At 44.0% G+C, this 1,153,433-nt stretch overlaps 2 protein-coding genes across 2 annotated transcripts in view; both read left to right on the forward strand.

The window, feature by feature from the left end:
• Positions 1 to 35,208: 35,208 nt before the first annotated feature.
• GABRA2 (gamma-aminobutyric acid type A receptor subunit alpha2) lies at positions 35,209 to 698,356 on the forward strand. The gene is made up of 10 exons (XM_086962689.1): positions 35,209 to 35,461; positions 35,832 to 35,926; positions 37,560 to 37,669; positions 293,239 to 293,306; positions 386,698 to 386,918; positions 440,884 to 440,966; positions 544,707 to 544,850; positions 561,649 to 561,801; positions 678,409 to 678,611; positions 696,446 to 698,356. Exons 2-10 carry the CDS (start codon positions 35,856 to 35,858, stop codon positions 696,743 to 696,745), a joined length of 1,353 nt encoding a protein of 450 aa, XP_086818815.1. The 5' UTR covers positions 35,209 to 35,461; positions 35,832 to 35,855; the 3' UTR covers positions 696,746 to 698,356.
• A 215,419-nt stretch (positions 698,357 to 913,775) lies between these two features.
• The window catches only part of GABRG1 (gamma-aminobutyric acid type A receptor subunit gamma1), a 666,028-nt gene continuing 426,370 nt past the window's right edge, over positions 913,776 to 1,153,433 (forward strand). Inside the window, exons 1-4 of the mRNA XM_086962691.1 lie at positions 913,776 to 913,967; positions 1,019,949 to 1,020,097; positions 1,025,816 to 1,025,883; positions 1,080,368 to 1,080,588. Of these exons, the coding sequence (XP_086818817.1) occupies positions 913,786 to 913,967; positions 1,019,949 to 1,020,097; positions 1,025,816 to 1,025,883; positions 1,080,368 to 1,080,588 (620 nt within the window). The 5' untranslated portion in view covers positions 913,776 to 913,785. The remainder of the gene's footprint in view (positions 913,968 to 1,019,948; positions 1,020,098 to 1,025,815; positions 1,025,884 to 1,080,367; positions 1,080,589 to 1,153,433) is intronic.

The raw sequence follows: 1,153,433 nt of genomic DNA on the forward strand, positions 1-1,153,433 counted from the left end.
AGATTAATATATATCTTTTAAGTAAACTTCGGTTTCAAAGAGTACATTACATTAAGCTTCAAAGTTTTAGTAGGGACAAAAAACATACAAATACATTTTAAACACCTAAGACAGTACCTACACAATGCCTCACACACAGGGCCACCTTAGCTCTGATAAGGAGAAATTAAGTTCCTCCTTTTCATTCACATAACCCCCAAAAATGTAGTGACTGCACAAGCAAATAGTGTACGGCAGTCAGATCTGTGAATGCGCAGGGCAGCACATTGACTGTGCATTCATAATTGATTGCATACTGGTGATAACCAGAACAAACAAGGATGTACATATGCCGGGCATGCAAAAACTAACACGAGGTACAGTTTCAAATGGATGATTACGACCCTGGGAAGTCAGAAGGTGCCAAAAGACAGACATTTGGATGTGAAATTTCTCAACGGCAGAGCTCCAATTCTAAATTTAAAATATCGCTTTCTATCCATTTGTGCAGTGATCAAATCCCAAAAATATTCTAGCCACAGAAAGACTTAAAATCAGGAAATTCTTTTGAAATAGAAGTATTAGTTGCTTTCCAAGTGTCTGTGGCCATTACTCTCAGCCAGTACTATTGCTTAAGGGAATCTTTTGGGGGGAACAATGACTAGCAGCAGGGGCCTCATACAGAGCTTTTATACCAAGGGAGAGGAGCAGCCCTTTAATCTGCACTAACCAAGGAATGTTATAGAAGTGGTTTGAATCCATGCCTTTTTGTAAAGCAACTGCATAATGAGCAAGTTCAGGAGTTGTCCAGATTATTCCTCCAATCCACAAGGGGAACTTGCCCTCAGTCCTTTGTAAACCCAGATCCTAAAAGAAAGGGTGCAGAGGGGTACTGCGTCAAAAACGGCAACTGCACAGATACATTTGTTTTCAAAGGCAATCAGATTGTTAATATTAGAGAAGCCCAATGGTTATGCCCCATACAAAGAAGAACCCCGGACTTTGGCAGTATAAATCTCGAGGGCTGGAGTAATGGGTTTAGTAAATGAAGTGCGATGCTCTTTTAGAATTGCTCTTGTGACCTGCCTGTGCTTTAGGTTGACCTTAATGTGGGGCTTCTAGGACAAGTCGGATGAATGACTTAAATCTAAGTAAACACATGAATCTACCTCTCAAGGGGAGCTCCGCCTAGAGACATACACTCTTTGAAAGATTCATGGGGATTAAAAAAATCTTAGTTTGCTTTTTGATGTATTGATTTCCAAGCCCGGAGCCTGGCAAAGCTCATCAAAGCCAGTCAGGAGTTTCTGTAGACCACTGGGTGTTTTGGAAATCAAAAGTGTGTCGTTTTTGGTGGATCAGTGCTATGACGTTTGCAAGTGATGTGGTATCGGTGTGGGAGGCACAGCACAATTTTGATGATGTACAAGACAAATTGGTTTGGAGCCAACACACAGCCCAGGCGCCGGGAAATGGAGATCAGGACGCTCTCTGTCAACTGATCTGGGACACCCCAACATATTTGGACAAAATTGTCTCTATCTAAATGTATTGCAAGAGACAAAACGCCAAAGGTCACGCCCATGTTTCTGTCTCAGCTGGTCAAATACTGGTCAATCAGGAGAGGCTGTTTGAAGGCTGGATTTTGGCACATCAGAAAATCAAGTTCTATAATTCATTTTCTGGGATAGTTATAGTAAATACAACTTTTCGAATTTATTCCAACTAGCATTGTAATACTTTGAAGTATATTTATTAGATCACTCCTGTCAATACAATGGGGACAAATGAAATTAGCAGTTTTACCCTCATCGGGGCACATAGAACATATTTAATAATGTCCTGCTTATTTTAACATTGCAACTCACCTTAGGGGGCACCTAGGGCAGACCTTGGAGGTTACATATGTGAAAATAAGGTAGTTTAAGACTTTGGAAGTACCTTTAATTTCAAAGTTGCCAGATCCAGACCAGCCCAGGACCACGACCAGGCTACGTGGCACCCTCATTTACAGACTGCCAGGACCTCGCACCCAGCCCACTGCTACCATCGCTGAGCTCTCCACACCCCATGCCATCACCTCCATGGACTACATTCTACTCAGGGACCTGAACTTCAACCTCAGCAACTGCAATGACCCCGACACCACCACTCTCCTTGACAACCTCGCCAACCTCGGACTGAAGCAGCTGGTCAACATGCCCACCCACAGAGCCGGACACACCCTCGACCCCATCTTCGCGGGAGGGGCAAACATCCGCTTTAGCCACACCACCAACACCCTCTGGATGGACCACAACTGCGCCCACTTCACCTTCATCACCACCACCGCACCCAAACCCGCCCGTGCCCTCCACGATGGAACTGAAGCAAGGTCACAAAGGAACACCTCAACACCACCCTCCTCCAAACCCCCCCAGCGCCACGACTGACACCAACTCCGCAGCCATAGAATTTCACCGCTGAATATTCTGCTGCACAGACAAACTCACGCCCCTCCGCAACCCCGCCAAACAACGCCCTCCGAAGGCCGCTTGGTTCACCACAGATCTACAAGAAGGCAGGCGCTCCTGCAGACACCTTGAGAAAACCTGGCAAAACCAGAAAACAACGGAAGCACGGAACAACCACAGGAGTGCCCTGAAGGAATACCATAAGCGCATAAGAGAAACCAAACAGACCTTCGAAAGAGACGAAGTCCAGACCAACACAACCAACATTAAGGTACTGTTCAACATCATACAGCAGTTCGCAAAACCCACCAGCGAAATCACACCTTCCCAGGAACTCTGCAACAAGCTCAGCTCATACTTCCATCCGAAGATCAAGGTCCTCTACCACATCTTCCCTGAACCAACACGAGACACCACCACCCCCTACCCACCACTGCCAGTAAGCCAGGCATCTCATTCTGGGACCCCGCCACCGTCGAACACATCAACGTGACCATGAAGAAAACCCACTCAGGAGCTCCAACGGGCCCCTGCCCACCACACATGTTCCACAGGGCCGTCGCAGCCATCGCACCCAACGTAGGACGGACCATCAATGCCTCCTTCAGATCCTGCATCTGCCCAGACTACTGGAAGCGGACGAAGGTTAAACCCCTCCTCAAGAAATCATTGGCTGACCCAACGGGCATGAAAAACTACCAGCCCATCTCGTTCCTCCCCTTCGCAGCCAACATCACTGAGAGACTCATAAACACCTAGCAAACCGCCTTCATTGAATAGAACTCCATCCAAGACACCTCCCAGTCTGGATTCAACAGCAACCACAGCACTGAGACTGCCATCCTTGCTGCCACTGACGACAACTGCCTGCTACTCGCCCAGGGACACACTGCGGCCCTCATACTGCTAGACCTCTCTGCAGCCTTCAACACCGTTTCACACCGCATGCTCGCAGCTAGACTTCACGACGTGTGGATATGGGAAGCCACCCTTGACCAGATCCAATCATTTCTATCCAGCAGAACCCAGAGGATCAGACTCCCTCCCTTCCTCGCTAAACACACCAACATCAACGGCGGAGTACCCCAAGGATTATTGCTCAGCCCCATGCTCTTCAACATCTACATGGCCCCCTTGCTGCCATTGTCAGACAGCATGGGCTCAGCATTGTATCCTACGCCAACAACACCCAGCTCATCCTCTCACTCATGAAGAATCCCGAAGACACTAGACTCTGTTTCTAGGAAGGAATGAAGAATGTGGCAGCCTGGATGAAAGATAGCTGTTTGAAGTTCAACTCAGAGAAGCCCGAGATCCTCATCCTCGGACCCTGCACCTCCGCCGCGGAAAACACCTGGTGGCCCTCTGCCCTCTGGTATCTACCCACCCCTACAGACCACACACAGAACCTCTGCATCATCCTTGACTCCTCCCCTCCATGTCCCGCCAGATCAACTCCGTCACTTCCACCAGTTTCAACTACCTGCGCATCCTCCACAAGACCTTCAAATGGATAAATGGATCCCCCCCGATTGCAGACTCATAACCAGCAGACTGGACTACAGAAACGCCCTATATGCTGGAATCAACAGAACTCTTCTACACAGACACCAGACTATCCAGAAAGCCACAGCAAGACTTGTCCCCTGGGCACAGCGTCACAAACACATGACCCAACACCTAAGAGACCTCCACTGGCTCCCGGTCAAGAAGAGGGTCACCTTCAAACTTCTCACCCACGCCTACAAATCCCTCAACAACGTCGGACCCAAATACCTCATCAAGAGGGTATCCTTCCACGTATCCAAGAGGAACCTCCGCTCCACCAACCTCGCTCTGGCAGAGGTCCACCACATCCGCAGAAACAGAACAGTCGTGAGATCCTTCTACATCGCAGCAACAACCTGGAACGAGCTCCCTGTGAACATCAGACGCTCCCTGCACTCTTTCAGGAAAGACCTCAAGACCTGGCTCTTCGACTAATCTGGAGCTGCTCCCACCACCCCACACCCCCAGAGCCATGAGACCCTCTCGGGTGAGTAGCGCGCCTTATAAACCACCGATTGATTGATTGACTGGGTCTGGTTAGCAGAGCCCAGGGCACAATCGGAGTCAGAAAACCATAATCTGGTCGTCACAATGGGGACAAAAAAGTAATGGACTCTGCATAAAGCCCTGTGTATAGTAGGGGCTTGGCTACTTAATAGGACTTAGGTCTCAGGACGATGTGTGCTCCATGCATAGTCTGTGCACTGAGTAGTGGCTTGCCTTTGTAAAACAACTTTATAGTGTATTAGAATTTAACTCTTTGGAAAGAGCTTTGCACAGCCGGAGGGCTGACAATTAATTTATTTTTGGGGGGACTCTCCCAGTCTTTAGGGACTCCCACAGTGATCCCACGAGACCGTTACAACATTTAAATTGTTCTAATTTTAGCCCAAGGAGAGCCCTTCCACACAAGGCTGGTAGGTCAGGGTATCCCTACCCTGCCCCCTTATGTATTTTTTCAGATCTCGGGCACCTACTCCCATGAGCCCTGTAATGCCGCTGCAACATTTTTATTAATGAGGCAGCTGCCACTCAGTTTCCTCGGTCTGACGGATCTCCTGTGGGACCACCCAATCAGATTTCTTTTTTTGTCATTTTTACCTGGGGATGCATTATATGCAATAGTTATATTTTTAATGATAGATCGCAGATAAATGCAAAATAATTCAGCTCCTCGTCCCATTATTTTCTTACTCCCTCTGCTTGTTTGAACCTAGTTCACCCCATGACCTTCCATACATGTGTGTCTGTGTGATGTTGGAATTCCTGAATGCCAAACGTTATTGATTCCCTAATAATGTCAGAGGTTGGGAAGATTAGGGTCAGGCATTTGTTATCTCCAGCTTTTTGAAAGCTGCAGCCTGTAAAATCAATGTGATCTAATGCATTCTTTTTCATAAAATATAAATCCTATTTACAAGATAAGATCTATCGCTGCAAAACCTATATGAGCTATTCATTTTAAGATGGAAATACTGTGCATTGAATACGATTAACTGGTGTGCTGAAAAATTCACGCTACACTTTACAAATTTGGCTTCAGGCGTTATAACATCTAACAATCCAGTTATATAATTTAATACTAAATACGGTATCTTATGTAGCGTTCCGTATGTGAAGTCTGACATGTCCCTGTAAATATCAATTGTTACTGTTACCCACTTTAATCATACTCAGTTTCGGACTTTGGAAGGATGGAAGGCGGGTGCCTTGTTGCCATTCAAATGTGTGAACTGCAGGCCGTCACTTACTAGGCAACCAGCTGGATAAAAAAAGACAACACCTGTTTCTTCTCAGAGACTATGTGGTATTATACAAAAAAATTGTGGGAAACAGCAAATAAAGTGCAATACTTTTTAAACGTAAATGGGAAATATTTGCCATATATTATATTATTTTTATTTTGTATATAGCGTCATAAACAAATGTATGCCAATTCTTTACATTATTAGGTTCAAAATATGGGTTGGGATGTTTCCAAGCACTATTTAAGACAAGATTCGAATACACAGAACTTTAATGCTTTTTTAATCTATTACTCAATAAAATTCAACTTCAAACTTTTGAAGTCGAAGAACTAAAACGACATAACAATGCCATTAAAGATTTGGAGAGCACACTGTGTCTGATAAGGACGTTCTCGCACTAGGATTGCTGTAAATAAAGTGGCAGAATCACAACGGCTAATTAGATTGTAAATAGAAGGATAACATTCACCTTTTCTACATGCACTAGGCATTCACAAAGGGATTCCTGGCAGGTATGTATTCTTTTACAAGTTAATATTTCTCCACCAGGAGCGCAGAGAGGTTCTCACTAATAAATCCCTCTAAATTTGTGAAAAAGGGACACTATTAATATAAAAGAGAGGGAGTCAAGAGGTTGAAAAAGTGGTGGACTCACCCTCCTCTGTGTATCATGACATACCAAAAAGAATCCACCCTAGAAAACAAATATCCTTCCTTGTTCAGTTCGACACTGTCAAGAACTGTGTTACCCATAAAGATGTATAGGGAAACACAATGTTTTGCTAAATTAACCCTCACCCGCCAAAAGGTCCCTTGGTGGCATGCTTCATCATCGGGTTCTTCCCGCTCCCCTGCAGGACGGGGCGTGCTACGACCGACGAAGAAGTGGAAGCACTTAGACGTGAGAAGATTCTATGGGTAATGTGAGAGTGGAGGGGTCAAAAGTGAAGGAAATGTGATAAAAAAATACCTGGCTATGTGGAAACTAGAATGTAATACTCCTTCTACCTGGTATTGTTAAAAGGGGGGAGTGGAGGATGGATGCTATGATGGGCTACTTCCGCCTTAATCTACATGTTGCGAAGCTGTCCCCTGGCTTCTCATCAGGACCAACTGGATGATCCCAACACCACTCTAAACAGAAAAACAACAACAAGGTGGTCTGCCTAATTAATCATGCAGAACTGCAGTGTGTATTAATAACATGCACTGTATACTATACCCAGTTGGTATAATTTCTTAAGGTTATCTGGAAGGATAGAGAAACAACTTAGTTAAATACAGCATTATAATAATTGCAGGACCGCATCACCAAACTTGAGGAAGGTCACAGTAGTGATATATTTTTCTTGATATATTTTTCACTAGGTGCACAACCACTTACAAATTAAGTGGGTGCTGTGGTGCCCTTGAAAGTCAGTAATCATCCCCAGTATCGTGAAGAACCTGGGGACTGTTGCATTAGACGTACAGTGGTTCTGCCACAACACACTTATCTAAATTAAAATTTCTTCAGATTCCTGTGAAGCACACACAATTGTCTAATCACATGTCTTGCTTAAGGAGCATAAACCAATTGTGTAAATTTGAATAAAACCAACATTTATATGAAGAAACCATTTGTATTTGGAGTACACGATATATACACAAGGCCAAAGTGATAACAAGGCAGTGGGCTGTGAGATACGTATATCACAACACATTACCAATACATACAAAACAATATTTACAACATTTTTATTCAGGGGTAAAGAGAAAGCATATACTACATCTCAAAGTGACCTAGAATTACATTCTTTTGTTTTGGTCATCTCAGATTATGATGCTTCTAGTTAATCGTCAATGTTTCGACCCTGTTTCGACAATGCAATACCCCACCCGACACTAATAGAGCAAGCATCGTGTGTAACAGCTATATGATCTGAGTTTTGTCATCCTTGGCAAAACACATGCATACACACATTTTGCTCCTTCTCCTGGCCTTGTAAACTTGGTGCCACTGCTCTTCAGCTCCAAGAAAATTACCATATTTTCACACTGCCCACAAATTATATTTTTGCCCTGCAAGGAGCAATGAAGTGCATGCTTTGTGAGAGTGTTTGCGTACTGAGGGAAGGCAGTAGGCACGCCTGCACATGCGCGCATGATGCAGGAAAAAATGGTCTTTAGGATGCACTCACATACTAAAGAAACCGAAACATCAGCTAATTTCCCACTATGCCTTTGTAAACTACTTACTACAGGAACACATTCTACACCGCAAGCATATGTTCTTTTGATTGTTACTTTTTTTTTTTTTTTGACGCAAGACTTTATTGACAATGTCGGTAAAATACAGTAGTGCGCCTGCAACCCTGGGGCCGGCTGATACCTTCACCCCCCCCTGATGAATAGAAAAATACACAGCTATTCAGCCGACAACCAGCGGTCCGGCAGCATATTCAATAATATTTACGAACAACTGACAATCCACATTATCTTCAAGATTGGTTGTTATCTTGCTTTTGTGTTTTGTATTAACATAACTTTAACTAGTGACTCAATGGTTCAAGAAACAGCATCTCCTTTCGTCTGCAATCTGTTTTCCACCGCTTCACGTACAAATTCCTATATTGTTAACCCCTCCACCCCCACCCCCATCCAGACCCGCACCATTAATCTGTTATGTGTCCCGGACTCACTCATCCTATCCTCCTCAGTAGTGGCCAGTGGTCCTAAGCAGTTAACTATCAACCAGCTCCAATGTCTTCTTCCTCTAAAGGTTCACATAGGTCACCCCTGTAGGTGTTCCAGGGTTGCCATACCGCATTCCATTTACGAGGGTTTACTCTCAGTTTATAAACCGCCCGTTCTGTTACCATAAGTGTGTCCATGTTCCTGCACCATTGTGACAGAGTTGGTACCTCTGCTGCCCACCACCTCTGTGCTATGTCTCGTTTTGCTATCACAATACCTACAGTTGCCCACAATCTGCCATAGAGCGTTAGATCATTCGAGCACCGCACATTCAGCAGGCACACACGGGGGTCAGGCGCCAGAGAGATTTCTAGTGTTTGCGAGATGGTATGCATCACCAGCTGCCAGTAGCTCACAAGGGACGGGCACTCCCAGATGGTGTGTATGAAGGTGCCTGCTGCCCTACAGCCCTTGAGACAGTGTGGGTGCGGTGCCCTATGTAGTCTGTATAATGTAGTCCTGGTATAGTATATCCTATGTAAAATTTTTAGCTGCACCAGACGGAATCTAGCCGAAATGCCCGCCTCGCGTGGGGACACCACGGCTGCATTCCATTCCGTTTCATCCATATCTCCTATCTCCGCAACCCATTTTTCTCTCAACTTTTCTAGTGGGTCTGGCAGGTTATTTAGCACTTTACGATACGTCAGGGAGGTGGCGCCCTCTTGCATAAAATCAGTGAGCAGGCGATCCTCCAGGGGCGAGGATTCCGGGACTGTTGTGTCTGTAGGGATTGCTGCCATCAGGGCGTGTCTGATCTGAACATATCTGTATGTTTCTGTGGGACCAAGGTCATAGTGCTGCTGAAGATATGAAAACGGGACTACCCCTTCTCTCGACCACATGTCCCCTACCGTGGAGATCCCTATATTATCCCACTGGGTGAATCCTTTAGTCTGTCGTAACTGTCGCAGAGCCTGCGTGTCCCATAGCGGTGTTAACTTAGTAATCACTCCCCTCCACTTCAGTTTCATCTGTACCCTATGCCACAACATTACTGTGTGTTTGGTGGGTCCTGTTAATTTTGCCATAGCTCCCTTGTGGTACAGCGGTGCCAGCAAACTATGAGTGCTCAACTGCGCCCTGTCTGCGAGGTAGGCCGGCTCAGTCTGTGGGGCCTGCAGCCACTGATTAATAATTTTGAGCTGCGTTGCCCAATAATATAACTGCATATTTGGCAGGGCGATCCCGCCATCGTACCAGCTGCTATTAAGTTTTAAATGCGCAATGCGAGCTGGGCCGCCTCCCCATAACAAGCCTGTCATTGCAGCTGTCACTTTTTGGAAATAGCTTGGAGGTATCAGGGTCGGTGTGTTTTCGAGCACATACAGGAAAGGCGGCAGCGCCATCATTTTAAATAATGCAGCTCTGCCCAGCATCGTCAGTGGAAGGGCCTTCCAGGGTCTAACATCGCTTGTCAGCCGAGTGAGAGGAGGTTGCAGATTCCTTTCAAAGAATTAATTAACGTCTTGGGTGACGTAGATCCCAAGGTATTTGAAGGAGGATGTCGCCACCGTCAAGGGGCAAGTTTCGGGGAGAGTCGGAGCGGGGTCTTTTAATTCGTAAATAATCGATTTCGCCCAATTTATAGTGTATCCGGAAGCTCGTCCGTGGGCGTCACATATCCCTAATAGGCTAGGGACACTCCTCTCTGGGTCCGTCAGGTAGATCAACATGTCGTCTGCATATAGGGAGAGTCTGTCTTCCCAATTGTCGTTCCAGTTGATCCCTTTCAGTAAGGGGGTCTTCCTAATGGTAACAGCCAACGGCTCCAGTACCAATGCGAACAACAGAGGTGAGAGTGGGCAACCCTGCCTAGTTCCCCTTGCCAGTGGTATTTCACGTGAGGTATGCCCGTTCGCCACCACACGAACCACGGGGCTGGTGTATAGCAGCAGCCCCCAGGAGATGAATTTAGGGCCGAACCCCATGTGGGCCAGGACCGCGAATAAGTACTGCCATTCCACCATGTCGAATGCCATTTTGGCATCTAGTGATTGTATAACCACCGGTTCTGTCAGCGAAGGCGCTCTTGCTAGCGCTCCCTGCACTCTACGGAGGTTAAATGCAGTACTCCTATGCAGCATAAAGCCGGACTGATCTGGATGGATCAACTGCTCCAGGTAGGGCATCAGTCTAGTCGCTAACACTTTTGCTAGTATTTTAGCCTCGGCGTTAAGAAGCGAGATCGGTCGATAAGACGTGCATTCACTAGGCGATTTGCCTGGCTTCGGGATTGCCACTATAGTCGCCGCCCGCTGATCGAGGGGTAGGATTCCCTCTTCCCGACTATCCTCATACATCGCCAACAAGGGCTCACTCAGTGATTCCGACATTATTTTATACCATTCGATTGGTATCCCATTCGGCCCGAGAGCCTTGCCCGACCGCATAGCTGCAATGGCCAACTGAATCTCTTCAGTGGTCAAGTCAGAGTCAAGTTCTTCTACTGTGTCTGTCGACAGGGTCGGTGTTAGAACACCGCGGAGTGCCTCTTTTGCCATTTCCTCTGTTACTTCAACAGCTGGGGAGTACACCCCTTGGAAATGATCTGCCAGTATATCTACAATTTCTTCCGGACGCGTGTGCATTGTTCCGGTCACGTCAGCTATTTGCAGTATAGTTTTGTTACCCCCCTTCTTCCTGTCCAGCCAGGCCAAAAGTTTACTTGCTTTATCGCCGATATTGTATACTCTATGCGCGGTCGCCGCGACGTCTGCTGCTGTTTGGCGTCTCAGGTGGTCATCATAGAGTCGTTGGCTCAATTGAAGGGAATGCAACGTATCATCCGACGGGGCTGCCATATGGGTCGTATTTGCTCTGCTAAGTTCCAGCTCGAGCTTCACTAAGTCCCTCTTTTGCACTTGTTTGTGGCTCGATATGGACGAGATGGCCTGTCCCCTCAACCGAGTTCGGGTTTTCCGTGAAGTAGTTTCAGGTCGCCTTTTTCAACTCTTTACTAACGGACGGAACCTTGAGATATCCTGGATATATTGGGTATATCCTTCTACGTGTCCTTTCCTGACTGGACAGGGATAACGTCAGTGGCGAGCGGTCTGAGATACCTCTAGGTCTAATCTGCACCTCGTCTATCGTGAGAAGGCCAGTGCCCAGGGTGAAAAAGTAATCAATTCTGGACAAACTATTATGTGTGGCGGAGTAGTAGGTATACTGCCGCTCATCTGAGTGCATGTGTCACCAAATATCAATCAAACCCTGTGCTTCCAGGAATTCACCGAATCGGGAAGGTCCAGGTGTTTGTGCTCGTATCGGGAATCTATCTTGTGCTTTGTGTATCACTGCATTAAAATCCCCTCCCATGATCAAATCGCCCTCTGGGAGCACCAGTAGGAACTTCCCCAGGTCGGGCAAGGCCACCGCATGCAGTGCCGGCGGAACATACACTGAAACCACATTCAGCGGCCTACCCTCCCACTGTCCATGCACTGCCGCGAAGCGTCCCTGTTCATCTACTTTAGTGGTCTGAGTTATGAACTGGGAGGATCTCCGCAGTAGTATGCCCGTCCCACGTGATCGGGAGGAAAACTCCGAGTGAGCTACCATCTGGTATCCCCGCCTATCCAATGCTTGTGTAGCTGTACCCGTTAGGTGTGTTTCTTGGAGAAGAACCAGTGTCGGACTCACCCTCTTGATACCCTGCATAACCAGTCCCCGCTTAATCTTGTCACCCAAACCCCTAACATTCCAGGACATGATTTGCAGTGGGGTTACTGGAGTTACTTGATGCCCCCCTCCTGAGGCATCAACCTGTTGTGTAGTTGCCATTTAGAACACTATGTAGCCTAACTTTCCGGGATGTGGATGGGTCTACCCGGGGCCGAAGCACCCCTTCACAGTATGGTGTGTTGCGTCCAGCCTGGAGTGCACAGAAGGGGTTTGTCCCAGGCAGAAGGCCACCTTCCGTCTTTTCATGTGTGTGATTCCTAGCAATGGTAACAGTATGTCGTGTCATGTTTTTTTGAGTCAGAAAAAGAAGCAATCCCAGAACTGCCTTCCCTTGAACTTCCCCCCTCCCTGCCCCTCTGCTATACGGACTTAGAACTGCCCGCCACCCCAACTTAGCAGAGTGCCTACCCCTCCCCACACATACACACAATATACTTGCTCGTTGGGGGCGAAGGACACCCCAGAGTCAGCGACCCCTCTTACCCTCTTCAGAGGCCTTCAGCCCGTGTCCATGGCTGCCCACGTGACAGGTTCCACCCTCAAGAGGTGTTCTGTGTCTACCAGACTATTATTCCTCTGTCAGTATGTCACCAGTAACACTGTCTCTCGCTGGGGAGCGCCTTTCTTCTTCATGTTCCGACCTCTGGGAGTTTGTGCGGTCACCTGCATGCCAATCCCCTGGTTTCCTACTCGAGCGGCGGGGTTGCGATGTTGACCTCCAACCCTCCAGCCAGTCCCGAGCCACATCCGGATTGTCAAAAAACCATGTCTTGTTGTCCGCCACTACTCGTAGTTTGGCCGGGAATAGCATAGAGTACTGGATCTCTCTCGCCCGCAGTTCCTTTTTTACCTCCAAAAACGTCCTTCGACGGCGGGCCACTTCCGCCGTATAGTCCGGGAAAAAGGCCACAGTGGAGTTCTGGATCATTACTGGAGGGAATACCCTTGCTGCTTGTAGGATGGCATCTCTGTCGCAAAAGTTAAAAAGTCTTGCCAATATGGGTCTCGGACTTGCTCCTGGCTTCGGACGTCCCCCCGGCACTCTATGTGCCCTCTCCACTGAGAAGAAGGTTGACAGCCCCTTAGGCTGAAGCTTCGATTTGATCAGATCTTCCACGAAGAGGTCAGTTGCTCTAACCCCCTCTGATTCCAGAACCCCAAGGATTCTTATGTTGTTCCTCCTTGAGCGCCCTTCCTGGTCGTCCAGTTTTTCTTTCAGCAATTTATTTTTGACTGCCATTTTCTCCATTGCCGTCTGCAATTCTGACACATCTTCCACTAGGGATTTCGTGACTAGTTCCAATGACCCCACCTTCTCGGACATCTTATGGAGATCCGCTCTGATAAGTGTTATCTCGGTAGAGATAGATCCAACCGTGGTTTGCACCTGCGCTAGCGCCCGCATCACATTGTCTAGTGTCGCTTTCTTCCCCCCACCTACATCTGTCGATTTCGCGGCTTGCCCTTTTCCATCCGCGGGGGGGCACTCTTGTCGCAGGTGTACCTTTCAATACGAGTCTGCGCCGTGCCGCCCTTGGGTCCCTTACCAGCCATTGTATCTGCAGGTCTATCTCCTCTCACACTGTGGTGGGTCAATTGATTCAAGGCCCAGTTCGGAGCCGGGCTTTGTAGCCTTGTGGATTGCCGCTTTCCAGAGTTGCTCCTCACTCCCCAGCACTCGGGTATATCGTGTCGTGGTAAGCGGTGACTCCACCCACGTCTCACTCACTTTCTCAACAGATCATCTGGTTCTACAGCCTCAGATAGGCGGCTGGCCCTGCTCGAGTAATGCCTGAGGCTCCACTTCCGATCCGTTTTGTACTGGACCTGGGTGCTCCCAGAGACGGCCCCCCTCGCCACCTTCTCTATTGAGGGTACGGTCCGTCGTGCTGATTAATGGCTCCCCAACTGATTTAATATACTTTCGTTTGCCGTTGTGTTGGTCCGTCGGGTATCGGCGAATCCTAGTGCCACTGCGTCCCCCTCTTTGTAAACTTTCACTGTTTCACAGCTGTACCACATGCGAAGTAGCCGGTCCTTTTGTAGGCTATGTGGACCCACCACTATCTCTGGCTGTATGGCGAGTTGCGGCAGTTACGTGATGGAACCCGTTGTGTCAGCCGTACTCATGGAGGGGGGAGGGGGAAGTCGCCCAAGTCTTTCTACCGCAAACGCGGTCACCGGCCCCACACCGCCGCTCCCTCCTGCGCCGCCGCTCCGTAGATATAATTAGGAGCCTCACTCCACCGCAGCCACTCCCCCGGGTAACGGCGTTAGCGCCTCTTCCTGCGGCCCCGCTGTCCCCGTTCCTCTGCCCGCAGCTCGGCTTTAGGTCCCCAGGTCTGTGCTGCCGCCTTATTGTCTTGCTTGGGGGGGGGGTTCCACCGCATGCACGCACCTCCGCTTTTAGTATCCCGGGTGTGTCAGGTGCCGCGACCGTCTCCTCTCGGTCAACGGGTGTTTCCGGCGATTCCTTTCCGGCCTGGTGTCACTTCCGGCCGGCTCCGTGGATCATCCAAGTCCCTGGACTCCGCTCCGCCCACAGGCCACTGGTGCACTCGGTTGTCGTTCCGTCGTCAGGTCTCGGATCTACACCGGAGTTTCTGCTGCGTGCATCGCCCGGTCCCGGGCCTCGGGTCCTCCTTCAGAGTCCTGAATTTACAACGGATAATTGTCCGGATTGCTCGAGAGGCCGTCTCACTCTCGGAGCTCGCCTTCTAGGCAGCCGCCATGCACGGCTGCTAGCCATGCCCCCAATTGTTACTTTTTTCAGAGTACAGTTGACATACATCTGTCTAATATGTGGTCAATGCAACAATATGGGTAAATTGCACAATGGACATGTGTGACTGGTTGCTTTTTTGTAACCCTGTCAATTTGTATAATACTGGAATAGACACAAAGTGAATGCAAAATCTTTATTTTTGTACACCTGTTTTTCATTGTTTTGTTTCTCCAATTTACTTTGTTTTTGCCTTGGCTTTAATGCTGTTAAACATTTGATTGTAATTAATTCTTATGTTTTGACTCCTTGCGCCCCATACTATAGATGCCTAAATATCTGGAGTAGGCTTAATCAGTTGTCTGAATGATCAATTTGCTGGCCATTCATTTAAGTTGATTCTGCTACCCAAGCACACAAGGGGTTATTGGGATGCTCTTCTTTTTGTAACTTGTACTAGTGGCCTGTAGCACTCATTGTCCAACTCACTAAAGTAGCTCCCTAAAAGATGTTTCGGGAATGCAATATGCAGCATGTAGGTCAGTTTTAAACAGCAATTTCCCCTAGCAAAATGAACCTTTTGCTACTCCTGAACCTTCATATTTAAAACGAATAAGTCACCCCCGCAGGCAGGCTCTAACTATTCAAAGGACAGAGTGCATGGTGTTTAAAAAGTAGGACGTGTATATTTATTGATTCACAAGTCCTGGCAGTGAAAAACCATCATAGTCGTTTTTCACTGTGCCAAGGCTGGCCTTCAGTAGACTAACACTGGTTTACCTTACTACAGTTCATAAGTGCTAAATTCAGTTTGTAAACAGCAGAAAAATACTTCTTCTGTTCATCTGTATTGTAACTTAAAATCCTCTTTAATGGTAAAGTAGGATTTTAAATTACTGTTTCAAAAATTCCACTTTTAGAAAGTTGCAACAAATGTCAACAGAACGTGTCTGAACCTAAGGGCACACTTTGCACAAGCCCAATAAAGGGGGTTTACATTTTTCAAAGTTTGTTTAAGAATATCAGCAAGGTTATATATGTGTTTTCACAATGTATTCCGTGGTTGATACAAACAATACTTTTCAACAACAGTTAGTAACCTAAAAGCTTGTGGGATAGAATGTGCAATAAATCAAAACACAAAATGACAAGACAAGTGAAAGTCATGAGATGCGCAAACACAATAGTAACAGTTCAAACCACTGTATTCTTGTTTATTTTCCTTTTCATGTTTTCATTTCTTGATGGAACAAAACAGCATCAAACAGTTCCCAATGCATTTCGGTGTGAACACCTGCAAAAGTATTTACAATGCACATGTTTCTGATAGTCCAAATTTATACACATAATTGTAAAAAATTAACGAATTACAAATGCAATTTACTGCAAAAATCCAAGGAGTTATCCGACTGGTCCTGTGAGTAAAAGATGGGAAAACCAGTGAAAGAAATGATCAATGGCCATGCAAATACTGTGTTCCAAATGGTTAAACTCATGCAAAATAGACAGTGTTTAGACACCCTGTGCACCAACGAGGCTATCTCAAAAGTACTAACGTGAATGATGAAACTAGAAAGGACATGTTAATTAGTCTCTCCTTATGAAATCCTAAAAGACTTACCAACAAGGATGCCATACAACAGATTCAACATCTGCTGCAGTATGAAAGCAGTGCGCATGCACGCTGCTGAAAAGTAATAACAAACTAAAGAATAACCGTTTTAAACCTGGTACACAACCAGTAACATAGGAACGACTGTTGGACTTGGCCCTCTTGGCAGGGTCATCCCTGAACTTTTTGCCTTCCTCCAATATTCTCTCTGACCTGTTTTTGTTAGTTTAATGGCTTTGGGCACTTTACCACTGCTGACCAGTGCTAACGTGCATATCCTCTCCCTATGAAAAATATATACATTGAATGATTTCCATGATTGGCTTATTTGGTTTATTATCAGCTCCCAGTAAAGTGCACCAGGAGTGCCAGGGCTTGTAAATACAAATGATGCTGGTGGGCCTTCAGCACTGATTGTGCCACCCACAGAAGCAGCCTAGTAAAATGTGTCTAAGGTCTGCCATTGCAGAACCTGCGTGCAGTCTGGTACTGCCATGCTGACTGTGCAAGTACACCTACTTGCCAGTCCCTAAAACCTTCCCTTAACTTCATATTAATCGCCCCTATGGTAGGCCCAAGGGCAGGGTGCATTGTAAGCATAAGGTATGACAAGCCCTGATGTGTGTGGCATGCCCTAAAAGTGAATTACAGCCATTTTCATTGTTCACTATTGTAAGGCTACCTGCTCTCCATAGGCCAGAATGGGCTGCTGGAATTATTACACTATATAATCCTAACAGACTCAGAGAGCATGGTAGAAAGCCAAGTTTAGTATGTCTTAACTCAAAATAATAAAATACTTCTTTTAGTGAAGTTTATTTTAATATCCTGTGTTTGCAAATGCTACTTTTAGAAAGTTAACCTTTGCTTGCCTAACTATTTCAGCCCGCCTCTGCTATGATGTGTATCTGCTATCTGGTTTCTGTGAGTGACAGGGCTGAAATTCCAGGAGACAGTCCGGGCTGCCAGGTGATGAATAGAGAGATTACACCAGGATGGGTGGGAGGAGTGCCCCTTGACTCTGAATAGGGCTGTGCTCTGCCACCACAATGCTGGCTCCACCTCCTGCAGAGCGTCTGATGTCTCTGCCCTGCACCCTGAAAGAAGCAGCAAGAGTCTCCAAAACAAAGTGCTCCAAAAACTGGGTTGAACCAGGCTCAGACCCCCTGGCCAGCAAGAAGAAAGGATTTTTGCGTATAAAAGTAGGAGCCCTGCTCCTAAACATGAGATCCTGTTTTGACCACGAAGAACCTCTGCCCGACTAGAAGGACCTGGAGAAGCTGGAGGAGGAGTACTGTCTCTGACCTGAGAGACTGGCCTGCAGTAGGTGCCTTGCTGAGGAAAGGAGAGGAAAAGACCAGAAAGGACTTTGCAGAACTTGTGCCTGAAACGATCTCCAAGGGCTTGAGAACGAGCTTGCCCCCTGAACTGAGCCCCGGGACCATTGGGCTCATCCTGCTTTCGCCCGGCTGCTGCTTGGCTGCTGTGTTTCTCCCCTCGCCAGAGCCATGATCTCTGGTGTGCCTCGCCCCCTTCTTGGGCCGTGACGTCTGGTGCCTGGCCGCCCCTGCCTTGTGAGAGCCCCGCTCGAGTCCGAGCCGCTCTCTCTACGCTTCATTGGGACGCCCGCACTCCCTTCACCTCGCCCGCTTGGAGCAGGCTGTGCGCATTGCACCCCTCCATCAGGAATTCCTTGAAGGGCTGCCTCGAGCCTCGGGCGGTGTGTATGTTCGTGACGTACCCAGCCGCCCTGCTCCGCTCCCTTGAGAACCGCTGGGCCGCGCCGCACACTGAAGGCCTCTTTGTACGCTGCGTACTGAGAACCCTGTGCCGCCCCTGCCCCGCCTTCACAATCACAGCCCCCCAGCCGACACGAAGGTACGCCTCAAACCACCAAGCGTACAGAAGGAGTACGCCTTGCACGCCTGACGGACGCCTCACCCCGTGAGCCACACACAGCCCCGGACCGCGCGCACCTCTCCCCACAGTCCTGCTCACCCACCTCGCACCTTGAGGCTGTCTACGAGCAGGACTGCCAAGTGGAGAACCGCCGGCGCCGTCCCGGGCCCACCCTCACCTGTGGCTGCATCTGTACGCCACAAACCTCCATACAAAGGGACTGTGCGACTCGAAGCACGTCAAGTGTTCACATCGGACCAGGGTCCGCAACGTTTGTTTAAACGCATTTCTAAATGCATGAACAGGTCGTGCAGCCAGCGCAAAATGCGCAGGACCCGCAGTTAAGCCTCTTTAACGAACTGTAAAGAACTCTTTTATTCCAAAGTATTGTGGCCTCATTTGAAACTCGTTATTGTGGTCTTGTAATATAAACCTGCATAGAAACCTATTTTTACATAAAGCATACGTATTTTTATACATAACTACGCCTGGTGTCCATTTGTGGTGGGTCATTTTTATTACTGTGTGTGATCATAAATGCTTTACTAACTAACACCCTGAAGGTTAGACTTGTCTGCTCGTGTCACGGAACCTAGAGGGTGAGCAGGGGTTATTCTGAGGAGTGAGTCCCTTGCCCTGACTGGAGGAGAGGGTCCCTGTTGTCACAAGTGCATATATGTGCCAACCAGAGACCCCCAAATCTAACATTGGTGGCAGCGGTGAGGATTTTGAATTTGCATTTATGATTCATGTACAGTAATTATTGATCACCAAGTAGTGAGTGCAGACCTATAACGCAGCCACAGACTTATTGATTTTATTTCTTGCTGAAAATCTCCATGTGTTTTTGAAAAGTCATGCCTGGGTCAGTGAGAATGGAAAAGGCAGCATCCAATTCATGTATTGACTGTGACTGGGAGAAACTAGAAAACTACACCAACAAACAGCTCAGGAGCTTCTGCAAATATTTTAAAATTTCCATGACCGGACTCTCCAGAAGGGAGCAGTTCCAAAAGGCGCTGAGGGACTGGGTCGAGGCAAGGAATGCCCCTGGAAATGTGATTGAATTTGGGGATGCAGAACAGCAGCTGGAGGAACCACTGGGTCCAGAAGGGACGGGTGCAACCTCCCCATTGGGTAGCAGTGTTTCTGCCCGAGGTCTGTCGCCAGAAGAGTTGGCAGACAGGGCGACAGCCAGGACACATGAAGTGGAGATGGCAAAACTCAATGGACAGATGGAAATGGAAAAACAAAGAATAGCAATGGAAAGCCAAAGGTTGGCAATGGAAGAAAAGAAAATTCAGCTTGAGCATGACTTGAGAATGAGGAAAATTGATTTGGAGCTCGAGGGGCTTGAGGCCATGAGTGTTTCAGCCCAGCAACAAGAAATGTGTATAGCTCAGAGATTGAGCTGTGCTGAGTTGGAGGATCAGTCCAGCTCAGATGGTGGCAGCAACATTAAGGTATCTAGTGCTGGGAGAGTAGTACACACACCCAGAGATGTGGCACCTGACTTGGAGGGGGTTAACATACACCAGGAGATTCAAGGACATGAGGTAGCTCCAGTAGTGTGCAGCGTCCCTGAAGGGAATAGGGTAACTGGCGTAGGGGTTCATGGTCCTTGTAGTGGGAGGTACACTCTACTGACTTTAGATGAGAGGTACAGGGAGAGGGGATCCCCCAAACTTGAAGTCCTGGAATGTGAGTATAAAGACCACCCAGAAGAGTGTGGGTTGTGGGACAGAGACAGTCAGATACTGTCTTGCCAATTTCAGGAGAGTGGTGTGGAGTATGTGTGTTAGGCACTGGATGGTGAGGTGAAGGATAGTTCTGTTGACCCTTGTAGGGGGCTGTGTGATCCAATTCTGGGAAAGCATATGTTAAGTCCCTGTTTTCCAGAGCTATGCCAACACCTGTTTGAGGGTGAGTTCTCTGACCCCACAGAGCTCACATTGGAGGCTGACCCTTTGGTGGATTCCAGAGGGTCTGAAGAAGCACTGGGGAGTGATTCCAACCAGAGTACCTCAGGTAACTTCCAGTCCTGTGGGTTGGAAGAGGTTCAGTGTAGCCCAGCTAGGTCCCAGTATAGCGGGAGGGGTGTAGGGGCTCACGTCCTGTCTCAGAGGAGTAGGAGTGAGTGTGAGTTCTGTCCCAAAGTACCCGAAACCCAGTCGCAGGGCCTGGATGGTTTCTTAAGGGAACATCAGGTCGGGGGCCTAAGCTGTACTTGTAGGCCATTTGAGGAGGATCTCCCAGTGGCTAGAGAACTTGGAGACTCTGTAAGCAGAGCTCCAGTAGTTCTGGTATCTGGCAGTACCGCTCCAGTTGGGAGGGTGCAGAGGTCCAGATGGAGGGGTGAGAGGGGGGAAGAGTCCCCAGTGGAAGAACCAGTGGGTCAGAGGCCAGCCAGAAGGACTGCGTCCCCAGGGAATGACCATGGTGACACCACTTCTGTCCTGGGGGATCTTCGCGCACTGTCAGATGGACGGGGGACGGGAGACGGGAGATCTGCACCAGGCAGACTGTCACACAACACATGTTTTATGTTACCCTCAGGGGGAGCATGCGTGCGTCCAAGGAAGTCCTGGTGCACCAGGCAAGTGTTCAACTGCAGGGTTGGGTCCCTGAGTTGGGAAGCCAGGTACACGGATTGCCTGACCTGGAGGGAGGGACATTTGTAATCAGTGTCCCTACCAGTCTGTCGTTTTGGTGTACCACTCCAGGTGGGAGGGTACAGCCATCTGGAAGGGGGTGCAGAGGGAGGGAGTCCTCACCTCTGACCCCGGTTCAACTAGAGGGTTTTGACCCTAGGTTTGAGGGCCAGGTGCAGGGTGTTCCCCCTGACCTGGTGCCCTAGTTGCAGGATAGCACCCCTGAACTAAAGAGCGAATTGTGCAGGTCACCTGCCAAAGGTGCTCTGACAATTCTGGAAGAGGGTACCACTCCAGGTGGGAGGGTACAGAGCCTCAAGGAGGTGGACTGGGAGTGGGGGTGCCCACCCAAGTCTCTGGTCCAGCCGCTAGGTACAGGCCTGGGGCTGGTGGGTCATTGCCAGGATGTCATACCTGACCTGACATGAGGGAGAGTGGACAAGGAGTGCCAAGCACCTGGGGCTACTGCCCCCCGCTCTCTAACGCCACAGAGGTTTGAGAGCCCTGAGAGGCATAAGGCCTGGGTCTCATCCCTGACTACTGTCAGTGGCCACAGTGACTTGATGTCTGTCTGTTGGGACACACCTGTGAGCAAGTTAAGGTTAGGTGCTGCACAGGTGGTGTCCACAGGTGAAGAGAAGGGTTCCCCGTGGATTGGCCTGGTGGACCCTGGGAGTATGGACAGAGGATTTGAAATGGGTTCAGATTGGCGTAGAACTGGAATATGCCCCTGCTGCTGCGGGCCAGGTCTATGTTCTATCGCCCTAAGCAGGGAAGCCCATCAGGGTAGTGATTGGTCTACCCTTTGTTTTGGCTGGAAGGGGGTTGTGTTGAACTTGGCCCACTTGGCAGGGTCATCCCTGAACTTTTTGCCTTCCTCCAATATTCTCTCTGACCTGTTTTGGTTGGTTTAATGACTCTGGGCACTTTACCACTGGTGACCAGTGCTAAAGTGCATATGCTCTCCCTATGAAAAATGTATACATTGATTGGTTTCCATGATTGGCGTATTTGGTTTACTATCAGTCCCCAGTAAAGTGCACCAGGAGTGCCAGGGCTTGTAAATACAAATGCTGCTGGTGGGCCTGCAGCACTGGTTGTGCCACCCACAGAACTGGCCTAGTAAAATGTGACTAAGGTCTGCCATTGCAGAACCTGCGTGCAGTCTGGTACTGTCATGCTATCTGCGCAAGTGCACCTACTTGCCAGTCCCTAAACCTTCCCTTAACTTCGTATTAGTCATCCCTATGGTAGGCCCAAGGGCAGGGTGCATTGTAAGCATAAGGTAGGACAAGCCCTGATGTGTGTGGCATGTCCTAATAGTGAGTTACAGCCATTTTAGTTTTTCGCTATTGTAAGGTTACCTGTTCTCCATAGGCCAGAATGGGCTGCTGGAATTATTACACTATATAATCCTAACAGACTCAGAGAGCATGGTAGAAAGTCAAGTTTAGTATGCCTGAACTCAGAATAATAAAATACTGCTTTTAGTAAAGTTTATTTTAATATCCTGTGCTTGCAAATGCTACTTTTAGAAAGTTAGCCTTTGCTTGCCTAACTATTTCAGCCCGCCTCTGCTAGGATGTGTATCTGCTGTCTGGTTTCTGTGAGTGACAGGGCTGAAGACTTCCAGGAGACAGTCTGGGCTGTCAGGTGGTGAATAGAGAGATTACACCAGGATGGGTGGGAGGAGTGCCCCTTGATTCTGAATAGGGCTGTGCTCTGCCACCACAATGCTGGCTCCACCTCCTGCGGAGCGTCCGATGTCTCTGCCCTGCACCCTGAAAGAAGCATCAAGAGTCTCCAAAACAAAGTGCTCCAAAAATGGATTGAACTAGGCTCAGGCCCCCTGGCCTGCAAGAACAAAGGATGTTTGCGTATAAAAGTAGGAGCCCTGCTCCTAAAGATTAGATCCTGTTTTGACCACGAAGAACCTCTGCATGACTAGAAGGACCTGGAGAAGTTGGAGGAGGAGTACTGTCTCTGACCTGGGAGACTGGCCTGCAGTAGGTGCCTTGCTGAGGAAAGGAGAGGAAAGGACTTTGCAGAACTTGTGCCTGAAATGATCTCCAAGGGCTTGGGAATGAGCTTTCCCCCTGAACTGAGCCACGGGATCATTGGGCTTATCCTGCCTTTGCCCGTCTGCTGCTGGGCTGTTGTGTTTCCCCCCTCGCCGGAGCCGTGATCTCTGGTGTGCCTCGCCCCCTCCTTGGGCCGTGACGTCTGGTGCCTGGCCGCCACTGCATTGTGAGTGCCCCGCTTGAGTCCGAGCCGCTCTCTCTACGCTTCATTGGGCCTCCCACACTCCGCTCACCTCACCCGCTTGGAGCGCACTGTGCGCATCGCACCCCTCCCACAGGAATTCACTTTAAGGGCTGCCTTGAGCCTCGGACGGTGTATAGGTTCGTGATGGGCCCCGCCGCACACTGAAGGCCTCTTTGTACGCTGCGTACTGAGAGCCCTGTGCTGCGCCTGGCCAGCCTTTACAATCACAGACCCCCAGCCGACCCGAAGGTACTCCTCAAACCACCAAGGTTATGGAAGGAGGCCCGGGGCCACCCTCACCTGTGGCCGCATCTGTACGCCACAAACCTCCATACAAAGGGACTGTGCGACTCAAAGTGAGTTAAGTGTTCGCATCGGACCAGGATCCGAAACATTTGTTTAAACGCATTTCTAAACGCATAAACAGGTAGCACAGCCAGCGCGAAACTCGCAGGACCCGCAGTTAAGCCTTTTTAATGAACTGTAAAGAACTCTTTTATTCCAAAGTACTGTGCCTCATTTTAAACTCGTTATTGTAGTCTTGTAATCTAAACCTGCATAAAAACGTATTTAAAGCCCACGTATTTTTATACATAACTACGAATTTGTGGTGGGTCATTTTTATTACTGTGTGTGATCATACATGCTTAACTAACTAACACCCTGAATATTAGCCCTGTCTGCTCGCGCCACGCAACCTAGAGGGTGAGCAGGGGTTATTCTGAGGAGTGAGTCCCTTGCCCTGACTAGAGGAGAGGGTCCCTGTTTGTCACAAGTGCATACCTGTGCCAACCATAGACCCTCAAATCTAACAACGACTATAGCTCAAACCCAGAAATGATAAATATAACATACTTCAAGATTCTCAATAACTCGTCTCCCTTCTCTTCCAAGAGTTCAATGCATCAATAGATATGCGTTATACTTCCAGATAAAAAAAAAAGTAGTAAACAAAGCTTCGAGGCTTCACAGTGAACCTGCGAGCGAATATACCCTCCTACTCTTACCTTAGTAATTTGATTTATTTCGATAACAAAATCCTCTCTCCTACATGCACCCTATGCCCCGAAGTGCCTCTTCTCCTGCATTTGAACTTCCGCAGGTGACGTTAAGATCACTAAACAGAAACTATGGACTACAAATATCGCCATTGCGTTCTGAGAGTAACGAAAAGAGGACAGACTCCAAAGTAGACTAAGTGAGAAACAAATGGTTATGACAATTGAGTGTCAGAGATTTGTGTACTTCATAAATAAACCCAAACCATGCAAGTGCCAGATATGATTTTCTCTAGTAATATAATGCACATCTGGCCACCCTGCTGTAAAACGCAACGATGTAAGTAACTTGTCTCATGTCCTGTGACAAATGCACCACCATATGTCAGCAGAAATCTGTGGTACTAAAACGATATGAAAAAGACAAAAAAGTGACAATTGCCTCAAGTGAGTCCATAAGGAATGGTATGTGCAAATGGAAAACCAAGATGCCCTCTGTAATCCCACATACATACATCTAAAACTTAAAAATCTGCGTGTTTTCAATCATTGGAACGTTCAGTACTGTACATTAATTGTAAAAAAATCAGCATAAAAGGGGAAAATGTAGTAATTGAAATCAATATTCTGAAAGCAGACAGTTACGTGTTAGAACAATAAAGTTATGTTCATAAAAAACAAGTGAATTCAATTTTATCATTCAACCCACAGGGACTCATTGTATTTAAAAAATGTTTCTCTTTGCGCCAGATATCTGGCTAAATCAACATGCGGTAAGGCTGACACCTGCTCTAGTATGGTAAAACGCAACTGGGGTATGGTGTGTTTTTTCTCCCCCTATGCATTGCTAAACATGACTTAACATTGGCTGTGTGAATCATGCTTTTGTGTTCAATTAATCTGATTTGAACTTTCCTTGTAGTGCGCCCAACATATACGAGCCTACATGAACACTTAATAGCATATATGACCATGCTCGTATTGCAACCAGATGTGTGCCTCAATTTGATCTGTTTCTCAGTGTGTGGGTGTACAAATTTGTCACGCACGATCACATTGCCATAGTGACCGCAGTTATGGCATTTCTGCATGCCCTGTTTTACAGTGTCGGTGGGTGCTACAACTTTCTTGCTTAACGGGCTCCTTAATGTTTTTTGATCTAGAAAAATCAAAGATTGGACAACCCTTGAAAACTTCCTTGAAGTCATTTTCCTGCTCAATGATTTACAGCGTTTTTGAATGCAACGCTTTATCACTATTACAGCTGTTGAGTATTTTTTAACACGCAAACCTCTCTTGTTGCAGCAGGTTTGACAGATTTACTTTCTTTCACGGTTTTCACATCTTTTACTCACAGGACCAGTGGCTTGGCCTGATAACTCCTTTGATTTTTGCTGTAAATTGCAATTGTAATTCGTTCATTTTTTACTATTATGTGTATACATTTTAAATATCAGAAACATGTGCATTGTATATACTTTTGCCGCATTCCCCTGACGAAGGTGTTTGCACCGAAATGCATTGGGAACTGTTTGATGCCGTTTTGTTCCATCAAGAAATGAAAACATGAAAAGGAATATAAACAAGAACACAGTGCTTTGAACTGTTACTATTGTGTTTGCACATTTCATGACTTTCACTTGTCTTGTCATTTTGTGTTTTAAATTAATTGCACATTCTATCCCAAGAACTTTTGGGTTACTAACTGTTGTTGAAAAGTATTGTTTGTATCAACTGCGGAATACATTGTGAGAACACATATATAACCTTGCTGATTTTCTTGAACAAACTTTGAAAAATTTAGAGCACCTATATTGGGCTTGTGCAAAGTGCGCCCTTAGGTTCAGACAGGTTCTGTTTGAGATTTGTTGCATATTAGTCACCTGGCAGGGGCCAGACAGGTTTTACTGAGGGCAGCACCGATAAACACTTTTGGTTTACTTTAAAAAAAATAGTTTACACTCTTTTTTAATTTTAAATAGGTTTGGTGTGCAAGTTATCTATACTCGTTTTGATACTTTTAGAAAGTTACCACCACTAGAGGGGCTAGGCCCAAAGGACAGGGGTCTGGTAGAGCAGTAATAATGATCAAAATACAAAAAAGGAACCTGACTCATCCAAGAATGGTTAAATCAATAACCTATTCAAACAGAAAAGGTAATTGTTTGATTCATTCTCTAAAGTAAAAGAGTGTAAGCTGTGGAGGAGTCAGGTTCCTTTTTTGTATTGTGATACCTTTTAGAAAGTGGGCATTTTCCTGCCTAGGCTTTCTGCGGCCTTTCTGAGAGTGGTCAACAGCCTTGGACTATTGATGGCTCCCCTACTGGGAACTGTGTATTGCTCCTGTTGGACACAAAGCTTAGGTGTGGCAGGTGCTGGCCTTCCTTAAACAGTATGGCCGAAGGGCTATGCACCAGGACTTGTACATTTTAAAGGAGGCCCATTCTGTCACAGGCCTATTCAGTTAACACCTAGGCCTGCCTACTCTCTTGTCCAGCCAGCCAGTTGGGCTCCAATCACAATGGACCTCTAATGAGATTACAGTAAAAGGTCTGCTGGAGGTTAATATATAGCATTTGGGGTGCACTGCATGGGGTGGGAACAGTATTCCATAACAGCTCTTGTATATTCACTGCCTTGTTGTTGAAGGGACAGGGTTATTTCCCACTAGACTACCTTCTCTAAGCTTCTGGGGATACAAGTTCTCCATCAGACTGAATTTTGATGTTAAATGTGAGAAGACTTGAGGATTTCCATAGTACACTCCCCACAAACACCCCCCCCCCAGCTCTCAGAGCTCAGGTTTAATGTGGCTGAAGACTTCTGCCATCTTGAAAATGCCCAAGTAGGTAGCATTAGCTCTATGAAACCTTTACCCATTGGTATGGGCATCCCCAGGGGTCATTCCGACCCACTAGCTCATGCCAGGCATAAATGTGGCAACAGCAGGCACCAATGTCAGATCACTTTTGGACCTGTGCAGGAACTGGAGAGAACTGGACCTGCTGTCCGTGACCTGAGAAGAGCCTTGAAGATGGAACCTGTTCTCCTCTTGTAGCCAGGACAAATAAGTGGACTCCAAGGGTCATAAGGCTAACCTGCTAAAGTTACAGGGATACAACAAGCTACAAGCTTCCTTTTCCTGCAGCTGACCGGGGGCAACTAGACGTAAACTGGACCCTGCTGTGGCCTATACGTGCCACACTGTGCATCTCTAATTGCCTCCATTGAGGCCTGGGATGGCTTTAAAAGTGCATTCCTGTGGTGGATGGGGACTGAGAAAACTAAAGTTAGAAAGTGAATTCTTTAACCAGGACAAACCACTTGGTTGGTGTAACTGATCTGCGCATACTTGCGGTCAGCGTCAAATTGCATATGGGTCCTGTTCTACCGCAACCATGGACTGTTTTTGGCACGTTTTGCTTCTTGGCACTATTTTAATTTGAAACCCCAAAAAATAATAGCTGGTTCTACTGATTGGAATTGTGTCATTTTGGTGCCATTTTGTTTTTAAACTATACTCTATTTCCTCGATTCGTTTTGAGAGTTTTATTCTTTTGCATTTACAACTTTATTGCTGTTTTAGGTCTGCATAAACATTTTATTCATTGTCTTTAAGTTAAGATTGACTGCTTTGTGCTCTGCTAAGAGAGGGTAGCACATGTTTACATAGTGACTCATGTGGTTCACCCTTACAATTATTGTGACTGTTATTTGAGATCAATAAATCAATCAGAGTACTTGTAAAGCGCACTACTTACCTGTGAGGGTCTCAAGGCGCTATGGAGAGGGGTGTGCTGCTACTAGTCGAAGAGCCAGTTCTTGAGGAGTCTTCTGAAGGAGAGTAGGTCTTGGGTCTGCTGTATTTGGGTAGGGAGGGTGTTCCAGGTCTTGGCGGTGAGGTAAGAGAAGGATCTGCCACCGGAGGTCATTCGCTGAATGCGGGGGACAGCAGTGAGGGCAAGGCTGGTGGAGCGGAGCTGGCGGGTGGGGGTGTAGAAGCTGAGTCTGCTGCTCAGGTAGGCTGGTCCGGCATTGTGGAGTGCTTTGTGTGCGTGGGTGAGGAGCTTGAAGGTGATCCTCTTGTCGACGGGGAGCCAGTGTAGGTCTCTCAGGTGGGGGGTGATGTGGCTGCGGCGGGGGACATTGACGATCAGTCGGGCGGAGGCGTTTTGGATGCATTGAGGCTGTCGTAGGTGTTTGGCTGGCATTTCTGCATAGAGTGTGTTGCCGTAGTCCAGACTTGTGCTGACGAGGGCCTGTGTCACCGTTCTTCTTGTTTCAGTCGGGATCCACTTGTAGATCCTGCGGAGCATGCGGAGGGTGTTGTAGCAGAAGGAGGAGACGGCGTTGACCTGCTTAGACATGGAGAGGGAGGAGTCGAGGATGCGGCCTTCATTCCCTCGTGGAGGTTGTTTTTGGCGGTGTGTGGGTCCTTGGTGAGAGAGCTGGGTGTAGTCAGCATAGGAGATGATGTTAAGGTTGTGATGGCAGGCCACTTGTGCGAGGGGGGCCATGTAGACGTTGAACAGCGTCGAGCTGAGAGATGAGCCCTGGTGATGCCGCAGATGATGTCTGTGGCTTCGGATCGGAAGGGTGGGGGCGGGCGCTCTGGGTTCTACCGGAGAGGAAGGATGTGGTCCAGTCAAGGGCCTTCTCTTGGATTCCGGCTTCTAGGAGGCGTGTCTTTAGAGTTTGCACCCCTCTCAAATAATACTCCATTGATCACTCCACTGAAAGTTTTTACATATTTGTAAGTATGTACTTAATATTTAGCTCTGTGTGCATTTCATTACTTTTGCTTTTTGCAGTAAAAGTACTGCATGGGCATTGTTTTATTGAAAGTTATTGTTGTGTGAGTTACCGCGTTCTGAGTTTTGATCCTGAAGCACCATCCTAGGTCAGATGTAGGCTGCTCTGCTTCTCTACCATGTGAATCAAGTACTAATAGGAGGGACTTAGTGCCCTGTCTGACTCAATATAATACAAAGGCCACTAGTAACCACAGCTAAAAGACCTTCATTGATGGAATTAGGATTGTAGCTCCTGATTGTCCTGGGAAACCCTAAAACTGGATTTCTTACACTGCCAAATGTCCGACTGCTTTGAAGTTATTGTATTGTTTTCCCTTGCAATGGTGCTTAGATGTCATATCTGTGAGCATGGTAAGACCATCTGAAAGCAGGAGACTGTCTCTGATCTGCACTCAACTAAGTTACAGGGATACTTAATTTTCCTTTGTGTTTTCTTAGCTCTTACTGTCACCACCACAGTCATACAAACTAGCTATCCACTGGGACCAAGTATGATGCAAAGATATCCCCTGTGGAAAAAGTGTTGAAGATAATGGCCACTGTCCAAACACATTGAAGATTGTCCTCAATAAATATTTTTTTCTCACAGCAGTGGGTCTTTCCTTGTTGGAGGCCTAAGTGGGGTTCTACGTGGCTGTCCCTGTAAGCATTAGGGTCAATGCTAACAGGGTTTCTGGCCCAGTAACAGTGTCTTGAACCTTAGACATGATAGAATTATTATTTTTGCCAGTGCCTATGGTCCTCACTTTCTTTTTTTTAACAATTCTTTTTTTAATATTTTGAATATAATATCTAGATCGTAGCATAGCACTGTCATATATCTTGCAATAGTCATAATCAACATGCCCATTCTCCATCAGCTCCCTCTATTCTCCCTCCCCAGCATTGAATAGTCTCATATTTGCCTTAGGAGGTGGCCCCACAGCACCATGCTGATCAAAGTCACTGCAGAGTTGGCCTCTGTAGGTATTCTAGTGCTTCCAAATCTTAACCCACTTCTGAGGACACCCCCTTCCTTTGTATGTTACCTTTACCACCAGCATGCACCAGTTCATGTCACGTTTCCAGACCTTCATCTCTGAAGCCTGCTCAGCTCGACATCCTTTGCTATGTTACGCTTAGCCACTGCCAGGCCAACGTTGTCCACGTTTGTTGTGGTTGGTCAGCATCTGTCTCTCCCCACATGTTCAGCACACACCATTTGACAGGGACACTCTTGTCACCCCTCACACCCCTCATACAGTTAACCACGTAGCCCCAAATAAAAAAATGCAGCCAAATCGCACCAAACCTTCTGCGGCTTGGTTTTCGGAGTCACTCAGGCTCGAAAGACAACGCTGCAGAAATCTGGAGCGGCGGTGGCGCAGGAACTATGATAACTACGACAGAGACACTTACAAGAATGCCTTGCTTAGCTACAGAAAGCTGATCACCGCTGAAAAACGCACCTTCTACAGCACACAAATAGAACGTGCTCTCAATTCAAACAAACAATTGTATCAGGTGGTAAAAAAATTTAGCCAATCCTCCAGCCCCCCCCCCCCCCAATCGAGCCATCCCAAATATTCTGCAACAAGGTAGCAGACTTTTTTCAGGCTAAGGTTTTGGATATTTTCGATAACTTTACCAAAATAACAATCACCGACTCTGCCATCCCGGAGTCTCCCCCTCTGTCTTCAAATCCTAATTTTGAGGTCTTTTCTCCACCCTTGTCCATGGTGGAGCTTATAAATAGTGTTAAATCAGGATCACCATTGGACCCATGTCCTCCACGTATCCTTAAATCAGTACCCAACCTAATAGCCCCAGTACTCAGCAACATCTGTTTCTCCATATTTCAGACAGGTGTCTTTCCCCCTGTCTGGAAAAAGGCGATTGTAACACCTCTTTTAAAAAAACCCGCTCTAAATCCTTTAGAGCCAAAAAACTACCGTCCTATCGCCTCTCTCCCTTACCCTTCCAAAATAATTGAAAAGGTAATGAACCAACAGTGGTCGACTTTTGTTGATCAGAATGATCTACTTGACAACACGCAGTTCGTTTTAGGAAGGGCCATGGGACGGAGACTGCCCTGATAAAAGCTGCCGAGGAGGTCAGTATAATCATGGATAAGGGTGGTGCAGCTATCTTGATACTCCTTGATTTATCTGCGGCCTTCGACACGGTCGATCACACCATCCTGATCGACCGTGTCGCTGCCCTCGGCATTCAGGGCAGGGCAAGAGCAACGTTGGCATCTTTCCTGGCCAACCGAGTACAGTCCGTCAAGATGGGATGCTTCTGCTCTCCTGATTTCACTCTCCCGTGTGGCGTTCCCCAGGGCTCCTCGCTAAGTCCGACGCTTTTTAACATCTACGTGGTCCTGGAGATACACAAAAACGGAGAAGCAGTGGCAGCGAACTTTCAGGAGGGCATGAAGGCCATCAGTTCATGGATGAATCGGAATTGCTTAAAGCTAAATTCCGACAAGACGGAGGTGATGGTTTTTGGCGAACTAACTCCGTCTTGGTCTCCGGTCTGGTGGCCTTCGGAACTGGGAGCTCCTCCACCACCTGTAGCCAAGGTGAAAAACTTGGGCGTGCTTTTCGATAATAAGCTTACGTTCCTTAGCCATGCCAACGCTGTGGTGTCAGCCTCCTTCTTTACCATGAGAATGGTGAAGAAACTGCTCCCTTTTCTTCCCCCAACTGCAGGCAAAACCTTAATGTCTTCCCTGGTGTTATCCAAGGTGGATTACTGCAATGGTCTATTGCTTAACGCACAAGAGCAAGTTTTGAGCAAATTACAGCTTGTCCAAAACGCTGCTGCAAGGATTCTTATGAGTATACCCAAGTACGTTTCCATCTCTCCCACAATTTGCGAGCTCCACTGGCTACCAATAAGAAGCCGGATAAAGTTTAAGGCCATGTGTATCATTCACAAGGCCTTGAACAACAATGGACCTGATTTTTTCAAAAGAGCATTCAAACTGTACAAACCCAGCCGAACACTACGTTCTTCCTCGGCCCAATAGCTCCAAATCCCATGCACAAAAAAAGTATCATGGGGAGATAGACGTTTTGTAGTGGCAGCATCAAAATTATGGAATCAGATCCCTTCCTCTGTCAAAGATCAATCTTCACTACTTTCATTTCGTAAACATCTCAAGACTTGGCTCTTTAATCAGTAAGATGTCAGTGGAACCCCCGCAATCTGCAAACTCCAGCGCCGAGACACCGTAAGGTATTTGCGCGCTTTAGAAATTTAAAAAATAAATAAATAAATAAATAAACCAAATCAGACTAAAATGATTGTATTGCAGGGCATTCTCATGGTACATGGAAAAAAGTACCTGTCTGTCAGTACCTAAGTAGACAGCAAGCATCCTAGCCCTCTCCATCTTTACTATTGCTGTGCGGGCATAGTATGAGAGATGTAGGAGTTTCAGTTGGACTAATCTGAACCTCGTGCATATGGCAACCTCTCTAGGGCTCTAGGGCTTTCTCTTGTTTACTGTCTTCCAGCCCCTCTAGCTCTCATTCCCATAGTTCTCTGGCTTGCTTTTTTTTGCTGCAGATTTATGTAGCACAAACTCGACCTGAAGGTATGGAGCGCTTTACATGAGCACCAGTTACGTTACATAAGGAGACATTCATCACAGGATGCTGAGCCTACGCCAAGGCTCGAACCCAGTTCCCCAGCTCCAAAGTCGGCAGCTCTAGCCTGAAGGCTACATTCTCTCAAGCTCTCATTCTCATGCTTCAAGACTTCTGGTCTGTGGTTAAGTAATTTTTTATAGATCAGTGATGTGGCCTTTCGGGCAGAGAGAGCTCCTCTGCTAAGGTGTCGCCCCACTGTTCTCAGAGCAGGAGAATGGAAAAATTAAATGATAATAAACCCATTATTATCATTTTATTTTTCACTATGAGGCTAGGTTACAGCGGGAAGGGGCTGGGGTCACATGGGGAGGAGTGGTTGCACACTCCAAGTGTGCATGACTGTTTGGGCTGTCGTCTTGGGCTGGTGAAACATTTATGCAAACCTTGCATTTTCCTCACCTTGCTGCATTACACAGCCTGATGAGGAACATCCTGGGTATCCCATTACCCTTCTGAGACCGATCACAATGCTCCATTGCAGTGCTGGGATTGGCTTAGGGAAGGGAGCCTGTGTGCTTCCTGTTTCCGCTGAAGCGGAGGAGAAGGTGGCGTGAGAAGAGCCCGAAGCTGAGCAGAGACGGCGACCTGCAAAGGGTAAGCATTTTTGTAATTTACTTTTTGTTTCCCCGCCCAACCCCACCACTCCTGTTCCCTGCCAGCCGCCCCTACTTTCGGGCATGAATTCATCTAGAAGCCTATCATCCAACAGGGAGGATACCGGCAGGTCAGTCCCTTTTGGTAACACAGACCTAAGCGCATGTCTGAGTTGAATGGATCTATTCTATACATGTCTGTGGCTTCATTTAATATTCCTGCTGCAGGTCAGGCGAAGGGATAATATCATTACTGACTAACTTCTCACACTCCAGAGATTCCAATGCGATCCCACTAATAAAACCTGGGCAGGTTTCATAGGATGCTGACAATGTCTGCGTCTCATATTGGGGTTGTCTGCATGATCACATTCACGTTTCTCAACCCCAAGGCGGACAGGACAGTCCACCACAGGTGCACCACTGTCCATGTAGAGCCCAGCTCATTGCCTTGTTTGCCCCTTCCATATAGGACAGATAGGTATCCCCAAGGACATAACACAAATCTGTCCATGAGGAATGCCCGCTCCATCTACCGGAGGAAAACCCAAATGTTAACAGTAGTCAGTTGCGCCGCCCAGTAGTATTTTGTTGCATCTGGCACCGCGATACCCCCATCATACCATCCCCTTGTGAGCCTATTCAATTAAATTATGGTCCTCACTTTCTAAGACTGGGTTTTATGTCTTTTATCATTGCGTGGGTAAAAAAAGTCTTAATGACATGACAGTAGAGTTCTTGTTTGCTTCCAAATTCTGCTTCTCTCACTTCCTTTTCCACTACCAGCTGGTTTTCTTATCTTGAGATTGATTGATTGATTGATTCATTCATTCATTATCTTGAGGTGAAAATGAGTTCCCTTCATTTGCTTCCTTGCTCTCTTCTCACCTGTGCAGTTTGAAGGCCTTACACTTATCAATTGGTGTCAAGAAACCCTCTAGTGCCTTGTCTTCTTAATGATAGTGAGAATCTAACCAGCTGCAGGTGGCGGGGTTCTTAGTTTGAATGAGTGACTGCAGGGGCGTGTCAGCCACATGCTCTCGGAGTTCGCCGGTCGGAGTACTAGGAATCATGAGTTATGGACTGGTTTCAATAGACTATATGTAAACCTGAAAACACTGCATACATAGAAGGATATTTTGCACCAATTTTAAGTACTCGGAACAGGTGCCATAGTCAACTGTCTAGAACCGAATACATAGTTTGATTACAGTTATTCAAGTTTTATGTAGCAAACAATTTGTCACTTTGCGTCTTGGAGAAGGGAGCAATTGGAAATAGTGCCTGAACGTCGGAGGAGATGTATGGTGGCATGGAGGCAGTCCCGTCCACAGTTTTGACCCAGACTCCACAAACACCTGTATTAGTCCTGACAGACAAGTGACAGTGCTGATGTTGGCAGAGTTGCCACATTGTGGAGGTTCCATATGGTGTATTGGGACGTAGGTGTGCAGGGCACATGGATGATGCAAGCAGCCACCATGTGTGTTAGAGAGTATATATAGGTTTGAAGGGGGTGGAGGGTAGCATTTTACACCTGCACTTCTTTGAAGAGTTGGTGTGTGAGGTAGGTTGACGCCCCTTTGAGTGGATCGCTGGCACTCACTCGTGAGGTATTTGCGCGCGTTTTCAAGGCTGCGCCGCACCTCTTTACGTTGTTAGCACTGAGTACCCGAGAAGGCAGAAACCTCACCTTGTTCTCCCACAGACAGGGTCTATCCGCCACTCACTTCCCAGACCTCCACTCACGACATAATCCCTAAGTAACGCGGGGTCAGGTGTCAGGGCCGCTGCATGTCGTACCCCTCCCTGAGCATCAGTCAGACCCGTCCGCCTCCGGGAGCGCGCTCCCGGCTGCGGAGCGCGTGCTCGCCTCTCGCAGGCAGAGCTGTGGATGTGCCGCTGCTGCGCGTCTGCTGCAGTCTGCAGCTCTCGTCGCCAAGGAAGGGTCCAGCGCATCGCCGCCCGCTCCTCACTGCAGACACCGGCTGCTTCGGTGCCGGGGCTTCCCTCTGTTTCCATTGAGCGGCGCCCACACCTGCGGGTTCACTCCCTCTGCCAGGGCGGCAACAGCAGCCTGGCACCGGCGCCGCTGTGCTCCCGGCCCCTCCACATTGGGTGAGTGCATTGAATGCTCATCTTTTGCTGCACTCCGCGTGACTTCCGATCCGCTTGCAGTTTTCAACTGCCCTCACGGACCGCTGCCCCGGCTGGAAGGTGGTGTCTTGGGTTACGTAATGTTACTGTTGGACATTGAAGGGGTTTCTTCTCATCTCCATACTTTCTGTTAATGCACGAATGGCTTCATTGGCAGTATTGTGCCCGCATGCCACCATATAGCCATAAAGTATCTGGCCAATGCCGTGGGTTTGTGCCTTGGTGGCTGGTGTGTGGAATCCCAATGCGTGCGTGTGCGTCACTCAGCTGTTTGGTATCTCCATCTCAGGCGTATTGTGTGTATTCAATGTGTTTGCATTTTCGTTTCCAGGTGTTTGCCTGAGTGCCAGCAGCTATGAAGGCGAAGTCGCCTCTGTACCGCGTCCAGGTCTGCGTGATCCTCTGCATTGCATGGGAGTCAGCAAGGTGAGGGGTCCTCGTTGCTTCTCTCTAACATTCTCGCCTCCCCCAGCCCTCTGACACCGGCATCATATTCCATATTAGATCACATAGTAGATAGATGCCTCCAGTAGCTGCTGCTGGGCGTCTTTGTGCTGCAGTTGTTTCCGCCAAGACATTCACCACATTTGAGTTGAGTGAGGACCGGGAGGGCAGCGCGAGCGCATCAGCGACATGAGAAAGAGCGCCTCCGAGGAGCACATAGAGTTTGTGTGCTGTAAACGATTGAAGCCCCATGTAATCACATGCCACCCACACACAATGCCACGTGAGTGTTGCTAGAGAGACATCCGTTTGCATCTTGAGCCCGCAGGCGGGGCGTAAAGGTGGTGTTGGCATTCTTGGAGTGTGGCTGCTGTCTATGGTGTCTGCGCGTGCCTCGGGAGACCTGTAGTCACGTATGAGCTGATAAACCTCTAGGTGGGGATCGCACATAGCTGCTCCGCCCAGAGCAGAGGCAACATGTTTGTTGCATTAGCCGCTGACTTGCACGTTACTCTGTCTAGCCCCTTAGCGTTCAGCACGAACACGGCGTAGCGAGAGATTAACGTGTTGCCTGGGGCCTATTGTTCAACACCACGGTAAATGAATCGTATACCCGGGGGGTTTGAGTGAGCGCTGGTTTGACTCAATGCACGTCAGACGCCATAAGTGCTGCATCGCGTTTCACGGTAAAGTGTAGGTAAAGAGCACAGGTCAATAGGGAGGTCAAGTGCAGGCGCTGTTACAGACCGGATGGGGCCAATGTGTGGGCCTGCGAAATTGTATTATGTGCAATTCTCTTCAATAAATTACATTTCCAAAAAGCCGGCTTTTGGAACATATGCACAATGTGTACTGTGTAAAGTGCCGGGCTGTCTGTAGATGGGTTTGTGCGTCCTGCTTCATTGTTTCTGGCTGCTTTTTTAATATGTATGTTATGTTTGAGTGGCATTCCCTTGCCAAAAGGTGTCTTGAAGATTCATGGGTGGTGAAAGATCTCCTTGCTACCTATTATTAACTTGGTGAATGACCATGCCACAAGAGAAGCAAAGAGAACCCCATTTGGGCGGGAATAGTAGGAAGAAAACATGAAATAGTGTCGGAAAGAGACCGTATGGGAAGTTTCCAACATGCCAGTTTTTAATCTTTGGATTTGCTCTGTTCGAACACCATTCTCTCCAGGAAATATTTATACTGTGTTCTAATATAATGGGGCAAAATCAGTGTTTATTGAGCGAATAGCAGAGCTTTTATCAGTGTAACTATATGGGTATGACAAAGTACACTTAGTGCCCTTAGTAGGCATGCACACGCCTTCGGGGCCCTCGACAAACGATGTATCAGTAGGAGCTCGTGTGCTCTTCGTGCAAGAGACCTATTCACGGCCGTTCACAGTTCAAGGGGCGGTGAGCTGATAGTGTATTGAACTCATCTATCGTTCACCGTTGGGAAACCATCACTGTCCGCTCTGAGGTAGATACTAGTCGAGCGACTGCCAATGGACTCTCATAATATCAGTCTGTGACACGGAAATGCACTGTTTTTATAGAGTTTGTAACTCTGCGGAAAACCACTCACACGCACTTACACTTACTCTGAGTTGTCCACTTCCCTTTAGGTCGGCGCTGGCAGAAACCGTGGACGACAATAAAAATATCACCATCTTCACGAGGATTCTCGACAGACTGCTGGACGGCTATGATAACCGGCTTAGGCCTGGATTAGGAGGTAACCGTGCCTTTTTACATACGCCGCCTAACTGCCTACCCTCAGCAAAGTGTGGCAATATCGAAAGGGGCTTTGGCTATTTATAGGTTGTTTTATGCGAAATGCTATGGAAAGTCGTGCTTTGATCGCATATACCTAAACAGACATGGGGTGTGGGGCTGGCCATGTGTGCTTTGAAAGGGAGTGCTCAGTGCCTTCTTCAAGGTGTGTGGATCTCAAAATATGTAACAAAAATAACTTTAGAAAGTCACTAGTAAGACCTGGGACCGATCACAAAACATTTTTGTATGAGGCTATTAAGGTAGTGTTTGGTTTAAATACCCAATTTCACCAAAGTACTACAGAAAAAAGGCTTCTGGACTAAAATGGGTGACAATAACATTTGTGCACATTTACTGTATGGCATTTTGTTATGCGGTGAGGTGTTCTGTTGTTTTTTTGTGTGCTGCTGTCTTTTTGTGCTGCAATATTGCAACGTGATTTTGTCCTATTGTACTGCCGTATTTTAGTGTTGCGTTCTGTATGGCCAGGGACTGCCGGAGGACCCCCACCCTTCCGTTAACCAACATTATTAACAGGACATGACAGGGATTTCTTTGGACGGCGGCGGGGTCTTTCAACCCCCGGCCGTATTTATTACAAACATACCAAATAAATAAAAAATTGAAATAAACAATATTTACACAATTACGCAGAAAACGTTACAATTGATATATACAGATATCAGATGGCTAACCTTAACATACTTCGAGTACAAGGTATTTCCTATCCGAGAATAACATATCAATCTCATTATACAATATTTATTTTCTGCGTACTTATTTGGTCCTACGGCAAGGTCAATAACTGGTTTCAGATCCTTATCACTTAAACCACGCCCTCCTGAAGGAGTGCGCATGCGCAGAGGGCCCATTTACTGTGGGGGTACACCCCCTCCCTGGTTACCCCGTACGCCCCATTAACCAAGCCCTCTTGTCGGAGTGCGCAAGCGCAGAGGGCCCGTTTACCGTGGGGGTACTCCCCCTCCCCGGTTACCCCTGTATGCCCTATTAACCCCGCCCTTCCGTCGAAGTGCACATGCGAAGAGGGCCCGCTTACCGTGAGGGTACTTTGGCCCCCCGGTTACCCCTGTACGCTCTATTAACTTCATTAAAGGGGGCCCTTGCATCTCTGCGCCGTTTACTTGCGTCATTGTGCATGTGCGGGGTGGCCAACCAGCCTAGAGAAAGCGTACCTCTCCCCTACTCCGCACCCATGTAGTAACTGCCCCAGGAGTTCTAGGAGAGACCACTTGTCCCTCCCTTTGGGTGACCCCATTCGAGAATGGTGCCGCCCCCTAAGGACCTTAAATTTACTGCTTACCAATCATGACCTTACCGCTTGACCAAGAAATAGCAATAAATACGATGATTGATGACCTGAAAACGGAAGAAAGTTCTAAGGAACAAAACGTATTAGTCAGACACTCTTGTCATCCATAAACATTTGTAACAAAATTGTGAAAACCTTCATAACACACAATAACAATCATCTTCTTCAGGGGATGACGGGTGAGGAAAATAATTACAGCCTCCTAGAGGCCGGAAGGGCAGGCCTTGGTGCGCAGGAGTCAAAGAGGCAGACTCTCGAGCTCCACAGCCTTTTAACCCCTCCTCGGCCAAAGCGGATCTAACCGGCCTGGCCTTCATTCCCTTCGTGGCCCAGAAGTGACTCAATCACTTCCGGGTCACCAGGGGACCTGGGGCAGGTGGGGGCCTGTGCGCCCCGCCATAACTGTGGTGGGTCCGATGTCGGCCCGCCTTTCCTTTCTGGGTGTTTTGTTTTATTACACCACATTACATTTGAATTGCGGTTTTATGTTGCTTTGTGTGTGTTATGCTTAGTTGTTTATTTAAGAACTGTCAGCACCCATTGCAATATTTCTAGCTCAAATCAGAACATACATTGAAAGATACTGTGACAGCAACCAATACTTTACATTAAACATGCTCGGCAAGGGTTCTGGTGCATTTACTGTCGCGTTACCACTACAACCTGCCAGGTCGGTTCCGTGCATGTACTTCAAGGAAACAACATGTGTACCCCCTGTCTCCTAAGCACGCATGCCTGTTTGTGGGAAGCTTCAGTACAGCGCACGCGCAAAGACTTTGGAAAATGGTCATTTGGGCCTAGGAGACCAGAGCATTAAGTAATTACGTGGAACCCCACCGTAACACTTAGCATGGATAATGAGAAGGAGGCTGAGCGCAGAAGATTGAGTGATAGACTGTGTTGCATTTCTCTTGAAAATGCGAGTGATGGAAAGACAAAAATAATCAATAATCTTGCAGAGCTCTTCTGTGCACGTGACTCAACACTGTTTACTATGAGAATTCGTGTGTGTGCAGGACGCAATATTTCCATCAGTACATTTTGGTGAGATTCCCCTCCCCTTCCCCTCGGCTCAGCTGCCAGACCGAGGCAACAACGGAAAGTGCGTGGCCTCTTTTTCCTGAGCGAGTGCCAGGTAAGGTGAGGCAATTCCTCCCTACAAATTTGGGAGAAGGTTGAAAAACAAAGACATGCGACTACTTCACATTGGGTATGTCTAAAAAATGAAAAATATCTATCACAGCACGTGGTAAGTGTTGCAGTAGTGAACATCATAGGTCCTGACGAAAGCCCCTAAGGGCTGAAACATGTTGACCAATTAACAATCATGGTGAATAGTAATTTTTTACATACTATTTCCACTCTGCTTTTAATCATGCCGTCTTGATGGGCGCACCTAATAAAGTTTCTTGAGACATCGAGACAGGCATTTTTACATCACCACTTTATTTGTTTACACCCTTTCACTTTTTCTAAGCACTGCAACTTGGCCCTACAGCCTTATAACTCTCATCATTCTTGTTTGGTTGATCGCTCATCCGGTGGGTCCAAGATTAGCTATCCTCAGGTGTCCTCCTGTGGAAGAGCTTATCGGATACCAACCGACAACAACAACCCAGATGACGAAGTTCCGCTACTATGTGGGCTGATGGGTACACTTTTCTCTTATTTTCAATTTCTCACTTTTTTCTCTTCTCCTTTACAACTTTTTATATAACCTCTTGGTATGTGTGATTTGGGATCCCACAAATAGGTTCCAATCACTGACAGAATCAGATTAGACCCTTGGTATCTTTCGTGTGGTATATTGTTCAGTTGGGGGACAAGATACAAGCAGGTCTATAAATACAGACTCCCTTAGGGCCCTCCCTCATCTTTTGTTTTTGGAGATTAGAAACTAGCCAGCTAACAGCACGCCTTTAAAAGAACCACAGTTTTCCTTTCAAGATTTCACATAAGGTTTTAGGGCACATGCATCAAAGCTTTTTGCAATCGCAAACGGTGCGATTCGCAAAACTCGGCCATTTGCGATCGCAAAATCAGCTTTTGGTATGCATGAAGGGTAAAGGCCCTCGCAATTTGAGAATTCTCAAATATTTGCGAATTCTCAAATTGCATTTTGCGATTTCTTAAATGCAATGCATGAAACTTTAAAAAACTAGCGACTTCGCACTTAGGGGGAGCAAATTACCATAAGGTTAAACCTCATGGTAATTTGCGAAAACTTTGAAAAATGCACTTTTGTGCATTTTTCAAAGTTTCATGTTGTGCACACACATGCCCTTAGGGCATTTGTGTGCACAACATATGTGCACAGATTGATTTCAGGGGTGCAACAGGGTGTCCTTTGGACACCCCTGCACCCTTGAAATCGCATTCTCAATTTGTGATTTGCTAATTGCTAATCGCAAATTGAGAATGTCTTCACATTCATTCCTATGGGCCTCTAGGCCCATAGGAATGAATGGGTGGTATTCCTTAATTGCGATTCGCAATTTGCGAGTCGCAATTAAGGAATTTTAAGAAATCGCAAATTTTTCAGTGATTTCTTCATGCATAGGCTTTTGCGATTTCTTAATTGCGATTCCTTAAAAATCGCAATTAAGAAATCGCAAAAGCCAACAATGATGCATGTGCCTGATTTGTTCTTAACTCCGCTCGAGAATGGTGCTTCTCTGCCGAAAATAAGATCTATGTTTTAGTTGCACAAGCTCTCTTTCCCCCTGTTTTTCTTTCAGAGTCCTTGTTTGCTAATCATGATGCTTGGAGTTAAGCCACCTAAGCTTTGCTTTACTACCAATTCCAGTAGACACGGATTAGATGCAAATTATTGTCTCAGTCTCACGAGCCTTGGAACAAAATGCGTAGGTTTGGTAAAGTAATGCATTTTCATGTAGTCAATACAGCGGCTCCGGCTTCCAATGTATTTTGGATGCTGTTATTTCATTGTGTGAGAATATATTCTCCGAAATTTCTGAGGCAAATTCAGCATTGGTGAACTAGCCATTTTTTTATGGCAATCCTCATAAGTAGAAACCTATTTAGTTTTACATGTTTTGGAATACATTTCATTGGAAAGTTCCAACAAAATTTCTAGGAATACGCCTTCCTGTAAACTTCTTATTTCTGAAAATCTTGTATTTTATCTGTTTTTCTTACTGTGGGTTTATGCTTGGTGCCCTGTTAGAAGAACAAGAGTTTTAGGGCCTGGTCCTGAGTTTGGTGATCCCTAGACCACCAAATCTGGTGTGGTGCAGTGGTGGTGGTGCGCTCAGGCGGTCCAACCTCCATATACCAACTTTGACAGTCGCACCTCAATGGCACCACCATGGCACTGCGGCAACCGCCAGGGTTCTGTGATCCCTGGCAAAGTGGTCTTGATGCCACAATATGCTTGGTTGTAGTGCTGCGGCACTGCCAAGCATATTACAAGTTTCCTCACTGCGACCCTAAATACGGCAGTGAGACCACATTGTAAAGAGAGGAGATGAGGACACAAAGGCCCCCCCATCTTTCACCAGGACCAGGTGATGCATGAGGTGGGCACATGGTGTGCCCTCATATCTGCATGTACCCATTTTCATGCAAGGTATGGAGTTAATAGTCCATGCCATGCAGGAACAGGCTTTGACGTTCCCATTGCAGTGCCTTTTTAGAAAGGCACCACCTTTTAAACACCAAAGGACCGCCTGCAATACTACAAGGAAACTCTTTATTTGGCAGGCTGCTAGTGGCCCTGCTTGGCGGTGTGGGAGCAGGGCAGTGGCGGCCCGTTCCTACACCCCACACTCATAATTGCGTCCTTAATCTTTTGTGAAATGAACAATGTTTTGGCTGAAGCTAATTATGACATGGAAGGTGTGTTCTTAAATTGGAGTCTCGAGGTCCCGTTGTCTCTTCGGGTTTTTTTAGTGATGCTGCTGAGCAATAGAGAATTAGTCATCTAGTTTGTTGTGGCATCACACCTTGACTTCCTTATAAAGGTCGTTTTGGCCTTTGCAAATTAAAGATTGGTACTTAGGTCTTCAAATAATAATCTTATTTTTATTACAACTTTTTCTCTTCAAAACACCCTTTGCTATCGAAAAACTGTGGTGACATTTTAGTGCTGCAAAATCACTCCACTCACAAAACTGGTGCATCGAATAGGGCAAAGAAAAACAGCCATTAAGCTTATTCTCACAAAAATACATTTTCACAGCATGTAAAAGGTGGGCCATGGATGTTTAAGATATACAACTTCACTGTTAAAAGTAGAACAAGTGGATTGATATATTTTAAAAAATGGTGGCAAATACAATTATGTGCATTAACGTAGGGGCAATTTCTTCAGGGCATGAGGTCTTAATCCACCTTTCTGGACACTTGTTTCTCACACGAGTGACAGGTAGTAGCTACAGCCCCTCATACCAGTTATCCACCTTGTCACACAGGAACTCAATGAGAAAACGCGAGTTGGAACAACACAAGTGTCTTACTGATGAAACAGGGCTCACAATAGAATTGAGTTCCTGTGTGACAAGGTGGATAACTGGTACGACCTGTCACTGTGCGTACAAAACAAGAGTCCAGAATGGTGGATTAAGACCTCATGCCCTGAAGAAATTGCCACTACGTTATACAGGCAATGAAACATGTCGGACCATTACTAAATGGTTTGCAAGCATGCAGTTTGTTTTTATTTTGAATAGACACACGATTTGAGAATAAAGTGGTTATTTGGTGGCTTATCTCAATTTTAACCTCACAGGGTTTATTTTTGTTGTTCTTCGACACATTTATTTTACACTGGTTTACTGGACACCAATGTAGATATATATATATATATATATTTTTTTTTTTAAGCGAGATAGCGACTGATGATAAAAATGTGGGCACAACTGGTGATAACTAACCAGTAAGCTCCTGTGGGGTTACGCACGTGAGGTGTTATCTCGTTTTTTCACAAATTTTGTTCACACATTTGTGTTCTATATATACCTGTTGAAGTGGATGGTATTTGTGTATAACACAGTGACTGTTAATTCGAAGGTCGGTTTTAGTAATAAATGAAAAGATAGAGCCAGTATGAGTTGGGTAAAAACCTAAGAAATATGAAGGGTTGTTGTTCCCACTCCAACTCAGGAAGTTGAAAGAATGTAGTGCCTGTGTTGATCAGGTTTGATTGGCCTTACATAAAAGGACATTCTCATTATTTTCCCCATTAAGCTGGAAGCAATTTTGCTTCATTCAATAGCCAATACTTATACAGGAACAGTGGCTCCCAACAGCATAAATAAAAAGACAACAATCAACACTGAGATACAATGACTGTGTAACAGGAGTTCCGATAGGGTAATATACATTTATTTACATCATGAATAAATAGGACATAGAAAGTGAGACAGTATTCGAGAAGAGCTTTCCAAGAAACTCCGGCATACCAGTGCGTGATCAAAATGCAATCAACAGTTTAGGCTGCATGCATAAAGGAGCACCATTGCACATATTTAAAATTAATAGTTGAATGAATCAGTGTCAATGTGCTAAAGTCGACGGTGTAATGATCCCTATCAAAATATTGGAATCATCATCAGGACATGGTAAATATGATCTGAAAAGAATGCCTGCTGGGAAATGCGAAAAGGAATGGAGAAAGAAAAAGAAAAATAATTAAGTTATTGGAACTGGCGAGTAATCAGGAGTGGAGTACATGATAAGTGAAAGGCCATGGTACACACATGCTTGTGAGTGCCCATTTGTGAAATTAATGTGGTAATGCACCAGGTCTGAAGGCTAAATCAAACTACTGCAAGGAGTGAGCACAGATCAAGAATGAAAATAACAATAACTAATCCAATTGGGAGGAGCGAACCACGCATCTAGGCAACCAGTCAACCAATGTGGAAGGCGGAGTGGGGCCAATATAGAATCTGGAACCAATGTGAACATGATGTTTAAATTGTTATTTAAAAACGTGACACATTATTGAGGCTGAAAAAGTCATGCATGTGATGAACGTGCTGGTCAATTACCTGGCCGGGAATGGGACACAACATGTGTCTAATTGCGTGTAAAAAATGTGTTGACCAAACCTGAAAATATAAGGGAATGCATAATTAATGTGGCGCTTTTGTTGGGAATCAAAACGATGTAGCAGCCGAATGGTACAAGACCTGGATATTTGGAGAGCACATCGAGTGTTCGCAGATCCAAGGGATTAGGCGATAACCAGACCCTTATGCGGACGGGCCATAGCGTGTGTCCAGATGGATCAAGTAACCTGAAAATACAAAGGCGAGGACGCTCAGTTCCCTGGACCAGGCGTAGTTACAGGTATAGAGCCAAGGAGTAGCGTACTATGTGCTGACTGTGAATTCAAGCAGAGGTCGCCCCGTGTGTCATGGACTTGAATCAGTTGGACACGGGTAGCGGTGTGGCATCAATGAGACGTGGGTACAGTACGCGGCAACATAGTAGTGAGTGAGCGATTCAAATGAACAAAGACATTCACAGGCAATAGGAATTTGAAATAAAGGAAAACAGTGGCAGCCATATTGGCGATGGCAGGAAGATGATACATCACAGTAGTGTTATGTTGTCAGTTCTAGACACCAAGGAAAATCTAATTAAATCACATTGAGGAAAGTGTAATTGCAACATTTAGTTAAAATAACATAAGCGCAATATTGGAACCAGCATACATGCAGATAGGGCAGAGAAATTATTAAGCAAAGATGGTGGAAAAAGTAGAAGAATAACATATCCTGGGACAATAAAGGATATTACTACAACCTGCCCGGTTGGTTCCGTGCATGTACTTCAAGGAAACAACGTGTCTACCCCCTGTCTCCTAAGCACCCGTGCCTGTTTGTGGGAAGCTCCAGTACAGCGCGCGCAAAGACTTTGGAAAATGGTCATTTGGGCCTAGGAGACCAGAGTATTAGGTAATTACGTGGAACCCCACCGTAACACTTAGCATGGAGAATGAGAAGGAGGCTGAGCGCAGAAGATTGAGCGATAGACTGTGTTGCATTTCTCTTGAAAATGCCAGTGATGGAAAGACAGAAATAATCAATAATCTTGCAGAGCTCTTCTGTGCACGTGACTCAACACTGTTTACTGTGAGAATCCGTGTGTGTGCAGGACGCAATATTTCCATCAGCACATTTTGGTAAGATTAGCAACTAGCCAGCTAACAGCACGCCTTTAAAAGAACCACAGTTTTCCTTTCAAGATTTCACACAAGGTTTTGTTCTTAACTCCGCTCGAGAAGTGTGCTTCTCTGTCGAAAATAAGATCTATGTTTTAGTTGCAAAAGCTCTCTTTCTCCCTGTTTTTCTTTCGGAGTCCTTGTATGCTAATCATGATGCTTGGAGTTAAGCCACCTAAGCTTTGCTTTACTACCAATTCCAGTAGACACAGATTAGATGCAAATTATGGGCTCAGTCTCACGAGCCTTGGAACAAAATGTGTAGGTTTGGTAAAGTAATGCATTTTCATGTAGTCAATACAGTGGCTCCGGCTTCCAATGCATTTTGCATTTGGGTTCTTTATTCGATGATTGAAAATCACCATAAAAGTACAAACAAACATTATACATTAAAAACATTTCTTAAAAAAAAAACAGTCAGGTTAACATGTGACTTGGTGTAAATACAACAGCAAGATCCCAGTGAAAAATAAAACATTATGATCCATTAAAAACACTCACAGAATTCTCATTATTCCCCCCCTCTAGTTGCTCTTAATCGAACAGCTACTTTGATAACATTAATTATACAGCACAATGTAAAGGGGTCCGACGCCTGTTGTAAAAAAATCAAGGCCTCTTTTGCACCTTTAATGTTTGATTTTTTAAAAATATCTACCAAGAATCTACGTCTGGGTTCAGAATAAAACGGGGCATATTAATACACAATGAAGGGAATCCTGCGGATACCTATTGTCGCAGCTGCAGGTTCCCTTCTGCTCAATAGTGGGTAAGTACCCTAGTGGTGATCCCAATAAATGAGGTAAAAAATTGAGCCTAAAATGGGTCATTTAAAACCTTTCCTGTGCGTTGTGTAACAGATATATATAGGGTTCCATTCCTTCAGTGGTTTTTACAAGGTTGTATGCACACACCGTAATTTTTGCCCTTTCTTGTTCTATTCTTTGTGCGGCTTTGTGTGCAAAAAAAAAGCTTTTTTAACAATTGTCTTGTGCTGGGGGGTGATCGCTGTCGGGTCAATAAAAAGATTCCCTAGACCCAGAGTTACCAGTACAGAGTTTACATAGCTGAGCCACGGGATTCGCGACCATTTTTCTCTGCCCAAGCAGTCCTTCAGCATTTCCCTGCTTATGCTCGTCTCATGATTTATCCAGAGCTTAAGCCAGGCTAAAATTGGCCTAACCTTAATCGAATCTTCGAGGTAGGGGATCCCTAACTCCCTATGTGCTATTGCGGCTGTTACACCGTGTGGGGCTTTCAGGACGGATCGTAGATGTTTATTCTCCACCCGCTGCAGTTGGCAAACATTAGCAAAGCCTCACACCTCTGCCCCATAAGTAACTTTAGAGCAACATACTGAGTTGTATAGGATCATCACCTGTTCGGGGCACCACCTCCCCAGCCTTCGGCCATAACCAGCTATTGCCCCATTGGCGGCAATCATTTTGCGACAACGATCCTCTATTAGGGCGTAACATTTTAATAACCCATCAAACAATACGCCTAGAAATGGGAATGACTTGACCTTCTCAATCTTATGACTCCCTATTGTAAAGATGCATTTGTTAGAGGGTTTTTTACCAACAGTTAAAACATAGGATTTGCCCAAGTTAACATAAAGGTCTAATGAACCCATAAACGAAACAAAACCATCAATTAAAATCTGTAAACTCTTTGGTGTGCGCCCAAGGAGGACCGCGTCATCTGCGTAAAGTAACACAGGAACATGACGCGACCCCACTCGTGGACCGTCGGATTGTGGTAAATAAAATTACCGTATCATTTTTCCATATAATTAAAAGTCAAAAGGATAGCTCAATCAAATGAGAGGCAGAGTCCGTGGAATCTGAGTCATACGGGCTTTAATGAAATACATCGAGGTATGGGACATCGAGTTCCATCACCACTAAGGTTCAGGAAGGGACATTCAACGTTTTATTAGCATCACACATTATATATAGTAAAACAGTATACATGGAATGGATACAGTAGGCGTAACAGGTGAAAAGAGAGAGATAAGAACACATGTGGTAACAGGAGGTGTGTAAGAAGGCGTACACATGGGCGTGCACTTGACATGTCAGAGAAACGTCACATGAAACGTCACAAGTGTGTGGATGCATAGAGAAAGTTTGCAGGATCAGCAGAAACCTATGACCTGGATGCGCGCGCAACTGAGCATGACGTGTAACTAGGGAGAGCTGGGGGCTTTGACTTTTGCACGAGTAGAGGAGACTAGTGTCTGGGGTGTCAGAACGACCTGCACCTATAGCATATCTGGTATCTCATGTTTGGAGGATGTAGTGTCTGAAGTAAAAGGTCTCTCGGGCAGAGGCCGTTCATCACTGAATGCTAGTGCGTGCGTAGGAATCTTCATGTAGAGTGCGGGGGCCATGGGCCTACCATGGTAACAGGAGCAGTAAATTACTTGCATGGAGACAGGAAGGCAGGGCCCTTTGCTCTGCAGCCGGGAATATGTTTACCTATTTCACTAGACTGGAATGTGTTTTCGCGGAGGCTGAGCAGATAACTGTAGGCAAAATAACGTGTTGGCAGGCAAGCAGGCCGAGCCGGGCACCGCTCGTCTGTGCAGGATGTAAGGCAGAGGTCAGGGATGCATACAGCTTTCAGAGACAGAAGAGACTTGGAGCCTCGTTTAAGGGCCTAGCCCGACTGGGCCAGGAAACATGGAGGAAAACGTGAAAGTGCACCATGTAAAGACGTTGGCACCATAGGCCTAAAAGCCTAATGAACGGAATTTTCATGCATGACTGGATAGCTGACATGTTAAGGTTGGACGCAAATGCATATGCGTTTATCTAGCATGTACAGAAATGAAGTTACACGACATACAAGGAACATGGGTGCATGGATAGGGTGCGAGTGGGGGACACATTGGCTACCTGAAAATTTCTATTACCTCATTCCCTCCTTGGCCCCTACTACACCCTTTAGGATATATCTATATTCATGAGACCATCTATCTGTTCATATAACATCATTTGTTCATCTTTCTTTATTCGGGAACGGGAACGTGTACTTGGACGGGGAATACAAGCTGTGGCGCACAAGCCGCAAATCGCTGGCCCACATTGCAAACAGAGACAACAACTGAATACTATGACCAATATTATTCCTAGGAATGATAACAATTTCCATCCCCAAGCGGATATCACACTCCAGAGCCAAACGGACCAAGTCCAGGAGCCTGGATTCTGGTGTATCAGGTGAGCAATTTCGTGGAGCCGGGTTATGGCCTTATACACGGATGGCGCGTTATTAGGAATAAAAACACAACAACTGGATCCGATGACTCTACAAGCCCCGCCCCTATCGGCCAGGATGACGTCAAGGACAAGGCGATTTTGAACAACTACAAGTCTCATAGCAGATTGTTCTTCGGTCAGGTTACCTAAAGCAGAAGTAGTTTCGTTCACTACCGCTTCCAAAGTTCTAGTTAATTTGCGTATCAATTTACTGTTTTGAATAGGACCTACAAAGAAAAAGAATCCTTTATTGAAATCTGTGTATTGTTCCCACGTTGTCTCAGTCTGATCGACAATTGGGGTCTTGATCTCCCTTCTATGTCTAACATTCACAAGGCGTGAATTCCGATGATAATCAGGCGGGGCTAGAAAAACAGGTGGTAATAGGAACGCAATATAACACGTCCCATCCCAATCTAACGGCAGACGTACATAGGCTGTCTGACCACATATAAAATAAGAATGGCGGGAGGCTTTGAAAGTAGACTTTCCTTTATCGCTGAATTCGACCACAGTATTACAATCACTGTGTCCTAGATGTACTGAACCATTCTTTCTGACGCATAATTCACCTTTTACTGGCAAAACTGTAATAAACGGCAAGTCCGAATTAGTCTCAGACTGCACATTCAGAATCATGAGATTGAGGGAAAAGTTACCTAATTCATACACTTCATTTTCAAGATCAGTCCCTCTCCTTTGAGGGAGACCGTCTGCGTCTGGGAAACCTGCTTAATCATAACTGTATTCAGGTTCCCCCATATCCAATTGCCTTGGGAAACTTGGGACTTCCTGTCTAAGGAGGACATTAAAGTAAACCATGCACCACACGAGCCATTATGTGTAAACGGGTAGGGAAAGAGGGGCAGAGCTCCCTTGTATTTCTGATAGGGAGGGAGTCGGCCACATACCCAGCAATTGGTGGTATTGCTAGTCTGGTGAGAATGATGTAAACATACGGATGAATGTATTGTTGCGCATTGCTAATCGATAGGACAGTTCGTGGGGGGGCAGGTCGCTGAAAGTGTGCTCTACAGTGTCATTAGAGGAAGCATGTACATGAGAATCAAGAGGAAAAAAAACATGTAGCATTAAACTTATGCATATGATCGTAAGACTCAGAAGAAACATGAATATTAATGCAATAATGCATCGACTGTGCAAACTTTTACAGTATTGTTCTCTTTTGTCAATTCGCCTATGTCTCTGACTACTTGGGTCTATCTTATACATGTCAGAAACCTGTCTAACCGCTTCACCCGAGGGGGACTTAAACAATTAAATGCTGTCTGACTTACTAGACCTCAACTTGGCACGATACTCCTGTTGGGGAGTTTTTTCTAACAGGGGAAGTTTAGAGTCAGTGTCCAAAAGGGGGCAGTCCCTAATCGAAGTCTCTGGACACAGTCCGTGAACTTTTTTAATATGACTGGAGTGTAGCCATCCCTTGCGACCTTCCAGCTTTACAGTGGTCCTCGTTGTCATCAACACCAGTTTTGGCTGCTTCCATCTGGGTTCCAGCGGACTTGATCTGTCGAAATTTCTGACGTAGACAAATTCTCCCGGAACGACTTCATGCGGTTTTACTTGGGTGTTGTCCGGGAAGGCAGCCGCAACCTGTGAACGACAAGATTGTAGTGCAGACATCAAGGAAGCTAGGTAATCTGTCAGCATGTTACTATCGACATCGGTGATCTTTCTAGGCATAGGCGTACCCCACATATTGGGAGGCCGCCCGAAAATTATCTCATACGGGGACAATCCGGTTCTAGAATGGGCTACCATTCGCATGTAAAAGAGAGCGACTGGCAAGGCTCCTATCAAATCTACACCTTTTTCTGCGCAGACCTTCGCTAAGCGTGTTTTCAGGGTTTGATTATGTCTCTCAACGAGACCAGCTGCTTCAGGGTGTCGTACGCAGTGGAATTTCCACTGGTAACCTAACAGGAGTGATACCTGTTTCATAAGCTCGGACGAGAATGGCTGACCATTATCAGAGTACACGACACGGGGCAAGCCGTATCGCGGGAAGAATTCACGAACCAGCTGCTTGGCAGTGGTCGCGGCAGTGTAATCTGGGACTGGATATGCTTCTGTCCATCTGGAAAGGGCACATACAACTACAAGGACATATTTGAATCCTCTACATCGGTCCATCTGGATATAATCCATCTGGAGGACTTCAAAAGGATGGTCAGGAGGATGGAAACCACCCTGTTCCACGGGAACACCTTGGCCTGGATTGAACTGACAACAGATCATGCAGGTACGCACTTTCTGTTTTGCTGCTGCTCGTAAATGCTTGTTGAACCATAAATTCTGAATGCTGTCTAACATGGCTTTTTCTCCTAAGTGTGCTGGACTATGTGCTGTGTTAATGATTACTTGAACCATAGAGTCGGGGAGGAACCATGTGGCTCTTCCCTTCGTCATCCATCCCTGATCTGTCTGGATCCCTCCTTGTTCAGTCCATTTCTTGATTTCATCTGGGGTTGCATGTGTCTGTATGTCGAGTACATCTAGTGTGGGATCCTTAACTGTCATGCAATGTGTCAGTGAAGTTACTTCAGTCTTTGTCGGATCTGTCGGTATGTCTGTCTGAGTCTGAGCTGTGAGTTTAGCTGTTCGATCTGCTAGGTCGTTACCCTGGGAAATAGTGTCAGTGACTTTAGTATGTGCTTTGCACTTCATGATGGCTATGGCTGTAGGCAAATGTATTGCTTCTAACAGGGCTTGAATGAGGGGACCGTGTTGTATCTTGGCACCGTGAGAAGTTAAAAAACCTCTTTCTTCCCAAAGAACACCGAAGTCGTGAACGACTTCGAATGCATACTGCGAATCTGTGTATATGTTTACTTTCTTGTTCTTGGCTAGTATACAGGCTTGGGTCAGAGCGATGAGCTCTGCTGCTTGGGCAGATAATGTGTCAATACGATGTGTTTCTATGACTCCAGTTTCAGTGGTCACTGCATAGGCGGTCACTAACTCTCCTGTGCACGTTCTCATACATGAACCATCCACGTAAAGTGTCAGGTCTGGGTCGGGCAATGCGATTTCCGTCAAGTCTTGTCTGGGCTTTGTCACGGTATTAATGACTTCTATGCAGTCATGTGGTGTCGGGTCAATTGTGCTCGAGGGTAACAATGTGGCAGGGTTAAGTATGTTGCAGCGTCTGATCTCTATGTGTGGCTGAAACAATGTCAATTCGTATCCTGTCAGTCTTGCTATGGTCAAGTGTTGAGTCTGGGTTCGGTTCAGAAGAACTTCCACAGAGTGTGGAACCTGTACTGTCAAGGGATGTCCTAACACTATTGAGTCGCTTTGTCTGATAGCTAGAGCTGTTGCTGCAACTGATTTGAGGCACTCAGGCAAGCCTGGGCTACTGGATCCAATGTACTAGAAAAATAAGCACAAGGCTTGTGGTGTCCTGCTTGATCTTGTGTGAGAACAGATAACGCTGTGCCATCGCGTTCTGTGACAAAAAGCGTAAAAGGCTTGCTATAACATGGTGTCGCTAAAACAGGTGCTTAACATAAAGCTTTCTTCAAGTCATTAAAAGCTTGTGTGTGTTCCTGAGTCCAAGGGAGGACAGTCGAAGTCGCTGCCTCCTGTGTTGTCAACTGTATGAGTGGTTTGGCTAGATATGCATACTGAGGAATCCATTGTCTGCAGTAAGAAGTGAGGCCAATGAAGGCCCATACCTCCTTTTGTGTCTTGGGCTGTGGCAGATGTGCAATTAACTGGATGCGGTCTGGTGTCAGTTGTCTCCCCCATTTGGACAGCAAGTGCCCAAGGTATACCACTTGCTGGGCACAGAATTGTAGCTTCGAAGGGGACACCTTATGTCCCTTTTCGGCCAAGAAATAAAAGACAGTCAGTGACGTGCGCTCGCAGTCACGTTCGGTCCGTGCAGTGATTAACAAATCATCAACATATTGGAGCAGAGCGGTGTCAGCAGGCATGTGAATACTGTCTAGTTGTCGTTTCAGGGCTTGACTGTAAATACTGGGACTTTCCGTGAACCCTTGAGGTGCACGTGCAAATTTGAAGCTTCGGCCATTTAAACAGAATCCGAAAAGGTACTGGCTTTCGGGGTGAATGGGGACACTAAAGAAAGCGTTCTTGAGGTCAATTACAGTAAAGAACGCTGCTTCGGAATCAATAGCCGTCAATAAGGAAGATATGTCTGGCACTACTGGATACTGGGGTATGATGCATTTATTTAGTTCGCGAAGATCAATCACCAACCTGTAGACTGGAGGTGCATTGGGGTCAGTTCGTTTAAGAATTGGAATGATTGGAGAATTACATACATTGGAGTCAGTTTCTATAACTACTCCTTGGGCAATCAGTTCGTCAATAATTTTCAGTAAGGCTGCTACAGCCTCGGGGGGCAATTTGTATTGTCGGATTCGGGGTAGTACAACTCCTTGCTTGAGAGTGACACGATAAGGTGTAATGTGCATACAACCTACATCAGTTGGACCTTGTGCCCATAAATGCGCTGGTACATTCTGCAATCTTGGGTCAAGATCTCGCAACACATAATGACCTTTGAAATCACGTAAAAATAATCTTACTCCTTCCAGAGAACAACATATTACAGCTCCTAATGCTTTCAACGTTTTAATACCAAGCAGATTTTCAGGACATGATTTCGTAAGCAACAAATCTGTAGTACGAGACAACGGACCAACTTCAAGGGGAACTGGTTTTGACACTTCGTTAACAATAGGCTTTCCTGAAAATCCAAGGGAAACATTCTGTGAGCCTGAGAGGGGTGCCCCTGGAACCTCGTCATGACTAATGGTAGTTCTGCTCGCCCCTGTGTCAATCAAAAATTTTCTGTCTTTCCCTAATACCTGACTATGTACATAGGGACCATCTTGATCGACAGGAACCTCAATAGGAGGCAAGCCAACCTCCCTCTCTAGGCTGTTTCATGAGTACTGCTGGTAATCGGGGTAATCTGACTGTGCATACTGGTACATTTGTTGCGTGACATGTTGCGTGGCAGCAATAGGCTGGGGTTGGGGTACAGCTACTGTCTGTTGTGCTTGCTGTGGTGGTTGCGTGTTCTGTGGAATATGCTGTGGAACGTGTTCTGGTCTAGGTGGTCGCGGTCTTTCTTTCGTTTTGCCTGTAGCAATATTGTGTTTTAAAACCAAACATTCATTTATATAGTGACCTGGCTGTTTACAGTAGTTGCAATTCCCTTTAACAGGAGCTGCAGAATGACTAGTCTGTGTGGTACCCCTCTTCTGACCATCTACTGGGACGGACTGGGCAACTAGTACTTTCATTTTCGTATCTTTCATACGTCTCTGTTCATGTTCGTGTTCCTCTCTAATTCGGTTCTGGTGGTACTGTAACATTTGTAACATTTGGGAAGGGGTATTAGCTTGCCATGTGCTTTCGACTTTCAATACTCTATTTTTAACTTGTGGTAAGGAATTCTCGACTAATTTGGTCACAAAAAGATGTGGATATGACTCGCTACTTGTTTTCAGGCCACTATTAATGATTAAACATTTCTCGAATCTAGAATAAAAATCACTAGTGTCTTCGTCTTGTTTCTGTTTACAGGCTGAGATTACATCCCAGTCTTCCTTTTTAACTGTCAATAACCTAGGCAAGACTTGTACTAATAATCCTGGTAACGCTTTGGTTTTGTCCCCAAGACCTGTACCTGGGACTCGCCTGTTGTCTTCGTCTTCTAATTCAGTCCAAATAATCTTTTTATCTCCCACCTCCCATTCTTTTCGTAGATGCCAGCCGGCAACAATACCTTTAACATCTTCAGAATGTCGGAATATGTATAATCTCCCATGAGTAACATGTCTTTTAATTCACGGTGAAAACCTGCTGGATCTTTATCATGACAGGGCACTAATTTCTTCATTTCCAAGAATTCCATTTTGGTCAGGGGAGTGTATACGAATACTCGCTGTAGCTCACCCCCTGTGGTCTGGACGGAATGAACTTCTCGTAAGGGATTCTGTCTGTCTATGTAAAATGGTTGTCTTACTGGGGGTGGAACAGGAACGAAATGTGGAGTCAGGAAAGTTCTGTATTTGTGGCGTTGTTCTAGAATGGTATTGATTAAATCGCTACCTAGGCCTCTCCATCTTTTTAGGAGTAATTCTTCCAGTATACTATATAGGGGACCTGGATCAGAATGCTGACTTTCATATAGCGTGATGAGATGCTGGATCATGTACATACCAGCTAATCGCTGTTCGTCTGGGGTAAGACTCAAAAACGTTTGCGCTACTGAATCATCTTTATATATGCTATCATTTCCAGCCCATTGGACTGCTGACCGTGCTAATTCCTGATCACGCATTGTACTAAGTTCATTGTAACCTATTCTTTCTTTCAGTATTTTATCGGTGTCTTGAAATACATGTTCAAGAGAACATTGTTCTGGTATGGGAGAAAGGAAACGTTTCTTGCTTTCTAGACGAATGGGTCTGTCAAAATGTCTGTCAAAAGAATACTGTTTAGCAAGTCTCGCTCTACCTACGTACGCTATCATCCCTTAGTTTTCTTCGGTATCATCTATCTCGTCCTCTTCTGTGATGTCATCCTCTTTCTCAGCTCCCCTAGCTTCGTTTTCCTTTTCGTGGATTATTATTATTTCTTTGCGGACCTTTCTGTGCATGGCTTCTATGCAATTCTGTTTATCATGTTTACCATCAGCTATATTGTTACTCCAATTTATCAGTATGTCCATCTCTTCTTTGCTTGTACCTGGCCGATCTCGTTCCCTTATCAAACAATTTATCAGAAACCGTAAGATCATTCTTTGTGTCTCAACCTTTTGATGTGCCATGGCCTCGCGAATGCATTCTGGTCTCTCCCCTGTTCTAATAAAATGATATATATTGTCTAGATGGCTAGTCATTTCTGGTAAAAGAATCAAATAGTTCGTAACACGTCGTAAACGTATCGAAAATAACATCATGTCTTCTTCGCCAGGTACTGAGTCATATCTACAATCGGTAATGTACTGTCTAAGGGATTGGAAAGTCGCTGCTTTGGGTGTACGCTGTAATGCTAACTCTCTAAGCGTTGTTCGTTTTACTTGTGGCGGGGTGCGAAAGGTGACCTCCTACGGCGCCTCCTGAAGCGGAAGCGTAACCATCAACTAGCTGTGATGTTGCTGCTGGTGTCATTATTTGAAAAGTAGGTGCAGGTAATGTAGGCGGACTCTGGGTTGTCGGTATAGCGAACGGATTGTAAGGACTGACAGTAGGAGGAACAGTAGTAGTAGTAGTGACAGGAATAGTTGTGACAGGGACAGTGGTGACAGGATGGGAAATGACAACGGATGAGGAAGTCGAGTCTTGAGGGGGTGGAGGTAACGCGTCTTGAACAGACTGAACGGGCTGAGTAGGCTGCTGTACATTATTAGCTGGTGGTACGCGTACGTTGGTATATGCTGGAGCTACGTCATCTAAATAGGAAGAAAGGAAAATGTCCGCTGCAGTTTGTTTGTGACGGAATTTAGTCGGGACCAATGGTGGTGGCAAGTTACGGGGTGCTTCCGGGGTCGCCTTGGGCAGGCCCTCGGCAAGAACTGGATACAGTCCTGTAATAAGTGCATTTCTTTGTCTGTCTTGTTGTTCTATTCTGACTCGTTCTCCCTCTTCTAGTAACTCTTTTTCTCTAGCTTTTTCGGATTCTTCTCTACTTCTCTCTGCTTTCCTGATTTCTTTTTCTGTTCTTCTATGGGCTTCTTTACGCCATAATTCTATGGCATCTTTCTGGGATTGTCTGGCTTTCTTTTTCCATAATGCTTCTTCTACTCTCATGATGCAATCAGCATCCCATGTCCCTGAGACAGGCCATCTATACTTCTCTTCCAGACCCTTGGTATAGTCCACCCACAAATCTAGGTACAGTATGGCATCTAAGCCATGCTTATTGTACATAAAATGTCCAGGAGTGTCCCTAGGTGGGACGGGAACTGCTTCTTCGAGTATCCCTTTCCTAGTTCCTATCTGATGTAATTTTGAGAACAGTGGCATTTTTGGACTAACTTGAACGTGAACACAGTAAACACGGTAATGAATAGCAAACAATCATTCATACCACGACATTAAAACACATTGAAACATGTCAGACTGATATTACCTGGTACATAGAAAACACAAATCCTGAAAGTCTCGAGAAACAATACTAGAATACTGGATTACTAGATGTACTGCTAAAACAGTACAGAAAATACCGGTCCCATAAAGAGACAAGTCATACCGCATTCACCTAAGTGAACACGTCTGGACCAGGTCTGTGTACCCAGACCTGTCTTGACCGGGCACAAATTAATGAACCCGTCTAGATGCGTTCCCAACAATGGTACTCACCGGGAAGCAAGAACTGAAGGCCTCGGAAACTGGACTGGACTGGACTGGTACGGCGTCTGGCAACTACGCTTGCGCTTCGGAACAGGTGGGCCTCCGGATACCTCGGACCTTGCACTCTCGACTTGGGGCTCTGGTCGGGATCCTCCGCATTCCTCACCGCCTCGTCTGGATGCCGGACCGCAGTCTCCGTCTCCTCCGTGGGCCCGAGGGAGATAGCAGGAAAACCCGCAGGTGTGCACGGATTCCGTCGCGGCTGTAGAAGGGTCAAGGCCTGCGTAACATCGCCGGCGAGTGGGGAAGGGGGGGTACCTATTCGGGCGCCAGTTTATGTGGTAAATAAAATTACCGTATCATTTTTCCATATAATTAAAAGTCAAAAGGATAGCTCAATCAAATGAGAGGCAGAGTCCGTGGAATCTGAGTCATACGGGCTTTAATGAAATACCTCGAGGTATGGGACATCGAGTCCCATCACCACTAAGGTTCAGGAAGGGACATTCAACATTTTATTAGCATCACACATTATATATAGTAAAACAGTATACATGGAATGGATACAGTAGGCGTAACAGGTGAAAAGAGAGAGATAAGAACACATGTGCGTAACAGGAGGTGTGTAAGAAGGCGTACACATGGGCGTGCACTTGACATGTCAGAGAAACGTCACATGAAACGTCACAAGTGGGTGGATGCATAGAGAAAGTTTGCAGGATCAGCAGAAACCTATGACCTGGATGCGCGCGCAACTGAGAATGACGTGTAACTAGGGAGAGCTGGGGGCTTTGACTTTTGCACGAGTAGAGGAGACTAATGTCTGGGGTGTCAGAACGACCTGCACCTATAGCATATCTGGTATCTCATGTTTGGAGGATGTAGTGTCTGAAGTAAAAGGTCTCTCGGGCAGAGGCCGTTCATCACTGAATGCTAGTGCGTGCGTATGAATCTTCATGTAGAGTGCGGGGGCCATGGGCCTACCATGGTAACGGGAGCAGTAAATTACTTGCATGGAGACAGGAAGGCAGGGCCCTTTGCTCTGCAGCCGGGAATATGTTTACCTATTTCACTAGACTGGAATGTGTTTTCGCGGAGGCTGAGCAGATAACTGTAGGCAAAATAACGTGTTGGCAGGCAAGCAGGCCGAGCCGGGCACCGCTCGTCTGTGCAGGATGTAAGGCAGAGGTCAGGGATGCATACAGCTTTCAGAGACAGAAGAGACTTGGAGCCTCGTTTAAGGGCCTAGCCCTACTGGGCCAGGAAACATGGAGAAAAACGTGAAAGTGCACCATGTAAAGACGTTGGCACCATAGGCCTAAAAGCCTAATGAACGGAATTTTCATGCATGACTGGATAGCTGACATGTTAAGGTTGGACGCAAATGCATATGCGTTTATCTAGCATGTATAGAAATGAAGTTACACGACATACAAGGAACATGGGTGCATGGATAGGGTGCGAGTGGGGGACACATTGGCTACCTGAAAATTTCTATTACCTCAGGATCCCAACTGTAAGTGGTGCAGTTCGAGATTATTAATATAAAGAGAAAATAAAAAAGGCGCCAGGATACAACCTTGGCGGACCCCACTGTTACATTGGAAGGAGTCTGTGCATCCACCCTGCATATTATACCTAACTTGTGCTGATGTATTACTGTGCACTCCCTTAATATGTTAATGATGCCAACCTCAATCCCCATACTAGTCATCATGTTCCAGAGGTTACCCCTCTGTTAACATGATCAAAGGCAGCTGCCAGATCCATAAACCCCAAATAAAGGGATTCATCACTGGCCATAGTGTATTTGGCTGCTATCATGTAAAGGTTCAAGCATTGGTCGCTCGTAGAACGACCCATCCTAAAACCGTACTGTGCATCTGAAATGATGTTATTTGCTTCAGTCCACCCAGTCAACCGGTTTAATATCCCCCTTACAAAATTTTAGCAGATACATCGATTAGGGAAATGGGGCGATAGCATTGTGGGTCGTCCCTGTTACCCCTTTTAAAAATGGGGACGATGGTGGCAGTAGACCATGAGGGCGGTAAGCCACAGTGGATTGCAGTATTAATGACTCTAGTCATTATAGGGGCCCATAATTCCACTGAACTAAGGAACAGGCCAGGCGGGATTCCATCCGGGCCTGGTGCTTTATTTTTTGATAGCCCCTCGATCCCGACCCTGATTTCCTTTAAAGAAAAAGCTACCAGCTGACCTAGGTCTGTGTTCCCTTTATCATACTGGGTATCTGTTTCATGGTTATATAGACCCCTATAGTGAGTGATCCACATATCGGGCGTGATGTTCGTTCCTAATTTAGGGACCGTATCATCCTGGAATGTGGGTCTATTAGTTATTTTCCAGAATTCGGTCATGTCCCTCTTTTCCCCAGCTTCTCTAATGTCCGCCCAACCTTCTGCTTGTAATGCCTTTTTCCTTCTGCTAAACTCACTTTTATATTTTTTCCTGCAGGACGCAACCCGAGTGACATCCCTAGGCTTTGCTTTGATACTGTCTTTGAGATCCCTCAGTGCTTTAGAGCAGTCTCGGTCAAACCATCGTGGATGGCTACCAGTCTCCTTTGCTGGGGCGCTAGACTTTAACAAACCCATCTACCAGGTGTGCTATTTGTTCAAATGCTGTGAGTAATTGCCGCCCTTCAATTCTTTCATCTAAACACGCCTCAATGGATGTTTTCCCCGTCTCCATTAGTGATTCATAAAACCTTTCCCCATTGATCTTAGACCACCTTAGGCGTCTACCCTGGTCAATAGCCCTCTCAGATACCGCTACAAACTTTTCCCTAATTGGGGCGGGCTGGTATAGTATATCCAACAACAGGGGGTTATGGTCGTTAAACGGGTTCCATTCTATGCCAACCCTAGAGACTCTATTTATAATGGCCCTTGAGGCGATGATATAGTCAATATACGAAGAGCATCCTCTCCCCTTGAAGGTGGGTGGCAGGGTCTCGTCCTTTAACACATGCACCATATCCAAGGTGTGGACCAAATCCTGGTTCGCTAAAAATTTTGTTAAAGCCTCGCCTTCTGCAGTGTGCTCAAAGTGGGCCCCGTTGTCCTTTGGGCATCGCGACCATGTCGAGTCTATTGGAAGAAGGGCTGGGCAAAGATAACAATTGAAGTCCCCCACAATTAGACTATTTGGGGAGTGAGTTTTGGCTTTGCAGGTAGGGACTTGGCACAGTCTATACTCCAGTTCCCATATCAGAGCATTACATCCCCCACCCGCCACATTATTATACACATTCAGTATTGTCAGGTTGAGTCCTTTACCCTTGAGCCGCACCTCTTGGATATCATGAGAATGACGATTAGTGGTTGACCATGTGCCAGGGAGGTTCAGGTCCACATATACCGATAGCCCACCCTTTGCCCTGCCTGATGTAGATTTCCTTGTAAGTGTAAAGAGTGGCTGTCAACTGCCCAAGTTTCCTGTAAGCAGATTATGGGGAATTGATGTATATACTGGCACCATTCTTTGTTGCTAATTTTAGTGGCCAAACCAGCGATATTCCAAGACACCATTCTAACTGCCTCATTGGCCACCTTCCCCCATATGTCTCCCCTGCCTGGAACTTGTGCGTGGGCTGGTTGTCCCTTATCTTTGCTCACATCAACGTGCGCTAATTTTTGGGGATAATTAAGCTTTAGGGGGGAAACATGCACCTTACAGATTACGGACGACTTTATAGTTGAGCAGAGGCCCTTTTCAGCGGCCTTTCTGAGTAGAGTGTCCACGACCCAGGTTCTGATGGCTGAATAAGAGGGTTACATGATTGTTCTGTTGGTAACTCAAAGGCCTATGGTTGGGTCTCGGGGCAACTATTCTTCTTGGGTAAAAGTAAGTTAAATCACGTATAGTGATGGCGTTGCCCACGTTTTGTGGAAACCCATTTACAATGTAACTGACTACTCTGTCATCTTGAAAATGTATGATGACAATGTCACCCACTAAGTCCTTAATTCTTTTCCCCAACCAAGCTAAACGTCTAACGTTAAGTATTGCCCCGTTTATATCTGGTGGAAGTGGGCAATTCTGCCTCAGCCAATGTATGACTTTATTTTTTAGCCCACGTTGGTCTTCTGCACATCCATCCACAAGTGCTGGTACCCCGGTCAGGACTGCAACAAATGGCGCCGCTTCCGGGGGCAGCTCTACTCTGGGTTTCTTCGCTGGGAGTGTCCTAACGATTTTTTCTTGCTCAATGGGTTTAGAGGTTTTTGTGGGAGGGTGTAATAATGGTCCATTTCCTGGTTTGTCTAATATTGCCCCCTCTTGTATCTTCTTGGCATTATTCCTACTATTTATCGCTTCAGTGTTAGTCGTTAATATTTTGCGGGGTTTCGGTTTGGGCAAGGACGTGATTTTGGTACCCTTCTGAGCAATGGTATTTAGCGATGGTACAGGGTGATTGTGCTCTAGTTCAGGTTTGGAGGGATCTATAATTGCCGCTTTGATATCCCCTAAATCTTTTTCTAACTTCTCCATTTGGCCAGTTAATCCCTTTAATCTCTCATCTAGTGGCAACATGAACAATCTTAATAAATGCTCTATGCTGCCCAATAAATTTGTACTAGATGGATCATTTAGCTGGGTGGGTATTGACTTAGCCATCGGGATTGGTGTAGATGCAGGTACATTGGGGGTAGGTTTAATAGAGTTCCCCCCATTTTTACCAATCGCCTTGTTTTTAAGTAGAGAGTCCCCCCTCTTTTTTCTTCTTTTGGGTGGTGGACCTTGGGCTCTGTGTTTTTTTGGTGCTCCCTTTGCTATAATAGGTAAGTCCACTTGCGTTGGCAAAGTGTCGGGCAAGGGTTCTGTGCCTGCAATCAGACTACAATTCAAATATGAGTCATTTATAGTTAAAACATTGACTACAGCTGGAGGGGGAGTGTTTTCTTGTAAAAGACAGTCCCCAATTACAGGGGAAATACTATGGATTGGGGAAATCGTGAGCTTTGGGGAAACTATGGATGTTCTCTTGATTTTAATAAATTCGATAGAACGAGGTCTCTCCGCCCGTCGCTCAGACAGAGCGATTTCCTTGTCAGTCTCAAGGTCCCTTTGTCTCCTCGGGATTTTTTAGTGATGCTGCTGAGCAATAGAGAATTAGTCATCTAGTTTGTTGTGGCATCATACCTTGACTTCCTTATAAAGGTCGTTTTAGCCTTTTGCAAATTAAAGATTGGTACTTAGGTCTTCAAATAAAAATCTTATTTTTATTAGAACTTTTTCTCTTCAAAACACCTTTTGCCATTGAAAAACTGTGGTGACATTTTAGTGCTGCAAAATCACTCAACTCAAAAAACTGGTGCATTGAATAAGGCAAAGAAAAACAGCCATTAAGCTTATTCTCACAAAAATACATTTTCACAGCATGTAAAATGTGGGTCATAGATGTTTAAGATATAGAACTTCACTGTTAAAAGTAGAACAAGTGGATTGATATATTTAAAAAAATGGTGGCAAGTACAATTATGTGCATTAACGTAGGGGCAATTTCTTCAGGGCATGAGGTCTTAATCCACCTTTCTGGACACTGTTTGGTACACACGAGTGAGAGGTAGTAGCCACGGCCCTTCATACCAGTTATCCACCTCGTCACACAGGAACTCAATGAGAAAACGCGAGTTGGAACAACACAAGTGTCTTACTAATGAAACAGGGATCACAATAGAATTGAGTTCCTGTGTGACGAGGTAGATAACTGGTACTACCTGTCACTGTGTGTACGAAACAAGGGTCCAGAATGGTGGATTAAGACCTCATGCCCTGAAGAAATTGCCACTACTTTATACAGGCAATGAAACATGTTGGATCATTACTAAATGGTATGCAAGCATGCAGTTTGTTTTTATTTTGAATAGACACACGATTTGAGAATTTGAGAATTAAGTGGTTATTTTGTGGCTTATCTCAATTTTAACCTCACAGGGTCTATTTTTGTTGTTCTTGGACACACATTTATTTTTCACTGGTTTTCTGGACACCAATGTAGCGCAATATTGGAACCAGCATACATGCAGATAGGGCAGAGAAATTATTAAGCAAAGATGGTGGAAACAGTAGAGGAATAACATATGTGGTTTGGGTCTGAAGTCTTTAATGAAAAAATCTACATATTGTCCCGGGGGCTCTAAAATGGACGACCTGGGGGAGTTTCAGTGTTTTTTGTGTATGTTAGGCAGAGTGTAAATCGCAAGTGTCCTAGGAGAGTTAATATTAAGAAAGAGAAATTCACTATCAATCAGAAATCTTTCTATTTTGCCCTTCTCTGTGATATCTTGGATAAGGCTTTGCATTTAGTTGGTTGGGTATGTACCTAATCTCAGATAGTTGTCAGTATTGGACAATTGTCTAAGAATCTGTTTAATATGGGTCAATGTCCTGAACCATGATGCCACCACCTTTGTCAACTGGTTGAACGACCTGGGTATGAATAATTTGGCGAGTACCTGATTTTCACAAAGGGAGAGATTGTAAGGAGTAAAGCCCAGTTTAAATTCTAATTAACAGATTTGTTTGAGAATTACTTTCTCAAAAGTGTTTACCTCCACCGGGAGATAACGCCAGGGAGGAGAGAAGATAGATGGAGGACAGAAGTTTGTATTGGCAGTACAGGGGGTACTGGGATTTTCTTGGAAGAAAGAATGTAGGTGTATTTTTATAAAGATCCGTAGCATTTCAATTTGTAGTTCCCAGAAATTGGGGCAGAAAGTTGGTACAAAGGAGAGCTCTCTGCTCAACAGTGATATTTTCATCTTCTGATAGGGTGTGCGAAGATAAGTTTAAGATGGGTACTGTCTGGAAGTCGTCCATGCTGGGTAAAGGACTATTAGATATGTTATCACTAGCTACCATGGATAGTACTTCTGTTGAGTTTGTCAATCCCCTGGGGCTGCAGAACCCATATTGGAGACAACCTCTACCTCGTCAGGTGTGGTGACCATGCCCTGTTTTTTTTTAATATCCTTTTATTAAACATACCACAGCTACGTACAGTAATTCAAAAACATTTGAGAATGCAGTAGTCAGAGCAAGATAAGTGATCTTTAAGAGGTTTTATAGCATTACCATCAACAAGAATTCAAGAAAATCTTCATATCCTGTGGCCTAGCCCAACACACAAGCCTACAAAATATATTGTGGAACTTAACTAAATCAGCACTGTGTTCCAAGTCTGTACATCTCGTTAAACCAATACCTGAGAGTCATAGTTCTATGCAATCAGACTAAACATGATTCGACTTGCTCATGTCTTTAATCGTTATATATTGTTTACACAGACCCCAAAAACTCTTTGGGTGGCTCTGTGGGGGCATTAGCTCACTATATATTTCATTGCGAATTGCAGAATATCATGTCCTTACCCCATTCAGATTTTGAAGGAGGAGGGCCATGTGACCACCGCATCGCTTCTCTGCGCTTTGCCAAGAGCAGTCCCGACCCTAAAAGTTTCCTTACGTCTTTGTTAAGTGGTTTCGTATATCCTAAAAGTGCAGTCAGGGATCAGGTGAGAGTGGTGTTCCTATTACTTCTCCAAATTCCTGAAATATTTGGGACCAGAAAGCGGCTATCTGGGGGCAAGAGCAAGCATCATGTAGAAAATATGCGCCGCTTATACCGCAGCATTCACAGCAGTCTGACTCACTCAGTCCGTACCTACAAAAACGCACCAGAGTATATTATACCCTTTTAAGGTATTTACAATGAATCAGTCTATGTCTGCCGTTCAATGACACCTTCTGCGTAACCTCACAGCAGTACTTCCATTTATTGTCATCTAGTGAAATACTTAAATCGGCTTGCCATTGCATCCTGGCCGAGGAATAGTGTGAACTCCGGTGACATATCGTATATGTTAGACACTAATTTAAACCGAGACTTTGCACGTAGTAGGTAAGTGAAGGAGGGCAGTGCAGGGGGTTCTTGAAATTCCTCACCCAGCAGCACCCGCTTGGCATGTCGTATCCTAAAATGGTGAAATAGATTGAGTGAGTACAGATGCACCCTGCGCACCATCAGCAACCTCCTTCCAACTGCAAACCCCGCCCTCCAGGAAAAGATCGCCCATATTGTGAATGCGAGCCTCATTTATTGACTGGACTACCGCCCCTCTCTCTGGTCATTGGGAGTAGATGACACCCTTCCAATTGTAGCAATGGTGAGTATAGTAGTGCTGCTGCTTGTCTTTTTAGTAAATCATGCCAAGCGTGGACGGTCGAATTTATGGAGTCCAAAACCCTGAAGAGTCTACTAGGAGGCTGAGTGAGTTGCAAAGGGAGTGGAGATGGGTCATCCACTATTTTCTCGATATGAAGATGTGGGAGAGTGGGTGAGTCATAACACCAGTAATAGGCATGGGAGCTTTGTGCTGCTCTGTAATATAGTTCATGATCTGGTGCACCCAACCCATCCATGGAGTACCGAAGTGTAAGCTTATCCATCTTAACACAAGGAGATTTTTCCACTCACGCCAAGCGTACCATTCGAGCACTTAACCTTTTGAAAAAGTGTTTCGGGATTACCAAATGGATATTATTGAAAAGAAATACAAATCTAGGCAATACTATCATTTTCATCAAGGAGATATGGCCTAAAAGGGAAAGTGGCAATATTATCCATTTGTCAATATGTTCCTTTAATTTGATAATCGCTTTTCCATAGTTGTCGGTTAGTACTATCTCTGAAGCGGTGTGCATCTATATACCCAAATATCTCGCTGAGTCATTGGTCCATTGCAGCGGAAAATCTAAGTACCGGAATTTATATAGCGCAAATCACCAAGCGGTTTCTAAGCGCTTGCTTAGAGAACCCGTCCTGGTATTCCCCTGTAAAGTAAAAGGGAACCATGGCTGTCGTTATGGGAAAATAATGGACTTATTCCAGTTGATATTTAACCCAGAGAGGCTGCCGAATCTGAACACCTCTCGAATCAAAGGGGCCAGGTTGGTAGCTGGATCTCTGGTGAACAGCAGCACATCATCTGCATAAGTTGACAGAATGAGATTGTACCCTGGATATCGAATCCCCCAGTGCTCACGGTATTCTCTAAGAGCGCACGCCAAGGGTTCAGCCACGATTGCATACAATAGCGGGGACAAAGGGCCGCCCTGTCTGGTGCCCCTAGATATCATGCAGGGGGGTGTAACATGAACCCCCAACCTCAATCTGGCTGTCGGTTGATTGTACAAAACTGAAACCAATCTGAGAAAAATCTCTCCAATGCCCAGTCTGTGTAACACTGCCATCATGAACGGCCATTCAATCGAATCGAACCCCTTTTCCGCATCCAGGAAGACTGCTGCAGCTTTGATATCTGGTCTGACATGTTGCATTGCTCCAAACACTGTCCTGAGATTTTGGGTAAACATGCGTCCCGAAACAAACTAACCGGAGAGGAGGGTCTAAGGGAACATTTAGAGACCTAGTGTGGACCAATACCCCATTCAAAGCTTAATAAACACTAGCAAAGGTACACCAGTCTATCAGGTCCAGGTAACCTTACGGAGTCCCAATGATCTCACAGACAAAGAGTTGGAAAAGGAGGAAAAAATACTTTTGTTCCACATAAACAAAAAACCGTAGGGAAATCCTAAAAGGAGGACGGATTCCCATCACTCAGCTAGGTGACATGCTTAATCATCTGGGATCTCCTCTTGGTTACAAACTAAGGTAAAAAAGGGCTACAACCATCTGTCTATCAGAAGGGAGCTCACAGATGTTTGTAAATGTGCTCTGATAGATGGAGCTCTCTAGTATCTATCCAGAATGATCAACTAAAATTTCAGAGTGACGGGCGCAGTGCAAGATCAAAAAGTGATGAAAAGTGCAATTTGAAATTGAATACCAAGAGAGAAAATATTTGTGTAGGTATCTCTTGCTATCCAAGCTAAAACACAGTGCAAGAGCAGTTTTAACAAAATAACTGTTAAAAAAACGGGTCTACATGTTTCATCCAAGGCCATCCTCAGGACCACTGCATATACAGGACCACTGCATATACTGTTGCTACTGTGTATGTGAAAAAAGAAAACTAATTGTGTCAGAAAACAAATTATAAACTTTGAAACAAGGTTGGAATGAATACAACCAGAAAACCTGAATTCCAGGCATACTAATCCTTCACAAATCACTGGATGCAGATGGCACCTGTAAAAAAATATGTCTATGAGAAACAGTACCACTCAAAACATAAAAAAACGGACAGAACGTGAAACATGCGTTTTCATCGTTCATAATGTGTTCAATTACTTCCTGGATGGATATCTATACCATGCAATGCTCACCCGTAATTCACGAGGACCGGAGCTCACCTCACCTGGCAACAGCTCAGAAAAAGAGGCCTAGTCTGGGGGTAAAGAGGGAGAAAAACATAGAATCGAGGGCTGTCTGTTTTGGTCCCACAAGAGTAGGGAGGAGGGGAGCGAGTCTGTTGGCTAAACGTTTGGCCAATATTTTCGTTTCGACATTAAGAAGTGATAAAGGTCTGTAGGATGAACAAGCCTGAGTGGATTTACCTGGTTTTAACAAAGTGATTATAAGAGCCTCCCTCATTGTCTGAGGCATTATGCCTGTGTCACCAATTTCCTCAAACAGCCTATTGAGGTGGGGAACCAACAGGTCCTTGTAGGCCTTGTAAAAGGAGATGGTGGGGCTGCCAAGTCCCGGAGCGCTAGAATTCAAGCCAACCTGAATCTCCGTGGGATCCAGTGGCCTCATCAAGTACTCCCTGTGACCATTCGAGAGCCAAGGTAACCGCATGTTCTAAATAATCCAACTAGGCTGTTTCATCCACTACAAGCTTGGAACTGTACAATGTTTGATAATACTTGTAGAATTTATGTGCTATATCCGACGGGTCCCTCAGTATACTGCCATCCTCCTCAATAAGTTCTGAAACCCCATCTAAGTCTCTTTGCCGTCGCGCTAGGGCGGCAAACACCGCACCCAGTCTGTCCCCCTTGCCATACTCCATATGCTTTGGCAATGGCATACTTTGCCATGTGTTTGACCTCATTTTCAGCCTCCTTGCTGTACTCTTCCATCATTTTTTCCAGAGCATTGGATACCTGTGGATCACTGCCCTTGAGAGCATTCACTTCCAGCCTACCCAGTTGACTTTCAAGAGTCGAGAGTCTGCCCCTAATGGAACAGAGAATGCCCACATGCTTACTAATAGTGACTCCAAATATGTAGACTTTAAATGCCTCCCAGACTGTGGAGAAAAGCTTGACCGAACCAATATTAATGTTAAAAAACTCAGAGAATGCCGTGGCCAGCTCGGTCTTGAATACCGAATCTAGTAGTGAATACGGAGGGAACCACCATGTGAACAGGGCCGCCACCCCGGCGTGGGGTCTCAACCTCCATGATGATTAGAGAGTGATCCGAGAATGTGCAAGGCATAACCACGCACTCACAAACACAGGGAAGGAGTGACCCAGACAAAAGCATGTAACCAATTCTAGTGTGTATGTCATGAGGGGCAGAATAGTGCGTGAACCCACCCGCTTCAGAGTGACTAGCCCTCTAGATATCATCCAAGCCCAACTGCGTTGCTATGTCGGAAATGTTTTTTGAGGCAGCCGAGGCGCGTCGGGCCAGCCCCACGGACCTGTGCAACAGTGGGTCCAAAACACAGTTGAGATAACCTCCCCATAGTTGTGTTGACATAGGATAGTCTGATGCTTGAGCTAGTAGAGACTTGAAGAATAGAGGGTCGTCATAGTTTGGCCCATAAATATATACAGCTTGCATGTCCAGCCCTATTCCATGACATGAAGAGAAATACCCGATCTAGGGTTGACCCAGGTTAACACACCTCTAGCATGGGAGGAGAATCCTGCCACCTGAAATGTACCTTTAAGCCTCCTCCTTCTGAGCATGCTATTATCAGGGGCAAGGTATGTCTCCTGCAGTAAGGCTGTCCATTCAATATGAAGAACAATCGCACTCCAGGCGTGGATGGTGTAAACAAGGCAATAAGGTTAGTAGGTGCAATTTGGTTATACCTCCTGGGTACGAGGGAATTAAATGTATTAGAAAGCGCTATCCCAACAGTGGAAAATGTCCCCAAATGCACTCTGAAATTTGTTTCAATAAAGTTAATTGAAAATCTCTTAATATTTTCATGCAAAATGTATTTCAAGTTTCTTTCTTTTCCAAATATTTATCATTCTTTCCAAACAAAAATCATCTTCAAAAATTTCAAACAAATCCCCAACGCATTTTGGTCCCCTGAAGAAGGGCTAGGCCCGAAATGCATTGGGCATTTGTTTAAAATTATTGAACATAATTTTTGTTTGGAAAGAATGATAAATATCTGGAAAAGAAAGAAACTTGTGTGAGGGGATGCACTGAGCCATGGTATCCCCCTGCAGTTCCATGCACCAAGTGGCAGCACCGCGTGGTGCCTGCTGTGCATGCTTTTTTGACATCGCGGACGGTGCTGCAGCCAGCAGCAGCGTCTGCAATGTTAAAAGGCCAGAATGCGCCCACCAGTATGGCGGGTGCATCCTAATCGCACTGGTGGGACCACCGCACGTCTGGCAGGCGGTCCCAAAAACGTTATGATGGCGGGCGGACTGATGTCCACCCGCTATCATAATAAGCCCCCAGGTTCTAATTGTATCATGATTATAGCCTATGGACATCACCAATTTGGTGTTGTCGATATATGATAGAATCTCCTGTGGAAGACCGTATTCTCTACCAATTTTATCTCATACAATCTTAGCCTGGGGGCCATGTAGATGTTAGAGAGGTGTTATTAACAAATTGAAATGTAAATGGTGGAAGAGCTCTATCTGTCAGGAAAACCATCAGCCAGGCTCAGGCCTGGGAATGAAGAACAATGTCATGCAGCCATTTTATCAGGATGGAATGAGATACTGTATCAAAGGCTGCAAATTGATCTAACAGTATTAGTACTAACAGATTTCCTATGTACAAGCTAGTTCTAATATTATCTGTGACTGGCAGTTAGGTGGTTTTCATGTTGTGTGCAGCCCTACAGCTAGATTGTAATGTTTCCAGTAAGTTGTTTTCCTCTAAGTACTGTGAACATGGATTAATAATTATGTTTTCAGTACTTTGATAAGATAGAGCAGCAGCAAAATTGGTGGAAAGTTCAACAAGTTTGACAAGGTCTGCTGAGCGTTTTTTCAGTATTGGTAAGACATTGACATGTTTCCACCTCATTTCCATAGCTGAGTTCCGATGTTAAAGAGCTTTGTAAGGTAGGGAACGAGTCATGAGAGGAAGGTAGAAAGATCACATTGGCTGGAAAAGGATCGCCTAGAGATCCAGTTTTTACTGTGGAAATCAAATTACAGGCCTCCTGCTTGGAAATCTTCACAAAACATCTGGTCCTGCATGGTTGCTGTATGAAACTAGATCGATGGAAACAAACTAGTTACCAAAGTCAATATATATTTTCTCTATCTTATTGTGAAAGAATGAAGGCAGAGAATGACATAGCTCTTGGAAGGCAAGGATCGTGGCATAAAACCCTCCAGTTGTGTAAATACCTTAAATATGTTAAAAATGCCTTTAGAAGAGGTGCCATGTTTCTGGACCCTCTCTATCAAGAAGCCTCTGTGAGCTACCTTCATATTTTTGTAATAGCATTTTAAGGCATTTGTTGGAAGGTGGGTTATTAGTATGGGTAGGTAGGCACCTACCACTAGCAATAAGGCCACCAACACAATGTTAGGTCCAGACAATGTCTTTATAAAGTATTCTACCCTTGGTAGTTGACAGCGAGCAGACAGGCTTAACCTAGGAGACAGGTGTGTAAAGCATTGAAAAACACGATACATTAAATAAGTAAGACACAACACACAATAAAAACCCACAACCAATTAATAAAAACAGGAAATATTGCTATGATTAAAATGATGTCAAAAGGACAAAAATCCAATATATGGAACCAGAGATATGAATTTTTAAAGAATAAACACTTTCTTGCACTTAAAAACACATAGCACAAACTTAGAAACTCTGGTCAGACTTGACCAAGAACAAGTCAGAGTTTGAGGCAGAGCTGATGGATCCCTGGTCAGATGCACTAAGCGGGAGGTGATGGTTCGCGGACCTTTCCAGCACGTCGGATTTATAGTGGCTTCATCGGCTAGGTTCAGCTGTAGCCCTTGGCCAACTCCTGGAAGCTTGGAGCTCTGGCGCTTTTAGTGGGATGAACCTGAAACACAGGCTGGCTTGTGGTTGAAGGTAGTCAGCTTCACTCTCGATGTTGGATCAGTCACCTTATGGAGCTTTTTCCAAAAGTTGCTCCAAACTTCTGGAACTACACCCTTAATTTTCTCTTGAAGTTTCAAAGTTTCCACAATACAAATCCAATATTCCAGAGTCTCTGAGTTGCTCCTTGGAAGTTTGGTATGACACTTCCCACAATGCACCTAGCCAAATCCATACAAGTCCTCTGGAAGCACTCCAGGCTGGGGACTTTTTGGGGGAGATGGTGCAGGTGAACTCTGTTAACCTTTTACTTCAGGGAGCCCATTCCTTAATCTTTTTTGAAACAAGGCAAAGTCCTCAGGGCTGTAGTTCGAAATGTGCAGCATGAGCAGTCCTTCAGAGTTGAAAACATTTGGGAGCAGACAAGGGTTCCAGCAGGGCAGTCCTTCTTCTCGTTGTAGTTTCAGGCAGCATATCTGAGTTGGTAGGCAGCTCTCATATATTTATCCAATATTCTGGGGTAACAAGCAGGGAAGTAGCCATGACCAATGGAGCACGTACAGGGTGCCACCCAAAAGCGTGACTGCTTCCTCCAAAGTGTGGTATATTCTTGTCCCACAAAGTATTGCACTTTACATTTCAAGATGTAGAATTCCTCTTCTTGAGAGTAAGAGCTGGCTATGCCAACCTACTGGTGTGGCTCATTTCCCTTAACACTCCCTTTCCAGTCCTCCTGCTAATTCCATTCCGGGGGCTGCTATCTGGCTGGGGGTACAGGAAGACAGGGTAGGTCTGGCAGGCATTCCTTGCTGTCCTTCTTTTTGAAGCCCAGCTTGATTTACCCATCCCCATCCTGGCCTGGTCTCTGCAGCTGCTGAGCTTCCACTATCAGATAACCTCTATCTCTGTGCTGGCCATATATCACCTCATCAAACAGTTTAGCTAAGCCTGTTAAGGGCTGGCCAATTAGGAGAGACTGCTAGAAAGCTGAATTTTGGCTGACAGAAAAAAAGTTCCATAACTTCTTTTCAGTATTAATTATGAGTGGCAAGTAGTTGGGTTTATCATTACCAACATTTATGTCCTTGAAATATTATTTTAGCTCACTCCTGTCAATAGATTCACCGTATTACAGCATTCCCATGTTAGCCTATGGAGCTAAAATGCTACAATGGTGGAAAAATAAAATTGGTAGTTTTTCCCTCACATTAAACATCTTTTAAAACATTCCTGCCTATTTTTTCATGGCACCCTACTGTGGGAGCACCCAGGGTAGACCTTAGGGGTGACCTATTAGTAAAAATTAGGTAAAAATGTAAAGGACCTGTAAATCTGAATTTGAATTTGCAAGTAATTTCAATTTAATTGCAGCTTGCCAAGCAGGGTTGACATTCAAAATGACAGCAGGCAGCAAAGCTGTGCACACATAAGTGCCTCAAAGCTGCTGGGCCTTTAAACCTACATGCCCTACCATATACTGGGGACTTACAGGTAGGTTGTCAGTGTCAATTGTAATTACACTTAATTACCATATACATTTTTATTCAGAGCACTGGTCCAGACCCTGGCCAGCAGAGCTCAGAGCGCAGTCAGCCGGTTACCACCAGTATCAGTAAGAAGATGGGTGTGATCTGGGCAAAAATGATGATTTTCTCACAACCTTTTTATTCAGTAGCCTATCATGTATGGTTTTGGATCTCAGTCATGCTTTAGCTAGCCTCCTGCATATGTGTTTTAATTCTCATAGGTTGTCATTGTACCATTTTGCCCCAAACTGATGATGACTGTTCCTTCTTAGTTTAAAGGGAGGTAGTTTATCAATTGCTTCAATTAAGTCCCCCTCATAGCTGGAAACTTCAGCTTCTATTTCAGTGAAGGGCTAGGAATTGCAAGCAATGCCCTAGACTATCATTAGTTATCCTTTTCCAGGGCTATGTCATCTATGGTTCACTGACAAAATATCGCCTCTGGAAATATCGTCATACCAAAATATCATTGTCCAAAATATCGTCATCCTATATTTATAGTGTAAATGAGAAAAATATTGATTTAAAATATTGTCATTAATAGCATTGTACAAAATATCTTTTTCAAAATATATATATATAAATACAAAAATGTAAATATATTAAAAAGTATCACTAATATAAAACTAATTCAATATATTTCATTAATTTTGAAATAAATATAACAATTTTACTTATTAAAAAAATTAAAACACACATATATTTATATATCTTTACATATGTATGTAGGTACATATGCATAATAGAAACTATTATTAAACTAATAATTTCAATTTATATTTTAACTTAAAAATTTATGTTAGATGTATACCTATACCGAATAACATAATACAATAAAAAAAGAAACCAATTTCATTAGAATTGAAAAAGAAACAAAATAAAAAATGATCAATTTACTAATTTTTTAAAATTATTATTATTAGATTTACATTTTATAAAAATTAGTTATAAATATTATATGTTTACAAACACAACAACATAATACTTACATTTGAAATAAAGTGAAGTAAACTATATAATTCTATAAATAATGCATATACTTTTCCCTCTACAATTTATACACTAGTAGGGAAAATGTTTGACTCGGGGGTAACATTTTCTATTCCCACACCAAGCAGTGCAACAGTATGGAAGATGTTTAATTGCAGAGGGGTAACATTTTCTATTCCCACTCCAGTCAGTGTAACAGTAGGGAAATTATTGGACTCATGGGTAATTGTAACTATTTGCCCTTCATGCAGTGCAACAGTATGGAAAGTGATGGATTGCAAAGGGGTAACATTTATTATTCCCACTCCAGTGTATGCAATTGTAGGGAAATTGTTGGATTGTGAACGGGTAAAATGTATTATTCCCACTCCAGTCCTTGGAACAGTAGGGAAAGTGTTGGATTGCGGAGGGATAGCATGTACTATTCCCACTCCAGTCGATTCAACCCCTACACCCCTACATACCTTACAACCCACATCTAAAACTTAAAATTTAAAGAAAATATTAACAAATTTAGCACAATAAATTATCAATTACTTAATTTATTTTTATTTAAAAATAAATAATCATTAATTAAAATTAATTTAGTTCCCACCCTATATCCCTACAACACCCACAACCCACACCTGAAAGTTAACTTTAAAAATACAATTAATTACACAATTAACATAAATATTGATAAACTAAGTAATGAATTTGAATTAAAAATCAATCACTAGTTAATTATAATGAATTTTCTTCCGACCCCATCCCCCAACAAAATTCACTACCTGCAGATTAAATGTACAGTAATTCTTTCAATATAATTAATATAATTATTAACTAATTATAATGAATTTACTTACCAACCTATCCCCTAGAAAACTCGCAACCCGCACCTAAAATGTAATTAAAAAACAAATAATTGCACAAGTTCAAGTTTTTTATTTATGTTTTGGAACTCGTGAGAGGTCCACATAAAATTTACAACAGCATAACAATTCATTATTACACAGTAAAGATAGCAGACATATTGATACAGATCCAAAAAGCAGTTAAAAATTCTTGAACAAAACATTTCATTGGGGGGCTTAAGGATAGCTTCAGAAAAGGCACTAGCAGATAAAATACCAAGTTTTAAGCAAATTGGTCTCACCCACTTACGACGGGATTTTGACAAAGCCGGGCATATAAACAAGACATGAGAAAGGTCTTGGATCGAGCTGTTACACAGAGTACACTTGTTAGAGGAACCATACCACTTGGATAAAAGGTTATTCAAAGGCAACATATCTTGCCTTATTAAAAACCAAAAACGACGAATGCCGTGGGGAAGATTCCAAGAAACATAGAGTTGCATGGTTTTAAAAGCATAAGAATTAATCACCGGCAGACCACCTTTCTTTGTCCTTATCTGGTCCCTATCCAACGAGAAGCTTAACTTCCACGTTGCTAATTTTAAGGAGGCTTTTAACTGATATATAGATAATGAAAAAAGAGCAGATTTTTCCAATTGCAATAACGAGACCGCCTTTCTAAAGTTTTTTACAATTGGAGAATACTCTTTTAGAGGACCCAATATTTCCCTTTGAATAAGGTGTCTTAATGTGGCTGGTTCACATTTAGCTAGGTAAAAAATCCATCTTACTATCCCAGCCAAGCCCTGAACCCAGCTACTTCTCATGCCATACTCAAGCCTAAGAGAGGCCACTGAGCAGGCAGAATTAACAGAAGTTAATTGCCGCAAGAGTCTGCCTTCAATGGTGTGGAGAAAACCCCAGTATCTCACATCAATAAGTTCAATGCCGTAAAGCAAAGAAGCAGGGATTTTTGCGCGGAAAGCTTCTAGCAGATGGGAAAAATGCAGTTTTCCTGTGGCTTTATAGAGTGCATTTAAGCCCTTTATATGGTTGTGAATAGCATTGAAACGTCTTTGACTCTAAAAGCACCATATACAATATGATTTTATAATATTGTAATGATCAATGGTGTGAAAATGGATATTTAAGTCTGTCATAGTGATTACAAACAAACAGACACATCTTATACCCTGCCTTTGGCCATTCTGTTTTTCGTTGGTTTGTCTTGTGTTCTGTGGGTCACGGCTGTGCCCACTTGTCATTTAATGTTTTGAATCACAATCAACTGAACTTATATAAAAATAAATTCTTGTCCGGCTGGACGAAAGACATACAAACTATTTAAGCGTATGATTATTGTGCTTGTCCATTTTCCTTCCAAAATAGGGACCACTGTTCTCTAAAACATGTTACTGCCCAAGGTCCCTATGGTATACCTTCTGGGTTTCCCTTGATTTGTATAATAGCAACTGAATTAAAAACATAAGCAATAATTATACAAAACATTTATTACATATTCATTTCAAATATAAACTAAAATACATACCAATAATTTTAAAAGCTATATTATAAACAATATTTTTGTAAACAGTATTAATGATTTTGATAAATTCAAAATTGATATTACTTACCTCAAAATCGATATTCTTGACAACGATATTCTTGAAGATGATCTTTCTACATCACAATAGTTTAGACACGATATTTTGGTTTCGATATTTTGTCTGAAGAATGTCATGTATTGATCCTTACTATAGTCATTGCTCAGACCTGTCCTCGTCCCCAAATTAATTTGGATGAGGAAATGATCCATCCATGAGACAGGGCTAGGTGTATCAAGCTTAAATTCGTTTTTATTCTCAGAATGAAGTCCAATGTATGACTAGCATCATGTGGGCGGCTGCAAACAAACTATAGTAATTCTGCCATCTTCAGCAGTTTCTTAACCTCATTTGTCTTCTAGGTTTTCTTCTTGATAGCTAAAATCCACCAGCATTATAACTTTCACTGCCACAGTAATATGGGAGATCAGCAGGTTAATCAAGTTAGAGATAAACCCATTTTTGGGCCCTAGAGGATAGTAAATCAAAGCTCTTTTCCAGCTCTAATGTTCAGATCATTATCTTGAGCTGATTCGATAAATAGGAATCAATTATTAAGACATTAAATAGGTCTTCAAATATTATTACCACTCCACTCCACTTCCTGCCAAGCCTTTCCTATCAAGTTTGATTGACTGATAGGCGATTGGGACTTAATTATATGTCTTTATTTAAAATATTTTTAGAGTGCAACTGGGACCAAAACTGATATGCTGGTGCTGTAGCTACAATTGAACGTACATGGAGAACAAGAGGTGAGGGATCTAGAGATTATATTGATACAGACATCTATTATTTGGGGGAACAGCCAGGTCTTTAAAGCTTTTCTAAATTTCAACAAATCCGTCAGACCTCTCTGATCAGATGGTGACCTATTCCAAAACTGGGCGGCCTTCACTGAGAAGGTGCAACCCCTTCCTGGTGCATATCTTTTCAGTCTGCTCTGCAAGAGCATAAGACACTTATTCTGAAAGGCCATGAACACAATATATATTGCTTTAAAGAGAATCCTCCACTCTAAAAGGAGTCAATTACGTTCCCTTAGAACCTTGGGTGCTGAGGATCGCCATGATCTGTTTAGTGACAGTTTTGCTGGGGACACCTAAACTCTGTGCAGTCTCGTTTCAGTAGTTAGGGGCTCCTAGTGGAAGAGAATTGCAGTAATATAATCAGCTAAGTATAACACTCCTCACAATCAATGATTTAGCATGAGAAAGTAGAAAAGAGAACAGTTTTCTAAGGCTTCGAAGCAAAGCCAAACAGACACTAGTCACATTGTTTGTGTGCTTTTCCAAAGAGAGACTGTCATCCAAGGTAACTCCCAGTTTCGGAGAAGCAGAGCTCGTTCTCTGTGGGGAGTGTGCAGAAGTTCATAGGAAGGGGCTTCGCAAGCTTGTTCCCAGAGCAGCACAGAAATTCTGTCTTGTCCCTGTTTAAATTCAGGAAATTCATACTTATCCAATGTGCAACGTCTGATATGCAAGTCTGGAAGACTTTTGCTGCATCTGGCTGATTATTGTTGCAAAACCGAATCAGCTGTGGGTTGTCTGCGTAGTTCACCACAGAAATATTCTGCATCTTAATTAGAGCAATTAGAGGCTGCATGTAAATGTTGAACATCACCGGGCTGAGCCCTGTGGCACACTTGTTTAGTGTGTCTACAGATTCATTGATAGGGGGGTAGCGCCACTGCCTGACAACGATCTTGCAGATAGGATTATACCCACTTCCATACGGTCCCCCCAACACCCAAGCCTGCCAGTCTTGTGAGGAGGGTATGGTGGTTGACAGTATTGAAACTCAACAAGTCAAGGGCTATGGACTGACCGCTGTCTATTTTCATACAGATCCTATCCACTGCAGTCAATAGAGCCATCTCTGTACCGTGTCCTGGTCTAAAGCCAAACTGTTCATTATTAAGCAGGGAATAAAACTCCAGATAAGATGATAAAATCTTACTGACATAATGTTCCAGGATCTTCACTGGAAACAGAAGAATAGAAATAGGCCTATAATTACTCAAAACTGCTGGGTCTGCTGATGGCTTGTTCTGCAGAGGTTTGATCATGGCCTTCTTCCAACTACAAGGTACCAGGCCTAATTTTGGTGATTGATTACAGAGTAGTGTTAGTGACGGCATCAGCTCGTCCATCCATTTTTTCCATTGTTTCAGCATACGTGAATCTTGTGGAAATCCCAATGTTGTGGACATTGCAATTGTTAACAGAGTTTCCTCTGAAATTGTTTCAAAGGATTCAAGCCCATACGTCATGTTCTCTGAGTAGTCAGATCTGTCGCCACTCATAGGCCTCAGTCTTTCCGAGGCATTTTCTTTCATCGGCAAAGGGGTAACACTCATAGTAGTGCAAAACTGGGAGGTGCTGGTTCCAACTCAGATAGATTACTGATATATGATTGCAACGGTTAAGTCAGTTAGGTTAGCAGAGTGGAGCCCTGTTTACATAATGAAACAGATGTCAGGACTTGAAGATGTTATGAGGTCCTATATCTGGCTATTTTCGGAAAGTAAAATATCTGAGGTAAATACTGTAAGGTCCAATGTATCATGTTCAAGAATTATGTTTAGAGGTCTTGCACATATTTGTTATGCCTCTGTTCTTTGCCCGCTTCACATGCCCTCTGATTTAAATATTGTTCCACCTCACGTGTTTCTCCAAGCCGTTCAGTTTCTCGTGGAGGATAATGATTTATTCAACCATAGTAGTCAGCTGCTTCAATGGATATTGGTGGGCCCACCACCAACAGCCTGTCGGTGGACGGTGACAAGCTCACTGACATCGGAATAAGGGCCATAGTTATGAAGGAGAGAAAATACCTTTACATATTAAAGTTATGAGGGGTATAAATTTTAGAGTTGGCTCCTGGCTCTGCCACAATCAATCTTCACCTACCATTATTTATCATGCATAGATTGGCTTGGGTTTGTGGAGGACTAAATTGCAGCTCTTGTTGTGGCTGGGAGTGTGGAGAAATTCAGAAACACACTTTACTAGGGCTGGATTATCTGATTGTCTTGTACTGGACCGCATAAATTTCCAAGGATCTGGCGGTCTCAGAATGATATACAAACCCAGAAAATACTTTGCAGTTTACATTGGACCTGATAAAAGGCCGCTTTTTTAATTGGAGTATTTACATGCGCAGAGAGGAAATTCAGGAAAAACAACCCGGGGAGACCCTATGGACAGAAAGTGAAAGGCCTGCTCCTGAGATCTAATTGTCATGTACCTCAAATATATGGCATAGATTTCTACTTATGCGATTACATTTTAAGCCTGGTCTTTTCTAACTGGCCTTTCCCACCCAAAGTTTGGCAAACCTTACCAAGTGCACTTGTGAGGGCCGTTCAATTCAAAGATCACTGAACTGTATGTTATGTGGCACTCTTTACACCACTCAACGGAAACGTTTCCTGATTCCAGTTTTATGAAGTGCAAATATTAGAGCGTATGAGTATGCTTTTTTTCTTACAACGACTGCGAAGTCCAGAAGTTTGTTACACAGTGATTAATGTGATAAAATATTCACTGACAGCAGGAAAGACATATTGAACATTGACTGGGCCTAATGTATTCTCACCATAGGTTTAATATTTGTAACATCCTTATTTTTTATTACTCAGGTTTATACTGTGATTATTTAAGGGTAATTGCATTTGTGTAACATATTTTAATCATGCTTCTGTGTTTTTTAGAATTTAAAATTGACTATTAATGTATGCATTTTTTAAATGTTTTTTTATTTTATTTTGAGAGTTTTCTATCATGCAAACATGGCACGAGGGTATCAGAGCACTGTGTGGGTACATGTTTCACTCATACAAAAGGTCTACAAATTAAACTATTTACAGGTATTTCTTTCATACTTTAAAGAGTCCTGGATGTCTGTGTGTTGTCTTGAGGATCTTTTGAATAATGTAAGTGTCAACCGTAGATGTCTTTTAAGGCTGTGTCCTTGATCGATCTTTGCTGGTCATCATTCCATAATTGCAGAGAGACTACTGCGGTACATTTATTCAATGAAGTAGTATTTCAACAAGTGTAGTTTGAATCAGGCATAAAGTGGCAGATTCTTTTAGAATATTGTCAGTGCTGCATCCCTCCATGTTGTGTTTGTATTGGGGTGAAGGTGGCTCAGCTGTGGTCATTTATTTTCAAGTGTATCTCTGGGTCACCACTGTGTAGGCTCTATGGTGGTGGGGAAATCCTTCCAGGATGGTCCTTCCATGTTCTTGGGGCTTCCCTGGTGAACTGCCAGTTGTGGTCTGTTCTTGTGGGAATTTTTTTTGTCATAATTATTGTTTTCACCTCCTTCTTGAAAATAGAATTCAATGGACTGGCCCGTGTTGCGGGTAAGAGGGCATTACAGATTCTGGGGACTCCTCCAGAGAAATTCAGAGTATAGGTCGACACCAATCAATTTTGTAACCATGAAGGGACATTTGCTGCTTCAGTAACTTTGCTACCCTAATCCCTTCCCAAGCTTTAAATTCAGACTTGGTCAATTTTTCGTTGCTCAAAATCCTCAGGTAGAAAAGTAACAAACCAGGGCATCATGAGGCTGGATATCTCCAAGACATGATCAAACTGAAGCCTTTCTATTCAGATAAAAAAAATCTGAGATTAAGACAAATATGGATGTCTTGCTTCCCCTGGTTGCATCTACCCTGTGGTAACCTCTGCATTATTTGCATATCTTTCTGAGGTCAAAGAAAAGGGGCATGACGGTCATTTAAAGTTTAGCAAAACAGGAACACTACAATAATTTGTTAGTGGACTTTCCCTGGGAAACTTATGGTTCCTCCATTCTGTTTAGAATTAAGGAAATTTCTGGAAATATCTTGGTGAAAACTGATTGTACTTGCATTTCAGTGCAGACCCTCTTTGGATACCATTATGGGGGGCATGTTTACCCTGGACAGGCAAAATGCACATGTTCCCCTCTCATATCAGGGCTGTTAACGTATAGGTTTCTTCTGCTATGGGAGTTGGTTTTCAGAAAATAAATGATTTTCCAAGTAGGTACATCAAACCTGCAAAAGATCCATACCTGACATAGAGCCACTGCAGTGGCTCTACTGAAGGCACAGAGCTCTGGCAGGGAGCTCTAAATATGGTCTCAGCCTTCCACCAGGAGAGCAGAGGCAGTAGTAGTCAATTTATTGTTTAGCTAATAAAAACCGTAACAATTTGTATCCATACCATAATAAAACATCTGTCTGTGTGCTAAAACTACTGAAGATTAACAACCTTATTTAGGTGTTACATTGAGAATAATTTTTTTATAAACGTTTTAGGTTAAAGTGCATAAACAGGAGAGGGGCAGAGGCAAAGTACATAATGTAGTGCAAGATATATAACATGCAAAATGTTGGCGAATTAGCAAAAACAGCGTGATTCCTACAGAATGTAACTACCGAAGCACCTGAAACAAAGTGCTTCAAACAGTGCAAAAAAAGTTTCCTTCAACAACTAGTACCTCAGCATGACATAAGAAACAATGGGACTTTGACGTTTTTTAAAAAGCCTTTTCTGAATCCCCTCATCAATAAAAGGGGATTCACTTATGAAAAGGGTGTGAGGGGGAGAGACTTTAAAAATCAACAGGAGCAATAAACTGTCCCAAGCCCATATGATTTAAGGGGAGTGGATGAAGATGGAGGGCACAGTGATTTCATGGACAAACACAACTATTGTTTTACAAACTTGGTGGCTCGAATAAATATCATGTTGCTAATTTCCCCTTTCCCACCCCCATTTCCCAGTTGGGCCAAGATCCCCTTGACCACACTGTGGCTACGATTTAGATTGTCCCCTTGTAATAGTCTGTTATCAGTTTTTGGGTAGAGGGAATGTGACAAGGCTTTGAGATTTGAGGTTCTAAGTTCCTTGACAAATTTCCCTCAGCTCGATAAGGCTCTTGTACCTGGTTGTGTGTAACACAACGCTGAGGCCTCCAGACAAGTACAAACCTCCTGATTCAGGTATCTAAGCTTCAGGTTGTCCCCTTATAACCTTCCGTCATCAGCTTTTGGGTAGAGGGAATGTGACAAGGCTCTAAGATTTGTGGTTGAAGTTGGGTTCTAAGTTCCTTGACAAATGTACCACACCTCAACAAGGCTCTTGGACCTGATTGGGTGAAGCACAACGCAGAGGTCTCCAGACAAGTACGACCTACCTGGTCAGGTAGATTGGCTTCAGAAAAGACCTCCTGGAAGCCTTCAGCTTGGAACAACAATGCAGGAGATGCAGCCATGATTCGCATCTGTACTTGCATAGCCTTTACTCCTCTCTCACCCTGTGAGGCCCATGTCGGATATATGTTGGTTATTGCTAAGCCTAGTAGGCACTAATACAGGAATTCTCTATGAGCTTTTCTGTGAAAGGCTTCTAGTAGATATGGTTGTGGTTTTCCAGCTTGGTACAAGTTACTCAGGGGAAGAGAATAGCAGAGGTCTTTAGTAGGGATAGGTCTTGTTTGTGCAAATTATTTTCAGTTGCCTATTATGTTCCCTTTTCAAAGCCATGTAGATAATGTCTTCTGATTTTGATGCTGGTTCTTCAATTTAAAAGGAGATGATGGCTTCTTATATTTGCTGGTGCCAGGGATTGCCTGGGGTCTCCAGTACAGTTTTTAGACAGGCTTTAAGTGAGTTGGTGGGTGCTTTCATGACCTGAATGTAGTATTTCAGCACATCTGACTCACAGACTAGAGTCTGTATCGAAAGCGCAAACTTCAATTGGAGTCTTGCCCTAGCAGAGCAATTGAAATATTTTCTTGTAACTTGTTCACTGAGTCTGAATTCGGGAGACTATATGGGTGATAGATTTAGGACACTCTGTGAGGAAGACACCCAGGTAACTTTACTTCCTGGCTGATTTAATGATGTTGCTGCACATGTGGCATATGCAGTATTTCTTCTTTCTTAAATTCAGTACCGAGCGAAAGACAAGACCTTGGTCATGTCATGGTTTATGATAAGGTGTTTTTTCCCATTGTAAATGTGGAGGCTGCTCAAGGCTTGCTGTAGACCGACTGGTACGGTCCATTACCACTATATCATCTGCATATTGCCAAATGTGTAGTTTGGTCTGACCTATCCTTGGAGAACCCAGGGAGCCACCCTCTAGAGCTTTGCCCAGATTTGCAGTGTATAAGTTGAAAAGAAGGGGGCGCAAGAACACAGCACTGTTTCAGACCACGGAAAGTGGTGATTTGAGAGGTGGTAGTATGATGATATGTTCTCATTTGCACCCATGTGTCGGTGTACAGGGCAAGAATGGCCCCTAGTGGTTCCTGAGGAGATGCACCACTCCTTTAGTTTTCTACATAGCGTGTGTTGTTCTACTCTGTTTAATGCGGCACTAAAATTGATAAAGCAGCAGAAGAGTGATAGTTGGCCTTTACTGCTAGGTGACTCGGGCTGCTAGTGCCATGATATTATCCAGTGTTTATGCTGCGGCTCGATACCAAGCCTGGAAAATCGGCAGGACATCATGGTCTGTGACCCAGGCCTCCAGCTGCTTTAGCCTCTAGGTTTAGAGTGTCATCAGGCAATAATTTTATGGATTTTTCAAATCCCTTTTCTTAAGTATGGGGCACAGGATAGACCCCCCCCCATGCATCTGTGACTAGGGCAGTAAAAAAGGTATGGTTCAAAAGGGGAGTTAGCACCTTTGAATATAACTCCGGTGTGCATTTAGAGAGTAGAGATCATAATTTCCAGTAAACTATTTGCCAACAGGCTGCCTGCCAGTTTCTAAATGATTCTTTAACTTAAAAAAGTTTATTGATTCTGGAAAAGTCACTTCTGATCTCTTCTACAGCACCCAGATTCCCAGAATAGCTACTAAGTATTGGTATTTGCTCCAGCCAGTGCTCCATCTCGGTATACTGTATTCTGCTTGCCTCTGGTCTGCTGTACCATCTTCAGAGTCGATCAGGTGGTCTTTAGATTCAGGAGCATCGGCTATGTTGGTGCTCCTGGATCTATCTGCCGCTTTTGATACTGTGGATCATGTGAGGCTACTGTCAAGGCTAAAAAACACAGGCCTGGAAGATAAGGCTCTGGGCTGGCTACAGTCCTATCTCACGGATCGTACCCACAAAGTAGCCTTGGGCCCCCTTTCCTCAAAACCTAAACCCCTCTGGTGTGGTGTCCCTCAGGGCTCGGCCCTCAGTCCACTACTTTTTAATATTTATCTGGCTCCTCTCTTTTCCCTTATTGCTAATTGGGGTGTCAAGGCGATTTCATACGCCGACGACACACAACTAATTTTCCCCTTCTCGGACGTCTCAGAGGCAGCCTTCAGCAATATGAAGGGATGCTTGCGAGATGTTGCCAAATGGATGAATGCAAACAAACTCAAATTGAATGCGAGCAAGACGGAAGTCATCTTCTTTGGCAAACATACTCGGCCCCCCCCAAGCCTGTGGTGGCCCTCCGAAATGGGTATCCCTCCTCTACCCAGCACCAACGCGAAAAATCTGGGAGTAAGATGGGATGAGAGTCTCTCCTTTTCTTCACATATACAGCAGGTCTCTGCGTGCTGTCTCCATAAACTTAGAAACCTTCGCAAATTTCTGTCCCTTCTGCCTGAAGACTGTCGCAAGACGGTGGTCCATGCTACAGTCACTTCCAGACTGGACTACGCAAACGGCCTCTACCTCGGCCTACCCAAATATCTGGTGCAACGACTGCAGATCGTGCAGAACGCGGCTGCGAGACTGCTAAAAAACATCCCTTTTAAACAGCATGTCTCTCCGTACTTGCGCGATCTGCATTGGCTCCCTGTAGCCTGCAGAATCAAGTTTAAAGCTCTAACTCTGGCGTTTAGAGCCCAAAAGGGGACCTGCCCCTCCTATTTAAAGCTTAGACTCCCCAGATACTATCAGGAGAGATGCTTGCGCTCTAATTCACGAAACCAGCTCTCCATCCCCCGCGCCAAGAGAGCCAGACTCGGAGGCAGATCTTTCTCTGCCTGCACGGCGACACTCTGGAACGCCCTACCGGTCAACATCCAACTGGCTCCAACGGAAGCCAGTTTTAAGAGGCAGCTAAAGACCTGGCTCTTTTCCCAGAATAACTAAACACTCTCTCCCCTTTCTCCGTCTATTCCTACCTGGAAAAAATGATCACTCAGCGCCGGGACACCTCCTTGTGAGGTAGCTGTTCGCGCTATATAAATATCGGTATTATTATTAGAGGAGGGTTCCCTTCTGCCTTTTGTGTCCCTTTGTCAGGGAACAAGATCAAACAGATGACACTTGGAGATCAGTTCCTGTCCCAGAGTGCCAACATAAGTTGTTTTTAAGTATTCTTTCCCAGCAGTCACGCAGAATGTTGATTCTTCCTTCATGTATCCTTTAAGGTCTAGAAAAGTTCTAAAGAAATGGAGGTGAGATGTATTCTTATCTTGTGATCTAACCGGTGTTATGAGAATTCCCTGCATCGAATTCTTGTAAGGTTCCCATGGAACCGGAACTTACTTTTTCAACATCCTTCTCTCAATTTACCACAAGATTAAACCATTGCCTCTCATTCATTATACTCACATCTTCTCTTTACAGGAGTGTGATATAGCTTTTCAGTCCATCCCATGAAAATGACAGGTTACCGAGTGCTGGAACTAGTTATCCCACCCCAGCTGTGGACAAAGATGGAAGTCTGAAAGGGTCTGAATTGAAAGGGTTCTTTCTCCTGAATCCCTAGGTTGGAGTTTCTACCTGAAATATGTAGCTGTTTCGACAACCTTTTTTGTTGATGTCTGTTCATGTGAACAATTTTTTTTAAACTCTTTTTATTGAAAATCACAATAGACAGTATGATTACATTTGCCAGTGCATACACATTTGGGTATACGTTCACATTGGTTATGAGAATAAATGACAGGGTGAGGAAGAAATCATAATACAAACCAGGAGAAGTCCACGTAAAAAAAGCAGCATTATTTAGTCAGCCAAAGCTTCTCCTGCTTCTAAAGGGCTCTCCAATGCCCCCCCTGTATGCCTGCCATGGCGCCCACACCTTTTCCCATTTCTTTATGAACCCTCTATTTTTATAGACTATTTCCTCTTCCCTCTGGTACCAATTCATGCCTTCTTCCCAATCGGTGACTGAGGGAGGGAGCGACAGCCCCCACCCCCTAGCAATATTGCGTTTCCCTACCCCTGCTGCAAAGGTGAGCCAGATGGTGACGTATTTGGGTCAAACCGTCTCTCCCTTGATGATTAGCCGGTGCCATTTTGCGTCTAGTGGCACATCTGTACCCACCACTCTGACCATAGTTGCCGTGACACTGCGCCAGAACTGGGCGATTTTAGGACGTTTCCATAGGATGTGGAGAAAAGTGCCCTCACTCTGGCAACAGCGGACGCGCAGTGCTGATGGAGATGTAAACAATTCTTCCACAAGCAGGCATCCCTACAAACTTAAAGCGACCTTGCTATTCACAGCAATCACTTATCCATCTACTACAAGCCTCACACTCAGCGGCAGTTGGCTCAGGTAAGCGCGGTGTGGGAGTGCAGGGGCACAGCAGGGGGAAGCCGGGAGACGATGGAATAGTTGTTATTTATTTATTATTTAATTATACCTATGCCATCATCTGCCGACTTCCCCCAGCTCCCACCCCCAGGGATCTTTCTGTCCTTGTATTTCATGTGAAAGGGGGTCCAACTTTCTCAATTCCTTCTCACAGCGCACATATCCCTAGCTCAGCAGGTTCAGTTCACCTGGCATCCTTTTTTCAGGTGCAGAAGTGTTCTAATGGGGAACCTTGTAGTGTACCATTGATGCCCGGCACTAGACATGGATGGGGGCACTCCATAACCAATGGGATAAAAGTTCCCAGTGGCAACGATACCCACTTTTAAGTAGTTCCTGTTTGCCTTACTGCAAACAGGCCCACAATTCCATGTGCCCGAGCATTTTAAAGATGGGAAAAGCCTTTGCCTAACTGAACTTTGGCTTGAATGTGTGTGGGAGTGCCATAAGCATATCACAGTGCCCTCCAACATCTAAACCCAGTTTGAAGCAGGCACTGCACGCACAACAAACTAAGAGACGGAAGACTGGTAAGGCAAAAGCAGGGTCCTTCACCTACCAGACAGGGAATGCACAAGATTTATTGTGGCACCCTGTTTTCTCCTTTACTAGTGTACCACAAGTATTAAATGTGACTTAACAGACCTGTCAAGCAGCATTTAACACTGTGATTTCAACTAGATGCCCCAATCCCCTGCCTCCTGCCCATTCAGGTCAACCTATGGTCCTGGGAGGCATTTGTCTCTTTCACACCTATTCCTGGGTTTGAGCACACCCTGGAAGCTGACAGAAGCTTATGGTAATTAGCTGTCTGACAGTTCAGGTAGGTAAAGGTTATCTCTCTAAAAGTTACCTTTCCTTAATATTTTTTATTATTTCACCTCACATTGAATTATATGTTTAATACCCCATGCACATTTTGGCCTAACTATTTTTCTAGTTTATACCAATCCTGGGATAGCAAAATATGTATTTTAATCTGTACTCTGGGTTTCTTCATAGGGCAGCCAGGCCTACCATGGTAAAAATATTGTGTATGGCCTTGTCAATGTACGCACAAGGTGCCATTCCTTTTCTACATGCCCCATGTTTAAATTCCATGCACCCTACCTTGTTGGCTACAAGGGTCACATAAGACTGACTTACTAATAATTAAAAGAAATGTTTTTGTACCTATTAAAGAGGGATGTTGTAAAAAGACTAACTGCAGGCTATATGCTTCACCAGTCAGGCTACAATAGTAGACCTAAAGCCATATTTTCTTACTTCTCTCTGGTGGATGGCAAAATAAGGGCTGCAGTTCACAGGAGAAATGTATCTTTCCACACCATATACTATGGCATTATAGAAAAGTTAAATGAGCCCAATGTGTCTTGTGGATACCTGGCAACCACAGAGTAATCATCGTCAATCCATGTGGAATTAAAATATACATTTTGGTGTTGTTAACCAAGGTAGTTATTGGGGCTGTAAAATGTATTGTGTGTTTGTATTGCATAGTTAGTATTAAAATGGTAATCGGACTTACTAGATAATGAAATACACCAATAAATTACCCTTTGAAGTAGAAATCTCTCATCAAATCACTAAAATATGTTGTATTAAGTATAAAGACGTGTTTTGCCTCGTCCCTGTGAACTGCAGCATTATATTATGCTTTGCATCTGTTTTATGTATTAACTATCAGGCTGTCCCGACGTTGTCCGGGAACAATTAGGCTTCAGGGCTCCCGCCCGCCCCGACGTTGTCCGTGGGTCCCCCGGAGCCTTCCTCCACATATTGCAGTATTATACCTCTATGTTTACTTTGTACGCTTTTGTAACCTGCACACGTAACTTTTTCCTCCTGTAATGCACTGTTTGGCTCACTTTTTTAATGCTCCGTTTGCTTCCTCTTGCTACCTGCACACGTCACTTTTTCCTCCTATACCTCTATGTTTACTTTCTACGCTTTTGTAACCTGCACACGTAACTTTTTCCTCTTGTAATGCACCGTTTGGCTCACTTTTGTAATGCTCCGTTTGCTTCCTCTTGCTCACGATGTACGCTTTTGTAACCTGCACACGTAACTTTTTCCTCCTGTAATGCACCGTTTGGCTCACTTTTGTAATGCTCCGTTTGCTTCCTCTTGCTCACGATTTTCATTTTTGCTTAATTTTTCCGCCGCTCACCGCTCCTAAATAAATAAATAAATAACCTACCTCATCCGCCGCTCACCGCTCCTCCCCGCTTGTCCGCCACTCCTCACCGCCTGTCCGCCGCTTCTCACCGCCTGTCCACCGCTCCTCACCGCTCCTCCCCGCGCCATGTCCGCCGGTCCTCCTCGCGCTCCTGGACGCCGCTCCTCACGTCGGGCGCGCACGTCGCGGCCGGCGCTTCTTCCAAGGGACTGCTTTTTTTTCAGTACATTTTTTATATAACGTATATTTATTAAGTTTATATAGCCTATGTCCATCTGCACACCCTGACGATTCCAATGATATATCGGGTGTGCGGATTGGCGCTGTGGTTCCCGAGTCCACCCGCCTCAAAGGTTCAAAGTTCTTCCTTTATAATAGTAGTATAGATTTCTCACAGAACATACCTTTGGTTTCGCTATGCCTGCTTTTTCACAGACGTTTCAATTTCGTTCAATCATTATCATCTTCTTACTTAAGATAAAATGCTACAGGGTATTCTGTCAGGTACATATCGATAAGTATTAACATTACCCATACAAAACATTCCATGTAGTCCTCTGTTAAATAGCTGTTTTTAGTTTCATGGGCCATATGCCATGACAAACCATAACAGTGATATTTTGTGAGGTGCTGAAAGGGATTTCAGGTATCTGTACGCAGCACATTCACTATATAGCGATTAATTAGCAACAGTTTTCATTTTCTATTCTTAATCTATTTTACTTAATTTGCTTCTTGACAAATTGTGAGGGCTATCTAATCAGCTGCTAATTTCCATTAACGTATTCCATTCTCCAGTAGAGATTTTACTGTACCAAACTGGGTTTTCTCTCTCACTGAGCTTCCTTTCAATCTGACCTGTATACATGCATATTTAATTCTTTTTATGCTCTCATTAAACTTGTTCCATTTGTAGCTGGTCAAATTCTACTTCACTTTTGTATGCAACAAAATTTGTGTTGTTGTGAGTTTCATAAATGAAGAGCTCCATAGTTTAATTTCGCTAAAACTAAATGTATTATACATAAATTAGGTCTCTTACGCTACTTGGATTTGGGAAATGTAAGCAGAGTGTATTATTATTTAAACATTAAGTGGCATATGTACAAGGCCCTATCGCCACAGGAATGTCATTTTTTGTGACGTTTCCCTGGCGATAGGGGCTTTGCTTTTTTTACAGGGCACTGGTAAGCCACTTAATGCGGCTTAATGCTGCCTTGTAACTAAGGCCGGTTTCACGTAATGCTTACCATGAAAGGGGTGGCCAGTGGGTGTTGCAGTGGACATTCCAGCGCAACACCCATTGATTTTGCTGCTGCCCCCTATTTGCAAGGGCAGCCTAATTAGGAGGCAGCACCAAAATTAAGACCAGGGAAAACCTTGTTTTAATTTGGTGAAACGAGGAGATATGCTTTTTTTCTCCTCGTTTTTTCTTTTTCCGTGTGTGCTGCCTTGTGCAGCACACATGGCAAAAGCAAAAAAGCCTTTAATTGTGTATGTACAGGAAGGTGACCATTCCTGCACATAAACAATCTTTAAACAGAAATGACATTCTGTGACTTCCATGTGTGCTGCATTAAACACCACACATAGAATTGACAAAATGGCAATTCAAGGTTGTTTATGTGCCGGAAGGGGGTCAGACCTTCCTGCACATAAACAATCTTCCCCTGCACGCAGACACCCTTGCACTATGGTGCAAGTGTGCCTGCATTGGTGCTGCACTGCTGGTGTTGTGCCAGCGCAGGGGGAAACGCAAGGCTGCACCATATCCTTGCAAATATGGTGCAAATTTGTGTTTCAGAAGTGGCGGAGTGAGGCGTTAAGCCATGATGTCTAAGGGCTCACTCCACTACTTCCTTGTACATATGCCTCTAAGTATGCTTTTAAATTATTGTCTTGTGATCAGACAACTCTCATGAGAGTCATATCATGAGTGTGTCTTTGTTTATTTCCTTACATTTGTGATTTTTATATCCTCCACAACAATATGCTGTATGTCATTTACAGCTGCCCCACAGCCAATATAAAAGTTTGTTAAATACACACACAACTACACTGTTAGCAATATTCATACACCCTTCACTGGAAAAACGAAATCAAAACTTTTGAATTTCTGGACTATAAAATGACACATTGCATTACTCGCAAAGTTGTGAATACAGTATGTAAAGACTACACAAACAAAGTAATGGAGTTTCGCCCAGAGGTGTTCCTGAAATAATTTCTTGGCCACCATGATGTCTCTTTTAAGGTCTTTTCTGGCTTTGGAGATTAGAAGCAATTGATCTTGGGTGGAAGATGAACCCTGAGTTCTTAGTTGTCATAAATGTTTATTCAGTTGTTGTTTTTGAAATCTAAGGCTTTTGATGAACCATGCTGCCCCCAACGATTTTCCTGCTTTTCTGCCAGCTGCATGTTTGGACCATTTTTGATTTAGCTCTGTGGTGAATGACTCCCAGGCGTGGATGCTAGAAGGTGCGATTTTGGATTTCTCCAAGATACTGATACATGTTTCCATAAAGTCGCATATATTGTCCTCTTTCCAAATGAGGCATTTGAGGTTATGGCAATGAGTTGTTGCGGCATTGCGTTAATGAGAATTGGATGTGTATTGTTTCTTAAGAGCGTAAAAGATTGCGGTTGATGGTTGCTCTCTGCTCTATTCAAGATTTAAAGTTTGTGATCTGAGAAGTGAGGTTGTGGTCCATGAAAGAGTAGTCGATAATTGAGGCTGACTCTTGTATAAGCTGCTGGGGTGTCTATCAGACTGTGACAATTGAGCATTCGCATTGAGAGATCGTACAGGTGAACTGCGCATTGCTTGCCAGAGGTTGCACTTCAAGTTTTTGCCTGAGTGTGCCCCATGATGCTGTTTGTTTCTTGTAGTAAGGTCATATTGAAGCCCCTGACCGAATGATGTTGGCATCGGGGTAGGCAAGTTTTAGAGTGGCAAGTGAGGCTAATAAATGGTCAACACTTGCCTTTTTTTGTTTGAGCGCAGGGTGAATGTAAATGTTCATTATCAGAAGACTGGTGAAGGCAGGATGTCAAGTTTGACGCATAGCAACCAGGGGAACTCAAGGTCTATGGCAATGGCAAGTCCGGAAGTATCAGTTGAAATAAAGGTGGAGAGGCCCCCTTTTGCTCTCCCTTGGTTAGTCCCCTTTATGGCTTCATTCTGGAATTCCTTGTAACCTACTAGGGGTGGATTGAGATAGCCAGGTTTCCTGGAAGAGGAGTATATTATACTGTATATTAAAATCCATGAAGTCTGGGTCTTCTAGTTTCATGCTAAGGCCAAACACGTTCCAGGAGCAGATTTTGTAGCCTTTGGGTGAGCTTGTGCCCCAGCTTGGAAGATTTCAGACATGATTAAGTGCTGGGGTCCAGTGGACTGACTGGCTTCAGGATGAGCAAAGTTGATTGTGATTGTCCTAGCCTTGGAATCTTTGTCTGGGAGAGGACTTTGGTTATCCGGGCCTTTGGCGCCTTGTAACAGACCCTGCTGGATGTATAGGCATGTATAATGGGCTGGGGTAACTTGGGGGGTCGATCTTTTTTAGCTCAATGCCCCATTTTTCAAAGAGGACCCTCTGCTGCAAGATTTGCTCTCTTAGAAGGGAGTCGGTGAATGGGGCAGTGATTGATTCTTGGAAATCCACAGAATGCCAATTCTGGTAGAACTCTATACTTTCAATGTCCCTGGAGTTAATGTGGCTTAAAGAAAGGAGCGCCTTAAATAGTTTTAACAGAACTCTTCTGTTAAGGAAGTCTTGGTTGCCCCTTGAGACATAGTGGGGTATAAAGTCCAGTTTTTTAATGTTTGGAAAAATCTCATGCTGCGGCGTATAACCAGCACCATATTTCATTGTAGTTGCTCCCCCTGTGGGTCCTGAGAACATCAAGGGTGAGTGCGGAGAGACGTTAGTATTGTTTTGTGCGGAGCTTTGTTGACCTTTATGTTTCTGGTGACGTTGCATCGCAGACTTGGCTTGTCGGTTTTGTCAAGGTTGTGGCAGTCTTTCCAGAGACCTAGTAAAATACGACTCCCCCTCCGATCCAGATTTCCTTCCACAGATGCTAAAGTACAAGTCTTAAAAACAATAAACAAATTAAGATCCGAGGGTGCCCCTGGGCCCAACAGCCTCCCAAACACCTTGTTTCAGCACAATCCACCATTGTGGGCAGACTACTTGTCTTCTTTTTTTTTTGTGGATATTCTAACCTCTAACACAATCCCTGACACTTGGAGGGGAAGCATTCCAAGCCTAATATACAAATCGGGTTCTCATTCCGATCCTTTAAATTATAGATTGATCCTGTTAATCGATGTGGAGGCTAAAATCTACGCATGAAACCTCCTGGCAGATTTAGAGGACTGGGTGGTGCGAACAAACCTTATTCCTCATACACAACCGGATTTAGGGCCGGTATTGGCCACTTGAACATTTCCGCTGTAACCCTTCTGGCCAATCAAGCCCTCACAAAATCAAGGCCACTTTACGCATGTTTCATCGACAAGGTTTCAAGAGCCAAGCTATGGGCAAAAAACGCACAAATGGAGGGCCCCAGCTGAGTTGCTGGAGGCCATAATCAACCTGTACTCTCAAACGTGGGTCCAGATGAGGAAAGGAGATGGGCTCAGCATTATTAAGAAGATCTGCACATTCAACTGGCTAAAACAAGGGTGCGTGCTGGCACCCTGCCTCCTCAACATCTACACCACTGATCTGGACGAGCACTTTTGGTCAATCCAATCCGACCCTCCGAAACTTGCCACAATGCCCACATTCAGCCTTCAATATGCGGATGACATCATTTTACTGGCGCAAACGCCAATTGGTTTGCAACGACTAAGTACTGAACTTGGGGCTTATACCACCTCGGTCCAACTAACCATCAATCACTAAAAAACGAAGGTGGTTCGCTTTAACAAACACCATAAAGCCGATCACAAATTCACTTGGACCTTGGGCAAGCGACCTTTGACCGAGGTGTATTCATACAAATTCAAATACCTAGGCTTCCAAACTTACTTTCAAGATTCACCTGTCCCAAGCTCGCACAAAATCCAAACGGCTGCAGTTTGCCTTCAAAATCTTAAAAAACAAGCCTGCAGGCAGCTCCATTGGTCACCTACTAAAGGTTATAGCAGCAAAACTCCTGCCTTCCATTTCATATGGCACAGAAATCTTGAATGGCAAGGATGGTACAGGCCTGAACCTGGAAAAATCAATTATTTTCAAGAAACTGTTTACAATTCCCTGCCATATTCCGCAAGCTCAAATTCGCCTTGAGTATGGTCTAAGAAACCAGATACCCTACAGACAAGTTGCACTATTGTCAAGTACTATTGGAGGATGGGGGATGCAGAGGAAAACACCCTCGCCCACCATTGTTGGGCAGAAATCGAAAATCAAGCCAGCCTAAAAAATGCAAATTTCGAAGCACTGAAGACCTCGCTCTCAGCACTAAAGTTAGAGGAGGCATGGCTTACAGCTCCTACCTACTCCAGCTTTAAATCTGTGGTCAACAAAGCCATAAAACGGCACTCTTTATTATTAGACAAAACTGCACTAGCAAAAAAAAAAAACACGCCTGGACCGTGATACAGACACACCAGAGGTTGGAATCCCAATCCTACTTGCTAGATCCTTTTCTGCATCAGAAAAAGCACTTTTTAACGCTACTAAGGCTTGGGTCATAGGAACTTTCCCCAAATGGAAATACTCATGGCAATCAAAGGAATGCCACCTGTGCGGAGCTTGGGATGAGGCCTTACTGCATCTACTATGCATCTGGCTGTTCTAATAGAAACGTGCAATACAGGCCTTCAGGAGGTCTTCATGAAGGAACGAATAAGAACTTGAGAGCTGCAGTGATTCACTGTCTCAGGGGCTCATCCGTCCCACTGTCCTGCAGAGCCAGAAAATGTTCTAAAAAACGCAGCAAGAGAACTGGCCAATGCAGAATCGGTTAACCAACACATGCAGTATTAGAACATCTGGCTCCGAAATCCTCTGACAGCCTTGCTTACATGGTAATATTTCTTAAAATAACGCCTTTTTATATCTATCACCAAAAGAATAACAATGTATATCTTTGCAAGTTTTACTCATGGTGGTTTTCCCACCCGTTTATGATTTTTTTTAATGAAATCAAAATAAAAGAATATTACTTACTTACTTACAGTTACCTCTGTATTTATCTTGGAGACCATATCCCCAAGCAGAAGCAGTGGATTCTCTTCAGAAACGTTAGAAGGGATTTTGGGGGTATGCGTTCTCACCTTTCATGATGATTCAGAGGGTGCTTCAGACGGGGATGTCCGATAGTTCTGATCCCTTCTTTTTGGACAGCTCAGCTTCGGTTCCCAGGGATGTTGGAGTTAGTAATAGAGGAGTCATGTTTGATTCCGGTTTCTGAAGACATGTTGTCAGGTTCAAGAGGAGAAGTTCATCCTTTCATTTTGGAAGGGTCTTTAAACCTTCTTGTTTGGAAGATTTCAAGGGACAAAAACAATGTAAATGACTCTCAAAACAGGCTCAGGAGTTGCTCAAAGGGTCTTGGGCACCTAGGCCAAGGAAACGTTATGTTGGAGCATGGAAAAAGTTGGTTAGTTGGTGCATGGAGAGAGCCTTGGATCCTGTGGAGGCATCTCCCATTAAACTTTCACATTTGTGATCATCTTTATTTGATAAAGATCAAAGTTTTAGAACTATAAATTAGTTATAGGTCAGTGGTGACAGCAGGTCATGCCCCAGGAGGGGGGTTTTTCCATAGGAAGAGATATTTTGATTTGCAGAGTTATGAAAGGAATTAATTTGTAGAGGCAACCTAGGTGTAGTTCTTTATGGGATGTGAATTTAATTTTTAATAAATTAGAGTGTTGACCAACTAATATGTTTTTGACTATATGGCAATTATCTTGAAAGATAGCAACGTTGCTATGTTTGATTTCATTTAGAAGAGTTTCAGACGTAAAAGCCTTGGAGGTGAGTAATCCTTAGCACAACCCAGAAGAGGTGATATTTCATATTCCAAAAAGAACTAAGACAAGGTCTTCATCATTGAATGTTCCAAGATTTGATGAACATCTAAAATTATGTGTTGTGCTGTGTTTGAAAGAGTATGATTACAGAATGATTGAATTCAGAAATTATAGCATAACTAAATTGTTAATTTCTTATATGAGAACTTTTAATCCTCTAAATTCAGTGACTATAGCGCTTTGAGTTAGTTTATGTAGGCTTGAAGCAGGAGTGGATATTCACAGGTTTGGTGCACATTCACTCAGAGGTGAAATGGCGAATAAGGTTTTTTCTTCTAGAGGTCTTCTTTAGGGGATTTTGGAGGTGGCTGATGTGGCTAATGCTAATATGTTTACAAAGTTGTATCTGATACCAATGGAACATGTTTCATCGGTTGTGTTTTCACACCTTTGAACATGCATAATGTTAGCCTCTAGTCTTGAAATGAAATGTAGATTCTCCTAGTTTTATGATGGGAGAATCTGGATTTCATTAAAGACATGTAGCTAGCATTATCCCACCTTCCCTTCCCAGGTAAGGATACTTTGGAGGGAGAGTGGATTTGGTAATATTTTCAGGATTAAGGAATATATGTTTTTGAAGTAATTATTATTAAAGTTACAGTTTACATTCAATTTTATGTTGATTTTTCCAGAGAATCTATAAGGTTGAAATCCTTCAAAATAGAAAAGAGTGGAGTTATCGATCATTTTGTTATTTTTTCTAATTCCAGTTCAAGAAAGTGTAGCTTTGGAGCAGTTGTAGAGAGGAAGATGGCTGCGGGACTTTGGTTTATATAGACTATAGAATTGGTTCTATTTCTAGAATTTTAAGTATGGTTAAAGTTTGCTTTAAGGTGCTGAATGGAGAAGCAATAAAAGGTTGATGCATTATGCTAGCCTCTATGTCTTTAATAAAATGCAGATTCTCTTATAATAAAACTAGGAGCCTCGAGGTTCCCAAAAGCACAAAGTTTGTAACTTCAAAACACTTTTTTACAATGTATCAAATTGCTTTTGTAAGGCAGAAATGTCTTCCTGACTTACAAAATGGTTGTTAAAAATCATTTCTGGACTGCAAATGGGAGGCAGAATGCAAGAGATATCCCCTCCTATTTGTGAAAGATCCAGCAGTGGCTTAAAACTACAACTGCGGTAGCCAACCATCGAACTGTTTCTGGCCCCCAAGCTGTGGTGGTAACTCATTTTGATCTGGACTGATTAGGAAGCATGACTGTCAACCTTTTGAGGGAGCCTAGGCAAACAGACTGTGTGTTCAATGGACGGATGCATGCTCATCCTTCCGTAGACGTCAATCATAGCAGGAAAAATGTTTTTATGCAGCGCTTGTTCTGATGAGGGACACACACAGCTATTTAAAACGTGTTCCTGCTAGGAATTTGAACGCAGGAATGCCATTCTGCTATCCATTTCAGGCCTCTAAACCTGCATATCCTGGTAATTGCAAGAGCTGCGGAAATGTCGAACACTTTGTGACCTTCTGCAAATCCACCTTTTGAGACGTGAGTGGTTAATACAATCACATCATAAAAAGATGGCCATATCACAATCACATCCATGTGCGCCAACACCAAATTAATTGTGACCTTATCGTTAGTAGATCAGGCCCTAAATATCTGACCATTCCCAAAAAAGGACTGGAGTTGGAGAGGAGTTTTATTATACTCACAAATTCCTGAGTTGGTGGTGGTTCTCGAACATATCATGGAATCTAGTTGTTTGAGTGAGTCAGACTTAGACATGCGATGGTCTGTGTGAATCGGGCCTAGAAAATGTATCATGTCATAACATGTCTTTCTTGTAGTTCACCTCTTTAGAAGCAGAATCAACATAGCTCATGTTAAAATATATATTAGCCCCATGCCCGTTTTTAAAGAAAGCTTTAACAGGGCTTTCAAGAAATCTAGAATGAGATAATTAACTAGAAATAGTCTTCATTATCATATGTGCTTTTGGATGAGTCAGATATGGCTTGCGTTTACAGTTTCAACCCAATTAGATCCTGTTTTTGTGCACTGTCCTTCGTAGGTCACTTTCGCGATTTTCAGTGTATTATGCACATACTATACTGATGATGTAAATTGCTCAATTTCATCCTCAGTTCACAGTCTATGCTCTGCGTCGTTCTTTCCTTTCTCTTCATATGCGTGGTGCTTTCTATCGCAGAAGTGAGTTACTGCGTTTGATTATTGTTATTGCTTCAACACAGGTAATTTAGAACCCACAATCCTTAGGAAAAATGTCGTACTATTGAATTATTTTCGGTGAATCCTGATAGTTACTGATTTCAACCCATGAGAAGCAAAAACCTTATTTACATGTCCATTCAAAATGAAAATATGCTTCAAAGTTCAAAAAAAGCTATTGTGGGGCTCTATTCACATTGTGACCGAATTCTTCTCGGTATTGTAGGACAAAAACCATAAGGCATGATCGCATGGGTTAGATAAGGTGAAGAGCTGCTGCATAGGCCGTCCAGGGGGATTTTACCGACTTTTGCAGGCAAGAATTGTTGGGATTGAAAAGCACATGCTCAAAAAAGTTGTCATTTTTCCAACTCGTTTCCTTTGATGTTTCCCTGTAAGTGAGAGTGTCTCGCCGCTAGACTTGTATTTTGGCGCATTCAAATGTCTTAACACTAAGCACTGAGTGAAGGTAGCCATCTACACTTAATCTTAAACATTAAACCACCCCTTTTGATAATTTACATTTTCCATAATTTGCTGCATATGAATTTCATTGCAATATATTTTCTATTCTTTAAATTAAGCACATTGAAAGATATCCCTGACTTCTACACGCAAGAAGTGACATTCCAGAACTCTGATGACATTCTCACTCAAGTCCATGTTCCTTATTGCAAAACGGATTCTTTCAAAATTTAAAATTAATACGAGCCAAACTTCCTAAATTTATGGACTGGAAGAATTACCCCTTGGAAGTCTTCTTGCTTGGCACTTGGAAACTTGCCTTGGCTTCGCCAGTGGTTACTGCTCAAATAAAGTCAGAACCCCAATATTATACCTGGACTTTAGATCCAGAAAATGTCCTAGAAGTCTGTTTTTGTTGTTTACCACCAGCCAACACTGTTAATGTTTAAGAAGTCTAACATGGAAGATGCCATCGCCAAAGCCATGCAAGAAACACACTTAATGGACAAGAAAGAGTACTGTCAAACAAATCCTACTTAAAGAACCCTACAAAGCTGCAAATAATGCTAACACACTTAATGGACAAGAAAGAGTACTGTCAAATAAATCCTACTTAAAGAACCCTACAAAGCTGCAAATAATGCTAACACACTTAATGGACAAGAAAGAGTACTGTCAAACAAATCCTACTTAAAGAACCCTCCAAAGCTGCAAATAATGCTAACACACTTAATGGACAAGAAAGAGTGTACCGTCAAACAAATCCTACTTGAAGAACCCTACAAAGCTGCAAATAATGCTAACACACTTAATGGACAAGAAAGAGTGTACCGTCAAACAAATCCTACTTAAAGAACCCTACAAAGCTGCAAATAATGCTAACACACTTAATGGACAAGAAAGAGTACTGTCAAACAAATCCTACTTAAAGAACCCTACAAAGCTGCAAATAATGCTAACACACTTAATGGACAAGAAAGAGTACTGTCAAACAAATCCTACTTAAAGAACCCTACAAAGCTGCAAATAATGCTAACACACTTAATGGACAAGAAAGAGTGTACCGTCAAACAAATCCTACTTGAAGAACCCTACAAAGCTGCAAATAATGCTAACAGATCTAGGAATGCAGTCTGTCGTTCCCAACTTGAGAAGTGTCACTCAGAGACATTTTAAGTCATGCGCAAAGTGGGCTCTGGCTCAGGGCCCCAGCCGTTCAGGAGGCCCCCCGGATAGAAACAGCTTTTTTTGCAAAGTCTTGTCCGGATGATATTGAATACATTCTTTAAGAGATTGTGTTAAATACCGTAAGAGTCTATTACAGACATTTTTCAGACAACTGTTATGTTTATGTTTCATGCAACATCTATAAAAATGTTTCTTTTAGTTCAAAACAGGACAGTACCTATGAGAAATGGGAGGGTGCCGCAGAGAATATTTGCAGTATTAGTGAGCTGCTGTTGTGTTACAATATTGTCACTATCCCTAAATATTAGATGTAAACACATTTAGAATTTGGAGTACCTGTGCACTGTCAGTGACTTGATCAAAGAGGGCATGAAAATATACAATTTAATAATAAATGCAAAGCTGTTCCAAACAGGGCCTCCAACATCCTTAAAAATGTGCCTGGTGCCACTACTCCCTTCCCCGGCCCGAATGCCCCGAATGCCGCTGCCTTGCATTACGAATAAGAGGCCGCGGATTTCAGAAGATCAGACAGGATGTTTGCTTTTCATCACCATACAATCGGAATGAATTTTAAATCAGTGAAGAACCAGTAAGGGGGCACGGGTGTTTTACAAGAACTTACTAAGACATGACACTTTCTTGCCTTCACATGCCACTGTTAGTATTTTTTTATTTTTAAATATAGGTTACATATTTTGTTGATACTGTCAATCTCTTTCGGTGTGTAAGAGTCTGGTGCGTGCACACCCTAACGTTTCTTGTTACATTACATTTGCGTGTGGAGGAGTGTGGCTCACTGATTAGAGCAGCAGACCCTAATGCAGAGGTCTGGCCCGGGACCAGGGTTCAAGTCCCGACGCGGCAGGGTCCTGAGCCCAAAAATGTCCACGGACTCGATAATTCTCGCCTCGGTGCCTACTCTAATCATGGGGTCCCACGCTGCAACTCTGGGCAATAGCTTGCTTAATCTCCACTACGGTGGCCCACCCGCTGCGGGATGCCTGGCTTTCACCTTGGGGATGCCCAGTAGGGGTTATCTCACAGGGAAAAGCCAGGACGGGTTCCCAAGGCAAGCGCCTTGATGCCTTTGGGTGATACGTGCGCTATATAAGTCGCAATACATACATACATACACCTGGTGCTTAGGGTGCATGAGACTGTACTGCTTATACTGTGGTGGTTAGTGCCCTTCAAGCTCGTGCATGAGTGTGTGGAGCAGGAGGTTTGTTATAAGCAGCGCTTCTTGGGAAGAATAAGATGTTGTGTTACAGTTGTATTGTCTACCATAGTATGCTGTACTGTGATGTTTTAGTGACAGGTGTGACCATTCTTCCTTCATGATGCTTGACATCTGACCTCATTGTAGAATTTGTTATGATATGCGAGATAATTGTCGATGACTTCGTTGTATGCACCAACATATCCCTTGTTCTCACATAGCCTGTTGTCTTGCTCCTCCACAGCATCATCATCACCTCATCATCATCACCATCACCTGAGAGCACTTCATTTGGTGGCAGTGGAGCCTGATTCTAAAAATGCTGCTTCCTTCATGTGTCCTCTGCAACCAGGAACATTTGTAGGTGGTGAAGCTGGCAGAAAACACCTCTCTAAACTTGGGATGCAGAAAATACTGCCCGAGCTCACCACTCGACCTAAACAATGCTTTCTTATATAGTTATTGAAATATTTGTTGTTATGCAGAAGGAAGTGGACACACTGGAAAAACGGCTACACCCAGCCTATTTTAGTTTCATTCTGTAGTGGCAGTAAAAACGTCCGGTTGATGACCTGCTGAGGTATTATTTATACCACACGTATTTAAAAAACCCTTTCTGTGATTAAATCATAAATGCTGTCTTCATATGGGCAGACACTGGAATTGTATTTTTAGGATTGGATTGGTAAAGGGCACTGTAGAGCTGGTCATACAAACCAATTTACAACTACTAGGGTAGGATATGTCTAATTGTTATCTTTGTAATCTGGCATTATGAACCATTCCTCAGCAAGTGTGCATGAGGAATTGACTTTAACCCTTGCACCATGCTACACTGACAGCTGCTGCTCTCACAGGACCCTCTGGTAAAGAATTACGCCCTGCCTTCACAGAGTAGCTTATTCACCAGGCAGTTGAGTCCCTACCAGTAGTGATTGCAAATGGAGTTGCAGCACGCGCAATGTATTTCGTTTTATTTATTTATTTCTCTACTTACCTCTGGTCGGCTGTATGCTGGAGTTTACTACCCCGCACCCTGCCCCTCCCCCGCCTACCACACTGCAACACTCACCTCCCACTACGAGCCGCTACTGGTCCCCACCACAATCAAAGCAAAGAGAGCACATGTACTGGCACCCACTGATGAGGGACACACACAGGGGCAGAAGGGTGGATAGATTGCAGATTTGTGAATCGATTGATGTGAGCATAACTGCTGCTGATAAGATAAACTAAGATGCACTTAGGGTGTGATGTAATGCCAGGCTGGAGTAGGAAATATGCAACAACAACAAAAAAATCAGTTGATGTATTGACACCTTAATCATACTTCTCTAACGTATTCAGAGGCAAAGAACTGCTTGGTTTCTGATAGTAGGGTGTCACCCGACTCTGTATTCCAAAACCTCTCCTGGCAGTCCATCCACCTCAGGAAGGCTATTCAATCTAGCATCTATTTAGCCAGATCCCTCCAACACAATTCGTTCATGTTTGTGATCATTATGAAAAGCATAGAGTTTGCAATCATCAAAAGGCAACAAAGGACCCCTTTCTGGGAGAACACCCCAAAGGTCCCCAGGGACATTGCTCTTTTGTTTTACAGAACCAACCCTTGCACCTCAATTAGATTAACATACTTGATAAGAATTACTGTTAAGAGGAAATCCCTAGGCTTGATATACAATAGTAGTTACACATACATCGATTTGGCAATAGTAAGTGCAAGGTATATTAATACTAGTCAAAGTTATGTACACCTGTATGCATGCAATCTATGTGCATGTATGCAAATAAATTTGCTATATCTCTATGTCCGGGCACCATTTATTTTGTACAAACCTCCATCTGATATCTGTCTGTTCATCTTTGTATTTCTTTGTGTGTGTTGTCTGTGACTGTATTTGTATATACTGTAAGACTGTATTTGTGTCTCTGTACAAGTTGTCTTGGTATATACACATGCCACTGCGTTGCCCAGCGCGAAGCTTTGACACAGGATTGACCCAGGACCATGCCCTCCTGATTTCTAAACACAAATAATAATATTTTCAAGACATGTTGAAAGTTGACCTGACACGATTCATTTGAGACTACGAATTCCTCCTCATGTTGCACAGCTACGTTATAACAAAAGCCTTGAAAAAGCCCTGGTGGACTTGACCCAACGGACGAAACACGTGTCGGCTGACATCCTTTGATCAATGTGACTCTGAATCAATTGGATTCTTTTGGAAGAGTTATTGAAAAGAAACACAACAAGGTGTTTCATAAAAAAATAAAAAAATAAAAAGTACTAACATTTTCCTCTTTTTGCTGCTTTTCTTAACTTAAATGGAGGAGTACTAACTCGAGAAACATTTTTGCACTGCCTAGCATTGTTAGTATATTTGTCGTAAATCTGCCTTTTCTGTATGGTAAGACCAGATTTTTCACCTTTTTCTTGACCATATTTTTGCTGGACTTAAAATTTCTGTGCACTGTGACCCCATCTCAACTGGAGCACGGCTCACACAGCTAAACGAAAAGGGCCTGGATCATCAGGTAGCCTTCATTAGCATGAGGTTACTCCCCAGGAAACACAGATGGAGTGCAATAGAAAGGGAAGTCTTTGCAGTGGTCTGGGCTCTTAAGAAGTTGAGACCATATCGGTTTGGTTCTCACTTCCAGGTTCAGACAGACCACAGACCTCTCAAACGGCTAATTCTGATGAGGGGTGGGAATCCCAAACTGTGGAGGTGGTCCATCCTAAAGGGAATGTACTTCATGGTAGAACAGCACCCTGGAGCTGACCATGCCAAGATTTGGCATGGTCTCTAGATTTGTCCTCCTTAGTGAGGAGAACTCCGTGAGGATGGATAGTTTTGCTGGCTTTCAGCTGGAAAGGAGCATGTTGGATCTGACAACGTTGGCATGGTTTCCCCCCAACATTTTGCCTTTCAACCTCCTGTTTTGCTGACTTTGTTTTTGTCTGCTTGTTTCTTGCTCTGTTTTACATTTTGAGGTTGTAGATCTGCTCTTTGTTTTGCTTATTTCATTTTCTGCTCGTTTTTGTGCCCTTTTTTTTACTTTTCTGCTCTCTATTTAGCCTTTTCTTCTAATTTTTCTGCCTTCCATTTTGCCTTTTCTGCTCATGTTTCTGCCCTCTGTTTTGCTCTCTTCTGCTCTCTTTTGCCCTTTTGCTCATTTTCTGCCCTCTGTTTTGACTTTTCTGTATGCTTTTCTGCCCTCTGTATTGCCTTTCTGCTAATTTCTATGCCCTCTGTTTTGCCTTTTTTGCTTGTTTTCTGTTCTCTGTTTTGCCTTTTCAGCTCACTCATTTCCTGCCCTCAGTTTTACCTTTCCTGCTAATTTCTTCTTTCATCCCACTCTTTCCTGTCGCACTTTTAGCCACAATTCTGAAAATGCCACTTTTGGAATATTGAAATGTTCTTGTCCTAACCATTTGGTGCCTGCAGCCTGTTCCTGGGTCGCATGACTAGGTGTTGCTGGCAGCTGGTCTTTGTGTATTTCTCGTAGACAGTGAGACAAAGGGACAATTGATGTTGGCAGAATGAGTCGAAGAATAGGCGGAGGTGTCACCTACCACACTGGCACATCACCAAGGTTCTGCCTGAACACTCTCACAAAGGGGTTGACACTGGTCATTTGTGATCATAGGCAGGCTAGTTTGACCTTAATGAGGTGTGAAAACTGCTCCCAGAGTGGAAAAAATAGCCTGGGTCTGGGTCGTTTTTTCCCCCTTGCAGTAAGTCAAGTTAGGGTGGACCCAAGAAATTCATTACCTTGTAAAAGGCCAGAAATTTCACAAGTAAATGTAACGTGAGACCTGGGAAAGGCATCCCTTTGTTCCCCAAGTCAGTCTGGCCTCAAACCAAGTGGAAGTGAAGCTACTCTCAGAACCAGTTTTGAGTGGCACAAAATAGGTGAGCCCCCTTACCATGGTCGAGGAAGCAAGCATCTCCTCATCTTGGATTTTAGTATTAAAGTGATCTGTGAAATTCTTATGGTAGACTAACCAAGAACTTCTGCAAAGATGGATAGAATTGCCCTGGGAATCTTTACCCAATTGTCAAGGCGGAGCAAGGAGTCACTCACCCCCATCCACAGATAGTGCCTACTATATATATGATACACAAATCGCCCACCTCAGAACAGTTTCTGGACCTGCAATACAACAGAAGAGGACTGGACCCTGCAGGTTGTAACTTGTGAGGAGCCCTAAATGACGAAAAATGCATCCTCTTTAACACAGAGAAGTGAACTTCAACAGCCAGTTGGCTGACCTCCTGTGTGGCTAAAGGACATCCTGTGTGCTTACGCGGATACAACAAGCTGCAAGAGGTTGTTTCCCTAAATTGACCAGTTGGCCAGTATGAACTGGACATGGAATGGCCCTTGCTGGCAGCTTCAGATGAAGTGAGTCCTGATCCCTAAGCACTGTTCCTAACATCCTGTGAGTCTTGGAAGAGACCCACAAGTTCTGTCCCAGAACCCTTGAAAAGTTTGAACTCTGAATAATTTAGATTTCCAAACTCCAGAGTCACAGGGGACTTCTCAGGAAAGATTTCAGATTTTGATCCAACTTTCTCAAATATGACATGTAGCTTTCCCTGGTGGATAGTTTTGAGTTCCATAAAAAAGACTGGGGGGGGGGGGCATAAGTATCAAAGGATACATTTGCGATTCTCAAATAGCGATTTTTAGAGAATCGCTATTTGAGAATCGCAAAACGCTACATATTCCTTAATTGCAAATCGCAAATTGCGATACACAATTAAGGAATACCTCCCCATTCATAATGAATGGGAAGACATTCTCAATTTGCGATTCTCAATTAGAGAATCGCAAATGGAGAATGCAATTTCAAGGGTGTAAAAAGGACACCCTGTTGCACCCCTGAAATGTACATATGTGCATATGTGGAATACATACATGCCCTAAGGGCATGTATGTGAGACACATGGCACTTTGAAAAATGCAAAAAAGTGAATTTTTCAAAGAAATCACAAATTTCCACCAACTTGAAGTTGGTGGTAATTTGCGATTTCTTAAGGAGAAATCGCACAACTTGGGTGCTTTTTACATCGCATTTAAGGAATTGTAAATTGTGATTCCTTAAATGCTTTTGCAAGATACGGAATCACAAATTTTGTGATTCCCTATTTTGCGAGAGCCTTTTGGGTTGATACATCCCAAAAGGCTTTTTCCTGTTCGCAAACAAGCCGATCCTGAGAATCGACTCATTTGCAAACGGGAAATGGGCTTCATACATATCCCCCTGAGTCAGAAGGTAAAAATACTTTACCTAGATGAGCTTACTTGGTGTCCCTATACCTGCTTTCCATCTCAGTTGGCCTAAAACCATGCCTAGTTCCTAGTCTACAGTGTCCATTGACTATCATTGGCACTTGCTGATTTTTGGCTCTATTATTACTTCAACTATTCAAAAATTCTTATTTCCCTGTTACCCTTATTAGATTTGTGATTTTCTGATGTAATTTTGTTTACTATCTTTACTATGCTTTTTTTAATCAGTTTGGGGTTTTTATTGTTTGGTGTTTTTACAACATTACTATTTTGGTACTGCATACATTCTGTACACATTGCCCTAAGTTAAGCCTGCCTGCTCTGTGCCAGAGACACCAGGGGGCTGAGCTCAGGTTAATTTATTGACTTTAAGGTTTAATCTAAAAGGTTAATATTATTATTTTTGGAGGAGGGTAGACACCAAGCCCCAAATAATAATATAATTTTTGCTGTGCTTGTGTATGTGCATTAAGGCTTGTATTTATGCTGATCTAGTTGCATGGCTTTGTTTTGGTGCTAAGGTATGGGCTGCTCTAGCTACTGGCATGTATGTTTTAATGCATGGACGCATGAGTCATTACTTAATGTGTGCATGTATGTTCAACAAAGCAACTGAGCACACTACTTCTGTGTCCAGGTTCAATGAGTTGAAATTGTAGGGGATACAGAATGAATGGCGCCATTGCAAATACATTATCCACATTTGTGGGGCTGCAGGAGGTACAAATTGTTTTTCCTTTGTTGACATTCGTCAGTCTAGGTAGGTGGACCATGGAGCTATGGTTTATTGCGGAGGATGTAGTACACTTCATGTGGACTGTTACTCATAATCTAGATGTTGTGGGCAAGTCAGTAATTCATTCTATGTATTTTAGTGTGCAATTATTACTTTAACTGAGCTGATGGTTATACCAGAGATGAATAAGTCTATCTTACAGATGCAGTAAGTATAATTATTTCTTTGGTCAATCATCTAAAGATGTGACCATCTAACATTAGCTAACCAAACTTGCAAGGCCAAATGTATTGTCTGATAGATTTCCTAATTAATTACATTTGTGGTTATTTAATCTCCATGCATAGTATACAAATCAATTGTTAGCTGTGGTATCACTAGGTATAGGGAGGGAAACAGATGGTGTTGAGTTAGCTATTGTAGATAACCTCTTCAGGAAATTACATTTGGCTCGGAAAAGTGAGGTCACCACGTGCTACTCATAGGTCTTGATTCGATATTTTCTCTGTGTTCTCTGTGTTCCATCAATGCACTGCATTCCCCTATTTTGTTATTGCAGTGCAGCAGTTTTGTTCAAATCATATTTCTAGCATATTTCTATATAATGGATAAAGTCCACAGCAAATCGCATTCCTAAATAACTCAAAATATTAAGTCATCATATGTTTACCTTATTGGGTCTAAGTTTATAAGTACCACGCCTATATTTGTGTTAGATAAGGTGTGCCAGCTTTGTATTGTACCCATTTAAATAGAATCCCTCTGCAATTCTACAAATCTAAGTAGAACTAGAAATTGCACCGTCACATACATCCCCATTGCTCAGTGCTTCTTGCTTGAATCAGGGAGAATGTTTGAATGTCTGTATAAAACTATCAATTCAGTTATACAATACTTAACCAAACAGTTCCAAAGCCCTATTCAAATAGCATGGGGTGGCTCTATAGAAAAAACATTAGAAATGCTGTACAATGTTGATTACGCTATAGTTCGATCCAGAGGATGTGTCCTAAATGGCAAACCCTATTGTACACTCCACATACTTTTCTAGGCACTCTCCACAGGAAACTCACTATCAGTGGTTTTTTGCAAGTAGATACATGTATGTAGAGTAATACAAGAATAAAAAGTAGAATTGGGCAATGTACCCAAGACTGGTCTGCATGGTCACCTCAAGGAATCAATACTTTGGAAGATATGAGATTACACGTGAATTGAGCCACTTTAATATCCTTTATCAATGGTACTATGTACCACAAAAAACTGAAGTCTATGAACCTGAGCCCTGTTGCAACCTGTTGATGTTGTGGAGCAGACGGTTGTGGCATTAAGCATATTCTTAGGTTCTGCCTACATTTAGACTTCTTTTGTTTACAGTATGGGAATGCAAGACACAAGAGGATAGAAATTGGATGGCTCACTGGCACTGCTCCATGATGTCTCCAACATCCCAGGGATGGTGAATCTATGGAGAAGGTGGTTGCTGACCTTCTGAGTAGAAACCATGGTATGCATCTTAAGATGATCAAAAACACTGATGGTACTCAATGATGACACTTAAGCACGCAACTGGTTTAAATACATAGGCCCTTATTTATGAGGCCTTGCGTCAGTTTTGCGCCGCCGGTGCGTTACTTTTTGTGACGCACCAGCGGCGTACAAAAGGCGCCTTGTTGCGCCATATTTAAAAAGTGACGCATCTAGGTAGATGCGTCACTTTTTAAACCCCTGCGCCACATTATACCTGCGTCAGGTATAATGTATGCAGAGGGGGCGTTCCCCCGCGAAGAGCCTCGTAATAGTGACGCAGTGAAATCTATGAGATTTCACTGCGTCACTTTTAGGATGCTGTTGCGTCAAAATCTTGCGCCTGCCTCACAGCAGGCGTAAGACTGACGCAAGCCCTTTCACATGGGGCTTTCCCCATGTGAAAGGACGCATTGCTGGAGTTGCGTGACTTTTGTGACACACTCCAGCAATGCGTCACTTTTGCGCTTACAGATGCGTCAGAAATACTGACGTATCTGTTAGTCCTTGCGATATGATGCGTCATACATTAAATATGACGCATCATTGGTGTCACAAGGAGTGACGCAGTTTAATGTGAGCATGTCACTTTGACCAGCTGTCATGCGACTTCAAGCTTGACATGCACACTTTAAATCTCTCCAACTCATGCTGTCTAAGTCAGTTGGGTGGAGAGCAGACTCAGGCCTGCAGTACCTGTAGGAGCTCGGAGCCAGCCCAATTCAACCAATCCGGTAGCTTCTCTCATGCTGGCTAAAAGCATGAAAGCAGCTTCTGGAATGGTTAAGGGAGTTGGCTCATAAACCCCTCACTGCTTTGTAGCCACGGACTGTTGGAGCAGAGAATACTGTGAAAGTACTTTGTTTTTTTAATTTAAATCATTTTTTGTTGCACATTGTCAGGCAGTGTGAGAAACACGCACTGCCTTGAGCCTGGACTCCAAAGCTCTCAATGTTAATGTTAAAAATGTTAAAATTTTGTTAAAGCGCAAAACAGCTGCCCCAGCAACGGGGCGTCCCGGCGCTGAACCTAAACAGTACCTGAGGGGAGGGGTGAAACCGCAGGAGAATTAGATTAAGGAGAACAGATGAGTTTTAATTTCCTTTCGGAAGGTGGTCAGGTTGGTCAGGGTACTGATATGCAGAGGCAAGGAGTTCCAAAGTTTTGCCCCTAAAACTTTGAAAGAACGGCCGCCCATTCTGCTGAGCTTGGTTCGAGGAACCGCCACCAGGTGCTGTCCTAGCGAGCGCAGGGTGCGCTGGGGAGTGTAGGGTGCCAGAAGTGGACGTAGGAGTTCAGGACAGTTTGATTTAAGAATTTTAAATGCAGTGGTGAGAGTTTTGAATTGAATTTGAGACTCAATCGGCAGCCAATGTAGTTTCCGGATGGTGGCTCTAGCAGAGCACCTGCGAGGAAGGCCCACCACGGGCCGAGTTTTGAACCCGTTGCAGCCGTGCTATTTCTGTTTTATTAGCCCCTAAGAATAGAACATTGGCATAGTCCAGCCGAGCAAGGATAATAGATTGGACGATTAGTTGGCGAGTTCTGGAGTCGAAGAAGCCGAGTATCGGACTGAGACTCCTCAACAGACCCACACACGTAGCTGCCACTTTCTTTGTGTGGGACTGAAAGTTAAGCGAGGAGTCCAGCCAGACACCCAGATTCTTCACCACAGTTTTTGGCACGGGAGTGGGGCCAAGCAAAGAGGGCCACCAATGATCGCTCCAATGGCCGGGGTTTTTTCCAAGGAGAAGCACCTCAGTTTTCCCAGCATTCAGTTGAAGGCAGTTGCAAGTCATCCATTGCGCAACTGCGGCTAGGCCATCCCTGAATTTAGCAGCCGAAGTTGAGGGGCCCTCAGAAAGAGTGATGACCAGCTGCGTGTCGTCGGCGTACGACACCAGCGTGAGGTCCCACTATTTTGCCACTACTGAAAGAGGCTGAACGTAGAGGTTAAAAAGGGATGGACTTAGCGCCGAACCCTGGGGAACTCCCTGTCCGATGGAATGGGGTTGGGAGACGAATGGAGGGGCTGAAACCCGGAAGGACCTGTCCTTCAGGAAAGACCGGAACCACTCGAGGGCAAGATCACAGATCCCTATGGCCTCGAGTCGTTTCAGCAGGATATTATGTGAGACCGTATCAAAGGCTGCGCTGAGGTCCAACAGGATCAGCGCAGCACTTTGACCGGCATCCAAAATGCCCCGGAGGTGTTCGGTGGTAGTCAACAGGGCAGACTCAGTGCTGTGTCCTGGCCTGAAGCCATTTTGGGATGGGTCCAGGACATGATTTTGGACCATGTGATGGGACAATACTTTATTCGCATGGGCTTCTGCCAGTTTGGACGCCCATGGGAGCAGCGAAATAGGTCTGAAGTTTTCTGGCTTTGTGGGGTCTAGTGTGGGCTTTTTAATGATAGGAGAGACCCATGCTAGCTTCCAGCATGTGGGGACCACAGCCGAGGAGAAAGAAAGATTAAGTAGGGTGGCAAGGGGGGGGAGAAAGAAATCTAGGGAGTCCAGAAATTTGGCTGGTCTCATGGGATCTGTGGGGGAGCCGGACTTAACCTGTCTGCACAGTGTAGCTAGGTCGTCGTGGGATATATCTGGTATTATTGACAGTCTAGACATACCAGCCATAGGGTTGAGAGGTTCCTCACCTTTTCTATGAAGAAGGCGGCAAGGTCCTCACATTGTTTCGAGGAGGTAATACAGGAGACTGGGTTGGAGCTATTTTGGAGGTTTTGTACGAGTTTGAAAATCGTTGTGGTGGGGTTGGACCTTAACTTGATTTCCTTTGCATAAAAGGAAGCGCGAGTGGTACGAATCGCTTTATGATACATTCGTAGTTTTGACAAGTAAAGGGCTTTGTCACTGTCCAAATAGTTCTTTCTCCAACCGCGTTCAGCTTTTTTACACTCCTTTCGCATGGTTTTAAGAGTCTCATTGTACCATGGGTTTGTAGGGGAACTGCGGGTTTTAGTCCATGTAGCCGGGATTATGGTGTCAAGCCCTGTGACGATCCAATCATGGAAGGCAGCATAGGCTGTATAATTAATATCAATAATGGCCCATTATGAATAATGTTTACAAAGGAAGGTCTCGTTAGTGGCATACATGAGATTCAGGTTGGATCTGATGAGGAAAACTCCGGGATGCAGACAGATGTGATGAATTTGCCTTGGACAGCAGTGAGAATAATGGTTGAGATCTAGACTATGATAAGGAAGAGTGGCATACATGAGATTCAGGTTGGATCTGATGAGGAAAACTCCGGGATGCAGACAGATGTGATGAATTTGCCTTGGACAGCAGTGAGAATAATGGTTGGGATCTAGACTATGATAAGGAAGAGAAACTACAAAAGGAGAAATTAATTGTGAAGGATACTCAAGTTGTAGATATGTTCAGCTCTGACATGATAAGGCACCATAGAAGTGCTGATTGGTGGACTTAGGCACATTTTTCCAGATTTTGTAAAATTATGGGTAATGAGCCCATTAGAGGAAGACCTTTCAGGTAGGTCTTGAACCATTTGAGTATCTTATCCCTGAAGCCCATTCTCTGTTTAATTGTCTTTTAAGTGGATTCTGGTCTATTGCATAAGCTGCTGCTGCCAGGTTTGGAATTACCGCTAGGCACATTTCTGCTTTGGTCAAGATTCATATAATGGTGTCCATTACTTTCAGTGCATTTGTTTCAGTACTATGTGCTTCTTGGAAACTTGACTGGGAAGAGCTTAGTAGGAGTTTTCCATTGTGAAAATGTTTAGCTGTACAGCTACACTTTTCTCCATTTTGTTGCTCAACCAGATGAGTTTTGTGATTCGTCTATAATTGACTATTCTCTCATCAATAGCATTTGGTTTCTTGGGGATTGGGGATACTTGCTCTACTATGAGAATGCAAGGGTATACACCTTGTGATAAAGATGCATTGATTAAATCAAGCCACATAGCTGCGAATAAATAAAGATTTACTTTAATTTTCTTGGCTGGGATATTTTTACTAAAGTAAGAAGAAGGATGCATGGTCTAATTAGTTTCAGGAGCCCTTCTTTTTTGAACGCCTAGAATTAATTCCAGGTGATTTGTGGTTTTTGTGTTTGTTACTTGCACCTTTGAATTTTGCTTTTAATTTGTGTGATTTTAATATGCAATAATAAAAAGAAACTATTGCTTTTCTCTTTGGATGCAGTTGTAGTTTCATCTGGAAGGGGCTTTGGGATTGGCTTTTAAGAAATTAAATTAAGACTTAGCTGGGTTGCCCACTGAAAAGATTTGTTCTTGGAGATAGCCGACTAGGATGGGAAGTGATTTAATTATAGTATATTAAATATGACTTTTTAGGAATTATTAATTATTTTTAATTTAATTTTGCGATTTAGTTCTGTAGCGGGTTGTAGGTTTATAGGGGAATAGGGTGAGAAGTAATTTAATTGCTATCAAGTAAATATTTATTTTTATTTATTGGTATTGATAATTAATTTATTGTTAATTAGTTATTAATTGGTAATTATTTTACCTACTGATCAGAGAATGATCTAGAATTGAAGCGGATGCAGTAAAAAGTGTGGAGATTTTTGAATGACTTCATGACGGTAATTGTGGTGATAGATTTGGTTGTATATTGGCAAAGTCTAAGAAACCTTGATGCAAATGGGGTAGTCTTCTACATGAAGCTCATGATTTTTTTATCTCTCTATCACAGGAAGGGCAGGAACAAGTCCGGTTTATTGAGAATCAGGTTGGGACCTTGCAAACAAATGAAATTATGAACGGGTCAATTTATAAAAGGGCAGCGTAGTGTCTGACTTTGCCTATGATATTGAGGTGAAATAATGTGGGAACATGAGAAGAAGGAAGTCTAAACCTATAAAGGATGGTGGAAAGAGAAATTGCTGCTTAATTCAGACACTCTGTTCATCACCACCCCCTTTTCTGAATTGGAAAGAGAAATCAGGCATGACAGAAGGGGATTGGAGGTTAAAAGAATAAAAAGAAAAAGAAAGAAACCTTCAAGAGCCCAATTACCTGTTCTATGTGTTCTTTTGTGTAACAAGTAATATTGTTAGGATAAGTGGTGTGCTGCAATCTTTGCTATAATAATTTTTTTATTAATTGGTAATTAATTTTTATTAATTGATACTTATAGTAATTGTATTAACTAATTATTCGGAGCGGGTTGTGGGTTTATAGGGGAATAGGGTGAGAAGTAATTTAATTATAATTTATTAATGATTGCAATTATTTTTGTGTATTAGTAATTAAGTTACTGGTAATTAATTATTAATTGAAACATTTTGTATTACTTAATAATTTTTGGTATTGAAAATAAGTTTGTTAATTAATTAATAATAGGTCATTAATTATTAGTAAATACTATTAATTGGTAACACCTACCTACCTCGCTTTGCACAGGTAAACTTGATGTGCCACCAATACACTAAAGAGTGTACCAGGCTCTCATAACGAGACACACACGAGACATCTCTGATAAAACCCGCTGCTCTGCAGAGAATGCATTATCACAACAATCTGTCACGAGGGAAGGAGGTACCGACCCAGCGTGAAGCCAGCAAAGTGGAATCTGATCAAACAGAAACATATCCCACATACCCCTCATCAAGCGCTAGCTACTGCCAGCTGGCAAGAGCAGCAACAAACACACACAAACTTTCTCCATTGCAAAGGCTGTGCTGAAATCTGTTAGAATGTTCAGAAAGCAAATTAATTAATTATGCAATATTTTGTAATTGGTAATTAATTTTAATTAATGTTTTGTTTGTATTGAAATTAATTTATTTTTATTTAAATATGAAATCATTACTTTCCCTACTGTTGCACTGGAGTGGGAATAGTAATATTTACCCCTACACTATCCAACACTTTCCCTACTGTTGCACTCTCTGGAGTGGGAATAGTAATTTTAACCCCTACGCTATCCAACACTTTCCTTACTGTTGCACTCTCTGGAGTGGGAATAGTAATTTTTACCCCTACGCTCTCCAAAACTTTCCCTACTGTTGCACTCACTTTAGTGGGAACAGTAATTTTTTCCCTCCCACTGTAGTGTAGTTCCTATATCCCTAATAGACTCTGTGCCTTGGAATAATATACACTATAGATTTGACATGGGACTGAGGTCAGTATGTCTCTATCGAGTACATTAAACTTAATTGTGTGTGCCAGCTAACTCAGAGGTCATTAGAAACTTTCTCGAATGAACAAGAAGGGATTAGTTTCTGACAACCGGATAAACATGACAACTTTGTTTCCCTTAGAGTCGGAATAATATCTTCAGAGTTGTGGAAACAATAGATAACCATTTTACTCAGTCAATCGTTCATGCTTCGTTTCTACAGAGTTGCACAGAAATAGAGAGACGGCGTTTCAATAAAAAGGGTTTATTGAACAGTCTTCTTTCTCATGCAACAGATATGAACTGCTACAATCATAAGGCAGAATGCGCAGTGTAATGCTTACAGCGTAAACAGTAATATAAAATAATACTGTAATAGCATGGTCTGTCGCTATGATTTATATAAAAATACATACACAAATAACACAGGCTAAAATACCCAACTGGTGCTTCTAAAATACACCTACCCCAGTGTACCTAACCTAGGTCTAGTACGAGGGAAGAAGTAGGTGCTGGTTTAGCATAGGTTTTAGTTTTGCCAAGATTTGCCAAAGGTTTCTCTAGGTTCTAATCAGCTCCATACCATAGAGCGAGAGAGGTTGGTATCTCTTTCCCGGGACTCGATTTCCCAACACCCCGCAAGTGGAGTCCGAAACACTGGAGCTGGATTCTCGACAGGAGGATGACAGCTTCTGGTCAGTGCGTCAGCTGGGGAGTTGGCTTCCTTCGGTAGTTGCTGTGGCAAGCTGCGTCGTGCAAGAAGGTAGTTGAAATGCACCGCACCACACCAAGCTTTGCCATAGCAAGTGAAGGTATATTTATACCTTGAAGGTGTTTAGAAATGCCAGTATTGACGTAAGAGTCGGGCATATGAACGTCATGAATAAACCTCTAGGGAAAAGATGTTCATGCATAATAATGAGTTTCTTGGAGAAGGGGATGTCCCTAACGGCTTAAGAGTCTGTTTTTCCAAGAAATCGTTGTGACGTAGATGAATAGATGTAAGTAGCCATGCCTGTATTTGTGTAGCATGGGCTATGCCTAAATAAGGACTGGATCTCAATGTCTACATAAGGGCAATGTGAATTGTACCTATATAAGGGCATGAATCTGGAAACGCATATGGAATCTAAATCGATACACAATACCCACTCCGCTTTCGTATTACTAAATTCTAAACATGATAACATATCTAAAAATATATCTACACAGGAAGTGCGTAAAGCATGTTACAAAGGCATTGTAAATAATGTATTCAACTATTGCATTGGTGCTGTACACAATAAAGCAATGTTTCATTCTGAGCATATGTTGACATTTAAAATGCAGATTGAATGAATCATGAAAATATACAAATGGCTCGTAAATACAGAAGAAAAAGGTCTGAAACCATTTTATGTCAGATTACATAAAACTGTTTGTGGACAAGGTCACATATTGTCTCTGTAAGTATTCAAAGAATTCTGTTCTTTATGAATAGTTCTACGATAAGCAGATTACTTGTGCCAAAAAATGAAAAATAAAAATTTTGAAAAATGAATTAATCATAGGAAAAGGTTCTTTGTTTTGTAAAAAAATGAAGGTCAAATTCAAAGTCTCTCTGAACACTCTGTGCCAAAATCAAAAGTCGGTGTTAGGGCTTGGAGAAAACATGTAATCTTCTATGTCTGTAGACAAAAAAGTCATCTACCATTGTAGGCGCAAGTTGGATTACCTCGTTTAGAAGATTAACCGCACATAGATGTGAAGCATCGCCTTCAGCATTGGTCGCATCAGCAATGTTCGAATTGGATGGTACCTGTGTCCCTTTATTTCCTTTTGTACCTCAGCATTTTGCGTCTATGAGATCTCAATGAATGCCGTCATCAGAATTGGTAGCCGCTGGGGACCACACAGAGCATGGGCCATTACCGGTTCAAGCATAGTATCAACATCCGTTAGCATGACTGATGGAAGTGTCAGACAGGTGTGTAGCACACATTCTTCTCCGCATAGCAGGCAGTGTAGAACAGGTAAGATGCAATCTTGACAGATTGGTCTGAATGACAGAAACCATGAGGTATTTAATTCTCGTAGACTAGGTAACCCCGAAATTTGGACGATGCGCTCACAACACCACATTGCCAGTAGAGTTGTCTCCAAGGAGAACTGGGTGTCGCTGGTGATTTGGCTTGCCATATCGTAGCAGAAATAGTATCTCTGCAATGAGTCCTAAAAGGAGGGGCAGTCCGCCAAACACAGAGTGCATGAAGTTGGGAAATATTCAGAGGACTGCTTGAAAAGGTGCTAACAGTCTGCAAAATACGTTCCTAAATAGATATACAATACTGCTCGTATCAGACATGTTTAAGATACGAGTTAACATATAGGGCAGTTTATATTCCAAAGGGCATATATCTTGGCAGAAGTAATTGTGACTTGTAGATCATAGGTTTCTTTGGCCAAGGTCAGTTTTTTGCAAAAGAATGGCTTTCATTCTGCTTAGAGTATCAATTTGTATAGAAGAGATGTTCAGTGAAGGCCATAGAGGCAACTCCCTGACTGCCTTGGTTTGTGGAAACAATACTTGCATACAGCAAGTGACCCTGGATGACACAGTTACTAGATATGGTATACCTGGCAACATGCCACAGCAGCTGTGATAGTTCAACATGAGGTAACGGCCATTTAAAAGTTGTTCAAAAGTGGATCAATCACTGTAGCTGGTGAACCTTCAGGTGACAGGATAAGTTGTTAGAGGAACCAACACAGGCCCAGTGTAAATTATTACCCTGACAAAGGAGAGTGCCGCTTAGTGCATTTTTACAGTTTGAACTGCTAAGAAACACCTCACGCCCCCCACTCCAACATCTGTGTGTGTATGGTAATTCCCAGGATGTCTTTACTCAACCTTTCATATTTGCCTGCTGGTATGTGTTTTAAGCAATACTGAAAATGGAATATTACAACAAGCAAGGTGATTGTTCCATGTATAATCCATTCAGTAGATGTTTTTTCTGCCACTGTAAATGGTAATGTTTCCAGTTTTTCAATGCTCAGCACCGTATAGTCTGCTCCCCTTTGTGCCAGTTTGATCTGTTTATCAGTGAGGTTGGATTCTGGAAACAGTGATGTAGTATTGATTAAACGCCAAGGCACATAGCCTAAACAAAGATTTTGTAATGTCCAGCCTAATAGCATAATAGAACGTAGTTGCATCTGACCATGTTGCAACATGACCAAGTCCTGTTCCATATAGCCGAGATACCCGCCACCCCCTCTCAACACAATCCCCAAAAGGAGTGAAACCGGAAACAGTTCTTGAAGTTTTTGGAAGTGGGATGGAGTGACCATCCCGGCCGTATTTATTAAAACAAAATTAAAACATTAAACGTTTCATGTTATGTACAATTTCATTACCATATTGCGATGTTTGGCTAACCTTAACAGATTCTCTAATACAGAGGTTCTCCTAGCCGAACTAGCAACCTACAAAACATTTCTTGACATATTGAAATTGTACAACCTAACGTTTAAGGGCCAACAGCAAGGTCATAACCGGTGTCAAGATCCCTAACCGGACTTACCCCTCCCACTTGGGATGGGCGACAGCACGGAGGCGTACCTCAAGTGCAACTACTACCAATTTCCCTTGACTTGACGGGGGCACCTAAAACTCGACGCCAGTTAAAGGTCGTTCGAATACTCGTGTGAGGTATCTAGAAGGTATCGTGGCCCTTATCCCAACCCCACACAACTTACCGCATCTGCCGTCGCAGATGTCACTGGCCCCGGGAAATTCCCCAGGAGGGGGCTGTAACCCCTCCTACAAAGGAAGGGGCCTTGACCGCCTTTCCTTTACTTCCGGCGACCCATCCTTAGAAGGGACCGCCTCCCCATTGAGGGGCCAATGGCCACCTCTCCCGAGCGCTCCCATCCGTGTTGGGTGACGCCCACTCATAGGGATCTACTAATTAGTGCTCACCGATCATGACCTTACCGCCTACCAAAATAAATACGACAGTGCAAATTAACCTAAGAATACATTGGCCACTATGACCGAAAGAGCATACATCAAAATTCGACACTAACTGAATATCTTTAATGGCAAACATACTCAAAACGAACATTCTTTATTAACTCAAAATCAACATGGCACTACAACCTGGAAACGAAAACAAAAACAAAATTAATCAACTTTATTATACACAACTGGCTGTCTTCAGGGGCTGGTGGGTGGGTCAAAATTGGCTCTTCGTTCTGTCCCGAGCTCACGTGCAGCGAGGAGGTGCAGCTTCAGAGCACAAGAACAAGAGGATGTCTTCTGGTCTTGCGTCCCTTTTTATCCGTCTTCAGGGCGGGCGTATACCCGCCCCTGCCTGCCCCTGAGGGCGTGGCTGGCTGCGTCGGTGTCTAGGCCAGCCCACTCTAGGGCGGGAACGAGCGCGCCCCAGCTACGCCGCTTCGGGCATACCAGCTGAGACGCGCCTCCCGCCCAAAATGGCTTCCCGGGGGGATCGAGGCACTCGGCCATAAGTTCGGGGGGACCGATTCGGTCGCCCCTTTCCATATAGCCGAGATACCCGCCACCCCCTCTCAACACAATCCCCAAAAGGAGTGAAACCGGAAACAGTTCTTGAAGTTTTTGGAAGTGGGATGGAGTGACCATCCCGGCCGTATTTATTAAAACAAAATTAAAACATTAAACGTTTCATGTTATGTACAATTTCATTACCATATTGCGATGTTTGGCTAACCTTAACAGATTCTCTAATACAGAGGTTCTCCTAGCCGAACTAGCAACCTACAAAACATTTCTTGACATATTGAAATTGTACAACCTAACGTTTAAGGGCCAACAGCAAGGTCATAACCGGTGTCAAGATCCCTAACCGGACTTACCCCTCCCACTTGGGATGGGCGACAGCACGGAGGCGTACCTCAAGTGCAACTACTACCAATTTCCCTTGACTTGACGGGGGCACCTAAAACTCGACGCCAGTTAAAGGTCGTTCGAATACTCGTGTGAGGTATCTAGAAGGTATCGTGGCCCTTATCCCAACCCCACACAACTTACCGCATCTGCCGTCGCAGATGTCACTGGCCCCGGGAAATTCCCCAGGAGGGGGCTGTAACCCCTCCTACAAAGGAAGGGGCCTTGACCGCCTTTCCTTTACTTCCGGCGACCCATCCTTAGAAGGGACCGCCTCCCCATTGAGGGGCCAATGGCCACCTCTCCCGAGCGCTCCCATCCGTGTTGGGTGACGCCCACTCATAGGGATCTACTAATTAGTGCTCACCGATCATGACCTTACCGCCTACCAAAATAAATACGACAGTGCAAATTAACCTAAGAATACATTGGCCACTATGACCGAAAGAGCATACATCAAAATTCGACACTAACTGAATATCTTTAATGGCAAACATACTCAAAACGAACATTCTTTATTAACTCAAAATCAACATGGCACTACAACCTGGAAACGAAAACAAAAACAAAATTAATCAACTTTATTATACACAACTGGCTGTCTTCAGGGGCTGGTGGGTGGGTCAAAATTGGCTCTTCGTTCTGTCCCGAGCTCACGTGCAGCGAGGAGGTGCAGCTTCAGAGCACAAGAACAAGAGGATGTCTTCTGGTCTTGCGTCCCTTTTTATCCGTCTTCAGGGCGGGCGTATACCCGCCCCTGCCTGCCCCTGAGGGCGTGGCTGGCTGCGTCGGTGTCTAGGCCAGCCCACTCTAGGGCGGGAACGAGCGCGCCCCAGCTACGCCGCTTCGGGCATACCAGCTGAGACGCGCCTCCCGCCCAAAATGGCTTCCCGGGGGGATCGAGGCACTCGGCCATAAGTTCGGGGGGACCGATTCGGTCGCCCCTTTCCATATAGCCGAGATACCCGCCACCCCCTCTCAACACAATCCCCAAAAGGAGTGAAACCGGAAACAGTTCTTGAAGTTTTTGGAAGTGGGATGGAGTGACCATCCCGGCCGTATTTATTAAAACAAAATTAAAACATTAAACGTTTCATGTTATGTACAATTTCATTACCATATTGCGATGTTTGGCTAACCTTAACAGATTCTCTAATACAGAGGTTCTCCTAGCCGAACTAGCAACCTACAAAACATTTCTTGACATATTGAAATTGTACAACCTAACGTTTAAGGGCCAACAGCAAGGTCATAACCGGTGTCAAGATCCCTAACCGGACTTACCCCTCCCACTTGGGATGGGCGACAGCACGGAGGCGTACCTCAAGTGCAACTACTACCAATTTCCCTTGACTTGACGGGGGCACCTAAAACTCGACGCCAGTTAAAGGTCGTTCGAATACTCGTGTGAGGTATCTAGAAGGTATCGTGGCCCTTATCCCAACCCCACACAACTTACCGCATCTGCCGTCGCAGATGTCACTGGCCCCGGGAAATTCCCCAGGAGGGGGCTGTAACCCCTCCTACAAAGGAAGGGGCCTTGACCGCCTTTCCTTTACTTCCGGCGACCCATCCTTAGAAGGGACCGCCTCCCCATTGAGGGGCCAATGGCCACCTCTCCCGAGCGCTCCCATCCGTGTTGGGTGACGCCCACTCATAGGGATCTACTAATTAGTGCTCACCGATCATGACCTTACCGCCACAGGCCCGGATAGTTGACCGGCTATCCGGGCCCCCCACCAAAACTCCTAGCTAAAGGTCATGTTCCAACGTTTTTAACCATGCTAAGAAGTCTCCTATGAGTAACTCATTTCCCACCCGAGACAAATGCACACCATCCCCCATATACATACTGTCATCATTAATACAACCGTGCGAGATAGAATGCAATGTCCTGGAACGGAACAACCTACTCATTTTGTTATTAAGTTTCCTAACAGAATGGTTCAAAGCAGGGATCGAAATAGCCCCCCGCCACACTTTTCGTGGGATCATATGAGACCACGCAATTATGCACCCCGGAACTCTCCTCGCCAACCAACTTACGGTGGAAAGCATTGCCTCCAGGAGAAGTCGTCTACCGGTGGTGACCAAATCATTGCCCCCTAAATGTACTATGACTATTGACGGCGGTGACCTCGTCCGCCCTAACAAACCCTCAAAGTAAGCTTGAAACTGGTCAATACAGAGACCGCCCCTTCCGTAGAAGGACATCCTGTACCCGTATTCCCCAGCTAAGTGAATCATGTCACCTGCTTTGAATACGTCTGCGGCACGCCTCACGTATGAGTGGCCCACGACCCACACCTCCTTTCTCACAGCCGGTGATGTCTGACCGCTGGCCCGGTGTTGGGTCGACTGCATAGTCCGCCCCGCCTCGAAGGCTTGCGTAACTGAAAACCAAACAAAAGACAAGAAGCGTGAGTACATTGTTACAGCTTCACAACATGTGCAACCGCACATACCTCTTATAACAATTGGAGGACCAACGCCCCACTCGTTTTACTTGTTCCACATTAAGACCCCTGGCTGCAGCTTCGGTGGCAGCCCCTATCCGAAAGGAGTGGGTCCCAAACTCACCCGGGTCCAAGCCTGCTGCGGCAATTGACATCGCGAGCACCCGCTGAAACTGAAACTTTGTCAGTGGGGTGGCGTCCGCGTGTCTCAACATTGTCCCCCCCCATGATGCCACCCTTTGTGCTAGGTAATCCTCTAAACACCTCACCGGACACATGGAGGATCCTGGAATCCTGCGAATGACTATGCAGTCTCCCACCCCATTTTGATCGGTTTTCGACTTGACAAAGGATACCGTCATAGTCTCACCCCTGATCTGAACGTGTTCCCGGCACAAACCCCCCGCCACATCCCGCTTGCTCCTTGCCACCAGCTCACTTATCCTCATAGCCCCGTGAAATGCAAGCGTAAAAGCGGCTCGGAACAAACAGGCCTCGAACTGAGACGAGCATATGTCGGGGAGTGTGGCCAGCAACTGGGACAACCTATCCAGACCTATCGGGCGCCTCTCATCTACTCTGCGACCCTCAAGGCGTTGCCACCCACGCAGCGCTTTCTGTACAGCAAAAGACGCTGTCGGGTCCTGGATATTATGAGCCCTGGCAACAAAGGAGATGGCAGCACGATGCCTCTGGGCTGTAGCCACCGACTTCCCAGCCTTACGCAAGGACATCAGAAAATGTACTACCCAATCCTCATGCCCCCAAAGTCCCCCTCTCTCAGTCCCCAAAAAGGCCAAATAAGCCCGAAACGCCCCTTCGTATGCCTTCCTCGTCCTTGGTGCTAGACTCTCTCCCACGAGGTAACGAAGTTCGGGGCACCGAGAGACCAGAGAGCTTCGGGAAAGGGTGCTGGCTCGGGGTCCGCTGAGGGAAGGAAACCCGAGAAAGCCTGCATTTGAAAACGAGACAGTGCATCAGCAGCCTGATTCATCACCCCCGGGACATGTTTTGCTCTGAATACCACGTTCAGTTGCATACACAGTAAGACAATTTCTTTAAGCAGCCTCAAAATCATTTTACAACGTGCTGCCTGACTATTAATGCATTCTACAACGGTCATATTGTCAGACCAAAATATGACAGAATGATTTTTGAAACCATCGGGCCAGGATCTGAGGGCCACCAAAATAGGAAACAGCTCAAGGAAAGCAATATTACTCGTCAGCCCCTCATCGTGCCACCATGTTGGCCACTTTTGTGCCGACCATTTTGTGCCGAAGATGGCGCCGAAACCCATGCTTCCCGCTGAATCCGTCCATAGACCCAGCTCTTCAGAGGACAAGGCCGGTTTGTTCCAGACGACTCGACCATTGAAATCCGCCAAGAATGCTAACCAAATACGCATGTCTTGGCGGACCTCGGCCGATAACCTCGTGCGATGGTGACCCTCTTTTAGGCCGACCATCGCCTGTGCAATCGAACGGGAGAAGGGGCGGGCCATCGGGATCACCCTTAAGGCAAAATTCAACTTCCCCACCAATTGCTGCAATTGATGCAGCGTAACTTTAGATGCAGTGATACACATTTGCAGGGCTGTCTTGAATTTCGATACTTTGGAAGCTGGTAAACGAAAACAACCCTCACTAGAGTCCAACTCGATCCCGAGGAACTCGAGGCAAGTCGTGGGACCCACAGTTTTACCTGGTGCCAACGGCACGCCAAATTGATTCATTAAAACACAAAATTCAGTCAAGGCCCGGGCACATTCATCATCCCCAGCGGCCCCAAGGAACAGAAAATCATCGAGGTAATGCATCACATTCCGAAAACCTGTTTTCTTCGTGTAAACCCATTGCAGAAAACTACTGAATTTCTCGAAATAAGCACAAGATATCGAGCACCCCATTGGCATACACCTGTCCATGTAATACAAACCTTGAAACATGAATCCCAACAAACGTTGATCATCCGGGTATACCGGGAGCAAACGGAACGCTGACTCGATATCTGATTTCGCCATCAGCGTCCCGGGCCCCAGGCGATTCAAAATGGCTACGGCCTCATCGAATGATGCGTACCGCACCGAACACATTTCTGGATTAATTGCATCGTTTACAGAAAGGCCATGAGGGGCTGATAAATTGTGAATCAATCGAAACTCACCCGGGTCCTTCTTGGGGACCACCCCTAAAGGAGAACAAACAAAGTTCGGTACCGGGGGGACAGGAAACGGGCCGGCAACCCGACCTCGGGTAACCTCTTTCCGGATCTTATCCTGTACTACAGTAGTATGCTGCAAGACGGAAAGTTGATTTTTGCACGACCCGACACCCTGAAAGCTACCCACCGGGATGCGGAAACCATATGAAAAACCGTTTCGTAGCACCCCAGCAGAAGTACGATCTGGGTATTCGCTGAGCCAGGGAATCATCGCCAGGGTATCAATCGGGGTTGGTAAAGGCGCCCCTCGGACTATATTAGACCTGTTTAGCGCCTCCTCTACCCCCATTTTCACCCGATTTGGCTCTGCACGAGGACTCAGGATGGGGTGCCCCACAACCACTACATTCGTGTTTGAACTTACAAGACCCCGGGGGCCTAGTACATTTGCTTCTGTTGAAGTTGAAACAGAACCCCCTCTTCCCTGTATTGCCGGCGGGTCTCGGGTAATCGTCTGTACCCGTACCCGACCGAAAGGGCGTCCCCCCATTTTGGCGGGAGGACTCACTAACAGCACTCCCCACCAATGGCACTTTCAACATTCCGGACTCTTTCATCTTATTCCATGTTAAAGAATCGTAACAGTCCCAGGTTAAACTTTTGTTATGCTCCATCGCTTTCCTGAAAAGGTTGTCATAACAGAACCATTGGTTACCTTGGTGTGATGTCGAGTACCCCATAATTCGTGACTGATATACTGGAAATTCAGGGAGCAAATCAGGCCTACGTTCCCCCAAAATTGCCGTGAAAATTCCCCAAGCATTACCCCAGTTACCAATATTTTCATTCACTTTAAAGGCGGCCATTTTTGCGCGCCAAACACTCGGATGCATCAGATCCTTTTGACCCTTAACAGTTTCGACCTCATAGTGATCAACGAGCAGGGAGAAAATGTTAACGTATTCCCCCGCCCAAATCTTTTCCTTTATTGGCAAAGGAACATGTTGCCCCAATCTTTCTCTACGAGAGGGTGTTGACTCATCCCTTGCAATCGGCAATGGCCGCTTACCTGCACCGGACGCTGCTTCCGTCCCTCGTGGCTTGTCTATCGCCGCATCCGGCGCGGGCACCTTGGCTGTATCACGTTTCTCGCGCAACTGCTTTATGAGAGCTTGCGCTTCGGTAGCCATGGCGCCCCCATTACTGTCCCCCAACCATGCTGCTAACTGTGCCGCCAACTCGGGAGGCATATCTCCGGCAGACGTCGGGGTAACTATCACGGGAATCGGATTCCCCTCATCCGGTACCGGGGCCGGTACCTGGGCTGGCGCCTCGAGCGGAGAACAGGGAACCGGGACGTCTCCCCCGACCGGCCCCCTTCTCGGCCTCTTTGGCTTCCCTCCGGCCGGTGGACGCCCCGATCCCTCCTCGCCGTCTCGCTCCGCCAACCGCTTCTTAATTTCGGACATATCCTTCATGAGTGCCCGAACCAACTGGTCAGTCGACATTCTCTTTGCTCCTTTCTTGGGCATCCTTTCGACGAAGTATCTAAAAGACAAAGAGAGAGATTAAAACGCTCAAAATTGGCTCTTCGTTCTGTCCCGAGCTCACGTGCAGCGAGGAGGTGCAGCTTCAGAGCACAAGAACAAGAGGATGTCTTCTGGTCTTGCGTCCCTTTTTATCCGTCTTCAGGGCGGGCGTATACCCGCCCCTGCCTGCCCCTGAGGGCGTGGCTGGCTGCGTCGGTGTCTAGGCCAGCCCACTCTAGGGCGGGAACGAGCGCGCCCCAGCTACGCCGCTTCGGGCATACCAGCTGAGACGCGCCTCCCGCCCAAAATGGCTTCCCGGGGGGATCGAGGCACTCGGCCATAAGTTCGGGGGGACCGATTCGGTCGCCCCTTTCCATGATGTCTATGGCAGAAGACACTATGCTTTTCAATGAATATATCCTGGAAGACAGAGTTGTTAACCCATTGTCAACTACAGGGAGAGATTTCTCTAAATTAATACGATCAATTTCTCGTATTCGTTCTGCAGTCTCTGCGTACGTAATCTTCCATATTTCGTTATATGCAGCATATATACCGGCATATATGAAACGTTTTTGACGCAGTTTTCTTGGTCCTAGAAAGAATTCCCTAAAGTCCGCTCCATCTTTAAGTAAAGATAAGTGTTGTTTGATGCGGGGGGACACCATGAGTGGATTGGTTGAGCAATTGTATGCTATGGTTTCTAATTCTGCAATAAAAACAAATTAAAAAAAAAAAAGTAAAGATAAGTGTTGCTTTACATCCTTAAGTGTAGATCTTTGTAACCAATCAAGGCAGAGCTTCCCTACACTGTATGTTGTTACTATCCCAGGATGCTGTCTTTGAACATATCTAGGGTCTGGCCTACTGATTTTACACCTTTGTGTTTTGTTCTGGATTCTATCTTGACAACTGTTTGAGTCTGTGGGCCAGATCAACCATTCATTCCAATCTGGATCTGTTCTGTTGTGATGCAAAATAGAATGTACTTCGACCTCCCCCTCTGAAGTGTTTTAGCTCTCAGGTGTAGGTGTAGGTATGGACGAATTGTTCATGTCTTTGATCTTGGCTAACCAAGGCAAGACGTCTGTTGGACAGTGTCATTCAAAAACATCATTTGCTCAGGGATTATACAGGCTCTAAACATAGCTTCTACACCCTGTACCTGCCAATCTTCCGTACCCCAGACAGTTTTTGTCTCAATGTTGTCTTTCCAAAAGTCGAAACCTAGTCCAGACAGTTGGACAAAAAACACTGCAGAATAAATCTGTTTAGTATTGGTCAACGTACTTTTCCTTCCTGTTTTGTTCACATTTCTAAAGTAAAATGTTTCTGGATTGGATACATTGAACCCTGAAAATTATTGATTTTCATAGCAAATGTTTTTGAGCTACCCTTTTGTGGCACAGGACAATGTCCCCATTGGTTATACATTCATACATTTCTAGAATTTGCAGATTTGTGCAAGAAATGATGACCAGAATGATTATAACAATACATTTGTTCATAGACTGAAGAACCTTCCAAATATTCATGATTTGTGAATACTGCAGACATTTCAAAGTCTGACATCATATTATTAACAGTCTCAAAGTCCCACTCATCAGAAAAGGTACTAGAAGAATCAAAGTCACTTATGTACATCTTGAATTAGTGTGGAATCTTCAACAGCTCTGACGGGCCAAAAATGTCATATTCTGTTTTGTCCCAAGCTATACCATCAGGTATAGGAACGGCTGTGATGTTCACTGCTGACAAGTCTCTTTGTTCACAATAGGATGATTTGTGTGGCTTGAGGAGTAAGATGACGTTCTTACTTGCTTCCTTCTTTTTGACATATCCTCAATTTATCAGCATACCCAGAGTTATTACTAGAGTAAACCAAAGTAGAAGAAAAAATATTCCCAACACAATCCAAAGTTCAATCCATGGTGAAACCAGATAAGTCTTTTCCAGGTGATGAAAAAGTTCAGTTGTTTGTTCTTTGAAAGTTCTGCGGGCGTCGTTTCAGGTTCACTGGGATCCTCAGAAAACTTCTCAAAGTTAATGAGGCAGTTCAGTCAATGGTTGGAATTGCATCAGGATTCGTTGAAATCGCTGAAACCACTTGATCACTTGTTACTTCGTTGTAAACAGGTGTTTCATGACGAACTGTTATTTGGGTCTCAAGAGGAACGAGTTCCATAGCTTTGTTGCATAGGCCTTCTTTTCTCACTGCAGATTCTTCAATGGTGATGAGTCTCTCAGTTTGAACCTCTTGGATTGTAGCTAGAGGAGTGCGTCTGCTACTTACTCAGAGCCCACATGGACTACTGCTTAGTATTGGCCACATAGTGTGGTTTGATCAGGTCGATAGACACAAATCTGTTCTCCTTTTTACCAGCAATGGACAGCAGTAAAGCTGTTCTTGATCTGTAGATTGCTAGGACAGGTCCTGGTTGTCTGTAAGAAGGCCCAAATTCCTTCTTGTCCGCGATCTTTTCTCTGACTAGATCACCAAGCTTTGGGATCCAGACAGGCTTTGCTGGAAAGTCAAAAGGAAAAGTCAAGCCCTAAACTCCAAGCAAGGTCCGGTACAGACAGGAACACAAGCATCTGCTGTAATTTTCCAGCCTACATAGAACTTGTCAGTGAGGTAAAGCTTGAATCCTGTGGCACAGTGCACATGGCATACTTGTGTGTGCACACTCATCACACTTAGTTTGTAAACAGCTGCAAACAGCAGCTAATGCAAGGACTATTTAAAGTAATCTCAGCCACTGCTGATCACTCAGAGCTGCATTACAATCCATCATTTTTCACCCACTAGGCCCACATTGATAGAGACCATCCATATATAAATCTGTATTTTTCCTGTTCCAATAGAAACAGTCCAGATTAGACTGCTTCCCCACTTCACCTTCCAGATGTGAACTAAAGCACTGCCAGCCCAGTCTGGCCCTACTTAGACCCCATCTGCGGCCTTTGCGATTGTCTATCATGAGCTTCTCCTGACAAGGTTTTAATTTATATATAACATGAATGCAGATGCTTTCATTGGTTTCAGAATTTCTTCAAATATAGGAAGCAATGTGTAGAGCAGGGTGAATTTCATTCTGAGTTCTCGGGTTGTTTCAATGATCAAGTACCCTATCTTGGCTGTGCTGAGCCACATCCTAAAGTGTGTATGAACAGGCAGTCACTGAGAATACACCTAATTACAGAAGAAAATGGTGGTTGAAGATGTGCAGATCTTTTTTCAATTTCTTCTTTGGAGGAGGATCCAGCTTGGACTCCACTTTTGTCCATTAAGCTGGCCCTCTTTGATCGTTACATAAAAGTCATACCAAACTTTTACTGTTCACCACTTTCCAATTTCACCAGCCACCACTGATAGCACTTAATACAGAACTTTTTCTGAGCTAGTCAGTATATACCACTGTGCAGGTGTAAACACCAACAGTCATACCGGAGCTGGAGAAGGCACATTAGTGAAAAAGAGAGAGGATATTTTAAACTACCCACCTCTCTCTCTTTCAGTGCAAGTTGGCCTAGCCTAATTGTACGAGAGGGTTCTGGGATCCCTCTATAACTGGATGCAGTATATGCCATCATTCACTGGTGGGTGGCTATCTGAGTGCCCACTTGATACCATATTCCTGCTTCACAAGGGGAGCTCTTAAAGTACGCAGTGACTGCACCACCTCAAATGTGGCACTCAATAAGTGCTGTTTCCAGCAGTTTTCTTGTCCTTATGCAGGGTACTGTGAAATGGCGCAGGCATAAGGGCAATGGCATGCCCTCATTTCCATGGATCCACAAACCGCTGGAAATGATGCAACACTCCTTACAATCTGGCGACACACAATTTGCCCAGCATGAAACATGTTTCAAAAGAAACAAACTTCTCTATCCATGTCTGTCATCTTGTCGGTGACAAAGGGTTACATTATTTTCCGACATCTATTTATTATTATTAGTTCCTTCTAATTCATTGAAGCTGATGCTGGGATCTCAGACTACATTCCAATGTTGGCTAAACAAAACTCAATGACTACAGAAATTGAGCAGTCATTTAAATCTTCAGCTTACCTGCTACAAAATAATTTGTGGATAAGGATAATCATGTTCTAGTTAATCCAGCCGACAAATGTCAAGAAAAATTCCCTTTTGGGTACACTTTAAGATCATAAAGCTAATAGCTGTCACATTACATTCATCCCAGAGCAATAAATAAAAGTTAATTAAAACAAAGAAGATTTCTTTGTCATTTGGTACCCTACCCTTTTGGTTGCTGGGGTCCCTCTCTTTTATTAGAGCTAGTTAATCCAGCCTACAAATCAGTCCATTATTGAATTAATCAGGTATTCAACTAAAGTGTATGCCTAGCATCATGAGCATTTTTCTAAAATACATTGGGCCATATGTATCAAAAAGTATACAGCAGTGCTCTCGCAACTACATAAAAATGTCACAAAAATCAGTACAATAACAGGTATGATCAAATGAACAGAAGCAGATTCTTCAGTGTGTTTCTTGTCCCAGCAAAGAGATGATTTATTGCATCCAGACTTGAGAAATGTCACAATATGCCGACACGTGTTTCGTCGTGTGCCGTTGAGTCAACACGACTCTTCAGGGCTTTAGACTCGACACCAGGAATGGGTCGAGGGTAGTCTGGAACTAATGGTACTGTTCTATGCGGGTAGATTAGAGAGATACACTGTTTATTTCTGGTTCAAAAATATAGGTGAGTAAAGGTAGAGTATCCAGTGGAATCAAATTCCGTTGTATCAGCTAAGTTCCGCCCTATCGGGTGTGTCAGAATCTTCACAATAAAAACGCTGGAAACGGGTAAGTTTCAGGCATGTAGGTCAGATCCTGTTTAATCAGCTCTGTTCCGCCCTATTAGGGTGACGGAATATCCAAAATACCAGCGCTGGAAACGTGTATGTTTCAGGCAGTGACCGGGAGGGGATCCATCGATCATAAGGCATCCAAAAACGTGTTCGTTTTCTTGGTAAGCGGCGTTTCTTAGTCTGGTATCCCTCCTCTTTAGGTTCCCGGTGGCCGTCTATCGCGAACATACACGTTTCCAGCGCTGGTATTTTGGATATTCCGTCACCCTAATAGGGCGGAACAGAGCTGATTAAACAGGATCTGACCTACATGCCTGAAACTTACCCGTTTCCAGCGTTTTTATTGTGAAGATTCTGACACACCCGATAGGGCGGAACTTAGCTGATACAACGGAATTTGATTCCACTGGATACTCTACCTTTACTCACCTATATTTTTGAACCAGAAATAAACAGTGTATCTCTCTAATCTACCCGCATAGAACAGTACCATTAGTTCCAGACTACCCTCGACCCATTCCTGGTGTCGAGTCTAAAGCCCTGAAGAGTCGTGTTGACTCAACGGCACACGACGAAACACGTGTCGGCATATTGTGACATTTCTCAAGTCTGGATGCAATAAATCATCTCTTTGCTGGGACAAGAAACACACTGAAGAATCTGCTTCTGTTCATTTGATCATACCTGTTATTGTACTGATTTTTGTGACATTTTTATGTAGTTGCGAGAGCACAGCTGTATAATTGTTGTTTAGTCTCTGACTTTTTAGACGGTTAAGGGTGTTTTTCCGTCTGCTCTTCATGCACTACACAGCTACCCTTTCAAACTAAACACAGTAACGTAGAAATTGAGGCAGTGCGCCCTTGATATCGTAGCTTTCAAAAACCCCCTAACAGTCTTACCTGTATCAAAAAGTAATTTTGTGATTCTCAAATAGGGATTTTTTTGCGAATCACTATTTGAGAACCGCAAAATGCTATGTAGGATTTGCAATAAATTTTCCTACATATTCCTTAATTGCGAATCACAAATTGCGATTCGCAATTAAGGAAAACCTCCCCATTTATTCCTATGGGCCTAGAGGCCCATAGGAATGAATGAGAAGACATTCTCAATTTGCGATTAGCAATTAGCGAATCGCAAATTGAGAATGCAATTTCTTGGGTGCAAAGGTGTTCAAAAATGACACCCTGTTGCACCCCTGAAATAAGCATGAGTGCACATGTGGCACACATACATGCCCTAAGGGCATGTATATGCGTCACGTCGCACTTTGAAAAATGCAAAAAAGTGCATTTTTTCAAAGAAATCGCAAATTACCACCAACTTGAAGTTGGTGGTAATTTGCGATTCCTTAAGGCCAATTTGCCCTTTTTTGTTTTTCTTACATTGCATTTAAGGAATCGCAAAATTTGCGATTCCTTAAATGCATAGCAACATAAGGAATCGCAAATTTTGTGATTCCTTATTTTGTCTTAATACATACCATTTGTCAAAATTGCTTTCGCAAACGCCAAAATTCTGCGAATTTCGGCGCTTGCGAATGCAATTTTGCTTGATACATATGGCCCAAAATTCTTAGATGAAAGTTAAAATCTTTAGATTTATACTAATGAGGAGCACCCGAATAAGGCTAGTTGTGAAAAATAGACACTTTACGATAAGGGAAGTAAGACAGATTTTCCAAAATATTATCTGTCACTTAACTGAAGTTGGAAAGGTCACCTCCTGTTTAGACTATACAAGTGTGATGAGCAGCAATCTTTTAAAAGACAAGACTGCTACATTTCAGAAAATTAAGAATGCGGTGCTGTTTGCAATTAAGCTAATGCCATTTGATTACTAGAATAGACCATGTTTTCCTTGATTTCCAGTTGAAAATAGGATTACTTTCACTAAACTAAAACTAGACTTTATATGTTGGTCTCTCTTATATTCTTCCTTGACTTTTGACCGGCATATTTCTCAGGGACAGATGCATAAAAAGGTCATTTTTGAGACTTCTATAGACAAAAAGGATGACTGAAAATTGGCAGCTGGGACAGGTAAAATTTCAGGCCCATTACGAAAAAGCCTTTGAATTGCATGTTATTACTACGGCCCAACACCTAGTATACACTACAGCATCAATATTCTCAGTGATGAGATATTAGCACCGAGAGATGATTCATTTTGTCATTTCTCTATATGAAGGTTGTTCTGCTTTTATGTTCTTAAGGCACTTTTTTATTCTAAGCAATCCTGCCTGCTTTTATTGTTATGCTGTAGTATAGTAGCTTTAATTTGTTTAAACTAAACTTTCATTGCATGTGAAAGGAAGTCTTATGTTATTTTAGCTTCTCAAGTACTGAGCCTAGATGCCCCAAAGAAGCTGTCAATCTCCTTTTGTGTGACACTGTTCAAAATTGACTTTGTCAGGAGTTATGCTTTAGGATCAAACTATGCCACTTCGCATCTCCCTCTCTGTGAATTTTTGTAAAATCATTACAGCCTGCGAAGGTAGCATTTTAAATCCAAAATTTGACACAACGCAAGTAATAGGAATAAGACTTTCAGATGACAACAGGCATTAATTGAACAGAACAGAATTTTAGATTGACCTGACTTAAAACTAAGTAATAATTCTGCCATAGAATGGATTTGAACCTGGAGCTACTGCAGCAAAGGGTACTGTTTATGTAACATAAATTGCAGAAACTCCTTTGTCAGCATTAACACAGTATAAGATGATGTGATGTCACCTTTGCAATGTGTGCCAAAGATTTACAGCTAATTTTAAAGGTTGAGCTCAGCTACTCTTTTGCTCTCATATTACAACAGGGTTTAAGGCGGTCAAACATTGAATGCGCAAAAGTAGCTAATATTCTGGAAAAAACTTAGATTTTGGCTTGTGTGGATGATCGCAGTTGGCGGGGGGGGGTGTAAAAGGACAGGCATGTGTTGAGGCAGTCGGGTCCTAGGTCGTAGAGGGCTTTGTGTGCGTGGGTAAGGAGGCGGAACGTTATTCTCTTGTTGACGGGAAGCCACTGGAGGTCTTTCAGGTGCCCGGAGATGTGAGCTCGGCAGGGGAGGTCCAGTATAAGTCTGGCTGAGGCGTTTTGGATGCGTTGGAGTTTTTTCTGGAGTTTGGTGGTGGTTCCGGCGTAAAGGGTGTTTCCGTAGTCCAGTCGGCTGGTAACCAGTGCGTGGGTGACCATTTTTCTTGTTTCGGTGGGGATCCAGCGGAAGATTTTTTTAAGCATGCGTAGGATGTTGAAGCAAGATGAGGTGACGGCGTTGACTTGTCTGGTCATTGAGAGGGAGGAGTCTAGGATGAAACCTAGGTTGCGTGCGTGGTCAGCAGGTGTGGGTGCAGTTCCCAGGGCCGGTGGCCACCAAGAATCGTCCCAGGCAGAGCGGGATGAGCCTAAGATGAGGACTTCAGTTTTGTCCGAGTTCAGTTTTAGACGGCTGTCTTTCATCCATTCGGCTACATCTTTCATTCCTTCGTGTAGGTTGGTTTTGGCGGTACTGGAATCGTTGGTGAGGGAGAGGATGTGCTGTGTGTCGTCTGCGTAGGAGATGATGTTGAGGTTGTGTTTGCGTGCGATGGATGCGAGGGGACTCATGTATATGTTGAAGAGGGTGGGGCTGAGTGAAGATCCTTGTGGTACACCACAGATGACTTCGGTGGCCTCTGATCTGAAGGGGGGGAGGCGGACTCTCTGAGTTCTTCCGGCGAGGAATGAGACTATCCAGTCTAGTGCTTTACCTTGTATCCCGGCGTTGCTAAGGCGTTTGATAAGGGAGGTATGGCAGACTGTGTCGAATGCTGCGGAGAGGTCTAGTAGGATGAGTGCGGTTGTTTCTCCATTGTCCAGTAGTGTCCGAATGTCGTCAGTTGCTGCGATGAGGGCGGTCTCCGTGCTGTGTTTGGCTCGGAAGCCGGATTGTGAAGGGTCGAGGGATTTGTTGGATTCGAGGAAGGCGGCGAGCTGATTGTTGATGGCTTTCTCGATGACTTTGGCAGGGAAAGGAAGGAGTGAGATGGGGCGGTAATTCTTGAGTTCGGTGGGGTCTGCTGTGGGTTTCTTCAGGAGGGCGCTGAGTTCGGCGTGTTTCCAGCTTTCTGGGAAGGTGGCAGCGTTTAGGGAGCAGTTGATGACATCTCGGAGATGGGGTGCGATAACGGAGTCTGCTTTGTTGAAAATGTAGTGGGGACATGGGTCGGTTGGTGATCCTGAGTGGATGGAGTTCATCAGACGGATGGTTTCTTCAGTGGAGATTGGGTTCCAGGTGCAGAGGTTGTTAGAGGGGTGTTTAAGTTCAGGTGAGAGTGGTGGGGCTTGGATTCCGGTCTCATTTGCGAAGCTGTTATGTATGTCTGCGATTTTGTTGTGGAAGAATGAGGCTAAGGAGTCGCAGAGGTCTTGGGAGGGGGTGATATTGTTCGTGCCGGCGGGGGGGTTGGTGAATTCTTTGACAATGTTGAATAGTTCCTTGCTGTTTTGGGCGTTGTTGTCGAGTCGGTCTTTGAGTGCTGATTTCTTGGTGGATCGGATCAGTTGGTGGTGTTTGCGGATGGCGTTCTTGAAGGCTGCCTGGTTGTCAGAGGTTCGGTCTTTTTTCCAGGCTTTCTCGAGGGTGCGGCAGGTCTTCTTGGAGTTTTTGAGGTCCTCATTAAACCAAGGGGCTTTATTGTTGATTTGTTTGGATTGCTGATTTTTCAAGGGTGCTAATTCATCAGCGCTGTGGGTGATCCATTGTGTGAGGTTGGTTGCTGCAAGGTTTGGGTCCGATGATTTTGCAGGGAGGTTTTGTTGCAGTGATGTGAAGAGTTGGTCGGTTGTAATTTTGTTCCAGTTTCTGCGCGGAATTGGTTGAGGGAGGTTGTGGGTTGTAGTCTTTTTGTAGCTGAAGTGAACGCAGCTGTGGTCTGTCCATTGGTGGGCTGTGGTGTGGTCGAAGGAGATATGCTTGCTGGAGGTGAAGATTGGGTCGAGCGTGTGCCCTGCGTTGTGAGTGGGGGTGTTGACAAGTTGTTTGAGTCCGAGATTGGCGAGGTTGTCCAGAAGGGTGGTGGTGTTGCTGTCATTGTTCTTTTCTAGGTGGAAGTTGATGTCTCCTAGCAGGATGTAGTCCTCGGAGGGGAGGGCGTGAGGGGTGACGAATTCAGTGATGTCTTCGCAGAATTGTGCGCGGGGTCCTGGAGGTCTATAGATGAGGGTGCCTCTGAGTGTGGACTTCGGGTCGGTGTGGATCTGGAAGTGGAGGTGTTCGGCGGTAGCGAGGTTATCGTCGGAGCTGGTAGAGATGCGGATGGTGTTCTTATGGACGATGGCGATGCCTCCTCCTGTTTGTTTGGTGGTGCGTTCTTTTCGGATGATCTTGTAGCCGTCCGGAATGGCTATGGCGATGTCGGGTGCTGAAGATGTGTTCATCCAGGTTTCTGTGAGAAAGGCGATGTCCGGCGCTGTGGTGTCAAGTAGGTTCCATAGTTCGATGGCGTTACTGTGGACCGAGCGAGTGTTGAGCAGGATGCACTTCAGATGGTTGGGGTCGGAGCGCGGTTTGGAATCTGAGGGTGTGGTGGGTTTCTTAGTGCAGTTGTACTTGCAGGAGTGGCAGGTGAATGGTCCATGGGTGCGTCCAGATTCGGCTTGGTAGCAGTTTGGTGATCGGCCGGGATTAAGGGCTGAGAGGGTAGCTGCATTGTATGTGATGCGGGAGGGGTGGGGTTTGTGGGGACCAGGGGGTCTGGTGCTGGGCGCGGTCTTGGCGCGGACGGGCGTAGACGGGCTTACCTTTGGCGTACCTTCAGCGCGGCCGCAGCGCGTGGACGCTGCGCGTAGGACCATCTGGCTTAAATGGATAGTGGAGGGGGCGGAGCGTGGGAGGGGCAGCTGGGAGGCTGGGAGGAGACACGGGCCACGAGCACAACAAATGGAGGGAGGGAAAGTGAAACTGGGGCACGGACACACAGAAGCGGACAGCTAAAACCCTGTAAATGCAGCGCAATATAAATAAAATATGCTTTAAAGTAAAACGAAATTACACAGGGCAGGCAATGCAGCGCTTTTAAAATAAAGTGAATTAAAATGTGATATTCCCTAAATAACGATACCACACAGGCAATGAGCGCTAGTCTGGCGTCGAGGCGCTAGAACTGCAGGCGATGTCTGGCAGTGATTAGCAGGAGTGTTTCCAGGTGGTCGGGGAAGTGAGGCAGGGAGTGAGAGGGAGCGACCGTCGAGGAGCGAGTCCAGCTGGGAACTTAGTTGTGACCTGATGGATTTTTCTGGGAGGACAGGAGTAGGGCAAAACCTCACACTTACATATGAATAGGCTGTATCTCATCCACACACAAAGGGCTGCATACCCCCTGTTGTGAGTCAGGAGCCAGTGCAGGAAGGGAAGAGCCCTGTGCACTTCAATGAAGAACCTTCTTTAAAGTATCATCCACTTCAAAAGCACAACTGGGTATAGGTACTAGACCCCTGACCAGTGGAGGCTCCTCTATTAAGGCAGCATAGCATCATCCCAATGCTTCTAACCCCTTCCACACTCATGACGAGCTGGGCTCGTCATGGTGTAGCCTCCTCATACACTGATGACGAGCCCAGCTCGTCATAAAACAATGAAAATAGCAATTTCCCAGCACAGGAGGGGAATTGCCTTAGCAGCCATGGAGTTAAGCAGTGTAAATAAAGGAAAAATAAAATGATAATTACTCAATGGTTTTATCATGTTATTGTTTCCTACTGCAAACATGCGGCAGCTTGGCAGGGCAGGGCAACTCTGCTCTCAGAATAGGGGCGGAGTTGTGGGCACTCTGTAAAGTGTGCATGAGGGTTTGTCCCACCGTTTCGGCCGGCCAAATATTCATGCGCACTTTACATGCTCTCCATCCAGGCTCCATTACAGCCTGGGTGGAGAATATGCCTAGGTCAACAGTTCCTGTTTGAGGACCGAACCATGGTACCCACATCAATCACAATGCTGCATTTCAGCAATGTGATTGGCTCAGGGGAGCCTGAATGCCTGGGTGCTTCCTGTTCTGGCAGAGGGAGGGATGAGGAAGAGAGGTGCGGCAAAGAGGTAAGTGGTATTTACTTTTTCTTTCCCCCCTCTGTGCCCCACTCACTCCCCTAGACCTGAACCCACTCTGCTGTGCTTCAGGACTGCCACTCTGCTGGAATGCTGCTCTGGAAGACTCTTGCCTTCCTTGTTGCTCTGCTAGCTGCTGCTCAGTCAGACGGGGTAAAGACAGGACCTCATCGCTAAAACCAGAGTAGCTGGCTAGTCTTCAGTTCTAGGACTCTTGGACATCAAAGTCTTCCACCCTGCTCCTGCGCCTTACCCCTTGAAAGTGGACCCAGGTACTTGCCCTAGTGGAACTGACAAATCCTCTGTTGCAAGAGCAGAATTGACGCATTGCAGCTTTTGTATAAACAAAACCAGCACATTGTATTCAGAACCAGCGCATCACCATTAGAACCACTGCTTTGGAACCACCGCATCACCAACACTGCAGAGAGACGATCGACACATGCCCTCGGTAGTGAGGAGAAACTAGGTGCATCAGCTTTGGAACCATTGCATCTCTAAACTAGCACTACATCTTTGGAAGTGGAACATTGCCATCATTGTGAGGAGAAAATGAACACATTACCTCAACTGCTGGATCGAAACCGACCCATCTCTCAGCTGCAGCTCGCTTCTTCGTGTTTTCGACAAGGATCAAGTACTTTTGTTCAGAAGACCTTGACTGGTCAATGTATGAGGCCCACGCTCCATCATTGATGGCCTGAATTATTGAGTTTGTCCCAGTCCAGAATGACCAAATATCTCACATAGGCGCGTATTGCTTCTAAGCGCTATTTTTGCATATTCTTAAAAAAAATATTTCTCGACTTCTTCCCATTGGATTTCAGCCATAGGGGTCTTGTTTTATTCATTAAAGCTATGATTCTAAATTGGTGTGGAGTATTTTTGTGGTGTTAGTGTTTGAAGTGTTGCACAAATACTTACACATTGCCTCTTAAGTTAAGCCTTACTTCTATGTGCCAAAGCGCAGCGTTTACCTAGAAGCATCATGACTCTAATAGAGGGTGAGAACAGAATAATTTAGGGTGAGTGGTGACTTACCCTGACTAGAACTGTGGTTCCTTCACAGACAGGCTGCATACCTCTGCCAACCAGAAACCCAATTTCTAAAAAATGTCTTTAGTCTAAAATACATTTGGAAATGATTCTAGACACAACATTTAATTTCTTACCATAAACATATTAATATACCTAAATCCCATCATTTCCGAGTCCCTCCAACACTCAGATAACATATATTCTATAAAAAATCCATGTGACAATGAACAGAGACATATTGTTGTATTTCAGGTTTTTTAGTATTTATTCCCTAGTTCCAGATATTATTCTTAGATCAGCCCCTATGAGTCTGGAAAACCAGATATTCTATTCTTCTTCCCTGTTAGCAATCGTTCTCAGCTGAATTCCTTATTTCATTACACTAGTGATTGAATGGATCTGATTGGGATTTCCCATGTTAATGACCTGTGGGGCCAAGATGGAGTTGTGTCCTTTGCTTTGCTCCAGCGCACATTCGATCTGGCACTCCCTTCAGTCTAACATTCCCTCGGGGACGCAGCCCCCAGAGTCTTCCCCCCTGGAGAATAGGCTGCTAGATGGCCACCTCCCAGAGCGCGCCATTTCCTTCAAATACAAGAAACTTATTAATCACTCTCCAGACCACACAGTGCATGCAGCGACGGTTCCCCCTGCAGGGCGGAGGAGCATCACCCCAACTGCTGTGAAGGGTCAGCAGCTACAGCAATTTGATTTATTAACCCTCACTCACTGTCTCCTCTCGGGGGGGGGGGGGGCATATCAACTGCTGATTGGCAGCAGGAATTACTGCATTCAAGCCTAAAGTGTGCATGCCCAATTTAACGGTCACCTTGCGAGGGCCGTCCCAACATGTGGTCTTCAACCGGCACCTATGTATTACCTGAGTGAAAGAAGGCGGACTGGAGGCAAAGGCTCCTATTCTGAAAAGGAGCGCTGTGTGAACCTGCTCTGACCAATCATGGAGCTAATCTCGCAGAGAGCAGCTCCAGGATTGGTTAATTTTGTTTGCTCTTCACATCGGGCTCCGTGCGTTTTTTCTGTGAACAAAGTAGACTGCAGATTCCCAAAACTCCAGCCGGATGAACCAACATCGTCAGTAAGTACTTTTGTCTGTTATTTATGTAAAGAAGTATATGATTTCCTGATTTGCAGGGAGGTGTGCACAACCTCGTGCTGCACGTTGTCATGGCTCTGTACTGCATGACGGGCCGCGCCTGCAAACGTGCTGGTGAGGCTGTGAAGGGGTTGTTGTAGGACTCTCCCACCACTGCACTTTCATTTTCCATCCATGAAGCCTATATGTGCTTCACTGTCACAGCTTTCGAATCCGGAGCAAAATTTTCCTCATATTGAGACAGCTAGACTGACCAATAAAAAAGAACAACTCGTTTCTCTAGATAGACACTGGATTATGCTGTGCGCTGCCACGTGCTCTAAGGACATTTCTGTCTACAAACAATTATGATAATAATTTCTCACTTCGATTCTCATTCTCACTGGAACTTACATGTTTTTGGTTCCAAAATAAACCGTGTTTGCAGATACTGCACACTAGCTTGATAAGCATTTTTGAGCCTACTGAATGTGGAAGAATGTGGGAGCTGGCAACATAATTTGTGTAGATTAGCAGATAATGTGTTGTTTGAATGGAAACGTTTTTTAAAACGATGACATATGTGAAGCTTTTATTTCTGTCTTCTGTTCAATCGTTGCTTTCCTGTTCTGGCTTATCATGATGTACTTCACTCCATCAACACTCAGCCTAATGCCACTTTGTATGCACCTGCAGTCAGCCGCAGCCCTTTTCTCTGATTTTAAAATACCAAGACACCCGAGTCCTTAGTCCCCACCCTTTCATGAGAAACCCCAGAGCTGCAATTTTAACACATTCATTGAACCAAACTGTCCCAAGACAAGCCTCTTACCCCTTCCATGCTCATGACGAGCTCAGCTCGTCATGCAGTACACTGGTCGTGTGCTTATGAGGAGCTGAGCTCGTCATGAACAATGGATTCCAAGGATTTTCAGCACAGAGGGGGAATTGCTGCAGCAGTATGTAATAGTCGTTTGCAGATGGTCGGCAAAGGGGCTATTTACCTTGAGCCATGATGTGATTACAGCCTTCGAATTAACATATGCAGAACTCCTCTCAGTACGCTCAATACCGCCAAACCCCCAGACTTATCATGTTTGCTAAAACAATGTTAATTCGAACCGTAACTGACAACCATGCTGTACATTTATATTACATTACACACAGATTGAAAGTGTTCTTATAGACCTGTGTCAAAAGTGCAGCACAATCTACAGCGCTTCAGCTAGAGAACCAGTTTACTTTCTTTTTATCCGAGGCGCAGGTGTGAGGCTTAATCATTTTCTTGTATAGACCGCAGCACGATCTGAATAGCCCCAGGCAACCCATGTACTTTAAAGTAAGGAGCGCACTGGAAATAAAAAATGATTTGCCCAGGATCACGCAGTTTAGTCCAGTGGGGAAAGAGGGATTAAAACACGGTCTCCTGGTGCAGCAGTCTGTAACTTGTCCACCTAACCACACCCCTCCTCTTCTCCTCAGGACACTTTTCACAGTGAAGACAAAAGGATGCATGCATTGCAATGTATATACGGAAGAGTGAAAGTGACTAGCTCTGTGCACATTGTCCTTCAGGGCACAACATTCTGTGGTGCACTATCTCTCTGATCACAATGTCTGTTTTACCCTAGCCCTGTTTCTTGTTTTCTGATTGAAATCCTGAAAAATGTCCCTCTTGAGACTTATGTGTTCTTCCCAGGATATCTCTTTTAGAAATACTGATATATTGAAAAGAAGTCCTACACTCCCCCTTAGATCTTTTAAAACACCTCTCTTTTTATTTACTGATATGGTTTTAAAATCCGTTTAGGGTTGGGACCACCATGCCCCCTTGATAGGGCGGCACCTGCTCAGTAACTAAGAAACTGGAGGTTGCGGTATCATATCGCTTGTGCTTAAGAGACCTGTGAGGGTGGTACTGCAGAGAGTGCTGTGTGCTGTGCTCCGGAGGTTGGTAGTGAGATTGCACAATTAGAACTGCTGGTGTATCAGACCTTTCCTGCTGGAGGGCCGGAAGTCCAGTTACGTTACCCTTGGTGTCTCGTTTAATTGTCTAGCGCTATATTGCTACTAGTGCGCCTCGCTGTGCGTTTAGAGTTCAGCTCCCTTCACTCGCTTGTCTTCAAGACTGCATCATAGATCAGAGTCTGGTGGTTGTTAGATTGGGGTCATCAGTGGAGTGCACATGGATATTATGCTTCATTGGCATGTATGTTTGCTTGTATGTGTGTGTGAGCTTTATTGTTCTTTCGTATATTCAGAGGTCGGTACCTGTAGGGGTGTGCCATGTTGTAGGGTTGGCAGACACGGATCCAGCACATTCAAAGCATTTGCAAATATGTGTTGGTGGCTGTTCAATGCACATCTGCTATCTTCCCCTTCCAGTCTCATCTCTGGGTTTATGTGCAGCGACTCACGATGTGCAGTTCTCCTTTACTTTAATTCCTGACGCTCTTCTTCTTTCTTATATTTTTGGCCTCTGAGCATTATCTGTCACCGGCCTACATTGCCACTTGATGACTGGTATAAGCATTGGCAGAGAGTGCTAAATTGGGTTGGCGGTAGCACAACAGCACTGTTGAGGGCCCTAATGAAAAAGAGTTTCTTACACTGTGTACTGAATGCTCAGCCGCGCTCCATCAAATGAAGATCACATTTACTGTATATGGTATGCCATGCTTTATGTCTTAAATGTGTGGAGCATGGAAGCGCAAGAGGTTGTGTCAATAACCAGGGAGGTGAACTGTGGTTATATTCAATAAGCAGCAGCCTACGTCATTATCGTATAGAATCTCTTCATGGAAGTCAAACCTATACTTTCACAATTGCCTTATTAACCTTCTTGCTTTCTCAAATTAGCTTGAAAGCGCACCATTTGCCCTCTCTTTTTTCAAAATTGTCTTTGCAGGGAGAACTCCCTAAAACGCCCCCTATAATGGTCAGGCTCGATCGCTACACTCGCGGGCCACAGGGACCTCCTCAGGAAATGTTTCGCCTCACCACTTTCAAATGTCACCAGCCACCACTAAGTACATGCACAACTGTGTACTTTTTGTGTACATACCCCCATAGACAGATTTGGCTGGGGGCCCTTTTCGGGCCCCTTTCCATGCCTTTCCACCAAGCATTTCATGGCGGGGTCCCCAGCCATGAAATGCTTGATGGAAAGGCCGGTTGGAATCTGCTCAGCAGTAAGCATGAGCGGGAAATCCGTTACGCTCGCGGATTTTGCGGATTTTTGGGAAATCCGCAATCCGCAAATTTTGCGGATTTCCCGCAAAATCCGCAAAAAAAAATCCGCGAACGTAACGGGTTCAAAAGTTGAAACCCCACTCATGCAACTATTTTACAATGGCGCCAGCAAGCTGCCAGCGCCGTTGTAAAATAGTTCCAAAGTTAGCTTGCACAGGAACCACTAGATAAAACGAAGCAGGTGCTGCTTTATTTTATCTAAGTGCTTCCTGTGCAAGCTAACTTTGTAACTATTTTACAACGGCGCTGGCAGCTTGCTGGCGCCATTGTAAAATAGTTACAGGCACAGCCTTACACAGGTCACTCAAGGGACCCCTGCGCCCTTCAGGGCGATTGCATAGTAACACACACATGGTCGCTCGAACTAGTTGATGCTCAAAATCAGTGACTCATTCATTAGCTCAAAAACAATCATGAGTGTCTTCGAGGCTGGACAGGTGTGCCTCTTCCCAAATCTACTGTGGAAAATCAGCTGTGATGCTGGGTAGAGGGCGGCCTTTGCATGGTCGCTCGAACTAGTTGATGCTCAAAATCAGTGACTCATTCATTAGCCCAAAAACAATCATGAGCGTCTTCAAGCCGGGACAGGTGTGCCTCTTCCCAAATCTACTGTGGAAAATCAGCTGTGATGCTGGGTAGAGGCCTTTGCATCCTTGACTTTCATGAGCGCAAACCCCGTGCTGTTCCTGTGACCAGGAGCTTCTTTCTCTTCATATAATTGTGTTCGCACGGGTTGCTGCAAGTTCGCACGTGTTTTGTACAATTTCCCAATTTGCGAAATTGTACAAAACCCTCGCGAACTTGCCGAAACCCGTGCGAACATAATAAAAAAAAAATCCGCAAATTCGCTGGAATTCGCGGATTTTGCGTATTGCGAGTTCGCAAATCCGCAAAATTTGCGAACGCCAGATTCGCAAAATTCGCCCATACCTACTCAGCAGTGGCGTCATCGGTGCTGCTGTGATTCCCCCTGCTTTCCCCACTGCCTTGGGATCCTGGAGGTTACGGCGGTCTTGTGGCAGTCCCTGCACCACAATCGTAATACAGCAGTCGGACTGCCGGGTTGGTGGCTTAATAATGCCCTAAACCAGTATCCTTAGATTCATTTATGGGAGCAGTCCAGGTGTATCAAACAGAGTATAGTATGGAAGGTATGTGGCCTCAATTGAATTTGCAAAAGCTTCAATCTTTCTATTAAAATATTTTTTTTATTATTTGTATGTGTCATCAATTGTCTATTTGTATGATGAATGCTTTATTATACATTTTTTGTGTATTGTTATGTGGTTCAAATCATCGACAATGCTTGGGACGGCTTCCCCAGATCCCAGTAAAGGCTCAGTGTGGGGTCCCACATTTCTAATAATGATTCAGTTGGGGTCCCTGGGTTCCAGTAATAATTAAGTGGGGGTCCCCAGAAGTCAAAAAGTTGAGAACCACTGGTGTAAATGTGTCTGGCACTGTGGATGCAAAATACCTTATATCAGAACTATTGTGATTTAGATTTACACAACCTCTCAGCATGTTCTCTAAAATTTACAGCAACCTTTGCCAACAGGGTTCCCTTAACAACTATTAACATAAATAGATTAATCAATCCTGGTATCCTAGAAAGTGAAAGGACATAGAGATTATGGCACAATTTAAATTGTACACTTTCTTCATTACAAATCTAAGATCTAAGATCTAAGCGCTGCATTTGACACGGTGGACCACAAGATCCTGATCCAGCGACTACTCAACTTGGGAGTGAGGGACAAGGCACTCAGCTGGCTTTCATCTTTCCTGAAGGACAGAACCTTCCAGGTCTGTGAAGGGAATATACGATCAGACCCATTCCACCTCCAGTGTGGGGTCCACCTAAGCTACCACCTACTCCACCTGAGAAGGTAATTGAAGGAACTCTTGCACCCAAAGCAGTTTGTGGAGTCAGTGAAATAGACACCTCTGCAGCGTGATGAGCAGGTCAGTGCCAGCACTCTTTATCACATTCATATTGGTCTGTATAGGCTTTACATCTTGTAGCTGGTGTTTTACAAATAATATATAAAATACAATGTTACAAAATTACTCTATCAAAAAGGGATTATAAAACACTACTAATGCCTCTGACCTGAAATACTAATATCAGAGTTGCACAGATAATGCACTCCAAGGGGCTGAAGCAGGGATGTGTCCTTGCCCCATCCCTGTTCAACCTCTTCCTGTCTGATCTTCCTGCAGAGCTCAACAACTGCATCCACCATGCCCCAAATTTAGGAATCCAAACAATATCAAATTTACCGTGTGCAGACGATTTAATATTGATCAGCCGAACTCCAGTCGGCCTTCAACACCTTATAAATACCACAAGCAACTTTTCAGTTAGAAACAGGCTAACAATAAACTTGGAGAAATCAAAAGTGATGATCTTGAATCGAAGGAAACTAGGGCAACCTCAATGGGAACTTCAGGGGAAATTGTTGGAAGTGGTCGATGAGTACAAATATCTTGGTATCATTTTCGACAGGAAGGGTTCATTTAGACAACACAAAGCAACTATTAGAACAAGAGGGACTGCACTGGCAGTAGCACTAAAAAGGATCAAGCAAACAATAAAAGGCCCTGATCAATCGCCTCTTCTAGAAGTCCTTCGTGCAAAATTGCTTCCTGCCATCACCTTTGGAAGCAAATGCATGAGCGGAAGAGACAAAACAGTTCTGGATAACGCAGTGTCGAAATCTATTTGATTAGTTTTTATCCTCCCCCGATATGTCTCTCCAGCCCAGCTAAGATTAGAATTTGGCCTCCAAAAACAACAAGTAGCAAGGAAGGGAGCTTACGCAAAGTGTTGGTACAAAATAAAGGGAGCAGAGAACAGTTCTATGAACTCATACTTTTGGAAAGAGATGAACGAAAACAAAGATAATCCAGCTGCAGTTTATCTACAAATGGCAGTAAACCACCTAGCCTTGCAAGAGCTTCGGGAGATCAATGGCCCACAGAAAACCTTTAACAGGGAGAAGAACGTGACATGTTGTGAAAATACAGTGCATCTGAGAGTGGACAAACACCCCCCACAAACCTTGTGTCTCACAAAAATGTAACACCCTGTACTGTAACACAAAACATTTGCAATGGTACATCACACATACTAAGTAGGCCTCAAAGAAGACACCAAGCACAGGCTGCTACAAATTAACTTCTAACCATGGAGGAGCTTAATGCGACGTAAGGGCACTTAGACACAGGTGCTCATGTTTAACAGGAAATAGGTGTAGGCATCCTTACAAGAAGGAAAAACCTCTCTTTGGTGAAATCCATTTTAATAGTGCAGCGAAAGCAACTCTTAGCCATGAAGGCACTAGGAGGTAAAGGTTATGCTCTGTTTTCTGATATCCATAACCATCTTAAGCAGCATGGAGTTCCTCACAGAAGGTGCTATAGCACTTGGTAGTGCTCTCATTGATGAAAGCATGACATAAAACTTCATCAGCACCACATGCTTTCAACTATAAAAGGCTTTGGGAGATCAGTTTAAAAACTAGCCATAAGTGTATTCTAATGCCACACTATTACTGTCCATTGTGAGATGGCAGACTACAATAGTGATATTGTGAAGGGCTGGGGGCACGTTGAAATTGCCTCAGAGTATTGTAGACACTACAAACAAATGTTAGCAGTGTATCACTTGCTGAGTTGCATACAGGAGGGCACAATAGAGTCCATAGTCTTGACACACCTCTTTTTGTTACGGGGTCAGGGACACCAAAGATTACTGGAAAATTAAGAAGAAGCTTATTTAGTTAAACATTGTTCTTGTGCATAATTTGTTATATTAAAAAAAATAGAGGTGGCCCGTCCTTCATACTTTTTTCTGTATTGTATCTGAGAGTAAGCATACTTTATGGATACAAAAGCAAATATTATGAATATGTACTTCTATGGTAATGTGTAATATTCTCATCTTGGAAGTGGTTCCTGTGATTTAGCTTCTGCCTAATCTTCCTTGTGCAGCCCTGGTTGCAGCTTGTGGTTGGGGGAGCGGTGGAACATCATATTCACCACAGCTGTTATCATCTGATTCAATGGGGTTCCATGGGGCAATTTTGTATAAGATGGCACAACTGGAAATAATATTGCATGCTGTTTCTAGAGAATTCTGCAATGGATCTTTACTTTCTAGTAGGCACCGGAATCTGCTCTTTAGGAGGCCAAAGGTGTGTTCCATTACTGAATCTGTGTACCTATGTGGAATATTGTAACACCTTTCTCGGTGTCTGTCTGCATTCAGGTATGGTGTGTCTATCCAGGGTCACATTCCATATGATTCACAAAACACTAAAAAAATCCACGGGTCATATGGGTCCAGACAGCCCTAGAAAAACTAGATCTAAGTCTCAATGATCTCATAGTCAGAGGACCAGCAGGGAAAAAAGGTAATCTTTTTAAAGAAAATCCTAAAAGGAGGACGGATTCCCATCACTCACCAAGGTGACATGCTTCATCATCTGGGATCTCCCCCTGGTTACATGTTGATTTAACCAAGGACTGCGACCTTCTATCTACCAGAAGGGACGTTGCGGATGTTTTCAAATATAATCTATGGAATGGAGCTCTACAGGATCCAGCAGAAGTGAAAAAAAGTTTTGGAGTGATGGGCGCAGTGCAAACAAATGGGCGAAAGTGCAATTAAAATTGGATGTCACAAGATTTTTTGTTAATGAGTATCTTCTGATATCCAAACTAAATAACAGAAATCCAAAAAGTATAAACGGAATTATGAATTTTTAAAGACTAAATTAAAATAAAGTGCATATAAGGACATCTGGTTGTGCTTCACCAGGGTAAATCCAAATGTTCAGGCCAACCGTGATGGGACACGTGTCGTCAACAGAGTTGAGATGCGAAAAGCAAAGAGACAATGCATCGAACTGCTGGATCACAGGGGATACGTCGTCATTGAGCCACGCAAATCAGAGATGCATCATCATTAAGCCGCAGGAGGTAGGTGATGCATCCAGAACTGTAGGTGAATCACCACATAGTAGGTGATGAGAGGTCAGCGATCCTTGCAGCAGCAGCCAGGCGTTGGCAACGAGAGGGATACACAGTTCAGATCGGCGCAACGTCGTTGATGCTTGGATTCTGGCAGTTGCAGCACTTTATATCCAGTTCTAAGGGCCCAAGAGTGGAGTGACACCACTTGGCTGGGCAAGACTATCATCTAACAAAGTTCTAGATGCTGTTGCAGATTGATGAGAAGTCTTTGAAGTCCCTGTGACTTAGGACAGGGGGCAAGCCAGCATGCCCATGAAGCTTCTCTGAGTTCAACTGAGATGAGACCCAGTCCGTCCTCAGCAGGGCAGAGGGTAGCAGGCAGCAGAGCAGAAAACAGTTCTTTCTGAGCAGCAGTCAAGCATAGGGCAGTCCTTATAGCAGCACAGCAGTCATTCCTACTGGCATAGTTATTCACAGGTCCAGAAGTATACTAAAGTGGTGGTATTAGATGTCCAGTAGATATACCCAACTGTGCCTTTGAAGTGGAGGGGACTTCAAAGAGATGCCTTTGAAGTGCACAGAGTCCCTGCCCTTTTTGGCCTGGCTCCAGACTCATTACAGAGGGTATGTAGCCATTTTTGAGGCGACAGGACACAATCTATTCAGGTGTTAATATCAGCTTCTCCCACCCATCCTGCCCAGAATGGCCCATCAGGATGTGGATGGTCCATCAGTCACACCTAATCTCCCTTTCTGTGTGGCTGTCTAGATGTAATGCACAAAGCCCAGTTATCAACTATCATAGATATGTATATAGAAACAGGCAGAAGGCATCCAACGTTTAAAGTAACTTTCTAAAGTCTAACTCTAACTTCACCATAACTTGGGAAATTTAAATTGTGATTCCAAAGCTCCCAGACTTGGGGGTCCCATCTCTTCCCAAATGGAAATTATACTTTTAAGATGTCATAAGGAAATCCCAATGTTAGCCTAAAGGAGAGATAGGCTTTGCAGTAGTTTTTCTCTACTAGGACATGTAAAGCATAAAAGTAGATGTCCTTCTTTGTTAGGACACTGCACCCTGCCCTTGGGATGTGCAGGGCCTACCTTAGGGCTGACTTATAAGTATTAAAAAGGAAGGTTTAGGTCTGGCAAGAGGATGCACTTGCCAAGACGACATGGCAGTTTAAACCTCCAAACACAGGTGGTGCAATGGCAGGCCTGACACATGTTTAAAGGGCTACTAAAGTGGATGGCATAATTAGTGCTGCAGGCCTTCTAGTTGCATTTATTTTACATGCCCTGGGCAAATGTAGTGCACTTTACTAGGGACTTATAGGTAAATAAACAGTGCCAATTATGGATGAGTCAATCAAGCCGTGTTTAGTGAGAGAGCACATACAGTTTAACACTGGTTAGCAGTGGTAAAGTGCCCAGAGTCCTTAAGGCAACAGCAACGAGGTAAGAAAAAGAAGAGGAAGAGGTCAAAATGTTTGGGGTGACCCTTCAAACAGGGCTATTTTCCAACATTACATGTCACCACTGTGCCAGCCATATACTGTTATCTTATTCCATGGGAGTTCACAATTGTAATTAAAGAGAGTTTGCTTTTTGGGAAGGATTTCAGAAATAAAGTTATGGGGGATAATGGGGGGAATGAGTATTGAGAAAATAGGTATTTGATTATAGTGGTAGAAGCAAAACCATTTATAATGAAAGAATATTGCTGTGTATGTATTGAAATAGTGGATTAGTGTGGCAAAGGAGTCTGAAAGTTAACAGTGTAGCATGGTACCCAGAAACCATGGGTCTTGATGGTTCCAAAATAAACAGTCCTTATACTGACCCTTACGAGTACCCAATAGGTTGTTTGAGCCCATCCAGATGATATTAACCTATCCAAATCGGGATAGAGATCAATGATGAAGCATGCCACCTGTAGGTGAGTGAAGTGTTTTCTACTATTATATCTATAATCCTGTAGATCATCAGATCGCATACGTAGTAGTGTGCAGCTGTTATTGGGCCTCCGTACTATGTTGTGTGAGAATAGCGTTTCAAGCTGGCCCATTTGGCATTGCCAGAATAGCAGATAAACCGAAAGGCCAGTCCAATACTGAATTAGGAAGAGATTCAGATAGAAAGTCAGTCTCTGAACTCCCAACTAGAACTGATTATAGCACAGACCGTTTGCTGTGCCTGTTTCTTCAGCCTAGACATAGTCTTTTCTGCATACCCCTCAAGTTCCAGTTATGTTTTCCCATTAAGTTCTGATGCCGATTTACCACTGTATCTCTTTCATATACTCTACAACTTAAGATCAGTTCTAATTTTGTAGGTCTGAATATTAGTTTGTTGATAAACAAAGCATACTGTTACTCAATTGTACAATAAATAAAGATCTAAAATTGCAAAATGTATTTTGGGCTGTGAACGATCCTCCTCCTCATCATTTCATCATACAAACCACCAAAGCGTATCATATGAACTGGTAACGTGCACTCAAAATAATAAAAAGAAATCCAACAGTTAAAAACAGCAGTGCATTTACCATAACAAAATATAAAACATAAATTAAAATTTAAATTAAAACTGAGCCCTCAACCACTCATCGCAAAGAAGTTTAAGTTTGTCGGACTGCTGGATAAAATTAGTAACAGCGAAGCAAATGAGAAAAGAAGGACAACGCTGTAGGTGCACTACCTGAAAAAATCTCAGAATAGCTCTCATTAGTCACCGAGGCTGGATGTGTAAACTAATGAGTTATAAAAACAGACATCTTGAAGTTTTGAATGTTCAAAAAAGAAAAACGTAATTGAATAACTTGCTGGTAGGAGTTATATATCTTAACTTATTTATGTAAGGAAAATATACTTTAAATCTATATAAATAGTAGTGCCCCCTGGCAATGATACACAAATTCCAATCAGGAGGGTTTATACAGAGAGATTCTATGATAAAAGGAGAATTCCAATTCTTCTTCTCTGCAGTGTAGCTAACCCCCGAATTCCTGTACAATACACACTGGCTAACACATAAACGTATGTCCATTGTCAACCAAACAAAGTGCAGTCCAAAATGCAAAAAACAAGAGTCTAACAGTATAAAAGAAAGAATGAAAAATGTGTTAAAGCAGAACAGCAGACCTTAAAATGTATACAAGAACACAGCCACCACTGAAATTCAACCAGGTATAGCAATAGCAGCCTTATATAGAGAATGGAAAATTCGTCAAACAGCTATCGTCTGTTTGATAAAAATAGAAATTGCAGATCTTTTTGGCCTCTGGTGATGTGGGCTATCTTCATCTAAGAATCATATTAGATGTTGGTGATCTTTCCTCATGCATATAATATTTGATATTGAGTCTGCAGAGCTACAAATTCGAATTAGATCATTAGGCGAAAATAAAATAGTTCAAGAGCAGAAGACCGTGAAGGTTTTTTTAATGTTTTATCTAGAGTGCTTGCCAGACGCCTTGTTCTCAAGTTTGTTAAAGCCGGCCTACGATTTCTTCCTTATAAGAAATTTATCACAGATGGATGTAATTATGGAGTTATTTTAAACATTTATTTATTTCAAATGAAAAATTAGGTTTCTATATTGACTATTACATTTCTGAGATACACCCATTCTCCGGCAAAGCAGTAAATTATGGACCACATCATGAATCTTGATATCGCGACTCACAAGGATACTTTCATTAAAGGTTACATTTAATTTCATCCCTTTATGGAATATTCTACAGCATTGCATGCATTTAACCTGTAGCATTTTTCATAACCCCTAATTTGTACTGTTAAATGGCCTGAAAGAAAGCATCATTTTAGTCAGAAAGCTAATATTTATTGGCACTTACCTTTTCTGTCAGCATCCCAATATCCTAGTATTGATTATTATATTACACCTATTCGTGTACACATGTTATGTTGTTTAGATGGCCTAAACGTTCTTGACATTGCATGACCTTTTAAACTGCCTATTTAAGATTAATTTGACAATCTTGGAAATTATTATTTCATGAAAAGTAAAGGGATATGATTATGCAATGTGGTGCAAGTTGCAGCCACAGAAAGACAGCAATAAATGTGACAGACAAGAGCTTCTACTATAAGCCCTGTTTGTCTTTACCAATGGATGATGTGATGGAGGTATCTGCATTGAGTGAGCCTTCGCCATACAAATCAGATCCTTTCCCCTTATAATATGGGCACTTTATACAGTTTTTTAATGACAGGATTGTGCTGTGACAATATAGCCTTGCCAGATTTACACCTGGGGTGGTACGATGAAGGTGTGTGCTGGAGAATAACAGAACTGAACCTGTTTTTAGGACATTGTGCTATCTAAACCACAAGCACATAACTTGGAAATTCTCTGAGCTAGTGCATGAGCTACAGACAGAATAGCTTGGAAACCGGGCAGAGAGACCGATGGCTCCGGAGTACTGCACCTCCGGATAGCCGTCATGACCCTTGGCCACGCCCACCCTCGGCAGTGAATCGCCACGATAATGGCGTTTTGGCGTTTGAGGTGCGGAGCTGCGGGAAAATGAACCGCGGCTCGCTGTCCTTTTGATTTGGAGTTTCCTGGAGCTTGGAGTGCCTAAGAATTTGTGGCAAAGAGAAGATTCCCGTGCAAGCGCTCCCCCCGCCTAATCCACCCCCTCGCCTGGCTGCCCCGTGAGGAGACTTTGTCAGGATTTGTGGCTGCTTGCTTCACAGGATAAAAGATTTATTCCTGCACCGCCGTCTGAAGGAAGGAAGGCTCTTGGCCCTGGATTGACAAGCAGTGAGGCAGGCTGTTCTTCATCTTTGTTCATCATGTCCGGCACACTTTCTGCAAGTTAAAGGTGAGGTGGGGGAGAGCTAAAAAAAAAAGAGACATTAGGGCTGTACATTAAGACTGTTTACTGTTTGCTATTGCCATTTTGCAGTATTTGTCCTGAAAACGTTTTTTGAACCCAGCGGGGTGCCATGGGGAGACAACTGAAAGACAACGAAGGCAGTGAGGAAGCAAGTAAAACTGCGAAAATTGAGTTAACTGCCCGTATCAAAAGTAAAACACGCTTAGCCCTTGCCAGGAAAGCTGCACGGTTAGCTGCTAAAGAAAGGGAGAAGGCTAAGAAAGGAGAGGAAAGCTCAGTCTCGCCCATTTTGGGGAATGATTCTGCGGTTGATAGCTCTGAAGATGAACTTCACATTACTCTAACTTCTCCCCCTAATGGAAGGGTAGGAGAATTAGGAGAAGTAGGAGAAAAAGATGGGGGAAAAAGCCACATGGAAGATGCAACTGAAAATACTCCAGCATCAATTAAAAATGGAGCTGGGTCGAGTCACCTCCAGGCGAGAAAAATATGAACAGAGTGCCTTACTGTATTCAAAAAGGAAGTAAAAAGTCTACTAATGAACAAAGTCATGTCCTAAATCTAAGTATGGGTCGTATTTGGCTGCATGTCTTTTATCACATCCCCTGTTGCTCCACAATTGTTTGCTGATTAATGTCTTTTGTGGGATATAGATCTGTGCGGCTGATAGCACATTGTCTAATGTAATTTGTTCTGCAGATGCTATTGCTCTATTATGACAATTTGACATTTTGTTTGTATTGACTACCTCTTCCACTGTTTATTCTTCTACTGTAAATCTCTCTGATACCCTCGTGGGTCACGTTCGCGCTATATAAGACTTTATAAATATAGAGAAAAAGACTTTCCCTTATTTGAAAAAAAGACCGTGCGCACTCCCCAAATTTCAGCTGTCCCGCTTGATAAAAATCCATAAATGGAAATTTAAACTGAAACTTCAGCTTTATCCTCAGTAATAGTGGTAGGAAATGACTCTCTCATACAACTGCCTGAGATTGTCCACAAATGATATGTGTAGCTCCCTCACCATCAAGGTCAAGTGGCTCTGTGGTGGCAGAAAAGCTTCAACCAAGCAGTATAGCATCTGAAATGGAAGCAAGTCCGATCCTGATTAGTGAAGATCCTAATCTCGAGACTCTTTCTGAGCAGAGTCCACCATCTGCTGCAGCTCTTCAATCTCCCTCCTGCTCACATGTCGGAGTGCATCAAGTAGGGAACTTAAAAGGTTTAACGACCTGCAATCTCAACTTCGGCGTCCCAATTGTTTCAAAAGGGGGAAAATGGCAGCCCCGAGAAGGAAGTGAGCTATCAAATGGACATCCGCGACATGTTAAACCTAATTCTGGATGAGATCCGGGAGATAAAGTCAAATCAGCAAGTTGAGATAGCCGCTCTACATTCAAGATTGGAAAAATTCGAAGAATCAATGCAGGGACTTCTCACAAGATTGAACAAGGCGGAGGAAAGAATATCGGCTCTTGAGGATCACATCAATCAAGCAAGAACAGAGGCCGAAAAGACTGCAACTAAAAAAAGCCTCCTGGAAAGCAAACTTGAAAGCAAGCTCAAGGAGCTTGAGAACCATTCCCGAAGATCCAATCTCAGGATAGTGGGGGTACCTGAAGGACTGGAAGGCTCAAATATGCTCCAGTGGGTCAACTCCTTTATTCATCAAAAAGTACTACCAGAGTTTGAAGGTGATCTGTCCATCATGAGAGCACATCGGGTCCCGGCTCAGAGGTTTGCCAATTCAACCTTTCCTAGAACTATCCTAATGAACTTCACTGACTTTAGGATCAAGGAAGAGATCCTATCAAAAGCATTTCAACAAAGGCAATTTTTCGTTACTGAGACAATTAAATGCAGAATTTTTTCAGACATGACTGCTGCAGCTGCACGCCGCAGAAAAGAATATGTTAAAATTCTCCACCTGTTTAAAATGAACGGCACCCAAGCCTCAATCGCTCAGCAGTCTATGTTAAATGTTCTCGTAAAGGGAAAGTTTTATGTGTTTTCCAATCTTGAAGAAGCTTAATCTCTCTTAAAAGAGATAACTCCAGAAACGAATGTTTGAGTAATTAAAAACAGCCCGCTGAGCAATAATGGTTGAGCTTGAGGGAAAAATTGCAATTAGTTCAAAAAGTTTGTTTTTCTCGGTAATAAAATAGAATAGGATAAAAAAAAATGTTGTACTGTCGAGGGGGGCACTGTGCTTAAAGGGTCACTAAGGGTGTAACAAGAAGACACCCATGCCATCTGAAGGGGGGGTGTGGTCAGCGTGGGGGAAATGGAAGGGGCCACTTCCCAGGGGAGGGTGGGGGTCCACTTGGGGAGGGAGGGGGGGGTCGGGGTGAAAGCAGTTAAAAAGAGCAGAAGTTGTAGGCAGGGTGTGTACCAAATTTTGAATGAAGGATTTAATGACGCGAAAGGTTTATTATGGAAATGAACAAAAGTAGTATCCTATCAGTGAATGCCAATGGTGTTTTAAATAAACAAAAATACGGTGCACTCATAAAATGGGCAGTCTCTCTAAGCCCCCATGTGATATTTCTCCAAGAGACTCATCTAAAAACCAACACCCCCAATTTATTTATCCCGAAATATTTCTCTCATGTGTTTTTCGCTTCAGCTGGGGTGGCCCAGAGAGGCGTTGCAATTTACTTTTCAAGGAGACTATCTGGAGAAATCTTAAAAATAAGAAGGGATCCCAAAGGGAGATGGTTATGGGTAGCAACTAAAATCCAAGGGAAAGTAATGAATTTCGTAAACTATTATGGGCAAATATCCGACGAGGTGTCTAGTATTTTAGAAATCAACAACCTTCTAAGGGGGGGTTCCTGGTCAGATCATCATGGGAGGAGATTTCAATTACATACAAGATTTAAAAAAAGACGCCTCTAATAAAAATAAAATACAACTAAAGCCTAATACTAAAAAAGTTGTGGGCGCCTTTATCTTAGAATATCAGCTTATAGATCCATGGCGTGCACTAAACCCAGAAGGTGCATTCTTCACCCGCTTCCAGACGGCATCAAGAATCGAATATTTCTTGATATCAAGATCGATTCAGATTTTAAATTCATCCATTGGTTGTAATCCCTTTTCCGATCATGGGAAAATAGAGCTGGAAGTTAATTTAGGTGGTGAGGGCAGGCACCAGTCCAGGTGGCAGCTGGATCGCACCCTGCTCCAGAATCACGACTGGGTGGCTGGTTTCGGAGAATGGATCTCAGAATACTTTAAAATTAACAATGATTCAGCAGAACCATTCTCGGTCCGGGAGGGATTCAAGGCGGCAGCACGTGGTCCGATATTATCTTTTACATCCGCCCAGGTCAAAAAGAGGAGACAAAAGATATCTACGCTCCAAAAGTCCGTAGATAAAGAATATTCTTTACAGTTCCTCCTTTGCCCGAATCACCTGGAGCAAGCGAAGGCAGAATTAAGGGATTTCTTTGTATTGGAAGAGATCAACAGTTCTAGAACCTTCCAACAAAGGATATATGAGGCTAGCCAATTGGCAGGAAAGCTCTTGGCGAACTTTGTGAGGAAAAAACAGGAATCTGCTATGATAGTTAAAATCCGAAATCCGTTAAATGACCAAGAGATAGTAGACAATAGTTCGATTCAAAATGCTTTTCTGGAGCATTTTAATCACATTTACTCCACTGAATATCAAGTAGAGGAAGGTCTGATTCAGGACTATTTTATGAACTTAGATATCCCAAAGATCACGCCCAATCGGGCTTTACAACTAGGGTTAGATATTAATACAGGGGAAATAGTCGATGCTATAAAGGCAACACCAGGGGCGAAAGCCTGTCGGCAAGACGGGTTCCAATTGAATTCTATAAAATCTTCACAAAAGAACTAGTAACTCCCCTAATGAATCTCTTTAATTACATCAAACTAGGAGGAGTGGTATCCGCGTCCTTTAAAGAAGCAATAATAATATCTTTTGTAAAAAAAGACAAAAGTCCAGAAGATATCAATTCTTATAGGTCAATAAGCCTACTGAATTCTGACTATAAAATCCTAATGAAAATCTGGGCCCATCGTTTTATGTATGCGGCACAAGAAGTCATACATAACGATCAGTCAGGATTCATAGCAGGCCATGTTATGGCTTCTAACACTGAATTTTTAATTCAGGCACTAGACTATTTTAATGTAAATTCAACCCCCGCCTGTATCCTAATGGTCGACCCGGAAAAAGAGTTCGACCTAGTTAACTGGGCAACCCTGTTCCATTTTCTCCCCATAATGGGTGAGCCGGTATTACTCCTTTATGAAGCCAAAATCACCGGCATAGGAAATTGGTACAAGAGGCTCCATTGTGCCGGTCAATTAGACACGGTGGATAGCCATCTTGAGAAAATACTTAGTCAAACTCAATGTAATTTAACAAACAAGGAATGGGAAACTATAAGTTTGTTAGGCTATAAATCACTACGTGCCGCTAACTTTAAGAGTATGGCCTTCTTGTCCCGTTGGCTAGCGTACTGGACTCGGGAAGCACTCGAGAAAAGGTTCCCAGAGGTTGAGAATAAATGCTTTAGATGCCAAGCCGCCGGTAAGGGGGGTTGGCTTCATACCTTTTTATTCTTGTCCTTAACTGAAATCTTTTTGGGAGGCCATACTCACAGACATTGAGGAGGCTATAGGGAAAACACTAATACCCTCAGCTGAATTGAACCTCTTTGGTATATCCAAAGATAGAGGTACTCTCAATGATAATAAGGAGATATTTGTGTTTATTTCTTTTACAGTTGCTCGCTCCCTAATACTCCAAAATTGGAAATCTAAAGAACCTCCATCCCATCTAAAATGGTTTAACAAAATGAGGAGGTCTCAGAATTTCGAAAAAAGATTATGCCTTTAGAGTGGGAGCAGTCAGAAGTTTTAAAAGAAAATGGAAGTATTTTGAGAATTTGGAGGCAATAAAAGGGGGGTTAAGTTAAAAATTTGATTGGATACTCAAACTAAATCTTTATGTTTTTAAAAGCAGTCATGAAATGTTGCTAGATTTAATTAAACAAGCAAATTTCTTAGCTCAGGCACTTTATTCCAGGTTGGATTTCACTGTATTGCACTTGCACTTTACATTCAAAGCTTGCAGATATTGCACATGGCCTGTATTAGGTTGGATTGTACTGTATTGCACTTGCACTTTATGATCAAAGTTTGCGGACTTTGCACATTGCTTGGACTAGAACATTTATTAATATTTTGTGTAATAAGGATTGCAATAATGACTGCTTTCGAGTTTTATGTATTTTAAATTTCTACCCCTTTTAATTTGTTCTTCAATCATGTTCTACTCATGCGTGACTCTATTAGAAGAAGGAGCTTTTTTTTTTAACCCTGTTTTTATTTCCATTGCTCAAATTCTTCATTCATGAATTGTATTTTTACCTCTTTCTGCTCAATAAAAAAAAAAAAAAAAAGAATAGCTTGGAAACCGGGAGCAGTGGTTATCTCTGACTGTTTCCAAGCTGTGCTTATTGCAACTCAGGTACTTACATGTTTTTTGTTGTCTAGATGCAGGCAAGGTTTCAGAGTACATGGTAAATTTCCATGAAATCCGCCAATGTGGTTTGGTACCTAAAGACCATTTCCGCCCACCCTAATGTGGCAAAGACACTCCTTCCCTGGAAAGGATACTATGTGTCAGAGTTCAGCCAGCATAAAGATTTCTTCCTGGCATGCCTGTGACTACTTGGTAGTAATAACTGCTCCCGCAAGAAAAAGGGTCTGTCTCACCCTGTTTTCATCCCAACCTCGCAAAAGGAATTACTTGGTCGAATTTAGAGATTTATTAATTAATTAGATAATTTACCATCTGTTGCAGTGGGTGAGGTTCATTTCATGATCTAGATCGTAGATCTCAGAGCTTAGGCTTCAATATTAAAGCAGTGAACAAGCTCAGATGTGTTAAGCACACACATGTTAGTGTTTACACATAAAGAACATTTCTCTGAGTGAACTTGAAACTTGTGAAAAATCACCATTAATCTTTGGAAATTGTTGCTAAAATCTGTAATTCTGTTGGAAACCCTGCATATTGTTCTGCTGTTGCTGAAAGGGAGCCAAAAAGATATTTCCATTGAACGGCCTTGGATTCTGCATGTTTTGAACACAAACTGGACAGGCTTTGGCAGCTGATGCTTCATTCCATTTTGTGTCATCTATTTCAGACATTCAAAATGTTTATTCAACCAAAATCTGGTCTTAAAAGCACATAAAAATGAATACAATCACGATTAAAAGCAGCTAAAATGATCAAATCAACAAATTACTAATACAGAATATGCTAAAAAGCTAAAAACAGAACAAAGTCATTCACATTCTGTAAAATCTCCTAAATTTCATAGCAGCAATAATAAAGTTAAATGTGGCTATGCAAATTTCTGGAGAGGCTAAGGATTGGATATATTCTAAACCCTCTTTGTATGAACTAAAATGTTTATGCGGAAGAATAGGATGTAAAATATGAACACTTAGTGAATGAGACGAAGTGCAAAATAGCATAAAGTGCGCAGTTGATTGAGATGAAACAGTATTACAGGGACATTTTGAAAAGGATGCAACCCATAAACCAGCCAAGGGAAAAGCGACTAAATGGTGGGTTAAATTAAGCCTCAAACTTGTCAAATAAAATCTATGCTGTGGTGTGGCAAACCATTTTAGGTATGGTTCAGTTCCGGAGACATTAAAAATTTGCATATAGTTAATAATACAGCTTGAGCCAAGGGACTTTTTGACCCGCACCTCTTCACATAGTGTAGCAAAGGTCTTTTTAACCCTCTCTTTAGTCTGGAATCCTATATTTTCAGGAAAATTATAGAGCATACTCAGATCTAAGGAATCAAATACTTTTTTAACATAGGCCAGCCAGATTTAAGCAGTCTTTCAGAACTTCCCTGGAGAAACCAGCCCTAGGGGTACCATAAGCTTAGGGGGCCATTTGCAGTTAACCCCAAAAGAACGGCATCATCTGCATATAGGAGAACGGGCACTGTGTGGCAGCCAATTCTAGATATGTATTTACTATATATCCCCAAAGCTCTATCAATGAATATGATATCAAATATAAACAAAAAAAGGGGACAGAATGCAACCTTGCCTCACTCCTCTACTCACCCGTAAAGGTTTAGTAAAATCCCCTGAATGTGTATAACGAACTTTCAGGGATGAATCCCAATGTAATCATTTTACAAGATCCAACAAAATAGAGTCCACTCCCACCTGGCCCATTAACACCCACATCTTCTTCCTATCTACATAGTCAAAGGCACAGGAGAGGTCCATAACAACCATATGGAGGGAACCTCTCCTGGCTTTGGCATACTTGCCCCATAAAAGATGTAAATTTAGGGCCTGCTCCACTGTTCCCAGGTTGGGGTAAAAACCATATTCGAAGAGTGAAAAAAAGGAAGTTGACTCTACCCTATCCTCTAGTTTTTCAAAAATAACCCTCCACAAAATCTTGACAGTACAGACAATTAATGATATTGATCTATAGCAGACAGGCTGATTCCGATCAGCCTTTTTAAAAATTCGAATTCTTATGGCCTCCCTCCATGACTCCATTAGATTGCCCTTAATTGCTGCCCTCAGAAAGTTAGTTAAAAGTGGGGCACAGAGATTGATGTTATATTTTAAAACATCATTAGGAACCCCATCGGGCCTGGGGCATTATGTTTGCTGTGGCCTTAATGGGCAAGGTAACTGAGGGGAGATTTATAAGCTCAACCAACCACTCCTCCTTTATTAATGAGGTATCTAACCTACTCTCCGTATTAAGGTCAATTGTCTGAAGGGCCGGATTAAAAATATTAGAAAATGGTTACTCCTTTCCTGTTCAGGGATATGACACTCTATACCTTCTGGAGAGTTTTGTGAAAAAAAGAGCGGGTTAATCACTTCCCAAAACAGCCTTTAATCTTTCCCATTTGATGCTTTCTCTAAATCCTTCCATGCTTTTGATCTGATTTCATGCCTTCTCCTTTAAAGAGTTTGTCTATTATTCATTCTAGCTGCTCTAATCTTCTCTAAGGGGCCCATTAGGATGTCAGGCGGATCGCCACTGCCATGCAGGCGGTGGCGATCCGCCCGACATCCTTGCCCACCCACAACCCGGCCGCCACCCATTTCCCCCCACCATATTACTATGGCAGGGGGACCGCGGCTGATGGAAAGACCATCCGCCGCTTCTCCGCCCCGGTCGCCTTGCGACCCAGGCGGAAAAGGGTTGTATATGGTGGCGGTGTCTATCAGACACTGCCAGCCATATTAGGATTGGCATTTGTGAATGCCTTTCCGTGGCGTCAAAATTAACAATGTTGGTGAAACCTTCCACAATCATCTTAGGAGCAACATCAAGGGAAAGACAGCGGGTCTTATCATCAGACACCTTACTGATCAGATTACTTAGGAGCCTATCTGATTCAATATTCCTTCAGCTTATACATGCTCCTTTATTTTTGGAAACATTTACATGTAGCTTATTGGTTAAACCCTCTTCACCTAGGAGGTTAAAATCCAAGTTTATAGAAATCTAATTGTAGTCGCTAAAAGGAAGTAGACATACCTCATAGTTCAAAAGGTGACAAACCAAATTACCTGTTATAAGAACAAAATCTATAATACTCCAACTGCCTCTTCCTGTAAATGTTGGGCAGCATATAGTCTCAATGGAACCATTTTCTGCATTCCCAGTTGATTTTTGTTGAGCGCGTCTAGGAACGGTCAGGCAGCACTAGTGGCTTCCTGCCACAGTGGCAGGTGGGGCTTGTGGGATGTCCCCTCTCTCTGGATGCAAGGCTCTCCCCACACAGCAGGAGCCCCTGTTGGTTTGTGTAGAGCGCCTCTGGGCGCGGAATGGTGGCATTAGCGGCTTCTTGCTGCAGTGGCTAGTGGGACTCAAGGCTCTCTGTTTCATATTCTGCTGCATTCATTTATGGCACAGACACATATGCTCCTCCATGCACTTCTCTCAATGGAAACACTGTCTTAACACTCAGAATCATTCACACTCACAACTGTCTTTGTTCGGCTCTTTTTAGATTTTCAGACTTATCCGTTCGTTCCGTCCATTCCTGTTGATAATTTGTTAAGTCTGTCCATATATATTAATCCATGAGCATATTCTGCAAAGTTCTAGTATTCTGGTTATTCATTTGATTTCAATCATTCCTATTTTATATGACTCAAAAATTCTCTTTTGTTTCAAATCTACTTTAGCTAATTCCTGAAGTTTCTCAAATGCTTGATGATAAAGTTTCCTTGCTTCTGCACCCAAGTATGCCAATTCATCTTTATTATTATTGTTATTATACTTAAGAATTGTGTTTTATTAACTAATGTTACTGTCAGAAATGTAAAATCTCCTTTTAGCCTATAAGTGTTCATTTCCACCCTTTGTGTCTCTCCATGTGAAGACGAACTATGCACTGCCTCATCTCTGCAATCACTCAGCTCTCATGTCCCTATACCTTGTGCCTGTGCTGTGCCACTAGACCCTCATTGTATGGAGGTGGTCTCCCATCAGTCAACAATCTATATATCAAACAACTTGACCTCTCCCACTGAGCCAATCTCATTCTTAGCTGTCTCTTTTTGTCATCTTTTGGTCTGATTTTTCTACAATTGCTATGAAAGCACCTACAATTTCAAACACTTACTACCTCCATGCTTTCTTCCAAAAACGCACTCTCACATTCATCCAGTGGTTGGCCGACTTTCCAATCTGCCCTTTCAGCATTTTTTTATGTGTCTTCTATTGGCCACATAAACCCACTCATTCAAAGCCAAAAAGCAAGAACTGTGCAGATCTAGCCTGTGACTGCATGCCTCAAATTTTCAATCTTTTTCAGTTCAAATGAACCATATATATGAAACTGTAACTTTATTTGTTAGCAGTAATTCTGCTCCATTTTTTGAGTCAAAGACATGTATGTAATCCAAAACCCATCTGCATCTCATGTGCAGGGGTATGAATTTGGGCATGGAGACCTCCTTCATTAGCATAAATCACTTGCCTATTCAAACATGCACCCATTGCCATCTCAACTTAGCTCACAGCACACAATATTAATTCAACTGATCTCAAAATGCAATACGTAAACAAATCAAATACTGCACCTTCCCACTGGGATACAGGACATTAAATAAAATTAGCAACAAGAATGGGACAGACCCCGCACTTAAAGTGTTTTCCATATCACTAAGATAGATTCTTGACCAGTGATAACCTATCCTCAAGTCAGTGCATCTATTTCCTGTGCGCAAAGAAATGAATGGCCCAACCCTGATTAGTTCAACAAAAATAGAAAGATTTCATAGCACTTTAACTGATAACCTGACTTGACGCCACATGCCTTCTGCAGAAATCTTCAATGTTTACCTTTGAATGTTAGATGTCCCTGAATCCTCTTACCTTATATACAAATCCAGAATCTAAAATATTTGCAGATCAATCACAATAAATCATAATATTTTCATCACAACCAAATTTTAAAAAACGTCAGTGATTCAATCAAAACTTAACAGTGCAATACAAATGTTGATGGTGTTGTTCATGCCATTAACATACCACAATGCGATTTATACAATACGTCAGAACACAATTAACTGACTCCAAACCATATGCTGCAAGACAATACGAATATCTTATCACAATCCAGATTTTTTTAGGATAATGATATAACCCCTGCAATGTCAGTTACGGTTTGCACTGGTTTTCATAAACCATCTTGAAATTGAAATATGTAATTGCTTTCTTCTAATACTAAGGAAGACTGGACACACTGGTGATGTGTAAGTTCCAAAAGACAAGGACTCTAGGCAAATAAAATAAATTCTACACAGGAAAACCCACAAAGGACAAGATTCAAAGCTCAAACCATAAAAGTTTATTTTAAAATAAAAGTCATACTGAAAGCAAGAGGGCAATTTGTCATTCAATTCAAATCAGCATAAATGTATCATAAATCGAGAGAGATGTGTAAGTATAAAGATAATAACAGGAATTACATGAAATCTTCTTCTTATGAGTGAAAGGAAAATTCTAAAAAATATTCTAAGTATAAAGTCAAAGAGCAGTCCGCCATAAGATGATGCTCAATTGAAGTCTCGGAAAAGTCTAGCATACATCCCCAAAACACCAAATGTTATACTTTCACATGAGTAGAAAATCATGCTCCTTGTATGGTTTGAAGTGGCACCAAGGGCTGAACTAGTAAAGTTAGTTTTACAGAACCCAATCATCATTTCAGAAATTACATTTCATAAAACAGCCTACACTAGGACCCCAGAAAATTATTAGTTTATAGTCACCTTATGTGTGCACGCAGTGGGAAATGATATTGCCCCACTGAACAATACCTGTTTGAGAAAACTAATGAAGCACAGTATCCTTGAGTATAGTATCATTATGTGTGTTTCTCCAGCAGGTAGGCTTCCTCTGAAGCACATTAATTGTCATAGCACAAATAAACAGTACCATGGATATAGCATATGTTTTTCTATTTCGTGAAGAAAAGAAGCACATAGAGTGAATGAAAAGATTGACACAGTGTAACTTTAAATGGCCATGTTTCTTCCGCAGTCAACGAGACCCAGTAAGTTAGTTTTGCGGCCTACTTATGCTAACTTACATACACAAAAATGAACATTCATTTTCATGAATAAATCTGCAATCACAGAACTACTTTAAATTTATAGAAATTCATGAGTAAGACATTAGTCACACTTACTCATACACCAATCTTTATAAAGCAGGTGCAGTGTTCTCTACTGGAACAATACAATTATAGTTTCCAATTTATTGGTGAAAGTAGCATTTCTTGATAGGTTACTAAATATCATGAGGCATAATGATGCCAATCAAAAAAGAATCACATTGTACAATTTCAAAATGGATCATGAAACAGTTGAATCACTAAGAGGGCACAGTGCTGTTTTCAATGGGTAGGTTTGAGTGGAATTTCAAGAGTAAGTGAGGAATAATTCTAGAGAAAGTCAAATTTACTTGCAGAAACATCTGTGTGACTCTGGAGGAAAACTGGTACAACGATACAAAACTTAGCATAGAGGAACAGTAGCAAGAATGTTCTTGTGTTGTAACAACCAAGTAGCATTTATATACCAGATTCTGAGCGCACACAATTGACTGAAACCTCTGGCTTCACCGATGTCTTCCTTGACACGGCTGTCACACCAGCAATTGAATTCTCATCCAGCACCGTCCAAACCTTTTATCCCGGCCCTGAAGATGATCCTAAGCTATTGGATCAAAACATCGTCGACCTGTCAGCACAACTGATGGCACATCCCTCTCATGGTTCAATAGAAACTGTTATCAATTGGCCAATAAGATTATGAATTATTGAATTGAACCACCATATTCACAGTACATATCTCTTCACATTTGTACCTTGCACTGTTCCTTGCTGATAACACATTGTCACTTGCATCGCCACCCTGTGTGTCATGTACACAATCGAGCACCAAGTCGAATTCGGGATGTTCAAGCAATTTTTTTGCATACAGTGCTGTTACAACTGTATTTCTCCTTATCGTAGTTTATACCCAAATATATGATGCCATGTGCACAATTTAAAAAATCTCACTGATAGTCTCGTTTTCTTTCATGTAATGTATTGTACATACATGTCTAACTGTCCTGCCTAATGATACCAGTTGAGATATTGTTGCTTTCTTCAAGTTTGAAGGGGAGCACTTTTTTATCGGAAGCCAATACAAATATTTAAGTGTGGTATCAGATGGGAAGTGGAATGGCAGACTGGAATTCAGGAAAATAGCTGTGTTTTGTACCACCTGAAGTTTAGCTGTTAGAGCTTCATGTGCGGCAACCATAAGGGCATTTCCATAATCTAGGAAATTTATAATATGTGCATGAGTGATAGATGTTTCAGGAATGAAGAGGCAGCCATTGGAAAGCTGTCCTGAGAAGGCACTTGGTTCTGAAACAAGACCCAAAGATTGAATTTACCTATCTTTCGTAGAAGGGTTATCATCTATCAGTATGCCAGGATTTCTCAATACCCTTTTGTAAAATGTAAAATTAACCTAGGGTTTTGAATGATGCATTTACCTGGTGGAGTATTCCAAAGAAAAAGGTCTAGAATTTAGGAATTACTTGAATAAACTGGCAAAGAAAAATCGGTTTACAAGACAATTCTCAATATTATTCTTGGAGTAGTATGGTAATTGTGCATTCCAGATTTATAAAAAACATTGTATTGCTAAAGGTGAGTGCGAATTTACCCCGTCCGGATTCCTGGTCACATTGGAATAAGCCACAGAATAAAATGTGGTTGTCCTTTTTAGTATATAAAAACCAAAGTCCAAGACTGGAGAACAAGTTTCTTTACAGGATTGCGAGAAATCTGAAAAGATAGTGGCTCTCGAGACAACATGTACTGATCTGTAATTATTGCTGCCTATTTGTAGCTTCTACTGGACTCCTTTGTTGGAGCTGCCTTCAGGTAAAACTTTAATTAAATATTAACAACAACTTGGTGTATAGAGAATTACTTTGCATGAGTCAGACTAATTTCCAACCACATTTGTTAGATTTGCTGGCATATTAACAATTCTTGGCAACAATTAAAATATACTAAACAGAACGTGCATTTGTTGTGCTGTTTATTGAAAGAATTGGATCTTTTGGCCAAAAAAATTTGCTCTGACTCTAGCCAGGAATGTGTATTAATCCTTTAGACATGAGATGAATGGCAAAACAGGTTCTAAACCTGTTTTGGCTCACACGGCACATTGTGCATTTTTACAAATCATGCTTGACCATGCAGAAACATTTTATTTCCTACAAAGTCCTTGGGAACGAATTTATCAATAGGACATTAGGGGGCTGATTAACAGAACTAATCTGAGGTCAAATCCTAAACTTGCTACTTTTGGTATTCACAGAATGCATTTAGTAGTAGTAAAGTTAGGATTCCTAACTTTATTGCTACTAAACTGAGACAAAATCCTAACTTTACGACTTTCAGTATTCATAAAAGGCATTTAGTAGTAGTAAAGTTAGGAGTCCTAACGTTACTACTACCAAATGCTTCCTGTGAATACCAAAAGTAGTACGTTTAGGATTTTATCTCAGATTAGTTCTGTGAATCGGGCCCATGCGTTGAAAACAGTAGGGCAACCAGCTTATTCATGGACCGGAGACCCATACCCCCTTCACATGTGGCACCATTCCTCCCATCCTCTCTGAACAATGAGAACCTTATAAAACATAAGGCTGTCATTTTTATCCCACTCTGGCCTGACAAGATCTGAGAAGTAGTTTAATAATTGGGAGGGAAACAAATCCTCGTTTGAGCATCCTTCCATGCATGTTTCTTCCAAGTTCCATTCCCTTTACCAGTGGTTGGCAAACAAAAGCATGCCTCACATTATCATCAGGATGTTTGACAGCAATCACTTCCTACAACCTCCACCACCTGCATAGATACTGGACAAAGGTGGATTGAGTAAACAGCTGTCACCTCTGAAAAACAGAACACCCGATAAAAGCAAATAAAAGAGGACTCTGCAGACCGATAATGCTGTTTGAGGACCGCCAGCATCCAGGAAAATAAAATACAATAGAATTATATGTGGTATCTGTCTATCTAGCATAGCAGAGCTAAATAAAGGTATGCTCTGCGAAGAAGCAAAGAATGAGCCAACAAAAGGCGCAGTCTCAAATAACATTTCTTGGGACCTCTACGAAGCTCCACGTGGATGCCTCGTATTTCTGTTTGGCATTGCACCCTTTCATTCCCTCTCCGAGGATATCTAGTAGGTTCTACTTTTCAGCTATCTTTTATGTAGTAAGGGTTCATAAGGAAATGATACTCAAGTAAATCCAAGTTTGAGTGAAGAGGTATTTAATGGAGCATCCACCTTCTTGAAGATCAGCAATGCAACTGCTTACAACCGATCTTTCAATATGTAACATAACAAACCCTATTTTAAAGGTATACAAACCAAGCACAGAACATTGTACAGAAAACATTCTACACAGAATGAACTATGAGAATTCCCGAGGGAATTCTCACATGATAAACATTCTATTATAAACACCATACTACATTTTGTCACAAGCTGAGGTGACAGGCTGCTACTAGATATCCCAATGGAGATTTTCGCCTTGCCCTAACTTCACAGGGATACATAGAAATGGCCTTTATAGCAGCGCCCATTCATATTTTACACGCTGCTCATTAAGTATGAAATAATGTATGCCCAGAAGCAGCCATTGCTGTTTGTGAGACATGAACATTTTAAGTATCTGAAATGGACAATCTAAGCTGGCAAGAATACAGTTATTAAGTATGAAGCTACATGCACGCCATCTAAACTTAAATTTAATGAGATTTGGAATAACAAACACAACATCCCTATTAAATGGTCCAAAAATTCAGCAATTAAAGAACTTTACACATCATTTTCAGAGTCCGCTAATCAAGGTCAAAGGTTTTGCCCGTAGGCTCTTCCTTAAAAGTAACTGGGTCAGGACATTTACATAGCCTGTGCCATGAACTAAAAGCCTGAATCGCTGGAGCTAGGCAGCTTTTTTGGCGCTAAATGTAACGCAGGGGTGTGCGTCATTCTTTTGAATACTGCGAATCCCTGTATTTTAAAACTGTCGGAGAGTGGTGCTACCAATTTTGACGTAACACCGCCCTGCCAGTTTCTTGTAAATATGCTCTCAGGTGTTGCCAAAGGTCAGTGTGCTACCAGTGGAAGTTTCTTAGCCACATCATAGTGTCAAATTCTGTCACATAGAGAACATTGTTGTTAAAATGGTTAGAATACAGTCATTTCGAGGGACCCCATTTTAACTCCCACAAAAGCACTGTTCATGACCATAACATGATATCACTACTGACATCAGAGCTGACATCATCCAATGCACTAAACACCTTTACATCCCATAATCATTGGGTTCAAAAGTTGGCAATGCCAAACAGGCCATGTGGCTACGCACTAAAACCACACAAACCATGAGTGAGATATGGTAAAGGCCCAAACCAGTGGTAATTATCCTCCTCTGGTGCAGTCCCAAAGGGTTTATGAATAGGTTTCTTGGATGCCAGGGAACCTAAGCTATTCTCTAGTAGCTCAGTATCACTATGGGTTGCTTGCCATTATTCTTTCCCCTTACACACACACATGAATCGCGATGGGGAAGAGGTTCTGTAAGGTTCCGGTATGGGGAAAGTAGGGTTGCACAAAGGTTTCTGAACAGAGAAGAAATATTATAAAGGGATAGATTCAAACTACTTTTAGAATAGTAGAGGCTTCTGAACAGAGAAGGAATATTATAAAGGGATAGATTTCAAACTGCTTTTAGAATAGTAGAGGCTTCTGAACAGAGAAGGAATATTATAAAGGGATAGATTTCAAACTACTTTTAAGAACAGTAGAGGCTGGTTAATAATTGCCGAGGGAGGCAATTCTAGTATAACGACAAACAGATTATCAAGCAATTCCATTGTATGAGCTACTAAACAAAAAGAGAGCACATTCACAGAAGTTAAAGGTTTGCACAGGTGTATTGGCGACTTCAGGTTTGGACAGTACAGTGTCCCTGAGATATCTACTAACACAAAAGAGATTTACATTAATTTAACAAAACGATTTTACAAACACAACTTTCTAAATGTAATAGTCAGATTCTGTGCATCACGTGCCATATTAAAAAGCTAACATTGGCATGACCACCTCAGAGCACTAAAAGGCAAGTACAAAAACATATAGATGAACTGATACCCCACTCTAAGCACATGCAAACAACAAATCCGAATCTCACCTGTAACCCACTGACTTGAAAGCATTTTCGAAAAGTGTTTCCTATTCATGTCATCCCTTAATGTCTTGCTTCGTAGTTAATCAAATGAAAGGAGATTCAGATAGTCGCGTGACTTGTCGTTCCTCCGTAGAATGCCTGAGCTGATTGCAGTTTGTGATTCCTATACATTTTTTAATTAAAGAGAGTGACAAAATTCTTTTCATTGATGCCTTATTGATAAAGTTCACAATAATAATATTGTACACATTTTAAAACAGTTTTTACTTCTATGTTTTTGTTTTCTTGTTACCACTTAGAGAGGAATGTTCAGTTTGTGCAAGAATGATTTCGCAAATTGAAAAATGGAAGTGATAAAAGAAAATTGTTTGTTAGCCGATGGGCAGGGAGCAAAGATAGTTTAGAAAAGGGAATCACCCCAGAGCCACAGCAGAATCATAGCACTCATTATTATTCATGATGTGTGTTTTGTTTGTTGCCGTTTTCCTTGTATGGAAAATACTAAGACAAGGATCGTCATAGCTCAAAGCCATGCGGTAAAATGCCACTGTTTCTGTCCAAGTAATTTGCACATATGCTGTCTGCTTTAAAAAAAAAAGTAGATGTTTTGACAAGAAAAGCAAACATAATTTGATCAAATAAAACTTAAACGTAACTAAAATTATATTGTATGCATTGAAAGGTGAAGGCTGCAATAAAAAACAATTTCCTATATTTTTGTTCATCAAAATTCTACCATTATTTATGTATCAGTAAACAGTTAGAAGAAACCAATTGGGCACTTTTTAAAATCCGATAGTACTGGGATCGTAATTTAAAAGGTGCAATAAACATCACCCATTTCATTTATTCATTTATTCAAATTTATATAGCGCCTTATCACCCAGAGGTCTCTAAGCGCTTGTCCAAAAATACATACTGAATACTCACGGGGCCAGAACACTTAGTACGAGCCCCAAGCCTCCCGGAAGGGCATGATTTTAAGCATCTTCCTGAAGGGTAAGAGGCTCGATTCCTTGCGCAGATGTATTGGCAGGTTGTTCCAGGGCCCTGGGATCGCATTGGAAAAAGCACGCCCTCCCATAGCAGATAGTCTGAAACGGGGGCTGGACCACAAGAGTGGCATCTGTCGAGCGGAGTGTCCTGCTGGGAACATATGGAACCAAGCGCTCCTTGATATATCTTGGCGCATTTCCATATAGGGCTTTGTGTTTATTCTTTGCCTAATTGGCAGCCAGTGGAGCTCACGCAACAAAGGTGTGACAAGTGTCCGCCTCGGATTTTTAAAAACCAGTCTAGCTGCATCATTCATGACTGTTTGTAGCCTAGTCAGCTGTTGTTTGGGGAGGCCAGCATACAGCATTGCACGTTGTGCCCCTTAAAATGACACATTACGTGGATTTTATCAGCAACACTTACTTTGGAGGAGGTGTGGCCAACCATCATGGCTGTGCGGACATGATCTGGTTCGGCTCCGCGTCGAGCCACGCACTCTCCGGCTTTGCAGCATGTCCCCCGTGAAGATTCTCGGGTGCGACACACACCTCGGAAATGCTGCCACGACGCACGCTACTAAAGGCAAGTTCATGATGAGAGAAGCGATTCTGAGGCGGAGGACCGGGCCACACTGGATGTTTCGGTGAACCTACAAAATGCCCCTGGTACCTTTGCTCGCTAAACGACATAGCTGGGCGGGCGCCCCTTAGCAACATGGGAGTGCGGCCCGTGACCTATGCCCCACTGTGCGTATCTACCTTTCTCTGCAGTGGGACCCCATCCTCTGTGAGCATTTGAGGTAACAGCAGGGATGGACTGGAGACCCACAGCTGACCCGGAGTCAGTTCGGCATTCCCAACGCTGCCGTGGAGACTGGGATTTGAATGGGACGAGGGACTCTCGACCGCATCGCTTTATATGCGGATAATGTTTTGTTTTTCATAACAGACATTAATAGGACAGGACAACGGCTTTTGTGCATCATGTAAATCTTCGGGGAAACATCCGGTTTATTTATGAACCCGCGTATATCCACATTCTGGACATTAGGAGGTGTTGCAGAACTGAGGCCGGAATCAGACATGGGGGTAGGAGAGGGATTCCCCCCACAGAAAAGACTGACACAAGTTATAGATATTGGACCGCCACCACCACTCATCATAAAACCGCTAGATCTGTGGAGGTTATAGAAGAAGGATTGCCCTGCTGCTTGATAGATTGCCTTCCTGACTGAGACGGAAGATTGGACCTGCTTACCTTCACCCTAGGCTAATTTTTTAGGCCTCCCTGCAATTTCTGAGCTGATCTTCTGCAACTGGACCTATCTGCGCTCTACTCACATCTGCTATATTGAGTCCCTGGGCCCCAAGTGGTGCCTCCCTGGTGTTGGACCTTATACTTGCATCAGAGTGTACTCCTCCTTATGAAAATGGGAACATTCTGAAGTTTGGGCTCCTTGTGAACAGGCCCGTTCGTATCAATACTCTGCTTCGTATGATAAATGCGAACACAAAGTTCCAGTGAGACCCACTGTTGGAAGGTGGGTTACAGGGAATGGTAGGTAGGCACCTAATACCCGCAACAAGGCCACAACATGGTACAGGGTCCTAAATCGGGTCTCTATAAATGAGTCCCTAGCTCAACCCTTGGTAGATGACACCGAGTATTAAGGCCTAACTTAGGAGAAAGGCATGTAAAACTTTTAAAAACACCAGTACAGTGAATAAGTAAGACCCAACACACAAAAAAAGTCCCACTCCAATTTATAAAATGAGGAAATATTTTAAATCTTTAATAGGACTCCAAAATCATTACAATCCAATGGTGGGAACCAGAGATATGATTTCTTTCAAGAATAAACACTTTATATTGCTTAGAAACTAATAGAGACACTTCTGGACATCTGGTCGCGCTTGACAAGGACAAAGACAAAGTTTGAGGATGAATGCGACGGAGCCCAGATTCGATTAACCACAAGGTAGGCCTCAGTCAAAATGTTATGTTCAGATGTAGAAACTTTTCCGGAGCTTTTTCTGCTGCTCTCCACCAGCCTGGATTTAGAGAGGGTTCACCGGCTTGACTTTCAGGGAACTCCCAGTCAAACTTAGGAAGTTGGCCCTCTGGAGCTCTTTAGTGGTACGCACCTAGAATACGGCCGTGTTGTGTTTAAAGGAAGCCGGCTTGGCTCACCTAGTCGGGTCTGTCACCTGCTGGAGCTTTTTCCCCAAAATTTCTCAAACTTCTGGAGGTCCTTCCAGAAGGTCTCCTGGTGGGTTTCAGGTGTCCACAACACAAATTCAAGGGTCTGGAATCTCCTAAATGGTCCTTGGCAGGCCTGGACTTCACTTTCCACAATGCATTTGGTCCACCCCTTAAATCTCTAAGGAAAGCTCTCCAATAAGGGGACTCTGGCTACAGAAGAGAGTTAAGCTCTGATAACCTGTAGCTGCAGGGTGTTCACTCCTTACTCCTTATTGATGCAAGGCAAAGTCCTCAGATATGTAGTCCCAGATAGTGCAGCAGGGGCAGTCTTCACCAGGCAGGCCTTTCTGTGCAGTTCAGGATTCCAGCAGGGCAATTCTCCTTCTTCTTGTAGTTTCAGGCAGCAGAACTGAGAGGCTCTGCACCTCTCACATATTTATCTAGTACTCTCTGGCCAAAGGCTGGGGAGCACCCCTGTCAAATGAGGTGCAGGGAAACACCCCAAAGCATGACAAATTCCTCCAAGGTATGGCATAGTCTTCTCCTAGAAAGCACTATTCTCTAAATATCCATCATGGCAGAAATTTCAGCAGAGCAGCAAGAACTAACTAAACTTAACCCAGAGTACAAACCTTTCCCCACTCACATATGTGAGTTCCTTCCTTAAACCTCCCATATGGCAGGGAGAGGGGATGGCCCTGGCTGACAGGTTAGCTTGAACTGTTCTTCCTTTGAAACGAATGCTTTATGGCGCAACCCCATGCTCTGGCACTCCTGTGCTCCATAGAGCTCTCCATCAGATAGCCTCCACCCAGCCAGGCCGCTTATCACCCAATCAAGGCAGCCTGGCTAATCCCATCAGGTCTGCCAAATCAGGGAAGAGTGCTAGAGGCTAGATTTTGGCTTACAGAAAAGAAAGTCTTATAACTTCTTTTCTGTACAAGTTATGATAAATTCATCAATGCCAAGTTTCTGGATTTATCAATAACATTCTGTTCAGTTTTTGACTGATATTTTGTACAATCTCCTTGCAATAATTATGCATCCATAATATATTGCCATGTTAGCCAATGAGGCCAACTATATGTGCAATGTTGTCCTCACCAGGGCTTATAAAACCTCTTTTATGAAGCCCCTGCTAATATTTACAGAACCCCCACCCCTGGAACACGTAGGAAAGCCCTGGGTGGGTGAGTTCCATCCCCGTGAACACCTAGGGGATACCTTGGGGGTACCCACAATGTACAAATAAGTTAGATAATCACTTTTAAAGCGCCTGTGTCACCAAAGTCGAATTTGCAGTGAATTTGACTTTTAAAAGCAGTGCTGCAACACAGGGCTGTTTATAGAATGAACTCAGGCTCTCAGCAGTGCACACATGCAATTGCAACAAAGGCTGCTGGCCTCTAAACTGCCACGGTCAATTATAAACTAGGGAATTCTAGGTCGTTTTTATCCCCTTGCCCTATTATCTAATATGTACTTGAAGGGTAGGACATTCCAATTATAAGTGTACCTCAATGTATGTGTTTAACATAGCACTGGCCCTGGGCCTCACCAGCAGATCCCAGGACACATTCAGAGTCAGCTACCACCAGTTCCATTGAGCACAAAAAATGTAGGTGAACAGGCAAAAAAAGGGATTTTCTTACACCCTCTCTTCGGACTGACAACAAGAGTCCATGGCGACCAACAATGCAAGACCTGATCTTCTCGTTAGAGCAACAAAGGGCCTCAATGACCACCTACATGAAGCTACAGAAACAACCATCCATGACGCTTGACCAGCTCTTCATGATGAGACTTTTAATTTAAAGTCCTTGATTGCAACACCTTGTTGTGGAATCTTTATTTGCACATACAAGGCTCCCTAGTGATATTGGCAGTTACACACACTCTCTTTAGTAAGCCAACAGCCAATACATTATTTGTTCATCATTTCTTACTAGTCCTCATATCAAAATGTCAACAGGTTTAGTCAAAGAAACAAGTCATCAGGCATCCTCAGGCTGTAATACAAAGACCTGTTAACAATGTTTGTCTGTCAGATGAAACAAAAAAATATTATTTCTCTGAACATCATTTGTCATTCCTGTGGAGTTCCTCATTACTTTGCCATCTATTGATAAGGCCATGTAATAAAGAAGGAGAATGGAAGCAGCTGTTTTATGAACAAATTCAAGGAAAACATTCCAGCATTTAGCAGTGTGATTTCAGTGCAATGCTTTAACCTATACACCAAATTTAACTCCTGCAGAATATCTTTTAACTGTAGGTTCTCTTGGGATAAAAGCCAGTGTTGAAGTATTGGAAGTAATTGTAGTCTTGGCAGCATTTTATTGTCCATTGTACACAGAAGATTGTGCATGATCATAAGGTTCAGTTTCTGGCATTCGTTAATTGCTTTTCTTTATAACAGGATGATAGGCAACCCATAAGTAACAACAGGTTTATGGATGAAATGCACATTCGAGTCCAATGTGTTCCCCCCTCCATGCTACCCTAAACAGACACCTGCCTTAGGCTGATTCATAGTTTTACATGCGGTGTTCCAGTCATCAGCTTGACTGAGTATGGTGGATATTACCTCCGCTATCCTGAAGGACTACAGTCAGACAAATTTAAAGATAACAGCCACCAAGTGGTCATCTCTTTACCATAAAGGCATGGTGTTTTTTTCAATTCACTAAGGGCCTAATTTATGAGGCTGTGCTTCACTTTTACGCCACCGGTGCGTCACTTTTTGTGACGCACCGGCGGAGTAAAAAATGCGCCTTGTTGCGCCATATTTACAAAGTGACACATCTAGGTAGATGCGTCACTTTGTTAACCCCTGCGCCACATTATACCTGCGCCAGGTATAATGTATGCAAGGGGGGCGTATTGACGCAAGAAAAGGTCATGGAAGTGACGCAGTGAAATCTATGAGATTTCACTGCGCCACTTCTAGGACTCAAATGCCCCAAAATCCTACGCCTGCCTCACAGCAGGCGTAAGACTGACGCAAGCCCTTTCACATGGGGATTGCCCCATGTGAAAGGACACATTGCTGGAGTTGCGTCACTTTCGTGACACACTCCAACAATGCGTCACTTTTGCGCCTACAAATACGTCAGAAATACTGACGTATCAGTAACTCCTTGCGACATGATGTGTCATACTGTAAATATGACGCATCATTGGTGTCGAAAGGAGGGTGCAATGAAAAGTGATGCATCGCTGTTTTCACGCAGCGATGCGTCACTTTTCATAAATGAGGCCCTAAAGGTTTAGTGGCTGGCCACTGTCATCTTTAATGTCCATTTACCAAACATGTTTTTTTTTTTTATCAGAATCTAATTCCTAAAGCAAGAGTTAGTTTACGAATAACATAAAAATAATGATCTCCCATATCCTATTAGTTTTCTCCCATGACTTTGGAGTCAATATTAATTTCTATCCTTCGCTACTAGTTTTTCATTGTGGAATGGACTGAGAAATAAACGACATTACACCTTCCATCTTAAAAAGGATAGGTGTTTTAAAGTCCTAGCTTCGGTTGCCCTTACTCTGCAGGCCATAGAAGGAGGTTTTCAGTCAGGGAAGCCAATGAGGGTTCCATCGACAGAAAACTTAAGGTCTGTGCTAGATCTGGGAGTCTCCAGTTGGCAGAGGTAGGTACCAATATTTAAATAGGGACCCTTGCTTCTAGTCAGGTTAAAGGGGATACACTCTTTGGATAACCCCTGCTCACCCCCTTGGTAGCTTGGCACGAGCAGACAGGCTTATCAAAGGCAATGTGTAAAGTATTTGTACCAACACTCACAGTAACACAGTGAAAACACCACAAATGGACTCCACACCAGTTTAGAAAAATAAAGTATCTTTATCTAAACTACACAAGACCAAACTGACAAAAATCCAACATACACAGTTCAAGAATATGATTTTAAAAGAGTTCTAGGGTTTTCATCAAAATAATCCACAGTTGCATCAGTTTTAGCCCAAAGTACCGGTAGATGCAACTACGGCAACTGCAGCGTCTAAAAACAAGCCCTGGGGAGGGGATGCGACAACCCCGCTGCACGTAGAAGCGTGTTGCATCGAATCCGGTCTGTATGGGGAGCGAGGCGATACCTTGTATGGATTCCGGGGTGCAGGTTCTCCATTAGAAAGCAACTTGCACAGGTACGATGTGATGATCTACGGGACGGCGACGTTCTTCAGTGCAGCGGCGATCCGCGGCCCAGCGTTGATCTTTTTTTGTCGCGGCCCCTCTTCAGTCTTCCAGCTTTTCTCCTTGGCAGAGGTTCCTTCTTGATTCCAGGATGATCTAATTTGCTGGGGTCTGGGTATCCCTTTTTATACCAATATTCTCTTTGTTCTCTGAAGGCAGGGAGGCCTTGGCCTAGTCCAAACCAGTTCTGGTCAGCCCTGGAGCACTCTGTTTACATGACTCATTCTCTCCTTTGAGAGAGAAGGGCAGGGTCATCAGCCGCTCAGCAGGAGGTGGAGCCAGCATTGTGGAAGGCAGGCACTGCCCTATTCAGGCCCAGGTGCTATCCCCTCCCACCACTCAAGATGCAGATGAGGCTATTCAGCCTAGTGCAGACTCATTCAGCCTCCTGGAGCCACCACAGCCCCTGTCACACACAAACCAGACAGTCAATTCACAAACAGGCCAAGGCACACAGAAAGGTCAGACAAGAAAACAGCCACTTTCTAAAAGTGCTGTTTTCAAACACAGAATTTAAAAACCATCCTTCCTAAAAGATGGATTATTAAATTCTGAGTTCAGGGATACCAGACTTTAATGTTCTATCTTGCTCCTATGGGAAAATATGCAGGTAAACCTTATACACAACATTCCCCATTCTAGTGGATGGGCAAGATAGCCTTTCAATAGTGAAAAACGAAATTGGCAGAATTTCACTATTAGAGCATGTCACCTACATTAGTACAGGCTCTACCTTTCACATACACAGCACCCTGCCCAGGGGGATACCTTGGGTCTTCCATAGGGGTGTCCAATGTGTACAGAAAGAGAAGGGTTAGTCAGCATGGCAGTTAGCAACGGTACACAGGCACTGCAGTGGCAGGCCTGAGACACCATTTTAGGGCTACTCATGTGGGTGGCACAATCAGTGCTGCAGGCCCTCTAGTAGCATTTGAATCACCAGCCCTGGCACTCTCAGTGCCCTTTACTAGGGATGTTCTGGTCAAACAAATATGCCAATCATGGATAATCAATCACAATAACAATTCACCCAGGGAGCAGTTGCACTTTGACACTGATTAGCATTTTCAAAGTTCCCAAAGCATCTAAACCAGCAAAAACGAAATCCAGCATAGCGTAATAAATACAGGAGGTAAAGGCAAAAAGTCAGGGGAAACCACGCCAAAGTGGCCAGGTCCAACAATCTGCCTGTTTACTAAATGAGGCAGATGGAACTGGGTGTTGGCTAACATGGTACCACGTTGCCCGTGTGAGGGAGTACTCTGTCCACCAAATTCTAAACCAGGCCCAAATTCAATTCAAAACAATAACTGTTTTTTCAAATGGTATTCCAAAACTATTAGTCCATTACTTTAGCTGTCTACTAACAACCAATATGTGTTTAACAAGTTAGCCTGCTTTATGTAAATGTAAATGTAAATGTGGGATACTTGTATAGCGCACAGTTACTCTTCCCGAGTGTCCCGGCGCTGTAGACCGCTGGGGAACCCGTCCTGGTTTTCCCTGTGAGATGGTCCCTTTTTCTGGGTATCTCCAGGGTGAAACCAGGCATCCCTGGCGTCTGTGGGGGGCCGTTGTAGAGATGAGGCAAGCTAATGCCCAGAGTTGCCGAGTGTGCTCCCCGGTCGGAGTAGGCACCGATGCGAGAATTATCAGTCCGCTGATCCTGGTCCAAGACCCTGCCGCGTCGGGAATCGAACCCTGGTCCCGGGCCGTTCTCTGCACTCGGGTCTGCCGCCTCTAACCAGTGAGCCACACCTCTCCACCCTAGCCTAAAATGCTTATGCAGGCTAGTCTATACACATAAAATTGGTTTATGGAAAAAAAAACATCTACCAATCAAAAATAAACATACTCCATTCCATAACAATCATGATAATTAGTCCATAAAACACCCTTTCCAAAACATTTGCACGGAAAATCAAAATAGACAAACAAAACTTACTTCAAAATAATTTTTTTATTTGAGTTTGCATGTCAGTTTTTGAGATTCTCATAGAGTAATCACACCATGGTCCGGAAGTACATTATAGTGCTTTAGTCAATACAACATTCTATCTAATTAACCAATGATGCTATACATCATAACACGTTTATATTCCCGTGGATATGTATATATTAGATTCAGTAAACAGTAGTACTTAATTATTTAGTCTAATTTCAACAAAGTTGAACGTTTCAAACCCAATTACGTTACTGGAGTTATTGGTGACTTGAGTTTGATTCGTTTGACAGTTTCATGATGGCTTCCGGACATTTTTTTTATAAGGAAAAAGCGATTTAACAACTGCAATGTATAGTCAATGATCCTACAAAGTTTAATTGAATACGCTCCTCTAAAATGATTCCTCACCGTTTTAGCTGAGAAAAGGGAACAACACATGTTGTTACATTTCTGATATTCTACATGTTGTACAGACCTAATATTAAATCTTCAGTTCATGAAGTTTGTTATGATATGATATTGTGTCTTGGCTGTGTATAGTTTTATCATTGAAAGTATCATAATAATTGCGTACTCCATCCTGAACTCTTTAAAATTAGGTAACTAATTAGATAGTACATAACATTAAGAATTTCTAAATATATAAAAATGTATCTTAAAATGTTAGAGTGAAGAGCTCTTCCTAGCTTTTGCCTCAGGCTTCCATGTCCATTGAAAGATACACATATTACATCCTTTCATATGCCCAAGTCGGCAGTCAAGCAGGTGTCTATGCACACGTTTTCATACTCATAGATTACCAGAGTCCATCCTCCTGTCGGTGGTACAGATGACAAGCACAAGTGCAACCTAACAAGTAAGGGTTAACCAAAAATGAGTGCGCAAGGGGCAACCCCCAGGGTCAGTTGGAGTAAATCGCCACTGCCTGCTTGCCCAGCATCTGTTTTCAATCTACACAAATACCATCTATAAAGATGGTCGGACTGTATCCCCAGATTTGGCTGCCATTGAGCTCTTCATAATGCAGAAGACTTCCTTCTTATAGCCCATGCACCAAAAGGGTTGCAAGTGGAGTTGACATCCATGGAAAAATAGTGTGCAGAAAAGGGCTTGAAAATAATCACAGAAAATAAAGACACTTATCTTCAGAAAAAAAACAATGATCCAACGGAGCTGTCATCGTTAAGGGCACAAAGTTCAAGAAGGTCAGCACATTCATTGCATTCACCCACCCACCTAGACCTAAATCCGACCAGAAATATGAAATTGGGAGTCCAGATAAAATTTGCAATTGAAAAATCTGAAGTTTCACTTATCTCAACTCTCCGGCTTGCCGGACACACGGAAGCCAAATTTTATGAACAAAGATGTATAGGCAAAGGTGGGAAGCCAAATAGCCCACAGAGCAGAACTCTGGTGCCTGTACAAAAGCATGGCCAAAATCAAGCTAAATTAAAGGGCGTTCTAGAAGACATTGCCTATGCTCCCGACAAGCTTCCCCAACACAATACTGGAAAGGCGGGAAATTCAATCTAGAATTTGGACCTCAACTCTAGAATCCCGTCACAGGTCGACTAGACCTTTGTACCTGTTCAGCAAATACACAGGTACTAATACAAACATAATCCTACGGAAAAATCTCAAACGACTGAGAAACAGCACTAATATGATTTCCAGGACCACTAAGCTTGCAATAATTGCTATGATCTGGGTCCTGGTAGGCATAGAAGAAAAGAAGAAATACATCAGGATAAGTCTGTCCCTACACTATACTAAGTGTCATCCCTACAACCGGATCTTCCCTAACAAAAGGTGTCAGCCGTGGTGACTTCCAAAGAAGTTCACTCACTCAGTTCGGACTTAGCCTCTTAAGTTCATCTCGCAAGCAGCTCTCTGCCTACCCAGCATCTTTCTTTGCCCTTGTGCTCTTCTACTCTGCTCTCCTCCCGGGGTGCTGTCCCTAATACGAAACCCACAATTCAGCTGGCACGCCCCAAGAGACGCCCCCCTTGGAGAGTTGGATTTCAAAGGGTCGTCATCTTGATGTCTTCATCCTTGTTCGTTGAAAAACGGCCTTGGTCTCACAGTCGTCTCCTCTTGAAGTTGCTTCCCTAAAATTCCACATCCACTCCTCCAGGTCTACAACTATTTTCCTACTTTCACATACGATGGGCCCTTCTTTACTATCTCTGGCTAACCTTGCACCTGCAAAGGAATCGCACATAAATTGCTTCACAACAACATGCTACTTGCAAATAATTCTTTAAGGCAACCTTCTAGGAAAGGGCAGTTCCATGATTTAAGCTAGCAGTCACATTCCTGACTCGACCTACACAACCCGTTATCCCCAGCTGCGCCTCTGCACGTTTTGAGATGACACCCCCTAACTTTGGCAAACAGTTTTACTCATTAGGTTTGCATCATTATAGAAAAAGAAAAGAATACATTTCACAACTAAACACTTCTATGTCGTTCACATGTATACAATAATGAATTACTAAGCATACATTGGAATACATGATGTTTCATTAAACACACTTTAACTGGACTAACATTAATTTCACAAATACATTTCTAGACTGCATGACATTAATACTTCAAGAAACACGTTATGTTGCAGCTATGGGAAATTCTGATACATGTATTCATAGCTTTGTGTCACACTTAAACATGATTATAAACCCCTATATATGCGGGTGCGGATTACTTGTGAATATGATGCACCCCTACAATTTCTAACACAGTTTTGCGCTCTCTCAGTCCCCCCTTTGATGACCTGTGTCATCACCACCATCCCACATTCCGATTTTTAAACAGCACTTGTTGCAACATTTCCTCGCCTGAGCATTTCCAAAGCTCTTAATCTTCGGTATTGATTATCCTGTAACTCTTCCATTCTTTGTGCCTGTCCCCTCACTGCTCTATCCAACCTATTGGACCTATAGCATTTGTTCAGTCTCAACAAACCCCATATTCCAATTACACAGGCTACTATGATGAGGAGGGGCTCCAGAATGTATTCAAGAAAACTCCTACCCAGGTTAGCAAACCAACTTCCAACACCTCCAAGACCCTTGCCAACCTTTTCCCATGTGTTCTCTTGTGTCAGATCATTAATCTCATAGTGGATAGCAGTAATGTTGCGTATATATTTCTCAAGAGGTTTTGAATTGTCTGGAATGTAAGTGCAACATTCCTGGACCTTCAAAAGTTTACAGACTCCCCCCTCTTTTGCTAATAGGACGTTTAAGGCAAGGCGGTTCTGGAGAACCATTGCCCTTATCGATTGCATTTCTCCCTCCACCAGCATTAGTGATCTAGCAGTACTGGCAGACAACCTATCTACAACTGTTGCCAATCTTCGTATCTTTACATCATTCAAAATCACTCCCAACATTGGTATCGCAGCTCCAAATATATCTCCCACTATTGCAGCAGCACTTTCTCCTCTCTTCACTCTTGTCAACTTGCCACCCTCTATGATTTCTAGATCCTTAGTATGGTATATTTTGGGGAAGACAATTGCTAAATAACATGATCCGTACCAATTATCCGGTAGTTTCACGTATGCATTTTCTCCACAGACAAAATATACATTCGGAATCACCTGCATTCCCTTCAAGAAATCCTTTGTATAGTATTCTATTTGGAAAGCATGTTCACAACTTACTTCTCCCACAAACACATTCTCATAGTAGGTTTTACTCCTGTATATACATAGTTTCCCTTTTTGCACTCGATCTAAAGCTATTGGACCATTACTACCCTTCCTTTTGTGTGACTTTTCCTCCTCTGTCCAATCTGTTATCCATTGGCCCGAAGCCTTTAGGATCTTCTGCCTCCTATATCGATCATCCACCTGCCCTATAAACTTTTTCTCAATTTCTGACATTTTACAAGTCAAATTATTTCTTCGGGCATATGAAGTATCCAGCGTTCTCCATGGAATGAAAAATTTCCTTAATCGATCTTCACTCTTATAATAATCCCACTTGTTCAAATGCTTATAATTTGGGACTTCTGGTAAAACAGCATCATAATTCGAAAAATAATACTCAAAGCTATTGCGTCCATAAAATATACTAAGCAACAAACTGCATGTGATTCCATAAGTTAATGGCAAGTGATGGTACCTAATACCCTCATCTACTGAAGCAGGCAATTGCATACACACATAACAATCTTTCTCATCCATCGCGTCAATGTACTCATACAGCAATTTAGCATAAGCATTCTTCCCAAAGTTTCCTTTGGACAGATCAGCATGTAATCTACGACTTTCTTCAGCTAGCAAAGCTTTCTTGGCTCCTATGTCTACCTCTTTTTGGCTAGGAGTGGTAGGTTTAGGAGTTACCTTGACCTCCACTTCCTGCTCCTGTGGTGCTAAATAAGAAACTAGAACTACAACAAATATAAAGAAAATCACTAACCCTAATAGGGTACCTATAATACATTATGCCCTACGAGTCGGGTTGCCAGCCTCCACGATCTTGGACAGTGTGATTCGATTTTAGCAGCAACACAAAGTCTCGGCAATATACAGTCTCTTGCTTGGCTTTATGAATTTTCTCGAACCACACCTAGAAGCAGAGGTCCCCTTTCACATTTTCATTGTCCATTTTGAGTTCAGGTGACCCTACCCTTCTCCGTCCTCTAAGGGATGTCCCTGAATTTCTTCTTCTTCCACTCGGCCCTAAGTATCTTCTATAGCTTATTTACAAAGTCTTTACTGCGCATCAATGATCAGGTTCTCTCCGAGTGCACAGAGTACGTAATCTAAAAGTCCATATGAAGTATTATTGAATCACAGGCAGGTATTTCAGGACCAAATGTAGGAAAAGTCAATCTATTTAGGATCAAATCACTTATCTTGCTTAGGAAAGGGGGATTAGGAACGGTGATTGTCAGTAGGCCTTCGATTTCCAGTCCAGGCACCAACAGTATCACTTCCAATTTATAGTTCGGGCCGTATCGGTCACCAGCACTGACCTCACCCTCCCGGATCTCAGTACACCTGGCATTTGTCAAAGGGTAGGTCCACTCCGGAGTGGCGTATCTTCTGCAAGGTACTCTCACCCTCCTTGATCTCCTTGGACCCTTCTCCTCTGACTCTTGGTCTCCTGTTTCCAGGTCTGATTCTTCGGATACAGGCGCAAGATCTTTTTCGGAGGTCAATCTCACGTTCAACCTTTTCCGCCTTTCGGGCCAACTTGCCTCCGTGCCCCTTACTCCTCTGACCCTTGTCGGCACAAATTGCTCATCTCGACCTTCAGCTTCTCCAGAGTTGGGATCACCCTCACAGCAGCTTTCCCATTCAGTGGCAGTTTCAGTATCACTGTCGCTGTGATCTCCCTCAGCTCGGCCGGAAGAGTTACCAGCTTCTTCAGACACCCCCACAGCTTGACTTGTCCCCTCTTGTGGATCTTCCTCCACAGCTGGATTTTCTTCTACAAGAGGAGCTGTTTCTTCCAGGGGTGCTGGGGCTCTTCGGGTGTGGGAAGCGTGTATCCAGTTTGGCAGTCCACCACACTTCACTGCCGTGTTCGTCACCAGAATGACTTGGAACGGCCCTTGCCAGTGGACATCCAAACAGCTCTTCCTCACGTGCTTCCGTACTAGCACCCAATCTCCGGGGCACAAGTCGTGACAGAGGTCTCTAGAAGTCGGGATTTCTGTCGTCTGCACCTGCTGGGACACAGAATGGATGACATCCGATAATCCTTTGCAGTAATCAAGAATCAGATCATCTGTGATATTCAGCAAGGCCGCTGAAGGGACTGAAGGCAATTTCATAGCTCTTCCCATCAGCACCTCATGGGGTGAAAGACCTGTTCTCCTGTCTGGTGTGCTACGCATGCTCATCAACACCAAAGGTAAGGCATCTGGCAATTTCAGAGATGTGGAAGAACACACTTTCGCCATTCGTGCCTTTAGCGTTCCATTAATTTGTTCCACTATGCCAGAAGCCTCTGGCCGATAGCTACAATGCAGTCTCTGATCAATATTCAGTGCAGAACAGAGCATCTTCACAACTTCACTGTTGAAATGTGTTCCTCTGTCCGATTCCAAAGAGGTCGGGACCCCGAATCTAGGTACTAGCTCCCTCAACAATAATTTATCTACTGTGAGTGTATCGCACCTACGAGTGGGATATGCCTCGACCCACCTGGAGAACACACATACAATGACCAAGACATATCTGAGGCTGTTACACTTCGGCATCTCAATGAAATCCAATTGCATTCTGTTGAAAGGCCCTCCAGATCTTCCCACGTGACTCAACGTAACTGGTGTCCTCTTTCCGACATTCATCTGTTGACACGTGACACACCTCTGACACACCGCTTCCGCAGCCGTTCGGAAATTAGGGTTGTACCAAGTCTGCCTAAACACTCGTATCATAGCATCTCTTCCCAAGTGTACAGAACCATGTATCTGGCGAGCCATCGGGCTCACTAGTTCATTCGGCAACACAGCTCTCCCATCTGCCGAAATCCACAAATCCAAATCCCCTTTCGTACAGCCAGAAGTCACCCACACTCTTTTCTCAAAATCTGACGCTTGTTCCTGCATCTTTCTCAATTCGTCCCAAGTGTCTGCCACTTCAAGTACCATGTTCAGCTCGGTCCCTCCGTGCATTCCCTCAACAACCTGGTCCGTGAAGGAGTAAGCTTGCTCGGCACAGTAACGTGCTACCTCATCCGCATATCTGTTACCCAGGGACACAAAATCAGCACCTTTACTGTGTGCAGTGCATTTTACCACTGCAATTTCTGCGGGTCCCTGCAGAGCTTCCAGCAGTAACCGGACAAATTCTCCATTCCTGATAGGAGAACCTGATGATGTCATATAACCCCTTTGAGACCATAACTGGCCGAAGTCATGAACCACGCCAAACCCATATCTGCTGTCGGTGTATATGGTGACTCGAATCTTGTTGGCTGCCAGACAGGCACGCGTCAACGCAACTATCTCAGCTACCTGAGCGGAGTGTACTCCTTCCAGACAGGCAGCTTCGACTATTCCATGAATTGTGCAAACGGCAAAAGCCGCTCTCAACTGTCCAGCATTGTCCCTTATACATGAGCCATCTACAAAGAGAATTTCATCTGGGTCTTCTAAAGGCTCATCAACAATGTCTGGTCGTGGCTTGGTGCATAGTTCAGTCACTTCAAGGCAGTCATGGTCTTCACAATCATCATCTAAAACATTTGGCAACGGCATCAATGTAGCAGGGTTCAAAACCGAACATCTTTTTAGGGTTACATTCTCTGCAGCAAGTATGACCTGCTCATAACGTGTGAGCCTGTTGTTAGTCAGGTGCTGCGTTTTGGTCCTTGTCATTAGTAATTCTACTGAATGTGGAACGTGTACCACCAATGGATGCCCCATCACAATACTCTCACAACGCACATTGCTGACACCTGTTGCAGCAATGGATTTGAGACATCCGGGCAAAGCTGCGGCCACTGGATCTAAAGTAGCCGAGAAGTATGCAACTGGCCTACGGGCACCTCCGTGATCTTGGGTCAAAACTGCTAACGCGCAGCCCTCTCGCTCGCAGCAAAACAGTGAAAACAATTTAGTGTAATCAGGCATTCCCAGGGCCGCAGCCTGGCATAAGTCTTCTCTCAACGTTAGGAAAGCCATCATACAGTCTGTGTCCCATGGTACCGGATCACTCACGTCCTTGAGCGTCAGTTTCTGTAAAGGCTTCGCTTTCAGTGAGAAGTTGGCAATCCACTGGCGACAGTAGCCAACCATTCCCAGGAACATTCTAAACTCTCTTTGTGTGGTAGGCACCATCATTTTCATTATTGCCTCTATTCTGTCTGGGGACACTTTTCTTATCCATTTCTCTATCCTGTGTCCCAAATACTGTACTTCTGGAAGACAGTATTGTAACTTGCTAGGAGATACCTTGTGACCATTCTCCGCCAGATGGTTCAACAACGCAATGATGTCTATTCTACAGGCATCTTCTGTCTCTGACGCAACAAGGAGGTCGTCTATGTACTGTACAAGAACCGAGTTCTGGGGCAGTACTAGACTTTCAAGATTCTTCTTCAATAATTGATTAAAGATCGATGGACTTTCTGTATAGCCCTGTGGGATACGACACCATGTTAATACACGGTTTTCCAGCTTAAAAGCGAAAAGAAATTGACTCTCTTCGTGTAACGGGATAGAGAAAAATGCCTGACAAAAATGGATCACAGTGAACCACTCAGCCTGTGCTGGAATCTGAAACAGTATCACTTATGGATTCGGTACCACTGGGCAGCATGGAACAACAATGTCGTTTACCTTTCGTAAATCCTGCACAATCTTGAACTTCCCGCTAGGCTTTTGCAAGCCCATAATCGGAGAGTTACACGGACTGCCCATTGTCTCTTTTAAGATTCCCTGTTTGATCATGGACTCAATCACAGGTTTTATTCCCGCAATTGTTTCTGGGGTCAGATTCCACTGAGGTGTTCATGGAAATTCTGCAACTCGTCTTACTTGTATCCTAACTGGCTCTACGCCTTTTATTAGTCCTATCTCTTCTCCTGTGAAATCCCAAACCTCTTGTCTGACTGTCTCTCTCAAGTCCCAGGGGAGTTCCTCCACTGTTAGTGCAGGATACAATTCTATGCACAGACGTGTGTTTGCGACCTTAAAGGTGGCGTCATCGTCGTTTGTCTCCAACTCTACTCCCTTTGGTGTACAATAGAAGGTGCAGTTAAGTTTGCACAACAAATCCCTTCCTAACAGACACACAGGACTAGAATCACATACCACGAATTGATGGTTGTCACGGAAGTTTCCTATTTTCACTGGAACTGGTTCGGTCAGTGGATTCGTCATCTTCCTATTCGCTACACCCACAACTTGAATGGTCTGACCTGACAGAGGCAGGTTAGGAACCACTGCGGACAGCACAGTAGAACGAGTCGCACCCGTGTCCACCAGAAAGGTAGTGGGGTGTCCAGCTACCTCCGCATCTACAAAGGGTCCTCTCTGGTCTATCTCTAAGGCCGCTCCTAAGGTGCATTCTTCCTCCCCTTCCAGACACCTTCCTGTTACTGGGCTGAAAGCATAGTATTCATCTCCATCTATCAGGAGGGGCATCTGCTGGTATATCCTATTTCCTGCTCCGATCCTCGGTGGCTGGGGAACGGGGGCTCTAGGAGCGGAGGTCCCCCCTTTTGCCACTTTGAGCTTGACTACTGTGGACCTCGGAGTTTGGGAAGTCTGGCTCTCCTCTTCCTCTCCCTGTACTTGATTCTCTGGGTTATGGGGACACTCACGCCTCCAATGCCCGATCTCGTGACACTGATGACACCTTGTTGTCTTTTTCAGAGTCGCCAGATCCACCCTTGGCCTTCAGCCAGCCTTTTCTGGCTGTTCGATCTTCTCCCCAGCGTTCCACTCCCTGACTGACCCTGTCCTCCCGATTGCATTTGGACTAGCACCAGTTTATCTTTAAGTTTCTTAGTCTTAGAGTCTATCTCATCACTGCAGTATCTCGCGTATCTCAGGATCTCATCTAGAGGCTTGTTTTGCCAACAAATCAGATGTTGCTGTATCATTAGACAGATCTCGGGTCTCAAGCCCAAAACAAACTTGGACACAAACTGTCCCATATCCTTCGGATCCATCACATCCAGACCACTGCACTGTTTGAATATCTGTAGCAGTCTCTCATAATACTCATGAACTGTCTCCTTTGGTTCTTGTCTAGTTCGATCTATTTTCACCCAATCTATGTCTTGTGCTGGCACCTTGGTTTTCAACCACGTAATCACTTGTTCATATTTTACAATCACTCTTGGTGAAGGTCCATTTGTGTGTTCATCCCGTTCTGGTTCCTCTGTGGGCCACTCGACACTGACCTTGCACGCTACCCACAGATCTCCCGGAACCACAATGTCAAACAGTGTGTTCAGATCGACCCACAGTACTTTTGAGATCTTGACAAACCTCTCTACCTGCTTGTACCATTCCACTGGGTTTTCCCTCAATTTTGGAAAAGTGTTCGTAAAGGCAGCCAAATCCCCCCTACTCCAGGGTACGTGCACATATCCTCCCTGGGCTACCTCCCTCAAGGGGTATGCCTCTGCATGCATTAGCCCCGTTCCTGTGGGAGTCTCTATGGTGCTTCGTCTAACACTTTTTTTCTTTGACCACTTTTCCTCCCATTTTTCCAATTTTACCCAAATTCGAATTCCCTCTACTAGTTCTCTGATGTGGGTTTTTAATCCGATTACTCTTTTCTCGTCAAGATCTTGGTCTGTATATTGCAACCTATGGCCGCCTTGGAACGCCTTTGTTCTGGTCAAGTCCACTGAATATTTGTTCGCTAATTCTGTCTGTTTCTCGTGAGCTGCCCTAGCTCGACGAGTAACATCCTTCGCGACAAACAACAGTTCATCTGGATCGTAAAGTTCTATTCTTTCAAGAGGGATTGTACCTTCCACTATCTCATCTACTTCCGACTTCAGTCTTAGTACATCTATTCTCCCGGCCTTTATCACTGCTCTCAATGTGCCTTGGCTAGAAGTTTCGCTTGGATCTTTCCCTTTACATTTCTGACTCACTCTTCTGTCTTCCTCAGGGGTGTTATGGGGAACACTCCCTCTCTCCCATCTTTCACAGTTTCATTCTTGTCGCCTTTCTGCAGTTCCAGGGGTAAACGTACATCTATTTTCCTCACTCCCACGGTCCCCATCTTGTCTACTTCCATTTGACCTGCACTGGGATATTTCCCTGTTCTCTGAACCCCACTGTCTGCAATCGTCCCTTGACCTGTCGCTCTGGTTATCCGCAACCGTCTCCCAGGTTCTCAAATCTGGTCTCAATTCTCTAATAAGCCGGGTCCGTGGTCCTCTCAGATCCATCGGTCCTCTTAAGCCCCCCTGTTCTCTTGAGGAGTCTGCCGATGTTGCCAAAGGAGTGCCCCTTTCTATCGGTCTGGACCATTGGTTCCACTCATTCACCACATTATCCCTGATTTCACTGGCGTTTCTTTCCCTGTCCATTTGTGGTAGACTCTCGCTTTGGGTCTGTTCTAGGTTGTACACTGACACTATAGGACCTATGGAACAGGTACTGTAAGGGCATCTGGTAACCTTTGAGCATTGGCCCCCTCTTCACAGTGTACCTTCTGTACCGTGAATCTTCCAACTACTCTTGCTTCCGGGGCCAGTTGAGGTACCTCGCTTTCCACCGTGACGGCCCTGTTCCCTACTGGACCTAAGTCGCTCTCTCTTAGGATACCACCGTCCACTGCCGATGTTCCCCTGTCTGTTGGTGGTGGTGAGGTCCCTTCTACTTCTGGATTATATGGAGGCGGTCTGTCTGATAATAGCCTCTCTATCAGACTATCTTCCGTTTCACTGTCATCATCTTCTGTATTCCTTTTCTGTGCTTCCTTCTCACTAACCAACAATGGGTACAACCTATCCCCTTCTATGGTTTGTACTCTCCATCTCTTGGCTAGTGCGTCCCCCCTCGCGTCCTGTACTGCTCTAACTGATCTATTCACTCTTTCTTGTCTTCTGTCCCTGTTTTTTTCGTGGGCTGCCCTGATCCATGCATTTAATGCTTCGAACTGCGTTGGCCTAGGCAAAGGTCGCAAAGAAGACATAATTGCTTTGAGCTGATACAACACCTCTAATCTGAATGTTCCGTACTTAGGAAACGTTAGTTCCTCATTCCCTTCAGTCATCTTACACCAGTTCTCAAGCCACAATATAGTATGTAACCCAACGTTTGTAGACATGTAATGAGCAGGCGTATCCTCGGGTGGAGCCTCTTCCCCACCCCGAGGTTCTAAACTCTTCTCTCCGGAAAAACAACTTCCCAATCCTTTAAAACATTTCATGATGAAATCCACAACAATTTCTTGTTTACTATGCTCGTTTACTTTACAATGACAATCCACCAATCCCAGCGCAGCTTTACTCTGGCCGTCCTATCCTAGCACGGCTCTTCACTGACATCACTCACTTCCCGCTAACCACCCTATCTCAGCGCGGCTTCACACTAACCGACCTATCCCAGCGCGGCGCTTCCTGACGTCACTCTCCTCTGTTTGCAGCAGTTCCCCTCCTTTCTCCGCTCGTCTCTCGGTCATGCATGCGTCCCAATCATACACTTTGAAATGATCACTTCCGACCAAGTAATCACTTCTCTGACTGTACGTCCACAGTCTAACTGTAATTGTCACCGACTGGCAAATGTCTGTCCAATTAAAGAGCAGACAATCGCCTCTCTGATAGGTTTCATACACACGGTAACTTCCGACCAGCGTCCGTTACCCACGCATTTACACATTCGTTCCCCCTATCTCGGTCCTGCGGGAAATCAATGGTACCTCATGATCCCCTTTCAATGGTCCACAATTACTGTGAGTGTTCGATACACCCGAACCACTTAAACTCTCCTTGAGCTTAAGATTTTCACCGGTTGCGCGCGCTCACAACCTGATCTCCTTTCACACTACAGGCATTCAATCTCCGCTAGACAATACAACACAACAACACAATGCACACCGCAATCTAACACGCATGACCCTTTTTCTACTCACACTCTTACGACCTGCTGCTTTCTGCCGCACCGTCACTCTCCGTCATCTTCCGTGGATCGCCATTCTCCGTCCGCTGCTCTATGGACGCACATCTTCGGATGTCTATGGGCCTTGGGAAAACCTTAACCTATGTGGATTACCTTCACTCCAGAAGATAAACCATCCTACTCTGCTACCAACTGGAAAGGCGGGAAATTCAATCTAGAATTTGGACCTCAACTCTAGAATCCCGTCACAGGTCGACTAGACCTTTGTACCTGTCATAGAGTGTAGAAGGCAATCTTTTTCAACAAAATCAATTTGGGTCACTTCCATTTCCTTCCCCAAAGAACCACTGACAAAAGGTCAAGTTTGAAGATTTATTATAAAGCCAAAAGCAGTTGTGTATATAAACACCTCAGTAAAAGGTTCAGCAAATACACAGGTACTAATACAAACATAATCCTACGGAAAAATCTCAAACGACTGAGAAACAGCACTAATATGATTTCCAGGACCACTAAGCTTGCAATAATTACTATGATCTGTGTCCTGGTAGGCATAGAAGAAAAGAAGAAATACATCAGGATAAGTCTGTCCCTACACTATACTAAGTGTCATCCCTACAACCGGATCTTCCCTAACAAAAGGTGTCAGCCGTGGTGACTTCCAAAGAAGTTCACTCACTCAGTTCGGACTTAGCCTCTTAAGTTCATCTCGCAAGCAGCTCTCTGCCTACCCAGCATCTTTCTTTGCCCTTGTGCTCTTCTACTCTGCTCTCCTCCCGGGGTGCTGTCCCTAATACGAAACCCACAATTCAGCTGGCACGCCCCAAGAGACGCCCCCCTTGGAGAGTTGGATTTCAAGGGTCGTCATCTTGATGTCTTCATCCTTGTTCGTTGAAAAACAGCCTTGGTCTCACAGTCGTCTCCTCTTGAAGTTGCTTCCCTAAAATTCCACATCCACTCCTCCAGGTCTACAACTATTTTCCTACTTTCACATACGATGGGCCCTTCTTTACTATCTCTGGCTAACCTTGCACCTGCAAAGGAATCGCACATAAATTGCTTCACGACAACATGCTACTTGCAATTAATTCTTTAAGGCAACCTTCTAGGAAAGGGCAGTTCCATGATTTAAGCTAGCTGTCACATTCCTGACTCGACCTACACAACCCGTTATCCCCAGCTGGGCCTCTGCACGTTTCGAGATGTCACCCCCTAACTTTGGCAAACAGTTTTACTCATTAGGCCTGCATCATTATAGAAAAAGAAAAGAATACATTTCACAACTAAACACTTCTATGTCGTTCACATGAATACAATCATGAATTACTAAGCATACATTGGAATACATGATGTTTCATTAAACACACTTTAACTGGACTAACATTAATTTCACAAATACATTTCTAGAGTGCATGACATTAATACTTCAAGAAACACGTTATGTTGCAGCTATGGGAAATTCTGATACATGTGTTCATAGCTTTGTGTCACACTTAAACATGATTATAAACCCCTATATATGCGGGTGCGGATTACTTGTGAATATGATGCACCCCTACAATTTCTAACACAGATTTGCGCTCTCTCAATACAGAAGGCAAATGTCTGCTACAGAGCCATGCTAGATAGATGCACACTACCACTGATATTAGATGGGCTAATACCTTGGAAGCCTAGCAGAAAGAAACTGGTGGACAAAGACTGGAAGAAGCATTGCATTATGAACCCTTAACACAATGACATGTTTGCCTTCAAAAAGGAAGTAATACTGCCTGGCCTCAAACTGGAAATTAAAGAGAAAAACTTGAGATCTTTACTATTCAAAGGTCAAATATGCTGATTAAAAAACAATTCGCCAATCTCCTACAAGAGATAAAAGTAAACACTTTGGGCAACATCTACACAGCAGGTCAAACTGATGAAAATAACAAACCCCAGAATGAGGCAGTTGGTAGTTCATTACAAGTAATACGGGTATAATATTGCTAGGCACAGTTAAAGGTTTCAGTAATTTGAGCCTGAAGCTCATATCCTGGTAGTTCTGACACAGAGCAAGCAGGCTCAACGTAGAAAAAAATGCATAATGAATTTAGGAGTATCAAAACATTTGAAAACTCAGGAGCACAACATAATAAAATCTCTATCCAATTTATAAACATAGACATTTGTTTAATGAGTAAAATAACACAAAAATGAAACAAAATCAGTGAGGGGAACCTGCAATTTAAAATCTCAAAGTTTTAAGTAAATTTAGTGCTAACAAATGCAAAATGCCACTGGTAGTCAATGACTGCAGTAGACCAGGACTTAAGTGTGATTTCATGGCGACTTGGATGGAGAATGGGTTGGATGTAACAACCAGGATTGACTCAGTTGAAAGTTTTACTTTGGGACTTATTCTTTGTCAAGTCAAAATTGTTCAGCGGGGCAAGGCAAGAGGCTGTATATGAGGAAGTAAACATGACATCCAATAGCCATTTGACATGGTTCTGGTAAAGCCGTTGGTGTTGGTGAGAAAAGCTCAGAGTAGGAGAAATTGAAATTTCACAACTAGCAAAGCCCACTAGCTAGCCTGATACATTTGGGGCCTTTGACTGGTCATGAATTTTACCTTGGGACTCCTTTACAGAGCTAGGTATCCATCAACGAGATAAGGCTGCAGGTTGTATGCGACAAGGGGCTCCACAAGGCCAGATAGCTTCTCTGCAAGGCCCCACAAATACGGATGTGCTACAGAGATGCTCCCGAAAAGGGGGTGGTGATGAACAGAGCGTCTGAATTAAGCAGACCACTCTTACCCGGTCCAAAGATCAGGGCTTGATCCATCACCATTTTTTAGCTCACTGCACCATCCCAGCTCAGAACCTGGCTACATGCAAATTAGTCTATTCCTGTCCCAGTGCATGATGGGAACAGGGCAAACCAAACTACCAAGCAAATTCTTATACTGGGAAGGAAACAAGCTTCCGGGGACCAGTTACTGGCATTTCAGCCGTCGTCGGCCCGGCTTGCTTGAATCCGGATGGTGCAATGAGCAAGGAACTCATATCTGAGTATACCCCTTCACGCTTATGGTGGACAAAATGGTTCAGAAAAGAGGGTGGTGATGAACAGAGTGTCTGAATTAAGCAGACCACTCTTACCCAGTCCAAAGATCAGGGCTTGATCCATCACCGTTTTTTAGCTCACTGCACCATCCCAGCTCAGAACCTGGCTACATGCAAATTAGTCTGTTCCTGTCCCAGTGCATGATGGGAACAGGGCAAACCAAACTACCAAGCAAATTCTTATACTGGGAAGGAAACAAGCTTCCGGGGACCGGTTTCTGGCATTTCAGCCGTCGTCGGCCCGGCTTGCTTGAATCCTGATAGTGCAATGAGCAAGGGACTCACATCTGAGTATACCCTTCCACGCTTATGGTGGACAAAATGATTCAGAAAAGGGAGTGGTGATGTACAGACTATCTGATGCACTGGGCCAGGGACAGACTAATTTGCATGTAGCCAGGTTCTGAGCTGGGATGGTGCAGTGAGCTAAAAAACGGTGATGGTTCAAGCCCTGATCTTTGGACTGGGTAAGAGTGGTCTGCTTAATTCAGACACTCTGTTCATCACCACCCCTTTTTCTGAATCGTTTTTGGCCACTATAGGTGTGGCAGGGTATACTCAGACATGAGTCCCTTGCTCACTGCACCATCAGGATTCAAGCAAGCCGGGCCGACGAAGGCTGAAATGCCAGAAACCGGTCCCAGGAAGCTTGTCTCCTTTCCAGTGAAGAATTGGCTTGGTAGTCTGGTCTGCCCTGTTCCCATGATGCACTGGGCCAGGGACAGACTAATTTGCATGTAGCCAGGTTCTGAGCTGGGATGGTGCAGTGAGCTAAAAAACGGTGATGGATCCAGCCCTGATCTTTGGACTGGGTAAGAGTGGTCTGCTTAATTCAGACATTCTGTTCATCACCACCCCCTTTTCTGAATCGTTTATGGCCACTATAGGTGTGGCAGGGTATACTCAGACATGAGTCCCTTGCTCACTGCACCATCAGGATTCAAGCAAGCCGGGCCGACGAAGGCTGAAATGCCAGAAACCGGTCCCCGGAAGCTTGTCTCCTTTCCAGTGAAGAATTGGCTTGGTAGTCTGGTCTGCCCTGTTCCCATGATGCATTGGGCCAGGGACAGACTAATTTGCATGTAGCCAGGTTCTGACCTGGGATGGTGCAGTGAGCTAAAAAACGGTGATGGATCAAGCCCTGATATTTGGACTGGGTAAGAGTGGTCTGCTTAATGCAGACACTCTGTTCATCACCACCCCCTTTTCTGAACAGAGATGCTCCCAGCAGGGAAATCCTGTTTCTTTAGTGCTGAGACAACATCCTTTGGGAAGATTGGCTTACACGGCATGTCCTAGTGCTACAGGGATCTGGAAGTTCAAAACTATTTTAAGTGTCAAAATTGTTAGTAAAAGTTCAGTTAGACACAGCCAAGGATCCAACAACCTCAGGAACATCACTTGGGCATCAAGACTCACTCCCGTAAAGCCTACCAGCAGGGTCCAGGTTAGGTTCACTAGGTAAAGGCTCCTTTTGAAAAAGCCTCTTGCAACCAGTGGATATGGATGTCTCCTGACCCTCCTTAGCCAATATGGGAATAGGTACTCCCAGAAATAACCCTACCTTCTTTTGGAGCAGCTGTGCTGTTCCCTACGGCAAACAATTCCACGGTGCCAATCACTCACTAAATCAAATATGGAAAAACCATGTCCCTCTTGTGCAGAGCTTGTGTGCCCACCCATAGTTGTGGCCAGAGGAACATTCCACTTATTGGGGTTGGTGCCTGCATGACTGGTAGGCCTGTGCAGGTGTCGTCTCACATCTGGTTGTAACAAGGGGGAGGCCACTTTGAAGTCATTGTTGTTCAAGGGCAACTGCCCAACTAGCTTTTCTGCCGGGGAACAACTGTCCTTCCACCATTGTCTCTGCTCTAGCAACGTTCTTCAGATCTCATCAGGGCCATTCACCAGCTGGATGAAGGTTGGAGGCTATTGCAAATTAACCCCTAGAGGCTTCAGGCAGGGGAAAGGTATTTGAGCAAGTCAGCCTTCCTACAGTCAAAATAGTTTGTGGGTGCTAGTCACTGTAAGAAGGGTTTTTTCACCTGTCAAGATGGTTTAGATTGACCGGCTGAGTTCCAGTTTTATACTGCAGCTGCCAAGTTGCAGTGGCAGGCCTTGAGTAATTAGTGGCTGCTCAACTATTGTATGGCACAATATGCTGTAGGAAGTAAATGAGTTAGATGACAGTCTGTTACAGCGAACTATATTAAACATGTCTGTTACAGTTTCATTGCCATTAACATTACTTCCTAGGGTTATGCCCAGGCTCCTAAGTGAGTATACCTCCCTCTCTCCCTACAAGGGTTCTTTAATATTATGCATTTGTTATGGCATGATCGCCAAAGAACATCAAGGCACTGCCAATAGAACATGTTTAGGTCAGCTTAAACATTTCAAATGTGAGGTGTACTATATAGACTAGCATTGTGTGCTTTTACAATCGTATTACAACAAAACCAGAATGGGATGAGTAGATGGGGTAGAAAGTGGTATTGCAACATTGCTAGAGAATGGGGAGATTTGGCCACAATCAAAACATTTTTGGTTGCATGCTGAATCCAGGAGAGGCATAAAGGTTCCAAGGCCAAAATGAGTACATATGAATAGGGTAATAAGGATTGCCTTCACATAAGTGAGACAGCTCACCCTATTGCCCTATTAACTGCTCTCACCCTGTTTTAACTTGTTCTTAATACTGGCGTACTTTTAACTTGTGCCTTCATGTAACGCAGCTGGTGCTAGTGTAAAGTGCTCTGATACCCGATACCTTCGGGTCAAGTTTGCACTATATAAAACTCTGTAAATAAACTTGTATTTTAAATTGATGAATTTTTTGCTAAACCTGCAAAACTGTTTAACTTGAATTTGAATAGGGGGGCGCTAGAGGGCGCACGAGCTAATGGCCGCACTTCTGTGAGGCTCTGGCTGCCTGGCCAGACTTATCCTGCATTTCTCTGCTTAACCTGGGAGTTGGAGCCTGAAACTCACACCGAGGGTGGACCTACAGGTGCTGCAGTGCCTGACCGAGTTTGGAGGGGATCCGAGGTCCGACGCCTGAGATACGGCTTTGAGAGTCTCCACCGGGAGAAGACGCCTCGGAGGTGCGCTGTGGAGCACGGGACGCTGACCTACGCGAGGCCGCGGCTTCCCACGAGGCGGCTAGGCCGCAAAGTCGCGGAGCGCTGCCTGGGAGACGGGCATACAGCGGGCAGAGCACCGGCGGCGAACGGAGGTGAGTCTTGCCACCGCTGGCAGCGCCGCAGCGAGAGACAAGCAGGGACCCGGTACCTGGGTCCGGCTGGCGCTCCCGGTACAAACAGTGCGTCCTGCCTAGGCCTGCCACGGAGATACCACTCCACCCGGCCTCACTGTGTGCCTCGCTGCCGGCCTCCCTGGAGCACCTGAGGGACACTGTTACCGCTGGCTCTAGCGGCTGTGATAGCGGAGCACCCCTTGTTGTAAATACGGAAGGCCGCCTGGCAGATCAGATAAGTGACCATCCTAGGTGCGGACTGGGCCCCGTACTGGCGCACTACCATCACCCTCCTAGGCGCTCCTGCCACCGAAGATTGCACATCATTGCACGGGCGAGCTGCGCCCTCCCAGCCGGCGCGTAAGCCTCCAAGACGCCCTGGACATTGCAGTTGAGGCTGGAGGGGGGACAGGGGGCCGCTGGGACTTGCTGACCTGTTCATCGGCTGGTGCTGCCTCGGTGGGGATCGCCACGTTGGTGGCCGCCAACTCGAGCTCCATAGTCTGGAGGAGGGGAACCCGATCACTGTACGCCATTTGCCGACCCTGATTGGCGCCAACAGACTTGGCACTATGGGCAAGAACGACGCTAAGCAGCCCAAGCTATCCTTCGAACCCACAGCCTCCAAAAAACCAACACGAGGCACCATGGGGTCCGGCTGCGCCTCGGGGCCATCGAATGCTGACACATCCTCTGCCCCTGTCGCTCCGGAATTGAGACTGCTTATCGACGAGATGCGGCAGGGATTCGCAACAATCGTGGATAAGGTCGACCGTTTGTCTTCTAGGATGGACGGAGTGGCGCAAAAGATAGAGGTCCACGAGGAGCGGCTGACGGAGGCGGAACGGCGCATCTCCACTACTGAAGACATGTCCAATACTCACGAAACACGCCTAAGCCGAATGGATAACGTCCTCAGAGTAATAGCGGCTAAGAATGAGGAGTTGGAGGCGAGGAGTAGGCGCAATAACATCCGCGTCACGGGAGTTCCGGAATCCACCAATACCGGACGGATGGAGGACTATGTGGAACGCATACTGATAGCCGCAGTAGGTAAAGAGGCCTTCTCTAGTCAGTTCATTGTTGAACGGGCGCACCGCTCTCTGGGCCCGGTCCCCAAACCAGGGGCGCAGCCACGTCCCATCATCGCACGGCTACTCAACTACCGGGATAGGGATGCGGCGCTGAGGGCGGCCCGTACTAGCCGTAACCTGAATTGCGATGGCGTGCAGTTCTCCCTGTATCCAGATTTCACACCCATGGTACAGGACCAGCGAAGAAAATTTCTGGATGTGAAAAAGAAACTAAGAGACATGCAGGTAGACTATGCTCTTCTTTACCCGGCACGCCTCAGGGTAACTCATCAGGGCAAACAACACTTCTTTACGAACCCGCAGCAAGCTGAGGACTACGTAAAAAGACTCCGCGCTACTAGGAGGGACAGGCACAATGAGGAGGAGGATGAGGCAGGAGGACATCCTGCCGAACAAGAGGACTCTTGATGGTGGCCTACTGCTCGGGTTCTCGAGGACTCCTTTCTGAACTGCTGATGCTTGCTTCGGAGAATGTTCCCTTGGGATGCTAGGACTTCCATACCCTACCTACGGAGCCAATGATGACTACTACCTTGCACTCTAGATGAGCGGTGGGGCGATAGGGGCTTTTGAACGTTTTTGCCCCGCCACTGGTATGGTGTTGGGAATGCGCGTACTTGTGGCGCAGAGGAGATAATTAGGTGCAGCGGACTACATGTTGGCGACAATCTTTGTTTGCATAGTACATTAAATGCCGAAATAGAGGCGTCGGAGGGGAGCAGCCCTCACAGTCGTCTGGGCGCCGAACTGCTCGTGAACTACTGGAGCCTACTTCGGAGCATGTACCCTGCTTCCGGCGGGGCGACCCTACCTACCAGTGGCGGCGTGAGCAGATGCTTGCTGGACACGACAACTCGCTACTGAGAACTGTATGGCTTGCCCAATATGCGCCACTGGAATGACTAATGGATTGCGTAAACTGTTGGTGTTACAGGTGGAAAGGGGGGGAGTGGAGGGACCTTTGGTTACTCCCCCAGTCCTCATGGTTGACTCAGCCTGGTGGGAGGCGAGCGGGAGATGTTATGGTGTGATGTGAAGGCTTCGGCCCACAGGGGTTCTATATGCCAGGCACCACCCCTTCTTCTCTGTCTTCCCCGTATGGCTTGTGCGGGATGGGAGGGGAGTGCAGGGGTGTATGGGTGCGTGCCTCTAATGCCCCCAAGAGGGGATACCCCATGTGGCTTAGTTATGGTTTTTGTGAGTGGGGATTGGGGTGGTGGGGGGGTTTCTGATACTGGCAAGTTTGGGTTGCTTCAGTGGGTGGGGGGAGGGACGGGGCTACGGGAGCTGAGATGTTGCGCGTGGAGGGAGGGGGGGAAGTTACCTGTTGGGGTGAATGTTGTTGAGAGAGGTAGAGCAATTGAGGTAGAAATACATGGAAAGTGTGCTGATGCTAGTGTAGCGGAATGTTACTGTGTGGATGATCGAGCACAACGATGGTTCATGACGTTGGAGAGACTGGTACTGGTTACGCTCCTGCGAAGGGCTGGAGGGCTGGAGATGTACATGCTTTTAGATTGTGATGATAAGCGCGGGTGATCAAGCCTTATCTACTGTATCCATATTGTCCTGGAATGTTCGAGGTCTTAATGACCCACGGAAATGTAGGAATGTAATTGCATATCTGGATAGGCACCAGGTGCAGATAGCGATGCTGCAGGAAACCCACCTAAGCCCACGATGTGATCCTCGGTTCGCCAGTCGATGGGCGCATGTGAGAGAATTTTCTTCCTATTCCACGTACTCCAGAGGAGTGGTAATTCTGATAAATAAACGGTTGATGTTTCAGAAGCTGGGGGTCCGGACAGATGGGGAGGGGAGGTATGTGATCCTGTGGGGGCGCCTGGGTACCGATGTGATAATGCTTGTGAACTGCTATGCACCTAATGTTGACACACCGGGGTTTTTCTTGACACTTTGGGGCCATGTGCTAGAGGTCGAGGCCACACACATAGTCTGGGGGGGGGATTTCAACCTCTCGCTGCATCCGGGGATGGACAGATCGGATGGTAGTGGACAATATAACACCAAAGCTAGGGACACACTACAGGGCATACTTACGGAGGCGGGTTTACTGGATAGTTGGCGACATTTACACCCGGGGACTAGGGAAGGAACCCACTTTACTACATACGCACGATCATGGGCAAGAATCGACTACTGTTTTGTCTCTCGGGGCCTGGCTGGCGGAATTGTCCGGGTAAAACATCTGCCTCGTACATACTCGGACCATTGTCCTGTTATGACGGTTATGGAACTGCCCGGATATGCAAGAATGCGACCCCCGTGGAGACTTTTCCCTTCGGCCCTACTTGACCCTGTCTTTAAACAGGAACTCGGTGAGGAAATTGAGGCCTTCTTCCCTAGGAACAAAGGGTCCGTCGACAAGGTCGAAACGATATGGGAGGCTTTTAAGGTTACCGTGAGGGGTATCACAATCTCCAAGAGCTGTGGCGTACTAAGGGAAATCGTCCGTACATTGACTGCTCTTGAGGCAGAACTTAAGACACTAGAGGCGGAGATGGTCAGGAATCCCAGCCCTGACCTGGAAAGGGCGTTTAGGGCTAAACTGTCGTCATATGAAGAAGAAGCTGCCAGAGAAGTGAAGTTCCGGGGCAAATACTGGACCGCCAGACGGTACTGCGAGGGAGATAGGCCGGGGAAAGTTCTGGCAGCACTCACGAGACACCAACGTTTCGCCACACACATCCTGGAAATCTCTGATGGTGAGGGCAGGTCCTACCGGGATACTAAAGGGATACAAGACACCTTCCTCCTACATTACCAACGCCTGTACTCCACTCAGCAGTCAAATGCGGTGGAGTATGGCGACTTCCTAGACGATATAGCACTCTGCTGGCTAAGTGACAGCGATAGGGCATTCCTGGGATGCCCCTTCGAGCTGGACGAAATCCGGGAAGCGATCATGTCGCTCAGCAATGGCAAGGCTGCAGGGCTTGATGGCCTTCCGGCGGAATTTTATAAATGCTATATCGATATAATGGCACCGGTACTGAAGGAGGTGTTCGAAGAGTCGCTGGAGGAGGGAATACTACCAGGCTCCATGAGGGAGGTGGCGATCACCTCGCTACTGAAACCAGGGAAGAACCCGGTGGATACCGATGCCTATCGACCCCTGTCATTGCTAAATTGCGATGCGAAGATACTGGCGAAAGTGCTTGCGACTAGGCTTTCCCTCCTCATGACTACTCTGGTCCTGCCAGACCAATCTGGCTTCATCCCGGGGAGAGCTACCTCCCATAACCTCCGCACACTGTTCTCCCTCGCACCCACCATATCGCCCGAGCTTCCGGTCGCTGCTGTGTTTTTAGACGCCACCAAGGCGTTCGACTCGGTGGAGTGGGGATATCTCTTGGCTGTCTTGAGCAGGATGGGGTTCCCCCGGATGTTTATCGCCTGGGTGACACTACTATATACCTCCCCAGTCGCCAGGGTTGTTGTTAACGGTGTGCTGTCGGCACAGATGCCGATCACGAGGGGAACTAGGCAGGGCTGCCCCTTGTCACCCCTGCTCTTTGCCCTGTCAATCGAACCGCTAGCCTGCAGGATCCGACAACTACATAAGGCCAGTGCCTTTAATTGCAACCAACGGCAGATTGGCATATCCCTCTATGCGGATGACGTCACTTTATATGTGCGACATCCACAGGACAACCTCAATCCGCTGCTACGGGAGTTTGTTGTATTTGGTGGTATTTCAGGGGTACACATCAATTGGAAAAAGTCGCAATTCTTCCCCCTCACGGCATCCGTAACCCGCTTTCCGCTAGACTACCCCTTGGAGTGGTGCGACTCTGACTTGAAATACTTAGGAATCGAGGTGTCGCTTAACAAAGAGGACCTGATCCGACTAAATTATGGCGTGGCCATTTCACAATTGTCTGACAACGTGACCCGCTGGATGGCCCTGCCGCTGTCGATGGCTGGTAGAGCATCCCTGATAAAAATGGTGGTTCTCCCACGGTTTCTATACTTATTTCAGAATATACCTTACTACCCTGGGGCCTATTTTTTTAAACGTCTCCGATCTGAATTGCTGCGACTCTTCTGGGGGGGCAAACAGCCGCGCCTCAGCTGGACTGTCCTCACACAGCCATATGACAGGGGGGGATTTGATGTGCCAGACCTGGAGGTGTACTACCTCAGTGCCCAGGCTCAGCATGCCTACCATTGGGTTAACCCCGCACCCTTCATGCCCCAAGTTGCCGCTGAAGACTGGATCGTACACCCACTGCCACTCAGGGGCATGCTGATGGGTTCGGTGGGGGATGTCGAAACGCCGCCTACCACTGTCACCTGCACCATAGACTCATGGCGGAGAGTGACGAAACTGCTCGGCGCTCCTATGCTCTACTCGCCGGCAATGCCCCTCGCATACCACCCGAAACTTTCGCTGCTGACGGAACGTGGATTCAGATCCATGTGCACCCGAGTACATCTTAACACCTGGGGCGACCTGTTTCAAGATGGACGATTTCGTTCCAAGGAACAGATTTTTCAGAGCGCCCCGCCGACGCCAATGGAGGTGTTCTACTATATTCGGCTTCGCCAGGGTATGAGGGATATACTCCCCAGCTTTCCGGAGGAACCGGGCATAGTGCTGCCTATGCACATATTGCTGATGTCGGACGGCAGGCATTTGGTGTCGAAATTGTATGCGGCCATTCGAGAACAGCGTCCCCCTGTCCTGGCCAAGGCGCGAGCTGCCTGGGACTCTGAACTCCCCACGGCTCTCACCGATGACCAATGGAACTATTGCTGCTCAGTCACGGCCAAGATCTCCTCCAGCTGTAGACTAAAAATTATCCACTACAAATACGTGCAGCGATACTACTACACTCCAGTTCGGAAATTGCGTTTTCACCTTTCGGAAGATGACAGATGTGCGAGATGCCGGGCCGAGGGCGCAGATTTTCTCCACTTGGCCTGGGAGTGTGGAGCTATTCAGGTGTACTGGGAACAGGTGCATGCTGCGCTCCAAATTATGATAGCTGGCCCTCTTCCCATGGACCCTGTGGTGATGCTGCTGGGCTACACCAGGAATGTACCCAAGGCTGACCGCCGATATGTTGATATAGCGCTGCTGCTTGCAAAGAGGAGAATCGCGTGCAGATGGGGGAGGGGGAGAGCGCCCAAATTTAAGGAGTGGTTAGACGATCTCAAGTACTGCCAGGATCAGCATGGCGTCTACGCAGAGCTGATGCCTGCCCGTTGTAAACCCAGCGACTTCTGGTCCCCCTTGCAGGTGTACTGGTTATCTCAGACGGCGCACAGCGACTTCTCTGGAGACGACGAGTCGGTGCCGGGCCCATGATCGTGTATGGACACCTCACGCCACACACACCACACTATATACCACACAGCAAAATTGGCCTGAACCGCCCTGCCCGGGGAGAGACGGGATGATAGCCGTTGGGGCGAAGCTAAGCAGCCCAGCAAATGTATGACACACACAGCATTGCTTGGACGACCGATCGCTCCTTGTCTTCCACTACTCTGACGTGATGGGCCAACGGGAGGGACCAAACACTATGACCCCAGCCGCCGCCAGTCGTTAAAGATGGCTGCTGTGCTGCGAAGTGATGTGCCCTGATTTGTAGTGCGCCACATTCTGCTCACTCTCTTGCTGACTACCGTTGGGTAACCTGACGGACAGCGTTCGCTCACTGCACATAGGACATGACATCATACGGGGGGGTGTAATTAGTTGAGCACTCACTGCCAAGATGGACGTGGGTTGACGTGACCTGCGATGTTTCCCACCCTACCTGCCGAACTACCTGTATATTTCAGAGTGGGTCTATATCTCCGCAGTCTGCACCCCTGGTTGAATTGGGGGGGGGCCTCAGGGGGCGATGCATCTCAACCCAGGACACCAATTGCAATGCATGTACTGGCCCAGCTCTTGCGAAGATGATCTCTATCCAGTGTATGTACCAAAACCAGTATTGTATCGTATTGTTAATGCTCTGATTTTCATGCCTCTGTGTTGAATGCCGCTGATAGACTAAAAATAAAAAGGTTTAAAAAAAAAAAAAAAAACTTGAATTTGAATAGGAAGCGTGTCTTGCTTACCTGCACTCAGTGTAATTGGGAGGGCAGGAGGGCTCAAGATCGCGACGAGGAGCTGCTGAACCAGAAGCCCCCGGAAGCAACATTGTTGGGGGTCAGTGGTTCAGTTGCAAAATGCCAATTACGGGTAGCCATAAAAACAGGGCAGTGGTACGGCTACGCGTAGTCAGTGCCACAGTTGTGCCAAAGGCCAGCCGTGTACGCCCAATGTCCATTCAAAAAAGCTAAAAACCCAGTGGTCAAACATTTGGAAAACAATATGCAGATCCTGCAGTTATAACATTTGGTTAAATGACCAACACACATCGTCATGCGCACTCTGGATCTTCTATTTTCTAATACAGAATCCACAAATTTTTCGGAGGACAGGCCCTTTTCCTGGACCGATCACTTTTTAATTTCCTTTACCCTCAGGGTGCCGGCAAAACTAACCGGCCCAATTTCATCTTCAGCCATGCTAAAGGCTGCTCCTTTCGCACGCTGGCGGCCAAAAATTGGAACTCTCTCCCAATGAACATCAGACTTGCAGAGACTGAGACAATATTTAGGAAACTCTTAAAAACCCACCTTTATACCCTATAGGTCTCTCACTTTCTCCTGCTGCTCTCTCCACAGTGCGGGGACACGCCGGGATGGCGTCACCAGGCGCTTTATAAACTCCTTTATTATTATTATTATTATTATTAAAGAGAGCCTTTAGGCTTATCACTCGTAATTCACTTTAGCACCACTTTTACTGAAGTGACCCAAGTGCCCTAAGGACACTTTCTGTGCAAACGGAATCAGAAAGCCTTCAATCTGAGTTCTCCGACACACTGGACCAATGTGCCCCAAGACTAGGAAACAAACCTGATAGGAAAACACCATCTGAAAAATGGTATTCGCCTGAACTTAGGATATGGAAAAGAAAGTGTAAAGCACTAGAATATAATTTGAGACTGTCTAAAAAGTACAAGGATAGACTGTCCATCAAAGTAGAGATGAGAATTGACTACAATGTCATTAAAAGTGCTAAGAAAATCTATTTTGCACAGCGAATAAACGATAACAGTAACTCACATAAAGAGCTCTACAAAATAGTAAAGGAACTATGCAAACCAGCAAGCATGTCCCAAACCCTGCCCCCCTCAGTAGACTGCTGCAATTTCTTTGCTGATAATATCTCAGAGATTTACTTTTCATTTAGAAACCAATCCCCCTCAGTTGAGACAGACTGTGAAACCCTGACTTCTCACCCTGAGGCACAATTACACTTCTGCAATTTTATCCCCTTCACAGAAGAGCATGTCGCAAAAACAATGGCTGAAGTAAAATCGGGGTCTCCATTTGAACCATGACCTCACTTTATCTTTTCCCAACTCTTATCAACCTAATGTCCTCACGTAACTCGCATTTTCAGAAACTTCCTGGACTCTGCTGTGTTCCCAGAGATCTGGAAAAAAACCATTGTATTTCCATTACTAAAAAAAGCAGGCATGGACGTCCACAACCCTCAAATTAATGGCTAATCTCCCAGCTCCCATATCTATCTGAAGTAGTGGAAAAGCTGGTTAGCAAACAACTGTCCGAATTTCTTGAAACCAATGAGTTCCTGGACCCATCACAAACTGGCTTCAGAGCTACCAACAGCACAAAAGCAATAATCCTGGCAGTCTCAGATAATATTAAAACCCTAATTGACCAGGGCAAAGCCGCCACCCTGATCCCTCTGGACTTGTCAGCGGCTTCCAATAAGGTCTTGCATGGCTTCCTACTGAGCTCCTTACATGAAAGGGTATACATTCTAAAGTCCTTCAATGGTTCAGCTCCTTTTTAAGAAACAGAACACAAACAGTGCAAATGGGCCTTTCGCATCCAACCCAAAAACCATCAAATATGGCATCCCACAGGGAGCCTCCTTGAGCCCCACCCTCTTCAATCCCTATGTATCTTCTTTAGCCAAAATCAGCAAGAAATGGGGATTCAGTATCTGCTCTTATGCGGACGACACACAGCTGCTGATAGCCCTTGAAAAAAGGCATGAGAACACCAGGATTAAACTGATTAACTATCTTTCATAAATGGCGACTTGGATGTCAGACCCCTGTCTGAAACTGAACACTGATAAGTCAGAGATCCTACTCTTTGGAGTAGCCCACCTCATCTGGGAAGCAACTTGGTGGCCCCAATCATCAGGATCTGCACCTGTGCTCAAACAGGTCCTAAAAAACCTCGACATTCTTATAAAAAATTCACTAACCATGCAGTACCAAGTCTGCACTGTGTGGGAAAAGCTTTGCTACATTAAAACTATTAAAAAGACTGTTTTATGGATCCCCTTGGATTGTAGGAAAACCATCACTCAGGCCATACTCATAAGCAAACAGGATTATGGAAATGCGCTCTATGTGGGCATGGCAGAATACCTTTTCTCTCGTTTGCAGGTAGTCCAGAAAGTGTATGCCAATTTAGTGTGCAACAAAAAGCAAATACAGCTCAGCTTCAGAATGTATGAGGGAGCTCCATTGGCTGGCTTTGCGCCAAAGGGCTAGATTCAAGCTTCCAGTCCATGGACACAAAGCCCTACACTAGCACGGCCCCACAATTCTACAACATAAAATTGAATTCTATGCCTCTACACGGAATCTGAGGTTATGCTATCAGGCATGGGTAAAAACCAAACGTATTAAGAAAGCTGACACAGAGGCCCCTAACATTATACCACCCTCACTCAGTTTCTCACTTTGGTAGCGCCATGATATCCACTTGGATGGATGTTGAGCTTATAAATTTATATATAAATAAATATATTTAAATGAAATAAATAGTAAAGCATTTTGCTAAATTGGGTGGGGCCAGTAGGTTACAAGAGTGTGTAACTAACATCCTAACTGTCCATCAATTCCATTGTTGAGTGGCAAAAATAGTACCTTCTAACATTTGGCAATATGGAGAGTTAAGAATTTAAATCAAGTCAAAAATATATAGATATATATTTGTATATATGCCCACTAAATACTCCACGTTATAGTTATGTGAAAACATCAGTTTAAATTTACAATTTTAAACAAAAAAAACTGACAGTCACCATTTATAGTTATATCAAGTAACTCTAACTCGTTCCCCTGCCATGTACAGTGTTGTCATCATAGATGTCATTTTAAATGTTGTATTGATGTTATCAATAACGTAATAATACAATATGTGATGTGTAATGTAATATGTGAGTTCAAAAGTAATGCATTGTGAGTGCGAGAGGTATAGTTACTTGAAATAACTATAACTCGTACATTTTCAGTGTTTTGGTTTAGTTTAAAATGTTACATTTAAACTGAGATTTTTGCCTAACTATAACATAACTTTAACTTTGGACCAGTTTTTTTCAATGAATTTCTTTTTTGTAATGCAAAGTAAGATATTATCATACCTAACTAAACATCACTTTAACCTTCAGTTACTTCAGTGAATTGCAAGGGTTATTTTCAATGTAAAGTAATATTTTATTATCATACATAACTATTCTGGTCCCCTGCAACACATTGCCGTGACCATGTGCAACGTGAGGTTGTCCTTTGGCTGTGCATGGCATCAGTTATCTGTACGAACAACACACATATGCTGCCAATCCATCACAGACACTTATGCATGTCTTTTTTTTAAATTATTTACTGTGGGACTCTCATACAAGCCAGCAGGGACCAGCTCTTCCGTGTCGAAAGAGCAGGGGAGTCCTGCTTGCTCCAATGGCAGCATTGTGGACAAAAAACGATGGGTTGAAATGCTACCCCGAGTAATTGTCAGTGGTTACACATATTGCAAGCATTCCTCACATCACCTTTTGTGTTGTTGAGGCATGAGGGAACTACCATGAAAACTGAAGCATTCCATCACTAAGTGTAAATGATGTGGAGTAAAAAACATGTAGTGGACAAAAAACATGTCCATACAGGCCCCTGTTTTTAATATCCTTGAGGATCTTGGAGCTGGGTATATCTCAGACCAGATTGCGGTTGCTCCCATAATGTGCTGGCTAAGAATCTGGGCACAACCGGCTCCCAACTTAAATCAGCTGATCGTACAAGACTGCATTATGCTGGACAGGGGTTTAAATATACCTTGGATTCACTGCATCAAGTCTCAAATGGCCCTTCTTAGTTGCCCTGAACTATTTTCAAACCCAACATTTATGTCCAAACCGTAAGTGATTAAAGACTTGAAGCGGAAGTTTTTGAATAGAACTATGCTGTGTAGGGAGCAAAGGGATTTACTGAAACATAAAGTGAGGAGTTTTGTCACATTGAGCATACATAGCCAGTTGCAACCATATCTAACATATATAAATAGACCTTATCATCTGTTTGTGTTAGTTCGATTTAAGCATAATATGGTCTTCTGGCTACTGGCCTTTCCGAAAGGGTTTTTTAAAGAGGGTCAGATAAGACCCTGCCCTTGTGATAACTTCTCAGACCAAAATCTTCTTCATATGGTATTTTTCTGTGGGTATTATAACTCGCTGCGCATGAAATTTATTATCCCCCTCCTGAAAGGTCAAAACTTCAAAAAAGTTAGGCCGGCGTTAGCCTATTTGCAAATTTTGTCATCGCCATTGGTGTGTTGTGGGGTTCCCAGCTATTTAACAGGCGCCATTAGGCGCAGGAACAGGCTGATGATTCATATATGGGACAATTTATTTATGAATTACTGTAAGGATTTTATCATTATTATTTGTATTTATTAACTTAATATTTTATATGCTGGATTAGACTATGTTGTATTGGTTGGGTTTAAAAAAAAATTGTGTATACCACGAAACAAGGATAATAATGAATGTATTTATGAATTGTTTGTTTGCTCTTTGATGGTTTTAATCTAACCGAATAAAGTTATACTTGACTTGACTTGACTTGATGTCCATACGTACACCCTTCTTTCTACCCATTTTCCCTCAGTTTCTCAATGCTGCCTGCTTGTGTCCTGTTTCATTGTTTCTGTGTCGAACTATATGGGAAACATCACTTACAACGCAACTTTTACCACGCAGTGCCTTTACGACGCAATTTTTACAATGCAAACCATTACAACGCATTGCGCTGGGGGGGGCGCTCTAGGATAGGGAATAGGTTTAATTTACTGTCCAACACCTTCCCTACTATCCACGGGGACTGGAGTTGGAATAGTAAATTAAACTATTCACTATCCAGCGCCCCAAAGCACTATGCGTTGTAATGGTATGCGTTGTAAAACCCGCGTTGTAAAAGCATGCGATGTAAAAGCATGCGTTGTAATGTCATACATCCAACTACATGTGTGACTATATTTTTGTTTTCATTATGTCAGCTCATGTGTCTTAGCATGTAGATACCAATATATGGCTCTCACTGTCTAATTGTGTACCATTTCTGATTATTCATCATGCCTTGATTCCTCACAATGTCATACTTCATACCTGCGCTCCATTCCTACTTTCTCATTTCTTGCCTGCAGTTTATTTTTCTCACCTGCCAACCAGATGCATTGGGTTGGCTACTAACAACTGCTCTGTTTAGGTAGGATCCTTACATTCAGGGAACAGAGACGGCCCTTCTTTCTGTAGTGGAAGAGTCAAGAGGGATAGTTGATGCTGGTGGCACCGCGCTGGTCTTCCTTCTCGGCCTTAGCGCGGCCTTTGATACCGTAAACCATCAGATTCTGATCCATAGGCTCTGTAAATCAGGTATCACTGGAATTGCCCTGGCTAGGCTAAAGTCTTTTCTGAATAACAGATCCTTCCAAGTTTTTGATAATGAAGTCACTTCCAAACGGACACCCCTCCGTTGTGGAGTGCCGCAGGGATCTTTTCAAGCCCCACCTTGTTTAATGTTTATACCTGCACTCTCGCGGAGAGAGTCTTACCCTTTGGAGTTCATATAGTTACCTATGTGGATGATGCGCATCTGGTGATTGGGCTCAATAAAGCAGAAAGTTCCCCTCCCTGCCTTCGCCTCTGCCTGGAAGTAATTGCAAGAAGGATGAGCGACTCTTTCCTAAAATTGAATGGGGGAAAGAGTGAAATTATGATCCTGGGTAACCACTCTCCCCATGATTTGACTGAAATATGGCCTATGTCCATGGGTCCATTCCCCACCCCTAAGACTCAGCTAAAGAGTCTAGGCTTATGGATTGACCAGGAACTCACATTTAAATCTCAGGCTCGGAAGACATCTGCCTCATATTACAGGATCCTTAAAATGATCCGGAAGGTTCTTCCTCTCCTCCCTTTTCAAGCTAGAAAATATGGTCCAGGCTCTGGTGCTATCCAGACTGAATTATGCTAATGCCCTTTACTTGGGTTCTTCTGTTGCTACTCTCTCCAAAATACAGACGACTCAAAACTGGGCAGCAAGACTTCTACTGGGCATTCCCAATTATCACTCTGCTAAATCTGCCCTTAAATCACTCCACTGGCTGCCAGTCCAGGAGAAAATTAAATTCAAAGCCTTGTGTATCGTTCATAAGTCTTTGTTTAAAACTGGGCCCTCCATTCTTCAGGGTATTATCCAGCCTTTTGAGCCCAATAGATCCCTTCGCTACAAAACTAAGAACTTGGCCACTATCCCTAGAATTAGGAAGGCTAGAAGCGGAGGTCAATCTTTTTCATTCAACGCTGCCAGACTATGGAATTCCCTTCCTCCCCACCTTCACACAGAATCCAATCACCTTTTCTTTCAAAGATCCCTGAAAACATTCCTCTTTCCGAACTGAGTAACACTGCCCGCTGCCACTGTAAGCGCTGGGATGCCTCAGGGTAGCCATGTGCTATATAAATGTTTTTACAATTATAATTACATTCACATGGTTCCTAACTCATTACTTCAAGCTTGCTGTATTAATCCACTCTCCCATAGCAATTAGTGCTTCGAGATAACATTAGAACATCATAAAGCATTAAACAACGAAACAGTATAAAAAAATTAATCTCTTTATGGTGTGTTTTTTGTTCCTTCTCATCAGGTTGTCTATCTGTGCTACAAGTTTATTTAGATACTTTCGGCACAAGTGCCTTTTACACAGCACATCAATCACATTAACACATCTTTGAAAAGGAAGATCATAAGTAGTTAGAAGAAGATTAAAATATTATATGTCTTAGAAGTGTCATGTTTTACATTTATGATATGGGTGGGAATTGGTTAGTGGAGTGTTTCAAAATGGTTGATTTTACTGTATTAGCTACTGCGTTATTTTCTTCATCAGTCTGTACATTGGCTCTGGCAAGTATTGCGTTGCTAGTGCTATTTGAGCGTGGGCAGCATTAAGTATGTGTGGTACTTCAAGACACTTACTTGTGCTAACGTAACATCTGTAGTTTCTCCATAATCTGTCTGCACTTTTTGCTCTAGGAGGTGCATTAACTCTTGCTTCCCAACTCTTTATACTGAGTTTATGATATGAGACAATTATTTTACTATGGTAACTTTCGTGGTTTCTCCTTAATCAGTCTCCATCTTTTGCTTCAGTAAATTCTTCATCTCTTTCTGTCCAACTCTTTCTTGTGAACTGGCCCATCAGTCGTGTTGTTGATTCTGTTAGTAACCGGTATCTTCAATGGCAGTGTGTTCAATAGCAATGGTCAGGTTCAATAGCTTTATTGCTTCTCTTAGGAATTTCACATATCTTACTGATTGCTGCACATCCACACCACTCAGGCTCTCAGTGATGGCCATATTTAGGCTTTCCTGTTTTCAGTTTCTATTTTTGGTAAATTCTGGTGTTTATTTCCCAGTTTTTTCAATACCTTAAAAAACAGTGGTTATCAGTGGTTACACATTTTCGTGCCATTAAAAAGAACAGAAACAGTGTTTATTGGTGTTTATGGAATTTTAATTCAATTTTAATTATTGCTTGCTTTCTGCACTGATAGTGCATGTGTATAGGTAGCATATGCACAGGGTTTATGGGGTCCAAATACATTTTTACTGTACTAGAATGGACTACAAAGTTAATAGCATTCTTCATTAACTCTGAAGCTCTGAAGATTGGAAATATGCTTTCAGCATACCATCTAGCAAGTGACAAGTATCTCTTACAGGAAAGCACTTCAGCTCAGGTATAGATTTTGACAGTCCATCATACACCTTGTTCATATACGTAGCTGAATTACTGCTCATACAAACAATATCACTCCAATCTTTATTGAACTTGGAAGGAGTTTATTTTAGCAGCATTCCAAGTGACACTGCATTCCATGTTTACTAAAAGCCTAGTGTCATGTTTTCACCACTATCTCAGATGCTTGGTGACAATATTTTTTCACGTATACCTATCACTACATATTGGAATGAATTTTTAAAGACTGGGGTGTTTGGCAATGTATTTACAATCAATACTGACTCACTAGAAAAGGGGGCTGATGTATCAAAGTATTTCACCCATTCTCTGTGGGTAAATGTGATGGTACATATTAGGAAAGATTCTCATGAAACCAACCATTTTACTTATTAGTGAAATTAAATGTAGTCAAAATTTCAAATCTGATATTAATATTTTCCGATTCTCTACAGTTTATAAAATAACTAAATAAGACCTAAAACATGCTTCGAAACACTGCATCTTTAGACCAAAGACTACAAAACTGAAAAAAGAAGAGAACATGTTTTAGTGACATCCCTGAACAACAAAACTCAAGCAGAATAATGTTACGCAGTCTTTTTTCATGCTACCTTGCATAACAAAGTTGTATTTGCCCATTCAGGAAGAAAAAAAAATACTCTTTCACTCCTCTTTTCCTTTCTATGAATGGTACCTAGTTTGTGGTTGCAAAGGTGTTTTTCAGTGTTTATATGTTTACACCAGTGATGGCTCTTTTCCTTTCGGTTGGGTTTTATCCGTTATTAGAGGTTTAAACCTTAAACCAGCTGGCCTAGCCTTATTGTATTGTCGTATGTCAAGTTTGATAAACAACAGTCTCAGCCAGAAGGATCTTAGATTCTTTAGGGCTGGGTAGACATGTCTCACGTGGGTGAAACGTTCCTACATGTAATTGCTTAGACAGAATTTGTGATTCATTGATCCATCACAATGACCAAAATTGTGGCCTTTTCAGTGGAATTAAACTACAACTCAAGAGATCTTTTTTAATGAGCATGTTCATGGGGCTGGCTATATATGATGCTTTCCCCAAATCTCGGTACTCTCATATATACCGGCATGGGCTTTTCAAGGAAGCAATTGTTTGTCCTCAATTCCAGATTGTATCTTCACTCTTTTCAGCCGGAATTTTGCAGTAAGCTTCATGGTTAAATTGAGTTTAAAGATATTTGGTGCCTCAAAAGCTTCATTTGCCTTTTTCAAGTAGGGTTCCACACATGTATTTTCATCTCGGATACCTCGCCTTATGACTTCTTTCAAGGACCCTGGGGTTGCAGCTATAGACGTCCATAACATCTTGTTTGTACTTTGTCCAGCCAGAAAGAGATGTGATCTTTAAAAATCAGTGAGCCACACATGAGTGCTGGCAAAAATGTGGCATTGATTATTTTACAGATACCTTTAAATCATGATCCACTCATATTGGAGGCCAGTTTTTTAAACCTCATTGACAGAGCAGAGCAGTGTAGATTGGACAAGAGGTGTATAACATGGGATCCACACTGATTAAAATTAATCCCCAGATATTCGAGCCTTGTCACTTTTCCAGAACCACCTTGTTCATTGAGATAGTATATTTGGCGGCACCTTTGTTGTGGACTCCACAAGAAATTATTTTTGTTTTGGCATGATTGGCTTCTAGTTTGTTTTCCACACAATATAGCAAGAAGGCAGCCATAGATTGCTGCATCTCTAAAATGGTGTGATTGAATAGTAAAGTATCATTAAGGAGAAAGGATAAAACCTTGTGTTACTCCTAAGGTGGTCCTGAATTTTTAGGTTGTGACTTTGGTAGATGCCATTTTTACCTTTAGCCAGGTTCCCATATCTAGACTTCTAATGGCTCTTAAAATATTTTTTCAAGATACCCCAGTGTACAGCTTCTGCCAGAGTCTCCCTCTGTCCACTCGTTCGAAGGCGCCCTTAAAATTGATGCAACATATAGTGGGGGCCTTTTTGATATTAGCAGCTTAGTTCAAAGAAAAGAAGATAATCTTCTGTGCCATGCTCATGCCTAAAACCCGATTGAGTGATAGGTATTTGGTCCTTAGTGCTGGACCATTCCTCTAACTCGTTGTTTAAGATGTTCATGAAACATTTATAATTCAACATCAAGTAGGGCGATGAGCTGGAAGTTAGAAGGATTATTGCATTGCACTCTCTTTGTGGATTGGAGTGAGTATGGCACATTTCCAGCTGTCTGTGACTGCATTCCCCCACAGGTAGTTTTTAAAGAGTACACTAAGCAAGGCACCCCGGCCCTCTATTGCAGATTTAAATATTCTCGTAGGCAAGCTATTCAGGCCTGGGGCTTCAGCAGCTTGAACAGTAGCCAGTACACGTTTGTTGGAATATTGGCCAACAGAGAATCACTCCAGTGCAGTGCAGCAGATTTTATTGAAACGATCGAATAATTCTTCTGATGGGTCATCCAGACTACAGTCTTTTTTGCCAGTGTTGTACAGGTTGAAGATATAGTCTGACCATTTGGCAGCTGACAAGGCCAGCGCTATTTTTTTGAGTATTTTGGCTTGATCTTGTCTTGATGAAATTCCAAAATGTTGCTGGATTTTTAGTTTTCAAAGCCTCATGCAGTTTAATTGAAGCCAGTTCTTTATTGCCCGAGAGATTTTCCAGACTGTGGCTCTATAGGCATTCTTAGCTTTCCAGATTTCTGCCACTTGTGTGGAAATGTTGTTGCTCTTATGTGCTGACCTCCACAGTTATTTAATTCTCATTTAAGAACTCTCAGTGGAGAAGTGTGGCTCACCCGTTAGCTGAGGCAGACCCGGACGCTGAGGTCAGACCTGGGACCAGGGTTCAATCCCCGACGCGGCAGGGTCTTGAGCTCAAAATGTCCACGGACTTGATAATTCTCGCTTCGGTGCATACTCAAATCATGTGTTCACACTCTGCAACTCTGGGCAATAGCTTGCTTAATCTCCACTACAGCCCCACCGCGATGGGATGCCTGGCTTTTACCTTGGGGATGCCCAGTAGGGGTTATCTCGCAGGGAAAAGCCAGGACGGGTTCCCAAAGCAAGCGCCTTGAGACCTTACGGTGAAAGGCGCTATATAAGAATGTATGATTTACGATTTACGATTACCGCAGGGTTGCATGATCCCATATGGGTCTGTGTGCTTCCTGCCTTTTAGGCCTTACTTATAAATCTGCCAGTTAGCTTTTAAGTGAATCCTGCCAATTTGCACTTGAGGGAAGAGTGTTTCTTGCCTCATATTGTAGAAGTTCTCTCAACTCCACCTAGGCAGGTGAGGGAGCTGTTGGCCATCTTATTTCTCGCAGCCCGAAATTTACCCTCTGCTGTACCGATTGTTTGCAGTTATACCAATATGGGTGTGTCACTGTGGAGAGTACAGGATTGCCTTGCATGATCACTTGTCAGTGTATGGAGGATTTGAAAGTTGCTTGCCCATGTGAAGTGCTGGGTAGATATCCAAATATAATCTATTAGAGATGCAAAGGAGCTTGTTGTGTACGTGTGATGCTGGTTGATACTTAGCCCCTCGTCCATTTAGAATTCTAAAGTCTAAGGCATTTAACGAGGAGACAAATTGCTGGCCAGCCTTATCCTGTTTTAAGCATCCCAGGATGATCTCCAGGATGATGCCCCATGCAATATTCTCTTCTTGTTGCCCAAGGGGCTGTTCTGGAATATGAAAAGGAACATATTGAAGTTGCCAGCCATGCCCCACATTTCTGCAAAGTGTTGCTGTCTTAGGAGTTTAATTTCTAAATGTCTTCAGAAGCTCTTTTCTTTTTGGCTGTTTAGGATTTATGTAGGTGTTGCCAATGATAAGTGCCGATGACTTTCTTCTTAGTCCAGAGGATGTTACTGTTATCATCATAAAAATGAAGGCAACAATGCCACTAGCAAGGGTTCTTACTTATTGTTCCAGTACATTATGGACCGGAATTGAAATTTCTCCTTATAGATGTCCCCCTTTGGTGGATCAACTGGCGAAATAAATTCATTGTTATCCTGGCATATATGATGGGCGTCAACTGCCAGGAGCTTCTTCAGCCAACAGAGTGTTTTGTTAGCTGCCTGTTCCATTGAAATTTAAATCGTCTCTCCTAAAGATCTAGGATATTGAGATCCCTTGGAATTGCAGAGTGCAGAGCCTTGCTGGTAATGCAACTGGCTTCTTGCCGGCAGCCAGGGATATAGTAGATTCAAAGGTTGTATTATACTTATTCTCCATTTTGTCTGAATCTTGGATAGGAGTCCACTTGCCAGACTATCTCCTTGTTTATGAATCGTATTTTTGTGTGTTCATTTAAGCTGTCCATGTTGCCATTGATAAACATAATATAGGTCAGATCTTTTGATTCTAGCAACCACAACTCAGGTAGGGCCAACAGCAGATTAAGTACATTGCTCGAGTTCAGAATGTCTTCCTGGCCATGCAAGATATATTCCAGATGGAATATGAGAATCTCTTCCAGACCCTCTGCTTACTGTTGGACCAACACTGGCTCAGCAAAGCCTTTAGAAGGTCTGCTGGAGAGGGACCTGTGGGGTTCAATCCCATAGAATTTGTCAGAGCGGCAGTGGGATTCCAGGGGAATATGTCTGACCTATCCGACCATCCTGGTCTGAGGGGATTCCCAACCCATTTGAAATGTCATCCAAATTTGTAGTTATTGAGCGCGATCGGATAGCCATTGACAGTGAGGTATTTGCCAAGAGGTCTCAAGTTTGGATATATTGAGTGCCCCACCGCCGGAGTAGGATAGAAGGCTCTGGGGGACGGCCTGAGGCATATTGTCCCTCCCCCAAGCACTTTGTTGACAACCGATCTCTGTGTCCTGTGTATGGGCAGCTAGGGATATAGTATTTATATTGCCTTTCACTTTAGTTCTAATATCAGTTGGATAAGATAAAGTAACATCCGTCTGCTCCATGTGTTTTTTTGGGACACTAGCATGATAGGAGCCAACCAACAGGGTGATGTTATCTCTCTCCTAAGGGCTTTGTCGCATATGGGTGATTGAAGGCACAGTCCTGATGTTACATTTAGCTTTTGTCTCTTGTTCAGTTAGTTGCATTAAGTTGTTCACAGTCTGAGCCCCAATAGTCACCCTTTCTTTTGACGCACTAGGGGCATATGAGCTGACTACAGTTGTCTTTCCAGTGATTCTGACGTACTTGATGGGCTAATGTGAGAAGGACGTTGACATGATTCCGAGGGGCCCCGCATGGGTGTTGCAGTTATTCTCTTTCAAAATATAGGATAAAGTTCTGTCTTTGCTTTATGTTTTTTTTCCTTATTTAATTTTTTCAAACATTTTCTGTTCTTCTTTGAGAGCTTAATTAAAGAGGAATCCACTTGTGCCAGGTTGCATGATTTTAGACTAGTTGTCTCTACTGAACTAACATTGCGTGGACTAATTGGAACATTTTAATGTAGAGCCGCGTTCACCATCTCTTAATAAGGAACCAATTCCTGCATTGAATCTCAATGTGTAGTGAGCAGTGCTGCATCAGTATGGGAAGAATTTCCTGAAGTACCTCTTGTTTTTTTGTTCCTGTTGCTTGCTTTGAACTCTGTAAGTAAATCCGAAATGAGCCCCGGGAGGGCTGAAATTCTTTCTAGGAGTAAAGAGCAATAGCAAAGATCAGGGGCCTTGTCCACCTGCTTCTGAGCTTTCATTGTGAGGGAATTTTGATTGTCTAATCAAGACATTCCAGTTTGTCGGCATGCATCATGGCCACCTGACTAATAGCTGTCAGAGTGCTGCCTATAATTGTACACCAGTTCAGTAGATGAAAATCTGTGGTAGTCACATCCTTGATTGATTTTTGAAAACCTGTGTCCTGCCAGCGTTTTCTTTTCTTTTTTTTTCTATAAGTGGATGAGCTGGAGACCATGTGCCCCTTTTTACCCCTTGGTTCAATGGGGCTTTCTGTCATGATCAGTTTGGGTTCATTAAATTCATTACTGGGGAAACCGTCAAATGGGTCCATGGCCTTGAGGAGCTCTTCGTCCCTTATGTAGAGTTCCTCTAACTTTTACGACTTTATGAGAAGAGCTCTATGTGAGCTAAGCATGGAGGAAGGATTGCTTATGACTGGCTTTAAAATGTTATCTTGGAACCCTTTGGGCATACTTGCTGGAATGGTGTCTGAGCAGCAATCACTGTAATTGTAGGCATGGTTTGTATTACCAGAAGTATTAGGCTTTGTTATAAGCGCAGTAGGTTCCAAAATACTGTTACCCCCTGTTGAGGCACAGCCTTGAGGTGGCTGTCCTCTGAATGTGTCAACTATTATGGCTTTTGGGGACAGGGGCCAGGGCGGAATTGGAGACAAGCCCACCGTCATCTGTCCTGGTGCCTGCGGGGTATGAATATTGACATTGCTTGGTGTACATTATTTTTGTTTCCTTCCTGGGGCGGAGATGGGTGGTACTTGACCCTCTCTGGAGGGAAATAATCCTCCAACACTGCCAGTCCCTTGAGGTCCAATGAATATTATTCAGCAAGGACAACCTGGGTGTTGTGATCTCAATCTAAAAGCTTTGGGCCAGGGGAATTATTAGCAAGATATGACAATGTATGTTTCTTGCTTTATAGTATTTCCTGATTCCCACTGGCGGTGTCACTGTGGTCTTCATAGATACATTTTTTAGGATTACTATCTCCAGACTCTTTTTTCTGGGTGGGAAGTTCCCCTGACTTTCTTTTGCCAGGGATTGCCCTTACACCTGCTGGTCATATTACGTTGATTGCACAGGATTTAAGTGATAGAGAACTCCTTGTGTGCATTGCATACACCCAATTATAATTATGATATTCACTTAGGGGAAGTCACTTCAAGATAGAATGTGCACAACGTGTTTGATGAAATTTGTTGAGAACTGTTCGCGATTGTCGCACATTGGTGAAAGTCTTTTAGCACCTGGTGTTATGGGCCGTGGAGCACTGTGCCTGGTGCAGCCACATCCCCTCCCCGGAGTGGTTAGCTGTTGTATTCCAGGAGAGGGTCATGATCAAGCCAGAATTTCATGAAATGGCAAGGAGTAGATCACTTCCCTCACTGCACCAGACCGAGCTCTCAGTGCGGCCAGGAAAAACACTGTTGCTTGCTTTTTTACTCTTTCCCTTATTGTCAATGAGCAGATAGAGAAAAGGTCAGCTAAATATGGCTAAATGGATTGCACAGCTAGTTGTACTGCAGCTGTGGATTAGCTGTAGGGTGGCTGTATGGTGTCTGTATAGCCATGAGCAGGCTGGAGTGAAAGCAGCATGGCAGGACAGAGAAAACGGGTACTACAGGGGAGAGCTTTTTACAACCAACTTGTACTTTTAGTTCGAGGATAAACTAATTTTGTTTTTTCACTTGTGCATTGTAAATGGAAAGTCCCAAGCAATAAAGGGAGCCGGGAGCAGAGAGCATGAAGCAGAGAGTGCGGATTGCGTTCCCATTGCTGAAGCAAACCACGCAGCCTAATACCACCTGCTTCTGCCTCAAAGTGGAGAATACCACAGACCTAGCCTAATCCACCTTGTCACTGCTGCTCCCTTCAACAGCATTGCCTGGAGGGCTCAACCTCCGGTCTAAATGGGTGCCCCCCACTCGCCGGCCTGCACCCAGAGAGGGGGGCGAGAGGTAGGTGAAGACCTAAGGCCAAGGCTTAGAGGCCAGGTGTTCATCCGCCTGAGCACTGAGAGGCTGCAGCATGACCATCCTAACTTGTCCCTGGTGTGATGACAGCACGTCAGGCACAATCATTCAAGGTCAGCATGCTTCACAGAGGTTAAATGTGTAAAGTATTTATACAGCACTTCAAACAGTAATTAAGTGAAAATACTACACAAGAAATAACCCACACCAAGATAGAAAAAGGAAGTAACATTTAATAAATAATTGACAACAAATTGACAAAAATCCAGAATCAGAGATAGGTAAATTTAAAGATTGAAATGAAAATAATTCCTAAAAGCACAAAGCGTCAACTGTAGTTTATCTGGTTGTGCTGAATCAAAACAAAGTCACAAGTTCAGGCCGACTGAAATGTAGAACGGACTGTATACAGGGACCAGGTTAAGCCCACTAAACAAACTACCTTAATTTTGGTTGCAGAGTGTTGCGAGGCCCCACGTCGAAGATGCGTCTCACAGAGGTCGTTCTGAGGTGCTTGGGGCCACGATGTGAAGTGACACATCAAGGATGCTCTGTGCAAAGGGTTTTCAGGTGCGGTACTGTGAGGCAAAGCATCATGCTGCATAGTTTCTGCCCACAGGACCAGAGATGGAATGTTTAGGTCCACTTACAAAGGTCAATAACTGGGGTAGAACCACTTTGGGGGGCAAGACTCACAGCAGAGTCCAGGTGCTTGGATCAAGGAGGTTGGAGTCTTTTCTGCCCTGAGGCTCTGATCTTGAGGCCAGACAACTAGCCTATTGGAGTGACTCTGGGTGTCCAGGGTTCATGATACAGGTACAGTCCTTTTCACTCAGGCAGCACAGCGTAAGAGGAACATGGCAGCAGGGCAACAGAGCAAATGTCATTCTTGCAGAGCAGCACAGCAGTCCTTCTGAGTCTTCCACAGGTCAAGAGGTGCACTGAGGAGTTGGGTCTGAGAGTCTAATATTTATTGTGGGTGCCCACTTTGAAGTAGGAGAAGGTTCCGAAGGCTCTCCACCCCCAAAGGAGCATTGGAATTTACTGCCTCCTTTCCCAGGTGCCAGCTTGTCTGGGGTCACAAAAGACTTTTGTCAAATCCTTTCTGAGTTTGCTAATGTGTAGTCTTTGGGATGTGTAAGTGTGGTAGGTGATAGCTCCTCACACTCATCAAGTCAGAGATGGCATGCCAACACCTATTCCCCCTTTGTCTCACTCTCCGGGAGCAATACACAAGTACCAACTGCCAGCTATTTTTTTTTAAACATAGTTTGATTGATTTTTCAGATAAACTAACATACAAAGGTCAATTGTCAGTATCGGTATTAACTGTGCATTCCAAATAAGAGAAAAATAAGAAAAATAAAGGGAAAGGGGCAGAATCAGATAACCTAGTATCATGTCCATATGAAATATACCGTAAAACTTCCAAAAAGTAATACCAACTGCCAGCTATAACATGTAATGTTACCTGGGATAAAGGATACAGGGACGAAATGGTTTCAACTGGAAAATGCCAACTTTCTAAAAGTCAAGTTTGGGGTGCCAACCCGCACACCTTTTCAACTGTATTTAATCTAAAGCTTTTTATTCTCGAATGATAGATTCAATGTTTGCTGTTGACTGCTTGTGGTCCAGCCTAAAGACCTGTTCTACAATAGTGGGAAGTAAGTGCGGAAAAAGTCCACGTCAGTCACTCAACGCTATGTTGTGCGGTCCCTAAAGATTCAACCACTGGTATATGAAGATAAACTTATGAACCAGAAAACTTTTTCATTTCATCATGATCAAAATGATTTATTATGTCAACAATTTGTATGACTAACTTCATGAGTATTCTATGTGTATTCCTACATTCAAACTGAATGCAAAGCATATTACATCATATACAATTCAAAATTGTTCACTATGCATTATCAAAAAGCATAACATAAATGAATTAAAGCCAAATGCATTTCGTGGTGTGACCCTTCCTCCGGGGCTTATGGGGCATATAATCAATACTGGGCAATAAAATTATCGCCGCTTTATTGGCAGGAAACTGCCGCTAAAGTGGCAATAATGGGCTTGATAATATGCCCTAGAGAATTCCCATAGAAGCCCACATTAGATGTCTAACCTGGGTTTCTACGGGAATTCACAAGGGCGTATTATCAAGCCCATTATCGCCACTTTAGCGGCAGTTTCCTGCCAATAAAGCGGCAACACTTTTATTGCCCAGTCTTGATAATGTGGCCCTAAAATGCAATGTATTACAAATGACAGAAGATGCCAAAGATAGAATGTCTCATGCATAAAAAATACAAACTATGCAGTGTTTGTGCTTGCTGCCGCTATCATCAGTAAGTGACAGCAGTGAAAAACATGGATGAAAGTGAAGTGAGAGTCAACCATCGCCCAAATTCAACGTCAAGTGTAAAAGAAAACAAGAGTGAAAGTCCCAATACAAATAAAGATCAAATGTGAGTTGCTCTAAGATGACAATCAGACCCCAAAGTGTGGGCAAGTGAAACAATTAGTGAAGAGTAAGCTCATATTGTCTCGCCATCTACTAGGAGTCAATATGTGATCTGCAGTATGTATGGCACGTGTGCTTCAGAATTAGAAGTCAGTGATGGTTAGGATTCATACCTCGACAATTCATCAAACCGAGGGAGCGAATAGAACCAGAGGTGTCTGAATCCAGAGATCAAGAATCTGTGGACAATATCGATGCTGATAAGAAAGTTTGCATTCACAAGTACTAAAAAAAAAGCCCAAATGACAAGTGTTAACTCCCAGTTACCTGCTGATAAATAAGTGTCCCAAGCTTTTTATGTCAGCCTGAACGTTGTGCAGAATGAGATCTATAAATCGAAGTTAAGATGCCAGACATGGAGAAAAACGAGACCAAAATGCTCCCAATATAACCAACTACTATCTGAAAGCTTACCTAATTGTCCTGACTGCCTGGAGTGTAGCAGTGTTAATTCCGTCGTGAAAAATTATCTGCAAATGAAAAAGAGTTCTCCTTAAGAAATCACGAAAACAAGGATTCCTAACTTGAAAGGTCCAGCCCTGTCAGCCTCAACCATCCTGCACTTAACGGGACGTTAAAGTTTTCAAAGGAACACCAATGGCCTCCGAGCCTCCGCAATCTCGAGCCTGAGAATGCCGAAACGCTAGTGAAGAGAGTGCGTATGTCGTCACCATGTGTCTCATGGCCGGGGACCGTCCAATGCACAGAACGGGTTCAACACACTAAACCCTGTCCTATGGGCTGTTTATGGACTATCCCTAGGGGTGACTTCTATGTAGTAAAAAAGAAAGTTTAGTCCTGGCAAAAGATTTATTTTGACAGGTCAAAATAGCTGTTTAAAACTGCACTCACAGGGTACAATGGCAGGCCTGGGACATGTTTAAAAGGTTACTTAACTGGGTGGCAAAATCAGTGCTGCAGGCCCACTAGTAACATTTAGGGGCCGATTCCGATTCGGTAAAATCCCTTTCAAATAGCCGTACAGGAACATATTTCCCGTACGAATCATACTCATAAAATGTCCCCGAACGTATGATGAAGTACGATTCTGACCCAAAGCAGATCTCCTTACGAATCGGACGAAAGACCATATGACTTAAAAATCTGTACGAATCGCATTTGGAACACGCAGTACGTGACGTCTGTACGAATTGAAGCAACATTTTCCGACCCAGCAAGTACGATTCGTCTTGTCAACACTCCGTACAACTCTCAAAATGTCCGGAAAAGCGGATTTCGACTCAAACCGCATACGAAACGGACCCCCCCTGGGTACGGTGCGTACACCCCATGATTTCAGGGGTACGGTGTGTAGGGGTTTGGTGCATACACCCCATGATTGCAGGGGTACAGTGCGTATGTGATTGTGTGGCTCTCCGTACGAATCGCTCATACGCGGCATTTTCCGTACGAATCGCGTTCACATTCCCCGGCCCGGATCGTACTTGTCGGGTCGTACAGCATGTTTACGATTCGTACGGTTCACTGTGAGAGTCCCGGTCTTACGGATTTTCCCTTGATTTACGTACGGTTCGCAACGATTCGGTCGTATATTTTTCAAACGAATCGTACTACGCGATTCGGACGGAATTGTACGAGTAGTACGGAAAGGGCTACGGATTCGATTAGGTCGTACGATTGCTTTACCGAATCGGAATCGGCCCCTTAATATACAGGCTCTGGGCAGATTTCGTACTACTTTACTAGGAGTTTAAAGGTAAATTAAATGTGCCAATTGAGTATAAGCCCATTTCACCATTCTTGGGGGAGAGTGCACCCATACTTTAGCACTGATTAGCAGTAGTAAAGTGCACAGAGTCCTAAAAGCCAATAAAAACAGGTTTAAAAATCAGGTCAAGTCTAAGATTTACCTTTTGGTGATAATTCATTGCTCTCTGCATGCACTTTTCATTTGTGACCTTTTATTTTAATCATAAATATGCAGCACTGCAATTAAAAACATTAATCTCTTTAGTACAAACATATGATAAATGTAGGTTTGCAAGATCACTGCATCTACATCAAACACTGTGATCCATTATTTCCCTTTCGGAATTATTATTAATATATACATTGGTTAATCAAAGCAGCTGATGTTTACAGCTCCCAGAATGCACTGATGTATTACATCAAGGCCTAAAACTAGAAACCTGTCGCTTATCATTTACATAACATGCTAGCCAAATATGTAGTTACTTTCATAGTCTTGCCTTCTAAATACAGATGTGCCTTGTTATTAATCAAGGTGAAAAAATTAAAGAAAATGCTACACATGTGTATTGTATTTCTGTTACTGTGATTGCCATATATTTGGAGCCAGATTCAAAGCCATTGCACTCCTTAATCAGATTGACAAGTGCAAATGGCTGACTTTACAAATGCAAGGATTTCATAAAAGATAGTTTAGTCATAAATCTGTTAGTTCCTGCATAACATTACACCCACCATTGTGTGATATTTAGTGAGTGTAAGTAATGGATTATAGTGATTTTTCTGTCTGCCTATTTTTCATTTTCCTACAGTCATTTCCTTCATGCTAGTCCTTATTGATATCTACATATAATCCTGGGGATCCGGACTAGTTTACCTAGTCCTCTCTCTATCCTTTGATTTGGCATTGTGAAATATTTTACCTTAAATGGCACAAGAACCTTAAACTTAATTATAAAGAAAGAGTGTTTGAATAACATCATTTACATTGGAAAATTTGAAACAACGGGACATAATTAGTTCAGTCTGTCTTTTAAAGTGGGTACTGGTCATCTCCTTATAGCCCTATAACTTAGGATGCCATCATCTTCTGGGTGCGTCCATTTATGTAACGTGATTTTCTTAAGGATTTACTAAATTGGCATCATATCCTCCGGGACTAAAACATCCAATTTGTTTCAGAGGTGAAATGATATGCTCATACTACCTTACTCCTAGAACACCTTCTCTGGTCTAATGGTTTTTTCCGCCCTGCACTAGACCATTATACATTGAAGGTTTCACAATGAGCTAATAAATGTAAATGTAGCTCTTGCTAAAGTCAATAGCATGCAAGCATTTGTAGGGAAGTAACCACGGTAAATCCCGTTGAATTTACAGTACTTTTATATCAATCACTGATAAGGACAAATGTGTCCTGTATAACGTTTTTAGGTAATAATTAATAATGAATTTGGGTGTACATTAAAATACTCATTTTTATGTGGCAAAACATCCAAATAATATAGGTAGTTTTTATTTCGTGGCACTTGTGCCATACTGTAACACAAGATGCAAAGCTATTCACTTAGTAGGAATACATGACAATCTCAATGTCGCAGTAACAGAAATTGTGCTGGTAAGTACTTCTTGTTAAGTGTATCCAGTGAATACAATTACTGGTACTAGCTTACTCGTCTTGTAAGAGTGTAAGTGTTCTCACAAGTTCAATAACGAAAGAGGACATTAGTGCTGATTCTTAGCACATTTATAGCCATTCTTGCAGCTACATTCAAGATTTGGAGTATACATCAGTGAGGACAAAGGCCCATTCATCAATAATCCTTCCGCTTCTACATCAGAATGTGCTAACCCTACAGCTGAAGAATCAATACAGCGAGAGCACGACACGCTCCTTTTGATCCATCAGCGTGCTGGGTGCCCTGTTCTGACACTGGCATGTGAGTGCTGGAATAACTTTCAATACTGTCCATGACTAAGAGAAATTCCATTAGAATAATTCACATATGAATTGCAAATTCGTTGTGCTAGTCGAGGCAATTTGAGTGAAGATTCAATAAGCTTTTATTGCAAGGCAGCACATTTTAAAGCTTTATTTCCAAAATCATCCTTTTTTCATCCAGTGTGAAAACCACTCCAGAATATGAATCTGGCGAAGGACAGATGTGCAGTTCTTGGTGAAGACTTGAAAAATGTCTTTATAGTGGGATCTGAAATACAGATTATATGTAACCAGAAACGCCTTGTCTATTAACAGGACATTCCTTTTCGGTGTTGGAAATACCATTCGTTAGCGAAACAGTGTATGTCTTTGCTTATTTTCAAAACAGTAACTATTCTTTCAAACTTAATCATGTACTACTCAGTATTTTCTGATCAACACCTCCAAATGTATTCGCAAATTATGTGCGATTTCACATGATTATGCAATAAGGGTCGTTCAGCATTTAGTGCTATTTTCGTAGCACAAGACATAGACCCGAGGATGTATTTTACACTGAGAAATAGCACTAAAGGCAAAAGAACATGAAGAGCAGCACATTTTTACCCCAATTTACTCCTGCCATTTAGTGCTATTTTCTTAGTGCAAAATACTCACTTACATCCTAGGATGCATTTTAGGGTAAGAAAAAAGAACTACATGCAAAAGCAGCATCACATAGTTGTTTTTGTAACTCTTCTTTAGTTTAGTTTATGAATTATGTCATCCACAGAAAATGTACCTAGTAATTTACCTTTTGAAATGTGTTTTAGCAGTTGAAAGTACTTTACCAAGAAAGACTAATCCCTACATGCCCACGCTTGAAAACTGGACTATTTGTTAAATTTTGGCACATTTTCACTATGACATCCACGTGGATATTTCAAGTGGAAAAATAACAGAGCTGTAAATTTGAAGAAATGCCTTTTAACTTGTTTACACTAGGGTTCTCCAAAATTCATGACATTTTCTTTTGCATAGTTCTGTGTATTTCGAGGAAAAAGACACAAAATTATAAGTAATTAAGTGAAACGTCTTTCATTTACTGCTATATTATACATAATGCGTCATTGTGTCCAGGTGTGGTGAGCAATAACCGCTCATCCCCTGCGCTGGTGCACAATTTGCAACCTCCAGAGAGTGCAACAGTAGGGAAAGTGTTGGATAGCGTAGGGGTCACAATTACAATTCCAACTCCAGAGAGTGCAACAGTAGGGAAAGTGTTGGATAGCGTAGCGAAAACAATTACTATTCCCACTCCAGAGAGTGCAACAGTAGGGAAAGTGTTGGATAGCGTAGGGTTAAAAATTACTATTCCAACTCCAGAGAGTGCAACAGTAGGGAAAGTGTTGGATAGCGTAGGGGTAACAATTACTATTCCAACTCCAGAGAGTGCAACAGTAGGGAAAGTGTTGGATAGCGTAGGGGTAAAAATTACTATTCCCACTCCAGAGAGTGCAACAGTAGGGAAAGTGTTGGATAGCGTAGGGGTAACAATTACTATTCCAACTCCAGAGAGTGCAACAGTAGGGAAAGTGTTGGATCGCGTAGGGGTAACAATTACTATTCCAACTCCAGAGAGTGCAACAGTAGGGAAAGTGTTGGATAGCGTAGGGGTAACAATTACTATTCCAACTCCAGAGAGTGCAACAGTAGGGAAAGTGTTGGATAGCGTAGGGGTAAAAATTACTATTCCCACTCCAGAGAGTGCAACAGTAGGGAAAGTGTTGGATAGCGTAGGGGTTAAAATACCATACTTATAAATATATATATTTTTTAATAATACAAATATGATCTCTTAAATAAATATAAAGCATTTACAATACATATACATAATTATTAAAAACATGATTAGCTAAATATATGTAACCTAAAATAATTATGAAAAAATACCATTTTATAAGATTTAATTACCAATTAATAAATAATTAACAATTATAAAATTAACTTAACAATGATTTTTAATTCATTATTACTTAATTACATTCAAATTAGTTCCCACCATATTCCCCTATAAACACACAACCCGCAACAGAACACATTTATCAATTAATGAATTATTTAAAATTATTTACCAATTAATTAAAATTATTTACCAATTAATAAAAATGAATGTATGCTTCCTACTAATTAATAATTAATTCTACCTAATGAAATTACTTCCCACCCTATTCCCCTATAAACCCTTAACCCGCTACAGAACATATTAATCAATTAATCAATTCATTAAAAATAATTACCAAAATAATTAAATATAATTACCAATTATTTTAAATTAATTTATGATTCCTACTAATTAATAATTATTTCAACATTATTAAATTACTTCCCACCCTATTCTCCTATAAACCCATAACCCACTACAGAACATATTTATCAATGTTTCAATTAAATAAAATTAATTAAAAATAATTCTCAATTAATTAATTAATAATTCCTACTAATTATTAATTAATTTAACATAATTAAATTACTTCCCACCCTATTCCCCCATAAACCCATAACCCGCTACAGAACATGTTTATCAATTATTCAATTAAATAAAATTATTAAAAAATTATTCTCAATTAATTAATTAATAATTCCTACTAATTAATAATTAATTTAACATAATTAAATTACTTCCCATCCTATTCCCCTATAAACCCACAACCCGCTACAGTACTAAAAGACAATATTTAATTAAATTACATTAAAAATAAATAATAAAACATAATACATACAATATAATATACACAAAATGTAGTTAAAAATCGATATTAGTAACATCGAAATTATTTACTTCGATATTACTGACATCGATATTTAAAACTTCGATATTACTAATATCGATATTAAGAGTGTCGATATTACTTACCTTCTATATTATGTCCCTTCGATATTTAAACTTCGATATAATTGTATATCGAAATTTAAAACTCGATATTTTGTCTGTGTACCCATGATAACATCTCTACATGGTAGAGTTAAAGGGGGGCTCTGCACCTATGTCTCTAACTTAGCTAATTTTAAAAAATTGACATGTTGTTCGAGGATCGTTTTTATCAGATTATTAGCCTAGTGGTAGATGAACGCTGCACAGTAATAATAGTGAATTATTATAACAATGTCCCCCACAATTTACTTGAAGGGATTGTAAGGGCTATACCTTGCCATTTGCAAAATTTGCAGGAAGTAGGGAGTAAAGATTTGATCATAGTCTTGGGGGGATTTTAATACTACTCTCTGCCAATATGCAGATACTGGGAATTGTGGAATCACATATGATATGGAGACTATATTGCCCCATTTTCCACATACAAGGTATGGCAATAGTTTAAATGAAATAATATTTCAATTTGACCTGGGTTTTGCCAATACTTTAAGTACTCCCTCTGTTCCCTTTTGTCCCACTTTTAATGGCTGTGGAACTTTTTCCACAATAGATGTTATCTTGGTTTCAAACCGGAAAAGCTCAAGTATGGTTGACTTCTGTAATCATCAAATTGCACTAAGTGACCACTTTGCACAGAGTGTGGGTATCTTGCTTTTTAGTCAAGAGAAGAGAAAGACTAATAGTCCCAACCCTATAATGGAGAATGTATCTCTATCTAGGCAAAATGGTTATACTTTAAGGTGGGATAAAGTGGAACCCAAAGATCTTATGGTTGATGTTGTAACGAATTACTATGTCAATATTATGGCCTGCTTGGATGATAATACCTCACCCAAAGAAATTGTTGATGGTTTTATCCATATCACAGACTACATTAAGAGGGCTCTTACTGTTAATGTAAATAGTGGGACAAAAAAGGAAAAAAGGTTGATTTAATTCAAACTGTACTAAGGCCTAAAGAAAGCTTAAGCATGCCTTATACATGGAAGAAAAAGATAGGGATAAGATTAGAGATGCACGGAGAGAGTATAAGTGCGCCCTAAAAGGGAGAAGAGACATGCTAAGAGCTGATACATGGAAAACCTTACGTGAAGCCTCTAGTGCTAGAGATTCCAGCGCCTTCTGGAAGGCAGTTAACACACCATTTCTTAGGGATAATTACATAGCAACAATTGAGGTGGCCATTCCAGAGCATCAGTGGATAGAGCACTTCTCCACTTTGTATGATGAGCTATTCTTAGGGTCACACGATAGCTCTGTTGTGGAGGCGGAGCAAGGTACTTTTTTCAGGGATCAAGGAAAATCGCTCCATTTTGAGTTAAGTGAGGTAAACCTGGCCATTGCTGCAAGTACGGGTGGGAAGGCAGCAGGGATAGACAGTGTCCCTTTTTACATCTTTAAAGCTAATATTACCTTATGGGGCCCATTGTTGACACAAATGTGTCATGCTTGTAGTTCTTCTGGCTTCGTCTCGACATGGTATGAGTCTATTCTGGTACCAATATTTAAAAAAGGGAATAGGTCTGAGCCGGCCTGTTATCGACCTTTATCGCTGTTGGACTCAACGGCAAAAATTATGTGTCTAGTCATATTGAATAGACTCCAAGATCGGGCGGAGGACCAGTCTGTGATAAGTGATCTGCAATTTGGTTTTTGTAAGAAGTTAGGCACAATTGAGCAGGGCCTTAATTTAAATATGTTATTGAATAAATACATTAAAGCAAAAAAAGGGAGCCCTGTACTTGGCCTTTCTACGATTTATCATCGACGTTTGATTGCGTAAGGCACAACAAATTATGACTGACGTTAGAGGAGTTGGGTGTGGAATCAGTTTTAATTTCTTTTTTAAGAGCTATATTTAGGGGCAAAGGCAAGGGTACGATTCGTGGCGGGTGGGGAATGCACTGGCCACCTTACAGTGAGATGTGGCGTGAGGCAAGGCTGCGTCCTCGCCCCGTTTCTTTTTACCTCATACATAAATGATCTTGAAAAAGTTTCCATTCAGGAATGTAAGGACCCACCAGAGGCTGGTAAACGCCCCATTCCTGCATTGTTATACGCTGACGATGCGGGCTTAATGGCCTGTACACCATTGGGACTTCAAAGAGTCGTAACCAGTTTTGCAAACTTTATGTCAGAACAGGGCCTTACTATCAATTCATCTAAAACTTTTACTATGAATGGTGGATCAGGATGCCTAAAGACTAGATCAATTTTTATTGATGGAAAACGGATCGAAAGCAGAAATATATTTTCCTACTTAGGAATCTTATCTGACCGTAGGGATCATGGGTGTAGGCTGTAAAAACAAGGATATTATTGTATATAAAAACTTTATCTGCACTCTCAAATTTCAGTAGGAAATTAGGCAGACATCTCACAGTGGAATTATTAAATATCTTTAAAGCAAAATGTGTTACTGTAGCATCATATGGAGTGGGTATATGGGGGTATGCGGATGTAAGCTCTATTCAGGTAGCTGAAAATATGTTTCTGATATGGACCCCAATGGTACCTCCTCCTTTATATGCCACCGAGAACTAGGGGACATATTATCAAGGACCGGTGTTAAAATGATCGCCGTTTTTCTGGCAGGAAACTGCAGATAAAACGGTGATAATGGGCTTGATAATACGCCCTTGTTAATTTCCATAGAAGCCCATGTTCTGGTGTTAACATGGGCTTCTATGGGAATTAACAAGGGCTTGATATCAAGACCATTATCGCTGTTTTATCAGCAGTTTCCTGCTGATAAAACGGCAATCATTTTAACACCGGTTCTTGATAATATGCCCCCAGGTTTGACATATCTGGAAGACATTATAAACATTCCACCTGTTCTGCTGTGGCATAGGATATGGACAACAGAGGAAACAAAGTTTAATTGCTGGATTCTAGAAGATTGCACGGGTCTAGATGGGGTGATATATATTAGATGGCTGTCTTATGTTAAATTGTTTTTATATAACTAAGGCCATCAAGAATTTTATGATGATCCACCCGCCATGGCTAAGTTGTCCAGTAAAAATATCAAGAATGAATGTCTGAGCTATCTGAGTGAGCAGAGACTTTGTGCTGAAATGAGTAAAACCATGGTGCAAGCACATAATCTTACATTAACAACTCTTAACATGCAGTCATACCTATGTCTGATAACGAATGACTATGATAGATTTTTACTGATGCGTTTCCGCCTGGGTACTCTGTATAGATAATTAAGTTTTCCAACTGTAAATGACTGGTCAAAATAGTTATGTAAGTGTCCGTGCGATGACATCTCTGACCAGTCCACTATACATGTGATATTTTTCTGTATATTTTACTCTGTACAGAGGAAAATGTGGATCAAACCAGTACCTCATTTGGTATGAGGTCCTGTAGACCAGCACTTGTGGCTCTCCAACAATTAGAGACAGAATTTGTCGTAGCCTCTGTCACTGCTTTTTAAACAAAATGTTTTTAAATGCAGGAAAACGATTGCGATGTGATAAATAAGTTAATGAAATTATGATTGTGTACGTGGTGCCATGTCTATCAGTGTAAATACTAATATTTGTTTTATATATTTTAACAATGTTTTTATTATGTGCTTTTATGGTTATATACATGTAACCGAATAAAGTATTATTGAATTGAATTGAATAGAATAAAGTTTACATCAATGACAAGGACAGTGATAGTCTCATAAAAGAATACTTAGGGGCAATCGTATGTCTTTGTGAGATCTGAAAATGCCAGAACTTCAAATTATGTTAGTAAGTGATGCAGAAAGGTAGTTTTGGAAATTATTTAACAAACATTACACAGGAGTAAAACAGATCAGCCTTAGTAAAATGGATTTTAGCCACACCACTCTTATAAGAAGGGACTGAACTGAAATATCAGCACGGTTCACATCAAAAAAAGCCCACCTGGTGTTAGAAATGGAGTTTCTGGTTGGCTAGGGTATGCACCTAAGCCAGGCAGAACCCACCACTATAGTCAAGGCACGGGAGTTACACAATGAACATAATCCCAGCTCACTCCTTGCTAGCTTGGCAGAGCAGTCAGGCCTATTCCAGGGGCACTGTGTAAAGCGTTTGCGCAACACACTCTCACACTAGTGACACAGTAGTCACACCACAAAAAGAAACCGCACATAAGGTTATATAAAAATATCTTTTGGATTATTCATAAAAACAGATAAGACCACAATCACAAATATTACTGTGCCACTAGGCACTTATCGTGATGTCACATAGATTACACAAATCATTTTCCCAATCAGGCAGTTGTCATAACCACCCCTGCAGTGCATTACAGTAAATACTTGTAAAGTGCAGACATCATAGAAATATCATCCTGCCTTTGTATCTCCCTCTACCTGTGGTGCAAACCCTGGCAATATAACCCCCAAACATATTCATATCAGGGCATAGTATACAGGAATAATCAGCATTACATGACCATGGGTTACAACAACAGTAGGAGTGACACCTCCGCTCCTAAGGGGGTACCTGGTGTCCTTGTGTCCTTCCCGTAGGCTTCTGGGCCACGTGCCCGCCTACAACAGGGAATGCGGCAATTCACTTGACCCCAAGTATGAGGCTTCCAAATCAGTCCCAAACACAGCCAAGGGTGTAGCAGGCTTGGGACCAGCCACACAAACACACAGCCTGTGTCGGTGAGGTGAACTAGCAGGGTCCGACCCTTGTAGCACCAGGGGAACTTCCCTGCACTCTGGGCAAGTCAGGAATCTCCTAGGCCGCCTCAGCCCCCTGCAGGGTCAAACAGCACAACCCTTGCCGCTTCGGGTGCTATTCCTCCCAGAGGCACCACTGCTCATCGTAATTCTTGGGTCGGGCCTCGGGAGCTATGGTGCGTCTCCAGACTCTGGTAAGGCGTCACACACTTATCGCGGGGAGGAGGATTGCCCAATCCAGTGCTCACTGTGTACTTTCAGGAAAAACCAAGCTGCTTCTCTTTTCTCCACTTAAGGATACATGCACTCACCATGCGCTTGTTGGTGTAAATAAAGCGTTTGCCCTAAACTAATTTTTCCCACCCACAAGGCCAGCCTCCAAGCCCTGGGATGTCTTTGGGGGTACCCGACCTGGGTGGATGCAGCAGGCCAGCACACAGAGTTCTCACAAAGAAGATGCCAGTCCTTCTTGCAGCCGCAACAGGCCACAGTTCAGTACAACAGACTAGGGAGTTCAATGGTGGTTCCTCCTGGCAGCATGGCAGTTACTTCTGGTCAGGTGCAGTCTGTAGAGCCAGTAGCAGCTGGTTACAAGTCCCATGCAGTGTATCCTGAACATCGTTGGGTCACAGCCCCTGTACTTATACTGCCAATGTATTTGTTCTGGGGGAACTTCAAACACTATATTGAAGTGCACAACACCTCCATTCATATTTCCAGCCGAATCAATCAATCAGTCATTTGTTAAGCGCACTACATACCCGCGAGGGTCTCAAGGCACTGAGTGGGGGCCACTACTGATCGAACAGCCAGGTCTTTAGTGTCCTCCTGAAGGTTAACAGGTTTTGGGCTGTCGTAGGCTCAGTGGGAGGGTGTTCCATGTCTTGGTGACGAAGTGGGAGAAGGATCTTCCGCTGGTGGTTGTTCTTCGGATGCGCGGGACAGTGGCGAGTGAGGGGTTGGTGGAGCATAGCTGGCGGTTGAGGGTGTAGAAGGAGAGCCGTCTGTTGAGGTAGGCTGTGCCGGTCTTGTGGAGTGCCTTGTGTGCGTGGATGAGGAGCTTGAAGGATATCCTCTTGTTGACGGGAAGCCAGTGTAGGTTTCTCAGGTGAAGGTGATGTGGCCTTGTCGAGGTACATCGAGGATCAGTCATGCTGAGGCGTTTTGGATGTGTTGTAGTCGATTGATGAACTTGGTCGGGGCTACTGCGTAGAGGGTGTTTCTGTAGTCGAGACTGCTGCTGACGAGGGCCTGGGTGACTGTCTTTCTTGTATCTGTCGAGATCCATTTGTAGATCTTGCGGAGCACGGACCCAGGCCCAAGACACTCCACAGGGGGCAGAGACAGCATTGTAGAAGGAAGGCACAGCCCTAGTCAGGTGCAGGTACGACTCCTCCCACCACTCCAAAGGCAGACCATGCCAATTGCGTGGCAAGGGAAACTCCTCCCACTACTCTAAATTCAGCCAAAGTATATACAGCCAAGCACTGAGTCACCCAGGAATGGCAGGACACACATCTACCCCCCTTGTGACTGTCTAGAGTGAATGCACATCTCCTCTCTCCTGTCAGTCAAAACCAGACGGTCAATACACATCTAAGCAGGGCACCATGACACATAGCACACAGAAATGGCCACTTCTAAAAGTGGAATTTCTAAAATAGTAATAATAAATCAGTTTTCCCCACTAAGCAGGATATATCACTACTATTCCAAACATACAAAACATGGTCCCGCTAACCCTCTCATGTCAGGCATTACCACTGAAGCACATATTAGGGAATCCCCCATGCAAACCGATGAGAGGGCAGCCTCATTGCAGTGAGAAACCAAATAGGCTATTTGTCTCTACCAGGACATGCCACACAGTTAAGGAACATGTCCTACCTTTTACCTACACTGCACCCTGCCCATAAGGGTAGCTAAAGGCTACCTTAGGGATGACTTATATGTAGTAAAAGGGGAGTTTCAGATGTGGCAACCATTTACATGCCACGTCACTATGGCAGTAAACTGTGCATGCAGGCCCAGCAGAGGCCTGAGACAGGTTTGAAAAGCTACTCCAGTGGGTGGCGCATGCCCACCAGTAGCATTTAATTTACAGGCCCAAGGTATAGGGGATACCACTGTTAAAGGGACTTATAGGTAAATTAAATATGCAAAACAGGTGTAGACCAATCCTACCAAGTTTACAAGAAAGAGCACATGCACTTTAGCACTGATCAGCAGTGATTAAGTGCCCAGAGTCATAAAACCAACAACAGGTCAGAAGAAAATACAGGAGGAAGGCAAAAGGTTCTGGGATGACCTTGCAAAAAGGGCCAAGCCCAACACCTGTAATTTTTTAAAACTGGTTAAATACTTGCTTGGACCCTTGTCCAGTCAAGCAAAGCACATAGGAAAGGTGTGCCACACCTAGAAATATCTTTGGTTACTAATGCCGGAGAGAAGTCAGAAATGATTGTTTAGGTCTCGCCTTAGTACAGCTGTAGCTGTCTGTCAGTAACCTCACGTTACCAATGGAATTAATGTATACATATGTGCAACACAGATCATAGAGAGAGTAGGCAGTTGGTCATTTCTCATTTAGCAATTGCTGTTTCACATTTTTTAGATATTCTACATTCCTTAACGGTCACTGTGTAGGACCATGTAAATGTGGCCCTCTTCTCCTTCTGCTGCCCCACCGCTATCCATGCTTTTGACCTCATTACATTGTATTACTCACCTTGGCAAATCCAACAGCATCACTATCACATCTTAAAGTGTTGCGTTTTTATGCTTCTGAGATGACAGTGACTTTGTGTCTTACAACATGATGGCTATCATGAAAGTATGAAATAAATGATACCCTAAGATGACTGTCACATTACATCTCTATAATGTCACAGCTATCTTGCAAGCATATGTACATATAAAGAATTAGAAGATATCCAGACTCCAGTAGTGGCTTTACCAATGCAGAGCGGCATGGAAAAAGCCAATATTTTGAGCAAGCATGGACTAGTTAAAGAGAGACCAGATGAATTCGAGAATGAATGGAGTCTCTGGGCTTTTCAGACCATTAATCCTTTCCTGAAGGTGTACCAAAATTAGGGCTTAACCGTATATTAAAGTGAATATTAAATGCCACACAGCGAAATTTTGCAGAATAAATCCCATTCCATCCCATTGGTATTAAAATAGTCTTTCTAGCCAAAGTCAACTATTGAATAATCCTGGTGTCTTACGGTCCTCATTGAAAGTCGTTTAATTTGAATTCTGCCTGTTTCCTCTTGTAATGCTCAGCAAATATCATATTACAATTACATTAAAAAAAATTTAATTGGTGCTCTAAGTCATTTCTGCTTTACTTTTGACCCAGGTGTAGCCAAATAGGTTTGGAGATCATTATGCCCTCAAGTACATTTTGCTTCCTCTCTCTTTTTTCTAGTTTTTTTCTGTTTCTGGCATTCGTTAATATATGTCCAACCATAATATTAGAAATGTAATTAGGTCTGACCTGCCGATATGGCAGACCGAAAGTTGTTGACTGTTCTGTAAGCCAAACCTCAGGGCGCAATAGAGGCCAGAAAATTACAACTAAAGAGACATGTGCTTTAGAGGGTTCCTAGTACCGTTGAGAGCACCAATCACACCATCTCTTCCAAGAGGAAGAATACCTTTTGTGGGTGTCGGCCGACCAGTCCTCAGTGATAAATCTGTCAGACTCACGTGAAAGGCCCGGGACTTTCCATCTGTCCCTGAAACCTGCCAGGCCAAAAGAACAAGTTGGCCCGATATCACCAATGGATGGGGTTTCTGAACAGGGTCGAGCAGTAGGTTCTCTATCCAAGGAAGAAGAACTGGGACTGCACAACTCATTTCCAGGATGACCGAGAATCATGTTTGAGCCCTCCACAACGGAGTGATCAAGATGAGTTCTGCTCGATAAACCCTTGTTCGCGCTAGAACCCTGGGGATCATCAGAAACGGGGGAAATGCATAACACAGGGACATCTGCCACTCCTGCAGGAATGCATCCGTGGCCAGGGCTTTCGAGTCCGGCCTCCAACTGAAAAACTGGGGAACCTGCCTGCTGAGAAGGGATGCAAACAAGTCTATCTGAGAAGGACCCCAAAGATGGGTCAGGTTCTGAAATTCTAGGGGCAAAAGCCTCCAAACGCTGTAGTCCTGCAGATGGGGGGAATGCCAATCAGACACCTTGTTGCTGTAGCCCGGAAGATATTCAGCTACTACTGAGATTCTGTTCTGAAAACAGTAATGCCTAAAGTCTTTGGCAATCTCTGCTAACATCCAGGACCTGGTACCACCCAGTTTGTTGACATATCGAACCGCCGATACGTTGTCCATCCGAAGAAGGATACAACAATCTGTCTTCTGGGGAGATAGACATTGGATTGCAAAGAAACCAGCTAACAGTGCCAGGCAGTTCATATGCAAATGCAGCTCTTCCGGTGACCAACGCCACTCGTGGACAATTGGCCGCAACGGGAACCCCATCCCCACCGGCTGGCATCGGATTCGATTATCACATCCGGGGCTGATCTGAAAAGTGCTCGGCCGTTCCAGGCCTCCATCTGGCTAAACCACCAGTTCACCTCCAGCCTTCCCTCCTCTGAGAGAGGAATCTGTTCTGAGTAATTGAGGCCTTTTCGGAGATGGCGGATCTTGAGCCGTTGAAGGACCGGGTAGTGAAGGGGGCCCGGGAAGGTTGCCTGAAAGGAAGAAGACAAAAGACCCACTATTCGGGCTAATGATCTCAGGGATGTCGTCTGTTTGTGAAGTGTGACCTCAGTTCCCGTTAGATGGCCCTGATTTTTTGCATCGGAAGCAGAAGCTGACAAGTCACAGAGTTGACTAGGAAACCCAGAAATTCGATAGATTGAGTTGGGGTTAGCACTTATTTTTTTGGGTTGACAATGAACCCCAAATTTTGCAACAGACTGATCGTCCAATTGAGGTGTGTTTGAACTACCTGGGGGATGTTGCCATAGGTATGATGTCGTTTAGATATATTATGTTGTGGACTCCCCGAGCTCTGAGCGACTCTACCACTGGTCTCAGAAGCTTCATGAAGCACCATGGTGCCGACGACAGGCCGAACGGGAAAACTTTGTACTCGTAGAAAACCCCTTTCCATGCAAACTGTAGAAACCGCTATGAGGGGGAAATCTGGGAATGGACAAATACGCATGCAGCCGACCATCCAGTCCCCATTCTTGGAGGAGATCGCGTAATAGATAGATACCCTCCATCTTGAAGTGTCTGTAAATAATCTACAAGTTGAAATCTCTGAGATTTAACACCAGTCTGGACTCACCCCCTTTCCTCTCTACTAGGAAGACATTGCTTAGAAAACCATGATGGTGACTTGTGGAAACCACTATTGCGCCTTTCCGTAGCAAGGACTCGATTTCTGTTGAGATAAAGATGAGATCTCATTGGGAAAAAGACAGCCGATGTGGGCGAACGTCCTATGAAGGGGACTCGTACAGTTCTAGCCTGTACCCCTGTACTGTTTCCGACACCCAGGCATCCTGAGAGATCTTGCGCCATCTGCTGAGAAAACTGCCTACTCTGTCCCCAACATCACTTCAGAACAAGGAATCAGAATCAGGCTTCCGGCATCCTGTTGATTATTGGAGTTGCCACCAAATCTGCCACCTTTGCGGAACCTGTTCTGTGATCGTCGAGTGGGGTAGAAGGAGGAGGTATTGGAATTGTTGTCATGATACCCTTCTCTCTGCTGGCCACGCTGTGCACCTTGATTGTATCCCCGGCCAAATGAGCACCCATGGAAGCATCGGGCGCTGCCAAAAACCGGGTGGAAAGCCTGTTTGAGCGATCCTTGGGCTTTTTCTAGCCCGCTGAAGGTAGCCACAAACTTGGTTAGCCAATTTGGGGTCAAATTTTAGGAGAATGGATTGGCAGTGCTCTGTTGAAAGTGCACAATTGGCATTGCCAAATTGGCACACTGTCCTCTGAGCCCAACTAATTAGCTCATCAGGATCAATGGCCAGAGACGATTCCTTGGCCCTGAAGCCAAGCTCAAGGATTTTGGTCAGGAAACCAGCTATATCTAATAGTTTGTCCTGACCGGACCTCCAAGATCTGTCCAGGCCCTTCTTGGGGTCCTTAGAATATTTATTTAGGTAGGTTAGCATCGAGGGGTCCACCTGCGGGGTTTCTGCTACTTTATCCGCCAGGTCAGGCCTAGGGCACTCAGACCAAAGCCTCGCCCGTACCTCTTTATTGAATGCCTGGGGCGGGTGGGACTGGACATAATCTGTCATCTCTTGGGGTGGGAGCCAAGCAGTAGAATTAGGGTGGATGATGTCAGCAGGTTCAAAGTTGAGGACTTTAGGGGACAGGGTCGGTTCTGAATGTTTCTCCTTCCTTGCTTTTTTGGAGGGATGAGGGGCCTCCTCTTTGTCAGTGGAAGGGACAGAGGAGGTGTCTTGATCATCATCCTCCTGAGATATCTCAGTGAATGTGGCCTCTCTACTGGAAGTAGTGCGCTCCTGATCTTCCATTGATTTAGCCAATCTAGAAAAGCCTGCAGCATGGGGATTCACCCTTCCTTTACCCCCAGATCTAGCCCGAGATCCTGAAGAGGGAAGCCAGCCTTGTTGCTTGGCTTAGGTGCAAAGATGACGTTTTAGGGGTGCAATTGCCCTTACCAGCACCGAATTCACGGAATGTTGGACACCCACATGTTCTGTAGTCCCAGAGGGTTCCGCTTCGAAATAATAATAGTCCTCCTTGTGGTACTCAAACATTTTAACACACCAAGTGTGGAATCACCGATCCTGGAGAACTGCCTGTGACTGTATGAAGTCAAAAAAGGTAGGTAAAAGGTATGCAGAAGAGTTCAGGGGGAGTGGTAACCCCAGGCAATCTCAGACTATTCACCAAGGGTGAGTAAAATATCAATTTAGGACGTGGAGGGAGGAAGAGCTTGCCGAATATCCACTCTAGGCAAAGCCTGTGTGCTATTGTGCAGCCCTACAGTGTGTGAAAATCACTAGGGCGCCAAAACAAGCCTTTCTGCACTTTAAATACAAAAGCACGAAGAGTCTGAAGCATAAAACGCTGCTTTGGCATTCACTCAATGCCCAATAGTGAATTAGACAGGTACAAATAGCCGCCGCGCATGCACGTTGGCTGAGGCTCGTAGCAATAGAAAGAGGACTGCGCTTTTCTCAGACGCACGTCCTCGCTCCTCGGCACCTCCCGCTCCACGGAAGGACTGCGAACACAAGCGTCTGGAGACAACCGCGCGCGCTGAAATCACTGAGTGTTGGACGGAGCTACCAAGGGCGCTGCACAAGCGACGGTGAGCGCACACCAGCGCTTCAAAGCCCTGCAATTTAAATCATTATTTAGGGGCACACTGCCACAAGTAATCAAAGCCATGCAAGTTAAATCAACATTTAGGGGCAAAACGGCACAAGTAATCAGCAGATACATTTAGGCATGAAAACATGCTCACAGCTATCGCAAACACAAGCATATAACAGTTAAAACTGCTATATCAGACATCTCTTCCACAGTATAAGTAAAGTAAAGGGCTTCAGAGCAGCAAAGAAAGAGGACTCTATGTTCATGCAGGGACCTTACATATCCTGGGACTCTATGGTTGATCACATCGTTTTTTCTGTCTGTGTTTTCATTGGCTGCTGTGAGCTTCTAGTAAAGAAATGAGAAGCATAATCGGAGCCTCCGGTCCTGACATTGAATTAAGATAGGTTAGATTGTCTGAACTTTCCCCCGTCCACAAGAGGGTGTGGCCACGTTCGTTCTGAACAAGACAGCTTGAGTCTTGGAAGTTTGCATATTCTTTCTGAGTGCAGTTTGCAACCTAACCCAAAAGTGGGTCTCCCTGCAGATTGCTGGTAAATATAAGCGTATGTCAAGAAACAAAATGGTTATCACCTAGGTTGAAGATGAAAAGGTGCTATTATTAATCATCAAAGACGAGCAACGTTGCATTCTGAACTAAATTTAGTATAACAAAAGAAACAAGAAAAAATCGAGCACAAAGAGATGAAAAGAAACTCCAGAAAATGCATAATAGGGTGTATATATACATCCCTATTTCGGTTTTAATTAGCCAAGTGCAATTTCAAATCACGGTGTACTCATACTAAGATAAAAAACCCTTCCATTATAAATGGCCCTTTGATATGTTTCAAAGAAGGTAATTGCACTGGTTAATGTTGTAAATGAACCTTATTTTGTGAACATTTTAGTCACCATTGCCTTTTGGTTGAAATAGCAATTTTTGTAATTGAGTCTGTAGAGGAAATCACGCAAAGGAAAAGTGCATATGCTTTTTTTGCCTAAGGCACGTAATTCAACAGAATCGGACCAAAGACGTTATCTCTGTAATTGTGGTCTTAGGGCCCGATTCACAGAACTAACAAGAAAAAATCCTAAACTTACTACCATTTTAATATTCACAGAAGGCACTTACTCATTTTGGTATTCACAGAAGGCACTTACTCATCAATGAGTAAGTGCCTTCCATGAATACCAAAATGAGTAAATGGTAGTAAGTTTAGGATTTTTTCTTAAGTTAGTTCTGTGAATCGGGCCCTAGGATTCTCAGTTACAGTAACAGGAATCATACAATTATTAATTACTAGCAGCCCGTCCCGACCTTGTCCGAAAGCAATCAGGCTTCAGGGCCCCCGCCCGCCCCGGCTCCCGCCTGCCCCGACATTGTCCGTGGGTCCCCCGGAGTAGCAGCCCATCCTGACCTTGGCTTCAGAGCTCCCGCCTGCCCCGACATTGTCCGTGGGTCCTCCGGAGCCTTACCTCATCCGCCGCACCTCCCCGCGCTCCTGAGTTCACCGGTCCGCCGCTCCTCGCCGCTCCTCGGCGCTCCTCCCCTCTCCTCCCCGCTTGTCTGCCGCTCTTCCCAGCCTGTCTGCCGCTCCTCGCCGTTTGTCCGCCGCTCCTCCCCGTGCTCATGTCCGCCGCTCCTCCCCGTGCTCATGTCCGCCGCTCCTCCTCGCGCTCCTGGACGTCGCTCCTCCCCGTGCTCCTGATGTCAGCACGCACGTTGTGGCCGCGCTACTTCCATGGGACGACTTTTTTTCTTGTAAATTTTTTAAATAACGTATAACGATGTATCGGGTGTGTGGATTGGTGCTGTGGTTCCCGAGTATACCCGCCTCAAAGGTTCAAAGTTCTTCCTTTATAATAGTAGTATAGATAAATATTCTTACTCCAGAATACTATATTAACTAACTGCATTTCATTTATGAAGGTGGGTTGCACCACGTGGAGAGGAGTGGATACTTCATGTGCATTAAGGACACTTCTGCAGTTTACAATACATATGAAGCAAACATAATATAGCTATCCTCTGTGCAGTCCGATGCATCGGTTTCACCTCATATGTGCTATTGAACATGTTATTCACCAGTATTCCTATCCTTAGAAGCATTGGTGACTTATCCTCTTTTAAAAAGGGACTAAAACTCATCTTTTCCCAAGGACATTGTAATTACAGCTGCCATTATAATATTGTGCTCAGGCCATTGAGGATCACAACGCCAGGATACCCGTGGGGTGACAGTTGCACTCTATAAATGTGCCATACAATACAATACAATACAATACAATACAATACAATACAATTAGTACAATTCAAGAGCTCCTCGTCCCACTCCTAATATGTGTTGCTCTACTCCCTTCAACACCTTCCCATGTCCAATATCCCCAAAAGAGTAATACTTTTCTTTATCTCACTACTCTTAAGGTTTCTCCCTGCCAACAGGCACTTCCTGTTGTCACATGCAAAATGTATCAGTGTCATGATGGGAGGGAGGGCCGGTAATCTGAGTGAAATGTGAAGCTCCTGATTTGAAAAAATTAAGATTAATAATGAGTAATAGTTTCATTAACCCCTCATCCTTGGTCCTCGTCCTAGTTAAAATATGGGAGGATATACACGAGGCTCGTGGGAAACCTATAATGTTTCACATAGACTTTATTCATCCAATATATCCACTCCAATGGATCACAGAAATTGTCAACAATTAGTTCATTACAGCTTTCAACAGCCGTGTGGCAAAGTTAAAAGAATCATCCCCATTTACTTCCAACCTATAATGTGCCATGAAAGTGTTAGGAGTGGACCAAGTAGCTGACCATCATATTTCCTGTGGAGTCAGGCCAGCTGACTCTGCCCTGGATTTAGAAACTACCCTGGTAGTACGCACTTTCAAATTTTCCTATATAACACACTCCGCTTAAACATAAGCCTGAGCGATGGTTTGTTTTACCCACCTACTCTTAAGTCGCAGTTGCAACTTTCTTTCTTTTATTTGACACCCCATAAGCTATAAATAAAATGTTCAAAGAACACAACTATTTTGTTCTGGGCAAATAAAGCACCAACGTTTTCATAGTGTCTAATGACTTAGAAAGCCTGAGTTCATAACATCATCTATCATTGGCAGAACACAACACTGTGAACACTGAACTTGCTTTTGAGCCTTAGGTATGAACTTAGGATCAGGTCTCAGCACTGTTCATTCTTGAAGTAATGTTAGATATGGGCACTTAATAACCAATGTTTTTGTCACCCCAATCTCTTGCTTGATGATATTGCCAACAAAAATACCACCTTTGCCAAGGCCCAAGTCATGTCTGTAGACTCCAGTGATTCCAACAGCTTTTCCTGCAAACCCTTGCGAACAACAGACAAATCCCAGGTAGCTGTAAGAAAATGGGTCACTGGTATTTACAACTTAAAAGTCTTTCATGTTTTAAAAATAAAGGAACACTCTTTGAAATATTTCTTTATCATTTTCTGAAACCACTACCCATCTACCTCCGAGCCTACATCATGAAAGGATATAGACATAACACAAAAGCATCTTCTAAAACAACAAAAATGGGAATTTGGTCCCAAGACCTTTCATCTAATTTCTTCTTTTCACACAACTTCCCACATTTCTCCATTGTCATGCATATAGTGCAAGAGTTGAAGGCACTGCATATGAATTCCTTCCTTCTTTGACCACCCTAAGCCCTGGAAGGTCTGTCTTCAATCTCCAAGCTGTGGGACACAAAGTCTTAAACTGTACCACTGACCGGGATAGAGACTTAAGGGTTGAAGAGGAAGCTTAAGATATCAGCCATCTGATAACAGGGTCAGCAACAGCAACCAAGGACTTCTGGGCCAAAACAGAGCACCAGGATTTCTTGTACCTGCTCCCTTCGAATCTTCTGCAATACCCTTGTAAAGAGAGGTATTGGAGGGAATGCAAACAGAATCCTTGACCATTGAGATGACATTGTGTCCACTGCCCATACATTCGGTTGCCAAGTCTCTGAACAGAATTAAGGCAGAAGGGCATTGATCAGGTCCAACTATGCACTCCCTAATGTCTCCAGTAACAACTGCAATGTCTCCTTGTTTAGATGATTTTTAGATTGAGATTGGTAAATTGGAGCTCAACCTGCCGGCCTAAATAATTTCCACCTAAGGAATATGCATTTGTTTACAATTATAACAGGTAAACCTCTGCCCATGTGAAAATCTCAATAGCTATCTTGAACAACTCCCTGTTCCACATGCACCCTCTTGCCCATTTACTTTTGCCACTCTGCTGTCTTTTTTTACCAGCATTGAGATGTATTCTATATGGGGTGCAAACCTCTGAAGGGCATACAATACTGCCATCAACCCCTTCCAGTTGGAGGCGTTCCCTCTCTCTGACAGTGACATACATCCTCTTTCTTCCAACCCCCTTGTGTCATTTATAACTATTGGACTCCGGCACTGAAAGTAAACACCCTGTGAGCGACAGCCTCAAAGGGGAGGTCATGCCAATCACAGGGGTACACTGAACCATAGTGTTCCAGAGTTTATATAGGTGTTTTCACTGTATTCTAAGTGTCCTACTGCATAGCACTGGTCCTGGGCCTGGTTAGGCATAGTCCAGGGTCAGTCAGAGTCAGATATCACCATTACCACTTAGCAAAAAGTTGGGGGGTACCAGGGCACACAAGGCCTTTGCAATAAACAGCTTTTGTCTGTATTCCTATTCTCCAGCCTGAGCTCTTTCCCCCTTCTGTGTGTCAATAGGTATCCCAGTAAATGTCCTTAACTGTTCTTGTGTAAGACTGGACTTCTGATGGTTCTCTATGAATCCAGAACCTCTACATGGCTGCACACGTCCTTCAAACTGGACTTCACTTTAAAAAACAAGAAGCATCAGAAATCAGCCAGTAATCAAGACAAGAAAACTAATGAATATTTAGCATTTGTAGAAAAGAAAATTAATTGCAAACCTCAGGAACTGCTGACTGTCCTCCCTTATTGGGACTACAGTTGACCGGTACTCGCAGTTTCACTCCATGGAATTCCTCAGTCAGTCAGTCAGTCAGTCAAGAATTCTTTATTCGATAAAATTAATATCATAAAAGACATGGTGCAATCATTTTAAATAATAAACAAAAAAAAAGTTAAAACAGTTCATTAGCATTATTAAGAAATACAGTATAGTTCATTCATTATCATTAATAAAAAATGCAATACATTTTAGGAAAATTTTATAGCACTGTAAAATTGGTACCTTTAAAATCCACAGAGTTACAGAAAATCTCCTCAAGATTCCACACAATTCTACCAGTGGGGGAAAAATCTGCAGCTCATGGTGCCATTTAGTGGCGGTAGAGCTAGCAGTGCTGAAATTTATAGCGAACTACATCATTCATTGTGCAACAGCCCATTGCCACTTGCATTGATTTTGCTGCCCCTCAAGTAGAAAATATACTCTAGCACCCGCAAATCTACTTGTATTGCAGCACTCTGACCATGACCACTCGCGAATGCGGCAACCGCCCACATTAGAAAATCAAGCTCGAGCTCACCAGCTCGTATAATCTGGAGGCTCACATTAGAAAAATTCCAGCACATGGCAATTGACAGAATTTGGCAAGATGTTTGCATTAAAGAATAATGCAAAGTGGCCAAAATCCTGCCAATTCCAGAGGTGGAAACCGAAAGTCTTAAAATTAGGATTTTTCTCAGTTTAGTAGTAGTAAAGTTGAGAAAAATCCTAATTTTAAGACTTTCGGTATTCACAAAAGGCATTTAGGATTCCTAAAGTTAGGACTCCTAACTTCTGTGAATACCGAAATGAGTAGGTGCCTTCTGTGAATAAACAACAAGAAGAAGGACACTAGGGTCTAAAAGTGGTGTCGCAGAGTGGAAACTAGAGCGAGACAGGTCATCCAGCTCTACCTTTTGAGTGATAACCAAGGCTTGAAAAATTCTCATCAGGCCACCCTTAATGGTGGAGTGTCGTCACATGAGATTAGTAAAAGGATCCAACCATCGCCCTGACCATCTGCTGATGGTACGGAGGTGGATACCAATGGTGTACTCCAGCCAAAGGTTTCTCAAAGGTGGTGCTGATGTGGTGCAGTGCAATAAAGAGGTGAAATAAAAATTGAGCAATGGAGCAAAAATATGTTTAATAGGGGTTGTCCCAGTGTCAATGATTAAAACAGGCACGCAAGTTAGTTATGAATTTATGGCTACCCCGTTGCGTGGTGCAGGAAGGTCAACATGTTTCTGTCATAAGGATCTACTATCCGGCTTTCATCAGGATCTAAAAGGATTGAATGCTACTGCAAAGAACCAAATAGTGGTTCGTGATAAATAATAAATGTGTAATAGTGTAATCAAAAATTCAAAAAGTCTTACTACCAGGACCTTGGAGCCCCAATGTGTCCTTGCGAAGTAGACCTTGAATTCTCACCTAGAAAGAAGGAGAAAATTACCAAACTACTCATCATTGAACTATAAACCTGTCCCATCACCCAGAACCCACTCAAGACACTACAGGAGTCTAATGATCTTGGTCCTGTATAAGGACCAAGCCCTATGTATTCTCACTGATATACATCCCTTAGCACCCCTACTACATTTACGCAGGGGCATAAGAACAACGATAAAAGATTTTTCTTATATCATATACTCACCCAGCTTTCTGTGGGTGAAGACCTCACCTCTACCGGCATCCGCTCGGGTATGTGAGGCCCCGCTCTATGTATGCACAAACAGAAAGGAAAATTGTAGCCACCCTGCATAATAATTCCATAGTGCTACTGCCACATCTGTTAAATCTATACGTGCACACAAATAAAGCCTGGTTTTCTCTTAAAAAGTGACCCCTCAATTCGGCTCAACCCATTAGTGGAAACCCTTGCTGGCTAAAGAGAGCATGTCTCCCTGAGATTGGAGACTCTCTGTTGTTGCTCACTACATGTAATACTCTATCTTTCCTCCTTAAAAAACAGGCTACCAACACAAGTGAACTTATGTTAAAGCCAAAGCAAAGATTTAAAGTTCAAGAGGGAAAAAAAGAAGTCTAAACAAAGTAACATGGGGACAGACACGGGACTCACCTATCCGTCGGTACCTCTCTCCGGCATCCGAGAGGAAGTGGAGGTGACGGTAGGTGGGTCCCGTGTCGCTTTTATATGTTTCCCAATTGGTTAATTGCTTAATAATTGGCAATCCGGATGAAGACGCATTCGCGCCACATCTGCGTAATAGGAAACAGCCTCCCACGTTGGTCCGCAGAACCCTGTCAAGTGCGCATGCGCCAAACTCAGCCGCTATACACCTTGCAGACAAGCACCGAGTGCGCATGCCCACGCCTCGCAACACCATAACGGCAGGTCAACCACGCCAGTGTTTCAACCGGCAGACATGCGTGCAGCTAGACACACTAAGCTCTATACAGCAGTGTAACCCGGGCTATCGCCGGTGTCGGAATCAAAGCATTAAGGCGAAGACTTAACACTAAATGAACACCACAAGTGCCCAAGGGTACCAACAGCTCGTTGCTTGTAGCGGGTCCTGATTATAAATATAGTGCAGTAATGAACGAGTTTACATGCACCCGCTTAGTTCTACAATTGCGTGAGCTCTAATTATAGTAGTGTGAAGAAACAAAATTACACCTATAGAGCCAATAAGCTAAGGTATATGCACTAATTGAGATACCAACTATACCCGTTGTGGGTGTTACTGTTATAGGCATACAGATGACAAAAGAGTACAACAATGGCCAATAGCCCACGTTATATATGTATTATATAATATACCGTTATAGGCATACGGATGACAAGAGAGTACAACACTGGCCAATAGCCCACATATATGGAGGTACAGGGGGCAAGAGGCACTAGATCCCACAAGATTACAATGTTATCAAGAGAGATCATGAGTTTATTAAGTCATATATTACTGATATGCGCCCTCTGTACTGTCTAATACCGCTGAGAGTAACCTCATGTCATAGTGATAGTCTTTTTTTTTAAGTTCAAGTTTATTGAAACCAAACAGAAAGTGCAAAAGTGAAAATGCATTTAAGAAATAACAATACACAAGAAATAATAGGATGAAACAATGCAAAAGAATAAGAAATCGGATTCAATAAACAACTCACTCTCGTTCATGAAAAAGAAGGAGAGAGAGAAAAAATATAAAAACAAAATAAGGGTAAAATGGAGTAAAGTAGCATATGCACAAATTACATTAAATGCGAAAAATCAAGTAACCATATATTTATAATTGGGAGAATAAACTGCAAAAATGATAGGCAAAAAGACAACGATAAAACTTTAAGAGGGTTTACGGACTTCATCAGGTGTATTGATGGAAACATTATTAACAGAGGGGGGAGAGGGAGAGGAAGAGGAGGAGAGGTAATTGGTGAGTGGAATCCAGAGTAGGGCACGTTTGATGGCAAGGGAGATAGGGTTAACATATTTGGTATCAAGTCTGTGATTAAAACAGATAGCGTTCCACCAGGCAGAATAAGTAAGTTTTGAGGAATCTTTCCAATTGGAGGTAATCAAGTGAAAGGCCACTGCAATAAAAAGACCCAATAACTTATAGTGAGAAGGGGATTGAGGCAACTCAGGGGAGAGGGAGCCTAGAAGAACGGTGGAAGGGAAAAACGGGAGTTGAAATCTGAAGATAATGGAGATACGGGACCAGATAGCACGCCAAAAGGAAGCAACCTTAGGGCAGTGGAATGAGGTAGTGTAGCTCACTGGTTAGAGGCGGCAGACCCGAGAGCAGAGGACGGCCCGGGACCAGGGTTCGATTCCCGGCGTGGCAGGTTTCTGGACCAGGGTCAGCGGACTCGATCATTCTCTCGCCTCGGTGCCCACTCTGATCAGCGATCACACTCGGCAACTCTGGGCATTAGCTTGCCTCATCCTCACTAACGGCCCCACCAGACCGCTGGGGATGCCTGGTCTCACCCTGGAGATACCCCTTAAGGGACCATCTCTCAGGGAAGCCAGGAAGGGTTTCGCAGCGGTCGAAGCGCCTTGGGACCCTCCGGGTAAGTAGTGCGCTATATAAATGCCTATACATTTACATTTACATTACAATAACATATGAGATAAGTCAGCAGAGGGAGAGGAACAAGACCAACAGGCCGGGGAGAGATCAGGGGAGAAAGAGGATAATCTGGACGGGGAAAACAATAACCTTTGGTAAACAAAATAAAGGGTTTGTGTGGTATTGGCGGCACGAGAAGTTTTGTGGAGTTTAAACCAGAGCTTGTTCCATAAAGAAATGGGCCAAGTGACTGATAAATCCTGTTCCCAGGCCAGTTCAGCGCGTGATTTAGTGCGTTCAGGAGGTGTTAGCAGACAGGAGTAGATGCGTGAAGCTGAAGGTGAGGAGTTTAAAAGAGGGGATAAAAGAGGGTAAAGAGGAGGAAAGTCAGACGAGAGTGGGAGGGTTTGAAGAAATGAAAGAAGTGCAGGGAGTAATAAGTCATGCTGTTTGTTAAAGGAGTTGGGGAGAGGAAATTGAGACTGAAGTTCAGAAAAGGAGAGGGGCACTCCATCATGAAGCAATTGCGAAATCCACTTTAAACCTTTGGAATTCCAGGATTTCCAGCAAAAGGAACGGTTTTTGATGCGAAGGAACTTGTTGTGCCAAATGGATTGAGAAGATAAAGAAGCGAAGGAAGGATACGAAGAGGGGATGTGGGGAGCGAAGATGTGGCACGAATGTGCGATAATAGGAGAGCGTAAAAAAGAAGTGTGAGCTGAAAAGGCCAGAACTTCCGAAAAGTCGAGGGGGGAGATAAGAGACTTCTCCAAAGATAGCCATACTGGTGGGTGGGTGAGAGGGTCTGTAGACAACCAACAAGCAGCTTGTTTCAGAGAAAAGGAGTAATGATAAGATTTGAAATCGGGGAATTTCAGTCCACCGTGAGATTTATCTTTTTTAAGGAAGGGTAGTGCAATCCGAGGAGGTTTCTTTTGCCAGAGGAATTTAGACAGAAGAGAGTCCAATCTTTTGAAATAATAGTGAGGAATGCGAACAGGGATCATGGAGAGGGAGTATAAGATAATAGGAGCCAACATCATCTTAATTGAGTCTAATCTGCCCCACCAAGAAAGGAACAACGTATTCCATTTAGCGATAGAGTCAGAAAGTTTCTTGGAGATGGAGTCAAAATTAATTTTGAGAGTATCCGAAATGGAAGGGGAGAACCAAAGGCCTAAATATTTAATTTTGGAAGGTTGCCAGGAGAAACCAGTGTGGTTAAAATAGTGACGAAGGCAGGAGATATTAAGGGGTAGAATCTCGCATTTATCACGATTAAGGCGATAACCAGAAACCAAAGAAAAAGCTTCGACTTGACGAAGAAAGGAGGGAATAGTGCAGTCAGGATTAGAACAATAAAAAAGAATGTCGTCTGCGTAGACTGAGAGTTTGACTTGATTGGGACCAGGGTTATAACCAGTAATAAGATTGTCTTGTCTGATCTTTGTTAAAAAGGGTTCTAGCGCAACAATAAATAATAAGGGGGACAAAGGACAGCCTTGGCGAACTCCTCTAGAGAGAGAGCAATAGTCTGAAACGTTACCATTTGCGAAAATAGAAGCTCTGGGGCCAGAGTATAGGAGGGAAATGAGGGAAATCAATTTTGGAGGAAAGTCAATCCAAGAAAGAGCGCGGAACATAAACTCCCAGCTGATACGATCGAATGCCTTTTCGGCATCTAGTGCAATGGCCGCTAAAGGATATTGAATGGTAGAAGCCTTGCTGAGGACATTAAAGAAAACCCTCGAATTATCTGATGATAAGCGTCCTTTAACAAAACCAGATTGCTCTGGGCCAATAATATCAGGTAAAATGGGATCTATGCGCAGGGCAAGTAATTTGGCAAAGATTTTGTAATCTGTATTTACAAGGGAAATGGGTCGATAATTTTTACAGAGTGTATGATCTTTATTGTCTTTGGGATCAATCAATCAATCAATCAGTGACACTTATATAGCGCGCTACATACCCGTAGGGTCTCAAGGCGCTGGGGGGGGGGGGGTGCCGCTACTGCTCGAACAGCCAGGTCTTCAGCTTCTTCCTGAAGGAGAGGTGGTCTTGGGTCAAGCGCAGGTCGGTCGGGAGGGAGTTCCAGGTCTTGGCGGCCAGGTAGGAGAAGGACCTTCCTCCTGTAGTCGCTCTTCGGATGCGGGGGACGGCGGCGAGGGCGTGGTTGGCTGATCGGAGGTGGCGTTTGGGAGCGTAGAAGTTGATCCGGCTGTTGAGGTAGCTCGGGCCTTGGTCGTGTAGGGCTTTGTGTGCGTGGGTGAGGAGGCGGAAGGTGATTCTTTTGTTGACGGGGAGCCAGTGAAGGTCTCTCAGATGTCCGGTGATGTGGCTGGTTCGTGGGATGTCGAGGATGAGTCTGGCTGAGGCGTTCTGGATCCGCTGGAGTCTCTTCTGGAGCTTGGCGGTGGTACCGGCGTAGAGGGCGTTGCCGTAGTCCAGTCGGCTGGTGACGAGGGCCTGGGTGACGGTCTTCCTGGTCTCGGTGGGGATCCACCGGAAGATCTTCCGTAGCATGCGTAGGATGTTGAAGCACGCCGAGGAGACGTTGTTGACTTGCCTGGTCATGGAGAGGGAGGAGTCCAGGATGAAGCCCAGGTTGCGTGCATGGTCTGTCGGTTTGGGTGCGGTGCCCAGGGCGGGAGGCCACCAGGAGTCGTCCCAGGCGGAGGGTGAAGAGCCCAGGATGAGGACCTCCGTCTTGTCAGAGTTCAGTTTCAGGCGGCTGGTCGTCATCCACTCGGCTACCTCTTTCATCCCTTCGTGCAGGTTGGCTCTGGCGGAGGCGGGGTCGTTGGTCAGGGAGAGGATCAGCTGGGTGTCGTCGGCGTAGGAGATTATGCTGAGGTTGTGTTTGCGTACGATGGCCGCGAGGGGGCTCATGTAGACGTTGAAGAGGGTGGGGCTCAGAGATGATCCTTGAGGGACGCCGCAGATGACTTCGGAGGCCTCTGACTTGTACGGTGGTAGGCGGACTCTCTGTGTTCTTCCGTCGAGGAAGGAGATGATCCATTCCAGCGCCTTGTCCTGGATTCCGATGTTGCTGAGGCACTGTACTAGGGTGCGGTGGCAGACCGTGTCGAATGCCGCGGAGAGGTCTAGGAGGATGAGGGCCGCTGTTTCTCCATTGTCCATCAGGGCTCGGATGTCATCGGTGGCGGCGATGAGGGCGGTCTCGGTGCTGTGATTGGCTCGGAAGCCGGACTGTGAGGGGTCGAGGGATCCGTTCGTCTCGAGGAAGGCGGCCATCTGCTTGTTGACGGTCTTCTCGATGACTTTGGCTGGAAACGGGAGGAGCGAGATGGGGCGGTAGTTCTTGAGTTCGGTGGGGTCCGCTGTTGGTTTCTTGAGTAGAGCGCTGAGTTTGGCGTGTTTCCAGCTCTCAGGGAAGGTGGCGGTGTCGAAGGATGTGTTGATGATGTCTCGCAGGTGGGGTGCCATGACAGCGTCGGCCTTGTTGAAGACGTGGTGAGGGCAGGGGTCGGTCGGTGATCCGGAGTGGATGGAGTTCATCGTGCGGATGGTGTCTTCGGTGCTGATCGGGGTCCAGGCGTGGAGGGTGGTGGTGGGGGGTGGTTGTTCGGTCATGGTGTGCGTTGGTTGGTTGTTGAAGCTGTTGTGTATGTCCGCGATCTTGTTGTGGAAGTATGAAGCGAGGGAGTTGCAGAGGTCTTGCAATGGGGTGATGTCGTTGTTTCCTGCGCTGGGGTTGGAAAGCTCTTTCACGATGTTGAAGAGTTCCTTGCAGTTGTGTGCGTTGCTTTCCAACCGGTCCTTGAATGCTGTTTTCTTGGCGGCGCGGATCAGCTGGTGGTGCTTCCGGGTGGCAAGCTTGAAGGAGGTCCTGTTGTCCGGTGTAGGTTCCCTTCTCCAGACTTTCTCGAGGGCTCGGCAGTTCTTCTTGGAGCTCTTGAGTTCGTCGGTGAACCACGGGGCTTTCTTGCTGCCGGGTCTGCTGGGTGGGGTCCTCAGCCGGGCGAGCTCGTCCGCGCAGATGCTGATCCACTTCGTGAGGTTGGCGGCGGCCTGGCTGGGGTTCGCTGAGCTGGCAGGAGGGTGCTGGCTCAGGGAGGTGGCGAGCTGGTCTGCTGTGATCTTGTTCCAGCTTCTGCGGGCGGCCTGTTGCTGGTGGTGGTGGGTCGTCGTTCTCTTGAAGGTGAAGTGGACGCAGCTGTGGTCCGTCCATTGAAGCTCTGTGGCGTGGCTGAAGTCGATGTCTGTGCTGGAAGAGAAGACTGCGTCGAGTGTGTGTCCGGCGAGGTGGGTGGGGGTGGACACCAGTTGCTTGAGTCCCAGGTTGGCGAGGTTGTCCAGCAGGGTGGTGGTGTTGCGGTCGTTGTTGTTCTCCAGGTGGAAGTTGAGGTCCCCCAGGAGGATGTAGTCAGCGGAGGGGAGGGAAAGCGGGCTGACGAAGTCGGCGATGTCCTCGCTGAATTGTGTGCGTGGTCCAGGGGGTCGGTAGATCAGGGTGCCTCTGAGGGTGGTGTTCGGGTTGGTGTGGATCTGGAAATGCAGGTGTTCGGCGGTGGTCAGGGTGTTGTCGGTGCTGGTCGTGAGACGGGATGAGGCAGATCATTGCTTCCTGAAAAGTACCTTGGGAGGAGCCATCATTGACAAAGAAATTGAAAAGAAGAAATAATTGAGGTAGAAGTTGCTTGGAAAATTGGCTGTAAAATTCAATAGTAAACCCGTCAGGACCAGGGGCCTTGCCACGTCTAAGCACCGAAACCGCATGGGAGATTTCGGCTAGAGTGATGTCAGATTCGAGCGGGGAAAAGTTAACATGGGAAGAAGAAGGGGGAGTGAGAGATTGAAAGTAGGAGGTCAAGTCATCAGGAAGAGGAGGGGATTCGGGAGTATAAAGTTGCTTATAAAAGGAGACAAAATTACGTAGAATCTCCTCATCTTTAAAATGCGAATCTCCATTCGAGTCAGTTATGGAGGCAATCCGAGTCCTATCCTGACGTGTTTTGAGGTAGTTAGCTAGAAGTTTACCCATTTTGTTTTGACCTCCATAGTAGCGGGCACTGCATTTCAGTAGATAAGAGGCTGCGGCATCAGTGGAGGACTTGTTAAAAGCAACTTTTTCTGAAATAAGATCTTTAGGAGAGGAATCAGAGGGGGAGCGATATTATGAGTATTCTAACTTTTAAATTTTTGCAAGAAGAAGGGAAGATTGACGCTCAAAACCTTTCCGTTTTCTAGAAACATAATTAATTATACATCCTCTGGCCGTTGCCTTGAATGAATCCCAGATCATGACAGGAGAGGAATCAGGGGTGGAGTTAGTATTGAAAAAGTCAGTAATGAAAGCATTGAACTGGTCGGTAAACTTGGAATCAGCCAAAGGGAAGTTGTTAAATCGCCATATGCCAGGTGAGGGAGAGAAGGGGAGTAGTTCAAAGTCTACTAGGACAGGGGCATGATCAGATATAAGGATGGAGCCAATTTCAGAAGTAAGGACACACTGGGAAAGGGATTTGCTAAGGAAGAGGTAATCGATGCGGGATTGGGTTTTGTGAGGAGGGGAAAAGTAACAGTATTCCTGGAGATCCGGGTGACAGAGTCTCCAAATGTCTGTTAGAGATTTACGTCGAATAGCAGAAGTAAATTGATTATGCATTTTGGATCGAATAAAGGTAACTGGGGAATGTCTGTCAAGGAAAGGATCATGTATTTGGTTACAGTCGCCACCAAAAATAATGTAATTGTCGTTTAGGGAAATCAATTTATCTGAAACGAGGGGCCAAAAGGAGTGATCTACAGTAACTGGGGCGTAAACATTGAAAATAACAATAGGCACGTTATCTACAGTCAATCGTAAAATTATAAAACAACCATCTGAATCAATGTCAAGATGAGTATCAGTAACAACAAACTTTTTATGGACTAATATGACTACGCCATTCTTTTTCCCCAAAGCGGGGGAGGAGAAAACATGACGGACCCAAAGTCTTTTCAATTTAGAAGGTTCAATGTCATTAAGGTGGGTCTCTTGTAACATGGCAATGTCAGTTTTTAATTTAGCCAAATGAGCTAGTACTCGTTGTCTTTTAATTGGACTATTTAACCCTTTAACATTCCATGAGGTAACTCTGAATGATATACAGTAACAGTAATAAATGCAAATATGATGCAAACAATGCAATAAAAAGTGCAAGAATGTAATATATGAAAAACAATCCTATTGGAGAAAAAAGCATACAATGCAACAAGCAAACATGAAATGGAAGTACGCATTAACTTGGAAAAGAAGTAAATTCGAGAGAAAAAAGAGGGAAGAAGGAAAAGGAAAAGGAGGTGAGAGAAAATGAGAGTAGAGAAGAGAAGAGATAAAGGAAGAGGAGGAATCAAAGAAGAGAAATAGAAGAAAAGAAAGAGGAGCAGAAAAGGGGAAAGATAAGAAGGAGAGAAAATGTGAGATGAGGACAAAAATATTGGAGAAAAAGTGCAGGGAAAAGGCAGGAAAAGATGTAAAGAGTACAACCTAAAGAGAAACAACGAGAGGAATACAAGGGAAAAGAACATACCTACAAGGAAAAAATCCAAGGAAACGAAGGGGGGGGGAAGAACCAGACGGGACGGCTGGGACAGCCGGGAGCGAACAAGACGGAGGACCGGGAGGCACCACATCAAAAAAGTGAAAGAGCTGTGGGAGAAAAACATGAGCACAATATGAAAACTCGGAATCAAACAAACGAAACAGAGAAAATCAAAACACAAAATGTTCGATAACAGTCAAATAAGAACGATATAGGAAGAAATTAGAATAAACAATAAACAGTCATCAAGAGACTGCGACAACGACCAAAAAGGGAAACATATAAGAGGAATCAGCCAACACTGGAAGAGGAAGCGTCCATAGATTCGGTATGATGAGCATTTATGAAACTCTGTAGGCGGATCGGGTCTTCGTACGTAGTGGTCCTGTTGTTAAAAGTAACCTTAAAAAGGCAGGGGTGGAAAAGACCATATTGAGCGCCCATTGCACGAAGAGCAGGTCTCAAGTTGAGGAAAGCCTTCCTCCGATTCGCAGTGGCCTTGGCGTAGTCCTGGGCGAAGAACAGAGTGGATCCAGACCAAGTAACACGTTGAGAGGATTTGGCAGCGGAAAGGACCTTCAATAGATCTGTGTATTCCAAGAAATATAGGATAACACCTCTAGGTTTTGGTGAGGGAGCTGTAGGTGAAGACGGTTGACCCAATCTATGTGCTCTCTGGATGTTGAGAACAGTGCCCTCTGGCATATGAAGAACTTTAGGAATGAAGGATTTAAAGAATGTAATTGGATCAGACCCCTCCTGTCCTTCCTCAAGGCCGTAAATGCGGAGGTTATTGCGCCTGTTACGGTTTTCCAACTCCTGCACGTGGCGTTGAAGCAGAGAGACTTGAGCCTGAAGAGGAGAGACTTTAGAGCAAGTGTCCGTGATGGAGGGAATGGACTGTTCAATTGCTGTGACTCTGGTATCAAGTTGAGTCCAAGTGTCAGTGAGAACTTGTAGTTTAGCGTTGGTATCTTCCAATTTGGAATTGGTTTCTTCCATAAAGGGATGTAAAGCCCTTATTTCCTCCAACAACCCCTCCATAGAAACAGGCGAGGTGGACTTCGGTGGAGAAGAGGAGTTCTGCCTAAGACGCTTGGTGAGAGATTTCCCCGAAGGCGCTGACGCAGTTTCAGAAGCTGCCATGTCATCAGACGGGGGAAGAGAGTCTTGTAGGCGTGAAAATTGGGAAAAAAATTTCGAGTTTTTAATAAAAATATGTTTAGTTGGAGTTACTGAGGAGAAAGCTCCTTTAGACATGCCCATGTAGAGAAAAAGCAACGAGGTGACCAAAAAGTATGATGAGGAGGAAGAGGAATCATAAAATGGCCGCCCCGAAAATGCATTCACTGTGAGCAAGGTCAATGACGCAATAAACGTATATAGTAACTCATAATGTGGCGTAATGTAGCAGGAAAGCTACAAAAAAGGCATTAAATATCCCAAGGAGTTGCTGCAGCTCATCAGAGGTAAGAAAAATCGGCACCTCAGCATTGCGAGTAAAAACAAAATGGCGGTCGCGATATAGCGACAGAAGAAAGGGACTCACATTACTGGAAACCCGGTGAATTTCAGTCCAGAAATGAGCCTGGGGGTTCCGAGGCTGTTCAGCATGAGGTCCGATGCTTTTGGAGGAAAATGCGGCGCCGAGGCAGCACGAAGAAGAAGCAGCCGCCCGGTCCCGTCGAGGAGCTCTACACGGGAGCCGCCATCTCCGTCAGGCGCCTAGCCATGCCCCCATAGTGATAGTCTTTTAATACTCCATATAAAGCTCTAACAGAGTGTATTGTTATATGGTGTCCGGTGTATTATATAGCATGCCCCATTTATATCATGGTCCAGGGAATGTCGTCATTCAACCCACAGCTGTCACTCCTCAATCTGTATATCCATTTTTGTTCTTTGACAAATAGGAATCTGGATATATCGCTGATGTGGGGTGGAATGAAGGGTTGTTCAATTATCACCGATCTCAGATCATCTGCCTTGTGATTTTTCGTGATGAAATGAGTGGTCATTCTCGTCGACTGTTTACGGCACCGAATGGTGCTCTTATGTTCACTGATCCTTAATTTTATTTTTCTGGTAGTATGTCCTACATATTGTAGTGCACAAGGACATGTGATCAAATAGATCAAGCGTTCAGAGTTACAGTTCGTATGTGTTTTAAGCAACCACGGTTTGTCAGTGCCTATGTCAATCCTGTCCGTTTTAAATGTCTGAGGGCAGACACTACAGGACCCACACGGAAAATGTCCCTGGACTGGAGGCAGATCCCACAGTCTACTGGTGTCAGAGAATGTCGTTATCCTGGGACGTGTGTGCACCAAACTGTCTCGAATGCTCGGCGCTCTTTTGAATGAGAAAAGTGGTAAAGGGATCTTTGTTTGGGCAATGTTCAATATCCCCCAGTGGTGTCTAATGGTCTTTTGGATCTGATTGGAGAGAGTGCTGAACGTACTCACAAAAGTGAGCCTCTCCAAAGGAGGTTTTTTTGGATGTCTCTCTAAAAGGGCCTCTCTGTTGTTGTTGGAGGCTCGTTTCCAAGCTCGCTTCACTAGGTGTTTAGGATAATGTCTTGCCTGTAGCTGTTTAGAAAGAACCCCTGCATGATGGTTGAAGAGTTCTGTGGAGGAACAATTCCTCCTAAGACGTAGGAACTGTCCTACTGGGAGATTATCCCGTAAAGCTCGAGGGTGATGGCTTTGATACGTGAGTAAAGAATTCCTTGCCATGGGTTTTTTGTAAAGTTCACTTTCCAAGTGTCCTTCATGTGGAAAGATGGCTATATCTAGGAACGCCAGGCGCTCCTTGCTAAATTCCACGGTGAACTTCAAAAATTCATTTTGAATGTTTAGCCATTCATGGAACTGGGTAATTTCCTCAGACGAGCCTCACCAAACCACCAAGATGCCATCTATGTATCTTTTCCATAGCAACACCTGAGAGTGGAATGGGTTGCTATGGTTGAGTACAATGTTTTGCTCAAAAAGATGTACATAGAGGTTGGCGAGGCTGGGAGCAAAAATGCTCCCCATTGATGTTCCGGAGACCTGGAGATAAAGTTGGTCTTCAAATTTGAAGAAATTCTGCATCATGGCCAGACGGGCACATTCCATGATAAATGACTCGGGAGTGATGCTATTGATTTCCCGTGAGGACAGAAGTTGTCCTACTGTCTCTAGAGTCTCTTCCTGGGGAATACAGGTATATAGAGACTCTACGTCAAAGCTGACGAGAAAGTCAGTTGTAGTGTCAAATGCAATGGTGGGAAGGAGTCTCAGAACATCTGCAGTATCTTGCAGATAAGTTGACATTTCATAGACAAGAGGTTTGAGGAAAAAATCCACACATGTCGACAATGGTTCGAGTAAGGAACCTATCCCTGCGATGATTGGGCGCCCTGGTGGCGATCTAACTGCCTTGTGTATTTTTGGTAAACAATAGAACCCGGGCATTACCGGGCTCGATGTTACCAAAAACCTAGCCTCATTTGCAGTAATCTAGGCCTCTGCAAGGCCCTCATCTACTAGAGTTTTGATCTCAATGATATGCCGTGAGGTAGGGTCACTTGGTAGTGGCTGGTAGGCACTCTTATTGCCCAGTTGTCTTAGGCACTCAGCACGATAGCTGGAAGTATCCAGAATTACCGTGGCACCGCCCTTGTCTGCGGGCTTGATTGTAATCGTTTGGTCCTTAGATAGATTAGCCAAAGCAGATCTCTCTCTGTTAGAGAGGTTCTGAAAACTCCGATCATTCCGGTCTTGTAAAGACAAGATGTCGTGAGTTACAGCTTTTTCAAAAGTTGCCACTTGTACTGGGACCTGATGAGTTAAGGGAGTAAAAGTGGACCTAGGGCGCAGTCCAGTATTAGTCTCCCTCTTGTCCTCTGCGGCAGTATCTATGTCTTGACCTTTAAAGAAAAAGTGCAAACGTACTTTCCTGAACATTTTTTCAAGTTCACACCTGATCTCAAAATGATCTCCCTTATTAGTTGGGACGAAGCCCAGTCCTTTCTCAAAGACGGCTTCCTCATCCAATGTTAGAATGCGTGAACTCAAATTCACAACCAAAGTTTGGTCGCTCACATGTTGGTCGATTGTTGTGCTGCTCTCCTGCTCCTGGTGTTGGGGAAGTTGGAATCTGGTTCCCAATTTACTGTTTGTGGGCCTCTTCTTCTGCTGTAGCTGCAGCCACGGCCCTGTCCTAAAAAAGGATCGGGATAGAATTGTGGATAGGCTGAAAATTGTTGCATGGGTGGTCCAAAGGGAGGGTAACCCCAAGGAGCTGGTGGCCACCATTGGCCTAAACCCTGCTGATAATTCTGCCTGCCCCTCTTTTTATTGGGTCTGCGTTGTTGTCCGCTGCCCCTGGCTTGTGATGTGGTGGAGCCATCTGAATCGGTGGATTCTGACCCAGATGTCGAATAATTCGACCCTGTACGTTTGCCCTTGCTGTCAAATGAGGGCGCTACCCAGTTGTCACTAGTATATGGATAGATCTTAGTCATTGAAAATCGAGCCAGGTCTTTCTTGAATTTATCAATTTTATTGATCAAGATGTTATCTCAATATTCTTTGTTTGTTTTGTTAGACTCATCCAGATTTTTCTTATAAATAGAATTAGAGGTTATGGTAGCTTTAATTTTCCCCTCAAGGGTCTGAATCTCTATCAGAATTGTATCAGCCATCCTCTTAGCAGTGTTAATAATTAGGATCCGCCAGTCTCTCGTGCACCCCCAAGCTATGAGAGACCAATCACAGAGGAAAGTTTTATCTGTCAGGAACAGTCTCGGTGTATTGGTTACAATCAGACGAGTTGGAGCACATTTATCTCTCAGATACTCTGCCATAGTGAGGCCATGGACAGATGTCCGTGAATGTGTTTTTTTTAAATTGAGTAATACAACCCAATCATCTTTCGGTGTACTTGAAATCTCAGGTAATGAATCTAATATACTCGGGTTACTCGCAGTTTCACTCCATGGAATTCCTCAGTCAGTCAGTCAAGAATTCTTTATTCGATAAAATTAATATCATATAAGACATGGTACAATCATTTTAAATAATAAACAAACAAAAAAAACACTTACAAAAATAACCAAAAAGTTAAAACAGTTCATTAGCATTATTAAGACATACAGTACAGTTCATTCATTATCATTAATAAAAAATGCAATACATTTTAAGAAAATTTTATAGCACTGTAAAATTCGTACCTTTAAAATCCTCAGAGTTACAGAAAATCTCCTCAAGATTCCACACAATTCTACCAGTGGGGGAAAAATCTGCAGCTCATGGTGCCATTTAGTGGCGGTAGAGCTAGCAGTGCTGAAAGTTATAGCGAACTACACCATTCATTGTGCAACAGCCCATTGCCACTTGAATTGATTTTGCTGCCCCTCAAGTAGAAAATATACTCTAGCACCCGCAAATCTACTTGTATTGCAGCACTCTGACCATGACCACTCGCGAATGCGGCAACCGCCCACATTAGAAAATCAAGCTCGAGCTCACCAGCTCGCATAATCTGGAGGCTCACATTAGAAAAATTCCAGCACATGGCAATTGACAGAATTTTGCAAGATGTTTGCATTAAAGAATAATGCAAAGTGGCCAAAATCCTGCCAATTCCAGAGGTGGAAACCGAAAGTCTTAAAATTAGGATTTTTCTCAGTTTAGTAGTAGTAAAGTTGAGAAAAATCCTAATTTTAAGACTTTTGGTATTCACAGAAGGCATTTAGGAGTCCTAAAGTTAGGACTCCTAACTTCTATGAATACCGAAATGAGTAAGCGTCTTCTGTGAATACCAAAACGGTAGTAAGTTTAGGATTTTATCTTAAGTTAGTTCTGTGAATCGGGCCCATAGTCATGATTTTCCAGGCTTCTGGTTGTCATAATGTGGTTGGGATTTAAAAGTGCAGCCCCTCTACCCTGGACCCTGTCTGGGAAAGGACATATATTCTCTTCTAAGCGTGTGCCAGCTTCTTCTGAAAAATATATTTTTTTGCAGGAGGGAATGGAAATGAAACATGTGTTTTCTTTCATTAGCTGACTTCCTAATCATTTCTTGTCGGGAGTCAAATAGTTTGTCTGTCAAGAATGGGGATGATTCAAGGACCTCTGTGATTGCTTAATCTTCAAAATTTTTAGCTACACAAACCTTCAACTTGCTATCGCTGCCAATGATGTAAATTCTGCCCCTAAAGAGTCAAAAGCGTCTGACAAGAACTGAGCAAGAAGTTCAATTTGCCCGAACAACATAATGAGATGTTTACTTCTTGTAAACAATCAAAGAGGATCTAAAATTTTTTTCAGCTACTTCTGTGTCGCATACACAGCTTAGGTATTATCCCTCAGAACAAAGTGTGATGCTGAATAACTCTTTTGACGGCACTTTTCACCTTCCTGTCCACAGCATGGGGGAGTAATGATTACTTCAAAGCCTGAAATGAAGTGGACACAATGCTGGGCAAAGATGCATTCATCATTGGAACCGGGGAAAAGTTCACCTCAGACTGGTCCAAAGTTAACCTTTTGATAAAATCCTTTCATTCTTTTAGAACTATGGCCTTACTAGATCGTGGAAAGGAAGCGCCTCCCTCTGAGCAGCTGGGTACTGCATATGATTCTTCTTACTCCTGCTAAAAGGAGACGTCACCTCCACCAACTGACGGCTTTGTATGTATTTTCCTTTCATCACCTTCATTTGTGACTTGCTATGAATCCAGCCTTTGCATTTTATACTGCGGTTTAACCAACTCTGGATTCACCACTTGCTTTTATCGGAGACTCTAACACCACCAGCTCCGATTCTGTCTCAGCAGGTGATCCTGGTGACTTAACATTTGAGCACTCTTTTTATGCTCCTTTGTGATTTGCAGAGACTCCCCCATCAGTATAGCATGCACTGATTTGGCTGCACTCTGTATGCCAACCAGCTGTGCCCGACTGGCTCCATGTAAGGGAGCAACAATTACATAATTTCCCCTCTAATTATTGAGGCTTTATAAACAGAAGCCCATCCTTTAACAACTTTTATTCTTACTTTTTTGGTCACGCTAGAACAAACACTAATCAATCATTACCTCCTTGTTAGTATTCCTCGCCACATGACTTACAAAGTGAGCTTCAGCTCCACGCCAGAACCCTCCAAAGCAAAAAGTCAGCCTCCCATGCCTCCCATCCCTTCCCAAGATGGCCGACCCATTACCACCTGACCTCTATAAGAGGCAAGCCGGCCCAACCCATCAGCCTGTTTTTTTCGTTCTGCGCACGTCTCTCCAAATGCGTTAGGTAAGTGGTGCCTGCTGTAGCAGGTATGTGGGTCTCGGGTTGGAGGTCCTGCTCTAGCGGACCTTCGGTTCCTGGGCTCTTTCCACCCTTTCCGCTGGGTTTTCTGTCCAATTAGGCTCTGCTCCAGCGGGCCATGGGTTCCAGGTGGGGGTGGCTGGGGTACAGTTTGGGATTGTGGCCGGCGCTCTGCCATGCCTCGCCCTGTACTGCCGGTCCTTTTGTGTGCTCCTATAATTTGCTTGGTGCCCGTTTTTTACGCCGCCCTCCTGCTTTTCATGGCGCTGCGGCGGGGGCTGTGTTTGGGGTTTCTCCAGCCCTAAGTTTCTGCCTGCGGTTTGCTCGCGCCGCCCGCCTGCCCCTCGTGGTTTTGCGGCGGGCGGCGGCAGTGCTGCGCTGCTGTTTTCCCTGGAGGTCCATCATGGATGGCACAGCAGGATTTGTTACTCTCTGTTTCCCTCTGCGCGGGTTTCCGGTATGCCTTTGGGTAGTCCTTCAACTGGCTGCCCGCCCTTAGTTGCATGCCCCCCGCCTGCCCCACAGCGCTGCTTTGCAGCAGTCAGCTGCTATTCTCTGCCGTGTTGGGGTTCCCGCGTCCCCGCTGGGAGGGTGCTTGGTTTCCCTTTTTTTCTCGCCGCCAGCCCCCGGGGACCTGCGGCAGGTGTGCTGTCCTGTGTACCCCGCACTTTGCTGCGGCGGTGCTGCACGGCTCTTACCGTGTTCTGCTATTGTTCCTGTGTTGGGCTCATTCTTCCGGGGCGGGGTCAGGTGCTGGTTCCCGCTCTGCTGCTCTGGTGTTGCCGGTCGGTTCGCCGGCTGACCCGCTTTTTCCTGGGGGCCGAGGTTGCTCGGCACTTTCGGTAGGTACATTACGCTGGTGTGCTTATCAATTGTTTTGGCCTGATTTTTCCCTGTTCACTGGACTTCTCGGTGTTGGCTGTGATGGTACTGTTTTTCTTCCCATTTGTCTCCCGGCTTCATTGGGTTGGGTCTGGGCTGCTGGCATTCAGATGTTCCTCGCTAGGAAGGCCTCTGTGGGGCGGGGCCTGTCTCCCCCCGGCTTCTCTCAGAGCTGTGCTCCTCTGGTGCTAGGGTTCTGGTTTTCTGCCGATATTTATTTCTTCTTTATGCGTTTTTATATAGCGTGGACTTTACCTGAAGGTGTCAAAGCACTTCACAGAGGGTTCAGTGATGGTACATGAGGTGAAGATTACATATGAACAGATTGCAACAGCATACGTTTAGTTTCTCCTTTCTCCTGCAGCGGCAGGTTCCGGTCTATGGGTCCTGTCTGTGGGCCGATGTTGTTCCCATTGGAGGGGTTTGGCGGTAGGCGTACAGGCTGCGGCCTCTCCCATGGTGGTTCTCACATCTTGCACACCCGTGGTTTGTTGGGGTGCTTTGTGCCCACACTCTTCTTTCTCCCCGCGCTGCAATTCCCGGTCTGCCTCGTTTGCGGCTGCTGTGGTGGTGTGTGGTCGCTCCACGTTTACGTTGTTTTGGGGTCGTGGTGATCCTCTACTGGCGGGTGCTCTTCCTCTATAGGGGTGCTATGAGTTCGTTTTCCGTGTTCTTTTCCATCTCCTGGCTTGGCCAGCTTGGGCTGTCGTCCTTGAGACTGGGGGACTGTGTTCCTGTCTCAGCATCAACTCTCCACTTCCTGTGTCTCTGGGCACTTCACTTATTCTCCCCGTGCTTGGGTGCTGGAATTCCCTTCTGGGGGTCCTTGGTCATCAGTTTCCCTGATAATGTACTCTAGTCTGTGCTCTTCTGGACGTGGTTTTGGGCCCTTCTGGGTGTTTTTCCTGGTCTGGTGCTCGCTTCGGAGGCTCTTCTCCTATTTTTGTGTCATACAGGGATGATTGGGTGTACGTTGTTGTGGCATGGGGCTGGTTGTAATAATGACTATAGTGTATAAAACAAGGACCCCCTGAGAAAAGAACTAGCTGTACTCCTAGGTCAGGGATAAATCATATAGGTAAACAACAACCTAGGCAGGCAGAATACTTGTCAAATAGATATTATATGCGCAAAGGATCATATTCAAAGTGAGGTTAAAAAACTGAATTTATTGGCAAATACATGTAAAATTCATAAAATATTACAAAAATAATTTCAATGAGACAAACATATAATAAAAATAGCTAAAAGAACTATAAGAAAATATACAACATGTAAGGCAATCACAATATAAAAAGCACAATTAAAAAACAGAAATCAAAATACAGAAGAAATGTTGGTGGCACAAAAGTAATAAATCTCGACGCGCGTTTCGGCGACCAGCGCCTTCTACAGGAAAAGGCACACAGTAACCTAAGTGATAATGAACATTAATGTATTAAAACCAAATAAATACATCACATAATACATTTAATAAAGAAGAAAAACACAGGTACTGAATTCTAAATAACAAATACTATTGTATTGTAGCTAACATTTGTTAAAAAACCTCAAAGAAATGGCATTGTAAATTTGGTCCGAGGCCTATCTATAGACAAGTTCATTATATTAATAGATACAACAAAAACATCATAGATTTCTGTGCTCGTTTCTCTCAGAACCCATAGTGACAATCGATGTAGACACTAAATTGGAAAATTCCATAGTACTGCAAAAAATGATAAATAAAATGACTGATGAAACCCATATTGTCAAAAATAGAACGCATGAGGGACATTAAACACAACGTGAAAGGGCTAATCATGATTGGAATTGAATGATTAATGATTAATAAAAAAGCTATACATCAGTTCGTCTATGTCAAAATAGCTTACTTACTTAAGTCTGTATACGTTAGAAGTTGCCAAATCACATTATTGTCGAGTAGAAAGAAGAGGATATGGATAAATTCAATTAAGGGTGAGGATAATCCTGAATTCTTTGTTACGCTGTAGTAAGAAAAGTAATACATTTTAAATGTTTAGATTTTTAGATAGGCAACACAATCTCATGCATAGCTCTTCGATATTTTCTGTTATTATATAGGTATGGGGAGTATCTTACCTATTTTCATGAAATCGATATTCCAACTAAATAGTAAGGTATCTAAAAAGGTTATAGCACCATAACCTAGGACGATCTTAAAAATAGGGGAAGAAGAAATAGTCGATATCAATCTTGGAAGATGGGAATATATTTACCAGTATTTTAGGTATGAATGGATACATCTACAACAGGATGTTGGTAATGTTCTGTCCGAAAGTACAATCTATAAATAATAATGTCCCAGGATTACAAATAGGAATCCTACAATGAAGACAGAGTTTTTATACGGCATACCTAAAGAAAATTGATGTTCCTTTTAGTACGAATACAGGCGATGACTGTATTAGATTAGTTTGCAGCAAGTAGTACTCTGATTAAGACGTAAATATATTGGTAATCTGAAAAAAGAAGAATTAGCAAAAACTAATTGCCCATTTATTGAGGTAGCAAAAGTTACGTAATCCATTAATTTTCAAGAACGTTTTAATCTGGAGTTCAGTACCCTAGTAATTCATATATTTTCGTAGATAACAATTACCTGATTGTGAGGATAAGTAGATAGTATCACCGCGCTGTTTCTTTAAGCGAAGCCTCACTGTGCTTTAGTGGAGATAGAAAATGAGCACACAGTTAACTACATTCCTCCGAAATGAAAGAGAAAGTAGGAACTAAGCGCTTCTCAATAATCAAGGCTATCTAGTTAACCGATATCCGGTTAATATTAGCGATGTCAAAATGCGATAAGATGGCACTAAGGTAGTATGTTAATTCAATTCCACGTTATTCATAAGTAGGTAAAGAAATCTTTTTTTGAAAAGGTGGCTTCGTGAAAGTCGCCTGTCTATTGGCTTAACAATAATATGTTGACAGATATACTTATGCGTAAACTGAGGGTAATAACAAATAAATGACTATAGGTTAAATATACCAAGATCAGGGTAAAAGGCTTCGTAAAAGAAACCCATACTACGGACTCAGTGGCAAATTAGTTATTTATTCGGGCCCCTTTGTGCAGTCAAAAGATAGCATGTCAGCGTTGTCAAAGTTCAAACTACCTGAAATAACGATGTGTAACACAACAGCGCGGCGACCTCACGTTTGGTAGAGCAAAATAGTGGATTCAATATCAATTTGCGTAAGGTTGCGTTGAAGTTTAAATATTTATCGGTGACGAATCGCGTCTTTCGATTATAGTCACGTGTGGCTCTATGTTTATGGTGACGTAGTGCCAGCGTCGAAATGGAAATAGGGCTTGCAAAAGAAGGGATTCTATAGTCACGAAGGGGCAAACAGGGCATAGAAATAGTGAATGGACTTGTACAGTCACTATGAAAGATCCTATTTATACATAGTTACCATGATCTTAAAAAAAAGAAAGTATTTATTCCAATAATAAACAAAAAATGATATCCTACAAAAATTATATTAAGGGATAAACATATATATATATATACCAAAACGGGCAAGCAATGCTTATGGTATATAAAAAGATCATTATAAAACTAAAATACAGAATAAAAGGGAGCACTAGTGTTAAGCAGGATCGTATGAGGTCATCATACGATAGCATTCTCCCAAGTAATTTCGCTGTTTAAACCATTTCTAAACGTGTCCAGAGTGAAAATCCAAAAGACTTCACTTTTTTTCTAATCCGTTCACCACCTTTGGTGTCGGGAATATTGATTTTTTCTAGAATGCGCCATTTGAAGTTTTCAGGACTGTGGTTACATTCAAGAAAATGCTTCACTAAAGGAGCAAGCAATTTATTTGTTTTTATTGCGGAGCGATGTTCCGTCAGGCACGTTTGGATAGGCCTTGACGTTTCGCCAACATATCCTAGAGAGCAAGGACACTGGATGAAATATACAACATTTGCAGTTTTGCAGTTCCACATATTGGTGGCAGAGACGGTATATCCATTATGTGGAAATGTCTCACCTTCCAGGATGTTAGTACAGGATTTGCACATAGAACATTTAAATGTGCCTTCAATAGTTTGACTAGTATGTATAGACTGCTGCATCAAGATTCCTTGATCAGAGTGGCCCATAAATCTTGAATGGACAATTTGATCTTTAATGTTTTTATTTCGCCTATGGGCGAAAAGCGGTTTTTCTAATTTCTGTTCCTTGGTACAATTACTATTTAAAATATGCCGTGAGGAGTTAATGACTTGTTTAACTTTAGCATCCAAAGTCGAATGTCTGGTGACACAAACCAATTGTGAAGTTTGTTTTTTCTGTTTCGTTCTTAAGAGATGATCTCTGTCGAAGAATCTTGCTCTCTTGTAAGAATCCCTCACCAGTCGGTTAGGATACCCTCTTTCTAAAAACTTTTTTCTCATGTCGATAGCCTGTCTATCGTAATCTCTTATATCTGTACAGTTATGCCTTACTCTCAAGAATTGAGAGAAGGGGATACTTTGCTTCTGATTACGGGGGTGGAAGCTTTGGAAGTGTAATAGTGTATTTCTTGCCGTCTTCTTGACAAAAAGATCTACTTTGAGTTTACCACTGTGGTGTATAATCATGATATCTGGAAATTCCACTCTATCCGAGCTCACATGGGCTGTGAATTTAAGAGTAGTATCCGCAGCATTTAGCCAATCCAGAAATTCTAAAAGAGTCTCTCTCCCATTGATCCAGACAAAAAATATGTCATCAATATATCTGGACCAATGGGAGACAGACTCAAAGAATGGGGCAATTTCGTTGTAAATACATCTCTCTTCAAAGAAGGACATATAAATGTTTGCCACCGATGGGGCTACCGAGGTGCCTATACTAACGCCTCTAATTTGGAGATATAGATTCTGGCCAAACTCAAAAATATTTTCAGTAAGCACTATCTTTAGGCAGTCAAGTACAAAGGTTTTAGGACATGGTACATTAAATGTATCAATAAACCATTCAGTTGTTTCCATTGCTTCAATCAAGGGGGATGTTACTGTATAAAGATTCAACATCTAAGGTGACTAAGAGATCACTATCAGGGTTAACATCAATATTTTCCATTTTTCCAATCATGGCTCCAGTGTCTCTAATATATGATGTTATCTTTGGGACAAAGGGGTGAAGGTGAAAATCAACATACTTGGATAACGGTTCTGTTGCAGTGCCTATCGTTGAGACTATAGGTCTGTAGGGAGGATTCACAAGATCTTTATGCATCATGGGGAGTCCATAGATGCAGGCAGTTTTCCCAAGATTAAAATTCTATTTGGGTCATGCCTCCTCTTTCTTTTGCATTAATTGTCATAGATCTAATATTTCTAGTTATATTGTTAGGAGGATTTGATCTAATCTTAGTATAAAAGGTAGTGTCATTTAACATTCTTAACATATTTCGTTCATAATCATCAGTGGCTAGAACAATGACTCTGCCACCTTTATCGCTATTTTTGATAGTGATCTGACTATTTTTAGCTAAAGATTTCAGTGCATCATACTCATTTTTATTTAGATTATAGAGTGGTTTAGGCACATATCTAACTGTTTGTTCTAACTTTTTTAAGACTACTAGTTCAAAAGTTGCTACTTCTGGTCCTAATTGGTCGAGGGATGGACTAAAGGTGCCTTACATGTTGTGTATGTTCTTATAGTTCTTTGGACTATTTTTATTATTTGTTTGTCTCTGTGAAATAATTTTTGTAATATTTTATGAATTTTTCATGTATTTGCCAATAAATTCTGTTTTTAACCTCACTTTGAATATGGTCCCTCGCGCATATAATATCTATTTGACAAGTATTCTGCCTGCATAGGTTGTTGTTTACCTATATGTAATAATGACTATTCCAGATTTATTCATATATAAGGTATTTATTCCAAGCAGGTAAAGGGGATAGATGCTCCATCAGAAAACTGACTCCCCACTGTTCTGGAATACATGACAGCAGGGATACCACACTGGTGCTGCCTTACTTCGGCCTCTGACGGCTGGTCGGGCCTCTCGCTGGCTCGCCTTCCAGTGATTTGAGACGTGTATATGTTCTTGTCTGATACTCGGCCTTTCATCCATTTGAGGTCGATAAAGTGAGTCCCATTGAGTTGAGTAACAATATACATCTGTTATTCAGCACCAGGACACCTTCGGGTGATCATGCGCTTTACTAATACACCTGTTATGTTATTCTTAAATGCTTGTGTATGTTGCTCAGGTGTTGCACTGTCACGCTGACGGGCGTGTTTCTTTTACGCGGGATAGAGTGTCTTTTGCATTGTTGCGTTTGGGGGCGTTCTTGTCTCCCGTCCTGTGTTCTCCTGCCCCCACCTGCTACCCACTTTGTACGGGGTCTGTCCTGGTTGATGTGGCCTTCGGGGCTCCTTGGATTGTGGACATATGCATGTCGGATTGGGGTCCTGTTCTTCCTTCAGGCTGCTTCTGTGGTCTCCGGGTGGCCTTTGGCTTCTGCCTTCTCCTGCTCCTTGGCTAGCGGCCGTCCCTTGCACCCTCCTCCTGGTCGTTTTTTTCTCTTCGCTTCCTAGGGGTTGGGGCTCTGTTGCTCCTAATGGTTCGCTCCTGTTGTCGGCTGTTTGGCTCCTCGGGTTGCCCTGTGGTTCTCCTCCCTTGGCTGGCTGTCCCCCTTCATCTGGTTTTGTGTGGCCCCCTGGCTATTCTTGTCTGGGTTGTCCACCCTGGTGGTGTCCTTCCGTAGGGTGGGTTTTAGGCTCCCTGTGCCTGGGTGTCTGGCCTCTCCGTATGGTTGGTCCCGGTGCTCTGTGGCTCCTCTTCCCGGGTGTTGGCGTCCTCTCCGCCTATGGGCCGTGCTTGTGTCTGTGCTGGGTTGGTTGGTGCATTTGTTGGCAGTTTCTCATCTGCCTTCTGTTGGCCGCCCCTGGCTTGTTTTTGCCCAGCCTCGCAGTGGCTTCTTGTTGCTCTCCTGAGTGGTTTGTGCTCTGCCTCGTTCCCTCTGGGGTTTGCGGGCTTGCCTCGGTCACTCTCTTCCAGTTTGGGTCCCCGGTGCTGTTTTTTTCTTGCTGTCTTGTCCGGGCTCCCTGCTACGCCTGGGCTTGTGGGCCTGACCGGGATGTTTCTCCTGTTGGTGGGACTCACTTGGGTTCTTCCCGTTTCTGCTCCTGCGGATCTTGGCTCTGGGTTTGCTCTGTGGTCTGTGTTGGGCCTCTATGGGATCTGGCTCCCTAGGTTTTGGGATTTTGTGTCCTGCTGCGTTTTTTTCTTGCCCCTTGGGGCTTTTGTTTCACGCTGTGCTTGTGTTTGCCCGGGGCTGCTGATTTTCCCAGCACTCTTCCCCGGTCGGGTCCAGGGCTCTTTGTGCATGTGGGTCCTGTTCGTCTTTTTCCCTGGTGGGGTTACTGGGTCCTTCCGGCCCGGGTTTTCTCCCTGGGGGTGAGGGTTTTCACAGGCTCGTTCCGCTCGGCTGTTCTGGATTTCTCACCTTTGGTGGGTTGCTGCCTGTGGCCTTGCCCCTGTGTTCCCTTCAGTTCCTGTCGGATCTCAATTTTTTGGCTGGGTCGGTCTTGGGTGTGGGTTTGCGTCACTGTGACCTGGTGTTTCTGTTGGCGGGCTCTTCTGCCTGCGGTCTTGATTGCGTGTCCCGAGGTTTGTTGGTTTTTGCCTCCTGGGTGCTCTCCTCGGCGGCTCCTTTGTTGCGTGTGGGAACTTGCAGGGGTGTTTTCCTTGTCCCCTGCGCTGAGCTGTCTCACTCGTCCATTCTGCATTCCTCTTCCTTCTGGGTTCGTCCTGCTTTCTTGTGCATGGGTCCCCTGGTGGGTGTTCGCCTTCCTGTTTGGAGCTTGGCCTTGGTCCTGGGCCTCTTCGGTACCCTTGCTGTCGGGTTTGTTGTGATTTCCTGTGGCCTCCGGGGTCTGTTTTTCCTTTACACCTGCCTGGGCTCTCTCTTTGCGGTCTGTCTCCCGTCCTGGGGTCCTTTGGGCGGCTGTGTTCTGTGTACCGCCTGCCTCTCCTTGCTGGTTGGGCTTGGGTGCCTTTTCTTTTTTTGTTCGGGTGGGGTGCTGGATTCTGCACCTTGGTCCGTTCTTGCGGCTCCTGCCGGTCTGAGTTTCCCATATTCCATTTGCTTCTGCCCCTGTTTACCACAGGTTCTGGTGGTTTGTTTTCTCCTCCCCTCCGGTTTTTGGTTTGGGGGTGGTTCGGCTCTCTAGCTGTGTGCGTGTGGATGTGGGCTCCGGTCGCCCTGTGTCTCTTGCTGCTGTGGCCTTTTTGTTGGGTCACTGGTCGGGTGCCCTTTGTTTCTTCGGTTCCTGTGGTGCCCCGGTGGCTCATGGTCTGTTGAGGTTTTTGCTCCCCTCTCGCTTTCGGCTGTCCTTTGGGTGGTCGTGGCATGTTTGGTCCTACTGGCTGCTCCGTTCCTTCTCTGTTCTCCTTGGCTCAATGATTAGAGCGGCAGACCCTGATGCAGAGGTCTAGCCCGGGACCATGGTTCAATTCCCCGCCTCGGCGGGTCTTGGCCTCAAAATTCCACGGACATGATAATTCTCGCCTCGGTGCCTATTCCAATCATGGAGTCCCACTCTGCAACTCTGGGCAATAGCTTGCTTAATCTCCACAACGGCTCCCACAACACTAAGGATGCCTGGCCTCCACCTTGGGAAAACCAGGATTGGTTCCACAGCGGTATTCGTACAAGCGCCTTGAGACCCTTGCGGGTGAGTAGTGCGCTATACAAGTATCAATTTACATTTACATTTGTTCTTTGGTTGGGGCACGTTTTCTGTGGACACTTCGTGTCTTTGGGGTCCGGTTTTTTGGCCCTCCTGGTGTTTTTCTGTCCCAGGCTGGTCTTCCTGCTCCTGGTTGCCTCTTTCTGGGGTGGTACTTCCTCTCGCTGGCCTGTTGGATTTTGCCCTCTTCTGTGGGGTCCCTCGTGGTCCATTGGTTTCTTGTGAGTTTCCATGAGACCACTTGGCTTTGGTATGTGCTCACTTTGTAAGTCATGTGGCGAGGAAGACTAACAAGGAGGTAATGCCCCGGTTAATTCCCGGTAATCTTCATTACTCCGAGTATAGTCTTCCTCGCCACATGAGTTCTCTACCCTCCCTCCCTGTCTGGCTATCGGCTTCATGTTTGCGCTTGGTATTTTCAGGCTGATGGGTCGGGCCGGCCCGCCTCTTATAGAGATCAGGTGGTAATCGGTCGGCCATCTTGGGAAGGGATGGGATGCATGGGAGGTTGACGTTTAGCTTTGGAGGGTTCTGAGGTGGAGCTAAAGCTCACTTTGTAAGTTATGTGGTGAGGAAGACTATACTCGGAGTAATGAAGATTACCGGTAAGTAACCGGGGCATTAACTTCTTTTCACTTGCTCCAAGGAGAATAGAAATGCTTGCAGTTAGCATGCATCAGGAAGTGCCTGGGGGCTAGCAGGAGCCATTATAGTAGGGATGGAAAGAAAAAAAGCCTAGTCTTCGTGAAATATTTGATTTGTGAAGAATCTGTAAGGGAAGCAGAAGACTGAGAAGAGCAGCAACGGAAAGGAGGTAATACTGATAGTAACAAAACCTATGTGAATCAATATTGACCCTGCTCCACACTACTAGGACAACCAACTCTCCGCTGAACGGATATGCAAGCAATCCTTCATGCATTTTAATTCTTTTGTTTCACACTCTATGGCACAGTGAGCTCACAATGCACAACTGAGCTTTTCGTTGCCTCTTATTATAACAGTGAGTAATAGGTACATTTTGGGGTTTATTTTGGCTCACCATTTTCTCAGGATTCACTGTTTGGCTCTTGCTAGTGGTATAACTGTCTAACTTCTTCAGTGGTTGATCGTCCCACGCATCCCTCGTGACATCTTTCATAAAGTATCTTTGATCTAGATTTTCTTTTTAATCTTTGATATATAATCTTGCATGTTTCCTCCTGTCCCTTAGTGCTATCAAGTTGGTTCTTGTTTTAAGGATATTCATTATGGGACTGATTCAAAGATGGCTTTAGATGCAGGTGAGAATATACTACTGATGTGTTCTCCTCCAGGTTTATTGCTGCCTCCATAAATCTGAAATGTTTCTACTGCCATTGAGCTCCAAGTCAAATGTTATCTCGCTAAAGTCTAGGCTTCCCCATTAGCACTTACAGTTCACTTGTTGTAAGAAAGTGAATTATTCATTGGGGTGAATGGGAGTCCACCACAAGGAATAAAACCGCAAACCTATCAGGGTAAAACACAGTTGTAGCAATTTAAACACAAGCTCAATTCCCTGGTAGCGATGGCACAGAGCAGACAGGCTTAATTAAAGAAACATGTAAAGTATTTAGCAGTAATAGAACAGTTGCAAAGTCAATACATAACAACATAAAAAAAAACACAAATCATATCACACCAGTTGACATCCAAACAACTGGTGCTCCTGGTACATCAGAGATTTGGTGACTGTTAACTGAACCCTAAATGCTTACCTGAGGTTTCCTACATTATATGTTTTGTTTTATTTGCATGGTAATCTCTTTTAACTGAATACCAGTTAAACACAAGGGCTTGATAAAGGCATAATTCAACGTTTATAGATTATTCTTGTCACCACAGTAATTATAATTACCTTGCTCCTGGCCTATATTGTGAGTTGAAATATATTCAAGTGTTCACGTTCCACCTTGCTGCACCCAGTAGTGGATTTAGGCTGCCACAATGCATGTATTTTATGTTCTTGTGAGATTATCATGCCCTAATAGAATGTTTGGTGTACGCCATTTTAGGTGTAGCACTTCAGCATTTCCGTAATTAATCTTGTAACCAGACGGACGAGATTTATGTTTTGTTTGTGATAATATGAGCATGTTGTCTTCTGCATATCTCATTGTGCTATCTCATCAACTGCCATCTGTACATTTAAAGCTCTCTTGTTTACCCTTTTGAATGTGGTTAGAATTTCTAGCATCAATATCAAGAGCAGCAATGCCAGAGGACATCTGTGCAAGATTATTGTGAATCAATTTTGTAGTAAGTCACCACTTACAAGATATTCTGTGATAATGTTTGTATATTTGTGGCTTATATGTAGACTTGCATTCATCCTGAGTGTAAACTTCCACTTATTCCTGTCAAGCGCCTTCTCAACAGCAACAAATAGATCAGTCTTTGTGTCCTGACCATTCTGGATCTTCCAGATTGTTTGTAGTCAAATATTGCTCTTGGTTATGCTGTGTTATGTCATCAGGGGTCTATAAATTAGATTCTGACGTCTTCCCTGATTTTAGTTAAATTTATCCCAGTCGTGCATTGATCTTGCTTTGATTATGGGTCTTCTTTGAATGTATCTAATTGTTCAGAGAATGTAGCAAAACAATCAGAATGCCTCAAAGCCATCTTTAAAGGATTGTTGATGTAGTCATAGTCCCTGCTTTATTTGAGATACAAGTAATCTGGTTGTGTTCTCCATTCTATAGTGCCACAATACTAAACATTCTTGTAGTGTTAGAGCATTTTAAAGTATTCTTGTTTTCTCATAATCCATCTATGCTTGTGATCCCTTTATATTCATATTTCTGTTTATATTATAACAGCAACTTCTCCGCTCCTTGTTCTGGTTCTGTTGCCAGTGTCCCCCCGCCAACTCCCCCCCTGTAGCTTAGCAGCCTACGGACTCTGCTCGCTGTCTTTAGTCTTGGTCCTGCTCCCCCCGCCCCCCTAACACCCACTGTCTGCTTCCACCACTGTTGGTGTCTGGGCCCAGCAGCGGCTGGTTTGTGACGGTCCCTTCCCCCACTATGCGAACCCTGTGGTAGAGGACCGGCACCGTGGGGGGAGTGGTGTCTAGCGCAGGCCTGCGGCGAGGGGGCAACAGGGACCAGGGATAGGTGCTCGCAGGTGGGGGTAAGGGTAGGGACCAAAAGGGTGCCCCACGCTCAAGGCCTGGCCACGTAACGTAACGAGGTTGGTCTGGTTCACAGGAATACTCCTCCAAGACAAGACACGTTAAGCTCAGCGGCCCAGTAGCTTAGCAGCCTGTCTCGGAGTGACTACACAGGGCACGTCGACCCAGCTATACGAAGCAATTATAACCACTACCAAGTGATCACAACCAAGCAAGTACATATAACCGAACACCGTCGGCAACATAGAGAGAGTTGGGAAGACCCCACCTCTCATTCAAATCTATACCTTCACTGGCCAGAACAGTCCGGCGAACAGCCCCTCCAACACTAAGAGAATGAGCTCAGGGAAAATGAGAAAACCCCCGCCTACAACAAAACGGAAGAAACTTAAACATGCGGGAGTCACGGAGGAGCACCCACCTGCTGACACAGTGAACACACTGATCGCCAAGGCCAAACCCCCACAAAATGGATGGGAATATTCCTATAACATGAGCATGGTTCCCTAATGTTGTCCGTCAACGAACGTCTCAAAATCCCACACTCTTCTGGATTATTTTTTTTTAAAAACCCGGGTAGGTCCAAGTTGACTCCCCCTCCCTCCCTCTTAGAGGCAAACAAGCCATGTGAGATTGAGAGAGACACAGATATAAATATGCAACAGTTCCAACTGCAACCATCTCTAGCCAGCAAGTCTGTCCCTGTCATGGGCACGTATACTTTTGACTCTAAGTTCGTCGACCAGATCATGGTCTAGGACGCCCCAGAGGCCCAGTCTCAGAAAGCCATTCAAAATCTATCATCAAATTCCCAACTGCACTCAAGCCGACCTCCCCTCCAAAATGACTTTTCAAATCAAGAGGCATGCCGAAGTCAACCACCACCGGCTTGCTTGGGAAGGGATTCCCAAAATTTACAGTCTAATTTCCACTCAGCTCCAACACAGCCTTCTTCCCATCTTGATCCATGCAAGCTAGAGGCTCGCCTTAAACAAGTACCTCTTTTGACTTTTATCCCTTTAATCCCTAACCAAAGCTCCCAACCACGGCAACCCCACCAATCAGATAATCTCTCACCCCCCCTTCCCCAAACCCACGGAGATCCCAGGGAAAGGCCCTCAGTGTCTCATTCTAATTTAACCTTTCCACAAATACACGCCCAAAAGAATTCGGACCCTAAAATTGATCTACTTAGCTAACCAATTTCCCATGCCCCAAGTCCCTTAGAGGGAAGTGTTCACACGATAAATCCTCAACAACTCTTTTGCGTATCACCAGTGGAAAAAATAGTTTCCCCAAAACCTTCCCAATAAACGGACCCCTATGACCAACTGTTAGCGGAACTGTCATTCTTTTTTAAAAATCCCCAGAATTCGCCCAATTTAACAACAAAAACTGAGTCACAGTCAGATATTCCTACAAATTCGAGTATTTGGCCCCAACTATTACTTACTTTTCAATCAACAGTCACCACTTTAAACTACCATTCGGACAAACAGGACACCCAGGTTGACCTGTTGAACACCTTAGCACTATTCATTGCAGGTATAGATAACAAACTGCACAAACTAAACAGTCTAATCATAGGAGCGCAATCAACTTCTAAACTAGTCTGCTGCTGCTCGACCATTATTGACTCGCTGTCCTCGCTCCCGGCTTTTCTATCCACCGTCATAAGCGAGGTTAAGCAATTAAAGGGAGGCAACCAACTTGAATGTTTGTTCCAGCCAAATCAAAAGTCTCCATCTGTGACCCCAGACACACTTAACTCCTCACAGGGCTCAGTGCTCATGCAACAGCTGAGCGGGGTGCCAGATTCTTTGGCAACAGAGACCGTCAACCGAGAAGTGCACCATTCCAAAGGTTCCTTTACTGCAGCAGTACTGTCTGCGCCGTCAGTCACAAACACTGACCCAGCAAAAGGACACCCCCACCTACCAACGTCAACAGGGCGATGGTGCCTGCTTGTGCTGTCACTGTGGCCATACCCCCTTTAGGCACCCCCTTGGCCCCTCCCCCCACATCAGTAAGAGGGAGCGTAAACGACAGCGCAAACAGAGAAACAAATTAAAATCAAATTCAATACCTGATCCTATCAAATTATTTCCGCTGTTTGTAAACGCCAGTAATAAAAAAGCTTTAAACGCTCTTCAATTAACATCCTGGGCAGTAAATCCAAGTCACAGCATAATTAAGGACGATTCCGTCCCGAGTGCCTCTCAACAGACCTTGGGCCGTAATCAGGACTGTAGTACCTCATCTACAGAACCTTTAGTAACCGAGCGTCAACCCCTAACTGTCCCACTAAGGGGCATCCCCATGGACCCAGCCCAGTCAATGACCACAGTCATGACAACACAACCTCAACCTGCTCCCCTCACAAGTACACTTATGCAGGCCAATCCAATCATTGGATCTAGTTCTGTAAAACCAACTCATAATAGTAAATTAATCCAAACAAAGCCAAGCACTTGACCCAGCCTTGTAAAGGAAACCCATAACACCAAACCAACTTTACCTGTGCATACTTAGACATTAAGTAGAGTCCTACAAATTCCTCCTCAATCTCGACCTGACTCAGATGTAGGCTGCCTGAATGACACATTTCCCCACCCTGATCTAAGCCCCAGCAGTAAGGATGTTAAATGTAACTCACAGGGTGCTAAAATACTCCTTGTTCCGGAATACACCTCAAAGGGTCGACACGACACCCTGAATAGGTCCAACATAATAACATTAGTGAATGCAGTACCGGGCTTTGAGGTCCTTACATCTGAAGACATCGAGTCCATTGAATTCCTTCCACCAAGAGGTGCACAACTGTCTGAGGTAACCCTGGCGTCATTCAAATCACCAACATGGGCACGAGTACTCATCAAACACAGGGCTATTTTTCGGGAATGGGGTATCAAAATTTATTCCTACAATTCCCCAGGTTACCCTTCACTGTTAGCAAATCACCAGGGCTCTATGCAAAAAGGCAGAGCCACTGAACCAGGAGTCAAAAGCAGGCCTTACTCGATTCTAAAAAAACGCTTTAGGCACCACAGAGGAGACCCCAATCCCCATGAACACCAACTCTTACATAGACAAATCGCAAGATTGGGGGTGTCTTCCGGCAGTACTGACTCTCAACAAAATGGCCTGATACCCAGGCCTACCTCCTTCAAATCCAAAGTGCAAAGCTTCGAGTCAATCGTTACTTCAAACGCTTCCTTTTGTAAAAATTTTAATTCCGGACCGAGACCCCACATTTAACTTGTGCTCTTGGAATATTAGTGGTCTCCAAAATAAAATCATCAGTCAGGAGACACACTCCTTCCTATTTGGGCACACCACAATAGCACTCCAAGAGACATGGGCTACTCAAAACATCCCAGTGACTGGTTTCATCAAATTCTGGAAACCAACAACGAGAGACTGTCACTACGGCAACCAAAAAGGGGGCCTGTCGATTTATGTCTCCAACAAACTGAAAGGCCCGATTGTCCCTCTAAAAATCGACGAAGACTGGGTCCTGGGAGTGAAAATCAACTCATCGAACAAACAACGCCCGCTTATATTGCTTAATATCTACATCAATCCCAGCACTCGTACAAAAAAGGTTAATTTAATCCGTTTAATGGAAATCTTGTGGGACCTGGCTGTGGACCAACAACACGCCGACTGCATAATCACAGAAGACTTTAACACCAACCTCTTCCAGGGCAATACGGATGACCATGAAGGGCTAAGCCCACTCTTAGTTGCAGAAGTAGAGGTGCAATCTAAACCACCAAACTAAGTCCACTGCAGCCTGGGAGAACTTTGCGTGTTGCAACTTTACAGTGCAGGATTTCTTGTAATGAATGGAAGATCCACGACCGACACACCGCCAAGCTGGTCCTGGACGAACGGTCGCAAGTACTCATATTTAGACTACACCATCTGCAATTCGGCTCTGATGAAACAGCTGGAGAACTTTAATATTTACCCGTGAACCGAAAGCGACCACCGTCCCCAGTCCGTGATTCTCAAAATAAAGCCAGAGCACCACACACCAGCTCCAAATACATTTACAGGAACGTACTCTGAGAACTTGAAACGTCTAAGATGGAGTGACGACATAATACCCCGGGTCACGGAGGCAAGTCTGGTCTTCTTTCCAGACCGCCCGATCCGGGGTTCTTTCCAGCTGCTGCATGGTCGACTCTCTGCATTACAGCTGATACCTCTTTTCCCAACAAAACAGCATTCTCAGACGGCCTTTGCTAGCCGCCAGTGCGAAATTTCACAAGAGACAAGGACATTGAAGACAACTAGAAACAGCGCCTTGCGGTCTCTGATGAAATCTCCAGGAGACAACAAACGCCTTAAGGCATACAAATCTGCTCAAAAATCTTTTAGGCAGGCAATACAAAAAGAAAAGCAACTTCAAGAAAATTAATTCTCGTAGTAGTGGTTTTGGGCAACATCAAGGCATCCCTCCAGTCTTCCTCCTCGAGTGGACCCACCCAGGTCTCCTATTGACTCCTGAGTCCATGGTGTTTGGGGTGTTATTGATTAAGGAGCGATAGATAAGCGAGACCCCTCCCTTCCCCGGGTTTCCCATCATGGTCTGCACTTCTGGAGGGCTGTGTTCTGGGAGTGTCGTGCCATTTGGTATGTATGTGTTGCAGGCATAACGTAGTTGTAGATTTTTATAGAATTACAATGGGTGGAGGGAAAACAAAGTCGGTAGCTCTTTGAATGAGCGTATATGGTCGACAACCCATATTTCTCCTAATTGTGAAATACCAATCAGGTCCCATGCCAAGAACCCCTTCAACTCACTCACCTCCCTAAGCCAGGTACCTCGCTAGAGGGAAAACAGCCTGGCCAACGATTTTTTAACAACGAGTGGCCTTAACAACGACTCATAAACAACGACCTAGAACTGAACCATGACCTCCTTGACAACTACTTCATTAGACAATGAGTGGCCTTAACAATGACTCAGGCCTTTAAACACGAAAAAAATGTAATTAATTTAAAGTACACTTAAATGTAAACGATTTTTAATAAACATCTAATGATCGATTTTTACAATTACAGACTAACTTACAGAGACAGTTTTAAGTTATCTTGTGAGGCCTGTAGATGGCACTGTAGAATTGTTTTCAAATGATGTCTCACAGGCGGGAGGATCCTTGGCACCGTCAATGGGCATAGGGATTTTACTGTCCCTTCCAAGCACGCAATCTTTGGTGCAGTTCATGTGGGATCCAGGTAGATCGACCTTACCAGTCGCAAACCAAAGGAGGGGGAGGGCGGTACCCAGCCTGTCCCTCAGAGGCGGGTAGTTCTAAAGATGCTAGTGATAAAGGTGCCCACTCTGAACCCAAGGATGCTATGGTGCAGATGTAAACAGCTGAGGCATCCTTTTAAACAGAGTCAAGTCAGGCAGTCTGTGCCATCCGCTGTATTCTAGATGCCGAAAGTTTAATGAACTATGAGGGTGCTTCACAAACTTCCAATTTTGTACGCTATGCCATCATTGCACTTAATAGAAATACATTCCAATGTTTAATTGGGTCCTGATTTGAATATATTTAAATGGAAATATCAGGAAAAATCAAAATATTTGAAAGTTGTAATTAATTATTTGGAAATATATTGTACGTTCATTTAATAAAAGTATTACTTTAATTTAAAAAACATATTTTAGAACTTGATGTTTAAATATTTGATAGAAAAATATATCTGATAAATATCCTAATAAAACATTTTTATGCATTTAAATGAAGCATTGTTTTGAACGTAGTGGTAGATTTGTTTTATATGTAAATAGATTTTTTATACGGTTCAGTGAGTCACGGTTCAATACTTAGTGGTTGAGATTTGGTCGTTGTTTAGCCTTCGTGGTTTAGCCACTTGTGATTTCTGCTGGGTCAACTTGTTCACCCAATGGCTGCGGCACAGGGAAGCGCACCACGCCAGCAGAACTGATTGTGTTACCACCAGCAGCGTCTTGGGGATAGGTCTCCTGTTCATCATTGTTTGAAATGTGAGAATTCTTAGGTCATTTAGTTCAATTCTGTAACGGGGGGTCAGAGTAGCCCCCGTTAAATCACTTGTGTAAGGTGAGCAGGCAGGTTGCGTTCTAGGGAGTATAAGTATTGGTTAGTCATGCCCATGCCCCGGTCAAAGGGTGGGATCTGGCAGCAGGCTAGAGCCACTCATGGTTTCCTCCCGCTCCAGCAGAACTTGGTGGCAAAACTGTCTAGCACCTTGAACAAGGACGGAGGAAGGTAGAACGGGGTGTTTTGGATAATGTATAGAAACTGGGGAAGAATCATCATCTTAAAAAGGATGATTCTCCCTAGGGGATTAAGCGGCAGGGTGTGCTACCTCTGGAAATTCTCCTTGGCCCTTCTCACTCACTCGGTATTGTTGAGCGGCCATGCTAATTCGGGGAGTAGTGCGACCCAAATATTTAAACGATTGCAACCTGATGGGTATTGTTGACTGCCAGTCGAAACAATCCCTTGATAGGTAAAGGGGGACCAAGGTTGACATGCCTGGGTTTAGATGTAGGCTGGAGATCTACTCAAAGGAGCCTAGTATTTGGAGGCATCTGGGACCAAATTGAGCAGGCTCCATGAGGAAAACTATGACATTGTCTGCCTAGAAAGCGATCTTGTCCTCGCGGGAGCCTTGGCACTTAACCTTGAATCTAGTCATCTGACCGAATAAGACAAGCCAGGGGCTCCATCGACAAGGCAAAGTGGGGCGAGAGGAGGCAGCCCTGTCTCATACCCCTTCCAATCTGGAAAATCTGCGAGAGATCTCCATTGATGAGTACCCTTGCTTTGGGTTTGGAGTATAGGACCTTAACTAAACTGAGGAAATGTTGGCCCAAGCCCATTTCGACCAGCACACCCTCCAGGTAGTACCAGTCGACAGAGTCAAACGTTTTTGGGAAATCAATGAAAAGTAGTGCTAGGTAGGGGGTAGTGACTGGTGATTCGCAAGTGCCCGGTGGAGGCGTCGGAGGCAGTGTCTCGTACCCTGTGTCGGCATGAAGCTGCATTGGTCCAGATGGATCAGTTTGGCGAGGTAGGGTCTGAAATGTTGCGCCAGAATATTTGCACATATTTTGATCTCTGTTTTGATGAGGGAGATTGGTCCATAGTCTGCGCAGTTTGGCGAGGGTGGCTGGGTCTTTGGGATGACAATTATAGTTGCCAAATCAGTTTCTGGGGTCAATGATCTAGTGTTAGTGGCTTCATTAAATCAATCAGAGAGATGGGGGACCATTTTGTTCCAAGACACAGCGTAATATTCTTGTGGAAAGTCATCTGGCATGGTGTTTTCCCCGATGCAATTCGCGATAAGGCCTAATTGATTTCTGCAGGCATAATGGGGTGATTGATTGCGGCTGACTCAGTCGCACTGAGGCGAGTAAGGTGGAGACCGTCCATGCTGATCAGTTCCGAGAGGGAGATCTTGGGTCGGTGAGTCCAGTAGAGTCTGTAGTAATAGTCAGTGAAGGTCTGGGCCACCGCCAGGGAAGTGCAGTGGGCAGGTCCCTCGGAGTCTCGAATTTCTGGGATTATGTGATTAGCTAAGGGGTATGGGGCCAGTCTATGCAAGATCTTCCAGTTCTTTTCTCCTCAACTGTAGACACAGGTAATGGAGGACCTCCATTGCAACTTAGCGGACTCCAGAGAGATTTATTTGCTCCTTCTCTCAGTAGCGCAAGCTGCAGTATTTGGGGACCGTCTCGCGGATCAGGCGTACACCTCTAAAGACGAGTCACCCGAGCCTCAAGGAGGGTGATCCGACTATCTTGGCCCAATCGCTGGAGCTTGAAGAGGCCTTTAGCGAAGCCATGAATGGTAGCCCTACCCACTTCCCAGAGAGTAACCGGGGTGGGGACAGAGCTGTGGTTGTTGAGGAAGTATTGTCGAAGCACCACTTCAATTGCCTTTTTTTTTCTATTTTTATTGCTTTGAAAATCAGGGCAAAATTACGTTAATCAGATATGCACAATTAGCTGTAATCACATCAAGATAATAAGGCAACGCTACCCATCTTCATACCCACATATCACAAAATCAGCAGTAATGGCCCCCTTCCCCGATCGCCATCAAAAGTACCATCCTATTATGGGGAAACATCCTCTATTTCAATTTCTGGCAGGTCCCAGATGTATTCTCTAAATTTGTTCCATGCCCCCAGACCTTCTCCCATTTTCGAGGGCACCGACAATGGATAAAAACCGCTTTCTCAGCTACCATTTTTGAAGCGTAGGCAGTACCTCCGACCCCCATAACATAGCAATGTTGCGTTTCATCATCATCATACCTAAAATAGCCCAGTCTTGCTCTTGGTGATTGAGGTCATTCGGTTCCCATACATTCAGCAGGCAGCGTCTTGGTTCTGGCAGGATCAAGATTCAATTGCCTTTTTGAAATCTTTATCTTGAAGGAACCAAGCGTTCATCCTCCACATAGGGCAGAGTGTATCAGAAGAATCGCCTATACTGAGGAGCAGAGGTCAATGATCCGAGATGCCCCTAGGGACTTTACTGATCTCTTTGATTCTCTGGCAGTTAGCGGCCAGCATGAAGATCATGTCTATTCGCTTATGTGTGTGATGCTCTGCAGAGGTGGGAGTGTAGTGCCTATTACGAGGATTCCAAGTCCTCCAAATATCACAGACGCCCAGAGTGCTGGCCCAAGTGATTAGATCTTTGGCTTATAGTGTCCTTGCGGCAGAGGGTATACCTGTGGTGTCAAAACTCGGTTGCATATCCACATTAGAGTCACCCTGTATTACTATCTCCCCCAGGGGCAAGGAAGCAATGATGTCACTAGTTCACCTCAGGGTCAGTGTAAGCATCATTGAAGGCATGTATATGGAGAGTAGGTTGAGGACGTTCCCATCCATTGTTCCGGTCAGGGTCACAAAGCATCCTTGAGGGTCATTAGAGTGAGCACAAACGAGAGGTTGCGTCTCAGGAGAATTGCCACTCAGCGTGAACCCCAGTCAAAGCCTGAGTGTCAAACCATGTCATACCCACATTGTGCAAAGAAGGGACAGTGGTTACCCAGAAGATGGGTCTCCTGGAGCAGGAGTATATCAGATGCATGTCTTTGGGTATATCGTAAGACTGCGGTCTGTTTGACTCTGTCGAGCAGAACAATGACATACCTTTATACATTATCTCCTTTATTTTGTGCATGTGTTATGGTTACCTTGGGTAAACCTGAGAGTCTTTAGAGCCGGTAGGACTTGTCAGGTTATTATCTGTTTGTGAAACAGCGCCTCGGTTGCTGTTAGGCAGACTATGTGTGTGTCTATCATGGTGTATGGATTGAGTGCTGCAATAACAAAGCAGTACAATCCAACAGAAACATAGGACAACAGTCCCAACCCCCTCCCCATCCATTCTCCTCCACCCTATACTTCGAGAGAACTGAAGCATCTGTCTCCCTATCAAACACAGGAAATAACAGGCTAAACTAGAACGCTTAGATTCAGAGTTGCATGGAGGACCCCCCTCTTAGTAGGATAAAATCATTGCATCGGCAGATTTATCTGGGTGTAGTAGCATGCTGAGATCGTCTATCTGTAGTTCCTGTGACTTCACGACCAAGTGCCCATAATTTACGGAGGGGCCTTTGAGGCCAGGAGTGCCGGGCTACGAGAGAGATCTGAGTCATTGTAGTCTATTCCCAGGGTCTCTGAGGGTCCTTCTCTCACAGGTGAGTGATCCAGGAATCCAGAACATTGCATGGACCGGGACTTGGATGGTGGTTCTTGGTTCACAGGGTCTTGGACGGTACTTGATGGTGAACCCAACAGGACCCTGCATGAACCGCGGCTCCTGCGGGAGTGCGTGCATCTTCGTCTTGGCTTGGGAGATCTTGCGAGGGAGGTGCGCACCCCTTTGTGGGGACACTTGGTTCCGGCTCTGAGGGTTGTTCTTCGGTCAGCCAGGTCCCAGCCAACTCTGGGGTTTCAAAGAAGTAGGTCTTGTCCTGGAAGACGGTATAGAGGCGGGCCGGGAAGAGCACTCGGAATTGAAGATTGAGAGTGCACAGTTTTTGCTTGACTAGAGTGTATGACCTTCTTTGGATTTGAACCTCCCTTGTGTAATCATGATAGATCATTATAGTCTGATTCTGATAGGTCACGGTGTTCTAGTTGTTGGCTTCTCGCAGAATTGAGTCACTGTCTTTGAAATTGAGCATCCTGGCAATGATGGGTTGGTGTGGAGCACCCAGAGGAGGCTTGGATGCCAGAGATCAGTGGGCATGTTCCACTGCGAACCTGGCGGATAGTGGGTCTTTGGGCATCCATGTTCTGACCCATTGTTCGACGAGAGCCACCACTTGCTCTTGTTCTGTTCCCTTACGAAATCACACCAGGCAAAGATTGTTGTGCCGGGACCTATTTTCAGCGTCTTCCGCCCTTTTATGCAGTTCTTTGGTGTGGGTTTGTAGGGTGCTACTTGCTCCTTCAGCCGGTTGACATTGTCCTCAACTGAGGAAATGCGGGATTCGGTTTCTGAAATGTGAGCCATTGTGTTCTGGAGGTCTTGCCGGAGCAGAGCCATGTCCACGCTAACAACCACAATATTGTTCTCCACTGAAATTTGAGACGAGCTAATGGCTTGCAGGATCATGGTAGGGTCGCAGTTGGTCGGGGTGGATTTCTTGGAGGCCCCTGCTGGGGACCCAGGCTCATTGGTGGTGTATTGATCCATCTTAGTCTGCAAAGCAGGAGGTTTAGGGCCACGGTCTTTACCCATGGTGTCTGAAGACACCATGACACTGGTTTGGGTTATTTCTAGGGTATAGTCTATCCCTCCCCTGATAGCTGTGCTCGCCTTTGACCAAAAACCCTGCAGGCCCAAATTGGGTTGTGTAGGTTTGTGGTGATGTTGGGGGGGTCAATGGTTTTGCTTGGGCCAGGTATCCCGTATGTGGAGTGGTTCCAGAGCCAAAGGTACCTTCAATCTGATGCAGGAAGGGAGGGAATCGCCCTTGTGATACAGCTGATATGCCCCTGGATCACTCTGGGCTCCACAGCGACAGGTATATGGGAGTAGCCTGTTATAATGAAGTGCTGGCGAGTGCTCAGCCAAAGCAGGGTCCAGTTGCACCGCTGCATCTGTGGTGGGGAGCCATGTCGGTGGCCTGTTCGATTGGGCCTCAAGGGGTGTTTAGAGATAGGAGAAGTTTATGAGCCAACATCCGTCAAGTACGGGCTGCCCGTCTGTCCTCTGGTCTCCCCGGACGTACTGCTTTGTATTTCAAAGGAGGCCAGGACGGGTCCGGCAGTCACTGCCATTTCAAGATGCATCTTATGCCCGGAAGACTGGGTGCCTTCCAGGCCAGCCACCAGTCCCGGGGGACTCCACCAAGGGTCGCTGTGGAGGTGCCCGCCACTGGCCGGCGAGTCGAGTCTATGGGATCAGACTTACTTCAGCAAGGAATTTAATGAAGAGCCTGCTTCCAGGGGCCGGCCGGCCTGCGGGCCTCATACACCAGGCCCGGCCAAGCACTGTGCGAGGGGGCTTTGTCAAGAAAGTAGGGCCGTCGCGTTCGATACACCCCCAGCCCTGGACACTGTCACTTACTTGTCCACCAGAGAGGGCTGTGCTGGGTTATTATCATGCTAAAGTTTGGAGGTGCCGGATGTCTTCAGAGGTGGGTGTGAACCTTCGGACCTTCTCTCTGCAGGTGGGAGAACTCGGAAGCATTTTGGGTGTGTTGCAAAAGGTGTCCGGGCACCTGCAAGGTCCAGGGGTCCTCGGCGAGGCACCGGGGATGCAGCAATCTCTGGTTGTGGTGTGCAGGAGGTGAGACTTGGTCCCTGGCTCTCCACAGTGTTAGGCTGAGAGCTCAGTCCGCCATTTTGATAAAGGCGCGATCAGCAGGCTCAGGGTGAATCTGTACGAATCTCAGCATTTTCAAGTCAGACTCACCTCCGGTGCCTGCTGCTGATGCTGGCAGGGTGGATTACCTTCTTGGAGGTAACATCTTGACGCTCCTAGCCACGCCGGTCTCCTCTCATTTTAAGTGTGTGTTTCTCCTGGCTGACATTTTTTTAATCTTTTTCCGCTGTAAAATTCCGGATTTCCTTGCAGTCTAAATTATGTTCTAATTCTGAAATGTCCCTATCTGTTACTGAAATTACCTAATTCCACATATCCTATGGGAGCCCTAATGTAATCTTTATGTCTGGAAACTATTAACTTTTGCCGATAGGTTCCTGTAAGGAGTGCACTACTAAATATAGTTTTGGTTCTATATATGGTGTTGGTTGACGTTTGATAACTATTTGTAGTTTTTGATTTCCATACTATGCATCACAAAATATGTCATTATAATGATGGCCATGTGATTTTTTCCCCATCAAAACATAATTTTTTCTATTTATCTGCACACATTTCAATATGGCTTTATTGTTGAGTTCAGCCCAATGTAGAAATTCTTTTGAAAAGTGTCATAGAAAAACCTTTTGAAACTTTGAAGGAAACCTATGATCCATAAGCAGAGTCCATAGGCAGTACCACCTCCCACATATTGGTTGTGATAGGGACAATCATTCTGTTATTAGTTCAAAATTCTCAGCTCTTCCATGTCCTCCTTGAGCAACAATAAATTATTTGTGCCCTGCGCAGACCTGGTCTACTTACCTTTCCTGATTGTGGCTATTATTGAGTCCCAATGGCAGCATCATCAACACTCTGAGAAGTGACTAACTAGGAACGGAGGCCAGTGCAGATTGGAAGACTGTGGGGAGTTTGCTGGGGGCGGGTGGTGGGATGCAACTAGGTGAGCAGGAGGAGCATTGTGTTGGTTGACGTTGACTGAGAGTTAACTTGGAGTGATTTCAGCCCGGGCCTTAGCGTTTGATACAGGCTGTACTGTCTGGTGCTCACTCACAGCTTGCGTTGCTGCTATGCGTGGAAGTGGGTATCTGTAGGCAGTCTGTGGGGCTTGTGAGGTCAAGGTATGGGGAAGAAGTGAGGAGGCTGGGGACAGAGCATTTGGAGATTTTTTCAGCTCCCTTCAAGTTCCGTGCAGGGTTTGGACATGGGCCACTCTGCCTTCACCCACAGTCACTCCCTTCACCAGTCTCCTTCTGTAGATTTTACAACACTTCATACCCCGTAACTGGGGATCACCCACTCAGGCACTGTGGCAGATTTCACCCCTATGCCTGACTCATAATGAGTGACCAAGTATTTTGAATTTGACATCAATGTAATTGCATCCACTGTGTTGATTGCTGTTTTTAATCAAACTAGATTCAAATGTCATATTTGCAATATCTATTCCTGACTTTGTAGATTCCAGCCTTGCTTTTTGTTCTCATTTGATGGTGTAGGTAAAGTGTTTTATCTTTGTGCTCTCCTCATCACAACTGATGGATGTTTGCTGGCTGCACTATGAGGATCTTTCTTAGAACCATGTTTTTTGCTATGGTTCTCTTTGAGTATTTTACTTTGGCTAGCTTCTGTATTGCTTACTATGTTGTATGAACCTTAGGACCATTTCCCATTTCTTAGCATGTACTAGGGTGGAACCTTACGGACTTTCTTGTCTTTGTTGCATATGTTGTTTTCTCTCCTTTTTTCATTAACCCTCCTAGCATTGCTTTTGCCTACTTTTATATCATTTTGTTTTAAGGTCTATTATGTGGATCTCTCTTCACTCTTTTTCATTTCTGCTTGCTACTTTTGCAAGTGAAAATGATTAATGTTTTCTCAGTTTTCGTCCATTCATCTTTTGAGCTGGTTTACAAATCATCTTTGTTTTTATAGACATTGGATTTTTCCTGCCTTCTCATTTTAAAGTCATTGCTCTAAGTTTTTATGTTCTCCCTGTGTTCCAGTGGGTTTGCTGCTGTAATTGCTGAATATTCGTCATGTACCAGTAATTTCATGGATCCCGCTGTTTATAAGGCATCTCTCTCTTCCTCACTGCCAGTGTCCATGTCCATTTAACACTCCTATATTCACAGCAGCCCAGTAGTTTCTTTCATCCTGTAAGAACTCCTTCCTTTTCCCTCTCCTTCCCAATGAATGTGCTTATCACATTAATTGGCTCTACAAAAATTAGATCTCTACAAATCGCAGGCATGTCTACCCTACTTCTCTACTTCACACTAGCTAGCCATAAAGGTACTTTTAAATATAGTTCAACTCCTTCCTATTCGGAAATAGACTATGGGGTTGTCTATGTTTTTGGTTATGCACTCAGTCTCCTAACAGCAAATAATGTCTAGAACATTATGACCAGTTTACTTTTTGACAAAAGAATGTTCTATGAAGGTTATGAAACAACAGAAAATGTACTTAGAAATAAGCTATATTTCATAACAAAATAATGTTTAGGTCTGAATTATAATACTGTTGCAAAACATAGTTATGTCCTATGGTATCCCGTGAAACTTATAATCCACTTTTGTATATTTTGATGCACTGCATGCAGGCTCAGTTATTCATAAAAACAAACTGTTTTCATATTGTTTTTTTAAAAAATGTGTCTTTTTAACACTGCTTTATTTTTGTATCAGACAGGGTAACGGAAGTCCATACTGATATCTATGTGACCAGCTTTGGCCCAGTTTCTGATACTGATATGGTGAGTTAAGCAACTCAATTCATGTATTTAAATACATTTTAGGAAGTGTAGGTTACATATAAATGGAAGTCCATGGAATACTCCATCTATGTCAAACAATATTTAAACATGTTTGCCAAGAAATTCTTTTAGTTGTAAGTGAACATCCTTGCTGCATTCCACATCTTGAGTCCACCTTACAGATTTGATATTTTCAGACAAATCTGATTGTAGACTTAATTATAGACATGGATTTCAATTGTAGTATTGAATGCACAGGGCCATCCGAGTTCTCCTCTACATCGTTTCACTGCTATCTTGCCAAGGGCCCTGAGTACGTCCTCACACATGAATCACTGAAAATGACATCATAAATGCCTACATCAACAATGGCTTTTTTTTGGACTCAATTCTCAATTACAGTTGGCCACATACAGAAACTTCTTAAGAAACACATACATGGACCATGAACAGCTGGTCATCTATTGATGCATCTTAGACCTTTCCTATATTGCTAAATTCATGGAGAGTTCTGTGGTCTCCCCAATTGTGCTGAGTTTCAATCTGGTTTTATTTACGGACACTGCACTGAATATTACATGCATGTGATTAGTAATGACACCGTACCTAACATTGATGAAGACAATTTTTACCTACTAATTAGACCTGGGTAAAATGCAAATGAAATCATTGAAGTTCATGAAATTCATGAATTTTCCATTATGAAATAACCTTGAAATTTCTCAAAATTTTTAATTGCACATGTTCTTGTACTTTGCAAGCAGGTGAGATTAGTTCACAAAGAAAATGTCTTCTGAGAGCTACGCTATTCTTATAACAGTTTCATGCTGGTCCCCTGAATGAAAGAGTAATGCATAATACCAGCAAGCATTTTTTTCTAAGGGTATCATTTTGCATAACTTAGTTTTCATGAAATTATGTAAACTTTCACAAGAACAAAGTACAATATTTTGCCCACCCCTCCTACTAATTATCTCATGTATGTGTCATGCTATGTTTCGCTGCACCACATCTATTATAATTAGGCTACCTGGTTTTAGGTTTAAACCTGTAATAACTGATAAAACCCCACCGAAAGGAAAATAGCCCTTGCCGGTGTAAACATATAAACACTGAAAAAACACCCTTGCAACCACAAACTAAGTGCCATTCAAAGAAAGGATAAGATGAGTGGGAGAGACATTTTTATTTCTTCCTGAAGGGGCCAATACAATGTAACTTTGTTATACAAGGTAGTATCAAGAAAGACTGGGCTAACATTATTCTGCTTGAGTTTTGTTGTTCAGGGATGTCACTAAAACATTGTCACTTCTTCCATCTGCTTTTTTTTAGTGCTGTGGTCTTTGGTCTAAAGATATGGTGTTATTACTTCAAATTCAATAAAGATTGGAGTGATATTGTTTGTATTTGCAGTAATTCAGCTATGTATGTGAAAACATTGTAGGATGGTCTGTCAAAATCGATACCTGAGCTGAAGTGCTTCCTTGTAAGAGATCCTTGTCACTTGCTAGACAGTATGCTGAAAGCATCTCTACAATCTTCAGTTAATGAGGAATGCTATTGACTTTGTAGTCCATTTTGGTGCAGTGAAAATGTATTTGGATCTCATATACCCTGTGCACATGCACGATCAGTGCAGAAAGCAAGCAATAATTGAAACTAAATTAAAATTCCATAAACACCGGAAAAACACGGCTTCTGTTGTTTTTAATGGCTCAAAAATGTGTAACCACTGATAACCACTGTTTTTAAGGTATTGGAAAAACTGAAAAAACCCCACCAGAATTTACCAAAAATAGAAACTGAAAACAGGAAAGCCTAATTATAATTCATCTTGCCATCCCTCAATAAGGCCTGTCTTTCACCTACAAAATTGATGACAATCAATCCTAAACCTATTGTAAATGCAAGCACATTATTTTATGTTGTTCTTTGTGCAGTCCACACAGCAGGGTGTATGGCATGTTAAAGTAGGACATGCACTTACACTAACTAGCACCCAAAAGCTTTTTGCACTGTAAGAAGGCTCTGGCTAGCTGATATAAAACAAATTCATGCAGGGTTAAATATTTATTCTACTATCTCTGGATTAAGGGAAAATAACTTTTAGAAGGTTACATTTCCCTGCCTGAAACACCTTGATGTTTTATCTTTCCAGCCGTACCCCCATGGGTAATTAGTCCTGATGAAGTCTGACACCTGATGCCAGAGCAGAGACAATGAGTGCGGAGAGATATTTTCTTTTCCACTGGCAGGAAGAATGGTTGAGGCGAACCTAGGAACTTAATGTACTTCAAAGTGGCCTCCGTTGTCACAAGCACAAATTAGGTAACACCAGGAAGTGCCACAGCTTTCCTCACAGCCAGGCAGGCATCAAATACAGTGGGGGTAATTTGCCACCAGAACTAGTTTTAAGTGACCACAGAGGAGGGGACAGCTCTATACCCTGTCCACACGTCTGTGTGGGCATTGCCCCTGAGAATTGTAAAAGTGAGGGGCACTGTGGGATTGTTCATATAAGGGCAAACAAGTGTTGCTCAGATATTAATTTACCTTAAGAATTGAAGAGACAGAAGGTATTTGGCAAAACAGGAACAATTTGGTTCATTTAAATGCAGTGACCCAGAGAGTCTCGGCAGAATGGTTCTGAGGAAAGTCTCTCATTGTACACAGTTTTGTCTGGTATAATATTCATCTTGTGGGGTACATTTAAGTGATTTATGTAAAGCATCTGAGGCTCTCAAACTCTGGGAGAGCTAGTGTGGGCCAGTGTGTATGTGTCCAGATATCCAGCGTGTGATCACTACGTGTGGTGTGCATGTCATGTCCTGATTGCCTAAGTGTTTCTATGTACATGTGGTATCTATCTTTGTGGTATTTTTGGAGAATGTGAGCCTTTGGCCATATGTGTTTTACTCAGGCATTTGCCACGGACCTGTTTGTAGTGCAACTCTCTATCTGTGGGATTGATCAGGGGTTTCCCTCGGTGCAGTTTATCTTTGGGCTAAGAGAGGACCCAAATGTGACCTTAGTGTTGGTCACAGGACCTGACTAAACACGTATCTCTGACTCTGGGTTGATGGGGAGGTCATCTTGGGTAAACCTGGCTTAATGGGACTGCAGAAGAACAGACGAGGACTGGGCCTGCTGTCTGCTAGCTGAGAGGACCACTGAAGGAGTGGACCTGCTTCCTCTTCTACCCAAAAGCGGTACAAAAGGGGGTGGTGATGGACCCAAGGCAGGGACGTAGCCTTCAAGCATCAGTTGGCTGACCTTCTGTTTGGCAACATTGCTAGAGAATGTGTAAAAGGTTTTTTTCTTAAAGTGCTCAACTGAGCAGTGCCAGCTCGACCTAACCTGGACCCTATTGATGGCCTCTGCTGGAGTCAGTCTTTACTCTCAAGTACTATTCCTGAGGTCCTGAGATCCTGGGCAGTGTTTAACTCGACTTCTCCTAACACCCCTGAAAACTGAACGCTAGAAAATGTTTGGACTTCCAGAACTCTAGAGGACCAGTACATTCCGCCCCAGCCAGTTCAACCAAGGTGTGATCTCAATGGGCTAAGAAAACAAGTTTCTCCCATTTGGAATTTCTCCGTTAGCAGCAAATCTGATTTAGCCGACTGACAATGAGAAAGTATTGAGTTTTGCGGAATTCAACATCACATACAGTTACAGCATTGCTTCAGTGGAGCGACTAAATTTGAAGGTACAAAGCTTGACTGAACAAGGTGCCAAAAGTATCTAACTGTTGAGAGGACTTCTCTGGGCACAACATTTTAATCTCTAGTGTTTGGAGCTTTTCTTGCCAATATCGAGACTTCAGTTAATCTCGTCCAATGCCTATCCGACCTTGTGAGATTTCCTTGGATACAGTCTGCTACCTTACAGAACTGAAGAATTTTTACTTCCAGAAAAAACACTAAGTCCTAAAGTAAAACATCGACTGGACCAAACCTGGTTGAAGTAGCCGGGCAGGGCCTAATTCCGGTCAGCCTCAAATCGTGCCTAGGTCCCGGTCTACCGAGTCCATTGACTACCACTGGTATTTTGTGCTTTCTTGACGCTATTTTGACTAACAGATTTTTAAAATGTATATTTCCGATTTTCGTTATTGAATTTTTCCCATTAGGGAAACAAACAGCCCTAAGGTAGGCCTGTTTGCTCAGTGCCATAGCTTCGAGGAGGTTGCACTCAGAATTATTTAGCGATTTTGAGAGTTCACCCTAACAACAGTTGTAATTATTCCTTAAAGCGTGCATTCATCCATCCCAAATAACTATCCTTTTCTTACAATTGGCATTGAACACTTTACAGAGGATACATGAGCCAAGCACCCGTCTATGGAAGTAGCCTTCATTTTTATACTCGAGGAGCTTAGATTAGGGATAGCAAAGAGAAACTCTCTCTAAATTATTGTTTTTAAACGTTTTTTACCACTTATTCACGAGATTTGCACAGATGAAAAGTAGTATGACATTTATGGCAGAGGCATTGGGCAGACTGACAAACTGTTATCTGCTTAACTGTACGTTTTCTACTGAAAAGAAATAAAGAAAACTGGGCCAATGTCTCAAGCATATATTGAACAGAAGGATGACTCCGTAAAGTGATTTAATATAAGTAAACCAACAAAATCAGTTATGATTGCATAGATGTATCCTGCAACTTCATAATAATTACACACATTTAAGGTGCTACAAAATATATATGTGAATCAGCATGGACCTCAATGTGTAAAAGCGCACAGTACAAATAACAATACAAATTAAAAATGAAAACGCAAAAAGCAATGGCGTCCACGTTTTTGGATATATTTCTAGATATGTGTTAAATATAAAGGCAGTGCGGAGTCAAAAATTCCTAGTAGTTAGTATAAATGCAATCTACTGATAAATATTGTGTTGACGTTTTGCCCAACTAATAAGCATGGATAACGAACGAGACTCCTCCATGCTAACTAGTTACGCGACCCCCAGCATACTATTGTTGGTGCAGCGGAGGAGACCCATTAACCACCTGGTCTCCTTACTTCTGTGTAAACACATACTTGTATGGATGGTCTTGACAAATCCCAAATGATGAAGGGCGGTTCCGAGTGGTGACTGATGGGTATCTCTGACCATCTATCGAGTTGTCAGTGTATACCACGCTTTTGTCTAGTCAGTTTAAGGGCTTTTCTTGTTGTTGGTCTGTTCCCTGCCCATTGTAAAATCACTTCTTTCTTAGACCCTCTGGTACTTCTTTGTTTTTGTTCTGTATTGGGGACAGTCTCCAGAGACTGGTCTTTAAATATTCCCCCGGGTCCTACCTCACCGTAGTGTTTTTGTACATTCCTGAAAAGGCCCCAAGGAGGAAAATGTCAAAAGACAAAAACCTCCAGGTAAGAGCGTGGTATGGAAATTAGCGGAAGCATAAGACCAGGATTGGCAATTAGGACGGAACTTTAAGCTAGAAGGCAACTCCAAGAGCAATACATTTGCTAAGAAAATATTCCAGGAAACAGGAGAAATAAAAACCATACATGCCAACATTTTAGAAGAGGAAAGAGAGAGATTCTAATGAAATAATCAAGAGAATGTATTTCCCCCATTGCCTTCTATTGAAGTAACGGCAATTTCAAGTCTCCAGCCTGAATCGCATCTATTGGCGTGTATGAGGATCAGATAATAGAAATTCAAATACGTTTCTTAAATACCTGTCAAGAGCACAGAGAAATTACCATGGCTGGTAGAGAAAATGTAACACAAATTTTGTGCACTTGCTTGCAGCGGCAGGTTACTTGCAGTGCATAATCCAAGTCACACTAGAACAGCCCCTACCATCTGAAGCCCGCCTGAGGAACTGGGCTTCTGCATGCCAGAATCGGCAAGCTGGAGACTAGCCTTGAAATCGGTAGTCTCCCGCCTGAATCAGGAGGGTTGGTATACATGATAAAATCTTGGCCAAAAATAGAACCAAGGGACAAAGAACACAATGAAAAATGTACTTCTAAATTCATTGCGGTGCAACAATGTATTCTGAAGCTCCTCCTTTTATAGTTGCAAACAGAAAGTACTCATGATCCTCCTCTCACCAGTTTGAGATGGGCTGCAAGACATAAATACACCACTGAGGCAAACATCCTGAATTGTGATCTATTTCCAAACAAATTAAGACCTTAGGCATTCTAGGAAATGGATGTCCAGAAGAGTCCTAAAAATTAGCTCACTGAGTTGTATCAAGCACCTAGGTACAGTAGCAGATCAAACGCCACAAGATAAGAGTTCCTTGCCACATGAAGCGCCACTACAAAAACTTTCTCCCACCTGAGATAGACCACTTGCAAAGAGATTGAGGACAATGTTGGTGTCTATTCAAGAAACCTGTCTAATGGAAGAGCTCAAAATATAATATATAATATAACAGAGATCCACTCTACAATGAAAATATAGTCTAGTTCTGGCTACATGGTGCTGCAGGCCTGTACTACTCTTGATTTCTTAGAAAAAAAGTGAGACAGATAACTAATGAAGGCTTGCTATCAGTTACATTTAATTGGCTATGGTTTGGTGTTTTCTGCCAAAAGCCTAAATTGCATGCATGTTAATACTGTGAGTAGAAGGATGTAGTTTCTTTTCCAAACCTGACTGTCTCAAAATAGAAGGTGGGTTCTTCTTTTCGAGCCCAAGGTGATTAGGCACCTGGTATTCATCATCTAGCAGCATTAAGAGAATAGCCACTCATCCTTGCAATCTTGATGCTGCCAGAGAACCCTTTAGAGTTGCCTATGCATGCATCTTATCTGCTTGGCAGAAACGCTATTGAGAGGCTATTCATCCCCAAAGGGTGGCCTCTAATGTTGCCCACATTGCAGAAATAGCTGCATTTTGCTTAGATGGTTCTTTTACGTGCACCCTTAGGGGCTGATGTCATCATTGGTTAGGAGAAGGCAATCGTTTTTTTAGCTAATGTTGCCCTATCTTTTCTAATTAGAGGTGACTCATAAAGATATTGAAGATTTTTCACTCCTTCCTGTCCAAATCCTTTCACCGGTGAACTAATGCAAAAACTGCTGCCTACTTGGGAATGGGTAATATGTCCTGGCAAGGGCCTGCTGATGGTCTACATTCATAGTACATACTCCTTAGCTGAGATAATGAGGGTACTCCCAGTTTATTGCTACATACTCTCTGCAGCATGACTAGTGCCTTCTCTGGTTTCCAAGGGCTCAAGAAATGGTCACTAAAAAGGCTGTCCATCTTTGTGTTCACACCTGTATATACACTGACAAGTATCCAAGTCAGATCTTGGGCGTTCTTCAAGATATGAATGGGAGTGCAACCTCTGCTAAACATGTGATAGTGGATCACTGCCAGAATATTGGAAACACAAATTTTGTGTGGATGGAAATTGAAATTTGAATTACTTTATTCGATATATTGCATATCATAAAAGTACATACATTCCGCACATAAAATCACTTTTAAAATAGTATATCCAATTCACAAATATAAAAGACAATAAAAGTTCTATGTACAATATTAAAAAACCTGATGACAGGAATTAAAGTGCAAAGCAATAGTATACATATGGACTTTCTATGCAGGCAAGTTCTCGGCTATGTTTGTAGTTATCGACATAGTACGTGTGAGCCAGGCACTTGATAGATACTTTGCAACCCCACATACAATGAACAGAGATGTTGTGTCTGATGAGAGGATGCGTAGGGCACCCTATAGTCACTAACTCCCAGCTGCCTGCATACTGGTTTTAACCATCTTGATCTAGCTCTTTGGTAAGCTTCACAGGCAAACAGGAAGTGAGGTAAGGATTCAGTCACACATGAGCAGCTTGGGCAGGTAGAATGTGGAACTCGCGTTCCTTTCCAGCCCTCCGTAAACTTGTTAAGAGGGAGTGTCCCATACCTCATTTTCAGAAAAAGTGATCTGTCTTTTGGAACTTGGATGAAGTCTAAGAATGGTTCAAGCTTCCTAGTGGGCTTATGCTCCAGAAATTGGGTGGTTAGTGCTCCCCACTTTGAGCTCTTCAGTTCTTCTGAATGAACCAACTCCCAATAGATTTTCTTAACAGCCTGCTTGGGAGGTGGGGACTGGGAGATCCAAAATTCAGCCAAACCCAGATTCATAACCATGTGCCTCAGTTTGTTGAGTCACTGTATCTTATTCGCACTATTCAGGATGATCAGTTCATCCAACACCAAGGCATAATTTGCCAGTTCTGGTGTCCTTCTCAGGCACACCCAGAACAGCAAAGGGCTGAGGCAAACTATATCTGAAATCGAGCGTTTGCCCGTGTCATGAAAGAGGGGCTTCAGTAGAGTCGAGGTAGGGAGGGAAACTAAGTCCCTCAGAAAGGTATTCTCGTCTCTAACCAAATCAACTGTGTTCTCGCAGCCCCATAATTCAGAGCTGTAAACTGCCTTCCCTTCGTAAACAGCAAGAGCCGGGGCTATAGGCCTGCTGACGGACATTCGCTGGTTCCTCAGAATTACTCCAGATACTCTTTTAAGGTATAGGAGCATTTTGGCGACATGGGAGTCCCATTTCATTCTGTTATTAATCCTGACTCCCAGGTAGTCAAATGCCTCCACCACCTCTAGCGGCGTTCCTTTGAGAGTGATGTAAATTCTCTTTGCTATTTTTAATGGGGGAAGTACCATCAGCTTTGTTTTAGTGGTATTGATGGTCAGTCTGCGTTCGTCACAAAATAGACTAAATCTGTCCAACAATTTCTGGAGTCCCGAGGGAGTTTTGGACATCAGGAGGGTGTCATCTGCGAAGAGGAGGGTGGGTGTTTTCTCCCCCGCCAGGACCGGGCATCGGCAGTGTCCTCCCTCAAATGGTCTACCACCCCATTAATAAAGAGGGAGAACAATGTCGGGCCATCACACAGCCCTGGCGCACCACCCTGTTCACAGGTACCCTCTCTGTTAGTTGCCCCTGACTCCCCCATCTGATTCTGGCGTAATTGTCCTGATGAAGTTTAACAATAAACTCCAGGAGGTATTGCGGGAACCCCATGTCCAACAGCACCTTCCACAGTTTATCATGGGGCACCAGATCAAAGGCGCTCTTCAGGTCTATGAAGGCCAGATATAAATTCCCCTTCATGATGGTCACAGATTTCCAGTATATAGCGCAGAACCTGAAGACCTGGTCCATCGTTCCCACATTTTGTCGGAAGCCCACCTGAAAGTGATTCAGTATATTCCCTTCTTCAAGCCAAGTTCCTATTCTGTTGACGATGGCCCTGCCAACTACTTTCTGGATAGCATCTATTAAACTAATCGGTCTGTAGTTGGCAGGGTCCTCCTTATCGCCTTTCTTGTAGATAGTTACTACTTCAGCGCCCTTCCATGAATCTTGGACGGAATGTCCATGGAGAATTAAGTTCATTAGTAGGGCAATGAAGTCAGTCCATAACTTGGGGTCATATATAAATAAATCACCCGGTAACCCGTCCGGGCCTGCTGCTTTGGACGGGGTTATACTCATAATAGCATCATGAACTTCCCAGATTGTAAAGCGTTCTACAGGTACATGCCTGTCTATAGTTAAATCATGTGTTGCCCCCAAAATTTGGCCTGTTTCATCCTCATCACAATACAATTTTGAGAAATGGGAGTGCCATTGCTGCTCGGTTATATTGCTAGGGAGGGGCTCTACTCCTCTTCTATCAAGTTTATTTATCAGATTCCAAAACAGTGTAGAGTCCTTCGAGCAGGCAGTGATCTTAAGTTGTTGCCAATGCTCTTCCTCCCAATCCTTCTTTGCCCTTTTGATGCAGGTATTGTATTCCTTTCTGGCTACCCTAACTTCTAACGCATCCTTACTCCTAATAGAATTCGATATAGCCTTTCTCCTTTTCCTGCATTCAGCCGTATACCATGGGGTACCCGTTTTAGTTGGATTATTCTTCATAGGCCCTCTAGTTCCCCAATAGTAAAAAATAAACCAATTTTCTCTGACACTCTTGTGTTGAAGGAGTCCCCTGATCTTTAGTTGTGTTTGTTTCATTTTCTTACGCCCCTTGCTAAAACAGTATGTGAGAGAACTTAGATCTCAGGCGCTATGAGAATTTCCTTTTAGGTTGATATCACTCAGAAGTGGGAGTGATTAGTAACCCTGGGTGGGCAACTTCGCTACGCCCACGAAGTGGGCGTAGTGTTGCCTACTTCACCCTTTGCAAAGTAGGCGAAGCAGGCAATACTACGCCCACTTCATGGGCGTAGCGAAGTTGCCCACCATCCGCCTCCCTCCCACCCTCACTAAATGCTTAAATTACCTTAAAAAGGAATTATAAAACCACTTACCTTGTCCTCTGCGTCCCCGGGGCTCTCTCTCGTCATTGCGCCGCCGTCTTAGATACTAATGCGCATGCACGGGCGGCCGCACATGCGCATTAGTATCTAAGACGGCGGTGCCGGTGGCGCGATGACGAGAGGGAGCCCCGGGGACGCAGAGGACAAGGTAAGTGGTTTTATAATTCCTTTTTAAGGTAATTTAAGCACTTAGGGAGGGCGGGAGGGAGGCGGGTGGCGCGTAGTGGTGTTACGCGAAGTGTGTGGGTGGGCGTCGTTTTTTGCCCACTTCACGTAGCTTCGCGAAGCCCCACTACGCCCACCCTTAGTGATTAGTTTAGAAAGGTTTTTATTATCTTTCTTTGGGTATAAGTGTATTGTAAATAATATTTGTATTGTACAGATTAGGTTTGTATAATTTTGTCTGTGCTAGTTTTAGTTTATTTGTGTGCCACTTTCTTGTGATACATTTATATGTCTGTATAAATTTGTGATTTAGCTCTTTTTACATTAATGTGTACTGAACAAGATAATTAATTATTTCTTGTGTCTTATCATTAAATGTTGAATTAATTCCTCAATACCTTTCTTTCTACTTTTTTCATCTTTGATGACCCTTGCTCCGGTATGGGAGGGTGATGTGGGCAGAACCCCTTTAGTATTTTCTACAATTTTCTCTATTAGAATCTTGTAGGAGTCCGTGAATTTAGAACTTTGTTCAGTGACCTGAACAGAATTAAAACGTAAAAGTTCTCTAGTCTCTGCTTCAACTAGTTCTTTGATACTGATCAGTTTATCTTTTTTACACATCACCCTATTCCATTTTAATCTACGATTACAGTTAGATGGAACTACCTCTTTTGCAGACAATAAAGGACCATTTGGTGCGTCCCTCTCGCTCCCCCATCTTATTTTCATACAGAGCGGATTGTGGTCACTGTCCTGCGGCTGTCTAACTTCCATATCCACTAATGTGCCCCAAGATCGGGTGTCAAGTAGAATGTAATCGATACGGGACGGGCAACTAAGTCTATTATAAGTCATCGCACCATTTAGGTCTGAAATGGTCCTGCCATTCAAGGAGCGTAGAATGATTATGTTCTAATGTTAGCGCATTTAGTTGGATCGCACTAGGTGTCCATTTCCTAATTGGGACGGGATAGAAAGTCTTGAATCCTCTTCGCTACTTCCCAGGTGATCTTCTTCGCTTAGGGGTTCGTATGTGCAATTAAAATCTCCCCCCACAATAACACTAGACGAGGGGGGGATTCCCGCTAGTGCCACCTCGAGTAGGTGAAGTTTGGCCTCCCGGGGTACCTCTAGCATACACATTAAACAGCTCCATAGAGCTTCCAGTATTGGGGCCCTTAACGGAAATATGTAATATATCATCAGTAGATAAATTATGCACAGTGAGTGTACAATTCAGGGCCACACTAATCCATATATAAAGTCCTCCCGATGGGCGGCCTCTCCCTGTGCTGGTTGCAGGGATAAAATGGGTGGAATACCCACTTTTATACAGGGGGATCATACTCCAGGTTTCCTGGAACATGCAGATCTCATACATACAATAAATTCATTCAATCCTGCATTTTCCATTTTTTTTTGGAGACCCGCTATGTTCCATGAAAGCAACTTGATCACATTAGTATTTGCGACCATCCGTCTAGTGGATGCTTCGGGAGCCGTTGTCTCTACTACTTTTCTTAGAGGGCGTCGCACTTTACTAGAGTCATTAGTCCTTTTTCCCCAGTGAGGGGCCACCTCGTCATTATGCGCTGTCGCCTCCACATCTATCTGACTTATGGTCGAATTAATCTGATGCTCTGGCATACGCATATTGTTTATTTGTGCCGCATTATTCAAAAGGTTCTCCTTTGTTAGTCAGTCTATTTTATTGAGATCTGAATCATCCCCAGGCCTAGCTTTGGACCATAACGAAGCGTGTCTAATTTGTATATTGGAGTTCCTGGGGGGGGCAGTTTCTGTACTCTAGGGCTATTAAGTTCTCCGCAATTGCTGCATTATCAAACTGTATTTCAATGCAGTCTGTTAGTGAACTAAACAGGGACAGTCTTTTTACACTAATCATGTCTTCCCTGATAACCGATCTGCACTCTCTCACATGGCGCAGCCAGTGAATGATTTTATTGCGGATTGATTCGCTGCCCTCATGGGCATTGGCAACACCAAGCTTAGTGACCCCAGTGAAATAGACATTGGCATTTGGGGAACTGAATGGTTTATTGATCCTTTTGTTACTCCAAATTTCCCCAGCTTTTACCTCCTACCGAGTCACTAAAATATTTTTAACCCCCATGTGAATCCTTACACTTTAATGATGGTCCCCGCGATTTTGCTACATCAGCATAGGAACTAGTGATATTCTGCCCGGCAGGCGTACTAACTAGAGAAGTTTGCACTGAAATCTTGGATAGTGGCCCTCCTACTGTTTTAGGAGCATTCGATGGTACTGCTCGTGTATTAGGGGCTTTTTCCAATTTGGACACTATTACTGTTTGAGGGCTCTTCATCACATGTAATTCCCCCTGCTTCATTGATGCCATCATTAGTTTTTTTTAATAAAAGCTATGTCCCCTTCCAAGCTTTCCATTTTCTTCATGATTGTCCTGTTAAAATTCAAACATCAAGGGCATTTGCCTGTACCATCCAATACCTCCACAACCCCCCAGGTCCTTGTGATAATACCTCGCTTAGGGCCAGATGTAGGTAGCCCTTTACCGGTCGGAAACGGCCAAAAATACCGATTTTCAGCAGTTTCCGACCGGTTAAGGGCTATGGAAATGTAGGGGCTAAAAAAAACTTACATTTTCGGTAATTTTACCGAATCGGTAATTTTACCGAATTGGTAAAATACAGAATCGGTAAATTTACAGATTCTGTACATTTTACCGATTTGGTAAATTTACCACTTGGTAAAAATACCGAAAATTTATTTTGTGATGTAGGTAGCACTTCTATCAGTGCTACAGGGCCTTTAGAATTCGGTATTTACCATGCAATACAATTGCATGGTAAATTACGAATTATTGTGTACATGCACATCTGTGCATGTACACCTGTGCCATGTGGCACACAGACATGCCTAAGGGCATGTCTGTGTGCCACATGGCTCAAAAGCCAGTTACAGGGGTGCAACAGGGTGTCAAAGTAACACCCTGTCCCCCTTAGCAATTCAGTATTTTTACAGATTTGGTAAATACCGAATCGGTATTTACCGAATCGGTGAATACCGAATCTTACCGATTTTGGTAAAAAATACCGAATTTTTACCTACATCTCATTTACAGATTCATAAATACCGAATCAGTAAAATTCGGTATTTATGAATCGGTAAATGAGATGTACCTACATCTGGCCCATGATTCCCCGGATTCCCCTTCCAACACAGAAAATCGATTAGAACAAGTAATACCCTTTTCAGATGGTTTCTCCTGCACGGACCGGATTACATTTTCTATTGATTTGGCCGGAAGATCAGTCTTACTACTCAAGTTGCCCCCCCCTGGAATCTCTGTAACATTTACCTCAATGGGATTAACAGGGGGAGAATGCATTTCATCGGCAAGATGTGTATTCTTTGACTTCTTAGAAAAAATTGCAGGGATCACTTTGCTCCTTTTCAGTGTCAGGCCATCGAACAGGGGATCGTGATTTCCCACCTCTTTCATAGATGGGGCCCCCAATAAAATATCTTCACAATCCTCAACAATAGATTCAATACTAGTTAAAACACAATTAGTTGCGGAATGTTGGGACTTTTTTGCCTTCTTCCCTTTTTTTGTAGTAACAGAAGCTCCACCCCCCTCCATTGCCTTTCTCTTGCCCATTATTTTCCACTGACCCTCCTAACTCGTTTAGAATATTGTCAGACTGGTCTGATGTGTCCCACAGTCAATATCAAGCGGCAACTGCCCCACCCCCGAGTTTGCACAGTACCTTGGTTGTGAAGGTGATCCTGTACTTCACACGTTAGAGGGGTGGCCCTGCCCTGCCTTGTCCTGCCTAGGACGGCCGCAGACGGCCCCGCCCTTGTCCCGGGCTTCTCCCGGCACTGCCCGCGTGCGTCCCGCGGTGCGGGAGGCGTTCCGAGTTCTTAAATCTCCTGCCAGCACGTTGTGGGCGTCAGGGATGTGCGCTGCCCCCGGGGCTGCTGGGGCATGTAGTTTGATTTTGAAGAACTACAGCCGTTCCCCTCACGGCGTGGCGAGTCCTGCCGTTTCCCTAACGGCACTGGAAGGAGAAGTGACGCCATTGCCGTTGCCCTCACGGCTCGTGGTATGCTGGTTTGTATGGCCCCCTGGAGCTCTCGGCGCCCCGAGTTCTTAAAGAGCCTCCTGGCGCGTTGTGGGCGTCAGGGATGTGCGCCGCCACCGGGGCTGCTGCGTCATGTAGTTTGATTTTGAAGAAGTACAGCCGTTCCCCTCACGGCCTGGCGAGTCCTGCCGTTTCCCTCACGGCACTGGAAGGAGAAGTGATGCCGTTGCCTTCACGGCTCGTGGTATGCTGGTTTGTATGGCTCCCTGGAGCTCTGGGTGCTCCGATTTCTTAAAGTGCCTCCAGGCGCGTTGTGGGCATCAGGAATGTGCGTCGCCCCCAGGGCTTCTGCGGCATGTAGTTTGATTTTGAAGAACTACAGCCGTTCCCCTCACAGCGTGGCGAGTCCTGCCATTTCCCTCACGGCACTGGAAGGAGAAGTGACGCTGTTGCCGTTGCCCTCATGGCTTGTGGTATGCTGGTTTGTATGGCCCCCTGGAGCTTTCGGCGCTCCGAGTTCTTAAAGTGCCTCCAGGCGCGTTGTGGGCATCAGGGATGTGCGCCGCCCCCGGGGCTGCTAGGGTATGTAGTTTGATTTGGAAGAACTACAGCCGTTCTCCTCACGGGCTTGGCGAGTCCTGCCGTTTCCCTCACGTCACTGGAAGGAGAAGTGACGCTGTTGCCGTTGCCCTCACGGCTCGTGGTATGCTGGTTTGTATGGCCCAAATGCATTTAGCCTACATAGAGAAAATGGCCTGGCTGGGGCGCTCTCTGCTGCACCTCACCAATCAGAGCGCTGCCATTGCAGCATTGCGATTGGCTTAGGAGAGCAGGAGGAGGGAGGATTCCCAAATCGCGCAAGAAATCGGAGCAGCAAGAGCTGAGGAGGCGGGAGGGATGCGGTTGTCAAGGCAGGTACATTTATATTTTATATATATTCCCCCTCCCCCAATGCGAACCTACTCGCCTATTTTGCCAGCCGCGACTGGTAGAAAGAAATTTGCAATATAGTGGAGCTCCTGGTTTCAGAGCTATTGTGCTTATTTATGACTAATTACTTTTTCCTGACACATCAGACGGACGCATGTTCCGAGTAGTGAATACTAAACATTAGAGGGAGCTCAGTGTTTCCATGACCGCATTATTTGCTGTTCCTAACATTGTTAAGTTTTGGCAGCATTAATTATGTTTCTGTTTCCCTTCCAGCACGACTTAAGGGCAGTGATATCTGAATTTTGGTCATTGCAGTCATATTGTGTCCAGATTTATTCATTAGTGCTCACTGCCTCGAAAGGCTTGTGCAATGTTTAGACTGCCTCTGTAATTGGGGCCATTTGCAGTTTTGGCAGATCCAGCCAAGTACATTTAAGCCATCCCCCAGCAGGAAACGGGGAAACATTTCGCATTTTTTTACCCTGTGGTTGGTAGTTTCGCTGTGAAGATCCTAAGGCCTCCACCTGGCCTCCACCTGGTCCAAGGGGAAGCTCGAGCTGAGTTACCCGTGGGGTTCCCACGGGCCAGAGAAAAATCCATTGGAAGCCAGGAACCAACCATAAAGGGACTCCCGTCCTGGCCTGCAGCCTCCGCTATGCCCCCGCTACCCCAGTACCCATGCATTTATATGACCAGAGGAGACTGATGCAGCTACCACAGTCAGGTCTGCTTCAGAGATGGCCACATCGCTCTCCGCAGGGGCCGCACTTATAATATCGGTCCACCAGCAACAATCAGGGCACCCGCAGCAGCCCAGCCGCTAGGCGTGAGGCCTACTTTCACTCTGCTGCCGGAGGAACAGGTTTAATGTAGGCATCAAGTCGCTGATGCACTCTGGTTCCAAACTGCACAGAAAAAACGTGGCTCGGCAAGCCTAAAAAACATTTGTGCCAGTGTAGAAACTGAAAAGGGCATCGACAGGGACCCGCTGGAGTATGTGCAATGCTCCCTCTGGGTGTCCCCTTGGCGCTCCCATTAGCGGTTTAATCACCCTCCTTCTGCACCAAGCTCTACATTAGGCATTTCTTTAGCGCATTATGCCATCCGAGTGCTGAAGGGTCATTGTCTATGTCCAGTGCACCTGAGGCTGACTGTTGCACACCCCGGGGCCCAGTGAATGGCGGGGTCTGTGCAAAGGGCAGCACTGAGATACTGCCATCTTGTAGCAAAAACCGAGGAGCTTGTTATTTCCCAAGGAAACCATTTGGCGCGAAGGGCGCCCATTATCGCAACGTCCTGTTTCACTATCTACTCCCACACATTTTTGACTTTTCTGTAGAGTATAACTTGGTTCATCGTAAAATAATTATTTCTGGCCACCTCTCCACGAGAAGGTCTTTTAAAGTGCAGTACAACTGGGTATGTAAACATTCTTTACACTCACACATGAAGCTACTGTAAGTGCTCCTCTGCTTTTCACAACCTTATAATAAATTCATTGCTTGGTGTGCAAAATTAACTGAGAATGTGTTTTGAGTTTAGTGCATACATTTGCCTGTTATGAGTGATTTATTAGCACAGCATACATTCAGTGGTTACATTTTTCTATTTGTAACCATTTTGATTTTTAGATATTTAATTTGTTTCTCCAGACCTTCCTAAACATAATTTTTTTAATTCTGTTTTCCTGACATTTATTTTGAATGTCGGTGATGTTGGAGACTATTCTATTTCAGAGTGACATTTTGTAGAGAAATGTTAGTTTACGTTTTTATGCAACATCCTTAAAAAAGTTACTTTTAGATCAAAACAGTACCTCACAGACATATGAGAAATGAGAAGGCGTCACCGAGATTATTTGCATTATTATTAGTGAGCTGCTGTTGTGTTGCAACATTGAAAACACATGTCATCAATATCCTTGAATATAATAGATATAAACACATTTAGAATTTTTGAGAAATTACTGTGCACTCTCAGTCACCTGGTCAAAGAGGGATTGAAAGAGCTAAAACTGGACCATACATGCAAAGTTGTTCCTAACAGGCCTGGGCCCCTCTAAATATGTTTGGGCCAGGGCCCAAAAAATTCTTAAGATGTCCAAGTTTGCCCACTCTTTTTTTTAAAAAATTCCTGGGGGGAGACCCCTCCCCCCCCCTCGATCCCTTCTTAGGTTGTTCAGGCTCGCACGCTACTCTCGCTCGCCGCAGTGCACTTCCACACTAATTTGTAAGGCTTACCACTTTCAAATGTCCCCAGCCGCCACTGCAAATTTTACTAGTTATTTATTTTGTGCCAGACATTTATCAACCAGACAGGCACATTTGTTTAGGCTCATCCGATATATTTATGTTTCGTGCAACATACGGGACACGGACATGGCCGCGTCATTGCACAGTAAAAACCCAAAAGATGTCATGTATTGAGTATGTTCAAGAAAGCTACCTCATAATATTTCAAAATGTTGCATATCTATTTAGATTCTTCTCTCACAGAACACTACTAAAGTCTGAGGTGAAAAGCATCAGTTTTCAGTTTTTGGGTACTTTAACATCTGTGGTGGGACAAAGTAGCAAAACGACAAAAAAAAGGAGGTACATTTTCAGGAATAAAGGAACATTGGTGGGAATGGTTTATCTGTACAAGTTGTCTAATAATTTCAGCCTTAAAACTGCTACAGGAAAAAAAGTCTACCTTCGATTTTGCTAATGGGTCTACAAAGCATTCTACATTTCCTGCACCTAACATTTCTAAACCAGTTGGGAAAAATCGCCATTTGAAACTTCACTACATGCAAGCGACTGCAACAGAGAGCAGCGGCAACCAACAGAGGATAGTACTGGCAGGTGCGCCCTTTTGGTCACTGGGGGTTCCGGCGCTTAGAACATATTAAAAGACCTTGCTGCGTTTAAAGGGAAATCAGTTCATTGATCATGAGTGAGAAGACAAGGGGGCATATTACCAACAACTAGCGATAATTATCGCTATGTTGGTTTAGCGGCAATATTTTTATCGCCGAGCTGCGGCGATTTTTATCGCTTAGGAACCCTGCTATTATCAAGGTTTATCTCCTAAGCGATAAAAATTGGTCGAAATGCATGAATATTGCTGAAAAGTCAGCGATATTCATGCATTACCGAGCTAATGCTCTTAGTCATGTTATGCACCTACCATTGGATAACATGGCTAAGAACTGCTCAGGGGCAGGTGTTAGCTTTTGGAGATATTCGCGCTTAGCGCGAATATCTCCAAAAGTTGGTAATAGGAGATACCGATGTTAGCGACTGTTTCCAGTCGCTAACATCTTGGCACGCCCACTTTGCATGTCATTAGTGATAAATATCACTGACATGCAAAGCGGGGCCCAAGATGGTCGCTATCTCCTACTAGCTGTCGCTAACTGGTGTTAGCGACAGCTAGGTAATAGGGAGATCCTTTTATCTCCGCTTTCTTGGCTTTTAAAGCCAAAAAAGCTGAGATAAACCCCCTTGATAATATGCCCCAAGATTTGCACTAAGCATTTATCTAAATAAATAAACAATATTCTAAATAAAGAGTTATTCTATCCAGATATCAATGGATCTATTTCCTGCAAGGCACAGAAAATCTCTTCATTTAATTGCCTTCTGCAAACCCTGGAGGTGTCAAGAAGTTACGACCCACCTACAGACTAGCTCTAGGTGGTGTGATGATATATTTTCTGCTCTAATCCCTGATATACATATTTTTGCTACTGTTTCTCAAAATAGCCCTTCAGTAAACTGGTCTAGGTAATCAGACAATATAAAACGCACCCCACTGATATAATACAATCCTACAGCACCCTATCCCCAAAACGATTAGTCGCCATAGTCCTAAAAATGTTCTTTGCTGTTTGTGTTGACCCCTAAAGCATCATAAAATGGATGAAAAGCAGTTTGTCGGTGCAGTATACATCGCACAAAAGGATTAAAAACAAACTATCCCCCTTTGTTTCAAGTAAATATTCACAAAAATTCAAGGCTGCATGGGACGAGTTCCCGTTCTCACGGTAAAGATTATATGTTAGCAATACTGACCTGCATTTCTGTCATTCTAGGACATTTTCATATAAATATATCTGTACATTTATGTGTTTCGTTCAAAGTTGATGCGATTCGAATCACATTCTTTCTGTGTTGCACCACTGTATCATTTAGTCGTCTAAGAGCATCAAATAAATACTTAAAATAGACAAATTAACGATGCCACCCACAACGATAGCAGAGCAAACAGATTGCACCTTGTGTAGTTCAGCTTCTACACTATTATTTGTAAAACAAAGACAAATTATGGGGCATTAAAAAGCACAGCCCTGCAGGAGCCTGGCTGTGCTATCTTTTCACATGTACCAAGGCATTCAATTGACAGCAACAAGCTGCCTTCAAAGTTCAACATGGAACTGTTAAGCAACCTGTTTTTAGAACATTATTTGCCCTTGAGTTCCCATATCCGTCGACTCTGTTCTTTGGAAAAGAACTGAATGATGACCAAGTTTGAACATTATTTAGTGAGCATCTCCAGAAGAATGCGCGTTGTCTGGTTTTACAGCCCACAGCCTTGCTTATTTAGTTCTGCAACAAATAGTCTCCTGCAGCTAATGGTTACTGGTCCTCTTAAGCCCCCATACCTCTTCACATTTAGCGGCGCCCACTGGTAAAATGAGATGAAATGTCATATTATACTTACTCCCTGATGGCCTGTGATCAATCTCCTCACTCCCAATGTGTAGCACATCTTCTCCAAGTGGAGCATCAAAGCAACTGGCTCTATCTCTGCTACTCACAAAAACGAATAACCCCGGTACACCCATCTCCACCAGCAAATACCTCTCACTCGCCGCTATTTTGCTCGTAAAAATGCAAGAATCGTTGTCATAAATATTAAGGTACTAATTTCTAAGATGTGGTACCCAGATGCACTTCAAACAGGAGACTCTTGTTGAAGTTACATACTTATATTCACAAAATGAGGAGCACTTAGATGTTTAGAAATCTCTCGAGTTCAGGGTTAGCCTTTTGAACAAGAACTGTCTTCAGGCCCTTAATATGCACTAAGAGAGTGTAACTCACGGAATTCAGTGTAGCATGTTGTAAGTAAGCTGCAAACACTTCTGTGGTGAGTACAAGTAGTTTATTCAGGAGAACAGCGGTAAGTAACCCAACGCCTGCTGACCAAACTCTAACTGACTCCAATAGAACATTATTAGCTGTAGAGTCAGAGTGATAAGCATTCTGGAATGTGTGGGGAAAAGGCATAGAGTGTAACAAAGATCATAGAGTATTGCAATACAAATGATTTACAACATAGCACAATCACATGGATTTACCTGAGAATTTAGTGAAGCTGAGCGTAATTATGCGAGAAGAGTAATTCTGGTTTAGCACTATTTCTTAGTGTAAAAACGCCAACCCATATCCAAAATGGGCACAAGAGTGCTAAATGCAACAGAACACAAATAGCGATCTTGTGCAACTGCTCACGCTTGCTAAATGTGCTCTTGGGGTAGAATTTTCCCGCAAGCACGATTTACTTAGAGCAAAAGGCACCCTCACATCTAAAACAAATGCGAGGATGCATTTTCCGCTAAGAAATAGCACTAAATGAAGTCGAACATGAATAGCGAGTGCGAGCAGCCTCTTGTGCTCACAAAATGTGATTTGGCAATAGGAGTTTCCCCCCAAAATTACTCGTAACTACTCGGGCAGAAGAAATTGTCAAACTATCGGAAATTCTGGGTCAATGAGGAATTACCATAATTACTCCGGCCAAATTGTAATACCGCAGGGGCCCAGTATGCACCTCTGTTGACCCCAGCTACAAAAAAATTCAGAAGCGATCAGTAAGAGGGTGGCAGGCTCTTGAGTTTACATAGTCCTTTTCATTAGAAACAGCTGAGTCAATTTCAATTTTCAATTCAAATTATCGTTATACGGTACTTAACAAGATACCATTAAAGAGCATGAAAAATACATACATACAGTTTTTTAAAAACAGTTAAAAAAATGTTAAGAAAATTTTCAGATAAAAAAGTTCATGTAAAATAAAAAAGGAGTACATCATTCATTCAGTGAGGGTCTCAGACTGGGTTCGGATCAGAATGTACAGTTATTTCCCTGGTGCTCCTCAGTCTTATGGCAATTTTGATAAAACTTATGACACATAACAGAGTGTATGGGTCTGATGCTTTTTGCAAGAAAAGGAGGGCTGCTTTGGCATGCTTCAGTTTTCGATTTTTCAGAATCCTAACTAAAAACTTCTTTCTTGGCTCTGAGTAAAAAGGGCATAATAAAACAAAGTGAAGGGTATCCTGCGGAGACCTAGTGTCGCAGCCGCAGGAACCCTTCGCCTCTACCGTAGGTGTGAAACCTGCAGGAACTGCCAATAGATGGTGAAGTAGATTCAAACGGAACCTAGTCATATAAAATCTTTCCTGCGCATTATGCATTACCGCTAGGTATGGTTCCATTTTGAAATTTGTAGATACCACTGAGCCATGTACCACCACCGAGAGTTTTTTGTTTCCAGTAAGGGCCCTCCTTGTTGATGCCCATGCACTGAATGAGTTTTTGGCCAGTGCTTTATTCTGTGTGGTCATCAGCTCTGGGTCAGAGAACAGGTCTTTACAGCCAATATATTCCAAGGTGTCCTTTACATATGTGAGCCATGGGATTTGTTCCCCTTTATCCCGGCTCAGGCAATCCATGATAATCTGTCTGCTGAGGCAAGCCTCGGGGTTTGTCCAAATCCTGATCCAGGCCATGATAGGTTGAATCTTGATTTTGTCCTCAATATAGGGCTCTCCCAGTTCCAGGTGAGTTATATGTGCGGGGGTGCTCTGGGGAACCTTAAGTAGTTTTTTGAAAAATGTATTTTCCTCAGCTTGTATCTGCTGTACATGGTTAGTTTTGCAGCCCCACACTTCTGCTCCATATGACACCTTGGCACAGGATACGGCTCTGTATAGATTTTATATCTGTTCCAGGGACCACCTGCCTAGCCTCCTTCCGAATGCCATTATAGCGCCCGTTGAGGCCACCAATTTGGATGCTTGTTTTTCCGCCAGATTCTTGAATTCCAATTTCTCGTCGAAGAGAACGCCTAGGTAGGAAAATGACTTGACTCTTCCCAACTTATGTCTACCTATGCTGTACGAGAAAGTATTTTTTGGGTTCCTGCCTGTGGTCATAACAAAAGACTTTTCCAGGTTTGCTGAAAGGTCCAACGAGTTCATGAAATTTACAAACCCATCAATTAGCTTTTGTAGTCCGAGTGGGGTGCGGGCTAGCAGCACCGCGTCGTCCGCATAAAGGAGGACGGGTACCGGACGCTGGCCAATCTTGGGACAATCCACACCCAATTTCATAAGTTCTTTGTCCAGGTTGTTTATATACAAAGAGAATAGGAAAGGCGCTAAAATGCAGCCCTGCCGCACACCACTTGTGCAGGGAAATGGTTCGGTCTTCATCCCTTCGTTGTTGTAGCGAACTGTAGCCGTGGTCTACCAGTGTAATGCCTTCAGAGTATCTACTAGTTCGTAATCCACCCCCAGAGAGTTCATCAGGGCCCATAATTTCTGTCTATTAACGAGATCAAAGGCCGCTGAGAGATCCATAAACCCCATTTGGATAGTCCCCTTAGCTGCAATAGTGTATTTGGCTGTAAGGAGATATAGGTTTAAACATTGATCTGTTGTGGATCTCCCTTCTCTGAATCCATACTGTACATCAGTTAAAATATGGTGGTCCTCTGCCCAGGCTTGTAGGCGGTTTAAAATTAAACGTCCTAGAACTTTGGCCGTAACGTTTATCAGGGAAATAGAACGATAACATTGGGGGTCGTCCCTGTTGCCCTTCTTATAGATTGGAACAATGGTTGCGGAGGACCAAGAGCGAGGCAGTCCTGCCACTACTGCCTCGTTCAAAACTCTGGTCAGAACGGGTGCCCATAATTCAATGTTACTCAAATAAAGGTCGGGAGGAATGCCGCCGGGGCCGGGTGCTTTATTTTTTGACAGCCCTTGAATAGCTGATTTTGTTTCTCCTAGCGAGAACTTTAAACCTACAGGTGTTGATGGTTTTGTCCCTTTTTCTTGTGGTATGGTCCCCGTATGGTTATAGAGACCACAATAGTGATTGCGCCATTGTTCAGGGAGAATGGTATTTACTATGTCCGGCCCTCTTGGGTCTTTAAAACATGGGTCATTTATGATTTTCCAGAAAGCCGACATGTCACCCCGCTCTGCTGCTTCCCTTAAGTCCTCCCATGCTCGATTTTGCAGGGATTTCTTGCGTGTTTTCAGGGCTTTTTTGTAATTGGATCTGCACCCTGCTATCTTGACTTTATCTTTCGGTTGGTCAGTGAGGCTTTTTTTAGATCTTTCAATGCCTTGGTACAGTCGTGGTCAAACCAACGTGGGGTCAGGGATGTTTGGATCCTGTTCGGGGTGAAGATTTCAGAAGAGTGTCTACAAGTTTGGCAATTTCCTCAAAAGCCCTAACCACGATTGGGCCGCCCATGTTTTCATCCAAGCATATTTGCAATTGTTTTTGACCCTTCGTCACTAGGTCAAGATAGAACTTGTCTCCATTTATCTTGGCCCATTTCAGCCTTCTCCCTTGTGATGTCGCCTGTTCTATGGCCTCAGGTACACCCACTGCCACTCTGAGATTCATGCATTTAAAATCCAACTTCAATGGGTTGTGATCACTGAAGGGGCTGAAAATGAAATCAAAGTGTGTGATCCATTTTTTGAGTGTTGGGGACACCATAATGAAGTCTATGTAAGAGTGACAACCTCTTCCTTTGTACGTTGGGTTGGGTTCTGTCTTGTTATCTATCTTTTATGAGGTCCATTACGGGCAATAAATTATGCCTCTTAGTGAAACTCTCCATCTCCTTTCCTTCGGTGGTGTGGGCAAAGTGGGGCCCATTTTCCTCCGTACACCGTGACCAATCCTTGTTTATAGGTCTTAGTTTTTCACAAAGATGGCAGTTGAAATCCCCTGCTAAAATGGTGTATGGTGAACCCTTGGCATGATTAGCTGAGGACAAATTTTTGAAATAATTATCCAGTTCTTTCATGGTTTTATTTCTGTCTCGTGTGCCCACTGAGTTATACCAGTTTATCAGTATGATTTTTAGACCTTTGTGCGAAAAGCCAATCGCTTGCATATTTATGGAGTCACAGTTTAGGTTTGACCAGTGCCCCTGGATGCGAAGGTCCACATATATAATTAGTCCGCCAATAGCTCTTCCGGATGGTGCTTTTGCTGCAGGGACCCCAAAGCTTTTAAACCCCTCCAATGGAAATTGACTAGGGTCGACAGTCCAGGTCTCCTGGAAACAGATAATATGGAAACTGGTTACAAACTCTCTCTACTCCTTCACGTTGTATTTAGCTGCTATCCCTGCAATGTTCCATGATAAAATTCTTATGCCTTGCTCAGACTCCGCTTTATGTTTACCAGCAGCCATGAGGCAGTTGACTGGTGCCTCTCCCGATGTCACTGAGGTGTCCATTTTATTTGGTAAAGAACCTCCCCTTGACACAGTTTTCTGCCCAGACTTTAGATTGTCATTGGTGTTCGCTACTGCAGATTCATGGGTAAGTACAATAGAAGCACTGCTTAGCTCTGCTAAGGTGGTAGGAGGCGAGCGACCTGGTTTTCGCCTTCTTTTCATAGGGCTGTCCTCCGTCAGGCTAGGATTACATTCCCTATTCTATTGGAATCAATCAACATTGTCCAAGGTACAGAACCTATTCCAGTGTGAGTGCATTGCGACTATTGGATCATAGAAGGGGAATGCCTGCCAGGGGGTCTGCCAATTTTCTACTCTATGGAACTGCATGGGTTGAGGAGCACTATTCACTCGTGCCCTATTTGTATATGGTAGTCCATGTTTTGGAGGCAAGGGGTAGAAGTATGATAAAGGTAGGGGGTGTATGTTTGTTTGTGGTCCCAGCGAGGGGGAATAACATATATGGGTAACTACCGAGGTGTCCCTGAAATTAATTGCGATAACATCCCCCGCCACAGTTTTTGCACCATTTCCTATCCATTGCCCCCTTCTTACAGACAATATTTCCCCGGACATGTGTAAGGGCAATGGTTTATTGGACCTTAGCCATTGAACGCATTTGTTTCTTAGCTCCCCTTCATGTTCTCTTTTCCCTTCCTTTAGGGGAGGTAATCCTGTTAGCACCACTACATACGGTAGTGCTTCTGGTGGTAGATTAATGGAGTTCAACCGCACTCCAGGTTTTGCTCTTGGAGCGCCTGTAGGGGTGGTAGTTTTAGGTTGGGTGGAATTTCCTATTTTAGCATTACTTTCACTGGCCTTAGCTAATGGTGTGGAGCTTTTTCCTTGGTTTTTACTTTCCTGTGGTACTACGCCCTTTATATTAGTCGTTGGGTGGGTATTGGTTTTCACCGGCGTGTTATTTTGTGGGACTGCATTATTTATTAAGTTGCCAGTATTTGTATAAGAGGTTGTCTTTCCCTTGTTTGTGTGCTCTTCAACCCCTGATCCAGTATTATTAGGGTTACCTAAGGCTATTGTTGATGCTTGGGGCGCCAGTCTAGTTGGTCCTATCACTCTGTTGTTTATGACAGATGTTAGTCTTAAGCATGGGCGAATTTTGCGGATCTCGCGTTCGCGAATTTTGCGGATTTGCGGATTCGCAATCCGCAAAATCCGCGAATTCCCGCGAATTTGCGGATTTTTTTTTTTTTGTGTTCGCCCGTGTTTCTGCCAGTTCGCGAGGGTTTTTACAATTTCGCAATTTGCGAACTTACCTGTCAGGTCGCAAGTTTTGCGAACTTGTTGTTTCTACGTGTCCAGCCTGTTTGGGACACTCTTCTTCATCACTGCCACTCTCTGTCACCACTGCCACTCTCTGACTACTCATGCCACCCTCTGGCCCACCCATGCCACCCTCTGTTTCATCACCACACCCTCTGGTTGTCCAGTGTACATTATTTTCGGCAAAGCAAAGCACACCTTCCCTGCCTCAAGTGACCTGAATTAATTTGGGGCTGATTAATGTGTCACAGAATATTTTTTTAGCTGGCACCTGCTTCCTTAGTGCGCCCTGATTAGTGATCTTTTGCACTTGCTAAGTGCTTTCATTGTTGCAAAATTAGTTACAACACCTCCCCTGCCCCAACTGACAATAATGAATTAGGGGCTGATTAATGGATTTTAACTTCCAGCCTGGCTCCTGCATGTCTCCCTTAGCTGTAATTCAGGACCTTTGTGGCATATGTGTAACTATTCTGAGGTTCAGAGCAGGGTCACATAATAGTTTCAACTGGCAACTGAACTCTGGAGGGGCCCCTCAGGAAGCACTACAGGAAATGGCTACTAATGATGAGCCTGAACTTTTGAACCTGGTAAGTAGTTACTTTCAGTTTTGCTAAGAGCGTATTTCTGCAATTTTGCACTTATTCGCGGGGCGCGAACTCACGCGAACAGTGCGAGCAGTGCGAGCAAAATCCGCTGCTCGCGGATTTGCGGATTTTGCGGGAGATTCGCGAATCTCGCGGATTGCGAATTTCCCGAAAATCCGCAAAATCCGCGAGCGGAACGGATTTTCCGCCCATGCTTAGTTAGTCTATCCAGTTTGGCCATTAAGGGCTTAAGCTGCACCCTGATGGTCTCTTCTAATTCTGCCTTTAGGTCTGACACCATATTGGCTACCCAGCAGGGTATGCCAGATACGGTGTTAGCCATCGGGGTTATCAGATTATGGTTGGCCTTTGAGTTCTTTGCCCCCCTTTTTACTATTCAGCTTGCAAGCACTTTTCTTCCTAGGCTTTTGGGCAGGCTTGCCTGGGTTACTAATTTGTGTAGCTGCCCAAAGTGACTGCATTAAGTTTATAGGATCTGTGACTCCAGCAGTGTTATTTGGAGTATTTGGGATTGGCTGTGCACAGGGGAGCTCTACATAAGAGGAGGTTAGTGAAAAACTTACGTCTGGACTATCTATTAAGGATATCACCTGGCCCTCCTCTGTGTCATGGATAGCTACTGTGGGTGCTAACGAGAGACGCCTTTCTGTGTTCTCAATAGCTGTTGCCACGACCCCAATAGTCTGTTGCAACATTTTATCTATCGCTGTTAGAGTTGGGAGAGGCTGCGACGGTGGGTTGTCGCCTTTCTGTCTGGTATTTGATCTTAACGTGGGCATTTTGCTTGTTTTGGATCCTCTCTTCATATTTTAGTGTGGCTTCCTCTTTGGGGTGTGCGCCTGGTGATGGCTTGTAGAGTTAGGATGAAAAAGGGTAGAGTATATAAGTCCAAGGCCGACCCGATGGGCACGACTGTACCTTAAATGCAGCAGGTCGATACAGGTCGGCAGATGTTAATGGTGTGGCCCAGCCCAGCCTTGTCTGGCCTTGGAGGGCCGTAGAGGGCCCGCCCTTTGCCCGGGCTTTGCCCAGCGTCCCGCGAGACGGTGATGTCTCCGTTTATATGCGCCTCCTGGCGCTCAGGGATGACGCTGCCGGCGACGCGGACCCCAGTAGGGCTGCTGGGATTTGTAGTCCCGCCCCTCGCCGGTCTCCTCTCGGCAGCTCCCGCTCCAGATGGGAAACAAGCAGGGGAGCAGCTGGAGACTGGCGGGCGGGTCCGCGAGGCGTGCTGTTGCTTCTGGCAGGTGTCGCTGTGGCTTTTCAGTAGTTCGTGGCCCTCAGCATTCACACGGGCATTTCAAAAGGAGTTCCCACTCCCAACAGTGATGTCTCCGTTTATATGCGCCTCCTGGCGCTCAGGGATGACGCTGCCGGCGACGCGGACCCCAGTAGGGCTGCTGGGATTTGTAGTCCCGCCCCTCGCCGGTCTCCTCTCGGCGGCTCCCGCTCCAGATGGGAAACGAGCAGGGGAGCAGCTGAAGACTGGCGGGCGGGTCCGTGAGGCGTGCTGTTGCTTCTGGCAGGTGTCGCTGTGGCTTTTCAGTAGTTCGTGGCCCTCAGCATTCACACGGGCATTTCAGTCCATAGCTCAAGGCCACAGAACAGAGCAAAGTTTGTGCCAGTGTTTCCCGGTGCTAACATAGTAACTTATTTCTTGACACTAACATAAGTTTATGTCAGTACATCACATAGTAGTGCTGTCTCCCTATTTTTATTTTTTATAACTATTTTTATTACAGTTAGAAAACATAGCACAGCGATTTGCAGTGACATTCCAAGGGAAAACAGCAAGATACATCATATCAATTGTCGGGTCTTTCACAGTTCCTATACATTCTCGTGCATCAATCCTATTAACAGGTGCACACAGCATTCCCCTATTTTCACTCTATTTCCCCAAAATGTTTGTCCATTTATTTGGGCACCCCCCACCTTTGTATACCACCCTTTCTGTCTGCATGCACCAGTCCAGGTTCACCTTCCAATCTGTCAATGTTGGGGCAAACTCAGCTCTCCAATTCCTGGTGATTATGCGTTTGGCCACCATGAGGCTGAGTGTAACCCAGAGTCTATCCCCCAAGGTCAAGTCTGTCACTTCCCAGATGTTCAATAAGCACCACTGAGGTGAGGACACTATGGATTCATTACACAATATCATCAGACAGTTTATTACTGCCTTCCAGTACACCTGGATTGTCCGGCAGTCCCACACCAGGGGGAATAAGGTGTCCTCCCAACTACAGCACTTAGGGCACCATCAGGACTCAAGCCTGCCCATCTTAACCAGTGTTGTGCATGTATAGTAAGTCCTATGGAAAATCTTATGTTGCACCAATAGAAACTGATAGCTACTTCTCCAGGGGACGCCATTGCTTCTTGCCACTCATAATCCTCCAGTTGCCCTAGTGCTTCCATCCACTTGTCGCGCAACCTTATCATGGAATCAGGGGCATTATGCAGAATTTTGCGATATGTTTGACAGATTGCTTTTGTCTGCATTTAGTCATCTAGGAGCCTATCCTCCAACAGAGAAGACTCAGGAAGTCTTCCCCGCTTGGTATTGCTGCTCTCAGTGCATGCTTTATCTGGAGGTAACAGAATATCTCTGAGGGTGCCAATTGGTATTCCTTTTGTAGGTAGCCAAAGGACTTTACCTCTCCACTTGGCCTGAAAAACTCCATGCAGGACAGGCCTATCAAGTACCATTTTTCAAATCCCTGATGGTTAGCTAGGAGGCACAACTGCACTGAGTCTATCAACAGTGTAGCCTGGGTAATATTTCCTTGCCATCTATGCCAGATTTTGACGATGGATGAGATCAAGGTCAGTTATACGTTGTTATGTTACCCCCCCATAGATGGCCCTGAGATAGACACTTGGGTGCATATTTCGCCTGTCCATTCTATATGCAGATTCACCCCATGGGAGATGGACCCAGTGAGTTCCTGCCTTGAGTTGGGCTGCCTTGTAGTAGTATTGAAGAGCCAGGAGTGCTACTCCTGCATCGTACCAGATCCTTGACAATTTTTAACAAGATATTCTGGGGACTCCTCCATCCTAGAGGAGCATCCGCACAATGGCGTCGACTGCCCGGATGTATGAAAGTGGAACCATCATTTTATGCAAAAACCACAGTTGATGGACAGAATGCAGAACAATGTTATACATTCACCCCAGCACAGAGATCTGGGCCTAAATCCATCGTTTTTTTGCACTTCACACCACCCCAGTTCAGACATTGCTACATGCAAATCCGTCTGACCCTGTGCCTTATGGGAACAGTCCAGCCCGAACTGCCAAGCCATGCCTTCCCTGGACCGGAAACAAGCTTCTAAGGACCAGTTTCTGGCATTCAAGCCGTCTTCAGCCCGGCTTGCTTGAATCCAGTGGTGTCGAGAGCATGGGACTCACGTCTGAGCACACCCACCCCACTCTGGGTGACAAATGCAAAAACCACAGTTGATGGACAGAATGCAGAACAATGTCATGCATTCACCCCAGGACAGAGATCTGGGCCTAAATCCATCGTTTTTTTGAACTCCACACCACCCCAGTTCAGACATGGCTATATGCAAATCAGTCTGACCCTGTGCCTGATGAGAACAGTCCAGCCCGAACTGCCAAGCCATGCCTTCCCTGGACCGAAAAACAAGCTTCCGAGGACCAGTTTCTGGCATTCCAGCCACCTACAGCCCGGCTTGCTTGAATCCAGTGGTGTGGAGAGCATGGGACTCACGTCTGAGCATACCCATCCCACTCAGGTTGACAAATGCAAAAACCACAGTTGATGGACAGAATGCAGAACAATGTCATACATTCACCCCAGTACAGAGATCTGGGCCTAAATCCATTGTTACAGGTACACTTTCCCTAAGAGGGACAGGGGCAAGCTCTCCAATGTTGCACGTCTTCCCAAAGGGGTCTCAGTGGGGGCTCTAAACTTCGCTCGTGGCAGACAGTCGGGTCTTTAGTAATATAAATACACAAATATTGAAACCAGTCCGTGACCACCCAAGCTCCGCAAGACCCAGGGCCTCGAGGATCCCTCCCATGAGTATGTATATCAATGACTTTCTCAGTTTATGGTGTACCCCGAGTAATTACGATAAAGGTCAAAGACTTGGAGTATTCTATGTAATGTAGGATATGGGCTTGCCTCATAGAGAGGGATGTCATCTGCAAAGTGGGAGATTCTATCCTCTCAGTCTTCAGACCATCTCAGCCCTCTGATTAATGGGTCTCCCTATATCCAAACCACCAATGGTTCTAGTAGTAAGGCAAAGATCAGCAGGGAAAGGGGTAACCCTTTCTCGTGCCCTGTAGTAACTGAAAGATCACTGACCCATCTCCGTTCACTGTCACCTGTGCCAAGGGGTCTGTATATAAAAGCTGAACCCATGATAAAAAACTTTGGTTCAAATCCTTGCTTCTCTAATACTGCATACATAAAAGGCCACTCTTGTGTCAAAGGCCATTCAGCATCTATTGACACCACCACGGCATCCTCCTGAATGTAGACTGCCCGTCCCAATACTCCTTATAGGCACCTCAAGTTGAGTGCAGTTTTCCTGTCAGGCATAAAGTGACACTGATTGGAGTGGACCAACGTGCCCATTACCTGAGCTAGTCGAGTTGTTAACAGTTTTGCTAAGATCTTGTTTCCACATTCAGCAGGGAGATCGACCTATAGGATGTACTGAGTTCTTGGGGAGTCCCAGCTTTATGTATTACCACAATTTTAGCAATTCTCTGGGCCACCAGCAATTTCCCAGTCATGGCTTTCCTGGAACATCTTCAGTCGGTAAGGGGCAACTTTCACTGCAGTGAGCTTGTATAGTTCAATGGAGAGGCCATTTGGGCCCATTGCTTTCCGTGTTCAATGAATAACTGGTCTGGGCGGCCTCACTGTCAGTTAGATCTTGTTCAATTTGTTCCCTATCAATGGGTGTAATGTGTGGCACATCAAAGGTAGCTAACAATTCTCGTGCCTCATCGATGGTGGTCTTCGCAGTCAGCGTATATAACTTTGTGTAGTAAGCCTCAAAGGTATCTGCAATACCTTGTCTATCGCTTACCTAAGCCACTCTGTAGTGTAGTTCCTATTTTCCCAATAGGCTCTGCGCATTGGAATAACATAAACAGCAGTGTAGACGAAGGACTGAGGTCATCTAGGTCTCTACTGACTATGTTAAACTTAATTTAGGTTTGCCAGCTAGCTCAGAGGTCACTAGAAACTTTCTTGAATGAACAGGGAGGAGTGAACTTCCCTGATTAGACAAGAAGGGATTTAGTTTCTGACAACCGCATAAACACGACAACTTTGCTCACTCAGAATATAGAGTGTATCTCTAGAGTCGTGTGAAAACAATAGGCAGCTATTTCACTCAGTCAATCGAGCATGCTTTAGTTTCACCAGAGTGCAGAGAAATATAGAGACAGGCGTTTTCAATAAAAAGGTAATATTTTATTGAGCAGTCTTCTTTCTCATGCAAGAAAAATGAATTACCATAATTGCAATACTCATCATAAAGTAAAGTGCGTACAGTAAAAGTAGTATTATGAAATAATACTGTAAAAGCATTGATATGGTTTCTTAGCCATATGATACTTTAAAACGGATAAAATATATACATACATAAAAGCATTGACTAACAAACTGAACTGGTGCTTTTAGGATTTGCCTTCCACCCGTGTACCTGATCTAAGCCTATGACGTGGGAAGGAGTAAGTAAGTTGCAGTTTTTAAGTTAAGTTGGGTTTTTTGCCAAGTATAGGAATCAAGAATTCTCTCTAAGGTTCTAATCAGTTCCGTACCTTGGTTGGCAACTCGGGAACCCTGGAGCTGGATTTTCTCGGTGTGAGAAAAGGCAGCTTCTCCAGCGCGTCAATAGGGGAGGGGCGGTTTCCTTCGGCTCTCGCATCAGCTGGGCTCCGGATAAGTAGATAACCGCTCGGCTCCACACCACCGTGTGTTTGCTTAAGGCAACGTTGGTATATTTATACCTGAAAGGTGCCGGGTTTGACGTAAGGTTGGACATAAGACGTCAATAAAGGATGTCACTAAGAACTGGCTGTTCCTTTAGTGCTCGCAGGAGTTCAATGACAAATCAAAACAAGGACATGGGGAATTCCCAGGTTACTGAAGGTTTGGTGTTTCGAAAGAACTCGTTGTGATCTCTAGGAATCTAAGGAAGTAGCTTTGCAGTGCTTTGGACTGCATGGGCTTTTTACTGAATATGGATCTGATTCTGATGCCTTTATGAGGATACTATTTATTATAACCACACAAGGGCATGAATCGGGAATATCGAATTAGGGTCCTACATAGAAATACAACACCCACTCCACGGATTAATGTCCATCGTTACTAAAAAAAAACATAAGATGCATGTGTGTTTTCCAACCCACCCCAAAATACATAATTGCATTTGAACTGGTGTATGGATTATACACGAAAAATGAGTATTGGTACTGTACGTCTTTTCAAGCAAGTTATCATTTAGTTAAATGTATGTATTTCAGTTAAATGATTTGCGAAACTTAAGAAATGAAATTACCCATGAAATGGCTCTTGCATACAGAAAAGAAGGTTGAGACCATTTCATCACATATTATTATACTATAATATACATTTGCTAGAGGCTGAGGTAAAATGTTGTCTCAAGTGTCTCTAAAAATAGAAGCTCTGTTCTTTAAGAATAGTTCTACTTTAAGCAAAGTACCATGTGCTAGAAAAAATGGTAAATATTTTGATTTGAAAGAAAAAATGATTTCGTTTTTCAGGGGAAAAATAGTTTCAAATGTTTTCAGTTGCTTTGTTTAACAGAACTTAAGGCCAATATCAGAGTTCAGGGAACGCTGTGTTCTTGTTAAAAATGTCATTCTCGTTGCTCAGGGGAGAACATCATTTCAGACAGACTCGCAAAAAAAGAGTCTACAACATCAGGTGAAAGTTCGACCAAGTTTGAAAATGCTGCAACTGTGCAGTTCTCTGCGTGATTGCTATCATCGATGTTAGGATCAGCAATGCTCACAGAAGGTTGTACCTGTTGGGTTCTGCTTTCCTCTCGTACTTCACCGCCACCTATTCGTAATGGTGAAGTCTCAACGAATGCCGTCATCAGAATTGGTAACCGCTGGGGACAACACGTTGCATGAGTCGTTACCGGACCTAGCAAAGTATCGACATCCATTGGAACTGCTGATGGTAGTGTAAGACAGATGTCCAACACGCATTCTTCTCCACATAGCAGACTTTGAAGCACAGGTAAGATGCAATCCTGCCAGATTGGTCTAAATGAAAGAAACCAAGTTGTATTCAGATCTCTTAGCCGGGCCAATCCGAGGACCTTAGTTATACGGTCTCGGTATCGTATTGCTAGGATCGTTTCTTCCATCGTTGCTGGAGTCTTGTCTGTGGCTTAGCTTGCCATATCGGAGCAGAAGGAACAAAAATAAAATTCCTGCTACGAGTCCCAAAATTAAAGGTAGGCCGCCAAAGACAGAATGGACAAAATTCGGGAAGATGCCCAGAACTGTTTCAAATGGTGTTAACCGTCCCGAAAAAAGTGTCTTAAATACATGTGCGATGCCACTGGTATCTGACATGTTTAAAATTTGGCTTAACATTTCTGCGAAATGCATGGGGCAATTTGTCGATAAAAGGGTATGCATCTCTGCAGCTGTCCTTGCAATTTGCAGGCCATATGTTTCTTTGGATGAGGTCAATGGCACAGTCGTCTGTAAAAGAATAGACTTCATTCTGCTTCGAGTATCAATTTGAATAGAAGAGATATTCACATGAGGCCATATTTCTGCCTCCATGTCTGGATTGCTGTTTGGATACAATACTTGCATACAGCAAATGACCCTGAAGTAACAGTTACCAGATAGCATTCTCCTGGCACCAATCCACAAAAGCTGTGGTCAGTTATTATAACGAAGCTACAGTTAGAGAAATGTATAAAGAATAGTTCTATCTGTTTTGCAGGAGTGCCTTGCAGGTGACATGAAAGGTTATTCGAAGACCCTTCGCAGGCTCCATGCAAGTTAATACCTTGACACAGAAGTGTACCGCTCAGTGATTTTTTACAATTATTACCACTAAGGAATACCTCCTTTTTCCTTTCACTATAACATCTGTGTGTGTAAGGTAAATCCCAGGTTGATTTGATGTAACCTTTACCCAACTTTTCATACTGGCCTGCTGGTATATATTTTTGGCAATATTTGAACTGGAAAGTCGTTATCGGAATTGTAATTGTTCAATGTATTATGCATTCAATGACAGGTCTTTCTGACATTGTCAATGGTAATCTCTCAAGTTTTTCAATGCTCAGAATTGTATAGTCTGCTCCTTTTTGTGCCAAACTGATTTGTTTATCAGTAAGGTTAAAGATAGAGAATTATGACGTTACATTAATTAGACGCCATGGCACGTAGCCTGAACGTAGGTTTTGCAACGTCCAGCCAAGCTGTACAATAGAACGTAATTGGGACTGATCATGTTGTAACATTAGTAAGTCTTGCTCTATTATATCAAAGGCAGAAGATACAATACCGTCCAATGAATAAATTCTGGAAGACAGAGTCGTTAACCCAGTGTCCACAACAGAATGTGATTTTCCCAAATTTATACGATCAATTTCTCATATTTTTTCTGCTGTTTCAATTTGCATTACTTTCCAAGCTTCGTTGTATGCAGCGTATATACCGGCCGCTGTGAAACGTTTTTGACGCTGTTTGCTAGGTCCCATTATGAAATCTCGCAAGTCAGCACCTTCATTAAGTAAAGTCAAGTGTTGCTTAATTTCAGCCAGTGTGGATTTCTGTAGCCACTCAAGGCATAATTTCCCTACACTGTATGTTGTAACTATCCATGGATGTTGTCTCTGGGAATATCTTGGGTCTGGCCTGGTTATTTTCAACCCCTGTTTTTGTTCAGGAATCTATCTTGACAGTTGTTTGTGTCAGTGGGCCAGATCAACCATTTTTTCCAATCAGGATTCGTGCTGTTTTGGTGAAAAATGTGGGATACGTCTATTTCCACATCTGTTGTGCTATTGTAATCAGGTATGGGTTTCGGAATAGACAGTTTGTTTAAGTCTTTTATCTTAGCTAAACCAAGACAAGTAGTCCGTTGAATGGTATCATTCAGGAATAATATTTGTTCCGGGATCATGCAGGCTCTAAATAATGATTCTAGACCTTGTACCTGCCAGTCTTTTGTTCCTCAGATGGTTTTTGTTTCAATATTATTTTTCCAAAATTCAAAACCAAATGTAGACATTTTGTCATAAAACTTTTCAGAATAAATCAGTTTAGTATTTGTCAGCATGTTTTTCATTCCTGTCTTATTTAACAATTTAAAATAAAACGTTTCTGCATCACTGATGTTAAACCCTGAGAAGTATGGAAATTTCTCGAAAAATGTTTTGGAACTTACTTTAGGTGGGGTTGGGCAGTGTTCCCATTGATTATAAGTAAAAACATTTCTAGGTTGTGCAGATTTATGCAAATAGTGATGACCATTGTGGTTGTAACAGAATAATTCTTCATAATGTGATGAACCCTGTAAGTAATCATGTTCTGTAAATTTAGCTGACATTCCTAATTCTGACATCATATTATTAATATTTTCAAAGTCCCAATCATCGGAAAATGAATTTGGTATCACAAAGTCACTTAAGGAAATCTTGAACTGGTGTGGATACTTCAGGAGCTCAATCGGGCCATAAATATCATAGTCAGTTCTGTCCCAAGCAATACCCCCGGTATTGAGTTGGCTGTGATGTTCACTGATGACAGTTCTCTTTTCTTGATGTGAGAGGATCTGTGAGACTTTAGGACCAAGTTGATGTTCTGACTTGCTGTGTCAATTGTGCTATATTTTCCATCAATGAATCTACCCAAACATAAAACCATGATGAGCCAAAGCAGGAGGAAAAGTACACATAACACAATCCAAAATTCAATCCAGATGAGATCAGATAAGTCTCTTTTAGTTGGTGAAACAGCTCGGTCATTTTCTCTGTGAAAGTTTTTGTTGCTGGCTTGTCTCCATGTTCACTTGGATCATCGGAAAAGTCATCAAAGTTGATAAAATAGCCAGATGCAGTTCTGTCAATTGGTGGGATCGCTTCCGGATTTCCATTGATCTTTGCATTTTCTTTTGTTACATTTGTACATTCTGAAGCGTTGCAGATTGGTGTACCTTCACGAATTGTTGTAATTTGGGTTTCAAGAGGCACAAGTTCCATGGCTTTGTTGCATAGTCCTTTTTTTATTTACTGTTGGTTTATCGAATGTGATTAGTCTTTCAGTTTGAACCTCTTGGATTGTGGCAAAGTTTGGTCTTTTGCTATTTCTTGGGAGTCCACTTGGCCTACTACTTATTATCAGCCACATGATTGTGGTTTCACCAGATCGATGGAAACAATTCTGTTTTCCTTTTTACCAGCAAGTGGCGGTAATACTACTGATCTTGTTCCGCTGACAGCTAAGACAGGTACTGCTTTTCTGTAAGAAGGCCCAAATTCTTTCTTGACCAGATCCCCAATCTTTGGAATCCAGACAGGTCTTGCTGGGACAGGTGGTTCTTCAGTGGTCGTTGAATTAAACTTTGTTACTTAGAATTTTTCTTTTTCATTCAAGTCCTGTAAAACAGCCAAACTGTCTTTGATGTCAAAGGTTTTTTCTTCTACCACTGAAGTATGACAATCCAAATCCTGAATTCTCATTCTAGTTCCAAACAAAGTTCATACGGACTGAAACCTTTTAGAGAATTTCTTGGCATGTTGTTAAGACTACGATGGACACTTATTAAATGTTTGATCCACCCATCACCCGAACCTAATACTCTCGCCGTTATAGATTGCTTTATGTCACGTTTTTTTCTTTCCACTACCGCATTTCCCTCAGGATGGAAGGGAGAAGAGTACCGCAATGCCCATGCTGGTCATGGCCTCTTTGTAAGCTCGAGAGCTAAAAGCAGGACCCTGGTCAGAATGTAGCATGCCAATTGCGTATGTGCCGATAAAGACTCGCAAATCTTTTATAACAGTTCTGGAGTCAGCCGAGCGCTAGGGCCTACATTTTTAAGTGAATTCAGTCTTAATAATTATGGGGACGCATTTCTCTGGCTGGATTTCTGCGCTATAGATCGCCTGATGCTCTCTAATAGTGGTATCTGGGCTGCTGTCTGGTCCGGTTCACAACTGCGATCTCTGTTGCAGTCCTCACAATTTTTTGCAAAATTGTAGATGTCTACGCTCATTCCCAGCCACCAGTAATTTGATTGTAATGTGTGCGTCTTCAATCAAGAAAACTCTTGGGTTCGTGTTTGGAATTACTCTATCCCCCACTCCAGGGATTTGAGCAAAAGGAACAGAGTTTGCATCAATTATGTATGTATTATTGAATGGATAGTTGAGAGGTAATGCTGCATAATCGTCTTTTAATGACGCTTTTACCGCCAGCATGGTTTCTCCATCTATTTGTTTTTCGGAACGCTTTTTAGTGGCTACGGAAGCCGGTTGAATCGCTACCGCTGTGGCTCTGTTAGCCAATGAATTCCCTGCAACGTGAACGCCATCACGTCGATGACTCAGTGCGTGTATCACGTGAGTCTTTTGTAGTTCTTTCTGCAAAAGAACTACTTGTTCCTAAAGATTTTTGTGCTTTATTGTGGCACCTGTGTCATCTTTGTAACCGTTTTTGTTTCATGTCTGCATGTCACTGTTATATGACTTGATGCAGTAATGCGAATCGCACACTATTAGTTTGTGGAATTCGTGATCGACATTTTCAAGCGCCATCTTTAAAGATCTTATTTCAGCTAGCTGAGCTGAACAGTTTCTGAGTGATTCAGTTTTGGTAATCATTGGTTTGAATTTACCAGAGCGCCAGCGACCTTTAACAATCGCGCACGCTGCATTGTAGGATTTTTCCTCTATATCGTTATGATGTGCAAATCTGTCCATATAGATCACACAGGTATATTGTTCGAGAGGCAGAATTCCGATTGGTAGAGGGTATTCTTGTACATATTCTAGATCATCTAGTTTTTTCAGTTGCGGGTCAAAATAGTATTTCACGTCTTCTGTAGCAAGATAATTCTCCCATTGTATCCCTTTTTGGATCTAATGTCACTGTTTTCATGTTCGGTGGACTTATTAATGCCTCAAGGGCTGATTCTGCTGTATAAACAGTTATTCTTTTGCCTTGGGCTAGGGCTCTTTCTTTTGCTACAGTAGTATGAACCTCTGTCAGAATTTTTTCTGTAGAACTGAATTTCATTTCAGCCTGTGTATACAAATGTGATTTGTAAGCTATTGGTACAGTTTCTCCCTCATTAGAGGTCAGGTACGTGAATCCGCATCTTCCTTAATTACTCTGATTACCAGATTGCGTATGTTTTCACGAGTTTGTAGTTTTTCTTTTAACTAACATGTCTGTCTGTAAGGATCTCAAAATTTCTGTGTGTTTTTGAGTCCAATGTATGGGTTTGAAATCAGGTTTTATTAATTCATAGAGAGGTTTAACCCTCTCTGCATAATTTAGAATGTATGTTCTTCCGAAATTCAGGAAGCCTAGTATTGATTGTGAATTTCTCAGCATTTTTGGTGCTTGGAGTACTGCACACTCTGCCAGGCTTTTGCCTTCACTTGATAATTCATAGCAAAAAAAAATAGGACTGCCAGATGGGCAATTCTGGACTTTTTAAAGTTGAATTTGTAACCCTCTGAGGCGAACCCAAGAATTATGGTGTTCACTCTTTATAAGTGAGTCTCCAGGTCATCATCTGTAAGATAGATGTCATCGACATATGATAATGCTTCATCATCATATATTTGTTATAATTCTGTTACTATGGCTGAGAATAATCCCGGCCAATTCTTGAATCCCTGTGGGAGTCTGCAAAATTGTTTTTGCGACCCCATTATTGAGAAAGCGGTCAAATACCTGCTTTCAGGTGCAATGTTTTGACAGAAGAATCCATTAGAGATATCTCATGTTGTTTTATATTTCTTGCGCACGATGTTGTTCATTAGTGCTGCACTGTGTGAATTTTGTACTGCAAAAGTTTTGCAACAGGAGTTTAAATGTCTGTAGTCCAAAACTAGACGATATGAATTGTCTGGCTTGGAAACAGGAAACAAAGGATTGTTCATTTGTGAGGTGCATGTTTCAATCACCCCCTGCTATTCAAGTTGATCTAAGATCTCCCTGACTGGCTTTTTAGCTTCTTGTTTAACTGGGTACTGTCTTTGTGCAGTAGGTTGATTTTTTAACTGGATTTTGTGGTGAGGAGAATCCTCATCCCATCCTACATGATTTTTATATAAGGCAGGGGCTTGGGCCACTGCCCATTTTCTTGCTAATGTATATTTTTTATGAATTGGGATATGATTTGAGAAGGCAGGCATAATCATTTCTTCGCCATGAGGGCACTCCCTGACAAACTCTGGTGGCCAGTCTTTTTCAGCTAACAGGATGTCATAGCCTTTAGAAAGATTCTCCCAAAAGAGACCTTTTATTTTCCTAGTTTTATCTCCCTCTATACGCAGTGTTATTTCATATAGTTTATGGGGCACACTGACTCGTGTGCCTGCAGTTTCCACCTAAATGTATTCATTTGTGTCCACTGTCTCCAGAAGATTCATCAGGATCTTGCGAGCTATGGTCACTTCTGCTGCGCTGTCTAGCATTGTCTGGGCCCACTCTACGTTTTTCAGTTGTGCCCTCAGAATTCTCGGCATGTTTAATTTTAATACTTGCTACCTTCTTTCTGGGAAATTGTGATTTTTTACTTGGATGAGCAGGTTCTTTGTCTTTGGACTTGACGTGCTCTTCCTTGTGTTCTGATCGTCCTCTTCTTTCCGATTTCTTTGAAGAAGATCAAGAAGGATCTCGATGGACGAGTATCAATGTCTTGATATCTGTCAGGTTCCTTATTTTATCCCTATCTCTAAGATTATATCTTTTTTCAGAGGGTTCCCTTTGGGGAGATTTGTCTCTTCCAACCGGTGATTTATTCCTCTGTTGGGGAGACCTTCCTCTGGACTGGAATTGTTTTTCCCTGGGAGTGGATTGCTTATTCCCATCCCAGCTATTTTTTGTAGTATTTAGATTATTTTTAATGTAGGTCTTTTCAGGATTTTCAATTAGTTGGGGTTTTACCGGTTTCCCACCCAAACTATCTCTTCCTAATTCTTCATAGGATTTTCTATGATTTTAGCAAGCTCAAATGGTTGCTCTGTTATATCTGTCTCCTTCAATTTCTGGCGGATTGCTACACATGCTGCTTCTCCTTTTATGTTGGCTAATAATATAGCTGAGACCTGCTTAAAGTCCTTCAGTAATTTAATACCCAGAGTTAAAGCAGGTTCTGGACCGTATTCATTTTGAATCTGTCTTAGGACATCTGGAATAACCGCCATAGACGGAACACCATGTGTTTTTGTGTAGATAGAAGCAAAGACTGTACCCCAAGTGTCACAGTCCTCCACATGTGGTGCGATCCCCATTGGGAGGCAGATAGTCAGAATTCTGTGTTTTTCGTGTGGGGTAGTATCAGGAAATACTGCCTCTATCTGGGTGATTTTTTGAGCCAACTAGAATGGAATTTGTTCCAGTTTTGCGGGTGCTTTACCAAGACACGATTGTATGTTCTGTGGTGTAATCTTGTTTGTGTTCCCCTGATGAGGGGTCAGTTGTGGGATGTTAGTTGCTGGTTGGACTGTTTCAGTCCGCATGACATATTGGACCAATTGTCTATGTATTTTAAATAAAAGTTTTAGCTGAGCTAAAAGTTCCCGGTCCGACATTTTATCAATGTCTGGGTGTGGTGTGTAGCTGGCTAGAACCGGCCACGTGGCTCCTGGTCTAACTAGTGGACCGTGCCTGGTGATGTGATTTTGATGTTTTAGGGAGCCTTTAAACCAGAGCAGGTGCTCTTGGTATGTTAGTGGGATTTCAACGTCCTCGAAAGAAGTGTATATATCCGGAGGTTCCTCTATTTTGTAATAGTGGAAGTCTTTTGTCACAGCGTGTGATGCTGGAAAATGTATCCATGAATAGAATACCTCTGTCTGCCGAAACTCGTGTGCCTCTATCACGAATATGACCGTACCACCTCTTGGTGATAGTCCATTCTCTATAAGTTTAGGAGTTATAGTTCTTCTTATATAGACCGGAATGATTATAGCATTCGGGTCATTTTCTTGAAGACTTGAGTCTTCCGCTAAAAGTCGAGCTGCTAATGCTTCTTTCTCTCTTTCGTCTTCACTTTCTCCCATTTTACTGCCAGAAAGTTTTGTTGCCGATCAAGTTTCAAGGAAACAAAGATTAGGTGCACAATATTTTGGATCACTGTATCCTTCAACGTTGATTAAACCAAAAACTAATACATAGGATTCTCATCCTACTAAGTTCCGGCGGATATTAACCTTTCACCCACTCAAGACATCTATTGGAGTTTTTACGGGAAAAAAGGGGTCAGTGTAAAAAGCACGACTGAGTTTCTCTAGTGTCTTGCGTTAGATTATCGCCTTACCAAACATTGGGCGCCATGTAGTGTAGTTCCTATTATCCCAATAGGCTCTGCGCATTGGAATAACATAAACAGCAGTGTAGACGAAGGACTGAGGTCATCTAGGTCTCTACTGACTTTGTTAAACTTCATTTAGGTTTGCCAGCTAGCTCAGAGGACTCTAGAAACTTTCTTGAATGAACAGGGAGGAGTGAACTTCCCTGATTAGACAAGAAGGGATTTAGTTTCTGACAACCGCATAAACATGACAACTTTGCTCCCTCAGAATAAAGAGTGTATCTCTAGAGTCGTGTGAAAATAATAGGCAGCTATTTCACTCAGTCAATCGTGCATGCTTTTGTTTCAACAGAGTGCAGAGAAATAGAGAGACGGGCATTTTCAATAAAAAGGTGTTATTTTATTGAGCAGTCTTCTTTCTCATGCAAGAGAAATGAATTGCCACAATTGCAATACTCATCATTAAGTAAAGTGCGTACAGTAAAAGTAGTTTTATGAAATAATACTGTAAAAGCATTGATATGGTTTCTTAGCCATATGATACTTTAAAACTGATAAAATATATACATACATAAAAGCATTGACTAACAAACTCAACTGGTGCTTCTACGATACGCCTACCCCAGTGTATTTGACCTAAGCCTAATACGTGGGAAGGAGTAAGTAAGTTGCATTTTTTTTTTTAAAAACCTTTATTAGTCTTGCAATCAATTACAGGTACGGGCCTACAACCTTCTCGGCCGGCCGCGAAGCAGAGTAAAAGTATAGCAATCAATGCAGAAAGTCAGAACAGGTCAAAAGCCAGGGCGATAGGTAGACCAGGAGACAACTCGTGGACAAACGATCAGGTCCGAAATCAGGATTACAGAGGTTCATTTTTAAATTGATAAGAACTGAAAAAGTGCCATATAATCACATGTGGTCCTGCAACACAGCACACAATCAGGATATCAACAATTAGCATAAATACAAAAGAAGTAGTGGGGTAAGGCACACAAATCAGAAGAAACGTAAGCACAAATCCAATGGATAGCAAACCCTAACCCCACCTCTCAAAACAATACACGTTACAGGAACCATAAATGAAGACGACACTATAGAAAAAGAAAAAAGACTAAAGGGCCATGGAAACAAAGAAAATACTAATCTAACACCCATCCCGCAACCCCCCACCCTGCACACCCGCAGAAGGTCATGGCCTACCCCCCAGCCGCGTGCCTGTCGCCCTAATAGAACCAGAAATACAGAAAGATAGGGAAAAGGAAAAAGAGGAAGAGAAAATAAGCGGAGGAGGGCCCTCATCTCGCCGCCCGGACCCGCCCTTTACCCCTACACTTCGGAATCCCAAAAAGGAAACAATACCATAAGGAAGAATAGCAAATCCCGAGCACAAAAACAATGAAATATCGATCGAAGATACCCACTGCACCGTCTGTCAGCAATAAAGCATATAGATTGTAAGCCACCTCATCCCTGACCCTGTCTGGCAGTAGTACCGCCCGAAGTCCTCTCGTTAATCAATGTAAAGCACAGCCCTGAGGGTCCAAACAGTATGGATGAGCCCGGACGGGGCAAAGCCGTAAAAGAGCATAGTAATCCAAATCTGTCCAAATGTAGATAGCAAAGATCAGGCAACAACAACGCCGGTCCCATGAACCTCACAAAGCTGGCAAATAATAACATCATCCAGGAGAGGAGAGTCAAAGAGTCTGGCCACCACCGCGACACAACCAGGCCAGTCCATGAAGGAAAACAGCACTCCACCCCCAGCCGCCAGCCGGACATGTGTCCCAAAGATACCTCCATACGAGCAACCAAGACAGTCCGCGCGGGCACGGGAGCCCGGTCTTCAAGTGACCCAAGGTGCCCCCGAGGATCCGAAACCTCCTCCATGGACACAGCAGCAAGTCCATCGGCCGACCCCTGGAAAAGGACTGTGGCCGCCATAGATGGAGAAACAGCAATGGCGTCCATCCTTGCACCCATGTCTCGGGCACGGCAATCAATAGTCTCGTGCAAAACTGTTAGGGCAGCCAACACGTCCCAGGGTGTGAACTCCGTCGTGCGTTGCGGGCATCCCGGCCCCATCCTTGCAACAGCCACCCAACCTGGACGCGAACCGCAGAGAGGGGCACCAGCCACCATCTTAATCCAGTCGGCCACGTCCCTCTTCACCATATTCAGGGATCAGGCCTTACTGTGAGGGCACCGCGGGATGGGTCCCCAGGGCAAACGAACTGTGGGGCAGGGTCCAGAAAGGAGAGCCACCAAAAGGCTAAAGTCCCGCAGGGCCCCGGGAGTCGCCCGCCTATGTCGGGGGCAATCTTTGGCTATGCCCGGGCAATAAAATTTGGGGAGGGGGCAGGAGTCAAGCGCCCCCCTCAATCCTGCACCACACACTGCCCCTCAAGGGTCCCCGACAAGCAGGTCAGGTCTTCACCGCTGGCAGCGGTCCTTCATATCATCGGCCCCCACCGGCAGGCGACCCCGCCGCCATCAACGGCCGTTGGTGCTGCAGCTGCGGCCGAAGGCTCCGCCTAATCAACGCCCCGTCTCACCATCGCATGGGCCGCAGAGCAGTCGGGGAGAATTCCCAGGATCGGCGGCACGCAGGAGCTGCGGAAGCAAACGGTAGGTGCTCTTTTTCTTCCCTTTATCAAAGTATGCCTCCGTGGGTCAGGATATTCGGCAGGATAGACGTGTGGGGCGAAAGGGCTAGCGGAGCCAAGCGACTATGCGGCCATTTCGAATGCCTGCTTGGCTCCCCCTAAGTTGCAGTTTTTAAGTTAAGTTGGGTTTTTTGCCAAGTATAGGAATCAAGAATTCTCTCTAAGGTTCTAATCAGTTCCGTACCTTGGTTCTAGAATGAAGGAGGTCTTGTATCTCGCATTTAAGGACTCGATCTCCCAGCAACCCTCAAGGGCAACTCGGGAACCCTGGAGCTAGATTTTCTCGGCGTGAGAAAAGGCAGCTTCTCCCACGCGTCAAAAGGGGAGGGGCGGTTTCCTTCGCCTCTCGCATCAGCTGGGCTCCGGATAAGTAGACAACCGCTCTGCTCCACACCACTTTCGGTTTGCTTAAGGCGATGTTGGTATATTTATGCCTGAAAGGTGCCGGGTTTGATGTAAGGTTGGACATAAGACGTCAATAAAGGATGTCACTAACAACTGGCTGTTCCTTTAGTGCTCGCAGGAGTTCAATGAAGGTTTGGTGTGTCGAAAGAAATCGTTGTGCTCTCTAGGAATCTAAGGAAGTAGCTTTTCCGTGCTTTGGACTGCATGGGCTATTTACTGAATATGGATCTGATTCTGATGCCTTTATGAGGATACTATTTATTATAACCACTCAAGGGCATGAATCGGGAATATCGAATTAGGGTCCTAGATAGACATACAACAACTCCTTCCACGAGAACTTCAAGCACCCACCTCAACGCCCCCTTTCTCTTATCCAGCTATGCCAGGAGCCTTTCTGCTCTATCACCGAACTCGTATAGGCAATGTTGGGACACCATGTAGCTAGCCCTGACTGCTTCCTCTACCGTATCTGTGCAGTCCTTACATTTAATGGCTTGCTGGTGTTTTCCCTCAACATGATCAGCAGACGTAATTTTAGTCTCTAGTGACTGAATCTTTTCCAGGGTCTCTGTTTCAATTTTATGTCCAGCAATTAATGAGATACCCTGGCCCCTTATCACCACCTTATAGTCCTCCCGTAACACCTCCGCCACATCCACCGTTCTTTCATTAAAAAAAAAGAGTGGTCAGTGGCTACATGAAGTCCCACCTGAATTTGCGGAACTTTAAAGCACCAGGGGTTAATCGGCATCACACATCTCTCAAGTCAGGTGTTTCGACCATATGTCACACAAATTGGGGAATGGTGAGAAATTCCTCTCGCTAACTGTTGTAAATTGTTAAAGGGTGGCAGTTGATTGACCAGACCGAATATGTAGTCTATGTGGAATAAGCTTCCATGTGCACCTGAGAGAAGTTATATTGATGGGCAGCAGGATTGAGGTTCTGCCATATATCTACTAGGCCCAATGCCAACAGAAAATCAGCCAGGGCTCTAGAGAGAGCCTTAGTCTCTGAGAGTCAAAGCATGAAGTCTTGCGGAAACATACCGTGAATTAATATTAAACAAGCACCCTCACAGTGTCCAGAGAGTGCTACGAATTGCCTGTGATGTCATGGATAACCTGATGAATAATGAATGGAAAGGCTTTACGGAGAAGGATATCAACTCCCCTTGATCCTCATGAATAGCCTGCATTGGCCACTAGTTTTCCACCTTCCCTATTCAATGCACAATATTTGGTCCCCTGTTAGTGTTTCCTGGAGGAGGACCACATTGGGCAAATGTTGTTTCAAATATTGTAATACCACTCTATGTTTCATTTTGTTCCCTAGGCAATTCACATTCCAGGAGAGAATTTTAAAATGAAATGACGATTGTTTAGTGTTCCCATGGGATCTTCACTGGGTGCTCATTGACCGTGCTGGGGGCCCTAATCTCATAAAGGAGCTATAGTCCTTTAACCACATATGTTGGCGAGGGAACTCCGCTTCTATTCCTTCAAGTCTAAGCGGGATCTGGAGTGATGTACGTTGTCCAACTGTACTTTGCGATTGCCATGCCTCACCATCACTGCCATCAACACACATAGGTAGAACAAACATGAGCAGGAAACCTATGTTAGAATCCCACCACCCAACCTTCCTGCCTCCCTGCACAATGGACTCAATCCCCCCCAATTTTGCAGAGCGCCTGTTTACCCCATCCCTTGTAACCCATTGTAGAGGAATGGCAGCCTACTGGGATGACCAACTTTTGTCCCCTCCACACTGAAAAGAGCTGGTTCTTTATTGCACTGTTGCCGGACAGTCCAGTACCAGATTGCCCACTGACCACATTGAAAACACATCGCACAGCTGGCAATCCAGCCAGGGGGGGAGGAAAAACAGTCTTCCACCCATCCCATCAGACCGCCAAATAATACATCAAAGAAATCCCTCTTGTTGCCTTACCATCATATCCCATCTGCACTGGGGGCCCCTAAGATATTGTAGTTCAAGACATCTTACCCACAGCATCGTCTGCAGTCTGGCTCCGCTGCCACCCCTGCCACTCCCGATCTCCGTCATTCTTTGGTAGTCCGGTGTGGGACCTTTGATCCTTAGCTGTTCGCCAACTATTGAGTCAATTCCAGGATTCCTCAGGGGTTCCAAAAGACCATGTCTTACCCTCCGCTGCCACTCAGAGTTTGTCTGGGAACAACATTGCATATTTCCGCTCCCGGTCAATGTGATTATGGCATTTTCTAGTTAAAGCGGCGGGGCATTTTGAGCCATCTGTAGAATGACACCTCTGTCTCTAGATTTAAAATTCTTGCCTCGATGGGGCTTGGGGGCACCCCAGGTCTCTGTGAGGCACTCGGGACCCAATGGGCCCACTCCACTGATAAGTAGTTAGAGAGGCCACAAGGTTGCAGGGGCTTTAGGATCAAGTCCTCTCCAAAGCTGTCTGTTGCTGGGCCTTTCACTCGCTCAGGCACTCCCAGGATTTGAATGTTATTTCAGGGCGAGGGCCCCTGAGACTCTTCCATCCAAGCCTCCAGGGTGGCAGCAGTAATCTGCAAATCATTGACCTGCTACGCAAGTGTTTTGATGGTGACTTGAAGCGTGGCTATCGAGTCCTCAGTGACATTAACACGAGTGACCAGGTTTCGAAGATCAGCATGCATTAGGCTAACTTCAAAAGCAACTGCATCTATTTTACTCTTTAGGGCTACAAAAACTCCCTGGATTGCCCCCATAATGTCTTGCAGCATGAGGTCCCCACTGTCATGTCTGGCAGCTGTTTTTGGCCTTTTTCCACCATGGCAGGGGGAATCCGGCTTAGGCTGTGTGAATTTGTACAGCTTAGTTTGGTGTGTTACACATGGCCACTTGCCCCCAGATATTGCCTCTTTGCCAGTCTCTTCCAGAGTGTTACTCCAGCAGATCAACTCGACAAATTTGCATGGACAAGTTCACAGAGGGAGGACTAGGTTGCAGCAAAGGGCTCACCCAAGGGCCAAGCGTGGTTGCACTGCAAACAATGTATTGAAGAGCTCTTGCATCCTTACCAGGCCTACTGGGCCTCTCCTGTCTCCTCAATTGAAGTCCCAACCTGAGATAGCAGTAAGAGTAGTAGTTCAACATGGGACTTCTCACCAGATGTGCCGCAGGCTGCACTGCAGGGGTCAGGCGGGGTTGCAGCAGTTCATATGGCGGGGGCCATCAGTATCCGTCTGTTAATCTGAAACCTCATCCAGCACCTCCATATAGGCTAGGACCGGGGCTAAATCAGGCACAGCAGTTAGTATTAAGGCAAAGGGCTGGGCCTGCTCACTCAGAGATGCCACTAAACATCCACCAAGGACCCAATTAGACAGGAGCTTCCCAGGACCAGCACGGACTTCTCAAGGGCCAGGCAGTTCCAGACCCCACTGTCAGGTCACAGGCTCATGCCTTCCCTGCCTACAGGGCGGCCTCACAAGCTCTGTACCACTGCTGCCAGGTTACTCGCAATCACTAATTTCTACTTCCTGTCTTTCCACTCCAGATGGGCTGAGTGTTTGTGTCGAGACTTTTGATATTTAATAGAAAAGTATAACAGCTGCGTCACTGGCTGCAATTAAAAATAGTGTATTTAATTTTAAATCTGCTGTCTTACTTTGCAGTGCGTTAGTGGTCAGGCCCCACTGTACCTAGCCAGGAAATGAAATAACTATCTTTCAATTTGCAACTTAAAATCAGCATCAGCTAAATTTCTGATGGCGTTTTGTCCCATAAACTCAAAGCGGTGGAATCCCCTTCACAGCTAAAGCTCCTGCTATGTCGAATGCCCTTCCATGACTATGATTTCAAATCATTTCAGTGAAATTTACAAACCTAGCTTTTTAAGTAATCTTATGCTGAGAAGTGAATCATGTATTCTTCTAGTGCTTCAAATTGTCTCTCTTTTATCAATGTAGATGTTAGAGAGTCATCCTTTTGCCTTGCTCACCCTGATTTTTTGGTGAATTTTTGTGGTGAGAACGGGCTCTGATTGTTTCCTGGGCTTCGCTGGCAGGCCTAGGCCAGTGCTAAGTGTGAAACACAACATATGTATAGGGTACACTACTTATTAAGGTACACTTACAATTGACCTAACAAACTCTATAACTCCCTAGTAGGTATTAGGGCAAGGGGGATTAATCTACCTTTAACCCCCTAGTAGATAACAGGGCATGGAGATTTAGACACACAGCAGGTTTTATGCACTTTGCATGAGTGCACTTCTGAATGGCTGGCTCTGATTTTAAATGCAGCCTTGCCTTGCAGACTGCCTTTACAATTACATTCTTACAATTGGCATGCCCCACCATATAGGCCCCTAGTAGATAATAGGGAAGGGATTGAAACTGCTTCTAAGAGCCTACTATATAATAAGGCATTGAAATTTAGAGGTCGGCAGACTTTTTGCACTTGCATGCGTGCACTGCTAAGTGCCTAGGCCCATTTCAAAAGCAGCCTTGCTCTGGAGCATGGCCTTTAAAAGTAAATTTACTGCAAACTCAACTCTGGTACTATGGGCACTTTAGAAATGCTAATCTACCTTATTTGTTACCCCCAAGATCTCCCCTAAGTGTACCTGGGTTGGGAGAGCATATAACTATAAGTAGGTTCCTTATAATAATTGTTTTATAAATCCTGGTGAGGGAAATCTGCCCACTTTATTTTTCCCAATTGTAGATACTTGGCCCATGACTAACAAAGCAATATTTTAAGTGTTCATAATTATTGCTCAGAAACGAATCAAATATCTTTCAAAGACTTAACCAAATGGTATTGATACATCCAACAGATTCGGATTACTATTGTTGAATCAATCATAACTTGTACAGAAAGGACTTTATAAGACTTTCTTTTCTGTGAGACAAAATCCAGCCTTCCATCAGTCTTCCCTGATTGGTCTAACAGGTTTAGCCAGGCCCCCTTGATTAGGCGATAAGTGCATTGGCGGAGCAGAGGTTATCTAATGGAGGGTATTCTGCAACTGCAAAGGAATGCCTGAGCAGAGGAGTTGTCCATAAAGCATGAGCTTCAAAGGAAGACAGGCTAGATTTCCAGCCAGGCCCACTCCTTCATCCTGCCATATTGTAGGGTTAGGGTTGGAATTTGCAGCTGTGAAGAGGGAAATCTTATTTAAATGGTTGGTTTAGCTAGGAGGAATTCTGCTTTCCTGGGACAAGACAATGCCGCACTTTAGAGGAAGTGGTCATGCACCTGGGTGGCACCTGCATTCCATTGGTCAGGGTGCCCCTCTCTTGATGCCCCGAAGGCTAGAACAAATATATGAGAGGTGCATATCCTCTCAGATCAACTGAACGAAAATACAAGGAAAAGGAGGACTGCCCTGCTGGAATCAGATTTTGCACCTACAGGCCTGCCCTCTGAATAACTGCTGAACAATGTGGTACTACGCCCTGGGGACTGTGCCTTGCTTCAAGACTAATTGAGGAGTATATTCCCTGCAGCTACAGGTTAACAGAGCCCACCTCCATCATGTGCACTGAGAGTCCCCATCCTGGAGTGTGTCCAGGGGAGATTTAAGGAATTTGCCAGGTGTATTGTGGGAATTGTGGATCAGACATTCCAGAGAATATCCATGCTATTCTAGACCTTTGGGTTTGTGCTTTGAACACTTTGAACACACAATGAGACCTTCAGGGAGCACCTCCTGAAGTTTGGAGAACTTTTGGGAAAAAAATCAATAAGGTGACTGACTTCTAGGATTTGACTGGGCCTCACAGAAAGTCAAGCAGACAAATCCATTAAGAATCTGGTATGCAATGGAGGGTTAAGTGTTTTCGGAAGAAAAATCTCCAGAAACGTTTCTAAGTGTGAAGGTAAAATTTTGACCGGGGCCTCCCGCTTATTGCATCTGACCAGGGCTCCACCATGGTCTGCTTGAAACTTTGACTTTGTGCCGGTCAAGTGTGACCTGATGTCCCAGAGTGGCACTTCAGGCTTTTAAGCACCATAAATGTGTTAATCTTAAAAATGTATATGCACAGTTCCTTACATTAGATTATTGTAATTTTGGTGTCTGTTTTATCATACAAATATTTTCTATTTTAATGAATTGGTGTGGGATTTTATTGTCTGCTGTGTCTCATTTATTTGATGTTTTGGTGTTTTTGCTGTACACTCCGGCCTGCTAAGTTAGGCCTGACTGCTTGTTGTCAGCTACCAAGTGTTGAACACTATGCTAATTTACTGAGACCTTTACTGGATCCAATACAGTGTTAGTGGGCTTAGTACTAGTGGTAGGTGCATACTTACATATACAACATAAGGGAGATAGTCAGTCTGTTTAGTCAGACAAAAACCTCTGAGTGCTCTGAAGGAATGCTCAGCAAACTCAGATAGCTTGCCCAACTCTCGGCATTAGTGTGATTTTCATCATCCCACCACTTTGGCGGAGCATCGTCATCTGGAAAAACAGAGGAGTGGAGTCTATTCAGCCAATGTTGCTCAAAGGCTAACAATGTCAGCTACCTGACCTTTTACTCCAGATCAACTCGGCCAAAGTGATTGTCAAAATATGTGAGTGCTGATGGCATGCAGTGCTGTTGTAACCGTGTAAATAAAAATGACTATGAGGGCGAAAAATATGTTTATTGAAGATCGTCCAAATGTCATGAATAAAAACAACCTGATAGTAAATTTTTTCCATACTATCTCATGGCAATAGGTAAGGTCGACATGTTTCAGCCGCTGTGGTAATGTTACCCGGCTTTCTTCAGGACCTAATGGGTGAAATATGCTACTGCTAGATTAAGACACTATGTGCGAAAAAATAAATATATAATCAATGTGTGTTTCAAAAGGAATGAGTACATCCGTGGTCAAAGACCACCCTACCAGAACTCGATGGCGTGTACATGTAGGTAAATACGTACTCTTCTTTCCTGAAACAAGCAACAAGAAGGAAAGTTAAGCTGAAAAAATGGGGAGCAAAACATTCTGAGCAAAGAGGTTAAGTCAAATATCAAGTCTAAACAGTAATTGACATTACCAGCCCTATAAGTGACTCCATTTGGAAATACTATATTTCTAGAAGAAAATTTTGAAATTACTCACCCAACTTGCTGTGGGAGTATGCCTCACCTCACCCGGCAACTGCTCTGTGGTTGAGGCCCCACTCAATTTGTAAGTAAAACAAGGGAACAAAGGTGATGGTATCATACAACACGGTCCCTCAGTTTCACTTGAAAATAAAATAAAATTAAACCTAAATCAGATCTAAGATCCGGACATTCAGACACCAGGCTGAAATGCAGGTAGGCCCCTTGAAGATAATATTTGTTACCTTATGAGGGGATGATTAAAAAAGAGGTTCATAACTAATGGGAAATGCTGGCCAATCAAAAGCTGGTATATATGGCCATATATTCATAAATGTGAACAGTTGGCCATAGTTGTTAGCAGGTTCAGCCCTCTAAACAAGCAAGGAATATCAAGTCCAAAGTTCTAAAAAAAGACCTAAGTTCTACCCAGACCCTTTGCAAAAGGGTATAACCTGAAAGATTGTATAGATCGTTTGAAACCTTAAGAACATGCACGGGAGAAAGCCAAGCAGCAGAAACCTCCCAGAATATCTCCTTACCTGTCCGTCGGTACCCCCTGTCAAGTTTTGAGCCGAAGGGGAGGTACCTGACGGCAGGATGGTAATGCTTTTTATAGTGCCCCTGATTGGAGCAACTAGTGCTCATCAAATTAATATGCCAATGAACGAGTGCGATGTTATAATGTGTGTTGCGCTAGCGCCAATCGCGTAATGCGAGATTGACTCTGGGTTTTCATCGTGCGATGAAGCACGCATCTAGTGGAGACACTACTTCTTTTGGAAAGCACGCATACGTGCCCGGTGGTATACTCCGTGTTGCGCATGCGCGCTCAGGTTCCATAATACTGTTTTAGAGGCAGAGAAAGCACAGGGCGACGTAAGTTAAAAAGAAATATGAGGGCAAATATTCTTGTTTATAGCGGCATTCCCCTGTCTTTGGATAGCAATTATCAATATTTGCTTATGCATGTTTGTGCATATTAATAACACCTCATATCAAGTTAGGATGACGTTAATTAGAGGCTAAAACAGCAGAGGGCTGCATAAATTAGAGAGTGAGAGACGGGACAGGCGCTATTAATATCATTCCCAATATGGCAGCATTAGGTGTCACCGTTCGGTATTATATCACATTCGTCTATAAGTATTGCACATATTAATCATGCTTAATGTCAGATTGAATAACGCTGTTTAGAGGCATAGGCAGCACAAGGCTTCACGATTGGAAGTAGGGGATGTGGGATACGTGATGTTTTTATTATCTTCAGATGGCAGCATTCTGTATCACCACACAGAATTATTGATTCTTTGCCTGTCGATATTATGTATATTAATAGTGACTCATGTTCAATACGGGCATGACGTTTTTCATGACGGGACAAAAATGGTTTGGAGAGAATGAAATTCCAATCAAGCTACCCACGCCCTGTTTTCCAAAAAAGCAAACAAAAAATGGGGGATATTTACTTTATTTATTCTGTTCATAAATGTTCTATCTCTTTGTTATTATTGCTATAGCCTGAGACTTTTATACAAGAACGATGGAATATGGCCATTTAGTTACCCAGGATGGTTTCAAAGGACAATGCACCAGGGTTGAGTTAATGCATATGGTATTTTAGTGTGAATATTATTTAAATTAAGACCCAGCCTGGCGTGTATCATAGAAAATTAGGGACGTCTGTCATTGTGGTTGAGCTGGCTCCTGGTCCTCGTCATGTATAGATGTTCTAGTGGATGTCGTGCAGAGTCGAACACACAGGTGCCACTACATTAAACATTGTAACAAAAAGCCTAGTATAAGGAGTTTATCAGCGAACAACCATTCGTATGACTTCACAGAGGTTTTCCTATTGAGGATAGTCTTCACATCGACACCCATGGAATGTTATCGTTGAGGCCGTTTGTATCACATTTAAGTTTGAAAATCCACTTTTGTTCTTTAATGAACAGATATCTAGAAATGTCAGTCTCATGTTGAGGAATAAATGGGTGTTCCAAAACCAGCCATCTCATGTGGTCCGCTTTGTGTTTAAGAGCCAGGAAGTGATTTGTCAGGCATGTAGATTGCTTGTTGCAACTTACTGTGCTCTTATGCTCACTGATGCGCAATTTTATTTTGTGAGTAGTATGACCTATATATTTAGTGAGCACGGACATGTAATCATATAGATAACACGATCCGAATTACAGTTCGTGTGGGTTTTCAGAATCCATGGCCTTCCTGTGCCTATATCTACGGATTCCGTCTGTGTAGTCTGTGGGCAAACACTGCACGAGCCACATGGATAATGGCCTTGTACTGGTGGAAGGTCTCAGAGGGTGTTAGTATCATTACTTGACTGTGACCTAGGTCGTGTGTGTATCAGATTGTCACAGAGACCTGGGCCTTTTTTAAAAGAGAACAGAGGCATCGGAATGCTCCTTTGCAACATTAAAGATCCTCCAGTGTCTACGCACAGTCTTTTGCACTTTATTGGAAAGTGTGCAAAATGTGTTCACGAAAGTCAGCCTGTTGTCGTAGGTTTGGTGATTCTATGGTCTAGCAAGGCATCCCGATTGCTATTGGACGCCCTCTTCCAGGCACGCCGCACGAGGCTTTTAGGGTAATCACGTGCCTGTATTTGCGATGAAAGTTCCTTTGCCTGCTTCTCAAAGAATTCCATTGTTGAACAGTTCCTACACATCCTGAGGAACTTGCCTACGGGTAGATTCTCTCGTAGGGCTTTAGGATGATAGCTATTGACGCCAGTAGAGAGTTCCTGGCCATTGGTTTTTTTAAAAAGTTCAGAGTGTAGTTTCCCATTCTCAGGAAAAATGGAGACATGAAGAAACGACAATTTGACCTTGCCAAATTCGATGGTAAATCTCAAGAAAGAGTTTTGTTGATTTAACCAGGCATGGAAGGCTTGAATCTCAATGGCAGAGCCCTGCCAAATCACTAGAACGTTGTCTATGTACCTCTTCCACAGCACCACTTGATGGAAGAAAGGGTTTCTGTGGTTGAGGACACAGTCCTGTTCGAACAGATGGACATAGAGATTGGCAAGGCCCAAAATTTGAAGGAAGATCTGATCTTCGAACCGAAAATAATTCTCCATCATGGCAAGCCTAGCATACTACATGATGAAGCTTGTCGGAGTGATGCTGTCCAGGTCTCGTGCCTCAAGTAAACCTCTGATGGAATCCAGAGTATCCTGCTGAGGAATACACGTGTATAGCGACTCCACATCGAAGCTCGCTATTAGGTCAGTGGTAGTGTTGAACTCTATCCCTGGTAGAAGCCTAAGTACATTGGCCGTGTCTTTAAGGTAGGTTGGCATCTCTGCAACCAGTGGCCGTAGGAAAAAATCCACAAACGTGGATAGTGGTTCCAGCAGAGAACCAAGGCCGGAAATGATGGGGCATCCTGGAGGTGGTCGCTGGGTTTTGTGAATATTCAGCAGACAATAAAAGTAGGGCATCACAGGATGGCTGGTAATCAAAAATCTCGCTTCCTGTGGTGTAATCCAGCCTTATATTATTGAACAAAGGTCCAACTATAATTGATAAAGAGCCAATAATGATAAAGTTTCTCGTTGAACTGCAACATTTATAGATAATTCATCTACTTTGAACGTTTGCAACCTAATTAGGGATAAATCTGGTAAACCTTTACAAAACAAAATTAAATAGTGCATATATTTAGGCTTCCGTTTCCCTTATTGGTTTTCAGATCCACCCAAAAAATAAACCAAATTATCACGAGGAAAGAAAATTGGAAGCATAACATCTTCCCTCTCAAGTGGCATTGATATACCAATTGAGTATAGTCTTCAATATCCTCAGAAGCAATTTTATGAGAAGAAAGACATTGATTGTGGGGACAACAAATAGTTCTGTGCTTCCTAATGTTGATGATGTATATGATATATTGTGGTCTAAATTCATCAACTCTCTTACTAGCCTGCTGATGAGATTTGACTGTTTGGGTGATAAAGGATCATTCACTTCAAATATATGTGTGGGCCTTGTGGAGGTAACAGGTTGTGTTGTTGGCCCTCAAGAGCCCTCTGAAGCCAAGGAGACTTCATCCCCCAGGCAACAGTGAACCAGGAGGCACATTTGCAGAGTGGTGGAGAAAGGGGGCGTAGCCTCCATAGACCTCTAAGCAATCAGGCTGTGTGGGACTTACTGGAGATAACAGGAGGAGTTGTTGGACTTCTAGGACGTCCTTGTGGGCCAATTACTCCTCCTGATGCCTACAGTAAGTCCCACACTGCATGATTGCTGAGAGGTCTTCGTGGGCAACTCACTTTTTCTACCACTCTGCAAAAATGCCTCCTGGTGCACTGCTAGTTGTGGAATTAAATCCCCTTGGCTGCTGATTGTCCTTATGGTGAACAGCCCCTCCTGTTATCTCCAGTAAGTCCCCGCCTGTGGGATTGCTAAAAGGTCTTTGAGGACCAGGCCCCCTTTTTCCATCACTCTGCAAATGCACCTCCTGACATGCTGCTGGATGGGGAATGAAGTCATCTTGGATGCTGAAGCACCTTGGGGGCCAAGAAGGCCACCTACTACTTTCTGCAAGTCCTACACAGCTGGATTCCTGAGAGCTGATCAGAGGTCGTGCCCCCTTTCTCAACCACTCTGCAAACACCAGGTTAAAAGGATGTTATAGTTAGGAAATGGAATAAAAAAAAACATAGACATTCATTGAAATAACCAAAGTGTACAGGGATGTTATAGTTAAGCTCAGGTTTCACTCATACAAAACCAGTGAAATTCAGCAGTTATAGTTAGCTGAACTAACTATAACTTGTGCTCCTGCAATGCACTGCTTATCACTGATAACATCACTTGAATTTTAAACAATGGCAGCCTGCTTTTTTACATTTGCAAATGTTGTTATCCCTCCCAATTTGTTACTCAGTGGCAAAAGTGCTGTGTAAAGTCTTACAGTATAGAAAATTGCTGACTTTTTAGAATGATTCCTATGACAATGAGAACTGCTTTCTATTCTGTGTCTTACTGAATGCATGTTTTAATATGTCCTCTTGATATAAGTTTAAAATACTGATTTGATAAATAGTTTACTGAAGTTTTTATATTTATAATGTACATATGTTTTATGGAAATAGGTATTGAAAACATTGTGTTTTCATTGCGCACACAAATGTGCTTTAGTTCAGCTACCCCCACAACATACTTTAATCTGTATTTTCTAGACTTCACAGTTTTCATTGTGGACCCATTTCAAGTTTTTTTCTGGGAAGTTTTTGTCTTTTAGTTTCAGTCTTAATAGGAAGATATTTTAGTACTAAGTAAGATGTTTAGATCTTTAAACTAATCCTATAGAAATTGCACTGCCTTTTAAATGTAAGATTTCACTGTGTTTTTCATGTGTTTTGAGTTGTACTGTGCCCTTTCATGGCTTATAGAGTAGGATAGGATAGGATGAGGATTTATGAAGCGCACTATTACCCATAGGTGCCAAGGTGCTAAGCGGTAGAGAAGAGAGAAAGGAGAGTGCAGAGCAGCTGACTAAAATGAAAAAAGCCAAGTCTGCAGTCTTAGATCTAAAACCCCCGCAGCTAACAATATTAGTTCTCTCTGTCAGGAAGGAGTGGAGGATCTACAAGGCCTTACCCAAAATTTCCACCTCTTGCAGACGTTGGACCATCCGAGTAGAGGAGACGGTGTCCAAAGCAGCCGACAGATCGAGCATAATCAGTACTACTTAGCCACCGTGGTCAACCTGCATGCGGATGTGATCAGTGGCAGCAATAAGGGCGGACTTGGTGCTATGGTCGGCACGATAACCATTCTGAAACTGATCTAAAATCTCATGGGAATCTAAATAGTTAATCAACTCAATGTTGATGAAGTTCTGTAGGATATTTACGGGACCAGGGAGAGTGAGATGGAACAAAGATTCTTCAATTCAGAGGGGTCATCACTGTGTTTCTTAAGTAGAGGTGTAACAATAGCCAAGTGTCTGGATAGCAGCCGGATCGGAGGATGTTGTTAAACACCTTGCATAGAAAGTCTGCAATCGGGTTGAGGACCAGCTTGAGACTGAGGGGCATGCAGGGGTCAGAGGGAGAGCCAGGCTTAAGGCCACTGAGAAGAACCAGAGTTTGTTGAACAGTGATCTTGGGAAAAGTTGCAAGAGTAGCAGGGGGACTCCCCATTGCTTGGTTCTGAGTGATCTCCTCAACCTACGGTTCTTCAGTTTCCATATGGTCAAGCTCCCAAAAGATTTTAAGGACCTTGTCCTCGAAATAGGCAGCTATTCAGTCAGAGAGATCTTGAGAAGGGGGCAACAATTGTTTCCCGGAAGGTTTGGAGATCTCCTTGATCACCTTGAAGAGCATGCCAGAAGAATTGTCTGCATCGAGGATCTTAATAGTAAGGCAGTAAGATTTATCTTAAAAGATGGGGAGTTTGTACTTCTGGAGCAGAATTTTCTACTTGGTTTTCTCCCTAGTACAAAGGACCAGCCACCTTCTACATTTTTGTCTATCACACTCCCTTCTAAATGATCTGAGTTCACAGAAAACCAAGGAAATGTTGGTTTGGATCTCTTAAAAATGTAGTCTTTGAAAGGGGCAGCAATATGTAGGGCTTGAGTAATCCAGTTGTGAAAGCCCTCTCCTGGTGGGTGAGTCTATACCGTTAAACTGAAATAATGTAGATTGACTGAAGAACTTAGTAAAGCTAGTTCTTTTTCTTTAATAATCACATCTAAATGATTCATAAAGGTACTCAGCTTACACAGAGTCAGCAACCTCTTTCTGGACCTAATGAAAGGTTTAATCCTACTATTCTTTCTGCTTTGTTCTTTCTTGCAATTATTGGCAGAATGGTTTGTTGCACTGGTAAACAGTAAATCATAACAATTGCAGTTCAACCTACAATGAATGCGTGCCATGAAAGATCAACATTAATTTCTAGGCCAGCAAAGAGTTTTATTAAAGAAATTGACTACCCAAGCTGCAACAGTGGTTTGATGGCAATGCTCAAAGGCACATACTGAACTTTGTTCTACCCTAAAGCAGATTCCACAAGATCTACATGCAATTGCACTTAGGAAAGCAGATATTAGGATAGAAGCCTGGGAAAAATTGCTTAAAGCTAGCAAAACAAACAATTTTTATCTTTTTTGGACGACTGTAAACGCCCCTTATTTTGGAGACACTCATAACCCTCCCTATTGATGTCAACATTTTATCATCTAATGGGTTGGGCACTTCTCTCATGTATATGGCAGTGACTCTGAGTCCAAGAACAATCTCGATTTTGTATCTTCCAAACCCTTTAGACGGGGGCCTGAGTTAGCACCTCCCACCCTGAAAAAAGATAAACATGCTATAGAATAGAGCATTAGAAATGAGGCTCCCAGCCCTGATGAACTGACAGTTGATCTACTTATTGACAACATTGACTTATGAGTACCATCATTAACTAATGTGCTGTTGCTACATCAAAATCATGGTCACATTCCACCATAGTTCCCATTTTTTAAAAGGGCGTCAGACATCCTATTTCATTAATTGATTCAACAAGCAAAATTATGGCCAGGATCTTGTTGAATTGGTAGGAACCCTGGGTTACTGAGAAGAGCGGTTTTTCCAAGGTCAAGTACAGATTTAGACATGGACTGGGTACAGTTGAGTAATGTCTGGTTACTAAGAAGGGCTGTCTCCACTTACCCTTTATAGATCTTACCTCAGCCTTTGACTGGGTAAACTGTGGGAAACTTTGTCTGAAAACATTAGAAATGGGCATGAACAGGGCCGGGTCCACTTTCTGGCCTTGCTACATGAAGATGTGACCGGTTGGATAAGATATGGGGTCAACTGGGAATGAACCTCCCTCATCAAAATGTTGTGCAGTGTGAGGCAGGGCATGTGTTAGCTCCATTTCTGCTCTGCTTATATATTAATGACCTAGACACCTGCCTTATTAACGGATAGGTAGATGTACCCAGGGTTGGCTCTAAGAAACTTCCTGCCTTTCTTAATGCAGGTGACTGTGTCCTAATTGGTTGAACTGGTGTAGGTCTTCAGAAGCTGTTGAATACATTCACTTTATTAAATGGATGAATTGGATCTAACGACTAACGCCGCTAAGTCACATGTGATGGTAGTTTTCAACACCTGTTCTAGCCTAAGATCACATTATAACAATGGTAAAATACTTTCTGATGTCCCAACCTTCACCTATCTAGGTATTGCATTTGACCGCAAAGGCACATGGTTGCACTTACTTAAGGTTAGAAAGTACCCGTTCAGGCAATGCATTGAGACCTTTTCAGATCTGTGTGGAAGGTGGGCTCCTGGGTGCGATGATTAACACCTATGAGGTGAGCTGTCACCCTACTGTGACATGCGGAGCTGGGATCTGGGTCTACTGTAATTCCTCAAACTTGCAGGTTAAAGAAAACGTGCTCTTGAGAAGGCTTTTGGCAATAACCAATAGCTTACCCATATTTCTCTGCCACACAGAGCTAGGCCTATGGAGTCTAGAAGATCGATTCAAACTAATATGTTTCTAAGATTCTTACGAATATGATATTTGATCATGACATAACTTAAATTCTCAGTACACTTCCAGTTGAATCTGAAATGAAATTTCCAATGATATAAACTATAAGCTGACCTTATTCCCACTTCAAAAAAGGTCAGATTATCAAAGGTCATCCATCCAAATAGTACCAAAATTGCGAGTTCAATAAATTCTTCCCTTACCTTTCAAAATAGTGACTGTGGCTTTACTTACTATAATTTGGTCAGATGATGAATTCTGTGGAAAATGGTATAGTGATTTGAAGATTTTAGTCACTGCATTATTATTGGTTATAGCATCTTTGTCGGACAGTGCTTCACTACCGTATGTCAGATTTGGAAATAAGTTTGCAGATACCACTTTTAGGAGCGGAAGATGACTAGGTCCCCCTAAAGACTTTTGCAAAGTTCAAAATATTGTCAATCAGGTGTTAGTTCTCCTTTGCATATCCACTATATGTGGGTAAAACTATCCTTTGTCGTCAAAACGTACTACCAAATATTCATATGTTCTTACTTGCTCTAATTGACAGTCTTGAAGATACCATTTGTGCTTATACTTTGCCAATGTGTTTTTGCTACGTTTCATTTATAACCATGCCATTTGCTAGGAAGTAATTTGATATTCTGTTAACCCCTCCCCTGCTGATGACGGAACCTCTCCGTCATCAGCTACGGTTGGGCTGTGCTGATGACGGAGCGGTTCCGTCATGGCCCGGCCGCCGCGCCTGCGCGGCGCTGATTTCGCGCCTGCGCGGCAGTTTTAATGAGCGGGGAGGGTCATGACGGAACCGCTCCGTCACCAGCACAGCTCAACCGCGGCTGGTGACGGAGCGGTTCTGTCACCAGCATGTGGCTGCCGAGCGGCCGCCCCGCCCACTTAGCGCTGCGGCGGAATAGCCGCCGCAGCGAAAGGGTTAATCAGACGTTGTAACCTTACCTTTGCTTGACTTAATAGGATAATATTGTATGCATAAAATAGGTTTGATATATGACTACCAGCTAATTTTTGTGGATAAGCGTTTACCTCATCCTTGGCTTTCAATAAATCTGATAGGAACAAATTAAAAAGGCAAGGTGCGAGTGCACATCCTTGCTTTTAATTATTTTTCTGAGACACATGAGCCATCACCTAGTCATACTCTAACCCAAGTATTTGAATAAAGTAATTGAACCGATTTTAAAAGGGAAGATGGTATTCTTTGCTTCCTCAACTTTTTCCAAAGTAGCTGCCTGTGCACACAATCAAAGGACGATCTAAAATCGACGAAACGTAAATATAATGGTTGCTTCTTTAGTAGATATTTGTCTATTAATACTGATAGGACTGATATATGTGTTGCAGTTCCCAGGCCTTTGAAAAAATCCTGTTTCAATAAGAAGAAGTTTCTGCTTTTCAATAGCCCATGTAGATAGTCTAGATAATAGGACTCCTGCAAAAAGTTTGCCATCAGTATCTTGCAAAGTAATTAATCGATAATGACTGTAGATGGCCCAGTCTCCTGTCTTGTATATAGCTGATATTATTGAGATCTTCCATGCTTCTGGTATTGATGATGACACAATTGCATTTTTAAATACTTCCATAAGATATTCGTCCTAAAGAGCAGGATTTTCTTTGTATAAGGCAAATTAAATCCCATTAGGGCCCGGGCACCATCTTTTTGTTTACAAATATGTTTACATATTTGATCTTCAGTTATATCTAGTCCGTTTCCCAAATTCAATCTTTCCATTCCTATACCATTAAATGAGTTACCATTTTATGACACTACCAGGTTACTATTAAGGTGTGTTATTAAGAATCCTATCCAGACAACTTCATTTAATGTAGGCAATACAGGCATTTTTCTTGCTCTTGGTAGCCCGTTTATCAGTTTCCAGAAATCTCTTGCGTTCTTTTTACTTGTGTACAAGTTTTAGGCCAGAGTGTTTGTTTTGCCTATGTTTTTTTTCCCAAACTAACCTTCTTAACTCATAATTGATACTTTTTGTTTTAGAATGTTTATCTGCATTATCTGGACATTTTTGTATCCGTCTTAACCTGTCGGGGGTTCTTTTTAGAATACGAGTTATGTATGTTAGATGGATTTTATCTCTCGCTCCAGCTTGATTTTTAGATTGATGTTTGTCAAAGTGTTTTGATGCGTAGGTGGGAATACTTTTTTTAATGAAAAGTACCCACCTTTCTATTACAGGTAAATAATCTTCTTCAACACTTTCCTTAACCAATTTGAATGCCAATATACTGGTAGATACTTTGGACTCTTCTTTCCAATACAGTCTCCTATAATTAACTGTTTTTGTTTCTCCAGGTAAAGTAATACATTTTCATGTCTTCTATATAGGAACTGCAAGACCAGTATTTGTTTACCATGAACACTGCCATTTGTTTGGTTAATATGAAAGAATATTATCTTCTGGAATAACTTCAAAGATAATAATGTGTAATCAATTATTGATTTATGACCATGTGACTGGTATGTTCATGTTGAAAGTGTATCTTGTGGGAACCTCCCATTTACAATTCTTAAACCCAATGATTCTATGTCTTTCAAAAGATGTATTCCAACTGTGCTTCCTATGGAACTTTTTACCGGGGGTAGTGATTGTTGAGTAATACCCCATAGATGGTCCTGTTGTAGTATTGCATCATCTCTAGTGTAACTGGAAGAAGATGCAGGATAAGGCGCCCTCTAGCCTTGCTTTGCCGTTCCAGGGAGGTGGGTCCCAGCCGTTGTTGTGACCACCGGAGGAACCAGCCGATTGACCATTCCCGGATTGAAGCCTGGAGAATCAAGTCAATCCTCACCCCTTGGGGCACCAGAGACATCTCAGATGACCCCCATTGCAATTGGAGCTACGAGGTCACCCTCAACGGGTTTCTGCCATCTAGGGAGTTGCATCCCAGGCGTTGTTTTGACCACTGGAGGAACCATCTATGCCATTCCCTGAGGGCAGCCTGAGGATTCCAGTCGTGGCCGCAGTCAGATCCGAGAGATCATGAGGGCTGAGTGCGGGAGGAGGGGGAATCTGCGCCGAGCACACCAGCAGCTCCGCTCCGAATCCTTTGACCCGGATTGCCTGCCGAGACGTTCTTGACTGCCCCAGGAGCCTGCAGCGACAGAGACTCGCAGAAAATGAAGACTCTGCTTTGCCTGTGGTCAGAGTCAGGTGGAATCTAGCACAAAGACGCCGGCAGTGTATGGTTTTCACTCCGGTTACACTCTGGTCCGATCATGGAGGCGTTTTACGGTCCAGCAGATGCCCCCGTTCGGACCTCCTGGGTCAATCTGCGAGCTCAACAGCTGTCCCACCCCCAGGGATTGCACACTTGAATTTTCTACTACCAGTGCGACGGATTTGCACAGAACTGCCTCAGCGCAAACAGAGCTTATTATGCGGACCACCTAATCTGGTCTGAGCAGGTCCGACCACCTGCCCTAGCTCTCCGTCACCTCCTGGCTCGACGTCTGACCCTTGTAATGAGGAGTGCCACCTGATTTGATGTGAGTAAAACAAACAAAAAAATAATAGGTATGAAAGTTGTGAATACAGCCTATTAGGTGGAGAATAACTTTGTTCTCACACGCCTCTCATGTAGTTTGAACCCCTTTTCTCATACTAAGTTCCACCTTCCTGGCCAGCAATCAAAATGGCTATCACCTAATCAGCAGATTTCTGGGAACAGCTCTCTTTCAAGTCACTGTCTTTGATCTGAAGATCCCTATACTTGGCAGACATAATGAAATCATTTTCTACCACAATAGCAGCCATCTTGGAAGGGTGCCCAGCCAAAAGTGGTAGCCATCCTGTAACCTGAGAATCCCAGATAATCATCTACACCAAAACAGTCTCAAACTGGTGACTAAAATGGTAGCCATCTTGTAATGGCAAATGCCTATACTATTAACACCAAATAAGCAAACATCCGTCTTTAGACCCTTACTAAACGCCAGTCATCTTTTACGACTATTAAGTTATCCCTATTTATCTTTTATCAGCATTTAAACCATCCAAGCCAGTTATAATTTACGAACCTTTTATTGGCCCTAACTAATCAGCAGCCATCTCAGTACAATCTATCTCTGTATTCCCTCTACTTCAATTAGTATTAAAACCCCTATGCCGAATGTCAGATACTTGACACCTACGTTAGCTCTCCCCGCACCGTAGCGTCTACCAAAACAACAGCCATCTTGTACCAACTTCACACAGAAGAAGAATTAAGACCCACTAACAACCTGTTGGGAACCTGCGCTCAAACATTGTTTTGTTTATCTTAAGATAGCTCCCCCACGGTACAAAGGAAATTTCTCAACATGGTGGGACCTAGCATGATACAGGATGGAAACAGCGCATCAAGAGATTTGAAAAATGCCTCTAAAACCTTCAAGCACAATTTGCTCAGAAAAAAAACCTGATACCCTGTTCCTAGATCCCTCATACAATGCCAAAGGAGGCACTTTACTCAATAACCTCATATTCTTAACAAGAAAAATTGCAAAATGGTGATTGACCTTTGCCAAGCTATTGAATGTCCAGGAAGATAAAAATATCCCCTACGGAACTAGGATTACGACGGCACCCACGCAAAACCTTAGAGCTACACTGAACATAACGTCCTAAAAAAATTGCACCGTGCTCATTCAAGCAGCTAACAAGGACCTAGAACTATTCAATAAATACTTCTTCACCCTTAAAACACACACCATCACCACAGGAAGGGTCATTCAGAACCTAACCACTACTACCACCCCTTCATCTCTTGATGATCAACGACCCCGTACCCAACCTAGGACTGATGAAATTAGCATTAACAACTATCTTCAGCTCTGTGCTTTAAAAAGCCACTCCATCAACCCACTCCTTGTACCCCAAGGCCTTTCTTCTCCCTCCACACCATCAGCTCATCCTGAAGATAAATGACCCCCTACCCCTACCAGAACTGTAGAAATTAACATTAACAATTCCCATCCGCTCGGTGCTTTAAAAAGCCAGTCAATCAACCCACCCAGGTTTACCTCAGAAACCAACTCCTCCCTCCACCCTATCAGCACCTCTGGAAGATCTACGACCCTTGCCTCAACCTAGATCTGTTGAAGGAAGCGTCAACAACTTGACTTCCTTTTCACACACTCTTACGACTTCGTCATCTAGATCTAGTAAATTCAACAACAACAACGCCCCCCTCTCAACACCTAACTTCAGCTCCCCCGCCCTATCAAGATTCTCCCAAAACACATCTAATTGTCACCGCCCGAAACTTACAAAGCGTTATCCTAGAAATCAGAAACATCCTTCAACTCACTGAAAACTCCCTCTCTACACTTAAAGATCTCGAAAAATCCCTAGCAACAACTGTGAAGGAGATAAAAACTATCCCTCTACCGCTAACTGAAAGATTCTTGCGCACATGCAGACTCCCCAACAATATAACCGACCGTGAAATCCAAACTCTTTTACAGCTATATGAAACTATGATTGGTCATACCACTAATATAGATGAATACGCTATACTCCCTATCCCTAGTGATCCAAGCAGAACTTCCCACCCAAGACTTAGAGGAATACACCGGAATAACCTTCATTCATTAACCGCATAGACTGAGAACCCTGAGCCTACTGTAAGGAGTTCCTCAAACGCGCTCTCCTGCCTGTTACTGAATTGCCGCTCAGCCCCAAAACACGCCTCCGATTTCGCCGACCTTGTCCTCAACAGGAAAATGGATATAATCATCCTCACAGAAACTTGGCTTAATGAATCATCCTCCCCTTGCCTAGACATTCTAGTCCCTCCTGACTATAACATCATTAGATTAGACAGACCGCACAAAACAGGCGGAGGCTTAGCCTGCATGCATCATTCCGACATCACCATCTCGAAATTTCACTCGGAACGCATAGACTCTTGTGAATACCTGGGGATTTCTGTTAAATCCTAGAGTATCCATTTTCACAATCTACAGCTTATGGAAATTATTACCTCAAACTGTTCCCCTCACTCCAAAGACATATAATTGGGTGATTTCAATCTCCACTGGGATAACCCCCTAGACAGCAGGTTAACACTCTCAAAACCTTCCTAGCAGACCATTCCGTGACCCAAGTTATCTCAATGCCGACTAACTCAAAGGGTGCCACTCTTGATTGGATCATATCTAAACAAAATACTATTGAATCACTCTCGGTTATGCCCTGTGACTGGTCAGATCATCACATTATCACCTTCCAAATTCCATCAGGTTACAAGAAAACGTTCTTGAAAAAAAGCAAGCAAAATCATTGGATAAGAGACACAAAAAACATAGACTGGAACAACCTGGCCTCCCAGTGTGAGAAGGCTCTCACTACCCCCAATAACGTCTCAGACGTCGGCGTCCTCACAGCTCACTACAACCCCTCTATGACCATAGTCTTCGATCAAGCTGCTGCTCCGAAACTCAAAAGAATTCCGGATAAAGACAAAAACCCATTGTTCAGCGGAGCCTTAAATGAAGAGAGACGCAATTTTAGATCTACGGAACGGAAATGGAGGCAACATCCCTCCCCCAATCATCTTAAACTTCTCTGGAAATCACGAAACTCCTACAATAAAAGTATCCTACAATCAAAAAAATACTTTTTCAGATCTGAAACAACAATCTAACAAATTAGCCAAATCCTCACTCCTAACATCGAAATCACAGTTGAGTACTGTAGAATTTTCTTCATTTTTCAGAGCCAAAACTAACTCCCTTCAACTCGAACTTAGTGCAGCGGCATGCAACTCAGCCACCCCAAAGAGCAGTCAAGCCGAAATTCCTGCACTGCATGAGCTACCGTTGACCAAAAATAGCTCTCACTGAGCCACTTTTAAGCTCTACGATCTCGATGAGACTACCAAGATTCTAACGACTACCAAACTTAACAACCACTTCAACAACCCTATTCCCTCAAACTGCTTACCCCATATCTTCCATATCATCTCACCTCTCTGGACCAAAATCATCAATGCCTTATAAGCACAAGTTCTTTTCAAGCACTATTTTCTCCAAAGTACAGACAACAGTTCAATACCTGGGGTGTCTATTGAATAGCTGTTTATTCAAAAGTATTCACAATGAGTGAACCAGTCCTGAAGAGAATCCTGTCATTCATAACGGATTCGAAACGCGTAGACCGAGTAGGGTCAACTGTGGATACTCTGGTGCCTAGTTATTTGGCACACAGTTTTGTTTGTATACACCCATATAGTGTTATAATTTTCTGTGAACTAGTGAACAAAAAGTGAAATAACAGTGGTGTAAATATAATTTTGGAATCTTTAAGAATCTTTGTTTAATTGTATAGTTGACCTGATTTCTTCAACTGGTTCACTCATTTCCAGTCTGTTTGTATTTTATGGATGTTTGAATGAAAGTGGTTTGAATGTGATATGCCTGAAGAGTGATGATTTGGTTCAAGTTTTTACTGTCGTTGTGTCCTAACTTTCACCAATAGTTATGAATATAACCTGAAATGGCGCACTAAAATATAAATTGTTTATTTGTGAATAATTTTGAATAAACAGCTATTCAATAGCCACCCCAGGTATTGAACTGTCGTCTGTACTTTGGAGAAAATAGTGCTTAAAAAGAACATATCAGTATTGGCAATTTTCTTTTGTTAATTGTACTTTGGAGGCTCAGCCTTACTGCTTAGAGCCAGCCCTGTTTGTTATTAGTTACTAGCACAAGAGCACTTCCCAGATTGCCTAAAAACAGGCCAAGTCACCCCTATCCTAAAAAAAACAACAGCAGAATACTCCGACCCCAACAACTTCAGACCAATAACCAACATTCCCATGCTAGCCAAGGTCCTGGAAAAATGTGTTCAGCAACAACTGAGCCATCACATATCGCACTTCAATCTACTGAATATTCACCAATCGGGTTTCAGACCACGGCATAGCACAGAAACAGCCATCCTGCACATAGTATATGATGCCCTTCAAGCCATTGACCGCAATAAAACATGCCTGCTAGTTTTACTTGACCTCTCATCAGCCTTTGATACCGTCAATCACGACAAATTAATAGGAAGACTAGAAAACAGGATGGGTGTATATGGTAAAGTCCTACAGTGGTTAAAATTCTTGCTGGAAAACAGAACGCAATCGTACATGATCAACGACAATCTCTCTGTTTCCTCTACTAACCTACTGGGAGTTCCTCAAGGCTCCACACTATCTCCCATGCTATACGTTGAACCACTCACTGTGTTACTACAGCAGGGGAACATCTTCTTCCACATGTACGCGGATGACACCCAACTGTACATCAAGTTCTTCTCCATCAAAGAGATAAGGACTATGAATCTAGCTCTCGAAATGTCAGTGCAATGGCTAGCTACCAACTTCCTCAAGCTAAACTCTCAAAAAACAGAGTTTCTCTTAATCTTCCCCACGAAGAACTCTACTGAGACAAAAGAGTGGATCAAAATGATCACCGCATTAAATTGCACTCCACCTGTAGTTGACTCCTCTATATCTCTAGGAATCACTTTGGGTAGGAACCTTAACATGCAAAATCACTTCAACGTATTGGCTAAAAATGTCCATTTCCACCTAAGCTCTCTCAGAAAAATGAAACCATTTCTCGAGAACTCGGACCTCAAAACCGCAGTCCAGTCCTTAGTTATTTCAAGACTTGAATACGGATATACCACCCTCGCTGGGCTTCCCAAAATCTCAAACGCCCTTCTAAAAGCCTGTCTCAATGCCGCTGCAAGATTCATAACAGGTTCAAGGAAATTTGACCACATATCGGCACACCTGAAAGCTCTCCACTGGCTACCCTACGAAGCGCAAATCCACCTAAAAATAGATTGCATCACACACAAGGCGCTACACCATTACACCCCCCAGTAAATACCCCAAAACCCTTTCTGGAGGGAATAGACATTCAAGGAGCGCAAATAATCTACGTCTGAACCCCTCAGGGTTCAAAAAGACTAAAACTTCTAACAGAGCATTATCTGGAGCAGCGCCAAGAATATGGAACTCATATCCTCCATTCACCAGAAAAATCTCTTCTACTCCTCTCTTCAAAAAGGCAACAAAATCATTCCTAATGAGCAAATTCCTACCTTAAATCCGCACAATAGCTACACCAGTTCTTCAACCCCTCAACTACCTCTACTCTCGGGTTCCCGGACGCAAAATGAAGACCTACACAAACTTGATTTGTCCTTTACTGCTCCGAACATTTCTTCTCATTACGGCCACGAGAAGTGAAGACCTACAAGAACTTGAATGCTCTTTTACTGCACAGAACAATTATGCTCAATGCTGCTACTCTTTGTTATGTTCAGATTTTGTTGCTGTGTATGTAATGTTCCCCCGTTGATTATGATCACGGTACACCTTATGTAAAGCGGTCTGATACCCTAGCTTGGGTCTGGTTTGCGCTCTATAAAACTTTAAAAATAAAATAAATTAAATAAAGGCCATAACAAATTGAGATTAAAGTCACCCGAAATAATATATTTAGTGTATAGGTCCACCATCATTTACTGTAATACAATACCAGTAAGATTAGTGGCCTAAATCTTACTTGTTTTTAAATCCGGATGTATATATACATTTATAAGTAGTAATGATTTTGATTTATGTTTTTTCCATATACTGAAAAGTTACTATTAAAATGTTGTTATCATTCAAGACGTTTTGTTCATGCTCCATTTTTGATTTATTGCTATGAATATTGCTGGACCCCCACTGGGGCGCCCATATTTGCTTTGTCTAATTGCTGGTTGAAAGTACACATTAAAACATTCTAACATCACTGTTTCTGTTGCCCAGGTTTCTTGGAGGAATATAATCTGAAAAATGCTTGGCATTGAAGATAATTAAGCATTTTGTATTTTAGTGTATACCCCATTTATGTTCCAAGAACATAGTCTTATTGTTTCTCTTTTCTTAAATACTTCCTCCTTAATGCATTTCGGCTTACTCTGTCAAGGTTGTTCTACCCCATGAAGGGCGGCTATGACCCATCCTTGATTTAATGTTATCGATATTTCTTCTTTAGTTTCTCTCATTGGTAATGTTAATAGGTTGTCCGTAATGCCTACAGGGTTTCTTAATGTTGAGAATACTTGATGTTGTTTTTTTTCTGTTGATATTCTGTTCTCTCTTGTAGATTGAATGGGCTGGGATATACAGTTTGAGGGGGAATACTGTTTTATTTTCCCCAATTTAAGAAGGTTTTCTGTTCATTGATGATTAGTTCTAGTAAACAGACAGAATTCAATGTTATTAATGTAATTTCCCGGTTATCTTCTTTATTCGTGACAAATGAAATAGCTTATATATTTTCACTAGATATTTTTTTCAAGAGATAGAATTGCTTTAAAAAGTCTTAGGATATTTCTTCTGATTCGGAGTGTCTTGCCTACCTGTTGACTAATAATCTGGTTTGAAATTAAGTTGAACTTTAACTTTATTATGTTTACAAACTATTTTCCTTCTTCTAACTATTGCAATAATTGTGTGTTTTTTCTTGGATGTACTTATTCATTTGTTGTTACTATCAAACCAGTGGGTTCTGGATACACACATGTTTTTATCTTATTATGGGAATGCCTTGGACTTTGTTGAGCATTAATTGTTCTTTGTATTGTATGAATAGAATTTTCCATGGAGTATCGGTCTCTGTCATCATTCTGATCCTCCTTGGTTTTTTCCTGGTCATGCAATCTTTTTTGCTTATCCAGCTTTGTCGGTGATTCATGGTTCATATAAACAACCATCTCCCATGATGGTCTATGGTCTTCACGCAGCGAGGCTGCTTCCTGCAATCCCATCATGTTCACTCCTACTATGTTTGGTTTAAGTCCAAAGGATTGTCTTCCATTTTGTGGTATTTTCAGGGGCTCATATATTTGCAATTCATGTAGCTTGCTATTATCATTGCATTCTTCAGTCTGAATTGTATTCCTATGATCTTTGTAGAATAGTGGAAATGTTTTTAATGTTTTTTTTTATTTCGCTGGTCTGATTTGCATTTTTATCGTTAATTTTGCTGGTCTGATTCCCAGTTATTTCTTTATTGTGCCGAGGGTTTAATATGTTATTCTCCATCAGTTCTATTGATTGTATTTGGGGTCCAGTGTTTATTCAGTTATTTTTGGTCTTATTTCTTGCTTTATGCTATTTTTTTCTCCGTTTTTTGTTAGAGTAAAATATGGAGAATTTGAATGTTTATCTCCTTCATCTACTATTTTTCTTCTTTAGGTGTAGCCACATATTTTTTATTAGTGCTAGATAACTCCTTTTCTTGCTGATCTTGGCATTTTTCAGTTATTAAGATTTGCATTTCCTGTTTTCCATCCTGTAAGTTCAATGATTTTATGTGCTCTGAATTAATATGTGATTTTAATATTTTGGTCGTTTCTATGTCCTCTATATTTCCTTTCCCCATTTTTTTTCCTTCCCTGAAATTTGGAAGTTTATTTTTAGGTCTTCCAGTATGGTGCCCATAACATCCGGTATTGTGGCCAGTTTATTCATTAATGGGGCACATGTGAAATCTGAATATGACACTGCAGCTTTTGTTTGTGCTAGCAGTATCCAATGGTTCGATGTTGCCAATTTCTGGTCTATACCGGCCGCAGAGCTTGCCATGACATTAAGAAGATCAATTTGTACCTCCATTTTATTAGATTGATAATTTAGGGCTTCAAATGTAAGATGTGAAGTTCTATAGAAAATATCCCATTTGAACCCAAAATCTTGTTTTCCAGACATTGGTACATTGAAAGTTTAAATGATCTTCATCTTTCATATATAAGTCAATGAAACCGTTCCTGTCAATGTCATTGATGTTATCGCATGGAGTATTCCAAAGTTGTAGTTTGTCAAGTTTTATTTTGGGTTCACCCTTTCGTGCTTGTGCTCTCTCACCTCCTTAAAGGTCTCATAGGACAGTAGGCTGTTCTCCAACTCTGGCCTTTTTTCGGATTCCTGTGGAGGGTTCATAGTTCTGCCTATTAACTTATACTCAGATTCATGATCACCTAATACTGAAGGCTCTTGACTTTTCAGATTTTATTTTACTTTTCAGATTTTTTTAATGATTTGAGGGGCGGAGGGCATTCAATCCATCACAGTTTTGTTCTTTTTTTTGTTTCTACTGTAACTTCCAGAGGGAGTAGTGCACCTGATATCAAAACTTTCTGAAATTTACTCATAGGTCTTTCCAGTAAGTAGAGGTGTTCTTGCTTCATTTGTGTTGTTGGAACCAATGTTAACATCTCATAATCAGTAATGTGTCCCCGTTAAAAGCCTTCATTTTGCTCTGCCTTCTCAGAGTCTGAGGTGGACAAGATTTGTAAATCTTGTCCCTAACACATAACTTGCATCTTACTTTCTGGTTTGGTTGGAGATTGAAGATTGTGTATTTCCTTCTCCGTTTGTATAGTTAACATAACTCTAGTTGGATCTTTCAGAAATTCAAATTTATGAAGAACTTTCATTGATTTTTCAAACATGTGAGTAATTGGCAATGTACAGGTTGGTTTCCACCTGTAATTTTAGCTTCAACCTTTTTCGATGTTCTTGAAGCTTGAAGTTTCTTTTTTCTTCTTATGTGGGCAAAAGGTGGTCTTTCATTGCCTGAACGCATACCTCTTCTATTTCCAAAGTAATTATCCTGCTTTCCTGTAATTGTTTCATTGATAGAAATAAGCAATAATATTAGCTTCCATAATTTAATCAGCAGCCGAAAGTTATGTGTCTTATACAGGCTCTTAACTCTTGGTTATGGAACTCATAGGGTTGATCTTCTATGGCCACCTTGCTGCACTGCCTTCCCGCTGCCTCATATACAGCGACAATAGTACTGGTAATACCAAAAAGGGCTTCCATTTACCTTGTGCATAAACCTGGGGAGGCAGCAGGTGGTCAATCTTCCAGACACTAAAGAGCTCTTAGTCCTAAAAGTACTGAGAGTTCTGTAACCCAATCTTTGATTACCCCATTTCCTCTGTGAACTCTGTTGGCCTGGTGCCTGGTGCTGGAGCTGGTAGCCGACATGGGCTGTGCACTATGCTTGCACTGATCTTAATTTTTATTTTATTTTTATTTTTGGAGTTTTATATAGTGCTTGGAAGACCCCGGGGTATCAGAGAGCTTTACAGCATACATAAAAAGAAAACATAAGCAATAAAGTACAGTTGGAATCAACAAGGATATTGGGTAACCAAGAGTAACAAAGTCATTGTCCGGAGGCATAGAGGTGGTGGTTGAGGAGAAATTCTTTTAGTTGCCTGTTGAAGTTCATGAAAGAGGGATTCGTCCTGATGTGAGTAGGGAGAGAGTTCCAGATTTTTGGGGCATTCCCAGAGAAAGAGCAGGAGAGGGCTTTTTGTCTGTCTTTTTGGGGGGATTAAGAGGAGTGAGGTGGAACTTCTGAGGTTTCTTGTTTGTCCAGCTTTTGTGAGTTTGGCGGCGAGGTAATCCGGTTTGCCTGTGTACAAGGCTTTATGTGTGAGGAAGGCTGTTTTGTAGGCGCAGCGTGCTTCGATGGGTAGCCATTTTAGGGTCTGTAGAGTAGGGGTGATGTGGTCAAGTTTCCTGGTCCCTGAGACCATTCTTGCTGCAGCGCTGAGGGTGGCTCTCAAGGGGGCGGTATGTGTTTTAGCTGACCCGGTTAGAGTGGCATTGCCATAGTCAAGTCTGTAAAGAACTAGAGATTGTGTTGCAGTTTTTAGGTCCTTGGGGGGGGTATGAAGGGTTTGATTTTGTTGAGGAGTTTTAGGTTGTAGAGGGCGCCTTTAGCCGTGGATTTGATGTGGGAACTCATGTTGAGGCTTGGGTCTAGAGAGATCCCAAGTGATTTGACTGAGTTTGCTGGAGTGAGTTTGCAGTTTAGAGCGGTAAGGTGGTTTAGCCATTCTTGGATCTGAGCAGGTTGCTCGTGATTTGAGAAGACAAGGATTTCTTTTTTTTCTTGGTTGAGTTTGAGGTGGTTGAGGGTTAGCCAATGTTCTATTTTAGAGAGAGTGGAGTTAGGCGGAGGATGTCATTGATGGAATGACAACTGGGTGTTGTCAGAATAGAGATGATAGTCGATGTTTGCTTGTTTTAGAATGGCGGTGAGTGGTTTCATGTAAATGTTGAAGAGTGTGGGGGAGAGGACTGAGCCTTGAGGAACACCTCGAGTTGAGGGAGAGGTGTCGGACATTGATTTTTGGATTTTTATGAGTTGTGAGCGGTTATGTAGAAATGAGGAGAACCATTTTAGGACATTGCCATCAGCTCCTATGTGTTTTCGAAGGGCGTCTAAGAGTAGGTTGTGGTCAACCGTGTCAAAGGCGGCAGATAGGTAGAGGAGGACAAGTAGGCAGCATTTGTTGGAGTCAAGGGAGTTATGAATGTTGTCTGTAATGCTCAGTATAGCTGTTTCTGCGCTGCATCCTTTTCTGAACCCAGATTGGTGTGAATCGAGTAGGTTATTAGCTTCCAAGTGGGGTTCAATTGGGAGAGAACAGATTTCTCTAGGATTTTGGCTAGAAAAGGGAGGTTGGTGATGGGCCTAAAAGTTTCTGAGGTCATTAGGGTCGGCCTCAGGTTTTTTTAGGAGGGGGTGACTTGACCTAATTTGAGGCAGTCGGGCATTAGTCCGTTGTTTAGAGAGCTGTTGATAATCTTTGTCCACAGAGGGGTTAGGGTGAGGTTAAGGTTCTTGACTAGGGAGGCTGGTAATGGGTCTGCGAAATGGTTGGAGGGTTTGGAGTTAGCAATCACATTGGAAATGTCCTCTTCGGAGAGAGGGATGAAGTCTTTCATTGCTTGGGGGGGATGGGGGCAAGGGAGGGGTCGATGGAGGAGTGGTCTCTGCTTCAGTGAGCGTGTTGTGGGTTGGGGATGGGAAAGGGTTCATAAGGGGTGTGGATTTTCTGTGTTGGGATTGGGGGTGTTGGTCTAGGGAGAGCTCAATTTTGGAGATTTTGTCATCGAAGAATTTAGCCAGATTGTTACACTGCACTTTGGAGGCAGGGAGGTTAGTCTTGGTGGGCGTGGGGGTCTGTCTCTGGATGATGTTGAAAAGTTCTTTGGGGCGGTTTTTGGCTTTGTCTAGTGCCTTCCGGAAGAAGGTGGCTTTCTCCTTAATTATGTGTTTTTTGTAGTTGTTGCGTTCATTTCTGAGTTGGAAGAGGTTGATTGTGGATGGGTTTCCTCTCCAGAGTCTCTCAGCAGCTCTTTTATTCGTTCGGAGTTGAGGTCGTTATTGAACCAGGCTCGGGAGGGGATGTCTCTAACCCTTTTGAGTTTTAGGGGGTTAGTTGGTCAAGGGCAGTTGTCATTGTTCTGTTGTACAGAGTGGGAAGCTCGACCGAGTTGAGGTTGTCTGAGCATGTTGGGAGCAGCGATGTTATTGTTTCTTGAAGGGCCGGGAGGGGGATGTCTTTGAGATTTCTGGACCATTGGTGGGTGATTTGAGACTCGATTGGAGGAGCTACTGTTTGGTTGATACTGAAAAGGATGATGTGGTGATCTGACCAGGCGATTGGGAGAATGTTATTTATGGTTATAGTTTCGCTTCTGGCTATGATAGCATCTAGGGTTGAGCCCTTGTTGTGGGTTTGACCCTTGCAGTGTTGGGTGAGCTCATTTGTGAGAAGGAGTTCATTTAGGGACTGTATAACAGTGTCATTGTCATTGTTCCAAGGGAGGTTGAAGTCACCTAGGAAGATGTTGTCAGAGTCCGCTAGGAAGCACTGAGTTAGTAGGTCTGAGATTTGGTCATTGAACGCCGGAGAGTTCCCTGGGGGGTGGTTGATGAGATGGCATGTTGTTGTTTTGTTGTTTGGGCGTGTAAGGATGGTGTTAAGGTATTTGAAGGTAGAGAAGGTGTGAGTTTTGAGTTCAGTTATGTTGATGTTGTTCTTGTAGATAATGGCAATGCCGCCACCGCGTTGGTCAATCCTATCTTTGTTGATGATGGAGAAGCCAGGGGGGACTAGGAGGTCAAGGACCAGGTAAGATGTTTTTTTGAGCCAGGTTTCGGTGAGGAACGCAATGTCAGTGTTGTTACACAGTATGGCATCAGCCAGCTCAATAGCGTGCTTGGCTGCGGATCTGCAGTTTATAAGCATGCAGTTTACCAGGTCTCTGTCAGGGCTTGAGGGGGGGGGCTTGGGGGATGGTTGTGCATTCGGGGGGACGTATTGTGGGCCTAGGTTGGGGGTTGTCTCTACCTATAACGGTGATTACTTGCATGTGAGAGGGGGGGTTAGTGTTTTCCTGGGGTCATAGGTTTTAGCGAGTATCAAGGCCTCACTCGGAGACATAACAGGGGTTGTTCTTTTTGTTCTGTTGGATTGGGGGTTGTCGGGGGAGGAGCGCCAGCTGGGCGTCATGAGATTGGGCTGTTGAGGTGGCTCATTGGTGTTTGAGAGGGAGGGGGTCGTTCTATTTGGTCTGGAGGATTGGGAGTTGTGAGGGGAGGAGGAGCGCCAGCTGGGCGTCATGAGATTAGGCTGTTGAGGTAGCTCACTGGCGTTTGAGAGGGAGGGTGGTCTTGGATGTTTGCAGGGAGAGGAGGGCGCAGTGGTGTTGAGAAGGATTTTGTTGATGGCATGGGTGATGGTGTTGAATTGGATGTGAAGTAGGGATAGGTTTTCAGTTATGGTTGAGAGGTGAGTCGGCCATTGGTCTTGTACACAAGACAAAAAGATTGTCTGTCTCATGTTCAAAAATCTGGTTTAACACTACTCACGTAAACATTGTCCCTTTCTATTGTAGTCCGCTAGCGACGGGAAGAACTACAGTTCATCCGTCGCTAGTTTCTACCCATACAGGAAGTAAAAGAGTTTCTCTGTCTTTTAAAATACGGAACCAGGAAATATATAAAAATACTGACGCTCTCTATCACTAAGGAAACCATATGCGTCCATTGGTCTTGTATACAAGACAAAAGGATCGTCTGTCTCATTTTCATTGTAGTCCGCTAGCGACGGGAAGAACTACGGTTCATCCGTCGTTAGTTTCTACCCATACAGGAAGTAAAAGAGTTTCTCTGTCTTTAAAAATACGGAACCAAGGACAAGCAGCTGACTCTAATTAAAGCCCTTAACTAACCTATAAATACCGGGCCACATTTCTGTCAGTTTCACGCCGGCACGTCTGGAAGGCACACCAGCAGACCCCCCTGACTACGTAGAAACGCGCACAGCTACGAAGTAAGTTCACTTAGACCAGGGTAGGCTCCAGCATAGAACCCCCTTACCTTACAACGCCCCAATACAAGAGATAGACTTGTTCTATACTCATGTATTCCGTTTTTTTGTCTTTCTGTTTTCAGATACTAAAATCTGGAAGAGGCCACCTAGTGAGACCAATCCTCTCTACAATTTACAATAAGGTATTATCTTTACCAAAAGGACATAATAGGGAGTAATTTAAAACCTAACAGAGCATATAAGGAAAGTAAAGATTAATACTTTGCGTTTTCAATAATATTTTCAGGAATGGTGTGTGTGAAAATATAAATAACGATGGCATAACCATTAGAAAAATATCCTTCCTTCTACGCAATTATTGTTAAGGTAAGAATCCCCTAATACAGTTCTTTTATACCTGTCAAAATGGCATCTTTTATCGAAGCTTTCAGGGGTTAGACACAAAGTAACTCTAGTAAACATGTCTCTGAAAACTAAAACAGGTTAATTATTATGCAGTATACAGTCTTATATATAAGCCCATTTTTATGGAGAGAACCTTTATTTAGATTAACATTGCAGGCTCTTACTATGTAATGGGATTAGCCTCTATATATATGAAGGGACAGAATAATATATATATATTCAGAATCTAAAAGTGGCTTTTTCTGTAGATCATAACTGTGGAACCAATTTGGAGTGAAATAAGTTGTGCCTGCGAATCTTTACTCAACCAAAATAATATATCCTATGAGTAACCCTGATTAAAAATAAGAAGTGGAATCAGCAAATATCAGGTGTCTCTAGATAACTCACTACTCCACATATAATAAAAACGATCGCCTATATATTTTCCGTGATATAAAACCGAGCATATCTATTTCCTTAGTGCTATATATTTCCTGCTGAAACCTCTTCATTATTAAAAACATCAGAACCTCCGTTCTAAGAAATAACTGGAATCTACTCTACAGGATAACTAAGTAAAGTGAGTAAATAAGTAGCTGGTAATTAGCCTCTCAGTACCAATCTCCTTTTTTTTCTCCTCTTTTCAACCCTTTTGTAAATAACACTCTCACTTAGAGCTCATGGTGATTAGCCTCTCAGTACCAATTCTTTTTCTCCTCTTTTCATCCCTCATGAAAATAACACTCTCACTTAGAGCTCATGTACTCTTCCCTTTTGTATTTATGACCTCACTAACACCTCACCTTGCACCCACCTATTTGTTATATATAATTCTAGTTTTTCTCTCTCCGTTCTCCCTCCCCATGCCTTTTTCATTACTATATCTATCAGAAATACTGAAAACCCTAGTTAGATCATATAGGCAAGATGGGTGATAAAATATATTGAGACTTTAACTGTCAGTGTTTTATAACAATCTGTTATATATTGCTTGTAAATTGTCGAGATAAAATAGGACATAGAACTGCTATCCTACTATGTACACATATTGGAAATGTATCATGTAATCAGATATAATATAAAATAAATGTCTATAAAATAACAATTGACCCTTAACGTATCATTAGGTTGCAATTATAAAACTCCCTTTCTGTTTTATTCAACCTCGCGATGTATGCTCAGACAGTAAATGTATACCAATCTATATTAAATATTGATGTATGTACTTTATGTGTTTTATCCTTGTCTATATAGGAACTTGTTGTACACCTGTCTGTGTGTAAAAAACGAAATGACGGGCACCTGATGAAGGCCTCAGGCCGAAATGCGTTGTGTTCTATTCTACCGCATTTGCCTTCATATAATTTTCCACCGACCGAACATATCGTACAGCACCTTTTTTGTATTTAACTGTATATTGTTGTATGTTTTTGTTTACAATAGGTATTGTATGTTATTTATTGTCACTGGTATGAACTATAATGGTTACTCTATGAACTAAGTGAATTTACGTTTTAAAGAAGAAACACAAAACTGTGTTATTCAAAATGGAAAAAAAGATATAAAAATGAAACAAACAATAAGAAAAATAAAATAACCATATATTTTCCATACGTTGCTGTCTAAGCAAATTATTAATGTCAATGTAATGAATATGTAAAATGAGGTTGTAACAAGGGCACTAATATTATCAATTGGTTTGCTATTTTTCTTCTCAACTCATGAGAGGTGAGTCGGGGACAGAGGTAGGAGGGACTTGAGTTGATTTTCTATGCGCGTGAGGTGCTCGTTTATTACTTCCATAGTCTCTGGGGATTGGGGAGAGTGGGTTTCGGGAGGCGTAACTGAGTGGGGCTGTTCATTGTGACAGGGTTTTTGAGTGTTGTTGCGGTGCGGCGGTGGGGAGGGGTAAGGTGGCGGGTTAGGTTGGGGGTGTGGGTTTGGGGGTTTGGGAGAAGTGGGAAAGCGTGTGTCTTCCGATAAGCAGTGCTGTGGGGGATTGAGTAGGGTATTGCTCGAGAGAGCAGGACTGGTTTCGTCCGATGGTCGGGGATAGGTTGGGCAGATGTTCGAGTTTATGTGAGGGGGATTGGGGAGGAGGTTTTGGGGGGGTTGTAGGGTGGGGCAGGGTTGGTTTTTGGGGTAGGAGGTGTGGTTGGGGAGGTGGGAGTGGGGGATAGATGGCAATATTGCTTGTGGGGGGAGGTGGGTCAACGGAATTAGGTAGGTCCAGTCTTTCAGGGGTCAGTATGGAGTTTCCCAGCTTAGGGAAGATGAGTTCGAATTGGTGTAGGTTGAGGTCGTTGGCTTGGACCATGATTTTGCCATTTCTCTATAGGGTTATGGTGGCTTTAATTGGGAGAGGGGGAGACTTGTAAATACATAATCTTTGGCTGTGGGGGATGTTGGTGCCTTTGGTAACTCGTAGGTGGGTGGCTAGGTTATTTTTCCATTTGGCTTGGTGGGTGGTGTAGAAGATAAGGTCAGTTTTAGTATTGCCTTCAGAGGAGTTGTGGTAGAGGTCGGCTATGAGGGTTTATGGTCTAATGCCTGATGGCTGTTATCTGGAACAAGTGTGGGTGTGGCCCTATTTGCACAAGATATGTCTTGTGGCATGGTAAGTGTAGGAGAGTAGGGTCTGCAATCCTATGATCACCCAGATTTTTTGCTTTTGTTTCACTGGTTTACGACTTTCTCTGGCTGTGGGCCCGCTAATCAGACCCACAGCCTGGCTGTTCTCTTTCTAAATTACGATATGTACCCTAGGTGCATTTACCAATTGGTACTGGGCCACCTTATCAGACCCCGTAACGCAGGGCATAGGTGTACCCAGGTCCGCCAGGGGCTGAAGCATGTATTATGCCACCCCTGGCTGGCCTCCTAAATTTGACACAACTGGCTGCACGACAGCTGGGGCGAAGACGTGTAACCACCCTTCGCTTTAGGTATAGTAGCTCTATATCTAACCATACAATGGACACCCGAGTTCCTATCAGTCACTCCTATGGCAGGCCTTAACAATCCTGAAGGCAGAGTGCGTGGGCTCGTGTGAGCTAGGTTCAGGCCCGAGCCGAGCCTGGTTGCAGCTTGCGGAATCAAGACCCAATAGCTGTTCCATGATAACGCGTACCATATCGGTAACTCCGGTGTCGCGTTATCAAGGCATGTCGAGTAAGGTGTCATACGAATCGGGGTGCTGCCCTCTCACCAATTCTGGCGATGAGGTTAGCATCCCACCCTTCTAGAGGGACACGACATGTACGTAACTGTGAACCCCGGTTAAAGTTAACTGAAGCCTCAGCTCCACAAAATGGATGCTGCACCCACAGACACGAGTCTGACCTCCTGCTGCTGGGAGTCCTTCCAGCGAGAAGCACTTGGACAAAGGGTTTCCTGTCGAGGGCGCTGTTCGCACCGTCCCAGACAGGGTTTGTGTATTCTGGGTAGGTAGGGCTTTGGCGAGAAGGTGACTGCGGAGTGGCACCCCTGTGCTCACTACGCATCTGCCGGTTAGAACCAGTTCCAGGGGCGACAGCCCTGGCCTGGGGAAAGTCCGGCAGGGGAGAGGGGCGTAACTACCCCCCTTCCTGGTCCCACCCTTAGGGCAGGACCTAGTCATGTACCCACCCCTTTCTTTAGGATAAAGACCGGAGACCCTTCAAAATTAGATCATCTTTGAATCAAGAATACTTTCTACGAAAGGACTTTGAGACTCTTCTCAAGATTTCTCCCTTGTGGCTAAGGAGTAGTCACCCTGCATCAGCGGGCACCATCTAAGAACTCTGCGGTTTTGCTGTAAGTCCTTCCTCAAGGAATCCGACGGCCCAGCTCGACGAGAACCGGCTTCCCTGGCACCTCTGACCTCTACCCACGTCATCAGCTCAGCTGTGCTCTGTGGGTGCGACGAGACCTCGAGGGACCGGCCATCATCAGAACCTGCACGCTCTTAAAAACCAGCACGACCATCGAGGTAACTCTCTGGTGAGTGCTCTGGGGTCCGAGAAGCCCCGACCCTGAGCCGCTCCAGCACCGAAGTTCAGTCTCCCAGCATCTCCACGATCTGCGTGGGGCCCTTCTGCTCGCTGCTCAGCACGTTGTCTGGTCACTAGCCGCTGGCTTGTGCCCTTCTGTGACGACATCCGAGAATCATCACTGCTGGTCTGGTTGCTCCAGACTGGCCCTTGCTTCCATCTTTGCGAGAAGCACCCCGGACCCTCCTGGTCCACTCAAGACGCCATCTTAGGCCCACCACGTGGCCCTGAGATCTGCCAAGGCTTGTTGCCCCATCCTGGGCCCAGCGACGCCGACAGCATCATCCTTCGTGGGACAGCTCGCACCTCCACCGTGGTCGCCGACAACGCCTCCTGGTCCGAGAGACTGCAGCGCCTAGCGTCGCCCACTCACCTGGTCGAGGTGACGGCCAACCGGTGCCTTCCTGGTACCCTCTGACTACTGGCTAGTAGTACGAACTTGGTCCCCTCTGCTTTCAGGTTTCATCAATCTCCGATCCAGGCTTGGATCTCTACGAACTATTCAGCACTGGTCGCCGGCCAGCAACTCCTTTTCCTTCCGGCTCCTGGCTCGTCAGCGAAGACCCCGACGCCTGTAAGACTTGTGCAGCCGCAGCCCCCGTGGCTAGGTAACTCGGCATTTCGGTGCCTGCATAGCCTCCTTACTCTAGGGTCCTGAGTCCCTCGCTTCCGACTTGCCTTATCGGGTCCGCCCGAGACCTTAACCTTTCCGTGTCCCCGGACACTTGTTTTAATTGTGCACTTGAAGTATTTGCTAAAGAGATTTGGTTTGTGCTTAGTACCCTGTCCTCATAAAGAGTACAGGGTTGTTGTGATTCTTAATAAATATACTGTTTATTTTCATAACACTTGTGTGGTGTCCTTTCACTGGGTGTTCAAGGGGTACATGTGTGGTAAACAGCTGGCTTAACGCGCCCTCTCGAGTCTTTAGCCTTAGACTGCTCGTATCCACGCTACTAGGATAGCTGGTCTATAGGTTGACTTACAACCAAACACCATAAGGGTCGTTGGAACGATACATAGCGGTCGCTAGAATAGCGAACGTTGCATATCGGGCCAACTTCTCACATTGGTGAGCAGCGGTTGGGATTTGAGCTTGCTGTTGTTTTACCACACGTATCCTAAGAATATCTTGTTGAAAGATCGCACAAGTACTGTTAGTACATATAACTAAAGCTTAGAATACTCTGAGTTCTACTGAACCAGCTGTTGTAGCTCCTCAAGGCTTAGCACACCTTGGCTACAACTCTTAGCAAGGGTACAGTAGGTAAACACGTAGTGTAGGTAGGTGCATCACTTACACCACACTAGAAACAGTATGTCGGACAAAGGAGGAAACTCTGGGTCTCCCCTTGTGTCAGTTGACCCTCCACAGGTCATCCCTTCAGGATATACTGTGCTGAGCTTCAAGGAGTTAAGACGACTGTGTCACTCCAGGAAGATTCAGCAGGGGTCTAACCCCACAACGTCCTTTCTGATTGGTCTCTTGGAGACTTATGATGCCAGAAGAGCTGAGAAACTTCGTAGCTCTTCTAATCCAGAAGGAGACATGCCTCCCCTCGAGGGAACCCGGGACGATCCTGACCTCATCCACCTCGCAACTGAGAACGAAGATGGGGAGGAGGATGAGGATGAGGATCTCTCTGGGGATGAGGCAGATAAGGGACAGGTAGAAGTCGTCAGACTAAGCAGGTCCAACTTAAGCAAACATGATAGCGGTACTGGGGGACCCCTGGGGCCACTATCAGGTCAGCTTAACATTGGGAATGGACGAGCCCGATCTCTGTCAAGAGACTCTGGCAGATCCCTTCAAACCAATGGCTCTCACAACTCGTCTCAGAGAGGGATGACGTCCCCTCAGAGGAGAGTGTACGAAGCTAAGGAAAGGGCAGCCAATCTAAGGATTGAAAGGGAAGAACTTGCCCTGGCCAAAGAAAGACTTGCCTTTGCTAGAGAGCAACAGTTAAGTGGGGCAGTCCCCACTGGTGGCAGCAATGTACCTAGTAATAGGGAAAAGAGTTTCGATACGAAACACCTTGGTAAGATAGTGCCCCCCTTTAAACAAGGGGACGACATCCACAAATGGATTACTGCTTTGGAGAGGGCCTGCACTGTGCAGGGTGTTCCCCAGAGTCAGTGGGCAGCTATCTTGTGGCTCTCCTTTGAAGGAAAAGGAAGAGACAAGCTCCTCACCACAAGGGTGGAGGATGCTAACAATTACCAAATCTTGAAAAATACACTCGTTGAAGGGTTCGGCCTAACCACTGAGCAGTACAGGGTGCTGTTCAGGGATACCCAGAAAACGCAGTCTCAAGATTGGTCTGATTTTGTCGATTGTGCCACTAAGGCTTTTGAGGGCTGGTTGCTGGGCAGTAAGGTTACTGATTATCAAGGATTGTATAATTTGATGATGAGAGAACAAATTTTAAACAATTGTCAGAACCAGTTGTTGCATCAGCATCTTGTCGACTCGGATCTGACCTCTCCCCAAGAATTGGGAAAGAAGGCAGACAGATGGGTTCGTACAAGAGTTAAACAGAACCAGGGCCAGAATCAAGGTGGTCAGAAGAAAGCAGACCAGAAGGGTAAAGATTCTAAAGGGGAACAAAGTGACCAGAAGTCTTCGACAGGTCCCCAACAACCCAAAGAGGGTGGGGGTCAGGCTCCCCAAAAGAAGAAAGAAGGCCAATCCAAAAGATGGTGCCAGTACTGTAAAAGTAAATCTCACTGGTTTAGTGAGTGCACCAAGAAAGGAGGAGGGCAGACTCCTGCCACTGCAGCCCCTAAGGCACCTGTGCCCCCTAGTACAGCCAGCAGTGGTAGTGCGCCTCCCAAGGGTTTAGTAGGGTTAACCCTGGGTTCTGAGGGGCGTGACAACTTAGTTGGCACACTCACTCAGGCTGTCCTTGTCAGTACAGGGGACGCGGACGTATCCCCTGACGTGAGCCCCAATACTTTGGGCAAATACCGACAGACGCCTTTCATAAATGGAAAGATGGCTCAGGCCTATAGGGACACTTGTGCCAGCGTCACCATGGTGACGCCTAACTTTGTGGACCCTGGACAGATCATGCCAGGTACAGAATTCCTGGTGACCAATGCAAGCAATGTCACTACCAATCACAGTATGGCAATTGTAGCTTTCTCCTGGGGAGGGGTAACTGGCCAAAAGAAGGTTGTAGTTAGTCCAGACCTCCCAGTGGATTGTTTGTTGGGCAATGATTTGGAGTCGTCACAATGGTCAGAAGTGGAGCACCGGACTCACATGGAAATGTTAGGATTGCCAGCACATGTGTTCGCTGTGACTAGGTCACAGGTCAGGAAATGCCCCACTGAGCAGGTGCTGGATCCTGGAACAACGGACCAGACACCTCCCAAGAAAAAGAGCAGTAGGGTTAAGGCTGCGCCTTCCCCCTTGCCCCAGGTCGAGGATCAAGTCTCAGAGGAGGCTGACCTACAGGAATTGCGGGAAACTGAGCCTAGGGAATTCGAACTTGATCAAGTTGAATTCTTGGGTTCGGGGGGACCCTCAAGGGAAGACCTGGGGAAGGACCAGTTAGACTGCCCTTCTCTTGAACCCCTCAGACAGCAGGCTGCTGCTGAGGCTGCTGGGAACGCCACAGGTACCCACAAGGTATACTGGGAAGATGGACTCCTGTACACTGAGTCAAGGGACCCCAAGCCTGGCATGACCAGGAGGCTGGTCGTACCCTTGTCTCAGCGTGGTTTCCTACTTACCTTGGCCCACGAGATTCCCTTAGCAGGTCACTTAGGCCAGACGAAAACGTGGGACAGGCTTGTCTCACACTTTCACTGGCCTCACATGAACGAAGATACCAAGGAGTTTTGCCGCTCCTGTGTCACTTGCCAAGCCAGTGGTAAGTCAGGTGGCACGACAAAGGCCCCCCTTATACCAATGCCTGTGGTGGGGGTACCCTTTGAACGGGTGGGGATCGACATCGTCGGTCCCATGGAACCACCTACAGCGTCAGGGCACAAGTTTATACTGGTGGTAGTGGATCATGCCACCAGGTATCCTGAAGCTATTCCCCTTAGGACCACTACAGCACCTGTTGTGGCAAGAGCCCTAGTTGGAGTGTTCTCCAGAGTGGGCTTCCCTAAGGAGGTCGTCTCCGACAGAGGTGCAAACTTTATGTCGAGCTACTTAACTGCTATGTGGAAGGAATGTGGTGTTAACTACAAGTTCACTACACCCTATCACCCACAATGCAATGGGCTTGTTGAGAGATTCAACAGGACCCTAAAAGGGATGATTCATGGACTACCGGAAAAGCTTCGGCGTAGATGGGACGTCCTGATCCCCTGCCTCTTGTTCGCCTACAGAGAAGTCCCACAGAAGGGGGTTGGCTACAGCCCTTTTGAACTTTTGTACGGGCATCCTGTAAGGGGACCCCTGTGTTTGATGAAGGAAGGATGGGAGAGACCTCTCAAAAAGCCTGCAGCCAACATAGTGGACTATGTGCTTGGCCTCCGCTCGCGGATGGCTGAATACATGGAAAAGGCATCGGAAAACCTTAAGGCCAGCCAAGAACTCCAAAAAGCTTGGCATGACCAAAAGGCTGTCTTGACTGTTTACCAGCCCGGACAGAAGGTGTGGGTGTTGGAGCCAGTGGCCCCAGCAGCACTCAAGGACAAATGGTCCGGGCCCTACACCATCCTGGAGAAAAAGGGAGAGGTCACCTACCTGGTCGACCTGGGAACTCCCCGGAGCCCCCACAGGGTGCTTCATGTCAACAGGCTAAAAGCATATGTCGACAGGAAGGACATGAGTTTGCTCATGGCCCTAGATGAGGGACAGGAAGAGGAGAGTGACCCTCTCCCCGACCTGCTCACTCAGAATCCTGACGATGGCTCTGTAGATGGTGTTGTCTTTTGTGGCAGCCTCTCCGGACATCAACAGAGCGACTGTCAACAGGTTCTTCAGTCGTTCAGACATATGTTTTCTCTAACACCCAGCCAGACCGATTGGTGCACCCATGAGGTTGACACTGGTGACAGCCTGCCCGTGAAGAGTAAAATCTACAGGCAGCCTGATCACGTTAGAGACTGCATCAAGAGTGAAGTGCAGAAAATGTTGGAGCTGGGAGTCATTGAACCCTCGGATAGCCCTTGGGCTAGTCCCGTAGTTCTAGTGCCGAAACCTCACACCCAGGGTGGTAAGAGAGAGATGAGGTTTTGCGTAGACTACAGGGGTCTCAATGCAGTCACTAAGACTGACGCCCACCCAATACCAAGGGCAGACGAGCTTATCGATAGATTGTCTTCGGCCAACTACCTAAGTACGTTTGACCTGACAGCTGGGTATTGGCAAATCAGGTTAGCTGAGGACGCCAAGCCTAAAACCGCATTTTCAACCCCTGGTGGGCATTATCAGTTCGTGGTGATGCCCTTCGGTCTGAAAAATGCACCTGCCACCTTCCAACGGTTGGTGAATCAAGTCCTTACTGGGCTGGATGACTTCTGTGCGGCGTATCTTGACGATATCGCTGTCTTTAGCTCCACCTGGGAGGATCACCTGGTCCACCTGCGGAAGACGTTAGAGGCACTGCAAGCAGCAGGTCTCACTATCAAGGCCACCAAGTGCCAGATAGGGCAGACACAGGTTGTATACCTGGGGCACCTTGTAGGTGGAGGTCAGGTTCAGCCACTGGAGAGCAAGATACAGTCAATCAGGGACTGGGCTCCTCCAACCACCCAGACTCAGGTTCGAGCTTTCTTGGGCCTGACTGGTTACTATAGGAAGTTTGTCAGGAACTATGGTTCCATTGTGACACCATTAAACGAACTGACAAGTAAGAAAATGCCAAAAAAGGTTCAGTGGACAGCGAGCTGTCAAAAAGCATTCGATGACCTAAAGCAGGCCATGTGCACGGCGCCTATCCTCAAGAGTCCGGACTACTCCAAACCATTCATTGTCCAAACAGATGCTTCTGAGTTGGGTGTGGGAGCTGTTCTTTCTCAACTGAATTTTGATGGTCAAGACCAGCCCATTGCTTTTATAAGCAGAAGGCTGACCCCTAGAGAGAAGAATTGGTCAGCTATTGAGAGGGAGGCCTTTGCTGTGGTTTGGGCCCTGAAGAAGCTGAGGCCATACTTGTTTGGCACTCACTTCAAGATTCAGACCGACCATAAGCCCCTCTTGTGGCTAAATCAGATGAAGGGTGAAAACCCCAAACTGCTTAGGTGGTCCATTTCCCTACAGGGGATGGACTTTACAGTGGAACATAGACCTGGTACTGATCATGGCAATGCCGATGGGCTCTCCAGATATTTCCACTTAGAACAAGAAGACTCACCTGGTCAAGGTTAGCTTATTGTTCCGACGTTTGGGGGGGGGGGTCATGTAGGAGAGTAGGGTCTGCAATCCTATGATCACCCAGATTTTTTGCTTTTGTTTCACTGGTTTACGACTTTCTCTGGCTGTGGGCCCGCTAATCAGACCCACAGCCTGGCTGTTCTCTTTCTAAATTACGATATGTACCCTAGGTGCATTTACCAATTGGTACTGGGCCACCTTATCAGACCCCGTAACGCAGGGCATAGGTGTACCCAGGGCCGCCAGGGGCTGAAGCATGTATTATGCCACCCCTGGCTGTCCTCCTAAATTTGACACAACTGGCTGCACGACAGCTGGGGCGAAGACGTGTAACCACCCTTCGCTTTAGGTATAGTAGCTCTATATCTAACCATACAATGGACACCCGAGTTCCTATCAGTCACTCCTATGGCAGGCCTTAACAATCCTGAAGGCAGAGTGCGTGGGCTCGTGTGAGCTAGGTTCAGGCCCGAGCCGAGCCCGGTTGCAGCTTGCGGAATCAAGACCCAATAGCTGTTCCATGATAACGCGTACCATATCGGTAACTCCGGTGTCGCGTTATCAAGGCATGTCGAGTAAGGTGTCATACGAATCGGGGTGCTGCCCTCTCACCAATTCTGGCGATGAGTTTAGCATCCCACCCTTCTAGAGGGACACGACATGTACGTAACTGTGAACCCCGGTTAAAGTTAACTGAAGCCTCAGCTCCACAAAATGGATGCTGCCACCACAGACACGAGTCTGACCTCCTGCTGCTGGGAGTCCTTCCAGCGAGGAGCACTTGGACAAAGGGTTTCCTGTCGAGGGCGCTGTTCGCACCGTCCCAGACAGGGTTTGTGTATTCTGGGTAGGTAGGGCTTTGGCGAGAAGGTGACTGCGGAGTGGCACCCCGGTGCTCACTACGCATCTGCCGGTTAGAACCAGTTCCAGGGGCGACAGCCCTGGCCTGGGGAAAGTCCGGCAGGGGAGAGGGGCGTAACTACCCCCCTTCCTGGTCCCACCCTTAGGGCAGGACCTAGTCATGTACCCACCCCTTTCTTTAGGATAAAGACCGGAGCGGGGACCCTTCAAAATTAGATCATCTTTGAATCAAGAATACTTTCTACGAAAGGACTTCGAGACTCTTCTCAAGATTTCTCCCTTGTGGCTAAGGAGTAGTCACCCTGCATCAGCGGGCACCATCTAAGAACTCTGCGGTTTTGCTGTAAGTCCTTCCTCAAGGAATCCGACGGCCCAGCTCGACGAGAACCGGCTTCCCTGGCACCTCTGACCTCTACCCACGCCATCAGCTCAGCTGTGCTCTGTGGGTGCGACGAGACCTCGAGGGACCGGCCATCATCAGAACCTGCACGCTCTTAAAAACCAGCACGAGCATCGAGGTAACTCTCTGGTGAGTGCTCTGGGGTCCGAGAAGCCCCGACCCTGAGCCGCTCCAGCACCGAAGTGCAGTCTCCCAGCATCTCCACGATCTGCGTGGGGCCCTTCTGCTCGCTGCTCAGCACGTTGTCTGGTCACTAGCCGCTGGCTTGTGCCCTTCTGTGACGACATCCGAGAATCATCACTGCTGGTCTGGTTGCTCCAGACTGGCCCTTGCTTCCATCTTTGCGAGAAGCACCCCGGACCCTCCTGGTCCACTCAAGACGCCATCTTAGGCCCACCACGTGGCCCTGAGATCTGCCAAGGCTTGTTGCCCCATCCTGGGCCCAGCGACGCCGACAGCATCATCCTTCGTGGGACAGCTCGCACCTCCACCGTGGTCGCATACAACGCCTCCTGGTCCGAGAGACTGCAGCGCCTAGCGTCGCCCACTCACCTGGTCGAGGTGACGGCCAACCGGTGCCTTCCTGGTACCCTCTGACTACTGGCTAGTAGTACGAACTTGGTCCCCTCTGCTTTCAGGTTTCATCAATCTCCGATCCAGGCTTGGATCTCTACGAACTATTCAGCACTGGTCGCCGGCCAGCAACTCCTTTTCCTTCCGGCTCCTGGCTCGTCAGCGAAGACCCCGACGCCTGTAAGACTTGTGCAGCCGCAGCCCCCGTGGCTAGGTAACTCGGCATTTCGGTGCCTGCATAGCCTCCTTAATCTAGGGTCCTGAGTCCCTCGCTTCCGACTTGCCTTATCGGGTCCGCCCGAGACCTTAACCTTTCCGTGTCCCCGGACACTTGTTTTAATTGTGCACTTGAAGTATTTGCTAAAGAGATTTGGTTTGTGCTTAGTACCCTGTCCTCATAAAGAGTACAGGGTTGTTGTGATTCTTAATAAATATACTGTTTATTTGCATAACACTTGTGTGGTGTCCTTTCACTGGGTGTTCAAGGGGTACATGTGTGGTAAACAGCTGGCTTAACGCGCCCTCTCGAGTCTTTAGCCTTAGACTGCTCGTATCCACGCTACTAGGATAGCTGGTCTATAGGTTGACTTACAACCAAACACCATAAGGGTCGTTGGAACGATACATAGCGGTTGCTAGAATAGCGAACGTTGCATATCGGGCCAACTTCTCACAGTAAGGATTAGGAAAAGATGAGTTTTCTTATTACTCCCTTAGTCATTTTCACACAATGCACTTTATAACATGACTATGGTTGGGTAAGTCTGGGTCCAAGGCCATTTCACAACCATTAAAGATGGTGTTTTATATGACTAAGCCCTTGTGCGGACATGTTATTTCAACCATATCTTTTTTTTTTTGTAGAGTTTTATATAGCGTGAACTTGACCCAAATCGGGTAACAGAGCGCTTTACATAGCACCAGTTACGTTACATGAGGACACACACTTATTTTTGTTAGGCACATGGAATTTAAGTGATTTGCCCAGAATCACAGGAGGTTTAGCGTCATTACCGAGACTTGAACCCAGGTCCCTAGGCTGAGGTCTAGCAGCTTAGCCGTTAGACATTATGATGTATAGTGATGACGACCCTATACTGTGTAATGTCTGATGCTCATTTTAATAGGATCAAATATTGTGATGTACAGTAATGATGGTAGTCTTTTATGGTTTTTTTACTGTTCTGATTCGGACTACTTCTCATTAAATGATTAGTGCAGTCACTGCTTTATTTGTAGTTCTAGGAGAATATTGCCCCAATATATACCTTTCTGTTTAATCACACCTGTTTCAGTCACAAAGCGCTGTAAAACAAGATAACCTTGCATCAACTGTTGAGCGTTCTACTATTTGCCAAGCTGTTCTTAGTAATTGGTGATAGATTTGTGAGAAAGAGGTTAGGATAGACAGTATGTTCAGTACAGGCTGAAACACCCCCCCTCCCCCCCCCGTTTAAATTAAGATACAGAGTTGACCATCTCCTCTTCAGGAAGAGGCTGAAATCATCTCGGATTTATGAATAAGCATATTATGATAATTAATTGCAAACTGTTCTTCTTTTTGTGATATGTCTCAGAACCATAACACAGCATATCAAAACATATAATATAATATAACACTACATAACACTACATAACACGTATTGAAGTTCCGAGGCTTTCACAGACCACTATGTGAGTAGGGTTTCGAAAGGATCCTGAAAGATCCCTTTTTTCCAAGCACAACTTATCCATGTGTGTTTATAGTCATATGAACACGTATAAGACGTAATTGTAGAACATACCTTTAGGTAAATTCATGTAAGAAATTCACTACTTCTGGATGCAGTTGCTGCTGGTTTAGATTTGGACATAAACTAAACTGTTTTGAAGAACACTAAAGCTGATGCTAACTGCATCTTGGAAATAGCTGTTTGTTCTATTAGTGTCTACTGGTTTCAGTTGATACTTTATTTAAAAAGAAGATATCCCCTAGGTATATTGTGCTAATTCAGTGTAGTCGAATATCCAAAGACCCCTATGGCAAAAATTGGAACCCCTAAGATACAATTTGAAATGAAATTTCCAGTCGGTAACTCATGCAATTAAATTCAATAATCCATTATATTTTTTTAATGAAATAATACACCATGAACAGATATTGATTATTCGGTATTTTCTCTCTACACCAGACCAGGAAATGTATAAGCAAACCTCAATTCCCTGTGTCACATTCTTCTTGAAGTTTACATTTGTATCCTTCGTTCCAAATACAGTGAAGTAACAATTTATATAATAATCGTGATTGTTGGCACCAACAGTTGGATGTCATTTTTTGTATTTACAGTTAAAGCATGATTTCATATAAATTGTAATTTGTAAAATGTTTGCATTTTCCCTTAGGAATACACAATAGATGTTTTCTTTCGTCAGAAATGGGAGGATGAGAGGTTAAGATACAAAGGTCCGATGAACATTCTACGACTAAACAATTTAATGGCAAGTAAAATCTGGACTCCAGACACATTCTTTCATAATGGGAAAAAGTCAGTGGCCCACAACATGACGATGCCAAACAAACTGTTGAGAATCCAGGATGATGGAACATTACTATACACAATGAGGTATATCTTTTGGCTTCCACATTTATTGAAATGAAAATTGTGTTTACTGTAACTCACTGTTGTCTGGTTCTGAAGTATCTTGTCATCAAATTTGCAATGCGAAAATTGCTCTACATTTGACGAGCATAGTAATGTAACAAACTGTAATTCAAAGAAAAAAATGAGTATCACGTTATAATAGTTGTCTTTGTCAATAACACCGGTCACTTTTTTCTCCAGGGAAATTAGGCTTTTGTGCAAATATATTTAAATCTGCCAGACACCAGGCTATCATTTTTAGTTGTCAGCCAAGCATGCTGATTATGCCTGGCGAAACTATTTAAAATGCCGTTAGCAGTATTTAGCATGGGTAATTTAGTTGAATTCTCGGGCATTGCAAATCTTCCTCCTGCTTGAATCTGACAGAATCGCATTCTGAATGAAGCATCCCAGGTTTAAGTGGAAGTAAATCAAGGACAATCACTGAGGGTCTGTGGTGGGTTTGAATTAAACCATCTTCCTAAATATAAATTCAAAAGGGGAAAAGCTGTAGGGAAAAAAAAGGAAAGAAGATGGAGGAAGTAGGACACAGAAAGTTATGGGGAAAGGATGAACAGGCAGTAAAAAGAAGGAAGGAAATGACAAACGTGCATCTGCGAATGATATCCAGAATAGAGGGTGAGCTGGGCCTCGATGTCAGTTGTCTCTGTAAGTCAGTGTCCCTGCTGTGGAGATTTGTATGCAACCTGTCCCTCAGAAGTTTGAATATTGACAGGATAAACATAATTGATGACATTTGGAAAAGGTAAATGCGCACTGGAATTTCAAGGGAAACACATTCAAATATGTGGCAGGGTCTTTGTTAGGTTGCTAAAGCTAGCATGACCGACTAACATACAAATCATACTGGGACCTTATTCCTGGTGGGCCTCACCAATCGAAAGGGACAAGCTGTCCAGTGAACCAATTTTATGTCTTTCACATTCAGGAGTAAATAGAAACCTAAATGTTCCATAATGCAAAGAGCTGTTGGCTTCAAAGCTAGACCATAAAGATGCAAAATACATGGGGCTGCCTCAGATAAACTAGCACAACAGTTGAAAGCAATAAACTCAAGTAAAAAGTTATTTCGAATGTGGAGACTGGTGATTACATAACTCTTCATTAGGCCGCAAAGGCCTCAAACTTCAGTGCCCGATTCATCAATCAATATGACGAAATGATAATACAACAAAACCATTTGGGGGGCTCAAATTTAAAATAATTAGGTAACCCAGACCCACTAAAGTTTGACAATATTGGAATGTCTGTCCTAGTTAGTCCTGCATCTGATTAAACCTTCATACTTGGCTAATCTTCTCAAAGAGGAGTATGAAGCGTGGGGGAATGGCTAATAGGACAATCTGATTAGTATGGCCTGTTTTTGTTTACTGTTTGTAGGCCTGTTTTATGGTCTGCTGGGCAAGCTCAAATCCATGCACTCTTCCATACCTTGAAATAAATTCTAAACAGCCTAGCTTTACAAGTTCAAAACAGCCCCAATCTGCAAACATGGGCAATTTTTTTAGCATATAATTTACAAATGGGGCCACTTTCATTTTGGTGCCTGGGAATATGTTCCGTTCCAGTCAGACACTGGTATGAAGCATGTACTCTCTTTCCTTGAAAGCATCTCCTAAATTCCGAATTGCCCCAGCACAAACCTCATCTTTCTGAGATGATGACACTGCTTCACTAAAATCACATATGTTCAGGGTATACTTGAAATAGGAATTTCCTCTGCTCTTCTTATTCAACCTTTGCGGTCTAAAGGCCTAGCAATCTGCAAATCCAAATGATATACCTGTTGTAAAGTAGAACACATTTCCGGTTTATGCCTACTGTATAAGATTTTTAAATATATAAGTGAATATATAAACAAATGATTGAACAAATAAATAAATAGTGAGAATAGAGAATTGCTGAAGCTAATGATCTGCAGCTGAAAGTGGAATTGATACATAAAGGTATTTAGGAGCATAATGTGAATTCATATGTTTTTTAATGCACTATTCTAGCGCCATCTTTTTTCTACACAGACAACATGTTGAAGACAGTGTAAACGTTTAGAACAGTACAAAGAAATAGGCAACATTGCAGTTTTAAAATATTCTGTCTATTTATCAACATCAATACATTCATACAAATGTACTGATGGCTGACACTTGATAAATAAGATAGGACCTTGTTTCCATGGGAAATACATTTTCGGGTTTGCCAATAACCTTGGTTCCTTTTGACAAAACTGCACAAACATTTCCTCCAAAAACGATTCATCCACCTGAGCTTTTTACTGGTTTCAGGCAGCTACATTAAGTGAAGTCGAGACAAATAGGAGGCCTCAAAACGTGTTTTCACCATGCAATTTTCCATTGAAAATGTAAACATTGTTACTGCCAAAACGGCTGAACAGAATTACCCCAAATATGGTAGACAGCGTGGTCTTGATCCAAAAAGTACTTTTTGTAATTTGGTGTAAATCAGTTTGGTAGTCTTTTTGAAATTTGGGTCGAAAATGTATCTATATTTCATGCTGTGGTTCAAGGGTGCATCCACTGTGGTGGATCCGCAAGGTCAAGCATACTTTGATATTGGCTGGCCACGACCTGAAATAAATATTATGACCACCATCTTAGACTTGGGAACTCATTTGGGCAGCTACAGGGTTTGAGGTAGGGCCTGGCCTGCCCTCAACACCACAACGCTCAAGGCCAGGACCTGGGCCCAAGCCTCATGCAGCCAAAGAACATACACGCTGTGGTGTTGTGCACCTTCAGGGGTTAACTGAATGGCACATAAGCTGTGTGCAGCGGGTGGTTTTGGCAGGTGCAGGGGTTTTATGAAGAGCCTGGCCATGCCTGGTACCCTCACATACTGGTATATTACATCATTCATGACATGTTTGATGACTGTATTGATAACATCTCTAATGACATTTGAAATGGCATAATTGGTAACAACTAAGGGGAGCTGTAAGTTCTGCTCCACGGGGAGAGTTTGTGGAGTTTTGCCACTCTGTGCTCCACTTGGAACGTGGAGTTTGGCAAAAACTCCATCCACCACTATGAGGCGAGCTTTACAGGCCACACCTCACAGTGCAGCATTGGAAGGGGATGATTCTTTCTCTGACTGAAACTTGAATTACTGAGATCATTTTCTGTCATGGGAGTGGGCCGAAAGTAAACGTAAGGCTGAATAGGTGGAACTTTTCCCCCGATTGAGCGCTGCACATCATCAGTGATGTAATTTCAGATGTTATCAGTGATGTCATCAGTGATGGTACTTGATGTGTAATCAGTGATTTCATAAGTGATGTCACTGACCATGCCATGAGTGATGTAAATGTGAGGTCATAAGAAGTGCATTGCAGAGGCGTAAGTTATAGTTAGCTCAGCTAACTATGACTGCTGAATTTCTCTGGTTTTGTACAAGTGAAATGTGAGCCTAACTATAACGTCCCTGTAAACTTTGTTTTTTCAGTGAATTTCCTTTTTTTTAAATGTAAGTAATTTACAGTTAATACAACCTTTGCCACTCATGGCCTTTGGCCATGCGCCGCAGGGGATAGCCGCAGGGCCTGACCTGCCGCCAGGCCCTTTGGCCAACACCGTATTACTACCTAACCCTTTACCATGCACCACCTTTGACCGTGCGTGGTGAATGTTGGCCACCCCAGGGCCCAGCCTTAAACAATGGAGGAGGGGTGCCATGCAGCCCGGCTTTCACATTAAATTATCAAAGGGGAGGAAGGCTATAAACAAAGCAAAACATTTCACACTCCAGGGAATAATTCTTAAAGGGTAATTTATTTTGCAACAAGCAACTAAGCTCCGACAGACGTGTTTTGGGCCCCTGGCCTTTGTCAATGTGAAAGCGCCAGGCATCTTTATCATTTTTTAAAAACATTCATTATAAAATGCGATTGGATGGCAGCCCCCTTGCTAACAAAATAGACAGTGGTACTTAAACATCACGTGTGAATACACTCTTATGGTGTTGGCCATCTTATACTGGTGCTCCATTGTGTCATGACCCAGGAATACCTCATAATTTCAATCACTTATATCAAAGTTCATCACCACTTATTGTTAAAACATATTGTTTTATCCTATCATTTCATCCAGGGTATGCATATTAATTTGTGCAAATATATTGTCACAGCCCCCCAATTTGCCATCACCAAAACATTACTACAGCCATCAGTTAGACACCCTGCATGAACGAGGTCTGATGGAATCCCATGTCTGGTTACTAGTGACCATTTCTAACTTCATATACCTCTGGTGAATATGTTTTGCCATACTTTCAGCTGTCTAATGGCTACAGTTGTTTGGTATGTAGCTACCAATCAGGGCATATATGAGCTTACCCTCCCTATAATAAACAGTCTTTAGAATTCCCACTGACCTTTACCACCACTCTGTAGAATTGAATAGTATGTAGCTACCATCTGCTCCCTGTATGGGCCAGCTGTCTCCGTGGTATCTATCTCGGTCATATTACAGACACCAGTCCCACCGAAACCCAATGTTGGTAAAAAACGAATGTACCTAAGTGTAAAGTGAACTAGTGCAATACATGTCTAACAATGTGCTTAATACATTCATACTTTGATGTGTTACTGTGTTAATGTGTTTCTGCAGTGTGCAGCAAACCTACGTGTGTCACAAATCCTCATCACTGTTGTGTCGGCATGGGACTCTGATTCACATTTCTATGATATATCTTGACTCCAGTTGTCTCAGAGCCCTGACTCTGTCCCTTCCTATTCCATCTCATGAGACCTGATCAATCCAAAAGAAACACAGTCATTTCCTGTCACTACTGTGGTCAGTTAAAAAGTGCCTGGCCACTGGGTATATGTCATGTACTGATTTGTTAACAAACACATGTACTGCAGCACCCTTTTCTTTGCTGGAGGCACAGTGCTGCCTATGTATCTCTTGCCGCATGAACAAATTAGGCAATAGATCACAATATTTGAATTATAGTTGAGTAGTTTAATGATCTGCATTTGGCTGTTCTACCTGGGTCCTTGTACTGCTTTAACTTGCTACTTTCCTTGCATGCTTTACACCTTGTACATGGGAAAAACCCTGCGATTTTGGGCTACTCTGGTGTCCACATAGTGACCATGCACTAATAAGTGTCTGAGAGGTGCTTTTCCTATGTGTGAGATGTGGGGTTGTAGATAATGTGAGCCTATGACGTGATCCATTTCCAAGATGTTCCAGTGTTTCCAAATTATCTGCCAAACTTCCTTGGACTCAGTTGATACATTTATAATTAGCCTTGTCACATGTTCACCTCTTTCTTCCTGCTTGATCTTTATCAACAATTGTGTTCTGTCTAGGTCCATAGTGCCTCTGCTTAGAACCCTATTGGGATATCCTGGGAGTCCATTTAAACCTTCATCTAAATTCGTTCCACAAATGCCCATGGACGCCATAGACGTGTTCACAGAAACAGTCACCAAGGAACATGTGAAACTACGAAGGAGAAGCGACAAAAGGAGAAATACGAGTAACATCACCGAAAAACAGAGGGAGGCAATAAAAAGCTTACAAGAAGATCAGATAATTGTATGTAAACCATCTCATTTAATCACTCACTTATACAGTCAGTCATGTACCTACTAAATCATCCATCCAGACACTTAGACACCCACTCCTTCTTCTATGCACCTTGGCATATATATAAAACATATTTAAAATCTACAGAAACACAGAGTCACTGGATGATTCCATCAGTGATGTCATTTGAGATGTCATCAGTGATGTCACTGACCATGCCATGAATGATGTAATATGTGACATCATCAGCAGTGCATTGCGGGGGCGCAAGTTATAGTTAGCTGAACTAACTATAATGGCGCAATGTCTATGGTTTTATACAATTGAAATGTCCAACTAACAATAACGTCCCTGAAACCTATAATTTTTTCAGTGAATTTCTAAGGTTTTTTAAATGCTAATTTCTAACTATAACGTGCCGTAAACATATGTTTTTTTCAGTGAATTTCATTGGTTTTTAAATGCCATTATCTATCTATAACATCACTGAAACCTATGTTTTTTTGAGTGAATTTCAATAGTTTTTTAAACGAAAATTTCTAATTATAATGTGACTCAATCCTATGTTTTTTTTAGTTAATTTCTAGGGTTTTATAAGTGCTTTTTTCTAACTATAATGTCCCTATTAAATCCCCTTGTGGCCAAGTAGCCCAAGTAGCCCACCAGGTACCTCCAGGAAGGGCCACAGAGCTGCATTGCAAAGAGGTGTTGCTAGGCCATGCCCTATTTACACCACGCTGCAAACGCGGCTTCTAGCGCACTGCTGCTCGGACGATGAAGTCTGCTTGTGTCCTAAGGTCCTCAGGACACAAGAGGACTTCATCACCCCACCAGCAGTGCACCAGACGTCGCGTTTGCAGAGTGGTGGAAAAAGGGGCGTGGCCTTGAACCACCTCTTGGCAATGCAGCTCTGGGGCAATTTTCGGAAGTACCTGGTGGGCTAGTTGACTCTCAGGATTCAAGGGGACTTAATCCCCCAATTTACAACACACCAGAGGGCACGTTTGCACACTTTTTGCGGCCCCACCCCTTCCATGCACCACTGTGCAAGCGTGCCCCCTGGTGCATTGTAAGTTGAGGGATTAAGTTAAATCCCCTTGAATCCTGATGGTCCCTGGGGGCTAACTAGTGCACCAGGTACCTTCAGAAAGCATCACAGAGTTGCATTGCAGAGAAGTGTAAAAAGGGGCGGGGCCTTGGATCATATCTCTGCAACACTGCTCTGTGGCGCTTACTGGAGGTACCTGGTGGGCTAGTTGGCCCCCAGGGACCCTCAGGATTAAAGGGGACTAAATACCCCAATTTACAACATGCCAGGGAGCGCGTTTGCACACTACTTATGTGTGGCCCACCCCCTGCAGGCACCACTATGCAAACGCACCCCCTGGCATGTTGTAAGTTGGGGGATTAAGTTCCCTTGAATCCTGTTTTTTTGAGTGAATTTCAATAGTTTTTTAAACGAAAATTTCTAATTATAATGTGACTCAATCCTATGTTTTTTGTAGTTAATTTCTAGAGTTTTATAAGTGCTTTTTTCTAACTATAATGTCCCTATTAAATCCCCTTGTGGCCAAGTAGCCCAAGTAGCCCACCAGGTACCTCCAGGAAGGGCCACAGAGCTGCATTGCAAAGAGGTGTTGCTAGGCCATGCCCTATTTACACCACGCTGCAAACGCGGCTTCTAGCGCACTGCTGCTCGGACGATGAAGTCTGCTTGTGTCCTAAGGTCCTCAGGACACAAGAGGACTTCATCACCCCACCAGCAGTGCACCAGATGTCGCGTTTGCAGAGTGGTGGAAAAAGGGGCGTGGCCTTGAACCACCTCTTGGCAATGCAGCTCTGGGGCAATTTTTGGAAGTACCTGGTGGGCTAGTTGACTCTCAGGATTCAAGGGGACTTAATCCCCCAATTTACAACACACCATAGGGCACGTTTGCACACTTTTTGCGGGCCCCACCCCTTCCATGCACCACTGTGCAAGCGTGCCCCCTGGTGCATTGTAAGTTGAGGGATTAAGTTAAATCCCCTTGAATCCTGATGGTCCCTGGGGGCCAACTAGTGCACCAGGTACCTCCAGAAAGCATCACAGAGCTGCATTGCAGAGAAGTGTAAAAAGGGGAGTGGCCTTGGATCATATCTCTGCAACACTGCTCTGTGGCGCTTACTGGAGGTACCTGGTGGGCTAGTTGGCCCCCAGGGACCCTCAGGATTAAAGGGGACTTAATACCCCAATTTACAACATGCCAGGGAGCGCGTTTGCACACTACTTATGTGTGGCCCACCCCCTGCAGGCACCACTATGCAAACGCACCCCCTGGCATGTTGTAAGTTGGGGGATTAAGTTCCCTTGAATCCTGCGGGTCCCTGGAGGACAACTAGCTTGCCAGGTACATCCAGTAAGCGCCACAGAGCTGTATTGCAGAGAGGTGTAAAAAGGGGCGTGACCTCAGACTACTTCTCTGCAACGTATCTCTGTGGCACAAACTGGCAGTACCTGGGGGGCTAGTTGTCCCCAAGCGACCATCAGTATTCAAGGGGAATTAATTCCCCAACTAACAACGCGACAGGGGGAACATTTGCAGTGTGGTGGAGAAAGGGTGTGTGGCCTCCGGCGAGATGTCAGCTTTTTATTTTGTTTGACAAAGGGGGGATGTGGCCCCCCTTTTAAAAATGTATTTTAGGGCCCTGGGGACCCCATCCCCCAGGGCTTCAACTCTTTGTCTTAAACAAATTAGTTTAAGTCGGGAAGGGGGCCGTGAGCCCCTCCCCCCCAGGCAATTTCGGCCCTGGGCACAACATCCCCTGGGGCATGGCCAGAATTGAACGTATTTTAAAATTTATATTTGGAAGGGGGCCTTGTGGCTCCCTCCCAGGCCACTTCTGGCCCGGGACCCCATACCCCAGTGTCTGGACGCTCTGTGGGAGACCATGGGGGCAGTTCCAATGCCCTCACGGTCCCGCTAGCTCCCCGCCTCCTGCGGGAGGCGGCATTTCTTTTTCACAAAGGGAGCTGCTAACATGCAGCTCCCCTTGTGGAAAAGCAATCCTGCTTTGCTTTATTGAAGCGAAAGCAGGTTTCCACCAGTATCATTCAAAAGGTGGAGGTAATCAGGGCAGAAAGGATGAATTTGTAAAACGCCACGCCCCCCCCCCAATGAAAGGTGATGGGCAAACCCTGGTAGTCCTCATCAGCCAAGTAAAAAACACCTGGAAAGTCATCAACATTGCCATGGGAAGTACTGAGTCTGTGTTCCACTGTAAAATCTATCCCCTGTAGGGAAATGAACCACATCAATAGTTTAGAGTCCCTCCCGCCTCGTTAGTGTGAGCCATCTGAGAGGTCTGTGGTCAGTTTGAACATGATCGTGAGTACAAGGGACAAGACTACAGGAAAGGTTTTCACTTCAATGACACTCCATCCTTAGTGTCATTGAAGTGACCTACGCTCCTTAGGACAACACCTGGTGGTTGTCCCTCATACAAAGCTCAGCAGAATGGGTGGCCGTTCTTTCAAAGTTTTGGGGGCGAAGCTTTGGAATTCCTTGCCACCCCATATTTGCTCCATGACCAACTTGTTGGCCTTTCGTAAGGCAATCAAAACACTTCTGTTTTCCCTGACATAATCTTCCTGCAGTTCCTCTCCCTCCCTTCCCTCCCCTCAGGTATCTGTTATGGTTCAGCGCCGGGACGCCTCGTTGCTGGGGCAGCTGTTTTGCGCTTAATAAAATATTAACATAACATAACATAACAGTAGTCGCCGTCTAATGAAGGCAACTGGCTGCTCTAGGGTCCTCTTTATTTACTTGGGTCAACACTGCCCCAATCTCATGTCCTGAAACATCTGTCTGAACCACAAATCCCTTTGTGTAGTCAGGGACCAGTAACACTGGTGCTGAACACATGTCCTCCTTCAGGGTGTCACAGGCCTTCTGACACTCTGGATTCCAAATGCTTTTTATTGGCCTGTTTCTTTGAAGTGGTTTCTGTCAGGGGACTCACAATGGCCCCAAAGTTCTGTACAAATCTTCTGTAATACCCATTCAGGTATTAAAGGCCTTGGACTGTGTCTGGGTTTTAGGTTTCACCAAATCCAGAATGGCCGGAATTTTGAGTTGGAGAGGTTGCACATGGCCTCTACCTACAAGGTGGCCCAGGTACACCATTGAGATCTGGCCTATTGGCACTTGTTGGTCTTAATAGGCAGGCCTGCCTGTTGCAGGGCCTGTAGCATTTCCTCCAGGTGGGCCAGGTGATCCTCCCAGGTGGAACTGTACATAACTATATTGTCCTGATAAGCTGCCCTGAACTATTCCAACCAAGACAGAACCCTGTTCACTAACCTTTGGAAAGTTGCAGGGGAATTCTTTAATCCAAAGGACATAACTCTGAATTGGTAGTGCCTGTCTGCTGTGGAGAATGCTGACCTCTCCTTTGCTCTTTGACTGTGGGCAATATGTTAGTAGATATACACCATAAGAAACACAGGGGGTCTATTACCTAACTATTAGAGCTATGCTATCACTACGGAGTCACCTAGAGCTCAACGTGTGTGCAAAAGAATAAGGACAAAGTAAGAAAACAAGTGGATACAAAGGTGAAAAAGAGATCGATACATTATAGACTATTCATCAGTGGCTGACCAGTCCAAAAGAGTGATGTAGGGTTTCCATCAAAAAAGACTTTTGTGATCAGTCATATCATCTGGCCAAACCCTGGAGTGTGAACGGCTAGTCCCCTGATCAATGGGACTGAACCACACAGTGTTGATATCTTAGGATTTGGTCCCCCAGTACTGATGAAACATCCGCAATGACTGATCTATTGATGGTTTTGAAAAAGGTGCAACAAAACAGAAAATGTGACTTAAAATAGGATGGAATGTCCTCCTTTACGCAATTTATTTCTATGGACAAGACATGCCTCCTAATTAAAAACAGAACAGTGCAAGATGACAGTAACAAATATCTGTCTGTAAAGGGGCCAACATGTTTCTGCCTATTGGGTGTCTAATCCCACGGCATTCATCAGGGCCTCTGTTCATTTACTCGTTGCACTCTTACAAGTGAAAAAAGTTCACCTCCACCATAAGAAGAAAAGGGAAAACTGAAAAGAGATGGTACACTACGGTACAACTTGTAATAACCATATGTTGTCACCCTCCGACTCACTCGTACTCTAGTGAATCCTGCGAAGGAAAACACATCAAACAATAACTTATATATCTGATTGTATCGGTTCTCAATACACCCTATCCACTCAACATTAATGTGTGAAAAAAGTAGTAAATTCAATGCTCACCCCGACTGATGGGTGAAGCTACCTCACCTCGCCTGGACACTGCTCAGGTATAGGAGGCACCGCACTGGTATAGGGAAGAAAGGAGGAAATGTCGCATAATAAAGCTAAAAACATATAAGCCTATCACTATGTGTCAAACTCCTTCCTGTATTGCCCTATTTCCCAGAGTTTAAAACTGAAGTAGGTCCATAGCAGCTCCAGTGGACCCAGAAAACTAGTGTCCTAACACTATTACATCTGACAACTACTGGTCTAAATCCCAGCAAGATTCTAATCACAAGATGTTATTTATTCATTTTGATACCAACTCTGTAGTATCTTGGCAGCAAATAGTCTCACTCACCTAACCGTCGGTACCTCAAGCTGTCATCTGGGGCTTGGGGGAGGCACCGACCTCAGTGTGGATTGAGTATAAATAGGCTATTGGGGGTAGTTTGTATGGTAACCTTCCGCCTAACTTGGATACTACATCTCAACCCAATAATCAATGTGACATGTCCTGTACTATATTGTTTGCCCCAAAACATAGAGGACAGTACCTTTTCCAGTGTTCAATACCCATTAATGATCAAATATTAAGTATATTCCACTGCGCACTACTTTGCGTTCGAAACCACGCTCCAAATCACGCGTGATCTCATGTAAAAACTACAAAACTGCATCATCGCGGCCATCTTAGTAGACTTCCCGCGATCACTAGGAAATAACGCGTGATCGCGCGCAAAGGACTACCAGATATCGTCACGGCAGCCATAATTGTAATCCCGGCATCGGCGTCTTTCAAGATAGACACAATTACGCCGATATTAGGACAACAACAAAAGGGAAACAGTCTCCCTAGGTGTAAAATAAGTGTTAACCCCTCAGCTCTGCCTTAGTGGCAATAAATAGGGAAATAGAAGGACTAATGGGTATGGCGTGATATCGCGAGATCTAGCGAGGTCTCCATGGTGGGAACTACTCAGTGACATCACTTCAGGGCAAACTGGTAGTCCAGCAATGTCGCGCATAGGCAAACTATATAGGATTACAAATGCAAAGTAGATGACTAATGGGCTAAACAGAATTGCACAGCCAATCTGTGTATTTTGACCTTACAGAGACCAATATTACTGTATATAGAGAATGATTTTCAAAAAACACTATGCTAGTTTAATTACAAGGTGGTAGTATTTTATGGCCAGTGGTCTTCGTGTTCATAGTGCAGTATCTATGTGATTTAATAGTATATCAGAGCTGTCTCGCTCACATGTTGCACTAGGACTTCTATATCAGTGTGTAACGAGTCTCAACAACTCGCATTGGCTTGTCATGTGTCCATGTACCTATTGGTAACATTTGCAATGCCGTAGTAAGGAGTTACAGTAGAGTCCATGGAATATCATCGTTTAATCCCCTTTTGTCTGACTCCAGCTTATAAATCCATTGTTGTTCTTTTCTGAATAGGTATTGAGACACATCACTTATATGACTAGGTATATGCGGTTTCTCTAACACTGTCCATTGAAAATCAGTTTCGTGATGTGCCTGTTCTACAAAATGTCTGGTGAGTCTAGTATGACTTTTTTTACACTGGAATGAACTCTTGTGTTCCAGTATTCTTGTGCGAACACGCCTAGTGGTCATTCCTACATATCGTGTAGAACACGAACAGGTCAGCATATAAATCAGGTTAGTGCTGTTGCAATTACTGAAGTTGTTCAGTTGCCAAGGTCTATTCGTACCTATGTCAATTTCCTTGGTGTGTCTCGTCTGGGGACATACCGAGCATGTGCCGCATGGATGATGCCCTACCACCGGAGGGAGATCCCAAAGGGTTTCGCCAAGTTTTTTCGGAGTCTCTCTTGGTCGTGTATGAACCAGGCGATCACGAATACTGGTGGCCCTTTTGAATGCAAACAGAGGTTGTGCTATTTTGTCTTTACCATGATTCAAAAGACGCCAGTGTCTTTTAACTATCTTTTGTATTGCATTGCTTCTGGTATTGAAGGTACTCACAAACGTGAGTCTTTCCAATGGTGGTTTGACACATGGGGCTTCGAGGAGTGCCTCTCTGTTGTTGTTCAAAGCTCTTTTTCTCGATTGCTTGATGAGCCGTTTGGGATAATGTCTATCTCTCAATTGTTGACCCAGGTTATCAGCATGTATCTCAAAGTCCTCTCTACTAGAACAATTCCTACGAACACGTAGGAATTGGCCATAAGGTAAATGTTGGCGCAGTGACTTAGGGTGATAACTCTCATACAGAAGAAGTGAGTTTTGCGCCATTGGTTTCCTATAGAGTTCACTCTGCAGGCCTGCAGGAGTGGCATAGATAGATAAGTCCAGGAAAGCTATTCTATCTCTGTTGGCTTCCATGGTGAATTTCAGGAACTGATTTTGGCTATTCAACCATTGGTGGAATTGGTTGGCAGAGTCCAGTGATCCCCTCCACACCACCAAAACGTCATCAATATAACGCTTCCACCACCCGATAGAGGTGTGGAAGGGGTTGGTGGGGGTTAACACATATTGTTGTTCAAACTGGTGTACATAAAGGTTCGCCAGATTCGGCGCGAAAACGCTGCCCATACTGGTTCCAGAAATCTGGAGAAACAGCTTGTCTTCGTGTCTGAAAAAGTTCCTTTTCATGGCCAAAGTGGCTAAGGCCATTATGAAGGGTACAGGTGTAATTGTGTCCCCTATGCTATCCCTCAGGATGGATGTTACAACTTCTAAAGTCTCATCCTGAGGGATAGAGGTGTACAGAGATTCTATGGGTATTGAACACTGGAAAAGGTACTGTCCTCTATGTTTTGGGGCAAACAATATAGTACAGGACATGTCACATTGATTATTGGGTTGAGATGTAGTATCCAAGTTAGGCGGAAGGTTACCATACAAACTACCCCCCATAGCCTATTTATACTCAATCCACACTGAGGTCGGTGCCTCCCCCAAGCCCCAGATGACAGCTTGAGGTACCGATGGTTAGGTAAGTGAGACTATTTGCTGCCAAGATACTACAGAGTTGGTATCAAAATGAATAAATAACATCTTGTGATTAGAATCTTGCTGGGATTTAGACCAGTAGTTGTCAGATGTAATAGTGTTAGGACACTAGTTTGCTGGGTCCACTGGAGCTGCTATGGACCTACTTCAGTTTTAAACTCTGGGAAATAGGGCAATACAGGAAGGAGTTTGACACATAGTGATAGGCTTATATGTTTTTAGCTTTATTATGCAACATTTCCTCCTTTCTTCCCTATACCAGTGCGGTGCCTCCTATACCTGAGCAGTGTCCAGGCGAGGTGAGGTAGCTTCACCCATCAGTCGGGGTGAGCATTGAATTTACTACTTTTTTCACACATTAATGTTGGGTGGATAGGGTGTATTGAGAACCGATACAATCGGATATATAAGTTATTGTTTGATGTGTTTTCCTTCGCAGGATTCACTAGAGTACGAGTGAGTCGGAGGGTGACAACATATGGTTATTACAGGTTGTACCGTAGTGTACCATCTCTTTCCAGTTTTCCCATCTCTTCTTATGGTGGAGGTGAACTTTTTTCACTTGTAAGAGTGCAACGAGTATAAGAACAGAGGCCCTGATGATTGCCGTGGGATCAGACACCCAATAGGCAGAAACATGTTGGCCCCTTTACAGACAGATATTTGTTACTGTCATCTTGCACTGTTCTGTTTTTAATTAGGAGGCATGTCTTGTCCATAGAATAAAGTTGCGTAAAGGAGGACATTCCATCCTATTTTAAGTCACATTTTCTGGTTTGTTGCACCTTTTTCAAAACCATCAATAGATCAGTCATTGCGGATGTTTCATCAGTACTGGTGGACCAAATCCTAAGATATCAACACTGTGTGGTTCAGTCCCATTGATCAGGGGACTAGCCGTTCACACTCCAGAGTTTGGCCAGATGATATGACTGATCACAAAAGTCTTTTTTGATGGAAACCCTACATCACTCTTTTGGACTGGTCAGCCACTGATGAATAGTCTATAATGTATCGATCTCTTTTTCACCTTTGTATCCACTTGTTTTCTTACTTTGTCCTTATTCTTTTGCACACACGTTGAGATCTAGGTGACTCCGTAGTGATAGCATAGCTCTAATAGTTAGCTAATAGACCCCCTGTGTTTCTTATGGTGTATATCTATTTGGAGCTGGGGATAAAACCAGGTGTGGGTCTTTAAACTCTATATCCCTTGGACCCCCCCCTTTTGAGAAGTTGGTGTATTTACCAATATGCTAGTAGCCTGAGGTCAGTAGCAGACTCTACTAAGCCTTGGATGTTACACTACACTATGCTGTAGGTGTTGTTTGTGGACGAAGTGCAGCAGAGCAGAAGGAGTGTGGAAGCTCTGTGACTTTCGAGGCTGTTACTGCTTTGTTCCAACAAGGCAGCAAGGATATAGGAATCACGGCTATCCCAGTGGTGAAACGGTGAAGCGGCAACGTATGGGGTTACGTGGGAGACAGGCATGGCTGTAATGTGGCCCTGCGCCCCTCCCTTTCTCTCGAGAGCTGCAGCAAGCTCACTGCTCCCCAGCCTCTTGCTGCTTTCTTCTATCCTTCTCCCTTTTCATCTCCGTCACTGCCCCTATTCCTTGCCTGCATGGCACCCAAGTTGCTCCTGCTACTGCCAATTCTCTTTTGAAAATTGTTTTTGGATGTTCATTTATTTACTTGCTCCATTCAACTGGTTGAGCTTGCACTTGTGGGGGAGGGGCAGTGTTGATAGTTTCTACTGCTGGTGGTTGAGCCCTGAGCCGCGGTTGTGGCCCGGCCAAGTACGGGTGCGGGTTGAAACCGGGTACACTCCCCTCCCTCCCCAGGCAGACCTTCTAACGTTAGCCACAGTAGGAAGGGAGCAGTAATGGAGCAAATAGGATGCACCTGTCAGCTAGTCAACAGTGCAACCATCACCGTGCTTGTGCCCCTCCTTCTGCCTTTGATACAAGCAATAGGGAGGCCTGCTGAAGGGGCAGGCAGCAATGGAAGCAGGAACAAAGCACTTGGCTACCTGCCTCATTTGCAAGAAGTCTGTAAGTAAAATAAAATATTACAAAAACAAGTCAAGCAAGCACATGTATGCAGAAAGTCTGTGGATATGCAAAATAGTGTGCAGCTACAGCAATTAGCAAGGTGAAGCAAAAGTGCATAAAGGCAGGAAAAGGCAAATAAAAAAGTAAGGGGCCAAAGATAAAGACAAAGATGAAGATAAGGATAAAGATAAAGATGAAAGTCAAAGTCGATATCACGACTAGTGGTTCCTGTGGCAGTGCAATACAGTGCAGCACAGAGGGTGCTGAGTGTACCAACAAATTATTTAAGCTAACAGGCTATGAAGATGTGGTAGCAGTTAAGTCACCGTGATCCAAAGAGTTGAGCCATGGGGTCGAAGAGATGATGTGGCTAGGTCCAAGTGTGGTTATCAGGCCCAGTGTGAGCTTGTCTGGCTTCAAGGCACTCCTGCATCAAGGCAATACATATAACCTGCTGTTACAAGAATATTTATCACCTGCAAAACACTTCAAATACCATCAGGGTCAACAATGAGGTATAGGCACTTTCTTGGGATACCACTACTGCTGAAGTAACAGAAGGATGAAAATTGTTCAACTCACACTAACAGCTGACACTGCAGACTCCTTAGCAGCTCAAAGTGCCCTTACTGTGGCATGTCAGGGGGTCCACACCGATAGATGCTCCAAAGGCTCCATTCAACTATAGGAGTAGTGCTGCTTCTCAGTCTTTCATTCCGAATTACTTTACATTTTCTGGAAAATCCCTGAAGTGAGAGTAATGCCATCAGCATCTACTAATACGTTTGGGTCAAATCCAGTAGAATCTCCAACAATAGCAAATAATGGTTTAAACATCCCTGTTGATGTAACATCAGTTAATCAGAAAGATGTTGGCTATCTGCAATCAGATAGTAGAAGATAAAACATCACCAGCTCCCATGCTACATCTATGTTCAACAATGACCATTAAAGCCCAAGTACATTGCAATACAGGAAGTTGCTCACCATCCCTTGCCAACCATTGGCTACATTATCATTAGGTAGGTGTCATATTAAATCTCAAAAAGAGTCATTAAAGGAATGCTGCCGGTCCCCTGAGCAATTGTTTGGTAACAATATGTTACCCGAGGCGGCCGTGAACAGAGCCAGCACAAGTCCAGACTGCGCAAACATTGGTGAGAGACGCGAGACACACTTGTCCTACACACCGCCTTTAAGTAAGAATATCTAACCCTTTCTCTCCCTTTGGAGCAGGTCCTCCGAGTCGTACGGCCCCTCGTGGAAGCCCGAATCAGGGATGACAGAGGTAATTAATGCATTAACCACGATGAGCGAGATAATGCTTATCACAATAACGATCAGCAGATTGCAGTAGGGCATTCTTGAGATATCTACAAATCATGTGTAAACATTTGAAAGCAATATAATAGTGTTTTACAATCACGCATTGCTGTTTCTAACCATGAACAATGTTTAAAACAAGAGTGACAACCTGTTTCATTAAGGTCGCGTAAAGCACTTCAAAAGAGCCCGCTTCTAGAAAGCAACTCTATCGCCATCTATGAATGTTGTGTACACCTCTTTTCATTAAGGTCGCGTAAAGCACTTCAAAAGAGCCCTCTTCTAGGAAGCGACTCTACCAACAGTTACGAACGTTATGTACACCTCCATTCTATGAAAGGTAATACAGACTGCTTACAAACCATAACTCAGCTCATAAAAAACTGCCAAAACCAACAGGCAATATGTCATACTGAAGGAGCACGAGGGCCATGATAACCCACACGCTCCTTTCACTTCAATTATGACAGCAAAAAACAGACGCAACATGATACACACAGGTCCAATACTGAAATAGACCGGTACAGCGACCATACATACTTAATGAAGCTCCTAAACAATACGTAAACACACATACTTATCATACATATGAGAACCCTACACATCTAAATCGAACTATGTCTCACTTTAAAGGTTTTTACCAACATGCTACATATAACAAACTAAAAACGCCACCATAACATCGAATGACGTGCCTTTTAACCTTAGTGCATACATCATGCACATAATGATAATAGGAGTCATAGTCCAGAAACGTATTTCCTCACATCTAATCACAGTATGAGCAATACACTGACAGGTCTGTCAATGTTAGAGGCCAATAGCCTACATAAGCATCACCAACAAGAGGTTTTATTGTTAAAAAAAGAAAGTATACAATTGCACCTTTCTTTCATTTATTTTCAGTCACAGGTACAACTGACCAGCCTTTACAAAAAATGGAGTGGCAAGTTAACCACCCATGGTAGTCGCCACAACGTGCCACTATGAATTCACCGGTCCTGAAGAAAGCCTCTAGATGAAACACAAGGCTGAAAGGCTGAAACATGTCGACCACCATCAATGCGGTAGATTGGTAACTTTATCTATGCACCCACGCACCTTTGTTTTTACTTTCTCACTCCACCTAATTCATTAAAGTATCTACCAACACGGTGGTGTAGAGAATTTTATACTCACTTCACAAGGACACCTTCCCTCTATTCACTCCTATTTCTGGACCCTACTGTAACACCAGTTGGTCTTCCTCCGGGTGGAGGTCAGCAAATTCTTAGATTAAACCCTATGATGATGCTGTCACGTTAAACATAGGCGGAGTACCAAGATATACCCCCTATCTTGTGTACGTGAATGACAGTTTTTTACAGAACGAAAAACATCCCCCTGGTACGCAGGACAAGTGGTCCATTCTCCCGCCTCTTTTGATTATTTGTATCTTTGTCTGGAAGCCAAATGGACCATTGCTTCTCCTTCCCTCCTTCTTGATTATACTACTTAAATATCAACATGTTCAAAGGTACATAGGCTAACAGAAAGGGCTAGAAAAGTATTACGAAAGGCTTAAAACAAAGCCAGGAGAGCAGCAAACTGTGCAATGTCGTCTGGTAAATTACGCAGTTGTTATCCAATTTTTGAACCCATCATTCATGATAATCAACAGTCTCCAGTTGAGGAGACAAGTGATTCTAATACAACTCAAAATCAAGGACAAGGTAATCAGCCTAGCAAATATCTTGGATCCAGTAAATGGGAAGTGGTGCCTTCCATAGAGAAAATTATGAGCTCATCTGCATCATCACAGAAGGACAAAAGGCATACCAGGGTAACAAAGGTATCTATAGCGCCTAACCAAAATGCAGCAAATGACAATCAAAACTTAGTCAACGATAATAAATACAGCTCCCTTTTTTCCATGTTTACGGATTTTTAAAGATAAATAAACAATGTTTTTTCTGCCTGCATTTATTTTTTAAAGTAAATAAATACAGAAATTGTGCTTCTATTGAGTGACTTTCCATGCTGTGTTTCATGAATTGCCGCCCAACAATTGAGCAAATGGACAGCGTGGGACATTAAAAACAGGATGAAATTTCTTTAATTAATGACGTATGTCAACATACGTTTGTGTTCTACTGCTAATATTTAGTGGATGTATTGCTACGTAATATTTGACAGCTTAAAAAACGAAGGGCCTCATTTAAGAAAAGTGACGCATCGCTGCAAGAAAACAGTGATGCGTCACTTTTCATTGCACCCTCCTTGCGACACCAATGATGCATCATATTTACAGTATGATGCATCGTGTCGCAAGGAGTTACAGATACATCAGTATTTCAGATGTATCTGTAGGCGCAAAAATGATGCATTGCTGGAGTGTGTCACAAAAGTGATGCCACTCCAGAAATGGGTCATTTCACATGGGCAAGTCCCATTTCAATGTGCCTGCGTCAGTCTTATGCCTGCTGTGAGGCAGGCGTAAGATATTGACGCATTTGCGTCCTAGAAGTGGGACAGTGAAATCTCATAGATTTCACGGCGTCACTTCTACGAGGCTTACTTGCATCAGAACGCCCCCCATGCATACATTATACCTGGTGCAGGTATAATGTGGCGCAGGGGTTTACAAAGTGACGCATCTACCTAGATGCATCACTTTGTAAATATGACGCAGCGTGGTGCATTTTTTACGCACCGGTGCATCACAAAAAGTGATGCACCAGCGGCACAAAAGTGACGCAAGGGCCCATAAATAAGCCCCTAAATCACCACAGACATCAAAGAATGAGTGTGTCTTTATCAGTTAAATAAATATGGAAATGTACAATTTTCCAACATAATTTATGAACAAACCATAAAATGAATATGGATAAATACAGATAAAATGGCCAAAAAGTACATATGGATAAATACAGACAGAAATGTTAAAAAATATATATCATAAAACGGGGAGCTCTAATAACAAGCATCAACAATTAGCACTTCTATATGATTGAACACCACAGAGCTCCCTCAAACAATTGCTATTGTAACAGGAAGAAATTTTGATAACAGCACCTCTGTACAATTATACACCACAGAGCTCACTCAAACAATTGCTATTGTAACAGGAAGAATTTTGATAACAGCACCTCTGTACAATTATACACCACAGAGCTCACTCAAACAATTGCTATTGTTAGCGGAAGAAATCTTGATAATAGACAACCATCTGTCCCGTGTAAGAGAGCTCCGATGTCCCGAGTAAGAGAGCTCCGATGCGACCAGCAGTGTCAAATTCTAAAACAGCCTTTGAGCATTCTGGCAGGTCAGACACAAGCATGAGTCAAATAGACGGCTGTTCATATCCCATAAACATTCCCTTTTACCCTCTGTATGAATTCCAAGGTCCCCATGACATTCTTAATCGTGGTAATATATCAAAACTGCATCAATACCAACACTTTCACACCTACATATGACGAGCTTTCAGCTGTATAATTTAAATATGATTCTTCGTATCCTTTACGCAAACATACTTTTAGTACATGGTTAAATAATGACGTAGCACTTAAGATATTTAATTGCCGAATGTATTTCGATGAATGTGGCATTGAAGTCAGGAGGTGTACAAAATCGAACTAGTCAAAATTATTAATGTCCACCTTGCCAACAAGAAATAAAGTAAAGTTACGCCAAAATATCACCAAGAGTTCCAAACAAAATAGATCATTGTTGAGAGGTTCAATTGGCCCTCTTTTCTGTCCCGCAATAACTTCTGAACTTAAAATCACAAATTATAATTCTGAATATGCACATGTGAGAAAGTTTGAAAGAGGCAACTCCAAATGGAAAATTGTCTTCCATCGATATTAAGAAAAACAAAATCTGAAGGTAATCATAGATGAATGCTTACCACCAGGCAACCACAAATGCCAATCAATACATGCTCCTGGAATGTGCAGGGTCTTGCAAGAGTGCTAGAAGACCAAGACGCAATACCTTGTATACAGAATTTTGAAATGTTGATGTTCCAAAAATCCTAGATGGAGGTGTCCACCCCAATCATTGGGTACTACGAATTATCAACTCACCTACATGTTCTCCTTTGCAAGGTCATTCAAAAGGTGTACTTTTAATATATATATATAGCTGTAGAATTGGATTTGAAAGTTATCGATTTTCAACTGCATTGTTTACAAAGTGTAAAATTACATTTTCATGCCACAGTCATTCTTTTGAATATATTTCTGGGCACTAGGAGACTTACTAAATTGATGCCGTTTTTTTTTAACCTCTGAAATTATCACAAGACTTTCTTATTAATACCCAGTTGCAAGCTGAGTCGTGTCAGGAGATTTTAATACTTGCTTAATCTCTACAAACTTGGTAATTCAAGTAGTGTTAGTGTTTTCTTTCGTCTGGATCAAATGCAAGAACTTGGCCTTATAATACTGAACAATAAATTAGCAAAAGACCAGTCGTCTATGCCGCTTTTAAATACTGCAATACTTGACCATACCATAGTTTCTAAGGACTTTAAATGCAGCGTCAGTGGGTATTATGTTAAACCCTGTGTTGAAAGTGACCATCATTCCCAAGTAGTAGTGTTAGAGATATTTGATCACTGTCAGCCGAAATACAATTTTCTCTATCAGGTTTCAACCTCTTATTATTTGAAAAGGTTGGTCTGACATACAATGAAACAGCAGGAAATAATGCATTTTGTGGGACAGCAAATTAAAGCCATTTATTCTACTGCACAATCTGAGGCAACTATGATGGAGATTTGGAACCAAGAAAGGAGATTATTGATTGACAAGATTCGAACAAAAAACAATCGTCAGGGTAATCCCATTGTTACTACCAACAACAGATGGTACTCATCAAAGCTATATCATCAAATAAAGATCCTTAGCAGTTTTTTGCAACCCTATCTCCAAATGCTTTTGTTCCATAAACAATAACTTAAATCTCTGATAAGGGCATATAAACAAGAAATATGGAAAACAAAAATAGCCTACAATCAGACTTTGTGGACTAAACTGCTCCATATTAGTAAATTAAACGACTTTAAGGCATTCCGGGGACTTGTCAATGATTTACAAAATGGTGGCAGTAGCTAACAGTGCCAATTTTCCTGAGTCTGCCAGGGACAACTTTATATCTGACCTGTACGTTGTCCGAGCCGAATCTGAAGGTGTGCAGCTGAATGAATTGACATACACTATATTAAGTGTCCAACACGAAAATGACACTCAGACAAAGGACCCACCTACTTTGCTGTACTCGAGCTCCCTTACAAGATCAACACAGTAATTTGAGCCAATAAATGAGGATCAGGAAAGTAATCTGCTTAGGGGGATCAGATTTAATGGAGCACCGGGTCCAAACAGCCTCCCAAATGCAATCTTTAAAGCTAATCCTGACCCCCATCTCCCCCAGTCAATGAGATTTTATTAATGAGGTCTATCCCAGAATCTTGGCATAGGGAGGATATTGCAGCCTATCTACAAGAGTGGACAAACAGACAACTCAGCGAGTTACCGGCTCATAGCTCTAATAAATGTAGAGGCAAAGGTATTCATGTTCTGCTTACTTGAAGATCATGAAGAATAGCTTGCATCTCATAATATCATCCCAATATATCTAACAGATTCTAGGAAAGGCCAGTAAACAATAACTAATTTACTGACTCTCACTTTAATGGATAGTATGGGGAGCTCAGAATTAGAGGCAGAGTCAACAAGAAATCTAAAAGCTTATGGGAGGGGGTGACAGGGGCTACTTGGAACATAACAGACTCCCGTCACAAGCTAATGAATCCAGACTAGCAAAAGTTGGTTGCGTCCTTTGACATCTTCTGTGCTCAAAAAACCAGGATGCGTGCCCCCTTTCACATAGATGGTTTTACTTCCTCATTCAAACCAGCACTTTCTCTCCAGCAGAAAGGCCACTTTTGTTTCATTTAAATTCCCTAATGTACATGTTGGCCCCAAAGTGTCTTCAGTATAGTTTTTGGTGTTACTGTCAGTCATAAATCTTTTATTCGGTTGCCATAATTTTGTAGGAACTGATCTCCATGACACGAGAATACGATATTTTGTTGATAAATGCTACAATAACTTTCTTAATCATGAAGCCTATAAGGAAATTAGTGATTCAGATGAATTCCTAGACTCTTTTTGCTCAATGACTAGAAATACAATCCTAATATGGGTGGGGGATTTTAATATTACGCTGTGTCCTATTGGAGATAATCGTGTATGCAGTCATTTAGGGGATGATTGACATACTAGGGGCTAGATTACGAAGCGGTTCAAAAATCATTCAGACCAAATTGGTTTGGGAATGGTTTCCAAAAGACTCGGATCGGGAGAGTCCAACCTACCGATTACGATGCATCTGGATGCTTCCAGATACGATTCAGTTGGGCTCCCATTGACTTCAATGGGAGCCTATGTTCCGACTGAATGCATAAACTCCCATTGAAGAAAGGGGTGGCTGGGGAAAATTGTGCACCCTGTGACGGGCACCCCCTTGTGCGTGCCACACTGTGCATGGCTGGTAAGGGGGGACTCATGGGTACTCCCACAGGTCCAATTGGGAAGGCTCAGAGTGCACAGGGGTCTGCTACAGGCCCCCCAAAGTCTGATTCAGATGGCCGATTCGAGTCAGATGGCATGATTCGGAAAGGCTGTCCAAATCCAGCATCGTAATCGGTTGTTCAGTTATGTGGAGTAGACATGCACAAGTCTGCTCCATATGGCACAGTCATTCCGAATGCCTTAGGGTTTGAATTAGGATATTCCTAATGCCTAAATCGCATCGTAATCGGTCTGACGTAAACCTTTCCGATTCTGTTGGAAAGTCACCTCCCCGATCCGATTCGAACAGAGCAAATGGCCTTAAGAGGCCTTCAAAACCACATTGTAATTGGCCCCTAGATGGGGGGACACTCTGAACACGCTTGTTCTGAAACAAGATTTAATAAATTTGAGTGAGGTCCAGTTAAATAACAAGAAGCAGATTCCAAAATGTACAGGAGGGGGACACAAGTCGTATTATAGATTTCATACTAATATCTTCAGTTGCTGTGCCCCTAGTCTCAAATCATAAACTGTTGGTTAATTGCCTTTGCAACCATAACTCTGTATGCTTTACCTTGGAGATAAAAATCCATAAACGTTCTGCAGCCAAGAAGTGTAATATGGGTCTCACTAAGAATAAAACACTTTGGATTAAATGAGCGAAGGTGCATGATGCATCCTCTTAGATTTACTTAGATGTACTCTGAAATTTGTCCATGATAATATGGAGTCTTTTATTGCATGCCTAGATCAAAACTCCACTCACACTTACATCCTACTGAAATTTAAAGGCTTATGTGAGGCAATTTCAGATGGTTTGGTTATTCATAGACCCCATTCTGGGGTTTTTCCACGTTGATGGATGGCTCACAGACATTTAAATATGGTACTTAAAATTTCACCACCTAATCCCTTGGTTGTCGAAAAGGCTAGGAGAGAGTCCCAATCTGCTGTGGAGGAAAGGAAGAGGGCAATAAGGGATGAGTTCTGGGAAGAGTTGGCCCTGTCCTCATCATTAAGGGATAGTGCTAGGTTCTGAGATGTTATAAATGATGCTTTCTACCCTAATCGCAACATTTCTAAGTTGGAAGTTACAATCCTGGAAGTTCGGTGGGTGACCCTTTTTATGGGCATATTTCAACCTACTGAAAGTGAACCACTTCAAAATGGGGTTTTAAATTGCTTCCTTTGGTCAGACCCAGCCCCAGCATCCCTTGCATTCCCTATTGAGATCACTGAGGTACTTTCCTCAATAGATACATCTTTCCACAGAAAATCGTCTGGCCTGGATGGGGTCCCAGTTGATATTTTTAAATCAAATACTGATTTATGGGGTCCATTTCTAATCAATGTCTTAATAGTTCCTTGGTGGTGGAAATCCCTGAGTCATGGAGATCGGCTACCCTTGTCCCCATTTTCAAACAGGGAGACAAACTATGAATAGCCTGTTATAGGTCAATTTCCTGAATTGACGGAAGTGCAAACATTTCTAGGACAGGTGATCCTTGCCCGACTTCAGACATGGGAAGCAGAAAACAAGGTTTCAACACCCGTTCAGTAATGGCTCAGGCCTGGTATAGTGACTATTAAACAAACATTAAATTTAAATCTGATTACCTGTAAATACGTGATGACAAAAAGGGAGCCATTCATATGGCGTTCACCTACCTGTCTTTTGATTAGGTCAACAGGGACAAATTACATGGCGTTCACAAACCTGTGCTTTTGATTTAGCCACAGAGACAAATTATGGGAGGTTATGCAGAAAATAGGGGTGGAACCGAATCTGCTCACCCTAATAAAACGTTCCCTCCATGACCTCAAAGTTTCAGTCCCATATAGCCCACAAGGGAAATTATTGTCTCAAATAAAGTTACTGAGAGCCGTCAGACAGGGATGTCTTTTAGAACCTTTTTTGTTTTTGGTCTATTTCAATGGCATTACAGAACATTTATCACGGGCCGGTGTGGACGTTCCAAAGATAATGGATCAATCTGTGTCCATACCTTTATACTCAGAAGTCCTGATTGCTTTACCTTAAAAGGACTCCAGAAGTTGTTAGACCATTTACTTAGTGTGTGAAAGGCCTGGACCTGAAAGTGAATTATCAAAAATAGCATACCATGACCGGCAGCCACTATGCACGAAATGTACTCACTTTAAAATAGGGGGACACATTCCTAAAACAAAGATATGATTTTAGCTACTTAGGTAGTGCTCATAGCTCATCCTTAGGTTGGAAATCACACCTCCATATGAAAGCACAACAAATGGAGCTGAATGTGGAGGCTATTTTTTGCTTTGCAAGGTCATTAAACATAAACTTTTGGCATAAATGATAGCCCTGTATAAATCTGAATGTATTGCCACTGCCATATATGGGACGGGGGTATGAGGGTATAAAAAAACAGATTAACTTCAATATATTGAAAATGGCAACACCGTCAGGATGTTTGCAGTTCCAAAAAATACAGCAACTTTTATAAGTCATGAGACGTTGGGCCTTCCCTACATATATGCCCAGAGAAACATTGCACCCCTCCTCTTGTGGATTAAGTGTTAGCAACACCCAGAGACAGATTTGGTTAGATCATGTGGGTTAGACTGTGTAGTCTCAGATTATGTGAGCAAGATACCTTGGTTGATGTATGTAACATCAGGTATTCATAAATGGGCCTAATAGAAATGTTTAATTCCACTAATAATATTCCTTCTAATGCTAAAATGATTGTTAACTCCATGTATGTCAACCATAGTTTGGAGGAAAGATTAAAAGGCGCTTTGGATATGAAAATAGTTGAATATTACATGCAAATCTCTTGTTAAATTAATTGGGATGAACTGAGAATGTAAATCATGGCTCCTTTTAACATTCTTTTGATTTTACTTAATTCCCTTCAAAGATGCTTTTCCATAAGAATGTGCTTGTCATAGGAAATTACACCATGTCATTGTGATAATGCCACCAAAAAAGCACATGTCACTTTATTTTATTTTATCTGTTTTATTCAGGTCAAAGAAGTACCTTTCTGATTCCTTTGTTGTGCCAGGTAGAGATTAGGCAATACCGGTCAGCAACAACATATTTGTAAAATCGAATCACATCAGACATGTGCCACGCAGTGCTAAATTTTATTAGGAGGGTGATCCGAATTAGAAACCACCATGAGTTTGTAAATTTTAACTGATGCCTTGTTTTTAAACTAAAATTATAAGTTTTTTCAGAATTTTAGGGATATCATTAAATGTAATATTTTATTTGTTTTAACGACTACTATTGTTTTTTATACTAAAATGTAGTCATGTTATGTGTTATATGTTATTTCAGGGCAATTTGCAGAAATAAAAATGCACTGCCTAACTGACTGAATAACATCAACCGCCTCCTGCATGACGGCAGTCTTCCTCAGGCTCTCAAGAGTGACACACTCTCTCTGCCCCTGACAAAACTCCTCTCTGGTGGGTCCACTTGGTTGTGTCAATTCTGCCAAGTCAGAGAGATCTTGAGTGGTGTAATCCCCACCTAGGAGGTCAGATCCTCCCCTTCAGGGTAGGTGTCCTCCTGCACCTCTGGAGTCACCTGGGCTGGCTTGCCAGACCCAGTTCCCTTTCTATTGTCATTGGATGGACAGCCCATTGTTCCAGGGTCCAAGTTTCCAGCTTGTCCCTTCTGGGGAGCCTGTGACCTGGTCACAGTACATACCCACTCATGGAGAACCAGCATCCTTGCATGTGCAATTCTCTCCCCGCTGACCAGTCAGACGCTTCACTTTCATTTCCCAGTTGACACTATAATTGGAGTGCAGGAAACACAACTACCTTCTCAGGACCTCACACCCCACTCATTCCAAACTCACAATTTCCATAAGATGGAAATTGCCACTGCTGTCTGCATAGGTTACCCTGTACAATCTGCCCTGGGGAACCCAGTTTCTCCAGTTTTCCATGATCATAGTCCCACTGGCTCCTGTATCTATCAGAGCTTCAACCTCAGTTCCATTGATTTGAGCCTCTGCTGTATTTTTCCATACTGGGAGGCGAGGTGGCCAGGGTTGCAATTTCCACCCCACCCAAGAACACTAAGGTTGCTCTTCCCCAATTCTGGGATAATTTCCACCCCCACACCGACACTGACAATCCCCTGAACTGCTCACGATTTGTGTAGACAACATCTACGCTTTTGTGTCCTGACACATGACAGTCATAACACTTCCATGCCTTCAGAAGGTCAAGGAACTTAGCTGCCTTTGCAGGGTCAAAGGACTTCCCCTGACACCCTTCCCCTTGAAAGTGGGTTGGTACTCGGTCCCTCCTCCCTGCCCAGGTTTTGTGGATATTGTGAGGACTGTTTTGATTCTTTATCATTTTTCCCTCTGCTTTCCCCTGGTAAGGGACCTGTCCTCCTTTCTTCTGATCACTCCCCTGATGTTGATTGGAAACTCGGGGTCTCACCCACTCATCAGCTGTCTCCCCCAGTTCCCTGAGATCAGATAGCTTCGAGTCTACTAGATATTGGCATAAGTTCTCTTGCAAACGATGAGTCTGAAGGTGCTCCTTAAGAATTAAGTTATAAAGCCCCTCATAACTCACATGGTTATCTTTAATCCAGCCCTCTAGTGCCTTCACTGAGATATCTACAAAGCCCACCTAGGATTGTGTGTTTACTTTCAGGGTGTCACTGAACTTCACCCTGTACTGTTCAGTAATTTACTAGCTAGACATTCCCTCATATGTTGGTAGGTTTCTGTCTCACCGCCCCTTTAAGGTCAGGAGCCTATCCCTCCCAGCTACTGGGATCAACTCATACAGGAGTGAACCCCAATGTTAAGAGTAGACTGTTCTCATTTTACGGGTCCTTTCAAATGCAGTCAGCTATTTATCAATGTCGTTCCCCTCCACACACATGCAAACTATTCCCATGGGAAGCCTGAGATCAAAACCTCCACCACTGGACATCTCAACATCTTCCTTATTTTCACTACCACCATGTTTTCTCTCTTCCTCTCTTGCCCACTTTATTGTGGCTAGTTCCGCTTCTCCTTTAATATAGCTACAGATGCTAAATGAGCCTGACGCTATCTCTCCTCAATGAACAGTTCTGGTTCCTGTGTGTGGGAGCCTCCCCTCCCTCCCCTAGTTGGAAGTATGAACCTGGTACTGGAAGTTATGAACATGTTGTCATCATCCTCCACTTAGAGGTTGTCTGAGTGATCTTTCTCTCCCTCCCCTTCACTCTCTGCCTAGGCTTTAAGGGTCCTAATCAGTTCTCCCTTCCTAATCTTATTAGCTATAGTTAGCCCCATGGACATGCACTGTACCCTAACCTCGCTCAGCTACTTTGTGTTTGGACAAGATAGCCAGCTCAAGATCCATAGTATCCATAGATTTGGGTCACAAAAGAAACAAATACAAATGAATTAATACAGTTTAGTCCAAAATTTTAAAATCACTTTTGCTGTAGATCAATATACTGAATATTTAAAGATCTTCACTTAAATACTGGTTGGAAAGTGGCTCATTAGCAGCGATAAGTAGGGACCCAACAATAGTGATGAAACCACAAAGAAAATCAAAGGTTCAGTCAAGGTATTATTAAATATTCCCTTGCTCAACCCTTGACAGCTGGCTTTGAGCAGGCAGGCGTAACTTAGGACACAGGTATGTAGAGCATTTAAAAACATCAATATATTAAATAAGACACAACACACAATAAAAATTCAAGACCAATTTATCAGAATAGGTTATACTTTCAGGAACAAATAGATACCAAAATGACAAAACCCCAATGTAGGGGACCAAAGATATGAACTTTAAAGAATAAACACTTTCTAGTGTCTAAAAGCCAAAAGTGGTAATTTGGGACATCTGGTCACGCTTGACCGGAACCAAGTCAGAGTTTGAGGTCACTGCGATGGAAAGCGGGTCGAATACACTTAGCGAGAGGCCTTGGTCAAAATGTTACCTTCCCACTAAGAAACTATTTTAGAGTTTTTTCTCTCATCATCGAGCAAGGCACTTCATCAGGCCATATTCAATTGATGTCATCAGCTTGGTACAGTGTGATTCTAGGTCAACACCTGGAAGCCTCGCCCATGGCTTGAGCTTCAGAGCTTTCGGAGGGACAAACCTGAAATCCAGGACGTGTCCCAGTTCAACATCCGCGACTTGACTCTCAACAACGGGTCTTTCCAATCATGGATCCTTTCCTAAAAGCTGAACCTTGGGGTGCAGATCAGGTTTCCAGCAGGGCAGTCCTTCTTCTCCTTGTTCTTTCAGGCAGAGATCTAAGTTGCTGGGCAATGCTCCCATATTTATTTATTTATTGCATTTTGCAACTTCACTCCTGAATTGGAAAAGTGCAGTCAGCGTTGGAGACATAGGAAGCAGAGTCCTTCAGGAAGATAGAGACAAGCCAGTGTCAACTAAGCAATTTCTTTAGCTATTCCATTTGATATGTGTCCATTACATCTGGTAATGGAGATGGTTCTTCATGTAGAGCGGCATAGGTAAGCCAGGAACGTGCTACACTTAGCCATTGGGCAGTAGATCTGAATGAGAGTTAAAAGAAGCCTTCTGACAAATTGAAACAGTGCCCTCATGTTTAGTATGACTTTCCTAGAAGTTTGGAAATATTTGGAGTTGCGTGTAAGTGTTTACTGAAAATGTCCTAAAGGTTATGACTTTTCATTGAGTACTGGGACAAGTAGTCAAGGCAGACCTAAAAAGACTTAACTTACAACTGATTTCATGGAAAAATGTTCAGATTCCCTGTTCATCTTTATCTACAAAGGATTTTCCAATGCAAAAATATTGAAAGTCAAAAGTAATCTTTTGTTCAGGAACTATCCTACCTTACTCTTTGCTGAGTGAGGTAGGAGAAGTGCTGAATCAAAAGTCAGTGTATGGGGATGGAGAAAACATGAAATCCTCTAGTCCTGTAGACAAAAAGTCATCTACCGTTGTAGGTGAAAGTTGAATTCCCTCGTTTAGAAGACTAACCGCACATAGGTGAGGAGCATCGCCTTCAGCATTGGTTGCATCAGCAATGTTCGTATCAGATGTTACCTGCGTGCCTGTTGTTTCCTCTCGTACCTCAGCAGTAGCGATTTGCGTCTGAGAGATCTCAATGAATGCCGTCATTAGGTTTGGTAGCCGCTGGGGACAACACACAGCATGGGCCATTACCGGGTAAAGCAGAGTATCGATATCCATAGGCATGACTGATGGGAGTGTTAGACAAATGTCTAGTACGCATTATTCACCGCAAAGTAGGCATCGTAGAACAGGTAAAATGCAATCTTGCCAGATTGGTCTGAATGACAGAAACCATGTGGTATTTAAATCTCGTAGACGAGGTAAACCTAAAATTTGGACGATGCGCTCAAGACACTTCATCTCCAATAGAGCTCTCTCAGTGACGCTGGTGATTTGGCTTGCCATATCAAAGCAGTAGGAGAAAAAATAGGTTCCCTGCAACGAGTGCTAAAAGTAGTGGCAGTCTGCCAAACACAGAGGGCATGAAGTTGGGAATCATTCCGAGGACTGCTTGAAAAGGTGCTAACAGTCCTGAACATACGTTCTTAAATACATGTAAAATACCACACGTATCAGACATCTTTAAGATACATTCCAACATTTCTGAGAAATGTATAGGGCATTTTGTATTCAAAGGGCTTGTATCTCAGCTAAAGTCCTTGCAACTTGTAGATCACAGGTTTCTTTGGCCGAGGTCAGAGGCACTGTTTAATGTAAATGAATAGCTTTCATTCTGCTTAGCGTATCAATTCGAATAGAAGAGATGTTAAATGAAGGCCATAGGGGCGACTCCCTAGCTGTCTCTATTTTAAGGAACAAGACTTGCATACAGCAAGTGACCCTGGATGTAACCGTTACTAGATATGGGAATACCTGGCAACATGCTACAGCCGCTGTGATCATTCAATATGAGGTAACTTCCATTTGAAAGTTGTCAAAAATTGAATTACTCACTGCCGGTGAACCTTGCAGGTGGCAGGATAAGTTTGTAGTGGAACCATCACAGGCCCCATGTAAATTAATACCCTTGGATAGGAGAGAACCGCTTAGCGCGTTTTTATAGTTTGTACAGCTAAGAAACACTTCACCCCCCCTACTTCAACATCTGTGTGGGTAAGGTAAATCCCAGGATGTCTTGATGTATCCTTTACCCAACCTTTCATATTTTCCTGCTGGTATATGTTTTAGGCAATATTGATAATGGAAAGTTGTAACAGACAGAGTAATTTTACCATGTATGATCCACTCAGTAGATGATTTTTCTGCCACTGTGAATGGTAATTTGTCCAGTTTTTCAATGCTCAGCACCGTATAGTCTGCTCCCCTTTGTTCCAGTTTGATCTGTTTATCAGTGAGATTGAATCTGAAAACAGTGATGTAGTGTTGATTAAACGACAAGGAACATAGCCTGTATGCAAGTTTTGTAGCGTCCAGTCTAATAGCATGATAGAACATAGTTGAGATTGACCATGTTGTAGCATGACCAAGTCTTGTTCCATGATGTCTATTGTGGAGGATACTATGCTGTCCAATGAATATATTCTAGTCGGTTAGCCATTGTCTACTACAGCGAGAGATTTCTCTAAATTAATACTATCAATTTCTCGTATTCTTTCTGCAGTTTCTGCTTGGGTAATCTTCCATATTTCATTAAAAGCAGCGTAGATACTGGCATATATGACACGTTTTTGATGCAGTTTTCTTGGATATAGCAAGAATTCCCTAAGGTCTGCGCCTCCCTAAAGTAAAGTTAAGTGTTGTTTCACATCCTCTAGTGTAGCTTTCTGTAGCCAATCAAGGCAACGTTTCCCTACACTGTACGTTGTTATTACCCCTGGATGCTGTCTTTGAACATAGCCTTGGTCTGGCCAATTGATAGGGAAACCCTGTGTTTTGTTCAGGAATCAATTATGACAGTTGTTTGTGTCTGTGTGCCAGAGCAACCATTTGTCCAAATCTGGATCTGATCTGTTGTGATGCAAAATAGTATATACATCGACCTCCCCCTGTGTAGTGCTATTACTTGCAGGTGCAGGTATGGACGGAGTGTTCATTTCTTTGATCTTGGCTATCCCAAGGCAAGACGTTTGTTGCACAGTGTCATTCAAAAACATAATTTGCTCAGGGATCTAAACAAAGTTTCTACCTCTGCACTTGCCAATCTTTTGTACCCCAGACAGATTTTGTCTCAATGCTGTATTTCCAAAAGTCCAAACCCTGTCTAGACATCTATACAGTTGGGCAATAAAAGCAGCTGAACAAATCTGTTTTGTATTGGTTAACATATTTTTAGTTCCTGTCTTGTTCACATATTAAAAGAAAAACGTTTCAGGAATTGACAAGTTAAACCCTGAAAAATATGGAAATGTCTTTGCAAAGGTTTTTTTGCTACCCTTTGGTTATGCATAAATACATTTCTAGGTGATGCAGTTCTACGCAAGAAATGATGTCCATAGTGGTTATAACAATACACTTGTTCATAGTCTGATGAACCCTCCAAATATTCATGATTTGTGAATACTGCAAACATTTCTAGATCAGACATCATGTTATTAACAGTCTCGAAGTCCCAATCATCAGAAAAAGTACTAGAGTTAATAATGTCACTTAATGAAATTTTAAACAAGTGTGGAATCTTCGAGAGTTCAGACGGGCCAAAAATGTCATGTTCTGTTTTGTCCCAAACTATACTATCTGGTATAGGAACAGCTTTGATGTTCACTGCTGACAAGTCTCTTGCTTCTCGATGGGATGATTTGTGTGACTGGAGAAGTAAGTTCACTCTTTTACTTGCTGTGTCCATTTGAATATATCTTCCATTTATCAGCATACCCAGAGTTATTACCAGAGCTATGCAAAGTAGAAAGAAGAATATTCCCAAAACAATCCATAGTTCAATCCATGGTGAAACCAGACAAGTCTTTCCAGGAGATGAAAAAAATCTGTTGCTTGTTCTTTGAAAGTCCTTGTGCTGGTGTTGTTTCATGTTTGCTGGGATCCTCAGAAAACGTATCAAAGCTAATGAAATCGCTGGAGGCAGTTCTGTCAATGGTTTGAATTGCATTAGGATTTGTTGAAATTGCTGGAACCAGTTGATCACTTGTTACTTCATTGTAGACGAGTGTATCAGGACAAACTGTTATTTGTCTTTCAAGAGGAATGAGTTCCATAGCTTTCTTGCTTAGTACTTCATTTCTCACTGTAAAATCTTCAAAGATGATGAGTCTTTCATTTTGAACCTCTTGGATTGTAGCTAGAGGAGTGTGTCTGCTACATTGTCAGAGTCCACTTGGCCTACTGCTTAGTATCAGCCACATAGTGTGGTTTGATCAGGTCGATGGACACAAATCTTTTCTCCTTTTTACCAGCAAGGGGCGGCAAAAGTACTGTTCTTGATCCGTGGATTGCTAAGACAGTTACTGGTTGTCTGTAAGAAGGCCCAAATTAATTCTTGTCTGCGATCTTTCTCTGACTAGATCACCAAGCTTTGGGATCCAGACAGGCCTTGCGGGGACGGTTGGTTTTCTCCAGTGGTGGTTGGCCTCAGGAACACGTTGCTTGTTTCGATCTTAGCTCAAACGATCTTGGATATCAAATTCTTTATTTTCCACCACTGTGCCATTCATGTCAAGGTCCGGTACCAACATTCTAGTCCCAAATAGGACCTCATATGGAGTGACACCCCCTAGAGAACTTCTTGGCAAATTTCTTAATGAGTGTTGGACCCCATAAAGATGTTTGACCCACCCATCACCCAAATCTAATACCCTAGCTGTTATAGACTGCTTTATTTCCCGTTTTTTTCTTTCCACAACAGAATTTCCCTCAGGATGGAATGGAGAAGAATACTGCAATTCCACTCCCAAACTGGCCATGTCTTCTTTGTAAGCTCGAGAGCTAAATGCAGGACCCTGGTCAGAGTGTAGTGTGCCAATTGCGTATGTGCCGATAAAGACTCGCAAATCCTTTATAACAGTTCGAGCGTCAGCCGAGCGCTTAGGCCTCATCCATAGGAACCTTGACTTAGTGTTTGTGGGACTGCAGTTGTACAAAGGGACTTCTGCACCTAGATAGTCTAATGCTGTCTAACCATGGTCTCTGTACTGGGCTGGCTATGTTGTAGTCAGGTGTCTGGTGGCGTTCTGTACTGCGATCTCTATCGCAGTCTATGCAGTTATTTATCAAGATATGAATCAATATAATAATTCCTGGCCACCAGTACATCTCTTTTAGTTTTAAAATTGTTTTAGAGATCCCCTGTTGTGTCAGACCCTCTCCCAGATGTGCTTTGTAAATCAAAGCAGCTGTTTGTTCCATGTTTGAGATTGCCCTATCCCCCACTCCAGGGATTCCAGCAAACGGAACGCTGTTCGCATCAATTATATATGAGTATTTGAGTGGAAACTTTTTAGGTAATGCTGCACCACTGCCTTTGCTTGAAGCATTGACAGCCAGTATTATTTCACTGTCTATTCTCGTTTTTGAATGAGTGATTGCAGCTATGGAAGCCAATTGCACAGCCCTCTTTGTGGCTTCATCAGTCAATGAATTCCCTTCAACGTGAACGCCATCACGTTGATGACTCAGCGTGTGTATCACTTGAGTGTTTTATAGTCCATTTTGCAACTGAACTACTTGTTCCCAAAGCAATTTGTGCTTGATTGTGCGACCTTTTGCATCTTTGAAACCATTTTAAAGCCAATTCTGTAAATATTCATTGTAAGATTGAACACAGTAAAACGAATCACACACTATGAGTGTGTGGAATTTGCGATCCATATTTTCAAGTGCCATTTTGAATGTTTGTAGTTCAGCTCCCTGAGCTGTACAATCTCCTAGAGATTGTGTTTTTCTGACCATCAGTCGGAATTTGCTATCGCGCATACAACCTTTAACGATCGCGTACACTGGACTGTAAGGTTGTTTACCCCCCCCGTAGCGGGTTGTGCAGATCCGTCAGTATAAATTATAAATTTGTACTGGGCAAGAGGGAGAATCTCATTAGGCAGAGGACATTTGTGTTCGTATTGCAGGAACGCTTGTGTTTTCAAATAAGGATACGAAAACATATTCAACATCAGTTGCAGCAAGTGAATTAACCCATTCTATTTATCTTGGATGTAAAGCGTTTGCATTCGGAATGCTATCTTTGTAACTGCCTCTAAGGCTGGTGCAGGAGTTACAACCATAATGTGTGTCCCCTGAGCTAGGGCTTTCTTTTGCTATAGCGGTTTGAACTGCTGTTAGAATTTTCTCTGTTGATGTAAATTTCATTTCTGCTTGTGTATACAAATGTGATTTGTATGCAATTGGTACTTCTTCAGCTGCGTTAAAAGTTAAGTAGGTGAATCTGCATTGACCTAGAATGATTCGGATCACTAAGTTGTGTAAGTTTACTCGTGTTTGTAAGTGTTTTGTTGCTAAAATGTCAGCTTGAAGTGAACCCAGGATATCTGTGTGTTCCTGTGTCCAATGTGTGTTTTTAAAATCTGGTTTGATTAATTCGTAGAGAGGTTTAATCCTTTCTGCATAGTTCAGAATGTAGGTTCTTTCAAATTCAGGAAACCTAGAATCAACTGTAAGTTTTTCAGCATTTTTGGAGGTTGGAGCAGCGCACACTTTTCTAAAAAGTTGGCTGCCAGGCTTTTGTCTTCACTTGATTGTTCATATCCTAGGAAAAGTTCATTTAGATGGTAAATTTTTGATTTTTTTAAATTGAATTTATAACCCTCAGAGGCGAAGCTCAACATAATGGTGTTCACCCTTTTCAAGCGCCTATCTAGGTCATTGTATGCCTGATAGATGTCATCGACTTATGATAATGCCTCATCATCATAAATTTGTAGTAACTCTGTTACCCTTGCTGAGAATAATCCTGGGCTGTTCTTGAACCCTTCAAGGAGTTCACAGAAGTGACGCTGGGTCCCCATTATTGATAAATTCGGGTGCTATATTTTGATAAAAGAAACTGTTAGAAATATCTAATGTGGTTTTATATTTTTTTACGCACAATGTTATTCATTAAAGCTGTACTGTTTGCATTTTGCACTGCAAATGTTTTACAAGAGTTTAGGTGTCTGTAATCCAAAACTAGACAATATGTATTGTCTGGTTTGAAAACAGGAAACAAAGGATTGTTCCTTGATGGTACATGTTTCAATCACCCCTTGGTATTCAAGTTGATCTAAGATCTCCCTGACCTGTTTTTTAGCTTCTTGCTTAATTGGGTACTGCCTTTGTGCCTTTGTGTTGATTTTTTAACTGGATCTTATGGTGAGGTGAGTCCTCATCCCATCCTACATGATTTTTGTATAATGCTGGGGCTTGGGCAGCTGCCCATTTCCTGGCATAAGTATATTTTAAATGTACTGGAACATGGTTGGAGAAGGCTGGCATAATGATGTCTTCGCCATGTGGGAACTCCCTGACAAATTCTGGTGGCCAGTCCTGTTCTGCTAGAAGTATATCGTAACCCTATGAAAATCTCTCCCAAAAGGCACTTTTCTTGGTATGTCTCCCTCCATCCGGAGTGTTATTTCGTATAACTTTTGTGGAGAACTAACCCTGGTGTCTACAGTCTCTACTTGTATGTACTTATTCAAGTCCACTATCTCCAGAACTTCCTTCACGTTCTGGCAAGCTATTGTTACTTCTGCTGCACTGTCCAACATTGTCTGAGCCCATTCTCCATTCTTGAGTTGTGTTCTCAGAATTTTCTGCCTGTCTGATCTTCAGACCTGCTACATTCTTTTTGGAGAACTGAGGTTGTTATTTGTTTTTCTGAACGTGTTGATCGTCTTCGTACTACATGCGTTCTTCTTTTTTATCTGACGGTCCTCTTCTTTCGGATGTCTGTGACGATATCTGAAAGGTACAGGAGGAAAGTGTATCAGTATCTTGATAGCTATCGGGTTTTCTCAAATTATCTCTATTCCTGAAGTTATACCTCCTTTCAGAGGGCTCCTTTTGAGGAGACCTACTTTGGGATTGAGAAAGTTTCTCTTTTGAATGTTGTTTGTTAATTTCCCACTTCTTTTTAGAAGGTGTAGGATTTTGTTTAATAGACCCCTTCTCAGGACCTCCAGACAGTTGTGATTTAACTGCGTAATTCTATTAATGTTTGTATTTAATTAAGTAATTCCTCATATGACATTACTTCAATGTCAGGATAAGGTGTGTTGCTGGCTAAAATCGGCCATGTTGCTCCTGGTCTACCTAGTTGACCGAGCCTGGTAATATGATTTAAATGTTGTAGGGCTCCTTTAAAGCAGTGCTGATGCTCCTGGTGTGTGAGTAGAATTTCAACATCCTCCAAAGGAATATATTCCTCAGGTGGTTCATCTTCTTTGTAGAAGTGAAACAATTATGTTACTGGATGTGATTCAGGAAATACTATCCATGAGTAGAATTCCTCTGTCTGGCAAGATTCATGTGCCTCTATCACAAAAACTGCTCTACCACCTCTTGGTGTTAGATCATGTTTTATAAGTTTTAGAGTGATGGCTTTCCTTAAATTTGGTTTAAAGGAATCGCATCCGCATTGGTTTCGTTCAAACCTGTTTGATTAAAAGCTACTACGACGGATCATCCTCATCCTCACCGGTCACGGTATTATTATCCCTGTTTTGGTACATTGTTTAATGAAAAATGCAGAGCAAGTTTCAAGGGAACAAAGATAAGTGGCACAATATTTTGGAGCACTGGACCCAGTCTCAAAATCGTGGAAACAATAGATAACAGTTTCAGTCAGTCAATCGTGCATGCTTCGTTTCAACAGAGTTTTCACAGAAATATGTAGAAGGGCGTTTCAATAATAAGGGTTTATTAAACAGTCTTATTTCTTGTGCAAGATATGAACAGCTACAATTGTAAGACAGAATGCAGACTATAATTCGTACAGCGTTAGCAGTAAGATTAGATAATACAAAAATAGCATGGTTTGTAGCTATGACATATATTCATAAAAATACATATATAAATAACAGAGACTAATATGTGAATACTCACCTGGTGCTTCTAGCTAGTTCTACACCAGCGTACCTAACCTAAGTGTAGTACGAGGTAAGAAGTAGATACTGTTTTCTAAAGTATAGCTAGCTATAGTTTAGTTTTGCCAGAGTTGCCAAGAGTCTCTCTAGGTTCTAATCTGCTCCATACCTTAGAAGGAGAAAGGTTGGAATCTCTTTCCGGGTCTCGATCTCTAGTCAGAGTCAGAAACACTGGAGCTGGATTTTCTGCAAAGAGGATGACAGCGTCTGGTCAGTGCGTCAGGCGGGGACTTGAATTCCTTCCGAACTTGCCGTGGCGAGCTGCAGACAAGCCGTGCAAATATGCATTCATGAAGCCGATAGGTAAGCTTGCCTTGCCATGGCAAGTGAAGCTATAATTATACCTTGAAGGTGTTTAGGAATGCCAATATTGACGTAAAAGTCGGGCAGAGGCATGTCATGAATGAACCCCTAAGGAATAGATGTTAAAGCATAATAAATGAGTTCGTGGACACTTGTTTAAAGCTATTGACGGAGGCATCAGGAAATTGACGGCGTGGGTGTAACATACCCCTGTATCCCAGCAAAACCGGCTCGACTTCTCGCCGCACCCGCTCCGCGGGTGCCGCTTCGAGTTGGTGTGAGTCAGCGGACTTCAAGGCGGCTCCTAAGGCGGTCCGGGTGAGAGGCTCAGCGGGGCTGCGAGCGTGCAGGGACTCCAGTGACCAGGAGTCCCTGCGAGACCGGGTAACAGCTGACGGTCCGCTCTCCCTGCTGGCCCGCCCCCCGCCCCCTGCACCTGGTAAAAGGAGCGTTCTACCGGCCACCATTGGGACACTTGTTTAAAGCTATTGACGGAGGCATCAGGAAATTGACGGCGTGGGTGTAATATACCCCTGTATCCCAGCAAAACCGGCTCGACTTCACGCCGCACCCGCTCCGCGGGTGCCGCTTCGAGTTGGTGTGAGTCAGCGGACTTCAAGGCGGCTCCTAAGGCGGTCCGGGTGAGAGGCTCAGCGGGGCTGCGAGCGTGCAGGGACTCCAGTGACCAGGAGTCCCTGCGAGACCGGGTAACAGCTGACGGTCCGCTCTCCCTGCTGGCCCGCCCCCCGCCCCCTGCACCTGGTAAAAGGAGCGTTCTACCGGCCACCATTGGGACACTTGTTTAAAGCTATTGACGGAGGCATCAGGAAATTGACGGCGTGGGTGTAACATACCCCTGTATCCCAGCAAAACCGGCTCAACTTCTCGCCGCACCCGCTCTGCGGGTGCCGCTTCGAGTTGGTGTGAGTCAGCGGACTTCAAGGCGGCTCCTAAGGCGGTCCGGGTGAGAGGCTCAGCGGGGCTGCGAGCGTGCAGGGACTCCAGTGACCAGGAGTCCCTGCGAGACCGGGTAACATCTGACGGTCCACTCTCCCTGCTGGCCCGCCCCCCGCCCCCTGCACCTGGTGAAAGGAGCGTTCTACCGGCCACCATTGGGACACTTATTTAAAGCTATTGACGGAGGCATCAGGAAATTGACGGCGTGGGTGTAACATACCCCTGTATCCCAGCAAAACCGGCTCGACTTCTCGCCGCACCCGCTCCGCGGGTGCCGCTTCGAGTTGGTGTGAGTCAGCGGACTTCAAGGCGGCTCCTAAGGCGGTCCGGGTGAGAGGCTCAGCGGGGCTGCGAGCGTGCAGGGACTCCAGTGACCAGGAGTCCCTGCGAGACCGGGTAACAGCTGACGGTTCGCTCTCCCTGCTGGCCCGCCCCCCGCCCCTCACGTCTCTTACATAATAGACGTAACCTCCCGCAGCGCGGGACGCAGCACGGGGCGAAGAGCGGGCAAAGAGTGGGCCGTTTGAGGCCGTTCGAGGACTGAGTGGACCGGGCTGGGCCACCCCTCTAAGCCATTATATACGGGCCCGTCCTATAATCACAAGGTAATATGTCATCCCGGGAGTATAAGGAGAGGGCTGCTAAAACTAAATTAAAAAACTGAACCTTAGATGATTTCATTACCAAAACCCATTCCGCTATAGACAATGAGATTGCCAAAATGCAGCGACGAGTGTCATCTGAACTGGACGCTGCAAGGAGGCTGTCACATGAGATAGCTGCGGCCAAAAAATCCTCCTTAGGTGCCTTTGCCTTTGCCAAAACCCTGACCGTTCCATTGCCCAGCCACTAAAATTGCTTGAAACAACTGCAGACATTCACCAGCCAACTGTTCCTACTATACCAACACTAGGTGAGACCCCACCATCAACTTCATTGTCCCCTAATCCTTCAATGACACCTATGTCTGGAGTAATAGAGGAATTGAATGAGTGTAAAAAAGATGAGCCGGTATCGGCATTAACAAAGCAGGCTGGGGGAACGCCTGAAAAGAGACAGCAAGGGCCGTACACCAAAAGGAAGCGTGGTAACCAAACATCTTACGCCAGGAAAAAAGTAAAGGTTGCAAAATCCCAATTGTCCACCAAGTTGCCATCCCCATCTCCAGCGACCATTACACAACCGCCCGATTTTATATCAGAGGTTGCGGTGGATTCGCTGGAGATAATCCAAGAGAAGGATAAACTGATGATAGCAAAGGAGAATAATGAAACACCATTTTGTGTCATAAACGGGGAAGACGTTGAATTTTTGACCGTAGTGTGGGAAACGCTTAAAAAGCTTTTAAAACCCTTTGAGGACAGATTATCACAGATAGGATCCCAACTTTCCAATATTGATAAGAGCATCTCACAATCAGGGAAAAAACACTCCGGTAAGGAAGATAAAGACCTAATGGTCGGTATCGAGAAACTTATAAAAAGTTTATGGAACCCCCTGATGGAGAAAACTCAAATAATAAATTCAAAATTAGACCAATTGGAGTTCCTAACATCTAAGAACACCGCTCTATTGGAAAACTTGGTAGGAAGTAAAAAGCCACCAGCTACCAATGTTGGCAAGACTAATAGTGATAACACTGGTTCAGGGAAAAAGGGCCCTAAGCCCAACCTGATACCCCAACCCCTACCTAGCGGCACCCTCTCTTTAGCACCGACTTCAACAATAAAAACCAAGCAGGGGAACGTGTTGGGCATTAAGTCAAGTAATACGCCGGCGGTAACCACACCGGTTTCTACATCTGCACCGGCCCAGATTAATAAGGAAGTAAAGGAAACTCCGAAGAGTAAACCTCAGGCTTCCAGCAAAACCCCATTGCAAGGCAGAGAGATTTATGTAAATATACCCCCGGAGTCTGCCCCTTACATGGCAATCCTGACAGGTGTACCATTAATCCCAGAGAACAAATACGAGAAAAATGAGGACCTCCTAAATAAAACAAAATTTTGGCTAAATACAAATAGGCCACTGACTGAGGATACAGTCACAAAAATCCTAAGTGTTCGGAGGGTTCCCTGGGTTGGTCCAAGTAAAAAAGACCTGGAAGGTGATTGCATTTTGATACATTTTAGAGATAACTGGGTCAAGGATATTATTTGTAGCAAGGCTAGGTTTGGGAGGATGGGGGACATTCAGTGTATAGGTCTTGAATATTTTTATCCCAATCTCTATCAGTCTATCCCTGATCAAAATTCCTTCCGCCAAGGATATGGCACAAATGGCAGATACCAAACGGGTTGGGCACATAATCCAAATACGAATCATGGCCCGCATCACCATTATACTCCTTGGCACGAGACAGCTAACTTCATGGGGCCGCCAAGTATGGGAAACTTTATACAAGTCCCTTATAACCCACGAAGACCAAGGTTCAGGGGCACAGAATATCCTGGCTGGTTCCCAAATAATAATAATAATTATAATAACAACATCCCATTGAGGAATCGCTTTGACCCTTTAATGAACCTGGATGAGGTAGATTGACTGCCATCCAGGACTAAGGCCATAGAACCATCAGTAAAAACTGGGGGAACAAAAGAAGACCAAGGGATATGCATTAATGATGGCAACCTAGTGCGGGGAACTCCCGAAGGTGAAAATGCAACTGTTGGACATCCACAGATAGGGCCTGTTGCTGTGCCAATGGTCAACACAGACAAGGGCCCTGAACAGAATAGGTTATCATTACTTAACCCAAATACCACTGTCGTAGGAGATGATTCGGGAAATAGCCATGGAACACAAGGGTCTTCATCTTCATCTTCATTAATATCTCTATTGTCCTGGAACATCTTCGGAATAACGAATAAGCTAGAGGATGAGATTTGGTTAGACTTTGTGGAATCTCATGAAATCCTGTGTTTACAAGAGACATGGTCTAGGACCACCTGTGACATTGAGGGCTTTCAATCACTTGCTGTCCCGGCTGTTCCATCTACATCAGGAAGGGCAAAAGGTGGAATATTCACAGCACTGTCAACAAAACTACAGGATCTCAAAATCTCGACACTGGTAGAAACAAACTGGTATCAAGTGTTGATATTGGAACACCTTTTCCCTGAAGCAGTGTTATTAATTAACTGGTACTATAACATCTTTAATGGACACGACACCTCAATAATTCAAGATTTGGAGTATGCTTTGGGTAAAGTACGCTGTAGGCACCCTTCTTCTCCGCTTATTTGGGTTGGTGATTTTAATTGGACACTTTGCATCTATGCAGGATCGAATGTATGTGGTTTAGAGGATTTGAATGCCCAGCCTCTAAACCATTTCAGGCACACACCGCAGGGGGATGCCCTGAATAATATCATCATAACTAATGATTTGTGTGTAGTAGACCCCTGGTCCCCCCCAGATACCCTGCATTTACCGACTTTTCAGGGTTTGAGGGGTGAAATGAGTACAATTGATTTTATTTTAGTATCAAGTACCTTTCTTAAGTACGTGGAAAAGTTGGAGGTGGTAGCAAATCCCACCAGTGATCATAATCCTTTAATTCTATCAATTTGGGTTCCGACACATGAATCACCGAGGTCTTGTGAACAACCTATTCAATATAACAAAAACCAGGGTGTTACTCTGAAATGGGGGAAGATAAATGCGTCCCAGCTGCAAGATGATATTGCTGCTAACTGTAAAGCTGAAATAGATATATGTCTAGCAGGATCTGATTCACATAAGGTCATAGGAAGTTTTGAGAAGTTGTGTTGCCATATAGGACAGTGCCTAAAAAAGCCTAAAGGGAAGGGTGGTCAAAGGGCTTTTAGATGGTTTGATCCTGTGTGCTCTGCCACACACAGATCACTAAAATTAGATTTGTCTCAAAAACCAAGAAATAAAGAGCTTGTAAAGATCAGTAGGAAAGCTTATAGAGACGCTATTACAAAAAGAAAGCAAGACCTGAAAGATATGGCCTGGGATGATCTTGAAAAGGCAGCAGAACTGAAAGATAGCAGGCTATTTTGGGAGGTCATAAATCGTCCCCTTTTTAAGAGTAATAATAGTGAAGCTATAGCTATGCAAGTCACCGCTGAACAATGGGTCCAACACTATAGTAAGATTTTTAATCCCAAATCCTATCTAATAATGCCAAGCGTTGAGGGGACAGGGGGCGTGGTGCTACCATCTCCCTCGGCTTTGACCCTCAGCTCTTCAATTACATTGACTGAGATTGAGGAAGCCTTAGGGAAAGGAGCATCATTAAAAGCCCCAGGCCCAGATGCTGTCCCTCTGGTTCTTTTTAAATCCAATATTAGTCTGTGGGCACCCATTTTATTAAATGTTTTTAAAGCTGTAGTGGTTGGCCGCATTCCTGGCACATGGAAAGAGGCAACTGTAGTGCCAATCTTTAAGAAGGGTAATAGATCTGATCCTCGTTGTTACCGTCCGATTTCTTTAATAGATGCTGCCTGCAAAATCTTCGGCAGAGTAATCTTGGTGAGATTGGAAAGTTGGGCAGATTCTGTTGGATTGATAGTAGATTCCCAATATGGTTTCAGGCATGGAAAGGGGACAAATGAGCAGTGCCTCAATTTGGCACTGATCTTGGGCAAGTATATGAAGGCTAAAAAATCCGCTATACACCTGGCCTTCATGGACTTGACAAGCGCTTTCGATACGGTTTGCAGGAGCAAGTTGTGGAAGATGATGAGTGATATGGGCTTTGAGGAACCTCTGGTGACCTTGCTCCGTAGGTTACACGAAGCTACAAATGTGTCCATCAGATTTGGCTCCGGAGGGGAATTAACAAAACCAATACCTTCTACTGAAGGAGTGCGTCAAGGATGTATCTTGGCGCCTTTCCTCTTCCTGGTTTATACAAATGGATTAGAACAGTACCTATTAAACCAGGGCTGTGATTTCCCAAAAATTAATGGTAAAAGCATTCCTATGCTTTCGTATGCGGACGATACTGTTCTAATGACGCTAACAGGCAACAGCATGCAAATGTGTTTAAATGCATTTAACAAATTCATGCTTGACTTAGATCTAAAGGTAAACTTCGAAAAATCCTTTGTAATGTCCTGCGGCCCAAAGGGGTCGTCCATTAGGAAGTTCGTGGTAAACAACCGCATAATTGGGAAAGTGGATAATTTTAATTATCTTGGTAATCTATTTCATAGTAAACTAAGCTGGACACCGGTAAGGAAGGTCCGAGCCCAGAACATGACAAGGGCGATAGAGGGTATCTTCCGCTTCTGTAGTAAATTGGGGCAAAAGCACATCATGCATCTCAGAACCCTTTACACCTCAAAGTGCTTATCTGTTGCCACCTATGGGGCAGGGGTGTGGGGGACTGAAATGCCTGCCGCAATACAGGTGGTGGAAAATAACTTCATAAAAAGGGTCTTGTCAGTTCCTAAAAGCACCTCAAACACCTTCTGTCATAACGAAATTGGTATGGTTAGCGTATCCGATACAATCCGTATGTCCCCTTTACTGTTATGGGGTAAAATCTGGCAATCTGAAGACCTGCAACTAACAAAAGAGATCATTACTGACTGCATGGCTTTAGGAAATTCTAAACAGATCCCCTGGTTATCCTATGTCTGCAATATGCTGAACAAAATCGAACTTGGTTCTTATTTCTACAGCCCCGGGGAAATCAAGGGAAACTATAAGATAGACATAAAGACAAAGTACTTGAAGTCAGCAAATCAGCCTTCTATGGATATAATTGACAATGGAACTACTTATGTTCGTAAACCACAGCCTCAGTTTTATTTAACATTCACTCTTAATGTGCAATGGCGATTCCTTTTAACACGGTTTAGGCTGGAGATTCTCCACTTTTTACTTGCTTTTCCTAAACAAGGGGGTTGGGGTGAGAGACTGTCCCCTTGTCCCTGTAACAACAAGGATAGGCAGAGTACCTTAAATCTGGTTCTTTTTTGCTCCCTGTACAGAGAGCCAAGACTCCGGTTTATTAAACCTATCTTGAAGGGTAGGCAACCTTGCACTTACAAGGAAGGTTATGAATTCTTGTTATCCTTATCTTCTGTGGAAATCTGTTGTGCAATGTTAAATTTTATCAGAATCTCCTTAAAGATTAGAAAGAATTATGGGTAGCACCACAGGTATAGAAATTTTGTAAAATCTTATACTGTAAAGCTTATTTTTGAATCTCTGTCACTGTTATCATTATGTCTCTTTTATAAAAATCCTTTTTTCTGTGTAATTGTGTTTTTAAATAAATGTTTAATACTATTAGTACAAATCAGTTCCTATTTGAAAGGTGATATGATTGTATGTTCAATACTTTTATGATTCATTTTATGTATCGAATAAAGTTTTTGAATACGAATACGAATACGAGTTCGTGGAGAAATCAATAATCCAAGCAAGGGGAAGTCCTAAAGGCTTAAGAATCTGGTTTTCCAAGAACTCGTTGTGACGTGGATGGACGGATGTAGGTGGCCATGCCTGTATTTGGTTAGCAGGGATAATGCCTAAATAATGGTTGAAATTCTATGCCTATATACGGGTAATGTGAATTGTGCCTATATAAGGACGTAAATCGGGAAACCTATATACAGTATCTAAAATGACACACAACATCCTCACACTTTCCAATATGAGTTTAAAAAATTTTTTATAGTCACTTGTGTTCCCTACATTACATGTTCCTCATTTTTGGTGTCATATTGATGGGAACATCTTTCTATCACCACTTTTACCTTCACCATTTTCTGCCGGAAGGCGCAACCTAGGCTGGTATCCAGTTGATTCCACATGAGTCAATTTATTCACAGATTTATAGAGGTCCCTCTCTATTTTCACCCTCTGATCCCTGAAATCATAAACATGCTCAGGCTCGCAGAGATCGAACACCACCTTTCATGGACCCACCGTCGGGACTCCAATACCAAAACTGGGTTAAGTCATGTTGTTTCCTTCTTCACTTTCACTAACTTCCAAGCAAGTTCAGATGGACGCCGCTTATGCCTACTACCACTAACATCATCAGATGTGTGTCCTGCCCTTTTAGCATCATTCTCTTCTAAGATTTTTTTAATGGGCAGGGTTGCTTTAACCTCGCCTGGCAGAAATCACATCCACATTAAATCCAAATTTAAAATCACTTTTGTGATTGAAGAAGCTACTATAGTTTTTGCTTTAATATCTGAGGCCTGGCCACAGGTAAAACATGGAGAAAGTGGACATGTGTGTGGAGTGCAGAGAATTCCTTATTGATGATCTTGAAAGAGTTTGACTGGAGAGCATGGAGCATGGGCGACAGGTGGATATGAATTTATCAGAATGTATAGAAATGTATGCAAGTGAGTATGAAAAAGAATATTGTGGCACAAAACTTCTCTAGGCTCAATAGTCTAGAAAGGAAAAGGAAGAATGCACTTTCAAATCCTCATTAAATGAAACCTGTCACCTTTTTTCCCCTGTTTCGTTAAAGTACACATTGGGAGACACTTTCATTGTGTAAAAGGCCAAATCTAATAGAGAGGTGGTTGACCTGATTTCTTACAACCTATGGCCATGCTTTACAATCCAATTGGAGCTACAACACCTTCTATCAATGAGCAAGGGCCCAATTAGGAGTTTGGCGGTCTCACCGCCGTACTGCAGTGGAGGGGATCCCAAGATCCCAAGAAGACCACTGGTTCAACAGTCTATCGCCTCCCGTATTATGATACATGCTGTCTGGACCACGTTGACAGAGTGGTTCCTGCCAGCAGCGCAGCACACTGCAATGTTGGTAATGTGTACTCCGTAACCCTTAGAGCCATGGCTTCCCGCCAAGCCTATTACGATATCAAAGTTTTACTGGCAGTCCCCTCGTGGGGGATCCCCAAAGGTGGCAGTCCATCGCGGTACACTCACAGCATACCACCAGATCAGTGACCTTGGATGGATACAAAAATAACACCACCTATATCCATTGGCCAAGGGGACACATCTGCAAATCACGCTAAATAACACACCCCATTCTAGACCATAATCCTTTGCCTCTTCACTGCACTTCACTGCAGCAGGGCTAAACAGAGACCAAACTTTTTTAGTGAGACACGGCAGCCCTATTTTGTCTCCATCCCTTTTAGCACTCTCCAATCACTTTTCTTGCACCTTGTTCTCACATCCCTTGGCTTTATTTGTTTTACATTGTCACTCACTTTAATTTATATTGATGTTACACCAAACAAATCCAAATTTTTCTGTCTGAGTTGTCAGTCAAGGTGGATGAAATCATAACAGTTAGAGGCACAATTGTTTGGAGCCCAAGTCCAACATACTCCTCTCATTAGGAAAAGGAATTGTGGTCCAGGGTAGTCGGCAGAGTGTATACTGTAGTTACCACTCTGTGCTCAAAGGAGGAAATTAGGAAGAGGTGGAAGGACCTGATGGGAAAGGTGCATTTCCTCGCCTCCAAGGAACACCTGGAGCCCCACAAGAGTGGTGGTGGTTCTCCCAGTGCCCCATTACAGCTGTTCCCCTGGAAGGAGAAGGTCTTGTCCATCCTGCATTCTGAGAGCAGAAATACCTGGTGGAGTGGAATCTGGTAAGTTACATCTCACTAACAGTTACAACACTTCAATGTCCTGCATGCTCTCATCTCAGCTTTTGCTATTGTGTCATCTCTCTACTGTCCTAACACGCGCTACTCAAAGTATCCAAGGTGTTTGAGTGTCATTGTTAATGTGTATTGTTGAATATAAGATTACATGCATCAATATCCATGACATGCCTGATGTTGCAATGGTGTCTGTAAGTGTACTCCTATGAAAATTCAAAGACTCCTGATATTTGTGAATATGTAAATGCGTGGTCCATGCCAGCTGCATTTTGACAATAGGTATGTTACACTAACCATTTTGAAAGTGTTGGCAATTACAGATTAAAATAACTCCTTCTATCATGTGGACCACTTTCTACAACCTTAAACGAGATGCAGTTGTGATTTTTCCCATTCACACTTGCCTAGCAGATTACAACTGATGCTCATTTCCCATTGTGTTAACAGTTATGCAAGTGTTAGAAAGTACAGTTTGAAATTATTAAAACTACCATGAGACCTGGTTTCTGTAATCATAAACAATATGCAATTGTGATTTTTCCCATTCACACTTGCCTAACACATTACAACTGATAATAAAATCTCATGGGCTGAGCAATCTACATACAATGATATACTCAGAGGCATGTCTTTCTACTTTGCTTTATGTTGTCCTGGTCTCCTCAACTAAAATTATTAGTGGCAGGTGACCCATTGACTCTGCATTGCACACATGATGGCTAATGTTAAAAATACAACCAAGTTGTGTGAAGGCCTATATTGTAGACAACTAGGCATTGGAATGGCACAATACACATGTTACCTCTCCACTCTCTTGACTTCAATGTTTGTGAGATCTCATGTTATTACTTGTTCCGATATGCAACATATCTGGAGATCTAATGGCCTCCTTAATTCTACAACATGTATTTAATGTCTCCAAATGTCTCATTAAAAAGTTCAATACCACTGAAATATATCAAAAAAGTAATCTTGACCTATTTTGTTTTTCCTAGGTACCTACACATTGTGTCACTAAACATTTGGATGTAGATACCACACTTCCACCAATAACAATATTCTCTATTTCACAACAGGTCTATCTGTCAAAGCACATGGGCAGAGCTTGGCTAACGAAGCGACTCCTACTCCACCCCTGAATGAAGCCCTTAGTGATGACAACACTCTTGGAGATGTGGATATAGATGACGATCCTGGTCCATCTGGTCAGCCAGGAAGACATCAACAGTGAATCTCACTGTGCACACACTCACACCTCTCACCCCAGCTGTAACACCTCAGCCAACCCTGTCCCACCAACCTGTGTACTTAGCACAGTTACTACCATCATGTGCCCCCCAGTGCTGGATGCTAAGCTTACAATCACCACACCTGCTAGAGAGGATCCAGGACCCAGTGGGACAGGGCACTCTAAGTCAAGGGAACAGGTTTGTGGGGCTAGGGGTCATGGAAGGGGTATTGTGGGCCTGCTGACTGGGGGCACTGGGGCCACTCACACCCAGGCCACCATCACCCAAGTCTTGGGAGTCACTCATGAGTCTCAAGGCGTGATTGGTCAGGTATTAACGGAAATCGGGGAGAGGAAGCAGTTGCAGAGGGACATACACTGGGAGCTGGCCACCCACAACACCAACATGGGCTTTATTATTGGGGTGCTGTAGGATATCAACACAACCATGTGCAAGGTTTTCCAACACCATCTTCCTCTTCCTGTGCTCTAGCTACATCCAGGCCATCTACATCTGCAGCACCCAAAAGAAGGGAGGCCCTGCCAGAGGAAGAAATACCTGCAGACACCCCTGTCCCTGCAGCTGAAGATCCCCTGTATTCGCAAATATCCAGGAGGTAGAGTTGGCAAGACACCCACCACTGCCAGCATGACACCTCAACCTTAATTTCCTCCAGTGTGTGTAACTCTGTGGACTATTTCTGGACACTTTTCCTATTCTGACGTGAGTAGTATTTTGGACTTTAGACTTCAGACAATTTGGCCTCTACAACTATGGTTTCACTCACCTTGACTGACTACTTCACTTTTTAATTTTTTTTGTTTAATAAGTACACAAGTTACAAACTCATTGTCTGTTGTAGTCATTCTCACATCTAGCAATGTATACATGTACTCCCATGTTAACGTTTCAATGCCAAAGAAAGCTACTCATGTAACATGGATGTGTTGCATGTATACAATGTTCGGGATCAAAACCATGTCACACCACCACATACATACAAGGGTCTTGTTTTATAACATCTCTATTCCAATGTTCAAATCATAGGCTTGCATGATGGATGGAGGGGATACATCAGACAAGTTCCCATAGAATAGGCAAAATAAAAATTGGTCTATGCAATCAGCTGGAGCCATATCACCTACCTCACAAAAGTAATCCCACATTGTTTAAACCAATAAACGGGCACATGGCAGTTAAACTGTTTCTGATCACAGGGTCATTCCAATCCTGTATTGTTGCATCTGGTTGAATGTCACAAACAAATGTCAGTGGTGTGCCACAAGCACTTCGCCTAGAATGAGGAGACACATCAACAGCTACATACAGTGTGTATGCAATGAGGATTTAGCTAATGTGAAGGGAACCTAGCATGATTTTGGGCCTGAATCAACATTTTATTGGAGCACATGATGGCACACACTTTGCATTAGGACAACCACACAACAAGGAACAAGTCCAATGGATTCCTCATAACTTCCATCCTATCGCTGTGCAAGCTGTCTTGGCTCAGGTGTTGTACTCCCAAAGTGTGTGACGAAATTCCCAGGAACAATCCATGTCCCTGGCAGTCAACACATTCGGGGAAATCCATGTTGTTCCTTAATTAGGATTAGTTTGACTACATAAAAGTGTAATCTGAATTTGGATATTATATGTATTTTAGGACTGTATCGATTGTGGCCATTGCTCTGCCGAACTTGCAGGATTATATTGTGGGCTTCCTGTATACAGTTCCTGTTTTCCTTCACTAACAGTGAGTTTTACCACAGGAAAACCAAGGGGGGAAGGGAGGGTGGGGGAAGAAAATCCTCGATGAAGTTTAATATATAGATAAACTGTTAAATCATCAATTTGATGAACTGCATCAATCAATGAAATGTGATAATTATCATGAGACAAGTTTGAATATCTCTATGTCACAATAAATCAGGCCTTTCTGATGAAGATCAAACTGATGGTTGACTATATCTTTTTAGTTGTTTTTCTCCCCAGTTTTTTGTATTAACAAGCATTTTTAGATTTGAAAAAATGTTTTTTAATGTAATTGTTGTATTCTATGTTTATTAGAACACAATGTTAAAATAATTTTCTTTCCTGTATATGTTTCAGATATCACTGTGTGTCTTCTGAAGAAGGCGTTGTCTACGCCGAAACGCGCATTGAGTTTTCACCCACCACAGTGTTTGTTCACCTTTCTGATAACAATGATATGAGTTTGTAGGAATGTTTTTTATATGATGATATAATAAATGTATGGATTGTATGTTTTTTAATTACCTTTTATTATCATACGGTGATGGTTATACCAGTTACTTGTATGATTTTTATCTTTGTTCATTAAAATCATGATTACTTGTAATTATTATTTCTATGTTTGATTTTTCGCTGTCATTTTATATTACTTGTTTACCGAATGTGTTGACTGCCTAGGGTTCTTTCACACGATGTTATCCCACTGTGGCCGCAGTCAGGATTTCCTGGCAGCGACTGCAGGACTGTGGCGGTCTTTTGTCTGTGAGACGGCTTGCATCTTAATAGGGCAGACTGACCACTATCTGGGTGGTGGTGAATCTCACATCATCAAAACAACAGTACCATGACCACTAAACTCGTAATCATGCCCTAAGTAGGCCTTCCTGCTCACACTCTAAACAATAATCAATGCTAACATACCTGGCCCTTCCTTTGTCAATTTACTACTTCAACCAAACTTCCTGCCTTGCAGCCCATTTATCCCCCCCCCCAGCTCTTAATGCTGATCATTGCTTACCTTGCCTACTTAATGCAGGACCAGACCTTACTGTAGGCTAGCTTTATCTTTTCTGTATCTGCTATTAGTCAAATTTTTCTTTCTATTAACCAAATGTCTTTTTCAGCCATTACACAGCCACCTAAAAACTCTCTCCTGAGTTGTTTTATCTGTCCTCCCACATTTATTGCCATTCCTTTATTCATTTCAGGGTTGCTGGTCCCTGTTGACCTACCAATAACCCCTCTTCCCCTCAGCTCCAGGGGTGATATCACCCATCTCCATATCATGTCCCTTATTATTCCAGGGTTAGATGGAGGGCTATCATGTCTCTATTTCCCTACCACAAGGGTACATGTTGTGCCCTACTGTTCTCGAAGGTCCCCCGGCTCCAGTCCAGTCAATTTCCTGATGCTCCTCTATCTATATGGGGGCCAAGTCCACCGCACGATTTTTGCCTCAACAACCATTGGCACTGTTTTTGGGCCTCCCCAGTGGATACTGGCTTCAAGGGGTGGGCGACCTCTACAAGAGACGACATTTGTCCAGACACTTGTGCAATTCCCACCTCAATCTACGGCAAAGGTGGAGCATGGCTTGTTGCCTTCTTATCCACAATCTTTGCACGGGTTGAATGAAGTCTTATGCATCAGAAGACATGATGATATGATGGTGGAAGTGCTACAGCCCTGCAGTAACTTTATCACTACACCCTCTTCCACTGTCCGGAGGGGAGGGTATGAGAGGGCGGGCCACTTACCTCTATCAGGTCCTATTTGTAATTGGACTCATGAAGATGCCATGAAATGATAATGAAAATGGTAAAAAAGTATACTGTTTCTGCACATTTTAAATATCTACTTTGAGGCTTTGAACGGAGTGCTATTGGTAAGTGTACAAAAATGGTAGTATATTCTATATTTCCTTGACTACAGCAGTATTTAAGAGTATTTATATTTTCAAATACCAATTACGGAATGTTGTTCGATTGCATGGGAATTTCCAATAACATATGTCATGAGCTGCTTTTTTGATAATTAAAACCAATGCGATTTCAATGAACAAATGAAAGGAAGCAGCACGGGTAACTATTTCTGCATTGCTATTTTATTAAATATAGAATTGCAAATGCGCCTTTTCAATCAATGTGGGTTCAGCTATTGTCGGAATGGTGTTTTCCTTTTCAATCAGCCTGAATAAAAACAAAAGTGCACTTTCACTTCCAGGCTTACTGTGCAAGCTGAATGCCCCATGCATTTGGAAGACTTTCCTATGGATGCTCATGCCTGTCCGTTGAAATTTGGCAGCTGTAAGTATTATTTGTTTCTACATTTCTTTAACACACTACGGAAATGATACTTGAGTGTGTGCACACTCCTTTTTATACTGTATTAGCTCACCTGTCTTGGTGAGCTGGACTCCTCAGTTGAAATCAAGTATATGGTCTTTCCAAAGTTCTCCACTGGAAATAATGTTTGTCCTCATTATGACATTCCAGATTTTGTTTAAATTCCACACCTACTGCAATTTTCCCCTGCCCCAGTGCCTCGAGACCCTTCCTAGAGAAAATTTGCTTGGGAAGATTGGTCCGGGTTTAAAGCTTTGCGGCTCACACTGTGTTTTACTGTGCTGTAAAATCGAGCTCCGAATGTTACCCCTTAAATGTGTGGAACTGAGAATGGCGCTGTAAATTTGCCCCTTTAAAAAATGAAAGATGACGTTATGAGATTGTCTCCAGAGAGATATTGTAATGGGTCTCATTATGTGTGCTCAAAAAGAGTATTGCACCACTGACAACAGACATTGCTTCATTTGCAGTCCAGCAGGAATTCTATGCCAAAAATCGTTGTGGTGAAAATCTGTGACAACACCTAGAAGTACGAAAGTTAGAAAAAGCGATTTCTTAATTGCAATTCTCGGCAAATAACTATTAGGAATTCACCATTCCTAATGAATGAAACTCTTTTAAGATTGTGACTCATAGTGGGTCAAAAATAGACCTACCTCATGATTATTAAAGAAGTAGGTTGCTGAAGTCAGCAGACCATCATGTCTGTGATTGCTTTTAAATACAGCAACCTTTTTCTTTTATCACAGCCCGTTTTCCTTAAAGTAAACCAGGATGCGTTAAATAAAAAATTAAACTTTTCAAAAATATCTAATAAACTATTCTGATAGGGGAAGGGGTCACTCGGGGACCTCTCCCCATTTGCAAATAGGTCACCACCAACATACAATCAGTAGTAAATTGCAAATGTTTTGCAAGTTGCCAAATCACAATTTGGGCTTTGTACATCCCAAAAATAATTTTTTCAATTGCAGATGGCCCAATTCTGTGAATCTGACCGTTTACAACCTCAAAAATTCTTCTTACATGTAGCCCATTGGGTTTTCTCTCCAGTGCAATTTAACCAGCCCGTTTTGAGTTCTTGAGGTTGGAAGAGGAATAATGTGTGAGTGTGATTTTACTGAACCGCACATTTTCCCTATTACATTTTCTCCCTACCTAGAAGAATTTCTGTGCCGGAGCAACCCAAGAGAGAGGTAATGTTTCATAGCTCGTTCTCATTTCCCGGAACTTGAAACAAGGTGCAGTCACAAATTTTTCCTAGAACTTTGGAGTCCGTGCATACTTGTAGGTAGGAGAAACACCAGTTCCTCCATCCACTAATAATTGTCAATCTATTTGGGCCTAAGTGAGACCACTCTGTATTCCTAACTAAATGATAGGCAGTTGGATTTAAAGTGGACTTGCTAGTTACAAGTCAGGCCAGTGTTAATAGAGGCAGTTCTTGGCAACCGTCTAAAGTGTCACTAGCAACAGCTCATCGTTTGGGCAAAAGTTTGGAAAAAGATACAAAGATATATATATAAAGATACCAAAACATATATAAAGATACCAAAATATTGTGTTAAGACTATTGGGACATCAAAAATATAATTTTCAGGAATATCAAAGGTAAACATATTATTTTACCTATTGTTTTTAATATTACTTAAAATATTGATTTAGAATATATAATTTTAATGCAATATCATTTGTAAATGTTATTTTGTAGGTAATATATTTTAGTGTGTTTTTATTCTATATTTTTATTTTTTTTAATGTGTGTTTCTAGTAAGATACATTATTGGTAATGAACTTTTTCAAATTAGTGTTTGTAGTTGCATTAATCTATACAAATAATAGATTTACTATTTTTAGCAGCAGGATATTGGGTTCTTAGTGGATAAGGGTGGGGAGAATTTTTAAATGTGGATATTTTAAATGAAATTGATTGTTAAGGTAGGTAATGATATGCAACTTGATAGTATAAAATATTTGCATTTATTTTGTTTCATTAATAATGTATGTAATTATTAATCTGTAATTAATTAAAATAGATATTACTATAAGAAATGTATAATATTAATTTTATTGTAAATACTGAAAAACATTTTTAACAAAAATATATATATATTTTTAAAGATTACAATTATAATCTAATTATAATTTATTGATATCTATATTTTATTTTTCAGTGTTAAATGTAGTTTTATGTTTTATGATTGTTACTTTTGAATTATGATTTTATTTTATGTTTCCAAGTTTAGGCATGGTAGTTAATATTTTAAGAAATACGTCAATTATTATTAGTGTTAAAAAGCGCATTTTATATTTTAATATTAAAATATAAATATATAGGTTTATAGCTTTGGTTAGTCTCTTTTAAGTTAATTATAGTTTATTTTAAATATCCTAAATGTTGTGTGTGATTGGAGTAGTGATTATGTTTAGGATTTTTTAGTTTGTAGCATTTTGCATAAAGTGGTATAGATCCGAGTGAAAATAGTTAACTTCACCTCTTTAGTGTTGAGCACATTCCCAAATTGTCTTAGATTAAAGTGGGAATAGTAAATATCACCCAGTTAGTGTCCAACACTGTCCTCAAATTAGTATAGATTGGAGTGGTAACATTACATGTCACCCATTTTGTGTCCAACAGTTTCCCAAAACTTTTTTAGATTGTGGTGGGAATAGTAAATGTCACCCCTTTAGAGACCAACATCTTTCCCAAATTGGTATAGATTTGAGTGGGAATAGTAAATGTCACCCATTTAGTGTCCAAACATTGTTAAAAAGGGTCTATATTAAAGTATGAATATTTTATTCAATAATTTGAGTATGTAATCCTTTATCTTAATTGTATTGTATGCCACAGAATATGTTTGTGTTATATAATTAGTATTGTTGGTGTTTAGCAAAATAAATAAAAATTAGTTGAGTGTAATACATAGTATTATGAATGACTTATTCTTGTATAATCATGAGATGTAACACATTTTTGTTGATGTATTTATGTTTTCAAAGTTTATTTAATTTATATTTTTTCATTTCAACCACATATTTGAAATGAAAAATAAACATGAATATAGGAATAAATAAACAAATAAAACATTTGTATTACAATTTTTATTATTACATACAAAAATTAAATCATATTTAAATAGTGTTACATGTCGTGCAATTTCCACTTTTTCTCCCATTGTTTTACATTGTTTTAACTTTTTCTAAACTGTTCTATATACAGATTTTCAACATCATTTTAGTTTTTTTTTGCATATATCAAATATTTTACATATGTTATACTATTATTTAATTCATAGTTTACAAACTTTTTTATTTTGTATATCATTTTCTGATATGTTTTACAATATTAATAACATTTTTTTAATACATTTACTCAACATTTATTCAACATTTTTACATGTTTCCCATACATATCTATAGGGACATAGTATTTTTTGTTTGTTTCATTTAGCATCCAATTTTCTTTACCACTACCATCTATTTTGTAGTCTATTTGTGTCATTTTTAGTTAATTTTCTGGAACTCAGGTCACAGCAAGGTGTTAGTGTTCATTGGAACAGGTAAGCCCTTTTTAAAAGTTATTTTTAGGGTACAAAGGTGCAAGGGGAATTCTAGTGGGTGCCTCCACTTCTGTGAATTATCTTTGTACATACACGATACGGTGGTCACTGGGACCACCAACCTCATAATAAGGCCCTAAGTTTAATGTACAGGTATTCTTAGGAATGTTATGTGTTTTGCTGGTAGGTTTTTTCTTTTTGCCCATGAATGTGTACTATGGTTATTGAAACTTTTTTTTCAAGGAAATCATTTTTGGTTCATAAGAACCCAATACTTTTAGTTTTGATTTCCTTTTATGGGGGGTTTCCTGGAGCATTTCTTTTTTTAAACAATTTTCAGTTTTTTTATGGTTCCTGCATACTTTGGATTGATTTTAGGGATGTCCATTGGATCAGTATCATTTTTGCACTTTTTTGAAAAATATTTTTCCCATTTTCTGTGGATCATTACTTTAGACTATCTAGATACAGAAGAAGATCTGTAGCTACTGAGCGGAAATTTAAATATATATATTTGGGGGGGTTGGAAATGATATATTTAATTTTTTGGGTGTAAATATTATGTGAATTATGTTTTGTATTTATTTTGATGTTATGGGTTGAGTTTGCTCTTTAAGCTTTCTCATTGCCAGGTTTACATTTTTTATGTAGATAATGTATATATTATTGTATTATGTCAGTCTTGTTTAATATTGAATCTTTAGTTAATGTTTAGACTGATGTAATGAGTAATTATGTTTATTTTTTACATTAAAAAAAAGTATTTTTCTTCGTTTTTGGATTTTGTGAAAGTTTTATGGAATTTTTTAAGGTTACTATATATTGTATGATATGCCTTTGGCTATTATTTCTTAGTAATCTCCTTTGTTGTTTATGAAGAATTTGACTTTACATTGTAGCATGTCATACATTCTTTTGGTTTGTTTGCTGAGTTAAGGTGTAATTTGACTAACACATTGCTTCATTCATAGTTGTTGGTAGCTTTGCCTTTTAGTAATTCTGTAAATTTATAAAATGTAGGTTGGGTTCTCCCTAGTGTGGATTGGAAGGCAGTGTGCTATCCTTCCACTGTGTTGTTTGTTTTGCCTTCCTGTGATAGACGTTCCACCATGTTTTTTGGAACTTGGATTGGCATCTATGTCCAGAGTGATTCCGTCTGCTAACCCAAGTGCCTTCGAAATAATCAATTAGGGGGCTTAGCTTGTCTTTGTTTTTGCTGGTAGAAACAGTTTTCTATTAGTACGTTGTAGTGGTTAGCTACATGGGCTAGTGCTATATATATTTCTTTATTTCAAAGGTGAATTGACTGTCTTTAGCATATTCAACACTTAGGGGCCAATTATGGTCTTGTTAGGAAAGCATCCCTACTTACTTGGATTAGGAATGCTTTCCATACGAATCGCACTCCGAGAGTCCCACCTACCAAGTACGATGTGTCTGTATGTGTACGCACTCAGTTAGGTCAGACTCCCGTTGAATTCAATGGGAGTCTGGGTACCCAACGTGAACATAGGCTTCAATTGAAAAAAGAAGTGGGTGGGAAAAAGCGTGCACCCTGTGGCATGCACCCCTTGGTGACCATCACACTGTGAAGGCTTGTGACCAATTTGGAGGGCCCTGGGTGAAGGGGGGCCTGCTACAGCCCCCCAAAGTCTGATTCCCACAGCTGTTTTGTCTCTGCAAAACCAAGTCTGTATGGGCTGTAAGGATTGGTCATCATAATTGCTTATTCAAATGCCGACCCCAGTGAGCTGCACGATTCGGCTCCAAACATGTCAGACTGGCTGATTCGGGTGCGGAACCGATTTAGTCATCGTGAACGGCTTCCTTGCGTCGTTCAGAAAGGAGGATGATTTGTTCGGAAATTTGGGCTAAGAACTAACATTAAAGGAGCCGGACCATGCACAAATATGACAATATTTCCCATTCCAATGGGCCGGAAATGGTATCCCGTATCTCGGCCTGCAGATCTAAAGACAACGCAGATTATAACTATGGCACTTTACTTACACTGACGCGGACTGACCTCAGCAAATGGAAATCGCTCAATTTTTCCTGGCTGGGAAGGCTGGCAGCAGTCAAAATGGCGTTACTCCTTAAACTGCTCTATGTGATGCAAACCCTGCCATGCAGCCTCCGACGCGGGTTCTAGACAAACTACTAAGCTCTAATCTGGGACTTTATTTGGGAAAACAAAAGAGCGAGAATGTCCAAACCAAGAGCCTACCTGACGTTGGCAGAGCGTGGGTTCCAAACCTCAGCAAGAATTACCAGGCGACCCAACTGAGCTACATGCTAAAATGGTCTCTCACACTTACTGAAAAACACTGATGCTTCATTAACCAGGCCATAGCCGGGATACATATATGGAAGGTGCCCTGGCTACCTAAGCAGTCTAGGCCCCCAAGTGTCTATGTATCACCTTTTACACGAGTGATGATGGGAGTTTTGGACAGGGTAAAACGGAAACATAACCTTTCTACCCCAATATCTCAACAGGCCCCCCTAATAGGAAACCCGGATTTTCCCCCGCCGTTAGATGGCACAAGCTATAAGGCATGTCAAAAAGCTAAATTCAAGAGTGGGAGATCTGTTTGACCTCGATAGTCTTATGGATTTTGCGACATTGCAGCCCTATTACCCTCTCCCACAAGCAGCAAAGTGGCAATGTAAATGTAAATGTAAATGTAAATGTATTGGCATTTATATAGCGCACTACTTACCCATAGGGTCCCAAGGCGCTTCGACCGCTGCGAAACCCTTCCTGGCTTCCCTGAGAGACGGTCCCTTAATGGGTATCTCCAGGGTGAGACCAGGCATCCCCGGCGGTCTGGTGGGGCCGTTAGTGAAGATGAGGCAAGCTAATGCCCAGAGTTGCCGAGTGTGATCGCTGATCAGAGTGGGCACCGAGGCGAGAGAATTATCGAGTCCGCTGACCCTGGTCCAGAAACCTGCCGCGCCGGGAATCGAACCCTGGTCCCGGGCCGTCCTCTGCTCTCGGGTCTGCCGCCTCTAACCAGGGAGCCACACTACTTCACTTCAATACCTGGCCGTACCACACTGGGTCACTGAGCCATGGATTCAGCTGCATGTAGGCAGACCACTCCTGCCTGTCGAGAAGTGGCTGATCCGATAAGAAGCTATTGTCAGACATCTATGTATTCCTGAGACAACTCATGCGCCCCATTGCACTCTCCCGTCAGGGCCAATTGGGAGATAGAATGCGACTACACATTCACTGACAAGGAATGGAGCGACATCCTTCACCATGGATGCACATCCGCCCTCAATACAACCAGCAAGGAGATGCTCCTCAAAATAGTCCTTTACTGGTACCTAACACCAGCGAGAGTAGCTACCTGGGACACCAGGGGAGATGGGATGTGCTGGCAGAAATGTGGGCAAAAGGTCACCCTTGCCCACCTCCTATGGCATTTCCCCAAGGATATCCTGTTTAACATGGAGATACTAAGACTTTCCACCTTCACACTGTTGGGTCTCCCTAATCCTCTCACCTACCCGCTGAGGTCCCTCAGAGGCAAAGCCATAACCATCCTATTGTGGGCCTCAAAACGACTCCTGTTGGCCCGATGGGGGATTGATAAGATCCCTTCTCATCAGGATTGGCTGGGATGTCCTGGGAATGGAGAAGCTCATGGCGGTAGCCATACAACAACTACCATAGTTTGATAAAATGTGGCAGCCCTACATGGAATACCTAGCTGACGATTTCCACAAATTGACATGCCCCCAATACCTATGGGTGCTACCCCTTACCCACATCAAATCTTACACACAGCAACGGGCCGTACCCACTTCTTAGCCATAACAACACTACGAGAGTGAGGAACTCATGCAACCCCTCTCATTCCTCCCCCTCTTGCCCCCCTCTTGTTTTTAACATCTTAGTTTGCAATCCAATCCAATCCAAAAATCTTTATTTCGGTCTTTTAGACCATAAAAGATGCATAGCATATACATTTAAACATAAATATTAAAAAAAACAAGCAATTGTAAAAACACATTATATAAAATTGATTAGCAGGTAATTCCAGACATGTTGAGGATAAAAGAAACAATTCATAGTTAGAGGAAATTTCAGAATTTGGAAAGATAATTCATAGCTAAAAAATGGTAGTTTCATGTTTTCGGCATTTGTGCGGTTAACAATTTTTTTTTCTGATCTGCCACATAGCCAAAATGAATTTCGCCACTGCAAAAACTATATGGGGCAGAGTACTGGTTTTTAATACTCTGTACGCATGCAGATGGCTCCTGAAACCCAGGTTACTACATAAGGGGACCAGCCAGTATTTCCTTGGCCTAAGGTATGCAGGACAAAAGAAAAGGAGATGGGTTTTGTCCTCATCATGATAGTTACAGCCTGGACAGGTTTTATCATCCCTCTGTAGCCATTTACAAGTGAAAGCTTTAATGGGCAGGGTGCCAAACCTCCACTGTATAAACAATTTCCTGGCTAGGATAGGGAAGATAAATCCATAAAACCTTCGAATTAGTATGAATTTTGGGATTGCAGAAACCGATCAGTTAGAGTGTTGTTATTAGCTGCGGACAGGAGAGTTTCTAAACTATTCTCCTTGTGGATTTGGACTAATCGTTTGCGGGAGAGCCTTTGGCAGCCTTGTTCTGGAGACTCCCATAACTCAGGCAATTTTAGACGATATAGTTCCTTCTTAACAAAAGCCAGCCAGGGAATTCTATCTCGCTGGTTCAGATCCATTACGTGGATAAGATCACACCTATAGTTTGCAAGCTCGCTAGTGGACCAGAGCCTATGCCAGAATCTTAATGGCTTAGACTCTAGCTCGGCAGCGATAGAGGGCAAACCCACATCCATTCTTAAGGGAAACAGGGGGGTGCCACGGGGGAGTGCCAGAAGACGTCTAAGAAAATTATTTTCCACTCTGGCAAGGTCAGGACCTGCTCTATACCCCCATAGTTCACTGCCATAAGTTGCGGCCGCTTTAGCTTGCGTTTTGTACATTTCTAGTGCCGGACCTATGGGTTTGAAGGTTGAAGTATTTACAACCCTCAGAATTGCACCAGATAGTTGGGACAGCTTTAGCCTGCATCTTGCTATCTGGGGGTCCAGGGATAGATTCTCATGTAATGTCACCCCCAGGTACTGAAAGGTAGCAACCCTTTCCAGGCTGACTGAGCCCAGAGTGGGATTAGGTCTTGTTTTTGGGGACGGATTGAAGATCATGAACTTGGTATTCTCCGAGTTGATCTCTAGACCATGTTGTCTGCAGAAAAGACCAAATCCATCTAAAATCCTTTGGATCCACATTGGGGTTTTGGAAAGCAGGAGGGTGTCATCAGCAAACATAATAGCTGGCACCCTCCTGCCTGCCAAAAAGGGGGCATCGCTGTCTACAACGTTGTCAAGGTGGGATATGACACTGTTGACAAAGAGGCAAAACAGGGTCCGCGCCAAGACGCAACCCTGCCTTACCCCTCTGAGAACAGAAACCTTGGAGACAGCGCTCCATCCCTCCCACACCTAACCTGCGCATAGTTGCCACAGTGGAGCCTAATTATGGCATGCAGCAATTGGGCTGGAACACCCAACTCCTTTAAAACCTCCCAAAGTTTTTTACGTGGGACCAAGTCAAAGGCTGACTTCAGATCCACGAACACCATGTATAGTCTCCCCCCCCAATCCTCACGATTTTCCAATATAGGAGGATGAGGCGGAAGATCTGGTCCATGGTGGACGTGTTTTTTCTGAAGCCAGCCTGGAGGGGACTCAAGATTTCATTGGCCTCCATCCAGTCAAGGAGATGGTCCAGGAGGAAACGAGAGAAAAGTTTTTGGGGAACATCTATGAGGCTGATCGGCCTGTAGTTGGTTGGGAGAAGAGGAGAGCCCTTTTTGTAAATTGGCACTATCTCCACTCCCAGCCAAGTACAGGGGATCTCCATACCTCCCAAGATGGCGTTAAAAAGGATAAGGAGGTACGGGCCCCAGATCTCGAGGTATTGTCTAAAGAGATTACCGGGCAATCTATCCAATCCCGGGGCCTTCCCCATTGCCAGTCTCTCTAGTGCACCAACCACCTCACCTAGAGTAAATTCAAAACCAACTGCAGGGATTGAAATATCTTCAGGGGCCACTTCATAGGCAAACTGTTTGGTGTCTTGATACAGATTGCCATAATGGGCTTCCGAGGCAGAGGGTGCAATATTAGGCTCCAGTGCAGCTTTAACCTCCCCTGTACCATTATTAACCAGGGGCCAGAATTTTTTCGAGTCCCTGATTTCTAATGCAGAGGAGAGGTCCTGCCATCGATTCCAATCCCACTCCATCTTTGCCAAAGCCATAGCTTCCTTGTACTCACGCCTAAGTTTAGCGACCGTGCCCTTGTCTGTGCCTGCTTTAATTGAGGCGACTAACTCTATCATGGCCTTTTTACATGAAGAGTTATACCATGTGGATGTTCGGGTCTGTTTGCGTCTAGGAGCTGCCACTGGGTAGAAAACTTCACCTAATGATCCCACTAGGTTTGCATGAATATGTGCCTGTTTATCATTGAAGTCTACGGATCTAGGCTGATTGATTATTTCATCTCTTTCTAAAAACTTCGGTAGTGCTAACTCAAAAATTGTACTTATATTTTCTTCTGCACTAAATATTTTCCCCCATTTTACCCTTTGCCTATTAGAACTAAGAACCAGATTTCCTGTTTCATCACTGGGGTTAGTAGATAATGACTAAGCAGCAGGAGCCGGATGTTTCAAGTCTAATAAAAGTGCGTTATGGTCGCTATCTGTTCTGGGAATTACTCTAAAATCCTGGATCTTGGACCAAAGTCCAACGTCAACAAAAATGTAATCCAGCCTTGATTCATGATCCTTCCTATTGAAGGTACACGATGAAGGGCTATCTGACAGGGTGCGGCCATTACAAGCCCTTAATGCATAGTTTAAAGTAAGGGACATAATTTGCACCGCAAGTGGGGACCAAGATTTGGGATGAGGAGATGAGCATGGTGGAATACCCCAAAAATCATCTTCAGCGGTAAGGGCTCCCTCCTTTAGGCCTTCCAGGGGTTCAAAATGGCAGTTAAAATATCCGCCCATCACTATCTTAAGATCACTTGGCAATGTGCCAAGGAAAGACGAAAGATCTTCCAAAGTATGTGATTCCTTGGCTACACTGGTTGGGCGAGAATATACCTTAACAATTGCCAATTTTGCAGCATTGGGCCATTTGAGGAGCACACACTGGATGTCCTGCGAAGACGTAGAAACGTCTTCCACAGTGCACCCAATGTGGCTAGCTACCCAAACCGCTAAACCCCCCGAAGTTCTCCCCCTACCACTCCACCTAGCCTGGATTTCAAAAACAGCATAGCCCGGTCCACTCAATGGTTCCCTGGCCCACATCTCCTGGAAGAGACAGATATCACTGGTACCTATTAGAAGTTCCCAATCTGGTGTTTGTATTTTTTTTGCAATACCTGCCACATTCCACGAGAAGACCTTCAGGGTATCAGTAGTGGATTGTCGTGGCGAACCCTCAGTTGTTCCAAGTACAGTGTCCACTGGTGGTAGTGCAGACCACTGTACTAGCGTTTCCTTGGTGGCTTGGGCGGTAGGTGTTATGTTTGGGACACACAGAGCTTGGGGTGTTAAGGACCTGCCCGAATGGCACAGGGGTAAAGTAGCTGCTTGACCCCTGGGGCTAGGGGATTTCAAACTACCACCTTGGGGTGAGTCCATATCTCTATTGGGGATATTAATCTCTCCAATGCCCGACCCCTGTCCCACAGATTCACTTACGATGTCACGGTGAGATTGTAGGACAGCATCCCTTCGCTGTCAATCTACTTCATCAAGGCAGGTGAATGTATTGGAATGTACATAATTTAAGTGGGCAGGATAAACGTTGTGCCTGGGCCTATATCTTGACCCATCCACAGCGAAACCCACCCTTGTCCAGCCATCGTCCCTCCTGGTAGATGAATTACATGAGTTAGGATAAAAATACGAAAGAGGGACCAATTCAATGGATGTGTTACCACTGTTACCAAGCCAGTTACAAATATAAGTAACAACTTGAGGACTCTTAAAAGTAACAATTATACAATCCCCCACCTTTTTCTTGGATGTGTACCCAACCCACGGGACCCTTCTAACCATAAGAACATCTCCTTTTAGGTTAGAAGGTAAAGGCCTTTGGATGTTTAACCAGCTAATGACCTTATTGCGTAAGGATTCATAAGACTCCTTTACGCCACTGGCCAGCTCTGGAACCCCCGTCATTACCACAGTGTAGCCTGCAGCCTCAGGGGGCAAGTTAACTGCCCTGCGCCTAGTTTTAGGGCTATCCAGTTGAATGGCGCTATGGGCTGAGGCATTTGAAGGTCTCTCCTTGGTGGATAGACTGGCCGGAGCTAATTGCTTCGACCTCCTAGGAGGAGGTATTGGGGGCACTAACCTAGGGAGTGGTATGGGTGCAGTTTGAGGCACAGGGACTGATTTATTGCTTCTATTTCCCCCAGTGGAACTGGTAGATGATAAGGGAACATGAACCATGGTGACTGACGGGGGATGGGAACCTCCAGAACCACCCCCATGAGTTCCATCTGAACTGACTCCAATCCCGGGCTGAACTCCATTTCCTACGCTTGATCTTTCAATCGCTGTCAATATTGAGACTATTGAATCCAGTTTAAGCAAAAGAGGATCCAAAAGGCTTTTAAAGACAGCAGTAAGTGAGGCAATAAGACGTTCTGTAGTGTTGGAAGTAGCCCCACCAAATATAAAAGGCTCAGTAAACACCGGTGTGGATTCAATTGATGGTGCACTTGTCGTTACCGTGTCCGTTCCCATACTTAAAACTTCAGGTGCACCCAGGTTTTCCACCGGGGTGGGCATTACGCAATCAGTTCTAGCCCTTTTAGCACCTTTGGGCTTCCTAGATCTTTTCCTTTTCATTACGGGGTCTTCTCTGCAACCTGTATACTGCAACAGGTTATCAGCCTCACCCTGGGCCCTGGACAGTACAAGTTCTGCAACAGGGGAGAGTTCAACGTCGCTAATAATGCGTGAAGCATCTCTATCCCTTAGCGAAGATGACGGTGTCCTTAACTGTTGTAGAACTGGCTCTATTGTTTGGTCGATGCTGTCCATTAAAGATAGGTGGGTGGCATCCAGCAAATGTGGTGTACTGGTATTTGTTATTAAGCCAGGGGACGGTAAACAGGAATTTTCTACACCCTCCTCAGTTGGTTTATCAAGCACATGAGGACCCAAATTAGTCACAGGGTTTGTTTTAAGAAGAAATTTGTCCAAGGTACCTGAGACCACAGAAGCAGCCTTACTCCTAGTTTCCCGACTGGCCATAATGTAGCGTCCTACCTTAGGGCAGCCAGAAATACAAGGTGCGTAACCTGGGAAACAAGATGTTAGGGGGGTTGCCCGGCCCGGTCTCTGCCGTTCTCGAACGGCCTCAAACGGCCCGCCCTTTGCCCGGGCTTAGCCCGGCGTCTGCCCGCACGCGTTCCGCGATGCGCGTAATGGTCGTGGTCTTATAGGCAATGGGCGGGGGAGTCGCTCAGGAGGTGGGCGGGGGCTCAGGGGAAGAGTCTACAGGTGCGGCACACGCCGGCAGGAATCCTGGGACTCGCAGTCCCGCTCTGAGTGCCACCGCCCGCAGAAATGGTGGGTCTGCTTCCCGGTTCCTTTTTGGTGGAAAGGCACTCCCCGAAGGCCTCCAGCAGCAAAGTCTATCCCTCGGCAACTTCGAGAGGCTCCCGCCGAGCGGGGGCCGCGAGTCGCGGTAATGAATGCCCAGGAGGGGGCGGGGGCTCAGGGGAAGAGTCTCCAGGTGCGGCACACACCGGCAGGAATCCTAGGACTCGCAGTCCCGCTCTGAGTGCCACCGCCCGCAGAAATGGTGGGTCTGCTTCCCGGTTCCTTTTTGGTGGAAAGGCACTCCCCGAAGGTCTCCAGCAGCAAAGTCTATTCCTTAATCATCAATGCAGGTTTAAAACTTTTGTGTAGTTCGATGTTGTTTTTGTTGTTTGTTTCATGTTACGCCAAACTACTGACTTTGCATCAAAACGCACGCCCGCCGGCGGATGTAGGCTGCTCTTGTTGTACTGTTGTTATAACATAAAGGGCCATATGTAGGTAAATCAAGAATACCGAATCCTTATTACCGAATTTTACCGTATCGGTATTAAGAATTCGGTAAACGCGATGTAGATGAAAAATCGCTAAACATTACCGATTCGTTAAAATTCGGTAATAAATACCGAATGCGGACGAATCGGTAAAAAAATTAAATACCGAAATACAAATACCGGATCGGAGTTACAGAATACATTACCGAATCGGTAAATACCGATTCGGTAATTTGAAAATTCGTAATTCGTTGACTCAGCCAATCCAGTATCACCCAATTACTTCCCAAACAGGAAGTGGCCACACCCAGGCAGCTGCACAGGACCTGGAGCTCACTATGAAGCAGGCAGGCAGGCAGGTGAGCTGCGGAGCCAGCAGCAACAGAGCCTCACAGCTACCAGCAAGAAAAAAAAATACTACAACAAGCATTGAAATAGCAAGTCAAGACAGGGAGAAGGAGGGAGGTGACAGGAAAAGAAAACTGAAGTTCAGTGACAAGGAGCTGGAGGTACTGATCCAGGATGTCAGCCAAGACCACCACAAGCTTTTTGGAGCCCACTCCCACCAAGTGCCCGAGTCACAGAAGAGGCAAATCTGGAGTGGCAATCGGGACAAAATCAATACCATAGGTGTGACCCAGCGCACCATAGAGGACATCAGGAAGAGGTGGTACGACCTCAGGATGACAGCAAAACAAAGGATGGCAGAGAGACAGAGGCAGACAGGAAAAACAGGTGGAGGAAAGAACCGAGCCCCCGCACCAACACCACTGGAGCTGATGGTGGAGTCCACCATCCAGCCGGAGAGTGTGAGTGGCGTGGGAGACGCAGACAGCTCCGCCAGAGCAGCAAGAAAACAAGGTAAGAAGCATGCCAAGCATGCTGTGCTACCCCCTCCCCAACCCCATGCCCCATGGTGGCATGGGGGGCTCCCACTCCACTCCATGTCTTACTGATTACCTGCAATGCATTATGGGCGATGTAGTCAGAGGGAACTGATGTATAGGACAGTCAGGCTAGCAAACAAATTAGCATGGTAAAGTAATTGGCTACGTCAGGAAATCACTGTGCTCTGTAGCATGATGTTTAATGTAATTCCATTGCAGACAGAGCAGTGAGTACTTCTACATTTGTGTTATTACAGGTGAGTCATCTCGCAGTGCAGCAGAGGGCAGCAGAGGCAAGTCAGCCAGGCCAGAGGGGAGGCAACATGAGGATGACAGCATGCCTGCAGGGACCACAAGCTCAGTGCCATCACAGCCACCCAATCCTCCACCACAGCCATCACCACAGCGCCAGGGAGGGCCGCAATCCCCTCTCCCCCAGTCCCCACTGCGACGATCACCAACACCACCACCACCACAGTCAGGCAGGAGGCATGCCGTGCCCAGCCTCCGGCAGATGGAGGAGTCGTCAGAGGAGGGCACAGTGGGCGGACATAGTCCTATACATCAGGGATCCAACAGGGAGAGGGCTGGTACTCCATGCAAGAGCGCCCACAGTTCACCCCGACCCCGCAGGGCAAGGCCGGACAGTCCTGAAGCCTCCGAGCAGGGAGAAAGTGTGTTCGCTGGACTGGAAGGCAACATGCTGAAGGTCCAGCGCCTGCAATGGAGGGAGATGAAATCAATGCACAGGGAGGTGGCACACATCAACAAGCACATGCACAGGATGGAAAAGGGCATCAGTGCCATGGGAGAGAACTTGTGCGCAGGGATGGAGAGAGTAGCAACCTCAGTGGACAGCCTCTGCATCCAGCTCTGGAGCAGGACCATCTTGGGAGGCGCAGGGAGAGGTAGATGCTCCAGGCCTATATCAAGACCGTGTACCGGCTGGCCACTGCAACATCACTGATGTGTCGCAGGTCCATCGCCATGCAGGAGGAGATGGCGCATTGCAGCAGGTATGTGGCCAGGGGGATGGTGTCCATGACATCAGCTTTAGAGCTCCTACAGAATGCTAAGGCGGCCACAATGGAAGGGGGGGACAGTGAGGAGGCTACCAGCCGTGGTAGCATTACGCCCTCACCCACCGAGTGCAGGAGGCGCAGTGAACGCCACGGGGCAGCAATGGAACAGTCCAACACACCAGACAGTGTTGCTAGTGAACGTGGACGTGCAGCGCGTGGACGCAGGAAGTAGGGACCTATGCCTGTTGCCATACATGAGATGGGTGATGTAACCCATGTCTGATTGTACATTGATCACAATACTGGAGGTGTGCCTAATAAACACCTTAACATGTAACTGTTACTGGCTCTGTCTCGTTACTCACTCAGAAATAGTTTGAGGTAATCTCTGCCCGTCTTTGTCTCCCATCATGTTCATTTGCAGCACCAGCTGCGCAAGGGCTCTGGCTGAGGATTGTCCTCATTCCCGACCTCTGAGTCAGTTAGTTCCACTGCTGTACCTTTTTTTGTGGCTAAATTGTGTACATGTAGCGATTATCTTGCAACATTTGATGGGGCTGTACAGACGTGCACCTCCTGTTTTGTGGAGGCAACGGAATCTGCTTTTCAGCAATCCAAAAGTGCGCTCCACCACGTTGCGTGTGCTCCTATGTGCCATATTGTATCTCCTCTCCCTTGGGGTGGTTGGGTTGAGATATGGTGTGAGTAGATATGGCCAGAGGGCATATGCGCTGTCACCTATGTACAGAAGAAAGGGCCATTGATATGTGTGACCAACAGCTTGGGCCAGGGTGTACATCAGGGTGTGTCACATTGACTTACCGAGTAGGTATCTGTCTCCAAATTCACCAACAAGCAGACGTGTATGGATGCCACTGTTCCGGAAGATGTACGAGTCGTGGCTACTCCCGGGAAATTTGGCCACAATGTCAGTTATAATGTACTTGGCATTACATATCACCTGCACATTGATGGAGTGGGTGGATTTGCGGTTTCTGTAGATATATTCACTTGCTGCAGATGGGCAGATGGATATATGTGCCCCATCGATGCAGCCAATTACGTGTGGGAACTGCACAAGTTGGTAGTACTCCAGCTTGGTCCTCTGCAGCTCCGCCTGTGTACTGGGGAAGGCTATGTAGTGTTCCATTCTGTCCATCATGGCATCCAGGAAGGTGTTAAAGAAACGTGATAGACAGCTCTATGACACACCACCCACTGCCGCTATCACACCCAGGAAACTTCCTGATGCCAGGAGGTGCAGGCAACAGCGTACCTGGACATGGGTGGGTATTGCGTGCGCCCATGGTGTCTGATGCTCCAGATAGGGTTTTAGGTCCCGTATGAGGTCAAGGATGGTATCTGGGTGCAGTCTGTACCTTTCATGGATTTCAGGTTCAGTCAATTGGAACAATGTAATGCGTAGTCTGTACACCCGCTCTTCCCGTCTCCAGATCCTCACTCCTGCTGCTCTCAAGCATAGCCGCCTTGCTATGAGATAGAGGGCCGCCATTGTGTTTACACTGTTGCATTTTGTGGCTGTTTTTATGCACTGCACCTGATTACCACCTGCTCTTGAAAAGTGGTAAATACCGAATTGTTATTACCGATTTTGGTCAAATTCGGTAATACTGAGGTTTGCTACATCGCATTTCTGGGGGTTTTACCGATTCGTTATTTCTGATTCGATATTCATGGTTTCGGTATTCTCCGATCGGTAAATAAGGAATCAGTAATTATTCACCGATTCGTTATTATCGATGCCAATCGGTATTACGTACATATCAAATGGCTAAATACCGGTCGGTAACGCCGAAAACGACCCGTTTTCGGTTTAACCGAACAGTATTTGGCCACCTACATATGGCCCAAAATCAATAAAAATTATTCAAACAGAAACTTGGGCTCAGAACTGGATTTGTTTTTTCCAAATTCCATTTGGAGGCCTTCCTAACAAGATCATAATCAGCCCCTTAGTGCAGAGTGTTGGCAGTCTCTCCATATGCTTTGATTGAAATGATAGTAACAGCCTTGTATGAGTGTGTGTGGGTACATTTTTTAAATGGTCTGAATCTTGGCTTGTTCATGGTCTATGACATTAAATTAGTGTGCCTTATATATTGTTTATTTAATTGTTTGTTTGATTTCACTTGTTAAGGTTGTTTTTTGTTTGATTTTATTGGTTAGTTTAATGTTAATTGGAATTTTTTTATCAATGATGTCCTTCTATGGTAAACACTAATTAAGATTTTATTTAGAAATGTTGATTTATAGTCTGATACTTTTTAATATAATTGTATAATATATATATATATATATATATATATATATATATATATATATATATATATATATATATATATATATATATATATATATATATATATATATAATCCCAATAGCTTTGGCGCCGATTGACAAATGTTCGCGAAATTTTCAAAACTAATTCTTTGTTGATATCAGCTCCTATGCTGAAAGTTTGGGGGTGATTCGGTAAGGGGGGCCGAGAAAAAAGGGCGGTCCCAAATGTGTTTGCTCCATGTTAATTTCCATAGGAAACTTTAGACAAGGCTGCAAGTCGAACGAGTGAACGGAATTACCCCAAATTTGGCAGGGAGAAGGGTCTTGGTCTAGAAAGCACACTTTTGTTTATTTGGTGTAAATTTGTTCAGTAGTTTTTGAGAAATATCGAAATGTACAGAATTCTGCCATCTGATTGGCTGAGGCGTTACGAGCCCACGCTTGCTGCTGCTGGTTGGTTGTGAGCGGTGCGAGCGGTTGCAACTAGGAAGTGTTGGCTGCCATTTTGTGATTCCATTGAAGCAAAAAAGTGGAAAAAGGGGGAAAAAGGGGGAAATAGGAGGGTAGGAGCACTGTAACCTGTGGGGTGTTTATGGTGTGCTATAGAGGGGGTGCGAAGCAAAGTATTCACCCCTACCAGTGTGTAAGTGGTGCGCTACGGAAATTAAGTGAGGTATTGCTTAGAGTATGTTGCGGGTAAGGTGAGCTGGTGCAGGACTCGGGGATTAAAGCGTGAGCCCAAATTGTGTGTCTTATGCTGTGAAGTCATGTGCCGTGGCCGCTGCACTACTGTTGTGGAAGTAGTGTCAGCATGTGTTTATAACTACTAGGACAAACTACTGACCTGTACTGGTATGAAAGTCCTGGGGTACGAATTATTTTTGAGGTATTGACTAGAGTCTCATTCTGCTAAGCTGAGCTGCTGCCGGAATCGGGGATTAAAGCTTGAGCCTAAACTGTGTGTAACATGCTGTGAAGTCATGTGCTCTGGCCGCTGTGCCACATCTGTGCAAGTAATGTCAGCATGTAGTTATAGCTACTTGGATGAACTTTTGTTTAGAACATTGTAGCTTGTGTATGGTGCTTAGGTGGTGTTGTATAAGGAGTGCGTAGATAAATCAATACGGTATTTGTAAAGCGCAAACTACTCACCCCTATAGGTGAGTAGAGCTGGGGATTAAAGCGAGAGGTCTGTGCTGCAAAGTGAGATGCTCAGGCCGCTGCGCCACCGCTGTGTGGAGAATAAATGTTGGCGAGGGTGAGGGAGTTGACGTTATATGGCCCTAAAATAGCGGGCCTACGTTGCAAGTTATAGGGTGGCTCTAAAAAGAGCCCTTGGGTTAATTAGTGGGAGCTACATATAAGTGTGGATGCACAGCTTCAAGTTATTCAGGAAAACTCTGTTTCCCTGATCTGTGAAGTGTACTCCATCACTTCTGTATATATCTGCCATATCAAAACGTATGTTGTTGTAGATGGAGCCCATTTTGTGGTTTCTGAGGTATGCAGATACAGCTTTGTTGACTTTTTTCAAAGATTTTTCAATCTGAGGACAAAATTGTTTGGACCATTTCCACTTCTGTCTTTGGCATATATTGGAATATACAAAGACAGTTTCAGGCAAAAGTAACATCAATTGTCCACAGTCGTCCTTCATACGTATTTCCAAACCTACCCAAGTCAATGTGTCTAGGTCGTTTTCACCACAGTGCACAATCATGAGATTAGGGTATTGGAGATGCAAACAGGTTTTAACCAAAGGCAACAATTTGTGCCACTTCAATCCTCTCTGTCCAAACCATTTAATGTCCACATTTTGTAAACCTAGGTCAAAGTCAATACGTCTCTGTTCTGCATACCTCTTGCACCAGAAAACATAGCTATGTCGTACGATCCACAATAGCATTTTGAAGGTATGGCTGGAAGGTATGGAAAGATGTCTGTAGCTCATTCAGTTCCTTCGTAGAATAAGAGATATGTTTAAAGATGGGGAACTAGTTTGTTTTCACATATTAAACAGTACCTGATTGGGAGATGAAAAGCATTGTTTTTTAAAATTAGGGTACACATTCGTTTTGTGGAAAAGTGTCTTTGTGATTGGTTAAGAAAATGCAGTTTGCACATGGAGTACATATTATAGGATAACATTTCCTCAACTCACCACACCTGCTACTTGCCTTTGGAAGGCACAAACTTAAAATAATCATGAACTTTTAACCTGCACGTGTCGTTAAATGTTTGAGAAAATGTTGCACAAAAATATTGTTAGGTTTAAAACAATTGAACTTTTAACCTCCACGTGTTGTTGAATGTTCTATAAAATGTGTTGATAGAATACGTTGCATTTCTGACTTTGATGTGTACTTGAATATTAAAAAAACTGTTTATATGGAAAAGTAGAAATACAGTTATAGAGAGAAGTTTTGAAAACTAAAAGAATCAAGGAACTTTTGCAATTGTTCTTGATTACTTCCTGGCGGTCGCCCGTAGGTAGTTATCACTGTTACCTCTCTGAAAGTGCGGTGTTGCTCGAAGTGGCATGGTGCTGATATGATATGATGCTACACTCTGGTATGAAACTGAGAGTCTAAACCGTGAGGTCATTGCTGTAAAGAGATGTGGTCTGGTGTTTGTAGCATACATGTGCAAGTAGTGTTAGTAGGCGTTTATACCATACAGGGAAGCGAACTACTGACCTCTACTGTGTGTTGATAGTATATCGGAAGCGGGAAGCGAAGTAATTATGCCTACTGGTGTGAAGACTTGTGGATGAAACCAAGCTGATTGATGTAAACTGATGGGCTCTTGGCGCTGTAAGGTACTAGCCACTGTAGTATTAGTGTGTAAGTAGTGTTAGTATGCGTTTATAATATATCGGGAGTGGGAAGTGGACTACTCACCCTTACTGGTGTAAAGACTTGGGGATTAAACCGTGAGCTTAAATTGTGAGCTTATTGCTGTAAGTGATGTGCTCTGGGCGCTGTAGCATACGTGTGGAAGAAGTGTTAGTTTACTTTTATGCAATATAGGGAGTGGGAAGCGAAATACTTACCCCTACCGGTCTCAAGATTCGTGGATGAAACCATGAGCTCATTGCTGTAAAGTCATGTGCTCTGTGTAGTATTCCAATGTAAGTCATAGTAAAATGTTAGTATGTAATTCTACTAGAATCTAAGTATGTAATGTTAGAATGTAGGGCTGTCATGAGGAGAACCTTGCGGAGTTTGTACACGGTGCTGGATTCGACGGTTGCTTTGCTGTCTACTCCTGTTGGTGGTAGTTTCAGGTGTCTTTTTTTCTTGTAATAAATCTACTTATTGGATCCACTGCGTTCTGCCTCTTCACTACATAAATTTGGAGACGAGCGGGAGAAGGCAAAAAGAAGGCACCACTCACCAATATTTTAAAATTGCTTGTGTTGTGCTGAAGACCCTTTTTCTACGTGTAGCTGTTTCTACTCATGCTAAGGTCGTTGGCTCATTGAACTATGTCATCAGACTTATGGTAGGATTTATATTTTTAGATTTTGCGCATCCTCTGCTTCCTCACTACATTCTGGTCACTGTACTACACATATTTAAGTAGTGTTAGTATGCGTTTATACTAATAAATGCATCATGGTCCTAGGGAGGGCAACCTCTCAGGCGCAGCTCATACAATGTCCCGGGGTGTGCATTCCCGGGACATTTGTGTTTGCTATAAGAGGGTGTTGCATGGCTTCCACCCTGTGATAGCAAATACTTGTTCGACTACTTGAGGTGAGAGGAGGAAAACCTTGTATCGCTGTAGAGGGGATGTGGATGGTAAAAATGGAGAGAAAAGAAGAAACAAAAATAACAAAAAAAAGTGGGGTCCCACCCATTCTTTTAAATGAGGCCCCTGGTGGGTAATGTTCTGAGGCCAATCAAATTATTATATTGCAGGGTCTCTGTAGGACTGGGGATCTTAATGGCACATGTAAATTAGGCGCAAAGGGCACAGAGACGGTTTGCAGCCTAGGGGAGCGCCACCTTCCCGGGTATTGTTTAGTAATGTTGGTGGGGCTCGAGGCCAACTGAAGTCCGGGGATCGCCACACTCCGGGTCTTTATTTAAATATGCAGGTTGGGCCTCGGCAGTCCCTGAAGCCTCAGTGGTCCTAGGTAGTGCCATATTTGTTCTGTAATCACACGGGCAGTACTTATGGTGTTATAGAATGATACACTCAAAGAACTCTTGCAGTTGTACAATTACCCAGGCTTCGTTTGTCTAATAGTCAATTAGATTATGTTTGGTAGGTGCACTCTAATATTAAACAATTTTGTCCTTAAAATCTCCTATAAACAGATGATTTTCGCAATAAATAATAGACAAGTGTTGTCAGAAAAAGAAGACCTATACACTCAGTTATTTATTTGAAATAAAAAGTAACCTTTAATAAAACACAAATAGAAATGTAACTTTAATAGAAGAAACAGTATAATAAATAAAACATGGGTTGGACTCCAGAGGAAGCAGCGTAGGAAACCTGCAAGACAAAAATGAAACATATAAGAATGTTTGCTATGTGGAAGAGGTAAAGAAAGGTAGTCCGAATAAAAGAACAATAGTGAGAATGGAAGGGAGGGGGAGTGGGTGGAAGGGAGAAGGGGAGGGAGGGTCAAAAGAAGAGAGGGAGCTAACAGATGTCACATACCAGCGATTCTAGTTGGGCTCGACGTCGAGAAGGCCTTCAACAGAGTCAACTGGCTTTTCCTCTTCAACACGTTGGAGGCCTTTGGCTTTTCTCAAAAATGTATTGACATGCTGAGAGCGAACTACCGTCTCTCCAACTCTAGAGTGGTGATAAGCCCCAGCTATTTCCCTTTGGCATGGTCGGCTTTGGAAGCTGTTGAGCTTCGAGCATATGGCCGCTATATTCCAAGACAACTACAAAAATGTTGAATTCAAATGGGGCCCTCTGGTTGCCTTCCCCGCCTGGGGCCTTCCATCCGCTGTATGTCCTGCCTCCATTTGAGCTCTACACCTATTTCAATTTTGATCCATGTATTCGAGCCTAGCACTCTTCTACCCTTTCTCTTATCGGGATGCTGCCGCCACCATGGGTTGGTGGGGGGTGGGTTAGGGTGGGTGGGGACGTTTAGTTTGTTTTTCTTTTCAATGATGCTTCACTGTACGCCCCATGTTGGGACGCAATATGTTGTACTCATGTTATTGTAGGTGACATCCTTCAGCGCCTCTGGTGTGACTTCCAGCTGTTGTATGTTTTTATCATCTCTTGAGCTCCATTGGACCTACTCGTTTCGCGGATAGAACGCCTGAACTGGCATATTCCTCAGCTGCACTTGGACGATGGGACTTGCTCCGTACATTTAACAGCTGTACCTCTCCTTTAGCTAATGGACTCTATTAAGGAGCTCCCACCTTTGCCCCTTTGACGGCGATATGTCAAATTTTTTGCTGTATCTTGTTGTTCCCCTGCTTGCAATTCAATGCTGTCACTTTTGGTCCCTTTGGACTGTTTACTTGCAACTTTCAATAAAAATATCTTTGACAAAAAGAAGAGAAGGAGGAGGGGACAGAGTGTCGGCCTATTGCACCCAGCCCTTAGTGTTTACCCTCTCGTCACCCGTTTGTCTAGGACGCTGGAGTCCGTGAGAAAGAATGTGGTTCAGCAAGTCCTTAAAATTAAATACAGGAGGCCAGAGATAATGGACCATATTATCAAGGAAGGGCAATAATAATATCGCTGCTTTAGCTGCAGGAAACTGCCGCTAAAGCGGCATTAAGGGGTTTATAATATGCCCTTGTGAATTCCCATAGAAGCCCAGTTTCTGGTGTGAACCTGGGCTTCTATGGGAATTCACAAGGGCATATTATCAACCCCTTATCACCGCTTTAGCGGCAGTTTCCTGCCGCTAAAATGGTAATAATGTTATTGCTGTTCGTTGATAATATAGTTCTACATTATTAGCTACAGAAACATCGCTTGCCTGCACCTGTGCACCGAGGGTGCTGCACCCCAAACTCTTCCCCGTACTGTGCTCAATTATAGGTGTTGCACACCGAGGCTTCACTGCTCACCTGCCACCACTGGTGTGTCCCACTACGTGTTGGTGCAAGCCCCTAGTCCGGGGTATGTTTGTACGGTAGACCAGGTCTCCGGTCGGGGATGGTGTCTTGATACCACGATGGAAGGTGTCAGAATGCCAGGGCATCATTGCGTAGTCAGCTTCCGCTCTGCCCTTCTTGAGGCAATCAATGGAATGTCTAAAAAAGGAGAAATACAGTAATGGTGGAAACGTCTGGATGTAAATGAAGGTTTATTTCAAGCATGATAGAAAATAGTAGTTGAGTGCATCCTTAGTTTTTGAAGTACGATCTACCAACTGCTAGTGGTAATCTTGTTAATAATAATATGTTATACAAACGTTCATATACAAAGGAATAGAGCGCATGCTAGCAGCATAATGTGCGTGTGTAATGCAGTGGTGGGAGCCTGTGTGCATGTACACTTAGTAAGGAGCTCACTACAGTGTCGTAAAAGCCAACACCACGTGTCTGTAGGGCAGCGCTGCCCGCTGGCTCAGCCCTACAGTATGGTCCAGCAGGTCTTTAAATGAGACCAATGTGTTTGAATGAGGTCAGAGATTACATCATTACGCAAGGCAACATAATTTTTTTGCACGAGCGCACTCAGGTGATGCACCCCACCCCTTCCATTGCATCGCACTCAACAGGTGTCTGCAATGCAGCGCTGCCCGCAGGCCTACCTTATGGTACCGCAGGTCTTCAAAATGAGACAGAGATGTGACTGAATGAGGTCAGGGATCACATCACAACACATGGCAATATCGCTTATTCGCACATGCGCATTCTGGCAGATGCATCCCACCCCTCCCGCAGCACCGCGCTCAAGAGGTGTCTGTAGGGCAGCGCTGCCTGCTGGCTCAGGCCTTCAGTACGGTCCAGCAGGTCTTTAAAATGAGATAGAGAGGAGACTGAATGAGGTCAGAGATCACAATAATACTCACGGCAATATCATTTGTTTGCACCTGCGCAGCCATGCTGAAGCACCCTACCCCTCCTGCCGTACCGCTCTCAATTGGGGACCGTGTGCACCCAGACCCCTCTGCTTACCTGCTGTCATTGTTGTGTGAGCAAACACTACGGGCAGCAGTGCCCACAATTCAGATGGAGTGTTGATTGCAGGAGAGTGTACACCTCATGGATCCCTTTCGTAGACGACGGGCAGTAGGGATCACAATTTAGAGCCCTTGTTGATTGCCAGGATGGTGTACACCTTATGGATCCATTTCTTTTTTTTTTTTTTGCGCATTGTGATATGCGAGGTGGATTCGGCATATCATTTGAGGTAGTGTGGAAGAAGAGAGATGTGTGGCGTCGTGGTTATCCTATTTATATGTACGCAAAGCGGATGGCCAGGCCAGCCTAGGATTATGAATAATTATTCCGGGGACCTGGGAGTTGTTCAGTTCCTGTCTGGCCAGGAAGTGTACTTATTTGTGTTCCTTTTGTAGTTTTGAACTCGCAGAGTTTGCAATTTAGATTAGTGTAGCATGTGTCGGAAGGGCAGAAACTATTGTTCATGAGATGGTATGTGATCTAGGATGTGCAGTCTGCCCATGGCTGATGAAACTCCTTAGAGCCACCAATGCCCAGGCCTAAAGGCAGCACAATAATGTGAACACGCACACACACCAGGGGCATCGTGTAACACATATTCGTTTTTTGATGGAACATTTGAGATGCATGGCAATCACACGCGGAAGACTGAGGTACAGAGCATGAATTGTGATCAAGATGATCGTTGCATGTTGTGTGTAGTATAAGATATGTGTATACAGGAAAACAATTTTCAAAAAAGCTTTCTAAGCAGAAGAGGTGTCTCTCATCAAACACTGTAGAGAGGATGAGTAAAATGGGGGGGTTGTCCAACTGTTACAATGGGAAATGTTATGAACCAATCAAATGCTTTCTTTAAGGTCACATGGCAATCGCGCACCGAGTGGGCAAGGAGGCCGCACTCGTGGCAATTTTGACAAAATATATTTACCATAATATAAGTTTATTACAGTTAGAAATATACAAATGTTTAAAATAATTTAGTTTTTTCCCATGCTCTCATATACTGATTAAAGGTATTTAGATATGCTTTTGAGACAAAAAAACGGGGAATGGCGTACCTGGTGCGATACTATACGTCTGTGATATAACACAGGGCCAGGCAGCATGAACTCGTCGAATACGCAAACCGCAGCGGGCATGAACCCATACGTACATGACGTAACGCTTGGCTTGGTACTGCGTACCCGCGGATACCAAAGTAGCACCTGGGGTGACTTCATACGTATATGATGTTATGCGGGACGCGGTGTCATGAACCCGTTGGATACGAAATGCGTATTATTTATGAGTTTAGCAATATGACGGATAGGATTTGTGTGGTGATGGAGCTTGGTACGCTACCAGTATGGGAGTGCAGTTTTCTCCACCCCCCCAAAAAATATATATATACATATTTTAGGAGAAGATATAAAACATTACATAATTTTTAAAGTAAAAAAAAGAAGTATAATAGAGTTCCAAAATATTTTAAAATATAATAAAAAAAATATAGCTTTTATAAACATTAAAATATGAAAAACCTTTCAAACTCACTGAAAAAAACATATTTTTTACAGACGTTATACTTAGGAATTAGCATTTAAAAAATCTTTAAAATTTACCGAAAAAAAACCTATGTTTCAGGGACCTTCGGGTCACTTCGGGTTTCTAGATCTGGGATTGATAGTGGCCAAGAGACTGATTAGTTTGAAGTGGAAGCACCAACCCCCGACCCACTCCATATATGGGCTTGGCGTAATTCTATGCTTGCATGGGCCAAAGCAGAAAGTTTTGCAATTAAACGCATGGAAACTCTGGAATTACATAAGATCCCTATCGCCACGTACTAGGACGCCATATACACTGAGCTGCAGCATAATGCAGACATGCTGCCTGCAGATCTAACTGACGCCCAGGCTACAGACCACTAGTGCATGTATTGATTGTTGCAGCGTATGCACCAAACCACACTCTTTAAGGCAGGCATATATTGGTTCACATAACACATGTGTGCGCATTTTGGAAATGGGGAAGCAGTTTATACCGGTACATCGTCTGGACCATATGAAACTCTGTCTATGCAACTATGTGTGGATTACGGGTTATATCAATGTCTTTTTTGTTTTGTTGCAAATGTTATTTGCCTGATTATCTGTGAATATCTTACTGCCACCTAACTGTACACGAGCGCCAATGCAACCAAGGACTCAGCATGGTCACACGTGCGCATACATGCTGAGGCCAACATGCTGAGGCCAACATCCTCCAATATCCATGCTCCAATTAACACTTAAGGCTGCGGGATGTGGATGGACTACCATACCCATATGGTACCCCCTCTCCCCTTCCCTTTCTCCATCCCTTACCTAAGAGTTGGAAATGCGCAGGAAATGCATTTGTTCTTCTGGGTTGCTTATGCTGCTTTATGACATGTACTTACATTATGTAAGCATCTACATGCAACGCAAACTGTAAAAACTGAAACGCCCAATGGTTCACATATTTGTAATCGTCATGATGTACTTATGTGTAAATTCAATAGAAACAGATTCACAATCACAAAAAAAAAAAGAATGAAGTTTGGGCTTTCTAGCTCTGTCTAGCGACATGTATTCTACACAAGGAATGCATCCTTGATGTTAAACAAGACTCGTTTAATTATGAAACCTCCTGTCTATTTTATGCTAAAATTGTCATGGTTTTAATTAACTAAACAATAAAATTGTATCTTAATTTGCCAGTTCCAGCAGGGAATAAGATGCAGTAAACAAAAAATTCAGGGGCATATTACCAACAAGTAGCGATATTTATCGCTAAATAGGCTTAGCGATGATTTTTTTTATCGCTGCCTATCGCTGGATTAATAGCAGAGAAAACATGCTATTACCAACGTTTTTCTCCATTGTGCTAAAATATCCAGCTATACCTGTGAAATGCGTGAATATTGCTGAGAATACAGCGATATTCACGCATTAGCGACAAAATTCTCTTAGCCATTTTATCCACCTCCCATAGGCTAACATGGCTAAGAACTAGTCTGGGCAGGTGTTAGTATTTGGAGATATTCGCGCTTAGCGCGAATATTTCCAATGCTCCGCCTGCCTTGCTAATAGGCGATAGCGACGTTAGTGATTGCTTTCAGTCGCTAACTGGTTGGGTACGCCCACTTTGCATGTCATTAGCGATAAACATTGCTGACATGCAAAGCGGGCCCAAAACGGCTCGCTATTGCCTAAAAGCTGTCGCTAACATCAGTTAGCGACAGCTTGCTAATAGGGCAATAGAAATATCGCTGCTTAGCGGCCGAAAAACGGCCGCTAAATCGGCGATAATTGCTTAACGCCCCCTTGGTAATATGCCCCACAACCCTTTTTATGCACACGCTCAAATGGTCCACTGCACCACACGCAGCACGCTTGTAAATACAGCTAGTCTTTCTGCTTCTCTGGTGCTGAAAGAGACCGTTTGCTCCAGCATTGGGCCGAAGTGTAGGCTGACCAAGGAAGAGGGTTGTCAACAATCCAACTCTAGTCATTGAAGGCATTAAAGAGCCTAAGATGGATATTAAATTTAGAGTCATTACGAGAAGGGGCCCCAAATTATGTCTGGCCTCCCAAACATCCTTAAGATTTCCTGCATCTAACTTTATTTTTTTGCACTATTGGCGAAGGTTGACAGAAACAGGCAATTTCTTTATTTGCTTCATTGGCTTCCACTTGAGGTGATGTTTTGCAATACAGGGGAAATGAGCAATGAAATCTTATAAAGGCCTCAAACAAGATTGGATTCCTGCCCCTCTCTTTGTTGCTTCTATTTCGCTGATCTGCCTTCTCCAAGATCTTGGACTATCTTTTCAGTTTGTTATTACCTACAGATGATTTTTATCCTTTTGAATCAAACTCCCACAGACCTAGAAAGTCAAATCAATGTGTCTAACGTTCTCGATATCCTTAGCATAAACAGTAAAAAACGAGTGGCTAAATTACGAGTCGGCACAGTGGTGGCGGCCTTCCAAATGCCTTATTACAATTAGGGCGGGCGGACTGTCATTGCCCTCTGCAGCCTCCATGGAACGCCTTCAGGAAGGACCTCAAGACCTAGCTCGCCGATTGATCCGTGCCCCCCCCCACCAGCGCCATGAGACCCTCACAGGTGACAGGTTACAAACCCCTGATTGATTGATTGATTGAGTTTTGCACCGTGTTAGGAGGGATCAATATGCTTGGGGGACTGCCAAGGTCTGTGGGGCTCCCTTCTGCCTTTGCCCCCTGGGGTGCATGCAGGGGGCAAACATGTGTTCCTCTGAGTACATGCACCCCAGTTCCTGCACGGCATGGACTTTTCAGTCTATGCCATGCAGGAACTGTTTTTGGTGCCCCCATTGTGGTGCCCATTCTTAGAGGCACCAGTGTGGAAAGGCCCACAAAATACCACCAGACATTCCAGGATTTTGCAGCAAGATGGAAGAAGGATCGGCCTCCAATGAGGCTGTGGCGGATGCACAGTGTGTGTACGGGGGCCAGGTGAGCGGAGGTGAGGTTTCTGGGTGGCTGGTTGAAGTTTAGTCAGTGGTTCATGTATGCTGGTCCTAGGTCATGGAGGGCTTTGTAGGTGTGGCTTAGAAGCTTTAAATGGCATCTCTTCTGGATGGGGAGCCAGTGGAGGTTTCTCAGGTGCTAGTAAATGCTGGTCCTTTAGGGCAAGTTTATGATCAGTCTGGCGGCTGTGTTCTGGATCATGTGGAGTCTTCTCATAAGTTTGCTGGTCGTGCCTGAATAGAGTGTGTTGCCGCAGTCTGGTGATTAGGGCATGAATCACTTTTTTTCTGGTGTAAGTGGGTATCCACTAAAAAATTCTGCAGAGCATGTTAAAGCAGGCTGAGGAGATGGTGTTGACCAGTTGTTTCATGGAGAAGTCACTCTCTAGGATGATGCAGAGGATGCAGGAATGATCTTTCGGAGTGGGGGTTTGTCCACATTCCGATGGGTACTTGGAGTCGTTCCAGAAGGAACGACTCCTACCGAAGATCAGTACTTTGGTTTTGACCATAATGAGTTTCAGGCAGTTGTCTTTTTAATTTCAAAAAAAGTTTATGCTGTTGTGATAGATGGTTAACAATTAGGCAAGCATTCATTTGACTCCTAGTTTGGACCCTAACGCATACTTACAATAAAAGACATTCAACTTACTCATTTAGTATTCAAAATTTCCCTAGTGTTTGCTTCTGTGCAATTCCCATGGGATTATTGTAGATAGCACCACAAGTTCTTTTGCACTGTCCCTTGTTCGATGAAATGTTGGCTGTAGAATGTCAAACGTCAATTAAAGTAAAGCACACTTGCCCTTTTGCTTCCCTTTCTCCAGGTGAAGAGGTAGTAGGGCAGGCTCACATGCACACACTCAATTCCACTCATCCACAAGCAAACAAATTCAGATTCATCCATTCACAAGCACATAGGAACACACATAGTCACACCCATACATATATAAACACACGTACATACTGACACTCATCCATTCACAAGAACGTCCTCACACATATACTCAACCCAACCTATTTACATGCACACACATACTCACACCCATCAATTCACAAGTACATTCTCCACAAACACACTCACCCCCTCCAATTCAAGAGCACACACACACATACATATATATTCATACATACACACATGCACCCAAACACTCAATAAGGCATTTATTTGTGTTGACAAGATATCAGGGTGGGAGGGAGAAGCACAACAGCCCACTAGGAGTTGGAGGCTTCAGTAGGATCCGCAGGAAACAGAAGATCCTTCCACCGCCTCTCACTTACTAAACTTTTAGTCATGGAGAGGAGGAGATTCTTTAAGTCATCACAGAATGGGGTGGAGTCACTGATAGTCAGCTGGCAAAACTTCAGGGATTAAACCTAAAATTCCCAGGGTTGTATTTATCAATATTGCTCTCCCTCATCATGAAGGGGACGATCCTTGAAGGGTTTTGACATATTTTCTCATGCAGGTAAGGCACAATATTCAAATGGACAAATATGTCAAAGGAGTTGTCTCCCCATATGACACAATATTGTGCTGATACTGACTTAGAAGATGACACATCATAGAGATATTCATTTTTCTCTATTTTGTATATCCCTAGATTGAAAAGAATCACTCACTGGAAGGTACTGCCATTTGACTTTCAGTGCTCAATTCTATTTTGTGGCTAGCTGGTAGTTGACTGCTGCTGAACTAGATTGACATTTGGGTAATGATCTTAAGTCAATAGTCACTTAGGGGCTGATTATGATAGCAGGCGGGCTGCTGATAGCTGCCGGCTCTGGCTGCCGCATTACAATATCGACGGTCGGACCCAGAGTAGTCGGAAGAAGATCTCTGACCCCTCCAGGATCAGTGATCCCAACGGGGCAGTGGTTGGATTTGTAGCCCCAAATGGCAGTTGTGCTGAGGCAGGCACTGCCTTCTAGATTAGATTTTAACAGCCTTTTCATGGCTGGAAGACCAACATGAAAAGAGTGTAGAAAACAGAATTTGGTGGCCCCACACAGGCCCCTGTCAATTGTGGGCCACTATAAAGTTGCCCTGGGGACACATGTGGTGCCCCCAAGCACCGCCATGCACCACATGGTGCATGGCACATGGTCTATGGATATACAGAAAGTGTTCGTTTTCACAACGGCTTGTGCTGCAGCCCTTTTCCTGGGCCAGTCCCAAGAATGCGTTCATCTGAGCAGATTTCGGGGCAGCAGCTGTCTCAAAGGCAAAAAAGTCACAATGCGGTAACACAGTATCCCTGAGAACCTGGGCGGAAATATAAAGTATACAAATGGTTCTGTCGGGTATGTACTATTTCTTTAAGTTGTTTTGAATACTAAACAATATATACATTTCGAAGCGATTTCATCAAAAGAGAAGGAATATATACATTTTGAAGTGAGTTCATCTAGGAAAAAAGAATGTGAACCAAACCATCAGGGGTAAATCAAAACACTTTTATAAATTATTTTCATTTATAATTACCCTGATTTCAATTATGAAAAGGTTGTACAAAGTGCAAAATGGTGCATCAAATGTGAAGAAAGGTGACATACAGTGCTCGGTGATATTTGTGAAGGGGTCAAATATACAGTGGTGTTTAAAAGGGGACAGGGAGGGGAAAGTGGGTGCGGAAAATTGCCAGTAGCACAAGGTTTTTAGGAACTTCTGTGGACCACATCTGTTGGTCTTCTCACAGAGTCCTCACAGCTGGTCCAAAGGAGTCGAGTGTCAACGTTTCAACCTTGGATAAGCCGTCTTAAAGGGTCAGTGCGGGTTTTCATCAGGACTGGGAAAATGGGGGGGCGGACAGCCTCAAAGGGTACCCAGATAGGCACCCCCAGATGAGGTTTAGGCAGAGCCACTGGTTGGCCTGTGGCTGGCACGGGGTACTGTCTCCCTTTTTGGGTGTGTCAAGTCATGGAAGTTGCTCGATTTGTCTCACATAGCATAACATATGTATTTGTAAAACACACGTATCTTGGCGTTGAATAACAGATGCTTATTGTTACTCATGGTATTCATTTGATCGGCCCCAGAAGGATGACAGGCTGATTGGACCTGCCGTAATTTGAATCTGAGACTATGAGGTTAAACAAAAGCCTCTACAGTTGACACATTAGTCCTATGAGCCACCAGACCCACTCATTCAATTATCCTCTCACCAGTGACATAACAATATCCCTCGCACACCCAGGGACGCCCAAGCTCCAGAGGGCCCCCTCCATCACTGTGCATGAGTGGCTGGCCCCTGGCCTGAGAGTTCCTTAATGGGTCTAGAGCATGGACTACAAAGTACATGGAGGGGCCCCCTCAAGTTTCGTTATGCCACTGTTTTACATATAGGACTCATGTGCACAGTGTACCATCATTTTATGTGTCAGGTATCACTTACTTTTGGGTTTTAGTGATGTGTAAAGAGTGGGCAGTTTTTGCGCTGCACCTACTGTCTTTTCTCCTGATCTGATGTGGTTTCCTTGTTGACAAATGTTCACTTAGGATGGCTTGCAGCATGTGCTGTGTTACTGTTACTACACGCTATTTCGCTAATAAATTAGTTTGTAACTTCATGTTGTTACGGTATTCTCGTGTAGAGTGTCTTGAGTCTTATTACAGCGTGTCTTGCATTTTGGAGTTAAATTTATTGATGACAAAAATCAAGCACGGTTAGATTAAAAAATGCTTCTCTAGAAGTTTTTGAAACTTACGGCTTGGTGATGTGCATGCAATGCTAGATGTTCAGAGATTCATAAAGATTCAATTAAATATGCAAGGAAATGAATCCAAACTGTCCTTTAACCCCTTCACTGCGGCGGCTATTCCGCCGCAGTACTAAGGGGGTGGGGCGGAAGAGCGGTGGGCGCATGCTGGTTACGAAACCGCTCCGTCACCAGCATTGGTTGCCGGCTCAATAGAACGCTCAGCACAGGCGCGGAATTCGCGCCGCGCATGAGCGGCGGGCAGGCCATGACGGAACCGCTCCATCATCAGCAACAGCGCCACCGCAGCTGATGACGGAGCGGTTCCGTCATCAGCATACAAGGGGTTAATATGCACAATACTGTTCTTCCTTGCGTTATCGAGAGACTGAGGCAATCCAAAAAGCACGGAAAGTGGAAACTTTTGCATATTTTTCGTGTATTGAAAATTTTTTCCTATGGAGACTGCCTTTTCTCATTCCTCCGAAAATATGATGTGGTCTCCTTTTTTATTCTTGAAAATCACTTTAGCCTGCAATTTACATGAGTATATTAACGTGCAATTCCAAGGTGGAATAGTACTAGAGAAATGTTGTGAATATTCACAAACTTGTTAGTTTGTGGATGTTCCCTAAATCTTGCATGGCCACCACAACTCCTTTGATCTTCTCTTACAGTCTAAACGTAAATTTGTGAGGGCTATGAATGCTCTGAAAATACCAGCAGCATTATAACTAAAGAGGTACTATTATGTATTGTGTACCTGCACTTCTCTAATCTGAATGTGAGAGTTATGTCATTCTATGCAAGGGGTGCTGCACCTAGGAAAGATCAAACACTTCTCACTAGAAAAGAAGTACTCTGGGTTAGTAAGTCCTTGCACTTAAACGTTTTCCATCTCAAGCACCAACTACCATTAAATCGGATTCTCAGAATTATGTGGCATTTCAAAAGCTTTTAAGAACTAAACCCTTTGTGAGTGATTACTCCTGACGTTTCCGTGATTGGTGTCCTAAATTGTGTGAGACCCATGGGCATTCTGTGCCCACACCTGACATTTGATTGGTAGTTTCTACATTTTCGTTTCTGTTTGTGACTAAATGAATTGTGGTATTTCATTTTAGACTGGTGCCTTGGTTCAAAGTGGATTTGCCCTTGATGGGTTTTGCTGTTTTCTTTCTTTGAAAGTAGCAGCCTGATTGCATCAACGCTCTACAAGACATGAGCTTTTTCGGCTGGACACTATATACTTGATTAGAAAAATACTAGGGGTTGCATTTTCAAACATTTTGCGCTGGGTTAGCGACATAAAAGTGACGTTAACCAGCACAAAATGTTTTTTTTACCAATTTACTGTCCCGGACAGGCATTGCTTTGTGTTGGAAAGTACCCTACAAATAATGCAAAGCAGCGCCAAGCATTGCCTTGCATTACTTAGCACCAAGGGGATCTTACATAATGCATGGGCATTCCCAGGCTACCACCCATGCCTTTGGATACAAAACCTTATTTGTAAACAATTGCAGACAGGGATTAGCGCCAAAAGTTAACACCATCTGAAAGGAGGCGTTAAGAGCGGAAATGTTTTCATTTTTCCTTTCTTGTCCTACTTTGCATGCGTACTGCACTGTGCAGCACACATGCAAAGTGGAAAAAAGGTTTGAACTTATCTGAGCATAGTATTTTGTAAAGGAAGGGCACTCTTCCTGGACAAAACCTGTGCTAGACTCAGGCATGCGCCTTAGCACTATGGTGCTAAGATGTGGGCCTGGCGCAACGGCAGCTGAATTCCGCGCCAGTGCAAGGGAAAGGGGAGGAGAGGGCCATACCTCTGTAGATATGGCGCTCACCTGCTCCCTCCCTGTCACGCAACACAGCGCGCTGCACTTTGTTGCAAGCCTTAAAAATATGGCCCTAGGAATTCAAGACTGACATAACTGATGAATTTGCCTTTGGCTTTGCATTGTATGACACTTATAAAAATAACTATTTTCTTACTCTTTGGGGTCAGTTATGGTACTTTCAGTCCTTATTGTAGCAATGTTAAGAATGATAACTTTCTGCTACAACGCTCAAAACCCACTCATAAAGCCAATGCGTAAGCAAGCAGGTTAGACATGGGAAATCCTGGGAGATGCCCTAGAAAATAAATACATATCTTGCTGTTATCACGGTGTTAGAGATTTCACAGGAGAGCCGTCACATCCACGAGACAACTACATCAAACAAAGCAAACAATGATTTCCTGGTGGACCACGTAGAAAACAAATGATCAGAAGTCTTAATGAACTGTCAGTAGCAGGTTTGAATACTAGGCGTTTGCTTTTTTATTGAGCGGTGCTGTTTGTAATCCCAAGGACTGCTTTGCAACTGCTGTAATTACCCATACAACTACAAATCTTTTGGGAGTAAATACCCCTATTCCTTATGCTAATTTTAGTAGTTGACCTTTTTATTCAAATGTAATACTTGGGATTCTGTAATCCCTGTATAAACACGGGCCTTCAATTTCCTCACAAAGGGCGACTTGCAACGAAAAGATATCAGAACTCGACTAGTATAAATTATTACATTCGAGTTCTGACATCACAATGCCTGCTGCTAGAGCCAGCAGCTGTCGTGAAAGGGAGTTCAGGTCACTGATCAGCTAGAAACATTGCTTTTCTCTCTTCTGCTCTATTTTTCTAGCTTACAGTGACTAGCAGACAGAGCATGTTTGTTGTTTGCATTTTGTAGGTAATTATTTAGAAAGTTAGAATCTTTCAGAATGTTCCTACACATTCCCAACTACTGCAGCTTTTTTTTAACTGTCTCATAGTGAAATATTTTTAATTTCGGTTTGCAATGAATAACTAACAGTTTTTTGATGTGTTTAATTGTTTCACTAGAGGTTTTATTTAAATTGTGTGTTTCTGTATACATTATCGCTCTTTTATATGAAAGAGCTACTCACCAAGGTTTTGAGTGGTTTGTTGAAAAGGTGATGGCATGACTCTGTATTATATGGGATAAAGTATCCCCTGTCATACATTATAAGGATTTTGCAGGTCACACCAGAGTTCTATAACCTTATAAGGAACTTAGCCTTCAGCCTTGTTCCTCTATATGGTTATGGAACTCCAAGTGACCTACGATATCCCTATAGTGCACTTCAGGGAGTACTTTATCCCTCATATCGGTCATGTCTAATTACATTTTGTAACTAGTAGAAATGGGGTTTCTGGAGGCTCGGGTATGCAGTTAAGCCAGGCAGAACCCACCACTATAGTGAGGGCAAGCTTGTTCATTACACACTAAAAATAACCTCTGCTCATCCTCTGGTAGCTTGGCGGTGAGTAGTCAGGCTTATCATCAGATGCAATTTGTAAAGTGTTGGCACAATCCACTCACACAGAAACACAATGAATATACCGTAAAAGAGACTCCGCACAGGATTACACAAAAAATTTAGTATATTGTACATAACATAGACCAAAATGACATAAACCATAAAAACTATTCATACACACACCATAATATAAGAGTATTGGTTTGTTTTTGTTGCTTTCATGCCCCTATATGATGTATTTGACATGTTGATTTAATCACTTTGTTAAAATGGCCAGACTGTTTACTCTGACCCAAGTGTAACAGGAGAGTACCTTTCAATGTTCAATGTGTAATAAATCACATGGGTGTACTTATACATTAGGAAAGTGAATGCAATTTGACTGGTGAACAAGGGCCTCAGGATTCAAGTGGACTTCTTTACACAACCAGTAGTGTGTCAGGAGGTGTGTTTGCACAGTGGTGGAAAATGGCGGCATGTCCTCTGAAGACCTCTGCAATCCTGCTGTGTGGGAATTACTAGAGGTATCAGGAGGGGCAATTGGCCCCAAAGGACCCTCTGAAGTGAAGGAGACTTCAACTCCCAGCCAGCAGTGTGGCAGGAGGCACATTTGCAGTGTGGTGGAGAAAGGGTGTGTGTCCTCTAAAGACCTCTCAGCAATCCATTATGTGGGCCTTACTGGATGTAACAGGAAGGCTTGTTGGCCCTCAAGAACCTTCTGGAGCCAAGGGAACTTCATCCCCCAAAAATCAGTGCACCAGGAGGTGAGTTTGCAGAGTGGTGGAGAAAGGGGGCGTGGCCTCTGAAGACCTCCAAGCAATTGCACAGTGCTGGACTTACTGGAGGTAACAGAGGGAGATCTTGGCCCCTAAGGACGTCCTTGTGGGCCAGCTACCCTTCCTGTTACCTTCAATAAGTCACAGGCTGTGGAATTGCTGAGAATTCTTTATGGCCCGCCTTCTTTCTCTGTCACTCCTCAAACACGCCTTCTGGTGTACTACTAGTTGGGGCATGACGTCCCCATGGCTGCTGAGGGTCTTTGGGGGTGTACAACCCCTCCTGTTACCTCCCGTAAGTCCCACACAATGAAATTGCTAAGAGGTCTTTGGAGGCCACGCTTCTTTTCTCAACCACGCTGCAAAGGCGGCACCTGGTGCACTACTGGTTGGGCAATGGAGTTCTTGTGGCTGCCAAGGGACCTTGGTGGCCAGGAAACCTTCCTAGGTACTTTTAATAAGTCATATAAAGTGGGATTCCTGAGAGCAGGTCAGAGGCCTCACCCCCTTTTTCCCACCCCTCTGCAAGCACCATTACTACTTAAAATAAAAATAGAAATTCACTGAAAAAACAAAGCTTACAGGGAAGTTATAGTTAGGAATTTGCAATTAAATAACCTTAATAAATTCACTGAAAAAAAACAAGGTTTAAAGGGATGATAAAGTTAGGAAATGAAAAAAAACCCCTTTGAAATACACTGAAAAAACTGAAAATGAAATTAAATGCATAATTACCCCTTTGAAATACACTGAAAAAAACAAAGGTTACAGGGACGTTATAGTTAGGAATTAGTGTTTAAATAACCTTAGAAATTAACTGAAAACAACCAGGGCTTATATAGACTGTATAGTTAGGAAATGGAATAAAAAACCTTAGAAATTCACTGAAAAAAAATAAAGGTTACAGGGATATAGTTAGGCACAGGTTTCACTCGTATAAAATCAGGGAAATTCAGTAGTTATAATTAGACCAGCTAACTATAACTTATGCCCCTGCAATGCATCTGTTTATGACCTCACACATTACATCCCTCATGACATAGTCAGTGACATCACTCATGAAACCAATCATGACATCTCAAATGACATCACTGATAACATCATCCAGTGAGTGTAAGTATCTCAGAAACATTTCTGAGACTTAAAGATATATGCTAAGCGACTGCATAAGTTGAATTACAATTCTTTCCGTATTTCTAATGAATGATACTATTTCTAACATATGTGACAGGAGTGGGTCTGCATGTGTGTTAGTGGGTGTGTGAGTGGCTGTATGGGTATATGAGTGGGTGTGTGAGTGGCTGTATGGGTGTATAAGTGGGTGTGCGAGTAGCAGTGTGGGTGGGTGAGTTAGTGGCTTAATCGGGGAGTGAGTGGGTATGTCAATGCCTGCATGGGCGAGTGATTGGCTGTGTGAGTTGCTGTGTGGATGGCTGAGTTATTTATTTATTTTATTTATAGTCTTGTATCGCGCCTGAATCAGCCCCGAAGGGGTATCTCCGCGCGTGGCTTCTGTATGAGTTAGACAAACTATGGTTGAGGAGTGACAGAGGGAAGGCTAAGTTAATCTTGTGTGAACAAGTAAGTTTTTAGTTTCTTCCTAAAGTTAAGAAGGTTGGGGGTTTGTCTTAGCTGGGGAGGGAGGGAATTCCACTGCAAAGGACCTTTAAGGGAGGGGGCTCGACCACCCTGTCTCGCTCTGGTGACTTTAGGTACATATAGCAGCATAGTGTTGCTGGAGCGTAGAGTGCGTCCGGGAGAGTAGGGGAAGAAAATGTCTTTCAGATATTTGGGACCAGACCCATAGATGCATTTATGCATGATGCAGCAGAGTTTAAAATGTACCCGCTGTTGCACTGGAAGCCAGTGAAGGTGGGAAAGAAGAGGACGGGAGGGGGTACGGGGAGGGGCATTCAGGATGAGTCTTGCCGCGGTGTTCTGCATCACCTGCAGTCTGCGCAGTTGCTCCTGGTTGGCGGAAATAAGTAGACTGTTACAATAGTCAACCCGCCCGAGGACTAGTGCCTGAACCAGCGTTTTCCTATAGATGTTTGGTAGGAAGGGGAAGATACGCCGTAAAAGACCAATTGTGCGGAAACACGTTCCCGTGACCTGGCTGACGTGATCTTTCATAATCAGAGTTTGGTCTAGGCGTACCCCCAGGTTTTTGATGGTTTGTTTGGGCGCTGGGACAGGTCCAAGCTCAGTTGGCCACCATTCCGGGGACCAGAGCAGGGTGGCCCCTCCAAACAACATGACCTCCGTTTTGGCCACGTTGCATTGGAGGAAGTTTTGGGCCATACAGCCTGCCACCGCTCTCATGCCGTCTTGGAAAGATTGCATGACTGCAGGTGTAATGGTTTGAAAAGGAAACAGCAGCTGAGTATCGTCAGCGTAAGAGATTGGTGAGAACCCGTAAGATCTTATAATCTTTGCCAAGGGGGCCACATATACATTAAATAACGTGGGGCTCAGACATGAGCCCTGTGGCACACCCTTGGTAAGCTTCCTGCAGACAGATTTATAGGAGCCTAGTTTAACACCTTGTTGTCTGTCTTCAAGAAAGCTTTCCAGCCACGCAAGAGCGGTTCCCTTTACTCCTACTCCCTTCAGACGGTCGAGAAGAATTTTGTGCGACACCGTGTCGAAGGCAGCGGACAAATCGAATAGCACCAGAATCACTGAATTCCCTCTGTCAAGTGACATTCTGATGTTATCTGTCACTGACAAGAGGGCTGATTCGGTGCTATGGTTGGGCCTAAAACCAGATTGCGAGTGGTCTAGGCCGCCCGCTGCCTCGATGTAATTGGACAGGTGTGCGTTAACATGTTTCTCGACCATCTTGCTGTAGTAAGGCAGAAGGGAGATAGGGCGGAGGTTGGAAAGCTCCGTCCATGGGAGAGCCGCATTCTTGCGGATAGGGTGCACCACTGCTCTTTTCCATTCAGTTGGTACTTTTCCCTCTTTAAGAGACTGGTTGATAATATCCTGAATGTAGGGGGCTAACAGGGTACGGAGAGGGGTTAAGGTTTTAACAGGAATAAGGTCATCCGGCGATCCAGATTTTACTTGGGTCATTATTAAATCAAGCTCTTCAATGTTAATAGGAGGGAATGTAGTTAGTGTAAGGTTGGTATTTTCATTGGGGGAAGAAACAATTAAGGAATCACCATTTGGTTGGGATACTAAGATTTTTCCATAGATGGATTCTATTTTGTTCTCAAAGTAGGATGAGACTTCTTAGTGTGTGGGTGACTGTATGAGTGAATCAGTGGGTGTTTCAATGGCTGTATGAGTGAGTGACTGAGTTTGTAAGTGTATGTATGGGTATTTAAGTGGGTATTTGGTTAAGTAAATTGGTGGATCAGTAGTTTTTGGAGAGTAAGCGTCTGTGTGAATGGCTGTATGGCTGAGTGAGCAGATGTGGGAATGCTTGTATGGATGTATGAATGGGTATGTATGTGTTGTGGGGGTATGTGAGTGCTTATATGGGTGAGTGAGTGGCTGTGATGAGGGGCTGTATGGGTAGGTAACTCACTCATTTTGAGTAACTTACTCATTTTGAGTAACTTACTCATTTTGAGTCACTTACTCATTGTGGTATTCACAGAAGGCACTTATTCATTGATGAGTAAGTGCCTTCTGTGAATACCAAAATGAGTAGGTGCCTTCTGTGAATACCAAAATGAGTAAGTGCCTTCTGTGAATACCAAAATGCTAGTAAGTTTAGGATTTTGTCTTAAGTTAGTTCTGTGAATCGGGCCCTGGGTCTCTGCTAACCAGGCACCCAGTGCCAGATCTCTTTCCTAAAACTGTACCAAGATTGGCACCGCTTGATAACCCCCTGTAAGAGCCTGGTAAAGGTTACCCCTGGTACTTAGGGCCTGGGTACTGAAGAAGGTCCTCTAGGACTGCAGCACAAATTGTGCCACCGTAAGGACCATTCAACAATTCCATGCACACCGCCATTGCATCCTGCATGTCTTTTTGCAGAGAAAACCAAAGAGTCAACATGGCACAAGCCCTGTGTTCCATGCCCACGCACATTGCATGAGTTAAAGGTAAGTCATTCTTACTGCAGGCTTTACAGCCCTATGGCAGGATGCACTATATCCAAATTGTGGACATATCTGCATGAGAAGATATGACCACACAATATCTAAATCCATTCTTGGATATTGGTAGTGCACAGGGAAGCCATAGAAAGAACATGAGCTGTATACTTGTCATTATGAGTTTCCTAGCTCCATGATGGCTTTGCTTTACACTAAGATGCTTGGCACCAAATGTCTTATCGTAATAAATACTAACTGATGCTGGTGTTGGATTATTAGTAAATGCACACAGGAGACCCTTTTAGAGGTTCTCTTGAAAACTTATGTTTGTGGTCTCCTGGGGTGAGAGCCAGTGCTCTCTGAAGGCAGGTACAAAGTCTGCTCTAGGCAGAGGTGCTTCACTCCTCCCCCAGGCTACGGGGGCCTGCCAGGACGAGAATCTTGAAAGGCGATGCCACCTTTGAAGTGCAGCACAGTCATCTCCTGATAGTGGAGGATGCCAAGCCCCTTTCTTGCTCCCCTTTTAGTGAGAGTACAGATGGGAAAATCAGTTAGAGTAGGAGGTGTGCCCACATTCCGTCAGCACCACTCCTAAGGTGGAGCAGGTGATGTGGACACTATTTTTCCAATTCCTTCCTCTTGTGTTGGTAGTAAATCAACCTATCAGGGCTAGGGTAGTGCCCCTTTCCACAGGAAGTGGGCACTTAAAGTGTGTTGACACATTAAAGGTAGGTAGCCTATTGGCTCCTACCTGTCACCCCTTTTAATGCCCCTAGAATTAGTATTTAGATGGTATCCCCGGATCCTAAACTTAGATTTGATGGACCTAAGAAGAGCAACAGACAAAGAAGAGCTGCTGACCCACAAACCGAAGACCTGCTGCAGAGAATGTATCCCAAACCCTGCTGGCTGCTTCCATGACTTAACAATTGTGGTGCGCTATCTCATCCTACAATTGCGAGGTCTTCAAGAACCCCAGAGCACTTTCAGCCTTCACCCATTTGCCAAGAATTTCTCTTGGGTTAGAGGACCTACACCCCAGCATCCTACAGGCACTGAACCACAAAGTCTGGTTCACCAATCTGCTATTCCAAGTGCCTCTGATGCATCATCCAAGCCAGAAGAGGTGCATCAGCTCTGGAGGGAGGGACAGATCTCTACCTCCACCAAGTGGGAGGACACCAAAACCTACTGTAGCCATGTAAATACCCAGGGTACCAGCCTCTCTACACTGAAGACCGAGAAGAAAGAGTCCAATCCAAACTCCAACTTCCCACAGTGCAAACACGCATTGAAGGACTTTGAAACCCCTGAGACCTGCTCAGTGAATGTCCAACACTTTTCTGCCCAATCTGCTCTGCACACAGCTTGCATGCCTGGATAATGATGAACCAGCTGTGCTCCCTTGGTTCTAAGGCCCTTGCAACCTGCTCCGTTGATTAGGACTCCTCAGACTTATCTTTAGTCCTTCTGTGCAGCATGTTTTCATGTGGCCCTCTTCTTCGTAGCCCGCTAGCTACCAACAACATCAGCACATTACCCCCGGCCAAATCCGGGAAAGTCCCAATCTTACGGTGCTGGAAAATTGGACCTGGCCGTGCTACTTTCCTAACTCCAGAAGCTGTATTTCGAGGAACCACTGTGTGATTTTATGTTTTTTTCCTATTTTCTCTTATTGATTTCTAATATGCGTAATTGTGCACAACGGTGATTTATTTTGCGAACTTTGAAAAATCATAACTCAAAAAGTACTAACCTTAGAACAAAGTTCTTGGTCTGAAAGATCATATAAAAATGTTATTTTATCAAATTGGTCTCTGATTTATTCTTGAGTGTGTTTCTCATTTATTGCCTCTGTGAGAACAACAAATGCTTAGCACTACCCTCTGGTAAGCCTAACTGCTCACCCCCGCTACCACAAAAAGAGCGTTAGTGTTATCTGCTTTTGCCCCTGTATACCAATAAGGGATCCACTGGATTCTCTGCACAGAGTACTTCATTTAAGTATGCTGTAAAGAGAACCTGACTCCTATACTGTGTGCATGAGTCCATAAGTGGATATGTGATTGGGTGCGTGAGCTTTTAAGTTGGTCTGTGAGTAGGTGCGTAAGTCTCTCAGTGGGTCTGTGAGTGAGTGAACGAGTCTCAGTGAGTTTGTGAGTGGGTACTTGAGTGTCTGGGGTGCATTTTTGAGTGAGGATTTGTCAGTGATACTGCTAACTTTTTGTTCTTTCCAGGCTACATCTATCTTGGTATCCCAATAGGTTTGCTTCAATTTTAAAGATTGCCTTTTGTCATTTGGTTAGTTTTTATTTTCCTTAGCCATGGGATGCGGTTCCTTTGTCAATATTAACTATTTCTGCCAATACTTTTCTATAGGTCTCCAATTCAGGTGTCATGACAGACGCAGCCAGAATATCAAGAGTTTTAGTTTAATCACCTGGTCAATACTCTTTAGTGATGAATAAAATGTTAAAGGTAAAATAGAGTGTTTTTTGAACAGATTAAAAAAGGACCTGACATATTTGTTCTCCGTGTAGGCAAGCGTTCCCACATCACTGCAGCCCCAAAGTTCAGCACCATATATAGCCCAAGAAACAGCTGTGACCTTGCATACCTCAAGGGCTGGCATTACAGCTCCACTTTAGGTAGCACTATATTTCCTGCCTATTGCCGATGCCCTTTGAGTCAAAATAGTTCTTCTTTTCCACAATTGGGAAGTCCATGACATGGTGTCAGCCATAATTACACCTAGGTAGTCAAAGTATTTTACTTGCTCCAAGGGCACCACCTTAACCTACCTCTAAAAGAGCGATGAGGATTAAATACCATTAGTTTCAAATTTGCCAGATTTATCTTTAGTCCCCTTTCTAAACAGAACAGTATAAAGCAGACCAATGATGACTGCAGGCCATGCGGGGTGCCAGATAACAGAAGTATGTAATCTGCAAACATGAGGATGGGAGCGATAGTGCCTGCTGATTTTGAGGCGTTGTGCTTGCACTGCATCATCCTGTCTGCCGCTCCATTGATCTACAGGTTGAATAGCATGGAGGCAAGCACGCAGCCCTGTCTAATGTCCCAGTTTATTGGTATGTTAGATGTTATGTAAGCACGCCCTCTGCTCTCCTGGGCAGTAAACTGCTCTCTCCTTACGCGACTACGTCCCTGAGTCTCTGCCTCCTGCTCTTTGCTGGTTCCAGGCAGGTGTTTGAGGCCCTCCTCCACCCGCAGCCTCCTGCCTGCGCCTCATCCCTGGTGGTTAAGTTGGAGAGCCCTGCTCTTCTGGTGGTCCGCTCTGGCTGCCTTTCTGTTATTTTTTGTCTATTTTTCCTTTTTGCCTAATTTAGCAGTTTTCTACCTTCTGTCTTCTGTTTTTACTGTTTGTTTTCACTGTTTGCCTTTTCCTTTTTTGCCTTCCCCACCGCTGCTGCTCCTGCGGCCCCTTCTTCCCTGCATGTTCCTGCTCTCGCCTCCCAGCTGCTTTCCCTCCCAGGCCCCTACTTAATGGCAGCCACTGCACGACATGGCGAGTAAGTCCTCTGACCTACTGGTCAAGAAAACTGCTCTCCCCCCATGCAGCTCCATCCCTGAGTCTCTGCCCCCAGTGACTTTCTGGTTCCAGGTAGGTGTTTGAGGGCCTCCTCCACCCACAGGCTCCTGCCTGCGCCTCATCCCTGGTGGTCCAGTGGGAAAGCCTTGCTCTTCTGCTGGTCTGTTCTGGCTGCCTTTTCTATATTTTACTGTCTATTTTTCCTTTTTGTCTGTCTGTGCCTTTTTGCCTAATTTTGCTGTTTTCTGCCTTCTGTCTTCTGTTTTCACTGTTTGTTTTCACTGTTTGAGTTTTTCCTTTTTTGCCTTCTCTGCTGCTGCTGCCCTTGCAGCCCCTTCGCCCCCTACGTGTTCCCGCACCCTCCTCCCAGCTGCTCTTCCTCCCCGACCCCTACTTAATGGCACCCACACTCAAGGTGTGCCGCTGGCACGCCAAAGGCAAGCCTGTCTCTGTCCGCCTGTGATATGACAGAGACCAGCGCCAGGGACCCTGGTGCTTTGACACCCTGCCACTACGAATCCAGCACTCTCCACATACTCAACCCTGGGGGCAATAACAACTGCCAGCTCTCAATGCAGAGCAACTCCCAAGGTGCATTCTCCTGCGGACAATGCCGCCACACCTTAAGCCACCTCTGGAGCCAGACAGTTACCATCAACCCACCAGTGGACCAAAACACCTCAGCTGCATCCCCCTCAAGGTACGCTCCCTATACAGTCAAGCAGTAGAAATCTGGGACCTCCTCAACACCCTTGCACCCAATGTTGGCTTCCTCACAGAGACCTGGACCAATACCAGCTACACTCCAGACGTCACGACCGCCAACCCCGACGGGTACAAGATCCTGAAAAAAAACTATTAATTCTGAAAGAGGCCTCGCCATTGTCATTAAAATCTCCCTCTGACTGACAACCTCCATCTCAAATGACTTCTCCCCCCCATGGAACACATCCATTTCCAGATCCAGCCCAACCCCAGAATGACTCTACTTGGAACCCTCACCTACAGACCTCCCGGACCCTACTCTCCATGCACAAACACCATTTCAGACTTCATCGCACCCCACACCCTCACCTCCATGGACTAAGCACTGCTCGGAGACCTGAATTTCCCCTCCACAACCTCAGTGGCCACAACTCCACCACCCTTCTAGAGAACCTCGCCAACATCGGACTGAATCAGCTCGTCACCACCCACATGGCAGGATATACCCTTGACTCCATCTTCACCCGAAGAAACAACAATCGCTTGAGCCACACCACGCAACATCTCTGGACGGACCACCGCTGCATCCACTTCTCCTTCTCAAAACCCATCGCACACAAGCCAATGCCACGCCCCCATGCAGAAACTGGAGCAAGATCACTGAAGAACACCTCACCTCCGCGCTCAGCAGCACTCCTCACCCACTACGACTGACTCCAACTCAGCAGCAAATTGCCTCCACCAATAGATTGCAGACTGTTCAAACATGCTCGCCCCCTCCAGAACTTTGGCAGACAACACAACAAGAAAGCCACCTGGTTCCTCGTGGACCTACGAGAATCTAAGTGCTTGTGCCGATGATTAGAGAAAACATGAAGGGATAGCAAAACCCCAGAAGCATGCACCATCTACAGGGCCACCACTCTGGCACACTACCAACTCATTGGATCTACGAAGAGAAGCTTCATTCAGGACAAAATCCTCTCCAACTCCTACAACTCCAAGGAACTCTTCAACATCATACAAGAATTCATCACAGCAAAACCTTGGATGTCCATCCCTCCAAGGACCTCTGCAACAAACCCAGCTCCTTCTTACACCACAAAATCCGGACACTCTATGACAACTTCCCTCCGCCAGCAACTCCTCCTAGCCGACCCTCCTCACCTGAACCCCTGTCACCACAGAAGACACCGCAAAGACTATGAAGAGTATTCACTCTGAAGCACCCACTGACCCCTGCCCGGAGCACATCTTCCACAGAGCCATCTCCGTAACTATGACGGACAATTTGATATTTGATATTTATTGATTTTTATAAAGCGCGACTATCGCTCCGGAAGGAGCATCTTGGCGCTGAGCAAACAGAAGAGACCAACTTGGTGGGAACAGGAATCAGATGGCTGCGAGGACCAAAGAGTCGGGCTGAGGGAAAATCCATGTCTTCAGGAGTTTCCTGAAAAGGCTTTCTGAGGGGGCGTGCCTGAGGTTAAAGGGGAGGCCGTTCCATGCCTTAGCCGCCAGAAATGAAAAAGTTTTCCCACCTTTCGTTTTGAGCTTAAACCTGGGTATAGTGACCAGATTGGCTCCTGATGACCTCAGGCAGCGCGATGGAATGTACTGAGGGAAGCGCTTAATAAGGTAGGAGGGGCCTGTGTTCTTGGTGGCTTTGAAGACGGTGACAAGGAGTTTAAAAAGGATTCTTTTGTGGAGGGGCGGCCAATGGAGGGTGTTGAGGGCTGCGGAGGCCAAGGACCTTCTTGGGAGTCCAAGTACGAGCCTGGCCGCCGCGTGCTGGACGCTCTGTAGCTTCTTGAGGGTGGACTTCTTTATACCTGCCAGGAGACCATTACAATAATCTAGCCTGGACAAGATCAGAGCCACGGCAACTGATTTCCTGGCAGAGATAGGGAGGAAGTCAAAGAATTTCTTTAGCGGTCTAATGAGGTTAAAACAGCACCCTGCAGTGATGCGTGCATGATCGTCAAAACTGAGGGACGAGTCAAATTGGACACCCAGATTGCGGGCCGAGGAGACTGCATTAGAGGGAGCCTCAGAGTGTTGAGGCCACCAATCTTTTGGAGAGAAAAGGGTGTCTTTGCCTAAGGGTATGATTTCAGTCTTGGCGCTATTGCACTTAAGATGGTTATTATTGAGCCACGCAAAGATTTGGGAGAGGCAATTCTGGAATCTGAAAGCGGCATCGGGTAGTTTTTTGTCTAGGGTGACGACAAGTTGGGTGTCGTCCGCGTAAGATGTTACGAGGATGCCATGGGATTCAATCAGGGTAAGCAGGGGGGCCATGTAGATATTAAAAAAAAAGAGGACTAAGAATGGACCCCTGGGGCACACCTGATGTAGTGGTTCTTTCGCCAGAGAGAAAGGGGCCAAGTGAGACTGTTTGTGATCTGTTGGAAAGGAATGATGTTATCCATTTTAGTGCAGTACCCGTCACTCCGATCTCGCGCATTCTGTGAATGAGGATGACATGAGAGATGGTATCAAATGCTGCGGTTAAGTCGAGCAGGATGAGTACAGCTTGTTTCCCCTCATCCTGCAAGAACTTAATGGTGTCGGATAGCTTGATCAAAGCAGTTTCAGTGGAGTGGCCAGGGCGGAAGCCAGATTGCTGTGGATGGAGAATATGGTTGATTTCCACGAAGGCTTTTAACTCTTCTTGTACTATTTGCTCAGTAATTTTGCCTAGCGCCGGGAGTAGGGAAATTGGGCGCATGTTGGAAAGGTCTGTCGGGGGTTTGTTTTGTTTTTTCATTAGAGGCTTTACAATGGCTTTCTTCCATTCAGTAGGGACAGTGCCAGAGCTGAGGGATTGATTAACAATGGAATTGATAAGAGGGTTGACGGCCTCAATGAGAAGGTGGAGGATAGGCAGGAGTCCGTGGGGGCTCCCGATCGGCAAGTCATGATGGCCTTCTGGGTTTGAGACAGGGACACTGTTGAAAAGTTACCAAAAGAGGGTGAATTAGTGTTGGCAGGTAGCGGAGGGATAGCGGGGGAAGGGAAATCCTTGTGGATGTTATTAATTTTCTCAACAAAGAAGTCAGCAATTTGGTCGCAAAGGATTTGGGATGGAGGGATTTCCAATGCCAGGGCCTTGGGGTGGGTGAAAGACTTGACAATATTGAAGATGGTTTGTTGTTTCTGATTGGCTACTTCTATGGCTGTGGTGAAGAACTCTTTTTTGGCTTTCTTTATATGAGACAGGTACTGTTTCCTCTGCCGGATGTATAGGGTTCTGGAGGTAGGATCGTATGTTTTCCTCCACTCTCTTTCAAGAACCCTGCACATCTGGTGGCTATCGGTAAGGGCCTGGGTATACCAAGGGGCATTGGGCTTTCTTTTGTGGGGGATTGGTTTTTGGTTGGTTGGATTGGAATTGTCCAGAACCAGTTTATTGATCCAGGTGTGGAAATTTTTGGAATCTTGTGATACATCTCCAACGATAGTGGGGGGGGGGGTGGGGGGGGTGGAGAGCTGAGGATGTAACTTAATGGACTCAGCTACTTTCTTCCAGTTTGTCGCGAAGGTTGAAGGGGAGTTCTTAGTGTACGGTTGAGATGAGGGTTTTGCCTTGATGGAGAAAGGTATAAAACAATGGTCAGTCCAAATTTGTGGGATTGGGGGAGATACAGTTAGAGTGACTGAATTTGTGCAAATACCATCTAGTGTGTGGCCGGCCCGGTGCGTGGGGGGAACGACCAATTGAGAAAGTCCAAAGATGTCAAGGGATTGTTGGAAGGTTAGAGTGTGGGGGTCTACGCGGGATTCCAAATGGAGATTGAAATCGCCGAGAAGAGTGAAGTTGGGATAGTGGGTCAAAAGAGATCCAAGAGTGTCATCCAGGGAATCCAGGAAAGGCGTAGCGTTTCCAGGGGGGCGATAAACAAGTCCTCCAGAAAAGGCGGTGGAGGAGTTAATGTGAATCACAAAGCCTATGCTCTCACAGTCCTTGAGTGAGGCCAGTTCGAATGTGTGGTACCTAACATATTTTCTAATGATGATGGCTAACCCGCCTCCCCTGCCGACTGGTCTGTCCCGTCTGTGGATGGTAAAATCAGGGGGAAGGGCGGTTGCCAGATCTGGGTTGGATGCGTCATTTAGCCAAGATTCGGTGATAAACAGGGCGTCTAAATCATGGGAAAGTACGAGGTCATGGATATCTTGTCCATGACACGCTAAAGATCTGGCGTTGATAAGTCCACAGTGGAAGGTAATTGGCTTGTGAGATGGTGGAGAGGAAGGGTGTGAAATAATGCCGGTGGGTCCCAGGGATGACCATCTGCAGGAGCGGCATGAGAATGGGCCCCAAAGATGCGCAATGGGAGGAAGATCCTTACAGCTATGGCTTGCTGTTGTCAGGCGCATTGAATGCAGCGCGTTACAGTCATACCTGAGAACAGGATGGGATTGGGCAGCATGGCCCGCGCCCGGCGCAATCCTGGCGCGGACGGGCGCAGAAGGGCTTGGCTTTGGCGTGGCTTCGGCGCGCGACCGGCGCGCCCGCTGCGCCAGCCCGCTGCGCCGTCTGGCCGGGTTGCACATTTATGCAGAGGAAGGAGGGTGGGAGGACGGCGCGACTAGAGCGATACTGCCTAAAATCGCAATTTTTCTATGTTTCAGTCGCTCGCAGCCCCAGTACCTCTCACCAGGGAGAGCTTCTGAAAGGCACAGAGCACTGGGCAGGGCTCGCCTAAATACAACAGGAGGGCGGGAGGACGGCGCGACTAGAGCGCTGACCTCACCTGCCTCGCTCAAGATGGCGCCCACCGCCGCCGGGTGCTGGAAGAAGACGGCTGGGCTGAAGGGAGAGGAAGAGTAGGTGTCAAGGGTGTCAGTGTGCCTAATACTCAATTCCCCTTAGCTGACAGCCCCCCAAAGGTAAAAATTACGGCGAATTTAAAAATGGTTTAAAAGCGCTCAGATTACAGTGCTCGTAATCATAACAACAAACTGCCTAAAATCGCAATTTTTCTATGTTTCAGTCGCTCGCAGCCCCAGTACCTCTCACCAGGGAGAGCTTCTGAAAGGCACAGAGCACTGGGCAGGGCTCGCCTAAATACAACAGGAGGGCGGGAGGACGGCGCGACTAGAGCGCTGACCTCACCTGCCTCGCTCAAGATGGCGCCCACCGCCGCCGGGTGCTGGAAGAAGACGGCTGGGCTGAAGGGAGAGGAAGAGTAAGTGTCAAGGGTGTCAGTGTGCCTAATACTCAATTCCCCTTAGCTGACAGCCCCCCAAAGGTAAAAATTACGGCGAATTTAAAAATGGTTTAAAAGCGCTCAGATTACAGTGCTCGTAATCATAACAACAAACTGCCTAAAATCGCAATTTTTCTATGTTTCAGTCGCTCGCAGCCCCAGTACCTCTCACCAGGGAGAGCTTCTGAAAGGCAATCAACTGCACCCTCAAAACAGTCATGTTCCCCGATGACTGGAAATGCTCTGAAGTCAACCCCATCCTCAAGAAGCCCTCTACAGACCCGATGGACATCAAGTACTTCAGGCCCATCTCTCTCTACTCCCCTTCACCACCAAAGTCACAGAGAAACTGGTCAACACCCAGCTAACACACTTCATTGAATCCAACAACACATTTGACTCATCCCAAACCGGATTCTGCAGCAACCAAAGCACCGAGACCACCCTCCTATCCACCACAGGCGACACTCCTCGATCAAGACCACACTGCAGCCCTCATACTACTAGTCCTCCCAGTAACTTTCAACACCGTCTCCCACCACACACTAGCTGTCAGACTCCACGACGCTGGCTTATAGGGTTCGCCTTAGACTGTGTTCACTATTCCTCTCCGGCAGAACACAAAGAATAAGATTACTGCCCTTCCTCTCCGAACCCACAGAGATCAGAGGCAGAGTACCCCAAGGATCCTCCCTCATCCCCACGCTCTTCAATATCCACATATCCCTCCTCACAACAATCTTCAGAAAACATGGACTCAGCATATATCCTTAGCCAACGACACCCAGCTCTCCCTCACCAAGGAACCGACATCACCAGGCAGAGTTTCCAGGAAGGAATGAGGGACATCGCTTTTTGGATTAGCAGCAGCTGCTTGAAGCTCAACTTAAAGAAAACAGAAGTCCTCCGATTAGCCACCACCGCATGGGACGATACATGGTGGCCCCTACCCTCTGAAACCCTCCTACCCCCAGATCCGCAACCTCAGCATTATACTCAACTCTTCTCTCACCATGAACCGACAGATCAAAGCTGTATCCTCCCCATGTATCAACACCCTCCGCATACTCCGCAAGACTTTCAAATGTATTCACCCAATCGATTACCATCAGGCTGGACTAAGGGAATGCCCTCTATGCCAGGGTTAACAAATCATTCCTTTACAAACTCCAGACTGTCCAGAACGCCGCAGCCAGACTCGTCCTAAGCATCCCATGACACAACCACATCACCTCAGCACCTCCGAGATCTCCACTGTCTCCCCTTTTGGAAAAAGAGCGACTTCCAAGCTGCACAGACATGCCTACAAAGCCCTCCACAACACCAGACCCCAATACCTCAATGAAAGAATCTCCTTCCATGCCCCCAAGAGAAACCTCAGCTCCGCTGACCTAGCCATTGCCGAAATCCCACACATCCACAGAGTCAGAACAGGAGGCAGATCCTTCTCCTACATCATGGACAAGACCTGGAACGAACTTCCCCTCACCATCCGTTGAAGCCCGACACTGCAAGCCTTCAGAAAGGACCTCAAGATCTGGCTGTTTATATGACCTCAGAGTGGCCTGAACCCCCTCCCCCCAGCACCTAGAGACCCTCACAGGTGATTAATGCGCTAAGTAAAGCCATGATTGTGTGATTGATTGACTGATTGATTAAGGTCCCCTCCTTTATTCCATCTCAATTTGGTATAGGTTTCAGAGCGCAGGATTTTCAAATTGTTAGGAGATTACATGGAATACCATACAACTTCAAGAGCCTCCAAAGGCCTTCCCTTGGTACAAGTTCAAAGGCCGCCCTTAGGTCTAGAAAGGCCACATAAAGATTGTTCCACCTCAGAGCAGCATACTTCCAGCAAATCGTTCTGAATCAGAACACCTGATCAAGTGTACTGACCTTGGCCCTGAACCCCACTTGGCTTTGCGTTAAAATGTGATGCTCTGCTATTCACGCTTGAAGTCTCAACAGTAGCTGTCTAACGAAAACTTTCTGACAGATTTCAGTCAGTCTAATTGGTCTGTAGTTGGAAGGAGCATCCCTTCGCCCCTTCTTATAAATAGGAACGATCATAGCTCCATGCCTAGAGGGAGGAGTGACCTCACCTCTCAAGATGGCATTTCTGAAGGTGTTCAGATAGGACACCCATATTTCTGGGTTGTGAGAGATATAAATCGCCTGGGATCCTATCAGGGCATGGCGCCTACTCCCACTTCAGTGGATGGAGAGCCTGTGCTGTCTCAGAGATGCCCAGTTCAATTAACAGAAGCAACCTTCAGTAATTCTCTTTTCTCTGGGGAGTCTATGCAGCAGGCCCTGGCTGTGTCTATGCCCCATGCCCTATAGAGCTCACTGAAATGAGCAACCCAGGCCACGGGTTGGACCACAGTGTCTAGGTGGATGTCTATCATCCGAGACTCCACCATTATGAGTTTCCAAAAGCACTTGATGTTCTTGTTATGGAGGGCTTTGGAGAGATCTTCTACCTGCTCCATCCCCCAACCCCTTTTAACCTTAGTCAGAATTGAGTTGTAAGATCTTCGGAGGGTGCTAATTTTTCTATGTTCGCCATTTATTTTGTGTTTTGATAGGGCTGTCTTAGAGTGTTTACAACCCATGAGAACCGCCAAGGATAGTTAGATAGCAAGTGCCCCCTTCCCCAGCAAATTGATATCATGGTGGAATTATTGAAAATGATAGTGACGCCTTTAATCAACTTACCATCCAGCATGCCTCCTATTCAACTGTCCCCTTCTTTCTTTTCCACAATTGATAACATTTGTTCTAAGTTCTTCTCAATCAATCAATCATCGCATTTATATAGCGCGCTACTCACCCAGAGGGTCTCAAGGCGCTGGGGGAGGGGGGAGCGCTACTGCTCGAACAGCCAGGTCTTGAGTTGCTTCCTGAAGGCGAGGTGGTCCTGGGTCAGGCGGAGGTGGGTGGGGAGGGAGTTCCATGTCTTGGTGGCGAGGTAGGAGAAGGACCTTCCCCCTGTGGTGGCTCTTCGGATGCGGGGGATGGCGGCGAGGGCGTGGCTGGTCGATCGAAGCTGGCGTTTGGGAGCGTAGAAGTTGAGGCGGCTGTTGAGGTATCCTGGGCCTTGGTTGTGTAGGGCTTTGTGTGCGTGGGTGAGGAGACGGAAGGTGATTCTCTTGTTGACCGGGAGCCAGTGTAGGTTTCTCAGGTGTCCGGAGATGTGGCTGCGACGGGGGATGTCCAGGATGAGTCGTTCTGAGGCGTTCTGGATCCGCTGGAGTCTCTTCTGAAGTTTGGCGGTAGTTCCGGCGTAGAGGGAGTTGCCGTAGTCCAGACGGCTGGTGACGAGGGCCTGGGTGACCGTCTTCCTGGTCTCGATGGGGATCCACCGGAAGATCTTACGTAGCATGCGCAGGATGTTGAAGCACGATGAGGAGACGGCGTTGACTTGTCTGGTCATGGAGAGGGAGGAGTCCAGGATGAAGCCCAGGTTGCGTGCGTGGTCTGTTGGTTTGGGTGCGCTGCCTAGGGCGGGGGGCCACCAGGAGTCGTCCCAGGCGGCGGGTGAGGATCCCAGGATGAGGACTTCCGTCTTGTCCGAGTTCAGTTTCAGGCGGCTGTTCTTTATCCATTCGGCTACCTCTTTCATCCCTTCGTGAAGGTTGGCTCTGGCGGTGGCGGGGTCGTTGGTAAGGGAGAGGATCAGCTGGGTGTCGTCGGCGTAGGAGATGATGTTGAGGTTGTGCTGGCGTGCGATGTCTGCGAGGGGGCTCATGTAGACGTTGAAGAGGGTTGGACTGAGCGAGGAGCCCTGAGGGACGCCGCAGATGACTTCGGTGGCTTCAGATCTGAACGGAGGGAGACGGACTCTCTGTGTCCTTCCGGCGAGGAAGGAGATGATCCACTCCAGTGCCTTCTCCTGGACTCCGACGTTGCTGAGGCGTTGTACTAGGGTACGGTGGCAGACAGTGTCGAAGGCCGCGGAGAGGTCGAGGAGGATGAGGGCCGCTGTTTCTCCGTTGTCGAGCAGCGCTCGGATGTCATCGGTGGCTGCGATCAGGGCGGTCTCGGTGCTGTGGTTGGCCCTGAAGCCAGACTGCGAAGGGTCGAGGGATCCGTTCGTCTCGAGGAAGGCGGCTAGCTGCTTGTTGACGGTCTTCTCGATGACTTTTGCAGGAAACGGGAGCAGCGAGATGGGGCGGTAGTTCTTGAGGTCGGTGGGGTCGGCCGATGGCTTCTTGAGTAGGGCGCTGAGTTCGGCGTGCTTCCAGCTCTCCGGGAAGGTAGCGGTGTCGAAGGAGGTGTTGATGATGTCCCGCAGGTGGGGTGCGATGACAGCGTCGGCCTTGTTGAAGACGTGGTGAGGGCAGGGGTCGGTCGGAGATCCGGAGTGGATGGAGTTCATCGTGCGGACGGTGTCTTCGGTGCTGATCTGAGTCCAGGCGCGGAGGGTGGTGGTGGGGGGCGGTGGTTCAGTCGTGGCGAGCGTCGGTTGAGAGCTGAAGCTGTTGTGTATGTCCGCGATCTTGTTGTGGAAGTAGGAGGCGAGGGAGTTGCAGAGGTCTTGCGAAGGGGTGATGTCGTTGTTTCCGGCGTTGGGGTTGGAGAGCTCTTTGACGATGTTGAAGAGTTCCTTGCTGTTGTGTGCGTTGTTGTCCAGTCGTTCCTTGAATGCAGTTTTCTTGGTGGCGTGGATGAGTTGGTGGTGTTTTCGGGTGGCGAGCTTGAGGGCAGTCATGTTGTCCAGTGTTGGGTCTCTGCGCCAGGTTCTCTTGAGGGCTCGGCAGTTCTTCTTGGAGCTCTTGAATTCGTCGGTGAACCATGGGGCTTTCTTGCTACCGCGTCTGCTGGGCGGGGTCCTCAGGGGGGTGAGCTCGTCTGCGCAGTCGCTGATCCACTTCGTGAGGTTGGTGGCCGCCTAGCTAGGGTTCGTTGTGCTGGTGGGAGGGTTCATGTTCAGGGAGGTCGCGAGCTGGTCGGCTGTGATCTTGTTCCAGCTCCTGCGTGCAACCTGTTGCTGGTGGTGGTGGATCGTGGTCCTTCCGAAGCTGAAGTGGACGCAGCTGTGGTCCGTCCAGTGGGGTCCGGTGGCGTGGCTGAAAGCGATGTCCTTGCTGGATGAGAAGACGGGGTCGAGTGTGTGTCCGGCGTAGTGGGTGGGGGTGGTCACCAGCTGCTTGAGTCCCAGGTTGGCGAGGTTGTCCAGCAGGGTGGTGGTGTTGCAGTCGATTAACAAAAGAGCACAAATGAGATTCAAGAAACTCAAGCTTCTTATACAGGTGGCTGTTATCTCCCTGATTGGTTCAGCTACAAGATAGTGTTCTCAGGGGTCCAGGGTATACATTGATTGGACCTGAACCCTGTGGATGAACTCCTTAGCTACGAATTAAAAAAAAAAGTTAGCTCTCCATTCCCAATATATGTAAATTTGACCATGTCCCGCCACAATTTTTCCCACTCTCTCATCATTCTAAAAGACACAATTAAAGCCCTCTTACTTTTCGACAAACTTTTAGCCTCCAACATGAACAAATCCCTCTCCAATTCCTAAAGGAATAATAAGTAACTTTTGATGTTCAATCCCTCGACTTCAGGATTGGAATGTGACAAAAAAGACAGTGTCCTCACTTCAAACTTGTAGATAGATAGGGACCCCCTGTCATTTGCGGCCCTTCAGGTGTAGTACACTGTACCCACTTTAATTTGCTAGCATTTCCTAAAGTTCAAGGCAAGAATATCTAAACTAGGCCCTTTCCAGCCCACTCCCTTTTTCTCTACCACAAACGTATTCAATCAGGTGTTAAAGTAGCCTCTAAGACTTTCAAGTTACTACATGAAGGTTACATCCTTCCCATATTTAACCTGTGTTCTTAATAGTCAAATCATGTTATTGATAATGGTTTAATGCCGCCATCTGAAGGCACTTAGGATATGTTTGGATCCTCCCTATGCCTGGGTAAACTTGTTCCATTGCTACTATGAACATCATTTTTTATTGTGCTCTTGCTCCATTGGACTCCTAGTAAACTTTTCAAACTGAAACTGAAGAATACTGATAGCTGCAGGTCCTATGAGTCAATGCATGGCAATGTGGAACACATATTTTCCAGCGCTCATCTTACCCTGTATTGGAGGATATTGCAGGCCAAATAAGTAAATTATTCACTCCCACTATTTATTGGATTTTTCACCTATTTCACTTAGGTCTGTATGTGAGTGGGAAGCTCTTACAGATTACAGATAATCTCACTCTCTTTGACGTGTTGACCACCATTGCTATCAAAGTTATTTTGCTTGATTGGAAACATTTAAGGCATGTCTCTTACCACACTTGGTGGGCATGGGTCACATATCTCGGGCAACACAATCTGCCCAATCACATCATATTAGCATCCCGTCCCATCCATACATATCTAGAGAACCTTAGATTATTTTATAAATAGTCTAGAGTAACAGTCCCCTGTCCTTCCTTTGCACCCAATTTCAGCGACCCTGGTCAGACGATGTTAAGATCGTGGCCCTAGCTGCCTATTCCTTGACTCTCTTTCTTCTGTCTAGAGAATGAGTTCACTCTTGTCTTTTCCATTAAGTGAATTCTTAATCATTCACCTATGCTTTCATTACGAAGTGAATTCTTAACAGTACTAGGGATGTAACACCTTGCGCCAAATGCTGTTAGGTTTTAGCTTTGCTCATAGATGGAATGTTGATGCCACGACAACTGGGTTACTTTTTAGAAGTAAAGATGATATTACAAAATCAGTTGGACACAACAAACATGATCTTGATTGTGCCCTTATTTCATCTTTACACAATAGAGCGGTGCCTCAGTTTCCCGAGCGGTTGCCGGGTGAGGTGAGGTTTTCTCCCACACAACGCTGGGTGAGTAAAGAATCTTATTAAATTAAATTTCAAACAGAATCTGTCAAATAGAAGGACTATAGCCTTCTGTTCAACGAAGGGACGTTTCTCTCCGATGTGTGTGTGATATCTGCACTGTCTCTTAAATATCATATTGGGATATATGTATATAACCGTACCAGATATATTATGTGCATTGTTCTCCTTTTTCTCATGTAGGAAAGGACAACTAATTCAATCCCACCAGTTTACATTGGGGATCCAAGTTCCTGGTAGGACTAATTGAATATGTATGACACATTAATGGCTTTTTATATATACTTTTTCCACTTGCACTTTATTGCAGTAGCTATCCATTCTAGGTCCCGAAGAAAGCTGGACAGTTGTTCCGCTCGGCTGAAACATGTTGACCTCACTGCACAGAGCCTTAACATAGTTATACTTTCAGACTATTGGGCGTCATTTTATTTTTTGACACTGGGACATTGCCTATTAAACTTATTTTTTGTCCTAGTAGTTAATTTTAATATCTTTCACACACTTATTCACAGCACTGCACACCATCAGCATCAATTGAACAACACTGTGGCTAGAGTTCCACCTCAGAAATCCATCTCTGCACCATCAACTGATGGGTTGGGTGAGGTTTGGATTTTCTATCTGTATCACACATGATGATGCTCCGCCATATGGGTGGGCTGATGGGAGTTTCTCAGCCTAGTGTTATTTCAATAGGTTATAACATGATCTCATTCTGTCTTTAGTTTTTAGTGCAGCATACGCTTTCTCTTGACCGGACATCTCTTCTCTTATTATTCTCTTTCTTCTTGACCTTATCTCTCAATATTTCCCGCCTCAACCCTATCTTCTATTTTTTTCTCTCTTCCGATACAACACACCGCTCGAAGTCGAATGAGTTTCTCTTCTCTTTTCCTTCTCTCCAAGTCCAGTTTAGTGTTTGGTTCTCATCTGATATTCCACCACTATATATGTTTGAAACTTCCTTACATACTTTCGTAAGACATGTGCAATAAGAGATCACTATTTCAGTTCCTCTTGATAATCATGTAGTCGCAATTGTATTCATGTACCTGAACACTGGTCAAGTTATGTCTTGTTATATATCGTTTGGTAAGTTCTCCTCTTTTTATATTGCATTAAAATGAATAAAATATTTGGAACAAAAATATGAATAAAAAACAATTGATTTTAAATACCATGGTATCTCAAACAATTTCTCACAAACAACATGAAATAACATAATAATAATATATATATATATATATATATATATATATATATATATATATATATATATATATATATATATATATATATATATATATATATAAACACACATACACAGTATACATGATTAATTTCCAATACATATATATTTATATATATATATTGAATGCTATGGATGTAAAATGTGCCAAATTGCAAAGCAGATGAAGGAAGTACAAATGCCAAACAACAAAAAATGGGAAATACACCAACTAATCACTTGTAAAACTGAATACACTGTATATGGGATAGAGTGTCCCTGCCCACTGTTGTGCGTGGGAAGTACAAAAGGCGAATTGAAAAAACGCATAATGGAGCATGCAAGGGCAACTACTCACAAGGATAGGGCAAATGCTGTTGCCAAACACATGGAACAAGCTCATGATGGAGATTGGCAAAAACTGAAATTCTTTGGCATTGAGACGATACTGAGGAACATCCGAGGAGGTGACCGAGAGAAAATTCTAAGACAGAAGGAGTCACGCCACATTTTAAATTTCAGAACTCTAAGTCCGCATGGCCTGAACCAATCGGAGGTGTTATATATTCACCTATAAAAAATAACATCATAAACTTTTGCTAAACGGAAAAAATGAAAATATACCTAAAGAAAAAGGAGAAAAAAGAAGAAAAAAGGAAAAGAAGAATAAGAAAATACTAAATGGAACTAAAAGAAAAAGTTCATACACGGAGGGAAAAAGGAAAGAAAGAAAACAACTTCCCACTTAAGGGATCAAAACAAAAGACTAAAAACTACATAAACCCACCAGAGGGTATAAAACTCTAAAACATAATAAGAATACCAAGTGGGACATTGTCACAATAAGAGACTCCGGCATTAGAAAAATAACGAGTAATCACCTAAGCTGTGTGGTATAAATTCATTTTGTTGATTTTATTTGAAAACTATAATATCCACAATGCAATGCAATCAGGAAACAGGAAGTGATGTAACACACATGTTTTGAATGCTTTTAAGTGATTTGAAAAAAAAGTGTAAAGTTGATCGTGAGCAAGATGCTTGGAGCATCAAAACGCTTAGATCACTCGCTTTCATGCAAATAAGATCGCAATAAATATCCTGTTGTGGAAATCCAGAAGGAGTGCGCCCCAATTCTTTTGTGAATCGAAGGAAGTGTTGAAATACATATATATATATTAAGATAAAAAAGTGATATAATTTTATTTTCCTACCAGCCTACTTACTTAAACAAATAAAACAGTATCAAAAATACATGTTTAATAAACATATAGAAAAAGACATCTATATTAAAATAAATGAAACATTAGAACAGTTGTGCAATATTTAAAAAAATAGGTAATATACATAAGTAATAATCAAGAATAATATTCAAAAATTAATATTGAATTAAAAAAAAACATTTAATTTAATTTACCTAGTCACCATAATCTCTTACAAACCCAGCAACCTGCAGCTAAACCATGAATAAAATGAATCCGTATTCAATTATTTACATAATTGACACTCAATTAAATAATTAATTAACAATGTATAACGAATTGATAATATTAAAAAAATGTCGAAACAAAATACTACAATTCCCACCCTGTACTCCTACGAACCCAACAACCCACTACTAATGTATAAGTGAAATAAATAGGCAAAAAAAACGATTCACATAATTAGCAATAAATCATATAATTATTTAAAAATTAAAAACGAATTACCAATACATTACATTTTTTATAATTTAAATATTTTCCCACCCTACACTCCTAAAACCAAATAACCCACCACTAAAATATAACATACTCTAAGCAGTAATAAAACTAAATTAAAATATTTAATTTATATTTAAAATGTAAGATATAATATAACTCTAAACAAAGTTACATAATAATAATCAATTAAAAAATGAATCAGCAATAAATGAAATATATTTAGAATTTAAATAACATCCTATCCTGCTCCCCTACAAACCCAACAATATGCTGCAACACTATAAATCAATATTAACATTAAAATAAAAAACACAATTTACAAACTACTTTTTTTAAAATAACAACAATTAGATCAACAGTACTAACAAACAAAAAATGTTCTGATAACTAAAACTAATTAAAATAACTAAAAAACAATATTATTTACTCCTATATCACTGAAAACGATATTAGAAACAATAATATCCTTAGAATCAATATAACCTACCAAATATCAATATTTTGATAAAGATATTCTATACTACAATATTTTTGCGTACCATTCTCATATTTCAAACTCGATAGTTTGTCCAAAAATTGAGTGGAAATGAGTAAGGACCTGATTATGCCATTGGCATCCTACAGAGGGGACTGCAACATGCCATCTGCTGTAGAACCACCAAAGCTGTGGTGCGACCGCCCACGAGATTACAAGTTAAATCCTGGACTCGTGGGCGGTCCTGCAGCGGTCTGATGGCAGTTGCTGTTAGGCTCACAGAAGAACCTAACATACAGACTGCCGCCATCAGAGCACCAAATGAACCTTCCTGCACAGTGCTGCATATATGCTACATCTTGCAGGAACTGCGGGTTCAAATCCAGCTCGGGGTCACTACATGTCCCCCCCATAGATTCCTTGGTGCCAGAAAAGAGGCAGCCCTGTTGCCTCTCAGCCACCCTTTTCATTGGGGGCTCACTGCCATGAAATGGGCGGTGGACAGACAACAGGATCCTTGACCCTGGCAGACCCAACAGTTTTGTGGTGGTTCAACTGCCACACTCAAAATTCTGCGGGTGGACCCATCGTCTGGCAGTGGTCGGACCCCCACAATGATTTCAGTAGTCTTGTTGAACTCCATACTTGTAATCAAACCCTAAGACTGAGTTAGTGTGAGTGAATCAGAATGAATTAAAATGAATTGGAATGAAACTAAGTGAGTATGAGTGAGTTTGAGTGAGTCAGAGCGAGACTGAGTGAGTCAAAATGTGAGGGACTAAGTGAGAATGAGTGAGACCAAGTGAGCATGCATGAATTAAAGTGAAATTGAATGTATTGCAATGAGTGGGTCTGAGTGAACTACTTGGACGGAGTGAGTCAGAGGGGGGAGTGAGTGAGAATGAGCGATATTGAGTCAGAGTAAGACTAAGGGGCCGATTATGATGGCGGACGGACCTGAGTCCGTCCGCCACCATAGAGTAGGAGGGAACCTCCGCATGCCCTGCGGAGTTCCCTCCTGTGCAATTAGGATGTGACCGCCACCCTGGCGGTCACATCCTCTATGTTTACCATTGCGGCAGGCGCAGCTTCAAGCTGCATCCGCCGCAATGGTAAAATTGCATACATTGCTCTTGTATGCAGAAAGCGGCAGGCACCGTGTGGTGCCTGCCGATTTCTGCATACAAATGCAGGGGGGTACCGTAGGTACCCCCCATGTGCACCCCCCACCCCCCCTTCACCTAGGGGGCCCGCAACGGGGCCCGCAGTGAAGTTACACATGCTTTTCCACGGCGGAAAAGCCGCCGCGGAAAAGCATGTTTCACAGCCCAACCTAATCTAGCTGACGGTGTCTGAGAGACACCGTCACCATATTAGAGCTTTTCCGCCACGGTTGTAAGCCAACCGCGGTGGAAAAACTGCGGACGGAAACCAGGACCCACCAGCCATCCTAATGTGGCGGTGGGTCCGCAGAGGATTTTCCGCATCCTCCGGGCCGGCGGTGGCTTCCGAAATTATTAGAGATGACTTCGGATACAGAGGCAATGAAAGCATTATTAGTTTCTAATACTAGGTTGATTTCAGGTAGGATATTGTGCACAATAATATCAAGTTCAACGGGGATCTGGTTGTCGGCTTCAAGAAGAGGGGGATGATCATCCACTATGCTGATAGCGGGATCAGGTGATCTTACAGGTGATTTAGCATGAGCAAATATCCCCAGGGAGGATCTCTTAATGGACGACAGTTCTTTGGACAAACGTTTTTCAAGGAGGTTAATTTCAGTGTCAATAATAGTATTTGCCCTGATAAGAAATTTGTCCATACCTCCGGTTATAGAACCTCCTGCAAGTGAGGACTTACTCCGTGTTTCCCGTGCTGCCATGTGGTCCAATAATGCGTGCTGGAGAATTACAACAAAAATAAGAGGGGTGGCCCGGTCCGGTCACTGCTGGTCACGAACGGGCACAAACAGGCCCGCCCTTGGCCCAGGCTTCGCCCGGCGCCATCCCGCGTGCGTTCCGCGTACGCGGTTATAAGGCTGGATTTATACGTGAGCAATGTGGGCGTGGCTACAGGGAGAGAGGGCCAGGTGACAACGATTGGCCTCGCAGGGACTCCTGGTAGTTGGAGTCCCTGCCGTCACGCTCGCAGCCCTGTATGCTGCCACGAACCCCCTCAAAGGTCCAGGTGAAGCGGGACCCGCGGAGCGGGTCCGGCAAACAGTAGCGTTGGTCTCAGGAGGCACAGGAGACAGTCCCAGCAATCACCGTCTGCAGGCGAGGGAGAAGGAGAACCCACTGATGCGGGATCAAAAGGCTGCTTTTACCACCGGTGCCGTGTGGGCGTGGCTACAGGAAGAGCGGGCCAGGTGACAACGATTGGCCTCTCAGGTACTCCTGGTAGTTGGAGTTCCTGCCGTCACGCTCGCAGCCCTGTATGCTGCCACGAACCCCCTCAAAGGTCCAGGTGAAGTGGGACCCGCGGAACGGGTCCGGCGAACAGTAGCGTTGGTCTCAGGAGGCACAGGAGACAGTCCCAGCAATCACCGTCTGCAGGCGAGGGAGAAGGAGAACCCACCGATGCGGGATCAAAAGACTGCTTTTACCACCGGTGCCGTGTGGGCGTGGCTACAGGGAGAGCGGGCCAGGTGACAACGATTGGCCTCGCAGGGACTCCTGGTAGTTGGAGTCCCTGCCGTCATGCTCGCAACCCTGTATGCTGCCACGAACCCCCTCAAAGGTCCAGTTGAAGCGGGACCCACGGAGCGGGTCCGGCGAACAGTAGCGTTGGTCTCAGGAGGCACAGGAGACAGTCCCAGCAATCACCGTCTTCCACCGTTCTGAGGGGACCGCAACGCCAGCACTGGTTTTCAGGAAAAAAAATTAAATACCAGCAGAAATGATAGTAGAGCTTGACCTCCCAGTCATGGCAATAAAGAGGACTACTTTCTAGGCTGATGTGCAAATGGCCCACGGCAAAATGCCAATACTCACAGCGATGAAGTGGCTGAGGTGGGCAGTGCCACCACCACATGCTGTAGGCTATGATGGACGAAAGCAAAATGACCACTTGGAATGATACTTGAAAAGACCAATGGATGAAGAGGGCTGAAGGAAAGGCCTTCATTAAGTAACTATATATGTTAAAAATGTTATGTTAAAAAACAGAAACTGGAGAAACAAACAGTCTCTGGGGTCAAAACTAAAAATATATTCCAGACAGTTTGAAATGGTGACGTTAGGCATAGCTGACATTGCCCAGGAATATGTCTGTCAAATGTTTAAATAGCGAACAAATTATTAATACCTTATAGTCAAAGAAATAAACCTATTGTTTAGTTGTTTTCCTAACATATTGTAAATCAGCCCCATAGTTTACCCTTGTAACTGGTGGTCGATTGCAGATCTCTTGCAAGATCCCTTTCTTTGACTTAACCAATGGCATAGACCACTCCAATGCTGAACTGGAACTGGAAAAGCGTGACTGACCTGTTCCATTTCAGCAAAGGTCTTGCATGCTCGGAACTCGCCGCAGGGCACGACTCTGCTGGAACGCTCTCCCTTTGAAACTCCGGACCTTTGGTGACCTGCTCTCCTTCCGCAAGGCCGCTAAAACTCATTTATTTGCTGAGCTTTGTTAATTCCTTCACTCCCCAATTTCTTAATAATTATTTCTGTTCCCCAGTTGTGTTGTGTTCGCCACCTTGTCGGTGCGCCGGGACGCTCCTTCGCTGGAGCAGCCGTGCGCAATACAAATAGCACTAACATAACATAACATAACATAACATAACATAACATAACAATAACAAAACTCGAAGAAGTTATTGCACTATCAACCTAATCGTCCAGGGAGGAGGTTTAGTAATTCCAGACATGTGCTTCAGCCGCGCTCTCTGGGATGCTCTATGGCGTGTACGGGCACATATGCCATCTGGAGTGACAGAACTAAAGGAGCAACGTCTTTAATTATCACTAAGGGCATGAGCCACGCTATCTCCCCATCGGGAGGATTACAAGGGTAGAATCGTGCCATCACACCATCTGGCTTCCTTAATTCTTCATTAGCTAATTAGTATTGTGTCAGACCAGCAAGCATCTCTTCTGTGGTAACTGGGGAGGGGGAAAGGGAGGTGGGGAGACCTCATTGTACCTGAAGTTAGTTGTGAGAAAGTGACACCTTGAAACCCATTTCCTGCCAGCACAACATTCTCTAAACTACAGGCATGCAAGTTCCAAGAACAACTTACCCAACTGAAACTCCGTAGCAATAAGGGTAAAAATCATGTGAGCTTCGGTTCCATTCTTTCCACTACTAGAAACACTCCTAAAATTACCCTGAACCTATGCTTGTAGGCATCACTCAAGCCTGACGGATCATGAGTTCATCACTGAAGAGACGTTTGGCAGAGGTTTCAAGGTTCTGGCCAATAGGCAGTGTTGGTATTTGGCCTAGTGGTGCTTTAAGTGCTCATCTTTCTCTGTACAGCCCGTGCACTGCTCCCTGGGATCCATCTGTCTGTATTCACCACAATCAGATCAACAATAGGCTAGAAATAGGACAAAGTCAAAAACCTGAGAGAATAGGACCAGCTGCTAGTTTGTAGCCTCTCTTAACGCTCTGTACCTGCTGCTGCATTACTGATCACAAAAGATACCGTGACAGCTCTGATTGCAATTGATTCCTTTCTGTTCCTTTGGCTCGGAATCCATGCCTTTGTAAATGGCTGTCTTTGCTGTAGATGTAATGCACGTCTTAGTCATCGCTGCCTTTCTTTGTGTCATTCGTCTATCATGCAGAATTATGAATAGCTCGCGAGCGCATGTCTCCTCGTGTCTAGTTCTACCTCTGAATGACACTGGAAAATTAAACTTGCTCCACTGCTTTTAGCCAGGATGTGTCATCTGGATTGCTTATTTGAGACAATGTCCTGCATTGCTTACTCCTCTGTATTCTGCACTGCTGATGGTTGTTTTAAAAACTCCGGGGCATATTACCAAGCAATAGCGATAATTATCGCTATTGCTTGGTTAGCGTGAAACATTTACCGCTGAGCTGCGGCGATCTTTACCGCAAATAAACCTTGGTATTACCAAGGTTTATCGCAAATGCGATAAAAATCGCCGCAATGTATTAATATCGCTGAAAAGTCAGCGATATTCATGCATTACCGAGCTAATGCTCTTAGCCATGTTATCCACCTCCCATTGGATAACATGGCTAAGAACTGCTCAGGGCAGGTGTTAGCTTTTGGAGATATTCGCGCTTAGCACGAATATCTCCAAAAGTTGGTAATAGGAGATAGCGATGTTAGAGACTGTTTTCAGTCGCTAACATCTTGGCACGCCCACTTTGCATGTCATTAGTGATAAATATCACTGACATGCAAAGTGGGGCCCAAGATGGTCGCTATCTCCTACCAGCTGTCGCTAACTGGTGTTAGCAACAGCTAGGTAATAGGGAGATAATTTTATCTCCGCTTTCTTGGCTTTTCGTTATTATGTTTTCAAGTTAGAAATTACCAGAGTCTATATTATTCCACTTAATAGCAAGTACCTAAATATTCGAAAACGCACTTCCTTTCAGGGCTCACTGGGCTGTGCCTGTTCCCATTGCAAATTTTAACCTGCAGTGGCCGCAGACTACTTACTGTATACTTGAAAAGGTATGGAGTGCACATCTTCATAAAAATATGGGAAACAATTGATCTGGCAAACTCTTGTTTATACATTTTCTTTCATCATTCACTGAATTAAATCAAATTTGACAATGTTATCTACCAAGCAGACAAGTCTGCTAACAGAGCCAACGCTTGTCACTAATTCAGTCTGAGTGGAGCAGACCGGTCAACCTGAATGATAAAGAGTGTTAATATGACAAGCAGTCGACGTTTTGATTGCAGTGCCTTGCAATGCAGAGTACACAATCCATCTATTATCCTTTAACTTTTAAAAACTGCCTATCAAATTTTAGATGCAAAATTGAGAAGTGGGATTTTATGTCCCTGAAAGGTATTCTACATTTAAGGGATTATCTCCAACATTCCAACACTTATTCAATAGACAACTCTCTGAACAATATCCTAGACTAATAAAGTACATCCTTAAAACAATGTGAGTAGTTTTATTTGTGTTTTCCCTACATTGCTGGCATTGGTTCTCCGATTTAAGGACACATACAGTCAGCAGCGGCTCCTCCGCAATGGAGGAGGAGAGTCGCCACACTAGCTCAGTGCCAACAGCTTAAAATAAAACAATATTTTATTATTGTTTTATTTGTCAGCTGCTGGCTGAACTAGTGTGAGTAGGGAGGTGTTAAGCCATGGGAGGGAGGAGGAATGGAGCGCCAGGTACACTTCTAAGTGTGCATGGCTGGTTGGATGGCCAAACAGACATGCACACTTAGGTTTCTCTAACCCAGCTGTATTCTACAGCTGGGTGGAGAAACGGCACAGACTCCCTGTGCCTGAGCAGAGCGTTAAACCAGTCCGCTCAGGCCAATTCCACTGCTGCTCTCATAGTGTGAGAGCAGTGCCTGGACTGGATGGGGTGTCTGTGCCAGGGACTGCGGGATCAGCAGGAGAACGGAGGAGCACCAAAGCGGGAGAAGTCCGCTGGCTCAGATACATTTTATGACAAATTTATTTTTTAATGCATATCCCCTGCGCTGTCGCTGCTCTGTCAGCCCACCACAACATATGATATGCATATTGACAGCAGCCACGACTGCATGCAGTAATTGATTCAAAGTCTCAGAATTGTTTTTCATAATGTAGTATTTTTGCAAATTTACATATTTCACAGAATTCCAAAAAACGTCAGCCTAGGCATGGACGTTTATGAAACAATAGATATTCATGTTTATTCCTGGCTCTAAACAGATAAGGTTGCTGGTTGACTGACCTATTGTGCTCTGGAGTTAACATAACAGATCAAGTGCACTTTCATTTTTTTCTTCGTCTGGAAAATATTTTCCATTTGATGAAACCCTGTCCCTTTAACCCGATGAGGTATGGGATTGTTTACATGCATTTTACACCCAAATTTTTCAGTAGGTGTGAAGCGCCTAAGAAAAGTTTTGTGAATACTCACAACAGTTTCTACTTGGCTGGTGTTCACAATAGTTCTAATACAGAGACTTGTTACCCCTCTGAGATCGGTCTCCCCACTTGTGGGAAAAGTCCTGATCTTGCCCCAATGACTAACTTAGATCCTCATTATGATGGTGAGTGGACTGCAACCAACAGGTCCTTGGTGGCGGTCCACCCACCAACTAGGGCATTGGTCCATCCGATTTACCGACATTGCAATGCAGGTGGTCGGACCACAGAGGTGGGGGGTACAACTGCCGCCTCTGACAATATCTAAGATTCCATCAGGATTGCGGTCAGATTCCTAATCACTACAATGGGGGCAGTGCCTGCACAGGCACTGCCATAGGGATTAGGATATCCCTTTCTGACTGCCTGTTTATGGGAGTCCCACCGCCATGAACAGCCAGCCGAAGAGGGACTTTTGGGCCGCTCGCAGGGCCCTTTTCCCCCTTGGCCTCCGATATGTGGCCAGGGTGGCACATGTGGTGCCCCCCCAAACATCCATGCACCGAATGCCAGGCACCAAAGGGAAACAACCTTTACAACACAACTTTTACATCGCACTACCATTACAACACAGTCATTACATCGCAACATCCTTTACATCGCATGCCATTGCAACGCAGCCATTACATCACATGTCACTACAACGCATACCCTTACAATGCATGTCATTACAACGAAGTCATTACAACGCATAACATTACAATGCTTACCATTACAACGCATAGCACCCTTACACTAGCTAACACTTACCCTTCTGTTGCACCCCATGGAGTTAGAATAGTACATTGTACCCCTACACTATCCAACACTTACCCTACTGTTACACCCCCTGGAGTTAGAATAGTAACTTTTACCCCTATACAATCCAACACTTACCCTACTGTTGCACCCCCTGGAGATAGAATAGTAATTTTTACCCCTATACTATCCAACACTTAACATAAATGCAATGTATTGGTATGAGTTGTAAAGGTAGTATGCAATGTAATGGAATGCGCTGTAAAGGTAGTTTCTTAAAATGCGATGCTGTGTCATGCGATGTAACGGAATGCGTTGTAAAGGATGTTGCAATGTGAAAAATGCGTCTTAAAGGCATGCTTTGTAAAAGTATGCGTTGTAACGTCATACAACCGGCACCACATAGTGCCTGGCACAAGCCACAATTGAAAAAGGGATGTTTCCAACCCAATTTCGCTATGATGTCGGTTGGGAGCTCGTCCGACCACCATTGTAATGACCCTCTTAGTATTGAAGAAATTTGGACAAGCTTGTAAAATTTCCACTGTACTAAGTGGAATTTTCTGGCATATCTGTCACAGATATGGGTCTCCTGACATAAATATGTAAAGAGGCTTGTAAATGTGCTCATGGTTTTGTCAGCCATCGAAGTTGTAAAAAAAAAAACATCTGGCATATTGTAGGAATATACCTCTTTTTGCATGAATAACCCAATTTTTTGTGAACTGAAGTTCCTGTTTTTTTCACTCTTGGCACTTGGAATCTGCTAACCAGTCACTGGAGCATGTGCTCAGACCCCTGAAACATGTCATAACTGGTTATAGTCCGAGCTGTCATATTTGTTACTTATAATTTCCTAGTGTATAATACATAGTGCACCCAGGGTGAGTCAGTTAAATGTCACCAGTAGAAAGCAGCATCCATTGTGCAAAACCAATACATTGTCAGAGCAAACATAAAGGCAAGCTTGCCATTGTAGCCTGGCTTTGGCAGTTTAAAATCGCAAATTTAACCTTTCAAAATAACCCTTTTTGAAGGCCTAAACCTTCTTTTTAAATATAACTATATCACTCCTAATTGGTATTTACAAGCAGGGCATGTAAAAGTTTAATGTTAAGCATGTCCTTACAGTGTAAAAGCCACAGAAGCCTTTTTGGCTTTAGAATGTCTGGCTGTTCCGTTGGAAAACACTGGGTTACATTATTACATTCAGTAATGCTAATTTCAGCTTGGAAACAGCTAGAAAATTAACTCAGAGACACTTTTTTATGGGATATTCAAAACTTAATTTAATGGCAAAATCGGGTTTGTATTTACTATTAAGGTACTTTCAGAACATTACTCTTTCTGGCCTAAAGCCTCTGCAAGCCTATTTGCATGAGCTCCAAGTGTCACATGGCAAATTAATAGCCCCTTTGATGAGATGTGAAAAGTGCTAAAAGTGCTTCCAGTCTAGGACAAAGACCTTGTATTTGGGGAGCTATTTCTGTTCCTCCGGCAGCCTGACCCTCTGGGCTGTACCTAGGAATTTAAATAACTCCTAAGAGACCTACCCTGTCACAGCCAAATATTAGTTGACACCTAAGCAGGGCCCTTGCTTGTTCTCCCCTTCAGGCAGGCACTAATACCAGTGGTACAGGATCTGTCCCCTGAATGTGTTTTACATTTCCACAGAGCAGGGTTGCTCATTTCCCTGGCCCTACCTCTGAGGTGTGTACACATGCTCTGCACAGAGGTGAAGGTTTCTGCCATGCTGCATTTAGGTAGAGAGGAGTATTGTGGGATTGGGACAGGAACTGCTAAAAAACGAGGGCATGGTTATCCATGGGAACTTTATCCCTATTGGTCAGGAAGAGGCCAGTAGTCTCCCACACTCACCACTAGCTTGTGCCAGGCATAAATGTGGCACCCCTGTTTACCTTCTACAGAACACTACTGAATCTGTGGAAGATATAAGCAAGACTGCCGCTGTTGCTGACACCTGTGAGCAGGCTGGACCTGGTCCCACCGTTACTCAGACACAGATGTAGGCTCTGTTGATGACCTCCTTGTAAGCAGGATACAGCTTTTCCTGAAGGGCCCAGTTAACTTGTTCCAACTGGACCTGCCCAACTCTCCTAGTGGCTTCTTCTGGAGTGAGTTATCATAGTCCTCTGGTAATTCTCTAAGCTTTATCATTCTTTTTTTAGGAGTAATTTTACCACTAAAAAATGTTTGGGCAGTTCTACCTAAATGCCATTTCATATATCTCTATGACTTGACTTAACTAGCACAGTCTATGTGGGTGCAGCTTCTTGGTAATTTTCAATGACAGCACAGACATTCCTGAGCTATTCCTAGGTCATTCAGTGGTGTATGCACAAAGTTATTGGCGGCAAGGTTTTTCCATGATTACAGATTTTTTATTTCTAAAATTACATATCTAGAAGGACTTCAGTTTACCCACGAACTGTAAGAACAGCCGAGTAGTTGACAAAGTTCACATGGTTGACTTGGAGCCAGGTAGGATAAAATGACCTGAGCTTATAAAAAATCAACATATAAAGAGGAACAGCCCAGTAGTCTTCTTTCACTGAAAAAACCAAGCTTAACCCCTTGTATGCTGATGACGGAACCGCTCCGTCAACAGCTGCGGTGGCGCTGTGCTGATGACGGAGCGGTTCCGTCATGGCCCGCCCGCCGCTCATGCGCGGCGCGAATTCTGCACCTGCACTGAGCGTTCTATTGAGCGGGCGGGGCCATGACGGAACCGCTCCGTCATAAGCACAACCGACGCTGGTTACGGAGCGGTTCCGTCACCAGCATGCGCCCGCCGCTCTTCCGCCCCGCCCCCTTAGCACTGCGGCGGAATAGCCGCCGCAGTGAAGGGGTTAAAGGGATGTTATGGCTAGGTGACAATGTCAGTCATAGTGTTACATATTAAACCCTAAAAAACAGTGAAAATTCTAATTCTAGTTATATTTCAGTGAACAAACTATACCCTGCACCCCTGCCGTGCATTGTTTATGACCTCCCTTTATACATCACTCATGACATGTTCGGTGATATCATTGATAGCATCATTCCTGGAATATCGAATGACATAATTGATGACATCTCTCATGGCATCACAGTTGGCATCATCCAGTAAGTATGACAGTCAGTCATACTCTCTGGGTATTCACAGGTGAGAGCCCAACCTTTCACACCCCTGCCTTACCCCTCTGCAAGGTCTGCTAGTCCTCTTTTCTACGTTGTTGAAAGGCTTGGATGTTTTGTTTTTCTCATTCTTCTTTGCTTCTTGTCCCGTTTTCTGATGAAACTCAGTAAATCAGTGACAGGACATTGTTTACTTACTTTAAACTGATCTCTCAGACAGCTGCCCGGGCCCTCTCAGAGGCGGCTCTGTTTCCTTGTCTGGTTTCCCGTCTCCATGGACGACTTGCTGCGCTAGGTCCCCACGTCTGGCTGGAACTTGGCCAGGGGCTGTTTTGGTTACATCACAGCCTTCTTGCTGCAGCCCTGCCATTTTTAAATGGTGACTTCACCAGCATCAGTGCTGGGCCTGAGAGGCTGCAGGCAGGGAGAGGAGGGGAGGGGATGGATGGGGAGGGGATAGGAGGGGAGAAGAGTGCAAGAATGAGAGGGCCGGGGCATTATCTCATCATGTGACTTGGACTGCAATCAAATGGAAAGAATGTTTGACTCATGGAGGCTAGTTAAGCATTGGCTCCAGTTCTATTCTACATGCACTCACTTCGTGGCTCTCACTTTGGGCAGCTCAGGTGGGAATTCAGGCTCAGTGAAGTTCATGAGGTTTGTTTTCAATGTTTTAAAAACTTTTCTGATATTCAATAAAGTTCTGGGGGTGTCCCCATAGGGCTCCTGCTGGACCTCCAGAGGGGAGCCTTTGCACTCTGACAAGGTGCTAGAGTTACTGGTCAGTACAGAATTCTCTGTGCACAGAGTAGAGTGAGAGATCTATGTCTTTATTGACCCCCGGCTTGAGGGGGTGAAGAAATGTGCACCATCCCTCTGCCGCCACAGGGAGATCAGTGCAGGACTTGCTGTCCACAGAGTTAAGCTGCAGGACAAATGGTCTCTGGTGATGTAATGCCGGACTTTCAGGACATGCAAGATTATGGGGTGTCACAGCTGCACAGTGCCCTCTTGTCCTCCACGGGCAACAGAGCCCATTATCAACAGTGCCTTGATGGTGGACTCCACTGTTTTACTTGTTGTTTAGTGCTAGTGGTGGTCGCAAATCCGCTATGCGACGTAGGCAGAGTTTTTGCAAAACTCTTCACTCCAAGCCGAGTGGGGAGTGAAAAAAAAATGTGAACTCTGCCAGCGGAGTGTAGTTTACCACCCACCCTTAGCACTGACCTCATTATTTTCAATTAATTTATCAAGAATTAATTAGTGAACATTCAAAAAAATCTAAACTTTCTAATTCCAAACAATGAATGTTGCTAATTACACTTGGAATAAAATAGCTTATTTTAAGCTAACCACTCCAAAACAAACATCTAATATAATAAAACATCATGTGTTATATGGCATGTATATTGTGTTACATGTTTATGTATGTGTAAGACATTCGGTAACTGGTTGACGGGGGAACCCTTCTCAAGTGGCAACCACAATTCTTCTCTGGTGAATTCAAAAGAAAATCCTAAATAAATCTGTGCTCAACCCTTGCGTAGCTTGGAACAGAGCAGTCAGGCTTAAGTCAGAGGCAATGTGCAAAGTATTTGTGCAACACTTCTAACAGAAACTGTTAGACCTAGTACCTTGGTGTGGGTCTCCCTTCCATTTTTCGCTGTTACCTCATGTGTTTTTGCTGGTTAAGGATGCTTTGGGCACTGTGCCACTGATGTCTAGTGCTACAGTGCAAGTGCTCCATATGGTAAATTGATGTATGTATTAATATCTCCATGATTGGCTGGATGGTTTACTTGTCAGACCCTAGTACAGTACAATGAGTGTGCCCAGGGCTTGTAAACCAAATGCTGCTGGTGGGCTTGCAGCACTGGTTGTGCCACCAACAGAAGCAGCCTGTATAAGTGTGTCTCAGGTCTGCCATTGCAGAGCCTGTGCACAGTCTGGTACTGCCATGTTGACTGTGCAAGTGCACCCACTTGCAAGTCCCTAAACCTTCCCTTTTCTGCATATTAGTCACCTCTATGGTAGGCCCAAGGGCAGGGTGCATTGTGGGTAAAAGGTGAGACATACCCTGATGTGTGTGGCGTGTCCTAATAGTGAATTACAGCCATTTTCGTTTTTCACTATTGCAAGGCTACCTGTTCCCCATAGGCCAGAATAGGCAGTTTGATTATTACATCTTATAATCTTAACTGGCTCAGGGAACCAGGTAGTAATTTGAGTTTAGTATGCCAGAACTCAGTCAGAATGATAAAATACATCTTTTAGGTGAAGTTGGTTTTAACATTCTGTGTTTGAAAATACCAATTTTAGAAAGTAGGTATGTTCTTGTCTAACCATCCAAGCCTGCCTCTGCTAGGTTGTGTATTCCTTGTCTGGAGTTTGAGTGACAGGGGCTGGGGATTCCAGTAGACAGGCTAAGTCTGCACAGGGCTGAATAGAGAGATCTGCATGTAGATGGGTGGCAGGAGTTTCACCTGGGACCTGAATAGGGCTGTGCCTTCCCTCCACAATGCTGGCCCCACCTCCTGTGAAGCGTCTGATGTCCCTGCCCTGCACTGTGAAACGAAAGAAGGAGTAATGTAAACAGAGGTCTCTCTGCCTTCAGAGAGCAAAGAGAAATTGTGTATAAAAAGGGGGACCCAGACCCCAGAATTTTAGATCACTTTTGGGAAACAAGAAGAAACCTTTGCTGAGGAGAGGAACCAGAGAGACTGAGGAGAGACTATCCTTAAGCTGAAGTGCTGCTTGGGGGATTGGCCTGCAGTGGTTCCCAGACTGCCAAAGAGAGGAGAAAGGACTTTTGTGCTACTTTCATTTAACTTGTGAAGGATCTCCAAGTGCTTAAGATAGAGCTTGCCCCCTGCTGAAGTCCCAGGGAAAACAGACTTCACCCACCAGCTCCCCAAGAGCTCTTTGGAAGTACCTGCTGTTGTGTTGGGCATTCTGAGGGACTATGTGTCACAAGTAGTAGCTGGAATCACAACTCACGAAGAAGAAGCGTGTCGCTGCCGCAGCCGCTGTCATCACATCACCGGAGAAGAGGATCAACGTTGCATCAGATGCCGCCGCATCAACAGAGAAGCGTGTTGCCGCCGCTGCCGCATCACATCGCTGAAGCGCCTCACATCGCCGGAGGAGAGGATCGACGTCGCATCAGACGCTGCCATATTGCTGGGAATTGTGTCGCAGGGCCTGTTGCTGCTCAGAAGAATCAATGAGTCGCTGCACAGCCCTGTGGCATGCACGCATCGTGTTGCATTCAGAAGAAGACAACATCTTTGTTTTATTGCAGTGGATCTTCATCACATCACAACGCTGCTAGTCGCATCGCTACCGAAGCGCAGTAAGAAACCCGTGCATCACCTCCCCACGCCAAGAAGAACCAATGCATCCACTATGCATCAATAGGGACCCGACACATCACCGTTCTAGCGTGTAAGGAACCGACGCATCACCTTCCCTGCAACACTTTCATTGTATAGCGTTAAGCATTCAAAGGTACATTGAACTTTAATTGTCGCATTTTACATCTTAAGAGAATTAAGCTATTTCTACCATTTTTAAGTACAGTATTGTGGATTTTTGTCATTTGTGGTCTTGTGTTAAGTCTATAAAAAAATGCTTTTTTTTATACTACAACTTGTGTGGTGTCCATCTGTGGTGTTGTCACTGGGTTACTGAATGTGTTCACAAATGCTTTACACACTGCCTCTGAGATCGGCCTGTCTGCTTGTGCCAAACTACCAAGGGGGTGAGCAGGGTTTTTTTGGGGAGTGTACCCCTTACCCTGACTAGATGCAAGGGTCCCTATTTGTCAAAGGTACCTACCTCTGCCAACTGGAGACCCCCAAATCTAACATTGGTGGGCAGCAGTGAGGATTTTGGACTTGCAGTTGTGATTCATAAAGTGATTGGTGAACACAGACAGACCAAAACGCAACCACATACTTTTGGTAGATTGTTTCATGGGATTTTCTATTTTTGCAAAGAACTGCCAAGTTTAACCACCATGAGTAATGCAGCATGCATAGCATCTGTTGATTTTGATTGGGAAGAGGAGAAACTTGAATGCTACAACATTAAACAGGTAAAGCACTTCTGCAGGAAATTTAAAGTTGCAATGACTGGTTTTTCCAAGAAGGGTGAGTTCCAAAAGGTGCTGAGGGCCTGGGTCGAAGCAAGGAATACCCCTGAGAATGAGGAAAGGGCTGAGAATGCAGATGAGCCGCTGGAGGAGCCTTTGGGTCCAGAGGGGAGGAGAGCAACCTCCCCAGCAGGTAGCAGTGTTTCTGTCAAAGGCCTGTCCCCAGAGGAATTGGCGGACAGGAAGGAAAAAAGGATGCACAAATTGGAGATTGCCTAGCTCAAGTTGGGTTGGCAACTGGAGTTAGAGAATAGGAGATTGGCCCTGGAGGAAAGAAGAATGCAGTTGGAGCATGAGAAAAGTTTGAGGGAGTTTGAGTTGAAAGCTAGGAGCTTAAAGATTACTCCCTCTGGTGGCAGCACACCGTCCATGCCTGTTGAAGCAAGGGTGTATATTCCTAAAGATGTGGTGAGAGAATTTTACAAAAATGATGATATTGGGCTGTGGTTCAAGGCCTATGAGTTAGCCATGTCTTCCCACTGGGTCCCTGAGAAGGATTGGGGAGCGGGGTTGTGGGGGAAGTTCCTTAGTGAGGGGTGGGGTACACTGTTAGACTTGCCTTCTGAAGTCCATAATTCTTATAGCCACATGAATGATGCATTCATGTCCAGGTATGGGTTGACTCCTGAATTGAATAGACAGAGGTTTAGAAATTGCAAGAAGTTGGAGTCAAGCACATGGGTAGAATATGCCACTTTCTTTTGCAGAGCATTGGAGGGTTGGGTGAAGGGTAGCAAAGTTAATGATTTTGAGGGACTCTTTGATTTAATTGCATGGGAGCACTTGTCAAGTAATTGTTTTTCAGTGCTATGCCAGCACCTGATTGATAGCAGACTGACTAACCGTAGGAAGCTTGCTGAGGAGGCAGACCGCTGGGTGAGCACCTGGATCCACAAGGGTCACGTGGGAGACTCAGCCAAGAGTGGGCAGGGTCCACATTAAAAGAGTGGGGGGGGACATGGGCAAACAGAGGGATTTCCAGAAAGGGCCCAAAAGTAATTCAAAAGGGAACCAAGGGAAGGGTTCCCAGCCTCCCCTTGAGAAGAAGCAAGGGGCCCGACAGGTAGACCTTTCTCCCAAGGGACCACTGAGGTGCTTCACATGTGGTAAAGTGGGCCATAAGTCTGTTGATCCCCGGTGCCCACAGTTTGGAAAGACAGCACCCACTGGTGCTCCACCCTGAAAGATTGTGAGTGTAGCCCTTGGCAGGGAGATGGGTGTCCCAGATGGGTGGGGCCCCGCAGAGATGTCCCTTGTCTCTTTAAGAGACTGTGAGGTGGTCCCAAGGACCCAACTGCCTGATAACACTTAGAAGTACAGGCAGTGGGTGACCATCAATAGCCATAGGGTGGAGGTTCTTTGCGACACAGGAACCAGTGTGACAGCTGTCAAGTGTCACCTGGTGTCTGAAGAGCAGGTTGTCCCTAATGCATTTTACCCAGTTGTTGCCGCTAACAACACAGAGAGCCACTGCAAGGTGGCTCAGGTTCCCTTTGAGTGGGGGGTGTCTCTGGTACTCTTCAAGTAGCTGTGAGACCAGCCATGCCTGTTGATGGTTTGTTAGGGAACAATTTGGAGAGCTCACCTTGGGCGAAGGTGGAGCAAAGTGCTCATTTGGAGATGTTGGGTCTGCCTGACTGGGCGTGTGTGACCACACGGTCCATGGCAGTCAGTACGGGTGTCCAAGAGGAACTGGAGCCTGAGAGGGGGGCAAAGGTGCCTGCCTTAAAGTGAAGAGGCAGGGGGCGTCAGAAACCGTCCCTGAAGTTCCCATGGTAAAGGAGGAGGCAGACCCTGAGGGGGATGCCCTGGTGCTACAGGGAACAGGTAGCTGAAATGGGGGACATGCCTGAGCTTACCCATTGGCAGCATGAAGTAGGACCCTCCATGGAAGAGTTCTGTGAGGAGCAGAACAAGTGCCCTTCTCTTGTAGGTGTGTGGCAGCAGGCTGCAAACCAGACAGCAGGTGATCAGTCTGGATCACATTGGATCTACTGGGAGAATGGATCCTGTATAGTGAGCCTAAGGTTGATGAGCATGGGTCAGCCCGTGTGCTGGTGGTACCCCAGTGCTTCAGAGCCTTCCTACTGGGGCTGTCTCATGAAGTTTCTGTTAGCAGGACATTAGGGACAGGACAAGACCTTTGAGCGGCTTGTTACCCACTTTTATTGGTCCCAAATGCGCAATAGTTCAGACACTCATTGCAGGATGTGTCAGACTTGCCAGGCAAGTGGAATGAGTGGGAGGAAGCAGAAGGCTCCTCGCCAGCCATTCCCTGTGATCAGCACCCCCTTTGAAAGGGTGGGTATTGACATTGTGGGGCCACTAGACCCCAAGACAGCCATGGACAACAGCTTCATCCTGGTCTTGGTGAACTATGCCATCTGGTACCTAGAAGCCATACCTCTGAGGACAGTGACAGCCCCGTGGTGGGACCGGCACTGATATGAATTTTCTCTTGTGTGGGGTTCCCTAGGGAGGTAGTATCTGACTGAGGTACAAACACCATTTCTAAGTATTTGAAGTCCCTGTGGCAGGAGTGTGGGGTAACCTAAAAGTTTACCACTCCTTACCACCCCCAAGGAAATTGGTTGGTTGAGAGATTCAACTGGATCCTGAAAGGCATGATTATAGGTCTTAAGGAACCTATGAGGCGTAAGTGGGACGTCCTCTTACCATGCCTGCTCTTTGCATACAGTGAGGTGCCACAGAAATCTCTAGGGTTCAGTCCCTTTGAGCTTCTCTATGGTCACCCAGTGAGAGGACCTCCTAATCTGGTCAAGGAAGGCTGGAAGCAATCTCCCAGGAAACCTCCCCAGGATGTATATAGCTACATGCTGACCTTTGGGAACCAGACTAGGCATTTCAGGCAACTCGCTGAGGTGAATCTGCAAGCCAGCCAGGAGGAGATGAAGCGGTGGTACAACCTGAATGCCACTCTGGTAGAGCTTCAGCCTGGTCAGAAAGTGTGGGTCACAAGCCCAGTAGAGTGTTGTGGGCTCCAGGATAAGTGGACTGGACCATTTGAGGTGGTGGAGAACAAGAGTCCTGTTACCTACTTGGTGGACTTCCGGTCTCCCAGGAACCCCTTGCGGGTCCTGCATGTCAACCGCCTGATGCCCAACTTGGAGAGGTCCGAAGTGGGCAGGCTCTTAGGGACAGATGCTGGAATGGAAAAGCAGACTGAGCCTATTCCTGACCTCCTGTCGACGTCAGAGCGGGATGGGTCAGTGGATGGTGTGAACCTCTCTTCCACCCTGACCCCTGAGCAACAGAATGACTGCCGCCAGTTGCTGGGACAGTTTTCTGATCTGTTCTTCCTGATTCCCAGTGTCACTGATTGGTGCATCCATGATGTGGACACTGGAGATAGTCTTCCTGTGAAGCACAAAAAGTACAGGGTGATTGACAGGGTGAGATCTTGCATCAAGGAGGAGGTCTCCAAGATCCTGGCGTTAGGGGTGATTGAGTCCTCTAACAGTCCTTGGGCCAGCCCAGTGGTTTTGGTCCCAAAGGCTGCCGCGCCGGGTGCCACGCCAGAACTCCTATTCTGTGTGGACTACCGACGGCTCAATTCAGTTACGAGGACTGATATGCACCCCATCCCCAAAGCTGAGCAGCTCATCGATTGGTTAGGGGCTGCCCGGTACCTCAGCACGCTTGATCTAATGTCTGGGTACTTGCAGATCACCTTGACTGATGGGGCAAAAGAGAGTTCAGCATTCTCTACACTAGATTGGCTCTACCAGTTCCTGGTAATGCCCTTTGGGATGAAGAATGCCCCTGCCACCTTTCAGAGGTTGGTCAACCATGTGTTGGCTGGACTGGAAAAGTTCAGTGCTGCCTACCATGATGGCATCGCAGTGGTCAGCACCAGTTGGGAAGAACATCTGCGCCACCTCTGGGAAGTGTTGATGGCGCTGTGAAGGACAAGCCTCATGATCACGGAGAGTAAATGCCAGATCGGGCAGGGTTCTGTGGTGTAATTGGGACACCAGGTTGGGAGCACCCAGGTGGCACCCCTACAGCCCAAGATTGAGACATCCTGGCTTGAGAGCCCCCCAAGACCCAGACTGAGGTGAGACCCTTTTAAGGACTCACTGGGTATTACAGGAGGTTTCTCGAAGGGGTATGGCGCATTGTTGCACCCTTGACAGAGCTGACTTCCAGGAAGCAGCCCAAGAAAGTGATTTGAACTGACACCTGTCAGAAAGCTTTTGAGGCCCTGAAATCTGTCATGTGCACGACGCCTGTGCTCCTGGCACCCAACTTCTCAAAAGAGTTTATTGTTCAGACAGACGCTTCAGAGCATGGTGTGGGGGCTGTTTTGTCACAGATAAATCAGGAGGGCCTAGATCAACCTGTAGCCTTCATCAGTAGGAGGTTACTTCCACTGGAACAGAGGTGGAGTGCGATTGAGCGTGAGGCATTTGCTGTGGTCTGAGCACTGAAGAAGTTGAGACCATACTTGTTTGGGGCCCTTTTCTGGGTTAGGACAGACCACAGGCCCCTAAATGGTTGATGCAGATGAGGGGTGAGAATCCAAAGCTATTGAGGTGGTCCATTTCCCTACAGGGGATGGATTTCACATTGGAACACCGCCCTGGTACAGAGCACGCCAATGTTGATGGTCTGTTCAGATTTTTTGGCCTTAGTGATGAGAATTACCAGGAGGTTGGTTAGTTCTCCTCACATTTCAGCTGGAGGGAACACATGTTAGACCTGCCACCTTGACGTGGGTCTCCCTTCCAGTTTTTGCTGTTGCCTCATGTGTTTTTGCTCGGTATAGATGCTTTGGGCACTGTGCCACTGCTGTCCAGTGCCACGTGCAGTCTGGTACTGCAAAGCTGACTGGGAAAGTGCACGCACTTGCCAGTCCCTAAAACTTCCCTTTTCTTCATATTAGTCACTCCTATGGTAGGTCCAAGGGCAGGGTGCATTGTAAGTATAAGGTAGGACAAGACCTGATGTGTGTGGCATGTCCTAATAGTGAATTACAGACATTTTCGTTTTTCACTATTGCAAGGCTACCTGTTCTCCATAGGCCAGAATGGGCTGGTAGAGTTGCTACAATTTATAATCCTAACAGGTTCAGAGAACATGGTAGAAATTCGAGTTTGTATGCGTGAACTCAGAATAATAAAATACATCTTTTAGTGAAGTTCATTTTAATATTCTGTGTTTGAAATACCACTTTTAGAAAGTAGGTATTTGCTTGTCTAACCATTCAAACCCACCTCTGCTAGTTTGTGTATTACTATGTCTGGTTTCTGTGAGTGACAGGGCTGGGGAATTCCAGGAGACAGGCTGAGTCACCCAGTGGTGACTAGAGATATCTGCATCTTGATGGGAGGAAGGAGTGCACCTGAACTCTGAATAGGGCTGTGCCTGCCTTCCACAATGCTGGCTCCACCCCATGGGGAGCGACTGATGTCCCTGCCCTGCACACTGAAAGAAGAGAAGGAGTCCTGTAAACAGAGTGCTCCAGGACTGTACTTGCCTTCCACAATGCTGGCTCCACCTCCTGTGGGGCATCTGATGTGCATGCCCTGCAGTGTGAAAGGAAAGTAGTCTGGTAAACAGAGTGCTTCAGAACTGGTTTGGACTGGGCAAAGGCCGCTCTCCCCTCAGAGAACAAAGGATTTCTGGGTATAAATATTGGGACCCTGCTCCAATAAAATTAGATCACTTTGGACTACAAGAAGAAACCTTTACTGAGGAGAGGAACCTGAAGCAACTGAGGAGAGACTATTCCTAAGCTGAAGTGTTGCCTGGGGGATTGGCCTGCAGTGGTTGCCTTACTGACAAAGAAAGGAGAAAGGAACTTTGTGTACTTTGCTTTCAACTTGTGAAGGATCTCCAAGGGCTTGGAAAAGAGCTTGCCTCCTGTTGAAGTCTCAGGAACAACAAACGTCACCCCACCAGCTCCCCAGAGTTTTTTCGGAAGTGCCTGCTACTGTTTTGGGCCTTCTGAGGAACTGCATGTTGCAAGGAGCTGGAAGCGCGACTCAACAAGAAGAAGCATGTCGCTGTCGCTGTGCCTGCTGTCGCAACTCCGGAGAAAGGAGGGTGTCGCCACTGGAACTGTCGCACTGCACCGCATCGAAGAGAAGCATGCTGCAACGAATTGGAAGCGTCTCGCCGTTGCTGCTGCTGCCGTCGCAACTCCGAAGAAGGAGGGTGTCGCCGCTGTCGTTGTCACACTGCACCGCATCAGGAGAAGAATCTCACAACGAGGTCGGAGCGTGTCGCCGTCGCTGTGCCTGCCGTCGCAACTCCGAAGCCGGAGGGTGTCGACGCTGGAACTGTCGCATTGCACCGCATCGACCGAAAGCACCTCGCATCCTCGAGAAGCGCGCCGCCGTCGGAGCTGCTGTAACATCTTGGATGTCGCCACTGTAGTTGTCGCATCGAGCGGAAGCTTAACGCATCGTGGGAGAAGAGCGTCGCCACTGGAGCTGTTGCCGTCGCATCGTAAGGGTGTCGCGGCTGCAGTCCACGCATTTGACCGAGAGCTTCTCGCATCCCGAGAAGAGTTCCGCATCTGGAATATCTCCACGTCTTTATTTCTTTGCACCTGAACTTTGTCGCATTTCCCATCACTGCGACATTGCTTGTTGTGGAAGCGCAACACAACTTATGGTACATTGATGCAGAGTGTTCCATCTAAGAACTGAACTGAACTAAGCTTAATCTACCATCTTAAAGTGATCATAATGTGTATTTTCGTTGTTTATGGTCTTTTGGTAACGATATATAAAGCCTACTTATTTTTTATAAGAAACCTGTGTGGTGTCCATTTGTAGTGTTGTCACTGGGTTACTATATGTGGTCACAAATGCTTAACTTACAACGCCTCTGAAGTAAAGCCTTGCTGCTCATGCCACGCAACCTAGAGGGAGAGCAGGGGTTATTTTAGGTGTGTAATCCCCCTTACACTGTCTAGAGGAGAGGGTCCCTACTTGTTACAAGTACCTACCTGTGCCAACTAGAGACCCCCAAATCTAACAGGGTGCCTACCCCGCATCGACAAATTTATGGTGGAGAGCGGGTGCCCACCATGCTCTGATGCTTATTTTTTGGCAGGTGCCCCCCCCCTTATGCGTTATTTTATTTGGGGTGCCCACCCCCCATTATTTGCCTACTTTTGTAAATCACCGCCACGGCCTGGAGCAACCAGGAAGCCAGGCGCGTCCACCAGACTATGGGCGGGGCCTCGTGGTGGGCCGGAAGTAGAAAGTCCGGCGGGAACCCAGCCTGCTTTCATGAAAGCTGCGTAATGTGGCCAGGGAAGGAGGGAAGGAAGCCTTGCGGGCTCCATTTCTGACCCCTCCTCGTCTTGGAGGAAGGGAGGCTGGTTCACCTGTCCGGAACCTCGCAAACTCCATGTGAAAGTCCCCGTCCCAGAAGGGGACAGGGTGAAGAAAACGCTGCTGAAGCATCCCCAGCAAGGGAGGAGGACTGAGTGCAGGCCCGACGCGGCACCTGGTGGCAGCAGTCCTGCAGCGAGAGGAGAGCCTCCAGGGATCCAGCCCAGCTCCGCTGGGTGGTGGCTATAGAGGGCACAAGAGGGGGACGGAGTGAATTGTCCTAGGAGGAGCCCGGTGAATGGGGCTTCTTATTTTTATTTATTTATTTTACAGATTTGTAAAGCGCATGGCTGCCCGTGAGCATCCCAGCGCTAGTGATAGATCAGAAGAGGTTGAGAGGGAGGTTGAGTTCAGGGAAACAGCCAAGTCTTGAGTGCTTTGTGAAAAAGAAGAAGGTTAGGCTGGGCTCGGATGTCTGGCGGAAGAGTATTCCACAGCTTGGAGGGGTAGTATGAAAATAGTCGGCTTCCAGAGCGGGCTTTCCTAATCCTGGGCACTGCTGCCAAGTTTGAGAGTGAAGAGCGGAGGGTTCTGTTGGTCTTGTGTGGGGCAATAAGGTCCTTTAGGATGGGTGGGGCCTTTCTATGCAGGATTTTATGCGTGGTGCAAAGAGCTTTAAAATGCACCCTCTCTTGGATAGGCAACCAATGTAGTGATTTGAGGGCTGGTTTGGCTGAGCAGCGGCTGTGTGTCCCTGTGAGAAGACGATTACAAAAAACAATTTGATGGACAGAATGTAGATCAATGTCTTACATTCACCCCAGTACAAGGATCTGGGCCTAAATCCATCGTTGTTTGCACTCCACACCACCCTGGGTTAGATAATGGCTTTATGCAAATCAGCTCTGACCCTGTGCCCCATGGGAACAGTCCAGTCCGAACTACACAGCCATATCTTTCCCAGACCGGAATCAAGCATCAAACTGTGAGAAGACGGGCAGCATTGTTTTGCACTGTCTGGAGTTTAGCCAGCACCTTGTTAGGGGCCCCTAGATACAGGGCATTACCATAGTCCAAACGGGACATCACAAGACCCTGGATCAGTAGTTTTTGGGATTTTGCAGGGAGCAGAGGAAGGATTTTTCTGGAGGTCTGTAGGAGACCATAGCAGGTTCCGGTAGTTTCCCTGGCTTGGGTGGAAAAGTTAAGACCCTCGTACAGCCAGATCCCTAAGCTCTTGGTTTCACGTTTAGGGGTGGGGGGTGTGCCTATACAGGGAGGTCAAAGGGACTCGAGGCTGAAGTGTGACTGGTTGCCCAGGACCATGATCTCAGTCTTTTCGCTATTGAGCTTAAGGGGTGACCTATCCATCCATTTTGTTATGTCACTAAGACAGGTGTAGAGATTAGTGGGAGGATGGTCATGCTGACTAAGGGATACCACCAGCTGGGTGTCGTCCGCATAGGTTAAAAGCTTAATCCCAAATGGAGCGACGATCTTTTCGAGGGGGGACATGTACACATTAAAAGGGTCGGGCTCAAGGATGAGCCCTGAGGGGACCCGCAGTGTATAGGTGTTGACTTGGAGGTGAAATTACAGTCCGTTACCTAGAAGGAATGGTCACTCAAGAAGGATTCCAGCCAGGATTAGGCAGGCCCTGAGATGTTCAGATCCTTGAGCCTGTGGATCAGTGTAGAATGGTTGACGGTGTCGAAGGCCGCACTAAGGTCCAGAAGGATCACTGCCACTGATCCTCCTGAGTCAATGATCTTTCTTGCCTCTTCGACCACCGCCAACATCTCGGTCTCCGTACTCTGGCCTGGTCTAAAGCCCGTCTGTGAGGGCTTAAGAAGGCCATTGACTTCTAGGTAGTCGGAAAGTTGAGGATTAACATATTTTCCGCAACCTTACTAGTGCCTGGTAGTAGGGAGATCGGCCGAAAATTGCTTAGGTCCAGGGAATCGCGATGTGGTTTCTTGATCAGGGCCTTAATGATTGCCTTTTTCCAGCTCGGTGGGACAATACCATGTGAAAGCGAGATGTTGATCAGATTTGCCATGCGCGGCAGGATGGTTGGGGCGACTGATTTTAGGATGTTAAAAGGTGCGGGGTCCAATGGGGATCCACTTTTGATTGATTGTAGTATTGGGGATAGCGTATCTACTGTCGTGGGGGCGAACCGAGTCAGCTGGGCTTCCAGAGCTTGGGGTACAGGTCTGGGCGGGTTATAAGGGGGTGATTTGTCCGGTGTTTGTAGGGGGAGGGAGTTAAGAAAATTTTTAACCTTGGAATCGAAAAACTCTGCTAATTCGTTGCACTGGCTGCCCGAGGGTTCCACAGGGGAGGGAGGATCGGGGGTTTTTAGAAGTTTTTTTGCAATTTGGAAGATCTCCCTAGAAGAGTTGGAAGATAGCCTAATTTTGTCTTCGAAGAAATTGGACTGTGCCGCTTTGAGGGCTTTTTTGTATTTAAGGATCATGAGTTTATATTCTAGCTTTTTGATGGGGTCGAAGTTTTTCCTCCATTCTCTTTCAGTTCTTTTACAGAGCTTTTTTACGAGGCGCACTTCCTTGGTGAAACAAGGCGAGGTGATTTTATCTCGTGGTTTGCAGGTGGATTTTTTCGGGAGAGTCTTATCCAATGTCTCTCCAATCCATTTTGAGAACTCGGCACCGGCTAATGCGGGATCCGGGACTAATGATGGAGAGGAGTTGTCCTTACTTTTTTCTGGGTCTAATTTAGCCCAGGGGCGTGTAGGTTTACTTGGTGGAGGGCTGGGGCGGGCGAAGAAGGAAAGTCGCCAGTTTAGCACTATTAGGAAGTGATCAGACCATGGCATCGGGGTAGGACCTAGGATTGTAAGGTCAGTGATGTTAGAGAAGATAGGGTCCAAGAGGTGCCCTAGCATATGGGTGGGACACCGACCTTCCAGCTTGAGCTGGTGGGTTTCAAGGTCTAGAAGCAGATCAGAGCTATAAGATCTCCTAAAATCATAAAGCTAGAGTGGGTGGCAGCCAATATGCCTGAGCGTTCCAGGAGTGAGCTACAGAATTGTCCTATTGGGCCCGGCGGGCGGTAAATAAGAAGTCCCGAGAGAGATTTACATGGGGAGACTTGAATCATAAATAGAACATTTTCGCAGTCAGAGAGGGGGCTGCCTTGAAGACGGCAGGAAAGATGGTCCCTATAGATTATGGCGATTCCCCCTCCTTTCCCTTTTGATCGGTCTTAATGCTGAATAAGAAAGCCTGGTGGGAGAGAGTTAATGATGTCTGGGTCTGAGTCGGGTCCTAACCATGTTTCTGTTAGGAAGAGGATTTCCAACTGGAGGTCTTCTAGGATATGGTAGATTTCTTCAGCATGTTTAGGGAGCGATCTACAATTGACTAGGGCCATGCGTAATGAGACAGAAATAGCTCGACAAGGCTCATCTAACTTAAACCTGTAAGGGCAGTGAAGGCAGTGGGTGGAAAGACTATCCCCTGACATAGAGTGTAAGCAGTGGGTTGCTACTTTCAGTTTCATATGCATCAGGGCGTCTCTGGAGTATTTGAGTGGGGCCTGATGAAATGCTCCTATGGTGCCGAGCTCTGAGCTCTGCCTAGCATGGACGAGCGCAGACGAGCTTACCTCTGGCGCACCTCCGGCGCGCCATTGTCGCACCCGCTGCACTCGTCCGCTGCGCGGCCGAGGTAGGATGGGCATTTTGTAGTGCTGGGCCTAATAGTCCTAAACACTAGCCCACTGAGCCTGCGGTACGCCCAATATGGTGCCTGAAGAGAGATTGGTCGTGCCTAGTCCCGCGTTCCAGAGGCCCTTAATCGGCTACTGAGAACAGCGTGGACTCTCTGGGCGTGGAAAGGAGGAGGTAGGGGCAGAGCGCTATTTTTAAAATCCCAATGCATCAGCACAGCGTTCAGTGAATGTTTTTAAAAATGCCACACAGTGATTGTTTAAATGCCATACAGATTTAGTATTACGATCGACTAATGGTGCAAAATAAATGAAGTGAAATGATTATTTAAATTGACACACAACTAGATTTACGATCTACTAAAATGGTGGAAGTAAAATAAAATGACACAAGTAAACAGAAATGCGTTCCCTGACTCCCGGCTTCCGCCTCAAGAGTCTACTCACTTTGTGCCAGTGCCTCTTTCTTCAGTGGCCCGCCTGCCAGAGGGCTGCTCCAATGTTGGTGCCACATTTGTTTCTAGGGCCCCAGTGAGGCCCGGAGGGTACAGTTGTGCCAGGACCTATTTGCTTATTCCCAGCTGCGCCACACCAGTGCGGGCAGCTGCAACGTTTTTGTACAGTTACTTGACAGAGTCCCAGTGAGGACCCATGCCTACTGGGATGTTAACAGCTGCATGGCAATTAGCGTCAGCCACTACGTTTAGGCCAACAGTTCTTTGGGGGCATTTCTGTAAGCGATAGGAGTGAGATGCACTCTTGTGCCCCAGCGTAATTGTGCGCTTTTGGATATTGCTGCATTGGCAGCCGCCCTGACATTTGGGACATAGGGCATTTGAGCGCTCTGAGAAGCCCAGTTGACTAGGGGGACTGTTAGGTTTTTAGGGCGCCAGGCCCTAATGTGATTTATGTGGTGCGCAGGAAATGTGATTCTTGTACTGTGATTTATGCACCCTGTTCTATGCCTCTAACTGTGGTTTATGTATGAGGTTATTTGCATACTGTGGTTTATGTTAGTGAGATTATTTTCTACTGTGAGTTCTGCCCCTAATGTGAGTTATGCTTAGGAGGTTATGGTCTAATATGTTTAGGCTTATGAGGTTGGCGCAGAATATATTTCACGCCTAATGTGATACTGTGCATATTATGGTTTGTGTTACAGGATGATGCTGAGTACAGTGTTTACCAGTAATTACTGGTTGCGTTCTAAGTTTATGATATGTTCTACATTTACTATGTTCACTTTGTGATGGTTCTGACAGTGGCCCAGTTGACCCAGTCAGGTGTATATAATCCCCTGTAAATATTGCCTGGTGCCAGGTTATCTTTGGCGTGTAACTCCATTGCCCTGACTAGAGTGTTGGTCTCTGCCTGGATTTGATGAAAGCCTTAGCCAACCAGAGATTCAATTTCTAACAGAAGCATTGATATGTCATTAAGGCTTCAGATCAGGATGCCAACCAACTAGTCCTTGGTGTCACTCTGATCTTCTGTGTTCAAGTGATGAAGGTACAGTCCTTCTTACCAGGGCAAGAGAGCAGCTGGCAGTGGGTCAAAATTCTAGCCAGGCAGTAGTTCAGCAGGGCAGCAGTCTAGCAGAGTGACAGTCCTTTGCAGCACAGCAGTCCTTCTTCCTGGCAGAGTATCCACAGGTCCTGAAGTGTACTGAAGACTTGGTGTCTGAGGTCCAGTATTTATACCCATTTGTGCCTTTGAAGTGGGGGAGAAGCACCTAGAGATTTCGCTTTGAGGTCCCCAGGCAACCTGACTTCCCTTCCCTGGCTCCCGACTAACTACATGGGGTATGCAGCCCCTTGTGTGGAGGCAGGACACAGCGTATTCAAATATAAGTAGGGCTGTGTCCAACTACATCCTCCCATCCTAACAGTGATCGCCCATTCAGGTGGAATACACAAAGCTGAACTGTCAACTACATCCAGTCACCTGACCCAGGTACAGGCTACAGGCATTAAATGCCTAAGGAAGGAAAGTGCCAACTTTTTAAAAGTGGCATTTTTAAAATTGGAATTAAAAATCCAACTTCACAATAAGTTAGGATTTTTTATTACAATTCCAAAAACATCAAACATGAATGAGTCACCTGCTAGTATTTGGAAATTAAAGCTTATTAAATGTAATAATGTAACTCTAATGTTAGTCTATGGGAGAGGTAGGCCTTGCAGTAGTGAAAAATGAATTTAAGCGTATTTCACTACAAGGACATGTAAAACTTACACTGCACCATGCTGTCTAGGCTGTTCAGGGCCTACCCTAGAGGTGACGTGTATGTAATAAAAAACATTTGGGCCTAGCAAAATCTTTTTTTGACAGGTCGAAATGGACATTTTTAAATTGCACATGCAGGCTGCAACAGCAGGTTGGAGAGATGTTTAAAGGGTTACTTAAGTGGGTGGCATAATTAGTGTTGAAGGCCTACTAGTAGAATGTAATTTACAGGCCCAGGGCACATGTAGTGGCAATTTACGAGGGACTTATATGTACATTAAATATACCAATTGGATATAAGAAAATGGTGCCATGTTTAAGGAGTGAGCACATGCACTATTACACTGGTTAGCAGCAAAAACGGAGGAGGTAGGCAAAAAGTTTGGGGGTAGACAACACTAAGGCTGACAAATCTAATAGTATGCTTTCGTGATAAATTGATTGACCCTGCTTGGGGCAATTTCAATATATCATATGACATTTTCTTGTTTCAGGAAACCTGGTCTATGGAACTGTTATTTTTTGGGTGGTTATTCTAAATTTAGCATTAATGCTAACTCATCTAGAGACTGTCGGCCATCAGCTGGCACTCTGATTTGAATTAGGAACTCACAACATTTGGTAATTAAGAAATAGCAATTGGCACCCCTGACATTATTAAGCTGATTTATTTAACATTTACAATCGTTCAGTTCCCAAATATAGGGAGTCTCTAACTCTAGCTCTGCTTGCAAAGCCCTTATCAAGCCGACTGGACAAATCCTCCATATTGATTGCTGATGACTATGATGCTGCCTTAGACTCAATAGATCACATTGAATCTATCACTGATATAGAAGATGAGACAAATCTTGGTCAGCATTAGTACCAGCATCTATTACTTTTACATGTGGTTTGCAAGCCTGTAACTGTAGATTGAAATCTGATTCACATCGTGCATACACCTTTACTAGATGAGCATGCAGTTTTAAAATAGATTACATAATTCTGGACTTAGACCTCTGGTGTTCTATGCTATGGTAAATTTCATGTATTGCGAAGATAAGACAGTAATTGTAATGCTCTTTATTTATCATTCTCGGGCAATTTATTTACAGATAAAGTTACTGCTGTAGCTCGTTAATGAACTCCACTATTAGATAGCAGTAATCAAATGACCTAAACTTGCATCCAATCCTAACAATTTAAAGCAGATTTTAAAAAAATCTAAACTCTATCTTGGGCCCTGCAATTAGTTGCACTATGTGCAAGTCCTCATTCAAAGATTTGCATACTTCCCTATTTAAGACTTTGAAAACATTATGCACTGAATAATTTCACCCAGCTAAATATTGGTAGCAAAGACCACACCATAGTATACCAGTGATTGGCAGAATGCAAAATCTGGCTTAATCAAGGCAGTTATCTTGCACGATCAACAGCAGATAAGGGGCGCCAGATGCAATTATAAGCAGATTATCTCCATATTCAAACAAAATTTGACAGATTCCAACTGGCTCACTCTTGTAGAAGCCTCCAAATGCAGAGATAGAGCAGTATTCTGGAAAATATTACCACACCGTAGCATCTCCAACTATAATCCAATAGAGTTATGTTTTGAGCCCCATGGCAGGGTAAATTATTTTGCAGGGGTATATTAATCTCACATAGCAGATGATGCAGAAGAAGGACCTAGACATTGAATTTTGGAGGTATCCCTGGGGCAGATGAAGGAGGGCCCTCTGAAACTGTGGGTGCTTTCTTCTCAGTAGATGATACTTTAAGAGCTATTAAACATCTGCAAGCAGAGAAAGCCACTGGCCCTGGCAAAGTGTATATCTCCTAGATAGCCACACACAAAAGCTTTCCAGCTCTGATTCAGCTGTGTGGGCCCTTATATCAACTCAAAACAAAAAGAAGGTGGAGGGGTTTAGGAGTCAATAAAGGTGCAGTATATAAGCTCCAAAAACAATTGTTATGTCAACCAAGGAGGTACTGTTCCTATCAAAAGGTGGGAGGGAACCAAAGAAGGGGGAGGATATATCTAAAAAATGGGAGAACAAAAGGGAATCCTATGGATTATTTCTTGTTGCCCTCACACACCCCTAGGGATGTTATGTTTTATCATTGGACATTGCTCCTCATTAGGCAGGAGCTGAAATGACCTGTGAAGGGCTCCCCGCTTCAGACGGTAGATAGTTTGAACTGCCTTGGGTTTAGGTTAGATGATTCTCAAACCTGTAAATCACACAATAATAAAAGTGGAATCACTTTGCCCCGTAAGGCTTCTGCTATCGCTAAGAAACTTAAAGCTAATACACCTTCATCCGCCTCACGAGGCTTCGAGCTGTGTCATGCTAAAACCCAAAATGCTGCTCTTTATGGGTCCTAAATGAGGGGATTGGGAATATGAGTTGGTAACCAAAGAGCTTCCTAAGGTCACTATTCATCTCTAAGTACACCTGTTGTCCCATTATTTATTGATACAGGTCTTAAAAGGGTGAGTGATATAGCTACTCTCAAACCACTTCTTCATTGGAGTAGGTTGTGAACTACCAGTGAGTTATGCCCTTACAGGGAATACATTGCCAAGGTAATGGAAGTATACCTATTGCACAGTCTACCTTGGTTGACCCATGTAAAATCACTTTTCCAGGCTCTCTGATTGGAAACATTTTGGAACAATCAGTCATCTTTGAAATGGGGTGATAGTGTTACTTTGAAATTGACATATTGGAACTTCACAAATGAGCCATTGAGAAGTGTGAAGCCCAATAGTTTGACAGAGGGATTTTAATCCTTTTTAACTTTTAAAATTGAGCCTGGTCTCCATATAAGGATCTTACATGGATGCTATTAAGCCACTTCAAATAAGAAGTCATTTTATTATATTTTGACCTGGCTCTCTGCAAAATGGTAGCAAAATAAGGACACCAACATTTTATGCCCATTTTGTAAAGATTGTATTGAGGATATTAAACATACTTTGTTGCCTGCATAACACTATGTGTAGATACCAGTCCCCTGATAGCCTGTACAATGAGCAGACATTTATTTGCTTGCTGGTTTTAAAGGAAATGGCGAGGTCTCACATTTTTTAAGTAAACAGATCTGCATGAGTACCTACTTTGAAGGCTTAACAGCCCTTAAAGTGTTGACTTGATTTATTCCACTATTAGATATCTAGTGGTAACTGGCTAGGCCTTTGGATATTCCTATATTTTAACTGAGCAAGGAATGAATTTCTCATGATCTCTGTATTTCATTTGTCCGATTGACTATGACATGTATTTATGCTTGATCTTTTTGGTTTTTATGTCCTGTTTTGTGGGGTATTTTCCCCAAAATGCACACTCTCTCTCTCTCTCTATGAGCACCCCTGAATGCAATCACCTGAGAAGTATTTAAACTTGCAAATTCCAATATGTGGTTTGTTGACGTTTTTCAACATGAGCACTGAGGAAGGCAAAAGCCGAAATGCATTTGCTCGCAGTAAAATCTACTTGAAGTCCCGTGAGCGCTGGGCCTGTTTTTTTTTAGCCTTTATTTGTAACGTGACTCACCCTTCACGTCTGCAGTTGAGAGCGCCCGTCCTGATCTCTGCAGCTAAGGGTGAACCTGGAGCCTTGATATATATATATATATATATATATATATATATATATATATATATATATATATATATATATATATATATATATATATATATATATATATATATATATATATGTAGATATAGATATATATATATATACATACACACACACATATATAGAGAGAGAGAGAGCTTAGCTGGGAGTTAGTTAATCGTACAGTAATTATTCCTGAGTGCCAAAGGACATACATCTATTTGTTCCAACTCCAAAGCTACAAGCAAGAGTGAAATTTCTCATCGTGATTTAGCCCTTTAGGTGCTTTACTGTCAAGTGCCAAGATCTACCTTGTTTCTAGCTCCTGGAGTTTCCTAGTTCGATCACCACCCCTCCTATTAACTGGCACTGCATCGATGACAAAATACCTAACATGTGTTTGGTCTTTTTGGTGCACCATCTCACACTGTGGTTTGTATCCTGCAAGTGCATGTCAATACGTAGATCGCAAAGTCTTACAATTATATGACCCCATGATCTTAGTCTCTCTTCCTCAAAATGGGGTCAAAAGGATAGTGGTATCCTGACCTAAGCTGCAAGCCCTGCAGTGACTGCACTTCTTAAAGCCCGGGGGTGGTCTCAACCAACTCACTTCATTTTCAATATCTGGGTTTGTTTTCACATTTACATCCCTCAATGAAGTAAGTTAAGGGGGGTGTCTGGGATGTATCTTACCTATAATAAGGTCAGCTTTAAGAACCCACAAGTTTTTATTACATAGATCCCTGAATTCCCTATATTGGGTATTGTAGGTGTTTAAAAACCTCACCTGGGGTTTACATTCCTCCTCCCTTGGTTCTCTCTTGGAGAATAGGATCACTTCTCATTTCTTTTTGTTGGCAGCCCTACGTGCCTCCTCTATTACTCTTCTACTGTAGCCCCTTTCTAGAAATCTCTGACTCAGTCATTCTGGCATTTGTTTAATTCAGTTACCATGCTGCAGTTTCTGTTAGCTTGCAGCATTTCTCCATACAGTTTAGTGTGGGCTGGGTGAAAACTAGTGGCATGCAAAGTTGTATTTCCTGCCGTTTCCTTCCTGAGTAGTCTAGTCTCTAGCTTTCCCGCCTGCACAAATACTTCAGTAGCTAAGAATGTTATACTGCTCTTGCTGATGGTATATGCGAACTTCAAATTCAGAATATTTACATTTAGGAGATTGACAAATTGTTCTGCGGATTCTGTGAAGTCCCTCCAGATTACAAACAGATCATCAATAAATCTCACCTACATGATTATGTGTTCATCCCATATTTGTGCATGTTCCCTGCGGAGCACCTGTTCCTCCCACCAGCCCACATGCAAGCATGCGTAACTGGGGGCAAAACTGGTGCCCATTGCAGTCCCTGCTGTTGCTGATATAGCTCAACCCCAAAAAAGAAGAATTGATCCTCCAGGCATCTCTTTGCCATAGTCAGTAGCATCTGGGTGTGTTTGAGCAAGCATGTAGGTCTCTCCTGTAAAAAATGTTGCATTGCTCCTAAGCCATCAATCTGGTCTATGCTAGTGTGCAAAGCCGTTATGTCAAGTGCTATTAACACATAATCATGTTCCATTGGTGTGTCATAAATCATTTTGAGAAAGTCACCACTGTCTCTCACATAAAATGATAAATTTGTTATGTGTGATTTTAAGAAGAAATCAATATATTTGGAGTTTTTTCCATCATGCTCCCAGAGCTGATATAATGGGGTATCCAGGGGGGCAATTGGCATTCTTATGTACCTTTGGGATTAAGTAAAAGACTGGAGTCCTCAGTGTGTCATTCTTGAGGTACATTAGTTCATCATGCAAAAGCAGACACTCATTCCTCCATTTCTCTAGTTCTTGTGCATATTCTGCAGGAGCCTTCATCATTGCTATCTGCTTGCACCTTTTATAACAGTCCCTCTGTCTGAGTTGAGAGCATGCTTCCTGTAGGTACATACTGATCGGCCACAGAACAACTTTACCCCCTTTATCTGAGTTCCTTACTACCACATGTTTATTTTTCCTCAATTTCTACACCAAATCAAAGTATTTCCACTCACTGGCTGATTTCTTTGTTCCAACTTTATTGACCACTCTATGGATCCTTTTCAGACCCTCAATGATAAATTTGTGGAATGTGTCAATGTTATCTTTCACTGTGGTTGGAGTCATCCTTGATCGTGGCCTGAAGGGTGTAGATGCTGCTTCACCAACTTCAATATTCCCTTCCCTGATGATATCCTGAATTGTTAGTTCAGTATCTGGATCATCATTGTCCATTTACAACTGTCTGAGTGTCATCAAAACAGAGAGATCCACAATAATTGTGCCACCCATTGGTGTCGCTAATTGACTCTCCTCAGTCCTGGTTCTGGAAGGTTTCTGAATCGAAGTGTGAATTTTTAAAAGCTAGCGTTTCCTGATGTACTTGAAAGTGTCAATCCTTGCCTGTGGGTAGTTGAGTGTATTCCTTGGGCAAAATGAGAGTCCAAGCATTAAAACTTCCTCTTCGGATGTTGTTAGGGTTAAGTCCAAAAGATTCATAATTGACTTCCCCCTGATCAGTTCTTTATTTATTGCTTTTGTTTCCATGTCTTCTTGATATTTCTATTTTGTCCTCCTGTCTCTTTGCCATTGCTTCCTCCTTCGGCACCTCCTCCTGTTGGTTTCTGAGACCTTGGATTCCGCGGTCTGAGTGTCGCTCTGGGGTACAGCCTTAAAACATCCAATTCATCAGACATAGTTATCCTCTTTCTTATTGATGTGGTATCACTCTGCTCCTGGCCTCTGCTCAGATCTTCATTGCTTGTCCCCACCTCAGAAGTCAGCTAGGTTTCAGAGTCTATAGTTGTAGTCTTTTTTCTCCTATTCATTCCACCTTCCTGCTGCTGTCGCTGTTTCCAGAGACGATCAAATGATCTTGCAAATGTGAAAATGTGGCTTTTCTCATAATCAATTCTATCTCTCAAGAATTTGTTTACTTTTCTTTGTTTAATTACACCTTGATGCTTCTTCAATCTCGTTTGCATTTAAATTTTAAATTTCGTAATTGCCTCCTTCTCTAATCTGTTAATGAGGTCCTGCTCCAAGGTTTCTATTTCTTGTTAAATTTTGGACCTATCGTTATCAGACAAATCTTGCTGACGCTTCCGAATTGCTTGAAACCCACTATTCCAGCATTTAAGGGTCCAGATTTTTTAAAGTTGGCGCAATGAGGATTCTTAAGCCTCGTGGAATTCTACCCACATTGAGGTACTTTGTTAGGGATCTAACTTCCCACCACTTTGTTATTTCTTTGAGATTTCGTTTTTCTAATGTTTTCAAAACTTGTAGCTCCGTTGGTTGAGAGTAACTCCCATTGCTTTGTGCCTCTTTCCTTGCTCCCTGCAAGCCTTCATCGCTGAACATATGCTCTGCCTCCTCCTTCCTCTCACGAACTGCAGCGGCTGACATCTCTGTTTATGAAACTTAAAACCGTCACTATATATAGAAGGCACACATACCCCTTCCCGAGCCTTATTAGGCCCCACAGAATCCACCCCTCTTTGTGGAGATTACATTATTAAGGGAGAGGGGATCATGCGGCTCCGGGTTCTTGAGCCTTAATAGGCCTTTGGGACCTCGTCCCCTGGGGCTGGCTCAATATCGGCGTCTCAGGGAATGCTTAGTGGGGACAGGCAGGCAGAACCCACTTGCACCCTACTATTATGAACATTGGTACATTACAGTGACTTTACATGCCTACGTATTGAGTGCCACAAACCTTTTAATATTTCAATGTGTGTCTCAGGGAGCCCACTACCAGGATACAGTAATTACCCTGTCCACAATAGGGTGGGCGGGTAAACATATCCCTGCTCCCCCCCCGGCGGAAGCACTTTTAAAGCCCCCTGCAGGTTAGAGCAGACATGCCTTCCTTGGCTGCAGGAACAATGAATGAATGTCTAATCTTACTCCATGGGAGCTTTAAAAATGCTCCTGCCGGGTAGGCGTAGTCTTTTGTTTCCCTGCATGTGTCTTTTGCAGGCAGGGAAAACACATTGCTTCTGCTTGGCAGGAGCAAACAAAAGGTGCTGCTCCCACTAGGTGGGAGAAATGCCAGCTTCGGCAGTAACCAGGATGGGTTAATGTGGGAAGCTGGCTGTGGCAGCAGGGGCCCTAGGGTTCCAACTTACTGTTTGGTGGGAGATCTGGTAGGCCCTGGAGCACCCACCCAGAAGGACCACAGACCCTGGGGTATGTGGGATTGGGTCCCTGGGGGCCACTGTTGGTTCAGGGATGGGGGTGTACACCCCCTCACCTTCAAGTAAAGTGCAGCCCTGGGGTATGGGGTCCCTGGACTTATTAAGGATCCGGAAGGAGGGCCTCATGGTCCCCTTCCCCTTTTGAATGGAATTTAGTACTGTGGAATGGGGTCTGCGGGCCTATTAAGGCCCTGGGTCCTCTTAAAAGGTATGTTTTGGCTTCTGAAGATGGGTTCCTCAGAACCACACCTCTCCCCTTAAAGACACCAGGCTAAGGAGTTCCCAGGACCCCTTGTGGTTCAGGAATGGGGCTGTGTGCCACCCTAACCTTCATTTTTTGAAAAAAAGGTCCTGGGTGAAGTGTGCCCCCAGGGCCCTTAGTGGCGGGGGAGGGGGATAAAATGGGTACCTCCTCTTACTAAAAAAGAATGTCACATGGGATGGGTACCTGGGACCCTTAGTGGCTCAGAGAGTGGGCAGTGTGCTGCTCTCATTTATATAACAAGCATTTGCAATGCAATAGGACTCACATTTACGCAGGACATATTGCATTGCATCACGAACAATGGGGGAAGCAGGGACAACGGGAGTGTGGGCGACGGAGAAGGAGAAGGCACGGACAATGGGAGTGCGGGTGGGAGAGAGAGAAGGGGCAAGAAGGCACAGACAACGGGAGTGCAGGGGGGGAGAACACACAGACAATGGGAGTGCGGGCGGGGGAGAAGGGGGCGAGAAGGCACAGACAATGGTAGTAGTGTGGGTGGGGGTGAGAAGACACGGAAAAAAATAGTGCTCACAGTCTAACTCGTACTGTACCATGTAACACTCGAAGTAAAGGGGTCAGGAGCCATGGGAAGGTACAAATGACGACACCGCCATAATAAGGAGGGACTAACAAGCCTCATAACCAATCAGAAGACCGCATTTACGAAGGAGAAAGACAAAAGCAAATTAAAAATTGGCAGGGCAGTGGGCGGAGCTTCCCTCATTGTAGAGAACTACCACAGATCTTCCCAAGAGCAGCGCTTGTGCGCTGACTCTAGGCTCGAGCTAAAAAATGGCCCCAGGAAATGGAGTGTAAAGTGACTTGAAAATGGGGGCTGCAGCAATGGTCAATGTATTAAATGCAGGTCCTGGCTGCAGGCTACACACTGCACCCCTGAAAAGAAAAATTGCAAATTTTAGCTCTTGCAAGGTTTTATGGGGCACTCCTTGGCCCAGTGGTGAATATTTTATAAGCTGATTTTGTTTCTTTTGAATGCAGCCTCATGCTGCACTCTTTTCCCATGTTATTCTTTTTTACAGGTTTCCCAGTCATATATTCCCACTGGGGGCCATGCATGAAGACCCAAAGTTCCTTTGGCCCCTGCTGGCTCCCCACACTGTGGCACAAAGCTGGTCCTTTTTGCTTTCCTGCTGTCCCATGCACTTGTTGCAAGAATGGACAGGAGATTGCTATTTTCCCACCATGTGTGGGAGCCTTGATACTGGGTGTGCCAATGTCCCTCCCCACCAAACAACTGGCGGTGGGAGGAGAGCCTGACCTGATCTTTGGAGTATTTCAGTCCTTCGGAAGATGGGGCGAACGGGTATGGATGCTTTAAAAGTGCAGCGCCACTCAAGCTTCAGTGCTCCTGCTCTGAAGAGATCGGTCCCCTACAATAATCCTGATTGCATCAGGCCCCAGGTGATTGGGTCGTGGGACAAGGAGTAGCTCATTAAGGGGAGCCCCAGACACACCGCTCAACATAAAATTATGGATGTGCAGACCCCGGGGCCTGGGTCACACAGGGGGATTTAATGTAAATCATCGTGGAGCACTGCATGCTCCATCCTCTTCCTGGGGACCCTGGGGTTTGGACTTTTTGGGCTGTTTTCTCTAGCACTGTAGAACTGATTTGCACAAATTTGGTGTTCATCAGCAGTCTATTTAGTCCTTCTGGCCTCTAAATTTTGCTTTCTATATGGAGTGCGATATCTCCACAGTTCCTGAGGTTGGACCTGTCCTCTGTCTGGGCTCCTGGTATCTGCCTTTCCCAGTAGCTTCTTTAGTAGTCACTCTAGATTCCAGCTGAATATCCTCCCAGCTGCACTTTCCAGACGCATGGCTTTGGCAGGGCACCTGTGTATCAGCAGCAGATCCAGTAGCCCCCCTCCTGATAGGGGTCACCCAGAAGCAGGAACAGTCCGCAAAAGATCCTCTGCCTAATCCTTGGATGCAGCATCATCAATCTACCCCTCCCCCAACTCTCCAGCACCGCATGCTGACACATTTAAACTTGGCAGTTTGACGTGGTCAATAGAAAGGCCTGCCCTGAGAGCTTCAGCTGTGCCCTGAACTGACACAGCAGCCTGATTCCTTACCACCAAAACTTCACAGGGGAGCCCCTCCTATGTTTGGCTCCAGGGGGGTTGACCTTCCTGCTTTGTTTCTGTTGGCTTGGGTTTGCCAAGGCCAGGTGCATTGTGAAAAGTTAGTTGCACATAAAGATTTCCTCTGTACCCCTTCCTTCTCCAGGAACTTAGCGGAGCACTGTCAAATGGCCCTATTCTGTGGGGAGGTATTTAATGCTCCTGCTGGCCAGCATAGTAATTAACTTGACCCTGTAAGGGTCAAGTTAATTACTATGCTGGCCAGCAGGACTCAAAATTTGATTAAAGTAAGTGAAAATGTCAGTTCTACAAGCGCAATGAGAAATACAGTTATCACAAAATTGACTTTGAATCTGCACTCAGGGTACTTTTTGACCCTAGGAGTGACAACTGGCTTCTACCACTATGTCTACAAACGACGAAACTGTATTGTGGTACACATTTTGCCCATAACGTTTAAATCAGTAAAACAGATTTTCGGTATTTATTACAGATGTGCACTATGAATACTCACTCCCATTATAAGGAAAACACCAGGTCAACACCACATGATTTAAACGGTAGTCTCATGATCTCACCTTTCGCACATATGTAAACATGTGTGCACATTTAACCATTCCGGAGCCTCTTGCAGTAGCTGTGCAGCAGGGGACAGATCCTAAAAGGTGGACAGCAGCACCTAGCACTTTCAGGCCATTTCCTCAGAATTTACTGTCAGTGAGACATATATAGTATAATTCACTCACAGTAAAAGTCCAAAACTGGTTAGTCAAAAAGCAGAAAATCTAGGGCACTAAATTGACTGAACAATGCTGTAGCAGCTGCTTAGTTTACCCCAAAGCGTCCCTAATGCTTGGTGAGCTTGATCCCCACAGGGCTGTTCCTTAGCTGCTCTTCAGTTCTCCCCAAAAGGCCAACACAATAATACTAGGGATGTGCCTAGAGCTCCTGCACCCTACTGATGGTCTCTGCCCAATGTTGCTAGCATTACAAATTGATTGCTCCTCGTTTGACCAAGGAGCCCATCCACAGTAGCACATATTCACTATTCCTCTAGCTACATCTTAGCAGGTTACCGGTTGACCCCATAGGTTCACCACTCTGTCATACTTCAATATTTATTGAGAGGCACCTTAGTTGCACATCATCTTATTCCATTGGCCCTCTACGGTGGGGGGTTGGGGGTACTCGATTATATCCAGGTCTGTGATCCCAAATGCTCTTCAGCTATCACAGCTCACTAATTGCAGCATATGTTTAATATGTGAGTGTAGTACATGAACGGGTCACAGTATAACCTACAAGCCTACTACTGTAGTGTCAATTCATGTTCCTAACACTTCACCAACACCACTTGCAATTTCTTCAAGTGGATTTCTAATATGATATCTATCAATCCCTGGGCTGCTCTTTCATCATTTCAGAGTCTGGTCCATCAGCACCTATGTACGATCCTAGCCATCATTGATTATACAAAGCAAGAAGCAAGAATGAGCATAATATTCAACATGAGTAGTTTGTCAAATGCCAATTTGCAGTTGAAATAGTTACACAAGCAAATGCAAATTAATTTCATATATATAAATAAAGTCCTATGCTGCAAATAGTCATCCAGCGCTGTTGTATGACCTAATTATTGACTAAACATCCACAATGGATGACCATGGCTCATGTGCTTTTGGAAACATAGGTACTTCGGGGCATGATGCAGGTGCAATTTTCAGATTAGCCACATAAGCAACATTAAATAATTCTACAAGAAACTCCTTAACAAAACCAATGTTCATCTCTTATGGAGCTTGGACCGACACGCAGTACCCACACCGGGAACCTTAGGATCAATAGCAAAACTTATCATGACTGCACAAGTGTACGCAGTCACCGCCTCATGTTCCCATACCCAGAAGATGCTGAGGGGGATTTTCAAATGGCTCCCAATTCGCACCCAGAAATCTGTCACACATGCTCTTGTCACAAGCAAGCTGAACTACTGGAACACCCTCTATGCTGGGATCAACAAAAAAACTTACCAAAAGTCTGCAGACCATTTAGAACTCAGCAGCAGAATCACTCTCAACCTCCAATGCACACATGCCACGCATATAGAGAGACAATTTGGCAGTCAAGCCGTCTCCTACATTACTTGTAAAGTGTGGAACGACCTGCCACTACACGAGTCCCCTCCTACTTTCTTGAATACCTTAAGAACCTGAAGACCTGGGTCCCACCGGGTCCTGGATTTGCTATATTCCCAGCTGCTTTCCTTCAGAATGCCCTCCCAGCTAATAGTGTTCTCTAAAAATCTGCATAGACATTGCCGCTGAGTTTCCCAGGTATATGCATGTAGTGCTGCTCCATTCCAGATTTCCGCAAGGAATTCTGGTGCTTGAAGCCTAATTTTAAAATGGAGTAAACAAGACTACAAGTCAGAGATTTCAAGTAACCAACCTGGACTGGAGCAGCACATCAAGCTTGGACCTGGGAAACTTGGCTGGCTGCATAGCAAGGAGTGTGCCTATCTGGCCCTACTCTGAACTCACCTTGTGCTTGCCAATCAAATATTTTCCCACAATTATGAATAAGGACTTTGTGTATTCCTTTTGATAGATTTATTCACTTGTCACAGAAAATACTTAGAAATTGCATTGAGTGTAGTGTACATACCTTTGAAGTGTTTTTTTGGGAAAAGCAAGATGCAGAACGGAAGAAGTCTGACAGAGGTTCCACAACAATTCCACGATTGTCCCTAGCGTGATCTTTGTATAGTTTGCCTAATGACATTGCACATGTGGGCGAAGTGAAAGAGATCTTTGTATGTAGAAAAGGAGGTTTTAAAGGGCCACTTCGGAAAGACTAAGGGTGGCAGAAAGTAAATGGAGAAATAAACATGTTAATGAGAGTTGTGGTGATGAGGGGCTTATGGGCAAAGTAGATGAAGCCCGCACTAGAAGTAACTTAATAGGACACAATTGTCTTAAAGTAAGAACATAGATTAACTTAAACACCATTGTGGAAACGTGGCCTGCTGCCTTTAGGGAGAGTTGGAATAGAATTTGAGAAGATTAAACATGCTCGAAGCGGCAACACCTTAGTCTTTTAGTTGTGGGAGAACTCAGATGTGTACTGTTTCACTATTTTTGATGGGGTCTATAGTGTTAATCAGGGTTTTGGAACATGGGAATTTGAGTTGGTGCCGGCTCTGGCAGATTTTGAGCAGGTTTAGCCCATAGTACTTGAGGTTGGGATAATGCAGTTCTGAAAATGCATCCCAAAGATGCAGTGTGAAGGGTAACGAATGGAACCATAATAGAAAGTGCTGAACGATGTCGTTCTTTTAGTTTAGTAGCAGTGGATGAAAGGAAAATGTTAAGCATTAGGTGGTACATGTCCAGCTGCAAAGTACAGAGTCGAGGTAAAAGGAGTAACAGGTAAATGAATAGGCGAGTCAAAAGTGAAGAAATGGGTTTTACTGGAGTAGATTTCTAGAAAAGTTAAATGAGCCGATCTTGTTTACTAGTTTACATCAGGCCATTCTCTTTACTAAAAGATGCAGCAGCAATGCTACACACATCATTGAAACTGAAGATCACACATCGCTACACACTTTACCAAAGTCATATGAATATTAAGCTTATTTGCATATTTTGTGGACATTGTGATGAGCCTACAACTGTATTCTGCATTTACTAATCAGAAAAGGCGTATTAGTTCCTCCTAGTTTAGTGCTTGGAGCATTCCAGTATAAACTATATTATAAAACACTCCTTCTCTAGAGATGCAAGAGCTATTTATAGTTTTAAAAAATTCATTATAGATTGTTATTGTGCTTTGTCTCTAATATTTGTGCATTAATGGAAAATAGAATACGTTATTATTTGCCAATATGCCGTTTTGTTGATGTAGAAATGTCTTAAACATTTACAACATTTTTCTTTACCTTTACAGATGCCTATACAACCTCTGAGGTTACCTATAAGTGGACTTACAATGCAACTGATTCAGTTGAAGTTGCAGAAGATGGCTCTCGGTTAAACCAATATGATCTCTTAGGACATTTAGTTGGAAAAGAGACAATTAAATCAAGTACAGGTGAATAATAATAAGTATTGGAAAACAGATCATTTTACAAATATCAGAGATGTTATATGTTTATGTATATGTTATTTGTTTCCCAAAGTCCTGCACTATAAAATTGTCGATCTTTTCATCAGCTTAGCTAGAATTGCCATCCCTGAATCTTAGTTTTCTGAAAAACTTGACTGGAGGAAATCAACAGAGTCTACCGGACCTCTGCTAGTTGCAGATGCCCGTATATTGTGCCTGAAACGTAATTTACTAACATTAGAATGAAATCCCTATTAATCCCTAAGGAATGGTGCTTCATTACTTCACATCCAGGTTTTACAATTTCTAGGTCGTTCAATCATTTTTTTCAAAATCTTTATTTATGAGTTTTGTTTGAACATTGCAATAACAGATTACGACATAACGTAGCTCACACATCAGCACAGCATGCAAGTGCTGTCATTGTTGATATACATTTTTTTCGACAGAGTAGCATAACAGTGGCATTTGGAAAACATGGCACCCTATTAAGTAGCAGCACAACTTCTCCTCCATTATCCTCCCCCCGCTCCCATCCCTTTCTATTATAGAGTGTCTACAGTGCACCACCGTCCTCCCTGACAATCCTCAGGTAGTAGGGCACATCCAACCTCAAAGCCACAAGCCTCTTTGAGCAGTCATTAATTCGTGGGGCTGTCCCCTATCAGATCCTCTTTCTGTTGCCCCTGAAGGAGAGTCACCAGCAGGCTATGTCCTCCTCTGCACCCTTGTCTTGTCACACCTTACATAGTCGTATCCCCTCTGCCAAAGCCCACTCCCCCTGGTCCCTGCAACTCTTAGTGAGTTGGACCCCAAGTTGAGAGCCAGTGGATCTCTATCTGGCGTTTGGCCAGAAGGAGGCACAGTGTGGAGAATTTGTGTTGCATTTTGCCATCTATAGGTTAAAGTGAGTCAGTTTAAAGCGTTTATTGATTGCCACCTCCTGCACCTGTGTACAGGCTGTTGTCCATTCTTTGTCGGACAGAGGTGTTGGTAAATCTTCCTCCCAAGCCTGGCGGGCCCGTAGTGGGGTCTGCAATCTATTATTTTTAGGGTTGCGTTTAATCGTGACTCTAGTCTCCTCCCTTACCTAATCCAGTAATATGACCAGGGTTGCTGACGGAAAGTTTCTCCTTACCTCCCTAGCTGTGTGTGTTAGTTTAGCAAACTGGAAGAACTGCTGGGGCCAATTCCAGATGCCTAACAGGCCTTGTCAAATAGGATAAATGTATCCCCTGGGAAAGGTCACCCAGTTCTAGACACCCTCCACTTTATCACACTGACAGCGACAATAATTCCCATATGTGCCAAAGGGATTGCAGCTATTCAATTGGTAGCAATATGCTAAAAGGTGAGCATTTCAGTACGCCTTTAACTGCCACTTCCCAGTCTGAAGCCACTTGTGCTATCACTAGAAGCTTGTGGAGGAGTTGCGGGCTCCTCTCATCAGGTGCATCAGGAGGTCACCATCCTGGAGGGCCTCTATCATTACGTAGTTTCCCAGTTTGGGTCCCTAGAACACCACTTCACTTCAAGCTTCAAGTACGCAGTAATAAAATAGAGCTCCTGATCTGGTAGTTCTATACCCCCTCTGTCCGATTCATCTTCAGTAGTGATTGGTGTACTCTGCTTTTTATTAATAAATAAAAAGATTTACATTGTGCGCTGCATCGCCGATTTGGCGTTGCAGCTCGCGCAATGTAATTCAGTTTGTTTATTTATTTATTTACTCAACTCCGTTCAGCCGTATTCCAGAGTTTACGACCCACCATCCTGCCCCTCCACCGCCCCCGCCTCACCCCCCCACAGCACTCCCTTGAGGCGCTGCCACTGTCCGGGGCGCTGTGCAGTCTGCAACATGTCACTAATCCCTGCCACACAAAATCTTGCTGCTCCTGTGGGTCACTGTAGAGGACCGCCACCATTTTGTTTGTGTAGGTGGGATACGGGGTCTCCAGAGTTGTGCCATCCATGTGGCAGCCACAGAGGATTCAAGGGCAGGTCTCTCTGAGAGGCGGTCACTCCCCACGCTCCCTGCCTGAATACCGAAGCGCTTTGCTTGCACTGCCTGCTACGAATTGGTGCCTGGGTATCGTAGCGCTTTGCTCGATTTACTTATTTAGAATTGCTGCCTGCTATTGCTCACTGCTGCTGCTCACATTTCAATCTGTGCTGACCCATTTATTATTGGAGCGCTCGCATTGCCTGATTGTATAATTACAAATTATTGCCTGATTGTGCCGGTGCCACTGCCCATAGCGACTTCCAACTTTCTGCCCCCAATCACGTCCTGTTTGGGTTTTGCTATCACCGACATATTTGTTGTTGTGCCTCGTAGTCAGCCTCTCCACCCCGCTCCCGCCTCCCAACTGCTCCTCCCTCCCACTGACTGATAAGGCTCGTCCCGATAGCTGCAGCGCTGTGACCGTTCTGTCTCTCTGTGAGGCGGTCGCTCCCCATGCTCCCTGCCTGAATACCGAAGCGCTTTGCTTGCACTGCCTGCTACGAATTGGTGCCTGGGTATCGTAGCGCTTTGCTCGATTTACTTATTTAGTATTGCTGCCTGCTATTGCTCACTGCTTCTGCTCGCATTTCAATCTGTGCTAACCCATTTATTATTGGAGCGCTCGCATTGCCTGATTGTATAATTACAAATTATTGCCTGATTGTCCCGGTGCCACTGCCCATAGCGACTTCCAACCTTCTGCCCCCAATCTCGTCCTGTTTGGGTTTTGCTATCGCCGCCATATTTGTTGTTGTGCCTCGTAGCCAGCCTCTCCACCCCGCTCCCAGCTGCTCCTCCCTCGCTCCGCCCCTCCACTATCTAAATATATCAATGCAACAGACGCGCAGCGTCCACGGGCAGCTGTCGCGCCCCATGCGCGCTGAAGGTGCGCCAAAGGTAAGCCCATCTACGCTCGTCCACGCCTGGACCGCTGCCAGTGCCAGACCCCTTAGTCCCCGCAAAATCCACCCCGGCCGCATAACATACGACGCCGCAACCCTCTCAGCCCTTAACCCCGGCCGCCCACCAAACTGCTACCAAGCCGCCCCAGGACACACCCATGGACCCTTCACCTGCCACTCCTGCAAGTTCGGCTGCATCAGGACCCACACCAAATCCACAAACTCCAAACAGAGCTCCAACACTAACCACCTAAAGTGCATCCTGCTCAACACCCGCTCGGTCCACAGACACGCCATTGAACTCTGGAACCTACTGGACACTACATCGCCGGACGTCGCCTTCCTTACAGAAACCTGGATGAACGCCTCATCAGCGCCCGACATCGCCATAGCCATCCCGGACGGCTACAAGATCATCCGAAAGGACCGCACCAACCAAACAGGAGGAGGCATCGCCATCGTCCATAAGAACACCATCCACATCACGACCAGTTCCGATGATTACCTCGCAACCGCCAAACACCTTCACTTCCAGATCCACACCGACCCCAAGACCACACTCAGTGGCACCCTCATCTACAGACCACCAGGACCATGCACACAATTCAGCGAAGACATCACCAACTACATCAGCCCACACGCCCTCCCCTCCGAGGACTACATTCTACTGGGAGACCTCAACTTCCACCTTGAAAAGAAAAACAACGGCAACACTACCACCCTTCTGGACAACCTGGCCAACCTCGGACTCGAACAACTTGTCAATACCCCCACCCACTATGCCGGACACGCGCTCGACCCAATGTTCACCTCCAGCAAGCACATCTCCTTCAATCCCACCACAGCTCTCCACTGGACTGACCACAGCTACAAAAACACCACGACCCACAACCCCCCACAACCCATTCCCCGAAGAAATTGGAACAAAATTACCACCGACCAGCTCTTCACATTGCTTCACCAAAACCCTCCCGCCAAATCATCGGAACCAAACCAAGCAGCCACCAACCTCACACAATTGATCACCCACAGCGCCGACGAACTAGCACCCTTGAAAAACCATCAAATCAAGCAAGGTAGCAAAAAAGCCCCCTGTTTCAACGATGACCTTAAGAAATCCAAGAAGTTCTGTCGTACCCTCGAGAAAGCCTGGAGAAAAAACCCAACCATTGACAACCTGACCACCTTCAAGAACGCCACCCGCAAATACCACCAACTGATCCGATCCACCAAGAAATCAGCATTCAAGGATCGTCTTGACAACAACGCCCAGAACAGCAAGGAACTATTCAACATCGTCAAAGAATTTACCAACCCCACCGCCGGTACCAACGACATCACTCCCTCCCAAGACTTCTGCGACTCCCTAGCCTCATTCTTCCACAACAAAATCGCCGACATACATAACAGCTTTGGAAACCAGTCCGAAGACCAGTCCACTCCACCCACCTCTGAACCAAAACCGCCCTCTAACATCCTTTGCGACTGGAACCCAATCACTACTGAAGACACCATCCGCCTGATGAACTCCATCCACTCGGGATCGCCAACCGACCCATGCCCCCACCACATTTTCAACAAAGCAAACTCCATTATCGCACCCCATCTCTGTGACGTCATCAACTGCTCCTTCAACTCCGCTACCTTCCCGGAAAGCTGGAAACATGCCGAACTCAGCGCCCTTCTAAAGAAACCCACAGCAGACCCAACTGAACTTAAGAACTACCGCCCCATCTCGCTCCTCCCATTCCCTGCCAAAGTCATTGAGAAAGCTGTTAACAGTCAGCTCGCCGCCTTCCTCGAATCCAACAAATCCCTCGACCCCTCACAGTCCGGCTTCCGAGCCAAACACAGCACCGAAACCGCCCTCCTCGCAGCAACAGATGACATTCGAACTCTACTGGACAACGGAGAAACAGCTGCCCTCATCCTACTTGACCACTCCGCAGCCTTCGACACAGTATGTCATAGCACCCTCATACAAAGCCTTAGCAACGTCGGAATACAAGGAAAAGCATTGGACAGGATTATCTTGTTCCTCGCCGGAAGAACCCAGAGAGTCCGCCTCCCCCCTTTTAGATCAGAGGCCACCCAAGTCATCTGCGGCATACCACAAGGATCATCACTCAGTCCCACCCTCTTCAACATATACATGAGTCTCCTCGCATCCATCGCACGCCAACACAACTTCAACATCATCTCCTACGCAGACGACACCCAGCTGATCCTCTCCTTCACCAAAGACCCAAACACCGCCAAAACCAACTTACACGAAGGGATGAAAGAAGTAGCCGAGTGGATGAAGAACAACCGTTTAAAACTGAACTTGGACAATACGGAAGTCCTCATCTTAGGTACATCCCCCGCTGCCTGGGATGACTCATGGTGGCCACCGGCCCTGGGAACCGCACCCATACCTACAGACCACGCACGTAACCTGGGCTTCATCCTGGACTCCTTCCTCTCGATGACCAGGCAAGTCAACGTTGTCTCATCATCATGCTTCAACATCCTACGCATGCTCAAAAAAATCTTCCGCTGGATCCCCACCGAAACAAGAAAGACGGTCACCCATGCACTGGTCACAAGCCGACTGGATTACGGAAACACCCTTTATGCCGGAACCACAGCCAAACTACAGAAAAAACTCCAACGCATCCAAAACGCCTCAGCCAGACTCATACTGGACTCATACTGGACATCCCATGTCAAGCTCACATTTCCGATCGTCTCCTCACCCACGCACACAAAGCCCACTACGACCTAGGACCCGAATGCCTCAACACGCGACTGTCCTTCTACACCCCCACCCGCCAACTACGATCGTCCAATCAAGCCCTCGCCGCAATTCCGCGCATCCATAGATCCACCATGGGGGGAAGATCCTTCTCCTACTTAGCGGCCAAAACCTGGAATTCTCTCCCCACCCACCTCCGCCTTACACAGAACCACCTCTCCTTCAGAAAGCAACTAAAAACTTGGATATTCGATAAGTAAAGTACCCCCCCTCCCCAAGCGCCTTGAGACCCTCTGGGTGAGTAGTGCGCTATACAAATTTTCGAACTTGAACTTGAACTTGAACTTGTCTAGTGGTCTTCCCTCTCAGGCATAGCAAATTACAAGCAGCACCGGACTCAGGTGTGCCAGTTTGATGCAGTATTCCGAAAGTGGCTGCCAGAGCGAAGCTCAAGACTAGCCATATTGCGAGGGCTACCCCCCTTATGTCTTTCAAGGTTCACATAAATGTACTTTTTAGTTTAAAATTCGGGAGCATATTAAGTAACCCTGGGCAAAGCACTACGCTATGCTCGTGTAGTTTGCGAAGTTTGCGCTACTTAGAACTACTCGAATTGCACGTAGCACAGTGCAAACACGAGTAGCGTAGTGCAGCAGTCCTTTTTTGCTTGCTTGCGGTCCTCCACGTCATGTGGGTGCCCACTAGCAAGCAAAATGACATCCCGGCAAGACTTTTTCCTCGTTCGCAATCAGCAACATCAAATTGCCAATCGCGAGCATGGAAAAAAAAACTCCCGGGCGAGATCCTCAACGCGGGGAGGTCAGGTTTCTCATTGCGAGTGGTCGCTTATGCTCGCGACCGCTCGTGACGAGAAACTACCAGTACGCTTTGAGAAAGCTGCAATGTCTTGGAGGAAGGCCTTGCTGCTTGTAAGCTACTAAGGCTAAGCTTGAGACTTCTCTTTGAAACCTGTTTGTAATTTCAAACAGTAGATTGTTTTGACTGAGTGGGTGTAAAGGCACACCTATTATCAAGGACCATCACCTCTATATCCGCAGTACAGCAATCAGATTTCCTACAATCCTAAAATATTTTAATATCATATGAGAGGGCCATTGTAACAATTCATATTTACTCACTTTGAGCATGAATGAACTGTCATTGTATTAAATTTTAGGTGTACTTTTCACATACATGTTTCCTGTCTCCATAACTTGTGCTAGCACAGTTATGCAAGAGGGCACATGTGATTTACTATTTTATATAATCTGTCCAACAACAGCATTTGTCACTGACACCAAGAAAAATAAATTATATTTCTATACCTCTTGACTGTGGCACTTCTTCCTGGGGGCTTGAATGGAATTCTAGGTACTTCCCTGTAACAATGAAATACTAAAAAACCTTTTTTAATAATGGCTCATTTTTAGTGCTGTAGTGATAACGCACATGATACAATTTCATAATATGACATCGAAAAGAAACTGTAAGAGAAACAGACAATTAGCACAAGGTAGATATCATTCTAATGCGCTTTTTACAATAAAAAATGTGTAAGATACATCAAAAGAGTGGCATACACTGTTATTAGAAAAAACTGCTACTCCATTGTGTAAAGTCAAGCGATTCTTGTGTCACAACCAATTGCATAGAGGTTTAGGGGCCCATCATGTGCATTACTGTACACAGTATAGCATAGTCCAAAGTGAATTTTTGTTTGTAGAAGTGCTCAAAATTTAAAGCGACAATTCAGGTCTAGATTTTGAACAACAGATGGCAAAATGGAGTTGGTTGTCGGTTGAAGAGATTACCAAGAAATGAGGCGTGTGGAGTTCCTTAATGGGGGTCTAGGTCTCATGGTCAGTGCTAGATAGTCAAGGGGAGTGCTCCTTTTAAGCGCAAGGCCCTCACCCACGCCAAGAGGTATTATGCTTCAACATCAGGCAGCTCCTCGTTGGGCCAGGGCTGCAATGCTCTATGGGCCCCTCAAGGGAGCTCTTTAACGGGGTTCTTTTCTTTTTTGCAGACGAGAAGAGTGAGTTGCAAATGTGGTGTGCAGTTGTGAGTAGAATGAGGGGAGGGTATGTGTACTAGCATTTTTTTAAAGACAACCCAAAAACTAATCTTAATTATCAGGTCTGTTTATCATGACTAAAAACATGATTTGTGAGCTAGTGTTAGATATAATGGTCTAAATAGGCTCTAACTAGTATAATTCTAGGTTCAACATGTTTCATGCCTCTTACTGTCCGCAAGGATCATGGCATTTCATCAGGACCAATTGAACTTCATCTACTTAAATAGGGATCACTTATGACATATGTGTAAAACATGCACAGACACCTTTCTTAACTATGTAGTGTGTTTCTTTGGTGCAGATCCAAAATGTATTAGGTGTATGACCCTAGTCAGACCGGTCAGAGCATTCCCCTAGACCAGAGGTCTTCAAACTTTTTGATGCCGAGACCCCCATGTAAAACCTTTTTAGGGGTAAGGACCCCCCTTCCGACAAAAGTTTCTAGAAACTGGTACTCCTCATCATCAACTTTTGACAACCTTAAATGCGCCTGTTAGACCTCATCACATCCATCATTCATCCACCCACACTTTCACACATCCATCCATCCTTTCATCCTTCCATCCATCCATCCATCCACCCTTTCATCTTTCCATCCATCCTTTACCCATCCACCCTTCCATCCATCCACCCATCATTCATCCACCCACCTTTTCACACATCCATCCATCATTCATCCATGCAACCTTTTATCCATCCATCCATCCATCCACCCTTTCATCCTCCCATCCATCCTTCATCCATCCACCCTTTCATCCTTCCATCCATCCACCCTTTATCCGTCCACCCTTTCATCCATCCATCCACCCATCATTCATCCCCCCACCTTTTCACACATCCATCAATCATCCATGCAACCTTTTATCCATCCATACATCCATCCACCCATCCATCCTTCATCAGTCCACCCTTTCATCCTTCCATCCACCCACCCTTTCATCCACCCTTTCATCCATCCATTCATCCTTCATCCGTCCACCCTTTCATCCTTACATCCATACATCCATCCACCCTTTCATCCATCCATTCGCCCATCATTCATCCACCCATCTTTTCACACATCCATCCATCCATCATTCATCCATGCAACCTTTTATCCATCCATACATCCTTCATCCATCTACCCTTTCATCCTTCCATCCATCCACCCTTTCATCCATCCATCCATCCTTTCATCCATCCATCCACCCTTTCATCCATCCATTCCTCATTCATCCACCCACCTTTTCACACATCCATCCATCCTTCATCCTTACATCCATCCATCCACCCATCATTCATCCACCCACCTTTTCTCTCATGGGGGGGGGGGTCAGTATCTCTCAGCGTCTTCTTCCTTCTTTCTCGATCATGGGAGGGCATCTCTGTGCCTCCCTGCTGGGGGCGGGGGACGTGTCACGGGACCCACAGCTCCAGGCGCGCAATATCCATTGACCTCAAAGGGCTACACTACAGCCTGCTCCCCCAGCCCCCCTCCGCCCCCCCCTTCCCCTCCTCCCCCAGCTCAAAACGGCTTCAGGGACACACACACACACAGCCACACCCGAGTACTTGACAGGTCTTTAAAAGACCTTTTACTTGTTAATGAGCCTTTGCTGTTTATCACACCTGGTGTGAATTAGGCCTCCACCGTGAGCACCCTCGATCAGCCCAAGCCAGGAACTGAACTCTGACAGAATCTGCGATCCCCTTCCAAGGACTCCACGACCCCCCTGGGGGTCGCGCCCCATAGATTGAAGACCTCTGCCCTAGACTATAGTGAACTGACCAGGAGACCTAGACCCTCATTAAGGAATGGCACACTTCTCATTTCTTGATTCATCTGAAGGGCGTGTGTGATAAACCTCTAACTAGCCCTATTCCATCCTTCCCAGATATTGATTGTTGAGGAGAGTACTGAACATGTAACTCTATGTCCACTCATTCCACATCACAGCAAAGTAAACGTGCACCTTGACACTGTGATAATGCTGAGAATCCTAGCTGCCTAGCAGTGGCGTATCAAGGTCAGGTAGAACACGGTGCGGAAAAGTTCTTGTCACCCCAGGCTTGACAAAATGGGAAAAATATGTTTAAAGCACATATTTTTGCCATTTTGTCACCCCCCCCCCCCTTCAGTGATGTCACCCGGGGCATCCTGCACCCACCGCACCCTCATTCCTACGCACTGCTGCTTAGCATTGTCTGGTGAGATGCAAACGGTGCTTCTTGTGATAATGCGTTGCAACAAATTAACAGATTATTTGGGTACTAACAGGTTTAGCAAATTTAAGGTTCGCTATTGATAATTTAGAAACAGGTGTTGCCTATCTTTAAATAAAGTCTACTGTTTATTTCAGTGCTCTGTTAGTGGGTTCCCTAGAAGAATATTCATGTTATCAGACTATGACAAGCTACAACAAAGAGGAAAGTGAAAACTCTGTTGTATAATGTGGTATTTATTTTGCTAGCCAATTATTTATGAAGTTAGCTTGAAAATGTGTCTATAGTGTACAACTCAATTCATTTGGGTGTTATTTGAGAAAATCAAAAATGTTAAAAAGTAGATGTTACAGACCTTGATATGAACACTGGACACTAAAACATGCATAAACGTTATCTTAACAGTAGACTTTAATTAATAGGATAACAGTGATTTATATTTAGTTTCAAATAGACATCTCAAAGCACTGACAAAAACTGTTAGTTTCACCATTCATTATTAACACCTTGGCTGCTAATGGTTCTCCCCTCCTGTGCTGATACTAATCGAACCCCAATGTTCATGACGAGCTCAGCACGTCATATGCACAGCTCCACTGTGCCTCATGACGAGCTGAGCTTGTCAAGAGCAGGGAAGGGGTTTAATACCTGCAGTCCGGCTTTAGTATAGCACCAAATAATTTCTGGACCCTCTCAGCTTTTCGTTTATGACCTCACTAGCAGCCCGTCCTGACGTTGTACGGATATGAATTGCTGCCGGCGAGTAGTATATTGTTTTGTAGGATTTCGTTTTGATAGCATTTCTTATCTGTGACAGGCCTGTGAAACGCTCCGATTCACAGTGCACTGCTGATGCACTTAAGAGTGCGCGTTCAGTAGTGTGTGAACTCGAGTTTCCCTACTTTATTTTTCCTTGCAATATTATATAGCGCAAACTCGACAACATGGCATGAGCACAATTTACATTACAGAAGAACACATTCATTTGTGTTAGGCACAGGGAGACAAAGCGATTTTCCTGGAATCACAGGATGTTGAGCTGATGCCGAGATTCGAACGTAGCTCCCCAGCTCTAAAGTTCGCAATTCTAGAACTTGTGGCAGGAGGTGCGTCTAAAAGTGTATGTCGGTGCTGGCCATCAATGAGAGAGACCTGTGCATTTTTCAAATTGGTGGTAAAAAAATATGAGTATGTTGCTGGAGATGTGGGCCGCCGTGCCACCATTGTACTTACCGGGGGAGGGTAAACACCCATTATTCCGCAACTTCCTTTCCGCATACCATCACTCCGCATACTTTCATTACGAAAGTACCATGACTCCGCAATGCCATTATAACGCATGGCATTACATTTTATATGCTTTTACCACGCATACATTTACAATGAAATTCGTTGTAAATGCATGTATGGTAAAAGCATGTTTTTTTAATGTTTGGATAAGGTAAGTATGGGTATAGGGGTATGTGTTTTGGGGTACTGAGGTATATGTTTTGGGGTGTTTGGGTATTTTAAGGGTTCAGATATAGTTTTGGGTTGTGGGGTACAGGGGTAGTTTAAGGGTTTAGGTATGGGTATGCGTTTTGGGGTACAGGGGTATTTTTAGGGTTCAGGGCTAGGCTTGGGTTTTGGGGTATAGGGGTATTTTTAGGGTTCAGGGGTAGGTTTGAGTTTTGGGGTACAGGGGTATTTTAAGGGTTCAGGGCTAGGTTTGGGTTTTGGGATACAGGGGTATTTTAGGGTTCAGTGGTAGGTTTGGGTTTTGGGGTACAGGGGTATTTTTAGGGTTCAGGGCTAGGTTTGGGTTTTGGGGTACAGGGTATATTTATAGGGTTAAGATGGGTTAGTGCTTAAGGGTGTTGGGGTATTTTAAGGAGTAAGGGTGGGTTATGATTATGGGGTGCATGGGGTATTTAAAGGGAGCAGGGAGGACACCCGGAGCTGGATTGTACAGAACCTGAGAAGAAAAAACAATGAAATATTAGGCACAACAATCGCTTTTTTTGCGTAATCCCGTGCCCCGCACACGCCATGCCCCCAGCACACGCCCACAGCACACAATATGAGACACGCCCCCAGCGTTTGTCACGCCCCCAGCACATGCCCACAGCACAAAGCAGACACGCCCACAAGGGACTACTTTGCTGGCACGGTTCTTTTACCTTTTAAATGTATATGGTGGGCGTCTGCATAGCCTATGTCCTTCTGCTTCAACTGCCCTTTCCAACGCTGTATTGGGTGTTGTGATTGGTGCTGTGGTTCCTGAGATTACCCGCCTCAAAGGTTTGGACTCTCTCTTTATTATATTAGTATAGATTACAAATGGTCTATATTATCCCTGTTATTTCTCTCACTCTGATTTACCATTACCCAGGGATCTGTTATTTTTGGAGCTATCGAAATAAAATGGGCATTATGAGTTTTTGGGGACTAACATGGGGAATTAAGATGCATCATGATAATTTTCACATGTTTTCTCTAGACTTTGGGTACTTATAGCAGGTGAAATCTCTGGGTCGAATATCAGTGTGCATTGTTGTTTCCTCTGAACTCATAACTCCAATATGCCTGGTATTAGATCTGGCATCCTTGGTGTAGTTTCCCCTCTCTATTTGCCTCTGCCTCCTGTATTTTTGCTCTGTGCTGAATTTCGTTTTTGCTGGTCTGATGCTTTGGGCACTTTGCCACTGCTGATCGGTGCCAGGGTGCAAGTGCTCCCTATGTAAATTGTGGTTATGGATTAGTGTTTTCCTTATTGGATTATTTGATTCACCTTTAAGTCCCTAGTACAGTGCCCTCTGTGTGCCCAGGACCTTTAAATCAAAGGCTGCTAGTGGGCTTCCACTACTGGTTGCACCACCCACACAAGCAGCCCTTCAAAGGGTTCTCTGACCTGCCGCTGCAGTGTCTGTGATTTTGTAGAAAGACAAAGGTCCTAAACTTTTTAATGCAATTTTAAACAATAAGCACAGACTTAGATAAAAACCGTGTCTCTATTTCTCCAATGTCCAGCCGGACAGAGGAATATTTATTTCAAAAATGAAACGAAGATTCAAGATTTAGGTGAAACACAACACAAATCGAAAACTGGGCACAAGCCTGTACCAAGTGAGAAAAGGTGAAAACAATAAATGGGGGAAATGACAGGCAAACAGATTGGAGCGAGAGGTGGCTTACAATACAATGCAATCTTATGTAAGGACAAGCCAACAGTGACTGCAACGCATATTACACAAATGAAAGATGCAGTACTGTTAAAACAGTCGACCTGACGTTTTGATCCCTATCTCCAAAAGTTAACTGGGATCATCTTCAGGACTACTGAATTTACTATTGCCTGATTGTTTTGTATAAAAGCCTGTTCACCAAGTTGTAGTGAACCAACTGCATCTCCTTGTGGACCCTCAAGGGTGGTGTGATCTACCTGAAAATACGAACAAGGAGCCTGATGGGGCTTCTGTGGAAAGTTGGCGGCTTAGCAGGAAGTCTGGGTAGCGTTCCGGGTTTGGGCAGCCTGGGCACAGTGGCAGAGAGCCAGGTGCGATTTTTGATAATGCGAGCCTGGATGGCTTGAAGCAAGGGGTGGCTGCAGGGTGGTGCAACCAGCTATTACGCTACACCGGACGGGAATCCAGACGCCCATTTCTGGGATCCCATTGAGGATCAGCAGTAATCGGACTGCACCACCCTGCAGCCACCCCTTGCTTCGAGCCGTCCAGGCTTGCATTATCAAAAATCGCACCTGACTCTCAGCCACTGTGCACAGGCTGCCCAAACCTGGTAAGGAACGCTACCCAGACTTCCTGCCACGCCGCCAACTTTCCACAGAAGCCCCATCAGGCTCCTTGTTCGTATATTCAGGTAAATCACACCACCCACGAGGGTCCACAAGGAGACGCAATTGGTTCACTACAACTTGGTGAACAGGCTTTTATACAAAACAATCAGGCAATAGTAAATTCAGTAGTCCTGAAGATGATCCCAGTTAATTTTTGGAGATAGGGATCAAAACGTCACGTCGACTGTTTTAACAGTACTGCATCTTTCATTTGTGTAATATGCGTTGCAGTCACTGTTGGCTTGTCCTTACATAAGATTGCATTGTATTGTAAGCCACCTCTCGCTCCAATCTGTTTGCCTGTCATTTCCTCCATGTATTGTTTTCTCCTTTTCTCACTTGGTACAGGCTTGTGCCCAGTTTTCAATTTGTGTTGTGTTTCACCTAAATCTTGAATCTTCGTTTCATTTTTGAAATAAATATTCCTCTGTCTGTTTGGACATTGGAGAAAAAGAGACACAGTTCTTATCAAAGTCTGTGCTTATTGTTTAAAATTGCATAAAAAGTTTAGGACCTTTGTCTTTCTAAAAAATCATTAACTACCCGAGGTCCTCAACTACCTAGACGGGTCCCCTTGTTCCTTATACCACCGCTGCAGTGTCTGTGAGCAGTTGTGACTGCCATATTGACCTGGCACGTGCACCCACTTGCTAGGCTAAAACCTTCCATTTTTCTTACATGTAAGGCACCCCGCAGGTGGGCCCAAGGTACCCGACTGGGCAGGGTGTAGTGTAGGTAAAGGGTAGGACATGTCCTGGTGTGTGTGACATGTCCTGATACTGAAATACTGCCAATTTCATTTTTCACTACTTAGAGGCTATCTGTCCCATAGGATAGAATGGTAGATACTTTGTTACATCTTGCTAATATAACTTCCCATTAAGACAAGATTGAACAATTGAGTTTAGGCTCTGAACTCAGAACTTAACAACCCATCTTATAGTAAAGATGGTTTTTAATTTGTGGGTTTGAAAATGCCACTTTTAGAAAGGGTGACAGTCTGGCTTTGGAGTGACAGGGGCTGGGGATGTGCATTTTCTGTAGACATCCACTGAGGGGGGTGAGGTGTGTCATGCCTTTCCTGGATGAGTCAGGGCTGGGTTTAATAGACCATGGCTGCATTTAGAGTAGTGGGTGGAAATTTCCTTACACCTGAATAGGACTCCTGTCTCAACATCCTGCCGGGAATCTGGACCAGAGAAGACATAACTGGTTTGGATTGAGCTAAGAGACTCTCTGCCACAAGAGAACAAAGAAAAATGTGGTATAAATATTGGGGCCCAGACCCCAGAACTTTAGATTACTTCTGGGCTCAAGAGAAACCTCTGCCAAAGAGAAAAGCTGGGAAAGCTGAAAGAGAAGGACTGCCACTCTGATGTGTGCTGTGTGAAGTTTGCCTGCAGTGGCTGTTTCTGCCAAGGAGAGAACAAAGACTGAATGTTGCTGTTTAACATGTGTGAAGAAGATCTCCAAAGGCTTGGTGTAGAGCTTGCCTCCTGTTCTGACGTCTCAGGGACACAAAGACTTTGTTTCCTCCGTCCTCTTGCACCCGGAACCGCTTTTTCAGCTGCTACAGATGGAAATAGCAACACCGATGCTTGGGAGCGATGTCACTACCTGCAATGAAGCTGTGGTCACCACTTGTTAAGTGCACAATGCACTGCCCCAATTTGCACCACAGCCCCGACCTCACTGATGCCAGTGCTTCATCATCGCGGAGGCTATACCTGACATGTGTGACCTCCGGAATCTATTGACCCTGCATTGTTATAAGGAACCAATGCCTTGACACCAGCGCAACGGCATCTCCCCGGCAACAGTAAGGAACTGATGCCTCACCTCCCTGCATTGCAGTAAGGAACCAACGCCTCACCTTCCCTGTGTTTGTAAGGAACCGCCACTGCCCCGTGCCAACAAAGCATCACCTCCCAGATGCTGTGCACCATCTTTGTTTTCATTGTCAAGTACTGTTCTTTGGGGTCTGTGTGAACCCTGGCCCGAAGCTGCGAACCCCGCAGTCAGCGCCGCACTTTGGGGTTTAATCTGTCACGCCATCGTAATAACCCCAGGTGGAGCTATTTGTTGCTACAAGCTGTATTTTTGGGAATAACCAATTTTTGGGGATATCTTGATATATGTATTGTTGATTTTTGTCGTTTTGGTTTTGTTGTGTTTAGGTAAAGATTTCCTATGTTTCTAACCTTGTGTGGTGTCTATTTGTAGTGTTTTCACTGCATTACTGTACATGTGCACAAATACTTTACACACTGCCTCTGAGATAAGCTTGTCTGCTAGTGCCAAGCTACCAAGGGGGTGAGCAGTGGTTGTCTAAAGGCGTAACTCCCTTACCCTGACTAGAAACAAGGTTCCGCACTTGTACAAAGGTGCAAACCATTGTCAACTAGAGACCCCCTTTCTGACACCTGCTAAATGATATAATTGAATCCGTCAAAATTAATGGGCACTTGTAATGTGGGCCCTGGGTCTAATCATCGAAGAAACTCAGGGAAATTGGCTCCCCAAACATTTCGTCCCCTACTTCATATATTGAGACAGTATTCTGCATCAGATCCAGAAAATGTTGTGACTGTTTTACCACAAGAAAACGAATGGCAGTAACATGTGCAAAATGCGTGGTAGTAAATAGAGTGCACAAGATGTGGCATGTTATTCCTGCTATTTTTGCAGCTGAACGTTAAAACATGAAGCAATACAATGGAGTAAAATACGTATTGCATCCCTGTATTACCACAGAATTTAGTGTCAATGTCTAATTCAGCCTGTGGATGAACATACCTGGGGTGTATTTTTTTTTACTGTGTTATTCTTTGATCATTGTATTTTGTTTAATCAATTCTATTTCGGGTTCATGCTCTTGGTGAACGTCAAACTGTTTTTACTGAGTTTAATGTAACATCTTCACAGCATGCATTCAGCACAATGGTACCGAACTGAGTGTGCTATATGAGGACTTCTACCTGCAAGATTGATTAGCTGCTTTGATGTTCTTTATGTTATTCATCAGGTGAATACACAGTTATGACAGCTCATTTCCACCTGAAGAGAAAAATTGGCTATTTTGTGATTCAGACATACCTCCCCTGCATCATGACAGTCATCCTCTCTCAAGTGTCATTCTGGCTGAACAGAGAATCTGTCCCTGCAAGGACTGTCTTCGGTGAGTAAATGATTCAGGCCAATCTGTGGGCTGTAGTTACTGCAAGGTGGCACTGGTTGTAATTAAGATGTATGTTGAACACAGTGATGTAGCGTACACTTCATATTCAGCTAATGGTGTCATGATATGAAGTCATTTCTCACTGTCCTTTCAATATTTCACTGCCCTTCCTGCACGAAGTATTTATGCTTGCAGTAATGCTACTTATAATGATGGATCACGGAATATATTTTTCTTGCATTTCGTTGGCAGGGCTGTTGTTAAAATCAACTTTTTTTATGTTGAAGAGTAGGAATGAACATATATCACTTTTTTAAAAAGTGAAAAATTGCGACATTTCATCGTTTCTGTTCTTATGAATATTGCTGTTCAATTACTCACACCATCTGATTCATATTAGGAAGGATTGTTGAAGTTTCCTATACTCCCTGATAGTGCACATATTGAAAAAAATGATTCTTGAAGACCTGATAAAACAATCAATCATGGGCCTGTGTATGCTGTTTTTAGAATCGACGTGTCATAATTACATTCATACTTACTCTAGGACAATTTGACATTACTGTGAACGTGCAGGCCTCTGTGGGCATGTTTAGACTCACACAATTAGCTATCTGTGAAGAGAAGCCTGGCTTCAGACATCTTCTGAAATAGCTCCCGGGGGAGACGAGGAGAGATAGAAACAGCATCCCCTGGAAGGTGTTTAGAATCTCATTAGTGCCACATTTCTGCAACCTTATCTTGATAAAGTAAGAGTACCTTCGCCCCTGCGCTGCAGTAGAGGGACGACCATCATAGTTCAGACTCATTCAACCAGATTCTCCATGGGACCCGCACTGAGCATTGCCTGATTATTTAAGATGGACGAAGGAGAAATAAAGTTAAGAAATGTCATACAAAAAGAGAATGTAATAAATGACAGAATACACTTACTACACATATGGGGGCATATTACCAACAAGTAACGATATTTATCGCTAACTAGGCTTAGCGATGATTTTTTTATCGCTGCCTATCGCTGGATATGTTAGCTGAGAAAACATGCTATTAGCAATGTTTTTCTCCATTGTGCTAAAATATCCAGCGATAGCGGCGAAATGCGTAAATATCGCTGAGAATACAGGGATATTTACGCATTTGTGACAAAATGTTCTTAGCCATGTTTTCCACCTCCCATTGGATAACATGGCTAAGAACTGGTCTGGGCAGTTGTTAGTATTTGGAGATATTCGCGCTTAGCGTGAATGTTTCCAACGCTACGCCTGCCTTGCTAATAGGCGATAGCGATGTTAGCGACTGCTTTTAGTCGCTAACTGGTTGGGTACGCCCACTTTGCATGTCATTAGCGATAAACATCGCTGACATGCAAAGCGGGCCCCAAACCGCTCGCTATTGCCTAAAAGCTGTCGCTAACATCAGTTAGCGACAGCTTGCTAATAGGGCGATAGAATTATCGCCGCTTAGCGGCCGAAAACGACCGCTAAATCGGCGATAATTGCCTATCGCCCCCCTTGGCAATATGCCCCCTAGACCCTAAAGTCATGGTTTGGGAAATTGTAGGTGCAGATTGTGAAGCTCCCAGTTATGAGCGAGATTCGGTAATGTGCAAGCTTATACCAGTACTAAGTTGCAGACCTCTGAATGAGGCATGGGGCGCAATCTGTGTGTGTTTTCCCTCATTCTGGAATGTGACAATTTGCCTTTTTCTCTGTTTGTCCACCCCATTAGCATCGCATCTTACATGCTGCAAATCTGGAGGCCATACCCCCCAGTCAGATGCAAACTGGAGTGCTAACTAAGCACAAACTAGAGTTCACACCTAAAACGGAACTACCAGCCTAGTTAAATCTGGGGCCTTCATAGTTCTATTAAACACAAAGAAACAGAACTTGTGTGAAAATAGGGAACTCTATCAGTCTTGTAGCCGAGGTTGCCCACCTGACTAACTAAAATCAAATACCAGCACATCCATACCACCAATGTAGATGTTACTGTTGGTCCTTTTTAGCATCTTTTAAAATCGAAAGCAAATTCCTGTCAAACTCTTCTATTGTCAAGATCTTTACGGTCACAACGACAATTGAGCAATCTCAAAGCCGAGATGACAACTGCCCCCTACTACCAGAACACTGCATCCGCTGTTTAATATGGAGGGTTGACCTTCCGGGCCTTCTGCCTCCGCTGTGGGAGGTTAGTCAAGCAATCAGCAACACGATTTTCACATATGCTGTAAAAATGGAATGCTAATGTTAAGGAAACTTTGCTTTATTTAATACCAATAACACTCTAACAGTACATTAGCTATAAAAAATATGTAAGTAAAGTTACAAAAAATCAATTTAAATCATTTGTCAATAAAGCTACAAAATAACATTAAAGAAATAGAGTTGTGACACTGATCACTCTTTTACACACAGTATATGCAGTTTGTCACCACTAACTGATCGTGAACCGTGTTCCATTGATAACTGATTACATTTCTGCCAGAATAGCAACCTCTACAGCTATGTTTACGACCACGAGTAACTTTTCAGTAGAAGAACAAACACTGTGAAATCAAATGTCTCAGTAAACCATGCTTTTAATCTCAGTTTAGGACCGGGATTTGCTGAAACATTGAAGCCTAGCTATCTAACCAGGGGCAGCTCCTCTGCTAAGGCAGAGGAGCGTCATCCCACTGCTCTAAGAGCAGAGCAAAATACAAATAAAATGACAATAACAGAACGTTATTATAATTTAATTTTTTGCCTGCCTTTAAGGTCTTTGTTAGTGCAGGGCTGGGCGGCATGACACCAGCAGAGGGAGGAATGGTGGCTACACCTTAAGAGCGTATGATGGTTTGGCCGGCCATCTCGGGCCGGCCAAATTGTCATGCGCACTGTGCATGTTCTCCACAGGCTGTATTGTACAGCCTGGGTGGAGAACATGCCCAGCCTCTTAGTCCCTCTCAGACGCCTGCAGTAAGGCAGGGCCGTGATTGGCTGGGAGAGACTGGGAGCCTAAGGGCTTCCGTTCTAGAGAAGAGGACGGAGGAGAGGTGGCATGTTAGCATTCGAATGCAAGTCTTTTTACATTTTTTCCTAACTCCCCATGTCCCCACCCCTGCCACCATCTCCTATCAGCCGCAACTGCTAATGACCTCAAAGTACTAGCAACAGTGGCTAAGGTCCTCCAAACCCAGGTTGGCCAGATCCAGGAACTAAGAGGGGGAAGAAGTGCACATAGATATGTTCTGGCTCTCAGGTTCAATTGGGGTGTATGTACACAAACACATAGGACACACAAAGAGACCTAGAAGGACCATGCTGTAATGATGCTCTGGGGCTGCAATTATTTAGTGAGGGAGTTTTTGGGGCAATGAAGTGGTGGAACACTGCAGGCCAGTCAGCGTCCCAGCTGAGTCCACATAACCCTCACAGGGTATAATAACACAGTATGTGTACCAGCCATAGATTTGTAAAGCTACAAAACATCTATTTAACTTAATTTTCCTAATTAAATATAAATTATTATATACGAGAGATAAGAAGCACAACAACACATCATAACAGTAGAGCGCAGAAGAATGGTGTTTCTGCAGCAAACTATAATGCCTAGTTTTCTACAAACTGGAACCCACCAAGGAGTTAAGATGTCAGCTCCCTACATAATCATTCACTCACTGGGGTGGGGTGACCCACTTGTGGGACACCCCCGCGCCGCACGGCCACCAGCTGCTGCGTGTGCCCCATTGCCTGCCTCTACTGACTCGCTGCCGCTGACCACGCCCCCTCCTCCGAGCGGCGTGGGCCGTGCTTGCCTGCCGGTTTTCCTTTACTGCTGTTAGTTTTTGCTCTTGTTTTCATCTCCATTTGTGCCTGTTTTCTTGGTTTTTGTGCCCGTGTTTAACGTTTTCCTTCCTGTTTGCCCGCCTACCTCGCCGCCCTCCGCTCTCCCTCCCCGCTTCCCGCCACCGCCGCTTACCCCGCCCCTTTTTCTCTTCTGTACCCTCCCCGCTCCCGCCTCCCAGCTGCTCCGCCCACCCGCGCACTTGGCCTTATATGGCGACCGTGCGACGCAGGTGAGTGTGACCCACTTGTGGGACACCCCCGCGCTGCACGGCCACCAGCTGCTGCGTGTGCCCCATTGCCTGCCTCTACTGACTCGCTGCCGCTGACCACGCCCCCTCCTCCGAGCGGCGTGGTCCGTGCTTGCCTGCCGGTTTTCCTTTACTGCTGTTAGTTTTTGCTCATGTTTTCATCTCCATTTGTGCCTGTTTTCTTGGTTTTTGTGCCCGTGTTTAACATTTTCCTTCCTGTTTGCCCGCCTACCTCACCGCCCTCCGCTCTCCCTCCCCGCTTCCCGCCACCGCCGCTTACCCCGCCCCTTTTTCTCTTCTGTACCCTCCCCGCTCCCGCCTCCCAGCTGCTCCGCCCACCCGCGCACTTCGCCTTATATGGCGACCGTGCGAACGCGCAGCGGTCACGCGCAGCAGGCGCGCCAATTGTGCGCCGAAGGCGCGCCAAAGGTAAGCCCGTCTACGCCTGTCCGCGGCTGGACCGCGCCCAGTGCCAGGACCCCTGGCCCTCGAAGACCCCGACCGACCCGCCTGACGTACACCGCCGCCACCCTCATCGCGCTCAACACCGGCCGAGTCCCAGGATGCTGCAGAGCCACCCCACGACGCGTCCACGGACCCTTCAGCTGCAACACCTGCAAGTTCTCCTGCATCCGGACCTGCCCGACACCAGCACCTACCGTGCCGAACACCAGCAGCAACCACCTCAAGTGCATCCTGCTCAACACCCGCTCCGTCCACAGACACGCCATCGAACTCTGGAACCTCCTCGACACCACAGCCCCTGACGTTGCCTTCCTCATGGAGACCTGGATGAACGCCTCCTCAGCGCCCGACATCGCCATCGCCATCCCAGAAGGATACAAGATCACCCGGAAGGACCGCAACGCCAACCAGGTGGGAGGAGGCATCGCCATCATCCACAGGAACACCATCCGCATCACGACCAGCACCGACAACACCCCACCCTCCGCCGAACACCTGCACTTCCAGATCCACACCGACCCGAAGACCACCCTCAAAGGCACCCTGATCTACCGACCTCCGGGACCACGCACTCAATTCAGCGAGGACATCGCCGACTTCGTCAGCCCGCACGCCCTCCCCTCCGCTGACTACATCCTCCTGGGGGACTTCAACTTCCACCTAGAGAACAACAACGACTGCAACACCAGCACCCTGCTCGACAACCTCGCCAACCTTGGACTCAAGCAGCTGGTGTCCACCCCCACCCACCTCGCCGGACACACTCTCGACGCCATCTTCTCATCCAGCAAAGACATCGCCTTCAGCCACGCCACAGAACTCCACTTGACAGATCACAGATGCATCCACTTCACCTTCAGAAGAATGACGACCCACCACCACCAGCAACAGGTTGCCCGAAGAAGCTGGAACAAGATCACGGCCGACCAGCTCGCCGCCTCCCTGAGCCAGCACCCTCCGGCCAGCTCAGCGAACCCCAGCCAGGCCGCCGACAACCTCACGAAGTGGATCAGCAACTGCGCGGACGAACTCGCCCCACTGAGGACCCCGCCCAGCAGACCCGGCAGCAAGAAGGCCCCATGGTTCACCGACGAACTCAAGAGCTCCAAGAAGAACTGCTGAGCCCTCGAGAAAGCCTGGAGAAGGGAACCCACGCCGGACAACAGGACCACCCTCAAGCTCGCCACCCGGAAACACCACCAACTGATACGCATCGCCAAGAAAACGGCTTTCAAAAACCGACTGGACAACAACGCACACAACTGCAAGGAACTCTTCAACATCGTGAAAGAGCTCTCCAACCCCAACGCTGGAAACAACGACATCACCCCTTCGCAAGACCTCTGCAACTCCCTCGCCTCCTACTTCCACAACAAGATCGCGGACATACACTACAGCTTCAGCACCCAACCGACGCACGCCACGACCGCAGCAACGCCACCCACCACCACCCTCCGCGCCTGGACCCCGGTCAACACCGAAGACACCGTCCACACGATGAACTCCGTCCACTCCGGATCTCCGACCGACCCCTGCCCTCACCACGTCTTCAACAAAGCCGACGCTATCATCGCACCCCACCTGCGGGACATCATCAACACCTCATTCAACACCGCCACCTTCCCTGAGAGCTGGAAGCACGCCGAACTCAGCGCTCTACTGAAGAAACCTACAGCAGACCCCACCGAACTCAAGTATTACCGCCCCATCTCTCTACTCCCGTTTCCAGCCAAAGTCATCGAGAAGACCGTCAACAAACAGCTGGCCACCTTCCTCGAGACGAATGGATCCCTCGACCCATCGCAGTCCGGATTCCGGGCCAACCACAGCACCGAGACCGCCCTCATTGCCGCCACTGACGACATCCTAGCCCTGATGGACAACGGGGAAACAGCGGCCCTCATCCTCCTAGACCTCTCCGCGGCTTTCGACACGGTCTGCCACCGCACCCTAGTGCAGCGCCTCAGCAACGTCGGAATCCAGGAGAAGGCGCTGGAATGGATCGTATCCTTTCTCGACGGAAGAACACAAAGAGTCCGCCTACCACCGTACAAGTCAGAGGCCACCAAAGTCATCTGCGGCGTCCCTCAAGGATCCTCACTGAGCCCGACTCTCTTCAACGTCTACATGAGCCCCCTCGCGGCCATCGCACGCCAACACAACCTCAACATAATCTCCTAGGCCGACGACACCCAGCTGATCCTCTCCCTGACCAACGACCCCGCCGCCGCCAGAGCCAACCTGCACGAAGGGATGAGAGAAGTAGCCGAGTGGATGACGACGAGCCGCCTGAAGCTGAACACAGATAAGACGGAGGTCCTCATCCTGGGCTCCTCACCCTCTGCCTGGGACGACTCCTGGTGGCCCCCCGCCCTGGGCACCGCACCCAAACCAACGGACCACGCACGCAACCTGGGTTTCATCCTGGACTCCTCCCTCTCCATGACCAGGCAAGTCAACGCCGTCTCCTCGTCATGCTTCAACATCCTGCGCATGCTTCGGAAAATCTTCTGGTGGATCCCCACTGAGACCAGGAAGACCGTCACCCAGGCCCTCGTCACCAGCCGACTGGACTACGGCAACGCACTCTACGCCGGAACCACCGCCAAGATCCAGAAGAGACTCCAGCGCATCCAGAACGCCTCAGCCAGACTCATCCTCGACATCCCACGACACAGCCACATCTCCGGACACCTGAGAGACCTGCACTGGCTCCCGGTCAACAAGAGAATCACCTTCCGCCTCCTTACCCACGCACACAAAGCTCTCCACGACCAAGGCCCGAGCTACCTCAACAACCGAATCAACTTCTACGCTCCCAAACGCCACCTCCGATCCGCCAGCCACGCCCTCGCCGCCGTCCCACGCATCCGCAGAGCCATCACAGGAGGAAGGTCCTTCTCCTACCTGGCCGCCAAGACCTGGAACTCCCTCCCGGCCGACCTGCGCCTGACCCAAGACCACCTCTCCTTCAGGAAGAAGCTCAAGACCTGGCTGTTCGAGCAGTAGCGGCACCCCCCCCCCCCAAAGCGCCTTGAGACCCTACGGGTAGGTAGTGCGCTCTATAAATGTCCTTGATTGATTGATTGACTCACCCTTGAATTCTTTGCATATAGAGACGTCTCACATTGCCAAGGAATGTCTTTTTGAAGCAATTGTTTTCATTTTTCTTCTGCCATGGCCTGCTCCTATTTCCCTACCAAGTTAACTTCCCTCTTGTCTCACTACCCTGCCACCAGCTGGTACGCCCATCCTACTTCATCTAATCTAACCGTCCATCATTAGCAGTAGACAACGACATCCTCCAGCCTCCCTTTCCACTCCTTCACACTCTTCTTCTCTGTGATACAAAGCTACTCACCCCAAGTTACATTTTTGAAGTTTCTCTAATTCTACCTGATTACCTTCCACTGTCCTCACTCTGATAACTTAGAGAATCCCACCCAAATTCTTCCTGGCTTTAACATGATCCATTCACTTTTGTCTCCATATTTAGGTCTTATCTCATTGCCTCACCCAACCGATGTTTCATTCTTTGTTTTGTTAATCCTTTAACCACACTGATATCATTTTTGAGCTGCTCCCCTTCCTCTCATCTAGACAGATGGGGTGTGGTCCGTGGTTTCATTCACTGTGGTGTAAAACCAACCCATGACTATTCTTTCAATATCTGAACAACTGTTACTACCATTGCTAATGTACCTTTGATCTCTCTGTTGTTATGTTCCACCATACCATTAGCTTGAGGATTGTATAACATGTTTCTATTGTAACCAACCCACATCTCTAAACAATTCCTCATCTACTGAGATGCAAGTGAGTTTTCATTATGTGTCACAATACATTCCGACAATCCTTCTCTGCAAAAAAAGAATGATGCTTATAGTGTTTCTGGAACACCACTATGATCCACTTAGTATATTCACCTACTACTAAAGCTGCATATGTTACATACTCAAGAAGAGTCATAAATAACCCGATGATATCCATGCACCCATTGGCCCATCCATAATATGCAATATTGCACTTCCCTCCACTTTCAATTTCTTCTCAATTTTTAAACACACTACAATCCACTACCAATTCAACACCTACTTATGAACACCAGTCCACAAAAATCAATCTTGCACTCTTTTTCCACCATTGTCTGATTCAGATATCCTGATGTGCTAGATCATCAGTATGCATAATAACTTAAGGGGAAGTACACATCTGTCATCCAACATCACCATACAGCGACATTTCATGCACTATCCTAAAGGTCTCAAAAATCAATCTTGCACTTTTTTTCCACCATTGTCTGATTCAGATATCCCGATGTGCTAGATCATCAGTATGCATAATAACTTAAGGGGAAGTACGCATCTGTCATCCAGCATCACCATGCAGCGACATTTCATGCACTATCCTAAAGGTCTCACATTTGTCTGGACACAACTCTCCTTTGTACATAATTTCCCTATAAATGTATTGACTTACTTTATGATACTGTTATCCTCAACCACAAGATCCCACTCTTTGTTGAAAAAGGCATTATCATAACCTTCTGTTACATCACATGCATCGGCTACCACTTCTATAATTTCAAATTCACCACTACCTCTTTTTTTGTTCTTGGATAACTGGGATAGATAACCAACCGCCATATTTTACTAAACTGTGATGTACTCATCACATAAGTAAACCCTTCGAATCTAGCTGCAAACCTTTATATTCTTGCAGAACAGATACCTGCTCCCCAGGATTGCAACATAAATAATCTTATCTGCTCTCAGTTCAATCATGCAACCCCATATGTATGCTCAAATATATTCAGTGCTCCAAAAAGCTGCCAAGGCCTCTTACTTGATTACTGATCCGTTTCACACAGCCTAGGATCATGAACGATAAGCTAATGTATCAGTTTTTTCTTTTCCTTCATGAGATTGTGAAAGAGCAGGGTCAAATCTTAGCCATTCCCATCCAATGTGATGCAGAATATTCTCTTTGAGTTAAATAGAGATAAAATAGCTGACTAGGCAATGCAGTCTTTGAATATTCTCAAAAGCCTTCCTCTGTGTATCTCCCCTCTCAAAGGGTTCATCTTTTCTGAAACAATTCTCAAGTCATCTGAATTGTTAGCAAAGGCTCGTACATAGGTGCACATACTAGTCGATTAAGCCCCTGAAACATCTTAATTAGTCTTTGTGCTCTAGAGCAGCTGCCACCTTGATTGCATTGAGTTGTTCTGTCTTTGGTCTCACACCTGCAACCACGATTGAATTGCGCAGGCATGCACTTCTTATTCGAAGGTTCTACATTTATCTTTCTGCAAAGTCATCCCCTCCATTTCTACTGTATCCTATACCTCTTGCAATACCATATAATCCTCTTTGTTAGTCTTTCCTAAGGCTTAAATGTTATCTTGAAAGAAAAAGACCCTGTCTAGCCTCCAGAAATAATTCTGTCATAATGCATTAGAATATGCTCACTGCAGATGGAAGTCCAAAAGGCAGATGACTAAACTGAAACACGTCTTCTGCATGAATGTGGTAAGGGCTTTTGATTGGTGATGCAAGTGCTCCTCAAGCCTATTTTTGAGAGGTACTTGCTGTCACTCAGCCACAACCCTGTCTCATTGATGTTTGGTAACACAAACTCTCCACAACATTATTTTCATTTAAACAATGAAGGTCAACTCAAGATCATAATTGTCATCAGCCTTCTTAGTGGTGACTACCTGTGCCAACCATTCCAAAGCTTCTAGCAGTTCAATTATCTCCTCTTGCACTGTTGTGAACCAGGTATGGGGGCATTTTGTGTTGTTTTCACTGTGTTATTGCACAAAGAGTTGCACAAATACTTTACATATTGCCTCTTAAGTTAAGACTGACTGCAAGCTACAAGAGGACGAGCACAGGATAATCGCCATCACTTCTTCACTTTTTTGTATTTTTTTTATTGGCATTTCACAATAGATTCAATAACAAATGGAGTAGTACCTCCTAGAGGTCTTAAAATGGCTCTATAAGCAGGGTTATGAGGTGCACACAGTGCCACACAACAGGGGACAGATCTGTCTTTTTAGAAGACCCCTCACTCACCAACCTAGTTGGTGACATGCTTCATCATCAGGTTCCCACCCGGACAGCCGAGTGCCATCCGAGTGTGCTGCAACACCTGACAACAGTGGAGCTGTTTTTTTTGTTTTCTATATGTACAGAGCTACTAGTGGATGTTTAAAAGTTGGCCAACACTACTCACTCTTAGAATTTATTCTGGAGTGATTGGGCAATGTATAAAATAAAGTGGGACACCTTGGCCTGATTAGGTAGGCTGGTGGTGTCAAAAAAGTTGTGTAGTGAGTTAAAATATTGGTCTACATGTTTCAACCATGATGTAAGTATAAGGTTTTCATCAGGACCAGTGGTGGTAGTCTGGGAGGTCTACACACGCTAAGGTGTACCCTGTCCTCCACAACGAGAAAAACAGAAGCCACAAAAATCGTGGTTTGTTTAAAAAGGATGTTCTTCTCCAGGATTCCTAGAAAAAACTCGAAGCGCATCAAGTATTGGCTTCATGGGCGTCCCAGTTGCCGCAAGCGATCTATGCTACAACATGTGCATAGAATCGAAGAAGGCAGATTCACCTATCGTGCAACCTCGTCAGAGCCCACGACTAGGTTGCACGATAGGTGAATCTGCCTTCTTCGATTCTATGCACAAGTTGTAGCATAGATCGGACTGCCATTCTGCTGGACTGCTACTTTGCTGGACTCTGCCTTGCTGAGCTCTTGCCTTGCTGAGATGCCCTGTTGCCTGCTGTTCTCTTGCCTGGGTGGAAAGGACTGGACTTGCATCACTTGAACCAAGAGTGACTCCAAGGGCTTGCTGGCTTGCCTCCTATTCCAAGTCTCAGGGATATCAAAGACTTCAACTACCTTCAGTGGACCTGGAATCCTCAAGCTGAGAGTCCTCAATGCCAAGTGGTGCCACCCCAGTTCTGAACCTTTGGAAGTGAGGTCTAAGGAGTTTCTTTATACAGAACATATGCATCCTCATTGGAACCGAGCATCTTTGCCTCTGTGTGAGTCAGAACCATTGCTTCCTCACTGCAGGGAGCGGACCCGGTGCATCGCCCTTTGAACCAGCGCATCGCCTTCAGAATCGACTCATTGCCTACTGCAGGAGGAGCAGCTGTGCATCCGGAAGCAGAGCCCTGAACTGGGAACCAATGCATTGCTGCAGGTGTGTGGAGAAAATCAATGCATCTGGTCCACTGCGTTGCTTGACACCGACGCATTGCCTTGGCTACAACTGGCATCCTCGTTGACCACAAACCCAAAATAATCACCCATAGTTTTTTAACAAAAAAAGCTCTAACTACCAACTTTTGTAGGCAGGGCTTTAGACCAAAAGTACTCATCCTCGAGGCAGGTGCATAGAAGCATTCATTTTCTTTTTTTATAGTTTTTCTAACTTTGCATGGGTGTGTACTTTACAGCACACATACAAATTGGCAAAAGTTTAAAAGCATGCCTAAGCATGGTAATTTGTAATGAAATGGTACCCTTCAATAATAAAACTTATCCTAGACTCATCCAGGTACATTTGCACTTGATTACACAGGAATGTGCATGGAACATGGCAGTCAACTGTGAGCCCGTCCTTGAGAAGAGATCAGCACCACTATATCTCAATAGATATGGTACTGTCCTCCTCCTGCCTTCTTACACAAAGCAGTGCAGCTTAGGTTGCTGTGCTGCATTGTATGAAATATTAGTAAATCAACTCCCACATTTTCAGGGTACAGCCATAACCTTGAAAGTGTATTGTAAACATCCGGACAATTGAATGCCAAGCTTATGTCATAATTCAGGAGGCTTGACAGCTTGTCTCAGTTCCATGGTAGTCAAAACAATTTTACAACCGAAGTCTACATTTAACTATAAGTTTTGCTTCTTTTCTATGGAAGCTCCAAGTGTTCTCAAACTTTCTAGAACTCTTCTTGATGTACACATCTACAGATATCATTACAGCCTGTTTTCTTAACCACTCTCTTCATTTCCCCAGTAAATGATCCAGTTCCTACTGTTTCTGCCAGTTTTATCCAAGGTAAAGGAGAAGGCTTCCTTTAGGAAAGCTATCTTTTTCCCATATCTGGGCGAGTTTAAGGGGAGCAGTGGCTCTTCTGTTTAATCGCTAAAACCGCTTCCTCCTGAGAGTTATCAGAAGGCCTTGTGTACAGCTTTCAGAACATGGTGTTAAAAAGAAAGCAGGGTTCAGTCCTCTGTTTCATCTTAGGTGAGGTGTGTATAACATAACATATATTTGTGGAGCACATGTTCACCCAGAAGGGTATTGGGATGTTAAAATCAGGTTCCCCTAGAGACGTGGCCCCCCCAACGCTCTGAACGAAACCTTTGAGACTGTCACTCCCACTATGCTTGACCTTAATAATCTTTCACTTGCCTTCTCTATGGGAACGGGCCATGGTTAGAGCATTCTGTCCACATTCTTGAAGGAAAATGACTGCTTTCATCCATTTCAAACCGGTTTCACACCGCAGCAGGGAACAGAGACAGCCCTTTTCATAGTTGTTGAGGAATTAAGGAAAATTCTGGATGCCGGGGGCTTGGCAGCAATTGTCCTCCTCGATCTGAGTGCGGCATTCGACACTGTTATTCACCAACTGCTGATCTCTAGAATTAGAAATGTAGGGGTGTTGGGAACTGCATTAATGTGGCTGGAGCCTTTTTTAGACGAGCGATCGCTCCAAGTCTTTGAGGACAATTCTATTTCCAATAGTATGTTGCTGAGGTGTGGGTTCCTCAAGGCTCCTCCCTGAGCCCCACCTTCTTTAACATTTATATGAGCCCTCTGGCCAAGATCGTCAAACCCTTTGGCATACAGATCGTCACATATGCGGATGATACCCAATTGATTGTCTCCGTTAATCATTGGGAGAATGGGGCAAATAATCTGGCCGGGTGCTTGGAAAAAGTATCGGCATGGATGGAAGGCTCGTATCTACAATTGAATGGAGCAAAAAACGATCTGATATTCATGGGTAAACCTTCCCCACTAGGCCCCCAACTCCCTATGGCCTAAGTATTTGGATAGCATGCCCCTTCCAAAAGTAAAAATCGAAAGACTTGGAGTCTGGCTGGGCCATAATCTAGACATGAAGGAGCAATCTCGGAAGGCAGCAGGAACCTGTTATGGAATACTTAAGATGGTTCAGAAAATCCTCCCCCTGTTGCCTTTCAATGCCAGAAAACTGCTGGTACAAGCCTTGATACTCTCACGTCTAGATTACGCGAATGCTCTCTATCTGGGCTCCCAGCGGTCAATATATAAAGAAGCTACAGACTGTGCAAAACTGTGCAGCTCGCCTCCTTTTACACACACCCCAATAGGAATCTGCATAGTCAGCAACACTCCATTATTTCTCCCTATTGTCCCAGTAGAGACCTGCGCACTGGAAATAAGCGCATGGCAGCAGTCCCTAGGATATAAAGGGCCAGGAGCGGGGAAAGACAATTCTCCTACATTGCTTCCAAGAGCTGGAATACTCTTTCAAACCACATTTGTCTTGAGGATGACTATATGTCCTTCTGTAGACAGCTTAAAACGTTCCCGTTCTCAGACGCTTAATGTTCGTCATTTGTGTAAGTTCTGTTCCTAAGTGCTGGGAGGCCTTCTGGTAGCCATGTGCTCTACAAATGCCAATTCATTCATTCATTTATGTTGTATAACAGATGTTTATTGTTGCCCAACTCAATGATACTTATTTTATCGACCTCAGAATGATGAAAGGCTGAGTGACCTGCCAGGCTTGGAACTTGTGGCCATGAGGTCAAACACAGGCACTACGGTGGATGCAATAGTCCACTACACCACCAGAATCAGCTCTCATGCTCTCAGCAATGGTTTCTTGTCTTTCCAGGATCCAGTAGCTTTTTCATTTTAAGCTAGCAGGAACCTTATCTTACAGGGGTACCGCTCATTTTCACTTTCCCAAACATTGTCCGTTTACAAAGGAGATTTCCAACTCCCCAGGAGGGGTAAAATCGCTCTTGCCAGATTTGAGAGGTCGCACTGCTGGTGGGAGCTTATCCGCAATCAGCGGATTACCAGCACGCTCCCAGCGAGTGCTTGGACCCAGAACTACTAGGCGTTTTACCGGGGGACTGCGAGGCCCAGTATTCAACTCGGCTCACAGCTGGTGCCTCTTCCCCCGGCGGACACGCCCCCACGCCTGTGAGTACTTAACCGACTTAGTTAACCCACGACGCGGGACGCGCGCGGGACAAAGCACGGGGCGAAGCCCGGGCCAAGGGTGGGCCCGTTTAAGCCCGTTCAAGACCGGGCAAGACTGGACTGGGCCACCCCATTTGTAATTGCTTTTTCTTTTGGATTTCCATTTGTAACTGTTTAGTGCGCTTACAAGTTTCCTATTCCCTGCATAATTTGTATTTAATTTGCACTTAAGCTGTCACTTCGTTTTCTTATACATCCTACCATGTCTCCCAGAGGCACTAGAAGTACAGTCAGGAAACAGGCTCAAGCTGCTGCGCAAGTCATTGGCCCCATTGGCCAATTTATAACTAAAGCCAATGAGGCTATCGAGCAGGGCATTACCCTGTTGGAACGCAGAGTATCACAGGATCTGGCTGTCGCCAGATGCTCCTCTATGGGCTTGCTAGCTGCAGCAAAAACCCCACTGCGTCCCCTAGAACCAGCCCCACCACTGATTGAGCACGCGGACATCCACACTGTTCCTTGCACCGTGGATCTGTCCGCGTCTCTAAATTTTTCCGAATCGCAACTACTAGTCACTAGAGAAATCACCGGCAATCTTCGCTAGTCTTGTCAGCGTGGCCGCTACCCCACCTGTAGATAGGGGCTTACGAGAGGGAGCAATCCCTAAGAAAAAGAGAAAAGTAATTAAATCCCGTAACCCCGCTGGCTCTCCTACACACCCTAATTCCTTAATCCTGCCCACTTCTCCCCTCCTTACACACCCCACAGATTCAGCCTTATTGCTACACCAGGGAGTTATCTGCTCACCCGCACAAGCAATAAATCCTCCTACCGATAACATAAATTTGAGCATCAGCAGTTGCGAAAGCAAAAGTAGTGTGGATAGTGATGGCGATTCATGTAGCACTAATAACCAACTTCTGAGAAAAATTGGGGACATAATTAGAACCTACTTAAAACCAATAGAGCAGTCTCTCCAGCAGATCGAAAAGCAGTTAACACAACTGACATTAGCTTTGAAAACAAATAAGGATACTAACGCAGGCCAAGCTAGGACCCCCAAACTTAATCCCAAAACATCTAAGGCAGGCCCGGCTGCATTAAATCCACCCACTGTGACCCTAATGGTGCCGCAAAAACAACAAAAACAGCCACCATCAACAGTGACCAAGGTTCCAGTACCACCTAAAGCACCCATGCCCCTACCTACCCCGCTCCCTACTCAAACAAAGCCCCAGGATCCAGTACCACCTAAAGTACCCACATCCCTACCTACCCCAGTCCCCACTCAAACAAAACCATCTGAAGGTTTTAATTTCATCCCGAGAAATAGAAAAAGGAGGGGCCATCCGATCCATCTTCCCCCCGAAGCTACCCCATACGTGGTGATCATGACCGGCGTTCCCGAACTTTCTGCTAACTCGGATGAACCTGTCTGGTCACTGAAAAACAAAGTGATCCACTGGCTATCTACTAATAGACCTTTACCACCCTTTCTGGACAATAGAGTCACTACAGTTCGTAGGGTCCCCTGGTTGGGCACCGAACCTAAAAACATTCAGGGTGACTGTGTAATCGTGAATCTTGTAGATCCAAACACAGTTGAGCACATTTGCTCCTGGGGTGACCACTCATCTATTGAAGGGATAGCCACCCACAGATTGTCATACTTCTATCCTCCAGCCCCCCGGTACAATGCCGGCCCTCCTTGGAGCTGGACTAGAGTGGGGAACTGGGACGGAAATAGAGACTGGGGACATTGGTCAGGTTACGCTACCAGAAATTTAGCTCCCGCTCCACCTCTAAGCTGGAGAGGTCCACCCCTAACAAACAGGTACGAATGTCTTGATATGGTTGACTGGCCACCAACTTCCAGTACCACCATTAAAGGAGGAACCTCTACTCAAACCCTATCTACACCCCACTTATCTCACCTTTCTATAGGATTATCCCCGGCGGATACAGTATCCCCATAGACCCCTGGCCTCATTATAGCGCCATCAATTCCTTCGGCTGAACTACTCCCTAATACGATAGTTCCTCCGGTCGCAAGAACATACAATTGAACACCCAACCATCACTGGAGAACTATCCAAGAGACAATCATCAACTATGAACCTATCTCAACATTCGTTCTCCAGGCCAGATACCCAACTAACGCACCTTCCCTCTGTTCCTCCACAGCCAATCACCCTGTCTCAAGGTTCTCTACCCCTTGAAGTCCCGCCAAGATCAACCACAACATTGTCTCCAAGTTGGGAGCTTCCAGTTCTTTACTGGAATGTAGCGGGTCTTTGATCTAAGGTAGACCTTCAGCCGTGGCTTGATGTGATTAATGTTCACCATATAGTTTGCCTGCAGGAAACCTGGGCTATTGACCCTATTCACATGGAACAGGAACAGGAGGAAGACGTTTCTCGGTTCACCCCGCACGTCTCTGGAACGCCTTACCGCACTACCTGAGAACCGAATCCAACTACCTACGGTTCAGGAAGCAATTGAAAACCCACCTCTTCCCTTAAACTGTCTCTCCCCTTCCCTTGCTGACTCCTAGTTGTACTGATTTTAGCGCTGGGATACTTACGGGTGACTACGCGCTCTATAAAATTAAATAATAATAATAATAATAATAATTCAGGGCTATAAAACATTCCACGTCCCTGCCAGCGCGACCACGCATGGGAGGTCAAAGGGAGGCTTAGTTGTTTATCTCTCAAACAAAATATCGCCATTGACTGTAAATGTATCTCTTATGTCTCCTAGCTTCCAAATTCTAAGGATAGTCTTCGAAAAAAGTTCTATCTACTATGTCATTAATATGTACAACAACCTTTCACCTGCTGATTGTGTAACAACATTGTCTGAAATCTCTCTATTTATACATGACCAGCGGGCAAAGCATTCCCAGTCGCTATGTTATGTTGTGTGGGGGGGTGATTTTAATGTTCCTTTGTGCAATAAGTATAAGAAAGGTATTTGTGGGCTTCAAGATGAATGCGATTCTCCTATGACGCATTTTACCCACACTAGTACTGGTAATATTCTGAATGAATGTCTTTTCTCATTAGAACTCGAGTATGCCAATGAAGTAGTGAATCCTCCCGTTGAGTTTAAGCCAACCTTTCATGGCAGAGGCCTCTCTAGCACCATTGATTATATTTTGTGCTCACAAATTTTGAAAAGTCACTTGAAGTACTTCATACCAGGAACAGACATTTCCAGCGATCACTACCCGAATAGTATTAGCCTTATACTTAATTCAGCACCACATACTCACAACAGGACTAGCTTGCTAAATCAGCAGTCACTGGCCCTAGACAAACAAAATGGCTTAACAGTAAAATGGTCCAAGATAAACCCCGCTGACGTTACTAGGAAGGTCATACAAAAAACTCTCCCTTCTATAAATATCTGTTTAGCGGAGACCTCGTCACCCCAGTTGATCCTTCCCAGTTTTTCGGAAATACTAAAAGCTATCCGGCATGAGTTAACCCGTAAACATAAGTCCCACGACAAGGATTCGCGGGGGTGGTTTGACGCCCCTTGCCGGAAAGCCCTTTCTGCGCTAAAAAGAGCATTGCATAAACAAGTCTGAGACGTAGCAGATATAGCCATGCTTAGAAGGAAGTATAAATCGGCCCAACAAAGCCGGAAACGGGAAGTAAAGAAAAATCTATGGGCCCAATTACACGAGAGCACAAGGAGTAAAGACTGCTCCCTGTTTTAGCGGACAGTCAAGTCACCCTTCCTATTAGATCCTTCAGCTGTCCGTCACCTAGACGTGGCGGTCCCAGCCGAAAAATGGGTGACACATTACTCGCAAATATTCGGTGATTCCTCCGCTGAAGCCTTAAACGCACAGTCCCACGAAGAAGCCCTCACTATGGATAATTCTTATCCAATCGACCTCCTTTTTGACCTTAAGGAGGTCACAGCTGCACTAACTTCTTCGAAGACTGAAAAAGCGCCTGGCCCCGACGGAGTACCACTCGATATCATTGTGAGTAATCTTGATCTCTGGTCCCCAATAGTCACACAAGTCATGTTTGCAGTCTCACAGGCCGGCTTAATAGAATCCTGGTCCTCGTCAGTACTGCTACCAATTTTTTTAAAGGGTGAACAAGATAACCCAGCCTGCTACAGGCCCATTTCCCTCTTGGACTCACTAGGGAAGGTTGCCAGGTGATTAATCCTGGAGCGCCTCCAGAATTGGGCTTCGGAGAAGAACATCCTAACCGATCTCCAGTATGGGTTCCAGGAGGGATTGGGCACTGTAGAACAGGCCCTTAATCTGACACTCCTAATGGGCAAATACGCAGGGGCAAAAGGAGGCAATTTATATTTAGTTTACGTTGACCTCAGTGCCGCATTTGATTGCGTGATTCACTCCAAACTGTGGGTAATCCTGAGGGACCTGGGGGTTGATCCTCCCCTTCTAAAATTCCTTCGAGAGCTTTATACCGACGCCAATGCGTGCGTGAGGTACGGTATAAACGGTGAACTGTCTGAGTCATTTAGCATAGCAAAAGGTGTCAGACAGGGGTGCGTCCTCGCCCCGTTTTTATTTAATATCTATACTAACGGGTTAGAACAGGCGATGCTGGTAGGTAGCCAGGACCTTCCATGCATAAACACCCGGCCTATCCCAGCCCTATTGTACGCCGACGACTCTGTCATCCTGCCAAGAAGATTAAAACAGCTCCAATTACAACTGGACAAGTATTGCCAGTTTATGCTCTCCTTGGGTTTAAAAGTTAATAAGAGCAAGACTTTTGTGATGCATATCGGCCCGAAAGTGAAGAAACCGAAACCTCTTTTTATAGAAAAGGTCAGATTGGATTATGCTAGGGAATATCCTTACCTGGGCATTCTCATAGACGACCAAATAACCTGGAAACCCGCCATTGCGAGTAAAAAACTGTTATTCCAGTGTACACTGCGGCGCTGATGTCTTTCTCCAGGAAATTGGGCAAACCCGCTCCCGCAGAGTTGCTCAAAATCTACCACGCTAAATGCCACAGCGTAGCAACTTACGGTGCGGGTGTCTGGGGTTATGCTCCTTCCGGGGAGCTCCAAAAAATTCAAAATGGGTTTTTGAAATACGTTCTTGCGCTCTCTCAAAGCGCCCCAACCTACGGTTGCCAATTTGAGCTCGGCTTGGATTATCTATCAGATACCATCAGATACCAGTCGATCCTCCTATGGCACCCTATTTGGACTAAAGAGCAATGCCAACTTACTCGGTCTTTAATAACTGACTGCTTATCCCTGGCTCACTGGAAAAAGATTCCATGGTTACTGTATGTTTTTAATTTCCTGAAAGATTTAAATTGCTTACTATTTTTTACTGACCCCTCTTCACTTTTTGATATATCCAGGAAGGCCTTGAAGAGTCTGTGTGTAAATCACCTTAGAGATCTACGTTTATGCACAGAGATTGGCAAACGTACAAATACTCATCTACTGATGATACAAACCTCACCTGGCATTCAGTTGTATTTGTCCTTCTTTCTGTCAAACCATGAAAAGTATGTCTAAACCAGGTTTCGTTTCGACTCCTTTTACCATCTTGTTTCATTTCCTGGGATTTCAAACTGGTCTCACGAATTGATTAGATGTCCCTGCGATGGAATTGCACATCAGTCTACCCTACATGTAACATTGTTTTGTAGCTACTATGAGACTCCACGTAAACGTTGGATTATTCCTCTCCTCTGACAAATGGGCCTGAGAAGATGCAGGCCTGCGCTCCTGGCTTTACAGTTTTCAGAAACTCAATTTGCTGCTAAATGTATAGCTTGTTATTTAAAAGCATGTTTGAAAATCTGCTTACAACCACCTGAGTTATCTCTGTAATCCCTATTTATTAGATATCAACTGTCTTTTTTTTAATTCGTAATGTTTCTTACCTTTCTGTTAGTAATGTGTAAGTGACAATCTTTAAAAAAAAAAAAAGTCTTGATGTAATCTTTTTTTACTATGCACTTTTTATGATTGTAAAACTCAATCAAAATAAAGACTTTGAACTGAACTACAGGGGTAATTGAGTTGCAATTGGTTGTGACCCTCTAAACCTATCACCATTACATTTCCAAATTGTCACTGTTGCAGCAGAAGCATTTTTCTTTTCTTTTTCATTTCTGGCCAAACAATGATTTTACAACTTAGTCAATTTTCCCAAATTCTATACTTCACCAACAGAGGCATTGGTCCTCTGATGGACCTTGCTTCATCGCAGTGAGAGGTGAGAGCTGTTGACCACCTAATCAGAACCAATTATTAGTAGCCAACTCACAAATTAGTGATCACATTTAAATATACTACTCTCAAAACTATTCTTTAGACATAGAATATTGTTATTTGAAGACCAAACCTCCCAGAGAAGTTCAATCTAACAAGAATCATGCATACCAGAAGCTCTGCTGTGGCTACACAGAACAAAAGCAAAATAATGTGATGTTTTGAAAATGATCTATGACTCTCTCTATCATGCATTACATATCAGATAATTGTAAGCACAGTACAGACATTAGGCACATATAATAAAAGACTCAGACACATTTTAGATACATGTGGTGTTGTATAAAAAATATATAAAAAATAAATGGACTTAAGGAACATTTTTAGCAGTTCAGTCATGAGTCTTACAGCATATAATAGAAACCCACACATTTACTCAAAGTAAATTTATTGCTGAATAAAGGAATCCACAAGGAGGACAGTTTAGGTTAGGGTTTCCCACCACCAGCAAATGGGAGAGGGTGGTTCAAAAGAGTTTTCTTAGCATAGGAAAAGAGATCAAATTAGAGACAACTAAGGAAAAATCCATGGGCTTGGGAAAGGGGAATGGAGCTAATATCAGAAAAGTCCAAGTCTGGTCTCTCACCAGGCGACTCCAAATTATCAGCAGGCAAGTTCATCAGCAAACTGAAAAAAAGCAAGTGCATTTAAAGTCCACGCTATGGGGGGTAGGTGGGAAATCATACGATGTTCTGATCATCAAGTGACTATTCTTCTGCTCATCAGTTACAAAAGTGATATTCCAACATATTTTCCAATGTTGCTCATGAGAAATGACTGTCCAGTCCATCCTCCAGGTTAGTTGACAAATTGCCTATGTACATTGTTGTTCTTTATGTATTAGGTCAAAAGGTCAAGCTCCCATCAATTCACTCTCAATGAAGTCCCGAAAAAATGTCTATTCATTTACTAATGCTGCGTAAAAAGGACAGGTAAACAAAAATTTGAGGAAACATAACAAAAGTCCATTACCAGGCTATGAAATGCAGCCTAGGGAAGAAGGCAATATAATGCAGTTTAAAGTCAGCATTTCTTATTTAAGTAAAATAAACTCATAATTAAGTTAAAGAATAATGACATGAATCAATCAAATCATATAAAGAAATGATTGGAACGTTTGTCAGTGATTATTGCATAGAAATGTTCAACTCTAAATATGGCCTACTACCTCAATTTTAGAAGTACATACATGTACACTATTTTTTTAAATTATCACAATAAAATCATTCTAGGAAATCTAAGAATTTAATAATATCAAGCATTTATGCTGAATATTCCAGTCATATACAATGTAACGATTTTAATTTGCACAAGTTTTTCATTAACTATATTGCATTTCAATGAAGACAATAGAGATGCTAAATTTCATTATTGATAATTTCATGGAAATCTTTTCATCGATAATCTTTCATAACAACGTTGTTCAAATAATAAGGTAATAAGTTAATAATATTGTAAAATTCATTTTTCATAACGACTTTGTTAAAATAATAAGGTAATATTTTCATGCAATTATAAAATTCATTATTCTAAAAATTCTTATTTTCTATCAATCCAAGCACACTTTTACAGTGCTGGTACTCCATCTTTTCTCAGTTTCAGTGTTTTTTTTCTAAACGCGTGTGAACAATAGAATTCTTTTGTCAGAATTTGGTTTCATGTTGTATAAAGAATGATCAGTTTATGTGTTGCACCATTGCTCGAATCTTCTGTGAGAACCTATCCAAGGAGCTACAATTCTTGTTTTATTAAATGGCAGAAGCAGAGCTAAGCCCAGCTCACCTGTTTGAACCATAACAAGCACGCATACCATGGCCATATTACAATACCCCCACCAGGAAATGGATGCAAGTATATCTCTGGTAAGATCTTCTTCAAAGGCATTTGGTTGGTTTGACATTTTAACACTGCATCTATGAATGCAGTGTCACATGGTTTTCTATAAAACATATTATCCTATATGCTGGCACACTTGGGTGAATAATGCCACACTGCCTCGCCCATCGAATACTTTGACATGTTAACACTGTACGTGCAGTCTTTCGACTATTATTATAATCCTACACATGGATGATGTAAGGCCACACTGAGTCCTGCAAAATGGATTTTTCGACTTTTATGCTACACGTGCAGTCCTTTTTCGAATTTTTTTAATTGTTATAACAAAATGAATTAATGTTACAAGCCATGAAGCAACACATTGTTACAGATAACAGTGGCCAATGAGGCCTGATACAAACGATATTAGTGTAAACAGAAATAGTATGCAGGTAATGGTATATGATCAAGGGTTTAATGAGTATGTGTATACTCGATGAGCAGGAGAAGAGTTTCCTCATTTGGGAAAAAGACCCTCACACACCCAGCACACTAGGTGTCTTGCATCATCATCGGGTCTGCTCCTTATCGGGTCGGCTTCTCAATACACGATCCGTACCCGTGATGGGGCCTTCTTGTCGGAGATCTTTATTCCGAGTGCTGTTGGGTGCAGTGCTTGTAAGAGCCCCTAGAAATAGTGTAGGTGAAAATGATATGTAGGGATGTGAGAATAAAACAGGGTATTGTGGTCCATTCAGAACAATTTTAATGAGTTGTGGTCACTACCCTGTCTAAAACCAAAAAGGCTTATATTCTCACTTTAAGGTATGAGGGGAAATATGCTAGTAAAAATGGTCAATATGTTTCTTGCCTGTTATATATTAATGGCAATTCTTCAGGAACAAAACTAGATCTACCTACTCTACGACTAATAATATTTGACCAGAAATCAAAACAAGTTGACGTTAAAACGCTTGTGTCTACTGTAAAGTAGGTTACATATAAAGCAAGTTTGTCAGCATCGCACACATTTAGAGACTGCTAAATTGACAACTAGGCGACAGTTAACAATGACAGGCATTACAATGTCTTTGGAGTTAGCATGCATCTTGTAAAGTAGTTTAGCTAGGTCTATTACAGGTATCCGTCATTCATCGTGGATAGAGGTTTTAGCTAGGTCTTTGCAGGTAGGCGTCATTCATCGTTCATAGAGGGCCTACGCGGGCTTAGGTGAGTGGTATAGCATCTGGTGGTGGTGTGTCAGTGGCTATGTTTCTGTGTCGGACCCAGGGGTTTCTGACGTGAGCATGTCTTTCTCCATAATCCATGCTATTAACGGCTCCCAGATGTTTTTTTGGCAGGGCGCCATGGGCATAAGATCCCAGAAAGCGGCTAATTGTTCTTGACAGTATGTAACTTCATGTTCCATGTATTTATTTGAGGCCCCTTGAAGCTCCCTATTGCAGGCCAGCCTTTGCTTGGCAAGGAGCAGCATCATAGCTGTGAGTCGACTCGCCTAAGGCGGAACCTCCTCCACAAGTCTCAGCAGGGCGACCAGTGGCGTACATTGCAGTGTGACTCCCATGACCTCATGTATAATCTCGTAAACTCTTTCCCAGTAGCGGACCACCCAACATGCATGAATGATGCCTTCTCTTGTTTACATTTCCAGCAGTTCGCATTTGGGCAACACCCCATTTTATGTAGCTGTAGGGGTGTGCGGCATAAACTGTGCATGAATTTAAAATGGATAAGCCTCAGCTTATTGTTCGGTGATAGGTGCCTGAGCTGGGAGCAGCAATAAGACCACTGTTCGTCTGTAGGTGATTCACCTAGATCTGCCCAGCACTGCTCCAGTGCACGGGGGCGACGAAGGGGGTGGCTGATTATGAAGTAACTAGCTTACGGGGAGATGGGGTGATAAGTATGTGTTTCAGTGGTGCCAGTGTAGCTGGGACCGCTGGAAAAGAACTGTTTAATATTCTGCATGTGGCTCTAAGTTGGTAATATAGAAGCAATTCTAGAACTGCCCTTGAAGTGTACTCTTGATTGTGTGGCATCTTTAAAAACGTGCCCTGCGGGTAGAGATCCCCCATTGCACGGATGCGACTAATAGCCCCTTTGTCTTGTAAAGAAGGAATAAGTGGGTGGTGCGCGAGTGGAGTGGAGGGTGCAAAGACCGACAGGATCCTGACATGCTGCCCCAGTCCCTCCCAAGCCCAGCACAGCATCTCAACAATATGCACCTCCCTGCTTGTTCTGTGGTAAGGTTTGTATAGGGTAACATGGAATAGAGTGGGTTCTGCCACGTCCTTTTAGATCACCACATGTGTTTGGAATGGGATTGGGTACACCCAGAAATGGAGATATTGGGCTTGTGAACATAATGCATATAGTTCGAAGTCAGGAGCACCTAGCCCTCCATGTGAGAGCAGATGTGTCAGTACTTGCCATCTCGCACGCGGCTGCTTCCGAGCCCATACCAGGCGGATCACAATGGAAAGTAGGGATTTAAAAAAAAGCTTGTGTGAGGGGATTAGGATATTCGCTAATAAATACAAGAGCTTGGGGAGGACTATCAGTTTGTGTATGGCAATTCTGCCAGCCAGAGACAGCCGCAGAGCTGACCAGTATGTCGACTTGCGCTCCAGCCATTCAAGCATGTGACCAAAGTTCATACGCCAGATTTCTTGTGTATCTCTACTGAGCCATATGCCAAAGTATTTTACTGAACCATCTGCCCATGTGAGCGGGAACTCCAACTCTGCCTCAGCACTGGATTCAGGTTTTTGTCCGGTTTGCGAATGTACAATGTGATGTCATCAGCATACATTGAAATTGTTAAGCTTCTGTCTGTGAACCCAAGCCCTCTAAATGTGTGATGCTAGCTTATTCTGGTAGCTAGGGGTTCCATAGCTACTGCAAATAGCAGCGGCAAGAAGGTCAGCCCTGTCTGATTCCGCAAGTTATTGGGAATGGCTCTGGAAACAGCCCATTTGCTTTCAGTCACGCCGTGGGCTTGGTGTAAAGTAGGTGAGTTAACTTGATAAAACTGGGACTGAACTCCAGCCTGGGTAAATAGTGTACAAGTATGGCCATTCCAGTGAATCGAACACTAATGTAGCATCAAGGAAGGCAGCGATGGCTGGCAGCTGTGGACCTGCCCTGTATGAATCCGGACTGGTCCGGTCTGGCTATAAGCGCTAGGAGTGGTTGTAGTCTGTTTAACTTGGTGAGAATTTTGGCGTCAACGTTAATTAAAGACAGGGGGTTATACAAGTTGCTAAGATTAGCTGCCTTGTTTGGTTTCAAGAGTGAAATGATCATGGCCTCTTTCATTGTTGGTGGCAGAGGGCCGTGGACTACGGAGTCTTGATAAACTGCAAGGAGGCGGGGATCAAGCTCGTCCGCAGAGGTTTTGTAAAATGAAGTCGATAGCCCATCTAGGCCTGGGGCCTTCTCAGCTAGCAAGCTACTGATAACCTGCACAATATCTTCTAATGAGAATGGCTCATCTACATAGGTCCGATGGGCCTCGCTCAGCCAAACCAGATCAAAGGAGTTTAAATATGTTTGTAGTTCAGGGTGGGGGGGGGGCAGTCTGCGTGGCAGTGTATAGTGAAGAGGAGAAATTGGTGAGGCGTGAATGTGTGGCCTGTTGACCCCTGAGTGGAGTTAAGTCCTCATCTAGTAGTTCTGCTATGTATGTCGAGGACTTATGTTGTTTGGCAGAGCTGTTGTTTGCCAGAGCTATTCCTGGCCTGTCGCCTTTGCCAAAACTTTGTGCTCTTTCTTTTTTCCCCCAGAAAGTGAGTCTCTCTGTCCGCCTCTTCCCCAAATTTTCACATTTTCCCTCTCAGTGTAGCGAGCACCCGATTGCTAGAATAGGAGTTTAGTGTCACGGATATCTTGCTCTAGTCGCGTTAAAGTTCGTCTGATTGATTTTAAAACCCCAGATTGCTTGGCCATACATGCACCTCTTATAACTATATTAAAGGCTTCCCACAATGTGGAAGGGAATTCCCCAGAGCCTTCATTAATGGAAAAGGATTGGTTGAGTTCACTACGGATCTCTCCTCTAAATGGTGAGTTGCGTGGGGTGTGCGGGGTAAGACACCAGCTGAATGCACAAGGCAGAGTGTGTGAAACATTCCAGCGCAGCTCCACCAGAGTGTGGTCAGAGAGCATGTGTGGTGATAGGTGCTTAGTGCCTGTGGTCCAGGATGAAATGTCTCCTGTGACAAGCTAGTAGTTCAATCTGGACCAGGCATTGTGATGTGATGTTATACATGTACCCTCTCTAGGATCTGGATGCCAGCTGCGCCAAATATCTATGAGTCCATTGTCTTGTATGATGGAAAGCATTTGTTGTGTTGCTCTTGGATGTAATCTGTGGGCAGCACTCACTCTGTCCACTGTATCTTGTAAGGTAGTATTGAAGTCCCCACCCCAGATCACTGTATCGCCACCCAGCAACATCGCCTTTGCCCAGTGAGAAAGAAACTGGGATAATCCGTGTTTGGACCGTACACTGTAGGAGAGCTGCTTCTTATATTTACCCCACTTTTTGCTGATGTTTAACTTTTTTTGACTTAGACTGGCTGGGATCTTGCTATCCAGGAACCCAGCCTAGCTGCTTTCTCCTCTAAATTAATTGCATGTAATTTAGGTACACTCCAGATTGGATACCTGGGTACCCTTATCAGTCCCTAGTATTTGATACACCATGTACCCAGGACATAGGTATCCCAGAGGCCTCGCAGGGGCTGCAGCACGTATTATGCCACCCTTCAGAGACCATTCAAACTGACACCACAGCCGGTGTAAGGTGGTGCATGCACTCCTCAGTTAGATATAGGTTACCTATATCTATTCTAATCACTGCACATATACACCTATCAGTCACCCCTGTGGTGGCCTTATCAATCCTGAAGGTAGGTTGCTGGGTTTTGTGTGAGAGGGTGCTCCTGCAGGAGCAGAGCCCCTCTGGACCCTTCATAATTTATTCTCCGGGGTTGTCTGTGATGTAGCCAAACCATATATACGTAAGTGCATTATAACCTTGCAGTAAGTGCTAACTTTAAACCAGCTGCTTAGAAACTTGTCGTGTTTGGTGTTGAACATCTTGGAATCATACCTCCACACCAGTAACTGGTGTGAGTGGTATGATTTCTCCATGGTAGAACCACTACTGTGGGGCACTGGTCTACCCGGTACCAGCTTTCTAAACCTTGGCAGCACAAAATGGATGCTGCAAGCCACAGACACGAGTCTGCTCTTATGCTGCTAAGCTGCGGTCGAGCAGGGGAAAGTTGGACAATAGGTTTCCTGTCACAAGGAGGTGTGACCACCTCCCAGATGGGCTTTAGTATTTTGGGGCTGGCTGGGTGCACTCTGAGAGTGCCTGAAAGTCTGCACTGGAGAACATTTGGTGTCCCTGTGCATAATTCAGCTCGAATTGGTTGCAGGAACTATTTGCTCCTGCTCTGGTGCGAAACTGGAGATAGAACATGGGTGTAACCACCCCTCTGTCCTGTCCCTCCCCTAGGAGGGTTCCCAGAGTTTGTCCAACCCCTTTCTTGGGTATAAAGCAGGACCCTGACCACAGGTCTTTAGATTTTACATGGATTAAACTCTGCAAGCAGACACCAAGTACTTCGGCAATCTACACTACGCTGGATGACAGCAGAATCTCCCTTGGAGTAAAGGAGTTACTCCCCTGCAAAGCAGGCACCTTTAACACATCTGACCAGTTTGCATCTCCCAAGCTCCTGAGGACTCCGCAGATTTCTGCAACACAGGAGGTGGGTTCCTGAGCATCCCTGAGGTCGATCTGCCCTCTCAGCAATTCTGAGACCAGCATCCCTTGTGGGCACTGTGGAACCCGAACCCCTGTGCACAGTGTACCTTTGCTTTTTGGTAATCCCTGAGGCTGTGCTTCGGGCTACTTGTTGTCCTGACCTGAGCAGTAATTGCACTAAAGAGTTTCAGCCTACACTCCACAAGTGTTTCGTGCGCTGACATTTTGGGATTCAGCTCGAGGTCCCTTTGCGATCCCTGGTCTGTTGGCGTGTGGGTCCCTGTGAAGGTAACTTTTATTTCTTTGGGGCTTCTCTAGTTGCTCCTGATGTGTCCTGGCTCCCCATAGCTTGGAGAGTCTCCAGGACCTTGCTGGTCCTCACTATAACTGGTTTCCTCTGCCCACGTGGGTTTCATTTACCAAGGCTTATGGGTCTTCAATCTGGACACAGACCACTCAGCACCCAACATACTTTGTGGGACAGCTCACCTCCGGACCCTGCAGCCACAGGGACCAGGAGACGTCGACGATGACCATAGTTAAGCATCCTGTCATCTCACCTGAAGCACCAGACATTGGTGGGCATTTGTCTACCAAGCCCCTGGTCACCCTGAAGTGACCCAGACTCTGTCCTCTCTGCTTTCAGGTTCTTCTCACCTCGGATCCAGGATTGGATTCCACTGGACACTTTTCATCTTCCTAGCAGCAGCAGTACTTTGAGTCACACCATTGAAAATGACGAAGGTTTCCGACTCCACTTGACTCCTATGCACCCGGCTCCCCTGGGATAGGTAACACGGGTACTTCGGTACTCACAAGGGTGCTGGCCTCAGAACCTTCTATGTCCCAAAGGGTTTGCTTGAAGTCCTCTCCGAAGTGTCCTGAAACTGTAGTTTTCCGACCGCGACTTTCCCATTGAGTTGTACAGAGCCTGCGTCTGTGTTCTCACGCTGCACCCCTCCCCTGTGTCACTACTTTGGGTGGTTCCTTGGGGTCCCAGCGAATCTATGTGCTCTAGGCACTGTATCTAGTCAAGTCGTGGTTGTTATACCACTTTCTTAGTATATGGTTTGGTCTCCCCCTAGAGCCAGCTGTGTATTGTGCTATTTACTGTTGTTCTATTGATTAATAATTGTGTACCTTGTGCTCTAATCTCGTATGGAGGTTAGTAGAGAGTGTTTAGTAATAAATACATATATTTTCTATATTTCTTGTGTGGTTCGCCTTTCATTTGGTTATTCAGGAGATTCTAATCTGGTAAAACAACCTGCTTTACATTCCTTCGAGACTTAGCCTGAAGGCTGCTCTCCACAGCTTCTACTAGGATGGCTTTCTATAAAGGTTGTCTTTGACCTAATCATCAATAAGGGTCATTTGGACTGGTGCAAGGTGCCCATTTTAATTAGTGGACAGCATATATCAGACCACCTTCTCACATATATGGCCACCAGAGTTATGTTATGTTATGTTAACAGTTTGATTAAGCGCAACAGCTGCCCCAGCAAAGGGGCGTCCCGGTGCTGAGGATTAACAAGTGCCATACCAATAGAGGTGGAAGAACTGGGACAGGAAATCCTAAGGACGGGGGAACAGATGGTTCTGAACCGCTTTCCGGAAGGCAGACAGGTTCTCCATAGAGCGAATGATCAATGGCAAGAAGTTCCAGAGCTTAGCTCCCAGCACCCTGAAAGAGCGGCCGCCAATACGACAGAGTTTTGTGCGGGGTACAGTCACTAGGTGTTTGCCTAATGAGCGCAAACTGCGCTGTGGCACATAAGGTGTCACCTGGATTTGAGGATCTTGAATGCCAGGGTGAGAGCTTTAAACTGAATACGAGATTCAATTGGAAGCCAATGCAGCTTTCTAATGGTAGCTCTAACAGAGCATCTGCGGGAAAGACCCACCAAAGATCTTGCAGCCGAATTCTGAAGTCTTTGCAATCGTGCTATCTCAGCTTTATTGGCGGCCAGAAATAAAACACTCTTGTAATCCAAACGAGAGAGGATCGTGGATTGTGCAATTAGTTGCCGGACTTTGGAGTCCAAAAATTTGAGTATTGGGTTGAGACTCCTCAGCAGGCCCACACAGGTAGCTGCCACTTTTATAGTGTGGGTCTGGAAGCTAAGCGAGGAGTCTATCCAAACTCCCAAGTTTTTACCCAGAGATTTGGGCGGTGGAATGGTGCCCAATGAAGAGGGCCACCAGTGCTCGTTCCAGTAGATGGTATTCTTCCCGACAAGCAGCACCTCCGTCTTGCCTGCATTGAGCTGCAGGCAATTATCCGTCATCCACTGGGCTACTGCAGACAGCCCACTCCTAAATCTCGAGGTCGAAGTAGATGGCCCTTCGGTAAGAGTGATGACCAGCTGTGTGTCATCTGCATATGACACCAGCGTAAGGTCCCACTCTTTAGCCACTACCGCGAGTGGCTGCACGTAGACATTAAAGAGGGATGGGCTGAGTGCAGAGCCCGAGGGACTCCCTGGCCGATGGAATGGGACTGGGAGAGATACGGGGAGCTGACACCCGGAAGGATCTGTCCCTCAAAATGAGCGGAACCATTCCAGGGCAGGACCGGTAATCCCTACTGTCGCCAGACGATGTAACAGAATGTCATGTGATACCGTATCAAAGGCTGCGCTGAGGTCTAACAGAATCAGCGCAGCACTCTGACCGGCATCAAGGATCGTCCGGAAGTGTTCGGTCGTGGACAGTAGGGCAGACTCAGTACTACGGCCCGGCCTGAACCTGTTTTGTGATGGGTCCAGGATGTTATTTTGATGCATAAATTGGGACAGCACGTTGTTTACATGGGCCTCCGCAAGTTTAGACACACATGGGAGCAGCAAAATGGGCCTGAAGTTTTCTAGTTTGGAAGGGTCCAGAGTAGGCTTTTTAATGATGGGGGAAACCCATGCTTGTTTCCAGACAGTAGGGACACTGGCCGAAGAGAAGGTTAGATTGAGTATAGAGGCCAGGGGTGGTAGGAAGTGTGCTGAAGACTCAGTTAATTGAGCCGGCCTCATAGGATCTGGCGGAGAGCCAGACTTGACTTTCCTGCAGGGTTTAGTCAAATCATCATACGAGATTTCTGGTATGAACGCCAGCGCGGTGTCACCAGTGTTGGGATTAGCAGAGTTGAGTGGGTCAGGAGAGTGCTGTGGGAATGATCTGTATGTTTGTTGCACTTTTTCTACAAAGAAAATGGCAAGGTCCTCGCACTGCTGTGCAGAGGTGATGCTGGAGACAGGGGTTCTACTACTCTGGAGTTCTTGCACCAGTTTGAAAATACATTTGGTGGGGTTAGGGCTGGAATTAATTTCTCCGAGGTAGAAAGAGGCACGCGTGGAGCAAATTACTTTGTGATAAAGTTTCTGTTTGGCCAGGTATAGTACTTTATCCCCATCTTTGTAGTCCCTTCTCCAAATTCACTCAGCCTTCTTACAGTCTCTCCGCATGGATCTCAGAGTGTCATTGTACCATGGGTTAGAGGGGGATCTGCGCCCCTTAGTCCATTTAGCTGGAAGGAGGGCATTTAATCCTCTGGTAATCCAGTCATGGAAGGCGGCATATGCCATATCGATGTCCATATTGTCCTCACAATGGAATGCTCCTAGGGTAGTGTGGAGGTCTTTGGTTTTAAGTTTATGCCAAAGCCTCTTGAATAGCCGGGTTGGCCCATCCTTGTTGAACATTTCCCTGACCATTATGGTAATTTTGATTAAATAGTGATCTGTCCATCCCATAGGTTTCGGCGCATCTGTCCTAACCTCCGGGATGTTAGTAAAGACAGGATCTAATACATGCCCAGCCGAGTGCGTAGCAGTCTGGATTAAAGAGTCTAGTTGTAAGGCTGCAACATCCGCCAAGAGATTTTTGATGGTAGGGTCATGAGTCAAATCAAAATGGAGGTTTAGATCTCCTCATATTGTGAAGTTAGCCGACCCCACAACCAAAGAGTTGGCCATCTCAAGGAGAGCTTCTATGAACTTAGAAGCAGATCCAGGGGGTCGATAGATATAAAGCCCTGACAAAACAAAGTGTGGGCCTATAGCGATCTTAAATCGAGCGCTTTCGCAACCCCAAATATCTTCCTTAGTAAAGGAGCAAGTGTATTGATTTTTGTAGATAACTGCTATGCCACCACTACCTTGGTAGTCATCAAAGTACCTCTTAGGATAAAATACCTCCCCTGCTGGATCTATTTGTGCGTGAGATGGTGTCCTGCCCAACCCCGCCTGATCAGCACAGACACTCCTCTTGCATAACTGGAGTATGGAGCTGAGTGCTTCTTGCCCCAGTATCTATTGTTCAGCTTCAGGTCAGGCCCCACCTTCAGGTGCATCTCTTGCAAAAAGCATGTTGATTGTATGCCTAATTAGGTAAACATGCATTAGCCTGGCTTTCCTGAATTCATTGAGCCCTCTAATGTTCCAGGTAAGGAATTTCGCCTCAGTAATGTAGCTGCTGTAGTGCTGTATTGTGAGCTGTGCAACTTAGTGCTATACGCAATAGGATTAGCAATCAAGCACCGGAACCTGCCGACGACACATAGTAGGCTATTGCACAGAGTGTGAGTACCCCCTGAGAAAAGTAGCTTGTGGTCTAATTCAAACAATTGAAATGAAGCCAAACCCCGCTTTCTGAGAACTCAATAACCTCCCAATCCTACCCCCCACCCACACCAACTCCCCAAATTGTTTGGATTACTTTTCCCGCCCCCCACCCCGAAGTCTTCCTTTTAACCCAACAATCGAAGAACATGTGAGATCTCCCAGTAGGGCCTGGGTGGCTGGCGTAACCCCTACCTAGCGACAGGGTGGCCGGATCGTGTTAAGGTATATGGAATCTACTTGACATAATTGTAGGTCAACTGGCTACGGAGAGATTAGTTACCACTAAATTGCAACTTGCATAGTTGTATAGATGTGATAGATGAGGCAAATCTACTGACAGTACATAGCAACAGTTCCTCTAGGCACAAGGTGGTGCGATCAGTCATTGTCCCTTAGGTTACACTCAGATCCGGTTTGTTGTGAGGAGAGGGGATACAGTCTTTGGGTGCTGATATGTTTTGTAAACTTCAAGGCGTCTGAAAAGAAGTGGGGCTGCCCTTCATGCATAATATTTCATTTGGCCAGGTAGAGCATAGCATATTGAATGGAGGCTCGCTGTAGAATGCACTTTGCTGGCAGGAACTCTTTGCGGGCACCCTGCACCAATGGAGTCTGGGAAAAATGAGATGAAATTGCATCGGTGGTTTATTGGGCTTTGGTCTCTGGGGGCCTTCAGAACAGCATCCCTATCATGGTAATTTAAGAGCCGTGCTATTATGGGCTGTGATGCAGAGCCCACTGGCGGCCTAGGCCCCAGTGAGTGATGCACTCGCTCCACCATCATGACGGGCGATAGCACCGGGCCAAACAGATTGCGCAGTAGGGTTTCAATGTAGGGCTCCATTTTCGGGATGGCGGTAGTTTCGGGTAGGCCTATAATTCTGAGATTCCAAATTCTCATTCTTTGCCTTAATAACTGCTAGGACTTTTTCTATTTGGAATAACTGTTCCCTTGATTCAACCTAAAAGTCATGGGCATCTGATGATCTGTTTTCCAGAGTGTCTAGGCAAGCTTCATGGGATATACTCCCTTTTTAACCTTGTCAAGGCTAGAGGTGAGTGCATCAATCTTGTTATCAGTGGTCTTAATGCTGGCGCGCACATCCAGCAAAATCTTGCGCAAATCATCATCCTGCTTCTCACCAATATCTTTGGGATGAGGGTCTGTGTCTGGCTCAGAGCAGGCATCAGCTGTGCAGGTCAGACGCATGTTTTCAAAAGGGACTTTGGTTTGGTTTGTTTTGGGTCATTCCTCCTCATTTTGACTGGGAGTATGAAGTTACTACGTGGCACTGCAGAAGCAAATGAGCACACCCGTGCTGGCGGCATGCCACCAGCCGTGGCGCGGTGGTGGTGATTTGATGTGCCAGGGACACTCTTCTGCCTAACCTGTAACCTGGAACCGGCGTTGCTGCAAATCACAAGGCTCCTCAACCCACGCCTCGCGGTACCCGCTCCGCGGGTCCCGCTTCGGATTCCTCTTGCCTGACGTTCCAGTGGGGTTTGTGTGAGGCTGCAGGGCTGCGAGCGCGAACCGGGACTCGCCTTCCCAGGAGTCCCGGTGTCAGTGGCCGAGTCACCTGGCCCCGCTCTCCCTGACCGCCCCGCCCCACCTCCATCAATTGAAAAGGGGCAAGGACTCTTCCCTACGTGGGACACTCTTCTGCCTAACCTGTAGCCTGGAACCGGCGTTGCTGCAAATCACAAGGCTCCTCAACCCACGCCTCGCGGTACCCGCTCCGCGGGTCCCGCTTCGGATTCCTCTTGCCTGACGTTCCAGTGGGGTTTGTGTGAGGCTGCAGGGCTGCGAGCGCGAACCGGGACTCGCCTTCCCAGGAGTCCCGTTGTCAGTGGCCGAGTCCCCTGGCCCCGCTCTCCCTGACCGCCCCGCCCCACCTCCAACAACTCGGCCCATTGGCCTCTGGCCTATAAATATTGGAGTCATACGCTGCGCGGGAGCGCACGGGAGCGCCCGGGGCTAAGCCCGGGCAAAGGGCGGGCCGTCTGTGGCCTGGAGTGACCGGACCGGGCTACCCCTCTAACCTGTGTTAGCCCCCTCTTTCTATCGGGGGCCATGGCTGGAAGAGATAACAGGATTAAATCTTCACTAACTGGAAGTCTATCAACCGCAGGAGGTATGGAGAAATTCCTCATAAGGGCCAACAACATCATAGACAAGGAGATTGTCATCCTGGAAAAACGTTTATCATCCGAACTTATTTCTCTTAAACGTTCATCCATAGGGCCTCTTGCTAATGCCATAACACCTAACAGAAAAAGCGATCAATCTGCTATCCTGGAGGTAACATCCCCGCCAAGAGAAGACCCTGGCACCTTTGCTACCTTGGCTACCACAATTGACACTGTGGTAGACATTAATTATGTCCCCGAAAGTAATAATGTCTCTCATTCGTCCCACCTTGAAGGGAGCATTATTCAAACTAAGAGTCAAGGGGAGAGAGAAGGCGCAATTAGGAAACGGAGAAGAGTGTATAATAAAAAAGAAACTAAAACGGGAAGGTCTGTAAAATCAGCCAAAGTGCGGGGCGAGCTACCCCAGATTACCAACCCCCATGATGTTACCCCCCCGGGTAGAGAAGTGTCCATGGAGTGGGCCGTGGATTTACTTAAATCAATTATATCACCACTAGAGGCTAAATTGGATAGGTTAAATTCTAGAATATCCAACTTAGAGAAAACCACTGCCTCTATCCTAGCTACTCTTAGTAATCCTCAACGTCAAATCATCCCGCCCATTGTCCCAACTCCTCTGGTCCCTCTACCTCTAAATCCGAATCATCTTACCATTCCTTCATTAAATAACTGTCTACCGACCCCTTCCATGCCCAGCAATACAACCGCCGAGCATGTGGCGAGTCATCAATCCAGTCAATCTAACCCCCCAGTTCACATGGATGAGGTAAATCAGGGATCCCCGGTTAAGGTACACAATACTCCTAGACTTAGACGGCCTGATCTCCCACCAGAGGCTAACCGGTTCACAGTCATCCTAGCTGGAGTACCCCCATTAGAAAAAGGGGAGACAGAAACTTTCAGTTCCCTGAAAAGCAAGATAATCAAATGGCTTAATTGGAATAGACCCCTCCCGACCCATTTACATAACGAAATCATCATGGTCAGGAGGGTTCCCTGGATAGGTAAGACTCCTAAAAATATCAATGGAGACTGCATAACCGTCAGCTTCAGAGATCCCCGTACGGTATCCCATATATGTGCAGGCTTCAACAGATCTTTCGATTCCACCATCCAGACCCTTCCAGTCTCCTACTTCTTCCCACCAACTAACAATTATCATCTATCGAGAAGAGGGGACTGGACTGTTGTGGAACGTAGGGGCAGGCAGCGACTTTACGATACCAGACCATCTAGACAACCCCAATACGCACCCCAATTCCACCCCTTTACGGATTATAACCGCTTTGGTTGCCTAGAAGGCCTGGACGGAGTTGACTGACTACACCCTGTTTCCTCTCCCCCGGAGCCAACTCCTGCCCCAGTTAACAGTGTAGTTCTATCTACTGTCAAACCACCGACCCAATGCATGGAAACCGCTCCCAACCTGACATCTACTCCACCTATTGTCCCGAAGGCAGCTCTTCCTGTACCTCATGTGATGGCCCCTACCGATGTGGGTTATGTAACTCCTTCCATCATAGCTACCCCCACTGACTTGGTACAAGCCCCCATTGACGTGGGCCATACAACCTGCCCCATCACATCTATCCCCACCGATACGGTCCAGGCCCTAGGCTAAAGGGATATTCGATGGCGAGCTGGAACATTGCAGGGTGGCGGCAAAAAGTTTCAGCCCTGGGTTGGAGGGAGCACATCAGGGACTTTGACATTTTGTGCCTGCAAGAAACGTGGTCAGTGGAAGATATTCACTATGATGGTTTTGTTTCTTACAACTGTAATGCGTTAGAGTCTGTTATGGGGAGGGCTAAAGGCGGATTACTGATTCTACTATCTGTTCACCTCCCTATACATGTAAGGGAAAGTCATTCAGTGGGGTCCCATTCGCAGATACTGGAAATAAAGGTTAGTAGGGATAGAAATATTCTATTGATCAACCATTATATTAACATCTTTGACCCTTCCAGCACCACTGTCGTGGATGAACTTGAAACTGTCATAGACACAATTCTCTGTAAATCGGCCATATCCTATGATATTATTTGGGGGGGAGACGTTAACATTAGGGCTTGCCCTCTCTCCCATACAACTGCATGTGGTTATGATGGGGATAATGGGGAGTACTTATTACATTTTGTACACTCCCCCTACGGTACTTCCCTTAACAACTTGATGCTAAAGTATGATGTGTCCATTCACCAACATGCCCCTGACAACGAAGGTAATTTGGCCCCTACTTTTACGGGGAGAAATACTGTTTCTATAATTGATTTTTTGCTCATCTCCACTCGGATAGTTCCGCATTGTACGGTCCCGTATATCCTGGACCTTGGACTGAGTGACCACAATGCACTAACTATGTCCATCTTCTGTGAGATTACTAGGAAGGTATTTTCCGGCAGGGTTGTTGATGACATTACCCCATGTAGGCCAAATGGAATACGCATTAAGTGGTGCGGGGAAAACTCCGAGAAATTACACTGCAGTGTTGTGAAAGCCGGCCTAAATGCGATACTTTGCTGTCTTGAAACCGATGTCCCACCTGAATATTCCGTAAATAATTTCGAGAAATTGGGTGCCATAATCAAGCAAACCCTTACCACCAAGAAGGCCCCAATTAAACGGGAAACACTGGGTTGGTTCAATCAGGCATGCACTAAGGCGTTAAAAGCCCTTAAGCTTGCCCTTTCCATCAATCCTAGAGATAGGGAAGCAGTTATACTTTTGAGGGCTAATTACAAACACGAACTGAAACTCAGGAAACAAGAACTAAGAGAACTAGCCTGGGAAGATCTGAATAAAGCTGCAGCCCTTCGGGACATCAAGCTGTTCTGGAGCACCATCAACAGCCCATTCCTCCAAAAGGAGGAATTTCCAGTTCTTACTGCCCAAGTAAGCGAAGATAGCTGGGTGTTACACTTCACAGGGATTTTTGACCCAACTGGAGAACCTAATGATAATTCCTGTAACTATCTTATCACCCCAGTTGAAACCCTGAGAATTACGACCCATGAGGTGGATATGGCAATAAAGAATAGTAAAGGGGGAAAGGCACCTGGCCCAGATGGGGTGCCAATTGACCTTTATAAACATGATCTGGCCCTTTGGAGCCCATTATTAACCATAGCATTTAATGCTGCTGTGGATAACAGGACTCCCTCAAGCTGGGGTGAATCCATTATAATTCCAATCTACAAGAAGGGGGATAGAGGAGAGGCTAAGAACTACCGCCCTATCTCCCTTCTGGACTCCTCATTAAAAATCTTGAGTAGGGTCTTGTTAACTCGATTGGAAGACTGGGCCACAGATAACCATATCCTCGCCCCATCCCAATACGGCTTTAGAAAGGGCCTTGGTACTATTGAACAATGTATTAATCTGAACCTTCTAATTGGTAAATATACCAAGGCCAAACCGGGATCACTATACTTGTATTTTGCGGATCTTTCTAGCACCTTCGATTTGGTTGACCATGCTTTGTTATGGTCAACTTTACTGGGCATGGGGGCCCCCCCTGACATTATACACTTCTTAGCCAGACTTTACTCTAACTTATCGGCCCAAATCCGTTATGGTCCAGCGGGGGAGTGTACACGAAAGATCAAGGTAAGATCTGGCATCCGACAGGGATGTGTTCTGGCCCCGTTGCTTTTCTCGCTCTTTATTAATTCAGTTGAGCAAGATTTAAAGCAAATTCAAGCCGATGCCCCCCAAGTAGGAGGTCTTCCCATACCGGTATTACTTTATGCCGATGATACTGTTTTACTTTCCAGGACCCCTATAGGCCTTCAAAAATTGATGAATGGGTTTTATGAGTTTATTCAGAGAAGGAAACTTAAAATTAATAACTCTAAAACCTTTGTTATGGTGTGTGGTAAAAAGTCAAAACTTCTTAAACCCTTTTGTTTTAAGGAAACCATATTGAGACTGTTGCCAATTTTTGTTACCTGGGCGTTACTTTTAATAACAGAGGTTCATGGGCTCCAGAGCAGACAAATGTTAAAGCTAGAATGGGGAAAGCATCCCTAGGCGTCTTCCGCTTTGCTTCTAAAGTGGGAAGCCGCCGTATTGTAGATATGCTGAATATTTACAAACACAGATGTACATCGATAGCACTGTACGGTTCTGGGGTGTGGGGACATTGCAATGTAAGGGCCCTGCAAATCATGGAAAACATGTTCCTCAAACGGTTGCTCTGCCTTCCATCCTCGGCATCCACTGTTTTAACACGCATGGAACTAGATCTGGACTACTTATCTGATCTAACAGGACTAAGGCCATTGCTGGTCTGGAAATCCATTTTTACCAAGACGGAAACTGCCTTTACCAAAGACATTATTAAGGACTGTTTACTTTTGGAAAAAGTTTCAAATATTCCTTGGTTAAAATATGTGATTTCAACTGTTAAGGATCTGTTTGATATGGATGTGTGAAATGACCCTATTTGTTTGAATTCTCTGACCAAACAGGACGTCAAAAATGAATATTTGAGGGTTAAATCTGATCTGCAAAAAAATGCAACTAAAGAGTATTCCACCCATATTTTCCATTATTCTTTGAAAGAAGACAGACCTGGTATTCCCATGTACCTTAATGTTATCCATAGACAGTCCCATCAATTTGTACTTTCAAGACTGAGACTAGGTATAGTACATAACTTGGTTGCCTTCCCCACAATGAAATGTCACTCGGTTACCCCTTGTCCGTGTGATGGTTTTACTAAACAAAGCACACCCCACTTTCTTCTACTCTGTCCTTTGTACAAAGCCCAGCGTATTTGCTATCTTAAACCTATGTTTTTGAAATATTCCACAAATACTACAGGAAATGCAATGAGGCTATTATTCTCACTCGCGAGCCCAGATTTATGTTTCTTTACTGCTACTTTTATTCTGAAATCTATCACAGCAAGACTTAGTATGGTTTTCCCATAAATTTATGTACAGTAATTCCCACTTTTTATGCCAACATTTTCTTGCCAAACAATTTCATTTGTACTCCCCCCCCTCCCCCCCCCCCGGGGCTGTATCTTTTGAATATATTCATGAATGTGCAATGTTTTAAACTGTATACTTTTATGATGTTTTTTTAAACAATCGAATAAAGTCTATAAACTGAAACAGTGGAGGTCTCAAGGCCCTCTGAGTTAATCCTGAATACAACCAAGCGGTAGTCTCTACTTATTTGTTGCTAAGACTAGACTGTTGCCTACACAGCACTAGGGCTATCAGTGCATGGGAGGATGGCGTTTAGCAGTACCTGGTCTAGCCGCACAGACTCTACAGCCCCTGTGCTAAGGGCACCCTGAGGGGGGCGGGAACTGGTCAACCGCACTGCCATCGGCCTAAACTGCGCTATGCATGCACTGACAAATATGCACTGCCCTGCGGTCCTCAAGGCCGTACCCCTCGCTAGCCAGACCCCAGGCCCACTCCAGTCACTGCACAGAGCCTACAACCACCACACAGTGGGCGGGTAAAGGTAGCGGGTAGTCCGCAGGGCCGCGAGCCCACCAGGCTTACGGGAGTACTCACTGTGCCCTCTCACTGGTGTATGCGCCGCCATCTGGTGGATACACTTGGTTCCGGCTCAGAAAGGCGCAGGATGGATCCAAGATGTGCCGGAAAGCATGGCCTCCACTCTGCAAGGAGGCCGCACTGGAGCGATGCAGCCCCACGCGGCTGTAGCGGCCTCACACAGGCTGAGGCTACTCCTCAGCATGGGTTAACAGGCCCAGGCCGCAGTAAAATCATTCCGGGCGGCAGCAGTGCAAACTCGATGTCCACTTCACTAGTCACTAGACAGCAGCAGGCACAGCCGGGAAAGGGGTCAGGCAGTATTGTGTGGGCTTGGCTATCCGGTCCGGGGCGCCGCAGTAGCCATTAGCCCAAAGCATGCAAGGCCCACACACACCAGACCCTCCGTTAAGTCAAGCGCCACAGCAATCACCATCAAACTTCCACTGCGGGTCCTCTATGCTCTCCAGGACGAAGAATGCTCCTTTTTGGCAGTGGATTCCAGTTGTAGGATGCCGATTTGGAAGGATGGATGGGCCTGGCTGGCAGAGCCCCTCTAGAAGGCAGCCATCCTGCAGCTCGGCAAAGCCACGCCCCCGAGTTCTTGCACACATTTTCCAATAAGTTAGACAAAAGTAAGATTCGAACAATCTTCTTTCAATCTGTCACCTACTATGGGAAAATATCAGATATATTGAGTGGTTTGTTGGCTACCACTCATTGACTAAATCCACACCTTTAGAAATCAAAGCATCTGAGGAGAATGCAAAAAGGTTGATTTTGATCCTAGACTTTTCTGGAAACTAGAAGGGCATTTGGATAGAGTTGCTGAAGTACCCTGTGAACAATTACTTTGGCAGTCTGGAGGAGTGAAATAACTCTTGACACAGTAAAACAGTTTGTGGAAACCATAATGAAGGTAGGATTAAGTAGGCTAAGTAGTTTGAATGAGTCCTGAGAAACTACAAGACCTGAAGTGTCCTGAAGATGGTCTTACAGATACATCACAAGGGAGACTGAAACGTCGACGTTTAACCCAATCTTCCATTTGGTTATTGTTAAATTCATTTGGGAAGATCTAGCTCCTATGTGAAGAACAGACTCCATCGTTGTGCTTAGGAGATGGGTAGTGATACATGGATGACTATTTAATCTTCATTTAGCACAACTTTAACTCCTGTTATCAATGTGTGTGAGAGTTGCTATTATGAACCCCTAATTTTCTGTATTTTGATATAAACTAAATAAGTAGAGATACACTCGGCTTATTGAATGTATTTCTTCAGTCAAATACAATGCATGCATTTCTTCAATTAATTTGCGATGTCATGGTGAGACATTGTATATAAGATATAGATTAAAAAACGATTGTTTTAATCTATGTCAAGTGAACAAATATCATGTAGGCATCTTCACTTGTTAGCTTTCCAAAAGTGTAATTTTCGGAATTGTGACTTAAAATCTGACTTTACCATTTAAGAGCGTTTTAAATCAAAATTCACATGAATGTAAACAGTATATCACTATCTGCTCCCAATCCAAAGTTATCACTTATTAAATGTAATGCAATAACACATACAGAACTTAAGAACACATGTCCTACTTTTCAAATTCAATGCACCCTGCCTAAGAGCTCTTAGAGCCTACCTTAGGGGTGTATTAAAAAGAAAAGTTTATGCTGGACCAAAGATGTATTTTGTCAGGTCAAAAGCTGCCCGAAACATGTTTTCAAAGCCTTCTTTATTGGGTGGCACAATGAGTGTTGCTAGCCCATTAGAACCTCTTAATTTATAGGCCATGGGTACATGTAGTACTATTCACTAGCGACTTGCAAGTTCATTAAATATACCAATCATGCAGATGCCAATTGTACCATTTCTTTAAGCAGAGAGCAAAAGTGTTTTAACACTGGTTAGCAGGGAAAAAGTGCACAGAATCCTAATGCTGAAAAAGCTGGCTCAGCAACAGAAGGCGAAACTCTGGGGGTGACCCTGCAAAAAGGGTTATATCCAATATTAGTTGTCACTTATTTCCACCTTAAGTTAGATTTTGTTCTAAATATATTGGCTGGACACACAATGCATTTTCAGTTAGTAATGTATTTCTCTGGAAAACATACTAATGTGATTCATAAAGATTTTTTCCTCTTGAGTCAGCATGTCTTTTCTCAGAGAAATGTAAGCATAAGCCTCACACTAGAAATGACTACTTATAGAAACGTCTTTGTCCCTTATAGAAACGACTTTGTCCCTTATAGAAACGTCTTTGTCCCCTAATTTAAGTGTAATTCTTATCGAATACAAAAGGCAGGTACAGGTACTCGTTGAAAAAGCGTGCGAGTCAGACCTCAAGTTTGAAGGTCCTTACTTCAGTCTGAAGAAGTGCAACTGTGGATTAGCCTCATGTTTACATCTCTTTCTTTTAAAATCTACTATTGACTTTTCTTAAAATACCTTCACCTGTTGTTCACTACCAAAGTGTCAGGATTTTCTTCAAGTTCAATTTACATTCCTATAAAACTGAAGAAGGAATCAAAGAACTAGGCTTTACATTTTAATCAGAGAACATCTACTTTAAACCAGTATCTGCTTCTTTAATTTATTGTGTTAATTTACTTATTATTACAGTGCAATTGTTATTGTCCCAGTTTTCAAGTATACTCTTTGGAAAATACTAGTGTGGCGCCAGAGTCCATCTTCTCATTTACTGCATGAAATATTAAAGGTGTGGACAGGATGTACATCAGATGCCTATATATCACAGCCCCATACTAGGAATGCCTCTCAGATGCCAATGGTATTCGCCAAATGTCAGGGATGTCCAAATCTGTTCATCGGAAGTCATGGGTGCACACTATATGTCAGGATAGCATAGTGCCTCTGAAAGGGATTCTTGCAGTGTGCTAAGAAATGTCACCTGTAGGCCGTGCTCAACCACAATAAGGCAGATGCACCACATTATAGTAGGCACACCAAAATGCCAAGTATACGCAACATATGTAAAGGAAGGCCATTTTATGCCAAAGCTATCATAATGTGAAGGATCCGCATTAGTTGCCTACTGAGAACCTCCTTACACCTAGTCCACTACCAAACATGTGATGCCCACATTCTGCCAAAAAACACCCAATGTCAGGGCAGCAATAACACCTAGAATATTCACAACGTTCCAATAAAAGCCATTAGTATGTTTAAGAGGGCCACAGCAGGCCAACATACACCACACTATGCATAAATCGCTGTCATACACAGGATTCCCACCATAGGTTAAGAAATATAGAATAAGTGAGCTCTCAAGATGCCAGCAGTCCCAGCCACTGACATCACGGGGTTATAGCCACCAGATGCTAGGGGTTGGCAGATTGTCAGACAGATATGTTTAAACAAATACATGTACGAGGGCTATGCTTAGAATCATACACACATATACACGTGTGTGCAAACACACACGCATACAGATTCACATAGACACTCGCTGTCTTTCTCCCGCTTTCTTTCATTTTACCCATCTCTGCTCACACAGCAGCATAACCATGCGGCCTGGTACTATCAATGTCAATTTCTCGAGCTGCTCCCCACACTTTCACAAACACAAGGCAGTGAGCCTCTCAATGCTGCGAGTTAAAAAAATATCACCTATTTTTATCTTCTGTGCTAAATTGTGTCATATATTTGTCAGCGAGTTTTATATAATGCAGCAAGGACAAAACTTAATTTGATATCTCAGCAGTAAACAATGCTGATTGATGTGTATGTATTTTGAAAATAACAGAGGTATGCATGGCAGAATGTTTTTAATATGTTCGTGGAAAAATGAAAGTGCTAACGTTACCAATAATTTGTGCAATGTGTTATTTTTCTTATCCTGCAGCACCAACATGTTAAAACAATTGTTTCTTTACTCTGAATGTAACTATGCTATAATCCCTCACACTGTTCACAATGAAACACATTAATCTCAGAGGTTTTATTTCTAGATGGGCTTTAGGAAAGTAGCTCATCAGCGAGCTGTGAAATAATCACGATTCGCACAATCCCGCTTTCAGATGTAGTAAGCAGAATTTTCTTTAATTTAATGAGTTTTTGCATGCGCAGTGCATATGAAACAATTATAAAAATGAAGTGCAGATGGTTTCACTGTCAAGTACTCTTTATTATTTAAGAGCATAAGTGATCCGTTTTCTGCTTCAGGAAACAAGGGCACATAAAAAAAAACCTCTGCACCTGTTGTGCCCACCAAAGGCATTCACAGATTATGTGTCCATTCCTGAGTACAGTTCAAAAGTGTTGGTAATATAGAATTATTCACTTCCCTGCCAGCTTACTTAAATGTTCCTACCATATTTGCGATCTATACGAGAAGCATGCACTAAATAGTTAAATCCACAATCCACCCCTCTACCAAGTTATTACTTTTAAACACATTTTTATATCAATTCAGAGGAACATATAAATATGTATATATATATATATATATATATATATATATATATATATAACTTGATAATGACAATTTTCTTTTATAGAAACTAAATTAAGTACCACAAAATAGCCAATAATTTAATTAAATAAACTACGTCCAAATAAAACATGTGAGTCCAGTCATCCATGACCCACAGTAACACAACCAGCTGTAGGCCACTCTATCCAATACTTTTCACTGAGCGCATATGCAGACTCCTACGCTGCTTTAATAGTTGATATTATTTCAGTATTTACTGTACTGAGACTAATCCCACACATTACCGCACATCACAACCAAAGGTACTCACCAAAAGTATGTCTGTCCCACTCATCATAGAGCCTCGATTGACTTGAAAAACTGTAAATTTCCAAGAAAATAAACTTTATCATTATTTCTTCATTGATGGTGAATCGATAAAGCAGTATATTCGTCCTCATTTTGTATGATTTGGCTCTTACTATAAGAATAATGATTTACTTAACTGACCTCACTCTCTTTCATCCGACTTTAATGGTAAGACAGCATTTTCTTTGAACACTCAGAAAGCTCTTGTTGGCCACAGAGTGAGGTCGAAAATTGCAGATAAACGACTGCCCTTGTCAGGAGGTGGACCTGTTTATCTGTTCCTTGTTCTTTCTTAGGGCTTGTTTCCCTCATTTTTGACTATTTTAGTGCCTCTTTGTTCATTAGTTGTGCCTTTCTGCTTGTCTTTCTCAGTTCCTTCTGCTCGCTTCTGCCCAGATCAGCTCCTGCCTTTTTGCCACTCTCACTCTTTCATCCTCTCCCACATCCTGCCTCCACACCCCTACCCCCCCCCCCTCCCAGGACCTACTTAATGGAGGCCACAGCACGACCCCATTGAGCAGGTGCCCAAGCTCTAACCTCTCTCCTCTTGAATCGTTTTGCACCTCACTGCCCATTTCTGTGCCTTTCCTAGGGCTTGCCTTTCTCGTTGTTGTGCCATTTTAATGCCTCTCAGTCTGTTCTTTATGCCTTTCCTAGTGCTTGTTTTCCTAATTCTTGTGTCATTTTAGTGCCACTTTGTTCGTTCGTTGTGCCTTTGAGCAGGTTCTCAGGCTCCAGCTTTATCCTCTCTCCTCGATAATCATTCTGCGCCTCTCTGCCCATTTCTGTGAGTGAGAAAGTCATTCCTTTTGCCCTGATCACCCCTATTTTTAGACTGATACTGGTGATAACTGACACTGACTTTACCCTCGGCCCTGCTAACCAGGCACAGGGCCAGTGCTGTGATTAAAAATGTATACTGATAATTAGGTGTAATTACAATTGGCACTGACAACCTGTCTGTAAGTACCTAGTGTATAATAAGACATGTAGATTTAGAGGCCCCACAGCTTTGAGGCACTTAAGTGTGCACTGTTGTGTTGCCCGCTATCATTTTGAAAGTGAGTCCTGCTATGCAAGCTGCTTTGAAATAGAAATTACATGCATATTCGACTTTGGATTAAACTCCCTTATATTTACATATAAGTCACCCCTAAGGTCTACCCTAGGTGCACCCACGGTAGGGTGAACTGTATAAATAAGTAGGGGCGTTTTAAAAGATGTTTTATATATCCTGGTGAGGGAAAATTGTAGCACTATAGCTCCATATGCTAGCATAAGAATACTTTCATAAAATATAGGTATTGACATGATTGAGCTAAAATAATATTTCAAGGACTTACATATTGGGAATCATAAATTCAACAACTTGCCACAGTGAAAGTTATCATAACAAATACAGAAAAAAGTTCTAGGGCTTTCTTTTTTGTGAGCCAACACCCAGCCTTCTAGCAGCTTCTCCTGATTGGCCAGTCTTGACAGGCTTGGCCAAACTGCTTTTATAAGGTGATAAGTGGACTGCATGGAGACAGAGGTTATCTGGTGGAGGGAACTCTGCCGCCACGGATAGAGCTAGGTAAAAAAATGTTCTTGAAAGAGAGGAGGACATTAAGGATGCAAACCAGGCCTACTCCCTTTTCCTGTACCCCCCAGCCAGATGGGGCTCAGGAATGGAATTTACAGAAGGTCTGGAAGGGGAAGTCTTCAGGCAAATGAGCCACACCAGTAGGTTGACTTAGCTAAGTCTTCACTCCATGGTGAAAGCTTCTCCATGTTGAATTTTAAAGTGCAGTGCTTGTGGGACAAAAATATGCCACACTTTGGAGAAAGCGGTCATGTCATGCTTTTGGGTGGCACCCTGCACCCCATTTGACAGGGGTACCACCCTACTTGTTGCTCTAGCATATTAGAAAAATATGTAAGAGCTGCATAGCAACTCAGATCTGCTGCCTGAAACTACAAGCAGACTGCCCTGCTGGAACACTCGTCTGCATCACACTGGATTGCACTCTGAATGACTGCTCCTGCTACCCACTTGGAACATCAGCCCTGATGACTTTGCCTTGCTTCAAAAAGGATTAAGGAGTGGACTTCCTGAAAGCAACAAGTTATTAGAGCTCACCTGCTCTATCTCCCCCAAGACGTCCTCATCCTGGAGTGTGCCCAGTGTACTTTTAAGGATTTGGCCAGGTGCATTGTGGGAACTATAGTCCCAACTTCTGAGGATAAACTCAGAGGCTCTGGAACCTTGGATTTTGTTTGAGGATACTTTGAACCCTCAAGAGGAACTTCAGGAAGAAGTTTCAGAAGTCTTGAGAAGTTTGGTGCAACTTTTGGAAAAAGCTCCATAAGGTGACTGACCCATAGTCAAGAGTCAAGCTAACTACTTCAGCTCCCGCAGAACCAAGCCAACAAAGCCGCTGCTAATCCAGCTGGGTAGAGAGGACTCATCAACTTTGAGAGAAAATCCTCTAGAAAAGTTTCAAAGTGCGAAGGTAAAATTTTGACCAATGGCTCCTGCTTAGTTTATCCGACCAGGGATCCATCGCTGTCAGCCTCAAACTTTGACTTTGTCACGGTAAAGCACTCCCAGATGTACCAATTTTGCAATATATGTTTTGAAAAACTAGAAAGTGTTTATTATTTAAAAACTAATATCTCCGGTTCACTATTTTGGATTTTTGTCTTTTTTTGTAATTTTAGTCATAAAGGTATTCCCTATCTTTATAAAATGGTTGTGGATTTTTAATTTGTGTCTTACTTGTTTAGTGTATTGGTGGTTTTAAATGCTTCACACACCTGTCTCCTAAGTTAAGTCTGCCTGGTTGTTGCCAGCTACCACGAGTTGAGAAAGAGAATACATTTGTGTGTTGCGTAGGGTGTGCGGGGTAAGACACCAGCTGAATGCACAAGGCAGAGTGTATGAAACATTCCAGCGCAGCTCCACCAGAGCGTGGTCAGAGAGCATGTGTGGTGATAGGTGCTTAGTGCCTGTGGTCCAGGATGAAATGTCTCCTGTGACAAGCTAATAGTTCAATCTGGACCAGGCATTGTGATGTGATGTTATACATGTACCCTCTCTAGGATCTGGATGCCAGCTGCGCCAAATATCTATGAGTCCATTGTCTTGTATGATGGAAAGCATTTGTTGTGTTGCTCTGGGATGTAATCTGTGGGTAGCACTCACTCTGTCCACTGTATCTTGTAAGGTAGTATTGAAGTCCCCACCCCAGATCACTGTATCGCCACCCAGCAACATCGCCTTTGCCCAGTGAGAAATAAACTGGGATAATCCGTGTTTGGACCATATACTGTAGGAGAGTAGGATCTTCTTCTTATATTTACCCCACTTTTTGCTGATGTTTTTTGACTTAGACTGGCTGGGATCCTGCTATCCAGGAACCCAGCCTAGCTGCTTTCTCCTCTAAATTAGTTGCATGTAATTTAGGTACACTCCAGATTGGATACCTGGGTACCCTTATCAGTCTCTAGTATTTGGTACACCATGTACCCAGGACATTGGTATCCCAGAGGCCTCGCAGGGGCCGCAGCACGTATTATGCCACCCTTCAGAGACCATTCAAACTGACACCACAGCCTGTGTAAGGTGGTGCATGCACCCCTCAGTTAGATATAGGTTACCTATATCTATTCTAATCACTGCACGTATAAACCTATGAGTCACCCCTGTGGCGACCTTATCAATCCTGAAGGCAGGGTTCTGGGGTTTGTGTGAGAGGATGCTCCTGCAGGAGCAGAGCCCCTCTGGACCCTTCATAATTTATTCTCCGGGGTTGTCTGTGATGTAGCCAAACCATATATATATAAGTGCATTATAACCTTGCAGTAAGTGCTAACTTTAAAACAGCTGCGTAGAAACTTGTCGTGTTTGGTGTTAAACACCTTGGAATCATACCTCCACACCAGTAACTGATGTGAGAGGTATGATTTCTCCATGGTAGAACCACTACTATGGGGCACTGGTCTACCCGGTACCAGCTTTCTCGACATTGGCAGCACAAAATGGATGCTGCAAGCCACAGACACGAGTCTACTCTTATGCTGCTAAGCTGCGGTCGAGCAGGGGAAGGTTGGACAATAGGTTTCCTGTCACAAGGAGGTGTGACCACCTCCCAGACGGGCTTTAGTGTTTTGGGGCTGGGTGGGTGCACTCTGAGAGTGCCTGAAAGTCTGCACTGGGGAACATTTGGTGTCCCTGTGCATAATTCAGCTCAAATCGGTTGCAGGAGCTATTTGCTCCTGCTCTGGTGCGAAACTGGACAAAGGACATGGGTGTAACCACCCCTCTGTCCTTTCCCTCCCCTAAGAGGGTTCCCAGAGTTTGTCCAACCCCTTTCTTGGGTATAAAGTTGGAACCCTGACTACAGGTCTTTAGATTTTACCTGGATTAAACTCTGCAAGCAGACACCAAGTACTTCGGCAATCTACACTACGCTGGATGACAGTGGAATCTCCCTTGGAGTAAAGGAGTTACTCCCCTGCAAAGCAGGCACCTTTAACACATCTGACCAGTTTGCATCTCCCAAGCTCCTGAGGACTCCGCAGATTTCTGCAACACAGGAGGTGGGTTCCTGAGCATCCCTGAGGTCGATCTGCCCTCTCAGCAATTCTGAGACCAGCATCCCTTGTGGGGACTGTGAAACCCCAACCCCTGTGCACAGTGTACTTTTGCTTTTTGGTAATCCCTGAGGCTGTGCTTCGGGCTACTTGTTGTCCTGACCTGAGCAGTAATTGCACTAAAGATTTTCAGCCTACACTCCACAAGTGTTTCGTGCGCTGACATTTTGTGATTCAGCTCGAGGTCGCTTTGCGATCCCTGGTCTGTTGGCCTATGGGTCCCTGTGAAGGTAACTTTTATTTCTTTGGGGCTTCTCTAGTTGCTCCTGATGTGTCCTGACTCCCCATAGCTTGGAGAGTCTCCAGGACCTTGCTGGTCCTCAATGTAACTGGTTTCCTCTGCCCACGTGGGTTTCATTTACCAAGGCTTATGGGTCTTCAATCGGGACACTGACCACTCAGCACCCAACATAATTTGTGGGACAGCTCACCTCCGGACCCTGCAGCCACAGGGACCAGGAGACGTCGACGATGACCATAGTCAAGCATCCCGTCATCTCACCTGAAGCACCAGACATTGGTGGGCATCTGTCTACCAAGCCCCTGGTCACCCTGAAGTGACCCAGACTCTGTACTCTCTGCTTTCAGGTTCTTCTCACCTCGGATCCTGGATTGGATTCCACTGGACACTTTTCATCTTCCCAGCAGTAGCAGTACTTTGAGTCACACCATTGAAAATGACAAAGGTTTCCGACACCACTTGACTCCTATGCACCCGGCTCCCCTGGGATAGGTAACACGAGTACTTTGGTACTCACAAGGGTGCTGGCCTCAGAACCTTCTATGTTCCAAAGGGTTTGCTTGAAGTCCTCTCCGAAGTGTCCTGAAACTGTAGTTTTCCGACCGCGACTTTCCCATTGAGTTGTACAGAGCCTGCGTCTGTGGTCTCACGCTGCACCCGTCCCCTGTGTCACTACTTTGGGTGGTTCCTTGGGGTCCCAGCGATTCTATGTGTTCTAGGCACTGTATCTAGTCAAGTCGTGGTTGTTATACCACTTTCTTAGTATTTGGTTTGGTCTCCCCTAGAGCCTGCTGTGTATTGTGCTATTTACTGTTGTTCTATTGATTAATAATTGTGTACCTTGTGCTCTAATCTCGTATGGAGGTTAGTAGAGAGTGTTTAGTAATAAATACATATCTTTTCTATATTTCTTGTGTGGTTCTCCTTTCATTTGGTTATTCAGGAGATTCTAATCTGGTAAAACAACCTGCTTTACATTCCTTCTAGACTTAGCCTGAAGGCTGCTCTCCAAAGCTTCTACTAGGATGGCTTTCTATAAAGGTTGTCTTTGACCTAATCATCAATAAGGGTCATTTGAACTGGTGCAAGGTGCCCATTGTAATTAGTGGACAGCATATATCAGACCAACTTCTCACATATATGGCCACCAGGGTTATGTTATGTTATGTTAACAGTTTGATTAAGCGCAACAGCTGCCCCAGCAAAGGGGCGTCCTGGTGCTGAGGATTAACAAGTGCCATACCAATAGAGGTGGAAGAACTGGGACAGGAAATCCTAAGGAGGGGGGAACAGATGGGTCTTAACGGCTTTCCGGAAGGCAGACAGGTTCTCCATAGAGCGAATGTTCAATGGCAAGGAGTTCTAGAGCTTAGCTCCCAGCACCCTGAAAGAGCGGCCGCCAATACAACAGAGTTTTGTGCGGGGTACAGTCACTAGGTGTTGGCCTGATGAGCGCAAACTGCACTGTGGCACATAAGGTGTCAGGAGCGGGCGCAGAAGTTCTGGACACCTGGATTTGAGGATCTTGAATGCCAGGGTGAGAGTTTTAAACTGAATACGAGATTCAATGGGAAGCCAATGCAGCTTTCTAATGGTAGCTCTAACAGAGCATCTGCGGGGAAGACCCACCAGAGATCTTGCCGCCGAATTCTGAACTCGTTGCAATCGCGCTATCTCTGCTTTATTGCCACCCAGAAATAAAACTCTCTCGTAATCCAAACGTGAGAAGATTGTGGATTGTACAATGAGTTGCCGGACTTTGGAGTCAAAAGATTTGAGTATCAGGTTGAGACTCCTCAGCAGGCCCACACAGGTAGCTGCCACTTTTTTAGTGTGGGTCTGGAAGCTAAGCGAGGAGTCTATCCAGACTCCCAAGTTTTTAACCAGAGATTTGGGCGGTGGAATGGTGCCCAAAGAAGAGGGCCACCAGTGCTCATTCCAGTAGATGGTATTCTTCCTGACAAGCAGCACCTCCGTCTTGCCTGCATTGAGCTGCAGGCAATTATCCGTCATCCACTGGGCTACTGCAGCCAGCCCACTCCTAAATCTCGAGGCCGAAGTAGATGGCCCTTCGGTAAGAGTGATGATCAGCTGCGTGTCATCTGCATATGACACCAGCGTAAGGTCCCACTCTTTAGCCACTACCGCGAGTGGCTGCACGCAGAGATTAAAGAGGGATGGGCTGAGTGCAGAGCCCTGAGGGACTCCCTGGCCGATGGAATGGGACTGGGAGAGATACGGGGGAGCTGACACCCGGAAGGATCTGTCCCTCAAAAATGAGCGGAACCATTCCAGGGCAGGACCGGTAATCCCTACTGTCGCCAGACGATGTAACAGAATGTCATGTGATACCGTATCAAAGGCTGCGCTGAGGTCTAACAGAATCAGCGCAGCACTCTGACCGGCATCAAGGATCGTCCGGAAGTGTTCGGTCGTGGACAGTAGGGCAGACTCAGTACTACGGCCCGGCCTGAACCTGTTTTGTGATGGGTCCAGGATGTTATTTTGATGCATAAATTGGGACAGCACGTTGTTTACATGGGCCTCCGCAAGTTTAGACACACATGGGAGCAGCAAAATGGGCCTGAAGTTTTCTAGTTTGGAAGGGTCCAGAGTAGGCTTTTTAATGATGGGGGAAACCCATGCTTGTTTCCAGACAGTAGGGACACTGGCCGAAGAGAAGGTTAGATTGAGTATAGAGGCCAGGGGTGGTAGGAAGTGTGCTGAAGACTCAGTTAATTGAGCCGGCCTCATAGGATCTGGCGGAGAGCCAGACTTGACTTTCCTGCAGGGTTTAGTCAAATCATCATACGAGATTTCTGGTATGAACGCCAGCGCGGTGTCACCAGTGTTGGGATTAGCAGAGTTGAGTGGGTCAGGAGAGTGCTGTGGGAATGATCTGTATGTTTGTTGCACTTTTTCTACAAAGAAAATGGCAAGGTCCTCGCACTGCTGTGCAGAGGTGATGCTGGAGACAGGGGTTCTACTACTCTGGAGTTCTTGCACCAGTTTGAAAATACATTTGGTGAGGTTAGAGCTGGAATTAATTTCTTCTGCGTAGAAAGAGGCACGCATGGAGCAAATTACTTTGTGATAAAGTTTCTGTTTGGCCAGGTATAGTACTTTATCCCCATCTTTGTAGTCCCTTCTCCAAATTCGCTCAGCCTTCTTACAGTCTTTCCGCATGGATCTCAGAGTGTCATTGTACCATGGGTTGGAGGGGGATCTGCGCCCCTTAGTCCATTTAGCTGGAATGAGGGCATCTAATCCTCTGGTAATCCAGTCATGGAAGGCGGCATATGCCATATCGATGTCCATATTGTCCTCACAATGGAATGCTCCTAGGGTAGTGTGGAGGTCTTTGGTTTTAAGTTTATGCCAAGGCCTCTTGAAGAGCCGGGTTGGCTCATCCTGTTGAACATTTCCCTGACCATTATGGTAATTTTGATTAAATAGTGATCTGTCCATTCCATAGGTTTGGGTGCATCTGTCCTAACCTCCGGGATGTTAGTAAAGACAGGCTCTAATACATGCCCAGCCGAGTGCGTAGCAGTCTAGTTGTAAGGCTGCAACATTCGCCAAGAGATTTTTGATGGTAGGGTCATGAGTCAAATCAAAATGGAGGTTTAGATCTCCTAATATTGTGAAGTTAGCCGAACCCACAACCAAAGAGTTGGCAACCTCACGGAGAGCTTCTATGAACTTAGAAGCAGATCCAGGGGGTCGATAGATATAAAGCCCTGACAAAACAAAGTGTGGGCCTATAGCGATCTTAAATCGAGCGCTTTCGGAACCCCAAAAATCTTCCTTAGTAAAGGAGCAAGTGTATTGATTTTTATAGATAACTGCTATGCCGCCACCACCTGGGTAGTCATCAAAGTACCTCTTAGGATAAAATACCTCCCCTGCTGGATCTATTTGTGTGTGAGTTGTTGTCCTGCCCAACCCCGCCTGATCAGCACAGACACTCCTCTTGCATAACTGGAGTATGGAGCTGAGTGCTTCTCGCCCCAGTATCTATTGTTCAGCTTCAGGTCAGCCCCCACCTTCAGATGCATCTCTTGCAAAAAGCATGTTGATTTTATACCTAATTAGGTAAACATGCATTAGCCTGGCTATCCTGAATTCATTGAGCCCTCTAATGTTCCAGGTAAGGAATTTTGCCTCAGTAATGTAGCTGCTGTAGTGCTGTATTGTGAGCTGTGCAACTTAGTGCTATGCGCAATAGGATTAGCAATCAAGCACGGGAACCTGCGGACGACACATAGTAGGCTATTGCACAGAGTGTGAGTACCCCCTGAGAAAAGTAGCTTGTGGTCTAATTCAAACAATTGAAATGAAGCCAAACCCCCCTTTCTGAGAACTCAAGAACCTCCCAATCCTACCCCCCACCCACACCAACCCCCCAAATTGTTTGCATTACTTTTCCCGCCCCCACCCCGAAGTCTTCCTTTTAACCCAACCATCGAAGAACATGTGAGATCTCCCAGTAGGGCCTGGGTGGCTGGCGTAACCCCTACCTAGCGACAGGGTGGCCGGGTCGTGTTAAGGTATATGGAATCTACTTGACATAATTGTAGGTCAACTGGCTACGGAGAGATTAGTTACCACTAAATTGCAACTTGCATAGTTGTATAGAAGTGATAGATAAGGCAAATCTACTGACAGTACATAGCAACAGTTCCTCTAGGCACAAGGTGGTGCGATCAGTCATTGTCCCTTAGGTTACACTCAGATCCGGTTTGTTGTGAGGAGAGGGGATACAGTCTTTGGGTGCTGATATATTTTGTGAACTTTAAGGCTGCTTTGGCGTCTGAAAAGAAGTGGGGCTGCCCTTCATGCATAATATTTCATTTGGCCAGGTAGAGCATAGCATATTGAATGGAGGCTCGCTGTAGAATGCACTTTGCTGGCAGGAACTCTTTGCGGGCACCCTGCACCAATGGAGTGTAGTCTGGGAAAAATGAGAGGAAATTGCCTCGTGGTTTATTGGGCTTTGGTCTCTGGGGGCCTTCAGAACAGCATCCCTATCATGGTAATTTAAGAGCCGTGCTATTATGGGCTGTGGTGCATATCCCACTGGCGGCCTAGGCCCCAGTGAGTGATGCACTCGCTCCACCATCATGACGGGCGATAGCACCGGGCCAAACAGATTGCGCAGTAGGGTTTCAATGTAGGGCTCCATTTTCGGGATGGCGGTAGTTTCGGGTAGGCCTATAATTCTGAGATTCCAAATCCTCATTCTTTGCCTTAATAACTGCTAGGACTTTTTCCATTTGGAATAACTGTTCCCTTGATTCAACCTGAAAGTCATGGGCATCTGATGATCTGTTTTCCAGAGTGTCTAGGCGAGCTTCATGGGAGTATACTCCCTTTTTAACCTTGTCAAGGGTAGAGGTGAGTGCATCAATCTTGTTATCAATGGTCTTAAAGCTGGCGCACACATCCAGCAAAATCTTGCGCAAATCATCATCCTGCTTCTCACCAATGTCTTTGGGATGAGGGTCTGGGTCTGGCTCAGAGCAGGCATCAGCTGTGCAGGTCAGACGCATGTTTTCAAAAGGGACTTTGGTTTGGTTTGCTTCGGGTCATTCCTCCTCATTTTGACTGGGAGTATGAAGTTACTGCGTGGCACTACAGAAGCAAATGAGCACACCCGTGCTGGCGGCATGCCACCGGCCGTGGCGCGGTGGTGGTGCTTTGCTGTACCAGTGGAGGTCTCAAGACCCTCTGAGTTAATACTGAATACAACCAAGCAGTAGTCTCTACTTATTTGTTGCTAAGACTAGACTGTTGCCTACACAGCACTAGGGCTATCAGTGCATGGGGGGATGGCGTTTAGCAGTACCTGGTCTAGCCGCACAGACTCTACAGCCCCTGTGCTAAGGGCACTTTGAGGGGGGCGGGAGCTGGTCAACCACACTGCCATCGGCCTAAACTGCGCTATGCATGCACCGGCAAATATGCACTGCCCTGCGGTCCCCGAGGCCATGCCCCTCGCCAGCCAGACCCCAGGCCCACTCCAGTCACCGCACAGAGCCTACAGAAAAAACTCCAACGCATCCAGAACGCTTCAGCCAGGCTCATACTAGACATCCCGCGTAAAGAACACATCTCTGGTCACCTGAAAAACCTCCACTGGCTCCCCGTAAATAAGAGGATTACTTTCCGCCTCCTAACCCACGCACACAAAGCACTTTACAAACTTGGACCCGAATGCCTCAACACACGACTGTCCTTCTACACCCCCTCCCGTCAGCTACGATCCTCCAACCAAGCCCTTGCCACTGTACCTCGCATCAACAAAACCACCATGGGAGGCAGATCCTTCTCCTACCTCGCAGCTAAAACCTGGAACTCACTTCCCACTCACCTTCGCCTTACTCAGAACCACCTAGCTTTCAGAAAGCAACTTAAAACGTGGATATTCGACAAGTAATTCCCCACCCTTCCTCAAGCGCCTTGAGACCCTATGGGTATGTAGCGCGCTATATAAATCTCTTGACTTGACTTGACTTGACACAGGGGGCGGGTAAAGGTAGCGGGTAGTCCGCAGGTCCGCAAGCCCACCGGGCTTACGGGAGTACTCACTGTGCCCTCTCACTGGTGTATGTGCCGCCACCTCGTGGATACACTTGGTTCCAGCTCAGAAAGGCGCAGGATGGATCCCAGATGTGCTGGGTAGCGTGGCCTCCACTCTGCAAGGAGGCCGCACTGGAGCGATGCAGCCCCACCCGGCTGTAGCGGCCTCACACAGGCTGAGGCTACTCCTCGGCGTGGGTTAACAGGCCCCGGCCGCAGTAAAATCATTCTAGGCTGCAGCAGTCCAAACTCGATGTCCACTTCACTAGTCACTAGGCAGCAGCAGGCACAGCCGGGAAAGGGGTCAGGCAGTATTGTGTGGGCTTGGCTATCCGGTCCGGGGCGCCGCAGTAGCCATTAGCCCAAAGCATGCAAGGCCCACACACACCAGACCCTCCGTTAAGTCAAGCGCCACAGCAATCACCATCAAACTTCCACTGCGGGTCCTCTATGCTGCCAGGACGAAGACTGCTCCTTTTTGGCAGTGGATTCCAGTTGTAGGATGCCGATTTGGAAGGATGGATGGGCCTGGCTGGCAGAGCCCCTCTAGAAGGCAGCCATCCTGCTGCTCGGCAAAGCCACGCCCCCGAGTTCCTTCACACATTTCCAATAAGTTAGACAAAAGTAAGATCCAAACAATCTTCTTTCAATCTGTCACCTACTATGGGAAAATATCAGATATATTGAGTGGTTTGTTAGCTACCACTCATTGACTGATTCCACACCTTTAGAAATCAAAGCATCTGAGGAGAATGCAAAAAGGTTGATTTTGATCCTAGACTTTTCTGGAAACTAGAAGGGCATTTGGATAGAGCTGCTGCAGTACCCTGTGAACAATTAGTTTGGCAGTCTGGAGGAGTGGAATAACTCTTGACACAGTAAAACAGTTGGTGGAAACCATAATGAAGGTAAGATTAAGTAGGCTAAGTAGTATGAATGAGTCCTAAGAAACTACAAGACCTGAAGTGTCCTGAAGATGGTCTTACAGATACATCACAAGTTCATTTGGTAAGATCTAGCTCCTATGTGAAGAACAGACTCCATCTTTGTGCTTAGGAGATGGGTAGTGATACATGGATGACAATTTAATCTTCATTTATCACAACTTTAACTCCTGTTATCAATGTGTGTGAGAGTTGCTCATGTGAACCCCTAATTTTCTGTATTTTGATATAAACTAAATAAGTAGAGATACACTTGGCTTATTGAATGTACTTCTTCAGTCAAATACAAAGCATGCATTTCTTCAATTAATTTGCGATGTCATGGTGAGACATTGTACATAAGATATAGATTAAAAAACGATTGTTTTAATCTATGTCAAGTGAACAAATATCATGTAGGCATCTTCACTTGTTAGCTTTCCAAAAGTAGAATTTTCAGAATTGTGACTTAAAATCTGACCTTACCATTCAAGAGCGTTTTAAATCAAAATTCACATGAATGTAAACAGTATATCACTATCTGCTCCCAATCCAAAGTTATCACTTATTAAATGTAATGCAATAACACAGAGTTATACATAGAGAACTTAAGCACACATGTCCTACTTTTCAAATTCAATGCCCCTGCCTAAGAGCTCTTAGGGCCTACCTTAGGGGTGTATTAAAAAGAAAAGTTTATGCTGAACCAAAGATGTATTTTGTCAGGTCAAAATCTGCCCGAAACATGTTTTCAAAGCCTTGCCCATTAGAAGCTCTTAATTTATAGGCCATGGGTACATGTAGTACTATTCACTAGCGACTTGCAAGTTCATTAAATATACCAATCATGCAGATGCCAATTGTACCATTTCTTTAAGCAGAGAGCAAAAGTGTTTTAACACTGGTTAGAAGGGAAAAAAGTGCACAGAATCCTAATGCTGAAAAAGCTGGCTCAGCAACAGAAGGCGAAACTCTGGGGGTGACCCTGAAAAAAGGGTTATATCCAATATTAGTTGTCTCTTATTTCCACCTTAAGTTAGATTTTGTTCTAAATATATTTGCTGGAAACAAAATGCATTTTAGTTAGTAATGTATTTCTCTGGAAAACATACTAATATGATTCATAAAGGTTTTTTCCTCTTGAGTCAGCATGTCTTTTCTCAGAGAAATGTAAGCATAAGCCTCAGACTAGAAATAACTACTTAAAGAAACGTCTTTGTCCCTTATAGAAACGTCTTTGTCCCTTATAGAAACGTCTTTGTCCCCTATTTTAAGTGGAATTCATATCAAATACAGAAGGCAGGTACAGGTACTCGTTGAAAAAGCGTGCGAGTCAGGCCTTGAGTTTGAGGGTCCTTACTTCAGTCTGAACAAGTGCAACTGTGGATTAGCCTCATGTTTACATCTCTTTTTTTTAAATCTACTATTGACTTTTCTAAAAATACCTTCACCTGTTGTTCAATACCAAAGTGTTAGGATTTTCTTCTAGTTCAATTTACATTCCTAAAAAACTAAATAAGGAATCAAAGAACTAGGCTTTACTTTTTAATCAGAGAACATCTACTTTAAACCAGTATCTGCTTCTTTAATTTATTGTGTTAATTTACTTATTAATATAGTGCAATTCCTTTTGTCCCAGTTTTCATGTATAGTCTTTGGAAAATACTAGTGTGGCGCCAGAGTCCATCTTCTCATTTACTGCATGAAATATTAAAGGTGTGGACAGGATGTGCATCACATGCCTATATATCACAGTCCCATACTAGGAATGTCTCTCAGATGCTAATGGTATTCGCCAAACGTCAGGGATGTCCAAATCGTTTCATTGGAAGTCATGGGTGTACACTATATGTCAGGATAGCATAGTGCCTCTGAAAGGGATTCTTGCAATGTGCTAAGAACAGTCACCTGTAGGCCGTGCTCAACCACAATAAGGCAGATGCACCACATTATAGTAGGCACACCAAAATGCCAAGTATACGCAACATATGTAAAGGAAGGCCATTTTATGCCAAAGCTATCATAATGTGAAGGATCCGCATTAGTTGCCTACTGAGAACCTCCTTACACCTAGTCCACTACCAAACATGTGATGCCCACATTGTGCCAATAAACACCCAATGTCAGGGCAGCTATAACACCTAGAATATTCACAACGTTCCAATAAAAGCCATTAGTATGTTTAAGAGGGCCACAGCAGGCCAACATACACCACACTATGCATAAATCGCTGTCATACACAGGATTCCCACCATAGGTTAAGAAATATAGAATAAGTGAGCTCTCAAGATGCCAGCAGTCCCAGCCACTGACATCACGGGGTTATAGCCACCAGATGCTAGGGGTTGGCAGATTGTCGGACAGATATGTTTAAACAAATACATGTACGAGGGTTATGCTTAGAATCAAATACACATATACACGTGTGTGCAAACACACACACACATACAGATTCACATAGACACTCGCTGTCCTTCTCCCGCTCTCTTTCATTTTACCCTTCACCATCTCTGCTCACATAGCAGCATTACCATGCGGCCTGGTACTATCAATGCCAGTTTCTCGAGCTGCTCCCCACACTTTCACAAACACAAGACAGTGAGCCTCTCAATGCTGTGAGTTTCGCCTTCAAAAATATCACCTATTTTTATCTTCTGTGCTAAATTGTGTCATATATTTGTCAGCGAGTTTTATATAATGCAGCAAGGACAAAACGTAATTTTCTATCTCAGCAGTAAACAATGCTGATTGATGTGTAGGTATTTTGAAAATAACAGAGGTATGCATGGCAGAATGTTTGTAATATGTTCGTGGAAAAATGAAAGTGCTAACGTTACCAATAATTTGTGCAATGTGTTATTTTTCTTATCCTGCAGCACCAACATGTTAAAACAATTGTTTCTTTACTCTGAATGTAACTATGCTATAATCCCTCACACTGTTCACAATGAAACACATTAATCTCAGAGGTTTTATTTCTAGATGGGCTTTAGGAAAGTAGCTCATCAGCGAGCTGTGAAATAATCACGATTCGCACAATCCCGCTTTCAGATGTAGTAAGCAGAATTTTCTTTAATTTAATGAGTTTTTGCATGCGCAGTGCATATGAAACAATTATAAAAATGAAGTGCAGATGGTTTCACTGTCAAGTACTCTTTATTATTTAAGAGCATAAGTGATCCGTTTTCTGCTTCAGGAAACAAGGGCACATAAAAAAAAACCTCTGCACCTGTTGTGCCCACCAAAGGCATTCACAGATTATGTGTCCATTCCTGAGTACAGTTCAAAAGTGTTGGTAATATAGAATTATTCACTTCCCTGCCAGCTTACCTAAATGCTCCTACCATATTTCTGATTTATACGAGAAGCATGCACTAAATAGTTAAATCCACAATCCACCCCTCTACCAAATTATTACTTTTAAACACATTTTTATATCAATTCAGAGGAACATATATATATGTATTGGAGGCCAATTATTTCGGCCATTGGCAGCTCTACAGAAAATATCTACAGATACATTGATTAGTTCTTGCAGGAGTCGGTTAAACAACTAGATTCATATGTAAGGGATACTACTGACTTTATTTGCAAATTGTCAGGAGTAAGTTGGAGTGCTGATTTTTTGCTCATGACTCTTGATGTGACCTCACTTTATACGTCTATAAAGCATAGTGATGGTGTAAAAGCAGTGGAACATTACCTGGATAAACGCCCTATGGATTGTATGCATCACAACAGAATGATTGTTGGAATGTTAAAACTTTGCCTAGAACAGAACTTTTTTACATTTAATAATCAGGTTTACCAACAGATGAGAGGGGTGGCCATGGGGGCCTGCTTTTCCCCCAGCTTCGCGTGTTTGCACATGGGGCTGTGGGAGGAGCGGGTCCTCATGGATCAATACAGGGACATCATGACCAACAATGTGATGCTATACCTCAGGTATATAGACAATCTCTTCCTGGTATGGAGGGGATCTATTGAGGAAGCCACTGACTTTGCAGAGAAATTGAATGTCAACAACTTTAATCTGCAATTCACTTCACAAATTCATAAGGAGTCAGTTAACTTCATAGACGTTGAGGTTTACATCAAAGATGATAAGGTAGAGACTAAACTACATAGAAAAGCAACTGCGGGTTAGCACGTTGCTACATGCAACCAGTCAACACCCACAACACGTCATCCGCAGCATCCCCTACGAGGAGATGCTTAGGTTGAGGAGAATATGTAGTACAGATGCTGAATGTGATCTAGCCCAAAGGGAAAGTAAAATACGGTTCCTTAATAGGGGATACAGTAATGAAATAATTGATGGGGCTATTAATGGTACAAAAAAGATCACGAGGGAACAGGCCCTAATACCCAAAGCTAGAACTGTTACAACAGAAAATGGCAATGAGCAGATACAATCAAGAGCTATTATCAAATACAGCAATCAGCACTCAGAAATTAGAAAAATCTTCACTAAGAATTAGAACTTGGTGAAGGGAGACCCGATAATAGGAGGATTGGTAGCAAACAAACCAGACCTCACATTTCGGAGATCCCCAAGTATGGCCAACGCTCTGGTAAGCAGTAGTCTGGACACTTCAAAATCCTGGATGGATCTCATCAAAGGCTTTAAGAAGTCTCAATAATGTAAAGCATGTCGCCATGGAATTAATAAGACCTACTTCTCTAGCCCTTTTTTGGATAAACCTATGGCAATAAGTAAGAGACTCACATGTAAGATGGAATATGTGGTCTACGTGTTGCAGTGTCCCTGTGGGCTCCAATATGTGGGCAGTACACGCCTGCCCGCCCACAAACGTATATTGCAACACCTTAGGGCTATATCAGGGAAAGACCAGTCATATCCAGTGGCACGGCACTTTGAATCTGTCCACAACAGCGACCCCAGTGGTCTCCAATATTTTCTAATTGATTCAATTCTACCCCTTAAAAGGGGGGGCAACAGGGATGCTAAGTTGCGCCTGTTAGAAACTAGATATATTTTGGACTTGAACTGCAAAAACCCTGGAGATTTGAATGCCAGTGAGGACATGTATACATGCCTTTAACAATATGAATATAATTATTTCAATTGTAAATATGATGGCGATAGGGCCTCCATATAAAAGGTTCATGAATAGATTCGGCAGTCTATAAAGAAATGTAGGATTGTTTTTAAATGTGAAGCACTTGCACTTGAAATTAACACACAAATTTACTACAGGACCCCAAGGAGGGCATTGTAGGGATGAATTATCAACTTGGTTACGATCAGCTGTTTTAACTGATTTTTTATGACCCACTGGGGTTAGATTATTACGACAGCAAGGAGCTATATTCTATTTTAATACAACACATCATGTATTACTTGAGTTGATACTATAGCCCGAGATCTTACCGGACTCTACTGCCCTTTGAATTACCGCAGGGAAGGACAATACCAGATCCGAGGTAAAGATTAAGATATCGTCAGCATATAATGCTGTCCGTCTCTCCCACTCCTTAAATTTAAATGATGGAATATTTTCGTCTGCTCGCAAAACCTGGGCAAACGGCTCAATATATAAATTGAAAAGGAGTGGAGAGAGCGGGCAGCCCACCTCGTCCCTCTAGTAATCTTAAAGGGTTCTGTCAAAATCCCGTTAATCAAAAGCCTAGCCGAAGGGGCTCTATAAAGCAAAGCAATAGTTCTACAAAAGCCCTTCCCGAAATTAAACCTTTTTAGAACCTCATCTAGATAGGGCCAGTTGACCCTATCAAAAGCCTTTGCTGCATCAAGGGTTAAGGTGGCCAATGGAAGGGAGAAAGCCGAGGCAATACCAAACTAATCTAGATAGAATCTCCAGGGAATGTAAGGGCCTACTGAAATCATGGACTCACCTACCACTATCTATAATGGGTAGGGTGAACCTAATAAAAATGTCTATCCTACCTAAGTATATATTTATTTTTGGCGCCATTCCTTTGGGGTTTGATGTGAAGATGTTGGACAGGTGTCAGCGAGAGATTAACTCCTTTATCTGGAATTATAAATCCACTAGAATTGCATGGAAGAAGTTGAGGAGGAGAAGGGAAAAGGGGGGTCTTGCCCTACCGGACTTAGTTTACTATGCATGGGCCTTTCAGCTGTGCTATTCTAGGATGTTATTAAAAACATCATCTAATCTTCCAGAAGGGACAATATATAAAGCCATGTTATCCGGAGCAAATCTACCGGCTGATGGATTTCTATATAAGTTTGGGAGCCAACATTTTTTCTGTTTCTGTGTATTTTACCAGAATTACCATCAGCCTACGTGATGACTCCAGATTCGTCTCCGCCCATTCTTTCAGCATATTGGGGTCGGGTGTCTCGTAACTTGGTGCCAAGAGAATGCGTAAGCCCCTTGGTACTCGATTTACATCCAGATAGCGCTGTAACAATCTTCCCTCCCACCATTTGCTTTGTTCCTGTTTTGATAGCTTTTCCAATGTCCGAAATTTCTCTTTGAGTGTATCACATCTTGTTCCTGATGCCCCTGATGCATTCTGGGATTTGGTGTTCATCGGCGGTGTTAGTGCATCATCAAACATTTCAACCGCTTTCGCCTCACGATCTTTCAGCGTGTCCGCCGACATCACAGCAGCTTGTTATTTTTCAATATTATATTGCGTTCGTCTCTGTTGGTCCACGGTTATTGTTTCTCCCAATTTTGCTAACAATACCGGTCGCGCGACTTTGCTTTCGCACACTTGTTACCCAACTTCACAGTGCACTGCAGTGCAGTTCGTTCTTACCTTCGGCTTTTCGATGGTCTGTCTCGCGTCCTCCGACCCGGGACTTTCGCTACTCCGCTTACTCCGCAAGAACTCGTGCACTCGTAGCAGCGTTGGGGGGCTTCTCGTAATTTGTCACTCCTCCAGGATAACTCTTCGGTTTTGGTCCGTTGCCAGACTGCTTCCTCTTTCTACGAGTCGAGCCCTTTCCTTTCGATGAGGGGTCTGTGTATTACCAGAAAAGGTAGCTCCCCCGTCATCAATATCCTCGCCACTCCACTCTACTCCCACGAGCAGGTCGCTTGCTCTCTGCAAGGCAGAAAGAAACGTGGAGCACAGACCCAGGTTAGTGCAAATAAATTCCTTGTTTATTTAACAACTGCTGTTCTGTCGGCCATTACGCGTTTCGGTACTGGGCGTACCTTGATCACATGACACAGGGAAAGGTCACCTGATCCCTTAAATACCAACATTACACGTTTTTTTCATTTTTTTGTGATGCATTTTAAAGTGACAGTGCTTGTTTAAAGTGCAATTTACAGCAACATTTTTTAACCTTTTACTATTATTCTCGGTATAATACCTGTTGATTTTTCCTTGTCCTAAGTTATATAACTTGGCCACAGTCCGTTACTTTGTTTATATTTACAAAGATAGGTATCAATTTCGCAGTACAGTACATATTTTCATGCTGAAATTCTTTATGCACACTTTGCCATGATTATCACGGTATAAATACCTTAAAGTGCCAATAGTAGTTTTCCATATAAAAACATAATTTACATTTCATATAGACTTTATATATACATTTAAAAACATGGGTGTGTTAACCCCTCCCCTGCTGATGACGGAACCGCTCCGTCATCAGCCACAGTTGGGCTGTGCTGATGACGGAGCGGTTCCGTCATGGCCCGGCCGCCGCGCCTGCGCGGCGCTGATTTCGCGCCTGCGCGGCAGTTGTATTGAGCGGGGCGGGTCATGACAGAACCGCTCCGTCACCAGCACAGCTCAACCGCGCGGCCGCCCGCCCCGTTAGCGCTGCGGCGGAATAGCCGCCGCAGCGAAAGGGTTAAAAGGACCATATTTTTCCATTTGTTTTCTAGCACCGTTATCACAGTATAAATACTAGGTGTGCAAATTCTGTTTTCATGTGCAAAAGTGCAATCCGTATGGCATATAAATATAGTGCAAATTCAAATCTCTCAATAAATACGATTTTAAAAGAACTATACATTTTATACACATACATTTAGAATTTATGTACATTTATATATAGAAAAGGAAGAAGATCTCATTCATTCTCCTTGTACCTTTAAGTTGCAATCTTACAGATCTTATAATAGTCCCTTATGTTTTGTAACTAGGAATCCCCTAATTTTAAAGGGGTAGCTAAAGCAAAATGGTATTAGTTGTATTAGAATTAGTGGCTAGTTGATTATCCTGACCAGAAATCTCCGATAAGGATATGTGACGATAAAAAAAGTAAAGTTGGCGTGATTAAGTGCAGGAATATGTGTGGTGGGGAAGAAAGAGAAAAAGAAAAAGTGAAATTTAACAACAACATAAATCGTATTACATTATTTGTTGTTGTTGATTTAAAAGATGACTTTGTTTATTTAAAACAAAGAGTTTCTTCCAGTCTGTGAGGTTGTTTAGATGGTGAACTGGGAACACTTGAGTGATTACCAATTTACTCTTCGGGACTCATATCAATTTATTAATTTCATTAGTAGACAGATTGTCTGTTTGGATTATCTTGTGGGGATTGTTAATAAATTTTATAGACCGGTGTATAAATCCTCCGTTAGATTTAATCCATGCGGATGTTTCGAATCTAACTCCAGAATATATCTGGTTTCTAACCTTCTGAGTTTTTCTTCCCTATCCCCACCTCTCTTGCTCGGGGGTATTGTGTCTATTAGGAAGTACTTCAGAAGTTTGATATCCCCTTGGTGTTTCTCATTGAAATGACGGGCTACAGGATACGTTGGGTCTCAATTCTTGATTGCACGTATATGCTGTAGAATTCTTTTGTGCCCCTGTAGCTTTGTGCTTCCCACATATTTCAGCTTGCAGGGGCATTCTAGAAAAAAATTACATACTCCGTTTTACACGTTAGCATTTGTTTGATTTGATGTTCTCCTTTTCCGAATGCTAATGCAAAACTTTTCGTATTTACTCCATTAATACATGCCTTGCACGTTTGACATTTATAGAATCCCCGTCTTTGGTTAAGTCAATTCTTTTTGGGGATTTCTATAGGATTATTGACGACAAGACCATCTTTCATATTTGGCGCTCTCCTATGGGTGATAGTTGGTTTGTTAGGTAGGTGGGGACCTAGTATTGCATCATTCTTTACTAGGGGCCAATTCTTTTGAATTATGCGTCTAATCTCTTTATGCTGTTTAATGTATCTCACAATCATCCTAAAATCCTCTTTAGATTGTAGGGGTGTGTTCGGTACTTCTGTAGACAAATTAGTTTGTGCTAAGGCTGATTGTAGGAGTGATGTTCTGTCTACATCATTGCTTTCTTATAGCTGTGTCAATACATGATACCGAGTATCCCCGTTGCAGGAATCTGAGTTTACTTGTTTTTTGGGCTTTTTCTAACTCTTCTGGTGTACTGCAGATGCGTTTCAATCTGAGCATCTCCCCATAGGGGATGCTTTGTATTAGATGTTTGGGGTGATGACCTTTGGCATGTAAAATGGAGTTTACCGCTGTTGGTTTTCTGTGAATTTTTGTCTCCAATTTACCACCCTCTATGTACACCTCAACATCCAAGAATGTTATACAAGAGGGACTGATTTCAGAAGTAAAGTGTAGGTTAATTTCATTCTGATTCAAATTGTTAATGAAAGTTTCTGCTTCTATTTGTGTGCCCCTCTACACAATGAACAAATCACCAATATATCCCCAACAACATTTGACATGGTCTTTCAATATGTCTTCAAATTTTCTATGGAGGACCAGTTCCTCCCACCACCCTATATGGAGACAGGCGGAGCTTGGGGAGGAACTGGCCCCCATAGCTACACCCCGTATCTGTTGGTATAAGACATGCTGGAAGAGAAAGATGTTATTATGTAGACAGAAGTCTATCATATCCAGAATCATTCTGCTGTGCTGTGTATGGGTTGCATGTCTTTGTCTAAGGTAACATTCTGTTGGCCGCATTCCATCTTTATGGCTGATACTCGTGTATAACGATGTAATGTCCATCGTAATCAGTAAATAGTCTGATTGCCATGTTAGATTACTGATTTTAGCCAAAAAGTCTCTGGTATCTTAGGTATGAAGGCAACTTTTGGACAAAGACTTGTAAGAAATGATCAATGTACTGAGACATATGTTCCGTTAAACTGTTCATAGCCGATATAATCGGTTGCCCCGGTGGTTTTTGTGGGTTTTTGTGGAGCTTGGGTATGAAGTACAACACCGGTGTTGTTGGTTTGTCGTTCTTCAGGAATAAGAATTCCTCCTTATTTAGGAGCCCCAAGCTTTTCCAAGCTAACAGTTTGGAATACAATTTTTCATATGTGTTTTTCAGTGTGCTTTGGTCACATCTACAATAACAGTCCTTGTCCATTAGCTGACTTTGTGCTTCAAGCAGGTAGTCAGACTTTTTTCCAAAGCACCAGGTTTCTCCCTTTATCAGCATTGCGTATCACAATGTCTCTGTTTCGGGATAGTTTAGTCATCAGTTGATTATATCTGGTTTCCAACTTTCTTTTCTTTTTATTTTTGGGTTTGTTTGTGGCGATGTTTAGTTCCTTCAGTTCCTTTGTGAATTGTTCATGATAAATGCCTATTCCATCTCGAGGCAAAATGGGGACAAATTTGGACCAAGGTTTGAATTTGGTGGTACAGATTTCAGTATTTTCTATCACTGTTGTATTTCCACTTTCAACTTGTGTCAAATTGCTCTGGGTTTGCGTGAAGGCCATGTCAACTAGATCTTCAATTAAAATTCTCTCCTGAGTGTTGAACATTTGATCTATTTGTTCTTGGCTATCAGTTGGTGGTGTCTCCCTCATAGGTATTCCTTCCTCTCCCTTGAGCAAATGGTATTTTTTCAGTTTTAGTTTTCTGATTCCCTTGTAGACATCCATCCGAGTGGACGCATAATCAAAGGTGCTTTCTGGCACAAATGATAGACCCAAGGATAGAAGCTGTAACTCGGCTGTGTTTAGGGTTATATCTGATAAATTGGTTACAGTGATGTTGTTTGACTTCTCTATCCTGGGTTCATTGTCTTTACTGATTTGCGATCCCACCTGCGCGTTTGGTATCTCCTGACCGGCTCTCCTTTTCCTTGCCCGTCTCCTTTCTCTACGTTTCCGGGTACGGTTTTTGTTTTTGCCGGTGCTTTTGTTGTTTGTCGCTTTGGCCGGAGGGTTTGTTTCTGTTCTTCCACCAAAAAATCCAATTCCTCAACTAAGAAGATACTTGTTGGAACTCGCCCTGTTCTTGTGTCCTCTGATTCGCTCTCTATAGCGGAGCTAAGACTTTATGTGGATGATCCACCCTGAATGTTTTGTCTACTGTCCTTGTTTACATTCCATGTGCTACTGAATTTTGAAATGTTCATATTTTCATATTTTTTGGCGAAAGTAAAAATCCTACCTCATTCGTAGTCATTTTTATCTCGGTGATACTTGTATTTTTTCCGTTCACGAATTTTGTCCTCTTCTTTCCGGAGACGGCTTAACATTTCTTTTCTCAATTTCGCTTCTTCTTCCGTTTGTCCCATGTTTTTTATTTCCTCATTTATTCCCTCAATTTTCTGTTGTAACTTTACGCGGTCTGTTTCTGTGTATTTTACCAGAATTACCATCAGCCTACGTGATGACTCCAGATTCGTCTCCGCCCATTCTTTCAGCATATTGGGGTCGGGTGTCTCGTAACTTGGTGCCAAGAGAATGCGTAAGCCCCTTGGTACTCGATTTACATCCAGATAGCGCTGTAACGATCTTCCCTGCCACCATTTGCTTTGTTCCTGTTTTGATAGCTTTTCCAATGTCCGAAATTTCTCTTTGAGTGTATCACATCTTGTTCCTGATGCCCCTGATGCATTCTGGGATTTGGTGTTCATCGGCGGTGTTAGTGCATCATCAAACATTTCAACCGCTTTTGCCTCACGATCTTTCAGCGTGTCCGCCGACATCACAGCAGCTTGTTATTTTTCAATATTATATTGCGTTCGTCTCTGTTGGTCCACGGTTATTGTTTCTCCCAATTTTGCGAACAATACCGGTCGCGCGACTTTGCTTTCGCACACTTGTTACCCAACTTCACAGTGCACTGCAGTGCAGTTCGTTCTTACCTTCGGCTTTTCGACGGTCTGTCTCGCGTCCTCCGACCCGGGACTTTCGCTACTCCGCTTACTCCGCAAGAACTCGTGCACTCGTAGCAGCGTTGGGGGGCTTCTCATAATTTGTCAATCCTCCAGGATAACTCTTCGGTTTTGGTCCGTTGCCAGACTGCTTCCTCTTTCTACGAGTCGAGCCCTTTCCTTTCGATGAGGGGTCTGTGTATTACCGGAAAAGGTAGCTCCCCGGTCATCAATATCCTCGCCACTCCACTCTACTCCCACGAGCAGGTCGCTTGCTCTCTCCAAGGCAGAAAGAAACGTGGAGCACAGACCCAGGTTAGTGCAAAAAAAATCCTTGTTTATTCAACAACTGCTGTTCTGTCGGCCATTACGCGTTTCGGTACTGGGCGTACCTTGATCTCATAACACAGGGAAAGGTCACCTGATCCCTTAAATACCAACATTACACGTTTTTTTCATTTTTTGGGGATGCATTTTAAAGTGACAGTGCTTGTTTAAAGTGCAATTTACAGCCACATTTTTTAACCTTTTGCTATTATTCTCGGTATAATACCTGTTGATTTTTCCTTGTCCTAAGTTATATACCTTGGCCACAGTCCGTTACTTTGTTTATATTTACAAAATTTAAATGATGGAATATTTTCGTCTGCTCGCAAAACCTGGGCAAACGGCTCAATATATAAATTGAAAAGGAGTGGAGAGAGCGGGCAGCCCACCTCGTCCCTCTAGTAATCTTAAAGGGTTCTGTCAAAATCCCGTTAATCAAAAGCCTAGCCGAAGGGGCTCCATAAAGCAAAGCAATAGTTCTACAAAAGCCCTTCCCGAAATTAAACCTTTTTAGAACCTCATCTAGATAGGGCCAGTTGACCCTATCAAAGGCCTTTGCTGCATCAAGGGTTAAGGTGGCCAATGGAAGGGAGAAAGCCGAGGCAATATCAAACTAATCTAGATAGAATCTCCAGGGAATGTAAGGGCCTACTGAAATCATGGACTCACCTACCACTATCTATAATGGGTAGGGTGAACCTAATAAAAATGTCTATCCTACCTAAGTATATATTTATTTTTGGCGCCATTCCTTTGGGGTTTGATGTGAAGATGTTGGACAGGTGTCAGCGAGAGATTAACTCCTTTATCTGGAATTATAAATCCACTAGAATTGCATGGAAGAAGTTGAGGAGGAGAAGGGAAAAGGGGGGTCTTGCCCTACCAGACTTAGTTTACTATGCATGGGCCTTTCAGCTGTGCTATTCTAGGATGTTATTAAAAACATCATCTAATCTTCCAGAAGGGACAATATATAAAGCCATGTTATCCGGAGCAAATCTACCGGCTGATGGATTTCTATATAAGTTTGGGAGCCAAAATTTTTTAAAGAAAATAAGGCTACAAATTATACAGTCATGGGCTAGGGCTTGGCTAGCCATTAGAAGAAGATTGGGTCTGTCCTACTATTCTGATTTCGCTCCCATATGGGACTCCCCTGGTTTACCGGAGTGCCTAAAGGACAGCTTGTCCTCCCCATTAGAGGAGGCGGGTATTGTTAGATGGGGAGAGCTAATGGTGGATGAAGCGATATTACCTTGGGATGAGCTGCATGAGCGTATAGGTTCAGCATTTTCTAGATTTAAATTCATCCAGCTGGAAAGCTGGGGGAGAGCCCAGCGGTCAAAGATATACACTTTGGGAAAGCAAGTTCCCTGGAGCAGCTGTTATTAGAAAGACCAAGGGGTGGCAAGGAGGTGGCCTTCTGGTACTGGCAGCTGCAGGAAGAAACCGATGGGGAGTTTACTCTTCCAGACGAACTGTGGGGAGAGGTAACTGGCTTTCAGTGTGCGGAGATATGGTTAAGATCTTTTGCGCTCCTCTACAAAGTGGTGAAGCCATCATGGTTGAGGCGTAATCATCTGTTCACAGCCCATCGGGCATATTTAACACCGCTAAGACTTTCCAAATTTCTCCCAGATAAGAAATGTAATAAATGCAATTTATTAGAAGCTTCAGACATTCACATGTTTATGGAATGCCCCAACATCGGCTGGTTCTGGGAGGAAGTGTTGGCTACCTTGAATTCCATCTTGAATACATCATTAGTAGTTTCATTGCCACTTATCATCTTTGGCTTAGAGGACAGCATTTCTGGCAAGGCGAGATCCTTTTTGTTCTATGCCATTTTGTTGGCTAGAAGGCAGATTTGTATACGGTGGGTGGAGAAATCTGCTCCATTATACTCGGACTGGCTTACGTCCTTATACGAAACATCAAAGGTGGACATGGCCAGACCTGGCAACAATCGTAACTTGGCCTTTTGGGATCTGTTGATACAGTGGAGATAGTGTTCCGGGGTTTTTTTTTTTTTTTTCTTCCCCGGTCCTATGATTATGCCATCATTACTCCTTGGACCGGGTCTGGCTTCGATACGGGTGTTGTTCCTACAGGTTGAAATATACCTAGATGGAGTCAGCGCAAGATCTTAAAACCCCTCTTCCTTGTGGGACTTTTCTTCCACCAGTAAAACATTTCGGATTCCGGAACCAGAGATGGGTATCATATCATGGTTCTCTCTCTCGGTCAGGAACACGTAAGGTGGCTGGCATGTCCAAGCTAGGGGGTAAGGCAAATGAGGACATAAAAAAAAAAAAGAAAAAAAAACCAACACATCATGTATTGATATGGTTCTGACAAATTATTATGCAAAAATCATGTTTGTATATAGTTGTAATTAGTTTGTACGGAAGAAATATATATATATGAATTATTGTTTTTTCATATGTAAATATGTACAGAAAAAATGATATAGTCTCTTATGAATTAGTGAGACATGTGTATATATATAAAAATTGTGGAAAAGTTTTATCCATGAATTTGTATTTAGAACCTTCTTGTGTTTTTAAATGGGCACTATGTCCTTTATTACATTGTCACTGTCATTTTGAATATGCAGTATTTCCTTGCTGTCTATGAACTTAGTGGTAACAGCTGCTCCCATAAGATATTCTGAGCTATAAATGTCCTCATCTATGTCTATGACACGTCTTGTGATCAAGCCTCGTTGGTGGAGGCGAAACGCGTCATGGCGGTTTGCGGGCTGAGAACTCTGCACAAATAAAGCACTGAGAAAAAAGCACAAACACGGTGGTTCTGCTCTTTCGTTATTCAGCCTCTTTGAAAGGAAGCGTTTGTGAATGGCGATTTTCTGAATATATATATATATATATATATATATATATATATATATATATATATATATATATATATATATATATATATATATCCTCGCCACTCCACTCTACTCCCACGAGCAGGTCGCTTGCTCTCTGCAAGGCAGAGCATACACAAAAAAGAAAAATGCTTCTGCCTCTAATCCCAACAATAGTCTGCCAACTACCAGCTCTGGTTTAACAGCATCCAACATTACTGATGCTCACGGAATGTCACATCAAACTGACTCATCGGTAACGAGCGCATCCAGCATGGAATCATTATCGTCTGGCTCTACTAATAGCGATTTAAACTTAATTGGACTGGAAACATTAAATCTCCAGCAGGAAATGGACTTTGTGGTGGAGGAGAGGCTCCAAACCTTGAGATCATGGCAACACAATCCACAGTCAAACAAAGGAGGAACAAACGTAGGAAGGAACGACGGCGCAGAAGGAAGCAACGCCGGGGAACAACATCAGCAAAAGAAAAAGAAAAAAACATGGGGGAAACGACGTTAAGCAATAATACTATTATCAACCTCTCCGATGTGGTTCTTGATAAAGCTGAAGAGCAATTGCTTGCATTGGGATTAAACTTTTCACCTATCCAACATTTTGATTATACCACTACTAGGGTGGATCTCTTCTGCTTTATAAGAAAACTTAAACTAAAAAAACATTTTGCTTTACAATCAGCTAAAGACCTCGATACTCAAGATGACGACATAAGAGGAAATGAACCTACGTCTTTATTGGCATCTGACACACATGTTTTCCTTGATGCTAATGATCTGCTTAACTCCAATGACAATATGGAACCGAACCTTATAGATTCTACTCAAGATCGTCTCAGACAGATCCCTATTACACCCAAAGGAGCAGGTTTGAGCCCCTTCCACAGCAAATCAAAATTCGTACCCCTGATGCCAAAAGATGCGATTGTCATTTTTCACGATTGTGTCACAAATGACATTAAGAAGCTGTACACTCATACTAACAATAGACATTGCAAAAAGGAGACATACACCAAGATTGCCTACAACAAATTGATGAAGAAACTTGATAATAACCCTGACATAGTGATTAAGAAGTCTGATAAGGGCGGCAATTTGGTGATCTGGCCTAAAAAAGATTACATCGCTGAGGCAAAACGTCAACTTGGAGACCCAGCTTGCTATGCCAAAAGCACTCAAAAGGAATATGAAAAAGCAATATCTCATTTACACAAGTCTTTGAGCCAATGGAAAAGGGAAGGTTTGATATCATCGGAAGAACATAAATACATGTATGTGAACTTTCCGATCTTACCTTCTCTTTATCTTATTCCGAAAGTGCATAAGGGCATACAACCAATACCGGGCAGGCCGATTGTTTCGGCTATTGGCAGTGCAGGAGAAAAAGCTGGAGAATACATAGATTTTTTCCTACAAGACTTTGTCAAACAACTCCCCAGTTTCACTCGGGATACCAGTGACTTTATATCAAAAATTTCTACACTTGTATGGGAGAATGATATGTTGCTGATTTCTCTTGACGTTGAGTCGCTGTACACCAGCATAGATCACTCCAGGGGTTTATCTGCTGTACAACATTACCTTTCAAGCAGACCCATCCAATATTATGAGCACAATAAGGTGATTGTAGGCCTGATAGAGTGGTGCCTTTATAACAACTTTTTTTCCTTTGGAAAGGAGATCTTTAAACAACTGAGAGGCGTAGCAATGGGGGCCTGCTTCTCTCCCAGCTATGCGTGCTTGCACGTTGGCTGGTGGGAGGAGCAGGTCCTCAAGGTCCGCCATAAGGCGTGGATGGATGGGCATGTAAAGTGCTTTTTAAGGTATATCGATGATGTCTTCATCATTTGGAAGGGCAGCAAAGAGCAAGCGTTGTTGTTTATTGATGATATTAATGACAATTCGCTTAATCTAAATTTCACGGCACATATTGATAAAAATCGCATCCAATTTTTGGATGTTGAGGTTTATGTCTCCAATGGAACTTTGAACACCACCCTTCATAGAAAACAGACTGCTGGCAATGCCACATTGCATGCTACCAGCATGCATCCAAAGCATACAATCTCGGGAATCCCCTATGGGGAAATCCTCAGATTAAAGAGAATCTGCAGCTCTCCCTCTGATTTTGATGCCTGCTTGGAAGAACTCTTAACCAGATTAAGAGCTAGAGGGTATTCCGAGCGGATATTAAACGCAGCTATTACTAAATCCCTTTCTAGATCCAGGGAGAGCCTCTTTCCCGACTCTACTCCAGCAGCTGAACCTCCTCTCAACATCGAACCCCAACCGGAGTGCCCACGTCTTATCACTACCTTTAGTAGGGAAGATAGGAAAATCAGGTCAATTCTCAACAAAAACTGGCCGATTATAATGAGCGACCATATCTTAAACACCAGGTTGCCTCCTTCCCCTACACTAACTTTTAGACGAGCTAGAACAATGGGCAACCATCTGGACAAAGTAGCCCCTGAATTAAAAACTAAAGTCCCATGGCTTCGCCCTTCCAGAGGATTCTTTAAATGCTCCAGTTGTAGGGCTTGTAAGTTCGGAGTCACTACCACCCACTACCTTACCCCGTTCAGCAAAGTTGCCAAAACCATCAATGGCAACTACAACTGTAAGACTGACCATGCTGTGTATGTTCTGACGTGCACCTGTGGGCTTAGATATGTCGGCAGCACTAAGCTCCAGGTGCACGCCCGGATACTGCAGCATCTGCGGGCTATCCTTCATAGTGACCCCACTTACCCTGTTGCCCGTCACTTTAAGCGGGCACATAACAAAGATCTTAACTGCCTGAGCTATTTTGTGATTGGGGCAGTACCCCAATTGAGAAGAGGAGGTGACCGTGAGGCACAGCTCAGAAAAATGGAGTCTAGGTTCATATTGGAACTCGATAGTCGTTGGCCCAACGGGCTCAACAATATTGAGGAAATGCATCATTTTCTGTAATTTGTGGTATGAATCCCTAGTATCTGGTTCTGTTTTCTTCTGTGCAACAGCTACTCGTTCTTCTAGTTAGGTTCCCTATTAGAAGTTTCTTGTACCTGTTTTTTTATACAACCCTATTTCTAGATCATGTACAATAGTTCTATAATACCTCGAGGCAATTTTTAATTGTACAGGGTTTACATTATAAGGGAAATTTGTATAAATTTTGTTACTATATTGAATTCAAAACTTGAGACGGCACAATGGAATGTAGTATGGAGTTATTGAATTCAAAACTTGAGACGGCACAATGGAATGTAGTATGGAGTTGCACAGATACCATCATTTGTAAATAGAAATGGGAGTGTTTGCAATCTTTGTAGGTTAATATGGGTGTGTAAATAGCTACTGTTGGGTTTGTATATATAGTTTCTGGTTGACATATTTTGCTCTGCAATCCAATCAGATTCACTGTACGGTTACAACGGGCTGATTGTGTGGGGTGGCGGGTGAGAGTGTATATGTGTGTGTATATATATGAAATATGGTTTTATTTATACATATTGTCATTTTTAGCTTCTTGGAAAAAAGGTTCTTCTCTTTTTCTATTTTGAACTTTTCAATAGAACTTATTACGGAATAGGATTACTTTGATGAATTGATTTATGCAAACATCTAGATATGGTGCTTAATTGCTGATTACTATTCCAAGGGTAGTTCCATATGTTTCCGCTAACCTCTGCACTTTATCACATCTTCATCACTTATGCACTTTTTCTCTACGCACTTTATATTTCTGCTGCTATACACACGAAATTGCTTATTTGCTACATTTTTCATTCGTATTTTAATATGAAAAAATGTGTTTAAATATTAATATAATTGATTATATTTTTATTGACTCGGATGAATTCCTGGATTTAACCAGATATGACTTTCTGTATATTAGACAGCAATGGCAACTAAGTATCAGCGATAGTGCGTTTTCACTGTTTATTATGTGTCACATGATCATGGTGGGCGCCACCAGGGGGCGGCGTCAATATCACTGCATACACTTACAAAAAAGCATAGTGATTGTAAACATGTTGCAGCGTGATTAAGGGCTTTCCGCCCGAAACGCGTCGCTGGTTCTGTTTTAAATCAATAAATTTACCATCTGCTGACTTTGCTGGTCCGGTCCTCATTCTATGCTGGCGTGGAGGCGGTGTCTGCGAGCGCAGAGCAAGCTGGGGAGGAATCTCTTGTTCATATATATATTTATATATATATATATATCCTCGCCACTCCACTCTACTCCCACGAGCAGGTCGCTTGCTCTCTGCAAGGCAGAAAGAAACGTGGAGCACAGACCCAGGTTAGTGCAAATAAATTCCTTGTTTATTTAACAACTGCTGTTCTGTCGGCCATTACGCGTTTCGGTACTGGGCGTACCTTGATCACATGACACAGGGAAAGGTCACCTGAGCCCTTAAATACCAACATTACACGTTTTTTTCATTTTTTTGTGATGCATTTTAAAGTGACAGTGCTTGTTTAAAGTGCAATTTACAGCAACATTTTTTAACCTTTTACTATTATTCTCGGTATAATACCTGTTGATTTTTCCTTGTCCTAAGTTATATAACTTGGCCACAGTCCGTTACTTTGTTTATATTTACAAAGATAGGTATCAATTTCGCAGTACAGTACATATTTTCATGCCGAAATTCTCTATGCACACTTTGCCATGATTATCACGGTATAAATACCGTAAAAGTGCCAATAGTAGTTTTCCATATAAAAACATAATTTACATTTCATATAGACTTTATATATACATTTAAAAACATGGGTGTGTTAACCCCTCCCCTGCTGATGACGGAACCGCTCCGTCATCAGCCACAGTTGGGCTGTGCTGATGACGGAGCGGTTCCGTCATGGCCCGGCCGCCGCGCCTGCGCGGCGCTGATTTCGCGCCTGCGCGGCAGTTGTATTGAGCGGGGCGGGTCATGACAGAACCGCTCCGTCACCAGCACAGCTAAACCGCGCAGCTTCCCCGCCCCGTTAGCGCTGCGGCGGAATAGCCGCCCCAGCGAAAGGGTTAAAAGGACCATATTTTTCTATTTGTTTTCTAGCACCGTTATCACAGTATAAATACTAGGTGTGCAAATTCTGTTTTCATGTGCAAAAGTGCAATCCGTTTGGCATATAAATATAGTGCAAATTCAAATCTCTCAATAAATACGATTTTAAAAGAACTATACATTTTATACACATACATTTAGAATTTATGTACATTTATATATAGAAAAGGAAGAAGATCTCATTCATTCTCCTTGTACCTTTAAGTTGCAATCTTACAGATCTTATAATAGTCCCTTATGTTTTGTAACTAGGAATCCCCTAATTTTAAAGGGGTAGCTAAAGCAAAATGGTATTAGTTGTATTAAAATTAGTGGCTAGTTGATTATCCTGACCAGAAATCTCCAATAAGGATATGTGACGATAAAAAAAGTAAAGTTGGCGTGATTAAGTGCAGGAATATGTGTGGTGGGGAAGAAAGAGAAAAAGAAAAAGTGAAATTTAACAACAACATAAATCGTATAACATTATTTGTTGTTGTTGATTTAAAAGATGACTTTGTTTATTTAAAACAAAGAGTTTCTTCCAGTCTGTGAGGTTGTTTAGATGGTGAACTGGGACCACCTGAGTGATTACCAATTTACTCTTCGGGACTCATATCAATTTATTAATTTCATTAGTAGACAGATTGTCTGTTTGGATTATCTTTTGGGGATTGTTAATAAATTTTATAGACCGGTGTATAAATCCTCTGTTAGATTTAATCCATGCGGATGTTTTGAATCTAACTCCAGAATATATCTGGTTTCTAACCTTCTGAGTTTTTCTTCCCTATCCCCACCTCTCTTGCTCGGGGGTATTGTGTCTATTAGGAAGTACTTCAGAAGTTTGATATCCCCTTGGTGTTTCTCATTGAAATGACGGGCTACAGGATACGTTGGGTCTCAATTCTTGATTGCACGTATATGCTGTAGAATTCTTTTGTGCCCCTGCAGCTTTGTGCTTCCCACATATTTCAGCTTGCAGGGGCATTCTAGAAAAAAATTACATACTCCGTTTTACACGTTAGCATTTGTTTGATTTGATGTTCTCCTTTTCCGAATGCTAATGCAAAACTTTTCGTATTTACTCCATTAATACATGCCTTGCACGTTTGACATTTATAGAATCCCCGTCTTTGGTTAAGTCAATTCTTTTTGGGGATTTCTATAGGATTATTGACGACAAGACGATCTTTCATATTTGGCGCTCTCCTATGGGTGATAGTTGGTTTGTTAGGTAGGTGGGGACCTAGTATTGCATCATTCTTTACTAGGGGCCAATTCTTGTGAATTATGCGTCTAATCTCTTTATGCTGTTTATTGTATCTCACAATCATCCTAAAATCCTTTTTAGATTGTAGGGGTGTGTTCGGTACTCCTGTAGACAAATTAGTTTGTGCTAAGGCTGATTGTAGGAGTGATGTTCTGTCTACATCATTGCTTTCTTATAGCTGTGTCAATACATGATACCGAGTATCCCCGTTGCAGGAATCTGAGTTTACTTGTTTTTTGGGCTTTTTCTAACTCTTGTGGTGTACTGCAGATGCGTTTCAATCTGAGCATCTCCCCATAGGGGATGCTTTGTATTAGATGTTTGGGTTGATGACTGTTGGCATGTAAAATGGAGTTTACCGCTGTTGGTTTTCTGTGAATTTTTGTCCCCAATTTACCACCCTCTATGTACACCTCAACATCCAAGAATGTTATACAAGAGGGACTGATTTCAGAAGTAAAGTATAGGTTAATTTCATTCTGGTTCAAATTGTTAATGAAAGTTTCTGCTTCTATTTGTGTGCCCCTCTACACAATGAACAAATCATCAATATATCGCCACCAACATTTGACATGGTCTTTCAATATGTCTTCAAATTTTCTATGGAGGACCAGTTCCTCCCACCACCCTATATGGAGACAGGCGTAGCTTGGGCAGGAACTGGCCCCCATAGCTACACCCCGTATCTGTTGGTATAAGACATGCTGGAAGAGAAAGATGTTATTATGTAGACAGAAGTCTATCATATCCAGAATCATTCTGCTGTGCTCTGTATGGGTTGCATGTCTTTGTCTAAGGTAACATTCTGTTGGCCGCATTCCATCTTTATGGCTGATACTCGTGTATAACGATGTAATGTCCATCGTAATCAGTAAATAGTCTGATTGCCATGTTAGATTACTGATTTTAGCCAAAAAGTCTCCGGTATCTTAGGTATGAAGGCAACTTTTGGACAAAGACTTGTAAGAAATGATCAATGGACTGAGACATATGTTCCGTTAAACTGTTCATAGCCGATATAATCGGTTGCCCCGGTGGTTTTTGTGGGTTTTTGTGGAGCTTGGGTATGAAGTACAACACCGGTGTTGTTGGTTTGTCGTTCTTCAGGAATAAGAATTCCTCCTTATTTAGAAGCCCCAAGCTTTTCCAAGCTAACAGTTTGGAATACAATTTTTCATATGTGTTTTTCAGTGTGCTTTGGTCACATCTACAATAACAGTCCTTGTCCATTAGCTGACTTTGTGCTTCAAGCAGGTAGTCAGATTTTTTCCAAAGCACCAGGTTTCTCCCTTTATCAGCATTGCGTATCACAATGTCTCTGTTTCGGGATAGTTTAGTCATCAGTTGATTATATCTGGTTTCCAGCTTTCTTTTCTTTTTATTTTTGGGTTTGTTCGTGGCGATGTTTAGTTCCTTCAGTTCCTTTGTGATTTGTTCATGATAGATGCCTATTCCATCTCGAGGCAAAATGGGGACAAATTTGGACCGAGGTTTGAATTTGGTGGTACAGATTTCAGTATTTTCTATCACTGTTGTATTTCCACTTTCAACTTTTGTCAAATTGCTCTGGGTTTGCGTGAAGGCCATGTCAACTAGATCTTCAATTAAAATTCTCTCCTGAGTGTTGAACATTAGATCTATTTTTTCTTGGCTATCAGTTGGTGGTGTCTCCCTCATAGGTATTCCTTCCTCTCCCTTGAGCAAATGGTATTTTTTCAGTTTTAGTTTTCTGATTCCCTTGTAGACATCCATCCGAGTGGACGCATAATCAAAGGTGCTTTCTGGCGCAAATGATAGACCCAAGGATAGAAGCTGTAACTCGGCTGTGTTTAGGGTTATATCTGATAAATTGGTTACAGTGATGTTGTTTGACTTCTCTATCCTGGGTTCATTGTCTTTACTGATTTGCGATTCCACCTGCGCGTTTGGTATCTCCTGACCGGCTCTCCTTTTCCTTGCCCGTCTCCTTTCTCTACGTTTCCGGGTACGGTTTTTGTTTTTGCCGGTGCTTTTGTTGTTTGTCGCTTTGGCCGGAGGGTTTGTTTCTGTTCTTCCACCAAAAAATCCAATTCCTCAACTAAGAAGATACTTGTTGGAACTCGCCCTGTTCTTGTGTCCTCTGATTCGCTCTCTATAGCGGAGCTAAGACTTTATGTGGATGATCCACCCTGAATGTTTTGTCTACTGTCCTTGTTTACATTCCATGTGCTACTGAATTTTGAAATGTTCATATTTTCATATTTTTTGGCGAAAGTGAAAATCCTACCTCATTCGTAGTCATTTTTATCTCGGTGATACTTGTATTTTTTCCGTTCACGAATTTTGTCCTCTTCTTTCCGGAGACGGCTTAACATTTCTTTTCTCAATTTCGCTTCTTCTTCCGTTTGTCCCATGTTTTTTATTTCCTCATTTATTTCCTCAATTTTCTGTTGTAACTTTACGCGGTCTGTTTCTGTGTATTTTACCAGAATTACCATCAGCCTACGTGATGACTCCAGATTCGTCTCCGCCCATTCTTTCAGCATATTGGGGTCGGGTGTCTCGTAACTTGGTGCCAAGAGAATGCGTAAGCCCCTTGGTACTCGATTTACATCCAGATAGCGCTGTAACGATCTTCCCTCCCACCATTTGCTTTGTTCCTGTTTTGATAGCTTTTCCAATGTCCGAAATTTCTCTTTGAGTGTATCACATCTTGCTCCTGATGCCCCTGATGCATTCTGGGATTTGGTGTTCATCGGCGGTGTTAGTGCATCATCAAACATTTCAACCGCTTTTGCCTCACGATCTTTCAGCGTGTCCGCCGACATCACAGCAGCTTGTTATTTTTCAATATTATATTGCGTTCGTCTCTGTTGGTCCACGGTTATTGTTTCTCCCAATTTTGCTAACAATACCGGTCGCGCGACTTTGCTTTCGCACACTTGTTACCCAACTTCACAGTGCACTGCAGTGCAGTTCGTTCTTACCTTCGGCTTTTCGACGGTCTGTCTCGCGTCCTCCGACCCGGGACTTTCGCTACTCCGCTTACTCCGCAAGAACTCGTGCACTCGTAGCAGCGTTGGGGGGCTTCTCGTAATTTGTCAATCCTCCAGGATAACTCTTCGGTTTTGGTCCGTTGCCAGACTGCTTCCTCTTTCTACGAGTCGAGCCCTTTCCTTTCGACGAGGGGTCTGTGTATTACCGGAAAAGGTAGCTCCCCGGTCATCAATATCCTCGCCGCTCCACTCTACTCCCACGAGCAGGTCGCTTGCTCTCTCCAAGGCAGAAAGAAACGTGGAGCACAGACCCAGGTTAGTGCAAAAAAATTCAACAACTGCTGTTCTGTCGGCCATTACGCGTTTCGGTACTGGGCGTACCTTGATCACATGACACAGGAAAAGGTCACCTGATCCCTTAAATACCAACATTACACGTTTTTTTCATTTTTTGGGGATGCATTTTAAAGTGACAGTGCTTGTTTAAAGTGCAATTTACAGCCACATTTTTTAACCTTTTGCTATTATTCTCGGTATAATACCTGTTGATTTTTCCTTGTCCTAAGTTATATAACTTGGCCACAGTCCGTTACTTTGTTTATATTTACAAAGATAGGTATCAATTTCGCAGTACAGTACATATTTTCATGCCAAAATTCTTTATGCACACTTTGCCATGATTATCACGGTATAAATACCTTAAAGTGCCAATAGTAGTTTTCCATATAAAAACATAATTTACATTTCATATAGACTTATATATACATTATATATACATTTAAAAACATGGGTTTGTTAAAAGGACCATATTTTTCTATTTGTTTTCTATATATAAAAAATATATATATTTATATAACTATATAACTTGATAATGACATTTCAATTTTCTTTTATAGAAACTAAATTAAGTACCACAAAATAGCCAATAATTTAATTAAATAAACTTTGTCCAAATAAAACAGGTGAGTCCAGTCATCCATGATCCACAGTAACTCTACCAACTGTAGGCCACTCTAGCCAATACTTTTCACTGAGCGCATATGCAGACTCCTACACTGCTTTAATAGTTGATATTATTTCAGTGTTTACTGTACTGAGACTAATACCACACATTACCGCACATCACAACCAAAGGTACTCACCAAAAGTATGTCTGACCCACTCATCATAGAGCCTCGAGTGACTTTAAAAACTGTAAATTTCCAAGAAAATAAACTTTATAATTATTTCTTCATTGATGGTGAAATGATAAAGCTGTATATTCGTCCTCATTTTGTATGATTCGGCTCTTACTACAAGAATAATGATTTACTTAACTGACCTCACTCTCTTTCATCCGACTTTAATGGTAAGACAGCATTTTCTTTGAACACTCAGAAAGCTCTTGTTGGCCACAGAGTGAGGTCGAAATTGCAGATAAACGACTGCCCATGTCAGGAGGTAGACCTGTTTATCTGTTCCTTGTTCCTTTCTTAGAGCTTGTTTCCCTCATTTTTGACTATTTTAATGCCTCTTTGTTCATTATTGTGCCTTTCTGCTTGTCTTTCTCAGTTCCTCCTGCTCGCTTCTGCCCAGATCGGCTCCTGCCTTTTTGCCACTCTCACTCTTTCATCCTCTCCTACATCCTGCCTTCACACCCCTACCCCCCCCTCCCAGGACCTACTTAATGGAGGCCACAGCAGGACCCCATTGAGCAGGTGCCCAAGCTCTAACCTCTCTCCTCTTGAATCGTACTGCACCTCACTGCCCATTTCTGTGGGTCTTTCTTGTTTTTTGTCCCATTTTAATGCCTCTCTGTCTGTTCTTTATGCCTTTCCTAGTGCATGTTTTCCTAATTCGTGTGTCGTTTTAGTGCCACTTTGTTCGTTCGTTGTGCCTTTAAGCAGGTTCTCAGGCTCCAGCTTTATCCTCTCTCCTCGTGAATCATTCTGCGCCTCTCTGCCCATTTCTGTGAGTGAGAAAGTCACTCCTTTTGCCCTGATCACCCCTATTTTTAGACTGATACTGGTGATAACTGACACTGACTGTACCCTCTACCCTGCTAACCAGGCACAGGGCCAGTGCTGTGATTAAAAATGTATACTGATATTTAGGTGTAATTACAATTGGCACTGACAACCTGTCTGTAAGTACCTAGTGTATAATAAGACATGTGGGTTTAGAGGCCCAGCAGCTTTGAGGCACTTAAGTGTGCACTGTTGTGTTGCATGCTGTCATTTTGAAAGTGAGTCCTGCTATGCAAGCTGCTTTGAAATAGAAATTTCATGCATATTCGACTTTGGATTAAACTCCCTTATATTTACATATAAGTCACCCCTAAGGTCTACCCTAGGTGCACCCACGGTCGGGTAAACTGTATAAATAAGTAGGGGCGTTTTAAAAGATGTTTTATATATCCTGGTGAGGGAAAATTGTAGCACTTTAGCTCCATATGCTAGCATAAGAATACTTTAATAAAATATAGGTATTGACATAAGTGAGCTAAAATAATATTTCAAGGACTTACATATTGGGAATCATAAATTCAATAACTTGCCACTGTTAAAGTTATCATAACAAATACAGAAACAAAGTTCTAGGGCTTTCTTTTTTGTAAGCCAACACCCAGCCTTCTAGCAGCTTCTCCTGATTGGCCAGTCTTGACAGGCTTGGCCAAACTGTTTTGATAAGGTGATAAGTGGACTGCATGGAGACAGAGGTTATCTGGTGGAGCGAACTCTGCCACCACGGATAGAGCTAGGTAAAAAATGTTCTTCAAAGAGAGGAGGACATTAAGGATGCAAACCAGGCCTAATCCCTTTTCCTGTACCCCCCAGCCAGATGGGGCACAGGAATGGAATTTACAGAAGGTCTGGAAGCGGGAGTGTTCAGGCAAATAAGCCACACCAGTAGGTTGACTTAGCTAAGTCTTCACTCCATGGAGAAAGCTTCTCCATGTTGAATTTTAAAGTGCAGTGCTTTGTGGGGCAAAAATTTGCCACACTTTGGAGAAAGCGGTCATGTCATGCTTTTGGCTGGCACCCTGCACCCCATTTGACAGGGGTACCACACTACTTGTTGCCCTAGCATATTAGAAAAATATGTAAGAGCTGCATAGCAACTCAGATCTGCTGCCTGAAACTACAAGCAGACTGCCCTGCTGGAACACTGGTCTGAATCACACTGGATTGCACTCTGAATGACTGCTCCTGCTACCCACTTGGAACATCAGCCCTGATGACTTTGCCTTGCTTCAAAAAGGATTAAGGAGTGGACTCCCTGAAAGCAACAAGTTATTAGAGCTCACCTGCTCTATCTCCCCCAAGACGTCCCCAGCCTGGAGTGTGCCCAGTGTACTTTTAAGGATTTGGCAAGGTGCATTGTGGGAACTATAGTCCCAACTTCTGAGGATAAACTCAGAGGCTCTCGAACCTTGGATTTTGTTTGAGGATACTTTGAACCCTCAAGAGGAACTTCAGGAAGAAGTTTCAGAAGTCTTGAGTAGTTTGGTGCAACTTTCCGAACAAGCTCCATAAGGTGACTGACCCATAGTCAAGAGTCAAGCTGACCACTTCAGCTCCCGCAGAACCAAGCCAACAAAGCCGCTGCTAATCCAGCCTGGTGGAGAGGCCTCATCAACTTTGAGAGAAAATCCTCTAGAAAAGAATCAAAGTGCGAAGGTAAAATTTTGACCAATGGCTCCTGCTTAGTTTATCCGACCAGGGATCCATCGCTGTCAGCCTCAAACTTTGACTTTGTCACGGTCAAGCACTACCAGATATACCAATTTTGCAATATATGTTTTGAAAAACTAGAAAGTGTTTATTATTTAAAAACTAATATCTCTGGTTCACTATATTGGATTTTTGTCATTTTGTTGTAAATTTAGTCATAAAGGTATTCCCTATCTTTATAAATTGGTTGTGGATTTTTAATTTGTGTTGTGTCTTACTTGTTTAGTGTATTGGTGGTTTTAAATGATTCACACACCTGTCTCCTAAGTTAAGTCTGCCTGGTTGTTGCCAGCTACCACGGGTTGAGAAAGAGAATACATTTATTGAGACACTGTCTGTGCCTTATATTGTGATGGTTGCCTTTTTGCTGCTAGTGGTAGGTGCATACTTACGATGTCGGTCGGAAAGCATTCTGACTGAACCAATCTCGTAATGGTTACCGACTGAATCGGATTCAGGTAGTCTGACCGACCGATTACAATGCTTCCGGATACCATTTGATCGGACTCCCATTGAATTCAATGGGACTCTGTGTTCTGACCGAATACACAGGCTCCCATTGAAGGAAGGGGTCGCTGGGGTAAAATCGTGCACCCAGTGGTGGGCACCCCTTGGTGCCTGCCACACTGTGCATGGTCTGAAAGGAGGGTCCCTTGGGTACCCGCACAGGCCCCATTCGGAAAGCTCTGGGAGAAAGGGGGGCCTGCTATGGGCCCCTAAAGTCAGATTCCGACAGCCAATCCATATCGGAACAATTAATTTGGAAAGGCTGTCCGAATCCTACATCTTAATTGCTTGGTCTGGAACGTGGTGAGTAGACCTGTACAAGTCGACTCCAAATGACTCAGTTCCTCCAAACCCATTACCCCAGTAAACAACATCATCCCCTACCAGAAACTCTGCAACAACCTCTAACTTTTCCTTCACAACAAGTTTGCCAAGCTCTACAAACACTTTGAACCCCAGCCAAAGCCCACTGACCTCTTCAACCCACTTATCTACCCTGTAACTACAGCAAGTAATGCACTAATCACATGGAATCCACTTACCCACAAAGACACCAACTCCATCATTAACACTGTCCACTTAGGGGCCCCCAACGACCCTGTGCCCAAACCACAACTTCAACCTAGGAGGCACCAGGATAAGCCACAAACTCACCTCGTTATTCAACGCAACTATAGCCACAAGCATTTTCCCCAAGTACTGAAAACACACTGAAGTCAACACACTGCTAAAGAAACCTTCACAAAACCTCAGTGAACACAGCAACTACTAGCCTATCACCTTCCTTCCATTCCCTGTCAAAGCCCTAGAGAAAGCCATCAACCAAAATGTAATCAAGCAACTGGAACAGAACCATCTTCGCAACACCTCCCCATAGCACCAAGGCAGCCCTGATCATGGCCACCGACGACATTCAAGTCCTCCTCGACCGCGGAGAAACAATGGCAATGATCCTCCTCAACCTTTCAGTAGCATTCAACACAATCGGCTACCACATGCGCATCACAGGGATGCACAGCTTCAGCTTCTAAGGAGTCGCTCTAAAATGGATCACCTCCTTAGTCACCAGAAGAACACAGAAGGTCTGCCAACCACCATTAACCTCTGAACCCATAGAGATTGTCTGCGGAATACCCCATGGCTCATCACTTATCCCTACCCTCTTCGACATCTACATGTCCCCACTGTCTGATATTGTCAGATCCCAGGGGCTCAATATCATCTCATATACTGATGGACACGAAACTCGTAATCTCCCTCTCTGAGGAACTTCACCAGCACCAGGTCCTACTCCACAAGTACCTGACCAGCATTGCCAACTGGATGAGGAACAACTGCCTGAAGCTCAACACAGACAAAACCGAGGTACTGATCTTTGGGAACAACCTTCATCACTGGGACAACTCTGTGTAGCCCATGGAACTGGGCCCAGCACCAACCCTGTCAATTCACACCAGAAACCTTGGCATCAGCCTGGACAGCAATCTAGCCACGACATCAACAGCATCTCCTTTTCCTGATTTTTCACCCTCCACATGCTGCACAGGATCTGCAAACGTTGACAACAAAGCTCAAGACGCACCGTCACTCAAGCCCTCCTCATCAACCAACTGGACTACGGCAAAGCTCTCTACTCAGGAATTGCAGCTCACCTTCCCCATAGACTTTAGGTCATATTGAATGCAGCTGCCAGAATCGCCCTGGACCTTCCACGATAACCCCATATTGTCCTTCATCTCAAGATACTCCACTGGGTCCCATTACAGAAGAGATGTCAGTTCAAGCTACTAGCCCATGCAAACAAAGCCCTTTACAGCTGCAGCCCCGTCTACATCAACCACTGCTTGAACTTCTGCCAGCTCACCAGACACCTCTGCTCTGCTGGCCTTTTGTTTGCCTTCAGCCCCTGCATACGCCGATGCAGAAGCGGTGGGCAATCCTTTGCCTACATCACAGCAAACATGTGGAATGACCTCCCTTTACAACTCCGGCCCTCTGCATCATTAGCAAAGTTTCAAAAATCATTGAAGACCTGGATCTTTGACTGAACCACTGGATCCTCATGGGCCACAATCAACAGATTGATCGGTGGTCCGAACAATAAAAACTCACTCATTTCAAAGAAACCCTTAGTTATCCTAAGCTTTACTGATGGATCGCTGAACTTTTCCTACGTACCCCTCCTGCCGATGCTCCAACCACTATACTGAAAGAACGTGTTTTTCTAAGGATACCAATGAAACCTTGTTTCTTACAGGAACACACCGGTACTAAATGAACATGTAGCATCCCTGATTCACAGAGTTGGGGTACATAGTTGCATTTATTTGGCCACTAATAATTGCAGTTTCAAATATATTAGATTCCATTACATGAATAGAAGTTCCAGGCAGATATTGCAGATATGGAACATCATGAAATAGAAGACAGGGACAACCCTAAAGGCCCACATGGATCAGGCTCAATATATACATCATTAACAACTGTCCCCTGGGACTCATTCCAAATTTAGACACCTCTCAGACATTTCAAGGAATCCACCATCTAATGCCCAATGTAAATACTCATCACTTAATGTAAATTAAGTACAGGAGGCAACAGACTGATGCAATTTCTGTCCTATTGTAGTTAGAGTGTGTTTAACTCTCAGTCATACCTGGTAAGGGCTCTGCCACAAGCGATGAATGCATCCACAGCTGCCTATGCTGCCATGCGTACTACGGGTGCACATGTATCACTCATGATGGCGTGGTCAGTACTCCATTTATGGTAGAGTGACAGAAGATACAATTTAAGGACACAGATGACCTGCAAGTTATTGGGCATCTACACTACTGGCGGGGGACTTCACCTGCATTTGTGTGCAGTTTAACCATTGTAACTGAGATCAGGTGGATGGTGCACACCTTACATCAGGAGTCACACCATTGTGATGCAGGAGTCGGATGACTAATTCCTGAAGCGTTTCTTTCATCTGAACAGGGTCGAAACATTGACAACTCCTCCTTCTTGGTTAAAGGAATGAAGTGATATTTTAGGGATTGTGGACCAACTTACATTACTCTAAATTATGTTAAAAAAAAACTGTGGGATTCACACAGTGTTTTATGTCATATGTGTTATAAATATGTATTCACTTTTTAGCACCGCGTCATCTGTGTTGTAATCACTTTTTCACACATCATTGCATATGAATTGGTTGAACACATGTATTTGACAGAAATTACAGGGCATTCCTGTTCTCTTAGTCTTAACTTACATTGTGTTGTGTATTTATTTTGGGCATTAGATAGTGGATTCCTCAAAATAACTGGGAGGTATCAAAAGTTGTAATGATTCCTACAGTACAATTGTTTATGTAATATACAGACACAGAACCCACATTTCCGGCTCGGCCACCCTTGAATGTGGGCTTGTGCCTGCTTCTTTGGCTCATTTGAGCCATGTGGTGAAGTTGAAGTTGGATGTACTGATGTCACCGCCCTCTTGTGCCTCTTACCCACTGCAAATATGGCAACGGAATTGACTATTACTGGTCTGAATGGTCCAATGTATGTCAATGCTTAGATTTTACTCTCCTAACTTAAAGGTGGGACTGCAGGTCTGTACTCCACTGCACTTTTACTGCATGAGCAGTTGAGTACAGGGTGTGTAATACAGACAGTGATGTGTCCTCATTACACGTTCACTTGCTGCACTTTCGTGCTTTGGCAAGACTGTGATATTGTAACAGGAACTACTACAGGCACAGATTACTAATGAGCAATGGTATCTGTGCTTGGTACGCTTCTGGATATGCCCCAAAACACCGCATTTGTATATGGACTACATGCGTGTAAAAGTCAATCTAAAATTAATTTTTATACTGTGACCCTATTTCTGTGCATGAATTGTCTAAAGCACAGACCTGGTTCCAGGCTGTCCTGTCTGGAGCTTATGCACGAACACAGAGAAATTCAGCGTTAAATGTATAAATGTATGCACTTCAGACAGTGCAATTGCATAAAACGGGTGCCCAGTGAGTGCACACGATCATGCTAGGTTCCCCTCCAAAGTTGTGTTTGAGCAAAATGTGATTTTTTCCCCGATCTGCGCAGATCAGTAGAAAGGTTTTGTGCACCTGTCCAAGCAGACTTAAATACATAGCAAAGGGAACCCTCCTTCCGATCTCGCAACATGCTCATAATCATTAGGTTGCTCCAAGCAATTTATCATACCTTGGATACTTTCCATGCAAGAAACACTTCTTTGTCAACATTTCACAGTAAAGCTACACTTCATTTCTGATCGTCCGTTTTCCTGGGGACTGACATTCTATCTAAACCACAGCTGAAACTTTGTTCTATTATAATCACAACTTTATGCTCTAACTAGAATAGTTCTGTCAGAACAATGCCTATTTTATCCATGTTCCAAAGGCAGTGCTTCTTAGCCCTCATTTATCTGCACCAGTGTCAGATCGTGATGCCCTTGAGTCAGGAACAGTGTGTGTGGGTGGATAAGAACAGACAACAGCCTGGAGCTCACATACAATGTTGAACGCTTCTGCAACAGATGATTATAGAGCTGGAAATGCCCCTCATGTGAACCTTCCGTTTCTAGAAGAGGGTGGAAAAGTGTGTTTGAAAGTACAGAACGAAATACTTTACTTTCCCCGTCAGTAGTGAGATTGGAAGCATAGCAACACAGGCGGGATGGTATTTTAATGATCATGGAACTTGCACTGGGTTTGACATAGTCCAGTTCCATAAATGCTGTGGAGATTATTACATTTCCCATATGTGATGAAATAAGTATATTCCTATGGCCGCGATACCCGCCACCCCCTCTCAACACACTCCCCAAGGATGGGAAACCGGAAACAGTTCTTGAACTTTTGGAAGGCGGGAAGGGAGTTACCCTTCCCGGCCGTATTTATTAAAATATGAAACAAAATTAAAACATTAAAATAACAGTTTCATATTATGTACAATTTCATTACCACATTGCGATGTTTGGCTAACCTTAACATATTCTCTAATACAAAGGTTCTCCTAGCCGAACTAACATCCTACAAACATTAACTTGAAATTTTGAAATTGTACATCCTAACGTTTAAGGGCCAACGGCAAGGTCGTAACCGGTGTCAAGATCCCTAAACCCGAAACTCCCCCTCACTTGTGAGGGGCGACCGCACAGAGGTGTACCTCAAGTGCAACTACCAATTTCCCTTGACTTGACGGGGGCCCCAATAAACTCGACGCCACTTAAAGGTCGTTCGAGGACTCGTGTGAGGTATCTAGAAGGTAGCGTAGACCCCCTCCCAAACCCCACACAACTTACCACATCTGCCGTCGCAGATATCCTGGCCCCGGGAAATTCCCCAGGAGGGGGCTGTAGCCCCTCCTACCCAGGAAGGGGCCTTGACCGCCTTTCCTTTCCTTTCGGCGTCCCATCCTTAGAAGGGACCGCCTCCCCGTTGAGGGGCCAATGGCCACCTCCCTCGAGCGCTCCCATCCGTAATGGGTGACGCCCACTCATAGGGATCTACTAATTAGTGCTCACCGATCATGACCTTACCGCCCGACCAAAATAAATACGACAATGCTAACTAAATTACTAAATAACTAAATTATGAAAAGACAGTAGAAACACAACTTTATTTAAAAGCATGCTGTACTGATGAACACCAAAGCAGAATTACTTTATTACGCAAAACATAACACAAATTTACCATTCTTTATTGCATACTCAAAAACATCACGATAATAACCGCAACCTGAAAACGAAAATCAGAGTTTATCCATCAAACTTTATTCAAAACAACTTGCTGTCCTCAGGGGCTGGCGGGTGGGTCAAAATTGGCTCTTCATTCCGTCTCGAGCTCACGTGCAGCGAGGGGTGCAGCTTCAGAGCACAGGAACAAGAGGATGCGTTCTTGGCTTGTTGCTCCTTTTATCCGTCTTCAGGGCGGGCGTAAACCCGCCCCTGCCTGCCCTTAGGGCGTGGCCAGCCGCGTCAGTGTCTAGGCCAGCCCATCTGAGGGCGGGAAACAGCGCGCCCCGGCTACGCCGCTTCGGGCATACCAGCCGAGGCTCACCTCCCGCCCCAAAATGGCTTCCCGGGGGGCTCGTGGTACTCGGCCATACGTTCGGGGGGACCAAATGGTCGCCCCTTTCCATATGGCCGCGATACCCGCCACCCCCTCTCAACACACTCCCCAAGGATGGGAAACCGGAAACAGTTCTTGAACTTTTGGAAGGCGGGAAGGGAGTTACCCTTCCCGGCCGTATTTATTAAAATATGAAACAAAATTAAAACATTAAAATAACAGTTTCATATTATGTACAATTTCATTACCACATTGCGATGTTTGGCTAACCTTAACATATTCTCTAATACAAAGGTTCTCCTAGCCGAACTAACATCCTACAAACATTAACTTGAAATTTTGAAATTGTACATCCTAACGTTTAAGGGCCAACGGCAAGGTCGTAACCGGTGTCAAGATCCCTAAACCCGAAACTCCCCCTCACTTGTGAGGGGCGACCGCACAGAGGTGTACCTCAAGTGCAACTACCAATTTCCCTTGACTTGACGGGGGCCCCAATAAACTCGACGCCACTTAAAGGTCGTTCGAGGACTCGTGTGAGGTATCTAGAAGGTAGCGTAGACCCCCTCCCAAACCCCACACAACTTACCACATCTGCCGTCGCAGATATCCTGGCCCCGGGAAATTCCCCAGGAGGGGGCTGTAGCCCCTCCTACCCAGGAAGGGGCCTTGACCGCCTTTCCTTTCCTTTCGGCGTCCCATCCTTAGAAGGGACCGCCTCCCCGTTGAGGGGCCAATGGCCACCTCCCTCGAGCGCTCCCATCCGTAATGGGTGACGCCCACTCATAGGGATCTACTAATTAGTGCTCACCGATCATGACCTTACCGCCACAGGCCGGATAGTTGACCGGCTATCCGGACCCCCCACAAGACTCCTACCTAAAGGTCATGTCTTAAGGTCTTTAGCCAAGCTATACAGTCTCCTATGAGTAACTCGTTCCCCACCCGGGACAAATGAACACCATCCCCCAAATACATACTGTCACCAGTAATACAACCATGCGAAATAGAATGCAGTGTATTGGAACGGAACAATCTACTCACTTTGTTATTAATTTTTCTTACTGAATGATTCAGAGCAGAAACAGAAATAGCCCCCCGCCATACTTTTCGTGGGATCATATGGGACCATGCAATCGTGCACCCTGGAACTCTCCTCGCTAACCAACTTACAGTGGAAAGCATCGCCTCAAGAAGAAGTCGTCTACCAGTGGTGACCAAATCATTGCCCCCAAGATGTACTATGACTACAGACGGCGGTGACCTCGTCCGCCCTAACAAACCCTCAAAAAATGATTGAAACTGGTCAATACAGAGCCCGCCCTTTCCGTAGAAGGACACTCTGTACCCGTATTCCCCAGCCACGTGAATCATGTCACCTGCTTTGAATACGTCCGCGGCCCGCCTCACGTATGAGTGGCCCACGACCCACACCTCCTTTTTCACAGCCGGTGATGTTTGACCGCTGACCCGGTGTTGGGTCGACTGCCCAGTCCGCCCCGCCTCGTAGGCTTGCGCAACTGAAAACCAAAGAAAAACAAGAAGCGTGAGTACATCATTACAGCTTCATAACATGTGCAACCGCACATACCTTTTATAACAGTTCGAGGACCAACGCCCCACACGTTTAACTTGTTCGACATTCAGACCCCTGGCTGTAGCCTCTGTAGCAGCCCCTATCCGAAAGGAATGGGTCCCAAACTCGCCGGGGTTCAAGCCCGCAGCGGAGATTGACATCGCAAGCACCCGCTGAAACTGAAACCTCGTCAGTGGGGTGGTGTCAGCGTGTCGCAACAATGTCCCCCCCCATGATGCCACCCTCTGCGCTAAATATTCCTCTACGCAACTTACCGGGCACATGGAGGACCCGGGAATCCTTTGTATGAGTATGCAGTCCCCCATCGCACCCTGGTCGGTCTTGGACCTGACAAACGAGATGGGCATTGTCTCCCCTCTGACCTGAACGTGCTCTCGGCACAGTCCCCCGGTCACATCCCGCTTGTTCCTCGCCACTAGTTCGCTTACCCGCATAGCCCCATGGAATGCCAGCGCAAAAGCGGCTCGGAATAACACTGTTTCATACTGGGATGAACACGTTGAAGGGAGTACAGATAATAACAGGGCCAGCCTATCCAGACCTATCGGGCGCCTTTCGTCTACTCTGCGACCCTCAAGGCGTCGCCACCCACGTAGCGCTTTTTGTACAACGAAAGACGCTGTCGGGTCCTGGATCCCATAAGCCCTTGCCACAAAGGAAATGGCTGCCCGATGCCTCTGGGCAGTAGCCACAGATTTGCCTGCCTGATGTAAAAACAGCAGGAAGTTTACTACCCCCTCCTCCTGGCCCCAAAGCTCCCCTCCAGCAGCCCCCAAAAAGGCCAAATAGGAACGGAACGCCCCTTCATACGCCTTCCTTGTCCTGGGTGCTAAACTCTCTCCCACGAGGTTTCGTAATTCGGGGCACCGAGAGACCAGAGAGCTTCGGGGAAGGGTGCCGCCACCGGGTCCGCTGTGGGCAGAAAACCCCAGAAGGCCTGCATACGGAAACGAGAAAGCGCATCAGCCGCCTGGTTCATCACCCCCGGCACATGTCTTGCCTTAAATAGGACATTCAATTGCATACACAACAAGACAATTTCTTTCAGCAGCCTCAGGATCCATTTGCATCGTGCCGCCTGGCTATTGATACACTCAACCACGGTCATGTTATCAGACCAGAATACCACAGAGTGATCTCTAAACCCTTCAGGCCAAGTTTTCAGGGCCACCAGAATGGGGAACAGTTCAAGAAAAGCAATGTTACTCGTCAACCCATCCTCATGCCACCATGACGGCCATTTTTGAGCCGACCATTGTGTGCCAAAGATGGCACCAAAACCAATGCTCCCTGCCGAATCTGTCCACAGCCCCAGCTCCTCGGAGGACACCGCCGGTTTGTTCCAGACAACTCGACCATTGAAATCCGCCAGAAATGCCAACCAAATGCGCATGTCCTGGCGAACCTCGGCCGAGAGCCTCGTGCGATGATGACCCTCCTTCAGGCCGACCATGGCCTGAGCGATCGAGCGGGAAAAGGGGCGGGCCATCGGTATTACTCTCAGGGCAAAATTCAGCTGTCCCACCAATTGTTGTAGTTGCTGCAACTTAACCTTGGACTGACTAATACACGTCTCCAGGGATGCCCTGAACCTGAGCACTTTTTCTCTTGGTAAACGAAAACAACCCTCCTCCGAGTCGAGCTCGATACCCAGAAACTCGAGGCAAGTCGAAGGACCCACCGTCTTACCGGGTGCCAATGGCACACCAAAATGGTTCATTAAGACACAAAATTCATTCAAAGCCTGACCACATTCCGGATCCCCGGCTGCCCCTAGAAACAAAAAGTCATCGAGATAATGCATAACCTGATGAAACCCCGTCTTCCTTGTGAAGACCCTTTGCAGGAAACAACTGAACTGTTCGAAATAGGAACAAGATATAGAGCACCCCATCGGCATACACCTATCCATGTAATAATGGCCCTGAAACATGAAACCCAGGAGACGCTGATCGTCTGGATGTACCGGGAGCAACCGGAACGCTGACTCGATATCAGATTTTGCCATCAGCGCACCGGGCCCCAGGCGATTCAAAATGGCCACGGCCTCATCGAAGGATGCGTACCGCACCGAACACACTTCCGGGTCTATCGCTTTGTTTACGGAAAGACCACGTGGGGCTGACAAATTATGTATCAGCCTAAACTCGCCCGGGTCCTTCTTGGGTACCACCCCTAAAGGGGAACAAACAAAGTTAGCAACTGGCGGTACACTAAACGGACCAGCGACTCGACCTCGAGTAACCTCCTTCCGGATCTTTTCCTGTACTACGGTCGTATGCTGTAAGACCGATATCTGGTTTTTACATCTTGCTACCCCCTGAAAGTCCCCCACTGGGATGCGGAAACCACATGAAAACCTGTTCCGCAACACCCCAGCGGAAGTACGATCCGGGTATTCGCTGAGCCAGGGAATCATTGCCAGGGTATCAATCGGGGTAGGTAAAGGCGCCCCTCGGACTATATTAGACCTGTTTGGCGCCTCCTCTACCCCCGTTCTCACCCGTTTTGGCTCTGCACATGGACTCAGGATGGGATGATTGCCCACACCCACTACATTCGTGTCTAAATTTGCATGACCCCTGTGGCCTAGTACATTTACCCCTGTTAAAGTTCCAACACACCCCCCTTTTTCCTGCGTTGCCGGCAGGCCTCGAGTGACTGTCGGTACTTGTACCTGATCGAAAGGGCGTTCCCGCATATTGGCGGGAGGATTCGCCAACATTACTCCCTATTAATGGCAATTTCAACATACCAGTATCCTCCATTTTGGACCAGGACACAGAATCGTAACAATCCCAAGTTAAGCTTTTATCATGTTCCTTTGCTTTTCTGAAAATATTATCATAGCAGAACCAATGATTGCCCTCGTGTGATACGGAGTACCCCATGATCCGTGACTGATAAATCGGCAATTCGGGTAGCAATTCGGGCTTACGATCACCCAAGATGGATGTAAAAACCCCCCACGCTTTGCCCCAATTGCCGATGTTCTCATTTACCTTAAAGGCGGCCATCTTTGCGCGCCAAACACTCGGGTGCATGAGGTCCTTCTGGCCCTTAACATGCTCCATCTCAGAATGATCAGTAAGCAACGAGAAGATGTTTATATACTCTCCCGCCCAAATCTTCTCTTTAATAGCTAGAGGGACATGTTGCCCTAACTTTTCCCTTCGAGAGGGTGCAGACTCATCCCTCGCAATCGGCAATGGCCGCTTACCTGAACCGGACGTTGTCCCTGCGACTGAACCGGTCCCCTGAGGAGTCTCCACTGGCGCAGCCGGCGTGGATGCCCTCGCTGCTTCCTGAGTTTCACGCAGTTGCTTCATCAACACCTGCGCGTCGACAGCCGTGGCGCCCTCGCTACCTTTACCCAACCACGCTGCTAATTGTGCCGCAAGCTCGGGCGGCATATCTTCCCCGGACACGGGGGTGACCACAACGGGAATCGGATTCCCTTCCTCCGGCACGGGAGTGGGTGCTTCGAGCGGGGTACTGGGATCCGGGATGCCTCCCCCAGCTGCTCCCCTCCTGGGCCTCTTGCCTTTTCCTCCCGGGGCTTCTCCTGCCAAAGGACGTTTCGGCCCCCCTTCCTCCTCCTTGTCCGCCATTCGCCTCTTTAGGTCGGTCACCTCCTTCATGAGAACGCGCAGCATCTGGTCGGTAGTCATTCGCTTTCCCGCCTTCTTCGGCATTCTCCAACAGAGTATCTGGAAAACAAATAATAACGATTATAACGTTCAAAATTGGCTCTTCGTTCCGTCTCGAGCTCACGTGCAGCGAGGGGTGCAGCTTCAGAGCACAGGAACAAGAGGATGCGTTCTTGGCTTGTTGCTCCTTTTATCCGTCTTCAGGGCGGGCGTAAACCCGCCCCTGCCTGCCCTTAGGGCGTGGCCAGCCGCGTCAGTGTCTAGGCCAGCCCATCTGAGGGCGGGAAACAGCGCGCCCCGGCTACGCCGCTTCGGGCATACCAGCCGAGGCTCGCCTCCCGCCCCAAAATGGCTTCCCGGGGGGCTCGTGGTACTCGGCCATACGTTCGGGGGGACCGAATGGTCGCCCCTTTCCAATCAGTGAGATCCTTGTGCATTTTGTTAGGGTTCGTGAGGTCCTACAACAGCATTTATCACAGTATAGAACCGATATCGCTTATTGACATGGTATACAAGCATTGGCAACCAGAACGACTTCTTTTTCTATTGTTTTTTGCTTAAGATTCTCATTTTTAACACGGTGAATATGTAATTCTGACATTTCGACCATCTTCAAAGTTGCAATACTAGCAAAGTGTTTATTTGTTCTCGGCAGGAAGAAAAGTTATTGTGTACATTCAAAAAAATATATTGATCACTTTCCCACTCTTGAAAGGGAAATGGCTGAAAATGACCAAAAAGTAGAAAATGTTGCTATTTGTTATATGAACTTAGAGACTCTTGCATATACTATGTTAATCAATGCGTGTCAAATACTTGAAAGTGTCTTATTCTAATTATAACGAATTAATGTGCAAGCACTGCTTGAATTTTTCAGTAATAGATAAAGATGGTGGCCATAACTTTCAATGATAACATTTCTAGAACATTAATTAACTTTATAATAATATTTGTATTGTTTGTTTTTAAACAAAAATAAAATAATAACAAAAAATAGTATTGTTATATTATTATCATCATCAGTATTATTATTATTATATTATTTTTGTTGTTATAATTTGTATTATTCTTATTCTAATCCTTCACATAAGCAATAAGTAGGCTTTATATCTGTATGTATTACACCCCCCCCGACATTCAAATGAAATTTCTCTTGAAAAGGGTAGGTGTAAATGAGTTTCAAGTATGGCAAAGGAAAATAAATGGCATAATTGTTAATGGTAGTGGACATGTTAAGGAGTAGTGCATAGGTTTCAGCGAAGTTACAATATTTTTCCTTTTGAAAGAAAAATAAAAACAAGAGTTTTTGTGGGATTGTTCTCGTTAACACACACACCCCTGCAGATGTTCTTCTCTGTAAACAATCTGCATTAATCTGAGTGCAAGAGAAATACAAATGTGAATTTTCAAACATTTCCATGCAAACTCCAGGGCATTCATATGATTCCCCAAGAAGCTGGAAAAGTATCCAAGACTTGTAGAGTTTCAATTCTTTAAGTATTTTCCTAAATGTTTGTGCATTGAGTCCAATGTGACAGAATACAGAGATCTGTGCCACACCGGGTCAGGTGATCCAGTGGACTAATGCACCCATTCAGGAATTCTGTCTTTTACCTCATAGCCACAACCTTGAATCCAAATTGTTGCACTTAGCCTCCCCACTCTCCAAGATTGATAAAATTCCATTGAGTTGAGCAATAATAAACACATTTATCAGCACCAAGATGCCCCAAAGGGTAGAAATGGGCTTTTTATGTTATAAATCTCAGTACAGGTTAAAATTGCTAGTTTATGCTCACTATATTCGCCTAGTAATACCCGTACACACAAAGCAACGGGTAAAATAAAACTGGAAAGCAAAACAGGCAATATTAGAATGCACAATTCTTAAATTAGGTGAAAAATGGATGCCAGAATAAAGTGATATGAATTAGTTATAGAAGCAACAACATAACATTTAAAATCATAACAACCACAATAATGGCTTACTGCTGCATGGACAAGAAATATGTTCAAATCAATGAAATGGGTGGCAGATTGACTGTGGGTAGAGAATGTAAAAACATAAACTGCCCCAATCATTTTGATGCAGGTCCTGACGGAGGACAAGGCCCTACAGCTAACCACTGCTACACACAGTTGAAATTGTGTGCAGCAGGAATTGATCACCATCGGAGATTTTTGGGCAAGGCCTGGCAATAGATCAGGTCATGCGGACAACCTTTGCTGTGCTTAGCCACAAGACCGTGTGTTTTGGGACTTGTTGCCCATTGAGGGTTTGACATGCGTGGGATGCTATTATCAGGGATGTCATTTGAGACGTCATCATTGATATCTTCAGTGATTTAATTTAACATGTCATGAATTCTGAATTGTCATCTCGAGGTACTGGTTAATGATGTTACCAGAACCCGCTTGATGGCAGTATTGGACCATATTATGCGGATAACTGCTATGATTATATGTATATATATTTGACTTAAAACATTATAATGTATGTGGTGTCTTTGCACAATAATGGCATCCTTCTCCCCAATACAGTCTCTTTCACTCTCTCTAATCCTACAGCTGTTACAGTGCTCCTTAGCTGCCAATGTTGATGCATGATTTTATTACATTCTGTACTACAGATGGACATTTATCTAAAGTGTCCTAGTCTCCCAGGGAGTTCTGCAAATATTTGTGAGGAACTTTGGAATTGTTCGCTTGCCTATAACGGTAATGCTGCAAGTTGCTGCCACAAAGAAGCCTCCACCTCTGCACAAGATGATTTGATAGTAAGATGATTTTGTGCGGTTGACAGAGTCTAAATCTGTTCAGTGCTGAGAGCACCATGTAAAGCAAAGGAAATTGTGCTATGTCACGCATATCCTAAGAACTCACATTGCACAGCTCAGATCTGCTACGATCCTTTCAAAATTGGGTTCTTTTTTAATATAGTATGACTGATGAATTTTTTTTCCCTGTGGAATTTTACCCATTTTTGCTGCAAAAAGGTAAAGAATGGGAAAGCTATTTGCTACGTTTCTAGTACTAAGTTAGGATTTTATACAACAGGAACATGTTTCAACTGTGAAAAATGAATCCTACATTTGCAGAAAACGAAGAGAGCTGGTTTCAGGATATGTTCTATATGTCAAGGTCTTTATTTTGAAAAGGCCTCCTTCCCACATGGCTGTTATATTTAAAATGTGTCTCTGGAAGCGATGTAAAGGGAATTGCAAACTCAATGCGGAGATATCAGTGTCTACTGAGCTGGAAATGGATTAAGGTATTGTGGTGGAAAAGTCATTAAAACTGTCAGAGCAATGTGTAGAGGCAGATAGGTGTCTCTGTGGTGATGAAAGCCACTTTGTAAAACGAGACCCCTGGGTGGCATGTGTGTATTTCTGTCATCAAGGCCATTTCCTCTTAATTGTGTTCAACTTAGTTAGAGACATAGTCACCCGGGAGTGCAAACGTGTAATAATATTGACTGAAGAAAAGATCCTAGAAATTCAGCATTATATTCACTAAAGCCTGTTGGAGCTTCCACCACTGTGAGCCTAAGACCACAATGTGTGAATAACAAGAAAGGTGACAGTTAAAATGAATTCACATTTTAAGGGAAAACGTATGCAATACAAGACGGTTGTCTGCCTGACAGCAAATTTTAGACGTGGTCAGCCAATCTACAAAATCATCATTTAATTATAGATGATTCTTGTGCCTTTAGAAATAATATAAACTAATGACCATGCATTTTGGTCGAACCCCTTTTTTCTATAATTTTTCCGGCTCATGGGATAACTTGTATCATATGCCAGAGAGTTCTGCATCCTCAAAGTGTCTAGTAACAATACAGCAGAGATATTTTTAGTGCATCAGGTACAGTGGCACCAGAGTCTAGCAGTAAGAGTGGCTCAACCACACACTGATTTAATGGCAAGACCAGGAGGCTAACATTATCCATAACATCTTTAATGCTACTACTCTATAGTAGCTCTTTTAAAGAATATAGAAATTTAGAATTCAGAAGAAGCAAAATCCCAGCACTCCTAAAACAAAGCCTTTTTTTTGCTGCTGCTCCAACAGATAAACACTAAGTGAAAATGATATGAGGATTATAGAATAATTTAGAGGGCTTATAGTGTGTTTAGGCAAATAATACATATTGAGCATGATTTTCGATAAATAATCCCTTTCTTTATGTATGTAGTATTGTATTTGAATTGCAATCCAAAAATGTACTTTTATTTTCTTTTACGATCTTTTCTTCATGTATTTGGGAATCTTTAATTAAAAATTAAGTAAATATGGGAGTTTTAGGTGGTATTTGAATTTTATATGTAAAGGAGGAAGGTTTCTCACTTTTATTGCTGGAGCCTTTGGCTAACGGTTCTGTTTGGGACCGTTTTGCGTGAAGCTTTCACGAGCCGACAGTGCTGGGAAGGCATTTGTGGTATTTTCTCAGCTCCGTGGTGATGGTTGTAAGGAAAGCGTAGCTGTGTCTGCGCACTGCTTTTCATGTGCAGCCAGCGTGTAGAAGTGTTTTCACAGCAGTCTTGTGTCTCGGTCTTGACTTTGGTGAGAAGAGCGTGACCAGTATTGCGGGCTCCTTACTGTGCAAGTATTAACTGTGGTTATTGTTTTCCTCACGGCAGGCTTTGCGCCTGGCCCCGTGTTTGAAGTTTGGCGGCAGGTAAGAGCTCTTCCAGTGAGGAATTGTTGTTGAGCCTGAGGGGCAGAAAGAGAATAGAAAGAGGACTTATGGTTTTGGAAATAGGCGGTCATTCTATTAGATTGAGCAGAACTAAATATAAGCTGTGTGATGTGTTTGGTTTTGACAATTAAATTTGAATGAAAGTGTTCTGTTAGGCTGTCAGTAGGATACCTTTGTACAGGTTATATTATTGTGTCAGCTTGAGGCAGGAAAAAGATTTAGAGGTTGAATTTAGGCTACTTTTTTTTGAAAGAGTAAAATGAGTGAAGATAGAGCTCAGTTAAATGAGGTTCAGTTTGATGAAAAACTGAAAGAAAGCCATAGAAAAGATGTCAGAAGATTTAAACACAAGTATGGAAAAGAAATCGGAAGCAAGTACAAAGGCCACTTCTCAGGATGAAAGGTTTTGGTCGGCTAGAGAATCATCACAGTCGAAGAAAAAAGGTAAAGTGGCTAACTCAGAGGAAGCATCTTTCTGATGATTTTGCTCAAGCGAAAAGACGGAAATCTGCATTGGCAGATCAGGGTATCAGTATGAGCTTGAGGCATGGTGGTGTCGAGGACACACCTGGGGGGCAGTCAAAAGGTCTCAAAAAAGAGAGCAGATCAAAAGATGCTGGGAAATGTAGGAAGCATTCTGCTCTTTGTTGTGATGAGTCCAAGGGTATGCCAAAGTGGAGATCAGTTGTTCTTCAGACTTTGGTAGGATGAGTCTGATAAGGAAGTGTTAAAGGAAAAGGAAAAGAAAGAGAATGTGAAGGGTTACGATGTGGAAATGATAAAGGATGCATCTGGTGAGGCAATGTTTGACCAATTCTTGGTTAGACACCCTCTTCCCCAAAGTGGACTCCTCTAGATGCATGTTGCAGAATATATCTGCATTCATGCATTAGGAAGCAGATTGTAACGAGGTTAGGGTCAGATTGAGGTCTGAATGTCCAAAATCTTTCTTGATGGACAAATTAATGGTGACACCGGAGCTAGATCCTGGAAATTTGGAAGCTTCTACCTTCAAAGGCAATGTTCTAGAGGACATTGAGCTCAGAGTGATCAAAGGTTCAGAGGAGCAGGTAAGGTTAGACCCTATTTCTACCCCAGTAAAGTTGGGCGGCAGACTTGCCTAATTCTATCACAATTGGTTTAGGGTAACAAGGGACCCTTGGGTACTGCAATCTGTACAGGGTTATCAAATCGACTTCATAGGAGATCCAGTTCAAAGTTGGGTGCCAAAGGGAGTACTCTTCAGTGCAGATCAGGCAAGGTTGGTGGACAAAGAGGTTCTAGAGTTGAAAGCAATATCTTCTTAGTAGAGAAAAAGGACAAAGGGATGAGACCAGTTATAAATTTGAGGAGTCTCAACGATTGGGTCATGTACCATCATTTCAAGATGGAAGGCATTCACTTGTTAAGGGTCATTTTACAGACAGGAGATTGGTTAACTCAACTAGACCTGAAGGAGGTTTATCTAACTGTTCCAGTTTGGGAACAACATCAGAAATATCTCAAGTTCAGATGGGGCGGAAAGTTTTGGAAATTTGTATGTCTTCCATTTGATCTTTCATCAGCACCATGGTGCTTTACAAAGATTTTATGTCCAGTAGCGTCATGTTTGGAAGAAATGGGAGTGATATTGATCATTTACCTGGATGACATTTTGATCATGGATCAGAGCAAGTTGCATGTGGTGGAGTACACAGGGATGACAGTCAGGTTACTAGAGTGTTTGGGTTTTGTTGTGAACAGAGAAAAGTCTTGTATGGTGCCAAGTCAGGTGATTCAGTTTCTGGGATTTTTGGTGAATACAGTAGATGGAGTTTTGAAAAATCTAAAGGAAAAATTGAAAAGGATAAGGAGGGAATTGAAGAGAGTTTTTCCTCAGGGGTAGAATTCTTTGCGGATGCTGACTTGCGTGATTGGTCTTCTATCATCCACGATACAGGCTTTTTTTCCAGGTCATTTAAATTATTTAGCTTTGCAGAGATTGAAGGCAATGCATCTGGAAAGGGGCGACCACTCGGTCCCCCCGAACGTATGGCAGAGTACCACGATCCCCCCGGGAAGCCATCTTGGGCGGGAGGCGAGTCTCGGCTGGTATGCCCGAAGCGGCGTAGCCGGGGCGCGCCTTTTCCCGCCCTCGAGTGGGTTGGCCTAGACACTAACGCGGCTGGCCACGCCCTTGGGGCAGGCAGGGGCGGGTTTACGCCCGCCCTGAAGACGGATAAAAGGAGAAACAAGACCAGAAGGCATCCTCTTGTTCCTGTGCTCTGAAGCTGCACCTCCTCGCTGCACGTGAGCTCGAGACGGAACGAAGAGCCAATTTTGAGCGTTGTAATCCTCTTGTTTGTTTTCTAGATAATCTGCTGGAGAATGCCGAAGAAGGCGGGAAAGCGAATGACTACCGAACAGATGCTGCGTGTTCTCATGAAGGAGATGACCGACCTAAAGAGGCGAATGGATAAAAATGAGGAAGGGGGCCCGAACCGTCCTTTGGAGGGAACGGCCCCGGGAGGAAAAGGCAAGAGGCCCAGGAGGGGAGCAGCTGGGGGAGATATCCCGGGTCCCAGTGTCCCGCTCGAAGCACCCACTCCTGTGCCGGAGGAAGGGAATCCGATTCCCGTGGTGGTCACCCCCGTGTCCGGGGAAGATATGCCGCCCGAGCTGGCAGCACAAGTAGCAGCGTGGTTGGGTAAAAGTAGCGAGGGCGCCACGGCTGTCGACGCGCAGGTGTTGATGAAGCAACTGCGGGAAACTCGTGAAGCAGCGAGGGTACCCACGCCGGCCGCGGCCGTAGAGAAGCCTCAGGGGACGGTTTTAGTCGCAGAGACAGCGTCCAGTTCAGGTAAGCGGCCATTGCCGATTGCGAGGGAAGAGTCGGCACCCTCTCGAAGGGAGAGGTTGGGTCAGCATGTTCCTTTAGCTATTAAAGAAAAGATATGGGCAGGGGAATATGTAAACATCTTCTCGTTGCTTACTGATCATTATGAGATGGAGCATGTTAAAAGTCAGAAGGATCTCATGCATCCGAGTGTTTGGCGCGCAAAGATGGCCGCCTTTAAGGTTAATGAAAACATTGGCAATTGGGGCAAGGCATGGGGGATTTTCACATTGATCTTGGGAGAACGGAGGCCCGAATTGCTACCCGAATTGCCGAGTTATCAGTCACGGATCATGGGGTACTCGGTATCACACGAGGGTAATCATTGGTTTTGCTATGATAATCTTTTCAGAAAAGCAAAAGAACATGATAAAAACTTAACTTGGGATTGTTATGATTCTGTGTCCTGGTCCAAAATGAAGGATACTGGTATGTTGAAAGTGCCATTAGTAGGGAGTAATGTGGGCGAATCCTCCCGTCAGTATGCGGGGACGCCCTTTCGATCAGGTACGGGTACCGACAATCACTCGAGGCCTACCGGTAATACAGGTAAAAAGGGGGTTTGTTGGAATTTTAACAGGGGTAAATGTACTAGGCCCCAGGGATCGTGCAAATTTAGACACGAATGTAGTGGGTGTGGGCAATCATCCCATCCTGAGTCCACGTGCAGAGCCAAAACGGGTGATAACGGGGGTAGAGGAGGCGCCAAACAGGTCTAACATAGTCCGAGGGGCGCCTTTACCTACCCCGATTGATACCTTGGCAATGATTCCCTGGCTCAGTGAATACCCGGATCGTGCTTCTGCTGGGGTGTTGCGGAACGGGTTTTCATATGGTTTCCGCATCCCAGTAGGGGACTTTCAGGGTGTGGAAAGATGCAAAAATCAGATATCGGTCTTGCAGCATACGACCGTGGTACAGGAAAAGATCCGGAAGGAGGTTACTCGAGGTCGAGTCGCCGGTCCGTTTAGTGTACCCCCGGTGGCTAACTTTGTTTGTTCGCCTTTAGGAGTGGTCCCCAAGAAGGACCCGGGTGAGTTTCGGCTGATACATAATTTATCAGCCCCACGTGGTCTTTCCGTAAACGAAGCGATAGACCCAGAAATATGTTCGGTACGGTACGCATCTTTTGATGAGGCCGTGGCCATTTTGAATCGCCTGGGGCCCGGTGCGCTGATGGCAAAATCTGATATCGAGTCAGCGTTCCGGTTGCTCCCGGTACATCCAGACGATCAGCGTCTACTGGGTTTCACGTTTCAGGGACAGTATTACATGGATAGGTGTATGCCGATGGGATGCTCTATTTCTTGTGCCTATTTCGAGAAATTCAGTAGTTTCCTACAATGGGTCTTTACTAAGAAGACGGGTTTTCAACATGTGATGCATTATCTTGATGATTTTTTGTTCCTGGGGGCAGCCGGGGATTCGGAATGTGGGCAAGCTTTGGCTGCATTTTGTGTTTTAATGAATCAGTTTGGCGTGCCATTGGCACCAGGTAAGACGGTGGGTCCTTCGACCTGCCTCGGGTTTCTGGGGATCGAGTTAGACTCCGGAGAGGGTTGTTTCCGTTTACCAGGTGATAAAGTGTTAAAATTCAGGGCATTCCTGCAAATGTGTATGAGTGAAACTAAGGTTAAACTGCATCAGCTACAGCAGTTAGTGGGGCAGTTGAATTTTGCCCTAAGAGTTATACCAATGGCCCGCCCCTTTTCCCGTTCGATCGCTCAAGCCATGGTCGGACTGAAGGAGGGCCATCATCGCACAAGGCTCTCGGCCGAGGTCCGCCAGGACATGCGCATTTGGTTGGCATTTCTGGCGGATTTCAATGGTCGAGTCGTCTGGAACAAACCAGCCGTGTCCTCTGAGGAACTGGGGCTATGGACAGATTCGGCAGGGAGTATAGGTTTTGGTGCCATTTTCGGTACTCGATGGTCTGCACAAAAATGGCCAGCATGGTGGCGAGACAGTGGACTGACAAGTAACATTGCCTTCCTGGAACTCTTCCCCATTTTGGTGGCCCTGAGAACGTGGCCTGAAGGGTTCAGAGATCACTCTGTGGTATTCTGGTCTGACAATATGACCGTGGTTGAGTGTATCAATAGCCAGGCAGCACGATGCAAATGGATTTTGAGACTGCTCAAGGAAATTGTATTATTATGTATGCAATTGAATGTACTATTCAAAGCAAGACATGTCCCGGGGATAATGAACCAGGCGGCTGATGCCCTTTCTCGTTTTCGTATGCAGGCTTTCTGGGGTTTCCTTCCCACAGCGGACCCGGAGCCAGCACCCTTTCCCGAAGCTCTCTGGTCTCTCGGTGCCCCGAGCTTCGTAACCTCGTGGGAGAGAGTTTAGCACCCAGGACGAGGAAGGCATATGAAGGGGCGTTCCTTTCCTATTTAGCCTTTTTGGGGACTGCTAGAGGGGAGCTTTGGGGGCAGGAGGAATGGGTAGTGAACTTTTTGATGTCTTTACATCGGGCAGGCAAATCGGTGGCCACGGCCCAGAGGCATCGGGCTGCCATTTCTTTCGTTGCTAGGGCTCATGGGATACAGGACCCGACAGCGTCTTTCACTGTGCAAAAAGCGCTACGAGGGTGGCAACGCCTTGAGGGTAGCAGAGTAGACGAGAGGCGCCCGATAGGTTTGGATAGGTTGGCCCAGTTATTATCCAGACTCCCTACAACATGTTCATCTCACTTTGAGACAGTGTTATTCCGAGCTGCTTTTACGCTAGCATTTCATGGAGCTATGCGGGTAAGCGAATTAGTGGCGAGGAACAAGCAGGATGTTACGGGAGGGCTGTGCGCAGAGCACGTTCAAATCAGAGGGGAGACGATGACTGTCTCGTTTGTAAGGTCCAAGACCTATCAAAGCGGGATGGGCGACTGCATAATTATACACAGGATTCCCGGGTCGTCCATGTGCCCAGTGAAGTGTTTAGAGGATTATTTGACACGAAGGGTGGCATCATGGGGGGGGACCTTGTTGAGACACGCAGACGCCACCCCACTGACAAGGTTTCAGTTTCAGCGGGTGCTTGCGATGTCAATTACAGCTGCGGGCTTGAACCCGGGCGAATTTGGGACCCATTCCTTTCGGATAGGGGCTGCTACAGAGGCTACAGCCAGGGGTCTGAATGTGGAACAAGTTAAACGTGTGGGGCGTTGGTCCTCCAATTGCTATAAAAGGTATGTGCGTTTGCACATGTTGTGAAGCTGTAATGATGTACTCACGCTTCTTGTTTTGTTTGGTTTTCAGTTACGCAAGCCTACGAGGCGGGGCGGACTATGCAGTCGACCCAGCACCGGGACAGCGGTCAGACATCACCGGCTGTGAAAAAGGAGGTGTGGGTCGTGGGCCACTCATACGTGAGGCGTGCCGCGGACGTATTCAAAGCAGGTGACATGGTGCACATGGCTGGGGAATACGGGTACAGTATGTCCTTCTACGGAAAGGGCGGTCTCTGTATTGACCAGTTTCAATCATTTTTCGAGGGTTTGCTAGGGCGGACGAGGTCACCGCCGTCTGTAGTCATAGTACATCTTGGGGGCAATGATTTGGTCACCACTGGTAGACGACTTCTCCTGGAGGCGATGCTTTCCACTGTAAGTTGGTTGGCGAGGAGAGTTCCAGGGTGCACAATTGCGTGGTCCCATATGATCCCACGAAAAGTGTGGCGGGGGGCTATTTCTGTGTCTGCTTTAAATCACTCGGTGAGAAAGATTAATAACAAAGTGAGTAGGTTGTTCCGGTCCAATGCACTGCATTCTATTTCGCATGGGTGTATTAATGATGACAGTATGTATTTGGGGGACGGTGTTCATTTGTCTCGGGTGGGGAATGAGTTACTCATAGGAGACTTCATAGCTTGGCTAAAGATGTTGAAACATGACCTTTAGATAGGAGTTTGGTGGGGGGGTCCGGATAGCCGGTCAACTATCCGGACCTGTGGCGGTAAGGTCATGATCGGTGAGCACTAATTGGAAGATCCCTATGAGTGGGCGTTACCCATTACGGATGGGGGCGCTCGGGGGAGGTGGCCATTGGCCCCTCAACGGGGAGGCGGTCCCTTCTAAGGATGGGTCGCCGAAAGGAAAGAGAAGGCGGTCAAGGCCCCTTCATGGGTAGGAGGGGTTACAGCCCCCTCCTGGGGAATTTCCCGGGGCCAGGACGTCTGCGACGGCAGATGTGGTAAGTTGTGTGGGGTGTGGGGGGGGTCTACGCTACCTTCTAGATACCTCACACGAGCCTCGTACGACCTTTAAGTGGCGTCGAGTTTTACTGGGGCCCCCGTCAAGTCAAGGGAAATTGGTATTTGCACTGGAGGTATGCCTCCGTGCCGCCCCTCACAAGGGAGGGGGATATGTCTGGGTTAGGGATCTTGACACCGGTTACGACCTTGCCGTTGGCCCTTAAACGTTAGGATGTACAATTTCAAAATTTCAAGTAAATGTTTTGTAGGATGTTAGTTCGGCTAGGAGAACCTTTGTATTAGAGGATATGTTAAGGTTAGCCAAACATCGCAATGTGGTAATGAAATTGTACATATTATGAAACTGTTATTTTAATGTTTTAATTTTGTTTCATATTTTTAATAAATACGGCCGGGAAGGGTAACTCCCTTCCCGACTTCCAAAAGTTCAAGAACGGTTTCCGGTTTCCCATCCTTGGGGAGTGTGTTGAGAGGGGGTGGCGGGTATCTCAGCCATATGGAAAGGGGCGACCACTCGGTCCCCCCGAACGTATGGCAGAGTACCACGATCCCCCCGGGAAGCCATCTTGGGCGGGAGGCGAGTCTCGGCTGGTATGCCCGAAGCGGCGTAGCCGGGGCGCGCCTTTTCCCGCCCTCGAGTGGGTTGGCCTAGACACTAACGCGGCTGGCCACGCCCTTGGGGCAGGCAGGGGCGGGTTTACGCCCGCCCTGAAGACGGATAAAAGGAGAAACAAGACCAGAAGGCATCCTCTTGTTCCTGTGCTCTGAAGCTGCACCTCCTCGCTGCACGTGAGCTCGAGACGGAACGAAGAGCCAATTTTGACCCACCCACCAGCCCCTGAAGACAGCGAGTGGTTTTAATTAAGTTTGATGGATAACTGTGATTTTCATTTACAGGTTGTGGTATTATCGTGAAGATTTTGAGTATGCAATAAAGAATGGTCGATTTGTGTTATGTTTTGCAAATAAAGTAATTCTGCCTTAGTATTCATCAGTACGCATGTGTTTGAATAAAGTTGTGGTTGCTACTGTTGGTTGGATATAGTCATTTAGTTATCATTGTCGTATTTATTTTGGTCGGGCGGTAAGGTCATGATCGGTGAGCACTAATTGGAAGATCCCTATGAGTGGGCGTTACCCATTACGGATGGGGGCGCTCGGGGGAGGTGGCCATTGGCCCCTCAACGGGGAGGCGGTCCCTTCTAAGGATGGGTCGCCGAAAGGAAAGAGAAGGCGGTCAAGGCCCCTTCATGGGTAGGAGGGGTTACAGCCCCCTCCTGGGGAATTTCCCGGGGCCAGGACGTCTGCGACGGAAGATGTGGTAAGTTGTGTGGGGTGTGGGGGGGGGTCTACGCTACCTTCTAGATACCTCACACGAGCCTCGTACGACCTTTAAGTGGCGTCGAGTTTTACTGGGGCCCCCGTCAAGTCAAGGGAAATTGGTATTTGCACTGGAGGTATGCCTCCGTGCCGCCCCTCACAAGGGAGGGGGATATGTCTGGGTTAGGGATCTTGACACCGGTTACGACCTTGCCGTTGGCCCTTAAACGTTAGGATGTACAATTTCAAAATTTCAAGTAAATGTTTTGTAGGATGTTAGTTCGGCTAGGAGAACCTTTGTATTAGAGGATATGTTAAGGTTAGCCAAACATCGCAATGTGGTAATGAAATTGTACATATTATGAAACTGTTATTTTAATGTTTTAATTTTGTTTCATATTTTTAATAAATACGGCCGGGAAGGGTAACTCCCTTCCCGACTTCCAAAAGTTCAAGAACGGTTTCCGGTTTCCCATCCTTGGGGAGTGTGTTGAGAGGGGGTGGCGGGTATCTCAGCCATATTAGAAATGGTTTGAAGTATTTTCAGGAACTGACTCTGACGGAAGAGGTGAGGGAGGGGTGGAAATGGTGGTTGTTGAACATGGAAGCTTGGAATGGGAAAGCGATTTTTGGAGAAAACCGGGAGCTGGTATTAAAATCAGGTGCACTTTTAGATGGCTGGGGTGCACAGTGTGGTTTAGTTTCGACCTTGTCTGGAATTGCTAGCATGTGATAAAATGCTTCACACAGAAAAGGGTAAGGTGTTCAGAGCTGTTGTGTGTGGCCAATGTCTCAACAGTATAGTATGTGATCCAAAATCAAAGGATTTGGTGGATTTAGCGAAGGTGTTTTGGGAGTACTGTCTGAGGAGGAGCGTGAGAGTATAGGCAGAACATATTCAGGGATTGATCAATTTAGAAGCAGATTAGTTTTCAAGGAATTTCAATGATTAAAACGATTGGATGCTGACCAGGTCAGTATTCTTGCAGAAGGAGATGATTTGGGGACTGTTTGGTGTGGATCTGTTCGCAAACAGACAGAATGCACATTCAGCTAGAAAAGATGCATTTTGGCCGATTTGGATGGGTCGCATACCCTATGCATTTCCTCCATTTTCCATGATAGAATTGGTGACCATGATGGTTTGCAGGAGGAAGGAGACTACTGTTGTGATAACTCTGCTTTGGAGGGCCCAAGTGTGATATCCAGTTCTCTTAGAGATGTCAGCGGATTTTCCAATTCTGCTACCGTGGTTTCCGAAACTGATGCGGGGGCCGACAGGGGAATTGCACAATTTGGTGATTTTGGAGCAGAGGAAGCTGGTAGATTGGAGAATTTCAGGAAAGTATGGAAAGTACCAGGGCTTTCACGAGCAGCTTCAAAACGTATTAACGGATCCTGGGCTCTAGGAACAACGAGGATGCATAGATTGTTATGGCAAAAATGGGTTTGCTGGTGCATGGAGAGGAACTTTGATCCCGTTTCAGTGTCCACAGTTAATGTGGTGAACTATCTGTCAGAAAGATTTGCAGAAGGTTTGGCATACAGAACACTGAGTGTACATAGATCTGCTATCGCTGCAGGTCATAATCTGGCTAACGGTTTAACTGTAGGGCAGGATGTGTTTGTGCGCAGGCTTCTGCGTAGTATCATAATTAAAAGACCTCCTATTTCTACGTATAATTAGGTTTGAGATGTTTCTAAGGTGTTGCAGTTTCTATTTTCTTGGGAAGACAATGTTTCCTTGACCTTAACCCCTTCTATGCTCATGACGATCTCAGCTCGTCATGCAGCACAGTGCTTGTGTGCTTATGACGAGCTGAGCTCGTCATGAACAAGGGGATTCAAGGGGGTTCAGCATCCAGGGAGAATTGCTGTAGCATTGAAGGTGTTAAAGAATTTGTCTATATTCTTATTTTTAAGTTCTTTCAGAAGGGTATCTGATGTGAAAGCTCTAGATGTTTCCAGATGAGTTTTTTCACCGGAAGGTGTATGTTTTTATTTAACCAAAAGTGCTAAAAGTAATTATTTTTAATTTTTTATCCATATTTTGATGATAAAGTGAAATTGTGTGGAGGAGTATGAGAGAAGATCTGGGGAAGTAAGGCCTGTGAGACAGTTGCTCATTCCTTTAAGAAACCATATAAACAGATATCGCCAACGCTTGCTAGATGTGTGCAAGAGGTGATGGGTAGAGCTGGTGTGGATGTTTGGAGCTCATTTTGTGAAAGAAGCTGCTGCTTCTAAGGCTTACATGTTGGGAGGATCTTTGCAATATATTCTTTGCTGTGCAGACTGGTCTAATAAAGTAACTTTTCAAAATGTTATTTTAAATCAGTAAAAAATGTGGCTAGTTGTATACTGTTAATGCTTTAAACTTGCATAATGTTAGCCTCTGGGTTTTGCCATAAAATGTAGATTTTCTACAGCCTGGTGGTCAGAAAATCAGGATTCTATTAAAGACATGGAGGATAATATTATCCCTCCCATTTACCCAGCCCTGGTTAATTGTGTTTTCTATTGTATTCGTCGCTCATGGTCAAGTTTGAAGTACAAAGGAGCTCATACCACGCTATCATGATGGATTGTTTTAATTGTATTGTACCAAGAGAATTCCCATGAGGATGGACATGTTTGAACTAAAGGAATGTTAAGACTGTTTTGTTTGTAGATGTTGTAGGAGTGACAAAAGATGGTTGTGTTTTAGGAGTGCTAGGATTTTCTTTGTTCTGATTTCTTAAAGCTCCATATTCTTTAAAGAAGCTGCTGTGGAGAAGTAGCATATCCAGATTTTCTGCCCACCAGGCTGTGGAAAATGTACATTGTAATTGTCTTTCATCCAACTGGTGCACAAGGACTCCTGTGATCCTTGTTCATGTTGACCTCCATGGCACTCTTGCCATACAAAGTCATTGGACTGTGCTGATTCACAAAAGTCCTGCCACATTAACATCACTGGGGCAGGATTTGGATCTGCACTGTGTTGCAAACTGCTGCACATGCAGCGATGGAGCTGTAAAAGGGGCAGGAGATCACAGTCGCTAAATTCACCTTGGCGCTATTTTGGGATTGTGATAAATGCTCCTTATAATAACAGGGATTACAACAATACAAAAGTAAGGTAAATAATGTGAATGGAATTCTGTGTAAGGAAACAGATGTCTAAGAGTTCTCCAATGAATGGTGTGCTATTTTATATAAGACAACTCAAAAGGAACCTTTTGAATTAGCTTCTGTACTCTTAAAGTTTGTCTTGTTCCCTTTGACTCAATTATCATGGAAACACCTGAGCAACTAATTCAACTTACCCCTAGATGTATTTCGTTATTTCTTCATTACAACCCCTCGCCCTTGTTTTCCTTTGTCCGCTCTGATCCACTTTTTGCAACTGAAGACCTAGCACTGAGTTTCAGATCTGGATCTATGTCAGTATCAAATTAATTCAAATTGAACTAATTCCCTTGAAATGTGTACAGAAAAAGCTAAAGCATAGCCTCAGTTAAAATATAGAGTCAAAACTAATGCAATCTCAAAAATACAGCAACATTTGTTAAAGAAGTAGATAATAAAAACAATTCATATTTACCTATACATCACAAAATTCTCTAAACATAAAAGTTAAAACTAAAAATACAATGTATAACTCAATCTATTGTGACCTGCACAATACAGAGGACATACAGAAGTTGTGAAACATAAAAACATAAAAATTGTTGAATACAAATGGTAAATTTTGCTGTATTTTTGAGATTGCATTAGTTTTGACTCTATATTTTAACTTGAGGCTATGGTTTAGCTTTTTCTGTACACATTTCAAGGGAATTAGTTCACATTGGGTTGGATACCCCATTTCCCTTGATTATTCCAAGGGGTTCCTCTCTTTCTTCTTAAACAGTATCAAATGAATTCCACCCATTTAGACCACCTGAATTTGTCACTTTTGACTATCGATTTTACACTTTTACTGTGAGTAAGATTTACCGACTGAGTCTCACTCACAGTACATTCTGCGGAAATGGATTGAGAGTGTGCTAGCCATCACGAGAAGCTGCTGAAGTCTCTCTCGGGCAAAGCCAGGTGCCAGAAGTTCTGAGAGAGGACAGGTTAAGCATGAGGAGAATTGGGAACCAAGCTCCATGAATGAAACACCTTATGTAAATCAGCACCGAGGGCCTGGAAAACTAACTGGAAAAGTTTGGGCCTGCAAGGGGACCAGCCAGGAAAATAGTGTGAGTAGTACTCTGCTTTCGATGATAAAATCCACTCTGGAGAGGGCAAAGCCCCCAAAGATCAGCACAGTCTCCACCAATATTTTGAATGGGAAGGTGGCATGAATTGGACCCTTTCTCCAAAGCCACTTTCATCAGCAGGGACCCCATCTCCCTGGGGCCAAAATGAATTTGAACTGTCCCTGGGAACTTTATTTCTTTTGAGAACTCCATCTTCCCGAGCCATCACGTTCCTGGAGTGGTGTGCATTCCCCTCTCCCCATACCCATGTGTGTGGAAAACGGAGCGCACACCGGACTGCTGCAAGCCTGCCCACGAGAACAAGGGTGGAGAGAGAGAGCGAGCATGCTTCCTCCTGAAACAGCATAGGAAGGTGTCAGCCAGGTGGGTTGCCAGCCAAGATTGCTCATACTTTGCCCCAGCGCTGCCCACGCACCCGGCAGTAAAAATCAGAAGTATGACACAAGGCCAGTGGCAAACATTTTGAAATACTTGTAGAATGAGGCTACTTAAAAAGAAAACAACAAAGGGCAAAGCACAGCAGAAACACCCTTTATTTGATTAGCTGGGCATTAGGTGCTGCAGCGTTTTCTTGTCGGGCTAATTCCCTGATATTTCTGTATGTTTTCAAATGATTTTCCTGAAATCATTCTTCAATTCGTATGGTAAACGATATAACTTTCTTTGGTTTTCTGCGAAGGTCTACACTAGAATTAATGGTACTTCCTTTGGTTACAAATGTATTGCATATGGGGTCTCGAATACAGTATTTACATGATAACATTGTTAACTCTAAAATGATTGTGTATTCTACCACAACAAGAATTGGGTGACAACTCTGATAAGCAGTAATAATAATTAATACATATTATAAATGTTTGATATATTATAAATGTTTGATTCCTTATTTAATCTTTTTTTATACAGGTGTAACAACTGTGCTGACAATGACGACACTGAGCATCAGTGCTAGAAACTCGCTTCCAAAAGTAGCTTATGCAACAGCCATGGACTGGTTTATTGCTGTTTGCTATGCCTTTGTCTTTTCTGCATTAATAGAATTTGCAACTGTCAATTACTTTACAAAACGAGGATGGGCATGGGATGGAAAAAGTGTTGTGAATGATAAGGTAAGAAAGAAAAAAACAACTTTTTTGAACACCTGCAGAGACGTTTCACAAAACAAATACATATTGGAATTTAAGTTATAAAAGTCCATTGCATTCTATGCTATCCCTCGTTCTATAGTGACAACTAATATTAAAGTATTAATTGTACCATTTCAGAAAGTCACTTTTAAGTACAAGAGTACCCAAGTTGAAAGGTTTTGATTTTAAAATGCAATAACATGTTTTCTGTGTAGAAACGTTGCTTAGTTTAGCACTAATCACATTTCCTATTTGAACTGAGTTTAATTTTAATACTTGACCATTTGCATAATTCGTGAGTTTATCCCATTTATTAGTCCATATAGTTTCTATAAAACGTTAACAGTACCTTTGCTTTTATCAATTTATTTATGACGAACCATCACAAACATTTCCCTCATATTCATCGACCATTGGTATAAGCATAACAATTGAGTTATTGAGCTCGTTCTGGTATTTTCTGTTATTTTCCATCTGTCACAGCTAAAGAAAATGGGACATAACACTTTTTCCATGGACATCATTGACTGTAGCGATGCCGCATGCAGATATGATTGGACACCAAAAAATGCAATGTTTGACAATATGCTGTGAACACGCATATCTGCCTGTGTCTGAAGAAAGTAGAACACCATAGCACTTCTAGTAAAAGTGTTTAATCATCAGAGTTTTGCCTCAACACATATTTTAGTGAAAATCCACCATGACTGAATCCACATATTCCTAAATGTATGAAATGATAATAATCCAATTAAAAAAAGTAAAAGGACAATCATCAATTGAGGCTTGCAAATGATGATGAGATTAGTCATATCGGACCTTTTAACCAGGGTAGTTGTATACAAGAGAATCATTTATTCATATATTTATTTACTAGTATGTGTCACCGTAACTCTACACTACGTGCTAATCACCATTTCCGAGTTTCGATTTAAACCTAGGTACATAATTGCATGTCTCCACAACTCATATCAAGGGTTGGAGTCTCATTCAACAGGATTTCTAAGTGTAATGTTACTACTGGTAACTTTGCCCACGAAGGTGGAGAACACACTAGGGGAAATAATTAAAGTTAACGATTCTTAAAAAAGAAAAAGAAAAACATATTTAATATATAATATAAATATATATTAATTTTAAATACTAATTATTAACAATAATGAATACAATGAAAGGTTACAGCAAATTAACTAATCAAATTACATATGTATTACATATTTATTTTAAATATATTTATATATATTATAGTAATTTGACATTTAAATATATATATATATAATATAATGTACTATATGCACACAGACGCATATATATATTCATATATATGTGTGTGTTTATATATATATATATATATATATATATATATATATATATATATATATATATATATATATATATGCTACGATTATCCAAGCATTCACTGCTTCCACCATACCGAGAGTTGCGTCGTCACCAAGAGACTCCTTGAACTGAGTCTCGCTTACACCTCCATTGAACGACCACGCCGTGTGAGATTTTCAAAAGATTTCTTTTTTTAGCCGCTGCCATACGCGTTTCGACTACACAGTAGCCTTGATCACTGATTACGGTTTTGAAAAGCGCGCGGCCATTATTTAAAGAAAAAAAACATTCATGCAACGTCATCAACAATAATGAATACAATGAAAGGGTACAGCAAATTAACTAGTCAAATTACATATGTATTAAATATTTATTTTAAATATATTTATATATATTATAGTAATTTGACATTTAAATGTATAGATATATATATAATATAATGTAATATATGCACACACACGCATATATATATTCATACATATGTGTGTATATATATATATATATATATATATATATATATATATATATATATATATATATATATATATATATATATATATATATATATATATATATATATATATATATATATATATATATATATATATGACCAGGTCTCTGCTTGAATCGGTTTGGACCACAGGAATCACGGACCACCACGCAGCATTACGAGTGTCACAGGTAAGTTTATTATCCTTGTACAGGTTTTCTTTGGCACGACGCGTTACGGGCAGGAACTGCCCCTGATCACATCAAATATACATATATATATATATATTCCCGGAAAAAACATAGGTTTCACACATGTTATAGTTAGCTGGGCATTTCACTCATACAAAACCATTGAAATTCCCCTGTTATAGTTAAAATATTTATTTTTTAGAAAGACACACATTCAATGGATGATGTCATCAGTGATGTCATCAGTGATGTCATTTGAGATGTCATCAGTGATGTCATGAGTGATGTCACTGACCATGTCATGAGTGATGTAATATGTGACATCATCAGCAGTGCATTGTGGGCACGTGAGTTATAGTTATAGTTAGCTGAACTAACTATAACAGGGAAATTTCAATAGTTTTGTATGAGTGAAATGTCCAGCTAACTATAACATGTGGGAATTTTTTAAAGTTCCAAAACTCCACACTAAGAAGAATTTCCAAGTGAAAACAGTCAATGTTAGCCTATGGAAGGAAATTCAAGTTACTGTAAGTATGGTTAGAATTATTTTTCAGGATCAATAGTAGGCTGAAAGATGCAGCACTGAGGTCTCTCCTGATAACAGGTGAGTAAATCAGAATTCGCAGTTCGGCTGATTTTACAGGAATATTTGTACATTTCAAAAATAGACACTTAGAAACTTTTCTTGTGCAAACCACACAATAGATTCCTATGGAAGGAAATACAAGTAACTGGTAAGGACGCTTATATTTACTTTTCAGGGTCCGTACTGGGCTCAAAGATGCAGCACTGACATTTCTCGTGATGACAGGTGAGTAAATCGGAATTCGTAGTTCCGCTGATTTTAGAGGAAAATTGTGCTCAATGTTGAAGGAAGGGTGCGGGGCCTGAGTTGACATGTGTGCAAATGCCCTGTGGCGCATTTTAGGTTGGGGAATTATTTCCTCTTCAATCCTGAGGTCCCCTGTGAGCCAACTAGCCCAACAGGTACCTCCAGTATGCGCCAGGGAGCTGCGATGCTGAGAGGTTTTCGGAGGGCACGCCCCCTTTTTACAACACTCTGCAACGCAGCTCCGTGGCGCTTACTTGAGGTACCTGTTGGACTAGTTGGCCCCTAGGGGACCTCTGAATTGAAGAGGAATTAATTCCCCAACTTAAAACGCACCACAGGGTATGTTTGCACACATATCACCTCATGCCCCGCCCCCTACCATCACCACTGTGCAAACGCGCCCGTAGCACATTCTAAGTTAGGGGATTATGTCCCCTTGCATACTGGGGGTCCCTGGGCACCAACTAGCCCACCAGGAACCTCCAGTATGCACCAGGGGGCTGCGTTGCAGAGAGGTGTTAAAAGGAGCGTGGCCTATTTTCATGTCTCTGCAAGGCAGCCCCCTGGCGCGTTTGCAGAGGGGGAACAAATTCTCCTTGAATACAGGGGGTCCCTGGGGGCCAACTAGACCACCAGGAACCTTCAGTGTGTAGCAGGGGGCTGGGTTTCAGAGAGGTGTAAAAAGGAGCTAGCCTCTTTACATGTCTCTGCAAGGCTGCCCCCTGGCGCATACTGGAGGTTCCTGGTGGGCTATTTGGCCCCCAGGGACCCCCAGTATTCAAGGGGAATTATTTACCTCTCTGCAAACGCGCCAGGGGCACGTTTGCAGAGTAGTGCCTTAACTTTTTTGGGGGGATCGGCAGGGTACGCATACCATATGCGTATACCGCGATTATTTCCACAAAAAAAACAATTTTTTGGCCTTGGGGGTCCTTGTGGGACCCCCTAAGCAGGACTGGGGGGTCAGGGTGTTTCTACCTTGCCTCCTTTTCACGTTTTTCACATTTCTTTTTCTGTTTTCTTGTGCCTCGGTTCTACCGAGGCACAACATGGCTGCCAACACTTCCTGGTTTGGAGTGTTGACAGACAGTTTTTAACCAATTAGCATGCATCTCGTGCTCGTAATGGTACGCGTACTGTCCTCGGATGGTACGCGTATGGTACTTCGTCTATAGATATATCTATGATTTTACTTTTGATTTTCTAAGGAACTACTGAACGGATTTACACCATTTAACAAAAAGTCCAATCTCTGAACTAAACTCTACCTTTTTGCCAAATTCGGTAAAATTCCGCTCAGCAGTTCGGGCTGTAGCCTCACTTAAAGAACCCTAGGGAAAATGCATGGGTATATCACGTTTTGGGACTCCCTTTTTTCTCGGCCCCCACTTAACAAATCACCACGAAACTTTCAGGGAAGAAGCCGAGCGGAGCAGGCATTTTCTTGGAGAATATTTTAAGATTTGTTGACCGGCGCCAAAGTTATTCCAAATAGAATGTTGCGGATTTCCTATGGAAACTAGGTCCTAACTATAACTACCTACTGGCGACCGATCATGATATTTGAAACACAATATAATAATGCACAATACCCTTAAAATACTTATTTTCTGCATATACATAAAGTGCATGTTTCTCATGTCATATTCATATTGCACCAACCCCATAAAGTGCACATACTCATCCCTCAATAGTGTCAAATTCCAAACTGACACTAATTGAACTGCAGATTTGATTCCACTATTAGATTTACTACATAAGCCTCATCCAATGTAGAGTAAAAATGCTTTTGTAAACAACTCACTTTTATTGTTAATATACACCATAAAAGAATTTGAAAATCTATGAAGGCCCAAATAAAATCATAGATCCAAGACAAATGCATACAATAAATATTTAAATCTCATATCCATGTTTAAAGTGAAAATGCATCCAACCCCAATCTTTCTTAAAAATCAGATTAATAAATCATATGTGTTAGAACTGGGGGTCTCTAGTCAGGGCAAGGAGGAAAGACTCTTTAGATAACCTCTGCTCACCCCCTTGGTAGCTTTGCACAAGCAGTCAGGCTGATCCAAAAGCAATGTGTAAAGTATTTGTACCAACGCTCACAGTAACACAGTGAAAACACCGCAAACTGACTCCACAACAGTTTAGAAAAATAAAGTTATTTAATCTAAACTACACAAGACTAAAACAACAAAAATCCAACATACACAGTTCAAGAATATGGTTGCGAAAGAGTTCTTAAAGTTGCGATAAAAATAATCCACAGTTGCGTGAAAAGTTCACAGTTGCATCACATTTTGCCAACAGTACCTTTTAATTGTGACAAAGTTCCAAAGCAGACGCTGGTGCGGTGGAAAACAAGCAATGCATTGCTCCTGAGACCATGGAGAGGCTTTGGCGACAGTCCTGCTGCAGCAGTGGGTGTGTTGCAAAGAATCCGGTCTTAATGGGGAGGAAGGCGAAGACTTGTATGGATTCCGGTGCGTAGGTTCCGTAGGAAGTTTTTTCTCACAAAGGCTTGATGCGATAATCTGTAGGGGCTGCGATGATCTCCGGTGCGACAATGCGTGATCCAGCGGCGATCTTCCTTTCGCAGCTCCTCAATGCGATTGCTCTGCGACGATGTTCGCAGCGACGTGATGCGGTCCGCAAGCAGGCGGTACGGCAATCTCACCCAGCGATGACAGGCTCTGCGACGATGCTCGCAGCGATGGTGATCTTCCCGTAAACGAAGGATGCAAGGTCTCCAGCAGCGGCAACAGGGGCTACGACGATCTCGGCCTTCGTAATGGCGGGAATGTCCTTGCGCTGTCGGGGATGCGCTCCGCAAGTGAGAGATGCGATAACTTTTCTGTAGCAAAGTTTCTCAAATCTTGGTTTCCTGCTTCCCAGCACAGGTACAACTTCCAGAGACACCACAACTGGTCCAAGCACTCTCAGAAGGACAGAGCTCTCTCAGCAGAGCTCAGGGAAGCTGGGGATGAAGTCCTGGGACTTCAAAACAGGGAGCCAGCTCACAACCGGCCCTTGGAGATTCCTTCAAGTAAGGGGACAAAGCAACAACAAAGTCCTTCCCCTCTCCTAGGCAGCAAAGCAACTGCAGGTCAGTCCAGCATCACACAGCAGGGCAATCCTTCTTCTTCAGTCTTCCAGCTTTCTCCTTGGCAGAGGTTCCTTCTTGTTTCCAGGATAATCTAATTTTCTGTAGTCAGGGGTCTTGTACTTATACCCCTAAAAGTCTTTGATCCCTTTGTGCAGGAGGGTTCTGAGCCTGGTCTGAACCAATTCTGGGTGTTCCTTGAGCTCTTTGTTTCCCTGGCCTCTCCTTTCCTTTCAGGGAGAGGGGCAGGGTCGTCAGCCGCCCAGCAGGAGGTGGAGCCAGCATTGTGGAAGGCAGGCACAGCCCTATTCAGGCCCAGGTGCTATCCCCTCTCACCTCTCAAGATGCAGATGCAGTCATTCAGCCTAGGGCTGACCCATCCAGCCTCCTGGGGGCTCCCAGCCCCTGTCACTCTTAAACCAGACAGCCAATTCACAAACAGGCCAAGGCACACAGAAGGGTCAGACAAGAGAATAGCAACTTTCTAAAAGTGCTGTTCTCAAACACAGGATTTTGTAACAAACTTTCCTAAAAGGTGTATTATTAAATTCTGAGTTCAGGGATACCAGACTTTTATGTCCTATCTTGCTCCTATTGGAAGGTATGCTGGCAGCCACTGTAGCCAGCATCCCCCATGATAGCCTATGGGGCAAGATAGCCTTAGAATAGTGAAAACCGAAAATGGCTGTAATTCACTACCAGAGCATGTCACCTGCATAAGTACATGCTCTACCTTTCAAACACACTGCACCCTGCCCAATGTGTACAGAAAGGGAAGGGTTAGGCCTGTCCAGTGGGGACACTGACCAGGAGGACATGACAGTTCACAGACTGCACCCAGGCACTGTGTTGGCAGGCCTGAGACACCATTTTAAGGCTACTCATGTGGGTGGCACAATCAGTGCTGCAGGCCCACTGGTAGCATTTGTTATCACCAGCCCTGGCACACTCAGTGCAGTTTACTAGGGACTTCTTGGTGACACAAATATGCCAATCATGGATAACCAATCACAATATCAATTTACACAGGAAGCACTTGCACTTTGACACTAAACAGCAGTGGCAAAGTGCCCAAAGCATCTAAACTAGCAAAACCGAAATCCAGCACAGCATCAAAAATACAGGAGGTAGAGGCAAAAAGATAGGGGGAAACCACGCCAAAGATGCCAGGTCTAACAATATGTTGTTGCATCTGACTTCCAGAAATAGTGACTGTATTGTCCTCGCAGAGAGATATGTCTTAGATGTTGTAGCTAAAGTGCTTAAGATCCCTATTCAACATAACCTAATGTTATATAAAGTGCAGTACTGGTTATCCAAGCTAGATACAAAAGGGTAAATCCATATAAAAACAAGAATACCCTAGTTCTCAGATCATAAAACGGTCAAGCAACAAACAAATCTCTTCTAAAATCTTAACCAGACTGGGACTGGAGAAATGAAACAGAAAATTAGGGGATAGAATTTGGGCTATATATATATGTAAATGTCAAGCGCTGCTGCATTTGGCACTGTTACTTAGTGCAAAATGTAAGAAATTAGCTCTAAATTTACAGGAGTAAGTTTGGGGAAAATCTTAACCCAAGAGCACAATTATAAGCATGAGCAACAGCTCACGCTTGCTATTTGTGTTCTGACAACAGGGCACATTTTTGCACTAAGAATAACTTTTTTGCATAAATCAAGGGAAATCTTACAGAATTCTTAGGTAGTTCCGTGTGATTCCTCTACATGGAAATATTCATGCTATCACCACCCCTAGATAAAGTGTAGCTAATATTTGGCAATTCCACAAATTAATTTTTTTTCAATCAATTAGCTGCCTTTTTAGCATTCATTTTCTTAAAGTTTAGCATATTCTTATTTACAAATGTAGATGTTCACAATTTTATGACAACTCTTACTATCTCTGGTACCAATAGCAATCACTTTCAACCCTATTAAAGTGCTGTGGTTTATCGTTGTTGGAAAGGTCTACTCTCAATCTAGAAGAGTTGACAAACCTCTGCCCAATATCTTACCTCCCATCTAACTATATTGTACAGCATCTCCCGCCATAATTACATACAGTGCCAAACAACTCTTGGCCCTAAGGCAGGGAGTTGGGGAGGAATGTTGTCATAGCATTACAATGGTCTCTAGACAAGATCGATGTAACCATTGTTTTTTCACTCTGGCCCAGCAGCGCAATATGGCGAATGTTGAGGAGAGACTGAAATTATCCTTCATTAACTGCCATTCCCTAGGGAAACACAAAATGGAGGTCCATAACCTACTAATAGATGTACAGCTAGATGCCCTGTTTCTTACCGAAACCTGGCTTAACGAAGACTCTGCACCCAACATAATAGACGCACTACCACCTGGGTATGAGATCAAGAGGATTGATAGACCCGTGGGGCGTGGAGGCGGAATAGCTATAATTGCCAAAACAGAAATCTGCTGCACGCTCAAGCCAGTGGATATTAAAGAAAGTGAATCTGGTTTCTTTTCCATCTCATGTCAAGACAGTCAAATCCTGAAAGGGTTTCTGACCTATAGGCCCCCAGGTCCTGGGACCAGATTCACTGAAAGCCAGATAGAACATTTGATACAACCTGCCTTAAAGTATGAAAGGCTGTTGCTTCTAGGGGATTTAAATTTCCATTTGAATGATCCCTCTAACATAGAAGCCAGGGAAATCCGTAATGAGCTTGCAGCTATGCAAATGACGCTTAAATCTCAGCTCCCCACTCATGAATATGGGCACTTATTGGATCCTATTTTTTCCATCTGGGAACTGTGGAATATAGATACTCCGGTGCCTGTGGTATGGTCAGACCACTACCAGATTCCCTTTCAGGTTGCGGTAAAAAGGGGGAAAGCACGTAAGGCCAACGAGACAACGAGACGCAGGAAATGGGAAGGCTTTTCTAGAGGGAAATCTAATGACCTTATGGAACAGGATGGACCCCCAGTAAGACAAGAGATAGAGGCAGCCTGCGAAAGGCTGGATAACCGCATCTTGAAAGCCCTTGATCATACAGCCCCGTGGACCAATAACAAACCATGGAGGCAATCTAAATCTGCACCTTGGTTTGGGCCAGAGCTTGTCAAGGAAAAGGCTGCATGTAAACAACTTGAGAGACGCTGGAGGAAAGATTATTCGGTGGCAGATAGGATGGCCTATAAAGCTAAGCTTAAAGGCTATCATGCTTCGATTAGGAAACATCGGACGGCACACTATAAAGACAGAATAGAGAGTGCGGAGAACTCAAAGAAAGAACTGTTTGCTGTGTTCAAGGAAGTGGTCTCCCTTTCCAGCAGCGCCGAACCATTGGAAGGCTCGGTGGAATCATGTGACCGAGTGGCTCAATTTTTCGCTGATAAAGTGGGGAAAATGTACTCCTCATTTCCAGCGGAAGCTTGAACTAAGCCCATGACAGAGGATGTCAATATTAAACCTGGAGGATCCGAGTTACTAGTATCCTTCAACACTCCCCAGGAGGACATGTTAATTGACATAGCCTCCAAAATTAAATCAGGCTGCCCCAAGGATCCAGCTCCCGCTAAAATACTTAGGGATTGGGTGCATTGAGGGTGGCGGCGTCGTAGGTCCGTCGAGTGGGCTGGCAACGGCGGGGGTCAGGGGTTCTGGCGCGCCTTCGGCGCGCCTGCTGCCGTGAACGCCGCGCGTTCGCCGGGTGGCCTCTATATGAGGGGCTCAGGGAGGGAGGAGCAGCTGGGAGGCGGGAGCGGGGTGGCAAATGGGAGCGGTGGGGCGGCGGGGCCACAGGTATCAGCGGCGGGGAATCAGAGGGCGAGGCGGGAAGCGGGGGCACAGCGGCAAAAGGGGAGCGAGGGGGTCCCAATACAATATGGATACAGAAGGCAAAAAAGGGGGGAACAAAAACAAACCTAATACAGTCACAGAAGGCAAGGGGACCTGAGGGGAAAACGACAACGCACAAGGTTACCACAGAGACAAAAAACGAAGGAAACGAAGCAACAGCAGTCAGAGCGTAGCAGCCGCACGGGGAGGACCACGCGGTGGCTAGGGGGGCGACCTACCTGGTAACAGGGTCAAGGGTCGCTCCCTTTACCATCGGGCGGCCTCCATATGAGGGGCTCAGGGGGGGAGGAGCAGCTGGGAGGCAGGAGCAGGGTGGCGAATGGGAGCGGCGGGGGCGGGGCTGCAGGGAGCAGTGGTGGGGAATCAGAGGGAGAGGCGGGAAGCGGGGGCACAGCGGCAAAAGGGGGAGCGAGGGGGTCACAATACAATATGGATACAGAAGGCAAAAAAGGGGGGAAACAAAAACAAACCTAACACAGTCACAGAAGGCAAGGGGACCTGAGGGAAAAACGACAACGGCACAAGGTTACCACAGAGACAAAACAAAGGAAACGAAGCAACAGTAGTCAGAGCGTAGCGGCCGCACGGGAAGGACCACGTGGTGGCTAAGGGGCGACCTATCTGGTAACAGGGTCAAGGGGAGGGGATATGTGGTCCAATTTCCTTGAGCCTGTAAGGAGTCTTGTGGCAGCATTGAGGCAGGCTTTTAATGGTGCCAGGGAGGTCTTGTAAAGACCTGCAAGGGTAGAGCATCCATATTCCAGTCTGGAGATGACTAGAGCCTGGATTGCCATTTTCAGGTCAGGAGTGTCAAGGAAAGGTTTAAGGTTTCTTAGGTAGCTCAGGTGATATCTGGCTGTTTTGACCATCGAGTTTATGGGGCCGGGCATGTTCAATCTGCAGTCTAGGGTAATTCCAAGGGATTTAGCAGAGTCCACAATGGTTGGTGGGCAGTTGAGCGCTGTGATCACCTTGATCCATTCCTGGATGTCAGGGTTGGTTTTAGGTGTGGAGATTAGAAGAACGTCTGTTTTTAGCAATAAGCTTGAGCTAGTTAGAGGTGGGCCAATGGACAGTCAGCTTCAAGGCCTCATTCAGGGAAAGAATGTCCTTGGGAGAAGAGATTTTTATGTAGATCTGGGTGTCGTCGGCATACATGTGGTAGGAGATATTGGCGGTGCGTAGTACTTCTGAAAGTGGTTCAAGGTATAGATTGAAGAGGGTGGGGGACAGAGTTGATCCTTGGGGACTCCAACCGTGATCGGAGAGGGAGCAAATAGGTTGCTGTTGATTAGGAATCTCTGTGAGCGATCCTGGAGGAAGCACCTAAAACATTCAAGAATGGGGCCATCCAGCCCCATCCTGATCAAGGAGTTTTTCATAGTTGACTGTATCAAATGCTGAAGATAGGTCAAGGAGGATTAGGAGACAGGTTTTTCTTTGGTCAAGGGCTTGAAGAGAATCATCTACGATGTGGAGGAGGGTGGTTTCATTGCTGTGACCAGGTTTGAACCCAGATTGGAAGTCGACAAATAGGTGGAAGTTGGTAATGTGTTGGCTCAGCTACTGTTGGACACATTTCTCCAGAACTTTAGCAAGGAGTGGGATACTGGATATAGGACTATAGTTGTCAGGGAAGCAGGATCCAGCGTAGGTTTTATTATGATGGGGATGACTTGGCTGGCTTTGAGAGATTCAGGTATCGATCCTTGTGGGAGGGAGGCGTTGATAATTGCAGTCCAAGAAGGGATGATAGCCTGAGAGGCAGCAGCTAAGCAGTTAGAAGGGAGAGGGTCATTGAAGTGGTTCTTCGGGTTAAGGGAGGATAGAATTTTTGACACGGAATGTTCATCATAACATTTGAAGCTTGGCCACTGCCTTTGGTTTTTGGGTGATGCCTGGGGGGCAACATGGAGAGCAGGGGAAGAGTCAGAGAGGTTTGGGAGAGAGTGGCAGATCTGAGTTCATTTCCTAGGGCAATGATCTTGTTGGAGAAGAAGGAAGAAAATTCCTCATGCGATATCAAATATTTAGGGGTTTCTTTAAAGGTTTTTACCAATTCGAATAGTTTGCACAGTCTATTCTTGGCGTTCTCCAGTTCTGTTCTGAATTTTTTTTTTTAGTTGAGGAAGTTTTAGATGGGCAGCTGATGGGTGCTGTTTCCAGTTTTGTTCTGTCTGCCGGAGGGCTCTCCTCTTATTGTTTAGGGATCCGTTGTACCAGGGGTTCCTCTCTTTGATCTGGGTTCTCTTTAATTTAAGTGGAGCAAGGTCTAGAATGTTGGATATGGCCGTGGAATAGTGTTTAGTGAGGCTGTTGTGATGTGGGGGGGGGGGTCAGTCTCAATGGGAGCGGCCAATTTCCTGAGATACAGGTTTTTTGGTGTATTTAACTCAATGTTTGGGAACCACGGGTTGTGCAGCCCATGTCTTGTGGGTGCCAGCCAAAAGGAAGGTGATAGCGTGGTGGTCAGACCAATCGCATGGGTCTATAAAGATAAGTTTGACCACAGAATCCTTCGCGATGATCCAGTCCAGTGTGACGCCTTCGAGTGAGTTGGGAGTGTGCAGACTTGGGTAAGGGCTTTGTCGGCCAGGAAGTCTCTGATGGCATTTACCTGAGTGTCCTTGGGGTCATCCCAGTGCAGGTTGAAATCGCCAAGAAGAATGTCTTTAGTGTTGTGGGAAACCTTGGCTGTGATGACTTCCAAGAGGTGGACAGTGAAGGTGTCCTTCCTCCCTGGGGGTGGTAAAAGATGTGCAGTCTGCACAGTTGGGTGGTCTTGCTGCATACGGGCAGAGCCAGCTATTCGCAGGAGGCTGTGGGATCTGCCAGCAGTTCGGTAACATGGAGGTTGGAGCGGTGGATGCAGGTAATGCCTCCGCCTTTTTTGTTAGACTGCCAGTCTAACCTAACATTGTTTCGTCTATCCATATGTGATGCATTCTGCAGCACACATAGAAAGAGGGAAATACCTCATAGGATTGTTTTTGTGCAGGAAGGTGCCTCTTCCTACACAAAACAACCCTTGTATTATTAAGCAAGAGTGCCTACATTGGCACTAGACTGGCAATATGGCATCAGTTATGGCAGAAAGGACTGGAATGCACCGTATTCCTTAAATATGTGGTGCATTCCTTTCCTTTCATTTTGGCGTAGGGCAGGGCAGCAGGGTGCCTTGCTGTGCTGCCCTTCACTAAAATGCCATAAATGAGGCTCTAAGTGTTTAATCAAGGCTATCACATTTGGGAGGGCCGCTTGTAATTGTCCTGACTTACGGTCATTATTAGTCTCTTTAACTTGATTGTACAATTTGGGAACCACAACATGGCACTTACATAGTATGTTGGTTACAGGTAGGCAGGTGTTGCCTGTGTAGTAAATGTCCTCTCCACTGTTCTTCTCTGGCTAGACTGTACTGTGTTATCTATGACATCATGGAATGCCAGGTTCATATATCAGCTGGATTGGCAGTATTAGTGACAATAGCACCGAACTTTAAAAACTTCCTTCGAGCAATTACTCTGTCATTCACTAACGCTAGTGGTGGCATCTAGTGAGGGTACTTGCGCAGGTTCATGGGAGCTGTACGTGCGTGTTTTCCATGGAGTATCTGCACTCAGTTTTTGGTGTTATTGTGCCTAAGAGTGCCTTTGTTTTCAAGCGGCAATGTAACTCACGGATTTAAACTGTACACACGGGTGTCATTTTTCGTGAGCCGACGTGCGTGTTTGAGGAGGCTGGACGCAGACGGTGTTTTGCCGGTGAGTGGGGAGGCACTATTTTTGCTGGTTTGGTGAACCTAAGATGTTGTTTGTGCTAAATGGCAGTTCAACCGCTGCTTTTCTAAAGACTCACGAGCCGCGCACACACTCCCTATGCACACAGTCTTACCTGTCTCGTGCTGTCTGCATAGTCGACCATTGGTCACAAGCGATCTTCCCTTCTTCCTGCCTGCCGTCCGTCTGATGACGTCTATGGAATGCTTCGGGGAGTTGGTGAAGCGAGATTCTCCTGTGACGCCTGTGACGCCTGTGATGTCTTTGGAGACACGCTTCTTACGTCGCTACGACCGATGTGGTGGCCATTTTGGGTTTGTTTGGTTGCCACGACAAGAGCTTGCTCTGTGCGCTTCCTGGTTGCTGTTCGCCACGTCCGTGGGCAGCTTTTCAGTCCTTCGTTGGAGTTCTCCTCTGTTAACGTTTCTTGAGGCATTTGTCTGCAACGTTTCTTCATGCATCAGCACACACACGACATTTGAGTCAATTTTTGTTGGAATTGTGACGCTATGCTTGAACTGTCATCACTATTGGGAAACCGGCGAGGTCCTCATCTTCCTTTTTCGGTCTTCTCATCGTGTGGAAATATTCAGCGATGACCTCCTGTGTACAGATCCCGGGTGAGATATCGCTCACCGGAGCTCATGTTGTTTGTTCATTGTGTGTGTGGGCGGGGAATTTCGTTTCTGTTTTGTAAATGCTGTAGGTTTTTACTCTGGGGAAACATGTGGTGCTCTTATGGAAAGTGTCTTGTGTGCTTTGGGGGCTCATTTGACCTACAACTAGAGTTCTATGGACTCTCTCTAGGGTGTTTAGTACTTTAACTTGTACACTATTTTGAGCACATTGTCTTTTGTAGTTTGTTTCCTAGGATTACACTTTCAAACCCTTGGTGTACACTTCATGGGGAGGTTGCAGGGCCAGCCAATGCCCAATTTTGTACCCTTTTTAGGGCATGTTGTAGTCTGTGGGTGGATGAGTGTTTGTGGGTTGTGGGTAGTCAATGCCCCATATCTATTGTTTTTTTTGTGAGGTAGTGGTGTTTGCGGGTAGTCCATGCCCTACTTTGGTTCCCAGGTCTATTGTCCTGTGGTGTACCCTACTCAGGGGATTGTGTCTTTGTGGGTAGTCCATGCCCCATAGTCTCCCAGGGTTGTTGTCTTTTCCCTGCGGTGTCCCCTTTTCTGGGGAAGTTGGTGTTTGTGGGTAGTCCATGCCCCATAGTTTGTCCCAGGGTTTTTGTCTTAATCCTGCGGTGTACCCTTTTCTGGGGAAGTTGGGTGCTTGCGGGTAGTCCATGCCTCATGTCTATTCCCAGGATTACTGTCCTGCGGTTTACTCTTTGAAGTTGGTGTTTGTGGGTAGTCCATGTCCCATTTCCCAGGGTTATCTTGCTTATCCTGCGGTGTACCCTTTTCAGGGGAGCTTGTGCGTTTTGGGTAGTCAACGCTCAACCGCTTTGAAGTTGTTGTTTGTGGGTAGTCCATGTCCCATTTCCCAGAGTTATCTTGCTTACCCTGCGGTGTACCCTTTTCAAGGGAGCTTGTGCGTTTTGGGTAGTCAACGCTCATTTTTATTCTCAGGATTGCTGTCCTGCGGTGTACCCTTTTCAGGTGAGGTTCAGTGTCTGTGGGTAGTCCATTCTCCATATTTTGCGCTGATCCCCTGCTTTTGGTGGAGATGGTTTGTGTACTATTTTACTTTCGAAGTCTACCTTCTTGCAGCTACTGGCCAGGGCTTCATTTTGGTAAGATTTTGAGCAGTGAATTTATCATACGTTTAGTGTTGGCACATCTTTATCAGGGGTAGTTTGTTTGTTGTCTGCAGCTAACTTAGCTGTTGCTCTTGTTTTTTTCGAAACCTTGCTGTTTCGTTAAGGGAGGGGGATTTGGCATATTATGTTGTTTTCTCTGATAATAATACCTCTTGCTAACGTCATCTCGTGTTGTTCACTTTAACTTTTGGTTCTTCTTCTTTTGTGTACTTCCCTGCTGATTGTGGCATTTGAGGTATTGTTGCCAAACATTCCTTTATTCTGCTATTACTCCTTAAGGGAAGAGGATGTGTAGTAAATGTCCTCTCCACTGTTCTTCTCTGGCTAGACTGTACTGTGTTATCGATGACATCATGGAATACCAGGGTGTTCCTCTAGCTCACTGTGCCTGTCTATTACTTACTGTGGCAGTTGGTCATCTGAGGCTGAGCTACTAACAGCTGGCTCCTGGTGGGTTTTCCCTTACATCTTAACCTGTCTATCTAACCTGGAAGGAACCTGCAATAAAGGATCTTAACTTATCAAGTGGACTCTGCATCTTCCTTTACTACAGCCTGCACAGGTAACAGTGGTGTGACGGGGTAGGGTGGGTGGGGGATTAGATAAACAGATGTCAAGATTAAGTATGGGTGGAAAATCCGTTCCGCTCGCGGATTTTGCGGATTTTTGGTAAATTCGCAATCCGTCAGATTTGCGAATTTCCCGCAAAATCCGCAAATCCGCGAGCAGCGGATTTTATGGCTTGCTCGCACTGTTCGCGTGAGTTCGCGGCTTCCCAGTTCAACTTCGCGCCCCGCGAATAAGCGCTAAATTGCAGAAAAACGATCTTAGCAAAACTGAAACTACTTACCAGGTTCAAAAGTTCAAGCTCATCATTAGTAGCCATTTCCTGTAGTGCTTCCTGAGGGGCCCCTCCAGAGTTCAGTTGCCTACTTGCAACTATTATGTGACCCTGCTCTGACCCTCAGAATGGTTACACATATGCCACAAAGGTCCTGAATTACAGCTAAGGGAGACAAGCAGGAGCCAGGCTGGAAGTTCAAATCCAGTGACACATTAATCAGCCCCTAATTCATTATTGTCAGTTGGGGCAGGGCAGGTGTTGTAACTAATTTTGCAACAATGAAAGCACTTAGCAAGTGCAAAAGATCACTAATCAGGAAGCACTAAGGAAACAGGTGCCAGCTAAAAAAATATTCTGTGACACATTAATCAGCCCCAAATTAATTCAGGTCACTTGAGGCAGGGAAGGGGTGCTTTGCTTTGCCACAATAATGTACACTGGACAACCAGAGGGTGCTGTGATGAAACAGAGGGTGGCATGGGTGGGCCAGAGGGTGGCATGAGTAGTCAGAGAGTGGCAGTGGTGACAGAGGGTGGCAGTGATGAAGAAGAGTGTCCCAAACAGGCTGGACACGTAGAAACAACAAGTTCGCAAAACTTGCGACCCGACAGGTAAGTTCGCTTTGCGAAATTGTACAAAACCCTTGCGAACTGGCAGAAACCCGCGCGAACACAAAAAAAAAATAAATCTGCAAATTCGCGAGAATTCGCGGATTTTGCGGATTGCGAGTTCGCAAATCCGCAAAATTCGCGAACGCGAGATTCGCAAAATTCGCCCATGCTTAGTCAAGATAGGGAAAGTCAAATTTAAAAGTGTATAAAGAACACATACCTTGCGCTCTCCGCATTGCGAGTCAGTGTTGCAGTGAGCGCAAGGTAAGTGGTTTTATAATTTTTTATATTTTACTTTCCCTATTGCGTCATCTGTTGACTATCTCCCACCCGCCCTGCCCCACCCCACTGTTGTTACCTGTGCCGGCCGCGCCTGCAGGTAAGGTGTGGTTGGGCAATCTTATTCTGGGAAAACATTGCTAGCTGGGACAGTGCTTTTGGCTTCATCCATGTCCAGGGGGAAAGACGGGCACATATGGACTTGACTTTGGTTCATCACCAGCTCACCCGCTGTGCATGCCCTTCGCATCCTAAAAGGCCCCTTTTATTCAATGAATGTTATGACAACCGTGAAAGTAATAGGTTAAACTTAATATGTAGATAAAATTATACATAAAATAAGTAGGCAAACAATGATGAAACCTGAACTTTCTCCTCTCCTACACTCTTCTTCCTCTATTACTGCCTGCACTCCTCTCGCTTTCTTTCTCGCTGTCTCTCTCTTTCACTGTCTCTCTGCTAGTATAATTGCTGAAAAATATTCTGCAATTCTATCTTTATCAAGAAATCTATGTCATCTTTCAGAACCCTGTTGAAAAATGACGATTTTCGAGGGGTTTCTGCGAGACACTGCAACCCTTTCCCTTACTCTATTCATATTTTTACTTACAAAAAGGAATATGTTTAATTACACGTGCATATACGTTTGCTACGAGGATAATGTTGAAAGTTTATCAGATCACCTTCAGGAAATCATTCTTGACTTCATTAATACTTTCTGTTTTTTCTAGAAAAAGGAAAAAGCATCAATAATTAAGAAAAACAACGCATATGCTGTAGCTGTTGCAAACTATGCCCCTAATATAACCAAGGACTCTGCTCTGCCAACAATTTCAAAGAGTGCTGCCGCAGATCCCAACAAGCCAAAACCGGAAGCCAAGCCGCAAGAAACAAAGAAAACATTTAATAGTGTCAGTAAAATTGACAGAATGTCTCGAATAGTGTTTCCCCTCCTATTTGGCACTTTTAACTTAGTGTACTGGGCTACATATTTAAACAGAGAGCCCGCCAGAAAAGAAATGGAAAAGTAAATAATGACGTATGTTGAGACTGTGTAGTGTTTGAAACTTGGATTGGGTGTATTGCTTTGTAGGACTGCTAAATGCTCACCTGTGAAATTATCTGTATTCTATATATACCTTTAATACATGGTGGTGAAAATGAAAAAAGAACTTGAAGTGGATACAACCTATAGCAAAGTAGGTCGGGTATTTATTTTATGCTAGCAAAGGTGAACTTGTTTCAACAGACACTCTGCATAGATTGATATCCACTTTCCATTAAAGGGAGTGAAAATAGAATTCCTACATATTTCTTTGTTACGGAATTGTGTGCTTTTTTATTTAAAGTGTGAATATTTTTCTATGACATAACATTGTGCATTGATGGAAGAGGTTACTGACAACCTGTAAACATAATTTTTTATCTAACTGTGGCCGCACTATTACCACTGCAAGTTTTACAGTCTGACTAGATGACCTTGTCATAGTGTTGTTTAACTGCAAATTGAGGTGATTTCATGCTTCAATTTAGATAGATAGATTCAAAACAAACACTGAAAAATGTATGTTTCAAAAATTGTACAGAGCTTCACTTTAAAGCACGGGGAACTCAACCAATGTGTGAGTTCATGTGATTGCGAGAGGATGCTTTTAGAACTTTCTTTGGTGCACACCCTTATGCAAACCTGGTCTTTTACTTGCCCCGTTCCCATTTCTGCTTATATAACAGAACTGATGCTGTCTGCATTTCACTTTGAACAATGTGTAGCAAAGACCGAGGAGTCGATCTTCAAAGTTTATTGTATTATCCTTGACTTATTTCTGAATGCCAGGACTACTAGATGAATAAGTCACACCAAAATAAATTGGGCCCAATATATTGCCAGCTAAGGTTCTCTTATGGCCTGTCATTCATGTCTTGTAAGCCATTACATGGAGTATTTCATCTTTATTGTTAAAATGCATTACAACTCTAAATATATCTATATTTCTTTTCCTGTTTATTGTGTCGGTTATTGTCATATTCATATGTTTGCAATTCAATGCATTTTAATGCTATTGAACTCCATTGTATTATTTTCAGTGGCATAGTCGAGAGTATGGCTTCATGTGGAAGCTTCTACATTTGATACTAAAGAGGATATTACATTATTGTCAGTTCATTTCATTTAAACATAAGTTGTTTAAAGTGTACAAATAAGGGTACATTGTGCCATTGAAAGCATCACCCTAGTTTAGCTTCATCAATTTACTGGCCTTTGACTTTCCTAGACATTATTTGAGATAAGCTATTAGATGCAAAATTTACTACTTTATTACTTGGTCATCAACAGCCAACAGACAAGTGAATTGTAGCTCTCATCTTAGATTTCCCAGCATTGCACAAAATTGATAAAAATGTCTGATAATCAACTTACAAGACATATTTCTCTCTCAAAAGTGTTTAAATATTGTGAATAATTTGTGGGACACTTTACATTACAATGTTATTGCTGCAAAGGGGTTGTGTGAGACACTTTTGTATATATGTTCAATTTACATATCGTAATTTCACTGTTGCTGTTTGTTGTCATTATTGCTGGCAAACCCCCCTAAACACAGCAATTATGCTAGTTTTTTATTAAAGAATTATACCTGCAACTTCTAAATTAACTCTTAGGCTTGAAACTCAGGTACTGTGATCTGACTTACCGTGATCTGACTGGGAATTTGCTCAGACTATATAAGATTGTTTGTTTGATTTAAAGTTTGTGTAAGTAATGTACTCCATTTTATGTTATGTTACTTAGTTTTGAAAGTGTTAACTGTTTCGTCATTAATGATTATTTTCCTTAAATGTAAATTTCACTTTACAATCTTCCCCACCAGGAAAATAATTAAAACTAATATTTAGAATTCAAAAACTAACTTTACAACGGTATGACTCAATATATGTTTATGAGATTTAACTTTAAGAAACCAAAATTATTTAATCTAACAACATATTGAGGTAACTCTGCTGTTGAAGCCATTTTAGCATAAATAGTGCAACATCAAAGCCCTTTTTGATTATTTTTTCTTTTTGCCCTCCTACGTTTTAGCCAAGTACAGCCAACATTTGTTTTAAAGATAGCTTACTGGTGCCATTGCATTCCATTCCATTGATGACTATAATTTAGGAAACATTAGTGATACTTATACATTTCTACACATTTCTTGCGTGAGTGTTTCTTGATAAAGCATTGAAAATAAAATATTTAATTGTATTGGGAAACTAATTAAAATGTGTAGAATAATCCCTGTCAAGCTATATTAACATGGTTAGATTTATCAAGAACATACTTCCTTCTCTAACTACAAAGAAAGCTGTTGTAAAGAGTACAATATATCACTATCAAAGGAGAGAGAGAGGACTAGGTAGCTAGTCCGTATCCCCAGGGTTTTATATGTGAGATCAAAAAGGACTAGCCTATTTGTGAATTTACATAGACTCAAGACTGTAAGACAGGGTACAAACCCTTTTGGTTGTCCATGAAGCCCTCACCCACCAACCTGGTTGGAGGCATGCTTCATCATCGGGCCCACCCAGTTACACTGAGTGTGTCCCGGGTGTGCTTCGACGCCTGAATACAGCGGAGCAGGTATGTTTCTGAGTGTGCAGAGTAGTACAATACCATTCAAATGGTAAGCATAAGGGAAGGAAGTCTATTCTGTATAAGGAAAAGGGGTGACAACGATTTCTTCTAGTTTTCAGCCTGGCTATGAACTGCCTCCAGATTTTTTTAAACATATTTTTATTGAGATATTTTAGCATAATACATTTTAGCATAAGAAAATAGTAGATTCTGGGGTCACAGTAATAATTGAAGCATTCAAGAACATATATACTTTACAGACTTAGTAGCTTTGCTTTGGAAAGTTACAAGGAGTAATCTTAGTGACAAATTGATCACTGTTTGCAGTGGTAGCTATGAGATAGTAGTGCCATGACTGTGATGTCGTACATAAATGCTACAGAATGTTTGAGTCAAGTGTCGATAGAAGTAACTAGTATAGGGAGTAAAAAAAACATCAGACCTTGACAGAAAGGTAATTTAGGCTCAGAGGGAAGGTGCCAAGTGAGGTATTAATCAGTAGTTGTTTCTGAGGGCCCATGAGTGGATAAAAAAGGGGAAAGTGGAAAGGGTGCTGGGCCCAGTTCTTGGGAGGGTACACGCCAACATCAAAAGGCAGTGCACTAGTCTTAACAGGGGGGGCAAGCGGGGAGTCCCTTTGTGGAGTGTGATAGATAGTGACCATACATGATGTTAAACGAGGAGGGTGTTTGGCCTACGATGAAGTCGGAATAGTCGTCTGGATTCTCGAATGCCAAAATGAAGTCCTGTCTATAGTGAGAGGATAAAAGGATTGATCATTTCATCATGGGGCAAGGTGTAGTCCCTGAACTTGTCACCCAATGCTTTCTAAAACCCGTCCCATTCTTCATCTGTTGGATATTTATGCAAGCCTCTACTCTCCTTCCCTGTGGAGTGTTTTGCTTTCCACTTGCAAACATCATATTACTGTTGATTGCTACACCAGGGCGGAAGGAGGTACTGCAGTATTCCTGTGGAATGTAATTGCCCTTTATCTAGAAGGAGAGCCAGGTCCTAAAATCATGAGGCTTCTCAATGTCTACGGAGGTATTAAGCTAGGCTTCTCTATGTCTATGAAGGCATTAAACCATACCCAGTGCACAATGTTCTTACTTGGGTGGGAAGGATACACCGGTCCAATTTGTCAAATTGTGAAATATCTGTGACAAAATAATGTCAAGGATGAACAATCGCATCTTGGAACCCAATGACAGTGCAGGTAGGAGAAGGATGCCCCAAGGAAGGTTTTGTTAAAGGATGTGGAGAGCTAGGTTCAATAGAGAATGAAAATTTGAACTAGCTGAAAATGGGCGTTTTATGAGATTGTGAAACCAGTCTACCATGTCTCCTGAAGGTGTTGTAGGGAAATATATGGGTCGCAACATTGCTACAGGTATTGCAAGTTCACAAGGTACCTACTAATGTTCATGTAAAGGGTATGGGTCGGCTGATGTACAGTTGGCTTCTCTTTCTCCAACAAGTGGCTCGGAGTCTTTGCATGGATAGTCCATACGTCAAAAACGGACCCGTACAGAGAGTCATTGTCTGTGAGATCCTTGAAAGACTATAGATGGTTATTATCAAATAAATCGCCAATGTCATCAAGCCCTACTTTTAAACAATTTGTGAGGCACCGGGAGTCTGCATATGATTGCTGGGATAGAGGGAGCATCAGAAGCTATACATCTGGTGAGAGCACAGAGTCACTTTTGAGAACACAGTGCCACCTCTACCAGCTGGGGCAGCCCTCTGGGGATATGTGTTATGGGAAGTGCCAGGTTATTTACCTCAGTTTGAATCAGAAGTGGGGAAGTCTAATCAGTCTCCTCTAGTGCAACTCTTGCCAGCCATCAAGACTACCATTGGAGTTAGGTTGCTAATTCCTTGTCTCTAGATACCAAGCCTTTTTATTCATCAACCTGGCAATTATATGTTGAACCACAACCAGGAAATCACTGTTGTCACTGTTTCCAACTCATCAATATATCTATAAATCATTTAATATAAGTGGATGCTTCCCTTGACCTCACAGTGACAAATATTTGTGATAATCATTCTTAGAGTTAAAGCAGCAAAGAGTCAGTTGATATCCTCGAGTGAATTAATGGTTATACAAGATTTCATTTTTTACTTGCATAAAGCACACATATTTACTTTATTGATGCATGTTATTTCCCTAATCGATATGGTGTCTGTGTTCCATAGGAAAAATATGTAATATCATCTCTGTGAGAACACACTATGTGCACATTCTCACCTGAACTTCCTCAAATATGTTCTAGCCTTCGATGAAGATGGACAGCTGATAAATGAATTCATCCCTTCTTCCATCATGTTTGAAATAGAAGGCAATAAAGAAACCGGATGATAATTCAACAAAATGTCAGGATCTGCAGATACCTTTTTGAGCAAAGGGCTCACCAGAGTTTGCTTCCAGTTTGTTGTAACAATGGCCTTAAACGAAGAGGTAATTATAAAAGAAGGCAAGGGGAGGGTGCAATGTTGTCAATAATGGCTAAAGATAATAACTGGGCAGATGTGATGGACCTACTTACAGTTGCTTCATCCTTCTTGCATATTTTCTTTTCCCTGAGTTCAATCTGATTAGTAAGATCTCCAGGAGTGAAGTTTTAAATGAAATTTGAGGAGATTGTTTGAATTTTTAGAAGCAATAAGAAAAAAGTGCTGCATATAATTCCAGTAAAGGAGTAGCTGGTTTATTATAGGCCACATACTCTGATCAAATAGGGGAAGGATCACTTGTCCTGCATAACGTCGGGTATGCCGGAACGGTTCTGACTAGTCCCAATAAAAAACCCTCATGCACGTGTTGTGAGTTTTGCGATGTTAAGCGGTATATCTTGGTTCTCCGTTGTCCCTCACACGTGCCTGCATAATCATAGGGTTTAGTTGTTTATGCAACCTCCATCCAGGAGGTGATACCCTCAGTTAAAAACAGTAGTGATCAGTGATAGTGACTGTGACGTGATACAGTGAAGGAAATGATAAAAATGCCTCTCTCATCCAGAAAAATTACTTTTATTCATTCCGGTTTTTTGGAGGCAAAAGTTAAAATTAATTGCTGGTGAATAAGAGTGATTATGACTCTTTCACACTATAATTGTGGTGTAGGTTTATTTTAGGCCACTACATTAGTAAATTCCTTGACAATCCTGAACAGTTCCTTAGTTTTCTTCCGCCAAAAGAAAAAAGGAGCAGCAAAAAAATCAGAACATGCCTCTTTAAATGCTCATTTTAAGGTTAAATGAGGAAGTTATATTTGTTCTCTATGTTATATCATGTTTTGCTTTGCATGGCTATTCCAAGTTAACATACATATATGAGGGATTAGTATTGCATAGGAGATGCATCATGCATGCAAACAGCAGAATACAATCTTCTATTTGTCATACAAAGACATATATGGAAGAAATACACACAATTATATGTGGCACTTATCCTATTCACTGCAATCATGTTTTCCAAAATAATCTTAAAAGTTTCCATCCGAACTATATAATGAAACCTATGAAATATGCTAATATTTCCACACCAAAAGGAGCCAAAAGTAAGCTAATTCCAAATTAATATATACCTTCCACTTCAAGCAGAAACTGTAGCCCCATTATTGAAACATTTTCAAAACATAAGATAAAATTTGTTTATCAAAAAGTAGAAAATCACATTGAAAATACTGATCTGGTTAGATATGTGATACATTTTCCACCAAATCTGCAACATTTTATGCACTTTAGTAATACATGGGAGAAATCAGAGTGTTTTCAATAAAAGCTATATGACTATCCAAACAGTCATACATTTATGGGCTTAACTATGCCATTCAAAACTTGTGCATATATAAATAGATGACTATGTGACCCAGAGATAAGTGGCATTAAATGTGTTATTTTTTTTGCAAGTGCATTGTACAGTACTCTGATACCCGCAGGTCTTGTAGCAGTCTTAAAAAGCCACAAATAAATAAATTGTGTGTAGCATTCTCTTCTTAAAAGGCGTGTGGGGGAGAATGTGTTGAATATAAGAATACATTCTTAATTTAGTTCTGGAATTTTCTGGAATGCATACAATTTTTACATGCAACTGTAGTTAACTAAAGCACACCATCATCTCATGAGTTCATTGTCAAAAAGGTAACATACATAATATAGTGAACTTATCAAAGTCAGGTTTGACATGAGTAAGCCATAGGAAATTGTTCCACGGGTTGGATACACAAACTGGATTGGGGCCTGTCTCTGCTTACCTTCGGACTAAGAAAAAAATATCTGAGAAGGTAAAGTTCACCGGGCGAGGCAGCCGGCGGTGACTGAGGAGGAAAGCGTCGTCGTTGGGGGAGTAAAAGGATGAAGTTTTAGTGAAGATTTCAATGCTCAGAGTCTCTTTAATGGAAGCCGAAAATCTTCAGCGGGATGAAGTTGGAGGCAATAGCCAACAATGGATCCAGGAGGTCCGATACACTTTCTGGTAGGAGCTGCAAAGCAGTATTTGCCTCTGCAGAGAAAAACAAAGCTGGATCTGCCGCAAAGTTGGACCTACTTGCGGTGCACCTAGGGTGGATCGACGAGCAGGTAGGTCTTGGTCTCCTCTCAATTCTCAGAACACTTTTTGACAGAAAAGTTTTAAGTCAAAGTTGTAGTTTTGGGCTATCTGGGCACCTTTAGCACAACTTCCAAGGATCCAGGACTGACCGGGCACCATTTGTAGGGTCAGGACCCAGTCAGGTTGGGTCCAAGTGCAGGTTCAACATTGGTGGAGCCTTTCTGTCCCTGTAGCTCTGATCAGGTTTCCAGCCAACTTTACGTTGGAGTCACTCAAGCAGGAAAGCAGGTCCCAAGCTGCAGGGCAGTCCTCTGAGGGCTTAGGTCAAACTTCAAGCATGATGACAATCCTCTGAGTGCAGCAAGGCAGGCCTCTGAAGTGCACAGTAGACCACAGGCAGCAGAGCAGCCCTCTAACAGCCCTTCTACAGGTTGAGAAGTAAACTGAAGAGTAAGTTTGGGAGCCCTATTTTTATACCTGGTGCCCTTTTTAAAGTGAAAAAAACATATAGAGTTTTCCCCACACAGAAGTGTCTGAAATGTCCTGCCTCCTTGCACTGGCCCAAGTCTGTCTACAGGCACAGTAGACTAGTGTGAAGTTCTTTGTGTGCGAACTGAGGCATTTTGTTTCTAAGAACAAGTAGGTTCATAGCTCCACCTCCCCCACATCCTGCCAACACCCAGTCACTCTATTCTATTACTGTCTGGGAGGAATACACAAAGGCCAACTGCCAACTTCACATAGTCATATGGCTCAGGAAACAGGCTGCAGGTACCAAATGGTTAGGACAAGAAAACATCCGCTTTCTAAAAGTGGCATTTCTAAAATTGTGGCAAAAATCCAACTTTATCATTAGATACAATTTAAAATTACAGTTCTCTAGATGCTAATCGTGAAATGTATATCCACTCCCAAACAAAAGGTATCAATTATTAAATGCATCAAGGTAACCTAATATTATTCCATGGGAGATGTAGACCTAAAAGAAGTGAAAAACGAATTTGTGAGTTTTTCACTACCAGGACATGTAAAACTTAAAGGTACATGTCAAACATTTTAAATGCAATGCACCCTGCCCTATGGGCTGGGTGGGGCCCTATCCTAAGTTTGACTTATATGTATTAGAAAGGGAGTTTAAGGTTGGTAAAAGGTTTATTTTGCCAAGTTGAATTTGCTGTTTAAAACTAAATACAGACTGCCATGCAAGTCCTGAATAAGGGTGGGCGTAGTTCCCAAAGTAGCGCTACGCGAAGCTACGCGAAGTGCACTTCGCACTACGTGAACTTCACGTAGCACTACGCGAGCTGCGTAGTAGCATGTTCGCACTGTGCAAGATGTGTTTTCAATGATTGCACAGTGCGGATAAGCATCCGGCACTGTGCAATCATTGAAAACGGCATCTTGCACAGTGCGAGCTGTAGTTTTCTGCTGCTCGAGTAGATTATTACTCGAGCTGCAGCTTTCTCAACGCGAACTGGTAGTTTCTCACTGAGAGCGGTCGCGAGCATGCGCAACCACTCACAATGAGAAACCTTACCTCCCCGCGTTGAGAATCTCGCCGGGATGTAATTTTGCTTGCTCGCGGTCGCGAACATGACGTTCAGGACCGCGAACAAGCAAAAAATGAGTGCTGCACTATGCTACTCTGCACTATGCATGTTCGCACTGTGCTACGTGCAGCTCGCGTAGTGCGAAGTTGAGCAAACTTCGCAAACTCCGCGAGCGTAGCGTAGTGCTTCGCCCACCCTTAGTCCTGAAACATGTTTCATGGGGCTACTAAGTGGGTGGCACAATAAGTGCTGCAGGCCCACTAGTACCACTTAATTTACCAGCCCTGTGTATATGGTATACAATTTTAGTGGAGATTTATAAGTAAATGAAATATGCCAATCCGGTGTAAGCTAATTTTACCATGTTTTAGGGAGAAAGGAGACGCAACCCAGCACGGATTAGCCGTGGTAAAGTGCACAGTGTCCTGAGCCCATTGAAAAAAAATTCAGCAAAACAGGATGGGAGAAAGCAAAATGTTTGTGAGTGCCCTGTAGGGAGGGTCAAGTCCACCAGTTGCTATGGTATAGATTATAATACATTTTTCTGAACAAATGATAATTGGTATAACTTTCCAAAGGTAAGCATGTGAATTACCTTTTTGACAATGTACCTATGACATCGTGGCATGATTCTGTTAATTGTTGCTAGATGTGCTAAACTGTTAGGCCTCACGTATGTAATTTGACACAATTGGTTCCCAAATGTCCCATGGTCAACAGTTATTATTCTCCAGTACATTATTTGCTGTGAATATGCAACAATAAATCTACCACTACTCGTGTAATAGAAAATATTGGTGCATCCCAGGGACACTTCATCAACTGTAAATTTTCGTTGAGTATGCGCTGACCCTGTGTGATGAGAGTTGGACTTTCAAAGTCTCTGCTAGGCAAAATAATACACCTAGACCTCCAGGGATACATTCTTTGTGTATCAGGGCCACTATTTCCATTTCCAATGCCACTCCAAAGGTAGATATTATCAATATGTTTTTTTGATTATTAGTCATATGTTTTTATTGATCTTTGTATGTGTTTGTCTTTTTGTTGAAAAGTGATATATTATAAATGTGCATAGATGTATATAAATGAAAATTGTTGTAAATGTAAGCACTGATGTATATTTTGCCCCATTGATCTCAGGTTTTTTTAAACGGCTGTAAATGTATAGTTTAGTATACCTCCAAAATGCATAAGCAATAGATATGAACACTAAATTTTGGTGACAAGAGTAACCAGTGCCCCAGATTAATGTAAGATCATGTTGCATAGAGTACATTTCTACAGGAATGACACAAGAGATTCGATCTTCATTTACAATATGCATATTGAGAACGACGAGCCAAGTAAAAGTTCCCCTTTTGTGTATCTAAATGATATGCCAGATAAGAAAAAATCATCATTTAGTTCATAGTAGAATGAAAGAAGGCTTACATAACCACACATAGAAGGTCTTTAAATGCTTGCAGACTATGGAGGCTGCTGCTGGAAAGATAAAAGAGTTACCTTCTCAGTTGTTTCTTGAATGATGTTTCCTGCAAGACTATTCAGACATGCTGAATCATGAAATGCACAAGTGTCAGACAATTTTCTACCTATTATGTAATATATTGATAATAAATAGGTGGTGGGTTATTGAGCCTAGGTAAAGCCTTTTTTATACCTCTAGTGTTTCCTAATTTAGATACATTTCATGACATATGTCTTTGGTGTTTATCTTGAATGTTCACAGGAAGCCAATGTGGTGCCAGGTGGCATTAAGTAAGTTCCAGAAATTCTTTCTCGCAGACATTTGTGATGCATTTTTGAAAAACCGTAAGCTTGTATCGATTTCATGACAGCTCAATTTAGAGAGGATGAAAATATTGGGTCGGGTGTTATTTGTAAATGTAACTATTTGGATTCCATATTAGCCAGCCATTGCAACTTTCATCATGATCATTCTCTCATCAGCATACCAGTCTTTAATCCCTATATTGCCACAACCCCCATCACCTAAACTACTGTCCAATAGAAAATGCTCCCATAGAGCCTCTTTATTTTCTTGCATGGATCCCACTGGCATACCTATCTCTAACATGATATCTCTATATCTTAGCATCCACTTCAAATGAATAATACTTCATATCACAACTACTTCTCTGTCACACTTAATGCCCCTTCCCTTAATACCACAAGAGCTAACCCTACTTTGTTTTTTCAAGAAACAGGTTCACTGGTCAATACTCAAGTAAAGAGCATGAAATAATTGCAACAATAAAAATATTTGCCTTTCACATTTTATTATCCAATTCTTAAAGGATGTTCTTTTCATTGCCATGCTCTCTATCTAGAACCTCATATGTGCCACATTTCTGTCTTTTTTTAACTTAGATACATGGTTCTCACTGAAAATTTCCTATCCTTATCTTCAAAACAGCCATGTCCTTGAACATCTAGCTGTCTCAGATCATCTCTCTCTAAACAGTGTTTTAGCCTCCACATTAACAAACACAACACTGCCTTACTGCTCTAGAAACCCCATGCACGTGATTCCAATTCAGTACTTCTCTCTACTGGTATCCCTTCACATGAACTTTCTCTAGTTGCACTTTAGATCTATCACATGTTTCAAAATTATGCTTTGCAGGGATAATCTTCATCCAACGCTCTTTCTGCCTAAAAGCATGAGAACAGCTAATGGTATCAACTGCCCTGCAGACCTTTGTGTATTGCCCTCTGCACTGTGTTGACAATTCAGCATACTTTAACAGCTGTGACATGGTTCACTTGTTCTTTGGACCAATCTGCAGGTATGTATACCTTTTTAAGGTCACATTCACACGCCGTGTAAATAAATACTTGTATCTATTGTTTCTAGACAGATGCTTTGATGAATGTTGTCTCAATTACTATTCAGCTTGTTTACTTTCATAAATGTGTATTTCTTGTGAACTTCATCATAAGCAATGTTCAGCTTTCATGTACCTAATCTTTAGTACAAGGTAAAAAATATACAAATATATTTGAAGGAAGTAAAAGTGGTCATGCATCAGAGGAAAAGGGGGACGTTTTCAGAGATCCCAACCACTCATTTGATCTCAGTGTCTAGTTAGAACGAACAATATTATTTCTCACTTGTCTGTACAAATGCAGGTATATATATATATCTATGATAGTGTTAGTTCACAACTAGTGTATACTGAAGCAAAATCATGTAGGCTACTATTTCATTTACTTTTTATTTTAGTTATGTTAGTTGCAACACGGCAACATGTTTGATTCATACTTCCAGATAACAATAGGTAGGAACAGAGCTTTACTGAGTTTAGAGAAAGAAGAGCACTAATTCAAAATGTATGTTTTAATAAAAGGAAGTAATATAATCTCATAGGGCAATCTTGCATATTATTAAGTGAAAATGAGTAACAGGAACTAATGCAATTTTCAGTTACCTAATTCTTCTGAAATCAGTCTACACACTGTAGGACCTAAAAGGCAAATACGAAATAAAGAATATTTTTTACCAAGTACACATGAACACTCATTAACAATATTAAACAGTTTTGGAAACAAGCTAAACCAATTTGTTTGCATTCTAGTTCTAATTGATGATCTCCATACAATGTAAGCAATTGCAAAACAGCTAATCTCCTACCAGTATGTTTTTAATTTAGAAAAGATGGGAAACAAAAATAGAATATTAATTTGTAAACTTACTGGCATGCTATGAAGTTGTTGAGTTGTAAAATTGATTCTCCAAACCTGAATGCTCAAATATTTGTTAGCTCATTCCATATGATTTGAGCTGATATTAGTTTAATATATTTAGTAAGCTATGTTTTAGGTTCATTACCCCGAACCCGGTTTACTAAAATTGGTATTTCTTCGAAATGTAAAGTATTCCACCTTAGGCTTTTCTAAAGTATTCGCAAGTTTATCAGATTTTCCAAAAAATGTTCATCCATGCCTGATTTCCTTGCCCCAAATTTTTTTATTATTTTTTGAAAAAAATATGTCAGGTTAGGATTATGAAATGAAAACACATTTTATATAACTTCTACATTCACTTGAAACTATTTTCCTTAACAAATACCTAATTTATTCAACCATAACTATTCAAAAAGAAGCTCCCTGCTGCACTCTCTGCAACAGTTAGATCTGAACCTATCAAGTGTAACTTAAGTATGCAGATAAAGGGGAGAGATGTATTTACAAATCTTTACGCATTTATATAAAACTACACTTGGGAAGGTGTGCGCACTTACCATTACATATGTTATCGATATGTGAAAAAGTTGTATAACATTTTTGATAGATGCTCTTGATTTTTGCACATTATTTTAATTTACTGTCTGAACTTAGTTAAAAGTCTGAAACTTTAATTTTTGAATTGAGCCCTTTAATATATTAATTCATCAAACTATGGACTTTATGATCTAATAGTTTCCGTCCTTATGTCCTTAAAATACACAAAAAGTAATATCAATATTCAGGCAAGATATTTAAAAACTAAATCCGGTGCACATTTTGCCAGTCTGATTATAGTGAATCTTGGTTTCTAAGACTGCTTTAAAATGAATTGTGATGTAAAGATGATATGACATGATAAGCAATTTATAGTGTGCACAGCTACGGCTAGGAGTGTCCCAGCGCAAGCGTTGAGAGGTCGGCAAGGTGGACTTTAGGCTTGCAGAAAGAGCCAGGTTTTCAGTTTCTTCCTGAACAGCAATGAGTTACTAACTGAGCATAGCTCCAAAGGGAGCTGATTCGATGCAGAGGCACCCAGTAATGTGTTGTCTTTTTGGCATATTTAGCATTCACATATTTTATTTAAAGATTTGGATGCCTAGAAGGTCAGCTTTGTGACACTTCATCTCCCTAGACCCACATCGCATTAGGTGACTCAATTTCCTATTCGCCAATGCACTATGAGGCGCGGTTGGCGACTGCAGCTTCCTCGGGGCATGGATTCAGCTACCGGGTTAAAAGCTCCTTGGATATTCCACGGCGCGGAATGCCTCAAAGGTAACTGTTAGAAGCTGGAGTTCCCGCGCGCACCGTTGTTGTCAAGTGCCCGACCCGGACCTCTCCACTCCCATGTTAGACCAAGAAAGGACACCGTCCGAGACAGCCCTGCTCACCCCCTTAGTAGCTTGACACGAGTAGCCAGGCTTATCTCCAAGGCACGAGTGTTCAGTATGTGCAATCACGCTCACAGCAATCCCAATGATGTCACCACAAATGGACTCCACACAAGTTTGAATAAAATGAGTATACTTTATTTAAAAAGATATACAAAATGACCACACAATACAACTCCCACATATATACACTGGGTAATATTCTTTCTGGTGGTTTGGGCGGTCCTAATCCCCAACCACTGCTTCTAATCAACAGTTACGCTGACTTTTAACCGTTCTCAACAGGTTAGGTACGTTGTATCACTAGATTCACACACGTTGCAAAATAGAAGGAATACTTCACTACTTAACGATGGGTTCCTGTAGAGTACCACAGTGAAACAATGCAATGCGTAGCATCAAGGTCTTGTACTGAGTCAACACAAGATAATGCAACTCGGTTCACTACCAGCATGCCCTGTTCAAGGAGGGAATACAGCAATGCGTCATGCTGCAGATACTTACAGTGCGATAGGAAAACATTGCAATGTGTATCACCACCAGCGTGCCCTGTGCACAGAAGGAATAAGGTAATGCGTCACAGTGCAATTCAGTAAACAATCAATGCAGTGCACTACACTATGATCCTGTATCCTGCAAGGGAAACATAACGTAATGCATAGCGCACTAATTCCTGAATTCATTACACTCTAGTGTCAGACATTGTTGAATAGTTAAATAGTTCATTAGCAGCAAATAACAAAGTGTTATGCAACTGTTTTTAGAAGTGTGCGACCGGTTTGCCCCAACACGGATCAACGATGACACCCAAGTTCCAATCCGGGCACTGGCCCCTGTACTGCCCCGTCCGGCACCAGCACGGACCTAGATCTGGGCCGGAGCAACAGTCGCACACAGCTGCCAGCAGCAAGAGGCCGAGAGAGTGTCCCTCCAGGCCCGCACCCGCCCCAGGCCATGATCCTTGTCACCACAGGCAAGGCGCTCTTGGGCCGGGAGTTCAGCTCCTGCAAGGCTGCCGGTCCAGGCTGCCAACGTTCAGCACAAACTCTCTCCATGAAGCCTTCCACACGACGCTGGTGCTACCTCACGTTGCGTTCGAGGGCCCGATCACTTGGCCCTCGACTCCAGCGCTGTTAGGGCTTCTTCATTCCCTGGTGCTCACCGCTCCCCGGGACTCCTCACCCACACGTTTGGTGGCACCTTCGACACCTACCCCTGATGCGTCCGAGACTAACTCAGTCTCCTGGTGCTCACAGTCTTCCGGCGCTCTCCACTAACGCCCGGGTCGCACCACGACACGAACACTGAGTGTCTGAGTCTCAACTCTCCCCCACACGCTGATCCGCATGTCGGAGACTCACTCCTCCTTAGTGCCCACGATGTACCAGCACTCTCCACCAGTGCCTGGACTACACTGCGGCACGCACCCCCTGTGCCCTGAATCTCGGCTGTCTTCTACGATGCTCACACTCCACAGGTTCTACAACACCTGTAGCTGCACCAAGACAAGCACCCTGCGCGTCAGAGTCTTGATTTGTTCCGGGTGCCCACGATCACCTTAGGCATCCCTTCGGAGGTCTTAGGCTGCCACGACACGGTCCCACCACCGCACTACTTGAGACTTCCTGGAAACTTTTATGTTCCTGTGTTTCCGAATGGGAAGCCAGCTCACCTCGAGCCCATGGGGTACAGTACGTAGGAAACAGGAAAGTCCTGTTCAGTAAGAACGGGGGACACAATCCACTACAGCGCCCCTTCAGTCTCTCCACGGTCAAGAGCGACAAACTGCCCACAAGCCCCAGATCATGAAGCAAGGGTCAAGTGTCTCCCTCAGCCTATTCAGCAACTCTTCCCAAGGCAGAGGTTTTCTTCCCGATCCTGGACAGGTCAAAGCCGCCAGAGGCTTGACTAGTCCACGGGGTCTTCAAAGGGCTCCCAGCACTTCTCTGAATAATACCGATGCCGTTCTCGACAACATCATCAACATGACCAACACATAGTCTCTGGGTTACAGTCCTTCCAGTTATACCCCTCATTGTCTTTGAAGTTTCCTTGTGCTCAGGGGTCTCCGACCCCCCCCTACATCGGTCTTGTGTATCTCCCCCCCAGTGTCAACGTCCTCACTTTGATACTGGGGGCCTGGATCTTTACTCAATCAGAGTGAGAGGGGTCTATTGTTTTATGGCTCTGAACCAGGCCTCTTCACCTTGCAAAGCCTCTCCTTCTCCCGCTCCAGGTGCAGGTCAGCCTGGCACCGTCTCCACCCCCTCCCCTGGGGCACAACCTCCCTCAGCCTTTCTCACCTCTCCCAGATCCAGGCAGGCAATTCACATTCTGTTGAGACACGCAAAAAGTCTAAAGCACAAACTCAGCTATTTTCTCAAACAGAGGTATCTGGACACCCAGCGAGAAAACCATCTACCCAAAAAGATGTGTTATGACGCTGTGATTTCAGACATACCAAACTTCACTGTTCCATTTCCAATTATTGGGAAACTAGGCTAACAATACTACACCCAGCCTCTCCCATTCTGTCCTATGGGCAGGATGGCCTTTCACCAGGGAAAATGAAATGGAGCATTTTCCACTGTAAGGGCCTAGTACCCACACTGGCACAGAAGCATTTTCCACTGTAAGGGCCCAGTACCCACACTGGCATAGGTCCTGCCTTTTATCTACACTGCACCCTGTCTAGGGGTTACGCAGGAAGTCCTATAGGGGTGCCCCATGTGTATGCAAAAGGGAAAGTAAGGCCTGACAAGTGGTAGCACTTGTCAGGACAACATGCTAATTTAGTCCTTCACTGAAGACCTTTTAATAGAAGTGGTCGAAACAATTATAGGAGTTGATTTCTCTTCTAAAGGTAAACCTGGGTCCATTCCAAAAAGCAAAGGCAGACATTGGCAAGTTATTTTAAAGGAAATTCTAGTAGGAAATATTTGACCAAAATTGGTCATCACCTTGGACACATCTTGTAAGCCCATAGAAGTACGAACCATGCTATCTTTCACCCCAGATGACTTGTCCTATCTTATTGTACTAATCAAGGAGCTTAGTGGTGAGGCGGGGGAACTAAAATCACTGATTTCACACCTATCCAATACACTGAATCAGCTATTAGTGGAAATGGCTAGCACCAGAAATAAACCCAATCACAAGAACCCTGCTCTTCTGATTCTGAAATCAGGTCAATACAACATCCCCCTACTGAAGGTTTACATGAGGTAGTTCCTTTGGCTCATGTCAAAGACCTGAGTGATTTGAAACACAAACATTTATGGCCCATGAGATCTCCTGGCTCCTTTCAATACAATAATCAGTTAACTAATTGTAATGACCAAGGGACACAAGGTAGTCCTTGTAACAATGGCTTTAGCAAGGTGTTAGATGCCTCTACAACAATACTGCGTAGGGTGGGACATGCTAACTTATAAAGCTATTCATTGACATTCCCTGGTGAGGGGGTGTTGCTCTGTTATTTGTGATGATATTATTAGTGCCAGAAGACACCCACTAAAAATATGTTATTTGACAGCATCAAACTATTCCATAACGGTGGTATTTTACACTAGAGCATCCCCTGCTTACAATAAATATTCACATTAAATATCAGTGGCCTGACAACCTCCCCTTGAGTGCTTCTTGCAATTTTCCTTCTGAGGTTGGCAGTTGGTCCCCTTTACGGGAAGTCGACTGACTACTTCCTCTTAATACCAGTACTTCCTTTTTGACTGTGGTTACTCCTTTACCTGATGATTGCTCTGCAAGAGATCGCCTAAGCCTCCAGTTCTAACAAAATAGTCTGACTGTGAGCTACCTTTATTCATTATCAATCCCTTAATGCATTGTTACGTCCAGTAGGCTCTAGCTTAAATACTTCCCACCATGAGATCTGGCACTAAAACCTCCCAGGGGCAACACTTTCACACCGAACAAATTCCTATGTGTCCTTTGTTTCATGCATCGAGGCTGGTCTCAAGTCCAAAGTTGCCATAACAGAATTGAATAGTTTTATAGAACTACCGGATATTTGCATGTTCCAAGAAACATGATGTACAGATCCGATCTTTACATTCTATAAAAAGAGTGTGATTGGGAAACCATTCGGTTGGCTTACGATTTGACTCAGAGCTACCTTGGATTGGAAATTTCAAAAACTTGACATTGACTGCCCGGACATATTAGGAGTCCGGCTAGTTAGTGATGTGTTCTAGCACTTACATTTTCAACGTCGGCTTACAAGCTGTCAAGGTAGGCTTTGCCTCACATACTGATCAGTGCCTTGAAGACTATCTTGGTAGGTCCCAGCATCAGTCTCAAATTATTATAGATGGGAACCTCAATACCACCTTCTTTGAGCACTGGATGGTGGTGATGCTAGCCATATATCTTATGGAAATGACACATTATGGGCTATCTTACAACTTGACCTTCCTCCAATTAAAAGATGAACTCAAGCTGCCCTTCAGCTCAAGGTATTATCGTGAGATGAACTAAATCTGATCTGTAGGGTTCACATTTAATAAACCATTGCATATGAGACGTATTGGCTACATATTAGTCAATCTGAGAGTCTGGCCATATGTTAGTGACATGGTCATCAGGGAAAGGACTGATAGTGATCAAAACTGACTGTGTCTTAGGGGCAGATTTATGAAGGGCTTGCGCCACGTTTACGCCGCCGTTGCGTGACGCAACGGCGCGGAAACGTGGCGCATCCCTGCGCCCTATTTACAACGTGACGCATCTAGGAGATGCGTCACGTTGTACAGCACTGCGCCATGAGGAGGCGTTCCTGCGCAGGGGGGGGCGTTCCTGCGCAGGAACGCCTCCTGAAAGTGGCTGAGTGAAATCTATGAGATTTCACTCAGTCACTTTCAGGGCAATGCTGCGTCAAAACCCTGCGCCTGCTTGAAGCAGGTGTAAGGCTTGAGGCAGCATTGAAAGAATAGGCCCCCCAGAGCATTGCTGGAGCTGCGTCGCGCTTGCGACGCAACTCCAGCAATGCGTCACTTTTACGGCACAGATGCGTGACGCATCTGTGCCGTTTTTGCCCCATGGTGCGCCGCATCATAAATGCGGCGCACCATGGGTGGCGTAGCTGTGGCGCACTGTGGCGCATGTTAACTGGCGCATCCCTCGGGATGCGCCAGTTAACATAAATCTGCCCCTTAGTCTTTTAGCTTTTGCGTAAGGCATCTGACTTATACTCATACCTTTCCCTTGCAAGGGATCTAGTGCCTTCTAATGACAGGTAACGGCTTAAATGACACCACATAGTTGTTCACCCAGGTACAGTTTGGCCATTTCTTAAGCCTTGCAAGCTACTTTGGCTAAGCTGAATAACTCCCTAAACTAAGAAAGAGAATTGAGTCTAGTCAGGGATTTACATCTTAATTTTTTCACCCACATATTGAGATATTTTACTGCTCCTGCGTTTAATAGTCACAAATAGGAAATTAGAACTAATACCTGATTCAAAAGGAAAGTAGTCATGTACTAAGTCACCTGGCACAGTCATAAAAATGAAAGATACCACATTCGCTTCCTGAGAAAGAAATACAAGTCTACGCTGACCAAAGCGAAAAACGAATGAGATGATCATAGACGGTCAGTCCTTCCACAGCGTGTTATGTAAAAGATCCCACCAACTTTGTGTCTCTTGTTACCTGCGGTGGTAATGGCTCAACTTCCCCTCCTCAAATAATGGACCTCCATCCAACTGGGTTGATAACTTCTCCAAATCGTAATCTTAAGGACCACCATGTACAGTGAAAGGAGTGCTCCCTGTAGTTGACCGTCCCATTCAATAGGTTTCCTTATTTGATGTAGATGACATAGCCACTCCCCTTGATGCTGTTACCATGAGCAGAGTATCAGGACCAGATGGTATTCCAGCAAATTTATTTAACTTTTGCAGAAGGCATCTTACTGATACTCAAACCATTCCCTCGCAAGGGATCTTGTGCCTTCTAATGACATGCCACGGCTTAAATGACACCACATAGTTGTTCACCCAGTAACACTTTGGCTATTTCTTAAGCGTTACAAGCTACTTTGCCTAATCTGAATAAGTCCCTAAACTCGGAAAGAGAATTGAGTCAAGTCAGCGATTTCCATCTTAGTTTTGTCACCCACATATTGACACATTTTACTGTTCCTGTATTTAATAGTCACAAATAGGAAATTAGAATGAATACCTGATTTAAAAGGAATGTTGTAATGTACTAAGTCTCCTGGCACAGTCATAAAAACTAAAGATACCATGTTCGCTTTGTGAGAAAGATATAAAAGTCTACCGTGACCAAAGCCAAAAATGAATGAGACGACCGGAGATGGTCAGTCCTTCCGCAGGTTGTTATGCAAAAGATCCTACCAACTTTGTGCTGCTTGTTACCTGGGGTGGTAATGGCTCAACCTCCACTCCTCAAATAATGTACCATCCAACTGTGTTGATTGCTTCTCTAAATCGTGCCCTGAAGGACCACCAGGTTCAGTGAAAGGAGTGCTCCCTGTAGTTGACCCTCCCATTCAATTAGTTTCCTTGTTTGATTTAGATGACATAGCCACTTCCCTTTATGCTGTTACCACCAGCAGAGCATCAGGACCAGATGGTATTCTAGCACATTTATTTGACTATGACAGAGAAAACTGGTTCAAGGACATACCTGCCCTATCCAACACCATAACAAAGGGAGCCCCTATCTTGGAACCATGGAAGGGAGCTGAGGTCATACTTCTTTTTCAGAAAGGGGATAGATCCTTGCCCTCAAATTTCAGACCTATAATTCTTATGGACAGTATTCAAAAAATCTTCTGTCATCTCGTATTGATTAAAATTCATGACTGGGCTGCTGAACATGAGATACTGTCCGCCTTTCAAGCAGACGTTTGCAAGAAAAACAGCACCATTAACCAGGTCTTCCGATTTCTCTTGATCTACTGGAAGATGGTATCCATTAGAAGAGACAGCTTATATGCTGTGTTTGTCGACCTCAAGTCAACATTTAACCTAGTTTCCTACCCCAAATTATGGCATGTCATTCAGGAAATGGGTATATCCCCTGATCTTTTAACTCTGGTCATTCGTTTACACAAGGGTAATAATGTCAGAGTTTGCAGGGGCAACCAGGGCCAGCTTACTGAACTGATTCCTGTCAACTAAGGTGTCCCTCAGGGCTGTGTCCTGGGCCCCACCCTGTTTTCTCTTTATCTTAATGATATATTTTAATTTCTTTCCCAGTTTACTACTAATGCCCTCTCTTTAGCAACACTGAAGACACCTATTTTATTATTTGCCAATGATACCTTATTGACGAATTTAAAAATTGGATCTGATCCTCTCTGGACACTTTGATACCCTATAAATGGATCCAAAAGAAGCCGACTGAAAAACAGACACCTTGGTATTCATCTAAACTTAGGGAGCTGAAACAAAAGTGTGAAAAACTGGAAAGGGCCTGGAGGAGAGATTACAATACGGAAAAACAACAAGTGTACAGAGAATCTATAAAAATATTTCAATCAGAGGTCTTTATTTTAAGAAAAAAATTGCATCAGCTGCTAATGCACCTAGGGAAATTTTCTAAATTGCAAAAAAACAGACTAAGCGCCATTTACCTGAGTTACCTCGGGAGACCTCCCAATCTCGTTGTAACGAATAAGCAACGTTTTTAACAAAGAAATTGTGGACATATATATCACCTTCCCTTACAATTTACGTACAGATAAGTTAGATCAGGAATTGCCCACCTCAGGGGGCTCTACCCCACAGTTGGAGGGCCTCCCAAGTTTATATATGCCAACTCATTACCAACTTTTTGGCCAGGTTAAGACTGGCTCTTTATTCGACCTGGCCCGCTACATATGCTTCGCAAAGCAGAGGAAGTTGTTCTTCCAGTTCTTATGGAGGTGCTAAACTCCTCCATATTAAGTGGTCAAATGCCTCTTCCATGGAAACATGCCATGGTAAGAGCATTTTTAAAGAAACCCAACCTCGACCCAGAATCTTGGAGTAACTATTGCCCAGTCTCACTTCTCCCAGGGTCTAGTAAAATACTGGAGAAATATGTTAATAGGACTCTCAGAACATCTATAAAAACATGCCCCACTGCATACTTCGCAGACGGGCTTCCCTCCTAACCATGGGACGGAACCTGCACTGCTAGCAGTAGTAGAAGAATCGAGGAAGGTCCTTGATCAGGAGGGTGTAGTGGCAGTCCTCCTACTGGACCTGAGTTCCACTTTCGATACTGTCAATTATAACATCTTATTTGACAGACTTAGAATGGTGGGAGTATCAGGCAAGTCTTGGATCAAATCCTTCTTGAAGGGTAGAGTATTCCAGGTATTTGAGGGCCAATGTATATCTGAATGTGTGCCACTAACATGTGGAGTGCTGCAGGGCTCATCATTAAGTCCCGCGCTATTTAATGTGTATCTGAAGCCGCTTGCTGAGCTAGTTCTCCTTTTTGGGATTAAGATCATTACGTATGCAGACGATATGCAGTTAGTGGTAGAAATACAGCACCAAAATAAGATGCCAGCAGACTTGGGACCTTGTATGGAAACAGTGCCTAGGTAGATGGACAAGTCAAGCCTTAACCCCTTCGATGCGGGGGATATTCCCCCGCCGTGCTGGGTGGAGGGGGCACACACAGCGCTCACATGCTCATGACGAGCTGAGCTCGTCATGAGGCATGGCGCTCCTGTGCTCATGACGAGCTCAGCTCGTCACTGCCACACCCGTTCCCGTGGAACGCTCAGCACAGCATGGGAATTATCCCCGCATGCGAGCGTTCCACGGCTCATGACGAGCTCAGCTCATCATGAGCACCGGAGCGCCGTGGCTCATGAGGAGCATTCAAGGGTTTAAACTTAATGGTGATAAAACTGAGCTAATGATCTTGGGTAATGCCACATCCATTAAGACCAGATTAAAAGCTTTGGGAGTCTGGTTGGACAAGACTTTTAGTTCCAACCATCAAGCAGTCAAGCTAGCCGCGTCATGTTGTGGTATACTTTGAATGCTGCGAAAAATGCTTTCCCTGCTCCCAGCTGCGACTCAGAGAGTGATAGTCCAGGTCCCGGTGCTGTCTCGTCTGGACTATAGCAATTCTCTCTGCCTCAGTGCCACAAAAGTCACTATTAGGAAACTTCAGGTAGTGCAGAATTGTGCAGCGAGGCTACTGTTTCATATTTCCATATTCCCAGATCCCAATCAGCCAAGCCTGCATTAAAACATTTGCACTGGCTCCCAATGAACGATCGGGTGAAGTTTAAATCCCTGTGCATAGCGCATAAAACTCTCTAGGGTACCGGCCCAAAGATAAACCAGCCTCTCATCACATTTAATCGGCCAACAAGATGCCTCCGGTCCGCCAGCTTGTCTATGGCAACTGTTCCTAAAATCAGAAGAGCACGGTCAGGTGGTCGTTCCTTCTCATTCAATGTGGTGAGTTTGTGGAATGCCCTGCCCATCCAGCTGCGTACAACTGTTCATCATCTGTCCTTTCGGAAGCAAGTGAAGACCTGGCTCTTCCAGAATCTGGCTCAAACCACCTATCTCTCTTGCTTGTTGCTGCTAGCGCAGGGATGCCTCAGGGTAGCCAGGCACTCTACAAATGATAATTAATAATAATCTCCAAAACCCCTAGTGGGCTCCAACAACTATTACTCTGATTTAAGCAGTTTTGAACATCCCATGGGCTGGAGATCAATGCGGCAAAGATGATGTTTATAGCTTTCAATCAACACCAAACATTCAATGGGGGTCTTCTTTTGGGGGGCAAAACACTGAAGAAGATGGGTTCATTTAATTACCTTATATTCACCCCGTCTTAAATCATGTCTTGGAAGCCCCATGTCAAGAAAATGATTCTTTAGCACAATCAGGCCCCAGCTTTAAGTAGCCTCTGCTCTACAGATATATAAAGCTAAGTCTATGGGCCCTGACCCGTATGGTTCTGAGCTCTGGGGGATTCTGATATCAGTGGGTTTGTAAAATCAGAGAATAAGTTTATTAGAAATTTGGCCCTTCTCCCACAAAGTCCTAATCCAAAGGATAAAAGTTGCTAAGACAAGTGCATATTTTAAAACACATACCTGAAAGAAAAGAAACCTCAAAGTTGATGACTGATGGTTGATAAAGAAAAATCATTACATGGTATTTCATGTCTATGACTAATTTTGAAAGTCTGTTGCACTGTTCTGTCAAACATTAGAGTAGGTTTCAAGGAGTATGATGGGAAGAGGTACCGTGGTACCCATCAACTAATGGCGTTATAAACATATATTTGAGGGCGAGTTTCTATTATGTACTAATTCAAGGATGTTTTCTTTGGAAATATTTAGAATTCCTAAATTCTGATGCTTAGCATGACAAATGACATTTTATATTCCTGGCCTTGGCACTCTTTATAGACCCATTGTGAAAAAAGGTAACTACATCCGTTTTTACTCTCTGTGCAATAGTAGGGGGGAAATGGTTGTTGTGAGAGTGAAGGGTGATTGAATTGTAATGTGGAGTAGGTGAAGGTTTTGAAACGTACAAAGGGCAGTTTGAGTCCTGGGTAGTCAGACAAATCGTGAACTGTTGAAAATATACAGGCAATGGCCGCTTCCTCCTCAGTCTATCCACCATAACAATCCATAAAGTAAGAGAAATTATTTTTAACAATACATATGATAAATCAATTGCAGTGTATAGAAAATGATATAAAAAATAACGTCCATTGGAGGAATTCAATTTCTTCTTGTGAACTTTAATTACATGGGTTTCCTTTTTTGATACTGTAAACACAGCAAACAAAAAGCAAAACATTTTTTTTCATCTGCATGATTATTGGCAGAATGCTGCTTGGATGGTCAATGGCGACTTCTTGATCCAAGAAACAACGAAATTGCTCTTCTTTTGAACTTTCTCGCATGGAATTTTATTCTGCTGACTATGGCACAGGAAGAACGTGCCACAGAGTCAATTCAGCCACAGAGAGAATGCATGGACATTTTCTGGTCTTTGAAGGAAAGTACCTGCCAGCCACAGCACCAGAGCCTCTAACAAAGAAAAGATTGAGATATGATAAATCTCCCTGTTATAATGTACTTTCAATTTGAGGAGGGACTAAGAAAACTGTTACAATCTTATGTTATATTTACCACCTATTTACAATGTTATGTATAATCATATACACCTATTTACAACGTGCCACCTTGGTATGTTCCATCCACCCCCATGGTGACAGCACACTTGGTAGCTTCCTGTGAAGAGACTCTTAAAATGTTCATGTGAGGAGATTGTCATTGCTGGAGAGCGGAGCAGTGAATAAAGGCAGTTTCTTATCAGACGCCTCAGTTTCTAACCTTTAACAGAAACGAGCCCAGGGATTCTGAATAGAGGTTGCTTTTAACAAAGCTTTCTTGATTATTAATATATTTTATTTTCTGGTCATCCTGTTGTGTAACCTTTCAGATTTTAACTTGGGACCACCATATCCTCAGTGACTTTTCCCATAGCCATCGTTGACTCATTGCTCTAGATACGAGCTAAAGAATCTGTAATATGTCTTTGAGAGCATACGCTCTTACAGGCTACTCATTGTATTAGAACGCCTACAGTGCCTTATGGAGCCTCAATGGGCACAGAGTACAGCAGTTGTAACTATATGTCTCATTTAAAAGGCAGAGGAGCAAAAGTATGTTTTATCCAGCTTGCTAATTCCTTTGTACTCAGAGTTTAGGGTGTAGTTGATCTGAAAATCCCTATCAGACTGAGTTACGGAAATCTGTGAATGTGGCTGAAACCATCTTCTAATAGTAATTGACTTCCATCAGATCAAGGTCCCAGCAGCTAATTGAATTCTTTCAGACGGGCCACGTCAAATGAATAATTTTTATATAAAATCGCAGAACTCCAGCATTGTTCAACTATGTTTACAAAAACCACAGTGCAATCTTTTTGTTCACTATTAAGGCTGAGAAAGGTTTCATACCAGAAGATATTAGGCCTATTTATAGAATGTACATTTAACTCATATTGGGTTTCTTGGTTCTATTGACAAATAAGGCATGTTCATAGTTACCCTACTCAAAGTGGTCATTTTTCTAACGAAGGGCAAGTGTTGAATAACTGATGTAAGTTGGTGTACTCATTACGATATGTTGTGCTGCTACGTATAGTTTACCATTGTTGGTGTGGCAATGCCAGTACCTTCTCTGTCATTTACATATTATAGCTTTACTTTAACTTGCACCTTCTTAGCTTCAGCCACACATAGTATGTTTAATGTTTAGAGGTGTATTTATTTTACCATATTTGTCAGGACATTCAATAACTGCACAGTTGTGTTTCTTCATCCATTTTAACTTCGTCAGAATGTATACATTATTATAGCAGCACAATTAATTAGTGGTTAGTGCACAGTACTGTGAAACCTTAGTAAATGTTAGTTTGTTTCAAAGTTTTGGTATAAATATGCATTAAGTATATGCATATCACATTATTGAGTAAGGATTTACTTAATTATACTCACAAATTGACCGAGAACGTGGGATAATGCAAATATTTATTTCAGAATATGAAGCTTAATTCACTTATAAATATCTATCTCATTGTGTGGTCTTTCATGTACGTTTGTGTTATTACTGCCATATAACGGGGAGCACGTTAGTTTAAGCCCTGCAGAATTCACCATCATTTTTTAATACAATATCAAAAAGTCTATGCATTCTAGCTTCATGATATGAAGTAATTTCATTACGGTTTTAAAAATATAGAAATTAATGTTAAGTAATTTGTGACCCTGTTAAAATTGGACGACACAGTTATTTAAAAGTGTAAATGAATAAATGTATGCTTGAATGTCACCAATGCTTGCTATTCATGAATGCATAATATACAATGACTAATACTGCTACACATTATTTTTTTGTACTACATAATAAAAATTATTTAAATATATTTGATTTGGTTTCTGTTATCTGAATAATTTGCAAAATAGAAACATTTATATTAAAGAAATCGTGAAAAAGGGCAAATGAATTAGCATGGCTCTACAAGCTAATCAATTGCACCAGTAGCGGCTGGTAATTGTATCAGGGAGCATAGGCCACACATGCGCACATACACTCTCACTCACACCCATGAATTCACACACACACACACACAACACATTCACAACACTCACTAAAAAATACAAAACATACAAAAAAAAACATAAACCTTACCTTCACTGTAGAGATGGAAGCCTCAGAGGGACAGCTGCCTTCCCTCATTGACAGGAGGAAAGACAGCAGCAATCCCTCACTCATCACAGAGAGGAATCGGGTGACTGAGACTTCTCATCCTACCTCCTTCTGTGATTAGGTATCAATGATTGGCACCCAGCCCTGGGCACTTCAGGGCTTAAATCTGAAGCATCCAGGTTCTAGGCAGTCAATGATATTCCCCCTTGTCATAAGGGGGCCTCATGGCACTTTTGCTATGCTGAGGAGGACACAGTCACTGGGCTGTGAAATCATCAGCCTGGCAAAGATTACTTATCTCAGGCAGCCAGGCGCATGCACATCTAACACATGTCTAGCTCCTGGCTGTTTGACCTGAATAAGAAGAGTGTCTGTCAGACTGAACTTTCTTCAGCCTGACAGACATTCTTCTTGCTAGGATTAAAGGTGGGAGGCATGGCCCCTCAGTCCACATGGATGGGCCACTGCTGAATGGCACTTCAACTATAGCAACTGGACATCCACAGGGCTAGTCAGGCCTTTTATTCCAGTGGGCATTTCCCCAGTGAGCTGGAGCCCTTTGAGGCTGATTCTAAAAGCACAGGGCCACTTATTTTTTTTGTAAATCTGTTTATTGCACAGAAAAGCAATCCAATAATTACATACAAATGTGCCATTGCAAACATAAATGAGCATTGATCGGCGAAAGAACCGAGAATGTAGTATATTACAGTGGGATTGCAAACTATCTGATTGACTCACTACGATGGTACATTTTTGCTTTTTTACAAAACGTGAAAGTAAAAGAGAAATCATATTAGAACTGAAAAAAAAGCGGTCATATACGTACAAAGAATGATAGAAGGCAATAATGTTGCGAGCATTACTGAGCAGGCAAGTCAGCACAAAATTCTGATTTATCCACAGCATGGCACATATTGAATGGATCAACAAGACTTTTAGACATAAACCTGACACTTGTCAAACTCTACATAGATGATGTTGAAACCCCACAGTGAGAATGGCAACACTCCATGCGTTCGCAGAGAATATTCAGTAAGTAACCAGGGCGGACAATCCCGGGGCCCAGTAATGTCAGTCAAGCACGCCTTAGTGCAAAATAGCGTCAGAGATAGTTCCCAAGTGGTAGTGCGGCTCTTCCTATCCCAACCCCGCAGGGACAAAGGAGTTAATAGATTGGGATTGCGTCTCCTGGGCTAATTTCGCAATATATTTCCGGTATGGCCCCCATTTGTCCAGCGGTCTGGAGGCGGTAGGCACCGTCTCGGAGTATTCAGCGCTGTTTATATTACAGTAGGCCATACTACGGAGCCATGCGCGGACAGTAGGAGCGCCCCTAGCACACCAGAGCAGCGCCACTTCACGTTTAGCTAAAAGGAGGCCAATGGACGCCAGTTTTCGAAGCGGGCGCGGGCAGTTGGCGACGTAACCAAGCAGCGCAATTTCAGGGGTGGGTTGTAGGTCCATGCCAAGTATCTCCCCCAAAACCCGATGCACCTGCAGCCAGTAGGTGTGTAGTTTCGGACAAGTCCAAGAAAGATGGGCAAAATCAGCCACCCCCTTTTGTACCACCCCCTTTTGTAACGCTTTTGGCCGCCATAAGTGTGGCAGGGTATGCTCAGACGTCCCTTGCTCACTTTGCCACTGGATTCAAGCAAGCCGGGCTGAAGACGGCTGGAATGCCAGAAACCGGTCCTCAGAAGCTTGTTTCCAATCCAGGGAAGACATGGCTTGGCAGTTCGGACTGGACTGTTCCCATGAGGCACAGGGTCAGACTGAACTGGGGTGGCAGAGTGGGCTAAAGAATGGTGATGGATTAAACCCAGATCTTTGATTCAGATGCTCCGTCCATCACCACCCCCTTTTGTACCGCTTTAGGCCGCCATAAGTGTGGCAGAGTATGCTCAGACGTGAGTCCCTTGCTCACTTTGCCACTGGATTCAAGCAAGCCGGGCTGAAGACGGCTGGAATGCCAGAAACCGGTCCTCGGAAGCTTCTTTCCGGTCCAGGGAAGACATGGCTTGGCAGTTCGGGCTGGACTGGTCCCATGAGGCACAGGGTCAGACTGATTTGCATATAGCCATGTCTGAACTGGGGTGGCAGACTGGGCTAAAAAACGGTGATGGATTAAACCCAGATCTTTTGACTGGGTGTGAGTGTTTGATTGATTCAGATGCTCTGTCCATCACCACCCCCTTTTGTACCGCTTTTGGCCGCCATAAGTGTGGCTGGGTATGCTCAGACGTGAGTCCCTTGCTCACTTTGCCACTGGATTCAAGCAAGCCGGGCTGAAGACGGCTGGAATGCCAGAAACCGGTCCTCGGAAGCCTGTTTCCAGTCCAGGGAAGACATGGCTTGGCAGTTCGGGCTGGACTGTTCTCATGAGGCACAGGGTCAGACTGATTTGCATATAGCCATGTCTGAACTGGGGTGGCAGAGTGGGCTAAAGAATGGTGATGGATTAAACCCAGATCATTTGACTGGGTGTGAGTGTTTGATTGATTCAGATGCTCCATCCATCACCGCCCCCTTTTGTACTACATTACAGTAGGCCCTACTACGGAGCCAAGCGCGGACAGTAGGAGCACGCCCAACACACCAGAGCAGCGCCACTTCACGTTTAGCTAAAAGGAGGCCAATGGACGCCATTTTTCTAAGCGGGCGCGGGAAGTTGGCGACGTAACCAAGCAGTGCAATTTCAGGGGTGGGTTGTAGGTTCATGCCAAGTTTCTCCCCCAAAACTCGATGCACCTGCAGCCAGTAGGTGTGTAGTTTCGGACAAGTCCAAGAAAGATGGGCAAAATCAGCCTGTGGGCCGTTGCATTTAGGGCAAGTGTGCGGTCTACTTGGATCAATTCTATGGGCGAGTGCGGGAGTGTGGTACCCCCTCCTCAGGAACTCAAAATGTATAAGTTTATGTCTGGCGTTAATGGACACATCTCTGGTGGTGGCACAACATGCAGCCCACTGGTCGTCCGTGATTTGAGTACCCAGGTCGCCCTCCCAGTCAGCGCGCACCTTTGTGTCGAGTGAGGGAACTGAAGCCAGACACAGTTTATATAGCTTAGATACGACATGCGCCCCTGTTTGGTTCTGTATTATGAATGTGAGCACGGGTGTGTCGTCAGGAGGGAGCGGGAATGTGGGGAATTCAGCCCTGAGCATTGAGCGAAGTCTAGTCAGTGTGAATGAGTCCATGAAGGTCCTGTCCGTGAAGCAGTGATCCTCAGTAAGGGAAAAGGCATGGCCGTCCGGGAAGAGGTCTCCGACTGTGTGGATTGGATATTTGGATAGTGTGCGCCGTACCACCGATTCACCTGTGATGGGGAGCCAGTGGAGGTTGGGCAGCGACAGTGCAGGTGAGTATAGCTTCTTGAGGAATAAGAGGCGTCGAATTTTGTCCCAGGCCCAGCAAGTAGTGGACAAAGGCTGTATGTCCTGTGGATCCCGGGGCAGACCCTTAGGAAGGACGGAGGAGAGGGCCACAGGCAGGGCCAAGTCAGCCTCTGGTCTCAGATGAGCACAGGGCCACTTCTGCGGCCTCTGTCATTTTTACCAGCTCCCGGAGGTTCATTGCAGCAGACATGGGGAGGCTTCAAAAGAAAGAGAAGGAGAGTGAGGAAGGAGGAAGGAGGATGCTATTGAGAAATAGATCAGAGGGGGAGAAGAGAGAAAGGATAAAAGGAGAGAAAATTTATGCAAGAAATAGATTATGTGAGGAGACAAGGGAGAGGAGTTGGTTTGAGTTTTTTTGACAGGGCTCCTTTTGGTTCCCCAGTCTGACCCTGAACATCAATCAATTTTTGGCAGAGGTCTTACTCTGTCAGACTCTAAACAATGTCCTAAATCATGACAAGGCAATAATGGGAAGAGGTGTGCGTATGACACATGCTCAGAAACAATGACAGTTATGAATTTCCTTTGGTTAAATAGTTGACTGTTGGTTGTCAGAGGGGCATGTTCCACAGCTGAGGTATTTGAACATTGGGCTCCTTTCTAGCTGCACTAAGTTCATTGTATTGATATGCTTTGTTGCTAGATAAGGAGAAGGAGCATCTAGAATTGCAATGTTATGCTTTGTTATTTTGGTAATGTGGAATATTCATCTATTTTTAGTAGAAGGAGCACAAAACTGTTATTTTAATGAAACCCTTATAGAAATCTGGTGTAGTGAATTCAGTGTCAGAGAGACTGGGAGCTAGCTACTCCTAATAGTTGCTAGTTTGTCCTCAGTGTTCTTGACCCCTGGGATATATGTGCTTTTGGTAGGCCAACACAGAGAGAGCAGTGTAGTTGAGTATGGATTACAGTGTGCTTCCATTTTTGCTGGGTGCTTCTTTAGAGGAATGATATTGAGGATGTACTTGGGCGACTCTAGATGGCAATGGAATGTGCTGCCCATGTAGTCCCTATGGGCGAGATGCACTAACATTAAGAATACCAGTTTACTAATTGCGATTCTCTCCAAAACACTATTAGGAAATCGGTATCCCCTCTAAGGGCCAACCAATGAAAGCCAAACACTGGGTCTAAGACAAATGCAACATTAACGCACCCACTTTGTTGACTCTTAATAACAACATCCTCCTCCTGTCATCCTTCATGTATGATGCCCATGACCTCACTGATCACTACATCAACTCCATGTCAAAAATCCTGGACACCCTTGATTCTAAACTGCTGAAAAGTATCCTGTCTATCCTGTTTAAACTATAACCTTAATGATGAACACCAACACCGCAGACATGCAGAAAGAGCATGGAATCATACCCACTCCCTGGCTAACCTCAAACCTCCAAGACACAGATGCAGAGCCTACAATATCTACATTAGGAACTCCAAAGCAGTTTTCTTCCTAAACCAACTAGACTCTGTAACTAATTGACCTAAAAATGTATGTGAAATGATCAAAAACCAATCCACCCGCAAAAGCGATCCCACCCACAGACAAAAAAACTGTACCTAACTGTGAAAGCATTGCCTTTTTTTTGCTAAGAAAACCATGCTAATCACTAATGATATCCAGAATGCTGTCAAACTACTTCCGCATGAACCCCCCACACCCCTCCCCACTTGATCATGAAGCATGCTGGGTAAACACCCCATCTGACCCAAAAAATAACACCACCTGGTCTAGTTCGAAAACCCTCGAGGAAAAATGGCACCCTAAATCTATTAACCTATCTGAAATACTATAACTACTTCAACATTACCCTCCTCTCCAAACTCAGAAATGAGTCCATCCACCTCCTATACCCACAATGGACTATGTTAATCAGTGGTGTCTCACTTACTCAAGCCTCCTTACCCAAATCCCTCAAAAGTGGCCAGGTTACCCCTATCAAAAGATAACACAACTGCAACTAATCCGACCCCAAGAATTACAGCCCTAGCTCCAACATTCCTACTTTGGCCAAACTCTTAGAAAAATGTGTGCACCTACAACTTCAAAACACACCGAGCAATTCCAACTCCCCAGTCATTGTTAATCAGGCTCGCGGTCGGGTCATAGCATCAAAACTGTCATGGTCCACATTGTCGACGATGCCCTACCAGAATGAATCTTGCCTCCTAATCCTACTGGATCTGCCATCAGCCTTTGACACTATCAACAATGCTACCCTTCTAAACCTTCTAGAACATAGGACGGGTCTCTCTGGCACCATGTTGATATGGTTCTCCTCTTTTCTACACAATAGATCTCGTCGCATGCTAATCAATCTCAGTCTTTCCTAACATCCTCCACTGTTGCTAATAGTACCCCAAGCCTCTATCCTCTCCTTGACATTGTTTAACCTATGTACGGAACGCCTAACTGAAATCCTCAAACCCTCCCACATCTCCTACTACATGTATGTGGACAACACCCAAAGCTACATGAAAATCACCTCCCCGAGGATATCTATGTCCTCAACAAAACCTTGGCAAGAAACATTGACGGACTCATAATCACCTCAAACTCAATGCCCCCAAAACTGAATTCTTACTGATCACACCACCCCCCACCACCCATAACACTAAAGACTTGCTCCCTCTTCTCTCTCCTTGGTAATCCTCCACTGCCCATCGGTCAAGATAAAATGAATACCTTTTCCGATAATGAAGAGGCCAAGTGTGGCCTAGAGCCTTTTTCCCAAGTCTCTTCGTCACAAATAAAAGACCAAATCTGGCTCCCTGGATGATCCCTGCCCACCCTCAGTTATAAAGATGGTCCCTGACATTATGGCAGACCATCTCTCAAACCTGTTCAACAACATGTTCAGAACAGGCATCTTTCCATCCCAATGGAAAAGAGCCACCCTACTGCCTTTATTGAAAAAACTAACTTGGACCCCTCAGACCTGGCCAAATATCGACCCATTTCCAGACGTCCCTTGCCTGCGAAAATAGTCAAGAAGGTAATGAATACTCAACTAAATCAGTTCATCAGGGACTCTAACTACCTGGATCACACTCAATTCCGATTCAGATCCAAACACAGCACTGAGCTGCCCTGATCAAGGCCACTGATGAGCTTAAATTCATCCTGGATGAGGGTGGTTCAGCAGCCCTTACCCTGTTAGATCTGCCTGCGGCATTTGAGACTTCGGATCACTCCATGCTGATCCTATGTTTGGAAGCAATAGGAGTAAAAAATCTGGGTTGAAACTAGTTTCATCCTTCCTATCAGACAGAGAAAACACAAGTAACATTGATGCCTTCTCCTCTAGCTCTTTCTGCTTGCCCTGCAGGTTTTAAAATTTAAATAAAATTTTATAATATGTTTATTCGTTTTATACTACGTAAAATGAGACACATACATTAGCAGTACCATCACAATTGCATTTCACATTTAGGAGAACCAGCACAGTACTCTGAAGAAAGCATTATCATGGTATATATTGCGGTTTACAAATAAGTTTAACATAACATAAGATAACTGCAGTAGGTGCACTTGTTTTATAGAGATTAGACTACAGTAGTACTACCCTGGTTGGTCTCTTGAAAACCTCACTTGCACTGCTGAAAGCTGCATTGAATGAAGCAGCTAGGCTCATCACTGGATAAAAAAAAGTGATCATATCACCCTTGACTTTCAATCACTGAAATGGCTACCGTACGAGGCCAAGATTCATCTAAAAATAGCTTGTATTACCCACAAAGTAATGCATCAAAATACCCTCTCCTACTTGGGTGGAAACAGATCGTCTAGGAGAGCTATCTCCTTACTTATTAAGCCACAAAAGTTCAAGAAAAAGAAAACTACAACTGATTCTTCTCAGGAAATGCCCCAAAAATGCGAAACTCTCTCCCCACCGAGAGATTAGATGCAACGTATTACTGAATCACAATTAGTGTTTTGTACAAATGTAAAGGCATTTTTGCGGTCAGAAATGGCCCAATTGGCCGTTTCCAACTTCAAAATGCTTTATTCATGTGGACCTAAGATTCATTTTGGGTCATGTCAACTTCTAGGCATTTTACTTTGCTAAGTCTAAAGGGGTAGACTAAGACTTTTAAAAAAGTTTATTGAAGTCTCACAAAAATAGCTTACAACTAAAATATAATGGACATATATCTAATCTGTTAGGCACCTGATTAAGGGGCTGATTATGATTGTGGTTAATCTGCATCCTCCGGGCCGGCGGAAGCCACCGCTGGCCCAGAGGATGCGGATCAACAGCTGCGGAATGAAAAAAGACCCCCCTGCCAGATTAGGATGGCTGGGGGATCTTTTTTCCATCCGCCGCTTTTCCGCCGTGGTGGCCTTTCGACCGCGGCGGAAAAGCCCTAACATGGCTGGCGGTGTCTATCAGACACCGCCTGCCATATTAGGATGTCAGTGGTCCTATGCCTTTCCACGGCGGCATTTCCGCCGTGGAAAGGCATTCAGACTTTTCTTTGGGGGCCCGTTGCGGGCGCCCAGGAGTGAAGGGGGTTGGGGGGGCACATGGGGGTTACCTATGGTACCCTCCCTGCCTTTGCGTGCAAGAAGCAGCAGGCACCACGCGGTGCCTGCAGCTTCGTGCACGCAAAGGTAAACATGTTTTTTTTAACATTGCGGCATTTGCTGCTTCAAGCAGCACCCGCCGCAATGTTAAAAATACAGGATGTGACCGCCAGGGTGGCGGTCACATCCTAATTAGCACGGAGGGACCGCCGCAGCCCCTGCGGACGGTCCCTCCTCCTTCGGGGTTGGCGGTCGGAAGCCTTCCTAATAGGTCCGTAAGTATTGAGAAATTGAGCCTTTGTAAGACCATAAGAATAGGTTCAAGATCAACAACTCTAGAAGAATGAATCTGAAAACAAAGATGCATTAGACAAGATGTGCAGTGTAACATACTTTAAATTTCATTTATATAATAAAGAATGTATGGATTTGGAAAGTGTGCACCCACAGCCTATATTCATTGTCACAATATAACTGCAAATGTATTTATTAAATGAGATGTTACATGCATAAATTGGATTTCCCTCCATTTCCATACTGAACGGTGCAAAATTAACACCTTGCACCATAATTATGGCGAAGTCACGCTGTGCAATGCAGCAAGTCACCTTGTTGTGATGCGCTGTGTGACAGGGAAAAGGCAGGAACGTACTGTATTTATGGCACATCCCTCCCTTTTCCCAGTTCTGGCACCCTTTTGGCTGCTTAGGGCCAATACAGGCACCCTTGCACTGTGATGCAAGAGTGCCTATGTTGTAAGGAGGATTGCTGCTGCACACATAGAAAGAGAAAAACACAAGGGGATATAAATATATTTCTCCTTGTTACATCTCAGCAGGCAAGCATTGGTTTTTGGTGCATTCCTAAGTCTGCCACTTCTGGTAAATCTGGGAATGCCTCAAAATCCATAAATTTTTCTTGGGAACACTCATGCAACACCTATGGAAATGCCTCCCTGGCACAGAGTAATGAAACACAGCGATTTGTGATGTGTTATATTACTCAAGATTTATGAAGCCACTCGGCGCCACGCAGGTGGCCTTGCGTGGCTTTATAAATCTCATTTTAAATTGCGTCGTTTTTGCACCATGCTGTGTGTTTTAGGAGTGACGCAAAGAAATTCGTAAATATGCCCTTGAGTTTTTACTGATGCTAAGTGGCACAAATTTAATGTGTAAAATAAAAGCAGCCACTGTGGGCCAGAAATTGTTGATACTAAGCTTAAGCTATCAGAGAAATAACATGATTCTGGTGCATAGCAAGGATTTAATTTTCATTATATCCTGAAGATTCCTTGCATAATATTCTTTACTGAGTTCCTGTACGGTACTGTATTTACTACTGCAAGAAATTCTGAAAGAATTATTTTTGCATCTCAAATTTTTCACAGATTTGTGAAGATTAGTGTAAATTAATCCTAACCAGTAATTATGGATGTCGGAAACATCGGACTAAAATTAGTTAACCAAAACAGACCTCCAAAGCTTTAAACAAACGTTACAGTCGAAAGTTATTAGAACTTTAAAAGAAATGTGAAAAGGGAATGTCAAAGGCATACATCTTTGCCAGAAAACGACAACACCTCTCATAAGAGCAGTTAAAGTGATTACCAGAATTAAAAATGGAGAGTGAAAAGCACCTTGTTCCCAAAAGTGTGGGCAGCTCCCCAGGTAATAATATCGACTAACAAAACATTACTGAAGCAGCAAAATGTAACTCTGCGAGGATTTGCTGATGTTTTCACATTAAAATCAATCTACCGCCAACGCAGGAAATACCATAATAGTGAACAATTCAGGAGATCATTCAACTCAAGTCTTTTCTCCGGTCCCCTATCCGCAGAATATCAGACATGTGTCTACCTTCTTGGAGCTGCGTTGTTATGTCTGATGTCTACTTTATTGCCTACCTCGTTCCTTATTCGCTTGGTATTTTACAGTGTTCCAAAATGATCATAAGGAATCTCCCAGTGTCTTAACAAATACCCAGGGGAGCACAGGGCTCTAAAAGCATTGACAAAGTTTCCTGCTAACCTTGTGTATTCTTTGTTCTATTTATATATTTATAGCATTTGACCGTACGCACACATACACACACACATAGATGTATACATAGATACATATGTGAGTTACCTCAAAGTAGCACTTATCTCCAGATTTGTACAATCCAGGAACTATTAATTGCAATTTGTGAGTAAATACTGTAAAGGGGTCGGCAGTCTAGTGGGCAGTGGGTGGAGATGTGGGAGGGACAGGAAAGTGAAGTAGTGTGGCTCACTGGTTAGAGGCGGCAGACCCGAGAGCAGAGGACGGCCCGGGACCAGGGTTCGATTCCCGACGCGGCAGGTTTCTGGACCAGGGTCAGCGGACTCGATAATTCTCTCGCCTCGGTGCCCACTCTGATCAGCGATCACACTCGGCAACTCTGGGCACTAGCTTGCCTCATCTTCACTAACGGCCCCCCCCCAGACCGCCGGGGATGCCTGGTCTCACCCTGGAGTTACCCATTAAGGGACCATCTCTCAGGGAAGCCAGGAAGGGTTTCGCAGCGGTCGAAGCGCAGAGGTACCCCTTCGGGAGTGATTCCTGCGCTATATAAGCACATAATTAATTAATTAATTATATAAGCACATAATTAAAGGGAGGAGCGGGGAAAACAGGAAAAGGGGTCAGTGTAGTGTAGGGACGTGAAAGAGAAGGGTCAGGAAATAAAGGTGTTCTAAAGAAAGCACTTGAGACTAGCGTTCTTATTGTCCAAAGGACGCTACAAATAATTCAAAGGAAGCTGCAAGATAATAGATAAGTTATGGTTGATTAGAATAATGCAAATGAAGGAATTCTATTCTCTTTATCCATAGATTATGCTTTAGTCCCACATGAAACCCAGAGTGGCGGACTAATGCAGGACAATGATGAAGGACTGATGATCAAAAATCTTTCCTCTCCCCATTAAGAGAAACCAAGTAGGGCTTGCTTAATGCCCCTCCACTTCATTAAATGCTAAAATACACTCACTTATTTAATTTAAGTTTTGTGAAGCACAGCAAATATTTCTTCAGCATGAGAGTGTCAATGGCGAAAAATATAGATATGTTCATTCCGGTACCTCTCTTATCTATTACAGCTAACTCTCCTGTAGCAAATAGTTTCAGACTAATTAGTCCCTCTGATTTTTTTGCATTTAACTATCCAGTTTTTGAACTATTACCTTGAGCCAGTTTTACCACCTGAGTCTGAATCGTGGTAAATTCACAGTAAATAAACTGAGTGCTAGCATCCAGTATTTACCTTTTCTGATAAGGCGACTCCCCCCCTGCTACGGTAGAAAGCTGGGGACTGGTTACACATAAACACTTGAGCATATTCTTATGCACATATGAGTGGACTGTGGGTGAGAGATTACCATCTAGCATAGCCCAGTGTCCACAGACACCCTGTCACAGAAAGAACTCTTCATGGATTGGTTTTAATCTAGGTTAGTGCTTAGTGAAGGTCTGGGGTGCTTATACTGTATTATCCATTAAAGGAAAATTCTACCCTATAGTGCAGTTGCGTCGCACTTAGGCCAATAGGGTCCACTAAGGTACCAATCTAGGGGTACTCCTGCAACCTGAGTATACATTTGAAGTCCAATAAATCACATGTAGACGCCATGGGACACTTTAAAATTTGTAGGCTCAGAATCAGATTTCAGGCCTTTGTCCCCCTACTGGACCTAGTCAATCACTTCCCAGCAGAGGAATCAAAGGCCTCCCCATCCTCTAGAGCAATTATTAGTGTTTGAGACAGTTCCTGGAAAGAAAGGTATGGGGAGAATATCTACATCCGTTAATTAGCTTGTCTTGCGGCACTTGGAATGGGACAGCCCAGACACACTGGAACAAAGGAGAAGAACCAGACCTCAGGAGCCAACATTGGAGGGGCTTGCCTTTCAAGTTAGGGTGGTCAGTGATCAGACATCCTTGTCATCTATGGATGGAGGTGAGGCGCTCAAGGAAACTCTTTCCACAGACAACTTAAATTTGCCATATTGGATTGTCCCAGAAAGTTCTGCAGGAGCGTCAGGCAGGAGTGGAGTTTTGATGTGGCACCCTAGGATGGGCCAGGGGCGTCTGGCTTCTTGAACTTGCCACCCCCACTTCAAAACACCTGCCCAAGGGAAAGACCCATGAGAATACACAGGACCTTGGAGCGACAATGATGAAAGAATGCCCAGCTGGATGGAGAAGCCCCCTGATACGCTGAGGAATGGACTATGAGAATTTGACTCTGGCTGACCTCTGGGACTAGGGCTGCTCTCGCAATGCCCCATGGCACTGGACCCCTTAAGCCCCCACTGAGGAACAGTTCAGGTAATTGACCTGCTAGGGAATCTTGGATGGTTCCCCTGAACCTTTTGTGGATGGTTCCTTGATTCCCCTGCTAACAAACAGGTGCCCTGCACAATGGACAGGAAGCCATTGTGCCTGAGGATGCAACGGGGAGGGTGTTCTGCTTTCTCATTTGCAAGCAGGATAAATATTCAGGAGCACAGACAGAGGACAGATTTAAACAGGTAACCAGAAAACGCTGTTGCTACAATAAGTGCTCTTTTAAAGGCCACAAGGCCTTTAGAAATATTCCTGCGGTTGGCCACCAGGAGCAAAATGAGTCCCCACCTCCAGGGACAAAGTGGGAGGAATACTGGACTCAGCTTCCACCACTGGAAACAGAGTGAGCGAATCACAAAGAGGATGCCGGTGCCAGCCCAGTGCGTGGAGCCAGCTGAGGCCACTATAACCTTAGGACTCCCAGTGCAGTCACTAATCAGGCGGTTCCTGGGCACTAAACAGATCTTATACACCCTCAGTCCAAATACTGAAATAGCATTGACAGTCATACAGCAGCCTGCTGATTTCTGAGTTCTGATATGCATGGCACACTTCACAGCTTATTATGACACAGGGGTTACCCACCAAAGCCATATTATTTCTCTTCTGTCCAATGTATATGACTTTGTGACTATCTTAAACCATATGAAAGCACTCCATATCAAGGATAAGCCCACAGAATCCTAGTGATTATACGTTTACTTATTGATGTGGTCACAAGTTGCACCTCACTGTGGATTTGCCATGACTTTTATTGTGGATAATAACTTGTTTTGTCTGGAGTATCACAATGGCTCTTCACTATATAACAAAGGGGAAAGAGAGGATGAACGGTCCGTTTTAGTCCCCTCAATGTAATTATCAATACAATAAAGCATGACATACCGTTGCAGTAGAGTTGTCTAAAGTTTCCAAAAAGTAGGCCACTCTTAAGTTCTGGGTAATCCTTTTTCAGAATGCACTGATCATTACCCACCCAAGTGGCATGCTTTATAGTTAAGTCGGCTCACTTTTGGGTGTGGGATGAAATATCCATCAGAATACTTGTGGAGCACTTTACGGAGACCTTTGTGCATTTGCGGGTTTCAAGGTCACAGTTAACACCTTCCTATAGAAAATAAAATCCAAAGGAATGCTAAAAGTAGATTGGCTATGTGACCATTATGTATGAGTTTTTAGAAATTAAACGTTTTATTAACTAGATTTGGGACCCATGTTAAGTGTAAAAAACATAAATGGACTCACAGGACATAATTTTCCAAGAAGTCACTAAAGGGTGGCAGACAGGTGTCTTGCCTAGGGTTGCCCCAAAGGGTCTATGGTATTCATTACAACCAAGGCTTGGCCCTTACCTACATATAAAAAAATAGTATGCCTGCAATTGTGGTGTATGGGAGAAACTAGCACTTATCAGTATACAACTGATAAAAACAAACTGAAGTGGATAACTGAACTTACAAATTCCTTGACACTTTTGGTTGGACCCTAGTGATAGATTTGGGGGTGTTGTGGACTACTAGCTGGTGCACCTTGAAATGGAATATTTTTCTCCAGAGGTAACATCCGGTCACTACTTCCCATGGGGCCCTGACCACCTTTTGCTAGGGTCCCATAGAACGTAAGAGTAGCTTACTTTTTGCAGTTTCAGACAACTCTACTGTGATGGAACATCACACCTTTATTTGAAGAATATCACAGTTCTTAATCATCTGAGCTAATTAGTAAAGACCCATCATGCACCCACTCGTAATCTGCAATATGCCGACACTTCCCACCTCAACTACTCAACACAACACTCAAACACCTACCTCCAGCTCATTAACATATTTTCCCAATAATGAAGTCTTTGCATCTGTTAGAACATGATGCACTGACCTATCCATTTAGCATCGGATGCCTAATGCACGTCGACACTGGCATTACATTACACAAAGATCTTTGAGTTAGAAAGTTTGACAAGGTAAAAACAGATGTTTTGCCATGATCATCAAAGGCATCTTTGCAGATTCAGGAAATAGAGTGTCATCATTAAGTGTGTGAGTAAAACATGATTCCAGTCATCAAAGTGAATAAAACACAGTAAACTGTAAATGCCATTGCAGACATCTATGCCAAATGCCAGTACTACAAAGGTGAATCAGGTTCTCTTCATACAAGATACAAAAGCATAGATTGAAACCTTGAAAAGACACGTATAAAAGCATTGATGAAAGACAGGTGACAAATAATTGTAAGTTACCCTGGATACGAAAAACTGTCTAAATCAGTTTTAGAATGGAAAAAATCTTGATTTAGGCAAGGACACAACAATTATTTAATTATGTAATTAGAAATGTTTTTCAGAAGGCTGAATTAGAATCGGCTCCCGTGAGTCAATGAGCTGACGAGCACACCTGAGATGCACCTGGGTGCCTGTGGAGTGGTACTGTGACCTGTGAAGACTGGGGCAGCACTACTTCCACCAACTTGGGTGAAAAACTACAGCAACTTTGAAGTAAGTGTACTGCATTTACCAGAATGCCCTGGGGTTAGCTGCGCTAGGATGAGAGGCAGTGTGCTCCCTCCCCACTTGTGTTTAAAAGGCGCCCTTGACCAATAAGCTGACAAGCTCTCCTGGGATGCACCTGTGTGCCTGTGGAGTGGTACCGTGTTCTGTGAAGACTTGGGCAGTATTTCAGCAACCCCAGATGACTTTCATCTGCTCTCTACTAATTCTGCTCTCTACCGATGAAGGGCTAAACCCAGAAACACTTGTCTAGAGACAACAGCACTACCTGCACTAACTTTGGTGAAAAACTACAGCGACTTTGAAATAAGTGTAATGCATTTACCAGAATACAATGGGGTGAAAACTGCGCTTGGATGAGAGGCATTGTGCTCCCTCCCCATTGTATTTGAAAGGCTCCCTTGAGCCAACGAGCTGACAAGCTCTCCTGGGATGCACATGTGCAGTGGTACTGCGATCTGTGAAGACTTGGGCAGCATTTCAGCAACGCCAGATAACTTTTTAGAGCTCTCTACTGTGTCTGCTCTCTAACGATGAAGGGCTAAACCCAGAAACACATGTCTAAAGATAGTAGCACTACGTTGTGTACAGAATTTGGTGAAACACTACAGCAACTTTAAAGTAAGAATACTACATTTAACAGAATGTGTTGGGGTGAACTGTGCTGGGATGAGTGGCAGTGTGCTCTCCCCCCCTTAAAGGTTCCCTTGAGTCAAAGAGCTGACAATCTCACCTCGGATGCACCTGTTTGCCTGTGGTGTGTTACTCTTACCCGTAAAGAAGACTTGGGCAGCATTTCAGCAAACCCCAGATGACTTGATTCTGTTGTCTACTACTTCTGCTCTCTACTGATAATGGGCTAAACCCAGAAACATGTTCTAGAGATAATAGCAATACCCGCGCATACTTTGGTGAAAAATTTTTAAGTAAGCATACTGCATTTACCGGAATGCAATGGGGTAAACTGTGCTGGGATGAGAAGCACTGTGCTCCCTCCCCCTGTTTTAGTTGACAATAAACATCTGAGCACACTTTACATATTCAGCTCAGGTAGACTCAAACGGAAAACAGCCCTTCATACACATTCAATTCTGAAACACAAACCCAATAGATTAAAGAGCTACTTACATTCTAGTTATATATGTAGGATTAACTCTTGTAGCGACCTTATTTTATTAATTGGCACTTGAAGCTAGTTCTCAATGTCAAACTGCTACTTATCTGCAAAGAGACTCTATGCACACATTTACAAATTCCTATTTGTTGTTTAACCAACTGCAATTTTATTACGTTAATTTTATAGGAACAACTTGCTATTCATATAGCATGTTATACCACAAGCTTGCCCTTTATAAGCTCTTTAAATGACAGGTGTCATTATTACCCACATTTGTAGGTGCATTATAAGAATTTTTCGCCGACATCTATAACACAAAAAGCGATACCACAAATCCCAGGATGTAATGTGATATTAGCTAAACAGCCAGGATAAGGTAGATGTTTCACACCTGGCCTGAGACATTGTTCAGCTGTTGATCTTCACTTTTAAATTCTAACCTAACAGGAACACTAACATGCACGCTGGCTCCTCTTCTAATGTACCTTGTATTTAACTAGGCAACATGCCTACTCATAGTACTACAATGGTGACTTCCCTTTGTAGTCTTGGTCCAGTTGTATGAGCCCATAGCAAGAAAAACTCAATTAATATACACATAAGATTTTGAAAACATAAATATTGTAAATGTATATTTAAACATTAAACACAAAAATATTGATGACAAATATAATGTGGAAAAAATATCTAAAATACAGTATGAACATAAAAATAAAAAACAGCAAACATTACCCACACATTGCAACTATGGGAATATAACAACAATCACCAATAATAAAATATTAAAGAACAACATTTATGCACACATATGAAAAGATGTCAAATTAAAATTAATATACATTGAATTAGCATTTACCATAAATGGAGCAAGAACAAATCACGGTAGTCTTCAACAAACGAGTCAAATTAAAGTGAAACAACTCACAAATATAAACACTTTTCCAATTAACAAATAGTAGAACAAGTCATGATAAAGCACAAGAAAATGATTCCTAAAAAAGAAATACAGCAGGACAGTGTCACTCTACTGGAAAACAAACCCACAAAGAATATTGCAACAATTTAACAAACGACTAAATATAACAAACAAATGATAGCTAACAAGATTAACCCCTTCGCTGCTAGGCCTCCTGCCACTAAGTGCTAAGCCTTTTTTTGGCTTTTTGAGGTATTTAGCTCTAAGGCCCCTTATCTTTTTGTCCACATAAGGTATCCACATTAAATTTGCATCCTTTTCTTCCAACACCCTGAGGTACACAGGGTTTGTGGATTCCCAAGTAGGGGAGCCAGAAATTAGCCCAAATACTGCAATGTAGTATTTAAAAAAAAAATAATAATGGGAAAAAAGTGTTGCAGAAGAAAGCAGTTTTTTCCCTGCAAATGGTATCAACAAAGGGCTTGTATTGCTGAAAATACCATATTCCCAGCTTTCAGGGACAGACAAACTTTTGTCAGAAAACCAAAATAGTCTACACAGTTTTGGCATTTTGCTGGGACATAGCATATTTTTGTGCTTTCAACCTCGTGCTAGAAATAGAATAGCAATAATGGATCCCAGAAAGCTATACATTTTTGAAAAGTAGATACAATTCTGAATTTTGCAAGGGCTCATTTCTGTAGATCCTTTAGAGTTTTCCAATGAAAAATAAAGTTGAAATAAAAAAATATTGAAATTAAGTGAAAAAAACAGTCGTTTGTGCCAACGTTTTCACCAGTAACCTCTTCCAAGTAAGATTTTTCAAAGCAATACACCATTACGTCCGATGGACATTTATGGTTGTGGTGACATATAGGTGTTGTAGGTTCACCAAGAACCTGAGGTACCCTGAGCCAATAATTGATCTGTGCCTTGCAATGTGTTTTCATTAGCAATTCAATGGGTAAAATATAAAGAGTGAAAAATAGGTATCAAGGACCCCCTATGTATTTCCAAAATGGGAACACAGTATAGAGTTTAGAAGCAGTAGTTATTTGCACATCTCTGAAGAATTGTAGGTACCCATGCTAGCATGTGAATTAGAAGACATTTTTTAAAGTGACTTTTTTTAAACATTCTTTCATCAAAAGGGAGGGAAGAGGAATTGAAGTCCATTCAGTTCCCCTGGGTAGATAACGAAATAATCAACCGTGGGAATGGACACTGGTATCTACAATAACCATTGGTTATTTTTGACAACCCTCATAGACGCTTGTTGATTCTGATGTTAACGTTGCGGTATATCTTTTCGTCCGCCCCTTATCAAGCGTCAGGGCATAGTCATTGGGTTGTCAAGTAACGTGCTATATGCCTGCCTCACCAGAGGCAACCTCAAGTTAGTGTAGAAGTGTCCAGAAATTCGGGGTACAGATCTCAGGAGGTGGTAGGTAGAAAAAACGTTAAAAAACAGTGACACACCAGAAGCAAAAAATTATTAAGAAAGGGTGAGTACTGTTGGTTAAAAAATAGTGTCATAATAAATAATCGAGTTACCAGATTAGCATATTACTCTTAAAGACAAGTCGACATGTTTCAGCTCACCTGGGCCAAAAGGTCTTTGGAGCTTTCGTCAGGACAAAACAAAAAACAGGACAAAGAAGATAGTTTTTTTTTTTTTTTTTTTAGATTACTCACACAACTTGTGTAGTTTTCATAGAATTGTACGAAGATCTCATACTGAGATTCCTGTGTTATGGGAACAAAACGACAATTCAAAAGAACGTTAAATGGAACAATGGCATATAGCGCGCTTACAAAGCTTAAAGCTAAGAGAGAAGAACACTAGTTCCTCAAGTAAGGTGCACCTATTGCGGGCACTAGAGGGGGACGAGGGTCTAGAAGAGTAGAACAAATAGTAGGTTCTGTTCACTGGAGTTTAGACATACTAAAGGGTAAGTAGGCATTGCGCAGCAAAAGGGTTTGTTAAGTTTTAAGAAAGGTCACAGGTTTCAACAAGTCTAATATAGATGCTACGAGGAAAGTTGTGCGTGAGTAGCAATTTCTCACATACCTTCGTAAGTAGTTAATTTCTCCACATCAGGTTGCAAAAGAGTCGCTAATAACGAGGTCTTTGCTACAAAGATGAAATAAACAAAGGTGTTTAAAGGTTAGGGCCTCACAGTGTATAAGAGTACCAAAGGTCTGGAGGCGTTTGTTGACGGAGCTAGCCGCCATTCTTACCTGCGTGTAGGAGAGCATTCACTCCTAGTGCTGACTCTGCCCCTGGAAAGTAAGGAGGACCTACTGTTTTCACTATTTATAGCGGAAAATAGAAGAGGGGTTACCAGGTAGAATAGACCTACTTAAAGATGGTGGGTCTGCGAAGGTAGGTAGTGCACTCATTGGTGTAGGATTGAATGGAAACATATATGAAACCTGTGTTGTGGGAACGGAGAAACAGCGCTTATTTTAGTTTCCATTGAAGAGATTCGTATAGGTCGATGTTATACACGAGTTCTCTTGGATCATGTTACTAGGGGGATACTTATTTCAGTGATCAAAAGGTTTTAGAGAACAGATTAGTAGAACTGGTGCCATGGAATATTGTCATTCATCCCAGATATGTGGGTTTTGAGGCGATTGACCCATCGCTGTTCCTTTTCGAAAAGGATCTGTTCAGCATTTTGGTTTTTGTCGTGGAGAATCTCAAGGATTGTCCATCTGAGGTCATCGCATGTGTGTCCAGCCTCCACAAAATGTGTGCAGAGTTTCGTAGTATTTTTCTTCAGTCTCACATTGCTTCTGTGCTCACCTATACGTATTTTAACTTTTCTGCAGGTCATGCCCCGTATTTCAGTTGGCAGGGACATGTAACAAGATACACCACATGTGTTAAATTGCAATTCGTGTGTGCTCTTTGGGTCCAGATTAAGTCCTCGGTAAGCTGTAATGTCTTTGTGGTCTTGGTAAATTTGCACACGCCACAGGTACCACAGGGAAAATGCCCTGTTACGGGGGCCATGTTGACATTTCTGATGGTCGCCACAGTGGAATTTTTCTTCTTTGGGAGAGTGTGCACCAGCACATCCCTCAGATTCTTTGTTCTTTTATTCGCGAATCTGGGTTTCGGCCAGTTGAACGTTCCTGAAGTAACTATTCTCCAGTTTTTCCTTATCAGTTTTTGTACTTCGTAACTTGCTGGGCAGTAGGTTGTGACGCAGGTGACCAGATCTTTTATCGGTTCTTTTTCGTGGATCTGTAGCAGACATTCTCGTGGTTGGTTCTTGGCTCTCTTGCTGCATTTTGCGATAACTCGGGCGTATAGTCTCTTGCTCTGAGTTTTTTGCTTAAGACTGTGGCTTGTTCTTTATAGTCACATTCTTTGCTGCAATTGCGTTTATGCCGGAGAAATTGACTGTATGGAAGGTTGTCTCTGAGTGGTCGAGGGTGGTAGCTCTGATATGACAATAGACTATTTTTGGCCGTTGGTTTTGTGTAAGTCTTAGTCTCTGGGTTGAAAATATTGGGGGATCCATTCAAGCCATACCTCCCTAGACTCCCCTGGCTGTCTAGTTTTCAGGAATTTATGGGTTAGGTAGATTCCCCTAGATGGCCGCCGAGCACGAGACAAAAAATTTAGGTGACCCCCTTGCAAAACCAGGTTGTTTTGTGATAGATCATTTTGATGTCTCCACCAAGGGTGCGCAGATAACTCCACCCTGCAGAGTATGCAGAATTTTGTGACTTCACGCTTCACTGGTGAGTGCAGAGTTCAGCAAAAAACTCTGATTCCGCTATGTAGCAGACTTTTCCCCTATTTCACACCATTAATAGAAAGTGACCTCTCCCTGCTTCTGCTTCGAATAGAGCAGAAAGTGAATATGAGTCACAGAGATCCTTTCCTTTTTTGGCTCTCATAGAGTCCTTAGCAACATTAAATTTCAAATACCTTGAAGCAAAAGCCAGCCCTTTAGGTGCAGTGGAAGGGAGACAGCATAAATGAACTGCAAATCCCAGGATTCAGACTTCACTAAGTCAACAGAAGGGAGGGAGCACATTGGATGCTGGAAGTTGTGTTCAGGGGCAGAGCCTGTACTCGGCACTGGCAGTCGGCACACCGCTCCGTCCTCTTCCGGGGACCCAGGTGGGAAAAGGGCTCAGAGAAGGTTATTAATTCCCTCAAGAAGGATCTTGCAGGCGCCACGAGCGCCCGCACTCCTTTCTCCCATAAGACCTCATGCACAGCATTAATAATAATTATTAAGCCATTGCAGAGGAACATTTTAGGCATGTGTTGGTTTTTGAGCTAGTTGCTTACACAAGTGTTACCACCGGATATATAATCCTTTATTTTTGATGGTGTCAGTGTATGTCAGCTTTCTCGAGGACAATACAATGTGTTTGTATACAATTCTTTAGGCAGAATTTACCGTTTGCCTTTGCTGTTTCACCACGGAGGTAAAGTGTGGAGGATTCACCCCTGGACTCCACATTACTGCCTTCACCTCCTGTTCCACAAGGCATCTGAGAGATTTCTAAGCAGGTAGCCACAAGTGGGCAGCAGGGAGAGTTAGGCAGCTGTGCAAGAGGAGTAGGTGAGCAGAGTGGTGTGGTACGGCTCTCAGCAGCGGATGACTACGGTACGGTGTCTAAGCTGAGGGAGGAAAGCTGGCGGAGGCCAAGCCAGGTCTCAGGATGGAACGGACTCTGCAGAATTCCACTGAGTTTTTTTGCCACACAGCGGATTTCCATGTAGTGTAAGTCCATGAACTTTGCCCACCCTTAGTCTCCACAATTCGTTTTGGACCCGCCCCTGCCACTGATGCTTGGCCCATCCACACAAGTGAGGTACAATTTTTAACAGGATATTTGGAAAATGCTGGGTGGTAGAAAATTTGTGGTTTCTTTCTGAATATGGGAAATTATGGTACAGTAATGCAAGGAAAATGTAACTTTTGTCACATTTTGAGGTTTTTTAGGACATTGTGGGCAAGATCAATTATTGGGAGAGACATCACCGTGTCCTCCACTGGTTGTTAAGTTTACGAAAATATCTAGAGTTGGTAGATTTCCTAGAGAGAATGTACACCTTGGCATTGAAAGACAGAAAACACAATTCTTACTGCACAACCATCTATTCCTCAAGCACACACATATACTGTTTGGATTTGGCTGCGGGTGAGTGATGGTTCAGTATATAAAATTTCATTAACAAGACCTTTTACAAAAATGAAATGCACTATTAATAACTGAAAGGACACAAAACGGAACCAGTGACTCACAGCTCATGAGCTGTAAAGCTGCGTCAAGGCCCCAACTGCTTTACAGGCCATTCATATAAGCTTCACACATGATACATACAAGACCATTCACGCCACCAGCCGCAGAGCCAACACATTACAACATTCACAAAAAGGGACAATATACACCCTGCTAGAGAAGAACAGGAAAGGGAAAGACAAATATTACTGCACAACCATCTATTCCTCAAGTACACACACAGATTGGTTGGATTTGGCACGAGGGTGTGTGATGGTTCAATATATAAAATGTTATTAACAAGATATTTCACAATAATGAAATGCACTGATAATAATTGAAAGGACAAAAAACATAAGCAGTGGCTCACAGCTCATGAGCTGTAAAGCCACAACAAGGTACCAACCACTTTACAGGCCATTCAAACTCCTCTTATCAGAGTGACACACACAAAACCAATCACTCCTCCAGGTGTGGGCCCAGCACATAAAAACACTCACCTTCACAGACAGCAACATTCAAGGGCCCATTACTTTCACATGCCCACCTGTCTCATTGTGTGGACTGGTGTTTGGATACCAGTGTGTGTAGTGACAAGCAGCTAGTCACTACTCACACACCACCAGCAAAATGCCAGTCCACCCTCGCCACCAGGCAAGCGCCAGTCCATACTCACCACCAGCCAAATGCCAGTCCACGCACACCACCAGCCAAGTGCTAGTCCATGCAAACTGCAAGCCAAGCATCAGTCCACACACACCCCCAGCCAAGCACCACTCCACACACACTGCCTACCAAGCACAGTCCACACAAACTGCCAGCTAAGTGCCACTCCATGCACACCCCCAGCCAAGCACCAGTTCACACACACACCACCAGCCCAGCACCAGTCCATACACATTGCCAGCCAAGTGCCAGTCCACACACATTGCCAGCCAAGTGCCAGTCCATACACACCGCCATCCCATTTTGTTTTTTATACAAAAAAGAAAACACTAACAAATTGTAAGTAGATACAAAATTGCAAAGACATAAGCTGAAACTATATACATCACACTAATGCCAACCTTGAAACTGAACAGAAAATATAAAAGAATACAGACCATTTAGTTAACTTTAACACTCATGGATGCTCCCAAAAATTATTTTGCATGTGGTACATACTAAAACAAGCAAACACACAGCATGCAGGGTTAGAAGGACACTCAGGGCAGTACATGCGAGTCGCCTTTAGTGTAGCTTGTCGCCAACAGACTCTACATCTCCTACTGGAAAAGTCTTTTTTGGGTGTGGGAGGAATGTGACCAGGAAAGTGGCGAGCTTTCAATCAAGTCACATCCTCCACCACTCTATCTCTAGGAACACTTGCCTGTACCACTACAGCAAGGCTGCCTATCACAGACTCCTGAAACTAAACAAATGTTATCCTTGACTCAGGAGAACAGTCCTTAAATACAACAAGAGCATCAAAGGTTGCTAAGTGGAAAAAATGGATAGCCAGTTTCTAATACCAAACGTAAGCCTTACAAAGAAAAGTGTAAGGTTCCAACCTCTGATCTACTCTATCAACACCACCACTGTGCCTATTATAGTCTAAAATGCACACAGGTTTGCACACTTCTGCAACCTGACCCAAACAGTCACAGGTGAAGTGCTTACATCATGGAGTATAGCATGTTTACATCTCTCCTGCCGGCAAACTTCACAGTTAGAAGTTTCTCACTATGCAATGCACTGCATTGTCCGCCTCAAGCTTTTGACAAGTTATTTCTGGAAACCTTTACAGTTAGAGCAGATTGTGCTGTAAGAAAAAGAGTCCACTTTGGCCAGTTCCCTGAACAACTGCACACCAGTGTAGAGGGTGGTGCACAGCCATAATATCGACTCCAAAATATCGACTGGACATAATATCGACTCTTAAATATAGACTGGACAAAATATCGACAGGACAGAATATAGATGACCAAAATATCGTTTTTAAGGTAAGTGATATATTATTGACTGTTAAAAATATAGATAGTAAAAAATATTGAATTTTTAATGATATCTAATTTTTTTGTGTGTATTTTTATGGTATAATATGTGTGAAAAGTGTGTATTTATGTTATAATTAATTTATATTAATGATTTTTGTTTTTATCATTATTGCGTTATTTAATTCTGTAGCGGGTTGTGGGTTTATAGTGGAATAGGGTGGGAAGTGTTTTAATTATAATTAATTAAATATTTAAATTTATTTATGGATAGTAAATTTAAATTAATAGTTAATTATTTTATAATAGTTAAATAATTAAATTTTAATTGGTAATTAATGTTAATTAATTGATTAATTGGTAATTATGTAAATTTTACTAAATTATTTTAGTAGCGGGTTGTGGGTTTATAGGGGAATAGGGTGGGAAGTATTTTAATTATAAATAATTAAATATTAAAAAATATTTATTGATAGTAAATTTAAATTAATAGATAATAATTTTATAATAGTTAATTAATTAAATTTTAATTGGTAATTAATGTTAATTAATTGAGTAATTGGTAATTATGTAAATGTTACAAAATTATTTTAATAGCGGGTTGTGAGTTTATAGGGGAATTGGGTGGGAAGTGATTAATTTATAAATAATTAATTAATTACATTTATTTATATTTAATTAATTTCAAATACTTGTTAAATACTTTTTCATTATTAAATAATTAATTGTAAATATTATTATTAATTAGTATTAATAGGTGATCAATAGAAATAATTATTGTTAATTAGTAAATTTAATATATTAATTATTATATTGTATACAAATATTTTTTTTAAAAAATAATTATGAATAGATATTCAATAATACATTTATTAATTATTTATGAATATTTACTTTCCCTAATGTTGTATTCTCTGGAGTGGGAATAGTAATTTTAACCCCTACGCTATCCAACTTTTTCCCTACTGTTGCACCCACTGGAGTGGGAATAGTAATTTTAACCCCTACGCTATCCAACGCTTTCCCTACTGTTGCACCCACTGGAGTGGGAATAGTAATTTTAACCGCTACGCTATCCAACGCTTTCCCTACTGTTGCACCCACTGGAGTGGGAATAGTAATTTTAACCCCTACGCTATCCAACGCTTTTCCTACTGTTGCACCCACTGGAGTGGGAATAGTAATTTTAACCCCTACGCTATCCAACACTTTCCCTACTGTTGCACCCACTGGAGTGGGAATAGTAATTTTAACCCCTACGCTATCCAACGCTTTCCCTACTGTTGCACCCACTGGAGTGGGAATAGTAATTTTAACCGCTACGCTATCCAACGCTTTCCCTACTGTTGCACCCACTGGAGTGGGAATAGTAATTTTAACCCCTACGCTATCCAACGCTTTCCCTACTGTTGCACCCACTGGAGTGGGAATAGTAATTTTTACTCCTACGCTATCCAACGCTTTCCCTACTGTTGCACCCACTGGAGTGGGAATAGTAATTTAAACCCCTACGCTATCAAACACTTTCCCTACTGTTGCACTCACTGGAGTGGGAATAGTAATTTTAACCCCTACGCTATCCAACGCTTTCACTACTGTTGCACCCACTGGAGTGGGAATAGTAATTTAAACCCCTACGCTATCCAACACTTTCCCTACTGTTGCACTCACTGGAGTAAATCCAATGATTTCCCTACGCTTGCATTGTTTGGAGTGGGAATAGTATTTTTTACACTTCTGCTATCGTACGGTAATATAATAGTATCTTATTTAATTATAGTATGTTACTATATATATATGTTTTAACAAATATGATTGTAAACATTTTTTTATTAATTTCATTTATTATTTAATTATTATAAGTTAATTTAAGTACTTTTAAGTATATTTTAGTAATTAAATTTTAATATTAATTTAATTTAACACTGTTTTTAATAAAGTCGATATTTTTTAAACTATATTTTTGTAAACAATATTTTGTACTCGATATTTTTGCACTTACCTGTTTGTAGATACAAACTGGATATTCTGACTGTCGATATTTTGTCCACGATATTTTTGCAAGTCGATATTTTGTCCCTCGATATTATTTCAGTGATCCGTAGAGGGTATCTACATATAAATGGTGACCTTTTTTAAAAATTCCTCTGCCAACTTCCCACACAATTTTCTCACTCGTTCCGAAAGTGGACAGACAACCGGGGGTGTCAATCCTGGAATCCCTACCAGTGTACACCCTGAAATTAGAGACATATCTAGTCCTACTGTCACACAGCATATACATCTTAATTCCTTAGCATGCCCTATTGCTAGGAATGCACTGCCTAAAAACCAAGCAGCCCTTGAACAAGACCAAAGACTCATCCACAGATAATTCATTCCCTGGAGCATAGATCTCAGAAAATTGATCTACAAAGGGATGAATGATAGGCAGAATGTTAAAAAGATGGTCACAATCAGAGTGATTTCATGGCAACGCTGAACCATTATCGGTAAAATAAAGCATCCGAAGCAGAAGCAAATATCGATCACAACTTATGTTTGGCAGAAATATAGCCGTTGCCATCAAGGGACTAGTAGACCCATATAAAGTCATTGATGGCTTCCTTAAAGCGCCCATCAAAAAAGTTAAACCCAAGAACTTCTTCAACTCATCCAGATTTGTTGGAGTCCACTGGGTAGCTTTAGAGTGAGGCCCAAGTCTGGCACTGTTGTCCCTCACATACTGTTCAGCATACAATTTAGTTAGCTCAACAATCTCCTCCAAAAATACATCGTCCATAAGCAACTGAACAAAAGGAATAGGCAAAACGTTGTTAGTATCCACTCTACACCCTTGGACACCAGAAAAGTAAGGCAGTACCCGCTGCACCATGCCTCTTGCTGCATATCAATGCCCTCCTCTAAAACAGGCCCTTCATCTGCACTAAGAGTGGCTTCATCATCAGATGATTTCTCCTTGGACAGAAATTCACTGCCAGAATCTTCAACTCCCTCCTCTGGCTCAGACGCAGAATCAGTCTCATAATCATGTTCAGAGGAAGACTTGAAAAGTATCCCAACACCTGCTGAACGATCATCCTGCATCTAGCCATAATCCTTACTAAGAAAGTCAACAACAACCAACACAGTGCAAAATAAGTAATGAACAAGAAAGAAAAAACCATGACAAATTACTCATAAGACAACAAAATACACATCGAGCACAAATGCAAAAAGATTTTCACATTCAATAAAACAGAAGCTTAACATACTGCTATTATAACACCATTTACAAAAACACATTCAAGCAGATAAATGAAACTCATTTTGAGTAAATAGTACAACACATTTTTTTTTACCGAACACATGCACAGTACTCGCTAAAGCTAAAGCTCTACCTTACCTCCTGCACTCTCCGCCTGCACCCCGGTCCACCACGGGGCTCTCCCGATTGTTGTGGAGGGTGCAGGCTCACGCAGGAAGGCAGTCTTTCCCCGCTGCCAGTTGGGGGCGGAGCACCGCGATTAGCACAGTGTATCCACCTAAAACTATCAATGTGCTTCCCATCGCGCAGCAGACACGCGCAGCAGGTGCGCCGCTGGCACGCCCAAGGCAAGCCTGTCTGCACCCGTCCGCGGCCGACCGGGGCCAGGGGCCACACACCCTGCCCTTATCTCCCGCCGTTATACTTCAATGGAGCTTAAAGCTCTCCAGGGAAAATGGCCCATTCACCCAGGCCTCCTCTGCACTCTAAACACCGTCGGAATTCTGTACCTTAAAAACACCACTAACGACTTCCCCTCTGACCCTCTTCCCCACACATTACCCTCGAGCCCAAGGGTCTCCCACCCTAAAATCTTCCCTCATTCTTCCAGCCCTAATCAAGACCGCTTGTCCATATGGTATCTAAACACCCGTTCTCTGGTCAAGCACCAACTAGAGATTTTGTATCTTTTAGATTCCACCAAGCCAGACATATTGCTCTTATCGGAAACATGGCTTTCATCCGAATCCACTCCGGACATACTGGCCGCCATCCCTGACAACTACTACATCCTCCAGACAAATAGGCCAGAGGGTAAAGTGGGGGGGGAGTCGCTGCCATCATCTCCCAATCCCATAAATGTACTTCCCTCACCACCCCGAAAAATTCCATCTGTTGACTTCTTGTTGTTTAAACTTGAATCAAAAAGTCTCCGTCTAACATGTACCCTATTTTACAGGTCACCCGCCCACTTGCCGAATTTTCTCCAACTATTCAGTAGCATGACAGCTGAGCTGGTGATAAATCATGTCAAAATCCTCATCATAGGGGAGTTCAATTACTGGCCTCATGACTCGCGTGAAAGCTCCTGCTCGATGGACCTCATGGAGTTACTCAATGGTATGAACTTCACCCAGCATATTAAAGTGGCCACCCACATTAAAAGACACACCCTGGACCAGGTTTGGACCTCTAATCTTGACATCACCAATCTCCCAATCTCTCCTTGTATTTGGTCTGACCACTTTTTTATTGCTTTCTCCATCATTACACCCACCACTACCAAATCCCTCACCACTGATCCTCTTATGATCAGGAACTGGAGTCGGGTTAATATTCCTACTCTCTGTGCATTCCTATCTACCTCTACGCCTAGTACCTCCCAACCTACCGGATCTCCGCTTCACCACACACTCAGGCTGAAGACCTTAACACCTGGCTGGCCCAGGCAAGAGATAACTTCCCTCCCCTGAGAAATCTTAAAAATAAGAGGCCCCACGATGCCCAGCACTGGTTCACAAAGGACCTTAAAGACAGGAAACTTGCCCTACGCCAAACCGAGCGCAAGTGGAGGCATGACTACTGTCCCCTCAAAAAATCCACCTTTCTCTCTGCCTTAAACGATTACAAAACCACCATCCTCATAGCCAAAACTGAATACTTCTCTTCAAAGATCTTGAACTCGACCAGTAAAGCCAAAGACATCTTCTCCATTGTGGATGAACTTGTGAAACCCGACCACATCACTGTCAACCCCATCCCATCTCAATCCCTCTGCGATTCTCTTAACTCTTATTTTATTGAGATTACCTACATTAAAACCAGTATCCCCAAAGCCATCTCCCCCTGATCCCAGCGACGCCCCCGTAACTCCTCTCTCTTCTCCAACTTCCCTCTGATCACTCAGGAGGTTTTCTTCTCCCTCCTCAGGGAGGTTTGCTCCGCCTCCCCAGGGGACGGCTGTCCCCCTCACATTGCCCGGGAGATTTTTCTCAACATCCCCAACCCCCCCTCTCTCTCCTCAATAACTCCCATGCCTCCGGCGTGGTCCTCAATTCTTTCAAAACTGCGGTCGTCTCACCTATCCTTAAAAAAGCAGGCGCTATGTAATTTCTGCCCTATCTCGTTACTCCCCTTCTTGGGCAAAATTCTGGAGTCCTTTGTAGCAAATTGCCTAAGCACCTCTGTGGAAAACTCCCACTATTTAGACCCCCATCAAGCTGGCTTCAGGCCCCAACACTCCACTGAGTCCATTGCCCTGGCCGTCTATGATGAACTTAGAAAGGGGGCTGATCAGAATACCTCGCATGCATTGGTGCTCCTGGATCTGTCGGTGGCTTTCGACAACGTCGACCACGCTTTTCTTCTCGATCGGGTCAGGAGTGCTGGCATCCGGGGCCCACCGCTGAGATGGCTCACCTCATTCCTCAAAGACCGATATCAAGCGGTCCTCCTCTCCAACTTCTCCTCGGAGGATAAAAGACTTACCTGTGGAGTCCCTAGGGTTCCTGCCTTTCCCCCCTCTTGTTTAACCTGTATATCCTCCCCCTGATCTCTGAACTCCAGAAAAGAGCAGTAGTCATTTTTAACTATGCCGATGACCTTCAGCTCATCTTCAACATTGATCCCTCCCCCTCCTCTATAGGGAACGTTCAATCCACTGTGACCTTCATCAGCAGCTGGATGAACGCGAGTCAGCTCAAGCTTAATCCTGACAAGACATAGCTGGTTCTCACAGGGCCCCCAGGCAACCCTTGGAACTCCAATTTCTGGCCCCTCTCCCTGGGCTGTCTGCCATCCCCAGTCAACTCGGTCAAGAGCCTAGGCATCACTATCAGTAATGACCTCTTCATGAGGGCTCAAATCAACTTGGTGGTCTCTGTCTGCTTTTTCCATCTACGCCGAATCAGGAAAATCAGCAGATTTCTCTCACATGAAGCTCTCGTCCAAGTCACCCTGGCACTAGTCATGTCCTGCATCGACTATGCCAACTCTCTGTATGTCGGAATTCCCACATACCAATCCCACCGACTTCAACTAGTCCAGAATCAAGCAGCCAGGCTAATCCATGGCCAGCCAAAGTTTAGCCACATCAAACCCCTCCTTGGGAGCCTTCATTGGCTCCCAGTGACTCAGCGCAGCCTCTTCAAACTTGGCTACCTGATCCACAGAGCCCTCTCATCCCATGGACCCTCTTTCATTGCTTCCCAAATCCATCATTATGTCCCTCCCCTCGTACTACGCTCCTCCTGCTCTAATCTCTTATCCCCTTGCACTTTAAAACACAAGAAACATGGCAGTCTGAGATTTTCCACCCATGCTCCACTCCTCTGGAATTCTTTCCCTCCAGAACTCCGCTTAATACCCTCTTATCCTCAATTCAAGAAATCGCTTAAAACCTGGCTTTTCTCCCAAGCATACAATTAATTCTGACATACTGCCGTGGCCTTCAGCCCGTCCACCCAAATGCCAAGAAACTGCTGGTGAACGTGCGCTCTATAAATAATTTGTATCATATCATTATCATATCATATCATTATCATGCAACTACACAAACTGTAGAACCACCAGTAATGAAACCACAACCTGGAACATCAGTCAAAAAAGCAAAATACTTGAACCAGAATGAAAAGGAGAAATAAAACATTACAATCGAAATTGACAAGAAATAAAACAATTAACAGTATGACAGACTATGCCACTATCCTGAATGGCCAATCTGCCACCAAGCTGGACAGAAAATCAGCCAAAAGCAAATAATATTCGATGCCCCATCCCATTGGGGCAAACCTTACCCTAGGGGCCACCACTAAACATACATACATATATATCCCTGGTGCTAGCGGTTTGTCTCCCCCCCCTTGGGGACAAATGGCCTTCAAAATAGGGCCGATATGCCCCAGAGGGGAACAAAAATGGCCAAAAGTAATTAAAAAAAATATTAGTGCCAACAGGTGTGACCATTACCCAAGGGGCCATCCCAAAACATAAATATGCACATATCCCTAGTGCTAGTGTTTTTTTTACCCCCCAGGGGCAGATGGGCCTTCATATAGGCCCAAGTAAGGGACATCTTGTCCACGGTGGGGCAGAAAATAGTGAAAATAACATCACCCCATTTGGAAGTGTCAGTGTCCCTTGCCCAAGTGGTCCCCGCCCCCAAAAAATCCCTGGTGCATTGTGGGGGCATTCCTGCTGCACATTCGCAACCTCATGCACGATTGTGCAGCAGGAAACCCTGCGGAGAGATGTCAGGGGAAAGGCAAAACTCTTTTGATGCCCCTGATGCCTCTATGCACAACAAAACAACACCCCCCCCAGCAGGAAAAGCCTACCTTCCAGTCCGGATGCCTGAAAACAAATGGCTTCCAGCGCGTCCGGGGGCTCCTGATGACATCAGCGCGCCACGATGGCACCTTTCCATCATGAGCACCGAACGGGTTAAAAAATACCTAAAAGTATGTTATGATAACAAGTAGTTAAAGCTGTGATACATGTTTATTTGCTAACGCATCCTTTACAAGAAGGGAAAATGCATTAGGGAAAAAAGAAAGATATAGATGTTGAATCACTCGAAATTCAAAATAAATGCCTCATTTTTTTTAATTTTATTATCCACAGTATCAAAACATCAATAAATACATACAGATCTAATAACAAGGCATAAAAGCAATTCATTTCATTCAATTATACCAAAATTAAATCATTGTCCCCATACATAAATACCTAATTTGCTTTTCCTTGATCCGTTAACAGAATCCAAACTGTGCTCCAAATTATATATATTATAAAACCAGGTTCGTCACATTTTAAAAGACGGTACTTCAGACTGAAGCCATGAAGACGCTAAACATAACTGTGCAACCGCTGCAGCAATAAAAAGCAAGTACCAAAATGTATACATGGGTCTCCCTTGCTCCAGATCCTCTCCAATCCCCAGCAACATCATGGAAGTCGATATTTTGATAACAACCCTTCGAAATCTCCGTCATGAACTTCTCTAAATGTTCTATTAAGGGCACCAGTTTAGCAAAGACATAAAAAATATGGAGACTGTCAGCATTATCCATACTGCAGCGGAAGCATTTACCGTCGTTCCCCCTCCCCCATTTCATCATCTTGGCAGGGGTATGATAGAGATTAAATATGGTTTTATAAAACTGGGCTTTGAGATTCGACAACAGACAAATTTCCCTGGCAACTGCGATCACCTTCTCTAGAGAGACCCTTGGCTCTCCCAGTTTAATTGCCCACTTACAGTTATGTTTATCCAGATCATCCCTCCTTGAAGCTAAAAGGATTTTATAGGGGACCCCTATCTTTTCCTGGCGCCTAATAGCTTCAACTAATTGAAGGGGTGTCATCACTATGGATTGTTTGCTCAGGAAATCACATATTTGTAAGAATTTAAAAAACTGGTTCTCATGAAGAAGAAATATATCCGCTAGGTCTATAAGAGACACATATAGCCCCTCAGCATCATATAAGTCCCCAATTTGAGTAATACCATTACGTTTCCAGCTAGTTAACACTTGGTCGTGAAATATCAATGGCAATATACTTACGGGCGTGGTAGGTGTATAAAAGGTTAATCCCTGAATTTGTATGTTTTTTCGTACCATGCTCCACACCTGAAAAGCTGCCTCCAAGATTTTAAAACGTGTTTTTTTGTAGTAACACCTATCCAACTTCTTAAACAGACAATTCTTAACCTCTTTTCCTAACACCATCTGGTAAATTGAGGGAACCTCAGCAGAATTGCTCATATCTTCTCCAGTCAGCATTGTCCGCATATTTGATAAGAGACACGAATAATAATAGAGTGTGAATTCGGGACCAACCACCCATCTCTCTCTCCGAGAAAAGTCGTAAAATGCAAAGCTCCCTGAGGTTTTCCCGAAGCCCAAAAGAATTTAGCACAAAGTGCATGTAGATGTTGTAACTGGCTGCGGGATACCTCTAAAGGTACTGATCTGAAAAAATACAAAACCTTAGAGAGTATATTCATTTTGAGGATGTTGGCTCTACCCACCAAAGACAGATTTAAACAGTCCCATCTTTCTAATGATTGCTTTACCTTGCTAATTATATCCCCCCAATTGATGTCAACCAAATCTTTCAAGCACTCTCGGATCTTGATTCCCAGATACGTGACCTCTTGGACTACTCTAGGGTCATTAGCCATAATATGGTTCATACACAAGATCTGGCTTATAGATCTATTCATCTTATAGGCGGAGACTGCACCGAACTCGCATGCGAGACATTCTACTTCAGGTATAGCCGTGACAGGTTCCGATGTTATAACGGCAATATCGTCAGCATATGAAAAAACGTGGAAATGATCTTCCAGAACTCGAAAACGTGTGATCAGGGTACTTCTCTCTAATATAAATAAAAAGGGTTAATATATAGGGCAAACAAAAGGGGGGAGCAGGGGCACCCTGGTGTGTGCCTCTGGAAATTTTTATAGGATCCGATACAAGACCCATATAGCAGATCCTGGCCGTGGGCGATCGATATAGTACTCGTATAGCCTGGATAAACCCCTGCCCGAACCCCATCCGCTGCAGAAGCCCCAGAGGAAGTCCCAGGCAAAACACGATCGAACGCCTTCTCGGCATCAAGTAAAATCAACCATGATCCCTAGATTCAACCTGAGCAATATCGAAGAGCGTCACGATTCTGCTAATATGATTCACAGTCCCCCGACCAGGAATAAATCCATGTTGTTTTGGGGAGGCCAGAGGAGAAATAACTTATGCCAACCTATTTGCCAAAATGTTGGCAAAGATCTTACCATCACAGTTGACAAGAGCAATTGGGCAATATGACCCCGGCAAATCCGGGGGCTTATCTTTTTTCCTAAAAATAATAGCCTCATCCAGTGATTGTGGTGCCCCCCCCCCCTGTTTGGACTGCTTGGAAGATAGCTAACAGATCTGTTTGAATATCCTGAAAGAAGGCCCTATAAACCTCAGAAGGAACCTTATCAGGGTACGCTGCCTTACCAATCACCATACTATTTATAGGTAGCTCTATCTCCTCCATGGTAATAGGGCTCTCCATTATCTCTACCTCCTCCTGACCAACCTTCTCCACTAAATGTTGGGTCCCAGGGTTTCTAATATGCAGCCAGGCTCTTTTTCCATATATAAGTCTTCATAGAATTTATGAAAAATTCAAAAAATCACTTGGGAATCATTTACTGTGTCGCCTGACACATTCTCCTTGCCGGCTATTCTATGAGCAGCCTCCTTAGAGCATAGCCTGTTGGCCAAACAGCATCCTACAGCCTCCCCATACTCATAACATTCCTTCTCGTATATCAAATATTTAGCTGCAATTTCCTTACTCCAGAATAGCTTGATGTTAGCCTTACATCTAGCTACATCAGTTTGTAATTCAGCGATATTGTTCTTGAGCAGAATCCCCTGTGCCAGATTTTCTTCTGCAGTCTTAAGTTTGGTATCCAATTCCTGCATTACAAGTTTAGCTTTCTTTTGTTGGTACAATCCATACCTCAGGACCTCCCCTCTGAAGCAAGCCTTAAAAGTATCCCACACAACCCCCACCGATGTGGAATGCTGATTATTTTGAAGGAAATCCTTAATCCAAATCTTCATATAATCTATAAAAGTGTTATCAAGAAGAAGTTTCCTATCAAAAGTAAAAGTTCTTGGGTTTATACAAGAGCCCATTGTGGGGATATCCAAACTACTGGTGCATGATCAGAGATGATTCCAGGAAATACTCGGATTTTGGCTTCAGTAAATAATAAAGGAGATACAAAAAAATAGTCAAGGCGTACCAGCTTTTGATGGGGGTGGGAATAAAATGTAAACCCAGTATCATGCATGCAAATCCCATACATCGACCAAGCTGTGATCTATCAGTAAATGATTTAGCGTCCTGAAGACCCTGGGTTTCTTTCCTTTGTAGTTTTGCATACCCAATTGAAGTTCCTTATTAGTCAAGTTAATCTTAAAATCCCACACAGCACCACCGGGGTAGGACAAAGTGCAAGCTCCATATTTAGTTGTTCCAAGACCATGGCTTCATCAAGATTGGATCCATAAACTATGCAGAGCGTACATTTTTTCTCCCCTATCATACATTCCACAATAAGCCATCGTCCCAACTCATCAGCTAAAACCCCTCCCGAAGTTTGTATGGCAGGTTTGGCTAACACCGCCTCCCCCGAGTCATTGAAGATTGTTGAGAGGCGGCTAAGAGCACAAAACCCATTTCCGATAGCATATTCCACTTTCCCCAAGGTAAATGAGTTTCTTGTAAACAGACCAAGTCTGGTTGAATCACCCGAAGTTCAGCTGCCACCCTTTGTCTCTTATTATAGCTAACTAGTTTACATACATTTAGGGAACATGTTTGAAGTCCAAATCTAGCCATTAGAAAAATAGGGGAGCAAACCAATACTCAGCTCTCTAGAAAAAGACATTAGATGTGTCGTACTCATAATCCTAACAATACTGTGGATAATTTTCCTTATTGTACCCTACCTAAATCACCCACCCCCCAACACCTCTAAACCTCCTACAACTCCCAAACCCCACCCACCACACCCTACCCCTACCCTTCCACAAGGCTTTGGGACCTATGATCCCTGTGATGACAAGCTCCCTCCACCCAGGTGATCACCCCCACAACACACCCCTCACTCTATGGACCATGCACGACAAATGAGATAAAGAAATAGAATTCAAAACATTCTTAGACCATATATATGGTGCCAATGTCCAAGTACCCTAATTAGATTACCCCAGTCTTACATAGGGTGAGATAATACATGAAAGAAAGAGAAGAGAAAAAAGAGAAACAGCAAACATAGTTAGGAATCTACATCTTGGTTCTGACCCTGTCATTAATTATAACTGCTGTCACCCAAGTTACGGACATTTTACAGAGATTGTAAAAACTCCTTTGCTAGTACCTCAGAGGAAAAAAATATGATTTGATCTTTAACAATAACTTTAAGTTTAGCTGGGTTTAATAGGAAAACTGGAGCCCCTTTGGCCTGAAATGGTGCGGTAAGCTGGCGTACATGCCAGCTCCTTTCTACAGTTAGATGACAAAAGTCAGGCCTAACAAAGAACTCAAGCCCTTTCACTGACCTTTTTTTATCAGGGTGTGCCAGGGAATACACATCTTCCCGAGCCAGAAAGCTGTTAAGAAATATCAGAATCGCTCTAGGTCTGTCCAGGGTTTGACCAGACCTTGGACCGGGAATGAATGGAAAGTGATGTGCTCTCTCTACTTCTCTCTACCAATTCCATTTTCCCAGCTCAGGAAAGGCTTTCATAAACAGGTCAATAATGAATTTACGAGGGTCCCGTCCCTCGACTCCCTCTGGAACTTGCAGAACTCTAAGATTGTTCCTGTGAGAACGATTATCTAGGTCAGCTAGTTTCCATTGCGTATCATCTTTTAGAGACCGCAGAGATTCAGTTAAAGCCTTCTGTGCATCCAGTTCATCTTCAAGACATGAGATTCTTGCTTCTGCTTCCCTAAACCTAGTTGTAAACTCTGTGCAGGTCTTAGATATGCGCCGCACTGAGTACTGTAGTTTACGACATGAACCCTGGACTCTCTGATTCTCTACTCGTGCCTCCTCCCTCTGGGTAACAATGGTTTGATAAATCAGAGCTAGTGATATGTCCTCGGATGCTTTAGTTGGCAGTTCAGTAGCAGTGACTGGGATGTGCCCATTCTCAGTGCCTAAATCAGTTGAGCAGGAATAGTCCCATTGTAGAGCATTACTTCCATTACCACCGTTCATTTGTTTGGCACCACCTCTCAAATATGGTCTTTTACAAACTGTCCGAAGGCTACCATCTGATATATCACCAGTGTCCTCTAGATGTATACTGCTGCGATCACTGCCTCCATCACCCTGAGCACCGGTCATGGCTGAGGCCATAAGTATGGACTCAAGGTCATCACTTAATGAGTTTGAATGGTCCGAAAGTGAAAAGAAATAGTTCCCAGACTCTACGTCCCTGTAAGGAACGGGTAGCGTGAGCAGAGCGGGTGGGCCAAACTCCGGAGGAAATGTGTAAAGCATCCGCACAGCACACACAGGCGACACACAAGACACACTACAAAAAGAGACTCCACCCCAGGTTAGGTGAAAAACAGTATGTGTATTGTAAAATAAACACATCAGAAGGGAATCACAGGTGCAGATAAACTGTGCCAGCCGACACCGGGAAATAATTCACAGGGGGACTAAATACAGGGCAGCGCCAATCGTCCCACTGCCAGAACCATCACAAATCCAAGGATAAGTGAAAGTCCATAAGTAATAATGTCTCACCGGCCGCACCTACTGGTGAGTAGACATGCACTTGGCATAATTCACTTTAGGCGTTTGTCAAGGTAGGCGTAAACATGAAACCAGCTGCGTGGGCATTAGGGAAAAATAGTAGCATAAAGGCATTAATCATGAAAACACATTATGCATAACTTCAGGCATAAATCATCGTTGCCATAGCCTGGAATGGGAACCTCAGGGTAGGCATAGTATGCAGAACAACAGCATTGCAGCCTTAGGGGAAAGGAAACCATTAGCACTAGGCATAAAACACACAGTGGTCAGGCATAAAGCCTGAATCAACACCTTAGGCTTACCGTCACAGTGGACCTGAAAAGACAAATACATATAGTAATAACGGTTGAGCATATTCTGCATATCATTAGGCACACCATACTCAGCTGGGACCTAAACCATGTGAGCATTAAATCACCTTAGATTAGGCACTTTATGCAGGCCCCACAAGGTAGCATTAGGGTAAAAACATTGCCTGCATTAATGCATTAGGCATACAAACAGTATGAATAGCCTATTAGGCGGGAAAAGCATTATGCGTCAACCTGTGGGCATAATCATAGTATGCATGAAGCATTCTCATTAGGGTGTAAACGCTAGGCAACATCACCTTAGGCATTAGCAGATGCATGAGGCACCTCCTGCGGTACATGGGGCATAATCATATTAGAATGGGGCATACACATGAGGCAGTGCATCATTGCGAGCATTAGGACAGAACATCCCTAGTAACCCCCACACATCCTGAAAGCATTAGGGGGAAAAGAAACCATTAGCGATATAACCACATGCATTAGGCATAAGCAACATTAACAGTACACTTTATGTAAATACACCTGGAATAGCTGCCCCAAGGTTGCAGATTCGCCTCTGGCGCTACTGCGCCTGGAGAACCCCTACTCGGGGGCTCTCAAATTACCAATGGCCCAAAATCAGCACTGCAAACCGGAGGGAAAAGCATTAGGTATCATCCTAGGTACAAATGCATTATGCAACAATATTATGTAAAAAATCATATGGGGCAATAGGCCTCGCCAGCATAAACACAGTTCGCCCCAATCTGGGGCACACAACTTGTAACTGGCCCCAGGCCAACTGGCCTCTATCCGGGGTTCAAATGCCCTATGTCCCGCAAAGTCAGGGCTGGCTGCAAAATCAGCAAAAGAAAATTGCGCAAAGCACTAGGGCAGGGCAGGAGTGTCTCTCACTCCTCTCTCTCTTCTCCTGAGGAGTACAATGCCCCCCAATACATTGCAGCTGCCCACTGTCAACCAAGCAGGCAGGGGGAATCCTACACGCTGTGATCCCCTCGTACCGCTTTAGAATCCTGGCGCTGCAGACGTCCGCTGCTCTTCTCCTGGGAACAGTTGTAGTCCCTTGTCAGCAAGCAGACCACACTCAATGCAAATATGACACTCTGGCAGCACCCCAATGCAGCCCACATGCAGGGGAATTGAAATATAGCGCTTTGACAGCAGAGCGCTGCAGGCGTCAGCTCCTCTTCCCCTGGCACCTTGAATATAGGGCTTGCGAGGCACTAGGTCCCACTAGAAGCTTCAGGGACAGAAGATAGTGTACCTCTACTGGTAATCAGGAAAACAGCGCCCACCAGCGCTAGACGTCAGGCAGAGCAGCTCAGTAACTTCAAATAGGATGTATGACGTTAGCATGCATACTTTTACCACGCATGCCATTACCACGCAATTTTTACAACGCAGGACCCTTTACAACGAATACCTTTACAACGCATTACACTACAACGCAGATACTATTACAACGCATACCATTACAACGTAAGTATAGGTAAGTATATAATATTTTTAAATAATGTAATTAATAATTATTTAAATATTTTAATTAATTATATTCATTTTTATTTAAGATTTTGTAAATATATATGTTAAAAATACCCCTATACCCCAAAACCCAAACCCAGCCCTGAACCCTAAAAATACCCCTGTACCCCATAACCCAAACCCAGCCCTGAACCCTAAAAATACCCCTGTACCCCATAACCCAAACCCAGCCCTGAACCCTAAAAATAACCCTGTACCCCATAACCCAAACCCAGCCCTGAACCCTAAAAATACCCCTGTACCCCATAACCCAAACCCAGCCCTGAACCCTAAAAATACCCCTGTACCCCTTAACCCAAACCCAGCCCTGAACCCTAAAAATACCCCTGTACCCCATAACCCAAACCCAGCCCTGAACCCTAAAAATACCCCTGTACCCCATAACCCAATACCACTAAAGATAAACTTACCTATACTTACCTATACTTACGTTGTAATGGTATGCGTTGTAAAAGTATCTGCGTTGTAGTGTAATGCGTTGTAAAGGTATTCGTTGTAAAGGGTCCTGCGTTGTAATAGTTTCGTTGTAACAGTATTTCGTGGTAAAAGATGCATGGTAACGGTTGCATACCCTTCAAATATGGTGCTCACCAGGCACTAGGTGACTCACAGTTCACGGGGTCCCACCCGTGGGAGTAGCGCCCACGCTCCTCACCTTCTTGGAGTGTAGGCAGTCAAAGTATAGCACTCACGAGGCGCAAGGGCAGCAGAGCAGGCAGGCCGGGCTGGGCAAGATCATCAGACAGTGGGCACTTATCAGTACAGGACAGCAGCTCCTAGAAACAGTCATCTCCCATAAAGTGACCCTCCTCCTGACACAGCAGTCTTCACTCCAGCAAAGGCTCTCACTGGCCCTGTGGACAGCAGAGGGGTACAGATGGGCTCAGGGGCCAGCACACAGGCCCATGCGGCGGTACCTCCTGGCAGAGTGTCCCCTCTCATTCCAGTCCACCCTCAGTCTGAGCACATGGCATCTCTACTGCTCCTCCTCCCACCTACCAGAAAGAGCTGGAAGCTTCTACAAGGTCCCTGGCAGTTCCAGCCTCACTGTCACTGGGGGAAGTATAGAGCACCTTATCACTTCAAACACTAGACCGCCAACCCACCTCAGACAGGTGGCACAAGCAGACAGAAATGGCGTCCATTTTAAAAGTGACATTTCTGCAATGGTGAAAATAAAGGTGCGTACACCATTACACAGCATTTATTATTTTCCTCTCACACCACACATGGCATATACATTTCCTACCATGGGGAGATGTCCCTTAAGAGGGGGGGGGGTCCTAATATACCTATGTAAGGCAGAAAGCACACACACTTTGCACTGCTAACCAGCGCCAAAGTGTCCAACATCCTGAACCCACCAACTCCATCACAGCGAAAGGGCTAGGGGAAAAGCAAAATATTTTGGGATGACCCTGCAAGCAGGGCCAAGTCCAACATGACCCCCTCCCAGCCAAAAGCCAGTGTAGACCGATCAAGTCAAGTCAAGTATAGCTTTATTCGATTTTTCTTTAAAAACCATAAAAGCATATTAAAAAAAGGTACACATGTAAACATTATACACAGCAGCAGATTATACAAAAAAACCTTTTATCTCTGTGGGCACCAATAGGTTATAACTTCTTAAAATAACATCAGTAACATTTACTGCTTTGATTTCCTATACTTGATTTCACTTTTTAAATAAGACAGCATCACACAAATTGTTAATTCATTGTCTAAACATTGCAGGTTCAAAAAAGCCACTTTATTCTGTTTCAGCCCTTGGTCTCTTAAAAATGACTTTAAAAATCTTTTCCGGGGCATCAAATAAAATTTGCAGAGAAGGGTAATATGAATAGTTGTTTGTATTGATTCTTCATCACATGGGCAAGGTGTTAGATTGTGAGACCAGTCATTTACCTCTGGAAAGGTAACTATTCTATGTAGTATCCCTATGCGAAATCGTGTTAGGAACATCCTCCTATAGCTTCCCTGCAGACAAGATAAATACAGCTGCAACCCTGGGCTTGAAAGAGTAAGATAATTCTCCATAACAGTCCTTTTTTCCTTTTCCTTCAGCCATCTTTTTTCTGTTAGGAATGCCATATAATCGTTTTTTAAAGTTTTTCTTCTAATGCATTTCATGCTTTCTGGATCATTAAAAAATTCCGGACGGCCCAACTCTTGTGACATGTCCTTGATGTGACTTAACTAAGGGATAAGGGAAGATCTTTCAAGTTTCACACAGTCTTTTATAATTTCACGATTGAAGTTCGCCTCCTCTGTCACCCAGATTTTATGCCATAGTAGAAGAGGGTGTGATTTTATTATGTCCGACAGGTACGGTAAGCCCACCTCTGAATAACATACATAATTAAAATTGATTTGGGGATAGCCAATAAATACCTTAAAAAGGCATTTTCGCATTGCTGTAGACCCATTACATTTGCATAACCCCAGAAACCTGCTCCATATACCGCTGTAGAGACACATTTTGCCTTATATATAGTTATCAATTCCGGGATTGGTTTATTTCCTAGTTTACTTGCAAAAAAGCTAGGCCTCCAATTGCTCTACAGAGAAAAGCTTTCCTCGTCTGGGTTGCCACCTCCATGTCCTTTAAAATATCCCAAAGTTTGTCGTGTATTACACAAGCAAATGCTGTATTCAAATCAACAAAAGTTAAAAATAAGTTACCCCTTTTTGCCCTAGTATACTTGTTGATGATAAGACTCAGATTTAAACCCTGCTCCACGGTCCCTAATCCCTGTCTAAAGCCTTATTGCAGCTTGGATAAAATACCGTTCTCATCTGCCCACTGTTGCAACTTATTTAATAGCACCCTCCCTACCACTTTCAATAACGAGTCTAGGAGGGAGATTGGTCAATAACACTTCAGTTCCTCTCTATTACCCTTTTTAAAAATAGGGATGATAATAGAGTCTGACCATGACGGTATAAAACCATATTGAGTACAGCTGACTAAAACATTTTTTAAAATTGGAGCCCATAGATCTATATTATGCTTATTACCCATGGGCGAATTTTGCGAATTCGCGATTCGCAAATTTGCGTATTTGCGAATTGGCAATCCGCAAAATCCGCGAACTTTCGCGAATTTGCGGATTTTTTCTTTTTTTTGTGTTCGCAAGGGTTTCTGCCAGTTTGCGAGGGTTTTTTACCAGTTCGCAAACGCAAACTTACTTGTCGGGTCGCAACGGTCGCGACCATGTTGTTTCTATGTCTGGTTCATCACAGCACCCTCTGTTTCACCACTGCCACCCTCTGGTTCACCCATGCCACCCTCTGGTACATCACTGCCACCCTCTGGTTCATCACTGTAGATAATGGGGGGAAAAGCACACCTGCCCTGCCTCAACTGACATGAATTAATTTGGGGCTGATTAATGTGTCACTGAATTTGAGCTGGCACCTGCTTCCTTAGCTGTAATTGCTTTCTGTTGCAGTGTAATTTTTTCTAACAGGACCTTTGTGGCATACTTGTAGCTATTCTCTGAGCCTACTGTGAGGGTCAGAGCAGGGTCATAGAATAGTTGCAAGTAGGCAACTGAACTCCGGGGGGGGCCCTCAGGAAGCACTACAGGGAATGGTTACTAATGATGAGCTTGAACTTTTGCACCTGCTGAGTGCTTTCAGTTTTGCAAAAATCGTTTTTCTGCAATTTCGCGGGATTCGCTGGGCGCGAATTTGCGCGAGATCGAAATCGGAAGCCGCGAATTCGTGCGAATATGCGATTTGTTTTTTTGCAGCGTGTTAGTTCGCGTGGTTTTGTGCGTTTTAGCGAGCCGCTTGTAGCGCAACGGCGTGAAGTTACCCATGCGGTCGTACTTCATCTTGTTTGCGTGACGTATTTCCGTTTCCGGGCGCTATGTGTAATCTCGCAAAGTGTGCGGCTCGCTAGTACAAGTTCGCCTGTGATCGCAAGGAAAATCTCACGCGAACTTACCCACGCGGTCGTGAACGGGCGCGGCCATCTTGTTTTTCATTCATTGATATGGTTCTGGGCATGCTTTCTGTATCCTCTTTCAATCTCAGTCATCCTGTGCTTGTTTGAAGTTTTTTTTAATCTATTTTACTTATTATCTATCCCTCTATTTTTTTAGCTCTATATTTTTGTGTTTTCTGCTACTTTTGGTTAATTTCAAACTACTTTTTTAAAATCTTTTCTTTTCTTCTTCCCTATTCTATTTCTTATTTATTATTTACCTTCCTTTCTGCCCAGACCATGGTAAAGGGAGCCGGGAAGCAGCCCGAGAAGGGAAAGGCTCCGGAACCCGGCACCCTTGCGGGCGTTTGAGGGGGGAGCTAGTGATGCCACAGGAGATCTTTAGCGCGGAGGAGGTGGCCGCACTAGTGTTTTATGTCCAGCGCCGCCTCCCCAGGACCATCATGGCAGGCGGCAAGATCGCTAGCGGCTACGGGAGCGCCGGAAGCGGTGGGAGAAGGTGTGCCGGGCCATGTATCAACACTCTCGGGTCCGGCGCACCTACAACCAGGCCACCCACCGTTGGACGGATCTCCCTGACCGGGAACGCGACTTGCTCGACCTGCTCAGCATCGAGATCCCCGGGCTTGGTGAGTAGTAGTAGCTATTTCATCACTACTCTGTTTTCTCCTGCTCTGTGTGTTATTATATTGCAAATTTTCGTTTTTTACCAAGAGCAATAATGCTTCCGATTACATTGTAGGTAAATTATATTTCAAAATCTTTTGTGCATTTCAGGTGCACTGCTCTCCTTCTCAGTAGTGTTGCTACTATGCTTATTTGTTTTCGATTTTGTGTTCATTTCATTGGCCTGAGAAATTATGTATGAGTGTAGTTTAAAGAACTGCCTAATGCTAGACACTAATGGGCAGATTTGCAAAGTAGCAGAGATGCACCAGTAATTGTGCGCCAGTAATTGTGCGCCACGCCACTACGACCCATGGTGCCCCGTATTTACAATGCGCGCACCATGGGCCCAAAACGTCACCGAAGCGTTACGCATCTGTGCTGTAAAGGCGGCGCATTGCTGGAGTTGCTTCGCAACGATGGCGCAGCTCCAGCAATGCTCTGGGGTGCCCTATCTCCCCAATGCTGCGTCAAGCCGTACGTCTGCTTCACGCAAGCGCAGGGTTTGAGTCACGCATCATTGTCTTAAAAGTGACTGATTGAAATCTTGTTGATTTCCCTCAGCCACTTTTAGGATGCGTTCCTGCGCAGGAACGCCCTCCCTTGCGCCGGAACGCCCCCTGATGGCGCAGGGCTTTACAACGTGATGCATCTCCCATATGCGTCACGTTGTTAATATACGCCGCACCATGGCGCCTCTTTTGTTCTGCCACTGCGTCACAAAAGTCACGCAACAATGGAGCAAAAGAGCCGCAAGGGGCTTGTAAATCTGCCCCTAAAGACTCAAGTCCAGTCCTTCCTTTGTACACCTGGCAATAAGAAGAAATAGTGGTGGTGGATTGATAGTTTGAGTATTTTAATGACTGGTTAATGTAGTAGGAAAATTTTTAGTGTTGTCGCTGATCTGCAATCACGATGGAGTTTGTCTGTCACTTCGTGTGCTGCAGACTGCTGCGGACTGCTGCCTGCCAGTTCTAGGTGAACCTTTTTAGTAGTTTGTTTAGTGAGTTACATAACTTTCCAAGTCGACGGTCCGCAAATCAAGCAATACTAATATCGTAGTAGACCACATGAGATAGGTCAATATATCCAGTGGAATAGTTGTCTATTTGCTATTTCGCCAAAATATTTTGTGATTGTTCTTTTGAAATGTTTGATTCGGTTGACAATCACCCATGTTTTCGGATCTTTCTTTCTTTCATGTTGTACATCAGCTCCCCCCAGGGGCAAGAGGACAGAGGAGGAGGGGTTATCGGCTGCTGCTGCTGTTCAAGGCCAGGATCGGTCAGGCGAGGGCTCCTTTGCTGGCCCCGGTAAGTTTTAGTACCTATTTTTTCCTAGCGTTCCTCATTCGATTTTTTCTAAATCGTCTTTGATCTTCTTGTAGACTGTATCTAAATTCTTATCCTGCCTCTACTATGACTCCCTGTGGTATTACTAGATTATTCTTATTAGTCTGCCTGTGTAGCTAACTAAGATTGCACATTTGGCAAAAGGTGTTAAACGAAACTTCAATTCTAGTCAGCAATAGCTCTATGCACTGAGTGCAGTCCTCTGGGATTGTCCATAATGTCTTTTCAAGTCTTCTAAATGTTTATGCTTTGACAATTACCAACAATAAGAAGGTGAATGACCACCAAGAAAGAATAAGATACTATTTTACTTTTGGTTTGGATAGGAGGACAATCCATACTACTACAGTTGCAGGGACAAATCTGCACAAACAGAACTATGGACACTAAATAGTGCATTGTTTATCAATTATAATAGGCACAGGTAGACTTTCCACATAACTCAGTGATATCAGACTTTGAAGAACCGCCAATCTCCTTACTGACTAGATAGTGTGGCAGAGTCATTTAGCTCCCGAATTAATTGATGATTGATCCCCAATGATGATTATCCAACGCAGGACAAGAGTACGGAGTCAAAGTCCAGAAGTGTCAGAGGCACGGACTCATGCTTGCAAATTGCAAAACCTTTTGCTCATTCACTCTTGACCAAAAACCACAGAGTCTATTTAAGTTTTAAAGCTTTATTAAAAGTAAAAATATTTATTAAAATCAAGCTTGTCATAAAACATAAACGGTTGATTAAAAAAGGAAAAGTGCTTAGTTGTTTTTTGTAGTAGTAGTAGTTTATTGTGGGGGAGCCGAGCCCTCACCTGGTTTGAACTTTAAGTTTTTCTTTTTGATGCTGAATCGTTGCTCACTCCGTCCTAGTGATGATGATTTGTTCTTAGAAGTGAAGCTTCTGTCTGTTATGAGAAAAATGGTGCGTGTTAAAAAGCAAGCATTCATTAGTTGTGCCAAAAATTGCAGCAAGACAACACTCTTCCCTGGAAAAAGGGACATTTTTACTTTAGAGTAGACAGTCACAAACTATTTGATTGGTTTCTGTATTCACATTTCTTCATTCCTAGACAAAATACTAGTGAGTGGTGTATGTCTATGACATCTAACATTCTTAAATGTACTTTGTAGGTGGAACATCTGGTGCTGGGCCCAGCGCGAAGGTGGAGTAGGACACTTCTGGAGAGGAGGCTGTGCAATTGCCGGATGAAACGGCTGTGCGGGTTGCCACGGTAGTGGCGGGCAGTGGTAAGCTCTTATATTCCTTACTTATTGAGTTTGCAGACTGCATAGTGTGCTCTCTGCACGGGTGTAGTATATAAGTTACTATACTGTTAAGCAGACTTTCAAATTTAGAACAAAGTTTTTATCACCCAAGTAGTAGCCTCCTCTAAATTTACTTCAACTGATTTTTTTTTGAGAATCCAAATCAGATCTGAGATGAACTTGATGGATGGGATGAACGAAAAGCGAAAGAAGGGTGTAAGTAAGTGTGGAAGGACGAGCAAGTTAAAAGTAATGATGACTGACAAAGAAGAATGATACGCGTTTGATTGGTGCCCGAGGTGGCTGGGAAGGAATATGATGCATGGCTGGGTGAAGGATGAAGCAAGGATGGGTGGAAGGAGAACAGCCTGGGTGGGTGAAACAGAAACTGTATGTGTGCGCAATATATGCTTTGGTTGAAATTGAAATGCAAGTCAAGCACGGATGTATGGCTTGCGGTTTCCCAAATAAATTGAAAAGGTTGTTTTCCCGTGAGAAAACGTAAGGTTTGTCCAGATGAGAGACATGAAGAAGAATGATTGACATATAGTTTGAATTGATGGATGCCTGGATCATGGTACTATCTGACTCTTAGATAGCATATGTGTATCTAGAGAGAGTAGACGGTCACTGGATGAACTAAGTGTTACTTTGAAGAGCATGTAATACCGCACCCGCACGTCCGTCCCAGTGTAGGAAAGGCAAGGAAAAGAAGTTGTAATTTTGTCCGAATACTACCATGAATAGTAGCAGTAGTTTGTATTGCAAGCACAGCATATATCCGGCTATTAGGATGGCCACTCACTACCTCTGTTAATAAGTTTAGTAGAACTCGGTCATTCATGTGTGGATGTATCACTGTTCACTCAATAAAAAGAAAAGCACCTAAAGTCATCCCATATGTAAGCAAATACATACCATGTGCAGTGATAGATAATCAGATTATTTATCTTCTTCATTTTCCTTTTCTGGTATTCGTTGGCACTGTAGGGTGAAAGTTAAATTAATTAAGCAGTAGCCCTTGTAACAGAGTATTCTCAGTGCCACCCGTAATAGAAAAGTAAGAGCATCACCACCTGCATGTACTAGAATGGTACAGTAACGCAAGTCTGTCTCACTCATCATGGCGGGCGTCTGTTTTTCTCGGGTGGAAGTTGACTGCGCTGGCATTATGCCGGCTTGCAGAAGTTAACGTACCAATTTTGCTTAACGAGAGAGAAGAATAAGAATAAGACTGGTGTACTGTCATAGTCGACTCTAATGGAGTGAGTCCATAGTGCTCGTAGAGTTGATTCCTTAAACTCCCACTAATGTTAGAGCAAGGATGAAGAAGTGGGAGGTAAGATAGATACTGGCCACAATAGTTGTGTACTGCCCTTACAAGTTGCTAGTTCTACTGTGACACAACTTTCTGCTGAATCATTTTGTGTTAATCTTAAAGAGCATTGGTTACAGACTATGTCTTTCTTTCTTCATATAGATGCTCCTTCCAAACCAACACAGAAGGAGCTGGCTAAAAGGGCCCGGCAACGTAGGCGGGAGGCCACTGTCGCCGAATATCGGTGGCTGGTGGCCCAGGAGGGGAAGGACACGCAGAGTACGTCGACAATATCCACGGCGACACCTGCGTCCTCCTTCGCGCTCCCTGGGTCAGCCAGTCAGCGCAGCAGGTCTTCAGCGGTACGGAGCCGGGGTACCGCAGCCACCCGCCACCGCCTCGCAGCAAAGAAATCAGCTGCCCCCCACAGCAGGTGCAAGGCACGCGTGCACCGCCTTTCACTTAGGGTGTCCTACCTCGAGCAGGAGCTCCTCAACACCAAAACCCTGCTCGAGACCCTCCGCAAGGAGCATGCCGACCTGGCCCGAAAAGTCAACAGCAGCCAGCAGTAGGAGGAGACTGTCCCTTGCCCCTTTTTTAAAGACTTCTGGGGGGTGGGAATTGGGTTTTCTACTTTTTTGGACTTCGTTTTCACGGACATTCGTTGGGGTTTGGGAGGGGGGTGGGTTGGGTCTTGCGGGAGATTATTTATGTTAGGGATATATAAATATACTTTAAACTTTATCTTAGCATACGTGTTTTTTACTGCTTTTGAGGGTGGTGAGTGGGGGTTTAACAGTAAGTTTGTTTTCCTGAAACTTAAGTGGCATCTTGATTCAAGTTGTGTAAGTACTAATTGCCCAAATGTTTTCAAAACTAAGTGCCTCTCACAAAGTAAGTGAATTCAATAGTCCTAGGATCATCAGTCTCTTGTCTCTCCTAATACACCATTATACTACCCCCCCCCAAACGCTTATCTTACCTGTAATTTGTGTTTGGAAATAGGGATAGGCACAGGGCCGGCTGCACTGGAAATGGCGATTAGGTTGGCAATCCTGGGCGGATGAAATGTCATCATTGCGGTGGTACTTGTGGTGTTACACAGTGGCAGTTGCAGCATCTAAAAAAAAGAAAATGAAACCTTGTTTGTCCTTACCATGGCATTAGAACGGTACGATAGAGAATATAGCAGGTGACAGTACACTAGAACAGTGCCACAATGTAGCCTAACAAATGGTAAAGTATTGAAAGTATAACTAGTACTTGCGTTGTATTTCTTTGACATTGGCTACTACTACAAGAAATAGTACTGAAGGTGAAGGACTCAGCAGCGTAATAATTTGCCACGTCTGGGAGGAGGATGTTCTTGATGACCAATCAAGTTGCTGGGGCACATGAAAATCTGCTTTCATTTGCCAATAGTGACTCAGTGTCAAGCTGAGTAAGAATATATCTTCGGATTCCTTCACCAGCCTGTTGCTATGACCTCATCCTCCCCAGCAAGTGTGTGGAATTATTGCTGTCATTTAGTCACACATCAATCAAAACCACACAGCCCGGGGGAAGAGGGTTAGGGTTTGGAAAATGGATGGGAATGGGGGTTTTTGGGAAAGTTTTGTTGAGAGAAGAAAAAAAAGAGCACAGCATGGACAAACAATAATTGAAGATAAACAAATCTTTGGGTACAAAGCTAACCATAAATCTTTTAAGTGACATAAAGGAAGTGCATGCACTACAGCATGCATGGTTACTGAAAAGTAAGTAGTACTTTCGACAACCGTGAATGAAAGAATGCGACAGTACAGGGCTGCAGTAATAATTATGCGTTTTCACTTGCCTATCTGTGCACTCAGAGAAACACTTCTTACATTAAATTAGGTTTACAAAATAGCAGAAGTAAAACCTATACAATGGCTGTAGGGATGAATTTAGAAGCAGAGATCAAAGAAATGCAGAGTCACACTCATAGAAGTTCACAGCAATTACATTACTTAAAAGATAATTAGAAAAGAACAGATACTGTATCTGTATGTTGTTGTAGTTGTCCTGTTGAATTTGGGAAGTTGCATCCATCCAACCATTCCTCATATTAGCGGGACTCCTCCATTCCATCTGACGCTCCGTCCATCAATGTTGGTGACCAGAAGACACCCTGTCCACTGCCTGCCTGGCGGATGCTGAATTGCGGCTCGCTAATGTGAAGCCTGACTTCATCCTTTTTTTCCCATTGCACAGGCTGAAACCCGGCCTGTAATTATTGATGGAAAAACAGGAAGTGATATTAGAACAGCACTGACAAATAAATATAAGGTATGTACACTGTATAGTGCAAAAAGTCACACTTTGAGTTTCCTAATAGACAGTACAATATTTTTGAAAGTGCGTACTCTGTCTGAGTCTCCTTTAGAAGGATAAATAAGTATGGGTGAATTAATTTAGCGGATCTTTCCCCTCAAGCTAGGTGTACTGTAAACTGTGTTTTAGAACAAAATTAGACCGTCCCAGCAGTGCTCCCAGACCCTTACTAAACCCAGTCGCAAAAATGTAGAAGACCCCCAATCAGATCTCCAAAAGCGATGCCTAGTAGAAAATGGTGACAAAACGTACTTTGAAAGTAACGTAGGCCCAAATCCCCCCTTACCCACCATAGATTGTATTCAAACCACTTGCAAGCAAGCAAAAGTATCCATACCCAGCATCGCTCCAAGACTCGCAAACCCCCCACAAACAGCCCCCCGCCCAAACACATGCAATACAACACTGCTAACCCTAACGAGCCCTAAGTTAAGAATAGTGGCAAACGCTTTCTTTAACTAGGCCAAGTCCCCCCTTTCCCACCATGGATTTTCTTCAAACCGCTTGCAACCAAAATTACACATTCACACGAGTGCTCTAAGACCCCAGAACTCAGTTTCAAAAATCTAGAACACCCCGAAACACATGCAATCCTGCTGCTAGTGCTAACCCTACGTTAATGTGCCAAAACGCTTTTCAGCATGGATTTTCTCCAAACCACTTTTATCCGGTATTAGACCTTCCCAGCAATGCCCCAAGACCTGCCAACCCACCCACAAAAAAGCAGAACACCCCCATACAGGCAAAAAGCAAAAATGGAAAATCTCATACTTAGAATATTTTCGGCCTTCTTTCAATTCTGTCCAAACACGCTCTGCAGCTAGGCCCTAACTCCCCTTTTCCACCATGGATTTCCTGAAAAACAAATGCAATCAACATTAGACTGTGCCAGCACTGCTCCAAGACCCCAAAACCCACCCACAAACACCAGGAACCCCCCAAACAGCACCCCAAAGACAGGCAAGTGAGCAAAAACGCAAAAACTTTTTCACCATGGATTCGGTCCAAAACACTTGATTCCAATATAACCCCTTCTGAGCTATGCCCCCAGACCCCTGCAGCCACCCACAAAAAAGCAGAACACCCCCAAACAGGCAAAAAGCAAAAATGGGCCTACCTTCAATTCAGTCCAAATACGCTGTGCAGCTAGGCCCTAACTCCCCTTTTCCACCATGGATTTCCTGAAAAACAAATGCAATCAACATTAGACTGTGCCAGCAGTGCTCCCAGACCCCAAAACCCACCCACAAACACCCGGAACCCCCCAAACAGCACCTCAAAGACAAGCAAGTCAGCAAAAACGCAAAAACAATTTCACCTCCGATTTTGTCCAAACCACTTTTATCCGATATTAGACATTCCCAGCAATGGCCCCAGACCCGTAAACCCAGGCGGAAAGAAGTAGAAGACCCCCAAACAACCAAAAAGCAAAACTACAAAAATGGGGACTTAGAAATTTTCAGGCAAATTTCCAAAACCACTCCATGAGCGCTCTGCAGCTAGGCCCTAACTCCCTTTCGCCACCATGGATTTGCTTCAAACCTCTTGCAATCAAAAGTATTCATACCCAGCGTTGCTCCAAGACCCCAAAACCCACCCACAAAAACCTGGAAGCCCCAAACAGCACCCCAAAGTTAGGCAAGTGAGCAAAAACGCAAAAACTTTTTTACCATGGATTTGGTCCAAAACACTTGATTCCAATATTACACTTTCCGAGCTATGCCCCCAGACACCTGCAGCCACCCGCAAAAAAGCAGAACACCCCTAAACAGGCAAAAATCAAAAATGGGCCTACCTTCAATTCAGTCCAAATACGCTGTGCAGCTGGGCCCTAACTCCTCTTTTTCATCATGGATTTCCTGAAAAACACATGCAATCAACATTAGACTATGCCAGCAGTGCTCCCAGACCCCAAAACCCACCCACAAACACCCAGAACCCCCCAAACAGCACCTCAAAGACAAGCAAGTCAGCAAAAACGCAAAAAAAATTTCACCTCTGATTTTGTCCAAACCACTTTTATCCGGTATTAGACATTCCCAGCAATGCCCCAGACCCGTCAACTCACCCACAAAGAAGTAGAACACCCCCACAAGTGCAGAGTCCTTCTTCATTGTGCGTAATCCAGCCATCTGCTTTGAGGGAAATAGGAGTCTGGAGGAAGAGGATAGAGGAGCATGTTCTTGTGAACTTGTGAACCTGAGGAATGCAGACTGCGGCACCTTCAAATCAATAACCAAATAAGTGAAGACAGTTCTGCTGATGGGCTTGTTTTTGTGATTAGGTGATCAAAGTTTTTTTATATAGATTTTGCAAAACAAAGAAAGTCAGACACACAGGAATAAAAGTGAATAAGGACGAAAAAGAAAGTTAATGATTCATTGACTCATTTTCAGGGCTCGGAGTCAGGGAAGAAGAGCTCGACCTCAAACTCTGCGAATTCAGGCGGGAGTAGGTCACCTAACAGAGAAGAACTTCCCTCAACTAAGTTGGTGTCCTCCTCGTTTTCTTCCAGCGTGCATTCTTGTATTTTGTAATCGGGTGGTATGAGGTGCTGATTCATCTTGATCATTGTTAAGCTCTCCACATTTTTGGGCGAGAGGCGGGTCCTTTTGCAAGTTACAATGCCACCAGCAGCACTGAAAACACGTTCAGAAGACACGCTTGCGAGTGGGCAAGACAAGTAATTTATAGCCAGGTTGGTGATCTCTAGCCACAATTCTCTTTTCCCATGCCAATACGCCAATGGGTCATCATGAACATAGACCTCTGTTGAGTCATTCAGATAGTCCTGCACCATCGACTCAAGGTTCTCCAGGGTTCCTCCACTTTGCTTACTTTTTGCTGGGACCTTTTGAGAAGCAAACCCAAGCTGAGTTAGCCAATCCTCTTCTTCACACAATGTTACCGTTGTGTCTGGTGCAGATGATACGGTTGCTGGTGTCTTTAACGGCTGAGAGGGAAAATCACTCACTTCTGCCACAGATGCAGAAGTGGATTTTTTTGACTCAGGATGGCCTGCTGATGCTGATGTACTGCCTTTTCCTTCAATTTCCTCCAGTTCTCTTTCAAACCGACTGACTGCCACAGCTAGCCAATGTTTGTACTTTGTAACATCTGCATCATCAAAAGGAAAGAATACTCTGCCTGCCAGTGCCTTTTTGCACCATGGATCCAGAATAGTAGCACAAATGTAATGCTGTTCTGTGTGGATCTTTTGAAGACGTTCATCGCAAAGTAGGCGCAGTAATAACTTCTCCGCCAACTCAAATGCTTGTTCCTTTTTTTCCTCTTTTTGGAACGTAGAAGAGCCCGCCTTCATTTGGTGCTCTAGCATGCGCAACAATGGGATAGCTTTTCCCAAATTACATTCCTCCCTGCTGACTGCACGCGTGAAGACCTCAAAAGGACAAAGCATGTCTGTCAGGCTTTTAACTAGCTTCCATTGCTCCACCTGTATCCTCAGGTCCATCATAGCTGTACCCTGTGTAAAGAAATACTGATCGACTACCGCATACTGCTCAAACAGACGCTCAAGCATGTAAAAGGTTGAGTTCCAACGTGTTACCACCTCTTGGATGAGTGCTTTCACTGGCAGTTTACGTTCATGTTGCAGGCACCTCAGCTGCTTCCGGGCCTTAAAAGAATGGTTGAAATGTGTGCACATTCTTTGGCAGGTGGTCAGTAACTCGCACACTGGACTTTCTTCACTAAAGAATTTTTTAACAACCAGGTTTATACAGTGCACCAAACACGGCACTCTGAAATAGTTACACTTATCCATGGCCTTAACTACATTGGCGCCATTATCCGTGGAAATATAACCAATGATGCGTTTTCTTGGGGATAGCCATTGAAAGACCTTTGTGTTAAACTCATGCAAAATGTTTTCTCCTGTATGATTTTTCTCCATGGAAAACATGGCTAGTGTTGCATGTTTCCGAGCAGCTTTAAAAACTTTGTCTGGGTCAACACCTGCGTTTAGCTTTGCTTTAGCCCCTGAAAAAGAGACCCAGTGTGCAGTGATGCACATGTAATCAACGGCTTGGCAACTGGTCCACATGTCTGTTGTCAGATGTATAGTGTGAACAGCACTCTTCTGCAAAGCTTCCCCAATCATCTCCAGCACATCTTCATGTAGTGCTGGAATGCAACTCTGGCAAAATAGAACCGGCTAGGAACCTTCCATTTAGGGAAGAGCGTTGCCACTAATTCAAGAAAACCAACCCCTTCCACAAAAGAAAGAAGGTCCAGCGCTAGCATTTTAGACGCGTCATTGGGTGGTTGCGTTCAAATGGCGCATCTGAAAACAACATGCTTCTAATGGTGGGCTGGACCATTTTACGGGATGATGATGACTTCTTCGACCCAGTTACGCTCGGTGATGATGATGAACTTTTTCGCATTGGTGTCTCACTCTCTCCCACACTCTTAGTGTGGCTCATATATCTTGCAGGGGGTGTGCTGCTGACAGGGGTACTGGGTGTAAGTGAAGAAATGTTTGACGCTTCTTCCTCCTCGTCATCATCAGATGAAACATCAACAGATACAGTTTGTTGACTTGCAATTCGGGCTTCCTTGATCTCCTTTAGGTGCGCATGCCATTTGACAGTGTGCTGCCTCTCAAGATGACCTCGCTGGCCTCCGGTACCATAGTTGGTACCAAGCTTACCACGACTAACTCGAAGCTTACAAATGGTACAAATGGCTATGTTTTCCCTTGTTGGGCTAACACTAAAGAAGTCCCAAACTGCAGACTTCAAAAGTCTGTGGGGGGCGGAGGAGGCGATACTGGGAATAATAATGCCAGATGAAGTGGAGGATGTGTGTTCCCGAAATTTACTACGTTGTGCACTTGCAGCACCACTAATTGAGGAAATGGAGGTTGAGGTGGATGGAGGTCCCTTCTGGCGAGAAAATATGGAAGCGGTAGGTGGTGGTGTACTAGATAACTGCATTGGTGGTGGTCCCATTGACACGTCGCCAACATCACGCTCAGCAGCATTTCGGGATAGGGTAAAAATGTATGTTTGCTGCATGCCCGCTGGGGCTGCAGTGACGTCTATGACGACTGCGTCATCATCGTGAGAGTCTTCATCAGCTGGAGTATACGCCACTTCTTCACACTCCATAACTATGAGACTTTCGGGGACCTTCCTTTTACGCTTAGCTACATTTGTCAGATCATGGTGTGCCTCACTCTCAGACGGCAACGGTAGTTCCCAATTTTCATCCATATCATCAGAAGGAAGGGTGCTTGAAGAAGATGTAGACACCATCCATGATCTTTTCCTTGATAGGGATCTGGAAGACAATGAATGAGCAGGAGGAGTGGCTTCCTCAAATGATACCTCGGCTTGAATGTCGATTTCCTGATGTGCCCCTACTTCGGGAGGAACAACTATTGTGGGCACTTGTGCCGCTCCATGCACCTCTGCTTGCGCATCTCCTTGCGCCGCCTCTCCTTCCACATGTACTTGGGCTTGAACTTGCACATGTGGTTGTTGTTGCGGCTGTGGTTGTTGAACACTCGTCAGATGAGTTACAACAACCTGTGTTGATTAAGGGATGCTGCTACTTTCTTGCGATGAGCCAACATCACTGGTCGATGGTGATTGAACAACTATACTGGCTGCCTCTGCAGCACTCAAGGGCTTGGACTTAAGTTGGCGTGGTGGTGGTGGCTCTGAGCCCAATGGAACGGAGGTGCTGCTCCCAGCTTGGTCCCCAGCAGACCCCGCTCCTGCTGCAGGCGTACTTTTTTTTCCCCAAAAAATGCGGCGGTCGTCACACCAGTCTCCTTGGTAAGTGGCGCCACTTGCTTCTTCTGCTCCTTACTGGCAACTTTCCTGCTAGAGGAGCTACGGGCAACTTTTTTTGGGGCCATCTTCTTCAGATGTCAGAACAGCAGGCCGCAGTTGCACAAGTTGCAGAGTTGTCTGTGGCCACACGTGACGTTGTGCTGCACACACCGCAGCAGGACTTGTTCCTGGCACTGATGAGGAACGATGAGGCTGATGATTCGTCTTTCTGCACCTAAAAGCAAACGAAGCCAGAGGAACATCAGTTAAAAAAATGTTGCATATGTAGCGCTTCAATTAATAGTTTGCAAGTAAGCATTTTTATTATACCCACCCACCAAAATGGAAAGACCAATAAAATGCAGAAAGACCAATAAAATGCACTACAGACAGAGTACCCCTGGGCATAACGGATGAAAGCATGGCAGACTGGGTGCAGGACTATGGCACAACAAAGCACGCGGCCTGGCTTCAAAATGGCCCCTAGACCCCCACCCACATGGCCAGGCCCTGCCTGGACCAGTCCTCAAAATGGCTCCCACCCGCATGGCCATGCCCCATCAACACCTCAAAAAATCGAAAAACACACAAAAATCACCACAATCCAATGACATCCATGCACACAATCAGGTTCAAATTCAAGACACCCCACAGAAAGAATAGGCCCATGCACCACTGAGTAACCCTGGGCATAATGGATGAAAGCAAGGCACATTGAATGCAGGCCTATGGCACAAAGCACACTGCCTGGCTTCAAAATGGCCCCTAGACCTCCACCACATGGCCAGGCCCTGCCTGGACCAGGCCTAAAAATGGCGCCCACCCACATGGACAGGCCCCAACACCACCCCCAAAAATCGAAAAACACACAGAAATCACCATAATCCAATGCCATCCATGCCCTCCATGATGTTTACATTAAAGAGACCCCACAGAAAGACTCAGTCCATGCACCACTGAGTACCCCTGGGCAAAAGGCCCCAACAACTGCCCAAAAATCGATAAACACACAAAAATCACCACAATCCATGCCCTCCATGATGTTTTCATTAAAGAGACCCCACAGAAAGACTCAGTCCATGCACCACTGAGTACCCCTGGGCAAAAGGCCCCAACAACAGCCAAAAAATCGAAAAACACACAAAAATCACCACAATCCAATGCCATCCATGCCCTCAATGATGTTTACATTCAAGACACCCCATAGAAAGAATAGGCCCATGCCCCACTGAGTACCCCTGGGCATAATGGATGAAAGCATGGCACACTGGGTGCAGGCCTATGACACAACAAAGCACACTGCCTGGCTTCAAAATGGCCCTAGACCCCCACCTCATGCCCAGGCCCTGCCTGTACCAGTTCTCAAAATGGCCCCCACCCACATGGCAGGCCCGATCAACACCCCAAAAAATCGAAACACACATAAGAATCACCACAATCTAATGCCATCCATGCTCTCCATGATGTTTACATTCAAGACACCCCACAGAAAGACTATGCCCATGCACCACTGAGTACCCCTGGGCATAATGGATGAAAGCATGGCAGACTGGGTGCAGGCCTATGGCACAACAAAGCACACTGCCTGGCTTCAAAATGGCCCCTAGACCCCCACCTCATGCCCAGGCCCTGTCTGTACCAGTCCTCAAAATGGCCCCCACCCACATGGACAGGCCCCATCAACACCCCAAAAAATCAAAAAACACATAAAAATCACCACAATCCAATGCCATCCATGCCCTCAATGATGTTTACATTCAAGACACCCCACAGAAAGACTAGGCCCATGCACCACTGATTACCCCTGGGCATAATGGATAAAAGCATGGCACGCTGGGTGCAGGCCTATGGCACAACAAAGCACACTGCCTGGCTTCAAAATGGCCCCTAGACCCCCACCTCATGCCCAGGCCCTGCCTGGACCAGTCCTCAAAATGTCCCCACCCACATGGACAGGCCCCATCAACACCCCAAAAAATCGAAAAACACATAAGAATCACCACAATCCAATGCCATCCATGCCCTCCATGATGTTTACATTCAAGACTCCCCACAGAAAGACTAGGCCCATGCACCACTGAGTACCCCTGGGCATAATGGACGAAAGCATGGCAGACTGGTGCAGGCCTATGGCACAACAAAGCACACTGCCTGGCTTCAAAATAGCCCCTAGACCCCCACCTCATGCCCAGGCCCTGCCTGTACCAGTCCTCAAAATGGCCCCCACCCACATGGACAGGCCCCATCAACACCCCAAAAAATCGAGAAACACATAAGAATCACCACAATCCAATGCCATCCATGCCCTCCATGATGATTACATTCAAGACACCCCACAGAAAGACTAGGCCCATGCACCACTGAGTACCCCTGGGCATAATGGATGAAAGCATGGCAGACTGGGTGCAGGCCTATGGCACAACAAAGCACACTGCCTGGCTTCAAAATGGCCCCTAGACCCCTACCACATGGCCAGGCCCTGCCTGTACCAGTCCTCAAAATGGCCCCCACCCACATGGACAGGCCCCATCAACACCCCAAAAAATCGAAAAACACATACAAATCACCACAATCCAATGCCATCCATGCCCTCAATGATGTTTACATTCGTGACACCCCACAGAAAGACTAGGCCCATGCACCACTGAGTACCCCTGGGCATAATGGTTGAAAGCAAGGAAAACTGAGTGCAGGCCTGAGCACACTGCCTGGCTTAAAAATGGCCCCTTGACCCCCACCACATGGCCAGGCCTTGCCTGTACCAGGCCTCAAAATGGCCTTCACCCACATGGCCAGGCCCCAACAACACCCCAAAAAGTCGAAAAACACTCAAAAATCACCACAATCCCATGCCATCCATGCCCTCAATGATGTTTAAATTCAAGACAACCCACAGAATGACTAGGCCCATGCACCACTCACTACACCTGGGCCTACTGGCTAGTGAGGCTTTACAGGCACCCCAAAAAAAAAATCAACATATAACAGTGAGCTAAAATTCCATGACATAAATGACTAACCCTGGGCCTACTGGATACTGTGGCTACCCACCGCAATATATATTTTGTTATAGTTGTGAAAAAAGTTTTAGAACTGTAGTTGCCTCAACTGCAATGCCCCAAACAAACAACACCAACTTACTTGTAAAATCTCAAGTCCAAAAGTGATCCAAACTCCAAAGTCCAAAAAGTCCTCAAATACAAATACAGCAGCAGTCACAGAAAGTAATCCTTCCAGCTCCACAGCCAAATGAAAAGTGACCAGTACATGCACAAAGCATGATGGACAGGAACAGGAAGTTGGAGACTCTGAGGCACTTCCTTCCTCCCACCCCACCCCAAAAAATGGACTCCGGCACCAAAAAGTGCAGTCAAATGTCAATCTGAGGAATTATTCTGATCAAAATCATAATTTTCACAAGGTTTATGCTTCCTGCGGTTAATTTCTTGTGCAGAGTTGCAATTTTTGCAATTTCGGGATCGCGAGCTCTTCAAATCTCCCGCAGGAAGTCAGCTGCGCGCCGTCGTGGGCCTTTATGACGTACTCGCGTTGTCAAACTCTCGCCGTGCACGCGATAACGTAATTGCGTTCGAAAATCTCTCGCGATATCACGCAGCAAGATCGAAAATGGCGCAGCACACGCAAAACCTGGAGAAAAACAACTCGGCGGACTCAAAATCACGGTAAGTCAACGCTGCGCACGCGATATTGTATTTTTCAAGCGCGACCAAGCAAAATAATTTGTAGCTTGCAAATTTGCGGATTATTGGGTAAATTCGCGCGATTCGCGGATCGCAAAATCGTTAAAAATCCGCAAATTCGCCCGCGAAACGGATTTTACGCCCACGCTTACTTAATGCCTAATTACAACTAACATTCATACCGCACAAATTCTACAGTAAAAATATATGGAAGCCATTAATTGTTACTCACATTTACATCTTATTTCTTAAAAGTCAATAAATATTACAGATTCCTAAATACATAGGGGCCGATCAGGATAGCGGTTTTTCCGCATCCTCGGGGCCGGCGGAAGCCACCGCCGGCCCCGAGGATGCGGAAAAACCGCAGCGGACTGACCAAGGACCCACCGCCACATTAGGATGGCTGGTGGGTCCTGGTTTCCGTCCGCAGCTTTTCCGCCGCGGTTGGCTTACAACCGCGGCGGAAAAGCTCTAATATGGTGACGGTGTCTCTCAGACACCGTCCACCATATTAGGATGGGCAGTGAATTATGCTTTTCCGCGGCGCGTTTCCCGCCGTGGAAAAGCATACGGAACTTCACTGCGGGGGCCCGTTGCGGGCCCCCTAGGTGAAGGGGGGGTGGGGGGTGCACATGGGGGGTACCTATGGTACCCCCCTGCATTTGCATGCAGAAAGCGGCAGGCACCGCACGGTGCCTGCCTCTTTCTGCATGCAAAAGCAATGCGTGCATTTTTAACATTGCCGCGGGTGCAGCTTGAAGCTGCACCCGCCGCAATGTTAAAAATAGAGGATGTGACCGCCAGGGTGGCGGTCACATCCTAATTGCACAGGAGGGAACTCCGCATGCCCATGCGGAGGTTCCCTCCTGCTCTGGGGTCGCGGACGGACGCAAGTCCGTCCGCGATCCTGATCGGCCCCATAGTTCAGAGAAAAGTAGAAGAAAATATCATCCCAAATGTACTGCTAATTCTTCACAGCTATTAAGGTCTGTTGGATTCTTGCTCTGTAAGTCTATAATGTATCGCGACTCTAGGCGTCTAAGTTTTTGTAGACGATCCCCTCCTCTTGGACTGGCAGCAGCACTGTCCAAACGGAAATACTACAATAGATCCCTATTGTCGTATAGATATATCCCACAACAAGTCCGGTCTCAAGAGATGCCGTCAGCAGGGCGGTCCGTGTTCAGGGTACCGGAAACCCTGAACCATTCTCTACCAATCCTCGATATGCTTGAAGTAATCACTGACACCAGTAGATATCGTTGAAAAAAAGATTTATTTACAGCTGCCAAGCAACGCATTTCAGCTTTACGCCTTTGGAGACCATGTCCCCTCTGGGGCTTACTTCAAATGAGGAATTGTCTGTACATTTGCATAATTGATAAGGTGCTTGGAACTGTGATGGCTGTGGTATATTCTGCAAATTCTTGTTTTTAATATATTTTAATCTCTTTCCCTTTTAGGTGTTTGTTTGCACTTAATCACAGGGAGCCATCTAAATAATTGATTCAAGCCCATGAAGGTGAAAATGTCACGATCTTATTAATCTATGAACTATGGAACGTGTTCAAGTCTAAGCCTATAGATTTAGATGGTATGGATCAATTGTGTAATTGTTCTGGGCTCAAAAATTTGCCCACTGGGCTTAATTTCTATCTATTCCACTAGCTATGGAGTATGACATATAAATCTAAATCTGCAAGGTTGTACCATACGGATTAAAACAGTAATGTATTTGGTATGGTTTACAAGGTTGGCATGCCTACACGGGCTGATTTGCACCTTACTCTTTGAAATTGTACTAATTGGATATTTTCTAGCGAGTGCACGATACATATATATATTTATGGGTACATCAATAGACCATTGTGAACAGCGCTACTAGAAAGAACAACCTTCTAGTGGACAGGTCTACAAGCTTGTGGAAGGTTTATACTCACATTGAGTCCTAGAAACTTCAAAGCAAAATCTAATAGTATCTACAAAAGATTTGATGTGATAGAATATATTGATGCGTGCCATGCATTGTAACTTACAATCATGTTTTTTATGAATGTCAAGATGGCCGCCATATTCACTGTGGTGTCACTGTGTTTATATTGTCTGCTGTTTATGTTTACACTTTATTGAGAAAAGAAAAAAACAGATAAAAAGGGCGAAAAAACGCCGGTCACTAAGCGTGATCAAGGCGTAAAGCTGAAACGCGTTGCTTGGCAGCTGTAAATAAATCTTTCTGCAACGATATCTATTGGTGTCTGTGATTGCTTCAAGCATATCGAGAATTGTTAGAGAATATATATATAAAGAAGTGATAAACCACAATTAGTGAATACTGTTACGAGCACTACCACTCCACGAAAGATTACAAATTATGACTAAGAGCACGGGATAGCAACTTTTGGAACAAATCAATTTTATATATAGAATTATGCATTTTGACCAGATATAGATTATAGCCAGCTTATTAATTCCTCAAGGTTGAGACATAGATACCAATAGATATATGGGCATGAGAATTAAAGATGGACATAATCGGGAAGTGACAATGATTTAGAAGGCATCATCGAGTCTTTGATTGGGGTACTAGACCCAATTCACTTGGTTATTCCCTTACCAAATCTTCCATCTCTCTCCCTCCTATCTCTCTCTCGCCCTCTTATATATCTACTATATACTTTCCCTTATCTACACTTTTTCTTGAACCTCTGATATCCCTACCCTCTTAACCTGTCTCCTCCATAATGCTAAAATGGGTACTATACCATCATGCGAATCTCGCGCTTCTTCTGATAAATACTTTCCATTTAATACTTGATTGGCTTCTAACAAAACACTTGGGAAATGTGCACTATTTTTCTTCAATCATTTATGAATTTGCACTGTCACAGTCTCCGTGTGATGTTTGTAAACACGGAGGCTTTTTTCCCTTTTCATTGTTTTGAATTACTATAAAAACTAAGTAAAAAAAAATGGTGGTCATGTGACCAAGAGCCCATGAGCTCGAAACGCGTCTGATTATGCCCGAAGAAACAAACTTTCCGGTACCTGGATGGTGCGGCTTGTCGTCCTTTTGCCTGCATTACAAGAGGAAACCATGGACATATATATATATATATATATATATATATTTAATCACCAACGTAATCCTGTTACCGAGGGCACACTTTTCACATCTGGTGCGAGTCTCAGGGACGGGCTTTCCCTGTAATTAATTCACCACCAACTGAAATTATACTCGCACTCCAACATCCGGGTGGAGTGCGAGTATAATTTCAGTAGGTGGTGAAATATATATATATATATATATATACATATACATACATATATATATGGTAGTTATAGTAAGGACCTAGTTTCCATAGGAAATCCACAACATTCTATTTGGAATAACTCTGGCGCTGGTGGACGAATGTTCATGAATTTCTCCAAGAAAATGGCCTGCTCGGTTCTGCTCCTTCCATGAAAGTTTGGGTGTGATTCGTCAAGCCGGGGCCGAGAAAAAAGGGGGTACCAAAACGTTTTTTCCTCATGCAATTTTTCATAGGGACCTTTAGCCATGGCTACAGCCCGAACGGCTGAACGGAATTACACGAAATTTGGCAGAGAGGTAGAGTTCGGTTCGCAGAATGTGCTTTTTGTTAAATGGTGTAAATCCATTGAGTAGTTTCTGAGAAAATTGCAAGTAAAATCATAGCGATATCTAGAGACGGAGTTCAGCACGCGTACTGAAATCTGTTCAATTACAAGCATGAGCTGCATGCTGATTGACTGTGAACTGTCTGTCAACACTCAAAACCAGGAAGTGTTGGCGGCCATCTTGTGTCTCCCTGGAACCCAGTCACAGGAAAACAGTAAAACAAAGTTGAGAAATAAGGGAAGGGGGTAGGGTAGAGACATTCTGACCCTCTAGGCTTGCTCAGGGGGTTGTACATGGATGTTTAGGCTCTATTTTGTTTAAAGAAAAATCGCGGCATACGCGTATGGAAATACGTACAATTACGAGCAGGAGCTGCATGCTGATTGGCTGTTAATACTCCAAACAAGGAAGTGTTTGCAGCCATTTTGTTTGTCGGGAGAGAAGAGTCAGAAGAAAACAGTAAAACAAAGTTGAGAAATAAGGAAACGGGGCAGGGTAGAAACATTCTGAGCCTATAGTCTTGGTCAGGGGGTGGTACATGGATCTTTAGGCTCAATTTTTATTTTAAAAAAAATAAAAAATGGCGGGGTACTCGTGCAGTAGTTGTACGCGATGGAAAAGTTGAAAAAAAGTAGAAGTCTGTTTTATTTATTAGGTCCCGGGGGGAAATTACGGGGGCAATTTTTCTGCATAATGGGGGCTTGTAAGGTGCCCCGAGTACTGGGGAACGGAACTCCTCTGGTTTTATTTTGAAGTATGCGGGGGGGGGGTTACGGTCGTACTCCCCGCAGTCTCGGTGAGTGGCACCCCTCGGGTCTTTTAAAAAAAACAAATATGTTTTGAGGTCTCTCTCTCTCTCTCCCCATACACGTCGCGGGGAACGCCACATTTCTGGGGCAGTGATTTGTAAAATGACCTTCCAGCTCCGGGTACCTGCATTGTGTGGAGTTTTTTATTAATGTTGGGAGGGTGGGCTTGATAGTACGTCCTTGTTAATTCCCATAGAAGCCTATGTTCTGGTGTTAACATAGGCTTCTATGGGAAATAACAAGGCCGTATTATGAAGGTCATTATCGCCGTTTTATTGGCAGTTTCCTGCCAATAAAATGGCGATAATTTTAACACCGGTCCTTGATAATATGCACCTAAGTTTATTGGTAAAAAAAAGAGCAATGAGCCATATTATCAACAAAAGGTGGTACATTATTGTCGCTTTTATTGGCAAGAAACTGCTGATAAAGCATCGATAATGGGCTTGATAATATGCCCTTGTGAATAACCATAGGAGCCCAGGTTAACACCAGAACCTGGGGTGCTATGGGAAGTTACAAGGGCCTATTATCAAGCCCATTATCGCCGCTTTATCTGCAGTTTCCTGTCGATAAAAGCGGCGATAATGTATCGCCTTTTGTTGATGCTATGCTCGTTCATTTCTATGATAGTATGTAAAGGCTTCCTTTTTTGTTGGTGTAGCAGTTGTACTCTCTTCACATGCTCAGCATAGTTTCAAAGCCCACGTTTTCTTTTTCTTCAAGTTCAACAAGAAAATCTTTCTTTATATCAGTTAGTAAATCTGTTGCTTCTTTTTCCAGTTTGTGTGTGTCATCAGTTGCTGGACTATTGTACAGTATTTTATAGTCATATTCTATGGGAAATACCAAGGCCATATTATGAAGCGTATTATCGCCGTTTTATCGGCAGTTTCCTGCCAATAAAACGGCGATAATTTTAACACCGGTCCTTGATAATATGCACCTAAGTTTACTGGTCAAAAAAAGAGCAATGAGCCATATTAACAACAAAAGGCGATACATTATCGTAGCTTTTATCAGCAGGAAACTGCCGCTAAAGCGGCGATAATGGGCTTGATAATATGCCCTTGTGAATACCCATAGGAGCCGAGGTTAACACCAGAACCTGGGCTGCTATGGGAAGTTATCAAGCACATTATCGTCGCTTTATCTGCAGTTTCCTGTTGATAAAAGCGTAAATAATGTATCGCCTTTTGTTGATAATATGCTCCTTCATTTCTATGATAGTATGAAAAGCTTTCCTTTTTTTTGGTGTAGCAGTTGTACGCTGAGCATGCAAAGACAGTTGTACTGTCTTTGCATGCTCAGCGTTGTTTCGAAGCCCACATTTTCTTTTTCTTCAAGTTTAACAAGCAAACCTTTCTTTATATCAGTTAGTAAATCTGTCGCTTTCTTTTCCCGGTTCGTGTCATCAGTTGCTGTAATTTTTTACAGTATTAATAGTCATATTTTTTATATTTTTATTTGAAAGGTAGTGCCGAGAAGCCAAACGTTGATTACGTACTTCGTCCACCGCCATTTTAGTAGAACTCAGTAGTTTTCAATCCTAGTCTTGACTATCTTACTATAGTATTTCAACATTATTTTTATTGTGGGCCGTCATACCCCTCCCCCACAAAATAAAAGAAGTATGTAATTTTTTTTATTAACTTTTATTAAACAATAAATATAAACGAAACTTAATTATAACTATATTAGAACTGGAAAAATAACGGCGATAAAATTATCGCTGTTTCAGCTGCAGGAAACTGCAGCTAAAGCGGCGATAATGAGGTTGACAATATGCTGTTGTGAATTCCCATAGCAGTGCAGGTTCTGGTTTTAACCTGGACTACTAAGGAAATTTACAAGGGCATATTATCAAGCTCATTATCGCTGCTTTAGCGGCAGTTTCTTGCCGCCGAAACGGCGATAGTTTTATCGCTGTTCTTGATACTATGCCGCAATGCAATGCACTGCTGATGACGTCACATATTAAATCACTCATGACATGGTCAGTGACATCACTCATGACATCACTCATGACATCACTGATGACATCTCATATGACATATGCGCGCCCGCAGTGCATTGCGGGCGCGCAAGTTATAGTTAGCTGAGCTAACTATAACGGAGAAATTTCAAAGGTTTTGTATGAGAGAAATGTTCAGATAACTATAACGTGTGAAACCTATGGTTTTTTCAATGAATTTGCATGGTTTTTTTAAATGCTAATTTCTAACTATAACGTGTGTGAAACCTATGGTTTTTGCAGTGAATATATATATATATATATATATATATAAACGTACATATATATATTATTTCTTTCACAGAAACAAACATAGGTTTCAGAGGTGTTATAGTTAGCTGGACATTTCACTCATGCAAAACCATAGAAATTCCTCTGTTATAGCTAGTTCTGCTAACTATAACTCACGCACCCACAATCCACTGTTGAGGATGTCCCTTATTACATCATTCATGACATGGTCAGTGGCATCACTGATGACATCACTGATGACATTCCAAATGACATCGATGATGACATCATCCAGTGAATGTGGTTTAGTTTGATATTTAAATATGTATTATTTATATATACCAATCTGTATTGAAGAATGAGTGGATATATAACTGTCTGGATGGAGGATTTAGGAGCTGTCTGACTGTTTAAGTGAATAATTAAAAGTGTCTCACGTAATTAATACATGGATTAGTAACTAAACTATGTGAATGTGTGCATCACTGTCTCTGTTGCTGTATAACATACTGCATCAGTTGGTCACTAACTACATGAGTGTGTAATTTAGTTATTGATTAGTTGGGTGAGTATTTGTATGGGACAATGAGTTTGTGTGTGGTTGGATGGGGTGTCTGTAACTCTATGCATAGATGTGTGAATGGTTGACTGACTAGGTGTAACGGTTTAATAGTGCATGTGGAAACAGTTGTTTGGGTGACTGAGTGTATTTATTTGTGTGTTTTTGAGAGAATATATGTTTTAGTTGTACATCTTCAACAAAGTAAAAAAAAAGGCATTGTATGTGAGAGTTGGCCTATATAAATAAGTATATGTAAGAGGCAGTGATTGTGAGAGTAACTATATGAATGAGTGTATAATTGTAATGGTGATTTTTTTCACATATTAACTATGAGTTACTATGTGTTTGAATAAATGAGGTGTTGTGTGTATAATTGTGTAAGTGAGTAAATGTAAGTGTGATTAATTTTTTTCATGAGAGGGTAGGATGACTCCACCCGGTTCCAGCGGCGATGGGTAGGTGCGTGTAACGGAGCTCAGGCATTCACCAACATTGTGGTGGAAGATCTCCCTGAAGCTTTACCCGCTGGACACTGTCGTTGTCTGATTGTTTTTAACTTTAGGTATTAACAATCACAACCTGAAGAAGGGTAATATAATGTTGTTCCCCCTTCACCCACTAGGATGGTAGCCAAACGAGCCTACATACACCATACTGTGTGGTAACAGTGTAGACAGTTACATACATTGCTAGATACTTTCTTACTAGTCCCCCTGGTCCTGAAAAATCGCTCAATAAATTTTAGAGTAGCGAGAAACATGTTGACCGGACTGTAACACATTCCAGATGAGAGTAGGAAACATCACTTTCCACTACCCTCCTCTAGGAAATCGTTTTTAACTAAAGCAGTGGCCCTTCTGAATAAAGTGTTCTTGGTACCACTAGCTTTATTTTAACTTACATAGTCACGTCTACCCTGAATCCTGGCCCCATACCCGCACTTCATCCATACGGCAGTTGGAAAAAGATCTCCGCCAAAGAGCCCCTCTATGAGGTGTTGCCCGTTGGGTATTGCACCGCTGACCCAACGAGGAGCAGGCCCAAATGATGAAGCATGACACCTGAAAGGGTGTGTGAGGGCATTAAATCCAACAAAATGGATTCCCAGGGTGACCATCAGGCTACCCTGTTCTAATCCGCTTGCACTATAGACTGTATCTATACCTTTCTCTTTCATTAGGAACAACACAACAACCTTTTGTATATATGTTGTAATTTGGGCACGTCGTGTGTGGACCTTTTGCTGGTGCGAGAGCATTAACAGCCCAATACTCCTTACTTTTGATACCAAAGAGTAGTATGACTGCCTAACCAACTAATATGACTGCTTATGTTTCAATGTCTATGTATGTGTATAAGTGCATTTGATAGTGTTTTATTAATTAGTGACTGCATGTATAAGTGATTCTGTTGTTGAATGGGTAGTTGTGTGTGTAGACTTAGGAATCAGTGAGTGGGGGGTATGTATGAACTGGTATTGGTGTGTCAATGGTTTCAAATATGGTACTCTGTATTTTACAGTGAGTGATGAAAGGTTATACTAGTGTATGATGAGGCGTATCATAATATCATGTGGATGAGGTCATCAGTGATGTCATCAGTGATGTCATTTGAGATGTCATCGGTGATGTCATCAGTGATGTCACTGACCATGTCATGAATGATGTAATATGTGACATCATCAGCAGTGCATTTCAGGAGCACAAGTTATTTTTTTTTTAGTTCAAGAAAAACTTTATTTTATATAAAAAGGAAAACAAGGTTTCAATACAAAATACAGAAAAAGTATGAAATACTAAAAACTGTGGTAAACAATGAGAGCAATAAAGTTATAAATAGTAATAAGAGGAAAATCCGGGCAATAGAGCTAAAACAAAAAGAAAAAAAAAGGAAAGAAAAACATTAGTTATATAAAAATGGAAGTACGTAGGAGGAATATAAAAATAGTATAATAAAGAATAGATGGAATGTAATGAGCATTTGAGGAGGTTTAAGAACTTCTTGCTGCGAAGGCAGTGGGCGAAACAAACGATTAGAACAAACATCTAAGTAAAGCGTGATAGGGAGCCATAAGTCCATACGTTTTGCAGCCATGTGAGCCGGGATAACAAAAGCAGTATCTAGTCTGTGATTATGGCAAACGTTAAACCACCACGCCCTAAAGGAGATGTTGGAAAAGTTCTTCCAATTGGCCGTGATCTGTTGAAATGCAGCAGCTAACAATAAATCAATAATCTGAGGCTTTAGTTCAACATCGTCCCAACAAGGGGAGAGACTGCCTAAAAATACGTTAGCATGAGAGAAAGGAATACACGTATGAAAAAACACATTGATTTGAGCCCAAACCCGTAACCAAAAATCATGAACAGATGTACATAAGAACAACATGTGAAACAAAGTCGCCTGTGGGGAGGAGCAAGACCAGCATGTATGAGGAGTGTTTGGAAAGCGTTTATGAAGGTCAAAGGTCCTGTAGAGAAGCCTGTTATAGATAAAGAACAGGGACTGTGTTAAAGTCGCCGCTCTCGAGGATTTGCGAATCTTATTCCATATCTTGTCCCATAACGAAACTGGCCAGGACGTGGTGAGATCATGTTCCCAGCATTCCTCCACTTCAGATTTAGGCCTAACAGAGTCACTAGTATGAAGGTATTTGTAAATGGAGGAAGCCTTGGGAGTAGTGCGTAAAAAGGAGTGAAGTGAGGAGGCGGGAGTGGGAGAGATAGGAGAGGAATGCAACTGAGAAAGGCGAGCATAAGTTGTCAGTGCGGCCTCTTTAAGTAAGAGGTAGTTACGGGTAAAGGAGGTAGGTAAACCATAGAGGGAGCGAAGAGTAGTGAAAGGTAAGAAGGAAGATTGTGAGAAAAGTTGAGAAATCCATATCAGCCCTCTTCGACGCCATGCCTTCCAAAAGAAGGGTTTGTTACGAATAAGTAGGGCGGTATTATGCCAAATGGTAAAGGAAAGAAAATCAGCAATAGTCGTAGGGGGGGAGGGAGAAGAAGATAAGAGCAGTTTAGTAGTGAATTTGTGAATGGGAGTAGGAATGGAAGAGGGTTTACGGGAGAAAGAGAGATATTCAGCAAAAGAAAAAGGAGAGAGAAGAAGGCGCTCAAATTTAGCCCATAAAGGACAGGGAGTGCTAGGGTCTTGCAACCAGAAGGAAGCTTGTCGTAATAAAAACGCTTTATGGTAGGCAGGGAAATCTGGGAAATTGACTCCACCCTCCGATTTAGGGCGAATCAATCGAGCAAGGGACATTCTAGGTTTTTTGTTATTCCAAAGAAAGGACATCAAAACGGAGTTAATCTTTTTAAAAAAATTTAGAAGGAATGGATACTGGAATATTAGAAATAGTATAGAGGACTATGGGGGACAACATCATTTTAATAGTATCGAGACGGCCCCACCAGGATAAGTAAAGAGGGTGCCATCTGGACGTTAAGTCCACCAATTTTTGAGTACATTTGGATAGACAAAGGGAAACAGTATCTGAGATAGAAGGATTAACATGTAGACCAAGATATTTAATATGAGAGGAATTCCATGTGAAATTAGAGGCGGTGAAATCAGGTTTAAATGTAAACTTCGTCAAGGGTAGGATCTCACACTTATCGCTGTTAAGTTTGTAGCCAGATATTCTGAAATAATCATTCACTTCTGCAAGGAAGGCGGGAATAGAATCAGTGGGATTAGAAATAAAAAGAAGGATATCGTCCGCATAAGCGGCCAGCTTGACTTGGGATTCTGATATTTGAAAACCTTGAATATTAGGATTCTGAGGGAGTTTGGATAAAAAGGGTTCTAAAGCTAAATTAAAAAGAAAAGGAGATAAGGGGCAACCTTGACGGACACCTCTCCCCAAATTAAAAAAGGAAGAGACTTGGCCATTGGCACAAACCGCTGCACGGGGATTAGAATAAAGTAAAGAAATCATAGAAATAAATTTAGAACCAAAACCAAACCCATGAAGGGTATGAAAAAGATAGGTCCATTCAACCCTATCAAATGCTTTCTCAGCATCTAGGGCAATCGCCGCAAGGGCATGGGGCAGGTGACGGGACTTGGATAAAACATTAAATAAAAGTCTAGTGTTATCAGTGATGAAACAACCCTTGACGAAACCTGATTGTTCCTCACCTAGAAGGTCTGGGAGAAGAAGGTCAAGACGTGCTGCAAGAGATTTAGCAAATATTTTATAATCAATATTAACCAAAGAGATTGGTCTATAATTTTTGCAATATTGAGCGTCTTTCCCTTCCTTAGGTATCAGACAGATGTGTGCGTCAGAAAAAGAACCTGAGGAGGCACCTAAAGTGAGGAAAGTATCTATGAGGGAGTGTAATTTTGGGATGAGAAGTTTCGAAAAATGAAGGAAGAATTCAACAGTAAAGCCATCCGGCCCAGGGGCTTTATCTTTTTTGAGATTCTGGAGTGCTGTGAGTAGTTCTTGTTGAGAAATATCAAGCTCTAAGTGAGAGAGATCAAGAGGGAAGTGGGCTGGCTTCTGTATGTTGGAGAAAATGCGGTCTAAGGACTGAGAGGAGGGTTGGGTTTTGGAAGAGTACAAGGTTTTGTAGAAAGCAGAGAATTCAGCAAGAATGTCCGTATCCTTATGTTTAAGAACAGAGTGTGTATCATAGATGGATTCAATATTTAATTTGTTATGCTTAACTTTCAGATAATTAGCTAAAACCTTCCCAGCCCTATTTTTGCCCCATAAAACCTTGCACTCGATTTCAATAAATATAAAGAAGCATCTTCTGTAGATTTCTTGTTAAATTTCATTTTGGCATTAATCAGGGCTGTTAAACTGTCTTGCGAATGAGAGGTGAAATAAGAATGTTCCAATTTCTTAATATCAAGGAGAAGAGCAGCCGTGAATTTGCAAGCAGTTTTCCGTTTCTTTGCCACATAGCCAATCATAAAATCTCTCACCGCAGCTTTGAAAGCATCCCAAATGGTATGCTTAGGAATAGAAAGGGTATCATTGAACAAAAAATACTCATCCGAAAATTCAGTAAAGGAGGTAGTGAACTTGGGATCCAAGAGAAGGGTATTATTAAAGCGCCAACGCTTGGGTCCAGCTGATTTGGGAAGGATGTCAAGCTGAACTAAAGTGAGGGCGTGATCCGAGAGTAGAATTGGGCCAATCTCGGCGTGAGTGAGAGTTTGGGCAATAATATGAGTGACAAAAATGTAATCAATCCGGGATTGGGAATGATGACATGGAGAGTAAAAAGTAAATTCTCGCACATCCGGATTACACAGGCGCCAGGCATCAGTGAGCTTATGTTGGGAAATGGCTTGGGAAAAAAGTTTATGGGACTTATTGGGAACAAAATGAACTTTAGAGTGTCTATCCAGGAAGGGATCAAGGGGCTGATTACAATCCCCCGCTAGGATGAAGTTGTCATCAATAAATCTGGTGATATGATGGGAGAACGTATGCCAGAAAGCAGGGTCACCACCAGTGGGGGCATAAACATTAAGAAAGGAAATTGGAACACCCTTAATAGACAGTTTAACATATGTCCAACGACCTTCAACATCCGATTCCTGAGCGAGCAACGAATGAGACAAAGTTTTGTGACACAAAATAGCCACTCCATTACGTTTACCATCATCCTGGGAATAGTAAACATCACCCACCCATCCTCGTTTTAGTTTAACAGATTCTTCATCAGACAAATGAGTTTCTTGCAGAAATGCAACATCAACATTTAAACGAGCAAGGTGAGATAAAATTCTCTGTCTTTTGATTGGAGAATTAATGCCCTTAACATTCCATGTAACTATATTTAACAACATATTATAAAAGATAAATTGAGAATAGCAAAAAAAAAGAAGCAAAAAAAGAGCCCAGAGGAGAAAACAAGCAAGAGAGAGAGAAGAGTAGTCTAGAGAAAAGAGGATAATGAATGTGATATGAGATATAGAAATAGAAAAGAGGAATTGCAAATGAATTAGCGAGACAAGTGGTGAAAGTGTGAGAAAAAATGAAGAAAGATGATCTAAGAGAAAAAGACCAAGGTCCAAAATATATGAAAAGCAATGAATAAAAGATCATAAGAAAAAAGGAGAGGGAGAAGGGAGAGGAAAGAATGTGAGGAAAGAGAAAAAGTGTAAATTAAAAAAGTGATAAAGAAAACCAGTTGAATAAATAGACAGAGGAGAAAAATGCAAGTGACAGACAACAAGACATGAAGAGAGAAAGGGCAAAAGAGTTGATGAAAGCAAGGGAAAGGAGACACCTTTGAACAAAGTAGAAATAGGAAAAGAAGCAGGATTAAGGGAAAAGGGGATTATCAAACATTAAGGGGAGGAAGGAGAACATACTTACGAAGAGTGGAACCAGGGGAGGACAATCAGGAAGGATAACAAACGAGAAAAACTGAGGGGGGTAGCGCCAACTGGAGGAGGCAAAACAAACAGTGCGAACAGACCACCAGGCCGGGGGGACAGCACACAATGAACTGTGGATTCTGTGAAGAAAAAAAACAACAAAAGACATGAGGAGAGGAAAACATCAAGAGACGAAACAATGAGAATATGGTACCAAACAAAGATCAGAAACGTATGAACAGGTTATATAAATATAAGGGAACAAAAAGCAAGGAAGGTCATATAGGGAGAAGAGAAATTAGCATGACAAGCATGAACTAAGTCAAAGTCAACACAAACTGTGCGGATCAATTAAAGAACAACAACAACTCAGGAAAGTCATGGAGGGAAAGCAGATGAGGAGCTGGAAAGGTCCATGTCAGATGTTTGACAGGAATTTAGGAAGCTCTGAAGGCAAACAGGATCTTCATAAGTCGTCGTCTTGTTGTTATGAGTGACTCTGAAAAGACAGGGATGAAAAAGGCTGTATCTGGCGCCAATGGAACGAAGTTCTGTTCTCATACCCAAGAAAGCTTTACGACGGCTGGCTGTAGCTTTGGCGTAATCTTGCGCAAAGAAGAGGGTGGATCCTGACCATGTGAGGCAAGGAGAAGCCCGGGCTGCTGAGAGGACTTTAAGAAGATCAGTATATTCCAGGAAATACATAATGACGCCTCTTGGTCTTGAGGAGGCGGAAGCAGATGAAGAGATGCGACCAAGCCTGTGTGCTCGCTGGATGTTAAGCACGGTACTTTCAGGTAAGTGGAGGATCTTAGGTAGGAAAGATTTGAAGAAAGCAATGGGGTCGCTCCCCTCACAATTCTCCGCCAGGCCGTAAATGCGAAGGTTGTTGCGTCGATTACGGTTTTCAAGCTCCTCGACCTGCTTCTGGAGAGATGAAATGAGGCGAGCTGCTTTGAACCCCTCACCTGCTGTGGCAAGTACGTCTGGAGCGTCCTCAGGAACACCTGCAATGGACATTAGGCCTGAATTTGCCTTTCTCGAGCAACACTGCGTGAAGTGTAAGAAAAGCATATGCTTCGGTGAGCAGTCGGTAGATGCAGTTTGTGCTGCACAACGCAACCATTGTTGTTACATTTTTTTTTTTTTTTAATGATAAGTAATTCCAAAAGTTTCCTGTTTTATTCATTCAATTCAATTCAATTAAGCTTTATTCGATTTTAAGTTGCAAAAATCATAAAAGCATACATTCAATCATTTATTTACATTAAAAACTATAAAATTAGGGTACAACATTACACTTTAAAAACCCTTGTACCATCGAGGATATCTATCCATACAATTCATTTTATCTATCCTTTTAAAGGAATTAAAAAAGAAAGGACGTATAAATATACATCTTCAATTTAAAATATTTACAGTATCTTTGTATATTTATGTGAAAACTTTGAGGGACTTTCCGCATGTAAAGGGATAGATACGGCCTCGAGGACATGTTCCTTCTATAGGGTTATTGCAACTTATGATGCATAATTGAAGCATATTGTAACAAAAGTCATATATAAAATTTAACAATCAAAGATAGGACAAAGAACATGGAAAAATAGGGAGCGGCTGTCTATTACTTGGTAGAAAGACAATGAACCGCAGATGGATAGGTATGTCATAGCTTTTAGTTTCATTTGATCACTCTAAGTTAATTATGTGGCGGACGATGCACTTCAAAAAGCTGGCAATTGTGATAACCAGCCTTTCTCCCTACAGAGACTGTAAGAAGAGAAATGCAGGGCAACATCTTCTAAAACCCGTTAGCTTTAACAGTGGTATGAGCCATTTCTTTCTGACGTCACTGTAAAACTTACAAAATAGAATAGTGTGTATGGTAGACTGGGTGGAGATGTCATCGCAAGGACAGGGAGAAAGATATTTTGCCCAATTGTTCCTTATTGGAAAGACAACCAGTCGGTGAAAAAATTCAGTCTAAACCTTACCAGAAGAAAACGTTCATAGCTAGTGGTGTTGTAGGTTAGGTAGGGCTGGATGGCAGGTGTGGTTTGAATATCCAGGCTGTGTCTAACCGATGGTTTCATGACCTTGCTCATAAGACGCAGTTCTTCGAGATGATTAAGACATTTTGTCTGGAAGACTTTCCTTGGTACTCCACGAACTGAAAGGGGATCCTGATAGAATTTTTCCCATCCTATGTCGACTAGGAACCTTTTCACATATGACAGCCACCGTGATTTGTGTGCATTCTCCATGGCTATACAGTCAGAAATTATCGTCTGTGAAAAAGTTGTTTTCTCCGATGACCAAATTCGCCGCCACAGTAAAAGTGGTTGGATTTTCACTATGTCCATCATATGGGAGAGACCCAAATCCATGTGACAGGAGAAAGTAGCCGTGCTCTTAGGTACGGAGAGAAGATACCTCAAAAAAGTATTTTCCACCCTCTGTAACTCATCCGTTGCTACGTGACCCCAAACACCCGCCCCATAACATGCCACTGAGAGACATTTGGCTTTATAGATCTTGGCAAGTTCCAAGGGTGTTATCTTCCCCAGTTTCCTTGAGAAAGTGACAAGAGCTGTATAAGTTTTTATAAAAGTTTCTATTGCCGGTTTCCAGGAAAGTTTATTGTCAATCATTATTCCTAGATAGGGGTATTTTTGTGTGATCGCTAATTTTTCCTGGTTTAAATAGATGTTCCTCATTTTGCCTTTATAGCCAGACCCTGCCTTCATGACAAATGTTTTCCCAGTGTTGATGTCTAGGTCCAAACCTGCCATGAAGGCGGTATATCTATTCAATGCCTTTTGGAGTTCAAGGGGGGTACGGGCTAGTATCACCGCGTCGTCCGCGTAGAGCAACGCGGGGATCGGGTGGTTGTTCACTATGGGAAGGTCCTGGCACCCCTTAATCATCTCCTTCTCCAATCCATTAGTATAGAGTGTGAAAAGAAAGGGGGCCAGGACACAACCTTGCCTGACTCCCTTCTCCACTGCGAACGATCGGTTAACTCTCCCCCAAGCCCAAACCTCACCCTTGCAGTCGCATTTGAATACAATTCCCTCAGGAAAGTTACCAGGTTCAATGGTACCCCCATCTCTGGAAGAACCGACCACAATTTAGCATGGGACACACAATCAAATGCGGCTGATCATATAGAGTGCACCTCCTTTAATATTTACGTACTTGTCTATCAACAGTGACAAGTTTAGGGCTTGATCGATGGTCCCGAGTCCCTCCCGGAACCCATATTGAAGGTCTGATATAATCCTACCGTCGTCTGCCCAATCCTGTAGATGCTCAAGGATTACGCGGCCCGCCATTTTGCCGAGAGAATCTAGCAGGAAGATTGGACGATAACAAGTTACAGACCCCTGGTCACCTTTTTTAAAAATAGGGACCAGTATTGATTTGGTCCATGACTCCATGAGGCCTGTCGCACAAGATGGGTTCAAGACCCTAGTCAGAAGATGGGCCCAGAGATCCTTCTGAACTTTGAAGAGGTCTATAGGCACCCCATCTGGGCCCGGGGCCTTCCCACTTTTGCTTGCACTCAGCGCTCGAGCGACCTGATCAGCTGAAAATTCCAAATCAATGGGGTAGGGGGTATGTATTTGATCACAGAAATTTGTTTGATAGGTATTTAGGACCCCGGAGGCTTTAGAAAAGATCTTGGAAAAGTGCTCAACCCATTCCTTTTCGTCAATGGCCACCTCCATTCTTGGGGAGTTAACATTATCATTCAAAAAGGGGGACTTAACCACTAACCAAAAGGCAGCACTGTTATTGTGAGTGCAGCTCTCGTAAAGTTGATCCCAGAGTTGTTGTTTTAGCTCAGTTTTCCTAGCCTTTATTGCAGAGTTATATAGTTTTCTTAAAGTGGTGATCTCGTGAGGGACCCTGACTGACTTCCGTAAAGCCTGTTTTAAATTAGAGTAGGCTACCGTGCAACTGTGATTAAACCAACCCTTCCTCTTCTTTGATGATTGGTTCACTTTTACCCACAGCGCTTTGTTTTTAGCTTTTAATACCATGCCGAAGTTGGCAATAACTTCTGCATCTGGTGTATCTATATCTAAACATTTCTGGATAGGAAGTAGGGTGTTTGATATTACTGTTTTAACTATTGCTGTGGGGTCGACCTTTCCCCACTTTAACGAGTAGCCATTAAGCCTGTCGAGCGACATATTGTTTTGTGCCAGGGTACTAACAAGATTACATTTAAGATTTTGTATCAAGGGCACGTTGATACTAAGGGAATAGTGATCACACAGAGCGTTTACATGTACGGTGAGTAGTGTATCTATGTTCTTCACTCAGTTAGAAACAAGAATGTGATCTATTGTGCTTTGGGAACCTCTCCCATGAAAGGTGGTAGCCATTACTGTGTCTGAGTTGGTTAATTTATTTGCCACTACCAGGTCCAAATCAAACAAAATTTCGTTTAAACAGCTGCCTAGGGTCGTGTGCCTAAAATGTAGAATTGGATTATCGCTCTTGTCATGGATGCCACAGATGTTACGATTGGTATCCTGACAAGGGCCCAGATTGAAGTCTCCGCCCCAGATAATTATTGCCTCTTTTGCTGGCCTCGTTATTCTGGCTAATAATAATGAGCGAATAAGGCGTACTAAGCTCACTGATTCTCCCTCTGAGAGATTGTTATAAAAGGTCACCAAAAGGAAAGTTTCCTTTTTATTTAAGCGGATGTTAAGAATCTGGTGTTATTTCAGCTACTTGGAGTAGGTTTGATATATAAATCGTTAATCCTCCCTTTGCTCTACCAGAAGTGCTTCGTTGAGCAGGAGAGAAATAGGTTTTGTACCCTACGATGTGGATCTCTTCTACCGCCCATGTCTCCTGAAAACATAGGATTTTAAACTTTTGGGTAAAGTTGAGCCAAACATCATGTGTTAGCTTAGAGCACTGGCCTGTGATATTCCAAAACAAAACAAGAATTTGTGGGTTGCTCCCCTCCCTGCTGCATCCCACCATGCCTGATGATGATGTGACGACTAGTTCTACGTTGGGTGCTGTTGATGCCCCCAAAAGAAGGGGCAACGGGTTCAAGCCTGTGTCCCCCTCCAATGGGTCATTGCCTTGATTTTGAACCTGTGTGGACTTGAGATGGTGTCTGACTGATTTGAGACTGGCATTGGGGTCATTGCTAGTATATGGTTCCCTACACTTGCTATATATAGTACCCTTCATACCTCTCGGGGAAGGGAGTCAATCTACTCCCTCCAGGCCCAAAAGGGCAACAAAATGGTTGTGGGTAGGGATATTAAAGCTGGGGGCTTGCGTGTTAAATAAAGACGGAACCCGGGAAATCAGGGGATTAGACAACAGAGCTCGAGGGTAAAAGTAGGTTAAATCATATGGTGTAATGCCGTTACTTCCTTTCTCTCGGAACCAATCATTAATGTGCGAGACTGCCCTATGGTCTCTAAAGTTGATGATGATTATGTCTCCCTGAATTTATTTTGATCTATGTCCCACCCAGTCTACTCGCCGAACATGAAGAATTTCCCCATTGATATTTGGGGGAAGTTGTCTATTTTGTTGTAACCAATATACGACTTTGTTCTTTAATTGATAATAATCTTCTCTTGTCCCATTCCGTAGCACTGGGACCCCTGCGAGTACCACGACAAGCGGCACCGCTTCCGGTGGCAGATCAATTTGTATCTTTTTGCCCCCATCCATCTTTCCAGGAACAGGGGTTATAAGAGTTTTAGTCCAGGGGGTCTTGGAAACGTGGAGTTGCACTCCTATCTCTGCCTCCTTATTCTTTTTCTCAGTTATCTCCTTCCGCCTATGAGTGTTAATATTAGCTGAAGGTGGATCGTTGTTAATCACTGATTTGGTGGGAAGTACTTCCATTTGTGTGTTTAGTTTAGTTGGAGTAGCACTAGTTGAATGTGATGTACAGGGGACAGATAATTTCTTAATTAAGCCGGTGTTGTTTGCAGTCGCCTTTTCCAGTGACTCCAGTTGTTGAGCTACTCTCTTCATTCTCTCAATGAGTGGCAATAAGAGTGATCTAAGTAATTGCTCCATACTTCCTAATAAATCCTTGGATGGTATGTCTGTTAAGGAGTCTTGTTTAGGTTGGGCTAATCTAGAAGTTACGGTTGGTTCTTTTGAGGGGCCCGTGGAGTTTGGTATTTTACCACATTTGCTAAAATGATTGCCTCCCCTCTTTCTTTTTTTCGGTGGAGGGCCTTGGGCTGATCTTTTATTATTGGACTTCTGGGTCTCAATTTGTGGGGACTTTGCCAATGATGTAGGATTCCCTGATAAGACTATCACTGCTGATGGGGAATTAGAAGAGGAGCTGGAGACATCCATACTTTGGTTGCTATGTGCTTTAGTTGATGGTGTTCTATCTTGTAAAAGTAGTGGAATGCTATAGTCACTTGCTGAGTTGTTAACTAGGGGATCTATTTGTTTAGTGGTGTGTGGAGTGGTCGCTAATTGAATGGAGCCCAGAGATGAACGCTTGTTGTTAAGATGTTCTGCATACAAGCGTTTGTTGTTAAGATGTTCTGCAGACAAGCGTCGCTCTGCTAAAACTATTTCCCTTTCCAATACTGAGTTGGCCCTGGTGATAAAATTGTCCAGAGTCCCTCTGATTGACCCTCCCACTAGAGAGGGTCTACCTTTGGAAGTGCGAAAGGACATGATGTAATATATTCAAGAGCACAGATAAGCGCACCATAAACCGAAATACAGTAAAAACATACCGCACAGTCCGTAAAAACAAGGATATAAATATAAAAGGAAAGTCCAGAGTCAATAATAGGGGGTATAGCCTTACTGTATAAGTCCAGGACAGCTCGATAAAGAGACAGGGCCCAGCCCAGCCTCGACCAGCCACGGACGGCCACAGACGGCCCGCCCTTTGCCCGGGCTTAGCCCGGCGAACGCCCGCGCACGTCCCGGGGTGCTAGGTCCCCCGCTGATTATGATCGCCTCCGGGCGCGGACAGGGCAACGGCGGCTTTCTGCCGCTAAGGCTGCTGGGACCTGTAGTCCCCCCCCCACACAGCGACCGAGCCAGATGTCAGGAGGCTCGCGGCGGCAGGGGGAGACCGGCCCGAGTGCAGGGAACAAGGAACAAGAAGCTCAAGAGTCCTCCACTGTCCTCCGAAGAAGAACGGTCCAAAAGTGCACCAAGTTCGCAGGTAATGGCAGCGGCAATGTATTCATTCTTTTTTTTTTCATTTTTTGAATAAAAAACCAAAAAAATACAAAATTGTTCAAAAAAATACAAAAGAAAAAAGAAGAAAAAAAGTTCTTATCAGAACTACCTTATCTGGTGAAAGAAAGAACTATAATTGCAAGGCAATGTGTGAAAGTTTGGTTGAATATATGTATACAGCATGATTGACTGAAAGAATGCATTAGTAGTGTATAGTGAATTTATAGGTGAAGATTTATGAGGAAGTACTGCAGTGTGACACTGCAAGCTCTTTAGCTGCACTGCACTGTGGCACTTCTGAAGAACAGGGATGTGACATATTACATGAATATATTGCAACTCTGTGCTTCTCTCTGCACTGCTGCACAAACTGCAGCCATGCGGTGACGCAGGCACCCTTTTACAATGGTGCAAGGATGTCTGCGTTATGCGGAGATTGTTTTTGTGCAAGAAGGGACACCTTCCTGCACAAAAACAATCAGTAACGGCATTTTCCTCTTTCAATGTATGCTGTGGAATGCAGCATGCATTGAAAGAGGAAAAATTAGGAGAAATGAAAACAGTTCTCCTCGTTGCACCTTACTACACCAACTCTAGGATGGCGCAGCATTCACACACATCTCCAGATTTACGATTTCTCATAAATCTGAAGATGTGTCTTGTTCTCTGGGTGTTGCGTGGGAACACCCACAGCAACATCTATGGAACGCTCCTTCAACGCAAAATTCTGTGTATGAAGGGGTCATATTTACAAGGAGAGAAAAAAAACATGCAGGATGGCTTTTCCTCTCCTTGTAAATATGAAGGAGTGCCTGGCGCCATCACTACATTATAAAAAGTGACGTACTGATGGCGCAGGGTGCTTGTAAATCTGTCCCATAAGTGCTTAGGTATTGGCAGACTGATGCAATAAGAACATGGGTGATTGAAGAATTGCATGAGACTGACAGGAGGTATCCTACGCTGCATGGGTACTACTTCAGTATTTAATGGAGTGAACCAATAGTATGTATCTGGTAGGGATTATGCACAAAATATTTTATGTGTACTTGTGTTGGTACCTAGGTCATTTTGTAAGAATACCACTAGTAACTGGAATGATGACAGTGCTGCAAACAGAGTGAACACTTAATTTATAATTGCTTACGTATTGTTGGAGTGATAGGATAAGTAGATGGTGGAAGATATGTGATTAAAGAAGTGCATGGGACAGACTGCACGATTCCTACACTGCATGAGTACTAACTGGGTATTTAAAAGAGTGTATCAATAGTAGGTAGCTAGTTAGAGGTGTGCTTGGATAGTGCACAAAATGTTATAAATGTACTTGTGTTAGTAGCTAGGCCATTCCATAAGTTCATGACTAGTAACTAGAATAATAACAGTATTACAAACACAGTGTAGAGTGAATTTATAAGTGCTTAGGTATTGGTGGAGTAATAGGATAAGTAGATAGTGCTGGATGGGTGTTTGTAGAAATGCATGGGACAGACTGGGGGATACCTACACTACATAGGCACTAACTGGGTATTTAGAAGAGCGTATCAATAGTTTGTAGCTGGTTAGAGGTGTGCATGCATAGTGTACAAAATATTGTATCTGCACTTGTGTTAGTGACTACGACATTCCTTAAGTATACTACTAATAACTGGAGTAATTGTTGCAAAGAAAGTGCGGCTGAATTTATAAGTGCTTAGATATTGGTGGAGTGATAGGATAAGTAGATAGTGCTGAATGGGTGAATGGAGAAGTGCATGGGACAGACCGAAAGGATTCCTAGACTGCGTAGGTAGTAACTGGGTATTTAGAAGAGCGTATCTATAGTATGTAGCTGGTTAGAGGTATGCATGCATAGTGCACAGAATATTGTAGCTGTACTAGTATTGGTGTGTCTACGGATTCGAGAATGGTAGTCTGTATTTTAGGGTGTGAGGAGGTGCATCAGATGATCACATAGATGATGTCATCAGTGATGTCATTTGAGATGTCATCAGTGATGTCATCAGTGATGTCACTGACCATGTCATGAGTGATGTAATATGTGACGTCATCAGCAGTGCATTGCGAGGGCAAGAGTTATAGTTAGCACAACTAACTATAACGGCCGAATTTCTCTTGTTTTGTACGAGTGAAATATCCAACTAACTATGACGTCCATGAAACCTGTGGTTTCTTCAGTGAATTTCTGAGGTTTTTCAAATGCTAATTTCTAACTATAATGTGCCTGAAAGTTGTGTTTTTTTCAGTGAATTTAATATATATGTATTTAACCTCCTCCAACTCTTACAAGGAAGGAATCAGCACTCAGGTTGTAGTTTGGAAGTATTTAATCTGCAAAGGACGTGATCCACGCATTTTGGCTCGTCCGAACCTTGATAACGATATAGACGTCATTGTAGCATCCTTATTTAAATGTACAAATGCCTAAAGTTGCCAACATTAACAAAGGACTACATATTACTTTAATCCAAACAGCTGACGGCCATATTTGCCTAGTCACGATGTGAAAATTCAGGAATTTATACAATAAAGAAAAGAGCTCATTTGAGATGTCATGAGTGATGTCATGAGTGATGTAACTGACCATGTCATGAATGATGTAATATTTGAGGTCATTAGAAGTACATTGCGGTGGCGTAAGTTATAGTTAGCTCAGGCAACTATAACTGCTGAATGTCACTGGTTGTGTATGAGTGAAATCTGAGTCTAACTATACTGTCCCTGTAATATTTGTTTTTTTCAGCAAATTTCTAGGTATTTTTTTAACGTTAAGTAAGATGCATATCACAATGGATGGTGGGGGGTTGGAAGCAGGGCCTGGCATTGTGCTGCCACCACCCAAGCTTGCTGCTCGTGCCTACCCTCCTCCTAGCCATCCATTGTCCAAGTCCATGTCCCTGCTGCCTTATTACAGCCCTGTGTGGCCGTTGTTCTGCCACTGGCCTTCCTGCCTTCTCTGAACAGTTAGCTTGCTTCCCCATCCACCTCCTCCCTATACTCTGTTGTCTGAATCCATTGACTAGCCTCCTCCCTCCTGCCATGCATGGTCTGATGTGCTGCACTGCCCTACAGACTGATTTGCATATGGCCATGTCTGAACTGGGGTGGCATAGTGGGCTAAAGAACGGTGATGGATTAAACCCAGATCTGTTGACTGGGTGTGAGTGTTTGATTGGTTCAGATGCTCCGTCCATCACCACCCCCCTTTTGTACCGCTTTGTTCACCATATGTTGGCAGGGTATGCTCAGACGTGAGTCCCTTGCTCACTTTGCCACTGGATTCAAGCAAGCCTGGCTGAAGACGGCTCTAATGCCAGAAACCGGTCCTAGGAAGCTTGTTTCCGGTCCAGGGAAGGCATGGTTTGGCAGTTCGGGTTGGACTGTTCCCATGAGGCACAGGGTCAGACTGATTTGCATATGGCCATGTCTGAACTGGGGTGGCAGAGTGGGCTAAAGAACGGTGATGGATTAAACCCAGATCTGTTTACTGGGTATGAGTATTTGATTGGTTCAGATGCTCCGTCCATCACCACCCCCCTTTTGTACTGCCCTACATTTAGCATGATGTACCAGTCCACTCCTCCTGCCCTCCATTGCCCAATTCTATACCCCATCATTGACCTCCTGCTTAACCTCTGTGCTTAGCTTGCAGCCCCTAATTTCCTTCCCCCTGCCCTCCAATGTCTGTGTGCATGCCCCTGCTCCAATTTATTTGCCCACAATGTTCCATGAACCTGTCACTCCTGTGTTCTGTTGAGCTGCCACTCCCCTCCCACCTGCCTAGTATTGTCAGATGACTGTAACCTGTCCCTGCCACCTCCACCCTGACTGTCCACATTCCATGCCCCTATCCACTTCCTCCTGTCCTACATGGTCCATTTTACTGCCACACCTGGTCTGTAGTGCTGCAACTGGTCCTCCTGCCTGCCCTGCGTGGTCTGTTGTGAGACCCCTTCCCCTGAAATCTCTTGTCTGTGCCCAGATCCTGATCCTCCCTTCTATCCTCCATGGTCCTTTGTGCATGCCCCTGCACCCTCCTTCTTGACCATCATAGCCATCAAGCCTCCCGCTTGCCATGCATGGTATTCTGTGCTGCCACGGCCCCTCCCACCTTCTTGTTTGGTCAGCTAGCTGCTCCCCCAGATACCTTCCCTCCATGGTCTGTGTGTATGCCATTATAGTCTCACTGTTGCTCTCCATGGTGTGTCTTGCTTCTAGTGCTCATCCTGCCTGACCTCCATGGTCATCTTGCTGCTCCTGCCCTACCCCCTTGCCCCCAGTCCTCTGTTTCCATGTGCAGACCCCTATTCCCTCCCTCCTGGCTTGTCTGCTCCATTGTAATGCCCCTGATCCGTCCTTCCTGCCCTTTATGGTCCGTTATGCTGCAGCTTTCTCTCTTGTCTGTCCATTATGGTCAGCTAGCTACCATTGCCTCTTTCTCCTCTGTTCTCTGTTGTCCATGTGCATGGTCCTGTCCCCTCCCTATTGCTTTCTATGGATTGTTGTGCTGTACCCCCGTCCCGCATGCCCTGTGTGGTGTATTGTGCTGCTGCAAACCCTGATACCTGCCCTGTAGGGTAAGTTTGGTACACCTCTCCATGTCCCTCCTGTCCTCTGTTATCCGAGTTCATGTCCCTACCCCAATTCCTTCTGTCTTCCATGATCCAATGTACCATAATTGGTAACATTGTGAACTTGGTAAGAGGGAGATTTCGAAAACGAAATGGGGTATTGATTTTCCCCTTTGACTTACATTGGTAAAGAGGAGATTGTAGACAGGAGAAATAAAGCCCATTTGGGCTTAAAAACATTGGACATTTCCTGGCTGAATCGGGTCTGTTGGCATGTATGGTTGTACTACCACTGCCTCTTCCTTCTCCCCACAATGGTCTATTATATTGCCACAGCCTCTCTTGCCAGTCCTGTATTGTTGGTTTGTTGCCCCTGCCCCTTTTCCACTGCCCTCAATAGTCTGTTGTGCTGCCACTGCCCTGCCCAATGTGGCCAAATTATTGCCTCTGCACCCTCCTACCTGCCTTTAATTTTCAGAGTCCGTGCCCCTGGCCTCTGCCCCTCAAAAGTATCCTAATGAACATCAAGATTGCTAACATTCTATATTTATTACAAAAGTGTGGAACGCCTTACGTAATCAAAACTGTAATACCTAGAGCATTTCCTTTAGAAATTACATATATGAGAGTGTCTTATTTGCATCACAATTATGGTTAGTGCTGTGAAAAAATAGCGACAAAGCACTTTTAAATGATTTGTTATTTTTATGTTTGTTTATCCAGTTGACCACTTGATTAAATGTTGCACTTAGGGGAGAGGATGTGCGCAGACTTTGAAACTTGGGAACCAGGTTGGAGTTTCTGCTTCAGCTCGACATTCTGTGATTCTGGTCAAATCACTTAATCTCCCCATGTCTAAAACCAAAATGAATTTGTTCTTGTGTGATGAAACCAGTGTTAATGTAAAACAGTTTAATACCTGACAAGTCTACACTATATAAAACTGCAAAAACACAAAAAATAAAAAATGTTTTGCACACTTCTGTCATTGGGCTACATGTGGGCTACATCTGGGTGATAGTTGTGCTACATTTGGGCTCTTTTGTCTCTGGTGGGCATCTTGGGAGATTTATTTGTTATGAAGATTCCTAATTTCCTCATTTACTGCAGTCTCCTCAGTAGGGTATGCTTTCAGTTTTTTTACTTTTCAGATATTTCACACATTTGCCATAAATTCTGAATGTTAGCACTCTAGTTGCTCATTAGATCACTGTAGTATTAAGAGTGCATGTTTTAGTCTGCATGTCAGAATGTTTTAAGGAAATAGAAATCAATCAATCAACATAATTTGTATAGCGCGCTACTCACCCGTAGGGTCTCAAGGCACTGAGAGGGGGGAGGGGGGGGGGGGGGTTGGCTACTGCTCGAACAGCCAGGTCTTGAGTTGTTTCCTGAAGGAGAGATGGTCCAGGGTCAGCCGTAGGTGAGTGGGGAGGGAGATCCATGTCTTGGCTGCCATGTAAGAGAAGGATCTTCCTCCGACAGTAGATTTGCGGATTCGTGGGACGGAGGCGAGGGCGAGGCTGGCGGATCAGAGCTGGCGGGTGGGTGTGTAGAATGTGAGGCGGCTGTTGAGGTACTTCGGGCCGTGTCGTGGAGAGCCTTGTGTGCATGGGTGAGGAGTCTGAACGTGATCCTCTTGTTGACGGGGAGCCAGTGCAGGTCTTTCAGGTGGGCAGAGATGTGGCTGTGGCGAGGAATGTCCAAGATGAGTTGTGCTGAGGCGTTCTGAATGAGCTGGAGTCTTTTCTGGAGTTTGGCTGTGGTTCCAGCGTAGAGGGTGTCCCCGTAGTCCAGACGGCTGGTGACGAGGGCCTGGGTGACCGTCTTCCTGGTTTCGGTGGGGATCCATCGGAAGATCTTTCGGAGCATGCGCAGGGTGTTGAAGCAGGATGACGAGACGGCATTAACTTGCTTGGTCATCGTGAGGGAGGAGTCCAGGATGAAGCCCTGGTTGCATGCGTGGTCCGTTGGCTTGGGTGCGGTGCCCAGGGCAGGGAGCCACCAGGAGTCATCCCAGGCGGAGGGAGATGGTCCAAGGATGAGGACTTCCGTCTTGTCTGAGTTCAGTTTCAGACGGCTGATCTTCATCCATTCCGCGACGTCTTTCATTCCTTCCTGGAGGTTGGCTTTGGCGGTAGCGTGGTCGTTAGTGAGGGAGAGGATCAGCTGGGTGTCGTCGGCATAGGAGATGATGTTGAGGTTGTGTTGGCGTGCGATGGCTGCGAGAGGGCTCAAGTAGACGTTGAAGAGGGTGGGGCTGTGTGAGGATCCTTGCGGAACGCCGCAGATGACTTCGGTGGCCGTGGATCGGAACGGGGGAGGCGGACTCTCTGGGTTCTTCCGTCGAGGAACGAGATGATCCACTCCAGGGCCGCTCCTTGGATTCCGGTGTTGCTGAGGCGCTGTATCAGGGTGTGGTGGCATGCGGTATCGAAGGCTGCTGAGAGGTCCAGGAGGATGAGGGCAGCAGTTTCCCCGTTGTCGAGCAGGGACCTGATGTTGTCGGTGGCTGCGATGAGGGCGGTCTCGGTGCTGTGCTTTGCTCGGAAACCGGACTGTGAGGGGTCGAGGGATCCGTTGGTCTCGAGGAAGGCGGAGAGTTGTCTGTTGACGGTCTTCTCGATGACTTTGGTTGGAAAGGGGAGGAGCGAGATGGGGCGGAAGTTCTTCAGGTCCGTGGGTTCCGTGGTGGGTTTCTTCAGGAGGGCGCTCAGCTCGGCATGTTTCCAACTCTCCGGGAAGGTGGCGGATGCGAAGGAGCTGTTGATGATGTTCCGGAGTTGGGGTGTGATGATGGAGTCGGCTCTGTTGAAGATGTGGTGTGGGCAGGAGTCGGTAGGGGAGCCGGAGTGGATGGTGTTCATCAGGCGGGCTGTGTCTTCGGTGCTGACAGGGGTCCAGGTGCAAAGGGTGGTAGTGGGGGGCGCTGGTTCAGTGGTTGGGTGTGTGGTCAGCACGCCGAAGCTGTTGTGTATGTCGGCGATCTTGCGGTGGAAGAACGAGGTGAGTGAGTCGCAGAGGTCTTGCGAGGGTGTGATGTTGTTGCAGGCGCTGGGGTTGGAGAGCTCTTTAACGATGCTAAAGAGTTCCTTGCTGTTTTGGGTGTTGTTGTTCAGTCATTCTTTAAATGTTGTCTTCTTGGTGGTGCGGATAAGCTGGTGGTGTTTGCGGGTGGCGTTCTTGAGGGCGGTCATGTGTTCTGATGTCTGGTTGTGGCGCCAGGCTTTCTCGAGGGTGCGGCAGGTTTTCTTGGAGTTTTTGAGGTCGTTGGTAAACCACGAGGCTTTCCTGCTGGCGGGTCGGCTGGGTGGATTCTTCAGTGGTGCGAGTTCGTCGGCGCAGTTGGTGAGCCACTGTGTGAGGTTGCGGGCTGCTTCGTTGGGGTCCGTCGTGTTGGTGGGAGGGTTCTGGCTGAGCGCGGTGGTGAGCTGGTCGGTGGTGATCTTGCGCCAGCTTCTGCGGGGAACCTGTTGCGGGTGGTGGTGGGTCATGGTTCTCCTGAAGTTGAAGTGGACGCAGCTGTGGTCTGTCTAGTGTAGTCCGGTTAAGTGGCTGAAGGAGATGTACTTGCTGGAGGAGAAGATGGGGTCGAGCGTGTGGCCGACGTAGTGGGTGGGGGTGTTCACCAGTTGCTTGAGTCCGAAGTTGGCGAGGTTGTCCAGCAGGGCGGTGGTGTTGCAGTCCTTGTTGTTCTCCAGGTGGAAGTTGAGGTCCCCTAGGAGGATGTAGTCTGTGGAGGTGAGGGCGTGCGGACTGAGAAAGTCTGCGATGGCTTCGCTGAATCCTGTGCGTGGTCCCGGGGGTCTGTAGATGAGGGTGCCTCTTGGGGTCGGTGTGAATCTGGAAGTGAAGGTGCTCGGCGGCGGTGAGGGTGTCGTCGAAGTTGGTCGTGATGCGGATGGTGTTTCTGTGGACGATGGCGATGCCTCCTCCGGTTTGGTTGACGCTGTCCTTCCGATTGATCTTGTAGCCATCCGGGATGGCTATGGCAATGTCGGGGGCTGAGAAGGCGTTCATCCATGTTTCTGTGAGGAAGGCGACGTCTGGTGATGTTGTGTCGAGGAGATTCCAGAGTTCGACGGTGTGCCTGCGGACAGAGCGGGTGTTGAGCAGGATGCACTTAAGGTGGTTGTTGCCGGAGCTCGGCTTGGCGGGTGCGGTGCAGGTTCGAAGGCAGGTGAATTTGCAGGCTTGGCATGTAAAGGGTCAGTGGGTGCGTTTCGGGGTGGCTCGGTAGCAGGCGGGGTTCCGGCTGGCGTTGAGTGCGTGGAGGGTGGCAGCATCGTACGTTCGACGGGTGCGTTGGCATCGTTGAGAGCCAGGGGTCCTGGCGCTGGGCGCGGTCCAGGCGCGGACGGGCGCAGATGGGCTTGCCTTTGGCGCGCCTTTGGTGCACAATCGGTGCACCCGCTGCGCGTGTCCACTGCACGGTCACTTCGTGGTCTCCATAAGTAAGGAGCGCGGAGGGAGGAGCAGCTGGGTGGTGCGAGCGGGGCGGCGAATGGTCTGGAGGGGGCGGGCCACAGGTAGGCAGCGGCGGGAAAATCAGGTGGTGGGCGGCTCAGCGGCAGCTGGGTCGTCCAAGGCGGCAGCGGCAGCAGGATCAGCTGGGCGAGGAGGCAGGCTGGGAGACAGCAGCGCGTGGGGGCGACCTAGCCTAGAGGCAGGGTCAACGGTCGCAGAGGCAGAGGAGAGAAGAGGAGTTGAGAAGTCAAAATGTGCCCTATTTTTTCTTTCTGCAGCACTAATCATAATTTCGATGGCATATTGAACCCCCTCATTGTGTTACTTTTTAAATTAAATGTTGTAAGTGTTACCAGTTTATTCCAATCAAAATGGCTTCAGGTGTGCCATACTTTTGTCATAAGTAAGACAGTAAGCGCTCTAGTTGTTTTTAAGAACAGTCTGGGACATTCTGTCATTGAGCTATACGTGGGCTACATCTGGATGATATTTGTGCTACATTTGGGCTCTTTTGTCTTTGGTGGCCATCTTGGGAGACTTATTTGTAATGAAGTTTCCTAATTTCCTCATTTACTGCAGTCTCCTCAGTAGGAAATACTTTCAGTTTTTTAATTTGGTTCCATCAAGAAGGCACATTTGCCGTAAATTCTGAATGTTAGCACTCCAGCTGCTCATTAGATCACTGTAGTAAAGCTACTGCTCACCACGGAAGTCTGCTGCTGGTATTCAAAGTGCATGTTTCAGTTTGCATGTCAGAATTCTTTTATGAAATGTAAGAGGATTTGAGAAGTCAAAATGTGCCCTAATGTTTCTTTCTGTAGCACTAATCATAATTACTATGGCAAAATGAACCCCATCATTTTGTTCCTTTGCAATTTACATGTTTTAAATGTTACCACTTTATTCCAATCAAGATGGCTTCAGGTGTGTCATACTTTTGTCATAGGTAAGAATTTTAGCGCTCTAGTTGTTCTTTAGAACACTCTGGGACATTCTGTCATTGGGCTATACTTGGGCTACACCTGGGTGATATTTGTGCTACTTTTGGGCTCTTTTATCTCTGGTGGCCATTTTGGGAGACTTATTTGTTATGAATTTTTCCTAATTTCCTCATTTACTACAGTCCCCTCAGTAGGAAATACTTTCAGTTTTTTACTTTGGTTCTATCAAGAAGGCACATTTGCCGTAAATTCTGAATGTTAGCACTCTAGTTGCTCATTAGATCACTTTAGTAAAGCTACTGCTCACCACAGAAGTCTGCTGCTGGTATTCAAAGTGCATGTGTCAGTCTGCATGTCAGAATTTTTTATGAAATAGAAGAGGATTTGAGAAGTCAAAATGTGCCCGAATGTTTCTTTCTGCAGCACTAATCATAATTACTATGGCACAATGAACCCCCTCATTTTGCTTCTTTGCAAATTAAATGTTTTAACTGTTACCACTTTATTCCAATCATGATGGCTTTAGGTGTGCCATAATTTTGTCATAAGTAAGACTGTTAGCGCTCTAGTTGTTCTTTAGAACACTCTGAGACGTTCTGTCATTGGGCTATACTTGGGCTACACCTGGGTGATATTTGTGCTACATTTGGGCTCTTTTATCTCTGGTGGCCATCTTGGGAGACTTATTTGTTATGAAGTTTCCTAATTTCCTCATTTACTATAGTCTCCTCAGTAGGAAATACTTTCAGTTTTTTACTTTGATTCCATCAAGAAGGCATTCAGATGTGTCCCACATTTGCCATAAATTCAGAATGTTAGCACTCTTGTTGCTTATTAGATCACTGTAATAAAGCGACTGTTCACCAGGGAAGTCTGCTGCTGGTATTGAAAGTGCATGTTTCAGTCTGCATGTCAGAATTTTTTTAATGAAATAGAAGAGGATTTGAGACGTCACTCAAAATGTGCCCTAATTTTTCTTTCTGCAGCACTAATCATAATTTCTATGGCAAAATGAACCCCCTCATGTTGTTCCTTTTTAAATTAAATGTTTTAAGAGTAACCACTTTATTCCAATCGAGATGGCTTCAGGTGTGCAATACGTTTGTCATAAGTAGGAATCTTAGTGCTCTAGTTGTTCTTTAGAACACTTTGGGAAGCTGCAGTAGAACACAAAGGAATCAACTGACAGTCTCTGCCCTTGTTGGATGTACATGTTTTACTGAGAATGTCGGACTTCATTCTCACATGACTGAGAAAGATAATGTGAATTTACAGAAAATATGCTCTCAGTTTAGCTTATAGATCATCTTCCAAACCTCTGTGGGAAAAGCATGAGAAAATAGTTTTCTCTCAAACATGATTCATGATATCCCCGCAGAAGGCTTTTTCACGTGGTAAAATCACCTTCGAACACACCACAATTCCTAAAATGAGTATGGTACCATCAACAAATGATTTATAATGCAACTAAAGTCTTAAAACCTTCTAATAACTGCTATGCTTCTTAATGAGGGGCTATCATGTATATTGGTCCCAAGATGGCTGCCAACACTTCTTGGATGAAGTACTGACAGCCAATCAAATCTCACGATGAGATGTGTAGTTAGGCTCCACCCAGATATATATATATTTCTTTTTCTATTAATAATTTTAAAAACTACTGAACGGATTTACACCATTTAACAAAAAGGGCTCTTTCTGAACCATGTACTACCTTTTGGCCAAATTTGGTGTAATTCCATTCAGCAGTTCGGGCTGTAGCTGTGTCTAAAGTTTCCTATAGAAAAATTGCATGGAGAAAACAAGTTTTGGGACCCCCTTTTTTCTCAGCCCCCGGTTGCCGAATCACCCAGAAACTTTCAAGTAGCGGATCAAAGCGGGCCATATGTTTTGAACATTTTGCAAAGATCCATCAATCGGCGCCAAAGTTATTGGGAATAGAATGTTACGATTTTACTATGGTAACTAGGTCCTAACTATAACTAACTACTGGCGACCGCCAGTAGGTAATATATATATATGTATATATATATATATATATATATATATATATATATATATATATATATATATATATATATATATATATATATATATATATATATATATATATATATATATTCAACAGGTTTCCCCAGCAAGGGGCAGGTGGAGTCGCAGAAAGGAACAGGCTATAGGCGTTCTCGAGTGTTCATATTAATTTAATCCATTAATCCTTTGGGGGTTGCAAAACAATATAGAAACCAACGCGTTTCGACAGCGTCCGCTGTCTTGCTCACGGTCAGTGTACTGTGCATCGCTCAACAGTTTTAAGGAACCAACAAACAACAGGATTACACCCGCCCCCTTGTCACATGTTCCATGACACACATGTTAGGAATTCTGGGACTTGTAGTTTAGCCCTGTAATGAAATTTATTACTTATGTGGGTAATTACATGTGAGGGATTAATAATATATTTGTGGGGCATAGTGACTGGCAATGTATTGGAGTGAATTAGATGTTACTAATCCTCCATTAGCCACTGTTGGTTCTGTAACCGCTTTATACTAGGGGAGTGCTGCCCTCCAGTGGGCACAGTTTACCATTAGACATATTGATACATCACTAAACAACCAAAGTGTAGCCCTCCAGTGGGCATTTCCACATGTACATATGATTAGTAATTCAACATTTGGTTAATTAATCAGTAATTCAAATATAGCCCTCCAGTGGGCCTTTGACATGTCATTGTTCATGGCTAGTCTATAGATACTCGCCCAAGTGAGCTTTAAACAAAGGTGAAAACTGGTGGGGAAGTGAAAAATTAAAGTTGGGACAAATCTGTGTTAATAGTTCATGGCAGGCGGAAATTGTTACGGAAGTCAATTATGTTCATTTAAAGGTGTATGTAAAGTTCCTCCGATTGATTTAACCCTAATGGGGTCATGGTTCTGAAACCAAGGATATGTTTTGATTCCTTGCGGCGTAGTATTTTTTCATTATGTCCTCCTCTGGGCGATGGGTTCAGTGTTTCAATACCCCAGAAGCGCAATTGCTTCCAGTCCCCATTATGCTCTCACTCCATGTGTTTTGCAACTGCGTTGCTTCTATCTTTATGTACAGTTGCACGGACATGTTCGAGGATCCGTTTTTTTAGTTCACAAATTGTGCTCCCAATGTACCTTAATTTGCACGGGCATTCAATCATGTACACAGTGTACCTGCTGTTACAAGTTATGCATTGATTGATTTTCCAGTTTTTTTTGTCCGGCATGGTTATTTCCTGGGTTGGCTTGGCAATTTCACAGGCTTTACAATGGTAGCACTTCACGAATCCTTTTGTGTGTAGCCAATTTTTTCTTTTTGCTGGTGGCTGGAAATGGCTGTGAACCAATTGATCCTGGAGGTTTTTGGCCCTTTTGTAAGTCACAGTCGGATGATTGCCCATCCTTTTTCCTATGATTGGGTCCAACTGTAGAATCTTCCAATTCTTCTTTAAGATTTGGTTTAGTTGTTTTGTTTCTCTACTATATGTTGTGATCAACCTAATTGGCTCATCTTCTGTTTGAGTGGGAGTTTCTTTAGGTTTCAGGCTGTCCGAAAGAAGAATTGGAAGATTCTACAGTTGGACCCAATCATAGGAAAAAGGATGGGCAATCATCCGACTGTGACTTACAAAAGGGCCAAAAACCTCCAGGATCAATTGGTTCACAGCCATTTCCAGCCACCAGCAAAAAGAAAAAATTGGCTACACACAAAAGGATTCGTGAAGTGCTACCATTGTAAAGCCTGTGAAATTGCCAAGCCAACCCAGGAAATAACCATGCCGGACAAAAAAAACTGGAAAATCAATCAATGCATAACTTGTAACAGCAGGTACACTGTGTACATGATTGAATGCCCGTGCAAATTAAGGTACATTGGGAGCACAATTTGTGAACTAAAAAAACGGATCCTCGAACATGTCCGTGCAACTGTACATAAAGATAGAAGCAACGCAGTTGCAAAACACATGGAGTCAGAGCATAATGGGGACTGGAAGCAATTGCGCTTCTGGGGTATTGAAACACTGAACCCATCGCCCAGAGGAGGACATAATGAAAAAATACTACGCCGCAAGGAATCAAAACATATCCTTGGTTTCAGAACCATGACCCCATTAGGGTTAAATCAATCGGAGGAACTTTACATACACCTTTAAATGAACATAATTGACTTCCGTAACAATTTCCGCCTGCCATGAACTATTAACACAGATTTGTCCCAACTTTAATTTTTCACTTCCCCACCAGTTTTCACCTTTGTTTAAAGCTCACTTGGGCGAGTATCTATAGACTAGCCATGAACAATGACATGTCAAAGGCCCACTGGAGGGCTATATTTGAATTACTGATTAATTAACCAAATGTTGAATTACTAATCATATGTACATGTGGAAATGCCCACTGGAGGGCTACACTTTGGTTGTTTAGTGATGTATCAATATGTCTAATGGTAAACTGTGCCCACTGGAGGGCAGCACTCCCCTAGTATAAAGCGGTTACAGAACCAACAGTGGCTAATGGAGGATTAGTAACATCTAATTCACTCCAATACATTGCCAGTCACTATGCCCCACAAATATATTATTAATCCCTCACATGTAATTACCCACATAAGTAATAAATTTCATTACAGGGCTAAACTACAAGTCCCAGAATTCCTAACATGTGTGTCATGGAACATGTGACAAGGGGGCGGGTGTAATCCTGTTGTTTGTTGGTTCCTTAAAACTGTTGAGCGATGCACAGTACACTGACCGTGAGCAAGACAGCGGACGCTGTCGAAACGCGTTGGTTTCTATATTGTTTTGCAACCCCCAAAGGATTAATGGATTAAATTAATATGAACACTCGAGAACGCCTATAGCCTGTTCCTTTCTGCGACTCCACCTGCCCCTTGCTGGGGAAACCTGTTGAATTTGTAGCGGTCTGGCTCGACCGCAGGAGTAACGCGACCAGAACCAAGCAGCGCCTAACAGAGGAAAAGGGAGCCGCTTTGCTGTAATATATATATATATATATATATATATATTCACTGAAAAAACCATAGGTTTCACAAACGTTATAGTTAGGAATTAGCTTTTAAAAAACCTTTGAAATTCACTAAAAAAAACATAGGTTTCACAATCGTTATAGTTAGGAATTAGCTTTTAAAAAACCTTTGAAATTCACTGAAAAAACCATAGGTTTCACACCAGTTATAGTTAGCTGAACAGTTTACTCATACAAAACCATTAAAATTCCCACGTTATAGTTAGTTGGACTCACTATAACTTGCGTGCCCGCAATCCACTGCTGATGATGTCACATATTACATCATTCATGACATGGTCAGTGACATCACTGATGACATCACTGATGACATCTCAAATGACATCACTGATGACATCACTGATGACATCATTCATGTGATAATACGATGCATCTCTTCACACTCTAATCTAACCTTTAATACACCCAGTGTTAAATACAAACTACTATTCCTGAAATTAATGACACACCAATACCAGTAACTACATACGCACTCACTGATTCCTAGGTCTACACACACATCCACTCATTCACCCATACAATCACTCATACATACAGACACTCATCAATACAACACTATCATATCCACTCATACACCTATACAGACACTTACATGCTGACACTCATCCACAAAGTTACTCAAACACCTAGTCAGTTATGCAAAGAATCAATCACACTCCCATTTCCTCAACTACAAACTTATACACACTAAACCTTACTTATTCAAACATATACTAACACATACTTACTCTCTTTTACAATCACTAATACAAGTAAACATTGATCCATACAGTCACTTACGCAATCACAGGCTCTGATGTTTAGTCATTTATATATGCCAACTCTCACATGCACTGTGTTTTATATATGTACTTACATGAACATGTAGCACTATAACGATTGTGAAACCTATGTTTTTTTTAGTGAATTTCAAAGGTTTTTTAAAAGCTAATTCCTAACTATAACGTTTGTGAAACCTATAGTTTTTTCAGTGAATTTCATAGTTTTTTTAAAAGCGAATTCATTTGTATATCGACTTTGTAACCTACGATTATTTTTTTTTGTTAGCTGTTTTTTACAACAATTAATTATATATATATTTTTTAAAAAGCATTTGTTAAATGTATATATATTTTTTTTACATTTTTTCCCGGTGCGCTCAGGGTGCGCGCACCGGTAAGCTCTCCCGAGCTTTCTGCGTTCGTAAAAAAAAAATATGTATGAAAAGTAAATAATAATGGAAGACATTTAGTACCATACTTATAAAAGCAGTATTTTTGATTTACGAAAGCTATCGAAACGTCACTTAGGAGCGCCGCGTAAGCGCCCCCGGAAGCTCCTAAGTTCGCGCCGCGTAAGCACCCCCTGAAGCGCCTACGTTCGAGCAGCGTAAGCGCCCCCGGAAGCGCTTCGGTGCACGCAGCGTAAGCGCGTCAAGTCATGTGACCTTAAAATAACTCTTTTCATTGGTTGCTAACAGTTTTTTTTTACAAAGAATTAAATCCCCACCCATTTCCTTCACTTCTGCAAGACCTTTCTTTTTGCTGTCGGATCTTTGTGGGATTAATATCTAGGATTACCATCGCTGCCAGACCATCCAGCAGTGAAGATGACTCAAATGAATTTCTTGATGAAGAGGTTCCTCAGCCGAAAATAAAAGAACACTTCATATGGAAGTTTTTTTCCATTCCAAATGACCAGAAAAAAGTAAATGCTCCAAAGGTGGAGTGCAGGATTTGTCACACTGTCCTGTCACGGGGTGACCCCACCAAGAAATATTCTTTTGGAAACTCCACTATGATTCGCCATGTCGAGAGGAGGCACCCCCAGAACTTTGCCCGGGAGAGTGTCAGGGCTCTGGCACGAGAGGTTCCCAGTGATGGGGCCTCTACTTCAACCGGAGGAGCAACTACTTCAGTGAGGGGGCGATTGCAAGAGCTGATTCCTAACATTCAGCCTGCTTTTAATAAAGGCGTTATTAAATGCAGAGACTGTGATCAGCTACTTTGCTATGGGGAACAAAGTGTTCTGCTCATGGTTCGAGCATTGGAGAACCATCGCTGCCGTTCCCAGCCCTAAATTTGTGGGTTTTTTTGCTCCTGTTGAGCAGTTTCCCATTCCCAGTTTTTGTTTTTGTTCTAAAAAAGGAAAAAATAAGAAAAAAAAGTTCTTTTCAGAACTACCTCCAATTCTCATCAAAGAGCTGTGTCCTTAACCTCTTTGCTGCTGATGACGAGCTGAGCTCGCCATCAGCCACGGTAGTCGTGTGCGGATGACGAGCTGAGCTCGTCATGTAACGTGGCTTTTCGTAAATTGCCGCACACAGCGGGAAAAGCTGCTGCAGTGATGCAGTTAAAAAAATGAAAAAGAGTAAGTGAAGTGGAGTGCATTGATAAAGGAGAGGAAAATGACTAAGAAAGCACAGAAAGGGACGAGAGGAGAAGGGTAGTGAAGTAGGGGGACTGAAAGAAGGTGAGTGTGGGGAAGGAGAGTGAGGAGAAGGAGAGTGAACATGGGGAATGTGGATATGCGAAGAAAATGTAGTAAAGGAACGGGGGTGTGGAAGCGTAAGAAAAGAGCAGTGATGTTTTGGAAAGAGTGGAGATACAGACTGGATAAAGACAAGTGAATGTGAGAGACCAGGTAAGTAAGGCAGTGAAAAAACAGAGAAAGTGAAAGAAAAAATAAGAGTAGAAACTGAAGGCCTCATTTTTGCACCTGCCTCACAGCAGGCGTAACACTGATGCAAGTCCTTTAACATGGGCCTGGCCCCATGTGAAAGGATGCATTGCTGGAGTTGTGTCACTTTTGTGACACACTCCAGCAATGCATCACTTTTGCGCTTACAGATACGTCAGAAATACTGACGTATCTGTAAGTACTCGCGACATAATGCGTCATAAATTAAATATGACGCATGAGTAGAAGACTGAAGGCCTCATTTATGAGGCCATGCGTCACTTTTACGCCACCGGTGCGTCACTTTTTGTGACGCACCTGTGCTGTAAAAAATGCACCTTGTTGAGTCATATTTACAAAGTGACGCATCTAAGCCCCTGCGCCACATTATACCTACGTCAGGTGTAATGTATGCAAAATGGGCGTATTGACGCAAGAAAGGGTCGTAGAGGTGACGCAGTGAAATCTATGAGATTTCACTGCGTCACTTTTAGGACGCCGTTGTGTCAAAATCTTGCGCCTGTCTCACAGCAGGCGTAAGACTGATGCAGGCCCTTTCACATGGGACTTGCCCAATGTGAAAGGATGCATTGCTGAAGTTGTGTCACTTTTGTGACACACTCCAGCAATGCATCACTTTTGCGCTTACAGATACGTCTGAAATACTGACGTATCTGTAAGTACTTGCGACATAATGCATCATATATTAAATATGACGCATGAGTAGAAGACTGAAGGCCTCATTTATGAGGCCATGCGTCACTTTTACGCCACTGGTGTGTCACTTTTTGTGACGCACCAGTGCTGTAAAAAATGCACCGTGTTCAATCATATTTACAAAGTGACGCATCTAGGTAGATGCGTCACTTTGTAAACCCCTGCGCCACATTATACCTGCGTCAAGTGTAATGTATGCAAAAGGGGTGTATTGATGCAAGAAAGGGTCGTAGAGGTGACGCAGTGAAATCTATGAGATTTCACTGCGTCACTTTTAGGACGCCGTTGTGTCAAAATCTTGCGCCTGTCTCACAGCAGCCGTAAGACTGACGTAGGCCCTTTCACATGGGACTGGCCCCATGTGAAAGGATGCATTGCTGGAGTAGCATCATTTTTGTGACACACTTCAGCAATGCATCACTTTCCTCTAAACACTCAACATTATTTTTTTACTCTATTTTTTTACACTGTTTTTCCCCGTGGTGCACTCAGGGTGCGCATACCGGAGAGCGTACCGGGAAGCGCCGCCAGCGCTTACCTCGTGAATTTTTAAAAAAAAAAAAACGTTTTTTAGCCCTTCAAGGTTTTTCTAGGCCCCCCTCAGAAAACCTAAGGGGTCAGGGGGTGTCTACTCTGCCCCCTTTTAATTATTTCCCCCTTTCTTTTCCACCTCTTGTGTCTCGATTCTACCGAGACACAAGATAGCGGACTCTCCGGACTGTTTAGAATGTTGACAGACACCCGACAGCCAATCAGCTTTCCGCTCGCGCCCTCCAGTAGCGCGCCGGGTGCGCTCCCCGGTACGCGCACCTGTGAACGCTCGGAGAGCGCCTATAGATATATATGTGTTTTTGAAGTTAATTTTCGTAAAAACCACTGGAGCAATTTTCACCAAATATAGCAAAGGCACATCTGCATACCAGTCCCTACAATTTTGCCAAGTTTGGCGTAATTCCGTTCAGCGGTTCGGGCTGTAGACTTGTCAGACCGTCCTATGGAAATTAACATGGGGAAAACACGTTTTGGGACCCCCTTTTTTCTCAGCCCCCACTTCACGAATCCCCCCGAAACTTTCAGGGAAGGAGCGCAGCAGAGCTGGCCAAAATTTTGGAAAAATACACACAAATTCCTCAACCAACGCCAGAGTTATTACCAATAGAATGTTGCGGATTTCCTATGGTAGCCAATCCTAACTATAACTACCTACTGGCGACCGCCAGTAGGTAATATATATATATATATATATACTAGCAGCCCGTCCCGACGTTGTCAGGGTATGAATTGCTGCCGGACAGTAGTATATTGTTTTGTAGGATTTCGTTTTGATAGCATTTCTTACCAGTGACAGGCCTGTGAAAGCTCCGATTCACAGTGCACTGCTGATGCACTTAAGAGTGCGCGTTCAGTAGTGTGTGAACTCGAGTTTCCCTAATTTATTTTTCCTTGCAATATTATATAGCGTGAACTCGACAACATGGCATGAGCACAATTTACATTACAGAAGAACACATTTATTTGTGGTAGGCATGGGGAGACAAAGCGATTTGCCTGGAATCCCAGGATGTTGAGCGATGCCGAGATTCGAACGTAACTCCCCAGCTCTAAAGTTCGCAATTCTAGAACTTGAGGCGGGAGGTGTTTAAAAGTGTATGTTGGTGCTGGCCATCAATGAGAGAGACCTGTGCATTTTTCAAATCAGTGGTGAAAAAATATGAGTCTGTTGCTGGAGATGTGGGCCGCCGTGCCACCAATGTACTTACCGGGGGAGGGTAAACACCCATTATTCTGCATCTTTCTTTCCGCATACCATCACTCCGCAAGTTACGAAAGTACCATAACTCCGCAATGCCATTATAACGCATGGCATTATATTTTATATGCTTTTACCACACATACATTTACAACGAAATTCTTTTTTTAATGTTTGGATAAGGTAAGTATGGGTATAGGGGTATATGTTTTGGGGTACTGAGGTATATGTTTTGGGATGTTTGGGTATTTTAAGGGTTCAGATATAGTTTTGGGTTATGGGGTACAGAGGTAGTTTTAGGGTTTAGGGATAGGTATGGGTTTTAGGGTACAGTGGTATTTTTAGGGTTCAGGGCTAGGTTTGGGTTTTGGGGTATAGGGGTATTTTTAGGGTTCAGGGGTAGGTTTGGGTTTTGGTGTACAGGGATATTTTAAGGGTTCAGGGCTAGGTTTGGGTTTTGGGGTACAGGGGTGTTTTTAGAGTTCAGGGCTAGGTTTGGGTTTTGGGTCACAGGGGTATTTTAGGGTTCAGGGGTAGGTTTGGGTTTTGGGGTACAGGGTTATTTTTATGGTTCAGGGCTAGGTTTGGGTTTTGGGGTACAGGGGTATTGTTAGGGTTCAGGGGTAGGTTTGGGTTTTGGGGTACAGGGGTATTTTAAGGGTTCAGGGCTAGGTTTGGGTTTTGGGGTACAGGGGTATTTTAGGGTTCAGGGATAGGTTTCGGTTTTGGGGCACAGGGGTATTTTCAGGGTTCAGGGCTAGGTTTGGGTTTTGGGGTACAGGGGTATTTTTAGGGTTCAGGGGTAGGTTTGGGTTTTGAGGTACAGGGGTATTTATAGGGTTCAGGGCTAGGTTTGGGTTTTGGGGTACAGGGGTATTTTTAGGGTTTAGGGATAGGTTTGGGTTTTAGGGTACAGGGTTTATTTATAGGGTTAAGATGGGTTAGTGTTTAAGTGTGTTGGGGTATTTTAAGGAGTAAGGGTGGGTTATGATTATGGGGTGCAGGGGTATTTAAAGGGAGCAGGGTGGACACCCGGAGCTGGAATGTACAGAACCTGGAAAGAAAAAACAATGAAATATTGGGCACAACGCTCGCTTTTTTTTCCCGTAATCCCGTGCCCCGCACACGCCCACACCCCCAGCACACGCCCCCAGCACACGATATGAGACATGGCATGAAGGGCAGAACGTACCACACGCCCCCAGCGTTTGTCACGCCCACAGCACAACGCAGACATGCCCACAAGGGACTACTTGTCTATGGTTCTTTTACCTTTTAAATGTATATGGTGGGCGTCTGCATAGCCTATGTCCTTCTGCTGCAACTGCCCTTTCCAACGCTGTATTGGGTGTTGTGATAGGTGCTGTGGTTCCTGAGATTACCCGCCCCAAAAGGTTTGGGCTCTCTCTTTATTATATTACTAGCAGCCCGTCCTGACCTTGTCCGGGAGCATTCAGGCTTCCCCTACCCCTGCCTCCCCTGACATTGCCCAGCAGCCCATGCCCCCGCCCGCCCCGTCCCCCACCTGCCCCGACCCCCGACTGAACCGACATTGCCTTTCCTCAGCCGATCTGTTGTGTTGTAACTCCCTGTCCCCCGCCTGGCCCGACACCCGTCTGCCCCGACATTGTCCCCGGAGCCTTACCTCAGCCGCCGCTCCTCAATTCACCGCTCCTCGCCACTCTGCTCCTCACCGCCTGTCCGCCGCTGCTCCTCCCCCGCACCATGTCCGCCTCTCCGCTGCTCGCACTGCCGCTGGTCTGTCCGCTGCTCCTCACGTTACCGCTCCTCTCCCGCACCATGTCCGCCGCTCCTCGGATGCCGCTCCTCCCCGTGCTCCTGATGTGAGCACGCACGTCGCGGCCGGCGCTACTTTGAAGGGACTACTTCTTTTTTTAATATAAAGTTTGTAAATAACGTTTATTTTTTATATTTATATAGCCTATAACCATCTACACACCCAGACGATTTCAACGGTGTATCGGGTGTGTAGATTGGCGCAGTGGTTCCCGGGTTTACCCGCCTCAAAGCCTGAAAGTTCTTACTTTATTGTAGTACTATAGATATATGAAAAAAAAAATATATATATATATATATATATATATATATATATATATATATATATATATATTCCGACAGAACTCCCAACGCGCCACTTCCAACCCTCAGATCGGCGAAGCGCACAAACAGGAGACGGACCACGGAATGGATGACAGGTATTTAATCCAGTTTAAGAAGTTTCAAGCAGGAAATGCATAACGCGTTTCGGGCTGCAAGCCCTTGTTCACATGCATAAATAAGTCTGTCACTTTTTTTGCTTTTTATAATGCCTGGTGAAAAAATGATGATAAGTGCATGCCCCTCCCACACATCATGTGGTCAAAACCATGGTAAACACACTATGTGTTGTGACATATGGAAAGCAGACTGGATACATAATATGAATACCAGTATTTACATAGTAAAGCATTTTCTTTTAGCACAAGTAAATAAATAAATAAATAAATACATGTTATTTCCGGATAAATCCGTTAGTAACTTTGGTTATTATAAAGTATATCAACAGCCAGTACCCATGTCTATCATGGGTTGGGAGAACTCTTCTTCAACATATGTCACTAGCATATTTAGTGGTGGGCATAGTGCAGAGAATAGAGACTAAAGTGCTAAAAAAGTGTGCAAACAGTGCATGTCCTAAAGTGCAAAACATACCAGTTTGATATTGTATTTACAAGAGAGGAAGTAAAGTGCATGATTTATGATAAGGATTACCTGCATTAAGAAATGAACAATACATGCTAATTGTACAGATGGACCAAAAGTCACATTCTGGAAGATAAAAGCCTGATAAAAAACATTTCATATATAAACAGGGTTCATCATAAGAAGTGATAAAATGTGATATTGACAACACCCTGTGTGTAAAACAGTGCTAAAATATACAAATATTATCAAGTATTAAGTTAAATAACTATATACAATGAGGTTGCTGTTACAAGGGGATTCAAACCCTGGCTAACAGGGATCCTGACTAGCCAGGGCCATCAAGACATAACTGATAACTATGAAGACTGGTTCGACAAATCCCTTGGTAACAGGGAACCTGACTACCAAGGGTAACGTGATATCAAATTATGAACAAGAGAAGCCCCACCGAAGATAGACAACAATAGACAAAGGCCAGCCTACAGAAAAGTATGTAAGTCTTCCGTGTTGTTGAGACCATGCGGCCACTTGCTATCGAACTCCAGGATCATGTTGGATTCGAGTTGTCTGAGCCTCAGCTCTCTGTTACCGCCTCTTCTGAGTTTAGGCACTGCCCCTACAACAAAGTATGTGAGACAATTAATGTCCTTGTTGTGTTTCATCTCAAAGTGGCGAGCCACTGGGTAACTGGGGTCACTATGTAGAATTGCACGTAAATGTTGCAGAATCCTAACGTGCACCTGCTGCTTGGTACTGCCAATGTAATTCAAACCACAGGTGCACGTTAGGACATAAACTGCAAATTCTGTCTTACAGGTGTATTGACCCACAATGTTAACTGCCTTATCACTGAAAGGGGTAGTATATTTAGATTTATTAACCCCAAACTTACAGGCGCGGCAACTAGAGCATTTTCGAAAACCACCTGCAGATTGTAACCAATTCGTTCTTTCTTTTAGTTCCGGACATGGTTGGTCCAGAACAGCGCCCATACTACGCGCCCTACGAAAGGTTACAGTGGGTTTCTCCGGTAAAAGGGCCCCCAGAACATTATCAGATAAGATGATAGGCCAGTTCTTGTTAATGATCTGCCTGATCTTACGTTCCTGATTACTGAAAGAGGTGATGAACCTAGGACAAGATTCGGATATCTCTTCTACTGGGGCAATGGGCACTAATGCATCACCAATGATAGGTAACAGGCTTTCGCGGGTCCTAAGATCGGCTTTAGCCAAAGCTCGGTCAAAGGTTACCTTAGAATAGCCACGTTGCCTCAATCGTACTTCCAGTTCCAATATGCATTGCCTGAAATCACTCTCTGAGCTGCAAATTCTTTTCAAACTGAGAATTTCCCCGTAAGGAATACTGTTTATGGTGTGTTGTGGGTGCAAACTAGAGGCGTATAGGGTAGTATTACCTGCGGTGGGTTTTCTGAATAATGTGGTTTGCAGTTTCATTGAGTTGTCGACGTAGACTTTAACGTCTAAAAACTCCACCTGTCTAGCACTGATGTGCGATGTAAATTTAAGATTTAAGGAGTTATTATTGATTTCCTCAATGAAGGAGATTGCTTCCTCCTTAGTACCTTGCCACACAATAAAAACATCATCGATGTACCGAAGGTACTTGATCACTTTTTCTTTAACCCATACTTTATGTGTCACATTAAGGACCCACTCCTCCCACCAGCCAGCGTGTAAACACGCATAGCTGGGGGAGAAGCAGGCCCCCATTGCTACGCCTCTCACCTGTCGCCAGATCTCTTTTCCAAAAGAAAAATAGTTGTTTCTTAGGCACCATTCTATGAGGCTCAGAATTGCCTTATTGTGTTAATAAAAATATATCGGTCTCTGGTCCAGGAAGTGTTTTACTGCGTTAAGGCCATCTTCTTGTGCTATGCTTGTATATAAAGATTCCACATCTAGTGTAATCAGCAACATGTCTTCCTGCCATTCAATTAGCTCTATTTTCTTTAGAAAATCCGTGGTGTCCCGGACATAACTGGGCAGCTTTTTAACAAACTCCTGGAGGAAGAAATCAATATATTGGCCCACCCTTTCGCCTACACTGTTAAGTGCAGATATAATAGGTCTGCCTGGCATGGGCTTGATGTTTTTGTGAACTTTTGGTATTAAGTAAAATGCAGGGAGGGTTGGGAACTCATTGTGTAAAAACTTAAACTCATCCCCTGAGATGATTCCTTCCCTGCGCCATTGAGATAGTAATTTATACAGGTTATCACAAGCTTTACCATAGTCTTTGTTGCTAGATCTAACATAACAGTTGATATCATGTAATTGTCTATGGGCTTCTGTGATATAATCTGTTTTGGGCCATAAAACCAGGTTCCCGCCCTTATCAGCAGTCTTAATAACCAGGTTAGGGTTAGTGCTAAGTTTCTTCATGAGGGCATGATAATTGGCTTGTTGTTGATTAAATACTTGCCTCTTGTTCCTGTTGGTCAATTTGTAGAGAGATTTGATTTCCGTAGTGATGCAGTCGTGAAAAGTATCAATCGCATCCTTTGGCATCACGGGGACAAAATCTGACTTGCCTTTAAATGGGGTGAGTCCTGCTCCTTGCTGTCTCATATGTATTTTGTTCAGTCTTCTTTGAGTGGACAAATCCACGTCTGGCCCCATTGGCTGAGAATTAGTCGCTGTATCAAGATCGTGCATATCCAGCAGAACAGGGACGTCCACTGCTAAAACTTCAGGAGCCCCTGAAGTTACATTGGTAGAGCGGGCATTGGCTCCAGATTTAAGGGATTGCAACGTAAAGAACTTTTTTAACTTTAATTTACGTATGAACTTGAATACGTCAACTCTTGTCGGGGCATATTTAAAAGACTGTGCTGGGCAAAAATTCAATCCTAGCGAAAGCAGCTGTTCCTCCGCTTTGCTAAGAATTATATCAGTGAGATTGATGACAGCATTATTTTTTAATGCTTCTTGTTGCGCCATCCTTGTTGTTTCTTTTGCTGCACATTTTTGTTTTTGTTTCTTTCGTCTTTCATGCCTCCTTCTGTTCCTTCGGCTCTTGTTGCATTCTTTTGCCGAGGGCGCAGGGTTGACAGTCTTTCCGCCACTAAAAAATCCAACTCTTCTTCCATATATATATATTACCTACTGGCGGTTGCCAGTAGGTAGTTATAGTTAGGATTTTTTCCAATGTTAAATCTCAAAATTCTATTTGGAATAACTTTGGCACCGGTTGACGAATCTGCTTGAAAATTCCCTCAAAATGGCCTCGTCGAGTTCCGGTCTTTCCCTGTAAGTTTGGGGGGGATTCGTCAATCGGGGGCCTAGATAAAAGGGGGTCCCAAAACGCATTTTCCCCATGTTAATTTCCATAGGGCGGTCGATTTCACTTTTAGCTCGAACGGCTGAATGGATTTACACCAAACTTGGCAAAATTGTAGGGACTAGTAGCCCGATGTGCCTTTGCTATGTCTCAAGATATGTGCTCCAGTGGATTTTGAGTAATTTAGGTTCAAAAAAATATATATATCTATAGGCGTGCCCCGGTTCGCGCACCGGGGAGCGCACCGGGCGCGCCACGCGACTTGCGCGCAGAAAGCTGATTGGCTCTGGGGTGTCTGTAAACATTCTAAACAGTCTGGAGCGGCTGCCATCTTGTGTCTCGGGAAAATCGAGACACAAGAGGTGGCAAAAACAAAGGGGGGAATTGACCATAAGGGGGCAGGGTAGACCCCCTCCTGGCCCCCTAGGTTTAATGTGGGGGCTAAAATAGGGTCCCGCGGGGCATTTGAAAAAAAATATTTTTTTCAATTTGCGCGGGGGGAGCACCCGGTACGCGCACCGGTGAGCGAAGTAAGGGGAAAATCCAGGACCATATTTATGAAGGCCTTGCGCTGCCAGTTTTGTGCCGCCTGTGCGTCACTTTTTGTGACGCACCAGCGGTGTAAAAAAATGCGCATTGTTACGCTATATTTAAAAAGTGATGCATCTAGGTAGATGGGTCACTTTTTAAAACCCTGCGCCACATTATACCTGCATCAGGTATAATGTATGCAGAGGGGGCCTTCCCCCGCAAAAAGCTTGTTAATAGCGACGCAGTGAAATCTATGAGATTTCACTGCGTCACTTTTAGGATGCTGTTGCGTCAAAATCTTGCGCCTGCCTCACAGCAGGTGTAAGACTGACGCAAGACCTTTCACATGGTGCTTTCCCCATGTGAAAGGACGCATTACTGGAGTTGCGTCAATTTTGTGACGCACTCCAGCAATGCGTCACTTTTGTGTTTACAGATACGTCAGAAATACTGACGTATCTGTAACTCCTTGCGACATGATTCGTCATATATTAAATATGATACATCTGGAATGTCGTAAGGAGTGCGCACACAAAAGTGACGCATCGCACCAGCGGTGTAAAAAAATGTGCCTCGTTGCGCTATATTTAAAAAGTGACCCATCTAGGTAGATGGGTCACTTTTTAAAACCCTGTGCCACATTATACCTGTGTCAGGTATAATGTATGCAGAGGGGGCATTCCCCTGCAAAAAGCTTGGTAATAGCGACGCAGTGAAATCTATGAGATTTAACTGCGTCACTTTTAGGATGCTGTTGCGTCAAAATCTTGCGCCTGCCTCACAGCAGGTGTAAGACTGACGCAAGACCTTTCACATGGTGCTTTCCCCATGTGAAAGGACGCCTTACTGGAGTTGAGTCACTTTTGTGACGCACTCCAGAAATGCGTCACTTTTATGTTTACAGATACGTCAGAAATACTGACGTATCTGTAACTCCTTGAGAATTGATTAGTCATAAATTAAATATGACACATCTGGAATGTCATAAGGAGTGCGCCCAGAAAAGTGACGCATCGCTGTTTTCACATAGCGATGCGTCACTTTTCAGAAATGAGGCCTCCAGTTTATTCACTGTGTCACCTCTACGACCCTTTCTTGCGTCAATACGTCCCTTTTGCATACATTACACCTGACGTAGGAATAATGTGGCACAGGGGTTTACAAAGTGACATATTTACCTAGAAACGCCACTTTGTAAATATGAATAAATAAGGTGCATTTTTTATTGGACTGTTGTGTCACAAAAAGTGATGCTTTGGTGGCGTTAAAGTGACGCATGGCTTCATAAATGAGGCCTTCTGCCTTCAAGTCCAGATTCGTCATACATTAAATATGACACATCTGGAATGTCATAAGGAGTGCGCACAGAAAAGTGATGCATCGCACCAGCGGTGTAAAAAAATGCGCCTTGTTGCTCTATATTTAAAAAGTGACGCATCTAGGTAGATGGGTCACTTTTTAAAACCCTGCGCCACATTATACCTGCGTCAGGTATAATGTATGCAGAGGGGGCGTTACCCCGCAAAAAGCTTTGTAATAGTGATGCAGTGAAATCTATAAGATTTCACTGCGTCACTTTTAGGATGCTGTTGCGTCAAAATCTTGCGCCTGCCTCACAGCAGGTGTAAGACTGACGCAAGACCTTTCACATGGTGCTTTCACCATGTGAAAGGACTCATTACTGGAGTTGCGTCACTTTTGTGACGCACTCCAGTAATGCGTCAATTTTGTGTTTACAGATACGTCAGAAATACTGACGTATCTGTAACTCCTTGAGAATTGATTAGTCATAAATTAAATATGACACATCTGGAATGTCATAAGGAGTGCGCCCAGAAAAGTGACGCATCGCTGTTTTCACATAGCGATGCGTCACTTTTCAGAAATGAGGCCTCCAGTTTATTCACTGTGTCACCTCTACGACCCTTTCTTGCGTCAATACGTCCCTTTTGCATACATTACACCTGACGTAGGAATAATGTGGCACAGGGGTTTACAAAGTGACATATTTACCTAGAAACGCCACTTTGTAAATATGAATAAATAAGGTGCATTTTTTATTGGACTGTTGTGTCACAAAAAGTGATGCTTTGGTGGCGTTAAAGTGACGCATGGCTTCATAAATGAGGCCTTCTGCCTTCAAGTCCAGCAATGCATCTTTTCTTATCCTTCCACACCCCTGTTCCTTTTCAACATTTTCATTGAATATCAACATTCCCCATATTCACTCTTCTTCTCATAACTTTCTTTCCTAACACTCACCTTCTTTCAGTCCTCCTACTTCACTTCCTTTTTCCTCTCATACCTTTCTGTTCTTTCTTACTCATTCTCCTTTCCATTATCAATGCACTCTATTTCACTTACTCTTTTTCATTTTTTTAAGAATATAGGTCTTTGAAGAGAATTGGAGGTAGTTCTGAAAAGAACTTTTGGTTTTCTTCTTTTTTCTAAACAGGAACAAAAACAGGGAATGGAAACTGCTCAACAGGAGCAAAAAAAACAAAAAAAATTAGGGGTGGGAAGAGCAGCGATGGTTTTCTAATGCTTGAACCATGAGCTGTACACTTTGTTCTCCAAAGGTAAGCAGTTGATTGCAGTATCTGCATCTGAGGGCACCATGGTTAAAAGCAGGTTAAATGTTCGGAACCAGCTCTTGTGATCTCCCCCTCCCAGAAGAAGTTTCTCCTCCGGTTGATGTAGAGGCCCCATCACTGGGAACCTCTTGTGCCATAGCCCTGACACTTTCCCGGGCAAAATTCTGGGGGTGCATCCTCTCCACATGCCGGATCATTGTGAAGTTCCCAAAAGAGTACTTTTTCAAAGGGTTTCCTCGTGACAGCTCTTCTTTGCAGATCTTGCACTGCACTTTTGGAGCATTTACCTTTTTTAGTCCAGGTGGGATTATAAAAAATTTCCAAATGAAATGTTCCTTAACTTTTCGTTGAAGAGGCTCTTCATTGATGAATTCTGGTTCATCCTCACTGCTGGATTGTCCGGTAGCCATTGTAAAACCAACAAATATCCAGGAGCAAAAAGGCAGGTCTTGCAGTCACAAAAGTGAAAGAAGAAGTGAAGGAAATGGGTGGGGATTTCATTCTTTGTAAAATAAACTGTTGGCAACCAATGAAAAGTGTTATTTTAAGGTCACATGACCCGACGCGCTTACGCTGCGCGCTCCGGAGTGCTTCCGGGTGTGCAAACGCGGCGCAAACGTAGGCGCTTCCGGGGCGCATACGTGGCGTGAACGTAGGCGCTTCCGGGTGCGTTTACGCGGCACGAACGTAGGCGCTTCCGAGGGCGCTTACGTTGCGCGCCGAAGTGACGTCATCAAACTTTTACGGAAATGCATAATCATTTTCTTTATAAAAAAAATGATTTTATTTGTATGGTACGAAATGTTTTGCATTATTATTAACTTTTCATTCATATTTTTTTTCACAAACAAAAGTAGCGCTCTGGGTGCGCTTTCCGGTGAGCTTACCGGTGAGCTTACCAGAAAGCTTACCGGAGAGCTTACCGGAGAGCTTACCGGAGCGCGCACCCAGAGCGCAAAAGAAAAAAATTATATAAAAAAAAATCTAAAATGAATACTTACACAAAACAGCAAATTGTAAAAAAAAAAAAAAGGTTAGAAACTCGATATAGAATGGAATTAGCATTTAAAAAACCTTTGAAATTCACTGAAAAAAACATAGGTTTCACACCAGTTATAGTTAGGAATTAGCATTTAAAAAACCTATTAAATTCACTGAAAATACCATAGGTTTTAGACCAGTTATAGTTACCTGGAAATTTTACTGACATAAAACCATTGAAATTCCCACGTTATAGTTAGTTGGACTCTCTATGACTTGCGCGCCTGCAATGCACTGCTGATGACGTCACATATTACATCACTCATGACATGGTCAGTGACATCACTCATGACATCACTGATGACACCATCCTTGTGACAGAGTGACAGACCTCCTTTCAGTGTAATATAAGCCTTGAAACACATATTCAAAAATAGTATTTAACATTTTCAAAAAAGTGGAGATACCCATACCAGTTACAACAAACAATTCAGTAATTCCACCATCTATATACACATCCACTCATTCACAAACAGTTCTATATAGTCACTCATATATATACTCACTCATCATATGTAGTGATACACCTATACATCCTGTTACACACCGACAGTCATCCAAAAGTTACTCACACACATACTCACACATGCAAATAAACTATTGAACATCCATTTATTTGCATATACAAGTATACACACACTACCACCTTACTTCTAAGGGTATTTACACATACTTACTCTCTTAAACAATCACTTATAGAAACACATACTTAATTAAACAGGAACTTTTACAATCTCTCACTCTCACATATACTCACTTATATACATCAATACTCACATATACTAGATTAAAACATATGTCGTTACTGATAAAGACACTAGTGACACAGTCATTCACTCACTAACACACACATATACACACTCATCCACCCATACAGTCCTGCACATATGCTGTCTTCAAAACACATACAGTGAGTCAGTCATTGATGCATCTATGTGCTAAGTAATACCCCCACCAAACCATTCAGACACTCATACTGATACTAAAAAAAACACTAAAAAAACATCTAATAACCCCTATACACACACATATAGCTACTCACCAACCCATGCAGCCACTTATACACAAAGTGAAACACTGATACATATATTTAAATATTTAAAATGTATTCGCTAATATATGTATTCACTAAGACACATTTAATAAGCCAGTTAACCAATCAACTTTTTTTTTTAAAACATCCATTTACACACTTATTTAAACATTTATTCTTCCATCGACCTTTACATATACATATATAAAACATATTTATTTTTCAGAAAGACACACATTCACTGGATGGTGTCATCAGTGATGTCATGAGTGATGTCACTGACCATGTCATGAGTGATGTAATATGTGACGTCATCAGCAGTGCATTGCAGGCGCGCAAGTTATAGTGAGTCCAACTAACTATAACATGAGAATTTCAATGGTTTTATGTCAGTAAAATTTCCAGCCAACTATAACTGGTGTAAAACCTATGTTTTTTTCAGTGAATATATATATATATATATATATATATATATCCACACAGCAGGTTCCCCATATGGAAAAGCCACACCAGCTAGTTAATATTCCAGCTTTTATTCTCGAAGGGCTGCAAGCAGTTTCAAACCAAGACGGCATCCACAAGTACTGCCAGACGCGTTTCGGATCCCCTGACCCTTAATCATTGGCACCGTGAGCACGTGTAGTAAACGGCAAAATGCAACCTTTTATTTTCAATAAGTCACTCCCCAGTGGGCGTGGCCAGTTCTATGGCCCCATGGTATTTGTAGTTGCCATACCTCTGGTGAGTCCGTTTGTAAGTGCATAACTCTTCACATTTCAAAAAACCTCAGTAGGCTGCTGCTCTGTCTTTGAGAAACATACTGCATTCTTGTTCCCTTCGTGAGTGGACTACCTTTCCGACACCGATGAACACCAACTGGCCACACCTCTGTACTGTTTTAGCAGTCAGGGCTTTTCCGCGGCCGGAGAGGACCGCCAAAACATCCACACAACAGGTTCCCCATAACGACTTGCGTTGTAAAACCTGCGTTGTAACGGTACGCGTGGTAATACCACGCGTTGTAAGGACATACATCCCTGGATGATCTCATCAGTGATGTTATTTGAGATGTCATCAGTGGTGTCAATGACCATGAAATGAGTGATGTAACATGCAAGGGCATGATTTATAGTTAGCTAAACTAACTAGGGTCAAGCAGTAATCAAAATTCTAGTCAGTTTAAGTCAGCAAAACACCCTAAAAGCAGCCTGTGCCCACCCTCTGGTAGCTCGGCACAGTTAACACTCATTCACAGATCCTCAAACCCACTCTCATGCCCACTCTCAGACACATACAGCTACTAAAACACCCACTCACACACCCATTCACAGACCCATACAGCCACTCACATACCCACTCACACACCCATACAGCCACTCAGACACACCACTCACTGACCCATAGAGCCACTCACACACACGCTCTCAAAGGTTGCAGATTACAGTTGGGAAATAAAATTTTAAAAACCTACAAAATTAACTCAAAAAATAAAAGGTTACAGGGGCGTTATAGTTAGACTCTGTGGCTGTGTGAGTGGTCAATGGGTGAGTGACTGGGTGTGTAAGTGGGTGTATGAGTGAGTTAGTGGCTGTTTGAGTGGGCGTAAGAGTAAGTGAGTGATTGCATGAGTGGTTGTATTGCACAGTCAGTGCCTGTGTGAGTGTCTATATGGGTGAATAAGTAGACACCTGAGTGGCTGTGTGGATGTGTGAATGCATATGTAAGTTGTTATTTGGGTGAGTGAATGGGTGTGTGAGTGGCTGTATGGGTGAGTAAGTGGGCTCCAGGTGGTAAAGCAGTCGTTCCAGGTACAGCAGAAGTCTGGTAGTGTGCACAGCAGTTTACAGCATCAGGCAGTCGTCTGAACGTCTATCCACAGGTGCAGAAGGGAAATACAGAGTGTTTGTGAGACTCCTAATTTTATACCCTGGTGTCCTGCTCCTAGAAGCTGGGAGAAGGTTATAGAAGGGTTATGGGAAGGTTCTTTGAAGTGCATGAGTCTCCCTGCCCTGTCTCCAAACTGGCTGCAATGACAATACAAGGCTGTTAGGCCTATTGTGAAGAGACAGGACACAGCATATTCAGGTGCAAGTGGAGCTGTTTTCAGCTCTGCCGCATCCTGCCAGTTGAACACCCATTGAGGCTTAGCTAATCCCACTATTGTATGACTGTGTGGAGTTAATTCACGAACGAAACCTAACTGTCAGATACACCCAGTCATGTGACCTAAGACAGGCTGAAGGCACAAAGGGCTGAGGGTAGGAAGCTCCCATTGTGTGTGGTTGTCTGGGGGGAATACATAGCCCAGCTGTCACTCTCTCCAGATCTGTATCAGAGATAGGTGGCAGGTAGACAAGGTTAAGAGCAGAGAAATGCTGTAAGGGAATGAGGGGTAATACACATGAACGGCCTATGGTGAGGAAGCAAAGAATTACAACACACTCTGGGAATAGTCTATTGGACCGGAAGCCTCGAGCGACCTCCGTCCGTTTATTTTATATCCTTCTGACCACGCCTGGCCAGAAGGTGCTACAAAGTATGTGGGTGCTTCCGGGTCTCAGCCGAGACCCGCGAAACACTAGAGCGCTACATCCCTCCCCAAGTTGGTAATTTGTCCAGGAGTTTTCACGCAGTCACCATGCAAAGTCTGCCAGTCTCTGACTTGGCCTTGGATTTGGCCTTAGGTTGTGGCGATCCTGACCCCGAACTATCAGGGGCTCTGGTTCTCTTCTTGCCGGAGAGGGTGGGGTGATCTCTGGTCCACCATCGGCATCGGGATCGCAGGTGTCACCCGACTGGCTAGCACCTTCGCTGGTTGAGCTGGCATTAGCACCCATGGAGTCAGTCTCAGGAGGGATGCGTTTGAACCATGACACATTCCTGGTCACCTCTTCTCCATTTCTCTGTGCGTCACAGCCGTGCCTTTCGTCGCTTTTATGGTCCATGGTTCTGGTTCGTATGGGGTCCGGAATTTTCCGCCTGGTCTACGTGTTCGTATCAATACAGCATCTCCAGGGCCTAGCTCTCTTTCTCTTGCTCGCCTCCTTCGGCTCGCCCGTTCGTTGGTTTTCTTTCGCCGTTCTTGGGTGGCCGTTGGCACATATGGTTCAGGCGCCCAGCCGTCAGCCATTGGCAATAGATCTCGTCGTGGGCCCGCAAACATCAACGACCAGGGGGATCTTTGCGTGGTGCTGTGCGGAGTGCTTCTGTACTCCCGTAGGAAATGCTGGAGTGCCTTTTCCGGGTCTGTCCCCTCGGCCATTGCTATTCTTAGGGTCTTGTTGACAGTCCTCATAAACCTTTCCGCCTCACCGTTGGCCTGAGGCCATTGAGGCGTGACTCGATGGTTTTTTACCCCAAGGCTGTGCAGAAACTCTCTGAATTCACTACCTTGGAACGGCGGTCCATTGTCTGTTTTGATCAACTGGGGAATTCCGAACATTGCAAATACCTTGCTGAGTATCGGCTGTACATTTGCAAAACTGGTAGATGACGCCACTTCCACTACTGGATATTTGGTATAGCTGTCTATCAATACTACTGTCAATCTCCCATCCAGGAAACTGCCAAAATCTAGGCTGAGCCAGGTCCAGGGTGACGGAGACGGGTCCTCCGTGATAACCGGTGCTGGTGTCTCTGGTGGACTGGTGAGCTGACATGCTCGGCAGTTTCGTACTACAGAGTCGACTTTCTCATCCATGTTGGGAAACCACACTTTCTCCCGCATCCGGGCCTTCATTCTTCTCGTTCCTTGATGACCTTCATGGGCTAACTCGGTCGCCTGATCCTGTAGACTGATAGGGATAACTACTCTTGACCCTCGAAGTATTAATCCATTACCAGCTCTGCTGAGTTCGTTGTGTATTTTCCAAAACTGCGACAGGCGTGCGCTTCCAGCCACTGACATGTCACAAAAAGTTCTCCCATGACCAAGCTTCTATTGCTTCTTTTACTCTCATTGCTACGGCATCCTTGTCATATTAGGCCACAATAACATCTGCGGCTAGTGCTTGGGGGCAGGACAGTTGGGAAACCATGTCCACAAATTCTTCTGTCAGTGTTTCCTGATCCATTTTGGAAAAGGGGGTGGTGATGGACAGAGTTTCTGAATGATGCAGAATACTCTTACCCAGTCAAGAGATCAGGGCTTGATCCATCACCGTTTTTTAGCTCACTGCACCATCCCAGCTCAGAACCTGGCTACATGCAAATTAGTCTGTTCCTGTCCCAGTGCATGATGGGAACAGGGCAGTTAGTGTTTCCTGATCCACCACCATACTGGTCTCACCCGGGGGATGTCTTGACAGGAAATCTGCCGGGTTTTTCGCTCCTGGTCTATAGACAAGATCCATTTGATAATGTTGGTCCTGGATGGCCCACCTCTCAATCCGAGGCGGAGGGTGTGGAGCTGTCCCTTTAAACAATGGTATAAGCGGCTGATGATCTGTGACCATCAGGAAGAGATGACTCGTTATATACAGGTGGAAGTGATTGCAGGCCCATTTCACCGCTAACGCCTCCCTCTCAATTTGTGAGTACCTGGCCTCCATGGCTGTAAGGGCCTTACTGGCGAACGCTAAGGGGACCCACACTCCCGGTTCCACCTCCTGCGTTAGAAGTGCCCCCAGACCTACCGGGCTGGCGTCCACCAGTATTTCCGTCTACCTCGCTGTGTCAAAATACACCATTGTTGTACTGTCCAGTAGCGCTGCCTTCACCTTGTCGAAGGCCTCGGCTTCTGCCTTGGACCACCGCCAGGGATTCTCCTTTTTCGTCAGATTCCTCAGAGGTTCCGCTATGGTGGCTAGCTGAGGGATGAAACTGGCACAGTATTGCGCCATGCCCATGAAGCTTCGCACTTCCGACGCTGTAGTCGGGGCTGGAGCACACTTTATGGGCGAAGATTTTCGGGGGTCCACCTTAACTCCTTCTGAGTCAAAGACGTATCCGAAAAACTCTATGGACTGCTTAAAGAACTGGCATTTCTCTTTGTGGAGTGTGACTCCAAAGTCTGACAATCTCCTAAGCATCGCTTTCAATCTTTGATGGTGCTCTTCACTTGTCTTGGCGTGGATCAGTATGTCATCACTGACGTTTAGTACTCCCGGCAGTCCTGACAAGATCTCCTTGATCGCGTTCTGAAAGATTTCCGCAGCTGAGGTGATTCCGAAATTCAGTCTCTTATATCTTCTTAGACCTTAGTGCGTAGAGAATGTCGTGATATAGTGACTCTCTTCGGCTAATTTTAGCTGATGGTAGCCTGCATTTAAGTCTAGTTTGGAGAACCACTGGGCTCCATTCAGGTCTGTCAATATGTCATCTACCGTGGGCGTGAGATGCCTCTCCCTTTTGATTGCCTTGTTGGGCATCCGCATGTCGATGCATATTCGTATTTGGCCTGGCTGTGGGGGTTTCTCAGCAATCACCATCGGCGAAACCCATGGCGTCGGCCAAGTCACCTTCTCTATTACACCTTGTTCCTCCAACTTCCTCAGCTCTTGCTCAACTGCTGATCGAAGATGAAACGGGATTCTCCGATGCCTCAATGCTATGGGCTGGATGGCCTTGTCAATGTGTAGTTTGACTGGTGATCTTTTGATGGTTCCCAGGCCTTGAAACAATGATGGAAACATTTTTAGGATTTTCTCCGTATGCAGTGCCTTAACTGCATTAGCAAAGGCGATTAGCTTGAGGTCTTCGGTTGTGTGACTTCCAACCAGCAAGTCTGCTTCCCTGTCGATAACATGAAACTTGGTCGTCAGCTCCTGATCCTCTGCTCTGACTTGTACAGTCATTTTTCCTCGTAATGGTAGTGGTGTCTTGCTACCATACGTCAGAATTCGAGCTTTCGATGGCACCAATTGTGGCCTGGGTTGTAGCGCCTTGTAATGCTGAATGCCCATCACGTTGATCGTGGCTCCTGTGTCTATGACTCCAGTGACTGTCGAGCTGTCAATTTGAATCTGACACTTCGGTTGCGGTCTCCGTCGTCTCTTGAGCTCGCTCACGAACGAGACATAGTAGCACTCTTCTTCGTCTTCGGTCGACGAATCATCCAACCGCTGTGGGTAGCGGGACTGTGTTCTCGCACCTTTCGAGTGGTGGGTTTCTTCTAGGGCCAGTTGCCTCACCGCTTTCGCCGGTGTTTTCCTGCCTGCTGTTCCGTACCCTCGAAAGTTTCTTCTCGCACTACTCCTGCAGACACTGGCAAAATGGTTCAGTCCTCCGCACTTGGCGCATGCCTTGCCACGTGCTGGGCAGCCATCTTGGTTGTGTTCTCGATATCCACAGGAGTCGTAAGGCGTGCAGTGCGGCGTTCTGGTCGGCCATCATCCTCGTCCTCCTCGGCCACTGCTCCGCACTGCGTCCACTCTTTCTGTCTTTATTGTGACCCTGGCGTTTGCTGTCGGGTTTATGGCCGCCTCCATTGCTGTGGCTCGCGCATCGGATAGCTCGTTTGACCTGGCTAGCATTAATATTTCATCCAATGTTATTCGGGGTTGTCTCAGTATTAGTGTCCTGAGATGTTTGTTCTTGCACCCTTGAATCAACTGCGCTGTCACCTCCTTAGTTTGATCATCATCGGGACATGTACTTATTAGTTCTCTCAACCTCGCATGGAAGGCGTCCATCGTTTCTCCTTCCCGCTGCCTGGACTGCCTGAACTTGAAACGTTCATAATGGGGATTTAACTGAGGGTCAAAGTGTGCATTTAATGTTTGTACAGCCGCATCATAGTCCGTTGCTAGCCCAGTGTTCGGCAAATGTGTGAATAATTTGTAGAGCTCATCCCCACCAAAATGCAGGAGCAAAGACCTCTTCACTTCGTTGTCTTTTTCACTAGTGGCAGTGAAGTAATTGTTCAGTCGGCTTAGCCACACCGTCCACCTTGGTGCCGCTGTCCCTGGGTCAATTAGTGCACTAAACGACGGTATGGGGTTAATCTGCGAGTGTGGTGACTGTTAAACCACTGGTCCCACTGCCTGCTGTCCTGCCGGCCCTGCCACCTGTGCTGGGGCTGCTGCCTGCTGTGCTCCCCCTTGCGCTGCATTGTCTTGGACAACAGACATCGTGACAAGGGCTAGTTGGGGCTTTCTTCCACACTTCGCTTTCCACCCCTGCTATCAGTTGTTCACACACTTTCTTGCTGCTTTCGCACTGTGGCTGTGTTTCATGTGCCAATGCTTATTCCCCTTTTGACTCTATTGCCAGTCACTGTTATTCCTACTGCGGTGCACTATCAGGTCCCACACTTGTATTTACCAATGCTTGATTTTTTTGGCTTCTTCAAACTGTTGTTCCTCGGCCTCTACGGCCGTTTGAAATCTTCAATTCTGTTCCGCTGCTCACTGGCTTCACACGCCAACTCTGAGCACCCAGAGTGCCTCTGCTCCACTCACCGGAGCAGCTGCCTCTGCGCCGCATGGAAGGCCTCGTCACGCGTCTTCTCCGTCTGGGGCAGCGTCGCATGCACTGCGCACGCGCAGGTGATGCGGCCGTTCAGTCGGGCCTGTGGCTCGCTCGGCCCGTTGAACGCCGTGTCTCCCACTTTCCTGGGGTCTCTTGCCTGCCAGTCCCTCACGCAGCTCACCGCACGCTGCTTATCGGCGCTTGCAGTCACCGCGGCCTCCTCCGAAACAGGTACCCCTTTCTTCTTTCGGCTTCACATGTATGCCGGCGGCCACGCAGTAAAGCGGTGCCGGTAATGACTCCTCACTTCTCCGACTGTTCTTGGGTTCTACGAGGGGAACTGTCACCTCCCTCGTCGCCAGTGTAAGGGAGTGAGGGGTAATACACATGAACGGCCTATGGTGAGGAGTCAAAGAATTACAACACACTCTGGGAATAGTCTATTGGACCGGAAGCCTCGAGCGACCTCCGCCCGTTTATTTTATATCCTTCTGGCCACGCCTGGCCAGAAGGTGCTACAAAGTATGTGGGTGCTTCCGGGTCTCAGCCGAGACCCGCAAAACACTAGAGCGCTACAAATGCGAACTTTCTTGAAGTGCCATTTTCAAAATTGTACTGAAAAATTGGACTTTACCATTAAAGATAGTTTATCATTACAATTTCATGGGTACCAGACATGATATATATCCCTCTTCTCATTTAAAAATTACAGCTTATTAAATGTAATTAGGAATCACCAATGTTATCTTATGAGGGTGGTAGGCCTCACAGTAGTGAAAAACGTATGTTGGCATTTTTCACTACCAGCACATGTAAAACTTGAAAGTACATGTCCTACCTTTTAATTACTCAACACCCTGCACTGTAGGTTAACTAGGGCCTACCTTAGGGGTGACATATGTAATAAAAGGGGAGTTTAAGGCTTGGTAAGGGGTTTGGCAAAGGGATTTAAAAGCCAAGTCGACATGGCATTCAGGCTGCAATTGCAGGCCTTGGATAAGTTTAGAGGGCTACTTAGGTTATTGCCACAATAAGTGCTGCAGGCCCACTAATAGCATTTAATTTACAACCCATCAGCATATGGTATACCACTCTGCAAGGGGCTTACAAGTAAAATAAATATGGCAATTAGGTATATGCCAATCAATTCATGTTTAGGGGAGGGGGAACAAGCACTTTCACACTGGCTAACAGTGGTAAAGTGCAGTTTCCTAAGGCCAACAGAAGCAAAATTACAGGAAATTTAGAGGCAGGCAGGCAAAAGGTTTGGGGGAAGACCACTTTAAGTCTCACAGGTGAAACAATAACATAACATGTGGAAAGAATGTTATGGCACACACAAGTGACTAATAGAACTCCTGACCTTTCAAGAAAAATATTAAAGCCTGCATTTTTCACACGGTCTGTTAATCCTGCCCTGTTCTGTTGTAAAGTTCATTTGGCACAACAAAGCCTACAGGTATGATAATACAGCATAGATAAAATAAATATATAAAAGTTAGGGTAAGGGTATAGTTACTATTTGGGTGGTTGGCTCTGATAGATTTGGCTTGTAAGATATTGTGGAAGTTTTGCCATACCATATAAAGGTATTTTTTGGTCCCTGGCTCCTCTACCCTATCAGCCCATTTAGGCGCATTTCTTACCACTGTCGTGAGGCCTTTCTTGTATGACAATACATTATGAAAAAGAACTGAGCAAAAATTTTAGAGCTTTTATATAATATTTTTTTGTAAATCTGGTTGCTTTATAGCTTTAAATTGATAAGAATTCATGTGTTCATCTCCAGCCTGTAATTTAACAACGTAATCTATGTAGTTGTAGTCATGGGTTATCGGAACATCATAATTTGTAACAAACAAAAAACACGACTGGAAACATGGTGATCAGACAACACTGAGCTATATGACAAACACATTCACAAATACATTTTTAGCCTATTGTGTAATAGCTGTGGCTTGATCAGTTCGCAAACATAGTTTTTCTCTGTGCTTTTTAGCAAACACTATTTAAAATCTCCTTTGCATAAATCAAATTTGTTTATTTTCTTTATCACTTGTTTTAGAAGAAAAACAGGTGTCTCCTATTAGACAACTAATCTTCTTATTAGTTAGAAAGAGTAAATGTGTTGCAAATGAGTCTCTCTTAGAGCCACTGTATGAGTCCATCCACCTGCAGGGTTAGCTAATTGCTCACTATGTAAATTCCTGGGAGACTGATTAGAACTACTATGATGAGTTTCTTCCACTGGGGCACTTGTTCCCAGGTAGGAAATATCACACTGGGAAAATCAATGCAGTCCGTCTAGAAGGCGGCAGTGTGATTACAGCGGCTCTTTTGGGTCTCAACAGCTTTCAAGTGCTAAATAACTGAAAAAAGGCAAATCACTTTTAATTATTATACCATTAATTCCATTGCATTAGAACATGGTTTGGTCAGTTGTTAATTAATGTTTTCATTTTCTTTTTTAGAGTTACTGTCATGCTTGGACTTGCAGAGAGAATACACTGTTTTCTATTCAGGTTTTGATATAAACCATTTTTTTGTCTTTAGGTGTGTCGATTTAGTAATTTAGATATGGGTGCCGACTGTGATAATGCTGAGATATCCGTGGTAACAAGCAGAATCTCGAGTAAACAACAAAAGGTCTTATTTATGCACAATGTTGAATGCCGATCAACAAATTATATACTGCATTTTTAGACAATTGTTTTAATTTGGATGTTAATAGAAGACATCTGTGCTTCACGAGATCTGTGTGCGTTAAATGATGTGCAAAAGAAGCAAAACGGTGCCTTCATCAATCATAGCTATGGGTTAAAACATCAGCACCATTTTCCAAGTGGCATAGTTGTTTTTCAATTTGGTGTGTTCATGCGCACTAAGAAAAATAATCTGTGGTCCCGATTGAGAAATGTATTCACATGCAAAAATTGAATTCAGTACAACCGAACTTTGTCAGGCAAAGGCTTCTCCTGACTTAATGAAATTACACTCCTGACTTAATGAAATTACACTGCATTACCAGTGCACAGATTTTACCACTAAGGGGCAGATTTACAAGCGCCTTACGCCACTTTTGTGTCACTTTTCCCATATTAAAAGTGACGCAAAAGTGGCGCAAGGGGTTTGTAAATCTGCCCCTAAGTTCTTGCAGCAACATGTTTCACACAAGAAGGGTGTGGCCAGTGCTTTCAATTGACGGATAATGTTTGGTTCTGAGTACCTGAACTTCATTAATTTGGGAGGGAGAGTGCCTCCAGTTGTCAGCACTCCTGCAATACATTTAATGTGAGAGTACCAGCACTTCTCAGGGGCTTACAGGTACGCTAGGCAGCGAGCAACTGCACTTTTATGGTCCATTTAAAGCACTGAGTGTGACCCAAAGGTGCTGTATTTGGAAGCCATGAATTTACTTATAGAGAGACAAAAGAGCGACGTAAATTCAATGACAACCCAATGTCGTGAAATGTGTGAGCTAATTAGAAGTAATATAAAAATTAGATACCTAACATGCGTTTTTAAATATCTCCATTAATCTGTTCACATAAACAGCTGCATTTTGGTGCTCCACTAACATATACGTTTCCCAGAACTAGCCAACGGAATTATCCTTTTGATTCAGTACCTTCTGGATGAAGAAGACTGACAAGCTGTACAATCTGCATCCCTTCATGATATTTCTGCATCAGGGATAGTGGTGTCTTTAAACTTTCCACCTCAATTTTCTTTGAAGAGAGGTAACTTTAGCTGTCTTGGTCCTCTGTTATACAATTCCACATGTCTACTTCAAGTTCAAGTTCAAGTTTAACATTTGTATAGCGCACTACTCACCCAGAGGGTCTCAAGGCGCTTGAGGGAGGGGGGTATTTTACTTATCGAATATCCAAGTTTTTAGTTGTTTTCTGAAGGAGAGGTGGTTCTGTGTGAGGCGGAGGTGGGTGGGTAGAGAATTCCATGTTTTGGCCGCTAAGTAGGAGAAGGATCTTCCCCCCATGGTGGATCTGTGGATGCGTGGAATTGCGGCGAGGGCTTGATTGGACGATCGAAGTTGGCGGGTGGGGGTGTAAAAGGACAGGCGCGTGTTGAGGCATTCGGGTCCTAGGTCGTAGAGGGCTTTGTGTGCGTGGGTGAGGAGACGGAACGTTATTCTCTTGTTGACGGGGAGCCAGTGGAGGTCTTTCAGGTGACCGGAAATGTGAGCTTGGCGGGGGATGTCTAGTATGAGTCTGGCTGAGGCGTTTTGGATGCGTTGGAGTTTTTTCTGTAGTTTGGCTGTGGTTCCGGCGTAAAGGGTGTTTCCATAGTCCAGTCGGCTTGTGACCAGTGCGTGGGTGACCGTCTTTCTTTTTTCAGTGGGGATCCAACGGAAGATTTTTTTTGAGCATACGTAGGATGTTGAAGCATGATGATGAGACGGCGTTGACTTGTCTGGTCATCGAGAGGGAGGAGTCCAGGATGAAGCCCAGGTTACGTGCGTGGTCCGTTGGTATGGGTGCGTTTCCCAGGCCCGGTCTCCACCATGAGTCGTCCCAGGCGGAGGAGGATGAACCTAAGATGAGGACTTCCGTTTTGTCCGAGTTCAGTTTTAAACGGCTGTTCTTCATCCATTCGGCTACTTCTTTCATCCCTTCGTGTAGGTTGGTTTTGGCGGTGTTTGGGTCTTTGGTGAGGGAGAGGATCAGCTGGGTGTCGTCTGCGTAGGAGATGGTGTTGAGGTTGTGTTAGCACGCGATGGATGCGAGGGGACTCATGTATACGTTGAAGAGGGTGGGACTGAGTGATGATCCTTGTGGTACGCCGCAGATGACGTCGGTGGCCTCTGATCTAAAAGAGGGGAGGCGGACTCTCTGTGTTCTTCCGGCGAGGAACGAGATGATCCAGTCCAATGCTTTTCCTTGTATTCCGACGTTGCTGAGTCGTTTTATAAGGGTGCTATGACAGACTGTGTCGAAGGCTGCGGAGAGGTCAAGTAGGATGAGAGCAACTGTTTCCCCGTTGTCCAGAAGTGTTCGAATGTCGTCTGTTGCTGCGATGAGTGCGGTTTCGGTGCTGTGTTTAGCTCGGAAGCCGGACTGTGAGGGGTCGAGGGATTTGTTGGATTCGAGGAAGGCGGCTAGCTGATTGTTGACGGCTTTCTCAATGACTTTGGCAGGGAATGGGAGGAGCGAGATGGGGCGGTAGTTCTTAAGTTCTGTGGGGTCTGCTGTGGGTTTCTTCAGAAGGGCGCTGAGTTCTGCGTGTTTCCAGCTTTCAGGGAAGGTAGCGGAGTTGAGGGAGCAGTTGATGACGTCTCGGAGATGGGGTGTGATAATGGAGTCTGCTTTGTTGAAAATGTGGTGGGGACATGGGTCGGTTGGCGATCCTGAGTGGATGGAGTTCATCAGGCGGATGGTGTCTTCAGTGGTGATTGGGTTCCAGACGCAAAGGTTGTTGGAGGGGGGTTTGAGTTCAGAGGTGGGTGGGGTGGACTGGTCTCCGGACTGGTTTTCAAAGCTGTTATGTATGTCAGCGATTTTGTTGTGGAAGAATGGGGCTAGGGAGTCGCAGAGGTCTTGGGAGGGAGTGATGTCGTTGGTGCCGGCGGTGGGGTTGATAATTCTTTGACGATGTTGAATAGTTCCTTGCTGTTGTGGGCGTTGTTGTCGAGTCGATCCTTGAGTGCTGATTTCTTGGTGAATCGGATCAGTTGGTGGTGTTTGCGGGTGGCGTTCTTGAAGGTGGCCAGGTTGTCAGTGGTTGCGTTTTTTCGCCAGGTTTTCTCGAGGGTGCGACAGATCTTCTTGGATTTCTTAAGGTCATCATTGAACCAGGGGGCTTTTTTGCTACCTTGCTTGATTTGATGGTTTTTCAATGGTGCTAATTTGTCAGCACTGTGGGTGATCCATTGTGTGAGGTTGGAGGCTGCTTGGTTTGGGTCCGATGATTTGTCAGGAGGGTTTTGGTGAAGCGATGTGAAGAGCTGGTCGGTGGTAATTTTGTTCCAGTTTCTGCGAGGAATTGGTTGTGGGTGGTTGCGAATCGTAGTCTTATTGTATTTGAAGTGTACGCAGCTGTGGTCCGTCCAATGGAGAGCTGTGGTGTGGTTGAAGGATATGTGCTTGCTGGAGGTGACGATTGGGTCGAGCGTGTGCCTGGCATAGTGGGTGGGGGTGTTAACAATTTGTTTGAGTCCGAGATAGGCGAGGTTGTCTAGAAGGGTGGTGGTGTTGCTGTCGTTGTTCTTTTCCAGGTGGAAGTTGAGGTCTCCCAGTAGAATATAGTTCTCGGAGGGGAGGGCGTGTGGGCTGATAAAGTCAGTGATGTGTTCACTGAATTGTGTGCGGGGTCCTGGTGGCCTGTAGATGAGGGTGCCTCTGAGTGTGGTCTTGGGGTCGGTGTGGATCTGGAAGTGAAGGTGTTCGGCGGCTGCGAGGTTATCGTCGGAACTGGTCGTGATGCGGATGGTGTTCTTATGGACGATGGCGATGCCTCCTCCTGTTTGGTTGATGCAGTCTTTTCGGATGATCTTGTAGCCGTCCGGGATGGCTATGGCGAAGTCGGGTGCTAATGAGGCGTTCATCCAGGTTTCCGTGAGAAAGGCGACGTCCGGCGATGTGGTGTCGAGTAGGTTCCAAAGGTCAATGGCATGTCTGTGGACCGAGCGTGTGTTGAGCAGGATGCACTTCAGGTGGTTAGTGTCGGAGCTCTGTTTGGAGTTTGTGGATTTGGTGTGGGTCTTGATGCAGTCGAACTTGCAGGAGTGGCAGGTGAAGGGTCCATGGGTGTGTCCTGGGGCGGCTTGGTAGCAGTTTGGGAGTCGGGCGGGGTTAAGTGCTAAGAGGGTTGCGGCATCATACGTTAAGCGGGTGGAGGGGATTTTACGGGGGCCAGGGGGTCTGGCGCTGGGCGCGGTCCGTGCACGGACGGGCGTAGACGGGCTTACCTTTGGCGCACCTTCGGCGCGCATGGGGCGCGTCCGCAACGCGTGAACTCTGCGCGCAAGTGCATCTGACATAAGTGGATAGTGGCGGGGGCGGAGCGAGGGAGGGTCAGCTGGGAGGCGGGAGCGTGGTGGGGGGACGGGCTGGGATTCACAACAACAAAATGGCAGCGAGCCAAAAGGGAAACAGGATGCACTATGTAAATTTCCCAGCAATTCGAGGTATCTCACAGGCAGCACGTAACAAAGCGCTATACTAATCGCTCAGGCCACAAAGCGCTATGGAAAACAATGCTGGCAACAGAGAGCTATATCAATTAATGCAAGGCACCAAAGCGCTGTTTGGCAACAAAGCGCTATATCAATTAATGCAAGGCACCATAGCGCTATTAATTCAGCAGATGGAGATGGTAGCAGTGATCAGCAAAGCGCTACAATACCAGTCGTCAGGGAGCGTGGGGAGCGACCGCCTCTGATATAGCCAGGAATGGTCACAGCGTTGGAGCGGTCAGTTCAGCTCCTATCTTCCAGTGGGAGGGAGGGTCAGCTGGGAGGCGGGAGCGTGGTGGGGGACGGGCTGGGATTCACAACAACAAAATGGCAGCGAACCAAAAGGGAAACAGGACGCACTATGTAAATTTCCCAGCAATGTGAGGTATCTCACAGGCAGCACGTAACAAAGCGCTATACAAATCGCTCCGGCCACAAAGCGCTATGGAAAACAATGCTGGCAACAGAGCGCTATATCAATTAATGCAAGGCTCCAAAGCGCTGTTTGGCAACAAAGCGCTATATCAATTAATGCAAGGCACCAAAGCGCTATTAATTCAGCAGATGAAGAAGGTAGCAGTGATCAGCAAAGCGCTACGATACCAGTCGGCAGGGAGCGTGGGGAGCGACCGCCTCTGATGGAGTCTGGTGTGTTCTTAGATGTTCCTAGTGTTTGCATAAATAATTCAATAACCATTCACGTCTTTTTTAGGTCTCGCCTAAGCAGTTCGCATGCGCTACATAGGAAAGAGACCTTTTGAAATTGCTCCAGGTTTGCAGGCAAAAACTTGCACGCGTAGCATTGTTTTAAATGGCAATGCGTGCACGTTTGGCGATGCCCTTGCGGGAACGAGTGGCGCCATGTCTTAGTAATTATCGCGCTCGCTCCCGCAAGGTAAACGCTGCCTGCTTTCGGCCGCACTCCCCACCACCACCCTACTTCGGCGAGGTGCGTGCTTTTTGGTTTTTCCGAGTGCAGTTTGGCCTTGTCCGCTGGTATTTCGTGGGGCTGTGGTACACTCACACCCAGCATTTGGTCCCAGTCCATGCCCAAGAGAGAGTTCTCAGCTGCCTCAATGAATCCGAAGTGCCCGCAGCAATCTTCCATCTGTGCTGCAACCTGTCCACCTCATACAGCCACCTCTGAGAGCTTTGCTCGCCGTGTGCGAGGAAGATAACCTTTACCTAGTTTACGTTTTTTCCTTGAAAGTGAAAGATTTCAAAAGGTTGTGCCGTAACAACTCGATTTCCTCTACTTGCATCTTCATCTCCGCAGTGTTTCATGCAACATGAAGTTCTTGGGTGACCTAGATCCATAATGCGATATTACCATATTAGAAATGTGATACCACCATATCAGAGTACGAAATAAACATGCATTTTACCACCAATTTGGTGGTGATAAATGTACACAAATAAATGCTGAATATCTTACTAAAACATTATTGCACCATTTAAGTCACTGTGATCCTAAATACGCGGCAATATCGCAAGTTTGAAGTGCATTGGTTTTAATCACCACTCAACAAAATTACCACAGATTAACGCTAGAGTGTGTTTGTGCAAATCTTAACCTTCTCTTCTACACTCTTTAACACCTTGGCCACGGCGCTAATTCCGCTGCGGCGCTGAGCGGTGTGGGGTGTGAGCGCAGCGCCGCCATGCTCGTGCCGGAACCACGCCGTCATGAGTCATGGGCGAGCTGTGCTCATGATGGCGTGGTTCCATCACGACTCCACCCACTCACTAATTTACCCGCACAGGCAGGGAATCAGTGCCGCGTGGGTGGAGTGGCCACAGCATGACAGAAACACACCATCATGAGCACACGCCGGCCGAGGCTCATTACAGCATGGTTCCGTCATGCACAGGAAAGGGTTTAAATTTTCCACCGTGAAATTAAAAAAGTCTGTAACTATGGTCCCGATATATAAGCAGCCTTCATCATTATCATTCTTTATTCGGCCACACCTAAAAGATATAATAATCACATAAATTACAAGGTTTCAATAAAAATCATTTAAAATATATTTAGGATAAAAAGCAGGACACTGACACTATATTAGGCTACAGCTATTAACAATAACAACCTGAACCTCGATAAAAAGTATAAAGTATGTAAAACTCTTGCCTCTCAGCGTATATCACATCTAAATTTGACAGACTTGAATGAAGTTTGCTACCGCAAAGTAGATAAAAACAGAAAGAAGCCGCTGTAAATAAAACAGGGCCTGTCTCCACTGTCTACAATGCGCAGATCTCAAGATAGGTGTCATCAGAGGTTTCCATGAAACGCTCTCAAATTTACAACAAGCATTGGCATAGCCAATAGATCTTGCCTTTGGGACCTTATAAGTGTTTAGCCATGCAACAGTTGCTGTTGTTGCGCAACAGTTGCTGTTGTTGCAACAAGGATATTTTGCTTGGTAACTAAATACTTATAAGGTCCCAAAAGCGAGACCTGTTGGAAATGCCAATGCTTGTTTAAATTACTTTTGTAAACAGATTTTATTGCATTTTCAAAACGAGTCATACAACACTATGCATATTGTATTGCTGGGCATTCCTGAGTTCTATGTCCATGGTTAACATACATACATAGTATCGACATGTGAATGGACATAGCATAAATATCTACTAATAAAGAGCCAGGCACAATGCATCAGTGATAACATAGGGATAACACCCTCAGAGGCTTTTTCCTAATCTAACCTCCTCATTCATCCTAAGAAATCTTTTATTACCTATGGCCTTAGACTGGGGATCAACACTATCCTGAAAACCAAAGGGATTGGTCAGGCCCATGTCATTAAAGCTTTTCCTAAGGTATGCTAGCCAAGGGATGGAGAATCTATTTTCCAACTTCAGGAAATCATTCAGAATATCTCTCAAAACGCTTTCTTGTGGAGTATACACAATTTTAACTCAGCATAAAAGGGGGGCCATTTTAACTATGTCTTTTAAATGACCCATACCTGATTCACTATGGGAGTTAAAGCTTAGGGGATTTAAGGATGGCCAGTATCAGGCAGAGGAAGAGCAGAGCTCAACAGGGAAACAACACAATGGAATAATCCAACAAAAAACAAGACAACACCACAACAAAAATACAGATACATTCTTGTCACGCATTACCATCTCCAGAATTATGTGTTCATAATAAGGTAGTACGCAGTGTTTGCACCAAGGAAATGTAATAAGGCCAGTCAAAAATGTTTTGTGATCAACCCAAAATAATCCTCCTGCTTCTCAGGTCTTCAGGAAGTGCCATCTTTAAAAGTGAGCAATGATTTGAAAAGAATGCTTTTATTACACTCCTCCCTGCTTCAGCTGCAACTCTGCTTTACAAAGGCACATCTCTAACCAGACTGCATATCACAGTGCAGGGGATGTTTTACCTTAAAGACAGTACCTGAAGCCCAAACTTTCCTTGTATTTCATCTCATTCCTACATGTACTTAACAGACTGCCATTCAGATTCAGCACTTGCACTTCTACTCAAGACAAGGCCAATGGCTTCACTTTTTCTAAGGAAAGGTTTAGAAAGAGTTGACAAAGTGTGCAGTACAACTTCTTTTCCGATACTACTCCTGGTATATGCAGTTAAAAGATAATGATAGCTGTACAAAACATTTATAAAGATTTCAGTTCTTCCTGGTTGTTTATTGTGATATTACAAGTGTGAAAATTGGCTGCATGTTTTGGTTGGAATCTCCTGAGGTTTGCCTAGTTGAAGTGTAATTTACAAGATTATGCTGGGAACCTTACTACGTGATGAATAAAATGAGAAATTTGGCAAACAAATACCTGCAAATTCTAAAAGTCAAATGAGCCTACATAGCAAATTACAACTTTTTCTATGGCGTGACCCAAGGATGTTTACACTATCTCTTTTTCTGGATCCAGAACTCTTCTGTTTATCCCAGCTCACCAGTAGTTAAATGTCTGTGCTCCTTCTTATAATATGGTTGCATTGGTATTACCCTAATTGGCTTATTTAACTTACATATACGTCCCTAGTGTGGTAGGTAAATGCCACAAGTGGAGTGCAGCACCTATTGTGCCACCTACAATGGTGGCAGTGCAAATATGACTTCAGGCCTCTCATTGTAGCCTGATTGAAGTCGTTTTTAAACTGCATTTTGACCTGTCAAAATACCCCCTTTTGACAGTGACACATCTAAACCTTCTTTTAAATAATAATAAAGCACCACCTAAGTATGCCTTAGAGCATAGATTTTAAAAGAAGGACATGTAAAATTGTAATATTAATGATAAGAAATTGGGTTATTAGTTGAGAGGGGTGCGAACCCAACTCAAGTAATAATGGCAATCCTTGTCAGGGTGAAGCACAAAAGTTACTAAATAAACCTCAGCTAAATCCTCTGGTAGCTATGGCACAGAGCAGACAGGCTTAACTTTAGAGGCAATGGATAAAGTATTTGTGAAGTACTTAAACATTATTCCCATCAAAACACAGCACAAGAAAAATTCCATAGCAATTTATTAAACTATAGAATAACTTAATCAATAAAAAGACTCAAAAATTATTAAAATGCAATCAGGGTTTATGTTTTTTTTGTATAAATCAATTTATTGATGACAATGTATTAGCTTTAAATACAACATTTTTGGATAGAAGGAGCATACAATTATCTTCTCTTGAAAAGTATGGGTTATCACCCATGTTGTCTGTAGCAAGTAAGTTAATTATTTCACTTTTAGATGGATTCAGGGTTGTCAAGGAAGGAAGGGTGGGAAGGGTTGGAAGAAGAGGGGGAGCAAAAATATTCCCTCTGTATGTATTCCATTTACCCCAGATATGTGTCCATTTTCTCGGACACCCTTTGGAGACATACACAGTTTTTCCCGGAACATGCACCAGTCCATATCTTTCTTTCATGCCTCCTGCACCCCCCACATTCTAGCGATGCTACGCTTAACAACCATCTGACCCAGAACTGCCCACATTTCTCTTTCCTACTCAAGTTCGATGATTCCCAAACTTTTAACAGACACCTTTTTGCCTCTAGGGCCAGGCTTAATCTCAGTACTTCTCCCATATAGTGGAGGACATCTGTCCAATATTTCCTGTAAGTGCACTTCCAAATTATGTACAAGAAAGTGCCTTCACGTCTGCACTGTCGCCTACATCGAGAGTCCTCCCCGTAGCCCATCCTGACCAACGCTGGTCATGAGAAATATATTCTAAGTAGTATTTTTAATTACACAAGTTTGAGCCTGGACCAGATTGTGACATCCTTGGGTGAAGCCAATGCCTCCATCCAGTCTTCGTCTTCTAGTTCTATTCCCTGAAAAGCTGAATGAGAAGGTTGGGAGTGTGATTAATTAACTTGATAGGTCTGAGATATGGATTTTTTAGGCATATACTTGTCGAGGAGTCTATCTTCCAACGGTGATGCCTCAGGGAGTGTCTTCCCTGCTGGGATATTTGCTTGTAGGGTATTTCACATCTTCAAGTATCTGAATCTTTCTGTGGTTGCCAGCTCATACTCATTTACATTCCAGGACAGAAGCCTGAATCTCTTATCCCCCGATGAACCCATGGTCACATCTCTTGAGTCTGCTTACTGCACTGTCCTTTGCCCCAATGCGTGGGTGGATATAATCAACTGTGTATTGGCCCTGCTGCTCCCGAAGGTCCCCAGGTGTCAGCCCACTCAGTGTGTCCCCCCCAGTCCCAGTGGTGTGAAGTGTTTTGCTGTCATCTAACTTACGAAATACAACTCTTGAACCCCAATGCCCTCCACCCTGCTCCCCCGCACTCTGGGCTTGAAACTGCTCATGACCCCTACTGTGCAGAATGTCTGTCGCCCTAATTCTAAACTAATTAGAAAGTTGGGGGCCAGAACATCCTCCCCAGTGTCTGCCAGCTTTTCCATCCTTATGAATCACCAGTATCTATATTAAGAGCAAATAGTATCAACAGAGTCACTTAAAGTTTTTGCGGCATCTTGATCCGTCAGATACGTGGTGCCAAGGCGTCCTTCTGTCGTCTGCATACTCCACGGGCCGGGACTTGTCGGCGGGGGTAGTTGGTCTACCACTTGAGGATGCATGCTTTGTTGGGGACTGATCCTTTTAACCCTTCGGGCGTTGTGTTCTCTTGCCAGTCTCCAGCCCTCCAGCCATTCCAGTGCCGAGGGTATCAAAGAACCAAGCCTTTCCTTCCGTTTTGATAGAAAGCTTTACAGGGAACAATATGGAATACCAAATATTTTTGTCTCTGAGCTGCTTCTTGATGTTCTGGAAGGATCTCCTTTGTCTTTGTACTGTTATTGTAAAGTCCGGAAAAAAGGATAATTCACTATTTTCGTACTTGAGTGGAGGGTTCGAGCGAGCGGTTTTCAGACTCTCGATGTCCCTGTCTCTTAAGTTTAAAAGTCTCGCCAGGAGCGGGCATGTGGGTGCCTCAATTTAGGCATGTCCCCTGAGACCCTGTGTGCTGTCTCTACCAAAAAGAATTTGGACAGATTCTTTGGCCGCAGGTGGTTGAGGATGAGATGTTCGACTGGGAACTCCTATTGATCTGACGTTGTTCCGTCTTGATTGACCTTCATAGTCGTCCAGCTTATGTTCGGCCATTTTGCTAGTGGCTTAGAGCTCTTTAATTTCTTGTCGCATTAGTTTGGTCTCACTGCTGAGGTCAGTGGTAGTCATTTTCATGGCCTTAACCTTCTCACTTGTCTTTTGCAGGTCAGCTCTCATCAGAGTCATCTCGATTGTGATGGAGTCCATTCTGTGCTCCAGCAAAGTGCGAACTCCCGCTATGGCATCCATGATATCCTTTAGCGTTGGGTCCTCTTTGTCTGAGTTCATCATTATGGCTGAGTTCCCTCTATGTACTGGGTCTGATTCATCTGATTTCTGGGTCACAAATTTGTCCAGTTTAGTTTGGAGAGTGTTCTTTTGCCCCTTAGCGCCAGACATTGCTACCGGAGTTCTGACTCTAAGCGAGAGCCCTCGTGGATGCAGCCCATCGCCCGCTCATGGGGTATGACTCCCCAATCAGCCTGTTGGGGCTCTCCTGGAGGTCTCTTATTCTGCACCCGAGTCACCCCACCACTTTTCCTCTCATCAACCAGACCGCCAGTGTCTGACTCTCTCCCACCATTCTTGGAACAAATTTGTTATCACAGTGTCCGAGTTTTGGAGTCAGGTCTTGCCTTTATGTGCTTCCCATACATTCTTCCATGCCTCATGTGCATGAATGGTGCAGGAGTTGTTGGACAGGTTTATAAATCTGCGCTGGTAGGGGATCAATGCAGACCAATTCATGTGGACTCCTTTGGGCCTTACTGTCTCCCAACTGTTGGGGGCAGTGCCTGGACCTCTCTCGCTTAAAGCTCCTGGGAAGTGCCACCAGCTCTCCAACCAAGCCACATGCCACCTTATTAAACCAAGGGCAGGCTGTCGTTCAGTTACCAGCTGTCTTTCGTTTTATTCTGCATTAGTCACACTCAGCGTTATGGCTGCTGTGAGGCCTTGCGGGGGTTCCATGACATTCACTCCTTGCTATATTAAGTATTCTTGTACTTGCAGTCGCTGGCATCCACCAGTCCCCCGGTGCTCCCTCGTCACATATTAGCGTGGTGTCCTGGTGAGCACGGTCACTGCACCCCGCAAATCCCCCCCGACCAAACACAGCGAGCGGGGTCACTCGTCAACAGGGCTTATGAGCTGGGCCTCACCATATTGTGACGCAGCCGTTTTCCAACCCCTCCAGCTGTGTGCCGGTCTCAGGGCCTGTCGCTGCCAGAAGTCTGTGCGGCTCGATCCGTCACCCGAGCACAAGTCTTTTTGGCTGCTTTAGGCCACAGTTCATTCCCCTGTTGCTCTGCCCTCAATCTCCTTAGTGGCCACTATTCCACGGTGCTGACTGGTGAGGGTCTTCCTCTACGTTTCGGGAGCAGTGCACTGATAAACTAGTCGGATTTTGAGCTGACTGAGACTGGGGATTGTTAGAGCTTCACTGATGTGTGGCCATCATGTTCGGTGCTCAAGACACGCCCCTCAGGGTTTATGAATGTTTAAATTTTCAAGAAAGAAATAGCACAAAAAGGGTTAACAATGAACCAAGGTCAGCTGGTTGCATGAGACCAAGACAAATGTATGTTTTAAGGCTGGCTGCAGTGGAGCATGAGTTGGTTACAAGGCCAGGCTCATCTCTGTAAAAAATGTACCTTCAAACCTCGAAACTTTATGGATGTCCACAACTTTCAACAGGATCAGGTAGCAGGCTGGAGTTGAGAGAAGGGGCTCAACATTGACATATTTTGGCATCGGAATGTAGTCGCAGTGGAGCCATTAGTTGAGGGGGAAAAGCCCCGACTGGGAAAAATTCAACTTTCTCACCCCAGAGGTTTTTGGAATCAATCAGGTCCTCTTTGATGGGGACATCAGTGTAGCTGTCTACGTTGCTCTTAGAAACTGTTTTGAAATTTGGATTTCCTTAGTGGGCCAACCTTCGGGCTTGAGTCAAGCACAATTCTGCATCAATAGAATCCAACATCGAGAAAATAAAGTAGCAAAAGCTACTATGTGGACAGGTCCAGCGATGAAGCATCCTCATTGGATCTGTTGGGAATTTTGGTCTCAGTCTCTCAATGGTTATGCAAGTGGAAAGTTGCCAAAAAGTTTCCAAGTGCCAGGTTTTGTGGTTAGGATGGGGATTACACTTTGACACCAGCCAAGGGTCCAGGACCTTGGAGAGAACAATTGAGAGTCAAGACTCACTGCAGCAGAGCCCAGGAGTAGGACCTAGGGCAGGACCAGTTGGTACTGGTCAGCTGAGATTGGTGCTAACAAAATCCTCTTGTAGCTTGTTGTGTTCCTGTGACTCAAACAGGAGGTCCGCATTATGAGCCTAGAAGTTACTTCTGGCATCCTGGGTAAAAGGAAAGCAGGTCCTTACTTCTCTGGTCTTCAGACAGCAAGGCAGTCCTCTTCTGAATTTTCCTCAGGCCTAGAAGTGTTGTGCGAAGGGTACTCCTTTAATGTCTGGCTGCAGCCTGTGGTGGGGCATCTCCTATCCACTCCCTATCCAATGGGATAAAAGATCCCAGGGGTCACCCTCCTCACTTTTTCAGTACTTTGTGTAGGTTTTACTGTAAATGAGTTTACTGTGTCATTCTCTACCTAATCTCAGCATGGCATAACTACCTTTTTATCTCCTCATCAGTGCTTCCTGTGCCCACCCAGAAGTAAGGCTATGAAAATGGGCAACTCCTCCCTTGTGTTCACTCTAAACAAGTTTTGGGGTAGCTCCCCCTGTCACAGGAATTAGAGCCAACCAGACTAAGAGAACAGAAATGAGGGCAGGTACAGGTGTGAGCTACAACTTTCTTTTGTTTGTATAAGCTTTATTCGAGACAATTCTCATAAAAGCACATAAAATCAAAACAGTTATACGATAATACATTATTACAGAGTAAAAAGTCATTAAACATGGAGTACAGCTCATACAACATTTACATATAAAAACCCTTCATGGCAGATAATATTACATTAATCATTGTTGAGAGGAATGCCTGGTTACCTACTTCCCCCCAGGGACCGTCGTCTAATTGCCCATGCCCAACCCAGGTATTTAGCTACCCCTATGACTATCGAATCCTGAGTTGTTGTACGTAGGATTCTTAGGGCCACTGCGCTGTCTCGTGTCCCCAAGTTTTTACATACCGGCGAGAGCCATTTTCTCCTCGGATTTGCATAAGCATGACATACGAAAAGAAAATGGCCTATGCTCTCCTCGGCATTTTCGCATGCTGGACATAAGTTATTGGTGGGTCTGTGCCAGCCGGACGTCAGTTTCTTGAGGGGGATAGATCCTGATCTTAACTGAAATACAAGTTTCCTGTCCATTGGTACCGTGATGTTGTCCCAGTAATTTTCCAGGACAGGAAGAATTTTTATCTCCAGGAAGCGACCAGACATAGAGTCGGCCCTGGTGTCATTCAGCATCTTACCACCCACCCAATCCCAGTATTGTTCTTTAAGGGCTTCTTTGCTAGGGAAGATTTCTCCCTCAGGGTTATTCCAAAGATTTGAAAACCCTAAGTTTACTAACATGGACTTCAGATGTTTTAGCCATTTTATCTTATGGAAGGTATCTTCCTTGATTATCCATAGAAAACCCTCAGCATATTGTCTTATTTCTGGAGTCGTCCAGAGGCGTCTCCAGTAAAGAACTGGGCGCAATCGGGCTCTATCTACAATGGTGCGTCTACCTAGCTCCAAAAACAGTGGGGTTAGGGGGGTACTCTGTGGGAGTCCTGTAATCCCTCGCATAAACTTGTTCTCTGAAGTCTGGAGAGCCGCTAGACTATCCCAGGCCCATAGCTCCGCGCCATATAATGTGGCACCCAAAACCTTCGCATCATACACTATTAATGCGGGTTTTATAGGTTTTGTTTTGGATTTGCGGTGTTCCCCCCTTAAAGCACCAGAAAGCTGCTGGTGCTTTAAGACCACTTTATCTACATGATGCGTCCAGCCAATGCCCTCTGCGATCTGTACACCCAGGTACGTAAATTCCGTGACAATGTCTAACCTACTGCTGTTTAAGGTTACCTTGGGGTAATTCCTGCGTCCGGGGGAAAAAGCCATTAGTTTTGTTTTTCCCACATTTACCTCTAGCCCATGCTCTGTGCAAAAAGCATCAAAAATGTTTAGTGCACGTTGCAGCCCCATGGGGGTCTTAGACAAAATAAGAGTGTCGTCAGCGAACATCAGGATCGGAACCCTGGTGTCCGCTAACGATGGGGCGTCAACACTAGCCCTCAACATCCTCTCGACGATTCCGTTAATAAATAACGAGAAAAGTAAAGGGGCCATAGAACAGCCTTGTCGAACACCCCTTTCCACTGGGAAGTCCGCTGTTGTCTCCCCACTTCCACCCCACTGGACTCTAGCGAAGTTGGATTTGTGCAATCGCATGATTAATGTTAGCAGATCAGCAGGAATCCCCAACTTTTGCAAAACCAACCATAACTTAAACCGGGGGACTAGGTCGAACGCCGCCCGCAGGTCGACAAACGCGACGTACAGGCAGCCCCTTCCCAGTACAACGGTCTTCCACCGTAATATGGTGAAGCGGAAGACCTGGTCGATGGTGCTGGTTGCTCGCCTGAATCCCGCTTGGTATGGAGAAAGGGCGTTGTTGTCTTCAACCCAATCCATAAGCTGGTTTGTTACCATTCTCCCAACTACTTTCTGTATGGTGGCTATTAAGCTTATGGGCCTATAGTTTGCGGGCAGTGAACGATCTCCCTTCTTGTGGATGGGGATAATGGTTGCGCCTTTCCAGAGGGCTGGGACCACTTCCCCCTTAGCTAGGGCATTCGCTACAAGGAGGGTATATCTCGCCCATCTGGTCATGTCGTGTTTAAAAATATCAGGTGGAATGCCATCTGGACCTGGCGCCCTCCCACATTTCGCGGAACCAATGGCAATTTCCGCTTCTCCAAGGGAGAACAGATCGTCGGTTGCATAAACCGGTGTTATACTATCAGCTGCCACAGGGTGGTTAACTTCCGCGTACTGAGGTCTGAAATAATCAACCCAAGCTTCCTCTGCTACATTATTGTCTGGCTTCGCTGGACCGGCTCCACTACCCCACTTGATGATTTTCCAGAATGCCCTGGAGTCTTTACTATCAGAGGCCTCTTTTAGTTCGGCCCAATGGCCTTCATCCCAATTCTTTTTGGCACGATAGATGGCCATTTTGTACAGTTCCCTATTCTTTATCACAGCGGTGCGGTCCCTATTCCTTATGGCTTGTCCCAGGGCTAATCGTGCTGATCTACAGTGACTATCGAACCACCTTCCCACTTCTTTAGATTTCTTCCCTTTCCTTTTTTTAATGAAGAAGCATGGTCTCAGGAGGGAGAATAACTTATTGTGGATTTCGGTGATACCACTATCCCCTGGAACCACTGGAACCGCTGTTTCCATCGCGGAAATTGCACAATCAACAACATTATTGATGTAAGTCATAGTGGCCTCGTTTGCCAGTACCTTGGGCCATTTTAACCTGCGTTCATCATTACTCATAACAGGGGTTTCATCGTATATCACTAGAGGGTTACCCGTACCAGTATTCCACCACCTATGAGTCACACAGAGGGGGTTGTGGTCACTTTCAACCCGGGGCCTAACTGTCATATCAACAACCCCTTTCCACAGTTGGAGACTGCACAAAATGTAATCGATTCGGCTCCTGTTGATGCCATTGTCAAAAGTGTAGCTGCCCTCCTTGTCCCCAGGTGTCCTCCCGTTCAGTGCTCTTAAACCATGTTCCATACAAATTCCATTCAGTAATAAGATCTCTTTTGTCCATCTCTTTACAGGTTTTAGGCATAGAGGTGGTACTCCCCAGAGATTGTCCTCTTCGCTCTCCAAGAGGTCATTTGTACAGTCCAGAGGTTCAAAAGTCCTGTTGAGGTCCCCTACAATTATCGTTACACTTTCCTGGGACTTGGTCTCTATGGCAGTAGACAACAGCTCAATAGTGGGTAAATTGGTTACGTTGTTACCTCTCACGTAGACATTATACAAATCTATTGGTTGACCCTTTGCTACGGAGATTCTTAATACTTGCAAATCACAATTTCCCAGGTCCAACATTTTGATGTTGAACTGCAGGTCCTGTCTAACCCAAACAGTTAAGCCTCCCTTGGGCCGCCCTCTTCCCCCTTTTGACGCTGGTATACAATAGTTCAAATAACCAAAACAGAAAAGGGGATCACAAGCCCAGGTTTCTTGGAAGCAACAGATGTCATACCCACTTATAAAGTCCACCCAGGATTGGGAATCCAATTTACTGGCCAGCCCAGCAACATTCCAAGATAAAAGCGTACCAATGCTAGCATCTGGCCCATCTCGAGTGTTAGTCAATGGAAACACTTGGGCTAACATAGGGCTTTCAACAGAATTAGTCTGCCTTTCTAGGTCATCTATTGGATCGACTGTCGTTTTGGCTGTAGCTGGGTATGTTATCTTGGCATTTGTATTTAGGGTTCCCAGCCTAAAACCACCTACTTCAACCAAACCCCCCGTCTCGATGTTATTGACCAATAGGTTTGTAACAATTGTATTACCTTGAACATCACATTGCCCTTTTGGCTCGTTAATATTCCCTCCTATACTGTCTGTACTGGTTTGTCAATATCCCCATCCCGGCTCCTGCCATCCTACATGAGAGTTGTAATATGTGTATGTGGTATGGTTATGACCAACAGGAGGAGGTGGTAAGGGATTGACTGGCCATGATACAGTAGGGGGAATAAGGGGTTCATTGAGTAAACTAGTCGTTACACTAGTGGGTCGGGGGTAAAAAAAGGTAAGGTCTACAATTCCGATACCTCCCTTGTTTGTTCCCCATCCCTGCCTTGTTATCCATCCCGCCACCCTTGGGTCTTGAAAATTAACCACTATGCAATCCCCACCCAAGGTTTTCGATGTATATCCCATCCAATCTATTCTCCTTACCCCTATGATTAGCCCGTCGATGTCGCCAGGCAGAGGACGGTTTTCCTTTAGCCAGTGCATGATCTTGTTTTTGAGCATCTGGAAAGTTTCTCTCTGTCCTGGGGGTAATGGTGGTACATTTATAAGAACTGCTACATAGGGAAAGGAGTCTGGGGTGAGATTAATTGGTGGTTTTCTGTGGGGTGGCTTTGCCAAGGGCGGTGGGATAGATTTGGGAACTTGGGGGACATATTGGGGGACAGGCTTCGGCGCCTGTTGTTTGTTATTTATTAGGGACGGTACTGAAGTTTTACCTACCAACAGACCTGCATTAGCCCTATTCCCTCCCACCGGAATATTCTGAGCTATCTGCGTACTATTAATTACGTTTGCGGTTGTTGGTACTATTCCCGCTTGGTGGCGCACTGTAGCCTCAGCACTCATTGCGATTGGCGGATTTTGTGTCAGGGGAATTGTGGGCTGTGTAGGGTGTATTATGGTCAACTGGGGTAAATCAGGACCAACATTTGCTCTCTCAGTCCTATCTGAGGATTTTACAATGGCTTTAGCTGTAGGTTTGCTCTGTTTGGGAGGTAAAGGAGAGCTATTTCGGGGGTTTCGTCCCTTATCCTGAATAACAGGGTTGTTTAGGACCTGAGAGTTTGTGCTTACGCCCATCTGGTCATGTCGTGTTTAAAAATATCAGGTGGAATGCCATCTGGACCTGGCGCCCTCCCACATTTCGCGGAACCAATGGCAATTTCCGCTTCTCCAAGGGAGAACAGATCGTCGGTTGCATAAACCGGTGTTATACTATCAGCTGCCACAGGGTGGTTAACTTCCGCGTACTGAGGTCTGAAATAATCAACCCAAGCTTCCTCTGCTACATTATTGTCTGGCTTCGCTGGACCGGCTCCACTACCCCACTTGATGATTTTCCAGAATGCCCTGGAGTCTTTACTATCAGAGGCCTCTTTTAGTTCGGCCCAATGGCCTTCATCCCAATTCTTTTTGGCACGATAGATGGCCATTTTGTACAGTTCCCTATTCTTTATCACAGCGGTGCGGTCCCTATTCCTTATGGCTTGTCCCAGGGCTAATCGTGCTGATCTACAGTGACTATCGAACCACCTTCCCACTTCTTTAGATTTCTTCCCTTTCCTTTTTTTAATGAAGAAGCATGGTCTCAGGAGGGAGAATAACTTATTGTGGATTTCGGTGATACCACTATCCCCTGGAACCACTGGAACCGCTGTTTCCATCGCGGAAATTGCACAATCAACAACATTATTGATGTAAGTCATAGTGGCCTCGTTTGCCAGTACCTTGGGCCATTTTAACCTGCGTTCATCATTACTCATAACAGGGGTTTCATCGTATATCACTAGAGGGTTACCCGTACCAGTATTCCACCACCTATGAGTCAAACAGAGGGGGTTGTGGTCACTTTCAACCCGGGGCCTAACTGTCATATCAACAACCCCTTTCCACAGTTGGAGACTGCACAAAATGTAATCGATTCGGCTCCTGTTGATGCCATTGTCAAAAGTGTAGCTGCCCTCCTTGTCCCCAGGTGTCCTCCCGTTCAGTGCTCTTAAACCATGTTCCATACAAATTCCATTCAGTAATAAGATCTCTTTTGTCCATCTCTTTACAGGTTTTAGGCATAGAGGTGGTACTCCCCAGAGATTGTCCTCTTCGCTCTCCAAGAGGTCATTTGTACAGTCCAGAGGTTCAAAAGTCCTGTTGAGGTCCCCTACAATTATCGTTACACTTTCCTGGGACTTGGTCTCTATGGCAGTAGACAACAGCTCAATAGTGGGTAAATTGGTTACGTTGTTACCTCTCACGTAGACATTATACAAATCTATTGGTTGACCCTTTGCTACGGAGATTCTTAATACTTGCAAATCACAATTTCCCAGGTCCAACATTTTGATGTTGAACTGCAGGTCCTGTCTAACCCAAACAGTTAAGCCTCCCTTGGGCCGCCCTCTTCCCCCTTTTGACGCTGGTATACAATAGTTCAAATAACCAAAACAGAAAAGGGGATCACAAGCCCAGGTTTCTTGGAAGCAACAGATGTCATACCCACTTATAAAGTCCACCCAGGATTGGGAATCCAATTTACTGGCCAGCCCAGCAACATTCCAAGATAAAAGCGTACCAATGCTAGCATCTGGCCCATCTCGAGTGTTAGTCAATGGAAACACTTGGGCTAACATAGGGCTTTCAACAGAATTAGTCTGCCTTTCTAGGTCATCTATTGGATCGACTGTCGTTTTGGCTGTAGCTGGGTATGTTATCTTGGCATTTGTATTTAGGGTTCCCAGCCTAAAACCACCTACTTCAACCAAACCCCCCGTCTCGATGTTATTGACCAATAGGTTTGTAACAATTGTATTACCTTGAACATCACATTGCCCTTTTGGCTCGTTAATATTCCCTCCTATACTGTCTGTACTGGTTTGTCAATATCCCCATCCCGGCTCCTGCCATCCTACATGAGAGTTGTAATATGTGTATGTGGTATGGTTATGACCAACAGGAGGAGGTGGTAAGGGATTGACTGGCCATGATACAGTAGGGGGAATAAGGGGTTCATTGAGTAAACTAGTCGTTACACTAGTGGGTCGGGGGTAAAAAAAGGTAAGGTCTACAATTCCGATACCTCCCTTGTTTGTTCCCCATCCCTGCCTTGTTATCCATCCCGCCACCCTTGGGTCTTGAAAATTAACCACTATGCAATCCCCACCCAAGGTTTTCGATGTATATCCCATCCAATCTATTCTCCTTACCCCTATGATTAGCCCGTCGATGTCGCCAGGCAGAGGACGGTTTTCCTTTAGCCAGTGCATGATCTTGTTTTTGAGCATCTGGAAAGTTTCTCTCTGTCCTGGGGGTAATGGTGGTACATTTATAAGAACTGCTACATAGGGAAAGGAGTCTGGGGTGAGATTAATTGGTGGTTTTCTGTGGGGTGGCTTTGCCAAGGGCGGTGGGATAGATTTGGGAACTTGGGGGACATATTGGGGGACAGGCTTCGGCGCCTGTTGTTTGTTATTTATTAGGGACGGTACTGAAGTTTTACCTACCAACAGACCTGCATTAGCCCTATTCCCTCCCACCGGAATATTCTGAGCTATCTGCGTACTATTAATTACGTTTGCGGTTGTTGGTACTATTCCCGCTTGGTGGCGCACTGTAGCCTCAGCACTCATTGCGATTGGCGGATTTTGTGTCAGGGGAATTGTGGGCTGTGTAGGGTGTATTATGGTCAACTGGGGTAAATCAGGACCAACATTTGCTCTCTCAGTCCTATCTGAGGATTTTACAATGGCTTTAGCTGTAGGTTTGCTCTGTTTGGGAGGTAAAGGAGAGCTATTTCGGGGGTTTCGTCCCTTATCCTGAATAACAGGGTTGTTTAGGACCTGAGAGTTTGTGCTTACGCCCATCTGGTCATGTCGTGTTTAAAAATATCAGGTGGAATGCCATCTGGACCTGGCGCCCTCCCACATTTCGCGGAACCAATGGCAATTTCCGCTTCTCCAAGGGAGAACAGATCGTCGGTTGCATAAACCGGTGTTATACTATCAGCTGCCACAGGGTGGTTAACTTCCGCGTACTGAGGTCTGAAATAATCAACCCAAGCTTCCTCTGCTACATTATTGTCTGGCTTCGCTGGACCGGCTCCACTACCCCACTTGATGATTTTCCAGAATGCCCTGGAGTCTTTACTATCAGAGGCCTCTTTTAGTTCGGCCCAATGGCCTTCATCCCAATTCTTTTTGGCACGATAGATGGCCATTTTGTACAGTTCCCTATTCTTTATCACAGCGGTGCGGTCCCTATTCCTTATGGCTTGTCCCAGGGCTAATCGTGCTGATCTACAGTGACTATCGAACCACCTTCCCACTTCTTTAGATTTCTTCCCTTTCCTTTTTTTAATGAAGAAGCATGGTCTCAGGAGGGAGAATAACTTATTGTGGATTTCGGTGATACCACTATCCCCTGGAACCACTGGAACCGCTGTTTCCATCGCGGAAATTGCACAATCAACAACATTATTGATGTAAGTCATAGTGGCCTCGTTTGCCAGTACCTTGGGCCATTTTAACCTGCGTTCATCATTACTCATAACAGGGGTTTCATCGTATATCACTAGAGGGTTACCCGTACCAGTATTCCACCACCTATGAGTCAAACAGAGGGGGTTGTGGTCACTTTCAACCCGGGGCCTAACTGTCATATCAACAACCCCTTTCCACAGTTGGAGACTGCACAAAATGTAATCGATTCGGCTCCTGTTGATGCCATTGTCAAAAGTGTAGCTGCCCTCCTTGTCCCCAGGTGTCCTCCCGTTCAGTGCTCTTAAACCATGTTCCATACAAATTCCATTCAGTAATAAGATCTCTTTTGTCCATCTCTTTACAGGTTTTAGGCATAGAGGTGGTACTCCCCAGAGATTGTCCTCTTCGCTCTCCAAGAGGTCATTTGTACAGTCCAGAGGTTCAAAAGTCCTGTTGAGGTCCCCTACAATTATCGTTACACTTTCCTGGGACTTGGTCTCTATGGCAGTAGACAACAGCTCAATAGTGGGTAAATTGGTTACGTTGTTACCTCTCACGTAGACATTATACAAATCTATTGGTTGACCCTTTGCTACGGAGATTCTTAATACTTGCAAATCACAATTTCCCAGGTCCAACATTTTGATGTTGAACTGCAGGTCCTGTCTAACCCAAACAGTTAAGCCTCCCTTGGGCCGCCCTCTTCCCCCTTTTGACGCTGGTATACAATAGTTCAAATAACCAAAACAGAAAAGGGGATCACAAGCCCAGGTTTCTTGGAAGCAACAGATGTCATACCCACTTATAAAGTCCACCCAGGATTGGGAATCCAATTTACTGGCCAGCCCAGCAACATTCCAAGATAAAAGCGTACCAATGCTAGCATCTGGCCCATCTCGAGTGTTAGTCAATGGAAACACTTGGGCTAACATAGGGCTTTCAACAGAATTAGTCTGCCTTTCTAGGTCATCTATTGGATCGACTGTCGTTTTGGCTGTAGCTGGGTATGTTATCTTGGCATTTGTATTTAGGGTTCCCAGCCTAAAACCACCTACTTCAACCAAACCCCCCGTCTCGATGTTATTGACCAATAGGTTTGTAACAATTGTATTACCTTGAACATCACATTGCCCTTTTGGCTCGTTAATATTCCCTCCTATACTGTCTGTACTGGTTTGTCAATATCCCCATCCCGGCTCCTGCCATCCTACATGAGAGTTGTAATATGTGTATGTGGTATGGTTATGACCAACAGGAGGAGGTGGTAAGGGATTGACTGGCCATGATACAGTAGGGGGAATAAGGGGTTCATTGAGTAAACTAGTCGTTACACTAGTGGGTCGGGGGTAAAAAAAGGTAAGGTCTACAATTCCGATACCTCCCTTGTTTGTTCCCCATCCCTGCCTTGTTATCCATCCCGCCACCCTTGGGTCTTGAAAATTAACCACTATGCAATCCCCACCCAAGGTTTTCGATGTATATCCCATCCAATCTATTCTCCTTACCCCTATGATTAGCCCGTCGATGTCGCCAGGCAGAGGACGGTTTTCCTTTAGCCAGTGCATGATCTTGTTTTTGAGCATCTGGAAAGTTTCTCTCTGTCCTGGGGGTAATGGTGGTACATTTATAAGAACTGCTACATAGGGAAAGGAGTCTGGGGTGAGATTAATTGGTGGTTTTCTGTGGGGTGGCTTTGCCAAGGGCGGTGGGATAGATTTGGGAACTTGGGGGACATATTGGGGGACAGGCTTCGGCGCCTGTTGTTTGTTATTTATTAGGGACGGTACTGAAGTTTTACCTACCAACAGACCTGCATTAGCCCTATTCCCTCCCACCGGAATATTCTGAGCTATCTGCGTACTATTAATTACGTTTGCGGTTGTTGGTACTATTCCCGCTTGGTGGCGCACTGTAGCCTCAGCACTCATTGCGATTGGCGGATTTTGTGTCAGGGGAATTGTGGGCTGTGTAGGGTGTATTATGGTCAACTGGGGTAAATCAGGACCAACATTTGCTCTCTCAGTCCTATCTGAGGATTTTACAATGGCTTTAGCTGTAGGTTTGCTCTGTTTGGGAGGTAAAGGAGAGCTATTTCGGGGGTTTCGTCCCTTATCCTGAATAACAGGGTTGTTTAGGACCTGAGAGTTTGTGCTTACTTCCGCCCTATTCGCTTTAATCAGTGATTTTGTAGAATAGAAATTGTCTAATGTTGTCTGTTCAAAATGATTTAGCCTATCTACAAGCTTGGCAATTCTATCCTCAATAGGGGTGAGTAGTGATCTAAACAATTTTTCCAGTTCAGGGAGAACATTTACAAGTGATTGCACCTTATCTTTACATGGTACAGTGGAGTCGGTACAAGGATTATCATCTCCGTCCTGGCTGTTCAAGGAGACAAGATTAGTAGGTGTAACACTTTCTGTACTTAGAGTCTCATTAGTAACTACCTCTCCTGTGTTCACGAGTTTATGTAACTTCCTGAGTTTTTGAGGGGGTTTGACCACCCTTTTACATTTTCTTACAGATGCTGGTCGTTTCCGTTTGGACCCGATTTTGGGTTGGGCCAATGTAACCTGAGCACCAAAGTCAGTGAGCGGTGCTGGTAGGATTTTGCCACCACAAGGATTATTTAATTCTGTCACAACATCCTTGTTTGGTTTTTGGGCCTGAACCTCAAAATGATCATTTGCAACTGGCAGGTTCACTGATGACAGAGGAGTTACCAAGGTGGGGTAAGCTAGATTTGAAAACTTATCCGTTGAATTCTTAAGTATTTCGATTGATAGCCTACGCTCTGCGCGCTTCTCTGCCAAGGTCAACTCTTTGTCTATTACCAGTGAACGATTAAAGAAAAACTTATCTAAGGGACCAATTGCCAGTGGACCAGACTCTGCAGGAGGAGTTATTAGATGGCTATTTACAGAGTTTGTTGATGTGGACGTTGCCATGTTAATCACTAATCAAATCCAACTTTTCTAAGCCACTTACTGGAGGAGATGTTATATGTCGCTGGTAAGGGGGGTGGCCCAGCCCGGCCTCCTTCGGCCCCGGACTGCCACAGACGGTCCCGCCCTTGTCCCGGGCTTCTCCCGCGCGCTCTCCCGCGCTGCGGGAGTACTAGTGGCTTAATAAGGAGTGTGAACACAATAGGTGGAAGGGGTAGGAGGGGTCAGGGAGAGCGGCCCAGGTGTAGCTGATCAGGGCTGGCGGGCGCTCCTGGGAAATGCAGTCCCAAGGAGCTCACGCACTCGCTCGCAGCCCCGTGTAAGTACTTCCCTCGGTGTCCCCTTCAAGGCGCTGCAGTCAACACTCCTCACGCAGCGGGACCCGCGGAGCGGGTTCCGCAAGAAGTAGGCTGGCAGCAGGCAAATCCAGACAGGTAGAAACAAAAGCAGCAAGGCGTCCCACTCGCCGACTCAGCGAGAGCAGATGATAAGGGCTCGGTGGAAGGGTAGGAGGGGTCGGGGAGAGCGGCCCAGGTGTAGCTGATCAGGGCTGGCGGGCGCTCCTGGGAAATGCAGTCCCAAGGAGCTCACGCACTCGCTCGCAGCCCCGTGTAAGTACTTCCCTCGGTGTCCCCTTCAAGGCGCTGCAGTCAACACTCCTCACGCAGCGGGACCCGCGGAGCGGGTTCCGCAAGAAGTAGGCTGGCAGCAGGCAAATCCAGACAGGTAGAAACAAAAGCAGCAAGGCGTCCCACTCGCCGACTCAGCGAGAGCAGATGATAAGGGCTCGGTGGAAGGGTAGGAGGGGTCGGGGAGAGCGGCCCAGGTGTAGCTGATCAGGGCTGGCGGGCGCTCCTGGGAAATGCAGTCCCAAGGAGCTCACGCACTCGCTCGCAGCCCCGTGTAAGTACTTCCCTCGGTGTCCCCTTCAAGGCGCTGCAGTCAACACTCCTCACGCAGCGGGACCCGCGGAGCGGGTTCCGCAAGAAGTAGGCTGGCAGCAGGCAAATCCAGACAGGTAGAAACAAAAGCAGCAAGGCGTCCCACTCGCCGACTCAGCGAGAGCAGATGATAAGGGCTCGGTGGAAGGGTAGGAGGGGTCGGGGAGAGCGGCCCAGGTGTAGCTGATCAGGGCTGGCGGGCGCTCCTGGGAAATGCAGTCCCAAGGAGCTCACACACTCGCTCGCAGCCCCGTGTAAGTACTTCCCTCGGTGTCCCCTTCAAGGCGCTGCAGTCAACACTCCTCACGCAGCGGGACCCGCGGAGCGGGTTCCGCAAGAAGTAGGCTGGCAGCAGGCAAATCCAGACAGGTAGAAACAAAAGCAGCAAGGCGTCCCACTCGCCGACTCAGCGAGAGCAGATGATAAGGGCTCGGTGGAAGGGTAGGAGGGGTCGGGGAGAGCGGCCCAGGTGTAGCTGATCAGGGCTGGCGGGCGCTCCTGGGAAATGCAGTCCCAAGGAGCTCACGCACTCGCTCGCAGCCCCGTGTAAGTACTTCCCTCGGTGTCCCCTTCAAGGCGCTGCAGTCAACACTCCTCACGCAGCGGGACCCGCGGAGCGGGTTCCGCAAGAAGTAGGCTGGCAGCAGGCAAATCCAGACAGGTAGAAACAAAAGCAGCAAGGCGTCCCACTCGCCGACTCAGCGAGAGCAGATGATAAGGGCTCGGTGGAAGGGTAGGAGGGGTCGGGGAGAGCGGCCCAGGTGTAGCTGATCAGGGCTGGCGGGCGCTCCTGGGAAATGCAGTCCCAAGGAGCTCACGCACTCGCTCGCAGCCCCGTGTAAGTACTTCCCTCGGTGTCCCCTTCAAGGCGCTGCAGTCAACACTCCTCACGCAGCGGGACCCGCGGAGCGGGTTCCGCAAGAAGTAGACTGGCAGCAGGCAAATCCAGACAGGTAGAAACAAAAGCAGCAAGGCGTCCCACTCGCCGACTCAGCGAGAGCAGATGATAAGGGCTCGGTGGAAGGGTAGGAGGGGTCGGGGAGAGCGGCCCAGGTGTAGCTGATCAGGGCTGGTGGGCGCTCCTGGGAAATGCAGTCCCAAGGAGCTCACGCACTCGCTCGCAGCCCCGTGTAAGTACTCACGGAGCGGGTTCCGCAGGAAGTAGGCTGGCAGCAGGCAAATCCAGACAGGTAGAAACAAAAGCAGCAAGGCGTCCCGTTCTGTGACAGGGTAGGCCACCTTAGACGGTAACCAAGTTTCTGGGCACAATTCCTTTGTCACCCTGTTAAGAGAAGGATAACACCTCTCAACACTCAAGGCCCTTTGTCCCTGTCCTTGCTTGGCCTGGGAACAATTCACACCTCACTTCAGGTGCCAAACTTACAAAAGGCCTTGGAGGCTTTATAGGTGTGTAAAAGATGATTTTTATAAAACATATTTTCAATAATAGTCAGAGGAAATTTGACTTTACCATTAAATTGGACTGTGTCTAACTATTGAAAAGAGTCCTTGAAATGTATTTCTAGCTAATACCAACCTGAAATTAGCAGTATATGATGTAGTAATGTAATCCATGCTTTAACTATAGAATGAGTCACCATTACAATAGTGAAAATCGCTTTCAGGCTGTTTCACTGTAAGGACACGTGGAACACTAAACATTTACATATCCGACTTTTAAGTATCAAGCATCCTACTTTTATGGGCACCAAGGCCTCTATTACGGATTACTTATTAATACCTAAATGGAAGGTTTAGGGTTTATTTTGACAGGTTTGACCGGCTACAGTGGCAGGCCTGTGCTTGCATTTGAGGTATCATTGAAAAGGTGGCACAATGTGAGCTGAGCCACCTCAGCAACACTTAAAATGTAGGCCCTGTGAACTTAAAGGTGAGTTGAATGTGCTCATGAGGTGTGTACCAATTTATTTATTTATTTTTTGAAGAGAAGGGAAACACTTTATCACTGGTTGCATGGGTAAAGTATACAGAGTTCTATAGCCAACAAAAATAGTCAAGATACAAAGCTTGGGCAGGGCAACACAAAAGATGGTCCCTTCCAACATTAACTTTGTCCTTATGATGATTGGTCCCAGAAGATACTTTCACTGTAGCATGGCTGGCTGTTCTACGGATAAACCATGGGATGCACTGCTAAATTTAATAACCCTATATTCAGCTAGGAAATACCCACAATGTCATTCTTGAACTATTTGTAATATTTATTAAAAAAGCAATTCACTTGTGAAGTCAAATTTGTAATAAATATTAAGAAAAATGTACTCTTAGAAAGTTATCTTTTCCATGTCAAAATCCAGTGGAGGCTAATTTGCATTAGCCTTGAGCTTCAGCCCTCCGAGTGATTAAACCTTGAATGAGGTGTGAAAAGTCCTCCAGGATCAGTGACAAAGGCCTGCATGTGGGAAGATTTTTCTGTTCCTATGGCAGGATGACCATTTGGTCAGTTTTCAAGAATTGTATTAACTTCAAATGGGCCTCCTGTATCACAGACATATGTCAGATAACACCTGCACAAGCCCCTTCTTTTGTTCCCCTCAGTCAGATATGTACCAATCCCACTGGGGATGGAGCGGTCCCCAGAACTGGTTTAATATAACTACAGAGGATGGGTTGCTCAGTTCCCTGACTACACTTGTGGGTGGGTACATATGCTCTGCACAAGGGGATAAGGGCTTCACCGTCTTGGATTTAGTTGGAAGGAGCAATGTGGGATTGCTAACAGCAGGGTACACAAAAAATACTGTAAATTTGGTTAGGAAGGAGCCAGGAGTCGCCCCCACCAACAAGGTGATGCCAGACACATATGTGGCATCCCCAGTACCCTCTTCAGGAGGCTACTAAACCTGAAGAAGATCAAAAGAGGACTGAACCTGCTGTCTAAAACCTGAGAAAAGCCCTGAAGGGCTGGACCTGCTCTTGTTTTTAACCCTGAACCAATAAGGGAAATCCAAGGGTCAAAAGGCTGACCTCCTGTTTAAGTTTCATGGAAAACAACAAGCTCCAAGAGTCCTTTCCCCAGCTGATCAGTTCCTCCTCCTGAGTCTACGCTGGATGATGTTAGTCGCATCTTCTGATGCTGTTTCCAAGTTCCTGAAACCTTTGGTTGTGTCTAGTTGGACTTCTTATACCACACCTGGAAATCTGAGAGCGAGATATGTTTTTGTCAATAAAGACCTTTGGAGGACAGGGACAAACTCGCCAAGCCGATCCAACCAAGGTGCGTTGCCACTAGGCTGAAGTTCCAGGTTTCCTGCACTCTGAGCTTTTTTATGACATCAAATCCTCTGCAGCAGAAACTCATGGAGATGGTATTCATCTCTTGTGAAGGCTCTTTGGCAGCACCCTGCAGCCTTGCCACGCTGGAGGGATCCAAGCTCCATAAAGTGACTAAGTGTGAATAGAAAAATATTGACCAGACTAATGTGCCAAAAGTATCTGACTGGCAAGAGACCTTTCCTGGGCACAAAATTTGAATTTCTCCTACTCCCACCAAAACTCAATGGGTTCCCCAGGACTTCTCCAGTTGTGATCTGACACTCGTTGCGCCCTTTTCAGCTACAGATATCTGCTTTGCAGACACTGACAGCTTTGGACTTCCATTTTTAAGCCTATGGGCCTCATTTATAGGTTGTCGGTATGTATACTCCTTCACAATGATATGCATACTGTCAACATGAATGTCCCATGACCAATTAATGCTGGCAGACATCCAGTCAGTTTGGGTGGACATGTAGCTATTTTGTTACTGCCTGTAATCATCAGGAAAACCCGGGCGGAGAGTTTTTTATTTTCAAAAAGAAAATGCAGTTTGGGGATTTTCTTTTTGGAAATATATAAAATTATGCTGTTTGCAGCAGATTGCAGCTGGTGCATTGACACCATGATGGTGTTTCCTGCCAATACTTTACAAATGACCAACAGCTTGGCGGTCATTTATAAATTCAACATTCAGGACATCCATCAGGGCAATGGATGTATTTACTCCATCACGCTGATGAAACCATGGCTTGACCACCAAAATATAAATGAACCCCTAAATCGCAAGGTAAATCCTCTGACCTGGATTAAACTGTTCCCTTAATCTGATCCAATCTCTATCGCAAATCAGCCTTAAGTCGCATCCCGGTTTTTTATAATCAGTTGACCGAGGTAGAGGCTTAATTCTTTTTGGCGCCATTTTTATTTGAAACTTAGCGCAATTTTACTAGGGTGCCTGCACTAAAAGGGCAACTATTTATGTGCAGGAAGGGACACCTTCCTCCACATAAACACTCTTTACATGCAATCTGCTCTATCCTTGTGTGCTGCAGAATGTGCCTGCTTAAGACCAGGTGTTCTCTGGCAGTATTTTTGGTGCTGCCCCATTGCCTGAAAATATGGGGTAGCGTCCAAAAGCAATGGGTGCTATGGCAGAACACCCACTGCAACACCCACTGCATGCCCCTTTCACTGTAAGTGCTGCGTGAATTGGAGCATTATTCACAAGGCGACGTTAAGCACGTTAGTGGCTTAACGTCGACTTCTAAATAAGGCGAATGAGTTAACGCCACCAGAAGGTCAGAAAAAGTGACGTTCTGGTGGCGTTAATGCCTTGTATATTACCCCGGGGTGTTAAACAGTACTGCTCCACAACTAAGCATTAGTAATTCTCTATCTCCTATTTGGGGTGATACGCTAGTATTAAGGGCTGTTGAGCAACAAACCACGAGCTGTCCTGGGAGGCAGTGGGGCCCTTTCCCACTGTTGTATAGGGACCCTTTGCCTACCTCTTTTTGAACATCGCCAGCTTCGCACTCTGCAAAGCTGGTGAAGCTTAAAACTATAAGAGGTTCCATGATTCTCGTCGTTGCAAATTCGCATACCCATAGAGTAAACAAACACGTGACCTTTTCAGCATATTCAACTGCTGACAGCCACATGCCGACCCAGGACACAGTTTTCTCACGTCACTGTCAGACGTAAGTACCTCTCAAGAAAAGGAATTGGGAAGGAACACACCAAAATTGATGTGGGATTGGGATAACGTTTTTAACATGGGAAAAATGCTAACTTATGCTTGCGATTTCTCCTAGAAAGCTGCCACAGTCACAGCTTCCCAAATTATACTTCGGAATTTCTTGGAAAATTTCAAAACAGTAAGAATTTTAATTAAATAAATAGGCCTGTGCATATCACAGTAAAGTTTCAGCTTTTTTTGTGAATCGGGAGCAAAATTGGAATCGTGTATAAAAAAATTGCTTGTCCCTGAAAGACAAAGGAGAAATTGTAATTTTCAAAACCACTGTAGAGTACTAAAGATAGAATTCTACTCGGCAGACCGAAAATGGAGATTGATAAAAGAGAAACGTAGTCATAGCTAATGTCAGGCTGCCGCAGCAACAGGGTCAAGGATTTCGGCAGCGCTATAAAATTTGCTCTTAACAGTATGGTCATCTCATCTTTTGGTGATGCGGAATGACATTAAAAGCGTATTGGTAAAAAGGACTTGTCAACGTGGGAACAAGAATGCAGCATCAGAAGCAGCACAGTCGTTAAAGAATTATTAAAGTACAATCAAAGCTTTTAAATGGTAATAAAGGTATTTTCTATCTAACAGTAGCTTGAAGACAATTTTTGAAAATGTATTTTAAACGATGAAGAAAATTGTCATGAGATGGATAATAACGTATCGTGTTTGACAATAAATATAAGAAATATGAAAAGTGTACAAGAGAAACAATTAAAAGAGTCTCTTTTGGGTAATAATTCTCTAACTGCTGAGCAGTTTCAAATGGAAAACATAAGAATGTTAGAAACCAAAAATAGCCGTTTCCCTATGATGACAACTAGAGTGTACAAATGTACTAATTATTTCTAGGGCTTACGAGGTTTTAAGTTCACCCACGAGGTTAATCAAAGTTAATAAAGTCAGAAGTCAGAACATGCTCTTCGTGAAAGCTTGCAACGTTTTTCAACTCGACTGCAATTGAATTTGTAAATATGAGGTAGGACTTGACATCAGATTGCAGGAAATGGCCTCCCAGTTTTCTTGCTACCTACCATTCTGAACTGCTCTACCCCCTGAGTGGACGTAGAGAAAACCCACATCCCACTTCACTCCTCGCCCACAGGAAGTGTTGTCAAAGGAGCAGAATTTCCAAAAGGTGGCAAATGTTGCCAGGGAGCTGTTAACTGGGGCTAAATGCAAGATCAAGCCTGAGAAAGCGGTGCAGTTGTACATAGCGACACCCAGATGTAATAGTCATATTTTCATTCTTTCACCTATCTTTGGTCACTCTCATTCTTTAAAACTGCCAGATTTGCACTTCATAAAGCTGATTAATTAAAAAAAATATATACATAAAGTTAAGAAGATGTGTGCTCCACAGCTTTGCTTTCCCGTACATTTTGCTCATCATCTGGCAATGCCTTATGACAAAAATATATGAAACTCAGCCACTGGCATTTCAGAGAGGGGTATTTCATGATCAGTAAGAATAGCCAGTCCACTACCAATAAATTCAGAACATGGGCATAAGAGGTTCTCAATATTATCAGATAACCAAGTAACGCTGGTGTTGAGCCTCACTAGAGATCATCATAGAGTGCTCCATAAGAGATATCTTTTTCTATTGCATATAGGTAAATCTCTTCTTGCGGAGTGCTGATTTTGGATCACCAAATTTGAGCTGTATACAGGTGAGTGTTTTTGCAATGACAACTGTTGGAAACTGGGTTACTTCTTGAAGGTGGTGAACTCTGCTCAAGCAACAACCGCAACCTCTGTCAGGATAAGACACAAGAAAATCTCAAATTAACCTGTGATCAACCCTCTCGTGCTTTTGGCCCAAAAGCAGTCAGATTTAACAGAGGCAATGTTTGAAGTATTTGTTAGAAATTGGATTGTTGGTTGACTAGGGTATGAGACCACATCAGACAGCAACCACAATCCTCATCAAGGTACGACACCAAATGTATCTGTGCTCAACCCCTGGTAGCTTGGCACAGAGCAGTCAGGCTTAACTTGAAGGCAGTGTGTAAAGTATTTGTGCAACACTTCAAACAGTAAAAACTGTGAAAACACCACACAAAAAGATCTCACACCAGTTTAGGAAAATAGACAATATTTAGATAAATAAAAGAAGACCAAAACAGCAGAAAACCAATTAGTAGAACGCATGATGTAAATTAAAAAAAATGAAGGGAAAATTGTTCCAAAGAGCACAATTTCTACAAGGGACATTTGATGGTGCTGAACAAGGACATAATCAAAAGTTCAGGCTGACCACAATAGAGCTCGGGCAACCAGATTGGGCCCACTGAGGAAAAGTAACTTATTCTGGATTGCACCATCGTCAAAGATCTAGCCTAAGGAGAGGATGCAGAGCACACAGGGTGTGATGCGCCGATGTCAATCCACATGTTCGGTGGTGTTACGCTGTTTCTGGATGCGCAGCAGCAGCAACTCTAATGCGATGTGGAGTTTCAGGTTCGATATCAATGTTGTCGCTGACGTAGATGCGAGGACTTTACTTGAATAGTGCCACGCAGTGGTGGTTCCGAAGTTGGAGCGGAGTCTCTGAGCCTCAAACATGCAGTGATGCACCATTTCTGATACATGCAATCAGGGGCAATGCGCCAGCTCCGAGCCTTACAGTGTTGAAGATGCGTTGGTGCTGACAACAAAGCAGTTGTGGCCCGCATGACTCACGGGTGGGAGTGCAGGGAGTAACGCAGGGAGGGGATCGCGCGGGGGGTTAATAAAAAATAAATAAAAAACTTTCCATTCCCTCCGGTCCCGCGTCGTGTCTCCTTCTTCTCTCTCTGCTCCGAGTCCCAGGAAGCAGACAGCCTCCCTCTCCTTCCCTAAGCCAATCACAATGCTGCATGGCTGGGATGCCGACCGCACAGACGTCTCTGGGAAGGACGTTTTCTCCATGTAGGCTGCATGCAGCCTACTTGGAGAAAACGTGGGAGTACGTATGACTGGTTTGGTTGGCCCTGGGACCAACCAAACAGTCAGTGCCCACATGAGTGGGCAAGCCACTCCTCACCTGCCCTGCAGCAGGACCTGACCAACCAAACCCTTCTTTCTGCTTTCTCGCAGTGCGAAAAGCAGAAACATACAATGGTTTTCATAACACTATTTTATGTGTCTGCTTCTCACACTGAGAGAAAGCAGTGGGGCGGCGGTCCTCCACCGACATGGAGAAGCCTCCCCTCAAAGCATTATCAGCAGCACACTGGTTCCATCTCCAGATTGGCATTGAAGGGTTGAGCAACATCTCAGGTCCACTTACAAGGATCCTGGACTGGGGTGGAACCCCTTGGCAGTGTAGACTCACAGATGGCAGAGTCCAGCTGCAAAAGCGGGATAGCTGGAAGTCTGTTATGGCCCTGTTTCTTCCAATCAGGTGGTTTGCCAACAAGTCATTGGAGTCACTCTGTGTTCTGAGGTTCAAGTGATAAAGGTCCATTACTTCCCACCCAGATCAGTTGGGCTGCAGGCAGCATGACAGCACAGCAAGAAAGCAGTTTTTTCAGAGTAGCAGTCCAGCAGAGTGGCAGTCCTTCAGCAGCGTAGCAGTCCTTCTTCCTGGCAGAGTACCCATAGGCCCTGAAGTACACTAAAGTGGTAGGGCCGGTCCAGTTACCCAGCGGTGCCTTTGAAGTGGGGTAGACATCATATAAGTGTCTTGAAGTGCACAGAGGTCCTCTCTTCCTGCCCTGGCTCCAGAATCACTACAGCGGGGTGTGCAGCCCTTTGTGTGGGGACAGGAAACAGCTCTACCCTCCCATTCTCCCAGGGTGGACATCAAGTCACACCTAAGTTCCCATTTTGTGTGTGGCTGTCTTGGGGTAATACACAGAGTCCAGCTGTCACCCACCTCAGTCATGTATCAGAGACAGGCTGCAGGCAGACAGGGCTAAGAGCAGAGAAATGCCAGCACCCTAAAAGTGGCATTTTTACAATTCTAATGATACATTTGACTTTGCCATTAAAGGGAGTTTATTATGCAATTCCATAGGTACTAATCATTACAGATCAACCTCCTTCCAATTGGGAATTACAGCTTATTCAATGTAATAAGGAATTACCAATTTTATACTGTTAGAGGAGTAGGTCTCATAGCAATGAAAAGCAAATTTGGGAGTTTTCCATACCAGGACATGTAAAGTGTAAAACCCTTTTAATTAAATGGCACCCTACCCAATGGGCTACCTACATCCATACTTAAGGTTGACCTATATGTAATAAAACGGACATTTGATGCTTTGAAATGGGTTCTAATAGCCAAGTCGACATGGCAGTAGGACCCTGCATTCAGGCTTCAAAGGCAGGCCTGGGTCATTTTTGAGAGAGCTACTTAGGTGGGTGGCACAACCAGTGCTACAGGACCACTAGAGCATACATTTTCTAGGCATAGGGTACATGTTATGCCACTTTACAAGGGACTCATAAGTAAATATATATGCCAATTAGGTAATCAGACCATGTTTAGAAGAGTGAGCACAAGCACTTTAGCACTAGTTTGCAATGGTAAACTGCACAGGGTCCTAAGGCCAACAAAAACAATTTCAATAAAATGTGAGGCAAGCAGACAAATGTTTTGGGGGAGGTAATCCTGAGACCAGCAGGTCTAAGAACATTTATGCAGCAATGCAAATAAACTAAAAACACAACACAAGAAAAATCCAAAACAAATTTACAAAAATAGAGTAATAAATTATTTGAGATCAAAATGATAAGAATACAATGAGTAGGACCAGAGGCACGCAATTTTATTGTTTTAAGTAAAAACAGTGCATAGAAGCACAAGGCACCCACTGTGATTATCTGGTTGTGTCGAACCGGGACAAAGTATAAAATTCTGGCCAACTGTGATGGAACGTGGTCTGGATGCAGGGACCTAGATAGGCACACTGAATAAAGTACCTTAAATCCTGGTTGCGGAGCATTGCGAGGTCCCGTGTTCAAGATGCGTTGCACGTAGGTGGATCAAAGGAACTGTGGGGCTGCGATGTGCAAACCTGTGTCATTATCAAGGATTCCATATGTGAAGGGCTTGCACTGTGATGGCCTGTGTCGAGATTGCGTTGAGCAGAAGCAGTTCCGAGGAGATTGCAGGCTGGGATGGGAGCTCCTGAGTCAGGGTTGTGTCACGCAGCAGTGGTTGGAAAGTGGATCTCTAAAGAGACGAATCACACTTCTTAGTTTATGCCCACAGAGCCATGCTGGGCTGGCAGAACACCTTCAGGCCCACATCCAAGGGTCCGGGACTCAGGTGGCACCACTTGGGGTGCATGATCATCAGCTAACTAAGTCCAGGTACCGGGTTCAAGGTGGTTGGAGGCTTTTCTGTTCCTGAGACCAGGAGACTAGCCATCTAGCCCTTGGAGTCACTCTGGTGGTCCTGGTATCAAGATAAAGGTCACGTCCTCTTACTCACAGAGCAGGGCAAAAGAGTAGTAGTTCTTCTTGAAGCAAAGCACAACAGTCCTTCTGAGTCTTCCACAGGTCCAGTGGTGTACAGAAGAGTTGGATCTGAGGGTCCAATATTTATACCTGGTGGCCCCTTTTGCAGTAGGAGACAGTTCTGAAGATTTTCACCCACAGAGGTGTTTGGAATTTCCAGTCTCACTGACCTGGTCCCAACTTGTCTTGGGTAACAAAAGACTAGTAGCAAACCCTTTGTGAGTGTGGTCAGGAAGAGCCATTGTGATGTGCAAGTGTGGTAGGTGACAACTCTTCCCCCTCATCAAGTCAGAGATGGTCCATCCTGCCAAAATATATGCTTGTTTGCCACTGTCTGTGAGCAATGTACAAAGCCCAACTTCTAGCTATAGCTAGTAATTTGCCTGAGGAAACAGGCTTCATGCACCAAATGGTCAGAGAAAGAAAATGCCAACTTTCTAAAAGTGGCATTTTCAGAATTGTGTCTTAGAATCTGACTTTACCATTCAATAATGAGGATTTTAAATTACAGTTCTTTAGACACCAAACCCGGCAATTCCTACCTGCTACCAATTGCAAGTTAGTACTTACAAATGTAATAAGGCAATCCAATGTTATTCTATGCAGAGGTAGGCCTTGCAATAGTGAAAAACGAATTTAAGAGTTGTTCCCCACCAGGACATGTGAAACTTAAAAGTTCATGTTCAACTTTTCAAATACACTGCAAATTGCACTCTGGACTGTTTACGGCCTACCCTAGAAGTGACTTATATGTACTAAAAAGGGAGGTTTAAACCTGGCAAAGGTTTATTTTGCCAGGTTGCAATGGCAGTTTAAAAACTGCACATACAGGCTGCAATGGCAGGCCTGAGATGTGTTTAAAAGGCTACTTACATGAGTGGCACAGTCAATGTTGCAGGCCCACTAGTAGCGTTTAATTTACAGGCTCTGTGGATATGAAGAAACAATTTAGTAGGGTCTTACAAGTAAATTAAATGTGTTAATTGTGTTTAAGCCAATTTTTATATGTTTAATGGGGAGAACACAATCCCTTTAGCACTGGTTAGCAGTGGTAAATTATGCAGAGTCCTAAATGCCAACCAGATCTGGTTCAGAAAAGAGGAGGGTAAATGTAAAAGGTTTGGGGATGGCCCTGCAGAAAGAGTCAATTCCAAAACTACCAAACTGATGCAATTGCACCTGGTTGAGTATTTTTGCTGTCTTCGGCTACCAGGATATTCATTGTTGCTGCACCTTGACACATACATTTTGATGTGATATACTTCATATAAGGAAAAGCTAATATTTCATTTAAGAACACTCTATGTATTATATTCGATTTTTAGTTACATGTTGCCTTGTATTCACCCCAGATAGCAATTTCTGTGAACAGTAACACACTCATATTACAGTATTAACAGTTGTTTATTCTGATTCTACTCTTCCCTGGAATTGACCTGATGCTGCACATAGTAGACTCATCTCATTTGCTGTAACTAATTCACCAGTATGAAGTCACTACTTGCACTCTCCCAGCGTTTGTGATGCCCAAGAATATATAAGAATATTCGCAGTATAATAGCTTGATATTGAAAAGGAGACCAGAATGAGTAGCACTTTTGAGACAGGGGGAAAACACCTGGATAAGACCAGGATCGAATGCATACACTTACTAATGGCCTTTTAGGATAGGCAAAGACTCCTGTGGCTCACATCAATGTGTCTTTTCTGGTTAGTGAGCTTGGGTGGAGTACTCCTCTGGTATATGCAAAATCCATGCTGCTTCTCGAGGCTACTGGCCACACCAGGGCCACGATGAAGAGCTGGAACCTGTAATTCTGCTACAGGAAGAGGCACAGGCCATTGGCAGCTTCCGCATGGCATAAAAGTAGCAATCAAAGTGGGGAAGAGGAGAAGTTGTGATATGCCACTGCATACTCTGGTGGTTGCATGAAGCAGGACATGCAGCAGATGGAGAAAAGATAGGTCCCACTTGATGATGATAGCACAGGGAGGTAGAAATGCACCATTTACTGAAGTGTTGCTTGGACTGTGAAGCCTTCACTGTATCAGAAGTGAACCAGTACAACCCAGAGCCTCTTATTGTAACTGTGCAACAATTGCTTTATCTTAAAAGACGGTGTTAGAAATGGGGTTCTCTACTTGGCAATGGTTTGCGTATCTGTCCAAATAGGGACCCTTGCTTCTAGTCAGGGATAGGGGGATACACTCCTAAAATAACCCCTGCTTACTCCCTTGGTAGCTTGGCACACGCAGACAGGCTTATTTCAGAGGCAGTGTGTTGGAAAACAAGGCAGCATCTGTGGTGAGGCCTACACAAATAGCATGACCACTTTTGTCCTTCACTGGGAACCAAACACCCAACTGTAGCGCCTGACTCTTAGAGGGTAGCGTTGCAGAGTAGTTTGAGGCTTACTGCAAGATGGTGTTGGCCAGTAACCACCAAGTGCAGGTGTGCAGAAATAACAATCAATAATTGATTGTGCAGTCTGTACTTTGCTTTATAAAAGTAAGAGTACATTTATTAAACACACACACACTACTCAATATTATTCACCAATTTTCAAATATACATAAGCTGTTGGAATTACTTTGTGACATTGCATAACATCTCCACCCCTCCCGTGGGGTCTAGTACCACCGCTACCATGTATGCACATCATCTTGCCCCCCAATGCAATTAGTTGAACATAACCTGGGGTGTGGGCTCTGCGCACTGGCACCATCCCAGTGGCGACCCACCCCATTACCTCAACAAGCATTAAAAATGGCTACACCTGCCTTGGTGACACATGACCCTGACTGAGCTTCTCCTACTGACCATAAAGTATGCACCTCTATATCTTAAGGGCTAGCAGTCTGGGGTCTTTACCTAAGTGCAGCTGCAAGAATAAATGTTTAAGCACACTTTAGAATAACAGTACTCAGCACATTTGTGGATTATTAGAATGCATTATGCATTGCAATTACAGCCCCTAAAGGGATCACAGATGAAATCACAGGATTACGCATACACAGCCAGACACCCTAGCAGGAATGTCTGACAACATAACCTCACTTTGCTTATGACATCACCTTACACAAGTAATTCACATTAAGCATTTGACCTTCAGGCCCTCTAAAAATAATAACATTAGTAAAAGCATTTCTGGTGCAATTACACCTCTTCGCCTCCAAGGGATGCCCATCTCCAGACATCTCCAACTCAGCCCTTCACTCCTGGATGCACTTCTCAATACCCCCTCAGCTGTAGAATAAAAGTTCTAGCCCAGAAGGTGTTAAATGCAGACTGAGCCCTTGAGAGGGTATTCCTTTCAAGTCCCCATGTGACTTAGAGAGGGACTCCTCTTCGTGTTGGGGGGGGGGGGGGGAGACTGCGCTTCTCCAGCAGCTCCCCCAGCACCTTTACACATGTATGGAGGTGACCTAGCTCTCCTGGGACCACCACAAGCCGTAAAAACGCTGTGTTGCCCTTGCAGGCTGGTCATGGCCTGCAAGGCATTATGGGTTTTGCAGCATAATTGATGAGAGGCTCTCCTGCTGGACCGGGGAGAGCCGTGATCTGGGCCTCCCACCGCTTCTTCCTCTCGTTGGAGGGACGGTCCCACCTGGATCCCCAAGTGATTACTTAGGCTCAGGGAACCCACCCCTGGCCACTCTTTCAGTTTTTTGGGGGCCCGGTCCCATCCGGGCCCCTCGCACCTTTCCAAGTCCATTTCGGGGTCCCAGTCCCACCGCATGTCGGCACGTTGGGGGGCAGCCCGAGGAGCCCACCCCGGCTGCCACCACCAGCTCCCCACCCGGCCAGCACCCTTGTGTGCTGCCGCTGGAGTTGGTGCGAAGGTCTGGTCTGCCCTCTTCAGTGGGCAGACACTGAGGCTCGTGCTGGCTGCGGGGGAGTGCAACAGCACTCCCCCATCCCCACTCCACTGGGGAGATGGGGTCCCCGGCCCCAGGGCCACCTTCACGGGGGCGCGACGGCACTCCCCACCTCCTCCTCACCACTCGGGCCGGGAGTTGGGATCCCGGGCCCCTCCCCCTGCAACTCTTCACGGAAACATGGCAGTCCCAGACATCCACAATGTGATCAATTTTTGGGTTTTGGGGTTAAAACTCATTCACATTTCCTGAACTTCAATAATTGTTTTTTAGACCTAAGTCCAAATCTCACCACTTCCACCAACATCATTTGTGTTCCGAGTACCTTGAAATTATAGGAACCAACTACCAGCAACAGAACCGAGACTGGCTGTGCTCTCTCCTGACCAGGAATCTCGTTTATTCATTTAGGTTGGGAAACTGGGGTTTTAGAGAATGTCCATGGCGGTTTGATTGAGCAGTCAAGGCCTAGTTCTATGAAAGCTGTGTCAAGGCTGAGAAAAATGCAGTATAATAACGACATTGGAATCACAGACAAGATGGAATGCCCACTCGGTGTTTTACCATAAAACAAAATAACACTTTACAGGCATTTTAAAATTGGCACACTGTAAAAAGTAATAGTAAGACCTCCCCAATGAGTAACACATAAAACTGTTACAAAGTCATCTCTATTTTTCAGCTTATGTTCACTTTGCTATGTGTAAATTTCTGTTGAAAAAATAGTAAGGCTCACCATCCAATCTCATAGGAAACAATCAAACTGTGGTATACTGGAACTGTGTATCTGGCTTCTGATCGCTTAAAAACCCATGACTCATTTGTTTAAAATCTGCAAGCTCACATATATTTAACTTTCTAATATTTTGAGTCATGTTCTATCAATACTGCTGTAGTCGCCACCTCAAGTGGTGAAACAGTGGATTGTGTTAGCCAACTTACTAAGTTTGATCGTCCAAACCTTTATACATGTACATTTTAGAACTGCTTCATATGCTCAATATTGGAAATGGCCTTTTTTGCAGGGATATCCCCAACATTTTTGCTTCTTCCTCCTATTTATTCCTGACCTGTTGTTGTTGATTTCAGGACTCTGGGTACTTTACCACTGCTATTGAGTGCGAAAGTGCATATGCTTTCTGTGAAATTGTGTTATGGATTGGTGTTTCCATGATTGGCATATTGTATTTACTGGTAAGCCCCTAGTAAGGTGCCCTTAGTGTGTCACGGCCAGTAAATCAAATGCTACTAGTGGACCTGCCGTACAAAAGGGGGTGGTGATGGACGGAGCATCTGAATCAATCAAACACTCACACCCAGTCAAAAGATCTGGGTTTAATCCATCGCCGTTCTTTAGCCCACTCTGCCACCCCAGTTCGGACATATCCATATGCAAATCAGTCTGTAGGGCAGTGGCAGCACATCAGACCATGCATGGCAGGAGGGAAGAGGCTAGTCCATGGATTCAGACAACAGAGTATAGGGAGGAGGTGGATGGGGAAGCAAGCTAACTGTTCCCAGAAGGCAGGAAGGCCAGTAGCAGAACAACGGCAACACAGGGCTGTAATAAGGGAGCAGGGACATGGATTTGGACAATGAATGGCTAGGAGGAGGGAAGGCAGGAGCAGCAATCTTGGGTGGCAGCATCACAATGCCAGGCCCTGCTTCCAACCCCCCACCATCCATTGTTATATGCATCTTACTTAAAGTTCTTAAAATACCTAGACAATTGCTGAAAAAACAAAGATTACAGGGACTAGTGGACCTGCAGCACTGATTGTGCCACCCACATGAGTAGCTTTGAAAAGGTAACTCAGGACTGCCACTGCAGTGTCTGTGTGCAGTCTACTACTGCCATGTTGACTTAGCAAGTGTAGACCATTATGTACCACATACTGTTTTTCGCTGTTTCCCTTTGGAATTTGGTTGTGGAACTCTGGTTAGTCGTTGCACCTGTGGGGCCTTGACAAAATGACAATCAACTTTTGGCACCTGCACATCTACAAGATGAGGGAACTAAAAGTCTTTTGCAAACAGAGGGGCTGCCTGTGAAGAGGAGTTCCACAAGTCAGGATCTTGAGGCAGCCCTGCATAGCTATGAGGTTCTAAGATGGGAGGCAACACTATCAGATTATCCTGAGGAGGAATCTGAGGGGGAGTATCCCCAGCCAGAATACCAAAGAGGCAGTGGCCCTGAGGAGGAAACATGATTGGAAAGATTGTCTCGAGAGGAGAGGAATCAGACTCATGCTTGTGACCAGAGGCTGAGGGAGCTAGACATGGAGTGATAGGAGCTAGAGTGAGCCTTAGCTGAAAGGAAAAAGTGTGTAGCTCAGGAAGTGAGCTTGGCTGGGCTGGAGGTGGAGTCTAGCTCAGATGGTGGCAGCTTAAGTGTTAGGTCCAATACTGAAGGTGAGATATACACACACGGATTTGGTGCCCTGCTGCAAGGAGGGGGTTGACATATACCAGGGGGTTCCGGATTGTGAGGTTACTCCAGTGGTGTGCAGTGTCCCTGAGGTGGATTAGGGAACTGATACAACAGGGAATCATATTCCTGGTGGTGGGAGAGACTCTCTACTGACTCTAGATGAGAGGTGAAGGTAGAGGGGGTTCCTCCATGGTAGAAGCCCTGGTAAGTGAGTATGGAGACCAGCCAGAAGATTATGGGGTGAGGGACAGCAACAGTCAGACACTGTCTCACCAGTCTTGTGAGAATTATGTACGGTACGTTTCTGAGGCACTGAATGGTTGGGTAAAGAGTAGTTTGATTGACACATGTAAGGGCCTGGAGAGCATATTTTAAGTCCTTGTTTTTTGGAGCTAAACCAAAACCCGGTGGAGTGAGAGTTCTCTGACCCCAGGGAGCTTGCACTGGATGCAGACCTTTTAGTGGATTCCAGAGGGTCTAGAGAAGCATCTGGGGGTGATCCTGAAGGTAGTAGCTCAGGTATTTTCCAAATGAGGGTGGTGGAAAAGGTTTGTGGTAGCCCAGATAGGTCCCAGTGTTGTGAGAGGGGTGTTGGGACTCACGTTCTGTCCCCACAGAGAAGGAATGGGATTGGGCTGTGGCACATGGTGCCCGAAACCCAGTCCCAGAGCCTGGGCGGTTCCATGAGGGAACACCAGGTGGGGTGCCTAGGCTGTACTGGAAGACCATCCATCGAGAGGGATCCCCTAGTGTTGGAGGAACTTGGGGGGTCTTTGTCATCAGCTTCCCACAGGTTCTGTTATCTGGCAGCACTGCTCCAGTATGGAGAGTGCATGCATCCAGAGAGAGGAGTAATGACAGTTGGTCAGGGGTTTCCAGCTCTGAGGTCAGTGCACCTCAGGACTGACCCTGGTGAGGCCACTTCTGGCCTGGGGGGTCTTCGTGCTCTCTCAGGTGGAGATGAGGCTGGAGACCTGCACCAGGCAGACTGTCACACAGCTCATGAGGGGTGTGTTTCCCTTGGGGGGTAAGTGTACTCCCCCGGAAATCCTGGGTTGCCTGGCACAGGTCCAGCTTAAGGGTACAGACCCTGGAATGGAGGACCAGGTTCAGGGTGTCCCCTCTGACCTGAAGGAAGGGGTGACTGCTAACAGTGCCCCTACTGGTTTGCCCTCTGGGGGTGCCGCTCCAGGTGACCCCCAGGGAGGAGGACAGGGTGTGGGAGAGACCCCCTCAGTTCTGTGTCCAGACCCGGGGCTGGTGGACCAGTTGCAGGATAGTACCCCTGAACTGGCGGGAGAATTGTGCAGAACACCTGCCACAGGTGCCCTGACAATTCTGGAATTTAGTGGGGACACTCTCTGCCTCCAGAGAACAAAGGATTTTATGGTACAAATATTGGGGCCCAGACCCCAGAACTTTAGAACTCTTTTGAACCAAGAATCCTGCCAAGAAAAAGAGCTGGAGAAGCTGTGAGTAGGAACTGCCACTTTGCTGAGTGCTTTGCTGTGCTGGCCTGCAGTGGCTGCTTTTGTCTCGGGCAGTGAAAGGACTGGACTGAACTTTCTGCAACTTCTTTATTGAGTATCATCAAGGGCCTGAAATAGAGCTTGTGTCTAAGTATGGGCAAAATGCGCCAATTCGCGATCAGCAAAATCCGCAAATTTGTGCGAATTTGCAGATTTTTTTGCGTGTTCATGGGGCTTTTTGCGTGTTCGCGGGCCGCTTGCAGCGCATTGACCGCGAAGTTACCCATGCGGTCGTACATGGGCGCGGCCATCTTCTTTGCGTTGCGTATTTCCGTTTTCGGGGCGCCATTTGCATGCTTGCGTTGTGCGCAGGCGCGATTGCGTGTTTGTGTGCGTTTTTGCGTGCTCGCGGGGGAAATATCGTGCGAACTTACTCACGCGGTCCTCAATGGGCGTGGCCATCTTGTTTTTCACTCATTGCTATGGTTCTGGGCATGCTATTTCAATCCTTCCCTAATCTTTGCAGTCCTTTGATTCTTTGAACTTTTTTTTGCTCTTTTTTGCTCATTATCTATCTCTCTATTTGTCTAGATCTATATTTTGTGTTTTCTCAACTTTTTGTTACTTTAATAACTACTTTTTTGTTTAGCTCTCTCTTTTATTTTATTTTATTTTTCCCCCTATTTTTTTCTTCTTTCGCCCAGGACCATGGTAAAGGGAGCCGGCAAGTCAAAGGGGAAGGGTCCCGCACCCCATAGGGCGCTCGAGGGCGGAGAATGTACAGGCCAGGGAAGTCTTTAGTGCGGTGGAGGTGGCCGCACTCATCTTCTATGTGCAGCGCCACCTCCCCAAGACCGTGGCAGCAGGGGGCAGGCTTGCTTCAGGGTATGGCCTCCGGGAGCGTCGCCAGCTGTGGGATAAGGTGTGCCGGGCCATGCATAGGGAGTCAGCGGTCCGACGCACCTACCAGCAAGCGACGCACCGGTGGTCGGACCTCCTTGACCGGGAGCAGGACCTGCTCCACCTGCTAGGTGTGGAGATCCCTGGCCTTGGTGAGTAGCTATTTAATAACTGATTTGTTTTCTTCTGCTCTGTGTTATATTGCTAATATATGTTTTTCCCGAAGAGCAAGAATGCTGCCGATTCGATTACATTGCAGGTAAATTAATGTTTAAATAGCTTCTGTCATTGCAGGTGCTTGCCTGCTCAGTGGCATTGCTACTATGCTTACTTGTTTGCAACTTTGTGGTCATTTGAGAGCAGAACTGCGTAATGCTAGAGAGACTAGAGACTCAAGTCCAGTCCTTCCTTTTTAGTCCTGCTGCCACTAAGAAGAGATAGTGGTGGATTGATACGTTGAGTATAATATTTATGACTTGTTATTTAGTAGTAGGACGTTTTTTAGTGGTATGCAATCATGATGACGGACTGTGTCTGTCATGTTGCATGCTGCTGAGTGCTGGCAGTCATAGTAGAACCATTTTGTTGTTGGTGTAGTTAGTGATTTACATAACTTTCCTACTAGACGGTCTGCAAATCCAGCAATACTGTACTATCCTCCTAGTTGACCAGATCAGATAGGTCAATACATTTGTGCAATTGTTGGTAAATTGTTTCCCCGAGATAATTTTAGATTGTGGTCAAAGAAATCAAATATTTCAACAAAACAATCATCCATGTTGTGTTTATTTTATGATCATCAGCACCTCTTAGGGGCAAGGAGACTACCACAACAGAGAATCCGGCGGAAGAAGGTGGGCAGTAGGATAGGTCCTCTGCAGGTTCTTCTGCTGGCCCCAGTAAGTTGTTCTATTGTTATATTAATACTTATACTTCCCCAACTTTTACAGCTCCTATTCATTACAAACTGTTTCCTAATTCTATTTTTTACAAAATAGTCTTTGATCTTCTTCTAGACTGTTTCTACATTCTTATCTTGCCTCTACAATCACTCTCTGTGCTACTACTATTTACTATTATTATGAGTCGGTCTGTGTAGGTAGCTAAGCTTGCTCAGTCGGCAAACGGTGTTAAACAAAACTCTGATCCAGCAATAGCTCTAGGCACTGAGTTCAGTCCTCTGGGTTGCCCTTGTTGTCTATTCTGGTCTTCCTAATGTAAGTGCTTTGACAATTTCCAACAACAAATTGTCAATGTGTCCACCAAGAATAAGCTAGTAGTTGGCTTTTTTGATTTGATAGGAGCACATACCATACCGCTAGTGTTTCAGGGACTATTCTGCAAATACAGAATTATGGACAAGAGAAATAGCACATTGTTGATGATAGGTGCAGTTTGACTTTCCACATACCTCAGTCCGAACAGAAGTTGAACCCCCAATCCCCTAACCGGCTATCTAGTGTGTCTGAACAATTTTTACGACTCAGAAGAACAGAAGAAGAGTACCGCCGAGTCCTGACCTATCAGAGTCACGGAAACATGCCTGCAAAGTGCAGTAGTTCAAACTCTACCGCTCACTCACTCGTGAACAAAAACCACACCGTGTTTGTTAGTTTTACAGTTTTATTTTCAAATAAGAAATAAAAAAACGATTTCTTTATTTTTAATAGTGCAGTATTCCGAGCGAGCACTGGTCATAGATGACGTTAAAGTTTAAACAACATTCCCTTGAATCAATATACTTCAACTTAACAGTTAACACATCAAATTATTAGAATAACTGCGCGGAAGCCCCCACCTTCTTTAAAGTACTTAAAGTACTGCTGGTGATGAGGAGTAGGTGGTGAATTGTCCTGTTGGCAGAAGGGCAATGGAATATTCTTTCTGTAATTACAAAAATGGTGCACGTTAAAAAGCAAGCATTCATCAGTTGTCCTAAAAAGTGTAGCATTTAATGGCTACCATATCAAAGGTTAACACCCTCCCCAAAACCGTCACTTTTTTTCTTTCCCAATAATTAAACATTGGTTATGTATTAACATTTTCTTCCATTACGAGACGAAATAGGGGGTGGTGTATGGCATCTGAAAATATGACAGGTTTTTTCTAGACGTCACAACATTGGATGCGGCACCTAACACCACCAGTGCCGGGGCCAGCAGTGTGGAGGGGTCCACTCCAGGGGGTGATGCGGCGGAGCAACAAGAGCCACCAGGAGGAGCTGTGGGGGATGGCTCAGCGGCGGTGGACGGTGGTAAGTTATTATACTCCTTACTTATTGACATTTTTGAGTAAGCTCGCAAAGTAGTGTATGATGTACTGTACATTAGACAGTACACTAGTACAAGTACACTGTACTGTTAAGAACAGTTACTAATTTAGAACTACATTTTTGCCAATCACGGACAAGACAGTCAACCTTGACTTAGTAATAGCATTAGCGGTGGTAGTTCTCGGGTAAGCAATGGCCCCCTCTATTTGACTTCAACTCAGCTGGGAAACTTTTATTGTGAAGCCAAGTCATATCAGATGAACTTGAGGGATGTGAAGAACGAAAAGGGAAAGAAGGGTAAAAGGAAGGACGAGCGAGTCGTAACATTTATGACTGTAAAGAATGATACGTGTTTTTGAATCCAGACAGAGGTGGCTGATAGGAAGGAATCAGATGCATGGCTGCTTGAAGCAAGGATGGTTGGAGGAGAAAGAAAAGATGACTGCCTGTGTGGGTGAATCAGAAAAGGCATGTGTGGTGTGCATTGCAATATATCATTTGGGTCAAACTCAAATGCAAGTCAAGACGGTGGTTTACCAAATAAAATGAAAAGGGTGTTAGTTGGTTGTTGAGAAAAAGTAAACTTGGTACAGTTGAGATATTATTATTTTTATTTATTCAAAACATTTGTAAAGCGCAACTATCACCTGGCACGTATCCAGGCGCTGAGAGCTTACTCCTAAGATGGAAAGAAACGGGGGCTAAGGGAATTAAAGATGACCGGGATTGGGGAAGAGCCAAGTTTTAATTCGCTTTCGGAATGGCAGGAGTTGTGGAATTTGGCAAATGTCGACCGGCAGCCTGTTCCAAAGTTTGGCGGCGGCCACTCTGAAGGATCTTCCCCCGGTCCTTACCTTGTGAAATCTGGGTACCGACACAAGGCAGGCTGAGGTGGATCGAAGAGTTCTGATGGGGGTGTACCAGGAAATATTTGTTGGAGGGATCTGGGGCCCGTTCCGTGTAGAGCCTTAAAAACAAGGCAGAGTGCTTTAAAAGCTATTCTCTGCTTCAAAGGGAGCCAATGTAGTTCGGCTAAGGCTGCTGTGGCCGAGGATCTCCTGGTCCAACCCAGGGCAAGTTTGGCTGCAGCAGACTGGACTCTTTGGAGTCTGTCCAGTAGAACAGCTGGGGACTCGAGCAAAAGAGCGTTGCAGTAGTCAAGGCGACTAAGGATAGTACACCTGACTATTAGTGCTCGGGCCTGGGCGGGGAGTAGTGGCATGATTTTACGTAAAGAACGTAGTAGCGCCGAGCAGGTAGAGACTGTTTTGGTAACCTGCGTTTCCATGCTGAGGTTGTTGTTTAGCATAACACCCAGATTATGGGCACTAGTGACCGGCTGTGGTTTTTCTGGATTTTCCGGGGGCCAGAATTCTGTAGGAAATAGACGAGGAATCCGGCTCCCAGAGCAGAACATGACCTCGGTCTTGGAGGAATTGAATTGCAAGGAATTCAAGTGCAGCCAGCCGGCTGTGTCTCTTAAGCAGTCATGGAACGATTCCAGGGGGAGTGAGTCATCCCCCTCCCAGGAGAGGATGGGCTGAGTGTCATCCGCGTAGTTTACAGTTTTCAGTCTGTGGGATTTGATTAAAGTAACCAGTGGTTTTAGATAAACGTTAAAAAGGATCGGGCTGATGGACGATCCCTGGGGTACACCGTGAGGCACTGGGGAAAAAGTGGATTGAAAGGGGGGAAGGGACACAGCCTGTTTTCTATCTCTTAGAAATGAATGGAACCAGAGCAGGGCTGTGCCGTCGACCCCTGCCTCTCTAAGCCTCTTCTTTTATTAAGAAGAATAAAAGACGTTTAGTTTGGAAGCCTGGATGGTATCTTCTTCTTCCTCATAGATAGCAGAGGTGTATGTAGTAGAGCAGACGCTCAATGGATAAACAGTGTTACTTTGAACAGCATGTCCGTGCCAGAGTAGCAAACCTGACGAAATCCAAATACTGGAAGTTGTGATTGTTCAGAAAATGTAAATACTCCCTTGACTAACAGTACGGTAGTTTACTTTGCAATCACAGCATATATTGTGTATGTATTGTATAGTTGCCATTACATCAAGTCAAGTCCCTTCCTCTGGCAATTATGGGTACCACACTCACACCCTATGTTAATAATTTTCTTTCAGCTGTGTCATGGGTGGACTATTGCTGTTGTTCACTTAATCTATCAAAATAAAGCACCTAAAGTCATCCATCATATAAGCAAAGATCATGTGATCAGCAGGATATATGATCAGAAATGAATAATCTTCATTTTCCTTTTGTAGCAGTCAAGGCCCAGGGGGCCAGTGCGAAATATAAATTACATTGAGCATTAGCCCTTGATGTAACCGAGTATGGCCAGTGCCACCCCTATAGAAAAGGAAGAGCTTCCAATCCCCACCTGCATGTACTGCTTAAAGTAATGCGAGTCTGCGTCATCATGGCTTGTGTCTGTTTTTCTTGGGTGCAGGCTGAGTGAGCTGGCATTATGCCGGCTACCACAGGTTCACGTTCAAGTACTTTCTTTGGCAAAACAAGAGAAAAAAAGAAGAAGACTGGTGTAGTCTCTGACTCTCTGACTATGTAGTAGTGAGTTCATAGTGCTGCTAGTAGAATTCCTGAAACTCCCACTAATGTCACAGGCCTACAAAGACGGCGGAAAGATACATGCCAAAATTTTATACTGTGCTTGCAAGTTGCTAGTGTTACTGTGAGACAACTTTCTGTTGAATTATTTTGACTTAATGTTAAAGACTATTGTCTACAGTATTTTCTTTCTTTCTTCATATAGATGCTCCGCAACAAAAAAAGCTCACCCGGAAGGAGATGGCTGTCTGGGCCAGGGCCCGTAAGTTGGAGACAATTTGTGCCAAATATCGGCGGCTGTGGGCTTGGGAGCAGGAGGAGACTACTGCATCCTCCTCCAGTGCCCCGAGGTCCACCAGCCAGCAGCCTCCAGCGAAACGGCGCCATGGCCCAACAGCCTCCCGCCGCTACCGCACAGCAGCAAAAACAACAGCTGCCCCCCCCAGAGCCTGGATGGCATGTCTGCGCTGCCTCCGAAAGAGAGTAGACTATCTGGAGCGATTGGCAGAGAAGCAACAGCGCCAGCTCCGGGACCTACGCAAAGAGCGGCGGGACCACCTGTCCACAGGACACCACCGGAGGAAGTGACTTTCCCTTGCCCCTTTTTTAAAGACTGTTGGGGGGTGGGAATTGGGCGTTGGGGAAAGGGACTTGAAGAAGGACATTTGGACATTGGTTGGGGTTCGGGAGGGGGGTGACTTGGGTTAGTTTATTTTTGTTAGGGGAAATATATTAATTTATTTTACATACTTAAACATAGTATACTCATTCATATTATATTGTGTGGTGGTCGGCGGGGGTTACTGTACATTTGCTTTCTTCAAACTTACCAGCATGAATTATCTAAACGTTCAAAAATGTACAAAAGTGCCACTAACAGAGTTAGTGAATTCAATTGCCCTACTAGTACTTTACTAGTATTACTGTCAGTCTCTCCTCTCCTCCGAGTCCTAGCCCATTATTATACCTCCCCAAAGTGCTTATCTTACCTGTGATTCGTGTTTGAGAATAGGGCTAGGCACAGGGCTGACAGCATTGCAAATGGCGATTAAGGTTGGGTGTTGACTTGAACCCTGGATGGTTGAAATATCATTATTGTGCTGGTAGTAGTAGTGTTACACACTGGCAGCAGCAGCATATGAAAAAATAGGAAATGAAACATTGAGTGGCCTGAGCTGAGCATTAGAAACAGTACGATAGATAGTACGGTAGAGAACAGTGCCATAAATTGTAGCCTGAGCAGTGCTAAAGTATTCAAAAGATAAGTACTAGTTGCGTCACATGGAGTACGGCTACTATAAGAAATAATATTAAGACAAAGGACACAGCAACGTAAGCAATAAGCATTCGATTCGTCATGTGTAGGAGGAGGATGTTGTTGATGATCAATCCATGATAGCGCACATGAAATTCTGATTAGAATGATTTTTCTGTTGCTTTGACCTTATCCTCCCCAGCAGGTGTGTGGAATTTATTGTTGTCATTTAATCACACGTCAATGAAAAACCACACAGCCCGGGGGAAGAGGGTTAGGGTTTGAAAATTGGATGGGAATGGGGGGTTTTGGGAAGGTTTTGTGGAGAGAGGAAAAAAAACACAGCATGGACAAACAACAAATGAAGAAAAACAAATCTTTGTATTCAAAGATATCCATAAATCTTTTAACCCCTTCCATGCGGCCGCAATTCCCCTGGTGTGCTGTAAACAACACGAACAGGGGCGGGCCGTGACGAACCCCAGCCGTCATCAGCATACGAGCACCGTAGTGCATGATGGCTGGGGTTCGTCATCAGCATTGAAGGAGTTAAGGGACATAAAGGAAGTGCACTACTGCATGCATGAAGTTGTTTGCTAAATGGATGGTTAGGTTACTGAAAAGTAGTACTTACTACAACTTACTAGTAACTATGAAGAAACATTTTGACAGTACAGGGCTGCAGTAATAATTACGCAATTTCACTTGCCTCTCTGCCCTCAGAGAGAATAAACACTTATTAGTACATTAAATTAGTTTTGAAACTAGCAAAGAAACTTATCAAATAGCTGGAGGGATGAATTTGAAGCAGAGAGCAAACAAACGCACAGAGTCACACTCGTAGAAGTTCAAGTTCACAACAATAACATTTAAAAGTTAAGGAGAAGTTAAGAGGATACTGTAACTGTATGTTGTAGTTGTCCTGTTGAATTTGTGAAGTTGCATGCATCCAGCCATTCCTCTTATTCGCGGTACTCCTCCATTCCATCTGACGCTCTGTCGATCAATCTTGGTGACCAGACACACTGTCCACTGCCTGCCTGATGCGGAATTGCGGATCGCTAACGGTAAGCCTGAGTTAATCATTTGTTCCATGGCACAGGGAAAAAGCCGGCCTGTATTTGTTGATGGAAAAACAGAAAGTGATATTAACACCCCACAGAGAAAAAAATATAAGGTACGCTGTGTAGGGCAAAAATAACACTTTCAGTTTCAGAGGTGACAGTATTACATACAAGCATCATTTTGAAAGTGCGTACCCTGAGTCTCCTTTTCAAGGATAGTAATTAGTAACTATGGGCGAATTTTGTGGATCTGCGGTCCGAGCGTTCGCGCGAAATCACAAAAAAATCCACGACTTTGTGCGAAATTGCAAAAAAATCTGAGAATTCACTGATTTTCCCTCAAAGTTGCGGATTTCGTTGCAATTTGCATAACTATTACTGGAGTACTTTCTACTGGCTAAAGTGCCAGAAGAGTTGTCTCCAGTGACATCTGCAACAACGCATTACCGGCAATGTTAACCTATGCGCCGAAAGCACCTTAGAAACAGGGCTAAATTCCCCTTTCCCCTCAACTTACAACCAAACTGCTAATTTTACACAAAATTAGACCTTCCCAGCAGGGCTCCCAGACCCCTCAACCCACCCCCATAAATCTAGAACACCCCAAACAGCCCCCCAAAATCATGCAATACTCCTAGGCCTAAGTTTAAATCGTGCCAAAACGCTCTCTGCAACTAGGCCCAAACCCCCCTTTTCCACCATGGATTTTCTTCAAACCACTTGCAATCAAAATTAGACCTTCTCAGCACTGCTCCCAGACCCCTCAACCCACCCCCAAAAATCTAGAACACCCCCAAGCAGCCCTCCAAAAACATGCAATACTCCTAGGCCTAAGTTTAAATCGTGCCAAAACACACTCTGCAACTAGGCCCAAACCCCCCTTTTACACCATGGATTTTCTTCAAACCACTTGCAATCAAAATTAGACCTTCCCAGCAGTGCTCCCAGACCCTTCAACCCAACCCTCAAAAATCTAGAACATCCCCAAGCAGCCCCCCAAAAACATGCAATACTCCTAGGCCTAAGTTTAAATCGTGCCAAAACGCTCTCTGCAACTAGGCCCAAACCCCCCTTTTCTACCATGCATTTTCTGCAAACCACTTGCAATTAAAATTAGACCTTCCCAGCAGTGCTCCCAGACCCCTCAACCCACCCCCAAAAATCTAGAACACCCCCAAGCAGGCCCCCAAAAACATGCAATACTGCTAGAAAAAAAACATTTCCACCATGGATTTTCTTCAAACCACTTGCAATCAAAATTAGACCTTCCCAGAAGTGCTCCCAGACCCCTCAACCCACCCCAAATATCTAGAGCACCCCAAGCAGCCCCGCAAAAACATGCAATACTCCTAGGCCTTATTTAAATCATGCCAAAACGCTGTCTGCAACTAGGCCCAAACCGCCCTTTTCCACCATGGATTTTCTTCAAACAACTTGCAATCAAAATTAGACCTTCCCAGCAGTGCTCCCAGACCCCTCAACCCACCCCCAAAAATCTAGAACACCCCCAAGCAGCCCCCCAAAAACATGAAATACTGTTAAAAAAAAGCTTTTCCACCATGGATTTTCTTCAAACCACTTGCAATCAGAAATAGACCTTCTCAGCACTGCCCCCAGACCCCTCAACCCACCCCCAAAAATCTAGAACACCCCCAAGCAGCCCCCAAAAACATGCAATACTCCTTGGCCTAAGTTTAAATCGTGCCAAAACGCTCTCTGCAACTAGGCCCAAACCCCCCTTTTCCAACATGGATTTTCTTCAAACCACTTGCAATCAAAATTAGACCTTTCCAGCAGTGCTCCCAGACCCCTAAACCCAAAACCCAAAAATCTAGAACATTCCCAAGCAGCCCCCCAAAAACATGCAATACTGCGAGGCCTACGTTTATATCGTGCTAAAACGCTCTCTGCAACTAGGCCCAAACCCCCCTTTTCCACCATGGATTTTCTTCAAACCACTTGCAATCAAAATTAGACCTTACCTGCAGTGCTCCCAGATCCCTTAACCGACCCCCAAAAATCTAGAACACCCCCAAAAAGCCTCCCAAAAACATGCAATACTGCTATTTCCAAAACATGGCAAAATCGCGCCTTGACAAAACATTGCTGTTTTCAGCACTTCCACCAATTCGATCCTCTTGAAACTTACCAGGACACTTGTTCCAGTGATTCCCAAGAATTTCAGCAAGGCAGAACAAAATCGATCCACTGGAAGGTGTACAACTAGTTTTCACCCAAACACACGCGTGCGCAAAACACCAAAAAAGGCCAAAATTCAGCCAATTCTGGACCAAAAAACGTAACCCCCCCCCCCTAAAACCATGCCAACATCATTATGAACGAGCCTGCTTCGGGCCCTGAACCCTAGACTCCGGGAACCCTACCAAATTAATTAAACCCAAAAACACTAGTAAACCACACTGAACCCTAAACACTAGATATGCTTTGTCTGTCTGTGTCAAAGAGCCTAGGTATGCTACATCGGGTTGCTTCACTCAATGGTGCCTGCCTTGACCGTCTGCATGGCCCTGCCGCAAGCATGGGCAAAAAATCCGTTACGCTCAAGAATTTGCAAATTTTCAGCAATTCCGCGAGATTCGTGGATTGCGAATTTGCTGCCGAAAAACAGCAAATTTCGCAAGCGGAACGGATTTTTGGCCCATGCTTGCAGCAGGGCCATGCAGACGGTGAAGGCATGCACCACTGAGTAAAGCAACCTGATGTAGCATACCTAGGCTGTTTGTCACAGACAGACACAGCATATTATCTAATTGTATGCAGCAAGCCACATAGCCCAAATTTTACATGAACTGCTGTATGGACTCTGCCTGGCACAACAACAACACTACACTGCCTCGACCATAGGGAGGGTCTGGAGGAGGAGGATAGAGGAGCATGATTGAGTTGTGAACTTGTGAACCTCAGGAATGCAGACTGCTGCACCTTTAAATCAACGACTAGACAGGCATGTAGTTCTGCTGTAGTAGTTGTTGTAGACTGGTTTACCTGTTTGCCACTCATGAATTGGCCATAGTTATTCCGTAAACCGACGCTGATGATCCATCCATCCCAGTGAGTGACTGTAAAAAAAAAGATATATTATTTAATCAATCATCATGGAATATTGGCAAACAGTAAGTCCAAGGACATTTTGCATATAGGAAAATGCAACATAGTAGCCCCTGCAGTTGAAGTACAATTTGAATTAAACAAGGTAAAAAAAGCAGAGTAGACTTGAGTTCCATTTAATGTGTAAAAGATTAAATAATAATAGAAGACTTATGATGCATTTCATGCACAACAAACTAACAGCAATTGCTTTCATCTGAGCCAGACAGCCATTGCTGTCCACTGCATGCCATCTTCTTCTCATTATTCATTACCTGTTCCACTTTTTGTCCGCATCTTCTTCTGAAAGTGAGGGACCACAGGGCAGCCTCTACTGTCAATTTCAGAAGTAACTGTCAGCAATCAGCAAGCATGTAGTCAGTAATTCCAGTCCCACTTGAGGAAACTCGTCTATGAAGACAAAGTTTCTTTATTCTGCGTAATCCAGCAATCTGCCTTGAGGGAAATGGATAGGGAGAGTCTGGAGGAGGAGGATAGAGGAGCATGATTGAGTTGTGAACTTGTGAACCTCAGGAATGCAGACTGCGGCACCTTTAAATCAATAAGGAAATAAGATGCAGACAGTGCTGCTGATGGACTTGTTGTGATTAGGTGATTAGAGTTTTGTTGTGGTAAAAGTTGCAAAACAAAGAAAGACACACAGGAATAAAAGTGAATAAGGACGAAAAAAAAGAAAATCATTTTCAGGCCTCGGTGTCAGGGAAGTAGAGCTCGTCCTCAAACTCTATGAATTGAGACGGGAGTAGGTCAGGTAACAGAGAAGATCTTCCGTCACCTAAGTCGGTGTCCTCTTCTTCCTGCATGCATTCATGTATTTTGTAATCTGGTGGTATGAAGTGCTGATTCATCTTGATCAGTGTTAACCTCTCCACATTTTTGGGCAAAAGGCGGGTTCTTTTTGAAGTTACAATGGCACCAGCAGCACTGAAAACACGTTCAGAAGACACGCTTGCGAGTGGGTAAGACAAATAATTTAGAACCAGGTTGGTGATCAGTCGCCATAGAGGCCTTTTCCCATGCCAATACAGCAATGGGTTCAGATTAAAAAAGACCTCTGTTGGGTCATCCAGATAGGCCTGCACCATCAACTCAAGGTTCTCCAGGGTTGCTCCACTTTGCGCACCATCTGTGACCTTTGCATCACTGGAACGAGCAAACTCTTGATGAGTTAGCCAATCCGCTTCCGACAACATTATGGCTGGTGCAGGTGAGGATGATGATACGGTTGCTGGTGTCGTTAACGGCTGTGCCGGAAAGTGACCCCCTTCGGCCACAGATTCAGAAGTGGAACTTGACGCTGGATGGCCTGCTGATTCAGTAGTACTTCTGCCGGCTCCTTCAATTTTCTGCCACTCTGTTTTGAACCGAGTGGCTGACACAGCTAGCCAATGTTTGTACTTTGAGACATCTGCTTCTTTAAAAGGAATGAATGCTTTGCTGGCCGCTGCCTTTTTGTACCGTGGATCCAGAATAGTGGCACAAATGTAATGTTGTTCTGTATGTATTTTTTTAAGCGTTTCACTAGGCGGCTTAATAACCTCTACACCAACTGATATGCGTTTTGCTTTTCAGCATCCTCTCAGAACGTTGAAGACACTGCCATCAGTTGGTGCTCTAGCATGCGCAACAATGGGATAGCTTTGCCCAAAGAACAGTCCTCCCTGCTGACTTCATGCGTGAAGACCTCAAAAGGACGAAGCATGTCTGTCAGGCTTGCAACTAGCTTCCATTCCTCCAACTCTAGCCTCATGTCTTTCATAGTAGAACCTAGTTTATATACATATTCATTGATTACCCCCCACTTCTCAGACAGACGCTCAAGCATGTAAAAGGTTGAGTTCCAACGTGTTGCCACCTCCTGGATGAGTCCTTTGACTCACAGTATAGGTTCATGTTGCATGCTCCTCAGCTTCTTCTGGGCCTTAAAAGAATGGCTGAAATGTGTGCAAATTCTTCGGCTGGTGGTCAGTAACTTGCTGACTGTGGTTTCTTTTTTCAAGAAATCTTGCACAACAATGTTAATACTGTGCGCCAAACACGGCACTCTGAAATAGCCACCTTGCTGCATGGCCTTAACTATATTACTATGTGAGAAAATATATTTCCTAGGCAATCATTAGATAATAATAACAATACTATATGGAGGGATCAACAAAAAACAGAAATACCAATGTCTAAAAATTACAGCTTATTTTATTATATGTTATGTACCAACTCTAGTATAATGGAGAAGAATGACACAACAAATCAAATCTAATTATTATAAACGGTACATAAAATCCACATAAAGAAGCATCTAGGGTTAAAAATGCACAATACAGTAGTAATTATCGACACGCGTTTCTGCTGGAACAGCAACTCTGGCAAAATAGGACCGGCTAGGAACCTTCCATTTAGGGCAGACTGTTGCCACAAATTCAAGAAAACCCAGCCCTTCCACGAAAGAAAAAGGGAGAAGGTCCAGCGCTAGCATTTTAGCCAGCTTTGCTTTATACAGACGTGCCGTTCGGTGGTTGCGTTCAAATGGCGCATCTGACCAAAACATTTTGCTAATGGTGGTCTGGACCGTTTTACGTGATGATGATGATGCAGACTTCTTCAAACCAGTTAGGCTCATTGATGTACTTTTTCGCATTGGTGTCTCTCCCAGACTCTTAGTGTGCCTCATACATGTTGCAAGGGTAAAGGGTGTGGGTGCTACCACTGCAGTGCTGCTGCCAGGGGTACTGGGTGTACCAGAAAAAATGTCTGTTGCTTCTTCACTTCCCCCCCTGCACGATAAGCCCCTCGTCATCATCATCAGATGCAATATCAATGGATACATTTGGATTTGTTGTACTTTTGGCTCCTTGGATCTTCCTTAGGTGAGCATCCCAAACGATAGTGTGGCCTCTCTGGCCTCCTGTGCCATAGTTGGTACCAAGCTTACCCCGACTAACTACTTGTTTACAAATCAAACAAATGACCATGTTTTCCGCCTTTTGACTAACACTAAAGAAGTCCCAAACTGGAGACTGGAGATGTCTGCTGGTGGTGGAGGTGCTACTTTCAGTTTCAATGCCAGATGAAGTGGAGGATGGGCCTGGCTGAATTCAACTCTGTTGTTCACTTACAGCACCACTACTTGAGGTAATGGAGGTCGAGTTGGATGGAGATCCCTGCCGGCCCTTCTGACGAGTAAATACGGAAGCTGTAGGTCGTGTTGGTGTTGTAGTTAACTGCGTTGGTGTTGGTACCAGTGCCACGCCGCCCACATCCCGCTCAGAAGCCATTCGGGATAGGGTGAAAATGTCTGTCTGCTGCATGCCCGCTGGGGACTGTGATGACTGGGTCGTCGTCAGACTGTTCATCAGCAGCAAAATACACCACTTCTAGTTCGTCATCATCACCCATAACTGAAAGCCCTGCAGGAACCTTCCTTTTAGGCTTAGCTACCTTTGTCGGCTCATGGCGTGCCTCCCTCTCAGACTGCATTGGTGGGTTCCAATCAACATCAAGATCATCAGAAGGAAGGGGGCTTGAAGAAGAACTTGTAGTAGCCCTCCTTGGCCTTTTTCTTGCTGGGGATCTGGAAGACAATGCATCATCCTCAGGAGGAGTGGCTTCCTCGGATGATACCTCCGCTTGAATCTCGATTTCCTGATGTCCCCCTACTTCTGGAGGAACACGTATTGTGGGCAGTTGTGCCCCTCCATGCCCCTCTAGCTATGCATCTCCATGCGCCTCTCCATGCGCCTCTTCTTGCGCCTCTCCTTGCGCCTCTCCTTGTGCCTCTCCTTGCGCCTCTCCTTGTGCCTCTCCTTGTGCCTCTCCTTGCGCCTCTCCTTGCGCATGTACTTGCGCCTCTCCTTGCGCATGTACTTGCGCTTCTCCTTGCGCATGTACTTGCGCCTCTCCTTGCGCATGTACTTGCGGCTCTCCTTGCCCATGTACTTGCGCTTGTACTAGTTGCACCTGTGGTTGTCGTTGCAACTGTGGCTGTTGAACACTCGTCAGCTGCGCAGGAATGCCCCCTGAAAGTGGCTGAGTGAAATCTATGAGATTTCACTCAGTCACTTTCAGGGCAATGCTGCGTCAAAACCCTGCGCCTGCTTGAAGCAGGCGTAGGTCTTGATGCAGCATTAGTAGAATGGGGCACCCCCGAGCCTTGCTGGAGCTGCGTCGCGCTTGCGACGCAACTCCAGCAATGCGCCACATTTCCGGCACAGATGCGTCACGCATCTGTGCCATTTTTGCACCATGGTGCGCCGCATTATAAATGCGGCGCACCATGGGTGGCGTAGCTGTGGCGCACTGTGGCGCACGTTAACTGGCGCATCCCTCGGGATGCGCCAGTTAACATAAATCTGCCCCTATGTCCTAGCCCTCTCTTTTTCTTTAACTTTACTGTTTGGATATTCTACTACTTTTTTCCTGTCTTCACTTCCTTCACCTACATCCACCCTATCATGCATTATCCTCTTTTCGCCCTTATCTTCACCTTCTGTCCCTAGTCATTCGTTCTCATCCAGGGACTGTAAGAGACTATATCTGTTTGTCCACTGGGGACCACCCTGGTGTGCTAAGGGTTGAATGCCATACTCCATGGGCCTTGGTCCATGCCCATCTGCAAATCTACCCCTTCCGATCTGTTGGAAATTTAATGGGTGTGTAACCAATTTCCTGGGGTAGAAGTATGCTAGTGGCATGGTCCTTAACGTGCTAGTTGTATTTCTGTTGTTATTAGCTAATATGTAATCTACTAGGTTCGGGTCCCTGAATTTGGCAATAATACAATTCCCTTCTATGTATTTCCTTCTGGTTCCCACCCAGTGTGCCCTCCTTAAGTGTAGAATGTCCCCCCTCCCCCTCCCTGCAAGGGTCAGTGGATGTTTAGCCAGGTAGTGATCTTTTGTTTGAGTTCAATATAGGGTTCTCTCTGCCCCCTTCTGAGCTCAGGTACCCCAGTGAAAATGACAACAAAGGGGCTTGCTTCTGGGGGTAAGTTTACACATGAAAGGGGTCCTTCAGCTCTAGCATTTTGCTCACTATTTGGTTGATGATTATGTATTTGATGCAGGATAGCGGTAGACTCTGGCTGCCTTTGCATTCCCGGTCCCTGTCCTGGTGTATTATTTCTGTCCATGTTTCCATGTGTTTTTGAACTTCCTCCTCCCCCTTCATTTACCCCTTCAGGCGCAGCATGCACTTGGGCGATAGTGCCTTGATCATAGCTTACACAGTTATTGGGTGCTAAGGGTTGTTGGACTGGTTGATTGATTGCTGGCACAGCCTTATCTAATTGATTAACTGTCGGAATTTCCCTGGCCTTATCCTGTCTCTGCAATTCATTAGCTATTTTGTCTATTTTTCTCACTACTGGTTTAATTTGGCTAGTTATAAATGCCTCCAAATGCTTTTGCAGATCTAAAATTATGGAATCAAGCCACATCGGGGGGATTAGGGGGGCTTTAGGTTCTATTATTAAGACTTCATCCTCTATATCTTTTGACTTGTTACCCTTAGTAGTCTTTTTCCTGGTCTTTGTTTGTAAGTTCTTATTTCGACGCTTTTTAGTTATTTGCTTAGGTGTTCTGTTTATCTCTCTATTTATAAAATCTTCTTCCTCTAGTGCTAATTGAGCACAGGGAACAGCGTCAAATGAATTATCCCTGCTACCTTTATCTAGCGTGTCAGTGGGGTTTAAATCCTCCATTTGTATAGGCGTCAATGGCAGGGAGGTTAAGGTCATAGATATACGTCTCTCTGCACGCTCTATATCCCCAGCAACCTTCCGTAGCATTAAATCAATAACCGTCGGAGTGGCTTTATGGGCTGCTATATCACTTGACTCTGGGCCTGAGTTTTTTGGTTTAAGGGGGGTTCCTAATTTGCTCTTTGTAGAGCGGGTTTTAGGTTTAGTAGCCATGGTTTACAGTTCACAATAGAGGCTATTACCCCCTTCCTCCTGGTGTGCTTGGGACAGTGATGACCTATATGATTAAAACAGTTTACGCTAATGTTTCAACATTAACACCTAGTGTTTTTCAGTGTCCGTATTCCAGTCTTGTTATTAAATACCCAGGTCTTCCAGTATGTGGGTCTTCGAGCATGCAACTAAAAGTCACGGCAAATACCTTTAGGCAGATCCAAGGGGGGTGGCCTGTCCCTGGTCGTCCCGGGACGGCCACAGACGGCCCGCCCTCTGCCCGGGCTCCGCCCATTGTCGCCTGCACACGTCCCACGATGCGGGAGGAGCGACGAGTCTTTATGCGCGGTACAGTGACGCTGCAGGCGGTGGCCCCGAGTCCCAGCAGAGGACCCTGGGAGTTGTAGGCAGGCTTGGTTCGCGGAATGCTCCCCCCCTCTTGGCGGCCACGATGGCAATGCGGCGGCGGGGGAGAGCAAGGCAAGAGGCAAGAAAGAGTGGGGTCAAGGCGTGCTTAGAGAAAAAATGTCAAATCCCCCAGTCGTTGTAGAGCCCCGCTCTCCAGCAGGAGCGACGCGTCTTTATGCGCCTCCGGGCGTGGTAGAGTGACGCTGCAGGAGGCGTCCCCGAGTCCCAGCAGAGGACCCTGGGAGTTGTAGGCAGGCTTGGTTCGCGGAATGCTCCCCCCTGTCGGTGGCGTGATGGCGGCGGCGGGGGAGAGCAAGGCAAGAGGCAAGAAAGCGTGGGGTCCAGGCGTGCTTGGAGAAAAAATGTCAATGCCCCCAGTCGTGTAGAGCCCGAGCCCCCAGTCGTTGTAGAGCCATGGACAAAGCACTGGGAGGAGCCTGCTGGACAGGAACAGGAAGTTGGAGACTCTGGGGCACTTCCTTTCTCCCACCCCCCCCCACCCCAAAAAAATGGACTCCTTGCACAAAAAAGTGCAGCCAAATGTCAATCTGAGGAGTTATTCTGATCAAAATCATGATTTTCAGAAGATTTATGCTGCCTGCGGTGGATTTCTTGTGCAGAATTGCAATTTTTGCAAGTTTGGGAACGCGAGCTGTTCAAATCCCGGAAGTCAGCTGCGCGTCGCATCTACGGCGATGCGTGATCGCTGGCCCTTATGACTTACTCGCGTTGTCAAACTCTTGCTGTGCAAGATGGCGGGCCTCGATGACGTAAACGTGATCGAAAAACAAGCGATCACGCAGCAAGATCCAAAATGGCGCAGCACACGCAAACCGGTAGAAAAACAACTCGGCGAACACAGAATCAAGGTAAGTCAATGGCGCGCGCGCTATATTGTATTTTTCAAGCGCGACAAAGCAAAAAAATCCACCAGCTTGCAAATTTGCAGATTTTTGGGCAAATTCGCGGGATTTGCTGACCGCGAAATTGCCAAAAATCCACAAATTCTGCGAACTGAACAGATTTTGCGCCCACGCTTACTTGTGTCCTGTTCTGAAGACACTGGGACTGCAAACAATTAACCAACCTCTGGGTACCCCTTCTGGAACCGCTGTTTCAGTTTCCACAGAGAAGGGAAATGCAACCGACTCCATTGCTGGCTTTGTGTCCTGATGGCACCGCAGACCGCACCATCCACTTCTTGCATCGCAACCCTGGTCTCACCGACGATGAGGATCACCGCGGCCACCGCCGCTGCCACCGAGCCGCGTCTTGCACCGTGACCTGTGGGCACCGCACTCCACACGGCCTTTCTTCCCTTTGCGATGCTGGTCTCACCGATGCCGTCGCTGCTGCTGACTTCGACACCCGTGACCGCATTGTGGCTGGGGACACTGCTTGTAAGTTTCATGACACACTGCCTCACCCCACACAGCCGTCTGGGCCGACCAACACCAGCTCACGCTAACCGGCTTGGTCACCTGCACCGCAAACTGCCAGCACCGCATCGAGCACCGTCTCACCCTGCATTCCAAGCCTTGGTCTCACCGACGCCATCTGGACGATCGTCATTGAGCCGCTGCCTGCACCACATCGAAAGGACACAGCACCCTGCACCACTTCCATTTTACAATGCAACCACGACAATTGCCAAGACGGGCTTGCATCACAGTGTCAGCGGCAACGAGCAAGGTACTGTTACCGAGTCTGTCCAAGTTTTCGCTGGGCTGTACCGACGCGGCTGGCTGGAAAATGTTGTTTTCAGCATCAGGGTAGCCCAGGATGGAGCTACTGACTCGTACGAACTGTGTTTTTTCAAGTATTCTTGAAAAGTATACTTTTTTAAGTTCTGTATTGTGGATTTTTATCGTTTTGGTCTTGTTTTAAGTATATAAAATATTGCATATTTTTCTAAAAATGGTGTGGTGTCCTTTTGTAGTGTTTTCACTGTATTACTGTTGGTTATTTCCAATGCTTTACACACTGCCTCTAAGATAAGCCTTACTGCCTGTGCCAAGCTACCAAGGGTGTGAGCAGGGGTTATTTTCGGAGTGTAACTCCCGTTCCCTGACTAGGAAGAAGGGTCCCTACTTGGACAGAGTTGAAAATCCTTGCCAACAAGAGATCCCCGTTTCTAACACTCAAATAGTAACTAAAGAAATGTGAGCAATGGGTCCAAAGCTATCCTCAGATATAAAATTCATAACTTTATGATCAGAAAGGATCAATGTTGCAAATCAAAAGGTCAGTATGGGATGCTGCTATCATTTTTAAAGGAGTTAAACAATGAAAATAATAATTATATAAAACTAAGTCTAACAAGTTAGGGACGTGTACCTAAAACTGGATCAATAGCTCAAGTTGCATAGACTACATTTGGCTGGATGTGAGGCTTATGGTACCTCGTTGATGATATGGAAATAAGGGCCAGAATGAAAAGGGACCATAATCCCCTATGTCTAAGCCTGCTGATACCCTGGAGTTGTCTTCCCAATCAGATCAGGTAGAATGCATTATCTCGTGATCTAGTTTTGAACAATGATAAATGACTTTAAAGTGGCATCACATTGCGCCTCAGATTGAGGCTCTGCAGCCTATAAACAAGGATCTGATAGAGAGTACCTCAAAGATTCTAGTTCTGAGCAGGGAGGCAGGAGTGCTAGGCGCTGTCTCGGACGTGAATCCTAGATTCTTTGGGCTGCAGCTTGAGCATTTTATGGCACCTGCGATGAGAACCAAGCCATTGAATCACCCAAGGGCCTTGAATACCTGGTTTAGTACAGAATGCAGAATAGTACGAGCTTGACTCTTTCAGGCCATCAAATCAAATGATGTGCCCCATGTAAGACCATTGAGGAAGCTCTTCAAGCAGACCCGGGTGAATACGAAGAAGGAGTGGGATAAAGATAGGTTGTGCCTTCTAAAAGAGGCCTTAAAGGTACAGATTCTAAAAACGTTTGGTCCTTGAGTTCTCTGGGTGATACTGATGTTGTACCTCCGATTGAAAATCACATTGCAGCAGAGGGGTGGCGTGCTTACTTTAATTTGCTTTATTCTGACGACATCACCTCTTTTCCAATTGGTGCATGATGACAATTTATTTTATCTGGGGGTGATTCGAACTTACATTGATGCAATTGGGCGCCATGAAGCTCGGACCCGGATGGCATCTCCTGCGACCTTTCTCTATATGAACAGGATAGCTAGGCTGATTTCATTTGGCTACTTTCTAATGCCATAACTAGTGGTGCTCCTATTGCCGGGTCTTGGAAGGAGGCTGGGGAGATTTTAATTTATAAGAAAGGTGACAGGAATATTCAAATGAACAATAGGCTGATTCGTTTAATCGACTCAGGCCAGAAGGTCTTCTCTCGAGCCTTGCTATTGAAGATCCAGGACTGGATAGCTGAGCAGTGCATATTGTCAACCTTTAACGCTGGCTTTAGGTGCAAGACAAGGACCAGTGATCAGGCTTTTCGCTTCCTCCTACTATTCTGGAAAGTGATGGTCCTTGGGAAAGGTAGTTCTTATGCTGCTTTCATCGACCTGAAATCAGCATGTGACCTTGTTCCCAGAGCAAGTCTTTTGTGTGTTGCATGAGCAAGTCCATGCAGATCCAAACCACTGTGGCTCGTCCCCATGATACCAAGCGTGGGCAATTAGTTGAATGTATTTATATGTTGAATGTGTGTTGCTTTTTCACTTTTGTTAATGTTTAGGCGCTTTACGCTTTATCATTCACTTTAGTGGATTATTAATCTCCGCTTGTATTGGCTTGCTCTAATTCTTTAATCAAATATGTTTTTTGTCAAAAGTTATGATTTTATAACACTAAATAAATTCCTTTTGATTATTTGATAATGCAACGACATGAAGAACGACAATGTTTTAGCTGATAGCAAACGAATTAAGATTCTATGTATATGAGGGGTTTAACTTAAATTGAAAAATCACCTTATAAAATTGGGTATGCTCACAAACGTTTCTATTTTAAAAAATGTAGATGTATTATATTTTTCACGAAACTACTCTATTAAAACGTATTCCCACGTGCTCTGTATCGAAGTGTTGCTCATTGCAAGTACATATTACTCAGTTTAATGACACTCTGTGTATTGACTTTGGAAGGATGGACGACTAAGTTGGCCTTGCTACGCAGAATGAGCCTCCCTCTCAGACATGTCATAATCTGCCTTTTGGCGGTATCTTTAGAGGGAAGCGATTTATCGCAAAGTAATTGCTATGCTAAAAGAGTTCGGGGCATTCGGAGTTCACCTTGCTGAATGATCCTAAATTGTCCCTTGGCTCCTCTAACTCTAATCTTTGTTCCGGAGAAGCGTGCTACTTGGTGAAAAGCGCTTCAACGCCTCGCCAGGAGCAGTAAGCGCTATATAAATACAATTTATAATTACATCTGTGATACCCAAACGTCAAGTTTCCTTTTGTCCTTTTTCGGCATGGGGAGAAAACTATGTGACTGAAATGGTCTGTGCCCATAAAGGCAACCACGCGCGCAGAACTCCTCGAATATTTAACAACTGGAGTTGCAATGATACTTAAATAAAGGCATTCCGAAAACTATATTCAATCACATAATTACCTATGCGCGACAGAATTTTAAATCCCCATGCACATAGCGTGATTAATATGTTCTTAATAAGCAGAGTATTCAGCAATCCCCTCACTTCTAACCGAGCTGGCTGAGTTCTAATGTTTACCACATAGTTATCACAGCTCAACTTTCTGTCATAGAAGAGCGCCTTTCTGACGACTGCACGAGTTCTCGGGTTGGTAATGCAGCTGTAGTCAGGCGAGGAAAAAGCTGCGAGGCATGTGTTTTACACAGAAATAACAGCTTGCAGATGTATTTTATGGTAATGGGGTTTCGGGAAAACGCGACGGACAACCTGCATGTAAGCGAGCGATGCGTGTTTTCCAATATGCTCACCAAGCTAACTGTTGCGTTTTCCAATGTCGAGGCAGGGGAAGGCATGAAAGAGAAATATCCATTCTTTTCTCCGCGGAACCCATCATCGCGACAAAGACGAGCGTGTGAAGAGACGGGCGAACCACTTATATTCTGAAAGGGACAGTATCCAAAGCCCCAACTTTTCAGGTGAAGACAGCTGGCGGGCTGTTAGACCGTGCTGACCGGATGACCGCGCTCATTTGCGAGCGGCTGCTGGAACGGCAGTGATACCCCCGCCCCTGCCCATCCTTTCCGTGATGCTGCGGCGACATCCGGTCACTATGGCAACGCCTGGTTATGCACTGGCGGTACTAAGTAATTCATTCTGACAGAACAGGCAGCGTCTGCCCGCCCTGCTGGAGAGGGACTAGGTTGGTGAGAGCCCAAGGAGACTTCCCGTAAAATAGGCAGCGCACCTCGCTCAGTGTCTGTGAAATTAACAAACTGCAGAATGAAGCCTCGAGTATCTAGAAATTTCAGGGATGGGACGACTCTTGCGCACCCTACATTCATCGTAAAAGTAAACCTTTGCAGCTCTACCTTTATCTATAGTTAGATACAAAATTAAAACTGTGTGCACGCTTGAATATTGTATTAAGTAACTTGCTTTGTAGCTGTATTGACATTTGAGAGAGAGAGGTCGGCTGTCGCGCTAATTCTAGGGGGAATCTTTACAAGTACTGACTGATTTATCGATTGATAAACTAAAGACTGGTGCGTGGGTTGTGAAAGAAGATGACTTATTTAAGTTGCATTCTTCAAGGCACCGTCTTGAAAGCGTTTCTTTTCTCGCCCGTTTTCTCAGTTTGCGAGTGGTATAAATTGACCTCTGTAATCCGCCAACCTCTGTAAATGAAATTTATGATACAGGTCGGTGGCTGCACAGAAGGACGTTTTAATGAAATCATTTCAGCGCCGTATTTTCGCCCTCTCTGGTGGGAAGCCCCACCCCTGGTGCGGGCTGATTGGCGCCACACTTTTATAAGATAATTCTTGCTAAAAGCGGCTGACCTGATTGGCCACCCGCGGTGCGTCTGTGAGGCGGATGCCACCTGCTATTCCCAGTACATGCCGGAGTGCATTTCGTTTCCAAATGTCTACAGGTCATTAAATACAATAACAGTAAGGCAGCGACGCCCAGGGGCAATGGCTGTCCGGGGAGGTCTCCGCGTGCCTGCGGGCAGGAGAGCTTGGCGTGCTGGGCTGAGACTCGTCTTGCTGTTGCTGGCAGTAGTGAGCAGGAGCGCTTGGTGAGTACACGTCGCGCGGGGGCTGGCCCACCTAAGGCAGCCCCTGTTCCTTTCTTTCCTCTGATTTGTTGCTCTGCAGATTTATTTGTTTAATGTCCGCTCTAATGCTTTTGCGCCTCTGTCCAGGGACGTGCCACACCGGGCGGAGAAAGCGTTTTGCCTTTCACTCTTTCGCCCCATCCCTTTCACCCCGCCCCTTTGTTCCCCTGCACCCCCTCCCTCTCCCATGGGATGGTGACTCCCTTAGAAGTTTGGTATGCTGTGTGTTACTTAGGCTTGAGTGGCTTAATGGGTGGGAAACGAGCACATAGGAAGGGTACTCTTTTTAGTGTTCCAGTTCATTTTCTTTTAGATATTTGCTGGCATTGTTGCCGGATCATACTGATGAAGGTGAAGTAGTAATTTAGAAAGGTGAAATTACTGCGGTGACTGAGACCTGCTGATACTGAATGAGTTTTTCCGCAAGACGCTGTATACATTTATTTTGTGGTAATACTCTCATTTATCAATTGGAGATGTCCCCCTCGGCCCGATACGGTGTTCCCCATTGCCTTCAAATACGACGTCTCTCCACTGCCCGAATGCAGTGCTTCCGGACTGCCCTATTTGTGTATTATACGTGACGTTGGTACCAGCATATAACAATACGATATTTAGCTCCACAGCCTGGTATAGTTTCTCATGGTTTCCGCTTCCCTCGTGCGTGATGGTGTTAGGTTAATATAACAGCAAAGGACAACCCTCGGTGGAATGCACGTGGGATCTCAGACTGTCTTCCCTATATACTCCGCACGATGCTTACATTTTCATACGTGGGTCTCGCTCGCTCCACGAGCTGCCACTCGTTTTTCCCACGCTGTGTTTCTAGTTCATCTCTGCGTCACACTTTGTCCTTCCACAGCCCAGCACATCACTCCGGAGACTGCAACGCTTCTGTGGCACCAGACTGCAGTCTGTATACATTATGTTCAATTAGGAAACCACCATACCTTTGCATCTATCCAGCAGGGCCTTCAAGTTTGTTGGACACAGTTTTTTGAACTGGTCTCTCAGTGTATTGTGTAGCAGGGGCGCAACTAGACCTGAACTTTATTGGAAGGGGGGGGGAGGGGTGGCTAACACTCACAGCCAGGGCTGGCCCTAGCACTGGTAGCACACGGTGCAACAGTTTTTTATTTGGCACCGCCTCCCCCATTTCCTCCTTCTCCATGAAATCCCTCACTACCACTCACCAACAATGCACCTCATCTCTATAGCACCTTTCTGACAAACACTTCATTTTTTACAGCGCTACTCATAGTTTACTCACTCAGTTCTGTGATCTGCATGATACATGTTCTTGTTCTTTGTAGCAGGCACAATAACCCTCTGTGCTGTGTGGGTGGCAGGAGTGTCCATGTGAGTGCACTGTGAGCAATGCAACAGTGTGAGAGTAGGGTAAGAAGCTTGACTGCAGAGTGAGTGAGATGAGCATATCAATTTGGGTGCGGATGTATGTGCAGAGTGGGATAAATTAATGCATGGTTAGTGATGAGCTTGTTCGAGTGCGATTGCAGATTGAGCAGTGAGGGGACAGGCGAGTGAAGTATCACTTGAGTGCAAGGTGAGAAGTGTGCTCTCGTGACTGAAGGATGAGGTACAGGGTTAACAGCGCAAGTACATTGTGAGTGCAGAGTCATCACTGTGAGTGCAGGGTGAGTGGTGATCAGTGTGAGTGCATTGTGATCGCTTTGAGTGCAGGTTGAGTGTGAAAGTGAAGGGCAAGAATGAGGAGTGAGTTGTCTAAATGCAGGGTGCATTACCAGACACTTGAAGTAACATACGGCGGCGTAGGGGGGGTTCGGATATAAGTTAAGCTATTGCTTTATGGCATTAATCAGGAATCGAGGGTGGAGGAAATAAATAATGTGCTGATCTTGCAACAAACTTCCGGTCTTATGATTTTGGTTGCCACCTCATTATGTTGATGTCCCAGACTGTACTAAAATAGGCAGTCACCTAAGGCCGTTTTTTCAGCACTTATCTGTATATAATTTGAACAGCAAATATAACTAGAAAGCACTTTTAATTGTGTTCTAGGGCTGCCTGATTGATCCATGACTGACAATTAAAGGGAACAAAGAGAGAAAAGTCCCTTTACAAAAGAACTAATGTAAGATAAGTGCGGGAAGACTCCCACACTGGTTCCTGTGGGTGCTCCTTTGGAGGCAAGATACCTCTGTTTTTTTTGAGTATAATCAAATTCAAAGGTCCGAATTTGATTATACTAAAAAAAACAGAGGTATCTTGCCTTCAAAGGAGCACCCACAGGAACCAGTGTGGGAGTCCTACCACACTTATCTTACATTAGTATCATACAAGAGTCCCCAACCAGCCAGAAGGGACTATTCCTGAGGTGCCCAGAAACGCACTTAATCTTCTGTTGGAGATTACATATTTGAACTTTCAATACACTTCAGGTGTGCCACACCATCTTTATCCTTTACAAAAGAATACATACTTTTTTTATTTATAACCCTATTTAGTGTCAATACTAGGACGTTCATTATGATGGCGGAAGTACCACCGCTGCCTGGCCGGCGGTGGCTGTCCTTCCGCCATCACTGAGCATTTTACTCACTGTCAAATTAGGATCGCAGTGGGTACCGCGGCGGACACAAAATCCATCCGCCACTTCACCACCATCTCGATTGCCTGGCGAAGGGTGCAGTGCGCCGAAAATGGTGGCAGTGCCTGGCAGGCACAGTTCACCAAATTAGGTTGTGGGACTTGGAAGGCCTTTCCATGGGTGCGATGCCACCAGGGAAAGGCTGGTGGGGATTGGGGTTGGGGGCCTGTTGCGGGCCCCACTTGTTGGGGATATCACTGCACTGGGGGGTACCCATAGTACCACCCTGCATTTTCATGCACCAAGTGGTAAGCACCGCATGGTCCCTGCCACGTAGTGCAGGGAAATGCTCAGCATGGCTTTTTAGCGTTGCAGACGGTGCTGCAGCCAGCAGCACAATCCCCAATGTTAAATGCCCAGGATGCTCCTGCCACTATGGCGGGTGCATTCTAATTGCAGTGGCGGGACCGCCGCATGTCTGGCGGGCGGTCCCAGCACCGCTATTATGGCGGGGCGGACTGATGTCCTCCCGCCATCATAATGAGCCCCTAGGTCTTTGCAGGGTATATAAACAACACATGGCTGGAATTTTTCATTTGACAATCCTACTTTATATTCCTTTTCATGAAATGCATTCTCACACTAGGGGAGTAAATGTAAAATGCAAATGTACGGAATAGGCAGCTGGGAGCCCAGGGGGTACTGGAGCCAGAAAAAAAACTAAGCCTCGGTAACCAGTTAACAAAGGTAAGTAAATACGCAAATATTCTTTAAAGACCTGGAAAAACTGGGGGTGCTGGAGATAAGACTCCAGACACTGTCCAGTCCAGCCCACAACAGCTCAAGCTGCAGCAGCCTGGGCTGAGACAGGGGAGGGGGGCAGGGGGGAGGTTGCGGCTGAAGCCCTTTCATCCCTATGGGCCCTGCGCCCATTGAGAAGGCGTGTCTCTGAACAGCCCTCATGCCACCGCTCATCTCCATAGAGTGTTCAGATAGAGTGTTTTAAGGCAGGACTGTGTACAGGTTGACTACCCGTCCTGCAGCAGCCTGGCTGGCGTTGGCTGTCCTTTCACCCCACAGGCTCGCAAGAAGCTCTAAGACCCTCTCAGCACGCTAAATTTAATTTAATTAATTAACACATGAAACGCACAGGGCACGTACCTACTTGAAAGAGTGCAGCTGCAGCGTGATTCACTCCAGCAGCACCTCTCCTGCTGCGACAATGCATTTGTTTATACATCGCTTGAACAGCAGGACACTTACCAGGGAGTTGTCTCGGTGGAACACGAGATTACGTACTTGCTGTTTCAGTGTCAGCCGGAGTTAAATTATGGGGCACCGTGAGTTATTCATAGATAAGTGAACTACGAGGATGCTTGCTACTACTTTCCACTCTTCTGAAGACATCATTCACGCGATCACAGACCTGTTCACAAACGGCTTGTGTTCCAGGGGGTGTAGCTATCAACTGTACATAAGGTGCAGTGGCACCGGAGCCCTTTAGTATAAGGGATCCAACGCACCCCGCTGTAGCTGTTTTTTATTGCCAATTCCAAACCAAGGCATGGGGAGCCAATTTCCCCTGTTTGCACCAGGGCCACCCTTCTATGCCACTCTTCTGCTTATGTGGTTGTGTTTGTGGTACCGTACCAGACAGCACTGTGCACACATTGGGTTCGTTAACTGTTGCTAACCTGTGGAGGAGAGGAGTACATAGAAATTTTGTACGAACATTAAGGTTACATTTTAACTTGTGAAAGAAGGGCACTGGTTTAAAAAAGTAATTGGAAGGTGTTGCTAAGCATTCCTGTATTCAACACATTTTAGAAAGCGATGACTCCAAGTTTTGTTTTTTTCTGATAGGAGTAGAAAAACATCTGACTGTAGATTAGAGCCAGTTAGAGCGATTTGACTGGGAAGATAGCTCAGTGGAATAGTGCACCCATTGCAGAGATGTGTGTGAAGGTCACAAATTTGAATCCCAACTGATCCACTCAGCCCATCAACACCCTGAAGTCCGTAAAATGAGTTTTTAGTTAGGTAATAATATTTCTTGTTAAAATATACCACAGGGTTTGAAGGCCTGGCCCTTTGACCTGCCTCCACCATCTTCATTTCTGTAGTCATTCAACATAGAACAGAATGCAGCACAAGATTAATACATTTCAGAACTGGAATACCTTTGCATGCCACATACACAAATATATGTTCTTTTAGAAATATCCAATACGCCAATTAGGAGTTTTCATGGGTGTTAAAAGTCCACATGTTGTTATGTTGGGCATGAATTTAAACACGCAGGGTCATGAAAGCAGCGATGCGTCACTTCTCAGTGCACACTCCTTGCGACATTCCTGATGCGTCATATTCAATGTATGACGCATCATGTCGCAAGGAGTTACAGATATGTCAGTATTTCTGACGTATCTGTAAGCGCAAACGTGATGCATTGCTGGAGTGTATCACAAAAGTGACGCAACTCCAGCAATATGTCCTTTCACATGGAGCAAGCCCCATGTGAAAGGGCCTGCGTCAGTCTTACGTCTGCTGTGAGGCAGGCGCAAGATTTTGACGCAACGGCCTAAAAGTGACGCAGTGAAATCTCATAGTTTTCACTTTGTCAATTCTACGACCCTTCCTTGCGTCAATACGCCCCCCTTGCATACATTATACCTGGCGCAGGTATAATGTGGCGCAGGGGTTTACAAAGTGATGCCTCTACCTAGATGCGTCACTTTGTAAATATGGTGCAACAAGGCGCATTTTTTACGCCACTGGTGCGTCACAAAAAGTGACGCACCGGCAGCGTAAAAGTGACTCACAGCCTCATAAATGAGGTCCCCAGAATCCGAGGCGGTTTGGAAGCAGCTGTGTCCTATCCAGTCCCACAGGGTAGCGAGTCATATTAGGCAGGAACCTATTGCTGCTTGATATTGTAGAAGAATCAGTGTATTATACAGCTCTGCCTTTCTTTTCTGCACTAAATACAGTTAAATTAACATTGTTTCTGAATATGCTCTCTTTAAATACTGCAAATTTCTCCGATGTGCACTTCTCAGCCAATCTTAGCACGTGTTGCTTTGTTTTTTCAATCTGAACACATTAAGGATTTTTTCCGTCCGCCCTTCAGTGCATTTACTCCTTTGGGAGTGCAAATATACATGGTGGCTCAATATTTACCAAAATTCACAAACTCTGCAAAGTTGCGACATTTTTCCCCTTTTTGGCTTGCATGTAAAATTTATTTCAATAAAGGTTTTTGCAAATGATTTTTTCCCTGTAAACCTTTTTGTTTTCTTGCAACAGAATTATGTATTAAAAAGCAATTTTTGCTTCTTTTTTGATACGCAACCGACTTTTTTTGCCAGATTTTTCACTAACTGATTTCTTTTTAAAATATGCCTACGTCTAAACCTTTGTCTGTGTTGAGAACATTTTATTACGATTTTGTGAGTTCTGTGTCATCTAGGATAACTTGCAGAAGAGATGACCGAAGAGCAGCATTTAAAGTCAAGGAGTTCTATCACTTCAGTGGACTCTAGAGCTTGATTCTGAAACCGATTTCAGGCGGAGAGCTCGATGGTAAACTTCTTGACCGTCCTCAGCTTAGAATGTTCCTGCTTCCCATCTTTAGGAGCAGGCCACAGTTATCTTCCAATGTACAACCTTTTATGTAATAGGTAACTACAGATCTGCCAACACTTTTCACCATAAGAACTACCAATCTGCCAACACTTTTCACCATAAGCTATTTAGAGCCCTGTCAATCTTAAGAAATTGCTATTTGTAGTTGGATGTGAAGGTCTAATGGGTGTGTGTTTAGCTTCAACAGGCATTCTTTGTTGTCATGAGGAAACTACAAGCTTTAAGTCGTGAAAAGAGGGTGCGAACCCTCCACTCTCATTTCCGGACCCCACAGCTCTTATGTCAATGAGCTCTAATGTGCAGCGCTTTTTATTGCAAATGTAAGGCCATTCCATTTCGAGATTTCCAGTGCCTGTTACCCCTCCTCAGTATTCATTCTAAAACTGTGGTGAATGTCTTTGCTGATGCATTGGAACAGGTGATAAATAACTTTTTTACAAGGACTGGACTTTATAATCGTTGCCAGCTTTTAGTCAAAATGAACTTCTTTATTAACGGTTGATCTAACTGCAAATGGCCTTTATAAACATGTTTTGTGTTTAAAAAGAGTGAATATATTTGATGTGATAGGAAGACATTTCTTTAATGTGTTGTATTCTTTAAATGATTTTGATAGCTATTTAGTATGTATGCTGATGTGCTTTCTTTAATTAGAGGTGTGTAAAATTACCCCCCTGAAACATATACCACACCCACATTGGTGGTGCAAAAGGTGCCAATCCAATGTCACTGGTAATGTTTTGTATTTAAAATAACTAAATAAAACATGTCACGTCCAGGCATGACTGTTCCGAATATCAAGTTGCCCCTGAAGTCACAATGAGGGCTCATTTGAAGCTTCAAACCTGACTAGGGTTCCAAGAGGGCAGATGTTATTGCTCGAACAATCCCTTCTGTCACCTGGTGTGCACAGATTGCAAGAAAGTACCCCCGATTAGTAGGTCGATGGTGTGAGTGACATGGGTAAAGGGTCATTGAAGCCCCATGTAAGTGAGCAGAAGGACAGTCTCAGCTGTCACTGGAGTACAGAGCCATGGCAGGGTCCAGGAAGGAACTCCAGTGGGGCTCATCTGGGGTACATATTCTGGCTCACCATCTTGCAGAGCTCACTTGCTTTGGCAGGTGAAAAGTTCTGACCGAGACCCAGGTCAGGGCTCTGGTAGACTGAGGGCTCTCAGGATCTGGGGTTGTGCTCAGGCTTTGGTCTGACCACAGTGGATGGGCCTTGAGTGGTGCTAGTCCTGAATATGGCCTAGTAGCTCAGGTCAAGTGTGCCAAACCACTGCTCATTCTAGACCCAATTCATTTCTGCTGCAGCTCATAACAATTGTACCATGGGGAGACCCAGCTGGCTCATGCTGGTGGTGCAGCTGGAATCCCTGCATCTCATTTAGGCTGCACCTAGGCTCAGCTTTTCGATTCCACTGTTGCAGAGCAGGCATGGCAGCGAGTGCCTGTGGATCACCTTGTCACACCAGCCATTTCAGGTCGCATGGCCCACCCACCCATGCACACTCCCAAGGGCTGCGAAAGTCAGTCTGAGATGGGCATGCAAGGCTTCCTTCAGCAAGTTCTGCTAGCTGGTTGAGTCTGTCAGTAGCACACATTTGTCTCAAACATTAAGCCATGCACATGGAAGTACACACATTAAATCTGTTATGGTTCCTTTGATCACTCTATCTGTTACTTGGATAACTGTGGTAATTCTAGAGCTAATACATGCCGAAAAGTGCTGGTCTCCAGGAAGACATGTATTTATCATACCAAGACCAAAACAGGATCCCCTGACCACTTTGTTCACCCAAGATAACCTTGTGCCAGTCGCCTGTCGTAGTGACAGTAAAGATATATTTGGATGTCTGCCCTATTACATTTTGAGGGTACATTATGTGCCTACTATGGTGACCCCAGGTAAAGGGGAGTAAGGGTTATCATGATAGAAAATCCTCTCTAGATCGAACCCATGTTCTCCCAGCACGATTCTGGGGAAACGAATTGCAGTGCCTTCTTGGCCTGGGTCAGAGAGAAAGAGAGAGACCCATCTGCCTAAGCCCTCCAATGCTTGATCCTTCAAACGTCCAAGGAGCAGCCCACCTTGTGTAGCAGGGCAGTGTGCAATAGGAAGGAACTGGGGGCATGCATGAACCCCAGCTCCTTTTGGTGGAGGCAGTGGACCAATCAGATCGTGCATCAATGAAGCACAGAGCTAGTTCAAGGACTTCAATTAGGTGTCCTCAGTGGTTTCAGTTGCAACCCCTGGCTGGCCTCTTGCAACCCTTGGTACCTTCTTTGATACCCTGGACTTCAGAGGTGGCGTAATCAGTGTCAAGAACACATATTCTCATTAGTCCTTATGTTCTACCCATTTTCATGATACTAAATGTGAATAATCTATTGTTCACCATTAGTGTAATAAAGAATGGAGCACACTTAGCTGGAACAGGAGCTTTGGTGACAGCTATAGTAAGTAAACATTGTTTTAAATGTATGTTGTGTGCATGCTGGGCTTGCAGATGAGTGTGTTTAAGTGAGAGAGAGCATAGGTATGTATGAGCAAGTGTGTCTATCAATATATACATATGTGTGTGCAGGACACAAGTCCTAAAAAAAGAAGGGGGGGCGCGGTCACTGGAAGTGACGACACAACAGGAAGTGACGTCACGAAAGGTGGCTCCGATCTCGTCCCTGAGAGGCTAAAAAGGTGAAGTCCAGCTGTTTGGCAGGGGGGACGGTGTCCACCCTGTAAAATAAGTGGGGGGGACGCCGTCCGCCTGGTGGGACCCCGACTCAAGCTCTGTGTGTGTGTGAGTGAATGTGAGTGAGAGTCAGTGACAGGTAGTAAGTGACATTGTGGCCCAGATTCACTACTCTTTGATGAAAGGCAATTCCGTGCCAAAATGGTGCTGCCTTGCCTCAAATGTAGAGAAAAAATTGCTATGTGTACTAAGATATGGTGCATTGTTTTCACTTTCTGTGCACGTGTACAATTTTGGAAGCAAGTCACCAACGCACTTACCCTTTTGCTATAGTGCAAGGATGTGTGTGTTCTATGAAGCATAGGTTTTGTACCAGAACGTGTTCCTTCCAATACAAAATCTATGCTTCAAGGCTCATCTCACTTTGTATGTGTGCTGTACCATGCAGCACACATACAAAGATAGAAAAACAAGGAGAAATGAAAACATTTCCCTTTGTTATGGCTGCCTCGAGAAGGTGTATCATTTTAGCGCAAATTTCTGTCTACCATTGTTTGTAGATAGGGATGTGCAAGAAAACCCATCGGTGGCTTCATGGAAACCCATGCACCACCCATGGAATGTCCCTTCTACACAAAATAATACACAAAAATGCATAGGAAAACCTTGCATACTTTGGGATACTATCCAATGCAAATCCCGATTTGCGTTGGATATTAAATTTCACCCTAACACGTTGTGCTGAGAACATCACAAAATTGTTGCAAATCATTTGTAAACCTGGCTCTGAGTTTCGGAAGGGAGGGAGAGAGAATGAGTGAGATTAAGAATAAATGCAAGGAAATGAGTGAGAATTAATGAGAATGATGAGTGTAAGGAGTTGTAAGCGAGTGTGAACGGGAATGAATGAGTGAAAGTGAGTGAGAAAATGGGTATTAGTGTGTGAATGTGAGTGTGAGCGAAAAGGTGATGTGATGCTTGCGAGTTTGTCATTGGCTCTGATATACTGCAGGTAATTACAACCTCTCAGAGATACTCAGGGCAAAATAATGAGGCTGGTATACTTGTCACTGTTCTAAAGCATGGCAGACTAGCACGGGGGTAATTCTAAGCATGAAGGGCATTAATGTTAATATAATGGTAATGGAAACCTATAGGGAATTTCTGGCATATAAGCCACCCATGAAAAAATACTGACATACTTGAGGACATTCTTAGCATGTGGACACCAGTGGCAGAATGCTGGAACTAGCAGAATCAGGGTAATTCTTGGCTAAATGTAGACTATCTGGCATTTGGGAGGGTGGCAATCATGACAAAATGTTGGCCCTGACATATTGAGATACTTTTTGACATAAAGGTCACCTATGTTATATGGATGGCATACATTTAGAAATTCTAAAACTGGTCTATTGTATGTCGTTTTCAGATGTCAGCTACACAATGCTTGCCCTGTGCTTGCAAAATCTCTTATAACGAAAACAAATCTTAGAAGGGGCTTAGAGTTCCTTAACTTTAGTTGCCATTGTTTGGCTCCCACATCACTGTTGCTTCCCTTCTTCCTACTGGTCAGTGCCTTCTCCTCCTCCAGCTTCCTGCCCAGCTTCACGTCTTCAGCCTTACTTTGGAGATTGTACCAAGTATTACTCCAGGCTGCCAGTGCCCTTCCACTAGCTGCGCACTTGTGTCTAAACCTGGGCAGAACTCATGGAGCTCCACTTCGCAGACTTCCACAAAGTAAAAAAAAACTCCATGAGTTTCAGTAAAATTCTGCGAATGGGCGAAAATAGGCACGCTGCGCTTCTCGCATTGTGATTTAGAGCTGGGAGCTCATTCGGCTCTGAAAAATCACCACAAACAGCACCATGCGGTGCACCAGGGGGCACAGCTTTTCAAGTTGATTTTGCTGCTGTTCGAGTAGAATTTATACTCTATCAGCATCATTCTGACCGCAAATAGTTGTTACCTCTGGCAACTGCCCGTAATGGAGGAATCTTGCAGGGTGCCTTCCTAGTGACAGAAAACCATGCTAGGGGACACCAAATCTCACTTGCTGTCAACAACATACCATCAGTGTACCCCACATGACAAAAAACTCCGCCACATGGCGGTTGGCAAAATTTGTCCAGAACTCCGTTTTACAAGTGAAACGTGAAGTTGCCAAAATTCCACCAACTCCACGGAAGAGCGAAATATATTCCCCACTCCTACTTGTAACATACTTTTTTTTACTTTACAGGATCCACATTTCACATTCCATTTGTTGCTTGCCTGTCCCTACCATGATCTTACTTCTGTTGCTGCATGCCCCTTCCTGCATGCCCCTTCAAGGTTTATTGCTGACTGTCCTCCTCATCATCTCACTCCCAACACTGCATGCCCCTTCCCCACCCCATTGCTACTTTTCTCCCTTCTACCTCTATCATACCTTGTTGAAAATAATGCAAAATCCATTTGAAGGACTTGGTGTACTTTAAATGAGTGCAAGTGGAGATTAAGTGATTTGCCCTGACTCACAGGATGTTTAGCCGGCACCAAAATTCAAACCTGGCTCCCCAGCTCCAAAGTCAGCAGCTCTGGCCGTAATGCCACAACCTTTCCATGCTCAGTGTTTCAGCTAGCTACACTTTAAAACATTTCTAACTGATGATGATTATTGAGAATTTGTACCGCGCAACTTAGCCCAAGGGCATTAAGCATGAGCGTGAAATCCGTTACGCTCGCGGATTTTGCGGATTTTCGGGAAATCCGCAATCCGCGAATTTTGCGGATTTCCCGCAAAATCCGCAAAAAAAAATCCGCAAACGTAACGGGTTCAAAAGTTGAACGCACACTCATTTAACTATTTTACAATGGCGCCAGCAAGCTGCCAGCGCCGTTGTAAAATAGTTACAAAGTTAGCTTGCACAGGAACCACTAGATAAAACGAAGCAGGTGCTTCCTGTGCAAGCTAACTTTGTAACTATTTTACAACGGCGCTGGCAGCTTGCTGGCGCCATTGTAAAATAGTTACAGGGCAGCACAGCCTTACAGGTCACTCAAGGGACCCCTGCGCCCTTCAGGGCGATTGCATAGTAACACACACATGGTCGCTCGAACTAGTTAATGCTCAAATTTAGTGACTCATTCATTAGCCCAAAAACAATCATGAGCGTCTTCGAGGCTGGACAGGTGTGCCTCTTCCCAAATGTACCGCGGAAAATCCGCTGTGATGCTGGATAGAGGCCTTTGCATCCTTGACTTTCACGAGCGCAATACCCGTGCTGTTCCTGTGACCAGGAGCTTCTTTTTCTTCATCTGCTGAACCGATCTTTCTCTGACCTTTTATACATGCAAGAGGCATGTGAACTCGCATGGAAGCCCCCCCCCCCAAAATCCGCAAATCATGGTCGCTCGAACTAGTTAATGCTCAAATTCTGTGACTCATTCATTAGCCCAAAAACAATCATGAGCGTCTTCGAGGCTGGACAGGTGTGCCTCTTCCCAAATCTACCATGGAAAATCAGCTGTGATGCTGGGTAGAGGCCTTTGCATCCTTGACTTTCATGAGCGCAATCCCCGTGCTGTTCCTGTGACCAGGAGCTTCTTTCTCTTCGTGTTCGCACGGGTTGCTGCAAGTTCGCATGCGTTTTGTACCATTTCGCAATTTGCGAAATTGTACAAAACGCGTGCGAACTTGCAGAAACCCGTGCGAACATAAAAAAAAAAAAAATCCGCGCGGATTCGCGGATTTTGCGGATTTTGGCAATCCGCAAATCCGCAAATCAGCAAATTCGCGGATTGCCAATCCGCAAAATCCGCTCATACCTAAAGGGCATCAAGGCGCCCAAACTAAACAGATCGTCTCAAATTCACCGAGTACACATCTAAGAATACGCCTGACAGAAAAGCCAAGTTTTCAATTCTTTGCGAAAACGCGCCAGAGAGGGTAATCCCACCAATTCAGGTGGGAGAAAGTTCCAAAGCTTAGGAACTACGGTGACAAAGGCTTTTCCTCCCCATCTTGCTTTGGCAAATCTAGGGACTAATAGGAGATTTTTAGAAGAAGACCAGAGGGTCCTGCAGGGAGAATAGGGATGAAGGAGAGACCTAATACTCTCTGAACCAGAGCCATAAACAGCCCCATGAGCAAAGCAAAGAAGCTTAAATGTGATCCTGGACTCAACAGGGAGCCAATGAAGAGATTTCCTGGCCAGGGTTGCAGAAGAGAGCCTAGGAAGATTGAGCACCATCCTCGCCGCAGCATTCTGCACCATCTATAAGCGATGGACAATGCTCTTATTCATGCCCACATACAGAGCATTACAGTAGTGCAGTCTCGAGGAGACCAGAGCCACTGTAGCCTGTTTTCAGGCATCCGGATAGAGGTAGGATGCGATTTTTCTGAGGATCCTGATGATACCACAACAGGTGGAGACCGTCCAGCTGACCTGACGGTCAAAGGAGAGAGAGGTATCAATCAGGACCCCCAGATTCTTGGTGGAATGTGAGGGAGTAGGACATTCACCCAGGGAGTCCGGCCACAAGTCATTAGACCAGATGTCTTGGCAGCCCCCAAAAATAAAGACCTCCGTCTTCTCCCCGTTGAGTTTGAGAAAGTTTCGTATCATCCACTGGGAGGCTGCCTCCATGCAGGTTCTGAAATTGAGGGCAGATTCACTCACGGACTGTGTAAGGGATACCACAACACCTCAAAACCATACGACGGCACTACCCTGGCAAGTGGGGCGATGTATATATTAAAAAGGGTAGGACTTATGGAAGATCCCTGGGGCACCCCACACTGCACTGGTTTGGGGGGGACAAAAAATCACCCAGCTTCACTCTTTGTTCCCTCTGATGTAAGAAGGAAGTAAGAAGACTAAGGGTTGAGCCTCCAACTCCTATCTCCCTGAGCCTGGCAATCAGCTGTCAAAAGCTGCAGTGAGGTCGAGTAGGACCAGAGGAGTAATCTGGCCCCTATCGACCCTCGAGCGGATGTTGTTGACGACCATCGTGAGGACAGATTCAGTACTATGGGCCCTTCGAAAGCCATGCTGCAAAATGTCCAGCAGGCCTAAATCATCCAGGAAGCTGGTAAGGTGGCGATTAAGATGGGCCTCAAGAATATTGGCGGGGGCCGGAAGCAGGGAAATGTGTCGAAAGTTTTTCAGTACCCCGGGGTCAAGAGAGGCCTTCTTCAAGAGAGGCTTGACAACCGCCTGTTTCCAGGCGAGGGGAAAGGTTCGCTCCGTAATTGCCAGGTTCATCACCTGAAGAAGAGGGGGAATAACCACCTCCCTGCAGGCCTTCAGGATTTTAAGCGGACAAGGGTCCGGAGGGGAGCCTGATTTGATGTTGTCAAGGAGGAGGTTAATCTCGTCGAGGGTGAGAAGCGGAAAGACAGACAGACTCGGCCCAGGTTCTGAAGCCTGGAGCCCTGTTACGAAAGCAGGAGGGTGGGGAAGGAGCAGACTAGGCTCAGGTACAGGAGCCAGAGGCACTGCTGTGAGGGGGTAAAGGGGACAGGAATCCAGCTGATGATTAAGATGTTCTAGAGCATTATAAATGTCTGCAATTTTAGTGTGGAAGAAAATGGAAATTTTGTCACAGAACTCCAGTGTTTCAAAAATAGGATCAATAGTCTTGGGGGCAGAGAGGGAGTCAATGATCTTAAAGAGATCTTTAGAGGATTTCAAGGAGGTGGAAAGATTAACATAGAAGGCCTTTTTTTCCTCAATAACCGCTAATTTATATTCTTTTAAGAGATGTTTATGTTGTATCTTCTCAGTGGGGTCAAGATTGCCGCGCTAGAGCCTCTCTTGTCTTCTGCATCCCCGTCTCAATTGTCTAAGTTTATCAGAGAACCAGGACGCAGAAGGGCTCTTTCTAGCGGAGTAATGCTGTTTAGCGGGAGGTAAAGTATCTACAGCCTCCGTGATGATGTTAGAGAACTCCCCTACCGCAAAGTTAGTATCCTTATTTAAGGAGGCGCCAAGTCTAGACAGAAATGGGGCTAGGGCCCTGAGATTTCTTTTAAGTCCCCATTTCTTGGAGTCCAATTGAGCGGGGGCTGTGCTGTGTATTATAAGCTCAATGGGCACAGCCAAATGATCTGACCAGACCAAGGGATCATACCTGTCTTCAATCTGGAGTCATTAGAAAACACCCCATCCAACGTATGGCCTGCTGAGTGAGTAGGACTGTCCACGAGTTGGGTCATGCCACATGCGATATCTAACTAGAAGGTGAGAGGAGGGTCCAAGGGAATTTAAAGACCTGCCAAGGTTATTGTCCCCGAAAACACAAGATGTACAATACATAGAAACCTAGGGGTCTAGTAAAAAAGTCTGTGAGATATTCTCAAATATACTAACTTTCAGGCCTGACTAGTGCCGGACAGTGTGCCCTAGAAAGTCTAGTCTATAGCGGAGAACCCATGCATTAGACCACTCGAGACAGTAGATGAAACCCAGGAGCCAGAGATGAATTCCCATCAATGTCTTGTAAGTGATCTTATAGTATTATCATGTGGTCATCCAAAGGTTGGGATGGGGTGTCTCCAGGTGATTAAGACTACCTTCAACCCACCTTATAGGACTGGGATCAACCCACGAATCGTTTGTGGACCATGCATGAGATCACTTAGTGGGAAAAGGTGCAGTGCAAAAAGAAATAATTGTGGTGAAAAAAAGATAAAAAAGGATAGAGAACAAACAGCAAGATAATTTAATGGCTGTAAGCCTCTTCCTGTTTAAAACCAGGAACAGCGCAAAAGAGCAGTTTTACCAGATAGCTGCTTGTGGGCCGACATGTTTCTGCCAACAGGGGAAATTCCCTAGGCTTCTTCAGGGCCTCTGTTCTATTTATACTTAATTGCTACTGCTTGTAAGTGCTACCAAATAAACCATCTAGAACGTGAACAAAATAAATCATGAAAGGATATACATATCTATTCCTCCATGCCAAGTGGTATATTTTCTCACCTACAACAAAGAAACGAATAGAAATAAATGCACAGGTCAACGCTATATAAATGAATGTTCTACACACAAAAAGGTAAAAAATCCTTTTTCACTCACCCAGAATGGCAGGGGATAAAACCTCACCTCTCCTGGAGCAATCTCAGGATATGGGAGGCCACGCTCTATGAGGATAAGAAAAAAGGTATTGTACAAGCAGGGGAATGGGTAATCCTACTCTCCTCACTCATCTAGCACCATTAATATCATAGCCCCAGAGCCTCTCATTTGAACTCTCTCCCATCTGTCACCCATTACACCAGACTTATAAACCTATCACTCACTTTGCCACTATCATTATTGTAAAGAGGTAAAGTAAAAACTCTCTCTAGTGTTAACCAGTCAAAGACTATAGATCTACCCACCTCTCCGTCGTTGCCTCAAACAGGAACCTGAGGTTGGGGGAGGCAACGAGGGGGTGGAAATTCCTCTTTTTTATAAAAGACTGAGCTGTTTCTACAGCCTATCCAAGTACATAAGGCTGTGGGGTCGAAAAGCTGCGACCAATCCACGTGCTTGCAATTGAACGTATAATCATGCTAAAAAAGGCACAGCCAGGATAATATGTCACGTTACTAGGCGAATATCACTAACTCACCCGTTGTCTCTGTCCCGCCAGACTGTAAATTCAAAACTAATCCTTCGGCTGAAACGCCATCGCGGACATCTCTATTCCCGCGAGGAGTGGCCAAAGGACTACATAATGACGTCATCGTCCCGCCCTCAGTAGTTCCGATGTGTAAGTGAAGTCAATACTTAGACGGGCAGCTAATTGGGTGCCTTCTATTGCTCCGTCCATGGAGTATAGGGCTCGGAGGTTGCCGAAGCCTATCTAAAAGCGGTGGTACCGAAGAAAGGAATTTACGCACCCTGTTGATTTGAGGCGCCTCCGAACTACAAAATCGCGTCATGCAGTGACGTATTGTAGTTCCACATATTCATTCGTGATGCTGATCCGAGCAAACCCAATAATAGGCGATTAACGCTCGTTGTTAATGTCAGATTAGTAGACTATGGCAACAGCCTGTTCAATAAATTTCCAGCTCATGTTTCTGTGGCTTTGATCGGGTCGAGTGGTATGTTAGTAATACCGTCCCACAAAATGACGTCATCTACTCGCATATTGTAGTTTCTACTAACCGGGGACCCTTCCAGCCCTGTGTTCTCTTGAAAGAAACCCAGTGCGCTCTGGCCGTGTGCCCGATGTCATATGGCACCAAAGAGCAAAACAAACCACTAGGCTGCACACTATATGGTGGGCTACGTAATAAAGTTATTTACTGGTGTAAGGTGTTACTCCGTGTACTGGTGCAAAAGGCTCTTTGAACCAGTGTTGTTATCATGGAGCAAACTGTATAATTCTGTTTTGTTTTATAAATATTCTGCGATTCAAAAAAGAAATAACCCCTCTCTACTCTATTGGTACGAGAAAGTGTGTTCTATACAGATTATTGTGCTACAGACAGATTTTTACATGCTTCAGCACATAAATTCACTTAGAACAGGGGTTCCCAATACTTGGTGTCTATTAAGTGGAGGATGCCTACAGAGAATATTACCCTCCCCCTTGTAGGGCTATGGCACGGTCCATGTTTCGATGCATATAAGGACACCTAAGTCGGGAGTTGACACAGTAATACATATCTAATAAGTAGACCCACCTAAGAGGAATATTATTCTTACCCATTGTGAGCCTACAGCAAGGTCCAGGGAATTTCATCGTTCAGACCATTGCTATCTGTGGATAATCTGTAAATCCATTTTTGTTCTTTGGTGAACAAAAACCTAGTCACATCCCCGATGTGTGATGGTATAAATGGTTTTTCAAGTACTGTCCACACGAAGTCGTTTTCAGTATGGTTGTGTTCTATAAAATGTTTAGTCAATTTAGAAACATTTTTCTTACATCTGAATGTGCTCTTGTGTTCGAGCATTTGTGTTCTTACTTTCCGAGTTGTCATGCCTATATATCTATCATGGCAGATGCACGTCAACATGTAGATGACATGGGAGCTGTTGCAGGTTGTAAAGGTATTGAGAACCCAAGGGCGATCTGTCCTATGTCTATCTGGCTCGTCCTCGATGTTAGGGGACAAACAGAGCAATTCCCACATGGATGATGTCCCTTCACTGCATCTAGATCCCATAATGTACCTATCTCTCTTTTAGGTGTTTCCCTGGGTCTAGTGTGGATCAAACGGTCTCTGAGACTGCTAGATCTCTTGAAAGCAAACAGTGGGAGATTGATCTTATCATTCCCACTGTTCAGGACTTTCCAATGGTGTCTCACAATCTTCTGAAGCTGGTTGGACCTGGTATTGAATGTGGTCACCAGTGTCAGTCGGTCAAGGGGTGGTTTCTCAACTGGAGCCTCTACGAGGGCCTCTCGATGATTATTGGACGCCCTTTTGCAGGAGCGTTTGATCAATTTGTTGGGATAATGTCTGGCTATTAATTGATCCGAAAGGTTCTTGGCATGTTTCGCAAAAGTCTCTGGTTGGGAACAATTGCGGCGGACCCGGAGAAATTGCCCACACGGGAGATTGTCTCTTAGGGCTTTAGGGTGTTGGCTATCATACAGTAATAATGAATTCCTCGCCATGGTCTTCCTATAAAGCTCAGTTTCAAGACCAGTCTGTGTTACGAAGATCGATAGATCTAGAAAGGAAATTCTTTCTTTACTGCTTCCTAGTGTGAACCTGAGGAACTGATTCTGGGTGTTAAGCCACTGGTGAAACTGTCCGATAGACGCCTCGTCGCCTAGCCACACGACGAGGATATCGTCTATGTAGCGCTTCCACCACTGAATATGTATGTGGAAAGGATTGGTGGGAGTCAGTATGTGTTCCTGTTCGAATACATGAACATACAAGTTCGCCAGACTGGGAGCAAAAATGCTTCCCATGCTGGTGCCTGAGATTTGTAAGTAGATGGTGTTTTCAAATTTGAAAAAATTCTCTTTCATTGCCATCCTTGCTATGGCCCTAATGAAAGGAATTGGTGTAATGGAATCCAGATCCGACCGCTCTCGGATGGACGTAATGGTCTCTAATGTCTCATCCTGGGGGATTGAGGTATAGAGTGAAGTAGTGTGGCTCACTGGTTAGAGGCGGCAGACCCGAGAGCAGAGGATGGCCTGGGACCAGGGTTCAATTCCCGACGCGGCAGGTTTCTGGACCAGGGTCAGCGGACTCGATAATTCTCTCGCCTCGGTGCCCACTCTGATCAGCGATCACACTCGGCAACTCTGGGCACTAGCTTGCCTCATCTTCACTAACGGCCCCACCAGACCGCCGGGGATGCCTGGTCTCACCCTGGAGATACCCATTAAGGGACCATCTCTCAGGGAAGCCAGGAAGGGTTTCGCAGCGGTCGAAGCGCGGAGGTACCCCTTCGGGAGTGATTCCTGCGCTATATAAGCGCACAATTAATTAATTAATTAATTAGAGCGACTCTATATCAAAAGAGACCAAAAGGTCTGTCTCTACATCAAAGCTTATATCAGGAATGACCCTGAGAACGTCCTTTGTGTCTTTGAGGTACGTTGGCATGGTCTGGACCAGAGGCCTGAGAAAGAAGTCTACAAAAGCTGAGAGAGGCTCCAAAAGGGAGCCCTGACCAGATATAATAGGTCTGCCTGGAGGAGGCCTTTGGGCCTTATGGACCTTTTGGCAAGGTATAGAAATATGGTGTTATAGGGTTTTTTGCTTGAAGGAACAGTGATTCATTCAAGGTGATCCATCCTTCACTTAAAGCCTCCTCTATCAAATTTTTCATTTCCAGCGTCAATCTTGCCGTAGGATCAATGTTGAGAGGGGCATATGAATTAGTATCGCCTAACTGGTGAAGGCATTCGTCCCTGTACGCTATAGTATCCTGCACAACAATGGAGCCCCCTTTATCAGCAGGTTTAATAGTTATTAGGGGGTCCTGTGTGAGGGATCTTAAAGCCTGTTGTTCAAGATTAGAAAAGTTATGGAAGGCATTCGTGGGTGTCTGCCAGAGTCTTTCCACATCATCTTTCACCGCCCTTTCAAAGGTTGCCACTTGCTTGTGGAGGCACTAAATGGGCTGGGGGTGAGAATGAAGATTTGATTCTCAAACCCGTATTCTCTTCAATTGGGTCTCTCTCGTCACTTGTCTTGTCCTTGAAGAAGTAATGTAGACGTAGTTTCCGAAAAAACTGAGCTAGTTCCATCTGCAATTTAAAGGGGTCACCGGTGTCTGTAATGACAAACCCTAGGCCTTTGTTGAGAACTAACTCCTCCAGGGTTGAAAGGGTCTTAGTACTCAAATTAATTACCAAGCTAGGTTCATTTCGTGCGCTGTCTACCGAGGAGCCCCTCGTGTCTGGCTGCGTGTCCCTGCATGTGGACCTGATTGGTCTTCCCACTGGACCTGAGTTTGTGTATTGTGTCTCCTTTTGCCCCTGGATCGGCGAGGGCCAAACCCTAAAAAGGAGGGCCATTAAAGTTCTGATACCCTGGGAAAGAACCCATTGGTGGTTGCATGGGATAGTGAAATGCGCCTGGGGGTGCCCAAGGTGTTGGGGGCCACCACTGTTGAGGTTGTTGATGTTGTTGCCCTCAAAACTTTTGAAACCGAGGGGGGTATGCCTGTCCTCCCCCTCTGCTTGTAGATGGGCCTGCTGTCTCTCAATCACTACCTGAGTCCATACTTGAACCAGAATAATTTGAGCCATAGGCCCTTCCGTTCTTTCTGAACTCTGGTGCTCGATAGGTATCACTAGTATAGGGATAAACCCTTTCCATAGTGAACTTGTCTAAATCCTTCTTGAATTTATCAATTTTCTGTTTCAAAATAGAGTCATTAAACTCTTTGTTATTCTTATTTGAATCGTCCAGTTGTTTTTTGAATAATGCTGGTGTTATAGTTGCCTTAATCTGGCCCTCTAGGACCTGTATTTCTATCAGGATGGCATCCGCTATCCTCTTGGCGGTGCTGATGATGAGGATTAGCCAATACCTGGTGCACCGCCAGGCGATGAGGGACCAATCTTTAAGAAACAATTTATCAGTAAGGAAGAGTCTTGGGGCATTAGTGACTATAAGTCCAGGTGGAGCACAACTAGCACGGAGGTACTCCGCCATTGTAATACCGTGGACTGCTGTCCGCGAATATGATTTTTTAAGGATAAGCACCTGGGCCCAATCGTCTGTGGAAACTACAGGCGGGCCGGGAAGTGAGTCTAGTACACTTGGCATATTTTCCAAAATGGATTGATAGACTGACTCATCATACGTCAAGCCCTGACGTTCAGCCATGGCTGGAACAAATGAGAGTAAAGGTCTAACTGGTGAGAGGGGACAGCGCAAAAGGTCGCAGAAATGAGATGTAAAACCTGATTCAAAAAATGTAAACGGATATAAACTACCTAACAAGTGTAGTTAACAGAATAAAAGGACCCGCAGCCAACAGCTGCTCAAGACAATATCTAACCAGAAGGTGAGAGGAGGGTCCAAGGGAATTTAAAGACCTGCCAAGGTTATTGTCCCCGAAAACACAAGATGTACAATACATAGAAACCTAGGGGTCTAGTAAAAAAGTCTGTGAGATATTCTCAAATATACTAACTTTCAGGCCTGACTAGTGCCGGACAGTGTGCCCTAGAAAGTCTAGTCTATAGCGGAGAACCCATGCATTAGACCACTCGAGACAGTAGGTGAAACCCAGGAGCCAGAGATGGATTCCCATCAATGTCTTGTAAGTGATCTTATAGTATTATCATGTGGTCATCCAAAGGTTGGGATGGGGTGTCTCCAGGTGATTAAGACTACCTTCAACCCACCTTATAGGACTGGGATCAACCCACGAATCGTTTGTGGACCATGCATGAGATCACTTAGTGGGAAAAGGTGCAGTGCAAAAAGAAATAATTGTGGTGAAAAAAAGATAAAAAAGGATAGAGAACAAAAAGCAAGATAATTTAATGGTTGTAAGCCTCTTCCTGTTTAAAACCAGGAACAGCGCAAAAGAGCAGTTTTACCAGATAGCTGCTTGTGGGCCGACATGTTTCTGCCAACAGGGGAAATTCCCTAGGCTTCTTCAGGGCCTCTGTTCTATTTATACTTAATTGCTACTGCTTGTAAGTGCTACCAAATAAACCATCTAGAACGTGAACAAAGTAAATCATGAAAGGATATACATATCTATTCCTCCATGCCAAGTGGTATATTTTCTCACCTACAACAAAGAAACGAATAGAAATAAATGCACAGGTTAACGCTATATAAATGAATGTTCTACACACAAAAAGGTAAAAAATCCTTTTTCACTCACCCAGAATGGCAGGGGATAAAACCTCAACTCTCCTGGACCAATCTCAGGATATGGGAGACCACGCTCTATGAGGATAAGAAAAATGGTATTCTACAAGCATGTATTCGAACAGGAACACATACTGACTCCCACCAATCCTTTCCGCATACATATTCAGTGGTGGAAGCGCTACATAGACGATATCCTCGTCGTGTGGCGAGGCCAAGAGGCGTCTATCGGACAGTTTCACCAGTGGCTTAACACCCAGAATCAGTTCCTCAGGTTCACACTAGAAAGCAGTAAAGAAATAATTTCCTTTCTAGATCTATCGATCTTCGTAACACCGACTGGTCTTGAAACTGAGCTTTATAGGAAGACCATGGCGAGGAATTCATTATTACTGTATGACAGCCAACACCCTAAAGCCCTAAGAGACAATCTCCCGTATGGGCAATTTCTCCGGGTCCGCCGCAATTGTTCCCAACCAGAGACTTTTGCGAAACATGCCAAGAACCTTTCGGATCAATTAATAGCCAGACATTATCCCAACAAATTGATCAAACGCTCCTGCAAAAGGGCGTCCAATAATCATCGAGAGGCCCTCTTAGAGGCTCCAGTTGAGAAACCACCCCTTGACCGACTGACACTGGTGACCACATTCAATACCAGGTTCAACCTGCTTCAGAAGATTGTGAGACACCGTTGGAAAGTCCTGAACAGTGGGAATGATAAGATCAATCTCCCACTGTTTGCTTTCAAGAGATCTAGCAGTCTCAGAGACCGTTTGATCCACACTAGACCCAGGGAAACACCTAAAAGAGAGATAGGTACATTATGGGATCTAGATGCAGTGAAGGGACATCATCCATGTGGGAATTGCTCTGTTTGTCCCCTAACATCGAGGACGAGCCAGATAGACATAGGGACAGATTGCACTCGGGTTCTCAATACCTTTACAACCTGCAACAGCTCCCATGTCCTCTACATGTTGACGTGCATCTGCCATGATAGATATATAGGCATGACAACTCGGAAAGTAAGAACACGAATGCTCGAACACAAGAGCACATTCAGATGTAAGAAAAATGTTTCTAAATTGACTAAACATTTTATAGAACACAACCATACTGAAAACGACTTTGTGTGGACAGTACTTGAAAAACCATTTATACCATCACACATCGGGGATGTGACTAGGTTTTTGTTCACCAAAGAACAAAAATGGATTTACAGATTATCCACAGATAGCAATGGTCTGAACGATGAAATTCCCTGGACCTTGCTGTAGGCTCACAATGGGTAAGAATAACATTCCTCTTAGGTGGGTCTACTTATTAGATATGTATTACTGTGTCAACTCCCGACTTAGGTGTCCTTATATGCATCGAAACATGGACCGTGCCATAGCCCTACAAGGGGGAGGGTAGTATTCTCTGTAGGCATCCTCCACTTAATAGACACCAAGTATTGGGAACCCCTGTTCTAAGTGAATTTATGTGCTGAAGCATGTAAAAATCTGTCTGTAGCACAATAATCTGTATAGAACACACCTTCTCGTACCAATAGAGTAGAGAGGGGTTATTTCTTTTTTGAATCGCAGAATATTTATAAAACAAAACAGAATTATACAGTTTGCTCCATGATAACAACACTGGTTCAAAGAGCCTTTTGCACCAGTACACGGAGTAACACCTTACACCAGTAAATAACTTTATTACGTAGCCCACTATATGTGTGCAGCCTAGTGGTTTGTTTTGCTCTTTGGTGCCATATGACATTGGGCGCACGGCCAGAGCGCACTGGGTTTCTTTCAAGAGAACACAGGGCTGGAAGGGTCCCCGGTTAGTAGAAACTACAATATGCGAGTAGATGATGTCATTTTGTGGGACTGTATTACTAACATACCACTCGACCCGATCAAAGCCACAGAAACATGAGCTGGAAATTTATTGGACAGGCTGTTGCCATAGTCTACTAATCTGACATTAACAACGAGCATTAATCGCCTATTATTGGGTTTGCTCGGATCAGCATCACGAATGAATATGTGGAACTACAATACGTCACTGCATGACGCGATTTTGTAGTTCGGAGGCGCCTCAAATCAACAGGGTGCGTAAATTCCTTTCTTCGGTACCACCGCTTTTAGATAGGCTTCGGCAACCTCCGAGCCCTATACTCCATGGACGGAGCAATAGAAGGCACCCAATTAGCTGCCCGTCTAAGTATTGACTTCACTTACACATCGGAACTACTGAGGGCGGGACGATGACGTCATTATGTAGTCCTTTGGCCACTCCTCGCGGGCATAGAGATGTCCGCAATGGCGTTTCAGCCGAAGGATTAGTTTTGAATTTACAGTCTGGCGGTACAGAGACAACGGGTGAGTTAGTGATATTCGCCTAGTAACGTGACATATTATCCTGGCTGTGCCTTTTTTAGCATGATTATACGTTCAATTGCAAGCACGTGGATTGGTCGCAGCTTTTCGACCCCACAGCCTTATGTACTTGGATAGGCTGTAGAAACAGCTCAGTCTTTTATAAAAAAGAGGAATTTCCACCCCCTCGTTGCCTCCCCCAACCTCAGGTTCCTGTTTGAGGCAACGACGGAGAGGTGGGTAGATCTATAGTCTTTGACTGGTTAACACTAGAGAGAGTTTTTCCTTCACCTCTTTACAATAATGATAGTGGCAAAGTGAGTGATAGGTTTATAAGTCTGGTGTAATGGGTGACATAGGGGAGAGAGTTCAAATGAGAGGCTCTGGGGCTATGATATTAATGGTGCTAGATGAGTGAGGAGAGTAGGATTACCCATTCCCCTGCTTGTACAATACCATTTTTCTTATCCTCATAGAGCGTGGCCTCCCATATCCTGAGATTGGTCCAGGAGAGGTGAGGTTTTATCCCCTGCCATTCTGAGTGAGTGAAAAAGGATTTTTTTACCTTTTTGTGTGTAGAACATTCATTTATATAGCGTTGACCTGTGCATTTATTTCTATTCGTTTCTTTGTTGTAGGTGAGAAAATATACCACTTGGCATGGAGGAATAGATATGTATATCCTTTCATGATTTATTTTGTTCACGTTCTAGATGGTTTATTTGGTAGCACTTACAAGCAGTAGCAATTAAGTATAAATAGAACAGAGGCCCTGAAGAAGCCTAGGGAATTTCCCCTGTTGGCAGAAACATGTCGGCCCACAAGCAGCTATCTGGTAAAACTGCTCTTTTGCACTGTTCCTTGTTTTAAACAGGAAGAGGCTTACAGCCATTAAATTATCTTGCTGTTTGTTCTCTATCCTTTTTTATCTTTTTTTCACCACAATTATTTCTTTTTGCACTGCACCTTTTCCCACTAAGTGATCTCATGCATGGTCCACAAACGATTCGTGGGTTGATCCCAGTCCTATAAGGTGGGTTGAAGGTAGTCTTAATCACCTGGAGACACCCCATCCCAACCTTTGGATGACAACATGATAATACTATAAGATCACTTACAAGACATTGATGGGAATCCATCTCTGGCTCCTGGGTTTCACCTACTGTCTCGAGTGGTCTAATACATGGGTTCTCCGCTATAGACTAGACTTTCTAGGGCACACTGTCCGGCACTAGTCAGGCCTGAAAGTTAGTATATTTGAGAATATCTCACAGACTTTTTTACTAGACCCCTAGGTTTCTATGTATTGTACATCATGCCACATGCGTCCAAGGTTTCTACCAGGGATAAAGTATCTCTGGAGCTAAGATTTTCTAAATGGAAATTAAAATCCCCTAGAAGAGTGAGATTGGGTCTATCGATGAGAGGTTGCACTAACTTCATCAGATCTTGACAGAAGGAAGTTCTAGGGCCAGGGCGCCCGTAGAATAGGATACCCGAAAAGGAAACTGTAGGAGTGAAGTTAATAGAAAAATACATGGCCTCAAAAGAGTCTGAGGCAATGGGCATTTATTCAAAAATATAAACTGCATATTTAGTGTAGAGAAAATAATCATTTTATTGTGTTTGTGCATGCAATGTTTTACATTTTATTTTAATTTTCAGCTTTAGTATTCTGTTTATTGCTTGCCCGTCCCTACCACTGCCTCAGTTCAGTCACTGTATTCCCCTTGCCATTTCATTGCTGGCCTGTCCCTCCCACCACTTTACTCCCAACACTGCATGCCCCTTCCTTTCCACTCCCCGCATAGCATGTTTTATATATTTTGAAGTCGACAGGAAGGACTTGGAGCGCTTTACATGAGCACCAGTTAAAAAGCAAAAATGACATATTTATTTTTAAAGGCAATCACAGGATATTGAGCATGGACCTGAGACTCAAATCTGGTTTCCAGACTCCAAAGTCTGCAGCTTGAGCCATAATCCCCATGCTCAGTGTCCCAGCTAGCTACACTTTGACACGCTGGTAACTTTAATGGGCATTTGTTCAAAAATGTTAACTGCATATTAAATACAGGTAAAATAAAAGTTTTAACTTGTTTGTGCATGCATAGCTTCAAGTAAAAAACATGCTGTGACATGGTTTGGCCACATCATATCGCTTTTTTTTAAACTTTAAGCTATGTAGCACAACAGCTTTCACTGCAGTGCAACATTTAAATGAACCATTGGCAGAGCCAATAGATCGCTCATAGGTGAAACCTTTTGGCTTTGATAATGGTTGTTGGTATAAGGGGGCACTGTTTAATAAGGGGGTAACCATGACAAAATGCTGGGTCAGGCCATTGGAGGTATTTTTTGACATTGGGGTACCCAATGCACATATCGAAAAACGTGGTAAACTCCTGTGGAACGTCAGATATCATTGGCTTGGCACACCATGAAAGTATTTGAATATTTTAGTGCCCTCTCAGTGCCTATGACGTTTTAGCAAATTTATATGAAAAGCAGTAAAATGAACAATTTTACCCCATTCTTTTCACATTCTTCTCAGATGGAGAAACCCCCTAAAAGAGGTTTGGCTTACTTACTTTGCTCATTCACTACTTTTCAAGGCAAGTAATTTTTTCCTAGAACTTTCTTTTTTTTTGTCCTCATTACACCATGGCTACTGCACTCTGGGATGATTGTAAGCTCCCTCGATCCGTCTGTGGTCCAGGTAGTTTTGGACAGTACCTTCCACAGCACTAGTCTATTACAAAGGGGGATGTGGCTGAAAGCCTCCCACCGCCTTAATTCATGGCATGATGTCATCATTGAACTAGTTATCCATATCCATGGCCCATCCACACACTTATCAACCTGACCATTTCAGGGAGTCCTCCCACATTTCTTCAGACCGTCCTGGGATCCCTTTAGTATCTAGGTTACATGTCTATTTAACCACATTTAACCAGGTGATTGAATTTGGAAGTTGGGAATCCAGCCAGTGTTTACAAATCTCCCGCCCGGCCAAGGGGAACCAATAAAATAATAATCCCAGTTGCTTGTAATTTAGAACCTGTTGGGAGACCTAATGGACACTGAAGAGCACCAATGTTTTGGTTAAAATTATATTTTCTCCTAAGATGGCCCTTATTGTGTTTTCTACAGACCGCCAAAATTATTTTAGCTCTGGACATGTAAAAAACACGCGTACATTGTTAGCCTCTGGGTAGTTACTTCTTTTGCATCTTTGAACAGGCTGTAACACAAACTTAGCTAATCTTTGCGGTGTCCAATACAACCTATGGATGACAAAAAAATGGTGGTGTTTAAAATTTGCTGGTTTTACTGTAGCATAGAGTAGTTTCACGGAGTCTAACCACAAAGATTCTATGCTACCCTCATGCAATATATCTGTCCAGACATATACAATGGATCCTTCAATTTCTTTTCCTCTGCCTCAAAAAAATATCCGTACAATATTGCCACTTCTTTAGCTTTCTGACTGGTATCCTGAAGCAAGGCCCCAAATTCCCAATTGCCTCTAACTTCCTCCACTAAAGCCAGAGCCCATGAAGTAAGCTGCAGGTACTTGAATCTGAAACGCATGTTACCTGTCTTAATGTTCAGGACCTCCCAAGGGATCAATCCATCTGTTTTTATCAGGTCTCCCCATTTTGTTATCCCTGCATGCTTTAAAGGCAGGCTCAGGGCATCTTCCAGACATTCTGGCATCCTAGGGGATTCCCATATTAGGGCAAATTCGGAGAAACAGCAAATCTTTAAGGTCCATCTCACTACAAGCTAGAGACTTAAGGCTGCTTTCAACACCTTTAACCATACTTTTTTGAAAAGTTTTTGGGCTCTACATTTAGATAGAGAGGCTCCTCCCACTTCTTTAGTCATTTTACCCAGTATTAGACCCCAAGTGGTGTTCACAGGCTCCCCCACCAACATGCTCATTTTTTTAAATTGAAAGGCCATACAATCTATCTAAGGTGTGGTAATGCTAGCCCCTCCTTCTTAAGACAACTTCTAAGTTTTTTCAAGGAGAGCCGAACCCCCTGGGATGCCCAAACAAAACTAGATATTTTCCCTTGTATTTTGTTAATTTCATCTTTAGAGAAACGGAGTGGTATGCAATTAAAAAGGTAGGTTAACTTTGGGAGAACAGACATTTTTATTAAGAACTTTCAAAGATTTGAGGCCCGATGTAGGTAGCCCTTTACCGATCGGAATCGGCCGAAAATACCGATTTTCGTCCGTTTCCGATCGGTAAAGGGCTATCGAGATGTAGGGGCACATTTTTGGTAATTTTACCGAATCGTTATCATTACCGAATCAGTAAATTTACCGAATCGGTAATATTTACCGATTCAGTAATGATACCGATTCGGTAAAATTACCGAAAATGCAATGTAGGTAGCCAATGTTCCATCAGCACATGGCTTACAGAATCGGTATTTTACCATGGAATACAAATCCATGGTAAAATACCGATTCCTGTGTACATGCACATCTGTGCATGTACACATGTGCCATGTGACAGATAGACGTGCCCTTAGGGCATGTCTGTGTGCCACATTGCACACATGCCCATTTTGGGGGTGCTAGAGGGTGTCAAAGTGACACCCCCTGCACCCTTGTGAATTCTTTAATTACTGATTCGGTAAATACCGAATCGGTAATGCCTAAACATTCCTATGGGCTTCAAAGCCCATAGGAATGAATGGGCATTACCGATTCTGTATTTACCGAATCGGTAATTAAAGAATTGTTAAGGATTCAGTAACGAATCCAGATGTTGGGACCTACATCCCATTTACCGATTTTGAAATACCGAATCGGTAAAATTCGGTATTTCAAAATCGGTAAATGGGATTTACCTACATTGGGCCCTAAGTCAGCACCAGAGTATAGCTGGAATCTCAAATAGACATTTGTCTGTGTTATATGGTTATACTAATTCTGCAATTATTATGGAACTTGAGCAATGTGAATTGTTGCGATATTAGGGTCATTTGACATGCCTCACTGTAAAAAATGAGGGTCAATGGTCATATGATGTCACTTCCTGTGATGCCATTAAGGTAAAATGGTATTTGATGTTCCTTCGGCTAGACATGGCCTTTTTTTGACTCAACTCCCATAAGCTAGCTGAGATATTAATTAGAGTGAAATGCAGGACACATTGATCATCAGCAGTTCAAATGCACCCTACAGCCCCAGGTTCCTCACAGAACTCTACCTGTTTGAGGGTGGCTTGAACATCAATTTTTATGAGTGTTAGAACTGGGATTTCTGGTTGGTTAAGGCTTGCGCCAAAGCCAGCAGAAACCACCATTCTAGTCAGGGCAAGGGAGTCACACGCCAAGATAACCCCTGCTCACCCCCTTGATAGCTTGGCATGAGCAGACAGGCTTATCCCGGAGGCAATGTGTAAAGCATTTGCGCACACACTCAACAGAAACAACATCCTAGGCACACCACAAAAGGAACTCCACACAAGGTTATATAAAAATAACTTTTGTATTGTCAAAACACATCAGATAGTAATCACACAATATACATTGTGCCAACTGGCACGGACAATATTCACAAGGGATTATTTACACCAGGACAGGGCCACGTGGGCCACTGTCAGAATCAGCACTTAGTAGAACTAGCACTTAGAATAACTGTCACCCCAAATAACAATTAAAGATCACAACCAGTAACCACTGGTAACAGGTAGGTACACACTACACAATACTAATAACCATAGGCATAGATCACGCATGGACACATAACCTCTCTAGTATAAACTATAGTAGGCAAAACAACCTCCTAAACATGAAAACACAGTTAGAGGTATCACAGGCATAATGGCATTGCACATTACCCATAAATCACATTTAGGCCTAACCAGTAAAAATACAGTAGGCAATCTCCTCACTAGTCTAAACACATTAGACCCTACCCCCTAAGAATAACTCACATTTAGGGGCGTAACTCACAGTGAAGTAAACTCTCACTAACACCAACCTCCATAGGTAAAACCATCTCTAGAAGTATCAACACAGGGTGCGTAAAACATACTAGATGCATTACATTTGCTAGCACCACATTTAAAGCACATATCACCTTTAGCACATAAAACACATTAGGCAATTATCATCACAAACACAGTAAGTAATCACATTGCGCAAAAATCACATTAGGGCCTTACGCCCTATCCACATACCAGCCCCCTGGCCATCTCAAGAAGAGCTCAAATGCCCTGTGTCCAGAATGTCAGGTAGCGCTGCCATCACAGCGCCAGTCAGGGGTACGCCACCAAATCTCCAGGGAGCCCACAGGCCCCACAGGCTAAATTTAGGTCTTACCTGCTCCTGCAGCACGGAAGCATTCAGGGTTGCAGCAGGTGCCTTGAGCAAGTGCACTAACAAGTCCCGATCCTGATTGGAGAAATCGGGCTGCTTGTGTTACATGCAGCAGCACCTAGCAATCACAGGCTCACTCTCTGGAGATTTCATCCTCTTTGGTGTCCTCCTGACCCTTGGGGCCAGTCAGGGCTGATGTCATGGTGGTGCTCGACCCACCAGTCACAGCCTCACTCTAGTCCCGGCAACAGCCCAGAGTCTTATGTAATTTGGTCCTGGCAGACCCTCCTGGCACACAGGGTTGTTGCTGTACCTCCTTTCACAAATGTAGACTTGTCTGGTGTAATTATCCACACCACATCGGCCCCTCTTGGCATACAAGGTCACCGCTAAGGCATTCACTAGTCTTGGCATACTGGCCACACAATTAATTCAATGATGACCCCCTGGCATCCAGGGTCACCACAACAAGGTAGTGCAGGCTTGGTGATCTCCACACTGTGCTCAATGCACAGCTCAGTCTACGGTGGCCCTTTTATTGGCATACGGGTGTCACCAAAAACAACCCTGTGCATCATCTGTCATGTAGTTCATAAAAATACATAGGATCTGCACGTTTGTTGGACAACATAAACTAAGGGATTGGTGTTGAGACTGATTCCTCCCCCCAAAGGACATGTCAGCCAATCGACCAGCTAGCTTACAGTGCCACCATAAGCCCACTGACCTTACGAAGTATCGAATAGTTTCTAGCAACCATCGAATATGACAACCCTTGATCCTTGAGGGATTGTGGGAACAGTACAGTACTTTTTGCTCACTCAATAATGCTCACTTAGGCTCCGAGAGATACACAGAATAAAAATGTGGGACGTTTTCGATAAGCATTTATTTAACCAGCTTCATTCTATTATAAAACATGTTTGCTGTGACAATCAATAGACAGAAGATATTATAAGAGATTAGAAAGTACCAACAGAGTAAATAGAATGTAGAATTCCACCATGATGCTAAAACATTGAATATATGCAGGCATATAAACATGACAGTAATTATGCATACTCCTGTAATGCAGATCCTACCTAAGTGTATCTAAGTGCACCTAGCATGTATGTGTATGTAAAGACAAGAATCCCCTAGGAAAAAGTCAACCCTATTACCTGATGGGAGAGAATGAAGGACCTCGTCTTGGCCATGACTTTCATACAGAGTATGTTTATCCTGTTATGTATGTCATGTGCAGGGGATTATACTAAGAGTCCTCAGGCATAATAGAGGAGGCTAGTTTCAAGGAAACAAATCAACATTAATTCAGCACATAACTGGGTAAAAGTTCAGTGCTAGAACCGTTATGCAGAGCAAGGTAGGACAAATGTAGGAAAAACGTTGCTTAGCTACTTAGGCCTAAGTGGGGAACATAACGCCCACTCCTCATCCGAAGATTGACACGGTCAACTAATGCTAACACAAGCCTACTTAAAAGCATAAAAACATTGTCATAAAACCAGTGTCTAAAAATATCTAAAAACATGTTATATGTAAAAGCGAATGGCAGGAAAATTAGAAAGCTCTATAAGTCCACTAGAGAGATGATTAGACTGACTGAGCACATCGAAAGCCTTGGTGCGCAGTGAGAGTAGAAGCAAAAAAAAAAACAACAATGTTTCTTATTCCAATTTGGCTTGTTTTGGAAAGAGGACATATTAATATGAGCACACGGACAGCCAAATGTGTATGTGTTTTGTGTGGGATATGTAACATCACATTTGCTCGCATTTGCAGATGATGGTCACAGTAACAACTCCTGTATCAGGTCAATAGAGCAAAGGTGATCTTCTCCTGTTCCCACAGCAGTCACTAAGGCATGTGAGCATGTTGTAGAGCCATTGTCCATTCCACCAGGAGCTGAAGATTCCAGTGGAGGCTCTAAGAAAGCTGTCATCATCATGGGAATACGCTGAGGACACTGATGTACGTGGTCTTTTAAGGGTTCCAATAGTATGTCTATGTCCGGTGGTGCAACCAAAGGAAGGGTCAGACACAGGTCCAACACGCATTAGTATCCGCAGAATAGGCAGCGGAACACAGGCAAGATGCAGTCAAACCAGACTAGTCTGAATGATAGGAACCAATCAATGTTCGCTTAGATCCAGAAGCCAAGGTGTGCCCAGATGAAGCACCATGCGTTCACTACAATGTCGCACCAGCAGTGCTTTTTCCATCTCTTGATGAACTGGGACATCTGTTGCGAAGCCGGAAAATTAAAACCAGGATTCCCACTACAAGTAGTGGGACCGGCAGAAGCCCTCTAAAAACCCTTCTCAATACGGAATGTAAGAATGCTGGAATGACTCAGTAGATTGTTTTAAAAGTGCTGAACAGTCCAGAACCTATACATTTAAATAGGTACATGATTCCCTTCGTATCAGGCATGTTAAAGATACGATGAACCATTTCCCCAAAATGGAATGGGAAGTTCATACGGACTGGTGCCTGTATCTCAGATAAAGACCTTGCAACCTGGAGATCAAATGTCTCTCTGACTGAGATTAAGGCCACATCTTTATTAAAAAGCATGGCTTTCGGTCTGCTGAGGGAATCAAACTGCAAAAAGGAAATAGTCAATGAAGGCCATAGCGTTGCCTCCCTAACTGTGGGTCTGTGGAAACAATACTTGCATACAGCAAGTAACCCTGGAACTTACTGTGACCAGATATGCGATGCCTGGTACCATTTCACAATAGCCTTGATCATTCAGAATCAAATAGCTCCCATTCGAGAGCAGCTCAAACACCGGATGAAGCAGCTAGGGAACCCTTCAAGTGACAGGACAAATTAGCAACTGAAGCATTACATGTTCCAGGAAGTGAAATGTTCTTGCAAACAAATGACCCATTTAAAGCACTCTCAGAGTTTGAACCCCTGAGAAAAACATTTCCTTTCCTACATTTAAATATGTACAGTAGTTTCTAGTAGCTTCATATTTGCCTACCTGGTGATATTGGAGACAGTACTGAAATTGGAATCTTGTGACTGCCAGTGTAATGCTGCGATTATAATTCTGCGGATGGTGACTTAGTCATGGTAAAAGGTAACTTGCCCAATTTTTCAATGTGCAACATCGTACATCTGTATTTCTGTTAGATTGTGTACAGAGACCAGAGTTGTGCTGTTGATGTAACACCAGGGCACATAGCCGGAATACTGATTATAGCACCAGCTTAATATTAGAATGGACAGCAATTGCGATTGTCCATGTTGTACAATAGACAAATCCTGTTCCATTATGTCTATTGCAGAAGACACATTATTGCCCAGTGAAAAATTCTGGATAAAAGTGTGGTCTTACCATTGTCACCCACTGCCAAAGCCTTTTCCCGGTTAACAGCCAAATGATCATTGATGTCAAATGGTTTTTCATCCACCACTGTGCTGCCACAGTCAAGAGCTGGTACCCACATTATTATCCCAAACAGGACTTCATACAGTATACGCACCCCCCAGGGAACTTCTTGGCATGTTGTTAAGTGCCATCGGGGCCCTATATAGGTTATTCACCCAACTGTCCTCCAAGCCTAATAACCTAGATGTTTAAAGATTGCTTTAAGTCCCAGTTTTTCCTCTCCACAATCGAATATCCTGCAGGATGATATGGAGGACCACAGTGCTACACCCAAACTTCCCATGGCTTCTTTGTAAGCCTGTGAGCTAAACACAGGACGAAGGTCGAAATGTAATATGCTAATTGTGTATGTCCTATAAAGACTTGCAAATCTTTTATAACAGTTTGGGTGTCAGCCAGGTGCTGAGGCCAAACCCACAGGAATCTAGAGCATGAATCAACTGCCACCAAGATGTACCTGTAAGCCTCGTCTGATTGTAAAGGGCTGCAGTGGTCCAAATAGACATGTGAGAGGTCTGTCTGATATTAGCAATGGTGTTTGTGGTGGACGTGCTACGATGGAACCTTTCATCTACTGACAGATGTCACACTTGAGGACATAACCCTTGGTCTGTTTATTGAGACCTGGCTACCAATAACACTGCTTTAGTAGTGAAACAGTCGCAGCGATACCTGCGTGTGCTGAACCCAGACCCTTGTGTGCAGCTAGAAGTAATCCTTATCTGTGATCCATGTTTGGTATTACTCTATTCCCCACTCCTGGAATTTTAGTATACAGAATGTTTGGTGTATCTAACTTGTAGGAGTATTTGAGTGGAAATCTTTTGGCAAGGCTGAGCTGTTGAATGTAGCAATTACAGCTATCATTATCTGTCTGTCTATTCTCGTGCTCGAACAAGTGATTGCAGCAATGGCAGCAGTTCGCACTGTCGCCTTGACGGCTTAATCCGTCAATAAATTCCCTTCACCATGCATGCCAACACGCTGATGACTCAATGTGTGAATTACATTAGCCAGTGGAAAGCAAACATTCAGCTTTGCCACCTGTTACCAAATCAGCCTATGCTTTATATGCCACCTTTGAAATCTCTAAACCCTAGAAAAGGATCTGTGAACAACTGAATCCTCATGCCTTGCACAGGGAGTCCTTAAGGTACATTCCTCACTGCACCTCACTCCCACCAACTCTCTTCTCTTCCTCACAGGGCACATTGACCTTGTCAAGCAGGCAAGTGGGATTGGTTTGCCTGGGTAATGTGTGCTACCTAGGCGTGGGCGGAAAATCCGTTCCGCTCGCGGATTTTGCGGATTTTCGGGAAATCCGCAATCCGCGAGATTTGCGAATTTCCCGCAAAATCCGCAAATCCGCGAGCAGCGGATTTTGCTCGCACTGTTAGCGTGAGTTCGCGCCCCGCGAATAAGTGCAAAATTGCAGAAATACGATCTTGGCAAAACTGAAAGTAACTACTTACCAGGTTCAAAAGTTCAGGCACATCATTAGTAGCCATTTCCTGCAGTGCTTCCTGAGGGGCCCCTCCAGAGTTCAGTTGCCAGTTGAAACTATTATGTGACCCTGCTCTGAACCTCAGAATAGTTACACATATGCCACAAAGGTCCTGAATTACAGCTAAGGGAGACAAGCAGGAGCCAGGCTGGAAGTTAAAATCCATTAATCAGCCCCTAATTCATTATTGTCAGTTGGGGCAGGGCAGGTGTTGTAACTAATTTTGCAACAATGAAAGCACTTAGCAAGTGCAAAAGATCACTAATCAGGGCGCACTAAGGAAGCAGGTGCCAGCTAAAAAAATATTCTGTGACACATTAATCAGCCCCAAATTAATTCAGGTCACTTGAGGCAGGGAAGGTGTGCTTTGCTTTGCCGAAAATAATGTACACTGGACAACCAGAGGGTGTAGTGATGAAACAGAGGGTGGCATGGGTGGGCCAGAGGGTGGCATGAGTAGTCAGAGAGTGGCAGTGGTGACAGAGAGTGGCAGTGATGAAGAAGAGTGTCCCAAACAGGCTGGACACGTAGAAACAACAAGTTCGCAAAACTTGCGACCCGACAGGTAAGTTCGCAAATTGCGAAATTGTAAAAACCCTCGCGAACTGGCAGAAACACGGGCGAACACAAAAAAAAAAAAAATCCGCAAATTCGCGGGAATTCGCGGATTTTGCGGATTGCGAATCCGCAAATCCGCAAAATTCGCGGATTGCCAATCCGCAAAATCCGCTCATGCTTAGTGCTACCCCAGCATATGACTAGCAGGCCATGGCCCCCAGGACTGGCCAGAGGAAGATATCTTGCTGTGCTTCCCCTTCTCTCACAGCTTATCTGGCTGCTTGGCAGATAACAATGTTTGGGGTCTCAACCTCCCCTTCTTGTAGTCCATTTACAGATACCCAAATGTTATTTTGGGTCTTGGTTTTTGAAGTTTTATGTTGGGGTTCTACTTCTATTGAAGTGTACATTTCTCCTTTTTTTCTTTCCCAGTGAAAGGATGTCAATCACAGCAGGCAAGACCCTGAAGCTGATTGGCCTACAACACAATTTATAGGAGTCACCAGAGTTCACACCCGGATGTCAGCCACAGTGATATGTTTCTCAAAAGGTTAATCCTGAACTCCCAGTTCTACGATTTATGATTCCATTGTCAGTCACAACTCCATCCTGAAATGTGTCCAGTACTTTTCCTTGTGATCTATCACAGAATCAAAGAACAACCTCTTGAGACTCTCCTTTACTCTTGAAGTTTAAATTGCAGTCTCTGCCTCCTTTCCTCCCGTTTATGTCCCACTCAGCTTACGGGAATGCAGCAATACACAAATCTGTCGGGTGGGGATGGGGATTCCTCCGAACCATATGTCTTCACCTGGGAGGCCTGGGCTTCCTAAAATGTAACCCAAGACCCTCCATGTAATGTACCAGTGCAGGCGCACTTGCACTCTTGTACATTTGCAGCACACATGTGATCTCCATGCATTGTGCCTTTACAGACACACATATATTCAGCATTTACATGCACTCTGCACACACTGTTCAGTACTGTAGCTTTTCTGTATTGTCACACACTGTCAGCACACACACTCACCATTTGGGCACTGCTCAACAATTCATCCTTCATGTATTGTAGTTGACGCAAGCGCACATGCACCAAGCACATCCTTCCTTTGTGCACACACTGCACACACTACATGTCTCATGTAATGGTTCCCCAACAGTCATATATACAGTCACCACATGCACTAATCCAACATGTGCTGCACAGTACTGCTCTATCCCTGTACTGTCCCCCTCCCAGGCACACAGACATCCAGCGAAGATTCACTAATCCTGCGTTCGAGATCTATCTGATGTATGCCAGGGGTGAGTTAAGCACACAATAGCAGAACCTTTGAAAAGATGAGTACGTCTGTAGGCCTCCCTTCAGTGACACTGGGTAAAAAGGAAATGTTTACCTCTACTGATCACTAAACTGTATGCAGCAACTGCTGCACTCATGCAGCTTAACTCTTGGTAAAGCAAGTATCCCCTCCTGACAGGAGTTATCAATCAATTAACAATAATTGAAACAAAACAAATAATTTGCATATCAAATACTCAATTAAATTATGTACAATAATTTACTCTTCAAATGTTTAATTACCATTAATGGTAATTTAAAAATAATGATAACCTAAATACCTTCCTACACCATTCACGTTACAAAAGCAGCAACTCTTGACTAAAAAATAAATTAGCAATTATATTATACAAAAATGAAATATACTTTAAAGATGACAAATTAAACCTAAATAAATAGGATAACAAATAAGTAATTACAAATGCACATAAATAATAAGTACTGTGTATTTAATAACATAAAAATTTAATGAAGAATAAAAAACAAAAATTTCGAAAGAATTTCACCTAATTACACTTCAAACCCAACAATTCTCTGTTAAGCTATGAATTGTTGATTGAATTACATATTTAAATTACAAACTACACTAAAACAGTTATACCAATGGCATTAACACTAACACATACAATTAGTATACTAACCAATAAATAATAAATTCAGTAAAAAACAATATTTATTACTGGTATATTGAAGAAAAACAATATTAAATATCTCTATTTTTAAAAAACTATATTATATACGTAAACCAATATCCTCCTACCTTTGATATTCTATTCTCAATATTTTTACAGTGACAATATCTTTGAGACAATATTCATATGAAATTATATTTTTTATTCAATTTTTGTGTCATTCACTAGGTGCTGCCTTGTGTTGCTTAGGATTGCTATGAAGCAATTTGTCAGAGAAGAGCCATGTTTCCATCATAGCTCGGATCATTGTGTTCTTATTTGTGAAGGCCAGGCATATATGTGTGTAGGGAAGCTATCTATAATAGTGGTTCACTGTTTAATTGTTCCTCATATTTGCAATTTGTAGGACATGTAATGCCAGCTAATAGTATGCAATACTAGGCAAACCCAGTCAATTCAAAGTGTTTAGCCTAGGTCATGTCAATTACCATATAAAAAAACTATTGTCTTGTTTATGGTTAATAACCTTGGGTAAGATATTGTCAGCCATACATCCATTCATTTGTAAACCAATGAGCCAAGACCTGTTTAACCAATTCCTACCCACCTGCGAAAGTGTATTATTAGTTAGGATAGATGGTTAGATGGTTAGATTGTATCAACCACAAATAATGTCTCCATTCTTATTAGGTCCAGGAAAGGTTACAGTAATTTAATTCTCAGGCCACTCTTAGGTAGCTATGGCACAGAGCAGACAGACTTAATGTGGAAAGCATTAAGAAGTACCATAAGGGTAAACAATCGAAAATGTAACACAATAAAAGCCCTATGCCAATTTATAACAATAGAAAATAATTTAATGAACACAATTACACCAAACAACAAAGATCCAATAAGGGGAGCCTGAGATATGCATTTGTAAATAGTGGGAAAAACCAATTAGCTCCAACCGCGGGCCGTTGGTTGTGCGTGACTAGAACCTAGGTGTGAGTTAAAGCCAACCACAATGAAGCAGGGGTCGGATACAGCAACCACATCTATACCAGTCAGAACTTTTGTCTTCTGTCTATGGGACTGATTTCGACTACGATGGTCCTATGGACCACTGAAGCTGCCATTTTGGTGCAGGCACTGTCGCACCAGCGGCCTGACCACCCTATTATGAGTTTGGCGGTCACACTGCCAAAGGACCACTGCAACCATTGGGGATCCCAGATCCCCGGCAGTGGTGCACCTGTCTGAGGCCCGCAATACCTTTGGCTGTGCTGCTGCAGCAACAATAAAAATATTATGAGTTCCTCACTGTTACAGTTTTAATGGCTTTGAGCCCTCCTTTAAAAGTGTGACAGTGAGGAACCAAAGGGGCTCCTACAGGGCCGGCTGTTTCCTCAGGGCCATGGGATGCAGGAGGGGGGCACATGGTATGCATGCTCCCCCAGTTCCTGCATGTCATGGACTTAACGGTCCATATCGGGCAGGAACGTGCTTCGATGTTCCCATTGTGGTGCCTTACTAAGCCCACCAGACCAGGAGAAAACTCCTAATCTTGTGGGTGGTCGGCGAATTAGTTTGACAGGTTGGGAAAAGGGCACTGGTGTGGCGGCCCTCTCCCACACCACCAAACTCATAATCAAGCCCTTAGTCTTTATAATGAAAGTCAAAAATCCTTAGTGGGGCAAGACATCAGACATCAGGCAAGATGGACTTCGCAAGGTCGGATAGCCATTGGACAAAGTCTTAGTGAAGCCGTTCAGTTATGGAGGGAAAGCTTTGAGTGAGAGAAATTCAAGTTCATGCCCAAGGAAGGTCCCTCGCCCACTGTATCCCTCTCATGCCCAAGAAATGTCCCTAGGCTTCTGGATATAGCTGAAATGGATTTGCTGCTGTGGAAAAGCTCAGAGTGTGAGTAACCTGAATATTTGACGCAGCAGCTTTACACCTTCGGCAGATTGACTTGGCAGGATGTCCCAGTCCTCCTGAGGTCTTTGGAGATAAAAAGTCTTTAAGTCCCAGGTTTTTCAATATGTATTGAGGAGTATACGTTGACATAGCCAAGGGTCCTAGGACTTCAGGAACAGCACTTGGGAGTCAAAACTCACTCTAGCAGAAGCTACCTGCAGGGTATAGTGTGGCCAGTTGAAACTGGTCAGCAAGGCTCTTCAGGAAAAGGGATTCTAGCAGGTTGTTGTGTCCCTGTACCTATCAAAGGAGGTTAGCCAACTGACTCTTGGAGTTTGCTTTTTCTTGAGTACAAGTGGGAGCAGGTCCATCCTTTCAGGTCTCCTCACAGGTCTCAACAGCAGGTGCTGGCTTTCATCTATCTTTCACAGGACCCATAGTGTTCTAAAGTTGGTGCTGAGGTGTGCTCTTGGCCCCCTCCATAACAAATAGGCGCAAAAGTGCCCAGTGGTAACCCCAACCTGGTTTACTTCAGTTCATGAGTGCCCTACTGCAAATAATCTCATAGTGCTCCACTTGACCAAAATATAAAATGGCAGGACACTTCTTACCCTGTACAGTGCACCTGTGCCCACTCTAGAGGTGGGTCCATGAAGTTAATTACATTGCTAAGCTCTGACCAGATGGTCATCCTGTCAGAGGAACAAAACACATTCTTACACACAAGTGCTTTGTCTCAGCTCTGGGAGAAAGTTCACACCTCACCAAAGGCTATATAGTTCCTGGGTGACAGTTGAAAGGTTATGCAAATGGGTGTCTAGAGGCTTTCGGCCGGTAAAATATGACTTTGTAAAAGCACCTTTTGCTAAATATTTAATACAAACCCGACATTACCATGATTGGGCTTTTATTAAATATTTTAAAAAGTCCAAAAACGAACTTTGTAGCTACTTCCTAAGTGAATATACCATTATTTAATTTCAATATTATTTTCCAATGCTTTCCTGTGGAACAGACAACCCTGCGAAAGAGAAACTAGCTTTTGGAGCCTTGTCACTGTAGGAACGTATTTTACATTAAATATCTACATGTCCTCCTTTTAAGTGCCATGTTACCTGCCATATTGGGCATTGAGACCTACGTACGTGTGTATATTTAAAGGAGGGGTTAGGCCTGTCAGCGTTGACTTACAGGGGCTGGGTACACTTTATATGCCATATAGCAAGGACTATAAGTAAACTGAATATGCTAATTGGGGGTAAATCAACTTCAACATGCTTTAGGGGTCAGAGCACATACGCCGGGCACTGGACAGTAGTATCTCTGTGTTTAGAGGTAAAAAAGTAGTAATAAAATCTAGCAAACAGTGCGAATGACCATGCAAAAACAGGCTAAAAGGAGCAATTTCCTACACTATCCAAAATGATAACTTTAAGTGGTTCTATCTCACATAGTCATTGGCCATTTTAGTGATCCATGGATTCATGTTGTCTTCCAGCATTCTTTCCATACCCCTGTGAACATATATTTCAAGTTGTTTCAATGTTCTGCCTTCTTGCAGGAGTTGTAATCACTAATATAGGCCTGTGTCATGACAGGAGAAATAGGGAACAACCTCACTTTTATCCCAGTTCACACTGTACCCTAAGTTGAGGGGTAAGCTATCAACCGTCACCATAAGAGTTGGCAGTGAGGTGTCTTGATTTGATAATATTCATTATAGAAAAAAAAAATGAAACTGCATTATAGAGAAATAAGTGACAGGCCCTCAATTAATATTATTATCATTATGATTATTACTATTTCTATTATTATTATTACATTATTATTATCGATAATAATAATAATAATAACATTATTATTATTATTATTAATGATAATAATAATAATAATAATAATAATACTAAAAGTAATAATAATTACAAAAGAGCACCAATAATAATAATAAATAAATGACAGAGAGGTGCTGGGTGAGTAACAAAGGAGTGGGGAAATGAAGGAGCATCTCAGTGGTACTGAGTGACAGGGTGCAGTAATGAGTAGGATGAGGTGGGGGAGCCAGAGAGGAGCTGGAGTGTGGTAGAACAAAAAAGCAGAAAAAAGCTAAGATGCAGGGAAAGCAATCGACCAAATGAGGGGAAACAGAGAGAGCATGGGGACAGGGAAGCCGCCCATGGGATATCACAAGAAAGCACACATACTCCTCTCTAGGGCTGAAAGAAAAACAAAGAAGTTGCCTCTTGATGTCAGTTATGGGAGGATACAAAGCTTAAGAACAAAAAGATGTAAAGAGGCTGTCCATGAGAGCAGCAAATACAAGAGGAAGGAAATACATCAAATAAAACGCAAGCACACGAGACTGACGAGAAAGATAACTAAGGGGCTGCACCAAACCCAGTCAAGTATTGGTATTGTACATAATAGTCCTTTCAATTACAGTCAGATAAAACTGTATAGGAGACCTAAAAAGTAGAATGGGAGGTAATTTAAACCGGTAGATAAATTTCCTATTAAACTATAATTTGCATATGAGTTCAACATTCAACCGGTCAGAAACCTAGATAAGAGGTTGGAACCTTCTATCAGTTAGAAACAAAAATACTGACTTGTGCTTCCATGATGTTTCGTCTTTACCTGTATTCCGACAAATAGGCTTTATTTTAATAGTGCTCTCTATTTCCCAACTAATTACAGTCCTGACGAAGACTAATACGTCCCCAAGCACCAGTGACTAATGACTGAATAGGCCTTTGAGTTGCTGTATGTGCTACATACTCATCATAACAAGTCCTTTGTTCCTTAAACAAGCGTAACTAATCAGATAAGCTTCATATCCTAATTAGTATATGTCAGGTCGTGGACTCAATTTGGCACTATCAGTATGGTCCTTTGCTGCTCCTCGATAAATATGCCACGTTATATAGCACAAAAGTGCTGAAATGTTAACATTTTGAAAATATATAATGAGAAACAGTAAGATCCAGTTAATAGGCATATGCATTTAGCGTTAAAAGGGATTTCTTTGCTACAAGAGATCAGTATAAAGCTCAGACCTAGTTCCTGTTTAATCATATATATTAAATGCATTATATGTAGGCAAGTCATGCATTTTTTAATGTGCACGTAGAAAACCAATAAATAATCAGCAAATTAATTGACTCTTTCTGCCTGCAGTTTTCCAGATGATTTATTTCCATAGGGGTTTAAAAATAACAATTCAACAGCAGGGAGTCTTCAGCATTCAGCTTAGGGCCCCTATTATGAAAAGTGCGCTCTTTCCCAGTTTGCACCCTGTGCACCTTAAAACAGGTGCGCCAGGCGCTAACAGTGAAAGTACGGCCTATTGCATGGAATGCACTGCCAAAGGACATTCAGGTGAAAAATGGAGCCGCAGCTTTGAAACCGCTCCGTGTTTCATTGTGCTGGTGGTAACCCGTCTGCACTCTTGAAGGGGATTAGAGATCCCCTTGCAGGCGGGTGCAGTGCGTGACTGCACCTGCCTGCAAGGGTTGTCTTGGGGGTCCACAGGAACCCCTTTTACTCCTCCATAGGGATGCAATCAGGGGGCACACTGACAGCGCACCACCTTTTAGATGGTGCAATGTCACTGTACCTCCTGACAGCTTTTTTGCCTCTGCACTCCCGTCTATAATACGACATGGGCACAGAGGCATAGGGATTACCTCATTTGCGTGAGGCCATGCCCCATGTAAATTAGGGGATGCCCTCTGAAGATAGCGCTAGCTTTTATGTGTGCCAGAACTATCAGTATTACAGAAGGGGTCACACAAGCATCTGCGGTCCATTCTGTAATACCAAAGTGCCCCTAGGGCATGCAGAGCAGGCACAAACACCCATTGCACCCCCATTGTGTTATGGTGCCAGATGTGCTAATAACTTTTGCACTGTTCATATTATGCAGCTGTTAGATTTCGGGGTCTCTGGTTGGCACAGGTAGGTACTTGTGACAAATAGGGACCCTTGCCTCTAGTCAGGGTAAGGGGGATACACACTTTAGATAACCCATGCTCACCCCCTTAGTAGCTTGGCACTAGCAGACATGCTTATCAAAGGCAATGTGTAAAGTATTTGTACCAATACTCATAGTAACACAGTGAAAACACCACAAATGGACTCCACACCAGTTTAGAAAAATAAACATATTCAATCTAAACTAAACAAGACCAAAACGACAAAAAAACAGCATACATAGTTCAAGGATATGATTTCAAAAGAGTTCTTAGGGTTGCGTTAAAATAATCTACAGTTGAGTCACGTTTAGCCAAAAGTACCTTTAGATGCAACAAAAGTTCCAAGTGAAATCTGCAGCGTTGAAAAACATGCGATGCCTCACTCCTGAGACCCTGGGGAGGCGATGCAACAGCCCTGCTGGACGCAGCGGGCGTGTTGCGACAAATCCGGTCTGTCTGGGGAGGGAGGCGATACCTTGTATGGATTTCGGTGCACAGATTTCATAGGAAACGTCTCGCAAAGGTATGATGCAACGCTTTTCGGGATGGCGACGATCTCAGGTGCGGCGGCGATACGCATCGCAGCGTCGATCTTCTCCTATCGCGGCCCCTCTATGCAATGGCTCTGCGATGATACTCGCAGCTACGTGATGCGGTTCGCAAGCAAGCGGTGCGGTGATCTCACCTAGCAACAACAGGCTATGCGACGATACTTGCAGCGAATGTAACCTTCCAGCACCAGAGCGATGCGCGTCGGTTCTTTCAGCGGCAACAGGCGCTGAGACGATCTCGATCTTCGCGGCGGCGGGAATTTCCTCGCACTGTCTGGGATGCGCTTCACAAGCGAGCGATGCATGAAAATTTGTAGATTGTCTTAGTTTCTCCTTGTCCAGAATTCCCAACAACAGGTTCAACTTCCAGAAGCACTCTAGGAAGGACAGAACTCTCTCAGTAGAGTTCAGGTCGGAAGCTGGGGGAGAAGTCCTTTTGTTCCTGGGACTTCTTACCAGGGAGCCAGCTCTACTCAGGCCCTTGGAGATCTCTTCAAGCAAGGGGACACAGCACAAAGCAAAGTCCTTCCCCTCTCCTTGGCAGCAAAGCAATTGCAGGTCAGCCCACAAACACACAGTAGGACAGTCCTTTCTCTTCAGTCTCCCAGCTTTCTCCTTGGCAAAGGTTCTTTCTTGATTCAAGGATTATCTAATTTTCTGTAGTCTGGGTAGCCCTTCTTATACTAGTCAATTCAATTCAATTCAATTCCTTTGTTCTTTAGAGGCAGAGAGGCCTTGGCATGGCCATAACCAGTTCTGGTCAGTTCCTGAGCACTTTGTTTTTCTGTCTTCTCCTCTCCTTTCAATGAGAGGGGCAGGGTCGTCAGCCACCCAGCAGGAGGTAGAGCCAGCATTGTGGAAGGCAGGCAAAGCCAATTCAGGTCCAGGTGCTATCCCCTACCACCACTCAAGATGCAGATGCAGTCATTCAGCCTAGGGCTGACTCATCCAGCATCCTGAGGGCTCCCCAGCCCGTCACTCACAAACCAGACAGTCAATTCACAAACAGGCCAAGGCACACAGAAAGGTCAAACAAGAGAACAACCACGTTCTAAAAGTGCTGTTCTCAAACACAGGATTTAAAAACCATCCTTCCTAAAAGATTTGTTATTAAAGTCTGAGTTCAGGGATATCAGACTTTAATTTTCTATCTTGCTCCTATGGGAAGATAGGACCCACCCCCACCCCTCAAGCGCCTTGAGACCCTCTGGGTGAGTAGTGCGCTATACAAATTAATGAACTTGAACTTGCAGTAAACATTATACTCAGCATTCCCCATTATAGCCTATAGGCAAGATAGCCCTGTCAATAGTGTAAAACGAAAATGGCTGTAATTCACTACCAGAGCGTGCCACACACACCAGTACATGCTCTACCTTTCATATACACAGCATCCTGCCCAGGGCGGAACTTAGGGCCTTCTATAGGGTTGTCCAATGTGTACAGAAAAGGAAGGGTTAGGCCTTTCCAGTGTGGACACTGGCCAGGGAAGCATGGCAGTTGGCATCTGGCCTCCCCCATGACTCAGGTCTTGCTTTGGGGCAACGACGGACAGAGCGGGGCCTCCATCTTCCTGAGCTGGGTCTAGGAGAGGTGAGGTCTAGTCCCCGGTCAATCTGGATGTGAGACACACCATTTGATATGGAGGAATATGAACACAGACCAATATGTCTAATCATATCCTTTTCATTATTTATCCGTATATTCTTTTTGTATTTACACTTGCGGTAGCAATTCAGTAGAACAGGGGCCCTGAAGAAAGCCGTGGGACTTTTTTCCCTACTGGCTGAAACATGTTGGCCTCTCGTGGCAGTTAATTATTTGTTTGATACTGCCTTATTGCACTGTTCTTGTTTTTAATTAGGGGAAGAGACAATATTCCAAATAAACGTCCCTTTTTTTTGTCTCTTCACTCTATTTTATTCACTACCCTTTTCCTTTTTTGCACTGCACTGGTTTCCATATGATTCTACTTCTCTCATGGTCAGTACAGTGATTGTGGGCTTGACCCACTGAATATTTACAGATTGGGTGTGGAAATGGTCTCAATGATCAAGAGACAGACCACCCCAAGACTTTGGATGACCAAATGAGATTATTGATCATCGCATGACATTTGATGGGAATCCATTAACCAAATAGATATTTCTTTTGAGTCTCACCAACAATCACTTGCAGTTCTGATTTTTGTTCACTGTTATGTCTTTCTTTATAGGCTTTACAGGAAGTTTGTATCCTTGACTGATTTGGTAACAGTCATGCCCGTTTTATAGTCCATTAATTTGGCTTTGCATTAGACCCCCGGTTTTCTATAAGTGTTGTGAGTTGGCAACTGCACACAAGCACTGCGGTGGCAGGCCTGAGACACCATTTTAGGGCTACTCGTGTGGGTGGCACAATCAGTGCTGCCGGCCCACTAGTAGCATTTGAATCACCTGCCCTGGCACACTCAGTGCACTTTACTAGGGACTTCCTGGTAATACAAATATACCAATCATGGATAACCAATCACTATAGCAATTTACACAGAGAGCATACGCACTTTAGCACTGATCAGCAGTCGTAAAGTGCCCAGAGTACTATTGCCAACAACCACGGGTCAGGACAAATAAAGGAGGAAGAAGCAAAAAGTTAGGGGATAACACTGCAAAAAGGGCCATTTCCAACAGAAGCAGTGTCTAACACAAGTCTGAGTGGGCCAGGTTTATTGACGATTTTGAGGATAACTAAAGACTATGTAAATTAGATCTATTTATAGTCATGTATTTTACATGGTTATCATGAACATTTTAACAAGTATTCTGTTAATTGCTAAGGCTTTCCACACAGAGTACTATTAGGTGTTGGCTACACAGACCTACACTGGACCTTTAGTGGGCCAGGTCCTGATGCTCAGCACCAGCAGTTCTAAAAAGCAGGCGCTGAGAGAGGTCCCTATCAGGCACTCCATTTTTGCCATCACCCTCAAGATGAAAAAAATAAATCTTAACTCTGCAGAATTACTACCCTTCAATGCCTACAAAGAGACTTGTTATAGTTCTTTTACCACCTCGTCATTTCAGAAATGAAGCATTTTGAATATGCTGTACAATTAAGTAATAGTTGTTAAATAATTTTTTTATCAATAAACTCTCTGCCATTTATTGAACTGGACTTACACATCTGGTTTGGAAAACAGAATATTTTCTTTACATAACCCTCCCCCACCTTAGTTTACCCTTGGTGGCATGCTTCATCATTGGTATGTGCCATCTTAGATAGCTGCAGAGGCGGTGCGTGCTTCGAGTTACATGGGAGCACATTAGGTGTTTTATAATAGATTCATGAAGATGAACAGAATAGGAGGGGAAGGTTTAAGTGGAAATGAAAAATACCTGTCTAGTAGGAAAGAATATTTTATTCGCACCTCTAGTCCCTATGATTAAAAATGGGGAAAGAAATTAAACTCAATAGAATTGGGAAGGCGGGATTTTTGATCTCACATTTGATTACTCTAGATCTAAATACCCACTTAGGTCGACTGGATCTTTGTTGCCTGTCATAGAGTAAAAAGCAATCCACTACTAGGTTAAACAAACCAAAAATTGGCACGACTCTGAAGAACCACTTACCACAAATCAGTTTTAAAGTTTTATTATAAAGCCAAAGTTAACTGGAGATACAAACATCTCAATAAAAGGTTCATCAGGTATACTGGGACCAAAACAAACATAAATTCTCTGAATGATCTTAGGCGACAGAAAAATATCACCAAAACCAGCTCGAAAATCAACAGGTTTACAAGAATAGAAACAAGTTGTAATTTAAGCGTCATTTACAAAAAGAGAAAAGAATCAGGTTAGACTGTCCCTACACTAGACTAAGTGATATCCCTACTTAACAGAATCTTGAGCTAAAAAGGTGTCAGCCGTGGTGACTTCCAAAGAAGTTCACTCACTTTCCCTTAGTCTCTGATGTAATTCTGTGCATTGCAGTCATGCCCTCTCTGCCTACCCATCCACTCTCTAAGGGTCCTCAGGCCATCTGCTCTAACTCCACCTCAGGGTGCTGTCCCTAATACAAAATCACAAGTATAGTCGAAACGCCCCTCAGAGACGCCCCTCACGTACACATCTCACGTGGTTTCGGTTGTGGCTTTTTCCATACTGATACTCCTCTGGGCCTCTTGTTAGTGTTGACCTTGCTTCCCAGGCTTCTTCTCCGCTCGCCGGTACCCCCCATTAAATTCCTGGAACCTCCTCCAGGCCTGTGCCTGTCTCCCTGGACAGAGCTCTATTTATCACTCTCTTGATTGGTACCCCCTCGCACCTGCAAACAGACACCCATGAATTGGGCCCCAAATTCTGACCTCCAGTTATCTATTCAGGTCGTAAAACTTCGAACATAGTCGGCAATTTATGCTTTAACGAGACTCGATTTTAACTAACACGTGCAGATCAAAGAAGCAACTTTATCTTTCCAGGCCTACTAAATTACTTTGCAAGAGGCCTGCACTCTGTGAACCTTTATTTTTAAAACTAAAACAAGTTCTACTTAATACACTCTGATTATATGTAACACTTCTACAAAACATGATTTCTAACGCAAAATCAATAATATTCTATATAATATCAGTAACAAAAGAATCCATCTTATGTGATCTGCAAAGGCACGTTTTCGTTCTTCATATATTGCCATGAGGCCTGCACATTTCTACGTTTAACAGCATCACATTTCCTTCTGCAGCAGCTACATAACATAGAATCTAATAACACTCTAACATTTCTAAACACTACTACATTAGTTTCACACTCTAAAATATGCCTTCTATATTGATTAAACATTCATGAGTATATGCATTTCTATATATTTTCAACACTTTTAAATGCTTTAACTAAATTTGTGCATCTAACTTGTAAATATGGTGCACTTATACAATTTTCTCAAATTGCGCTCTCTCAGTTCCCCCCTTTGATGACCTTTAGGGGTCATCACCATCAAAACACCATTTTTGAATTGGTTCAGACAGAACTTGTTGCAATGCTCCCTCGTTTTATCATTTCTAGAGCACTCAGACTCCTGTACTGGTTGTCCTGCATTGCATCTAGTCTCTGCTCCTGTTCTCTCATGGATCTTCGCAACCTATTTGCTCTATACCATTGGTACAGCCTCACTAACCCCCACAATATGATTACACAGATCACTATTATGATGATAGGCTTTAAAATGTACCATATAAAGCTTTTCTCTAGGTTGGCGAACCAACCTCCAACTTTACCCATTCCATGACCCACTTTTTCCCACACATTTACTCTTGTCAGATCTTCTATTTCATGGTGTATTTCAGTGATGTTTCATATGTACTTCTCAAGAGGTTTTGAGTTGTCTGGAATGTAAGTGCAGCACTCCTGGACCTTCAAAGCCTTACAGACTCCACCCTCTTTGGCTAACAGAACGTCTAGAGCAAGTCGGTTTTGAAGAACCATTGCCCTTATCGATTGCATCTCTCCTTCCACCAGCATTAAAGATCTAGCAGTACTGGCAGATAATCTATCTACAACTGTTGCCAATCTCCTGATCTTGACATCATTCAGTATTAACCCCAGAAGAGGGAACATAGCCCCGAATACATCTCCAACTACCTCAGCATCGCCTACATCCCTTCTCCCTCTGGCTTGAGTTTTTCCCTCTATGATTTCCAAATCCTTAGCATGATATATTTTGGGGAAGACAATTACCAAATAACATGAACCGTACCAATTGTCTGGTAGTTTCACATAGGCATTTCTTCCACAGACAAAATACACATTTGGGATCACTTGCATCCCCTTTAAGAAATCTTTCGTGTAGTATTCTAATTGGAAGGCATGTTCACAACTTACTTCTCCCACGAATACATTTTCATAGTAGGTCTTGCCCCTATGTATACATAGCTTCCCTTTTTGTGTTCGATCTAAAGCTATTGGACCGTTACTACCCTTTCTTTTGTGTGACTTCTCCTCCTCAGTCCAATCTGTTTTCCATTGGCCCGAAGCCTTTAGAATCTTCTGTCTCCTGTATCGATCATCCACCTGCCCAATAAACTTTTTCTCAATTTCTGATACTTTGCAAGTCAGATTATTTCTTCGGGCATGTGAAGTATCTAAAGTTCTCCAAGGAATGAAAAATTTCCCTAATCGGTCTTCACTCTTATAATAGTCCCATTTATTCATGTGCTTGTAAGCTGGGACTTCCGGTAATACTGCATCAAAATTTGAAAAATAATATTCAAAGCTATCTCGTCCATAAACTATACTAAGCAATAAACTACATGTAATCCCATAAGTCAATGGGAGATGATGATACCTAATGCCTTCATCTACCGAAGCTGGTAACTGCATACAGACGTAGCAGTCTTTCGCCTCCATAACGTCAATGTATTCATACAACAGTTTGGCATAGGCGTTTGACTTAAAGTTTCCCTGTGACTCATCTACATGTAACCTACGAGCTTCTGCTGCTAGTAAAGCCTTCTCCTGTATTGCATTGTCCTCCTTTTTACTAGCAGCAGTAGGTTTTGATGTTACCACAACCTTTGCTTCTGTAGCTTTCGTTTCGTTTTCATGTCCCACTATATATGATACAGGAACTACTAAAACTATAAGAAGAATAACTCCCGCAAAAAGTGTACCTATTATACATTTCGCTTTGCGGTTCGAGTTGCCGGCCTCCATGTTCTTCAGACAGTGTAGTTTTTATTCTTCTTTCCAATGCAAAGTCCTTTATTTTTATCTCTTCAACAGTCTCTTTTTGTTCATTCAGTCTTTCTTGAATTACACCTCGGGAAGCTGGCAATCTCTTTTTGAAATCAGTCTCTTGAACCGCAACAACAGACAACCCTAGCCCTTCTCCGTCAACTAAATGGAAAGGTCCCTAAATTTTCTCTTCTTCCACTTGGCACTAGGTTATCTTCTTAATCTTGTTTATTTACAAAGTCTTTAGGTGTCTACGATTGTGCGTGTTCCAGCGGCTCTAATAGCGTATTCTAATATTTCTAAGCGAAGGATGGTCTCCTCGAGTGCTGATACTGTTGTACCAAAAGTCGGACATTCAACTCTGTTTAAAACCAGTTCTCCTATTCTGCTCAGGTAAGGAGGATTGGGAATAGTGAGTGTTAGTAACCCTTCAGCTTCAACTCCAGGCACCAACAACGCCACTTCTAGCTTTATGATGGGATCAGTGCTGATCACTGTCACTTCCCTCACCCTCCCGGATCTCTGTGCACACGACATCTGCTGCTAGGTAGGTCCACTCAGGGGTGGCGTATCTTCTGCAGGGCACACGCACCCTCCCTGATCTCCTTGGACCCTCCGCTTCTGGAATCTGTGCACTTTCGTCCAGGTCTGAGCCTTCGGACATAGGAGCAAGGGTTCTCTCTGGAGTTGACTTTAGGCAAGGCCTCTTTCTTCTTTCAGGCCAACTGGTCTCTCCACGCCTTGTTCTCCTGCTTCTTGTCCTCACACCCGACTCTTGATCACTTGCAGCTTGATCAGTGTCTGTTTCGTACTCACAGCTGCTTTCTCCTTCTGTGGCAACGTCAGTTTCACTGTCGTCCTGTCCTTCTTCCACTGGATCTGACACGCACCCAGCTTCCTCCGACACCCCCACAGCTTGGTTGGTCCCCTCTATCGATTCTTCGTCCACAGCTGGATTTTCATCCGAGAGAGGAGCTGTCTCTTCCAGGGGTGCTGGAACTCTCCGCGTATGAGAGGCGTGTATCCAATTGGGCAGCCCTCCGACCTTAACAGCAGTATTCGATGTTAATATGATCTGGTAGGGTCCTCGCCAACGCACATCTAAGCAAATCTTTCTGACGTGCTTCTTCACCACGACCCAATCACCAGGGCACAGGTCGTGGCACAAATCTTGGGACGATGGGATTTCAGCAGCCTGCACCGGAAGAGACACAGAATGAATGGCATCAGAAAGTCCCCTGCAATAATCCAGGATCAGATCATCTGTGATATTCAACAAAGCTGCAGTAGGAACTGATGGCAGTCTCATTGCCCTTCCCATTAATACTACATGTGGAGAGAGGCCTGTTCTCCTGTCTGGTGTGCTACGTATGCTCATAAGTACTAATGGCAGTGCATCAGGCCAGCTCAGAGATGTCGATGAACACACTTTAGCAATTCAGGACTTTATCGTCCCATTGATCTGCTCCACAATTCCTGAAGCTTCTGGTCGATAGCTACAGTGCAGCTTCTGATCAATATTCAATGCTGAGCAGAGCATCTTCACAATTTCGCTGTTGAAATGCGTTCCCCTATCTGATTCCAAAGAGGCCGGCACCCGAACCGCGGTATTAACTCCCTAAGCAATAATTTTGCTACTGTGAGAGTGTCACACCTGCGTGTAGGGTAAGCCTCGACCCATCTGGAAAATATACAGACAACCACCAAAACGTATCGGAGGCGGTTACATTTTGGCATTTCAATGAAGTCTAGTTGCATCCGATTGAACGGACCCCCAGACCTCCCTATGTGACTCAACGTGACTGGTGTTCTCTTTCCCACATTCAGCTGTTGGCAGGTCACACATCGCTGACACACTGCTTCTGCGGCTACTCTAAACGTGGGATTATACCATGTTTGTCTAAATACCCGAAGCATAGCATCTCTGCCTAGATGTACCGGGCCATGAATCTGTCTCGCCATTGGGACTCACTAACTCATTTGGCAACACTGCCCTTCCATCTGCTGAAACCCAAAATTCCATTTCGCTTTTTACACACCCTGCGGTTTCCCATGTCTTTTTCTCAAAATCTGTTGCATTCTCTTGTATGCCCTTTAAATCGTCCCAGGTGTCTACAGTTTCTAACATCATAGTTAACTCTGTCTTTTCCTGTGTCCCTCCTACTTCTACCTCTGTTAAAGAGTATCCTTGCTCTGCACAATAACGTGCGACCTCGTCTGCGTATCTGTTTCCTTGGGACACAAAATCAGCGCCTTTGGTATGAGCTGCACATTTAACAACGGCAATAGCTGCCGGACCTTGCAATGCTTCTAACAATAGTCGTACAAATTCCCCATTTCGAATAGGTGATCCCGAAGAAGTCATGTAACCTCTTTGAGACCACAATTGCCCATAGTCATGAACTACCCCGAAACCATATTGGCTGTCGGTGTATATGGTGATTCGAATTTTGCTGCCTGCTATACAGGCACGGGTCAATGCAATGATTTCAGTTACCTGAGCGGAGTGTACTCCTTCCAGGCAAGCGGCTTCCACAACTCCAGTAATGGTGCAAACAGCATAAGCTGCTCTCAACTGACCGGTATTGTCTCTTACACATGAGTCATCAACAAAGAAAATTTCATCAGGGTCGGTCAACGGCTCATCTACAATATCTGGTCTTGGTTTGGTGCATAGTTCAGTTACATCAAGGCAATCGTGATCTTCACATTCTTCATCTTCTATGTCATTTGGAAGTGGCATCAAGGTGGCAGGATTCAAAACAGAGCATCTCTTAAGGGTCACGTTCTCTGCAGCAAGAATGACTTGCTCGTAGCGCGTGAGCCTGTTATTTGTCAGATGCTGTGTCTTGGTCCTGGTCATTAACAGCTCCACAGAATGAGGTACATACACCACTAGCTGGTGTCCCATGACTATACTCTCACACCTTTCAATGCTGACACCCGTTGCAGCAACGGATTTGAGACATCCGGGCAACGCTGCGGCTACTGGATCTAAAGTAGCCGAGAAGTATGCAACTGGTCTACGGGCATTTCCATGAATTTGGGCTAGAACCGACAAAGCACAACCTTCTCTTTCACAGCAGTAAAGTAAGAACGGTTTTTCGTAATCCGGCATTCCCAGAGCAGGAGCACGACACAAGTCCTCTCTCAGCTGCAAGAATGCCATCAAACTGTCCTTGTCCCATGGTACCGGATCACTCACCTCCTTGTGCGTCAGTTTTTGTAAGGGTTTTGCTTTCAGGGAAAAGTTAGCTATCCACTGTCGGCAATACCCAACCATTCCTAGAAACATCCTGACCTCTCTTTGTGTCGTTGGCAAATTCATTTTCATGATCGCCTCTATCCTGTCTGGTGACACCTTCCGTTTCCCTTTTTCAATTCTGTGACCCAAGTACTGTACTTCCTTCAGACAGTACTGTAACTTGCTCGGTGACACCTTGTGTCCGTTCTCAGCTAAGTGATTCAGCAAGGTGATGGTGTCTATTTTACAAGCTTCCTCGGTTTCTGACGCAACAAGTAGGTCGTCTATGTACTGGACTAGAACCGAGTTCTGTGGCAGTACTAGACTTTCAAGATTTTTCTTCAGCAGCTGGTTAAAAATCAATGGGCTTTCTGTATACCCCTGTGGGATACGACACCATGTTAATACGCGATTTTCCAGCTTAAATGCGAAAAGAAATTGGCTCTCTTCATCTAATGGAATAGAAAAGAAGGCCTGGCAGAGGTCTATCACTGTGAACCACTCAGCTTGGAATGGTATCTGAAACAATATCACTGATGGATTCGGTACCACTGGACAACATGAAACAACTATGTTATTAATCTTTCGGAGGTCCTGCACTATTCTGAATTTCCCACTAGGTTTCTGCAAACCCATAATCGGGGAGTTACATGGACTACCCACGATTTCTTTCAGTATTCCCTGTTTAATCATGGAGTCGATCACGGGCTTTATTCCTGCAATCGTCTCTGGAGTCAATTTGTATTGAGGCGTTTTTGGATATTCAACATTTGGTTTTACCATGATTTTCACTGGCTCCACTCCTTTGATCAGTCCTATCTCTTCCCCAGTGAAATCCCATACTTCAGATGACACTGTATCTCTTAAGTCCCAAGGGAGCTCTTCCACCGTCAAGGTAGGATACAGCTCTATGCATACTTTTGAATTTGCAACCTTAAAGGTGGCATCATCGTCGTTAGTCTGTACTTCCACTCCCTGAGGCGTGCAGTATATTGTACAATTCAATTTACACAGCAGATCTCTTCCTAACAGACACACAGGGCTAGAATCGCATACTACAAACTGATGTTCATCACTGTATTTTCCTATTCGCACTAGTACTGGTTCCGTCAAAGGACTAGTCATTCTTCGATTTGCGACTCCTACCACCTGAATGGTTTCCCCTGACATTGGCAGGTCCGGAACCACTGCTGATCTCAGAGTAGATCGAGTGGCCCCCGTGTCCACCAAGAAGGTCGTAGGACACCCTGCTACTTCTGCCTCTACATAGGGTTCCCTTTGGTCTACCTCTAGGACTGCCCCGAGGGTACAGTCCTCCATTCTACTCACACGCTGTCCAGTTAATGGATCAACATAGTAGCACTCTTCTCCTCCAACAAACAGTGGCATCTGTCTATAGGTCTTTCCCCCTGTCGCTATTCTGGGTGGTTGAGGGAACTGGGCTCGGGGAGCTGACGTCCCCCCTTTGACCACCTTTCCCTTGAGTATTGTTGTCCCTTTCACTGTGCTGCTCTGAGCTTCCTCGTCCTCTATTTCTAATTCTCCATTTTCAGGGTTATAGGGACACTCGCGTTTCCAATGTCCCACCTGGTGACACTGGTGACACTTTGTCGTCTTTTTCAAGGTAGCCAGGTCTACTCTAGGTCTAGGATTTTCCTCATTGTCCCTGCTCTGATTATTCGATCTCCTTCCCATGGTCCCTGTTCCCTGTGGCTGCTGTCCACCCTTTCCAGCCGACTGCATCTGAACCAACATCAGCTTTTCCTTAAGTTTTTTTGCTTTAGAATCAATTTCGTCACTACAATACCTTGCATATCTCAAAATTTCATCCAACAGTTTATTTTGCCAACAAATTAAATGTTGCTGTATCATCAAGCAAATATCAGGTCTCAATCCCAAAACAAATTTTGACACAAACTGCCCTATGTCTTTGGGATCCATTACATCCAGTCCACTGTACTGTTTGAATGTTTTCAATAGTCTTTCATAATATTCATGGACTGACTCCTTGGGTTCCTGCCTAGTTCGATCTATTTTCACCCAATCTATGTCCTGTGGTGGCACCTTATCTTTCAGCCATTTTATTACCCTTTCGTATTTCTCCATGACTCTTTCAGACGGTCCATTGGTCTGAGCATCTCTCTCTGGTTCAGATGTGGGCCATTCTACACTAACCTTGCATGCAGTCCATAAGTCTCCTGGAACTACGATATCAAATAATAATAATAATAATAATACTGGATTTTATACAGCGCAAACAGCTACCTCGCGAGGAGGTGTCCCGGCGCTAGTAGATCACTGATAACCTTAGGCATACCAGATATGGGAGCTATCGTGGCTGGGAGAAAAGCCAGGTCTTTAGTAATTTCCTAAAGCAGGGTTCGGAGGGGGCCTGTTGAATAACTTGTGGCAAGGAGTTCCACAGAGCGGCGACGTTGGCTGAAAAGGTCCGACCGCCTAGCCGGGCCTTCTTTGCCCGCGGGATGACCAGTTGGACACGGTCATTGGATCGTAGTGCACGGCTTTGAAAGTATCTAGGAAGGCGGTTTTTCAGGTATTGTGGGCAGGAGCCATACAGAGATCTGAACGCAAGTGTCAGAGCTTTGAATTTTATCCTGTTGGCTACTGGTAGCCAGTGCAAGGTTCGAAGATGCGGAGAGACTGACTGCTTGAAAGGGATTCGCAGTAACAGTCTCGCAGCCACATTTTGAACTACCTGAAGCCTATGAGTCAGGTATTTTGGTAGGCCCAGGTATAAACCATTGGCATAATCCAGCCGTGAGGTGACAGTCGCGTGAACAACCGTTTTTCTACAACTCTCCGGTAGGAGCCTTAGGATTTTTCGGAGGTTTCTCAGCTTGCTGAGACAGCATCCGGCCACTTGTTGGACATGGGATGAAAAGGACATGTTATCATCCCATCTCACTCCAAGATTTTTTGCCGAGTGACTTGGTGAGGGGGGTGGGCCCATCTCCGTGGGCCACCAGAGCTCATGGGCGGGGAGGGGACCCTTGCTGAAGAAGATGACTTCGGTTTTATTGGCATTCAACTTTAATTTATTAGTGTTCATCCAGTGTGCTATATCCTGGAGACAACCTTTGAAATTTGAGAAAGAATCATGTGTCATCTCTGAGTACGGAAATACCAACTGGGTGTCATCGGCATAAGAAATTGCCTTGACACCCCAGTTGGCAATTAACGTAAAAAGAGGAGCCAGGTAGATGTTGAACAGAAGGGGGCTGAGGGCCGATCCCTGCGGGACTCCACAGCCAAGAATTTTGGGCGTGGAAGAGAACGTCCCAAGTGTTACCTTCTGCGTTCTAAGCGATAGGTAGGAGTTTATCCACCCTAGTGCTCTGTCCTGAATGCCTATCTCTGCGAGCCGACTGAGTAGGCTGGCGTGGTCCACCGTGTCGAAGGCGGCCGATAGATCCAGGAGTACCAGCATTGCAGAGTCTCCTGCATCCATCGACCACCTCACTGACTCGGCTACCTCTATGAGCGCTGTTTCCGTGCTGAAACCGGGTCGGAAACCCGATTGAGTTTCATGTAGGATGTTGTTGGTTTCCACAAATTTACTCAATTGTCGCTGTATAATTTTTTCCAGCATTTTTCCCGGGGCAGCTAATAGGGATATTGGGCGGAGATTCGTCAGGTCGTCAGGGTCCCCATTGGGTTTCTTCTTTAGGGGTAGGAGAGTGGCATGCTTCCAGACGTCAGGGAAAATGCCCGAAGCAATTGAAGAATTCCAAATACATTGAAGTATCGGGGCTACCGAGTCTGCAATGACACTCCAAAGTTTAGCTGGGCAGGGGTCGTCCGGGGAACCGGATTTGCATCGGCTAAGTTCTTGCCTTACCTCATTCAGTGGAATGTGCATGAACTGGGTAAAAGTCTCTTCTAGCTCGCCTTTATTCGCTATGTCCTGCTTCACTGTTTTTGTTATTGGACCAAAAGAGTCGTACACCTTTTTAATTTTCTGTTCAAAATACTCAGAAATTTGCTCACATAGCGTAGCAGTGGGTACAACCTCTCTTTCAATACATTTTGGCTTAAAAAACGACTGTACCACTTTAAAAACTTGTTTGCTGGACTGTTCTGCCTGAAAAATTAAGTCCGCATAGAAGCGCTTTTTGCTTTTCCTAATAGCTTTCCGGAATTGTTTAGAGGCTTCCTTATACCTGGTTTTTTCTTCTGGACCGTAGTTTACTCTCCAGAGTCTCTCCAGTTTTTTACAGACTGCTTTCTCATTCCTAAGTTCCTGCGTGAACCAGGGGGCTGAGGGAGAGTCTCTTTTAGATAGGGCCCGGGAGGCTGGAGCAATAGAGGAAACCATCTTTCTGATCCATTCATTAAGAAGTATAGCATCCGTATTGGAATTATTTGTCAGGGACGGGATGGTTTGCGCAAGGACAGGGCGCATAGTATCAGGGGTCAGTTTTTTCCACTGCCTCTTCAAGAAGTACCGTTTACTCGAGACAGGGGTAACAGTCGCAATATTCAGTGTGAATGGAACGAGTGCATGATCTGACCATGTCAGAGGAAGAGGTGTCTCAGACTGCACATTCTCAATGTTTGAAAAAATGAGATCAATAGTGTGGCCCCCTGTATGAGTAGGGCCCTCATTGATCAGTCTGAGACTGGCCATATTTAACGTGGATCTTAGCAACTCTGCCATGGCACAGTCAGGTTTGTCCATGTGGATATTGAAGTCGCCTACCACAATAAAAAGGGGGTGGAGAAGCGAACTCTGGACAATGGTGTCCAGTAAAGTCGTAAGGTAGGGGTCTGTACCAACCGGTGGGCGATATAACACTAGTCCTGCTAGTGACAGCTGAGGGCTCACTTGGAAGCAAAAGTGGAGGCCATCAATACCTTGAATGGCAGTAGGGGCAGAGGATGTCAAAACTAAATGCTCTTTAAAAATAATGGCTACACCGCCGCCTCTTTTTGTCCCAGGGCGGTTAGCGAGGCATATTTTAAATCCCGAAGGGACTGCAAGTGCAATGGAGGTCGAATTGTCCTCCTTGATCCAAGTTTCAGTTAGAAACAATATATCCCATTCCTGCTCTTCAAGTAAAAGCCAGACATCATCTGCGTGTTTGGCTAAGGATCTACAGTTAAGAAGGCCCGCCCTTAGGTTTGTTAAAAATAGGGATTTGGGCTTAGGGGATATCACAGAGGCATCACTGCCAATAGCTATCCCACAGTTGTTACAGGTCTGAGGGAGTTCGAGGGTCAAAGGGTCAATATTATGGGGGCAGCATTTGGATGGGGGATCGAGCGCCTTGAGGTCCTCACCCGACCACGCTATCCTTCCACCTTGTTCTTCGCTACCGGCAGCATGTCTGGCCCCGGCCGCGATCTGGTCGCGGACGGGCGCAGACGGGCTTGCCTTAGGCGCGCCTTCGGCGCGCAAACGGCGCGCCCGCTGCGCACGTCCGCTGCGCGTTCTAGAAATGCACATTTAAATAGTGGACCGTTTAGGGCGGGAAGGGGGCGTGGCCAGAAGTGGGCGTGGCCAGCGGCGAGTGGAGCCGGTCGAGGGTGTCACGTGGCAGCGCTAGGTCCGCTGCACGTCACCTTAAAGTGCCAGAGTGTCAGTTAATAAACACAAGGTACAAAGTTTAAAATCACACAGTACAAGGTTTAAAAACACAATATAGGACAGGACACCAGTTTTAAAATATCAAATCAAGCAGCTCCCGGCTTTTCGCCTCAGGAGACAGGATCTAACTGAGCGCTCGGTATTCAGCGCTACTAATAGGGCGGGAAGGGGGCGTGGCCAGAAGTGGGCGTGGCCAGCGGCGAGTGGAGCCGGTCGAGGGTGTCACGTGGCAGCGCTAGGTCCGCTGCACGTCACCTTAAAGTGCCAGAGTGTCAGTTAATAAACACAAGGTACAAAGTTTAAAATCACACAGTACAAGGTTTAAAAACACAATATAGGACAGGACACCAGTTTTAAAATATCAAATCAAGCAGCTCCCGGCTTTTCGCCTCAGGAGACAGGATCATGGGTGTTCAAAAAAGGAAATAGGGTGTTCAAATCAATCCACAGTACTTTAGAGATTTTTACAAACCTCTCTACCTGCTTGTACCACTCCATGGGGTTCTCTCTCAATTTAGGAAAGGAATTGGTAAATGCAGCTAAATCTCCCCTACTCCATGGCACATGCACATAGCTCCCATTCGCTATTTCTCGCAAAGGGTATGCTTCCATCCTCTGTAGCCCTCCCTCTGGGGACATCACAATTGTGCTCCGCCTGACGGTTCCTTTCTTGGACCACCTTTCTTCCCACTTATCCAAATCCCTCCATGTCCTTATTCCTGTAATCAGTTCTCTAATGTGTGTTTTCAATCCAATTGTTCTCCTCTCTTCGAGGTCCTGATCTGAATAATGCAACCTATGGTTCCCCTGTAATGCCTTTGTTCTCGACAAGTCTACCATGTACTTGTCTGCTAGTTCAGATAATTTCTCATGTACTGCTCTCGCTTTCCGAGTGATATCCTTTGCTATGAATAGTACCTCATCTTGCTCGTACATGTCAATCCTCTCTAAAGGTAACGTACCATCTATGATCTCATCCAAGTCGGATTTTAAACTGGTCACATCTAGCCTTCTGGCTTTTATCTCGGCTGTCAATGAGTGATTTTTAGAGGGTCCATTGACATCTCTCCCATCCCAGCTCCGAGCCCTTCGCCTGGGCTCAGGCGAGTTATGGGGAGTCCTCCCATGTTCCCATCTTTCGAGGTCCCATGCAGTTCCGTCCCCTCTTGGCATGTGATGAAATGAGACTCTATTTCCCACAGCCTCACTCTTTTTATTCTGCTCGGTCTCCCTAAATGCATGATAAGACCCTCCATTACTTCCCCTGCTTTCGCAGTTCCCTTGCTGTCTAGTATCACTCAGCACATGGTAAGACCCTTCGCAACTCCCTGTGTTCCTGCGATCCCAGTGTTGTCTATTATCGCTACGTGCATGGTGAGTGCACTTAAAACTGTCTCTGTACTCTTGTGTCCTTCGGTCTCCCTCGCTGTGAATGAGACGAGACACCCTTCCACACTCTGGACTTCTATCCTCTCGCTCCTGTCCATTTCCATTAAGGAAATGACGTGTAGCTCCTCTATTCTCCTGACTTTTGCCGTCGCACTCCTGACCGCTTTCACTTGCCCCGCAGTGAGACAATGTTCCATCACCTCGACTTCCCCATTCGGCTTCCGCTCCTGACCTATTACTCTGGGTTCCCGTGTTAGCATCCCACTCTCTCAGGTCAGCCCTCAATTCCTTAAAGGACTTCGGCCGTGGTCCCCTCAGATCCATCGGTCCTCTCAGACCCCCCTGATCTATTATGGGATCCCCTGCTTGATTTAATGGGGTGCTCCAATCTCTTGGTCCTGACAACTGCCTTTGAGAATTAATCATATTGTTCCTGCTTTCCATTTCTGCTCTCTCCCTGTCTAGCCGTACCTGTTCCTCTTCTCGTGCTTTCTCTGGATCATAAATCGATACTATAGGACCTATAGTAACAGGTACTTGGAGAGCGTCTGGCAATTGATAGGACTTGGCACGCTCCATTTCTGGTACCTTTTGTACCACGAACCTTCCGGCTACCCTCTGTACTGGACTAGGCTGAGATGTTTCCTCACCTTTGGCGTATTCTCTATCTGCTATAGGAGGTGGTCTATACTCCCCTGTACCAGCCCCATCCCCCCTTTGGAGCTCGGCACCTTCCATCCCTCTATTGTACGGAGGCGGTCTGTCTATCAACAGCCTATTTATCAGGCTGTCCTCTGTCTCGCTCTCATCATCCTCCTCTGGTGGTCTCTTGTCTCCTGCAATTTCTATCACTGGGTACAACTTATCCACTTCAATAGTCTGCACTCTCTTACCGATCGTCTCACTCTTTCTTGACGCCTGTTCTGGTTCCTGTCGTGCGCCGCCCTAAACCACGCATTAAGGGCTTCAAACTGTGTTGGTCTGGGCAGCGGTCTCGTTGAGGTCATAACTGCTTTTAACTGGTGCAATGGTGCTAATCTAAACGTTCCGTATTTCGGAAACGTCAGTTCCTCGTTCCCCTCTGTAATCTTACTCCACTCAGAAATCCACAGTATAGTATGCAACCCAACATTCGTAGCCAAATAATGAGCTGGTGTACCCTCTGGCGGGGCCTCTTCCCCGTCAACAGATTCCCTCTTTTCTCTCTTAAAGATCGCCCTTAAGCATTTAAAACACTTCATGATCAAATCTTCGATGTTTCCCTAATTCGCTGCGTTTGTTTACTTCCCGATGACAATCCACCAATCCTAGCGCGGTTCTTGCTAACTGGCCTATCACAGCGCGGCTCTTGACAACCGACCTATCCCAGCGCGGTTTCACACCAACCGGCCTATCACAGCGCGGCTCTCACTGACGTCACTCGTCTCCCCTTCCCAGCAGTTCCCCTCCTTTCTCAGCTCGTATCCCGGTCATGCATGCGTCCCATTCATACTCTGAAAAATGATTACTTCCGACCAAGCGATCACTTTCCTTGACTGTACGCCCACAGTCTAACTGTAATTGTCACCTCAACTGACGAAATGTCTTTCCGTAGACGTCCAGACAATCGCCTTAACTGATAGGTTACTTACACACAGTAACTTCCGTCCAGCGTCCGTTACTCATACACTCTTGCATTCCCCCTATCACGGTCCTGCGGGCCATCAATGGTACCTCATGACCCCCTTCACAACGGTTGACAATTACTCTGGATGTCCGATACACCCGAACCACTTAAGCTCTTCTCTGAACTTAAGATTTTCACCAGGTTGCTCGCGCTCACAACCCTGCCTCAATCACACTACAGGCATTCAACTCCGCATGACATTACAACACAAATACAACACAAAACACCGCAATCTGACAACGCATGACCTTTATTATACTCACTCTCGACTGACTCTGCTGCTTTTCTCTCGCACCATCAGCACCTTCTTCGGCGGGTGAATCTTCTGCTGGTCATCTCTCGATTTCTAGGGGCTTCGGGGTAATCTTAACCTAGTCTAGATCACCTTCCTCTAGAAGGCAACCATCCTACACTGCTACCAACTGGGAAGGTGGGATTTTTGATCTCACATTTGATTACTCTAGATCTAAATACCCACTTGGGTCGACTGGATCTTTGTTGCCTGTCATAGAGTAAAAAGCAATCCACTACTAGGTTAAACAAACCAAAAATTGGCACGACTCTGAAGAACCACTTACCACGAATCAGTTTTAAAGTTTTATTATAAAGCCAAAGTTAACTGGAGATACAAACATCTCAATAAAATGTTCATCAGGTATACTGGCACCAAAACAAACATAAATTCTCTGAATGATCTTAGGCGACAGAAAAATATCACCAACACCAGCTCGAAAATCAACAGGTTTACAAGAATAGACACAAGTTGTAATTTAAGCGTCATTTACAAAAAGAGAAAAGAATCAGGTTAGACTGTCCCTACACTAGACTAAGTGACATCCCTACTTAACAGAATTTTGAGCTAAAAAGGTGTCAGCCGTGGTGACTTCCGAAGAAGTTCACTCACTTTCCCTTAGTCTCTGATGTAATTCTGTGCATTGCAGTCATGCCCTCTCTGCCTACCCATCCGCTCTCTAAGGGTCCTCAGGCCATCTGCTCTAACTCCACCCCAGGGTGCAGTCCCTAATACAAAATCACAAGTATAGTCGAAACGCCCCTCAGAGACGCCCCTCACGTACACATCTCACGTGGTTTCGGTTCTGGCTTTTTCCATACTGATACTCCTCTGGGCCTCTTATTAGCGTTGTCCTTGCTTCCCAGGCTTCTTCTCCACTCGCCGGTACCCCCCATTAAATTCCTGGAACCTCCTCCAGGCCTGTGCCTGTCTCCCCGGACAGAGCTCTATTCATCACTCTCTTGATTGGAACCCCCTCGCACCTGCAAACAGACACCCATGAATTGGGCCCCAAATTCCGACCTCCAGTTATCTATTCAGGTCGTAAAACTTCGAACATAGTCGGCAATTTATGCTTTAACAAGACTCGATTTTAACTAACACGTGCAGATCAAAGAAGCAACTTTATCTTTCCAGGCCTACTAAATTACTTTGCAAGAGGCCTGCACTCTGTGAACCTTTATTTTTAAAACTAAAACAAGTTCTACTTAATACACTCTGATTATATGTAACACTTCTACAAAACATGATATCTAACGCAAAATCAATAATATTCTATATAATATCAGTAACAAAATAATCCATCTTATGTGATCTGCAAAGGCACGTTTTCGTTCTTCATACATTGCCATGAGGCCTGCACATTTCTACGTTTAACAGCATCACATTTCCTTCTGCAGCAGCTACATAACATAGAATCTAATAACACTCTAACATTTCTAAACACTACTACATTAGTTTCACACTCTAAAATATGCCTTCTATATTGATTAAACATTCATGAGTATATGTATTTCTATATATTTTCGACACTTTTAAATGCTTTAACTAAATTTGTGCATCTAACTTGTAAATATGGTGCACTTATACAATTTTCTCAAATTGCGCTCTCTCAGAATTATGTTCCCGAGTTCCAAAGGTCCACATATTTCCAGCCCTACCCTAAGGCTTTTCCTTAGGACCAAGGATTTCTACTCCCTGACACCACTCCTGTCAACACTCTAGCTGAGAAAAAACTGCATGCTAAGGAAACAAAATATACATACAGCACCGTCTTGGTGTTATATCTGGATGATCTGTAATTACATAAAGTGAAAGGTAGTCCGCCAGAACTTCTGGCTATGTTACACATTCTATACATGTTGTTGCATAGAGAGATTCACGTATGCTGAATTCATTTGTAAACATTACCTCCGAGAGGCTTGTGATATATATGTTTAAGAAAAACTGAATAGAGGTGAACACTTCTAGTGCACCGAAGATTAAAAGCTTGTTACACAAAGGCACACACACACACCAAAACATAGATATGGTAGACAAAAACGGAAAAATAAATATAATTGGCCAGGACATGAAATCAAAAGAAAATGCACCACATACATGTAAAATGGCTAAATCCTGCACCATGTTTCCAACGGGAGAAATGAACGTCTGTAGTCCCTCTGTGGAGAATGCGAGAAAATGCGAGTGATTGTTTTGAGAAATGATTATATAGAGAAATGATCAATGTCAGCTTGCTAGAGGCTCCTCTGTGGAAAATAGACTATGCCATACTTGCTACTCCACAGCTGCTACTACCTTGCCGATTTACAATCAATCAATCAATCATTTAGGAGTTTGTTAAAGCGCGACTACTCACCCGTAAGGGTCTCAAGGCGCTACAAGGATAGCCTGCCCGTGGCTCAAAAGTTGCTGACTTGTTTTACCGAGGCCAGCTATGCTGAACACAAGGAGTGCGTTGGCATTCTCGTGTCTCGGAAAAGCTGGGGCACTAAACTTACAGAAAGGCCCCCAGTGAATGGAACCACTTCCTGGTCCCTGATCCCTATTGGTATGTGTGGTCGTGCTAGTGTTCATTAATCCTTTTATCTTATGCAACTAATAACCATTGACAATGCCAATAAATAGTCTTGGCTTCTTGTAGGTGTAATGTTACTCATTGTATTTTAGTCTGGATACACTGACAGAAGCAGCAAAATACCAGTTGGGCGGCACACTATGCCAAGCACAGATTTTCAGCTTACGTTTTTCAGCCATGCCCTTAATTACACCCTAAGCGTGGAAGGGTATACTCAGATGTGAGTCCCTTGCTCATTGCACCATCAGGATTCAAGCAAACCGGGCCGAAGACGGCTGTAATGCCAGAAACCGGTCCCCGGGAGCTTGTTTCCTTCCCAGTGTAAGAATTGGCTTTTGTGGTTTGGTTTGCCCTGTTCCCATCATGCACTGGGACAGGAACAGACTAATTTGCATACAGCCAGGTTCTGAAACTGGGATGGTGCAGTGAGCTAAAAAACGGTGTTGGATCTAGCCCTGATCTCTTGACTGGGTGAGAGTTTTCTGCTTAATTCAGAGACTCTGTCCCTCACCACCCCTTGTTGTAAATACTTAATTACACCAGTCACCCCCAGTTTTTTCAACCCAATTAGAGCCCTGGACCTACTTTGTCCAATATACAGAGGGCTCAGCAACATGCTCTTGATTGAAGGATTTTGGTGGCTAGCTCTCTTATGGCCTCTTGATTTAATGGCTTTCCTCCATATTATTGTGTTTGTCCCACTCAGGAGCATTTCGGTCTCACCTTGTTATGATTGGTTGACTTGTATTCATCTACTGCTGAAATTACATTGGATTCAGGGAATTACTTTTCATTTTTATTGTCAGCAGTTAATGGGATTGCATGTGTTTTGTAGCTTTCCCTTGTGTGCTGCTTCTGTCTTGCTATCGTGCTATCTCCCCAAAGCGCTGCTTCCTTGTTGTCCAAATGTCCATGATCCTCCAACAATCTTCTACATTGCTTACAACACCTCTTTACGCTTGTTTAGTTATTTTTTACAAGAAAAATATAGCTCCTATATTTTGTCCATCTTGCTCTCATCGCTTAGCGGCATTTAATTCGCCCACCCTCCTTTACAAATGTGTACCTTTTTTTCTTTTAACTTACCACGCCAAGATAGGTGTATGCCATCTTAGACAGGTGGATTAAAAAAAAACCAAACAGAATAGCAGCTGTGCCCTGAGGCACGCACATGCACGCATCATGAATCATAAGTGCGCATGCTCCACGAAGCCCCGGTGCATTTGCTTCGTGAGAGCACACCTCAATGCTTGGCAGCCCACAAGAAGTGATTTTCCTTTAATAACAAACTAATTCCAAGACTGCCAGGCATATTTTGCACCTTAATGTTGACGTGTGCTCTCAAATGCAGATGAAAACAAACATTGAACAGCCAATAGCTCGGCTTTTTAAAGTCAAGACTTAATGAATTTGCCAATGCTTGTTTTACATTTACGTTTAAATCTCAGTAAATATCAACTTTACCAAACATTCTCTGTGATTAACTGTGCTTACTCTAGGATCATTCGTGACTTGATCATTGAGTAAACAATTATTTCGAATAGAAGAAAACTTTGCCAGTCTTAAAAAAAAAAGTTACAACTTAAGACCGCCTCACGTTTCTATTTGAAGTTAGCTTATAGATTGCATGAATGCACTCTTTTGACACACATATTTCTGTTTAAATGTCAGTTGTGAACGCCCCCCTGCGTTTTGTCAGAGGAGTGTAAGGGAAATCCTCTACAAGTGGTATGGAAAATGTATGTTATGTTATGGTTTGTTATGTTATGTTATGTACACTTGTAAGTTATAGTAAGCATGGTTTCTACGTTTAATGTAACAGTATGACAAGTTAATCTATGTATTGATCAATGCGTGAAATATGCAAATATTTCGAAGCTTTCTTTGTTCTACATTAAAAAAAATTCTAAATATTGATTTTTCTTCTGGGACGTAAAAAAAAGATGGATCTTATATGACATCAACAGAGTGGCCACAGCTATTCATTTCACATTTTTAACGCTTCTGAGCATTCCTAAATTAAATGTCCCAGAAGCAGAGTGGGCATTAGCATCTGCACTACTATTGCACCTTCAAATTATAGACGACCCTGCAGATGCTTGCATGGCCCCTTCTGTGATACCACTTGCAGCCGTATATATTTTGTACCCATGTGACGGGTGTTTTTGCACTTGGTGCTGGGATTGTGGCCTCATGCAGACGTGGGAACCCGTTTACCCATTCTTCTGCCCATACTGTTATGTTATGTTATATTTAATTTATACAGCGCACAGCTACTCAAAATTGTCCCGGCGCATACTGTAAATGTACATGCAGTGACGAAAGGGTTCTCAGGAGGCCAGCCTTGCGTGCTATATAAAAGAATGATGCATGATTACTGTGCGCCTTGAGGATGCCTTCTTAGAGGGACGTGGTTGGTTCTAAATACAGCCCAGGGACCCTCACATGGGGTTGCAGTCAGCTCGTATAACCCCCATGGTGCCTTCCTGCCCCTCTTCAAAGTCTGTCTTGGTCTGTTACAGGGAAAGACAGAGAGACAGTTAAAAAAAAACACCCTGTTTTCACTGCTGCTTTCTTTCCAAGGCATGCGTTGACTCGTAAAATATGATTATCTACTGGGGACATTCCATTTATTTTTTCAATAAACACCACAATCCCAGTCTGTGAAGAAGCTCAAAACAAGCATTTGCAATGCAATAGGACCCACATTTATGCAAGATCTATTGCATTGCAAGTGAGAGTGCAGGCTGGTGACAAGACATGAACGGGGGGGGGGGGGGGGGTGAGAAGGCATTGGACTGCGCGGGGGGGGACACGGGAAGAAAGTAGTCTGTGCAGTAAAGGGGCCAGTAGCCATGGAAGGACACAAATGACTCCATGGCCGTCATAAGGAGGGACTAAAAAGCCTACAACCAATCTGAAGGCTTAATTTAAGACACAAGCCAATGAAAATGATGGGCAGAGAGTGGGCGGAGCTTCCACGCTATACTGAATGCTGCATGCCTCGCAGAGTGAGCAGCGCATGTGCTGCAACGCAAGGCTCAACCTAAAAATGAGGGTGCCTGCTGCCACTGAATAGGACAATTCAGTTAGCCACTCGCCAGGTGGGGGCATACTAGGACCTTCATTGCTTTCCTGACCTTTACAGCAATGTTGTAAGGTATTTGACGGACTATTGATAGATTATTCATGATTTGCGGTGTTTAGTGGGGGTGACACTCTGCGCCCATAGGCGTATGTAATAATTATTACACTTATACATTAGAGTGCTGCCATTGGGAAATTTTGAAATGCCCAGAGAATCCAGTGCGCCAGTGTAAGGTGGCACAGCTTCCTTTTGAATGGGGGGGTCTCAGGTGATTGTGAACCCTATCATGCCTGTAAAATATCTTCTAGGTAACGACCTGGAGTAGTCCTTTTGGAAGGATGGGGAGCTCATGTCTCTCTTGGAGATGCTTGGGTTGCCAGAGTGGATATGCATGACCATTCAGCCCATGGCAGCCAATAAGAGTGATCAGAAGGACCTGGAGCCTGAAACAGTGGCCCAGGTGCCTGCCAAGAGTAAGGGCAGGGGGCACAGGAAACCCACCCCTGAGGTTCCCATGGTCCGGGAGGAGGCTGACTTTGAGGGAGATGCCCTGGCACCTATAGGGGATCAATCGGCCGAACAAGGGGAGTTATCGAGATGACCCATTGGCAGCAAGAATGTGGCCCCACCAGGGAAGAATTCTGCAGAGACCAAAGGAATGCTTTTCTCTAGCGAGTTGTGGCAGCAGGCTGCAAACCAGGCAGCTGGTGATCAGTCTGAATCACACAGGATGTACTGGAAGAATGGTCTCCTGTACAGCAAGTCTAAGGTTGGTGAGCCTGGGTCAGCCCATGTGCTGGTGGTACACCAGCCCTTCTGGACCTTCCTACTGAGTCTGGCTCATGATGTGCCTTTGGCAGGACATTTGAGGCAGGACAATGCCTTTGACAGGATTATAACCCACATCTTTTGGCCCCAAATGCTAAGGCAATCAGATGCTCATTAAAGGTCTTGACAAACTTGCCAGGCAAGTGGCAAGAGTGGGAGGAAGTGTAGGGCTCCTTTTCTGGGCGTTGGCACCCCTTTTGAAAGGGTAGAGATGGACATTGTGGGGCCACAGGACCACAAGACAGCCAGGTGCAACAAGTATATCCTGATCTTGGTGGACCATGCCACCTGGTACCCGGAGGTTATCCCTCTCAGGACAACAATGACACCAGTGGTGGGCCACACGTTAACAGGGATCTTTTCCCACATGGGGTTTCCCAGAGAGGTGGTATCTGGCCAGGTTACCAGTTTCATAATAAATGATATGACATCACTGTGGGAGGAGTGTGGTATAACCTACACATTCACCACACCCAAGGTAATGGGTTGGTAGAAAGGTTCAACCAAACCCTAAAAGGCATGATCAAGGGTCTAACAGAACCCATGAGGCATAAGTGGGATGTCGTCTTCCCATTCCTTATCTTTGCATAGAGGGAGGTACTTCAGAAGTCATTAGGGTTCAGTCCCTTTGAGCTTCTGTAGGGGCACCCTGTGAGAGGACCTCTCAGTTTGGCGAAGGAGGGCTGGGAGACAGCTCCCAAGAAAATGCCCCAGGATGTATATAGCTACATGCTAGCCTTCAGAAACCAAACTGCCTTCTTCAGGAAACTCGCTCAGGTAAACCTAGAAGCCAGCCAGGAGGAGCTGAAACACTGTTTTGACCGGAATGCCACTCTGGTAGAGTTTCAGCCTCGCTAGAAAGTGTGGGTTGAGGCCCCAGTAGAGCCTTGTGCTCTGCAGGACAAGTGGACTGGGCCATTTGAGGTGGTGGAGCACAAAAGTAACATCACCTACCCGGTGAACCATTTCTAACAGTGTCTATATATAATTTAAAAAGCAAAATAATTTAATTAGTGTCTCATTGGTTCCTCTGCAGTGTTAGTTTATTTCCCTGACTCTATTTGTTTAGATGGAAGTGTATTGCAGTACCACTGGGTGGTAATTTGTGATGTTTAACTTACCCCAAAACAGAGCCTTTAAGTCTGTTTTAACATGTTTATGGCTGCATTAACTTTAGAAGAGTAGTTTGTGACTAGCATTGATGCAACTCGTTTGTGCGTGTGTATTTATATTTGCCTGTCCCTCGTTTAATTTCTTCTTAAATTTCCCCAACCCAATTTTCTATAACCTCCTTTTATCCTTTAATTAAAAAAATTATAAACAATTTTAAAGATTTTACATGAAAACAAAAAAGCAGCATGACACAGTTGATCCGAAGTACACAGCAGTACAAGGTATAGTAAACTTAAGGAGCATTTATCACCAACAAAATGTACATTGACAGTATCATACAGCAGTTGGGTTCCGTATAAGCCAATTTAGTTGACTGGTCCATTTGCCCCACACCCTACAGTTTTTAGCTGGTCAGCCCTGTGCCTCGAATAAAGGATTTGACTGCATAGCACACCAATCCACACCCTGGCGCTATCTGGATACCCTCGGGGGCCCAGCAGCATTGTCATGATGGCCGTCCTTAGGAACACTTTGTCAGATCAGGACCCATCTAAGCCATCCAGTACTGCCAAAACGAGACTTATGGGGTTGTGAGGAACCTGCCAATCCAGGATGTGGGTGAGCTCTGACCCTATTGTAGTCCAGTATGGGGTTAGATGTGGGCATGGCCAGATCATGTGGTAAAATTCTGTCGGTTCATGACCACAACGCTTGCATCCCTGAAAGGAACGAAGGCCTGCCCTGTATGAAAGTTTGGGGTGAGGTAGGCAATGTGCAAATAGTATAGTTGGATGAGGTGGATCCTCGCTGAAGTTGTGATAGTCTTGAGAGCATTGCGCCAGTCCTCCTCCTCCAGGTGGGTCAAGCGTTGCTGGGCTATTATTAATAAGGGTTCGATATATTCGGGATACCCCACCCTTCTCCAGGTTTCCCATCATAAATTGAGCTTCCAGTATGCTGAACTCAGGGATTATTGTGCCCATTGACATGTGTGTGTTGAGGGCATGACGCAGCTGCAGGTATCTGTAGAATTGCAAGGTATGGAGAGTATAACTTCCTTGTATGTTTTGGAACATCCTAATGTGGTCGCCCACCCAGACATGGCCTAGTAGCGATATGTTGATGTTGCCCCACTGCCTGAAGCCGGTAAGCGTTGCGATGTGTCTCAGCCATCTGTCTTGCCAGATAGGTGTCTGCTGGCTTAGTTTTCTGTCCCAGTCTATGTGTGTCTTAGCGCCGTGCGCCATGCTGTCAGGACCGCCCTAGTGATCAAGGGCATGGCCATTGGGATTTGGCTTACGTATGGGAACACCTGGATATGAGGGAATTCTAGGGTCCTGAGCTCTGTTTTGTAGGCCGGATCGGACAACCCCTGTGAAGCAGTCGCAGAGAACCAAAAGCTAGGTTGCTCTGTAGTAGAGGTGAAGATCAGTGATGCCCATACTGCCATCGAAGGGTGGGATCCGACACCAGGCAAGAGCGATACGCCTCTCCTCCCTCCCCCCTCTCCTCCCCATCTATTTCCTTGAAGTGAAAGGAGGTGTTCTAGATAACGTGAAGGAAGCGCGGAAGGACCATCATTTTAAACGAGGCCACTTTCCACAGTGGGTTGAGAGGTAGGGTTTGCCAGCGTTTGAGATCTTCTTTGGTTTTGTTATTCAGCGGGATAACGTTTAGCGCCCATTCCAGTTCAGGAAGCAGGGTGATCCAGATCCCTAGATATTTGATATTTGAAGGATTGATGCCTAATGGGGATAGTTGCTTGCAAATTGAAGCACTCTCTTGAGGGGTGGAGGGGCACAAGGGTCGATTTTGTCGAGTTAAGTCAAAGACCTGAGAGAAGAGGGACTGAAGCCATCTGGGGCGAGAGGTGGCCGGGTCGCCAGGAAAAGCAGGACATCGTCCCGCATATAGGCAATTTTGTCAGTGTGGTGGCTCTCCCGGTTCCAGCCTTTGATCAGGTCATCCGACCGAATAAGGCATGTCAGGGTTTCCAATGCAAGGGCAAATAAAAAGGGGGAGAGGGGGCAACCCTGCCTCATGCCTCTTTGAATGGGGAACACCTCTGACAGGGCTCCATTGGTGAGCACTCTGGCTCTGGGATTAGAGTAGAGGATGTGTGCAAAGTGCCCTGGATTTGCAGACACAGGCTCACCCTCCTCAGAACCTGCTCCAGGTAGAGTTAATCAGCAGTGTGAAAGGCTTTTTCAAAGTCAACAATGGGAATGTAAGGCAAGGAGTAAGACATCAATGGTGCGCCAGGGCCAGGTGGAGGCACCTCAGACAATGCATCATACCACGTGCTTGCATGAAGCCACATTTATCTGGGTGGACTAATTTACTCAGGAATGGGCGCAGCTGTTGGGCCAGTATCGAAGCGTACATCTTCATTCAAGTGTTGATCAAGGAGATGGGGTGGTAGTCTGTGCAAGACGGTGATGGCGGCTGGGTTTTGGGGATCACTATGATGGTCGCTATGTCTGTCTCAGGAGGAAAAGACCCATCGTCGGCAACCTGTCCCTATAATTCCATTAAATAGGTAACCAGTAGATCTCGGTATGCCACATAATACTCTTGTGGGAAGCCTTCTAGGCCTGGCGGTTTCCCACTTTCAGCAAGGAGATGGCGTTTTCCTTCCGGTGTGAAAGGAAAATCTAAGTCTGCCGCATCTGAACCCTTGAGGCAGGGAAGCCAGATTTTTGTTTGGTTAATTATTTTGTGGAGGGATGCATCGGGCCTGCGGGTGGCATGTAGGTTGGCATACTAATCTGCAAACATTTGAGCAATGGCAGGTGATGTGCGTTTGTTGGTCCCAGAGGGGTCACGGACCTTGGGAACTATCCGGTTAGCCAGGGGATATGAGACAAGGCTATGTCGTAGTTTTCCGTTCTTGTCCCCCCAGCTATATACTCGGGCTACAGAGGAGTGCCACATCATTTTAGCCGATTTTAGGGAGATATTTTTTATCTCTTCATGTATGGCTGCAAGCCACCTGTCACACCGCTCGCTTGGGGGCTCATCTGGGGCTGTTTCGAGCCATAGTGCTTGCGCCTCAAGGTGAGACTGGTGTTCTGAGCCAGCCGGTGCGCCTGGAACTGGCCTCTAGTGACTCCTCGGGTGGTAGCTTTACTGGCGGCTTCCCAGAGGGTGCTAGGAGAGGGGACCGGTCCAAGATTGGTGGGAAAGTACTGGTGCACCTCTTCAAGCTATGACTTTCTTGACCTCTTTATCTTGTAGGAACCAGTCATTTAATCACCACAGTGGGCGAGGAGTATCAGGGATATCACCTAAGGCTAGATACAGGGCTGAGAGGTCTGAGATTCCTCGGGGGAGAACGGCAATGCTTGCTTCTCTCTGATACTCAGAGGCAGGCATAAGGATAATGTCAATTCACGAGTATGTGTGGTGTGCCACTGAGGTATGAGTGTAGTGCGAGCTCTGGGGGCTCGAGATTTTCCAGACGTCGCACAAGTCCAAGAAGAGTGCCCAGTCAGTTATTTTTTTTGCATTAGTTATCGCAGCGAGGGAGGGTGTGCCAGGCGTGTCCAGTAGTGGGTTCATGACTGTTTTGAGGTCTCCCCTAATCATCATCTGACCCTTGGGAAGGGCGGTAACAATGTCAGTAACGTGGCGCAAGGAGCAGGTGAGCGTAGCTGGTGGAATGTATATTGAAACTAAATTGAGGGTGTTCCCTTCCAGCAATCCAGACACGGTATCCAATAGGCCTTGCAGATCTGTGGTGACATGGCTGGGTGTGAGAGGAAGGCCTCACGGTAGTAGGATTGCAACCCCCGTGACCCTTGTTCAAATCCAACCTGCCACACCCTGTCGAAGGCGTATCTTACAAGGAAAGGGCAAAGAGTTCCCAAGAGATTGGTCTCCTGAAGGAGGAAGATGTCAGGGGCCCGTCTTTGGGCATACTTAAGGATGGCTGTCTGTTTAAGGCAGTCTTGCAGTCCATTCACATTCCAGTATGATTTGAAGGGGATTACCCTTAAGAGATGGCCACGTCATACCTGGTGTCTTGAGCTAATGGGACATTGCGCGTGGAGTCCTCAAGTGGCTGATGTATTTTTGGGGAAAGGCGCAGGTGCCGCCTTCGCCTTGTGAGGTGTGTGGTCGTGGTGTATACAGGAGGAGCAAGTGTAAAAGTGCGGGAAACGATAAAGAAGAGAGGAAGAAACATTGGCAATTCCCAACATGGAACTGGACAGAGGACAACAGTCCTAACACCCCTGCCTACCCTCCCAGACCCTATACTTCTGGAACGGAAGCATCTGTCGCCCTACAAAGGAAAACATAACAGGTTAGACTAAACTAAAATCTTAAGTTAGGAACTATGTGGTGGACCCCTTCACTGTTTTGGATGCAGTGCTAGCAATGGTAGGTAAATCTAGAAGCTGTGACTCTGTGAGAAATGTTTCTCTTGTCTCTTCCCGTTAAAAACATTGAGTTGCATCTCACACAGGCGGTGATGGCATTTCAAATCGCAGGGCTTCTGGAGAGGTCAGAATCTGGGAGCGTTGGGTCCAGGGTCTTGGATGACTACGTGTGGAGGACAGTTCTCTCGTAGACCTGTCCCGAATTTGAGGGGGGGGGGACAGTCCGCTAGGCTGGCGGTGGCATCATGCCTCTGGGGCCTTGCAAATGGTTTCTCGGAAGTCTCTTTGCGTACTTTACGTGTCTGAGTGGGCCTCCTACGTGGTTTATGGGAGGGAGGACCTGTTGCTGTGGTCTGGACTAGACAGGCCAGGACATGGAGTGGATCCTGAGGGGTCGTTTTCGGTTATCCAGGTCCAGGCTGATTGTGGGGACTCAAAGAAGTGAGTTTTATTTTGAAACACAGGTCCTTAATTTATTATGCATAATTTTTCCTTATTGAATGTGTGATTTTAAGAGATCTATCAACAATACCACTGGTATTGCCAGAACTCAAACTTATTTATTACATATTATATGGCATCTTTGAATTCCTGTATGGAAATCTGTCTCAAATTTCCTTACTACAGGTGACTCGTGACACACCTAGTCACCTGGAATAAAGAAATTACTGAGCTGCTTATCTCTAATGACTTATTACAGTTGCTTTCTGATGTCACAATGTATGATGCCAGATTCAGCAAGCCAATGAAAAGAAGAACACAGAGCATAATTGAAGGTGCAGTTATTTTTTTTGTTTTTAAGAAACATGGCTTTTCCTACTTCTGCTCTGCTTTACTAGATAACCTGTGAAAAGCAGAAAGGAGATATTTATTGCAACATGTTTTTTTTGTTGCACACCATAGATAATTACAGAAAAGATAACATCTTTCTGCATGTACACATTCCGAGCTACAGCACTTTTCTTTAGCATGACTGGCATTAAACTGATTATAATACTGTTTTGCAACAATTATCTAACTGTTTATTTTTCTTTATTTTGCTCTAGAGATCTGACTGTTATTGTTCATATTTCTAAACATGCTATCTCTTTCATAAAAAAGAGCAATGCATCAAGGATTAAAGTGGTTTGTGAGAAAAGTAATGTGTGACCATGTATTATAAGGAATAAAGTAGCTCCTACCTTTTAATCTAAAGATATTACAGGTCACATCGGAGTTCCATGACCTTATAAAGGAACTCTGCCTTCAGCCTCGTTCCTCTATATGGTCCCGCAAACTCCCCTGTGACTTACATTATCCATCAATTGTAAAGCAGGTGGTACTTTAGTCTATATAGTATAATATCATCTTATTTGTAAGTCACTTTGTATATTCTATTCTTTTTTTTATCTGCATTCCAGTCATCATGATTTACAATTGCCTCTATGTAACCATCTCTTAGTTGTAACCAGATATATTTTAAAAAAATTGATTTCTAAAAATAAAATGCAACAAATGTTGCCTCATCTTTCTAATTATGCATGTTTCCTTTCCAAATGAGTAGTTCTATCGAATCAAGAACATGGATTTTTTTGTTCGCGGAAAATAATAGTTGTGTTGCTAAAGATAAACTGGGAAGCAGGGCTTAAAGAAAAGAAAAGGCAGAGCTATTGGCTACTTAAGATTTGTCACTACACTTGCAACATCAAAGCATTGTCTGCTTATAATAATAACAGAGCGTTCATGTTAGATGCATTTTACAGTACTCATATCTGCCTGCAATAAACAGAGGAACATATTTATACGCTGCAACGAAGCACTGTCATGGACATTAGGCCTGGAGAAATAGTCTGTGTGAGTAACACTGATGGAAGATTTTAGCACTAGGGGAATATTTAAGTCCAGACTCATTTGATTCAACGAGAAGGAATATTTCTTCTAGGCATGCTATGACCTTTAGATGATTCTTTGCATGATTTCACAGACAAACACCCAAGACTTTGCTGCATTCCTTTAAATCAGCAATGTACAGCCACATATCATTTATTTTGTCTAGTTTCGTGGAAAATAAAAACGTTTTGTGCCCTGCACAATAAATGTTTATACAACTCTTAGACATCAATGATTTCAAGGCTGTCGCACTCCACGACTCCACCTATTCTACTATCATTGAAATGCACTGGGCATTTTTTAAACAGGATGTTAAGTTTAGTGGGTGTTTTTATATGTGAGAAAAAAGATTTATGCTGATACAATCTGCAAAGTGTGATAAAATAAAATAAAATATCAGGAGCTATTGCTGCATTTTGAATGTTGTGTTCAAAATTGGTGTAAATGAGGGTTCCACAATGCCCAGGAGCAGCCTGTGCAGGTAGGAGCGATGGGTTTGTGAGGCTCGTAAGGCCTGTTGGAGGGGGGATTTTGATAGACGCGAGGGAAAATTAATTTTTTATTTAATTTTTCTCGAAAATTTAATATTTATTTAATTTTTCTCTCCAGGCCGTCTGTCGAAATTCCCCCCACCCGGCCACACCCGGCCCCACTGCCCCCATGTGTCACCACTCATACCTGCACGGGCCACTCCTGACAATGCAAACGAAGTTGAGGACTGAGTAAACATTACGAGTTAGCTGTTAAATTCTTATATTTCTGCTAAGCACTCATAAAAATAACATAAATCTTACCTGTCCAAATGTACCAATATTAATCAGGCGAAAATTCCCAGTAAATATGAGGACATTCGGATTTTGATGCAGAAGCCTAAAATGTGCATACTGTTCCCTGCTTCCGGAGAAAACACATAATTGGATGGTGTTTATAGCACCTTATAAATTCAGACCAGCAGAGGACCAATAAATATTGCACCAATTACCATACCAGTTCATTTGAAAGGCGTTTGCACAATCGTGGTAACTCATTTTGTGCAAGTTTGTGAGAAACGAGCATGCACTACATCTTTTATTTCTATGGCCGTTCCTATTGTTCATATGTCATAATAGACTAGTGAAGAGAATTGAAGTCCATGATCATTTAAGGTAACCATGCACCAAATGAATGTAAGCTTTGTTTGTCTTAGATGCCGTTTTAGCTGACTTGCTAGCTTCATGTAATCCAATCACTTAATCTCCCTGTGCCTAACAAAAATGAATGTGTCCTCGTTTAATGCAACTGGTGCTATGTAAAGCGCTCCGATACCCGATACCTTCGGGTCAAGTTAGTGCTATATAAAACTCTGTAAAAAAAATGAAACATATCTAAGAGTGTGTGTGTGTGTGTGTAAATTTTAAACAGAACTATCGGGGTGGAGGGACAAGAAACGGGGGGGGGGAGGGCAAAACGATGGGGCATATTATATAGGACCGGTGTTAAAATTATCGCAGTTTTATCAGCAGGAAACTGCCGATAAAATGGCGATAATGGGCTTGATAATACGCCCTTGTTAATTCCTATAGAAGCCTATGTTAACATCAGAACATGAGCTTCTATGGGAATTAACAAGGGCGTATTATCAAGCCCATTATCGCCGTTTTATCGGGAGTTTCCTGCCGATAAAACGGTGATAATTTTAACATCGGTCCTTGATAATATGCCCCTGTGACTTTCCATTTTAACTCCCAAGGGATTCTTTGCTCTTTGATGCAGTAAATGACATCACATTTGCCAGAAAGTTAGAACTTTACTTAAGAATTGTGCATTTGCTAGTTTGGTTTGAATAGTAGTTTTCAAGAAATTAGCTTTTAAAGAGATGTAGAGGTTGGGCATGAAAAGCCTACATTTTAGACATATCTTGACAGTTGGAAAGTTGGTATTTTTTAGTTATTCTTACATTTAACGTTGTTTGATGAATTTGCAGTTGCTTAGGAAGTTTAGCTTGCTCTTTTTATTTTGTAAGTTGTGTAGATTTATCAAGGGGGCCCTTTTAAGAAGGGGCTGAAAAACATACAAATTTGCTAGTAACTATGAGATAATGTAGCAATCCACGTATTATTTTGCAGATATTTGGCATGTTTAATATTCTATGCCTTTGGCACGTTTTTTGCAGATGTATCAAAGGAGACAAAATGAAGTGGGAGGGACAACAATGATTTCATCTGTTAATAACCTTGGAGATCTGTCAGGAATCTGGATAAAATCTGACAGGCTCTTGGTATGTTAAGTCTAGAGCAGGAATCTCAGGTTTTATGCAGATCTGAGAAAGGGCCAAAGTTAAAAAGGGAGGTGATCAAAAAAATAATTCATTTCCTGATAGCTTTGGCACATCTTTACAGATCTGCACAAAACGTGGCAAAACATGTTTAGCTAACTTGCTATAATTTGAGTTTTAAGCAAGCATGTCTAGGTGATACAGTTGAATGGTGGGAAACAGCAGATTTTTCCATTTTAAATTTCCTATGAATCACCACAGAAAGCAACCTTGATGAGAATCATAGCAAGCTTCGCATACAACTAAAATTACACTCAGGAAAGTACTGTTGCTTGATTTGGAGGAAATCTGCTCAGTAGTTTTCAAGTAATTAGCATTACAGTAAGTTGTTAGCTGTTAGTGGGTTTGAAAGTGTTAAAAGTTAAATATATCTTGAAAGTTTGGGGCCCTTAGGTGCTGGGACCAGCCGCCAGTGGTGTGGCGGTCCTGCACCGGCAATTAGGATGCCACCATCACCGTGGCAGTTATCCTCCATTCCCAGCATTGCGGGAGGCGTTGCTCACATCACCGCCCGCCACAATGCTGGAAATGCACTGCGTGCATTGTCACGCACAAGGTGACAGGCACCGCGAGGTGCTTGCCACCATGTCCATGACAATGCAGTGGGGTACCATAGGTACCGCCAATGTGCACCCCCAATACCCTGGAAGGCCCGCAACGGGTCCCCGTAAGAGAATTCCACATGCATTACCACCACGGAAAGACAAGTTTCTGCCCCCATGCTAATATGGAAGGCAGTGTCTAGCTGACACCCCCACCATATTTAACGCTTTTCCGCCCGGTCGACTTGTCGACCGGTTGGAAAAGCGGCAGATGTTCTTCCCGTCCGCCAAGATACCCCCGCCATACTAATATGGCAGAGGTAAATGGGTGGCAGGCGGGCTAGGATGTAGGGCTGATCGCCGCCGCCGCCATGCGGGCGGTGGCGATCCGCCCTTTATCCTAATGGACCCCTTAGTGTATAAACCCAGATATGCAGAATGTCCATGAATCTACACTAAAAAGACACAAGCCCTCTTTGAACAAGGAAGACTTTAGCTTCAGCTTTAGAATCAAGTTGAACTATGGGTAACTATTCAGAGTATGTTTCATTTTTTTAGCCTGTTTGTGCTTTTACAAAACATCACTAACCATATGCACATTGTTCTTGATTTACCTCCAAAGAGGACCATCCATTTTAAGCTGGTGGATGGTCGTCCCTGTGTACCAGAATACAAAGAAATATAGAAATGATTTGTTCTTATTGGGCCTTGTCTGGGGTGGTGGGTGCTTCAAATAAAATGAAAGAGAACACACGGATAAGAAGTTTTCTCCTGCTTATGAAATGTAACACTATTAAGACTGTGTGACTAGATGTGTGGTCCCAGTGTAACCTTAAACTTATTGGGCCTCATGTGGGTTGGACTGACTTCATGCGTTTCAGTGGGCGGGCAGGGTGGGGACAGGTTTCACTGCCATGGGGACCAGTTTAGTTGCTGGGGACCTGCCGGCCATGGTCCTACTTGCAGTACTTCAAAATACACAATGCAAAAACAAATGGTTTCAAAGTGTGCTTAAAGTTTGCTTTAAAACTATTTCAAATTTGCATTATAATTTAGAAGAGCTGAAAGCAGGAAAGTGACTCACAGGTTCTTAGCAACAAAACTGGGCCCCATCAGCAGTGAAACTGACCTCAAACCAGCCAGTCTACCGAAACACCTGAAACCCAGTACGCCAGTCCGTCCCGGGGCCTCATCAAAAATGTACGTCATGTCTTTGGGACACAACAAGCATGGCCACGTTTGGGGAAACTCACTCACTTTTTTCCACATATTTTATTTTACTGTGTTATGTAAAAAAGCAAGAATGTAGCTACAAAGTGTAGCAACGTACTGTGCATAGCAACCGGATAAATAGTCAACCTGCAACAATATGAGAGGTTTATAATGTGAACCTAATGATAGAATGCGTCTAAAAACAGTGACAGAATAAGAAATATAGAAACCTCTTGTGTTGAGGTGAGGGAGATAAGATATATAGGCCTGCTTTAGACTTTGGCACAACAGAATACACTCCATCAGGGTGAGCAAAGTATTTGGTTACTCTGTCGGAGTACATGCCTGCTAAGTTAATAGATGTTGCTAGCCCAATGGACATCTCTTTCATTTAAAGGAACCAACGTCATGGCAGTTCATGCAAATGCTTTGATGGCTGCATCAACATGACAGAGCCGTGTGTCAACCTTTCATCTTTTTTTTATTTCTTATTCAAAGTGGGATTTTGATTTGGAAAATACAAGATCAATGATCCCTTTACCATGGGAGTTTTCTCCCATGCCATGTGGGTCATTTTACAGTTTTTACCGTATCTTACTGCCAGGTTTTATATGGGCAGACACACACCAACTCTCTGACGGTCAATACTTCGTTGGGCCGTCGAAGGTGTATGTAGAAAATAGAGAAAAAGTAATCTCTGCCGTCGGCATACTGAAGTCCTGCCTGAACGTAAATGAGATGGGCAGAACTTTGCATTGGTGGAGAGGGTACTCCATCACTGCTGCAAAGAAGTACTCACTCTGCCAAAGTCTAAAACAGGTGCATAGTCTAGAATGGTGGGGCAATTGTGAAAAAACTGGTTTTGAAATATTTCCTGAACCACATCACTAAACAAACACGTCTGACATGCAGAGGGAAATGGATTATAAAGCCTGATGTAATCTGCACCATTGATAATTACTCTGGACAAGTAGCATTCCATTAATTATTTACCATATTTGTCTTATTTCAGACAGATATCAAACTTATATGTATCAAATTTAGGACCTCATTGACTGAATAGTCATATGTACTCTGCTCATCAGGGTGGTAAGGACATTTAATCGGCGACCCTGTTAAACAGAGGACTTTCAGAGATTACCACTGGCCCAGCAGGGATCTCTGTATCTTTAGAGGAATAGCTGTCAAACGTTTGGTGAATTACTTCCTTCAATGTTAGTAGCAGTCCAAACTCACTAAGTGGAAATTGGTTTTGAAAAAACAAATAACTGATGACTCCCACATTATTTAGAAGTGAGGCATTGTTGGGGTAAATATATTTATATTTCTGTTCCACTACTCCAAGCTTATCCCAATGGTGATGGATAGAAAAAAAGTACATGAGAGGGCCAGCCCTAAATAGGGAGGGCAGTGTGCCCTTACTCTGACAGTCAGGACTACATCAGCTCTCTACAGACCACACCAACAGGTTGGGTATGCATTTGTCCAAATTTCTATAGCAAATAAGAGCACTCTACCTTTTGTACCTTCTTCTTAATTTTACCTATATATTTTTAATTTGCAGAGGCAAGTAGCATTTCTTTCCCTATCTGTATTTATAAATAATTCCAATTTACCACAATTTCAACTCTGGATGACAAGAACACCATTTTCCCTCATTGTTTCTCAGTCCTGACCTGCTTGACATCATTCTACATCATAATTCCAAAAGAATGATGTGTCATTTTAAATACCAATACACTTTAATTATTGTGACAAGGGTTTCTGCATCTATCTGCTTACTATTGGTGAAATAGGGTACCTTCCATTATAATGCATCAAATTAGCATTGTTTTTTAAATTTTATTTGGATAACTTATTTAGGATTGTTTGTTTTTGGTTGTAATTATTGTCATATTACTAATAGTGTATAAACAATATTAATATTTTTGTAGAATGATATATATAAAATTATCATTTTGCAAATACTTTCTAATGTTTCAACATTTTTCGTAAAATTAAAATAATTATTACATGTTTATAATTGATTACATTGTGCCTAATTTGATTAGGTTTGGATTGAGAATTGTAAATCTGACCCTCTCAAAGTGCAGCACTTTCATCAATATGGCTAGGCTTGGAGTGGAAATAGTAAACCTGATGTTACCAAAATCTTACAGTTTCACAAATTTGGAGTGGAAACAGTACATTTCTCATTTGTAAAGTGTGACCATTTGACAATAGTTTTAATTTTGATGTTTGATAATATGTTATTATAAAGTATTTATTCTTTTTTTCTAGTATTTTACCATTTTTTTAAAAATTAATTAGTTGTACACACACTTTCTAAACACATCTATTAAGATATTCATTTTTTAATAAGACTATTTTAAAATAATCACAACGTTTGTTTTGAATAGAAAATATTTACATTTTCTATATAGTAGACTTTTTGTGCAAAATCACAAATGTAAAATCAAATGTTTTGTAAATTTCACAAAGGTATTTTAGCAGTAGCATCTTTACAACTGTAGAGTCACTGCACATAAAAAGATAAGACACTCCTATATTTTTATGTGTGGAGACTCCAGAGTCATAAACACACTACTAGTAAAATACCTTTGTGAATAGCAAACTACTTTATCCATACACAAACATGTACGTTTACCTTCGTGAATCAGGCCCCAGTTTACATACATTTGAATGTGCAGGAATAGAATTTACTTAAACTTGATTTACAGTATTCTTTACATAAAAGTATTTTTCAAATTATTTACTTTTTAATGTGTTTTAGTATATGAAAATGTACTGCACAAATAAGCATTTGTTTTAAACTTTTTGAATGTATATTTATTTTATATTTATTCTACAAATAATACATTGCACCATTTTTAATAATCTACTTATTAATTATCTATTTTTATTTTATTTGTTCAATGGATAAAAACCTTTCTTTATTTTCGTGTTTCCACTATTTCTTTTTTATTATTTCCTTGAATTTGTTGCATGTGTTCATCATTTTGGAATGTTTATTGAGTTTGCAGATGTGGTTTTTCTTTTTTGGTCTCTAGTTCAGGTAGCAGTAAGTTGCAAACCTTGAAGTTAATTTCTAAGGTTTTAGAGATTTGAAGAGTGCGATTAAGAGGTAGGGTAGTGTGAGTTTTCCATTGGTGTTTTAGTGTGTTGTATCTTAATGTGATATATTTGAGCTGTTATAGGTTAGTGTGATAGACCTTATTGCAAGTATTATATGTTCATTTATTTTGAATGTGTTTTGTATGAATGTTGATTGTCTCTAATAATTTTCTCCGGTAGTGAGTTTTACATGTGGGTTTTATATGAAGTATGGATGGGTTTATATTTCTTGCTTTGTCGGTTGTAATTTATGTAGATTTTATTTACCACCTGGATGCATGCTTTTGTGATAAAATATTTGGTTTCTAACAAAATATTATTTTTCTTTTCCTACGTTTTTTGTTTTTCTGGAGTGTTTCATCATTTAATTAACATATTTCTCAGACTTTGGATGGATTTCCTGGATTAATCAAGTTGCATCGAATGTTGTATTTTTGTGTGGTTCATTTTTGTGTATTCTTTGCCTCTTTCATATGGATACTTTTCTGGACTTACTTTTTTTTGGGTTGCAAATTTACTTATGAGGACTTCAGCAAATAAATCGTAAGTGCAATCTTTTTTATATACTTATTGTATTGGGCAGAGAATGTTCATTTGTTGATGTTAATTAAGTAGTTTTAATTTGCAACATTTTTGTAAGCTAGGATATGTGTATATAGTTTTGTTTTTGTATATTTATGTAAAATGTTTTCTATTTATTTATTTACATATTTATCATTGCCATTTTTAAATATCAATGTGAAGTATTGTATATTTATTTTCCTTTTCTGATTGATATTTAGACCCGCCAGCCTTAGGGGGTCTTCGCCCTAACATTGTTGCCTTCATCCTCCTATTTTTCTGGCTTTGTTTTTGTTGGACTCTGTGCACTTTATAACTGTTAATCAGTGCTAAAGTACTCACTCTCTAAAACATGATAAAATTGTCTCACACCTGATTGGCAAAATTAATTTACTTATAAGTTTTGCACATCAAAGACACTGGCTCAGGTTACACATAAAGAACTGCACACTTGTCTATTGTGTCCCAAAACAGACTGGGGCCAGAGCAGGGAGGTGAGAAATTTCACACACCTCTGTAGGGGGAAACTCGAAAAGCTTCTCCCACTTCAAAGCAGGCACAAGGTCTAACTATGAGACCCTCAGGCCCATTCTTCAAATCATCTCTGGACCTGTGGAAGTCGCAGAAGAAGGACTGCTCTGATGTAAGGTCTACGCTGCCGCCCTGCTGCCTGAGTATGAATGACTGGAACTGCACCTTGAACTCAGCGCCACCAGAGTGACTCCATAGGCTTGTTGTCTGGCCTCCTTATCAGAGTCTCCGGTCAGAAATGTTCTAACTACTTTAAACCCGGCGCCTGGACTCTGCCTCCTGTGAGTCCTAACCCCCATCCCCAAGTAGTACCTTCCTAGTCCTGAAGCCTTGGATGTGGGGATAAAGGTGTTTTGACAGCCCAGCTGTGGTCCTCATCAGAACTAACATGATTCGATGCAAAGATTCGCTGCACAGCTGCTAGCTTCATCATAACCAACACAGAGGGAAGCAAAGCCCAACAAAGAGCGTCACTACACAGCTCCTACCTTCGTCTGAATCGACACAGAGCAGCACAAAGTCCCACAAAGCCTCTCTGCATAGCTTCCTCTGAACCAAAGCTGGATGATGCAAAGCCACTCAAAGCAACCCTGTGCAGATCATACACCAAGGACATAAGGTACAATCCTCAGCGGCCAAACTTAGTGCTGTAATACCAGATACCCTCAGTAGCTCTTTGAACCTTTTGGGGCAACGTTAATCTACATATTTAAAATGTTATATCTCCAGTTCTACTGATTGGATTAGGGGCATCCCAAGTACACCATATTTAAAATGTGTTTTTATAATATTCGTAAATAAAAAACATGCTAAGATTTCATGCATTTCTTTAGTTTGATAGCATATTTTGACTTGATTTGGGTCTGGGCATCATTTTTAGTTCCTGTCAGTGTGTTCTCTCTTGAATATTTCTAAAATTTTTGCATAGTGAAGGGTGGCTTCTTCCATGTTTTCTTTCAAAGGAATGGTGTAAGCTTTCCACTGTCTTCTTTACTCCTTGGGACTTGGTGCTGTCGTAGACATTCCACTATTGACTTGGATACTTCGTTGGCATCTGTGTCCTGGCTGATGCAGACCAGCAACAAAAGTATCTTCATATTGATCCATTAATGTGGCTAGTTTTGTTTCATGCTTTTGAAAGTAGGTTTATTGAACTAGAATGCCATAAAATGTAGTCACTTCTGTTCGAGTTATGTATGTGAAAGATTTACATTTGTAAAATTTCATGTAAGAATTTTTGGTTAGGTGTACTCTCACTCTGGTTGAATTGATAGTAGCACCCCAGAATTGCAGTGTGTGAGTGTGTTTTCAGTATAGCAGAATAGCATAAATAATTGCTTGTTAAAAAAACTATGATTTCTTTTTTGGGGTATATTTGTTAATCAAATGCGTTATATATGTTAGCATTTCATTGTAAATTGCACTTGGTTGTTAGGTAACAGTATATACACCAATGAGATTTTGTTTGTATTTTGGTATTGACAATGTGTTGTGTATATTTAGCTCAAGGTTCAGGGTACATTTTTAATGTGCCATCCATCATTCACTTGCTACATTGTGATAGAGTTAGTAAATTGCTATTAGTAGCTTAAATTATATATTTTTTATCATTATTATGGTTGTCATATAGTGATAAGGTATCTTCTTTATGTTTGGTTACGGAGAGTGTTATTAGTGTTTCTCTTAATATCTATATGTTCTGCCAATTGATCTTTTTTGGGTTAGTATGCCAGGAAGTTGTCTTGTCTGTTCAGGACAGTTTGAAATAATTTTATTGGGGGTGTTGTACCTATTTGGTCTTGTGAGCTTGCAATGGCCTCTTTCAAGTCCTTTAGGACATTTCTCACTTTTAATTCTGTAATATGTGGGAGAATATTATGTTCTATAACATGTTCTACAATCTTATTTTTTGAGGTAGTACTGGCATTACATGCAGTTGAATATAAATGTGTTACATTTACAGTGTTTGTTTTCATGGAGGGTGCTCTCCTTACTATAAGTATATCCTCTATGACTTAATAAGATCTTCCCTTTTGGGATTTGATTTTTGTTGCTGTTTCCAACATTTTACCTGCGGGTTTTAGAAAACAAAAAGATATATCAGTGTTTTAATGTTTGTCCTTTCATTTTTAAATTACAGTTGCACAATCTTACATGTATTTTGGATTTTTTTCTCTGCTTTGTTTCTCCTATAGATTTTTGCACTCTTTTGAGAGTATGAAATATATACATTGCGTCATTTTATTGTTTATAGTTATTATTTAGTTTGAGTTTATTATTTTAAGTTATGACTATTTATTATTTTTACTTTAAGTGCTAATTTCATGATTTTCATTGATTTATTTTTGTGTGTCAAAGTAGTTCTCAAATATTGTCATACAAACATGCCGACAGCTCTGCATTGTAACTCACTCCATAGTGGCCGACTTCAATCAGTGCTTTAGAGCTGATTTCCTCTTGTAGAGCTCTGATAATGTAAGAAATGGAGGTCAAAGTTCCTATTAGGCTGTGGCTCAAATGCACTCACAAACCACTTGCTGCTTAGTTTGTGAATTGTCAAGAGTGTAATGAAGAACTGCTTTACCAAATGTTGGGCATTAGTGCTATTGCACTTAGTAAGGCATGAGTGCAATTTAAAAACAACAATTTGTGCACATGATTTCATTCACAATATTAGTGATAGAAATCAACTATGGTACAAAATGAAAAGCTGAGAATTAAATTGGATTTTAATAAGTGGAGTGTTACTTAGCAGTCAAAATTCTTAGACTTGAATAGGGCACCACTGCAGTTTAAGTACGGGTGTGCAAAATTCATTTAATTTACTTTTGCTTAATTGCGCAAAATGACTGCAAAATTATACAGCATTGTGCGTAATCAGGCAAAGCACAAATGTATCATTTTGCACTATATTTTAGCCCAAAATTCTTTCTCCTGTCTTGTTTTGGCAAAACTATGCATTGACTGAAAAGCACTGTGAACAGAAGCTCTTATTCCTGTACATATGTGGTAAATTTTTACTATGAATCGTGCCATTTGCTGCACATTTTTACCACAAATGCCCACAAAATTACTTAAAGTGCGTCATTTCGGGATTTTCACGCAACAAGCTAAATGCTAAATTTCTGAAATTAAGTGAATTGCACAAGTGTAAATTAAATAGGATAGTCCATAAAAGCTGAAAAAATTAAGATAACAGCGTTCAATGCTTTAAGTCCAAAGTGCATCTCAGCAGCAGACCTCTTGAACAGGTTTTGCTAACTAATTGAAATACCTGAAGCCAAACCTTATGTGAGGCTAACTGTGGTGTAGTCTCATGAGAGATGAAAGCTATACATGCGGTCTAATTGTTGCCAAGTGCAACATAGCTCAGGATTGTCGAGCTCCATCTCCCTCAATTTTGTGAAATGGAAACATGCCCTGGACCTCTCAATGGAGGTGGAGAGGCTGATAAACAAAGGAATAGGGTGCCCACGCAAACATTAGGAGAAATGGAATGCTTGGGATCAATACAGAGGGATGACGGCTGAGTAAAGTATATGAGTGATCAGTTAAAGACTGTGAATTCCTATCACATTTGTTGATGCATTCTTAATTACTTCTGATCACAGATATAATGGAAAGGCCCTTTTTCTGTATACCTTTGCATTACTTATACGTTTAGTAGCGTTCACCTTTATTTTGCTTTTTTAGTAGATCATGGCATTGATATCACTAGTATGTTTCCTTCTTTCTTTTGCATGTTTTGTTAGACAGCAAAATAAAAAAGAAATTTATAAAAAAGAATCAAAATAGTAGTTTAGATTAAACCTTTATTTCGACCACAACTGTGGCCTTAAAAGTACAGCTAGAATGGATCATGTTACATGACAGGAATTCATCACATATCAATGATCACAATAATTAAAACGTTTATACACCATAAAACATTCTAGCAGAAACGTGCCATTCTTAAGATATTAGCAGCAAATCAATATACAGAAGAGACAAAAGGAGGGAATCACGCCGCCCAATGGACACATGCCCAAGTGTACAGGTAAAGTGCAAATGCTAATTAGTTCCTTCTTTTGATTGCACCTTTTACACAAATCATAGGGGGCTCCAGAGCTTGGAAGATCTCAAAGCTACCTCGAAGCAACAAATACCCCCCATCCTAACAATAGGGAGCAAAAAAGTACTTTGCTGAGATCTTGATAAAATTTGCAGAAAAACCAAAATTTAACAAACTTTTGGGATGAAATTTCATCACATGGGCACGTCAGGCTGGCCCAAGGGATAATTCAAATGTCATCTTGAAAAACGTTGGCAGAAGGGCTTTAATACCATTCTATCCCTGGAGGAGTCTATCCAACCCCGATATGGGTCCATACTCTGGGTGTTGTTCAGGTCAACATACTCTCTGACAGTGGATTTGGAGAACTCATTTGCAGCTCTAAGATTGTATCAATTTAGTTTAAACAAGGATTTAACCCAATCCACATCTCAGAGCTTCCAGCCTATGGAAAAACAGCTCCTCCCCCAGGTCCTCAAACATGGTCTTTATTTAACGAATCCAGGGGATGTTCATCCCTCTGTCACAAGCTAGAAAGTTGAAGACTACTTCCCTATTGAAGGCTGCATGTGGGCTAGTCCATATAGAGCACCACAACAACAGTGGGGCAAGATTTATGAAGTTCTTTGTATACTCCATCTCTAGCTTGTGGGTCAAGATGAAGGTGGAACAGGTAGGTAGAACACCAAGAACTCTCCTAAGTACTCCATTTTGCATCCCATGGAGTGTTTTGGGGTCACGATAAACCCTTATTCCTGCATCATACATAAGGATAGGGAGGCATTTTCTCCGATACACCTCCAATAGAGGGGACTTCAGGTGTTTTCTTGTTGCTTCTGGCCAAGTTAAAAATATCCTCAACCGAGTCTGAAAATTTAAGCCATACTACAATGGTACAGGGCCCCTAATTCCTCTTGAAGTCAAAGACTACACCCAGGTAAGAAAATCCCGGAGTAAGTGCCACAGGGTGACCTTGAAGCTCTATACCACGCATCTTGGTTTGCTTTAAGTTGCATGCCATGATGAATATTTTGGACCAGTTGGTATCCAAACCCAAGGAGCCAATGAAAGTAACAAATTCCTGGAAAAACAACTTTAAGTATTTGGGAGTTCTAAATAGCAAACTGGCTTCATCCGCACAAGAACCTCTTTGCCACCTAGGGTGGGGGCATCAGAAGCCTTGGTGGTCAAGGCCGGACCTAAACTGTTTATATATAACAAAACAACACACCCTTGACGAACCCCCCGTTCAATTATAAAATGCTCTATCCTCTTGCATAGGGGCCCAAACAAAACTACAGCAAAGAGTTCATAATGAAGAGCTCCCAGGACCTGGACCAGGTTGCCGTCAATTCCCATGTCTGTTATTAGTTCACAGAGCTTGGACCTCACCACGCTGTCGTAGACGGAGGTCAGATCCATGAAGGCCAGGAAGACTGACCCTGCCTTGCAATGGTATATTTGCTTATCCAGTTACCAGTTAATAACTTTATTTTGGCCAACTCGGACCATAAAAGTGCGTTATTACAATCATCAAACAACAAAGAGAAAAAGTAGAAAGTAAAAAAATGAAAATAACGGTAGACAGTACAATCATATATCTACATTTGTTACAGTATAAAATAATGTCTGACCATTATCCTAAAATCAAGTAAAAAACGATTGTAAAATTAATTTAGGGCTGGTGATTGTTGGGATCAGATGAATAGTAAAATTGAGAAATAGTGCAAATGTCCCCATTAAGTAAACCTAGATGAGTTTTTAAAAAGGGGCATACATAAAACTCTCCCACAGTCACTTCAAAAAGCCCCTGCGCTTATGCCACATACGATTCAGGGAGCGCGAAACAGCAAAAACAATAGGGGGATGAGTATCGTACTTTAATATCTGAAAGGCATCTTGACAGTGCCTGAACCCTAGGTTTCTGCATATTGGGGTTAAGCATCATTTGCGTGGTACAAAATATGCGGGGCAGAGAAAAAACATATGAATTTCAGACTCTACCCTATATATACATGCCGGGCATTCTTCCTTGTTTTCTATGTCCCATTTACTGGTGGGCTTCATTAGTGGAAGGGTCCCCATTCTAAATTGGATGTAGAGTTTCCTAGCCAGAGGTAGGTAGATCACATCCAGGCACTGTTCTTTTCTGTATTCAGCCTTTACTTGAAGAAACTCTAGTGTCTGACAACCACCGGTGGCCCTTTCTTGGAGGGTGATTAGATTATGGTGCTTATAAAGCAGCACAAGATATAACCTGGCTATTAGTGGACACGCTAATTCGGGCATTTTCCAGAGGTCCTGCCTACCCAGCTTAGTACAGAGATCCCTTATGTGGTTAAGCCACATTATTTTCTTATTAGTTAGGCTAGATTGGACCTCCATGAGTTCAGCTCTGTAGCAAGACAACTCTGGTGTTGCTCAAAACCTACGCCAGAATGTAATAGGCCTCATGGCGATCTCTTTATCAATGGGTTGCAAACCCAAATCCATACGGAGGGGGACTAAGGGCGTGCTACGAAGGAGGCCCAATAATTGCCTCATGAAATTGTGTTCTATTTTCATGAGGTTAGAGGGCCTACAGTGCCCCCATAGTTCAGCCCCATATAAGGTAGCCCCCCTGGCCTGAACTTTATATATTTCAATAGCAGGGGCAGCTGGCTTGAACGTAGCTGTTTTATGCATTTTCATGATCCCCCCACTGTCTAGGTTAGCTTCAGACTTGCCTTGGCCAGTTGGGTTTCCCATTCGAGATATTCTGATAATATAATACCCAGGTACTCAAATATCCTCACTCTCTCCAGTGGTGTACCCTCTAGGGAGGGATTTGGACGGGTGGTTTTGGGGGGATTGAAGATCATAAATTTGGCCTTAGTTAGACTGATCTCCAAGCCCCTTAAAATGCAAAATTCTGCAAAACCATCCAAAGTGCGTTGTATGCCTGTTGATATTTTGGACAGCAACAAAGTGTCGTCCACGAACATCAACGCAGGCACCCTCCCCGAAACTAGCTTCGGTGCATCACTATCTTTGACACTAATTAGATGTTCAATGAGCCCGTTAATGTAAAGGCCGAATAGAGTAGGGGCAAGCACGCATCCATGACATACCCACTTTTTGACAGGGAAGCGTACAGAGAGTTCCCAACATTTTCTACATCTTACTTGGGCATAGGTCCCTGTGTGTAGCCTCACTAACATATCAAGGAGGTAAGATGGGATGCCAAGGTCGCATAATACTTTCCATAGTTTTTCCCTGGGAACTAAGACAAAGGCAGACTTCATGTCCATGAATATGAGATAGAGGCTGCCACCCTCTATACTCACCGACATCCAGTTAAGCAGGTGAAGTCTAAATATCTGGTTGACGGTTGATGTACTCGTCCTAAAGCCTGCCTGATAAGGACTTAGTATCTCCATCTCCTCTATCTAACCCTGTATTCTATCCAAAATGACCCGTCCCATACGTTTTTGGGTGGTATCTATTAGGCTGATGGGCCTATAGTTTGAGGGTAGGAGAGGACAACCTTTTTTGTGTATGGGGACTATCTCGGCCTCGCGCCAGGTATCCGGGGATCCGTGCCCTTCAAGATGGCTGTAAACAGGGCACACAAGTACGGGGCCCAGATTTTTGGTTCTGTCCGAAAGAGATCCCCGGGTAACTTATCTAGGCCAGGTGCTTTATTGGGTTGCAATTTAACAATGGCACACTCTACTTCACCCAGGGTAATCTCCCACGCACCTTCCAATCGGTACTCATGGAAGGGCTTTGGAGAGGCAATAGGAGCACCCACTTCACTCTGATCAGCATATAGGGCCCCAAAGTGTGCTTCCCAAACTTCGGGCGATATATTGGGTTCTAGGGCTGGTTGCCCTCCCCTGTCCCCAGAACTTATAATTGCCCAAAATGTTTTCAAATCTTTATCATTCAGGGCAATCCTAAGGGCTTCCCACTTCTCCACTTCCCAATTTTTCTTTTCTGTTTGGGTAGTCCACTTATACCTTGCCCTACACTGCTTGATTGGTAGCCTATCCTTTGCCTTCACTGCATTTAGCAGGTCCAGTTTACTTGGGATCATTATTTTCCCTTGGCTTTCCCACTGGGTAGATGCATCGAGCAATTTTGCCGTTAGCTGCTCATGGATTTTTCGGGGCCTGTCCTGTATACCTGTTTTGGAGTCACCTCCTCCTACATCCCCCATTTCGATTAGTAATGGTAATACCTGCTGATATATATTGGCCAGTTTAGGTAGGGATTTCTGAATATGACACCATCTCACTCTCCGCCTATTGTTAGATAATATTAGTGCATTTTGCTCTCTGTTAGGCGCTGGTAGGGGGCTAGACAAACCCATACTCCCTGCTTTTAAAGTCATTACAAGAGCATTATGGTCACTATCTTACCTCTGGTGGACATGGAAGTCAAGGACCCTATCCCAAGTTCTAGTTTCAACCAGAATGTGATCAAGCAACGAGTTCTGCCCCTCTCTATTAAACGTAAACTGGCCCGGTCTATCAGATTTGGTTCTCCCATTACATGCCCTCAATGAGAGTGCCAGGGTAAGGGAGTTGAGTTGCAGGACCAGTGGTCCTCCTTAGTGGGGCCCATCTAAAGTTGGATCAATAAGAGGCTCGAACTGGCAATTAAAATCGCCTCCTATGATCAATAGAACTTCTGGATCCAAAGTTGATATGAGATGTCCCAAGTCCTCTATAGCACCTGATTCTTGCCCATTATGCACAGGTGGTCTGAAATAAACATGAATTAGGGCTATTTGTGCATTTGAGGCAAGTGTTAGGCGAACACATTGCAGGTTGTCGGCATTAGTTGGAATCGGCTTGGCTTTTACGCCAAGGTGTGTGACCACCCAAATAGTTAAGCCACCTGACGGTCTCCCCCTCCCCTTCGTGGTAGCCAAGATGTTAAAGGAAGCTAAATCTGCTCTCTGATTATCTTCCCTGGCCCACGTCTCCTGGAATAAACAGACATCATAATTGTCTACGAAACATCCCCAATTTGGAATGGTTAATTTATTCTTATGTTCCAGCCAGATTCCAGGACAGAATTCGGATACTATCGTCCTGTACTCTGGCTCTCCACTGTACCTCAGTGCCCCTATCACACAGGGCCAGCAAATCACCCAGATGCAATCCACAAGGATTGCCATCTGCCCCACCCAATTCTCCAGTAGGATAGGATTCATATTTGTAAAGCGCACGAATGCAAACGGCATCTTGGTGCTAATGTAAGTGAGGAGATGTTGTGCAGATGTCAAACTATGCCTGTGGAAACAGCAGAGTCTTTAAGATCTTCCTGAAAGTTTGATGACTAGGCTGCAGTCAAAGAGTAGATGGCAGCTTATTTCATAATTAAGCTGCCTGGTGGGAGAATCCTTTTCTACCCCATCTAGCTCTCCGAATTTTATTTACTTGCATAAGGCAGATTTTGCTAGATATTAGCATCGTAGCTGGGGTATAGAGCCTGAAAAGTCTCTGCACATCCTTGGCTCCTCCCCCGTAGAGTGCTTTATGCACAGTGCATAAAGCCTTGAACTCTACTCTTTGCTTTATAGGAAGCCAATGGAGGGCTCTAATTCCCTTTGACGTGGAGCTACCTTTGGGAATGTTCAGCAGCAGCCTAGCAGCTGCATTCTGCAAAGATTGTAATTTGTTGCACTGGGCTTTATCAATTCCCAAAAGCAACGCGTTAAAATAGTCTAGTTTAGACAGCAGAAGACTCACTACCACCGTCTTTTGCAGAGCTTGGCCAATGTATGGGAAGATGTTCCTCAATTTTTTGATAAGATAGAAACAGGATGATGTAAGACTATTTACCTGCGTTGAAAAATTGAGCTGGGTATCAAAAATTATCCCCAGATTTCTCACCTTAAGGACCGGCTTAGGACATTCTCCTGCACTTATTGGCCACCACCTAGGATTCCACAGAGCTTGTCCTGGCCCAAATTCCATGACTTTCGTCTTATCGGTATTGATCTTTAAATAGGCTTGGTTCATCCAGGTCAGGCTATCCAATAGACATCCATGAAATATAGCTGCTGTGTCCTCAAGTTGTTTAGCTAACGAGATGATCATCTGCGAATCATCCGTGTAAGATACCATCGCAAATCCATGTTTCCTCACAAGTCTTGCCAGGGGTGTAATATATATGTTAAACAGTGTTGGCGAGAGTGCTGAACCTTGCGGGATGCCACAGAGGAGAGTGAAGCCCTCTGATTGCATTCCCTCCCAAACCAATTTCTGTTCTCTTCCTTCCAGAAATGATGCCAGGAGGGACAAGGCTAAACCTCCGATACCAATGTCCTGTAGCCGTTGGACTATCACTGAGTGATTTACCGTATCGAAAGCTGCCGACAGATCTAGCATGACAAGAATCGCCTTGCCTCCTCTGTCGATCGTCTTCCGAATCTCTTCAGTTACTACCATAAGTGCAGTTTCTGTGAAGTAGGGAGTTCTAAAACCATGTTGGGTTTTCAAGCACTCTAGCTGCCATTGGGAGAACTGCTATAGGGCGATATTTGTTAAGTTCCAAAGGATCTAAAGTGGGTTTCTTCAAGATGGGTCTAATTATCGCTTTCTTCAAGGCCATAGGGTACTTTCCTAACTCAAGCATTTTATTTATAAGAGGAGTAAGTTGGCTGACAATTTTATTTGCCCCTAAATGCATAATTCTAGGGGGAACTGGATCACTAGGTGCGCCTGATTTTATTGAACCAAATGTGTTCAAAATCTCCTCTTTCATGGCAACCGGGAAACTAACTAGTCTGGTCTGAACTGGTTCTGCCTCAGTATGTATTTCCTCATCCGGACCTATGCGAGACTTCTGGAGGTCGTCATAAATAAGGTAGACTTTACTTTGAAAATGAGTGGCCATGTTATTACACATCTCTTGATCTGGCTGAAATTTCTCCTCTTGCTGGGGTTTCGATAGAGAAGTCATCACCTTAAACAACTCTTTAGCTGAGTTGCTGGCATTCTCGATCTTCTGTGTGAAAAACTGTTGTTTTGCCCTAGTAATAGCTTCTTTGTACTGCGAAAGGGCCTTATTGTATAACCGTTTATTATCTTCTTTGTAGTTTTGCCTCCAGAGTCGTTCCGCTCTTCTGCAGCTGGCTTTCAGGGCTTTCAACTCAGAATTATACCATGGCGCCGAGGGCTTAAGTCTCTTACTTATTACCGCTTTCTCTGGGGCCACAGTATCTGCGGCTGCCTGAAGCCATTGATTAAAATCTGCTACTGCACTATTGTTGGTCTGACCAGTCCCGCTCTGAGGTTGCCCTAATGCTGATTCTAGATTGTTTAATTGGATCATATTCCAGCCTCTGATTTTTGTTTCACTGTGGTATTATGTGCATTGCGCCCGTTCAAAGAAGCTTTAAACTCAAAGTGCACTGCTCTACGATCAGTCCAGGGAAGATCAGTCACTTCAGTCACATTCAGGTTGTCGTTATTATAGAAAATGCCATCCAATGTATGGCCCGCCTGATGGGTATACTCCATAACCCGTTGATTAAAACCAAAGGCTACCATGTTGTCTATTAGTCTACTGGTATCGGTATTATTATCTAGCTCAAGGTGATAGTTAAAATCCCCAAGTATTAGCATAGAATCAGAATCTATACAAGACTCCATGTGTGTTATCAGGGCTCGGGAAAAAGCAGCTCTTGGTCCTGGTGGGCGGTAGATAAGGATTCCCTGGAGCTTCCAAAAATTATGTGCCTTAATAGAAAAGCTAAATGCTTCTGCTGGTAAATCGATTACAGCCTCAGTGTACACTTTAAAAAGGTTGCGATATACAATAGCTAACCGTCCTCCTTTGTTCACCCTTTTGGCCAGAAACTTCACTGCATAGCCCTGAGGTAATGCAATGTTCCAATCCGGCCCTGAAGCGAGGTCCGTCCAGGTTTCTGTTTAGAAAAGAATATCTGGCGAGATATTTTGAATCAGATCTTCAATTTCGTATTTATGCTTTCCCAGCGAACGTATGTTTATTAACATGCACTGAACTTGCTGATATGCAGCTTGCGTCAGCCTGTGTTTTCCATGTATATCAGAGGTCAAGATGTTATATGATGTATCTTCTATGTCACCCCTTCCATGAACATCGGACAGTAATCCTGTCCTTAAATTGCCCTGGTTTTGAACTTGGGCGGGTCTGTTGGCTCTATCAACAGCCCCCGGATTAACCGAATATGCGCAACTGGTACAGCCTGACGTTTTTAAGGGCCAGATGTCTTGCACTCACATTCATCCAGATCTAATAATTGCTGTCTTCTGTATCTATTTACCTGGAAACGGCCCGGGGTCCTGGCCCAGGACACCTTTCGGGCACGGCTTTCGTTACCCCACGCTGCATCACATTTGGCGATGCAGCGTGGGCAACGAAATTCATTTTATTTATGTTTTTCGGTACTTACCTCTAATGGTCCATATCCCGCATTTTACAACCCCCCCCCCTCACCATCCCCTGCCTGACGTCAACTCCCCGTATAATGCCCGGCACGGGTCGTGCCTGGTGTGAAGTGCACTTCGTGTAGCACTACTACGCAAACTAAGCCCAGGGTTATTGATATCAGGATTCATAAAAACACTGAATATGATTGAGTCCTTGCTATTTTTAAAATATAGATCCTATGGCACGTGTTTAGGCCTCAGGGCATCCAGGTTCTCCCAATAAAACGTCATCTGGATCAATTAGTTCAGAGCATTTGGCAAGAAATAGCAAACATCTTTATTTTGTGATTCTCCTTCAAATCATTTTCCTACATCAACATTCAAGCAAGACCAACTCTCCTTTGCTTACATATCTTACAATGGATAGAGTTTGAAAAGAAATCACCCTTTATTCGATGAAGTAAAATGTTCTTCATGCAGGAGGTTTTAAATCATCTTGTATAAACGATTTTCATATGTATGTCATAGTAGAAAACATAAATTCATTGTCTCTAGTTGATGCAAACAGCAAAACTTCATTAAATATTTGTAGTGATTTTCTAAGAAACAGAATATTCACAATTTGGACCCTCCTTCAGATTAATGCATTCCTTACCAGTCTATCCAGCAAGAGTATCATAAAATGAACCATAGAGTAAATGATGCCAGGGTAGGATCATCTGAACTGATCTTTGACACCAAATTTAGTTCAAGTCTGATGATATTAGTATTTGCTCAGTCCAAAAAGTTCATGTCAAGAAGACAGCTCAATCAGTACATTAATTAATAGAGGGTAGCCACATATGACATACATAAATCAGTGCTTGTGGAATTTTGGCACCATGGGTCAATATCAGTGGCCATAATGACCCCCATACTGTGCTGTGGGATCTAAAACAATAATGCCCATTGGCATTACATGAGCTCTCTTGCTATATTAGAAGATGAGCATGAGATTTTCCGGTGAGATAAAATATGTCTATATTTGTATTCGGAAACTGATGCAAATGATGATAATAAAAACATATTTTAATCATTTGGCATAGTTTGTGAATTTCTCTTAAATTTGGTTATTTGACCTTCATTGTAGGGTAAAAAAAGTAAAGCAGGTCATACGGTGGAAGCAACTGTTAAGACAAATTGTAAATTAGGCAAAATATAAAATGCTGTTTTAAACATTTTAGTGTATAAAATACTTGATGAATTAATATTGTTTTAAAGATTTTATTTGATACATTACATGATGGACTACTCAGACATCAGCCTAAAAAGATATTTTGATTTCAAAGAGATGATAGTGTCAATAGCATGCCCTGATTTTGTACATGTCTACAAAATACATTGAGTAACAATATATAGACTCAAGGGAAAGATTAGAACAAGGTCTATTCATTCTACCACATCTGTAGGAAATGGAAATGGAATCCAACCTTAGATTTCCACTTTATGTCCTCCTGGTTTTGGACTTTTACTGCATATCTCACTAACTGTTTCTAATTTACAGTAAATTCTGTGGAAATGGACTGAGAGTGCCACCCTCCAGTGTCCGCCTTCTAAGATAAGTTCTGTGTAAAGTGCCCTGCTGTGGTTACACTTGAGCTGAGCATGTGAAACTACATTCTAGCTCAGCCTGATATTTGCACACAGGTAGTCTGATTCAGAAAGGAGCATTCAAGGACTGGTGCTGGCCTGGTGCAGGCCTTATAATATGAGTTGGAATACATTGTGTACATCTGTAGTAATTCCTGAAAGGATGTATGGTCTCTGCATTATACCTTAAGAGGGAAATCTGTCCCTTCTCAAAATGTCATCATACTTAGGCCTAGAGATACTGGTCAGGTATCAATTTTGGGACAAACAGTTACAGCAATTCCAGATTACCTGTCCCTCTGTGAAATCTGTATTCTTTAGTGCACTTGAATTTTTTTAAAATGTTCCTGACTCAGACATAAACAGATTCCAGGCCATTGTCCGCCCTATGGGGATAAGGTTATTACACTTCTACGAAATAGGTTAATCAAAGGCCTCCCAACACAATAGAACAATTGAACGGTCTGAGTTCCTGGGAAGGGTCAGGAGGAAATCTGCATGTTTTAATTAACTGTTCAAAGGGCACCTGACCTGGACAAGACCACAGAAACGAAGGAGGAAGGACAGACCTCTGGAGTCAAACATAAGAGTGACTCTTCTTTGGGGTTTTTTCTGGGAAAGAATCCAACAGCTGGGTCATTGAGGGGTAGGAATAGACCTCCTAATATTGGTCTTTTTAAAGACCTCTTCAAATTGCCATTTTTTAAAAAAGTCCCAGAATGCTGTGTACCTCCTTAAATGGGATTTACAAAGACATTCAAAGTGCTACATGCACTGTTTTGTATTTTATGTCATTGTGGTAGACATCCCATGGGGGGAACATGGGCATTCCCATCCATCCACATATGAAATTTGATGCAATCCCAGATTTACTAAAGGTTGTACACTTGGGATTGTGCCAAAATGGTCTTTCAACCACAGAGAGGTGTAGCAATGAAAAATATGTTTATTTGTCCTTGTTAATTTTTTGTTTTTATGTGTGATGTATTGTCCATCACACTTATAATGAGGAAATTGCCTCTTATCATTGTTTTTGGGCAGGAAGGTGTCCCCTCCTGCACAAAGCAATCCTGCGTGTAATGCAGGCACGCTTGCAGCATGACACAAGGGTGTCTGAAATGGTGCTGGGCAGTCACAAGTGCTCCAACGCAGACAGAGAGCTGAATAGTGACTTATCTTAGTAGTAAGGGCACTCTTCAACTTTCTTCTATTCATATAATGCAGCACTGCAACTTTTCTTGCTGCTCTGCATGAAGCTTTAGTGAATATATGTCCAAATATAAAAGAAAATGCAGCCTTGAAAATCAGTTGATATCTAACCCTAGTCATAGTACTACGCTACTCTCGCGGGGCACCGTGGAAAAACACTTAGCAGGCATTTTTTGCTTGCTCGCTGTCCTTAATGTCAATTTGGCGACCGTGAACGAGCAAAATCAAAAGCCCAGCGATACTTTTTCCTCGTTCGTGACTGGAGTGATGATGTGACACCGTCGGATTGGCCAAAGGTGTCCACCTCCCAGAATGTTTCACCTCTGCTTAATAACATCTCCACAAGTAGGAAATGGTAGATATCTCACTGTACCTGGGAGTGATTACAGTGACCAAATGGCAAGCTAGAAGGAGAAGAGACGTGACCCCACTTAGTTGAAGGATTGAAGGACTGTGTCCCGAACTGGGATCCAGGACTTGAATGGATTCATCCAGACCCATTGGTTCTGGTCCCCTCATACCCCCTGGTGAACAGTAGGGGAAATAGACCTACTGGGGGATCCTGGAAAGTTCCCCCACAACTTCTGTGGAGTGACCAGTGACTCGGCTGTCACACAGGTAACCTGTAGTTATCCAGGAGGCTATGGCACATAGGAAGTGCTGCAGGTTTGGTGTTCTGCTTGTTGGTTGTTGGGAGGGAACTGTGGATGATGCCCCCCAAAGCAGGAGAGACCATCAAGAACCAAGAAAAAGAACAGGTCCAATAGCTGGAGTAGAAAAAGAAGTTCCAGCAACAAAAGTTAACTTTGGAGGTCAGGAAGCCTGGAAAGCTAATATTCTTGGCTTCCTGACCTCTAAAGTTAGCTTTTGGTACTCAAGCTTATATTTGTGGTCTCACACTACAGTATATCATTGAACAAAACTGAGCTGTTCTGATTGCTGCACTTCAACTGCGACAGGAAATTCTACAGCTCGAAATTTCTTATGCCCAGGAAATTGTTTAAAGTGACACTGATGAACAGGTTATCTTTTTATAACTCACTGAAAAATTGTATTTTCCAGGGCAAGTACTAAAAGAGCAGATTGCAGCTAAGTATTCCAAGAATAAAGTGCTAAAATATGAATATGGTAACAGGGTCGGTGAATTTTAGGTCACCCTATCTCGGATCGCCAGTCTATGTATGATACAATGTATCAAAAGTATAGACGGTAATTCCCATACGAACCCCGATTCCATTACAGAGCAGTTCTCCCTGTTTTATCAGGATCTCTACTTACAGCCTTATGTAGACTGCCGGTCAGAGATTATGACACATACAGAAGTGTAGGCTGCCCCACTTGGGGGATGACCAGGCAGGTGAGTTAAAAGCTCCTTTTTGTATGGATGAGGTGGAGGCGGCCTTGGCAGCTCTCCCCTCAGGTAAAGCAGCAGGGCAGGACGCTCTTCCCTTAAAGTTTTATAGGGTATTTAAGGATGCACTAGCTAGGGAATTCCTAAAGCTCGCATAGCATATCCATGATGGTGGGAAAATCCCTGACTCCTAGAAGGTAGCCAACGTGATGGCATTTTTTAAGGAAGACGTTCCATCAGAGGACATTTGGTCATACTCACCTATCTCCTTGATCAACTCAGATGCTAAATGATTTGTTAAGGTCCTAGCTATGAGACTTGCTTCTTTCGTTCCGATGTTAGTCTCTGAACAACAGCATGGATTTGTATTAGGAGGGGACACTACGAGTCACACTAACAGCAGTCTCCACGTTCAATGTTGCGGGGAAAACTAATACTAGGATAGGTATGATCCTATTAGATGCCAAGAAAGCCTTTGATCGCATGCCTTGGGATTGTATGTGAGCTACGTTATGTGCTTTCTGTGTCAGTGACAAATTCATACAAATACTACAGGCATTATATAAGATTCCACATGCTAGGATGCTATACTCAGGAAGGTACCCAAGCACATATACATCAGAACTCGATAGCCATGTTTTCTTGTTATAAGTTAAATAACTCTAAAACACAGGTCCTTATAAATTTTGAGCCAGATACCCTCAATGGTAGGGGTAGTCTCAATTGCTGTATACCTCGGTGTTAAACTGTACCTTAGGTGAGGGAAATAATTAAATTGAACTATGAGCCTCTACTGATATCGGTCATCACCAAAATGAAGGCATGGAATAAACTATCACTTACTATAATTGGACAATACTATATTGAAAAATGAGCACCCTTCCGGAATTCTTTGTCTTTTTTGAGCCATCGCTGAACGAGTTTCAGACTCTTTTTTAGGTGCCTGGAAGGAGCCATTAGAAGTTTTATATGGAGCTACTGTCGAGTGAGATGCGCAGTCCAACCTATGAAGCTCCCATATAAATGAGGGGGGCTTCAACTCCTCGATTTACGTTGTATTTTCGGGGTGCGTTTTCAGGGCATTTGTGTAGTCTATTAGTCCAGGACGACCTCAATCAAGTAGATTTTTATTATTAACAAGTGCTGGGTTTAGACCATAGGCTTTTTTCAGTTGGGGGATCCAAACTACTGCTTTAAGGGCATGAAGGATACTGTTCGTATTTGGCAGGAAATGCATAATAAATATTCAACAGTAGTATGAGGGACCAAGAGGCAATTGCTGGAGATCCACACTCTGGTTTTGAACTACTCATCGTCCTCGGAAGACTCATGGCGTACTCACTAACCATTACTGTGGTGCATCGTTTCTTTAAAATTGGTCCACTATTCTGGGACATTACCTTGGCCAGCACAGGTCGGAATTATCACAGGCGGAGCGACTACTAAGATCATTTTCTTCAATAGTCAGCCCTGAAGAAGTCACTGGAATATTTCCCTTGGCGACGAAACACGTGTTGGATGGTTTCTTTTGCTCAATTGAAGATGGAATAAAGACAAAGAAACTTTCTACCTACGAGAACATTGACTTTTTCTTATGAATTTACTTGAACTGTGCCAATATCACTTTACTATATAATTACTTTATGCTTGCCCATGGCTTTGATGCATATTTAACAGTGCAGGGTTTCCCTACACAAATTTTAGGGGTTAAAGGGATTCTCCTCTTACCTGGTTGCACCATACACAATAGATCTCACTAATGCTCGATTTCACAGGGCAGAGCGCCATGCTTTCCGAGTTATTAAAAATCCTTCAACAGAGATAGAAACTGACCTGTGTTTTCAAAAACTGCCCATGGGGAGGGTCAAGCTCCTGGGGTTTGGCACCAACTCTTATATTTCATTTTAACTCATGAGAGGGGGGTGTGTGGGGCCCCTACCCTGAGATGACATATAGCCCTGCGAATCCCTTCCCCCTGTGTAAGAAGGGACTCCATCTTCCAATGACAGCAGGAGTCAAGAAAGAGCGCTGTTGCTCTCCATGAATGGTAGACCCGTGTCCATATCTGGGGGGAGGTAGATGGAACGAATCATGGACATCTCCCCTAGGTGTGAGAGACAAGAATGGAGCCAATTCCACACAAGACAGGAGCCGGGTGCCCTAGTGAGCACAGGCTTCCAGTTCCACAACATGGAAACTGTTGCATGAGGCTGCAATTAAGAGAAAAAGCAATGCAGAGCAAGGGCTCATACCATAACACAAAAGGCCTCAGAGAATAATGCTTTTTGTGGTACCCCAGGAAGGGCGGCAAATCACCAACAGTTCAGCAGAGTGTTTGAGGGGACTGACAAAAGCACCACAGCAGCCTCCACAACCCCCAGAAGATGTCCCACGAAAGTCACCCAAAGTCTTTAAGGGGGTTATAGCCTTGACCCCAGTAGAGGCCGTTCATGCTTGCAAAGTGCTTCTGAAGCTTGTGTATGTGCATAAAGGCTTTGGAGTCGTGTGCCCCCTGGTGGTTGGCACTAAAGTGGCAGATGAAGAAAGTTAAAAGTAGAAGAGAGACTCATCTATATGCTGAAATAAATTGATACAGATTTATTAACAATGACAATATTGGTTTAATTAAGCATTACATATTTAAATGATGATCAATGATATAATGATTTAAAATGCTTTCGAGGATAACAGTGAATCATGACTGGCCTTAATCCTTCATAAATGTCATTGAAAAATTATACCGTATCTGTTCATTTCAATGTTGTATTGTTTTATCATGTCATACTTCTATTTTTACTGGAGTTGTGACACCCTGACAAAGCCACTGTCTTTTTATAACAACACCCCCTTATATTGTGTCTAGTGTGAGTGGAGGGGTATTTTGGTAATAGTGTTCAGGACCTATAAAGGGTATAACGTGTCATGAGGCTATCAGCATAGATATTTTCATCCAACCTAATTGTAGCTATTTCTAAATTAATGGGTAATATTTAATAGTATGTGCATAATAAAGTCATTTTCCTTTCTATAAGAAAAAATGCTGCCTAGACAATGATTTATTGAGTAGTTTTGCTATGTATGAGCAAGCTGGAAGTACTAGTCTACACCACCTCTCATGGGTAGGCTTTGTACTGCTCTGCTTTGCTACCTTGAAGCCAAGGTATAGTAGCCAAGTGCTACTATTGTGTACTTAGATCTCCTTCACGGTGAGTTGTGGACTTAATACTTGAAAAGGACTTGCATCCTTCGCAACTAATATCCCATTTGCTTGCACTGTGTTACTTAAATGCTTCCCAAGGGTTGATTATTTGTTTCCAAATATGTTGTCATACTTTTCCGTGCCTCTCCGTCCTGTCTTTAAGCTTTTTTAGCAATGGGAAATATGTTCAGCCATAATTATCTGTCAAGATTCATATTCACGATCAAATTTCATGTATTAAATGTCTTATATATGATTTCTAACTCGTTAGCACTGAAAAGGTTCATGAGGAAGAGGAAGAGGACTTGACATTTAACAGAACATGGATTCTAGCTCCAAAGATTCATGAAGGAGACATCACTCATATTCTAAATTCTTTACTTCAAGGCTACGACAACAAGTTTCGACCTGATATTGGAGGTATGTGTTTTTTGTGAACCATTAACAGTTGAAATCATACAATGGCAAGCAACTACACTGTAAGTTTACCTGTTTATGTTTGGGTATTGTAATCTATATGAAGGTCACACATGTGATGTAGCTTCTCTTTGAAAAGAAGTAAAACATTGCCCTCTTACCTTTTCTGTTTTATTCATCAGAGCTGTATAGAACATTCATACGCACTTAGGGACAGATGTACGATCTTTCCATTTTGCGAGTCACAAATTGCGTTGTTTTGCGCCTATCAATGTACAACCCACAAAATGGAATGTACAACAGCGTCTCAGACACTGTTTTCAATTCCTAATGGGGTTGCAAATGACCTGCCTCATCAATATTCATGAGGCAGGGTGCAATTTGCGACCCATTGAGAATGGCCAGTGCCAACAGGGATGGTAGCCTCCTGGGGTTAGTAGACCACCATGTCTGTAACTACTTTTTAAATAAAGATATATATATTTTTTTAAATGCAGCCCATTTTCTTTAAAGGAAAACAGGATGCATTTAATAAAAGAGAAATATTAAAAGTTTCTGTTTCTTTTTTTAAGAGTAGGCAGTGGTCCATGGGACCACTGCCTGCTCTTTAAAAATATTTTGCATACATTTACAAAGGGTAAACTCTCCTTTGCGAGTGGCTTACCACCTATTTGAAGTAGGTGGTAAACAGTGAGTGGTTTGCAACCGCAAATGCGCTCGCATATCATATCATATGGACTTGCTATTAGCAAGGGACGCCCTTAGCTCGCTCCTTCCTAATAGCGACTCACAAACACTATATTGTGAGTCACCGAATAGCATGTGTACATACCACCACTGTTTTTTTCTGTCACAAATGGGCCAATTTCTCTTTTGCGACTGCGAAGAACATCTGACCCTTAGTCTCAAACTGCGTACACATTCTATCTTTTCCTTTGTAGATGATTGCAGGTGATGCCAAACCTAAGATTAGGATAGATGGTATATATTAGTTAGGGGCAGAATGGGGGCACAATTTTAAAACGAATAAATACTTTGACACAATTTAAACACATCCGTTAATAAGGCAGATGTAAAGAATCACATGCTAAGCCCTTTAACTAAGAGATGTACATTAAGAATTGTAAAATAAATATCTAATGCCCAGTCATAAATTCACCATATTAACAGTCTTCAGACAGAGAGAGAATAGGTGAAGTTGTTGGCTTGAAAACTAGACTGGAGATAGACTGGCGATAGAGGTGCAGGGGATTAGATGGAGTTTATTGTACCTGATAAACAAAGCATACTGAGAAATGTGCGTCTGTTGATTGACCCCTACATTTACAGTAACTTTCTGCCAGAATGCACTAGTTATTTTTTTTTATTTTTTTTTGCCATTTTTCAAAGAAATAAAACAAAAGCCATAATGCACACAATACAAGCTATATATCTACAAATTGACATATAGAAGAGCATTACAGATATCGCATGAAAAATGAAAACAGAATAGCCACTAAGCAACACAGTGCAGGTACATATAATAGTAGATCTTGATAACTAAGTTCATCACAACTGGCCAACTATCATCGCAATTATTTGAATAGTGGGAGACATATCAGTCAGTGAGTTCAGGATGGAGTAGCAAATAGGAGCGAAGCGGCTGCCGATAATTTTTGGCCAGGAGGTGGGAGGTAGCAAGGATGAATAGACATCACTGGTAGTATCACAACACATCAAATCCTTCAGCCAGGCTTTCTCCAATGGCAGTGAAACTCCCCCAATGCAAAGAGACCTGCCTCTTGGCCAACAGCAGTGCAATTGCAGTAAAGCGCCTAATACCAACCCGCAGAGTAAAAACATACCCCAGTAGCGCCAGTAATGGTGAGGGCGTGAGTTTGATCTCACCCATTAGTTCAAGATGTTCAAAAACCGCTTCCCATGAAGCCTAGACAGCGGGACAATTCCATGCTAAATGAATAAAATCAGCATTCTCCATCACACTCCTATGACACATTTCTGGCACTAATCTTTTGTTTTAAATGAACAATAGTCATTGGGACACATTTAGAGGCAGAAACCTTGTATATGCCTTTAAGGTATTCCCAACACTGATTGTGTCAATTTGTACACTGTATCCTTGGTATTACAAATCCCTAGACAAAGAAAAAGGAGGGTTTGTTGATGCTTTGACGCAGCATTATTATGAGGCTCTCATCAGAATGTAGTCATCTGACAACCACACCACCTGGAGTGAGACTACAATGGTATTCAAGTTCATCCCTGGACTTTCCATATCTTCGTTTTGTATATTGCAAATACTTCTCATGGCCAGATCTCTGCACTAATCAAGGGCCACAATATAGTGATTAGTCTGATAATAGAGTTTGGGGCTGGTTTAACCACACGCTAGACTGACTTCTTGATTCCTGAGCTCAGATGATATGCGATACCAAGGGTACAGTATACAAATTGACTAACCATGTGGAGAAGAATTTGAAATTACAGCTACAACCATAGAGAATAGTACAGTATGTTGTGTTATTTGTTTTGTAAATATGTCCACAATTTGAGCACTGCATTGTTTGCACTATGAGTACCTTTCTCACACCTGGCTGTAATTGAAATTGACCTATGTATCATTGAAAGAAACAAAGTCTGTCTTGAACTTATTTTCTTAAGTGAGTTCTTTAGCAAGAGATTTATTACAATAATTGAATTTGGATACCTCAAAGGCATATACTAGGTTTCTATCTCCCAACAGGTCCCACAGGACCATTTTTCAATTCAAATGTGGTTACCCTGGTCCTCATGGTCATATAGGGTTGCCCTTCTTTAATAAACAGATGCTCTAATATTGTGTGCAGAATCCAACAGGAGCAAAATTCTTTTCAGTTTCTCTTCGATTCCACCAATGACCTCATACACAGGAATATGAGTCAATGATAGAAGCTGGAAAAGAGAAAGTGAATAAGACAGAAAGTAGTGATTCTGGACTCCATCACACTGCCTCACCGCTTCTCTTGTTTGGTTATCGCCAAAGAATGTACAAGACAAAGAGATATGTGAAGTAACTAGCTGTTAAAGTATCTATGCCTAACTGTATTATGAATAGGTGTACAGTAGCAATATCTCTGTGTGATCAACACTCTTTACTTTTATGTGAAAGTGGTAGTTGCTTAGCCTTAAATGTACAAAGAATGAGTACCCAAAAGTTCTTAGTAGGAGAAATTCAAATGTCACACCCAGGGAAGGTCCCTTTATGCCCAAATACTATGAGCAATTTAACCAAGTCAAGAATTTTACATTCACACTTAGTAACTATTTAGGAGTTCAGAATCCGTCAGCAGAGCAAGGCTGCAGGATACAGCCAAAGAGGGCACAAGAGGCCAGATGCCTCCTCCATAGGTAACCACTAATGTGGATTTGCTGCTTTACACAAGCTACGAGTTGGAGAAACCTGCATCTTCAGCCCAGCAGCGTTGCACTTCAGTAGGATTGGGTTGGCAGGTCTGTCCCGGTTCTCCAGAGGTTTTGAAGCTAATAAACATTCTAAGAACCAGTTTTTCAGAGTAGGTAGATGTCCAACCAGACACAGTGAAGGGTTCCAGACCTCAGGAACAACACTTGGGATTCAGGACTTACTACAGGCGAGACCAACAGGTCTGGGGCAGGTCCAGTTCGAACTAATCAGCTGGACATTTGCAGGGAAGGCCTATTACTTCTACCCATGGAGAAGCTCTTTCCTGTGCATCCCCATTAAATGCAAGTATGATCCCTTCCAATTATCATCCTGGGTACAGATTTACTCAAACGGATTACATCTCCAACCATATCCATAGCTGTAATGGGCCTTTTAAAATTGACCACCCAACAAGTGAAGACAAAACATTTATTTACACTCATAATATAAATCCAATATTGGTGTCCAAATGGCTTTGAGAATCATGCTTTCGGAGCAGGGCTTCAATACGAAGACTAGGTTGAACTTAACTAGAAAATTAATGTTGACATTCTACAGGCAGTTTTAGTAGGTTAAGGGCGACTCTCTAGCTATACAGAATTTCTGGGAACACATTTTCTCTTTTTTTGTGGAGGGAACACAGTTGTACTTCTCAAACTCAAATGAAAAGTGTGATTCATAGTTGAGACTGTAGTTGCAGGAGTGAACGTGCACAGCAATTGAGACTGTCAGGTACGTGCAACTTAATTTGAAGAAAAATATGTTGTGGACGAGATACTTTACATCATCGTGTACTTGATTTATTCAATGTATTCAGCGATTGAGCATCCTTTAAATTTTCATTCGGACAAAAGGTATTTGTTGTATGTGCAAAGGACATGAGACTTGTCAAGGAAATAGTGAAAAAAGGTAGTTGTTGGTCATTGATCATTTGGATGTTAAGGTTGCATAAAACCATCCAGGAGTGGAGAGAGGGAACTCACAACTATGTAAAGATCAACAAAGAGGATACCTCTACCACCATCTGTCAAAATATTAACAGTTAAAAATGAAAACCCATGGTTCTTACTGTTGTATAATATTATATTAGGGTCAGTAATTTTGACCTACAATTATTTCGCATCCAGTGCTGGGCCTACTATACATCATTATGGTAAGTGTAATATTATTATTATAATTTCAAATTTAAATCATGTACATCACCTTATAATCTACTGTATTCACCTGTTATACTTATCAATAATTATCTTATGATTTAGTGATATGACTAAGTAGTGAATTTGGTTGAAATGTCGTACAATATAATGCACTAAATAAAGTAGTGTTAAACCAATACCAAGGACGTTTTTAATAATATTGTTTTAGATGACAAATATGTTGATATTCTGAAGATATAGAAATCGAGCTTTTACAAATGTTTAGATGGCAAAAGAAAAGATTTGTGTCATGTGGCATCCAGAGTTCTTAATCTCAGGGCCTGATTTGCAAAAGTAAACTTAGACCAAAAGTATGAAGGCCCGATTCAGAAAGGTAAAGTTAGACGAAAGACTAACTTTACGACTTAAGGTACTCACAAATGGCATTTACTAGTCATATATGTCCTTTGAGAATACCAAAAGTCGAACTTCATGACTTTAAGTATTCACAAAGGGCATTTACGAGTAGTAAATGCCCTTTGTGAATACCCAAAATTGTGAAGATAGACTTTCTCCTAACTTTACCTATGTGAATCGGGCCCTAAATTTAGACCTGAAGTCTAAGTTTAGAACTAAAGTCTAACTTTACTACTACTAAAGTTAAACTTTAGGTCTACGTTTAGACAAAAAGTCTAACTTAGACCAAAAGTCTAACTTTAGTAGTAGTAAAGTTAGACCTTTGGCCTACGTTAGACTTTTGGTCTAAACGTAGACTAAAATTCAAACTTTAGTTGCAGTAAAGTTAGACTTTAGGTCTAAACGTAGAATTCAGGTCTAAACGTAGACTTTTTTGTCTAAGTAAACTTTTGTGAATCAGGCCCTCAGTGATCAGTTATACACCTGTCTTATCAGTTTAATCAGTCTTGACAATCTGAGTCTCAAGATTTTAAAAGACAAACATGGCACAAACTAAATTGCTGTCAAATTTATATGCAATATTTGTGGGCATCTAAATGCACAATATTGACATGCTTGATCTCCAAAGTGTCTCGGGTAGAGAACATTGTTTATTGAAATGAATTTGGCAGTTGCACTGGAAATATTAATTCTGGGTTGAATATTGATTATTTTTTCTGTTTTCAGTGAGACCAACGGTAATTGATATTGATGTGTATGTCAATAGCATTGGTCCAGTGGATCCGATCAATATGGTAAGTCACGACCCATCAACCAGTGCGACACTGAAGCACATCCCAGCACCTGTGATTACCATCTGACAATACCGTTGAGAAATATAAGGTTTAAAATAGTTTGAGGTGTATGGTGTTATTTCTAGATCATGAGCTCATCGCCCAACTGTATACCATGCAATCAATATTTGAAGCCTCAGTTTGGGTCCATGTGAGTACCCGCTGTAACAGTGTATTCAACACTATAAAGTAATATCACAGCTTGTGCAACTCATTTTACACCATATATAAACTACAAATATAAATATTAAAAAAAGTAACCACCCTAACTGAAAATATAACATGCCCCATTAGGAGATTCAGTGCATGATTATCTGACCCAAGATTACCGGGTTCAAAAATTGATTTCATGCGATAATTTTAAACATTTCTCTGATTCCACTGTTGAGGCTCTTGTTAAATATTTTCTCATATTTTTCTCTTCAACTGACAGTACCTTTGAACTAGGACTGTTTACTGAATAAACTTTTACCTTTTGTTTGAAATTATGAATATTTATTGTATTCTTTTAAAGCAATTTGTATCCCAGCAGTCTTTGTGGTTGTCTGGATACTTGAGGTGATTACCTTCACTAAAACGCAGAAAGGTCTCTTTGGTCATGAGTCTGATTGTTTCTTTTGTACATAACACTCTGAACAGACTTGGGGGCAAGCATTCAATGAGTAAATAACTTCTTCATTTACACTGCAGTGTTTATTTTAGTGTGACACAGTCTAAGGGGGTGAGTGAGAGAGAGGAAAAGAGAAAGCTCAACTCCATGATACAGCACAATTCAAACAATGGGTAAGACTGTGTAAAACTAACAAGACACACAGGGACTGGGCTTCAGGTGAAAAGGTCCTTGCTACTTGCTTACAGTTTATGTAATCCTGAACTGCTCACTTGGTATGTTTAACATTTAATGAACCTCAGATATTTCTTCGCTATCCGAGGAAAATGATTGTCACCAAAGCTTAGTCTGAGTCACACATTATATAGGTGTGGTCTGCTATATGAGGTCTAAACTTGGGAGGTTTGTCAATACATTAAGAACTCTCTGTCTGAGCCCCAGTCCATCTCTTACTACATATCCTGAATAAATAGCTCTGCTATCTGAAGAAAGCACTTTTAGAATTTGTGTAACCTGAGAGATAACCATTGCATTCAAAATGGCCACCTGTGTTTGTGCATGTGTGCACATGTACCAGCAGTGACCTTTGGAATAGTTTTGCTCTACAGTATACTAAAATATACAAACATTGTCAAAGCCTCCATATAATAAAGTTAAAAGTGAACTTAATAACTGAATAGTAGTTGTATTAATGTATATTCAAGTCACTTCACCCACAAATATACAGATAAACATAGTCAGTGCACTAGTCAAAGCTTCTTTTGATACATTGAGGTTTTCCAGGACATACAAATGTGCCACTAGGAAAGGCAATCCATTGCTAGGGCATTATTCCATTCGATAATAGTTTATAGTGCTCTATAAACTAATGATCATTTGAGGGTTTTAATATCAAGCACACATATTACAGTCCCAAATGAAGACTGAATGGATGGTACAAATGTTGAGTCGATGGAAAACCAAGAGAAAACTTGAGCATAAGAATTATCAGGTGCTATTTCACAGAATCTGCAGAACATGGCAACATGTACATAAATGTGATGATTTGTTGGTGCTGCACAGATGTGCTTGGTATTTTGTACATATATCCGTATATATTTGCACTGAAAGATCCACTAAGTATAGGATGTTTTGAATATAACTTTCTTTTGTAAATTACCCATCATGTGAATGCAGTATAGGAGGTTGAACTGCAGCCTTCTGGTGAGATTTTTGTTGATCTCAGAATAGAATGTGTTCCCATAGTCCAGCTTGCATGTGACCAGGGCATGTGTGATGGTGTTCTGGATTCTAATTGGGAGCCATTTGAAAATCTTCCTCTGCATCTTCATAGTTTGGAAGCACAATGTGGTCATAGCCTTGACTTGGGCAATCATGCAGAGTTTGCTGTTAATGACAATCCCAAGGTTCTTGACGTTTATCGGTCCTAGCTGTAGTGGCCAGCAGGTGAAGGCCCACAGTAAAGTACTGTTTCCAAAGCTCACTATTTTGGTCTTTCAGAATTCAGTTTTAGACAGTCGGCCTTCATTCAGTGGGGGATTTCAGTCATGCAGGCATTGAACTTCATCAGAACTGCAGGTGCCTTGTCAGTGAGAATAAGTTGTATGCTGCCGGTGTAGGAGAGGACCTTAATGTTGTGAGAACAGATGATGTTGGCTAGATGGATCATGTTTTTGTTAAAGAGGGTTGGGCCCAAGGAGAATCCTGGGGAACTCTGAATATGATGTCATAGGCATCTGAGGTGTAAGTTGTCAGGTTGACTGACTGGTTTCTTACAGTCAGGAGTTGTGTCCTTGGATTCCAATGTTGTGTAGGTGTTGAATGAGGAAGCAGTGAGAGACTGTATCAAATACTGGGGAGAAGTCCAGGGGGATGAATGCTGCTGTGTCTCCTTTGTCCAGAGTCATGCAGATGTCATCTGTGGTGATGATGAGGGCAGTTTATGTGCTGTGGTTGAGTCTCAAACCAGACTGTAAAGTGTTGAAGAGGTGGTGGTTGTTGAGGCACTCTATGAGATGTCTATTGATTATTTTCTCTTGGCTGTGAATGACAGTAGGGAGATCAGTCTGTAGCTGCCAAGCATTGAAGGCTCCACAGAGCATTTTATCAGCAACAGGTGGCAGTTGAATGTTTCCAAGCATATGGGAAAGTCGCAGAAAAGAAGGATGCATTCAGAATGGGTGTGAATATATTCCACTGATTGGTTACAGTCCTCTGGAGTAGGCGTGGTGGGAGCTGGGGCACGATTGGGATCCTGAGTTAATGGGTTTCATGGTGGCCGTGGTTTCTCCTGGGGAGATGAAGGGCGCTGCTTTTAGCATTGCTTCTTTGGATAAGATCAAGAGACATTTGACGAGGTCTATTGGATCCGGTTGTGGTTTGAAGTAGCTGTAAATGGCAGTCATTTTGTTGCTGAAGATAATTTTTTGTTTACAGTTTTACATAGCATAAATATGTACTGAAGGTATTGGGGTGCTTAATATGAGCACCAGTTAAATTACATTAGGTCACGTTTTATTTTAGGCACAGGCACACGTTGAGCTGATGCTGTGGCTCAAACCTGGTTCCAAAGTTGGCAGCTCTGGCCGTAGCACTAATTGTTGGAGATTGTTGTAGAGGTTATAAAAGAGGGTTGATAGATATGGAGGCAGCTCCTGGTCAAGTGAAATCCTTCACAATGGCAAATATTTATTTGCTTCTAATGGGGCTGCCATTGATGCAATCAACCAGAGTGGTACATTTTGGTGGTCCGTATGGTTTGGTGGTAGTATCAAGGCAGATTTAAACTTACACCTGGCTATATTTTCCTGTTTCCATTTGCACTCCATTTGTTTGCAGGGATGTTTCATCAGTTTGGGTTCCCCCGTGTATCAACTGGCTTGGGGTTTAGATCTTGTGGTATTGCTGTGTCTGAGGGAGGCCAGGAATGGATGCTTGAGGTGAATCAGTGGTTGACGTTTTTGATAACAAGGTAATATGATTGATATATGTTTGTCAAAATCCATCAGCGGGCTGTTGGCTAATGTCTTGACATAGTGGTGGGAATAGGCAAAATAAAAAAGGAACATGTAGTGCACTTTGTCTACATTTCAGGTGTTATTGTTTAGGCAATAAAAGTTAGGCTAATTGCATAGTGCATAATGATGGCATTTAGCTGTACATATGTAGGTATTGAAAAAGAACTACAGTAGTGGAAATTATATGTTTTTGACATGTATGTCATGAATGTTGTGTTTTTTTATGTTAGGTTGGCATGTGAAATTCTGTTATATAATTTTGTGTTATGTTATGTTTATGTTATGCATGTCATTAATGGCTGGAGTTTCCTCTTGACATTGAACAAAAGAACTTTCAAGCAGCACAGCTTATCACCTTTTGACTTAGACTAGGAACAGAAGAGTTTTGAGGAAGTAAGCAAAGAAGAGAGAGGAAATGAAGGAGGATGAAAATTAGCTCACACCACAATCCAGTCAATGCCTAAAATGTACAAAATGCACAATGAATCTTATTCTAGTTAGAAGCCCCATATGCCAGGAGGTATAATACAGAATGACATAATCCATAGGTGATAGGCCAAGTGCAATGAATGTCTTCTGCACTGTGTGAAGCAATGACAAATTGAACACTCCTCCTCATAGTCTTGAGGTGCTAAACACCAGTATTATTCAGTTTGGAAATTTGTGGTGCAATAAGAAATCATGTATAATAGACTGAGGTTCCGTGAATTCTGAACCTGTTTCATAAAGGTCATGGTTTCGTTACGAATTTGATAGTAGCGAACCGTAACTAGTGAGTGCGGCAAGTACGAGTGTTTTCGCCATATTAGACCAATGGATTCACTACGTATTTCGGGATTTCATTCTGAACCCTTGGGTTCCATTTTGTGCATGGCATCCGTTTTGTGGTTGCCCTCACATAGGCCGATGACTACGGCCGAACGAGTCTTTAGTACACGTACACGTTAGCTGACTTCTGAATGACCTGAGTGAACTGACCCTGTTGCCTGAAGCTGGCCTTGTTAAGCCAGTTCCTTGCCCGGTAGCTGATTAAGATTAAGGTTTAGAGCACAGGAGATTGTAAAGTTTGGTATGCACACACACACCCCTTATCCTACCTCTCATCTGTTTCTGTTCCTTCCTTTATGGCCTATTTATGGTATGGGTTGTGGTCCTTTATTATGGGTTTGTCCGGCCTGCTCGAGAAAGAATGTTGGGCTTTCCGGTGTAATTGATGGTGGGCTGGACAACTGAAAAGTGGGTTTGTTGTTATGCGATACCTTTTGCAATGTTACCTATGATTGGACAATTCGTAAATAGTGGGTGTTTGTCCGGAATGTGATTTTTGGCATAAAAGACGATGTCTCGCAATACGGAAATTGAGCAGTCCCTGACAAACCTACTTGTGTCGTACTTCGTAGACTTCTGTTCCTGGTTGCAGCCAATAAATTTGATCTTTGACGTCACCGAGAAGTATCCTGTGTCTCTGTATTCTAAGACAGGTGAACCCGAAGACTTTGGGCGTGCCCCTGACGCCGCTGGGTTCTAAAACCCGGTTCTTCAGTTCGCGCCCAATGTGGGGCGACTTCAGTGGTAATTGTCCAAGCCTGAAGATCGTGAGGAGCTTTGTGAGGAAATTCTGGAAGAGGGCCCCCACTTCATCGACCCCTGCATGTCGAATGTGGACTGAAGGTTTTTGCTACGAGGCTTCCCGCTTTCCGACGGCTACGAAGGACTGCTGCCCTGACTGTTGCCCTGTCTTGGACCCTTCGTGATGATTTATAGAGCGAGACGATAGAATGGTCTTCTGGTGACGTGTTTGATACTTCAGTTAAATATAAGTGGGTCGCTCCCAGTCCTTAGTTTTGGGTTTCCTTCGGGATCTTTGATTTGGAATTTGCAAGTGCCACAGCCGAGGGACCCGTATATTTGCGAGACTATCGTTTTTGGTAATCCCTTGAAGTTTGAAGCTGGATTAGTGAGCGAAGATGCCTGGTCTTAGCAGAATTAGGAATTTGTTTTGTTGTGGTTGTAACAGGGATTCCCGATTGGAGGACTGGAACTCCGACTTATGAGCTCTATTCTAAACATAGCGTGGGCCCCATTATGTTTAATGAAGTATGGGTCCGATAAACTAGGAAAGACGGTATTTTAAAATGGCCACAACATGGTAGTTTCGACACAGAGATTTTAGATATTTTGGAAGTTAAACTATTTAAGAAGAAAGCCCGGCCTGCAATGTTTGACTCTTTCCGCCTTTGGCGTAAGGAAGCCAAACATAGAGCAATTAAACAAGCAAAAAGAGATAAAAGAGAGAAGGGTATATCGATAATGCAAGCTGCTAGGCAGTTTAAAGATAATGAAGAAGATCAAGCAAATGAAGAGTTGCATAGGCAACATAAAATGGCTATCGACAAATGTTATCCAGCTTTGCCACCTCTTCTACAAGGTGCAACGAAGGAAAGTGAAAAGGATCCTTTGATGTCACATTTGTTGAGTTCACCACCCCCTTATGTGCAGAGTGCTACGGCACCTCTGCAACCTTTAGTTGCGCAACCTCCAGTTGTTGTGCCTCCTGTTGTTGCTCAGCCGCCAGCTCCTCTTCAGCTGGTTCCTTCTCCTCTGGCGCAGCCTTCTCTAGGGCCGCCGACTTTGCTATAAGTTCCGCCTGAAACTCCTACGGCTTTTTCTCCTGTACTTGCTACTTCTTCTGTTACTACTCCTACGTTTGTTTCATCTCAGTCTGCTTTGTCTCCTGTCCTTCTGACGACTTCTCCTTCTGTTCGACAGAGAATGACTGATACTGTTACTGGTCTTTTTTCTCTTTTCATTGGGTCATTGAATGCGACCCCGTTTCAGCACGTAAACAATTAGGTAGCCAGTTTCCTGGTCCCAAAGAGCGGGCAGTGTTGGATCATTTGGCTCGTAAATGGGTTACTAATTCTTCGAGATATGATTTAGAGTCGGTTATGGATGTCTTCCGTCAATGGGAAGCACCGAAGCAGAGGTACGTCTTCGATATCATGTGTACTTTCCTCCGTGAGGAATGGGAAGATGGTGAGTTGGGTCAGACCCCATAGGAGTTGTTTAATGTAATGTCTGAGTTTGCGAAAGGGACGATAGTGGTTTCCGATGTCTTATTGCTATCAGAGACTTGGCTTACCGACGACTCTCTCCCAGACATCTTGGCCATGCTACCCCCTGACTATTTTTTGCTGAACACCAACCGATCAGGGGGCCGCAACGGGGGAGGGGTGGCGGCGGTAATCCGTAAGGATCTTAAGATCATCGCCTCTGCGGGCATGACTCTACCGGAAGTAGACACCCTGGTCCTTAGCCTGGGGACCGAGGTAGGTGCAGTCACTCTTGTGCTACTATACCGTCCCCCCCACTCTATGCCATCTTTCCCTTCATCCTTCATCGACCAGCTGACCAACATTGCTACCTGCTCCCCCCGTATTGTCATCATTGGTGACTTTAACTACTGGTTTCAGCACGAGGACGCTGGCCCACATGCTTCCGAACTGTTCGAGGGTCTCTCGAGCCTGAATTTCATCCAGCTAGTCAGGTCTGCCACCCATAAGGGTGGCCACATCCTCGACCATATTTGGACCCATGGAGTCACGTCCTCTCGCCCACTTATAACACCTTGCGTGTGGTCAGACCACTGTCTGATCGACACCACATTCTCGGCGGTTGGCCAGATTAAGGTCCCCCCACGGGAGGGTGGCACGGCTCGCAAGTGGAAGGCTGTCAATCCCTCCAAACTATTGGCTCATCTGTCCTAAACTTATCCCCTGTTACCCAATGACACTGGCACCGACGAGCTCTATGGGCTTGTGGCAGACTGGCTTACTACAGCCAGTGACATTTTTGCCCCCCCCACTAAGTTTCCCCAAAATGGTTTACCCCCCACTTAAAAACTCTCCATTTGGAACTTCGCCAGCTTGAGCGCAAGTGGAGGAGGGACTACTGCTCTTCAAGCAGAGATGCCTATGTGGCTGCCCGAAATAGGTATAAACTCGCCATCTTGGCTGCTAAAAAAACCTATGCCTCAGGTAAAATCTTATCTGCCCCCTGCCAGTCTAAGGAAATCTTTAAGGTGCTTAATGAATTTACTTCCGACCCCAGGACGCTCCCCACTCAGGCCCCCACACAGGAAGCATGTAATACCTCAGCACTTTTTTTATCGAAAAAATCGTATTGATTAAGGACACCATCCTTGTAATGTCTCCTGGCGCTGGATCTGTCTCCCCTCCTCACAACACTTCATCTTTCACACAATTTCCCCTTCTAGACTCTACATCTCTGGTCACTCTTGCTACCCGCATCAAGTCGGGATCTCCAGATGACTGTTGCCCCCCCTCCATACTCCGGGACATCTGCCACTCTCTACCCGACTGCATTCTCCCCCTGTTAAACTCTTCTCTCTCTTCCGGTACGGTGCCGGGCTCCTTCAAGGAGGCTGTGCTGGTGCCCCTCCTGAAGAAGCCGGGAGCTGACCCCGCCGTCCCGGCAAACTACCGCCCTATCTCTCTCTTACCTTTCTTCTCAAAAATCCTGGAAGCCCACGTCACCACCTGTCTCACGCAGTTCATCGAGAGTTCCAACTTTCTCGAGGCCAACCAGGCAGGCTTCAGACCCGGCCACTCTACGGAGACAGTGAACTTGGCCGTGCTGGACGCCCTGAGAGACGGTGTTGACAAGGCTGTTCCCCAGGCCCTGGTATTGGCCTTCGACACGGTGGATCATAACATTCTTCTCCACCGTGTCGAACAGGCTGGCATCCAGGGCCCGGCGCTGGCCTGGATCAGATCCTTTCTGACCGGCAGGTCTCAGACCCTTAGCCTGGGCGCCTTCAGGGCTCCTAGAGAGCACTCGCTCTGCGGGGTCCCCCAGGGTTCTTCTTTGTCCCCTCTTCTTTTCAATCTTTATCTTCGTCCCCTTCTTTTCTCTCTGAGGCAGTGGGACGTCACCGTGTTTAATTACGCGGACGACCTGCAGCTCATCTTTTCTCTCAATTCCCCCTCTGCTATCCCCAACTTTCAGGCAGTTATGTCCCACATTCTCCAGTGGATGGGCCACAACCAGTTAAAGCTGAACCCCGGTAAGACGGAGCTCCTCCTTCCCGGTAGGAGCGCCACCTTCTGGGGGCCTCAATTCTGGCCGGCGGACTTGGGCCCCTCTCCCACTCCCGTAGCCTCGGTGAAGAGCCTGGGGGTCACTATCGACTCCGCCCTATCCCTAGGGCCGCAGGTGGGGACCGTGGTCTCGTCCTGTATCTACCAACTGCGCAGGATCAGGAAAGTGGCATACCTCTTTACACCTGATGCCCTCCTGCAGGTTATCATGGCCCTCGTCCTCTCCCGCCTAGATTTCTCCAATTCGATCTATCACGGTCTGCCCAAAACATCGACGGCTAGACTGCAAGTGGTTCAGAATCAGGCGGCGAGATTGGCCTTAGGGATTCCAAAGTGGCAATCCGCCAGGCCCCTTCTTGTCAAACTCCACTGGCTCCCTGTCATCTCTAGGGCAGCCTTCAAGATCGGCTGCCTTATTTTCAAGTCATTAGCTGGCCCCTGTCCTGCCTTTGTAAAATCCCTCATCAGACCCTATCGCCCATCTCACAATCTGAGATCCTCTCACCTTCACTTCCTGACTGTCCCTTCTTACAAGCTCTGTAGATCTGGAGGCCGGAGATTTGCTTACCTGGCCCCCAAGCTTTGGAACTCTTTTCCCCTCTCTCTTAAAACCTCCAACTCTTTGACCTCTTTCCGTAAGTCTTTAAAAACTTGGCTTTTCCCCCAATCTGGTTAGTCTTTCTGTCCCCTCTACTTCCAACCAGCGCCAGGAAACCCACGGTGTCAGTGCACTTTACAAGCACCCCTTACGATACGATACGATGTTGAGAAAGCAGTTGCGGCGCTGCTTTCGTTTAGGAGTGTGTTTTCCTTCCCAGTCGTTGTTTGAGCCTGATACTTCTGTTAGGAGAAAAGCAAGACAGTATCCAATGAGAGAAGTTCCTCTGGTATGGAAAGAGGCAGTTCAGGCTAATGCTAATGCGGGTATTGCTGGTGTACAGGCTCATTTTCAGCATGTTTGGGTACATGTTCTGTGGAAGAGAGCTGAAGTTTTGGCCCTTAAGCTGACTCTACCTAACCCCTGAAAGAATCCTGCAGGGTACTTCAAAGAGTTGTCACAGACAGCTGACGCGTGCATCATGAATTTAGCCGATATAGACATGTTGTTTGGTAATGTAGCTACTCAACCTTTATGGGCAAAGATTCGTCACGAGAATCATGCGAACGAGTTAGGTGATACATGGGCTAACATTACAGCTGCAGATTGTCAACAAGGTGGTGGAACTAAACCTGAGGCTTTAGTTGCGGATCTCCCTGGTAGGATTATTAATTATATGAAGACTCTAATGCCTGCTATGCGAGTGAATTGGGATAAGTTGCCTGCATACAAGCAGAAGAAAGATGAGAGTGTGTCTGATTTCTTCACTAGGTTTGAAGAGACGTTTATCGATCACAGTGGTCAAGACATGAGTACGGAAGGTGGCCAAAGGTTGTTTGTAGATAAGTTTGTTCATAATCTGCTACCCGAGCTGTGTAATAAGTTGAAGGATTCAGAGAGTTCATGGGCTGTTTCTTCGTCGGCCCAGATATTGGCTACTGCACAATATTACGAGAATAGGGATAAAGATGAGAAAGAGAAAGCAGAGAAAATGACTAAAGATTTGAAGACGAAGGTTCCTTTGCAACAGGCGTATCCGCCTCGTTATAATCAGCGTGAGTTTCAGCAACCTCAGCAGTTTCAGAGAGGATCGCAAAGATCCGAGTCTTTTCAGTAATGTGTTTCTGTAGGTCCTAATCAGTGTGCGTATTGTAAAGAAGAAGGCCACTTCAAGAATAGTTGTCCGGTTCTATTACAGCGTGCGAATGGTGTGTCTGGTGTGAGAGGCCAAGGTGTTCAGCAAGCTCATAGAGGTAGAGGATGTGGTGTGTTCCCCAGAATGCACATTCCTTTCCTCCACATAATCCTATGAATTGTTTTGATCAACTGAATGTTGCGTCTGGTCAGTCGACTCAGTATTATGTTGATGATTACTATGTTGAGAGTGAGAATGCTGATGGTAATGATTGCTAGGATAGCCATAGACAAAGAGAGGGAGTAGTGTCAGTTCCAGAAGATCAGAGTGGACCTTATGTTGAAGTGATTACATCAGGTGTGTCAGAGCCTTTTCTGTTGAATACTGGTGCATCGAAGAGTTCTATCATGCACTCTAAACTTCCTGGCGCACCTTTGTCTGGCTTGACTAATGTTTCGGTAGGTTTTTCTGGCGCCCCAGTTCATAATCCAGTTTCTAGTCCTTTGTCTCTTTCTGTTGGACCTTGTGAATTGGAAGCACACCTCATTCTGACGACAGGTTGTGGTGAGAATTTGTTGGGATTGGATTTGTTGAAGAGATTGTATGCGACATTGCAGTGTTCTCCTTCAGGAGTACAGCTTACATTGGGTAAGAGAGTGATCTCTCTAATGTATTTGTCTAAAGATCGGCTTCCATTGTAATTGCGTTCTCTCCCTGATACTCTTTGGGCTACTGGTCCTAATGATGTGGGTCTTTTGGAGATTCCACCATATGTTGTAACGCTGAAAGCAAATGCTAGATTGCCACGTATTCCCCAATATAGGATCTCTAGTGATGATGAAAGAGCACTTTTAGCGATCATCTATGATCTGATTGAGGAAGATGTGATCGAGGAAACGAGAGGTAATGTGTGCAACAGTCCGGGTTTGACTGTTCTGAAACGTACTGATTCTTCTCAGCTGCCTGTGTATAGGTTTGTGATCGATCTTCGTGAAGTGAACAAGATTGTTGTGCCACAGTTTCCTGTTGTTCCGGATATTACTGCTTTGCTGACTTTGATTCCTGCTTCAGCTGCCTGGTTTTCGGTGACTGATCTGAAGAATGCTTTCTTCAGTATCCCGATTGCCGAAGAGACTAGAGATATTTTTGGCTTCTCTTTAGGAGGCCGAAGCTTCCGGTTTAAGCGCGCTCCTCAAGGCTATTGTGAGAGTCCATCCATCTATAGTCAGGCTTTGAAAACACAGCTTGATACGATTGTCTTACCTGATGGTGCTGCTCTTATTCAGTATGTAGACGATTTGTTAGTTGCTGCTGATGATGAGGAGATTTGTAAAGAAGCTACTCTTTCTTTGTTGCGACATTTGTCTGACCTTCATCATAAAGTGTCACCTTCGAAGTTGCTGTATTGTCGACAAGAAGTGACCTACTTAGGTCATCTCTTATCGAAGGAGGGAAGAAGGTTGACCCCAGAACAAATTCAAGCGATTGCGAAAATGAATGTGCCAACTACACAGAGAGAAGTGTGTGCTTTCTTGTGTATTACTTCGCACTGTAGGCAATGGATTCCAAACTTTTCGCTACTTGTGAAACCTCTGTTAGCAATTACTCTTAAGGATACTCCGAATCCTCTTCCTTGGTCTGACGAATGTCAGAAGAGTTTTTCTGAATTGCGTGATGCTTTGTGTTCGGCTCCTGTGTTGAGTACTCCCGACTACAGTAAGCCTTTTACACTCTATGTCCACGAAAGAGAGGGATGTGCATTGTCAGTCCTGACACAGCAGTTCGGCGATAAACAGCATCCATGTGCGTATTTTTCGTCGACTTTGGAGCCGGTAGCTAGAGCGTTGCCGAGTTGTTTGAGAGCTACAGCGACAGCGGCTGTTTCTATTCGACAGTCGGCTGATTTGGTGATGGATAATACGTTGATTGTGATGGTTCCACATGCAGTGGATACTTTATTAAACAGGACTAAAACACAGCACTTGACTAGTGCTCGATTGTCAGGTTACGAGTTGACGCTTTTGGCGAGTCATGTGCATATAAAGCAATGCATCACGTTGAATCCAGCTACGTTGTTGCCGATTTCTGTAGAGACAGATGTTCAGGAACAGCATGATTGCGTCCTTGGGACAGAGGAAGAAACAAAGGGTAGAATCGATTTGAAAGATACTCTTCTTGTGAAGTCTGATGGTACCTTATGGGTAGAGGTTTCATGCTTTAAGCTTCCGAATGGCGATAGGACTGCAGCATATGCGGTTACGACTTTGCATACGATTGTTGAAGCTGCGCGTATCCCACAAAATTCAGCTCAAGCAGCAGAGTTGATTGCACTGACGAGAGCGTGTGTGTTGTCGAAAGGAAAGAGAGTGACTGTGTATACCGATAGCCAGTATGCGTTTGGTGTTGCTCATATCTTCGGGCGTTTGTGGAAAGAGTGTGGATTTCTTACTTCGCATGGTACGAAGATTCAGCATAGTCAGTTGGTGAATGAGCTTCTTGAGTCACTTACGTTGCCGATGCAAGTTGCGATCGTGAAATGCAGTGCACATAAGAAGGTTACCGATGACGTTGGTCGTGGTAATGTGTTTGCGGATGAAGTTGCGAAAGAAGCGGCGAAAGATGTGACGAGTCGAATGTATGTTGCGGGTCCAGCGAGATGGGTTCTGGATAGAGGAATGTGTGAGGATACGATAGAGAGTGTGAAGTCAATTCAGGCTGAAGCTACGGAGAAAGAATTCAGTGTATGCAGAGAGAGTACGGGAAAATTGGATTTGACTGGTTGTTGGATTGAGTTGTCAGAACATCAGCGATGGTTGTTACCTGATGCGTATGTGCTTGCAGTGGTTACGATGGCGCATGGAATGGCTCACATTAGTGCGAAAGGGATTTGTAAGTTGTTGGCTCCAGTATGGCAGAATGCTGGGATTCCTAAGTGTGCAGAGAATCTGGTCAAGAATTGCATGGTTTGTCTGATGTATAATCCTGGCAAGGGAACTCCAACTCCAGCTGGTCACTTTGCGCCTCCGACGTATCCGTTCGAGGTGCTGCAATTGGATTTTATACACATGGAGAGATGTAATAATTAAAAAAATCCGTCCTTGTAGTTGTTTGTGCCTTTTCGAGATGGGTAGAAGCATACCCCCTGAAAGATAATACTGCCTTGTCCACAGCCAAAGCCCTACTCAAGTAATTTTTCCCTAGATTCGGATTGCCAAGAATGGTGTGGAGTGATAACGGGAGTGAATTTGTGGGTCAAGTCATGAAGAGAGTGAGTGAAGGTTTGGGCATTAGGCAGAAATTTCATGCTGCAAATCACCCCCAATCAGCTGGTCTAGTCGAATGCTATAATGGCACTTTGAAGCTGAAATTAGCCAAGATTCAGGCGAGTTCTGGTCTTCAATGGCCCGATGCTTTGCCGTTGGCACTTTTGTCAACAAGAACTACAGTACATTCTCATGTGGGCCTTAGGCCCTATGAGATTGTATTTGGTCGCCCGGCCAACATATGCGGAGTGCCGAGGCCAACAAAGTTTAGCGAGATTAAACACCCTGTACTGATTGACTATTTGTATGATTTGACGGCTAAATTGCGTGTCTTACACCAACAGGTTTACGATACACTTCCACAAGCATCTGAAGATCCAGGACACGCCATTGACCCTGGTTCATGGGTGTTGGTACGCAACTTTCAGCGGACAAAGAACGGTCAGCCCCACTAGACTGGACCCTTCCAGGTCCTTTTATCGACCCGTACCGCAGTAAGAGTTCACGGCAAGAAGAACTGGATCCACGGCGTACATTGTAAGAGGGTATCTTTACCTCTGCCGTATGACCAGTGGGTCCAGGAGGGTGTTGGTGATTCAGAGACTGATACAGTGCCACGTTTCGTTCCATTCAGTGACACGCGTTTGGTTGGGACAAGATCTGAGCGTGAGGACGACGATATTTTGCAAGCAGATGTGCCTCTTTCTTTGAGACTGGACACTACTGAGCTTGAGTTGTTGTTTCGAGATCAGACATTGCCTGGTAAAGGCCGCTATAATCTACGACCGAGAGTCGATGGACTAATAAAAAATAAATTCCTTTTTGCTTTTGAAACTATGCTCTCTCATCCGAAAAGCTGTTTTGACCTATTTTTCTTTTTTGAACCGCCATCCGGGTTCAGCTGTAGGGTCGCGGTATAAAAACTTGGAGTGTACAGCCGTGTAGACACAAGGTAGATGGTTCTGGTTTGTTCTAGGGCGTTCCCTGGACTTACAGACGTACATCTGAGAGAAGAGAACCACCTGCCGCGAACAGCACAGTTAGAGGATGGAGTTTTTTGAGATCGAGAGAGCTGTTGTAGAAATGAACTTTAATACGAGACTGTGTAAACTAATGAGTAGCATATGTTTTTTGATAACGTGTCTTTTAATGTCACTTAGCATGACGTTGTTTTTGGTGGGATATCTTGTTATTTCTTTCCAAGTGACTTTTGCACCCACCACACAACCTATGTCTTTTCCTACTACTACTTCTTCGCATTCTTTTCATCCTTTACCTGAAGATGAATCTATTAGAAGATTGGAATTTGCTAATAATTCCTTTGTGAAACTTCCGCATCACCATCCGTTAGTAGTGAACCCCACTAATTGCTGGGTGTGTGGTCTTATGCCCCATACTACGGATAAGGGTATTCCTTACCTGGTTCTGCCATTTAGCTATAATGAATCTGTATGGGCATATCGGACCATGTTTATTTATGCCCATGAAGTTTACTCCCTAGGTTCTATGAATGATAGTCCAAGTAATAGTGCTCTAGTGAAGGGAATAGTGGATATGATTAGAGGTATTGATTCCTATGAGACTATTCCTAAAGATGAGACACTAGCTTATATTGGATGGAACGTGACTGGATATGGTGTTAGTCTGAGTGAGAAGCAGCGAAGGAAAAGGTCATCTCCGATTTGGATCGTACCCCATCGTGGTCATTTTTGTCTGCAAGGTAATGGCAAGAATCCAAGAGCTCAGTTAGGGAAGAGCGTTTGTACTGAGACGTATGTTTTTGCGTCCCAGACCTCCACACTGTTTTTAGCAGCTAAGGGTACGTATTTTGTCTGCTATGATAGAGCATATACATGGTTGCCCCCTGATTTTTCAGGAACATGTTATGTTTCGTATCTGTTGCCCCCTACGTATACTGCAGCAGCAGATTACCACAGAACTAGAGTAGTTAGAGGTGTCTTCAGTAAGGAAGATACTGCAGGACAAGAATTGAGAGATTTTCTCAAGGGTTTCCTGCCGTTTTGGGGACCTATGGCAAACAGTAGAAATGTGCGGCAATTTGCGAGAGTGGTTGAGTCCACCATAGTCGAGACTGCCGGTGCCCTTAGTAATTTGACTGCTGAGCTCCAATCGAATCGTCTTATGACGTTGCAGAATTGAGTTGCGTTAGATGTCATACTTGCAGATAGAGGAGGGGTATGTAAATTGATGCAATCGAGCTGCTGCGTTTTCATTCCAGACAATGCTCCTACAGTGTACCAGGCCATTTCCAAGCTGCATAAGATCTCCGAGTCTGTACATGTGGACGAAGGAGATTGGTCGTTGATGGGATGGTTTTGGGGATTGTTATCCAACTGGGGATGGAAGATTCTGATGATCATAGGGATGGCTTTAGCTATTCTTTTCCTGTTCTGTCTTTGTGTACAGTGTGCTCTTGCTATATGTGGCCTTTGTGCTACTACGTGTGCAAGGAGACCTGTCCCGAGAGAGGTACTAGGTAATAGGATTATGCTCCAGCAACATCTTGATGATCTGGTGAATATAGACCTGGATTCAGATTGACGTGAGTTTAGGTATTGCCTATGTAAGGGCAAAAGGAGGGTCTGAGGTTTCGTGAATTCTGAACCCGTTTCATAAAGGTCATGGTTTCGTTACGAATTTGATAGTAGCGAACCGTAACTAGTGAGTGCGGCAAGTACGAGTGTTTTCACCATATTAGTCAGATGGATTCACTACGTATTTAGGGATTTCGTTCTGAACCCTTCGGTTCCATTTTGTGCATGGCAGTCATTTTGTGGTTGCCCTCACATAGGCCGATGACTACGGCCGAACGAGTCTTTAGTACACGTACACGTCAGCTGACTTCTGAATGACCTGAGTGAACTGACCCAGTTGCCTGAAGCTGACCTTGTTAAGCCAGTTCCTTGCCCGGTAGCTGATCAAGATTAAGGATCAGAGCACAGGAGATTGTAAAGTTTGGTATGCACACACACCCCTTATCCTACTTCTCATCTGTTTCTGTTCCTTCCTTTATGGCCTATTTATGGTATGGGTTGTGGTACTTTATTATGGGTTTGTCCGGCCTGTTCGAGAAAGAATGTTGGGCTTTCCTGTGTAATTGATGGTGGGCTGGACAACTGAAAAGTGGGTTTGTCGTTATGCGATACCTGTTGCAATGTTACCTATGATTGGATAATTCGTAAATAGTGGGTGTTTGTCCGGAATGTGATTTTTGGCATAAAAGACGATGTCTCGCAATGCAAAAATTGAGCAGTCTCTGACGAACCTACTTGTGTCGTACTTCGTAGACTTCTGTTCCTGGTTGCAGCCAATAAATTTGATCTTTGACGTCACCGAGAAGTATCCCGTGTCTCTGTATTCTAAGACAGGTGAACCCAAAGACTTTGGGCGTGCCCCTGGCGCCGCTGGGTTTTAAAACCCGGTTCTTCAAGACGCTGTTCACTCCTCGCCTGTAATATGGTATAGTCTTTCTCACCGATATTTTGGAACTTCAAACTGTTCCTTTTAAAAGTGATTCTTCATCTGATTGAAAATAAGGGGGTCTATACTACGCTCCTTTTTTAGGTATTGCCTTGAGACAGCTTTAACTATATGTTCAGTAGGCAGGTTGCCATATTGGTTTCCAGGCTTTCTGCTGTTATATGTTGCAAGATATATATTAGAAGGCTCCAGAAGTGATAGATAAGTGGGCAGCCCCATACCATATGAAGGAAATCTGCAGAATCATCTCTACAACTAGGACACCCTACCACTGCTCCAGGTACCTTTTTTTCCTGGCATGCTGGGGAAAGATAAGCATACTGTATATAATAACATTTGGTAAATGTAGAGCCCAGGTTCCTGTTCACTTCTTTGGCATACTCAAGAATATATGGCAATTGTTTGTCATTCAGCACCTCCACCAATTACTGTCCCCAGATTGTTTTCAATGTGTTCATGGATAGTTAGAATGTAGGGGCTAAATATGCATTACCATCATGCTTTTCACTGAATCACATGGGCAACTATGGTATACAATACTTCAGATTTCAGCAGTTCAGCCATACTTTTTCCCAATGTCTCTTTAATTGCACTAATCAGGGCATTGCACGTTAACAATTTATAGATGGTAAGGCTGTATATTTATGACTGTTAGGTTCTCAAACATGGTAAGCAAACCCGTGTTGTACATATCACCAAGTGTATAAATGTCAGCCTGTGTCCAGGTTTACACAGTGAGTGTCTTCGCCACAACTGCTCATCTAGGCACGCACCAAAGTGATAGGGCCGGGGAGTATGGTACAGTGTACTCCATCCTACTAGTATATTTAACCCAACACTATCTGACTGCATGCAATGATTTCCGATGTGTCTCCTAGTCTACCTCTGTAGTACAACACCTTCAATAACTCAGCACTGCGAGTCATATTCAACAAGACCATTCACTCTGGATCTGAATACACAATCTGCCATATCAACATCCAAACCAGTTGCCCCGCCATATAACATATTTCAAAGTTGGGTACTCCCAACCCACCTTTATCCCATGGTTTTAAGGCCTTTTCTATCGAAAGATGTCTCCTTTGCAAGAGCCAGATTAATCCTGACAGAATAGATCGGAGTTCTTAAAAGACGTAAGTTGGAAGATCAGAGGACTTGCCATGAAATAGTACAATAGTCTAGGTAGTCTAATAATTTTGGCTATGGATTACGGAGGACAAGAGGAGTTTATTCCAGAATTGGAGGACTTTCTGATAAATTTAAATATATTATCTATAATGTTACATTATTTATAAAAATATATTATATATATATATGTACATAGATATACATGTATACATATATATGAGTATTAGTGTGTGTGTGTGTGTGTGTGTGTGTGTATATATCAATGAATCAGTGAGTGGGAATGTAAGCACTGGTATGGCTCTGTGAATGAGTTAGTAAATGGTTGTGTGGGAGTGGCAGTAGGCAAATAAAATATTCGATAGGGGCGTGAGTGTGTGCGGTAGAGATGCTGTTGATGATGTCATCAGTAATGTCATATGAGATGTCATCGGTAATGTCACTGACCATGTCATGAGTGATGTAATATGTGAGGTCAAAAGCAAGGCATTGCAGGGGCGTGAGTTATAGTTAGCTCAGCTAACTAAAACGGCTGAATTTCTATGGTTTTGTACAAGTGAAATGTCAGCCTAATTATAACGTCCCTGTAACCTTTGTTTTTTTCCATGAATTTCTAGGTTTTCTTTAAGGCTAATTTCTAACTATAATGTACATGACACATGTGGTTTTTCAGTGAATTTCTAAGGTTTTTTAAAATGCTAATTTCTAACTATAACGTCCCTGAAACCTGTGTTTTTTCCTGGGAATATATATATGGGCCAAGTTGCGAGGATGCTCCGCCGTGATTTAGCAGACCACTGGTGTTGGGAAGATCCGGCACCGTGCACAGGACGATCACGCCTGCCAGTGAGTGTTCTGTTGATTACAGCAGGCTCTGAAATTAAATTAAATGAAAAGACTATTTGTAGAGCGTGACAGTTACTCTTAGGCATCCTAGCGCTACAGACAACGCGTGCAGACCGGCAGAGGGATCATTCAGATTTGTTAAAGAGTAAAGTTTTTAGGAGTTTACGGAAGGTGAGCAAGTTGGGTTCTGTTTGAAGGTGGAGGGGGGGGGTTCCAGCGGACATTTACCCACTTGGAATATGATTTTAACATTTACTTTCCCACAACAGCAGCACCCACTGTATGTATATGTATGTATAAATCGTTTTGTAACGCGCTCTGTTACTTGGGAGTATCCTGGCGCGATGGGAAAGAACTAAGGAGAACAAACAAGAATCAGCTTATGTCACACTCCTAAACAGATGGGTTTTGAGATTTTTCTTGAACTGGGCTACACATTGACTGGAACGCAGATGAAAGGGAAGGGCGTTCCAGGCTCAGGCTGCTATTACTGCAATGGACTGGCCTCCTAGCCTGGTTCGCTTAAACCGGGGGAGGGTCATTTTAAACAAAGAGGACGATCTAAGAACTCTTGTAGGGGCATAGAGAGTAAATCTCTTCTTCAGATAGGCAGGTCCTTGGTCATGAGTGGCTCTGAATGAGAGCACTAGGGATTTGAAAAGAATATGTTGTGGTACTGGGAGCCAGTGAAGGCTAGACATATAAGACCGAACTCTCTTCCATCTCGGAACATTAAAAAGGAGACGGACAGCGGCATTCTGAATGACCAGCAGACGCTTAACCAAGTAAGCAGGAATGCCGCTAAACAGGGCGTTCGCATAGTCCAGCCTTGCTAAAATGAGTGTTCGGGCAACAGTCTCCCTAGCCTCTCTAGGAAGCAGTGGAAAGAATTTTCTGAGCATTCTTAAAGTAGCAAAGCATGTCCCGGATAATTTCTTTATGTGGTCCTCAAATCTTAGATCCTCCCCAAACCAAATCCCAAGATTTTTTGCAGGGCCACCCACCACCTTGGGGCAGGGAATATTCGGGGGCCACAGCGAGTTCTTGAAACTGAGGGGGAAGGAACCATAGAAGAGGACCTCCGATTTGTCCTCGTTACATTTTAACTGAGCCAAGGTTAGCCAACGAAAAACTGAAGACAGGCAGAGCTGGACCGTTGCAGTGTCCAGATGATCGTCTGGCCAAGTAAAGAGTAGCTGCGTATCATCAGCATACCCTATAATCTTAGCCCCGTACTGTTCCGCTAGATAAACCAGGGGGGTGATGTAGATATTGAACAGTAGGGGACTAAGGGTAGATCCCTGTGGAACCCCAGTAAGAAATGGTTTAGGCTCAGAGGCATAGGGTGGCATCCAGACCTGTTGTGTCCTGCCAGAAAGAAATGAGGACAGCCAGGCCAGGACATTGCCACCAATGACAATTGTGGATAGCCTGGCGATGAGGAGCGCGTGGAGGACGGTATCGAAGGCGGCCGAGAGATCCAACAAAATCAGGACCGCTCTGCCACCCCGTCCAGACACTCCCGGATTGACTCCGTCATCTCTACCAGCGCCGTCTCCGTACTATAGGCCGCCCTGAAGCCTGACTGGGCTGGGTGCAGAGCATTAGAGGTCTCTACAAAACTCTCCAATTGGCGAAAGACTACTTTCTCTCATATTTTAGCCAATGCAGGCAAAAGGGGAATGGGACGATAGTTTCCTGGAATAGTAGCATCAAGGCCTGGTTTCTTCAGAAGCGGCAGGAGCTTTGCCTGCTTCCATTTAACAGGGACCTCTGCTAAAGAGAGAGAAAGATTCACTATCTGGGTGACATCCCTGCAGACAATACTGGCCACTTCCAAAAATACCTGGGCAGGGCAGGGATCGGAGGGAGAGCCCGATTTAAGGGACTGAAGAAGAGGCAGGACATCACACTCTGCAACCAGCGAATCTGCCGGTAACACAGAGAGCAAGTCCTGCTGAATCTTTGCTATTTTATTTATAAAGAAGTTAGACAGATCATCGCACCATTGCGCAGAGGACTGGAGTTTGGTAGTTTCAGCAACCGGAGATACGAAACTTTTAACAATAGAGAAAATTTCTCTGCTGTTATTTTCCGCTTTAGCGATTCCCCCCACATAGTAATTCCCTTTGGCAATTTTGATACACCCAACCCACCCACTGGGGTTGTATGTATGGTTTGGACTGCTAATACCATAAGGCATTGCAGCAGACACCCAATCAGGCGAGAGATCTTGCTCAGGAGGGTGGAACTCTATTCAATAAAAAGCAGGTGTTCCAAAGTATTGTTGTGGTTGTGGTGATTTGAAATGGCTCCTGAACAAGGATTAACTTCTGAAATGCATTGAGCCACGAACTTTAATACTATGTCAGTCTGGAAAGCAGAAGCATGCTGGTGACCTCACTGCATGAGGAAAAAGTTTTGTAAGAGGCATCCTGACCAAGGGCAACTTTGAATGTGTGGAATTGTTTGCGGCTTGGCCCAAGTTGCGAGGATGCCCCGCAGTGATTCAGCAGACCAGTGGTATATATATGTTGGCAGCACAAAATTACCTGTTGCAAACCGTATTTTACAACATTTAAGGGCAATTGTCAATTCGGACGCCAGTTACCCTGTGGCCCGCCACTTTAAGCTTGTCCATAATAACAATCTCAAGGACTTAACTTATTTTGTACTTGATGCGGTGCCAAAAGATGTAAGAGGAGGAAACCGGGATAAAAAATTGAGACAACTGGAAAGTCGATACATTATGCAATTTGACACTAAAATACTGAACGGTTTGAATACAGGAGACGATTTATATAACTTTTTGTAATAATTTTGTAATAAGTTTTAGAGCGGAACTTTGTTTACAGAATAATATTACTTATTGATTATAGTTTATGCTGCTAAGTCATAATAATTGCACTTTACCTCATTATGAATTTATGTGTACATATATATTGGATTGTTTTTATTACCTTTTTTATGAAATCTTAACATGTATATAAATGGTTTTGTGTAGATGGTTTTGCCTTCCATGTACAGGATTTTAGCAGGTTTTAACAAATTTTGGTTTTACTTGTTTTTATCTGGTGTTTGGTGGGTGGATGATTTGCACTTTGCTATTTTGCACATATAAAGATAAGCATATTAGGTGGAATATGGACGCTTTGATGTATTTTGCATGGTACAACTATATCATATTGATAATACCATTATATCAAAAATGATTTTCGCGGTTTTCTGTCATTTGCATTAGTCACTTTATATCAAGGATATTTAAAATGATAACAAATTGTTTAATATTGTAACTGTACTCTGAAAGAATAATACGGTTACGTTGATTTAAAATCTACATTGCACTCGTTTTAGGTTTATATGAAAGAATTACACTGTTTTTTTCCTCTTTACCTAGCCCTCTTTTGTAAGTATTATAAGCTATGAACTATATACCAATATCTGTGAGGGGTAATATTCATCTTATCTCCCCATTTTTTTGCATTATGGAGATGATTTGCTATCAAATGAACTACCATAGAATACATTTTGGAGCCGGGGCACTTGCCCAGTATATCTGACAAAATGACGAAATATATATTATATATGTATTGATATATATGTTCCAGGATAAAGCCATTTTAAAGAAAATTATTGGCAAGCTCGTAAAAAGGAAAGTTAAATAACATTGTGAATAGAATCAGTTGGTTGAAGCTTAGTCTATCTTTCATGTCTATGACAGAGATGGGAGGAGCTTTGTAAAAGGAAAATTGTATTTAATGACTGTGGTCGTCACAGCATGGTATGTGATCAAGTCCGGACTTACCGGACGAAACGCGTCATGTCTGTTGGTGTGAGGAAATAAAAGCACTTTAAAACCGAAACCTGCCGTGTGGTCCGTGTCCTGGTTTCGCGTCCGTGAGGCGGTGAACACTAGGACGTGTCTTTCTACATATATATATATATATATATATATATATATATATATATATATATATATATATATATATATATATATATATATATATATATATATTTTACTTTTGTTTCTTCTTCCCACGATTCCCGCAGATGAAGACACGGCACAGCAACAGGTTAGTTTTCACAGATTTAATTACACACCTTGTGCAAAATAAAGTGCATCAAAAACGGACGGTCATATATATATATATATATATATATTCACTGAAAAAACCATAGGTTTTAGCCCATATATAGTTAGGGATTAGCATTTACAAAACCTTAATGTACTCGCACAAAACCATAGAAATTCGCATATATAGTTAGATGCAATAACTATATATTGCGCACCCGCAACCCACTGCTGATGATGTCACATATTACATCATTCATGACATGGTCAGTGACATCACTGATGACATCACTGATGACATCTCAAATGACATCACTGATGACATCTCAAATGACATCACTGATGACAACATCCAGTGACTGTATGTTTCTGTAAAGTTAAAATATGTCTTACATATTGAAGAATGAGTGGATGTATAAGTGTTTGGATGAAGGATTTAGTAGGTGCATTACTGACTGCATGAGGGAATGATTAAATGTGTCTCACTGAGTGCATGGGTTAGTGACTAAACTGTCTTAATTTGTGCATCATTATGTCTGTTGTTCTGTAAGCTGCTGCATGTGTTGATCAGTAGCTATATGAGTAACTATATGGGTTATTGATTGGTTGCCCAAGTATTTGTATGGGAGACTGAGTGTGTGTGTGGGGGTGGCTGGGAGGTGTGTAACTCTGTGCATAGATGTGTGAGCAGTTGATTCACTAGATGTATGGGTTCAAAAGTGCATGTTGAAACAGCTGTATGGGCGGTTGACTGTCTGCATGAGTGTATTGGTGAGTGATTGGATTTCTCAGTGCTACATGTCAAAGTAAATACATATGTAAAACACAGTCCATGTGAGAGTTGGCATATATAAATAACTGTGCATAAGAGCCAGTGAATGTGTGAGTGGCTGTATGGATCAATGTGTACTTGTATCATTGATTGTATAAGAGAGTAAATATGTGTTAGTATATGTTTGATTAAGTAAAGTGTGTATAACTGTATAGTTGAGGAAATGGAGGTGTGATTGATTCTTTGCATGACTGACTAGGTGTGTGAGTAACTCCATGGATGAGTGACAGTCTGTGAGTGTCTGTTTACACTGATTGTATCTAAGGTTATATTAGAGTCTGTAGAGGTTGATCGTATTATCACATGAATGATATCATCAGTGATGTGATCAGTAATGTCAAATGAGATGTTATCAGTGATGTCATTTGAGATGTCATCAGTGATGTCATCAGTGATGTCATTTGAGATGTCATCGGTGATGTCATTTGAGATGTCATCAGTGATGTCATCAGTGATGTCACTGACCATGTCATGAATGATGTAATATGTGACATCATCAGCAGTGGGTTGCGGGTGCGTGATATATAGTTATTGCATCTAACTATATATGCGAATTTCTATGGTTTTGTGCGAGTAAATTAAGGTTTTGTAAATGCTAATCCCTAACTATATATGGGCTAAAACCTATGTTTTTTTCAGTGAATTTCAATGGTTTTTTAATAGCAAATATCAAAAGCTGTCAAATGTCAAGTACGTGGTAGGTAAAAACATTTTCGTGTTTATGCACGCTGATGTGCTTTGAACGCTGCCCCCCCCCCTATTTTCTCTTAGTAGTACTCTCTCTTTGCAGATAGTGAAGGGTAGTTAACGCAGGCCTTTGCCCCCGTTGTAATCGGTCGTGCCTGCTTGTCTCTCCATTTGATTGATTGTTATCCAAGCATTTACGGTTTTAGAATTGATTCTCTTTGGTTCATTCTCTATACACAAACAAGCACAGAGTCGCAATACTCTGTTTAGTCTTTGCAGATAGTGAAAAATCGTGTAAAAAAAGACAAAAGTAATCGAGCAAAATCAGTTGGGATCTCTTTTTGACCTCGCTAAAATAGAAACATTAGGAACAACCCTTCATGAGAAATACGAAACTAGTGAGATGAACTGAGCTCCACACCATGATGGTTGCAAGACAGCTCGGCTCCGCCACCCACCCCGCCCAAAATAACGATAAAATCTATGCAAATATTATAAATATATACAACACACCAGCAAAGTAACAGGGTAAAACATTTTATTAAATAACTATTTACATAACTATTTTATACTTTTTGTTGCCTGATCCGGCTAGCTCAATCGATCGAGCATGAAACTCATGCACTCTGATAGCAAGCGTTGCTGCTGATGCTATGCAGACAAAAACTGGTTTTCAGTTTGTACATTCTTCAAGATTTTTCCATCCAAGGCTGGTTGAGAGTTTTTAGAACGATGGCTTCAGATTTTCAACATACGGTGTGGTGGCGCGGACTGGGAGGGGGCGCTTGGCTCCTGCCCCCTCCCCAAGTCGTGTTGCCCTGGTGTGGCCTAAGATCGCCCCCAACATAGGCGGCCGGCTCCCGGGGTCCGGCGGAACTTTTTGCCTTTTGATGACTCTTCCATTCTGGACCTTGTCCCACAATCCGTTTGACCTGAAGACACTCTGTAGTGGGGCGCCCCTTTACCGTTTCAGTTGCCATTCCGCCCGCTTTTGCTACACTGTGCCTCTTCCGCCATTCAGCTGTTTACCGCCCGCTCTTGCGACTACAGCGTCTCGCTCACCATGTAGTTGAGTTGCTCCCGCTCTTGCGATGCAGTGATAGGTGGCTGCCACAGGACTCTCAAAATGGCGGCCGGCTCTTCAGATTTGGGCGTGGTCCACTAAAATGGCCCTGGGACACCTTGGAACTCGGACGCTTGTCTGCTAGGGCTTGGGCCCCATTCTCGAAAGCGTCCCCTCAGCCTTGAAGATTCTACAAAAGTCTTGGGGGCCCCCGACTCCCGCAGGCTTCTGATGGGGAGCGACTGCCATGATTGCTCGTGGAATGGCCACGACTGAGCTACGAGATGGTGGTGCTCTCATGCTGACGCCAGCTTCAGTCTGAAACATACAGAAACACTGTAGACTACCAATTCGATCAGTTCCGGTAGCGCCCCAACGTAACTCGGTAGAGAAGAACTTGCCCTCCCCTCTTTGACTGATGGTTCTTGTTGCCTGTCCCTTCTGTTGTCATTTAACAGAACTTTTTAGACTGCTGAAAGGGGTTGAGTTCCGACCGCTGGTTGGTGGAGACATTTTGACTATATTCTGGACCTACGTTGTCGCGTAATGCGTTATATGACACGCCGCGTTAGCGCACCCGGAAGTGCTCCGGTGCGCGAAGCGCAGCTTCCCAGAAGCGATCCGGGGCGCGCAGCGCAGCGCGTAACGTAAGCATAACAGGTCATGTGACTTGTTAATAAAACTTTTCATTGGTTCATTTTACTTTTGTTATTCTAATCATGAAAGGCTTGGTCATATGACCTTAAAATTACGCTTTTTATTGCTTTCGAACATTATTTTTTCTTAAACATATATGTTATAATGTTCCAGGCTAATGTACTTTCCCGGAAAATTTACAACTGTCCTGCAAGTAAAATATATTCCTTTTTCTAGAAAAAGGGCGTTTCTTCGTCCCATGACGGAGCCGTTGAGCAAAAGAGGCTCGGCCTGCTGTCTTAGTCGCCGATGCGCCTGAATATCAGATTCTTATCGATCACTTTATGTTGCAGAACACTCAACAGCCCTTTGAATATTTATCTTTACTGCGTTCCTGCGTATTATACCTTTTATCCGTCATGTAATTGGACTGCTTTATTTCACTTGCCTTTTACTGATTCGAAAACAGTGACGAAAATTAAAAACTTTACCAATGTAAATACTACTACCATGTTTTGTTTTAAAAACCTTTATTGTGAAAATGTCAGTATACAAATACGGGCCTATAACCACGTGGGCCGGCCACGGAGCTAACTGGAATCGTATATGATGAGGAGACATTTACACTGTAGAGGAACGTAATGAGCGGGCCATTAGGTTGCAAGAACTAAGGTGTCTAACAGTTGCGGAATCGGTGACCGTACATTTTGTTATTAAAATACGACAGGGCCACTTACAATAAAATTATCTAGATGTACATTTGCGGGCAAGTACCATGGGTAACGTTAATTCGAACTTTCAATAGTACAGTAATCAATAACACATCAGAACTTAATATCAATAGGGATGTCGAAATATTCATTCAATTCTCATCCCCGCCCGCCATGTGCTTCAAAACTGCATACGTATCTTGTGATATCAAGGTTGTGCAACCAGTACACAACAAGGAGTTACGAGTCCCATTTATACCGGCGCCATTTTGGGCGAGGCCGGGCAGGTCCAGGATATAGTCAAAATGTTTCCACCAACCAGCGGTCGGACCAGAACCCCTTTCGGCAGCCAAAAAAGGTTCAGTTAAATGACAACAGAAGAGATAGGCAACAAGAACTATCAGTCAAAAGAGGAGTGGGCAAGATCTGAAGCCATTGTTCTACAAACTCTCAACCAGCCTTGGATGGAAAAATCCTGAAGAATGTACAAACTGAAAACCAGTTTTTGTCTGTATAGCATCAGCAGCAACGCTTGAGTCAGCTTTGTGTGAAGCCGCCATTTTGATTCAATCAATAGCGTCCCCCTGCACACATTCAGGGACCTGGTCGTGTCTTCAGGTCAAACGGATTGTGGGACAAGATGCAGAAAGGAAAAGGAAAAAAGTGCCACCGGACCCCGGGAGCCGGCCGCCTATGTCATGGGTGATCTTTGGCCACACCAGGGCAATAGTGAAGCTGCAGCAGGTGCAAATAAGCTTCAGATAGTGTTACAAGCGCTGCTCAGAACTCTCAACTATGACACCACCTCGGTGCCATCCGGATCTTGGCGCCTTGTGCTGGTTCCGGCCTATTCACACATCGGTCCGCTACTGACACCACCTCACAGGCCAACGGGGCACCCCACGCCGACTTTCGGCGCAGCATTGTAGGATGGCCACACCAGTGCGGCAACTTGCTGGACACCACCTCGGTGCCATCCAGATCTCGGCGCGTTGTGCTGCCTTCGGCCTACTGTAGCCGCAAGTGCGGACGCAACTCAGCTGGATAGCGAGTGAAACACCAAGTGGCGCCCCACTGCAGCTGAGGAGCCTCCATCTTGGGGGCGACGCACACCACCTCGGTGCCATCCAGATCTCGGCGCGTTGTGCTGCCTTCGGCCTACTGTAGCCGCAAGTGCGGACGCAACTCAGCTGGATAGCGAGTGAAACACCAAGGGGCGCCCCACTGCAGCCGAGGAGCCTACATCTTGGGGGCGACGCACAGCATCACATTGCTTTCCAATGCAGTCAGATCCTCAAACAGCCCCCACTGACTGACGCGACCTCACAGGCCAACAGGGCGTCCCACGCCGACTTTCGGCGCAGCATTGTAGGATGGCCACACCAGTGCGGCAACGTGCTGGACACCACCTCAGTGCCATCCGGATCTTGGCGCGTTGTGCTGCCTTCGGCCTATTCGCACATCGGTCCGCTACTGACGCCACCTCACGCCAACGGATTTTCTACGCTTTTTATAGACCTATGCCGCATAACAGGTCATGTGACTTGTTTATAAAAATTTTCATTGGTTCATTTTACTTTTGGTTTCCTAATGATGGAAGGCTTGATCATATGACCTAAAAATAACACTTTTCATTGGATTAAAACATTTTTTTTTCCCAAACGATGAAAGCCCCACCTTGTTTCTGGATGTTTCAGACTGAAGCTGGCGTCAGCATGAGAGCACCACCATCTCGTGGCTCCGTTGTGGTCATTCCGCGAGCAATCATGGCAGCCGCTCCCCACCGGAAGCCTGCAGGAGTCGGGGCCTCCAAGACATTTGTAGAATCTTCAAGGCTCAGGGGACGCTTTCGAGAATGGGGTCCAAGACCTAGCAGACAAGCGTCCGAGTTCCAAGGTGTCCCAGGGCCATTTTAGTGGACCAGGCCCAAATCCGAAGAGCCGTCCGCCATTTTAAGAGTCCTGTGGCAGCCGCCTATCGCTGCACCGCAAGAGTGGGCGCAACTCAACTACATGGTGAGCGAGACGCTGTAGCCGCAAGAACGGGCGATAAACAGCTGAATGGCGGATGAGGCACAGTGTAGCAAAAGCGGGCGGAATGGCAACTGAAACGGTAAAGGGGCGCCCCACTACAGCAGACGAGCCTCCACCTGGGGAGGCCTGTTCACGCCGCCTTCACCCCCCCCCCCCGGAGCGCCCCACGCCGTTTTTCGGAGCAGCATTGTAGGATACCAAAACCAGTGCGGCAACTTACTGGAGATCACCTGGGTGCCATCCACATCTCAGCAAGTTCTGCTGCCTTGGGACTATTCGCACAACAGACCGCTACTGACGAGGCCTCCCCCCGCACCCACCGGGACGCCCCACGCCGTTTTTCGGAGCTGCATTGTAGGATACCAAAAACCAGTGCGGCACCCAGGTAACATCACCTGGGTGCGGTCCAGAACTCAGCACGTTGTGCTGCCTTTGGACTATTCGCACAAAACACAGCTACTGACCATTGTTGCTTCTTTTTTCAAAAAAATGTTTAAATGTATTTACTGTTTTTGTTGCGTTGTATATATTTATAAGTTATTAAAGTGTTATAATACTACTACTTTGTTGGAGTGCTATATATTTTTAATGTGACACATAATTGTAAAAACTTTGATGTACAAAGAGGCATCCCTGGAATCTTCCGCTTCAGGCTCGGTCCCACACACCCTCACAGTGAGAATCCCCTCCCCAAGCACAATACAGGATGGTTATCAGATAGTAGGAACGCGTGTGGTGTGACGGATCTCATCGGGTGGGGGCCTTGATCTACTGTAACTCCTTTGAAGAGGGGTGATTCTCTACAGCTGGGGCCATAAACTACATCTGCCGGACTACGTGATAGCCTGGGACCAGCCTGGACAATCGGACACAGAGGAAGAGGAGTGTCAGAGGGTGCAGTAGTGAATAGGGTGAAAGGGAGGTATCGGGCGGGCACAGGGTGTGATTCTCAGAGAAGAACAGCGCAGATGGGAGGAGGTTTCTGGCCCATGCATGAGAGAGAGAGCGGGGGTGACCAGTGCGTGGGGGAGATGCTTGCGAGGGTGGGGAGCCATGCTGAGGATCGGCGGCGTGCAGAGAGTGGGTCTGGTCAAGGCATCTAAAATGGCTGCCGTGCTTAACAAAAGTGTGGAATTGCAAAAAAGGCAAGATGACGCAGACAATGTTTATCAATATGAATTAATTTATAACAATTATTTTTAACAATATATTTACTCGCAGTGTCAAAATGGCGATCAACACTTCCTAATTTCCTTCGAATCGATCGTTAACAGCAGTTAAGCGGCAAAAAAAAAAAAAAACACTCACGCGCAACCGCTGGAAGACAAGTATCAACATATATGAGCCTCCTCAACCACCCTCAGAAAACATAGGAGGTCAGGATACGTCTCCCATACCCCCTTATACCCAATACTCACATTGCTTTTCCTCCATCTAGTAATTTAATTAAATCGAAACACAAAATGGCGAATTCACGTTTCGCTACCAGTTTGTGACCCGGTTCGCGAACCGAGAAGCGCTTCTACCGCGAAAAATCAAATTTTTTTATTTGCCCCACGGGACCCTTTATTAACCCCAACATCATTCCTAGGGGGTTAAGAGGGGTCTACCTTGCCCCCTTTCATTAAATTCCCCCTTCGTTTTTCTCCTCCTCTTGTCTCTCGATCCTACCGAGAGACAAGATGGCGGCCGCTACGGACTGTTTAGAATGTTGACAGACACCGGAGAGCCAATCAGCTTCGCTTCGCAAAGCTCCGTTACGCGAAAAGTACGCGATCTGGAGCGCTATCTAGGACGCTGTCACAGATATATCTGTTTTTTTAAACGTTAATTTCTCAAAATCCACTGGAGCACATATATTGAGACCCAGCAAAGGCACATCGGGCAAACAGTCCCTACAATTTTGCCAAGTTTCATGTAAATCCATTCAGCCGTTCGAGCTAAAAGTGAGGCCAAAGGCCCTATGGAAAAATGAATGGGAAAAACGCGTTTTGGGACCCCCCTTTTTTCTCGGCCCTCCCTCGACGAAACCCCCCAGGGGCTGCTCAGAAACAAAATGTGCCATTTTCCTGAAAATTTCAGCCGATTCCGTCCACAAACGCCAAAGTTATTAGACATAGAATTTTCAAAAGTTCCATAGAGAAAAAATCCTAACTATATATACCTACTGGCGACCGCCAGTAGGTAATATATAATATATATATATATATATATATTCACTTTAAATATCCAACCAAATCACATTGACTGGATGTTGTCATCAGTGATGTCATCAGTGATGTCATGTGAGATGTCATCAGTGATGTCTTCAGTGATGTCACTGGCCATGTCATGAATGATGTAATGTGTGACATCATCAGCAGTGGATTGCGGGTGCGCGAGTTATAGTTAGTACAACTAACTATAATGGGGAAATTTTTATGATTTTTTATGAGTGAGATGTCCTGCTAACTATAATGTGTGAAACCTATGTTTTTTTTCAGTGAATTTCTAACGTTTATTTAAATGCTTATTCCGGACTATAACATATGTGAAACCTAAGGTTTTTTCTGTGAATTTCTAAGGTTTTTTAAATGCTAATTCCTACCTATAACATGCCTGAAGCCTATGTTTTTTTCAGTGAATTTCATAGGTTTTTTAAATGCCAATTTTTAAATGTATTAATTATTATATTTATTTTTTTTGTACTAATTTCCTACATTTTTATAATAATTATTTTTAGTTATTTTATTTTTTTAAATTACATTACATATTTTTATGTAAAATAATAAAAAAACTAAATCCAAAAATGATTAAAATAAATGTTTTATCAATATATTAAAATTAAATTCTACATATTATTTTGCATTTTTTTTAAGGTAAACGTACGGTGCTCGCACCATCCTTTGTATCTGTAATCGTACTGTACGCGTACCCGCGCATATGTTACAAATATGTTTTGACGTTCCGCTTCGCAGCGGTACTTTCGCGTGACATCATGTGTGTTTGTACCGCGCACCGTACGCTTACTCCGCAAATGTTTCTTAATGTTTAAAAAGATATATCTATGTATTTAATGTAAATATTAAGGCAAGAAATGATCTGAGATAATCATGAAAATAGTATTTTTTTACTTTTAATAAGCGTATATTACTTTTAAAAGCAATTACGCAAATTGCGGGGGAAAGTCGTATGTATATGCATCGTAAGCGTGCCGTATGGGCACGCCATGTGACTTCAAAACAAAACATTTGATTGGTTCATAATACTTCCTATTCCAACTGTTAAAGACCCCACCCATTTTAATCATTCTTCTTAGACTTTCACTGAAGAACCATCTCTTTTCTGAAGCTCCGGTGTTTAGAAGAGAACTTTAATGTGGCTGCACTTCAGGAAGAAGATATTCTGAACACTCTTCAGAAGAGGAATTTCTGGCTGAGGATACAGAGCCAAAAAGGAAAAAAGCTTTAATTTGGAAATGTTTCACACTTCCAGATGGAGAAAAGAAGGTGAATGCTGTCAAGGTCACCTGCAAAGTGCGTGGGACCACACTATCTAGAGGAGATCTGACCAACATTTTTTAATTTGGAACCGCCAGCATGGTGCGACACGTGAAGACCCTTCATCATTGCAATTATGTGAGAGCTTCATGTGATAGGCTGCGGGATGACCCTCCACCAGCTGTTGCCAGCGCTTCAACAGCACCATCCACCGCACCATCCAGTCCACATCAGGGCATGCGTCCCGATTTTGGAGACTTAATAATTCTTTGTCAATTTTGCAAAGAGACATTGTGCTATGGGGAACAATCAATTGATTTTATTTGCAGGCGCAAACAGGAGCACCTTTGTTCCAGCCGCTAATTTTTTTTGTTTATTTGTTCCCGTTGGAGACGTTTTTGTTTGCACAGTTCCTTTTTTTCTTTTAAAAATAAAAACAAAAAAATAGAAAACGGTAAAAAAAAAAAAAAAATCCAAACTACCAAAAAGACAAAAACAAAAAAGTTCTTTAACGAACTAACTGCACTGGTCACAAAAAAGAGCTACATTAGTATAATAGTGTGTAAAAGTTTTTTTGAATGAATGTGTAGTGCATAAATGAATGAAAGAATACATTAGTAGTGTACGATGAATGTGAAAGTGCAGAACTATAAGGAAGTGCTACAGCATAAGTCTATAAGGTGTTTACTTGCAGTGTACTGTAGTACTTCCGAAGCATTTGAATGTAACATGTACATAAATATGTTACAAGTCTATGCTTCCCTTTGCACTACTAGTGAAACTGCCTGGGTGAATTTGTAAGTGTTAGGGGCAGATTTACAAGCCCCTTGCGCCTCTTTTACGCCACTGTTGTGTCACTTTTGTGACGTAGTGACGGCGCAAAAGATGCACCATGGGGTATTTACAAAGTGTCCCATCTGGGAGATGTGTCACGTTGTAAAGCCCTGCGCCAGAAGGAGGCGTTCCTGCGCCTAAAAGTGGCTGAGTGAAAACTACAAAATTTCACTCCGTCACTTTTGGGCCCAAGCTGCGTCAAAACCCTGCGCCTGCTTGAAGCAAGCGTAAGGATTGACACAGCATTGTGAGCATAGGGGCCCCAGAGCATTGCTGGAGCTGTGTTGCACTTGTGACGCAACTCCAGCAATGCACCACCTTTTCGGCACAGATGCGTCACGCATCTCTGCCGTTTTTGCCCCATAGTGTGCCGCATTATAAATGCGGCGCATCCATGGTGGTGGTGGCATGGCGCACAATAACTGGCATATCCTTGGGGATGCGGCAGTTATTGTACATTTGACCCTTGGTGTTTTAATGCAGTGAATGGATTAGTACACACTGATGAATGACAATGACTCACTACAACACACAACAGCAGTGACAGAGTGCTTGGTGAAAGTGTAAGGATACAGACTGGGGAATGGAAGGTGTGAAACACAATTCAGCAGGTGGATACAAGACTGCATGCATAGTGCATAGAGGTTTGAAGTAATGCATGTCCTAAGGCGTACTTTCCTGCATTAGTACTTGGGTACTGAGAGAATGATTACAGCTCTGCAAGGAGAGTGTCTGATTGAATTTATAAGTTTTTCACTTTTAGCACAGTGAATTGATAAGCACATACTGCTGAAAGGTTCACTACAACAATGAAACAGCAGTGACAGAGTGTTTGGTGGAAGTGTAAGGTACAGACTGGGGAATTTAAGGTATAAAAGACTAGTTTGCAGGTGCATACAAGACTGCATGCATAGTGTATAAGGGTTTGAAGTAGTCAATGCCCTAAGGCCTACTTTGCTGCATGAGTAATTGGGTACTGACTGAATGATTACAGCTCTGCAAGGAGAGTGCCTGACTGAATTTATAAGTGCTTCACTTTTAGCACAGTGAATAGATAAGCACATATGGCTGAATGGCTCACTGCAATACTGAAAGAGCAGTGGCAGAGTGTTTGGTGGAAGTGTGAGGATACAGACTGGGGAATTGAAGGTATAAAAGACAAGTTGGCAGGTGCATAGAAGACTGCATGCATAGTGTATAGGGGTTTGAAGCAGTCCATGCCCTAAGGCCTACTTTGCTGCATGAGTACTTGGGTACTGACTGAATGATTACTGTCCTGCAAAGAGAAAGGCTGACTGAATTTATAAGTGCTTCACTTTTAGCACAGTAAATGGATAAACACATACTGTTGAAAGGCTCACTTCAATACTGAAACAGCAGTGACAGAGTTCCTGGGTGGAAGTCTAAGGATACAGACAGTGGAATTGAAGGTATAAAAGACAAGTTTGGAGGTGGATAGAAGACTACAGGCATAGTGTATAGGGGTTTGAAGCAGCCCATGCCTTAAGGCCTAGTTTGCTGCATGAGTACTTGGGTACTGACTGAATGAATACAGTTCTGCAAGGAGAGTGCCTGGCTGAATTTATAATTGATTCACTTTTAGCGCAGTGCATAGATAAGTACATGTTGCTGAATGGCTCACTACAATACTGAAACATCAGTGGCAGAGTGTTTGGTGGATGTGTGAGGATACAGACTGGGGAATAGAAGGTTTAAAAGACAAGTTTGCAGGTGCATAGAAGACTGCATGCATAGTGTATAGGGGTTTGAAGCAGTCCATGCCCTAAGTCCTACTTTGCTGCATGAGTACTTGGGTACTGACTGAATGATTACAGTTCTGCAAGGAGAGTGCCTGACTGAATTTATAACTGCTTTACGTTTAGTGCAGTGCATAGATAAGCACATACTGCTGAATGGCTCAGTATAATACTGAAACAGCAGTGTTAGAGTGTTTGGTGGAAGTGTAAGGATACAAACTGGGGAATTGAAAGTATAAAAGACAAGTTTGCAGGTGCATAGAAGACTGCATGCATAGTGTATAAGGGTTTGAAGCAGTCCATGCCCTAAGGCCTACTTTGCTGCATGAGTACATGGGTACTGACTGAATGATTACAGTTTTTCAAGTAGAGTGCCTGACTGAATTTATAAGAGCTTCAGTTGTAGCAGAGTGCATAGATAAGCACATACTACTGAATGTCTCACTACAATATTGAAACAGCAGTGACAAAGTGTTTGGTGGAAGTGTAAGGCCACCGACTGGGCAATTGAAGGAATAAAAGACAAGTTTGCACGTGCATAGAACACTCCATTCATAGTGTATAGGGGTTTGAGGCAGTCCATGCCCTAAGGTCTACTTTGCTGCATGAGTACTTGGGTACTGACTGAATGATTACAGTTCTGCAAGGAGAGTGCCTGATTGAATTTATAAGTGCTTAAGTTTTAGCACAGTGAAACGATAAGGACATACTGCTGAATAGCTCACTATAATACTGAAACAGCAGTGGCAGAGTGTTTGGTGGAAGTGTAAGGATATTGTCATATAGATATATATAGCCTGTATGCTGTGTTAAGTTACCATGAGCTTTTTAGGAGTTTAAACGCCATTTTACCTTTCTGCTGCTTTTGCACACAACACATAGCTGTTGCTTTAACTTTGAGCCTAGTAGAATGTTTTTGATTCATACGAGAATAATATATTGTTACTCTGATATCAGTCTTGTTTGGCGAGCTGTGTCTGTACAGTGAGTGCGGAAACTTTCAAGGATATCTCAACACAGTGGTTTTTGTGAGCACTGATCTTCACACGTTACTAGACATAACATACATGCAGCTGCAGCCAAGTTCTGGCTTTAGGCACGTTTTATATTGCTTTGCACAAGAGCATACAAACACACTTGATTGTGCTTCGCATGCAGAAGAGCTGGTTGCTGATGATGTGATCCGTTACCACTAGGATCTTGAGGTATGGGGCCGCTCTAAACCCAAAGAGACCTTCTTAGATATAATATAATATACTAGCTAGGGAGGGTGAGAATAAGGTTTTGTTAAACCCTATTCATTTTAGCAAAATACCATGCTGTCACCATTTGTGTTCTATGGACTAGTGACTATGCTGATTACTTTGTTTCTTTTAATATGTTTGCTTGTATTAGCTAAGATACTGCGTTTGAGAACACTGCATTAGTGAATAAACATTTCAAATATGCACGTGTCCTCTTTTACTCCTTGTTCTGGATTGAAATGATTGTATAACGAAAGAGTGTTCATGTGTTTCACGTTACCTGAGGTGTACTAAGTCCATGTTCTGGTTTGTCTAAGCATTAGGAGTTTATGATGACCAATGAGACACTGATTGCTAGTCTGGTAGGGGATTTTCGGGTACTAAGGTGAGTTTTGGCACACCCTAATTCACTGAGGTTCCAGGCCTTTATTCACAGTTCTGTCTGAGCAATGAATCCCTGCGACATGGCGCCCAATCGTTGGTGGTCTTATTGCATGATACTTGAGTAGTACAATCCTTAACCTCTTCACTATTGTTTCCGGTTAACGGTAGTGTCGGACAAACCTTCCTGTATTCGCATATGTCCTTTCAAGCTTGAATCTTTCTAAAACGGTTTCATTGAGTTGTGCTACAAAGTTTCCTTTGTACCTTTTTTCTTTCTGTGTCGCTATGGCTGCGGTGGACATTGCGCAACATAGCCGCATTGCGGTTCGCAATCATATACAGACTTCTAATGTCCCCGAAGATGGTATGGCCATGATCTTGGTAGTGAGTGCAGAGGTGGCTTACCCGTATGAGATCTTCTACTCATGGGTGACCTTCCCGGCTTTGAATGCAAATACTCGTGTGTTCGACACATACACTCCCATGGCTTTCCCAGCAGAATATGCACCGTATAGGGCACAGGAGATTCCTATTGATACTTGGCAGCATCGAGTTTGGTTTAATGGTGCGCTACCCCATTCATTATTAGCTCTGAGGTTAGGTCCTTTGTCCATTCCAGGCGCAACTTAGCCTGTGTTGGCTGGATTTACACCTCATCCTCAGCACGGAGCATGTACCGTGGCTGAGTTAAGACGACTACATGTAGTCGCAATTAGCGTGATTAGGTCATTAGTGCAATACATAACCCGTAATCTCCCGGGCTGGGCCCCGGGTGGTGCGACGCTTCCTGTCGGACAGGGCGGAATGAAGCTCAGTCCTGTTATGGTCAACGCTGTGATGGGCAAGCATCCCCAAGAACAGGATGAATTTCCTTTCTGGCTTTCCGAGAAGTTTGACCAGCTGGAAGCTGTATTTCCTAACACGTCTCCTGGTGAAAAACACAGGATTCTGACAATTAGCTTACCGAAGGACCTGACCCCCGAAATCGGTGACTGTGAGACCTGGGGAAAGACATTTGTGGCGGTCTACGCGAGGTGTTACGGCACTCCGTCTATGACGTTCCTGCTGATGGTCCTTAAACGTGTTCAGGATGAACACGGACCGGAGGCTGCGGTTGAATTGGGTATGCGCCTCTGTGGCACCTTTGATGTGGTTTCCGATCTCATACTTGCTAATGTCAAAGGGGATGCGGTGCACTTTCAGGTTTCCAATGCTTTGCAGGCGATTCCCAATGCCGAATACCCCGGCAGTTGGTGAGTATTATTGTGGCGGCTTATAAAACAATGGGCCGCAATAGTGGGGGTCTCAAGTCTTTTTCTACTAAAAAGAAAAACAACCCCAAGGCCAGAAGTCAGAGACCGATGACCAGCCCAAGTCCAAAAACAAAATTGGCCTAAAAAACAAAAACAGGGAAAGCAACAACAACAACAGAAACAGGAGTCTCGTCCTGCGTCTCCATTGCCTGCACCCACATAACGTGTTTATGACTTGCGCGATCGAGCGATGAAAAAATCACCTGTTCGTTTTCAGGTTTCTGACCAACGCTCTCCTCGTTCTTTTCAGGAGTCATCTGCCTTTTCGTCTGGTGGTGAAGGAGGCGGCAGGGGTCGGGGTGGCCAGCAAGGACGCGACTAGCCCCGCCCGAAAGATGGTAAAGGCAAACAGGATGAGTCTACACCGAAGAGACCCAAGTTTCAGAAAAAGAAAGTCGCCGCTTTAACAGCACACAGATATGCCACTGATAGTGAGAACCCAGCTTCGGAATTAGACATGGGCTCTGACCTTGCTGGACAGCGCGGTGGAGATTACCATAGTGCGAGAGGCCCTGCGTCCACTACTGAAGGTGACAGCGACTGACCTTTATGTTGTTGTGGAGACAGCTGACACTAGAGTAGCTCCCCCTGACAGACTTTATGAAATAGTCTTATTCATTGAAGGTGATATTCAACGTACCATAGAAGGGGTATTTTGGGAGAATGTAAATGTAAATGTATTTGAGCTTGTAAAGCACACTGCTACCCGTAGGTTTCCTGGTGCTTATATAACGCTGGGGAAGCCGTCCTGGCTTTCCCTGTGAGATGGTCCCTATTGGGCACCCCCAAGGTGAAGCCAGGCATCCCCGGCGTTGATGGGGCCGTTTGTGGAGATTAGGCAAGCTATTGCCCAGAGTTGCTGAGTGGAACCCATGGTTAGAGTGACACCGAGGCGAGATTTATCAAGCCCGCTGACAAAAGGCCCAAACACCCTGCCGCGTCAGGAATTGGACCCTGGTCCCGGGCTATCTTCTGCTTCTGGGTCTGCTGCCTCTAACCAGTGAGCCACACTACTCCACTACTCTTACGACTACCTATGACATTTTGTTAGCGGAGGCTGACTGCCCCCACCTTTTGTGCTCGCAGCTCCGAGAAGGGAGGAGGTGATCCTCCCAAGTTTCGCACACACGGTCTCGAAAAAGCATGCGCTGAATTTTGCAGAAGAGTGGGCTCAGGCCCTTGCGCCGGCTCTGTACCGTACTCACTGTGGATGAGATACATTTTCCCCTCACCACGAGATTCCTTTGCGGTCTATGCCTCAGCCTCAACCTCAATATCCCATAAAGAGCAAAACGAAGGCTTCCGTTGTGGAAATCCTTGAACAATTGGAATATCAGGGTGTTATTGAAACTTGTGTGTCACCAATGAATAACCCTCTTTTTACTGTAACCAAGCCTGACGGTTCATATCGTTTGGTATTGGATTACCGGCATTTAAACTCGCATTGCCGTACCTGTGCAGTACAGAATACACACGGCTCTGCTTTAGTGGTTAGTCTCGTGCGTAAGCGGTTTAAGACCACGCTTGACATTTCCAACGGTTTTTATGCCCACCATTTGGATGGTCTTACTTCCCAATGGACCTCCTTTACTTGCGGCGGAGTCCAGAACCATTTCAAATGTTTTCCGATGGGCTACAAGAATAGTCCTGGAGTGTCTGCTGCCCGCATTGTCTCTCTCTTAGAGAGGGTTGACCCAGATGCTTGTTCATATGTGGATGACATTTATCTCACGGATGACGAACTGTGGGAGCATCTGTGTCGCCTTGACCGCTTAATTTGTAGCTTTGCAGACTTCGGTTACAAATTCAACTTTGCAAAATCGCACATTGCAGAGTACACAGTGTTGTTTCTGGGCTCCGAGCTCAACAATGAAGGACAAGGATTGGCTCCTCACTTTTTGGAGAATTGCGCACAATTGCACGCTCCGACAGCTCTGAAAAAACTACAGTCCTTGCTGGGATTTTTGAATTTCGGGAGGACATACATACCTGAATATGCCCAGCGTATCAAACCCTTGTATGCTTTGATACAACCAAATTTGACTAAATAAAACTGGCTGCCTGAGCACTCGGCTGTACTGCAATCTTTGCAGGCTGATCTGCTTGCTTCTAAATACTTATTGACTCGTGATAATCAAACCAACCTGGTGATAAGAATAATCCCTGGGACGATGGGTTTCACATACCTTACTTTTAACGAAGGAGATACAGTACCTATTGCTTACAAGTCACACTTGTACACTTCGGCTGAAATGCGATTTTCCACTGTGGAGAAAGTTTTGACGGCTGTGCAGATGGCGATTTTAAAGGAACGCACTCTGTCACAGGGAAAAAGCATGTTGGTTGTTTTGCACCCTCGGTGGATACAATGGGCTGCATCATTGACGTCTCCGGATGTCACGTTCATTTTTGATGCCTCCTTATGGTCGCAGGAGTTTTTGCAATATGAATTTGTTCATCCTGCACCTTTGGCTATGCGGCCTTTGGAGGATTTCCATTGAATAAAACAATAGACCCCTCTCCCTCTGATTGAGTAAAGATCGAGGCCCCCAGACCGATGCAGGGAGGGCTCAGAGACCCCTGAGCACAAGGAAACTTCAAAGACAATGAGGGGTATAACAGGAAGTACTGTAACTCCAAGACTTCGGTATGTTGATAATGATGTCAAGAAATGTCTGGGTATCATTCAGAGAAGTACTGGGAACTCTTTGAAGACACAGTGGACTGGTCGAGTCTCTGGCGTCTTTGATCGGTCTGCGGTCGGGAAGAAATCCTCTGCCTCAGGAAAAGTTACTGAATAGACTGCAGGAGACACTGACCCCTGCTTCATAATCTGGGGCTTGTGGGCAGTTTGTAGCTCTTGACCAAGGAGAGACTGAAGGGGCGCTGTAGTGGGTTGTGTCTCCCCTTCTTCCTGAGCACGACTTTGCTGTGTGCTGCATCCTGTACCCCAAGGGCCCGAGGTGAGCTTCCTCCTTGTTTGGAAACACAGGAACATAAAAGTTTCCAGGAAGTCTCAAGTGGTGGCAGTGGTGGGACCATGTCGTGGCAGCCTGAGACCTCCGAAAGGGTGCCTAAGGTGATCGTGGGCACCCGGAGTGAATCAGGATTCTGACGCACAGGGTGTGTATCTTGGTGCGGCTACAGGTGTTGGAGCACCTGTGGATTGTGGGTATTGTGGAAGAGTGCCGAGATTCAAAATGCATAGGTGGTGCGTGTCGCAGTGCAGTCCAGGCACTAGTGAAGAGTGCCAGGACATTGTGGGCACTAAGAAGGAGTGCGTCTCTGACACGCGGTTCGGCATGGGGTGGTGCTGCCAGGGTGTTAGTGGAGAGTGCCTTGTACCTCGTGTGCATCAGGAGGAGAGGTGACACTCAGAAGTGCAGTGTGCACGTCGTGCTGCGATCTGGGGAAGGGGAGAGCGCCTGAAAACCGTGTGCACCAGGAGACGGAGTGAGTCTCGGACACGCCGGGGGTTTGTGTCGAAGGTGCCACCGGAGGAGCTGGTGAGGAGCACTGGGGAGCGGTGATCACCAGGGAACGAAGAAGTCCTAACAGCGCTGGAGAGTAGGGCCCTCGAAGGCAACGTGCCATAGTACCAGCAATTTGTGGAAAGCTTTGTGGAAGGAGTTTGTGCTGAACATTGGCGTCCCGGACCGGCAGCCCCGTAAGAGCTGAACTATCAGCCCGCGTGCGCCCTGCCTGTGGTGACAAGGTTCTGGCATGAGGCCAAGCCACTGCATCAGGAGAGGAGAGTGGGGTTGCGCCCCCAGGTAAAGTGGATGATTGTCTGGGGCGGGGTGCAGGCCCGGAGGGACACTCTCTCGGCCTCTCGCTGCTGGCATCTGTGTGCGCCTGTTGCTTCGGCCCAGATCTTGGTCCGTGCTGATACCGGATGGTGCAGTACAGGGCCCGGAGTGGAACTTGGGTGTCATTGCATAACTTCTAGGAACAGTCATATAACACTTTGCATGTTTGCTGCTAACAAATTATCGAACTATTGGACAACATCTGACACTAGAGGTGCTTAACAAACTCAGGGGATAGTGATCTTCGCGCTACGTTATGTTTATGTTGCAGGATGAAGGATCATAGCATAGCGCACTGCATTTGTTGTTTACTGCACTGTACTGAATTGCACTGTGACGCATTACCTTATTCCTTCCTTGCACAGGGCATGCTGGTGGTGATATGCATTGCATTGTTTTCCTATCACACTGTACGTAATTGCAGCGTGATGCATTGCTTTATTCCTTCTTTGAAAAGGGCATGCTTATAGCTTCCGATTTGCATTATCTTGTGTCGGTACAGTACATGATCTTGACGCTACGCATGGCATTGTTTCACTGTGGCTCTGTACAGGAACCCATAGTTAAGTAGTGCAGTATTCCTTGTATTTTTCAACATGTGCAAATCTAGTGATACAACGTACCTAACCTGTTGAGAATGGCTAAAAGTCAGCATAACTGTTGGTTAGAAGCTATGGTTGGGCATTAGAACCGCTCAACCTATCAGAAACAATATTACCCAGTGTATATATGTGGGAGTTGTATCATGTGGTCATTTTGTATATTTTTTTATATAAAGTGTACTTGTTTTATACAAACAAGTGTGGAGTCCATTTGTGGTGACATAATTGGGATTGCTATGGGCGTGTTTGCACATACTGAACACTCGTGCCTTGGAGATAAGCCTGGCTGCTCGTGTCAAGCTACTAAGGGGGTGAGCAGGGCTGTCTCTGACGGTGTCCTTTCTTGGCCAAAAGTGGGAGCGGTGGGTCCTGGTCGCACACTGGACAACAACGGTGCATGCGGGAACGCCGGTATCTAACACTGGCCATGGACGAAAGACAATGATCTGACTGCAGTCCACTCAGTGCGAGTAATAGTAGACAAGAAACTTTCTATGGAAGTTCAGGTCAATAGGATAGAAGCTACTTGCCAGATACTTTTGAGGTACTTGAAAAAGATTATACCCCTACTCCCACAGCTTGCGAGACAGCTGGTTGTACAGAGCACAATATTGAGCAGTATTGGCTATTGCAATGCATTCCTACTGGAAATTCCAGACTATCTGTTTAAAAATCTGTATAGAATACAAGTGATGGCGGCCAAATTAGCACTAAAAAACAATAAGGTATGACTCGACAAATAGTACCCTAAAAGAACTCCACTGGCTGCAATGAGTAAAATACGTTTTTCAAAGCTATGTGCATAGTGCACAAAGACTTAAATAGCATAGGGCTGAAACCCCTACTGGAAAAATTAATTCACTACAAACCTGCAAGGATGCTGAGATCTGCTTTGGCTAATCTTAGCTGTATACCAAGGTATGGGAAAGCCAGGATATGAGGGGGATCCTTTCAAGTTAGGGCAGCACAACTTTGGACCAATCTGCCCACTCTACTCAGATTGGACAGTAATCTACTTAGTTTTAGGAGGAATCTAAAAACCTGGCGTCTTCACAAAATAATTTAACCAGGTCAAGAATGACCCTCCACTAACCTAGGTTTTTCTTCTGTGGTTCTCTAATAGCGCCAAGATGCCTGCCATGTGAACAAAGTGCTCTATAAATGACGAATAATAATAATGTTAACCGAGCAACTTCAGACCCTTCTCCCCACTCCTCTATCCATCCAAAGTTATTGACAAGGCTATTAACAAGCAACTCACAAATTACCTCAAACTTCACCCTAGTCTAGACAATGCGCAATAAAGATTCAGTAAAACCACATCACCAAAACTGCACTCATTGTGACCCATGGTGACATTCAAAACATCCGCGACTGAGGAGAAACATTGACTAACATCCTGCTCAACCTCTATGTGGCCTTTGACACTGTCTCCCACAACACCCTCATCAAAAGAATCCACACGATTGGTATGCATGGATCCGCTTTCAAATGGGTCTGTTGCGTTCTCACAGGAAGAACCCAAAGGGTCAGACTGCCACCTTTCACATCATACTCCATGAAACTGATATGCAGTGTCCCACAGGGATCATCTGCCAGCCCCAACCTTTTCAACATATACATCATACTACTCACCAACATCATTCAAGATATCACCGTTATCTCCCACACCAATGACACCCATCTCATCCTCTCCCTGACAGACAGGACACACACCACCAGAAACAACTTCAGCTGCATGGCCATGGTAGATGCAGTTGTGGTTGGTGCAAATCTCATGGGGGGGCAAATAATATACACATATTATACACGCTTTATAAATTCAGTATAACAAATACACAAAATATGCATAACATGCTCTCATATACACATACACATGTATACATATACACATAACACATACACATAATACAAATAAGAAATACACAGCAATATGCACATAAATATACCGCTCGTTGTGAGGTGAACTGCGAACTTTGTACTCTGGCCATTGGAGGGGCTGTGTGAAGCGCTGTGTACTGGGGCCAACGAGGCGAGGAGAATTACTCTGTGCAGCGGGATATCGGGAGTGCGAGGGCCAGCATTCCCTGCTTTACCACAGCTGGTGCCTCTTCACGGTATCAGCCCGGCCACCTGCCCACAGCTTAAAAAGGCCTTGCGGCCCCGCTCTGCGGGAGCCGCTTGTTGCGAGGTGAACTGCAAACTTTGTACTTTGGCCACTGGAGGGGCTGTGTGAAGCGCTGTGTACTGGGGCCAACGAGGAGAGGAGATTTACTCTGTGCAGCGGGATACCGGGACTGCGAGGACCAGCATTCCCTGCTTGACCACAGCTGGTGCCTCTTCCCGGTATCAGCCCGGCCGCCTGACTGCAGCTTAAAAACGCATTGCGGCCCCCGCTCCGTGGGAGCCGCTCGTTGTGAGGTGAACTGCGAACTTTGTACTCTGGCCACTGGAGGGGCTGTGTGAAGCGCTCTGTACTGGGGCCAATGAAGAGAGGAGATTTACTCTGTGCAGCGGGATACCGGGACTGCGAGGACCAGCATTCCCTGCTTGACCACAGCTGCAGCCTCCTGCCGGTATCAGCCCGGCCGCCTGCCCGCAGCTTAAAAACGCCTCGCGGCTCCCGCTCCACGGTAGCCGCTCGTTGCGAGGTGAACTGCAAACTTTGTACTCTGGCCACTGGAGGGGCTGTGTGAAGCGCTGTGTACTGGGGCCAACGAGGAGAGGAGATTTACTATGTGCAGCGGGATACCGGGACTGCGAGGACCAGCATTCCCTGCTTGACCACAGCTAGTGCCTCTTCCCGGTATCAGCTCGCCCATCTGCCCTACATTAACAGACCCTCCTGCGCAACCCGGGACACGCGCGGCTCAAGCCAGGGCCAAGGGCAGGCCCGTTTAGGCCCGTTCAAGAACGCTCAAGGACGGGACGGTCCTCCCCTCCTATATCTCCAGATCGGAGGTCTTCACTGTAAGTGTCATATTCATATCATAGCTTTATTTGTACCACAATGGCTCAGAAGGATGGCGGGATTAAGGCGGCCAATGTAAACCTAATTGAATTCAGGGATACGTTTATTACCAAGGTTAATACTGCTATTGATCAGGGATCTCACTGATGGAGAGGCGGGTTTCACAGGACTTGGCACTTGCCAGAAGATCATCCATGGGGCATATTGCTTATGTACGGACACCCGACCACCTTGGTCAAACTAATAATATTGGTGCATCTGTGATCCCAGAATCCCCAAATACCGGCTTGGCAGTTCGTGACCTCGACCATTCTTTTACAGGGAATCAGTCTATGGCCTCCGATTTGTTATCGTTAACACCTCCCAAGATATTAAGTGAACCCAGACCTGTTAGGGAGCACAACACCAGGCAACTACGTGAAAGACGTCATGGAGCTATCCCAAAGCACAAACAGGGGCTGGCCACTGCTACCGATCGAAAGAAGGAGAAGTTGCCCAAACGTAAGGGAACATTAATGGCTGAAAAGGGGCAGGCTTCCGTGACTACTCAGGCAGTTGTACATATATCTAGAGAAGATCCTATACCCTTGAGAGTGGCTTCCCAGGCTGAGGGGGATAAGAGCCCAGAGATTGGGGTGGAAATGGAGGACCCCTTACTGGCTAAGATAGGCGATTTACTTAGTCTCCTTCGTCGACCAGTAGAAGATAGGTCATCTAGGATTGAACAGAAGCTAAGTAAGATTGAGTCTATATCATTGGGAATTGTTGACTCCCTGGAAAAGGTAAATACAGTTAGGGCCGAAGCTCCCTTAAATGAGTTTCGGACAGAGGGAATTGTTACTGATTCAATACTCCCGCTAGTTTCGAATAGAGTTAAACAGGCTGCAGCTGCTCCTTTAATTAAGGCACCAGTAAAAGGAACAGCTGTAATATCAAGCCAATGAAATTTAGCATGGTTGAAAGAGGGTGACTGGGCTCCTAAGGAGCCTGTTGGCGGGTGGGGGGATTAATATCGATTTACCACCAGAAGTAAGTCCATACCTGGTAGTTTTAGCAGGGTATCCGGCTCTGAGAAAGGACGAGCAAGAATCTTTTTCGTACTTAAGGAACAAGGTGATTGACTGGCTAAATAAATATAGACCCTTAACAATGTATATTTCAAGTAAAATACGTGTGGTGCAAAGGGTTTCCTGGGTGGGTTACTTGGTTAAGGACATTAGGGGGGATTGTGTTTTAGTCAATTTTAAAGACCCAAGGACAGTGGGACACATCTGTAGCTGGAAACAGCATAGCCCAGGTGCTTCTATTCTATTCCTCCCTTTGTCCTATTTTTATCCTTCGGGATATATTTCAACCACAGGCGATGGCTGGACATTAATACAGCGGAATGGGAGGAGATTGACCAATGGGGGTCGGCTCGAGTCCATGTTAGCCCCGAGCCAAACCTTTAGTCTAAACCGGTTTAGTGGACTGGAGGCTGTTGATTGACTTCATGTTCATGCAGGGGTTTTCTCAAACACAGCTGCCCCATCAAGAAGCTGTATCACTAGTCCCCCTAGGCCTCTACAGTTCCCAGGTCTCGAACTGCCAATCTCGGTTGTACCAACTCGGAGGCAATATAGAAAATGATCAAGACCCCATTTCTTCTAAAAGTGGGTTGATCCCCTGTAGGGGCTCCACTAGGAATCTCAAAATTCTCTCGTGGAATATAGCGGGTCTGTTCCAAAAGGTATCCCTACCGGACTGGAATACTTTTATTGATGACTATGATTTGTGTATATTCCAGGAAACATGGAGTCTTGAGCCATTGTACAAGCCCGGTTTTTCTTGTTTCCATGTACCAGCTATCTCCTCCGGGTGCAGCCGTCCATCCGGTGGACTGATCATATGGGTTAAGGCTGCACTTAACTGTAAAATTACCCACCATTCATGTGTATCACCGAACCTGTTGAGATTAACAGTTAAGGACTCAAAGGACAGCGTCACCTTGGAACTTTTTAACATTTCTGTCAGAGGTTTGCAAGGGGGGCAAAATCCCCAACCATCTGCATTTTGTCTGAAATACTTTCATCCTGCCCCTCTGACTCCTTATTTTTGATCGCTGTTGACTTAAATTGCACATTTGAACCTCTGGCGGTCAATGATGTTGTAGGAATACATGATGAGGATGCTAGATGGGGCATACCACTTTTGCTGATCCCGCCTGTGAAGAACTGGTCACCGTTTGTCATACAATTAAATGCATTAATGCTGGAACACGGTTTAATACCAGTTAATGGGCGCACGCCCTCTGACTATTTGGGAGCCAACACATACAATAGGGTTTCCTGTCCAAGCAGAATTGACTATATTTTGGCTGACATAAGGTTATGGAAATATGTGATCGATATGTCTGTCATTCCATCTATTCATAGCGATCGTAATCCTTTGTCCCTTTACATGCGGGAATTGTAGCAAAATGTGGAGCATCTGACTAGTACTAGACCTCGGGTGCTAACAAAGGCAATTATCCCATCTAACTGCGAAAGTTTTATCAAATGGCAAAAATTCACTCTGAATGAACAGAAAATTTGTGTCCTTGAGGAGATTGTAAGTAATCAGACCCTCAAACTTTCTGTAGCCTGTACGAATAAGGTGGGACCCCCTGGGGTGGAGACAATTTACGCTGAAACAATCGACCTGATAGGTTCTCTCTTTCTGGAGACCCAGGCCCCTAAAAAGTACCCCCTAACAGGAAACCAGTAGAGCAGTGGTTTAATAAGAACTGCAGAAGGAAAAAGTCCATACTAATACTTGCTATTAAAACCCGCAATCCCGCTGAGGTACGCTCAGCAAGACTCCAGTACAGGCAAGCCATCTCAGAGGCGAAAATGGCATGGGAGGAATCACACTGGGCTAGCCTGAAGACAGCGAGCCTGTCTAAGAATGGCGAACTCTTTTAGGCTTTGGTAAGAAAATCCAACGGTTGCAATCCGGACCAAATCCCCAATTACATCACTGACTGGGAGTCGTTAGATCATTTTAGCAGATTGTATGCAGGGAACGAGGCTATAGAGAGAAGTGGGCACTCGGGTCACCCTATGGCATCTACGTTGGCCCCTTCAGGCTCTTTTGACTCCGTATGGAAAAATGAGGTGGTGGCGGCTATAAACAAAATTGTATCAGCTAAGGCGCCGGGACAGGATCGAATTCCAGGCGATCTGTTTCGAGCCAATGCTGAACAATGGGCTATACACTTTGCATTTCTGATTAATGCCATCCTCGAGGGATCACCAGTTCCAAGTTCTTGGAAATGGGCTGAGGTGATTCCCATTTATAAGAAGGGGCCCAGGGGGGACCCTGCTACCTATCGCCCAATAAGTCTTATTGATGCTGGTCATAAGGTGGTTGGTAGGGTTCTCCTGGAGAGGATTCTTTTGTGGGCGGAGGAGAATAATATCATTTTGCAATACCAGGCGGGGTTCAGGGCCTGCACGAGTACAATCGACCAGGCTTTTAGGCTGGTATTACTGCACTGGAAAGTTGTAACCATTGGCAAGGGCGGTCTTTATCTCGCATTTATTGATTTGAAGAACGCCTTTGACCTGGTTCCCCGAGAGCGTCTTTGGATGGTCTTACGGGAGATGGGGTTTCCCCCGCCTATTTTGAACCTCTTGGCCCGCATGCATGACGGAAATTATGCTCGTATTAGGTGGGGCACCCAGGATCAAAAAGCAGACAAAATCCCTGTGAATAGAGCTTTCCGCCAGGGATGCGTTTTGGCCCCAACCCTATTCACGCTATTTGTGAGTGGGGTAGTGTCTTTCCTGTCAGAAATCAATGCCGATGCCCCTGTTTTGGCTGGTGATAAGGTCCCCGTATTACTTTTTGCGGACGATACGCTGTTGGTATCGAAAACTCCGGCGGGCTTACAGAAGCTATTAGATTGGTTCTGTCTTTTTTGTAATTTGAGGGGCCTAGTAATCAACACCACCAAAACGAAGCTCCTTTATTTTAATCCGAGCAGGTCGGTTAAATCCACGCTCGCACTTGATGGGGTGCCCTTAGAGCGTGTTAAAGTTTTTGACTACCTGGGGATTAGAATTTCGGACAAATTGAATTGGCAGCCACACATTGAAAAAATGACCCTAAGCCATAAGCGGGATGTGGGAGTTATTGGGAGAGAGCACCGAGCCTCAATCTCCAGACCTATCACTCCTGCTCTGGAGATTTATGCCGCAAAGGCTGTAGGTTGCGCATTATATGAAGCCGAGCTCTGGGGCTTCAATAATGTAGATGCCCTTGTGACAGCAGAAAATAAGTTCTTTAGGGAGCTTGTTTCACTTCCCAGGGGAACTCCTAGTAAACCCCTTCTGAGTGACCTGGGCCTCCGCTCAATTAAGGATCTAATTAGCTTGCGTCCCCATCTTTACTGGGCGCGCCTTTGGTGTACCCCTGAGTTATCCAGATATGCCGATGGCATAAAAGAAGTAATGAATCTCCAGGGATCTTATAAGATCACTTTGTTAGCAAATATAAATAGGCTTCTTTTGGCCACCGGCCTTAACCATGCATGGGAGTCAGGGGTCCCGTTGTCGTAAACGGAAATTAGGAGAGTATACTGGACATGGATTGATAACCAAGATCATCGAGATCCTAATCTGAGTAGACTGACTGATGAGTTCCTCCAGCACAAGACAGTGCCTCGTCTTGAGCCTTACCTGGATTTTATCCAGAAACCTAGAGACAGGGCCCTCTTCATTCAGTTCAGAATGGGAACTCTTCCCGTCCACGAACGCACAAACAAGTGGAAACCTCCCAACCAAACACCTGCTGATTGCCCATATTGTGCAGGGGTAGTTCAAAATATTCCACACTTCTTCTTTGGATGCCCAGCCTACACTAAACCTTGATTGAAGTGGTTAAGACCTGTCTGTCGACAGCTCGAGACCAGGAATCACTCGACTGCCCTCAGAATTCTTCAAGCAGATGTAAATACCGTGTTAGCTTGTGGGGTGGCTAAATATTTAAGCTGGGCTTGGCTGCTAAGATTGAAAGCCCTACGATGAATTTGTATAGTTACCAGTTTTTAACACCTTCAGCATGGCGCAAATTTTCGCGCTGTGCTGCAGGTTCTAAGAAACGGGCGTGGCGGAACGGTTCCGTCATAAGCACAGCCTAACCGGCGCTCGTGACGGAACGGTTCCGTCGCAAGCATCGAAGGGGTTAAGCTCTCAGCAATGCTGTTTCTGGTTTAACATATTTTTACTATTTTATTATAAAAATGATTGTCATTATAATCTTTTTTCCTGGTTACATTTTGAACGAAATGTGTTTTTAATTGTGATGTGCTTTTTAAGATATTTTATATCGAAATAAAGCTTTGTTGAACTGAACTGAACATAAATATACACGTAAGAAAATCACTTACCTTAATTGGCTGGATTGGGCTTGGTCCATGCTCCAGTCTGTGCAATAGTAGGGAAGGCATTAAACTTCAGATGGATTAAATGTACTATTTCCACTCCAATCTGTGCACCAGTACGGAAAAGATTATGCTTCAGAAGGTTAAAATTTACTATTCCCACTACAGTCTGTGCACCAGTAAGGAAAGTGTTGTAATTCGGAGGGCTTACATTTACTCTTCTCCCTCCGGTCTAATCAGGGAAAATTATTTATTTCAAACACATTACATATTTGAATAACCTTATTAATTTAGAACAAATATAAAACTCTTAGTATGAACATTATTATTTAACCAAAACATGTAAATACATAAAAAATAAAAAACAATTAAACAATTCAACTGATTATTAAACACTTTGGGCCAGAAATATGACCTGCCAAATAGTGACTCGTAAATTGCATCGCTTTTGCGACTCACAATTTGCGACTTGCTATTTGGCATGTACAACAGTGTCTTGGACACTGTTTGCGATTCCCAATGGGGTCGCCAAATTCGAGGCTTATGAATATTCGTTCGCCACTTGCATTTTGCGACCCCATTTGGAATGGCTGGCCCTCCCAGGGATGGTGGCCTGCTTGGCTCAGCATACCACCATGTCTGGGACTGCTTTTAAATAAAGCAGCTTTTTATTCAAATACAGCCCGTTTTCTTTAAAGGAAAAGGAGATGCATTGAAACAAAAAAATGTAACGTTTTAGTTGCATTTATTAAGGACAGACAATGGTTCCAGATTCCACTGCCAGCCCTTAAAATAATTTTGCATGTATTTGCAATGTGGAAGGGGTCACAATTTGATTTGCAACTTGCAAAATTCTGTTTGTGCATGGGCCGATGGTTTTTAGCATGCGCAAACGGGTCAAAGACTTGTTTGCGCACGCTAAAAACCGTCACACATCTGGCCCTAAAATAATTAAGTATCAATCTCAATTTTTTGTTATTACTTAATTATCTAACTGTACTATACCCTCACAATCCCAGCCCACACTTAAAATATAACTAAAATGAATAAGTATAACACCATTTACATAATTGATACTCAATTAACTAATTAATTAACAGTTAATAATTCATATTTAATTAATCATTACTTAAATAATGTTCCACCCTATGACCTGAAAACCTAGCAACCTACAACTAAGATGTAAGGAAAATAAATGTATAAATGAATAATTGTTAATTACTTATTACTTAGTTATTTTGCCGCCCTACATCCCATGGGTACTCACAAACTTTCTCTTAGGCGCCAGACTTAGGGGTGATTTGTGGCCACACCGGTGGGGGCAGGGTCAGAGGGGGAGGGGCGTGGCTAGAAAAAAAAACCTGTGACCTTGAGGCTGAACACAGGCCCCTGCAGCGGAAGGCCTCATTCACTGAGCCACCAGACCCGGCATACACACATCTGTCTCTCTCTCTCTCTCTCTCTCTCTCTCTCTCTCTCTCTCTCTCTCTCTCTCTCTATCTATCTCTCTCTCTCTCTGTCTCCCTCCCTCGCTCTATCTCTCCCTCCCTCTCTCTGTCTCCCTCCCTCTCTTTCTGTCTCCCTCACCTCCCTCTCTCTATCTCTCTCTCTATCTCTCTCTCTCCCTCTCTCTCTCTCTCTCTCTCTCCCTCTCTCCCTATGTCTCCCTCTGTTTGTCTCCATCTGTCTCCCTCTGTCTGTCTACCTCTCTCTGTCTTCCTCTATCTTTCTCGCTTTCTCTGTCTCCCTCCCTCTGTTGCCCCCATCCCTCTGTCTGTCTCCCTCTGTCTCCTTCTGTCTTTCTCCCTCTCTCTCTCTCTCCCTCTGCCTCCCTATGTCTGTCTCCCTCTCTCTGTATCCCTTTCTCTCGGTCACCCTCCCTCTCCCTCCATCTGTCTCCTTCTGCCTGTCTCCGTCTATCTCTCTCTGTCTGTTGTCCTCTGTCTCCCTTTGTCTGCATTCCTCTGTCTCCCTCCCTCTGTCTCCTTCCCTCTGTCTCCCTCTCGCTCTCTCTCCCTCTGCCTCCCTCTGTCTGTCTCCCTCTCTCTGTATCCCTTTCTCTCGGTCACCCTCCCTCTCCCTCCATCTGTCTCCTTCTGCCTGTCTCCGTCTATCTCCCTCTGTCTGTCTCCCTCCCTCTGTCTTCCTCTATCTGTCTCGCTTCCTCTGTCTCCCTCTCTCTGTGGCACTCCTCCCTATGTCTGTCTCCCTCTGTCTGTCTCCCTCCCTCTGTCTCTTTCCCTTTAGCTCCCTCTGTCTGTCACCATCTGTTACCTCCCCCCCTGGCAGCCTGGGCTGAGACAGCTACCTGGTCATACACAGCCGCACCCCAGTATACTTCACCGGTCTTTACAAGGCCATTTACTTGTTAATGAGGCTTTGTTATATTTCACCTCTTAGTGCCCCTGCATCTCCACTCTGACTATCGCTGGAATCGCCCGGCCTCCATAAAGCAGAGTTTCTCGAAGTCTGCGCTGCTGCTGCGGTGTTTGCTGACACTCTTCAAAAATAAAAAATATATAACACATGTACAATGCCTGCAAGGTCCGCAGGTCACCAAGAAAGGCTTGCTGGGCCTCTGGCGGCCCGCCGGCCATACTATGAGTACCCGTGGTATATCAATACTAACCCAACAGTCTACACCAAAAATAAAAATCAAATTTAAAGATATTACACAATTTACATTAATATTAAATAAGAATCAATTAAATAATTCATAATGAATTATATATTGTTTATTAATTATTCCATAATTAACTTCCCACCCCATACCCTTACAAACATTGAAACCCGTACAGAAAATATAATTTTAATAAATCAATATTACCTAATACACATAATGAATATCAATCACATATTTGCTTAAAAATCATTATTTGAGTTAACTTCTCACCAATCCATGAACATCCTGTTACAACACCATGAATTTCTGTTAAAAATTAAATTAAAAACAATTCTAATCACTTAAAATTACAAACTATATTTTAGAAAATTAATAACAGTTATACAAACACGATCCACAAAGCATTCAGAGGCACTTAGACACTCTACCTCAGAAAGAGGACTGTTACTCACATACCTAAAATACTTCACCGCTCCTGTAATGCTCATTTACCAGAGGTCCCTAGTTATAGGATAAACATCAGAGATGGCAGGGTATAAGATAATTAGTCAGACCCCCTTTTCATGCACCTCACTCTACATATTAGAGGCACTTTATTTCCGCAACCTTTTGGGCAACAGAGCACTTTACAAACCCAATACATTTTATATATCGGGTTGGAGCAATGTTACTGAAGATGACATACATACTGTTATAATTTCTGTTACTGCCTAGTTTGTACTGTAAAGATTGTCTCCATGACAATGTTACTTTAATAATGCTTCTATTTTATTTTAGGAATACACAATTGATATAATGTTTGCACAAGCATGGTATGACAGTCGTTTAAAGTTTAATAGTTCCATGAAGGTGCTCATGTTAAATAGCAACATGGTTGGAAAAATATGGATTCCGGACACGTTCTTCAGGAACTCGCGGAAATCAGATGCACATTGGATAACTTCACCAAATCGCCTGCTTCGCATATGGAATGATGGAAGAGTTCTGTATACATTAAGGTAACATAATTTTGATTTGTTCTTTCAAAGCTAGGTATCTCATTTACTACTTGATTTGAAATTGAATGTTTTCTCTTTTTGCTCCACAAACACTGAAGACTCATTATGATTTGGGAAGATTATCTAATCCAAAAGGTTGATTTTTCAAATGTTGGCAAAAATCTTGGTTACTCCTACTTGCATATACCATGAACACCACCACATGGATCCAAACTGAATCTGTTTGGAAGCAATTATACCCCTGCTCTTTTTATTAGAGCAATACAAGTATAAGTAACCAACCCAACAGATGTGTGAAACCCATTTCCATGTAACTATGTAGTGATGGGTATTCAACCACTGCATAATTAAGTTCATTCTAGTAGTTATCTTTTCCATACACATTTACCAGGTGCCTTTCCTGAATTTCTATTTTGTTAATTGAAGTAATTAACTGGTATATAAGTGTTTAATGTCAATAAAAATAACTAATTTCATATTTTTCATCACTTATTCCTAAATCTGTGTATACATGCATGACATGGCCTCTCAAATGCTTGAAACCTTCCGTTTCATTGATGTATACCCTCAAGCACCGCGACCATCTGTTTCTTTCTAAATATGCTCCTAGATATATAGTGCATGGGGATAATGTGCTTGTGCCCATACATGATCAGTATTTTCCGGTCTCTGCCTCCCCCCGGGGGCTCCCTCCCGCCATCGGTCTCTCTGCCTCCTCCCTCCACAGGGGGCTGTCCCCCCTTTAGTCAATGAAGTTGACTTAGATGGGGGAGTTCCATTTCATCGACTGCTCAATGATGATGCACAGTGTTTCAACCTGGTCTGTGTATGATCTATCATTGCGGCAGTCAGCTTGCTGGTCTAATAACTGAGTGTTCACTTGTCCCTTAATTCTGTCCAGGATGACTCTGAGGATAAGTTGGATTACATTGCAGGGCTACAGGCTTGAAGAGGGCTGCAAACGATGTCTGAAAATCATGAGATGGCAGTGGCTATAATGCCTATCTCCAAATCTGTAAGTCCTGCCACATGTGGGACAGTTTAGACGAGGAGCAGATTTGAGGCAACCACCATTGAAGGTGTTTAAAATCCAATATTCTATCGGTGTACTGCATCTATAAAAAAAAGCAGCCAGGGCGTCTACTGCCAAGTATAAACCTAACTCAGAGGTCTTCAAACCCTTTGCTCTGAGCCCCCAAAGTAAAATGTTTTCAAGTTGGGACCCCTCTAAACTCCAAACCTTTATTGCAAGGATTGGGGAGAGAACGGGACAAGGCTGAGCTCAGGTGCAGAACTTATGAGCTAATTTTATGGATACTTTTTCTGTAGCTCATAACAGATCCACAATAAATGTGGCAGTGCCGGACTGGCTACCGGGCAGTTTGGAATGCTGCAGAGCTGGGGCCTGATTTCGTTCATGGAGACCTGCGTGTGCTAAACGAAATTTGTTTTGCTTTAATTATTTCGAAGCACCGCAGACCTCCATGAACAAAATCATCCCCCACCACAGTAATATCAGTCTCCAGCTCGGCAGCATTCCAAACTGCCCGGTAGTCAGTCCGGCCCTAAATGTGGGACTTATAAGAGGGAAAATTCATCAAACAAAAAAATGAAATTGACAAAGAAAACATGCTCCTCATAATTTGGGATATTTAGGCCCCAGTCACTCTTGGGTCCTAATGCAACTGCACCAACTGCACTAAAATACCATGCTGTATGAACATTCCAATCTTGAACCATGCTCCCTATCCATTTTGTTTTTTGGTACGTTATATAGCAAAGACTGGAGACTTTGCCTGATTATCAGACACATTCCACAAGATCAGAGTCACATTGTTTGAGTTTGCCCAGAATCACAGAATGTTGATCTGATGCCGGGCCTTGAAACCAGTTCCCCTGTTTCAAAGTTGTCAGTTCTCTCTTTAAGAAGATACTACCTCCAATATATTGCCACCCATTTAGCAAATGAAGCCCCATAATCTTTTACTAGGGAAAGACAGTCATACTTGTCATCCAGTGGGTTCCTCAGACCCCTGGACTGCAATGTCACTGCACCTGCTTCACTAATGACTGCTACTGCCTTGTGAAGTCCTGTTCTTTCTGGCATTTCGTATAAATACAGTCTCCCGTATTGCCTCATCCCTGATGTTGCATCTCTCTGATGCCGTGACTATAGTGTTTCCTCTGCTTCCATTTTCCCTCCAGTGGGCCATTGCTCCAGGGCCCAAATCAGCACTGGCATAGCAAGTGTTTACTAGTGCCTCATGCAAGCAAGGAAGAAGTGTAAAACAGCCATAATTAGTCAAGGATAGTAAAATTACGTGAGGTTGTGGCCACTACATTTTCTGTATTATTATGTATTTGCCATATTTGCCACACAATCTACAATTTTCTGCATCATCTGTAGATTTGAACAAAGAAAGTAGTTTCTAGCTCAAATGGATCAATAGATACTAAAATAATGGCAACATGTGTTTCAGCTCAGTAAAAGGCCCTTCGCAAATGTTAACTGGTCCAATTTCTAATGCGTATTGCTATATTTGAGTGTTAAACCAGCACCATTAAAAGGAAACCAATGCCAACAGTGTTAACAAATGCAAAAATGTCACAGTAATGAAGTAAAACCATCACAAAATGTCCTGAGTTTTGCCACACTGTTTACCTTTTCTTGTTGCATAATTTAATCAATCCTGCAACACAATTTGGTCTTAACCTGCCACTTAATTTCAGTGGCCCTGGGTTTACTTGTCCCCTCATATCGCTTGACCCTGTGCAGTTGATTATTTATCAAACATAAAGGCAGTTCAGGCGGCAGTATAGGATTCAACTGATGGAGTCAGCTGGATCTCCGCGATGTCAAAGATGTATTCTTCTTGAGCGATAATGCAAGGGTGCTACCATTTAAGGTCTGGAGTGCATTCTTTTAATGTACACATAGCAATGCTTTTAGGTATATCCTGATTACTTATTACTAACATATAAACATATATACGTATATTTCTATTACACAACCTCCCTATTGCAATCCATACTGACCCAAATCTTTCAGTGGTGCTCACAGGGGTAATGCTGTGGGGTGGGGGGCAGGGCGGGCGGGGCTGGGTGGGGTAGGGTAGTGGAGTCCGACATACGATGGCAAAGGTATATGTAAATAAATATCCGCCATTGTATGCCGGACTCCACCACCCCACCACCCAGCCCGCCTCACCCCGTCTCACCGTGCCACAGCGTTACCTCTGCAAGCCGCCACTGCAATATTTTAAGAATATGCAAGTTCCTAAATAACCATCCCTATCATTATTGACTTCTTTGTTTCTGTGTTGGATTCTTATGTTAGTACCAGGACACCTTTGGGTAACCGCATGCTTTATGAATCAAAATCAAAACACATCATACTAATAATGATTTACGTATGCACAGTGCTTATTTCTTCAGGCTGGGATCTCATAGCACTATAAAAAAATAAATCACTATTCCTTAATGCACCAAGTAGATAGCCAGACGGCGCAACTGGCGCATGTTTTTGACTTAATTCCTTAAGGATTTTAAATGTTTATTTTTGTTTATTAGTTGTCATAGGGATGCTTTTCTCATAATATTCGGCCTACCTGCTAAGCAGCGCTTTTTGTAGGTGGCGAGTTTTTCCCTGTATTCTGCGAGGGCCTGTGGCTCAGAAGCTTTACGCCACCTTCTTTAATGGTGGTGAAGCGTGCGTTTCAGAGCTTGGAGATCCTTCGTGAACCAGGGTGCGCCCTTACCCTTGTTTCCTGTTTTTATTCTCTTGGCTGGGGCTAATTTATTCATGGTATAATAGCTGGCTGCAGATGAACTCAGTATCTTCATTAGTTTGACCACCTTACCCCAAACTTTCCAAGTCCCTGTTAAGAACTTAAAACACATGTTTTGTCTTAACTAGCCTCCACCCGTTGAAAAAGAACACCCTGTGCAGCTCTCCCTATGGTCAGCTCATATGTTGTGGGGAAGGCTGGCCCACACTCCTGGCCCCAGTGCATGTATTTCCCACTGTAAATAAAACTGCAATCTGTTGCAAAAAGGCTGAACATTAACAGAATACTTAATTGGTGGCAGCCCACCCTCCTCGTTCCTGGGGAAGAGTTATATAATGTAAAGATTGTTGAGTTTTATTGTACCGCCATAAAAATTTATGAAGATGGAGTCTAATTTCTCTACAAAAGAGCATTTAATATCAGGGGGAACAGAACAAAAAAACTAAAGTATCTTGGGGAGTACAACCATTTTAAGGATATTACATATGCCTATTATTAACAGGTGGAACCTATCCATACTTCTTAGGTCACTGATGATCTTACATAGCAAAGGGTCCAGATTTATTGACCATATGGAATCAACCTTACAATTTATCCAAACCCTAAGATACAGAACCACATTCTTCCTACTGACATCTAAAACGACAGTGTTCGCTGTACAGACAATCAGTGTTTTTTCTTTCATCAAGAGATACCCTGACTTCCTCCCATATTCCCCAGCCAAGATTTCTATTTCTACCATTGGGCTTATCCAGTAAGAGGTCTCTATGGCAATGTTGTCCATGTATGCCACTACTTTTGTGTCATAACCGTTCACACACACTGGCTTTATTATTCTGCTTTGCAAGATTTGCTCAATAAAAGGGTCCATATATATATAAAGCAAACAGAATTGGGGAGCAAGGGTAACCCTGCCTTGTCCCTCTAGCCACCTCAATTCTTCGTGATTCCTTACCCATCATTTGAAGCCTGGTATTCAGATTCAAATCCATTGTCCTATTGGCGATGATAAAGCCGGGCCAAATCCATTTTGTCCTAATATGCCCCGGAATTACCGCAATAACATTTGGTCAAAAGACTTTTCTGCATCAAGGAGGATCATAGCCATTTTATCTCCTGTTATTTCGTCTATATCAAACAAGCATTTGCAATGCAATAGGACTCGGATTCACACGAGTTTAAGTTATTGATATTGTAAATGACAATGCCTTTTATTTATGTTTTATAAACCAAAATATAAATAAAAGGCATTGTCATTTACAATGCCAATACCTAAAACTCGCTTAAATGTGAGACATATTGCATTGAAAATGCTTGTTGTGTCTTATGCTTGAGTTTCAATAAACCCCCTGTGAGATGCGCCCTCCCGCCGGTGTGCCTGGGGCCCTGTGTGCTTTGCGGGCCCCGTTTCCCTGCCTTTCTCCTCCTGTGAGTTGCAGTGAGTAGTCCGGCTGTGTACCGCTGTGCCGGGGTAGCTTCTCTTACGCACGGTTTCTTTCCAGCCTTGAGTGATCCGGTCAAACCTCTGCGATGAGATGTGTCAGCTGGGTGCGGGGGCACAGCCTTCGGAGTGCCTACAGTGGGGGGGCAGCACTGAAGTCTCGGCGGACCCCGAGGGAACCTGTAGCAGACGTCACCTTTGCTTTAGCATTGCTCCAGGCCGCAGCGCTGCTAAAACTCACTCAGCTACCCAAGCACTTCTGGCCGAAGCATCGCCCCCCAGAAGCCCTCCCGGTGAGCACACCTTGCAAGCTGAAATATCTCTTTATTGTCATAAGTTACACAACAGTTTATAAATGGGAGACCAATTTCATTATCATTGTTTTTTTTTTCAGGCTGGCTCTTTAGTTTTATTTCTAAGCAAATTAATTAAAAGATGAAAAATACGCACAGAGTTTGGTTTCTGAGACTGACCTCCCCACAAAACGCGTACCCTCTAGGTGTGCGTGCTGGGAGCAGGATTGCTTTATGTCATCTCTGGGGTGCAGAAAAACATTGACTAATTTTCTGTCTGGGATGCTGCTGAGACTAGTCATGGGGGCGGGGCTTGTTCAGGACTGCTGTTGAGCCAGGCTCCTCCCGTCTGTCTGCCCAGATCTCATGGGGTTTAAAGTTCCCTGGGGTTTGCTACGCGAGTACACATCACGGAGAGAAAAGCATCGTCTGACCGGGGCTGCGCGGATCAGACTGGTATGGAGAGGGAAGGGTATGCACGGGATAATGATCGGTGTTGAAGCGGGCTGTATGTAGCAGTGCTTCCTCGCTGTGTGCTCTCCGCACTGACCTCACATAGTCCACACTGGAGGCCGTGCACCTCCCACTGCTGAACAGAGTTGTTAGTTTACCGAGCGACATAGAGCATGCTGTTTCCACTTTACTGCCCAAGCCGAGTTAGCAGCTGCTTTTACGAGCTGCTGGTGGGGCTAGAGAAATCGAGTAGGAAATATTTTCCAGAGCATTGCTTTTCATTCACTTCAGTGCGCATTGACGGACCATGGACTGCGGAGAGGGGAGGGAAAGTGAAAGTAACTGCATGAGGATTGCAAGGGAGACAAGAGATGAACAGCGCGTGACTGTATGTGGGGAATGCGCACGTTCACATTTCCAGTCCGGCCGGCCTGCAGCCTGCATGTACCCATCTCCTGTCTCCCTTGAAAGCCCTTAAAAGCATAGTCGACGAAAATAGGTCTCGCTGGCGACAGCGCTTCGCGCTGCTTCGCCAGGTTCAAGACCTAAAAAGGCTATGGCACGCCTGATGTGATCAGTTGTTACCCTGCCACATATAAATCTATGTTGCCAATGGGGTGAGTAGAAGAGCTATGATCTTCCCTAAGTGAACTGCCAACATTTTTTAATACAATTTAGCATTCGTGTTTATAAGAGAACTCGGCCAGTATGAGGCGGGGTTATCCAAAAGTTTACCTCTTTTTGGAAAGATAACAATATCACTTCCTTGCCAGGATTCAGGGGAAAGCTCATTTTGCTGCAGGGGAGCTAACTCCGGCTGGAGTACTTTATATAGTTCAAGAAGGATTCTGTCTGTGATCGCCACTTTTCCTGAAGCCACAAGGTGCAAGGCATTTATGACTTCCTCAAGTGTAATGTTAGCCTCCATCTTCCGACTTGTTTTGAAATCGATCCCTTCCAGACTAACCCTTGCTCTTTCCTCTTCCCCAATAGGAGCAGAATTAGGTATATCTTGTTGATATAATTCTTTATAAAAAAAAAATCAAATATGCTGAAGATATCATTGGAAACCATTACCTACAACACATCTTTCTTTTTTATTCTAGCAATTCTATTCCTGGCTATCTTCTGCCTTGTATGCAGTGCTAAAACGTTTCCCACATACTCCCCATATTTGTAATTTTAATTTTTATGTGACTAAAATCCTTCTGTTATCCTCTAACTGTAATAGCTACTAATTCCTGCTTTTACGTCACAATTTCCTGTTGTAGTTGTATTTCAGTCTCTTTCTGTCGCTAATTTATAACCAAAGTATATTCTTTTTCCTGATTTGCAAATCTTTCCATCAGCCCATTGATTTATTCTCTTTGCTGTTTCCTACTTCTTCCTACAAAGTTAATAACCTCCCCTCTCAAACATACTTTGCCCAACTATGCGCTACGCGAATTGCACGTAACACAGTACAAAAACACGTAGCAGGTATTTTTTTCTTGCTCGGGATCCTTAACGTCAAATTGATGACCGCGAGCGGGCAAAATTACATCACGGCGAGACTTTTTCCTTGTTCGCGATCAGCAATATCAAGTTTCTGATTGCGAACTTGGAAAATAAACCCCCTGCTGAGATTCTCAACGCGGGGAGGTCAGGTTTCTCATTGCGAGTGGTCACGTATGCTCGCAACCGCTCGCGATGAGAAACTACCAGTCCATGTTGAAAAAACTGCAGCTTGAGTACAAATCTACTTGAGCGGCAGAAAACAACCGCTGGCACTGTGCAAGATGCCGTTTGCAATGATTGTACAGTGCGGACAAGCATCTGGCACTCTGTAATCAGTGTGAACAGCATTTTCCCTGCCGCACTACGCAGTTCACGTAGCCTACATAGTGCGAAGTGCACTCCGCATAGATACATGTAGTGCGACTACGCAAACTACACCCAGCGTTAATCGCAAGCGACTCCCCAAGAGACACTATAACGATTTATATCAAAATAGTCTACCACCCAATGTGAAATATGTTGACTAAATGAATTATTGAAGAGCAGTTTCTTTTCAAATATACATTAACTAGCCCTTGACCCATAATATCCAAAATTAGGGGGTTATGATGAGGCAAAAGTTAAGGTAGGTTCTTAATTCCTCCTTTACCAAGCATAGTAAGAGGAACCAAGAAATAATCTAATCTGACATAAAATGGGCATGTGAACAATATGTTTACCATGGATCGTCAGGATTCTTAGCCGCCCAAAATCAGTCAGACCATAGCTGGCTTTTAGTGTCGCCAGTGCGCTATAAACTTGTGGTTTTCTGCCTTGATATTTATTGGTTTGAGCCCCATTCACCCCCTGGTGTATATTAAAATCCCTCCAAATTATCAAGGGATTTGTTCAGGATGCCAATCCCACCTCCAGATCTTAAAATCCTTTGGGTAGTCCCGGTTCAAACCATAAATGGTACAAACCGTCAACCAAATGGGCAGGCATTGCAACGACAGCCCATCTACCACACTTATCCACCAGAACTCATTTTGCTGGCCCAACATTTTTCCTATCGTGAATAGCAACCCCCCTGATATAAGAGGTTTGGGTTGAGCATGCGGCTAGTGTGCATCCTTTAGTCATCAAAGTTTCCTTCTTAACCACAGAATATGGGTCTCCTGTTGACATATAATGTCAGGGCATTGAGATCTTTATACTTCGGCCACCCTAAACTGCTTAGTCTTGTTATTTAAACCCCCGCATTCATTTCTCCTTAAGGTTGTGTAATGCCTGTTTTTCTGCAAGAGTAAAATTGTAAGGCACAAACTCAAATTGGAATTTAATTTCCATGATTTTATAGAGAACTAATCTTTCAAGGTCAACACAAGGTGGCAGCTGGTGGGAGGAACGTTGAAGGAGGATGAAAAGGGGATTGGAGCTATTGGTTCCTGAGTGTTCTGTTAGAAACAAACTGCTTTAATCTAATGCATGGTGTGGGAGGTTTCTCATACATATATTTCTCTCTTATCCCCTTTCTCCCAGGCCTCACAAAGTAATTAACAGAGGGTACCTTCCGATCTTTGATTGGATTCCTCAGTGGTGCCAACAACCGTGGTCAGAAGGGATAAGCTTAGTCTCCTAGATGGAAGACAAAAAAGTGCCAAAAATGCAACAGTATTACAGATAATGTTACTAGAAATTCCCCAAACATTATTATGAAGGTATGTACTGACCAACAAGCCAGGCCCTTCCAGGTCCAAGTTGTGATATTTGTAGGGGTATGAAGCTGTTCTGTAGTACAAAGGAACCATGGGCAGAGCAGGGGAAATGTGCAGAGATGCTTTTAATGCACAAACCCCGTAAGCGGACAACTTGCACATTGATTGAAAGGAAGTGTTTCCAATTTTGGTCGACCTGTTCTCTGATGTGTGGTGGCACGAACAAGATTTTTGTGCCATCATTTGCTCCAACCACTTGAGGTAGGTGACCTAAACTATAAAAGCCCCTCTTCACATGTGCTAAATCCTGCTGCTATGAAAAATGGATAAAGCTGTTGGTGTGTCATCAAAAATTCAAAATGCCTGATTAGGGAGGAGCACTCTCTACAAGCTCCTGAGTGCTGGGATCACTATTGGTGTATATCCTTTGCTTGCCCTTGCCATCAGCCCACCGATAACTACAGATCTGAACTCTGTTATTGTTGTGCATCGTAAACTGCCTTTGACACCCACTCCCCTGCTGTTGGTACCATGCTAATCAGAGTCTACTCCTCCACTGTGACTGCTTTTTGTCTCCTGCTCCCCTGCGGTGTGTTCATGCTTTAGGACAGATCTGAACTCTGAAATTGGATGCCTAGGGGACTGCCTTCAAACTTCCGTGCCCCTGCTATGTTTCCCGTACGGACCAGAATCTACCCTACAGGGACTGCCCACCGACTCCCGTTGCCAGGATGTAGGCATTGTGCTGGAATCTGCTGCTGCAATACGTCTGCAGGACACAGTGCTGGATGATTGACCCCACACGCAGCCTCTAAACCGACTCTTTGAGACTGCTGCCTCCTAAGGTTGGGACTTCCCGCATAGGAGTTGCGGATCCCTCCTCCTCATGAAACGTGGCTGGCAAGTTGAGTCAGAGGGTCTGCACGCCCTGGGGCTGCCTGAATGCTCTGATCACGGCCTAACAAGAGGCACGCTGTCCTCACCGCGCACCAACGCTGTTCCTCCTACTTACTGTCACTGCCGTTGTCACACAGAACTGGTATTGGGCGGCAGGCTCAAGCGACAACTGTCAGATTTTTGGGGGAGTCTGGTTCTGCTCTCTTACATTGTGATGGTTGACGTGCTGCTCCGAACACACTTTTTTTTACAAGTTTCATGTTCCGGCAATTATGCCACCATTCCCGCCCACTTGCAATTCATAGGGCTGATCAGGACCACACCAACGCCACTGAGGTACTCTTCTAATTGCTTTTTCAGGTTCTCCATTTGTGGTTGACACCCATTATATGCTTCCTCCACTACTAATAGAAATAGAAGAGGTACACACTCATCGCACTGATCCGTACACTGAAGACTATGGAAATAAAAAGAGGAATGGTCTATCCTCAATCTCTGGCTGCCATCTTGGATAGGTTTGCTCACTTCATTCCTACATACTAGAATAATGGGATCTCCCTTAATGACATTCTTGCATTGACTACTGGAATTACCTAATATCGTCAGATGCTGCTTCTCCCCTCCCACTCATGTAGGCACCTCAACTTAATGGAATCTTCTTTCTTTTCAGTCTTATAAACTAAAATAGGACTGTCTCTCAGCCATCAAGACCCTTTATGGATATATGGGCGGCCATCTTGAAATGCTGTAAAGGCTAAGGAGTGCAACTCGACCAGCCCATCCCCATGCGGGAGGCCGTCAGGCTTACTTCTGACCTAAACTCAGCATGTCGCAACGCACTGCTAGCACCTCTGACCTCTGTGCTTGGTTAGGCCTGAATGCTTGTAAGATCATTTACCCCCCCAACTTATCGTTGAAACCGAAAAACACCTACAAACACAATCTCCTCAAATGCTGGCCAAAAATACTTATATCAGACACATTTATAACCTCCAAGGGCTCTGTGGTGACTGACCTCATTTTCTACACTAACAGAAGAGCCCAGTGGAGAAAGACTTTAACTTCTTTGCTGAGTTCTAAGCTACTGGCCAAAACTCACCCTCTATAATGGCACTGTCTTCACCTTACGCCTCTTCTGCCTACTTGGCTGAACCCACTCATCTACCTATATACCCAGGGGATTGCTCCAATAACTCAGAGGACACTCTTAGCACGCACACCACTATCACTGACATACCGATTACTCCTCCACATGGCTCTGAGAGCACTGATCCGTGTGCCTTCCACCCAGGGGTTGCTCCTAGGAATTCTCCTCTTCTACCCTAATGACGTCTAATGTTGCGTCACCATCCCTACAGACTGTTCGACCCAATATTTCCAACAAGATTAGGGCTGTGCATCACACCCTACACTTCAAACCATGATAGCCTTACTTCTCTTCCCCAAATTTCAGGCAATGCCACCTCCAGGGCTCTGGAACTAGCTGCTGGTCCATCTTCTCATTACCCTTCGAAACCTGTTTCTGGTTCCTGTGCTTCTCCTATTGTCTGTTTGGAAACCAACATGCCGGTCACCAAGCCCTACCCTGGTTCAGCACAACTCCCTCTTGCATCATCTCCTCCTGATAGTCTATCCTTAGTTGATGACAAATCCACGCTCAAGCGAAACTCTAGCCCCCCTTGTAACTGCGGTAAGGGTCCTACTGTACCTTCTCATTCCCTACAATCTTCAGGTTCCCACCCTTCGTCTTTTACTGGGGTTGGGGAGGAGTGCTTTAATGGACCTTACCTACTCCAAATAACTACTGCTCATGTTGAAGAGATTAATTCCTCCCCTCACATTAATTCTATGCTGCTCAATTGCAGATTGGTTGTGGAAAATGCTGCTGACATTTCTGCACTTATCTTAGCACAAGATGTGGACTTATTGAATATCACGGAAACAAGGCTCAGCAATACTGCCTCCCCTGTTCTTGACATTTTAGTACCCCCTGACTATGTCATTATCCGATGTGATAGGCCAGGGAAAATGGGGGGTGGCATTGCCTACATTCATCGATCAAGCCTTACCATAAAGCAATCTCAGAAGGCTCCGCCCTCTTCCTGTGAGCTACTAATGACAGAAATTTGATAAAAGGGCAAGATTGTCTTTGTGCTCCACATGGTTTACCATCCTCCTGGTGACAATTTGATCTGAATAGAGCAAATCATGGAGCCCATTAGCTCATGTTCTGATCAACCATACCATATCTTCCTTGGAGACTTTAACCTCCATTGGAATGACACCGATGATCTCTTAGTCAGCTCCTTTAAGACTTTCCTCTCTAATCGCAACTTCTCTCAGTTCTGTAAGGGACCAACCCACAAAAAAGGTGCCACCCTTGACATCATTATTGCTAGAGGCAATCTCATTCAATTGAAGGACATCCTCCCTTGCGGCTGGTCGGATCATCATCAAATTGCCTTCCATATACTGTAAAAGACCACTAGCAGAAAGGGACAACCTCTTAAATTGAAACAATGGTCTCACAACATGAGAGACGTAAACATCAATGCTCTTACTTCCATCTCCATGAATAGACTTCAGCCTCCCCCTAACATGACTTATCTGGATGACCTTTCTGACCATTAAATTAGCACTGTAACTGATGTCTTTGACACCATTGCGCAAAAACAATTTAAAAGGATTTCTCTCAAGCAATCCAAACCTTGGTTTAATGATTCCCTAAATGACGAATGCTGAAAACTCAGGCTTTTAGATAGGTCCTGGAGAAACGAGCCTTCCACCACCAACCTCTATCTGCTAAGGAAACTGAGAAGTGCTTACAATAAAAAAATCAACATTGCTAAAACTGACCATTTCAGGGCATAACTGGATGGTGCCAATAACAGACCCAATATGCTATTTGAAATCATCAATTAGCAAGCAAACAACACTTCCAACCCAAACCTGTCCTCAGTGACTCCACTACCTAGCGGGGAGGACTTCACAGTGCACTTCTCTAAAAAAACTAGGAAAATTGAACTATTGCTCCAACCTGTCGCTCCCATGGTGCCGCCTCTAATACTCACCACATCTCCAGAGGAGCTGGTATTTCCCTCAGCAGTCTCCTTTTTTCTTGGTTGTTCTCCCAATAATTATCCTGCAGATTACACAGGATTACTCCACGAGATGGCAACTCTGAAACAGGCCAGTGACTTCAATGATCCACTTAATGCAAAAAAATTTAAAGACCTCAACTGGGCCATTCTACCTCTTTGGTCGCGGAATATTCATGAATCTCTACTGCAGGGGAGCATCCCTGATTGCCTCAAAATTGGTCAAGTCTCTCCCATCCCTACGAATCCCAACTTGGATTTATCTGATCCAAACAACTTCAGACCTATCACTAACATCATGATGTTAGCCAAGCTAATCAAGAAATGTGTCCACAAGTTCTGCAACCATATAGAGAAAATTCCAACTTCTGGACCTCTATCAATCCAGTTTCAGAGCAGGGCATAGTACTAAAACTGCACTGATGCACATTGTGGATGACGCCCTGAAATCCCTTGATCTTAATGTCCCTTGTCTTCTGATCCTTCTGGACCTGTCTTTTGCTTTCAACACCATCAAACATGAAACCTTGATTAATCTTCTACAACGTAGGATATGTTTAGCAGGACCTGTCCTAAAGTGGTTTACCTCTTTCTTACACAACCGCACTCAATGGATTAAACTTCACCAGTCCCTTGCTTTCAGTACCCAGGTCAGGATTGGAGCTCTGCAAAGATCCATGATCTCGCTCACGCTCTTCAAGCTGTTGATGGATCACTGTCATTCTGAACCAGTCTTACATTTATTACCACCTGTATGTGGATGACATGCAACTTTACTTGAAGATCTCCTCTCTAGATGACAAAAAACATTTTAATGAGGCTCTTTCGCAAACTCGACAATGGTTAGCCCAGATCCATCTTTTATTGAATACCCTCAAAACTGAATTCCTGCTGATTGCCCCCCACAAACACTCTACACCTACCCTGGACAAATTATAGCATCTCACAGCCCTTAACTGCACATCTCACATGGTTGATTCTGCTAAATCCTTACGCATTACCTTGGACAAATTACTTAATATGCAAGGTCACATCAGTGCCACTATTAGGGGTGCCAACTGTCATCTTAATATCCTCAAGAAAATCAAACCTTTCCTTCCCACCGAAGACATACAACCCGCAGTACAATCCCTAGTGATCTCACGTCTTGAATATGGTCTGGTGCCCCTTGCAGGCTGCCTAAAGTGAGCCATGCCCCTCTCAGAGCCACTCTCAACTCTTCGGCCAGGTTCATGACAGGCTCCAAAAAACACAATCACATTACACCTGACCTTGTGCAGCTTAACTGGCTGTCTATTGAAGCGAGGATTATTTTTAAAATAGCTTACCTCACTCATAATGCCTTGCATTACAACACTTCAGCGTATCTGTTTAACAAGCTTGTTCTTTTTGGCTCGAGTCGGAACTTAAGAAGTACGTTCACACTTCTCTTGAAACCTCCAAAATTCTAGAAGAAATGTATGTACAAACATGCTTTCTCTGGCCTTGCACCTAGAATTTGGAACCCTCTTCCTACCGAGATTAGAGACAATCCTTCCACTGCCTATTTCAAGAAATAGGCCAAATTGATTTTCTTGAGTGATCATTAACTGCACAATTGTGTTCTCTTTTACATGTCCTTTTGTTGACAGACCTGACATTTATCCAACATATCGTTCTCCATTTCTTTTATGTTTGGTTGTTAATTATTATTTTACCCGAGGTCCCTCACCCTGCGGGTTTGTCAATTATTTTATTATGTTGTGTTGAGTTAACTTTTGCTTGTTTTGCTGAATATTCTAAGGAAGGTTGCCAGCAAGGGATTTATTTGGCACTTAGAATTTAACAGTGTAGCGCAGTCAATGTTGCTCAGACTTAGCAGCTGAATGAAGCAGCGACTGTTCAATTTATTATGAACCTGTTATCCCAGATCTATGGTAACTACCACACTAGCCCCATAGAGCTACAATAGTCAGAACAGATTCCGTGAAAAACTTGTAGTTTCAAACAGTGAATGAGATATTAAACACAAGAATGCAGGAAAAGCAACACGAAGAGGGTTTGTTTTTAGAAAAAATTATTATTATTTATATTCAAAAATAAATCATCAAAGAAAATGAAGGGTGTACAGTAATTAACAAATGCATATATTTCTAATGTAAATGGAGCTGATGAAACAATCCATAGATACAGAAGAAAACAATCCAGTCTAGACAAAATTAAATAAAATTGACTTCTTTAAAGGATGATAAATAGAAAGCCAAAGGTTGGAGAAGAGACTTGGATTGGATTGTCGACGTTTCGGTCTCAGTGGAGTAATCCAGAGACCATCATCAGGACAGGGAGGTAATGCAATAAAGATGACCCCTATAAAAAACATATTTAATAAAATTAACAATTAAACCTAAAACGTGTTGCAGTCATGTGAAGGTAGCTTAGACATATATACATTATTTACATTATGGCAGTTCAATGTATTGTACATTATTCATAAAGCTTGAATCTAACTAAATGGTCAGTGTGGTGACCAGACAGCAAACTGATGAAATATGCTTAGAAGATAGGAACCATAAACACTTACTTATACAGTGTATGAGACCAAGCTATTGCTGAACTTGCATAAAATTTAAAAGTTCATTGTCTGTAAAGGATGAAAAAAGAGCCATGAATGAGCTCACAGATAATCATGCGTGTTGTTACAGGTATCCATGTTAGTGAGGAGACCTATTTACCTTAGGGAAGCTTCAAGTCAGCCCTTAGATTCTATCCACAAATATTGGTCAGCAAAAGATTCTTATGGTTGATGGAAGCTGTGGCATGAGTCTCAGGATCCACGATAGCTGTAGGAAATGTAATATCAGACATCTAAATGCTATCTAATGTGATTTACAAAATATATAACTTATACCATATTTAATTTTTAAGCTCCTAGTATAGTCCATGTGGGTATATTTAGCTAGGCGGTGACGCTGCTAAAAGCTGAGAGATAAAGTTCTGAGTGTATTCTCAGATCGTAAAGGTTGATCAGGTCGGTTCAATACACAGTGTGTATTTGGGCGTCTGAGGTCTGGACTTACTAAATAGTGGTTGATCTTGTGACAGAAACAGAAACGAAGTGAACCGCGGATATCTATTTTGAAATAAATAACCCCACGTGTCTAAGTGGTGTAACAGAGTAAGGGGTTGATACAGCGTTAAGACATATGAAACTAACATGAAAATGCCATTGAAGCAGCGCGCTCGAGGTTCATGAACACAAAGAGGCGTCTCGTTAGCAAGATATTGGTGTATGGTGCTCAAGGCGGCTAGCCAGCATTTGATGTTCATGAAGTGGGATTCCCGGTTAACATCATGAAACTAGTAGTGACTGCACGGCGTACGCGTTTGAAATAGAAGAAAGCAAAGTGCGTCGCTGTGTGAGAGAGGTTTAAAGCGGTAACTGTCAAATGTTGTGTTAAACGCGGTGAAAGTTTACAGCAGTGACTGTCGAGTGTTATATTTAAACGCGGTAAGACAGCACTGGCGGTTTTGAGATATTTAGAAATTGCAACGCTAAGTCTAATAGGTTATAGCGGTACTTGACAAAAGTTCAGAGATTACATCTAAACGCTCTGGGTCAAGGGAGGTTACTTACTTAGAAAACGAGTAAATCGAACGAAGCGTCAACTCTGTGTCCAATCAGGAGTGAGCAGAGAAATGAGGTTACAGCTGCCAATATATAGCGCTGTGGGATTGGAAGACTAAGTCACATGATATGTGGCATCTCAGAGTCATAGCCTACATGGCCGCCATATTGTAGTGGCTATTAAGTAACATAGTGTGGCCACAAACAGAACATATCAAGTAATGGTGTAAAAAAGTAACTGGACTGTGATTTAAAAACGAAGAATATTTAAAAACCAGGTAGTTGATGAATTAGGCAATTATATGAGCTGACATAAATCAAAAGGCTTGGTGAAGGTTGCAGATAGGTTAAATAACACTACACTTGCTACTGTCGCATCATATTGCGCGCACATTCTTAAATAGTTGACAAACGATTCCCTGGTTTTTGAAATAACAAACATATGTACAATGACATCCTGTTCCAAAGATCAAATAACAAACATATGTACAATGACATCCTGTTCCAAAGATCAAATTGCATTATTGTGACATAGCGCAAACTGAGTCATGAAATATATAGAGACACAAATGTACAAATGATGCAATGACGGTATAGAGTGCCCGTGTGGCATGATATACATTGGAAAAACTACACAAATGATTAAACAAAGGGTTTTACAACATCAATCCAGAATCAGGTGCAAAACTGAGAATGCACCTCTATTTGAACATTTTGTTCAACTGAAACATGGTGAGAAAGATATCAAATGGTGGGTCATAGAAGTAGTCAAACCCACTATAAGGCAAACCAATGTTGACAGACTGTTGACCTTAAAAGAAAACAGGTGGATAGAGCTTGCCAATAGTGTTAAAAACGGTTTAAATTCATCTACCGAATGGCACACGCTAGCCTGTCTAACCTGATAGATCTTTTACTTGTCAAAATGTGACTCAACAAAGAATGTGAACGCAAGTTATGCGACAGACTTTTATTAAGATTACTGATTGTCATTGCATCATTTGTACATTTGTGTCTCTATATATTTCATGACTCAGTTTGCGCTATGTCACAATAATGCAATTTGATCTTTGGAACAGGATGTCATTGTACATATGTTTGTTATTTGATCTTTGGAACAGGATGTCATTGTACATATGTTTGTTATTTCAAAAACCAGGGAATCGTTTGTCAACTATTTAAGAATGTGCGCGCAATATGATGCGACAGTAGCAAGTGTAGTGTTATTTAACCTATCTGCACCCTTCACCAAGCCTTTTTGATTTATGTCAGCTCATATAATTGCCTAATTCATCAACTACCTGGTTTTTAAATATTCTTCGTTTTTAAATCACAGTCCAGTTACTTTTTTACACCATTACTTGATATGTTCTGTTTTTGGCCACACTATGTTACTTAATAGCCACTACAATATGGCGGCCATGTAGGCTATGACTCTGAGATGCCACATATCATGTGACTTAGTCTTCCAATCCCACAGCGCTATATATTGGCAGCTGTAACCTCATTTCTCTGCTCACTCCTGATTGGACACAGAGTTGACGCTTCGTTCGATTTACTCGTTTTCTAAGTAAGTAACCTGCCTTGACCCAGAGCGTTTAGATGTAATCTCTGAACTTTTGTCAAGTACCGCTATAATCTATTAGACTTAGCATTGCAATTTCTAAATATCTCAAAACCGCCAGTGCTGTCTTACCGCGTTTAAATATAACACTCGACAGTCACTGCTGTAAACTTTCACCGCGTTTAACACAACATTTGACAATTACCGCTTTAAACCTCTCTCACACAGCGACGCACTTTGCTTTCTTTTATTTCAAACGCGTACGCCGTGCAGTCACTACTGCTGTAAACCTTCCCCGCGTTTAACACAACTTTTGACGGTTACCGCTTTAAACCTCTCTCACACAGCGACGCGCTTTACTTTCTTTTATTTTAAACGCGTACGCCGTGCAGTCACTACTAGTTTCATGGTGTTAACCGGGAATCCCACTTCATGAACATCAAATGCTGGCTAGCCGCCTTGAGCACCATACACCAATATCTTGCTAACGAGACGCCTCTTTGTGTTCATGAACCTCGAGCGCGCTGCTCCAATGGCATTTTCATGTTAGTTTCATATGTCTTAACGCTGTATCAACCCCTTACTCTGTTACACCACTTAGACACGTGGGGTTATTTATTTCAAAATAGATATCCGCGGTTCACTTCGTTTCTGTTTCTGTCACAAGATCAACCACTATTTAGTAAGTCCAGACCTCAGACGCCCAAATACACACTGTGTATTGAACCGACCTGATCAACCTTTACGATCTGAGAATACACTCAGAACTTTATCTCTCAGCTTTTAGCAGCGTCACCGCCTAGCTAAATATACCCACATGGACTATACTAGGAGCTTAAAAATTAAATATGGTATAAGTTATATATTTTGTAAATCACATTAGATAGCATTTCGATGTCTGATATTACATTTCCTACAGCTATCGTGGATCCTGAGACTCATGCCACAGCTTCCATCAACCATAAGAATCTTTTGCTGACCAATATTTGTGGATAGAATCTAAGGGCTGACTTGAAGCTTCCCTAAGGTAAATAGGTCTCCTCACTAACATGGATACCTGTAACAACACGCATGATTATCTGTGAGCTCATTCATGGCTCTTTTTTCATCCTTTACAGACAATGAACTTTTAAATTTTATGCAAGTTCAGCAATAGCTTGGTCTCATACACTGTATAAGTAAGTGTTTATGGTTCCTATCTTCTAAGCATATTTCATCAGTTTGCTGTCTGGTCACCACACTGACCATTTAGTTAGATTCAAGCTTTATGAATAATGTACAATACATTGAACTTCCATAATGTAAATAATGTATATATGTCTAAGCTACCTTCACATGACTGCAACACGTTTTAGGTTTAATTGTTAATTTTATTAAATATGTTTTTTATAGGGGTCATCTTTATTGCATTACCTCCCTGTCCTGATGATGGTCTCTGGATTACTCCACTGAGACCGAAACGTCGACAATCCAATCCAAGTCTCTTCTCCAACCTTTGGCTTTCTATTTATCATCCTTTAAAGAAGTCAATTTTATTTAATTTTGTCTAGACTGGATTGTTTTCTTCTGTATCTATGGATTGTTTCATCAGCTCCATTTACATTAGAAATATATGCATTTGTTAATTACTGTACACCCTTCATTTTCTTTGATGATTTATTTCTGAATATAAATAATAATAATTTTTTCTAAAAACAAACCCTCTTCGTGTTGCTTTTCCTTCATTCTTGTGTTTAATATCTCATTCACTGTTTGAAACTACAAGTTTTTCACGGAATCTGTTCTGACTATTGTAGCTCTATGGGGCTAGTGTGGTAGTTACCATAGATCTGGGATAACAGGTTCATAATAAATTGAACAGTCGCTGCTTCATTCAGCTGCTAAGTCTGAGCAACATAGACTGCGCTACACTGTTAAATTCTAAGTGCCAAATAAATCCCTTGCTGGCAACCTTCCTTAGAATACTTTGCCTGCCCAAGCCCGCAAGGGTATATTGGGTCACCCACCGCTATCACTTGTTTTGCTGAATGTTACAGGAAATATTTTACACCCTAGGAGAATTGGTTCTAGTGTGGCCCACTACCAGGTCCCTGATCTTGATTGTGTACTGCTTGTGGTGTCACTGTACTGACCTCTATTGTACGGAGTTTTTGACAGCGCTCCGATACCCGTAAGGATGTGCCCGCTTTATAAAACGTTCGAAATAAATCATTGAAGATAAACTTTCTTGTAGCACACCAATGGATGTTGTTTGCAACAGTCCACCAGATACTGCCACAGTGTATTGGAAGGATCCTAAGGCCACAAAATGAAGTACTGCTATGAGTTTGACATAAATCTATCTTAGTTTGCCTATTCAATCTGATCTTCTTGATTATATCTCTTTCTTCCATGATGGCAAGGCCTGAAAATGGGCTGTACACCTGATGCTGTCATCTTCCAACTCTCCCAGGTTTCATATGTCTGCATTGGTGAAACATCTGAACATTTTTCACATTTCCCACAGCAAAATATTTGCCACTGAACACTTAAGTCATATAGTTGTCCCAAATATATATGGGTTTACATTTTCATAAAATGTTTGATTTTTGTTCTTTATTCTTCACAAATTACATTTATGGCCTAAAATAAATGTAAAAAAAAAATATTTGGTAAATAATACTTTTCAAATGTATAATTTACACATTTATTTAGTAAAAAATATTTTCCTCCAAAAACACCATCAACTGAGGTGAAAACATTACCAGGCTAATATCACTTGTCAGCAGCGTAATGCTCTACATATAAATGGCTATTGTATGAGTATCCATCGAAGTTTGAATATGTAAACTAATGAGCCCCCATTTTGAGTGATAGCGATGCACTTAACAGCCGCAAACACACTATTTTGAACCTCTAAAATGGTGGATGCCTGAGCTTGCAAAAGGGACATTTGAAATCAGCGGCCCGAGACAGAAGTTGAACACATAGTTGGCAGTAAACTCCACTACGGATGCAGCTATTAGCTAACGTTGGTGAAAGTAATGTACAAAGGCCAATGGCTGTGTTCGTCTCCGATGACAATCGCGTATACATATACGAGGCGGTTGAAAAGATAGCTCACTTGCCTCTTAACACTGCTGCTATCAATACGTCCTCCACTTTTGCTACTGTTAGTTACCTTTGTGAGCAATGATGGCTGGTCAAAAAAGTGAGCGAGTCCCTGCCTTGTTGCCAGAGGATTCAAAAAAGGGGGTGGTGACGAACAGAGTGTCTGAATTAAGCAGACCACTCTTACCCAGTCCAAAGATCAGGGCTTGATCCGTCACCGTTATTTAGCTCACTGCACCATCCCAGCTCAGAACCTGGCTATATGCAAATTAGTCTGTCCCTGGCCCAGTGCATCATGGGAACAGGGCAGACCAAACTACCAAGCCAATTCTTCACCAGAAAGGAGACAAGCTTCTGGGGACCGGTGTCTGGCATTTAAGCCGTCGTCGGCCCGGCTTGCTTGAATCCTGATGGTGCAGTGAGCAAGGGAATCATGTCTGAGTATACCCTGCCACACTTATAGTGGCCAAAAACGTTTCAAAAAAGGGGGTGGTGATGAACAGAGTGTCTGAATTAAGCAGACCACTCTTACCCAGTCCAAAGATCAGGGCTTGATCCATCACCGTTATTTAGCTCACTGCACCATCCCAGCTCAGAACCTGGCAAGCTTGTTTCCTTCCCAGTATAAGAAGTGGCTTGGTAGTTTGGTTTGCCCTGTTCCCATCATGCACTGGGACAGGAACAGACTAATTTGCATGTAGCCAGGTTCTGAGCTGGGCTGGTGCAGTGAGCTAAAAAACGGTGATGGGTCAAGCCCTGATCTTTGGACTGGGTAAGAGTGGTCTGCTTAATTCAGACACTCTGTTCATCACCACCCCCTTTTCTGAATCATTTTGTCCACCATAAGCGTGGAAGGGTATACTCAGATGTGAGTCCCTTGCTCATTGCACCATCAGGATTCAAGCAAGCCGGGCCAACGACGGCTGAAATGCCAGAAACCGGTCCCCGGAAGCTTGTTTTCTTCCCAGTATAAGAATTGGCTTGGTAGTTTGGTTTGCCCTGTTCCCATCATGCACTGGGACAGGAACAGACTAATTTGCATGTAGCCAGGTTCTGAGCTGGGATAGTGCAGTGAGCTAAAAAACGGTGATGGATCAAGCCCTGATCTTTGGACTGGGTAAGAGTGGTCTGCTTAATTCAGACACTCTGTTCATCACCACCCCCTTTTCTGAATCTTGTTGCCAGAGGAGCTGGACTTGCTGGCACAGGAGGGCCTCTCCCTGTATGGCCAGTTATATGGTTCACCAGTGGAACAGCTAAATGTCAGAAATGTATATGGGAATCTATCTAACTGGTATTTTTCCATTAACACAGACTACAATGTCCCTTTGAGTTCCTGAGAGAAGTGGAGCTAGTGATGTGAAGTATCATATAATTTTGTTCCTTGCAGAGGACAATAATGTTTGGGATTTCGAACCACTTTAAAATGTGAAAATACAATAACATTAGTATGTGTTGTGTGTTTAAAATCATGGATTCTAATTGGTATGCATGTAGAGATATAGCTATGTATATGTTTGAATTACATGTGCTACATTGAAAACTCACATAATGGAAATTAGAACATTGGAACGTTGGAAGCTCCATTGAAAACAATGAAGTCGCTCCGGGCTTATACAACATTCCAATGCTTCTTTGTGGCTGTGAACAAAGGCTTCAGGGAGCCTTAGGTGATTTCAATCCCCTCGCACACCCTGAAACCTTTGTTTAGTTTGTTAGACTATTCTGCCCTCTAGAGGCAGAATGTACTAATATCCTTAAAGCCCCTTGTAGCAGGGCTATACTGACTATTAAAGTCCCGCTGCCTTGCTAAAGTCCCTCGCTCAGGCCTTTAACGCTGCAGCAGGCCTTTAATAACCAATTTCACAAAGATACAACAAAGTTCAAATTAGTAGAGATATATAGGAGTCAAATGTGAACATGTTTTTGCTCTGTACTGAAGTTATTAGAAATGTTTCAAGAGATATGTATTTAGTTATGCTGTAGATGTCATGTCTCAATCCACACAAATATTTGTTTCTGACTGTCTTCAATAGCATAGATATCTACATAGTATGGGTTACATTGCTAAGCTACTTCAGTACGGATTTCATTTACAATTTCTGAAAATTGACATATACTTTAGTGAATTGAAGTTGGTGTTAACAGGGTGAAATGCTCAAACAAAGGTAACCTCCTTTAATTTATGCTAATATTGGTTCAACAACGCAGTATTTGTTGACACACATTGATTCATATTTTACTTGTTAAGAATGAAAAATTAGGGCCTAATGAACACACTCTGCAAAGGTTATTTTTTGATGTATATCCTTTTAGGTAATATCAGGTCTCTATTCTAAACAACAAAGGCCAACTATTCAGAGGAGTGAAACAGTTCCTGAAGAGATATAGTCAGGTAAAAGAGACAAGATCATACATGATATAGGAGATATTATAGGTAATGACAAACCTGCGACCAATTGTTTTGTGAAAATGTTGCCTACATGCATGAGCTCATGCTAATGTACAACCAAAGTTTGAAAGCCTGGAAGCAAGTGAAATTGGAAAACGTTGGAACTGTTTTGAGATCAAAGGGATTAGTTCTGTTTATACAGATTAAATAACAGTATTTTAGAAGTCACTTCAGCATCATCCGGGGGTTATGTAGGAGAAGTTGCCAACATAGGTGGTGAAGCAGCTGCCCGCTGTGTTTGAGGTTTGGACACCACAGACACCAAGGGACCCAGTGGCATGGAAGGTGAGAGGAGTGCAATGGTGGTGGCCAGTGACTCAACATCTTGTTCCCAGTCCTCCTCCAGCAAGCGCTGCTTGGTGATGGTGGACCCTACTACTCCTAATACACCTGCATCCTTGTCAACCACCTAGAGTACTATCTCTATCCTACCTCTTGTCCCCCCCAGTAGGCTAACCCTACTACCTTAAAAGGGGTGGTATCTCCCGTGCTCCAGACTCCTCCACTCCCACACCTGTCCCCCTGCGGTGTGTGAGGTGACCTTCTCAGGATCATCCCTGTAGGCCAGACTGCACTACTGAATACCATCCATGGGGCAATTGCAACAATTGGTAGCTCACCTGGAAGGCATTCACAGTGGTATATTGGGCTTAAAAAGATCTTTTCAAGGGTAGGTCTCCTCACTGACTGCAGCCTCCCAACCATCCCAGCCTTGTGCCCGACCTCCTACCCCTTCCCCATCCAAATCTCTAATACCCAGACCTGTCAAAGCTCACTCACACATTTTCACATACCCACTCACACTGACACAAGCAGCACACCCACACAGAATCACAAACACCACAAAAACACAGGCGCACATCAAAACAGGCAGCCCCAACATAATCACAGACACCACAGTCACCTTCCACTCTTACATGCACCACACCCAGCAGCTCCACATACACTGCTGCCACTGCCACCACAACCCCCACATATACCACCACCAGAACCTGCACAGACACCGCAACCACCACCACATGCACCACAACCAGGCCAAATACAACCATAGCACACCCATCCACACATACATCAGAATTCCCAGCCACAAAATGTAAATTCACATGTTCATCCAATCAATAGGCACCTATTATGTGAGACACACTCAAACATGCACAACATACCCCAGACCCAAAGGCACCTGCACACTCAACCGATACATGCACATCAGACACTGCCACACCCTCTACTTCCCCAACCCAACTCCCTCCTAAATACCCTACCATTTTCCCATTGAAGATGTGCTTTGTACCCTTACCCTAACCCCTGTCAAACCCCATCCCATTACTACCAAATGCCAATCCACACCTTACACACCCCTGCCCACCCCTTCTAAATCCCAAGCCACCCCAATCCAACCAAACACATATCCACCCCTTCTACATCCCAACCCACCACTGACAAACACAAGAGCATCTCTCCCAAAACCATGGGCACTCTTCTCAAACCCAACCCCCATCTCAGTTAAGATCATGAAGGTACCTGGTCTGCCTGGGGGATGCCCCTCCTTGATAAAGTTCCCCTGACAGTGTATTTGGAGGTAAGCTGTGTGCCACTGCACAATACTGCGGATATTTTGCTTTACGGGCTGCCATTTAGCTTAAATATTCTTTTGAGGGCATTATCTCATTGTGTTGAATAAATACATACTTTTGTTTTTACCAAATTAGTCCTGGCATTATTTTCCTTAACAATTGTTTGAATCGTAGCAATGTTTCAGAGTAAAATATGAAGGATGTATTTTTCTTTACGATAATGGCAAGTAATACAACTGATTTTTTTAAATGTCTATTTTGTTAAATGGATACACTGGTCAACTGTGAATGTGATGGTTATTTGAGGCATTTTTCATAGTAATGATCACTTACACCAACTAATTGATGTTACACGTTTTATTTGAATGTGTTATTACAGGTGAGTTTATTTCACCTTGATTACTGACAAGTATGACATAATTTGTGACTACTAAAATTGGATACAGTACTAGACAGTGCTCATTGACAGCACCTGGATACCCTCACGGGTATCCAGGTGCTGCCATACAAATCTAAAAACTGAGGGCCAGATGTAGGAGCCCTAATACCGGTCGGTAACGGCTGAATTCGGCCGTTACCGACCGGTATTAGGGTTTCCAGATGTAGGGGGCCTATATTTTACCGGTTCTGTAAATTTACAGAATCGGTAAAATACCGAATCGGTATATTTACTGATTCGGAAAAACCACATGTAGGTGGCACTCCTAAGAGTGCCACAGGCCCTTAAAAATCGGTATTTTACCACCCAATCCTATTGGGTGGTAAAATACCGAATTCAGGTGTGCATGCACATCTGTGCTAAGGGCCCTAAGGGCATGTCTGTGTGTCACATTGCACACAAGTCCAGAATTGGGGTGCCTAGAGGGTGTCAAAGTGACACCCCCTGCACCCTTGTAGGAATCGGTATTTACTGATTCTGTAAATACCGAATCTGTATTTCACATTGATTCCTATGGGCTTCAAGGCCCATAGGAATCAATGGGAAATACAGATTCGGTATTTACAGAATCAGTAAATACCGACTCTTACAGATTCGGTAATTTTTTCCCTACATCTGCCTTCTTCCAATTTACCGACTTTTAAATACCGATTCGGTATGACTCGGTATTTAAAAGTCGGTAAATCGGATTTACCTACATCTGGCCCTAAGTAACATTGAATTTAAAGTTTATTTCCAATGTAAAGTTTGCACCTTTTCCAGTGCAATTTCTACATCATGTCACACTGCACATATCCCCATGATGTGTGTTGCATATATTTTTAATGTGGGAATTTCAGGAATTTCTTGAAACACACCTGTATGGTGACTTTTTCATTTTTATTTAGCTTACCTTTTTAGTGCAAGTGTCCATTTCTTTTAAGGCAGGTTGCAACATATTTATACACACAATATGATCATACATGTGTGTTTCTTTAAATAGCTTAAATGTCAACATTACAGACACATGCATTGCTCATTGATATGTTCTTGCTTGTAAGTGAGATTTATAATGCATAAGTCCTGTACATATGTTACCAGACAAGTCAATAGGTAACAGGCAAGAGTGTAGCTTAGCATAGCTGGGTTCACAACCGTGTTGGGTTCATTTGTCATCAATCAGCAGCGGCAGCACTTGGAAGATTTGATCCATGGCAGAACAGGAAGTGTGTAGGTGAGAAAAGGTGAGTTTTTGCCTTAAAACCCTTCCATTCCACCACCCTAGGTGTGGACGTTTTGCCACCACAGTCACGTTGGCGGGAATGCCACATTGTGATTTACTAGTGGGGAAACTGGAGATCCTCCCTCTGAGAGCTACTTTTGCCTCTTCTGCCATCAGCAACATTTCCTGACAGTGATGGCGGGGCTGCAGCTGTCTTTCATCTATGGATTTGCAAACATCCAAATAGGGTGTGTGGACCATGAAGCAGGAGGGCGGGAAGACTGTTGAAAAAGCCCCTGCTGAAATCAGTCCACCCATCTCTAAATTAGGCCCTGTGTCATTTCATACATCAAAGCTAGATGAAATCGCCTCCTCCCAAATCTCCCTATTAGGGAAATGAAAAGTTATCACCCATCTCTTTGTTTTCAGAAGTATGAGGCAAGCCCTTCTTAGAGACAAAAGTGAAACACTCTCATGGACAGAGTTCCTTAGGTCAACAAAGCACATCTCAAAGGCATTTTTCGTGTTTCAATATATCTTGTCACAGGTGTCAAAGAATCAAACACATCTCAAACACTCTGAGAGGCCAGCACCCAATTACTAGCCCCAGAGGCAGTTTTCAAAGCTCCATGATGTTAAGTTGATTCTCAAACATCAGTATGAGAAATCTGTATCCAAGAAGCCAGTCCAAATTCTAGACCTGAAAAAAAGCATTTGACGTAACACTATAGTCAAAATTTCAGTCCAAAGGTTTATCCTAAAATGCTAGTTCCCGAAGACATGTACTCTAAATTATCAAGTAAAAAAACACCGTTTAGACCTTATCCTAAAGGCTTCTGAATTAAGAACTGGAAACATGGACATTTCACTATTGCACGCCTCAGAGGCAGTTGTCTGAACTAGAAGTATCCAAAGTAGGGCCAATCCTAAGTGGTCATGCAAACATCCAATTACATATTTTGATCAGGACAGGCCAATCAAAGTGTGAGTACTAAGAGATATATGACTCAACACTGTCCCTGAAAGGACTGAGACCCAAGGAGACTAGCCCGAAATAGCTATTTCGGAAGGCATTCCCATAGTCGAATCCCCCAAAAATATTTCATTAATCGCCTAAGGCTTGTGATGTATGGCCTGCGCAAAAGAACAATGTGTTCTGTGAACAGTTCCAAACAGCTGTAAATCTGAAGGCTAGACAACAACATGGCCAATGCAAGTTACATGATCAGTCTCTAAAAACCAACTCTTTTCAAGATTAAATTATTGCCAGTAAATGTATGAGATCTAATTTTTCACGTATATCATACCTTCCTTTTGGTGTACCTTGTACTCAGCAGCATAACTCTGAAGGTTTAGAGGTTGGCAGAGGTAAGTGACAAGATCAAAACACTTTGTCAGGGACAGTTGACATAAAAAAGAAAACTGTTGTAACTTGTTGCTCCCCTTCAGCCTTTTTCTTCCATCTCCTTAAGAACCCTTATTTTATTGGCCTTGTATAATGAAACCAGCGATGTTAGTACTTGAAAATATAGAATATAAACACAATATAAAATAACTGCAATAATGAATACAATGATATGACCTCACACTTGAATGTTAGGAGAGCTGCAGTAAGGATCAGGTGAAGAGGGGTTTCCCATACCATTTCCCCACAGACATTTCCACAATGGGAAATAGAACTCCTAGGGAATATAAATCAGTTCAATGAATTCTTATTTCTATGACACACATTCTAATAAAGTATATATGTTTAACATCACACCATAATTTAATTAATCGATGAATATTTTCAAACTATTAATTAAGCTAATAAACAGACAAACCAAAGTATAAATGAATAAAAATTGCTATTTATATTAAACATGAATCTGGTGGAAAAACATAAATACAAAACTGTTCACTAGGTTACAATAAAGTAAAAACTGTGGGCCAGATTCTTAAAGGTGAAGTTAAACCTAAAGTCTAACTTTACAATTTTTCGGAATTCACAAAGGTAAGATTAAACCAAAAGTCTAACTTAAACCAAACGTCTAACTTTACTACTTTTCAGTATTCACAAAGGTAAGTTACAAAGGTACGTTACTACTATTAAACTTAGTCTTTTACTACTTTTTAGTGGTTACAAAGGTAAGTTACTACTAGTAAAGTTAAAATTTTGGTCTAAGTTTACCTTTGTGAATACTGAAATGTAGTAAAGTTAGACTTTTTGTCTAAGTTTACATTGGTGAATACTGAAAATGTATAAACTTATGCAAAGTGTATGTTTTCCGGTGTGAAGCGGGCCCTATGAATACATTTTGTGCATTGCAAAACGGCTGTCTTTGATATGTACCTGAAAATAAGAAACAATAGCAGCATGACTACCTAGCATTAATACAGTCAACTGTCTAATATAAAACACTACATTACAATTTGCAACCGGTATGTTTTCACCACAACAGTTTCTTGCAAACTGACCAATGTATGAGTAGGTTAGTTAGTAAAAAGAGATTTGGAGTAGGTCACAATCTGATCTACCTCAGTAATATTTTGAGGTACGTCTCAAATTATGACTTTGATTTGAGTCCATCACAGACCAACATGCCACTGATTGTCTCTCAGTAAAAACATGTTTTTAAGTTTGTTTTAAATTTGGCAGGGGTCCTTTGGACCCTGCCCTATGTTCTGCTTAGGTCCTACCCCAGTGGTGACTCACCTATACTACTATTATAAAGAGAGAACTGTGTCCTTTGAGCCAGGTAAACTCAAAAAGTACACCACCAATGGCAACACCCAATACAGCGTTGGAAAGGGGGGGTCCAGGAGATGGACATAGGCTATATAAAATTTTTTCAAAAACGTAATTAAAAAAATTTACCATAAAAAAAAGTAGTCCCTTGAAAGTAGCACCAGCCGCGAGGTGCGTCATGACATCAGGAGCGAGGGGAGGAGCGGCGTACGCTGACGTCCGAGCATTGATTGCAAAGAGCGGAGACTGGAGGACTGGTGAGACGTGATTGGAGTAACCGAGAGGCGAAGAAAGGGGAACCCGATAAACGAGAGACGGGTGGCGAGTAGCAGAGAGGGTCAGGAAAGGGGCCACTCACTTGTGTGATAGTCACAAGGCAACAACGCTAGGAATGGGGCGGAGTGACGTGATGCTGAGGCGGCCAGGGAGCAGGTATTGAGGTACAAAGAACGTGCGCACGGGAAGGGGTGCTGTGACGTATACAGCCAGCTGGAGCGCAAGGGATATGGCAGAAGGCTTGAGAGGGCTGGCATGCGTAGAGAGAACCAAATAACGGCTTTTGCAGTACGATCATCCTTCAGCACAGTCAGAAAGTCAGTGAGCAAACTAACAAGAGTGGAAATGATGCACATGTGTCTACAGAAGTCGAAAGAATGCTGCCCTAGCATCTAAAAAGTTGACCAGGAGATGGAAAAGTGGGCTCTTATGCAAACCCGAAACATGGTCTGAAAGAAAAGATTTAAATACACCCAGAGCCTAACCGATCCCTTTTTCTACGTGCAAGCAGGGGCTCTGAAGCCTAATTGCTCCCGGGCAACGTCGGGACGGGCTGCTAGTATGTAATAAAAAGTGAGGTTTATGCCAGACAAAAGGTTTATTTGGCAAGGTTGACATGGTAGTTTAAAACTGCCCACATGCAGTGGCAGACCTGATTTATGTTTTTAAAGGGTTACATCAGTGGATGGCACAATGAGTGCTGCAATATAAATTAATTGCCCTAGCAGTTCATTTACAAGCCATAGGTGTATGGTGTACCACTTTACTAGAGACTTACATGTTAATTAAATATGCCAATTGGGTGTAAGTCAAAATTACTATGTTTACAGGGGGAGCACTGTATTCCTGATTTACTGTGGAAAATTGCACAGAGTCCTAGAAACAGTAAAATGAATTCAGCAAAATGAGGAGAAAAGTGTCAGGGCCGGACTCCGCAGGAAACGATTGTAGCAATATGGGGTCCACCTCCTGATCTCACCAACACCCCTTTTGTATATACAGGGTGTTCGAGTGATCAAGCGAGGGATTATAAAAGAACAAAACAAGAACCAGGAAGGGAAGGAAGGGGTCAGCTGGGAAGGGATAGCTGAAATGAGAAAAATCCACAGGTTAATACACCAATCTTAATCCTACTCTCATTTCATTCTCGCTACCCACCCTTGATCCTATATTCACCTGAATACCAGAATCCCACAACTCCACTCTGTGATTAGCACCTCGTACTATCTCGTATAAAACAGCCCCTACATGAAACAAAGACACAGGTTAATGTTCTGGCCAACAATCTTCACACTAAGCATAATGGAGATCACACCACAGCACACACCTACCCTCCTGGCTTGTTAGAAAGGTGATATCGTGAATATTCCCAATAGGTAGTTTTTCCACTCCTTCAGAAGTAGATTTAATCGCAAATTATAAGTGCTTAGCTCCCAAAAAACGTGCTCCAAAGAAAAGTATTCAATACATGCTGCCAATACCAGCACACGGTATGATGTATCTTCCTACTACCATCATCCGCGAGACAGTCAAACAGGAAGTTCAACTCCACCTCCGTTTACTATCAGACAAAGTTCCAAGAACGCCAAGAAACGGTAGAATGTAGGGCGCTACCCCACTATCCTCCGCTCTAGGGGAAACAGATGATAATTCCTTCCTGCAACCCCGGATCGCCACCACACTGTTATCTTCTTACCTAGGCACTCCGTGCTAGTAATGAAGAGATCGAGCACAATCACAGCGAGCCCGCTGAGATTTCCTATAGAGTCCCCTCCGTTCTTCCAGCTCCGGAAAACACAAGACACCGGCAAGGAGAGTAACTGTTTTGGCACAGTCCGCCCTTAGATACCTGACGTCGCTGTATGAACAGCGTTCACACAGCTGAGGGAAACTTCCTATTTCCAAATTACCAAGGTCCTCAGAAGTCGCTTCGGAATACCGCGACACAGCCTTCTTCCAGGAACACTCCGGCAATAATAACAAATTACGTGCAACGTCTCTATGCCACGCCCCCTCTTTTATTCCCCTCTGTAACACCGGGAATTCTGGGCGATGTAGTTTTAAACACTAGGCAGGCGCGCTGATGATCGTAAACCCTGACAAAAAGGCAAAAAGTTTAGATCTCACCCTACAGAGAGGGCCAGGTCCAACTACATTCTATTAATAGAACACTAAATTGGTGCTGGAAGACCTAAAAGCTGTATTGAAGCTAGAGCAGTGAATGGAGGAGCTTCTGCGTCTATGTTATAACACAAGCCCCATGTAAATTACCTTTTTACTCACCATATATATATCAGAGGACAGGCAATCTTGGTTTGAGAGTTTAATATTTGGAGTAGGGTAGGCTCAATATAGAATCTATTGGAAAAAGTAGCATAAGCCCAAATCTACTCAGGCATGTTAAGGAGAAGTACTTAGGAAATGGTCTTCGAGAAAAGAATGTTTAAGGCAAAATGTAGATCTTAGCTAATAATTTTATATGCGCTGATTGCATGAGAGGATTGATTTCAGGCTCTCTTGCACAATCTTCCAGAGCTGACAAAGTATTTGATAAAAATAGTAAACTTTATCACAATACGCAAGTATCAGCAGCAAACATAATTAGCAGCTATTATTAAATGAAATAAATTTGATTGCATCTAATTAATAAAGATCATCAGAATTACATCAATGCTCTATCATAAAACCCGATATAAGTAAAAACATTAATACATCAGCTAATTCAGTATTTATCCATAATATCCAACAATAAAACTTGGCATTTTGGAAAGTACACCAACAGATGAAATACCTACACATCAAAATTGAGATTTGATATCCATTAAATTGTCCATAAGGCCTATTCTTTATCTAGCAGAGCAACTAAATATGTCAATTGATAAGGCAAATCCATTCTAAAGCAACATAATGCACACCTGAGGAGCTTACCACTTAACATTAAGCAAGACACTCATTCAAGATTATGATTTGTTGCAAACAATGTAACATACTTCCTTCAAAGATATATGTATTTTTCTTGTTAAAACTTTTTAAAGTGCTTGTTCTAAAAATGGCAGTGTGGTTTGCAATATTTTGGACAAAAAAATGTCAACATTCCTTAATTTGCATTTGGTAAAACTTATGTAGGAGAAGTAATTTTGCTGCCAAAACAAGTCAATTTAATGTCATCATGGTGGTCGTATAGTCCAAAAATGTAAATAACATGAAAGTTGTGGATAGTTCCCACTTGAACACTGTATAACGGCTGGCTTGCATGATCTAATTTGTATAAACTGCTTACATAGATAGTACATACGAGCATTGGTCAGATTTGAATAAATGCGAAGGTGTGAATCAATGTTTCTTCTTTGTATCATCACAAACAAAATGATTGTGTTGACCGAGTGCACTTCCATTGTCTTGATGTAATAGGAAAATGTGATGCTCAAGTAAGACTGGTTGTAAATGACCATTCCAATTTATAGGCATCCACATGTGCTATTGCTTGGCAAACTGATTCTTGTACTGAAGAAACAAAACACGTTTGACTGATCTGTTTACAGCTTCCATAAAGTACGGGTCAGAGGGCGCTGAAGCCTATTGCAAGTTAAGCCCTAAGGTGCTCAATGTAGGCAAAAGGTAGTGTCCCCAGGGGTGTCTTTTTTACCAAAACTAACTTCAGCCCAGATTAGTGAGGTCAGGGGACTTTTGGGCGCTTGCTCCAGATGTTTTAGAAAATGTAACAAATGAGCACTGGTGTAACAACACTTGACTAGCTAAGCCAAATTTCATGCATATACGTGCCTGAGAGGTATTTGGTCGCAGTCAAAAAGACTCATGTAAAAATTCACCTGGATTTTGTGTAAAAGTCTGCAGTCTCACCCGCACATTTATTCAGAGACCTAGGAAAGTTGTGTTATGAGTTTTTCCTTGATTGGATTGAGTATTGAAGTTAACGTTGGACCTTTCAGATTGGACTCTAATGATTTGAATGCAGTGAATTAGATTTTTTTCTTAGATATTTGGAAATGCAGGCATACTGAAGACAGCAATCAAAAATGACTCCTAGATATGTGTATGTATCAGTTATGTCCATTTTTTTTATCCAGAAACCAAGAAAAGAGTATTTTCCTCTGGCAGTTGGCAAATACGATTACTTTAGTTTTCTTGGTATTTATTTCCAACCCATTCCTTCTATTATATGCTGCAAACGTTGTTGTCAGGCTTTGCAAATCTATTGGAGTCAGGCTAAGCAGGACTATATTGTCCGCATATTGAAGGCTAGATCATGTTGACAGGGCTAGCCGATGAGCCTCCGAACGTTCTTTTTTTATGTTTTATATAGTGCAAATTAGACTCGAAGATATCAGGTATCAGAGCGCTTTATATGAACACCAGTTTTGTTACAGATGGACACATTAATTTTTTTTTGTTTGGCATGGGGAGATACAGCGATTTGCCTGAAACCCTGTCTCCCCGCTTCTAAGTCGATCGCTCTAGCCATAAGGCTACATCCTCTCCCCTCTCTTCATTCATAATAACTGTTCATTTTCACTTTAAAGACAGCTTTAGAATTATACTGCGTGTAGACAACCATAGCTAAAGTGATTATTCTTGACAAAAATTCTTACAAATTTACAAAGAACTTGCATCAGAAGACGTTAGTTTGCCGTGCCTGAGATACCCATGAACTGTGTATCACAAAAACAGAGAGCCAATTCAAACAACTTGCAACAGTATTTAAATAAATTGTTCACAGAATGGTTTGTGTTCCTCCTTATTTCATTTATTTATTTCAACTATACTGGAACCTCTCTGTCCAAACATAAACAATGTTACCATTTGCCAAAGTCCTAACTATGAATCACAGTTTCTCATTAGTTACACCTGCTCGCCAGAACAGTATGTTACATTCTATCCTGGAAAAGTAAACATAACTCTATGCTCATCTAAATCACTGTAATGGGAAATGTCCTCTGCAAGATTATGCAGAGAATGGAAGGTTGCGAATGGAAGGCTGTAAAGATAGCCTACACTATATGCACAATGAAAATGGGGAATTATTGTAGGGATGGGCATAACTGGTGTAATTCTCTCTAGCCTAATTACCCATAATTACTCCAAAATTACGTATAATTATTATCCATAATTACAAGACAATGGTAATTCAGCATTTAGTGCTACTTTCTTAGTGCAATATGCCCCTCACTTCCGAAACGGGCCATAGGATAAATGCTGCACTAAGAAAATAGCACAAAATGCTACAGGACACAAACAGTAGTAGTCAGCATGCACTAGCTTTCTCATAGAAAGTTATTACTGTTCTCCTGTGGCAGGAGTTTTGCCTCAAATTACTCTTAAATACTCAAGCAGGCGAAATTGTGTAATTTTACATCACAAGAGCAGTGCGCAATTATAGGCATTATTATGATTACTCTGAAGTAATTAGAACTTCATTCAGGCGCGGTTTATTGAAAGTATTGTTTTTTGCTTAGCAATGGCACAGTCCATACCTAAAGACATTGCTTGCTGTATTTCTTCACTAACATCTAGTATGTTTCAAGAGACCAGACACACTATGCTGATGCAAAGACTTCACACTTCACAGCTACTGTGTGTAAGAAATCCTCATGGTAAGATGAAGCTATGAATAAGCTACCACAATACAATGAAGTCTATGCCCTCAGTGACAATCTGAAGATTTCTTTAAAGTATCCTTTGCTTCCTCTGTAATGCCACACAAGGGCAGTTCAGTGCACCATGCAGGTGATGAAAATTCACCACAGAGGAGATGCGGAGTGCCACACAAGCCTCTCTGTCTTGGCGAGTGGTTTGGTAAAATTCTGCAGCACACGTATGTTGAGAGAAGACCACACCTAGTGCAGACATCAATAATGGATAACCTTTGAGATGGACACTATGATGCTGCTGGCCATCTCAGAGGAGCTAATGACAGGAAATCATGTGGGCTGGTGATGGCTTTGTAGTAGGGTGTTAAGGTTGTTATGAAAAGAGTTACCTCCTTCCCACCTCTATCTGCAAAAGCAAAGAAGGTGACTCTTTTCATGAAGATTCACTTTCCCCTCCTTCCTCTGATTAACATCACGAGTAAAGACACTCTGGGCCTGATTATGAGTCTGGCCATCCACGGTGGTGTTATGCGGTTAGGAGGCCCCAATATGCTTCTCAGGACCGCTGCGCTCCTGCCGAGGAAACAGAGGGGGCCCTGCATGTGCCACCCTTTGTGCATGTACACCAGTTCCTTTTCTGTCCTTGTCGTGCAGGAACTGTTTTTGGTGTTCCCATTCTAGTGTCCATTTTCAGGGCACCACCATGGGACATCAATAATAAAGCTTGCCAGACAGGAGGTAACTTTAATTATGGCAGGCGGTCTGACCACAGCTTGGTGTTGTGGCGGTGAGGCTGACCCAGCGCCGCACCGCCAAAGTTATAACAAGGCCCTCTGTAGTGACAATTTTTATAAAATGTTCACACAGGATTATGCTTCTTGTATACCTATGATCTGTACAGAGTAATTGAAAGGCACACTGGACAGCAGATTGTCTTGGTATTGGTTCAAATTTCCTGCATTAGCACTCACTAATACTTATTAGTTATATTGTTTATTATACGTATATTTCATGTAAGCCTTCCATCTGTTGAAGTGCAAACTGACTTTGTATGTGATTTGTTGTAGATAGTCTTTTTGTGCTGTTTGGGCAAGATTCTTAGTATTGTGAAGACAGTTGTGTCATTCAGACTCTTAATGCATTTTTCTGCCCTGCACATGTAGCTATTTTTACTTTGTTAAATTTACAATTTATCACTCCTGCATGAGTACTCCTTCTTTTCCTTTCTGTTTACCACCAAAGAACTAGTGGTATGCAAATTGTACCCTAGCCCACAGGAGAGGGTTGCAAAGGCCCTGTTGATAAAGGCTGTAAGGATTCTAAAGAACTTGTGGCAGCTTAGTCGATTGTTCCTATTTGTACGATTGTTCTTATCAGATACACTTGTGAGCATGATATTGTACTATGACTTTAGAGTCCCAGCTTTTCACCTCGTTTTATGAATTTCGTGTGATCATCTACTGTTTGTTCAACATGGCCTACTTATTATCTTGATAATATTTACCTCCAAGTTCTACTTGCTGATTTTAGTTAATTTTCATCCTGCTTATGTGTTTGATAAATAGAACCCCTATGTTTTTTAGCTTACTTGATGAAGGACATACATACGAAGTAATGGTGACTACCAGTTCGGGTGAGCAGTAAGAATTAAACCAGTGGAGCAGTTTGGTTGCAGCACCATCTTTTTTGTACACATAATTGGATGTATGCATAATCGGTTGTATAGTGGTGGAAAGCACCCACTGTGGGAAGATGATTTCATATTATTCTGGAATCCTGAAGACCTCTGAGCATCTTCATGAGTGGTGATATGTTGCAATGAAGGAAAAGAGGATCCACAATGATCCATAAAGCATACCATGCCTGGGTCCAAGTGTTCCAGTTTCTTCACTTATTTCTACTGGAGAGGATGAAGCCGTACCATGAAAATGATTCCCCTTGGTTGCAGAAGGTGTATGTATATAATTAGGGTGTCATATTCAAGAATGTAAAACAGAGCCTATTCAACAGAGAAACTTAGGATGTTACCTAAGACAGACATAAATGACCATGAATGTTTTATAGATGTGAAAAATGTAAGAAGATTCATGAAGCTAGTGGAACTGGGAACAAACTACCTCCACCAGTGTTATGTACAATGACATGATGACAGGCATAAGGTAATATGCTAATAGGTTTTCTGAGTGAATTCAAAGTAATACAATATTTAAAATGTACATTTTTTAAACATTTGAAAAATTTATGAAAAATAGATATATATTTGTGTGTTTTATTGTAAAATGTACACAATTTTATATAATTTGTTTAGTAAATTTAAAAAAAACAATTCATAGTTACTTTAAAAAATATCTGGAAATAATTAATTTAGGAATACAATACTGATGTTATCAATATTAGATGTATAGATTCATGTACATTGTTTTCTATTTCATAATTTAAAAAATAATATTGATGCAATTCTATTTTTAAATATCAATGTACAATATATATAATGTGATTGTGCTTTTAAAATTGTAATTATATTAATTATTTTATTAATAAGTTGTGTTTAAAAGATGTTATATTTTAAATGTTAATACTATAGTAATACATTAATAAATAATGTTTTATATGTACATGTATTTATGAAATTATAATAACTCTGTTTGCAAGTTAATGTGTTTATAACAATTATATCCATATTTATATATATTATAAATTGCAAATACCCACCCCATTTAAAATTAATTTAAAAATGCAATGTATTAATTATATAACAGTTAATTTATAATATCATTTATATGTTTTCAGTTTTTCACTGGATATATTTGATAATTACTTAAAATTTAAATATTACGTTTTCTATATCATGTTCAAATATTAAAAAATTTCACAATTTTGGTTATATAAAATGTTTTTTCTTTATTTACATTTTGTTACATTAACTTTTCCCAAAATAGTTTATAATGGAACGGGAATAGGAAATGGGACCCTTTTAATGTCCAACACCTTACCCAACATGGGAATAGTAAATGTAACCCATTTAGGGTCCAACATCCTTCCAAAATCGTTTAGATTGGAGTGTGAGTAGTAGAAGTAACGTTGTTAGTGTTCAACACCTTCCCCAAAATATTATAGATTAGAGAGCGAATAGTAATTGCAAACTCTTTAGTGTCCAACACTTTCCGCAAAATGGTTTCCGTTGGAACAGGAAAAGTAAATGTAACCCTTTTAGTATCCAAAATGGTATAGATTGGACGGAGAGTTGTCAATCAATCAGGGACCGTGAGGGTGTCAAGGCATTGTGGGGGGCGTGCACCGGATCAGACTAAGTCCTGAGTTAATCCGAAGAGCCAGGTCTTGAGGTTGTTCCTGTATTGCGTCAGCGAGGGTGGTTTCCCTGAGGTGGATGGGCCGGGTTTTCCATGTCTTGGAGGAGAGGTAGGTGAAGGACATTCCTCGGGTTCTGGTATTGAGGATTTTTGGGACGGTAGCCAGGGAAAGCTGGTCAGAGCAGAGTTGTTTGTTGGGTATGGGGAATGTGAGGTAGTGATTCAGGTATGCGGGTCTGGCATTGTGAAGGGCCTTGTATGCATGGAGTTTGAAGGCTATTCTTCTGTTGACTGGGAGCCAGTGGAGGTCACAGAGGTATTGAGTGATGCGGCTGTGATAGGGGATGTTGAGGATTAGTCTTGCTGCAACGTTCTGGACATTATGGATTCTCTTGGAGGAGTTTCTGTGTGATGTCAGCATAGAGTGCATTGATGTAGTCGAGTCAGCTGCTGATGAGGACATGGGTGACTGTCTTCCTGGAATCGATGGGGGTCCATCTGAAGGTCTTTTGAATCAGGCAGAGTGTGTTGAAGCAGGCTGAGGAGACAGTGTTTATCTGACGGTCCATTGTGAGCGAGGATTCCAGTAAGATGCAGAGGTTTTGTAGTTGGTTTGTGGGGTAGTTGGACTTCGTAGAACAGAGAGTCATTCCAAGCAAAGTGCGAGCCTCCCAGAATGAGAACTTCTGTCTTGTCTGAGTTGAGCTTCAGGCAGCTGTATTCCATCCAGGTGGAAACTGCTTTCAATCCTTCATGAAAGTTGTTCCTGGCGACAGTGGGTTCTTTTGTGAGGGAGAGGATCAGCTGGGTGTCGTCCGCGTCAGCGACAATGTTGAGCCACATGGTTCCTGACAATGGCTGGGAGGGGGGCCATGTGGAAGTTGAGGAGTGTGGGGCTGAGGTAGGAGCCTTGGGCTACTCCGCAGTTGATCTCTGTCAATTTCGGGAGGTTAGGGAGTCTAAACTGCTGTGTTCTGAGGTTAGGAAGGAATCGATCCACTTGAGGGCCTTGTCTCGGATACCTCCTTTGTGGAGTCTTGTGGCTAGGTTGTAGTGGTAGATGGTGTCAAAGGCCGCCAAGAGGTCCAGTAGGACGAGGACCGCAGTTTCACCCTGGACAAGGAAGGAGCGGATGTCCTCGGTGGCAGAGAAGAGGGCAGTCTCGGTGCTATGAATGTTTTGGAATCCTGATAGGAAGATGTCCAGGACGTAGTTTTGATTAAGTCAACGAGCTGGGCATTGATATAGTTTTGATTATTTTGGCTGTGAGGGGAGCAGGGAGATGGGCTTCCAGTTCTTGAGGTCCGGTGTATCTGCAGAAAGGTTTCTTTAGGCGGGAGTTGATCTTGGCTTGTGGGGAAGGTGGCGGTATCGAGGGAGCAGTCGGTGGTACGATATAGGTTACAATCCAATTGGTCGCACACTGCTTGTCCTATCTGCGTGTTGCCCCAAAGCACCGTGGTCCATGTAGTCAGCATCAGCGGGTACGCCTCTGCCAGGGTCTTGAGCAAAAAAACAAAGTCGCGTTGGCCATCCCTGGACACGTGTTTCGAGGTTGTTGCCTCTCGTCAGCAGGGAGTAGGAATGTATGAAGGGGTGCTGCATAGGCTGCCAAAAAATATCTTCAGGTTCGGTACCACTCGTGGCACGCAGGTGCGTAACCTGGCTCATCAGCCCCACCAGCTCCAAGGAGCTTGAATATAAGTTACAATCCAATTGATCGCACACTGCTTGTCCTATCAGCGTGTTGCCCCAAAGCACCGTGGTCCATGTAGTCAGCATCAGCGGGTACGCCTCTGCCAGGGTCTTGAGCAAAAAAACAAAGTCGCGTTGGCCATCCCTGGACACGTGTTTCGAGGTTGTTGCCTCTCGTCAGCAGGGAGTAGGAATGTATGAAGGGGTGCTGCATAGGCTGCCAAAAAATATCTTCAGGTTCGGTACCACTCGTGGCACGCAGGTGCGTAACCCGGCTCATCAGCCCCACCAGCTCCAAGGAGCTTGAATATAAGTTACAATCCAATTGGTCGCACACTGCTTGTCCTATCAGCGTGTTGCTTCAAAGCACCGTGGTCCATGTAGTCAGCATCAGAGGGTACGCCTCTGCCAGGGTCTTGAGCAAAAAAACAAAGTCGCGTTGGCCATCCCTGGACACGTGTTTCGAGGTTGTTGCCTCTCGTCAGCAGGGAGTAGGAATGTATGAAGGGGTGCTGCATAGGCTGCCAAAAAAAATCTTCAGGTTCGGTACCACTCGTGGCACGCAGGTGCGTAACCCGGCTCGTCAGCCCCACCAGCTCCAAGGAGCTTGAATATAAGTTACAATCCAATTGGTCGCACACTGCTTGTCCTATCAGCGTGTTGCCCCAAAGCACCGTGGTCCATGTAGTCAGCATCAGCGGGTACGCCTCTGCCAGGGTCTTGAGCAAAAAAACAAAGTCGCGTTGGCCATCCCTGGACACGTGTTTCGAGGTTGTTGCCTCTCATCAGCAGGGAGTAGGAATGTATGAAGGGGTGCTGCATAGGCTGCCAAAAAATATCTTCAGGTTCGGTACCACTCGTGGCACGCAGGTGCGTAACCCGGCTCGTCAGTCCCACCAGCTCCAAGGAGCTTGAATATAAGTTACAATCCAATTGGTCGCACACTGCTTGTCCTATCAGCGTGTTGCCCCAAAGCACCGTGGTCCATGTAGTCAGCATCAGCGGGTACGCCTCTGCCAGGGTCTTGAGCAAAAAAACAAAGTCGCGTTGGCCATCCCTGGACACGTGTTTCGAGGTTGTTGCCTCTCGTCAGCAGGGAGTAGGAATGTATGAAGGGGTGCTGCATAGGCTGCCAAAAAATATCTTCAGGTTCGGTACCACTCGTGGCACGATATAGCTCAGGTGCGATGGCGGAGGTGGCTCTGTGGAATATGTGTTGCATGAGGGGTCCTAAGGAACATCAGAGTGGATGCTTTCCATGGTCTTTATGGTGTCAACCATGGTGAGTGGGGACCAGCTATACATAGTCGGTCGGGGTCGGCATCGGTTGTGGTGTTTGCTGGCACAGTGGGGTAGTCCTGGGTGTTGAAGTTGTTGTAGATAGTCTTGTGGTAGAAGAAGTTGCCGAGTGTGTTGCTGAGATTTTGGGAGGGTAGGACATCTGCGGCCTTGCTGTTGGATTCAGTGAACTCCTTAATAATGCTGAAGAGTTCTTTGTTTGTTATTTGTGTGTCGTTGGTGATTCTATCCTGGAGGGCCTTCTTTCTGGTGATTTTGGTGAGGTGGTGGTGTGCAGTGGTGGCTGCTTTGAAGGCAGCATTGGCTTCCCTGGTTTTGTTGTTCCTCCAAGTCTTCTTGAGCCATCAACAATTGTGTCTGGAATCAGCTTGAATTATTGACGTATTGTTTGCCAGTGACTTTCTTGAGGGAGGCAAGGGTGTTGGCGAAGTTTGCGATCAATTGGTGGTTTCATTCTGTGGTGTTGAAATCTGAGGATGTCAGTGGTGATGTGTCATTGAGGAAGGTGGTGAGTTGATCTTCTGTGACTCTGTTCCAGCTTCTGCAGGGGAAATGGTGGGCATGCTGGTGTGCGGTGGGTTTGTTGAAAGAGAAGTCGATGCAGTGATGGTCTATCCAATAGAGTTCAATGGTGTGACTGTAGGAGATGCTATTTCCTTCGGTGAAGTTGAGTGTGTTTCCTGCTGTGTGCGTAGGAGAGGTTATTAGCTGTTGAAGTCCTATGTTGACAATGTTCTCAAGGAGGGATGAGTTGTTGGGTTTCTTTTGGTTGTCCAGGTGAAAGTTGAGGTCTCTAAGTAGGATATAGTCGGTGGAAGAGAGGGCCTGGGGTGCAATGAGGTTGAGGATGACATCAGTGAAAGCGTGCCGCTGAAGGTGGTTTTCTGGTTGGTCTGAATCTGGAAGTGTAAGTTTTCCTTGTGGGATGTTGGTTCATCTAAGTGGGTGGTCAGGCAGAGGGAGCTTTTGTGGACAATGGCAATGCCTCTTCCTGGCTGGATAGGACAGTCCCTCTGGATGATCTTGTAGCCACCGGGGATGGTGGTGGCGATTTCTGGTGCTGAGCAGGAATTTGTCCGGCTTTCCGTCAGGAAGGTGATGTCAGGCAAGGCGGCATCGAGGAGGTCCCAGATCTCTGTGGAGTATTTGTAAAGAGATCGTACGTTGAGGAGGATGCAGTTGAGAGGCTTGTGTGTAGTGAGGATTGATAGGTTGGGTGAGGGAGCCGGGGTAAGGAGGTGGGTAATGGTGAGGCAGCAGTGAAGGCTGTGGGAGTTGGTCAATGCCAAGAGCTGGCAGTTGTTGTGCCTGGGATCGTGGAGGATGCTGGCATCATAGCGGTGGCAGGTCAGAGGGCCAGGGTCCCTGGCGCTGGGTACGGTCGGGTCATGGTCAGGTACAGACATGCCTGCCTTTGGTGGGCCTTTGGCATGCCAGCTGCATGGACAAAATGCGGCTGCATTAAGTAATGTGAGGGGGAGGGCAGTTCATCTGGGAGACGGGAAGCAGGGAGTAGGAAAAACACTGCGCTGGAGGGGAGAGGGCAAGAAAAAGGGCCATCAAGAGTCAGGAGGGAAAAGGAAAACAACTGAGAAAAGGCAAGAAGAGAAAAAAGTCACAAAGAGTAGGAGGAAAGGAAAAGAGAGAGCTAAGAAAAGACAAAAGCAGCAGATAGCAGAGGGACAGCAGAGGGACAGAGGGCAGTACAGCAGAAGAGCAGAATGCTCTCCTACTGGACCACCAGGGCTGAGCACAGGCAGGAGGTTGCGAGTTGAGAAGGCCCTCGAACACCCGACCCAGAAGGTGCAGAATGCACTCATGCACTCAGGGGGCAGCTACTTGGAGGTGGAGCTGTGCTGTTGAAAGCAGTGACACTGACCAGTAAATCTAACCTTTCTAATATCTAACACCTTTGTTAAAATGGCTTTGCTTGAAGAAGGAGTAGTTAATGTAATATAATTTGTATCCAAGATTTTCTGGAAAATTGTTGTGCACATTTTGTATATATATATTCTTTTATTTATAAAGTTTTAAATAGCGTGAACTAGACCCTGGAAGTGTATCAGGGCACCTTACAAATGTTACATCAAATAAATAGTGCAAAAAACTAGGAACATATACATGAGTAGATAACAGGAAAACATAAATGTTGTCAGTACGTGTTGTGGATCCGGGAGGGATTCTAGAGTGTGTTGGCCATTCACACTTAGAGTCAAGTTCAGATCCTGGTTGGTGAGCTGTGTTTGATTAGTACCCACCAAGTACCCAACTAGAATTAGGATCAGGCAAGACTTTTTTTCATTAACATTGGTTCGACTTCTTTTTTGAAGGAAGTGATTGGCAGGTTCATTTCATTTGCTGGGGGCAGGGAGCTCCAGATCCTAGTTTCTAGTCTAGAGAAGGTACGGTTGTATGTTTTTGTTTTCTGAAGTGTTTGAAGTTTCAATATTATGGTGCTGGTGCTTCTCAATGTTCTCCCAATGCCTGATAGTTCCAGTTTATTTGCTAGATACTTTGGTGTGTTGAGTGCAGGGCTTTGTGTGCCATGCAAGCAATTTTATCTGTGTTCTTGCCTCATAAGGTAGCCAGTTTACTGCCTTTAGATCCTGGGGATGTGGTTGTACTTTTTGGAGCCAGTGACGAGTCTTGCAGCCATGTTAAGGGAGGCTCATAGTGGAGCCAGTCTGAACCTCGACAAACCACATAAGGTTGTATTCCCATATTCTATTCTGGGTATGACTAGAGCTTGCACGGCTGATGTGAGGTTGAGGTTTTAGTTTTCTAAGAATGTTCATATGAAAGTTTGCTCCTCTGGTGGCTATTCCGACGTGTTCCTGCATGGTGAGATTCTTGTTGAGTGTTATTCCCAGTGATTTTGTGGAATCTATGATGTGTTATGTGCAGTTTAAGGCTGTTAACTGTTTCATCCAATTTTCAATGTTGCTGTGTGCGTGTAGTGGGAAATTAGGAGAGAATCTTTATTAATAATTACATAGTGGACCATAATGAAGCTACATAACACAGTTTATAATTTGTATTTATTTCTTTTCATATTTCTTTAAAGTTTATATTTGCAATTTTAACATATGTATATTTGTACCTATACAAAAACCTTTTTGTAGTGATTTATAAAAAATATTTGAATATCAATTTATTAATGAATGAAGCATATAGATTATGTTCAGACAGTCTTGTATGATTTACATATTTTGTGTAATTGTTTTCATTGTGTTACCTTTATTTTTAAACATTATTACATTTGTTTCCAGTACTTTTTTACCTCTTTTAAATGTTGTATACATGCTTACATTTTTTTAAACCTATTTTAGGCATGTTTACATTAACATTACATTCTTATTGTTTTCTATGGGAAGATTGTTGTTTGTGTTTAGTTTCATTTAGCAGCCATTTCTTGTTACTGCTAAAGTTCATTTTGTAGTCTTTCTCATTTTGTAGTCTATTTTTCTAGAAGTAAGTCGTGGGAAGGTGCTGTTCATCAGAACAGGTAAGACATTTTTAAAAGGTTTTGAGTGAAGGGGAGATAAAGGGGGCATGTGTACAATATAGTTACTGGGCCCGATTACAACTATGGCGGTTCTAGGACTACTGTCTCAATCAGGTTGTCTGACTGCCCCCAAACCTGGCTGTCTGACTGATGAAATTAGAATACAGGCGGTGAGGCCACGGTCATACTGTCAAAAAACACTGCTGCCACCACTAGGATCTTGAGTTCCACGGCGGCAGAGAAAAAAGCGATGTGTGGAGGCACTGCTGGCATCAGCACCTTCATGGGAATTACAACCTTCCTTTCTGCCTTTTCAGGGCGGGGACTCTGCCATGAAATTATTGGTGCTATGGAAGGTAAGGGGCCCCACACAGGGCCCCTAGGGTGATTCAGCCCAGTTGGAATAGTGGCTGGGGGTGCATGCTCTGCCCCCTGTGCCTGAACTGTCATACGTGCACGGTGTGCTATGCACAACATGGTGCATGGTAGCAGTGTGCCTGACATGATGCAGGCACTGCAGTGGAACAGTATTGTCTTCAGTCTTACTCATTAAGCTGAAGCATGCCTCCACCAGCACACTACCAGCCCCATCTTGAACTCATGCTGTGGTGGTCAGGATGCTGCCAACTAGGCGGTGTTGTCCCAACTGCTGCTGCAGTGGGCTGGCAGTGTGCCCACCAACATCCTAATTGGGCCCAAAGTCCTAGTTGGAGTTTTTGGTATATTTAGTCATATTTTCTGTAGTTTATTCATTAGTGTTTCGGATTAGGCAAAGTTTGTTAACAATATTGGTATATTATGTTATATCATCTAATGTTATGTGCTTTGTTTTGATTAGGGGCCATATTATGACTTTGGTGGTCCTACAGCAGATGGTACAATGTGCCATACCATGCAGGAAATGGGGGGGCAAATACAAAAGGTCACTACATGTGCCCTCCTGCCTGCACCCCCAGGCCCAAATCTGGCAGGAAGCCTTTGTCGCTATTCCACCACCCTTTTCATGGCAGGTTCACTGCAATGAAAAGGGCAGTGAAATGGCAACTCAGAATATGCTCATAGTGACGGCACTGGGACCGCCAGCGTATTCCTGTGGCAAAAGACCGTGGCCCAGCAGGATGCTTGATCCCAGCGGTGGAGGCAGTCAAGTTACGGTCTGACCGCTGTAGTCTTAATACTGTGGGCAGTCCTATGGTCCACCAAACTCATAATAAGGTCCTTAGAGTGATGTATATGATAAGTTTGAAGTTACTGTTTTTTATGTGTGGGTATTTTTTTTTATGTTATGTTTTTTCTATTGTCAAGGTGACCTAAGGAAATTTTGGTTTTGCATTCTTTATATGTAAATCAGTATTGATTTCTAGTAAACCAAACTTTTTTTTTTGATTTCCTCTTTTTGTGGTTTCCAAGAGCATTTATTTTTTTGCATTCTCTTATGGTTCTTAAAGACTTCCGATTTCTTTGATGGATCTCGGTTGGGCTAGTGTTACTTTTGCATTTCTGGGGTTTTTTCGGTGTGCACTTTTCCATTTTTGGGGAACTATACTGTTTGAGTAATCAGAATCAGATGAGGGTCTGCAGCTACAGAGCAGTAACTAATGTATAAGTTCTTTGTTTTGAGAGGGAAATATTATGTTTTCTGAATTATTTACATTTTCATTTAAATGCTATGTGTTAAATAAAAATGTGTTTGTTGTAATATTTTTAAAATTGATCTTCATTATGATTTGAGGTTTGTGTCTGTGGGACTAACATTTTTTGAATAGTTGATGTACAATGGGGCGGATTTCAATATCCCTAACCAACACAGTTTCTGTGTGAGACCCGACAGACCATAGTTCGGTGATTCCGCACATCTCATTATGATGCGACCGCTTATGGTGCGGTCGCAAACTCTCATTTCTCTTTGGGAGCTTGTACGATGGGCGGAAACTGCCCACAACACAAGCTCCAATTGAGGAAATCTCTGCACCGGGTGGCAGGCACCACCCAGTGCAGAGATGTTCAGGGGCTGTGACCAAAGGCCTCAGATGGATGGAGGCCCGAAAGGACCTTTCCAACAGCAGTTCAATGTCGGAAAGGCTGACATGGAACTGCTGTTGGACAGTGCCAGCTTATGACGTAAATGCCATCCATTAGGGATTTGAGGACCTTCTGACTGCCCGACAGGCTCCTTGAGCCTCTCGGAAATAAGTTGCATTCTCCGGCCAGTTTGGGCTGCGACTGCCATTATTGTAATACAGTAGTCAGAGTTCTAACCTACGATGTCCATTGGAAAACCTCCGGCCTACATCGAAATCAGGTCCATAATATTTATATTCATCAGTCTTATTTGAAAAATTAGTTTTATATATTTTTGTGACTAATGTCTAAAAATAGGTTTATTATGTATTTCAAAATATTTTGGTTATTTTGCTTTGAATTATGCTTTTGATGTATTGTATTGTGTTCTGAAGGTTATTACTTCTATTATAATGGAGTTTTGGTTATTGATTTTTAGTAGTTTCCTCCTTTGTTGGTAATAAAGAATTTTAGTTTACATTTTAGCATGTTGTGCATTTTATTGGTTTATTTGCTTCATTCAGGTTTAATTTGTGTTTGTGATTGTTCCATTCATATTGTTGGTAGCTTCCTTTTTTGTAGGGATTCAATAAAGGTATAAAGCATAGGTTGAGTTCTGCCTAATGTTGATTGGAAGGCATTGTGCCATTCTTTTACTGCATTGTTTGTTTTGGCTTCATGAGCCATGGTGCTGTCATGGACATGCCACCACCATATTTGGAATTTGGGTTGGAGAATGTTTCCAGTGCTGTCCAGTTTTCCAATCAAGAGTCTTCAACATAATATGGAGAAGTGTGGCTCAGTGGTTAGAGGCGGCAGGCCCGCAAGCTGAGATCGGCCCTGGACTAGGGTTCAATTCCCCGCTTCGACGGGGCTTGGGCTCAATAATTCCACGGACTCGATAATTCTCGCTCCGGTGCCTACTCGACTCACGGGTTCACACTCTGCAACTCTGGGCAATAGCTTGCTTAATCTCCACAACGGCCCCTCGCGGCAGGATGCCTGGTTTTCACCTTGTGGATACCCTGCCGGGGTTATCTCACAGGGGAATACCAGGACGGGTTCCCTAAGCAAGCGCTTAGATGCCTGCGATGTGGGTGGTTTGTGCTATATAAATACCTGTACATTTACATTTACATAAATTAGGGGGCTAGATTTGAGTTTGTTTTGTGGCTAGAACGGACTTTCTATAAGCAAATTGTAGTGGTTAGCTAACTATGTGACAGGGGCATAGGCTGGTGATAATTTGTATTCTTTGATATGCAAATTGACTTATTGTGGCATTTTGTACACATCATGTAGATTGTTACGGGGGTCTCAATTGGCTTTGATTACAATTGTAGAATGTTTGTGGGCAAGGGTTTAAAATTGTTTGAATCATGGCTCATTCTAAATCTATTATTATTTTATGTGGGCATTAGTTATTTGTTTTAATTTTACTGTCATTTAGTAGCTTGTAGCAAATGCTACTTTGTCTATTAGGTAGAGGTTCATATAAAAATGGTATATTTGTATTCTAATATTCACCATGCATGGTGTATATCTAAGCGATTGGTTTGAGGCTCATTTTGAGGGTCCCATTCACCAGTCATGTCTGACATTTTCTTAGTTTTAATGAGTAATCTGCTGTAGAAAACATTAGGACTCGTTTTGCATTGTTCAGGTTATTATGTACGAGGATGGGTTCCTCATTATGTGTTGGTAAGTGTTCAGATATTTGGATAACTTTAAGGGGCATGAGGGGCATCAGTACTGTTTTTTAGTGCATGCAAGGTGTTATGATGGGGGTATAGCTGTTAGCTGGCCTATGATGTGCTTGGGAAATTTAGGGAGTATTTATTTTAGTATTTTAGTTGTGGACTACTGGGAGCTAGTGCTTACCTCTCTAATATCATGCAATACATCCTTTACCTTTATTCCTGTCACATTTGGGGGGTGGTGGTTGTGCTCCCTTACAATACTTACAACATTATCTTTTGTAATGACCCTCCCATAGCAGACATTAGAGTACAATGTATTACACTTCCAATTGATAGTTTCAGTGCTTGTACTTTCTTGGCTCAAAGTGTAGCCAATATAAGATAATAATTAGTTTTCTTTCTGTGATGCGATGTATCTTGCTCTGTCTGTCATTATGTCTGAAAATAGTGTAATATAATAAAGAATTACTTTTTTTAATGTTTGAGAATTCACATACGAAATGATGCTACTCAAATGTGTTCTGCTTACATATATGTTCTTACTGGAACAGGTAGTTCCTTTGAAACAGTATTACATTTGTTTCCAGTACTTTTTTACCTCTTTTAAATTTTGTATACATGCTTACATTTTTTAAACCTATTTTAAACATGTTTACATTAACATTAAATTCTTATTGTTGTTTGTGTTAAGTTTTATTTAGCAGCCATTTCTTTTTACTGCTAACTTTAATTTTGTAGTCTCTCACCTTTTGTAGTCTATTTTTCTAGAAGTAAGTCGTAGGAAGGTGCTGTTCATCAGAACAGGCAAGACATTTTTAAAGGATTTTGAGTGAAGGGGAGATAAAGAGGGCACGTGTACATTATAGTTACTGAGCCCGATTACAACTATGGCGATTCTAGGACTACTGTCTCAATTTGGTTGTCTGACTGCCCGCAAACCTGGCTGTCTGGCTGATGAAATTAGAATACAGGCAGTGAGGCCACGGTCATACTGTCAAAAGACCGCTGCCACCACTAGGATCTTGAGTTCCAAGGCGGCTGAAAAAAGCGATGTGTGGAGGCACTGCTGGCATCAGCACCTTCATGGGAATTACGACCTTCCTTTCTGCCTTTTCATGGTGGGGACTTTGCCATGAAATGATTGGTGCTAAGGAAGGTAAGGGGCCCCACACATGGCCCCTAGGGTGATTCATCTCAGTTGGAATAGTGGCAGGGGGTGGTGATAATTTGTATTCTTGAAAATGCAAATTGACTTCTTGTGGCATATTGTGCACATCATGTAGATTGTTACTTGGGTCTCAATCGGCTTTGATTACAATTGTAGAATGTCCTGTATAACTGTTTGTGGGCAAGGGTTTAAAATTGTTTGAATCATGACTCATTCTAAATCTATTATTATTTTATGTGGGCATTAGTTATTTGTTTTAATTTTACAGTCATTTAGTAGCTTGTAGCAAGTGTTACTTTGTCTATTAGGTAGAAGTGCATATACAAATGGTATATGTGTATACTAATATTCACTATGCATGGTGTATATCTAAGCGATTGGTTTGAGGCTCATTTTGAGGATCCCATTCACCAGTCATGTCTGACTTTTTCTTAGTTTTAATGAGTAATCTGCTGTAGAAAATATTAGGACTCGAATTTGAATTTAAAATATTTATATAGCGCAACATACACCATGCGGTTTCTTGGCGCTGTGGAAACACATTTAGCAGTAGGAACGAAAAACTGGAAAAAGGGAAATCAATTTACATTAAGAAAAGCCTGAGTGAACAGAAACGTCTTAAGATCTTTTCGGAAGATGGAATAATGTGTGGCCAGACGTAAGTGATCGGGGAGGGAGTTCCAGAAGGATGGTGCTAGGAATGAGAAATTGGCTCCGCCCCATTTCTTTCGTCTGTACCGGGGAACCTGGAGGAGAGATTGAGTAGATGAGCGGAGCTCACGAACAGGGGTAAACTCTTTTAACAAAGAAGAGATAAAGGCAGGGGCAGTGCCCTGGCGCGCCTGTAACGCCATGCAGCCTGTTTTAAAAAGGGATAGCTCCCTAACAGGTAGCCAATGTAGTGCCTTCAAAAGGGGAGTAGAGTGATGGGAACGGGGAAGGCCATACACTAATCTGGCCACCTGGTTTTGAACCAGCTGGAGCTTCAACAGACTATACGCTGGGATGCAATTGTAGAGGGCGTTGGCGTAGTCCAGCCGGGAGATGACCAGGGCAGACATGATTAACTTAAGTGCAAGGGGAGAGAAGAAACGAGAAACAGAGCGAATAGTTCGAAGAACAAGAAAGCAGGAAGAGACAACAGAACTGATTTGTGAGTGAAGGTTGAGCTGGTTATTAAGTTTGATGCCCAGAGTCTTAACTGAAGGAGAAGGTGTGGGAGAAGATCCTAGAGAAGAGGGCCAAAAGGAAGAGTTCCAGGGACTGGAGGAACCACCCGTAAGGACCAGTTCTGTTTTGTCAGGGTTCAACTTCAGATGGTTGTGGTTCATCCAGTCCCTGATGAAAATCATAATAGACTGAAAATTAGAAATAGAGTGAGAAGAAGAAGACAGATTAAAGATGAGCTGGAGGTCATCTGCATAATTATAAACAGTGACCTCCAGTTGCTGAAGTGCAAAGATCAGAGGATAGATGTAGAGATTAAACAAAAGGGGGGAAAGAGAAGAACCTTGGGGAACACCACATGTGACTTTGATTTGGGTGGCCGAGAAGTCCCCTAGCCGGACCGCCTGGGTGCGGTCCCTCAGGAAGGACGATAGCCAGACCAGGGCTGAGCCCTCGACCCCCGCCTCTCCGACACGGGAAAGTAAGATGGAATGATCCACCGTATCGAAAGCGGCGGAGAGATCGAGGAGCACCAGAGCCTGGCGGCTATTTTGGTCCATGCCCTCCCTGAGGTTATTGAGGACCGACACCACGACGGACTCGGTGGAATGCCTAGGCCGGAAGCCTGCCTGGCGGGACGCTAGGCCCCCATTGGCTTCCACATGGGCACTGAGGACCGATGTTACATGTCTCTCCAGCACTTTGCCCAAATAGGGCAAGAGAGAGATGGGACGATAATTAGCTGGAGCTTCTTAAGGATGGGCACTATGGTGGCAGCTTTGAGTGCTGGAATTACCACCCCCTGGGCCAGTGAGCTGTTAAGAAGGGAGATTGGCGGTTTAGGGCAAACGGAGTAGATTTGTTGCAAAATATGGGCTGGACAGATGTCCGCCGGGGAACCAGACTTAACTTTGGGAAGTATTGTAAGAAACACTTCTTCGGTAAGCAGAGCGATAGAAGAGAGACAATGGTGAACAGTAGGGGGGGAAGGCTCAGAGAAAGTGGGGGAAGGAAGTGGGATATTGGCTTTGATATTGCCAATTTTTTCTAAAAAGTAAACATTCAGGGAGTCACAGAGGGATTGAGTAGGAGGGGGCTTAAAGGTGGCCCTGTCAGAATAGGCCAGGTCCTGAACGATGGAGAAAATCTCCTTAGATTTGTTCTCCATCAGAATTTTTGCTGAGAAATATTCAGTTTTAGCACTTAATATGGCCTTTTTGTAATCACTCAGCACAGTCAGATAGTGAGTTTTTAATAGAGGGCAATAGTCCTTTCTCCATTGCCTCTCAGCCCGCCGGAGGGTCAACTTCTTGATCTTCAGGTCGTCGCCAAACCATCGATTCGATTCCTTGGATCTTCGGGTTGATATCCGTCGTAATGGGGCTACCGTGTCGCAGCCTCCAGCAAGCCAGGCATCGATGGCAGCGGCTTGAGAGATAGAGGATAAATCTCTAAGTTAGGTGCGGAGTTCAGAAGAGAGGATGACAGAGCAGGAAGGTCTACCCTATTCCAGTTCCGCGCCCAGATGTTTTTGGCAGGCGGGATCTTTGTATCCGACTTGAGACAGAGGGAGAAGGAGATCAGGGCATGATCTGACAAGGGGCATGGGGACACGGACATGGAAGAGACCGAGGTATTGAGCGACCAAACCTGGTCTAGTACATGACCGTGAATATGTGTAGGAATCTGGAGGTGAGAGACAAAATTCAGGGATGCAAGTGAGTCGGAAAATTGCTTAGAAGCAGTGCATTCGTGAGGGTCTAAGGGCCAATAATTAAAGTCGCCCAGTACCAGGACTGAAGCATGATTAATTGCTAAGGTGGCTAATAAGTCTTGAAATGCTGGCAGAAACAGATGGGAGGGCTGGGGAGGGCGATACATTAATAAACAAGTAAGCGGGGGAGAAAAGGCAAGGGAGCGCGCCACAAGGTGCTCAGTAGGATTAATAGGGGAGGAGGGGAGGAGTTGGAAATTGTGCTCCGATCGAGAAATGAGAGCCACGCCACCCCCAGCCTTGCCCGTTGATCGATCAGCGCGGAGGGCCACATAAGAGGGGGGAAGAGCAGCCAATAGAGAGGGCAGGGAGGACTCACAAAACCATGTTTCTGTTAACAATAACATGTCAGGCTGGTGGGTATCGAGCAGCACAAATAGCTCCTGGTGGTGCTTTACAGCCGACCTGGTGTTGAGTAGTATGATGGACAGGGGTGGGGAGAGGGATGAAGGAACGGGATGGGGAACATAAGGCAAAGGAGAACTTGGGTTAGTAGATATAAAGTGTTGAGGGGTGGGATCAAGGCCAAGAGCAGAGATGCGCTTAATGATAGGAACAGCCAGGGGCCAATGACCCTGCATAGCAAGTAGGTCCTCAGAAGAATAAGGAGGGACATAAGGATGTGCCCCTAGCCCCGTCCGGCCGCGGACTGGCGCAGACGGGATTGACTTAGGCTCGACTTCGGCGCGCCTTCGTCGCGCCCGCTGCGCTCGTCCACTGCGCTTCCTCATTGGGGGACGATTAAATAGGGGCAGAGCGCGGGGGGTGTGGCGCCGAGCTAGGTCGCATGACCAGCCCAACCAAAGACTCACTTTGCATTGTTCAGGTTATTATGTAAGAGGATGGGTTTCTCATTATGTGTTGGTAAGTTTTCAGGTATTTGGATAACTTTAAGGGGCATGAGGGGCATCACTACTGTTTTTAGTGCATGCAAGGCGTTATGATGGGGGTATAGCTGTTAGCTGGCCTATGATGTGCTTGGGAAATGTAGGGAGTATTTATTTTAGTATTTTAGTTGTGGACTACTGGGAGCTAGTGATTACTTCTCTTATATCATGCAATGCATGCTTTACTTTTATTCCTGTCACATTTGGGGGGAGATGGTTGTGTTCCCTTATAATGCTTACAACATTATCTTTTGAAATGGCCCTCCCATAGCAGACATCAGATTAGTTTCAGTGCTTGTACTTTCTTTGCTCTAAGTGTAGCCAATATAAGATAATAATTGCTTTTCTTTCTGTGATGTGATGTATCTTGCTCTGTCTGTCATATGTCTGTAAAACAGTGTAAAAAAAGAAGGAATTAATTTTTCTAATGCTTGATAATTCACATACAAAATTATGCTACTCAAATGTTTTATGCTTACATATATGTTCTTGCTGGAACAGGTAGTTCCTTTTCTGGTGGTTTGAAAACGGTGCATTAGTAAAAATGTTTGTTTGTTGCTACTGGGGGCTGAGGCAGGTAGGGTTTATTTTTTTTATAATTTCTATAATTTTAGGGTGACTTCCTATTTAGTAGTATTTTAGATTTACTTACTTTTTGTGTTTTGTTTTCCAAGTGTGCAAATGGTCTTGTTTTTCAAAATACCAGATTATCTAGGCCGCGTATAAATCAAAGCTCCAAGGTTCCCACCTGTTTGAGACGCACTCTGACATCCACTGCAGAAACCTTTATGAGGTAAAAGCCAGATTGGCGGGCGGATCCAGTTTACAGCATTCCTGTCGATTCACGCCGGACGTGTTTTGTGCTTATTGCACTCGTCAGCGGCGCGACAGTCATTTTGACATGGAGGCCATACCTCCCACTTAAAAATATCAGCCCTCCATTGGGCAACTCGAATGAGTCAGCATTGGTTTGTAGGTCTTGTGGTGTGTGCTTCAGTTATGTGCCACTGTCTGAGATGTTTCAAGCCCACCAATGGGCCTTCACTCGCACATCCGGCTTATCAATCCTCCATGGATGCCTCTGTATTGAGACTCCGTGATTCGGAGCTCTGTGGCCCCAAATTTCTGGGTGGTGCATCTCCAGCGGCTGGGAGGCCGTGTATAAATCAAAGCTCCAAGGTTCCCACCTGTTGGAGATGCACTCTGACATCCACTGCAGCAACCTTTATGAGGTAAAACCCGGATTGGTGGGCGGATCCAGTTTACAGCATGCCTGTTGATTCACGCTGGACGTGTTTCGTGGTAATTGCACTCTTCAGCAGCGCGACAATCATTTTGGCATTGAGGCCACACCTCCCACTTAAAAATATGACCCCCCAATGGGCGACTCGAATGAGTCCGCGATGGTTTGTGGGTCTTGTGGTGTGTGCTTTTTTTATGGCCCGCTGTCTGAGATGTTTCAAGCCCGGCTTGAATCGACCAGCCTGTTGTAAACTGGATCCGCCCGCCAATCCGGCCTTTACCTCATGAACGTTGCTGCAGTGGATGTCAGAGTGCATCTCAAACAGGTGGGAACCTTGGAGCTTTTTTATATATATATACCTTGGTCATGTGATCAAGGTACGTTGTGTACCGAAACGCGTAATGGGCAAAAAAAATAACAGCTAAATAAATAAGAATTCTGGCACTAACCTGGGTCTGTGCTCCACGTTCTTTCTGGGAGAGAAAGCACAAGCAACCAGCTTGTGGGAGTGGAGTGGATATATATAATTATCACAAACTCATAAGAACTTCACTATTGCTGACACCATGGCTCTTAAAACTGCTCATTCACTAGATAATGATGACGATGCCCCAAACAATACCCAGGATGTATTGGGTGCTATGGGAATCAGTAGTGGCAGTGCTGGTAATAGTCCCTTTTGTCCAAAATCTACATTTGTCCTGGTAATGCCTCGGGATGCGATCGACATCTTCAATGATAGGGTTGTGGAAGACTTAAAGGAATTGAATAAAACTGTGTCTAAGAATAAGAAAAAGAGGAGCTTTAGAGACAAACAATATTCTCTACTTATGCAAAAAGCAAAATCAAGAGGTGACATCGTTGTTAATAAAGCGGACAAAGGTGGAAACATCGTCTTGTGGCCACACACCTTATATCTAGAGGAAGCAGAAAGACAATTGAATGACCCAGCCTGTTATAGAAAGGCTTCGTATAATGAACTAAACAAAGTAAAAACTCTTGTACATGCTAATCTAACTACTTGGAAAAGGGAAGGACTAATCAGCAAAAAGGAATTTGATTTTCTGAAGAAGGATTTTCCGATTACCCCAACGTTGTACCTTTTACCAAAAATCCATAAAGGCACAACACCAATACCGGGGCGACCCATTATTTCCGCCCAAAATAGTTTGTTGGAACCCCTTTCCAAATATATTGATTTTTATTTACATGAATATATGGAGGCCTTGCCTAGTTACCTGAAGGACACTAGTGACTTTTTGCAGAAACTGAAGGAAGTTGTGTGGAAACCAAACTATCTGTTTCTAGTCATGGACATTACATCATTATATACCTCTATTAATCATGTTGATGGATTGAATGCGATTGAATACTTTTTGTCTACTAGAGATATTAAGTATTATGAACATAGTAAAATGCTCATCAGCATGATTGATTTATGCCTAAAGAATAACTTTTTTCTTTTTAATAATGAAATCTTCCAGCAGTTGCGTGGTGTTGCCATGGGTGCATGCTTCTCCCCCAGCTACGCGTGTTTACACGTGGGTTGGTGGGAGAGGCATGCTCTGGGTAGGATCCGCAATTGTCTGGATGAGAATGAAATTGGCATTGTTAAGATGTGGCGTTTCATTGATGATGTCTTTATAATCTGGCAGGGGTGTAGAACATCAGCAGAAGAATTTGTTTGCAATATCAATAACAATTCCCTAAATTTAGAATTCTGTGCCAACATCAGCAATGATAGAGTCAACTTCTTGGATGTAGAGGTATATATCAAAAACAATGAGATCATGACTAGGATGTATAGAAAAACTACGGCTGGAAACTCAATTTTACATGCACAGAGTAACCACCCACATCATCTTATTAAAAGAATCCCTTATGGGGAGTTTTTAAGAATCAGACGCATATGTAATAATGAGATTGACCTCATGAATGGCTTGAATGGGTCTTACCAAAGATTTTTACGTAGAGGCTATGACATTCCTAACCTCACCAACTCTCTGAAAAGGGCTTTGTCAACACAAATAATGGCCACGGTAGAACAGCCAGTGTTAGCAGTTCCCGAAGAGGGAATCTCTATGGCAGAGAAATCTTCTATTCGCCTAATTACCACTTTTAATAACCAACACAAAAAGATGAGGCAAATCATCAAATCTAATTGGCCCATCTTAAAAACAGATATTGTGGTTGGCCCATTGTTGGAAGATATGCCTAACATTACTTTTCGACGAGCACCCTCAATGAGGGATGCTCTGGTTAGAACTAGCCCTGAAATCATTGTTAAACCTAACTGGCTATCTAACAGAGCAGGTTTTCGAAAGTGTAGTTCATGCCGGGCATGCAAATTCGGTGTGAACACCAGCGAATTTGTTGACGGTCTAACGAATGCTGTGATTCCTATCAAGAATGTGTATACTTGCAAAACAGACCATGCGGTCTATGTTCTTAAGTGCACGAGCGATTTACATTATGTTGGCAGCACTAAGTTGCAAGTATTTAATCGAATTCTACAGCATCTCCGTGCCATTGTGAATTCCGACCCCAACTACCCAGTGGCACGACATTTTAAGCTGGTACACAGTAACAATCTTAATGACCTGCAATACTATGTTATTGACTCAGTTCCCCCAAACAAAAGGGGTGGTGATCGAGAGAAACGACTCAGACAACTAGAAAGTCAATACATCCTGAGACTAAATAGTAAGATCCCTAACGGTTTGAACATGGGAGAAGACCTCAACAATTTCTTGTAAATATTTTATTCCATCATATGCATGATTTCTTATAATGGATTTTTATAACTAGTTATGGTTTTAATCTATTTATTCATGATGAGGATGGTTTAAGATAATTTACTCTGTCATTTTTATAAACAACTTATTGACAAGACTGCATTTAAATTGTGTACATATAATCTAGCTGTATAGTAATGAATTGTGATATTCCATAGTTAATGCTGCTACATTTTGAACTCACTGAAATATGACTATCTGTTTAATCTCCCCTTTAATGATATTTATGCATTGCCGAAGTTTTGCACTTTTTTGCCACTTTGCACTTTATCACTTTAACCTTTCTGCTCCAGGTTTTGTCCTGGGTAAATCATGTTTGTTCCCAAACTTTGGGATTATGCACCCTGCACTTTTTTCTTTGCACTTAAATTTAGTAGTGGTCTTTTAGATCGATGTACTGGACAGACTACGGACCTACTGGACATTGTTTTTTATATCATCAAGTTCTTATTAGCATTTCAATATTGTGGTAATCCATTGGGCACTTGCCCTTTATGTGACTTTAAATAATTTTGATGTATAGTGTACTGTTATAGTTGTATGTATTTATTGCATTGATTTACACTATACAACGTATTTGGATGCTACATTCTACACTTTTTGAAGATATTTTCTTCATGTCTATTATTGAGTGGGAGGAGCTCCGTGTCTGTACCAGTATTTAACCACTTATGTCTCTGGGTTTTGTCATGTGATCAAGTCCGGGTTTCCCGGACGAAACGCGTCATGCTGCCATCCCCATTGATGGAATAAAGCACAATACTTTTTGAAAATCCTTGGTTTGTGGTCTGTACCTGGCTGTGTCCGTTTGGTGTCTTCGGCGCTACAGGATTGTGGATCCTTATATATATATATATATATATATATATATATATATATATATATATATATATATATATTACCTACTGGCGGTCGCCAGTAGGTATATATAGTTAGGATTTTTTCTCTATGGGACATTTGAAAATTCTATGTCTAATAACTTTGGCGTTTGTGGACGGAATCGGCTGAAATTCTCAGGAAAATGGCACATTTTGTTTCTGAGCAGCCCCTGAACATTTGGGGGGGTTTGTCAAGGGGGGGCCGAGAAAAAAGGGGGTCCCAAAACACGTTTTTCCCATTCATTTTTCCATAGGGCGTTTGGCCTCACCTTTAGCTCGAACGGCTGAATGGATTTGCACGAAACTTGGCAAAATTGTAGGGACTGTTAGCCCAATGTGCGTTTGCTGGGTCTCAATATATGTGCTCCAGTGGATTTAGAGAAATTAACATTTTAAAAAACAGATATATCTGTGACAGCGTCCCGGGTAGCGCTCCGGTTCGCAAACTTTTCGCGTAACGGAACTTTGTGAAGCGAAGCTGATTGGCTCTCCGGTGTCTGTCAACATTCTAAACAGTCGGGAGCGGCCACCATCTTGTCTCTCGGTAGGATCGAGAGACATGAGGAGGAGAAAAACGAAGGGGGAATTTAATGAAAGGGGGCAAGGTAGACCCTTCTTGACCCTCTAGGAATGATGTTGGGGTTATTAAAGGGTCCCGTGGGGCAAATAAAAAAAAAATTTGATTTTTTGCGGTAGAAGCGCTTTCCGGTTCGCGAACCGGGTAGCGAAATGGGAATTCGCCATTTTGTGTTTCGTTTTAATTAAATTACAAGATGGAGGAAAAACAATGTGAGAAATGGGTATAAGGGGGTACGGGAGACGTATCCTGACCCCCTAGGTTTTCTGAGGGTGGCTGAGGATGCTCATATATACTTGTCTTCCAGCGGCTGCGCGTGAGCATTTTTTTTTTTTTTTGCTGCGTGACGTCTGTTAACTTTCGATTCGAAGGAAATCAGGAAGTGTTGACCGCCATTTTGACACTGCGAGTAAATATATTGTTAGAAATTAATCCGTATTGATAAACATTGTCTGCGCCATCTTGCTTTTTTTCCAATGCCACACTTTTGTCGTGCACGGCAGCCATTTTAGATGCCTTGACCAGACCCACTATCTGTACGCCGCCGATCCTCAGCATGGCTCCCTACCCTCGCAAGCATCTCCCCTACGCACTGGTCACCCCGCTCTCTCTCTCTTATGAATGGGCCATAAACCTCCCTCCATCTGCGCTGCTCTTCCCTGAGAATCACACCCTGTGCCCGCCCAACACCTCCCTTTCACCCTATTCACTACCGCACCCTCTGACACTCCTCTTCCTTTGTGTCTGATTGTCCAGGCCGGTCCCAGGCTATCACCTAGCCCTGCGGATGTAGTTTATGGCCTCAACTGTAAAGAATCACCCCTCTTCAAAGGAGTCACAGTAGATCAAGGCCCCCACCCCATGAGATCCGTCACACCACATGCGTTCCTACTATCTGATAACGATCCTGTATTGTGATTGGGGAGGGGATTCTCACTGTGAGGGTGTGTGGGACCGAGCCTGAAGCGGAAGATTCCAGGGATGCCTTTTTGTACATCAAAGTCTTCACAATTATGTTTCACATTAAAAATATATAGCACTCCAACAAAGTAGTAGGATTATAACACTTTAATAACTTATAAATATATACAACGCACCAAAAACAGTAAACACGTAAAAAAAAAACATTTAAAACAAAGCAACAATGGTCTTTTGTGAGGTTGCATCAGTAGCGGTCTGTTGTGCGAATAGTCCGAAGGCAGCACAACGCGCTGACATCTGGATGGCACCCAGGTGATGTCCCTTACTTGCCGCACTGGTCTTGGCATCCTACAATGCTGCGCCAAAAAACGGCGTGGGGCGCCCCGGGGGAAGGGGGGGAGGCGGCGTGAATGGGCCTCCCCAGGTGGATGCTCCTCTGCTGCAATGGGGCACCCCTTTAGCGTTTCATTTGCCATTCAGCGGTTTTCCGCCCGCTTTTGCTGCACTGTGCCTCGTCAGTAGCGGTCTGTTGTGTGAATAGTCCGAAGGCAACATAACGCGCTGAGACCTGGACGGCACCCAGATGATGTCCTTTACTTGCCGCACTGGTCTTGGCATTCTACAATGCTGCGCCGAAAAACGGCGTGGGGCGCCCCGGGGGGGGCGGGGGGGGGGAGGCAGCGTGAGCGGGCCTCTCCAGGTGGAGGCTCCTCTGCTGCAATGGGGCACCCCTTTAGCGTTTCAGTTGCCATTCAGCGGTTTTCCGCCCGCTCTTGCTGCACTGTGCCTCATCCGCCATTCAGTTGTTTATTGCCCGCTCTTGCGGCTACAGCGTCTCGCCCACCATCTAGTTGAATTGCGCCCACTCTTGCGGTGCAGCGATAGGCGGCTGCCACAGGACTCTTAAAATGGCGGCCGGCTCTTCGGATTTGGGCCTGGTCCACTAAAATGGCCCTGGGACACCTTGGAACTCGGACGATTGCCTGCTAGGGCTTGGGCCCCATTCTCGAAAGCGTCCCCTCAGCCTTGAAGATTCTACAAAAGTCATGGGGGCCCCCGACTCCCGCAGGCTTCCGGTGGGGAGCGGCTGCCATGATTGCTTGCGGAATGGCCACGACGGAGCAACGAGATGGAGGTGCTCTCATGCTGACGCCAGCTTCAGTCTGAAACATCCAGAAACACTGTAGACTATCAATTTGATGACTTCCGGTGGAGCCTCAACGTGACCCGGTAGGAAAGAACTTGCCCTCCCCTCTTTTGATTGATGCTTCTTGTTGCCTGTCCCCTCTGTTGTCATCTAACGGAACCTTTTTGGATTGCCGAGTGAGAAAAAAAAAGGTGGGGCTTTTATCGTTTGGGAAAAAAAAATATTTTAATCCAAGGAAAAGTGTTATTTTTAGGTCATATGATCAAGCATTTCATCATTAGGAAACCAAAAGTAAAATGAACCAATGAAAAGTTTTATAAATAAGTCACATGACCTGTTATGCGGCTTTGGGCTATAAAAAGCCTACAAAATCCGTTGGCCTGTGAGGCGGCGTCAGTAGCGGACCAATGTGCGATTAGGCCGAAGTCAGCAAAACGCGCCAATATCCGGATGGCACCGAGGTGGTGTGGGGCGCCCCTTATCTTTTCACTCGCCGTCCACCTGAGTTGCGCCCGCACTTGCTGCTACAGTAGGCCGAAGGCAGCACAACGCGCCGAGATCTGGATGGCACCGAGGTGGTGTCCAGCAAGTTTCACTGGTGTGGCCATCCTACAATGCTGCGCCGAAAGACGGCGTGGGGTGCCCGGGGAGGGGGGGGGTTGGCAGCGCAAACGGGCCTCTCCCTCCTCCCCAGGTGGAGGCACCTCATCTGCAGTGGGGCGCCTCTTAGCGTTTCACTCGCCTTCCAGCTGAGTTCCGCCCGCTCTTGCGGTACAGTGACTCACCCGCTATCTAGCTGAATTGCGGCTACTCTTGTGGTGCAGCGATAGCCGGCTGCAACAGGACTCTCAAAATGGTGGCCAGCTCTTTGGATTTGGGCCTGGTCCACTAAAATGGCCCTGGGACACCTTGGAACTCGGACGCTTGCCTGCTACGGCATGGGCCCCATTCACGAAATCGTCCCCTCTTTTGACTGATTGTTCTTGTTGCCTATTTCTTCTGTTGTCATTTAACGGAACCTTTTTGGACTGCCGAAAGGGGTTCTGGTCCGACCGCTGGTTGGTGGAGACATTTTGACTATATCCTGGACCTGCCCGGCCTCGCCCAAAATGGCGCCGGTATAAATGGGACTCGTAACTCCTTGTTGTGTACTGGTTGCCCAACCTTGATATCACGAGATACGTATGCAGTTTTGAAGCACATGGCGGGCGGGGACGAGAATTGATTGAACATTTGGACATCCCTATTGATATTAAGTTCTGATGTGTTATTGATTACTGTATTATTGAAAGTGCGAATTAACGTCACCCATGGTACTTGCCCGCAAATGTATATCTAGATAATTTTATTGTAACTGGTCCTGTCGTACTTTAATTATAAAATGTACGTCCACCGATTCCGCAAATGTTAGACACCTTAGTTCTTGCAACCTAATGGGTCGCCCGTTACGTTTCTTCTACAGTGTAAATGTCCCCTCATCATATACGATTCCAGTTTGCTCCGTGGCCGGCCCACGTGGTTATAGGCCCATTTTTGTATACTGACATTTTCACAATAAAGGTTTTTAAAACAAAACATGGTATTAGTTCCTTCATTGGTAAAGTTTTGAATAATAGCCACTGTTTTCGAATCAGTAAAAGGCAAGTGAAATAAAGCAGTCCAATTACATGAAGGTTAAAAGGTATAATACGCAGGAACGCAGTAAGGATAAATGGTCAAGGGCTGTTGTGTTTTCCACTCCTGCAACATAAAGTGATCGATAAGAATCCGATATTCATTCCTATCAGCGACTAAGACAGCAGGCCAAGCCTCTTTTGTTCAACGGCTCCCTCATGGGACGAAGAAACGCCCTTTTTCTCAAAATAGGAATATTTTACTTGCAGGACAGTTGTAAATTTCCCGGGAAAATACATTAGCCTGGAACATTGTTAGTGATAAACTGTAAATGCATCTGGGTCCTTTGCTTTACAAGTCAGAGTGAGAAAAAAAAGGTGGGGCTTTCATCATTTGGGAAAAAAAAAGTATTTGAAAGCAATGATAAGTTATTTTTAGGTCATATGACCAAGCCTTTCATCATTAGAATAACAAAAGTAAAATGAACCAATGAAAAGTTTTATTAACAAGTCATATGACCTGTTATGCTTACGTTAAGCGCTGCACGCCGCACTCTGGATCGTTTCCGGGAAGCTGCGCCTCGCGCACCGGTCCACTTCCGGGTGCGCTAACGCGGCGCGTCATATGACGCATTACGCAACAACGCAGGTCCAGAATATAGTCAAAATGTCTCCACCAACCAGCGGTCGGAACACAACCCCTTTCAGCAGTCCAAAAAGTTCTGTTAAATGACAAGAGAAGGGACAGGCAACAAGAACCATCAATCAAAGAGAGGAGGGCAAGTTCTTCTCTACCGGGTCACGTTGGGGCTCCACCGGAACTGATCGAATTGGTAGTCTACAGTGTTTCTGGATGTTTCAGACTGAAGCTGGCGTCAGCATGAGAGCACCACCATCTCGTGGCTACGTTGTGGCCATTCCGCAAGCAATTATGGCAGTCGCTCCCCACCGGAAGTTTACTGGAGTCGGGGGTCCCGGTGACTGTTGTAGAATCTTCAAGGCTGAGGGGACTCTTTTGGGAATGGGGCCCATGCCCTAGCAGTCAAGCGTCCGAGTTCCACGGTTGCCCAGAGCCATCTTTGCAGGCCAGGCCCAAGTCTGTGGAGTCGACCGCCATTTTGTGAGCTCCGTAGCAGCCGCCTGTCGCTGTACCGCAAGATTGGGTGCAATTCCGTTGGATGGCGGGTGAGACGTTGTAATAGCAAGAGCAGACGCAATTCAGCTGGCCGAGCGAGGCACTGTGTCGCAAGAGCGGGCGCAAGTCAGCTGGTCGAGTGAAGCGTTGGGGTGTAGCTGAGAAACCTCCACCTGGGGAGGTGGGGGAGGCTCGTTCGCGCCGCCTCTCCCTTCTACTGCACCCCACGCCGTCTCCTGGCGCAGGTATATGTGATGGTCGGACCAGGGCACCGCAGGACGTGTCTTCAGGTCAAACAGATTGTGGGACAAGGTGTGGAGCAGGCGCAATTATCTCGGGGGCCTCCGTCAAGCGGTTCAGGGAGGCACCGCATCACATTGTTTTCCAATGCAGTCAGGTCCACAAACAGCCCCCACTTACTTTGAGAATAGTGAAGCTGCAGCAGGTGCAAATAAGCTTCAGACAGTGTTACAAGCGCTACTCCGAACCCTCAACTATGGCACCCAACATCCAGGACTTATGCCATTTGTGCAAGGCAGTGACATCGAAGCATCTCAGGGACCAAGCAACATACCATATCCAGAGTCCTTCCCACAACCTCTGCCTTCCTTCTTACCTAGTTGTTGTTCTTTCACTCCCACTCCAGGCTTTTAGTCTGTGGATGGAAAACCATGAACCTACACTCACCTATAAAAATCTTACTATTGATTGTTTTTTTTGAGCCCAAAATACAAAGGCTTGTTTGGATCGATGTTGAAGGAGGCTGCCATGTAAATAGTTATTTAATAAAACGTTTTACCCTGTTACTTTGCTGGTGTGTTGTATATATTTATAATATTTGCATAGTGTTTGTCGTTATTATGGGTGGGGTGGGCGGCGGAGCCGAGCTGTCTTGCAGCCATCATGGTGTCGAGCTCAGTTCCTCTCACTAGTTTCGTATTTGTCATGAGGGGTTGTTCATAATGTTTCTATTTTAGCGAGGTCAAAAAGAGATCCCATTAGTGGCCTACTCATTTTGCTTGATTCCTTTTGTTTTTTAACGATTTTTCACTATCTGCAAAGACTAAACAGAGTATTGCGACTCTGTGCTTGTTTGTAAATAGAGAATGAACCAAAGAGAACCAATTCCAAAACAATAAATGCTAGGATAACAATCAATCAAATGGAGAGGGAAGCAGGCTCGACAAATTACAATGGGGGCAAAGGCCTGTGTTACCTACCCTTCACTATCTGCAAAGAGAGAACACTCCTAAAAGAAAAGAGGAGGGGGGGGGGGCAGCGTTCAAAGCCCATCAGCGTGCATAAATACGAAAATGATTTTACCTACCATGAACTTGACATTTTACAGCTTTTGATATTTGCTATTAAAAAACCATTGAAATTCACTGAAAAAACCATAGGTTATAGACCATATATAGTTAGGAATTAGCATTTACAAAACCTAGAAAATTCACTGAAAAAACCATAGGTTATAGACCATATATAGTTAGGGATTAGCATTTACAAAACCTTATTTTACTCGCACAAAACCATTGAAATTCGCATATATAGTTAGTTGCACTAACTATATATCGCGCACCCGCAATCCACTGCTGATGATGTCACATATTACATCATTCATGACATGCTATGGGAATTTACAAGGGTCTATTATCAAGCCCATTATCGCCGCTTTATCGGCAGTTACTGGCGATAAAAGCGGCGGTAATGTATCGCCTTTTGTTGATAATATGCCCCTTCGTTTCTATGATAGTATGTAAAACTTTCCTTTTTGGTGTAGCAGTTGTACTCTCTACGCATGCGTAGCATCTTTTGAAGCCCACATTTTTTTCTTTTTCTTCAAGTTCAACAAACAAACCTTTCTTTATTTCAGGTATTAAATTTGCCGCTTTGTTTTCCGGGTCATGTGTAATCCGCTGGTGTACTTTTGTAATATATTAGTAATTGTATTTTATCTAGATTTATTTGGAACGTAATGCCGAGGCGCCAAAGGTTGATCACGTACTCCGTCCAGCTCCACTTTAGTAGTTTTTCACCGTTGTTTTTATTATATCTGTTACTTTCATTTTATCGTCCTCGTATTTTCTTTGTGAGCGATGAGATTTCAAGGCACGGACAACATGGTGTTTGTCCTTAAACTCTGATGTTATCAGACTTGGTCACACGTACACCTAAAAACTAATTTGAAGGACGTAAGTCACAGGCATTACAACGCGTGTTCGTCAACAGAAAGACATTATTAAGAATATGCATGGTAAATGGATAGTACTTGTAAAAGCATGCGTAGTAAAACTATGGGGCATATTAGATTATCGCCGCTTTTATCGGCAGGAAAACTGCTGATAAAGCGGCAATAAAGGGCTTGATAATAGGCCCTTGTGAATTCCAATAACAGCCCAAGTTAACACCATAACCTGGGCTGCTATGGGAATTTCCAAGGCCCTATTATCAAGCCCATTATCGTCGCTTTATCTGCAGTTTCCTGCCAATAAAAGCGGTGTTAATGTTTCGCCTTTTGTAGATAATATGCCCCTTAGTTCCATGTCCTGCATCGCCTTGTGTGTTGCAGGGCGCAGGATACGACATTCATTTTATTAATTTAATTGTTTATATACCTGCAATCATCCAGATGCCGCTGCTTATAAGCCCCCACCCTGCCGCTCCCCCGCCCCACCTGCCTACCCCACCACAACTCCCTCCACGGGCGGCGGCTGAGTCAGTTACTTGTACTTCCCTTAAGCATAATACATAATAAAAAAAATATATATTATTAAATTACCACCTGTGGAAGATACAAAAAAACATAGTTACAATATGTATTTTACAACACAAAATAATTTGTAAAACATTTCATTTGCCTTTTTTGCTGTTCTCGGAATGTATTGAACTTCACTATAAACAGTGAGTTCAATAGTACTCATCATATAACAGCGGAAAAAAAAAAGATAATCCATAAGGATATCTTAAAGAAACCCAGTCAACATTCTCAATAACATTATAAAAAATAGAAATAAAAAATATCTTAAATGTTTTTTTCTAAGAGCAACTTCTTACGTAAATATGGCTCATCTGAAACAATCATAAAATAACAAAATATTATGATTAATTTTCTTACACTGTAAATAATGTTACTTGCAAATATATGATGACAAACTACAGAGCAAAAACTCCTTAATGGTTTTACACACTTTTCCTTCTGGCCAAATAGTATGCATCAAGTCCTTTGTTTGGAAGTTTTTCAATAGTAATCCTGAATGTCCGCCTCCCAGCCTTCTGATTTAAAACCACCGACATCATCTACGGGTCCCCCAGGACTCATCCATCAGTCTGACGCTGTTCAACATCTGCATGGCCACCCTAACATAAGTAGCCTAGCATCACAACTTCAACAACATCTCCTACACAAGGAACACCCACCTCATCCTCTTCCTCACCAAGAAGCCACACACCACCAAAAGCAACCTCCACGGCACAATGAAGGAAGTTGCTAACTAAATAAAGAGCAGCATTGTAAACACAAACTGGCACAAGATGAAGGTACTCACCCTCAGATCCACCCCCTCAGCCTCAGACAACTCATGCCACCTGACTGCACTGTGAACAGTATTAACACCTACCAACCATGTCCACAACATAGGATTCAACCTCAACTCCTCCCTCTCCATGTGTAACAAAGTCTACAACATCTCCTCGTACTGCTAGAACACCATGTACATGCTCTGCAACATTTACAAGTGGATCCTAACTAAAAGAAGAGGAACAGTGACACAGGCACTCATCAGCAGCAGACTACACTGTGGCAAAACACTCTACACATGAATTGCAGGCAAACACCTACAACAACTACAAAAAATCCAAAAGACCTCCACGTGTGTGATCATGAATGTCCCCGGCTGCACCTATATCATCCACCACCTGATACATCTACACTGCCTCAATATCAACAAAAGGATCACCTTAAAGCTTCTTACCCTCATTTACAAAATACTCTATAACACCAGACTAAACTACCTTAATAGCAGTAATCCTAAATGGTAAATTTTGATCTTAAAATTTTGCCTTTAAAAATATTAGGTAAGAATTTGGTAACTCTTTGGGCAAACATTGCTTAAAAACTAATTGAGTATCATTACAATGTATCCAAACTTTCAGACATTTTAAATAAACAATGTAATGTCCAGATGTGGTAGACGGTCCATCATGAAAAATAATAGCAACAGCTACAAAAGTTCTTCCTGATATTGAACATTGACCAGCTACAACATTTTTGATTAAAGTTTTCAATTTTCTTCCATCAGCTCTACAACGTTGCAGCATTAAAAAAACATACAGTCCATATCTTTGTATAAGTAATGTTGATGACATTTCTGATTTACATTCCATGTTTTGACTTGCTTCTCTAATTAGATTGTTAAAAGACACTGATTCACAGTCAGGTAAAGTCAAATTTATGAATCTCTCAGTGTCTATGTCAGTGCTACATGTAAACAAACAATTTTGACAGTCATGTTGCCATTTATAAGAAAGGCCAAAAAGGTTTTCAATATCTATACCTTCATCTTCCAGTACACCAAACATAAACATTAAAAATTACTGACAATCTTGCTGAATATTCTGTGTAAATTGAGTAGAACCAGAACATATGTCCAAAACATTTTGAATATCAGAAACACTTTGTATTTTACTTTTATCACTGGTACATTTCTGACAGAATTCAACAATGAACATAATCTTTTGTCCCGATTTTCTACAATTTGCTGTTGCAAACTTTCAAGAAAAAAAAGAACATTAACAACTACATTAGCATAGCAGTTGACACCACAACTATTTTCAAACCGATAACCAACTTTCTCTTCAAGATTGTCCTTTTTCTTTTTGCTTGCAGGCGCAACGTTATCTTGTTTTTTTTTCTTTCTCTAGAGTTTCACAACAGATATTCTCAAATCTTCTTGCTCTACCTACCACACGCTTTTGAACTACTGGATATTGACCTAAATTGGGTGCATATTCTCTTCTCAACCTGTTATACTTTTTCACACAATTGGTATCGGCACAAAACCTTTGTCTCATCAAAATCAATCAAGTACAATCCAGATAACGTTCTGACTCGAGACAAAGCAACATATGCCATACCTTCTTTAAACATGGTACTTCCAATGTTCACTAAAGCACAATCTACACTTAAAACTTGAGATTTATGAATGGCTGCTGCATATGCCAAACAAACAGGCAACAAACAGGAAACTGTTTTCTGCAGACATACAAATCTTTCACAAGCAAAAAACTAGCTGCACAATGACTAACTTGTACTTCAGCAATGTCATCGAATTTGATTTTCAAACATTCAATCCCACCTCTATTTACATAATTAACACAATCAACAATTTTACCCATTGCTCCATTTACTAAACCTTTTTCCACATTCAAATGATGTCGCAAAATTACCCTACAATTTACACATGCATATAAATTATTTTCTAAACCAGCAGTTTTACTTATCGATTTCTCTAAACAATCCAATTTCCTCTTCCAATTTTCACTCAAAATAATACTGATTCCTTCATGTTCTATTTTATCAATTGCTTCCAATTTTATAATTTCTTCATTTTCCAACGTTAACATTTCTTCATTGAATATAGAACATTCACGCAGTGTTGGCATTAAGCAGATTACATATTTGTTTTCTGCAATTCTCATGTATATTTTCTCTGGGACAATATTTGCATTTGGTAACAAATTGGAAAGTAATCGTCTCTGTAAAGTTTGTTTGCCATGTATGGTCAATTTTCCAATTCTTATATCTTGAAGAATAGTTCCATAATCAACATCATTTGCCTGTCGCATATTTGTAGTAAGTTCCTAATACTGAAAATATGACCAAATGTTTACATTGCCAATACTCCCCAAAGACTTTATAGTATCTCCATACACCAGTGTTTTAAACACTGGCTGTCCTTTTACAGGAGTAAGTTGTAGAAGATCTCCAAAAACTATGACGTGTTTTACTCTGAATAATACGTCATACTCTGTTTTAAGAATTTGTTGCATTCTTAAATGCACAAAGGCAAGCATTAAGTTTGAGACCATGCTTATACATCAATAATGAGAAGCTTCATTTTCCTCAACACTCTTGAAACTTCACAAGAAGCTTCTCCAGATAGCTTGTGGTATTCTAATTTGTTGTCATGCTCTACTGGTAGCATTAATAAACAATGTAAAGTAATTCCTTTCATATTGTGAGTTGCAGTGACAACACAAGACAAATGTGACTTAGTTCTTTTCTGTAGAAAACTTGTGATTACTTTAATAAAAAAACGTTTTCCTGTCTCAGCTTGCCACTCACATACATACAGATAGGTTCAAATGATGAGCAAGAGCATTCTTTCTTCTCATGAAGTAATCCATGGTCAATCTGTTCTCTCACTTGCTCATACATTTCTTTCTGCTCAAGATTTAGTTGTTCTTCCAAGTTTGCTAAGGTTGTTACATCTTCTTGACGTTGATACATTGCTGTTTCCACCTCTTCCATAGTAGTTGCTGCTTCATTTTGAACAATTGGTTCTCCTAGTGGCTCCTGACCCAACGGAGCAGAAGTTTGACTGTCTTGAGAACTGGCTCTAGCAATCTCAGCTGCAATTGTAGCGTCATGCTCAATTTCGTCATTCAACATTTTCACATAATTAGCAAAAAACAGACATTCTATAGTGTCTTTAGTTGCATTGAAGGGATCTTCATAGCTCTCAAAATCTCCAAGTAATTCCAATTCTGAACGCCATGGCTTGAAAAGTTGCAAAAGAGCTAAATAGTAAAATTCCCTTTTGTCAGTTGTTTCGCAACTTAGTTTATGGTGATTAATCAAATGACTTTTTCTTTGTTTCACCAGACATCCTTCGGAACCAATCACGGCATATATACCAATATTGATGTTTTCGGTAATATTCAGTTAAAAAACTACAGTTTAGAGACAAATGTTCTCAAGATAATGACTTCTATTTGGATAATATGTATCCAACATATTTGTTTTCACTATATCTGTACTTTCTCGCTCTTTTTCAACTAAATATTCAATTTCTTGTACAGATTTAAGAACTCGGTTTTGTGTTGCAGCAAGACCTAGACTCACCCAAATGATTCTTCTAGATTTAGAGTAAAGACTTGCAGATTATAAGCGATCTGAGCATTCATACGCTCCAATTTCTCGATGAGATAACATCTTCAAACTGTAACTGTATAATTTCTTACTTAGACTCTTCTCGTGGGAAATCTCTTCCCACATTTCCTTCAATTCTGTCTTTTCTGACTTTGTTATGTATGATGTCACATATCGAGCAACAGCAATGGAATTGTCTGCAACATATTGAATATCCATATTAGCATTCCACATGGACAAAATGACTGGGTTGTAGTCATTTATGTATTTTGACTCTTCATTTCTTCTTAAGTTGTAGGTATTTTTAGGAGACCTTCTTGTGATAGTATGTTGCAAAGATGACATAAAACAGTTCACTCTTCCTTTCGATATTACAGGTCGAGGAAATGTAAAACGGCATTTGCTGTAGAATTTGTCCTTAGATTAGTACTTTCGACAACAGTATTTCCCACAACGATGGCTTTGGAATCGTAAGACTTGTTGTCTTAAGTCCTTATTTTGTGTACTTTTGGGTACTTCACATGTAGCATATTCTTCAATAAAAGACATCACAGTATCATCTGAGTCTGTTCCAAATTTGGGAGCATCTTTGATCCATAATAGCATATGTATGTGAGGAGCACCTCTTGCATGATACTCCTTTCTCCAAAAGAAATCCAGAACCTCTCCAAGAGGAGGATTTTATTTATTGGTGATAAAAGACATCATACCTTTGAATATATGATTAAAATGCCTGCATACATTAACAGGATCCACAGAGCACAGTTCTCCAGGTGTCTTGTATTCGATATTTAGTATATTTGGATTTCCCTCTCGAAGAACTTGAAGTAAATCATCCTAAGCATATTCAGCACAGCTTACAGTAAGGAACCATGTCGGAGCTCCTAAGTTCCTTAGCATACATTTGAGTTCTCCGTGACGACGATACCAGTACTCATTAGTACTATGCTGACATGCCATCAGATTAATCAGCTGAGATTCCAAAACATTATCTTTCTGCTGTACTTTATCCATAAATTCCTTTGCCGAAACATTTCGCGGATATATTCCTGTTTTCAATATATGGTTTACTGCATAAGAAAGTCCAGACAAATCACTCTGTAACAAAAGATGAAACA

This window comes from Lissotriton vulgaris, chromosome 3_1 (genome assembly GCF_964263255.1).
Source record: "Lissotriton vulgaris chromosome 3_1, aLisVul1.2, whole genome shotgun sequence".
Lineage (NCBI taxonomy): Eukaryota > Metazoa > Chordata > Amphibia > Caudata > Salamandridae > Lissotriton > Lissotriton vulgaris.

Bases quoted from the DNA above. Each gene is read 5' to 3' on its own strand.
- GABRA2 (XM_086962689.1), top strand. From the start codon at position 35,856: ATGAAGGCGAAGTCGCCTCTGTACCGCGTCCAGGTCTGCGTGATCCTC. The intron at 37,670-293,238 runs GTAACCGTGCCT...TTTTTGTATCAG, and splicing joins GCTTAGGCCTGGATTAGGAG to ACAGGGTAACGGAAGTCCAT. The intron at 293,307-386,697 runs GTGAGTTAAGCA...ATTTTCCCTTAG, and splicing joins CAGTTTCTGATACTGATATG to GAATACACAATAGATGTTTT.